Source organism: Scedosporium apiospermum (assembly GCF_000732125.1).
Source record: "Scedosporium apiospermum strain IHEM 14462 chromosome Unknown SEQ_SAPIO_0110, whole genome shotgun sequence".
In the NCBI taxonomy this organism is placed as follows: domain Eukaryota; kingdom Fungi; phylum Ascomycota; class Sordariomycetes; order Microascales; family Microascaceae; genus Scedosporium; species Scedosporium apiospermum.
Genome location: NW_015971811.1, coordinates 1 through 833,664, shown reverse-complemented (window position 1 = coordinate 833,664; position 833,664 = coordinate 1). Strand labels below are relative to the sequence as shown.

The 833,664-nt window shown below is 51.5% G+C and overlaps 150 protein-coding genes and 46 pseudogenes across 150 annotated transcripts; 94 read left to right on the top strand and 102 right to left on the bottom strand.

Annotated features, from left to right (window-relative positions):
* Positions 1-2,199: 2,199 nt before the first annotated feature.
* Positions 2,200-2,955, top strand: SAPIO_CDS7184 (uncharacterized protein; the record flags this gene model as incomplete). The annotated part of the gene is made up of 5 exons (XM_016789091.1): positions 2,200-2,212; positions 2,295-2,310; positions 2,398-2,482; positions 2,598-2,735; positions 2,821-2,955. The coding sequence occupies 5 exons, from the start codon at positions 2,200-2,202 to the stop codon at positions 2,953-2,955; spliced, it is 387 nt and encodes a 128-aa protein (XP_016640918.1).
* An 847-nt stretch (positions 2,956-3,802) lies between these two features.
* SAPIO_CDS7183 (uncharacterized protein) lies at positions 3,803-4,612 on the bottom strand (the record flags this gene model as incomplete). Its single annotated transcript, XM_016789090.1, has 5 exons — positions 3,803-4,099; positions 4,200-4,215; positions 4,281-4,329; positions 4,419-4,445; positions 4,582-4,612. The coding sequence occupies 5 exons, from the start codon at positions 4,610-4,612 to the stop codon at positions 3,803-3,805; spliced, it is 420 nt and encodes a 139-aa protein (XP_016640917.1).
* Positions 4,613-6,217: 1,605 nt separating this feature from the next.
* On the bottom strand, positions 6,218-6,796 carry SAPIO_CDS7182 (annotated as a pseudogene; the record flags this gene model as incomplete).
* Positions 6,797-8,446: 1,650 nt separating this feature from the next.
* Positions 8,447-10,924, top strand: SAPIO_CDS7181 (Actin-like protein arp5; the record flags this gene model as incomplete). Its single annotated transcript, XM_016789089.1, has 4 exons — positions 8,447-8,642; positions 8,710-9,030; positions 9,113-10,821; positions 10,895-10,924. 4 exons carry the CDS (start codon positions 8,447-8,449, stop codon positions 10,922-10,924), a joined length of 2,256 nt encoding a protein of 751 aa, XP_016640916.1.
* An 873-nt stretch (positions 10,925-11,797) lies between these two features.
* SAPIO_CDS7180 (uncharacterized protein) lies at positions 11,798-13,164 on the bottom strand (the record flags this gene model as incomplete). Its single annotated transcript, XM_016789088.1, has 3 exons — positions 11,798-12,211; positions 12,272-12,783; positions 13,143-13,164. 3 exons carry the CDS (start codon positions 13,162-13,164, stop codon positions 11,798-11,800), a joined length of 948 nt encoding a protein of 315 aa, XP_016640915.1.
* Positions 13,165-16,144: 2,980 nt separating this feature from the next.
* SAPIO_CDS7179 (uncharacterized protein) lies at positions 16,145-17,327 on the bottom strand (the record flags this gene model as incomplete). The annotated part of the gene is made up of 4 exons (XM_016789087.1): positions 16,145-16,798; positions 16,893-17,036; positions 17,128-17,236; positions 17,314-17,327. The coding sequence occupies 4 exons, from the start codon at positions 17,325-17,327 to the stop codon at positions 16,145-16,147; spliced, it is 921 nt and encodes a 306-aa protein (XP_016640914.1).
* A 1,113-nt stretch (positions 17,328-18,440) lies between these two features.
* SAPIO_CDS7178 (uncharacterized protein) lies at positions 18,441-19,744 on the top strand (the record flags this gene model as incomplete). The annotated part of the gene is made up of 2 exons (XM_016789086.1): positions 18,441-19,005; positions 19,062-19,744. 2 exons carry the CDS (start codon positions 18,441-18,443, stop codon positions 19,742-19,744), a joined length of 1,248 nt encoding a protein of 415 aa, XP_016640913.1.
* Positions 19,745-20,407: 663 nt separating this feature from the next.
* SAPIO_CDS7177 (uncharacterized protein) lies at positions 20,408-21,297 on the bottom strand (the record flags this gene model as incomplete). The annotated part of the gene is made up of 3 exons (XM_016789085.1): positions 20,408-20,721; positions 20,859-21,126; positions 21,265-21,297. The coding sequence occupies 3 exons, from the start codon at positions 21,295-21,297 to the stop codon at positions 20,408-20,410; spliced, it is 615 nt and encodes a 204-aa protein (XP_016640912.1).
* A 1,687-nt stretch (positions 21,298-22,984) lies between these two features.
* Positions 22,985-25,101, top strand: SAPIO_CDS7176 (ATP synthase regulation protein nca2; the record flags this gene model as incomplete). Its single annotated transcript, XM_016789084.1, has 2 exons — positions 22,985-23,001; positions 23,091-25,101. 2 exons carry the CDS (start codon positions 22,985-22,987, stop codon positions 25,099-25,101), a joined length of 2,028 nt encoding a protein of 675 aa, XP_016640911.1.
* A 297-nt stretch (positions 25,102-25,398) lies between these two features.
* On the bottom strand, positions 25,399-27,913 carry SAPIO_CDS7175 (Uncharacterized protein; the record flags this gene model as incomplete). The annotated part of the gene is made up of 3 exons (XM_016789083.1): positions 25,399-26,154; positions 26,234-27,270; positions 27,397-27,913. 3 exons carry the CDS (start codon positions 27,911-27,913, stop codon positions 25,399-25,401), a joined length of 2,310 nt encoding a protein of 769 aa, XP_016640910.1.
* A 1,251-nt stretch (positions 27,914-29,164) lies between these two features.
* SAPIO_CDS7174 (uncharacterized protein) lies at positions 29,165-32,347 on the bottom strand (the record flags this gene model as incomplete). The annotated part of the gene is made up of 7 exons (XM_016789082.1): positions 29,165-30,165; positions 30,233-30,377; positions 30,768-31,549; positions 31,619-31,671; positions 31,764-31,848; positions 31,946-32,060; positions 32,231-32,347. 7 exons carry the CDS (start codon positions 32,345-32,347, stop codon positions 29,165-29,167), a joined length of 2,298 nt encoding a protein of 765 aa, XP_016640909.1.
* A 3,360-nt stretch (positions 32,348-35,707) lies between these two features.
* SAPIO_CDS7173 (uncharacterized protein) lies at positions 35,708-36,572 on the top strand (the record flags this gene model as incomplete). The annotated part of the gene is made up of 2 exons (XM_016789081.1): positions 35,708-36,167; positions 36,229-36,572. The coding sequence occupies 2 exons, from the start codon at positions 35,708-35,710 to the stop codon at positions 36,570-36,572; spliced, it is 804 nt and encodes a 267-aa protein (XP_016640908.1).
* Positions 36,573-37,835: 1,263 nt separating this feature from the next.
* On the top strand, positions 37,836-39,321 carry SAPIO_CDS7172 (Glycosyltransferase family 2 protein; the record flags this gene model as incomplete). The annotated part of the gene is made up of 3 exons (XM_016789080.1): positions 37,836-37,925; positions 38,109-38,837; positions 38,920-39,321. 3 exons carry the CDS (start codon positions 37,836-37,838, stop codon positions 39,319-39,321), a joined length of 1,221 nt encoding a protein of 406 aa, XP_016640907.1.
* A 517-nt stretch (positions 39,322-39,838) lies between these two features.
* Positions 39,839-41,323, bottom strand: SAPIO_CDS7171 (annotated as a pseudogene; the record flags this gene model as incomplete).
* Positions 41,324-42,801: 1,478 nt separating this feature from the next.
* Positions 42,802-50,391, bottom strand: SAPIO_CDS7170 (uncharacterized protein; the record flags this gene model as incomplete). Its single annotated transcript, XM_016789079.1, has 6 exons — positions 42,802-45,006; positions 45,509-45,560; positions 45,641-46,125; positions 46,315-46,572; positions 46,653-47,548; positions 47,643-50,391. 6 exons carry the CDS (start codon positions 50,389-50,391, stop codon positions 42,802-42,804), a joined length of 6,645 nt encoding a protein of 2,214 aa, XP_016640906.1.
* A 1,501-nt stretch (positions 50,392-51,892) lies between these two features.
* On the top strand, positions 51,893-55,849 carry SAPIO_CDS7169 (Uncharacterized protein; the record flags this gene model as incomplete). Its single annotated transcript, XM_016789078.1, has 4 exons — positions 51,893-52,063; positions 52,145-52,267; positions 52,334-55,026; positions 55,102-55,849. 4 exons carry the CDS (start codon positions 51,893-51,895, stop codon positions 55,847-55,849), a joined length of 3,735 nt encoding a protein of 1,244 aa, XP_016640905.1.
* Positions 55,850-56,091: 242 nt separating this feature from the next.
* SAPIO_CDS7168 (Nucleoside-diphosphate-sugar epimerase) lies at positions 56,092-57,211 on the bottom strand (the record flags this gene model as incomplete). Its single annotated transcript, XM_016789077.1, has 2 exons — positions 56,092-56,912; positions 56,986-57,211. 2 exons carry the CDS (start codon positions 57,209-57,211, stop codon positions 56,092-56,094), a joined length of 1,047 nt encoding a protein of 348 aa, XP_016640904.1.
* A 4,390-nt stretch (positions 57,212-61,601) lies between these two features.
* On the top strand, positions 61,602-63,481 carry SAPIO_CDS7167 (uncharacterized protein; the record flags this gene model as incomplete). Its single annotated transcript, XM_016789076.1, has 2 exons — positions 61,602-61,936; positions 62,203-63,481. 2 exons carry the CDS (start codon positions 61,602-61,604, stop codon positions 63,479-63,481), a joined length of 1,614 nt encoding a protein of 537 aa, XP_016640903.1.
* Positions 63,482-64,257: 776 nt separating this feature from the next.
* SAPIO_CDS7166 (uncharacterized protein) lies at positions 64,258-65,155 on the bottom strand (the record flags this gene model as incomplete). The annotated part of the gene is made up of 3 exons (XM_016789075.1): positions 64,258-64,783; positions 64,873-64,955; positions 65,060-65,155. The coding sequence occupies 3 exons, from the start codon at positions 65,153-65,155 to the stop codon at positions 64,258-64,260; spliced, it is 705 nt and encodes a 234-aa protein (XP_016640902.1).
* A 1,404-nt stretch (positions 65,156-66,559) lies between these two features.
* Positions 66,560-68,162, top strand: SAPIO_CDS7165 (Nuclear segregation protein; the record flags this gene model as incomplete). The annotated part of the gene is made up of 3 exons (XM_016789074.1): positions 66,560-66,712; positions 66,794-67,954; positions 68,037-68,162. The coding sequence occupies 3 exons, from the start codon at positions 66,560-66,562 to the stop codon at positions 68,160-68,162; spliced, it is 1,440 nt and encodes a 479-aa protein (XP_016640901.1).
* A 2,005-nt stretch (positions 68,163-70,167) lies between these two features.
* Positions 70,168-70,975, bottom strand: SAPIO_CDS7164 (uncharacterized protein; the record flags this gene model as incomplete). The annotated part of the gene is made up of 2 exons (XM_016789073.1): positions 70,168-70,699; positions 70,779-70,975. 2 exons carry the CDS (start codon positions 70,973-70,975, stop codon positions 70,168-70,170), a joined length of 729 nt encoding a protein of 242 aa, XP_016640900.1.
* Positions 70,976-77,301: 6,326 nt separating this feature from the next.
* Positions 77,302-79,032, top strand: SAPIO_CDS7163 (annotated as a pseudogene; the record flags this gene model as incomplete).
* A 256-nt stretch (positions 79,033-79,288) lies between these two features.
* SAPIO_CDS7162 (uncharacterized protein) lies at positions 79,289-82,896 on the bottom strand (the record flags this gene model as incomplete). The annotated part of the gene is made up of 4 exons (XM_016789072.1): positions 79,289-81,629; positions 81,694-81,902; positions 82,014-82,186; positions 82,641-82,896. 4 exons carry the CDS (start codon positions 82,894-82,896, stop codon positions 79,289-79,291), a joined length of 2,979 nt encoding a protein of 992 aa, XP_016640899.1.
* A 439-nt stretch (positions 82,897-83,335) lies between these two features.
* SAPIO_CDS7161 (DASH complex subunit Ask1) lies at positions 83,336-84,807 on the top strand (the record flags this gene model as incomplete). Its single annotated transcript, XM_016789071.1, has 4 exons — positions 83,336-83,423; positions 83,528-83,634; positions 83,713-84,616; positions 84,680-84,807. The coding sequence occupies 4 exons, from the start codon at positions 83,336-83,338 to the stop codon at positions 84,805-84,807; spliced, it is 1,227 nt and encodes a 408-aa protein (XP_016640898.1).
* A 1,357-nt stretch (positions 84,808-86,164) lies between these two features.
* SAPIO_CDS7160 lies at positions 86,165-86,392 on the bottom strand (annotated as a pseudogene; the record flags this gene model as incomplete).
* Positions 86,393-90,006: 3,614 nt separating this feature from the next.
* SAPIO_CDS7159 (WD domain-containing protein) lies at positions 90,007-93,368 on the bottom strand (the record flags this gene model as incomplete). The annotated part of the gene is made up of 3 exons (XM_016789070.1): positions 90,007-90,341; positions 90,446-93,152; positions 93,249-93,368. 3 exons carry the CDS (start codon positions 93,366-93,368, stop codon positions 90,007-90,009), a joined length of 3,162 nt encoding a protein of 1,053 aa, XP_016640897.1.
* Positions 93,369-96,177: 2,809 nt separating this feature from the next.
* On the top strand, positions 96,178-101,596 carry SAPIO_CDS7158 (Histidine acid phosphatase; the record flags this gene model as incomplete). Its single annotated transcript, XM_016789069.1, has 5 exons — positions 96,178-97,132; positions 97,215-97,361; positions 97,501-97,522; positions 97,756-101,169; positions 101,326-101,596. 5 exons carry the CDS (start codon positions 96,178-96,180, stop codon positions 101,594-101,596), a joined length of 4,809 nt encoding a protein of 1,602 aa, XP_016640896.1.
* Positions 101,597-116,905: 15,309 nt separating this feature from the next.
* On the bottom strand, positions 116,906-118,241 carry SAPIO_CDS7157 (Mosc domain-containing protein; the record flags this gene model as incomplete). Its single annotated transcript, XM_016789068.1, has 2 exons — positions 116,906-118,171; positions 118,227-118,241. The coding sequence occupies 2 exons, from the start codon at positions 118,239-118,241 to the stop codon at positions 116,906-116,908; spliced, it is 1,281 nt and encodes a 426-aa protein (XP_016640895.1).
* Positions 118,242-118,829: 588 nt separating this feature from the next.
* On the bottom strand, positions 118,830-119,771 carry SAPIO_CDS7156 (annotated as a pseudogene; the record flags this gene model as incomplete).
* A 1,060-nt stretch (positions 119,772-120,831) lies between these two features.
* SAPIO_CDS7155 (Histidinol phosphate phosphatase H) lies at positions 120,832-122,036 on the top strand (the record flags this gene model as incomplete). Its single annotated transcript, XM_016789067.1, has 3 exons — positions 120,832-120,993; positions 121,113-121,721; positions 121,809-122,036. 3 exons carry the CDS (start codon positions 120,832-120,834, stop codon positions 122,034-122,036), a joined length of 999 nt encoding a protein of 332 aa, XP_016640894.1.
* A 1,159-nt stretch (positions 122,037-123,195) lies between these two features.
* On the bottom strand, positions 123,196-126,707 carry SAPIO_CDS7154 (Histone deacetylase; the record flags this gene model as incomplete). The annotated part of the gene is made up of 2 exons (XM_016789066.1): positions 123,196-124,176; positions 124,248-126,707. 2 exons carry the CDS (start codon positions 126,705-126,707, stop codon positions 123,196-123,198), a joined length of 3,441 nt encoding a protein of 1,146 aa, XP_016640893.1.
* Positions 126,708-127,937: 1,230 nt separating this feature from the next.
* On the bottom strand, positions 127,938-130,859 carry SAPIO_CDS7153 (Gamma-tubulin complex component gcp6; the record flags this gene model as incomplete). The annotated part of the gene is made up of 2 exons (XM_016789065.1): positions 127,938-130,687; positions 130,745-130,859. The coding sequence occupies 2 exons, from the start codon at positions 130,857-130,859 to the stop codon at positions 127,938-127,940; spliced, it is 2,865 nt and encodes a 954-aa protein (XP_016640892.1).
* A 345-nt stretch (positions 130,860-131,204) lies between these two features.
* Positions 131,205-132,238, top strand: SAPIO_CDS7152 (putative ct20 family protein; the record flags this gene model as incomplete). The annotated part of the gene is made up of 2 exons (XM_016789064.1): positions 131,205-131,430; positions 131,523-132,238. The coding sequence occupies 2 exons, from the start codon at positions 131,205-131,207 to the stop codon at positions 132,236-132,238; spliced, it is 942 nt and encodes a 313-aa protein (XP_016640891.1).
* Positions 132,239-132,519: 281 nt separating this feature from the next.
* SAPIO_CDS7151 lies at positions 132,520-134,319 on the bottom strand (annotated as a pseudogene; the record flags this gene model as incomplete).
* Positions 134,320-135,614: 1,295 nt separating this feature from the next.
* Positions 135,615-137,690, top strand: SAPIO_CDS7150 (annotated as a pseudogene; the record flags this gene model as incomplete).
* A 1,455-nt stretch (positions 137,691-139,145) lies between these two features.
* SAPIO_CDS7149 (uncharacterized protein) lies at positions 139,146-142,578 on the bottom strand (the record flags this gene model as incomplete). The annotated part of the gene is made up of 7 exons (XM_016789063.1): positions 139,146-139,970; positions 140,037-140,234; positions 140,295-140,659; positions 140,723-141,038; positions 141,101-141,562; positions 141,714-141,983; positions 142,069-142,578. The coding sequence occupies 7 exons, from the start codon at positions 142,576-142,578 to the stop codon at positions 139,146-139,148; spliced, it is 2,946 nt and encodes a 981-aa protein (XP_016640890.1).
* A 4,492-nt stretch (positions 142,579-147,070) lies between these two features.
* On the bottom strand, positions 147,071-149,812 carry SAPIO_CDS7148 (annotated as a pseudogene; the record flags this gene model as incomplete).
* A 1,250-nt stretch (positions 149,813-151,062) lies between these two features.
* Positions 151,063-151,982, top strand: SAPIO_CDS7147 (Uncharacterized protein; the record flags this gene model as incomplete). The annotated part of the gene is made up of 3 exons (XM_016789062.1): positions 151,063-151,127; positions 151,191-151,738; positions 151,807-151,982. The coding sequence occupies 3 exons, from the start codon at positions 151,063-151,065 to the stop codon at positions 151,980-151,982; spliced, it is 789 nt and encodes a 262-aa protein (XP_016640889.1).
* A 297-nt stretch (positions 151,983-152,279) lies between these two features.
* On the bottom strand, positions 152,280-152,856 carry SAPIO_CDS7146 (uncharacterized protein; the record flags this gene model as incomplete). The annotated part of the gene is made up of 3 exons (XM_016789061.1): positions 152,280-152,539; positions 152,635-152,746; positions 152,818-152,856. 3 exons carry the CDS (start codon positions 152,854-152,856, stop codon positions 152,280-152,282), a joined length of 411 nt encoding a protein of 136 aa, XP_016640888.1.
* Positions 152,857-155,206: 2,350 nt separating this feature from the next.
* Positions 155,207-155,719, bottom strand: SAPIO_CDS7145 (annotated as a pseudogene; the record flags this gene model as incomplete).
* A 1,911-nt stretch (positions 155,720-157,630) lies between these two features.
* SAPIO_CDS7144 (Lon protease-like protein, mitochondrial) lies at positions 157,631-161,070 on the top strand (the record flags this gene model as incomplete). Its single annotated transcript, XM_016789060.1, has 2 exons — positions 157,631-160,825; positions 160,906-161,070. The coding sequence occupies 2 exons, from the start codon at positions 157,631-157,633 to the stop codon at positions 161,068-161,070; spliced, it is 3,360 nt and encodes a 1,119-aa protein (XP_016640887.1).
* Positions 161,071-166,812: 5,742 nt separating this feature from the next.
* Positions 166,813-169,925, top strand: SAPIO_CDS7143 (Protein kinase; the record flags this gene model as incomplete). The annotated part of the gene is made up of 2 exons (XM_016789059.1): positions 166,813-167,739; positions 167,880-169,925. The coding sequence occupies 2 exons, from the start codon at positions 166,813-166,815 to the stop codon at positions 169,923-169,925; spliced, it is 2,973 nt and encodes a 990-aa protein (XP_016640886.1).
* Positions 169,926-173,741: 3,816 nt separating this feature from the next.
* Positions 173,742-175,347, top strand: SAPIO_CDS7142 (Acyl-CoA desaturase; the record flags this gene model as incomplete). Its single annotated transcript, XM_016789058.1, has 3 exons — positions 173,742-174,030; positions 174,134-174,528; positions 174,604-175,347. The coding sequence occupies 3 exons, from the start codon at positions 173,742-173,744 to the stop codon at positions 175,345-175,347; spliced, it is 1,428 nt and encodes a 475-aa protein (XP_016640885.1).
* A 1,123-nt stretch (positions 175,348-176,470) lies between these two features.
* Positions 176,471-178,739, bottom strand: SAPIO_CDS7141 (Uncharacterized protein; the record flags this gene model as incomplete). The annotated part of the gene is made up of 3 exons (XM_016789057.1): positions 176,471-176,516; positions 176,608-178,333; positions 178,412-178,739. The coding sequence occupies 3 exons, from the start codon at positions 178,737-178,739 to the stop codon at positions 176,471-176,473; spliced, it is 2,100 nt and encodes a 699-aa protein (XP_016640884.1).
* Positions 178,740-180,045: 1,306 nt separating this feature from the next.
* Positions 180,046-182,261, bottom strand: SAPIO_CDS7140 (LAS seventeen-binding protein; the record flags this gene model as incomplete). Its single annotated transcript, XM_016789056.1, has 2 exons — positions 180,046-181,922; positions 182,060-182,261. 2 exons carry the CDS (start codon positions 182,259-182,261, stop codon positions 180,046-180,048), a joined length of 2,079 nt encoding a protein of 692 aa, XP_016640883.1.
* Positions 182,262-188,488: 6,227 nt separating this feature from the next.
* On the top strand, positions 188,489-190,316 carry SAPIO_CDS7139 (uncharacterized protein; the record flags this gene model as incomplete). The annotated part of the gene is made up of 3 exons (XM_016789055.1): positions 188,489-188,918; positions 188,985-189,683; positions 189,898-190,316. The coding sequence occupies 3 exons, from the start codon at positions 188,489-188,491 to the stop codon at positions 190,314-190,316; spliced, it is 1,548 nt and encodes a 515-aa protein (XP_016640882.1).
* A 2,645-nt stretch (positions 190,317-192,961) lies between these two features.
* SAPIO_CDS7138 (uncharacterized protein) lies at positions 192,962-193,263 on the top strand (the record flags this gene model as incomplete). The annotated part of the gene is made up of 2 exons (XM_016789054.1): positions 192,962-192,972; positions 193,071-193,263. The coding sequence occupies 2 exons, from the start codon at positions 192,962-192,964 to the stop codon at positions 193,261-193,263; spliced, it is 204 nt and encodes a 67-aa protein (XP_016640881.1).
* Positions 193,264-194,720: 1,457 nt separating this feature from the next.
* Positions 194,721-197,786, bottom strand: SAPIO_CDS7137 (C2H2 transcription factor; the record flags this gene model as incomplete). Its single annotated transcript, XM_016789053.1, has 2 exons — positions 194,721-196,981; positions 197,090-197,786. The coding sequence occupies 2 exons, from the start codon at positions 197,784-197,786 to the stop codon at positions 194,721-194,723; spliced, it is 2,958 nt and encodes a 985-aa protein (XP_016640880.1).
* A 13,795-nt stretch (positions 197,787-211,581) lies between these two features.
* Positions 211,582-212,399, top strand: SAPIO_CDS7136 (54S ribosomal protein L4, mitochondrial; the record flags this gene model as incomplete). Its single annotated transcript, XM_016789052.1, has 2 exons — positions 211,582-212,109; positions 212,196-212,399. The coding sequence occupies 2 exons, from the start codon at positions 211,582-211,584 to the stop codon at positions 212,397-212,399; spliced, it is 732 nt and encodes a 243-aa protein (XP_016640879.1).
* A 926-nt stretch (positions 212,400-213,325) lies between these two features.
* Positions 213,326-215,378, top strand: SAPIO_CDS7135 (uncharacterized protein; the record flags this gene model as incomplete). The annotated part of the gene is made up of 8 exons (XM_016789051.1): positions 213,326-213,371; positions 213,525-213,549; positions 213,635-213,694; positions 213,771-213,798; positions 213,882-214,227; positions 214,316-214,858; positions 214,937-215,091; positions 215,190-215,378. The coding sequence occupies 8 exons, from the start codon at positions 213,326-213,328 to the stop codon at positions 215,376-215,378; spliced, it is 1,392 nt and encodes a 463-aa protein (XP_016640878.1).
* A 537-nt stretch (positions 215,379-215,915) lies between these two features.
* Positions 215,916-218,330, bottom strand: SAPIO_CDS7134 (putative nucleolar GTP-binding protein 1; the record flags this gene model as incomplete). Its single annotated transcript, XM_016789050.1, has 7 exons — positions 215,916-215,957; positions 216,020-217,162; positions 217,223-217,313; positions 217,374-217,482; positions 217,549-217,879; positions 217,940-217,992; positions 218,114-218,330. The coding sequence occupies 7 exons, from the start codon at positions 218,328-218,330 to the stop codon at positions 215,916-215,918; spliced, it is 1,986 nt and encodes a 661-aa protein (XP_016640877.1).
* A 700-nt stretch (positions 218,331-219,030) lies between these two features.
* On the top strand, positions 219,031-219,729 carry SAPIO_CDS7133 (annotated as a pseudogene; the record flags this gene model as incomplete).
* Positions 219,730-220,023: 294 nt separating this feature from the next.
* SAPIO_CDS7132 (uncharacterized protein) lies at positions 220,024-220,996 on the bottom strand (the record flags this gene model as incomplete). The annotated part of the gene is made up of 4 exons (XM_016789049.1): positions 220,024-220,059; positions 220,138-220,224; positions 220,301-220,714; positions 220,784-220,996. The coding sequence occupies 4 exons, from the start codon at positions 220,994-220,996 to the stop codon at positions 220,024-220,026; spliced, it is 750 nt and encodes a 249-aa protein (XP_016640876.1).
* Positions 220,997-224,573: 3,577 nt separating this feature from the next.
* On the top strand, positions 224,574-226,122 carry SAPIO_CDS7131 (DNA damage-inducible protein 1; the record flags this gene model as incomplete). Its single annotated transcript, XM_016789048.1, has 3 exons — positions 224,574-224,596; positions 224,646-225,235; positions 225,404-226,122. 3 exons carry the CDS (start codon positions 224,574-224,576, stop codon positions 226,120-226,122), a joined length of 1,332 nt encoding a protein of 443 aa, XP_016640875.1.
* A 639-nt stretch (positions 226,123-226,761) lies between these two features.
* SAPIO_CDS7130 lies at positions 226,762-228,321 on the bottom strand (annotated as a pseudogene; the record flags this gene model as incomplete).
* Positions 228,322-237,344: 9,023 nt separating this feature from the next.
* Positions 237,345-240,511, top strand: SAPIO_CDS7129 (Uncharacterized protein; the record flags this gene model as incomplete). Its single annotated transcript, XM_016789047.1, has 7 exons — positions 237,345-237,486; positions 237,589-238,461; positions 238,513-238,551; positions 238,630-239,260; positions 239,328-239,390; positions 239,454-240,090; positions 240,170-240,511. 7 exons carry the CDS (start codon positions 237,345-237,347, stop codon positions 240,509-240,511), a joined length of 2,727 nt encoding a protein of 908 aa, XP_016640874.1.
* A 768-nt stretch (positions 240,512-241,279) lies between these two features.
* SAPIO_CDS7128 (uncharacterized protein) lies at positions 241,280-242,292 on the bottom strand (the record flags this gene model as incomplete). Its single annotated transcript, XM_016789046.1, has 4 exons — positions 241,280-241,453; positions 241,536-242,061; positions 242,164-242,176; positions 242,268-242,292. The coding sequence occupies 4 exons, from the start codon at positions 242,290-242,292 to the stop codon at positions 241,280-241,282; spliced, it is 738 nt and encodes a 245-aa protein (XP_016640873.1).
* Positions 242,293-243,010: 718 nt separating this feature from the next.
* SAPIO_CDS7127 (Uncharacterized protein) lies at positions 243,011-245,992 on the top strand (the record flags this gene model as incomplete). The annotated part of the gene is made up of 3 exons (XM_016789045.1): positions 243,011-243,407; positions 243,518-245,487; positions 245,549-245,992. The coding sequence occupies 3 exons, from the start codon at positions 243,011-243,013 to the stop codon at positions 245,990-245,992; spliced, it is 2,811 nt and encodes a 936-aa protein (XP_016640872.1).
* A 734-nt stretch (positions 245,993-246,726) lies between these two features.
* On the bottom strand, positions 246,727-250,436 carry SAPIO_CDS7126 (SNF2 family domain-containing protein; the record flags this gene model as incomplete). The annotated part of the gene is made up of 2 exons (XM_016789044.1): positions 246,727-249,578; positions 249,635-250,436. 2 exons carry the CDS (start codon positions 250,434-250,436, stop codon positions 246,727-246,729), a joined length of 3,654 nt encoding a protein of 1,217 aa, XP_016640871.1.
* Positions 250,437-252,237: 1,801 nt separating this feature from the next.
* Positions 252,238-252,626, bottom strand: SAPIO_CDS7125 (uncharacterized protein; the record flags this gene model as incomplete). Its single annotated transcript, XM_016789043.1, has 2 exons — positions 252,238-252,327; positions 252,396-252,626. The coding sequence occupies 2 exons, from the start codon at positions 252,624-252,626 to the stop codon at positions 252,238-252,240; spliced, it is 321 nt and encodes a 106-aa protein (XP_016640870.1).
* Positions 252,627-254,104: 1,478 nt separating this feature from the next.
* SAPIO_CDS7124 (Phosphatidylinositol 4-kinase LSB6) lies at positions 254,105-256,552 on the top strand (the record flags this gene model as incomplete). The annotated part of the gene is made up of 3 exons (XM_016789042.1): positions 254,105-254,733; positions 254,804-255,413; positions 255,782-256,552. 3 exons carry the CDS (start codon positions 254,105-254,107, stop codon positions 256,550-256,552), a joined length of 2,010 nt encoding a protein of 669 aa, XP_016640869.1.
* An 11,986-nt stretch (positions 256,553-268,538) lies between these two features.
* On the top strand, positions 268,539-269,132 carry SAPIO_CDS7123 (annotated as a pseudogene; the record flags this gene model as incomplete).
* Positions 269,133-270,540: 1,408 nt separating this feature from the next.
* On the top strand, positions 270,541-271,350 carry SAPIO_CDS7122 (uncharacterized protein; the record flags this gene model as incomplete). Its single annotated transcript, XM_016789041.1, has 3 exons — positions 270,541-270,852; positions 270,922-271,174; positions 271,229-271,350. The coding sequence occupies 3 exons, from the start codon at positions 270,541-270,543 to the stop codon at positions 271,348-271,350; spliced, it is 687 nt and encodes a 228-aa protein (XP_016640868.1).
* A 1,343-nt stretch (positions 271,351-272,693) lies between these two features.
* Positions 272,694-275,418, top strand: SAPIO_CDS7121 (uncharacterized protein; the record flags this gene model as incomplete). Its single annotated transcript, XM_016789040.1, has 6 exons — positions 272,694-272,701; positions 272,779-273,238; positions 273,304-273,851; positions 274,115-274,219; positions 274,287-275,023; positions 275,102-275,418. 6 exons carry the CDS (start codon positions 272,694-272,696, stop codon positions 275,416-275,418), a joined length of 2,175 nt encoding a protein of 724 aa, XP_016640867.1.
* Positions 275,419-275,850: 432 nt separating this feature from the next.
* On the bottom strand, positions 275,851-276,339 carry SAPIO_CDS7120 (Uncharacterized protein; the record flags this gene model as incomplete). Its single annotated transcript, XM_016789039.1, has 2 exons — positions 275,851-276,166; positions 276,236-276,339. The coding sequence occupies 2 exons, from the start codon at positions 276,337-276,339 to the stop codon at positions 275,851-275,853; spliced, it is 420 nt and encodes a 139-aa protein (XP_016640866.1).
* A 336-nt stretch (positions 276,340-276,675) lies between these two features.
* SAPIO_CDS7119 (YeeE/YedE family protein) lies at positions 276,676-277,784 on the bottom strand (the record flags this gene model as incomplete). Its single annotated transcript, XM_016789038.1, has 2 exons — positions 276,676-277,543; positions 277,642-277,784. The coding sequence occupies 2 exons, from the start codon at positions 277,782-277,784 to the stop codon at positions 276,676-276,678; spliced, it is 1,011 nt and encodes a 336-aa protein (XP_016640865.1).
* Positions 277,785-279,444: 1,660 nt separating this feature from the next.
* SAPIO_CDS7118 (uncharacterized protein) lies at positions 279,445-280,623 on the top strand (the record flags this gene model as incomplete). The annotated part of the gene is made up of 3 exons (XM_016789037.1): positions 279,445-279,630; positions 279,698-280,421; positions 280,583-280,623. 3 exons carry the CDS (start codon positions 279,445-279,447, stop codon positions 280,621-280,623), a joined length of 951 nt encoding a protein of 316 aa, XP_016640864.1.
* Positions 280,624-281,234: 611 nt separating this feature from the next.
* Positions 281,235-281,741, bottom strand: SAPIO_CDS7117 (annotated as a pseudogene; the record flags this gene model as incomplete).
* A 9,963-nt stretch (positions 281,742-291,704) lies between these two features.
* SAPIO_CDS7116 lies at positions 291,705-292,748 on the top strand (annotated as a pseudogene; the record flags this gene model as incomplete).
* A 300-nt stretch (positions 292,749-293,048) lies between these two features.
* Positions 293,049-294,023, bottom strand: SAPIO_CDS7115 (annotated as a pseudogene; the record flags this gene model as incomplete).
* A 391-nt stretch (positions 294,024-294,414) lies between these two features.
* On the top strand, positions 294,415-294,975 carry SAPIO_CDS7114 (50S ribosomal protein L11; the record flags this gene model as incomplete). The annotated part of the gene is made up of 2 exons (XM_016789036.1): positions 294,415-294,543; positions 294,643-294,975. 2 exons carry the CDS (start codon positions 294,415-294,417, stop codon positions 294,973-294,975), a joined length of 462 nt encoding a protein of 153 aa, XP_016640863.1.
* A 5,718-nt stretch (positions 294,976-300,693) lies between these two features.
* SAPIO_CDS7113 (uncharacterized protein) lies at positions 300,694-303,564 on the top strand (the record flags this gene model as incomplete). Its single annotated transcript, XM_016789035.1, has 4 exons — positions 300,694-300,706; positions 300,800-301,071; positions 301,460-302,822; positions 302,912-303,564. The coding sequence occupies 4 exons, from the start codon at positions 300,694-300,696 to the stop codon at positions 303,562-303,564; spliced, it is 2,301 nt and encodes a 766-aa protein (XP_016640862.1).
* A 1,366-nt stretch (positions 303,565-304,930) lies between these two features.
* SAPIO_CDS7112 (uncharacterized protein) lies at positions 304,931-305,589 on the bottom strand (the record flags this gene model as incomplete). The annotated part of the gene is made up of 4 exons (XM_016789034.1): positions 304,931-304,955; positions 305,029-305,087; positions 305,211-305,438; positions 305,587-305,589. The coding sequence occupies 4 exons, from the start codon at positions 305,587-305,589 to the stop codon at positions 304,931-304,933; spliced, it is 315 nt and encodes a 104-aa protein (XP_016640861.1).
* A 935-nt stretch (positions 305,590-306,524) lies between these two features.
* On the bottom strand, positions 306,525-309,153 carry SAPIO_CDS7111 (uncharacterized protein; the record flags this gene model as incomplete). Its single annotated transcript, XM_016789033.1, has 2 exons — positions 306,525-308,434; positions 308,520-309,153. 2 exons carry the CDS (start codon positions 309,151-309,153, stop codon positions 306,525-306,527), a joined length of 2,544 nt encoding a protein of 847 aa, XP_016640860.1.
* A 1,512-nt stretch (positions 309,154-310,665) lies between these two features.
* On the bottom strand, positions 310,666-313,776 carry SAPIO_CDS7110 (uncharacterized protein; the record flags this gene model as incomplete). The annotated part of the gene is made up of 3 exons (XM_016789032.1): positions 310,666-311,935; positions 312,195-312,338; positions 313,112-313,776. 3 exons carry the CDS (start codon positions 313,774-313,776, stop codon positions 310,666-310,668), a joined length of 2,079 nt encoding a protein of 692 aa, XP_016640859.1.
* A 4,317-nt stretch (positions 313,777-318,093) lies between these two features.
* SAPIO_CDS7109 (uncharacterized protein) lies at positions 318,094-319,596 on the bottom strand (the record flags this gene model as incomplete). Its single annotated transcript, XM_016789031.1, has 4 exons — positions 318,094-318,518; positions 318,588-318,926; positions 319,040-319,467; positions 319,553-319,596. 4 exons carry the CDS (start codon positions 319,594-319,596, stop codon positions 318,094-318,096), a joined length of 1,236 nt encoding a protein of 411 aa, XP_016640858.1.
* Positions 319,597-324,629: 5,033 nt separating this feature from the next.
* Positions 324,630-327,141, bottom strand: SAPIO_CDS7108 (Uncharacterized protein; the record flags this gene model as incomplete). Its single annotated transcript, XM_016789030.1, has 3 exons — positions 324,630-324,891; positions 325,171-326,636; positions 326,761-327,141. 3 exons carry the CDS (start codon positions 327,139-327,141, stop codon positions 324,630-324,632), a joined length of 2,109 nt encoding a protein of 702 aa, XP_016640857.1.
* A 10,228-nt stretch (positions 327,142-337,369) lies between these two features.
* On the bottom strand, positions 337,370-338,815 carry SAPIO_CDS7107 (Extracellular aldonolactonase; the record flags this gene model as incomplete). Its single annotated transcript, XM_016789029.1, has 3 exons — positions 337,370-337,726; positions 337,801-338,281; positions 338,394-338,815. The coding sequence occupies 3 exons, from the start codon at positions 338,813-338,815 to the stop codon at positions 337,370-337,372; spliced, it is 1,260 nt and encodes a 419-aa protein (XP_016640856.1).
* A 2,355-nt stretch (positions 338,816-341,170) lies between these two features.
* On the bottom strand, positions 341,171-344,256 carry SAPIO_CDS7106 (Phosphatidylethanolamine N-methyltransferase; the record flags this gene model as incomplete). Its single annotated transcript, XM_016789028.1, has 3 exons — positions 341,171-341,218; positions 341,286-343,957; positions 344,052-344,256. 3 exons carry the CDS (start codon positions 344,254-344,256, stop codon positions 341,171-341,173), a joined length of 2,925 nt encoding a protein of 974 aa, XP_016640855.1.
* Positions 344,257-347,261: 3,005 nt separating this feature from the next.
* On the top strand, positions 347,262-347,819 carry SAPIO_CDS7105 (annotated as a pseudogene; the record flags this gene model as incomplete).
* An 853-nt stretch (positions 347,820-348,672) lies between these two features.
* SAPIO_CDS7104 (Eukaryotic translation initiation factor 3 subunit G) lies at positions 348,673-349,760 on the bottom strand (the record flags this gene model as incomplete). The annotated part of the gene is made up of 3 exons (XM_016789027.1): positions 348,673-348,897; positions 349,014-349,653; positions 349,744-349,760. 3 exons carry the CDS (start codon positions 349,758-349,760, stop codon positions 348,673-348,675), a joined length of 882 nt encoding a protein of 293 aa, XP_016640854.1.
* A 1,011-nt stretch (positions 349,761-350,771) lies between these two features.
* Positions 350,772-353,345, bottom strand: SAPIO_CDS7103 (annotated as a pseudogene; the record flags this gene model as incomplete).
* Positions 353,346-362,324: 8,979 nt separating this feature from the next.
* On the bottom strand, positions 362,325-363,260 carry SAPIO_CDS7102 (annotated as a pseudogene; the record flags this gene model as incomplete).
* Positions 363,261-364,097: 837 nt separating this feature from the next.
* Positions 364,098-367,293, top strand: SAPIO_CDS7101 (annotated as a pseudogene; the record flags this gene model as incomplete).
* A 772-nt stretch (positions 367,294-368,065) lies between these two features.
* Positions 368,066-371,058, bottom strand: SAPIO_CDS7100 (uncharacterized protein; the record flags this gene model as incomplete). Its single annotated transcript, XM_016789026.1, has 5 exons — positions 368,066-368,150; positions 368,218-370,065; positions 370,271-370,339; positions 370,420-370,638; positions 371,051-371,058. 5 exons carry the CDS (start codon positions 371,056-371,058, stop codon positions 368,066-368,068), a joined length of 2,229 nt encoding a protein of 742 aa, XP_016640853.1.
* A 1,077-nt stretch (positions 371,059-372,135) lies between these two features.
* Positions 372,136-374,297, top strand: SAPIO_CDS7099 (Heat shock 70 kDa protein; the record flags this gene model as incomplete). The annotated part of the gene is made up of 3 exons (XM_016789025.1): positions 372,136-372,162; positions 372,230-372,356; positions 372,439-374,297. 3 exons carry the CDS (start codon positions 372,136-372,138, stop codon positions 374,295-374,297), a joined length of 2,013 nt encoding a protein of 670 aa, XP_016640852.1.
* A 653-nt stretch (positions 374,298-374,950) lies between these two features.
* Positions 374,951-376,922, bottom strand: SAPIO_CDS7098 (Signal recognition particle subunit SRP68; the record flags this gene model as incomplete). Its single annotated transcript, XM_016789024.1, has 3 exons — positions 374,951-375,473; positions 375,528-376,676; positions 376,738-376,922. 3 exons carry the CDS (start codon positions 376,920-376,922, stop codon positions 374,951-374,953), a joined length of 1,857 nt encoding a protein of 618 aa, XP_016640851.1.
* Positions 376,923-377,614: 692 nt separating this feature from the next.
* On the top strand, positions 377,615-381,475 carry SAPIO_CDS7097 (annotated as a pseudogene; the record flags this gene model as incomplete).
* Positions 381,476-382,752: 1,277 nt separating this feature from the next.
* Positions 382,753-384,127, top strand: SAPIO_CDS7096 (uncharacterized protein; the record flags this gene model as incomplete). Its single annotated transcript, XM_016789023.1, has 3 exons — positions 382,753-382,865; positions 383,539-383,914; positions 383,978-384,127. 3 exons carry the CDS (start codon positions 382,753-382,755, stop codon positions 384,125-384,127), a joined length of 639 nt encoding a protein of 212 aa, XP_016640850.1.
* A 2,573-nt stretch (positions 384,128-386,700) lies between these two features.
* SAPIO_CDS7095 lies at positions 386,701-389,304 on the top strand (annotated as a pseudogene; the record flags this gene model as incomplete).
* Positions 389,305-400,485: 11,181 nt separating this feature from the next.
* SAPIO_CDS7094 (uncharacterized protein) lies at positions 400,486-402,339 on the top strand (the record flags this gene model as incomplete). The annotated part of the gene is made up of 3 exons (XM_016789022.1): positions 400,486-400,569; positions 400,644-400,655; positions 401,008-402,339. The coding sequence occupies 3 exons, from the start codon at positions 400,486-400,488 to the stop codon at positions 402,337-402,339; spliced, it is 1,428 nt and encodes a 475-aa protein (XP_016640849.1).
* A 2,014-nt stretch (positions 402,340-404,353) lies between these two features.
* SAPIO_CDS7093 (uncharacterized protein) lies at positions 404,354-409,124 on the top strand (the record flags this gene model as incomplete). Its single annotated transcript, XM_016789021.1, has 2 exons — positions 404,354-404,567; positions 404,623-409,124. The coding sequence occupies 2 exons, from the start codon at positions 404,354-404,356 to the stop codon at positions 409,122-409,124; spliced, it is 4,716 nt and encodes a 1,571-aa protein (XP_016640848.1).
* Positions 409,125-410,452: 1,328 nt separating this feature from the next.
* SAPIO_CDS7092 (Isocitrate dehydrogenase (NAD(+))) lies at positions 410,453-412,172 on the top strand (the record flags this gene model as incomplete). Its single annotated transcript, XM_016789020.1, has 5 exons — positions 410,453-410,539; positions 410,658-410,723; positions 410,828-410,914; positions 411,163-411,285; positions 411,381-412,172. The coding sequence occupies 5 exons, from the start codon at positions 410,453-410,455 to the stop codon at positions 412,170-412,172; spliced, it is 1,155 nt and encodes a 384-aa protein (XP_016640847.1).
* A 7,495-nt stretch (positions 412,173-419,667) lies between these two features.
* SAPIO_CDS7091 lies at positions 419,668-420,225 on the bottom strand (annotated as a pseudogene; the record flags this gene model as incomplete).
* Positions 420,226-421,662: 1,437 nt separating this feature from the next.
* SAPIO_CDS7090 lies at positions 421,663-422,823 on the top strand (annotated as a pseudogene; the record flags this gene model as incomplete).
* A 515-nt stretch (positions 422,824-423,338) lies between these two features.
* Positions 423,339-424,211, bottom strand: SAPIO_CDS7089 (annotated as a pseudogene; the record flags this gene model as incomplete).
* An 860-nt stretch (positions 424,212-425,071) lies between these two features.
* On the top strand, positions 425,072-428,681 carry SAPIO_CDS7088 (Protein STU1; the record flags this gene model as incomplete). Its single annotated transcript, XM_016789019.1, has 4 exons — positions 425,072-425,188; positions 425,265-425,851; positions 425,936-426,817; positions 426,893-428,681. 4 exons carry the CDS (start codon positions 425,072-425,074, stop codon positions 428,679-428,681), a joined length of 3,375 nt encoding a protein of 1,124 aa, XP_016640846.1.
* A 6,150-nt stretch (positions 428,682-434,831) lies between these two features.
* Positions 434,832-438,964, top strand: SAPIO_CDS7087 (RhoGAP domain-containing protein; the record flags this gene model as incomplete). Its single annotated transcript, XM_016789018.1, has 6 exons — positions 434,832-434,909; positions 435,051-435,081; positions 435,272-436,555; positions 436,734-438,530; positions 438,604-438,737; positions 438,821-438,964. 6 exons carry the CDS (start codon positions 434,832-434,834, stop codon positions 438,962-438,964), a joined length of 3,468 nt encoding a protein of 1,155 aa, XP_016640845.1.
* Positions 438,965-440,162: 1,198 nt separating this feature from the next.
* Positions 440,163-440,937, bottom strand: SAPIO_CDS7086 (Uncharacterized protein; the record flags this gene model as incomplete). Its single annotated transcript, XM_016789017.1, has 2 exons — positions 440,163-440,731; positions 440,823-440,937. 2 exons carry the CDS (start codon positions 440,935-440,937, stop codon positions 440,163-440,165), a joined length of 684 nt encoding a protein of 227 aa, XP_016640844.1.
* Positions 440,938-441,986: 1,049 nt separating this feature from the next.
* Positions 441,987-443,537, bottom strand: SAPIO_CDS7085 (annotated as a pseudogene; the record flags this gene model as incomplete).
* A 1,372-nt stretch (positions 443,538-444,909) lies between these two features.
* SAPIO_CDS7084 (uncharacterized protein) lies at positions 444,910-448,051 on the top strand (the record flags this gene model as incomplete). The annotated part of the gene is made up of 2 exons (XM_016789016.1): positions 444,910-445,909; positions 445,983-448,051. 2 exons carry the CDS (start codon positions 444,910-444,912, stop codon positions 448,049-448,051), a joined length of 3,069 nt encoding a protein of 1,022 aa, XP_016640843.1.
* A 337-nt stretch (positions 448,052-448,388) lies between these two features.
* On the bottom strand, positions 448,389-451,898 carry SAPIO_CDS7083 (annotated as a pseudogene; the record flags this gene model as incomplete).
* Positions 451,899-453,543: 1,645 nt separating this feature from the next.
* SAPIO_CDS7082 (uncharacterized protein) lies at positions 453,544-454,992 on the top strand (the record flags this gene model as incomplete). The annotated part of the gene is made up of 6 exons (XM_016789015.1): positions 453,544-453,549; positions 453,718-453,870; positions 453,936-454,023; positions 454,081-454,570; positions 454,644-454,668; positions 454,747-454,992. 6 exons carry the CDS (start codon positions 453,544-453,546, stop codon positions 454,990-454,992), a joined length of 1,008 nt encoding a protein of 335 aa, XP_016640842.1.
* Positions 454,993-455,245: 253 nt separating this feature from the next.
* Positions 455,246-458,897, bottom strand: SAPIO_CDS7081 (Ribosome biogenesis protein bms1; the record flags this gene model as incomplete). Its single annotated transcript, XM_016789014.1, has 3 exons — positions 455,246-458,626; positions 458,705-458,775; positions 458,837-458,897. The coding sequence occupies 3 exons, from the start codon at positions 458,895-458,897 to the stop codon at positions 455,246-455,248; spliced, it is 3,513 nt and encodes a 1,170-aa protein (XP_016640841.1).
* Positions 458,898-459,249: 352 nt separating this feature from the next.
* Positions 459,250-460,104, top strand: SAPIO_CDS7080 (annotated as a pseudogene; the record flags this gene model as incomplete).
* An 817-nt stretch (positions 460,105-460,921) lies between these two features.
* SAPIO_CDS7079 (uncharacterized protein) lies at positions 460,922-461,370 on the top strand (the record flags this gene model as incomplete). The annotated part of the gene is made up of 4 exons (XM_016789013.1): positions 460,922-460,936; positions 461,027-461,067; positions 461,136-461,204; positions 461,280-461,370. 4 exons carry the CDS (start codon positions 460,922-460,924, stop codon positions 461,368-461,370), a joined length of 216 nt encoding a protein of 71 aa, XP_016640840.1.
* Positions 461,371-462,823: 1,453 nt separating this feature from the next.
* On the top strand, positions 462,824-464,380 carry SAPIO_CDS7078 (Mitochondrial pyruvate dehydrogenase kinase; the record flags this gene model as incomplete). The annotated part of the gene is made up of 2 exons (XM_016789012.1): positions 462,824-463,053; positions 463,186-464,380. 2 exons carry the CDS (start codon positions 462,824-462,826, stop codon positions 464,378-464,380), a joined length of 1,425 nt encoding a protein of 474 aa, XP_016640839.1.
* A 1,326-nt stretch (positions 464,381-465,706) lies between these two features.
* Positions 465,707-471,240, bottom strand: SAPIO_CDS7077 (Class V chitin synthase; the record flags this gene model as incomplete). The annotated part of the gene is made up of 3 exons (XM_016789011.1): positions 465,707-467,090; positions 467,177-470,854; positions 470,939-471,240. The coding sequence occupies 3 exons, from the start codon at positions 471,238-471,240 to the stop codon at positions 465,707-465,709; spliced, it is 5,364 nt and encodes a 1,787-aa protein (XP_016640838.1).
* A 5,565-nt stretch (positions 471,241-476,805) lies between these two features.
* On the top strand, positions 476,806-482,543 carry SAPIO_CDS7076 (Chitin synthase 8; the record flags this gene model as incomplete). The annotated part of the gene is made up of 3 exons (XM_016789010.1): positions 476,806-477,107; positions 477,204-482,440; positions 482,512-482,543. The coding sequence occupies 3 exons, from the start codon at positions 476,806-476,808 to the stop codon at positions 482,541-482,543; spliced, it is 5,571 nt and encodes a 1,856-aa protein (XP_016640837.1).
* A 1,529-nt stretch (positions 482,544-484,072) lies between these two features.
* Positions 484,073-489,119, bottom strand: SAPIO_CDS7075 ([Myosin-light-chain] phosphatase; the record flags this gene model as incomplete). The annotated part of the gene is made up of 12 exons (XM_016789009.1): positions 484,073-484,095; positions 484,166-484,215; positions 484,296-484,368; positions 484,436-484,969; positions 485,129-485,234; positions 485,378-485,419; positions 485,694-485,923; positions 486,835-487,172; positions 487,252-488,174; positions 488,256-488,599; positions 488,658-488,928; positions 489,000-489,119. 12 exons carry the CDS (start codon positions 489,117-489,119, stop codon positions 484,073-484,075), a joined length of 3,054 nt encoding a protein of 1,017 aa, XP_016640836.1.
* Positions 489,120-489,995: 876 nt separating this feature from the next.
* On the top strand, positions 489,996-490,884 carry SAPIO_CDS7074 (uncharacterized protein; the record flags this gene model as incomplete). The annotated part of the gene is made up of 4 exons (XM_016789008.1): positions 489,996-490,056; positions 490,211-490,456; positions 490,607-490,707; positions 490,774-490,884. The coding sequence occupies 4 exons, from the start codon at positions 489,996-489,998 to the stop codon at positions 490,882-490,884; spliced, it is 519 nt and encodes a 172-aa protein (XP_016640835.1).
* A 718-nt stretch (positions 490,885-491,602) lies between these two features.
* Positions 491,603-493,945, bottom strand: SAPIO_CDS7073 (annotated as a pseudogene; the record flags this gene model as incomplete).
* Positions 493,946-495,600: 1,655 nt separating this feature from the next.
* SAPIO_CDS7072 (uncharacterized protein) lies at positions 495,601-496,214 on the bottom strand (the record flags this gene model as incomplete). The annotated part of the gene is made up of 2 exons (XM_016789007.1): positions 495,601-496,032; positions 496,122-496,214. 2 exons carry the CDS (start codon positions 496,212-496,214, stop codon positions 495,601-495,603), a joined length of 525 nt encoding a protein of 174 aa, XP_016640834.1.
* Positions 496,215-497,376: 1,162 nt separating this feature from the next.
* On the top strand, positions 497,377-498,514 carry SAPIO_CDS7071 (uncharacterized protein; the record flags this gene model as incomplete). The annotated part of the gene is made up of 3 exons (XM_016789006.1): positions 497,377-497,685; positions 497,780-497,840; positions 497,943-498,514. 3 exons carry the CDS (start codon positions 497,377-497,379, stop codon positions 498,512-498,514), a joined length of 942 nt encoding a protein of 313 aa, XP_016640833.1.
* A 218-nt stretch (positions 498,515-498,732) lies between these two features.
* Positions 498,733-500,750, bottom strand: SAPIO_CDS7070 (Arginine--tRNA ligase, cytoplasmic; the record flags this gene model as incomplete). Its single annotated transcript, XM_016789005.1, has 2 exons — positions 498,733-498,739; positions 498,817-500,750. 2 exons carry the CDS (start codon positions 500,748-500,750, stop codon positions 498,733-498,735), a joined length of 1,941 nt encoding a protein of 646 aa, XP_016640832.1.
* A 1,394-nt stretch (positions 500,751-502,144) lies between these two features.
* SAPIO_CDS7069 (uncharacterized protein) lies at positions 502,145-503,559 on the top strand (the record flags this gene model as incomplete). Its single annotated transcript, XM_016789004.1, has 4 exons — positions 502,145-502,511; positions 502,567-502,889; positions 502,961-503,417; positions 503,483-503,559. 4 exons carry the CDS (start codon positions 502,145-502,147, stop codon positions 503,557-503,559), a joined length of 1,224 nt encoding a protein of 407 aa, XP_016640831.1.
* A 200-nt stretch (positions 503,560-503,759) lies between these two features.
* SAPIO_CDS7068 (Aldo-keto reductase yakc [NADP(+)]) lies at positions 503,760-504,888 on the bottom strand (the record flags this gene model as incomplete). Its single annotated transcript, XM_016789003.1, has 2 exons — positions 503,760-504,610; positions 504,711-504,888. 2 exons carry the CDS (start codon positions 504,886-504,888, stop codon positions 503,760-503,762), a joined length of 1,029 nt encoding a protein of 342 aa, XP_016640830.1.
* A 1,490-nt stretch (positions 504,889-506,378) lies between these two features.
* SAPIO_CDS7067 lies at positions 506,379-506,783 on the top strand (annotated as a pseudogene; the record flags this gene model as incomplete).
* A 134-nt stretch (positions 506,784-506,917) lies between these two features.
* On the bottom strand, positions 506,918-509,338 carry SAPIO_CDS7066 (annotated as a pseudogene; the record flags this gene model as incomplete).
* A 967-nt stretch (positions 509,339-510,305) lies between these two features.
* Positions 510,306-511,629, top strand: SAPIO_CDS7065 (COP9 signalosome complex subunit 6; the record flags this gene model as incomplete). Its single annotated transcript, XM_016789002.1, has 2 exons — positions 510,306-510,579; positions 510,659-511,629. The coding sequence occupies 2 exons, from the start codon at positions 510,306-510,308 to the stop codon at positions 511,627-511,629; spliced, it is 1,245 nt and encodes a 414-aa protein (XP_016640829.1).
* A 949-nt stretch (positions 511,630-512,578) lies between these two features.
* Positions 512,579-514,380, bottom strand: SAPIO_CDS7064 (uncharacterized protein; the record flags this gene model as incomplete). The annotated part of the gene is made up of 3 exons (XM_016789001.1): positions 512,579-513,410; positions 513,500-513,870; positions 514,258-514,380. The coding sequence occupies 3 exons, from the start codon at positions 514,378-514,380 to the stop codon at positions 512,579-512,581; spliced, it is 1,326 nt and encodes a 441-aa protein (XP_016640828.1).
* Positions 514,381-524,754: 10,374 nt separating this feature from the next.
* Positions 524,755-526,909, bottom strand: SAPIO_CDS7063 (PX domain-containing protein; the record flags this gene model as incomplete). The annotated part of the gene is made up of 3 exons (XM_016789000.1): positions 524,755-525,623; positions 525,829-526,282; positions 526,403-526,909. 3 exons carry the CDS (start codon positions 526,907-526,909, stop codon positions 524,755-524,757), a joined length of 1,830 nt encoding a protein of 609 aa, XP_016640827.1.
* Positions 526,910-527,716: 807 nt separating this feature from the next.
* Positions 527,717-529,161, top strand: SAPIO_CDS7062 (uncharacterized protein; the record flags this gene model as incomplete). The annotated part of the gene is made up of 2 exons (XM_016788999.1): positions 527,717-527,950; positions 528,022-529,161. The coding sequence occupies 2 exons, from the start codon at positions 527,717-527,719 to the stop codon at positions 529,159-529,161; spliced, it is 1,374 nt and encodes a 457-aa protein (XP_016640826.1).
* Positions 529,162-529,767: 606 nt separating this feature from the next.
* On the bottom strand, positions 529,768-533,022 carry SAPIO_CDS7061 (Ubiquitin-activating enzyme E1 1; the record flags this gene model as incomplete). The annotated part of the gene is made up of 3 exons (XM_016788998.1): positions 529,768-530,502; positions 530,573-532,562; positions 532,655-533,022. The coding sequence occupies 3 exons, from the start codon at positions 533,020-533,022 to the stop codon at positions 529,768-529,770; spliced, it is 3,093 nt and encodes a 1,030-aa protein (XP_016640825.1).
* Positions 533,023-535,685: 2,663 nt separating this feature from the next.
* SAPIO_CDS7060 (Peptidylprolyl isomerase) lies at positions 535,686-536,643 on the bottom strand (the record flags this gene model as incomplete). Its single annotated transcript, XM_016788997.1, has 6 exons — positions 535,686-535,713; positions 535,779-535,820; positions 535,997-536,017; positions 536,147-536,207; positions 536,347-536,411; positions 536,525-536,643. The coding sequence occupies 6 exons, from the start codon at positions 536,641-536,643 to the stop codon at positions 535,686-535,688; spliced, it is 336 nt and encodes a 111-aa protein (XP_016640824.1).
* A 13,697-nt stretch (positions 536,644-550,340) lies between these two features.
* On the top strand, positions 550,341-552,701 carry SAPIO_CDS7059 (annotated as a pseudogene; the record flags this gene model as incomplete).
* A 1,420-nt stretch (positions 552,702-554,121) lies between these two features.
* On the top strand, positions 554,122-555,115 carry SAPIO_CDS7058 (Protein BCP1; the record flags this gene model as incomplete). The annotated part of the gene is made up of 2 exons (XM_016788996.1): positions 554,122-554,211; positions 554,285-555,115. 2 exons carry the CDS (start codon positions 554,122-554,124, stop codon positions 555,113-555,115), a joined length of 921 nt encoding a protein of 306 aa, XP_016640823.1.
* Positions 555,116-555,686: 571 nt separating this feature from the next.
* SAPIO_CDS7057 (Mitochondrial division protein 1) lies at positions 555,687-558,090 on the bottom strand (the record flags this gene model as incomplete). The annotated part of the gene is made up of 4 exons (XM_016788995.1): positions 555,687-555,962; positions 556,065-557,092; positions 557,200-557,827; positions 558,022-558,090. 4 exons carry the CDS (start codon positions 558,088-558,090, stop codon positions 555,687-555,689), a joined length of 2,001 nt encoding a protein of 666 aa, XP_016640822.1.
* Positions 558,091-561,029: 2,939 nt separating this feature from the next.
* On the top strand, positions 561,030-562,118 carry SAPIO_CDS7056 (Chorismate mutase; the record flags this gene model as incomplete). The annotated part of the gene is made up of 2 exons (XM_016788994.1): positions 561,030-561,139; positions 561,404-562,118. 2 exons carry the CDS (start codon positions 561,030-561,032, stop codon positions 562,116-562,118), a joined length of 825 nt encoding a protein of 274 aa, XP_016640821.1.
* Positions 562,119-562,423: 305 nt separating this feature from the next.
* SAPIO_CDS7055 lies at positions 562,424-565,366 on the bottom strand (annotated as a pseudogene; the record flags this gene model as incomplete).
* A 1,616-nt stretch (positions 565,367-566,982) lies between these two features.
* On the top strand, positions 566,983-571,244 carry SAPIO_CDS7054 (uncharacterized protein; the record flags this gene model as incomplete). Its single annotated transcript, XM_016788993.1, has 7 exons — positions 566,983-567,047; positions 567,155-567,380; positions 567,633-567,692; positions 567,870-568,057; positions 568,258-568,363; positions 568,474-569,861; positions 569,960-571,244. 7 exons carry the CDS (start codon positions 566,983-566,985, stop codon positions 571,242-571,244), a joined length of 3,318 nt encoding a protein of 1,105 aa, XP_016640820.1.
* Positions 571,245-571,661: 417 nt separating this feature from the next.
* Positions 571,662-574,384, bottom strand: SAPIO_CDS7053 (uncharacterized protein; the record flags this gene model as incomplete). The annotated part of the gene is made up of 4 exons (XM_016788992.1): positions 571,662-572,440; positions 572,508-572,911; positions 573,220-573,318; positions 573,387-574,384. The coding sequence occupies 4 exons, from the start codon at positions 574,382-574,384 to the stop codon at positions 571,662-571,664; spliced, it is 2,280 nt and encodes a 759-aa protein (XP_016640819.1).
* Positions 574,385-578,960: 4,576 nt separating this feature from the next.
* Positions 578,961-581,909, top strand: SAPIO_CDS7052 (Fungal specific transcription factor domain-containing protein; the record flags this gene model as incomplete). Its single annotated transcript, XM_016788991.1, has 4 exons — positions 578,961-579,526; positions 579,605-579,635; positions 579,814-580,296; positions 580,365-581,909. The coding sequence occupies 4 exons, from the start codon at positions 578,961-578,963 to the stop codon at positions 581,907-581,909; spliced, it is 2,625 nt and encodes an 874-aa protein (XP_016640818.1).
* A 939-nt stretch (positions 581,910-582,848) lies between these two features.
* Positions 582,849-583,244, bottom strand: SAPIO_CDS7051 (annotated as a pseudogene; the record flags this gene model as incomplete).
* An 867-nt stretch (positions 583,245-584,111) lies between these two features.
* Positions 584,112-586,088, bottom strand: SAPIO_CDS7050 (Demethylmenaquinone methyltransferase; the record flags this gene model as incomplete). Its single annotated transcript, XM_016788990.1, has 5 exons — positions 584,112-584,254; positions 584,953-585,371; positions 585,433-585,637; positions 585,731-585,918; positions 585,994-586,088. 5 exons carry the CDS (start codon positions 586,086-586,088, stop codon positions 584,112-584,114), a joined length of 1,050 nt encoding a protein of 349 aa, XP_016640817.1.
* Positions 586,089-593,995: 7,907 nt separating this feature from the next.
* On the top strand, positions 593,996-595,135 carry SAPIO_CDS7049 (annotated as a pseudogene; the record flags this gene model as incomplete).
* A 1,512-nt stretch (positions 595,136-596,647) lies between these two features.
* On the bottom strand, positions 596,648-602,181 carry SAPIO_CDS7048 (uncharacterized protein; the record flags this gene model as incomplete). Its single annotated transcript, XM_016788989.1, has 9 exons — positions 596,648-596,848; positions 596,911-597,219; positions 597,276-598,158; positions 598,224-598,838; positions 598,913-599,272; positions 599,333-599,689; positions 599,816-601,020; positions 601,092-601,959; positions 602,009-602,181. The coding sequence occupies 9 exons, from the start codon at positions 602,179-602,181 to the stop codon at positions 596,648-596,650; spliced, it is 4,971 nt and encodes a 1,656-aa protein (XP_016640816.1).
* A 1,354-nt stretch (positions 602,182-603,535) lies between these two features.
* SAPIO_CDS7047 (putative sna41 protein) lies at positions 603,536-606,296 on the top strand (the record flags this gene model as incomplete). The annotated part of the gene is made up of 3 exons (XM_016788988.1): positions 603,536-604,309; positions 604,381-605,468; positions 605,555-606,296. 3 exons carry the CDS (start codon positions 603,536-603,538, stop codon positions 606,294-606,296), a joined length of 2,604 nt encoding a protein of 867 aa, XP_016640815.1.
* Positions 606,297-606,785: 489 nt separating this feature from the next.
* On the bottom strand, positions 606,786-607,542 carry SAPIO_CDS7046 (uncharacterized protein; the record flags this gene model as incomplete). Its single annotated transcript, XM_016788987.1, has 2 exons — positions 606,786-607,087; positions 607,158-607,542. 2 exons carry the CDS (start codon positions 607,540-607,542, stop codon positions 606,786-606,788), a joined length of 687 nt encoding a protein of 228 aa, XP_016640814.1.
* Positions 607,543-609,591: 2,049 nt separating this feature from the next.
* Positions 609,592-609,957, top strand: SAPIO_CDS7045 (annotated as a pseudogene; the record flags this gene model as incomplete).
* Positions 609,958-612,389: 2,432 nt separating this feature from the next.
* Positions 612,390-613,452, top strand: SAPIO_CDS7044 (uncharacterized protein; the record flags this gene model as incomplete). The annotated part of the gene is made up of 4 exons (XM_016788986.1): positions 612,390-612,400; positions 612,673-612,758; positions 612,892-613,187; positions 613,273-613,452. The coding sequence occupies 4 exons, from the start codon at positions 612,390-612,392 to the stop codon at positions 613,450-613,452; spliced, it is 573 nt and encodes a 190-aa protein (XP_016640813.1).
* A 622-nt stretch (positions 613,453-614,074) lies between these two features.
* Positions 614,075-615,312, bottom strand: SAPIO_CDS7043 (uncharacterized protein; the record flags this gene model as incomplete). Its single annotated transcript, XM_016788985.1, has 3 exons — positions 614,075-614,781; positions 614,888-615,049; positions 615,255-615,312. 3 exons carry the CDS (start codon positions 615,310-615,312, stop codon positions 614,075-614,077), a joined length of 927 nt encoding a protein of 308 aa, XP_016640812.1.
* An 829-nt stretch (positions 615,313-616,141) lies between these two features.
* SAPIO_CDS7042 (3-isopropylmalate dehydratase) lies at positions 616,142-618,869 on the bottom strand (the record flags this gene model as incomplete). The annotated part of the gene is made up of 4 exons (XM_016788984.1): positions 616,142-618,280; positions 618,457-618,531; positions 618,605-618,636; positions 618,770-618,869. The coding sequence occupies 4 exons, from the start codon at positions 618,867-618,869 to the stop codon at positions 616,142-616,144; spliced, it is 2,346 nt and encodes a 781-aa protein (XP_016640811.1).
* Positions 618,870-625,429: 6,560 nt separating this feature from the next.
* On the bottom strand, positions 625,430-629,516 carry SAPIO_CDS7041 (uncharacterized protein; the record flags this gene model as incomplete). The annotated part of the gene is made up of 6 exons (XM_016788983.1): positions 625,430-625,657; positions 625,777-625,789; positions 625,958-626,346; positions 626,406-627,913; positions 628,013-629,054; positions 629,214-629,516. The coding sequence occupies 6 exons, from the start codon at positions 629,514-629,516 to the stop codon at positions 625,430-625,432; spliced, it is 3,483 nt and encodes a 1,160-aa protein (XP_016640810.1).
* Positions 629,517-630,358: 842 nt separating this feature from the next.
* SAPIO_CDS7040 (Uncharacterized protein) lies at positions 630,359-631,316 on the top strand (the record flags this gene model as incomplete). Its single annotated transcript, XM_016788982.1, has 2 exons — positions 630,359-630,586; positions 630,663-631,316. 2 exons carry the CDS (start codon positions 630,359-630,361, stop codon positions 631,314-631,316), a joined length of 882 nt encoding a protein of 293 aa, XP_016640809.1.
* Positions 631,317-632,144: 828 nt separating this feature from the next.
* On the bottom strand, positions 632,145-635,403 carry SAPIO_CDS7039 (uncharacterized protein; the record flags this gene model as incomplete). The annotated part of the gene is made up of 4 exons (XM_016788981.1): positions 632,145-632,609; positions 632,697-634,653; positions 634,757-635,097; positions 635,272-635,403. The coding sequence occupies 4 exons, from the start codon at positions 635,401-635,403 to the stop codon at positions 632,145-632,147; spliced, it is 2,895 nt and encodes a 964-aa protein (XP_016640808.1).
* A 3,473-nt stretch (positions 635,404-638,876) lies between these two features.
* Positions 638,877-640,811, top strand: SAPIO_CDS7038 (annotated as a pseudogene; the record flags this gene model as incomplete).
* An 801-nt stretch (positions 640,812-641,612) lies between these two features.
* On the top strand, positions 641,613-643,117 carry SAPIO_CDS7037 (UDP-N-acetylglucosamine--dolichyl-phosphateN-acetylglucosaminephosphotransferase; the record flags this gene model as incomplete). Its single annotated transcript, XM_016788980.1, has 2 exons — positions 641,613-642,035; positions 642,134-643,117. The coding sequence occupies 2 exons, from the start codon at positions 641,613-641,615 to the stop codon at positions 643,115-643,117; spliced, it is 1,407 nt and encodes a 468-aa protein (XP_016640807.1).
* Positions 643,118-644,622: 1,505 nt separating this feature from the next.
* On the bottom strand, positions 644,623-647,382 carry SAPIO_CDS7036 (annotated as a pseudogene; the record flags this gene model as incomplete).
* Positions 647,383-650,658: 3,276 nt separating this feature from the next.
* Positions 650,659-652,748, bottom strand: SAPIO_CDS7035 (uncharacterized protein; the record flags this gene model as incomplete). Its single annotated transcript, XM_016788979.1, has 8 exons — positions 650,659-650,915; positions 651,005-651,057; positions 651,141-651,390; positions 651,485-651,511; positions 651,595-652,189; positions 652,383-652,441; positions 652,510-652,518; positions 652,712-652,748. 8 exons carry the CDS (start codon positions 652,746-652,748, stop codon positions 650,659-650,661), a joined length of 1,287 nt encoding a protein of 428 aa, XP_016640806.1.
* A 2,162-nt stretch (positions 652,749-654,910) lies between these two features.
* On the top strand, positions 654,911-655,612 carry SAPIO_CDS7034 (uncharacterized protein; the record flags this gene model as incomplete). The annotated part of the gene is made up of 3 exons (XM_016788978.1): positions 654,911-655,107; positions 655,190-655,406; positions 655,499-655,612. 3 exons carry the CDS (start codon positions 654,911-654,913, stop codon positions 655,610-655,612), a joined length of 528 nt encoding a protein of 175 aa, XP_016640805.1.
* A 504-nt stretch (positions 655,613-656,116) lies between these two features.
* On the bottom strand, positions 656,117-656,820 carry SAPIO_CDS7033 (uncharacterized protein; the record flags this gene model as incomplete). The annotated part of the gene is made up of 4 exons (XM_016788977.1): positions 656,117-656,266; positions 656,390-656,527; positions 656,623-656,645; positions 656,769-656,820. 4 exons carry the CDS (start codon positions 656,818-656,820, stop codon positions 656,117-656,119), a joined length of 363 nt encoding a protein of 120 aa, XP_016640804.1.
* Positions 656,821-657,510: 690 nt separating this feature from the next.
* Positions 657,511-659,126, top strand: SAPIO_CDS7032 (uncharacterized protein; the record flags this gene model as incomplete). Its single annotated transcript, XM_016788976.1, has 2 exons — positions 657,511-657,768; positions 657,861-659,126. 2 exons carry the CDS (start codon positions 657,511-657,513, stop codon positions 659,124-659,126), a joined length of 1,524 nt encoding a protein of 507 aa, XP_016640803.1.
* A 5,700-nt stretch (positions 659,127-664,826) lies between these two features.
* SAPIO_CDS7031 (uncharacterized protein) lies at positions 664,827-667,797 on the top strand (the record flags this gene model as incomplete). The annotated part of the gene is made up of 3 exons (XM_016788975.1): positions 664,827-665,274; positions 665,686-665,692; positions 665,910-667,797. The coding sequence occupies 3 exons, from the start codon at positions 664,827-664,829 to the stop codon at positions 667,795-667,797; spliced, it is 2,343 nt and encodes a 780-aa protein (XP_016640802.1).
* Positions 667,798-669,036: 1,239 nt separating this feature from the next.
* On the top strand, positions 669,037-670,665 carry SAPIO_CDS7030 (annotated as a pseudogene; the record flags this gene model as incomplete).
* A 157-nt stretch (positions 670,666-670,822) lies between these two features.
* SAPIO_CDS7029 (Uncharacterized protein) lies at positions 670,823-672,450 on the bottom strand (the record flags this gene model as incomplete). The annotated part of the gene is made up of 2 exons (XM_016788974.1): positions 670,823-672,340; positions 672,427-672,450. 2 exons carry the CDS (start codon positions 672,448-672,450, stop codon positions 670,823-670,825), a joined length of 1,542 nt encoding a protein of 513 aa, XP_016640801.1.
* A 1,327-nt stretch (positions 672,451-673,777) lies between these two features.
* SAPIO_CDS7028 (uncharacterized protein) lies at positions 673,778-677,867 on the top strand (the record flags this gene model as incomplete). The annotated part of the gene is made up of 3 exons (XM_016788973.1): positions 673,778-673,845; positions 674,445-677,113; positions 677,200-677,867. The coding sequence occupies 3 exons, from the start codon at positions 673,778-673,780 to the stop codon at positions 677,865-677,867; spliced, it is 3,405 nt and encodes a 1,134-aa protein (XP_016640800.1).
* Positions 677,868-679,944: 2,077 nt separating this feature from the next.
* On the bottom strand, positions 679,945-681,380 carry SAPIO_CDS7027 (Homoserine O-acetyltransferase; the record flags this gene model as incomplete). The annotated part of the gene is made up of 2 exons (XM_016788972.1): positions 679,945-681,067; positions 681,151-681,380. The coding sequence occupies 2 exons, from the start codon at positions 681,378-681,380 to the stop codon at positions 679,945-679,947; spliced, it is 1,353 nt and encodes a 450-aa protein (XP_016640799.1).
* Positions 681,381-684,441: 3,061 nt separating this feature from the next.
* Positions 684,442-692,147, top strand: SAPIO_CDS7026 (THO complex subunit 2; the record flags this gene model as incomplete). Its single annotated transcript, XM_016788971.1, has 3 exons — positions 684,442-689,091; positions 689,155-689,237; positions 689,315-692,147. 3 exons carry the CDS (start codon positions 684,442-684,444, stop codon positions 692,145-692,147), a joined length of 7,566 nt encoding a protein of 2,521 aa, XP_016640798.1.
* Positions 692,148-693,415: 1,268 nt separating this feature from the next.
* Positions 693,416-695,245, bottom strand: SAPIO_CDS7025 (uncharacterized protein; the record flags this gene model as incomplete). Its single annotated transcript, XM_016788970.1, has 4 exons — positions 693,416-694,393; positions 694,474-694,900; positions 694,962-695,118; positions 695,197-695,245. The coding sequence occupies 4 exons, from the start codon at positions 695,243-695,245 to the stop codon at positions 693,416-693,418; spliced, it is 1,611 nt and encodes a 536-aa protein (XP_016640797.1).
* Positions 695,246-699,526: 4,281 nt separating this feature from the next.
* Positions 699,527-701,007, bottom strand: SAPIO_CDS7024 (uncharacterized protein; the record flags this gene model as incomplete). Its single annotated transcript, XM_016788969.1, has 3 exons — positions 699,527-700,045; positions 700,565-700,806; positions 700,875-701,007. 3 exons carry the CDS (start codon positions 701,005-701,007, stop codon positions 699,527-699,529), a joined length of 894 nt encoding a protein of 297 aa, XP_016640796.1.
* A 6,401-nt stretch (positions 701,008-707,408) lies between these two features.
* SAPIO_CDS7023 lies at positions 707,409-708,617 on the top strand (annotated as a pseudogene; the record flags this gene model as incomplete).
* A 705-nt stretch (positions 708,618-709,322) lies between these two features.
* SAPIO_CDS7022 lies at positions 709,323-712,676 on the bottom strand (annotated as a pseudogene; the record flags this gene model as incomplete).
* Positions 712,677-714,360: 1,684 nt separating this feature from the next.
* Positions 714,361-715,926, bottom strand: SAPIO_CDS7021 (annotated as a pseudogene; the record flags this gene model as incomplete).
* A 4,006-nt stretch (positions 715,927-719,932) lies between these two features.
* Positions 719,933-722,805, top strand: SAPIO_CDS7020 (Duf221 domain-containing protein; the record flags this gene model as incomplete). Its single annotated transcript, XM_016788968.1, has 4 exons — positions 719,933-719,978; positions 720,118-720,244; positions 720,313-721,952; positions 722,021-722,805. The coding sequence occupies 4 exons, from the start codon at positions 719,933-719,935 to the stop codon at positions 722,803-722,805; spliced, it is 2,598 nt and encodes an 865-aa protein (XP_016640795.1).
* A 687-nt stretch (positions 722,806-723,492) lies between these two features.
* SAPIO_CDS7019 (uncharacterized protein) lies at positions 723,493-724,901 on the top strand (the record flags this gene model as incomplete). Its single annotated transcript, XM_016788967.1, has 2 exons — positions 723,493-723,796; positions 724,084-724,901. The coding sequence occupies 2 exons, from the start codon at positions 723,493-723,495 to the stop codon at positions 724,899-724,901; spliced, it is 1,122 nt and encodes a 373-aa protein (XP_016640794.1).
* A 372-nt stretch (positions 724,902-725,273) lies between these two features.
* On the top strand, positions 725,274-726,146 carry SAPIO_CDS7018 (annotated as a pseudogene; the record flags this gene model as incomplete).
* A 408-nt stretch (positions 726,147-726,554) lies between these two features.
* On the bottom strand, positions 726,555-727,367 carry SAPIO_CDS7017 (annotated as a pseudogene; the record flags this gene model as incomplete).
* Positions 727,368-728,289: 922 nt separating this feature from the next.
* SAPIO_CDS7016 (uncharacterized protein) lies at positions 728,290-729,462 on the top strand (the record flags this gene model as incomplete). Its single annotated transcript, XM_016788966.1, has 2 exons — positions 728,290-729,210; positions 729,301-729,462. The coding sequence occupies 2 exons, from the start codon at positions 728,290-728,292 to the stop codon at positions 729,460-729,462; spliced, it is 1,083 nt and encodes a 360-aa protein (XP_016640793.1).
* Positions 729,463-730,115: 653 nt separating this feature from the next.
* Positions 730,116-733,951, bottom strand: SAPIO_CDS7015 (uncharacterized protein; the record flags this gene model as incomplete). The annotated part of the gene is made up of 12 exons (XM_016788965.1): positions 730,116-730,185; positions 730,271-730,352; positions 730,448-730,707; positions 730,770-731,155; positions 731,212-731,287; positions 731,368-732,064; positions 732,450-732,758; positions 732,840-732,861; positions 732,929-732,942; positions 733,186-733,424; positions 733,505-733,623; positions 733,688-733,951. 12 exons carry the CDS (start codon positions 733,949-733,951, stop codon positions 730,116-730,118), a joined length of 2,538 nt encoding a protein of 845 aa, XP_016640792.1.
* Positions 733,952-737,686: 3,735 nt separating this feature from the next.
* SAPIO_CDS7014 (Fungal specific transcription factor) lies at positions 737,687-740,466 on the bottom strand (the record flags this gene model as incomplete). The annotated part of the gene is made up of 2 exons (XM_016788964.1): positions 737,687-740,371; positions 740,434-740,466. 2 exons carry the CDS (start codon positions 740,464-740,466, stop codon positions 737,687-737,689), a joined length of 2,718 nt encoding a protein of 905 aa, XP_016640791.1.
* A 6,132-nt stretch (positions 740,467-746,598) lies between these two features.
* SAPIO_CDS7013 (uncharacterized protein) lies at positions 746,599-748,258 on the top strand (the record flags this gene model as incomplete). Its single annotated transcript, XM_016788963.1, has 3 exons — positions 746,599-746,616; positions 746,682-747,327; positions 747,393-748,258. The coding sequence occupies 3 exons, from the start codon at positions 746,599-746,601 to the stop codon at positions 748,256-748,258; spliced, it is 1,530 nt and encodes a 509-aa protein (XP_016640790.1).
* A 985-nt stretch (positions 748,259-749,243) lies between these two features.
* Positions 749,244-751,480, top strand: SAPIO_CDS7012 (Uncharacterized protein; the record flags this gene model as incomplete). Its single annotated transcript, XM_016788962.1, has 2 exons — positions 749,244-749,675; positions 749,750-751,480. The coding sequence occupies 2 exons, from the start codon at positions 749,244-749,246 to the stop codon at positions 751,478-751,480; spliced, it is 2,163 nt and encodes a 720-aa protein (XP_016640789.1).
* A 989-nt stretch (positions 751,481-752,469) lies between these two features.
* Positions 752,470-753,606, bottom strand: SAPIO_CDS7011 (annotated as a pseudogene; the record flags this gene model as incomplete).
* A 5,743-nt stretch (positions 753,607-759,349) lies between these two features.
* SAPIO_CDS7010 (SH3 domain-containing protein) lies at positions 759,350-762,899 on the bottom strand (the record flags this gene model as incomplete). Its single annotated transcript, XM_016788961.1, has 3 exons — positions 759,350-761,115; positions 761,167-761,223; positions 761,300-762,899. 3 exons carry the CDS (start codon positions 762,897-762,899, stop codon positions 759,350-759,352), a joined length of 3,423 nt encoding a protein of 1,140 aa, XP_016640788.1.
* A 1,013-nt stretch (positions 762,900-763,912) lies between these two features.
* Positions 763,913-764,773, top strand: SAPIO_CDS7009 (annotated as a pseudogene; the record flags this gene model as incomplete).
* A 452-nt stretch (positions 764,774-765,225) lies between these two features.
* Positions 765,226-765,814, bottom strand: SAPIO_CDS7008 (uncharacterized protein; the record flags this gene model as incomplete). Its single annotated transcript, XM_016788960.1, has 3 exons — positions 765,226-765,318; positions 765,404-765,604; positions 765,668-765,814. The coding sequence occupies 3 exons, from the start codon at positions 765,812-765,814 to the stop codon at positions 765,226-765,228; spliced, it is 441 nt and encodes a 146-aa protein (XP_016640787.1).
* A 705-nt stretch (positions 765,815-766,519) lies between these two features.
* Positions 766,520-767,923, bottom strand: SAPIO_CDS7007 (uncharacterized protein; the record flags this gene model as incomplete). Its single annotated transcript, XM_016788959.1, has 2 exons — positions 766,520-767,745; positions 767,878-767,923. 2 exons carry the CDS (start codon positions 767,921-767,923, stop codon positions 766,520-766,522), a joined length of 1,272 nt encoding a protein of 423 aa, XP_016640786.1.
* Positions 767,924-768,568: 645 nt separating this feature from the next.
* SAPIO_CDS7006 (putative queuine tRNA-ribosyltransferase) lies at positions 768,569-769,740 on the top strand (the record flags this gene model as incomplete). Its single annotated transcript, XM_016788958.1, has 2 exons — positions 768,569-768,756; positions 768,828-769,740. 2 exons carry the CDS (start codon positions 768,569-768,571, stop codon positions 769,738-769,740), a joined length of 1,101 nt encoding a protein of 366 aa, XP_016640785.1.
* Positions 769,741-773,448: 3,708 nt separating this feature from the next.
* SAPIO_CDS7005 (Cytochrome P450 61) lies at positions 773,449-775,335 on the top strand (the record flags this gene model as incomplete). The annotated part of the gene is made up of 5 exons (XM_016788957.1): positions 773,449-773,608; positions 773,693-773,843; positions 773,912-774,879; positions 774,953-775,236; positions 775,300-775,335. 5 exons carry the CDS (start codon positions 773,449-773,451, stop codon positions 775,333-775,335), a joined length of 1,599 nt encoding a protein of 532 aa, XP_016640784.1.
* A 723-nt stretch (positions 775,336-776,058) lies between these two features.
* SAPIO_CDS7004 (Uncharacterized protein) lies at positions 776,059-776,757 on the top strand (the record flags this gene model as incomplete). Its single annotated transcript, XM_016788956.1, has 3 exons — positions 776,059-776,280; positions 776,331-776,376; positions 776,441-776,757. 3 exons carry the CDS (start codon positions 776,059-776,061, stop codon positions 776,755-776,757), a joined length of 585 nt encoding a protein of 194 aa, XP_016640783.1.
* A 267-nt stretch (positions 776,758-777,024) lies between these two features.
* SAPIO_CDS7003 (uncharacterized protein) lies at positions 777,025-778,102 on the bottom strand (the record flags this gene model as incomplete). The annotated part of the gene is made up of 4 exons (XM_016788955.1): positions 777,025-777,434; positions 777,500-777,896; positions 777,972-778,033; positions 778,084-778,102. 4 exons carry the CDS (start codon positions 778,100-778,102, stop codon positions 777,025-777,027), a joined length of 888 nt encoding a protein of 295 aa, XP_016640782.1.
* A 623-nt stretch (positions 778,103-778,725) lies between these two features.
* On the bottom strand, positions 778,726-780,337 carry SAPIO_CDS7002 (uncharacterized protein; the record flags this gene model as incomplete). The annotated part of the gene is made up of 6 exons (XM_016788954.1): positions 778,726-778,812; positions 778,883-778,993; positions 779,076-779,256; positions 779,322-779,328; positions 779,865-780,098; positions 780,190-780,337. 6 exons carry the CDS (start codon positions 780,335-780,337, stop codon positions 778,726-778,728), a joined length of 768 nt encoding a protein of 255 aa, XP_016640781.1.
* Positions 780,338-782,477: 2,140 nt separating this feature from the next.
* Positions 782,478-783,407, bottom strand: SAPIO_CDS7001 (uncharacterized protein; the record flags this gene model as incomplete). Its single annotated transcript, XM_016788953.1, has 4 exons — positions 782,478-782,542; positions 782,667-782,799; positions 782,886-783,152; positions 783,396-783,407. The coding sequence occupies 4 exons, from the start codon at positions 783,405-783,407 to the stop codon at positions 782,478-782,480; spliced, it is 477 nt and encodes a 158-aa protein (XP_016640780.1).
* A 1,342-nt stretch (positions 783,408-784,749) lies between these two features.
* On the top strand, positions 784,750-786,856 carry SAPIO_CDS7000 (Vps52 sac2 family protein; the record flags this gene model as incomplete). The annotated part of the gene is made up of 3 exons (XM_016788952.1): positions 784,750-785,200; positions 785,255-785,652; positions 785,702-786,856. The coding sequence occupies 3 exons, from the start codon at positions 784,750-784,752 to the stop codon at positions 786,854-786,856; spliced, it is 2,004 nt and encodes a 667-aa protein (XP_016640779.1).
* Positions 786,857-787,169: 313 nt separating this feature from the next.
* Positions 787,170-788,577, bottom strand: SAPIO_CDS6999 (GTPase-activating protein gyp10; the record flags this gene model as incomplete). The annotated part of the gene is made up of 2 exons (XM_016788951.1): positions 787,170-788,299; positions 788,394-788,577. The coding sequence occupies 2 exons, from the start codon at positions 788,575-788,577 to the stop codon at positions 787,170-787,172; spliced, it is 1,314 nt and encodes a 437-aa protein (XP_016640778.1).
* Positions 788,578-790,585: 2,008 nt separating this feature from the next.
* Positions 790,586-795,064, top strand: SAPIO_CDS6998 (uncharacterized protein; the record flags this gene model as incomplete). The annotated part of the gene is made up of 5 exons (XM_016788950.1): positions 790,586-790,810; positions 790,937-792,052; positions 792,144-792,664; positions 792,722-793,047; positions 793,995-795,064. 5 exons carry the CDS (start codon positions 790,586-790,588, stop codon positions 795,062-795,064), a joined length of 3,258 nt encoding a protein of 1,085 aa, XP_016640777.1.
* A 1,653-nt stretch (positions 795,065-796,717) lies between these two features.
* Positions 796,718-800,153, top strand: SAPIO_CDS6997 (putative eukaryotic translation initiation factor 5b protein; the record flags this gene model as incomplete). Its single annotated transcript, XM_016788949.1, has 4 exons — positions 796,718-797,179; positions 797,283-797,810; positions 797,870-799,830; positions 799,907-800,153. The coding sequence occupies 4 exons, from the start codon at positions 796,718-796,720 to the stop codon at positions 800,151-800,153; spliced, it is 3,198 nt and encodes a 1,065-aa protein (XP_016640776.1).
* A 610-nt stretch (positions 800,154-800,763) lies between these two features.
* SAPIO_CDS6996 (uncharacterized protein) lies at positions 800,764-803,483 on the bottom strand (the record flags this gene model as incomplete). Its single annotated transcript, XM_016788948.1, has 6 exons — positions 800,764-801,027; positions 801,158-801,466; positions 801,614-803,069; positions 803,175-803,206; positions 803,342-803,403; positions 803,471-803,483. The coding sequence occupies 6 exons, from the start codon at positions 803,481-803,483 to the stop codon at positions 800,764-800,766; spliced, it is 2,136 nt and encodes a 711-aa protein (XP_016640775.1).
* A 2,533-nt stretch (positions 803,484-806,016) lies between these two features.
* SAPIO_CDS6995 (uncharacterized protein) lies at positions 806,017-813,795 on the bottom strand (the record flags this gene model as incomplete). Its single annotated transcript, XM_016788947.1, has 12 exons — positions 806,017-806,126; positions 806,189-806,327; positions 806,405-806,716; positions 806,782-807,048; positions 807,111-807,265; positions 807,378-807,669; positions 807,726-809,773; positions 809,844-809,888; positions 809,953-810,007; positions 810,684-810,906; positions 810,961-812,047; positions 812,397-813,795. The coding sequence occupies 12 exons, from the start codon at positions 813,793-813,795 to the stop codon at positions 806,017-806,019; spliced, it is 6,132 nt and encodes a 2,043-aa protein (XP_016640774.1).
* An 869-nt stretch (positions 813,796-814,664) lies between these two features.
* Positions 814,665-816,600, top strand: SAPIO_CDS6994 (uncharacterized protein; the record flags this gene model as incomplete). Its single annotated transcript, XM_016788946.1, has 5 exons — positions 814,665-814,955; positions 815,279-815,383; positions 815,472-816,030; positions 816,100-816,342; positions 816,581-816,600. 5 exons carry the CDS (start codon positions 814,665-814,667, stop codon positions 816,598-816,600), a joined length of 1,218 nt encoding a protein of 405 aa, XP_016640773.1.
* Positions 816,601-817,326: 726 nt separating this feature from the next.
* On the bottom strand, positions 817,327-817,914 carry SAPIO_CDS6993 (annotated as a pseudogene; the record flags this gene model as incomplete).
* A 3,854-nt stretch (positions 817,915-821,768) lies between these two features.
* Positions 821,769-824,435, top strand: SAPIO_CDS6992 (uncharacterized protein; the record flags this gene model as incomplete). Its single annotated transcript, XM_016788945.1, has 12 exons — positions 821,769-821,852; positions 821,917-821,959; positions 822,017-822,093; positions 822,145-822,222; positions 822,296-822,421; positions 822,482-822,502; positions 822,560-822,721; positions 822,792-822,875; positions 822,928-823,028; positions 823,096-823,783; positions 823,930-824,013; positions 824,400-824,435. The coding sequence occupies 12 exons, from the start codon at positions 821,769-821,771 to the stop codon at positions 824,433-824,435; spliced, it is 1,584 nt and encodes a 527-aa protein (XP_016640772.1).
* A 342-nt stretch (positions 824,436-824,777) lies between these two features.
* SAPIO_CDS6991 (NADH-ubiquinone oxidoreductase 29.9 kDa subunit, mitochondrial) lies at positions 824,778-825,615 on the bottom strand (the record flags this gene model as incomplete). The annotated part of the gene is made up of 3 exons (XM_016788944.1): positions 824,778-824,841; positions 824,913-825,017; positions 825,074-825,615. The coding sequence occupies 3 exons, from the start codon at positions 825,613-825,615 to the stop codon at positions 824,778-824,780; spliced, it is 711 nt and encodes a 236-aa protein (XP_016640771.1).
* A 400-nt stretch (positions 825,616-826,015) lies between these two features.
* Positions 826,016-827,326, top strand: SAPIO_CDS6990 (uncharacterized protein; the record flags this gene model as incomplete). The annotated part of the gene is made up of 6 exons (XM_016788943.1): positions 826,016-826,047; positions 826,112-826,193; positions 826,253-826,335; positions 826,400-827,003; positions 827,096-827,227; positions 827,291-827,326. The coding sequence occupies 6 exons, from the start codon at positions 826,016-826,018 to the stop codon at positions 827,324-827,326; spliced, it is 969 nt and encodes a 322-aa protein (XP_016640770.1).
* A 222-nt stretch (positions 827,327-827,548) lies between these two features.
* On the bottom strand, positions 827,549-829,684 carry SAPIO_CDS6989 (Amino-acid N-acetyltransferase; the record flags this gene model as incomplete). The annotated part of the gene is made up of 5 exons (XM_016788942.1): positions 827,549-827,604; positions 827,752-828,149; positions 828,609-829,366; positions 829,487-829,603; positions 829,661-829,684. The coding sequence occupies 5 exons, from the start codon at positions 829,682-829,684 to the stop codon at positions 827,549-827,551; spliced, it is 1,353 nt and encodes a 450-aa protein (XP_016640769.1).
* Between the last annotated feature and the right edge of the window lie 3,980 nt (positions 829,685-833,664).

Sequence of the window (833,664 nt, the reverse complement as noted above, 5' to 3'; positions counted from 1 at the left end):
CGGGGTGTATTCACACCGGGTCGAAGGCAGTTTCCGGCAGTTGACTGTGTCAGTAAGTGAAGATGTGATAGGAGCGAGTAGCTGGCGACCGCGAGGAGCTAGTCAAGACGCCGGAGTGGCGTGTAAGTGCCAACGAACTGTCAAGTTTGCGAATTCTTGAAAGCCCAAGAACGGCATGAAGTTCTCGTGTATAGACGATATATCGCTCCAAGCCAGCCCATGGTGCCATGAGTGCGATTTCAAAGTGTAGGTATCAGTCGGTTTGTAAGTTTCGTCTGGAATTGACCCCCGAGGGTGACTTGGATACGCTTTGTCAAGTCTGAGGTGTAGATTTGGCATTGATGTTAGTATTTTCACGAGGCTCCATACCCGACTGATCGCGGAGGGACAGATGACTGCGTATAGTGCGTTGCTAATTCGTGTGCTTGCAGTGAAGGCACATCGTTGGGATGCGCGTACAGCTCTGGATCTTCTTGGACACCGGCATCGAACTCTGCATAGCGAAAGTGAGCAAAGCAAAATCTGAGCTGCTCAAGTTCTAATAGTAGGCCATACTGGAGGAGGTAGTCATTCTTGTGACTATGAGGAACACCAGACCAAGATATGAAGATCTGCTCAGGCATGAGAATCGTGGAAACAGAAATCCCTGCTGTCCCACTCGCTCCTTCCTCCTCTATCCTTCAATTCCCAGTTCTGCTGACTTAACTTTATATACCCCCCCAAGGTCCAAACTGTCAGCCGAGCGCGCATGGCAGTGCAGTACCCGTGGCAGTGGCCTCCGCGGGGCGCTCAATGGTTAGAAACCACCCACTTCCGGGGGGAGTTTCGTAGCTTCGACGGTTCGATCCCGATAAGGGCCTTAGGGGCGATCTTTTTGTCAATTTTTTTTTTCTTTCCATTTCCACTCAACATACCTGTATTTCTGGGTCTGTGTTTTATTTTGCTCTTCTTTTTCATTACAGGTTTTATATTATGCATATTGCCGGTTTTTCTTTTGGATTAAGCTTAATGTGCCCCAGCTGGCCTTGGAGGACAGGCTCTTAACCCGCCACAGAGTGATGAAGTCAATGTTATTGTAAGACGACACCGTTCAAAGGTCAGTTAGGCCATCCGGGTGAGATCTTGTTTGCAGAGGATCGGAAAACACAATGTCGCTAGCGGCCATTAGCTAGGAATGTAGTGGTTAGACTTGGTAATAGAATTGCCGCTCGCAGGTTTGCTCAGAGCAAAGGGAAGCAAAGCCCAACCAACGGCAAACCATCTGCGCTGGCTGATCGTGGATGCTTATTGAGTTGGACAGGAAGGACTTGCAAGCAACCGCCTCGTAAGCTTCAATGCTTCATTCTCCCTTGTTCCTGGATAATGCCATCAATGCTATACCGGGTATACACGCGTGTACTCGTGTAGTTCCTCAAATACAGCATGAAGGCTTTGAGTTCCTCGCGTTTCGTGGTACAACACGGTAGATGTCGTTGAGGTGAGATATGCCAGCTTCATTCCCTCAATGCTCTGCTATAACTCGCTCCACTCCCCACCACCATTGACTCGTTGCCGCTGCTGATCAGGGCCGAAATGCCAGACGAAAATGGAGCGAGTTATGCAAAGTCATTCCATAAATTCAAGGTTCCTATTTAACGAGGAGAGGTATTTCGAGATCCAAGAAAGCCTAGTAAAATACCTTGGAAGGATATTGAAGGTACATAGGACGGAATAAAGAGATACCCGGCCCTGCCCCTCACCTCACATGTGCTGAATCTACGAAGTACATTGATGCAATTGTACCAGCTCCATGGACTGCCTCGAGTCACGTCTGTTGACGTCTTCGCCTCTAATTCCCAGTGCCCCCTAGCAACCGCATATTATAGTGAGGCCAAGCACCACCTATCATCGAATTAAATTCTTATTTGACGTCGTTGCCAGCGTTCAAGTCGCGCATTAAAAAAACAACATTTGAGTGCTGCCCCTCCTTCGTTGCGGGTCATTTTTAAGGCGGGGAAACATTTACCGTGAACATCCAGCAACCACCCAAGCAATTACCATTTTGATCCTTCACTCCATCTCTTCCGTTCTCCCCCAGCCAGAGCAAGTGACTTCCTTTCCTTTTTTAACCCACGAGACTCAGCCTGCAGCTTTTTTTGCTTTTCTCCTCCCACAGAACTTTTCTCAGCCCTGTAACTCATACACCACACATAGACCGAGATGTCCTGGCAAGGTATGTGGCGGGATGTTCTCCTAGAGCTAACCCCACCTCGCATGATGAAAGTCGACAGCTAACGCACGCAACCGTGATATAGCTTATGTTGATAGCAGGTAAGGAGGCTCCTCGATCTCGAACAGCATATGACATACGATTATACGATGCGATAGAAGCTAACATGAAGTTTCTCTAACGTTCAGCCTCCTTGGTACCGGCCATCTCGACAAGGCCGCCATTCTTGCCGGTGATGGTACTAGCACCTGGGCCATTTCGGCTGGATTCCAGGTAAGAATCCGCACAGCCATACCGATCCGCGTCGGGCCACTTCTAAGAACTGGCATGCCTCTTCAACATTCCGGGCGGACGATATACTAATTGCTACGACTTTCCTATGATATAGATCAGCCCCGAAGAGGGCAAGACGATCGCCAAGGCACTAGGCGGTGACCGCGACGCCGTCTTTGCCGATGGTTTCCACGTTGGCGGTGAGCGATACGTTGTCACCAGGGCTGAGGACAGGAGTTTGTACGGACGACAGGTATGGAAGCTCTCTACTGCTCCCCCCCCTTACCGGCTGTTATCTACTTATTGTCCTGAGACTGACGCCTTTTTTCTTCTATCAGGGCAAGGACGGTGTCGCCATTGTCAAGACCAACCAGGCCATCATTGTTGGACATTACGGACCTCAGCACCAGGCCGGAAACGCTGCCAACGTCGTCGAAAAGCTTGCCGACTACCTCATTGGACTCGGCTACTAGGACCTGATACGAAGGTGGAATAACAAAGAAGATGGACAGGTGTGGGTTGTTGAAGGGGCCCGCCCATCTTGATGTCGAGATGGTAAGGCCTGGGCGGCGGTTTAGAGGATGCCGGTGTAAGGTCGAAGGGAGATTGAGGTTTAGTGGCGGGTACATCTTTCCTCCATTCAGTCAAACCTTTGGCTTTTTGTTCTGCAACTTGATGGAACTCAACGGAACTTTTATTAGATGGTGAGGTTGATGAGGCCTTTGTCGTCTCTTGTCAGGCATGATAGCCCGGTTAGGGAACGGATTGCTGAAATCCCTCGAGGTTCTTCTCTCAAGCCCTTCCAAGATTCTTCTCCCAGGCTCTTCTGGCCTGTCAAGAGCGATGCAAAAAGTGTAACAGAACAGGAATGAGCCGACTCTGGTGGCTATTTATTAGTAAACAATATCTTCCTAAATTACCCTTGCCCCCTTTTCCGGACCCGTCTTCAATTTGCCCCCGTCTACCAACTCCTGCATCGCCATTATGGTACAGAGAAAAGCATGTCTAATAAAACATCCTCTTCAAAGAAACGCCGTCAAGATTAGCCAAGGAATAAAAAGGACAGGCCAGAAACCTTTCCACGTATAAACCGAGACTCGTGGTTTGTAAAAAATAACACCCAGATAATAGAACAATAATGTCATGGTATCGTCCCTTTGTGTTGTCCCCGATCAGTATACCTTGCACGAAGCTCCAATCGATCGAGATACGACGGTCGAGAAAACGGTCGGCAAGGCGAAGGTTGATCAGCCGACTGGAGATGGTGCGACGGTATAGATATCGTGAGGTTTGTAGTGAGCACCATCATTATAGGCCACTTTATACTGGCAACTCGGCGTTCCTTCGTCCCAAGCCTGCCCTATCGACAGCCATCCCGATATAAGGTCCGACGACGGGCACATTCCGCGCGAAGCCTGCAATCGTACCGAGGAAGTCGCCGAAGAGGACCATGATACCGTATAGCTCGACAAGGAACCCTATAAGGGTCCAGCGCAGAAGGATAAGAGCGAGACCGCCAAAGAAGGCTGCCGTGCCTTTGAGTTTCTGTTTGCGTGCGAAGAAGAGGAGCGTCTTTTGGGGGCCGATTATGATTGTCAGACCGATAAGGAAAAGGATCTAGAATCCCCAGATATGTTAGCAACCGACTATATCGAGAAGCGCGTGGGTAGCAGGTGGATTTGTAGGCAGAAATCTTGCGAAAGGAGGGAGTTCGTACATTGCCCATGGCAAGCCTATGGAAACGAAGCATGTTAGTGACTGAACTGCCGTACACCATGCGAGGGAACTCTCGACTCACATCGCCCGATCAAAGAAGAGCATCACGCCTCCGATGAGGAAGAATCCTCCTATAAAACCGGATAGTTAGTGCTGAAGCCGCGTAGGCAAGGTACTATCGCCGGACGGAAGCTCCGGGCGTATCAACGCGCACACTCACCACCGGTGCAGAATGCGACTCCGATCTCTGAAAGACCATTCTGTTAGCGACTTCTTCCCCACAAAGACCCGGGATCACTGCCCGAGTCGCAATGCGACGCATTTGCGCAAGCGACACGTGAGCGCCCATGATAAAAGGGGGCATTCCCTCATCGTCGACGTACTTTGGGAATCTGATAACCACATGGACGACATTTTGGGCAATTTCGAAAGAAAGAAAATTTACAGCGATGCAGTAGGGGGTCTTCGAAGCTAATTCGAGGGTAGAACGTTTAAATCGAGCGTTCGGTAAATGGATGAGTTCGAGGAAAAGCACGGCGTTTCAGGCGCGGGCCTTGTCGATGTTCTTGGCGAAGCTTTGACTGGGGAAAATCGTGGGGGAAGCAGGCGCAAGGTGTCTTTTTTGCTGCCTTTGATATGGGTGTGACGAGAGCGTTGGAATTTCGACAAAGCTACCTGTTCGAGGCTGCTTGGATGGAAAAGTGGGAGCCTGGCCGTGGAATTGGGTTGAAGGAATGAGGAGAGAGGACAAAGGCTTTGAGATATCGAGAAACTTTCTTTTTTTCTTTCCTTTTTTCTCAGTCGGCACCCATGTAACGAACACGGGGGGGACTGGCTAATTACTCGATCGAATGTCACAAGCAATTTGACGTCCTTGGTCTTGGTATGCAGAATCTTGGGCAATCTTCCGCGTGGTGGCAATCGAGATTGATCAGTGCGCTGGTCTCCGCGGTCTCCAGGCGGCTCAGGGGCAAGGTATTATTAGCAATCGAGGCCTAAACTTGGCGGGAACAGGGGAGCCCCTGGCCTCGATATGCCAGGCCTCTGGTTGGTTGGTGTGCAATTGGTACGACTTGGAAGTACGAAGCAGTGTACTTGGACCTTTCCCCTGGCCCACCAAAAGAAAATTAGTTTTGGGGACAATTTTCTCTCAAAAAATTTCTCTGCTCAACCAACATTAGCTCACGCTCCAACTTCCCACGAAGAATGAGGACAAAACGAACGTGAACAGCACCCGAGGCCCTATCTTATGAGCTTGCAGGATAATTGAAGAATTCGTACCACGGGCAAAAAGCTCGCTACTTGTGCCCTTGGCACGTAGCATGGCTCAACTTCGACACTTTGACAGAGAACGAGGTCAACAGCTCTGAGGACACTCGATTCCGGACTGGAGCGATTTAGCAATTCCTGCCCTTCTCTGACTACGATTGAGCATCGAAACGACGCAGTATCAAGTGATACTAAAGGAGGAAGCTGATTTCTTTCTATCTGCTTTCGACGATCCCCTGCCGCGACGGTCAGGTTGCCTAGCGCACCTGGCAACTGAGATGTGTTTTCTCTATACATCTTCGGTATCTTGTCGACTTTGGCGGAGAGCAAACCATGCTGTCACGATTAAGCCGGAGCGTCAGCTGCCATCCTTCATCGAGAGGTGGAGGGTGCATAGTTGGGGCTTGATTTTGTTTGGCCGCACAGGTCTCGGAAAGACTAGACTTTTCAACTACACGAACTGAATGAAGTAGACGCAAAGATAGCAGTTTTTCTTTTCAATTTTCAATGGATCGACTAGACGTTGTGTGCTGGCCGTAGTTCGCCACGTCTTGTTCCGTCTTCGTCCTGTAATAGACCTTACACAATGATACGTCCCTACAAAATACACCTGCTGTTAAACACCCTTGAAACGCCAGCCCAATAGACTGTAATCCAGCAACCATAAAACTCCAGTCCCGCGCGTGAATAAGAACAACACCGGCGAACAAATAGCATGAACAAATTCTGCCATGGGCCTGCCTCTTTCCCTTATTTCAAGACGGTATGAGCGCCCCTTGCCTCAAGGTATCGCTCGGCCACCACGTGCGAGAATCCCCTAATCAGATTAAACACCTCCCGATCATGATACCTCAACCTCGTCTTCGGATCCAAATAAGGCGCCGGCAACCCTGTCACGTCGCAATACCTCTTAGCATAGGCCAAAGACGGCGCCGACTCGATATTCGTATACGTCGCGCTCGGAGCCGTAGCCGCCCCAGCGGGACGAAGCGACTTCTCCAACACCAACTTCGACAAGCTCCGCGACGCCTGCGCAAGGTTAGGCTGTAGCGAGCTGGGGGATCCGTTGCTGGCCCCCGCCGGCGTTGAGGTTCCGCTCGTCGAAAGACCGTCGTCGTTGGGCGTCGCGGCCCCGCTGTTGTCCTGGGGGGTGGCGAGGGCCGAGGCTTCGCGCCTCGAGGCGTCGCCGAGGATGGCTTTTATGTTCTTGTTGCGGCGCTGGTTGGGGCGCCATTTGGGGTTGCGGAAGGTCTTGTGGATGGAGTGGATGTCGAGCTCGTCAATGAGCTTCTGGTGCGCGATCTGCGCTTCTGTCGGACCGGATGACATTGCGTTTTTTGGTTGGGGGTCGAGTGGGAGGGGTATTCGGTGCGTTAGAAATTTGAAGATCGAAGTCAGTAGATATGCGGTGGCGTTGTCTAGGATTCGGAGAGGATTCAATGTTGCAGTGTGTGAAATTGGAGTGGTGGAGAGCCGAGTTTCTTTGGAAGCTATTGATGGATGACCACTGCCATAAATTCTGCCGCTCTTTACCGCCTCCTGCTCCAGCCCATATCTCCCAGTAACATCACAAGCTCAGTGAACATCAACACCAGACACAGGACATTCAAAGAGCAGAAGTGCGAGGCATCATGGTATGAGAAAACCTGCCCATAAAAAACTCGCGCCATGGAATAAATTCCTGGATTCTAACATGGCATGTAGGAGAGCCCTCATGAACACCAGCAGAATCTTCTGCTGTCACGAATTATCACCAATGTGGTATTTTACCCCACTAACAAAACAATACGCGTCATGACTGCGAGCTCACAAGAGAACTAGGAGAAACTGAATGAAGCCGTCGCTGTTATGAACAAGGCCCTTCAGGTATATATGATTTCCCATGCGCACTTCATGATGGCCTTAGATCTGGGAACTAATAACAAGCAGGAAATCAACGTCCAGAATATGAACGTCGAGCTTGTGGCGCAGATGTTCAAAAACTACCAGTCCAATGTCCTTTTCCATCTCGAAGGTAGGAAGCCCACCGCCGTAATTTTTTTGGCGTTTCACTGCTGATTTCCCATTCCCAGCCACGGAAACCCTGCAGCCTCCATCCTGAGAACGTGCTGCTGTTTTAGAGAGGGAGGGGAGCGGGGGCCACATTTTCATGAGGAATGAGGATGAAGATCGAACAGGAGAAGTGAAGCTGGATGTACCTAACGATCGAATGACGCCTTTAATGTGACTCATGATACCCGAATCTCCTCAACTTGCGGACAAACTTATTCTTCCTGTCCGTGGTGCCTCTTGCTGCCATGCAATCCATACAATCCATATTAAGAGACGGCGTGTTAGGACCTTGGCCTGGAGGAGCTCGAGGATCAGGGCCGTCGTGGGATTTCATTGCTGGAATTCAAACCCCATTGAACCAACTCGATTTTAGATAGCCACAAGAATATAGAAACGTTTCTGGTTCATGGCTTGTTGTTTTCTTCTCACAATCGGTTGCATACCAGTTTTCTGTGGATGTCCTCTGGTACTATGTAGTGCTGGGGATTCTCCAGTTGGCTCGGGCTGTTACCTTGCGCTGCCAGCTGGAATCTTCACACTGTCCGATCTCGATTGCTCAATTGATCTTGTGAAAGTTGGAGAGGCGACCGACCACTTCCCAAGGCCTAGACCAATATGCGACCATAATCTAGGCCAGCCTCTTGTCTGTTCTTTTTGTTCATGCTCACCACCAAAATCATGCCAGGGTGACTTTAATAGCAGCTGTGAAAAATCCTGACCAATTCGGTCCAACTCCTTCCTTCTTCCACCCTCTTATCCAACCCATCCTCCTCGTCCATTTTCATTGCGACCACCACATATTTGCTCTCAAGCTTCATCTCCCACAACCGGCAACACCCAACCTATCATCGACTCAATACGATATTCGTTTCCCCAAGTGCTTCAAACAGCTAGCCCTTTACCAAGGGATCTCGAAAACCCTTGACAATGGCGCCCTCCGCAATCGAGGAGAGCTCCTTTATCCTTCCCGACAAGAAGCGACCGCCTGAGCGCACCTATCCTCCCGCGAAGATCTTCCCCGTCCGCGAAGCCCGCTTCGAAAAACCAATACCTGTGCAAGAAGACGGACGTCAGAAGGCTCTAGCGCAACCATCCGGTGGCGCTGTCATTGTCATCGACAATGGTGAGCATCTCCAGTCCTCCCCCACCTCGTAAAACCTGTACAGCTCGCTGATCGACCGATTTCCCAGGCTCCTCACACGTACGAGCCGGCTGGTCCTTCGAAGACACTCCCCGGCTTAGCATCCCCCCGATTATGGCTAAATACCGTGACCGCAAGCTTGGCAAGACATACTCCTTCGCCGGATCCGACTGCTACGCCGACACGACGGCCAAGGGCCATGTGCGGTATGCCTTTGAGGCTGGAACCGGCATTGTCAGTTCGTGGGATGTCATGGAACACGTTCTAGACTATGTGTTTCTCAAGCTTGGGATGAATGGTGTGGATGGCGCCATTGACATGCCTATCTTAATGACCGAGGCGGTCGCTAACCTACCTTACTCCCGTAAAAGTAGGTGTCTCCTTTCATCCCGCCACCCGACCTACCCCGAAGTTACTTTGACTGACGTTAATTCTCTCTCTCTCTCATCTAGCCATGACGGAAATCCTGTTCGAGTGCTACGGTGTACCCTCCGTTACCTACGGGATCGACTCTCTCTTCTCCTACAACTACAACGGTGGCCAAACCGGCTTGGTGGTGTCATCCTCCTATACCTCGACCCACGTTATACCTGTGTACAACTCGAAGGCCATGTTGGCACAAGCCACCCGCCTTAACTGGGGCGGATGGCACGCGGCAGAATATCTCTTGAAGCTAATCAGGCTCAAGTATCCATCTTTCTCAGGAAAGCTCAACCACTCCCAGGCCGAGTACATGCTGCGCGACTATGGATATGTATCTACGGATTACAACCAGGAGCTTCGAGGCTATCTCGATTGGACCGGCCTAGAGTATCGCGACATAGTGATTCAGTACCCGTACACCGAGGAGGTGGTCATACAAAAGAGCCAGGAGGAGTTGGATCGCATTGCGGAGAAGAAGAGGGAAAATGGTCGAAGACTACAGGAGCAGGCTGCTAAGATGCGCCTCGAGAAGCTCATGCAAAAGGAGAAGCAGCTTGACCGGTATAAGAAGATTCAAGAGAAGCTGCCTGACCTGAACAAGAAGGAAACCAAGCGTCTATTAGACGACAACGACCTCAAGGATGAAGTGGCGCTGGAGAGGATTATCAGAGATCTCGACAAGGCCGTACGGAAAGGCCGTATGAAGGACGTAGGAGGCGATGAGGAAGAGGCGGAGGTGCCTGTCTTTGACCTGCTCGATATTCCTGACGAGGAACTCGACGACGCCGGTATTAAAGCCAAGAAGCAGCAGAGGCTGGCGAAAGCTAACTACGATGCCCGCCAACGAGCAAAGGCTGAGAAGGAGGCCGAGAAGGCCAGGATAGCAGACGAGAAGCGAAAGGACGAAGAGCGTCGTGAGAACGACCTCGAGTCCTGGCTGCAGGAACGCCACCAAGCACGCGCCGACACTCTACAGAAGATGAAGGAAAAGGAGCGCCTGAAGCAGGACCTCGGCAACCGGAAATCCCTCGCTTCCCAGATGCGCATGAAGAACCTAGCCAACCTCGCCTCGGACAACCCAACCAAGAAGCGGCGGCGAGGCGGAGACGACGACACCTTCGGCGCCGATGACGAGGATTGGGGCGTGTACCGCGACATCGCCGACAACCCCTCGGACGACGAGGAGGAAGACCTCCTGGGCAAGCTCACGACCCTCGAGCAGGACCTCCTCCTCTATGACGACGACTTCAACTACGACGACACCTGGGAGGCCCAAGCCGACTGGAGCAAATCCCTCCTGCACGCCTGGTCGCGCGGACCCCGCCCCTTCAACCCGTCCTCGCAGGCCGAACTCAACCAGATCCACCTCAACGTTGAGCGCATCCGCGTCCCCGAGGTCCTCTTCCAACCTTCCATCGCCGGCGTCGACCAGGCCGGGCTCGTGGAGATCGCGGGGGACATCCTCAACCAGCGCCTCGGCGGCATGCCCAACCGCGACGACTTCCTCCGCGACATCTTCCTTACGGGCGGCAACACGCTCTTTAAAAACTTCGACGAGCGTCTCCGGAACGAGCTAAGGGCCCTGCTGCCTGCGGGGTCGCCGCTGGTTCTGCGCCCCGCGAAGGATGCTATTCTTGATGCGTGGAAGGGCGCGGCGAGGTGGGCGGGGACGTCGGCTTATAGGGGTGCTGCTGTGTCGAGACAGGAGTATGAGGAGAAGGGGTCTGAGTATTTCAAGGTATGGTTTTGATCAACTTCACCCCTGGACATTTTACATGTTCCTTTTTGCTAACTTTTTCTTCTCTCTTTAGGAGCACAACCTTGGCAATGCATTTGTATAGTAACCTTCAACACAGATAATGGAGAGAAACAGTCTTCAAAGGAAGGCAAAGGCTGAAAATATGCGCTGTTAAGGTTAGGTGGTTCTTTCTTTTCTTCGTCTTTCATGGAGATCGGGGTGCTTTTTCGGTGGATGGTGTTTGAAACGGAAATCGGAAGGAAGCAAAGCAATTATCTGTTCATCTTTTTTCGGGATTTGTTTAAAGTGTTTTGTTTGAGGTAGCATCTGGAGGGGAAAAGCAGTGATTGCCAGACGACAAACAACAAGTTAATGCAAACGTCTGGACATAGGCCATCCCTGTGATGAACATCTCCGAATGGACCAACATAGCAGATACCTTCACTCAACTTCACACTGTTATAGGAACAAGTAAACATTTTGGAAAGGGCGACTTTGCTGTCGAATCTCATAGTAAAATCTATCCCTCGCCCATATCCCATTCGAATCCGAATCCATCTCCAATGGGCCAATCTCAACGGGAACAGTACGATGATAAAAACGAGTTTCTTACATATGAGAAAAAGGGACGACGCAAGAAAGAAGAAAGCTGCGTTAAAAGAGAATCACAAGTTGACCGCCGGAAAGAAAACTCTCAATATCAATGCCATTTGAGAGGGGTACAAGAAAGAAGTTAAGAGCCTCATATTCTTTTTCCGAAAAACGCCTGGGACCTAAACTGGCTTCCTCGGAGTCTCGAGGACTGTAAACCACAACGCCTTTAAAAGAAAATAAAGAAAAAAGCAGACGGAGGCAAGGAAATCGTCGAATGTATGGGGAAAAAAAAAGGAAGGATAATTCCTATCGTGAATGACATAGTGCGCGACTCCTTTCAAAGCAGGTCGAAGAAATCGTCCGGCAAGGGAGGGTATACAGACTAGGCGAGACCGTCCACTTGCATCGATACTTGTCGGTCGATGTCCTCCTGGTCGTTCTGGTCATTCGGGACTTCCTGCTGCGGCTGCGGGCGATCACCCATGGGAGCCGGGGGTGTCATGACTGCCTGGGCAATGGCTGCGAGAGGCTCAGGCGCGGCAGCAGTCGTCTGCGGCTGGAGCTGGGCTTGCTGTTCGGGGGCGGCCGTTGGCTCGGGGTTCAGGTTGAGGCCTGGCGGGGGAGACGGGAATTTTGCTTGGGATTCCAGGAGCTCTGCTTGTAGCATAGACACGTATTCCCGGTAAAGGGCATTCTGAGACGAGAGATAGCGGTAGGCCTGCTCATATCGCGCAACCTCGCCAACGCGCTCCTCCAGTTTCTTGATGTACTCCTCCTTCCGTCGACGGAAAGCTCTCTATATCAGGCAGTTAGTAATTCGTCGCCTCTTAAAGAACTGGCTATCAAATTTACGTACCTGAGCTGCCCTGTTCTGGGCGGCGCGCTTGGATTGGGACAATTCTCTCTTACCCCGGCGGCTTCCAGCTTCTTCCTGGGGTTGGGGGATAGGAGGTGCTTGTTGAGGAGCAACGGCAACAGGGGCAGGGGCAGGGGCCAGCATCTGTTGATCGACGACCGGTGCGGGAGCGACGTCAGCTTGTGGCAGCGGCGGTAACGGTAGATTGCTGCTAGGAATCATATGCGCCGCTGGTGCTAGGTGGTTCGCCGTGGGCATTATGGCAGACGAAGGTCCACGAAGATCGGGATGAATGTAGTCCTCTTCCTTGGGCTGTGGCTGCGGCTGCTGTTGCTGAACATCGACGCCAGGGCGACCTTGTTGGCCTGCGACGGCGCCAATGTCGCCGTATGCATGGGGCGACAACTCTGCCTGGGCCTCAGGAGGACTCTGGTTATCTCCGCCAGTTGGTGAGGCCGTGGCGTGCGACCTTAGTAATTCAAGGCTGGCCTGCAGCGCAGCATCTGGGAGATCTAGCATCATGTTATGTCAGCACTGACGTCGATCGCGCTCCAGATTTATAAACGAGACCAAGATCGATGAGAGCTTTCTGAGCGGGGTGGAGAGTGCGCGAGAGAGAAACAAAAACAAAAAAAAAACCGCGACTACGCAGCGACCTTGACAAAGAGAGGCGGGTGAAACGAATGATTGAGGGGACTGGGGTGCGTCACTACAGGAGCATCGACAAAAACAAGACTCTCTTGAATCCGGGGAAGAATCAAGGCTTAGGATATCTTATCTGCGCTAGGTCAAGCGACTGCCGAGCTGATTGGGAATGGGTCGTCGCGAATGTTCGCAACCCGGCCAGTGCCACAAGTTCCTTCCGACTCACCCAAGGCACGATCCAGGCTCATGGTCGTCGGCGGAAGGAACGATGTGGAATGGAGATGAATAAGCAGATTGGTGAAGGGAGGAAGGCGCAGTGGATCTCCGCACCTGGGCGGAGGAGATCGTCGCATCCATCCCAGCGCTTTAGGGCAAAAAGTGCCGAGGGCGCATGAAGCGTGGTGTTGAGCCCTCGCGATATTTTTTTATCGACGGGGTCCTTCCATCATCCTCTTGCCGCGCCTCTCACCATTTGCGATGACATCGCATCGCGATTAATAAGACAAACGGGTGTAGCGGAAAACGCTCAGCTTAGGTGATGAACCCTTGCGGCGCAAAAAGTGTATGTAAGAGAGAGCTGGCGCATGAGATTCGCCAGCAAAAGCCCGAGAGAACCGACCGCGCTGGGATGATGACCAAGCAGTCGGTCGGCAGTCGAGATAGTAGAGGAATAGTGCAAAGAGGTTTGGATGTCGATGTCGCGAAGGGCAAAAGAGATCAAGGGAGGCATGCGCATTGGAATCCAGATAGAAAGCTTCACTTACCAGAAGGTGAAGTAGATGTGGCCATCGTTCGTGCTCGATGAATTCAATCTCGAAGCATTCACAGCGCGGGGTGCTTGAGCTGTTCGCGGATGGGTTTCTGAGTAAGCAGGGTGGAAATCGTAGAGGTGGGAGGAGGGAGGATATGAGAACATATGTCAGCCTAGTAGGGGGAGGGGGAATGGGATTAAGCTCGGGGGGGTGGGTGGGAAATGTGGTGAGAAATGACCGAGAAAATTCCAGTGGCTCGCTACCCGGAAACGATGGGAACCGACCTGTGCGAGGTTGGGGCGAGGATGTACTAACTACGTCAGACTAAAGGAAACATTTATGGGACAATAGGTACCTAGTACTTAAGACGCGAGGGGGTGACGCGAGCTAATCACGTACGTAATACTCCTTCCCAAAATTGCAGCATGATTTGTCATCCGGAACACACCAAATATTGACTTGATTGAGCCCAAACACCAAAAATCAAATTTGATATGACTCGTTTCACTATGCCGTCATTGTCCGCCTCACAACATGAAGTTATGTAATGCTACATTGGGCAACAAGACTGGATTGGTCAAAGCTTCTCACCTTTGCTTGTTCCTCCATCGGCCAAGTCTTGGGTACTTTATACTCTGCAAGGCACGTGAAAACAGGTGGTTGGGCACTGGAACTCGACTATGGCGGCAGACATGTTCTTAAATGAAACTTTGAAGAGTCCAGCATTTTTAGACGGCTTTGTGGGAAGACGCATATAGGAACTTGTAACCACTGGGTTTCTTGGAGGTCTCAATAAGGCTGAGCGCGAGTGAGAAGGTGGCCCCAGGGTTTGGTGATCATGAGGTCATTTAATGCTGTGCTCCCCTGCTGACTGACAACTGAGCTCTGAGCTTCTTCCCCAGCGCGAGGTATTCTTCTGGAGGATAACAAGGGCAGTACTTAGTTCCCTAGACTAGAGTGCTATAAGGGACGAGTTTGGATTCTTTTTTCTGAGCTTGGATGCCGGGGTCTTCTGGACTTCGTCTGCGATGGAAGTTCGATTTACTATAAAGAAGTCGCTTACGTAGCTCGAGTCGCGCCCTTGACGAACCAAAAAATCTCTTGGAGCAACCAACTCTCCACAGCGTACAGAGAGTAGTGTGTACAACATCCGCCACATGCATTCCCATCGAACCTCCATCCTAATAGCATCCCATCCCGCTGCCCCTCACCCCTCCTCCGCCTTTCCGTCCTCTTCCTCCTGTCGTCCGCCATGTTCAAAGCGCGTCCTCTCGTGGCTTCATTCCCCGCTAGAATCAGTCTGCCTCAAACCTCACGCCATCGACTCATGTCGAGCATAACCCCCAACTTCTCTCCCGGCTCTGACACAGCCGCCCTAAACTCTTCCTTGGAGCCGCTCATCTCGCGGTCCGCGAGTCGGTGGAGTCTGACCCCGAGCGGAGAGGGGATCGAGCGGTCCTTTAAGTTCAAGACTTTTGCTAAGACGTGGGTATGTCTCGCTCAACGCAAGGAACACTCTAGGCCATATTTTCTCGCCTCCTCCATCATGAAGTTTGTTTTATGCTCAATTTCTTGTAGGATTTTATGACAGCCGTCTCTCTTCAATGTAAACTACAAAACCACCATCCCGAATGGTCCAACGTAAGCTCCTCTTCCTCAAGATTACCTCCTCCAAAGTATCATCTCAGCTCCAGAACCTCATCGCAGCGTTAGGTCTTCAATACAACCTTCATCCGCTGGACCACTCACAATCCTAAGGGTCTTTCCGAAAAGGACATATCCTTGGCCGTGATCTGTGACGACCTGGCCAAGGCGTTCGGAGAGATACCGTCTGAGGGAGAGGCGTCATCCGGGACCCAGTCATCGGATCTGGTTGGCCGTGCCACTAGCTCTGCTGGAGAATGCTGTGCACCTAGGAAGTGAGGACTGGGGTATTTTGTCCATGTATGATAGATAAAAATAACACACCGGACTGCCATGTGGTGAGAGTGCGGTCGTTGCAGGTAATACTTTGCGCTTACACCATGCGTATACTATTTTGTTGTAACACTTACGAACTAGGAACCTCATTCTCTCTTTTGGACAACGGAACAAATAATCAGAACTTTTTTTTGTATTAACTCGTAATTATTAAAGTGGTCGTAACTATTAGAATCGCCCAGATTATGTGCAGGAATAACAGAAGCAAAAAAATGTATGTTCTCATGCCATTCGCAACGCCCAATTCGGTGATTTTCGGGTAGATCCTTCCCATGGATCCATCGCCATTCTCGTCACAATCGTTCTCCTCTTGATAAGGGTCAAGACCTGCGAGGGTCTAGCCGCCCTAACACGGTTTCGTCTCTAAACCATCCACAATGACATCTATTTACAGGCCGAACCCATTACCTCGCTACTTCAAGTATGCGAAGGGCGTTTTTCGGCATCTCGGTTTCCCAAAGGGGGTTAATGATTCGATCGGAATTCGATATCGAATTTACTGCTTCTTCTTGGCTTGGAACTCGGCGAGCTTCTTCTCTCGGCGGCGCTTGCGGGCCTCCTGAGTAGCCTCGGTGTCCAAGATCTTGTCCCACCACCTGAAGCTGGAAGCGTAGTTGCCAATGAACTTCTCGTGGTGGAGATCGTGGTGGTCGGCACCGGCCCAGAAGGGGAGGAAGTGCCTCAGGCTCCAAGGGAAGTCGTAACCGCTGTGGGCATCGACGGCCTGGATGAGACGGAGGAAAATCCACGCGTACATGGTGAAGAGGTGGAGGTCGTTGGTGAAGTAGACCCAGATGGCGGGCGAGCCGATGGTGCCGAGACCGAGAATCATGACTTCGATGGGCGACGCGTACTCGGCGGTGAGACCGAAGGGAGCCGAGTAGTAGTGGTGGAGCTTGTGGATGGCCTTATAGAGAGGGCCGTAGTGAAGCGACCTATGGGCGAAGTAGTGCCAGGTATCCTCCATGACGAAGAAGATGCAGATTTGGTAGGCCATCTTCCACATAGGGGGGAAAGGCACGCCATAGTCCATTCCGCACCAGGTCGCGACGGGATGGAAGAACCAGATCTGAGGGAGTTCGACGGTGAAGTGGCTGAAGAGGACAACGAGAGCGCAGTGAGCTTGTTCCTTCAGGCTGGGAGTTTTCAGCTATCACAAAAATCATGGTTAGCGCGATCGATTCTTTGGCGGAAAGACGGCACCATGCCATCTTTGAGAGCACAACGCGCGATATAAAACATACATTCTGAATCTTCCACTTATCGAAGTAGGGGATCATGCCAATGATGATCCAAGGGAGAGATCGGCCATAGTAGACAGCCTCATGCATGACGAAACTCAGAATACCCGTAGCAAGGGTGTCATTCTGCATCCAAAGATACCAAGCCTATACGAGAACGCGGCATATTAGCGCAAGTCCAATTGATGAAATTGAGAGCACCGAATCTCGAGGTGCCGGTAGAAGTGAGAAAACGTACAGCCCAAAGGCGCTCGGCGATGTTCAATTGGACATTGTACTTGGACACTTCGTCGTACACACCGAAGAGGGTCGTTTGCGTTTGGTTTAGATGTATTGTTGACGAATCGCTGTAAAAGACGGCCATTGTCAGTATTTCTTTTTGTTCGAATCGCTCCGAGACATGTCATGTCTTGTCAAGACTTACACGAGAAGATCCATCGCGACGGTTTCCGCGGGCAACCCGGGCGAAATTCAACAGAAAACAGGAGTAGAGATATTCAGGGATAAAAGACAAGAGTGAAGAGGAGACTCCCCAAAAAAAACAAGGCAAAAAAGAAAGGACAGACGCCTACTAATAGACTGAGGGGAGGGGAGAGACCGGAGAGGAGAGGAAAGAACGAGAATGAGTGGCGAATGTGAAGATGGAAAGGGCGATGGTGATTGAAAGAGACTCTGAAGTTGTTGGGGGCTCCCGAGATTTTATCAGATCGCAGGATACATTAGATGATGTATTAATTTTTTGTCGAACTTGGGGGCTTCATTCCAAAAGAAGTTGCGAAAAGGTAGTGTACATCACAATGTGAAGACCCCTGAATGAGCCGTAGTATTTGTTAGGGTCGATGGGAAGAATCAGGAGACTCGGGGTACTGGTACGAGATTTTCCTGTCTCCTGAGGGTGCTCGAATTAGAGGACTTTCGCGCCGCACCACCCTTCTGGAGCCCACTGCGAGTACGTACACTGCACAAAGAAGCTCGACGGTTCTTGTCGTTGACTGGTGCGTTGAACTGGTGGTGCCAGAATAAGTCGAGGTTTCCCTTCTGCTTCCCGGTTCCGGACCCACATCACGAACCCGAATACGAAATATTCACGGCTGCCAACTGCTGACAGCACTTGTCATACCCTCCCTTTCCAAGTCTTGTTGCCAAGAAGCCAAAAATCACTTCATATCGGGCTCATCGGCAAGAGGCCCACCCGCATCGACCGACGCCATACAAATTACGACAACGGATATTCTCTGCATGTGAGGCAGGCAGACACCAAACACTTTTGCCAATTGCGCTCTTAGTGGAAACAAAACTGCCCAGTTTCTTAGATTGGTCTCACGGAACCCATTGATACTTTTACCCACCGCCTTTCTTGTGGAATCTGGTCTAGACAAACCCGCATATCCGTTACGACCCTTGCTTTGCCTGCCTGTAAGGGAAAGAACCGCAACCCATCTCCCCATATTCCCCTACCCTCGTCGCTTTTTTTCCCTCCCATTCCCGCTGGGACCTATCATCTATTCGTCAATTCCCAACTTTTTTATTTTTTAACCTCTCCTTCTTCGGATGCCTATCTGCCGGCTCGAGCAATGGGTCCCTCGAATTCGGGTGCCTAGCGCCCCACTACGCAGGTCAACCAACGACACAATCTTCCCCCCCATCCCTAACCAATGGCGTGAAGCGCAGCGTATCTCCTCTTCCGTCGTCTGCCGATTCTCAACCTCGACCGTGCGATCTGGGAACAAGCCTCGCCGAACTCCTAGATCCACCAACGGGACCTCAGCCTCGAGCTCCATCTTTGATCAGCTCTTTCCCTCCGGTGAAGTTCCGGGTGTGACGCCCCGCACTACCAGGATCGGTCTGGGTCCTGGTCCTTCGGCCAATGCAAAATCCCGAGATTATCTGGTCAGCAGTAATGCCGCCACCGGGAAGGATGTATCCGTGGTTGAGGATATCACGTCTGTAAATGAGGGGGATCATGACGTGAATGAAAACCTCGCGGCCCCTGCGGCCAACGAGCCTGCCGTGCTCATCATCAGGAATGGGAGCAGGTCAACCCTACCAAGTGACTTCTATCGTGTTGCGCCGAGGAGCGCGCACCTCGATGGCCGTGCTTGGTCTACGATGCAAGGTTCGTTTCACTCTTCCCATGTGAAGTTATTTCTTTCCTTAACACGAGATAAATAGCCATTCAAGCACGGCACCCCGACACGAAGGAGCCATTGGACAAGTATCTCCTTCACTTCTCCTCCGTGGTAGAAGCCGTCGCTTACAAGCACGAACTTGAGCGACTCGTCGCATCCGAAGTCACGCCCGAGGAGAAGGTGCGCATGACTCTCGCGCCACCAGATGCCTCGCTGATGACCGTGGAGCTCGTCCAGGGAGCCAATGCCGTCCAGCAAATCGCCGGCTCTCGCCATTCCAAAGACGTCCTTCGCCATGGCCTTGACACGAGGAATATCGTCTTCGTCAAGCTGGATGGCCACCAATTGACCCTGAAGGAGCTCAAGGCGCTAATCGGAGCTGATGGCGAGCGTCGCAACTTGCCGTGGAAACTGAGCTCGTCTTGGGGTAGAGGCGGCATTGCGGTAACCCTAAAGGGCGAGGTACCACGTGTTGTACCACCACCACCTGTAGCAGATGCAGCCGGGGCGGGACCTGCCGTGGCGTCTGCAAGTGACGAGGCCGCTGCGCAGGCCGTGGAACCTTGGAAGGAGAAGCACCGGGAGGACCACTTCTCAAGATTCTTTCTCTCTTTCCACACCGTACATGACGCGCGAAGGTTTATCCGCTCCTGGCATAGACGTAGGCTTAACGTCAAGGATGACGAGTCTCGTGTAAGCGTAATGAACGCTTCGTTGATATGGTAGTTATTTTGTCATTACGAGATACCCCTAGACAAAAGTTAAATAGATAATAGACGATTGATATATCACAGAACTCTTCGCTCGATGCGCAGTGGGAAGAAGGATACCGTGATAAAAGTCAAGATAAAACAACGACTGGAATGTCTGTATTAAACCCAGATTGAATACCAAACTCCAAACCAGACAATCATCTCTCTAAATAAAAAAACTAACAAACCAAGCTGCCGGTAAAGAGGTAAAGGATCCAGTGAAGAGTCCATGGTAAAAGCGACTTTGGGGGGAGGAAAACAAAAGTTGAAGCCGAATCACAAGCACACGACATGAAACTCCGTTTCTCTTCCGTAGTTTTTTTTTTTTCCCTCTTTCAGACATTTGTTGCCTCCCTCGAAAACCTGTGTCTCAAAAAAGGAAAAAAGGGCGTATCAAGCATCTATCTCATTCTTTCGCGTATCGCCGTACGTTTGCTGTCTTCGGTACAATCGGTGCCGGGAAACTAAAATCCGGGTAAGGAGGTGGACGAGAACTTGTGGTGATGTATGTTGTGTGTGTGTATACGTGGACCGCGGTGTGCATGACTAGGGGGGCTGAACAACGGACGAGTTTATCGGAAACAGGCAGGGCGCAGGGCGCGAAATGATTAATCGAAGCACCGTATATTCCCTTCGTCTAGCAGCACTTTCCACCCAAGCCACCGGCTCCCTTCTCCGCAACGTTGACCGCAGCGTTCGGTTGCTCGTTCTTGGCGCTGTCCACGAGTCGCTTCTTGATATCGGCGGCGAGGCTGTAGAAAGCCTTGTCGATGTTGATGTTGTTCTTGGCGGAGACCTCTAGGAAGGGGATACCGAGTTCGTCGGCGAGGGCCTGGCCTTGTTCTGTCGATACGACACGCTTCTCTTCCCAGTCACATTTGTTGCCGATCAGAATCTTGTTGACGCCCTCGCTAGCGTGTTGTTCTACGTTGGAGAACCAAGTCCGGATGTCTAGAAGTGGAGAATAAAAATGTCAGATTCGCATGCATCGCCTTGCGCATGAGGACCTGACCCGTCGCGAGAGTCCGTGCCGTGCGCCGTAACCCTAGAGGAATTAAGAAAAATAACAGGTAGCATCCGTGACTTACTGTTGAAGGACCGCTCGTCGGTGACATCATAGACAAGCAAAATACCCATGGCACCTCGGTAGTACGCTGTCGTGATGGTCCGGAAGCGTTCTTGGCCGGCGGTATCCCAAATCTGAAGCTTCACCCTCTTTCCGTCAAGTTCGATGGTGCGGATCTTAAAATCGATACCAATCGTCGTAATGAACGAAGGGGTGAAGGAGTCTTCGCTAAATCTGAGGAGGCAGCATGACTTTCCTACACCGGAATCGCCGATAAGGAGAAGTTTGATCTAGGAAAAAGAAAACGAAAAAAGCAGTGTTAATATCTGGTCCCAACAAAACCCGCCCGTACTCTAGCTGGTAAACGCGTCCCACGAGGGGATAAATGCTACGGGAGAAGGGAGGGAGGCGAGTAGGGAGAGACGTACGAGGAAGTCGTAGTTCCGAGTGTTGCTCGACATCTCGATCGGCTGCGATGGGATTCGCTAGTTTAACTTGGTTCGGATTGTCAGCTCAGCAATGTCGAGGTATGATGGAAGTTGGAGGTTTGGAGTCGGTGGGCAGAATGCGGGTGCCTGGCTGGTGGTGAAGAGGCGAAAGGGGGGAGAAGTCGATCGAGGCTATCCGGAATTGCAACGTACTCTCTGGTTAAGGCAAGGACGGATTTTGTCGGGCGTTGAGCGAATTGGGCCACACAAGGATAGGATGGAGTGGCGAGTTGTTGTGTCGTCGGAGATGGTTGAGCAGTCGTCGCTCAAGGACGCTCAATCGAAGCAGCGGCTGGTCGTCTGCAGCAGCGATGCAAGCTGTCTTTTTCCTGGGGCGTGGAATGGATCTCGATGCGAGTATTCGGCAATGGCAGCGAAGTCGCAGAGGAAACGGCTTCAGTGGTCAAGTGGTGACGGTCCCCACCCTTGATCAATGATTGATTTGATGATGTTTCGTTAGGCCCTCAGTCTAGCGCAGATTAGACTAGCACTCTAGCACTATCGTGGTGGGGATCCTCGAGAGGCGGTCCTGGCGACAGTGGATATGGGGAGACCAGTTGTTGCGAGGCCTTGTGTTTCAGGGAAGGGCTCGAACGGCGAGGTTGAAATATTGAAAGACAGTCTTGAGGATAAGCCACCTTTGACGATTTCCAGGATTTTGTATGGAAGACTTGGATTTGATGGCAACGGACGAGGATTAAATCCGGAGCGGACACCGTTATGTCATACACGTGCAGACAGCCTCAATTGTTGGCCAACTTGGGACTCGGATCAATAAGTTTGGTGGGAAATTGGAATTGATCAGTGGACCAGGCACCTGGAACATTGGGATCTCTTAGGCGGCTGGCGGGGTGCATATGCATCGTAGCGCAGTGGCAATTACTTCGTACAATCGTGGTGCAGGCGTTGGCCGTTGTGATCAGTAGCCAGCTTGGGGCTCTGACAGCACAGCTGCAGCAGTGCAACAGTGACTGCTTGTTCAGTGCAGTGACCTTTCTAGTTTATGTAACGCTCCCTGCCATCAGCGGTCAGTGGAAACTCAAACTCCGCCAACTCAATTCCTCATTGCTCCACGACAACAGGTACCTTTCCATCCAGACGTCATTCCCATTTCACTAAACAAGAAACTGGCCACATGCTCTTGTTCCCTTGTTCCGTATATATATTTGTATAAGACGAGATTGGCGAGTATAGTCTGGTTACGATATCTGCCGGAAGACTGGACCGTTTATTGTTGGTTCCGTTCTAGTTTCTAGCATCACATAAGCCATCGACAGTACGGAGTAACTACCAGCTGCCCGCCGGGGCCAAAGTGGATCTTGGATATTCCATATCATTCAAACTACCATTCCGTATTTTCACCTTCACCTCACCACTCTGTCTGTCCCTGATCCCCTCAGTTTCGGCTGCTTGGTGATGGTCTTTCACGACATGATGAGAATACCTCTCTGCATCTAATTTTAATTCCATATCCTTCTTGAATGTGTGCCTAGACCATCTGTGGAGCTAGGCAATTTTTGCCTGCTGGCTGGGTCACCCGCTCTTTTCCGAATAGACGAGGTGTAATCGCGTGTTTTTATCCTCAGCTCCAGCTACTTCAAGTATCAAGACACTCGCTCACCTTCATGCCATTCCTCGTGGAGCGGCGCAATCCATCACCATGTCCGTGATAGGCGAGTAAGTAATTGATCCAGTTCTCTCATGGGTGGTGGTATTATATTGTTGGGGAGATTGGTTTTTCGCAGCTTGCTGACCCCCTCTTACAGCCGTGTCTGGGCCATCAACACACAGCTCAACTCCATATCGAGAGACCATGACCTGTTCGTCGTCACCGAAGATGAACAGGTCTCTCTCCAGGAGCAGGGCGTGTTGGTTGCCACGGCACTCGAGTCGCCTCGAGTAGCCGAATTGGTCCGGATCTTCAAGGCGCTTTCAACGCCTTCATCATCTGACCCTCTCTTACCTACATGGAGGATCGAGCAGCTTCTCATACAATCTCAACTTGCTATGCATCATGACACCTTCAAATTCACTCCGGGAGCTGTTGACGGCGAGCTACCAAATCCATTTGAGACTGAAATCGAGTGGCTCCTTCTTGCGAAGGCTGCAATGCAGATTTACGGTGCTATTCTGCAGACTCTGATTGACCAGAACATCTCGCTCGAGGACCACCTGTGGTATTGGGACGACATATCACGCTCATATAGGCTTGGTTTCCTCCTTTGGCTACAAAAATCTCCGCTCCAGCTGTGGAGCTTCACGAGAGATGTATATTATGAGAGCACCCATCGTATACGCTCCATGTATTCCCCGGAACTTAAACCCGAAGACGAGCTCGACGAAGAGCATGTGGCCGTGAGTCGAAAGGACTCTATCAAGTGCATGTCCATGTCGGATCGATGGAGGAAGTTTTACCACATCGTACGAACAACGGTCCAAGATAGGTCTCTCGTTAACATCCAAGACCGCATCTTATCACCGATCGCACTATGTCAAGCAGAGGCACGGGAAAAAGCATACCAGATCCGTCGCTTGAAGGAGAATATCGCTTGTGGAGTCGGCGCGCTAGTTCACGAAGGTCTCGATTTCAACAGGGGAGAATGGAAGGATGTGCTCGAACGAAGCGTTTCACTCATGGAGACGGTCATGGTCCAGACGGCAAACATTGACGGCACAGTATCTGATTTCGAAGAGGGAATCTTCCGTTTTGTCGACAATGACCCGGAGCTCTTAAATCAGCTTGATGAGGAACAAGATTCTCCACCCCGCCGGCTTGCGAACCGACTGCTCACGATTTTGCAACATCGACTACCTCGCCAGGCCGCCGATACCAGGGCTGTAATTAAGACCCACGGGCGTCCATCGATCTGGGTCAGGTATTGGCTCCCGGCTACTATCGGTCTCCTCTCGTCGAGTATGATCCTTCGCTTCCTTACTAACCGGAAGGCGGACATCATCCAAGCGATTGCGGACCTTGGCCTAACCGTTAGGGACTTCTGGAGCAACTGGGTTATTGACCCCGCACGGAAGATTATCAAGACCATTCGACACGACGAGAATCGAGAGCTTACGCTCATGAGTCGCGACAGCCTCAGGGCAGACCTCGAGAGCCTAGAGCGCATGGTTGTCGATTTTGCCGTCGATAAGCCCCATTTCGCCACCGCAGATGGCTCGGCGGTGGCTCTAACGGACGCTCAGGTGGCTGACATCCGCTCTCGGGTCGTCCACGGAGACGTGACACCTGTTCTCAAGGCCTACGAGAAGGATCTTAGGAAGCCCTTCATCGGCGCCGTGAAGGGGGACCTCGTGCGATCTCTTCTTATCCAGGTCCAGAAGAGCAAGGTCGACATGGAAGTTGCCCTCGGCGGAATCGACGCCCTCCTCAAGAGCCAGGAACTAGTCTTCGGCTTCGTCTCCCTCACCCCCGGGATCCTCATCTCCGTCGGCGTCTACCAGTACATCCGAGGCGTAATGTCTGGAAGGGTAGGCTTGCGCCAGCGCGACAGGACCTCCAAGACCATGCGGGCCGTGCGCACGATAAACCGGATGCTCGCCAAGGCGGATCTGACGCCGGAGAAGACTATGACGTACGAGCAGATAGGGAACCTCCTCTGCCAGGTTCATATCCTTCGGAACATTGTGCCGCAGACTATGCCGCAGGACACTAGGAAGGACTTCCTCATCGACCTTGATGAGTTGGTTAACTTGCGGGTCGTTCCGTTCCAGAAGAAGACGATGGAGGATATCGTGTTGACCTACGCGAAGTGGCTGCTGTGAAGTCGCCGAGCAGCCGAATCAATGTATTTGTGTGTACGATTCAAATATTCTACGCTTCTTGTATCGGATAGCGGATGGTAGCATAGATAGTATCATAGATACTAAAGGGGTACTTGTTTTCATGCGTCAAGAAAAGAAATGCCAGAATAATATCATTTTTTTTTCTTGCAAGCTTGGCAAGCAGGATTAAGCGGGGGTAACATAGAAGAAGAAATACATGGGTCCCCGAGGTATTATGATAAGTCGTTCACTTTCTACCCAACGTCTATCATATCTATCATCATATCGTTCCAACTCCTAGGACTTAAAGTTATGAGACGGCCTCCACTCCGTATACCTCCTCAAAACTTCCGGAGTCACAGACGGCCCTCTCAAACCAATAGCCTTAACCAAATGCTCCATCCCAATAACAGCGCCCTCCGTCTCCCCTCCCCTCTCCGTAAACACAACATGACCCGCCTCGTTAACCAAGCCTCTAATATCCGCGCCAGTATACCCATCCGTAATGACAGCCAACTCCGCCAAATCCACATCCTCAGCAACGGGCACCTTGGCAGCATAAATCCCAAAAATCTCCTCCCTTTCCTTGACGTCCGGCGGACCCACGAACAAATACCTATCCAACCGTCCCGATCTCAAAAGCGCCGGCTCGATGCTCTCGGGACTATTCGTGGCCGCCAAGACGACGACGTCCTCGAGCTTTTCGAAGCCGTCCAGCTCCGTCAACAGGGCTCCCAGGACACCTACACCCACACCACCCGCTCCGCCGTTACCTTTGGAAGATCCTCCTCCGCGGCGCGGCGTGAGGCCCATCGTGTCGAGCTCGTCGAAGAAGATGATGGCAGGGGCTGACGCGGCGGCGCGCTGGAAGAGACGCCGGATGTTGCGTTCTGTTTCGCCGACATATTGGTTGAGCAGCTCGGGGCCCTTGACGGAGAAGAAGTTGAAGCCGGATTCGGTGGCGAGGGCTTGGGCGCAGTAGGTTTTGGCGCAGCCGGGGGGCCCGTACATGAGGATGCCTTTGGGGGGTTGGAGGCAGAGGGGGGATTGGCCCTTGGGGGACGTCAGTAAAACCAGGAAAGCATTTTGTGCATACGAAACCAGTTTAAAAGCAGACGATGGTGGAACTCACGAGGACTTCTCGTATCATTCTCTGTAGCTCGTTCTTGACCTTCTGCTGCCCTCCGATATCCCTCCAGTGAACGGTAGGCGGCCGCAGGTTAATATCGTGCAACGAGCTCGGCGTCGTCCTCGCCAAAGCGCTCTCCAAATCCTTCCTCGTACAGGACAAAGGCGTCTCCGCATCCTTCAGCCCGCTCTTAATCTCGCGCCTCAGCCGCCCCACGGCAGTGTCGACGGCCGTGGAAGCCAACCTCTCCAGATCCTCGGGGTTAAAAGCGTACGTCCTCTTCGCCACGTCCAAGAGGATTTCCTCCTTTGCGTCCTCGGGAAGAGGCACGTTGAAAGACTTGAGAATCTCGACCTTGCTCGGCACATCGGGGATAGGCAGCGCAATCCCCTTAACGAACCTCTTCAACCTCCTCAGCTCGTGCGGCAGCGAAAAGTAATCCTTACACGTAGCCACGACGGCGACAGACGCGCGCCCCGCCTCAGCAGCGTCGCTCGCGAACTTGTCCAAACCTGAGGTCAATATCCCCACTAGCTGCGGCACGGACCTCTGTGCCGTCTCGAGGATGTCGTCGAGGTCGTCAATGAGCACCACGCTGGGCTGGTCGAGTTCGGCCTGCACGAGAATCCCGCTCATGGCGCTCGGGGGGGTTCCTTTTTGCGCGCGGATGACTTTGAATTTGCCCTCGCAGGCGCTGGCGATCTTGTCTAGCACAAAGGTCTTGCCCGTTCCACGGCCGCCATGGATGGCGATTGCGCAGGATCGCCAGCGGGCGTCGAGGGACGTTAGGGCGGGGAGGGAGGACTGCAGGTCTGCGAAGAAGTCGTTGAGGAGTTTCATCTGGCGCCCGAGGCCTGGTACGTTTGAGACGACTAGCTCGCGGCTACCCGCTGCTATTTGTGCATCGGAGCCTGTAGTGATGGCGGCGTGGGAAATCTCCACGGTCGTAGCCAGCTCGATTCGGGCGAGGTTATCTGTCCGTGAGTTGACCGAGATGACCCTGAACTGACGAGCAGTCGTGACAAGCTTGAGCTCGAATACTGCCCCAGGGTATACATACACAGCCCTTTTCGCTTGAAGGCGCAGAAGGTAAAAAGTGTCAGCTTCACCAATCGGCAAGAAAAACAAGAGAAGACAAGAGGGGGAGAAAAGAGCCTACTACTTACTCAAAAACTCTCTTATCCCCAACTCCCAAAGCGTCCTCTCCCACCCCCTCAACCCCAAATCCACCCCTTCACACTGCTCCCCCGTAACATCCTCCACAACTACCCTCTCCGCCGCCTTCTCCGTCGCCACACTCCTATTCGCCGTAATCCTCACCAAGTCCCCCGTATGGAACCCCACTGCCTCCATAAACACCCTCGTCATCTTCACCACATCCCCCTTCATATCCTGCGCAGACGGCATCACAGTCGCCTGCCTAACCAGCGGCGTGGTCGCAGTTACCGCAGCATCACCACTGTTCGGCGTCGCGACCCCGCTGCCTCCGGAGACTTCGCCATCCTGGAGTCTTTCCACGCGCACATGCACTACTGCGGCGGGTGCACCGTACGCGCGCTCGAGAGCCTCGAAACTGGCGCGGTTGACGAACAAGACGGGAGGCTTGCGGAGGTCCGGGCGGTCTTCGGGCTTGCCAGTCTTGGTTGGCCGGTCGAAGGGCCGGATTCGGCACTCGACTGACATGGTCTGGCAGATGGCTCTACGGGGCACCAGACTAAGTTCCCCAGTAAATTTATATCGCGGTTTCCAGAGCTGGGTTCTATACGGATGCCTTGAGGACTGTAGCTGAATGCCACGGCTTTGGGCTTATGCTGGAGTTGAGCCTGCTGCTGGTGTTGTTCAAAGTTTAAGAGTTTGGTTTGGTGCGGTGAATTTTGGGTGCGACGAAATTCTTGGTGGGATTGAAAAAAATAATGGTACAAAAAAATTTCAATTATTCTTCACATTGAACTTTAGGACAAACCTTCAACACGGCGACTGTGAGCACAACTTGTAGCAACTCTACAACACTTACAGCTTCAGCCTTCCGCGGAGTATTCGATTATCGTGAGGGCTCTTCTCTGTGACTGACACATAAAGAGCCGTTCTCGTTGTCTCACTTTGCTCGATGCCGATCAAGTTAATCAATCCACTTACATGACTCGAAAACCAGAAACTTCGGCTGGGGTCATTGCAAGTCGATCGTTCATAAATAACATGCTTGATTCATGCAACTGGGCCCGAGAAGCAGCTCTCTCAATGGGTATCATCATCGCCACAAAGCCACCATGAGGCCTTCACGGTATCCAGCTTTTCACAATCATCATCCGCACTTCGCTTCGATCCAAGTCCGACTCCTTTAAATGGGTATAAAGATTCATCTCGCCTCGCTAGATAGCCTTATCTGCCACTAGAAGACCGGGGAAACAAAAAAAGACCAAAAAAAGACATCATATCTACACCATAACTCTTACAAGGCATGACCGGGCTTAGGGCTAACTCATCACCAAGGCCAGTCTGCATGCCAGTCCGCTTCATCGAAACAAAAACAAAGGGGGCAGACTGACCATATCCCTCAGCCTTTCCGCTTTTTTTTTTCTTCTTGGTAAACCCCCCTGCTCCTTGCCCTGCCATATTCTCATGAGGTTTCCTCGGCAATCATGCCGTCGGTGCTTGGGAAAACAAGGGAGGATTTTGCCCAAAAGCCATAACGCACAATGAGTGGAAAGGAAAACGAAAAACAATAGAGAAAGCAAGCAGAGTGAACCTCCCTTGTTGCGCCCCAAACACCACCATCCAAGTCCGAAACCCCGTCCCTACGCATTATCCCGCCGATGATGTCCAGCAGGAAAGACCGAGAAATGCATTCCTCTTCCTTGTTTCGTCTTTCGTGGCACCTCATGTTTTTTTCCCCTTTCTTCTTAAAAACCTTCCACATCTCACACAGGCTGCTCATCACGAGTCTTCGCTTGATGATCGAAGCCCCGCACCTGTCGATGAGATGCTAATGGAAATTTTAGGACTCCCGCTCGTACTGTTAGTGAAGCTTTGTTTTCTCTTTAGGATGGATTGTGTTGAGGAGTTCGTCGACATCGACTTGCTGTTTCGCCGTTTATTCTGCATCAGCTTTCCGAGCTCGTCATCGTCGTCATCTTCTTCGCGGCGTCGCTTTTGAGGCGGTGCCGAAGTAGTCGACGTATCGGATACAGCCTCGCTCACGACGGAGCCAGCATCTGACACGCCATCCACGTCAGCCAGATCGTCGGTCGCTACCGCCATCTTATCAGGGCCATCCACGGACGCGTCCTGCTTCTTCGTGGCTGCCTCCGCATCGTTCACTAAAGCAAGTTCGCCGTCTTTGATGATCGAGGTCGATGGCGTCGCAGCGTCGGCTGAGACCGCGCCGCTTGCAGCATCGCCTTCCTCCATCTCCTCTTCGTCCCCGTCGGAAAGGTAATCGACTAGTCTCGTGGATGGCGAGGTGCCATTAGCAATGGGAGCCTTTGCCTGCGCATTGACCGTCGGTTGCTGCTCTTCCTCGTCGTCTTCGTTCCAGTACGCTTCTTCGGTCGGATCGACCTGGAGTTGCTCCATCATCCTGGCGTGCGCTGGCGGCCGACGCGTCACGTCCTCCTCCGCATCCAAAAGGAAATCGCTGCCCGTCGTGAAGCCTTGCGTTTGATCGTAACGGATAATCATATCGCGGAACGTTTCTAGGCTGCTGAGTGTGACAAGTTGTGGCCGGTAATTCTGAACCAGGTGCTTGACAAGATCCTTCATGCTTTCCTTCTTAATGAACTCAAAGAACTCTATGCAGGCTGAACCTAGGAGATTGTCTCGAGGCATAACGCCGATTAAGATATCGAGGATGGGACCGAAGACATCTGTGTCGATGAGATGCTTTACGTAGAACACATCTTGGAGGCCTAAGAGCTGGCGGAAAAACCGGATCGCAACTACAAGTGTGGGTGGTTAGAGGTTTGGCAAATAACACACACTAATATAGCACAATCCGAGACTCACCTAGCTTGAGATACTTCTCTTCGGTTTGAAGTAGCTGCAAGATTCGCAGTGAAATCTTCCTCTGAAGCACGAAACTCTTGCTGCGATGGTAATGCTGGCGGATGAAAAAGCAGAGTATCTCGATAAGGTATGAAAACATGGATGCCTGTTATGTTGTGAAGGAAAGCTTGGTCTTATTTTCGAGGTCGAGAAGGGGCTTGAATAGTTTTGTTGCCGAAGTCTCGTAGAAGCGTTCCAAGAAGAGCTCCTGCTGAGGATTGTGATCTATCGTCCGCCGGCCAGCGCCAGCGAAATCTCCCGTGGCTCTTGAGATGTTATCCTGAACCTGAGTCACTGGCATGCCGTCCAAGAGAACCTTCAACGCGTCTGATATCTGGGACTTCACACCCAAGTCAACCTCAACCAGCAATAGCTCAATTAACGAGTCCGTTAAAGGTGGATGACCGTCGCCAAGTTGTCGATATATCGTCGCTCGGATCATCTGTGGATCGTGATCGATTAGGGAGACTAGGATGTCAGTCGCGCCAACTCTTACGCCCACGTCCGGGTGACGCAGGCCGAAGTTGATGATTTGGAGGAGACCATGGGCGAGGAAGTTGTTATACAAAGCCTGACGAGCGGGTGGCTGGAGGTTCTTAGCTATCGTGCAACACTGCTGGATGAACAGGACGGCGTCCTTCTTTTGCTTCGGGTCCTGGTTCGGCGACTTGAAGATTCCAAAGAGTTCATTGAGAAATATAGCGTTCCCTTGGAGGTGTTGGACGATCTCGACCTGGTTGAAGAAGATGAGAGAGTTAAGAACGGAAAAGGTAGGGTCGTCGAGAATGCGCGCCAGTACGACATCTTTCAGGTACTGAAGCCGGTAGGTCTGGTGGATCTTGTGGCGAATATGTTCGTCTTCGATAGGAACGACCTCCTTGAAGCGGCCCTGACCATTCAACCACGCGCGATGGTTCGCCTTGTGGTTCGGGAAATCTGGGTCGTACTCGAGAGCGCCGACAACCGCATCGACACATTCGTCGGAGACCACATGCTCGATAAGTGCCGGGTCGTTCAATAGGATAACCGTCTTCATGATGTTGCAGAGTCGATGGAGGTCTGGTAGGCTTTCGAAGTCTTCGGACGTCTCGACAAGGGGTATCATCTTGCGGATGTAGTCCTCCTTAAGGATGTACTTCGCTAGGGCGTCCCTACCTGCACCTGTTGAACTCACTATCCTTATCTTCGTTTCGATCTCGCTGAGATTGCCTAGCTCGACTGGGGGGAGGGAAACCGTCGTAGCTAGATCCATAGTAAGGTCGTCAGACAAATTGTCGTCTTTTCGAGCACGTCAGTACGTTGCGCAACCTTCAAACTATTCAGATTCTGGAACGGTAGGACACAAACCTGCGGCGCCGAGCCCATTTTGGGTCGATTGTTGGACACTGTTCACGAATTTCCTATTACGCGTTATCCGTTAGAAGACCCATTCGTTTCCTCATAGCAACCATGCCTCGTCGGATATATAGGCTATCGAAATAAGGACACAAACCATATCATGGCGCAGCCCTCTGGTTCCTGGAAACTGAGGGCCATGTCGAGACCGCTGTTCGGTTCTGTCCAAACGATGAGGGTATCTGAATTACGGTTAGCCTCAGTGATGTAATCTCTGAGAGGCCAGCAGGAACGAGATTGAAGGGGGGAATAAAACAGAATAGAAGAGGATAAACATACCTCTTTGCTTCTGGAATCCATCTTCCCTGCATATACTTGTATCGAGGAGTAGGCGGTCCGGTTCATCTTCAGACTCAACGATTACCCGAGCATCGCGACACTGGCCATCGTCGGACTATTAATTGTTAGAGTGACCCGAATCTCCAAATAGATGGTAAAAGATCTAATGCTGTCTCGCATGTGTATCCGGTAATTTTGGGAAGTCGGAAAAGCGTTCGCAGGTTGACCACGGGACGCGCTGGATTTCCTTCGCCGCTGCCTAAGATAACGAATTCGACTACTCACCTGCGTAAAGGCAGCCGTACAGAAGCCAGTGCCTCTATCGAACCAGTCATTATTGCGCAGTTCATAGACCTTGACGCGCCTCTTATCCTTCGCCTGATGAGGCACGTGTTGTGCCATCATCAACGGCTCGGCGTCCACTTCTCGGTCGACGTCGACGTGGTGCTGGAGAGTCAGAGGCGTGCGGTGATCGCGAATCGGGAAAGGGGGCGGGTCGGGAGTCGCAGCGTTCGCTCAATCGATGCGCGAGGTAAATAAATGTATCGACGATAATTTCAAAATGGGTCGCGGAGTTGTTGAGGAGGATTTGTTTTCGGGCGGGCACGATAGGAGCGGTGGGAAAAGGAAGGTGACGTATGGTCCAAGGTCGCGTTACCGGTCGGGAGGAGAATTCTGTTCAGGAAATCGGACCAACCTCGCCAGGTTTGATGGCGTTATCGGTTGCCGAAAGGACTGGAGGAGCGCATAAGTGACGATAGAGACTACCGCGTTCCCTGCGATATCGATAGATGTCCTCGTGCGCAAAGCGCGACAGTGTTTTTTCTGGCCCTGTTTTCTTATTTTTTTTGCTTTGTCTGGGGGTGGATGTCGAGATCGGACTAGAGCGGGACTTTCTTTTTTGGGGGGGGTGGTGATGAGGCTGTCACAAAAGTCGGCGCTCGCTGCGGCAGTGGCGACAGCAGACAAGCTGGGATTTGGGGGGACCTGCGGAAAAAGCCACTGTGATGTGCCAAGCAAAACTCACCAGTTTTCCTTCTCCATATTATTGCTCCATTGAACCTAGGCTGGGCGCAACGGGGGACTCAGTTGATAAGGTGACACGTGACTAAAAGTTACCGGGGCCTGTCCCTGGTCTGTGCCATCTCGGCTTTCCCAGTTCCTAGACGATTCTTGCCTCTTTTGAAATCTTATGTAATCGGATTCCAAAGTGGGAAGCTGGGCGAGTGGGGGATCCTTCAAAGTGGAAGACGGAGTGGACCAAAAGCTGGGGAGTTCCTAGTCTTGAAGCACCCTAATTGAGTGTAAAATATCAATCCAGGGTGGGCGATTGATATTCATCAATGATGAGCGGCCGCAGCCGTACAGAACGAGGATCAGTGCATCAACACCTTGGCCGACCGTAGCCTTCACTTCGAAGTTCGATGTATACAAAGTGTGTTATAGATTTTAGATTACCAGTTTCTTTAAGATGCATGTCTGAACCCCCCACACTATGCCAGTTTCTGTGAAGGCGGTCAAGTGGGGGAAACTATAATAAGACCCGAAAATCGTTGGGCTGCAACTGAAGTTTAAACCTCTTCTGGGTTAATTTGATCAGAGCAACATTGATCCTTTTCCACCCCATTTCATCGAATCGATGCCAGTGTCCTTGATTGTGTGCCACTTCTCGGCTCTTTAGCTTCCGAGACAATCTAATACGGCACTGCCTTTGCACACTACTACATTCAATGATTGACCCTTTGGGGCCGCCGTCTCCAGTGATCCACCACCCAGCCACCGCTCTGTCGTATAAGAGTCCCCGAAGTATTAATTGGTGTACCGTATCACTATTGACACTGGGCCTCAAGCGACGTCCACGAGAGAAAACTTCTAGAAGAGCGGCACACAAACGCTTCAGTTCTTCGGGCGGAAACAGCAGGGTGGCGAGAATGGCGAGAATTGATTGATATTTTGGGCAGCAGGGTTGCAGTGTGTCGAGGGTGACGAGTCTTGCCAGGCCTTGACGCATGCAACTCTGCAGCGACGAAATTTCCGATCCAAATGGTTGGGTTACTGCCAGGCTATTGATCCCTCGGTCCCTCGGTTATCAAGAAAGACCCCTCATTCCCAAAATAAAATAACCTCCCGCCCGCTACGGAGAAGGGTTCTTGACAGCGCACCAGGATCACAAAGAGACAGACGATGAGCTCACCGCAGTTATTTTTGATGCCCTTCGTTATGGGTGGACTCCGCTAAAACACGGGAAGACTACTGTCAAAAAATCGTCGGGACAGGGATCAGGTCCAGCTCAAGAGTTTGAATTCTTGGGATTTTGGATTTCTAGAACCCCGGGACACCAGTGCTTCCTCCGTTTACAGGGACAAGGTCGCTTGGTACAGCACGTGGGATTGGCAGAGGCATTCGAATCACAACGCTCATTGGAGCTGTTCTGGAGACATCGACGCGCCGCTCCACGTCACTAGATACGGTATCGGTATAGGTCGAATACCGGGTTCAATTGACGCCATAGTCTTAGCAGCAACGCCAAAGCAAGGCACTGGCGGTGTTTGTCGTTGAAGTTCACAAATATATTCATTATAGATAGTCAATCCACTCGACCTCGGGCATGCTAACACAAAGCGCGATTGAATTCCGTCCTAACCAGTGTCCCGAAGCACAGCGGCGGACGAAATGGGTCTTCGCGAATGGGGTAGGCGTGGGGGTGTATTAAATCTGGCAGTCTTCCTGGTCGTTCGGAGGGGACGGCGTCCCTGACCGAGATGGCGATATTAATTGCTGGCATATCGAAGAAGCAACTCCCTTCAGCTAGTGTTTGGTTTTTACTGCATTTGCTGAAAACTAATACGAAGGCCTCTCTGGAGATCAATGATGCACTATTTATCTGGGCCCCTTCAAAAGTATATATGACTCGAGCGCAACGGACTAGCCTGGCATCGGTTGCTTTCACCGCCCCTCTTCCGCATCCCCGTTGACGTGGCTTTCTCAAATCTTCGTGTCCGGAGTTCGATACCTTCGACAGATAAGCTAGCGCAGCTGTCCAGCAGGAAATATCAAAAGCTAGGGGTGCATTTCAGCCACATTGACCGTCAACGTCTCTTCGGTGCCGTTATCCACACAGCTCATTGGCCTAATCTAGCTATCCGTGCAGCCCTCGGGATTTTCAGCTCAGGGACTAGTGATCAGGCTGCTTGGTGGCGCATCTTGGGAGCAACGTTCGGGAGGCATTATCTGAAGTTGCTGCGTCCGAGTGCTTGAGCCAGGCATTTTCACCCGTGGCGGACAGGTGGTTGGTTTTATTTGTCGGTGTCTCTCTCCTCTCCTTATCAGCCGTCGTCGCTGAGACAGGGGTGCTGAGCCAGGTGTCTCGTATTTCTTTGGTAACGGTCCACCTCAGTAATAGCTCATCATTCACTACTTTGCTCCTCTTTCTGGCTGATATTCACACCGCATTCCGATATTTCCTTTTGCTTTTTTTTCTTCATCTCTCCGTCACCTCCGCTGTCATTTAAATATGTTCAATTTGACTCCGCCTTGCGATTGATGTCGCTCTGTCTGCTTGCGGCCTCCCTAGTATAGGGCCCCGACTGGAACTGCCTCAGTCAAGTTTCCTGGTGTCCTTTATGAGTTCGTCTGACAGATATAAGTGCCATTGAGACTCAGCTTACTTCCTTTCGAAAAAGACGGCTTCGATCCATTTTTTTCCATTTACCGCCCAACAAAACAGCGGAACAGTTCGAAGTTGACACCAGGGCCGAAATCATGTCCATCTTCTCTCTGATCAGGAAGGGGAGGCAGCAGGCAAAGGAGGCTTCCAAGAAGCAAGGCACGAAACAGGGCACCGAACCGGCCAAAGTACCCTATAAACATATACCCACGCACGCTGCCATCGATGCACTCGCAGGAGCCCCGGCATCGTACAAGGCGGAAGATCGGAAACGAATCTTGGAGGAGAACAGGAGGCGGAGCTCTTTGATGTCTTCCGGTGTGCCTAGGGTGTCGAGCAGTCTCTCGAATGTCATGTACCCAGATGCCCACGCCAATCCCATGGTATATACGCCGAGATCGTACAGTTACGTCGCGTCATCATATCAGGGCGGAAGCTCCGAGGCCATTTTACAAGCAACGATTAATGGCTATAGCACGCCCCCATTCTTAGGGGCACCGTCCGTCAAAGGAAAGGAGATTGAGAGAATACTCGGGGAGCGCCGGCCACGGAATGGTAGCTTTCTTTTTCCTCCCCGTTCTCTAGAGAACTTTGGACTAATATTGGGAACGCGTAGGGAATAGATCAAGGGCTCCCTCGAGTTCCGGGAACTCGACGTACTCCCAAGACGGTCTGGAGATGAAAGTTGTCCGACGTCCGAGGCGTGACCCCTTATCTCCCGTTGTGTCCGACACATCGCCGCCTTTGCCATCAAAGCAAGGTCAACAACGACGTGATCCTAGGCGGCGTAGCCCATCGGACAAACCGACTCCTTCGGCACCACCGGTCACCACGTCGGTGCAGGTAACCACGTACCGGACACCCGTGGCCGATAGTTCATCCTCTCCTAGCAAGGGGCCAAGCTCAACTGTGCCTCCCCGGAGAACTGGACTACGGCGGATCCGTCAACTCTTCCATTAGAATTGCCATACACCGCAATGAAGTTCCCTGGCTCAGCGACATTTCCCATGCAAACACTCGCAAAACGCCGCCAATTTGGGTGTCTGGAACGGGTAGAAGCGAATATTTAGGAATCACTCTCGGGAGAGAAAACCCTCAGAGAAGGCCAAGTTCCAGCCTTCTCTGGCAAAGCCTAGCAAGAAACGGAACTAGACTACTGAACTCACCAGGCTCTGGACGAAATGGCTCTCCAAGGTTAATTTCGCTGAGTTGAATGGGGAAACTGTAAGACACCGTCTTCCTGGTGACTGACTGGCCTTGGAAACCATTCTTCGACAACCTCTTGAACTCGGGCTCTGCGCCGAGTTCTGTAGATTTTTTCCCGGTGCTAACATTGATGCTATCCGGAGCCACTGGGGCGTATAGGCTTGGTCAGGGGAGGTAGAGAGCCGGCCAAAGAGTAACGGAGGAAGTTCATCGGGAGGATTGATTGATGGGCAAGATTGCGAGGAATATCAACTCGGACGATAGCAGCTTGATGGGCGAGCTTCTTTTTTTGTCTACAACGTCAGCTCAATGACCAGTGTTTCAGCCTATCAGTAGTGTTGGCGGAGTGTGTCATGTTTCTGATGTAAACCACATGTCGGTTTCAGTCATTTTTTCCTTAATTATTTTGTCAGGGCGCGAGCTGTGAGAGAGGATGAAGATGCTGAAGGTCCTGAAGACTGGATGGAGGCTCGGTCGGTTCTTCTTGGGTCCGGCACAAGGTTCAGTTGACGGCGCTCTCAAATGCCCCTGGACTGCAGGCAAATTGAGGTCTGGGGATGACGTGGAGCCCCGCTAAAAATTGGCAGGGGCAATAATAAGCAGAAATCAATTGGAAGGAACAAGCCGTTTTTGACATGTGGTCTTAACCCAAGGTCGCGACTGCTCTACGCAGTAGTCGACCGCGCCATGCAAGACCTTGACTCTCATCTGCACCTGCCCTTCCACTTTTTGTAGTGTATTTTGCTTTGTGTGGAATGGCGTAAATCTTCGAGGCTCGATGACTTGAGGGGCCGAAGAATCGTCTTCCTCTTCCAGACTCGTCAATTGCCATACTTCTGCCAAATCTGCGACAGGCTGAGGCTTAGGGTTGCTGTTTCAAGCTAAGACCGGTTGGCGACTTTACGAGGTCCCTCTTCCTCTCATTCATTGCGAAACTGAATTTCGACAGCCTCTTCACCACTCCGAACACCACCCTCTCTCCCCTGCCCCAATGCCAGAATTTCTAAAGGAGCCAATATGTTGTCCTTAGTTTACGCATTCTTGGGGCTTCCGTGGTTTGTGCATCTCAGCATCCTCCTCGCAGCTGTGCCACTAGCACTTGTTACTGTATGTATCTATGCCCCTTTGTTTCCATAATGCGACCTATCTTGGATGAATGGGGAAGATGAAAGCAAGCGCAGGCGCATGCGTAGAAGAAAAGGAAAAGAAAAACAAAGAGGATCAATTTCAATTATCTCAGTGGCGCATCGCAGCGACCCGTCCGACCTTGACTTCTGACTCGGCTCCTAGGCCTACCTTGCCCTCCACTACATCGCGCCCAAGCCACGAGCTCCCTACCCCTCCGAAAAGACATACCAAACGACGAGACCCGATGGCACGACCGTCTCTCACCAGCTCCCCTGCTGGTACGACAACTGGCTCGCCGAGCGCAAGCTTTCCGAGAGCGAGCAGCCCGAGCTAGGCAAGTTCCACATCCCCGACGCAGGCCGCATCGAGGACCCCACCGTCCTCGTCAGCGTCGTCGTACCCGCCTACAACGAACAGGATCGGATATCCGCAGCCCTCGAGGAGGCCGTCGAATACCTCGACAACACGTTCGGCCGACCTGGCGACAAGACCGCTGCCCAGAAGGCTTCTACATTCTCGGGGGTTAAGAAGAGGTTGGCGCGGGGAGGAGGACCTCTGCCACCCGTATCGGGCTATGAGATTATTGTCGTGAGCGACGGGAGCAGGGATCGCACCGTTGATGTGGTGCTAGAGTTTTCGCGCAAGCATAAGCTTGACGATGTGCTACGTGTGGTGACCCTCGAGAAGAATCGGGGCAAGGGTGGGGCTGTTACGCATGGTTTTAGGCATGTACGGGGAGAATACGTCTTATTTGCCGATGCCGATGGCGCATCCAAGTTTAGCGATCTCGGCAGGCTGATTGAGGGCTGCGAGGAGGTTGCGGATGGCTCTCATCGTGGAGTGGCCGTCGGCAGCAGGTCGCACCTTGTTGGTAGCGACGCAGTGGTCAAGGTTTGTAACCGCCGTCGGAATCCTAATCCATCCTGAGTTGCTTGATCGATATTTACTAATTCTTACGTATCTACTTGTATAGCGCTCCGCTCTCCGCAACTTTCTCATGCGCGGCTTCCATTTCATCCTCATGATCCTCACACCTCCCGCCACCTCCCGCATCAAGGACACCCAATGCGGCTTCAAGCTCTTCTCACGCGCCTCGCTCCCCCACATAGTCCCCTACATGCACGCCGAGGGATGGATCTTCGACGTCGAGATGCTCATGCTCGCCGAGTCGGCCCCCGCCACGCCCGTCCTCGGTTCCGACGGTAGTGTTATCGGCACCACCGCCGGCATCAAGGTTGCGGAAGTACCCATTGCCTGGCACGAGGTGGACGGTTCGAAGATGAGCCTTGCGAGGGATAGCATTGCGATGGCGTTGGGATTGGCGGTTTTGAGGGCGAGTTGGATGATGGGTGTGTATAGGCGGAGGATGACGTGAAAAGGGGGCGGTACTAGATCTCCTTTGCTTTTGTCTCCTTGTCGTGGATCACACTATGCATCTGGTGGGTGGTTTGTACATTCGACGGTTAGAATAAAAAGAAAAAAAGGAACATATGCAGCGACGCAAATGAATAAACATGGTCCCCGAGGACCAAGACGATCTGGATCACCGGTACATATGTAGAAGTACGTGCCCAATCGATGATGGTCAATTAGTATTATGAAGGGGTTTCTCTCTCTAACTACCCAACTTCTTTCCCCAATCCATAATTTACCCTTATTAAATTTTCTTTGTGTCTAAGAATCGATCAAGCGTCACAAGGAGAGTCGTGAGCCCCCATAACCCCAAAAAGTACAAAAAAAACAAAACGATGAACAAGAAGGAGCGGGAAAAAACGGGTTTTCTTCAAGGCTCACGACACCCCGAGACTCCAAAACTCCCCCAAAGAATCTTTGTTTTGCTTTCTTTTCTTTTTCTCCTCCTTCTCCTCTTCATACAATGGACATTAAACATTCTAGCTAGCCTCCCTCCATAGCACAGGCAGAAACACCGTACAAGCCTTGAACAGAATCAAACCCGACTGCACCACAGCAACAGGCAGCATCAGCGGCGCAAAGATACCCGCCCTGGAGAGACTCCTCTTGAAGTTCATCCAGATGCCGACGAAAGCAACGGAGAAGAAGTGATAAGCCAGCACGGCAGGGTTGTGGATGACACCACCGAGAAGACCCGAGGGATCCTCGGTGATTCCGCGCTGGAAGTATTCGAAGCAGCCGCGGCGCAGGGCGTCGAGCTGCGCGTCGTCGGCGGCGAAGAGGTTATAAAGGGCTTGGGCGAGGACGTTGATGATGGAGGTGAGGCGCTTGCGTTGCCAGTAGAGGGTGTTCATGGCCTTCTGCACGGCGACGGTATCTCCCAGCGAGGGGGTCTTCTCGGGGGATAGCAGGTCAGCGAGAATGACGACATCGTTGAAGGCGACGGTCATGCCGCCTCCCGTGAGGGGGTGGCGCATGTTCATGGCGTCGCCGAGGACGATCATGCCGTTGGCCTGCTGCTTGGTGGGCGGCAGCCACGAGTTGGGCATGCTCTTGGGAAGCTTGCCGTCCTCGAGGGCCTTGAGCATGCAAGGGCGGAGTTGCTCAGGCACGGCGGGGATGACTACGTTTTTGATGTAGCCTCGGACGCCGCCGGCCGCGGGGGAGGCGGCGGGGAGGTTCTCGGGCAGGTCGATGAGGGCGCGGGTCTCATGGGTGCCGATTTGGTATAGGAGGACGGGGAAGGTGTCGCCGATGATGACGTGGCCATGGGCTGGCGCGGGAAGCGGGCAGTCGATGAGCTCGAGGGCGTAGAACTTGCTCTTGATGACTGGGGCGGAACCTAGGTGCTCTGCCCTGAACTTGGACGCGTATCCGTCGGCGATGATGGTCAGCTGTCCAAAGAAGTAATCCTTCTCCTTCACCCCCGTCTCCTTGTTGCGCGTCAGCGCCTCCACGCCAAGAATCTTATCCATCTCGTCACCCCTAATGGGTTTTGTCGCCTCCGTCTCGACAACGGTGATGTTCTCCTCCTTAAGACACGCCTCCCTCAACTTCATGATAAACCTTCCATGATGGAAGCCCACACCCTGCGGCCTCCTGCCATCGGCTCTACCTGTCTTCTCGTAGACGACATTTCCCTCGTCATCCAACTTGGGGTATTCGAAAGTGCACGGCGTGCCCTCGTATATGACGCTATATCCCACGCAGGGCATCGCATCGATGCCCTCGAGGCACCCTTCCAGTCCAAGCTTCTTCAACGCCGCAACGCCGCCGGGCTGCAGCAGCTCACCGACGATGCGGTCAGGCTCGTGCATCCACCTCTCGAGGAGGAGGACGCTGCGGCCCTGGCGGGCGAGGGCGAAGGCAATGGCGCATCCGAAGACGCCTGCGCCGACGATGACGACTTCGGCTTCATGGTATTTCTCCCGGCGCCGAAGCTCGGGCGTGGCCACTGCGGGCATTGTGGTCGTTTGGCTCATCGAGAGGGCTGTTTTTGAGAAAAAAAGGGTGGTGTGTCGAGGAAAATAGTGAGGTTCGGTGACCGACGTCGCGAAAGAGGAAAAGGACGCCGAGGGCGATAAGATATGGAGGAAGTCGACGGAGAAGGGGGTAAAGCCTCCCTCGTGGCTTGGACTATATATATTAGTGAGGGCTTAAATTGGGGGAATAGAGCAGAAGGCAGATGAGAAGCAGAAAAAAAAAAGGGGTCCGTGAGGAAAGCTGTTCGGTGTGAAGCAGACGACGATTGAGTTTTGTAGCACTCCGAAATCTAGCCAGCAGAAGCAGGGACACGAACAGGGAGTGGAGTGATGTGCCCCCTTCCACAAGTTCCCTTCATAGGCCAACGCTGTCACATTCGGATCGTCGAGCCGGGGAAAATTCGCGAGCAAGAAAAGCCAAAAAAGAGCCAAAGACAGGAAATGCGCTGGCCCAGGCACCCGTTTTGCCAACAGATTTTCGTGGTACGTTATCGTCCGGGGTTCAGGTAGGTACCTCCCCAATAGGAAAACAGGCTCAGCGGTACGCAGGCGCTGCTGTTGGCGGAAGTACCCGAAGTCGCGGCGGTTCTAAGATTGCAGCAGCCCATCCCGCCGTTAAATCGTGCCACTGGCCTGGAATCCTCGACTGAGTGGTGCTGACCGCCTAAAACTTCTGGTTGGGATTTTCTCTTTTACTTTTTTTTCTTCTCGATCCGCGTCTTGTTAATCGTGAATCGTCTTCCAATGGATGCATCAATCGATGCCTCTACGTCAATTCTCCTCCGCTCTAGACCCCAATTGACCCCTGCCGGCTCCTGCCCTCCGCTCTCCGCCCATGCTCCTTCCCCCCCTTCTCCTCACAAGCCGTTTCTATCCCCTGTGGGTCAATTGAGTTGGAATTGGCCAGTACGAAGGACGCCATTATTATCACATGCTTCACGTTCGCAATACTTTTTGGAAGGTCCTGATGGCAGAATTGAGAATTCGTAACGATTACATGTTCGTCCTCGAACTCGTCCCACATAGCAAAGATCAAATCCGATTGAGCATGTGAAAACTCCACAATGGGTCTAGGCTTCAATTAGAGCTCAAGGCAGCAGCAATTGACATTGACGTGATATTGAATTGATCTCTCTGATTGGCGAATACTTGTTATGTAGTTTAGTCTCTGTAGTCCCTCACGACATCTGATCTAGTGTGATCTGCAGAGATGTCCTGAGGATGTCTGTCTAGTTTACTAAGTACATCCATCCGCCTCAGTACTCGAGTATAGTGCAATAATCTCAATGCATCCCTTGACCATGGAACAAAGGAACCGTAAAACAACAAGAAACGGGAAGGGGAAAGGGAAGAAAAAAAAAGTTATGTACAGTCCAAATGCCAGTAGTAATCCTGCCATCTCTCCGCCCTGCCTCGTGCGATAACCAATTCTAGGCTCTTTTTAGATTACACCCCAATCTCTATTTCGGGTTTTCGGTCTTCAACACTTCATCGTAAATGTCGAAGAGCCACCGTGCTCCGCCCTGTTCCGGTCTGCTATCCCCACCACTAACCTCGTGACCCTTGCCTTGACTCCTCTTATCCCGATTTCCGTTTTTGTCAACAACATGTCCCGGTGTCAGCACGGCGAAAGCCTGCTTCTTCATCCCCGCCCTAAGCTGCCGATGCACCCCCGACCTAGTCTTCAACACGTTCTGGTAAGCAATCTCGATGTATCCGAGAGCATCCTCGTGTCGTCTCCTATCCTCTTCCGTCGTAGCCTGTTCCGCCCACCGTCGGATCGATAACCTCGCCTCTTTTAGGACTTGCTTGCAAATTGGGTGTCCCTGGTACGGCCTCCACGGCAGTGCCTCTAGTAATCTTTGGAGGAGCTCGTAGTCCTTGGTACGTGCCGCCACCGTGAGGAGACTGGCAAAATTGTACACCACGTACAGCGCATCACCGCCCCAGTACTCGCTGGCGAGCTGTAGGCACAGCTCCCTCGTTTCATTCAACTCCCATGCCCGTAGACATACGCGAATGGCTCGGTTGTAGACCAGCTCCGACGGTGGGTTGTAGAAAGGCCGAACAGTCTCAAGAAGGCTCTGCATAGAACGGTAAGCGTGGCCTTTTGCCTTCTGCTCACGCACCGCCACTTGTTCGTCCCCGATAGCGTCGAATCTCGCCAAAAGCAGCGTTTGAACAATCGGCGCTACGTCCAAAGACCGTCCGTGGGCTTGTTCGAGAAGTTGTAGAGCTTTTGTGCTATGGACACCCTCCAGCTCCACTGCCGCCTCCACCGCCAACCGAAGACAAGGGTCTGACATGGTCATTCCCTCATTCAGGCCATTAGAGTAGGCGTCTAGAACCTGATTCCACTGGTAGCGCTTCGCGGCCTCGTCCATCCGGCCGAATACGCGATACTGCGTCTCGTCTTGCTGTTGTAATAACATCCGAACGGGCCGTCGTAGATCTTCCTTCAACTTCGAGATAGAAGCGTTTTGTTTTGGTACTCCCGCCCCTTGTTGAAGGTCTTTGGCGCAGTCCTCCGTCTCCCATTCCTTCATCAGCGTCCTTCCCAAGTGGGATTCGTGAATAGGTACTCCAGCTTTGTCGGCCCGGGAAATCCATTGGTCCAGAGCACCTCCCTCTCCTTGCCGTCGGTAAAGCTTGGCAACATTGACGACAAGAATCTTCGAGGTCATATGTCGTCCGAATTGTAGGTGGGATGTCGCTAGGAAGGATTGTATGTCTCGTCCGGCGTCTTCATGACGAAATATGTCTGCTAGCAGCCCGAGCAGGGTAGCCTTTTCCTCTGGCGAGCCTTTCCTGTACTGGTCCCAGAACATAAATACTGCAAGCCTGAAGCGTCGACCAGATCTTCTTTGGGATGGGTTGACTGATGAGGGGGAGAGGAGACCTCGGAGCACAAATTTGGCATCAGTTCCCGCCAAGTCTCGATTATCGATCGAGGGATGGTGGCATAGTGTATCAAGAACTCGCTGTGCTCCATCGAGATCGTCTTGTAGGCGGAAATCGCAAAGGAGTGATCTCGCTCGCTCCAGGGCCTCCTCGGGTATTTTTGGTAACTGTGACCAGCCTTCATGGTCGCGCTGGAACTGCACAGCCTCCCTTGTAGGTTTCTTCGCAGGATAATTCGCCGCAACAACAAATGCCTGCGCCTCGCCTATGGGGAAATGCATCTCCCTAAACGAGCTCTCAATGCCTAGGCCCTGAGATGTTCGACTAGGCCTCCTCCTCTGCGTGGATGGTTGTGATATCGTCCTCACCTCCTCCTCCTCGTCAACTCCTACTTTGGTGGTAAATCCTTGCAGCCCAAGATCCACAGCCGCCATATTGGTTTCCACCCGCGACAGCTCTGCATGTGTGTGCTCCAGCTGAGCCATCGCCGCAACCGCTCCGCCGGGGTTATAACATCGCTGCGACTTTATCAGCTTCCCATTGTCAACGACCTTCCGCGCGAGCTCGAGGCGCTTCAGGCGCTCCTCCGATATCAGTATGAGCGAACAGGACGTGCCCAGAGCCAGGCCACGGATGGCGTGGATGGCTGTCCGCGGGCTAATTGAGAGTTTCGTCATTCCGAGCCCATGCTGGTAAAACTCGAAGGGCGATTCGAAGGGGTCGGCAAAGTGCCCGACGGAGGGGGTAGAGGGTTGGTTCGTAGGCTGGCGAAGATGCGGAAATATCTCTCTGCTACATCAATAGCTCGTATATTATCGATTAACTGACTTCGAACGTTCGAAATTGGGGATCGTGGGCTGGCGTCGCGAAAGAGACTGTCATGAACAAGGTCTTCAATTGAAGGAAAAACGTCTGCTCACGCTTTCGGGAATGAGTGGGCTGATGTTGCCGCTGCGGCACAGACCACCCCGGATTACCTAAGCCGCAACGTCCTCCATTGTCATGCCGCGGAAAAGCTGAGAGTCAATTCAGAAAATAGAAAATGCAGAAAGAACCTCAAGCCTGGATTGGGTATTATCGCTGCAGGCTCTCGTCTCTAGAATTCACTAATTGAAACCAAAACGACAAACTTTTATATTCCCTTGTCTTATACAATACAAAACCAGAGTCATTGCAGTCATCAACATCTCCACATTATCCAACCCGTGAAGTCCTGCTTCCCTCTCAAATCAGCTTAAACGCGTCATCGTCACCACTGTGCTGAACCATATTGTAAAAGTGGCCGTGGGCGTTATAGAGGTCATGAGGAGATCCGATCCTGTTTTCCTCATTAGTATTTGTCTTTCTTCTTCGTCTGGGTTATGCGAACGATGAACGGTTCATGCGGCGGATACTCACTCTAATATCCTCCCATCGCCCATGACCACTACCCTGTCATAATCGAGGATGGTCCGCAAGCGATGAGCAATAGTGACAAGCGTTCGGTCCTCATCACCCTCCTCCACCTCCCGGCTAAGGACATCTTGGATCACTTTGTCCGTTTCATGATCCATATTGGCTGTTGCCTCATCCAGGAGCATAAGCTTGCTCTTCCGCACAAGCGCCCGGCCGAGCGAGAGCACCTGGCGCTGGCCGTGAGAGAAGTTCTCCCCCTTGGCAGATACCAGGGCTGTTAGGGATAGACCTTGAGGTGACCAGGTTGGGGTGCTTTGCCCTGAATCGTCGTCTGGTCCATCAGCGTCGCCCCCATCGTGCGAGGAGTGACGATATTGGAAAGATGCGACGGATTTAGTCGAATCGATAACCCTCTGGAGAGTTTCTTCCGAAACGAGGCCGCTTGGATCTAGATTAGACTCGACCGTACCGCCGAATAAGACCGGTTCCTGCGGGATAATTGTCAAGGCTTCACGAAGCCTCCGTCTAGGTACCTTTGTTATATCTACCCCATCATAAAGAATCGTCCCAGATGCAATATAGGTGAACCTCAATAGCGACAAGACCAACTGTTGCCATATAATTAGCCCACAACTCGGCACCGTGGAGAGAGTCATGTCTAGTTTTCTACTACTCACCGTACTCTTTCCAGAGCCGGTTCGTCCGACAATTGCCACTCGCTCACCAGAGCGTAGCTTCAAGTTGATGTCGGAGAGGATATCCGGGCCCTCCGGATCATACCGAATCGTAACGTTTCGGAATTCAATCTCACCCTTACTCGGCCAATCGTGAGGAATGACGGGGCCACTTTCGCTTTCTGGAGCGCCCTCCTCGGGAAGCGGATCGTCGGAAGCGTCCTCAGCCTTCACTTCTAAGTACTCTTGTAAACGATCAAACTTTTATGATTATAAACGTTAGCGGGAGTTTTTACTTGGCTAAGGAGGATGAAAGAGAAAAATCCGCTATTTGCACTTACACTCTGCAATTCAACTTCTAGATCATTGGTTGACCGAACCAGGAGAAGGATCGTGTGACTGAGTCCGGTAGCATTCACCAGAGAGAACCCGATAAGCCCAGAACTGGTAGTATCCGCCTTTGCCAAGGCAAGGACGGCGGCTCCGAGTGACACCAATGATGTGACCAAGTCGATTCTGACGCCCACCCAGCGATTCGCGTTGTATAATGATTCTGCGGCCGTCGACCATAGCAGCAGTCGCTCCACAAGAATCTTGCCAAACTTCGAGGGCAGGTTTTCGCGCGCTCGGATAACAGCCAACCCAGTAAGGGTATCAGAAAACTGAGAAAACACGGGCGATTGCGTCGAGGAGTCGAGTCTGCGGAGAATGACACCTGTGCGCGTATACATCTCGCCGACAACAATGCCGATGAGACATGTGGCCGCAGATGGTACAATGAATACCGGTAAAACTGAACCGATAGATGCGAGACGGTAAACGAGGGTTACGCCCTGCCACAAGACCATGTTTGCCAAGTATGGGAGTTGGTTATCAAGAGATGCAATGTCACGCGAAAAGCGATTGACTACCCGGCCGACGGGTATGTCTGTGTACCAAGATAGTGGCGCTCCCAGGACTGCCTGGACGAGCTTTTGGTGTATTGTGCGAGCGGCGATCCATCCACCGAACTTGCTCATGATCAGAGGCGCGTTTGACAGAACCGTTTCGCCCATTATGATCGCCGCATAGACACCAAGATAATAGCCGGCGTTGATAACTTCCCCCTTCTCGTACGCCCCCGTCCATATAGCGATCCAGAGATTACCCAACGGAACAGTGGCGGCTCCGAGTATTATAACCACTATGCAAGCAGACACAAAGAACGGACTTCCCCAATAGGCGATGTATTGGCGATCTGTCGTGAATTATCAGCATCGGAAAGAGAAACAGAAGAGAAGGAATTTTTCTTGTTGCTGCAGGAGGGGAATGTGAGTATGTTGTTGACTTACATATCATCCGGGCGGCGGGACGGGCCTCCATCTCGGCATCAACGACGTCCGCACTTTTCCCGTTGCCGACTGCCGGCGCGATCGTCTCCCCGCTCAGGTTGCTACTGTCAGGAGCGTTAAGACCCTCATCTGTGGCCAAAGCCATCTCCACCGAAACTGGCTTTCGAACGACTCCGATATGCTGCTCAATGGAGAGGACCGAGCCATTCTCCAGGATTATCTCGAGGTCGGACTGCGCGGCGATCCAGGGAACTTGAGTAACTAGGACTACCGTACGACCATTAAGGAGATCACTACAGAAACAAAGTTCCCAAATCCCCGCGGCTGTCTTGGCATCTAAAGCGGAGAAAATATCGTCAAGCAGGAGAACCGATGCCTTGGAATAGAGTGCTCTCGCGAGAGAGACTCGCGCTCTCTGGCCACCCGAGAGCGAAGTCCCATTCTCGCCGGCGATAGTCTGATCGCCTGCGGGGAGTTGGTCAAAGTCCGGCTCCAAGCAGCAACATTCGACAACTTTCCGGTACCGAACTTTTTCGAAGGCCTCCTCCAGCACGATGTTGTTTTGGATTGTGTCATTCTGAAGCCATGCAGTCTGGGGAGTATAACCAACGTCGGCAGGCCGTGTAACCTGCCCGGCTTCCTTGATTGTCTCGCCGAGAAGAGAGAGTAGCAAACTTGTCTTGCCGCTGCCGCTCTGGCCCGTGACAACATTGAGGCCGTTCTCAACGAAATCAATGGTAATGTTTTTGAGCTTGAAGACTGCCGTACTACTCGAAATGAACGTTCCACCCTGCACTCGCAGGGGACCGGAAGGATATTTCTGTAGAGGCTGGCAGCGGTCGTAATGCGAATCAAGTCGCTTGAAGGCAACAATGGCAGCCGTTATGTTCTTGGATAGAAACGACGCCATATTAAGTCTGCTCCGAAGGTTCTTCACCAGGGCCACGGTTGTGAATGCCACCGAAGACGTGAGCGGCTGCTTCTGGACCAGAATGCGTATACAGAACACAGCGAGCAGGGCCGCATAAGGGAACGAGCTATTGACGATATTGATCGCCGTGTTGAGGATAACGTATTTCCAAAGATAGATCTGCTCAACATTACGGGCCGCCTGTATCTTGTCGGTAGCGAACCTCTCCCAGGCAAAGTATTTGACGGCTCTTATTAAGGATAAATACTCGGAAATGAGCGAGATTCGCGAGTCTTGGGCATCTCGTATCTTAAATTGGGCCTTCATCATGGCTTGCGCGGTATATACGCTGACGACCGTAGACGTCACGAGGATAAAGGCAGCAACGAAGGCAGGCCACCCCACGACCCCGTACAGGGCGATGATGGCGATGGTGGCGTTGAGAGGAGTGGCTATGCAGACGAGAATCACATCTCGGGCCTTGAAAATAGCATCAATGTCACTGGAGATCATGTTTGCTAGGCGCCCGGTAGCGGTGCCGATCTGCTTCTTCTTGTTCTTGTTCTTTTTCTTCTTCGAGGGCTGGGCTGACTGATTCTGCTCTTCCTCGAGCTCCATAGACTCCATAAGCCTATGGTAAAGCTCTTGCGTCAAGGCGGACTTGATGCGAATGATGAGGCGGGTAGAGGTAAAAATGTACTGCTGCCAGGTGATCGATCGAGCCGTCGGCCCAAGGAATATGAGCGCCAACCAGACCCAGGGACGGTATACCGCATCCTGGGGGTTATCGATATAGTCAAGAAGCATGTACAGCGTAAAAGGAGGAACGATTTCAAGGACGAAAGAACTGCATGCCCACGTGGTCATGAGCAGCAACTCGCTCTGAGTAAGCTTAATGGTGGTCCAGAATGTATTCTTCCCCCATTGGCGAGCCCGACGGACGCGCTTTAAGAGCAGCGCTGGGTGGTCATACCAGGGAAGGTTTGGGAGTTTCTCTTTCGGCAGACTGCTGGTACAGCCTCTCCAGACTGTTGGAGTGAACCACTCGTACGAGCAGTAATAGCTAAGCCAGCTGCAGGTCTCCTCGGGTGACGGCGGCATGTCGTGCTTCACCTCGGCTATGCCATCGTGGTCAGCGAATGGAGACGGCCATTCCCTGGGAGTTGAAAATGCAATGACCACAGACAAGGCGAGGGCAAGTGAGCCGGCACCAAGGGGCGTACGAGCATTGCACGAGACGGAAGACTGAATACAGGGAAGCCAATGCGTCGATACCAGCAACAGCAGGAGGAAAAAGGAGACAAAGTTGGCTTGATGAAGAGCGATAAATCTCCAGTGAGACCGACAGCTAACTCGTATAAGGCCAAAGACGAGAATGTAAATACCAGCAGCGGCATTAGTCCAGTGCGTCATGCCACGTAGACCGGAGGTTGTCAGGAGGGCGGCGGCAAGAGCCTGGGTGGTCAAAGAACATAGTTCATACGCGAGCGGGGTCTTGATTCGCCGTGATGCCTGGCAGGTGCTCTGATAATAGGCGTGAGGGTTGTTTCGTCTCAGACGAGCTAGGTCTCGGAAGACCGAAATGATAGATACGACAACGATGGTTACTTGAAGATATCCAGAACGAGCGACATCACCGAGATGACGGATCCATTGTAACGTGTCAGAGGGAACTGGTGAGTTCGGAATTAGGCCGTAGCCTGATGTAGGGCCGAGAAGGATATCGCCAATCACAAAAGAACTGATCGCATCGTAACTGAGGAAGGAATTTTGAGGCAGGCCGGAATAGAATTGGTGCCTATCAACTGGCCAGGCAGCGATCGTCTGATTTATATTCATCCTTGCCAAACCTTTGGCAGCTGAGGAGATGGATGTCCTCAGTCTCGGGAACAGAGGATCGAACCGGATGTATTGTATATTGGCCAGAGAGTTCCAAGAGGAAGTGATGAGCGGAAAGGCAGAATAACTTTGGGCACTTCGAGGAAAGGAAAAAAAGAAGGAAGGACAGAACGGTTCTCTCCCAAGGCGAGAAATGCAGGTGGTATGTGCCACAGCAACGAAGCCTTCTATGCGTCTGGGCTCCCTGTATGCACAAGGGTGGTCGGCCGGGTCCGCTGCCTCGCTAATACACCGGTGGCTGCATCCGCGCCCAGGATCATTGGGCGAGGCGGTAAAGGAACCGGAGGTGGTTGGTACGTAGGCACCTTGGAGTGTGCGAGATCAAGGTTGGAAGGCAGATGAGGTGACTCAGAACCCCGCGATGCTGTACGAGGATCTACTTGTACTAAATAAAGGTATATAAAGGTCGAGGATGCTGCGGACGGGATGGCGTGCTGCGGAAGAAACAGGAGCCTAGCCAGAGAGGAGAGAGGATTCAACCTTGGGATTTAAACGGGCATCAGTGAGTCCTCCGGTTGTATAGTCTAGTCCAGGCTGTTGTCGGTAGACAATGCCTTGGGCCTGCACAAGTACAAAAGTGCCGAAACGCAACTGATCCGGGAGTCGGCTGCGCCTTGACAAAGTTCCTAGTCGGTCCCAATTGAGATTATCGGAGAGTCTCGCCGCTCAACGGCTTCGATGTGGGGGGACCAGGTGCCAACCCGCGGATGCCGGTTGACCCGGATTGGCTCTTGTGTGTAGCAGTCGTACACTGCTCGGCGGCCGAGACTACGCTACATCAATGCAACGTACGGGCCGCTTGGGAGTCGATGGATCAAACCGAGAAGTAGGGTAGTGTACGAAGTAGGGTCAATACTAATTATAGTACAACTATCAATCAATTTCTGGCGTATGAATCCCTCAGTCCCTCGAGCGTCTGATAGACCAATTTGATTGCTGCTGCGGTGAAGTGGAGCAGTTTCACCGCTGCAGCAGTGTGGGATAGAACCAGATTTTGACGGTCAAGACATGGACGTTTGATGGCTGACCAAGTCCAGGTCCAGACCCATAGATATTTATGCTGGCCTACTTCGTATTGTCGAATTGTATCGGGCCTCTACCCCACTATGATGTTGTGCCCCTGGACGCTGAGGGACGACATTGAAGTACCTGAGCTGCCACCTGTCAGTGCCGCCCAAGGTTCTGTCAAGGTCCATTAGTGGTGGTAAGAATTGATCAATTGATCGATGCTTAACCTCGTCTGCTTGGTAATAAGACAACACACCTCGCTTCAACTTCAAGTTGTTGCCTAACAATCACAATGAGCCAGAAACCGGATTGCAGAAGGATTTGAATACGAAGTTATCAACGTCCTACAGATCCCCGATATTAGGCAGAAGAGGAGAACCTCTTCTGGAACTGTACCACCCACCCACCCGCTTCTTCGGTTTGCCCCTCAACCATGGATGCCAAAGACGACGAGGGGGACGTGAAGCTCCAGAAGGAGTCGGCCGATCTCATCGCCGAATTTGAACGCACACTGCCGACCTTCCTTTATAAGCCCGATGGCCATGGCGGAACTCGCCTCCGGACCCGTGTGCGGGCGTGGGAGACTTTCAGATTGGATCAATCGGTGAGTGAGAGCTGGATACCTGCCCCCTCTATAGGTTTCGGGGCTGACTTATCGGTGACTGCTTCTTCGTAACGGAATTAGATTCTCTCTCCGTTCCAAGAGCTACCTCAACTTCTGGACCCTCATCTGGCCAAGTTCGTCCACACGCTTTCGGACGCCTATCTCCAGTCGCTCACGTCCCGGGGCCGCACCGGCGCCGTCCTGGTAAACTCTAAACTTTTAGAGCCCGTTCCTCGAGCTGTAGCGAGGTTGCTGTACTCATTTTGTAAGATTCGCGGAGAGAAAGTCATAGTACGCTTCCTTAGCTCCGAGACCAAGTGCCTGGAACACTTGTTATCCGCCCTCGAAGAAGCCGAGCAAATTCCTAGTGATCCCGAGAACCCCAACGGGCTCCTTCAATGGACGTGGCAGGAAAGGTACATCACGCTCCTTTGGCTGTCCCATCTTCTGTTCGCGCCCTTCGATCTCGCCTCCATTTCGTCGGTTGATCTTAATGAGGTTTCTGTGCCGGCCGTCCCTGGCCTGAACTGGCCGCCGAATCTCCCGGGAATCACTCTGAGACTCCTTCCGTTGGCCTTCAAATACCTCTCGTCGCCAGGAAGGGAGCGCGATGCTGCGAAGGCCTTGCTTGTGCGAATCTCTATGCGGTCCGATATGCAAAAGCTGGGTCTCCTGGATGCCTTGGTAAATTGGGCTCTTTGGGTTCTACGACCCACCAATGAACCCCTAACAGAGTCCACGTACCATTTTATCGGCGTGCTTTCTTACCTTGCTGGCATTCTAAGGTCTTCGATGGACACGTCGGATATGGACAAGTACCTCATCCGTATCTTCCATGCCATAAACTCGGTTACGACTGGCGGCAGGGACTGTCCAAATTTTGAGGCGATTAATGGCTCTGCCTTCGCAAGGAAGATCATGATCAAAGTTATGCGCTCGGCTGCAGTGTTGATTCTCCGGCAGGAACCGCAGACGCTCCAGGGAACCGAGTTGGTTGAGGCTTGCATTGGCTCACTGCTTGAAAAGCTGTCTGATAACGATACACCCGTTCGTTTCGCTGCCAGCAAGGCTTTGAGTGTTATCACTTTACGCCTTGATCCGGATATGGCATCTCAAGTTGTTGAAGCTGTTTTGGACTCGTTGAATCGCAGAGTGGTCTGGCTCAAGGATCCGCTGAATCCAGAGGGCAAACTAACTCGTGATCTATCTTCCGTTGATCCGCTAGAGTGGCATGGACTAATGCTGACCTTATCGCACCTACTCTATCGCCGCTCTCCTCCCCCAGACCAACTATCTGACATCGTCCACGCGCTCCTACTAGGTCTCTCGTTTGAACAGAGAAGCACCTCCGGTGGGTCTATTGGAAGTAACGTGCGTGACGCCGCTTGCTTTGGCATCTGGGCCCTCGCTAGGCGGTACACTACGCAAGAGCTGCTCGAAATCCCCATTGAGTCTGTCTTCGCCGCCAAATCTCACCCTGCACATTCAACAATTCTTCAGGTACTTGCAACGGAACTTGCGGTGACAGCGTCTCGCGATTCGGCCGGCAACATTCGACGAGGTTCCTCGGCCGCCCTCCAGGAGCTCATTGGCCGGCATCCAGATACCATCGAAGAGGGCATCGGGCTCGTACAAGTTGTTGATTATCACGCGGTTGCGTTGCGGTCCAGGGCTCTCCACGAAGTTGCCATTCAAGCAACGAATCTATCAAGCCGCTATGGCGAAGCGCTTTTGGGCTCTCTCCTTGGATGGAGAGGTGTGGGCGATGCAGATGCTGCTGCCCGACGCGCTGCTGGTACTTCATTTGGCGCCATTACTTTCCAACTCGCGTCGCTCAATCCCCCCGCTGCGCTTCGACGTTTGGGTGACTCTGTCGACACTCTCCTCCACCACCTAAAGAAGCTTCAGCCACGCCAAGCTGAAGAGCGGCACGGTCTTCTCCTATCACTCGCTTCTGTATTCGACAGGATTCCTGATACCTTGGCACTCCTCTCTGAAAAGAACGCGCTGGATCTAAATGGGCTCCGGGATCTCCTTCGTAAGATGGTAACAAGCATGCTCGACATCCTTGGTATTCTTAAAAGTTCAGCACTTCGCCGCCAAGAGCTGGCTGCGGAAGCTGCAAGCCGGCTAGTTATCTCGTCGATACCAATCTTCCAGGCGGCCATTCTTTCAAGACAGCGGGAATGGAAGGATAATGCAGGAACAAATACCTTATATATTGGTGAATCTCTTGTCGGTAAAGAGATTAACGGAGACCTATTGGACGTTATGACGATCTTCGACTCTGAAGACCTTGCCGAAAGAGAGTCGCAAGCCTTGGTCTCTGCTTTGGGCGACATCATACCGTCATGGCTAGAACTAGTAGACGAAGAATCGGAAGAACTAGTGGACGCAATCCCGAGGGCTGCGCTCGTTTCCCTTGTTCTCTCGCGCCCAAGTGATCGGGCGGAGAAGGTCCGGGAATGGGCAGAGCTTGTGAAGGTGCACTCCTCCAAACTCCACGATGCTACAGGATATTTCCATGCCATCGCGATGGCATATCCCATCTGCTCCGCGACGGGTATGCAGGGGATTGATGCCGCCAACCTGGTTTGCGATTCTTTGTTGCAAAGGTGGGCAACGGAGAAGGATCTCGAAGTGAAGTCGTCTCTCCTGAGCAGCTTGACACAGAGCAACATTCTGCGAAAGGAGCCGCGCCGCTTCCTCGGGTTGCTCATGGAGGGATTAAATGATTATACTGCCACGTCTCGCGGAGACATTGGAGCGTATTTACGCGGCGGTTCCTTGAAAGCCACTAGGACCATGTGGCAGTCCATAGCTCACGCGACCCCTAGTGACCATGAATGGCTCCAAAGGACCGTGTCCGCGCTCTTCCTCAGCGTGCTGCGCCTGGCCGCCGAAAAATTAGACAGGGTCCGAAACGAAGCCCACAAGACGCTGGCCCTTCTTCTGCATCCTGAGTAGGTCTCGTTTCCCGCCCTTGAACTAGCCCTGGAATGAAATCGTCCCAACGTCTTATAACTAACCTCTAAAAGCTATGTGGATACTTTCAAATCATATACCTCATCCTCTTCTAAATACCTGGAGTTCCTGCTACGAATGTCAGAGACCGACTGCCTCTTGCCGCTCATCTCGGACACTGCGAAGGCTGACCAGTCGGCGTGGATGTGTGAGCTGCTAGCGGGTTATGTGACATCCGCAGACACAGGAAACGAGACTCTCGTAATCACGAGCAGGGCGGTACTCTGCGAATTCTGCGAGGAGTCCCAAGAAAAGCTCGACATGGTCTGCAGGGCCCTCATGCGGAATCTAAGGGATCATCAAGGACAGGATCGCCTGCTAACCCCGACGCTCGAGATTGTCTCCTTCCTCCTCAACGTAGGCCTCATGCAGCGATCGGGCGAGGTAGATGCGCGTACTCTCGCGTCCCTGATGCAGAAGTCGGCCTACAAGAGTAGCAATGTGCGGAAGATTGAAACGTGTACCAAGGTCTACGGTGGGATTGCGCGCTTGGAAGAGGAAGATAGGAGTCAGGTGAGGATGAAGCGGGTGGAGGAAGGTATCGTGGAATCGAAGAAGAGATTGGGGGCTATGCTATACCATCCTTGGCCACGGGTACGGACTTATGTTGTTGATGAGTTGTGGAGCATCTTTGCGGAAGAAGAAGATGAGGAGGGTGAGGATGTTTCGTTGGCGGCCGAGTTGAAGGGGATGGACTGGGGAAGAGCGCCGAAGGATGTTGTCAGGAGAGTGGTAGAGAAGCTGGGTATTGAAACTACATAGGCAGAGGGACTTCGCGGGATCCATTTCTGAGGCATACGCCAACGGTCATCATGGTGAGGATGCGACATGCTCATCACGAGTCCTGGATATGCAATCCCCCCCTTTCTCAGCTAGCATTATGGACTAAGCGTATAGGTCAAAACATGTTTCGAACAGCTCTTCCAGCCACGCAAATACACTTGGTGTTAGATACGAATTTCACCACTCTTTCACTTCTATGATATTTCAGTCCGCCGATTCTTCTACCGACCTAACAAAGCAGCTTCGGAGTGGACTATATCAGGCACCTCGTCCCATATACTCCTCTCCGTCGGCTCCCATCCAAGTAGTTTCCTCGCCCTATGCGCCGTCCCCTGCGAATTCCACCCCCAACTCACCGCATCAAAGCCCGCTGGCGACTTAGCCACCTCCTCAACAGACAACTCCTTCACCTCGGGCTTCTCCTTCAAATAACCCTGCTCCAAAACCTCCTTCCCAATGAATTCCGCCAGTTCGCCCCAGATATGCTCGCCATTCTCGCACAAGTAATATCCCTTCCCACCCCACAACTCCTCATCATCAGCCCGCGAAGGATCGATGGCGGCGTTGACAAGCGCATCGAATAACCTGCTCACATCGTACACATGCACGTTATTCCACCTCGCGAGGCCCCGTCCAACGCGCGGGACATACCCCTCAGACAAGATAAACTTGGCAAGTTCGTAAGCCTGTCTGCTCCGCGTCGACCCGGGTCCCCTGCCCTTGCCGTAGATGGTAGGGGGACACACGATGGCCGTCTTGACGCTATCGGCGTGCTCGGTGCCTGTTTTGAGAACGATCTCGTCGACGTTTCGGTGGAAGGCCTCGGGTGGGAGGTTGACGAGCTCGGAGACGCCGTCCCAGTCGTCGAAGACTTTGAGGGATGGATCGCCTTCGGTTTTGTTGACTTCGGAGTCTAGGTATGTTAGGATGCCTGTGCCGCCTGTGTGTAGCCAGTAGCCTGGGCGAGAGGGGGTGTGGCCTTCAATGAGGCCTTTGGCTATGGCTTTGGCTGCGTTGACGTTATCTGAAGCATCGGCTGTGTCTGATACCGGCCGAATTCCCTCTGTTAGCTGCAAGGAGGGGGTGTGTTAGAGTCCAAAAGAGGTAGACCTTACGAACGACAATGTCAGCCCAGGAGGCTTCCTTTTCAATCTTCTCGGAGTCATCGAGGTTTCCTAAAACGATGCGTATGTCGGGGTATTGTGCTAGGACCTTGTCTGCTTTCTCCTGGGAACGGACAAGGGTGGAGTATTCGAAGTCTGGGTGGTTTTTGTGCAGCCAGTAGAGGACGTCGCCTCCGATGTAGCCTGTGACGCCAGTGATGAAGATCTTGGTGGGCATTCTGGAATTCTGGAGGATCAATTCTTACGAAATTAACGTTTGGTGAGATCAATAGCGAGGATCTTGAAAGGATGAGGGGTTCCCTGATGAGACAATCTTGATATTCTGTGCATCTAAACATCATGACTGTTACACGCAAAGTAGCAAATTGGCTGATTCAATTGTCAATTGCAAGATGCTGTATTTCTAATCATGATCACTTATTCTTTCAAGTATTTTTGCTTCAACCAGTATTAAACTATTATGCTCTGCCCTGGATCGGAGCTGGAATAACAGAAGAGTGGATCGACGCTGGCGAACAGACGCAGTGCTGATCAATCTCACAGGCTCACAGCCATGAGGGAGATCAGATCTCCACTTGACGTCACTGAGGAGACAACAATTGAGCGAGTCTCCGCCGCAAGCTGAAGATCACGAGCGCTGGGATTTATGGACCACCAACAAGTTTCCCCAGAGTGTCACGTGGGCAAACTTGGCGGTGTCCTTGCCACTTTCCAGTCCGAAGCAGATTTAGTAATGAATCGCCAATCGATTTGTGTTTCTTTCAATATGCACGTGTAACTTTACTTCGCAGACCGAAGCAAAGAAGCGAGGGTTGAATTTGATCAAGACGTGTGTGATTGCCGTGCCGAGGGATACCAAAACGGTGGATGGGGAGGAGATGACGCTTGTGACGAGGCTGGCTTGGCCTGGGGAAATGGCACCACAGGCAGAAAAATCCTCAGACCTGTGCTTTTTGTCCAGCTCGTTCGTCAACCCCAATTTGGGCGGGCATGTCACTTGGAGCCTGCTCTTGGTCTGTGACTTGCGTGCAGACATGCAGGTGAAGAGACAAAACGACTCACAGGAGCATAATCCTCGACCGACGAGCCCAACCTCACCCCCGTTCCGTGTGTTGAAAAGTACCTAAACTTATGTGTCGCACAGCATGACACTTTAATGACCCGAGATACAGAAGTCCCCCAAGCAGTTGTTGGTCAAGCACGTTGGTCAAGCACGTTGGTCAAGCACCTGGCTCTACGAAGTAAACTACTTCGTCCTTGCTTACGAAGTACGATATGGTGGCTGCAGCAGAGCAGATATTTCTTGAAGGCCAGCCATAGCCTACCATCGCAGCACACAACGAGAAGAACGGTTGTGATGGGCGATGGGAGAAAGAGGCTGATGAGTTTACGAGGGATGACATACACGTACGTATTCACGATGGAATAGGCAACGAACCACTGGCGATGCTAAAGGGTCGCGCTTGCACTTAAAGTGGTCAAGAGACCAATTAGTTATGATTGAGCACCTCGCCGGTCTGGCTGAGTTTACGAAGTTAGCAAGTTGCATGGATTAACGCCGATTTCCAAGGGCGTTAGAGTCCATCACGCACATATACGATGGGGGAACAGGGAATGGCTTGGTGTGGATGGTGTGTGGATGGTGTGTGGATGGTGGATGTGTGTGTCCGTCTCACTTGGCACCTACTAATTTAGAATGGAGTGTCGAACTTCAGGGTCTACACTAGATCCTGGACGTTCTGGAACGGGCATCATTGAAACGATGCGAAGCTAACAGAGCGATTGAGTTTTATCTATTATTTGATCTATCTACTTTGTACACCGAGACGATAAGAACTAATCAAGGGGGCAAGGGGCAACAAAGCTTTGATATCTCGCTCCACAGATTTAAAACGCTCGACTTATCTCTGACTTTGCAGTGACAAAGTATCAAGATATGGCTGGTCCCGGGCTGATGGTGCGACTCCTCTCATGGCTCAAATGGGGAGGTCGTTCATGGAACATTGAACCTTGCTCGGTGCTACTCCGCAATCTTTGACACGGGCTGTTACGCAGTATGCTGTCGGAAACAATATTGGAAATCTGGGCGGCTCCGGGTCCGTGGTTGTTGCGAGATTGCCTTTCTTGGTGACCGGTGGGAGTAGCGGTACCTCGAGTACTTGGCACTCTGCACTCTCCTCCTTACTTTAAGTGCAAGTAGAGTTTGTACGTCGTACATCCTACTTCGCCTAAACTACTGCAAGCAACAATTGTATCTCTGGGCACGATAGTACCAGATCTGTGTTATTACGTGAGTAAGTAAGAGTCCAAGAATACGAAGTACAATTGTTATGTTCAACTATATTGGTTCCTATAGTAGGTCAGCCTAGCTATATCACGGGTTCAAGGAACATTGAACATAAAGGCTTAATTCGACTAGATATTGTCCAGCCGCCCTACCAGCAGGTAAACGGTCAACCAGCCGCCCCGTTGGGATGTGGAAGATTCATGCGTCGGAGTCCAGCGAGACTGGGCGACTGGACTCAGAGCATTTGTTCGATTAGTTTATCTCTCATCCCCCCTGACACCTCCGGCCTTTTTCTTCTTAGGGAGTAACCAAACCGACGAATTCAACCCACCCTCCATTGCCTCCAAACCGATCTGGGCTCTAGACTGGATCCATCTTTCGGACCTGCCTATCTCGGGATGGAGCTGCAAGGTCGCACCCAACCAAACGTTTCCCAGTCCCCGCCAACATTACCAGTTTAACCTGCCCATCATGGAGACCCGGTTCTCTATCCTCCCTTATGCCACTTCTCGCTAGCCTTTGATCCTCTTTCATCCTATGGTTGCATTCGCCGCTTTCCCTGACCACTCTGTTTCCGAGTGCTAATTAGCGACTTGCTGGTGCTGCCAAGTACGTTACTTCGTAGTAATACGACCACTTCTTGCCTCCGCCGACATGGTTCAAGGTTCCCCATATTACGCTTGCTTGGATGTGTGACCTTTGCCCCGTACTTTTCACGTCTGGCAGTGCATTTTGTGAACGTCGTCGCGTGCCTGTGTGTGAGTCGTCTGAGTACCCCAGCATCAACGATGGCTGGGCCGATAACATATTATCCACACTTTTACAAGTAAAGCCGCGATGCAACCTGGAGGGGGGTCTAACCGAACCGAGTTGGATCAAGCTATCTCGCTCTCTCTCGTGCTCTCTGTCGACTTTGTATCTCTTTCTCTCTCTCCATGTCTGTTCTCCAAGTCTAGCCCGTTTTTCAACCAAATCTCTTCAAGGGATGTTCTTGCGCACGATTGAGCTATCAAGTCTTGTCCTTGACCACGGACCTCTTCGCCTGGCACGACTCGGCAAGTAATCTGCAATTTCCCCATGATCCTACACTACGAAGTACGTCGTCCTGCTTCATACGAAGTACAAGTAATCCAAGTCAGCCCAACCATCGTCTCTCCACCCGTCACTCTCATTTTTCCTCATCATCCCGTCCCCGGTCAGCCCTCTCCTCCCCAAGCCGATTATCCTGCAGAGAGAAGTCAGCATTAAGGCTGTGCCCTGGCATCGAATCCTCGCCGCACCTGCAAAGCAAGTCACCGCCACTCGCTATCATCACCAACCAGATTTCGAAAGTGCATGCAATCTGGTCCTGGATGTGATTGCTCGCGGGCGTCCAGCTTAAACACTATACATTGATACAAAAGCCCACTTTTCGATCTCCCAAGGCTATTTTTTTTTTTTTTTTTTAAACCTTCAGGATATTCGGATTCGGATGAAACTAGGCTTTTTTAATAATTTTTTTTCAAAGTCATCCTCCCATTTTTGAAGCCTCGATCTTGAACCTTCTCTCCCCGAGAAATCTAGCGAACGATTGGGTTTTCGTCTGGAACCTTGAAATTCACCATCCACTCCGGGAATGATAAGAAACCCTAAATTCTCAAGAGTCTGCGGCCCCATCCATCGATTCCAGCTAGTCCCGAAAACAGTACGAGCTTTCTCCGCCCTCCGACTGGTTCCCTTGGTTCCCTTGGCTCCCCCGCGATAGCATAGCCTGGTCGGTGTCATTGATTGTACCAAATCCAGTCGCCACTCACACGACCGCTCGCCCTGCACGAACTGGGATCTCGAGGCCAGCCAGCCCTCTGGTTCGATTTTGTGATCTCAGCTGCACTAATATCAGAAGGGCTAGTTCGCCAGGCCATCTTTGTTCCGTTTTCCGCCTCTTCCCTCTGATACGAACCATTGAGAGATTTCCCTAAAATCCTCGTCCTTCTTTGCTCTTCTTTTTCTCTCCGTTTAATGCGACGCACTCCCGATCATCCCGGCATTTTTTGCACTCTCCTGTGCGGACTCGAGCTCTCATCCATCAACACGATCTGTTCTCGTGCGTCGTCGTCATGGCGAGTTGACGTATGGGCAGCGACGATGCGATATCTCATCCCGCGCCATTTTCACTTGACCTCGAAAATCTACGAGCGCATAGCTCACTCCAACGGCGAACTGATCGGGCTTCGTGCCGACCTACCGCCGTCTATCCAAACGACGTCAAGTCGTTGTTAGACCTGCTGCTTTTCACCTTACCTTCAACCATCACTACCGACACTACGACAGGCATTGAAACATGTCTTTATACTCCAGTCCACCGCCCCTGCGTAGCGCCGACGATGACAAGCCCACACTCCTGGTCTGCTGGTGGATCACCATCTTCTGCGCCGTTATGATCATCATCCGTGTCCTTGGTCGGTTCATCCGCACAGAGAAGCTCTTCCGGGAAGACAAGGTTGCCGCCCTGGCTCTTATTCCCATCTTCCTGCGCATGGGATGCGTGCACTTCATCCTCGTACACGGCACCAACAATGCCGACTTTAGTGGCGTTGATCTCACCGATGAGCAGATCAGGAAGAAGTCGATTGCGAGTGGGCTTGTCCTCGCGGCTCGCGTGCTCTACGCTGCGACGTATGTGTAGATTTTTTTTTTCCCCTTCTAATCCCCCCTCATTATTTCCTCTCTTTTTGCCGTCTTTATTCTTCTCCATTTCCCCCCTGCATTTTGGTTTTTTACCCCAGACTTTGGATTCAAAGTTTGAAAGTGCACCACGACCACGTTGTTAGTGGGAGTTACGTCAAGCTTGCCAAGTCCCCTAGACTTTTTTGACAAAGACCCTTAGTTTGGAACCACGCGCAAGACTAACTTTTGGGCCACTTCCTCGTGGCTTTTCCCAGGTTATGGATCTTCAAAATCGCCGTTGTCGAATTCTTCAAGCGCCTCACAGACGTTACCTGGGAGCGCTCCTACCGCATCGCCCTAAACTACATCTGGGGCGCCATCATCCTGACTTTCGTAGCCGTCGTCATCAGCGACCTCGCCGAATGCCAGCCCTTCCACCACTACTGGCAGGTCCTTCCCGACCCGGGCCCCCAATGCCGTCAAGGGTTCGCCCAGCTCCTTACTTTCGCCACGTGCAACGTCCTCACCGACATCCTCCTCGTCGTCTTCCCCGTCCCCATCATCCTGCGCAGCGCGATGCCGCTCAAGCGCAAGATCCAGCTCGTTCTCCTCTTCTCCCTTAACCTCTCCGTCGTCGTCACCACCCTCTACCGAGTGCCCCACATCATCTGGAAGGACGGTAGTCAGCAATACCGCTCGCTCCTCGCCTCTGTTGAACTCCTTTTTGCCGCGGCGGCGGCGAATACCCTCGTCCTCGGCTCCTTCGTGAGAGACCGAGGCATCAAGAAGCAGAAATTCCGCTACGACTCCGAGGACGTAGAATCCTCCGAGTACGGCCGTCGTCGGTCCTCCGAACGATCCAGCCACCTCCGCCGGCCCACCATCCACCGCCATTGGGGTAGTGACGAGGATCTCGTCCGCGACCTGGGCATCGGCGTGAAGCCCGAGCTGCGCGAAATCCCAGAGCTCTCGCCCGGAAACGAACCCGACTTCACCGCGCCCTTCTCCCCCGCGCCCATGACTAGGCGTCTTTCTGAGCACTTGGACATGGACGACTGGCACTTCCCGCCTTCGGATGCCCGTGCCCCGAGCAAGGACGAGCGGAGCGAAGACTCCCTCATCCACTCGGATCCGCCCGCGTCACCGCCGCCCGCCAAGTTGTCTTCCAACAGCCAGCGCCGAGGCTCCGCGACTAAGAAACCGCTCGCGTTCTTCGACGTCGGCGGTCTATTAGACGACGAGCCGCCCCTCGGCAGCGGAGCCAACCCCGCGCGCGACCGCCGCGATAGCGGCAGTCCCACGGCGCCCGGGAGGTTAAATTCCCGCCAGGGGCTCTTACCCCAGCAGTCCACCACTACCAGCGGCGTGAGGCGCGGATCGGCCGCGCTGCTTCAGGACTTGGGGGGCTTTTTCTCCTTTCCTTCGCCGTCGAGTTCTTCGAGGAATTTGACTGTTTCTTCGAACGCGAGAAGAAATCGGTCGGTTGGCGGGTCGGAGATGGTTGCGCCGGATGAGACGCCTGAATTACAGGATATCGGCGGCCTGGCGAGATGATATTATGCTTCCTCGCTACCTTACCTTTTTTTTCCTTTTTTTTTTTGGTTTATTCTTCTGATGGGACGGGCTCGGGGCTTTTCGCTGGGATGAATTAATGACGGCAATGGATGAAATGCGATGATTAATGACTTGGACTCGCAGAGAACTAGTCGCGAGGGGTGACGGGCTTGTGTCTCTTATATATATATCTGGCGTTTTAGGGGTGGCTTCGCGAGCGGCCTGGATTTTTGTATCTTTGTTTTTTTTTTGGGGGGGGGGGGGGGGATCCAGGTGGTCTAGGTCTGGTTCTTGTCTTCGGGAGTGAAGGTTTGGAGAGAGATATACCATATACCCGGCTATGAAGCCATTTATTTCACATCATTGAATGCAGAGGTCTTACTTTCTTGTGATTAAATGTTAGGGAATATTGCTACCCATTGAGATTAACGCGATCTGTTCTTCTGGAGCAAGATGTTGGCCATCTGGCCGGCCGATTTGTGACTTGAGATCTCCAGGATGAGAAGGTCGACAAGAACTGGATGTTTGTCGTTATTCTTTGATTGCATTCAGAACCTCGTAAACGACAACTATGGAACAAGATAACAAGCCTAATGCCACCCTGAACTCCGTACTTCCATTTCGATTTTTAAAAACGCAGGATCCCCGTTCGAGAAAATGAAATGGCTATGTCAGACCACTTGATCAACGGCAATGCGTATAAAAGGAAAAAAGAAAAACAAAAACCAAACCCCAACAACCCACAAACCCACTCTCCTCCATACCTCCAAACCTCCTTATACACACAGCCTATACGAGGCATACCGCCCCGCCGTCTCCGAGTTCCTAATAATCTTCACAACCTGACCCCTCCTCAAACCCAAATACCTCGCCACCGGATCCTTCTGCAAAATCCTCGGTAGCTGCGTCTCCTTGAGCCTATAGCGCTTCAACAAAGCCACCTTCTCCTCCTTAGAGAGAAGCACGTGGCGCGGCACGAGCTCGTGGTGCGTGATGTTGACGAGCAGGTCCTCCTCGATGAAGCACTCGAGCTGGGCGTAGCTCTCGGCGACGGCGATAAACTTGCGCGCCGCGGGGGTCAGCGGGACGCGCGTGATGAGGATCCCGACGCGGGCGTGCTGGCCCACGACGGTCTGGATGAAGTCTTTGACTTGGGACACGCCCATGTTGTCGGAGGAGATGAATTGCACGAAGATGGTGCCGCAGTCGGGTTCGGGGTTGGGGTTTTCGGGGGTAGCGGGGGGTGTGAATTTGCGGATCATGGTGTCGCTGGGACGGGCGGAGAATTGGAGCAGTTGGCGACTATATGAGGTAGGCTTGTCGTTAGTATTCGGAGCGGATCTTTTCATCGCGCGAGTTTGTTTTTCTGCGGGAAAAGAAGCGACACATACACAATCTGACCGCTCTGGTCGACAAACTTGTTGCGGAACTGGTTCAAGGAAATCTTGACCTCATCCTCTGCGAGCTCGTATTCCTATCAGTTCGCAAATTCGGTCCTGTTAGCATAGCTCGTGACTATTTCCCCGTTTTCCTGAAGTCCCTCAGAGGCCCTAAAAAGCGACTCGGGAGGCATCATACCCGATCCGACACCATCTCCATAACGGTTCTGTACACCCGCCACATGCGAGTAATCTCCTTATCGGAGGCCCGCGGGAGCTGAGGGTCGTCGGACATGATGAAAAAGAAAAAAAAAAGAAAAAAGGGTTTCGCGCGAAGAGGGATTAAAAATCGCGTTATTGGTGATGCAGAATTGGATGAAGCGGAGAGGGAGGGCCGTTGCGGAGGGGTTTGTGAGGTTGGTCCCAGCTTGGGAGGTTTGGATTTTCTAGAATCTTGTCGATAAGCGACCGCCTCTTCCACGAAAAAAAAAAATTCTTGGGACTTCGCTCAGCCTTGCAGGTCCGTGCATCGAACAGATTCGATTTGCAGGGATTGAGACTGGTGGGGGGGACTTGACGGAATTTGCCAGCTGTTGCTGTTCGTGGCTCTCGAAGGTAAGGTCACGTGGCCTACATTCACAATCCGAACTTGAACGATCCGCACGGAAACTGCCTTTTTGTATCTTATTCTTGCCCCACCACGAAATATTTTGAGATTCCAATTTGACACATCGATCAATATGTCTAGTTTCTACCAGAGACAAGTGCCATGACTCAATTGGCTAGCACTGGTAGAGTCTTGCATCTTGATGGGCTAACCGAGTAAAAAAATGTGTTGAAGCAAGATGAATGACTGCAGAGTGGACTCACTCGTTGACCTGGGGCAGATTTGCTGGTTGACCGACTCTTGACTGAGGTCACGCTCCATGACTTGCTCCATAGAACGTTACCCTAGTGTAGTTGGCAGCTCAATAGTTTCGTTTAGCAGCCTTCGAGAGGTCCAGCGCAACAAGCCTAGTTTAAAGTCTGGAGCAGACCAGGAACTTTGGGGGCATTTTGGAACTTGCCTAGGTTCAGTCCAAACTTTAGGGGGGTATTGATTGCTGTGATGTTTGACTGGCACCCCTTTCCAGGGTTCTTCTCACTGGATTGTTCATTATGCAGTTTGTACCTTTGACCCCAACATGTGGCACTAAATCTCAAGAAATATTTTTTTTTTTTTCCCCCCTCAGATCCCAATATCCATGTGCTTGCTGGAGGAAGGACACTTTAGAACCACCTCCAGTCAGCTCCTTCCATTTCTCTAAGTTGTGCAGTCTTTAGCTAGCTGCAGTACTTTGGTACAAGCAAGTAAATACAACAAATCGATTCTTCTCAACCATAAAAAGTAGCCAGCTGCAGTCCTCTCCCTCTTTTTTTTTTTTAGTCACCCCCTAAACTGTACTCTAGTCTCGTGGGGATGTTCCCTATACTTTTCAATTGATCCTTGCCTCTCTGCGGCAATAAGGACACAACCACCTCTAATACACCTGCTGCACAAGTAGCCAAACTTCACCCACTACACATCTCCCCGACTAGCCATTCCCTCTGTTACGTCGGTCCATTGAACCTGGCTTTTGCAGGTTCAATTTCTTCTATATACACCCCAAATCCTATATATCATCCTCTCCCATAATCTCTATCCTCACTCACATCTACCATGGCTGCTGATGCACCTACTAAGGCCAACGGGGATTCTACCCCTGCGGCTGCAGTTGAGAAGACTGCGAAGCCTACCAAGCCCGATGAGGAGGCGTTCAAGAAGAGTCTTGAGGCTGCCGAGAAGGAGCACAAGGCCGTAATGGCCAAATATGTATGTCGACGCCTTTGCACCACCTACATAGAGCAACCTGTTTGTGGACCATCCCCCAAAGCTAATCCCTGCTTCCTCTAGAATGCGATCAAGGAAAAGATCGAGCTCGCCCAGCCGAACAAGAACAAGGACCAGCCCACCCCCACCCAGAAGCGCCGCCAGGAGCTCATCGCCCAGCTCAACGAGATCCGCCAGAAGCAAGCCGGCTTCAAGAACGCCCGCGCTTCCAAGATGGATCAGATCAAGCGCCTCGACGAGCAGCTCCGTAGCCGGATCGCCGAGCAAAAGACCGCCCGCGGCCGCGTGCCCTACAAGAGCCTCGAGGACCTCGACCGCCAGATCGCCGAGACCGAGCGCAAGGTCGACTCGGGAACCCTCAAGATCGTCGACGAAAAGAAGGCTCTCAACGACGTCTCCGCCATGAAGAAGATGCGCAAGAGCTTCGTCCAGTTCGACGACGCCCAGAAGCAAATCGACCAGCTCAAGGCCAAGATAAAGGAGATCAAGGACTCGCAGGAGGACCCCGAGCAGAAGGCGCTCAGCGAATCCTACAACAAGCTGCAGAAGGAGCTCGACGAGATCAAGGCCCAGGCCGACGAGGCGTACAAGAGCCTCGGCTCCCTCCGCGACGAGAGGACCAAGCTCCAGGCTGAGCAGCAGGAGAAGTTCCAGGCCGTTCGCAAGATCAAGGACGACTACTACTCCCAGAAGCGTGCGTTCTCCCAATACGAGAAGGAGGCCCGCGAGAAGGCCAGGGAGAGGCAACGTGCCGAGCGTGAGCGCATCATCAAGGAGCGTAAGAAGGCCGACGCCGAGCGCCTTCTGCAGGAGGCCAGCGACCCAGCTTTCCTCGAGGAGATCCGCCGCGCCAACAGCCTGCTCAGGTTCCTCGATCCCACCACCGCGCCCGCCGAGAAGGCTCCTCTTCTCGCCGACAGCGGTCTCGCGGCCCAGGCTCAGCGCAAGGTCGATGACTCCGGCCTCAAGGGCATGAGGCTCGTGAGGAAGGAGGATCGCGAGGACGACTACCTCCCTGCCGTGAAGAAGGGTAAGAAGGGAAAGAAGGGTGGCGCTCACGACTCTGCTAGCAAGAACTTCAACTGCCCTCCCTCCGTCGTTGAGGACTGCGCGTACCTTGGTGTCGACCCCCCCATGGGCGCCGCCGATGTCCCCGGTGTCATTGAGAAGGTCCAGGCCAAGCTCGCAGAGTGGAAGGCTAACCAGGCAGCTCAGACCCAAAAGGTAACGTCCCCCTATATCCTCGTTAACGAATAAACCATATCTACTAGAAACTCGAGTTGCTAACGTGTTGCTTCTACCACAGAACATCGACAAGGCGAAGAAGGAGATCGCCCGTCTCGAGGCCGAGGAATCCGCCCAGTCCAACGGCAGCGACGCCAAGGTCGAGAACCTCGCCTCCACCCTTGAGGCGACTACTGTTAAGGAGTAGATTAATCCACTCCTCTCTTCATTACCGCGGATATATATATATACCTGACCTAGGCTTGAATTGAAGCCGCATTCTTGTTGTCGAGTACTTGAGGAAGTATTATACGTTCTCCACTACTCGCATCAGAAAATGTCACCTTTTTTTTTCCTTATAAAAAAAGTTGTGTACGTAGGGAAGGGGGTGGGGATGAGTTGTTTCATTGCACTGGGGTTTTGGCTGTTCATCAACTGTCATATATACGGATACTGGATTCCAAAAGAAAAAAAAAGAAGAAACGTGACTATTTGACAATTATCAAGTCCCTCTTGTTCTTGATATCACGACCTTTTCGCTTTTCGCTTTTTGCTTAGTTCATGTTGTATTCGTAGGTACTGTCACGTACGTCCCAACGCGCGGAAAACGTCCCCGTCATACCGCCCTCTTGAGACCCTCGAAATTGCGCCATCTGAAAACGGCCATGCGCAAGAACGGGACCTCCCGACGCGGCCATTTTTTTTCTCCTGCAAGCCAAGCATTCACTCTTCTCTACTACTACCTATATTCTATCAAACTACCTCTTTGGACTTTCCAGTCTAGACCCCGCCGCCCGCATGCGGGGGAGGGGGAACCCTCGAAAGGCGAACGGGAAGTGGACCAGCGGGAAGGACGGAAAGGGAGATGTTAGTTGCAGTTGGGCATTCATTAGGTACATGTGCGTTCGTGGGCATGATTTTCCTGCTCTGCACGCGGGTTGTTTAAGCCATTTAGAGGCGTTAGAGGATTCCTGCCAGATGGCTGTCGGTAATGGACACATATCATGGCAAACTTGAAGTGGGGTTTTCTTTTTCCCTCTGTTCTTACCTTCGATACAAGGCTCGCCCGGGAATCGTCTTCAGATATGTACGGATCACGAGTCGCAGGTTAGGAACTTGGAAAGAGACGTGGGGTTTTATTGGCGTTTTTGTAGATCTAGGAGATGATTCGGCAAGACTCAAACTGACTGAGTGAGGGCTATTTTGTTATTCATCACAAAAAAGAAGCTGCCAACATGTGAAGATTCCAATGTTACATGTATCCATCGACAGATAGTCAACATACCGTTCCAGGTATAGCTAGATGACCGCAAGACAGAATAGGGGAAGCGAGCCAAGAATGGGAGAGGGGAAGCGCAGCTGTGTGTTTGGGTTATGCTTCGAGCTACGCCTAATGCTCCAATGTGATCAATAAAAAAAAAAGACAAAAAGAAATGTTCAGTATTTGTGAGTCTCCCTTCGCGGTCCCAACCTGGCCGGCTTTTTTATCTATACACCCAATGCTCAAACAATTTGGTTAGTTTTAAAGGAAATATGAAGGATTCCCTTCCCCACAATCGATATCATGGAGTCAGGAGGGTATGTAGGTGATCCTCGGGTATATCTGCCACCGCCGATATCCTGTTGTTTTTTGTGATTTTCGATTTTCGATTTTCCCCAATAAGCCCCGCCCTTTCAGGTTTGGCCACTGTAATGTCCCGTCGCGAACAGGCCGTGATCCGCGCCGAGGTAAGAAACAGGAGAAGTAGAAGAGAAACTCGTCAGAGGGTGGAGTTTCGCGAATCGCGGGTTAAGTCAAGGTAAAGAAAGCTCCCAAGAACGTCCTAAGAATGCCCCGCTAGAATTGAGAAGGAAAAAAAAAAAAATACCCGGAAACAAAAATCCCAAGAAATGCCGACACCGCTTAAATCCTCAGCGGGTCGTAAGCGGACGAATAACTCCTAAAAAGCTCGTTCATCATGATGCCGGAAGTCGTAACGTCGTGAGGGTAGTCCAGGTCGAATCATTCGAAAAATAAAGAAGAAAGAAGAAGAGAAGAAGTAGACGAAGGAGGCAGACACACATCCAGTACAAAAGAAGTCCCAGAGAGAGCGAGCTGAATAGATCGAGGCCGGAGATAAGCAGGTAGACCATTAGATTTCATTAATTCTCCAAATCCCATGAATTCCTCATGCTCGAGAACGAGGCCGTGCTGTTCTTTCACCGGCCAACGCCTACCACCCTTGGGGACCGTAGAACGTAGGAGGAGGTGGTGGAGGGCCGCGGTAGCTATTCCTGCTCGTCCTAGGCGGCCCCGGGGTTCTCCTGCCCATCGGTGGGGGAGGTGGAGGTGGCGGCGAAGATCGCGATGGCAGGTGCTCTTGCGGGTGGAATGCGCCACCGGCAATAGTAGCAGCGGGTGGAGGCGGACGTCGGCCGTTCTTTCGGCTGCCGCTCAAGGCGCTAAGGGGGGGATCTTTCACGCTCGGGTGGTCTTCGGGCGGAAGCGTCAGTTCAACTAAGCTGAAGTAGTACTCGAGCACTTCTGGGTACCGCTGGACGCTAGTTTTCCAGTCCTCGTCAATGCCACGCTTCAGGATTGCTTCCGCTTCGGCGACCTGAGCCGGATGAGGTGGGGATCGGTAGTGGTAGTAGGCGGCCTGTGATATCCTCTCGATATGTTCGGTGTGAGCGGCTTTCCTTCTCTCGGATAGCACGTTGAAATACTCTAGAATGTAGTCTTGAGCATGTCCCCTAGCCCAGGAACTGGTTATAGAAAAAAAGACGCGGGTTAGTCGAGAAATCATCCAAGAGCATGTTAGTAGGAGCTGAAGAAGACACGAACCGGATTTCCTGATAAATGGACTGCATCATCCGCCGTTCAGCCTGGCTTATTGCTGTTTCTAGGGCCTTGGCTTCGCAGTCACAGCGTAGGCTAGCAGCCCCGTTGCATATGGCACAGTCCGGATCCATCCTTTTAAGGTTTGAGCGAGATTTCCGAGATTTGACTTTACGTGGTTGTTTGTATTCACTGGTAAACATCTTAGCGGTTGTGCTTGTGGGAGTGGCTGTGGTTGGTGACGAGGACGAAAGACGTCGACGGGATGTAGCCAAGGGCCACATGTGAAGACAAGTATGACACCACACTCGGGGGTGTCTTTGGGATCTCGAGTGGAGGGTAGGGGAGGCCAGCAATGGCAGGGAGAGAGAATGGTACCGGGCAAAGAAGGGCGTGATAATATACAAAGAATGGTGGAAGAATGTATGGAGGAAGCAAAGGTAACTGAGAATTACAAGAAGAACCGGAAATGCGAAACAAGAATATTCATTACTTCCCCGGGACCCCGGTGAGGGTCTCATGAGAACAGGGGCAGTTAAGAGGGAAATACCCTTGGGGCAGATACGTAACGTGCTATGAATGACTTGTGGGAGGATAGAGAGAGCGAAGAAAGGAAAACAGAGAGGAGAGCAAGGACATGAGATCAAGGAAATGCGGGTTCAGAGACTAACCTGACTTAAGAATGGACTCGCAGGGCCGATACGGAAGCTGCAGTTGGGGCCCAAAGGTAGGATCAAATCACCTTAGGAAGAGAGAAGTGGTAGGCGAAACAATATACAAAATCAAAGTGAGGAGAAGCGGCCAGTCGTCGAGTCGCCTTCTAATGTATCCTGCACAAGGGACAGCTTGGGGAGGTAGGTCAGAGCCACAGAGAGGCGGAGATTCTCAGAGAGTCGCGAATGAGAGGGAAACAGCGAAGTCCCTGGTAAGTCGGTCGTACGTAGGTTGAAGGGTGGTGGCAGCTAAAGAAGTGGCGAGAGAAGGGGGAAGGACAAGGATGACAAGGACAAGAACAAGAACAAGCGAAAAAAGATAGAAGATGGGGAAGCGTTAAGCCAGCACGAGGCACGCAAGAATGCAGTCAAGTGTCGAAGATCTGCTGTTTACGTTCGTGAGCAGATCGCAGACGGACCGGAGCACAAGAAGGAACCTGTCCGTTCGCTGTTGACAAGATGATTAGGTTAACCTCAAGTCGTAGGATAAGACAGGGATGGAATGGAATGATGGGATGAGAAGATTGCGATATGAGGGAGAAAATGCGGGCACGCTGAGTTGCCGAGAGTGTAAGGCAGGCAGAGGGGGCATCAATGCCGTCATGGAAGAGAGAGAAAAGCAGAGACGGGAGACCGAGACGAGGAACAAGGGAGCAGGCTGTTGCCGAAGGAAGCGAGGTGAATGGGTAGAGGTAGAGAGATTGGCCAAGTACGACAGAGCAGGCGGGCTAGCTTATCCAAGTCTATGTCGTGGCTCGAATGCAGGCTCCCTGGCTCATGCAAGCATGAAGACGCTGGCCCAATGGCGAGACGAGAAGTTGAGGGGATCTGGTGGTGTTTGTGGAGGCCTGACTTGAAGTCGCCAATGGCGGGTAGGCCAAGCTGGACAGACTAGCGATATTGAATGGGGGAATGATGGGAAATGGAGGAGGGGTCTGGTGATTGAGTGGTGGGAAGATACGTAGTAGCAGGTAGCAGGGAGTGGAGAGCTAGGACGAGAGGCAGAGAGAAAGAGGAAAAGATTGAGGATGGAGACGGAGAGGAGGAGACTCAGAGAGACACCAATGCTGGGAGCTGGGATGAGGGTTCCAAGAATAGTCTAGGCGGAGGTGTTCCGGGAAGGAGATCAAAGGCCGAAAACGTACCGATGTGAGGATTAATGGGACTTATTTTGGCTAATAGTGGGTGTTGCAGCAATGGTTGCAGACAGACTGGAGACAGACTGGAGACCGAGCATCAACGATGAGATCTCGATCTTAGAATATGGAAATCGAACCCAACACTGAACTCGGCTGGGAACGCCAAATTTGGGGATCTTGAGAGCTTTTAAGGGTCGGATGGGCGGGGAAGGTGCAACTGGGCTAGCGGGGCAGACCGAAAGCAGGGCAGGAAACAACATTGAACAATTGAAATGTTGAAATTGATGTTGAAAGAACAACAGGGTCAGTGCCAGTGTCAGTGTCGGAGTGTTCCTGCCATTTCAATAATAATATCGCTTTACAAGAAGGCAAGTGCGTTGCGGGAAGTGGATAATATGAATGTATCCGTCCGGACCTGGAGCACCGCGATACAATTGTGGAGGCTTGAGCAGCTTGAGCGGGATTATGGGGTGGGGAGAGAGCATTGATCCGGCAAGGTTTGTCTGTCCTGGATTCGATATTGTTGATTGATGATGCTTTTGTTGGCATCAAATCATGGGTTCAGAGCCAACGAACGGTACACGAATACTGGCATTAATAATTTTTTCCCCTTTCTCTCCAATTGTACAAAAAAAGTATGTCACTGCTCGACGGAAGAATAGGGCTTGCCCTGCCTTCCATTCTTACACAACAGATTGAGTGAGGCAGCTGCGGTGGCTGTGGTGGCATGTATGTATGAGGTAGTGTATTACCAAGAATGCGTGGACAGACAAGGTAAGAAAACACCACAGGCAGTTTTGAGTGCTCATTGATTTCGCTACTCGTACAAGTACCTGTGCACTTGTAGGCCAGCCCCAACCAGTGTACTAGCACTGAGGTTTGAACTTGGACTGGACATGGCCAAGATCAACCGGAAACCGTCAGCAAGCCCAGGAGCATCAGGGGCATCGGAGGAGATGAAGTGGGAGGCTGGAAGGAAGGGGTATGGAGCACTTCAAGCCTGTTTGCTCCGCGCGCCCTTGTGCTGATACCTTGACGTGGTCGGTGGAGAGGAGAGCGGTGAAGAGATGATGCAGGCAATGTGGATCATGGAATCTTGGATCATTGATGTAAAGAGGCGTGTAACACCACGTATGCAATTGAGCGCCAAATCCGCGTGCAAGTATAAGGGTGGTATTTGATTCGCCTGATCCCTGTCTTGCAAACCTGAGGAAGTCGGACCAGGATCTCACGAACATCAAATGCAGAACGCTCGTTCTTCGTCGAGAAGCAACCTTCGAAAGTCTACAAATCGATCCAGGTGAAGCAGTCTAAACACACGCCAATTGACATGGCTAGCGAGAACGCGACCATCTTCAGCACTCCTGGTGCAAAATTCGGCACGGCCGAGGTTCATTTATGAGGCATGTCATGAATCCAATCGACCATGCTCTGAGCTGTGCGCACTTTACGACGCTCCATGGAGCACGACTCCCGTCACGAGACGTCGTCCATGCACCTGAAGACACACGAGCCTGTTTTGGACCCCTCAGACAGCAGCACATTGGCAGATTGGTAGCCAACATAGATTACTCTCGACCCGAATAGTCCAATCAGAAATCCTCTCGTCCAAAAATCTTTAAGAGGTGAATGGAGGATAGTACGGCTGCGGTACAGAGCATGTATTCTATCCGCGTCACCACGGGGTCTAGCAATTGTACGATAGGTACTCTTCCGTTGGTCAACCTCACCTTGTGAGGTGAAGGAGACGAGCCGTGAACCGCCTCGTGAGCCGGTGATGGAATGAGGTGGAATCTGGCAGTCCTTGCCCATCCTTTCGTTGTCATTGACAGTCGAGCACTAGAAACTTCGTCTATCTTCTCCCGCCCTGGACTATTCCTGCCAAAGCAATGTCGAACGCCGGGGCGCCCAGCCTTTGTCGTCATCGCTTCAACATGTGTAAAATCCAAGACCCATCTGGAATCAACCTCTCAGAAGTCCACCCAACCCATTGCACCAAATTGGATACTTGCAGGTTGCCCTCAACGCCCAATTGGGTGCCGACAACCTGCAAGAAATCCCCCAAATGCAACCCGGAAGCCGATCCTTCTATGTTGTCGCCACTGATGAGCCCATGCGGGTCCTTCCTCTCGTTCAGGCTTCGCCTTTGGGCTGATGGTGAGGCCGATATGCCAATCTGGATGCATGCTTCGCTGTTTGCATTTGCGAAATGGCTGCATCTGCAGGCCCGCCTGTTTGCGGACCGCGAGCCGTCTGGGTCGGATAAGACTGATGATGTTTGTTCAGGCTAAGAAGATTTCAAATATCCCCCACGAGCCAAGCTGCAAGAAATTCAGAATATTTGCATACGAAAGTACTCGTGCAAAGTAGGACATTTAAAGGCCGGATTTCCTTCCACACCTCCGAGCCCACGGCATCAAGGTTAAGATGCAACAACCAATGATGAGGTGCATCGATGACTAATGATAAGAATGGGCAAAAGCTCCTCAATAGTTCGAAGTTTCACTTTGCTTGCTGTTACGTCTTTAATGCCGATGAGCTCGATGAGGTGTGCCCTTAGTTGCACAGAGGAAGGAAATGGTCGACCCGTCGAAATCGAGTTTCGTGACGACGAGACAAGCCACACGATGATGTTCTGAATTATCCTTGCCGGCTTATATACTTAGTCGACGTAAAGGTTGCTTGCATTGGTTTCTCTAAAGGCTCGGGTGACCAACGAGGATCTGCCTCTTGCTAGGGGTGGGCATTACTCCGATAGTTCGGGTCCCCGTTATCGTCGTTCACTCCGGCGAGTATGAAATTCCCATTTCATGACTTGAACATTGCTTGAGTTCCTTCAACCGTTACGAGGTCATCATTGCCAGAGTCGAGGCTGAACCCCTCGGTCCTAGCCGAGTAAGATGCATCTACCCGTGTCATACTTTGTGAAAAGGGAAGACAGAAAAGACCGGGGAAGAGACAGGAAAGTAATTGAAGGGATGCTAGACAATCATTTCCCATACTGGCAGAAACAGGAAACCACGTCTCCTCACGATCTCCCCGGCTGCCAGGAGACGTCTTGCAAGAGCTGCGTAGACTACGTCTTGTTGAGAAAGACGAGAACGACCTGATCTTGAGGCTACTTGCCACGTGGGCTTTGGTATCTGTCGTCACTTCTGACACGTGCACCAGCATGTTTGCTCCCGATGCTGTGTGAAATCTTCCAGCTGTTTCCTTCGTCTTCTACAAGGCTCACTAGGCCTCCGATGATAGGAGAATAGTATGCGACTACTGCTACGGCTAAGAAAGCGGCCAGCTACTGCACAGCGGGTAGCATCAGGTAGGGGTCTGGCAAAGAAGACGCGGGTGGTGGCGTTTGTGTGCGATTAAGATCTATTATCGCCGCAAAAACTCATGTCTGTCCTGATGATGCAGTGGAGAGCACCTGTCTAGTAGGTTGTGACATCAGGCGAACTGAGCAAGCAGACCATCCATGCTCCCATTCTGCGTTTCGCGGCTTTCAATGCCAGCATAGCTTCACGAGATCGAGAACCTCCAGCTTGTGCTGTGTCACACAATTGAGAGACATTAGTGAGTTCGAGTAGCTCTGCTACCAACCCCAGAAGACTACAATGAAGGTGTGTTTAAATGAGTGCCACGTCTACATGCCCAAAGCCTGTCGACCTAAACCAATAGTCTCAGCGTCCGTACGCACCCAGAGGAAGCTGATGGCGTTGCCTCTGTCTGTGACTGCAAACAGCTGACAAGCCTCCAGTGCAAGGCCTCAAGCTAGGTAAAACTAGGAGGCGGTTATGGAGGTTACGGAGTCAACCTGTGGTAGCAAGAATCGCCGTGATGTTGCATATGGCTATGGTACCACTGGCAAGTGCCACTTTTCTTCGCGTTGAACAGGACGATCCACAGACGTTGCACTATCACAAGTGCATGACACACAGGGAAGGATGCGATGGAAATGAAGCGGATCACAGATTAAATACTGCAGTGGTTCAACCGGCCAGCTTCTGCGCGTCGGCCTGCTGATCTACCCTATATAAGCCATTCGGCTTACTACTTACCCTACTTCGATTTAAAACCGATGCGTTTCGTCGACTGGAAGTAGTACTTTATGAAGATGTACTGATTGCGCACGACCTGCTAAGAAGGAAAAGGCCTGGCGGTTACAATACTTAGCAGGAACATCCAGTATTTAGTATGGTGTTTCTTGTAGTTGACAACTTATAACGATCGATCATGTTCTGTGATTCGTAGTGTCTAGAAATCACCTAGCTAACAAGCGCGAAGGTTTCCAGCTACATCAACAAGCCGGTGTTGCGAAATAAGACCGGGGGGGTAAAGAGGTGAGAGACGCAGAGAAGAGCAATGAGGAGGCATATACAAGGTTAAATAAGCCTAATTATTTTCATTGCATGTATCCACATCAGCAACCTGCCCTAGAATCAATCTGAGAATGTTGCTCTGTTAGGTGAGGTCGCGTAAACGCGCTATCGTTCCTTTTAGTGCATCACCACTTTGCCGCGTCAGCACGTGACCTTGATCGTCCTCACAAGAACTCTACCATTCGCTTTTTGCCTCTCTCGACCAGGAGACTCGACACTACACAACCAAGCCCCCCAACCTTTCTATATGCTTACCCAGGGCACAAAATGATGCGCCGCCCTCGGTCGCCTTACCACGAACATGCTACCGCGACCCGCCGGTAACCCGGCCCTCTTCGCCATCCTCAGATCATCCCTCTCCTCCATCCAATCGCGACCCTTCTCGATCCGGGCCCGCTGTCTCAGTCCAGACTCTTCTCCTCCACCCTCCCCTGATGCCCTCCCCCGATCTCGCCTTAACCCCGCCCCCGACGATTACGCGGCTCCCAATTTCGCCGACAAGGCTAAGCTAGCCATCTATGCTGGCCCCGGCGGCAGCGGGTGCATCGCCTTCCTCCGCGAGGCGTACTTCCCCAACGGCCCCGCCAATGGCGGCGATGGAGGCCACGGAGGTAATGTCTACATCCAGGCCGTGAGCGGAGAGACATCCCTCCACAAAATCTCCAGAAGAAGGTTTGTACGGGCCGGCAGGGGCAAGAACGGGAGAGGTGATGCGCAAGCGGGGCAGAAAGGCGAGGATGTCATCATCACCGTCCCCGTCGGCACCGTCGTCCGGGAAGTCAGCCGCGATGATCCTGTCGCAGAAGAAGCTATGCTTTCGCGCATCCGGTACGCTCAACGAAAGATGAAGCGGAGACAGGTCCTCGAAGAAGGCGGCGAGGAAGCTCTGGCCGAGGAAAAGCGGAGGGAACTCGAGGACCCGGACAACCCAGACAGGGACAAATGGGTCCTCTACCCGGGCCTTTCGAAGAGCGAATCGCGCAACATCATCTTCCCGCGCCTCCCTCGCCGCGAGCGCCTCTTCGCCCAACCCGCGGGCCCGATCCAACTTGACCTTTGCCGACCAACCCCGCAGCCCATCCTCCTCGCTGCGGGAGGTATCGGCGGCCTGGGGAACCCGCACTTTGTCTCGCGCGAGCACCCGCGTCCGCTCTTCGCTACGAAGGGTGAGCAGGCCATCTCGCTCACCGTCGAGCTCGAGCTCAAACTCCTCGCCGACGTCGGGCTCGTCGGCCTCCCCAACGCTGGCAAGAGCACCCTCCTCCGCTCCCTCAGCAATAGCCGCACCCGCGTGGGGAACTGGGCCTTCACTACCCTGCAACCCAACATCGGCACCGTGGTGCTGGACAAAAACTCGGGCCGCCCAGTCGTAAAATCTTATGTCCGCTACCCCGCCGCCCCTGATCTCGGCCTCCCCGAGGAAGAAGTCGCCGTCGAACCCCGCACCCGCTTCACCATCGCCGACATTCCCGGCCTCATCGAGGGCGCCCACCTCGATCGCGGTCTCGGTATCGCCTTCCTGCGCCACGTAGAACGAGCCCGCGTCCTCGCCTTCGTGCTGGACCTCAGCGCCGGAAACGCCGTCAAGGCCCTCAACGCCCTCTGGAACGAGGTCGGGCTCTACGCGCAGATGCGCGAGCAGGAGGAACGCGCGCGCGAGATTGACGCCCGCGTAGACTGGACCCTTACCTCAGATCATTCCTCACCCACCACCCCCGCCTGGCAAGATCCTCTCTCGGGGCCGTCGACGGCGGAGTTTCCTCCGATCCCTGCCGACTCTACACGTCTTCACATCGCTTCGAAACCCTGGTTCGTGGTGGCGACGAAGGCCGATCTTCCGGATACGAAGGCTAATTTCGAGGAGCTCAAGGCGTACGTTGATGATATTGGCGCGGGGAAGTTACCGCATCCGACAGGGCTGGAAGGGGCCTGGAGGGAGAAGTGTGCTGTGATACCTGTGAGCGCGATTCATGGGCAGGGTGTGCAGTCGATTGTGCATTGGACTGTAGGACTACTGGACGAGACGAGTTGACGGAACAAAAACGAAGAAAATCATTAGACTTTGGGAGGTTTGGGAATGGATTCTGTATGAATAGATATAGACGAGTTTTGGAAATCTAACCTGTAACAATAGATAGACTTGACAGTCCAAATGATGCTTTGATCCTGCACACTGAAAACCCCCCTTTTTTTCTTTTTCTAATTCTACATGTAAATGCACACAAAAATCCCACACTTCAAATTCGCCCTAGCATGTATCCTCAGTACGACACCTCGCCTTTTTTTTTTTAAGCAGAAGCACCATTCGCCTCAACCTGAGCCTCCTCCACCTCTCCATTCTGTTCCTGGACCGTCTCCTCCGCAACAGCAGCCTCGCCCTCGCCCGCCTCCCCGTTCTCAGCAGCAGCCGCAGCCGCAGCCTCCTCTTCAAGCTTTTTCCTCTTCTGCTCCTCCTTGTCCTTCTGCATCTGCAAACCATTATTCACCAAGGGCGTCGTATCGTTGAACAACCTCAATAACATAGCGGCCCTATCCTCCTTCGGCAACATCAAGTTAAGCGAATGAACGCTCTTCCACAACGGCATGACGATCCTCTCCTTAAACCCATCCTCAGAACCATCAGGCTCGATCCTCAGCACGTGGCAGCCCATGCTCATATCTCTCACCCACTCGCCAATCTCGCCAAGCGACTCCCAGCCCCCATCAGCGATCTTGGGGAACATCTCAATAAGGAGTCTGCGCAGCGTCTCCCGCTTATGGAGATGCACAACGCGCTTATCGCCGACGTAGCCCTCGAGGATGGGCATACCCTCGGCCTGGATGCGCCAACGACACACGTCGGGGCTGGGCACGTCCTGCTTCATGAACATCTTGACGCCGCCGTTGATGAACTTGACACCGTGGCCATCGTTCATGGTGAGGATGTCCTTGGCAAGGGAGGTGGAGTAGTAGATGGCCTTGGCGGGCTCGCCGTTCTCGTTGCGGACGAGGAACCTGTCGAGGGGGAAGCGGTCGGAGAGTGTGTAGTTCTTCTTGATCTCGGTGATGGCCTGGTGGTCGGAGGGGAGGTACACGAAGGGGGCTTCGTATTTGATCGAGGTATCTTTCCGCTCGCCGTTCGCAGGTCGCGAGGGCTTCTCGGAGGAGGGAGTGGACGCTGCCGTCTCTTGGGCCTTTGCCTCCGTCGTGCCACCCATTTGCACATCGTCCCCGTCTATTCTAGGTTTCTTGGCGTCGGTGTCCTTCTGCTCGTTGTCATCTTCAACCCTTGGCCTCTTACCGTTGGTCTGCGATGATTCCGCGGGGGTCTCTACAGGAGTCTCGGCAGGAGTCTCTACAGCAGACTCAGTATGCGACTCCGTCTCGGGAACCGGGGCAGCTTCGGCCTCATCGGCCTTAGCTACCTCACGAGTCGGCTTCGACTGGTTCTCAGGCTTCGCCTTGAACTCGGCCTTCTTCTCAAGCACGGTAATGAAGAAACCACCGGTGTCCTGAAGATGGGCATAAACGCGCATGCACCTCTCCAAAGGAAGGTCCTCGCCTCCCGTCCTGGGGAACATGGTTTCGACTAGTCGTCCAGGAGCAACGAATTCGGGGTCCTCTTTCATCTTCTCCTCAATCTCAGCCCAGGAATCCCAAAACTGAGCAGACTTGTCCATGACCTTCCAGCTCTTCAGACCCGGCTTTCGCTTCAACTCGGGAAGCTGGTCAGAGCAGTCTATAATGTCAACCTTCTCCAGGCCGCCGCATCGGTCTATGGCGGCGGCAATAACGGATTCGTTTTCGATGGGGTTCATGCTACAGGTCGAATAGACAACTCGGCCGCCGGGTTTGAGCATCTGGAGGGCTCTCACCAATATCCTCACCTGCGTAAGGTGCAAACCGAGAGCGCTTCCGGGAACCCAGTTGTTCCAGAGATTGCTGTTCTTTCGTAGAGTACCATCTCCCGAGCAAGGAACGTCTGCGAGAATACGATCGAACTTCAAGTAAACGGTACGCTTAGGGTTATCGGGAAGAGGGGGTAGCTTAATCGAGGGGTACTGGGTGGCATCGTGGTTGGTGATCAAGAGGTTCGCAGAGGATAGTCGCTTGAGCTGATGCGTAAGCATGTGGCAGCGCTTGTAGTCGGCGTCGTTGGCAATCAGGAGACCGGTGGCGCGGCCAGCATCGCTAGGGTCGACGGACAGGTCGGCATTCGCCTCCTCTTCGGTCTCGGGGCCGAGATCCAGGCCATCCTCGGTAGCATGGGCGCGAAGGACCTTTTTTACTCGGGCCTCCTCTCCGACGTGCAACATTTCCAAGAGTTGGGAAGACTTGCTTCCAGGTGCGGCGCACAGGTCGAGAACGGTCATGCCGGGGCGGACATCAAGGAGCAGAGGAGGAATCATGCTGACAACCTCCTGCCTAGTGATGTGACCGACGCTAGTCTCGGAAACGAGGTATTTCTGGAAGGCAGAGAAGGGCCCGAACTTGCGAACAACATTCTTGGGGGTGGTCATCCACCAGGCCAACTCATCGGGATACCATGGCACGGGTTGGGGAAGGTCGACTTTTTTGCCTTCGTACTCGATCTTTTGGATCTCGGGGAAGTAGCGGGTCTCGAGAAGGTCGCGCGCAGCCAAAGCATGTCTGCGTGTACTGTTAGTAAGAAGGTGGTCCCTTGCATGGTGCGGCTAGGAGGAGGCATTCGTACCCTTTGGAGCCGCAAAAGCGGAAACTGTTCGGTAAATCCCTCTTCAAGGCGTTCCAGAACTCGACCCTCTCCTCGTCGGGCATGTCAAGAATGGCATTGTAGTGGCTCTCAAGTTTCTCATTGCTCTTGACGATTTCGGGGTACCTCTTGTGGTTGTTCGGATCGTCGCGATGATGCCGCCGCTTTCCAAAGCCTCCGCCGCCACCGCGCTAATGAATGGTCAGCTCCATGGTCAATGACGGTCGCGCAAGGGCACGACGACCCTAGAAGCATTTGGCGACGTGGGGGTGGAGAGCGCAGGCTAGATAGGATCTTAATACCTTCTTCCCATGACGAGCCATCGTCAAGCTGTCGGCAAGCAAATTCTGCGCGAGCAAGTGTGAAGGCGGGTCGCAATGGACAGTGAAGTGCGCCAAGCGGATTCTCGAGGAATTGGTCCCTGCCGCGAAATAGATGTCCGGCTGGATTAATTGACTCTTCGCGCTTTGTGAACCTAGTCGTTGCGAAGCGAAAAGATATGTTCTGGGGCCAATCCAGCTGTACATGTACGAAGAATCAACATTTCGAGATAAGCGCAGACTCGTTGCCCCTCGCAGGTGAAAGTCGAAAACACAGTGGGGTACTTCCACTGCACCAGCTGGCAGGAGCAAGTGCCACCGACTCGCTCTTGCCTGTTCACAGTGGCAAGGTACCTCGTACTTGTACACTTGAGTCGCACCAATGAGGACGCACAAAAAAATCATTTTTCCAAGACCGAAAAAAAAAAAAATTCTGCCGCCTGGCTGATTTATCACTGGTCCAAGCTCCTCTCACCGCCTTTGACCGTCTATAAATAAGCAGCGTTTCCCCCCGAATTTTCCAGTCTCTCTTTTTCTTCTTTTCTTCCTCATACTTACCTTGTCCCGTGCTCGCCGAGATCAAGAAGTCGGTAGTTCAGTGAGGATGACCTGCATTGCACATCGCGGAGTCGGCCTTGCTCGATTGTCCTTCGGGGCCGTCGGGGGCGCAATTTTTGATGTCTTTCTTTCCCTTCGGGGGAATCTCTTTTTCATTGCGATGGCGCTTGATGCGTCGGCGTGAAGAAGGAGAGCGAATCTGGATGAGCTGCGGTTGGGTGAGGGACCTCGCCGAGATAGGTCCTGGCAAATTGTAAAACTCGAGACCATGGATAGACTCTAATGGAGCATCTCGTACTTCTTCCATCTCCGTTGTGTAGGAGCGAGGTTTGCGTCGCCCGTAGGCCTAGCTGTCCCCAGAACTGTTGACGACGCCACCAACTTTCCTAGTCTGACGATAAGTTTCATCAGAGTCAAGCCCAGTGCCATTTACACTCTGCTCCCGATGCTGCTTGCTTGATACCGTGCTCTCTATACGTCTGTACCCCTGTGTGTAATTTTTTTGCATCACATCCTTCGTACTCAGTATTATTGCCGTGCTGTGTTGTGCTACTGTTCCTGTGTGGTCTTGTCCAAGCACCGCCGTTATCTGGATTTAAATGGACATTTCGAAGGACCCCGCACCACCCACTAAAGTAATTCCACACGCGTAAACAGAAGCTTGTCGAACCACGCGTTCTTCAACAACCACAACTCCCACTTTACACGCTCCACTGTCACTTTCGGTCTACAAACATCCAGAGGCCATGTCGCGCTCTACTTCAGTGAATCGGAACCTGTCCGCGACAGAAGAGCTCGAAAAACTCGAGCAATCCATTACTCTCACCCTGCAGGGTTCGTCGCTGCCCCCACTATCAGTACCCCACGACATTCCGCATCCCTCATCTCACCGCATATCCAAAGAGCTAGTCGACTAATATGTCAAATTGTCCTGGCAGAGATTGATCAGAACTTTAGCAAAGCCCACCGTATAGTAACAACGAGTATCCTCCCCCTCGTCGAGCAATATGGCGAGCACTCGCGTGCTGTGTGGGATGCCTCAAAGGTATGTCCCGAGCTCAACATCGCAAAGACCCAGAACCACCCACACAGACTCACTCACGCTCTTTCCCACCCTCTCTAGTTTTGGAAACAATTCTTCGAAGCCTCCGCAAACGTCTCCCTCTCCGGCTACGAAGAGCTAAACAACGACGAAACAACCATCGAAGAAAGCACAGCCCAACATGACTCCACAATGAACACCACCACTACCACCGCCTCGGACGTCACCGCCACGCCCGCCGACCGTACCTACAACAACGAAGACTCCCTCCTCGATGACGCCGAGCTCTCCGGCAGCACGCCGCGCCCCCCCTCTACCAAAACGATCAAGACGCAATTCGCCGACCTACGCTCCCCCTACGAGATTATGCGCCGCGAGATGCGCGACGAAGAAGAGGCCACCGAAGTTCTTGAGAGCGAACAAGGAGACGACGAAGACGGAGAAGAGGATAATTCCACGCTACTGTTCCAGCAGAGGACGGCGAGGTTACCCGATATGTCCATGACGCCGAGGTCCTCGCTGCCGCCGCAGCGCAAGGACATCGACCAAGGAAAAGACCCCGTCTTCCATCGCATGCTGGACAAGACGTACAGGCTAAAGTCCACGCCGCATAAGAACGCGCCGCCGCTCTCGGCGCAGAAGCACCGTGCGCAGTCGGCCTGGCATGATTCGCCCATGTCTTCGCCGGAGATTGCCATGCCGAAGCTGAGGAGCGAGGCGTTCATGTCTCCGTACAAGGGCATGGTGGCGAGGCAGCGTCTCGAGGCGGCGGCGGCGGGGCCGAGGACGCCGGGCGTGAGTGTTCAGACGCCGACGGCAAGGAAGACGAGGGATGTGTTGGGTACTAGGGATAGTTTTGCGGAAGAGAAGAGGCCCAAGTATGAGATTGATTGGGAGAGTGATAGCGATGATGGAGTTGGGGGGATAAGTCCTCCGAAGACTATACAGTTTGCGCTCCCGCCTTCAAAGCTACTCCAAACTCCAGGTATGCCTCCCTCGTCGAAGTTTTTTGCTATAACTTCGCTCGATACTAATTAGGCCCTCTTAGCGCGCGAGGCGAGCAAGCGGATTGTCGATGACATCCTCTTAACGGCTGGAGCAGCCGAAGGAGACACGGACGAATACAGCCCTACGATGGTTAAGATGAGTAGGGACGTCCTTGACGATACGTTCTAGATTGCGAGGCTTGCGCTGTTGACCTGGAGCCGGCTTAGATAGGGACATGAATACGAGATACCCGGTATGTGACGAGTTTTCCTAAGTCGCATCCATTGTGTTCCCCAACTTGTGCGTGAAAGAACGCCCCATTATGGGACGTCCCGTCCCAAGGCAACCTCTTCATCCAAAACTTAATGGCCTTTTTTTTTTTTTGGAGGTTTATGAATCACTAGCGACAAAGTTCCGCAGAGATGGGATCACGTATTCCGCCCGAGTCGGGGCAACTACAAGCCGCAGTTCTACAAAGACCTCTTGGTATTATCTTGGGAGATACACGTGGAAATGGCACCAACACGAGGGATGGGTCGAGAGTCACGTCTTTATCCGCCATATTCCGGGCTCCAGTTTCCAGACCCGAAGAACCGCCCATGCAACCCTCGAGCCGAAAGAAGCTCCATTCCTATCTCATTGTGACCAGGGTTGCATGATTGACATAGCTGAGAGGACAGTCTCAAAATCAAGTTCAAGAATGGCAGGGACCTTTATTAAAAATGAGCTTAACCCTTTTCTCAATAACAAAGGAACTTCCTAGATGCTATGATTTCCAGTTTAAAAAAAAAAGCCCTCGTTAATCGAACAATGGAATCTGCGTTCTCCCATAAAGTACCACCCCGCTCCAATTCTATAGAGAGAAAAAAAGGAAAAAGCATTGATGCCGTCACCAATCCCAAGGGCCCGGAAACAGCGGGTAAGAGAAGGCTAAGCGAGACTGAAACGCATAAACTGAGATAGTCCAAGATTGGGCCAAAAAGGGAAATAACGGGTCGAGGTGACAAGAAATGAAGTGACAATTAGAAAAAGGAAGACAAAAAAAGAAAATCGAACTTTCCCCGATGAGGTTATATCCTCCGCTCTTTCACCCTGAGGACTCGAATGAGCCCAGGATGGTCAATCGCCATTCCCCTGCTCCCCTCTTTCTTCCCATCTTTAGCTACCCGAACTTTCGAATAGCCTCCGTCATTCCACCCCCAATGGATCCCCTGTCGATGGGGAACCCGGAGAGCGGAATTAGCAAGAAGGAAAAGAAGAGGGGGGCGGCGGGGAATTTTCCTTCGTCAGAGCCATATTTTTGGAGCTGATTGATGCGATGAGGACGAAGGAAAAGAAGAACGGAAAGAACGGCCTGTTCTCCCCATTTCTTTCCCTCGTCGAAGAAAAAGAACTAAGGCGCGTGACGAATCCCATGGTGCTTTTTTCCTTCCGTTCTGTAACTCGAACGTTCTCATGTATGCCTCAAATACGACTCCATCATAGTTGGCTTCTTGAGTAAAAATTGGGCGTGCGCCTTTGGCGGGCCGAAGAGATTTCGGTCCGCTCACTTATTGGAACGGCGGAGAGATTCCTTGAGCAGGCTCACCGTGCTGGAAAAGCTGCCCTGGGAGCGTAGACTGGAGGTGTCGCTGTGCTTCTTGTAGCTTTGGGAAGAGGAGCGAGAAAGGCGCTGCTGGCCCGTCTGGCTGTGGAGGATGCCCTGGAGGACGGTGTTGGTTTGTCGCCGGTCGTTACCGGTGGTGAAACCGTAGTGGCCGAGGTTGTTATTCATTGTGAATGTGGTTTGGAGTTTGGACGGTTTAAGTTATGTGGTATAAATTGGTAGATTGTGATGAGTTGGTAGACTTGAGCAGTTGGTTTAAGTGTGTCAAGTATGTGTAGGTGGATTTGCTTGGTCTTTCTTTGGATGCCTGGAAAAGAAGAAGGCAGAGAGTGGCCTGGATGAGGCTAGACTTATATACACATCAGGATCTTATTTGCGAGATTCAACACAAGGGAGCGTTTGTCTGGTGCCTGCTCATTGTGCCATAAGGGGAGTCCGAGTCCCGGCTGAGGGAAAAAGCACCATAACAGATCCCATTATTACGACGACCCAGCCCACAAACAAACAAACGGACGTATGGTTGCCGCAGATGACCGACCACAGCCTCCATTGAAGTCGAAAAAATTATGTTCCCTTAGGCAACAAAATAAAAGAGCCCCTCAATGCAACGGCTTGGTGTGTAGGCTCTATGCGGGAGACACGCACTCCCTCCAGGGATCCCATTCCTTGCTCCCTTCGTGTTACCCACGTACAAAGTCTTTCAATCACTGGAGTCCCGGTTCTTTTCAAAGGATACCACCATCCTTCGCACCTTAGGCACGCATGACCCACGCAGCACCACGACTCGTCGGCTGGGTTTAGAGGATTCCCTAAAAAATAAAGGGTGGCAGAGATGCGCCCCGGCGTGAGTCACTCGATCACTCCAGCGTGCGACGGGTACAATGGGTGGGACATGCGGGTGCATCGAGGGCAATCTGCAAAGGATATTATAGACTAGAAGGATGGATGTTATGGGAAGATTGATTGTACTTGTACCATACATACTCGGCCTGATTGTGGTTGTGTTGTACTCGCTTGGGGTTGAAGATCGTACCTCTACTCTGGTCTCTATACTTTGCATATCCCATGTCTGGAAATTCTATGTACTAGACTCATGTGTGAGTTATGAACTACTTCGTACTTCGTACTGGTGCAAAAGGAACCTTAGGCATCACCATGCTGAAGAAGGAAAATCGTGCCGCCAATGTCTTTCGGTGTGGGGGTGCTGAGGAGAGGTTCTCTCTTACTGCAACCGTGATCAATTGATCTTGATTTGATGCTTTTGTCTCGCTTCACCTCAACGCCCCCCTTTCCGTTGTCGTGTATTCCGATATCCCCCATCGGAGGGGCCACCCGCGTAATCAGGCTTTTCCCCGGTGACGTTTACGCAATTTGAAGTTACGCAGAAGCTACAGATGCAGAGACCCTCGGATGATGCAGAGACGCGGAGACCCTCTCAGGCAACTAGACGTTCGTATCTCCACCACTCTCGAGAAGAGCTCTCAATTGAATGGGGGGATGGGCATTGAGACGTTCAGGAATGCTACCGTCTCAATTGGCATCCGGCACGCGACTGCGTTTCCGTTTGGTATTGCTTCAATTCACGAAGATGAGTCAATGGCATCCTCCGGCATCTCAGCCTTGCAATCTCACTCCCACACCGCGTCTCAAGGCTGAGCCTCTTCGCTTAAGTGTGAAAAAACAGAAAAAGAGAAAAGTTTATCCATCCTTCAAACGGTCATCACCGAATTGATACAGCCCAAGGAGTCACTCATGGACGTCATCTGTCCAACCAGCGCCACTGGTTCCTGTGGTAAGACGGAGTCTTTCCTGTGTAACACTCGGTCCCGCCTGCACACTGCCCGCCGCGATGCAGTCATCCTTTTGCACACGATCATGGAAAACTTGGGATGAAGAGGTCACAAGTCAGGAACAGGTGCAGCTTGCCCTAGGATCGAAAGCCGTGAATTCCCGATCAGCCCTTACGCTGTAGACATCCTTGCGGCATTGCTCAGTGGTTTCGACCTTAACCGAGATTCGAGATGCACAGCCTCATTTAGGAACCTTTTTTTTTTTTCCCTTCTTCGTCCCCTTCTTCTTCTTCAGAGGCTGCACATTGGTTCTTCCATGTGTAGGACCCGGCAGATCCCTGTGCCAAGCCTCACTGGTGCTGTGTTCTTACTTCGCAATTCCAGCCCTATCTCCATGAGCAGAGCATTTGGAACCTCACTCAAGACTGCGGTCCTTTCCTCAGACCGCGACCACGCGACTGCGCCTGTCGGCTGAAACTAGATGTACCGACGCTTTATCATGTTTCTTCCATCATGTTGCCTCCATCACGTTGCCTGGTGTCCCGCGTCTTACGTCCGTACGGAAATGGGTACAAAGGGGAAAAAGAAAGAAAAAAAATCGAGGAGTATTGCACCGCCCACTCATCTCAATAATATCAATTATATAGGAACTATGGTACTCCCGAAGCTCTGTCGTGCTCAACTAGTCTTACACGTTAGCGCTCTCCGCAAGACGAAGATGGTGGCGCACCATGTGCCAACGTGGATTTAAGCTTATTTCCTATAATTCTTGTGCCGTGAGTTTCTGAGGCGAGTCCAGTTCCATGATGTGTAATGAGAGAGATTGATGTGATATCACCCCCGTCCTCGTCGAGATGGTGGTGCCAGCAGACCTCGAACCTCGCGTGCCTAACGTCATGAAAAACCGCAGAGAAAAAAGATTGATCCATTGATTCATTGCTCTAATTGCTCACAGAACAAAAATAGAAAACCTCAATCAGTCGAATTCCTAATCTCCCTCCTTGAACAAACCCGTGACCAAATCTTGATCCCGATACAGCTTCACCTGTCGGCCGTAAACACTCGCCGCCCCCCCTGCGTCCGGAACTCCTCCCGAGCCCGCCCGACAGGATCTAGAAAAAAAAAGCCACAAGACGCCGCACAGCGGAGCATAGCACCGGAAAAAGAGAAAAGGGAAAAAAAGGATCCAATCAATCACGCGCCACGTTGAATCTCGACAGCGCTTCGAAGGTTCCACCCCTCCTCCATGGTGACCTGCTGCCTAGTCCTTCTCCGCTGCGCATCATCCAAAAGTTCCTACAAGTTTCTTGCATAACCGTAACCGTGAACCATAATCGTAACCACCTTGATTCTTGAGAAGCGACGTTGTTGCCTAAGAAAGCGGGTCTCGAGGCCAACATTCCTTTGACGTCAGATCATCCTGTGCAGGGATGGGAGAGGGAGGAAGGGAGAAAAAACTGAGGGGATCAGACGTGAATGTAGATAATATTCTACTTGGTGAAGAAAGTACTTCGAAATTACTTGGGACGCCCTTTTGTGTAACGGAGGCAGGCAACAACGCCCGTTCCTTTTTGGCAAACAATATGGGAACATGATGGAGATCCTTTCTTTGCCCCCTCATCTATAGCATGGAGATCTAACGCCCTGCGCCGATTTTTCTTCGTCGGTGTTTGTGCGGTCGAAAACGAACAGAGAGGTAACCCTCGTAGTTCAGCAACGATCCTCGACTCTCGGTCCCGAAGCGTCTTGATCAAAGTGAGAGACCGAGCAAGGCTCACCAACCCGAACAACTGTAATGGCTCCAAACGTCCCTCTGCTCAGTTTGCCCGTTGACCGGGCCCCTATCACGAAGCACCTTCATACGTACGTAATAACACTGTTTCGTAACTCGTAACAACACGTTGCGTATCAAAATACCACTTCGATGAAACCCTATCCAGGCAAGCTCTAAAAAAAATACCAAAAAAAAATTTACATCCCCAAGCCCTCGTCTTACGTCCTAGGGCTCCGAAGAAAGCCAACCACCCCACCACAATACCCGACCAGCCCATCCAACCGACTGCTCTCCCTCTCCTGCACCTCCCTCCACACCCTCAACGCCTCGAGGATGCTCTCGTGCTCCGTGACCACGTCGAAGTGCAGCCGCAGAAACACCGTCATCCACGCCTGCGTGAGCTCGTAGTCCTTCCTCGACTCTAGTCGGCTGGTGAGAGCCCGGATGAAGTAGAGGAGCTCGTTCTTTTCCGGGTCGTCGGCGGAGAGGGAGCGGAGTTCGAGGTCGGCCGCTGAGGGGGGAAGGGACTTAAGGTGGTCGATAAAGTCGTCGTCTACAAAATAGTTAGTAAGAAGAGAAAAAAAAAAAAAAAAAAAAAAAAAAAAAAAAGGAACTAGGCGAGAAGGCGTATAAGAAAAAGTTAGTTAGTTCACTTACAATTTCCCCTAGCGGCTCCCGCAAGAAGCTTAGTAGTAAAAGTCTCCTCCTGCCGCGCCGCCATCTCCACCTTAAGTATCCTCGACCTAGACTCCTCCGAACCCTCATTTTTCGCCGCATCCTCAATCTGCTTAGGCGCGCCCGATCCCTTCCCGCTCAAAGACGGCAAAAAGAACGGCGCCTTCTCGGGCAGCTTGGGTGCCTCCTTCGGCTTATTACGCTGCTTGATGAGGTCCAGGTGAAGCAGCGTCTGCCACCTCGACTTAGGAACCAAGCTCAGCGTCGTCATCTCTGTGCTCAGCTGATCCACATCCGGCACGATGACGGCCGGCTCGTCCACCGACTCGGCGTCTTCCTCGAACGCGGCGTCGAGGAGACCCTCGTTGCCCTCGCCCGAGACGGTGGGCACAACGGCGGCGGCGATCTCCTTCGCCGAGATTTGCCTCGTGGGCACGTGGCGGAAGAGCGACTTGTTCGTCCATATTCCGACGCCCATCTGGCCCTCGATGCAGGCAGCGAGATACTCGCCGCTCGATGACATGGCTACAGCCTTGCAAGGGTGCTCGAAGCGGATGGCGTCGATCAAGTGGCTCGTGGGCAAATCCCACACGCGAAGGGTGCAGTCGTCCGATGCCGCGATGATCCACCGACCGTCGTTCGAGAAGCAAAAGTCCGTCACGTCCTTCTCGAAGCCCAAGAACTCTCGGATCGTCCGCCGAGTCTCCACGTCAACGACGCGGATCGAGTTGTCGTCGCAAGAAAACGCAATAAGATCGTTAGGTGCGTGGTAGCGGCAGCCGGTGATGGCGGTCATCGGCGCCCAGTCAATCTCGTGCATGAGATTACCCGTGAGGAAATCCCAGAATTTGACTTTGCCGTCGAGAGAGCACGACACGACAAACTTGTTTGTCGAGTCGACGATAATACCGGTGATTGCCTTGGTGTGTCTCCCGGTTCCAGGTGCAAAGCTGCTGGCGAACTTGGTTTGGAGATGTACCACGTCGTCCACCTGCTTGAGCTGCTGCATCTTTAGCTGTCTCGCCTGAGCCGGCGTGAGTTTCGAGGGGAACTGTAGACGATGAATTCCGGACTGCAGGTTGAACATGTCCATCGTACCACCAGCGGAACCGACGAGCGCAAAGCTGCCACACGGGCTAATGGCGACGGCCGTCACACTGCTTCCGTCGCCCGTCTCAAACATCCAGCGACCCGCCCTCTTGCGGCCCCAGAACCACGTCCTGGCAAAGGAATCGCCCTTGTGGCCCGTCACGACACTCTCCCAACCGGTCATGCGGCTCACCTCAGCATCATGCTTAACGCCCCTAGCCCGCTCCTTCCTCGAAGCTCGCGTCCATATCGCCTGCTTTCCGGGAAGAGCGCCAATACCGCCGTCACGATTGAGCGAACTTGCAATGCACGTAATTTCGGGAGCTTTGATATCTTCAAGCGTCGTCGTAGAGCCGTGCGCCAGGGCCGATGTAGACAGGATACCGTATTTCTTGGCCTTCTTCCGAATATTTCCTTGGCTCAGTTCGGTGCTTTGGCCATCCCTTCGCATACTCCATCCCCACAGGCTCCTATCACTTCCACCGCTAAGAAGCCACTTGTTGCCGGCTTCGGCACCATCGAAATCCGAAGGCAAGAACTGTAGGCAGTTGACCGGCGCAGCATGTCCGCTCCTCGTGTGAAGAATTCTCGGAATGGGTGAGAATGGCGTCTTGTCAAAGATCCAGGTCTTTAGAGAGTTGTCGAGGCCGCTAGACACGATGACAGGCTGGCCGTATAGGAATTCAATCTTACTGATACCGCCGCCGATGACGGATCCAGCACGGGATGGGGGATTGTGGGCACTTCGTAGAATACCAGATACCCTGCCACCTCCATTGAGGTCCCAAAAGGTGATGTCGCCAGTGGCTGACGTGGCTGTGGCCATGATACCGTCTTTTCGTCCATCCTGTCCCGCGCCCATACCGTCGGATCGGAAGGTAATGGCGCAGACAGGAGTAGTGGGGGTGCCAGCGTTGAGCTCGATAAGTGGCCGGTCGTGGATAACATCATGTACGACGAGCGGGCCGTTAGAGTAGGCAACAGCGAGGAGAGCCAGGGCCGTCGAGGGCTGTAGGCATGTAACAGAGCCTGCGTTCTTGATGGGGGGCACGATAGTATAAATTAGCTTTCCCGTGCTAACGTTCCATATCTCAACCCACCCATCCTTGCGGCCGACGAAAATCTTGTTGAGGAAGGTAGGCATGTTCGTAACACCACCCGTCACCTCGTTTCCGCCCTCAGCAGCAGGAACAGTTCGGATAGTCGTGTAGTGCTCAAGTGTCGTCGATTTCCAGACCTCGATCCTTGTAACAGCGCTGGCAACTATCCACGACCCGAAGACGAGGATCTGTCTAATCGGCTCATCTAAATCGTCAGGAATTTCGAGCTCGTCGACCTTCTTTCCTCGCTGGAAGATCCAGACGCCCTGGGTGCCACTTTGACTCGAATCACCCCATGCTGCGAGAACCTTTTGCTTCCATGCTACAGTGGCAGTAATATCGCTCGGGGTCTCGGGGCGAGTAACGAAGACAAGGTTCAAGCCGCGCTTGAGATCGTAGGTCTGCAGAGCTCGACCGACAGAGGTGGTGATCTGAAAAGTAGTCTTGCCGAGAGGGACGGAGGTGAATGGGACAGAGGTGGGAGACACCAAACCGATAGTCTAGAGAAAAAAAACGTCAGAAGCAGAAGCAGAAAGCCAAGGCGAGCAGCCGCGACGAGAAAGGGAGAGAAGAAAGAAATGTTTTCTTTCACATACTCGAAAGGGGGCAAAGATGGCAGAGGCCTTCTTTTTGCTGGAGCTAGGGTGCACAGCCTTTAATTGAGAATCTCTCTTCTGGCGTTTAGCCAGATGGCCGCCGTGATCCGAGTGCGGCATTGTGAATGCAGAGTCGTGCGTGGCTCCTTAGAAGAGAGAGTGACTGCTTCAGCGGTCGAGGCTCTTCAACTGCTCAAATGCACATTTCTGTTTTTTTTTTTTTTTTTTTTTTCAACCATTTTTTTTTTTCTTATCGATTTTCTTATCGCTCCAACGAGCAAAGCCCAAATTCTCAATTGGGAACCCCACCAAAATCTGTGGCTTGTGCACGGACCAAATACAATACAGTGTATTGAAGTGTTAATTACACTGTGATGGAGGGGCTCATCAACAGCATCGCCAGCGTCATCGTCATCGTCGTCAAGTTGGGAGGAGGGAGGAGGGAGTGTTACAGAGCTCTTCACACAGCCGCCACTGTTTCGCGACTTGCTATTTTGGTTTATAGAGCGGCCTTTACGATGTACAGAAAAGCAACGTAGTCACGAGGCTCCCAATGAATAAACTACAATCGCTCAAGCTTAGGCTCGGCTTCAATCAGTCACGTTATGGTCTTTTTCAGCTAATCTGGGGGCATCCCCCTTCCCCGTTGCCGAGAAGGAAGAGCGCCTTGCACATCTCGCATCTCGATATTACCAGATAACCATAATCGGGTATCAACACAAGAGCATTTATTGACAGATACGAGTTTCATATGCATGCCCATAGGTCGGGTCAAGCATGGAAAAGTGGACTCTAGGAAATGCAATGAATCAAAGCCGTTGAGAGCATGCATGATCATTGATTGTCCTCGAAGCAGAGCCCAGAACTCGCAAAGATCTACGAGTATTGGTACCAGACAGGTTCTGGGCGACATGGGATTCGACCTGTGTGACGCCGGCACCAGGTTCCGGCCACGTTCTCTGATCCCATGTCGCCATCCATCCCAGATCAGTACCGAAACCCTGGGGCTGCAGCGCGGCTCATCCACTTAGAATCGGTATTTCGGCCCATCCGCGATCCAGCTGATCATCCCGACCTCAGTGCTCGAGTCGTTGGCTAGGAACGCCCCATATCAGATCAGGCCCTGTCCTGGTAAAATTCCTGACGTTTCTTTGTCAAGCTGCCATCGTCATCGGTTTAAATTCTTCCCTGTTGGCCACTCTACTCGGGCCAATTGCCATTGAATACGCTTCTTCTATTGTTGTCCTTGTTGTCCGTTAATTCATCGTCCCCCGAAGGTACCCACGAATGACTCCATGCCTCATGCCCCATCTATCCTCCATACTCCCGAGTCCCGACTGAGAAAGCCATGAATTCGTCCCCGATTGGTGAACGAATGCGGAGCTGCAGGGCGCCAAGCTCCTGATGGCAGCAAAGCAAATACACTACGAGGCACTTAACGAATCCGCCGGCGCCTTTTAGTCCGTTCGCCGGGTCCATCGTGAACCAAGGCCTCCAAGACCTCAACCTTGTGAAATCTCATTCGGATATCCACGTGCCAAGTACTGGCCCATACTTCACCTTCCTCTCCAGAGCACTTGGCACCTTACTGGAGCGATTAATGGATCTAGCCTCTCAGTTTGGAAGGGCAACATGACTGACGACAACCTCAAGTAGCACCGAATCAATTCTAGCGTTTTCTTCTCTTGTTTTTCGGGCTAACCGTCCCTAGTAGGCCTGGGGCGGCTCGGTAATACTCTCTAGCTTCAAGTTGTTAGTCCCAGATTTACACTATATTCAATCCGACATCAGTTGAGCTACTCTAGGATCATCAAGGTCTCTTCGCCCATCCCTTTTCTTTTCCTGTTTTCGCCTCTTCTCAGTTTTACTCTCCTGTTATTTTTTTTTTTTTTTACCCACTCTTTGCTGGCCACCCTTCCGACTCCAGGTTGTCCACGGTTGTCCTCAACTCCATTGACTTGGGTCTGCAGCCGGAAACCCAGTACGGATCCAGAGCAGCAGACTTGATCAATTCTTCGCAGCGACCGTCCAACAGGAAGCCGCCTTTCTCCGATAACCGGTTCCGCCGATCTGTTGATTCGCTGTTGCTCCCAGACCCTTGGTGCTGTCACACCCCTACCGGGGCAGCCATTGGCATATTCTCCGAATAAATATCTGGAAACCCTCACCGACCATTGTCCTTCACCAGCAAAGCAGAGAAGATCAGGGTGCCTGACCAGCCCAGAGCTTGTCTGGGCTCTAACAGCACACAGCTTTGTGGGAGGACTCCAAGCCAAAAGAGCAATTGAAAATAACGAGTCTGGAATTTCTTTTCTTTAAGAGGTACCGGAATATATCTAGAGTCAATTGATGCTGCTTTCAATTGAGGGCATTTCTTCTCTCTGAACCTGGCAAAGCCTTTAAGCCGACTCAGGACTGGATCGAAATCCCAGTATCAATTGCGACATCTTGGGAACTAATTGGCCTGCTCCGCCGGTGCCAACGACCCCTCTGATCCAGACCCTGATCAATTGATCCATTTGATATCAGACACTGGCAGTCTGGCACTGGCACTGGCACTGACACTGTCGTTGAACCCTGGACGTGCTCGTTGCGAGACCCTCCGCTGCGGTGGCAAAGCGTCGCCAAAATTGGACGAGGAGTCACTCTCAACGCAAAATTGGGTAATAAATACCCTAATAAAATTTCGGCTTGCAGAACCTTGAACCTTATTGTGCCTCCCGTCTCCGTTTCAATTCTTCTTCCTGCTTGGAACAGACTTTTTGAGGGCCCCTAAGATAAAGCCATTGCAGAGAGATCTCCTCCCTGGTCTTCGAATCTCGTGCTGAGTTCGAATCTTCCCTGCAAGGTTTAGCTCCTAGGGGTCCATCCTTACCTGCATCTCTATCCCCCCCCTTCATCCATTTGCCATCCATATCCAGCCATCATCATGGATCCCTCAAACCCACCTGCGGCGCATCCCTCTGCGCCAAGCCTTGACGACCAGACTCCCTCGCAAGGTCCCAAGTCAAAACTTTCCACGCAACCGAGCTCAGCAGGATCTCTTTCGTCATCGCAGACCGCCCCGCCACCATCCACTTCAGCATCGAGCGCCCTGCAAGCAACAGAAAACCAATTCCAGACTCCTAGACAGGGCGAAGGCGACGCGTTGCTGGACCCAGCACCTCTAGCCCATTCATCATCTTCCCAATCATTAGCGAGGTTAGAACCCTGCATCCCTTCCTCCATGCCGGCGAGCATCCCGGAATCTTCCATGCCCGAAGCGGAAGGCGGTCTCGTGCCATCATCTGCAGCCCAATCTGCAGCGAGTCTCGACGACGGCGACAATTCAGAAACCCCTCGACTCCTTGCCAGCTCGAGTCAAGATACTTTCAACTACTCTCAACTCCCCGACCCGAGCATGACCCCGAGGTCGTCCGTGTCCGAGGTCGACAAGCGCCTCTCGATGTCTTCCCTCGCCTCCTTCGCATCCACGCGTGGCGTCGCCCCCAGCTCAGCTGCCTCCGCCAACGGCTCGGACGCAGGCGCCGTCCCTTCACGCTCCAAACTCACCATGAAGCCCTCGAGCAAATCATCTTTCTCCGATGCTGGTGCCGGTGTGGCGGCCACCGCTGCCTCGTCGCCCTCCTCGGCACACTTCCCACTCCAAGGTGGTACTTCCGGTCCGCAGCGTAGCCCTCGTGATCCGTCGCAACAGCAGCCGACTACGTCTTCCTCCTCCGACAGGTTGAACCGCCGAGCCCCGGGCCAAAAGTCGGAGCCGGGCCAACCGCGGTCCGCAACGACCCGGTCGAGAAGTCGTGTCCAGCGTCGCTTCAGCGGGAGCCACATCACTAGCTCCCATAGCCCGGCCAGCGACCGAAGTCCAAATCAAAAGGAAGAATGTTAGTAACCACCTCCCGGTCAACATCTTGGTACCATCTGGTGCCTCATGATTTCCAGAGTCTAATCTAACTTCCTCTACAGCCAAACCGGCCCCTTACGGCGTCATCGGAGTGTGTGCTTTGGATATCAAGGCCAGGAGTAAACCTAGTCGAAACATTCTTAGTCGATTGATCGAACAGGGAGAATTTGACATTGTTGTTTTTGGCGACAAGGTTATTCTTGATGAAGGTATGTATGCAAGCAAGAATGGCGAGAATGGACCCCGAAAATCTTCGCTTTTCGTTATTCGCGATTATTATAAAGAAAACAAAAGAACAAAAAGAAGAAAACGAAAACACCAGCTAATATATTTGTGTCTGGTTTATAGAGGTTGAAAACTGGCCGATATGGTGAGTCGACTTATATATCCCCTTCCCTCTGAAACACCCCTGGGCCGCCCTCGGTGAGAGGAAACGGCAAGGCTGCGAAAGGCCCGGCCGGGGTGGTGACGGGGAATTCGGAACCCCGGCGCGGCTGGTGCAACGCTGAAAGAAAAGCAAATGGCCATTTCAAGACCGAGACATGTCAATAATTGTCCCAAACTTTACGAAATCACCACTAACATAACACTCAACTTCTACAGTGACTACCTTATTTCCTTCTACTCAGATGGCTTCCCCCTCGACAAGGCAGTCGCCTACGTCAAGGCCCGCCGGCCATTCTGCGTCAACGATGTTCCCATGCAGCGCATACTCTGGGACAGACGACTCTGCCTTCAGCTCCTCGACAAGGTCGGCGTCCCCACCCCGCCCCGCGTCGATGTAAGCCGCGACGGAGGCCCGGCGATCCTAGCCCCCGAAGTGGCCAAGCACGTCCGGGATATTTCCGGCATCTCGCTCGAGCCTGTAAAGCCCGCCGTAATCCCTCCGCCGAAAAAGGTAGAGCTCCTCGAGAACGGCGACGTCTTGAGCGTCGACGGCGTTACATTGAGGAAACCATTTGTCGAGAAACCGACGAGCGGAGAGGATCACAACATCATCATTTACTTCCCAAAATCGGCGGGTGGCGGCGCGCGGAAATTGTTCAGGAAGATCGGGAACAAGAGCTCCGAGTTCGTGCCCGATCTTGACGTCCCCCGCGCCATCACGCAGCCGACGGAGAGCTACATCTACGAAAAATTCATGCAGGTCGACAACGCCGAGGACGTCAAAGCCTACACCGTCGGCCCGACTTACTGCCACGCCGAGACGAGGAAGTCGCCCGTCGTCGACGGTATCGTGCGCCGCAATACCCATGGCAAAGAGATCCGCTACGTCACAGCCCTCAGCCCGACGGAGAAGGACATTGCTAGCAAGATTTCGCTGGCCTTCGGTCAGCGCGTCTGTGGCTTTGATTTCCTACGTGTCGGCGGGAAGAGCTACGTCATTGATGTGAATGGATGGAGCTTCGTCAAGGATAACAACGATTACTACGATCGTTGTGCCAACATCCTGAGGGAGATGTTCTTGAAGGAGCGGATTAGGAGGGGTGCTCCCACCCCGATCCCTTCGCCAGCCGCGTCCGACTTTCCCGATCCTAGCATGTCCCGCTCGTCTATGACGTCGAGGGATAGGGACTTTGCGCGTCCGACAGGAAGCGCTGGAACGGCTGCTGGAAGCAAGAAGAGCCTGGATATTCGTGGTGCGGAACCGTCGCAGACAACGTCGAGCTTCACAGTTCTCAAGGCAGAGCCGGTCGTAAACCATCATAAGTTGCTGGCTTCCACCGCGTCCATAATTCTCTCGTCTCACGACATGGCTGGCGCGGGCTCTATCTCTGCGGCGCCATCCATCATCTCTGCCGGCACCTCCGTTCCGGCCGAGACGGAGCATACCCACGAGGAAGAGCAGCACCAGGCGCCACCACCACCTAAGCATTCGTGGAAGCTCAAGGGCATGGTCTCCGTCATCCGCCACGCCGACCGGACTCCTAAACAAAAATCCAAGTTCACGTTCCACACGGAGCCGTTTATCCAGCTCCTCAAGGGCCATCAGGAGGAGGTGCTCCTGATCGGAGAGCCGGCGCTGGCGAGCGTCAAGCAGGCCGTTGACATTGCTGAGCTAGAGAAGAAGGAGGATCCCGCGAAGCTCCGCGCGCTCCGTGCCATTCTAAAAAAGAAGAGCGGCCTTGCCGGGACTAAGGTGCAGATCAAGCCGATGTTCCGCAAGCAGAGCTCCAAGGACACGCCGACGTTTGACGAGATTGCTCCGATCGCCGAAGGTGTTGAGTCCGATGTCCAGCACAGCCAACCGGAGTCCGAAGCCGATGCAAAGAACCACGTAAAACCCAGACGCAACCCAAAGAGGCAGGATTCGCTGTCCGGCGTGACTATGTCGAGGATCACCGCCGTCGAGAACAGCCTCGTCCTCGACAAGCTTCAGCTCATCGTCAAGTGGGGAGGAGAGCCGACCCACGCGGCGCGGTACCAAGCGCAGGAGTTGGGCGAGAACATGCGAAACGATTTTAAGCTGCTCAACAAGGAGGTTCTGGACGAGGTGCACGTCTACAGTAGCTCCGAGAGGCGCGTGACGACGAGCGCGCAGATCTGGGCGTCGGCGTTTCTCAAGAAGACGGATCTTGGGGAGAATTTCATAACGGTCCGAAAGGATCTTCTTGATGATTCGAACGCGGCCAAGGACGAGATGGACAAGGTCAAGAAGAAGCTTAAGGGTCTCCTTAGGGAAGGAAACGAGCGTCCCCCGCAGTTTGCCTGGCCCGACAAGACTCCGGAGCCGTCTGAGGTGCAGAAACGAGTGGTGCAGCTCATGAAGTTCCTCCGCAAGGCGATGCAGTACAACTATCGGAAGCTTAACAGCAACACTATCCAGGAGGCTCCTCTTTCGAGGACTTCATCCTGGAACAGCATCTCGACCGACAAGTTGGAATCCTCCGGATTGAGCAGTTCACAGTCGTCCTCGACGTCAATGAACAATATTCAACCGCGCTGGTGCTGCGGCGAGGATTCCGTCTTGTTCCAGGAGAGGTGGGAGAAGCTCTTTGTCGAATTTTGCGATGCGGAGAAGGTGGACCCTAGCAAGATCTCCGAGCTCTACGATACGATGAAGTTCGATGCCCTTCATAATCGCCAGTTCTTGGAATGGGTTTTCACGCCCACCAACGCTATGCTCGAGGAGGAATATGGTATTGTGAAGGAGTCGACGAACCAGTTAAAGGAGCAGGAGGATAACAGCAAGACCTCGGAGGACTCTAGCGCGAGGAAGGTTTCGACGGGCGCTTCTTCTTCTTCGTCTTCTGCCGACAGGGCCGACAAGGCCAGGGGAGAGAGATATAGTAATCATAATCATAATCACCAATCGGGCCAGTCGAGCGAGAGGTCCGAGAAGCAGTCGATGAGGAGGCTCTTCCGGAGGAGGTCATTCCTCAACGGATTGCGAAACTACGGCGACACGGCGCAGCCCGAGCAGTACTTCCGCCTATACAAGAGCAACCCGCTTGTCGTCAAGCAAAAGTCCGACGCCCGCCTTGAGCCCCTCCGAGAGCTGTACCAACTAGCGAAGATCCTGTTTGACTTCATCTGCCCCCAGGAGTACGGCATTTCGGACAGGGAAAAACTCGAGATCGGTCTCCTGACCTCCCTCCCGCTCCTCAAGGAGGTCGCCCAGGACCTCGAAGACCTCCAGGCGTCAGACGACGCCAAGTCTTTCGTCTACTTCACAAAGGAGTCTCACATCTACACGCTCCTCAACTGCATTTTCGAAGGCGGCATCGAGACCAAGATCAGTCGCAGCACGATCCCCGAGCTCGACTACCTGTCGCAGATTTGCTTCGAGCTTTACGAGTCCGAAACGAAAGCTCCCGAGGACGCGGCGTCGCCCGACGATGAGCCGACTTTCACCTACTCCATTAGGATCACTATCAGCCCTGGGTGCCATGTGCCGGACCCGCTCGACGTCCAGCTGGATAGCCGGCATTGCATCAGCTGCGCGCCGCGTCGGAGCTTGACAGCCCATGCAGACTGGTGGGAGGTGATTAAGACGTTACGAGCTAAATTTAACCAGTAAGTGACAAGTCTCAAGATATTTAGCGGGGGTTCCACCTATATCACACACTTTTTTTCATTCGTGCTCCTCCCTTCACCGGTGTTGGTTATGCATAAAGCACGATGCATCAGGAAGCAAACGACTAACACGAGATTTTTCTACCTTCCCTTTAGGGTTAAATTACCTAAGAGCTTCATCGCCGTCAACCTCTCAGACGCCTTCACTTTTGAAGAGCAGGACGATGCGGAGGATGAGCCAGAACATGTCAATGGGGTCACCAAGAAGCCGGAGGACGACGAACCAAAGGCTGGGTCTCCCGAGCAGGCTATCGAGCAACAGAATCAGAGCCAACAGACCCACGACAACGCAGACAACGGGACCAAACAAGAAGAGGCTAGTCCGGCCAACGCTGCCCCCCAGGCGGCTCAGCAGGTGGGAAACTGAAAAGGACATGCCACGGCCGGGGGTAAGGAGTAGGGGTTTCGCGTGTTCGTATTCCTCGGTGAAAGAAAACCTCGGAAGCAGACAGATAGGCGGGAAAGAACGAGGGCAATGATTTTCTTCTTCACGTGGGCTCTCAAAGTGAGGACGCCTCAGGCCTTTCGAGATGCTGACGCCATCATAAGCCGAATGATGTTGTTGGCATTATGGTTAGGGATATCCTCAACCCTTCTATCCCGACCAACACATCATCCACCACAGTTGGTTCCTATTCGTTCTCGCATCCCTGGCCATAGAGGATTTTTATGGAGAATATTTGGTCTGGGGGTTAAAAAAAAAACAAAATAAAAAGGATTCAAAAGGAAAAAAGGAAGAAGAAAAGGGAAGTCCTTCCGAGGCTTGTTTGTCCTTTCTTCACTGGTTGCAAAGAGAAGGCTTTGATTTCATGAGCTATAGACAAGGGAGGGGCGTAAGAGAAAAAGGGCTTTTTTCTTTTTGGTTTCTCCAATCCCTCTTTTTCGGGATGTTGGGCCGGAACTCGCGGGTGAGGTTCCCCGGCAGGCGGGCGGGATAGGATACTACGAAATTTCGAGGTTCGTTAAGAAAGGCGTTTTATTATTATTATTATTATGGTAGAGTAGAAAAAATAGAATGGTTATTGACGGGGGTGGGTATAACTCTTTTCTCTGCCGCGAAGGAGGTCGAGGTCGGTCCAGAGAAAGAGAGAGGTTCTGGGCAAACGGAGAAACGGAAAGGCAAAAGAACAGCGGGAAAAAAAAGGGCGCGAGCATAGCTTCGTTTCAACAGCAAGATATTTTGAGACGGGGAAATTTGAGAAGGGGCACGGAGAGAAAGAAGCGTGTTATTCAAAACGATAATAGCGTTGGACTGGTGATGGTGATAGAGAGACAATATTGAACAGATTTACCTCGCTCATTCCGATCCCGCGTTTCCCTTCCCCAGCCCCCAAAAGGTAAATCGGTCGTTTCCTTCCAACTCGCATAGCCCCCAATCCGTTTCTCGGAAGTCTCGTTACATTATGTTAATAGCTTCTTGGCCCCCTCTCGGTAGCTAGAGTGTCCTCTTTTCATGTGAGGTGGAGACTTATAATCCGGGACGTGAAGAAGTAACAGCGAATCCTGCGGGCCCGTAGTTGGTTAAGTTGGTAAATGGCATGATTCGGAAAGACTTGCTTCGTTGGGAGTGAGGGTATTGGGAAGGCGTTCTACGCATATAGGGCAACAGCACAGACCTGGCAGAACGTGGCATTCATTCATCCCCTCGCCCCTAGAAATGGTCGGTCGGTATCATGGAAAAGAAAATAAATGGAATAATTTCCAGACTTTACACATTTCCGGTGGTAATCTGCTTCATAATCTCGGATGTGTGAGGCATCTGCAGCATTTGCAACATCCACAGACACTTTCTCGTCTGAAGATTTGAGAGCACACTTGGTGATCGAGGCGCCTGGCGGTGGGGCCTTTTTTGTTCGCTTTTCCTTCGAAGTTGAATCGCGCATCAAAGGAGAGGGGGTGGACGGATGGAATTCCACTCATCCCACTGCAGTGACGACTTAAACCAGCCTAGCCAGGCGGATACGAGGAAATTGCCAGGCTTCTAGAAGCTTTTGCTGTGGAGTCGTCGAGAATGAGCCTCTTTTCCAGGCTACCGAAGTTCCAAGCGTTCCCCCCTGCGCTGTGTCATTTTTGCATCCATCCACCCCCCGGCATCGTCTTTTTTTCCTGTCTTCGTCCCAATCTGTCCTGCATTAGGTGGAAATCATCGGCAGTGGCTTCAAGCGAGCAAGATCGCCGCATGACAACTTTCCTTGGTCAAAAGAGAGGAGGACGAGCAAGGGGGGTTGAAAAGAGTAAAGTTCATTTACAAGTGCCAAACCTATCGTAGAATTTCTTCATCCGTTCGAGGCGTGGACAGTTCGGGACGGAAGCCGAAGGGAAGATCAATCCCTCATCCCTCTCCCTTTTTTGCCCTTTTCGAGAGGGAAAGAGGCGTCGCAGCGCGAACATCATACCGAGAAGCCTGTTCGTCCAATCCCGTGGTCAGAGCGAGCTGCGAGATCTGCCCTCGAGTCCGGTCTCTCCCTCCCCCCTTCGCCCTATCGGAGACCTGCTCTTGGCTGGCCGAAAGAACTCGAATGTCTTAATTAGGCTACAGCTCAAATGGTTCGTGGCTCAAAAGAGAAATTGGCTCCAATTCGTGGCCTGGCCCCAGGTAGCGGCACTATCTTGGAGGGGGAGGGGGTGTGTGTTGCTGAAAGTCAGACGATCGTGTGGAGAGCCGTAAATCCTCCTTTGTCGACTGAGCCTCTATCTGTATGCAACGGTGCATCACCCCATAACCCACAGTCAACCTTTATTCCCATCCCAGAGGGTCTGTCGACAGTGGGAAGTCGTACGCTGAGGCAAGAGTGGGTAAGTTTAAGTCTACCCAGCCCCTCATCTGAAACGCGAGTGTCTTATTATTAGACCTTGCGACGCGATGCTATATCGGGACATGAATACGTCAGAATTCGCTGACCGATTCCGCGCAGAACCCACTTCAAGACGGGGTTCCCTGGCGCCGAATTTGTATACGCAACATAGCATCATGGAAAAGGCAAATGAGCATGCCGTTCAGATGCAACGAAAAGTGCCGGTACAATGGGCGACGTTCCCTCCAAATCCATATGATGCAGTGCCTCTTTTTGAACCCCATAGACATATGGACGGGACGGGAGGGTGGATGGATATTGACGAGAGCTGGATAATGAGCATCACGGTTCCCCCATAACGAGTGTCTGGGCCACGGCAGCACGACATGCCAAATACCGGCTCTGAAGCCAAGATGGTTGGCTTCTGGGATAACGTGGCCATCGTCTCCCCCAATTCAGTGCAATTATGGGTCTCTTTTCTCGCCTACACCGACCGGCATTGCTGGAATCTTCAAAGGAAGAACGGCCAACGGGTCCGCCTCCACCTCCACCTCGGCTCTGAGTCTTCTGGAAATACCAAAGGTATGACTGGGGCGATGATGTTACACGGGGCTTGCCTGTTCAGGGAACTAGGATTAGTAGTGAGGCAGGACACGTGGAAGTTGGTAGGGTTTTAGCATGGTCAGGGCAGATTCGGAATTGATAGATGCTGTCAGGCTCGAGATTCAGTCCAGGGTAATGCCTGCAACCCGGTCCTGTATGAGGTAGCGTGCGCGGGATGGTGTGCCCCATTTCACTAGCCTTGGAGCGGCTAGTGCCAGGCTATGAAGCGAAGCCACTGAGCCAGCCATCTGAGAGAGTCATCAGGCGTTCGATTCGTGGATAACCCGCGGAATGACCCCTGCACTCGTTCCATTGTCCTTTGATCCTTTTCGCTTCCCTCGAGGCGAGGCCAGGCAAAGTACTACCTCGGTAATACTGGGCGCCGGTCTCTCGGTCTTCTTGGTACCGACATCACTTGGTAATAGAAGCTCCAGTGCGGCATGCGGAAACGCGAGAGGCTCGCGTGAGTATTGCTTCGCATGTGGTCTACCGGCAGATGCACTCGAACGATGCACTCCTGGAAACCATATTTCCAAGGGTGGCCCGAGGAACGGGCTTGTTGATGCGAGGTACAATACGAAGTAGGCAAAGCAGGTCTGGGCAGTGTTGTTTGCAACTTTGAAACGAAGGGGAGAGAGAAAGGCCGATTACCTACACCGATCGTGCACACAACTAATTCCAATGTCTGTGCTGTACTTCGTACATTTCATTGTATCCTGGTGCGTAATAATACCGTCATCCTTCCTTCTGAAGTACGGCAGGTATATTGATGACTGCCTCCCTTGCGACTTCCTCACCTCGCCATTTCCGGCCAGGAAAGGAAGTCGGTCGTCGACGTGGGGAACGCTGTGGGGAAGGGGCACCCGTGCAAGTGTGGCTGTCGAATCTGAGCGAGTGCCCAGGCTCTGGGCTCCGTAACAAATTCGACAGGTCCGGCGAAGTAATACCGGTCTCACCGGTTAGGCAGGATTTAATCAGTGGGTTTGCCCATCAGGACGTGCCGTCTATGCGGTGTTTGCCCGCCCGCACAGGCAACCAACGGGGCAATCCGTTTCAAAAGGCATCAATCATTCAAGCCTTCATGGACAAACATTAAGGAAGGGCAACTAACATAACATTGAAGTTGAGGGGTATCTAAGAATAGCTTGACTAGGCTCGAAATGCGCTAGAAAACCGGAGATCACCGTTGAAATTAAACATGGCCCTATGATGCACTTGGAGACAATGCGAACTTCATGGAAGCTCACTTCCTTCGATTCTTCCCGTTTACTCCTTTTGAGTTCTTGCTAATAATGTCGTTCATCCTTGCCTCAGGCGTGATCTGAGAAACCCCAGCCGCGGAGGTGAGGAAGTCGGCCCTTTCCTGATGGGCATAGTTTCCGTGAGAAATCAAACTGCGTTGCAAGATCCCAGGATGAGGAAACGGAGCACCCCCCAGCAAACAGCGTGCCGCAATGCGTAGTCAGCAAAGCACTACTCTTGACTTGGACAACAATTGAAGACGCTGCGAAGTACAATTGTAGTTAACTACTACAAGAGGCAACCTACAAGGAACCTATGCCGCGGTTCAAGAGTTCCACGGACAAAGTCGCCGACAAGTTGCAGAAAAGCAATAAAGCAGTTGATCAACTCTTGTTCTTTGTTCCTACTTCGTACAGATTTCATCTGCATCCGCGTCTGCTTCTTTATCCATTTGGTCGTCGTCGATTTCTTGCCCCTTTTCTTTCTTTGCTTAGTACCATGGCATATACTCCACATTTTGCCAAGATCAGAATCAATTGCCGTGCCGAAAATGCGTTTCTTGACGATCAGCCCAGGCGTTGGGGGCAGAAACTTGCCTGAATTGCTGTCAGGGCCGTGCCGTCGGGAAGGGAAGGAAGCAGGAGGCATACATAAGCAACAACCTGCAATGTTGCCTGGCATCAATAATACCTCGTAATCTAGCCTCAGTAGGCACCGGGCTTCGGTTCCGGTTCCGGTTCCGGCGCCGGTCCCTTGTACCTTCAACCTTATCAGGCACACCTTCGTGTTCTTTCCACGTTGGGGACGATGCTACGATGCCAATATTGGCAATGATTTTCATATCACATGCCATTTTCACTGAGAATTGGCAGCATATCGGCCCAGCGAAGTGGTCGATGCCATCATGGATACAACAGATAGAGCGATAGATAGGGAGATATCAATCATTCTCGTGGCAGCGCAGATGGGTCGGTGGATTCATGAGCCAGCCTGGCGGGTTCTGGCCAGCCTGTTTCTTGGGATTTTTGTGTCCCCTGCGTCCCAGCGAGCTCATTTGCCGGTGTCTTGTTCGGCTGAGTCGAAGGTGTGCGTCGCAAGGCATCTGGAGCATCTACTTATGAAGTACGAAGTAAACAGCCATCACAGGAAGATTGCTCTCTTGTTCCGTGCCAGGCTCTTTCTCCCGCCCCCGGGCCGACTTCATATTCTCTGCCACAAGTACCTTCTCCAACTTCCAGATGAGAAGAATCCATGGATGTTTCCAAGACGCCTTGGCCTATATTCCATGAGCTTTCTTTCGTTCGGCTCAACACGAGGCCAAGCATCCACGCCCAACGGCAAAAACTTCGAGTGTGCTGCGCATAGGCTGTTTAGCATTGTGTGGTGATTCCCCTGACTCCAAATTACGCATACTTCCGCGCACCCACCACATCAACAACGGATCTATTATCTCTTTTCGTTGATGTGATTCGGGTGTGAGGATGCACCTTCCGGGGGGAGGAGACATGCAAGCCATCCCGCATCCCGGAAGCAGAGCCCAGACCTTTTTTTTTTTTGCCAGCAAAGTCGATTTCGATGTTACATACCAAATTGGTGCATTTTGCTTTTTCGAATGGGAGTTTCTAAAGCGGTGTAACGTGTTTCCTGCGTCGTCCTCACGTCAGTTGGTATGCGACGCCCTGGAAGCCCAAGCCGTCTCACCGTCCAGGTTTTATTAATATGGAGCCGTCTCCACCGGTGAGCAGTTCGATGCAGCCTCATCAGCGGCGGGCCCTACACTTGACACTGGAGCTATCGAGTATTATAGGAAGATAATTCCGTGATATACTCTCATTATCGGAACCTGGGCGTATATGCACCAGGAGTGGAGCCAGCCGAATTTTAGTTTGAAGTCCTCAAACTGCACCGCACTCAATTTCAACTTCTCGGTGGCCTGGGCTCTCATCTCGAGGGGTGACGACTCGGTGCTGCCGTCTGGCTTCATCAAAGCCGCAACTTTACCCTACACCCGGGATTAATTATCCGCGTATGTTGATTTCTGTTCAAAGTGAGTCTGGGCTGATGTGTAAATAAAGGGGAAACACTATTACGCTCGCCTGCTCACACGCCGGGGAAAGAGTATGGAAGTTGAGGAATGGAGACAAGGAACGAGGACGAAAACAAGAAAAAGAAAAAGAGAAAATAAAGAGAGAAAAAAAATTTTGAAATTAAAAATTAAAATAAAAACAATTCACGAGGGGGAAAAAAAAAAAATAAAAAAAAAAAATAAAAGTAAAAATCAAAGTGAAATAAAATGAAGAAATTGGCTGGCAAACTACTAAACATTGTCCCGCACAATTTAGATTATCGTGGGACGGGAAGCATCCGGCTTCTCAAACCATGGGATGGAAGATTATGGTTGCAGACTACCGGCGAGATTTCGCTGGTGGCTTCAAATCTTAATCGTTCGCTTTTGACACACTGAATCATTTGATAGGGGGGCGTGAATCTTGTAGGATCCTCTTCCCTTTCCCTTGGATCTAAAGTAGTTGATAGACTAAGGTCCCTTAAGGCCCTCAAATGAGACGATGTTGAAAAACAAGGGCGGTCGGCCGAGCATTTTGATACGCCGGCATCCAAGGTTCATGTTGCCGTTTTTCTGTTAGCACTTGGGTTTGATATTATACTTGCTGTGGCCGTCCCGATCAGGACATGATGCACTTTTGCGGGTCGTGGGTACATTTCCTAAAAGGGACCAGTGTCCTTTGAAGGAATGAATGAGGAAGTTTTAGGGTACGGCAGAGCGACAACACCCATGCCGGTTCATGGAAAAAAAAAACGATCAGATCGGCTCCATGTGGCCAGAATTATTATGGGCTTGGCCGCTGGTCTTATGGTAAAGTTACGACTGGACCTGTGACCGTTGTCTGCCAATGAGCTAGGAATTGCCAGAGCCAGGCGGTTTCTGTTACCTTTGTATTCACTGGTAGGGATACGATTGATCCGCATCTCCGTCGTCACCGACTTTGTTGCTCGGCGGTCTTTGCTCCCAAGCTCGTCTCTTTTCCCCGTGCTCATGTAATTTTCGCAGCGGATGGGCGAAGCACACTGCATCCTGGACCTCTCATCACATCGGTAAAGTCTAGAGCGTTTCAAACCACATAATAGGGACTCCCGCATTGGGACACCACGTTCCCAAGGCAAGGTACGTACAACATCGAACCTTTAATACAAACAATCCAGGATGGATAGACACACCTGCAGGCGGGATCAATCACGATCCTGTATGTACATGTAACGCCAGTGGACCGGCTGGACCGGGTTATAATTGATGGCACCAGAAGCCAACAGCAAAAATTCTTCCGGACTATTTACATGGAACCAGTGACGGGAAGGGCACAATTGCAATAAGAAGAGATAGAGAAGAGAGAATACGACTTCGTAAGCCGCAACAAAAAAGACGCATGTTTTAACTGCATGTTCCCAAAGAAGCAAGAGAGTAATCTAAAAATCGTCTGCATCGTTGCCCATTGCTGTAAACCTAACACACAATTTTTCCGTCCGAGATGCGGTGCATGTAGCAACAAGTGGAGGCCAAACAGCCGAGGGGACAAACGATGTTGCTGTTGGTCTCTGCGCTTAGCATGGATCAGTGTCGAGGAGCAAACAATACGGATCAATCACAGTTGGGTCCCGCGGTAGGTCTAGCCCAGTGCAGACAGTCCCAACTGCACCTTGTCCGGTGAAGAAGGAGTCTCGGCGGGATTTTAAGCAAGCGCAGAGCGAACAGACTTTATGTACCCACAAAAATCCCACAGAATTCGCAGGAGTGGGATCAGTGTTAGCCCCTCTCGCTGGCTCCGTTGGTCTATTCTCATTCTATTCTCATCCCCCACTAGGAAGATACGGATTCAAGGGTGGGCGAGGCAGGCAGCACTGGAGGTGGTTCTGTCTCGGACGGGAAGGTAAGAAGACAGAAAGAAAAAAAAAAAAAGCCATCAAGGAAACAAAATGACGTAGAAGAGGAGACAAATTCTTGACCAGGGCAAGTTCGAACAAAGGAAAGATCCAGAACGGGTGTTTCGGTTTCGTTATCTCCTTCCTCGTCTTGCTGCTTTCACATTTTCACATGTGTCGGGCCGTTCATATTATTTCGTGCTCGTAGTGAGAAGGAAGCGGCGTAGAACCCCGTCATGGAGTTGGATGCGTTGACGGGGTTGGATCTGCCCACTACACGACGGAGTCCCACGAGCAGCGCACAAGGTGATACTGCGCTAGTAGGGTAGTAGGGGCATTGTGCCTTTTGTGGTCTTAACAGGGGTGGACTTCCAGAAACCGATCGAGTAAAATGCCCGGTGTCGAGTATACCGACCCTAGACCTTGAACAGCGTCCCAGAGTGGGATGAGGTCGAAGTACCTCTACTTGCAACGTCATAAGAGCCGCTAACTTCTTCGAACCTCCCTGCTATAGACAGGGCACTACCCAGAAACGGCACCATGACTGACCAGTTTAGTCTTAGACTGCAGCACCCTGACAACTGGAACTTCGTCAGCGCCAGTGGACATTTGATTGACCCATTGTCCCGCCCGCACCTATGTGCAAAGTATCAATCAATGATTGATGTATTACTATTTACATGGATGGATGGATGGATGGATGGATGGATGGATGGGTCAATTGGAAAAATAACATTGCATTACCAGTACCCCCCTCCAAAAAGACACAACTACCGTCTGTATCCATGACAGTATATATGTACAATGTATTGGTGCCTGTGAATTTGGCAACCCCGTATTGAGGAAGGTAGGAGAAGCCATGGAACACATCGCACGTTAACGATTGAAGGCCCCATCGCCGATGCCTGTATTAGACAAATGTACCCCCGTCTGTGGATTGCCCTATGATCCTTGCCATAATACTCCGTTTTTGTCGTAGTTCAAAGCAGCGTGACCGAAACTTTCAACCGTGTCGCTCCAGAGTGGAAAATAGGAAGCTGTTTCCGGACCAGACTTTGCGAGTCCGTGGCACCCCAGAAGTTAGAACGTGTAAGACCGACAACTCCCCAAGTCTTCCCATACCAAGACTACTCGGTAAGAGGCAACGTTATCAAGCGTGGCCCAAGGGTCACCGGTGGTTGATACACCCAAAACTAGAGTTTGCACATGGCCTGCCGTTGATGTAATCCCTAATCCGTTTGGTCTCGTTTTCCAGTAGTCGGCTTTACTTTGGAGCCCGTGCTTTCCGTTGCCCACTCCCCTCTCTCTCTCTCGCATTCCCCTTCCCTTAAATGCTAATATCGCACTTGGGTCGTTCGTTAGTTGGTAGTTCAAGCCGTCCTTTTGATTCCTTTGCTCCAATTTTCTTCCCCTTCCTCTTCCCGTCCTCTCTTCCCCCAGTCCTCGGTCTCCGATCCGACAACGGGTTGTACCTGCACCCCCTTCTCCACTCGTTTCTACGTACACACTCAAGGTGTGAATCGACACCCGTTTCTTCGAACTTCAGAGTGTGGTTTGGTATTATCGTCTGTCTCGGACCACAACAAACTTGCTGTCGTCTGTTAATGGTCGATGATCCCCGGCCGGACCAGGGCCCGTTGGATTTGATGTCGGCTCACGTATACCTTCCGTTATGCGAGCCCAGGCTTCTATATCAACCATACGAGTGCTCTTATCCTGCACCGACGCGGAGACGCAGCGCAGACACCAACACACATCAATTATATCCACACAAACTTGCCCTCACGGCCAGAATCACACCTCACACCCGGTAGTTGGCACACACCCTCCTCTGTTTGATGTGACGAGGTTATAAGTAGGGTCCACAGCCTCACCAGAGTCCACTCCTCCGGTCCATTCCCGAATATCAACATCAATCTCTTGTGTCTCTGCATCCATTCTCCCAGGCATATACAAAAGGCGGACTCCCCCCTCGCCCCATCCGCGCTGTATCAACCTCTATCACCACTTACAATAACCATTCACACTTGACCACTTTCAATAACCGTTCCCCTCTATATAAGAGCTCCCCAGCAGAGCTACACACTCTCTCGCATCAAGCCCCAGATCTCACATCTCACACCTCAACGCTCAACGCTCAACACTCGCCCTCACGACTCTAGTCTACACTTCTCCAATATCCAACCATTACGACCTGGCAAAGGACAACGTGCCACTTCGACCACCACCCTTCCAATCATCCACTTCCATTACCAAGAAAGTCGCACCTTCCGCCTTCGGTTGTTATAGGATCCACAAGATCTTGTTCAACTCGGCAGTCGCAGCCGTACTCTCTGAGAACCGCCAACAAAGCAGGAACGCGCCTTCCTAACAAACAGCAAGATAACGTCAGAGGAAGAAACCACACAGCATCCTTGGTGCTTCCTTCCCTCGTTCCGAGACCGAGCAGAAATCCTATTAAAGCTCACGACCTTTATCCCTCTTTGGAAATCCAACCCACGTTTGAAATCGTCATTTCAATACGACCCTTGATCCCGGTCTTCACCATTCCATTTACCGACTCTCATCTTGCGATTTTCTCCGTCCAACGCCACGTCACCTGCTAGGTTTCCTCGGCGTACGAAATAGGACATTCGTTTTTTTCCTCATCTTATTTAAACCGTAAGTCTGTCATGAGATGCCATCAAATACCTCGCCCTCCTGCGCACCATGGCGGTTGCTGCTTTACACATGCATATGCGAGGATGATGACTTCCGGACCTTGCACACCTCCTTCTAAGTGGCATCTCGGTGACATGGCTAACTGGAGACGACTTATTCTAGAACCTTGCCGCCGACCTCGTCTGGGGACTGCGGCCATTTTTAGATCTTGGCGACCTTGAAAACTTGCAAGGAGCCTAAGAAGCCTTCTTCCTATTCGCAACAAAGTCAAGGTTCCCGATCCCTCGGCTCCCAAGATGTGCCGCACCACGTCATCTAAGAAATGCACCCAGTCTGGCACGAATGCAGCCATGGCCGTTCCTAGCAATTGCGCGCATTCCTTCCAGCTCGTCAAGTCGGATAGCACTTTGATCCAATGGACGTGCAACATATGCCACTCCGGTCCACACTGGGCTATCTTTGAGTGCCGGTACTGCAAGTTGCACACATGTAGGCCTTGCACTCAAAGTGCCTAAAATGGTTGCAGCCTCGGGCCACATACGAATTTCCAAGCATCGACAGATGGACCCCCTCCTTGGTCCACATCACCGTGTGGAACGGCCCCAATGCAGCAAGATGCAGGTACAACACCCGGTACGTATGCAAGAAACACGCCCTCTTCACAACCCTGAAACCCCACCAAGCGGAATAGAGAAGCGGCCAAGCGAGAGCGAGGCCTTTTTCTTCCCTTTTTTTGGACTTGCCTTGGAAAAGGACCCATACCAAAAAAAGAAAAGGAAAAAAAATCGGCTCGCTTCTTCATCAAGCCGAATTGTCCTCTTCCGCCCCCAACTGCCATTTTCATGGATCTCCAGGCCCCCCAAAAAGAACTGGAAAAAAAAAACCGCTCTCAACTGTATACCTGGAAATTGGCACGGAGCGGAATGGGTTTCATCACCCTCTGTAACCAGAAGATCCATAACTGACTTGGCCGAAGCGAGAACAGGCTTTACAACTCGATTATTGGCTGTTCATCTTTTCTTTTTCCTTCACTCTCATCTCCGCGACGAACGACTTTATGGCCGCTTACGATTCCAAATTTTTTATGGTTCCTTTTCCAAGTCATCCGAACACACGCGAGCCTCCCGGCATCATGATTGCATAAGATCGACGGCGCTGTCCTTCCCCATCCCACACCGTTCCTTCGACGATTGCTTTTTTTCCTTTTGGCAGTCTGACCGGTGTCCATGGCTGAACGATTTTCAATCATGCACGATGAGGCCACTTCACTTCTCCTAATGACCCTTTGAATGGTATTCAGCGGTCTCAGAGGACCCTCGTCTAGTCAGGAACTTTCGGGGTCAATTCTGGTCCATCCGTCTTGAGATCTCGCCCGGGCTTCTGTCCCGACTTTGGCGGCCCGGCGAGCCTTGAGCGGGTATTTTTCCCAGTCTACCTACCACTTTTGATTTTCATACTCGGGCAGAGCCCGTAGTTTCCCCCGTCGCATGTGTTCGGAATCTTCACTCCTCTGCCTTGTATATCTTTGCCTTTTTTTTTCATTTCGTTTTTCTTTTTTTTTTTTTTCGTACTGGAAGCAAGCGATGGACTGATAGAGAAAAACCAACAATTGGTATGGGACGGGAAAAAGGCGAATTGTATAAAGGGATTGCCGTATAGGCTGGATCTGGAATTAGATTGCAGTTTTCTTTCATGTTTCTTGTTTCGTATTCATTTCCCTCTTTGTCTTCAGTGAGGCCAGAGCTAACGGAAACTACGAATCTTATGGTTAGACAAACTTGCATAGCAATACTGGATTTTCATTTTTTATATCCCTTTTTAGAGTGGATGGCGTTTATTTTCGAGGCTTCCCTGCATGAGCAGGTTACCGCCACTATCAATATGAACTAGAATTTAACCTTCAAGCGCTTTCTGTGTTGTATTGAGTGTTGTATTGAGGTCGAGAGCAGAGGGTATATACACTTCTGTATGCCTTCTACTTTTCCTTTTCTCTTGCTCTCTCGCAGCAGGGGCACCGTGTTTGATCGAGGCATTGCTTTTCGATCTCTTGCTGGTCCAGAGTCTAATCTGCAGATGATTTCAAGCTCTAGGATTTGCTTTTACTCCTTCTTCGGCGATTGCTGTTAAGAGAAGCAAACATCAGATGCAGCCATGCGGCCTTTAGGATTCCGGTCTCGCCCTCACCTTGAACACCTAGAATCAGCCTTGGTCACACCAACTACCCAAGTGAACTGAACAAAAGAAGACAAAAAGAACGGGTTTAAGCTATGCTTCCACGGCCTCTAGAACGCCGCACGGTCGGGCCGCTGCTGTTAGGGGGGGTATGTTGAATCGGATGTTTGGAAGAAGTCGAGACAAGGAAGCCGGCAATGATTGGACCAACAGGTTCGAGTGTTCAACACGCCCCAGCCTCGAGCGTACACCGGGTGTGTATTCAGGAGGAAGGGAAATGCAACGTGGGAGATGAGAGTGTCTTAGGTCCCTGATTGCCTCGGCAGGTATGCCGAAGCCTCGATAACAGGGCATGCTGTGCGACATGAGGCTGGGAGTTGGAAGGTGTGCGTGTAAGTGGGCGGGCGGGGTTAGGATGCGACTGTGCAACCGAGAGACTGGACGACTGTTGCGTATTATGGAACCAGTTTGACCCAACATGGTGTCTGATTATCAGAGTCTCCAGCAGCCCTTCGGAGTTTGCCCTTTCTGACAGGTGACTCCCGGATGCTGGCCTGTCCCAACGCTGTGGGGATCCGGTGCTGCGACGCATGTATGTGGCGTGCAAAGCCAACAAACTCTCATGTTTTCATTTTGAAACCCTGCTTCTCCCCCATGACAATGAGCGTTGTCGTGTGCTGCGTCATGCACGGGCTACATGATGTTGAGGACACCGCGGCGACTCAGTTGATGTGCGTACGTGTTGGGGGGCAGACAGGAAATTGCTTCTTCTACGACTCATCAAGGGCCCGAGACCAGGGCGTAGCTCTCCACAAATACTGCGCACCATCTTATTTTTCTGACCCCGGTGAGTGACATCTGACAGCCAGCGAAGATGAACGACCTCGGGTGCTACCCTTCGGTGACATGGTAGGAACATTCGCCAGGCATTTTGATGGAAGATGACAGGGGTTATATCGTTACCCTGGGTCTGCCACGTTAGCGAGATCTCGCGTTACTACCTGGTTTTTTTAACCCATTCATTTCCTTCTTCCTCTCTTCTGCGCTAGGCGGGTGGTAATTCTGCAAAGAGCCTTGCATGGAAAAGTTTGCTTCTGAGGACCTGGAAGGAAGAAAGAAAAGCATTGACCGAAGGGGAAGTAAGAAGCAGGATAAGGGCGTGGAATGGCGGGGAAGAACGGCATAGAAAGGAAAACATGCCGCTCTCGGCTCTCATAGAACATTCCATTTCCATTCTATTCGGGAAAAGCGAACGGATCTTAAGATTGCTCCAGCAAACATCAATGATTTGGAAGCCCGGAAAGGTGCAGGACTGGGGGAGGGGGAGTGACGACCAACCAGGCGGGCTCAGGGCGAAAGTGAGTAACGTGGGCAACACGGCAAGATTTGGGATGTTTGCGCAAACGGGATGACGATCGAAGATGCAGCTCGGCCTATCCGGGGCCGGGTAAGGCGAAAGGGGTACTGCTGTGTTGTCGACGGGAGAGATCGTCGTCGACGAATGGTATTGGGACTGGGCTGTTACAGCCCAGCGGATGTATCGGTGCACTGCATGGCAGGGCCCTGAGGCATGCGTCCAATACTACATGCTGGAGATTTGATGATTTGCCGTGTTGCATGCAACCTTCCTGACGCCTACTGGACAGAGAGGTAGTGGATTCTCTCCCCTACCCGCTACCGCCTACCGCCTACCCCCCTTTCTCTTTCCTCCTCTTCTTTTCTCTCCCTTCCCTCGATGCTTCGGTGACGACGGGAAGATGGAGGAATTATCTACGAGGGAAAGGAAGAAAAGGTGGAAAGGTAGAGGAGGCTCACTACCGTCTCTTGAAACGTAGGTTGGGTGGTACAAAAGGGACGGACGGCCGTCAGGACCCGAGAGAGAGAAAGTGCCGGAGGTGTGTTTTCTTCTACCACCACCCAATGCCAGCTGGGCGGTAGGGCGGACTGGAACTCGAGGGGGACACGGCATTTCTTTCATAAACACGTTCCCGGGTTACACTGATCAGCAATCAATCAATCCCCTTTGAGGGAGTCTCGTCAATTACGATTGCCGAATTCGGCTTCTGCGTTGCCGTCATTGGCCACGTTCACATTGTGAGAGGGGGTAGAAAAACGAGGGGCGTTGTATCCCCCACACTCTCTTCCTCTCTCTCCCTCTCTCTCTTCGACGAGAGCCAACTCGTCCCCTTGCCACATTTTCTTTTCCTTTTCCTCAATGCATTCTCGAACTGACCCGAGGCCTCGCCTCATTTTCCTTTACGGTCCCTTTAGCCCTTTAGCGAGGGCCAATCCCAAACATCTCTCTCCTGGTTCCTCCTCGTCACACGCACCTCGTCCCCAACAGCAATCTTCCTCAGCTTCCCAGGGTCTTCTCTCCCTCCTCCTTCCCACCAGCCAAGAAGGCCTCGTCGAGGCACGGTGACAAGAGAGGCATACCGGCCAAAGATGGACTCCCACTTCTTCCCCTTGTCGACGCGGCGCGTAGCGGCCATAGTCCTTAGCACGGCGCCCCGCCTGCCCTCGGTCGGACGACCCGTTTCGTAGTCGACGTTGACGGAGACGCAGCGTGCGCAGTTCCCGGTGAGTTGTAGGGTGGGCGAGCCGGAGACGGAGAGTTCGGCCCAGAAGTCTTCGTCCCAGGGCCGAAGGTCGTCGTCGGAGATGGCATGATTATCCGTAGATGGCGACGACGACCCGATGATGATATTGGGTCGGAATCGGTGCATTTCGAGGGGTTTAGAGTCGCCGACGCGTGAGGAGAGATCGGCGAGGGATGATTCGGAGACGACTAGGAAGGGTGCCATGTCCGCAAAGGTAATCCACGGTGGTTGTGCATTCTCGTGAACTCGGTCTTTTCTTCTTTTCCCTCCCCCTTCGTCGTAACCAAACAAGAGTGGAAAGGTCAGGAGATAAAAGAGACACGCGGAAATGTATCCGAGAACAAGGTCAACGAAGCTCAAAAGCAACCCTGCGCCACTCCTTTTCGGCTTCCGCGCCGGCGCTAGGGGTAAAAATCCCAGCTGCGGCCGCCTGCCGTCGCCGATGTAGATGAGAGCGGCGGGGAAGCCGAGGCAGGCGGAGAACCAGGCATCGTAAGCGTCGCCCATGCGGTAGGCTTTCGTGGAGCTCCGATACATGTCAATGGTGGCGGGGTCCAAGGTCGTAGTGTCCGGGCGGAGGGGGACTGTGAGCGGGGTATCGTGGGCGGGGTGTTTTGGGAGGAGGGGTTTCTTTGGGGTGATGTAGCGGACGATGATGGTCGGGGCTGGCTTGTTGTCGCCCTCGACCGCTTTGCCATTGGTGAGAGGGATGTCGTCATCCGAGTCATCATCGCTCTCATCCGATAGCCCTACGACCTGCTGCTCGAAGAGAGCGCATTCTGGGTTAGAGAAGACTTGAATCTTAGTGCGGAGGGACCCGTCTTCGTTGAGACTCCAGAGCATGAAGCGGCGGTCGTATTTGATGCCTTGGGGGGTGAGATGGGCGGATGTTAGGGGGATGCCCCTGAGACCTTTTATGGGGTAGAAGTAGAGCTGGTGAGGACGTTAGTTGGAGTTTTGGTGAGTGGGCTTGAAAGGCTTTTCTTACACCTGTTATCTTCATTGCGATGATATTGACGGGAAGTATTGGATCAGATTCCGAGGATTCACAGAGCCGATTCTCAGCTTCGCCAGCAAAGTTCAATTGTGTAGGTGACTCAGTTTACATGCTTGCGAGAGAAAAGAAATCGCACTTTAAAGCAGAGATATTCTAGACTTAGGGTAACTCATGAAAAAGGAAAGGGAAAATATCAAGAATATATATATGTGTATATATTGATAGATATATAGGAAGCAGTCGGACGGCAACTCGTGGTCATCTTCTGTGAAGCAGGGCGGATTTCTAGAAAGGGGGGGGGGTGTTCTTACGTATTAGGGCGCGGATTACATTTAAGCAGGGCGGAAATTTCCTAAAAAAGAAAAAAAGACGGCGAACCAGGATGTGATGGCGTTCTCTGTTGAGCTGCCGAAACGGGCAAGAAACTGTTAGCAATAAGGAGGAGTTAAGCCCCCAGACGAGGTCCGCCGTTTCTCTTCTACTTTTACTTGGTGACAAAACTGGGAAACGGGGCAGACCAAACTGCTATACAAAAGGGAACATATAGAAAGAAACAGGAATATAGGGCGCCCGAAATATATGTACATAGGTCATCTAAAATCGAAATATGCTCAAGGGAATAGAGCATGAAACAGCATAATTCGGCATATCCACCGCCTCAACAATCTTCAAATTCGCAGCCACAGAAGCCAACAAATACGCATCCGTCCTCGAAAGCCCCTTCTCAGCCTCTATCCAAGCGACCAACCCGCGCGTAGCCTCCTTCGTCGCCTCGAGCAAGTCAGCGTGAATACCCATAGCAGCGTACTCTCCCATGGCGAGCTCCTCGGCGCGGCTCGGGGGGCTGACGTAGTGGGGGGATTTCACCCAGGGCATGTTCTTCTCGACGGTCAGGGAGATGGTGGCTTTCATGGGTGTCTCGACGGCGGAGCCGCAGACTTCGCCGTCGCCTTGGGCCGCGTGGCCGTCGCCGCACGAGAAGAGTGCGCCGGCGACTTTGACGGGCAGGTAGAGAGAGGAACCGACCGTCAAGTGGCGGCAGTCGATGTTCCCGCCCGTAACGTACGGCGGAATCGTGCTATGCTCTCCTTCCTCAGCAGGCGCTACGCCCATGATGCCCAAAAACGGCCTCACGGGAATCGATAGCCCCGGCTGAAAGTCCGCCCGCCCCGTGATCGCAGCGCGTGACAAATCCCAAATCTTAAGATGCGCATCGGGGAACTCATCGGCGAGGAGCCCGAAGCCGGGGAAGATGGCGGTCCAGCCGTAGTCGGCGGTCTGCAGGTCGAGGACGTCGACGCGGAGGACGTCGCCCGGTTCGGCGCCCGTGACGTGGATGGGGCCGACGACGGGGTTGGCGGAGGAGAGGTCGAAGGTTGCGAGGGCGGTGGCGGCGTTGGAGGGGGTGATGTGGTTGGAGCTGGCGTCGGGGAGGTCGAGGGTTATGGTGGAGCCGGAGGGGATGGTGAGGGCGGGGGGCAGGGAGCGGGACCAGGCGGAGTGGGTGGAGGAGGAGGGGAGGTGGAAGGAGGGCATGACGGAGTGTGTGAGGAGGATGAGGACGAAGAGCTGCGAAGAGAATGTTACGATATGAGATGTGGTGTTGGTACGAAGGGAGGCTAGAGGATGTCTACAGGTCTCTCTGGTCGAGGGTGTTCGAATCGATCACGATTACAATTACTACAATTATACCTGGTTAATAGGCAGATTGGTTAAGCTGGATTGGATCAATTGGTCCCCCCGCTCTCGGTCTCGGAATGCAATGCAGCACGCGATATCGGCTGCGAGCCATCGTGTTTTTGCTTCGTCTCCAACCCAGACGAAGCAAAAACGCGATGATGAGGTTCGAGGATGAGCCTTCTTATTTGGACATCGATCACATGCCAGACTGTATCAATTGATCTTCTCTTCTCCGGGGCAGACGCGGAGGAGGCGGAGGAGGCGGGGGAAGCGGAAGCCGAGTCAGAGTACGTACTTTCTTTGTACATGAGATGAACGAATACGAAGTTACAAAGTTGGGGTACATCAATGCGTTCGATCGATACATACGAATTAACTAATACTTGATCAACCATTGGGAGAGGCGCAATGCGGCAACGTGCAACATGGGGTTGAACTGAAGAGGGAAAGCAAAGCTACCATGATATTCTATGATTCTATTCTCCTCGGACGCGTCGGGGATCAATGGGTGCATTTGCATTTCGGGCATGTGTAAAAGAAGTAAAGGCCGTCGTCCAGATTCCCTCGAGTTTGCATCAGTTGTGCGCTGAGAATTTGGACTTGATAAGCCAAAGTGCCCCTCATCACCCCGCTCTCTCTCCATTAAGTCCCTACGCTTGTATCCCTCAAGCTCTCGAGCTCTCTTTGACTCACCAGCTCACGTCTCTTCATCGCGCGAACTCATCCTCGTTCTTATCCTCACCCCATTCAACTCATCCCATCCCCCGATACCCTTAAACTAGGCTAAGGTGGGCATCAGATCTGAAATCTCCAAGTTAGGCAAGCTTACATCCACACACAAAATACTAACCGCGGTTGACAGCAAATCCAGCAAATCCAGCTTCTTCAGCGCCTCTCTCGGCCGCCGTCACACAAGATGGCCTTCACAATGCACTCCCACTCGGGCCAATTCTGCCCCGGCCATGCCAAAGATGCTCTCGAGGAAGTCATCCAGCAAGCCATTGCCCTCGGCTTCAAGACGATAGGTCTCACAGAACACATGCCGCGCTACAGCATCGAGGACCTCTACCCCGAAGAGGTAAAATAATATATCCATATACATATATATACACACTCACTCCCACACACTCTCTTTCTTACTCTCACTCAACCCTTTCCTATTCTCTTCACTCTAACATTTCACCTCTTAACACCCAGCTTGAACCCTCCCCCCAAGCCTCCCTCGCCGCCCTGGCCCCCCGCCACGAAGCCTACCTCGTCGAAGCCTCCCGCCTGCAGCTCAAATACGCTCCCACCCTCCACGTCCTCATCGCCTTCGAAGGCGAATTCATTCGCCCCTCCGACGCGCCCCACGTCCTCCGCCTCGCCAACCCCTCCCTCTACCCGCAAATCGACTACTTCATCGGCTCGCTCCACCACGTGCGCGGCATCCCCATCGACTTCGACCGCGCGACCTACCTCCGCGCGCGCACCTCCGTGCTTTCCGAGCAGCAGCCCAGGGATGAAGGCAAAGAAGACGACGAGGTGTTTTTCGAAGCGTATTACGATGAGCAGTATGAGATGTTGAGGACGTTGAAGCCGCGAGTTGTGGGGCATTTTGATCTCGTGAGGCTGTTGAGTGATCATGAGCAGCAGGCGCCGGAGAAGCGGGCTGCTAGTAGGGATGTGAGGACGTGGAAGGGAGTTTGGGAGAGGATTGTGAGGAATTTGAGGGTTGTTGTGGAGAGTGGCGCGTGGTTGGAGTGTAATACCAGTGCTTTGCGGAAGGGTCTTAGTGAGCCTTACCCGTGTAGGGCGATTGCGGAGGTAAGTGTGCAAGCAAAAGAGCTCTATTCGGTGCTGGATATGGCTTCCTTTGACGCTGAAACAACTTTCTAACTTGTCTTTTTTTAGGAATATCTATCCTTGGGCGGCAAGTTCACCTTCTCCGACGACAGCCACGGCATCGCCCAAGTAGCCACAAACTACATCCGCGGCCTCGACTACCTTGAGAGCCTCGGCGTCTCGGAACTCTGGACTTTCGAGCGGACGCCCCATCCCGGTGTTGACGGGGGTGCGAAGGCCACCTTGACGGAGAAGAGTGTGTCGATTGCAGAGTTTAGGGGGAGTCTTAAAGTGTAATAAAAATGAACGGGAAAACGAGCTGCTGCTGTACCTGTGTATAACTCTCCTTTTAGGACAAGATCGAATAGGGTAGATTATAGAAGAAGGGGCAAGTGGTATCATATACTACATACTCGATCCCCTCAAGAGAATCAAAATCCGTTATACGAACTCGTGGTCGAGTCTCAGTCGCACGTTACTCCGACTATGCCTTTCGTTGGCTCCGATAAGAGGGCCTTGCTTGAACTGTGAAACGTTCGAAGAGCCCTTGCGCAACGAGTGAATGAGCCTTTACGTGGCATAGGATTAGAATAGTTCCTCGGTCACCATTAAACATGCCCGGGCTGACGTTTATACCACTCTTTGAACCTGCTGAAGTTGAACCGTATCTCGGACTACATTTCGATCCACGGACACACATAGAGGACACTGAGCACATCAAGGTTGAACAGTGAACAGAATAAACTAAGTATTGCTAGCAAGAAATCAAAATAAAAGAGTCGCAATCGCAAATCTGTCCTCGCGTGCTTTGGGGGGTATCTTTGATCTTCCAACCATTTTCTTTTTCTTCGCAGACCGAAACCACGAGGTCGCGAAGCTAAACTCCGATTCCGAAAAGAAGAATAAAAATCAGGAAACAAAAAAAAAAAAAAAAAAAAAAAAAAAAAAAAAAAGCTCAACTGCCTCAAGGCGCGCATGCTGAACGATTCCCCTGAATGTATGTAAGAAACGGAAGAGAGAAAATTCGAATATTCCCAGGTTGCCAGTTCATATAAACAAGTCCATGTAAAAGAGGCGGACAAACGGGACAAATCTCCTATGCGCCAGATCCTCGTTCCCTATGCTGGAAACCAATTCATCAACACCATTCCAACCTCCCCCCCGGAGAAAGAGTAAAGTAAAAACCTCGTTTGCGAAGAAGAAAAAACAGCATTAAAAGAGCGTAACGTAACGCGAGAAGCGAAAGAAAAGAAGAAGAAGAAGAGATGAAAAACAAGTGACGCGACTGTAAGCGTCCTGTTTTCTAGGCAGATTCCAAAGCCAGGTAAGCCAGGTATCCACTCTGCCATTCGTTCGCAGGAAGCACGCTCGCTCATCTTCTCACTTCAGAGGGCGTCTCCGGAATATCGTTGATGGGCAACAGCGGAGGTTTCGGCTTTGCCTGGAATTCCAGGAGCTACTGGTCATCACCCGAAGGTTCGTTCAAAGGACGCGCGAAAGGAATGGCAGATGTCGCGGTAAAGCTGGGCAGATCCGCTCTCTTCATCGGAGTCGGCGTCGCCATGTTCGGAGGGAGGAACTTAACAGGCTCGCTCATGGCCACGGCGACGGGTGTGGGTCCCTCTGGTTGGTATCGCACGAACTTGTCGGGCGTGCCCGGTAGGCCATTCATAGGGCTAGAGGGCAGCGGGACGCCAAGTGGATCGGGCGACTCCCAAGACGCGGACATGGGCCTCTCCTCAATGGGGCTCGTTACCGGCATGGAGGGGATTTTCTGATTAGGTGGCGAGGTGTCGGGGGTAGAAACTCCACCAAGAGACTGGGTGGTCTCGGGTGACGAGCTGCCGGATCGCTGGCCGTTCTTGATGAAGCGGATACGGGGAGTTGGCTTGACAGGCCCCGCCGCGGTGCTACTAGCCGTCTTCGCCTTTTCCTGGTTGTCTTGCTGAGACTTCGAGACGAGCGTGATTCTAACCTTGTTCATTCCCGTAGTTATCAGGTCGAGACCCGGTTCGTCACTCGACTGTATATTGTCGGAGCTAGAGATTTTAATCTCTGGCTTCTCTGGTGTTGATCCCTGGGGAGTGACAATTCCAGCTGCGGCCTTCGTTGCCGTTGTCGGGCTCTTCCGCGCCCCTCTCGTAGGTGACTTCCTTCCACCGACCCTGGGAGCCCTGGCCGTCGTCTCCTTCCGGGGCGCCGGCGCCGCTCGGGGTTTCTTGACTTGGAGGAAGGGGGCTGATCCAGTGCGGGCGATGGGAATGCCGCCATTGGCATTGCTGCTGCTCTCGCCGAGTCCGCGGCTCTTGATATTGGCTACACTGGCTACCGCTAGTTCGTCTTCGGCGGTGGTTGTGAGCACAGACGCGGTGCTAGCGCGCCTGCCAGAGCGACGGACCGGTTGAGGAGGTTCAGCGGTGCCAGCTCGGGAAGAGGGCTACACGAACGGTTAGTTTCCGTCATATAAATATAGGGGTGTTGAAAAGGAAAAAGAAAAAAAAAAATTACCAATCCGTAGCCATGAGCAGTCGTCTTCCTTCGACCCTTGGTTGGCTTATCTACACTCTCCTCCTCATGAATGGCCTCAATTGGCTTCGCTCGCCTATCCCTCAACCCAGCCCTGGTAGGTCCGTTCGGGGGCGTGGGGAGCTGTATCTCTCTCGCCACCTCCGGCGGAGGGGAAACAGGGTAATCTTGCTTGGCCTGCGCAACTATCGAACCAATCTCTTCAATGGTGCAGCTTTCCGTTGGACGATCCTCGGGAACTAGAAGCCTATAAAGTTCCTGCGTGGCGATGGTCCAAGGAACCTCGGGGGGAGGAGGGGTGGGTGGCCGAGAGAAGGAACCATTCAGACCGGAAAGACTTCGACGTAAATTGATGGGGTCAACTGCCTTGGCCGTGGATGCATGGGTGGGGGAGCTGTAAGTAGGAGGAACGGCGTGACGAGGTTTCTTGGCAAACGGAGTAGGGGCAGCTACAGCACGCTCGAGTTTGTCCAAGGCCGTACTCGACCACCAAGCCGGATCGAATGAGAAGGAGGACGAGAAAGTTCGCTTGCGGCTCTGAGAAAGAAGGCCGTGCGGAGCCATGCAATCCGGGGCCACATCTTCGTCGATCTCCTCCTTCACGGCGTTGAGATACTTTGCGTCGTTGCCAGTCTGCGTCGCCACCATGCCGCTCAAATGGCTAAAAACACCAGAACAAATTGCCCGATCGCTATAACCACCTTCCATGACGCTGATAATACGTCCGTCTGTGGCCGTTTCCGGATCGGATGCCATTTCCACGACATCTCGGGTAATTCGGGCGTAGAAGTCGGTGGGGACCATGACCGAGTGTCTCTGCATACCCGCAGACTCCCACTCGCTGGCGTCGAAGCCGGCGGAAATGAAAATGGCAGATTTGGCGGGCTTGTTGGCGTTGCGAAGTTTGGCGGTTTGGGCCTTCAAGAAGGATTCGGCCTTGCGGATGAGTACGGAATAGCGGTTTTCGTACAGGGCCCAGAATTCGGGCTCGGTATCCCAGGGCTGCAGATGGATATTCCAAATGTTTTGGCCGTGGGCGTTTTCAATGCACAAACTAGCATTAGTGACCTTCTCGGCGTTGCCCATTTCGCAAGGGAAGGAGTTGATGTCGTGGAGACTAAAGTAACCAATCGCCGACTTCTTCCATTGGGACAAGCCACCGCGGCCTTTGCCGTAGGTGTGACGATGATTATGGCTCCATGCAATCGCTTGAGAGCCGTCGCCGTGGTGAAGGTCGAAATCGACAATGGCGGCGTGGGTAAGTCCGTGGTTCATCATGGCGTGAGCGATACCGACGTGGACGTTGTTTACCCAGCAAAAACCAGACGGATAGTCGCCTGAGCAGTGGTGGCCAGGAGGGCGGATCGAGACGAAGCAGCGACGATGCCCGGACGTGAAAACAGCGTCCACGGCCTCGCACACCGCGCCAAGAGCGCCCTCCATGGCTTCAAGGGACTCGGGGCCGAGGTACAGGTCGCCCTGGTTGAACTGCGGCTTGGGTTCCTGCCCGGGCCGGAGGTTGCTGTTGCACCTCTTGACCTCGAGCTCGTTGGCCGCGAGCTTGGCCCTCGTCGACTGGCACATAGACTTGAGCTCTTCCATCCACTCCTTTCCGTGGACGGCGACGACGGCCGCGGAAAGGAGGGAGAGCCGCCTCGAAACCTTCCGAATACGGAAGGGCAGATTCGGGATCGACGCCGGGTCAAGCCTCGGGTGAAGCGCATGCCGACCATCGGCATGACGCTCACCGAGCTTGACGTAGGCGGCCGCGACGCCAAGAGCGCAGGCCTTTAGCCGCTCGGGCCGTTCGACGATAGAGCTTAGGATGTTGGTCGTCGAATTAGGCCTTGAGAAGCGATGGCCGTAGCACGAATCGTGGAAAATGACCAGGGCGTCGGTGGACTGGCCGCTCTTGTCCTCTTCGTGCGATTGAAGATCTGCCACGAAAAACTCCTTGGCGATCGAGTTGGCGGTGAGCACGGGCTTGGGCTCGGGAAGTGGTGCGTCGCTCATGGCTAATGGTGATTTGGCTATTGATGCTGAAAGGTTGACTGAACTCGCCCTGCGAGACAGAGATTGACCGGGACGAGGCCCAACGCTTGGAGATCGCAGAGAAGAGGTAGAAGCTTTTCGAACAAGAGAAGGCGTAGATGATCGCGAGGCTCTTCCTAGCGAGGGGCTGCGTGGGGACAGTTTGGGGTGATTTGCTGCTGGTGATGGGGACGCAAGAGAAGTAGAAGAAGGGCCCTTGAAAGGGGTAACGGGCTTGGAGCCTCTTGGGGATTTGGCAGAAGAGGGAGAAGTCGCAAGAGTAAGCTTCTGCAGTGAGAGTGCGAGATCTGCAGCATGAGACTCGTTGGATGAAAAAGCCGTCGAGTTCGCTGCTGAAGAAGATTGCCTTCGAGAAATCGAAGGGCGGGAAGATGAAGATCTGAAAGCCATGATGGGCGACGAGTGGCAGCCGAATTAGGGCTTTGCCCGATTGCGAGGGTATGCTCTCAAAGACGGAAGGAAGGAGTGAACGAGCGCAAGGCGAGGTTGAGATTTGGAAGATCGTGAGAGGGAAGGTTCCATGCAGGCGGGTTTTCGGGTGGTGGATGACAATAGAGAGACGTCGTCAATAGGCGCGCGTATTGATTGGGCGCAGCGCCAAGAATGGATGGCGGCGGATGCAAGATAAGTCGTCGCAAGTCGAGCTTAATCGTTAAACAACAATATGATTCACGGAAGCCGTAGTCCTGGTATGTCTAACCGACAAGTTGAAACTCGCGAAAGCTTCAAAGTTAGGGAGACTCGAAGATTCGAGGACGGAGGGGTGAATCAAGGAGACGCGATTAGGAGAGTTCAACCGTTTTTTTTAATTAATTCCAGCTCCAAGCAGCGGCGGACAGGCTCCCCGAGCAAGGATCCAGCGCAAGGATCCAGGAACAAGGGACCGCAGCGCGTAGTACCGTCACGTGTTTACTAACAAAGGAAACTTTGTTTCCATCGTGCAGGGAGCAACGGTCCTTGACTCCTAGGTTACCACAAAGGTACATAGTCTACAAGTACTTTGCACCTGGGTTGGCGATTATTATTATTATTATTTCGAGATTTACTGAGGTAAAAGTGCTGAGTATTATTTACGATTGCTGTTACTCAATGGAATTGATTCCGGATGCTGCGTTTGGAGAGTTGTCCATTATTTGTTCATCGCCAGGAGGGTCCAATTAAGGCTCAAGAGCTCGTGCGCTTCTGCAGCTCCCGCTCTTTGGGGAAAAGAAGCAATTTTTAAGCTCTACTTCGTATTAGTTATTACTTCGGACATGACAAGCGGAGGTGTCAAGAAATGAGCTGCATCGCTCATCATCTGCACCGATACCAATTCTTCGTTGTGATAGAATCATCAAGACTGGTTTCCATTTCTTGCCGTTATGATCCATCAATTCAGAACTTACATCGAAAGTAGCATTGAGAATCCAAGATCATAGCCATGGCAACCAAGCTGGGAGGCGAGAGATTAATTGATAGCCCACGCGCCACTAAAACGACACTGGCGCTGATAAGACTTGGGCGAATATATAAACATCAGAAGAATCAAGGTAAGAGAAACGTAAATAAATGTCTGAGAAATAAATAATCGTGTAAGTGGTATTGTATTTTACGGTGCTTCCCTCAGTTTGTTTACTTGGTTTATCTCGTCCCCTTCCAGTAATAGTTAAACATGTCTAGCTTCATCAACAAGTAGCCAATATTACTATTCTCCCTCAACTCCCTCCCCAGCGCATCCTGAACATCATCCATAACCTCCTCTGCCTCCTTCCTCAACCCCAAGTCTCCCTTCTCCGCAAGCCCACGACAAACCGTGATAAACACCTCCACCTTCTTCCTAAACGCCCCGTACAAATCCCCCACTTCGGGTCCCTCCTCGGCATCATCGAGCGTCGTCCTAACCCTTTTAGCAAACTGCAAAACCGAAGTAAAAATCTCTTCGAGAAGCGCGAGAACGGGCTGCTGTCTCTTCCTGAGTAAAAGCGCATGCATGATGTGGTCCAAGATCAACGAGTGGCACAGCCGCAGCCGCTCGGGACTGTGCCGCGTGCCTTTCTCATCGTTGCGGTCGTCGTCGTCACCCACCACATTCTTTTCGACCTTGTCGAGCCAGAATTCGAAGGCGCGCCACGTCTTCGAGATGCCCACGTCGACAAAGTAGCTGGCGATGCTGTGCACGAAGTGACGTGCCTCGAAGCAGAAGCGGACGGCGGCATTGCTCGGGTTGTACCACCTGCACGTTCGCGAGTTGATGTCCTGGAAGAGCTGGTTGATCACGTAGACTAACCGGAGGACTCTGAGCATCACCTTGAAGACCCGATCATACTGCACCAGGATCACTGGGGTGAAGATGGATGCTAGCGCCGGTGGAGGCTTGTAAGATAAGCGGAGAAAGTCGAGGGCCTCGAGAGCGTCCTGATCCATGCACTTGTCGACATTTTCCGGCGACATGTCTCTCACCGAGAAGCTTAGGTCGCCCGGCAAGTCCTGAGGGCCTTCTAAGCTCCCTCCCCCATGAGGCTCTGCGTTCTTTTCCGAGGCGTAGCTCTCGGCTAGGATCCCCATAAGAGCTAGCCGGAGTTCCGAGCTCGCAGGTGGCCAGTTGTCTCGGCCACTTAGACGCAAGCCCATGACGCCTCCTTGGCGAGCGACACCGGGCTGCCTTTCCGCCGTCTCCAGGTCCGGATCGAACAGCGCGTGGGAGAGGCGACTGCAAAACATGCCATTGCCGAAGAGATGAAACTGGCGCTGGACTCGAAGATGTCCGCGTAGGTCGTGCGCCGTGAAGAGTAGCCGTAGGCTCTCTCGGTTGACGATGCGGGCGTGGGCCATCACGATTGGCCCAAAGGATAATGCTGGTAGAAGTGACCAGTGTGGACTAAAGTCTAGGCCGCGGTCCTCGTATTCATTTTGTTGGCCGCCTGAGAGTCGTTTTTTGACAATCACTTTCAGCTTGTCCTCCTTCACATTCTCTCGTAGGGGCTCGCCCAGTTCTTGAATGGATGATAGAATGAGATGTTCTATCTGAGATGCATCCGCCCCAAATACTCGGAGCTCGAAGCCCTCTTGACCGCTCAGCGACGTGAGGTTGTCTTGCCTTTGCTGATCGTCGTTCTCGGCTCTGAGTCTCGATAATGTAGAAGCTAAGCTTGCCTGATAATCCGCAACCCTATTTTCGAGCCGTAAGATCGAGTCCCAATCGTAAAGCCAGCTATTCCGTGGTGGGTCATTGGTAGATACGTTTTCCTGCCGTGCGAGTGGATGATTCGGATGGCTAGCTTTGATAAACCGAAGGTTCTTCCCCGTCTCGAAAATCGCATCGAGAATATCGTCCGGTATAAATTCCGGCACTGACTCTCGATCCAACCGAAAATCAACATCTTCCACTTCCTGGCCAAAATCATCAACGTACATCTCGCTATCCACCTTCACGAAGCATTTCCGTAGTCCAACGTCATTCTTCGTAAGCCGGATCCCAGTCTCCGGTCGTGTGCCAATCCACTCCTCCATAAAGTCGAGCCAAGGCCTTGAGACTCTCTGCAGGACCTCTCGCATCGTGTCCCGCACATGCACATCCTTGTACTCGGCAGCCATGGCCCGCCGGAAGACCAGAGAGAGGATAGCATCGTCCGTATGGCTAGACCTCAGGCCCCCGACTAGACCGTCGAACTCTCTCAAAATGGAGAAGATTCCCCTGATTTTTAGCTGTAGTTGCAGAAGCGATCGCGCTTGTCGACCTTCGACTGCAATGGTTGCTTCAATAACCCCCAACACGGTGTCCAGAGCACTCGCCAGAGCTACCCGAACGGGCGTAGGATGTTTCGTATACGTCGAATCGACGAGTTTTCGCAACCGACGGAACATTGCCCCGCAGCCTACCGACATGTCCTGTATTCCTCTCAAAACGTCACCGGAATAACCCGATATCCTCATCTTGGGCAAGACAGGCTTAAAGACCTTGGCATCGTAGGTGAAAAGGACTGATTCGCGACCGACAGCAACGGCCATCAGCGCCGAGAAGTATGTCTTTGTATTGACGACCGCATGTTCGCCGTTTTTCAGATCTAGAGGATCTTCTTCCCCTCCGAGGAGCGCATCGTACACGTTCGGCCCCGCCTCCGTGACATACAGAGCCTGAAGTCTCGGCGCATCTTGCGCGCCAAAGGTATCCCACGATTTGTATTCCGGGACCTTCTCCCGGGGTTCGTCTAGAAGCCAAAGGTCAAGAATACTATCGGACCCTTCCGAAAAGCAGTGCTCAGACTCTTCCTCCGTCGTCGGCTCGTCGTTTAACGTAGAATCCTGCTGTGACTCGGAAGCGAAGGCCGGCTGTCGGAAGAATCCCTCGTCGTCGGTGAGTATTGGATCGACCTTGACACGAGAGTCAATTTCTATAGGATTGTAGTTAGCAACCAGGGGTTCTGGGCGCAGAATTAAGGACAACTTACCCCTCAAGTCGAGGGAAAAGAAGCTCGAGGTGGGCCCATCTCCAGCTAGCCAGCTCGACGACTTCCAGAAATCGGGGATCGCAAAAATGTCAGCCGCCTCGTCGTCAACAGCCATGGTGGGCAGGAATTTATTTTCTCCAATAAAATCATCTGGAGGGTGTTAAAAGCTATCGCTTCCTTAATAGCTTGCTAAACATTGACGTCGTTAAAGATTGTCGGCGCGTCGCGTCGTCGAATTTCTAGGTGCACGTGTGGTCTAAAATAACCACTCGTTGGCAGCTGCCAATAAAGTGCCCCACCAAAGACAACGACAACTCCAGAAGCTCCAAATTTCCTGAGCTCACAAGACTAGCTTTCCCAGCAAGCCATCAATTAATGATCCAACGAATTGATTCACCAGGCTTCATCACCACCCTCCGATAAGCAGCGCATATCCTCATATCCTCTCCCTACGTTCAACATGCCGCCACGCAAGAAGGCCAGAGGCGGCGCAAGCCAATCCGTCTCTACACCGAACACAACGAAAAGCGACGATGCGATGGATATCGACACACCCAAATCCGAAACGCCCAGCAAAGCTACAGCAGCGGGCAAAGGCACGACGACAGTAGACATCCACAACGACATGTGGACAGACGACCAACTATCCTCCCTCTTCAAAGGCGTGATTCGATGGAAGCCAGCAGGTAGGGGATATGCGCGACCCCCGATCCCAATTTCAATCCCCACACTTACACTACTCGAGAGCCTATGCTAACAATGTGCGCCGATGATCTAGGAATGCACAAACACTTCCGCATGATCGCAATATCCGAACATCTCCGCAACCACGGCTTCGACCCCGACATCCACCAGCACACCCGCATCCCGCGCATCTGGGAACGCTTACGCGCGCACTACAACCTCGACATCATCAACGACCGTGAGAACTTCGACGACGACGCCGCCGAGGATAAGTACCTCGAGTTTTCACTAGGTCGACAGTTCCACGAACTCATAGAGGAGCGGGTGCTTCGGGGTTCTTCGAGCGAGATGTCGAGCGAGGAGAGCGTCGAGGAGGAGGAAGAAGAAGAGGAAGAAGGGACGGAGGAGCCCGAGAGCGAGAAGGAGAAGGAGAAGGAACCGCCTGCCAAGCCGGGAAGGAGGAGTAAGCGCGGTAGCGAGAGATTGAGGTCTGGGAGGTCGAGTACTATTGACGATTCGGAGGATGTGACGGAGACGGAGTCGCCTGCGCCCAAGGCGGCGAGGACGGCGAGAGGACGGGGTAGGGGTAGGGGTAGAGGTGGGAGGGGAGGACGGGTTTCGGTGTCAAAACAGGCGTCGGAGGTTGAGGAGAGCTCGGAGGAAGAGGAGGAAGAAGAGAGCGGGTCGGAGGAGGAAGAGGAGAGTGCGGAGGAGGCGACTCCGGCGAGATCAACACGGGGTGCGAGGGGAGGGAGAGGTAGAGGGGGTTCTAGAGGGAGGGGAAGAGGGAGGGGCAGGGGGCGAAGCTAACGGGAGTCATTGCGGTGAATGTGAGCAGAGGAGATGCAATGCGGGAGCGGCACGAGCGGGCATAGGCCAATGTATGATTATACCCAAGGTTATCCGGAGCAGGAGGAATGGCGGATACTTATTTTATTGTGTTGTACTTGTACAGTTAACCAGATCGCAGCGACTCGCAACTGCAAGCTGAAATTAGAAACGCGAAGCTTAAGAAACTTTTCACTCTGAGTCTTCTTTTTTTCGGCTCTACTTCCACATGGGGGTATCTTCATAAATCATACAGAACATCATTACTTCTTCGTCGTGACCTCCCACTCACTGACATACTTGATGCTCTTCCTCCAATCTTCTCTTTTCAAGTAATCGTCAGTGGAAACAGCCTCCCTTCTCGCCTGTTCGAGAACACGATTCTTCCTAGCGAGGCTCTCCGGAGGGTCAAGTTTCAGCATCTCCCAAAGCTTCAGCTCTCCGTTCACGCTAGCCACCTCGTCGCAGGAGGCCGCGTAGGACTCGTGGTTCCGTTCAGTCATGACACGTCGCTTGATGGCGTCGATCGTACGCCGGGTAGGTGGGATATCGAGGGCGGTGTGGAAGATGAGCTCCCGAGCTTCTGTTTGGGCTTCTTCGTCTTCGATCTCCTTCCTGATCTCTTCGTCCATGGTTGCCTCGGCGGCTTGTAATTGCGCCTCGACCACCTCATCGTCATCGCTAGCGATATCGTTTTCTTCCTTTGTGGGGGGTGTTTCATCCTCGGGGTTGTCATCATCTTCACTCTGGGATTCTTCCGACGAATCCTCTTGCAACTCCTCAGTTAGCCCCAAGGCATGTTCCACTTCCGCGAAGGACAGGACTGACAAGCCCTTAGCGCCGTCTTCGGCGTCAGATTCCCCATCAGCGCCCTCGCGCAGGCCCTTATCGTCGTAGACATCCAGCTTCAACCGCCGGGGACATTTAGCCCAGAACTTGCCACTATCCCGGGCCAAGCCTAGGGATTTCACCGCCGCCACGACATCCCCCCGCTTGACCAAGTCTCTCAATCTAGTTTCGGTAGGTCCTTTGGCTCGAATTCTTGACGAGGAAAAAAAGATGGCAGAGCTGATAATACGGCGGGTAATAGAGACGGTAAGATTATGAAAATCCTGGAAAGCCGTGCTTCTAATCGCAGGCGGCTCCTCGTCGATAAAGTGCCAGTTATTCTCGGGAAACGACGCGTTCATGAAGACAGTGCCGGAGAGCTTCAGCCAGGTTGGGAGGTGGAAGAGCTGTACGAAGGGCTCATCGTAGTCTTTCGGGTTCTGGTCTAGTTCGGATGCGGTTGTCTGCGTGATGACCCAGGGGAACTCGGCCCACTTTTGCTGTTCCCGCTTCTCCTCGTACCTCTGTTGGCGAAGCGAGAGTTCGTCGGCGGCGGCATCGAGGGCAAGGCAGCACTGGAGGCTGATTTCGGCAGCCGCGGGAATATCCGCCTTGGTCACGATGTCTCGATTTTGAGCGACTCTGCTCGTAGCCTCTTTCTCGAGGAGCTGCATGTATTGTGTAACTTCGGGGATGCTCTTGGTCTGTATCCGCGAGGCAATCCCTCGCAAGTCGCCTTTTCCGAGCTTTCCCACGGCGTCGAAAAACAACTGTTTCTCGGTAGCAGTCCATACCACCATGCCAATCTGGCTGGTGAAGAACTTTGAAGGCTTGGGATCGGCGGTGATCTTTTCTTTGGCGTCGTCAATGTCTTCGTTTAGCAGGCCCAGGTAGTCCGCGTTGAAGACGCCGGGCATGCGTTTGTAGGGTAAACGCCCCTCAGGCATATCGAGGCCTGCCGAACGACGCCTTCGTTTCCGTCTGGGCCTGGCCGCTTCTTCATTATGAAGCCCTTGTTTGTCTTCTTCGCCTTCTTGTTGTCCTTCGTTCTCTTCTTCCCCACCCCCCTCCTCCTCATTCCGAGATGCAGGCGATGGTTCATGTCTGGTCACATGGCTGCTGCTCGGTTGGGGGGGTTTTAAGATGACCGGCGATTCCTCTTCGCTATCTTCGGGCTCGGACCCAGATGGACCGGGGACGTACTCATCTTCGGAGTCGTCCGGCCATAGATTCATTGCCGAGTGAGTTTCGCCAGCCTATGGGTTGGGATCGTTGGGAAATAGATGAGTAGGGGGTTTTCCTTATGCGTAACAATCAACAAACAAGTGGTCATGATGAGTGAAGGTGAGAACGCACAGTGGAGGACGATTTGTGGACGAAGAGGTCAAGTGCAAATTCATTGAAATTTTTACTTTGGCAGGAGCGTCTTTGGTGGGTGGATTATCCAAAATACCGTCACCATGTGCTGTGTAAAATCAAATCTGTCAGCAGCCTCTGGTGTTGAACAGAACGACACTCAGGCCTGGCCTAGCCCAAATAAGAGCGAGACCAACTAAAGCCCAGGCTCGAATGCCACCACAAACGCTGAATTCCAAATGCCCACCTAATGCTCAATGTTCACCAATCCCTTGAACTTCCAACTGAACCAATTTCATGCTGTTTGGGCTGAAATACACAGATTGCACGACTCGGGAAATCCGCACCGAGACGCGAATAATCAATCGCATTTGAATTAAATGAGGTCGTGATACCAAGGCACCCATAGAACTGTCCAATCTACTCAGTGGATCGGCGTCGTCACTTTCAATGGGAGAGCGGGCCCGACGGCATCCAAGCCCTTTAACTCCGGCTGTGACGGTGTCCGGGCCCTGTCCAGGTTGTCCGGCAGGACGGAACATACGGAATGAACCCCATTGTGTAACGTTGGGACTCCCAAGATGGATGCAGAGGTTAAGGCAGCAAGAACCTTCTGCACGTAACTGAGCAGCTTTCCGAAGCGGAGACGTTATTAGTTTCATAGCCTGGCGACACAGCGAACGATGAGCGATTCGACCCAAGGACATCAACGGTTAGCTTCTTTCCCTCTCCTTCCGTTTTATTTATTTATTTTATTTTATTTCTTTTGCTTCCATTTTACTACGATACCCCTAGGTTTCGCATTGCTCGGTATGCATTCATTCACAGACACCTGCGAAGCCACCCTTCTTGCCCCTAAAATATCGAGGTATCAATTGATATCGAGTTGAATGGGGATGTTGCGCACGTGACATTCTACAAGTCCATGAAAATTCGTATCAATTGATCCGTTCCAGCAGAGACTGGACATGGACCGTGTATCAATGAATTAGAAGACTTGCTCGCCTCGATGCTTCGAGGCTAATTTGGCTAGACCTCGAACTTCACCTCCTTCGCGTCATGCCAGGCTCCCCATTTACATAAAAGCAAGGTCAAATGTTATGACCATCACGGCGTGCCCATTCTATGAACCCGCAGGATAAAGATCTAAACCGGGTCTTCACAACCATGTACCATGCTCCGCATATTCAGCCAACGTCTCACAAGGTCCTCCGGGATCCGTAGACCTTATCTGCACTTACACCCTCACACTCACTTTCACCCTCCCCTCAGGACCTTGCACACCAAACCTCCCCCATCCTCTTCCCCCATCAAACTCCGCGACTACCAAGAAGAATGCATAACCTCCGTCCTTACCTCCCTCTCCCAGGGCCACAAACGCGTAGGCATCTCCCTCGCCACCGGCAGCGGCAAAACCGTCATCTTCACACACCTCCTCTCCCGCATCCCCGCCCCGTCCCCTATGGCAACCCAAACCCTCATCCTCGCCCACCGCCGCGAGCTCGTCGAGCAAGCGGCCAAACACTGCGCCGCCGCCTACCCCCACCTGCGCGTCGAGGTCGAGATGGGTAACCTCCACGCCTCGGGCCTCGCGGACATCACCATCGCCAGCGTGCAGAGTATCACGTCTCGGGACAGGCTTGAAAAATTCGACCCGAAGCGGTTCAAGCTCGTGCTCGTCGACGAGGCACACCACATCGTCGCTCCCGGCTACCTGCGGACGTTGGCGCACTTTGGTCTTGAGAAGAAGAGGGCGGATTCGCCTGCCTTAGTGGGCGTGTCGGCTACTTTTTCGAGGTTTGACGGGTTGAGGCTAGGTGCTGCTATCGACGAGATCGTCTATCACCGGGATTACGTCGACATGATTGCCGAGAAGTGGTTGTGCGACGTCCTCTTCACGACGGTGGAGTCCACGGCAGACATCTCCGCCGTGAGAAGCGGTTCCAATGGCGATTTCAGACCCGGCGAACTTTCCCGCGCCGTGAACACGGACCACGTCAACGAGATCACCGTACGGAGCTGGCTGGCTCACGCCGGTTGTGCGGAGAAGAAGAGGAAATCCACCCTCGTCTTCTGCGTGGACCTCGCCCACGTAGCGAGCCTTACGCAAAAGTTCCGCCATTACGGTATCGACGCGCGGTTCATCTCGGGCGACACGCCGACCATTCAGCGTGGTGAAACACTCGACGCCTTCAAGAGGCGGGAGTTCCCTGTGCTCGTCAACTGCGGCGTCTTCACCGAGGGCACCGACATTCCCAACATCGACTGCGTCGTCCTCGCGCGCCCCACCAAATCCAGGAATCTCCTCGTCCAGATGATCGGGCGTGGAATGCGCCTCTACCCGGGGAAGACGGACTGTCATGTCATTGACATGGTTTCGAGCCTGGAAACTGGTATCGTCACGACCCCGACCCTCTTCGGTTTGGACCCAGGGGAGATCGTCCAGGACGCCACTACGCAAGACCTTAAAGCGCTTAGAGACCGCCGCGGGGTCGATGTCGCAGCTGCCTTCACTGACCCCTCTGATTCGGCTGCTGCTGAGAACCCCCTCGACCCAAACACCAAGGTCACCTTCACCCAATACTCCTCCGTCCTAGACCTCATAGCCGACACATCGGGCGAAAAACACATCCGCACGCTAAGCCCTAACGCCTGGGTCCAAGTCTCGCCGGACCGCTACGTCCTCACTGCGCCCAACGGAACCTACATCCGCATAGAGCGCATCCAAGCCCCATCATCATCATCATCACCATCATCATCTACAAATCGCAAAACAACTACCCCTACTACTACAACCACCACCCCCACCCCCCTCTTCCGCGCCGTCGAAGTCCGCGCCCTCCCCCCCGGCATCGCCAAATCCCCCTACGCAACCCCCCGCGACCTCCTCTCCGCAACCTCCCTCCCCGACGCCGTCCACGGCTGCGACAACTACGCCGCCTCCAACGCCACCACCTTCCCCCACACCTTCATCCACCGCCGCCAGCGCTGGCGCTCCGGCCCGCCCACGCAGGGCCAGCTCGACTTTTTGAACAAGCTGCGCGGGAAGGGCGCCGAGCCGTTGACTGCGTCGGACATCACAAAGGGCGCTGCGATGGATATGATTACCAAGGTGAAGCATGGGGCGAGGGGACGGTTCGCGGCGCTGGGGGTGGAGGGGAGAAGGAAGAGCAGGGAGGTAGCGAGGGTTGAGGGGGAGAGGGAGAGGAGGAGGAGGGAGCATGTCGCTGTGGGACCTGTACGATATTGAAACTGAAAATGTTTGTTAGATGCTCACCGGTCAATTAATATCCTGTAAAACTGCCATGATGAATACTTAGACCCTCACGGGCTCACAATACAAAAAAAAAAAAAGTCGTACAACACGGACTACGAATCTCTCACGCGGACACTCTCCGGGAATCACCTCTTCAGTAGATATATCTTGCAAAATAACTTTGATCTTGCAATCACTTGGGTATCACTTTTATTCAGCCTATAGCAATCAAATCATTTTGTGCCCAAAGCCCAAGGACCTCACCGAGTCCTGGGCCCTCCCCCAGAAGCCCCGTCAACCGGCGCTGCCGTGGACAAAAAAAAAGAAACGACTCGTCAGACACCCTTCTCCAATCTCAAGGTTCGTTCGAAATGAACCTCCATGGAATGGAAGATCATGAACTGCGGAAATCCCTAAGAAAGAAGTGTGCTGTCGGAGGCCATTCTCGCTGTGAATATGATATGCAGAAAACGATTGCGTTGACTGAGTGACACGGCCCTATTCCAGGAGATGAGGCCGAGCCGAAAAGAAACGAGTGATAGAACATCTCATCCCGGTCCGAGTTCCATCTTCCCCTTACACAGCCATGTCCAGAGGCATAAAACCATGCCCACCCTTTCCCCAGTTCCGTGCAAGCATGCGCAGACGACCCAATTGTCCAGCCAAACTCCCTCTTATGCACGGAACGATCCTTCAAAATCAACCCTCGAAACCCCTTCCTAACAACATCAATGCCTCCTTCCATGCCCCCCTCTTTCGGAATTTTCTGAAAAGACGGAAAGAAATAGAAAAAGAAACAAACAGGTTCGCAATAAAAAGAACTCTCCGAACTGCAAGCCTACAGTCGTGGTGGCTGCTCCTGAAACGTAAAGAGACAAGATTCGCTACCAGTCGAAAATGCTACCACCGTGCGTATTCGATAGACACAAGGCTGGAAAGGTCGGTGGCCGTCCCATCAGGCGTGTAGGAGTCGAAGCATAAACCTTTTTTTCTTCATTGTTGAAACGCAGCGCGTTTGGGTATTTGGTATTTGGTATAAAGAGGGAAAACATCATCTCGACATGTCGTGGCGCGTAATTCAAAACGATACAGGACCCGAAAGGCTCGTGAACCCACCGAGACCGTTAACAAATGATGGAAACTGGCCGACAGCGGCGGCCAATTGTCACCAGTAAGAGCCCATGACACGGCTCAAGAACCGATGTCGAGATGGGTGACGAAAATGAAAAAGGGGAAAAGGAAGACAGAAACAAGCATCCTTGAGAAGCAGAAAAGAGATACATCAGATAGAACACAGATTTGAATAGGAAAATTGGAAACAAAAAATCATTGCGACCCAGAAAACAGAAAGTGCTGCCGACCGATGCACGAGAGAGAATCTCCGGGTATTTGTACGCCAGGGTATAGGGTATATCCAGCCGGGGTATTTTGCAGTTCTAAGAAGGGAATCTAACGGTATGGTCCAATGGGACCGGGGTATCCTGAATTGGTAGAATGAGAAGTGGAAGGGCGTCCGCTGTCGCCGGACGCGCGAGTGCCGTGTCGTGGAGTGGCATCGCCAGGTTGGGGCATATGCGGCATCAATTTGGAGCCGTTGCCGATATGTTGGGGTGGTCCCCAGATGTTGTGGTCTTCTTCCGGAAGGTTCACGCCGCTATCGTTCCAGGGGTTACGGTCGGCGTTGAAGCTCCTGGCAGACTCGATAGAAATGAGAGACGATTTGGATACGTTACTTGAGCCCTTGAAAAACCCAGCAGCCGAGGTTGAGCTGTTCTTCCTGCGGTCCAAGAATGACGAGATGGATGTCATGCTGCCAGGCTTTCGGAGCCTGTCGAAGATGGTGCTCCGCTCTCGAGCGACTTCTTCTCCAAAAGCGGGCTTGACGGGTGAATCAGTCTTGATTGGGGCGGGTGCATGCTGGAGAAGTCGGGAGTTGAAGTACTGGAGCGAGTCTTCGAACGAGTCAGACTTCGGTCGTAGGATGGAGCCCTTGACAATGTTGACTTCCACACCAGCAGTGGCAAACTGGGCTTGTAGGAAGTCCATTGCGTCGCGAAGGCCACCGGCGTTGTTGCGAGTGAAGCTCCACATCAACGTAATAGTAGGCAGGCCGTCTTCCCTTCGCTCATCCGGGTTCTGATGGACCGTGACTTCGACTTCGTGTTGAGTCTTAAACTTAGGAACCAGCTCATGAGCAAAATCGGGCGACTCAAGAAACTTAATCAGATCGGTGGACCGAGCTAAAACTAACTCGTGGTTGTCGGGTACCATGCCCTATTATGAGATGGAAAGGTTAGTTGCGCTTCGAGTCAATAGCTGTCGATTTTTGTAGCTACGTACCAAGAGCTCGTCCACACAATGAGGGACTTGCCACTGAGGGCCGTCGATCTTGACTTCATCACTAGCATCCTCAGTGCTGGGGAAGTGAATCTTGCAATTGTACTTGGATTCTAGATCAGAGATGTCACCGAGACGCGCGAGGAGCTGACGGTGATAGAGTCGGTCAATGTTGACCGTCTGCGAGGTGTATTCAGAGTCCTACTGGTGGTTAGCTCCGAATTACCTCGGAAGGGCTGCGGTATGTTTCCGAAGACTTACAGCACGGTCCACCATCTCCAGAATCTCGTTCTTGACCGCGTCGAGGTTCTGGGCGTTACGAGCGGGAGTTCGGCAGATGACGTTGTCAACCTTGATGTCGTCATCCTCGCGGCTCATACCGCCGCGGTCCATTGCATTGGAGAACTTGACGAATACAGAGTGCTTCTTCATGATTCTCTGAATGTGCTGACCGCCAATACCGATGATGCGCTTGTGGTACTGGTCTGGAACGTGGAAAGAGATAGACGCCGGCATTTCTTGTTCCACCATGCTCAGGCCTCGCTTCATAAACTCGTAGTTGACGGCCATAACATCAATGTTGAAGTTGTACTCGTTGAAGCCATCAAAGATAATTTGAACGTTGCCTAGAAGATAAAATTAGTACTTCGCAAAGAGAGGCGTGTATAGATAGTCCCAAAAAGACGCACTGGAACCCATGATCTTGTTGATTTTGCCGTTCTTCTTGCCACTGACGAATTCCTTGTGCTCACTCGCCAACTCAATCTTGACACGGATCTGATATTGCGACTGGACAATAAACTTGATCTCAGACATGACCGCCAAAGCTGCCTTGACCGCATCGTCAGATCCCGTCAGGTTGAAGCTATGCTTGTCGAAAGAAATCTCGGCATCGGAGTTGGCGCAAATATCGCCGAGGATATTTCGAATGTCAGCGGGACTCGGTGGTTGTTGGCGGGGATCTGCGTGCTGGATAAGCCACGAGGCACTATAGAATTGACCAGCCTAGAGTAGGAGGTTAGTCTGCCGCACGACAACCTCATGCATCTCAATAATCAAAATCATACCAGAGCCATAATCTCCCGGATCGCTCGCTCAACGTGTAGCACGTCAAGTCCCTGGACTCTGACCATGTTTCGCTGGTTCGCGAGCGGCGGGAACATGATATAAGCAGCATTGGCCTCCATGATCTTCCTGACTTTGTCTAACCGCGTGAGGAGGATGCTATCGATCTTTGCCGGGGTGATCTGCACATCCTTTACAAAAACTCGAACTCTAAGCGCGGCATCGTGAAGTCTCTGCTTTGCCATCTCAATGGCTTGCTGGTTCTCGCCAGTGATGAAAATGTCGTTGGGATCGCGACGGCAGGCGTTTGGGGGGCAGTAGCGGTACATCTGCGAGAAGGGCGGCGGGAAGTAGATGGCGGTTCCAGTTGCGGACTCGATGAGCTTGATGCTCTTTCGGTGGCGTCCACAGATGATCTGATGAACAGACAGTTCCAGCTGGACGGCATCAACAATGCGGCCAAGCTGTCCCAAGTAGTCAGCAAGAGAAATAATCCAAAAAAAAAAAAAAAAAAAAAAAAAAAAAAAAAAAGAAGAAGAAAAGAAAAGGTGCTAGACACGCGGCATCCAAGGGAAGGTAGAGCAAGAGCGAGGGGCGGGATGTTAAGGGCCATACCAGACGGTCGATTTGGATCAAGACACGAGCCTTGGCATGCTCAGCCGCCAGGACATCTCCGTAGATTGCGATTCTCCATCGTTGATCGACTCTCGCCTCGCCATCTCCAGCCATACCATCGACCATTGGTGTCAGTTTCGGTCCAAGCAGGAAGATGTCGACACCACAATAGGCGGAGATCTTGTCAAGGTCTTCAATGACGGGCTTCTTGAGAACGCCGGCGGCAAGATCGCAAACAAGCTTGCCGTCGATATCAATGTGTGTGCATCGCTATTGTTCATAGTTAAAATTAAGGCCAGGAGGGGGGAGAAGGGGGGCGCCTGCCAAGAGGACGGCAATGCTTGGAAATACGCACCAGAGAGATGGGGGTATCATTGAGGATGGTCTCACGGCTCTTCTGGACGAGCTCGGGGGAGCCCGAGAGACAGACAGTTGTGACCTGACCCTTGGCATTCTTAGGAGTGGTCGTAACTACGTGTGCTTCTACGGGTAGAGGACCAGCTGAAAGATCTCTACATAACCTCATCAGGTTTGCCAAGTTCTGGGCGTGGATTGGAAGATCGTGGACAGGGACATCGTCGGGGGCGTCTTCGGGGTGAGTCCAGCGGAGGACAGCATCCGTGGTAGCGTGAAGGATGTCTTCCGTGTTGGGCCCTGCAAGATCGGAGGCGAAGGGCACATTGAACGAGTAGTGAATCGTGGCATCGCCCTGCGGAGAAGCAATTGGAGGACCTTGGGGGATTGGCGGCGCCTTCGTATGAGGATTCAGCGGGTTTACCGGTATGTTCGGATTCGGTCGGCCTCCGATGGCAAAGTTGGGGCTCATCCGCTCTGACCATTGACGCATATTCGACAGCTTGTTCATAGTGGCCGAAGAGATAAATAGCTATGGACTGAGCAACGCAGGTGCCAACAAATTCGAGAAGTGGTCTTCGCGGTAGTAGTTGTCATGAATCGCAAAGGCCGCAGAGACGAAGTGGGCGGGACTCGAAAGGCTCGAAGACGGGGGAAGCTGGGGTTTCTCGGCGGCGGGGGAAGGCTCGGACTAGACCAAAGGCGGATGACAGCGTAAGAAGAAAAAAAAGGGTATAAAACGATCTCGCCCCAGAAGAGAAGGAAGGCTGAAAAAAAAGGGAAAGGGAGAAGGAGAAGGAGAGACGAAGGTATCAAGAAGGGAATAAGAAAAAGAAAGGGTTGTGAATAATGTTCCTGGGGTGGTTTCTGGCCTCGATACGAGAACAGAAGTTGATCAAGTTGTGGAGAGAAGAGAAGAGGAGTTTGACCAAAGAGAGTCTTCTTGGTGGTGCTGTGGTGCTGTGGGCTGGTTAGTCAGGCAGGGAAGGATGAAGAAGGTGCAGTGAGTCTTGGTCTATCCAATGTCAGGTTTAGCAGCTGCACGCAATCCCGATAGGCGGACCCAAGTTAGAGTGTACCAAGACTAGCAATTGGTGGGAGCCAGTGACTTCTTGATGGTGGGTGGTGGACAAGGGAACATTGAACCTCGTCGCAGTACAATCGAAGATACATCTCGTCCGAGGCACTGCACTACATGATTACTTTGTACGACAAGCTCCCTGGCTTTATGGAACAGCGCACTTGAGAGGAATATCATATTTTGAAAAATGTTCCTCTTAGTAAATTATAGAAATACTTAGCCAACATTACTGCGACTGACGATGCCCTTGGCATCAAACCTAACAATTGTCTTGTACCTTAGCCGGTGCGGCAGTAGTTTATTTGTCCTAGACAAGTCGACATGTGCTCAATGGACCCAATATCTTAAATGTATCGCACCCTGTGTAGCGACGAGGACAAGTACCTCTTCCAGGCCCTAAACCTTGGAGGTTCGAAATTGGGGGCGATATTGTTGCCATTGCTTGTCATGCTGCAAGCCTGCTAAGACCAATATTACTTTTTCGGAGATCCATTGAGGCAGTGCTGAGAGGTAATTTGGGGGACCGAGATCAGTGCTGCTCCGGTTACGAAGTCGTGCCAGCGCGTCCCTGGTCCCATCCCAAGGTTAGGAGAGGAGAAGATCCAAGGATATTCCAGTGTTCAATACCTCAGTAATCTTCTCACATATGGATAGACTGAATCTCACAGGCTTCATCTGCATTCCCATACCGGCGCAGTAGATGCATTTGTGGCTTCAAGTTGTTCTCACATCAGAATCCCGTAGAGCCGAGTACAGGTACATCTCTGCGCATTACGTGATAAGACTGGATCAATGTCGACGTCCACCCCACCATTGGCTCTTTCCCTCCATAGGCTGCATCCAAGTAGTTTAGTAGTGTACTTCGAACGCCGAGTTACAGAATGGACTATTGAGAGAACTCGGGTTGATCAAGTCGTGTGAGATGACCGACCACTGATAGAACACTCAGCCAGCCAAATGCTGTGTTCTCGTCCAACATCAATGGTCAATTTGATGTATTAGAGTCTGCATCATGCTTGGTCAGTTGCAATTTGGATCAATCAAATGGTTTGTGCAAGCTGGAGGACATCTTTCCCGGCCTCTCAGGGCAATTTACACGTTGTGGGTACGCGATTGGTCGTGTACCTGAACAAACTCTACGCGGGTTAAGGTGCCTGCCCAGGAAGTATTGATGGATCTTAAGTTGTACCCTTATGAAGTCTCTCTCATCAGGAAACAGACATTGAAGTACCTCAGTATTGATCAATCAATGACATTGTCGACTTCGAAGCCGATTGAGACCACCAATCAAGCTTTTCTCTGTTTTTCAGTGACCGCCCATGCTGGAACTGGCAGTCTGGCACCATCATTGCTTGCACAGAACAGAGTATGACCAGACCTAACACCGAAAAGGACAGGGTCCCACGCCCCGCAAGGTCCAAGAGACCAGATGCATCTTGTGATTCGCTCCGATTCGATGAATCCCTCTGCGCCCAAGAGCGACTCTGTTTATCAGGTCTGTCCCTCTCACCTCTGAAAAGGTTTACCGTAGCGCCAGGAAGAGCCTCATTCTTCGCGATGCAGCTGACCAGCGTTGCTGATTCGGCGACCGAAAGCGCCGGCGTAATGGAAGCAACTACCGGAGCGTCCGGGATGCATCTCTTTTGCTCTTCTCGTCGGGTATAGCATATCCACTGCATATAGTTTACGTCGTACATACGCTTCGTAATGATATGCCTCCCCGTCATGTACCTCGAGCCAAAACTTCCTCGCCTGACCATCCCTGCGTCGCCTGACCCTAATTCTCCATATTGAACCCTGGGACGTGGACCCCCTGCACGCTGCACAATCCATTCGCCGGCAACAAAAGAGACTTTCAGCCAGACTCGGTCGACAAAGAGTGCTTTGTTTCGTCTTGCAGATACTCGGTGACGGGCGGGAGTCTTCGGGGGAGCTACAAAAAGGTTACTCCTTAAGGCTCAAACAGATCATAATGTCTGCTACCAGACTGTAAAGCTCACGCCAGGCGTCTTTCGACCTAAGAGAAAGGAACTCCACTTCCCTATTTAGTAGTAGTGTACTTATACCCTCACATCTTGGAACGAGATCTGAGCTTGGTGGGGACGGGGACTGTGTGCCAGGAAATACGGAGGACGCTTGATTGATGAAAGACTTAACAACCATGCCTCTCTTCTTACTGGAAAATAACTGCCAGCGGCTTCTCTGACCTGAAGCATTCATACCCCAGCTCGAACGCGTCAGTGTCAAACCAGGGTCCAGCCATGTCTGATTATCGAGAATGCCGCAGCAAGCCACAGATCAGAAGGGGAGATCGACCATGATTCATTTGTCAAGGGGAGCAGGCGAGGAGCAGCAGGGGAAAGACCCCAAGAGCTGTGATTCTCCTTAGCCAAAACCCTCCCTGATCTCGAGATAATAGCATCTTTCCTCTATGATCTCCATCGACCCATTACCGATCCTGTTTCTTCCCTCCCTCCCTCCTGCCCGAGCATCAATGCGGGCCTTAATCACTCGCGAACCAGGACAAGTAATATGCGCTTTGGTTCCTTGAACCGACTCTCCAAGGGAAGATCAGATTGATCTGCGGCTCCCAGCTCCTTCGACCGGTCTTATCGGGTTAATTGAACGGCATCGAAGCATTCTCACAAACCTATCACCGTCCACCCTTTAACACAGAAACTTTAAACCTATTCGAAATGCTCTTTTAACCCTCAAACCTATCCCTCCACCTCTTCAACCAGACCCACAATCCTGACCTATCCAAGAGGTACCAGCTAGATCCTCAAGATAGGCCCTCAACGTGCTCCCCAAGCGTCCTCACTAGTGACACACTAGAGAATGCCGGTATTCCCACACTTCGCGTGCTTTGCCCCAGAAAATCTCTGCCGGGCTTGATGCCATTGAGAATCTACTTCAGAATCCGACACTTATCCGGGAGGCACCCTCGCTAATACTGTTCCAGTTAGTAGTTCGTAGAAGGAACTGGAAGACCTGGAAAGACCTCAACATCACCTGAGCTTGTCTTTCAAGATCACTGTTTACGTAAAGCGTTTTGCATTCGATGTCACAAAGAAAAACAACGACCTTAACTCCACGCGCTGGTATGGATGCAGACAGGACAATGATGTAAAGCTGAAGCAGGGCGTACATTGATACGTATGAGGCGCTAGGGGTAAGGAAATGGATGAAGTTAGAATATCTCTCCTTCGTTGTTCTCATATGAGCCCTCCCTCGAAAACTAGAAACAATTCGAGTGCTGAAATCTTGAGATGTTTCGGCCTACAAAGTAATTAAACAAAAAGAAACTTAGACTCCGAGTTCATGTGCCAAGTTCATCGAAATTACTGATGATCTAGATCTATTGATGGGGGTTTGGGTCATCAAATCGAGCTATGAAGCAAGGGAGAAAGACTTCCCTCTGCTAGCTTACTCCAGGTGACACCAAGCTTGTAGTTCCGCCCCAGGATAAGATTTCATCCTTCACCACGAACAGAAGAAGCTCGAGCCTGATGAAGCCTTGGAGGTTCAGACTATGGAAAGGAACATGTCAGTAACTCTTTACATCTAATCATTAATACAATTCTTAAAAACTAGAGGTTACTCCTCGACGTTAGGGTCCACTACCTCGCAATCTCGGACCTGTGACCGCATGTTGAAAAGAAGCATCCATTTTAACCCGGTTTGCCTGCCTATGCTTCCATAAACCCATATGTGTAGTGTAACTCTGTAACTCTGAACTATTCATACAGGGAAAAGAAACAAATACTTCTGCCAAATAGACCCCATCCTCGGACCGAGTCCTCCCTGCCATAGTAGCTGACATACCCATCATTACAAAGACAATAGTACTCGCTTCATAGACACCAAGACAAACACCACTTGTCCCACATCTTCCTTTCTGACAGGAAACATTAGACACCAATCATCGGTAAGCCTCTCGTCGTGGCTCGCTAGAATAGACAACATCAGGCCGCGCACCAGGCCTCTCAATGTACGCCACCTCTCCATCATCGACGGGAGCAGGCTGGCCATAGTATCGCTCTGCAGGCCGAACACTATACGGACGTTGCACAACCTGGGGCGGTCCGTAGTCACGGGCCGCCGGTGGTGCCATCATCTCGACGCGGCTCTCGGGTCGAGATAATGGTGCCGAATACTCTCCGGGAACACCATCAGCCCTCAGGCCATGAAGCCGACCCCTCATATCTGTCGGGTACTCGTATCTAACTTGTTCCAGCGGTCGAACACTGGCCGATCTCGCGATGTACTGTCGAGGAGCTCCTCCCTCCACCGGCCTGCGCTCCACAAAGCCCTGGTCTGGCGCGTAATCATCCACCGGCGCGGGCCTAACGGAGTATCTGCGAGATTGATACGCCATTCCATCAGGACCAAACTCAGGTTGCGTAATAACTCGTCTAGGAGCAGGGAATGGAACGGGAGAGGCGCGTCGGTAAATCACACCACCCTCTTCGTAAACTTCGGGTCCTGGTCGACGTGACATGGCCCGAGCCGGAACTGTCCTTTCATAAATAACATCTGGCTCCCGCGGTCGCATCTGTGGCGCAACCGAATGTCGAACGGGAGCGGTGCCCTCATAAATAACCTCCGGATCGCCGTACCGCACAGTCGGCGCAAGGGACTGACGGGCCACAGGGGCCGGCGGGGGTTCGAAGTACTCACGACCAAAAGAATCAACGAGCACACGTCTCAGAGGTTGCCTTTGGGAGCCTCCAAGAGGGGCATCAACATCCACCCTGCCATACTCGTCCTGATAGTAGCCGCGGCTAGGTAAAGCCTGAGAGGCTGATCGGACCGGATAGTGAGGCTCATCTGCATACTGAACAGCATATCTAGCTCGGGGGGAATTGCCCTGCCGGATGTAGTGGGGAGGCGCGGCCGGTTGGGCAACCGGGGCATCGTCACGATAGACACGTTCGTAACCCTGACTTACGAGACGAGGGCTGGGTCGACCCGAACCGGGCTGGTACAAGTCGTCACGCCTTCCATACGCTACTGGAATTGGCTCAGCTTGGTTCGAATCCACCAGCTGATAGTAATCAGGGCGCGCGGGAGCCTGCTCAGGCAGATCTTCCGGTAGCAGGGCATACTGCTGGCCCTGCTGCTTTCTGCGCTTCGCAGGTCGAATGTTTGCCGGGGCAGAAAGTGGCGATGGAGACCGTGGTTCAGGCTTAATGTACGGGGTCGAAGAAGTATCCTGGCCAAGTTTATCCGCCTTGCGCTTATTCTTCTTTTTCCCCTTCCTCTTCTCGCCAACCGTTGCTCGAGGGGATGAACTTTCGGGACTAGATATTCCTCTAAGCTCACCTCTAAGGGCTGCTATCTGCGGAGGCGCACCGCGGTGTCCGTTGCCATTCGGGGTACCTCCAGCACCGGGTACCATTGCAGAGCTCGCCGCTACCAACGACGATACGTGGGCAGCTTGTGGCGCCACGGGAGTGAGGTTGTGTGACCGGATGAGAGGCGGTGCACGTCGTTGATGTTCCATCGGCTCTACTTCACTCGCCGATTGCTGAGCAGGATACTGGTACATATCAAGTCGGGCGGAGGTGTCGGACTGAGTGGCCTCGCCGCTCTCTAGTGAATCCTGCATGTTTCGGAGTCGCTGGGACCTCCTCAATGCCTTGGTCTGGCGGGACCGTCCATCAGGCGTACCACCGTTCGCGCCACCTATGTCTGACTGGGGCTCAGTGTTAGATGTGGGAGGGTTTTGCGGGAGTTGAGGGATGGAAGGTGGGTGAGGGAGTGGGAGTCGTGCTGGCTGGGGAGGGTGGTAGCCATCAGCCCGAGGCCCAGTCGGCGGCTGTTGCTGGAACACGCCGACCTGGCCAGGCGCAGCGGGAGGAGCTGCGCGTTTGTCTGTCATTTTCAGATCGGCACCCGCGGCCTCGACGGGTTCACTTTGCTCAGCACCACTGTCACGAGATTCGAGAGTCTCATGTCTCGAAGAATAGTAGTCGTTCTCATCGAACGAAGAATCTCCATCGGCTGCAGCGTTAGTGACGTTGGCAGTAGCGGAAACAGAGGGGGCTGCCGCGGCCTGCACAAGGGCCTGCGCCTTGGCGAAAATGTCAGACACGTCGAGTTCATCTCGAGGAGACTCGACTTGGGCGGCATTAAACTTGTATCTCTTCTGCTGATCCACCTCCTCCTTTAGAGCCCGCTCGAGCTTATCTCTCTCCAACTTCAACTCTGCCTTTATCAATTGTTCAGATTTTTCCAGAAAGATGGGGTTAATCTCAGCATTGCCAGTGGCAAACGGCTTCGAAGCAGGAGCAGCGGCAGTGGCAGCGACTGCTTGTGATGGTCGAGGAATAACGACGGGCGATTTCGTCTTGACGGAGTCGGTATTCGTCTGGTGACTACGTGGCCAACGCTTGGCAGCATCTGCTGTCGATTGAAGATTGGGAGGGGGCACTTTCTGTGCGGCAGCTACTTTAGCAGCCAACTGTGGCGGAAGCTGAATTCTAGGGTGAGTTCCAGCAAGAATCTTATTCCTGAACTGGACGATTTTGTGACATTCCTGTATCACAAACTGCTCCTCCCCCGTCAGTGTGTGCGACGTATTTCCCTGGTTAAGAGAAATACTCGCAGGGCTTGTCGGTGGGAGGGTGGCAGCCGTGATAACATGGCTAGACGCCGCCATTGCGGCCACGAACTGCTGGGCAAGTCAAGACGTTCTTTTCTTTCCTTCTCCTTCTTTTTCCCTTTTCCTCTCTGCGAAAATGCCACGACTACTCTCGTAGCTCTTTGGAGGCTCGCTTGAAGGGCCAACTCACTCGTCGGCAATACGATGTTTTGCAACAATCGCCACGCGCGAAATACAAACCGCTACCGCTCAGACTGTGCCACAAGTATCTGGTGTCATCAAATAGTGGCTGCCGGAATTACCCTGATGGTTGGGTTCGTCTCCGAGAGTAGGTTTGCAGATGAAGTTTCAGTAGGAAGAACCAGAAACAAAGTCGCGAAGAAGAAAAAAATAAAATAAAATGTGAAGCGAACTTATTAAGCTCGTGAAATCAAGGATGGGCTATCGTCGTGTGTAGCCAATCACAAGACAGAACAATATTCTAGTGGCTCCCAGCGCTTAATTGCTCGTGCTTGTTTTGCTCTTGGATGCCTGAGGCCCCCTTCGCGCTGTCGGACAGTGCGATGCAAGCATTGAATTGAATTCAATCCCTGAACTGCCCAACTGTTGCTCTCTCCAATAGATTTCCAGGAGGCAAGTGTCACAAACGCAACGACTCCACTCTACCCGTTGGATTCCTCCGACGGCAGCCTTGGCGAGGAGCAAAAATTCATCTCACATCCCATTACTTCGTAAAAGTCAAAAATCTAGTAAAATGCTGTAGATGTTTATGGTCATTTTTCTTCTGCTCTAGGAAAGTAAAAATCCGCAATTATCAGATCCTGGCCTGCCGCTTGACGGTTCCTAGCTATGGGAGCTGAAGTGAGCAGTCAAGGCTCCTCGGTAACTCTTTCTTAAAGCCTCGATGTATTTCGTATCTCTGCCAGAATTATTAAGCGAGAGTTGTTGAACTTCCCCGGGCAAGGACAAACCAACCTCGAAACAATCCTAGATTGAGGTCTCGTGTCTTTCCAAAGATGCTAGGGTTTTCTCCTCGGAGAGCTGTTGTTCATTATTTGTCCGCTAATCTCCCTGCCACGAAGGCATTGCATTCCATCAACGTAGCGTCACCGCCATTGACTCATCTCTCCACGCTCGGGAATCTTCGTAGAGCCAGTTGCAGTCCGCCACGAGCATTGTTTGTGTCTGAGAGAGAACATATACAGCCCGGACCACCTCAAAATTCTCTTCGTATCGCAGGAAAGGGCACTTGGCAATCATCTGTTCGAGTACACACAGCAGGATCGCGAAATTATACGACCTCAACCATGGCGACAAACCACAACCACACAAATGGTGACGTAGCGACATCGGCCAAGCCGGTGTTTTTCTTGTACGCATAGAACCTCACATGCGCTCTCCCTGGTCAACGTCGCTCACTAACACATCTTGTTAGCGATATTGACAACTGCTTATACTCGAAGAGTGAAGATCCCTTGTCCTATGATTCATTGCTGGCCTGGCTTGCTGACTTTTCTGTAGGCAGGAGGGTCCATGATCGGATGGCACGTCTTATAGACCAATTCTTCCAGACGCATCTCAATCTTCCGGAAGAAGAAGCCATAAGACTTCATCGTGAATACTATAAAAACTACGGCCTAGCTATTGAGGGCCTTGTTCGTCACCATCAGATAGACCCACTCGAGTACAATTCCAAGGTCGACGATGCATTGGTCCTCGAGGATGTCATTACTCCGGACCCGGAGCTGCGGAGCCTCCTCGAAGATATCGACAAGAGCAAGGTAACCATGTGGCTGTTTACCAATGCCCATATAAACCACGGAAAACGAGTGGTTAAACTTCTCGGCGTCGATGATCTTTTCGATGGGTTGACGTACTGCGATTATTCCCAGCCTCGCCTCGTCTGCAAGCCCAGTCGGGAGATGTACGAGAAGGGCATGAGGGAAGCAGGCGTGAGCCGAGTTGAGGACTGTTATTTTGTTGGTAAGTTCGCAGGGTGCGTGGTCGGGCCACTGATGAGTCTGTCCTGCTAACCACAGCTGTGTCTACAGACGACTCGTACTTGAACTGTTGCAAAGCGGCGGAGTTCGGATGGTCAGTTGTTCACTTAGTAGAGGAGGGGACCCCGATACCAGAGAAGCCAGCGTGCAACTGTCAAATCCAGACTCTACAAGAGTTACGCGACGTCTACCCCCAGTTTTTCAAGTCAAAGAACCCTCCGGCTTAAACGAAGATCAGGTCGCGATGGCTCATCTAATAGCGGGGGTTCCGATGGATATTGCAGGTTCTGGCGTTGCCTAGGACTGAAGGTACGGGGTGGTTAAGGGGGCGTTGATATGGCAGCATTCATTGTACTTTGATGATAGAGAGCATATGGCGCTGTTGGTGGTATATTTCGCAAACTCAATAGATTATATGGATAGCTCTCCCTTGGTATTTGTAGAACCTGGGCACCACGCCCTCAAACTCCGGACCGAGACGCCGAACCAAACGGAATTCCCAATGAAAAGGGGGACTAAAACCATCACGGCCGCCTCACACTCTTCAGTATCCGATCAAGTTGGCCAACAACCCTCTCCTTTTCCCTCAATGCATCCTGCCGCTGCTCCTCAGCCACCTTGAGCTCCTCCTCCAGTTCCTTTATGCACTGCTCCTGGTCACGCTCGCTGCTATCGAGGCCCGGGAGTGTCGAGATAAGAACTTCGATCTGCTGTTCCTTAAGGATAAGATCGCGCGATAATTCAAGAAGGCCGGCGCGGAAGTCATCTTCGGGAAGAGGGTCAACTGCAGGTTGGGTCGCGTGGGGTTAGCACGTTCTCGCCAAAGGGAGTAGGGACCTTCCGCTCAGCCCACTAGAATCGAGGCAAGGGCAAATATACCTTCTTTCTCCTCCTCTTGCTTCACTTTGCGGATCTTGTCGTTGGGGCCGAGGGTTTCGAGGTCGTGGCGCTTGTGGGCGAAATGGATGGACGCGACGAATTGAAGGGCAAGCTGAATGTCGAGTTCCAGCCAGTTAGCCTGACCGTGTTTGGAAGGTTGGAGAGAGTAGCACGTATCCTTACCTGGTCAACAGCATCTTGTAATTGGGTCAGCCTATCCATCGCAGCTATGGGCTATATCAGATATTGAACTCGGAAAGTTGGATATTTCGTCGTTGTTTGCGGGGAGCGTAGTTCCGCCATCGACAGCAATGGTGGGAAGTTAGCTTTAGTGGGGGTCAGTAATAAACTTACTACTGGTACATTAAGGACAGGGATGTTCCATTACCTAACAGTGCGGAAGGTTCATTCAACTCAATTTTGGATGTTTCGAATTGGAGGCGGCATCGGCACCCGCCAAGACGGAGCAGACAAATATCAGCGACCACGATACACAGGTAAACCAAAACGAATATCAAGTTGGCGAATACATCGGTTTTGGGTCATGCCGGTGAATGCGTTTCGTTTCCGATCGATTGATGTGGCGATGAATATTTATGAGCATTCTTCTCGTATATATAATACATTTTACTACATATCCCAGCCAGCGACGAGATCAAATCCGTCATTGACAAGGTCCGTTCTTGGCCTCATCGTGGGAGTTCCATTCCGAAATTATAAGCAAACAGATCTATAGATCTCGTCGCGAGGTCCAGTACACTTCCCAGGGTCTCTTGTGTTCCTTCGCCTTTGTGGAATGTAATATACAAGCAATATTACTCCCGTCCAGATCCAACCTCCAAGATCTGTACACTAGTCGCTAAGAGCTCACTCTGTAGTATACTATTCGCAAGCGAGGCACGGCGAAAAGTCAGACGTATGGGCACCAGATGCTCCCCGGCGGGTGGGTAGATTAACTCCGAAATAGGGTCGAAAGAAGGATCCCGGAGCGAATTCCTAAAGCCTGGCTCGCGTGTGCCCGGGGCCCTCAGGCGAGGCTGAAGCGAAACGTAAGACGTACTCGCCCAAAGAGAAGTCCAGTTTAGGTCGAGGTAGGCCACTCAAACAACACCTCACTCCTCATTGCACGGCGCAATGCTACCGGCCGGAGTCAACGCTTCCCCCTTCCAAGTTAAAACAATCCGCGACTCCGCGCTGTCCGCGGAGTGCCGCAACGCTGCATGCAATCCTTCCAAGCCTTCTTGCTCCGCCCGATGATTCCATCTCACCTGCGAGATAACTCCCTCGGCAGAACAGCAAACAAAAACCATAGCCCACCGGCTCCGCGCCAACGCATCAGCCACGCCCTTAGTCGCCACCTTTCGACTCGCGAGAACCCCGAGCACACCTTGGCCTCTCCATCCGACGGGCGCGCCGACAAAAGCACCCTCAAGCTCGCGGATGGTATGTGGGCCGATGGCGCCCGCTTTGCACTGCACTAACGCCTTAAGCGGCTCTTGGGAGGACGGAAGAGCCCAGGTCCCTAAAAGGTCGATACCGTAGTCTGAGGCGCCACCGACGCGTTTCAGTGAAAATCCGTACTGAGCGAGACTACCCGCTACCGTATACTCGTAGTGGGTACCGACATAAACTGTGGATTTGGGGTTGAGGCCTGATTTCTGGGCATATTTGAGAAACGAACCCAAGTCGTTGTGAGAGCTTGTTGGGGCGTCTGGGAGAAAGGAATTTTGGTGCGGTATACTTGAGTACGCTCTTCTCGATGGGACACGGCAAGACCTGCCAATTCTGTGGATCCAGATATATGACGGCTTCATGGAGGCGTTGCAGGAATGAGTTTTTCCGCTCTGTTGATGATGAGAAAGATCAATCCCGATGAAATAAAATTTGGCGAGCTGTTCCCTCAAAGGACCAATAACGCGGGCCGAGATTGATCGCCTGGGAACCGACCAGGGTAGGCGGGAATTTAGACTTCGTGGGGTGCCTAGGGTGTCTGTTCACTGGAGTAGCGCTGGGCTTGGCTGCTCTCACCAGTCGACACGTCTTTCAATGCCCCACATCCAGACAGGCCAGACAGCTCAGACAATATCAAGCCGTCCGAACCAACAACACCTTGCTGGTTCATGTAGCATCCCGTTTCATTCGTGAACTCCTCATTAATTTACCACCTCGTTCCTCCAGCATGTATATAATTTCCGACCTTGGTCACGTTCGCTAGGTTCGTCTCCCATATTAATTAGGCCATGGGTCGTGCTCCCGCTCTGGACTTGGATATGCGAGCCTAGAGACACGGACACCTTGACATCCACAGTGTATCCTATATCCATAGATCTGACAGCCCGGGTTTCCCGATCCGTACAGGTTGAGCAACATCATTGACATCTCTAAATTCTCTATCAACGAGCGAGAGAAGTAATTGGTAGACGTAAAATGCATCCATCCAAGAGCCTATAACTCCAAAAGTAACAGTTCCCGTTTGGTCTGACGATTTCCCGTGTAAGCTTGGGCCAAACCCCGCGTTTGCGTAAACTCGAAAATGCACATGGGAAAGACCATCTCACACATCTCTGTCTCTCTAATCTCCCCACATGGCTGCTTTGGCCTTCTCGACCTCCTCCTGACGTTTCCTTTCGGCAGCCCTCTCCTCCTCCTTCTTCCTCCTTGCCTGTTCCTTGATAGCCCTGTCATATGCCTTTTGCTCTTCCGTCTGCTTCGGTGCCTTCATGCCTAGAGCACCAGCAATCATCCTCCTAGCAACAGCATCCGTCTTCTCAGGTCTCCTGGCCTCCGTCAGCCCGGGTGACATGGGCACGTAGTTCCCCGATGAAAAATCTGGCACAAAGGTTGTATCCGTCTGGCTGTTATAGGATGGCGTGATAGGAGTCGGAGGTGGAGCCGACGGCAATGAGGTGTTCCTCTTGGAATCGCCGCCTCTGTTCTCCTCGTCTGAGCTGGAGGAGAGGTCTTCGTCCTCCCAGGAGTCGACGACGACATTCTTCTTCGATTTGGTTTTCGTAGTTTTTGTGTTGCCGAGCGAGAGATTCGATAGGGATGAGGCTACATCCTTCTTTGGCTTGGCGGCTGACATAGCTGGAGCCGGTAACCTCGGAAATGATCGATTAAGTGGGTGTCGACGGAAAGATGGATAGCGAATGTATCAGAATGATGCACTGTAAAAAGCAATGGAGGCTGGATCTGCGGTTGCAAAGGTGGTGGTGGGCATGAGAGTGCTAGATCAGGAATTTTTAAGTCCCTAAGCTGGCACAAAGGGACGGTCTAGTTCGAGGCGGGGTGTAAGTACTACGATGCGCGGGGAAATGATTGAGAAAGGCTTCAAAGAACACAGCTCTTTTGAAGGTAATGCGGGGCTTTTAATACCACTTCCCTCGAGACTTGGAAGCGAACTTGTTGACTGTGAGTTGAGTGGATTTAAATAGATTGCGCCTATGAGAAACGTAACGGGCAGAGGCGGTAATAATGGTTCGTGGTCAATAGATCCTTCTCTAAGTCCCGTTTCTGGCATCCCGTCCAAGTTCAATGGTGGTTCAGGTGAGGTTAGGAAGTGGGGAGGCATGGCCCCTTTCACTAACTCGCAACCTTCCCGCCGGGGTTCTCGCTTCCCCGCAATGCTGAGCGACATGGACGACGACGCTTATTTCAGAGCTCCCTGATGTAGTGTACGAAGTGTGATTGATGTCCAGCAATGATTGATGATTGGCAGATGCAGGATGCAGATTTTGTGATGAGAGTTAACCTCTGAGATGGACATATATATATTACGAGGCGAGTTAGACCCCTGACACTGTAAGTGATTTCAGGTTTTGCGCTTTACTGGAATAGCACCTTTCAACGGCCTAAGGAAGTTAATGTGATGTTCGATAATGCTCGGTATGGTGTCTGTCTCGAGCGCTAGATCTCCAGTGCGTCCTCTTGCGTGCTGTCTTTGAACCTGCTAACTTGGGAAGTTCTTAGGCTGTTGAACCAAGACTCCGGGCTGCCAGCTACGGATAGATCCGAATAAACCAAGTCCCGAAAAGAGACACTATCTGATCAGTGTTAGATGAAGGTGTGGTTGAAATGTTCAGGCTACACTACACGTATACGAAGATACCTGGGTCAAAGTAGGAGAGTGGGCCAAAGGCTTATCATATTTTTGGTTATCCGTTCTCGTTTGGAAGGTACTTGTAGATTTCTAGGAAGAAACAGGATTTATCTTCTAGTTTTCGAAAAAGAGCTTTCAAGACAATCAGAGGCCCACGCTTCGAGTTCCGCAATTTTGTGACTCCATTGCGATTCCTTTCGGAGTCAAGAGAGGGAACAAGAGGAGGTGATATGAAGAGTTGAGCTCATGCTACTGCATTTTAATGTGAGTGATGATCCGATCCAACTTTGACGCAATGCAGTCGCCAAGTTTGATGACTAAGCTATTCGGTTGGGCCCAATGAAGACTTCGGCTAACACCCAAACGGAAACAGGATTGCCTGGGTTTCCCAATTTATCAATTAGCAATGGGAAATCGATACAATGCGCATTGATAGATCGGACGTTTGGCGTCCAGGAAGGCTGCCAAAATAATGGCAATCGCAAGGCATACAATTATAAGCTTCGAGTCCTGGCGGCTTTCGGTTTAGCCGCCGCGTTGTGACGCGTAGGGTGTGTTTGCCGATGATATTCCGAAATCGAGCCGCATTTCGGAGGAAGCTACCATGCTTACGACATCATCACTGGTTGCTAAAATGTTTCTATGAGGTTCAGTGGAGAAAAAAATCAACTCCACTACCGACTTCTTATAAATCACGATCTTAGATGATACCGGGTGGTTTTAACCAGTCTTGAGCTGGGCCACTTATACCTTTTGTCCTTTACTACTTTTATCTCCATCCGTCCCATCTCCTAGAGCTCTCCCTACCGGCCTAATCTTGTTCGAAAGCGCGTTTGAATTAATTACTCGGCTTGGTCTCGCCTCTTCGGCGGCTGTCACCGGCCAGAAGCTAGCAAGATGCTCATGCGATCACAATTATCTCGGCAATGCCTAAGACAATCCATCGTCTACCCACAGGCCCGAATATCGAGAGCCCACGCGACGCGATTACTGACGCGAGCGAACCCGAGGTCCTCGGGCTTTGTGCTCAATTCCCCCCATACTTATGCCCACGCCCAACAACTGGCTGCCTTTTCCACAAGCTCGGCTAGGCGGAAGGGTGACAAAGATGGTGACCGCGATTTCTTCGACAAGTCCGTCGAGCCTGCCAATGAAGACGAAGGCCAGGTGAAGCCTGACGAGTCGAAAGCAGCCGAGGAGTCGACTGCCCAAGAGACCAAAAAATCAAAATCATCCAAAGATGATGAGCTAGCAGCTTCTACCAAGAATGAGAATGGACCCAAGGATGGCAAATCTTCCTCTGCCGGAAGCTCCGGTAGCGGCTCGACAGGCGATGGCTCCGGGGATGGTGGCGGCAAGAAGGGGAAGAAAGGAGGAGAGAGGGGTCTACAGAAGCCCGTCGTTCCCGATGTCTATCCTCAAGTCCTAGCCCTCCCGATTACCAAGAGGCCCCTGTTCCCCGGCTTTTATAAGGCGATAACGGTTAAGGACCCCCATGTGGCCAATGCCATCACCGAGATGATCAAACGAGGCCAGCCTTACGTTGGCACTTTCCTCTTCAAGGACGAAGCGAAGGACGATGATGTAATACGGAATGTGGATGATGTGTACGATGTCGGTGTGTTTGCGCAAATCACAAGTGCTTTCCCCATTCATGGCCAAGACGGTGGAATTACAGCGATTCTTTACCCTCACCGCCGCATTCGCCTATCTAGCTTAATCCCCCCGACTACCACGACCGATGCAAAGAAGGCCGATGGCACCGCCGCCACAACAGTCCCCGAACCCATCCCCCAGAAGCAGGCGGAGACTGAAGAACCAAAGGGCGATGTCGTTGCAAGCTTCGAAGAGTCGGCAATTATTCCCAAACCCGACCCTAACCAGCCTTACGAACCGACCAGCTTCCTGAAGAAATACCCCGTTAGTCTTGTCAATGTTGAGAACCTCAGCGAAGAGCCCTACGACCCGAAGAGCCCCTTTGTCCGCGCCGTTACGAACGAAATCGTCAATGTCTTTAAGGAGGTGGCGTCCATCAACAACCTGTTTAGGGACCAAATATCTACCTTCTCCATGAGCCAGACCGGAAACGTCACGGCTGACCCGGCGAAACTTGCTGATTTCGCGGCTGCTGTTTCTTCTGGCGAGACTGCCGAGTTGCAGGAGATCCTGGCCAGCTTGGACGTAGAAGATCGCATGCACAAGGCTCTTACCCTTCTGAAAAAGGAGCTTATGAACGCTCAGCTTCAGTCGAAGATCAGCAAGGATGTCGAAAACAAGATTACGAAACGTCAGCGCGAATACTGGCTGATGGAGCAGATGAAGGGTATTCGACGTGAGCTTGGCCTCGAGACCGACGGCAAGGACAAGCTCATCGAGAAGTTCAAGGAGCGGGCACGCAAGCTCGCAATGCCCGAGGCAGTTCGCAAGGTGTTTGACGAAGAAATTAACAAGCTGGCACACTTGGAAACAGCGGCGTCTGAGTTCAACGTGACCAGGAACTATTTAGACTGGCTCACTCAGATCCCCTGGGGCCAACGGAGCGTCGAGAATTTCGGAATTAAGCACGCGAGGACGGTTCTGGACGAGGATCATTACGGCCTCAAGGATGTCAAGGACCGCATATTGGAATTTATTGCAGTCGGCAAGCTGCGGGGCACGGTTGAAGGCAAGATCCTATGTTTCGTCGGCCCTCCTGGTGTCGGAAAGACCAGTATCGGCAAGTCGATCGCCAGGGCCCTCAACCGAGAGTACTACCGGTTCAGTGTCGGCGGCCTCACTGATGTCGCGGAAATCAAGGGCCATCGCCGGACCTATGTAGGCGCTCTTCCTGGCCGTGTAATCCAGGCTCTGAAGAAATGCCAGACTGAGAACCCGCTCATTCTCATCGACGAAGTGGACAAGATCGGACGTGGATACCAAGGTGACCCTTCGTCCGCTCTCTTGGAACTTCTCGACCCCGAACAGAACGGCTCTTTCCTTGATCACTACATGGACGTACCCGTTGATCTGTCGAAGGTCCTCTTCGTCTGTACCGCCAACATGACCGATACTATCCCCAGGCCGCTACTCGACCGAATGGAGCTTATTACTCTGTCGGGCTACGTGGCAGATGAGAAGATGGCCATTGCCCAGCGATACCTCGCGCCTGCCGCCAAGGAGGCGGCAGGTTTGAAGGAAGCTGATGTTCAGCTTACGGACGATGCGATTCACGAACTTATCAAGTCTTATTGCCGCGAGTCGGGTGTGCGGAATCTCAAGAAGCAAATTGAGAAAGTTTACAGGAAAGCTGCTCTCAAGATTGTCCAAGATATCCCTGAGAGCCAACTTGAGGAAGCCCAACCTGAGGGTGCTTCTGCCGCTGCTGAAACCTCGTCGGAGGACACGGCCGCGAGCGAGACCGCATCTGAAACTTCCCAGTCCTCTCAAGAGTCGGACGAATCCGCGTCGTCGACCTCCTCGGCACCGGAGGAAGAAGGAACCGCCAAGACTGCGGAAGCCCCTCGTGCACTCAAGGTTCCCGACACCGTGCATGTATCCATTGGAGCTGATGGGCTCTCCGAGTACATCGGACCCCCCATCTTCACCTCCGACAGGCTCTACGACATCAGCCCACCAGGCGTTTCCATGGGCCTCGCCTGGACGCAGCTCGGCGGAGCTGCCATGTACGTCGAGTCCATCCTGCAAACGCCCCTGAGGCCCCACACGCGACCGGACCTAGAGATCACCGGCAACCTCAAGAACGTCATGAAGGAATCCTCCTCGATCGCCTACTCCTTCGCCAAGTCCTTCATGGTGAAGGAGTTCCCCGACAACCACTTCTTCCAGAAGGCCAAGGTGCATCTGCACGTCCCCGAGGGTGCGGTGCGCAAGGACGGTCCTTCCGCGGGTATCACCATGGCTACTTCCCTCCTCTCCCTCGCGCTCAACGAGCCGATAGTCCCGACCATCGCCATGACGGGTGAGCTGACCCTGACGGGTAAGGTTCTTCGCATCGGCGGCCTGAGGGAAAAGACTGTTGCCGCGCGCCGTGCTGGATGCAAGATGGTTATCTTCCCTAAGGACAACCTCTCGGACTGGCTTGAGCTTCCGGAGGTAAGTTTTATTTTATTCATGTCTTTCTTCTATCTTACAATAAGGTGTTCCTTTTACTAATGACTCATCTCTTTTCGCAGAACATCAAGGAAGGTATCGAAGGCAAGCCCGTCGGCTGGTACTCAGAGGTCTTTGATCTCGTCTTCCCCAACATCGACAAGGAGTTGGCCAATACCTGTAAGATTTGCGAGTGGGCGCGGGAGAAGAAGAAGAACAAGAAGGACGAGGCGGAGGAAGAAGACTGATGAAAAGAGGTCTCTACCTACGGTGCCCACGCCCCGTTTGGTTTGCATTTTTTGCACTTTTTCACGTCATCTGGGAAAATGGTAGACAGCGTTGTTGATTTTCCGCCGGCGTTTGCTTCTTGCGCGGTAATGTCTTTGCAACATCTTCCCTTTCCGCCCTATCTCAGGGCTCACCGAAAAAAGAACAGCCACTTGTTGCCTCGCCCGAACCTGCACTTTCGTTGTCTCCAAAAAGGGAGGCTGTTGAAACAGGGGAGGGTGGACAAAATTGAGTGGTAGGGGGCGTTTGAGGGATGAGAAGTGAAGAAGCCTCATGGTTTCCCGTCCCTTCTTCATCACAGCAGGGCAGCGGTAACACGCAGCCTTGGTTTGTTTCCATCTTCTTCCATACTCCTCCCTTCCTGTTGTTTTATTTTCTTCTGTTTTTTTCTTCTTTTTCTTGCACGTTGAACAGATAATACCTCACTCCTGAGCGACGTTATATATTTTTGTATATCATAACGTACACATACATTTGGAAGGTTTAGAAAGATAGGAGGAGGAAAGCGGCGGAAAGACCTTGTACAATACAGAATAGATGACGCGATGAGCATTGGATTTTGTGCCCTTTGAGACTTGGCAAGGTGATTCTTCGATCTGTGACTTGTATTTTCTCCCAAATGTGTTAGGGCTCTTCAGAGAGCGCTGATCTGTTGGCGGCTCTTCGATCTTCCTCCCCAAAGCATGGAGAGCCGCGCAGTGGATGCCAAAAGCGGATGCCAAAAAGTGAAGGACACAACAGAGAGAAACAAGATTGACGATGCATCTCGGAATCCTCGCCTCAGGCTGGGATGCAAGGACCCGTGCTGCACCCCTTTTCCCATTTCACTCCCAAGCCTGCGTGTAATACTCCGTAAGATACGGACGGTCATTGCCACTTCTACGCTCCGTCCGGCCCACGTCACCCTCGTTTCCCCTTCCAGCACAAAATAAAACAATTACGAAGCACAGATCGTATGGAGTGATTAAATGAAGCCAGAGTGGCTTCCGAAAATCTTCCTGCCTAATCACTCGGGCATAGGGCTGCAACGTCGGTTGGGGACGACATTTTAACAAGCTACCAATCTAGGAAATCAGTCGCGGAGTGTTATGATGAGATTGGGAAATTGGTGGTTTGCTGACGTGGGGTCCTGGGATTGGTGTTGGCTCAAGCTCCAAGAGAGGGTTAGGGGAGATCAGGCCTTTTTGGGGGGTGTTTGACCCGGACTCTTCGGTCCGCCGTATTGTTCTTCCTTTCTGTCTGTCCTATTTTTCCATTTGGGGTGTGTGCCACTGAGCCGGTGCTAATGCTAGACCGATGAGCAAAATCCACAATCCGGTTTTGAATCCTTTTTGGATTGGAGGGCACGGGACTTTTATGAGAGATATCACGCATCCGTAAGGATGGTCTAATGTAGCGTGATGAGGGAGGGTACTCGCTGGAATCAGTCGACGAAATGGGGCATCGGAGCAGGGACAGGCCACAAATCTCTTAGCTGGCATTTCGCCTACCTGCTTCGTCTTTGGTGATGATCTCGGGCAACCCGCTGAGAACGCTGCACTGACCGTTACTTTAGAGTAGAGTAGGATTCTGGGTGACCTACCCTCCTCCTTTTTTTTTTCTCTCTCTTTTTACCAACAGGCGCCCCAGGTTCCGTCGATTGGCCAACAAAAGGGCAACAAAAGGGATGTGAAGGTCGAATAGGCGGTGCAGATGAAGAATGCTGCGCCAGTCGCAGAGCGGCAGCCCCAAGTGTGGACTAGCGGCCTGTGCCCATGCCTGAAGGAAACCCAAGACGGTAAAGGTATGAGGGGGGCGTACGGTTATAGCACCTCGTGGACACTCCTCGTAATACAATATTCCGAGAAGGGATTCCTTTTTTAGGCAGTCTGCATCGTGAATCCCACACGAATGGGAGACCCGCGGGGCTCTTGTGTGGGATAACTGACAGGAGCTTCGAGAGCATGGGCGAAGCCGACCTACCGATGGGTGGGAGCACCAAAATCGAATTGGTAGGGTTTGTTTCGTTGATACCGGCATGCCTACCTTTGAGAACCGAGCCTCTGGGTGCTTGGAGCATGGATTAATCCTGGGGGAGAGGTGGGGGAGGGGGATGAACCCTCTGGGCGGGCTCGGAGTTGTCTGGGTCAGGCACAAACATCAATTCAGGCCAATTCACAGGTTGGGTGCCCATATTGTTTTTTCCCCTCGATGGGCCACCAAGACAGGCCGAATGTCGGAGAGGAGGAGGCATTGTTGAGTACCGAAACAGCTCCTGCATTTGATGGGAATCTACCCTACCCGTGGGATAGGCTGGATCTGCGACCAAGGACCCGTGATGATGTCAAAACGGACAGCCCTGCAAAGGTGGGGTCGTTGTGAGAAAGCTCGGCAGGGTCCAGACGGGGGCTTGGATATCTGCCGTCTATCCCTGAGAAAAATCCAGACTGATAGATCAACGGTTCCAGGAGTCGTAGGTGGTCGTATTATATATAGCATGAGCAAAGTAGTGTCCCGGACGGGGGCCGTTTTGTTTGGGTTGTGGAGCTAGGGATGGTTGGGTTCCTGGCATAGCAAAAGGCGGTGATGAAAGAGCCAAGGTCAAAGCAGTAACCGACAAGGAATATTGAGCATACCGAGGTGTAGGTATATGAGGTAGTTTCTCAAAGAGAACGAGGTTTAAGATCTCTCCCTATCATACACAAGCTGTCCGAGGCCGAGAAGTAGTGAAAACAATCACCAGCATGCTCGACGCTGGATTGCAGTGCAGTCGTAAACGGGGCTCTGATGATGGAGCGACAACGGATCGTCGATCTATAGCGCGCACCGCCTATCGAGAGGAGGGACGGGAAATGTGGGGTGGTTCGGGGGGTTCCTGAGTTTCGACGACTCGACGCCATTAGCTCCCGCTCTAGCCGCTATTACTTCGTAGTTTACTTCGTGCTGTGAGACGGGATGTGTCCTATAACAAACACCGAGTACTCATTCTCGTAGGTTCGTAGAGACGGTACTGTCGAATGGTCCATTGAGACTTCACTTTACGGGATGAACGCCACCCGTCCTTGTGCTTCTGTCGGTGGAAAATAAACTAGTTTCTCCCATTGGGTTTCAATTGATCTCACATCATCGTCGTCAAGTCAGGCTTCGGCTGGTGCTCTGTAGACCCAAGACGCTGCGAACCGGAACGGAGATGATGAGTCTTCCGATGTTATTCTCCCGCAGGTTCAGTGCCACCAACAAATCGTGGAGACGACACAGCCGACGAAACAGGAGTCCCAGAACCACACGAGGGAATGGTGCAGTTGCATGGCAGTGTTTGATAGATAGAAACTCAGATTTCAGCTACAGAACATGTGTAGGTCTTACTTTGGAGTTGGAGCTGGATTTCGAGCTCATTTGGACAGGGAATATTGAAATGCAGGAAACCGCGCAACGCACGGAGAAGAAAACGTCGTTTCATTGTTCCTTCCGAATCTGATTAATCGCTCTTTTCTCACTTGGCTGCAGACGGGGAGCTATTCTGGTTTTACGAAGTACGAACGAACTAGAGACAGGGAGCTTGAGCAGACGTCGAATGGCAGGCACGATATGACAACACCAACCAAGTACATGACGATTGACTTGCTCCTCTACTTGCTGGTCTGTACGTCAGCAAGGAAAGAGGCAACTGCACATGGCCCCATGGCTTCGGGAAAAGAAGGGGCGAGGAGTGCATCCTTCAGCCTCTGGACTTGTAGATTCTCACATGGCGTAGTGCCCTCCCTACTTGTACATGTAAACTTATGTAAATCTCGCAGATGGGGTACACTTCTCGCAGGCCATTTTCCCTGCACCTTGACGATGGCTCTTCTGTACATCGTACATCGTACATCGCGTCCTACGCATACATCGTCCATCGTCTGGTACATTGTAACATCAACTGCTGTCGAGCACATGCTCCGCTGATGTAGACTCCTGCACCCTGCACCCTGCACCCTGCAGCGCTGCAGCTAGCAGCCCAGACAGGGAAGGCAGGAAGCAGGAAGCAGGAAGCTCGACCTGACAACTCATCAATCAACCACCGCAATTTTTCACTCTAGTCCCCTCGTGTCTTACCTCCTGATTCCTCGCCCCTTCTCTTCTCCCTTCGTGAAGTACCTTGCTATTCTCTCCCTCTCCCTCTCCCTCTTCACCCCCACATACACCCCCTGGTGACGCCTGCAAAGTATTCACTGGGAGAAGAATCAATAGTGAAAAAAATGAAGGTCGAATCAAATAAATAGTTGGCATGATTACGAGACAACGCTGGCCAATCCCTCCACCCGCGCCCTAACCCCGGACGCCTCTTTGCGGCTCAGGCCCGATCTCCCAATCTCTCTCTTAATTTGCACCCGACTTGCAAGCCTTCGTTGCTCATTGCTCCATTGTCATCCTGTCCAGCTTTATACCCACTCCACCATCTCTTCTTCCACTCTCCCCTTTCCCGCTGAAGTCTAGTTTAGCTTCTCCGTGCTGTCACTTTCATAACGTCAATTGACCGTCTTGGTCGACCGTAACCTCGTCCCCCCTCGAGTATTGACTGGTCGACGTCCCTTTTTAACGAAATGAGGCGGCTTATTGGGCGCAAATAGCACAGCTCGCATCCTTCCATACACCGCCCACTGAAGGGGAGAGAAAATTCCCGTCAATTATCGATTGATCCCATTCCAACTTTCCCCGTCTTTTCTTTCGCGCAAATCCCACGTCGTCGTCTCTCGTCTAATCATGTCTCTAATTGCCTCGATGTAATGTCTACTTTGAGTTGCCTCACCCGATACTCAAACGCCTTGTCTCGCCCTAGCCCTCCCACCCTTCTACTCCATTGTCACACGAAACTGGACGGCTGGTTACATGAACTTGGGCTCCGTGAGAGGAACCATTGGCCTGTTGGCTCTCCCTTCTACCCTCTCTAAACCCATCTATAAAGCTGTCATACACGCGCAACACATGAGCCATACACACGAATCCCATCCACTCAGAACGCATACGCACTTCTCAAGATCCCAGGCATTTGGCCATTCCACTTTACTTGTTTCTTTTCTTCTTCTACGGTTTCTATTCCGTAGTCCCGGCTGTCCCGTCAGTTCTCTGGAACGAGAACCTCGGATATTTGGCAAGGACGGGACCGCATTGCGAACCCGACTTTCCTGAACTTGAAGAGCCTCAGGTCTCTATCTGAGTCCGGTGCCACAGCCCCCTTGTTCAGAATCATCGAAAACACTCACCCAGCGGTCAACCATTCATCTTTGCATTAATACCCAGTTTTAACATGCAAGCTGTCCCTCTCTGTACCCCATATCACATAACGGCCCAGTGCTCCGCCAGCCAAGTCTTCATAGTCTTGTTAGCGGAATCTCGTATCACCGACATACCATTTCCCCAACTCCTATTCTCCGGACGGGCACTATCGGACGCTTCCCGCCCACCTAATCAGCGGTTGTGAACCCAGCCTTATGCTAGCGAAGAGGGGGTCGAGTCCCAAGAGTTGAAGAATATCTCCCGATCGCCAACTCGCGGCGTCCTTCTTCGATAGTCTTAACCTAGCTAGAGCTCCCCGAGAAGGTGAGAGCTGGTCCGACTAGCTCTCCAACTCCTTTACCTTAGTGAAAAAAAACCCCATCGCCAAGGTGTGTGTCTTATTCACTGCCCGCCTTAAGGAACGGCGACGACTCTTTTCCCGTCAACAGCCGTATCCTCGGCCCCAAATGGCCCAAACAGATATCCCAAGCTCCACGCCCCCTCCGGGGACTACCAATTTCCTTCGCAGACTACTCTTCGGCTACGGCAACAACACAACTGCGACCTCGTCAGATCCGAAGAAGTCCGAAGATGATGCTCCCCAGAGGACTGGTTTAATTCGGCGGGTGTCGAGGAAAGTCGTACCGGGCCTACCGAGAATGCAAACATTCAAGAGGCAACAGTCCGAAAAACGGACCAATCTCGCACCTGTGCAACCCACGCCTGCAGAACGAAGGGCTCTCTCTGTCGATAGGCGCGCCGTGCTCTCGCGCACAACATCTAGAATATCTAGAACAGCCACCGAAACACTTCCACGGTCGAGCGCCCCAGACTTCCTGGAACCACCGCGCTGCTCTCAAGACTTCTCGACCTCCGAAGTAGTCAATCCACATGACTCGGGGTGGCAGAGCGATAGTGCTGAGGAGTTCTGCCGCCTTGATGTTGAAAGTCAAACCGATCCGAATATCGATCTGGATCCTAATCCGGAGTTCGAAGAGAATGATGAAAAATCCCAAGACCCCTGGGCTCACGAAACAGAATCGATTACCGCCTCTCAGATCCAAGAGGAGCTCGAGACTACTTGGATATTGAACCTTAGTATGCATTTCAGGGACAAGTCGAACCGCGAAAAGTTCTTTGTGACCTACCGCGAGCAATGCGAGACTGAAGTTGTTTGGCGACGCGTTACAATATCCTTGGACTACAGGAAAGCTCCCGAAGACTCTCTTGAGATGGAGCTGACGAAGACCAAGTTCCAACGCGACAAGAGTGCCAAAATCTACGAAGCAATTCGAGACAGTCTCAGCGCTATTCGCTTCTACGATACCGTCACGAACTTGAAGCTCCAGACCACGGATGGCAGGTTACACGTGCATGTCGCCGAGGATCTCAATGTTTGTTGCCTCTCTCTTTCCTTCCCTTTTCATTCCCCTTTCTTTCTATCTTCTCTCCTGTTACTAGGGTGCAAACTTATGATGCACTCGCATGGCCGCCACATTTTATGCGGAGATGGAGGTACTAACCGAGTAAATAGGAGATCATCTCATATCCGCCTGTGCGCGAGGTTCAGCACCTCCGCTGCCGTCGGATCCGCGAACGAGACATCGCTTTCGACTCACACATGTCGGGCTTTGTCTACAAGGTCCACGTAGGTGGACAAGTACTTATTAAAAAGGAAATTCCGGGACCCGATACGATCAACGAATTTATCTACGAGATTAACGCACTGTACTCACTGCAGTACTCGAGCAGCGTTATCACCTTCTTTGGCGTCGTGGTGGATAACAAGGATGAGCATGTGAAAGGTCTGCTGATTAGCTACGCCGAACGCGGCTCTCTGATGGACATTCTCTACGACCATCGACCCAATAACGAACAAGGGCTCCCGAGATTGCCCTTCACAACCCGAGCGACGTGGGCGAAGCAAGTAGTCCAGGGGCTCGCTGATATTCACGAATCTGGTTTTGTTCAGGGAGACTTTACCCTCTCAAACATTGTCATTGACAGCGGGGGAAATGCCAAGATTATCGACATTAACAGGCGCGGCTGTCCGGTTGGATGGGAGCCTCCCGAGGCTAGACCGCTTCTGAAGAGCAGTCAGGGGATCTCGATGTATATCGGTGTCAAGTCGGATCTGTACCAACTTGGCATGGTGCTATGGGCTCTTGCCATGGAGGACGATGAACCTGAAAAGTACGGTCCCAGGCTGGCCCTTGAACCGGACGTGGATGTTCCTTCATGGTACCGAAGGCTCGTCGAGATCTGCCTTAGCGACGAACCTCGGATGAGACTCCAGGCTGCATCTCTTCTCTGTCTATTTCCTTCAGGACTGTCTAGCGGGAGTGTGCGACATATGGCACGATCACCCTCTCAGTACGGTAGTCATCTTCGAAACGGGTATCCTTCGGAGGGAGCGCGCACAAACGGAATTCCCGAGATCCGGGCGGTATCCCCGTCGGACCGGTGGACTTACACGAGCTTCATGCACCCCGACGACGCAAGTTTTGCCGGCTACGATGCGCCCTATGGCTACCCGCCTCGCGGACGATCGCCACCAAGCCCGCTGCCGAGTAACTTCGGGCAGTACGACATGCACAGGGCTCATGGCGGTGACTCTCGCTCGCGCAGTCGATCGGCAAACGTCGCGTCATACAGCGATGATGCCGGGTGGGATGCGAATGCCGAGGACGCCCAGTCAATAGACTTGGCTCGTAAAGAGGATGAAATGAGCAAACTATCAGACGCGTGTGCAGAATCTTTAGTGGCGCGCGACATGGATGAATATGCAGGCAGCGAAAGGGGCGGAGAAGTGGAAAAGGAAGAAAGGGAGAAGGAGGCAACTAGCCCACGGGTGGTGGATACTGGGGATGCCGACGATGATGGATCAACTCCCCAGCAGAAATTTATCGTGCTTGAAGCTCGGAACAAAGATGATGCAGCTGATGCAACCATCGATGTGCAAGAAACGACCAATACGGATCCTGCCAACGCGGTAAATCGGGACGTTGAGGCAGGACCAACCGAACATGTCGACGATATGGAAGGTGGGCAAATCCTCGCCAACGGGCTGGGGATCTTGTCGGTGGCGGGGATCACAGAACCCAAGGGACAGATTGACAGCGGAACGAAGGAGATGACGACGGCCTCAGAATCCGACATGCACGAGAAGTCTGGTGAATCAGCGGGTCTAACAGAACCGGGAGAGCCACCCAAGGTTCATGGGAGAGAAGCGGCGGCGGTCATCTCAGCAGATGATGATGAGAGCGGCGTGAGAAACGGCGTCAATACCGATACCGATACTCTGGCCGCAAAAGCTCCGACGCAACATTCGTCCCATGACAAGGAGGTATCTCAGCGCAGCATTCAGATCCAGACTCTCCCGTGCAGGAGCTCGGAGGAAGAAGTACTCTTAATCCTTGAAGGCGTTGGCGCAGACCGGCATGCCGTACGCGACATGTCTGGGTTCCCAACGTCGCTGGACGACCGTGACCTAGTATTTACGCCTCCCGGTATGTCGACGACAATGCAAGGCCTGGAAGAGATTCCAGTCTCAGCTGTCGTGGACGTCAAGGACGGCTAAGATAACTATCGCGACGACATTTACGGATTTACGATACTTAAGAAAAAACACGAAGTAATGCAGCACAGCATCCTGACATGATTTCAGTATACATAATGTACGGAAAACGAGGAGCGGCGGGCGGCATACACTTCTTATCTTCCCTTTGTCTTTCAACATCATCAACACTCTTCTCTCTCACACGAGTCTCTAATTCCGACTTACGAATTTTTTTTTCCCCTTTGGGAATTCTTATGGTGTATAGCCGGGCGTACGGGTTATTCAGGATATCATATGTCGGATTTCTGATAATACCTAGGGGCGGACCACCAGTCTCTTGTGTTCGCTTATCGCTTCTTAGGGGGAGGGGGAAACTAGGAGCCTGAGTAGCCTTCCAACAAGGATACGGGCCCCCAAAAAAGACAAAAAAAAGAAAGAAAGAAAAAAGCCACATGGCGGCTTGGGAACTTGATATCAAAGTTAGTATAGGGAGTTTGCTGGTAGAGATACCGCAGCTGGTTAGAAAATACATAACTCTTGGATTCTTTTTCCCGTCATATGATCTCTTTGCTATCGCTCGTGTTGAGAGGGTGGTGGAGGGTTCCCACAGGCAGTATTCGTAGCAGAGATTCTCTCAACACGGGACTGGTTCAATATCCCGTCCCCCATCAGCCTGGGGGAGATGTGAACATCCCTGCTAAGGCCAAGACCCGGGAAGACCCGCCCCCTTGCTTGCGGGACGTGTGCCAAGTTTTTGAGAGAAGGCAAAGAAAACTGTGATAGCTGTTGTCTTGTTCATTTGGCGATCTTGGGCTGTTGGAGAGCCTATTTCGAGGGGCGGCAGGATAAGATCATCTCATGTGCGCATTCTCACCGAAATAGAAAGGACGGTGAATATGATGAGCAAGAGAGGTGGTGCGACAAAATCCGCAGCATACGGTTTTTGGATATGCGTTGGGGTTCTTTTTACTGTGGGAATTCTTTTTGGGGAGGTTGATCGTCACTTATAGCACAGGGAGACCTGGGGCGGGAACGGCGCCATCGGCAGAACTGGAGAGGTTCGGGTCCGTGTTGTCCGGGGATTTCCTGGTGAGTGTGGGTATTGTGGGGTTTCGGCTTGGGGGCTGATTTGGGAACATTGAACTGGGTGAGCGTTCTGGAAGACTCAGTGAAGTGTGTCGTGTGCTACGGGGGAAACGGCATGCAAAGTACGTAAGCAGCCGTGGTTGGCTCAAGAAGAATAAGAGTTGGGGCAACGCTGGATCTGGACGGCTCTCGATTCCGTTACACCGAGGTGGCTTGTCGGAGCACAACAGGTTCGGAGCTAAAGCCGTTGATGCTCGGCATTTGCAGGTATGCAGCCAGTGGCTGTTCAACAAACAAAAATGCCCAGGACCAATGGCCAATCCGCAGAAAAAAAAAAGAAAAAAAAAAGGAACTTGCACTGATGATCCCAGATATGCCTGGTTGTTGACTGGATCAATGTGCAACTACACTACTTCGTACACTCCACAAATTGATTGCCCCCGTCTCTGTCCTTGGTTCTTTCCTTCTCGTCCAGATAAAACATGCGATTTACGAAGACTCATATTATGGGCGCATCCGCATGACAAGCAAGTGGAATTTTGTGGCTTGATGGGAGATCATTGTCAAATACGGGAGAGCTGTTTGGTTAGAGTACTCAGGGATTCTCGCAGTAGCCTCGAGAAAGATCCGGAGCTTGGAAGTTGAGGCAAGTGGTCAGATTTATTCCCCAACCGGGACACGGGGAGCCGAGGAGGCTAGATCAGATTGATCTCTTTCTTTCAGAAGTTGTTGAACTGCTCTCTTTGGACGTGAACATGTGCTCTAGCCTCTTTTCGTGTTTCGTAGTTTACATGTGGCGCTGGGAATAATTCTTGCTTTTACTCAATAATCCGTCGTACCTTACTGCTGGGACACCATGGACTAGAGCCTAGAAACAGGATGACGCAGCGCTTCCGAGCTTAACGATTGGTGCGATGGTGGAAAGGTTCACTAAGATTTAGATCCGGACGACGTGTTCAGGTACAAGTAGAGACATGTAGGGGTACAGTTGTAAGGCTCGAATCGCTCCAATCAACACTACTTGCGAGCGAGCTTACTGAGCCCAGTTCGTCATCTGCGAGAGCTTTGAGTAGGCCTTGCGCTTTCTGGTTCTCTTCTCCCTGCATCGGCTGGAGCTCTCCGATTTCCTCCCTGCGTCTGCTGAGGGACCGGATTCCAGTGATGAAGATAGGAGGTGCCCGATATAATATCAATTGGTTCGTGCTGTGATGGCAGATGGCCCAGTTCATGCCAGCCTGTCCCTTCAAGTTCCGGTCAATCAATCAATCTGACGCTTCAACGCCTGTTGAAGCATGAACAATATTTTCCGGCGACTTTTTTTTATTTTTCTGATTGATTAGCAGCTAATTTTTTTCGATCCATGTTCCCGAACGCAGACAGGCGGGAGCTCCCCCAAGCAAATCAAAAAGTCTCGGTACGCGGAAGTGACTATTGACATTTTTCCCGCTCAACCCCACCAAGAACCCCAACAACTGAGGTGCGGCCAACCCCTGCTCGCCCTCAGAGTTGACAGGGGTGCAGAAGTGTTGAGGCTTGGCAATATTGTTGGGGCGAGAACCCAATCAGATCGGGAAGTGAGGCGTGTGAAGTGGATTTCCACTGGCCCCACTTTCGACTAACATGGAGGAAACTGGGAGGAACTGCGTGAAAGAAACATGAACGCCTTCGAAGTACGAAGTGGATGTTGTCATTGACAGTTTTTATGAACACTCGCAGCAGCACTGGGGCTTGCTGTTGATGCAGCGAATTGCTTTCCTCTAGAAGTGTACTTCGTACTCTGTAAGTGTATTTCGCACTCGTAGCACGTAGAGGAGACAATTCATAGGCTGGCGCGGACAAAGACGAGCCGAGTACGATGTACACGACGCGTACTCAACCACTACGAAGGTACACTCCAGACTTCGATGCTCCAGTCTCGGTTGAGCTGAACATGCTTACTTGACATTGCTCTCGCCGTACTTTCGGACTTCCGTACTCGTCTTCAAAGACATGCTTCGCCATACTTCGTAGTTGTCTGGACTCTTACTTTCTTACTTCTCCAGTCCTCAACACTGCAACCCACGAGCTGACATCTTCCGAGGCACATCATTCGATCAGAGGCTCGAGTCACGCCTGTGAACGACGTGATATTCCTCGGTCGAAGGAGGCGAAACGAAGCCATTGATCCATCACTTTGCCGCCGTCTTTGGTCACCACAAAATTCCACACCAGGCCCCCGGGATCCACCAGCGCACCATAGGTACTTACCTCGCACACTGAATTACCGCCTGTCCGACGTGTACCTCCGAGTCCCTGATCTCCCCCCATCTTCCCCCCAATCCCAGTCCCAACCCCATCTTCAACATATTTTCAGAAGGGACCCACGCTCTTGTCACACCTTCCAATCGTTCCCCAACCTTTCCTTGATCCCTCCACCTCCGTCGGGAACCGCAGTTTGCCTCCTTGACACAAGTCTGAGTGCCTGCAGGTCCTCTTTTCCTAATCCTGGTTGTAACTTTTTTTGGTTTTTAACGCCGTCATATCCTCCCTCACTTTTTGTTCCCCTTCACCCAGACCTCCTCTCCAGGATTCTCATGGTGTATAGTTCTTCAACGTACTCACCATCACCTCACTAATCAGCGAGGACTCCCATCGTCTTTTCTTTTTCTTGTTTTTCTTTTCCTTCTACTCTTAATCACACCGGAGTCGTGCATCACATCTCCCTCCCAATTCCTTATTCTAAGTGGTGGATCAGTCAGGATAGCCGCAAACATGTCGGCCAAGTCGTCGAGCGTCGATGCCTTCCCCGATGGCACGACAGATTACAAGCCTCTGAGGGCTGCCGGCATTAAGAAGGAGAGCGGCCCGAAGAAGCCTCACATTTCCGAGTTGCCCATGACTTGGTCCAACTGGTACCAACATGTCAACTGGCTCAACACGACCTTCGTCGTCTTCATTCCCATGGCTGGCCTGATCGCCTCGTACTGGGTGCCTCTCCAGCTCAACACTGCCATCTTCACTCTCATCTACTACTTCAACAGCGGTCTCGGAATTACTGCTGGTAAGTTGAGAAACTAACTCGCGCGACAGACAAGGAAGACGGTGTCCGAGTCTATCTGCATGATTTTTCCGGTCAGTGTTTGCTGACAAAGTCACGACAATAGGTTATCACCGTCTCTGGGCGCACAAGTCCTACCAGGCATGCCTTCCTCTCAAGATCTACCTCGCTGCTGTTGGATCTGCCGCCGTTGAGGGCTCCATCAGGTGGTGGTCGAGGGACCACCGTGCTCACCACCGATACACCGACACCGACAAGGATCCCTACTCCGTTCGCAAGGGTCTCCTCTACTCCCACATGGGCTGGATGATCTTCAAGCAGGACCCCAAGCGCATTGGCCGAACCGACATTACCGACCTGAACGAGTGCCCCGTCGTCGTCTGGCAGCACAAGCACTTCCTGAAGTGCACTCTTGTCATGGCCGTCATTTTCCCCACCGTTTTCTGTGGCCTCATGTTCAACGACTGGCTTGGCGGCTTCGTCTATGGCGCCATTCTCCGAGTAAGTTTGATTTTTTTCTTTATGCGGCCGGTGAGGAAGTGGCATCGCGCATTGATAGCTAACGAATGAGTGCAGATTTTCATCGTTCAGCAAGCCACCTTCTGCATCAACTCGCTCGCCCACTGGATCGGTGACCAGCCCTTCGATGACCGCAACTCTCCCCGTGACAACGTCATCACTGCCCTCGTCACCCTTGGTGAGGGATACCACAACTTCCACCACGAGTTCCCCTCCGACTACCGCAACGCCATCGAGTGGTACCAGTACGACCCCACCAAGTGGCACATCTGGGTCTGGAAGCAGCTCGGCCTCGCCTACGACCTCAAGCAGTTCCGCGCCAACGAAATCGAGAAGGGCCGTGTCCAGCAGCTCCAGAAGAAGCTCGACCAGAAGCGTGCTACCCTCGACTGGGGTGTACCTCTCGAGCAGCTCCCCGTTGTCGACTGGGACGACTTCGTTGCCGACTGCAAGGAGAGGGGCAAGAAGCTTACCGCCATCGCCGGTGTCATCCACGATATTGGTGACTTCATCAACGACCACCCCGGTGGCAAGGCTCTCATCAACTCTGCCATCGGTAAGGACGCCACCGCCGTTTTCAATGGCGGTGTCTACGACCACACCAACGCCGCCCACAACCTTCTCTCCACCATGCGTGTCGGTGTCCTCCGCGGAGGCTGTGAGGTTGAGGTCTGGAAGCGCGCTCAGTTCGAGAACAAGGACATGTCGTACATCAGCGACTCCACCGGCCAGCGCATCATCAGGGCTGGTCTCCAGGTTACCAGGGTGCCTCAGCCCGTTGCTGCTGCTGATGCGGCGTAGATGATTTGTCCCTGAAATCTCAGTTGACGGTTGAAGAATAGAAAAGGTGCAATTTTTTTTTTTTCCTCTACGAAATGGATTGGCATGTTGATGGAGTAGAGAAAAGAAGACGAAAGGGAACATGAAAAAAAGGTTGGCTCAGGGCAAACTCTCCAAAAGCCCACATGACCCCGAAAGTTGCTGCATGTAACAACGATCATCGATCGAATCCACCCGCTAAACCAAACTCGGCAACTTTAAACCACCACTCACGATGCGACGAACCGACCTTAATCCAAAGAATCCCTGGGAGGGAGAGACGATGATGCATATGACGAAAGAGGGTGTCGATTTTATCTTTCACAACTCCCATTCGAATCATCTTGTTTTTTTTTGATGCTGGCGTTTTTCAAGGAGGCTTTTGTTTTTCAGGAATTGCGAAAATTGTTAACTCTTTTGTTCTTTTGAGGGAGACTCGGCTTTGAAGGAATTGAGCCACAGTCTTTTTCGTATAACACCAGCATCTTATCTTTTATTCGTTTCGTTTCTTTTTGACATTTTACATTGTGTGACACCATTACGGATTGACTAGAATGTTACGAAACGAGGAAGGGGGAAGGGGAGCGATGGGTATTAGAATCCCGATAGCATTGGTATGAATATAAGCATTTGAGAAACTTCTTTTCCGTCTTTCAATGTGATCTCAATCGACTCTTAAGCCCCGTATCTTGTCCATCCTCAACGAGGCTTCTTCGTGACTAGAGTTAGACTCGCAATGTTTGCACAACTCCGCAACGAAACGCCACTTGAGCAGGTAGTACCCCGGCCTGAAGAACCTATCTTGTCGCGTTCCCTTTATTGTACATTAAAAACTACTTAAGTGCATACGAGGAAACAAAAAGGAAAGTAACAAACCAACACAACGGACGAAAGAACACTATAGCCTACATCTAGATCCACATGAAAAACCTACCCGAAGCTCCCTTGTCCACGAGGCCAATTTTTTTTGGATTCTTCTACTTCTTCCTTTTTGATTTTTCCCCAATTTTCTACCGTGTCCGCATCTCATCCAACTCCGGTTTCCTCCCGTCTCATGTACATATCCCAACGAAATATCGTTTCAGGGGTAGAAGGAGCTCACAAGTTATGCAAGCATCGAGTGCTTCCGGACACCCTTTGGCCCAAGTTCACTGTAATTTCTCGTTAGCAAAAGAAAACCAAGTAGGAAAAGACGAAAAAAAAAAAAAAAAAAAAAAAAAAAAAAAAAAGATAACAACATACTTGTACTCGACACGACTCAAGCTCATCTTCTTCTGCGCCTCCGTATTCGGCCCATCAAGATTATGCAAGCAAAACGCAATCCTCCCGGCAACCTGCGACCCCAAAAACATGGCCTCCTCGTACCCGTTCTTTGACCACTCCGACAGATACGTCGGCAGGGGCGCGAGCTTGATGCTCGTGGGCGTCTGGCTATGGAACCGATGCGACGTGCCGCTCGACGCACCGCCGACTTCGCTGGCGGGGGCTCCGGGGCCCGCTAACAGCCCGGCGTTGAGGGTAGCAGTCGTGGCGGCCTGAAGCAGAGGGTTCACGCCAGAGGTAGGAAGCTGATGAGGCGTGCCCGTAAACGAACCCGTGGGCGTCTGGGAACCCGTACCCGTGGGGGTAGCCATGTTGGACGGCAACTCGGATGTGAAAATGGTAGCGGACGAAGGCGAGATGAGATGCCGCGCCGTGAGGGTCTGAATGATGTTCTCGCGGAGACCGCGGATGCGCGAGCCGTTTCCGACGATGACGATGTGGTCCCAGCACGCGGGGCGCATGAACATGTCCGGGATGCCTTGGACGGTCTTCCAGATGAGGGAGGTGATGCGGTCGATTTGTTCGCGTTCGGCGAAGGTGAAGCGTTCGAGGCCGACTTCGATGTCGCGGCGGACGAGCTTGGCTCGGAGTTCCGTTTCGACGGGGCCTTCGTCTTTAGGGGCCGGGGCTGGTTCGGGTGCCGCGTCGACTTTCATGGCGTCTTCGCCTTCTGGCTTGGCGGCTCCCTCTGGCGCGGCAGGCTTGTTTTCACCACCTTCGGTAGCTTCTGTGGGCTTCTCGACACCGTTCTCGGTAGTAGCAGCGGTGGTGCTAGTGGGAGCGGCGGCTGGAAGGGGGGCAGGCTTAGGCTTAGGAACCTCTTCCTGAATAACCTCCTCGTAATGGAAAACATTCCGCATCCTCTTAGCGTTAGGCAACCTCCCAGTCCTAGCATTCTGCCCATCCGCTCCCTCCTTATCCTTCCCCTTCCTACCCCCCTTCCCCTTTTCCTTCTCCTTCTTCGCCAAAAACTCCTTTGTCTGCCCGCTCGTAACAATACTAGCCACATCCAACACCCCATCCGAATCCACCCCTCTCTCCTCCGCGTCCTCCTCATCAAGCATCAACGGCACCCTCGCCGCCTCCGCCGCAACCTTGACAGGATCGTTACCAGCCCCCAACGCAGCGCCGCCCGCGGGGTCCGCATTCTCCTTGGGCAGCTCCATATAATTGGGCGGCACGTCCGGGTTATATGCCAGGACCTCACAGATGCCGCTCTTCTTCAGCTGCTCGGCCATATCATAATTAAAACCCTTGTCGCGCAGGAGGCCCAGCAGTTTTTGCGTAAAGACTTCGCCACCGGATTGGATACCCTGGACTTTTCCGTAGGGCACGCCGATATCCATGTGGTTGACTACGCTGCCGTCGTAGATGCAGGTGACGTCTACTTTTTCGAAGCCGATGTCGACTACCGTCATGTTGGGCCAGCGGAGGCCGTATTGCGTTGCGAGCGCGGAGTGGATTAGGCAGAGGGAGGGCGTCTTTGTCTTTTCGAATATGTAACGGGTAATTTCTTCGATGCAGTCGCGCGTCCATTGCGGGGATGCCATTAGCACGATGGGCGTGTTGTGGTATGTTGTTGTGAGCATGCTATGGATGTGGTCTAGGAAGGCGAGGAAGGCGGGCATGTTGACGATTCGACCGGCTACGGGAGAGTCCAAGTTAGCAAGAGAATTCACACCCCGAGATCAGTTGGGTTCCCTCCCATCTTTTCCCAACTCACCTTGCATAGGATATACCGCCCCCTCACTCGAATCCTGATCCTCAACCCACTCCCACTCATCATCCTCCACCGCCTCCCCATTCTGCTGCACCTGCTGCACCTCCCCCTCGGCCTGCTGCTGCTGCTTCTTCCCCGCGCCCGCCTTCTTCCTCTTGAACGTGTGATACGGCCTCCACCCGCCATCCTCGGGATCCCTAAACATACGCGTCGGGATCCGATGCACCGGCGGCGTCAGCTCGTTGCATCCCAGTTGCGCCATCGTCGTCTTGCTCCCCGGGCAGATCACGAGGATCTGCTCCTCCTTCCACTTCGCCGCGCTTCCCGACATTTTGCCCGTTAGCTACTTGCTCCCTTTTTTTCCCGACTCAAAAAAATAGTTCTGTTTCGCGGGGTTGGACCGGGGGGGGGGGGGGGGGGGGGGGGGGGGAGGACGAGGCTCGGTTGGTCCTCTTTGCGTTCGCCGTCGCGTGGGGTAATTTCTCGATTGTGTTGGGTTTTAACAAAAAGGGAGTGGCGACTATTCTATAGACTCGCTGTGTTTAGTATGCGCCGCAGGAGAGAGATTGGCGTGGACTTGTAATGCCTGGCACGGCAATGAACACTTAGTATTGCCGGGATGCGCGATGGAGCGTTGTTGTCGCGACTCTTCCAAAATGCACTAAAAAGTGTTTGCGCTGCTCCTTCCATTGAGGTAAAGTTCAAACTCAGGGTAAAGGGGGGCTGGTGTGTGTGGCTGGAACTGCGGCTGGAATCGGGCAGCCAGTGTAAGGCTGGTGACACCTGCCCGCGGCAGTTGTGTGGCGAGGGTGGGGTGAGCCTTTGTGGGGAGTGAGTGTATAGCATTGGGCACTTCATCCCCAACATCAAGAAAGCAGGAGGCTTCCATATCATAACGAAGCTGTAAGGTAAAGCAGCTATTAAAACTTGCAGGTCATTCTACGCTAATATCGAGGCGAGGAAAGTAATCGAATATGAAATTTGGGTATAAATTAACAAGAAGCAGGCGAAGAAAACCCGCGAAGCCTCGACCCCGTAGCTAATCCGTCTTGATGCCTCCTGTCAAGACCATTTCACCATCCAAGACTAGCCGGCGTCCTTCAGCAATCATATCTCTCTATCGGCATATCCATCGATTCTCTTGTTCTTCAGAGACTCATCTATCCTTCCTACGCCTAAACTTGAGAATCCCGCATTCTGACAGGCCGTCATGCCTCTAAACAGCAACCCACCCTGTCAATCCCGTTCCCGCGTAAAGATTAGAAGTAATTGTAAAAGAATTCCCTCCCCGAGTTTCCCGCTGAAATAGGGAAGCAAAGACCCTGAATCCTCACAAACGCCAGTTTCATAGAGCAAGGGACCATCAAGAAAAGGCCCAGTTCTTCCAAGAATAATGCTTCCAATAGTTCTTTCCAAATCCTCCCGATCGTTAAAACAAAAAGAGAAAAAGAAAGCTAGCGGTGTTGACTAGCTTGTCTGCAGTGACATTGCAGACTGGGGTCATTAAGACGCGGCCGCGTGTTAAGATGTGCATTGCTATGCCTCGTATACTTTATAAAGTGTTGTACAATACCCCCGGATGAGGGTCGGCCCGTTTCGTTTCGAAACTGTTGTGTTCTTTGCTCGTCACATCCAAATCAGGCGACGGTCACAACCGTAGCAGCAGGTGCCACCTCAGTCGCGGCGGAGGCCATGTCAACTGTCGTTTGCTGAGTATTCGAGCCATGTTCTTCGGCAGACTCCGCTACGTTTGTTGACTGGGTATCGGCCAAAGACTTAAAGCTGGCGTTGTCCTCAGAGTCAAGAGAAACAGGCGTAGGAATGTCGCGAGGTGCAAGGTGTTTAAACTCGACAGCGGGCGTAACCTGCAGTGTTTCAACCTTGGGCTTCTCCTGGGCGATGGTGGCAATAGTGGGCTCTGACGCAACGGATACACGCTCGTCGCTGGCGAAAGAGCTCCGGGCAGGGCTCATAAGTCCACTCACATCGCCAAGATCACTCTTGGCTTGGGAGCTGCGCGCGGGGTTGCGAAGAGGCAATGGTGGGGGGATCCTCTTCGGAATGGTGACGATAGAGCCTTTGGCCTGGACAACTTGAGATGATACGACGGCAGTCCGTACAGGTTGCACGGCCGATGCCACCTCGAAAACAACAACAGGCTCGTCGTCGTCATCGTCAAGCTCGTCATCCTCGTCGTCGGCATCGTCACCATCATCATCCTCCTCCACAGTCTCGATTGGCAGAGGGACATCGGCAGTAACTACGGTTTCATCGTACCGGGTCGAGTCGCGGTCAGTGTGTTGGTCATCGTCCGTGCTAGTTGAGCTGTCAATCATGGTCATGCCATCGAGAGAATGTTGATTGCTAAACTGCCTAATGGGAGAAAAGTCGATCTTGGTGTAATCGACCTCCTCCTCGATGACATTCTCTAGGCCCCTCATCTTCTCTAGAGATGCCCGGTCACGGCTGTCGTCGCTGTGAGCCAAGCTAGGTGTTGTGTGTGGCGTGTTCGAGGTCTCGGTCTGAGTGCAGGCATCTGTTGTGTGAGTGTTCTCTGTGCGAACCGACAGACAACTGCCTCGGTTGCTTCGCGTCGCCATCGTATCGATGCTCTGTCGCTTGCTGAAGCGTGGAAAAAGTGGACTCGTCGGGCTCGGAACATACTCGAACTGGCTACTCGCAGGTCGAAGACGGGTACCAGCTTCACGGATCTCCAGGCCGGCCATCTCGAGCGCTAGGACGCCAAAAGGATCGGGGTCATCGGGCGAAGGAATGCCGAAGGGCTGCCGTGGTGATACTGGGGGCGTGGGCTTCGGTGTTTCTATGACCGCGTCGCCGGGGGCACAGTGGACGGAAACTTGCTCGATGAGTGCGGCATCGTAATCGGAACGACCTTCTGCTTGCTTAATAACCTCGGAGAGGGGTCGAGACTCCTCGACGTCCTTGGAGACGTTTCCCGCTAGAATATCCATCATAGTAATACTACCACCATAGAAACGCTCATTCTCATTTCCACGTTCAACTAGCATGCAGCCGTTGAGGTTAACTGGTTGGATTTGGCCCCTTGACTTCAGGTAAGTGAAAACCGTGTTGCCCAAGTCCTTCCACTTGATCTCCTCTTCGGAAGATCCATGAGGCACCATGGGGCCGCAGAGGAGGCCAACATCTTCACCAAGGGTGACCTGGGGTTGCACAATGGACTCGAGAGCCGACAGGTTGTTGATAACCAAGACACAGTCGTAGATGTCGACGCCCATAATGAAGCTTAGCGTCGGTGTGTGCAGGAGCAGAGCCGAGGGTGGCGACCAGGTTCCGTCGGCCTTTCGCGCAATCAAGATGCCAGAGCCTCCCGAGCCGGTCATCCAAAGACCGGACCGCATACAAGTAAAAATAGCAATACCGGCAGCATTCTGAACAATTCGTTTCGGTATCCTCTTGGTGATTCTCAGCGGGGACTTTGGTTCGGATGCGGTGGTCGAGTCATCGTCGGTAAGCGGCGCGAGGCATCCGTCGGCTGTACGTTGGGAGTCATATTAGAGTACATCACCAACAGAGGCAGGTGGGTAGATGTCCATGGCGAAAACGAGAAACAGAGAAAAGACAAAGAGTATGTGCTTGGGGGAAGGAACGTGGGGATTGGATGGACCATACTGCAAAAGGATTTCAATATGCGGGCGGCCTTTTCGCATTCCTGATCGAGACTCCCGGGCCAGAAGTCTTCCTTGGTCACCTTCGTCGTCGTTGTCGTCGTTGTCGTCGTCGAGGTAGGAGTCGATAGGCGATTGAGAGGGTTGGGAAGTTTCTGGGCGGATTTCCGCTTATCCCACGACAGTAGAGCCGATACTCGATGCATAGTGTGTGTAGTCTGTAGACATCTATACGACGGGGTTCATGAGGAATGAAATCAAAGCCCCTCTAGCGAGGGCGCTATCCAAGTCGACGTCCCCGATGCGAAGGTGTCGAGGAGGGGCGCAACTTAAACTGGTCGTGTCAGGTAAAAGGTCAAGTTGGTTAGAGGAAAAAGGGAAGAAGAGATTTGGATCCCAAAAAACAACAACAAAGGCGGTTGGACCGAGGAGGGAAAAGGGCCCAAAACTCGATTTGGGCTCAGGCTGAGTTTTAATGAGGAGGGACTATGAATGAGCTAAAGAAGAGGAAGGCAAGGAGGACAAGACAACAACGGAGGGCCTTGGGCGAACGAGAGGGAAAAAGCAAAGACAATTTGCAAGGGTCAGGGCAGTTGTACCAAGACCAATGGGCCAGAAGTGGCTGCAGGAAAGGGAAGCACAGCTCTTTTTGGGTTGGACTGGATTGGATTGGATTGGATTGTGCAGGCTTTGTTTGGTTTGCTTTGGTGTGGTTTGTTGGAGGGACTTGGAACTTGGAAAGGGAAAGGTGGAAGACGAGTGAGACGAGAGAGGAGGAGCGCGAGGGAGAGGGCGAAGGTACCAAGTACACCAGAGGGGTGACTGCAGCAAGCCCGACAGAGAGACACTTCGCCCACGATACGGAACGGTACGGTACGGTTCGGGTACGGTAGTTGCAGGTCGTATTGGTGTTGGTGTTGGTCTTGTGCTTCTCGTCCTTTGAACGTTGGCGTAGTTGCAGGATGAAGCCTACTTCGCAGGAGGGCGCTGGACGGGAGCAATACCGAGGAGAAATGGTGTTGGTGTTAATTTGTAAGGCTGGAAACGGAAATGGCGTAGCATACAATACTTTGTAAGGTGATTTCCAAGCCGTAGAGGTACACGACTGATGCTGATGGACCCTTGAAAGTGGGAACTTGAAGACTGCAGTGGCTGGGTGAACGGAGGAGGAACCAGATTCCAGGTCCGAGGGTGACGGCGAAAGCGATTGCGATGGAGATGGAGGCGGGTACCAGCCAGGCTAGGCAAGGACCGAGATGGATCAGAGATTTTTCTCGTTTGCCGCTACCAAATATTACGAAATAATATTCTGGAGAGGTATTATGGCAGAACTGGGGCAGGCAAGATCAAATTATTATTATGGAGCAGGAATGAATGAAGAATTTTCGACGTTAATAACGATGGTCAATGAATTGTTGGTCCGAGATTCTGGGAGCCGGTACCCTTGTCCCCAGCTTGCGTGCGAAGTATGAAGCAGCGTCGTATTGTGTACCGGACCACTTGGACTTGGCACTTCACCTTGCAATGATGGGCGGATGCTAGGACAGGGTTTGTTGGATTGGGCGACGCAAGAAGTGCGCCACGGAGTTGTTGGCGGGGTTTTTTAAACAAAGCGACCTGACCATCAATGGGGCGACCGGATGCGTCCATTCCAGAGTCAAGCGGTTCCAGGTTTGCTTGTTTTCAAATGTTCTATGCTGATGAAGATCGTAGGCGCATTTGCGGACTCTCCAGGCAAAGCAAGCCAGCCGGTGAGCGATATCAAATGGCCAGGCCGTGATGGCTGGAAATGGGCCGAGATGTGAGGAAATAGGTCGCAGTGATGAGGCTTCAATGTTGAGTGGACCTTGTCTTGGAGAGGGAGGGGGAAGCCCCAAGGGAGAGCAAGAGGGTGTACTGCACCAGTGTACCGAAGTAATACTGTACTTTGTAGCGGCAGTGGGGTGCAATACTCCGTACTTCCACTCTCACTTCCACTCTCGGAGAAGACCCGAATGACGTGGAGCTACTGCTAGCAGGACCGACCGGCGTAACTCTGTGTTTTAGCTGCCTGCGATTTTGCAGGCGTCGATGATATTTGTGATATTTGGGGGCAGCCTAAGTGGGACTAGGATTTTGACGACTCGGCGCTACGGGGGAAATGGGGAAAAGCAATGAGGGGACAATGGACGATCAGATGGAGAGAGAAATAACAGTAATCGACAATATCAACAGAGAATGAGAGAACGAGGAAAGACGAGGGCCGAAAACGAGAGACAAAGAGTCACCAGAGCCAAGGAAGGAACAAAGGTCGCAGTTGCATGTTGGGTGACAGGTGTGGTTCGTGGTCCATGAAAGTTGGGAAGGTCCAATCCTGGATCGAGGTCACCGTCCGGATTCGCCTGTCAAACAAGGATGCTCGATCGTCAGCTGTTGGCGGGCTGTTGGTCAAGTTGGTCAAATGGTTCTAATGAGTGAGATTCCCAAGAGAGCGAGACAAGTAATATTAGCAAGTACACAGGTAATGAACGACAAAATGAATGGAATGGTGGCGGTTTTGCGCGTCCCCAGGGATGAAATGAACGAAAGGAAAGGTGAAGGTGTGGGGAGGAGAGAAAAGAGAAGACGGGGACAACAGCACTTCATCTTCATGATATCGCCTCCTCACGACCCGTCATCTATCATCTACTGAGCCTTTCTAATATTACCCGTGTGAAGTACTATTATGGCCGTTGTACGAAGTATGAGTTCCCGCGCTTGCCCGTGCTGCAGCATTCTTACCATCGATAACCTCACTCGATATTGACAGTCGGCCAGCACAAGCAGCGGCTGCCCGCTTGTCTTGCTGAGCCGGAGGTTTTCTTTCCCACCAGACACAAGAACTTCGTTCGCAGACTAATAGATTTGATCTCCAGACCCCTACCCGACGTGCAGCGGGCGGTGCCCCTGACGAGAAAGTATAATTCTGCTCGATCGTCATGTAGGAACATTGGCTGCATAATTGCAATAGATTGCCCTCCCTCAGTCCATCTATTAAACGGAAGACCCTGCGGGGAAGTTATCGAGATCCCTGATCCATTTCTGCCCCCATTTAATATCAGCGGCAGCAATAGCGAAGAAGGAGGCCTTGTATCTCACAGGGCAGTGAAAGGCATAAAGATACGAGGGCATTGGGTGGATTGATACAATGCGTCCACATGGCCAACTTAGACCCTTTAATATATCGATTGATTGCTCAAAGCACTGAGCAAAATTACGAGGTATCAAGATCAATCAATTAATGCAATCAAACGCAGCTAAAAATGTCTTTGTCGGTACCGCCAGGACCACGGCATGTCCTGTCTATTGCTATTGCCCTACGAAGTACTTCGTACTTCGTATTATATTGCACAGTCCGATTGTCCCAATCGATCTGTTGATGTCTGAGAAGCATCGAATCCTCCAAGGTGGAACTTCGACCTTGTGTCTCGACGGAGACAGAGTAAATACAATTGTACTTCGTAGTGTACAATGTAATCCGAGATACTCTGCTGTTCCTCTCAAGAGAAAGCTGCATTGCATTAGCTCTGCAGCCAGCTCTGCAGCCAACATACTTACACTACACTACTTCGTATGTGTCTAGGCCCTAGATCTCAAATCATCAATCGTTCATTCCTACGAAGTACGAAAGGAGTCTCTGTTCGATCTCTCTCCGGCCTGTGCCTGCGATGATCACCGCAATATAAAGTCTAAAGCTGTGGATCTGTGCAGATGTCGAAGTTTATCTCCTCTCCTTGTACGTTTATGGTATGGCTAGCAGGGGAAAAAAGCGAGGCAATTGATTCACGATACCTCTCTCCTGCCCAATCCGTCGACCATAACTCCCATTCCCCCATTTCATCATGCAAAGATGGTGTGGCGATTTAAGCGAAGCGCTGGCTCGGGGCGCCTACGAAATAACTCACACACACCAATGCAACAATGCAACCAACCCTCTCCACGCCCATCCCCATTGGGAATCTACCTGGAAGTGATTGTGCTCCAATCCTTCATAACTACGAAGTAGAGACAGGAAACACCATGTTACGATACCAGTGCAGTCGGAACCAGGAGAATTTTACACACGTGTGTGCGGTAATTGCTTTTCTTTCCTTCCCGTTCAAGCAGTACGACGAAACAACACGAGAGCAAAGGCGACAACACGTTTCGAAATGCACTCCTTCCGCAGAAAGCAGGCAAGAAAGAAATGAACGGACAGCGCACACAGTCTCTTCATCCTGCCCTCTGTTGCTACCCACCGTTTCTCTCCCTCTCCGAAACCTCACATCATACCAGAGGACGATGTGATGGGAGCAGACCACCTCAACCAGCCCCCTTCATCCTTGACCTTGAATCTGCGATCGACGGGAAACAGGGATAATAGTGTAGTGTCTCTCTCTGAAAATGCGAGTCCTTGCGGCTCCACACCCGATGATCGCCTCTTTGCCTGTCCGATGTAGTGTCGGCACTAGTCCAAGCGCATGCTAGCGAAAAGTAATAGTTCAGTCGTCCCAACCATCCCGCCAAACAAGCGGAGTTCGGAAGACGTCAGCGATAAAGACTGCATGATTCCAGCAAGACGCAAGCGTGCGTGTGCGTGTGCGTGGACCGGCAACCGGTTCCTGGATCCTGCGTTATGGAAAAAGGGGCATCCATGATGATTTTCCTTTTTCCTGGACCCCGATTTTCCATCAAGGTTACCATCTTCAGCCTGGGATGGCGACATCAATATCTCTCCCAAAGCGTAACGACAGTCTAAACCACATCCACGTGTCAATTTTGTGTACAAAGCCAGCAGCCAAGGCAGTCAGTCAGTCGTACGAACTAAACCACTTCATACGCTGACCCCGAAAAGGCTCAGCGCCACAGTGTCTTCCCCCGCTTCCACCAAAATCCAGGCCAGCCAAGCCCAACCCAACCCCGAACCCTAGGAAAACCCGTGAACTTTCAACTTATTGATTACTGACCAACCGCCCGCTGACCCGGACGCCTGAGCGCACGGCAACTCGGACGGATCCATCGTGGGGAACATGAATCCAATGAGAACGCTTCCCCACCCACGGTCTCCCTTTCTAAGAGCGAACTTTCAGCTTGAGTCTCTGATCTGAGCGAGATATCTCTTGTCGCGCCACACCAAGGAAAGAATAGCCCACGATTTTTACCCGTGTACGTAGGAACTGCGAAGTAGCCCCCACTGGCCGTTGTGCTGAGTTAGTGATAAGACCAAGTACGTGCACAAGAAGAACTCTCTATGCTTAACTTCAAGCACGAAACAATGCGAAAGGTGCCTAGTGGATATCCTCGTAACCATAGCACACACCGAGTACGGAAGGCCATAGTGGATTTATAACTTTTGAACCCGGATGCACAGGCGGACCGTGTCCATACCACCGCGGGTGGTGAGGTCCTCGAGATGTTGGTGTAGCCCTATCCATCGACCGAGTATCCAGACCGTGATATCTGAATGTGCGGGCTGTGGTATCTACTTTGCTCCCTCCATTCCACCCATAAACTACGTTTCTCCACCACGCATCACGGCATTGCCCTGCAAATCTCGACGTTCCTTCAAGGCGAGGAGAGCGTATTTAATCTAGGGGATCTGTTGTTCCACTCACCGGAATCGATTGCGTATGGTCATATTGCCAGCTATATACCGTGGTGGATTGTGCCTTTGTGGTATTGTCTTCTTCCTGTCACGTGTGTCATCCCTTGTTCGACGTTTCCGTTCTGTTAGAAGCCATCTTCATCTTCTTATAACATCCTTTCCTCTTTCCATTGTTAACAGTTCTGGCACGCTTTCAAACATGTTAGGAGCTTTCATAGTTTCCTGGAAGGTTTGATATCTACCCAGGCTTTATCTATTCCATTGCTCCTTGCTCTTGCATGTGATTCCTCTTTAATCTTCATGCTCCACTGGTCTGAGGATCTGAGGATCTAGGGATTTGATCTTGTGATATTAGTCAAAGTGAACCTCAAATGCTCCTTCCATATATGATATTGCTCAAGTGATCGAACTGCAACTTCCTCCAGCAAGAGATCAAGATGCATTGGACATGTCACATGCCCAGTTGCCTTCTTCCCAAAACAAAGCTTTCCTCATTTTCTCATCTTTCCTTCTTTTCCACCTCTTCAACATCTACGAACAACACCACTAGCGACGTTTATCGTCACCACCATCCATTCTGTTTACCCATCATCCTTCTTCATCATCGTTCTCCCATCATCATCATTCTCCATCATCATCATGCCTCATTCACAGGATATTGGTAGAGATCTCCCTACTCCTCCATCGACCCATAACTCCAGATCTGGTCGATCAGCTCCCACCTCAGCAGGGAGCAGTGCCTCTGGTACCTTTGGAATATCTAGCGTCCAGTTCCGTGTTGGCGCCCCTCCCCTGCGTCCCCTACCTCTAGAAACTACATTTGACAACACAATGAGCGCCATTTACACTCAATTTGCAGTGGAGTTCATCGAGAAGGCAGAAGAAGTTCTTGCTGCTTATGAGATTGAAGGGAATGACGATTGCGATGTTGAGATTGACTTTGTAACTCGATCGGTGCTTGGCCTACCACACACCGCGAAACCCACCCTCACCATCGTCGCACCATGGGAAGAGAGCAAGAAGCATAGCTGGGAAGCCGTTGTTTCAGCTGTCAAATCATATATCGACAACCGGCTCGCGGATTCCACCTTCGACGACCATCCCGGACCCATTGATGTCTGCGTCGAGATGATGGCGCCTGAGTTAACACGACGCAAATTCCTTGGGCCTGTTGAAGACAATGCCAACCTGGAATCAGACTGGCCAGCCATACAGGATAAAGTCTATTCGATCCTGGAATCCTTTTCACAGACGCGGGGTTGTATGACCTCCATTGGTTTGTTCCGACTGGGGTTTTCGCCTAATCCTGACAACAATCCAATCACAGTCTATGTCTCTCTGGATTATGACGCAGACGAAGTGAGCTGGCCACCAGTTGCTCGGGAAATACAAGCGTACCTCGATGGGCTTGAGCACGGCCTTGTGGTCCATATGGAGCATAACATCCTAAAAGGATTCGCCTTCGAGCTCCTGGAGCCGCGTAACAGCCATCGAGGCCTCTTGATCCCCGATGATTACAAAAAAGGTGTGGGTCTCGGAGGCGATATCAGTGCTTCAACTTACCTCACTCGAGACGACCAAATGCGCTGCAATCCCATTCTGGGGACACTCGGGTGTTACATCGAAGTGAAAACTAGGTCCTCGTCTGAGTGGGTTAGGCTAGGCCTCACAAACTACCATGTCATAAGGCCGTGTCTCGAAGGCTTCAAGTTAACAGCAGCATCCGGGACTGAACCGTTTCCTCACGGGGGTATTACTGCTCCAGGTGGCGGCACGATAGATAGCAGCCTCACCGCGTCCGCTATTGCAGACCCCGTTAGGGAATCGCAACTTTGGAGGGCGGACATGTCTGGCTTCACCCCGAAGACCGTGCCTGAATCCCTACCTCTCGAATCCCCAGCGCGTATCAAGCACAACTACACCGTTCATGACGATGCAAGCATTATCCAAGAGGAGTCTATGATGCCTCTGTCCGCAATAACCAGTGACGCGGATCAGACCGAGAAGATGGCAGAGATGAGAGCCAGTCTTAAGGCCAAGATTGCTTTTTTTGACCTTGGAAAGCATGTTTTCGGTCGGCTTTCCTACGGATCGGGTCAACCGTAGATCTAGTCGGAACCAGAGACTCGATTGGGCTCTTATTGATGTGGAACATGACCGACATGGGCCCAACCTCCTGCCCCCGATGTCAACCTGGAGAACTGCCTATGGCGGGTCAAGCTGCTGTCCGGGGCAATTAGCTCGCAATGGAACTCTACGGCCCCAACTCGACGCATCCCTTTGGAAGATGCGCTGCGGACAAAAGGTTTTCAAGGTCGGCGCCCGAACGAATGCAACAGTGGGATATTACAGCAGGTATAAACCCAAGTGCACCCTCGACCACGACAAGTACATGAAGGTTAAGCCCTCTTCGGAGCACGTAATTATCGGGCACCTTTTTGGCGACGGGTCTCCCCAGGCATTCGCAGATAACGGCGACTCCGGGGCTGTCGTCTTCGACACCTTCGGCCAGATGGTAGGGCTATTGCTTACGGGACAAGCTCCACAGGGAACCCGAGGCCAAGGCTACGCCCTTGTTACACCCATCGAAGAGGTTTTCGAGGACATCAAAGCCATGTCAAACGGTGAGATTACGGACATCCGTGTATCGAATTGGTGAGCGTGTCGATGCGGGGGGATTTTAGTTTGTGAGAACAAAGATTACCTTCCGAACCAACTCCACTGAAGGGCTCAGGCCCCGATGTACTTCGCAAAGAACATCTGACACCCACGCCTTCTTCTTCTCACTCGCCCGAATTCCACACGCAATCCCGAGATGGCAATGTCCCTCAAACAGTAGCGGAAATGGTCTGCGGTAATGGACAACTACCTTGGTGTTTCTGTCTCCCTTGAATACGCAGATAGTGCGACTCCCCTTCTGAAATTAGATCTTAAACCCCCCGCTCATCCCACTGTTACAAGTTAGTTAAGCTCCCCGCCTTGGTAAATTCTTGGAGGAAACGTGGAGCCTTCTCCACGCAAACGAGTGGGAAGAGCCTGTTTAGATCCCCCCTTTTCCAACAACTATGAAGTATCAACTATTAATCACGCATGTGAAGATGTGAATCGATGAATTAATCCAGACAGGTAATAATGAAGTGATATTTCGAACGCTTGTTTCGGGTTACCCGCACTCTCCTATGCTATGCAATGTCGATCATAAGCTGTCTGCCGGGTAATGGATATCAACGGACTGCATAATACGCCCAAATATATGCGGTTTCGCACCAGCTCTCTCCATCTTAAACTCTTTCGAGCATTGTGCATTCCTTCCAAGTATTGGCACCTCCGCAACTTGGAGAGTGCCCTGCAGCCGAAACAGAATCCCCCTTCGTGCATATATCAATTTATATGCGGCGCTGCTCCTCAACCCATTGAGAGCCATGCGTCGTAGCCGCTCAATTTCCCTAGGCTACATGTACATGACAGTAGTGGCCCAGATAATAACCACAGAATATCAAGTCTCTGTTCCACCCGATGATACGTCTGGCAAAAGCAAAAGAAAAAAAAATGGTCCAGGTTAGTGGGTTCGATGCCGATGCCCGATGCCCGATGCCCGATGGCCAGAGCTAGAACTGATGTTTTCTGGGTCATGCCACCTTATTCTGCAGATGATGCCAATACGAAGAGTCCTTTTCGCTAATTACTTGGTAAGAAGTAAGGGGACAGAGGGCCGACAATAGCAAAAAGAAGTAAATAGGTGCCTAGTGCCCGGCTATCGTCGTTTCCGGAATGAGAAGGGTCTGCTCTATTGTCGATACTCATCTCAGAAGGGTCTTCCTGCATGAAGATGTGGTTGGCCTCCAGCGTATTCACCATTGCTTTTTCTTCTTTCCCGCTTCGTTTCCATCCCCTGCTATGTAATCTCGACGGCACTGCTGATATTGTGGACTACTTCGTAAGTCGAGACACTCCTATGATACATCATCCTCGTCGTTCCCTGCGAACGACCCACTTGCCAGAGAAAGAGCTTGGCCAATCTGTGTCTGGCGGGTTCCCATGCGCTAATATGGAGACGGGGAAAACCGCGGAGCTCCTTCAGCAGTCACTAACGTCTCCTCTTAGAGGTGCATGGGCCTACCCCGAGTCATCTTGTAGAATGAAACAATCCACTTAATAGAATCAGAAAAGAAAGAGGAAGTTTCAGGCCTCTTGCGATGGCGGAAATCGGTAATGAGAGGGCCAGACCATGCCTTCTTCCAGGCCACCTTAGTGGTGGACTTCCCCCAATTCTAGGATGCGACGATGTCTCATATTCATCTTACTGAGCCAACATTTCCTTTCACAAGGGACCATTCTAGCCAGCGCTTTATGCTATGCGCACACGACCCGCTGCAAGATCACGATCAAGTCCATCGTCGAAGTCATGGCTTTCCACGGAGGTCCATGGACGGCAGCTCCGGACTCCATGAATCTAGACTTTCCCTCCAAAAGTCTGTATTCATGTCCTCCCCGCTCGGCGTTGCGAAGATGGGCAAAGTTTCTCAGAATAAACGTGAAACGCCTAATTTAATGAAACCCTTCTCTACTATTTGTGAAGAATGCCAGAAAGTCCGTTAACACAAACCGATAAGCACCGTAGCTCAGGAGGCTTCCCCTCTTGGCTCAGCGGGCAAGACATGCCACGCCATCCCGGCTCAATATGAGACTTTAATCCAATTTGAAAATACGATCGTCGAGAAAACAAATCTGCTCGAGGCGAATAAATATACGAGGATCTAGCCTAGAAGTTCATGCACTAACACGATGTTGATGCCAAGTCTTTCCGAGCATCAAGGGAAGAGGTCAATATTACAGCATTTGAATGAGCCATCGTTTGAGACCTTGTTGACAGTCAAAATATTCTTCAAGCTGGCAGGTGCTAGGCTGAGCTATAAGTTATTGTCCTTGTGTCACCAAGCTTTTATTATTTATATTCATTTGCACTTTTATTCAAGCCGAGAGGTGAAGCAGAAGTCGTCCTCGTTCAGTGAAAAGGCGCTCGGAGTTTGGAAATGTTGAATACACACCCGGTCGTAGATGTAGAGTTTTCGGCAATACTATTTTCCTGTTCCGACAACCTCCCCATTTTCACCATCGCGGGACAACACGCTCTTCAAACGAACTGCGTCACTCAAAGGAAAGATTGTAAACTGCCTCCCGGCTCCGATCCTTCGAGAGAGAAAAGTACCGCTACACTCCGGGGCCGCATCGCCGCCGGAACTACCCAAGCCCCCCGAGAGCACCCCCGTAGCGTAATGCATCACTCATAAAATCTCATCCACAATGCTCTTCCAGTATGTTTTTTCACCTCCCATAACCCGGGCAGACATGTGTAGCACATATAGACTCTCGAAGATGGCCCGTCCTCGATATCTAGCTAACGAAAAACCAGAGCATACAAAAACCTCTCTTCAACTATGCGCATCGGCGTTGGCGTCGGCATCATCGCCTGGGGCGCCATCGGCCTGTATCTCTCGGATCGCGCCGAGGAAAGGTACGGCCTTACGCCTTCGGAGGCGGATAAGGCGGCCCTCGAAAAGGTGACGCCTAAGATCTTGGTTGTCGATCGCCCCAAGGGCGAGTGAACGGACCTTTTCCCCCCTTCTTTTCCACGTTTGTATTTCTACTTTGGAGGTGTTTTTGGAATCGAACCAGGCAACGCTATGTGCAAGGCAGACCGGGGGAATAGAATTTGGGGGATATCGAGGGAGGATGATGACTGGAGAGGCATCCTATTCGGTAACGGGGGTGTTTACGAGGGATGATCTTGCCCACTATCCTAGGTTACCCCTAGCTCAGAGTTCCATCTGGCGACCTCAGTGGATGTCGGTGTTGGGCCTGCAGGTAGGCAGGGCATGCCGGGAGACCTCGCGTTTCTTAAGGAAGTTCTCAAACACATCAATCAAGATGTTGATAAGAGACATGTATATATAGTCACATCTAGACCCTGTTTGTACCTAATACCGTCTTCGTACCATTCATTCTATGTGCAAATTCCCCAATCCACGCGCCCCCCACCAATTTATGCCCTCCTCTCTTTTACACCTAACCCTCTCTTGAAAACCCGTAGAATGCAACATGTTTATTCGACAATCTGGCGATGGAAAGAACACAAAAGGGGAAAAAAAAATGAAGGTAAAAACCGAACTCTTATAAAAATGACCAAATCCCCACCAACTTTTTTGTTTTGCTGGACATACATAACCTTTCTTGCCACCTACTGCTCGAAGAAAACACCATCCCGACGACAAGGGTTGATTCGGGAGGGAAGCCATCCGACAATCCGTACATATCAAGACTGCCGAGAGCCGACCCTTCCGTGCCCCTTCACATGCCGCCCGTGAGGTAAAAATGAGAGAGAGAGAGGGAGATAATGAGAGGGGGGAATATGAGAGAGAGAGAGCAACCTGAGTTTCATGAACAAGAAAAAAGATCGGCCGTGAAAATCGTGACACTCCTAGAGGGCCCCTCTTATGAATCCCTGCCAGGGCCTCTCTGCTCTATTGATGAAAATGTCTAATGCAGTACCAACTCCCGGAGTCCGTCTATTTACTCTTTTCGAGAGGCCACCCTTTCTGAATGCTGACTGACGGAACAAGATACGGAAAAATATGAGAACCAGAGGAAAGAAAAATGAGATACTGCAGACGAATAGAGTAAGGAATACGAAGAAGTTTGGTAGACAACAACTCCTGAAGTGGTTGACTCGACCAAGCCCCTTCGTATTCATCACTGAAATTTTTTTGGGCCCATTCCATATCATAGACACATCAGCCACATCCCCCACCCTTAAAGCAAGGAGGTGAAAGCACATCAGTATGTAAGAATGCAACATGCTGTTTGCTCTGGAGCAAACTGTGGCTGATTGAAGTCAGATGCTGAGGGAAGTTTAAAGACGAAGAACGCCATCAATGCAAGACTGTGAAAAGAGGAAAATGAAAGAAAATAACAAGGTGAAACATGGATGCATGTGCATGGCAGCTTTCGGCAATATAAAGCCATCTTTATAAACAGGGTGCCGTGGCAAGTGCCTGAAGGTTGTTCATATAATACCGGTGTCGATTTCGGTCTTAACAGAGGGTATCCGAGGGTCTTCTACCACTTTTGGTAAGGGTGTGAAAAGCTGCGCCATATTAAGTGTGCGATCCGAGACACCATAGTCCTTGTTGATGTCTCCGACAGATCCGAGTGCTTCGCCCCTTGAGGCCCCGTCCGTCATCACCCACGTTTTGACTGACCGCAAAAGTTGCATCACTTGCGCGAATCGATCATCTGGGGGTAGTTGAAGATCCGATGGCCGGGTGTGCTTGAGCATGTACTTGGCTAACCAGTAGAAGTGGATGCCGTCCCTTGAGAAGCCGTACCTGCGAGGATTCTTGACTTGGAGTTGGGGCGGGAATTGGGTGACCATATCGGCGTCCCAATTGGCCTTAAACTTGTCCAACGCAGTTGATAATGCTTGCCTCGTCTGGAGGGGTATTTGTTGCCCCGCACCTTCTACCGGAGTCGCCCGACCATTACTCGAATCACTCCCCCTGACCATCCAATCGTGAGGCGGAGGGGTGCCCATCTCCTTCACCATTGCGGCCGCGCTTTGGTCCACCAACGCTTTGCGAATGATGGATAATATCGCGTGGATGAGAACAAACTTGCCATATAGATTCGTCCTTCCGGGTTGAATTTGATATGACCCGTGTAGAAGTGCCTGGAGCGCGAGGTTGGCTTCTGGTTGCTTTGCGCGATGCGTGCCATCTGCGCTCCTTTCCCGAGCGGCCTCAGGACCGTACAGTCCCAATGCCGTAGCACACTCCACATCGGTCCGAGCATCCCAGGCCCCGTCGTCGCTAGGGAGCGGGATATTCAGCTCGAAGGGGTCTAGTTTTGGCGTCATGTTGAAATACAGGCTCATGGCAGTGTCGGCAAGGAAGATGATGTGAACCACGCGAACCTTCTTCTCCTGCTCTACCCATGCTGACCAGTCAAAACTCGAAACGTCAAAGTTCTGAGGCGAGAAGCCAGGTTGATGAAGAGGAGAGTATGGCGTGGAATCGGGCGTGATGCGTAAGAGGCCGGCGGATCGGACGATAAGAGCGAGAAGCGCGTAAGTGCGTTGGCCCCATTCTCGTTGCAGTGGTGTTCCATGCCAGACGTGGAGAGCGGATAGTAGGATGGTAGTTTGTATCTCTTCTACGTCCTCCTTCGACAGTGTCGTGGGGTAGTTAGTCTGCTGGTGCCAGTCTTTCGCGAGAAGTTTAGATTGTTGCTCGAATGCCGGTCGCACGAGGTCCATAACATCGCGGACGTGATCAGGAGAAACTCTATCAGAGTAGCACGCTCCCACACAACAAAGACCTGCGAGTAAGCCAGTGTTCAACTCCGTGATGCGAATAGACGGGACATGGATTAAGGGGAAGTGAATATGGAAGTGAGTGTATTTATCAAGGAAATCTCGGATGTTCTCGGGGGAGAAGAAGGAGTGGGCGAGGTTAAGGTCGGGGTGAGTCGGATACGCGGAGCCTGATGATTGAAAGTAGGCGAGGATCTGGTTGGAGATTAGGACGTAAGGGTTTTGGGTCGTTGGCGGCATGTAATTGGCGAAGAAAAGCGAGTCGGTAGGGTTGACACCTGGGACCCCGTCTGTTCGATCGTTCTCGACATTATGTTCTTGCTTGACCGGAATCTGTGTCTGACCAATATTAGGAGGGAAGGCATTGGCGTAGGAATCTTGCGCACCAGTTGGGAACACTTGACTCCAGTCAACTTGCTGGTTCGAGTTCGATCCGCCCGCATACATGGGCATTCCGTTCTGGCCCGGAGGCATATTGTAGCTTGGCATTTGCTGGCTGGCCATCGAGCCGGCAACGTTACTGGCGTAGTGCTGCTCATAACCACCACGACTGGGGGCAGAACCCATAACGGCGCCACCCATGCCCTGTCGATCTTGGTTTCCGTTGTTCTCTAGTCTACTCATGTTGCCGGATCGCTGCAGTTGGCCTTGATCATTTGTGAGGTTGGGCAATCCGTCAGGAACTGGAACCATTGGGTATCCGTGAGACATGGAGTCACCGTGAAGGTTGCCGAGGCCGCCGTTGAGGTGGTTCAAATCACCCTCCATTCCGACGGGCGCAGGCGCCTTCTGAACAGGTGCGCTCTTCTTAACGTGAGCTTGAGGGAGGGACAAGTGGGTAACGCCGGCAGGGTTTCCCCTCCTAATCGAGCATTTTTGGAAGTGGCGCTTCAAAATATCACTGCGAGAGAAGGTATCGTTGCAAAGAACACAGCGGTAGGGGCGATCACCGGTGTCTGAGAGGCTAAATTAGCATCATTTTCCGAAGGGACGCGGACAACTCGGTCGATCGCAGATTGTCTATAGAAAAAGCCTGTCTGAGTGGGGTGGGAGATGTGACTTACGGCGAAGAAGATGGCGCTTCAGGTGCTTAGCATGCAGATAGGTCTTTGTGCAATGAGGGCACGGGAATTTGCCGTCCGCATCTTTTACGGGCGTTATTTGGCCTTTGCTGTTGACCTGGCCGACTGGGACACGGCCAGGAGCACTGGGAAGAATACCGCGACGTCCCTGGCTACCCACAACATGGGTTGGCTGATCACCCTCCTGCAATCCAGGGCCTTGCTGCATCATGGGGTTTCCCATCATGCCTTGCTGATTCATAACGCCGGGCATCGGGCGTAATACTGGGGCTCCTCGTCCGGCGGGAGGAGCCGGTGCTATGGGCTGCGGGTGAGAGAGTGCCTGCGTCGTCTGAGGCATGCTGAAAGCATGGGGAGAAGGATACGAGGGAGGGCCAGACATGGCGTATGCGGGACCCCTCGCCGAGGGTTGGGTCGTCTGTTGGTGATAGCTGGGAAGATTGGAGCCAGGAGCTGGGGCGCCTGGAGTCGCCTGACCGTGAGGCGGCTGAGGGTGGTTGCCTCCGTACATGATTTTCCACGCGTGACTGTTCTTGCTCTGATCAATGATGGGTGGCAAAACCTGCGGGTGATACTGCTGTTCTGGTTGTGCGGTGCTGGAACGGGTACTGGGTGAAGGATAGGCGGTGGCACTCGTTGATGAAGTTAAACCATCAGGCGAGTAATGAGGCCCTTCCATAATATTCCCTAGCGAGATAGTTCAAGGGAGATGTTTGGAGCGACAGGTATGTCAACTCCAGAGGCAGGCAATGAGGCCTTGGTGATTGCTCGATTCGGAAAATTTGTCCTTTGTCTTCGACGATGGCGATCCTTGGGATGCAGCGTCGGGCGTTACCCACCCAGCAGTCGAGGGCAATTCGAGAAACTGACGGAAACACACACGAGAAGGAGTGGAGTTGAGGGCCGATGTGAGGTCAAGTCACAATGGTATGCGGCTGATTGCTGGATACTCCGCCGTCTTGGATGACCGAGAGTGGGATAGAGCTCTGTTGATGAGGCTCCAAGAAAATATGATGTATGGTGGGATGATGGGGTAGGTGGAAAGGGTCTGAGTGGAGAACTGGGTCTCAAATCCTTTTATTTTGGGTGAGAGACCGTTCCTGTCAGGTACGGTACGCGCGAATGGGGGCACACTCGGCCTGGTTTTTCGAACCCACTTTATGTGGAAGCAGCGGATGTATCGAGTCTCGGAAACGGGAAGGAAGAAGACAGAAGGGGAAAAATCAAAAAAAGAAAAAAGAAAAAAAAGGAAAAGAAAAAAAAGTAGGTGAACAGGGACAATAAAAAGTGTGTTGCCTCAGGTTTGAACCTTATACTTCCGCAATTTTTTCTTTTCTTTTTTTCGCCCACAGCCACAGATAGCCGAGAAGCCTAAGTCTCTTCTTTTTCTCGAGTCGACTCGTTGTCCACAAGACTGAATATCTTTCTCGCACGACACGTTCTTGAGAATCCTCTTTTCCTATGCGACAGGTGAAGTTCACCGAGCCGGAGAGATGAAATTCTGGAGCCCGTCAAAAAGCTGGAACAGGACTGGTGGGTGAGTGGAGACTGAGATCGGAGAGAGGTAGGGAAGTTTGGTCGCTCTGGCGAACTACTGGGGGGTGGATGGGTTTTGTTGGAGAAACAGTAATACCGAGGAGGGAACAATTGGAGGAAGTGACTTCTTGACACATTCGGGGCAGGTACCACGCCACTTCGGTTTTAGTAGCGTCCACGCACCCGCGTCCGTGGTGTGGTGGGGGACGAAACCGGCGGCTCCTTCTGTTTTTGCCTCTCGAATTTTTTTTTTTCGCCCTCTCAGGTTACTTCCTCATTTCGCTCCAAAGCCCCCACTAGCCATTGCCCTAATCTTATTAAGTATACTTGTAACTCCATGTCCCGTACTTTTGGAGTAGGGTGGGATGCACCACTCCTTTGTACTAATAGAGCTGGTTATAGTCACATACAGTGGACGGCAGCCCTGACGTATGGGTAGCAGGGTGCCTCAATTCCTACAAAACGACAGAGAGAGAGAGTGCTCTGACACTCAAGGTTATGGAGCAATCGTGATTCACAGCTTGTGGTTTGTACTGTTATTTTTCCCCAAATCAAGGTATTTTGATCCTCATCGTCCTACGTTCCTTCCCCTCGAACAAAATCAGGGTGCGGTTACACACTGAGACTCTTCAGTCCCGAGGATCTGAAGTTAGGGTTCGGAACACTTGCAACTTTTAACCATTGTCAACGTGGCCTGGCCCGCGCTGGGGAGCAGGCCGGATGTGCTGACAAAGGTCACTCAGCATGGGATTGGCCTGGCAAAGACGATGCTTTCGTGTCGGGTACAAGAGGAAGGTCTGGAGGGGTTGGTTTTCTTCCACATCAAATCTTGATGTATCATTTATCAATGTTAGGTTGGTACGTAATTACTGGTACAGTTCTCCTTCCCTTTACTTCGTAGAGGGAGTTAACATTCAGGCTTGGATTGTCCCTGTGATAGCACTATGCTAGAGATTTCGACTGCCTGTGGAAAGAGAAATCTGGGTCGAAACGTAGGGGAATTGGCTTTTCCTTCATCTGTGAAGACCCGGAACAACGGAAAGGTTGGATGAGGGCAATGGTCCGAGGTCAAGGTGTGGTGACGTACTTTCCCGCTACGAAGTATTGCCCGACTTGTAGGGTACGAAGTACGTGAGTGCTCTCGGACACCAGTACAAAAATTTCCCCTTGTGTACCTCGCTGCCAAGATATTAATCGATGAATATTTCGTGTGCTAAGAACAAAGGTACCTCCATACAAAAAAAAGTACTTCGCTGAACCAGTTGTCTTGACTCCTCTAATAACTTCGTACGAAGTACACTACGAAGTGCAAAGTATACTCCCTGAGCTGGGTGCGACGGGAGGCTTTCCGTGCAGTACAGGGGTACAGCGAGAGAGTGACCGACAGGCCGACTGGGAGAGTGAAATAAAAGGGCAGAGGCTGAGCCTCCTGAACCATTCCTCTGACAGCAGGGTACTCTCGTCTTTGGAGAATAGTACGAGGTCACATCAATCTGGAGCAGACCATCAATTCTCGCGACCTTCTGATACAACGAAGTAGGCGTCAGTTCAAGCACCGATCCCACGTCCGTCGGGCGCGTGGCATTATCCAAGCCAATGGCTAGATCGTAAAAGGAAAACGATGTGTTGCTCTGGCTCAAGCGCGATAACCGGCTTCAGAGACACCTCTGATAAGGGACACTCGACAAGGCAGAGTCTGCGCGCTGGATGGTCCGTCGATGGACAGCAACTATTTCGTGGATGCAAAAGGGAGAAACAAACCTTAATGACACAGGTCCCGGAATTCTAGAGCTCGGGCTTGCGTTATCTTACTCCTTGAAAATAGTTAGGCGAGTCTGTTGGCAGACTTTGGTCGGCAATTGCAAATCGATAGGATGCGGCACACCGAAAGATGATGCCGTAAGGTACCCTAGCAGACGCGGATAAAACTGTACTCTCGATGATGATAAGTTGAGCCATTTCGTCATCTCGAAGCTACGGTCCGGTGTTTGAGTCTATTGAGCTACTGCTGCCCACCCCAGCGACAATGGAGCTCTAGTAGGCCGGAGAAAAGCGGCATCGCGCTAGGTGTGTCATCCTGCCCTTGACAAGAAAGACAAGACGGGTAACAAGGGGAAAAAAAACCAAGTTGAAGCAAAAGAGCGTGCGCCAGGCCTCGCGACTCGGTGATACTCTGCAGGATGGCGTTTTGCTCCGTACGTCAGGCCCGAGAAGACAATGCAGCTCCAGCCTTCTTTGTTTCGCGATTGGAAAAGTCTTGTCCGTCAGGTGCCCAGTCTCGTGTCGCGGATTCTAATCCTGAAGAAGAATAAGGAATTAGTTTAAATCATATCGATAACGAGCACGCTTTGCTGCCTCAGAGGCCCCGCCTTTTGCATCAATCTCTTTAAACTCGTGAGATACCTGTGGCTCAAGTTGCAACCCTCAACCTCAACAATAATAAGCCAATTTACTGATGACCAGGACCAGGACCAGGACCAGGTGCGTGCAATGACCAGGCAAGAGACTTGCCATGTGGCAGCTGCATGCGGACTCACACCAATTGGGCAGCCTCCGTGTCCAATCCCAGCTTACTTCGTCTAGTGTATACTTCGTACATCTGGGTTATGTACTGTCTCGTACCCTTACTTTGTACCCTCCCGTGAGCAACCACCAGTTGGAGAAAAAAATCAGGATTGAGGATTGCGTAAGAAGAATAAGAATGGCAAGTCTTCGCAGTCATGCGCTACCGGATATATCGTTCGAGAAATATGCACATCCCTCGTAATTCAATATGATCTCTATGCAAACCCGGCGCCCCTTTGAGCACAGTAGGAATATAAACTACAATATTTCTCTTGCCAGAGTGAATTGATGTACAAGCTGTCTCTTGAAACGAGCTTCACCAGTGAAGTTGATGCAGGTGCACACAGGTCGCCGATGCATGGAAGAGCTGCACCGCCTGGGCACGCACTAAAGAAGGTGGTGGTGCCTTGAAGGGAGGCTTGCATGGATCTTCGATCGGCTAGGATGGATCACCCATTGCCAGAACACCAAGTAATCAATCCTGCTTGGTCCTTGAAGCCCAAGTGCTGCGGGCGGTGCTGGATGGACCACTGCGAGGCGCCACCCAACCGAAGGTCCCCGACGTCGATTCACACCATTGCGATCGAAGAAGGGTTGATTGAGATGACGTTGACATTAGACACTTTGTCTTCGATAGGTTCAGACTAGTTCAAAGACCCCGATAGGCCGAACCTATCAGAGGGTTGCGCTTCTTGGAATTTCATTCCAACTATCCGAAGCAAAATGTAGACATGACATTGATCCTTGACTTGAAATTGTTAGCAATGCACAAGGAAGGGGCGTGTTGTATCGAATATATTCTACCCGCCACCCAGGCCATTTCACGCCCCCCACCCTTGATTTTGTGTGAGAGTGATGTACACAACTAAGTACAAGATATCCCCAATTGCCAAGTATCTCTTTTGGATTATTGCCCGCTATTTATCCCTCCAATGTAATTCAGGTATAGCTCCCCACGACATTGATGGCAAAGTACATCGCAACTCTCATCATGCGTCTGATGAGGGAAGGGAAGTACTTGAGTGATGCTATGCTCCATCGATCCCGTTGGCGCCCACTTTTTCAGGGCTTCGAGAAGCCCACTGGAAGCCTATCCCATCCACACTTGTTCGGCAGATATATGTAATACGTCGCGTTATAAGACTAGGATCTCCTTCAGGGACCAAAATGTCCCCTCTCCGCTCGATCGCTCTCCAACGCGACATTGCGGAGCGAACTCCTGAAAAATACTTCGCTCTAAGACGTGCCATGAGAGACACGGTCATTGGGGTAAATACGACTTCTCAGGTTGGTGTACTTCGTACTCGAGACCATATTCAATGGTACGAAGTATTGCCGGCGACAAACATGCCTCGGAATACGAAGTACTTTACATGGAATTTTGGTGCAAGCTGGCGTCGAATCATGCCTTAGTAATGCACACGGATTCCAAGGGCATCAATCAGTAAGAATCAGTGACCTTCTACAAGTTTTTTTGCAACTGTACTTACTTCCTACGAAGTAAGTACATCAAGAATCCAGCACGGCCAGGCAATTGTAAACTAGGACACACAACGACTTGGGAATGTCAGCATTACGAAGTATCTGCGTAGAGGTACAGCGGTACGAACAACAGTGTACGAAGGACCTGAGTGCATTGATTCACTGTATGGGAAATTCTCCTGCCATCGGAGCTTGATTCCGAGCATTAAAGCGGTCCAGGGACCAGTCGAACTTCGCTGTACCTCGTCGTGTACTCCCACCACCAGAATAAAGTGTGTGCGGGCCCAGTCTTAATGCGCCATGCTCTTCTTGAAGCAACTCAATTCTCAATGAGATGTCGAATCTACAGGTCTCAGGCGGGTAGAAACTAAATAACGAGCAAGTTTCTGTAGCTCTGGCCGCAAAAGGGGTCCCCCCTCTCGGCCGATGTCTCGAATCCGTTTGGAGAAATTGACTTTCGAGCACATGCTCACCACGAGCTCCTCTTGGCAGGATTTCTCTCTGTGGTCTCGAAAGGAGTGTGAAAGGCAACAACCATTTGCCTCACCTTGCATCCATGTTAGCGGTGGGTTGCAAAAATCCCTGGTCGGAATAGATTGAGGCGATCGACGAAACGAATCTAGCTTAAGTCCTGCAACGTGCAGCACTACTTCTCCACTAACGGCGCCCCATAACATTGACCAGGCGCATCGAAACATTGATAAAACAATCGTAACGTCACTTTTCGCCGAGATGAGTAACAGGGGTGGTTGGTTTCCTGACGAAGTATTTTGCAAGAAAAAGAAGAGGTTGAGATCTGACTCGGCTCCTTTTCATCACGGGGCAGGTCTTACGCAATCCCACGAGTCAAGGCGAGGCAGCCCCCAAACGGTGTGCATCCAGTACGAGAAATGGGGGATCATGGGCGGCGGGTAATGTGCGGTCAAGGGTTAAGGGTTAACTCCGTTCTGCCGAGGGCGTCGGTGTAACTCGACGTGTTAAGTCTGAGACTAATTACGAGATGACAGGCCCAGGTTGGAAGAGAGCGTCCGATATCCCGCGTCCACGCCAACCTCGCGTTCTAGCCTCGCGAGCTGCGGTTGGCATCGGAATGAGCAGGGAAACTCTGAAGTCTCGTGCCATTCCTACGCGAAATCCCGGCACCTTTAGCTCCTCAAGGATTCTCTCAAACATGTACTTCGTCCAGGTGAATATGAACTCGCCCGGCGGCTGTGTATTAGTATCATCTAGTCATTGCCCTTTAATATTACTTGCATATTATATACCCTACACTTTCTCTGAGATTCACAATGGCTTTGGTCTAATGCCTGATATTCCCCCAGTCCTGCTTCGTAGTGGACTTCATACCGTCGTCCCATATTGACTAACTACCCCCGCTATGTGAAGAGTAATTGAAGTTTTCAAACCCGGTTCCACTCTGTTTCTTTTTCCCCCTGGTTCGGTGGCGTCGCCATCGTGCGGCAGGCACAAGACCCTCGCGGATACTGTATTATACTGTGGTGTAGGCTTTCACCCCCTTGCCCGCCGAGCTCACCAACCGGGGGCATCGACGCTTGGATTCGCCCCGCTGTGATGCGGCTCGCTGTTGTGGCACATCAGCCCTTTAGGTGGATTCTACGAGGCTAGAAGGGGAGAAGAAGCGGTATGGAGACCCAGGCTCTAAAAAAAAAATTCCATTGTGGCATGTGCGTTTAGGGGATCTCGGACCGGCTTCATTCGGGGAGGTGGATGAACAAATTTCAGGTTCTAGAAGAACTCCTGGCGGAGTAGAATACTACGTGCAGTACACTAGTTCGCCGAGCAAATTAATGTACTGGGATCTCGCCATCTCGGGAGGAGAGAGCCTATTGAAACCAGGTACCTAGGTACTCCGTAGTAGTGTAAACAATGGACCACTATTGACACTTTTACGCTCCTCAAAGAGTACGCTCCGTTGTCCCCAATTCGAGACCGAAACCCCTTCTTGAGCAATGTTTTGGTGATTTTATTTCAGGCGAGCACGATTGGCCTGGCCCGAGCGAGATTTAACGAATCTCAGCGTGGCCTTTTGCAGTCGCATTGAGCCCCTCCGATAACCGCACCAAACAAGGCGCCCCAAAACAATAGTGAACAAGCCTCCAATACTTCGCGTACTTGGTAATTGTGCTTTTCGTACGAACTATTTACATACCTTCTGCTCTGGGATGCGCCGCCATTCCTAGGATTTGAGAGCACTGGTCAAGAATTGCTCGGGCCAGAAGCAAGGGGTTCGGGTATAGCCCCAGTTCGGTTCTTGACGCAGACTGAACTACTTTTATTAGACGACAATTTGATCCTGCAAAGCACAAGCAGGGCTCATCCTCTCAAGTCAATATTTATTAGCTGGACTTCGTACACCGTCATCCTCAGACGCTGCATATTTTGGACGCCTAGATACGAAGAATCGCGAACCGGTGTGCCACACAAGAACTGGGCGCGCCTTCCCGTGATATTTTTATCCCGGAGTCAAAATACAAAGTCATTGACAAAGTCACTGACAAAGTTCTGAAAAGTACGAAAGTACGAAGTAGAGGTACTGGCATTGGATCTGAAATACCAAAAAAATAGTGTAGCATTTAACAGGCTTAAAGGTATTAATACACCAGTGATAGACGACAAGGCATCCTGACCCTCTTATTCCCGTCAATCGGCCGAATTATCCTGACTGTCTCCAATTCCCACTTAGTACGAAGTCAAGTATTGATACACAATTTCATTAGTCTCTGCGCTGTGACGACATGATTTTCTTAGACTCGACCAGATTTGGAGAACTGTCCGATGGAGCATGTCTGAGGAGGCAGTGTACTTCGTAAACGACACCAAACTTGAATGGATGGCGACGCGCGTATCAGAAAGATCAATATTCCCAGCCCCAATGGAACGCGCCTGCGATTGATATTTGATGATATTAAGAACACTGTGCATCTCCAAGTAATGCTCTCTGCGAACGGCATCGGAAAGGAATCGGCTTGCACCCTACCACCAACATCACCAGATTTTTTTTCTCCCATTTACTCCGTGTTGAGAACCCCAAAATCAGTGCTTCATCAACTCATCAAGCGTAAACTCGGAGATGAAGTATGATCTCGGCAACATCGGTCCTCCTAGGAAATCCCTGCTTTCTCAGAACGACGCTAGAAGAATGCACGGGCAAAGTTGATCCTCACACCTGCACTATTACAAGGACACTAGTGTACACAACGTAGCTTGCACCAGGAGGGATTCATGCGCACGGCCTACACTACGCAAAGCTACGCTTCCGAAAAACGCAAAAACACATTGATGGTGGTAGGGTTGTCGTAGGGAAAGGGCGGTGGTTGACGGTGGCTGGTGATGGACAAGCAAGGATCTCAAGACCAACGATGAGAAATGCGCCGTTGATTCTTCTTTGGGAAGGTTGGTTTTGACCTCGGCAATTAATAGCGAATCAAGGAGAGTTGTGGCAGAATCTGGGTTCTTTTGCAAAACTTCGATGAATTGTCGAACGACGTGGGAAAGTACTTGTAAAAAAAAAGTGAGCTAATTATACCTATTAATTATCCCAATTCAAGTAGATCTGGCCCAAGAGACACCATCGAAACGAAGCAGCAAAAAATGAGCCCCTTTTGTTATTGCCTGCTCTTTCCCCTTCGATCAAATTTACTGATCATCTGTTGTGGGATGTTTTCCACGTGCGTGTCCATCCTTTGCCTTCTCGTGTGGTCCATGAGGCGGAATGTCTCCCCCCTCGAGTACTCCATAGTGTCACTACGGAGTACGAGGCACACAGGTAGAGCTACCAGCATGTTCAAGATGCATGAGCGAAGCCAAGAACTGTTAGCACTGCTACTTCAACTAGCATTCCATGAACCGGCTTCAACTACCGTGCATGGCGAGCACTAAGACTAGTGTAGGTGTCTAGCTGCAGTGAATACCTCATCGCTCTCGAACTAGTTTAGGGCATATGTTTTAATTGTGTGAAGTACTTCATAGTGAACGCTCTACGAAGTACACGACATGGTCCGGCTTCTGTCCATACAAAAAATCTGCAAGGAAATCCTACTTCGTAACATATATATATACCTTGGCTTGATATCGGCGCTGTTTCTCGAGATGTCTAGCGCTGCGAAGTAGGCTGAGAAACCAACTAGTCAGCGCTAACTCTGCTCGACAGTGGGCTGCCTATTTCGTAACAGATTCTCCCAAGTGTCGAACGGGAAAGGGTCAAGTCGAAAGATTCTATTCCGGTAACTCCGTCCTCCAGGCTTCGTATCTTGAGCAAGTCGGCGATTTCTCTACCATTTCAATAGCTTGACCTTGATATATTCCACCCTTGCACCTTCATCCCGCTGTCTGTGTGTTGTGCATCCCATATGCGATAATATGCACCGCGTAAGTGCAACCTTGGTCCTCTTTTGCTCCCACGAACAAGGTCGGGATCTCCATCTGGTGGAGCTCAGGGGGCCACCCTTCCCGCGTGTGGCTTCCTGACGTTCCTCGTGGGGCCGCCCGCTGCTAGGGGGGCAAAGACGTGGGAGGGCAGCTTTTTGGGGGTGGGAGAAAGGGGAGGGGGCGGAGAGGGGACTTGCTTCCACACACGCGGAAGTAAGAGCCGAAGTAGGACGAAGGTAAGGGAGACTGCTTATGGGTCCTGAACCCCTCTTCCCTAGAGGCTCGATCAGCCTTGTGGAAGTGTGTTTCCTTTAGAGGGACGACGCAACGCTTGTAAGACTTGGAGCCTCCTCCTATCGAGAGTGCCCCCAAAATAAATCAGTATTTAAGATGGCTCCGTCCAATATCCGGACAAAATTACACGACAACCTTAACGAAGTAAACTCGGCTTCCCCCTCACGCATCACCACGAGGTACTACCATAACCAGAGCGGCTAGGTATATCTACGCCTGCTTTCAAATGATCATCCTGCAGGTTGCTCTCAAATTACAATTTCGGCAATCCAGATATCCTTTGCCGAGATGGACGGACGAATAGTGCGCCGTGCAAACGGAAGCAATGCAGCACCAACATACACAAAAGCCGCGATGATCGACGACCGACAGTAGACAATGCATGGCGTCTACAATAGCCAACAGGTTAATACTACGCATGAGCAGTCTCTCTCACACACACACTCTCTCTCTCTCAAACACGGATTCTCAAACTCACCACCATATCGGTAGTTCGCCTTCTCTTTCTTTCCGTTTTGTTCCTGCTCCAAGTCTAGGCCTTGTTTGAGGAGGGCACCAACGAGTCATTATTCCGAAGCCTCCGCGAACTTGATTTTTTTTGTCCCTCCGTCTCTGATGTTGAGGCCGAGTTTCCCTGTTAGTTGAAAGGGCAACCACGTAACTTTCCGGTAAGGTTTGTCTGATGTCGACCGATACCACTGCTCATTGGATGGGCACTCCGTACGATGGCGTTCAACTTTCAGCTTCAGACGAAGAGGATGAGCCTCATCTGGTTGTGTGGCATACGCCATCTCGTTTAGGGGGGAGTCTGTAAGTCCCAACAGCGCCAATTGATGAGTTGATCAGTCGTGAGAGGTTGGTCTTTCCTCCCAATGAGATGTGCCAGTTCCTTTGATTCATTCCCGACTAGCATAACCCCTTGGGATTATGAGAATTTTCTATTCTGAGCTTTACCTCCATGCACATAAACGACTACACTACTTTGTATGCGTGCACTAGGTGGGTATACCCCCTCGGCTTCGGCGACCTGTTCTAGCCCGTTCCAAGACCCTCAACCAACCTCCGGACCTTGCCGCCCCGTACGAGCTTGCGGATGGTGTAAACAATCCGCCATCTTGATCCAAAATCTCTTCAGCTAGAGCTACGATCGTGCCAATGACTAGCCATGACCATGTGGCAAGAATTTTTTTTCCTTCGCTTTTAAACTAGCTCTTGGCGCCAACTTATGAGAATACTTCGTTGAGGAAAGAAAAATTCAGTCAGCCACCTCACGCGGTCGTGCGACAATCCCGATTCCGGGAAGAATTAGCTTTTTCCGAAGGAAGCATCACACTTCCCGCCCTCCTCTGAAGGTCTTCCAGAAACTTTTTTTGGCCCCTACCCTTCTTTTTTTTCTCACAACTTTCTCACAAACTCTTTTTTCTTCCTCACAAAAAAATACCCTCATAATTTCTGTTTTACAACGTAACCCTTAGCCGAGGTACACTGAGTTGTACTCACGTACATTACACATTCCGCGAGACGCGGACACAGCGAGACAGAAGCAGAGGCAACTCTCTTGGTCCAGTCCTCTGTTTCCAATGCACTAGCGTAACGTCGTAACCAGTAGTGTCGAGCCCTCGGTCCGGCTACAGGGTTTCTTGGCACCGTCCGAAGCCGGATCAGGAGAGAGCAAGGCACATTTTTCACTCGCGTGCAGTAGTGTAGTGTGCCATCCCACGATAGCGCGTCACGATATCCGAAGGGTCACTATCCGAAATAGCCCCGGTCCGACTCGACGACATGGCATGAGCGGGAGGATAATCAGCTCAGGAATACAGCCTCCTATACAAGGCCGCAGAGTCACGGGGAGTGAAAGAAATGATTACTGTTAGAGTCTGCCATTGGATCAATGAAGATGAAGCGTTGCCCGAAGTAAACATACTCTGGGAACTTCGTGGAAGAGTATGCCGTAACTCTACGGATGTGTACGTACTCTGTACGGTGCCGAGTCTTTAGAAGAGTTGTACGAAGGATTACTGAAAGGAGGCACAGATTGATAGAGAGGCGGCGGGTCTCCAAAGAGATTGAAGAGGACAGCTAATCGTATGCCAGTTGTAAGCCATTATTTTCCATTCCAAAGCACATCAGCCGTCCGTTGGAATGCGCGCTACCACTTGGTAAGGGTAATGCTGCGAGCGCCAAGGTCGCGAAGATTGCTACTCAATCTTGGGAAAATAAAAGAGCCGCCTCGCTAAGGTGCGTCGCTATTCGCGAGATACCTTGGCGAGAGATAGGCCGCCCGCACGAAGCTAGATGCGGCTTATATGCTGTTTTAATATCAAAATATCACCTCCCGCGGCAGCGCAGCTTGTCGATGAGATGATAATTGGAGACCGTTATTGATATATACTCACGGGTTGACACGTACCCCATGGAGCAGAAAAAGGACCGTCGGCCATCACAGCGAGCAAGGTAACTCCTTAAACTTCTCCAAATGAAATCTGGTCATCGAGGTTTTGAACTTTTGCCATAGTCCCCCCACTCTCCTTCGATTCTATCCTTGGAGATCGAAGGAAAGCCATGTTCCATGCGTCTTCCGTGATCTTCAGATCGCCCTATGCATCGTTTCGCATAAAGAGCCCAGCAGAGTCGGCGCTCGCCTGATATTCAAAGTAAGCAGTCATCATTCTGAGAGCGCCAACATGCAAAAGTCCTTCCTTACCGCCGGGCTGATGGACACGAACACGGGCATACCTTCCCGCTTGGGGACTTCCCCTTGGGCCATCCTCCCCGTTCCGTGGTGCGACAGGAAAAGAGGTTGAAGGATGGGGGTAATAAGGGACACGGGGCTGCTACCACGTGTGATCAGTTTTTGCAATGATCGCCGCCTGCCCCTCCCCCATAATATTTCTCCCAAAAAACGCGGCCTTGGACGTGGTTGATGTTGAACCCGCATTGAGGCTCCGCATGTCCGCCCGCCCTTTCAGCCTGAAATCTGTCCCCCTTTCCTACAGCCCACACCCCTTCTTCCCCCCACCGTGCCGGCTCTCAGATCTGACGCCGTAGTCTGGGAACCGGGATCTCGACCATTGAGGCTGTTTTGAAAAACGCCGAACAATGAGTTGATCCATCTTTCCCGATGGGCGGATATCCCGATAGAACCACTTTTGCCCGCCCGTGCCTCCACCCCACCCGAACGCATTAAGGCTTGCCCCGTAAGCCAGCCCCTCCTCCTCAGCTGGGTGTAATACCCGTATGCTCACAATAACAGAGCATCACGGGGGAAAAACCACGGACCTCCTCGTGGCCCAAGATCCACGACGTGTCTTCCCAGAAATGGTCCCTAGTCTTCAGGGGGAAGGGAAAAGAATACTTAATCCGGCGAGAACAGACAGGGGGATTAGTTTCAGGTCGGGCAACTCTTGGGGAAGCATTATTCTTGTCCCCGCGATTGCCTCTTCAAATCGACCTCTAAATTATCATCTCAAACGTGGCCAACAATACGAAATAATCCAGTGCGAGATAGGGTATCGTTCGCGGCACGATTACTTGCGTATAGGCAGATATAATACCATGCTGAAAGATCCCTACCGCATCGCCGTCTGCACGCACGGAACCTGGGGCGTCGTCGGCCGAACATTGGCACCTCCAGGAACATACATGAACATGTAAAGGTGGCCGGGCGGCACAGGATGGGGGGGTGGCACCTTCAGTCTCACAATCTGAAAAATTCCGGATTTACCGGTCCGCCAACGACGACGTGGGATGCACACTCGAGATTGCGCTGTTCTCGAATAATTCCATTCTGGGAGGGTCTCGACTGGCGGGAGTGACATCGTCCATCGTCGGATTAACAACATTAACAAGCAACACGTGACTGGACGGCTCCGTATTTGTATCAAGATTTGTTATTATTATGGCTGGAGTAGATATGGGGAATATACACTACCTGATTTATGTCGTGAGTTGGGAGAGGAGAGCTGATTCTACAAGTAACACGAGTTTCATCATCTAAAAGATATGGCACGGCTTTTGGGTGCATCGTTCAGGCCACTCGATATAATCACGTGACATTCGTAAAATAGAACTCCCGACCCCGAAATCTGAATTGCTCTGATTGGCCAGCAAATTTCTATCTCATTGAGAGCTTCCAAGAAGAAAGATGATCGAAGATCGTAAGAGAGAGACATTCGTATAAAGAATCCTCCTCAACAGCACCCACCCCAATGGCGAGTCTAATCGCCACCAAGCCTTGCATAGGCAGACTCCTGCGGCCACGCGAGCTCCAGCTCGGCGCAACGGCGATCACCCAACCGTCGGTGTTTGCCGCGACACGAACCTTTGCGACCACCGCGCCGCAGTGCAAGAGGACGAAGCACAGCAAGACGAGAGATAACAACCGCTTCCGAGGAGTAAGCGCTCTCCGAAGGACGGGACTCCGCGAGCCCGTATCCGTGTCGAATGTGCCGCTACCTAAACCCGTCGAATTCCTCCCCAAAATCGAGGTGGACCCGAATCACGGCCTCTACGCATTCTTCGCGGGCCCCGACAAGTTGATGAACACGCCAGCGGAGGACAGAGAGCACGGACGGGCGTGGTCGGTCGAGGAGCTGCGAAGGAAGAGCTGGGACGACTTGCAGAGGCTCTGGTGGGTGTGCTGTCGGGAGAGGAACAGGATCTCGACGGCGGATAAGGAGAGGAAACGGGCCAATATGGGATTCGGAGCTGCTGAGTCGAAGAACAGGGACGATGCGGTATGTTTACCCAGTCTTTCAATCTTCGTTAATACTCTCGATTCCAGAATTGTTGAGCTAACATTTTTCTGTGTCTCCCTATTTAGGTCAAGCAAACGATGAAGGCTATCAAGCACGTCTTGACGGAACGATACTACCTCTGGGAGGATGCGTACGAAATTGCAAAGAACGACCCCGAAATCAACCTGACTGGCGACGGAGACGTCTACGTGCCGCTGGAGGATCAGGAGTTCTTTGAGGAGGAGGAAGCGAGGGCCAAGTCTGAGGCTCCTAAGTCGGCTCCGGCTTAAACGGCAGAATGGCTAGAAAACAGCTTGTTCTCTGCCTCGCACCAACAGCCCTTTGCCATAATGTCGGCGCTCATATATGATTTGAACTTGGAGATGGAGAGGATGTGCTAGAGAGCTCGAGCATGCAGCAAACTCGCCCATGGTTGTATGATATGTATAATACATAGATTTTCGCATTCTTAAAGACAAAATCAATGCTATTATTGTTTTCTTATATAGCCTCACTTGGTACAAACCGAGAGGATTTTACGGACTGCTGGGTGTCGTATGTTGTCCAAGCTTCTTCACATCTTGGAGATGGACGCCGCAGGAGCTTCGTTCTGAGAAAAAGCTATTATGAAAATGCAGACCTCGACGAGCCTAGATAGCATAGCATAGCATAGCATTCCGTATATCCCTGCATATAAATATACGTAAATCATTGTTAAATGAGTATTGCTCAATCGATGAAGCTATTCCATGATGGGAACTGGCGGCGGACCTTTTTCAACGGTTTTGTCGATTGCCGGCAACGAAGAAGGGGCTCGATGCAGCCCACTCTTGATGGGCATTACGAAAATGGCCAATCGAGACCCTGATGATCGCCCAAAATGCAATTGATCCCGACATGGTTCATGTGCAGATTAGCATGGGATAATAATATTGATCAAATTTGATTTCTTGTACCTGAGCCTGAGCAACCGGACACTTAAACAACTTAGGCGGTCAGGTCGAGGTGGCTGCCCCTCCTTGCTGCTCCTCGGTGCTAGCACCAAGCAACCCTCCCCTACGCTAAAACCTCCTCCTTCCCCTACCTCAATCTCCCCTTGGAAAGCATCATCTCAACCCGCAAAATCTAAAACGAAGTCTCCTATCTGAAAACCCCCTTTTGCAAGCGTCTTGATTTTCCTCTTTTTTACCCATCTCCTAATATATCTTCCGCAACCATGGACGAGATTGCCAAGGAGTACGATGTCATTGTTCTCGGCACAGGTAAGCTCTCTAAATGCTTGTGTCTCCCCGCTCCCTCCTTTTGAACAGCCCCGCACATGTCGATAACGGAGGGGTTGTTTCAAGCCCGACGACGAGGAGAACGAAGAGAATATCGTGAGATTTGGACGGATTGAGGATCTAACACTTGTGCAGGTTTGACCGAGTGCATTCTCTCTGGGTAAGAATATGAGTACTCGAGAAATAGCTGCCACTACCTTCCCTGCGGCAGCTCTAGCTAACGTACCGTTACTTCCCGCTTGTAGCGTGTTGAGTGTTAAGGGGAAGAAGGTTCTGCACATTGACCGTAACGACCACTACGGAGGGTATGTTAAAGTTCTTTTTGGCGATTTCGACTTATATCCTCACGGTTTGCATGGGGAACTAACTTGCGGTGTCCAGAGAGGCCGCGTCCCTCAACCTCGAAGCGGTATGCATCAGCCCCTGTGCCTTCCAATATTCCCCGCTAGCTATCGGCAAGCAACTGACGAGTTATACTCCTCCCTACAATAGTTATACAAGAAGTACGGAAACTACCAGAAGGGTCAGGAGCCATGGACGAAATACGGCCGTGTGAATGACTGGAACATCGACCTCGTTCCCAAGTTCCTCATGTCCTCGGGCGAGCTCACCAACATCCTCGTGTCGACCGACGTTACCCGATACCTCGAGTTTAAGCAGGTTGCCGGGAGCTTTGTTCAGCAGGGTGCCGGTTCCAAGGCCACAGTCGCCAAGGTCCCTTCAGATGCGGCGGAAGCTCTCAGGTCGCCCTTGATGGGCATCTTTGAGAAGCGCCGAATGAAGTCGTTCATCGAGTGGATTGGCACCTTTGATATCAAGGACCCTGCCACACACAAGGGTTGGTTTCTTCTATAAGAGGAGAGAGAGGAGAGAGTTGGGATTGAGCGGAACGCAAGAGGTTGGCTAACATGAGCAATGGGCAAAAGGTCTCGACATCAACAAGTGCACCATGAAGGATGTTTACGACAAGTTTGGCCTCGAGGCTGGAACCCGAGACTTCATCGGCCACGCCATGGCCCTCTATCCTACCGACGGCGAATACATCGACGTTCCCGGCAAGGCACCCGAGGCCATCGAGCGCATCCGCCTCTACGGTAACTCTGTCGCCCGCTACGGAAAGTCCCCCTACATCTACCCTCTCTACGGTCTCGGAGAGCTTCCTCAAGGCTTCGCCCGCCTCTCTGCCATCTACGGAGGTACCTACATGCTTAACACCCACGTCGACGAGATCCTCTACGAGGGTGATAAGGCTGTTGGCATCAAGGCTACCATGGCGGGTGCCGATGGCATGAGCTTCGAGACCAAGTCCAAGATGATCCTTGGTGACCCCTCTTACTTCCCTGGCAAGGTCAAGGTTGTCGGCCACGTCCTCAGGGCCATTTGCATTCTTAACCATCCTCTTGCTGGCACGAGTGACAGCGACTCTTGCCAGTTGATCATTCCTCAGCACCAGGTCGGCCGCAAGAACGGTAAGTGGCCTTGCATCGATGTTTTCTTTCCTCCTTCCCCCGTTTTAATAGGTTCTTGGTAGCTAACATACCTCTTAGACATCTACATTGCCACCGTCTCTTCTTCCCACAACGTCTGCCCCAAGGGTTACTGGATCGCCATCGTCTCCACGATTGCCGAGACTTCCGCCAACCACCACCTCGAGCTCCAGCCCGGTCTCGAGAGGCTCGGCAAGATTGAGGAGCAGTTCATGGTATGTTTTATTTTCCCCAAACGCTTGCATCTTTCTCGGCTTCTCTTGAAGCCCAGGGGAAATAAATACGTAAACAATATACTAACATGTTATCCTAGGGACCCCCTATCCCCATCTACGAGCCGCTCGAGGATGGCTCCAAGGACCACATCTATATCTCCAAGAGCTACGATGCCTCCAGCCACTTTGAGACTACGACGGACGACGTCCAGGATATCTACCGCCGCTGCGCTGGAGAGGAGCTCGTTGTCGAGGGCCTCAGGGAGGGTATCAACGTTGAGGAGTAAAGCTTGGAGGAGGGGAAAGAAGGTCGAGGAGAAGGACTATCTTATGACAAGTGTGGGAGTGTGAGTGAAGGGCTATAAGTGAATATGAATAAATAAATAAATACCTGACTCGAGACGCCTATAAACAATTTTTGAACATCTGCCGACTCGCAAAATCTAATCATCACAATGAATGATCTGCAATATAAAGAATCAATTCCCCGTTCTACTACTACTACTCCTACCACCACTACTAGATGTTCACGCAAGTAATCGTAAGAAGAAACCTGATAAAAATAAAGAAAGAAAAAAGAAATTCCCCGGGATCAACTTTTTCTTTTTCCCAACAAGACGAAACCAGCCAGCCAAACGCCTCCATGCCCTGGGCTTATTCTTTTTGTTTGTATATGTGTCATCGTGAGAGTTGTATAAAGGGAGCCTCGACATAGAGACACACCCCTTTTTAGTGGGAGGGAGAGGATGAGAAGAAGTAAACAAGTAAAACGGCGGATATTGAGGAAAAGGAGAAGGGATGTCGTTAAAAGCGAAATGAGAGGCTCAACGCCTATTCGTCTTTCCGATACCACGTTTTCCAGAGAACTACAAACACAAGCCACGTTAGTAAGAAGCATACTATTTCTCGAGATTTGCGATTGACTTACCAAGTGCTTAGCCAGAGACGCCGTCTCGTGCCTATCAGCCTCACCCTGTCTCGCCATCCTATTCATCTTCTTCTGGTTCAGCTTAGCAAGCCTCTCGGCCCTAGACCTAGCCGTCTCATCCGTAACACCGTCCTCTTGCCTATTCATCCTAGGCTGGCTCCTCGCCCTGCTCATGGCCCTAATACGCTCCTTGGCAGACTGCGACTGCGACCGGGGGGTATCGACGTCCATGGCATCCTCGGTGCCAAGACGGCTCCTGGTCATCGACCTGCCGCGACGGGGCAGGGTCTCCTGCATGGCGGGGACGAAGCGCGAAGTATCCACGCCAAGGACGTCGAGGGCCTCGTCCATCTCGGACAGCATCTTCTTGGTCTTGGACCTGGGCATGACGGGCCGGTTCTTTAGCCTCTTCTTCAACCTCGCGTCGTTCCTGATAAGCGCGATCTTCTCGCGGATCTTGCCGGCATCCTCGAGGACCTTGCGATCCTCTTCGTCCGTCAGCTCCTCATCGTCATCATAGTAACCCTCGGCCTCGAGACGCTCCTCCTCGGCTTCGAGTTCGGCAAGCTTAGCCTCGATATCGGGGTCGATGTAGTCGGCAACGTTCTTGCCGTCGAAGATTTCGGGAATCTTGTCGTATTTCCACTCAGGGTTCTCGAGGAGGTAATCCTTCTTGAGGTCGACGTTGTAAACACCCGCACCACCGTTTTCGGCCTCAATATCACGGGCAAGCACACGGCGCTCGGGATCATTCTTGTCGTACTTCTTGAGGCCCTTCACGGCCTCGGGGATGAAAGTCTCACGGGTAGCGCCGCCCATAGGCTGAGCAACGTGGATACGCGCCATGACTTCGGCAAGACGGCCACCAATGGCACCGCTGCTGGATGTTCCAGCCTTGAGCTTCTGGGACACCCTCTCCGCGATAAGCCTCTCACAGGCAGCATTCTTGGCCTCCTGGACACCCTCCTGGGTATTGCACGAGAGCTGCAAAATGTCGGCTACCTCTCCGGCCTTGACGAGACCTTGGATCTCCTCCTGCAATTCGGGGCTCAAGTCCTCAGGCTTCGTGACATCGATCTTGTTGATGGCGATGAAGACAATCTTGTTGGCGAAGAGGGGGCGGATACTCTTGAAGAGCGCAATCTACGACAAGCCCGCGTTAGCATCTCAGTCCACAGGCAACGTCGCGCTCCGAAGACATACCTGTGCGGACACAGGATAACCACACTGTTCACTGAGATCCATAAAGTAGAGGATGGCGGCTCGCAAATGAGCAATTGCTGTAATAGATTGCCTGTTGTCCAAGTCAATATGCGCATCAAAAGGAAAAGGGAGAATTGCCAGTACGACGTACATTTCAATGGTGTTCATCTCCTCGAGAGGGTGATCCAAAATTCCAGGGGTATCAATAGCGCAAAACCGAAGATATGAGTGATCGAAGTGTCCAACAAACAAACTCTTGGCTGAAAAAAAGGTTAGCAAAACCAGTCACGGTCGACCACACCCTCGAGAATATTGGGGCAGCTTACTCGTGAAGGCATAGGGTTGAACATCAACATCAGCCCTAGTAATGCTCTTCAAGAACGACGACTTTCCGGTGTTGGGGAAACCGCAGATCAGGAGGGTGCGGGTGTTGGGATCGATGGCCGGGAGACGACCGAGATGCTGGCGGACTTGGTCGAGGTAGAGGAGGGGCTCCTTCAACTTCTTGACGATGGTGGCCATACGACCGAGGGCGGCGCGCTTCAGCTGCTTGCATTGGAAGAGCGATTGGGCGTACTTGATGAGGCGGACATAATCGCGGGAGACTGTTTCGACGAGATGCTTGGCGGTGCTAAGCTGGCCGAGGGCGATGCGGAACTGTACACCATATTAGAACGAGACTCGACCCGACGTTATCCTAGCCTGCGAGTGACGTACGTGATCGGCATCGTATAGAGTGTTGAAAAGATCCTTGTGGAACGGGTGCACATCTGAGCAACTGAGTTAGCAATTGGGTTTATGCGCAGACAATATCACAAGCAGAGGTTGAGCGTGCACGGTATCCGCGCAAGAGGAAGCCAGGAGCCCAGAATGGCAAGGAATGAAGCTCACCATTCAACCTAGGGAAAGCCTCGATAATCTCTCCCAGCCTCTCGCTCAATGTCTCCTGGGTAAACTTGACCTTCCTGGTATAGAAGGCTCGAATACGGCTGATCTTGAAACCGGGGCGAATCTGGGTGGGAAGACGACGCTGGGTACGGCTCAGGGTAATATCAATAAACTCCTGGGCCGTGGGCACCGGAGGGATATCCTTGAAAGAGGTCCTCATGATGGGCGGCGTTGTGGCTGGCGTCGCACCTTTTCTGAGAGAGGATATTTGGTATATTGAGGGAGGAGGAATTGAAGGAAGTTGCAGGTCCCAAAGTATCGACCGCCCGTTTTCGAACGGTGGGCAAAAAATTTCTTTTCTTTCCTTGAATTTTTGGGGAAATGTGGGCTAGCGGGCTTATCTTATCAGGACCCACTTTTTGTCTGCCCCGCGTGCAAAAGTACTTTCAAATGTATTTTTTTTCTTGTGACAGTTGAGCCGGCCAAGTCCTCCTCAAGCAATATTGATTTTGATCTCTCACGAGCATTGATGGACGCCATGACGGGCACCTTATATTGATCCAATTACGACAAGAAATATCTAGCATCTACATTCTTATATGCTCGTATTATATGTAGATTTTACTCGGATATTTTAATGATTATTTTCCTTCTGCAAATCCCGTACAAGCCTCGTCTCGTTGCCTGTGAAATCGACTTAAGACAGAGAGATCTGATCTATCTGCCCCTCCTCTCCCCCCTCCTCCACCCCACTAAAAATTCTGTATCTAGCAACAGGTCGCATTCTCCTCGACATCCAACTTTCCACCTTATACCCTCAATCATACGCAGTTGATTCAGTTCTATCCTCTCGTGTCTGTGTCTACGTTTTGTCGCAATACCACCGTCACTCTCCCCCTCGCTTTCTTTCTAAATTAGCCATGTCTTCTCTTCCCCAGTACAAGGCCGACTTCCTCAAAGCCGCCATCGACGGAGGTGTCCTCAAGTTCGGCTCCTTCGAGCTCAAGTCCAAGCGCATCTCCCCCTACTTCTTCAACGCCGGCTCCTTCTTCCGCTCCGACCTCCTCCAAGCCATCGCCCTCGCCTACGCCAAGACCATCATCGAGGCCGTCGAGACCACCGGCCTCGAGTTCGACATCGTCTTCGGACCTGCCTACAAGGGGATTCCCCTCGCTACCCTGACGACCTACTGCCTCGGTGTCCTCGACCCCAAGTTCGCTTCCAAGTGCTACTCTTTCGATCGCAAGGAAGCCAAGGACCACGGTGAGGGAGGAAACATTGTCGGCGCGCCGCTCGCGGGCAAGAAGGTGCTCATTGTTGACGACGTAGTCACGGCTGGTACAGCTAAGAGGGAGGCTATTGATAAGATTCGCAAAGAGGGTGGTATCGTCGTTGGTATTGTCGTTGCTTTGGACCGCATGGAGAAGCTTCCTTCGCCCGATGGTGATGACAGCAAGCCTATGCCCAGCGCCATTGGAGAGTTGAGGAAGGAGTACAACCTTCCCATCTTCTCTATTCTCACCTTGAACGACATCATTGACGGCATGAAGGGCTTCGCTTCGGAGGATGACATTAGGCGGACGGAGGAGTACAGGGCCAAGTACAAGGCGAGCGACTAAATAAAAAATATGGACGTGACGATATATTGGCTAAAAAAAATACAAGAAAAATTCTAGAAATGTGAAATGACGAATCCAGGTGTGTGATGGAGCAACCGTCTATCTAAAAGGGAGAGCGAGTTTTTCTGGAGTTAGAAAGAGTTTTGCAGTCACAATGGTCAGATTCATATGGATCTATCTGTATCCTGTTCTGTTTTCCAAAAAGCACGATTCATGACTTGGGCCCTCATGTTCCGATCGCAGGGGGTCACAATCGACAGTATTCCAATCCAAATATCATGCCACAGGAGGAAGTTATGCGGTTACTTCCTCTTTGTTGTACTCGAGGACCTGCATATCTCATGTGAGTTGGGTTCAGGTTTCCGTGCATGCAATGACACGCACGTATGGTATATGTTGCAACCTTACCATGTCGTACCAACCTCCACCACCAAACTGAGCGGCACTGGGGCCCAGGAGTTCGAATCCCAACTTTTGGTAAAAGGGTATAAGTCGCTATCGGCATTGTCAGCGTCAACATCGTCGGGCATGAGTTGGCGATACAGGATATCTAGTAGTTAGTGCAACTTACGTCTTCGCAGAGCAACGCCACACGATCAGCCAACTTCGATTCCTCTATGTATCTAACGTAGGTCTTCATCAAGAGGGGTCCTAGCCCAAACCCTTGGAATTGAGGAAGAATAGCTAGCGAATGGAGGCAGATGGTCCTGATCCTGCCATGCTCAGTGTGACTTGTGCCGTTGGTTTTAGCATTGCGCCAATCTTTGGGATACGCCATGTCGGCATCCGTTACGACCGGAGAGTTTCCTATTGTAGAAACTGCATGGGCAACCAGAGCTAGCTTCTTCGCATCCGTATCGTCGTTACATGTCAACTTGGCTAGAGTGGGCTGGTCTATTTCTGACAAGGGACCGGAGTGATGGGGGTCTATGACAGCGAAGAGACCGCATGAGACTTTCGAGTACTTGGTTAAGCGATACGTGAACTAGGTAGTGTAGATATTAGTCCGTTAGCCCGAATTGCTCTACTTCGTATATATATGAGACATGAAAACAGTGTCGGATATCGGGACCATATCCATACAGCTGATGACACCCACCTTTTCCGGTGTGCATCTATGGTCTGGATTCTCAAATGCTGTTTCCACCACGCTGCAAGCGGGTTCGTCAGAGACGCCCAGTGGCCTGAACCTGAGTTCTAAGCCCTTGATCTTGATCTTGGACTCAGGTAGGCTCTTCAAGACTTCTTCAAAACATTGTTGCGCCATTGTTTTTCAGGGAGGGAGGGAGCTAAAGTTATTGTCGAGGAAGTTACTCTTGGCGAGGGTTTCTCTGTTTCTGCAGAAGAGGAGGAATCCCTGCAACGAGACCACTGATTCCCCTAGCTGGCTTTAATACGCTGTGTAAAGAGTAGCATTCGACCAAGCTTATGGAGAAGTCTCCCCGCTTGGCAATTTTAGCGTCACACTGTTGAGCGTTTAGGTGGGACGTTCCCCCGAGCCGGCAGTAGTCTAGATCTAAAGCCGAATTGCCCTTGTAGGCAACTCGGACGTCATCGTGTATGAATCACAGTCGACGCGATCTGAGATCCGATCCATCGAGAACGTGAATTTCTGATCCGCAACACGGAGCCGGACGCCGAGAGGATGATGCGAAGCAGGGATGGGTTTGGCCGTTCTCTCTTCCCCTGGCATTTTGGCCATGTCGCTTACAATCTGTCCCATAACTATAGACTTATATGTTTCCATCCAAAAAAAAAGGATCCCCGTTAAAATGGTTTCACATACAAGTGAAACCAGGTTCTACCACAGCCGTGACTCTGTGACTTGAATTGGTGGCGTGAGGTCAACCGATGGTCCGCTCCTTTGTGATATCGTCGAAGCTCCTTCGAGATGTTGGATCCCGAAACCACCATTATTAGCTCGGGGGTTATAGATTCAGCGCACGTGAAGAGGGGCTCACTTGGGTGGACTTAGACGAGGCACACAGACACAACCACCACACAGACACATATGCACATCCATTTACCTTACCTAACACCTATTTGGCTCACCCCTCTAGAAGGCCTAGACCACTCAAGGTCTGTTCAGAAAGAGTGGTTCTACATGGATGTGGATGTGTGAGCTCGGCGAATGTGTCAGAGCTGGGGTAACAGTGGGACGATCGTCCGTCCCAAGTTTTTCCCACCGGAGCCGATAACCGATATGCGAAAGAACTGAGCGCAAAGACATGCAGCCGTAAGCATCTACGTGGGGGCCGCATCTCTCGAATGTGTGGAAGCATCATTGATGGGCGTCTACTTCGGCAGAGAAGAGCACAGCAGGCGGGTTGACGATTGGGATCGTGAGCCGGCAGACCAAGGCGCATGCATGAAAAGATTCGAAAATCGACGCTATATGAGAGCCCGATATAGCAGTTGCGTATGCACCTGGTTGGATTTGGATAGCTATAGCTTCCCAAAGCGACACACAGGACTGAAAAATCCGGTAGTGAGGAGCTGTCGCTTTGGGGGATCATGTCGCCATCGAATGAAAACATCCCCAAAACGCCATTCCGAGTCGTGGTGGATGGTGCGGAACTGGGCAGCGGGGGCCAAAAGCATTACTCTTTGTTCACTCCATGTTTGGCTGTGTCTTCCCGGAGCTTAGAGCTTGGCGTACCCGGTAGGCTCAGGACACGATGGGCCAAACGGGCTTACGGAGTACGTGCTGGCTTCTTTTTTCGCTTCACAGCAAGAAGGATATTGATGGAATTGATTAAAAAGTTGTTTCACCTTCAACCAACGCAAAGCAGCGGTCGTCTCGTTCGGTCTGGCCAACGCATCAATGATGGCTATTATTGGATGCCCTGTATCCCAGTCATCCTCCACGCAAGCCAGCAGGGCTGAAGTTGAAGTGATGCATCAGATTCTGGAATGGAGGATTATTTGCCCCCCTGTCCTGGATCCAGGGACACTGATTCCTCCTCCAGGATAGCCCGGCTTGGCCGGCAAGATCCTTTGCCTGTGAGAAAGGAGGCTGAAGGAAAATTATGACTCTAAAAGAGGAAGATCAGGGTTTCCAAAATACATCTGGAAGTTTCTAAATCAGAGAAGTCCGCGTCCGACCTTTCCGCGTCGGCAGCCTCTGGGCCACGGAGATAAGCTGCTTTTGCCTGCCCTGGCTTTAAATATGTGGCCCAGTGGCCCCTCTAGGCAGACGTCATCTCCGTCAGCCTAGCTCAGTCACTTCGTCGCCACCCCATAATATTGGAGTTGTGTTACATTAGACTGTGACCGGTGTACTTGTACTATAAACCGGGGCAGCGGGGAGCGTGCTGTCACTGGTCTGCTGGACTGCTGGACAGGCCAGCCGTGCGATACAGCGAGGAAGCCGGCGGAGGCATCAAGTCACAATGGTCTTGAGTCTCGTTACACTGGAGATTTGAGGAGAATAAACTTTAATGATATGAAAGTATCGGACTCACTCCTCACCTCACCTCAACATCATTTCATCATAGCTGCGTTGCTGTCCTTCATTCTCTTACCCACTACCCTTCGCTAACTTAGCCTCTGGCAGCATCTGGCCAAGGTCCAAGCTCCGAGCTGTACGAAGGAAACGCTGAGCTATTGTTGAAGTGAGGTCGTGCCCCATGGTTTCTCTTTGAAGCAAACGGGGAAAAGATATTAGCGAGTAATTCCCGACAAAAGGATCTGCCGACAAACCAGAGACCATTATCGTACGGTACAAGAGAAGGAATCAAAAATCCTCCCTCCGTGGACCCGCAAACAGCACATGGGTCATCATCATGGAGCTTAGCGAACAAGATGTGTATTGAGACCGCGTAACGTGGTTGCCGTTCTGGGGCGGGAGCTTTGAACTTTGCCTTCTAAATTCGGGTTTGGGCTAAATGTACCCCTCCTCCCTCGTCCCTCGCCCCTTGGACCTTCTCTCTTGGAGCGACAGGCCGCAGCAGCTGGCCTGGTCAGGCAAGGGCCCCCAAATCCACCTACATAATCCACCTAATCCACCAAAATCCACCCAAATCCAGCATCGAGCTTGGGCCAGGGCAAAGACGACTGGGCTTGCCACCTCCCCCAAAAGCCCGGCCCAAAGTTGACTGAACCTTTCCAAGCAATCGGATTACCCCGCCACCACTACCGACCACTACGTACCACCAGCACCACCACTATTTGTACCTCGTTCGTCCTCCAGTCAGCTCAACTCCTGCTGCCATTGTCACAAGAAGACTGTCCTGCACCTGCACCTAGTCTTTGCACCTGCTTCTGCCTGCTCATTCTGCTGCTTCCCACTGCCTTCCATGCAATTCTAATTCCAACTCGGTGTCCTCCTGCTTACACACTTTTGATTACATCGTCCATTACAATTCACAATTCAAATTGTACCGCCAACCGTCGTCGACCGACCACCGAACCGTCCACCCCATCTCGCTCCCTGCGGCTTCTCAACTTCCCCATTCAAACGGCTGCTTCTCCTCATTCTTCCCTACCCACTTCTCTCCTGCACCTCTCTTACTTGGGTAAACACGTCCCTGACCCCATCTCGACCATTGGCACGCGGAAACACCATATCCACCATCCCCCATCGCGCTAGTTCCCGTCGCCGGCATCAGACTACCTTTATCTGACCCCGTGCAGCCAGCCACCTCCTCAGACTGATTTTTTTGAGACCACGTTCATCTTTCCCTCACCATCACGCTACCTCACGCACGCCGAAGCTATTCTCTCCGTGCAAACGAATCCTGTATTCACAATCGATTCGCGGCCCTCCGCAAGACACTAACTTTCTGGTCTGATATAATATATCCCACCATCCTGCCGACCCAAGGCGGTCAGAACAAGAGAAAATGTGCGCTTCCTTGCATTTCTGGTATTGATGTTATTCAGATAGCGTGTGCTGACCAACTCCGATGCTGCAGGCGTATCACGCTCAACATCACGAACCCCGAGGTCGACGAACAAGACCAGCTTCTCACACTCGATGTCTTCCCTGATATGACGGTAGCTACCTTGCGTGACTCCATACACCGAGAAACTCACATCGACCCCGCCTCCCAACACCTCTACCACAATGGCAACCTCATCGGCGATCCCTCCCGAACCTTGGAACAGCTCCAGATTAGAGATAACGACATGCTAGCCCTCCACGTACGAGACATGCGAGGAACCACAGGTCTTCCCGAGACTAGGCGCCCTGCTAGGCGGAGGGCTGGCCAGCCTGATCCCGAGGTTGTGCGACTGCGGATCCTAGGGTCCCCGACAGCTCGTCAGGAGCTCCAGCGCCAGAACCCAGAGCTAGCCGCCGCCTTAGAAGACCCCCAGCGTTTCGCCCAGATCATAAACGATCACCATGCGCGAGAAGAGCGAGAGAGGTTCGAGCGGCAACAGCTCATCCAGGGTCTCAACGACGACCCCTTCGATATTGAAAAGCAGAGGCGGATTGAGGAGATGATTCGTCAAGAGCGAGTCATGGAAAACCTTCAAAACGCCATGGAATACAACCCAGAAGGTAGGAATATCTTCTTCTTCTTCTTCTTCTTCTTCTTCTTCTTCTTGTTCTTGTTGTTGTTGTTGTTCTTGTTGTTGTTGTTGTTCTTGTTGTTGTTCTTGCTCTCTTACTTTGCGGTCCCCATTAGAATATTAGCGGAGCTAACGTGATGCCTTTCATTGTTTCTAGTCTTCGGTACCGTGCACATGCTCTACGTCAATGTTGAGATTAATGGCCACACTGTCAAGGCTCTGGTGGACTCGGGAGCTCAAGCAACGGTCATGTCTCCATCCTGTGCCGAGGCCTGCGGCATCATGCGCCTGGTTGACAGACGGTTCTCTGGTATTGCCCGTGGTGTAGGCACAGCAAATATCATTGGCCGCGTTCACCTGTTCCAGATCAAGATTGGCAGTCTCTTCCTTCCATGTAGCTTTACCGTTATGGAGGGTAAGGCTGTCGATCTTCTCCTTGGCCTCGACATGCTCAAGAGGCACCAGGCTGTTTTGGACCTCGCGAAGGATAAGCTCATTATACAGGGACACGAGGTTCCTTTCTTGGGGCCTGCTGACATTCCCAAGGACCAAGAAGAGGCGTTTGTGCAGGAACCCACGATCCCCGGCCCCGCGGGCACCAGGATTGGACAAAAATCCGGTGCTGTAAAAGGTCCTGATGGCCAAGAGGAAGTTGCACAGGGTACGGCTGGACCGGCGACCAGCACTGGGCCCTCCCAGCCAGCACCCCAGCCAGCGCCCCAGGCGCCACCGGCCGGTCCCGCGCAAGCCAAGTTCTCGGAGGACGACATTAACAAGTTAGTGATGTTGGGCTTCTCAAGAGAGGCGGCCGTCAACGCTTTGCATGCTACAGATGGCAATGTCGAGGTAGCTGCAGGTCTCCTCTTTGGTGCCTGAGCACCCACCTTCTTCTCGTCGCACCTCCTAGAGGGCTTCCTTCGAATTCAACATCTAGAAACCAATTCTTGATTTCATTTCAATGCTCTATAACAGAGTCTAAAAAACAAAAAAGCATTTGGGAAAGCATGCATGGCGTGGAAAGGGTCTCATGTGTGTTGGTGTGCGTGTTTGTGGAGGAAAACGATACATGCAATTTCTCTCTTGATTTGGGATCTAAACCAAGACGAATGGACACAACTTTGCGTTCGGACATTCTCGTTTTCACTTCACATCTCGGTCATTTTGTGAGCAAGATTTTTTACGGTTGTTTGGCCTTAGATTCGGGATACATTAGTGTCTAGATCAAGAATCGACTGGCCCTCGCTTGTGGGTCCTCATGGGTAGTTTTATACGTCTTGTATGTTTGTAAGTGAGGTCGAGGAGTAGTGTTCCGGATTTGTGTGGAGACTGGGTGATGGATGTATGATGCTACAATGAAACTGTCCTTTTTCCTGTCCTCGGACCGGAAGTAGGAGATCTTATTCACAACATTGCTAAGCCCATGTTCTCTTAAACGCTCTTTTTAACCACGAGGTGGCCTGTATCGTATCGTATTGCCACTACTTTGCCTTGCTCCTCACTCGAAACTCTCCTCGTTCACCTTAGTTTGTAGACACACGGCTTCAGAATCTTGCTCTCATCCACCTTCTCAACAACCGGTGGCCATTCTCCCTTCTTTCCCTTGCGCATACCACCACCGGCGCCACCACTCTCCTTCTTCTCCTCCTCGCCCGTCGAAGGCGAGGCCGCCTTGATGAAATTCATCCTCACAAACATCTTATTCGACATATCAACAGCCTCAAACCTCTCCCCCTTGAGCAAAAATCCGCGCTTCCTCAACGCCTCAACAAATGCCGAAACATCCGTCTCATTCCGCCCATCAACCTGTCCATCGACCTCGACAGCCAAGTCCTGCGAGAAGTCGGCTGCCTCGGCCGGTTTACCCTTCGCGGCGACGGCGGCCTTCTTCCTGTTGCCCACGCTATGCGCGACGGGGTTATTTCCGCCGGGCCTAGAGTTCACACGGCCGAAGCGGGACTTAATCTCCGCGATCCAGAGCTCGCCCTTCCAGTGCAGGATGCGGTAGGCCTCGTCGATGAAGTCGAGCCAGTTGGTGCCCATGAGGGCGAGGCAGAAGATGGCCACATTGACGGAGCCGTCTTCCAGCGGGAGGTTGGCGATGTCTGCCTTCGTCACGAGAGGGCTCGGGTTCTGCAGATCGAAGCTGAGGATGTTGAGGTTCAGTTTATCCTTTTCAGGCTGGAGGACAGTTGCGAGACGGGCGTCTCCGCAGCCTAGATCGGCAACGGTGCAGAGCCCTCCCGTCCTAGGCAGAGCCTGGACACCTCCCGGCGCGGCAGCGGGAGGGGGGGCGGGTTTCCGGGAGGGAGCACCCCGCCTCTCTCGCGGCGGTTGGGAGACGGCAGCGCGGACGCGCACGGCTTCGATGAAGCCGTCGACGGGGTTCTCGGGCCACACGTTGACCTGCTGGCGGAAGCCCGCGTGGTACTCTTCGAACATCTCGGGGGAGTCCTGGAAGAGCTTGAAGGCTTCGTCGGAGGGGCGGGTATAGAGGGTTTCGTTGAGGTGGCGGAAGCGCGCGGGGATGAGCTTGGCGCGCATGGCGGCTTGGAGGGGGGTGAGTTTGGGAGGGGCGGGGTGCGCGAGGGATGGAGGTGGCTTGGGGGGTTCTGATGTTGGGGTTGGGTTCTTGCCGGTTGGGAGATCATCGCTTTCCTTGGGTTGGCCGTCTTTCTTGGTCTTTTTCTCCCGCTTCTTATCCTTCTTATCCTGTTTAGCCTTCTTCTTCAAGTCCTTCTCATCGGCTTCCTCAGAATCACCGACTTCAGGCTTCGCTTTCTCAGCCTTGTCGCTCTTCTCGGTGTCCTGATTCTTCCTCAACTCATCATCCTCTCCCTTACCGCCCTTCTTCTGCCTCTTCGATCCTCCCTTCTCACCAGCCTTCTTCCCGCCCTCGCTTTTCCCCTCGATAACTTTTTCATACATGGACGCGACGTTCTCAGACGTCACGTCAGCGCCCGGTCGCTTTCTCTTCTTGGACCGGGACTTGGACTGCCCGCTGCCGCCATGGCCGGATGGGAGCTGCTCGGTTTTGAGGGCGTCCGTTGGGACGGACCAGCCCTTGACGGCGAACATGGCTGAGGTTGGGGGTGAGGTTTTCCTCTCTTTCGTAAAGTGTGATTATCAGGCTTCTAGAAGCCTTATTCCCGATTTATTCAGGGTTATGGGCTAGAGGATTTTAAACGCCCGGGATCGGGCTGGGAAATGAAACTTAGTGAAGCCAAAGTTGGAGCACATGCAGCCGTATCTCACTACAAGAAGCGGTTCACTGAAAATTTCTGCCATTGAAATTTCTCTGAAGTTGAGGTGTGGTTGGAGGTGGGGGCTAAGCAGCTTCCGCATGGTGGCGGCTGCCCACAGCTGTTATCTAACTACGCATCCTTCGTCTCACTCATTAAAGGAGCTCGAGATCATGGAGGAAGTTTGAATGAAGCAAATGACACGCAATATTGTTGCTACTTTTTGCTGTAAAATCGATAGCTTGAGCTGTATCTCACGTTTCTTCAAAGTGTGGCAACAATACGAAGTACTCTCACGTTTCAATCTCCGTCCAACCTTCCATGTCCAGAGCCTTGATCGACAGCGCAGATGGAGGACGGAGACATACTTCATTGAGACGGCAGTGTCGGATTTACATTTCAAGTTAACGCCGGATCTAGACCACCTCGTCCTAGTGTACCTCGTACGCGACAGGGCCAAGGAACTTGAGGCTCTTCTTTTTTTTAAGTGTACCCACCGGTTTTCTCCTTCAGGCGTTTGTGGTGGGCAAATGATGTCCCTGTTCTAACCAGGGTTTCTTGTGATGGAGAACTTTTCAATGTAATTTCTCCCGCCGATCAGATGCCCTTTGTTAGCTTCTTGGCCGTTATTTCGTAGCGTTATGTGGGTGACGAGAGACGCACTACTGTATCTCGTAATTATGATCATTCCAAAGTAGGACTAGAAGCACATCGGCATCGGCATCATGAACTGGCTAGGTCCTCATTTGTAAACTACAGCGCGATGCTACGGTGGCGGCTTGACTAGCACAGATGAGCACCTGGGGTTGAAATGTGACAGGTTCCCAGGAAGGGGTGGCTCAACATGGGTCTGGCCCTCTAAGACGGTAGAGATCAGTCACTTTGCCTGGCCCTGGCCTCTCAAGCCACGCGAGCCTTCCGAGCTTTATTACGACACGTCAATCTAGAGAGAAGATCTCGCCCACCTGAACGCATGAAAAGGCGTGGTCAAGGCGTCCCGTCTTGTCATTCTTTACCTCGAAGGGTGTTATTTTTCACGGTGAGCTGCTCTGTGGTGTGATGGGCACTCTCTTGCATCTCACAATTTTTTCATCCGCTCAGAAGTCCTTTTCACTGGACCCTGAAGTGGGTTTGGTAGGCAGGCGCGGCTGCTGAGATCAACGACGAAATCCTTGGTAGGTAGGCTGCATACGAAATAAGGTCCGCCACACTACACTTGAATTGGCCAGGCCAAGGGATCCAATGTTGTTCCTGCCCGGGTTTGACCGGCAGTCCTGTCCACCACATTCTTCGGATGTCGATCAGTTAGCGCGAAGCCTCAAGGGCCTGGCAACCTCTTCAGAATTAATGGTAATTATTACCGTGTTGTAGTTCCGGGACCGAGCACATCGAAATCGAGATCTAATTATTTCCCGGTGACTGGAGGACATTGGATGCATTGTAGTGTAGCTTCAGTGCAACCCTCCTCACGCTTCCCTCTGTCCTCTATTCACGGAGGTCCCGAGCTTTTACCCCCATGCCATTTCCCTGTCGAGTTATAACCTTTCATCGGACTTATGACATCTAGTATAGTCAGGGTCAACCGATTTCTGTGTAGGGCGAGGAGAATACCGATATTCTGTCCTGGAGGTGGAGTAGCATTCCCACGTCAACCGCAGGGAGAGGCGAGGTGATGATGAATACCCATACAACCTCACCTCCATTATTACTTCATAGCGGGCTTGTTTGTGCGTGTTCTACCGGAACTTCCAAACCGGGCGCAATCTCCGTGCCTCTTCCGTACTTACTTCGCATGAACCAAGTTAATTGGTGCGCGAAGTTTTACTTGTGCAGTACTTGATAGGGCCTTTCGTTAAAGCGCGGCTACCTGAAAGGCCAAGGCAGGTGGTTCGTCGGTTCGACGGTTATTACAGAACCGACAGGTCGGTATCACCGAGGGACGGAGGACAAAAAGTTGCTCCGTTCCGGTTATAACCCACAAGCACCGGTACGACTCGACTCACATATCCCGAGGTTCCAAGAGAGTCTAGACTTTGCGCAAAAGGAATGCTCCAACCTGTGGATCCGAAGGTGATGAGCAGCCCGCAGTAGAGGTGGCGAAAATTTTGTGATGGAGCCGGCCGGAGGGCACGGATGATCCGGCTTCCAGATTTTCCCGATCACAGGCTTTCACAGCAGTGGTTCTCGGGGGAAGCAGGCACCCCATTTCCCGACATCTCCTTAGATCAGAAATGAGCGGGATCAGGAGACGCAGAGGTTGGGCAAGACGAAAGGGAAAGCTGCTTGCTTGCCTTGGTACGTGACCTGAGACCTACTCCAGACACACAGATATTCATACTTTCTTTTTCTTCCAGCTGTTTTTTTTTCTTTCTTTCTTTTTTTCAAATATCCAACATACGCATACATTGGGTGCGTTGACTGTGTCCTGACGGTGTTGGGCGCCTATTGTAGGGTATCAACGAGCAAACACTTATACTTGCGTATTTGCTTTAGGCTGAACGGGAGGCTAAAAGATAATCGATATTCTTATTCTCCGGCTTTCGTCTCGGAACTGAGACAGGCGGCGAAGTTCACTGCCCTCCAAAGGCTTAAAGTAGAACAACTGGTCACTAGTGAAGTTCAAACTACAAACATAATAATGTAAATCCTTTTGTATAGAGGGCTTAGAACGCCATTGGTTTCTTGAGTCATGGCCAACCGCGTGGCGTGGGGTTGGCCACTTTCGCGGGATCAAGCGTCTTACTGCGTGCAAGGCGAGAGCGTCATTCATAGCCCTCGTTGACTGAGTCGATGTGTTGTTGTCCTAACAGGAGAGTACCCTCCATGAGTATTATCATGAGAACGACAGAATGCCCTGAAGTAGAACTTTTCTCGCATCTATTGGCCAGATCGATTTGAGATTCCACGGGACTCCTTGTTTATTTGCAACATAATGTAATGCAGCCGCATCTTCGTCCGCGTAGTTGAGGGGGATGGGCAAGCAGTAATTGCTTTTTCCTCTGGCTCCGAAGCTCCCAGCCAATCTCTCTATCCCGCAAGGGGAGGGGGTTTCACGAACAAGAGTGAATGGCGATGCAGTGCTACGTAAGCTGCCTCGAGTCTCCTCTCCACTGCAACTGTGCTCACATCCCAGTGCTCGATGGTCGGCCGTCCCGTCCTCTTCCGAAGTAGGGTTCGACAATGGTTGGATTGGTATCCCAGGACGCTCACTGTACGAAGTCGGGAAGCGACTTTTCCAATCGGGATCTACGAAGTACGAAGTATTGAGCGTTCTCTTCGGTGTGCGGCTCTACGTTTGGTAACAATCCCCTGTGAAGTGTCGTGTAAGATGCCATGAGCTCGGTTGATCCGAACCCGAGCACCTGCATCAAGTTACCATGTAGTAAGCGTTGCAGGTGGAGCCCCGGGACTTCGTATGCAACTGATGTCGGCGCCGTGTTAGTGCCGAAGAAGCATCGGTGGGAGAGGGGGGATGGAAGAGACCGGGAAGTGCAGCTTTGGGAATGCCGGGGATAAGTGAGGTGGTGGGGGAAAGGGATGAAGCAGAGAGTAAGACGGCGATGGGACCCTCACCGATTGATACCCAATCTACCACGGCGCACCACTTGTACGAAGTCGTCTGTTGTACGACCATCCCACGACGTTTTCTGCTATAGAAGGAAGGGGCACTCGCATAATGTTTTACTACGAAGTATATGCAACGGAGATACTATGTGGGGGGGGGGGGGGAATACTAATATCAGATTTGGGGATGAAGCATGACTGGGTCGGCCAGGCTGCGGAGGTAATCTCTCGCAGCATTTTATACTTCATACTTCATACTTCTTTCACCACGAGGTATTGCATCCTCCCGGGGCGAAGCGGCTGTCGCAAATTGGATGAAGTGAAGGTCAGGGGTATTAATGGGTGAAACCGATCGAGGCTTTGAGGGAGGATTGGTCTGGGTGGGGAGAACTGGGATCGGACAGACATGGATCAAGAGATGGAGGGGAGGAGTGTGAGGGTTACCTCGTATGTGCATTCTGCGGAGTAGCATGGGGGATGAAATGAAATGAAATATGTACGAAGTAGTGGATGTGAGATGCAGAGGTGCATATATATATGCATCCATCAAATTTGAAGCCCGAGGCGTCCAGTGTTGCGTGTTGGATGGGGTGTGTGTTCAGGGAGTTATCTCTGCCGATTGAATAGAATCGGTCTATCATACCAACTTTTCCAGTATACTTCGTACTTAGAGGTTCGTTATACACGATATCACTGAGATGTAAAGTAATAAGTAAGAATGAGGGACGCAAGGGCAGAAGGTTTCTGATCCTCGATTCAAGACTTCATGAGAAGTACAAGTAAGATTAGACGAAGTTTGATCAACCCGGGGAGATCGGTCCAAGCCATCCATGCCATCCATGCCCGCCGCACCTCTCTGGGCGCTAGCAAGCAAGCACGGTTCATGAATGTGTCGACTGCCGGAACGCCAATCATTGTCGCGAGGGACCGAGGTACCCTGTCCCATTTTAATCTAAAGCATGTAACTTGTAGGAGTGTCAACTTTCATCTTTCATCCGGTAGGAATGGCGCGGATCTCGGCAAAGGGAGGGGGCAGGTCGAGGTCTTTCCTCGCTGAATCCCGGTTTTCGTCGTAAAAAGGGATGGGAGAATTGGAGATCGATGTGCGGCATCGTCAGACAAGGCTCCCCTGGGTTGGCTCTCCGGGGCTCCAGCCAATTGACGCGTTCAATTGCGGTGCTTGGCCTCACATGGTAAAGTGCCGGGAGGGAAAGTGATCGGAATTGACGTTAGTTGGCTCTTCTTGACAGACTTTTTCTCCTCGAGTTTGATATTGCTTCGTAAATAGGAAAATAGGGCCAAGCGAACCGCGATCGACAGTGGAGGATCGGAATCACACCCCACCTCAACTGCCACCGCAGACCCAAAAGTCTGCTTCGCAGTACCAACATTACACATTACTAGTGGACGAAGTAGTGTACACCTCTTACTTGGAGGTTCAAATGCTCAAATCTCAGACATAGCGCAGCCACGGCCAACTTCGTTGAAAAGGGACAGGGGTACAAAGGCACCGGGCGAGACCCAATCGACGGACACTGCCTTATGCCAGACCAAGCACACTCCCATTTCCACTTCCATGGGAGCAGTGCCCTGTACGAAGTACGTGCCTTCTGTGGTAGGGTAGTCTTGCAGGTTGCAGATGCATATTTTCTGGTCTGCGGTCTGTGGCCTAGGTGTGTGAAGGAAGCACTGGCATTCTCTTCTTGGAACCAGATTGGCGAGCAAGACAATGCTTGGTGGAGATTTGTTCAAGGTGGGACTGAAGGTTGGGAAAGAGTCTGATACCTCGTAAACTTGGTAGCATCTGCCCGCCGTATCGTTTGGCACATTTTGATCTAGTTCATCCTCGACATATGAACCTTTCACCAAATGCTCAAGACTTACTCCTCGCAGAGCTTCAAATCCATCGTCTGGTCAAGCTGCTGGAATGCATCAGTGGAACTCGACGCAACTGTTTCTAAGCTCGTTACGGTAGTTGTGTGAGCGACTAATGCATTGTAACCCCTTTGACATCTTGACATTGATCTGGCTCAACAGCTTCTGGCTTGATGGTAAAAAGCACTCAAAATAAGAATATCCAAGATCAATTGATGTCATACTTGAGGGCACTTAATATGTGGCTGGTACCAATTTGTAAGCCGCAGCAAGCTTCTGTCGCATCTCGGCGATTTCCCCGTGAAACCTCGCACTCGGTCGTACTCTCGCGGCGAATTTTTTCCTCTTCGGGCCTTCCATCGCAGAAGGGAACAATCTTTCAATCGGCCCTCCAATTGACTTCAAACCCTACTCTGTGCAGCTCGTGGGTTTTGCAGACCGCCTCGGGGGCTTGGGAAGTTTCGCCGAAGCTTTCACGTCCCCCCTCACTGATACACCGAGAACGAACGATGACTATCCACCGCTCAGATGCATCGATGCTACATCCTGACCAGGACAGCTTGAAAACGCCATGCAGGCATCGGATGCCTTTAGAAAGTTCGATGCAAAATCCAATTGCGGCTAGCATCGCTCGCAAGGGCCCGGCTAAGGTTACCTGTGCGTGCGACGGGGAGGCCGTCGTTCGTGGATGCCTAGGGCTAAACTAGTAGTCGTAGTGCCTCGCATGGAGAGATAGTGGGTTCGAAACTGGTTACTGCCCTTTCCAATTTCCACGAGAAGTTGAGAACCAGCTGTTTGTATGAAGTATTAGTGTAAGGAATCGCCTTGCACTCGCCTACTACAAGAGTGTCCTTCATACACAGGTGGTGTAGTGTACTTCGTATACATCGTGAACGGAGTATTTTCGAGTGTGGCTGTCAGTCGGCAGTGAACGACCCCAGTAAAACTGACAGGCACCCACGTCGATCGCCGGTGATCCGCTGGTGTGTGTTTGTAGCTTGTACGACGTCAACGATTCTCACGACTGACCGGAGGTTGATCCTAAACGATGCAGGGAGTCTAGACTCAAGTCGACACTCCCTGAAGTACGAAGTCCTCACAATTCAGAATTATCAAATCTCAAACAAATACGCAAGCCCTACGAAGTACAATTATCATAGCTTGCTGGGCTCCGCTACTATATATGTATAACATAGTCTCCCGCCTCAGAATCATTTCCATTGATGCTTAATGCCCTCTCGAACCTGTAATCCTATCTTGTGACGGGACGGCACATGGACGGACGGTACACTTCGCAGGATACTTCTCTTAGAGAACACTTACATTCTCTGGCGCTCGCTCTTATGACCATTTTTGTTCGTTTCGGCCTGCCTATATTACACAACATAAGGATTGTAGGTGTCCCTTGCCGGGAAGACGAGGGAGGGGAGAAATATGGTTGCAGTAGAATATAATAATACTTTGGGGTTGTATAAACGCAGTTGGAAGAGACTATCAAGTACATATTGATGTACCCAGACAAGGGGGTTGGCAGACTGGAAAGACTGCTTTACACAAGCGTCGAAATAGTGGCTTGCAAAGTACCCGACCTACCCACCACAAAGTACAATGGTACCCAGTGATCTCCACTCTCATCCCCCACCAGAACAACTGATCCAGCACACCCTTGCACCCTTGCACCCACCCTTGCTCTTGCAGCAAATCAATCCATTGAATTGATGATTTAGTGTACATTGATGATCGATTGATTCATGTACCCTTCTACCCTCTGAAGTACATCCTGTCCTGGGTCATGGTAAATTGCCTGCTGCAACTAGGAATGGTACCACGGCTACACCCCAACACGCTGACTGATACATGAAACAGCAGTGCTGCACGTTACCCGGTAGTGCCTGCTCTCCCCATCCCGAAGAAGGCGAAGGGGAACTGGGATGGTGGGGAAGGAAGGAACATTGAACCACTTGCATTAAAATCCATAGGCTCTGTTGATTGATCGTTGAATTGATATCTTGACGAGCTCTTCCCGGACCCAGGATACTCTCCGTGCTCCATACATACTTCGTACTTGCCAACCCTCTCTTAATCTGGGTCGGGACTCGGCTCTAACGCAACAGCACGAAGACTGAATACTCCATCCACGACCCTCAATTCCTTGCCCCCCCGATTCTTCTTCTTCCCTTCCTCCTCAAACCTAGAACCGTTGCCTCGTGCCACCTTGACTAGCTCCCTGCCATCTGCTGCCGTCGCATGTGGACGCGTGACGAATAGCCTCTCTACGACCATCTGATAGTTTCTATTTCCCAATCCGATTGATCCATCTCACCTCTGCGATTCCCGACTAGCTGGAACGACTAACGGCTATCTGTCCTGGCTTGCATGCTGTTTGGGGTCTAAATCGCCGAATTGTCCTGTTGGCGACTAGGAACCCCCCCTTCGACCACTTCTTGCAGCTCCCACCATCTCTGCTGCATACTACATCAAGTAAGAAAATTCTAGTCCCACATGTACACTACGCCTGGCTGCACCACACTACACTCACATCGTCCTGCCCTTGGAGTGAAGCCCTGTTCGGACTTTGGGGGTAAAGCCTGAAGCCTGCGTCCGATTAGCTCGAGCTCTTTTTCCATCAATGATCTCTTATATGCAGTGCATCACCTAAACTCTCCGCCTCCCCACCGTTATCGTTACCTCGTCCTCGAAGCTCTCCATTCCTAGCGGTTGCTCCTCCCTCTCCGTAAACGGTTATCATCCCCTTCTTCCTCACTTGAAAGACCATTACTCTTTGAAAGCTGTTGAGCTCTCCTAGTGGCGCATTAGACCCGTTCTGTTTCAGCCGCCTCTCAGTGCCAGACACCCAAATATAGGTAGCTCGACGCCGTGTGACTCTCTTTGCCTCTCAGCCCCTCAATTTTCCTCCTAGGATTCCTCTCGCAGCGTTTGCTCTCAATTTCCGGGGTGACTAGATACAGTTTCCTGTTTTGTCGTCTGCTCGCCTTTCCCTTTGCTTGTTTCTGTTCCCCAATCTTGCCCCGCAAGTTAGCGGCGCCGAGATCTTCACCATATCAACAGCCTTACCTATCATCGTTCTAATCCCCCCTTTGATCAAAGTTCTTAACTCATCTTCTCACCCGTTAAACTCGTCACAAATTTGGTCCTTGATTTGCACACGGTTGTTCTTATCTCTGCGTGTGGCTGTGCCCCCTAACACTCCGTTTTTTCAGCCTCGATCCCTTCTGTAGATATAGTCGCGGCACCGGCGAGAACCTGTCAGGCAATATGCGAGCCTGCTCCCTTCCTAGGCCTTGAAGAAACCCTGGTTGACGAATAGAAGCGAAAAGAAGGCAAGCATCCACCACATCAGTACGAACTTCGCCTCGCTTCCCCGGCCCCATCGCTTGTTTGTTGGTTTCCTCTACTATCATGGACCCGCCGGAGCTTGTTTCAGAGTCCAGCAGCACTCTTGATGGAAGACCTCCTAGTGCGGGAGGGAACGAAGAGGGGAATGATGATCCGAATCGCAAGAAACCGGCAGTCCGGAAACGGACAAAAACCGGGTGCATCAGTAAGTATACTTGAACCTTTGCGTGTCCGTACCGATAGTTCGCCCTAGCCTACGACTCGACAAGAGAGGATTCTGAGTCTCACTGACTAGTCCTTTGCCCAGCTTGCCGAAAGAGACGTATTAAATGCGACGAGGGCCGGCCAACCTGCGGGAATTGTATCAAATCCAAACGCCGGTGTGATGGCTACAATCAGCGCGTTGTGTTCAAGGAACCCATGGGTGCCTTTGGTGGCACGATGGGATACCCACCCGACTCTCCGGACCCTTTCCCAAATCAACTTGCTTCCTCTCCGACTAGGTCAGGCGCTCCCGGTCATAACTCTCATCAATTGATAGCGCCGAAGCCATCATCTTCTGCCGAACTCCGTGGCCAGGCTTATTATGGTGTGGGTGTTGGGGGATCTTCGGCGGCGCGTGCAGAAGAGTTCAACTTTAACGAGCCCTATGTGCATCACGGCATAACTTCTACGCCATCTGAGTTCTCTCCATCAACACAATTGCCACCCGGAGTCGACCAGTCTGTTGCCTTTCAATGGAACCCGCGGAATGTAGGTTCACGTACCTCAGGTTCTGCGCCTGCGGGGTCAAATTCGAGGGGCATGGCATTAGCATCTGGTGATACGCGCGAAGGAATTGACAGGGCATACGACGCCGATATTAGAATCGATGATGGCAGCGAGGACGAGGATATGTTCGAATCCGACGACCAGGAAATGGAGGAGGACAGTGGAGGCGAGTTTGAAATGGAAAATATGGATCCGCAGGAGAAGCTGAGGAAGAGGAGCACTTTTGGCGCACTTATTGATGGTCGCCTTGTCCCCCATAACGAAATCCACGAAACTCGGGTTCGAACCTTCTCAGCTTACGCCCAAGGCACCACCCTGTCTACATACGCGCCGTCGGTCGGCCATGTGCTCCCCACCGATCCTCAATCTATTGCGATATTCCGGCACTTCATCTTCGTTACTGGACCGAGTATGTCTCTTTATGAACGACATCCCTTCGATCACTCTAAAATCTCCCCAGAACAACTGGTTCCTCAAGTCAACCAGAACATCTGGACCTGTAGGTGGCTTGGCTCGGTGTTTTCCCGACTGCCTTCCTCGAATGCGCGCTTTGCGGTATCAGCTAACCTTTAGATAGACACCTTCCCGATGCTCTCTCTTAATCACCCCGCTCTCCTCCAAGCCATGCTGGCCCTCGGAGCTTTACAAATTGCCAACTTGCAACGAATGCCCCCAACCGCTGCGATGAAGCACTATCACCTCGCCCTCCGAAAAATCGCCAAATGCGTACGCAGCTCAACCCTAAGGGCTCACCCTGCCACGCTTGCTGCAACCCTACTCTTAGGGTACTTCGAGGTATGGTCCTCCGACCACACAAAGTGGTGCAGGCATCTATACGGTGCTAGGATCCTCTTCAGAGATGTACCTTTCCTGCACATGACCCGCACAATTCTTCCTACCAAGCGAGCGAGGAGGCAAAAGTATGAGGAGGATCGCACGCAGGATCCGTTCAACCCGTGGCTCGACTACAGTGATGTTAATGCCGGTGTGGCTGGTCTTGACGAGGTTGATGTCGAATTCCTTAGCGCGATTACAGGCAGAGAGCTGAATGACGAGGATTACGGCTATGGGTTCGACCTTGATGCGCTTCCGCGGGCAGCCTTACCGACGGATCGGGATATTGAGTACTACGAGCACTTGAGGGATCTATTTTGGTGGAATTGTAAGATGGATGTTTACCAGAGTATCTTGGGAGCAACGCGATTATTGTGAGTACTTCGGACTCAGCAGCCAATTTCTCCTCTCTCGATTTCGTGGTTGCTGACATGGTTTTAGTATGCGGCTCGATGAGTGGCTCCCATGTCCACCAAGAGCCCCGGTTGGGCGTCTTGATGCTATGTAAGTTGTGGTCTCAAGTTCCGGTGACTTTTAAGCCTTCTAGAATTAACATGACGTCTCTAGCTACGGAACCTTCGATCACATCCTGTTATTAATGGCCCGGCTCTCGGAATTCGTGTCTAATGACTTGCCACGGAAGAGGAAGGCAAACAAGCCCCCCGGCCCACCTGGGGCCTCTCCACCCATGTTTCCCGGCATGGTTCCTTCTAGAGGTAAGGTCGCAGCGCCGACCGGCTTCAGCACCCATCGGGACCCATCTCCACAGAGCGAAGGGGATGAAGATGGCGACCTTGATGCGGCAACCCAAGCTGCGTTAGCAGAGTGGGAGGGAATCCGGCAAGCGTTTGAAGTCTTCCGCTCAAGACTGGGACCTGAGTTCCAGCCCCTAGCCGACGAGTACTCAGACAGGAGAGACACGCCGTTCGGGCCAGCAATACAGTATCGGACCTATTCCGTCGCCGGTATTTGGATGAACTTTAACATGGGCCTCATCTGCCTATATCGAGCCCACCCGTCAATGCCCCCGGCGGCTATGATGGCAGCCGGAAGAGCGGCCCGAGATACTGCACCCATGGCGCGAGATATCGGGCGCATTGCAGCGGGCCTCTCGGATGAGATATCCAACATTACGGAGATTAGCACGTTGGTTGGCGCCGCCTTTATCGAGAGCTCGTTCTGTCTGTTCGTGGCTGGCGTTCAGGTACCGTCCCCCCCTCCCCCCGGGCATTTTTCCTAACATTCCTAGAGTTTTGGTAGGCTACTTACACCAGAATGTACAGTACCAAGACAGTAACCAAAGACATTGGCTCATCCATCGCCTCCACGACATCTCCCGGCTCACGGGTTGGGCCTCCGCCCGGCAGATCGCAGAGGGGTGCGAAGCTAGCTGGGTGCGCGCAGCACACATGGGCTGCGGCCCGCCCTATATGCGGTCGGAGGATCTCATGACTGCAGCGCCGCGCACGGTGTGGTCCAATCCAAGGAGGATAGATAAAAGGATTCAGGAGCTTGCAGACGGCGGTGAGATGGTACTGGCGAAGGTGGATAGAGCGCATCTCGCGCTAGGGTTGTTGGGTCTCGATGGAGATTTGGATAGGTTGAAGATCGTAGATGATGATTAATGGCTTTTTGACGTTGGATACTTGGCTGGCGAAGGAAACGACGGGAACGATTATGAAGTTTCAAGATAAAAAAAAAAAAAAAAAAAAAAAAGGCCTATACGGACGCTATTCGGGGGGAAGGGGGGGAGGGGTCTACGCTGGGGACATAGGAATGGGTAATTAGGAGGAAGAAGACCTTTTACAGGCCGGCGGTGTTGGGTTTCCCTTCAGGTCGAAGCCTTAGAGGTTAATGCTTTTCGGATTCTGGCCTAGAGATGGAAGGGTATGGATCGATGAGACACGAAGAGCTCGGGGATCTAATTGCTAAAGGAGAGGTGGAGAGGACATGTGTGTGAATAGTTCATCATGATGATATTTTTGAATGTACGACCTCTGCTGTGTTTTCTAAAGTTACTTGGGAAGCCCAGCATTGTGGTGAGATGACGTTGAGTACGCTGGAGGTGAGGTGAGCCATCCCTGGAAAACGGGGATATTGATAATACGATATCTACCCATCCATCTCACACTATCATAGCTAGCATCACGTAGGCTACAGGGCCATCTTCTCACACAGGGTGAGCTGATCATCTCGAATTCTATTCGACATTCCTCGTTTGCTCATCTCGGCGCTCAAGTGGACTCCGTGGACTAAACAACATATCAAAGTTGAATGAATCAACCAGGCGGTATCTTGTTTTGGGTATGTGGACAAGTAGAGTACATGTTGGAATTTAGGGAGTCATTATTTTCATTTTTCTTTGCTTTGCTCGCGAAAAACCTCGAAAGCGTCTAGTTAGCGGGTAGGCGCTGGACAACCTCGGCCATCTCCTCGTCGGTGTATATTCTGAAGCCCTTCTCCTTTGTGACGCTGGCGAGTTGGACATTCTTGGCATCCAGCTTCTCCTCCATGACCTGCTTGAGTGTTTTGAGGACGAGAGTCTCCGCGTCGGTGAGGGTAAGAGACTTTAAATCGCAAAAAAAGAATTAGCAGCTCTTTCTCATCAAGTGAAATAAAAAGACCAGGAAAAAAGAGACATCTTCCTACCTTGTGATACTCATTCTGCAGCTCAGCCTGCGCGCCCTCCGACCCCGACCCAATAGCCTTAGCATCGTACCTATAAAAAGTCCCACTCGGCTCCGCATGGAAAAGCTGCGGCCCATCCTCGTCAATACCCGCAATCAACAAAGCAACGCCAAAAGGCCTGCTCATGACGCGATCCTCGCCATCGGCGCCCTCGCCGAAACGCAGGGCGAGATCACAAATGGCCTGGGTGCACGACTCGACGCGCAGCGACTCGTTGTAGTTGAAGGCGTGGGACTGGCACTCGACGCGGGCGTGCTCGACCATGGAGCGGGCGTCGGCCTGGAGCCCGGACATGGCGCAGCCGATGTGGCGGTCGATCTCGACGATCTTCTCGACGGAGGAGGTCTCGAGGAGGGTGGAGGTTACGCGCTTTTCGACGCCGAGGATGACGCCTTCGGAGGTGGAGACGCCGATGGCGGTTGAGCCGAGTTTGATGGCTTCGAGGGAGTATTCAACTTGGAAGAGGCGGCCTTCGGGGGAGAAGGTGCTTGAGAGGGGCGAAGGGTTAGTTTTGGTCGGTTCTTTGCGGTTTGGATGGAGGAGGGGCTAGGAGCTGCCTGAGTTCAGGCACGATGGAATGCAGACGTACTTAATACCTCGATCTAGAGAGATAAAGTTGTTAGCGACATAGTGTCGAGAGCTGCGGCGAGAAGCAAGTAAGAGCTTGGGGAGTTGTCTATGCTTAGAGCTTACCGTATTCCGACCTTGCCATAAACATCTTGGCGGTATTTGTGTTAATAGACGGTCAATTAAGGAGAAATGAGGACAATAAAGAAACGCTGGTTCAGGTTTCGTGGGTTAAGGCTCTTGAGCGATTGCGTTGATGGAAGATGGGAAAGGCTGGAGGTGTTGTCGTTGAGGTTTGGAGCTTCAGCCACGAGGTCTGGGAAGGCGGTGGTTGCTCTGGTTGCTCTTGGCTAGGCAAGCATCCAGCCGCGTAGCTTAGAATGGGTTGTAAAGGTACTTTGCTTCGTCCGCCAGCCTCAGGCGGGACCAGTGGTGTGGCTAGTGACTCAGTAGGTGAGGCTGGTACCTGTACCACCCCAAGTCGCTGCCCAGCTCGCAGCATCCTTCGCTGAAAGACCCACTAAAACCGCCTGAGCCCCTCCAATGTCCCTGATGCAGAATGTAAATAGCCTGGCCAGCGTGCTGTTTTGTTTCAACGCGACCCAAGTAACAATAACCTCTCTTCAGGCACAGCGCACACAAAGGGTTCTTGTACCAGTGACTTGATCCTGTCCATTTATGTACTTCGAACAATCGCGGTTACTTCGCGACAAACCACTTCGAACCCGTCGATCGTCCCCCATTAAATCCCACCTCCCGCCTATCCACCGAGAACGACTCCCCACATACCAGCTATTCCCCCAACCGACAGAGCTTTACACCAAATCACACCCTTCCCCCTCCAACCCGCAGATGCTTCCGTCCCTACCATGTCCGCCGCCGCCCGGCTCTCCACCCACGAGCGCCGCTCAAGCGCACACCCCGACGACCGGCCTCGCCCGCGTGTAAATGCCCAAGGAAGCTTCAAGAGCGACCGCTCGAGCGACCCCCGCCAGGCCTCTTACCACCAGCACCAGTATTCCACGTCACATAAGAGATCGGCGTCCGGAAATCCCCGGCCCCTGAGCCGCACGATGGAGGACCGGAGAACCGAGGAGAGGAGGACGGAGATTCATACGGAGAGGGCATATGTTACGCACCGCGAACAGCTGGCTACGAGGACTAGGAGTCCCGAGAGGAAGGAGAGGGTGGAGAAGAGGGAGGCTGCGAGGCATCGTGCGTCGGAGTCGCGTCCGAAGGAGCAGTCTAAACCAGAGGCCCCTCAGGGTAGGTCCCATGTCCCGGCTAGTATTTTGTTTCTCCTTTTTACTCTTTCTAGGGAGTGTGTGTGAATGTATGTTTGCGTTGCTTGGGCTAACCTTGCCTCACCCATTCAGCGCCATGGAACCCCGAAGCGACATTGATACCGCATACCTCAGCTCCCCTGGCCTGTCGAATCTCAATCCCACCACTAGCATCGCAGGCACCCCAAGCCCAACAGCCGCGACCTCTAGGCGAACTGACGCTTGAGGCTCAGGAAGCCGCCATTATCGAAGATCTACTATTCACATTTATGGGCTACGAAGGGCAATATATCCGTTTCGCTAAGACCTATAACCCGCACGAAGAGAGGGACCGACTCACCGGCCCTGCTTTTCGCATTCTCCCCGGCTTAGATCCTAGCCTACAGGACCTCACAAACTCCATGCTCAGGTTAGCGACGTATTATTCCGCCCTAGAAGCCTTCGTCGATGTACAGAGCCGAGAAGAGTTCGGCGCCGTGAACCACGCGCTCTGCGCCGCCGTTCGGAAACATCTCCAGGATTATCTCGTTCTCGTGGCGCAGCTAGAGACGCAATTCCTAACAAACGAGAGCTTCACGGTTCACGCGCTCAACGTACACACGCTCTCGACGAGGCAGATGATGTTGCAACTTTACTCCTTGGCCCACGAATTACTAAAGAAGAATGCCCTCTTGGATGACGAGTCGGACGAGTCGAGCGATAGTGGCGACGACTTTGAAAACATTCTCGAGTCTCTGAGGGAAGGAGGAGAATTAGCACCAGGCAATATGACGGGCAAGAAGATATGCAAAGGAGGCGTCGTGCTGGGCATGATATCGAGGAGGCTCGAGACCATGTCGGGAGACCCATCAGCGAAGGCGCTCCTCACAGCATTGCTACGCGACGCCAGCAAGCCGTACATGGTGATGCTCAACGAGTGGCTCCACCACGGTGGCATCAACGACCCGCATTCCGAATTCCTCATCAAGGAGCAGAAGAGCATTAAGCGTGAACGGCTCGAGCAGGATTACACCGACGAGTACTGGGAGCGGCGCTACACCATCCGCGACAACGACGTGCCTCCGCAGCTCGAGGGTGTCAAGGATAAGGTCCTCCTCGCCGGCAAGTACCTCAATGTCGTGCGCGAGTGTGGTGGCGTCGACGTCAGCAAGGAGGTGAAAGACGTGCCGACGTCGTTCGACGATAGCCGGTTCCTCGAAAACGTCAGCAACGCGTACGCGCACGCCAACGAGTCCCTCATGCAGCTCCTCCTCACGACTCATGCCTTACCCGATCGGCTGCGCTCCCTGAAACACTACTTCTTCCTCGACCCGTCGGACTACTTCTCCTACTTCCTCGAGCTGGGGGCCTCGGAGCTCAAGAAACCCGTCAAGTCCGTTAACACCGGCAAGCTCCAGTCGCTCCTCGACCTCGTCCTCCGCCAACCCGGCAGCGCCGTCTCTCTCGACCCTTTCAAAGAAGACGTGAAAGTCGAGATGAACGAAATCACCCTGATAAAATCCCTCCAACGCGTCGTCAACATCACTGGCATTGAGCAGGGGGAGACCCTCGCCCCCGTCACATCCAACCAACCCATCGAGAACGACAAGAACGCTATCGGCTTCACGTCCTTGCAGCTCGACTACGCAGTTCCCTTCCCCGTCTCCCTCGTCATCAGCCGAAAGACCGTCTGGCGGTACCAGGCCCTCTTCCGCTACCTACTGTCTCTGCGATACCTCGAGTCTCAGCTCTCGACGACCTGGCAGACGCAGATCCGCGGCGTCACTTGGGCGCACCGCAGCTCGTACGCCAAACTAGAGACGTGGAAGCGGCGCGTTTGGACGCTTCGTGCGAGGATGCTCGTCTTTGTGCAGCAGTTGCTGTACTTTTGCACCGCTGAGGTCATCGAGCCGAATTGGCAAAAGTTCATGTCCCGGCTTAAGGCGACGGACGGGGGAGATGCTGGCAAGATGGGCGCCGCAGAGGGGTTGACGAGGACGGTTGACGAGTTGATGCAGGATCATGTCGATTTCCTCGACACATGTCTAAAGGAGTGTATGCTGACAAACAGCAAGCTCCTGAGGGTAAACGTTCCCCCCTCTTTCTTCTCCTCTCAAATCACCAAAAAGACTAACATTCAATCAGATCCACTCCAAACTAATGCAAACCTGCACCATCTTCGCCGCCTACACAAACTGGCTCTCCCGCGAACTCGAAAAAACAGACCCCGACCTCTCCGCTCCTCACCTCCGCCCCCCCAACATGACCCTCCCCGAATGGCGCCGCCTCCAAGCCCACCGCGCCTCCCAACCGCCCGCCCGCAACGCCTCCGACCCTTCATCCGCCTCTTCTTCCTTCTCCGAAGCTAACAGCAGCAACAACAACCCCGACAAGCGCGTGGCGGAGCTCTTCGAGATCATGCGCAAGTGGGAGGGCAACTTTAGTAGACATTTGCAGATCTTGCTGGACGCGCTGAATCATTATGCTGCGACTGAGACGGTGGTTTTGTTGAGTCTTTGTGCGAGGTTGAGTGCTGCGAACCAGGGGACGGAGTATGCGGGGTTGAGGAGTGAGGTGGAGGCAGCGTAGGGGGGTTTGGTAATATTGGGAGAAGACATTGATGTTTGTGAATGAGAGGGAAAACGTATGGGTTCTGTACGGTAGATACCCCAGGGTCATGAGATTCGAAGAAACGAAGCATAGAGAAACGTCTCTTGTGTAGCCAAGCGGAGTTCAAAACAGGAAACGAATGGAAACATATATATGTTATGACATACAACATTTGGAGCCGCGTCACAGAGAAAAGTGTTGAAGAATTCATAAGAGTTCATAGAAATCATTACAGTAATGTTCTCTATCAGCCATCTATTGGATCACCTCCTTCCTCTCCTCCGTCTAGCCAACCCTCTAGTCTAGCCGGGATGTGTGTGCCACACAAAGGGGCATTGTCCGTGTAACATTCATCCCCCGCCCTCAGTTCAGAAAGAATAAGGAAAAGAACAAGCGAAAACAAACGAGGATATTATATCTGGCCTAACTCCACGGCTTCCCCTTTAAACAAATATCGAAAAGGAGCAACACCAAATCCTTCCCTTCCCCTACCAACCGCCCCCAATGCTTAAAAAATGACCATGAAATGCCTCGGGAATGTGTCGATGCTGCAGGAAATATATGCAGAACGGAAAAAGATGCATAACCTCGATAACCCCCAATTCCCCAAACCACCTCTCTCTCTCTTCCCGCGCTCTCTCCCCACAAGCCTCATCCATATATAACGCTTCTTCCACCAGCCGCCGTCGAGCCATACCACCGCCTTTCCCTCTTCACTTGAATAAACTTCGCAGATCCATGAGTTTCTGCCTCGCCGCCTCTCCCTTGTCAATGGCTTTCCCCCGCCCGTCCATGCTGAGGGACGCGAGCTTCATCTTCTTCTCCTGCAACTCAAGCATCTTCTCTTCGAAGCTATTCTTCATGATGTACCGGACTGTACGCACCGGTCGTTTCTGTCCAAGACGGTGCACGCGATCAACCGCCTGAGCCTCGGCGGCAGGGTTGTACTGCGGCTCCATGACGTAAACGTTGCTGCCCGCCGTCAGGTTGAGCCCGAGACCGCCGGCCATGATGGAGACGAGGATGACGGGTACCGTGCGGTCGTCACGGAACTTGTCCATAGCATTTGCGCGAGCCAGCCTCGACATCTTACCATCTAGTCGGGTGTATACGATACTAGCCGCATCAAGACCCATTTGAATGAGATCCAAGTGAGATGTCCACGCCGAAAAGACGACGGACTTGATCGGTGGTTCGTCCGGATGCATGTCGCTTTCAGCTTTGGACTTTAGCAAGTCCTCTACCAGGGCCCGGACCTTGGTACTTGGGCCGGAGTATCCTTCAAACGTCTTCTTAGTGCCATTACCGGTCTGCCTCTTAGACTTAATCGCCGGTCCTCCATCGTGTTCCACATTTGTCTTTGACCGTCGCAGTTCAACCAGGTAAACTTGAACCCAAGTACCGCAGGCAGGGCAGGGACCCCGGGTCATTGGGGGTTGCATGGCGGCTGTCGATTGCTCCTTGAACGACTTGACACATGAGGGGCAGATGAGATGGAAGCAAGGGTTCATATAGCCCATCAGATCTTCCTGCCCTTCCGACTCAATATTGTCGCTATCATCGGCCCCGAACTTCCTCTGGCAGCTTATGCACGAGTCATTGTTCGTTTCTTGCATAAGCTCAAACATTTCGTATGCCTTTCGCTCCGGCAGTGGTGAAACCGTATCATCGGGCTCCTCGTCGCTATCGAGATCAATAGCCGTCTCAGCCGTCATTCCCTGCAGCGCGGCGAGATCGTCCTCGTTGAGGAGATCCTTGCCATGGGCGCAGATAAGTCGGAGGCGCAAAATGGCTCGCAATATGTGTATGTACGTATGACCGCCCAATGCCTTTTCTATGCCATGCCCTGCTAGCACCCGCACGCGATCTTGGGCATTCTTGGCAAACAAATCGTATATGTACCGCTCCTCCTTAGAGAAATTAAGCTTGACGATCTGGTCGGTCCGTGGTGGGAGGTCAATTTTATCCTTGAGTCGGCGAAGAGTCACCGAGTCGACGAGAATGCGCAGCTTCGGTACGATCTCCGGGTCGCAACACTTGAAAGGCTCGACGATGTAGTGCACAAACTTGCTTCTATCATCAAACGGCTTTAGGCGGATGAAGGCGAGCAGAGCGGCCAAGTCATCAAGCCGATTCTGGACCGGAGTACCCGTCACCGCCCATCGACGATCAGCTTGGAGCCTGCAAATTGCCTTGAACTGAAGCGTGGACTGCTCCCGAATCATATGCGCCTCGTCCAAGACGATCCGGAACCATCCCAGCTGCTCGAGGGGAAACGGACCCTGCTTCTTCTTCTTGCGGCCACTGAGCTCACTCGAGACAGAGCCGTAGGTAGTCAGGATAAGGTCAAACTCGGACAGTTTACGCAAGTCCTTGATACGGTTGGCCCCATGGTAAACGTAGTACTTTATGGCACCCGGTTTGATGTGCTGCTTTATCTGCTCTTCCCAATTCGTAATGGTACTTAGCGGGCAGACTAGTAGGGTAGTCTTTGTGTTCCTCACGAGCCGCGTTAGGCCTAGAGCTTGTCCTTGGGCTGGAGGGTTGTGACTGTTGTCGTGACCGTGGCCGTGGCCGTGGCCGTGGGGCTTTGGAGTCTTTGGCTGAACCGGAGTCTTCACGCCCCATTTCTTAGATTCATCAAGAGAGTTGACGATAAGAGCGAGAATGCTCAGCGTCTTTCCGAGACCCATCATATCAGCAAGGATACCCCCCCGTGTCTCCGGTGGATGAGTTGCCCATTGGCCAGTAATGACATTGACGTAGGCCATTTGTAAGTGCTCGTTCATTCGCCTCTTCCAGAGGGACGGGATGCTGCCACCCGTGCCTTCTACGGTTTCTAGTGATTCTCTGCATTTCATGAAGTATAGGCCTTGCCTTTGGTGTTTCAAAAGCGGGGTTTGGACGCTGGGTGGAGTTGGAGCTTCCGGAAGATGCTGGGTATCTGCGAGCGAGTCGAAGACTGACATGACTTCGTTCCGGACTTCCTCCACGGTTCTGAGAGTAGGTACAGCAAAGGAGCTACTACCTTGAGGGCCACCATAGGTCCTTTGCGGCGGCGGCTTGTACTCTTGTATGTGGGGATTGAACACCTTGATGCCGTTCTGAACCATCTTAGGGCTGTGAAGCTGCAAGTTGTACCTAGATAGGTGCTTCCCAACGCTTTTAGCATGCTTGAGCGGGCCGTAGAGAACAAGGTCTATGGGGTAAGCTCTAGATATCGGAGCTCCCGGTATTTCGTCAGCCTTCCTCTGCCTTGAGGGAATTCGACAGTCCGTGCGTATCTTCATGGTCGTGTCTAGAAGCGTTGCAAGTCCGGCGGATGTGTCAGGGTCCACGTTGCCAATGATTTCCCTCGTATGGTCATAAGCCTGGATCCTTGTCGTCTTATCTCCCGAGAGTCTCTTCAGGACGATTTTGACAAGTGGTACCCACTGAGGGCCAAAGAGACTTAGCGCTCCCGGCTTCGGAGAAGGCACCTTGAAGCACACGAGCTTCGCATTAAGCATGCCGTAGCAGACTTCCTCGTCCTGGGGGCTTTGGACCACCTCGACATCGTCATCACCTTGGGAGAGTGTTAGTCACGTCAAGATATAAGGGTAGTTGAATAAGCAACATTACCTTCCGTCAAGTCGACCGTCTGCGCCCTACTATTTAAAGCAGGCACGCCATGGGTCGGAGTTTGATTTCTAACGGCTTCGCCCAGAATGCCGCCGCCACTTTTTATCACAGCTTTTTTCCCGTTGGAGGCATCGACATCGTCAATCCTCCGCTTTTTTGATGGTGGGACAACGAAGGCTCGCTCCTGCACATTATTCATGCGTTCGATCATATTTCCCATGCCCGGAGCAGTGGAGGAAGGGGTAGCGATAGGTGTAGCCTGGTCTGCAGAAGGCTCTGGTGAGTCAAAGTTGAAGACGAACGATTGCTGGGTCATGTCAGATGGGACGTCTGAGCGCGGGGTCAGAGAAGGAGTGCTATTGGCAGGAGTAGAGTCGGTGACGTTCGAGGTTCCGGGTGTCGAGAAGAGAGACGACGGCTCAGCCGAGAGGGTTGGCTGGGAATGCGACGAGCCGAGGCCTTGACGTCGAGGCGCAGGCTGCGGTCGACCAGCGCGCCGAGGATCGAGAAGCGCCGCGGGGCTCCATGATGCGGAGCCGTTGGTTTGGTGATTCGTAGGTGGTACAAAGATCGATCGTCCTTGAGGTTCATCTCTGTAAGCATCACTCAGAGCAGCCAACGATGGAGCAGAGATGGGGGTTTGCGAGGGAGGGGTGGGCCTCGAGCCAGGTAAGGGCTCTAGATCAAGACTATGCACCCAGGCACTTGCTCGAGGGGTCATGAGCGAGTCAGGTGTAGAAGAGGCAGGTATTGAAAAAGTGGATCGGTTGTCAGTACCATTGGGAAGCTTCGGAGAAGGCATAGCGATATCACCGGGCTGCCTTGCCGGGAAGTGTGAATTCTCGACGCGCTCGGTGCATTCGAAGCGCAGGATGAAAGGCGACGCGGCGATCCAGTGAGGGGCGAGTTGGTAACTGCGAAGAGGTATCGATCACATAGATCCTATCACGATGGCTTCCGCCAAATCAGGAGGCCGGAATCTATTCAGGGACTTAAGCGTCGCGTTGTCGCAGGGTTCGCGGGGTTCTGGATTTGGATTTGGTGGGGTTTGGTGGTTTGGTGGCTGGATCGAAAACGCGTTGCCCGTCGAGGAGCAAGTGGCGGCACCTAGCATCAGCTTTCTCCCAAAACGCCGATTGTGCGGTTGAAGAAACGGAAAAGGTTCTAGGCAGACAAGGCAGACAAGGTGGTTGAAAGATAGCAAATGCAAACCACCAGAGTCGCAGTTGGGATGGAAAGTCTCCAAGAAGTTCGTGAATAGCAAAATGAGATTAGTTTGGCATTGAAAGACCGCCTTGACTTTCGGGCAATTTGAGAGCAGGTTTAAGCTGTGACCAAGGCTCAGTTACACGAGATGAGCTGGGGTGTGGTTGGTGTAGTGAATCCGATGCAGCGTCCTGCAAAGTTGACGAAGTTCTTAACCAAGAAACAAAGGTTTTGGAGCCAAGGAGATAAGGCAGCTCAGTGAATGGCAGTCGCCTCAGATAATGATGATCCAATGACAAAGAGAGAGGGCTGAAAGTGAAGGTTTGAAACTGAGCCCAACCAGCAAGTGAGGAGTGTTAGTTTGACGGATATGGCTTGTCTTGCAGAAACAATTGAACTAGGAAAACAGCAACGTGGGAAGATGATTTATCAATGATCGGTCAAGGACAAATGTCGGGACTTCTTTCCTCGGACGAGGTCTCCTTTCCCCATCGCCCTTTACCACATGCACCAAACTGATGAAGAGATTCGTGACAGGGAAGGAGCAGACGCCTGTGAGACGAGCCTGTTCCATCCTGCACTGTGAGTGTGGGGCAAGTTTTAAAGGCAGGAGCCCAGGCTAGGCAGGCAGGCTGCTACCTGAAGTCGCGACCAGCCACTAAAACCACGCCTTTAACAGCCTAACGTTAGAACCTGCCTAGTAATTTGTCAGTGCCCACCCGTCCGTAAGAGGAATTTCACACTGTGAGGTCATGCGACCAACTCCAACTTTTCAAGTCGCGACTTCCCACGCTCAGAAGTGCCCCTGCCGGGCTTCAGGAAGACGAGATTGTGTAAATTGTGCCCGCCGCCGCCGACTCTGTTGACGCCTAGACCGAGTTGAGACCGAGCTCAGACCGAGCCTGCACGCAGATATCTGTCTGAGTTACGAGCAATAGCAATATCCAGGCTCCGGTCCCAAGCCATCCAAATTGTATTCGTGTTAACGAAATCTTTCCCTATTCATGGAAGGCCAATCTGTGTGTGGATTTTTAATATCAAAAGTAACGCCCAACCAAACATCCCAGCCCGCGCTCGATAAATATCATTGATCAATGATCTGTGTCTTTCGTTGAATGGCTCCTGTCCCCAAAGTACTCCGCTATTATACAAATACAGATGGTGCTATCGTAAAATCAATGGCAGAAGCAGGCCACCATCTCCCTCATCCAGCAATTTGACTATCCTCCAGTTTTGTCTCAAGCGATACTCAAGCAGATGATGGCCTGCGGTATTGTTGAGAGACCCTCAGCTTCGCTCTGACCTTCATCTATTGGAACCATTCTCGAGTGTGTTATTCTTCCATTTTTTGTGTGGAGGTTTGATGTCTGGACACCTCACCCATCCGAGCCCGACTCCTAGTTCGACTCCTGGTCCTCCTCCGTCTCCTTGTGCTTCCCTTCTTCGAGTATCGGTCCGTCGAGCGTGACGGACTTCGGCTCCGCCGTCTATTCATCATCGCTATCCGTATCAGTCGTCTAGTCTTAGGAGAAGACCCGCGAGCAGGCGTCTTGACCCCTTGGGCGCTTGTGTTCCGAGACACGAGAGGGGAAGTCGATCTCCATCGGGTGCGGCCACGGAGCGTACTTGATTCCCCCGTTCCGGTGCGGTATGTGGTTGTCGGAGATGCTCGGGGTGCCTCTCGGGCTTTAGTTCGACCCCGGCTCGCATCGGAATCGGTGGGTTCTTCCACCGTCGTCTCCTTGGGAGTAGCTTGGGCTGATTTGGCCTCTTCCTCAGCCGTCATGGTGAGTTGAGTGTTGATTCTTCGTGGCGTATGTCGACAAAAGAAGGGGGGTTTGTCAATATTCCACTATCATTGGAACCTTGAAGGACGATTGCTGGTAGATATTGGAGAGATGGGCAGATATCGTAATAAGGTCGCTCTGTGAAGTCCGTCTGAAACACAGCTTCGAGGGTTTCGGTGGGAGTCGGTGGTTTGGGGAACTTTGTCGTTGACAATTCCCAACACTCTTCAACCAATTCAACACACAAAGAACGGGGCGGTCGGAATGGACGACAATCACAAAGGATTTTCTCGACAGCGACCACGCGTGACACATAAACCGGCGTTGTACATATCTACATAGATGTGTCGATCTATATATTATATATATTCTCCTATTATCCAGGGGAGGGGTAATATATACGTAAGGTTTGGCCATCGCTACGCTAGTCATCGTCCAACGTATGGACTCTAGACCGGAATCCGATGTGATCGGCACAAGTCTAGCGAGCCATTGGTGGCATCATTCGAGATAAATCGAGATCCCTTCAGACCAAGAAGCTGAGAACCATCACTCTCCAGACGTGAAAGCAAGGGCCGATGCAGGTTTGCTAGGGCCTAATTGGCCATCGCGTCCTCCAATGCAAGGGTATATGCGGGACGGAAGCCTTCAAGGATAACGGAAGCAGGAGTGTCTTTGTGAAACCACCCATCTCGAAATTGTGTACGAAGTACTGAGGTATGCTCGCTCTCATAAACTAAACTACGATAACGACGGTGAGGATTTGTCAGTCAGTGTGCTACGGTCGGGAGGCGTTCACCTTCCCCGACGTTTCAATGTGGGGTGGACCGAGACGACGTCATTCCAGCCAGTCCACTGTCTTTGGCTCCGGAGGACCCACTAAAATTTACCCCAGTCCATCAGATGTCGGCTTTTATGAAGCTTAGTTAAGCATCGGGATAGCATCGGCTAATTCATCAATGACATGGTCCAACTGAACACGCTGATGCTTCGAGTCCAACAACCAGGAAAGGAGGTCATGACGGAGATCAGTGACCCGACTTCATATGCATCAAGAGAAGTCCCGAACCCAGCAGTGTAGACGTATCAACGGCAACCCCACGGTAAAATGTTTTTCGGCTCCCAATAATGGAATAAACATCAAGCGTCTCGGTTTACAAAATACCTCTTCTTTTCCTTTCTCGCCCTACTATGTACGTCCTCGCCCCTGGCCATAAAGTGCCCTCTATCCTGCCCCTGATTTCCAGGTTCCTGACACTTTCGTGCTACAATCTAGACATTCCACCGTTGAATTTCGAATTCGTCTCTCTTTAATTCCCGCGTAGAATCGTGTTCTCTTCTCTTGCCGACTCCTCGGCAGCGCCGACGAGTCCCATCCTTTTCTCTTATCGACTACCCCGAGCTCTTCTTGACCTGGAATGGAAGACAGATAGACCATTAGACAACACCTTCAGGCCCTCGAGAATTCATTACCACGATGGCCCCCACACGCCCCGCAACGACGGGATACGAACGCCTCGCCCAAGCCGACCGATTTAGCGATGACTCGGATGACGATGATCTCGCCCAGAGCTTTTCTTCTCTACAACCTCCACGCGCCCAATATAGTTCCTCACAATACGCGCGTTCTGACCGAGGAGCTGGTCGGTCCGGATATCGTAATCGGCGTGGAAGCAACGCCGGCGTCGACTTGAAGGCTATCAATGCCAGACTGGAGAAATGGGCCGATGAAATTGCTTCCAAGTTCAAGCGTACAAGAGCCACAACCCCCGGCGAGGAGGAACGGTTAGAGATACATCACTCAGTGTTTCGATCTCCCGAAGGAATCCGGCCCGTCACACCCGGAGAGCTTGCCGAGTACCAAGCAGCCATGTCTAAACAAGAGTTTGAGGAAATTGTCGATAGCGTAAGGACCGCTATTGAGCAAGGAGTGCACCCCCGGATGATTTCCCAGGGAAGCTCGGGTAGCTACTTCGCTCGGAATACGTCGGGAAAGGTGGTAGGTGTCTTCAAGCCGAAGGATGAAGAGCCTTATGCAGCCGGAAACCCAAAGTGGAATAAATGGATACACCGAAACCTCTTCCCTTGCTGCTTTGGCCGAGCGTGGTAAGTCATAAGGGCATTTCTTCTTGTGTGGATTTCTTTGTCTCCCGAATCAACCTAACATGCATCATAGCCTCATTCCGAATCTGTCGTACGTCAGTGAAGCTGCTGCCTACACATTAGACTGCCAATTGCAGACCAACCTGGTACCCTACACCGACGTTGTCTACCTCTCATCTAAATCGTTCCACTATCCATTCTGGGACCGACACAGCTTCTACCGCAAGAAGAAGCCCCTCCCCTCCAAACCCGGAAGCTTCCAGGTCTTCCTTAAGGGCTTCAAGGATGCCAACGTCTTCCTCCGCGAGCACCCTTGGCCCGATCAGTATCTGTCCGGATTTCGCACAAACGACTCCCACAGGAAGCGAAGGAGGAGATGGGCAGATAACTGCCGACCCAGCCGGTCATCACCTGCCGGTGACTCGGACAGTGAAGGGGAATCGGCGGAGGCTCTTTCACCAGGGCCTAACCATTTTGTCTGGACGGAAACTTTGAAGCAGTCATTTAGAGAAGAGTTGGAGAAGCTCGTCATTTTGGATTACATCATGAGAAACACGGATCGAGGGCTGGATAATTGGATGGTTAAGGTCGATTGGGAGACCCAGCAAGTATCCATCACCTCGGAACCTATACAAATGAACCTAAGGGATGGGGAGGAGGAAGACTCCGTTGGGCCTCGGCCAGTGAGTCTGAATGGGAGACCGCAAATGGCGGAACGTGCATCGTACCCTTACAAGACACAACGTCCCATGAAGGCTGCGAGCCCGTCCAGCTCCAGCGCGGAGCCGCAAATATCTATCGGCGCCATTGATAACTCGCTGTCTTGGCCATGGAAACACCCCGATGCTTGGAGAAGGCGAGTTGTTGCCCTCCTTTTTTGTCCATCTTACCCCTTTAGCTCATGTTCAGCATTGCTAACTCGCCGTTCTCTAGCTTCCCATTCGGATGGCTCTTCCTTCCGGTTGATCTCATCGGTCGGCCTTTCTCGGAGAAGACAAGAAACCACTTCCTTCCTCTCCTCACTTCCACACATTGGTGGAGTCAAACTCAGTACGAGCTCCGCAAGGTCTTCCAAATCGACCCCGATTTCAAGGAACGCATGTTCGCAAAGCAAATCGCCGTTATGAAGGGCCAAGCGTGGAACGTGGTCGAAACGCTCAAAACGCCCGACCACGGCCCTCTCGAACTCACCCGCCGCGCCAAGGTTTGCGTCTGGGATGACCTCGTGGACGTTCCCGTCGCGGTGCCCATGCGCGTGACATCGTCCGAATTCCGCCGCGGCTCAACCCACCGGCGCGACTCGATAGACGAAATGGACATTGGCGCCGTAGCTTCGTCTGCGCCGACGACCGTTTCGGACGGCGACCTTCTTGGTGTCGCCGCGAGTCCGCCGCCAGCTGATATGCCCCATCCCGGCCGCTTCGAGCTGACCCCCTCGGGCGATGACGGCCGGTCTCCGGATGAGGTCTCTGTGAACGCTGCTCCCAATTCGAAACGGCCAGTGCCTCCGAGGAAAGCTGACTCCGAGTCCGAGCCTGCTACCGGCTCGAGGCCGAGAATGAGCTACCAGGGTCCGTCGAGGGCGGCCCTTAACATGTACGCGCCGCCGAGGCATATTCGACGGTACTCACATGCGGCGCTGGCCTCGAAGAGGACGAATAGCATAGCGCAGCAACTCTACGGTGACGTTCTTGATGAGGACGACCTCGAGGGAGATCTTGGCTACGCTGCTGCGGAGGGCATGGAGGGGATTCACCGCAAGGTCATTGTTGAGCGGTTGGAGATGGTGAAGTCAAAGAATCCAGTTTTCAGCTGCTGGTAAGAGGAATAGATATATATCAAACGGTGCTGCTGATTCTCTTTTGGAGGGGGTTAGGGGCGGTGAGTTGTTTTGTTATGATCAGTCATGGATGGCCTATAAAATGCATCACCTCCATGATTTCCTTCCAGACTTCTCTCCTTACCTTCTGGAGAGGAGCATGAAGTTTTCTCCACTTTCAAAAGACGTTTGAAAACAATATAGAAAGCCTTACGAAAAATAGATGGGAAAAAAAAATCATCACTGGAGACGAAAAGAGACGGACGGGAAATCGCAAGGAGTTAAGGGGTACTGTTTCTGCATCAACTACTTTCTATTTTGTAATACATTACTACCACCACTTTGGACAATACCCCAGAGAAAGGGGAAGAAAAAGAACCAAGAAGTTTATCCAATGGAAATTAGTCGTTCACAGAAACAAACTTGCAACTTCGTCCTTCCAGTGTCTTCCCTACAGCGACCACTATAACCATGATGATTTCGTCGGGCCGTTCATAATACCTACGCTTAAAAAAGAAGAGGGAGGGGGGAAGAATAGACGAAAACAAACGCAAGACGGCTTCCCGCACCCGTCTCTTTGGCCAGAGAGAGAATCACTCACGCCCCGCCTTAGTTCCGCACATCCACTTCATCCGAGGTCAAAGAGCGCGGGATGGATTCCGGGGAGGGGGACGTTTAGCCAAGACGACGAAGATTTCTCCGCGCGGGAGGACGACGAGCGACCGGGCGCCAGGGAAAGTTTGAACAAAAGAAAAACTGCCACTCCACGCGTTCATGTAGGGTGGGAAATAGATGTTAGATTCCATTTGGCTGGGAAGTTTTGGGGACACGCGAGATACAGACGAGATGTTCAAAAATCGTGACCTAGCAGATGCCACACATATACAGGTTTCCTAAAACGTCCTTTGGGAACGACACAACTTCTGGCCTTGGTGCGAAGTATGCGTAGGTCAGGCGAGAGAAGGACGAAGTAATAATGCGGAATGGATGGACAAGGATATCGCCTCGGCGGAATAGTACTTCGCCGACCAAAATGGAAATACCCCGGACCTGATACGGGATAGACCCAGTTCCTCCGGACAGGGGCTCTCCCACTTCGCCGGGATGTATTGCGAAATGGGGGGATGGAGAAATCAGGATTGGCTTCGAATTATAAGTCCGGACCCAAAGAAGCGGGTGGCCGGGAACAGGTACTGTATAATCTGACAGGATGAGACGAGTGGTGATAGGGCAAGCAAGAGAAGGAGGAGAAGTAAAATGGGGGAAATGGTATCAAATTCAGATATGACATTGACCTGTCATGTCGTACTCCGGGGAGTTTTTCCTGTCATATCGCTAATGAACTTGAATCCACGGCACTTGCGCTTCGTCTAAGGTTTCATTGAACGGTTGGCGAATAGCAAGATACAGGTAGATATTTCATGCAGAAGGGGGAAAGCAGAGTGAGGGTATGCCGGCCCTTCTTTCGCATGAGCTTCCGACTAATATCACCCTTATCGAATGTGGGTAAATGATCAAAAAGGAAAAAGAGAACAAAACGAAAGGGCAGGGGTGGGTAGCAAGTGACGCCGAAGTCGCTCCTCCGCTCCTCCCCATGCCTTTCACCCGGGGGGGGGAGATAGCGAGGCGTCTTTTCCCTCATCAATATGGTATCTTATATCGCCCTCGACAAGCATTCCAAATGGATGCGGCCATGATCATGTTATCCTCTGCGATGAGGACAAGGGCAGGAATACCAATGAGGGAAGAGAAGTAAGGTTCGAGATAGCAACATCAAGGGCTAAGATGAGGAGGTCCCCGACCTGCAAGCATGGACTCGCTCATTCCCCCCTTTCCCTTCTTCCATCAAGAGACACATTGTATTATACCGAGGTATACCAACCCGGCCTAGCAGTCGGTTGGTTCCTTTTTTTTTTTCTCTCTCGTTTTCTCTATTACTTCGTAGATAACGGAGCGAGCCTTCTTAGGGAGGGATCATCAACAAGGATGACGCAAGGTAGCCCCGACGGAGCAAGAAGAAAGGGGAAGAGGAGGATCCTGGAGATGTTAGGGAACGAGGGTCAGCGAAGATGACCACATCTGCATGCCGTTGGGGATGCTTCCCAAAGTGTGGGAAGATGGGTAATGTACTCCATAATTTTCCCAGACATCCATGTCGACGTGGTCCTGGTTTTATAATTGGTAATAAAAATTGCAGGACGAGGAGAAGGCATTAGCCAAATTAGACATGATCCGTCAAAAAGTGCCTCCCGTGGTCCAATTGCATCAATCACTCGGAAAACTTGTCCTCCAACAAGCTTTTCCGGGCGTGGCATGGGATGGCCTGGCCTAGGTCCCGCCAGCAGAAAAAAAGAAAAAAAAAAGGACTGGCCAAGAAGCTGATTCTGAGGCTTTCAGAAAAGGCGACCTACCACGTATCAGTCGCGCATGTACGTGAGTCCAGGTCGGTCTCCCTCGAAAGACCCCGGTCATGCGGCCCCGCGCGTCAGTCAAACGCAAACAGAAATTTATGTGGCGGAAAAAAATAAATAAATAAATAAAATAAAAAGAAGAAAAGTAAAATCACTTGCAGTTCAGGCTGCCCGTACCGAGCCTCTGGGACACGCCCAGGAGGTTGGCGCAAAGAAACAACGGGACCGGCCCTTGTCAGACTTGCGGTATTACGAGCACGCTAGTGCTTCCAAACCCTGGATCCGTCTGGACACTAGAAGCCACTAAGCACAAGCAGAACCTGGGTTGAACCCAAGAGTCTGGTAAAATCAGCGCAGGGGAGCGAGCTGAAAACGGAGACGCCGCTCAAGTGGTGTTTGTTGCAGCACCGTTATCCCTCTCCGGTTACCGAAGGCTTGGTTGAAGCTCTCATACAAGTCCGAAACACAAGAAAGTGGTACCCAGATCCGTGACAGGAGCACTGCCAGCAGGCAACTTACCTCGCACACTGCGGAAGTACATAATGGCCCTTTGTAGAGATCCTGGATTCGGGCCGGGGACGGCTGGCGTTCGGCATCAACTGCCACGTGTAGCAGTGGGCGCGTTCGTAAACCAGCCTCCTCTCTTCGTGTCTGCAGGAGCACTGGAGCATGGTCAGCCAGCGAGATGATGGTGTGGACAACGAAGAAATTTGCGCTCTCTCTCTCATACACACACACACACACAAGTACTTTGTATACACAAAACCGACAACTTGTAGATAGTGCTGTGCTTGGCTGTGCTGCGTCAATGCCCTTGCTGACGTGCAGAAACACCCGTGTGCCCCATCGTGTACAAAATGTTCATGCCCTAGCGTACTCCGCCAACCACAAGATACAAGTTGGACAAGCAGCAAGCACACCAACGAAGAGGGAGGTTCGGGTTCGGGCTAGGAGGGCATCAAATTGAGGTTAGTTTCCGAAAAATTGGTTAGGGAGGGGGTGAAGGGGTGTGGAATCCATCCATTCCACTGGATTTCAAGGTACAAAGTACAGAGCGAAGGAAGGGAAATTTGTCCACATTACAACCCCGGCCGAGTCATCTCCCACCCACGTCTTTTGTAGTGTACTTCGTACCTTCAGCCGACAAGTTTTCCTTCATTCTTCGTCCATACCAAGGAGTATGTATACTTCGTCGGCTGAAAGACACCACTCGAAATTAACTGGAGGATGGAGTCAGCCGCCGTTCTGCCTCGTCACATTTCTTCGACATAAATGGACAGCAGCAGAGAAATTCTGCATGCGAGCCTTCAGAAAAGGTGATTCAAACGACCACTGGTGGTCATCGCCGACTGAGCGGTCCGGTCGCCTCGGGTGGCCATGCGCTGTGATGTAGGGTGCCACCCGCACACGCGTGGGCGCAAAGATACGCAAAAACGCGCTCAAGAGAGAGTGCCTGCCAACTCATAACACGCTCCTTTCTCCATGCATTCTTGACCAGGCCAGGGGGCCCAAAAGAGTATCGGTACGAAGGTACTTCGTAAAGTCTGATACTTCATACTGTACTGTAACCGGCTGGTCGGTACCACCCTCAACCCAGAAGCAGTTTGAGTGAGTCGGAGCGGGAAGAGCGGGCAATGATGTGCTGCTGGCTGGCCGGCCAGGCCAAGGTGTCCAGAGATGATAAGTGGGCCGCCTTTTTTATGACAGGGATGGGAGCAGGCAGGACACCGCCTTCATGTCGTCACAATTTCAACAGGGTCTTCCCACACCTTCGGTTCCCCTCCACCCCCCAATTTCCTGGAGCGTCGAAACGGTTCTCACGTACTATTTCACTACGAAGTATCGTCGTTTCGTTTGTCGTTTGTCGTGGACCATGGCTCGTCGTCGCCCCTTCGAAACTGTGGCGTTTAGGTTTCACCTAACTTAATTTCAACCAGAATTTTGGGCCACCACCTTCTGTCTCAGCTATCTCTTAGAAGTTAGACTCCCAAGTTAACCTGTAAGAAGCAATCGTGTGATGGCTTGGGCGCTATACCCTCGGAGTAGTGTATTAGTGCGCCACGACGTCAACGAGGAATAACCTGGCATATTATTAGTAGTTTAGAGTCCTATACGTCGTTCAAATTTCTTCACCACTCACACGATATCCTACGAGTCAGATGTCGAGTCGGGCCCCAAAATGTTTGTCTCGTGCTTTTCTGAATGTGGCGTAGTCCGTTCCCTTCGACCCGCCAAGTCCCGTTCTTGGTAGTGTTTACATCATGGCCTCGCTCGTCTTGATTCCCACTCCCCACTCGGCATAGTGAACGAGTGCAAACTAACAACAAGAAGGTCGAGGAGCAACGGCCTTGATCATGTCACTCCCAGTACGTATAATGTTAGTACTCCGTAGTCCATACTGCTTGCTTGAGACGGACTTGATCAGCTTCACCACCCACGTATCTGTTCTAGAAGTGGCTCCTCATGTAGCCAGAATGCGTAATTGATCCGTACTTGTACTAGACCAGGCGACAGGGAAGATTACGCAACGATTTCGGTGAAAGGTATGGTTCTAATCTTCCGGCGGTTAATTTTATTTTCCTCGTCTTTGCTTTCCTTGGATCCACCGCTTCTTCTGTCTCTGGGCATTGTCGCTGCGTCCTTAGACCCGGTTTTGTGAATCTGGTGACAGTAAGTGGAGCTCAGAAGCCCCAGTGGCGACGAGAGTTGCGGGAATCTTTCTCAGATGGCTGGACAAGAGTGCGGTATTATCCCAAGCTAAGTTTACCTTCCTTACCGCTCCAGAAGTTCCACAACACCCCTTAACGAGGGGTAACTTCACACACACACACTCTCTCTCTCTCAGGTCTTGGCCTCTCCCTCCTTGTCGGAGAATGACCTCTGTCTGCCAATAGGTTCCCTGCGTGATTTGTAGTGTATCAACGATGCACCACCTAGTGCATGTACAGGACAAGAATCGCAGCCCCCCGAACAGAAACATAAAGGATGGGAGGAAGGGGGGGAGATTCAACATCAGCCGCAGCGGCCCGCCCCAATGAGGGGAAAAGTGGTTCGCAGCCATTGCATTGTCCGGACAGGATGTGCGACCTGCAGCAAGTCTTGCGTTCTCCCTGAAGAAGAAAACCTTGAACAAAAATTGGCAATGGTCTTAGCGTAAAAGAGACAAAATCAAGGGTGCCGCCACAGGCTCTGCAAGGACCTACCTCGATCAAGGGGGCATCCTCGCCCTCATGCGAAGTATACAGGTCATTCATGGTTCTGGCCTAGCCCACGACAAGATGAGACCGGCAAGTATCAGCGGCATTTCCCTCCTCTTCGAATGCGGTTATTGTCCATCATGCCATGTATGTCCAAATCAACTCGAGGCGTAATCTGAAGCGATCTTTTGACGGTGTGTTAGACATGAGCTCTTCGGCTCTGGGGCGCACTTCCCCAACCTCTCCATAAATTACTCCTCGGCGGATATTAAAGTAGATTTATGACTACTTGGCCTGGGCGGAGATTTCGGTCCTGCGAGCGGAGCGCGGGCTGCCTCTAGGGTACGGCACCCAATATGTCTGGGCGGTGAGAGTCTGTTAGACTTCTGTTGGTATGTGCAATATTAGTGTTATCTCCACATCCGCCAGCCAGCCTGGTCCTCTTGTTGCAACAGAGGAAAGTCGGGTCACATTTGACCAAGAACACCAACTACCCACCCTACCCACCCTTTCTCCCGCCCTTTCATCAACGTGGATCCGATATGTTTCCTATCCACCGTACAGTATTGTACGGCGGTCTAGATCCGTTGACCCGTTAGGCTTGTCGAAATCATGGACGAGGTACCGGACGTAATCTCGCGCTGAAAAGCACTCGTATCCCCGTATTTAGACCTTCCATTCATAGAAACGGAGGCCAATTCGTCTAGGGTGTGGTGAGCCTTCGGCATGTCGGGTTTCCCGCTGCCCCCCCTTCCTTGTTTCTCGACCGTAGGCTCCGTACTATCCCGTTTCGGAGCGGCACCAGCCTGGGGACGTTTCCTCGGGGGTCTTCTCAGAGAGAATCCCAAGTCCATGTCCCCGGTATTCACCCACCTCTTTTGCTGATTCCCAGCGCACCAACCCCCTTTCTCTTCTCATTAGATTCGTTGGCTCACACTAACCCAACATGTATTGTACTAGGCCACATACTAGATTCCGTTGGAAGTTGTGAAACGTTCCTCTAATCCGTCGGTGCGCTTTCTCCATCCCGCACCCTGGATCTATGCGGGCACTGTGAAAATCGTGACCCGTTCTTCGGCGTTTCTCCCGCCTTGGATGAAACCCTTAGCCCACAACGTACCATCTCCTAATTTCGTTATGCCACACTTCCACTAAAGTCGCAACGACAAGTTTCCTCCCTCCCAAAGCAGGGGTCGTTCGGCCTCCGTCGCCAATCAGCGCCGGGCATTAGAATACAAAATTCAGGATATTCTTGTCGGCAGTGCAGTTGACGTCGCCTGAGGCCTGACCCAGACCGCGGCAGTGGTGTGTGCGTATACGTCTTGCATTTCCCATGAAGACTGGGGAGGGGACACTCCCGTATGCACGCATCATCAGAGATGGTCGTCTATGATGTCTGCTGGCATGGGTGACCCAATCAAACCGGTAGGTGCCGGCACTCTCGCCCGAAGCTAACGGCCCTTAATTGAGGTGCGCAATTATGGAGTGCTAGTATTGAACTAAGTTGGCTTATAGCCATTGGCCTGACTCTGTCCACTCCTCCCTGCTCTCTGGTCTGCTGAACCTTGGCTGGCCTCTTGACAGCAAAATCGGGCATCGACATGTCAACGGACGGAGTCGTTCGCTTTGTCCCTGCTTCTTCAAGCAGAGAGCCTCTACCACGGCAATACCTGTAGTAGACATGTCGTTTTTAGATAAAGAAAGGGCAATACATGACTCGGTTCATGATAGAGGACCTTCACTCACGATGCAGTCTTTGGCGCAGCCACAGTGGCCGCTCCAACCACCCTCCCCCCCAGCGTCGTTCCATTGTCCCTAAGCACCCTTCCAAGGCAGACGGTCCCGAGGTGGTCCGCGTACCAGTACTTTTGCGCCAACCATGTACAGCGACCCAGCAACTTCCACACCCCCTCCCTCTTTCTCCTAGTTCAGGCATAGAGGCGAATAGAGGATGTCGGGCTTTTGAGAATTGCGACCATTGTTCTGGAATTTTCGTGGGGAGATCACCTACACCTATTATAGAAGGTGGGTTTCTTCAATCGATGGGTTTTCTTCAATCAATACGGAGCCACACCGTCTTACCCAAACGGTAAGGATGGGGGTGAATATGACAACCCTCCGCCCGAGTCTATGACCACATCGTGGGGTGCAAGGCGACCTCCGTTAACCAATCCAAGCTGTATTATGGCGACAAGGGATCCACCGCTCCCACGAGCGGCCGTTTATTATGGGTTCTAGGCTCGACTGCCGCCAGTTTAACTGAGGCCCCGTGTGTCCAGTAAGAACTATCGTCTCTGCGCCGGTTCTGCTGGGTCTTTGGAATGAAGAAGGCCGAAGCTTTTGGGGATACCTGTTTCTGTGAAAGCCGTAGTAAGGTTGATGTTCACCGAAGTGTTGTTCCAGCTCTAAATCCAAACGTGTGAAACCGAAACCCACGAACAGCACACGATCTTTATCGTCAGCATCAAAGGAGAAGCGCGTTTATAACAACACATACCCAGTTGCGATATGGCAAGGTAACGCTCCCCCCCCCCCCCTTTTCCTCGCGTATGCCCGCTTAGAGGGCCGCCCAAATAACGAATACTTGCAAGCTCGTCAACATCAACCGACCCGGGAACCGTCCCTGCGGACCAGGAGTTCTTTGATACAGTTACCCATCATGGGAGAGAGTATCAAAAGTATTCCGTGGAAAATGGAGTATACTTCTGCCCTATCGACGAGGTAAGGCATTCACGACGCCCGCGTAGCATTAGAGGGACAGAAACTTGACGCCTTTCCCACGTCCCAGGACGAGATCGATCGTCTCGGTATCATGCATTCGGTGTTCTGTCGAGTGTTCGATAACAGACTGATATTCCCGCCCATCCGGAACCCGAGGAGAATATTAGACTGCGGCTTTGGGGCTGGAGATTGGGCCATCGCTGTTGCCGAACGCCATGAAAACTGCGAGGTATGTTCCTTCCCCATCCATTAGCATCTAGGTTAGGATTCGCAAGAGAGGAATGTAATCAGCCTCGTTAGGCGAACCGAACAGGCCGACCTAGATGTTGTATAGGTTGTTTTCCAAACCATCCGATAGGCTTGGGGCCCCCGGGAAATAGATGCCGCAACGCGAGGAGTAGAAAACCGTGGACTAACGAAATCTCCGCCTATAGGTAACCGGCATCGACGTGAGCCCACACATGTTCCCAGAGAATTACCCAGATAACTTTGATCCACAAATCGACGACTTGAACGGCAGGTCAGCCATCAGACCCCAGCCCTCGCGAGCCAACTGGCGAAACTGATCAGAAATCCCAGATTCACCTTCCCGTCCAACCACTTTGATCTCGTCCATAGCCAGATGATGGCGGGAGGCATCCACTCAAACAGGTGGCGGAGCTACCTTGCAGACATCTTCCGGGTGACGCGGCCAGGAGGCTGGTGCCAAATGGTAGAAATCTACTTCAACGCGCAGTCCGACAATGGAACATTAACAAATGGTGAGCTCGCTGGGATCCGGCAAGACCGAGGACAGGCTGTTGCGAGAATTAAATTGAATTCTAACTGCATCTTGGCTAGATCATGCTCTCCGGCGCTGGTCCCGAAGGTACCTGCGGAGCGTCCATCCATACAAAGATCCCCGAGCTCCCTTACAGATGGAGGGAATGTTGCGCAGCGCGGGCTTCGTCGATGTCGAGTGTCGAGTGCTGAACCTGCCAACGTGTGCTTGGCCGAATAGTACCGCTCCCTTGCTTTTTCGTTGTCATGTGGCTTCGACACTCACAGTGGTTGGGGACCGGCGAAACGGTTGACTGACAGACGTGCAGATGATCGGGAGCGCAACATCGGAGCCGCCAATCGAGAGAATGTCCACAGATTTTTATCGTCTATGGCCGTCTACCCGTTCACAGAATTCCTAGGGTATGCTCTCTGCCACCGGGAAAGAGATTGCGGATTCGCGACTTACCACCGCGCAATAGCATGTCGATATCCGAAGTTCAAATTTTAGTAGCCCAAGCGAGAAGTGAGGCTAGCAATCCCTCGTTCAAGGTGAGATAAACAATTTATCTCTTTTGAGACTCTGTGCGCCGTGTCCCCAAGGATTACGCTGACCAGTGTGGACCGGTTCGGCGAGTGGGCAACCAAGGCATATTTCCCATTGTAAGTTCTCTGGCCTCAATCGTGGGATTCAGCCGGAGATTGACTAGCACAGGTACGTTTGCATTGGGAAAAAGCCCCGGAGATAGAATACACTGCAGGTCGTCCGGCGTCAAGGGATCTAAAATCTGCAAGGATTCTGTGGTGATGAGTCGGAGCCCGGATCATATTGGGCGCAACTTTTGAAATCTCATAGCATAGCGTAATGAAGTGTGGGTAAGGCGAACTCCGGAGTCAAGAAATAAGTCTCGACGTTCATGTGTTGGTCGCAAGTTGGTTTTCAGTCGTTGCACATCGACAGCATCCAGGCAGGGAATGAGGCATAATGCTTGCGGATGGCAAGACAGATTGATGCCTTGGCATCATTGGGGAGAAAAGGCTCTAGGTATGACGACAAGAGGGGAGTCCATTCGAAATCTCTTTCCATCCTTCCGCACAGGACTGCCAACTCGAAAGTTGCATCCATTGGGGATGCAGAGGGCGGGAGGGGCGCTCTTGCCGAGCGCCCCAGCGGCCCGCAACTTCCCACTGAATCTGGAGACTGCAATAGAGTTTCTGGTTGATTTTAAAGCCCGGATTATTGTGTACTGCTCTCAGGAGTCGGCCATGATTCGCTGTCAGCTGCTGTGACTTATGCATGCTGGCAACTCGATGTACCTTTTGATAACAGTTGCAAGCGCATAAGTTCAACAGAGCTTGTACATGTCATCCAGTTAGACCGGAGGGTGCAGCCAGGTGTCTGTTAGGCACATGCCGGGGTAAAGCATCTTCCGCATCATGGGAAGGCGCCACGGCTCAGCAGGCCATGGGTGGATTCCTGGAAATCACGGCATGGGTGTTGGGGAGGGGAGGAAGCGCCGAAGGGGCTTGACCCTCTTCTGAGTGGGTAGTCGCGACTCACGAACGCCACGCTACTACTCTAGATACCCAAGCAGGCAAGGGCTTGGGGATGTGAAGTTGCTTGCTGTCATGGCTTCTGAGTTGCTTCCAATGTTGTTGGTGATGTCACCATAACTTTAGACCCAAGTCGAGCAACGATAGAGCTAGCCAAGGAAGGTACTAGTGCCTCTGGTTGAAGAACAGAACAATCCACGCGTCTCATAATACGTTTGGGTGAGGGTTGGGAGCGACTCGTGGGCAACCCAGGGGAAAAGGAGGAGACGGACCCGACAGCTTGGTAAATGAGGCCCAGCCTAATCTACCTGGGGTTTCTGAGAATATGCCCGGTGGAACCGTTGGGCATCTTCACCAAGAAGAAAGACACAGCCCCGAGCGAAGGAATGACCTCGTAATTTACAAAGCATGAATTGGGCATTTGACCATTAACTACGAAGCAGTTCTCCATCTGGCCTCAACTCTGTGTGTCGTCTACGTGTAACATACATCCTTCGTGGGTGTTCTCGACGGATCCAGCAATTCTCTAGCTTACCGCGAGAGCCGATTTTAAGTATCCTGTCAAAGCCATCGATTTAAAGAGCTATATGGAAGTATACAGGGCCATTTTCATCTGAGGGACTCCCTTCCAGGCCTTCCAGGAACGGCTCATAAACCCTCTGTTCTGGAGGAAGTTTCCGTGGGTATTAGAGCAATGCGAGAAAGCTCTTTCCATCGGCGACAGAGTTAGTTCTCACGAGGTCCCAGCGGTCCTCATGGAAGATCTTCAGACAGTGATTGATGGATTGTGATGGCGCTAGGGCTATCAATTCGTTTTCGTGATGTCAGTTGGTGGTTCGAGCGTTGACACCAGCCCGCTAAGGACCCCGTAATCCCAGACCAGGCTCCTCCTGCCAACGTCCACGAACTTCGAAAAGCATGCCTTGGGTACTTTGCGCTTGATCAAAACTGTAATCGAAGATAAGACTATGCAGTATCGAAGAATAGTGCTCGGCACTATCACAAAATATTGATCACGCATCGTTGAAGGAATAACGCGCTCTTTTTGTCTTTTGTGGGTATTAATTGCCAATTGGAGAAGATCATCTGGCCAAGATTCTGCCAAAATCCAGTCGTACGCACAGACCTCGGGTAAGGATCAATTGATGGCCTGCACTCCTTCCAAGATCTTGACTCCCCATTAGCCAATGACAAGCTTCAGATTGCTAGCTCCAACATACTTCCTCTCCAACGCTGAATTTTCCTTGACAGCTGATGGAGCCACAGAGTACACTCCACGATAGCTTCAGACTTCAACAAGCCCACTTCATCTCGCCCCAGCAGCCTAAATAGGCCCTATCACTCAAAATGGCATCCAGAATTTTCGCCCGCCGCTTCGTCGCGACATCGCGCCTTGGAAGCGCCATGCCGCGAATCGCCCTCCCCCAACGATCGCTCGTACGACTCTACTCGACCAGCAATGACACCCCTCCCCTTCTCCAGAAGCTCAAGGGCGACTTGAAGACGGCGATGCGCGCCAAGGATGCCGCGAGGCTCTCCGTTCTCCGCTCCATCATGTCCGCTACCCTCAACGCGTCCAAGGGACCAAACCCCATCCACACCGATGTTCAGCTGGTTGCGCTGCTTAGGAAGACACAGAGGGCGTCGCTCGACGCCGCTAAGGAATTCAAGGACGCGGGAAGAGAGGACTTGGCGCAGAAGGAGGAGGAACAAGCTCAGATTATGGAGGAATACGTGGCCGGCAGTGGGGTCCAGGTCCTCAGCGAACAAGAGCTGAAGGCCCTGGTGACGGAGGCCGTTGAAAGCGCAAAGAGCGCCGGCGTGGCACCTAAGGCTCTTGTGGGAGACGTCATGAAGAGGCTAGCGGGAGCCTTGGAGGGCAAGGATGTGGACCGGAAAGAATTGGCGAACATGGTGAGGCAATTGGCTGAGGCGGCTTGAAATCAATCTTTTGTGCACCCAGTCCGCTCATGATCTATTACACTTGTACAATACTGTATTAAAAAGTCCAGATGCCTCAAGATACTACCACTCAGCATAAATGTGACCATTTCCCCAAGTTCTGTGCTCCAGGTCATGCAAGAATTGGTTGGTCTCTCTATTCCATGATTGCCGAGCTGGGCCTTTGGGAAGCAGAGAAAATCTTGGGACCAATCAATAATGATGAAACTAATCGAGTACAATAAATGCAATTAGAAGCAGGAAAAAGAACTACAGAAGAAAACGAAAAAAAAGGGGGGGAAGCAAAGTAGACCCCATAGGGGAAAAGCTGAAAAGGGTAAAAAAGAAGCGAACTGTGCTTCGAACTTGGACGTGACCGGGATCGAACCGGTGACCTTTTACAGACGCCATTGGAAATTCCAATGTTGATGCGAAGCAAACGCGATACCACTACGCCACACGCCCTGTTGCTTCTGAAGACTGACCCGCATTAGCCTCAGTCTTGAATGTATCGGTGTGGATATCACATAAAAATTGACACACGCACACAACCTGGGAGGACATTGATCAAATGGGCATAGCGAATAAATGCGGCAGTTTTAATCAATTGATCAATTTTAGTGCGCTAATACCTCAGTATTACTTGCAATGACGAGATCTCAGGAACCTGGTCTAAGTGGGGGAGCGGGGACAAGACAGTGAAATCAGCGCAAAAATGATTGACCAGTTGTCCGCCCCATCCACTGAATATGGTCCATTACCCTCCGTACTTGTAGTGTACATCGGGGACTTAATATGCTGCGACCGGCTATCCCACCTGGCTTTCCTGGCTTTCCGCTAAACTCGGTTATTGTTACCATTGAGGCTCTACTAAGAATTTCGAGAAGAGATCTCTCTCTTTATCCGACGCATTTTCCATTGCATTGTTCTATCGAATCTGTACAATCCAGCTCTTGAGTGTGGATCGCATCAGTGCGTACTCTACTTCGTACCCAGGTCACGCGGAACCACTCGTTTATGTCCGTTGTAAGTAATGACCTTGATAACTTCACCGGCCAGTACCGGCTTATCGCACTGAACCGTCCAATAGCATGCACAGATGGAGATACAGTCTCGGGCATCAGAACTCTTCCTCAGCGTCTTTCAGCGAGCCACTCTGTCCTGTTAGAGTCGGTGAGATCGTTCCCGACAATCCCCCCCCTGAACCCAACAATTCGAAGCGACCCAGCCCTCAGGAGACATTGTACGCCGGGCCGAGACCGGATCCGCCCTTCTTCTCGAAACAAAAGCCGCCCGCCCACTTTTGGACACCGTACTAGTTTCTCCCCGCTTCCAACCTAAGACCACTCGAACCTCAGAGAACATCCAACCATCAATCATCCATCGATAATCAACCATCAACAACACAATGATTCAATACCCGTCAACCATCATCCCCACGGATAAAATCCTCACAGAGCAAACGGCTGGGCTGGTTCGGACTAGTCGTCGGGCTAAGGGCAGCGGAAGCAGTCGGTTCGATAAACTCGTGCAAGACCTCAAGGATGCCCTCGGGCCATCGTCAGGCTTAACGTCCGACGACGTAGATGTCGAACATCTAACCCGACTCTTTGAACAATATGACCCTGCCGATAAGGGATGGAGATCGTATTTCTTTGGAGATGCCTCACGGGATTACACCCGCAACCTGGTGGACGAGGGAAATGGAAAGAGCAATCTTGTAGGTGTAAAGGTGTAGAACGGACACCGAGGGCGAACGCAGATGCAACTAACATAAGGTCCACCACAGTTGGTGCTTGTCTGGACTCCCGGGAAGTCGAGCCCGATCCATGACCATGGCAATGCTCATTGCCTAGTGAAGATACTCAAAGGAAACCTGACGGAAACTCGATACGAGTTTCCCAAGGAGAGCGAAGAGGGCAAGCCGATGACCGTCATCTCAGAACGGGTTCATTCAGAGAATGCTGTAGCATACATGTCTGATGAACTCGGCGTTCATCGGATGAGCAATACCGGCAGCGACTTCGCTGTGTCTCTTCACTGTAGGTGTGAACTGTTGCCGAGTGCCTTGACTTCGCTAACAGTTCGTCGGTCAGTGTACACCCCTCCAAACGTTGCCAAGGGTGGATGCAACATCTTCGACCTGGGAACGAGCAAGAAGCGCCACATCAAGAAATGTGGGTATTATTCGGCGTATGGGGAGCTTGTGTGCGAGTAGGGGACCGACCGGACCGGCTGGATCTGGCTTTGGGTCTCCAGGACGGAAAGCAACCTAAACCCTACACATGATCTCTGGTGATCAGCACCTGTGTCTTTTCTGGGTATGATTAGTATCGTTCCGTTCGTTCCTGTGATGTCGTTATGAGGGATATTCAGCGTGGGAACTTTGGGCATGCTTTTGGAGTATTGGTATAATGAATTATGGGCCCAAGATTGGTATCATTATGAAACGGGCCTTCGAGAAACTGCCCCCAACATGTTAATGAGCATTTCTAATGGCGAGAGGAGGAATGAGGTGAAGTTGAAGCAGGGGGGGTAGTTTAGCATATGAAAGATTGCTTTCCATACCACAAAACCAGGTCACGTGCGATGGCATCATGAGGTGCAGTGGTGATTGGCTTGGTGTTTTGGATCTGAAAATTTGGGCGGAGTTGGAGACGACGCTCCAAATTGGGCACGTGACATCGCGCCTAATTGGAGCAACTTCTTGACCTCTTGACACTTATCTCACCGCGTGGACGTCGCGCGGACTCGAGGCATAGTTTCATCCCATTCATTCCATTTCCACCAACGTTCTTTGTCAGCCTCTCCCGGTCTTTCTCGCCATCAGCCATGGAATTCCATAACGATGTAACTTTCCGCGGATTAGGGGCGAAGTACTTACTGAGATTGACTCGATTCTATCATGACGTGAAACGCATTCCAACACGGGCGTTTGTAAAAGGAAGGCAAAGTCTATGTTGTTCCTGCACCTGTCCTCTCCGCACCACTGGTTTCGGGCGCCTTCTTCTATCCTCCATCCTTCCTACCCCAATAATCTTAGATTTCGAATATACCACATTTTGCCTTCTAACTGGCTGCACCTACCTGCAGAACCTTCTGTGTCGTGCCTTCCTCTATCGTCTTGCTTGAATTTAGGCTTACTAGGTAGGGGTGCCTTCCTTCTTCTCTCGCATAGAATTTTCTGTGCCCTGCGGCGTGATTCATGCGATACACATTTCTCTGCTTTTAAGTAATCCTCTAGTCCTTCCCCCAGCTGCACTCTCTCCACTTGCCTGTCCTCTCATCCCTATCCCTCACTTCATCCAAGAGGCCCTTCGGATCCTGCTTCTGTTTAGTTAGGGACACCACGAGAATCAATTGGTATGAGTTCGTCACGAAAACGGCATCCCTCATCCGAGGATGGGGGGCTGGACACAGATTTCATCGGCGATTCCGCAGAAGGGGGCAAGGGTCCTTCTTCGAAGAAGCCCTGTCTGAGCCACATCACATACTCGAATGTCCCAGCGGAGATATCACTCCCAGACAAGCTTGAAGACCGAGTCCTTTTGCTTCAACAAGATGGAGAAGTTCACTTCCAAATTTCAAACCAAACCAAAGAGGCTGTGGAGCCTCCTCAAACTAATTTAGATACGCCGCCATCCAGCACGACCACACATTCCTCTACGTCAGAGAGCATCTCGAGCTCCGAGGGCACAACGAATAACACCCCGTCACCCAATGAAGCGAAAGACCTGGCCCTTACGGGTGAAGTCTCCCACGTTCCTGACCAGCTACAGCCCGTGAGCACTCTCTCGCCGAAACAAGACTCGGCCGAGCCCGAGAGCGGCTTGACAAAGAATGAACACATTGAAGTAGAGACTCCACAAGGAAACAGTGTATCTCCAAAGACCGAAGACGCAGGAACTTCAAAAGATGATCCTAACCCTATCACGGAAGACATGTATCTTGACCTGGAAGACGAGGATGCGAAATTCGAGCGGGCCACTATCGACGACAAGAGCTACGTGACCAACTGGACAGTCGATGAGAATTCACTGGCTCGCATGCCAGCCGCTCCCCAGCCCGCTCGAATCAAAACGCGGCTTTTGTTGCATCAACTGCAGGTGAGCTCATCACCTCTGCTCTAGTTTGTGTGAATTGACGGCTAATCGAGCGACACTAAACGCAGGCTCTACATTGGATGCAAGGCAAAGAGCATCCTGAATTATTGGAAGATGATTCGGATGTGATTCAATTCTGGGAACCCAAGAAAGGCGGCGGATACACCCATATAATTACTGGTGCGGTTGTCGACGACGCGCCTCCCCTTTTCTCTGGCGGGATTCTGGCAGATGATATGGGCCTTGGGAAAACGTTGGAGATGATAGCTCTTATACTCGCCGAGCCCGCAGAGCAGCCAACTCTGGTCGTGGCACCGTTGGGAGTCATGAGCAACTGGGAATCCCAAGTAGCCCGACACACATCCCCGGATCACAAGGTGCAAGTTGTGAGGTACCATGGAAAGGGCTGCGAGGCCACAATTGAAGACCTAGAGTCCTCGGCAATCGTCATCACTTCCTACAGTATATTGGCCAAGGAAACGAAACTACGGAAGGTAGCATGGCGGCGAGTCATCCTCGACGAGGGACACTTCATTCGGAACCCAGGAACCCAGACGGCCAAAGCTGCCTGCAAGCTCGAAGCTAATTCATACTGGGTCTGTACCGGAACGCCGATGTAAGCGATTAATTCCGCGGTGTAGCGCCTTAATTTCTTTTGTCTCCCCCTCCCTTTCTCCTCTCTCCCACTTTTTTCACTATTGGGAGGGAGCCTCGATCGCTAACCAGTTCCGACAGAATCAATACTCTGAAAGATGTCTACTCTCTTGCTAAATTTATTGGTGTCGAGGGTGGATTAGAATCCTGCCAGGTATTCACCAGCCTCATGAGAAAGAATCACCAACTACTTCAAATTTTCATGACCACGATTTGTCTCCGCAGAACGAAGAGGATGAACTTTGTCAATCTTCGACTGCCGCCAAAGACAGAGGAAGTTGTCCGAATCGAATTTACCCCAGGAGAGTACCAGATGTACAGAAAGCTTCTGTATGGCTCATCCTAGTCTTCGCTCTTCCCTGTTAAAGATGGTTTGAAGCTAACACACGGGTTACAGCGCGAGCGCACGAAAGGTCGCTGCACATTTCTTCAGAACTGGGAATTACGAGGTTTGGCGTACGTTGTTTGAGCGTATCCTTCGCCTCCGTCAAATGTGCGACCACCTGTCTCTGTGCAAGACGAAAATCGAAAAGGACCTCAAAAAGGAACTTCTAAAGCTCGTTTCCAAGAAGGATCCGTCCGCCTCCGATCTCCAAGAGGCCCTACGGCTAAGTGTTGAGGCTAACGGCACCTGCGCATCTTGCCAAGGCGCTCTCGAGCTGCATCGGAGGCCAGTTATGGCATCCTGTCTCCACGTATTTTGCGAATTGTGCCTACAAGAGACGATGAAAGTTGCATTGAGATGCCCGTCGTGTAAGAAATCCTTCGACAAGACACGAGTGATTCGGCTGGACGTGGAGCGTGCGTCAGCCACAAGCGAAGCAGTCATGAAGGGCCACAGTTCCAAAACGAAGGCATTGCTGTCGATTCTCGAGAAACGCCTGGCTCAAAAGGGGTCGAAAATTGTTATCTTTTCTCAGTGGACATCTTTCCTCGATATCGTTGCGAGGCATCTACTTAGGAATAACATCCAATATAGCCGTATCGATGGAACCATGTCGACGGGGGAGCGAGACAAAGGCGTTCAGTCCCTTAAGCGAGACAAGAATGTCAAGGTTATGCTCGCAAGCCTCCGCGTCGCTGGAGTTGGTATCGACCTGACTGCAGCCGATACAGCAATCCTGGCTGATACATGTAAGTGACTGTCCCTACCGCGGAATTCCTATGCTAGGCCTCTTTTTAGATATGATGGACTAATGTAACCCGGCTTAGGGTGGGCGCCTGCCGTTGAAGAACAGGCCATTGACCGCGTCCATCGCCTTGGACAGAAGCGGTCGGTGCAAGTCTTTAGACTTGTAATGAAGAACGCCATTGAGGAGAAGATTTTGATGAAGCAGGACACCAAGAGGGAGCTGGCGGGAACGGCCCTGCAAGAGGACTTTAAGCGGTTGATGTCTGCCGACGATGTTAAGAGGATGGTCAAAATTCTTCTTGAGGAGCCCAAGCCTGAGCTCGGTGACTCAAATTCTTCCCCCCAACCCAATTCCCAGCCCGGCAGTTCAAATCTTTCCCCTCAAGCCCAAGCTTGAGGGCCGGTGTTTCGTGACTGTTTTTCGTTGTATTTTATTTCCTCTCCTCTTTTCGTGTTAAGGATCGACTTGGTTGTTGGTAGGTTAGCTGGGGTTGCCGTTTGATTTCTCAGACAGCCAAGCTACGAGTGCTTTTATGATCTACCTGGGTTTATGCTCTGTTTTACGGATCCCGGAAGGCTTTAGTTCTCCAGCTGCAGGAGAAATGATAAATATTTGGTATTTGGGATGGTCATGGTCGAGGCTCTCCGGTAGCCATATGCTCCCCTCCAATTAGATGGCTGTTTCTGCCCCATCTCATTACTGGTATCACACTTAGGCTTTCAAATGAGAAAATACAGGTACATTTCAAATGCATCAATGTGTTCGCGAGCTAACGTGTACCAATCAATGCTCTGCTTATTCTGTCTTTCTCTTGCACACTGGCACTCTTTAAGGAGGCACCGCACCCCCAACTTGAGCCTCACCCCCAGACCCAATCATGGCCGTGACCTCAATCTCAATCTTCATCTCCTCCTCCATCAACCCCGCCTGGATCATGGTGGCTGCAGGCTTCGCCTCACCAAGCCACTCGCGAAGAAGCGGCCAGATGGACGGGAAGTCAGCGCGATCCGGGAGAATGTAGCGGACGCGAACGATGTCGCGCGTGGATGCGCCTGCGGATTGAAGGGTCGATGTTATGGTTGAGATGGTGTTTTTGGTCTGTTCTGTGATTGAGGGGGGCAGGGTGTTGGTGGCATAGTCGTAGCTTTTGCGGTCAGAGTCACTCGGTTAGTTGGTCAGTAGATGAGAGGGAAGAGGGAAGGGGAGGGCGAACCCCGTTGTACCGGAGACGAAGACCCAGGGGTGGGTGACTACGGCGCGGGAGTAGCCGATTTGGTCTTCGAAGGCGGAGTGGGAGGAGATGTTTCTTCGGGCCATAGTGGGTGAGGGGTGGTTTCGGTGTTGAAAGGGTTGGAGATAAGCGTTGAGAGATTTTGGTAGTTGCACCAACTTGGTTGATAATAAACTGAGGGATTGAACAATTCCCGCTCTCTTTTTTCTTGATTCTGCTTGTTCTATTTAATGGACAATGTGGAATTGGATTGTGAGTAAATCTACGAAGTATTGTGAGTCACTTCGACAACTGACCCGGAGCTGAATTCTACGCCAGCGCCGTTGCCAGTGTATCAAATCTTTGGGAACCGTCTAAGATCGGATAACACCGGATATCGTATTTCCACAAAAGGGCTTTTTCCAAGACTATATCAAACAGATCTAATATACAGCACGCGCAACGGCGCCACCAGCAGCAAAAGTGCTAGCAATAGTAATAAAACTCGACGTAGACAAAAGAGAAATCCCGCTAATTCCATGACCAGAAGTGCACCCACCCGCTATCCTTGCACCAAGGGCAAACAAGAAACCGCCAAGAGCCGCCTGCAGGTTCGAGACGCGCGGGTCCGGAGCGGGCACGACGCTAGGATACGCCACGCGGAGGGCATACACGCCGGCGGAGAGGCCGGCAGCGAAGATGAGGCTCGTGTAAGACGTGGGGGCGGGGCCGCTGGCGCCCTTGACGAACCAGGAGAAGTACTTGCCGATATCTTCGTAGACGGAGGACACGCCGACGAGGCACTTGCGTAGAAGGAGAGAAAGGAGCTGGGTGCTGCCGATGAGCACGCCGCCGAGGGCGGGAGCGACGAGCGGCTTGTAGGGGCTGGCAGGGGCATAGAAATAAGCGGCAGCGACGACGGCGCCGTAGAAGGCCTCGAGGACCAAGAGAGTGGCGAACTTAGAAACGTGCGCGCGCTCGTAGATGGTAGGAGGAGGTGCGGGCGGGCCGCCCTCGGCTGTGGTCTTGGCCGCGAGAGATTGGCGACGGCGGGCGATGATGGGGCCCAGGACGCCCGCGTAGAGGATTCCGCCGACGGTGGCGCCGCCGAGCGCGTAGTAGGCGGGGCGGAGACCGAGGGCCGCGGCGGCTATGGCGGAGCCGGGGCAGGAGGCGGAAAGGGCCATGCCGGCTCCGAGGAGGGAGCCGCCGATTATGTTGCCATCGTGACGGGAGATGATGTTGAGGGAGGAGGCGCAGCGGGGGGGGACTTTGGCGTATCCTAGCTTATCGAGGGCTGCGACGACGATGCTTTGTTTCGGGATTTTTGTTAGCGGCCGTTTTTCGTTTTTATTCCTTCCCCCTCCCTCAGAGGAGAGGAGAAGGGGGGGAGGTGTCTTCGGACTTACCTGGTGGTCGCTGTCGCGGCGAGGAAAGTTTGGATCATGTCGAAGTATTCGAATCTGAATTGGGAGATGATGACGGCCGGGTCGATGACGCCGGAAGAGGCGAGCGCTGCGCCAAAGGCGGCGCCTGAGATTAGAGTCGTCATGGTTTGCGGTTTATTTCTCTCTGCCTCTATTTCGGTTTCGCTGTTTCTCTTCTTTGCTTGAGATGGAAGATGAAGAAATGCCTCAGCGCAAAGTGAGGGTGGGCGCGTTATATAAATACAAGTCCGAGTTCGAGTGGGATGTGGCGTGGGATGTGAATGTGATGTGATGGAAAATGGATGATGGATGCGAGACCAGGATGAAGGGTCTTCAGAGCTATTGGCAGAAAGCGTCCAGGTGGCGCATTGACGACGATGGCGCCATAGCCGGGCTCTTTACTACTCTTGGAACAAGTTTCGTCGGCTTCGCTAGGGGGGAGGCGAGCTGGATTTTTCTTGATTAGAAATTCGAATAGCGGGCATCAATCGATTAATATTAAAGTAGTTTTTCGGTCGGCGAAGTGAAATCCCCGGACAACTCCTGTCTTCCCAAATGGCCGGGGATAATACAAGTCCCCACACAAGTCCCCGGAAGGAATGCCATGGCCGGCCGGGGGAGACTCGGTCCTTGGTCGCCGATTCTGTGGATTGACCAGACCTTGAACTGGGCTCTTCGAGGCTGCTCCAGCTGCTCCAGTTGGGCAATCGTTGTGTTGCGTCATGGAAGCTCGGGCTTCTGTGATCCCCGGATGACCCACTCAACCCCCAAAAGGAGGCCGAGAGCAATCGCAACTCTTCGGGCTTGGGGACTTGGAGATGCCCTCGATCGAGACGTCGGCGAGGGCAGGAGAAAAGGCATTATTAATTCGATCAATCCAATCTTTGATGGATTTTATCGTGGCGAAGCAATGACATTGTGTTCAGATTTCCCCTGAACCTTGGAAATGAAAAGACGAATTGATCCCGGTTGCGCAATTAACGAAGGAGCACAGGCGATGACTTCCTCGATACCGCGAGCTCCATTTTCACTCATTAATGCGAGGGTTGTCCATCACGGGCTCCTCCCTCTATTGTTTTCAAAGCCGTGTTCCGGGTTGGGTAGACATTGAGATTTTTCGACCCTAACCCATGAAAGACTCGACTCACTGTCCCCAACAGCCTCGCACACGAACACGTATCTCACTGCCCGTCATATCTTGGAATCCCCCATTGTTGCTTCTGGACACTGGCTTTGTACACCAGGTCGGAAGCGACTCGGCAACATACCACAACGGGACGGGACGTTGTCGACTGTGAGAGAGAGTTGAGAATGCCTCCGAATCTGACCCCGGACAAAAGCAGTAACTGATCCATTTTACTGAAAACGACAATACAACTCCGTTGGACACAGCTTTTGAATTCACGCCTTCGTATGGTGCCTATGCTGTTGACAGCTCCTGGAAGAATATCGGGCCAATTTCAATTGTTGGGAATAGCTTCATTCATTTGACTGTCTCCAAGAGGCCGACCTCTCGCTGGCAAATAGAATTCCTCCAGCGTTCCTGTATTGCACTCCCAACGTACTACTCTCTTCGTACGTCCTTCCAGCAATCGACGTTCCTGGACTCTGGAATGAGAATTCATGCCAAGATTCTATGAAAAATGGCTTGCTTTATAAAATTGGATCGAGCGCGAGCGCTCTTCTTCCCTCTTTTCCATCCCCAAGAAGAGAGTCCACCTAAAGTGTCTTGTACATCTTCTTTAAATCACGGCCCTTCTCTATCATTGGTGTCCCAACTTTACCATGTATCCAGATTGGCCTGAGTCCGATGCTGATTTGGTGCCACTGCCACTTTGCGATGGCCCAAAGCTGAAGCCATTCGACTTCCAGGGGCCGCAGAAAATCGAATTCCTCGATTACCTCGGGGAAGGCCTGCACGCACATGTCCTCAAAGTCAAAATTCTAGGACAAATCTACGCCTTGAAACTCGTAAGCAACATCCCCTGCCCCAACACATGAAACATGCAAGAGCCACCAAGTTAAAATTGGTCTCTAGTTCAGGTTCGGCTACGACGAAGACTGGTTAGGTAACGGACCGTACATCGACCCGGACAATCTCGAGGCCATGAGCGCCTTTTACGAATATTCGGAGCCTTTTAGCTGCGAATGTCGTGCTTTTGGTCGCCTTCAAGAAGACGGCCATGAAGAGCTGGCCGCTCGGTGCTACGGCTACGTGCTCCTCGACGAAGAACACGAACGTGTCGTGATGGATCAGTTCAGCCACCTCGAGATCAATTTCAACGGCAACATCCAATATAGTGGATATGAGGATTTGCGCTCACGTTTTGTGGGCAAAGGCGTCGACAGGGCCCCGCCCATCCGGGGCATCGTCAAGGAGTTCGGTCCCACCGAGGAGGATTTGCGGACAAGGGAAGTGCGTAGGATGCTCAAAGATGTTATTCGATTGCAGCAACTCGGCATCATCTACATCGACGTAGGGCACCGGCAACTTGTCGGCGGCAAGTTCTGCGACTTCAGCACCGCTATCACCGTGCCGCATTATATCACTACTCCGGAGCTGAACCCGCGTCTTGGGCCTGAGTGGATACCCGCCCTAGAGTTTGAAACTTTCCAGTTCAGTATCAACGACTACTGGCAATTCGACGAGATGGTGCGGGAGTGGAATGATGAACAGGAGAAGCGGAAGACCAAGAAGAAGAAAATCTCAGTCTACGCATTTCCCGGCGGGAGAGGTTGTCGAATCAAATACAACCTGAGAAGTACGCCATTACGGGAGCGCGTCTATTCATTCGTTGACCCAAGGCTGTATGGCTGGAGGACTTCTTCCTCAAGTCCGGGGGGAGGCGCGGCGGGGACACGGGGCAGACGAAAATCCGGCCGGAGGACAAAGGGTGGCAGGCACGGAAATCCGACAGGACAGATTTCGAATTTCCGCCGACGACTCGCTACCAGGCCACCTAGGTGGTACCTTGATTGTGATAAAGATGTGGCAACGACCCTGAAAAATTCAACAAGTTTCAGTACGTCACTGGAGTGGGAGTTTAGGGATGGTCTTATATTTCCACGGAAGAGGAGGTAGTTCCATTCTAGAACCAACATGGTTTCTCTTCCCTACAGGCCATGACACCTGTTACATAGAGAGCTGTCTTAGAAGAACTGACGTAGTTTCCTTTCCCTCCTTGAAGTGAGACAGACTTGTAGCCCTGACTGCAACATCACACATAACAAAGAAAAGCGGTCAATGGTTTATAATGTGGCGAACACACAGTAGAAGTTGCTGTGGAAGAGGAACTGAAAGGGAGGGTGTCGTGGAGGGCAGAAAAGACAGCCACTTCACAGGAAGAATTGATGTAAATAAGAAGTCGGATTTCAACTCGTTCAGATTGGGACTCATAATGAAGATTATTGTAATGACACTTTTTAACTTGTAAGTGGAAAGGGAGATAAGAAGAAAAGAAAAAGAAAAAAAAAAAATAGCAGTTGAATCAGGATAAGCGCCTCCTGCTATCCCCTCCTTTTGATCACAAGTTTCCTCCCGTCCTCCCTCTTTATGAATGATGATTGCCCCTTCTTTACTGAGTAGGATGGAAGTTCAGGGTATCAAAATTGCCAAGGTTTATATCGTTGGAATCGGCGGCCTCGGGCGTGTCGATACCGGCATCCGGGTCGGTGTTGAGCCACTCATTTTCATCGAAGCCAAGGTCTACGCCTGCAGCGAAATCGGCGCCGTTATCTGATGCGGGAGCGTTGCCGTCCGGGTTCGGGGGAGGATCCGTAAGTTGTTCAAAGCCCGAGTACCCGTGCCGACGGACCCAACCCCTATCACCACCGAGGTCGATCACATCCCAATGGTTGATTCTTACTACGTCCTCATCCTTTACGACGGCGCGGTTATGGTGGGAGGACATCCCTAGCATGCACAGCCACCACAAAGCAAGATCCGTCGTAAGTACGTCGATGCCGTTTCTACCCCATGGGATCGGCATGATGGATGCCTTCCAGTCCCCACCGTCTTCGCAGTAAACAGCAAGCCACGAGCTCTTCGTCTGTTTGGATGTACCCGTATCGAGTTTAGGCATTTCTACAGAGGTTCGCCAGTTGTCTCAGAGTAGCTTCTGTTGCGGATTATCCAGCTGATTGGCGAGCCCCCTGCCACTCCGTTTCAAGCTTGATCTCCCGAGTCCGACCACCAGGTTTGGCGCCGGAAAATCATCGAGAGGTAACGTGGTTAATCGTAAGTCTCTGAGACCCATCGGGGATGCTGGCCAAGACCGACCTGTCGGGGGCCGAATAGCTATGGCGTAGTGTGATCCCCGGATGCAACCGGAGGTGGGATTTAGCAAATTGTAGAGTCGGTTGCATCACGGCATTATTCCGGCCGATAAGGTGGTAGAGGTCTTCGTCCCTGTTGATTACAACGCCCGCCAGAGCCTGATCGGGTCGGAGATCCGCTAACATCTACTACGAGACTTGAAAGTCGAGGACATGGCCGTGACTCTCATTGAGGTTGGCCAGATTGAAGTCGTTCCGGATAGTGACACCATCGTGAAACTCGGGCCATAGCCTGCCGATGGTGTTTTTGTTCGCTGTTGACCTGCAAGGGACGAGCGGTTTCCTTTGGCTAAGTACATGTCGTAATGTAATAACACTAGCCATGTTCGCGACGGAGATAATAAGTAGCTTGACTTTATAATTCAAAGTGGATTTTGGAGTGTAGGCAAATATGCTTAGTAAAGGGAAGCTTCGCGATGTTTCTCGTTCCTTACGCAAAGGACGGCGGGAGCTCTAGGGTTGGATCTGAAGGCATGGGCATTTGTAGAATATAACCTCCTCCGCTTGGAGTAGAACTGCCACCGGTGAAAACAGACTCCGGATCCCGGCTCCCGCCGAGGTGTTACACGAGGCATTGGGCTTCGTTTGCGTTGCTGCGTGTCTCCGTACCTAACCGGACTTACATTATTCAAGCTGTATGGAAATTGAGGCTTTCTTGGCTGTCACTGTTGACACAGTAGTGAAAAAGGTAGGGGCTGAAAGCATGTATCAGCCTCCCGAAGGTAGTGAAAGGGGTCTGGGGATGACGGAGCCGAATCACCACCATACAAACACCGCAGGACAACTTCTTAAGAGCGCTTTCAGCTCCGTCGGCGATGCCTCTGGGTCACGACGAGTCTGCACATCAAATCTTGGTACAACACACTTAACTCGCCACGCTCTCAAGATCCGGTCAGCTCTGATAGTATCATGACTCACCAGGTTCCCGTGGGCCATTTCAAAGAATGGCTGCATGGCAGGAAAGCTGCAGCCCTGGTGATGGCTACACACCAAAGGGGCATGGCACAGCTTGAAACACAATGTTTACACAAGCTGCTGAGACAGATATGGATCTCTATTGTTGGAAGCGGGCCTGCGCAGCCGACGCTCCATCGTCTATATGCAAGTCTTAAATGCTACGTCGTTAACCCGATCTACCTGTTTTGCTAACGACACGATGCTCACTCGAGGAGGTCGGGCAGCCATGCTAGCTAACATCCGCGACGTTCCCTCAGCCTTTCACAGAGTCAAGGTCGACCCCTCCTCTGAAATCGCTCCTCGCTGCAGAGAACTCTATTCTCAGCTGTGGCAATAGAACGAGAAGCCTTGTGACTGTCGTTAGTAACCTCCTGTAGCTGCTCTCGACTAAAGATCAAGGGAAAAGATATCTAGAAAACCTTATACATATTCGAGAATGTTGCCCGCAAGAGTTTTTTGTACTCCCCATTTCGAATTTACCTGTGTTGTGACCTCCCTGTACTTTGCCCTTTGTCTTGCTACTAGAAAATTAATTTTTGATGTGCTAGCTGTTGTTGGAATATTTGCAGGGATATAGAAACAAAACTTAGCTCGGACCTGATCGGACAATCCAATACCGTCGGATGTCACAGAATTCCCAAAATACCACTATAAAACAGGCCTTTTTAGATAGCAAAAGGTCTTCTGAAGTCATACTAAGGTCACACTATAGAAAGGAAAATATTTTAAAAATAGAAACTAATTTTAGCTAGGGTTTATAATATAAAAACTATTTTAGTAAAGAAAAAATTACTAAGATAATTTCTATAGAATTAATTACTTTTTCTAATATAAAATAGAAGGTAGTAAAAAGCTAATTTCTTCTTATTTAGTTAATATAATAATAACTTCTTTTATAATTATTTAATAATTATAAGTTTAAATTTACTTTTTTTATAAGATAATTGCAAGGGAGTAACAATTAGCACAATAGACCAAAAGATCCACCAGTTCCAACACCACATATTAGAACTACTCCCTTACATCTACTTAAGAACCCTCTTAATCATGGCGCGACCAGCCACTTCTAGGTATTCTATTATATATATTTAATTTATCTTTTATAATTTCTACTTTACTATTTACTTTTTTTAAAATAAAAAATTATTTATTAAATTTAAATAAATTAACTTTAATAAGATAATAATTTTTACTAAAATAGAAATTATAAAAATTAAAAACTAAAAAATTATATAGTTTATAATTAAAAAATTCTATAAGTTTAAAAAATTAAAAGTTTATTAGGTCTAGTAAAATCTTAACTTTTATATTAATATTATTTTTACTAGACTTTAATATATAAAAAAAATTATAATTAATAAGAAAACTAAGTTATTTTATTATAAAAATAGTAAATATTTTTTTATTAAACTTACTTATATAAAACTATTAATAGCTCTTATTAGTATTAGAAAAAATATATTTATTTAAAATAAATATTTACTTTTTATTAATATTTTTTATTTAAATATTAAAAAAATTATTTTTATAGTAAATATAAAAATATAATATTATTATTTTAGCTATTTTAATTTTAAAATATTAAAAAAGCTATTAAATATAAACTTAATATAAAAATAATAAAAATAACTATATTAAAATATATAATAGAATACCTAGAAGTAGCTAGTCGCGCTATAATTAAGAGGGTTCTTAAGTAGATATAAGGGAGCAGTTCTAACATGTAGTGTTGGAACAATTATAAGATAATTGTAAGGGAGTGACAATTAGCACAATAGACTAAAAGATCCACCAGTTCCAACACCACATATTAGAACTGCTCCCTTATATCTACTTAAGAACCCTCTTAATTATAGCGCGACTAGCTACTTCTAGGTATTCTATTATATATTTTAATATAGTTATTTTTATTATTTTTATAGTAAATAGAAAAATATAATATTATTATTTTAGCTATTTTAATTTTAAAATATTAAAAAAGCTATTAAATATAAACTTAATATAAAAATAATAAAAATAACTATATTAAAATATATAATAGAATACCTAGAAGTGGCTGGTCGCGCTATGATTAAGAGGGTTTTAAGGGAGCAGTTCTAATATGTGGTGTTGGAACTGGTGGATCTTTTAGTCTATTGTGCTAATTGTCACTCCCTTACAATTATCTTATAATTGTTCCAACACTACATAGGTCTACTGGATTAGGTAATTCGGGCTGGGTATATGTGATCGCTAGTTTGAAACCCAGTCAGCATAGAGGCGTTTTTCCTGTGCAGTATGGAGGTTTTCCTGTGCGAGAGGCCTAGAGGTTTCCTATGTGACTGTTATAGGGCATGATGTGGTAGGTGTCGTGAGAGGCACACCTGGGCATATAGCTGCATTAATCCTTTATCAGGCTCATAAGGTGCGCCCTTGGGGGTTTACATCTACTAATTACATCTTAGCCAGCTCTATTTAAGGCTCGGGACGAGCCTACTTAGAGGGGGAAGAATTGTAATAGAATACCTAGAAGTAGCTAGTTATGCTATGATTAAGAGGGTTTTTAAGTAGATATAAGGGAGTAGTTCTAATATGTGGTGTTGGAACTGGTGGATCTTTTGGTCTATTGTGCTAATTGTTACTCCCTTATAATTATCTTATAAAATATAAGATCTATTTTCTTTTAAAAACTATATATATTATTTTTTATATTTTATAATTAATTAAAATTATTTAATTATTTAGATATATTATTATAGATCTTTAAATATAATTTAAAAGATATAATAAGTATTTAATAAATATTATTATAATATATAAAATATTAAATATAATTTAAAAAAATTTTTTTTTAATAAACTAATAAAAACTTTCTTTAATTTTTTCTTTAAAAAGCTATAATATTAAAAGTATTAATAGTAAATAGATATCTTATTTATTTAATTAGATAATAAATTAAAGCTTTTTATTAAATTTATAAAAAAACTATTAAAAGATAAAAAAATTAAAATCTTATTATCTAATTTTAATATATTATATTAAAATAGAAAAATAAAATATATTAAAAAAATATTAATAAAAAATATTATATAATACTAATTAATATTAATTTATTAGAAAATATATAGCTAGCTATCTTTAAAGCTATAATCTATATTAATAATAAAATTTTAATAAAAACTTTAAACTAAGCTTCTTTATTAAAAACTATAATAAAATAACTTAAAACTAATAAACTATATTTATATAATTATCTTCTAAAAGATTATTATTAAAATATTTCCTATCTTAAAATATTTAAATATAGAATTTATCTACTTACTTTTTTTATTTTAAAAAAATTTAAAAAAAATAATTTAAAGTTTTCTTTAAAATATATATTAACTACTTTATAAAATATAAGTCTTTAACTTAATATATAATATAAATATTAAAACTAAATAAATATATTATTATTTCTTATATATATTTTAATAAATATTTTATATATAAAAATAATAAAAAAATATAAATTTTAATCTATTTTAAAAAAAAAACTTAATAAATTAATTTAAAAATAAAAATAATATAAATTAATAAAAAAAGTAATAATAATAAATTAGATATTATTTTTAATCTAATAAAATAAATAAAACTAAAAATAAAAAATAAAAATAATATTAAAATCTAAAAAGATATATTAACTAATAATATATTATAAGATAATAGATTATTAATATAATTAAAATTATTATATCTAATAACTTCTTTACTTATAATATCTTTAAGTTTTATATTAAATATAATATTAATATTATAATTATCTTAACTATTAAAACTAATATTAGATATAGCTTTATAAAATATTATATTAGATAATATAGCTAAAGAAATATTATCTTTACTTTCCTTAAATATAACTTTTTAATTAATTAAAAACTAAAACTATAATCTTCTATTTACTAATTAAATAATAATAAAAATTTAAAAAATAGTAAATAAAGCTAAAAAAATAATAATTAAAATTAAAAAAAATAAATATAATTAAAAATATAAACTAAATATTATTAAACAATTTCTTAAAATAAACTTTATTAAATATACTTCTTAAATAAAACTTAAAAATATTAAGAAAAATATAAAAATATTAGAAAATAAAAAAACCTTTAAAAAATATAATAAGAAAATCTTAGAAAATCTTTATATAATAATTATTATTAAATTAAAATAATAAATATATAGATATAACTTATTTTCTATATTAAAATATTATATTAAAATTATAAAATATTTATTTATAAAAAAATAAAAAAATATTAAACTTATTAAATTTAAAAAATTTAAAAAACTAGATAACTATTTTATAATCTTATAATTAAAAGTATAAATAATTTTAATTTTATTAAAATAAATATATACTTACAAATTTAATAAACCTAATTATTTAATAAAGTTTAAAATTAAATTATATATAATAAAAAATATTTAATTTAAAAATAACTAAAATATATATATTATTATATTAGTTAATAGATTATTTAAAATTATAATAATAATAATCAATAAATTCTACTTTTATATTATATAATATAATATATAATTAGTTTTCTTTTATTTTAATATAGATAAAGATATATAAGTTTAGCTTTTATTAAAGTATTTTATCTAAAGTATATATTAAAAGCTTATAAAAGCTTTCTATAATTTAAAAATATCTTTATTATTATAATATAGATATCTATAGTAAATTCTTATAAAATTAAATTTTAAGCTTTATTTAAAAGACTTTTATATATTTAATAATAATAAGATAATAATTATTTTCTTTATTAATAATTTACTAATATTATTTTAATCTAAATATAAAAAGAAATAAAAAAAATTTAAATAAAAATTAAAAAAATATATTAAATTTATTAATAAAATAAAAGTTATCTAGTTTTTAAAAATTTAAATTATCTATAATAAAAATAATTAAAAACTATAATTAATAATAAAAAAATATATTAAGAAGATAATTATAAAATATAATATTAAAATATTAAAAAGTAAGTAGTTTATAATATTTATAATCTCTAAACTACTTTTAATTTAAAAAAAAAGAGTTTAATATTATAAAATAAATATTATATTAGTAAAAAATTAAATTAATTTTATATATTTATATTATTTTTAAAATTAATATAATTAAAATCTATATAAAATTAATTTAATTTTTTACTAATATAATATTTATTTTATAATATTAAACTCTTTTTTTTTAAATTAAAAGTAGTTTAGAGATTATAAATATTATAAACTACTTACTTTTTAATATTTTAAAATTAAAATAGCTAAAATAATAATATTATATTTTATAATTATCTTCTTAATATATTTTTTTATTAAACTTACTTATATAAAACTATTAATAGCTCTTATTAGTATTAGAAAAAATATATTTATTTAAAATAAATATTTACTTTTTATTAATATTTTTTATTTAAATATTAAAAAAATTATTTTTATAGTAAATATAAAAATATAATATTATTATTTTAGCTATTTTAATTTTAAAATATTAAAAAAGCTATTAAATATAAACTTAATATAAAAATAATAAAAATAACTATATTAAAATATATAATAGAATACCTAGAAGTAGCTAGTCGCGCTATAATTAAGAGGGTTCTTAAGTAGATATAAGGGAGCAGTTCTAATATGTGGTGTTGGAACTGGTGGATCTTTTAGTCTATTGTGCTAATTGTCACTCCCTTACAATTATATTATAATATATTATTTTTTATAATAATAAAAATATTTAAAAGTTTTATTTTTATTAATAATATTATAATAATATTTTATTTTCTAGTTTTTTATAAAAAACTAGAAAATAAAATATTATTATAATATTATTAATAAAAATAAAACTTTTAAATATCTTTATTATTATAAAAAAGTTAAAACTTATAATCTAATTTAAATCTAATTTTTTTAAAAAATTAAATTAAAAATATCTTATAAAGTTTTTTAATAGATTTTTTTTATAAAAAACTAGAAAATAAAATATTATTATAATATTATTAATAAAAATAAAACTTTTAAATATTTTTATTATTATAAAAAAATAATATATTATAATTTAATTTTTTAAAAAAATTAGATTTAAATTAGATTATAAGTTTTAACTTTTTTATAATAATTTATAAATTATTTACTTACTAATAAAAAAGATTATATAATTTTATATATAACTTTATTATATAGATATTTATTATTATTAATTAAAATAAAAAATATAAAAAAAGTATATTAAGATTATCTAAATTAATATAAATAAGATAACTATTAATAAGCTAATAAAGCTATTATTAAAGGAAAAATTTCCTATTTTTATTAATTAGCTTAAATTTATTAATATAAACTACTTTATTAAAGAAAATAATATTTAGTTATTAGATTTAAATTTAAAATAGCTTTACTTACTAATTAAAAATATATTAAAATATTTATAAAAATATAAAAATAAAACTTAACTTAAACTTAATTAAATAATCTAATACTATTAAATATTATAGAATTCCTAAAGTATTATTATAAAATAAGCTTTTTTAGATAGTAGAAGGTCTTCTAAAATTATATTAAGGTTATATTATAGAAAGGAAAATATTTTAGAAATAGGAATTAGTTTTAGCTAGAGTTTGTAATATAGAAACTATTTTAGTAAGGAAGAAATTACTAGGATAATTTCTATAGAATTAGCCTACTCTTTCTAATATAAAATAGAAGGTAGTAAAGGGCTAATTCCTTCCTATCTAGTTAATATAACAATAGCTCCTTCTACAATTATTTAATAGTTGTATCTGCTATATACCTGCAAGTAAGTTGTGAGTACCCTGTTCTTTGCTGTATTTCCTTTTATATAACTTTGCTATGGCGGATTTCTTAATAAGTATATAAGTACTTGACTCTAACTTCCTTTGTACTTTATTTTCTTATAGGGATATCTGGGGAGGGTGTATCTGGTAGGTAACTATTGTCTTCGACTATGTAGGTTTGTGTTTCTATTTGCTGATGTGCAATTGGGAACAATGGGAATAATGGGATACTGGAAGAGTTGAGAATACTAGAAGAGCTGGAAATATTAGAAGAGCTAGGAGTACTAAAAGAGCTGAGGATATTAGAATTGAGAATATGGGAATATGGGAAGAGAAATATAGAAGTGTTGGGAATACGCGCTTGCCTAGGAATGTAGGGGCGTAGACTGGAAACAGCACAACTTCGACAAATGGCCCAATGGTCAAGGGACGGTCGTAATGGTCTTCGTAGGACGTCCGGAAATCAATGATCAGTGGGAATCTGCATCGCAGGGCTTCACTAGGAAAAGGAATAGAAGAAAAGTAGATATAAGAAGTAATATTGAAAAAAAAAAAAAAAGATAAGAGAATGGATCCCGCAAAACAGCCTCCAAAACCGAGGGAAGTGACTGATCGCTTGCAGCCGCTTGCGCCTCCCTTTTTAACATATGCCAAACTGCCTGTCTGCCTCAGTCTTCGTCTATGATTGCAGGATCCATCCTCCCCTTAGATGTGTAAGAGAGGTCTAGCTGTGCGGCTGTGGCGGTGGCTATTCTAGTTCCAGTGTGGCACTGCGGAACGAGGGCTGCTCTACTTCGTACGCAAATGGGAATGGGGGATATGGGGTACTGGGATACTGGAAGAGCTGGGAACAAGGGAATAGAGGAATGCCGAAATAGGGAATGGGAATATAGAAGTGTTAGGAATATGGGGATATAGGAAAGGCCGGGGAGAGAAGTAGCATAAAATCTCTCAGTGGGAAGAAAAAAAAAATCAAGTATCATCGATAACCTGATGGCGCTCTCTTGGGAGGCCCGGACATCCTCGAAGACCCCAAGGCTGGGGTCGTAACCGTGCTTATATAAGGTGATACTGAGGTCTTCAAAGGGTCGCAAAGACCAAGACAGCATTTGGGGTTTAGACACTTGAAGCTAGAGCAATACTCTTCACTATACATTGAAGGAAGGTGGGTTCGTGCTTGGCTGGTCTTGATTGCATTTAGACTTGCAGGATCAATGGCTCATTACTTCGTAGCTTCTGTCGATTGATTGATGATAGAAATTCATTGTTCGCATTCATTGTTCGCACGGACTTGCCTCTCGGTAGCATTTGAGGTCGCTCAAACGGAACATTGAACTTTGCATTTGTAATTGAGTCCGAATTATTAAAACGACTAGATCGTCGAATAGGACATCTTCAAGTGAATCTCATTAGACCGGAGACTCACAATCTTAAGTGAACCGACCTCGGCACTGCGGAACCGAGTCAGAGAGCCCCAAGCCGGCATCAAGGGTTTCCCCACATCCTCACCTCGCTCATTGCATCATCGTCACTACCATCAACCCTCAATATAATCTGGACTTCTCCTCCAGCATTCCACCTGAGCAACACTCTCGTAGAATCGGTATATTTGTCTCAGTTGTGAAAGCAAACTAAGCTTGCTTCTTTGGAAACCTATAGCTGCCGTTCAAATCAGCATTGTGAACTGGACGACTGACACTCGGGACATCAATTAATCTCACGATGCCTCAAGCACTCACTATTAAGCATGTCGAGGGGAAGCCTGGCGAGGTGTACTATCCGTAAGTTACATAGTTGAGTCCAACCAAACACCCCAAGTATTCTCACAACCCATCACCGCACCCTCTTTACCAGAAGATCATCTTACACTCGCATCCTCCCCCTTCTTCTTTTCACCCTGTGCTCTTTACGCTCCATCAATCTACTACGCTGCTAATAATGGCCTCAAGGCTCGAACTCAAGGAGGTCCGCAAGCCCACTCCAGGCCCCAAAGAGGTTCTCGTGCGCATCAACTCCGTTGCCCTGAACCATCGTGACCACTGGATCCGCAAAGCCCAATACGCCGCCATCTCCTTCGAAGCACCCCTCTTCTCCGACGCCTTCGGCACCGTTATCTCCGTCGGCGAGGCATCCTCCCGCCCGGACCTCGTCAACAAGACCGTCGTGCTCACCCCGGCCCACGGATGGATCTCCTCGCCAGAGGGTCCCGAGGACCCCGTAAGCTACGCCATCCTCGGCGGCACGAAGCTCAGCCCCGTAGGCATGGCCCAGGACTACGTCGTCGTGCCCGAAGACGAGGTCGTCCTCGCCCCGGAGCACCTCTCCGCTTCCGAGGCCGCTGCCCTACCCCTCGCTGGCCTGACGGCCTGGCGAGCCTTCGTGACTAAGACCGGTAATGCCGAAAAGGGCAGGAACATCCTCATCACGGGCATTGGTGGCGGTGTTGCTCTCATGGTGCTGCAATTCGCCGTCGCCAAGGGCTGCAACGTCTACGTGACATCTAGCAAGCAGGACAAGATTGACGAGGCGAAGAAGCTCGGTGCCGTGGGCGGCGTTTCTTACAAGGCCGCGAAGTGGGACAAGGACCTCCTCGCCTTGCTGCCCAAGGATAGGCCGTACATAGATGCCATTATTGATGGTGCTGGTGCTGATATTATTCGTCGCGCGACGAGCTTCTTGAAGCCTGGCGGTGTTATCGCCCAGTATGGCATGACGTCGTCGCCGAAGATGGATTGGTCTATGCCCGCCGTTTTGAGGAACTTTGAGCTCAAGGGTACGACGATGGGCTCGAGGAAGGAGTTCTATGACATGGTTGAATTCGTGAGGGAGACCAAGATTAGGCCCCCAGTGAGCAGGGTCGTGACGGGCGGATTGAGCAACTTGGAGGGTATCGAGACTTTGTTCAAGGATATGGCTGAGGGAAAGCAGTTTGGCAAGCTCGTGCTCGAGGTTAGTCCTGTTAGCGACTCGTCTAAGCTCTAGACTTTGTTTCTCTTTTTTCGTCGGTGTAATATGCTGGTGCCAAAATGGGACAAGGGTCTGATCTTTAATGAGACAAATGATTGATGTTCCCTTTCCCTCTCCTTATATCACGATGGGCATACAAAGTTCCCACAGCCGTAAACAGTCTGAATAGAGGGTATCTTAAAAAGAACGTATCTCATTATACAGTGTTGGTTACACACACCCCAAGCAATGGTAACCATCCTATGCCAGAGCATAGAGAGAAAAATAAAAGATCTAATATAGCCAATATAGCCAACAACCGTCCAGTTCTCCACCTCAGTCTTCCGGCTCGGCCTCGGCCTTCCTCCTCTTCTTCTTCTTCGGCCCCTCTTCGGGGGGAACAAACTCCTTTTCCCTCTCGCGCTTCTTCTCCTCCATCTTCTGCTTCTGCTTCTCCATCTTCTCCGCCTGCGCCGCCCTGTCCTTGGCCTGCTTGCCCAAGAAGTACTCTCCGCTCTCGATCTGCAGGTCGACCTTGCTCTTCTCGGGAGCCGGCGGGAACGGCGTGTAGGGCTTCTTGCTCTTGTCGTTGACCTTGAACGGCTTTTTCCTCTTGCTCAGCGACTTCTTCTTAAAGTTGGGCAGGAACCGGTCCCAGCTCTCGTTGGCGAGCTCCGGGTCCTTGGCGAGCTCGCGCTTGATCATGAGCTCCTTGATGTGGTAGATTGGGTGTATATTGGCCATGCAATCTTCGACGACCCTCCTAACCTCCTTCAGCCCCTTGTATGGCCCCATTGCCGAGACGGTGTTACCGTGCACTAGGATGTACGTTTGCGTGAGGAGCTCTAGCGCCTTGAGCGTCGAGCCGTTCGGTCCCAGGATCCGCTGCCGCCTCTTGACGAACCTCTCCTTGTTCCGGACCAGGCTCCTAATCTTGATAATGTCGCACGCAACGCCGTCCTCGAGGATCTTGACCGCCTGCGGCGCAGGGACGCTCCTCGCCAGCAACCGTATCAGGTCCCGAGCGTCGAGAATCGCGGCCGGGTCGTACGTCTTCCGCGTCGTCTTCACCGTCATCGAACCCTCGACGAGGTCGAGCTCACACGCGATGCCCCTGGCTTTGAGGGATTTCGTTACGAGCGGCCAGGCTTCCTTGAGGTAGACTTCGCGGTACTTGGGGAAGAGGGTCATGAACGAGGACTCCTCGGCGAGGTTGCCGCCCTTGTTGTCCTCGGCTGTGAAGGTGTCGATCTTCCATTTGTCGATGTCGTCCGTGTCCCACGGTTTTTCTTTGGTGTGATTTGATGGCATCTTAGATTTTTTTCTTTTCTCTTTTTTTATTTGGTGTGGTTTTGTCGGAAAAGGTTTCAGATGAGAGGTTGCTTGCGGTGCTTCATGCAGTGAAAAAGAAAATGTTCAGAATATTTTTTTTCCTTCTTTTTTCGCTATCCCTGCTCCACCCCGCCTTATCGCTTATCACGATAAGAATTTGGAGTTATCGTGGTTGCTTATGTAATCAAAAGAACCTCGTCCGATGTTTGTTCAATTGGAGCCACCAGGAACAAATTTTGGCGAAGAGCAGCAAGACCGAGATTGATGAACGACGACATCTTACCGAGCCTCCCCCTCCGCCCAACGAATCGCGTGCACCTCTCTACGCAATTTATAACCTACGTCTAGCGCGCAGGATCGCCCGTTCATGATGTCGAAAGGAAAGGGAGGAGTCGACCAGCTCGTGAAGCTCATCGTCGGAGCTGGACAGGCGTCGCCCAGTCCCCCAATTGGTCCCGCGCTTGGAAGTAGGGGTGTTAAGTCGATGGATTTCTGCAAGGTAAGGCTTTTTATTCCTCTCTCTCTTTCTCTCTCTCTCTCTTGTGGTTCGGTACTGGGTTCAGATTTTCCGCTAACAAAAACTTATCTCAAAAACTAGGAGTTCAACGCGAGGACAGCACACATCACCACCGGCACGCCGATGCCCTGCCGCGTAACCGTACGGCCTGACCGATCCTTCACCTTCGACATACGGACGCCACAGACGTCGTGGCTTCTCCTCAACGCCGCCAACGTGCCCGAGATTAACGGAAGGAGGAAGGGAGCGAGCAATCCGGGCAAGGAGACGGTGGGGACGATCAGCCTCAAGCACGTTTACGAGATTGCCAAGATTAAGCAGACGGAGCTGAGGTTGTCGGGGCTTTCTACGGAGGGAATGTGCAAGTCGATTATATGGCAGGCGAAGTCCATTGGTATCGAGGTGATTCCGTGAATCGCTGGATGATGGAAAGGGGGACGTGCGAGCGTTTGGAGGACCCATTTCTGGTTTTCTTCTTCACATGTGAATGTGAATGAGATGAGAAATGTGGGCTTCGTTTGAGAAAGATGTTTGGTGATGAGAGATTACGAATTTGTTTGGCCTATCTTGCCGGGTTGCGGCGGTGATACGAGGGGATGGAAGATAGGAGTGGAGAGTTGAAAAGCGGCGGTATGTATGAGTATTCGAGGCTCTCTCCCATGTACACTATACAAAAACACATAAACGTACCATCAAGAGCGCATTCATCACACAATTCGATTCCCAACAACTTTTCTGAGCCTCTCGATCATGAACGGGTGTTGGACAAGCTGAGCGAGGAAAGGGGGTTTGTGGCAGATAACACCATCTCATAAGCCGTTCATCTCTATAAAGGGATCAGGTCATTTACGAAGTTGATTGCCAAGCTGTTGCGTCAAGGATGTTCAACCCCTTTCTTTGCCTTCGCCAATGTTTCCACAGATGCGGCTCAGTGTTGGGCAGGTATGGGTCAAGATGAAATACAGGTCACAATTTGTTTGTTCGGCGAGATGAAGTTAAGCTCTAGAGTGGGACTCGGTTCGCAAGGGGCAAAGACGAATGGGAAACAAGGAAAAAAAAATAACAAAAGAAAAGCAGTAAAAAAGTCGGTCGATGAAGTAGACAAAAAGCCAAGACTTGTTTAGAAGATGGCGGCGGTGCCTAACTTTCCACGATGGTGCCCGCACCACGACGAGAAAAGTGCCGGAAATAGAATAGAACGGAAGGCTACAAGGTTCAACGTGGGACGGGCCAGTGAAACGTACTAAGTCCCGGTGCCTCTTCCGTTCTTCTTCGAGAAGGGGACAAGCTTCGATGTCGGGTTTCGTTGAGAGTGTGGAAGTGGAAGAGGGTGTAGGTGGGGGGTCTGGTTGACGAAGAGGAGAGGGGGAGTTTTCCTAGAACCGATCTATTGGTGCTTGGGCTCAACCTCTCAATTGGGTCGGGTACCTGAACGATTGGGTCGTATAGATTCGATAGCTACTGGGGTGTGATGAAGAAAATGATTCGATGGTCGTGGTATCGGTTGATGGAAGTGTGGAAGCTTCGATGTTCTGCCCGTGGCAAAGTTTGAGTTTTTCTGTCGTCTTTTTTTAACCCTTGTATTGAGACAAGGATCCATCCTGGTAAAATGCAATGGATCTCTGGTTGCTGCGTGCCTGAGCGGGTCTCTAACAAGGAAAATTTTCAAGAAACAGAGTTGATGGTTACAGATACGAGAAAGCTTGAGGCTCGAGGCTTGCGAGGCAGGACCCATAGTACCCATTTATAAATCATTATATCGCGAGTTTGACTCTGTCTAGTTCGTTCGCAATCGCCAATAACTTGATGCTCCCGATATCAGAAGAAGCCGGTTGCGGCAGACGGACATGGATATAAAGTGTACGAGGTACCCTGCACTCGGTGTCGCCCTGCATGGAAACCATATCAATGGTAGCGGATACAAATCTGATCTTGGTAAGCTTCGAGTCCTTCGTATCTTGATTCTTGGGTGACTCGCAGGCGGTTACACTTGGCTCCACCCTTCAGATTAGGATGTTGAGAGGTAAGCGGTCAAGCAGATTGGACAGCAGGGTGTTAGTCCCACTCTCGGTGACGACTAGCGAGAATGTGCATGGATCAATAGGACGGATCGAGCAACAGCTCAAGCTACTTTGTAAGTACAATTGCATTGTAGACAGATACTTAGCCCTGTAGGGAAATTGGTCCTTGATTAGGTGAACGAGAAGAGTCATCGATGGTAGTGTACATCACCGAAGTAAACGATGAAGTACGAAGTCTTAGATCATGGATCTATTGGCTGCGGTTTTGGCCTTTTCTCATCAGACATGCATGTAGATACTGTTAACGGACGAAAGAAGGAGCACGAGGAAGAACTAATTTTCAAGGGCAGAAAATGTTGATTTAACTCCTACTTCTTGTCCATTTCAGGGAATGTCGGATGTCAGTTAGGTCCCTTGACACCATAAATAGATTTCATACTCAGCCAATCAATTACTTTCTTTAGAACAGAAATGAGCAGAACAAATACCGCGACCATTTGATAGCGTCTTCAAACGCCGACACCCAGTTTCTCCGTTTTGATGTCTACATCCATGCGTACCATGCTTCATTGTAGCAAGAGATCCATAGCCAATGCACCTCAGACCATTCGCCAGATTGCCACTAGGTGCCGTCCGAATATTCTACTTGATTCGCTACGTTTATCTGCCAAGTGCGTCTCCTTCTCGGCACTGAGAGAACCACTGGTGCCCCGTAGATTTCCATCCAGCAGGTTCGAGACCATTGACGTATCGGTTAAGGTCGAGGAGGAAACGTTGCCATTCTACAGCTCGAGGATGTTCTATCCCGTTCGTATCGGCGAACTCTTCAAAAACCGGTATCAGGCCGTTGCTAAGCTTGGCTATGGGACGACCTCGACGACGTGGCTTTGTCATGATCTCTTGTAAGCTTCCACCTCGAGCTAGAGAATCGTGGTGTTGATAGTCATTTCTCAAGGGATCACCGATATTGACGCTCAAGGTGCATATCAATGCTCTGACTCCGAACCGAGAGCTACAGGTCTATCAATGTCTGGAGAGTGTCAAGTCAGATCACCCAGGCCGTGAAATGATTCGAATGTTCGAGGATTCTTTCAAGCTATAAGGGCCGCATGGCACACATGAAGTTTTTGTCTTGCCTCCACTTGGCCTAAGCCTGAGAGCCTTTCAATACATGATGCCGCGTCACATCTTTGCCCAGCCAATCGTAGTAATAGCCCTTCAACGAGTCCTGGCTGCTCTGGACTTCCTCCACGGTCCTGCAAATCTTACTCAACTGGTACGGCAGCTCTTGCTATCTTAGACTTCTGTGCCCATTCCTATCTAAGCTCGAATCAAAGACGTCTATGCAGGCAATCTCCTTATCGGTGTCGAAGATGAGTCGCAGCTTGCGGAATTTGGGGAGAATGAACTCATTAGACCATCGTCGAGGAAAATGGTGGAAGGTATCACGATTCATGTTTCTCAATTCTTATTAGAGAGCTTTGGCCCACTCTATCTCTGCGACTTCGGCGAGGCTCGTATTGGCAACCAGCACGAGGGGATTGCCATGCCTGTTCAGTATCGAGCACCGGAAATCATTCTCGGCTTGTCCTGGGGTCATTTGGCAGATATGTGGAGTGTCGGGCTCCTAGTAAGCCCCCTCCCCCTGTCCTCTACCATTGCCTTCTAATATATAACATATTATTGTTTGCTAGGCCTGGGATCTCCTCGAACCAGAAAGTCTATTCCACATTTATGACCCCAACGATCCAGCACGGAACGAAGCGCATCATCTAGCCAATATGACTGCCCTCCTCAGTCCCCCCCTCCATTGGAGTTCCTGGAGAGGAGCTCGAAATCACATAAACACTGGGATGGGAATGGTAAACTTATATCTCTTTTTTTAGGCAATTGGATAGGCATCGTTCCTATACCTGTAGGGAGGACTCTAGACTATCTTGCAACATCATTGGAAGACGGTAAAGAGAGGGACGAGTTTCTGGATCTCATTCGAGGATTGCTCCGCTAGCTAAGAATGGCATTACAGACAGCAACAAGTAAAGCTATGATCTTTGGATAAACGGCAGGACTTGGTGGCAGGTAAACGCCGCTACTTGTGTGGACCGGACGAGTAGGTGCATACTCTAGTAGAAATCGGAGGCCCTGCTCTATAATTAACGGTATGGGTTGCTTCAACGGTTTATCAAGATACAGGATAGATTCACCAGACGAATCATGTATGTAATTCTCCCAAATCAGATCTTCAGGGATTATGTGGACGGGTTGACGATATGGAATGGCAAACAAAATGGATATGCTCGGCACAAAACAAAGTTTGACAAGCGGGTTGTATAGTGGATCATTGAGATGCAGTGAATGCAATGCACTCGATCGGCTCAAACCATGCTCCATCCGTCCATTTAAGTCTGCCTCCGGGGCCGGCCGGGATACCTTTGACTCCTTTGAGCCTCGTCTCGTGCTTCTAGTTTCCACTGCATGCTACCACTTACTGCGTGCTTCTGCTCCGTCTTTCGGGGGTGTGTTCGTCGGTGGCAACACATTGATGCAATTGCAACTAGCTAGAACTTACTTGTTCTAGGTCGAGTTTGTGTCCTCGTAAACCTTCTTCCCTCTTTTTTTTTTTTTTTTTTTTTTTTTCTCCCCGAAAACTACCCATCAATATTGTTCTCTTCTCCTCTATTGACCCGCTTGCCTAACCTGAGTCAACTTCATTCTCATGCCCCAATGATCGAAAGCCCGGCCGGACTCGGTTGAAGACTGAAGATTCCAACCGTCACAGCCTGGGCTGCATGTACTTCAAGCATACGCACAATTGTACTCTGTAGTGGGACTTGACCGGAGTACTTCCAATTTGTTCAATTGTTCCCTGTCGTACCTGTCGTATTATACCCACCGGACCCCACCGTCATTTTTTTTTTTTTTTCTCATTTTCCAGGAAGCCAGGCAAGTGCGACCTGAGCCAGAATCCCAGGCCTGCACTGCGTTGTGCTCTTTCCCTCCCCCCCTCCTCCTCTTAGATCTGAAGCGGAAAGTGCGAGTGTGGTTTTACATGTGGTCGCGGTCACAGTCGCAGTCGCGGTCGCAGTCACACAGGTAGTGTACTTCCGTTCACGATAATCGACCTTAGTGCTCTTCTCGGCCTGAGACCCGGTTGCATTTGCCCTCATCCCAAGCGCCAACAAGCCGGCGCACCCGAAAAAAACTCCAAGCAGGTGCAACCTGCTTTTCTACCCCGCCATCAATCATCAGTGGCATCACTTATCTCCTTCCTTTTGCCAAGAATCTTACTCTCTCTTTTTCTCTTTTATCCCTGTCATTTTTTTGGTTAATTTTTTTTTTCCTTATTATTTTCCCCCACTACCCCTTGGGTCGAGATCGCATCGTCCCCTCGGTCGCTCGAGATCTCCGGCCTTAGACAGCGAACGGCGCATGTTCCTCACGCGCATCGTCTCCAATTACCTCCAATTGCTCCCGTATCGCATCATTTTGTGTCGATCCGTTTCGTCCATTGAGGCATCCATCGATATTACCTGGACTACCTGGACTACCTGGACTCCCTGGACCTGGACCTGGACCTTGTCGATACCAACTCGCTTGCGGCTTCACCGCCCTCAACTCGAATTGCGAATGCCACCCCTCTCTGACCTCTGATTCCGTCCGCTATCACTACAAAGTACTTATCTCACCCTCCGCGACCATCCTCTTTCATCCAATCCGGCCCCCATCTGCGGTGCAAGCCTACGTCAAATCAGTATTGATCAACTCTTTCCCCTAGCCAACGTGGCCCGACCGCTTGCGCAAGAGCCCCAGTTCTAGGCATCAAAAAGTATCCTCGAGTGCCAAGTTAATGTCCACAGCATGGGTAAGTTCAAAGTTACCCATCCACTTTCTCCGACCCTTCCGGACCAACGGCGACCCCACGTTGTTGGCCTTTCCGCTCCAACAGTGAAGTTAGCCGCAGCCACGCACAGCACAACGCAACGCCGCGCATTGATTGCATCTGATCCACCCCTCCACCTCCTCCCATAGTTCAATATTGAACGTGAATGTGTGAATGTGAACTCAGAGCCCACGCGCGACACCGGAGTTCTCTGTGCTTGTGGCATACGCCATGTCTGTCCCGTGTACTACCTGGACTTTCCAAGTCTCAGTCACATCTTTCTAATTCTTCTCCCGTCCCGTCCCGTCTCGACTAACACCTGCGGTCCCTTTATTAGATCCCAGAACCTCCGATGATGCCCCAAGGGTCGCTCGAGCTCAAGAACCCCCTGCCGGCCCCCACGACCAGCACGACCAGCACGCAGTTCACTTTGCTCCCACCGTCGAGGAGATCTCCCCAGCTGTAGTCGAGAACAACCTCCCACCTGCAATAGTATCAGCTCCAATCCAAGCTCCCGCACCAGGCCAGTTCGATTTCTGTCGAGACTTTCCCAAGGAGCGCCGTCTTTCCCACTTCCATTTCGAGCCCGTCTCCCTACCCGCATCGAGAGTAAGTTGCCCCCCCTGGACAAACTTTAAAATCTTTTTTTTTTTTTTTTTTTTTTTTTTTTTTTTTCTCTTCTTCTTTCTTTTCGTTTACCCCCCTGCGCCGTCGCCCGTTCCCGTCGATGGTTCATTGGCCAAGCTTTGTCCAATTCCTTCGCCACAGCATACTTGGCCCCTGAGTTTCTTTTTATCCCTTCTCGTCCTGCTCTTCTAGATTTATTGTCGGCCGTTCATCCTATGCTCTACTCTTGTTAGCTTAACTCCGATGTGTATTGCGCGGCTTGGCCCCACCGTTTCCTTTCAGGCTCTTGGCGCTCTTGGCGATGTCCTTCTCATTCTCTTTTTTCTAGAAAACCTCGAGCTTTAGCTAACACATCCTTTCTCCTACTCAGACGACATCAGTCGAAGGCAGTCCCACCAAGGCACATCATGAGGAGATGATTTCCTCAGTAAACGCCGTCAACCGCCCTCATCAAGCCATGCAATCCCCGCCGCTGACCCCGGCGGCCACTGCTGGCTACCCGGACTTTCCGGACAAACAACTATCACCAAACTCCGAAAGGGTTCACGAGCTTCGCGAGCCCCAGATGATTACCCCGCAGCACTCGAGCTCTGTCGAAGAGCCTCCCCGTCAATCTAACGAGAGAATGGTGACGATTCGGCCCAAACCCCAACCTCGTCAAAGCTACGGATCGCATCCAAGTGGTGACACTTCTGAGGACCACAAGGCGCACCGAAAGGGAATCTTCTCTCTCGGAGGTGACGCGGCCGGTGGTCTCGCCTCAGCCTCCCGAGATGTCAGCCCGTCAAGGGCATCCGAGCTCTATTCCCGGCCCGTTACCCCATCGGCGGGCGAGGTGGATGGTCCCTATGCGGCGAAAAACCGGAGGCCGCAGGCCCAACATGCGTCTAAACGGTCTGTGAGCCCCAGGTTCCGATTCAAGGATAGGACCGAGTCGCGCAGCGCTAGCTCCTGCTCTCATGCCCACCACGGCTCGGAGAAGAGGCAGCACGGGCCTGCTCGTTCCTCTCTTAAAGCGCCCGGAGACGATGCAACTCGTACTGACACTACCAGATCCTTTGGGAAGGACGGCAAAACGGGATCCTTTGCCACTCTCAAGCGATTCTTCAAGCGAGCTGTTTCCGGCGAGTCCAACAAGCGCGCAACGTCTCCTACTGCCCGTAGTAGTAAGAAGGCTGGCAGGAAATCTCCGTCTCCACTGGGCGGTGAGACTGCGCCCTTCTCCGACGACCATCTCCTCGAGTCCAAATACGGCAAGATTGATCGTGTCCTGGGATCGGGCGCCGGAGGCAGCGTAATGCTGATGAAGCGCGATGACGGTAGGGCATTCGCCGTCAAGGAGTTCCGCCAGAGGCAGGCGCGAGAATCGAAGCGACGCTACACCAAGAAGATCACGGCGGAGTTCTGCGTCGCCTCAGCTCTTCATCACAGCAACATCATCGAGACCATGGATATTGTCGAGGTCCGCGACCGATGGTTCCAGGTCATGGAGTTTGCGCCCTACGACCTCTTTTCCATTGTCATGTCGGGCAAGATGTCGCGTGAGGAGGTTACCTGCTGCTGGCTGCAACTACTGAGTGGCGTAACGTATCTTCACAGCTGCGGCGTCGCTCATCGTGACCTGAAGCTTGACAATGTGGTGGTTACGAACGGCGGTATTATGAAAATTATTGATTTCGGTAGCGCCCACGTCTTCCAGTATCCCCACGAGACTGCCATTCACTATGCGGAAGGTACGACGATATCTGTTACCCTACTTGCTTCGCTCCTCTTCTTTTACTACTTAAGATGTATTCTGATCGACTAACCACCGAGGCATTAGGCGTTGTCGGCTCTGACCCTTACATGGCCCCCGAGGTCTATGACCCCCACACCAAGGCCTACGATCCCCGATTAAGCGATATCTGGTCTCTCGGCATTATTTTCTGCTGCATGACGCTTAAGCGCTTCCCCTGGAGGATTCCGGCCGTGACCCAGGACAAGTCTTTCAGACTCTTCGCCTCTGCGCCGTCAGCCGGACACGATCCTAAGCACCTTCTCCTCGAATCCAAATCGGCTGTCAGCCTCAGCAAGCTCAAACTCAGCTCTCCCGATTCTAACCCTGCCAGTCCTGATAGTCAAGATCGTGGCGGAAGGGAAAGGGAGGGCGGTGGTGCCAACGGTGAGGCGAAGCAGAGATCTCAGTCCCAAGGCGCCGAGGCGACGGAGAGGAGAGAGATTATTTCGGGACCCTGGAGGATCTTGCGGCAGCTCCCTCGGGAGAGCCGGAACATTATTTGGCGCATGCTCGAGGTCGACCCTAAAAAGCGCGCTAAGATGGAAGAGATTATCCGCGACCCGTGGGTTGCCGATACCGTCATCTGCCGAGAGACCCCGTTGGGCCAGGTCATCCAGGCACCCGGCCATAAGCACACGTTGATTGTGGCAGCCCCGCCCTCTAACGGTCAAGATGCGGCAAAGAAGAATGCAGTCTAGAGGAATACACACCACATTACGGCTTACCCGGCCCGAAAGGGAAAGCAGAATAGGAAGAAGAAGAGGAGGAAACGATAACACAAATGATGGATTTAATGGTAGCAGACCTCTCTCTCCTTCTTCCGCTTCCTCCCACTTACCTTTTTCTTTTTGTCTTTTCACTCCCACACCCTTGCTTTTTCTCCGATCTCATTATACCACCCTTTCATAACTATCTGGCTGTTTTCGCAAACGTTTCGGGTTTTGAATTATTCGGTGTTAAGGCGATATATCTGGCTCTCCAAAATAAGATTTCTTTCGAATTATAGGGTATTACAAAAGGCGGTTCTTTCACAATTAGATGGGACAGAGCGATACATAACTTGGAAAACAGAATTGGAGTATTATTCTCGGCGAGAAGGGGCGGCAGATTGATGGGAAGCGCAATGTATTTCGTTTCTTCTTCGCCCGCGTTTCTACCTTTTTACCTATTTTCTCTCTTTTCTTTTTCGGACTTTGTGCTTTTCTGTTACAAGGACATATGGTGGCCTTGGATTGGTTTTTCCTTCACAAGCGGGATGGATAAAGGTAGGAGGGAGAGCATGATAGAGGTCTACTTGTTTTCTGTTGCTTTTGAATTTGGATCCTGGAGCCGGGGATTAAGGTTCTTTTGTATAAAGGGTAGAGTGGGCTTGACGGGCATACTAATAGAAGCGATGTATGTAGTAGATAGCTTTTATGACAACTAGACGGATTGCGTCGACATCTTGGTCTTCTGGTGTGGCGTGGAACTTGAATCAAGATTGATGTTCCCGCGTATCGTTGGTAAGAAAGACCCTGGTTGGCGTAGATTACATCCGATGACCCAACGGAGAGCCATGCCTTACTGTGCTGGGAGGGAAGAGCTCTCATCATGGCAGTGTACACTTGTCAACAGAAAGGGACATTGAAGGCCACGCTTTATATAGAGAGTGGAGATTCCTCGGCATACTAATAACACAAGCATTATCACAAGACCAATCAATCCATCACCAATACCCAGACCACAGCCCATCCCCGACAAGGATGGGTGAGAGAGGACCTGGGGGTGCACTCCCCAGTCCCGAATCTACAGATTCCCCAGTCTATACATGGTGTAGCCCCCGCCCTTCTTCCCAAACACCTCGTTCCGCAATGATACGGACTCGGTTTCCAGGGATTCGTGTTTCTTCCTGGTTCTGGACAAGTCGTATCGTTTCATGAATTTCGGTTCCTTGGGGTGGGAGTTCGAATTGTTGGAATTTTTGTTTTATTGGTGGTACAAAAGTTATGGTACAGGTGTTTTAATATATCGCTTTTTTTCACAGAGCCAAGTGCCCTCTTTTTAAAAGAGAATGAGTGGCTTCTTTTACTCGTTGATCTTGGCGAGAATTCTATACAATTTCAGTTAGAAAAGAAATCTCATCTCAGAGGGAGAAGAAGAAGGCAGGTTGGAAAAGGACGTACTCGCTGTCTCGGAAGAGTTGGTACTCCTCCTCACCGACCTTGACGGGGGAACCACCGAACTAAACCACGAAAATCAAGTTAGCCACCAGTTGTTACTTAATCCTTTTCTTCTTCTTCTTCTTCTTCTTCTTCGCAATGGCATCTAGGAAGAACGGATTGGGAGACAAGTTCTCTCATCGTACCTGAGGAATCAACACCCTGTCGCCAGCGGCAACACCCATAGGCAGCCTCTTTCCATCCTTGCCGAGGAGGCCGGGACCGACGGCGAGGACCTTGGCCTCGTTGAGCTCCTTGACGCTGGACTCGGGGAGGAAGATGCCCGAGGCGGTCTTGGTCTCGGCCTTGACGCGCTGGACGAGGACGCGGTCGAGGAGGGGAATGAGGGAGCGGATGGAGCGGACGGTGGTGGCCTAGATTGTGATATTCGTTAGTTGTGTTGTTGGGATCATGAAAGCTTGCGAAGCTTTTTCCCGAGGTTATTTGAGCTGGAGCTGAGAGAGCTGGAAGCTCTTTATCCTGCAGGCATAAAAGTGCTGGGGAAAATAAAAATAAACTCACCATTGTGAATTATTAGGAGATGGCAAATTAGAGCCTGAGCTGCTGGATATAAGAGGCGATATAGAAAGGACGAAGGAAGCGAGGTTGCGAGATGGGAGAAGTTGACGATTGGAAATTGGGGGAAAAGGGAGAGATATCAATTGGTCCTTTTTTTCTAAGAGCTTCTGGAAAGTTCAGTATTTTTTTTTTTTTTCTGCGCCGGGCGGATTCCCGCGACTGGACCGAAGGAGCTCGGGGCGGGTTTACGATTTGCCGATACCGAGACCAATCACGATCGACGTAATGCTGGAAGGAGCAGGGGAGGAGGGAGAAGCCGACAGCTTTAATCATGATGATTCCAGACAATGATTTCGATTCAATTGACTAGTGAAAAGAAGAGAGAAATATCCTAAGAAAATGACATGAATTATTTGCAGAATATAATAACTGAGAAAAGAAAAAAAAAAAAGAAAACAAATAGAAAAATACAGAGAAGGCAAGAGGAAAAAAAGATGGACGCACCCGGAATCGAACCGGGGACCGCCTCTATGCTAAAGAGGAATTATACCACTAAACCATGCGCCCGTCACTTGATGGAAGTTACTCTTCTATCTTGCTATACCAAGCTCACTTGATTGGCCCCAAGCGAAGTTGACCTCTCATCTCTGAGGCACCTCGAATAGCATCACGAATGATAATTGTGTCCAGGAGCTCTAGAAGATCAAATTGTAAGATAATTAGAGGAAAATTGTATCAAATATAGCCGAGTGGTCAATGCCTCGGTCACGCTCAATGACTTCACTCGAAACGCCTCTCATGCCTCCCGTTTGTGAACCTCTCCAACGCCGAGAACGCCGAAACCTGTCAAATGATCCAAGTACAAAATATCGCTTCTTCCCCTTGCTTCTTTGAAGTCCATAATATCCTTCTCCTACATTACTTCCACCACCGTCCTCTTCTCACCCATCCATGAAAAGCCCCTCTAGCTGCTCCTCATCCATCCACTCTCCACCTACCGGAATCCTCTCAAACACCCCCCACGAATCAAGCATCCCCGCAGCACCAGCAACGCTCCCCGGACAACAACGCGCCGGCAGCGAAACCCCCTTCGGCTCCAGCCACAGACCGACCACTGAGAGCAGGAACGTCGCCGTCAGCAAGGTTCCTAGAATATACGTCGGCACGGGCTTCTGCACAAGCCGAAGGGAGGAGAAGGGCGTGTGTATAACTTCCGCTCTTCTGGATCGCTCCTGCTGTCCCTCGTCTGCGAGCGCCGTTGGGGAGGAGGAGGCCGAAAGGGTTTGGGCGCGGATGAGCGCGTACCGTTTTGCGATGGTTGACGTGATGGATGAGGTGCCGTTGTTGGCGCGGAGGAGCTCATCTCCTCTAGGTTCTAGAAGCTCGCACTCGATATCGGACAGCTCTCCAGAACTGGCCATGAGACGCTTACATGTAAGTTCGACCTGAACAGCTGGGAGGCTCACTTGTATCCTGTCTTCCTCCGACAAGTCTCCACTGGTGGGTTCGGACCCGGAGATCACAACATGCTCATATATCCAAGCCGGATACGATGTGTTATAATGGCTTAGTATTGAATTCGCCACCACACTCGCTTCATTAACCACCTCGACGTCTACCCCACCAGAGATGACCTCCCTTGGTGGTATCTGGACGGCTATCTGCTGCTCAACACTCTCCGGAGAGAACAGCCCCGCGGCTAGAATGGGCGCAAACGTGACGAGAAGCATCGCTGTCGTAGTCACCAGCACGCTCCAGCTTTTCCGTCTGGCAGCCTTGCATAACGTCACGGGAGCGATTTCATCCATGTACGTCGTGGCCATACCACGCGAGAAGTTGGACCCCCTAAAAATATCCAAAAACGGCGCCGTGAACCGAGATTCGGAATCCACGGCCCAGATATAAAGTGTCAAAGACATGAAAATGGCGGCGGGAAATATCGTCCATGCGGCAACTTGCGCTTGCGTAAGTCCCACCTCGGCGAGCCCCCGGTATTTGTTCGAGTGGGAGAGGGTGCCCCATAACGCCACCGCCAGGCCGATGGTGAGGGCCATGGTGACCATGCGCGTGCCGGGACGCAGAACTAACGGGCTGTAAGTATCTCTTACGGCGAATGCGTCGGCCTGTTTGGCCTCCCTCCTTTTCTGTGAGGAAGGTCTTCTGTCGGCCACGCAACGGATTATGAATCTCGCCATGTGTGGGGGATCCGTCGTATACCTTTCCACCTTGGTGTAAAACAACCCCTCAAACCTGCCCGCGACGGCTCCTGCATTATCATGGTCGACGTCTCGAAGCCTGCCCAAGATACCCGGACTATTCGAAAGTAGAGTCGCCATCGACGCTAGGGAGTTTGGATTCCTCGGCGCAATGCCCTGCGTCGGAACCAAGAACACCATCCAGCTTGTTAAGAGAGCAGATATCACAAAAAACACGGCCATCGCGTGCGCAACACCCGGCGATACCCGCAGTCTTTTTTCTTCAACCGCAGTAACGGTTATCACGGCTGGTTGGTTGTCGCCGAAGCGAAGCTGGGAATGTAGGATGAAGCGGCGAAGCACGGAAGCCACTCCGTCGACTTCTGTCCTCGACTCCTGGATGGCGAAGAAGCCGGTCGAGAGGACAATCTGCAATATAAGGAGGATACGCGTTATTATCGATGCTGTGACAAGGAAGTGTTTCCGCTTGGCAGACAGGAAGAGGGTTTTCAGCATTCCCGTGCTATTGTAATCGAGGAGCAAGGTTTCTGATGCGTCGCGGGGTCCGCTCTTCTCTCCGGCGAGGTGGATCCAGGGGAGGAATCGTCGGGTTTGGAATTCGACTCGGCTCCAGAGCGCTGCTATGACCGTAAGGACTAGGAAGACAACGGTTAGCCGAAAAGGGGAAAAAAAAGACACGAGGAAATCCCTTCGAAGTCCGCACGACACCCCCTAACTTACTAGCTGGTGGGCCGTATGTCCATAGCACTGACACTCCCCCGTTTGGATAGCCGAGTCCGCTGCTTTCCCGGTCAACTCCGGCGAGGGCCTCGACAATGATGACGAGCACAACAAACACGGCGGCAAACGACGCTACTATTCTCCTTGTGAGATATCTCGGCTTCCAATTAACACCCAACCCAGACTCTTCATCGTTCGTGCCCACCCCTGTATCCGCCGTATCTGTCCTCCTAACGCCCTCCTCTTTTAGAACCCCCCACTCGCGGCTGGCTTGTGTAGCACGCTCTTCCCAAGGATTTCCGCTCGTTCTATTCACGGGCTCCGTGTAAAGTGCCTCCTCTATATTCAGGAACGGCACCCCAGCGGCTGCCGCCTCCCGGAGTTCGATGGCCTCTCTCTCCGGATCCTCATAGTACCCCGCAGTCGACTGATTCGGTCTCCTTTGCTCGAGTGGTTTCCTTCTCACGCTGGGTAATACCGGCCCCCGTGTTGAAAGAGGAGAGACCGTGAAGGCGGACGGTGACCGGGCAGGCGACGGAGGCGTCGCCGTCCGAGGGGGAGGTGCCGTCGGGCGTGTGGCATCCCAGTATATCGTCGTGGGAGAGTCCTCGTAAAGTATGCGATGTCCGGACATGTTTGCGGTGTGGATGGACAAGATGGGAGTCGAAGGAGCTCTAGTCGCGCTTTTGGTATTATTCGAAGCTTGAGATCCATTGCGAGAACAGATTCATTCTTCATTTTGATATCATCTTTGAGACAATAGATCCGGCTCGCAGGTTTGGGACTAACAAAAAGTGACAGAGAATAGAGATAATAGTAACAGGGACCCCGAAGCCGATCCGAAGCTAAGAGCCATAAGCAAGGAATAATAAAAGAAACAGCCCCTGCAAGCGGCCGAAATCCCTCCTCCGCCCCGACGATATTACAAGAACCCGCGAAATCGGTCACGTCTTCTTCCTTTTCTCGAATCCCAGCATAGCGCGGAATACTAACTGCTGTCAAAGCCCTGCTCTTCGAACTAAAAAGACGAATCCTCCGGCGGAGCGCAATTACGAAGTTATGAAGACATCTACAACAGGTTCCGCACTGCCACATCCCTTCCAATTTAAAAATGATCCGTTTTTTTTCGAGCCAAAAAACATCAGAACATAAGAAGCAAATCGATCGAATCCACCTGGTGTCAGTCTAATCCCTTTTTTAAAAATTCAACCTGATTTTTTTCGGGGTCACTCGGCGCTTTCCCCCATGGTCTAGGCGATATGTCGTCGCTGTGTTGCTGTGTCTTATTGTCCCGACTGAAGTAAGATTGTTGAGTTCAACGCGACTCTGGGCTCTTCTTGGCAGACTAAAACGTCAAAAGTAGTACAATTGTCGTCAAACATGTCCGGGATCTGGCTTGCAAGACATTCCCACAATTACCTCGGTCTTAAGACGCTTAGTTCCCGGGTTCCCAAGACAAGGGAAAGCTCCCCACTTCGCCAATCTATTTAAAGAAACAAATCATCAATATCCCGATCAAATAAGCCCTCCCCCAGCAAAAAGTATTGAGATCGCTGTGGGGAGAGAAGAGGCCAAGTTGACACAGGAGTAACCCGCGGAAGGAAAAGAGATTAGGACGAGGCAGAATCCATGTTCTGGATAATTGGTAATGATCCGGAATCCCAAAAGGAGCCGATATTGAGCTAGCTCCTCTGCTGCGCAATGCCGCGCTCCTATTTCCTAGTTCCTATTTCCCATTTCACGAACAGGATTCAGGACCAAGGATTTCGGTCGCAAGACACGGTTGCAAAACGGAAACCAAAGGATCAAGCATCAATATTACTAAAAAAAAAAAAAAAAAACCATAGATATTATTCGATACGTACGGGGCAACACCGCCTTCAAAATTGTCGTTTATACAGAAAATCTCAACAGATGCCTAAAGAGCGAGAAGTGAGAGAAAGGTAGATAAGACAAGAGAAGGAATGTCTGGTGTTTTCCGAACATGAGTTAGGTTTGTTTCTTTCACATCACCTTTGATAGAAAATAAAACGTCCATCCCATACCAGAGTGACATACAAAGTAAATAAATGTCGGAAAAATGTAAAAAAAAGAAACAATGAAACGGAGAAAAATGAAACACGAAAATATCGAATAATCTTGCGTGCTAGTAGTGTAACCGCTGGCGAGTCGGCGTGGGAGCCGGCGCCATAGATTCTTCCGCCGATCCTGGAAGCCCAGGCTCAACGTAATTCCTCCACTCATACACCCGATTCATCCCCCGACCCGCGCCCGTCAACCCCGCCATCGTAGATCTCGGTGTCACTCCGTCATCCGAATGCCGCCGCCTATGCGTCATCGGCGCGTGCATCATAGCCTCTTCGGGGTACTCGTGCCGCGACGATCGGCCGGGACCGGCCCTCTCGGGGGCGCGTGCCCCTCGTCCCATGTTGAAAGCGTCCTCGTCCCCTGTATGCCGCCTCATTAGCGTAGGAACGGCAGGCACGGGCGGGGGCATCATTGGTACATGGGGTGGAAGAGGGCCGTGGCCGTGGCCGTGCGGACCGCCCATCGGCATCAAAGGGGACAAGGGGGATGGCGGGTGTTGCTGATGGATGTGAGGGGGCATATGGTGGAGAGGCTGGAGCTGCGGGTGCGGGACGCCCCGCTGAGGGGAGAATCTATCTGCGAGACGTCTTTCCATCGAGGACCCCCTGACGCCTCGCGCCTTGCTGACGTCGGAAATGTAGTCTGCCGCCGTCCTGGTACTTCGGTCAAATCCATGCGGGACGCCGGGTGCTTCATATCCATGGGGAACGGTGGGGGGAGCTGGCGGAACAACCGTCCCTCCTCTCATGTAGTCATCCCCCCCACCGCCGCCGCCGCCGCCACCAGCACCAGCACCACCACCGACCCTTCTCCTCCTCCTGGGGCTGATAGCAAGCGCCTCGTCGACACCGGCGAGCCCTCTATAGTCATCGTCATCGTCATAATCGTAACCGTCATCATCGTCGTCATCGTCATGCTCATCCTCCATCATTACCCGATGATTATCTTCAAATGCGTCACGCGGACGCAGATGGGAATGGGAACGCTCTCGGTAGCGATGATCTCGAGGGGTCGAGTGCCTCTCGAATCGCGCAGCCAAGTCTCGCTCTCTGTACTCGTGTGCCGAGTGCACCGAGTGCCCAAACACCTCGTCATCCAAATCACTTGCTCCTCGTCGCCCTAGCGGCGGTGCCGTCATAGGTGGCACGAATCGAGAGGAGCCATTTCGGTAAGTAGGCGTCATGGGGAATGTCTCTGATCTAGCTAGTGTGGGGACGGGAACAGGGTCAAAATCGTCATAGGGCTCTATCGGGTCATTGTTGAAGAAAGCACAGTCGCAAGTGTTCCACTTTTCACCGCATATCATACAAAACTGGGCACCACATCGACTGGGGGGGAATGAGAGGTTAGCACTTGGTATAAATAGATGGGATCATGTCACACATGTTAGTTGGAGAGGGAGGGTGGTGTCTTCTCTTCTTTCCCTTCCTTTTTTTTTTTTTTTTCTCAACCCCTTGAAAAATGCGGATGAAAAAAAGGGGGGCGGGAAGTGAAAGCGGTAAAGTGTGCGGGATAAATAAGGGCGGTGGTGAGGTGGCTTGCATGAGAGGGAACAGCCTTGAGCTCAATGATAGGTTCGGATCTTACCATGTCATGTGGTCGCAGCCCTCCTTCAGCTCAACCATCGCCCTACACCTGTAGCAGCGCTGCCAGCCCTGTTCCTTGGCCTGCTGCAGAAACTTGTTTGTCGTTTCGTCGAGAGGGCAGTCTCGCGAAGAGTGCCACTTGCCGCTGCAGGTAACACAAACCTTTGTATTGCACCGGGGGCACCGTCCGACTTTGCGTCCGGATTCTCTGGAGATGTGCTCCGGTTTGATCGGGGTGCCACACTTCCTCGAAGGGCAATAAAGTCGATTTTTCGTCGAATGTTCCACGAATTTGTGGTTCCAAACGTGCTTAAAATCCGAGTCGAATAAGTGGTCCACGTGCTTCAACGGGATAATCTTGTCACAGCACTTGGGAGGCATGTGTTGCGAGTCTGTAACGGAGAGCTTGAAGTTTTGCTTCAAGCATCCGTAACACACTCGATGTCCGCACTTTAGCTTGGCAGTCTTGCCAGTAGGCAATTCGTCGAAACAAATAGCACAATTCGCCCTAGAACGTGGGTGGACGAAACAAGTAGAGCCAACATGTCAGCGAGCTGAATGAAGCAAGTGGATGTGGCCAGGGGAGTGGGCAATTTTCGAGGTTGACGATCGTGACTACAAAAAGTGAACAAGGAAGAAAGACCCACAGTTTATCGGATCGTTCGTATCCGTGAGAATCTCGAGAAAAAGGGTCAAACAGAGATGACCGTCTTGGGGATGTCGTGAGGCTAGCAGGTGTATGATAGCCGCCGTGTGTATTGGACCTCCGAATAGATTTAGGTTTGACATGGACAATGTCCGAACCGTGACCCCTTCTCCAAGACCTAATCTGGGGTTAGCAAACAAAAAGATCCGCCAACCCAGTAATACCACGACCGAGCCAGGAAGCTCTTAACAAATGGCTTGGGACTTGCAGACCTTCTCGAAGTGGGATAAGCGGCCAAGGGATCTTCGGATAGAGGGGGGTCGGGGAAACGATGGCGGATCTGAGGCGGTGTACTCCGAAGTTTGGATGGTGAGCGTCGACGGATCCCTTCACCGGGCCAGTCGCCACGCCTCCCGACTCTGGATCTAGATCTGTGTGTTGAGACGTGCCTTGATTCTCCTTCCTCGTCTTCGTCTTCTTCTGTTTCTTCGTCCGAGTCCTCTTCGTCAGTTTCTTCTTCTTCCGAATCGTCTTCTTCGTCTTCTTCTTCGGTGGAGTCGTCAGAGTCGTCGTCGTTCTCTTCTACCTCCGGTACCAAGGGTACTTTCGACTTTCTCGAGTATCTCGACTCGCTAGGTAGTGTCCGGCGATGGTGCCGAGTGGCCCTTCTCGGGGAACGTCGAGAGTCGCTGCGGCGGGGGTCGTGATCGTCGTCTTGGCTCGAAGGTGTCCATGCGGATTCTCGATCGGAGTCGGAGACGGAGGTGTGCGAGGATTGTTTAGATCCTGGTGTCGAGGCGAAATAACGAGGCGAGGCTGCCATATAATCTTTTCTAGAACTTCTACGACTATCCGTGCCTGAAGTGTGGTGGTCGTGGAGAATCGGGGGATCCCGCCTTTTCCTGTCTGGAGCAGAAGGGCGACGGGAGAGGGACATGACAGCGTTGGGCCTGGTGGACGGCGGCGGGGCGGGTAGCTGGTTGCTGCGTCGACGGGACGAAGAAGCTTGAGGCCTGGCGTCACTGCTTTCTATCTTTTCTCGTTTGGCAGTTCGATCCCTGTACGGCGCGGAATGATGGCGATAGCCACTGCCTGCACTCCAATCATTCTCTCCTGGTGGGGAAGGCATTCGATGATGCCGTCTTCGGCTGGACCGCCTATCGAGCTCATCGCCGTCGGGAAAAGCCATTGGAATCCCTTAGTCAGCCTCAACATTCAGAGACGGGTTGGACAGGATTCCGTTTTGATCGGGCTGCGATTTATTATCGAAAGGGGGCGTGTGGTATCGACTTCAGGCCTATTTTGGCGGCAGGATGAACAGCTGGACAGCCGTGAGTGGACGGTTCTCGTGCATGCATCTAGCTATGATTGGGTTTCAACAAGGACTGCATAACTCCAGATGCAGCCACTCGCATTAATTTTTTTCTCCCTTTTTCTTACGCTTCTGAAATTGTGCGTTGTTTCGGGAGGGACCTGGGTTTTTTTGTTCGTTGTTCGCCCTGAATGAACCAACGGAAGTTGTCAGTCAGTATAAGTTGGGTCCGGGGCGAAAGTAGACACGAGAGGATCAGATTGTCGTCCCGGTTTTTGCCTCGCAGGAGTGACAGGTGGCTAGACAATCGGGAGGATTGGGCAGGAAGTTCAGGTATAAGGCACTGCCGACCAGGGGGGGAGGAAATATGGGTATAGGACCGGGGAAAAATGGATTGACGGAACAGGAATGGGAGAAGCTCGATTTGAACTGATTGTCCAACCAAAAGTTCTCGAGTGGGACGTATACAGCAGCAGCACCAGCAGATGAGAACATGAAGGAATAGGAGAAGGGGAACGGACTTTATGGTGGCTCTCCGTGTTACTTCTCTTTGATCTCCTTCACGATGGCGGTGATGACACCGGCAAGTCTCGCGAGGAGATGAGAAGAGCAGTCAAGGGAATCACGATATTGACGAGAGGTACAGCGGTTTTCGTGTCGTGGACGAGAGGAGTCGCCGGTTGTCAAGACGCGAGAACAATAATAACAAGGGCGGTCGGCGGGGACGAGACCCATACGTGACAGGGCCAGGCCAGGCCAACAGTCGCTCGTTCGGTCGCTGGGGTCACAGTCCTAGGAGGACGAGGTAATAGAGCCTACCAAGCCTCTGTTGGTCGATCCAGCACAACTCGCAGCTTGGTCGAACCGGTCCTACGAGGCCGATTTATTATCAGGAGGGGAAGCGAGAGTCCAGACCGGGCAAGGATTATTCGACGGGCAAGGTCGTAGCTTAGTTTGAGAACAAGCGGTGTCGTGGTTGTGACACCAGGAGATTGACAAGAGATGAACCAGCAGCTCTTTCAAGGATATTCGGGTGCTTGAGCGGAGAAAGGCGATGACGACGTGCTTCGTAAAAGCGGGAGAGTTTGGCTTGGCTCAAATGGGAGCCTGCAGAGTGTCTCTTCCTCTTCCCCAAGCCATCAAGCAGAGGAGGTTAGTTTGGGAAATCAGGAGGCTGAACTTGGGGCCTCACTGTTTTCGTTCGATGATGATGAGTCCGTGCTGTCATCTGCCCCTCTACAGGGGACGTTTACCTGCACCAGTCACAAAGGGGAATAGGAAGTGGATGGGCAGTGGACAGACATCGCTGATAGGCGAGTCACTTAAGACTCAACCGCATGAGCTTGCACAAAACCTGGAAAGGGAATTGATTCTTCAGGTGTCACAGTGTCCAGAGTCCCCTGAGTCACGTGTACGCTGCAGAACTTGGTGCTACCAGCCCCGGACAATCTTGGAAGGAGTTCCCAGCCCTAGGGAGAATTCTAGAGCTCAAGGACGAAAGTACTTGACAGTTGATTCATGTACCTCTACTTTGCCCATCAAGAAATGGTCAAGTACATGAAGTATTGAGGTTAGAGTCCCCTGTCCTCACGATATTGATCGTTCGTTTCCTCACTCGACTCTATTCTCTGCTTGACCAAAATCAACGACAAAGGCATGGACCTAATCTAGTTTACGAAGGCAACGGACGGATGGTCCCCGGTCCAGGGTCCAGTCTTGAAGAAAGCACCAGGTGGCCTCCAACGGCACAGGCTCCGTGTGTTTCACCCAGCGGGCTGCGACGAAGTTAATAGTGCCATTAGGGGGTGCCACCCTGCGTTCTTAGCACCAGCATTGGGCATAGTGTGCAGCTTCCAGGTAGTGCAGTGTAGGCCTGGCGGCCTCGGCCCGAGCGCTAAAAGCGGGGTCGGCCGCTAAAGCTGCTGCTGCCCTCATCCGCCGTGGCATGACCCCTGGCTTCGGTTGGTGAGAGTTGCGCCACCACCGAGTATGACCACTTCTTTCAGTTTGTATTGATTTCGTATCCCACGGGCGGACCGAGAAACTCGAGAGTGCTCAGTATCTACTACTAAGCTTATCATAAATGACCCATCCGAATAGGTATTGATGTTGGTAGACACAGCACGGGCCGATCTCTTGCTTCATCAACCGCACATCGAACCAAGCCATCTTGTCTAGACCGGCGTCCTCTCTGCACTGCACTGCCTCATCTAATGCCCCATCACCAAGCCTGAACAGACCCATATTACCCTCCTCCTGCAACGACGAAAACGACTCGATGTCGATTCCCCGCTCTCCAAGCCCCCACCGCCTCAATCCTGGAACGTGCCTCCATCCCTTCCAAGTGACTCCTGCAGCATGCTCCGAACCGAGACGAGATGCACAAGCTGACCGCATGAGAAACCAGAGGCGAAAAAGATCAGAGGTCTTCTCTCGACCTGCCATCCCTACCTTAGGAGGGTATCTTGCCAGCCCTGCCGCCCCGCTAACAGGGTTTCCGGCACCTGTATGGTTTGTATCCATCCCCTTGGCATCGGGAAGAAGGAATATCCAACGTTCCAACCCCAAGAGCTTCCTTCCTTGCATGCGAGATGCCAACCACTCAAACCAGACAACGTAAGATACCTCAATACCTCGGTACCTCAAGTGACCCCACGAGAATCACAGCTTACGAGGTACTTCACACATCATATCAGATGTTGCCTCTGTCCATCATTGTCTTGTGTTTCCATCCGCCATGTCCCAAGCCTTTGCACTTGCATCAAGTGATCAAGAACCAGTCGATCCATCCATCTTTCTTATCGCCCTCCTGCAGCGCCGCACATCTCAGCTCGTGGGTCCGCTGCTGACGAACAATGTCTTAAACGCGGAAGCACAGCGGCAGGCCGCAGCAGGGCTTGGAGAGAACCCAAGCCCACCATGCTGCCGTCGAGTTAAAGCGGTGCAACAGGCGCAACACTTGGATTTCCCTTTCCCTTTCCATCTCAGTAGCACAAAGTGAACCACGTTGCCTTTGTCATCCCAATAAGCGGCTCGTCTGTCCCGAAGAAGAAGAAAGCAAAAAGAAAAGGAAGATCAAACCCAAGACAGATAGCTTCAAAACGGCAAACAGAACCATCTTCAAAATAGTCAGGATAGTACGAGTTATTTGAAGCTTTGAGCCGCCCGTACCCGTCAGTATTTCCTACAAACATGCTCCTCAAGCGAGAGACATGACAACGCAGGTCCCGATATCCAGCTTGGTATCTTGAGAACGAGGATGCACGTAGCATCCCAGCCTCAGGTTGATACACCTTCCATCTCCGGCGAGGTGCCTACTGCTGTGCCAGTGGTGTGTGACTTTCTCCGGTAGCACAGCGTCTCTTGATTTTCTAATAGCGATTCTCCGGAGCGGAGATTACGCTTCAGAAGGCACCAGCACTTCATGTTTCTTGTGATACACTCGGGAGCCTACATAGCATTTACATCTAGTGTCTTTTTAGGGCGCTCTTAGTAGAGCCTACGCTTTTCACAGCTTTGATGTTGTACACCCCTTGCGGTTAGATTATAAACGGTGCTCGATTGTATACAGCCTCTACAATGGGCTGGAGCTAAAGGAAGCCGATATCAAACTAACGGTCCATGACTTTGCTCTATATAACCTAGTTTCGATGGGGTGATTCCAATTCCCTCACGAGCCAAGACGAAGTTCGGTGATGGAGCCCAGCCAGATGGGAATTTGCGTGCCTCTACCGCCATTGCGAAACCAGAGAAGAGCGAAACGCATTCAGTATCTCAAATGGAACCTGAAGAAGAAACAAAAATGAAAAGAGCCCTCATCGAAGGTGAAGGACTTTTGAACCCATCAAACAGGCAACCCCCCTCGACTCGACTTGGCCTTGACCAAACATTGGCCTATCCGCTCATATCTGCACCGTTCGGCAGGCATCGTGCTTTGAACCCTCACTCATGTCCACAGTGATAGAGCTTGCGCTTGCCCTTCCCCGTGCGCGGCATCACGCAAGTGCAGGGTCCAGACGACGAACCCCTGTTGCGGTCCTGCATGACACATGGGCTAGGAACCAGGTTATGGGGATGAATCATGGCCTTGGGTATACCCGTAGCACGGCAGATCCTGTGGGCCAAGGGAAAAGTGCATCGGATACAGCCCGTACAATTGGGAGCGCAACGCTCGCCCTCCTTGGGCTTGTAGCAAATCTGCTCGACGATCAGGTCGAGCCAGCCGGCCAGGTGGCTGTCCAGCCACTCGTGGTAAAGGGGCGAGGTGAGTGTATACGCGCCGCAATAGGCATCGAAGATCTTCATATACTTCCTGTATCCCTTGGTGAACCTTTCCGCGCTCATGATGCCGAGGTTTGCCATGGAGCCTCCCTAGAGCTCTGACAGGCATCCGATTCGGGAAATGACCCAAGCCCGCACAAGGTCGGGGTACACACCGTCGTAGTCCACGTCCATGGCTTCCTGGAATTGTTCACGGAAGTCACGGCCCGGACCGAGTTTCAAGACGAATTGGGCAATGTCCTGGACCCAGGGCTCTCGCTTGACGATGGAGAGAATCTTTCGGTCCTCGTACACATCCCAGTCCTGTACCGTGGTGGTCCAGGTAGCACGCAAGCCAACGGGATCGAAAGCCAACGTCTTGCTGGGTTTGGTGTCTGTGACCAGCTTGTATACGACGTGCTTGGTGGGAATCCAGTCAAGCGTTCTCTCGGACTTGAGGACGCTGGCATCGTTGACGTCGAAGTGGATGATTTCGATGGATCGGATAGGAAAGCCTTCTCATACAAAGATTAGCCACCCATTCTTTTCGTCGTCCCAATCCAGGCACTTCAGTCTCCCTCTCTCCCCTCCCTGGAAAATGGTGTGGTGAAGGGGGATGAAAACTTACAAGCCATGAGCTGCCAGAAGAATGGCGCATACAGCAGATGTAAATCGCTCTCAGCCCTTTCCAAAAGGCTCATTTTGAAGGGGCCGGGATATTGGATGCGGCCGAGGGGGGGCCACAAGATCGAATCTGCATGATGGACCTCGGCAGCCACATTGTCAGTGTGGTCATGGGCCCACCCCAGCCGACCCTGGAGAACCATGGCCTTGCACACGTACGCGGCCCGGGCGAGGTAGAGCCTCATGTAGGCCCACTCGCAAACGTGTCGATGGCCTTTGTTGTCGAGAGGGAAAGACTGGGGCATACAGTAGTACTGGGGCCCTTTATGGTCATCCAGCTCACAGCCGGGGCAAGCGCGGGCTCTTGGGTTCTTGCAGACTACGCAGAGTCCGCTGTTTACGAACATCTCACTCAATTCATAGTCCGCACTGCTATCGAAGTCAGGTTTGTCGCACTTTTGACAAGAGAGCAGTTGCATGAAAACTGATTTGGGAGGATATGGCCTGTGGAACTTACCTGGCATCTATGCCTTCGAATTTTCCCTTCAATGCGAGTGCCATGATTGATAGAAGCGTGGTGGTATTTTCTGAGATGTGAACAGGTTTTTGTGGATGAAAAGAACACTGTCTTGACTCCGTGCCAGACTTGGTTTTGGAGATGGGAGAGAAGGAAAGTTTTTGCGGGCATGACAGATGTGAAGATCTTTGACTCTCTCTTCTTAGGGTTAGGATTGGGCAAAGGAAGGTACTATGAGGGACCTCAAGGGCTGAAGACTGTGAAGGATCACTCTTTCCAAGTCTCTCTTCACATTTCTAGCCCTTTGAGTGGTTGCCATGGTGAGTTGTGGAAGATTCTAGTTTGTGATGGAGTCATGAAGTGCAGCTGGTGAACATAGGGCAAGAGCGATGGTTCTCCATGGCTGCCGTGCCAGGCTACAGGAGAGCTATTTCCTGACCTCCAGATTGAAGAAGAGCCAGGCCAGACTTGTAAAGAGATAAATTAGCTAGCACAAATGGATATTCCCTCTTCAGCAAGGTTGGATCCCTGAGATGGATGCTGCTGATGTTCAACAGGTTCTCAAGGGCAGAATTTCTACTGGAAATCTGATTCTTAGAAGCATCCCTAACTCGATATCAGAGCACAAGGAACAGCTTTGGTGACAAGCGGGCGTCAATGGCTGCCCGTCGATAGATCCTTTTCTGCCCATACCTGAGTATTGGAAACAAGCCGAGTTCGAAGGGACTGGGGAATATCACGAAATACGGGACCAAATAGACATATAGGACAAGCAAATAGGAAAGACCTAGTGAGTATTGCGCCAGGGCATTACACGCTCCTCAAGGCGTAGAATCTTCCAACCCAGCACACTTCTATCGTTGTCGACCGGGAGGATCACCTAGTGAAGTCCGATCGAGCTACCCACGAAGGACGCCCCCGACTAAAGAAACCGCCAAACCCGCCCGAAACGAAATGGTTCTTGGCATGTGTATCATGGGAAACGGCATGGGGCTGTCCAGAGGATCCCTTCCGCATCATGGACTCATACATCACCCTAGTTTCCCCAGCAATATCCTTCCTAAACAAGAGTCCTAATTCTTCACGCAAAAGAAAGCAAAACTGAGCCCTCCAAGCTCAAAGAAAAGCCTCATCTACCCTAGAAAGGTCATACCAGTAACATCTCCCACTCATGAAGCCGCGCAATGTTCATTCATTCTGGGCGTCGTTCCTGCACTTCTTCGAGCCTAGATATCATGACCACTCCCTCACGGTTACCACTCGAAACAAACAACCAGTTCCACTGCTACCTTTCTCCAGCAAGTAGCACTGGAACGAAATAAGAATGGCAACTCGTACAGCATCCTGCTTAAAAGCTCATGCAAGCCATCTCTAACCCTCTCCGAAGCGATATCCACCTCCATCTACCTGTCCACACACAAATCTCGACACCCACTTCGAAGAATCTCAAATCAGCAAAATATTTCAGGAAAACCTGCTTCGGAGCAAGGGAAGAAAATAGCAAGGCCAAGGGAGGGTAAAGTGGCTAATTAGTAGAAGTGCCGCAACTCCCTTTTCAAGAGGAAGCAAAGTAGACGTCACTAAATAGCCCCCCCCCAAAAACCCCCTCGACCACATCTCGCTAAACACTTTGAAGAATGGAAGAAGTTACGTTTTCTTCCTGTGCCATTTTGGAGTTAATATTGCCCCGAAAAAGAAAAAAAAAGGGAAACTTGAAATGTAAACGCAGGCCCAACCGGTTTTCAAAATTCTCTTCAGGGCCCACCCAGCCACAACCATCAACCATCCATCTCGAAACTAAGGGCCTCACAAGTTACACCCAAGAGTAAAAAATTACTCAAGACCGCAACGGTTGGATGTAAGGGAGAAGAGGAGGAGGAAGAGAAAAGGGAATCATCTGCCGCCGAGCAATCTGACCGCCGGCTGATCTCCCTCGTCACACTTGGTCATGTATCTGAACGGCGTAAACATCATCCCAGAATGCAAGGCTTTCGATTCAGAGTAACCACATGCCATTCCTCTTGAGCCAGCAGGGTTAAATGCATACACGGCATAGACGCAGACGGAGAAGAGAAACACTCCATCAAGAACACTCACATAGCAAGAGAGGCGAGGGCACTGTTGCGCTATTATTATATTATATATAATACATCTTACACCCAAGCGCAGCGCAGCGGGACACCCATCATCCCCGAGAAAACGAGGTTCACGAATAAAACGCTCCCAAAAAACATGTCGTGTTTCAAACGGCCTTCAAAGAATCAATATCAACCTTGGAAACAAAAACGTTGCAACCTAGACACGCCAAGGGGCCGACTTGAGGAATAATAAAGCACCACCCATGTTCCAAGTTCATCAAAGTCATGAGAGAGAGAGCAGACAGAATAACAAGAGTAAAAAGAGAAAGAAAACAGGAAGAAAACACCTCGCCAAAAATTGGTAAGAAAAATATAAAATATCGTTCCCCAATCAGAGTGGAAAGAATTGAACATCTCACGGTCTCCCAATTGATATAAAAAGAATTCCATCACAACGCTAACAGGAAGGAGGGACAGTCCCACCGTGCGTCCTTCACGGGATCCCAAAATTCCACTCCGCGCCTTGGTTCCATGCTGGGACAGGCGAGAGACTTCGCACCCGGACACACGGGACTCAGTTGTCGCTATCTCCGGATAGCGGCAAGGCGATATGGAGTCGGCAGCGGGGAAAGTATCGGGTATCTTAGCAGGTGCAAGATCGACCAGCGGAGGGGATAGCTACAACTGTAGCCAGGCCAGTAGAACCGGACACTTTCCGCACTGCCGTGAGACGAGGAAGAAGAGGAAGTGCGAAAGAGCAAGCCGCTCTGTTCCTGTCTCACTACTATCCCTCTCCTTCTCCTCCATCACCCCTTTCATTTCGTCACAAATTTCCCTCAAAAGGCACGGATCTCCATTGAAGAGCTGAGTACCTCCAATTGTCGTCGTCATGGTCTCCTCGACGGAATAGATCGATCGCGTGAAGGAGGGAAGCAAGGTTGACCCGGGGTGGTTGGCTCCCTCGACCACTGATTGGCTGAATGTATTTTCCCGGATATTCGGCCCGAATCCCCTCACACCTTCACTATTACCCGCCAACCACACACTGCAGCGAACGGATGAGATCTGGCGCCTATATGGGCTTTGACAAGAAAGGGGGGAGGGGAAAGAAGGTTTGAGAGAGAGGGGGAATTCCAACGAAATCCATGCTCCCCGCGTTGCTTTTCTGCAGCGTTTGTGCGGAGCGAAAGAAGCCGGATGCTGAAGAAAAAAGAGGTGTAGGAGTCGTACTTTGCCATCTCTAGGGTATCGTTTCTCCCGCAGGTGTCGCCGCCGCCGCCCGGCCGGAGCTGTGATTTTTTCCCCACGTCACTTTCCACTCATTTTGATATGTCGTCCATAACGGCGTTGCATCCAATTCCAATCGGTCGTATCGTCGGTCGATATTTTCGAAAAGCCTAAAATCCTGTAAAATGTCCATTCGCCTTTTGAGCTCAGACACCCCCTTTTCAGACCCTGTCCAGGTCATGAAGCAGGACGGATTCCATCCGCAAGCGTTGTCCCAATCGAGAATATGTTGTTGTTGTCGTACGTCATCGTCTGTATCTTTCCCCACACTCGGCTAGAAACGGAGCTCATCTCATCTTAGTAGAGGATTCCAAGACATCATGAGGAGTTGCGACGTACCGTGACAGGCTGCCTTTGACTATCCAGTTGCTAAATCTTCATCGGGCGATGTTGTGGTAAGACGTCGTCTTCATCACATAGTCATCTCGTCTCCGTCGGATGTCGTTCCCTTAATCCCGCATCGCACACACCATCCATAGAATACTAGGTGGTTTCGTTAGTCACTTTCCTCCCTCCCTTCTGATCAGAAAGGATGGAAGTCCAGAAGAATGACCGCATTAGCGCGTGCTGGTCCATATGCGGCTCGAGAGCGAAGCGGAAAGGCCGTACGTGAAGTGGGGAACTGGTTAATCCCGGAAACAGAGCTGTAGGCAAGATGCGGCCGGTTCTCAATGGGTCCTAAATTAGAGACGGAAAAAATGCAACCGGTTCAAGCCTCTGAAAGAATTGGATCCAAGAGCTCTCAGAGTTCGTAATCGCCGCTAGTAAAGCCCTTATGTTCGGCCAAGTTGGAAGTGATACCCCATAGTCAAATCGAACTAATTCCGACCTTGGAGACTTCCGTTTCGAGAGGCTAGCCCCAGCCAAAGGAGGGCAGACGGGAAATAATAGCCAAGACATGAAATGCCTTTTCCTTTGGTCGCAGATGCAGATCCCCGGCCAAAATAGAACGGGGGCTGGAAAAAGTGAAGCGGTTAACGACCGTATTAAAACGTTGGGCTTTGGGTTGCGCCGCTGATACACGCAATGGCGAAACGAAGCGACCTCGAAACTCATTCCCACCAAAGTAGCGCTTCCAATCCCCATGAACTGGGGTAGTGGGGAAAAAAATGACCAAAGTCAAAAAGGCCTATTCCGCTTCCCGCCCGCTGGCAGGTAGCGACAACCCCGACTTAGATCCTCCCGGTTGGTAAGAGGGGAATAACGTATCATGTAGACGCACCCTACGCCAGCCATGGGTCTCGGGAAGTGGATATTCCGGAGCCGGTGGAGGGCACGGCGTTGCAGTAGCAGTCCGCCTAGAGCAAGGCTTTGCGGACACAAAAAGAACGTTGACGGTTGACGTGAACTCCCAGGTCCCGGTCCCGGTCCGATCGGCTCCAAGGCAGATCAGTAGACGCGAAAAACTGGAATCGTCGAGAATAGCCTTGGCATATTCTCCTATTCCTGAAGAAGCAGTCTCGATGAACACCCAATGTAAATTGTTGCAGCCTTTTTTTTCACCCCCCCTTCCCCTAATAACTAGGGCCAGCGTCAAAGACGGGGCCGAAAAGTCAACGGGGGGTCGGTCAAAGGCATTGGGAAATGATAATGAGAGGGCATTAAGACCATTGTAACCGGTAGTAATTGTTTCAAAAGAAACGAAAAGTATGAGAGGTGGGGAAAAAAAGTCGAAGCTTCTTTTTTTCTTCCCCCGCGACTCGTTACCATCGTCAAGCGTTGAGGAACGCCCTTCTTCGAACCTCAGCTTCTTTGATAATTTCGGCCGCTAGGCTGAGGCTGGGCGCCAACACGGCATATCTCTCAATTTCCATAACAACCTCGTTGATGATGTGGTCAATCGTCTCTCGGCTGTGGACGAGCGTAAGCAGGATGCTCATCAGTGAAGGGGACATAGTTGCGCCCATTACGAGCAGCGTCTGCGATACGATCGACAGAGCTCCTTGCCAGAGATAAGGCATGTGGCCGGCGTGACTGCGGTGAATTTGTTAGATTGGTTTCATTAACTGCATGTTCGGCTCTCATTCAAAAAGAAGAATGAGACATGGATGTGGTGGGCAGGGCAGTATGTGGTGTAATAAAGGGGAAATGGGTATCTATATTAGGCGGGAAGAGTGTGCGGGGGTTGCTTGACCTGCAGCTGGGAGAAATATGGAGGCCCGCCGCAGAATCGAGGGGGGGACCACTCGACGGCTTCAATTATTGGGGGGGGGGGAGGAAGGAAGGAAAGTGGGAGGGCAAGTTTCAACTTACTGTGCCTGGATATGTTCCAATTGCCGGATTGCCGCTTCGAGGCATTTATGGCAGCTTTCCCGTACTGATGGATCCAATACGGCGTTTTCGTTATCCAGAACGGCCAAGATGTAGGGCCGGTAAATTATAGTTCGGCATGCGAAGAACCTGAATCGTAGGACCGTTTGGACCGGGTCCACGAGCATGGTCCGCGCGAATGGGAACTGCAAGGGCATAGGCAATGACTCGTACCACTGGGTAAGCTGGTAGTCGAGCTCGGCCACGACCGGCTCCAGACTCGTTGTCGAGGCCATGGAATCCTTGGAATAGATGAGCTGGCTGACGCGGTTCAACAACCTTCGGAGAGCAATCTCGGCCAAGAAGTACCAGAGGTCATCGCGTCCCACGGCTTCTTGATTATCCTCTCCTTCAAAGCCGCCGGGGAGGCCGACATTCTCTTCAAACTGCACCACGCCCGAGTGGGGGAGGTCCAGCTCGGCAAGGAGGTCGCTTTCGAAGAGAAGGGCATTCCAGTAGATACGCTCCGTCAACTCGCGCTGCTGAGGAGGGACACGGTTCGGTGACATGAGTAGAAGTTGTAGCTTCGTACTCGTAGTACACAAGAGATTCCAAGCCTCTAGAGGCCTAACCAGATAGAAGAGATAGGCCGCCGCCAGGAGATGACACTGCGCTGCGAGTACGTGGTTCGAAGTCATCATACCGGGAAGCAAAGCCCAGGCCGCGGTGAAGTATTGAAGGCCGGGGGGATCCTCCTGAGGGACAATACGTGAGATGCTGCCCCGCAAGCTCGCCTGGCCGAGGGCCAAGACCAACAAGACAATGCAGCTCTCGGGACCCTCCCTAAAACCGTTGGAGAGCGCGGTTCGGTAATGGCTCCTCCAAGTGAAGGGGTTGACGCAGGCATACCACACGTTCACTCGCTCAAAGTACGCCTCGATGTAGGCTTGGGTATTAGACAAGTCGACGCAGGGAGTTTTGGTGAGCGAATGGAGAGGGTCCCGCGCCATTTCGAGCTGGAGCAAAATCTGGGGGTCGTAGGGTTGAGAAACGAGATCACGGATAAGGGGCCACTGGAGGAGGTGAAGCGCGGCATTCGTGTGCACCTTGGGCATCGTCGAGATATTGGTGGGGCTCGTCCAGGTACCAAGGCCGCCGTTTGGAATGATAGACACAAAGTTGTTCGCGGCGTTTCCAACCATGAGGTTTTCCCCACCGCTCAGGGCAGTTCCGTTGCTCATCGAGGGGGAATCGTGGGAAATATTTATGCCGCCGTTAGCCTGGCTGTTGACAATGTTCATTTGCAGTAGATTTTCGATCCTGCCAAGGCGCTCCAGGATAAGCTTGTCGCCAGCATCAAGCTTGATTCCGGGCTCGCGGTAGATACACTCGGCGCCGAGCTCGGTGCAGAGCTTGCATTTTGGCTTCGTGCCATCGCATCGGGACTTTCTGGATCGGCAAACCTCGCACTACAGTTTTTGTTCCCGCTACGTTAACAACCACGGAGCTCCACCACTTCGATGCTCCAAATCCCATGAACAAGGAGAAAGAGAAAGGGGAGGGAAAATGGAAGAGCAAAATTTAGCAACATACAGCAATAGTAGCCCTCCTCCTCGGGTAATCAGGAGTGGAGTCTGGGTTGCGCCTTTTCAGAGGGTTGCTGCTAGGACCATCGTCGGCCTGCTGCGACTTTTGGTTTCCGGCGGCCATGTTTTCGGATCGGGTATCGGTGGGCAAAGAGAGGTTGCGCGCCTTCTGGGCGGCGCCAAGGATGCCTTCCCTGCTGAAGCTCGCAGCCCGCTGCGTCTTGATGGTGGCGGGGGATTTTATGGAATTTACGGCACCGTTGGTGACTGAGTTGAGGGCGCCGGAGGGTATGTCAATGGTGAAGTTGTCACGAGTAGGCATGGTAAACCGGGCGGTGGCTGCTGCTGTGGCCGATCGAGGGGAGTCGCCCGTCGAGGACGGGGACATGATTTTGGTTTGGAGGTGAAGCTGTGTGGAAGACGTGGTGGGCAACGGCGACGGCGTTGTTGCTCTGAAGGTTCAGAGCAACCCTGACCCGAGGTGAGCTTGTGTGTGCAGACTTTCCTAGCCGTGGTTGGTTTTGGGGAGATCGACAACACAACCCCGGATTACACAGTTCTGTCGGCTTCTTTTTGGGGGGGTTAAATAAGAGGGACGTGGAGATAGCACAGCACTAAGAGCTTGGTCAAGAAACAGAAGTAGAGTTCAGACGACGATGTGTCGAGTATAACAAAAACAGGGGATAAGAGATAGATTGAGGTTAGAGACGAAATAAGTTTTGGCGATGAAACAGTCCAAGAGATGTCAACTTCCTCAGGTGAAATGGTGGAGTTGGAAACGGGAAGCAAGAGTGAATGAGACGAGAGGAAGCTACAAATTGGATGTAAGCACTGGGCCGAGGTGTTATTATGGCAAAACGAGACCGGATATTGGAAGAAATGTGGAGGATCAGAGGTATCAAATATGGGGTGCAGTGGGTGGTGGGTGAGAGCGTGGAGCGCCTGCCACGCCAGTTCAAATGTAGTTTACAAGTCGTCAAGCCTGAAGTACTTCTTGCCTCTACTATATATTGCCTTGCCTCCCAAGTACCTGTATACACTACCAACCTGTGATCGTTTTTAGTGGGATCATTGAAATGGGAAATAAAAGATGGGGAAAGAAGTGATGGAACAAGGGTCGCTCTCTCGTTCCTGAACCGTACTTTGGTACTTTGCTATAGGTTCCTCCGTCGTATTATATTAACTGAGATGGGGACGACAAGGTCCTGTTGGGGGCAGTTCCGGGGTAAGATACGTGATGGCAAAGTAGCGGTACGGTCTCGTACCCGATGTGATACCGCACGAACCGTTGGAGGGTACATTTTAGTTACATCGCGGATGAACGCCCACACGTACCCACACCACCCCAGAACTACTTCGTACGAAGTACACCGCACTACCTGTGTACGAAGTGGTGTACTGTATTGCAATGGAACTTCAGACGAGTGCCAATTGAGTTCTAGATAGGTCAAATGGGGAATGGGGAATGGGGAAGAGATGCGGGGGCCACCAGAGTAGCCACTAAAATTTGACTGAATGGAGGCGAGTTTGGTCGAGTGGGAGGAGAAAGCGGGCGAGCCTCCAAGTCAGGCTTTGCCCTCCACAGGACAAGGGCAAAGGGAATGTCAGGGTCGGCGGCGCAGTCGAGACCCTAAAGACTGAGATACAATGTACATAAGAGGGTCGAGGACAGGGGCCCAGTAATTTTCTCAGACAATCCCGATCTCGACATCTGTGACAGCAAGCCCGAAGAACCAACAACGAAATATCACTGTGGAGTAAGACAAGGCCACTGACCTCCCACGCAAAATCTACACAAAGTGGGAATCGTCACCGAGCTGGCAGTGCAGTCGCCAGTGGGCTTAATAGTGGGCATCATCGCTCACGGGGACAATTTGTTTGCGAATAGACCAAGAGCTCTCACCCAAGAACTGTGTCCCCAGATATCCTACACGAGAAGGATGGAAGCCGACTGGTCTGAGCCTTTTCCCACTCATGCAAGCCACCGCAATGGGAGGGCGGTTGAGGCGCCCACCTCCCCAAAATGATGGGAGAAAAGGGCTCGCTAACAGCTCTCGTGCTCGTGTGGTCATTCCTCGCATCAAGGATAGATGAGTACGGCACCACCAGTGAGATTCATGCCATTAAATTTGTTGCGTACGACGTGCCACCACCTGCTCCTCCTGGCGCGCCACGCGAAGGCGTGCCGAGCATTTGTTACTCAAGCTCTCGTGGCTTTCTTTTTTTTCTGCAAGTAATAACGATTCAGACGGATCAAGTTATGCCGCACCTTTGGCTGTGCCATCCTCTCACATCATTGCTTGCATTGGCATCTCCTCAGCGTACAGGGTGTCGGGTTCTCCGTTCTCCGTGTGCTGTGGTTTTTCTTGTTCGCCGATTCCCTATCAAGGACCTGCCTGCCCCCTGTCATGCTGACCTTACCTCATACTCTATCTTGTTATGCCGATGATCCATCCTCTTGCAGTAGCACGCTCGCAGTCCAAAGTCCATCAAGGAAATGTACTTCGCAGTGAAGAGCAAGAAGGTAAAAAGTGCGGGGAAAAGGCCAAGGTACGCCCTGTGCCTGCTGTCTGGGCACCAGGCGCGGTCGCCAATCACCTTTACTTTTCGCTCTTAGGGATGGGGCAAATGTAAAATGGGTGGGCTGCCTTGTATGTTTGCCCAAGCTGTGTGATTTACACCTTGAGAACTTTCATATTACCATGCCCAGAATGATATCTTCATGCCATTGCCGACAGCTTGGCTCGTCTATTATGGGTGTGGGTATTTTTCCTACCGTATCTGGATGAAGCATAGCCAAAACAGATCTAGCCAGGATGTGCGCCGCAAGATCTACCGTTCGCCGAGGAATTCGAGACGAAGAATTCTACACGAATTACACGTCTCCAAGGTGGTGCGGTGGAGATGGCCACCTGGGTCCTGTCCTTTCATGCACAGTCTAAATCAAGGTTCCTGCTCCATCTCATCGCCTCACCTCCCACCCTCTCGTTTCTAGGCGTCCATACCATCACATCTAGAAAACGGTCTCGAGGTTGCACACCACGGAGAGTACCAGATTCTGAAGGAGTCCTGGGCGAAATGAATAATCTAGATTTAATTGGCATTCCTCGTCGCCTTGGGCGGGGCCGTGAGATGGAAGCATAGTCCCGAGCATGATATTCCTCCACTTTTTTCCCCAGATAATGATCTCCAGATCCTGTCTGTCGAGAGGGCTACAAGAAAAGAGTACGTGTACGGACATTGGCCTTAAGTAGCTATTATTTCGTAAATAATCCCAAATTGTATGGAAATTGATTTAAGCGTACGAAGGAGGATAGACTCCCCACTAAGGGCGTGCATGAAGGATCTCTTAAAAACGGACCCTCCCGTGAATGATCCTCACGTCAATACCAGCGCCGTGTCCGAGAAGTTTAGAGTCGAGAACAAGCCTTCCTCGACGGATCCATAATATCAGTTGCCTCCGGTCCCCGCCCGCCACCCGTACTACTCCTTTCGTACTTGGACCTTAAAGGGTCCAAGTCGGATATCAAGGCAAAGGACCGGGACTCTGACAATACTTCCACCACTGGTTACCCTGCTCCTTGAAAAGCCACATCATCCGGGGCCACCAGAACACACCTGTGGCGAGAAATGATGGGGTCAGAAGTCCGAGCCCTCTTTCCAATTTTCAACATGTCACGAAATGACAGAACCAAGACGTGAACGAGTGAATGGACGCTTTGTTGGCGTCTCATTGGATGCAGGCTTCGGAGAGGGCCCTCGGATCCAACGGTTTCTTGGTATTCAGACTTGATATGTATGGCTTGAGAGGGGTTGCAGAGACACTGCGTGTAGATGAAGCACCGAGTAACATTGAATTCTAATTACTGATATTTCCCATTGTCGTCAGCACCTCCATCCTTGGGCAGCCTCAATTTATCAAGACTCAGGTTAGCCTCCTCCCTCTTTACGATGTATTCCGGAGAACGAATAGCCATAGCCATAGCCATAGCCATTTGATATTGTTGTTAGTCCCAAGACCAGCTCTGTGGAGTGCACAGGGCCTGCAAATGCCATGTAACGCTCCAGGCCAGCCTTTTCCCACACACCGCACTCATTCAAGCTTGCATTCGTCTCTTGACCACTCCACTTTTTCCCTTTTTCCTTTGTCACAGAAAAGCAGGGTTCCGAGATTGGCGGCTCCTTGGGATTGAGAGATGGGAATTTTCTCTGATTCCGTTCGAATACCCTTGCAAAGGAAGACTCCCAGAGACGTGGCTCCCAGGGTTTCGCTTCTGGCGGGCGTGCTCCGTAGTAATCTTAATCTTACGGCAAAGGGTTACTCCCGGAATGATACGACGTGTGAAAATGGAAGGGTAGGTGTTGAATGTTTAGCCTTTAGGGTGTTCGTGTGTCTCCCTCTTGAAAGCGCAGGCGGGAAGCGGATCCGACACGCCTAGCCTCGAACGGGATAGTACCAAAATTGATGATTCTCTTTTTCTTCGTTCAGGGAAAGACTCAGTCGAAAACATCGCTCTGGATTCTCCTTTTTCTGCTGCTCGCACGTATGGAGGTACTCATACGTGCTTCAGACCTTAACAGAGCAAGCCATCGATACCTTTGCGATCTCCCATTTGTTTCAATGGCAGTCAAGACACGAGCTTTCAGCACCTTCCTCATTCTTCCGGCTTACCTTCAGCCCACATTTAAGATATAGCCCAGTGCCTGCTATTGCTATTCCGTCCTCATGACAGGTCTGGCACGCTGTACCTGCATTTTACGAGCCTATCGCCATCATAACAGTGCTCATATGGGACTATAATAAGAAGTACGCGCTCTTTTGAGTTGTTAGAGTGGCCGTGGTTCTATGTGTATAATTGGCTGCTGAGGACGAGTGGATGCTGCCCGTCATCTAATAGACACTTACCTTCCACTTGCCGAAGGGTAATGTCGCCTTGAGAAACAGGACTGTAAGTGAAGGTTTGGTGCCACTCTTGGAAACACGAAGCCAGGCAACATGAGGCGCTCCTTGGTAATAGCATATCATACATGCAGGAAGGCCGCCTCCTCCCGCTCTCTATGGAGCTGCGGTACCTTCAGTTGTAAGTGCCGTCCTCCCAACACCACGGCGAAGCACCCCAAACTGTGTTATTTTGGGATCCATTGCTCAAAGTATGCAGAGCCGATTCATGGAACTATAATTAAAACTTCAATGGATTTGGAAAAGGAAAAGAATGGCAAACAAGAATAGAGGTGAAGGAAGGGCAGGGTTCCGTCGGCAGGTCATCAATGATTCTATTCTCAGCAAGCGAGGATTTGGCGAGGCCTCTAAGCCTGCACCTGCGATATTGGGGCTTTTCTGCTTCTCTTACATACAGCCATTGACGAAGTAAGGATCGGAAATAGATACCAGGATCAAAAATACAAATATAATCTACAAATCCGGACTCGGTTCGTGTTGGCAAGATCAAGGGCACGTGTTGGATCTGGAGGATTTTTGGCACTTTATATTTGCTTCCCGTAGGTACTTACCTGCATTAATGTATTGGCAGTAGTACGAAGTAAGCCCCAAGAGGCGGATGGATGGATCAAATCCATCTCGGTCGACGGGGATGGATCGCCCAAGCACCAACAAGGCCTCGTCGAGAGGCCCATTCGTTCATATGTCCAGTCCCGAGACGGATTAATCAATACTACGTTTTTGTCTTCTGGAAGGGAGGCTCTCTTCTTATTCCGATATTGGCCGTCCCTTTTTCGTGCGCCAACGCACCTCATGCTGTTCTGATGGGAACGAGAGAATGTGATTTGATTCGAGGCGGGACAGGGAAATAGATGACATGGTACTGGGCATTGAGTGTGCCGAACGGGCCGAATACTCGAATGAGCAAAGTTGGACGAAGAGGTTGCATGGCTCTTGAGGGGGGATGGGGGAGGGCGAGAAAGGGCCTCTAGAACGACAACCAACATTGGCCACTGATATTAACCTTATCCCGTAAAAGCCACTGATACCTACCGAGGTAGAAAATTAAAGGTCGCAAGAAGGAAATTGAGTGGGTAGAGTCGGGGTTGCCCTGCTTTTCCTGTGTGTGTCGCACCCTTTTTGCACCATCTCACAATGGACCAAAACAGGATGAGATTAGCAAGGGAGATGCTGATGAGATTGATCTCGAATGTTGCTCCCAAGCCTGGCGCTACACCCCGAACGACGCTAATCGAAGCAAACCCTTCCCGATCTTGATGCCAGGTTCGGGGCTTGCCAGGCTAGCGGACGCGCTTCGGCCTGGGGTCCTAGAGGGGTACTGTACGCTACAACGGCTCTTCTTTTTCGGGCCTGATTCCGGAGCCCTTGCAAGAGACTCTCTGCTCGTGGACATTGCATACGCCAAGATGCAACGCTGTAGTGGTATTGGCTGGCCTGACCTAGCCCGGGCGCTTCTAGTGGTACTACATCAAAATAGGCGATGCATCTCCGGACGCGTCCGCATGCAGTCTTGACAGACACGGGGAGAGAATGGCACTCTTACCCACACACGACATCGATCCCATTGAGCGAAATCCGGTGTCTGCACAGTTTCACTAGCGATACTGCCTCGCAGGACCGTGCCTTCTCGCCTCATTTCTTCTTAGCAACTTTCCTTGTTGGGAAAGAGGAGACCTTCGTTGAGCAAAGGCGGAAGAACAAACTCGCCGCTTTTAGAGATCGTCGCAACTTTGAACTTCATGTAAGGTTACCAAACGTTCAAGCTTCTCAAACAATAGGCGGCAATGGCATTCTCTGTCGACCCGAGCGCCGAAGTGTTGTCTGCAATGTCTCCAGGTACCTCGGTACTTTGTCGTCCTTGTTCAATACTCATAGAAAACGGGGTCTCTGTCCCTCCACCTCGACTCCATTTCCTAGCAAGCATACCCAAGCCATCCCCAGCTTCCCCAGCTTCTGTCTAGCGTCCCCCCCCACAACCATCTGCGTTTGGACCGCCCACGAGGGAAAGGGCCGTCTCGGAGCCTTGTTTCCCTTTTGCGTTCTGTTCGCCGTCCTGCCTCATCCGGAAAGACGGTTCGATCCTCCTGCTGGTCAGGTTCTGGTCCACGCTGGTCATGAGGCTTTGGGCAATACCGCTCGCTATATATTAACAGCCCACCTCTTTTTTATCTCACTTGTACCGTGTTCCCAGCCTGACACCGATAACCCAAGGGAACTTGCAAGGGCAAGCCACCCTGTTGCCTTGTTTTAGAAACGAAGCAGTGCTTCCAAGTCCTGCGTAGTGGTCATGTTATTTCGCTTGAGCGAAGAAATGAAATAAAAAAAAGATTCCTCCCGATCCGCACCGCTGGGTCTCGTGTACAGGTTCAAGGATCCTAATTTTCTAAGGCCCGCCAGAAACACAAGTGTGTTGGCGGCGGGCCTACTCTTCTTGCTTTACGATGGAGCGGAGATGGGAAGTGGTGTGCGCGTACGGGAGGATATTGAGGTGTGACTTGATCGTTTCTGCTTTCGAGCTATTATACGAGGTAGACACGAACCCCTGGACAATGTGCGAGGACCATGTTTTCAAATTGTTGCAAACTAGAAAGAAGGAATCGTTGGAAATAAGAAGGGGCCAACCATAACATCTCTCTGATTTGAACGGACAGTCATCTCAGATCTCAGGAGAGGCTTTCTCCATCGCACACTATCTTCAGGATCAGGGATCATCATCGTCCCTGCCGCTCGATACCAACCTTAGGCCCAAACTCTAGCTCGATGTTGTATTCGCTGAATCGTCCATCTTGACAAATTTTGGTCTACGAAAGTAGCTGGTTCGACCCGTGGACTAGACGCACGGCGGTGAGGGTTGGGTTCCTCCATCTTTGATCACGAGAAGCCGTGGTCTATTTACACAGGCGGTTCTTCTAAGTTGAAAGAGCACATGTGCGGTTTAATATCAGGCGTGGGACTCGGAAGCAACCGGAGCATTTGGAGCTTGAGTCAGGGCAGCGCCGTGATGATGATGATGACAGCTCATGTTGCTTCGACCATGACCACGGACCGTCGAATCAATCTGGAACCCGCACGAACAAGGGGAACGGTTCCGAGAGCGCCCACATATGCGCAACACCTAAAAAGGTGAAATTATTCATTAATAACGCACTAGTTTTCGTCCCTGGACAAGGGGTCTGGTGTAAGTGCCCTGTGATGTGTGATGAGGCTCGTCTTGGACTCGAGATCAGCCACGAAAAAATAACAGTTTTGTGTTTTTATATTATTATTTCTCCTACTGTCGATAACTTCCATTCCTTTACAAAGAGTCCTTAATTATCTCAGTGGATGAGGAATGCCAAGATCTCATTGGAGCTCTTGCAGTGGTCATGTCGGTTTGTGGTACAAGCTGTATCGAGTAAAGTATGTGAATGTCCGTGATGTGACGCCGGACACAACCTGCTTGGAGGACAAGTGGAAGCACCACCAGCCTCTGCACCAGAACGCTGTCCCAGACCTCTCTCTAGCGAATACTTCATTTATTTCTACCGAGGGAAGCCGATGTGGGCTTTCTCATCTTCCGGATTAGCTCGCTTCCTGCGGACCTTGGTATCGCCAATATCAGGATATTAGCTGCCAGTGGGATGGTGAAGAGTTTCAAGGCGCGCTTTATTAGAGTCCATTCAAAGTTCTTCTTACTCCGAGAGTTTTTACCTACCCTCATAGCTCTAGCGACAACCCCCTCCAGTGACGATATTGATTGTAGTTTTCAAGGTTAGTTGCAAGGGGCATGTAGCCGCCACCAACTTTTGCATGCCGTCCCAACAATCGACGGGATTTGAGCCTCCACGAGGCGCTATGAAGCCATGAAGGGTAGTCCGCCCTGAGCTCTGCAGTATCACCATACCACATCGTACGCCTTCGATCCCCGTCATTGCAGGTTGCTTGCAGCTGCGGACGTGCCGCACACCACACACGTGTCTCGCAACAGCAAACGGCAACCGGCAAGCAAATGCTACATACGACTCCAGCCCTTTCCATCACCGCCCCCAACTCCGGTCCCTAACCCGGCCGCTCCGACCGCTTGTGCAGTCCACGACCTGGTTCTTTTCTACATGTTGGCATACTTCGTACCTACGGAGTACGTACTTCGTACTACTACTGCAAGATCAAATAATTCGTCCCCAACTGACCCAGAAAACCTCCATGTGCGGATGAGATCCACATTACAGGACCCCTTGTGTCCCTTCACAGAAACGATGTGGCGTGCACTGCATATACCTTCGGTCCTTCGTACAGGGGAGTCGTTCTCCTTAGGCCTGGTTCCATCGATTGACCGACGTTACTTGGGTCAATCTAGACCCTGTTCCCCTGATTTCTTCTTTCCCTTCTCCGGCGATTCTCTGCCGCTGTCACATTCACTGACATGTGGAAGACACTTGCAATTTAGACTCTTCCAGCATTTATCAAACCTACTCGTCATTCTCAGCCCATGTTTGGCTCTATTTGTTACGTCTTTTCGGCGCTCATTACGTGTTCGCCTAGATTACTGGGGAGGAAAGGGATGGCCTGGTCGCACATCCTACTGAGTGATGGGCGTTACCCGCGACCATTTCTAGTGTTCGTTTGGCAGGACCAAATTTGTTCTTGTCGTTAGGCCTTTTCCCTGGGCTTCCTCACCCAAAACTCGGGGTCAGATAATGCCCTGGCTAGAAAAGGGGAGGACGGCGGCGGTCGGCTGCTTCAACTCCGCTACTACAACGTAGACCGGGGGGGTTAATGTTGTCGACGTGTGCTTCTGCTTCTGCTTCGTCGATCCCATCCAGAAGTGATCTCCATGAAAGCATTAAACCAATCCAGACCTTCCCTCTTTCGGAATCTCGCAAATAGTTTTTCCGTCCTCTCGATCCTGGTCCGAGACTTCGAGAACTCTGAGCAGCCCTGTGCCATCCGCCCGCTCGTCCCATTCGGGCTGCCGAAAGCCGGATTAACTTGAGCCACCCGCATTTGTCCCATTTCCTCACAAAGACTTACACTCATTTCGTCGGGTCCATAACGCAGCAAGATAACAGGCCCTATTTTTCGCTTTGCTTTGCTCCTTTTCAAAACGCCCGCTCTAGACCCGTCCCCTTTCTAACTTGTGATCTTTAGTCCGATGTCCCCTTCCCTGCGGTTGCTAGTAGATTTCCCATCGCGGACAGATGCATTGATCCCTTTTCTTCTGCAGTGGAGCGGACCGGGGCTCGAGTGGCAAATGTTCTTTGAAGAGGAGGAAGGGTGTGTGAATCGAGAGAAGACGTGCGGGCGTTGGTATTTGAATTCAAGTTGAATTGAGATGGCGACGTTGATACAGTCGAGTAAGCGTGAACCTTGGACAAGCGTCACGGTCCCTGCCTCCCATGTCATCTCCCATGTCATCCCAAGCCCAAGACGACAACGGGGATCGGATCGCCTGTAGTCGTGTCATTCTGTTCGCCTCTCTCACTCGATATCCAACAGAAGGGACGCAGAAAAAAAAAAAACAGAAAGTCTACCGCCTTTAATGGAACCCTCAATCGTGTCTAGCATTCAGTAAAACTAAGCTTCGTCTTGTGAAGGAAACCCCGTTTTAACGACCTTCTCTCCTTCCCCTTTCCGACTTCTATCTCTCTATATCCCCTTTTGCCCCAACTCCCTCATTCTACTCGTCGAAAATAACAGCCGTAACACCGCCCTTCACGACCGCCGCGGCAATAACGCCCCCCAACTCCCCCGTCTTGACATCCCTCCCGATGACCGCCACCCTGCTGTCCGCCTGCAGCGCAACGGCCACGAGCGTCCCCTCCTTGTTAATTGTGAACTGGCGCGGGCCGCGACCACCCGCCGGAGCCTTTTGAACGAGGGTCAGGGCGCCAGAGGAGGAATCGATGGAGAAGGTGACGAGGGTGTCGGAGGGGATCTCGGCGGGGGAGTCTTCGTCGTCTTCGGAAGGGGTGGGGTTGGGGATCGTGAAGGCGTCTTCCATGCGGGAGGAGATGGTGAGGAACTTGCCGTCGGGCTATTAGGGGCAAAATATTCTGTTAGAAAAAGAAAATAGAATTCCAGGACTGGTATCGAGGGTTCCAAACTTACAGAGACGAGAATCTCGGCGGCGCCAGCAGTCTTGGGGACTTCCTCCCCCTCGCCATGCGTAGGAATCACAAACACCTCCTCAAACGAAATCCCCTCTTCCCCCTCCTCCTCACCGTAAACAACGTTATACGCCGTAATGGTATTCGAAAGCTCAGAGATCAAATACATAACGAACGACCCGTCCTTCTTCTCAGCGAACGATATATGACGCGGTCCGCTCCCTGCCGCGGCGACGAGCGGCTCGCCCGCCGTGACGGTCAGTCCGTCCTCGTCGGAGATGGCGAAGACGCGCACGAGGTCGGCGCCCAGGTCGGGCACGAGGATGAACTTGCCCGTGGGGTCGAGCACGGTCTGGTGCGGGTGGGGAGCGTCCTGGCGGCCTTTGTTGGGGCCGGGACCGTCGAGGGTGAAGGTTAGGTTTTGGAAGGGGGTGAGGGATTCGGGGTCTGTGACGTTGATGAGGTTGAGCATTGAGCCGGCGCTTTGTGTTCCTATGTTAGTGCTTTCCTCTTCTTTTCGCACAGTCTCTGTCTCTCTCGTTTGTTACTTGAGAGAAGGGAAAGAAAGCTTCGAGCGTGTTTGTTCCAACTCACTAATGCGCAACAGCCAATCCGCCCTTTCCATAAAGCACAGAACTCACAGGTCCCTGCTTCGTATTAATCTTATTCAAAAGAATCAACTCCCCATCATCCGTTGTCCTAAAAGACGACATGGACCCCGTCGCCTTGGTCAGCCCCTCGTCGGAGCAATACAGCAGCGCGTTATCGTAGTCGAGCTCCAACCACGCAGGACTGCCTGCACACCCATTTGTGGAGCTCACTTCGACGAGGGTGCCATTCGCGGGAGGCTTGGTGGCTCCGTTGCAGCGGGCGCGGGACGGTGTGGGCTCGGCGAGGGTGAGGTTGAGAGTCGTCACGTCGCCCGAGTAGGAGGCTGCGTAGAGGAAGGTTGCGGAGGCTTGGAGAGTGAGGGTCGTGAGGGCGAGGAGGCCCCGCGGGAGGAGGGTACTCTTCATCTTCGTGGAGGGCCTCGGGATTGGGTTAACCTCAGCGACCAGGGCTGTAGAGAAGAAGGAGAAAAAGAGTGGAAGAAAAGAGTGTAAGTAGGAACAAAAGAAGAGACGAAAGCAAGGTCCAAACCTTCGTTCAAAAGGGAAAAGAAGAAACAAGTCGCGTGTCCCCGTCGTCTCCCAGAGTCCAAACTCGATATTCTCCAACCCTTTTTAAGAATTCCCCATACTCCTCATCCTTCTCCCGCACAAAGGTAACCTTTCATACGTTTGCTCATTCTTCTTCTTTCTCTGAAATGAAACGATGAGATTCAATTGATGGTCCCACCCGCTTTGCGACATAGAGTGCCAATTTGACTCTATTTCCCTTTCGCATCGGGACAGGATCTCTTTCCCGTTCCGGCTGCCGTCCATGCCCCGAAGGAGAAAGTTTCCGCGAATGGCAATCGACGGGAAATATTCTTTCGTGCGCGCCGGGGAGTGGGGGGAGATTAGAGGTAACAGCAACGGTGACAAGAAAGAGTTGAGAGGGCTCGATGGACTCTGGGACTGCTGAGAGATCTTCGGGGTCAATTAGCCGGGACCGTGGGAAGCTTGGTGGATTTGGAGGATATCTACCCAAGCCTTTGTAGATTATATTCTTCTCCACACTCTATCTGCGGACGATTGACTGCCGGGTTCCGAGATTGAACTCCTGTTGGATGTATGTGGCTCTCTTGCGGAGCGATGAGGTTGTCGTCTTTCTCCCCTTCTTCTTTTTCTTCTTCTTCTTCTTCTTCTTTTTCACATTTTATTTTTATTTTGTTACCATTTCACCAATTCGTGTTTTTTTTATTATTATTATTTCATTTAATTTTACTATTTATTTTAATCCTTCGCTTCTCCGGAAGACTTGTTTGGGGTCTTTCCTGTGGTTGTGGGAATGGAGTCATGCGTGAGATGGTCTTTCCAAGAAGGATATCAACTGCAAGATGCTTCCGGCCATATCCCATACAATCGGATCTTTTCTAGAGGCCATCTGTCTTCTACTGTCTTTCCATGCACATATTACAAGAGGGCAACAAAAAAAATTATGAAACAAAACACAAGGGAAAGGTGGTGTTCCTCCACTACGGCTGCCGGCACTGGAATCCTCCCTCACTAATACATCGGACATAAACCACCTTTCTTTTCGCTCCTTTTTTTCATCTCATCTCATAGATCTCATGCCCTCCAATATCAAACCGTTCGAACTAGCCAATCCCAGATAGAACATCTCGAACATCTCGAACATATTCCCTTCTTAAACTTTAATTACACCCGGCCTATATCCCCGATCTCACCGGATGGGCATGCCGTCCCCCCCGCGTTTCCCTCTTGCTCTCCACTACGAAGTAATGCACACAAGATTGCCTTAAAACGTCTTTATAAGTTAATGAGAGTAAATAGTATAGGATATGAAAGTTAAGCGTAAGATCCTACACCCCGAAGAAATGACCCTGTGCGCCCTCCCAGCAAGCCTAATACCGAAAAATCATATTTGACGGCTCCCTCGTTTTTGTGGATAGATGTTGCATTCCGATTGTGGGGAGGGGAGGCCCGGGGAAGATTGTATCACATTCGGGAGGTCTGGCATCGATCATTTAACACGTGTATCAAGACCCCTGCATATATGGATGGATGCTGAGCATCTATCGTGTCTCAACGGGCATGGTGTTATTTAAGCCACGTCCATTATTGCAACTTAGGATTGGCCAAGCGAGTGAAGCCAAAGGTGAAGCGAATAAACATGATAACGGAGAACGACCTGCAGAACGACCTGCTTCTGAACAATAGGGCGCCTGGTGTCGAATAAGCGTCTCCCGTTGACTCGAAAAGCGGGCATGGTGGAATAGACCCGTCGTAGAGGGAGTGTGGAAGGATGGAACATCCAAGGGTTGACATCCACCCAGCTTCACTTGTTCATCCTGAGAGTATGGAAAACTATGGCTTCCCCGGACCTGCTATCACGAAGAGTGGATCTTTCACAAGACCCTTCGGCTTATTCTGCTATTAATGCCTTCATTATATTCACCATCACCAACCCCTTACTCCCCTTCCCCCCCAATTATTTTATATCAAAAACAAGCGAGACTCGTTCCAGCATCATCAACCATATCAAAAATGCTCTCGAACCACCGAAAACCCCGAGTAGGAAAGGAGGGAGAGTTGACAGAAGCTCATCAATGCATTAAACTACATCAAGTTGTAACCCATGTTTTCTTTTCCTTTTCCCTTCCTCTTCCCCTCCATCAAGAAACACCCATCCGCTATAATAGTCTAGAGTCCCTGGGATGGCGTATCCAAAAACAGAAAATAAAGATAAACAAACATCGGATGGAATTATATCGGCGTGGTTGTTCCCCTTGAAGCAGACATGCTGTATGGAGCCTGTGGACAAGAACGAGTTAGCTAGTCAGCTCCGGTCAGTCAAAGTCCCGTCCCTACTACAACTTACCAAAACCTTCTTCGCATTGCAAATCCTCCACGCCAACTTCTTCACATTCCCATCAGCCGGAACAACCGCCGCCGCAAACTCCACGCCAAACATCTGATGAATCGCATAAACAACCCTCTTAGCGTACTTGCTATTCCTCTCGACGTGACTACCGAACGGCTCGTCGACCGTCGAGGGCGCGATGTCCGGGTCGCGATCGAGGCAGTTACGCACGATAGGCAGGAGTGCCGACTCGACGGCGCGCTCGTACACGTTCGACGAGTCACCATCGGCAGGGGCCGGGGCCGGCTCCTCGTCATCGGTGAACTTGGAGATGCGCACCTCGAAGGGCTGCGAGATGGACATGACGTTGTGGCGGCCGTTGTGGTGGTACCGGAACTCGAACACGCCCTGCGTCCACCAGAGCCTGTCTCCGGAGAAGGTGACCTCGCCCTCGACGAGCTCGGGGCCCGTGGGGTCGGCGGGGTTCTCGACCCTGCGCTCCGTCATCGTGATGGCCTTGTCCGTCGTCGCCTCGTCGTACATACCCTTATTCGTGGGGACCCAGCGGCCGAGAGATCCGGTGTCGGTGACTTCGCGTGAGTGGTTGTCCGCTACCATGTACAGGCCGATCCAGTCCTTCTTGCCGTGGTTGGCTGGGGCAGTCCACTTGACCTTCAGCGGGGCGCCGTACTCGAAGCTAAGTGTCTTCGTGCCCTGCCTGAACCTGGCCGTGAGGCTCTCCTTGCCCGTGGCGCGCTCGTCGTGAACCGAAGCCGCAGTGGGCGTGCCCTCGATGCTAAGTGAGTAGTACTTGGGATCGTAGCCGGCCAAGTCGGGCGCCAAGCGCGTGATGGTAAGTCGAGCGGGAGAGTTGAACAACGTTTTGGTGTCTCGGACGATCGTCTTGACGCCGCCCGCAAGCTTGGGTCGCGCAGTATCGAGGAAGTCGGCGACAAACGTTGCCGTCTCGTCCCAGACCTTGTCCATGCTCTCCTGCCAGGTCTTGACGGGTGGCGGCAGAGACTTCTTGATGAACTTGGTGAGACCGGCTTCGTGGCGAACGTTCCTGCCGTAAATCTTTTGCATGTGCGGCTTCTCCACGTACGAGAGGAAGCCCCAGGTTAGGATCTGGCTCATGAGGGCCATGAGGAAGATGGCTCGGCTCCAGGTGATGAGCGCCGCTCCCCAGATACCGGCAGAACCCAGAATACGCTCGGGGTTGTTGAGGAAGCGGTAGATGGACGTGTAGGTGAGCCTGCCGCGGCTGTCGAAGAAGAAGTCGCCGAAGAACCAACCAAACTCGCCGAGGGATTCGTGGATGCTCGTGGCCGTCCAGATGTGCAGGGCGACGAGACCGGCTCCGACCACGTGCTTCAGAGGCATCCAACCGTAGCTCCAGTCCTCCGGAGGCACGTACATCTTCCAGCAGGCGGCGATGAGGGAGGCGTAGCACATAGTAGTACTGATGTGGTACAGTGCCTTCCACTGGTTCCACGCTTCGGCGGGGGACTCGCCATACTTGACAAAGTGCCGGGTCCAAATCTTGTTCCTGGACTGCTGGTCGAGTATAACGCCGAGGCCAACAGTAAACCATAGACGCCAGAAAGCAGCGTGGATGACGAAGAGGAATTGGTACAGAGGAGTGGAAGGCGTTACTAGAGCAAGAATACCAACGTATCCGCAGAGAAGAATTACTGTATAATCGGTGGCTCTGAAGAGATCGAGATTCTTCAGGCCGACGAGGTTGTGGACCTGGGATAGCGATTCAGTCTCGTCCGCTGGGGCAGCAACTGCCGAACCGTTCAGAGCGTCATCAACACCGTTCGAAGTCGTAGACTCGGACTTGGTAGAGAGGGTCCTCTTGCGAGGCGCCGGAGGATTGTACGTCTTTTCGATGTGGGGGTTCTCAACGAAGACTAAGAAAACGAACTGGGCAGCGTGGGCGAGGATGGAGATGAAGAGAACGTCGTAGCTGGCTGCCATCATAGAGATGCCGTAGTAGCCCGCATAGCCGATCGAGTACATGGGATGAGGCGCCATCTCGAATACACCGTCAAAGGTGAGCTCCTGGTCGATGAGGTAGAAGAAATCGCCCCAGTACCAGGCATAGTCTTTCACGACACGGTGAGCGTCCAACTTGACCCAGAGGTTGAATCCGACAAGACCGATGCCGAGAGCCCACCTCGTCAAGTAGATGGCCAGCGACTCGCCGGCGGGGGTGTTGGAGCAAACAATAGCGAAAAGGCAGTAGGAGACGAAGTCGCACATGAGAATCAGATCGACGACGCGGCGGAACAGAAGCCATGTGTTATACTCAATGGGGGCCCTGTCGAATTCGTAATCCTCGGGAATCTTGGTCTCAAACTCGCTCTTGAGGAGGCTGTAGAACCAGGGTCGAGGCTGGTTACCCGTCGAAGGGTGCTCGAAAAGTCTCCACCTCTTGGCCCAAGTCACAAGCCGCCTGTGTTTCGATTGGACACTTAGCAAGTAACCGATACCAATGTTATACGAGGCTCTCCAGAATAAAAAGACGAGGGCGAAGACGGGACGCTTGAAACTCGAGGGAAGTGCGTAGGCCAGGGCAATGTGGAGGGCGAGGATGGCTATGACAATGGCGTCGGCAAGGTTCTTCGGCTGGCGAGGATCGAGGAGCTGCGAGACCATGTCGTGGGTGGTAGGGACAGTAAACACTAAAGTCACACTACAGTTAGCGGCAATGGCATGAGAGAAAGAGGTAGGGCATAGGGAGAAAAAAAATGTGCAATGACTAGAAGCTTATCGTACCTGTCCCGTCGGGTGTCCTGCCATAGGTCTTGGTGGGCTTCCGCAACTCATCCTCATCGTCGGAGGTAGAGTCTACACTCTCAAGGGTATCATTGTCGACATCGACATCGACATGGTTAGTGTTATTCGTCGTGGTTTGCCTCTGCCGAATGCCGCTTGTGGAAGCAGCACCTTCGGGGTTGGCTTGTGCTGATGAGGAGCTCATCCTGAACGTCGTTGAGGGCGTTCGGGATGTGGATAGCCCCAGCCCCGGTTCTCTTTGAAATCTAGAGACGGGGAAGCGGAAAAGCGGTCACAATTGCTAACGAAGGAAGGGGACGGGATGTTGGCAGGACGGAGAGAGAGAGAGTAGAGAGAGCGAGAGAGCGAGAGGGTGAAAATACCCCGATTCGAGTGGTTAGAAAGAGAGGATCCAAATTTGAGCGGTGATGTTGTTGTTGAGGGAAATAGATTTGTCCAAGTTGAGGGCTTGTGTATTCCTTATCGATGAAGTTGTGCTTCTCCGTCAGTGCGAGCGTGCGAGAGCGAGGCCACAATGCAGGGTACGATCAAAATGTAGATTAGTGGGGAATCTGGGATATCAGAGGCAGCCACGAAGTTGAGTTGGGAAGGTAGAGGTACTTAGTGCCTGGTACCTGGTGTTCCTGATACACATGACGTGCTGGGGACGAGTAACACTAAAAAGGCGACACTAAATATCGTGACAATCGAAGAGTGGATGGATTGATGGATGGATCGACAGGCATCACGCTACAAGCTGAAGATGGCAGAGGAAAGAAGATGACAGTTTTTCTAGATCATTCTTGACAGAAGAGTTCATGTTCCTGTTTCGAGAAAAAAACGAAGCAAAATAAAACAGAGTGCTCAAGTGCCGACGATGCCCCTACTAACCTCGAATCAAATTTCGGCCAACGGGAGAGCGCGGGATCGAATGGAAGCCGCTGGAAACAAACGGGCTGGCGATTGAATTTGAATTAAGCCTACTTCGTAGGCCGCGGCTACCGAAATAGCGAAATCGTGGACCGGCCCCATCAGTGATGCCACCCGCGGCCAGGCGATAGGCTGGGGAACTTGGAAGATCATCAGTTCGAGCCACCTCGCACCTCAAATTGAGGCTACTAAGAACAGGAAGTCGATGCGAGTTTTCTCCGTCAGTAATATTCAAGTTGGAGAGTGAGACCGAGAGTGAGAGTCCGTCAGTCCGTCAGTCCAACCTGTCGTTCTGCCGGGTGGTGGCGCTACGTCACACGACAGGACAGCTTAAATCCCCCACGAGTTGACGACCCAGTCTAGCAGCTGTCATTGGCATTTGGCCTGCCAGCCCAGGCCAAGGAGGTCTAGACTCAAGTTTAGAAAAAGCACAAGGACATGGTCCGATCGATCAGATTATCCAATGTTGAAAATCTTGGATCGTTTGCGTTTGACCTGACTGGGTACAGATGCTTCCCTGCTTTTCCCTGCTTTTGCCTGCTGCAACCACACTTGGAGGAAGGCTGGTCGTGGGATGGAACAGCCAATTGATGAGCACGCGGGGGATCTCTGAGGTTTTGCTGGCAACTTTTCCTGGAGCGGTCAAAAGTTGAAAATTTTGGATTTTGGATTTTAGTGTGAACCATTCGCATGTGATCAGGTCACCATCGAGTGTCTGTTGTGTTGGTGAATATGCATCAGAGCCTGTACCTGTACTTGTGCCTGTACCCAAGGCTGTACCTGTACTCCAAATTTGTACCAACCTCCCATTCGTCTTAGTGGCTTCGGCGACTCGGAAAAGACCAGAAAACCGAACAACATGACTTTGATCGACAAGAAATCGAATCTTGCTACCTGCATTCTCACTGAATCATCATTCAAACATCATCCAGCCAGATAAAAACCAGGTAAAAGGCACGTGTGGGCAGCCCTCTTCCCCAAAAGCGAATCCAAAGTCGCGAGTTGGAATGGATGGTGTTCTTGTGTGTAGGGTCGCGTGCTCCTATCCTCCCACTCCGGCACTACGCCGACGCGGGCGGATTCATCCAGCGGTGGGGAAAGTCGATGCGGAAGAGAAGATGGGGAGGGAACGCTGCAGCCGCGAAGTAACCCGCACTATAAAGGAACCATTGAGCGCACGATTGTGATGCGGCTTTGGCAATCGTGCCATTGTACTCCGAGGCAGGTACTCACATACTGCATCCAAGCCGAACTCCTGTGAGAATCTCTGACATAATAGGAACTGCATGCCGAGCCTTGCTCTGTCTCTCTTTCGCTCTCCGAGTTTAACCTGGAGAGAGATGCATCAGTCAATCCTGAGCCTATCCCATCGCCTGGTCTAGCCCTCCAAGTGGAGGTGGCGTTAAGCCTGCGCCAGGCGGCACGGGTTTGAATGGACGACATCATAAACTAGGTTTCTTAATCATGGCATTGAAACATTCATTGTCTGTGGGTTTAAGTGTGGCTTCTTGCTTGCACCACCCGTTCGTCAAAGGTAGGGGTCTTGATCAACTTGTAATCTTTCGAAGAAGCCCAAAGGCCTCTCCCCGCTCTAGACACCGAACTGTTCGAATTCTTCAAACCACTTAATGTCGGGAAACGCTATTATAGCTCCCCATCCTACTTGCAAATCGTGTGTATCCTATTTCCCACATCGCGACACGCGTTTGATTACATTGTCATGCGAAACCATCCCAACTCCACCCTCCTTGGCCCATCATCCCCATCCAAACGCAACCCGTGGCCTAAAAAAAACCTTGAAACATTCCCCGAAGGGAAAAGAGTCGATCATAGTGCTATTTAATGCTTCAACTCGATAGATCCCTGGTCAGTTCTTCTTCATTTCTCACTCGTTCGTGCCCGGCTGAGATGGGCGGAACCAGCCATGACGGGCCTGGGGTTAAAGGACCCTGAACCCGGCCCTGGATTCCTTCGCAGGTTTTGCATGAACTTCGATGATTATGAGCCGGAATGGAAGGCCACTAGAAATTTTTTTTCTTTTCCTTCCCCTTTTCTGTTCGTTATTCTTCAGATCACACGGTTTTTGGTAGGGGTCAAGAAACTAGTCATATAGATCTCTGAATATAAGACGAGGATCTTGGTCCTCCTTGTCGTCGTTTCTCTGTCTTCCTTTTTTCCCTCCCCATGCGGATTCTGCTTTCTCGCCCATCATATCAGATAATCAGTCCAAGAATACTAAAAAAAAATCTATCCACGCTCATTCAAATGTTCTCATCCAAAATGGCCAAACAAACCCCTCCCCCAAACCCACAAGACGCCCCCGCCCCACCCGTCAAAGAACCCGGCGACAAGCCACTCCCCGTCCCGCGGCCCGGAACCTCAGGCACATTGGCCAACCTAATGACGACCCGCCGCGACGCCGCCGAGAAGCTCAAGACCGCGCGCCGCGCCGAGCGCACCTACCGCACCCGAAAGCACGCCACCATCGCGCGTGCGGACCTCTCCGAGGCGCGGGCGCACTACGCCGAGGCGGGCAAACACCTCTCTACTGCCGTGAAGTTGTCGTGGGCGGCTGCTAGGGGCGTCCCGGCTGTTTTGGGGGAGAAGGGGGAGGCTGTTAGGGGGTGGTGGGGGGAGCAGAGGAGGAAGAGGGCGGTTGTGGAGAGGAAGAAGCTGGAAGAGGAGAGGAAGAGGTTGGAGGAGGAGAGGAGGAAGTTGGAGGAGAAGTTGGCCAAGGAGCAGGGTGAGGATGGTGAGGAGGAGGATGAGGGAGAGGAGGGTAAGGAGGCGGAGGATGAGAAGAAGGTGAAGGGAAAGGGAAAGGGGAAGAAGGTGTGAAGAGGTGGTGATGTGCAGATTGTTTTCCTTCTTCTCCTTAGCTTTCTTCTTGTGATACCCCATCCCTCCGCTCTTATTGATTTCTTTTCCTCAAGATCCTTTTTCTTCTCATAATCGACTTTCTTTGTTCATAACGGATCCGAACTCGCCATATCAACACGTATGCCGTTGCATTCCGTGGGCATCCAGACTTATACGCCATCCGTTCACCGAAGCATAACCATTCAAACACAGCAGCTCGACACTGCTAACCTTCCGGTCTTTTCAGAACTCCAATCTACTAACCAAATGGCATCTTTCCTTGCGTCAAACGGCGTTCATCATCTTTCGGTCTTACTCGTCTCTCTCTCTCTCGCGCGCTTCACATACTACTTAATCTGGGGACAGTACACGCAAAGCTGTTTCCCCGCGACACTCTCTCTGATATTTTCCCAGTTTCCGACTTATCAAGTCCGGACGAAACTCTTAATCTCCTTTGTCAATATCATCATGACGGTCATATATTAATGTGGCGAACTGGGCACGGGAACAAGGCAGGAATGTACGGAGTACACGAGCTCATTCTCATCAACCAGCATAATTAGCATTTTGTTCTTTCCACAGTTCCCTTTTCAGATAAAGCAAGAAGAAGCATTAGTTTCTCATATTTTTCCTTCTCTTTGAATTCATAGCTACATCTACCTCAGTAGTTCGAGTGACTTTAACAAAAAAAAAAAAAAAAAAAAACATGACATCTAAACCCGGATACCCGTACCCTATTTCATGAAGAAAGAAGAAAACCAACCCCCTCGATGAATAACACATACTCTTTTCGTTTTTACCAAACTACCCTCTGCTCTCCTCTTATCTCTCCTTAAGCAGCCTTCTTGGCAAACTCTACTCTGAGAATCAAGTGCTTGAAACCGAAACCGTCCATCTTGGCGCACGCCTTGACCGCATCATCGCGGTCGGCGAAGCTGATAAAGGCGAAGCCCTTGGCGAGGTTGGTGTCCTTGTCGCGGGCGAGGAACACACGAGTGACCCTGCCGAACCGCTCGAACATATCGCGCAGCTCGTGTTCTTCGGCCATCTCGGAGACCTGGAAAAAGTGAAACAGTTAGCTATAAAGTTCTGTGTGTGTTACAGCAAAGGCTACACAAAGCCCGGGCTCCGTGAAGAGGGGGAAAAGAAAATCATTAAGCCAAGAAAACTTACGTTTGTGACACGCAGCGTAGCCAAATCGTCCCTCTCGCCATATTTTCCACCCATCCTCTCCCCAGCCGCAGCACCACCTCCACGAAGAGCAGGCGGCACATATGATCCCTTCTTCGCCGCCGCCGCCGCCGCCGCTGTAACAGGAGCCGGCTCATCACCCATGCCCGCAGCAACATCAGCCGTAGCCGTCTCGCCCACGGGCGCCATAGTATCCTTGTACGGACACCTCGCGGTGAAATGCTCCCCGTTACAGATACGACACTTGACCTTCTTATCCTTGAGCTGATCCTTCAAAGCCTGTGCGTTGGGATCCGTCTTCTCGTCCTTGGCATCCTTGCGCCAGTTGACGCTCGGCCGGAAGATAATGTTCTCGCCCACCGACGTCGTGTCCGGCATCGGTCCCGCGGTGTCCTTGGCGCTCGCGCCGAACTTGGTCCATCCTTTGCGCTCCGCCACCCGGGGGTTCACCTTCTCGGTGTGCGTCGTGTAGCGTACTCGCCGGGTCGTCTTCACTTTTTGACCGTTCTCGTTGATGTGGTAGGTGATAATCGTCTTGGTCCCGTCTTTGTTGCTGATGGTTTGGGCGGGCGGGAGCTCCGTGGAGATCTCGTCGATGTCTTCATCGTCGGCCCAGTCGTGCCTACAAAGGGATGAGTTGTTAGATATGGGGGTTGGGAACGTCGGGATGGGAGGAGGGGGCGAATGTGGGCGGGTCTGTCTGCAAACGTACTTAGTCTTGGTCGCCATGTTGGATGGTTTCTTAGAGCTTTTTTTATTGGATTTGATCGGATATTTAGGTGGCTCAAAATTTCACAGTCAGTCGTTCAGTGATGTTCGCTTGATTCGACTCGAAAATCTCGGAAGCTGGGTTTGTTTTGGTTTTGGTTCGTAGGATCTCGTCGACCAAAATTCTGGAGGGGGACATCTATTTGAGTTCCTCGAATTTCGCACTTTTCGTGTGGCGTTGACTGAAAGCACAAGATTTCTGTGGAGGGGCAAAGGTGGGCGACCCCAGATGCGGGATAAATGGCGGGAATTTATCGGCAAAACATTCTTAGCGTCCGATCAGAACACAGAACAATGAAGTCACAGAACAATGAAGTGGCGGCCTGTCTCAGCGCTGCTGACCTAAGAATTCCAGCAGGTCATCGTCTCACCAACTGAATTCAACGTCACCATCACTTCAGTCCTTCAAGCAAGTCAAGAGTCTTCAATTCCCCAATATTTGATCCTACGTAGTCCGCATGACCCGTCATTTGATCCCCAAGACTCCCTTCCTTCCCATATGCTATCGCATAACTCTTGTCTCATCCGGAGATCTCGCCCAGAAAATCAGACCGAAAAAAAAAAAAAAAACGAAAAAACCCAAATACTCCAAAAACACCCTTAGCTGCTACCTGGCGGAGTGGGCGCCTTCCCTTCTCATACGCATCTCTAACGTAGCAGCGGTATCTATACATTCAAAGGAAAAGGGCCAAAAAAAAAAAAAAAAAAAAAAAAAAAAAAAAAAAGAATTAGTAACGCCTGAAATATATCCCGGACCTTCTTTAGGAGTATGCATCGTAATCGGCCATCGAAACTTGCAAAGTCGTCAAGAGGGTATGCAGCTACAAAGGGAAAAAAGTCTAGGCCAGACTGAGTTATACCAAACTCAATCAAAAGCACAGAAAGATGTGAGAGCTCTCGTAACAAAGGAAAACTGAAAGAGGGAGCAAAAAAAAAAGAGAGTGGAAAAGGGTCGCCGATGTGGGCAAGCGTCTATGCCTTGACCCGCCTCTGCGGGATTGGCGGGAGAGCACAGGTCGGCGGAGGAGCTGGAGGGGGTCCCTCAACGAGTTGCGGCATGCTCCGGCGGATTGGGACGGCCTGCTTGTCTATGGATAGGCGCCCGTTCGGGTACGTTTGCGTTCCATTAACACCGTTGGCAGTCACTGGTCCGAGGGGCATCCCTTGCTTCGACTGAGAAAATGCACGGAGGGCAGAAATCGTGGGGGATGGGTGCGGGTGGTCAGATGCATTCGAGAAAGAGAACCGCGCCGTCCGCTTGTCGGCCACTGGCGGGCTCAAATTCTGGAGACTTGCCCTCTTGGCCTGCGTTGACGTCCTGGTGGATGGAGATCGGCTCCTCGGGCGAGGATAATAGTCAAAAGATGACCTACACCGCCGCACAGCTTCGGCGGCCTCTACATCGGCCCGTGTCGGTAGAGAGGGAGTAGGTGAGTCTAGGTTGTGTCCCGTGGTTGTCCGGAGAGCCTGCATTGATGTTGCTTTCCGCGGCGGGGTCAAATTTACGCTCAAACCGACAGCATCACCATCCGCCAATCCTGCCGCCTCCGCGTTAGGGGCGCCGACAAACCCGTTCTCAACAGAGGCCGCGAGCGGCGAATGAGGGGGCGGAGAGACGTTGACGATGATTGTATGCTCTTGTTGAGAAGCGCTATCGGATTCATCTGTTGTTGCGGGTGTTTGCAGGGCCTCTAGTTCCATAATCGGAGAAGGCTGATCCGCTACGATAGAGAGGGGCCGAGACAGCATGAGACCGGCCGGGGGACACCTCCGACTGCTGGCCCTGGCCGGATAAGCTGATTGGAATGGTTGTTGATCAAGTGCCTGCGGCGGCGCCATGGTCGCGGTCTCGAGTGCGGATGCAGGTGGCTTCACTAGCGAGTACCGTCTGCTCACGGAGTGAGGAACGCTAAAGTTTGGCGTCGTCGGGCCATAGGCTACCGCGGGATCGGGTAACTGGCCGGGACCGTATGTCGAGTGAGGCCGTACGAAGCTGGCGACCTTCGGATCGATGAATGGATTTATGCCTTGCATTGACTGGCGACGGTCTGCTATAGCTGCGGCGTTGGGCCTCGGGCGGACCTCCGGAACGGGATCTCTTAAGGGAACCTCTTCGAAATGGCTAGCGAAGCTGTCCCTCGTGGGAGAACAGGCTGGTGATGAGCCGGCGGAGGTGATGATGGTGCGCTGGCCAGATGAGATGAAAGAGAGTCGGTTGGCACCGGTGCTGTCTCGAAGATTATCAAGCTGCCTGCCGTCGTGCGAAACGACACTGTTTGTCGTCGAAATATCGTCCATAGATTGCTCAAGTGTTAAATCGGCCTCCACTACCGTTACGGATCCTTCAGCATCTTCACCATTCGTCATACCGGTTCGCTGCCATGTCAGTTCCTGGGGTTGTATCATCCTAGAAAATCGCTCCGGATCCCTAACAACCAAGGTCCGCTGGCTTGGCTGGGCTTTCAGTTCCAAGACGTTGTCATTCGCCTTTGGCTTGCCAGTCTCAGAAAGATTTTTCTTTCCCCCGAGGGCTTCGATTTCACGCCGTAATATCGTGATCCACGCGTCCATATCCTCTGCACTTTCGAATACCATCAGGAAATTTGACGCATGTCGCTTTTCGCTTGCGCGGAAAGGCAGACGGGAGAAGAGTGATCGGGAGTCGGCAGTCGCCGCGCCGTTAGCCTCCATCACAGAAGCGATCTGGAGGACCCAGTGCCGGCCGGGAATGACGTCGCTGGCAAACGCGGCCGAATCTTTTCCTAGGTGCAGCATCTTCTCGGGAAGTCGATCAAAAGAGCCCTCCCCGGAATACTGGAGCAGGTAACCCGACGTGACTAGGACATATATCTTGGTCGTCCAATCCAACATGCTTGAGAGATTCCGCCGGTGCTTCCTCTTCTTGTCCTTATCGGCGGATGTGTCGTCGACCGCATCCATGTCATCCCGCACGTTCCTCTTGTCGCTAAGACGCAAAATCGTGTCGGCCGAATGAGTGCAAGCAGGCAAATGAGCGTGGCGTATAGCTTGCGGGTATGCCTGGAACAGCGGTGGAGGATCCCATGTGGCCAACGTACCGCGACTCATCCTCGGTGGCGGCGCGGGTCTCGTGGCTCCTCCATTGGAGAGCTTCTGGCGTGCTGCGGCGCCGGCTGCTGGTGACGTGAGAGCCGGGCTCGGGGGAGCACTAGAATCAGATATCGTTGGCAACGCGGGCGTGGATCGCTGGTGAGGTAGCGCGCCGGCGTAGGCAGTCCAGCTGCTAAGATCAACCCAGGAGGCGCGAATACCTCCCGGTTTCATTAATTGGCCCGGTGACGTTGGCGCATCTCCCTCCTTACCGGTCTTCGAGCGGCCAAACAAGCCACGCAGGCCTATCCTCGACTCACGGCGGCCAAGTTTTGTGTCCGGCTTCAAAGGTACGCGCTGCTCTTCGCTCGTCATGACGTGTAGGTCCGGCGGTCTCAACCTGCGCTGATGTGGGGTCTGGTTACGGAGTGCCTCAAATGTGCCGTTTCGTTCGGAATTTATATCTGATTGAAGCATTGTGAGCAAGCTTCTGTGAGTAAGCCTGCGCTATGGAATGCAAGAGCTGACTGCCGTGTGAGCAAGGCAGATTGGCAGGTAGGTATCCAATGAACCGGAACAACCTCAGCAGTCGGCTAGAGGGAACTGAGTGTTTATAACGGATCCGATGAGATGTTGGGATTAGACATGGGCGACTGGGCGGAGAGAGTGCAAAGGCCGAGAGGAAGGAGGCCAGGGAATGAATGTGGCGAGAGTAGGATCGAGACAGAGCATATAAGAGAGATGGGAAGAGAGGCACGCGCCGTTCAACCGGGTAAGTGTGGGGTTTCTTTTCGCGGCAGACGAAGTGAGAGGAAACCTGGCGAGGAGAATGACACGGTCTGTCGGCTTCCTTATTCCCCCCCTTCTTCGCGTGTTTTCTCCTTCGGATATTATGGGTATATACGTGAGTTTATAAGGGTATTAGTTACGTTAACCAGACATGGCCCAACACGGAGCAACGAATCAGTCGAGGAAATCTGGGGGCGTCTCCGTCTTGCTGGGTAGGCTCTTATAACCGAAGCTGGGGGGGATGGATGGTCCACAACAACAGGCTCATTATGGGGTGGGGGATGGGATGGCGGGTGGGCCAGTGACCACGTAGAAAGCTCAGTGTTCTCTTCGATTAGCAAGGTTCTGCTGGCTAACACCGGTCGAACGCGGGAGGTTCAAGATGCGATAACCCGGTCAGATGACGAGGGGAAAACTTGAAAAGGCAGAGAGGGAAGATTGAGGGAAGAGTGAGACTTGGAAATATCGCATTAATGGGAATATACAATAGACAAGAGGAAAGAAAAAGGAAAAAGGACAGAAAAAAAAGTGACGCGAAAAAAGAGCCAGGGTGCTTGGACATTAAGACCAGAGGAGGGCGGAAGTACGTGAAAAGGTAGTGTGCGGTGGTAATAATAGGACCGTGTACACAACCTGACAGGAGAAGGAGGATCCAGGCGGATAGGGCGAATTGGTCCGTGATGTGGGCGCGAGAGACAAAACAGAGAAGGAGCAACGGAAGATACTTGATGTCCCTAGACGTAAAGTACCACTATTTTCCGATAAGTACTTCGTATACAACAGAAACGGTGGATGAGGGTGAAGTAGCTCCTCGACAATTATAGTACATGGCTCGGTAAAATCAATAATAATTGTACTTCGTACCGTTATCTGCACAAGCAGTAATACCCATCGCGGGAAGTCTGACCGGCGAGCAGGGGTTTGGGGGGAGGGGTGAGAAGTGACATGGGGCCACATTGATTTTGGGGGAAGGGAAGCACAGTACTCTTGGTAGGTACATATGTAGTGTCAGTGTGGACACCTGAAGTCGTACCTTCCTTCGTACGAGGCGAGGCAAGTGCGACGAGGAGATTCGTCCTGTTCATTCAGCTAATTGGCACGAGGAGCAATCTGAGGATTAATTCCAGCTCGGGGCAGCAGGGGTCGACTCGAGATACTACGAATGGACATTGACGGAAAGAAGAGGCTCAGCTCGAACAAGCGACTCATGTGATTCCTAACCCGCCCGAGTCTAAATTGTACGTGCCGTGTATTTTCGTTCTTTACTCCGTACTTCGTCAAGGATGATGGGGAGAACGATGCGGATGACCAATCTGTCCCGGTCGATCGTTTCTCGGACGTTCTTACGCGAGGATTCGCGCGTACTTCGTAGTATTTATATCAGATGTGTTTGCCAAGTATTATTATAGTCTTATTACCTGTGTACTCGGGTACTTTTTCGGACCGAGAGATCTTTGATGCTTTACAATGGGACCGAGTCGCAAGCCGGGGAATCAACATCTTGGAAGCGTTTGTCTCCCATCCCGTCGCGGGGGATGTTAATAACGGCGCATTAAGGTGGGCATTTACCTCAATGTTTGGCCCGGATAGAAAGCGCCGCTCGGCTTTTTTCAAGCTTTAATGCATATGAAGCCCGTCTTGGGTGCAGCGACCGATCCACAACAATCAATTGATAAAAATCCGGGCATTTTGGTCAATGTCTACAAAGTACCTCGGCGTGCCCAGGGAATTGTATTTTGTATTTTATCCAGGTTGCTGGTACGAAGTACTCTTTTTCTCCTGTCCCGACGAACAAAACCACGGAAATCGTAGGTTTTGGAGGGGGATTTTCCGCCATCATCGATCGACGTGTGTCAATATCAGGTGGCTCCCGACTTCGAAGACCAAAATAAAATAAAGAAGAAGCAAGTTTAAACTCGGAAAAGAGGATCCCTTCAATGAAGAAACATATCCGCTAGCTCGTACTGGTTCAGATTGACATCGCCTCCCCAAAACTAGCAAGTGCACTATGTATGTCTCGCTCGAGTCCTGCAGCAAGAATATCAAATTCAACTGCCAACCTTGATCAGTCATGCTTTCGATGCACTGCGCTGCGCTGCAGTATCCCGTCTCCGGCCTGAGATCATTGTCCTCGCTAGGTTTCTTCTCGGCTAGTACATGCATTCGTTCGTTACCCAGAATAGCTACGGCATTTTGCACAGGTTCTTCGTATGAAAGTATGAAAGTCCGAGTTCATAATGGTGGGATCTCGAGATTGATTCGAGGTCGATGAACGATCAATCTCTCTCTCCCTCTCCTTACCCCTCCCTGCCCGTTGTGCCCCAGTAACGTTGCTGCGACCTATTTGCGTATCTTTCGCGCTTCATGCAGGTACGATGGTTTAGTCACGATCGCAAGGGAGTGATGATGTGACGGAGGGTGCATTTCGGGTCATGTGCAGCAGCCAGTAAGACCAGTAAGAGTGATCGAGAAGCTAAAGGGGCGGCCTAGGCACACGGGAAACGAGGGGTCGATGAAGAAGAACAAGAGGTGCTTTAAAAGGGAAAACGAAAAAACGAAAACAAGGAGAAGAATAAGAAGGAGCAAAAGAGAATGAAGGGAAATCATTTATGGTTCCCAGTTTGGGTCCGTCAGAGGCAAGACATTTCATTCCGCTGATTGATTGGGGGCTCGAGAAAACCCCAGGCTCGGTTTTCACGACAACCACGAGGGGCCAGGAAAGAACTGGAGGGAGGCTCCCAGACAGGAAAGCGTAGATCCTGATTTACTTCACAAAATCTCGACATAAGCCCTAAAGTCTCACAGAGGACACGGACATGCTAGCGTGGCGGGCACGAGGGATGAACAATTGAATCCAATCACTCAGATCTCGTTCATCCCGCGTGGGTTTAAACTCCAACTTGCTTAGAGCCAGGAACTGCTGCTGATAAAGTTTACCAGTCCGTTGATTGATGTTCACTACCTTCGCAAACCGCGGGAAGAGTTATCAATTGATGATTCCCATCATGGCCCCATCCATGAAAGGAACCTCGGTGATCTCTCTCATGTCCCCAAACAGGTAACATGAGGAGATGTTGGAAAGGGGAAGAAGAAAAAAACGCGAGAATGGTTCAATTGAGGTCGCACCATGTTTCACCAGATCCTACGAAGTACAACGAGCAAGGAATTCCCAGGAATTGCCAGGGTCCTCCCGACAAAGGTTGGGGGTTTTGGAGGATCTGCAAAACTACCGATGATCCTTCGCTAAAACGAAAGAAGCTTGACCTTTCCGCTGTAGTTCATTCAGGAAAACGGAGAGACGAAAACGGGAATGTTCACCCTCGACGCCTTTTACTCACACGAAGTACTTGTATTTTACACTCACTCGATTGCCACTCGTTTTTCCCGCTCTTCCTCCGTTATGCAAAGTCAAAAGTAGAGTTCCTTTCGCCTTACTTCCTTACGAACTTCAGGCGCAGCTGCATGCAAGAGTTGATTGTACGGAGTCAAGGTGGGTATCACGGATGTCGCAGGAGGTCTGAGGACCAGGACGCATGCAGGTGGGGGATCCCTCCATTCTGTCTGATATCACCCACCCCATACACCCACGAGGACCAGGTCAATAAGCCAAGAAGTGCGTCATGGCGCCCTCGACATTGCTTCTCCCATCCCCCTTTTCCCTTCTTCTTTGAGTTCACTTGGTCGTACGAATTGCGGATGCAAGCAGTCGTCGAGCCATGTCCGTTGCCAACCAATCCAAAGAAAATGCGTCTCAGCGATTTTACCAAAAGTTGCACGATGCCGTCGATGGGCGAATTGGTCTGCGGCATTCGTCTCAGGAACCCTGAAGTATGGTAGGACGAAACGGATTGATTCCAAGACAATACGAGCCTGCGGCGACAAGGGATCTTGATATTTTCCGAAGGAGTCACCATTGTCCCCATTGATATCATTTCAAATAGTATTTTCAACACGTCTTCATCCATGAGCTGGAGACGCGTCGCCCAACCTATCAGCCTGCAAAGTCTTAAAAGCTGAAAGGGGATATAATTACATTCGAACCAAAAATGATGAAGTTATGTCGTACTGCACATGTTTAATATCGGCAGTACAACCGCGGCGGTGTTTGCGGGTGCGACTCTCTCCACTTGTATTGCAACAGGGACTGCGCCTTGGGGACTGGTTCTTGCAGAGAAGGAGATTGACTTGAATCGTTGGATAGTCAAAGCTCCGACTGACCAGAGCCGCCCCCCAATATCGTCTTAAAAACAATCCGATAATCGAAGAAAGAAAGAAAGAAAGAAACCAAAAAGCCATCATCTTCGTTTCACGTTTCTGAGAAACCAGATCTCAAACCTCTCAGCTAGACTACTCCCCAGCCACAACTCACAAGTACCGGGTGTCAGGGCCATGTTCCTGCAGTAGCGCTAGAGTTCAGTGTTTGCGGGTACGCTTCCGACTAGCCCGCAGCCATCGTCGCCAGGGGTTTATACCCAGTACGCAGTAGCTCAGGTGGGCGACATGTCATGGCGCCTGGTTGGGCTGCCTGGAGGGTCCTCCCCCCGGCGGGAAATGATCGCATCAATCGATGGCTTGCTAGGCTGCGCTAGGATCCTGCACCGGGCTTACGAATGTTGATGAGGATGAGTGAAGCGGCTTGGCATTGGGGAAAAGAACACTATTGCTTGCTAATGGAGTGCACCTGTCTGTGATGGATGCCTGCCCCTTCCTTACTCCGGGCTAGTCCCGTGATGCTAGCGACTGGGCATTTGGGGATGGATCACTTCGTGGCTCAGAAACTTCGCTTTTACTAACAATCAAAAAGTATTACAGACGAAGTGGACTTGAAATCGCCCAGTTTGGTTGCTTCTACGGACACACCACGAAGTACATTCTCGACCCAATCCTAATATTCATACAATTACCACGGAGCACCGAGTGTACTTCATACGAAGTACATCACACACTATTTCGCATTAGTGATGGGTACGGAGTGCTTAGCAGGATCGCAAGAAGAGTCGCACCAATACCGCGGACGGAATTACTAGTAATCTACGAAGTACTCCGTACATCAAGGCAAATGCAAGATCCCAACCGGTTTTGCACGAAGTAGATCTCAGCCCAGTCCAGTATCGTCTCCGACGGGCTCTCCACCACCTCTGTATTAGTGTGCACACAGAGCCCTTTTTCCGTCCCCACCACCAAGGCTGTGAGAATCCTTGCTCATAAAAATTTCGTGCTAGTTTAGTCTACTTCACGCATCATGACAAAAGGGATAAAAAAAGTTTTTCCCGAAATATGGCAAGGGATTCCTGGACTTGGAAAACCGTGCAGGGGATGCGTCGGAGCTATGGGAGGGCAGAGCAGGGATGGAATCAAGAAGTCCAGGAGCTTGCTAGCCCGACCCTGAGAGACACTTCCGTTTTGTTCTCTGAGTAAGTTCGAAGTACGCTTCATGGTGCTCCGCAAGAGGCTGTGCCACCGAGAATCCGACGAAGCGGTCGCAATCCTTGTTCTCATTTAAGAAAGACACTCACGAAGAGCGACGGCTGGCTTTATTCAAGCGAGGGATGGGGTTTTGCAGCCTCGGTCCCCTGTCGAAAGCTTCTGCCCAGGGCATCCAGATCGCCTGATGTCGATCCTGTCAGAACCAGCCATTCGGTGGTTAACCCAATCATTATTAGCGGCGACTGTTGCGGCTTGTCGAGGGGTTTGCGTCTTTGAAACTGCTTGGCACCCATGATTGATGCCGCCGCACCGAGGCACAGCAGACCTAGTTTTGCTCACTATGAAGTAGAATATTGTAAGCTTCATGAGAGCTTTATTTTCCTTGACGATTGCTTGCAATCAAACGTAGGATTTTCTTGCCATGGTTAGTGATGAAAGCACACGTCACTGGTTCTTCTTTGGTGGCTATTATATACAGTCGAGGGCCGAGCAATGGAAGCTCAAGGTTGACAGGTCTTGACGCAGCCACCAACTTTCAAAACGATGTCTCCAATGGCCGATACGGGCGACATCAATATATTCTCTCCAGTGCACTCCCCAGTCATAATCAGTTGACCCGTATCGTCTGGAGAAGAATCGAAAGAAGGAAATTAAATAAATAAAACGATAGTAAATGAAGGCGGGAAAGGTCGATAGTCCGTGGATGGCTCCTTTGGCGCAGCCATGCGACGCGCAAGTGTGATTGATATTCCTCCATTGCCTCGGTTGAAGCCGCTCTGCCTCCCGGAACCGAGCGATTGCACAGGCCATCGCCTACAGTCGGAGTCGCGGGCTACCCAAGCAGCGTGGCTCTGTCATTGGAATCTGGGGTTGAATTATGTATGAACCAAGTCTGGTCTCAAAAGTTCCGTGCAAAGACCAGGTCCAAGCCAGCGCATTGCTTCCTCTCCGTTCACGAGGCCTAATCATATCCTATCCGTAGATTGACGGACCTTCCTTATCTAGTGTACTAAGCCTACGCAACCTCTCGGGCTCCTTTGGCGTTCATGCCAGTTGACGCAATGTGCGTCAATTCATCAATTGATAGCTAATGGCAGCGGAGTCTGTTTGCTTGGTCGTGTACGAATAGTAGTTTAAAAGGCATGTGCTAGGCATGCCTGCCCCGGTCGTACAGACGTAGGGCCCAAAGAAGGCTTTCAGTTGCTCGAAATAACTGGATATTTGGTTCCGTTTGTAGAACTCACGTGTGCCAACCTCAAATACTTGTCAGAGAATTATACTTGGGAGGGATGTCGGGAATAGACACTGAAGGTGGTAGGGTATCAGCTCGTAACCCCGGCTGGATTTTGATGAACGGGATCCTTCATAAGCTCTGCGTTCACACGAGAGTCGTCTCTCCCAGCGAGACCATGCAGCCTGTCTGGACGAAGTATAAACAAGAGATATGCACATGTGGTCCGCTGGATCAAATACCACAATTCCCTCCACAACACAAGTAGTTTCCTGTTCTTCCGCTCACAACGTGTTGGCTGGTTCTTATGCTGGTTAAAGGCTAGGATATCAATATGTGTAGCGATGAGAACCCCCAGCCACTGCACAATCCCCCGTTGTCTCCCGTTGTAGCAACGCAAAACCAAGGCACAATATCCCGCTGCTCATGAGGAAGTAAGCTAAGTGGGTTACATTAGATCTCGGCTCAGTTTCTATCAATTGATGAGACTCTGGTATAGTTGAGCCATATAAAGGTGACCTTCACATGATGATACCGTGTGCCTCCTTAAACTCGCCCCCGTGTTGCTTGTTCACTGGTAAGATGGCCTGCTCGACATATGATACCGACCGTGGCGAGTGCTCGGCAAACCATGCCTCAACAGATGCCTTCCAGGAATCTGATATCTATAGCCCTCACACAAAGGCATCGAGCTCACAATCTTCCCTCTGTTCGCCCTGCCTCTAGGAGCTTATTAGGAACGGCTAGGCTTGGTTGATTGTAGAAATACCCTCCTTTCAGAGCGTAAGCCGAGGGGGCGTCTCATGACGATATATAGATATCTGTATATATCCTACATCCGGTGTAGCGATGCCGTTAGGGCCGGGCCTTTGGCCATGCCCGGCTTTCCCCGTCACCTTTTCAACCCTGATCCGAGGGGTCGGGATCTCGGGTCGATCCGCTACCCCGGCTGCCCTAACATATCACTTAAAGACTGAATTTGACCGACTGATCAAATGGAGGCATTGCCACAGGGTAGCCCAGCCATTATCGCTGGTCATGAGGTGGGGCATCATCGCGTTGGATGCGTTTGACGAAGAGCCGAGTGTGCGTCTGAGGTGCGCAGAAATCGAGATTTCGCTGGTATTATCTGATGTTGTGCCGGCAAAGAAAAACCTAGGTGTGTGTAGCTAGGATGACCCTGTCGTCTGATACGTCTGGCTCGAATTCGATGAAAAGGGTCCTTGTTCAGGAAGAGGTGGATCGAGGCAGCCGCGTCATAAAAGATGGAATCCGAGATGGATGATTCCGTGGCTGTCACCATGACTGTAGGTCGCTCCAGCTCGACGTTTGTGGTGTTCGGCTATTAGATCATGACGACGGCGTTCGAGGTTGGTTCCGCTGGGGGTTTCTTTTCTTTTGACATTTCAGTAATGACCTTAAACTCCTTTTCCGCCTTCTTATAGTTCCCTTCGCTATCCAACCATTCCTTTGAGGCTCTCTTCTGGTCGTCAGACTGGCCTCTCGAGTCGTTTCCATATCGGAAATAAGCTTTTAGTCCTTTGCAAGATTTCCAGCCATGGCTCTTTGTCCTATTGCAGAGCTTTCATTGGTCTTTTTCCCGCCTCCCGGCGGCTCTGTCATCATCGGGTCTGCAGTTCAACGTGGCAGCAAAGATTCTTTCTGGTTGGCCAGAAGCGATACTAAGTCGTTTCTCGACGGAGCTGAGGCATCCGTCAGTGAAGGACTGGAAAGAGATGCCTTCCCTTCCGCGCTGAATCTCATGGAGGTTGATCCAGGCCGGCATGCCTACAGAGGCGTCAAGCTAGACCAGAGCCTTACAGAATGCGGAAAGGGGCGAGTATCCCTTGACGGCTGACTTCCTGTGCTCTGAACATGGTTTTTGAGAAACCTCATGTAATGTTGTGAAGGAAACTTCAAACCTCATGGAGTTCATGCCCACTCTTGTTATCGAATACCAGCATTTCTTCAACCATTTATCGACTCATCTTACAAGCACACCTCTTATGTTAAATAGTAACCTTGACGGGCTCTCTACGCTTATCATTTCGCAAACCACCGACAATGGCCGCGTTGACAAGTAGGCTCTTAGCCTCCCTGGGTGAGCGGAATAGCGACCGGACAAAGGCCACGGCGGCCCGCACAAGATTCCACAAGCCGCCACCCGCAACTACCGTACGCTCATACGCAGCCTGAAGGCTATCAAAGAGCAACCACTCCGTCCCAGCGCCTTCGTGAACATGGCCGAAGACGTGAAGCCGTGGACGGACGCGCCAAAGCTCGTCGAGCAAGAAAGGACATCCCACCTTCAACAGATCAAGGTGTCCTCGCGGCGGACCGTGCGTAACTAAGATGTCAAGGCCATCATCGGGAAGAGTTCCTCCCCAAATATCCTTGGAACGAAGATACTGGAATGCCCAGTTGCCAGAACTCGCCGATGCCGGGCTGCCGTAGATACGTAGACATCGCCCGTTGGGGCAAGTGACCGTCGCCTCGGAATTTTGCAAGTAGACGATATCTCCCCAGTTGAGCATCGCTCGCTGGTCGGCGGCGGTTTGTCCGGGTCCCTTGGGGTCGCGGTCATCTTGATCCGGGTCAAGCAGCAAGTCGTGGTTCCCGGCGATGACGACCTTTACTGCGTGGGATTGGGCGGACAACCACGACAGCGCGGACTGCAATTCCTCGAAAGTCCCGGAATTTGTTAGGTCGCCGGCGTGGATGAGAACATCACCGTCCGGGAGCGTGGGTTGGTTGTTGTGCGTGTCGGAGATGCAAACGACTGACACGGGGTCTACAATGGGGATGGCCGGGATGGGGGCCCTCCAAGTGTATAGTTTCCGAGCGAGGAAAATGCAGGGCCTCTCGAAGAACTTCTGCCAAGGGCCGGGACGACGGCGGTTGATGAGCGCGTCTAGGCCGGAACTCCGCTGGCTGAAGGAGAACATGAAGGCCGCTGGTGATCAAGGTCGGAGGTTCGTGTTCTCCGTTCAGTTGAGCCGCGACGTCCAGTCCAGCTCTCCTCTCCACTGTAACTCAGTAATTACGTACTCCGTAGGTTCCCCCGCCTCTGTAAGTGGCTTGGGCACGGGCCAGAATGTTCTGGAGATGCCCGCGTGCGCTTTGGTTCGGCTGCGGAGATACCCGTAGACAGAGCCAAAGTCTCCTTGGAGCAGCTGACAGCACTTGTGTGTCAAGATGGGTTTCCTGAATCACGAATGAGATGATCATCTAAATGTACCCATATGATTGATTGGTCGGCAAGAAAGCTATATTGTTGGAAAAGACTTGCCACTGCCGCTACTGAAGTGATTTGCGATTATGGACTGACGCATCGGCTGACCCAACACTATATCGTGACGCTATGATGCGGGTACGCGCCAGTATAGCGGACAGCACTGCACTACCAAGTACACTAGTAACACTGCACGGCCAGGCCGCCCTGCCTCGTGCCTTCCCCAAACCAAACTACGGACTAATACCCCACCATCACAACCTCATCTGCCCTCACCTGCCTTTGAAACTCAGCTGCAGAACCCCAATAAATAGCCAACCATGAGAAAGCTCAATCAGCACGTCTTCTTTGTCTTGCCCAATACCTAGTCAAAAGGCCCTTTTGTCTAACATCAATTCAATCAAAACAACATCCACAGCTGAACCCAGCCAGTCACAGGTTCCGATCTGACATCCTGTTCACATAATCCAGCAGGCAGGCGTACAAGCCCGCAACGCAACAACTCACGACTTTCAAACGATTGCCACCAACTTGCTATTCCAGAAACACTATGCCCAACCCAATTCAACCCATTGGAGAAGAGTCTCCACCTGTTTCTCCTCCTACATCTCCCAGGCAGAGAAGAGCTTCGACATCGCTTCATGCTGCGGCGGCTATGAATGCTGGGCTGCAACAAGAGGTTTCAAGAAGTAAGCTCCCTTGATGTTCTATAAATCCCATGCCGCATTCCTCGTCCTTGCCGTCTTAGCAATACGTCCTTCGCGACTACCCGCCATAGTACTGACCAGCTGTTCTTTCCCTCAGGATCATCGATTAGCTCTCTTAGGAATCAAGAGCCGTCGCCCGAGGAGGGTAGGAGGCGATCCGTGGTTCTCATGAACCTTCAACTCAACGACCCCAACGTTCCAGCACCCGGCGAGATGGTCAACGAAAACCAAGCCGGCTCCCTGAATGGCTTCGGCGCCTCGAGCCCACGTCTCCCCTCGGGCTCGCCGATGCAACTGCCCCGCTCTCCCCATCATCACCGGACCCCCAGCCTCGGAGAATTGCACCAGGAACTCGAAGAGGAGCAAGAAGCGCAAGTGGTACGTAAAAAAGCATGGAAAGTTGGAAATTTGGCCGTGTATCTAACGCAAATGGGAATGATTAGAACCGCCTGTTGCATATGATCCGACAGCAGCAACTTCAGCTTCAGCAACTCCAAGCTGCCCAGGGCCAGGCAGCACCGTCCGCCGAAGACACTAGCGCCATCTCGGAGCGATCCGTGGCTCAGCCCATCCCGACCGCAGGCGCCACATTCCCTAGTCATGCTGGCTCCTTCAGCCAGTCTCCTCGGCACCGACACCCACGTAGCTCGTTCGACATGGCTAGAGCCGACCTTCAGCGGCGGTCGCGGACTCCGAGTAGAGGAGCGAGTCGTGGAGCGTCGCCCCGGCTTCGTGCGACCTCGATTGGCGGAGATATCAATGATTCTTTGTTGCTGAGCGGACGGGATGAGAGCGCTTTCTACCAGGCCGAAACTCAGATGCTTGTCCGCGAGAACCAGATGTTGAAGCATCGCATCCGTGAGCTTGGTAAGTTGATGGTGACCCCTTATGACGTTCCAAATAAAGAGAAGGAGCAGTGCTAACAAATTGATAGAGAAGCAACTTTCCGAGGCGCAGGTTGTTCCTGCTATTCCTCATGAACCTAGCAATCCCTCTCATCTTGCACAGATTGTGACAACCGCCGAGGGTGAGGGCTCTAAGAGTGGTGCCGAGGCCAATCCCCCTGCAAGCACGTAGTAGTTAATGCACTCTGATTTTTTTTTTTTTTTGGCTCGTCTCGTCGTCGTCAGAGAGAGGCGCCACGCGAGATAGGGACTACACAATTCTTTCTTTTTCCTCTCGTTATCCCACTCTGTCTTTCCCTTTCCCACTCAGTTGCATACGAAGTACTGGGGTAGTAATTCAATGTCAAGGCGACTGCTTTCCTTTTCTGGCGTTAGGAGATAATAAGGGTTACGTCGGCACGGCGTATACAGGTTGTTTTGCACTTGGAAGATGGACTCTCATAAAACAAAAACGATGTATCTCCTAAGCTCTTATAACTGCCCAAGAAGATTTAATTCCATTTTCAATTCTAGCTTGTCATTTGACGGTGCTGATATATAAATTGATTTTTACTTGTAAACCCGGCATGTTTTCGTTGTTCTGGGCATGTATGTGACTTGGAGTATGTACATGATCGGCGTTATCTCGACTCTCTGTGGTCCCGCAGATATTCTTTCCCCTCCGCTTTCCAGCCTCCACCTCCCCCCCAGTCCGGACTAACTGCCAATACACCGTTTTGTAAAGATGATGCGTCCGCTGTTATCGGCAAAGATACTTGCCAGGCCTATCCTGGGCATTGCTAGATCACAACGGAGCTTTTCCACTTCTCCTACTGCTCATGCCGATTTCGCTCACACGGTATGTTTCTCACACACAAGACCTGAGTCAGATGAAGCCGAGATCCTTTCCCCTTAGGCCTGGCGCCAAGTTCGCTCACTCATCCTTGCCAATTGAACCCCCTACAACCCTTCCCCTAAAAATTTTGAAGAAAGGTAAACCCCATGCCTAACATGTGGGATAAACTAGGTAATCGGCGCCGGCGTCGTCGGCCTCGCCACCGCCCGCTCCCTAGCCTCCCACGGCCCCACCCTCCTTCTCGAACGCCGCCCCCAACACGGCACCGAAACCTCCTCGCGCAACAGCGAAGTCATCCACGCGGGGCTCTACTACGGCCGCTCAAGCCTCAAGACGTCCCTCTGCATCCGAGGCCGGCAGCTCCTTTACGCTCTCTGCGCCGAGCGGGGGATCCCGCATCGCAAGACGGGCAAGTGGATCGTCGCGCAGAATGAGGCGCAGCTGGGCGCTCTGCGGGACGTGGAGGCGTTGGCGAGGGATTTGGGGGTTCCCGTGCGGTGGGTTAGTGAGGAGGAGGTGGAGAGGGAGGCTGGTGGAGGCGTGGTTAGGGCTGCGAGTGGGTGTTTGGAGAGTTTGGAGACGGGGATTGTGGATTCTCATGGGTTGATGGTTTGCTTGCTGGGGTTGTTTGAGGAAGATGGGGGGATTATGTCTGTGAATTCGGAGGTTGTGGACATCGAACCCTTGGGGGGTGGGCGTGGCGAATCTGGGTGGAAGATCACCGTCCGAGACGCGCAAAGCGGCGAAACTTCCTCCATCACGACCGACGTCCTCGTAAACTCCGCCGGCCTAGGCTGCGCACAAATCCACAACATGATCGTACCCCCCTCTCAAAAAATGGACCTCTTCTTCGCAAAGGGCAACTACTTCTCCTACACCGCTTCTCCGCAACCCCGGATTACGAAACTCATCTACCCTGCCCCGGAACCGGGCCACGCGGGGCTCGGCACGCACCTGACCCTCGATCTGGCAGGGAGGATCCGTTTCGGCCCGGACGTCGAATGGGTCGATTCGCCCGACGATCTGTCCGTCAGCACTGAGAGGCTGCCGCTCGCCGTCGAGGAGATTAGGAAGTATCTCCCCGGTATCGATGAGAATGCTTTGGTGCCGGATTATGTTGGTATTCGGCCTAAGCTTTCGAGGCAAGGGGCTGTCACGCACGGGAAGGGGTTTAACGATTTTATTGTGAGGTTGGAGGATGGGTATTCTGGGTGGGTTAACTTGCTTGGCATTGAGAGCCCTGGCTTGACGAGCAGTCTTGCCATTGCTGAGAGGGTGGAGCGTCTGTTGTACGGATGATGCGTGGCCTAGAGGTACGGGGCACAGAGTCCGTCTACTTTGGAGGCATAGACAATGGACACGAACAATCTGGGCCAAGAGGAGGACGGTTATCATGGGGTTATCATTTGCATAGATACATAAATGCTATAGAATCGAGCGAACTAGCTGGAGTACATGATTGTGTATTTGCAAGGCCACACTGCCCTCGAGGCCCAAGGCTTCGAAAAATTTGCAATTTGAGAACCCATCCTCTTCTCCTCCTGATGCACGGCCTTGAAGCTTTAAAAAGAAGGAAGGGAATAAAAAGAAAAGGGGAAGGTTTTCAAGTTGTCCGATGTCTTGCGCGGTGGAAGGAGAAAATATAGGAGAAATGCGCCACGAAAGCTTTTCCTCAGCATACGGAAGAATGATGGAGAAGGCATAAGACCGTTGGGGATAGTTGGGTCAATAAGACCCGGTGACCCAGTTTCTCACAGTCTCTGCCCTGCAAGGGAAGAAGAATGTTCCTTGTGCCAAGTTGTATATCCAAATAAAAAGAAGGTATCATGGAAACACTGTTCGTTTCCCGTCAAAAAAACATTGGTAGCGGCATTAAAGCATTAAACCGGGGGAGTCATTGCTTGTGTATCAGAAAGAACCGTGACGCCATAAAACACCATGAGGGAATTATCGTTTGCAAAAGGGAATAGGCATAGAAGGTGAAAAAATGAATTCATATGTGTGTGTCCGACTATCATAAATGGGAATAAACGGCCAAGAAAAAGGTACAAGAAAGTGGTAAGGAATATGATCACTGGAGGGTGATGCTGGGGTGGAGTTTTCGGCCCTGGATATTGACGTGGTACTCATAAATGCCATTTTGCGCGCCCACAAACCTAAGAGTAATAATGTTGTCAGTTGGAAACGAAGATCAGAAGAGCCTCGGCAGAGACATTGACTTACAGGAGGCGGCCATCTTCGCTCCACGCCAGTCCTGATGTATTATCTGGCGTGGGGGGTGAGTGGTGGACCTCTCGGTCGTCCACATTTCTTCGCATCAAGTTGTCAAACTCCCTGTCAGAGAGGAAGGCGACGAAGGGAGTGCGTTCACGTCGAGTTGTGTCATTATTATTATCGCCTCGATTGTATTCGCTGCTATAGGCAGCAAGACTGTACAGAGCTTCGAGGTCGTCGAGGCGGTGAAGACCCCAGTCACCCCGACGCGCTCGATTGGACCGAGGGATCGGGGGGTCGCCAGATGTAGTGGTATTTCCGCCGAGGGGTCGCTGAGAGGGGCTACCACGATCCTGGTCACGATCGGCCCGGTCCAGACTATTGCCTAGAAGGAGGTCGATGGCACGACTCAGACCAGGGCCCCCCTCTCCTAACGAGGGGGAATCTGTTCGAGAATTGTCACCAAGCTGTGCACGCCTTGCGGCACGTTCGGCGCGTTCGGCCCAGACGGAGAGCCTGGCATTTCCCAGAGACGGAGTGCCATCACCGTGTCTAGTTGCGGGGTCTGCTCCCCCTCGTTGGGCGGCGCGTTGTTCCCTACGGCGTCGACCGTCCTGGAGAGCTTCGAGAATTAACGTTTCGTCCGGCGTGAGAGGCGAGTCATGTCGCGTCCGGTCGTCTCGGCGCCGATCAGAAAAGAAGGGTAGGCCCGATAGACGTTCATCTCGATCGCCTCGGTCGCTTCGGCGGCCGAGCAAGCGAGGGTCGATGGCGTTGCCGTCCAAGATTCTGACTTCCTGGCCACCATCTTCTTTATCTCCGATATCGATGTATTGGCGATAGACAAAGCCGTTTCGTATATCTGCGATGCCGACCCGTGCCTTGTCCTCCGTCCACGCTAGCAAGTCGTACGGACCAGGAGAAAAGGCCATGTCTCGGACAGCACCAGATAAGGTCTCGGGACGGGAGGACTGGAAGGAGGTAATTAAGGGGTTTTTGGATCGGTCAGTGAAGGCGGAGACATCAAAAATGGAGATTGTTCCGTATTGAGTGCCCACAGCCAAATAGGCGCCCGAGTTTGAGAAGCACGCTGCAAAGCTTCCGCGGCTTTGTGACACATCGTCGCGGCGCTGGCTCTTCAGTAGATAGCGATCACGATACTCCCACTTGTACTGTTTCTGATTGTTGGTCGAATTCGCTCCGACCCGTTCGTGAACGTACAAGTAGGGGTCGTCCAGGACGGCGACTAGTAACCGTCCGTCAGGGGATATGACTGCCCTATTGACAAAGTCGGGATAGGTGATGATGTGGAGAGGTTCGATTTTGTCGTTATCTTCGAAATCGTTGAGACTGACAAGCGCTACGGTCTTGTCATTGTTGGCGAGTACGGCGATGGGTTCGTTATGCGCGCCCTCCCAAGGTCGACTGTCGACAGGAGGGAACCACAGGGTAATGCAGTTAACTCGGTCGCGTACGAGTTTCATGCTCTTTCCAATGAGCATCTTGGAGCGGTTGGCGGCTCTCTCCACCAAAGACAACATGCTGGAAGCATCGTTCGTAGAAGCATCGAGATCCAGCGGCAAGCGGGCATCGGGATCTAGATCGAGCTGCATGTCCATATCGCCGGGTTCTTGGCGTTGCTCAAGTCGCACGGCTGTGAACTCTCCAGTCTCTCCTCCGCAACAAACCCAACCATTCTTCGCAACAAGGCATCTCGGAGAGAAGGAGAGAACGCGGATAGTTTCTAGGCTGTGTGTATCTGTATCGAGTTTTAGGATGTGGTTATTCTTCGTACCACCCGGGAAGTAGATGACGTTTTTCCTCTCGACGCTTATCAAAGATCGTAGCTGCCAATGCCTGTGAGGGAAAGAACGCCATTAGTAGACTGAACGACCACGTTGTATCATATTGACAGTGCGGAAGAGGCAGGAGGAAGAAGGAAGGGAGGGAGCAGATTCCCAAGCTGCTACTAGGAATGACCAAATGCTGGGGAGTATGCGGCCAGATGCAACATGAGGTGTCGGTATAAAAGTCTAGGAACCAGGATATGATTGAGACGTACTGCGAGCGGACATTGACGTGATAGTGCGTTTTCGATTGCTTAAGAATAAAATAATCGGTAGGATAAAGTCTGCAGGTCGCCGTCAGCAACATGTCTCGAATAGTTTCGGATAGAGACGGAATCTCTCAAGGATGGGTTTGGACGCATACGGTGCTTCGTCACCACCGCCCATCTTGACGATTATGATATGGGCGACGGTAAAGAACTCATTGGCAGCGGGGGCGGCAGAGGCGAGGCTTTGCTGGCCCTTGGCGTGGCGAGGTGGGACAAAGGCGGCGAGCGGAATGTCAACGGTTCTCTTGTCGCAGCTCTCTCGTCCTTGGTGATGGAAAGTCGTCTGTTGGCGGAATTTTGATGCTGGTGGCAGGCTGTCTCAAATGAAGATGGTATTTCGTTATTTGTGGAGGAGTCGGGGTTGCGATCAATTTACAGTGATGTGCGGATGGAAGTCGAAGGTGGTCTGGAAGTGGGAGGCGAGGTAGTTCTGGCATGACGTTAATGAGACGCATAAAAGGTACGAGGTCGACTGTCGCTTTTTACAAATGGAATGAGCAACCTAGAGTGCCTTCTTCGTGTTCACAATATTGTACCATCCTGTACAGCCCCACAAAAAGCCGTCGACAGTTGCACTCCCGCATCAACGCCAGCTGCCATCGTCCTGCTGGTCCTGTTGGCTGGTCTCAGGAGCCGATGGCAATGTGATAATCTGCTCTGCGCTGATACCTGCCGCATCGGTGATGATTGACTCGACATTTCTCACTGCATCGATGCTGTCTCTACCTGGGCATCTTCGAAGCGTTTTAGCTTCCATTGCAATCGATCAGTCGATTCCTGTGCTATCGGATCCCACGCAACCGAGTCGAGAAATGCTGTTTTCTCAATGTGCATTTTTACCCATAAGCTCAAGTCGACTCAGCCCTCAGTCGCAAAAGAGCAAATGTCGAGGAGGAAGCTTTGGCCTCTGGAAGATATTGGGGACTCTGGTCATTTGATTTCTTCTGGCGCACCTTATACAATTGCAAGCAAACTACACAGGTACAGACAGGTACGAAGTAATTTGTGTGAACCTCAGGGAGGACTGGGATTTCGGCCAAATGGGATTGATCAATGTCAAAGAATGAGCAACATTGAGCTAAATTTAAGTACCCTCTCAACACCGTTGAACTGAAATGTCTTCATCAAGATATTGAAAGTTTTTTGGAGGCTCATTTAGTCTCCCTCGAGCCGAAAAACATGGTATATCCGACTATACACCACAGGATAGCCCAATGATGATCCATGTGGCAAAGAAGACCAAATGGCAAAGCAACAGATCATTGCCCAAGCATTTCCGAGGTGATTCTGTTCGGCTTCCCTTCTGTTCAATCAACGATGGAGTCGAGGAGCTTCCTTGCTCTCAGAGAGCATCCAGCAAATGGGAGCGATTGCTAACCTTCTCAACAAGCCGGGGTCCCTCCACACTGTGGGTACCTTAGGGGGTACATCCAACTGGAAAGAGCTTAGCCATCACGTGACCCGATTTCCGTCAGTTTCCATGGGCCGGATTTACCGACGCCGACGCGAGAAATCTGCAGGGAAGTTTTTTTTTGGTCTCTTTTCCTGGCCTTCTTATTGTTCACGTCACCTGAAAAATTTCCAATTCTTCTTTCCTCCTTTCCTTTCTCCATCAACCATCTCCCATCCCATCGCGATATCTTCCTTCCCTCATCTTTCTTTCGCCTTTCACCGTGTAATACTACAATATCCTTCCCCCGATACCCTTTCCATTTAATTCGGACGTCCTCTGTTTTAGGGCGTCGAGGCTCGAGGATAGGTTACAGCAGTTTTCAACTCAATCTCCCCTTCTTTCACAAATACCACACAAGATGCTCGCTTCGCGACTCTCCCGAGCTGTAAGTTCAAAACCTGCGACTCTTGACTTGATCGACTCGTGCAGCTAACAAAGAGCTTCGACGAAAGCTTCCTCGAGCTACCCCCATCACTGCCCGCGCTGCCGGCATAGCCAGGGCACCTCTCGCCGCGAGGTTCGCCCGCTATGAGTCCAACGATGCGAAGGTGCAAGGTCCAGTCATCGGTATTGACCTTGGTAAGTAGCCATCCTCGAGCTCTTTGCATCAATGGTCAAGACGCGTGTGAATGAGATCACGACTAACATGGCAATTGAACAGGTACGACAAACTCTGCCGTCGCCTTCATGGAAGGTTCCATCCCCAAGATTATTGCCAACTCCGAAGGTGCCCGAACTACTCCTTCCGTAGTTGCCTTCACCGAGGAGGGCGAGCGTCTTGTTGGTGGCGCCGCCAAGCGTCAGGCCGTCGTTAACCCAGAGAACACCCTCTTCGCCACCAAGAGGTTAATCGGCAGGAAGTTCACCGATGCTGAGGTCCAGCGTGATCTCAAGGAGGTGCCCTACAAGATTGTTCAGCACAGCAACGGCGATGCCTGGGTTGAGGCCCGCGGCAAGAAGTACTCTCCCTCTCAGATTGGTGGCTTCATCCTCCAGAACATGAAGGAGACCGCTGATGCCTACCTCACCCGCGACGTCAAGAACGCTGTCGTCACCGTCCCTGCCTACTTCAACGATTCTCAGCGTCAGGCCACCAAGGATGCTGGTCAGATTGCTGGTCTGAACGTCCTCCGTGTCGTCAACGAGCCTACCGCTGCCGCCCTTGCCTACGGTCTTGAGAAGGATGCCGACCGCGTCGTCGCTGTCTACGATCTTGGTGGTGGTACCTTCGATATCTCCATCCTCGAGATCCAGAACGGCGTCTTCGAGGTCAAGTCCACCAACGGTGATACCCACCTTGGTGGTGAGGACTTCGATATCCACCTCGTCCGTCACCTCGTCCAGCAGTTCAAGAAGGAGTCTGGCATTGATCTGTCCAACGATCGCATGGCCATCCAGCGTATCCGTGAAGCAGCTGAGCGTGCCAAGATTGCCCTCTCCTCCTCTTCCCAGACCGATATCAACCTTCCCTTCCTTACCGCCGATGCCTCTGGACCTAAGCACTTCAGCACCAAGTTCACTCGCGCTCAGCTTGAGAAGCTCGTTGACCCCTTGATCAACAAGACCATCGAGCCCGTCCGCAAGGCCCTCAAGGATGCCGGCCTCCAAGCCAAGGACATCCAGGAGGTCATCCTTGTTGGTGGTATGACCCGTATGCCCAAGGTCTCTGAGACTGTCAAGTCTATCTTCGGCCGTGACCCCGCCAAGTCTGTCAACCCTGATGAGGCTGTTGCCATGGGTGCCGCCGTCCAGGGTGCCGTCCTTTCCGGCCAAGTCAACGATCTTCTCCTCCTTGATGTCACTCCCCTTTCTCTTGGTATCGAGACCCTCGGTGGTGTCTTCACCCGTCTCATCAACCGCAACACCACCATCCCCACCAAGAAGTCCCAGGTCTTCTCCACTGCCGCCGACTTCCAGACCGCCGTCGAGATCAAGGTCTTCCAGGGTGAGCGTGAGCTCGTCAAGGACAACAAGATGCTCGGAAACTTCCAGCTCGTTGGCATTCCTCCCGCGCACCGTGGTGTTCCTCAGATCGAGGTCACCTTCGACATTGACGCCGACTCCATTGTCCACGTCCACGCCAAGGATAAGTCCACCAACAAGGACCAGTCCATCACCATTGCTTCCGGCTCTGGTCTCTCCGACTCTGAGATTGAGCGCATGGTTGAGGAGTCCGAGAAGTTCGCTGAGCAGGACAAGGAGCGCAAGGCCGCCATTGAGGCTGCCAACAAGGCCGACAGCGTTCTCAACGATACCGAGAAGGCCCTCAACGAGTACGCTGACAAGCTTGACAAGGCCGAGGCTGACACCATCCGTGAGAAGATCGCCGGCCTCCGTGAATTCGTCTCCAAGAGCCAGGCTGGTGAAGGCACCGCCACCGCCGCCGAGCTCAAGGAGAAGACCGACGAGCTCCAGGTTGCCAGCTTGAACCTCTTCGACAAGATGCACAAGGCCAGGGCTGAGGGCCAGCAGCAGAGCTCCGAGCAGTCCTCCACCGAGGGTGAGAACAAGTCCTCTTAAGTGAGTTGACTTGGGTGTTTTATCACCATTGTATCTTGTACAACCACCAACAACCAAAAAAGAAAAAAACCATATGAAAATTTGTCATAATATCACGGGGGAAAGCACTCGATAGATTTTTTTTTCTCATTTTTTTTTTCTGTTCTTTTTTTGTTACACCACCCATTGTTCCAGTATCCGGAGTGTACTCATATTTGCGCGTTGCCGGCTTGGTCCCATCTCATCTGTTGTTACACTGGCACTACCAGGTATTGTATTATCTGATGAGATGTTGGCCTTGCGGCGGGTTTGGCAGTATTGGCGTTGGGGCATCAAAAACCTTGTCATCCCTAGATGTCTCGGGGGAGGGATATCCAATTTACGATAAGTGGCATGGGAGAGGGGACTAAACGCTCTTGTACATAAGACACGGTCATCTTGACGAAAAACAAATAATAAGAAATCGCCACTCAAAATAAATGAGGCATATTTTTTTTCTTTTCCGTCCTTACGGCTTCATGGCTTTTGTGACACTTGCTCTCTTTTTTTTTTTGCTTCAAACCCCTTGAACATCACGACACCTTGATATTTCTTGGCATTATAGGTTACCCCATGCACTCTATGTCGGCCAACTTTTCATAAAAAATGCGTTTCTTAGGTAGAAATCTAATCCATTACCTTCCAAATCCGAACCATCCCCTCTTCTGTGGCGCTGGAGCAGGCTTCGCAGCCTCGCCCTTCTCCTCTTCCTCCTTCTTCTCCTCAACCTCTTCAGTGCGCCTACCAGGATAATCGATATAATTCCACGCCACGTCAAGGAAAATAGGCTTCCCAGGAATAAGCGGCAACTTCGGCGGCCACTCAACAAGGTTCTCGAGATCGACGCCCTCGGCGGGCCACTCGTGCAGACGGTCGATCAATGGGACGGAAGGATGGACCCTGGACTTTGGGGGATTCTCCTCGAGCTTCTTCTCGATGTGGACGAGGGCACGGAAGCGCTGGACTTGGCCATCGAGGAGGGATTCGAGGAAGGAGAGGTCCGTAGGGGAGACTTGGATGTTGAGGGGGGAGTTGGGGGTCGTCGGGGAGGTGAGGATGGGTGTGGAGGTTTGCACGAGGGTGTGGGCGTGGGCGAGGAGGGCGAGTGCGTTACGTCTGTTGCCGGTTAGGGCGTGGGAGCGGGCGATGGAGAGGGCTCTTTGGTTGTTGTTAGTATGTATGATCAGAATAAGAGGAAGGGAATATCCTTACTTGAGTGCGGTAAAGTATTTTTCGGTTGCCTCCAGCCGCTGTGTTAGTTCCTCATCGGCAGGTACACCAGGGAGGGCTTTGGCTTCCTCTAGATTCTGAAGAGCGCCATCGTAGAGAGCAACTCTTTCCTTTAACTTGTTGAGTTTCTGCTTCAGCTTCATCTCCCTTGGCTTGTTCTCATCCTTAGCCTTAGCCCTCTTCTTCAATTCCCTCTTCGATAACTCGGCATAATCCTCAAGCGCGCCATCGTGGGGTCCGGTTAGAACACGGTTGCGCCCTACTCTCCAGCTTATCATCTCAAAGTTAACTGCTGTACGCGTAATCTGCAGACTCTGCATGCGAGGGTCGGTCTGCGGAACGTTCTCGCCTCTCAGCTCATCCAATGCCTGTTTCGTCGCGTCAACGGCATCCTGGGTAGCCGTAAGGATGTCATCGTATGCGCCGGCCAGTTCTTTAGGGACTATAGATCCTGATGAAGCCACCTTACTCGTGAGGGCCTCTTTTGCCGCCAGAGTAGCTTTCCAGGCGAGCGCAATCGCGGCGTCCTCGATGCGTACTTCTCTCGACCGCCACGCCAGCGTCTTGGGCACATCCTCCACACCAGCTTCCTGCTTGGACTCCGCGTCCTCTTGCCTCAACACGGACGGATCCCGTTCGTTAATCTCATCCACGAGGAATGAGTTGGACGTCGGGAAGGCTTTTCGAGCGATGATATGGACCGGCACGGTTCGGGGCGTCTTGAGCTGATAGGCGGCGAATTGGATCGAAGGATCGATGATTTCGGAGAGGAGATCCTTGTACGTCTCGCCGTCGGCAGAAGACGTCTTCAGCGCGCTGTAGATGGCATGGGAAACAGAGTAGTTCTTTAAGCACTTCTCCCAGCTCTGCTTCTCGAAGTTGGCCGCTCCGCGCATCATGCCTGCGTAGGCGAAGGCCTCGAGGATATCCGTCGATTTTGCTCCGGAGTCCTCAGAGTCGGAGAGGATTGAGACGAGGTGCTCGGCCGTGTGCGCCGCCTTTTCGATCCGGGAGATGATGTGGGATCTCGTCCGGCCGGCGATTCCCTTGGCGTCGGCCATGTGGGCGGTCCTCATACTCATGGCATGGGCCCAGGCCCGCTCGCTGGTAAGAAGCAGAAGACGCACATATCTATATTTTTACCATTCTTAGTGCCAAGTTCGGGGGAGGGTGTTGAGTTGATGGGACGTACTCGGGGTTCTCCCTAATTTGCTCTGCTGTCACCTCGTCTTTCTTCTGGTACTTTCCGCGGTTCCTGGTTGCGATGCCTAGCGTTTTCCGGGACTTTAGGAGTCGGCGAGAGAGTTGGCCCCTGTATACCGCATTGTCGCCGAAGGCCTGGGCTCGGCCGGATACCACAAACTTTGTGATATCCATCGTTGGGGGTTAATATCGTGGAGGAGTGTGCTAATGCGCAGTGCTCGAGAAAGCTGCTATCCACCATTCAATTGTCTTCAGGCGGGGCGGTTTCTTTGTCGTGGGGTAAGCAAGACGGATTAACGCATTATACTCGACATTGGGATGTAGTTAGGGTATGTACGCTTTATGCAATTAAGGGCCGTATTAGAAATACAGAGGTCCGCAGACGGTGGACCGAGATATGGTCTGATCTCTCGGGAAAACCTCATAAGCTCGACACTGGTTGTGATTGGCTAATATCCTGGTCTACAGACCTTTGGTCTGCGAACCTGGAAAAGAAATCGCCTTGCAGCACCTTGCGAAAGACTTCAACGGCGAAATTTCTACGGGCCAAGCCAACAAAACGAATTCCTCGCTCAACGATTGCAGAACACTACTTCTGTTCTAATATCTACCCTTGAACCATATATATCTTCTTGGGAATACGTTTATGGGCCCGCCGAAGGGATTGGATTGATTTGCCCAGTGCCACGCCGCACCACACCACCTGCGAAACTCTTCCCACCACCGAGTCCGACTTGGAATTTCCTGCCCTGACGAGTCGACGATACCCTCCCCGACCTTACAGGGATGACGATTGAATACTCCGACTCGATATAGTATCTACCGAGCACTTCGGAGCTCTCAGTCTCCGCCCCAATCCAGCCTCAATGCTGGAGAGGACAGCTTCTTCCCTCGAGCAATGCGCACTGCACAGAATCCTCGCCACACCCTCCAGATCCGCATACTCCGTTCGGAAGCTGTCCCCTGCCTTCTGGAGGCATGGCGCGGCAGCGTTAGAGACCTCTGTGGCCTGGGCTGCTCTGCTCAGGAGCAGAGCTCGAGCGCTGACCGGGCCAACCCGCGTCCCCCACACAATCAACCCGTCGTTGAATGGTTATGATACGCTTGAGGCATTGTACGCTTCCGGCGCCGGGGCTCTCTCTACCATAAGAAGAGCTTCTGCTTCTTTGGTCGACGTCCACGATCGATGGCTATACTCTCCGCCCTTCATACAGACGAGATCGATTTCTTCCTCCGCTCCTCACCGATTCCTTGATCTTCCCCAGCCCTCGGTATCTCATGCTCCAAATAATGCCCACTTTAATTCCGCAAGAATTCCGGACGCGAGTCCCATCCTTAGTTTTAGCCAGATCGAGCCTCCCAGTGCTCGTCGGGAAGGAGAAAAAAGAGAAATAGCCAGTTCTAGTGCTGCCACTGATTATCCTACCGACGATCACCATGGTGCCCTTGCCCTAGAGCACATGCGGCATCTGATGTCCGAAGCGGATAGGAAGCAGACGCACGAAGTGTGGGAGTTGTACAGCCACCTCCCTTCTAGCACTCAAGAGGAAGTTCGTGTCGATGTACTACTCTATATCGGTCGATGGGCCAACAGCAAGATTGAGGCGGAGCGTTGCCGGTTACTCGTGACGCAACAAGACCGCGATTCTCTCGACGGCGAACTTGCCTTGATTGCTGTTCTGTCTTGTTTGAAGCTCGGCCTACACAAAGAAGCTCTTGATTACTTCAAGACTAATTTGACCAAGCGTCCGTCAACGACGATTTTTAAGGAGATAATATTCGCGAGTTTCAAGACGATGTCAGCGTCCCTGCTGTGGGATGCATGGCAGCTCTGGTCTGTCCACCACCGTTCAAAGTCGGCGCTGCCCTCCCTGCAAAGATTAAGATTTCTCCCCCATCTTGGCAAGGCAGTCCTGGACTTCTCGGCGCACTTCGACGCTCAGCGCAGGGCTTTATCGGAGTCCAAGCCCATTGATGGAAAAGGGGGGAGTGTGGCGCAATCCCAACAAACCAAACTCATCGACAGTCTTGACAGCGTGCTAAGGGACGTCGCGGAGATGGCGCTCTTCCAGCCGTGCAAGCCCAGCCAGGCCAGGCGCCTGCTTCGTCTGCTCGATCGGCCTGAGCTGTACGCTGAGTACATTATCGACGCGTTCCAGCGGCGGGAAACTACGCATCTTCCAGTAATATTCCAGGCGTACAAGCGTCACCCGCGAACAAAGATGGACCCTCGGGTTTTGGGTGTAATGTTTGAGGTTTTCTACCCATGCGATAGGCGTCGCTTGCTACGCCTACATAAGGAGTTTTGTCGCATGTACTATGGCGACGGCAAGCAGGCTCCCTCTGAAGACACCACCGCGATTCAGAATTGGTGGTCGAGCTACGGGGTGCGGGGCGCTTTGTTCAACCAAACGCAAGATCCGCTGTCCTATGAGCCCTACATCGAGGTGTTCAAGACACACGGTGACGAGGAGATGGCTCAGTTTGCTCTCAACGATGTGGTGGAGAGGCTTGGTGTCCAGTCCGGGGACCTCGAGTGGCATCGTCAACTTAAGCAGTACTGTCTCACCGGAGACTACAGAGGGGCCATAAATGATTGGACAAGTCGCAACGGCGAAGCCAGACCAGATATCCACACCCTTGCAACCATCATGGCTCTCTCTGCGGATAGCGGCGACCTAAGTTTCACCCTCGAGATGTTTGAGAAGGCGAAAAAATGGCGTCTGCATCGGACACCGCGCATCATCATACCTGTCATCCAAGCCTTTGGCAACAACGGGCTTCTTAAGCAGGCTACCAACCTCTGCACGTGGGCCATGGACAGTGGCATCCGCAGCCCTGAACTCTTCAACACCATGCTAGCTATTTTCGCCTCGCACCACCGGCTCCACGAGTCTCATCGTCTGATGAACTCCATGGCTCAGCATGGAATTCCGTGGGATGAGCGGACGTTCTTGCAGCTGACCCAGGCACTGGGACGCTGCAAGCAGGTGGGCAAGGCCTACGAACTTCTCAGACAGGCGTTGCGGTTGCAATTCTGGAGAGTTACTACGGAACACTTCGAAGCGGTGATGGCCGGTGCCCTCAAGACTGGTCAACACAATTTGGTTCACAGCCTTGGCAAGCGGATGAAGGAAGAGGGATTACCCATGTCGCTGAATGCTATGACCCTGTTGACCAAGTCGGCTCATCGGTGGGCTATCGCCGCCAAAGAGAATCCAAACATGCCTCCACTTCCCGGCGCACTCCCGACTGGGAGGGATCTTGTTGAGTATTACCGAAAGAGTGTGACGAGATCTCAAGCCGGCGGCGCACAACCGGCTGAGATAAACGATGATTCATCATCTTCAGCGAACGCTGGCCTCGACAAGCCTGAGTCGACACTGGCTCTAAAGCGAATCGCCTACACGCTCGCCCAGATTGGAGATGATGGATTGATCGCCGAGGTGACATCCATCTACCAGCAGCGGGCACCCCACCAATGCTCGGAACGGGATCTCCCAGATGGAATGCTCACGGCCATGATGATCACGGCCTTCTCGCGCAGCCAGAACCGCAGGGTCAAGCACCTGTGGAGCATCCTCTGGGAGCGCAACCTCCAGCTCAGCCTGACGACGGCGGACGAGGCCAAGGAAACGGCCAGGTCTCCGCGTCCCAAGATCCCCGTCAAGCTGCAGTATAACCTCGACGAAGGGTTCAAGACGATGCAGGAGGTCCTGACGCGGGAGGGTGACGCCGACGGCCTGCTCGAGCTCCTCCACGAGGTCACCTCGGCCGGGTTCCACCTAGGCCGGCGGAACTGGAACCATACCATCCAGGCGTTGGCGAGCATGGGGAAGGTTACGGAGGCGTTTACGTATTGCGAGCAGATGCTGATGCCGAATTGGATGGGGTGGAGGCATATGCGTAAGCTCAAGATTCGCACGATGCGCCACAACATGAGCCAGATTCACATTCGCAAGTCTCAGAAGCCTGAGGGTCAGCAGTCTCGGGAGCATCAGCCTCAGGATCAGCAGAGTGCTGCTTCTTCTCCGGCGCGGACGCCTCCACCTCCCATGGCGCAATCGACGGCTGGCGGACTGCTTCCCAAACGCGACCACCTCCTCCCGTCTCCCCTCAATGAAAGCCGACTCTCCTACACCACGACCACCACCGCCCACAAACCCCAACGCCGCCGCCCAACCCCCCTCTCTGAAGAAGCCGAACAACAATACCTCGCCGACCACGCCCAGGTCGCCCGCTTCCTCCGCCAAAAGTACAACGACCGCAAAACCCGCCGCTGGCAGCGCCGCCGCAAAGGCCGTGGCCGCTCCGTCACCCTCGCACCGCAGCTCCTCAACCCGGGTCTCAACCCGCGCTACCTCCGCCCCAACGCCGACACGCTCAAGCTCCTCGCCCGCATTTACCTCGACGCGTGGTCTTCGCAAACATCCGAGACGCTCCGCTTCGTCACGGCGTCGTGTCCGAGGACAGTTCATGCTATCATGACGTTGAAGTATTCGGATGAGGAGGAGGTGGGGGCTTGGTTTGGGGACAAGTATGCGTTTGGGAATGAGGTCGATGGCGTGGAGGAGAAGGAGGGCGATGTCGGTGGAGAGGAGGAAGGGGCGAGGAGGACGAAGGAGAAGAAGATGGTTGTTACGCCGAATTTGCAGGGGAAGATTAAGAATGTGCTTGCTCTTTCGGGAGTGAGGAGGGCGGCGCGGAAGAGGGAGTCGAGGAGGTGAATGAATTGGAGAGGGAGAAGTTTTCGTGTATGAAGAGATTTTTTTATTTATTTTTTTTTCTGTGTACCATCACGTTTTGTTTGATAAAAAGAAAACTGGATAGAAGGAGGATATCATCATTATTTCGGTTGATGTGGTTGTGGTTTTTTATTCATTCGTTCTTTTATATAGACTTCTAGAATGTACATTTTCATTCTCATCTCCCTTGACAACATTAGGATCTAGATTCTGGAAGTTCTTTCCGCATTTATGAGGTTGAAGTTGTAAAGTTGGCAGGAGATAGTTACGAGGCATCGGGCCTTGATGGGACAAAGCTGGGTGTTCCATGATGTAGCGGTTGGGACAGCTCGAGTCTACTCTTGGGGAGAGAATCTTGATCAAGGGTGTTCCGGGATGAATGAGGCGCTGGCTCTACTGAAGGACATTATGGGAAACGAGTTGCGCAAGCAGGACAAGCTGACCAAAGAAGACTTTGATGACCTTGTCTTTTGATCACGATAATCCTGAGGTCGAGATCAAAAGAGTTTCAGGGCCCTGCCGAGAATGACTCTCGAACTTAATAAAATCACCGTCCTTGAAGCTGGAAATGGTGCCAACGGGACCTACGGACATGGGTCGAATTGCTGAAGATGAAGCATACCGTCGTATATCGAGGTTGTAAGACGTTACACAAGGCTGACTGACCCCTGAAGATCTCGGAGCCCTACTTGCATGCCTCCATCTTGATACCAGAACAAATGTCTCAATCATCATCGACGATTCGTAGCAGATCAGAATCAGAACGTCGTAAAAAGAAAAAAAAAAGGAAAAAATCGAGGGAATCGACGTTACGTGTCATTGATCCTATTTCCTTACCAGCCTCTCTCCCCTTCTTCAGTTGCGAACATCAACCATTCTTCGCGGGGCATGTGCCACCATCCAGCCGACACCGACCTCGGTCACAAACGCCAACTCCTCGAGAAGCACCTCGCCACTTACCAAAAGATCCAAACATACTACGACTCGGTATCGAAGCAAGCCGAACAAACGCGCCATGACTGGGCGAGGGAATGCCTCTCACCCGGGAGCCTTATGGGCCATACTAGCAAAGACATTTGTAAACTCTCCCTCCCCCTCTCTCCCTGGCTCTCATGCCCCCCCAGTAATTGAGGTCCGCTTGTTAAAATCTCAAATATGTTTCTACACATTTATCACCATCATCATCATTATTATTCTTACTTCTCTTCTTTAATATAGGGCGAGATTTAAAGAAACAACGAGATGCCCTCGACGCGAAGATGGCGGGCAAGGACAAGGCCTTTGAGAGAGTCGAAGCCGCCATCGCGCATACGCGGGCGGATATCGCAGCATTGACTCGTTACTTTGACCAATGCGAGGTGCTGGCCGAACTGTAAGGTTGAAGATGTGCGATCTCTATTTTTCTCTACAAAAATCCAGGCCTGAGAAAAGAAAACGAAAAAAAAGAAGGGATAGAAAATAAAAAGAAACAAACTAATTCTTTGAGATTGTAGGCTTCCTCGCGAGATTGTACGGGAGATTGCCTTGTACGAATATTGCGATTATTTCCATGATCGGGGGGAAGTAAAGTGACAGCTTCGAGGCGTCTTTTGAGGAAGGTGCTGTGACTCAAAGCAATGGATTTTGATTTTGATGCCTCCGGGTCAGGATTCGGACGACAGAGAGATTGATCAGTTGCTCACCAAAATCGGTAGCAACTTGAGGGAGATTGTTGGAATGGTCGAGGAATACAGCGGGTGAACCTTGAAAGCGAGACTAATATAACGACTTTGCTGTGGATAGTATCGAGACCAGACGACCATGGTGTTGGGACAACTCTAGGCAGCAGTTTGGCCCTTGTGGATCAATGTTGGTATCATTAATGAATTGCTGGACGAGACTTTTGCTTCTAAACAAAGAACCACCAAAGCGATTAAGACCATTAACATCATTGAGAAGTGTAGACGCCAACGAGGCTCTAGCTTGTGTGCATTTACAAACCTCCCCACGGATTGCGCTTAGAGAGAGAAAAAGCCGCCTTAGTTTTCGTCAATGGCCTCTCGCAGCTACTCTCGTCCCGTCTATCTCGCCAAGTCTCGGCGCGGGCAGCAGCGTGCTCATTTCGCAATCTTCATTCCCCATGCCGCGTACTCAGGCCTTGACCCCAACGACAGGTCCAAACCCTGCATCGGAACTGTGATCCAGGTTGTTGGAGCTCCGATGCTCGGGTATGCTCACGAATTTAAACGAAACTATGACCGCGAGGACGCGGATGGTGTGGAGACATTCGTCCATCTTGGGTCGGTCGGCCCAGACCATATTGTCGAGCCTCAGACCACAGCAATGTCGAGGGACACGGTCGCCACGGGATTGCTGGAAAGGATAGCTTTGCAGGTTCCAGCGCCGGGCGTGAACGAGAACTTTATGGCGCCGGTCAACGACGTGAGTAGCAATGGGATTTTCTCCGGGGTCAAGCAATATCTAACTCACACCATTCCGTGTCAGACTACCAACAGGCGATGCCAGGAATGGACTATGGAATATCTGCGAAGACTGGTAAGCCAGGGCCACATTGAGGAGTCTGCGGTTACGATTGCGCAGGGCGAGCGAGATCCTCCTGAATATGGCATCGGACTTCGGCGGGTTGGTAGCTAGGTTGGTGGTTTTTAGGAACTAAGGGGAGGATCTCTGAGTTGATTATAAGCTCTTGAAGACGTCCAACGTCAAAGGGAATCGGGAAGATTCCCCCGCAAACGGTAACAAGACCAACGTTTGCTGGATGTGCTTAAACACCCACGATGATGGAATGCGTCAACGATTGTTTTAGCGTACTCAAGAATAGAGTTAATCCTAAGAAAGTAGACGCTGCTGCAGCGGGTGGATCCGGCCTACTGAATTCACTACAACTCAGATGCACCATCCAAGATCTGGTCTTGATCGATCTGGATGATGGGGTCAATCAGCACTTCAGTGAGCACCTTCTCGCATCGATAGAAATGTTTGCTGAACCAAAGGCTGAAGGAGACCTTTCATCGATGCGAATCCGAAACCCGTTCTTTTGACCTTCATCGCTTTCAATTCAAATGCGTTTCCGCCAACTAATGTATATTGGGTCAGTTGGGATGGATTGACCCAGCTTGCTTGCTGAGTGTGGTAACTCCAAACGATGACTACTCATCAGGCTCGACACACAAGCTGGACGGGACGGGCACAGAAATGGATCCAGGAGCTGTCGGATTAACTAGGCATCAACGGGGAGCTAGATAATGCTCGTCAAAATTCTGCCAAATATGACAGCGAGCATTGAGCTTTCTCAATGCCAGTCTAACCTTGCCCTCAATCCAAGCCAGTGGGGTTTTGATATCGCTGCAACTGCAAGCGGACACCCAATTTGATATCTACTTCGATGTTCGTCCATGTGAAAAGGTGACAAATGCACACCGGCCATGCAACATGCAGGATGCAGCTCCTTCATCATCATTGATGTGTTGTAGATTATACACGTCTGCCCAGGCTAACAAAAGTGCACGATAAGTGAAAAACGATGCCCGACGACCACGATTCTCGGTTTTCCCTCGACGCTGCAGTGTTAGCGTCTGGACTAAGTTGATGCCATGCCACACATCCTATCTCGTCATCGCTCATCTCATCTGTTGGAAAGTGAGGCAGAGATGCTGACACTACCGCATTTGAGTACTCAGTACCTGTAAGTGTGGGTAGGAAGATCGGACAATGAAGGTTAAGGGTTCTTCCGCCTCTGCAGGGGGCTGGCTGTATTGTACAAGCAAGTGCGTATCAATGATACGTGTAATATCAATTGATCGATCTCTGGATGGACATTTGAGGAGTGAACAGCGCTTAAGTCTATGTAATTGACATTTCTCGGATGTCTCGAGGGCATGTCTCAAATCTCCTTACCATCAATAATACAACGTATTTGATCAATGGGTAATGGGTAATCTCCTACCCCGCCTGTACACTTCACTGTTCACGCTGGCTGGCAGATTGGGGGTGTTCGATGGTCTCGTGAGACTTCCGAGGTCAGAAGACGATCATTGTGAATAAGCCGGCACTATGAAGTACAATGTACATAGTGCAGCGTTGAGGGTCTTGGAAAGATCGAGGGTCCATACTTCGTACATCCGACGGATCATGACTTGGAATTGATCAATAGCTCGGACTTACAATTGTACCTCACATCAGTACCTCTGTAGAGTGAAGACCAGGGACCTCTAGATTTGGTAACTAGTGCCTGTGACTGTGACTGTGACTGTACCGTTTGGATGGGACTTCCGCAAAGTACGAAGTATACTGAACCAATTTACGAGGCAGGAGCGTCTCCGAAGTTTGAGTCCTATACAATTGTAGGATGTATTATGAGTACACATGGAAATAGTGGCTGGATCGGTCTCACCTGCCCAGCTTTACCCAGCTCCACCCAGCTCCTTCCCGCCTGTATTCCTCATGAATATTCCCATCTCTTGACAAAAGAAATCAAATGTAGCTGCTTCGATCCGGCCAGATTCATGTTTCTGTGCCGCAGTTTACTTCGTCCAGCTTCTCCCGTCCAGCCTTTGTTTCATTTTCCATTCTCCATTTCCACCCGATCCATCCCTTCCAGAAATCGCCGATCCGACCAAATGGGCCAGACCCATCGATCCCACCCTAAACCCTGTCGTTCGCTGGGCCTAAAGCGAAACCGGCCCCTCAACGGCAGTCCAATCTGGTATTAGCAGCCTTCCAATCTGCAGTCGCCCACTCTCGCCCACTCTTCCAGATAATCAGAGTCACCGTCGACTCACTTATAAGTCCGAGGCGGGTCCTTATGACGTCCCTCCCGAGGCACCTCTCATTCTCCTTTCCAGCTGTGCTGCTTTGCAAGATTCAACTCTCAATTATCTCATCCTTAAAAAAACCCAAAACCAAAGAGCAGAAAAAAATTCTAATTTTTCCAACCAAAAAGAACGGCTCCAAAATTGTTTGCCTGGGGAATCCGTCTCAGATAGTATAAACTTCACTGCCAAACAAATTCAATCTAGCCCTTGCTCCGAATCCCGAAAAGAGAAGAAGCTCGACTACATCTGCAGAGATCATGATTGCTTGCAACCTGACGTCTCCCCACCTTTACCTGTGACACTACAGTCTCTTGAACCACGCTGCAGCCCTGCCTGCTTGCTGTGGTTTGGGAGAGAGAAAAAGTCACTTGAATTTGTCTTCGTACGCCCATCATGCCGATTATTGAGGATGATTTCGACCATGACGGTCTGGTCGACGAGACCGCCGCTCGTGTCGATCGCCTTCAGAGCAAACAGGTTTTAGCTCCGACCAAGCCCGCCAAGAAGCTCGAGCCCGACCGTCGCCCTGTAGAGATTGCCCACAATCATCACCACCATAGGCGGCTGTCCGAGGAAAGCATTCGCACCGAACTTTGTGAGGGTCCTATTCCAGACAGTCCGAGGCCCGCCACTCCTGAGCTGGCGGACCAACCGCGCCCGGATAAGGCTGAGCTCCTTGAGAAGTTTAGGGGGGGCGAGAGCACGGCTTGGTTCAATCGACATGTCGACCTACAAGATGCGTCTTCCTACTCTTCGTACTCACCGCTTCTTTCCAACTCTCCGCCTCCGATCGAGTCTATTCTCCGTGGGCGCCCCTCCGGACCGGTTACGGACGGTCCCAGGACCACACCCGACCCAGCGGCAACTCTTTTACCAGCTGCTCAAATCACACCGGAGAAGATAAAGGACGCGATAGGCGGTGGCAAGGACGACCAGAGGTTACAGGAGGGCTTGAGTATTGAACGTCCAAGGTCAGCCCTACATTCTGGAGACTTCACCGAGAACGAGCATGGGCAAACCAGGTCCCTGCGCCACCTTGACGAGGCCCGGTTAGCTCAAGGCCATCATGGCGTCGTTCAATCCCCGCGCCCTCTGCATACTTGGGTAGCAACTTCGCCCCCAAGGCCGTTCGCTCCTTTTGCCTTTCCCCAGCAGCAAAGCCCGTTCTCAACAAGGGACGAATTCAAGTCAGTTCCTTCGTCACTATCCTCTTCGTTTTCCAATAGCTTTGTGTACAAGCCGCCAACGAGCCCTCTGGTTCAGTCTGAGATTAACGAAGACTTGGACATCTCTCTCCCGATGAATGGCATCAACATTGCTTCGCCGTCTCCCGCTCGTAGACGCCATTCCCTCTACCCTACTCCCTCCCCGCAGCCCTTCGTCTTACCGCGCTCAGAAGCCTCCACACCCCAGAGTATCCCATCCTTGCGCCGTGAAGCCTCCTTTCCCTACCAAGCTCACCAACCGCGGAGGTCTCTCACCTCGACACCCAGCATTAACCTCGCACCCAGCTTCCCGGGCACGCCGGCTCTTCTCCGCTCTAGAAGGCCATCGTTCACCTCCGATACTTCGCCCCTACAACATGCGTCCATGGTGGGCTCCTACGAGGAGAGCATTCTGCGCGGTCGCATGTCAACCACTCCGTCCAAGCCCATCGAGTTCCTGGCCCAGATTGGAGTTTTGGGATTAGGGAAGTGTAAGGCGAGTTTGAGATGTCCACCTCATGTGACGCTGCCGTTCCCCGCCGTCTATTACAGTTATGGTAATAATAGCGTGCCTGGACGACCCGGATTCGAGGACGGTCCGAGCCCGTACGTCGGCCAGATTGACCTCGAAAACGGGCTCGCGAATCAGGAGGACGAGTTGAGGTCCAAGCGGAAGATGCAGAATAGATATGCCGATCGGAAGCCACCCGAGGAGGACATGGATGTAGATGACTCGGTATCCGGTGTGGGTGTGGGCGTGGGCGTGGGCGTGATGGGTGACGCGGAGCCACGACGAACAGCGGCTCCGAGACGGCGCAGGTCTGGTTCTCCCAAGGTCCCTCCGGGCGGTAGCTACCGGATACCGGAAAAAGGCCGAATTCAAATCGTCATCAAGAACCAGAACAAGACGGCCGTAAAACTCTATCTGGTCCCCTACGATCTATCGGGCATGGAACCCGGCACGAAAACATTTATTCGCCAGAGAAGCTACTCCGCCGGCCCCATCATCGACGGGTTACCGCAAGAAACCGCCACCACCGCCGCCGACGAGCGGCCCGTCCTCCGCTACCTCGTCCACCTGCACATCTGCTCCCCCTCCAAGGGTCGTTTCTACCTCTACAAGAACATCCGCCTCGTCTTCGCTAATCGCGTCCCCGACGGAAAGGTCAAGCTGCGCAACGAGACGACGTGGCCCGAGCCCCGGTTCTCGCCTTACAAACCCATCCGCGTCATGCATCCGCCCGTCACGGCGTCGACCAGCAGGTCCGCGGCCATGTTGGCGGCCGAGAAGGCTTTCAGGAGGAGGAGCGCGGGGTATCCCTACAGTTTTGCGCCGCCCATATTTAGTAGCCACGCTGACGATCATCACGCCTCGTTTTCGAGACCGCCAGCCAGGGTTGCGTCGGGCGGCGGTGGTTTCTCATCGCCGTTTATGGGTTTTGCGGCGGCGGGAGACGACTCACCCGTGCCTGCCGACCATCCTACCGCGTTCCGTTTCCCCTCGAGGGATAGGCTAGACAGCGGGGCTAGCGAAAGCACCGACACCACGGGCACGGGCGTGCAGTCTCCTAGCGCCACCGCTCACCAGAGAGATAGGGAAGTCGCCGCGCGATGGGAGATTGGTCGGTACGAGAAACTGAGTAAAGGCGACGTCGGGTACGGTGGGAACGCTTTCGCCGCCGGTGGCCCCGGGAGCCCCGGCGAGGAAGGGCTTTTGTCCCAGAGGCTGAGGTCCTTGGGGGTTCAGCAGGATTGGCAGCGACGAGAGGAGCCACGCGAGGAGGACCAGTGACGAAAAGCAAGCACGTAGCCTTTTTCTCCCCTTTACACATATTCATTTCATTTTATTCTTCTCATCGCTGGCAGGATTACCTTCGTTTCGATACCTATGGAAAAACAGTACATATCTGGCGTCTGGGGTCATTTCATGCCATCGCCATCATCTCCACTTGTTCATACATATCCATCCTTTTCAAATGTACCTAGTGCCGATGTCGATAATTCCGGCTATCTTTTTTTTTTTTTTTTTCTCAGGAAATTAAGATATTGGAGACTCTGGGATTTGGCTTTTTGACAAAACGGAAATTTTATTCGGGATCTCGCTTTTTGAGACGTTTATAGACCTTTCTTCTTTCTAATGGTAGTAGGGTGTTTGATAGTTTGATTTACGGACATACTTGAGAAGTTGAGTCGGGGACAGCTAAGAAGAAATATATTTCTCCCTTCTGGGATCCAAAGTTCGCGCTCACGGCTGAGGAACTCTGGCCGCATGTGTTAGTAGGATACGAGGCGTGAACTCATCTGAAGCACCAGACGAAGTAAGATTTGCCATATCGAAGACATATCGACGAGAATAGAAATAACCAGTGTAGTTGAAGGCCACTGGTCGCGAAGGGAACAGGGTGCCTGGGCTCGTTCGGCTCGTAGCCGCCTTGCGAGGGTTCTTGGCCCGGTTCCCTAGGATCGACTATATAAGCGTCTGCCACGTAGAGCTTTGGCTGCCGTCGTGACGCATACATCATCTTCAGTTATCCAAGCAGCCCCTCGCGGGGAAAAAAAGGACAAGCCTTTCCCCGCCTCGGTATGTCAAGGCGGCGCAGTTCCGAATGTTATAAGTCGGATTGTCGGAAGTGATGTCTTGGACAACTCTCCATTTATAAGCCAATGCCAGGTCCATTCGTCTGAGGTGGAGGCATTACACATCCGGACATATCGTTCGCTAGTCAAGGTGCTTGACTATATACTTATCCTTGGTCTTCTCACTGTGGCCTGCGAAGAGGTGAGGTGTGCCCAACAAGGCAATTCCAACTATGCTGGTGAGGATGTTGTGATAATGCTCTTTCCCAGCACCTCCGGAGTTGAGAGCCTACCTGACGTTCAGCGTATACTACTAACGGCACTTCAATGTTCTATGCTAGGGCATTAACCCTTCTACATCCCTTACTTTTTGCTCCTTTCATGCTCTGTGATATCAAGGGACAGCTCCCAGATCTAGTACGCGATGCAACAACAGTCTTGGGTGAGAGCTATGCCGCGATAGTAGAAAGACTCGTGCAATTTCTCTATGACTTTTACCTTCCGCCCATATATGGCGTTGCATCGAGATGCTCATCCAAGCCAATCCTCGGATCACACAGCCTTTAGCCGTCCCAACGCTGACTGAAATCCAGGTTTCCGTCTCCGCCTCTTTCCCCGGATTTCCTCATCTTCGCCATGGCTCTCACGTCAGGCACTGGCCAAGTAAGATAGGATCAAGAATCATAGGAAAATCAAGAAACATTGCTAACCAAGGCACAGCGCCGACACCAGGCCCAGAGTCTCCGGTTCTGGTCAACCTGGGATCCACCAGTCTTTCGCTCTGAATGCCCTGAGGTTGAAACGCAAAGCTAAGAAATCGAGGATCAATGTTTTGTCTTCCATCCAGATAAATTCTTCACCCGTTCCAAAATAGGACCGCAAAACGACCCGTGAATACCTTGTCGTGTTTCCGCCGCCCTCGGAGCCGTCGAAGTGAGTCCCGTGGCACAGTAGGAAAATCAAAGGTTTAGTGAGAATGCCCGATTTCTAGTTGGGCTTGGTAGAGATATTCTCTTTTTTTTTGTTTCCTGGGTCTGCTTTTGGTTAATATTTTCCTATGGGAAAAGCCCTCGGGATCTGTCTCTGCCGTGTTCGTTTCCGTTTCCGCAATGCCCTCTGATGCGCCGGAGCCGTGAAGGGAGCTCACTGGTGCCGAGGGTCAATCAACACTCTTCTTTGGGTCTGCCTCGCTGATCAGGAAACGACAAGACTTTCTGGGTCTCACTCTTTGAGCCGTGGTGTTTTCCCAGTGAAGAAAAGAACAAAGGAGAGAACTAAAAGTAAAACTTGAGATAGGTAGTGAATGAGAAGAATCCAATTTTTCTTTCCCCTCCTTACTGGGGGGATTCGGAGCGAGGATGCGTCGACCAACTTGATACACGGAGATATTTGTCCGCGCTCTGCGCTACCCTGGGCGCCGTTCTTGCTGGAGACTGCCGGCAGGATGCATTTCAGATTTTATTTCTAGGTTGATATAGGATAAGGGAAGTGTATGGGACGCGTAATTATAACAGAAATACGGCGAGTATAAAGGCAAAATCTGAACGACGCTCGGTATAAGCGTTGCAAGTCGTCTCGAGCTGCCCAGGATCCCGGACTAGCATTAAGCTCACGAACGACGCCCCCGCTCCTGCCTCTCGGAGAAAAAGCCACATCTAGACAAAATCCACCATGGTTCTCCGAGGTTTCTGTTTCACAAGCAGGCGGGTGGGCGGGGATTCAGTGGGGCGGGAGAGAAAGAAAGCCCGAGACGAAGCAAGACTTGGAGTCGTAGGTGAAAGGTGTGGGGGAAGAGCGTGTCTTGTGATGTGTCAAACCACCCATGTCCCTGTCCACTTCTCTATTCTGTTCCATCTAGATTTTTTTTCTTTCTTTTTTTTGAAGAGTGGCCCAGATCCAAAGCAAAGAATGAATGTTTCAGAGAAAGGAAAGAAATCGAGACACTACTTCTACAGGGGTACGCGGCAAACCCGAGGACGGATAAGACTAAGTGCCATCCGAGTGTGGAGAGGTAGATCTACGACGGTTGTGTCGGAAGATAAAAGAGAGACAAGGACTGAGAATACCACGTCAGATGTTGAGACTGGTGTCAAAGACTATATAAGTCGAAGAAGGAGAAAAGAAAATCGATCACTCCCTATATCGGATGGTGATGTGTTCGATGTTGTGCATGTCGTCAAACCACAGGCCCTGACGATTCTATTGCCATCGAGTTATACGGAGAAGGACTCAAAGATATCCGAGACATCTACGCGTTAACAAAACGAGCGAGGTCATGGTCCTCTTCGAAGGGAAGTTCCGCGTAAGTGCTATATACTATGGCCAACAACGCAGACAAGGAGATGTACAGAAGACGTAACGGTCTTCCGTGTCTGCACTTACATGACGGCTGCAATGCCAGGGCGGCCGGCCTTGAGCGGCCTTGGGGACTATCGACCTGACCTGCAACTCAAACATATCGAGCAGCCGCGAGATGTGTTTAAATCTTGGTTTGAGACCATGTAGGGTCTCTGAATACCACCATGCCAGACGGAGAACCCTCGAGCTCTGTGCACTTGCAGAGACGATCATGACTGCCATCCTAACCAAGTCGACTACGAAGTAACATCCTCACTCAAGCACTGCGGAACTGTGCTTCTTGGAGAAAAAGAATTGAGGCCCGCCTCAACATCACAGACTAAGTTAATCCTGGGGATGGTAAAAAAGAAGAGAATAAATCGGGGATCGTATCAAAGCGCAGCGGGATTCGGTTTGGCAAGTGTGAGATCAGCGCTGTGCTGGGTCCGCAGGCCGTCGATCCCCGTCCCGCGTTTACAGTTAAATTTTTTTTTTTCCCTCTTTCTTTCTGTTTACTCGAGAGTTGGTTTCGCAGCCCTGGGACCCTTTTGAATAGAGAGTGTGCAGGATGAGGCGAATGCGCTCGTTCCTACCTGCATGGTAACGGAGAGCTACAACATCCCCACCATGAGATTTTGATGATTTTGATAGAGGAACCTTCTCTCGGTGGCTCTTGCCAGTCTGAGATCTGGTATCGAGGCACGTGACATCTACAGATCGCCAGGTTAAATCCAGCTCTGAAAACCCTCAACTCGGGAGTTCTTTCCGCTGGCTCGTCTAAGATCACTATGATCACGGGTCCGTAAAAGAGAAAAACCTGGAAGCCACAGCATTTCCCGCCCAAAAGGACCAAGATCTCTTTTGGAGAAAAGGGGGGGGGGGGGGGGGGGGTATCGAAATCAAGACCTGCAAGTCTTACGAAGTATTTACAAAACGCATCAAAGCACGAAAGCTACCAAACATGCGCATCCCGTCAAGATCAGCCATACTGGCTTTCTCCCCGCATTCCAGCAAGGGGCCGTTGGACACCATCTTCGATGACATTTGGTACACTACAGCAACTGCGTGATACGGCATCAAACGACGCGTTATGCACATGCCCCCCCTCTTCTCATAGTTATCAGCGGACGGCATAATCTTGAGAATGTGGGTGACTACCTCGCTAGTGATACTTCCTCTTCCTCTCTGCTTCTTGGAGATCTTAACCCGGAGTCGATCATATCGCATAGCAGATATGATCCGGGGGCGGTGCCGAGACGGTTTACACTAGTGCTTGAAGAGGGATGCCCTTTCTCACTTTTTTTCCCCCCCTTCCCTTTTAATGCGCTGGGCTAGAGTCAACCTGCTATGCATTTCTCCCCAACAATAAGCCTATACTGGGTGCTCCCCAAGACGAGCCAAGGATCGACGTCCTGCCTCAACTTGGCGAGGTTGTTTGTGAGGAACTGAGACGGGAAGACAAGAAAGTACCGGTACTTTGAACCGAGAGAGGCAAAACCAAAACGTTTATTTAGACTATTGCCATCTTGGAATTCTGGACAAAAAAAAAAGTTAAAAAAGTCAAGTTTGTCTTTTCAACGTTCATGTATGGATGTTAATTGCGGGGTCCCAACAAGCCACTTGGTAGAGAAACTCCGAACTCGTACTAGCTTTTCTACTTCCCACATCTCTGGAAGCTCGAATTGGTTCTTGTGGGGGTAGAGAGGCTAAGAATACACCGAAACAAGAAAAGGGTCTGAACTCTCTCGCCACATTTTCACAGAGCAGACTACGCCCATAGCGGCCGGGGATGACTTGACATGTAAGAATCTTGCGCCGCTGTCAACTGCCTCGAGCCACTCCTCGCTTGGCGGACTCGAAAAGCGTGCAGGTGCAGGTGCAGGTCAGGCGCAGTGTCAACATCAATGTGTTTATGCCAGGCATGCGAATCTGCTAGATCCGGTGGCATTTCAATTGAGCGGTTATCTCGGCCATGCGTCCACCGCAGGTTGGAGGGGTCATCGTCTGAGGGGTTGATGGAGGGGTAACCAACATTGAAGTGTCGGACTGAGCCGGACGGGTCGATGGCATCACGGAGCCGTCAAGCGTCTCCCAAAAAGCGAGCCTTCATTCCAGAGGAGGTGGGGGAAAAATGTAAAAAGAATGAAGCAAACCCTATGACATCGCCTGCAAACGCACGGATATCATTGCGCACCAATGTGTCATCCAGATGCCGACTCGCCTCGCTCAAGCACGATGCGGTTCAAGGCTTCCTTTCCGAGAACAGCCCAAGAATAGAAAGCTTCATATGGCCCTTTTCCCCCACCCTCTTCTCCCAGCCTTTCGATTTTTATTCCAACGTAATCCACCGCAGGGAGAGCTCGATGTGGTTCGGAGAGACGGTTGAGTATGCAGGTTTGGTTGCAGATGCTGCAGCGTGCCCGCATCAATGTGTCAAGGCCCTGCTTAAAGATTCGTCACTCGTGGGCGCTTAACCTGCAGCGAACACCCAACGGGAAAAAGAGGGTTAAAGTAGAACGCAGGAAAAACCCTGGAAACTGAACCAAAAATACTCTCAAGGTAGGCCAGAAAGGTAGAAAAGGAAAGAAGGGTGGGGGGGCAGGAAGCAGAGAATGGCCTACTTTGGGAGTGCCAAATGAGAGTTGCAGGTTTGCGATGGCCAGGTGAACGGGATGGAGTGTAGTGAATATATCTGGATGCAGGTGATGCGTGGCAGCGTGGGCAAAGCCGTGGAGGTGGAAGGGGGTGTTCGACAGAGGAAGCGGCTGTTTCTAAAATAAACCATACCAAACACGGAACGGCATCTACTAGAATGCCGAATCTGGCTCTATTGTGCAATCGTAGAGGAGGGTTGTCGACCGTTTTAGTAGGGCCTAAGGTGGGCAGGCTTGATGTCAGCGCTTAATTATATTGCAGACCTGTTCGGTCCTTGCTCTCTGCGGGATCTTTGGCCGGGCCTTTGGTCATCGTCGATGAAATTCTAGGTTCTTTGATGCGATTCGGATTAAAAGGATTGATGGATGTGCCGTCCCGGCTTGCTTTGCCGATGGTAATTGGGGTCGTGCTTTTGAGCAGTCTATCTGTGCTGCAACTAGCTGCAGTACGGTCTCTGAAGAAACACATCAATGGCGTGCAGTATTGGTGACTATGTACTTCATGGCCTGGCAGTATGGACAGGCGAGATCCTCGCTTACAGGCATCATCACCTCCGGGAATCACCGGAAGTTGCGGGACTCCTCTCGGTCAAGGCATTAAATTGATGTCTGGCGGTCGAGAGGAAGGCTGCCGCAGGACATAGAGCCCCGTCTTAGGCCCCCGCTTGCGCCGCTCCCCAGTTGCTCCGCGCCGCAACTTAATCAGGCCTCCGTCGCGAGCCCAAGTAACCGAGACAAAAACGCGATCGGAATCATGGGATCAGATTTGAAAATTCTGGTGGTGCTAATCGCAACATCCAACCTCGATTACGAGAATCAAAATCCTTGTTCGAAGCCCACAAATCCAGGACCATTCGTTCTCCTATTCGCTCAGCTCTCCCCTGAGCCTCGTGCCAGGGATTTCACCCGCAAACCCCAGATCCCTGCCTGTCTGAGTTGCCCGTGTTCTGTTCCCTCTTCCCCGAACCATTGGCGTTGTCGCGGGCAGCCTGTAATACTTCGCATGCAAGGAATAGAAGGTCACTGGAATGAAAGGCAGTCTAAACGAGCCAATCAGGACGTCACTTCAGCTCGATATGAGACCGTTGCTGGGAAGGCCCTTCACTGGACTTTCGAAGGAGGAGGATATCATTGTCCCTTCCCTTCCGACCGTGTTGACCGTGTTTTGGGACGCGTCAGGCATGCCAGGCACTGTATTCGCCCCTTCTGTTGGCCGTCTGGGATTGACCCGATTGCGATGCCCTGTCAAGGCTGTCCTGGTTCTCTCAGCCATGAAGAACTTTTAACATTAACATTCGTTGAACATCATTGTCGCCAGCGATATCGGTGGTATGTTGCGACAGGAGTTACCATCGCTCGAGAAACCATGCAAAAGTACTGCCCGTTCTAAGACCTTCAAAAAATGGTCAGATTCCCTTCCCGATCTCGTACTCCGTAATATACTTCGTACGTCTTTCACTCTAAAGTATACAAAGCAACGAGAAAGAAAACCGTCGTCATCTGGTTGTCGTCCCCGGTAATATGGGTTTGGATACTGTCGGAGTGACATTAAGCGAAAAGGGGCAAGAATTAAAAAAGCCGACTGGGAGAACAAAGGCACACGGATGGAGATGAGCAGATCAACGGGTTTTCGTCAACCTCAGAAGCCTGTGACATTTCGCTCAGCGCCTGGGCAAGGATATGTCTAATACTTGGTTCTGGTTGGAATTTGTTTTAAGCCGCCTCGACCGGTTTTCGAACAATACTTTTTCCCCGACACGGAGGGTAAGACAAGACATGGGTCGGAGGTGGAGAACTGGCAGAAGGTGTGGACAAGTCTTCTGGTTTGCTTTAACCATAAACTTGTGCACTATGGATGCGGTAAAATGAGCATTATAATAATCCGAGAAATCAAGTTATACACACATGGATGCATAAGGAGGCGAGACAAATCTTTTGGGATATTAAACGGCTTCCCGATGTGATATCGATCGTTCAAGTGAACAGGGCTCCCATGTTCAAAACTAGAAGACTGCCTCAGCAACAGAAAGTACGAAGTACATCATATTGCTTCATGCCACTATTGGAAATAGTGCGGTAAGCCACAACGAGGTTGCTTGGGTCGTGATGGGTCTCCAGGCGCTGGAATGTGAATGGAAGTCAAAACACATGGACTAGAGACATGACGTTTCGTTTCTAAACATTTTCAAGCACACCATCCAAAGTCCAAGTGAATCTTTAAATTCGATCACGTAGCAGGCATTGGAAACTGTGTCTCGATGTTTGAGGCACCCGGACAAGTGCAATGCCACTTTGCTTCTGCCGCTTCATCGACAACAGGGGGTAAGGTTTCACACTCAACTTGAAGGATTTGCCAGGAACAGACGAAAGATAATATCAATATTACCGAAATAGCAAAGCGAATGGCACAAGATAAGATGATGGGGTTAAGAAGTGAAGAGTTGGAAACTGCAGGTTTAGGGTTTTCTCACTCCACTTCTTTTTGCAGTCTTTTTCCCAACAACCGTCGAGAGCTCGAATGATCTTATTTTAAGTACCATCGCGTCGGTACATGTTCGTGTGTCTCAACGGCACCTCACAAATTACTGATTGCAGGATTGAAGACTCCTCTTTCGGAGTCTTCTGACCTCAAGAATATCTTTTTATAGATCGTCAAAATTGCAACTGGCAACGCACAGCTCAGACTAGCAAAGAGAACGAATCGAAAATATCGACGAAGCGCCGAAGCGCAGGAAGCGCGGCAGAGATGCGCTCAGGCAAAAATGGGTAAAAAGAGAGCACACCATCTTTTGCAACCTGTGGTGTCGTAAAGACAGGTGTAGGTGTACCATGGTCCATGGCTCACTCGGTGGTGGAGGTCGGATACAGCGACGACCTCTACCACTGACGGCGACTTGCCATTGAAAAGGACACAGGTAACACCTTCAACTTACGAAGGCCGAGTAAGAGTCGAAGGGCGGGATGATTTGTGATATTGAGGAAAACCAAAGGACGCGTTGTCTTACATTATTTTCCCGTTCCTGAAGTGAAATCCTTATCCGCTTTCTGACTCTGAGTGGAGGATTGAGCGAGTCTTGGTCTCGGAGAGCTCTCTCTATCGACACGTGGGATGTTGGAAGCCCTCGACCCCATGACCTTAAAAAAAAGCTAACTCTAACTTCGTTCCTGATGTAGCGCAGTTCTTCACCTCTTCATTGATTTAACTCAATTGAGACTCCCCCATCACGACAACAGTCCCGATGGCCCATGGCTTGCGACTTTGCATATCGGAATAAACAATCAGTCTTATGCCGACGTGGTACGACGCACATTAGCTTCCCTCCTCAGAGTGTTGACATTGACGCAACAGCAGGGCCTTGATGGGGGGGAAGGGAAAGTGGAAGAGACGGAAAAATGAAGCTCTGACTTGTACCTTCGTACCTTGATCTTTAACCAGGGGGCCATGCACCGGATCCCTGTCAACTTCCACACTCCAAAATTAAACAAGTCGATTGCCTTTCCCGATTAAGCCATCTCCCGCGGCTCTCGACAAGTACGAAGTAGAGGTACTTTGCGGACTTCAGGGATCCGGTGCTGGTCGACATCAAATTTCATTTCAAGCCCATGTCACCCCGTACTTCGTACTATCTGCACCGATGGGTCATAGGCAGGGTACTTTGATACGACGTACATGAGAATGTCTGAGCGTCATCTCTTTGGCCGCATTGGAAGGAAGGACTCAAGAGAGGCGGTAGTGATACACTGGCATGTAGCTAGACCTGCTGCCATTGGGGATGTCGCGCCGGGCTCCTTCCCAGGTACCATGCGTCAGAGGGCGGAGTCGTAAACTGTCGATTCGTTCCTTTTTGGTTCTTGGGCAATTTCGACTGCTGGGATGTCAGGGCATCAAAGCAACCGAATGTGGAGTGGAGTACCTCGTGCGTGGTGGTGTACACTACTTCGTGCACGATGTACGCTATCTCTCTGTGTTGATCTCTGGCGACAGGTGCAGGACACCAAGCATTACGAAGTATAGGAGAGAATGCAGCTTGATGTCGGTCCGGGTACGAAGTACTTTGCCAAGGACAGCAGTCACCATCCATCGTCCTCTCATCTTAGCACTTTCCCTTGCAGTTCCCACAGACTTTGCTCTGGTTTCCTCACCTCGATTATTCCTTCGTACTTCCACGCATTCTTGCTCTTCTTCTTCTTCTTCTTCCCGTTCCCGCCTCTCTCGCCAATATCCTGTAGTCTATTCTTGTACACTACTTGTGCTTTCGAATTGATGTTGTGCAGCCTAAGTTGTGTGCCCAAAAAGCTGTACATACGCAGGCCTCTTCCAGACTAGTGACTGGTTGACAAGTATAACCCTATAACCCGGCCATATCCTGAGGGGGCGCCTTCCCCAAAATACCCTCGCAATCCCACCTTACCCTCCCATGCTCTTTCCCTCCTCCTTTAATAATAATAATACCCTCACTTCCCCTACTAGCGCCACTCATATCCTTCCTGGTTCCGTACTCTCCTCCCCCATCTCTCCCCCAATCTCCCTTCGTACGCGCTTCAAGGGAGTTTCCTGTCAAGCAAAGAGTCGGAGAGTGAAGACGGTTTCCTTTGTTCTTCTTTCGAGCAGAGGAGAAAGTGTTTACCTCTTTGTTTGGGAATATTCTTTGTGTTGGCACAAAGCTGTGGTTTAGGTCCTTCAACCGCCGGAGTGACAGGCAAAGGCGAGAGTGGCTCTCCCTTCCGACAAGCTCGCCTTCCTCGATCAGACCAGACGAACCCGCTTGACGACGACACCTTCCTCGATACTATTGACCGAAGAGACGATGGTCCGAGGCCTTTAATTCTTACAACCAGACCAACTCAAGTCTTTCCTTTAATTCTTCGAACTTCGTTATTCGATCAACGAGCGCGCGACGAACTCACCAGGCTCTTTACATCGAACGCCGACCGGAATTATTCGAGAGCTCGCCATTTCGCTTCCGTCGGCCTATTCTTTTCTTTCCACTTTCGTGTCGCTTAATCTATCCCATTGACGAGATTGAAAACCCGGGTTGAGCCGTGTTCCGGTTACTTGCACGCCGCTACCGACAGGTCAACGACGACATCTTTCTTTCCTGAATGGTCTTGAACTCGTGTGTCTATGTCAATATTCCATTGGTGACACAAAAACTGTCCTGGCGCGAAAAAAAAAAAGGACATTCAGGGCCTTAACCTCGAAAGGACACCAGAAGCGACGCGTCAATCATCAATCACCCCCTAATTCCTCAAATAATGTCTACGAGAAGTCAAAATGTCCCCAGGAGGGGACGGCTAGGAGAGAAGAGGAGGAGGCGAGGTGGAGCCGTGAAAGCCCGCGAAGGGTTGTCAACTTCGACGTTATTACTGTCGATGCTTTCGATTGCACCCGCCGTTTCGGCCCAATGCATATCACTGCGAGATTCTACGTCGTGCCCGGCCTGGCCAGACGCGTCCATCTCACTAGATCCGAATATCGTCGGGACATTGTAAGTTGGGCACAGATCCCAAGGCCGCCAGGTTCTTCTATTGGTAACAACATGCTGACGATTGGTTTTTGCAGTTCGTTCCTCAGGTTTGTTGTGGACAGGGAGTCGTTTGACTCCAGATTGGACTCTTACATAAAAACGACCTACATCAGTGAGAAGTGAGTCGATTCCAGCTCGATTAACCCTTCATTATCCGCGTTGGCGCTGACAATCTGTGGTCAGGTTTCAAGCTCAGTTCGGCTGTGGCTCCGTCGACTTCTCGAAAGCGAACGATATGTACGCGCGATTTACGAAAACGACGATTTGCAGTGCCATCATCCAAATGTCGAAGAATGCCTGTGGGGTCGCCAATGAAAACGCGCGCCCGGTTTGCGCCGATACTTGCGTTCGTTTATCCTGAGGTGGTTCTTCTGATCTCTTGTACTAACGATGAGACAGGCCGACTTTGCCCAGAGCGAGGCGTTTGTTTCGTCCGACCCCAACATGTGTTCCAACCCTGGACCGGAGCTCGTGAAGCTTATCCGGGCCGACTTTGCGACTTGCTCTCTACCGGATGATGCGCTGGCTCCTTCCCGCTGCATCCAAGGTATCACAAACGAACCGAATAACTGTGGTTTCGCCGACAGCACAATCGGTCTCTGTGCTTATTGCGCAACCACCGGACTTAATGCTACTGACGGCTGCTGTTTCGCGTCAAATGTTGAGGAGCGATGCGCGGGTGTCGAGCTACCTTCAATTCTGCCAACCATGACCTTCACCGTTCCCTCTGCCAGTGCGACTCCCGGCACCGATGACGACGATGACGGTGGTCTCTCTGGTGGTGCCATTGCCGGTATTGTAATCGGCGCTATTGTGGGAGCCGTCCTCCTTGCGGGTCTTGTTTGGCTGTGCATCGTGCTTGCCCGCAGGCGCAGGGGTTACGGTAGCCAGAGTGGTGGAAGCATCTTCAATCAGCCCTCTCCTGCTCGATCAGGACCTCCCATGTCCGAAACCAAGGTCCAAAGTGCTGCAGCGCCTCAAGGATACGAGATGCTTCCAGGGGGCCGCATTGCTCGGATGTCGGCTCTCGAGGGTCATTCCGCGGACTCTCCATCTCACACTCGCCTGTCAAGTGGCGCTGGTGCCGCTGCCGTTGGGGGCATTTCTGGGCGTATGTCATCGCAGAGAAGGGGCGACAACCACTCCTCTTCGGATGATTATGGAGATACCCCCGATATCGAGGCCGGGGCCGGCGTTCTCCGACCACCTCCCGCAGCTATTAGGAGGAATGGCTCACTATCGAGCAATTCGGTTCTTGATGAGGCACAATCACCAACTAGCGCAGGGGGCATGTCGTCGCCGCAAGGTCTTGCTAGTCAACAATCTGAGCAGCTGCCGTTCTTCAAAGACTACTACTCGCAGGATGATATCCATCCCGGTGACCGGGTGGCTGTCCTCTGGGCTTACCAACCCCGCGCGGCTGACGAGTTTGCGCTAGAGCGGGGTGATATGCTGAAGGTGGTGGGTATTTGGGATGATGGTTGGGCGACGGGCATTATGCTCGACGATCGTGCCGATGAGTGGGAGGCGAGGAGGCAGGCTCAGAGGGACAGCGGCGTCTCTAACACATCTGGCCGCCGCGACACCTCACCGCCCGTGAGCGGCGAGATCAAGGCGTTCCCTCTGGTGTGTGTGTGCTTGCCAGAGCACTGGAGGAAGACAATCGAGGGAGAGGGCTCCACAGAAACCGGATCAAGCAGCCATCAACGGACGATATCAGCCATCTCGTGAAATGGTGCCTATTCGCCATCGGTTTCCCCACGAGATTGATTTGATATCCTTCCCTTTTATCCTATGAGTCCACGTCTTTTAAAACAACAACCTTCATGACGAAGCCACTGGTTCGGGAGCATTTGGTTTATACAGGAGTTTCTGGCATCCTTGCATTTCTTGGTCCTCGTCCTTTTTCTCCTTCGGTTTTGCCCAGATTTCTCCGCCCCAATCCAAGCAATCCGGTGATGACTATATATCCCTCCGCGTCTTTTTCCATGGGTTCGACATGTTCCATCGTGTCAAACCACCCTGACCACTTCAAACTGTCTATAATTTCTCTCGCTCAATTTTGTCTGCCGGATTCGCTCCTTTTCTCTGTTCTCTTCTCTACATATGCCATTCTGCACATAGAGACGACAAAAAGCAACCTTTGCATTTGACAGACGATACGCTTAATGGTTTTGCGTCCTAGCTGACGTTTTAATTTTCCAATCACCTCTCCCCAGGTCCCTGGATGCCTCCCTATCAACGAACTCGCGGCGCAGCACTCCTTTTCAACTAGGCGTTTCCCCATTAATCCTTTGAATGGAGCCCGGGTCGTGAGAAAGCTCGCCCGCAGCTAGTGGGGATTCAATGGACTGCAAGGGGATTAATATCACATCAAACTTTGCATAGCGCCCTCCATTTCTCTTCTATGTTTTATATACCCAGTTTTATGGCTTAAGCTTTGGCCTTTGTGTTATCTGGCATCGTAGCATTCCTTTTTGCTTGCCTTATCTAGTGCTGGATTCCGGGGGGTAGGTTTGTTGATTTGCGGCTGGGAGGGCGCTTGCTATGTAATTCCATTCCTTTTGTTTTTTTATCGTTGGATCTGTATTTGTTGGAAGAGGATGGGGTTATGGAGAGGGATCGAGGTGTTCCTCGGCATATGGTCAGAGCAGAGGTGGTAGACGATGGCGAGGTGTTCTTGGGGCTCTGACCAAGATGAAGAGGGTTGGGCTGGGCTCTAGCTGAGTTGAGAGGCCGAAGGCGGAACTGGGTTCGTCCCTGTTCTGTCTTCTTTTCCTGCTCGGCCTAGGTTTGGATGTAGCAGTGTAGCTAGTACTATTCCTGGAATCGAGTGCTATTGCTTAAATCGGTTGCTTTCCGAAGTCGTAGTGATGGTGATTCCAAGGTGAAACAATAAGTCATTTGTCATTTGATGAGGCTGATGTCCAGAGAACCTATCTTTCTGCATGTGAATACCACAACCTCAGTGACTTGGAAACTATTGACTATAGTTTCGGACGGAGATATGAATCAAGCATGCTAAATGTCAAATATCACAAGATCAATGATGTTTTGTGTAGTCAGCAATGCTGTTGATGATGTAAGGCTGGTGATCTCAAATTCTAGTACAACAGAAAGAAGGCAGATGGGTTGTGGATAGTTGAGGTTGAGGGTCCTCTGCTCAAATCTACAAGGACTTGGAGCTTCTGAGCTGCTAGCTAAGGCAGCCCGCCAATAAACCCAGCGCTGGCAGAGCCTCTGTGACAGACCCACTTTCAGTTGATCCCGCGCCGCCCCAGGCTCAGCTTATGCTCAGATCAAATGTCCACTTCAATTCTGACGACAACTCCATCTACTACATCTCGCATCCGACTCGACCAATCTTTCGAGCTTCTTCTTGCTTTATCTTTGGTCTCCCAAGTTTCTTTTCTTGGAGTCTGATCTGAATTTCTAGATTTATCGGTTCCTTTGTACAATACTAAAACGCGTTTCGCATTGCTACGATACTCCCCCACCGCCTTCCACCCTTGCTTCCTCGCCAAGTCGCTGCCTACATCCTCCCACGAATCCTCCCAGACTGCCGAAGATGACGATTCTCGATCGCGATTCTACCCCCGATCCCAGGTAGTTTCTTTTTCTTCGAAGGTATAAATAAAGCGTTTCCTCCCAGCCTAGACGGCCACTCAACAAATCAATACCCAGTCGACCTCCACTTTCTCAACCGCATTCTCCAAAGAACGGACAGACAGAGAATCCGCACACGATGGGCCAGGGCTTTTCGCTGGCGACCCCGTCAGCGGGCTCGGCGAGCATCGACGTGCCGGAGCTTAGTGACCTTGTATACGAGAAGAGTATCGGTAATGCGAGGTTTATGAAGAGTGTGAGGGCGCGGCACCACGACGGGGTTGTGCTTGTCAAGATATTGGTTAAGCCATATACACCCATGCCGCTTGAACAATACAAGAGGGAGATAATAGGTAAATGGTCTGCGGCATCATGACATCCCTTTACGGAGCTAACTTCGACGGATAGAACAGAGAAAGGCCCTCGCGGAAGTCCCCAACGCCCTCCCGTTCCAGCGAATCATCGAAACCGATACGAATGGTTACCTGGTGCGCCAGTTCATGTACAGCTCGCTTTACGACCGGATAAGCACGCGGCCGTTCCTGGAAGATATCGAGAAAAAGTGGTTGGCGTTTCAGCTGCTGTGTGCGTTGCGCGATTGTCATGCGAGGGACATTTACCATGGGGACATCAAGGCGCAGAACATCCTCGTCACGTCGTGGAACTGGCTATACCTCACAGACTTTTCATCGGCTTTCAAGCCGATGGTTCTGCCTGACGATAACCCCGCGGACTTCACCTACTATTTCGATACCGTGGGGAAGCGGACGTGTTATATTGCGCCTGAGAGATTCGTCGGCGCTGGGGAGTCGACCCCAGGTGGGGCGAAGCTTACCTGGGCGATGGATATCTTCAGCGCGGGCTGCGTGATCGCCCAGCTGTTCCTCGAGACGGAGTTCTTTACGCTCAGTCAACTGTACAAGTATCGAAGGGGCGAGTACGATCCCACAGCCACTGCGCTGAGCGTGATACCGGATAAGGATGTGCGGGAGATGATATCGCATATGATCCAGCTTGATCCCGAGAGACGGTATTCTGCTGAGCAGTATCTCGAATTCTTCAGGAAGAAGGTGTTCCCGGACTACTTTTACAGCTTCCTTCACCAGTACATGGGGCTCATCACCGATCCTTCGTCAGGAAACAGTCCCATCTCCAACTCCTCCAAGAACCTAGGCGAGCCCGACGAACGGATAGACCGAGTCTTTCTAGACTTTGATAAGATCTCCTACTTTCTCGGCTACCAGGACGACAAGCGGACCTCCCAGAATCCACCCATCATGCCTAAGCTCGGCCTTGACCACTTCCCTGTGAGGCTCAACATACCGAACAACGAGCACTACGTTTCTGCTGCCCTTGAACCTCCCGAGGACGACGGCACTCTCATATTTGTCACCCTCGTGGTGTCTTCGATACGCAACACTGCGCGTGCGGCTTCGAAGATACGCGCTTGTGATGTGTTGCTCGCCTTCGCAGAGAGGTTAACAGACGAGGCGAAGCTAGATCGGGTCCTACCTTACCTGGTCTCTCTACTAACGGATAAGGCTGACATCGTTGTGATATCGGCTATTCGGAGCATCACGCAACTTCTCCAGATGGTGCGCGTTGTGACACCCATAAACTCTCATGTCTTTGTCGAATACGTCCTCCCCCGGCTCCAGTCCGCTCTGTATCCTCCGTCCAGCTCGAATAAGCCACCGCCTAGCGCATTGGTCCGCGCAACTTATGCATCCTGTATTGGGAGCCTAGCGACTACAGCCTCTCGGTTTCTTGAAATGGCGGCGTCGCTCAAGGGTGGCGGCTCATTTACGGTAGCCGATCCAGAAGTGGAACCCGGTGCTAAGACGGAAGTCACCTTTGATAGTCTCTTTGATAATGCCCAGAGGCAATTGTTCGAGCTCTTTGAGAGACACACCAAGGCTCTAGTCGAGGACACGGACATCTACGTCCGGAGAGCCTTCTTGACTTCTGTGCCGGAGCTATGCCTATTTTTTGAGCCTGCCGACGCCAACGATATTCTGCTCACGCACCTCAATACATACTTGAACGACCGCGACTGGATGCTCAAGTGCGCCTTCTTCGAGACAATAGTCGGCATTGCGACATTGATGGGCACGAGTAGCTTGGAGAATTTCATCTTGCCGCTGATGACGCAGGCGCTGACTGACACGGAGGAGTTTGTCGTCCAGGAGGACCTCCATGCGCTAGCGCAGCTTGCCAGTCTCGGACTGCTGTCACGGGCTAAGATCTGGGCGCTTGTGGATGTCATCGGGCGATTCGCAATGCACCCCAACCTTTGGATTCGCGAGGCCGCGGCCGAGTTCCTGTCCGCTGCAACCAAGTATCTGAGTCCTGCCGATATACTCTGCCTCGTGTTGCCGATGGTCAAGCCGTATCTAAAACCCGGCATAGTCCCACAATTTCACGACGAACTGAACTTGCTCGACGCGTTACTGAGCCCACTGTCTAGGTCTGTATTTGATCAAGCTCTGACGTGGGCGGCGAAGACGGAGAAGGGGATGTTCTGGAGACCGCTCCAGCAGCTGCGCAACCTAGCCTTTACCACACTCTCGACGCGTTCGGCCAAGGACCTCACCGCGCAGAGTATGAGCAAGGTCCCCCGGAACGAGGAGGATGAGCAGTGGTTCTCTAAGCTCCGGAGCCTTGGACTTGCGCCCGATGACGAGGTGAAGCTCTTGGCACTGAGAGAGTTTATTTGGAAGCTGAGCAAGCTCAAGCAAAGGAGCACGGCTGATGGCGAGCCCGTGAGCTACAACGAAGCTATTTCGCTACAGAGCCTTGGAATTACGCCGCAGACGGTCTTCTTTGACGAGAAGCCATTGCTTCAACAGGTGCCTGAAATACAGTCGCCGGAAGACTCAAGGGTGCCATACACGATCGCGGATGCGCTGCTGGATGCGTCCATGACGATCGACGATCCCGTGGCGAAACGGAAGAAGGCGGCGCTGAACGCTCACAAGTCTCGGGCGGGCAGCAGCACGGCGTCGCCGCACCCCCAGGATCGGCGGACGATGTCTCCTCCAGCCAGCCTGACCGGACGCAGGGACTCGAGGGATTCCACTCGGAGGATACCTCTGCTGGCTGGAAAGCTGCTCAGCGGCAGTCCTGTTGTCGATAATGACGACGTGTCGGTTAGCGATGCACCGTACGCATCAAGGAGGGTCATCCGGAGCCAGTCTAGTGCGCTGAGTCTTCTGGACAGGAAGGATAGCAACAAAACCGTCGCGGAAACTTCTACGACCGAAGCTAACGCCTTCGGACGGGTTGAAGGACCGTTTGCGCTGGTTCCGACGCATCGGCCAGGGCCCGCGTCGGATACGCTTAGTAGTGCCCCCAGCTCAGCGACGAGGGTCAAGGCGAACCACTCGTACCAGGGCAATGATCCCAGCATTCTAAAGATGTTAGATAACATGTACATCGACAACTATCCTCACGATATTGTGGAGTTTGGGCCGCTAGTCCAGCCGATCTCTAGGAAGAAGAGCAGAGTTAATGGCCAGGTCCAGGCACCGTGGAAACCCGCCAGCCGGCTCGTGGCGACATTTTCCGAGCACCATGGCGCAGTCAACAGGGTGGTGGCATCTCCGGATCACGTCTTCTTTATCACGGGCAGCGACGACGGCGCCGTCAAGGTCTGGGACACGGCCCGGTTGGAGCGCAACAGCACGCATAGGTCGCGGCAAACGCACCGCCACGCCGCCGGCTCGAGGGTGCTCGCGCTGTGCTTCATCGAGAACACGCACTGCTTCATCAGCTGCGCCAGCGACGGCAGCGTGCATGTGGTCAAGGTCGACACCGCGCCGTCGAGCAACGCGCTGCGGTACCCGAAGCTGAGGCTGCTGCGCGAGTACCAGCTGCCCGAGGGCGAGTACGCGGTCTGGGTGGAGCATTTCAAGGTGGAGACGAGCTCGGTCATGGTGTTGGCTACGAACAGGTCGAGGATCCTGGGCATCGACCTGAGGACCATGACGCTGCTCTACGTGCTGGAGAACCCCGTGCATCACGGAACGCCTACGTGTTTCTGCGTGGATAGGAGGCGCAACTGGTTGTGTCTGGGGACGTCGCACGGCGTGCTGGACCTGTGGGATCTACGGTTCAAGATGAGGCTCAAAGCCTGGGGCATCCCCGGCGGAGGGCCGATTTACAGGATGTGCATACACCCAGTCAAGGGCCGCGGGCGGTGGGTGTGCGTCGCGGGAGGCACGGGCCTGGGAGAGGTGACGGTGTGGGATCTCGAGAAGACGTCGTGCAGGGAGATTTACAGAGTCGGCGGCAACAAGGAAGGGCCTAAGAGTTACGAGCCGTGGGAGGTGGACGACGACAAGCGCGAGGGCATGCTGGGGCGGTTCGCCACGAGCATCGAGCCCACTTTGTCCTCGTCAACCACCACGGGAAGCGCCGACCGCGGCGTCCGTGCCATGGTGGTAGGCACGTCGCTGGGCGAGGACCCGCGGGACGTGCGGCACGCGTTCATCGTCACGGGCGGGTCGGACAAGAAGCTCCGGTTCTGGGACCTGTCGCGCATCGACAACTCGGTCATCTACAGTGGGTTGCAGGCCGACGAGGCGCGACCGACGTTTACTGCCAGTCATACCACGGCGTCCACGACCCTCAACATGGAGAGGGGGGCGACGAGGCATTCTTCGTCGGGCAAGGGCAAGGATGGCGCCGCCGCCGCTGCTGCCGCTGGCGATGGATCGAGTGGTGGTGGCAGCAGCAAGGGGTCTACTAAAGGGAAGAGCAAGGCGGCGAGGAGTACGGTGATTTCGATGCAGCAGCAACAGCTTTTGAGGAGTCATCTTGATGCGATTCTGGATGTTGCGTTGTTGGAGAGCCCGTATACGATGACTGTTTCGGTGGATCGGTCGGGGGTTGTGTTTGTGTTTCAGTAGAGGTGGTGGTGAGAGATGAAAGGAGAGGAGGGAAAGAAAGAGGGAGAGAGGTTGGCGAGTCCGAGTTAATGGATGATGATAACCGTGTACGAGTTTACAGCAATTAGGAATGGGGTCACTGGTGGGGTTGACTTTGGTGCAATTGTTGGTGTTGCAATTTCTGGCTTGTAATACTGGGCATTTAATACACTACAGACAGGGGGGGTTGGGAGTTTTGTCGGAGTTGAGTTGAATCGATGACATCAAATAAAGTGCTCACATCAGCTATAGTGTACTCCGGCGTAACGAAATCCTTCGTGTCAAAATAGCGCCGTTAACCTCGCTAGAGGCACGGGTTAGGAAAATATTGCTTCCGCATCAATGGATGTGAAAAGCTCTTGACGCGGGAAGAAAAAAGGAGCAAAACAAAAGGAAACGCCGGGCATTCCAGTGCAATTCCTGATCCCATGAAGCGATAATTGCCGCGCATATGCGGCTTATTGCTGGCGGGATGTCGTCACGACGATTCCGTTATCACTTTATCAGGCTCTGTTCAGGCATCTCAGCCGCTCAGCTTCTCGGTGCTCCGAGCGGAGATAGGCTCGCTCCGTCTCCGAGAGGTTGAAAATGGTGGAGCTTGTGCCACAAATGCGGCGTGTGTGGCTTGTTCCGGAGATCTCCAGCCAATCGGAGGTGACACTTCGCCGTAAGGGTGGGGCATGTTAACCATCCGAGTTTGCCTTGCGAGCTCCAATTTGCACGGGGAATGGATTTCTGTGGATCTCCCTTGGAGCCTGGACCAGGCCAACTCTTCCACCCCCTGCAACAATAGACGGCGTTGCTCTCTTTTTTCAGGCGTTTGGTTCGGGCCTAAGATAAGTTGATAACGTGAAGGTCGAGGCCAAGCTTTTTTTAGGGTACTTTCGGTCGCTGTTACTGCGCTCCACTGGCCCGTTGCGTAGTGACGCAGGCGAATTGTATCTGATGTATCTTACTGTGTCCCGAAATCTTGCTGTATCCGGTCCGTTCAATGTATGAATGACCTTTTTTGCTTGGGTCCAGGTCCCTTTTTTGCTTGGTCTTTGGTCTTCAAGGTTCCTTTTCCCCCTCCAAAAGAAAGTAACGGATTCTCGGACAACGAGACAAAAACATTTGATTCTTTTTTTTTTTTTTTTTCTACAAACCTCAAACCTTGTTCTTCTCTTCCCTTAACCTCTCACTTCTCTCCCTCATCCCCACCAATCCATTTTCCTTTGGTTCACGACGATAGACCTGTGTTTTCCTTCTTTATACCTGCTTTCTTTCTTAATCCCTACTTCGAGTCTTCTTTGCACTTGAATTCCTTCACAATGCTGGCAGTCAGGAGCTTCTCTATTACGGCGAGGCACTGTGCTCGCTCGGCGGGTCCTCGGAAAACGGTTAGCGTCGCGATCCAGGTAAGGCTACCTACCAACCGCACTTCCCTCTGGCCGAGAGCTGTGAAGCTCTCGCGACGATGAGCCAGCAATTGAAGCGCTTTGGGGGCAATTGGACTAATATGTTGTTCGTTGACAGGCTCAGCGATACTATTCTGCTAGCAAGGAGCGAGTGGCCAAGTTTGAGGGTGTCAAGGATGTTAATGTGAGTTTTCGGGTTCCTTCTGCTATTTGTTCCTGACAAATGCGCATGATGTTATTACCTTGCAGATGGCAGAGAAACACATGGGAAAACTGACCGTTCTTTAGGGAAACTACACTGTCAGCTTGATCGAGGGTGATGGTATCGGTCCCGAGATTTCTGCTGCTGTCAAGAACATTTTCGCTGCTGCCAAGGTGCGTCTTTTTTTTTTTTTTTTTTTTTTTTTTTTTTTTCTTCCAATTGTTCAGAATATCCCGCGATCACGATCACGAAGTGGACTGGGGCCGGGTTCCTTCCTTATCGACGTCACCATGCTTCGCCTGTTACCGCTATCAATGCTGCACCTCACCGCAGCCTCAATTGGAGGTCGTGGAATCGTGGGACAAAAACGGAATTGTTCTGAGATGTTGGTCGCTAATGCTTTCTTCTTTTAATCGATTAGACTCCTATTCAATGGGAACCCATTGAAGTCACTCCCATTATCAAGGACGGAAGGTCGGCGATTCCCGATGCGGCGATTGAGAGTATCGAGAGGAACAAGGTTGCCCTCAAGGGTCCCCTTGCGGTATGTTGCGAAGATACCCCCCCAAACCGAAACAAAATTGCCTCAAACCTCTCGATGAAGATCCCCAGTGCTAATCCTTACTTTCGCTTCCATAGACCCCTATTGGCAAGGGCCATGTCTCGCTTAACCTGACCCTCCGACGAACCTTCAACCTCTTCGCCAACCTCCGACCCTGCCGATCGATCGCCGGCTACAAGACCCCCTACGACAACGTCGACACCGTGCTCATCCGAGAGAACACCGAGGGCGAGTACTCCGGCATCGAGCACGAGGTCGTTGACGGCGTCGTCCAGTCTATCAAGCTCATCACCCGCGATGCCTCCGAGCGCGTCCTCCGCTTCGCCTTCCAGCACGCCGAGGAGATCGGCCGCAAGAAGGTCCGCGTAGTACACAAGGCCACCATCATGAAGCTCAGCGACGGTCTCTTCCTCACCACCGCCCAGCAGATCGCCAAGGAGTACCCCCACATCGAGTTCGACGCCGAGCTCCTCGACAACACCTGCCTCCGCATGACCACCGACCCCGTCCCCTACAACGACAAGGTTCTCGTCATGCCTAACCTCTACGGTGACATTCTCTCCGACATGTGCGCCGGCCTCATCGGCGGTCTCGGCCTCACCCCCTCGGGTAACATGGGTGACGAGGTCTCCATCTTCGAGGCCGTCCACGGCTCCGCTCCCGATATTGCCGGCCAGAACAAGGCGAACCCCACCGCGCTCCTTCTCAGCTCCATCATGATGCTGCGACACATGGGTCTTACTGAGCATGCCGTCCGCATCGAGAAGGCTATCTTCGATACCCTTGCTGAGGGTAAGAGCCTTACTGGTGATCTTGGTGGCAAGGCCTCTACTTCGCAGTATGCCGATGCCATTATTGCCAAGCTCTAAATCATAAGAAGAGAAAGAGAGGGATTTGGCGATAGACACACAAAGGGGGTGGAATGTACATAGAAACAGGAAAAGAAACTAGATACCACGGTTGGTCCGTCTCTCCCTCCTCCGTTCACCCGTCTCTCTTTCTCTTGAGACCTCTGTGTCCTGTTAAGGAGACGATTGGCAAGGAGGGAGGATAAAGGTACGCATATTTTTCAGGGCTTTTTTTGGAGGGGCAAGTTTTTGGCATGGGAGCTCTGAGGTTTTTCATTTTTTTTAACTCATTTTTTTTTTTTCCCCTTTGTTTTTCATGTTCAAATAGTAGACTGTATTTAGGGATGGGATGACGGATACGAAGACTCGAAACTTGGGCCGTTGCCTAGACACTAAAAAAAGGGGGAGTGGTGGGGGATGTACTGTAAGCATTCTTGATGTGAATAGATGGATGAGATTGATGTTTCGCTCCTTGGACCTGCTTGCGAGTGAAGTTATGGATACGTTGGGTGCAGAGATGGGCTATGACATTGCTGCTTCATGGCGATTAAGTTGAGAGGTGTGATGTAGATCAGAAAGGTAAGGAAGGCTCATGTCGCTTATGGAGAATGAGGTTAGGCATCTTGACGGCTATACAAGACAGGCAGGTCCAGGCGTGGGCGTGGAAAAGCAGTGCCTCACCTTCACTCTAAACAGAAGCATGTGCCGTTTGGATTTTAAAGACCGGGATTAACCACACCAAACATCGCGGGCTGTCATTGTCATGGAAAGGTGTGTGACCAAGAGTAGTGAGGTGAGCGATGGTGTATGGTATTCCCGGTCAGACAAGGTGGACAGGGGGAGGAAAGGTGTGAGAAAGATGCCTGAGTGTTGGCACTGGCCAAAAGAGGAATCTGCTCGCGAGGACCGGTTCGTGTCCCCGTTCATGCTTCCTGGTCGACTTTTGTGGTATGGCCGAATCGTCTCGGGTAAGGGATTGTCTGTCGATAGGTTTTAACACTTTTACGACACGAGTGCCCAAACTGCATTCAGCAAGCCTCGTTTCTCGACGAATTGTCCTCCTCACGCGACTCACGCCTAATCAATTGGGCAAGTTCTACAGCCAAAACTCGGCTACGACGTCTTTGTTGGGGTAGACACGAGACATGAATGCATCAATGACGTCTTTCCATGTTCCATGTTCCATGTGAAATTGTAAATAAGTTTGGGGGCACAAGCTGGCGGTGTCCCTCGGTGTAGAATCGGGAAATATGCGTGGGGGAAAAAGGGCTTTCACAACGTCAACGTGCATATCCCCAAACTTTCAACATAAGAATCTAAAAATTTTATTCCTTTCCTAATCGCCGATGGGATCGTGAGACGGAATGGGACTGGATATGCAACGTTTGTGCATATACAGGTTAATTTCTTTCTTTCTTCTCTGCAATAGGCATCCCCGGAGGAGCCTTGCAGTTCCAGAGCTGAGACTTGCCTGCCCCGATCCCTTTCCCCAAGGGTAGCGCCCCCCTGGGAGATGAACAAGGCAAGGGCTTGGCAGGTCCGAGGAGAAAGAGACACTATCTGTTTGAGGAACATCGAGGATGGACGGGCCGGGCCCTCCATATTGTTACGTTACTTGACCGCCCTTACAACAGGCAAGGTTGAGTTTTGATCGAAATTCAGATGTAGGCCGGCTCTATATCCTGTAGTTTCATCATGGATTGTCCAATGTGATCACTAGATGGAACTCTTGAGCTTACAAAGGGGAAAGCTAGGGAGGAAAGGATACAGAACCTCTCCTTACTTGTCGTCAGACCTCAGGTCATGGAGGCATACACAACGTCCCAAGTTATGACCTTCCCCTCCTCGGGAACCCAAACTCAATCCCAAGGCATGTATTTTCACGTTTCTGCACCCGCACCCATCGGGAAACTAGCAGAGTCTCAGCTGGTTCCAACCTACTGCAAGGCGGCAACGAACGCTGCAAGTTATATCACTATCAACGGCCCGAGCATACGAGCTTCCTAGTCTCGCACCACTTGAGTGCGGGCAGGAAGAGAAACACCCCCATTCTGCCCAACTGCAGGAAGACACATGTTGCTTTTCTATCTCTTCCTAGCGTGCAACATTGATCATTCTCGTTCCTGAGGGCTTTCATCTTGGTACAAACCGACAGTTCTCCCATTCCCTTTCCAACGAAAGGCTCGCCCGAAGTCAACGTCCCCAGTACCACTGGGTCGGGAAGATACCTTTCCGTCTAAACCAACGACAGAGTTAAAACGCAATCAAAAGGAGGGGAGGGGAAAAAAAAGGACTTCGTATTAAGGTCCTCCCGGAAAGGTCGGCTGGCAAAGTTCCCTCTACACCAGACTACACCAGGCTTTACGCCCCACCCTATGAACCCCGAAGCATAGTGGAAATGATGGAAGACACTCGCCATTTTTGGCGCCAATCGAGGGTACATAACATTTACTTCGTAGTGTAATACGCTTCACCTCCGGCAGGGGTTCGGGCTCGGGACCGGGATCGGGATCGGAGGCTTAAAAATGCGATCCCGGTTCCTTTTCAGAAGAAGAGGGTGCCTAATTCTCTATAATTACTTTTAGCCTTTTAGAAGAATGCAAAAAAAAAAAAAAAAAAAAAAAAAAAAAAAAAAAGTAATTTTGGTTCTTCGGGATCGGAGAGTCGCCATCTAACTTTTTGCGCCGATCGAGCTCCGCAGACACGCCGGGTTTCGGCATTGGTCATCAGAGTGGAGCCCGCCCTCAAGCTTTGTCCTTTCTCCCAAAGAGGAAGACGGAATGAACGGAATGGCTGGATCTAGCCACCGAGGGATATTCGCGATTTGAGGGGGAAAAAAAAAGAGGACAGAAAGAAAGAGCGATATCAAACAAAAAACATTTCGAAAGGATTCTTTTCTGATCATCGATGGCCACATGTCATTCCATTGATGTCCCAAGAAGGAGGGGTCTGCGTTGGCCCTGCAGGAAATGCTTTCCTTGGCTTTTATCATTCGGTGCGGGCTTCTAGAAGCTTTCCGGATTGCTGCATGTTGGGAGGGCGCGATGACGGACTGGGGCAATACTTGGCATTTGGTGGTGACATGAGGTCACTGAGGTTCAAGGCGTGGGCATTGGCTGTGAGAGGTGGGGAAATCGGGGTGTGAGTCTAGTAAATCAGGGTTCGATTGGACTGTGTAGAGATTTGATGCAGCACTGTTCGTCAGAGCTGTGCATCAGTTGTTTCTTGATCAGCGCTGCCCGTTGACACTCCCCATCCGAGTAAATACATTTCCAGGCTCGAGCTCATAGCTAGCTGGGGTATGTAGGAGTGTATAAGCAGCGTAATACCTAAAGTTTGGCTACGAAATATACAAGTATCCGCTTATTCTGGCACTCCGGATATTGGACTGGTGTCAAGAAAAGCTCCGCTCTTGATCAACCCGTCCGACGATCGCCTTCTCTTGGCCCTCACATCTCATCTTTTTTATTCTTTTCTATAACCCCCCATTTGGTTTTAAGATTCTCATTCTCACTCTCGGCTCAGACACCAGGGTGGTTGGTCGCGTGAGCAACATCTTCCATCGAATGGGAAGAGGGCGGCCGAATATGTCTGACAACCCTCAAGGCCTCAACGCACGATTTTCGTCGTATATAACGCGCATCCTGCATGCACCTCTATGGATAATATGTGTTGTGTTGTTCTAGAAGAACGGGCTTCAAAAAGCGGTTGATGCATATGTAAGACGAATTTTAAGCTGCAATCTGTACGTGAGGAATAGGCCTACATTCATTGCCTAGCTACTAGGATAGGTCAGTGTTGCGAACATGCCGCTCTTACTGGTGCGTGGTGCGTGATGCGCGATGTGTGTTGGCCTTGGCTCCTTCGGACAGCAGAAAGTTGATCGCCCAGCTGCAGCTCCGCACCAGTTGTAGGATCAAAAAAATGCCAATTTCCCAGCTCTCCAGACACAAGACCCGTCTAATCATTGGAGCTGCCCTAAAAAGGCGTCTGAAGCAGCGGATCATCGACCTTTGGCGTCTTACCCCATAGACGGGCTCCACCCAGGTACAGTAGTGTAGAATCTAGATAGCGTTGATACACTTCACGACTGGTTCTGCCTGTCTGTCTGCGAGACCCAGGCGCTGCAGCAACCAAGTCGCGTTAGTGATCTCCGGCGCATTTGACACCTACTAGAAACGAAAACGACGATAGCCTGAAAATGAAGAAGGAACAGAAAAGAGGGGGGCCAGCCAGTCCTGTTGGGAAAGAGTCTGAGGGGAACGAGTGCCATCGACGCCCGGGGGGGTCGCGGCAGGCAAGCACGGTTAACTCGGCTGCTGCGGCCAGGCGGACGGCGGCTCAAAGAAACCTGCGGTGAGAGAAATTACCTCAAACATTCCACTGATAATACCAAGAAAATCGTAGGTCGTATAAGCCGAGCGACGTGGAATATGGGCCTACGCATCGTACTTCCTTCATCCCGTACGGGCGTACGAAGTAGCTCGTAGCGAAATGAGAGAAATATCAAAAAGACACAAAAACCACTTCTTTAAATACCGCCCCCAAGGAGCAGCGGAGATGGGCAGATGAGGCACGTCAAGAGAAACGACGGATGCGGCGGATCAGAGTGGGATTCGCGGAAAAGAGGATAGCCTCCTTCGTAGTTTAGTGAAGTGGACAAGTAATGAAACAACTTGTTTTTCGACGCTACAATGTGGAGTAGAGAAGCGTACTTCCCAAGCTTGGAAAGAGGTTAGAGGAACCATGGAGAACTTTGGTTCACGCCGATGGCCCCTCTCATCAATCCATCAGGCAACAAGTATCATCTCGCTTGTAGCGTATCGACTAGGATCGATCTGAGTATCCGCGGATTGGGAGTAGCCTCGCACAGATTAGAGGCCCCATTTTTTCCCTCGTAGCCTCCCCGAGGCAAAAAATGGCTCACGTTTCCAGATTTCCTTGATTTGCTTCGATGTCCAGATAAATCCACTTTGGGCCAGCGTCCTGATTCCAATCCCCCGCTACTTTGAAGCTGGGACCCCCAAAGTCGCGCCAGACCAGACCGACCCTTTTTTAGGCAGGTTTCACGGTCGATGAGACTTCAAGGGTCTGGTTCTGGTCCCGAAGAGTATCATCGTTGTTACTGGCAATAATAGGCGAGGAATCCGGGCCACTTTTAGGTGGCAGGGCTAAGAGAAGAGATGTCGACTTAGTCCTCAACACTGATGGTTTTCTTTGTTGAATATTCTCAACAGCCTGGCGAGGAGGAGCAGGAGTTGTGGGAGTCGTGTAGAACACTGTATGCGGCGCTGGTGGTGGCACGGTCCGGAGTGGCTGTTGTTTACTCGGTACACCCTCCCCGTAAACGTCAAGAATGCTCACTCCCCTTTCAATATTGAAACGCCTCCCGAGCAAACTCCAGAAATTGAGCGGGAGAACGCGAAAAAGAAGAGAGGAGAAAAAAAAAGTCTCATTCGTAAACTTCAAAGCTTCGTCGTTCCTAAGTTGCCAAGTCCCTAGACCAGTGGAGTACTCCACAATACCAGGGCAGCGTACTTGTCGGCGTCTCGGAACAATGGAGCTCTGTGGTGGAACCGCGTATCAGCTACTTGCCCTTTTCGGAGGTGGCACATCGCCAATGGGGGCGGTCTTGTTCCTCAGGGAGTTGGGGGTGTTCCCATCTTTCCTTGCTCCTCCCTCGAATTGGCTCGCCCCTAACCCAGCATGTGGAGCATCGATGATTCAATGATGTTTAGCGCTTGGTGACGCCTTCTTTCTAGTAGGCTACGCTACTAATGTACAAGTAGAGTGTAAAGCCTTCTGTTCGCGTTCGGGATCGCTATTTCCCTCGCTTCCCCGACCTGGCCGGCCCCTTGCTCCCGTACGCCCTTGCTCCTACTTGACTCTCTACTTCGTGTACTCTGACTTGATATTCCCACTCTCAACACGTCCCTTCCCACACCCACACACACACCCCCTTCCTCCCGTTCCCACTGCTCGTCTAAACTATTTAAGACCCCGACCTTCGTCTTCTTCTCGAAACCTTTCCCCTTCCACTTTTTTTTTCCCAGCCATCACCCTAGACTCTTTCGAGCATCCTTCTCAAGGTTCATTGCCTCTTACAACATCATCTCTGTTGACCATTTACCAACCCTCGCGAACCCGCGACCCAATCGTCCTTCCACACACATCTCCTTTAAGCTTACACATACCAAACACAATGCCTGCTCCCGCTAAGGTTACCGGCGATCACGTCGCTGCTGCCCTCGAGGGCAAGGGCATCAAGTTCCACATCAAGACCGGAAACGCCAAGTACACCGCCCACCTCCAGGACCGCGCTACCTAGTAAGTTTTCTCTCGAGTGCTTTTCTTTTGGTTCTCATGCCCTTTTGGCAGTCGAGAACTATGTCGATTGCCCATGTTATAAGGCTGGCAATTAACAGTCTATTTTTAGTGAGCGTGCCAAGGCCACCCGCACCAACTCCTCCAGTTCGACTTCCTCCAACAACTCCAACACCAGCCGGTAAATTCGTTGTCCAAGGAACAGCATCGAACAGCCTCCAGGCAAAATCTTGCCTCTGAGATCCAACACTATTTCTTTTGCTGTCCCTGGAATTTTACCTAGGACGGTTAACTGCCTTTGCTCTGCTCTTTATCTGAAGACTTAGCAAGGCAAGGAGTTTAAGGATGGAAAATTGATTATACCAGTATTGACGCTTGATGACTCCCCTTTTAATATTTTTACGCATGGCAATGGAGCCTTTTTAGCATTGAGCCTACCTACATGAGATCTGAGATTCGGAATGGAACTAGGGTACATAGGGTTGTGGAGCAAGTCCAGCAAAGCTGGGCTGTTCCTTCCTGAACAGAGATGAACCCCTTAACTTCAACTTTTTGATGCTTTTATTGAAATGTGATCAATATTGTTGCTAGGCCTTCTTTTGTTGTAAAAGGCCTAATTGCTCTTGCTTCCCTGTCTATACTGCTAAAATGGTAAATAAGGCCACCATAAGTGAAGAGCATTTGAAACCTGAACTTGGTAACATCCCCTCAACCGGGCATGTCATTGCCAGCCATCTTTGAAATAACCCCGGCGGTAGGGCTGAATCCAGTCCTCAAAACGCCTTGGCTGAGGCTTTAGGGCTGATCTCGCCTTGTTCAGAAGCAAAGGTGGCGCAGCACCATCTCCTTGGCCTGTCTGCTCGGGCTGGTTTTCCTCCTCTGACACGAGATGGCCTCTGAAGCCGTCGGTGTGATATTCAACCTTGTTCTCGAAGTGCTTCTCAGGTAGATAGAAAACAGTCTAGTATATGTATACACTTATTGACATTGTCCTGGGTTGTATTTCTCTGAGCAAGCCGGGTAGCCGGTTTGTATAGGTGATATTCAGCGGTTATCTTCGATCGGGGTAGATCGATCAGTAGAATGTGTCTTCCACCTATCCAGTCAAGGACAGGGCTTTACGGGATCCGATAGAGGCATTTACGAAACCTCCTCTCACTCTAGTAGAATCCGCTTTTACTATGGGGTATTTCTACTCGGTGCGTGTGGCATGGTAATTCTTCCAGAACAGTTTCCTCCAGGCTTCTGCAACCTCCGGGAACCCTTCCCGTCCCAGTTGAAGCTGGACCGGCTGCCTCCAATCTTTGCTTCTCTCCACGCTCCCGGCAGCGAAGTCAAAGTCTATCACGCCGCATACGCAAAACTTGGTCCTGATCCAGGTCTTGGGAATAAATCCGACCACTTCCCAGTCAACAATAAGGTCTACTAGGACATTTGTAGGACCCAGGTCGCAATGGTGCAGCACGAAGGCGTCGTCTGTGTCGTCCATCCCAATCTCTTTACAAACCCGAAGCAACGCCTCGTGGGAATACTGCCCACTCGAGCAAGGGTCCATCCAAGTTTCCGAGAGTTCGCCGCCGTCGATACCATAGATCGTAGCACTCTCCTTCCGAGCGAGCTCTTTGCAAGTTTCCACGACCTGGTCGACACACACCTGCTTGGCCGCCTCGTCCATGGCCGGCCACGCCTTCTCTAGTGTCTCTCCTGGTACGCGAGTCGTGATCCAGATAGTATCGCCCGTTGAATTCATCGTGATATAAGACGCGGGGGATGGAGCAGGTTAGCGTAAACCCGTTAACGGGGTCATGAATATGGCGCAGAGTTGTGTGTGTTCGCCGGTTGTATTTGGTAAGGACACCTTCTACACTTTCAAGAAGGCCTCGCCGATTCTCCAGGCCGCGTTTGCATCACCCGCATGGTGCACTACTTTTCCTGGACTCGTGGGTGAAAGTGGGCGGGTTTGGGGAAATGGTTGTTGGCTTGCTAGCTTGGAAATGGTGTAGAACGCGCTGGCGCCATCACTCCAATATGGCCCAGGCGATGGCGCTGCAGGCTGCAGAGAGATGCGGAGTTTATCCACCATGGTCCATGAATGGTCGTCAATCTCAAGAATGGACTCCCGAACTGGCCGAGGGGGAGGCGTATCAGCTGCCATTGAGGTGTAGAAGTGGAGGGTGGATCAGTTCTTTATAAGATGAGAAAATAGTGTCGTGGACACAGAACGCACAGCATCCCAGTCCTCGAGGGCAGTCATCGGCGCAGTACCTGTGTACTTCTTATATACCCGCGTAGACTGATTTAAATATATAGATTTGATGTATCCCAAATACCTGTGCTCTTTGATATCAATCCCTCAAGGCTCGGGCAACATCAAATCTCCCTCGGGCAAGCATTCTGACCATCTCTCCTCTGTCGCAATGCTACTATGGAGCTTCGCACATCTCGCAAGCCCTTAGCTGGGAGCCCTTCTGGTTGTAGAATCCATAGCACCATGTTCTGTGGCTGAGGAATGAGATGGAGGTGGCTTTGGCGCGTTTCAATTGAGGGGTTTCCAACTCGGTGTCCAGCTTGGGAGTCTTTCAATTCGCTCGCTTTCTCAGCTGAACACTACCAAGTAGTGCAAATAAACGAGGCGCTGAAGGGGCAGTTCCGAAGGATCAATAGAAATCTATTGATAGCCTTCCTTGTGTTTCTACCTCTACCGCCGTATTTGCGTATTGCACTGACGTACACTTAAGCATAGATCGGCTCCCTCATAGTTTTGCCGTCTGGTGAACCGCCACTTGCCACTTGATCTAGTCCATTTAATCCATTTAATCCATTTGATCAATCCCAACCGAACTCTGTTTCAACGCCTGAACACCGAGGCCCTCACTATTGCCATTAACCATTAATAGTGAGAGGTCAGGCAACCACCAAAAAGAACACTCGAGTGACGCCACTGTCCACGCAATCATCGTCTCGTGCCAACCCATTTGTTCGCCTCCATAACTGATTGCGCCTCGGAAAGCAAGCATTGTTGAGGGGGCTCAATTCTTTATCCTTTTTTTTCCCCTTCCGCCTCGTTTTATTACTGAGCGTCGACTCCATCTCCTCTGGAATCTATCCTCCTATTCTATTTATCCCACCCATTCTTTCATTCCTGTTTCTTTTGCAGAAACATACCCCTCCTTCATTACAGGTTGTCATGCCGCCTATCAACCATGTCGCCGTCTCAGCCGGCATAGCGGCAGTCACCGTCGCCGTCGCAGCAGCAATGGCCCTCTACGAAAATGAGGACGTCCGGCGCTACGCCGACCAGATCCGCCGCCGCCTCGCCATAGTCCTACATAACCTGGGCAACGAACTCGACCCGGGACAAACGGGCGACCTCGAGCCCCTCTTCAACAGACCCGAAGATGCCGAAGGTTTTCTCATGTCCTCGCGAGGCGCCCTCGAGCCTGCCGTCGATGCTGACGAGGAGTCGAGGAAGAGACAAAGGGAAGAATTGATGTATTGGAACGCTCTGCGGGAATCGAAGCTGGAGTCCGAGAAGTCTGCGACGGAGCCGCCGGCTTCGACGAGACCTAGGGGTGTGAGCTTTGATGATTTCTTGAAGCCAGACGAATCTGGGGAGACTGGGACATTTGTGATTAATTCCGGTTCCGATGCCAATAATCGAGGCGGACTCGTGAGGAGAAATGTGGTAGGTGCTGCCGAAGCTGGATATACGAACCCCTTCTCCGACGAGCAGGAGATCCATGACGAGAGGCTCGCCGTATCGATGCTCGCCCCTTCGGTTGACGAGATGTCGGACATCTACAGCGCTACGACCGCGGACCTTGCCGACGAGAAGAAATACGCCGGCGTTCCCGCTTCTCCCCGGCCCGTCGAGGAGTCCTCCGCTGCGCTAATCGACTTCGCCAGCGACGACGGCTCGGAGAGCACCATCTCAGGCACCATGGAAGAATCCGCCACCGGAGAGAAGCTGCAGCGATCCGGCTTCGGCGAACCCGCCGATCCCCGCTTCGGAGAGAGGGCTTCCATGCTTTTCAGCGACATTTCCGCCTGGGCCGAGGCGGCGAATCAGACCAGCCGCCCCGCTTCGCCCGCGAGCTCCTTCACGAATGCTGACCTATCTGACGGACAGCTCACCCCCGACGATGGCATGTCCATCGCTAGCGCGGACGTTAGATCGGATGCCGGCGTTGCTGAGGGAGTTGACGGTGCGTATCAGAACACTTCGGATGTTGAGAGCAATCACTATGATGTGCGGAGTGTCAGCGAGGGTATGTTCACCCCGGCTAGCTGGTCCGAGGTTGGAAGCACCGTTAGCGAGGACGATATCCCCGTGCCTGTCCGCCAGTAAATACGGTTCCCTGCCCGCACTACATGAGGCCGAACCGTGGTCTCTTTATTCTCCTATTTTCGTGATCTTGTTTTTTTTCTCTCCCCGTTTTTATTTATTTTCATTCCCAGGTCCCGGCGTTCTACGGAAATTACTTTTATTTCACTGGTTGGATGGGATATCACGGGTATACGGAAACAATTCGGATCAATATCTTAAGGACTACTCTTTCTTCTTCCTCATTTCCTTCCTGCGCTGTGGCATATCTGCTCTAGCTGCGTTGGCGTGTGTAGACTTATACTAAAAAAACGCTGTGGTTGAAAAGAATAACAAAATAAAATCGTCGTTCAACCCTCAAGGCGCTGGCTGACCATTGTCCTCAATTGAATAAGCTCCGCACGCCGAAGGTGGGCCCGAATCTCCGCGAGGAGGGCGGGAATCCTCTTATCCATTGGAGGCCAGGGTGTAGGCTCGTTTTCCGGGATGCTTGAAATCTGAATTTCGGGGCCGGGGACCGTCGGGCTCTTGGGGGTTCCCTAGTCTGGCAAGTTCGGCGACGTTACCACTCCCGAGTCGACATCATCATCATCATCATCCTCCCCCTCGGCACAGTAATCCTCCCAAAGCTCTTGCACCGTTGCCCCAAACAACTCCGTCCAAAACTCCTCCTCGACGTACTCAACCGCCCTCAACTTCCCATTCACGCTCGCCACGGTTCCCTTCCCGAACCTCTCCTCGAGATAGTCCAAGAAGTAGGCAGTGCAATCATATCCTCTGTCCCAGTTCTTGTCCCTTCTCGCCTTCCTCTTCTCATCCCTCTTCCAATGTGGCGGCGCCAAATCACATCTCAGCCGGACCCAGTCGGCAATTCCTTCAATGAGACCTCCGGGGCATTTCCCTTTCCCGTTATACTGGTAGCAGTGGACGAGTTCGTGCGTTAGTACGCCGGTGATTTCGGAGGCCACGCGAGAGGCGGGCTTGATGTTGGACACGTAGGAGAGAGAGAGGTGGATTTCCTTGTGATCGACGTCGAGGTCCGTGGAGGTGGTGTAGGCTACTCCGGACATGGGGCGGAGTACCACGGTCACAGAGCGGGTGGGGGGAGCGGGGACGGGATTCTTCTTCGGGGAAGAGTAGAGAAGGCCATGGATGGAATAGATTGCGGGGAGGAGAATCTCGGCGACATTCAGGGATTGTAGGAAGAGAGAGGCTCCCGGATGAGTAAGATCACGGATTTCGAGGCGGAGTTTGGGGCTGGGGCATTCGGGCGGTCTGGAGCTGGGAGCTGGTGAGGCTCCATTGGAAGGACTCTCAGCGGGTTCGGCTGGACTTGGAGCTGCGGTACTACCTGGCGTAAAGATGGGCTCCGAGCCGTTCGACGACGCCGGGAATGCTGCTGAGGGCCCCATGACGTTGGATATAAACGAATATCACGGTTTTAGAGAATGGTGAGGTACGAGTGAATGTTACGATGTTGGAAACGGTGAAGTCTGTTGGTAGAGCGGACTTGATAAATAAATGCGGGTTGATGTCCGGGTCCGCGGGGTCAGGATAGATCAAACCAAGGTTGCAGAAGGTCTAGGACTTAATGATTGAATGAAGTGAAGTGTCTAGGACACTGACAGCCCCGACAGCTACAATCCTACGAGCCTTATGGTATTCTGTACTTCAAACCAGAATTGCGCCTTCCAGACGATCGAAGAGCAGCTTCCTTCGTTATTCCCCAGTATCAGTCTCAACCTTCCCTTTCAGGGCAACAAAGAGGCACACGACCCTGAATATGCTTATATAACCAAGACCCCTCGACTTGTCCAGACTTGAGACTTGACCCGCCTGGCGTCATTGTTTATCGATAAAAGAGGCGCCAAGATAAAGGATCCGCTTTTTACAGGGCCTTGGCGGATGCGTACCTTTGTACGAAGTACCTTTGTACCTTTGTGGGCGCTCGGGGCAACAGCGACCTGCTTCGCCCCTTGTTGTTTTTTCCCTTTAAAAAACATCCCCTTCGCGGAGAATAGTTGCAGGACTGCATGACATGACAAAACCCGCTTCCAGAGCCAGACTCCATCCGACGGTCTCGAGCCATTTTTGATACTACATGAATCAATAACCCCGCTATACCATCTATATCTCAGCTCACTGCTTTTCCGAAGTCGAGCTGGTCCTTTCATATTACATTGTTCGCTCTCGATAAATACGGGACGAGGCTGTTGATTAACCGCATTTCTTTTTTTCAATCCGTCACCGCTGCCAAGTTTGGCAATCTCGCATGATCGACTCAGGACATATATACCCGCGCCATAACGACAGCATCAACTCCCCCTCTAGGTCCACGGGCACGGAGGCCACAACTCTGATCGAAGCATTGACATACTCATCGTCTACCGTACGGACGAATCAACAACAATAACACAAGTAGAACCTCCCTTCCTGGGACCCTCTTACCCCCTTTATTTCTGCAGATGACGGATAAGATCTCGGACAAGCAGGTCGCCGACCTAGCGACGCTGCTCCTAAAACACGATGCCTCGACAGACACCAAAGTGAACGCCGTCAACGCCGTGAAGTCTGGTATCAAGCAGCACAACGTCCCTGAGACGTGCGTACCACAGCTCTTCGACGTCCTCCGCAACGCCTCTGTCTCGCAGCATGCCGCCCTCGTCAACGCCAGCTTCAGCTCGCTGAACCACTTACTCACCCGGCTCTCGCGCCAGGAGCCCAAGTTTATCAGCAAGGAAGCCATGCGCACCATGCCTGTTATCATTGAGAAGCTCGGCGATCAGAAAGAGAAGATGAGAACTCTGGCTACGCAGGCCATGACGACTGTGTATGGAGTTGCGCCGGCTGAGGTGGAGCGGTCGGTGAGGAATACGGCGATGTCGGGTAAGAACCCGAGGGCGAAGGAGGCGAGCATGCATTGGCTTGTAACGATGCACAAGGAGCAGGGGTTGCAGTTTAGGACATATGTTCCGCTGCTGATGGATCTTTTGGAAGATGCTGACGGGATGGTGAGGGATGTTGCCAAGGCTACGGTCATTGAGCTTTTCAAGTAAGATGCCTTTGTAATTTATCCTAGGTTCCGGCGTATGAGCCTGGGCGGAATATGTTGCTGACTTTTCCCTTCTACTTCTAGGACCGCACCTGCCGCAGCCAAGTCCGACCTCAAGCGACAGCTCAAGAACTTCAAAGTCCGGCCCGCCATTGAGCAGGCCATCGTCAAGGCCCTCGCGCCTACTGGCGGTGAAAGGTCTGAAACTGCGACGCCGAGCCTGACGACGAGCGTATCCTCTCTTTCTGCTGGTGACCGTCCAATCACTCCCATGTTCGAGGGCAAAGCCGACGCCGTTGAGCCGACCTACGTCAACACCCAACGCGAGCTAGAGGAAATCTTCCGCGAGATGGGCTACCACTTCGAGGGTAAGGAGACGGAACAGAACTGGATGAAGCGCGAGGAGGGCATGGCGACTCTGAGGCGACTTCTTGTCGGCAATGCCCCGTCCGACTTCCCCGATGCCTACCTTAATGGCGCGCGCGGGCTGCTGGATGGAATCATCAAGGCAATGAACTCGCTGAGAACGAGCTTGTCGAAGGAGGGGTGTGCTTTCGTCCAGGATCTCGCCAACTGCTACGGCCCTCGAATTGATCCCATGGTGGAGCTTCTGATGCAGACTCTGCTCAAGCTGTCAGCCTCGACCAAGAAGATCAGCTCGCAGCTCGCCAACACAACGATCGATATTATTCTCAGCAAGGCGACTTTTAATAACCGCCTGCTGCAGCATATTTCGTCGGCGTACGCGGACAAGAACGTCCAGCCGCGCCTGTATGCCACTGGCTGGCTAAAAACCATCATAATAAAGGAGGAGCAGCACAAGGCGCAGATTGAGCACTCTGGCGGGCTTGACTTGATTGAGAAGTCGATTAAGAGGGGTCTGGCTGATGCCAACCCTGGCGTGAGAGAGAAGACCCGAGCGACCTATTGGACTTTTGCTAAGATTTGGCCAGGAAGAGCTGAATTGTGAGTTCGATCAATTTTTAAAGTCTCTTCATGTATGTTTCGGAGTCATCATACTAACAACCACCTTGTGGATAGGATCATGGAAGGCCTTGACAACACGGCGCAAAAATTACTCCAGAAGGATCCAAACAACCCCAACTCTCCCAAGAAGGCAACAACGACAACTACTGCTCGACCGGGTCTTGGTCTATCGAAGAGCACGATGGGATCCTCCAAGTCTTCGCTGAGAGAGACGGTGATGGCTGGACGGAAGGCGCTGGGTGCCACGAGGAATGTTCCGGCCCGGCCTGGTTCGGCCATGTCTAGTTTTTCGCCGGTGCGGACTGGCGCCAGCTCCGCCGCACCAACCCCCGCTAGCTCCAAGCCTGCCCAACACCGCCTACGGCCAGAGTCTACGCTTGCCGTAAACTCGGGTGGCATGTCCGCGGCACCCACGCGACCAACTAGGAGGCGCGCCGAGCTCGCTGCTAGACCTGCTACGGCCGGGCCGTATTCGGTTCGGTCCCACGGCGGACCATCGGCGGAGGCGAGTAGCCCCGTTGATACCGTGAAATCGACTAGGAGCGTCGCGTCGAAGCCGCCGACTACTAGCTCGCCCCGGCGCGTCGCGCAGCGACCCCGTCCGGGCCACACTTCCCACGCGAGTGAATCGAGCATTCCTTCTCCTACCAGGGCTGCCTTCTCCAAGCCCGCCTCTCCTCAAACTACGCCGGTGAAACTTAAGAAGGCCCAATCTAGCCCATGGTCGGCCAATAGCGCGGATAGGGCTGAGGAGCTTACTCTCGTTGTTCCGACTATTGGAAGCCTGAGGACGTCTCCGCCCAGGGTCGTTCCTCCTATGCCGAGCCCGATTCCCGAGACACCTACTCAGGTCGATTCAGAGAATATTCCTGCATCGACCACCCCGAAGGACGCATCCCCACCAAAGGCGTTGCAGGTCTATGAGGATCCGTTCGTCGAGGAGCAAGAAGAGACGCCCAAACCCGCATTTACTGGTACTGTTCTCGAGGATCGGCCCATCAATGAGAACGTGGTGCCAGCGGCACCCCTCCCTCCTTCGGATGGTCAGGTTCCAGACGAGCCACCACCGTCCCCCGAAAAGTCCCGCCAGAACTCGCGGCTCCTGGAGAGCGGCATCACGCGTATCAAGGCTAAGTCTCTCGATGTGCACGGCTTCAGGAAGCTGCAGTCCCTGATCCGCGACAACAAGGCCGTCTTCACGGGCGATAAGTTTGAGGCGCTGCTCCTCGGGCTCTTCGAGTTCCTCCAGGACCCTCTCGAGAACACGCCCCGAGAGAAAGTGCCGGACGTCAAGGCTCAGATCCTCGCCACCATCAAGCTCCTCCTGAAGAAGGAGCGTTTCAACTTCCAGCCCCACGTGTCGACGGGCCTCGAATCCCTGCTCCTCGCGCGCAGCGCGTACGACTCGCGCACTTACATCGTCAGCGGCCTCGAGCTCCTTGCCGACGAGCTCGTCACGCTGGGCGATGCCCCAGAACTTGTCATGACCTTGACGGCGCAGCTGGACAAGAGCACTGACACGACGGCGGAGGGTTGCCGGTGTCTGAGCATGGGCATGCACGCACTGAGGCAGCTCCTCGAGAAGCGCGCGTCGTACGTCCCCTCGGAGACAGAGCTCCAGCGGCTTGCGGCGCTCGAGAGCCGGTGCCTCGAGTCGGCCGACTCGGGTGTAAGGATGGACGCCGTGCAGCTCTGCGTGGCGATGCATACGCGCGTTGGGGAGGCGGTGTTTTGGGAGGTGTTGAAAGGGATTAAGGATGATCCTAAGAATTTGATTACGTATTACATTGCGAAGAGGCAGAGGGAGCAGCAGGAGGAGAACGTTGGCGTGAACGGAGACTGAGCCAGGGCCGGGGATGGGGAGAATGATGCGGTTGTTTTTTTTGGACTTCGCTTTGTTGCGTGTACGAGTTGAGTGTTTAAAGTGTTAAGGCAGGCCAGGCGTCGGGGCGCGATTCACACAAGAACGCTGGGAGCATTCGAAGGAGGAGGCTTTTCTTTCTTTTTCATTCCTTCTTTCCTTCCTTCCTCCCTTCTCGCCCCTTTTCTCTTCAATTGCATATATTTGATGATTGGGGGGTTACAAGTTTTGAGCTCTTCTGTTCGAGAGGGAATCGCCTCGATGTTGTACGTGTTTTAACACAATATTTTTTTGAAGTAGCATTGTTTAATTGTTACCTGTATAACTCTTTTATCCTTAGGTTAGCTGGAGGTGAAAGCCTGGTAAAATAAATAAATTGAGAGTCTTTGAGGATTCTTCTTTGGCGGCGCAAGGACCGCAACAGCTTCAGATCGTCTTTAGGCTTTGAAGGGACAGGACAGTGGGAAACACACGAAGAAGGTAGTTTATCTCTTCACATTGCATCACGTTCCCAATCGATCCGAGGAACGAATGGAATCAAAGAGGGGTCGCACGGCATGTCCACAAGCCGGGCCGTGAACCCACGAGCACGAGCTCAAAAGAGAGGACCTTGCCGAGTCGAGCTCCTTGCATCTTGCACACAACGAAATGACAAGATGGTGGAGCGTTTTTCTTATGGAAGGGATCGACAGGCCGGGCGTGGAGAAGCGGAGTAACACTTAGGAGGCTTTACTCTTTTGAATTTAGTGTCGTTTGAAGGGATGGGGGAGGGGGCGTTGATGATCGTTGATGGGGGGCGGTTTAGAGGACTCCACTTGGATGTTGGTCTGGGATGTATGATGAAACATTGGGAGGAGCTAGGGACAGGGTCGAAGATGTTTTATTTCTTGGTTCTAGAATGGGAGGAGCGGTCACGATGAGGTCAGGCTTTTCTCCTTATCCTTCTTCCAGGTTCCTTGAGGTGGGTAATGGGATCGTCCTTGTCTTTGGCCCCCCACGAGCTCTAGTGTACTCCTATAGCTCGAGCAGAGATCGACAGATCGATGGAGTAGGATGGGGGAAACGGGAAAGACGCCGATCGCATGCGTCTCTGGAATTCGAGAACAAAAAAGGGACGATCTCCCTCCAAAGCCTCAATTTTTTATCTACGAGCTAAGAGCGTCTCGACTGGAGCGCACAGACGAGAATGATGTCGTGCTGCATGCGCTGGAGGAGAAGTCGGTAGGAGATCATACTGGCCTGGCTTCTGATTTCTGAGCTCCGTTGAAGCGGAAGAGAGGACCACCCGACTAGGATATGTTTCTTGTTTTCTTCATCCAATTTGCTACATGACCCATGGCACAATTGGGGTCACGTCGATATCTGGTTGGAAAGGAAAAGGAAGGGGGAAGATGTGAAACGACGACGTGGTTAACGTACAGACAGTGGTCCCGACTGGCAGGGAAAAGACGACCACAATCGGCGCATGGCTAACCAGCTTCTCTCCTTTTTTCGGTCTTTTCTTAGAGCTTAGCACTTGCAGTAGAAGGGGAAGAGAAATAAACGGTGAGCCGTATGGGGAAGGTGAGGGTTCTGTAGTGCTATACCTCGTACATCGTGGCTCTCTCTTCCTTGGAGACCTCATGATGGTCTCGCGGATTTTTCTTCTTCCCTGCTTTTCTTTTTTTGCCTTGAGACTAAGTCTAAAACGTGACAGCAACCTCCCTTCGGCCACGGATTCCGAAGGAACAAACAAACAACCACCCTAATGATTCGACTCCATGGATCTTGCTAACCTGGCAGGGGTTATTGCGAGGATGAATGGGCAGACGGGGTGATGAACTTATGCGGATAATAGGACGGAGAGATTTGATATATCCGCCAACCCTGGCGTTTAGGAGGTTGATTCAAGCACGAAGAAGGCGGTCTTAGACTCCCCCCCTGTTGATAGTAGGAGCTGATTATGATCCCTTTGACAAGACAATCAGCCACTACCGGCGGTTCCGGGATCGAGCCTTGATCCGTCCGAAGGGGTAACAGCAAACATTGTCACCAATCTCACCAGGGCCGCGGGCTGGGGAAAAAAAAAGGTTGCCAGCCCGGAGACTGTGGTCCCAGCAGTTTGTTCATGTGGCGCTCGCCTTCCGACGAGATGGGGAAGGGGAAGTAGAGGAAGTAATATTTGGCAGGACTGACAATGGGGTTGACGATGGATTGACGATGGATTGATTGGTGGATCAGGCTAGTTCTGGGGGATGAAAATAGCCTGGCCTCGATGGCGAGGCACAATTGAGGGTTGTGGTTACGCACTCTAGCTGAAACAGTAGCTCGGCAGGGAAGAGATGTTGACGACTCTGGTCCTGTTGGGTGGGAAGAGGGGACGGAACCACATACAAGCAAGGCTAGGTCAACACCGCGCTACGAGGTAGATTTCTCGAGAACGGAGTCTAGCCAGGCCATCAATGTGGGCTTCCCACATCATGTTGGCACCATTGATAGAGCATACACTACTTCGTGCATAGGCTGGTGTCTTCAATGCGGGCCTGTGTTTCACGGGGGTAGCACTAATAACATTCCAGGATCATTGGGCTTGGCGGATGGCAGCATACGCTTTCCACTATAATATTACTTAGTCGAAGGATCAATTGATGGGGCATCGAATTTGACATTCCCCTGGGGTCTGGAGATAGAAATGTTCTCTCGATGGCACATCACCCCTCCTTCATCGGGGAAGCGATCGACAATGTGCACGAGGCTAACCAACATGATTGATGAGACGGATCGGTCGCTTGCACTTGGTGGTCTGCATGAGGCTTCGGTAGTGTAACGGCCGACGCCACGCCACGCCAGGGCTCTGATTTGATCTGGGCTGGACTCACTCTCCAGCCGCAGTTCACTTCAGCTCTGCTCAGACGTAAGAAATAGGGGACGCTCCAGCTGGAAAAGCTGGGGACTCGAGTCTTAGGTTGAAGAAACTGTCTTTCTTTCTTTGGAAGGGAAATGGTTTGATGTCTAAGACAGTCGTACATGACGAAAAAAAAGGGGGGTCTCCAAAGTACGCTACTTTTAGGGTCTCGATTCCATTCAGGTCCCCTGGAGCTTGCACTATTGCCACTACGCCGTATTAGATCGAGTGCATGTACGAAGATGCATGTCTGAGAGCCCAAGGCAGGAGTCTAAAATCCTCAAGATCCACTCTAAAACGCGTCCTGGCGTGGTGAGTGAACTTCATAGTGTGTACTCTTGTGTACGGATAATATGGGAGAGGAAGACCGAAAATGTCCAACACACAACGGACGGGAGAGAGTTTGGGTCTCCAAAATTGGGAATTTCCGGGATACAGGATGCGGAAGGACGGGAAGAGACGATGCAGGAGAGAGTGTAATCTCGTCGTTCCCGAATATGCTGCCCGGCGTGCCCACCTGTATGCCTGCCTGCTTTTGAGGCGAGGCCTGCGGGCTAGGATTAGCCGCGGCGGACGGGGCGACACGTCTCGTCTCGCGTCATGCAGCAGACTTTTTGTCGGGTCGAAAATGTCGGGAGACTTTGGGAGAGAGTTATTTTTGATAGAAGTCAAGAGAGACCACACCTAATTTTTGGGAAGAATAAACGGTCCAGTAAGATGTTGAGGACTAGGGTCCACGAACGACGTTTGAAGATGGCGTAACAAGTTACATGGGTGGATGATGTGGATGATGCACTCGCGAGATTAATGAGGACAGGGCAAAACGGACAAAACAGGACAAGGACAGCAACAGGAGAATTATCCGCGGTTTAACCTCTTTGAATCGGATACTTGCTCCTTTTGCGAGTGATTTCGTGAATGACCGCGTCGTCTCATATTACTAAAGGGAAAGGGAAAGAGAGGCAGAGGTACTCGAAAGTACCGATGTTGGCAAGTTGAGTCGACATCCGGACTTCAAGGTCTGAGTCGTCGCAACATCGATTAATTTTACGCACAATGATTTTTTAGCACTTAGCCTCGGATAGGGCTATCCTTGGTCGAATAGAAACCCGACCAAACGGATTGTGTGCGCCAATGAATGGTTTGAATCTGCGGGTCCTTGTCCTTGTCGTCGACTCGACTGTTAGCTGTACGAGAGGAAATCTTGATGTCATCAGGCTCTCAGCATGCAGCATTGAGGAAGTGTTTGGAGTGATTAGTGAGGAAGCTGAAAGCAAAAGTGGGCTGGATACGAGCGGAGTGAGGAGCCGGTTTCGATGTGGACAGGGTCTCCGACTGGATCTCACTGGATCTTACCCTCCTCAAACTCTTGACTGTCATGTTGTTTGTGTCAAGTACTTCCAGCGCACGCAGTAGTTCAATCAGGTTAGCATTGAGTTTTGCTCAGAGCAGCTGGAGTTGGGGCCGTCAACGTCAACATCAACTTATATATAACTATGTTCGCAGACTGGTTAGCCAGGCCAGGCCACCACCAAAGTGATGGATTCTGAAAGTTTCAAAATTGCAGATGGGGCTCGTTTGTCTTAATACCTCAATCTTGTCCTGGTCACGACAGGAACACGATCCACACACTAAAACACTTCTGTAGGGTCGCATGCAGTTGAGTCCTGGACGCTAACCAATATCGAAACGGGACCCCTTCAAAGTGCCTGCTGGCTTTTGACCTCCACACAACCTCGAACACACCACTGTTGAACCCCTGACGACCCGACCCTGACTGGAAACGTTCAATGTTATTATGTTACTCTCAAGGAGTCCGTATTAATTAGGCCATCTCCATCCAGCCTCGAACCAAGCCCCATTAAACCTAGTGTGCTCTCTTGATGGACAAATTGAAGGCAAGAGCTTGACCTCCTGTGATGGCGTCGACAGGAACTCGTGGGACGAAGTAATAATAGACCGTTGATCAAATTACGTCGGGGCTGTGTGGCATCTATCAACGGTACATCCATCGCAGCTGGAGTGTGCACTCGTCGAGCTCATGGTCTCTAGGCTCTCTCGCGACTCTCTCCCGTCTCCATACCAGCCATATTGTACGCTGGTTCTCGCATGCGTATACTCCATTTATAATTGCGCTACTGTACCTGTGTAAACACTTTGTAGTTGGGTTGACGGACACTTGGAGTTCTCCTGTAAATGTCAAGTAAATTAGTGTGCGTGGTGTGTTGTATTAATTGATCAGATGTAGTTTCTACCCAAGTACATCATACGTGAGGACATGAGGATGCGAGTACCTTTCACAAGAGAGACCTACTTCGTGAGGGACCTAATAATTCAAATTGTCAGTTTGATCCAACATCAATGGATTTTTGATGTATGAAGCAATTAGTGTACTTTGTACCTCTGCACTTCTGAGCACCCACCCCGTCTCAAACCTGCCCATCTTCCGTTGCCCTCCGTACGTACACACACGTCCTCCTTCTCACCTCCTCCTTGTCATCCCGGAACCCGGTGTTGCGTTGCTAATCATCCTTCCCCATCGCAAGCCTCGCCCCCTTTCTTTGGTGCCAGTCTCCAGTCCTTCGTTTCTGTCGTCTGCCCAACCGCGTCCCCTATTGCCAGGCGGATTGAACCTGCCTACGATCCGAGCCAGGACCTTTACCACCGACCCTTCTGACCTCGACGACCCCGACAGCACAATACACCTGACGTAGCATCCAGTGTCTCTCGTCGAACATCTGCCCGGAAAAGTTAACAAGCAGCCTTCGAATTCGCACTACACACAAACAACTCCCTGAATCCCACGCACGCATTCCGTGGGACGCACACATCCGTCCACGTACCACACACTCCACGCTATCCGCTCTTGTCCAACAGTTTGATCCTACCCCAGCTAGCGAGCCGGGCCCCTCCGTCACCGAACATATTCTCTGCCCCCCTTGGTGAATTGTTGTAGACTTAGCCAGAGTCCTATGACCACCAATTTCTAGCCCGTCCTCCGCCTGCTGTTTGTCGACGGTAGCTTCCACATAGACTTGCTTGCTGTCTTACTGTCTTCTTTTTTTCTTGGAGAAGGAGAGAGAGAGGAAGAGAGAGAGAGGGCTAGAAAGTTGAGAGGAGGCTCGATTAATGACGCCCCGAGATTTCGCCTTCGACCACCCAAGCAACCCACATCTTGCGCGATTGATCCTGTAACGAACCCGTACATCTCCATCACCGTCCCGACACCCGCACAAACACCGCCCACCATGACGAGTGTGATGGATGAGTATCTTGATACTCCAATGGACAATGATGACATCTTTCCCTGCAAGGGTTGTGGTGAGGTTAGTTTGCACCGCGAACCTGCCCACTCGGACAGACGACCACCTCTCGCCATGTTGGGCCTAACCTCGAGGCGTCCGAGGCAATGGTTTTAACTTGCCGGTCCCTTGCCGATATACTAACGGATGGTGCTTTCTTTTTAGATCCTCGAGGAGGGAAAGGCATTCGAATTAGGTATGTCTATCGTCTCTAGCCTCTGGTGGTAGCAAGACGTTCATCGTCCATCCTCATTCACCATTACTGTACCCGACGATCTCCGACGAATCCTCTGCCCATCCATATCCCACTCCCCCCTTCTTTCACCACCCACCGGATCCCGGGACTCAGCCATATAAGGCCTCTGCTAACATACTCTCTCCTTCAGCCGGAAACCGATGGCATTTAGACTGCTTCCGATGCAATACCTGCGGTACTCTTCTCGACTCCGATGCGAACCTGCTCCTCCTCGGCGATGGGTCCTTGATATGTAACAACTGTACATATAGCTGCAGTGCGTGCGGCAACAAGATCGAAGACTTGGCTATTCTCACAGGCGACCAGGCCTTTTGTGCGACATGTTTCCGTTGTAGGAATTGTAAGAGGAAAATTGAGAATCTCCGCTACGCGAGGACGTCACAGGGCATCTTCTGCATGAGTTGCCATGAATCCCTTATGGCCAGGAGACGGAAAAAATCGAAGGCCGCTGCCCAGGCGAAAAGCCGCGAGAAAGATGCATCCGGCGTCATCAAGGACAAGTCGTTACCCGCTCTTCCGCCAAACGCGATCCCCCCGGGTGCTTTTGCCCAGGAACGCGTCGAGCCCGAATCCGATACTCCCACCGAACTCTCCCCGAGACCTCGTCAAGCATACAATCGAAATGACTCATCATCGAGGGGCAGCTCGAGGCCCGCCCCGTCTCCCGAGCGCCCGGCCGATTCTTCCGGAAAGGATACCCTAGGGCTGCCTTCGACCAACTACCGTAATAACCGCAACTCTTCCATCTTTATGCCCAGCGATGCTATTGGTGGCGACGCCGAGACCTTCTTCATCCCCGTTGCCCTGGACCACAGTCCCGCTCCTACCAACCCGACCCCGCGTTCCGCGCCGGACAACCAGGATGGGTCGAAGAAGGATAACAGGGACTACTTCAGCAGCCCTGTTAAGGCGTCTTCTCCCGAGTCGAAGGTGGATTCCGCTGCCACAACACCCCACATCGCCTTCCAGGAGAAGGGGAGGCAGGCATCTTCTGACCAGGAGTCCGCCAAGGTTCGACCGCCGCCTGCGCGTAGATTGTCCAAGTCAGGCCGCAAGGATTCCACCAGTACCGCCAAATCCTCCGAGGACACCCTCCCGCCGAGAATCTCTAGTAAGGCCCCGCCCGTCACGGACGAATTTAAGCTTCAGGAGGCCCCCCGGGGCAAGAAGCTTCTCACATCGAAGACGAACTCGCAGTCTTCCGGCCAAGACGCCACTGCAGCCAAAGATCAATTGCAGCCCGACGACAAGATCGGAACCCCTCGCTCCTCCCTCGACTCTCGGAAGCGCTCTGGAGAAGAGATCCGCGACCGTTCCGATTCTTTGAATGCGACACCCCGTCATGAGTATAATAACAATGCCGCAAGGCCAATCACGCGTAAGGAGGTCCCTCAGGGCACCACCCCCCGTAACGGTAAGTTTGTTTTCTGTTTGCTGTTGCGGCTGCTCGTTATGTTCATGATTTGAGTTTGCTGGTGTCCTATGTTTGCCTCCATCCGACGCCTTCCCCCCTTTTTTTCTTCTGCCCCCATCCTACTACGCTATTTCATTGTTACTGTGACTAACATTCGTGCTTTTACCCGTCGGTCTAGTGAACGGCAAACAATATGCCACCGATGACGCCAGTAAGCAGACTACTGCTACTACTACCACCTCCACCAGCAGCACATATATGCAACCCCGGCAGGCTCCTGCGCCACCAGGGCAAACACCCTCATCTCGCGGACACAATGGGGAGGCGTCGTCACCGAAACTCAGATGGAGCGCTGGTGGAGAGTTTACCATGGATGAGGATATGGCTCGCATCCTTGGCACAGACGAGGATTCGTCTTCTATCCTACGCCGCGTCTCCAATGCCGTCCGCCATGGCCGTACGAGCGACCCGGATCCCCTCGGCACCCAGACTCGAATGGGTCATGCGAGAAGCGCCAGCGAGACGACACGGACAACATCCTCTCCTCGGTGGCCCCGAACCCCTGTTGCGGAGGATTCGGTCAATGGTCACGCACGAGAGATCAGCAGCCCCATCGGCCTGTCGTCTCCCAACGATGACCCTGCTTTCCTCAAGAGGCAATTGAGGACGTCCGAGCAGCGGGTGGCCGAGCTCGAGAGGCAATTTAATACGCAAAAGGACCTACAGAACCTCAACAGGAAGGTCATCGAAAAGCGCAAGACGGTCCTGGACTTGGATACGCAGACCGAGATCATGATTCGGCAGCTCGAGGTCCTCGCGGGCTATGTGCAGCGGGCCAAGGACACCAAGAAGCCGATCGATGCGCGGGAGCTCGAGGATTCCGCCATCAAGGATTTTGTCCAGAAGCTCGACAAGGTCAAGCAGTCCATGGCTGCGGCCATTGAGCAGCTGCACGAGGAGCGCGACCAACTGATACAGGAGAAGAAGCAGGCGATGGCCGACCGTGACCGGGCCCTTCTCGAGTTCGAGCAGCTCTCGTCAAAAAACGCACAGCTCGCAGACATGAACAACGACCTCACGCATCAGATCCAGGAGCGGTTCAAGTCCCAGATCAATAACAATAACAATAACAACGATCCTAGGTCTGCCAACGGCCTGGGCATTTACCCCCAGCGAGGCTCGTCCACCACGGCAATGTCGTCGGACGTTGCTAGTATTAACACGGCTACTACGCTTGTTCCCCATGACGCTGATGACTCGATTGTCGAGGCCGGCCCCACTGTCGTCACTGTCCGGAAAGGGCAAGTCAAGAAATTTAACTGGAAGAAGGGCTCAAAGACAATTGCGCAAAATGTAACAAAGGGCGTCAACAGAGCGGTGGTGGCATTCCAGGAGCGAGATAGAAACCCGCACCACGGCGGCCTCACCGGTGACAACATCGGTCTTCCCTACAACATGACAGTCGAGCAAATGCAGCCCACAAGTAGCCTCACTCCCACCGGCCCTCAGGGCCAAGTCGGCCAGCCCGGTGCCATCACGCCCAGGCAAACCGGCGAACGCCAGGGCTTCGGATTCTTCAGCAAGAGAGCCAACACGATGCCCAAGGGCATGCAGTCGGCGGCCAACATGTCTGGCTCGGGGACGCCCACGGTAGCGGAAGCCCCTACCGTCCTCTTCGGTTCAGACCTCTCCGAGCGCGCCGACTACGAACGGCGACAGATTCCCAGCGTCGTGACCCGCTGCATCGAGGAGGTCGAGCTCCGAGGCATGGATGTCGAGGGCATCTACCGAAAGACTGGCGGCAACTCCCAGGTCAAGATGGTGCAGGACGGCTTCGAGAAGAGCGAGGACTATGACATTTCAGACCCGTCGATCGATATTACGGCCGTCACTAGCGTTCTGAAGCAATACTTTAGAAAGCTGCCGGTTCCTCTGCTCACTTTTGATGTGTACGAGCGTGTGCTCGAGTCTAATGGTAAGGCACTCTATCTAAGTCTTGGCGTCATATGAGTCTCGATACTAACGGATTGCTCTTTCTTTTTCTTCAGCTATCGCGAACGAAGCGGAACGCTGTGCTCATCTGAACCGAACGTTTGCCTCGCTGCCTCAGCCACATAGGGACTGCCTCGAGTTCCTCATGTTCCATCTTACTCGCGTAGCTCAGCGAGAGCCCGAGAACTTGGTATGTCTCGACTTCCCTAGCCTCGTTCTAGCCTCGTTTCTAAAAGGAGAATGAACCGCTTTACTAATTATCTCCCACTTTAGATGTCTCCCAAGAACTTGGCCGTCGTGTTCGCACCCACAATCATGCGTGATCATAGCCTTGAGCGTGAAATGACGGACATGCACGCCAAGAGCATTGCGGTGCAGTTCATCATTGAGAACACCGACACCATCTTTGATGAATAAGGAGCTGGCGTTTTGTTCGAGTTTACGCCTTGTTCCTCTAACCGTCTCATATATGTCTACGACTAGCGCGATATCCGCCGAGTCAGTATAAGTTTCACGACCCCTTTTACGCCATTTGCTCTTTTCGCTTTCTATCTCTATCTCTATCTCTACCTCTCTGGATTAGAGAGAGTCGGGCGGTTCCTAGGTTGTCAAGAGTAGTAGCTGCATTGATCTTTTGTCACACCCCCCTTTTTTCCTGTTTTCTTTTTTTCTTTTCCCCTCCCTGTCTTACGGGGAGGCATTGTTCGACACTTGTTCTTAGCCTGGTATGTCGTCCATTGTTGTAAGGGGCCCCGTTGCATTAGCAGAGACGATGATGAGGAAGTTTTGGTCTTTGTTTGTTAGGTTGCGTTTCATTCTTGGGCTCGTCGCCTCTCTCTTTTGGCTTATCTTTCCTCTTCTTCTCAGCTACCTAGGGCACGACTGGTTCTTTCTTTTCTCTTTCTCTTTTGCTGTAGGACGTTTAATGATATCCCAGGTTGATTTTTTCTGCGAGAACGAGATTACATGTTTTCTCGGGGGGCTTTCGTGGTGAGGTATCGAGTAAGGTGAAGCAAGGTGTGATAAGGACTTACAAGTCTTCTCGGTTCTTTTTTTCTGTTTTACTCTCAACGTTGGGAAAAACTTGAGACTTGAGAGAGGTTTTGTCCCTAGGCTTTTGGAAATGGTGATGAGTCGACTTCACTCTTTGGTCTTTGTACATATCTGGGTTCCAAATCCATTTATCGGTCATTCCATTCTCAACGCTTTGGCTTTCCCTTTGTGAAACCGACGACTTTTGTACACGTAGAATATGTTCGGCAGCGGGAGTGACGGTCCGAGTCGGAATCTCAGCACAGAGCGCCGCACGGGGGCTGGAGCCGTATCGCACCATTACACCCCCGGGCAGCCCCGGACTCGGCGCCAACCGGTCCTCTTAATCTCTTTTTTTCTTTTGGGGGTCAGAAACGCTGGAAATTGTGTTATACATTCCAAGTCCGGACGACAATACAAATCCAATCTCAGTCTTAAAATTCCAGCCCCTTCACACAATCCACCCCAGCATTCGGCCTCTAAGCCTCTAAGCCGTCCTCCGCCCCCTCACTCACATTCCAACAACCAAAGCAAGGTATTCCCCCCCCCCCCCCCCCCCCCCAAACTTTTTCCTCCAAATTTCTCACGTCGCCCCCATCATCTTCTTCACCTTCTCCAACAAAAACTCACTCTCCCTCCCCAACTTCCTCCGCCCATCCGGCCCCCTCTCGCGCGCCCTCATCGACAGCTTCCGCATGCGCCTGCGCTCCTGCATGGCCCTCTCGCGGTCCTGCCTGCGACGCTCGAAGGCGGCCTCGCGATCCTGGGCGGCTTGGCGGCGGCGCTGGGCTTCCTTGAGCTGCTTGTCGAAGTAGGAGGGTTTTTTGCGGTTGCGGAAGCGGTCGGGGTGTTCGTTTGGTTCGGGGCCTTCTTGCGCTTCGTCTTCTTGTTGTTGTTCTGAGGGTTTGGGTGGGGAGGAGGGGGCTGGGGGTGGAGGAAGGGGTGTCTCTTGTTCTTCTTCTTCTTCTTCGTCGTCGTCGGAGGAAAGGTTGGGTTCTTCGGGGTCTGCTAGTTCGGGGGCTGAGGAGGTCGTTGGTTTGGATTTCGGTGTGGATTTCGCGGGGAGGGGGGCGCCTAGTTCGCGGGCTCGGATTTTGGCGTATGCTTTTTTCGTCTTGGCTTTGTAGATGAGTTCTTTCTTTACTTTGTCCACTGCAGTTACAGAAAACGAGCCGCTTTGTTAGTTTATTTGAAGTCAAGGTGCTGCTTTCGGTGGTCGCAAGGGCGGGGTGGGTTCGTTAACCTTTTCTCTTCCAGGGTCCGTCGGGGAGGTTATCTGGGCCGACGCGGAAGCCCTTTTTGGGCTTCTTGGCCTCTCTGGAGGTTTCTGATTGTTCTCTACGTCGCTTTTCGCCCATTTTGATTTTTTTCTCTCGCTTTGCTTTCGAGGTGCTTTTTGGGGTGTGTTCGACAATGATGTGGATGGAGATGGAGGATTGGCGATGTTTCTGAAATTTTTGGCGGTGGGACGGATAATATTCGGCTGGTCAGATAAGATAAGAGCGGCGTGTGTCCTGTCCATCCAAATCCATTTGACCTCCAACGACATCTCGCCTGGGGGAACCTCATGCTCGTTATCTGGCCCTCATCCATCTGTTCCCGGCGACAAACTAGCCTTGTCTGAAGAAGCTAGCCTTGGTAATACGACATTGGGTTCTAGCACTTGGAACGGTCACATTCAGCTGAGGCAACTCTGAGGAAATGAGCCGATGGCGAGGTGCCCTTGTCGGTGTCCCTCACTCCTCCTCTCAGTGTCCGGAGAAGGATGCTCCACGAACAAATCGTTCGACGTAGAACTTGAGGAAACAGACATAAATCTACTAGGCCAGAAGGCCCCTCTGCTGCGATAGAGAATATCGTTGGAGAGTTGATGTTCCGTATGCGAGGTACACTTAGAGGCAAATCAAGCCTCAGGAGCCAACAAGCGGCTTGCTATGTGCAAGAAGCTGCTCTTTGCAGTATTGTTAACTTAGCTAAACAAATTATGGAACCTCTTGGTCCATCTTGAATCGCTAAGCACTCTTAATGTGTTGCATTCTACCAAATGTCATCGAATCTAGAGTGACGAATATCTCCCAAACTACTCAACCTCAGTTAAACGACAGTTACGCGAGATATAAACTAGAATTCTATTACCTATTGCAATTGCGATTCAATTCCGAGCATCTTACTTCAATTGACTTCAAATATGCAAAAGGCAGAATCGATATCGGCCACCGATAGAATACCGAAGACCTGAGCAGATAGTGACGTAGTAGTTTCGGGTTTTGATACAAGTTGTTCGAATGATGTAGTGTGTTTGCATTGGACCCAATACTTCGCGAAGGGGTGCAGGACAGACGGTCTCTGCAGTTCCAAGTGGCTATTCCTTCTTGTCGAAGGAATGGGTATTAGGAAAAACTGTAACTCAAAACATGAGAACGGAGTCTATCCCCACGGTACTCTCGCCGGGGCGGCCTTGGCTAGGACCCTTCTCATGAAGCATCATCTCCCCAACATCCTGGCGTAGAGCACCCGCCGAGGGCCTCACATCCCACAAACGCGTAAGAGTAACCTCCCCAAAATACGGAATCCTCACCAGCACTCCCCCCTCCCCATCCTCCAACACAACCCCCCGTCCAACCACCCCCTCACTCGCACACCCTCCATACTCCCAAGCACAACTATACCCAACATCCCCCCTGGCAGCCTCCTCCTCCACCTCCACTAACCGTCTCATAACCCTCGCACACTCCGCATTCATAGCATCGCGAGTCTCTCTCCCAAGCTGCTCTAGCCTCTTAATCATGCGCTCAACCATGTCCAAGTCTCCGGGCCGCCGGTGTTCCAGCACGCTGGGCGAGGACTTGTCGGAGATGTGCGCGATGAGAAGCGTCATGGCTGCCGTTACGCCTTTGGCTTCGTGGCCGCGGCTGCAGATGAGGGCGTGTTTGGAGTTTTGGTTCGCGAGGAAGCGGGAGAGGAGGGAGTGTGCGGCTGTTGCGGCTGTGACTTTGTTGTAGGTGTAGTCCCGTCTCGTGACGTTAGTACCACCACCGTCCTCCGTAGAGGAGCCGGAGACCGTCGGCTGTGTCGTGATGTATGGCAAATGTGTGTTGAGGACAAGATAGTACTGGTCAATCTGCGACACGCACTTGGACGTCTCGGCAATGACACTCTCCTCCGTAGCACCGGGAGAAGAAGACACTGTAGGCTGCAACCACCACCTCGTAGGCACCATTCTCGCAATCCTCTTCAAATCATCGTCTATCCCCCTCGTCTCCTCGTAAAACTCGTCCGCCACGGGCAACCACGTGGAACAGCTCTTCATCCGGCCATTCCTCGCCGCAAGCCTCCCTGCTATAACACCATGCAAGCGGTCCAACTTCCTATTCGGCGGCGCTTCTTCGATAAGCTCCTTACTCGCAAAACTAGCTTCCGGGACCTCGAGAACAGGTAAATTCAGCATTAGAGAGAGATATCTCTCACTACACACAAGACTGGCCCATAGTACCGACGCCCTCCGGTGCGCTGATGACCCTCCACCGTCATCACCCGATATGCGGTGTAGCCCGATCCGTTTTGCGATAGCCACCGCACGACGAAAGACGACTCGCCCGTGGCGCATGTTCCCCACATTCAGGTGATATATCCCCTCGAGCATAAGAGCGTCCAGCCCCTCCATCGAGCTCACGAGGGCGTCATTCGTCGTGACATGTTGCGCCGCCGCGAGGAAATAGTGGTCCGCCACGTCACGGACGGAGCAACTACCAAGTTTTAGCGCCGATACGTCCGCTTGCGGGTTCATATGCCGTAGACATATGGCAAGCTGGATCAGCTTTGCAGCCAGAACAATGGGATGCGAAGATGGTGGGGGGAGCGGATCGAAGCCTCGCAACGACGCATCGGCTTCTATGAGGGGTTCGAGAGGTTCTCTTGCGCGGCCCAGGGACATGGTGAGAAACGTCCCGTGGCGCATGATGAGGCTCGCAGAGGTAGCAGTGGGTAAAAAGGAATAGACTAGACTACTCAGCGAAATACCCGACGACGATGCTGGCCTGGAACTCAGGTGCCGCTGGTCCCTCGTAATGTCGTAGCGCGGCTGTAGTTGCCTTTGTACGAGATGTGAATGAGGAAGACCATCCCGTCTAATCAGTCCCTCTACGAGCGACTCGAGCCGATCGATCCGGTGCCGGATATCCCGGTATCCCGGATCGGTACCTTCCTCCGTGAGGAACTGCGGTACACACCTAGTCCCCCGGCGGCGGCATGATGCACAGACGGTGCGTGAGGCGGGCTCGAAATCGCACCGGGTTTTGCGGCGCTTGCATTCCCAACAGCTTGAAGTGCCGCGACGTACCCTTCGACGGTGGGGGCTGGCCCGCTCGCCCGGTTGGACAGTGAAGGCGTCCGGGCCTGGAGACACTAGTGATTGATTTTCGCCGTCATCCATCGTCAAAAAGCGACTTCTCCTTTATAATGCCGCTTCCGTTCTCTTCAGTCTTCCCCATAACAGGAATGATGGATGCTTGCAGTTGCGTTTGGCGATCGACGTCTCGACCGCGTCTATATCCATGAGTCATGTGACCAGACTCAGAGGTCCGAATTTATACACAGATCCCTTTTCACCTCGTTTCCGGGAGGGATCCATGAGATGTGGGAAATGCGAGGAATGGGTGACAAGTTGAGGTTGGTTCAAGATGGTGTGTGGCTAATTGATTATCTGGGCGGCAAAGTCGGTCCTTTCCGCAGTGGCACATCACAGGTACGAAGAAGGGGAGCTCCAAAGGTACAAGATATCAAACTAGAGAAGGTGTTCAACTACTAATATATCTAGGTTTATATCGCCTATTTTGCATCAGGTTGCCATGTAAAGTTGCCTTGCTCAGTGGGTGGTTTACTCCCTCCAAGAGATCAAATCTTTGGGCGTCAGGTGGTGAACAAAATGGTGATCCGCTGTTCAAGAGAGCACGAGCTATCGGGGCCGTTCACCCACATTGATCATCTCGGCTCGGGCCGCAAATGGTCTTCATCCTCGATCGCCCCCGTATGGAATATAGTTACAAAAACGGTTGTAGTTTTTGGCCCTGGACGTCGTGAGAACGGATTCGACTAAAATCTCTCCCGTCTTCCTATGAGACATCCGTAACGCAGCCTGGCCATCGCACCCTTCTCTGCACTTTTCTTAACCCCGCTTCAGCTGCCAATGAGGTCGAAAGGGACTCGGCCAGTTCGCCCATGGTTGCTCGTGAGGCCAGAAAAGATGTATCCCTCAACCCCAAGGTCTCTCTCTGTTTTGTTACCCCTTAAACAAGCAGGAATCCCCAGCACTACCTAACTGCTTTCCACTTATGTCTGATCCGAAGGAATACACCGTTGGCTGGATTTGCGCCATCCCTCCCGAATACGTCGCCGCAAGAGCTTTTCTCGACGAGAAACACCCAGGCCCGACATCCATCGCCCCACAAGATAATAACCATTATACCCTTGGCCGCATCGCGGATCACAATGTTGTCATAGCTACGCTTCCCACAGGCGAGTACGGCCTCGTCTCGGCCGCGGGGGTCGCTCGAGATATGCTGTGGAGCTTCCCGAACGTGAAGGTCGGCTTGATGGTGGGCATAGGCGGTGGTGCGCCAAGCCGGAAGCATGATATCCGCCTTGGTGATATTGTCGTCAGCGTTCCTGGCGACGGCGAAGGTGGCGTCTTCCAATACGACTATGGGAGGGCCATACAGGGCCACGGCTTCGAACAGACTGGATCCTTGAATCAGCCACCACTTTTCCTACGTACATCCATCAGCGGACTTCGGGCCCGGTATGAGGAAGAAGGTCATAAAATCGGAGATATGATAAGCAGTGTTTTTGAGAAAAACGGACGGTTACGGACGAAGTATCAAAGGCCTGACCGGGCCAGCGATAGGCTCTATTTGAGCACCGTCGTTCACCCTCAAGACGCCAAAGACGCCAAAGAAAGAGGCTGCGCACAAGCTTGTGGCGACGATCCGTCAATGTTCGTGCCGCGGCCCGAACGCAGTGAAGAAGAGGATGATCCTGCTATACACTACGGCCTCGTAGCCTCCGGAAATTGGCTGATGAAAGACGCGACCATCCGGGATAAACTCATAGCAACAAAGGACGTTTTATGTTTCGAGATGGAGGCTGCTGGCCTGATGAACCACTTTCCTTGTCTTGTCATTCGTGGTATCTGCGACTACTCGGACTCGCATAAGAATAAGGATTGGCAGGGTTATGCAGCCATGGTGGCAGCCGCATACGCGAAAGATCTTTTGCGTGAAATTCGCCCGAGTAAAGTTGAGGCCGAGAAAAGGATCACTGACGCGCTCCCCGGTTAGTATTCGATAGTTTTCGTCAAGTTCTATCGCAAATATTGACCTCTCTGTAGCTGTATCCCATTTCATAGTTCCATTTGAGAGGAACCGAAACTTCGTCGGTAGGGCCTCTATCCTAGAACGGATATTGAAGCGCGTGGACCCTCGTGCAAGCACAGAATACTGTCAACGCACAGCCATCGTTGGCCTCGGAGGCGTTGGAAAGACGCAGGTTGCCATCGAAGCGGCCTATCGAATTCGTGACATCCGCCCTGACTGCTCTGTCTTCTGGGTCCCGGCCGTGGATGCTACCAGCTTCGAAAACGCCTACCGCGAGATCGGCCAGAGGCTCAACGTTAAAGGAATCGACAAAGATGACGCCGATACCAAGAAACTGGTTAATGTTGCGCTAAGCGATGAAGGTTCTGGGAAATGGCTTCTGGTCGTCGACAATGCGGATGATACAACATTGCTACTTGATAAGACCTCTTCATACCTGGCTCGGTATCTCCCATCTAGCAAGAACGGCTCTATATTGTTCACGACAAGAAATCACGAAGTTGCGGTGGACCTAGCCGATTCTCCGAAGGACGATATTTTTCAGCTTGGCGAGATGAGCGACGCTGAAGCTCATCAACTGCTGGCGACAGGTCTAGATGATGCCCAGATACATGATACGGAAAAGACGACACAGCTGCTAGCTTTTCTTGAAAATTTGCCGCTTGCTATTCGGCAGGCATCCGCATGCATGGCCAAAAAACAAATATCAACAGCCAAATACCTCCACTTCTGCCAGTCGAGCGATGACGACACGATCGAGCTCCTAAGCCGAGACTTCGAGGATCGGGGTCGATATCGAAATGCCAAGAACCCAATCGCTACCACGTGGCTTATTTCCTTTGAAAATATTGGGAAAGCTGATCCGCGAGCTGCAGACATCCTCAAGTTTATTTGTTTTGTATCTCCAAAGGACATTCCACGCTCTCTTCTCCCATCAGCAAAGAGTCTCATGACGGAGGAAGCGATTGGGACTCTTAAAGCGTATGCTTTCCTCGCAGAGCGCGACTGCGGCAGCTCGTATGATATCCACCGGCTTGTTCAGATAGCAGCACGTAACTGGCTCAAGTTGAAAGACGAATGGCAAATATGGGGTCAGAAGGCATTGCTGCGGGTGAATGAAGAGTTCCCCGATCCACAACATGAGAATAGAGAGGTATGGAAGCAGTACCTTCCACATGCAGAGTGCATATTATGTTTCTGCACAAGCCTAGTGGAGGGCAAGAAGTCTGAACTAGAGCTTTTACCAAAAGTGGGCTTCGGTTTTCTTCTTCTTGGCAACTATAAAGAGCCCGAAGCGGGATACCGTAAGGCACTTGAGATGCAGGAGAAGTTGCTAAACAGTGTCCATTCCTATACACCTGAAAATATGGATAGGGCTGTGGGCTCCTCGAGGCTTTTGGACAACTTTGGGGTTATACTTACAGGTCGGGGCGAGGACGGAAGGGCTGAGGCAACACACCGTAAGGTATTTGCCCTATTTAAGGAGTTACTAGGTTATGACCATCCTAGGACACTTACGAGTATGGTCAACATTGGGGGTGCACTCCTACTCCAGGGCAAGTATGAAGAGGGCGAGGCGATGTTTCGCCAGGCACTTGAATTACAAGAGAAGGTGTTGGGCTGTCATCACCCTGATACACTTTTAACTATGAGCAACCTTGGGGCTGCGCTTAATGGCCAGGGCAAGTATGAAGAAGCCGAGGCGATGGTTCGCCAGACACTTGAATTACAAGAGAAGGTGTTGGGTTGTGACCATCCTGATACACTTGCGAGTGTGATTAACCTTGTGTGTGCACTCAAGCCCCGGGACAAGCATGAAGAGGCTGAGGCAATACACCGTAAGGCAGTTACCCTATGTGAGATGGTGTTGGGCTATGATCATCCTGAGACACTCAAGCATATAGATAACCTTGGGGCTATACTCCATGGCCAGGGCAAGTCTGAAGAGGCCGAGGTAATGTTTCGAAACCTACTCAAGTTACGAGAGAAGGTGCTAGGCTATGACCATCCTGATACACTTAGGAGTATGAACAACCTTGGGGTTATACTCCGGAGCCAGGGCAGGTATGAGGAGGCTAAGGCGATATATCGTAAGGAATAGAAAGTAGTAGGGAAGGTGCTAGGGGAAAGGAGAAAGGGGGGTTTGGAGGGAAGTACAGGGTTGTTTTAAGCCAAATAGTTGATAATTTCTTTATATTTTATTTTCCTATATATTTTTCTCTAGTATAGAGTAAGTAATTTGTTCTTTTCCGCTTTAGAAAGTTAAGAGGAAATCTAGAAAATAAATCGTTTTTATTACAACAGAGTATGCCAACTTCAATACGGATGCCAATAAAAGGTTTCGCCAACAAACCAAAACCTCCAGCTAGATGCATTGCTATTCGAGACGGAAAAAAAAAAAAAAAAAATTTTTTTTCTGTGCCAAAAATTAAACAAAATCATCCCTGAGACCCAGTTCTATCGCTCTCGGCCTGCGACCCCGAGCTCTCAGCCAATGTAGCCTCCGCCTTAAGCGTCGGCGTCCTACTCCTCGGCGGGTGCTTCTTCCCCACAATCTTCTCCGTCCAATTCCACGCCGCTCCGACTCCGAACCCCGGACTTCCCGGCTTGGCTCCGGTGGACCCGCTCACGGTGGGCGAGGTTTCCAGCTCGCTGTCGTTTTCGCTGTCCGCCCAATCCCGGTCGCTCCACGTCACCGAGTCGACCCTCACGACGCTGCGCATCGATCCACTTGCGGTTCCTGGCCTGCTCCGGCTGCCGGCGTCCTCCGCCGAATCCCAAGGTGAGCGCGGAACTACGCTGGTAGGAGTTGGCGTCGCTGCGGTGTTCGTGGTCGTTGGCGTAGCAGGCAAGTCTGCCACAATGTCCTCGGCCTCGCGAACCTCGCTTGCTGTGCGTTGTAGGGGATGCGGCGTAGTGTCTTCTTTTGCGCGATCCGCATTCGCATCACTTTCTTTAGCAGGAACGGCATCCCTCACCTCACTGCCTCGCCTGTCGGGTGGAATGTGGATCATGAAAGCCCGTTCAAGTTTGTCTTCCTCTGAGTCGAGGCGTCGCGCAGTCACGGTGTCGCTGAAGTGCGCTTCGACAAGATGGTGCACAACTGGCCAGCCGAACGCATTGGCGAACATTCGTCGCACAATAATGTTGTTGTGCGCATCAGGCTCTAGCTTGACGAGAACCTTGCGCCAGGACAAGTCGTGGTGGTAAGCTCGAGCAATCTTTTCTTCGACACGCATACTGGAGCCGTCGACGATAGTATCTTGCTTTCCCTCTTTCTCTTTGCCAATCCCCTTCTCTTTTTCTTTTTCTTTGCCGTTCACCTTGCCTTTCTCCTCCTTGTCGGACGGTCGGGATGAGCCGTTTAGTTCCGTTTCTGTCGCAGACTTATTGTTGGACGACAAAGGACAATCAGGAATAGTTTCTTGGGTAAGTCTTTCGGAGGGATGAGGTAATTGCACCGGCGTAGCGGCGCCCGACGGGGTATTTTTATTGCCCGAAGTCCTCCTCCGCATATTCAACCCATTGCCGCCTCGCTTCTTGACCGGGGGCGGGGGGATATCTTCAGGATGATATACCCTGTCGTGGAAAATAGCACGGGGCCGCTTTGCAGGGTCGAGAAGGAATTGCAGGTCGGGGACCTGAGGGTTAATGAGGTCGTGGGCAGACTCGAAGATCGTGGTTGTCGGAGGCGCCGTGACGCTACTTTCCGTATCATCCAGTTCGGAGCCAGATGTCACTCTAGACCGAGTCGATGACGAGTGCGCACCGGAAGAATCCTCTGACTTGATGGTTTGACTTCGCCTATAGATTAAAGATTGCTTGCCAGTGGGCGCAGGCGAAGGGGACTTTGGAGTAGGAGGTGGTGACTTGGGGTTTTCGTTGATTCGGAAAAGGCTTGAGAAAAAGTTAGTAAACTGCCCAACTCCAGTATCAACTCGCGGCTGATCTGAGCTCTCACGGTAGATCGACGCTGCCATGAGACTCTGCCTATCGTCCTCAAGCATCGCATCTTGAGATGGCTGAGGGACAATGTGCGAGTCCTCCTGGTACGGCGTCGCGCTGCCCGAGGCCTTATCCTCCTCCTCCTCCTCTTCCGGGGGTAACTGAGGCCGGCGCGCCGTTGACAAACTGGTTCCTGTGAGCTCGGCCCAGCCAAAGCCGATCGCCGTGCCGACAAGGCCAGCATCCCTTCGTGCCTTATCCACACGGCCGAGGCCTTGCCAGTCTAGGAACAAAAGACAGCTTGTCCGGAGAGGAACGATGCCGTCGTTGACAACGTTCGAATAGACAGTCCGATTCCTGAACTTTTTAAGCGCGGTGTGCGCGGGACCTGTCGGCAAGATACGTAGCAGTGGCTTCGATTCGGGGTTCTCTCCTTTCAACTTCTTCTGCGCCATATCACCGAGATTGCTCATGATGGCGTCGAACCCATTCCGCGCCAGAATAGGCGCTCTCCATGCAAGCCCCAAGTCCTGACCTGTCCGCCCTACGAGGCCGGAGTCGAGGGCAAACCTGATGTAGAGTGGGTTTTCATTCCCTAAGCCTAGGAAGGGAGAGGCCAGGGCAATAAAGTTGACTGGACGAATGAGGTTAAAGATTTCGGGCGAGTGCTTCTGGCAGTAAGCTATGGCGTACGTCTGGATCAGCCCACCCAAGGAGTGACCGATGAAGCTTATGCTCGTGATCTTGAACGGACGCACGTTTCCCTCAAGTTCGGCCAATTTCCGCTTTACCTGACTCTTGGGCTCGCCGGTGGTTTCGGCCCAGAGCGATTGCCAGGCCGCCTGTGAGGATGGAGGGATATATGGTTGGTCTGGGTATGTCATAGATAGAATATACCTTGCCAGCCGTTTTCCGAGATATTTGATTCCTCTCTCCGTCCTCGTGGCGTTGCCCGAGAAGCCGCGAACAATGACTTCCTCGTCCTCCTCTACCGGATCCTCTTCGATGCTACGATCGTCACCTTGGTCTTCGCTCGGCATGCCACTATTTCTGGGATCGTCCCTGGCTGGTGTCTTGCCGTCCTTCGCCTTGCCTTTCCCCCTCTCGGCACGCTCTCGAGCGCGCCTAGCTCTCGCATCAGCCTTAGCCTTCTTCACGGCAGCATCTATGCTCTCTTTCAAAAACAGCATGTCCGAGCCTAGGTTGCTATGCAGCCCATGCGTCAGCACCACCAAGTGTATATTCTTCTGCTTCCGTCTCGGTTGGGGCACGGGAGTCGTCTCCTCGGGCACGTGCCGATGTTGACAGACGGGCCACTGAGGCAGGGGAGGCGTGTTCCACAGGACGCCGGTATCCTCGACCTTGAGACGAATCGCCCTCGAAAACACGCCCTTCGGTTGAGCATGATGGTGGTGGAGTAGGTGGTGGTGATGCAAGCACGTGCACGTCTCTTCGGGCACAGGCTGGTGGTCGCTAACCCTCCCAGGCTGTGCGCCTCGCGGCACGGACGAGTTCGTAGATAGATCGAGCGATTTCTTGTCCCTCGCGACGAGGACCTCGAAAGATACGGCGGCGGAGGACGAGAATATCACCTGGGATGCCACTTCTATTACCCACGAGACTGACTCGCTGTCATGCTCAGGGCCCTTGCCAAAGTGCAATTTGTTTCCGATTCCGGCATCTTGTCTTATATTTTCTGGCACGAGCAGCTCGCATTCCCAATAGCTCGACGCCTTGACCATGGGCTCGAATTCGGGTACGCCATATCGCCGAGCGTCCCTGAATTTTTCGTTGGGATTGAAGGTGGCCGGATAGGCCGATACACACAGAGTATAGGGCCCGTGGACGAATGCGCCTCGCAGCACGAGCGCGCAGGTGTTTCGTATGCGCACATGGAGCTTCTCGGGAGAGGGGAGGATGCGATCCTGAGAGGGTATGTAGGTTACGGTGTAGCGGACGACCTCGCCGATTTTGACGCTGCCGACCTGATGTACGAGCAGCATGGCCGAAGGGCGGCGGGCTCAACGCTTAAAAGAAGTCTGTGGGGCAACAGTAGGCCAAGGATTCGTAAGAGTGTATGCGTAGGTAGGGTATGAATATCGGAATATCGGATAGACTCGAGTTCTAGGTAAAAGTCTGGGCATGCCAAGGGGTCGGTCGGTCGACAATGTCGCTGTTCGTTCGCGGGTCATTAATACCGGAAACGACGGACCTCGGAGGCCGAGAATGATTTTGCTGTTTGGCGTGGAAGTGGAAAAATGGGCGAGGCACGATCATAGTCAGGAGCCAAATTTAGGCCCGGGGTGGCTGCTAACTTCTCGCGCGCTGTCTTCGTTAGGCGTTAGGCGTTAGAGAGTCTGAACAGCTACAACAGCCCCTCATTCTGGGGTGAAGTTCTGATGGATGATGAGGATTGATCCTGCTTCCTTTCCAGCAAGGACTTGTCCGTATCTCGGCTCGTGTGGAAGCTTGCAGAAAAAAGGACAGGGTTGTTGGGGGGTGTCAGGCAGTGTACGAAGTACATGTGCCAGTACTTTGACCCTTTCCTGCGACCAGGCTGTGCTGATGTTGCGGGATGAGCCGGCGATACTTGAATAATGATCAATTTACACTACACTACGAAGTACAGCAGTCTTCGTTGAGAGGAGCTCCTTTTCCACGCTTTGGTTACCGCCAGGAACAGAACAATGCTTGATTGTACCTCGTCTGAGAGTACCTGGTAAGTAGCTATGATTATGATTATGACATAAACCCACGGTCAAGGGACACGCGAGATTACCAACAGCAGGTGCGAGGGAACCATTCTGGAAGGAGTGCACGAGCCAGAGCAGGGAGAAGAAGGGACTATGCTCCATTCGTCGAGAAATCCACTGGAAACCTGAGCTATGATGCAATGAATGTTAGAGGATTTTATCAGTTTAGGGGACTTGGACTCTCCAAGTAATCTAGCTGGAGCTGTGCTGATAATACGAAGATACATTGTACCTTTGTAAGCTAGCTGGTATTAATCAGCAGAATGCCTATGTAAAATGGGCTAACCAGAACTGTTCCTGGGCCCATGTGAACTTTCGAGTCTCTTCGCTGTTAAGTTTTGACCCCGTCGCTCTTGCCGGTCCCCGATGCTCCCAGTGCTCCGAAATTCTTACGTCACTCTTTAGATACAATTTTGTATCTTGGAGCTAAACATCATTAGATCATGACCAATCTTTCTGTCAGACCAGATTTCGCATCAAGTTGTCCCTCTTTGAATTCAGCCATCAGCGATTGAGCTGCCGTAGCTGCGTCTGTATAAGCTTAAATGCAGCGCATGGAAAGAGAGTTCGTGTTGTATATATAAAGCTTCTGATTACCCCGTCCTCTTGAACCTGAGGAACTCACGATCCAACCATGCGAGCTTGGAAATCCTTCTCCCGTGCAAACCCACACTGCCATATCCAACTTGCCTATACAAGTAACCCGAATCCACGCATACTTCGAGCTCTAAGTGCAGCTACACCACTGACAGCTTCATCTACGCCAACGTGTAATACCCGATCAGTAGCTTCAAGTGCTAGAACTTCGAAACTCCATTCCCCGTCTCCTTCGGCGAGACCAACTCTTGAAACCACAAACTCAATCTCCCCAACATCGACACACAACTTCGTGACAATGTCTGTAAGTTTAAGACATTTGATGCTTGGAACAGCCCATCATTTCCCCTCCTTGTCTTTTTCTTTGAGAGACTAGATCGATGATGTCAATTCCTTGTTCCCCGTTCCCCGCACACAAACCCCGCCATCTTCAAGAGCTCCTCTCGCTAACAACCCCGCGTTCGCGATTCAGGGCATCACCGACTGGGTCAAGCCTGGCGACACGTCCGGCGAGTTTAAGCGCCAGGTCAGCTCCTTCAGGAACTTCATCTCCAAGGAGCCCGGCGCCAAGTTCCCTCCTGAGAAGGGGAGGTACCATCTCTTCGTGTCATATGCCTGCCCCTGGGTAAGTGTTGCACCGAACCCTAATTCAAAAGCCTTTACCATGCGGAGCTAACTCTACTCCTTCAGGCCCACCGAACTTTGATTACAAGGAAACTCAAGGGCCTTGAGGACATCATCTCCTTCTCTGTAGTTCACTGGCACCTAGGCAACCAAGGTAAGCTGCAGCTCCGAGAAAACCCTCCACTGCAAATCTCCAACACTACTCTTGCAGGCTGGCGCTTCGCCAAAGAAGGTGAGCCCGACATCCCCGGCGACAACGTCATCCCCGACCCCATCCCCGGCCACGAAGCCTTCACGCACCTCCGCGACGTCTATTTCGAGTCTGAAAAGGAGTACACCGGCCGCTTCACCGTGCCCGTCCTCTACGACAAGAAGCAAAACACCATCGTCAGCAACGAGAGCAGCGAGATCATCCGCATGTTCTACACCGAGTTCGACGACCTCATCGACGAAAAATACCGCGCCCTCAAGCTCTACCCCGAGCCGCTTCAGAAGAAGATCGACGTGGCGAACGAGTGGACGTATGATTTGATTAATAACGGCGTGTATAAGTCGGGTTTCGCGACGACGCAGGAGGCGTATTGTAGGAATGTTGTGAACCTCTTTGAGGCGCTGGATAGGACGGAGAAGCATTTGAAGGAGACGGAGAGCGAGGGGCCGTATTACTTTGGTAAGGAGATTACTGAGGCTGATATCCGACTGTAAGTTGCAAACCCCTTCTCCCTACCAGCCTTTGGACTTTCTCCAAATCTAACACTTCACCCCTCTCTCTAGCTATGTCACGATCGTCCGCTTTGATGTAAGTCGATCCTCTTCATCCCATTGGCAGTATGTTTTGTTTTCTCTCGAACAACTTTACCTAACATGTTGATAATAGCCCGTCTACGTCCAGCACTTCAAGTGCAACATCCGCGACATCCGCTCCGGCTACCCCTACATCCACAAGTGGCTGCGGAACCTTTACTGGAACCACCCCGCCTTCAAGGATACCACCCAGTTCGACCACATCAAGTGGCACTACACCAAGAGCCACACCCAGATCAACCCCTACAGCATCACTCCCGTCGGACCTCTTCCCAACATCTTGCCTCTGGGTGAAGAGTGCAATGCTGTCAAGCAGTAAGAGAAGGATAGGCCGATTTTGGAAAGGGTCAGAGGGGATAAGAAGGAGAGACTAGGTAGACACTTAGATACTTTGATGTATAAGATATATTTCGTATAACTCAAACAACCACGAATGAAGCAAATTGTATTACTCTTTTTTAACAGCGCCGTATATGAAAAGAAGAAAAAAACCCTTGACTCAAAATGATTCAAATACATGAAAATCAAAATACCACCGCCTCTCCAACCAGCCTCACATCTCTTCCCCCCTTTCAAACCTTCTGCTTCTTCCCCCCACCCCCCTGGTCCCACCCAGCCCTCCTCTTTCCCTCCCTCCTCCAAAACTCCTGCTTATCCCTCTTCTCCCTCCCTGCCCTCATCTCCTCCATCTCCGCCACCTTCTTCCTATACGCCTTCCTCCCCTCCTCCTTCTTCGCCGCCCTCCTCTCATCCTTGTCCCTCTGAATCGTGGCCAACATGTGCACGAGCGCTCTCGCCTTCTTCTCCTCCCCGCCCAAAACGACGGCCCTCTTCTGCATGTACGTCTTCTTCTTCTGCTTCTTGGCCTCGACGATCTGCGATCGGAAGGGGAGCTGGGCCGCTAGGGCTTTGGGGACGCGTACGGGATTGAAGTGGCGGTTTACGCGCTCGATCTTGCGGTATTGGCTGTTGCGGTCCTTGGGGGTCGGTAGGTTCTCGGCGCGGCGGATCTCGCCTGTTAGCCGCATCGCTTGCCAGCCTACGAGGTTCGTAGCTGGGTTGTAGAAGCGGTGGGGTTTGATGGGGTACCAGGCGCGTAGGAAGACGATGTCGCTCATGAGGATCTTGTCTTCGAAGGTGGCGCGGAAGCAGCCCTCGGGCTTGGACAGCGCGCGCTTGATCTGGCCGCGGATTCCCGACACGGTCTTGATGGCTGCGCCTTCGAACTTGGCGATTTCGAGGGACGAGTTGAACATGTTCTTGATGAAGGCAGTGTTCTTGTAGATCTTGTAGGGCACGCCCGTGAGCTTGAGCTTCTTGACGATCTCGGTCGATTCGTCGACGCTGAGGACCGTGCCCGTCGCGGCTATCCGGAAACCCGAGGTGTTGCCAGAGAGGGAGTTGAAGCAGACGAAGCCCGTGTTGGGAGCGATGAGTGGGCCGTAGAAGGTTCCGAAGCAGTGCATGTGTTCGGGGGTGTACTTGAGCATGCGGTTTCTCGTCCGCGAGTCGGAGATGCTATAGATGGGTAGGGTTTGGAACCGCCTCCAGCCTAGCGAAACGATGAGGGGATCGTTCGTCTTGAGAATCTTCTTGTGCCATCGATGCCTCTTGATTCGCACCTGGACGAAGCCGAAGCGCTCCTCCGTCGGCGTCAAACCGCCGAGGATGATGGGTGTCGAAGACTTAAAGTTCTCGACGAACTCGGCCGGTACACCCTCGAGCACGATCTTGGCATATTTGCCCGCCTTGTAGCCCTCGACGGCTATCCGTTGCCTCTCGTCGAGTTGCTCAAACTCCGCTTTGTTGATATCCAGCTGCTTCTGGATCATGGCCTTCTGCGCATCGTACCATTCGTCCTCGCCGAATTCATCTGCTGTGGTACCGGCCTCCTTTCGGGCGTTCGCTTTGTCGTTGAAGAAACCTTCGCGATCTTCTTCTTCGAATCGCATCTTGAGCTCTTCCTTCTTGCGAGCGTTCTTCTCACGCTCAGCTTCAAGGTCTTCGACGGGCTCGGGGGATTCCGATTCCATGTTGCCGTGAACCTCACCCGTCTCTAGATCCTCAAAGGCCCCATCACCCTCGTCATCATCATCTTCGTCCTCGTCACCGTCTTCATCCCCTTCGAGTTCATCCCCTTCATCGAAGCCATCGAAATCATCACCGTCGTCGTCGTCGTCTCCACCTCCTCTTCTTAGGGAGGCCGTCGCGAATCTCTCGCGGATGGACTCGATGATGTCTTCCTGCGACCATTTCGTGGCAAGCTCATCGTAGTCGAAGACGGGAATCTGGCGGTCCTCAACAATTTCCCCTTCCTCATGCTTCGCCTTCTTGAAGAATTCTTCGTCATCGTCCTCGATATTCTCCTCCCCCTCCTCTTCGTCATCCTCGCCCCTCCATCTCCGAAGCGCATCGCGAGGCGTCAGAGAGTCGTCATAAATGTACCTGGCAAGATCAGCAGTCCGGTAGGTCTGTCGCCTCCCATGCATACTCCTTGCTACCGAAGCGAGGTTATCCTTCCATCGCAAAGCGGCCGCTTCTTCGTCCGAGTCGTACTCCTCCTCGTCATCATCATCATAATCTTCACCATCAACCTCATCCTCTCCTGAAATTGAGCCAAGGTCAGAGTCACTGTCGGCAAAGGCAACATCGTCTTGTCCAGGCTTCTCATTACGGCTCCCGTTGCGGAACAACTTGCCGAGCTTGCCCTCGTTAAACTCGTCCTCAACGTCGGACTCGCCGTCCTCTTCACCACTAACGAAGCCTTCGTCATCCGGGACATCGTCAAGATCGGAGTCATCGTCGTTCGCCGCAGCGAGCCTAGGCTGGCGATGGGTCTTTCGTCCCGTATCTTCTTCCTCATCAACTGCTTCCAGCGCATCTTTGCCAATCTTCTCGCCTCCCCTGAAGAGCTGCACGCCGTCCTCGGTCTGACCCAAAAGCTTACGCTCACCTTGCAGGCCAATAATGAGTTCTTCGCCCTCACCTAGCTCTTGGTTCTCGCCGTCCTTGTTAAAGGTGAAACCCTTCTCTCGTGTAATCCAAATGGCATCACCATCGATTTTGAGTCCGCTCCTGTCCGACATCGGCGCGTGCAACTTCTTCTCCTTTTCGTCGAGGCGCCTTCTCCCCGTCTTACCCGTCACCTTGGCAGCTGCCTGTTCCATAGCCGGGGTCGGACATGGGTCGGGCAGCGCCTCGACCCCAGCAACGGTAAAGTCTCCCAGACCCGGGACGTGGACCCGCTGGCCACTCGAGGCAAAGTTCGTTCCGCGAAGATAACCCGAGAGAACTATGGAACGATCGCATTTGGGATCCTCTTCAACTTTGGTGGGATGGGTGATGTCTCGGAAGCTGTCGATGACGGTGTAAGGATGGGTATTTCTCCAGACAAGGGGACGAGGGTTCTTCATGACTGAAAGGAATCGAGAAAGGTTGTGAATTTCGCGGTCGGGATATCGTCCGTTGAGCACACCTGAGAGATAGAAGAGGTGGGCGCCTTGGTAAAGCTCGGTCCACAGCCTCCGTTTTAACCTCTTCTTCGCATCCTTCAGGGCCTGGGGTTTTCGGAAGAGGTCGAGGTGGGTGAGAATGCCGAAGACATTGCCGGGCATACCGGTAGCCGCAAGGACGTTGAGAAACTCCATAGTCTCCATCTCGAAGCCATAGTTTCCGTCAATCATGAGAAGAACAATATCGGCAATCTTGGCCACGTCGACCATGGCTTCGAGCTCGTTGGGGCACTCGAGGAACGTCAGGCGCTGCTTCTTCGACGTAACGACGGTTATGGGTCCTTGAGGGTCGGACAAAGTTTCTTTCGCATATCGGCGGATAAGGGACTTTAACAGGGTCGTCTTGCCCACGCCGGGAGGGCCGACGATGGCGACGAGTCTCGGCGGGGGTTCATCGGGGAGACGATCGATCTGGGGCACGTGCAGACGCTTCTCCTTGATCTGAGAGTAGGAATCGAAGTAAGTACATGGTCAAAATACTAAAGCCAGAAATCATTAAGCAGTGCGATGGCAACATACATCGTGCGACCGTGCCGCCGTTCGTTGAAGCCGACCGGGATTCGCAAAGGCAAAGGCCTTCGGATTCTTGTCTAGAGATTGGGTCAGTCCTGTGGGCTGCGATCAGTAATTAAGTGCAAATTTATGACATACCTCCGGTATGCTTCTTCTTCTCTTTAGCCTTCCGATGAGGCTTGTGTACTTGGGCCTCCATGATGGGTTAGTGGTGCTTAGAAAAGATCGATCCAAACCATGGGAATTTTTTTTTTTTTTTTTTCGTTGTCGCTGGATGCTCAATGTCGGAACTTTTTGCCCCGTCTCCAAAAAATTCGTCGTCGTGTTATCTTATCGGCTTATCGATAAGAGATCTAGATCAAGCTCGACCCCACCAAGCAGCCCCTCCCTCCCAGCATCGCCCTCACACTCACAGCCATCTAAGACGCGGAGGCGGAAGTAAGTTACACTGATCGAGTTGGTTGATTTACAAAGCACTCTACTCCTTCTGATACCTCGGTATCCCCATCACGATCGCAAACTCCATTGTCTCACCTACGCCCAAGATCACGATGACAGAGCTCGAGGATATCACCTACTCGCGCGAAGGCACAATTGCCGCAATAACCGAGTACTACAAGTTCCTTACTTCAATGTACGTGAGGGATTCGCGGGTTATTTATCCCCCACCTAAGGGCTGGCCATCCATTATCAACGCCGACCCTCACCTCCTACAATCCTTCGGAAAATCCGACGAGGTCATAGCACTACTTGCCCACCTACCCTATATACAAATTGTTCAGGGTGATGAGGATGTGGAAGCTGCCCCTTATTGTGTTTTTGCCGACTGGCAATTTCTCATTGAATGCCTTGGCAAGCCTGCAAGTAACATTACCAGTGAGGGCCTGCATATCACAACCGAGGGAGCTACCTTTGCCGAGCTATGCCCACCCCATGTTGTTGGTCTTACATTTGGCGGTCGTGATAATCCTGTCATGGTGCTCGACACAAAGCTCGGTATTATCCACTGGGAGGACTGTTTTGATCAGGTTGAGCGCGAGTACGGCGCAAATGGAGTCGATTATGAGCCGGGTGATGATGATGATGCAAGTGAGGAAGAGGTCGCCTGGCGCGAGAGCGCAACAGCGTGGGCTATCCCAGACTTCTTCGAGAACCTCAAAGCTCAGTTTATAAAGTTAAACTGGATTCCCATCAGTCCTTATTCCGTACGGAGTACTCCTATGTACACCAGCCCAGATGAAGAAGACATAGTGCTCATGTTGCAGGGTATCTACCACCAGCATGGCTGGCCTGACTTGGCTACTTATCGGAAATTGGACTGCCTGGAAGCGGTACAGGCAGCCTTGATCGAGAGGTATCCTAGTCATGCTTGCAGCTCATCAGCCGACAGGGCCTCCAGATCCTAGCCGAGCTCAGCCAGACCAACCACGGACTGGCACTGATGGACAGATGTGGGATGTGGACTGTGGTTATTACGATATGTTCCTAGTCTACATCGATGGCGTTTCTCTCCCGGTCGAGTCTTCAGGTGCCTAAATGGCTGCCTGAGAGACACACGACATCCACGCGTTCTGCACCCTTCGTAATATCTCTCTCAAAAAGTCCGACAGAGTCCCATCGCATGAAATGTATGGGAAGTCCCCTTTAGTAGTCGAAGTGAAAGAGGAAGGTGTTAAAACGACTGGGATATGGACCGTCAAATCCTAAACTCGATCGGTTTTCCGTCTGTACATCTAGACACCAAGTTAAAACACAAGCGAACAAAAGGTCCCAGGTCCAGCCCGCGAGCTGATGACGTAATTTGCCTCAATCCCATGCGAACAACTTGGACTGGGAAGACCTGGATGTCTCAACCCAAAGTACATCCAGTATGCCACACGTACAGGAGGAGGACTCCAACTGACGTCGCCGTCATTAGGACAAACGTAAGCTTCAATCCGCGCTGTGACAAAGGACGGGGCAGGCTCAAAGATTAGCAAATCGATTGAGTCCATTTGATTGTTTACCCAAGCACGAGTCCATTCAATTACTGCATACATTGTCCACAGCTACGGGTCTAGAATGCGTGCTGCAGCTGGCTCGGCTGTTCAGGCGACATCTATAAAGTCCATCAGGCGCCCAGGCATCCCCGCAACTCGCTTCCCATCATCATCCTCACTACTACGCTCATCCATCACCAACCACTTCGTTACTAGTCAATTTCACACTTCAAAATCATTCACTATGCCTACTTACATTGTGAGTTTCTACCATGCATGTGATTATCTCCTATGAGCTCCTTGACGAGCTGGCCGATTCACTTACCGACTGGGCTCGTTACCCGTATAGGTCACATGCAAGCCGGACGCGACCCCCGCGCAGGTCCAACAGTAGGTTCTCCGCCGTCCCTTTTCGCTCTTCATTCTCAGCCCCCAGTCCGAACTAATGCCATTTATAGAGCCAAGGATGACGCAGTTGCCCAGGGCGGCAAGATTGGACACGAATACAACTTAATCAAGGGCTTCTCGTGAGTCGACCCACTGACTTGGGTATAAGAAAGATCGCCAAGTGCGGATAACTAACCAGGCGTTTTGTTACATAGTGTGGACTTCCCTGATAACGCTGTTAGTGCTTTCCAGAAGCATGAGCATGTCGAACACGTCGAGCTGGACCAGCCTGTTAGAATCCAGTAATTCCTACGAAATCGTGGTTGGAAGGTTGGAAGGCGACTCTAGTGGGAGGAGCGCTTGGGTTCCAGTCTCGGAAGGCGATAGTTGTCCTTGAGGAAGCATGCGATTCTCCTCGCCTTGTTATCGAGCAGGAATAGTGTAATTGATTATGGTTCCAAAAATGAGTACTGTTGTTTGTTCAATGTTCCCTTCCTGCTTGAGTAGAGCGGCTGTTCAAAGTACATTACATCATAGTTTGTAACTGCAGCTGTACAATGAAGTCGATGAGAAGAGACCACTACGTCTCGGGGCATTCGCAATGGAATGCGGAAAATATCACTGCACGGACTCTTCAACGTAACTTCGCGCTTCAGAGCGCTTTTCTCTGTTGCAGTTTTCAAAACAGGAATGGGAAGCAACTGAACCATTGATCCACTTCGAGAACGGAAAATATTTGTTATTTGCCCAGATTTTGAAACGGTCCATAAAGCGGCTTAGCAAGCGACTAAATCAACCAAGTGTCAAAGATTCTCTATGGCCAAATGGTTAAGGCGTCCGACTGTTACTCCAGTAGCTGAAATCGGAAGATTCCAAGTTCGACCCTTGGTAGGGAAGCTTCATTTTTTACCCATCCAGTTCATTTATCAGGGCGATCGATGATTCTTTTTTGCTAGTCGATTTTATCGTTATGATTATCGTAATGAATTTATTTTACAAAATGAGTTGTTTCGAAAGTGATTGTGAATTTGAATTTATAAGCTCTTCCTTATTTTATTTGCTATTTAATTATTTATTTTTATGAGCTGATGATGGAAAGAGTCGCAAGTGCCAGTTGCAAGTGCCAGTGTGGACGAATGGATCTTGGAGTCATCAGTCTCGTCATCTTTTTTCACCATGATGACCCTTCAAGAGTGGTCTTCCCATCTCGGAACAATGGCGGAGATAGCCACCAGTTAGGGCCGCCAACACTCGATGCCACCACTGTCTAGTGCTCAGTTGGCAGCAATTTCGGACGGCATTGCCCCAGTGCAGCGCGGCACTCGTAACTACGAAGGCTTCTGCCAATAGCGCCGCCCTCACCAGCCGACCAGCCGTCACTTGCCGACCCAGCTTGCCCCATGTTCCGAAACCCCAATGTCCAATGTGACAATGTCCCCCTCTCGATCCTCGTACTGACAGTTCTTTCAAGTGTTCCTCAATTGTCAGCACCACGAGAGCATTGTTCATGGGTACGGCACAGTGTGTTCATCACTGGAGCTAGCCGAAACCAACAGTTCGACCGCCCACTCTCAACTGCGACGCACCACCCAACCGCAGCGAATTACTCAACTGCCAGTCTGCCAGACCAAACCAACTTGGACCGACATACACCTTCGGTATAGCCCACCTTACCCCAAACTTAAACCCGAGCCGTCGGTCTGAATCATCCCAACTTCTCTTCCCTTCCCGCAGAACAGCATCACCTCACCATGCCACCATGAAAGCCATGTCCACCCCCATACGGTCCCTGCGGTCTCGCAGTCGACTCTCAGCTTCCACCACACTCTCAGCGGCTCCAATTGCACGGCGGAGGATATCCACGAGCATCTGGAATAGCTTCATCTTCGGACCGCGGTCCCCACCCACCCCGCGACCCGTCACCGATCACGAGGTAGCAGAACTGGCGCGGAAAGAGCTGCACCCTCTCAGTCTGGCCGATCTCATCAAGTGAGTACGGTACTATCTAGGCTTCCTCTTGAAAGGAATTGAAGAATTGCTTTCGGAAACTTTGTGGGGGGAGGACAGAGAGTGTGGGATGTGTGTGTGTGTAGATGTGTGTTGCTCACGAGATTTCCCTAGGCATGGTCGTCCCCCGCTCTCCGAACCTGCCCTCCTCTCCTCAGCCAACTTCACGCTCTCCCTAATACCCGTCCGCCTCGCCTCCCGCATCCAGGCCCTCCGCAACCTCCCCTACATCGTCGTCTCGAACCCCAACATCAACAAGATATACAAAAACTACGTCCACTCCCTCTCCACCCTCCTCCCCTGGTACGCCAATCACACCACCCACACCCCGGCCATCGAGACCCTCGAGGACGAAGTCGCCTTCACCTCCGCCCTCTCCGAGCTCGTCGCGACCCACCAGGATACCATCCCCGTGCTCGCCCGCGGCTTCCTCGAATGCCGCCGCTACATCCCGCCGCAGGACGCCACGCGCTTCCTGGACGAGCACCTGCGCGTGAGGATCGGCACGAGGCTCATTGCTGAGCAGCACATTGCCCTGCACCACAGTAGCCAGGCCCACGGCGGGACGCGGAACAGCGTGCATTATGGGGATAGGCCGAACTATATCGGCGTAATAGATACGGCGCTGAGGCCGGCCACGACGGTGGAGTTGTGCGCTGATTGGGTGGCGGATATTTGTGAGTTGAGGTATGGTATCCGGCCCAAGGTCGTCATCAATGGCGAGCCCGATACGACGTTTGCTTTTGTGCCCATGCATCTGGAGTACATCGTCACCGAGCTCCTCAAGAACGCCTTCCGCGCCACGCTGGAAAATCGCATGGAATCCGAGCCCATCGTCGTGACCATCGCCCCCGAACCAGCCTCCCCCTCCGCGACCCCGCGGCGCACGACCCCCCCTCCCCCTCCGCCGGAATACAGCCTCGGCGAGCACGACGACCCCGAACCCGACCACCACTCGGAATCACACACCATCCTCCCGCTCGACGAGAATGCCTCGGGCGTGACCATCCGCATCCGTGACCGCGGTGGCGGCATCTCCCCTTCCCTCCTCGACAAGATCTGGTCCTACTCCTTCACCACCTTCTCCGCCGATGACGAACTCCCCGGGTCCAGCGGAAACGGCGACGGTCTTGCCGCCCTCTCTTCCGCTGGCCCTGGCGCAAGCTCCCTGGCCGGCTTGGGCTACGGCTTACCCCTCAGCCGTGCTTACGCGGAGTATTTCGGCGGAGGCATCGCGTTGCAGTCTCTCTACGGGTGGGGCACCGATGTGTATCTGCGGTTGAAGGGTGTAGGGAAGATTGATTCTTGAAAATTGCCTTCCTTTGTTTCTTGGTGTTTATTGAGCGAAGGCATGAGAGAGAACATTGGGGGGGTTCTTTTTTCACTACTTTCTTTTTTTGTTTTACGTTTTGTCTATATGAAAGATGGTTGAAGCGCTGAAGACGGGAGAGAGGAGGACAAAGCATTGATATCGGATCATGGGATTAGAAGGTAGCGAGAAACTTGGGAAGGTTTCGTTTTCATTCCGCTGCGCAACGGACGGCATGTCTCTTTTGTCCGAGGGTTAACAAAACACTTATTGTAGCATTATCTTTTTTGTTTTTTTTTATTAGTCTACGTACATAAACATAAACAACAGATTTCCCATGGGGAGACTTCATTCACCCCTTGCCACTTAAACGATTGTGTTTGTCTCCCTTCCAGATCCCCCTTCCTCTGGAGTGAGGGAGACCATGAGAGCCCGCAACCCCCATAGCTCTTTCCTCGGCGTCGCAACCTGCAACCACCAGCACTCATAGCTTTATATAGAAGGATCCAGCAGCATCTTCCAACCGAGTAGCTGAAGTGGAAAGACCACGACCAGTGGCCAAGTGGTCATTGCAGCGCTCAGAAGGTTGGAAAATTGCAAATTTTCGTAGCTCGCGGACAAGCAACCTGGATTCGATCCTGGGAGCGAGCCGCGAGCGAGCTTTTTGTTCTTTTTTTTTATACCCCTAACCCATTCTACGAATTCTACTCGCACCTCGGCCTCTTGATTTCTCTTCTATTTTCTTGACTCGATGGGATATTTATGATGCATGTCCTACAAGACGGGACCTGACTGGGCTTGAGATTGATCTCGGCGCTCGATATAAGGGAGTTCTTCGTCTGTCGAGAAACTGGTGATATTGTTCGCCGAGATCAACTTTCCTCGAGACACATCTAATCTCTCATCCTAGCTAAATATATACATTCTCTTCATCACAGATCAAGGCACGAGAGGCAATCGTAATCTCTCTTAATATACTAGAGAATTAAGTATGTGTATTGTATGTATCCCAAATAGACGAGAAAAGAGATCAACGTTACAAGAGAAAACCAAGGAAAGAGCTCGAATATGAAAATGTTGAAACGCCATCCTCGAAGACCACCCGTCGAAATATGTGCCTTGATTTGACTTGAGAGAAATGAGAGAACAAGGAAAACACAAGGAAAATAAAGGAAACAGGACAGTATTGTGTGTTGCGAACGTCCATGCTCAAGTTATCAAATCCTCCGAAAAATCTCTAAAGTTATCATCAAAATATAGTAAATGAAACCAAAAATAACATCCAAATTCAATTACACTTCAACTTTTTTTTTTTCTCGGAGGAGTTTACATGTTAGCCAACTCCTGGTCAATCTGCCTATCCATAAACGTCCTCCTCTCGCCAGTGAGCTCAGTCTGAAGCCTCTGCTCCACAAGAGCCCGCACCTGCTTCTTCGTCACGGTATCGAGGTCAACTTCCCTAAGGACGCTCTGGATAGCCTCGATAACCATGGCATCGTCAGGCCCAACATGGCCGCGCTGGAAGTCGAACGAGGTGGTCGAGCGCATAGCTGCATCGGGACCCGCGAAGGACGCCCTAGTCGCCGCGCCACCTGAGTAGCCGAGTGCGGTCGAGGAGCGGTTCATACCGACGCCGAGGGCGGGCGAGAGGTTGCTGGTGCCGCGGAGGTTGGAGACGCTGGCGCGGACGTCCTGGTAGGGCGAGGGGCGGCGCTGGATGTCGCCGCCGAACGACGCCATGGACTGCCGGTTGAGCGCGTTGTCACCATAGGGGAAGCTCGACTGGCGCTGGATGGGGACACCGGCGCCGCCTAGGTTGGTGGGCGAGGGAGGCATGAAGGGAGGACGACCGGCCATACCGCCGCGGAGGGAGCCTTGAGGAACGGACGAGTAGACGCTCCTGACCTCGTCCATCTCGTATTGGTCCTCGCCGAAGTACTCGCGCTCGGCGGGACCGCCACGGCGGCCAGGGAGGTTGTTGGCGAGGGCGTAGTCGTCCCAGCGCTGAAGGGGAATGCTTCGGGGATCGAAGTTGGTCTCGTCGACCGCCACAATCTTCTTGTCACCCTTTTCTCCCACGACGATACGCGTGTTACCCCACGAGAAGTTGTCCTGGTTCCAGAAGGAGTAGATGGGAAGGATGAACGAGTAGATGGGGAAGGCGAGACAGTAAATGATCATCCAACCAATGTGTTGCCACTGTCGCTTGAGGATGAAGATCAAAGCCTGAAGACCATAGACAGCCGCCAACATGACAATCGAGAAGAGGGGGAACTGGCTCTTGTGTGAGGCAACGCTGTAAATGAGCCATCCCAAGTAGGCGCAGGTAGCCGGAAGGATAATGGTCGAGCAGAGATCAAGGAAGACGACAAATCTCATGGAGAAGCAGCAGAAACCACACATTTCCTTGAGCCGGAGCAACTCGACGAGGTTGTGGATCGTGGAATTGATCCAGCGACGACGCTGCGAGAGAAGGACACTCCATGATTCGGGTGCGGCAGTCTCACAGTAGGCATCGGGAATGAACTTGTACGACATGGAAGGAAAGTACTTGGTCATGAGCGTCGTCAGGTAACGATCCTCACCAAGAGACAGCAGGTTCTTCTTGTGCAGCGTATCAACATCGCAGACGGAGTAATCCCTGATCACATCATCCGAAATGATGAGTGGCTTGCCTTTGTCAATGGTTCGGAGACGGTACATGGAGAAACTAGGAAGGGAAAACAAAAAGGTTAGCTAACCATCTAGGAAGGAGGTTGAGGAAAGGGAAGAGAAGCAATAGAAAGGCACGCATACCATCCTGGCAAGCAAGTAACACTGCCGAAGAGAGACTCGAAAGCCTTGGTAAGGTGGTGAGAAATAAAGTACTCGTAAACCTGGATCATGGTCCACCATGTCTTTTCATCGTTCTGCAGCCCCGTCTCACCGCAGATACCGGCAATCTTGGCATCATTGGCACAAGCCGCAACTAGGCGATTGAGCGAATCTTCCCGGACCGAGGTATCGGCGTCGACCATGAGGAGGTACTCGTAGAGCTCGGGATCCACACCAATGACGTTGTTGATCTGATGGAACATTTCCAGTTCGAGCGGGTTCATGGGCGAGCGGTGGTGGACGCGGTTAAGGAAGCTCATCAGCAGAATCTGCGAGTCACGCTTGCCACGGTTCCCGGGCTTGACGGAGGACTGCTCGGACTCCTTGCCGACCTTGACGACAACGATATAGGGGACGACGTTGCCCTCGAACTCGTACAGACCCGAATACACTTTACCATAGTTGAGCTGCTCGGAGCCGGTACCAATCGATTTGAAAGGGAGCGCTGGGGGATCAACCTTGGGGTCGACGCCGAGGATATCAAGGACAATCTTGGGCGTGGGCCTGTCGTTGCCCTGACCAACAATGATACCGTCGCAAATGACGCAAATGAGCTTCCTCTTGTTGTCATACTGGAGAGCTGTGAGCGAGTCGATGGCCTTGCGCAGGGAGTCTTCACCCTCAGTGTAGGCGGGGACCTGGCAAATGACAAACTTCTCCTGGGGCGAGGGGCGCCTCTTGGAGCCGAATTGCAGCGCGGCTAAGAACTTGACGAGGATGACAGCGCAGATGATGATGGTGAAGGCGAGCAACATGTACTTGTTGACCTCGCACCTAGGTGTGATTCGGAAATCAGGGATACCCTGGTAGAAGTGATTCTTGATGCAGTTCATGCTGTTGAAGACGGGGGTCTGAGCATCGGTATTACGGACCTTGGCCGTGAGTTCGTCCCAAAGCTCTGTGATATCCTCGCCAGGGTGCTGCTGCACGATATCGGTGACATCCTCGTGAAGGAACGAGTAGAGTTCGTTGCCGTCCATTACATCTAAAGTGTGGAAGTAGTCGGTCATATCGTAGATCTTGCCGTCGTAAGTGAACCACATGTGCTGGTTTTGGCGCCCATCGTCCTTGACCTCCTGGGGAAGCCACACAAGATCACCCTTGTAGTACTCGGTGATCTTGGGAAGAAACTGAGCGGTGTACCAATCATCTTCGGCCAGCTTCGAGGTAATGTAGGCGGTGTGTTTGCCCGACTTGTGCACGGCCTCAGGATGCTCTTGAGTTTCGTTGGCGAGGAGCTCCAGTCTCTCGCCGATACCGAGACCGCGGCAGCTAATGGCTAGAGGGATAGGAAAGTAGTCGGTAAGGTCCATTCCGGCGAACGGCTCCATCCGCTCCTGGGTGGTCTTGATTGGAATGTCGCTGTGTTGCTGCTTCCAGAACTTGGAGATATCGTAAACCCTTCCATGAATGCTGACGAAGTAATCATCTGCTCCTAAATGGTGGGAAACCTCATTCCTATTCCAAACCTTGTCTCTGTTGGGGCAAAGAACAAGACCAAAACCGATAATCCAGAAGACGACCATTGCATTGATGAGGAAGATGAGGAACACTAGTACGACCTTTTCACGCCACGCCATACGGACGTCAGGGCGTCTCATGCGGCCAACATGGCGGAGGACTGGCGATGGAATCCAGAAGGTGAGAGCCCAGACGAAGCCGACCCACATGCGACGACCGAACGTTTGTTGCTTGGTCTCAATCGTCTTCCCGTGAGCAAGCTCCGGATCCATGTTGCCAATGAATTCGCCGTCGTTATTGTAGTAGACCTGACCCTTGTACGTGTCACCTTTGCTACCTAGGCCGTAGTCGCCGTTGTTGACGTTCCTCAGCGGCGTGGCGGCGACGGAAGGGGCGCGGTTCTGGTTCAGCGTGACTTGGCTCATGTTACCTTGACTGAAGGTCCGGTTGTGGCCGACTAAGTGATCCCGACTGCCGTTCAAGGAACCATCCAAACCAGTAGGGAAATAACCGCTGCCCGCAGCTGAGTAGGCAGATTCAAAACCCTGGGTAGGCGCCGCCGCAGGCATAGCCATAGGCATGGGCATACCGGCACCCATGGGCTTAAGATCCAACATGCTCTCGGCCTCCCACCAGGCGTTTTCACGCATCCACACGCGCTCCTTTCCAACAACGACCTCGCCGTTGCTCCAGCCACGCTCGAGGATCCAGGTTTCGATACCGTCTCGGCCATCCTTGCAGCCCAGAACGGAGTATCGCTGGACAAATTCGTCGAGGTCGAAGTCGGAAGTGAAATCGAGGTGTCGGTTTCGGCGGTTCGCCCATTCGGGTAACCTCCAGGCGCGGAGTTGGCGAGAGACGGTGCCGGCAGACCAGGCCGAGGTGATGGAAGGCAAGGCTGCCAGGCTGGACGGAGAATCGTCGGTTGGGTGGATGCAGAGGTGGAACCAGGCTCGGCTAGCGTTGAGGAGAGCGGCTAGGTCGATTCTGCCGGCTCGACCTAGATTAATTCCCTCACCGGGGACGGGGAAGAGCAACTTCTTAAGGAAACCATCATCGTCGGCAGCGTGAGCCACCTTCTCAAGGATAATCTCACGCTTCTCGAGCTCGTGTTGGCGGCTTCGGCCCACGGGACCGGTCATAATACCCAGATCAGGGGCGGCCTCCGCCACGGCGTTCTGCATCTCCCGGAGAACGGATGAACCCGCACCGGAGACTTCGACGCCATCTTGAATCATCTCCTGGTTGATGCCTTGGCTATCGTCGAAGATGGCCCTCATAGCGATTGCCTTGCCGAGCGTCGGGTCGGGGACTTCAATGACTGTGATGGAAACCGTATCGCCAGCATCACTAGGACCTGCGGGAGAAGGGCCACGGCCGTCAACAGACCCAGCACCATCGCGGATAGCCGACATCTGGGAAGAAATGGCCTCGTTTGCCTTGGCAATAACCCAATCGACGAGACACTCATAGAGGCCACCGACAAGAGTGACGCGGTCTTCGGTCGAACACTGTCGAGCGAGAACCTCTGGTTCGACGCCAAGGAGACCACTGACATCCTCAATGATCTCATCCAGCTCGTCAGAGTCCACACCATAATCGAGGGTATTACCGAGCTTGAGAAGACCTGCGAGAGTCGAGATGAGATTCCGGTGAGCAGATCCCTTAATTCCAATTTCCTTCAGCGCTGCGCGGAAGTCATCGGCAGCAGCTGCATCGTCCGCGGTGGGGAGATACGAAGGCGGGGTGTAGGTACCGGAGCGGGAGAGGAGGGTATAGCTCGAGGCAGCCTTGAGGCCGAGGAACTCTCGTTCGGCGGGGGTGGAAGCCGAGGTGAGGAGATAGTAAAACACGTCGAAGGCGCGGTATCCGGCCTCCGCTGGAATGTTGAGAAGTCCCTTGGCGGTATCGATACCGCCCTGAGAGAGGGCAACACTAGCTGCGGTGAGCGTGCCCGCAAGGTTTAATGTGAGGCTGACTCCCAACGCAGCTTGACGCGGAGTTGACGGGTTGAAGGGTGTGACACATCGGAGGAAGGGTTGGATGGCCTCCAAGGCAGTGAAAAGGGTCGCGGGAATAGAGAGCGGAAGAGACTGGAGGAAGGGCGAGAGGAGCGATGGGGTGGATGTGTGTAGCGATCTAAGACCGTTCCGTTAGAATCCTGAATAATATAACGGTTTGGGTAGCCCGACAAGTAGAGGTAGGGAAAAAAAAAAAACTTACCCAAGGATAATGCATCCATCCTCTGCTCGTCGTCTCGCATGTTCCCAGGCCCGCGCAGCTAGACTACGGTCAACGGTTCCTCCAACCTTCCCATCAAGCCCCGCCTGAGCGGCGGTAAGCCAGGTGTTGACGACTAAACTGGAACCAGCATCAAGAGTGTATGGCTGAGAAGAAAGGTAGCCGTTATGGACGGCATTTAGTAGGGTCGTCGTCGACACTTGAGAAGACTGTTGGCCGGCTCCGCGGGGACCTCCCGGAGACTCGGACGCGAGCGAATACATCGACATTCGAGAATTGGCCATGTTTGGCAGTGGTTTGGCGACGTGATGTCCGTGATGGACGCTCACGCCGTGTGTTGGTTAATTTTGGGCGGGATAAGTTGAGGACGGCGATCGGGCTGGCCCGACGGCTCGAGGAATATCGACCGGGAAACGGTGGAATCGATGAGTCGACGTCTTCAGTCACTGTACTCGACGATGAAGACCCGATTATGGCTGATGCAGATGTAGCAAAGAAGCGAGCGACCGGGAAAATTCTGAGCGTCAGGTTTCGACGATGGTTAAGGGGAAAACACAGAATTACAGGGAGTCGTTCGAGAATACGCTCCGCCGCGGGACGGCTCCTTTCGAAGCAAAAAGATCGAGCAGAAGAAAAAGAGAAAATGTATTAAACAGGATTAAGAACGAATGAATGCTAAGAATCCATCCAAAGCGAGTGAGGACGGGTGTAGAGTGCAGCAAAAGAGATACGCTCTTCAGAACCGAAGAAGGCGATGAAGCGATGAAGAACGTGAAGGGCAGGAGCAGGCGCGGGAGGTTTCAATGTTGGCTGTCCTAGTGGACTGAGTACTTGGTAGGGTACCACGACATAGTACACTCGGCCTACTGTGCAGCACTGAAGTACCAGGTGAGCCCACCCACGGGGAGTACGGTACAGTAGATCAGGGAATTACGGAGATCCTCACAGCCCGGGAAGTACTAGTATCACCTCGTTTCGTTTTAGCTGACATTGTTCAGCGCCTTCCAGCTGGCTCAGTAATATTCAGAGGATTGATCCCTGAGTACTTGACGTACAGAGAACGGCGAGCCTATAGACATCGACGTAGGACTCCATCTGCCACGGGCTATGCCTGCACCGAAGTATTCCAGATCCTATGGCTTCACCCCTCTCACGATATTGATCCTCTTCAATGAGTTTGCAGGTCCTTTTTACAGACTCCGAGCATGAAATGGCATCAAAAATCACCATTTGTGCCACAATGAGAGAAGGCTTCGTTCCTCATCTATGGCAATCCTTCGCACAGCACGGTTTCTTCTTGGCGTATGTGAGTGTACTCTGTACATTAAATATGCCATGTTGTCCGTGAAGGCTCAGGCCAGGGGCTCCAGGACCAGCCCATTCCTCCGGTCCATGCGCTAAGAAACCAATGAGCCCCAATGGATATGCATGATTCTCTGTTTATTTGGTGCGGGTGCCACACCTTGCCTCTTACGGTCTAATCGACGATTGGGGGTATTTTTAGTTCGGTGGAGTGCAAAAAATAGGGGCAAGCCACCCAGGTACGAGAAATTTAGTCTCGTGTCCGCACACCGTGCAAATTATTGAGTTGCCCACGGTGCTCATGGTGGGGACATAACGGAACCCCAATCCGTCTTCTCTACGAATTGGACACTTTTGTACTGTGTCCTGGGTGAGAGTCACTTGTTCAACGAAGTACTTGCATGATGTCGTCGGAATGCATGTGAGATTTTTTTTAGCAATGGGAAGGGCCAATCCATCGTCTGGGGAAACAAAGGACATCGAGAGCATCGCCACCTGCGTTGCTGGGAGGTTGCCGAAGATTTGGCTTTGGTCGAATCCATTGCAGCGTCCTCGAATATTTCATACGAAGCATTCTCCATCCCAAGTTCCTTTCAGCCTGTTGTCGAAGAAAAACAATCTATTGCATAGGAAGTTGCCGTGATACCTTGTCATGGCTTACACCATCTTCCTGCATGAGCCTGTGTGTGGTCATGGTGATCGGGTGATACAGGACGGAGTTTGCAAATGTGAAGTATTAGAGAGAGATGGATGATATTAAAGAGAGGAGCGCGACATCGTCTTCGTGATTTTTCAAATTAAGGTTGTATGAGGGAGTACACCAACGAAGTGGCACCTGGTTTATTTACTTCGTATTTACTCGACACGTCGTCGCTGCCCACCCACTTGGACAGCCTCTTGCATTGAAAGTGACCTTCTCCACCACCCCATCTTGACTTGCCTGTGTACCTTGTCATCCACTTAGTTCAAGATGAACCCGACCATTCACCACCTCGTACAACCGAAGCCATGGAAAATGTCAAGGAGTGCTATCACCAAGGCGTGCTCGCCCACACACTGGAATATTTTCGCCATCTCGTGGCTCCCTCTCGCTGATGTCCGTGAGGAATTTCTACCGCCGTTAACGTGGGCGAGTTGATGGTGGAATTTGTGGCGGAGCACGTCCTGTGTCTTCTCACATCCTCGGCTTCGGGCCTCCGAAGAGGGTAAACACTCCCAATATCAAAATTTGCTTTTTCTCAGATATTTGCTCTTTGCTTGTTCAGGCCAGAAACAAGGACGCCCAGTGCCGAGTGGAATTCGAATCATTAAAATCGGATCCATAATTTAGTGGTCGCAGAATCAAGGAAATGGTGCGAGTCACTTCCAACAGACTTATGCGTTCCAAGCAGGACCCGCTTATTTCCCCTTTTTAATGCTTAGGGTCTTAGAATCAGATGGAGATTTCTCCGTCGACCAACACATTTTAGACAACAATCACAGGGCATGGTGGTACAAGCCTACGGAAACTCCCAGGTTTTCCCTTGCCCTGCCAACCATATGCTGCTTGAGTCTTGCTTTGTTTTTTTTCAGTCTTGTTTTTGTACCGCTTGCGCCCGATAAATTGCCTTTATCCATTTCAACGTTTCGTTCTGAACTCTTGCCTCTGGGGGCATGCTTGGTAGAGCGCATACATCTCTTCTAGGCTTCCGCTTCCGTCCCGGGCTACCCCAAATACCCAAGTTTCTCAGATCTGTAAACAAGACCTCATCTAGCACTAGCAAGGAGAGGGAAAAAAGAGAATAAAAAAAAAAATTCCAGGTGAGAGGAGCGGGCGGAGATGAGGCTCGGCGTGGCCCGGCGCAGCTGAGATCCTAGGACCGGGGTCTGATCTTCATGGACGAAGTACCAAGTGGCAAGTCATAGGGCAATGGATACTTGGTCCTTCATCCCGCCACTTGGCAAGACGCCATGGGCGAGCCCCTACTAGGACAGGGCCGCAAAACGACCCCTGAAGCCTTTGGAAGGGCAAGACGTCCCCTCATCTGTGTCCAGGAAGAGAAGAAAAGGATAAGTTCAATGATCCACGTACGAAGTAGTATTGTTTCCCGCCATGATTGCTAAGCCTTTTCCGTACCATTCCATGTCGAATCGGCTGAGCTGAGGCACCAATTCCTCTGTCGGACTCCCAGAATAGCCATCAAATGGTCATAATTCAGAATCATACCGAAGGGCTTTAAGTTCTCGAACACGAGCCGTCGGTGGCAACAGTATTACCTCGATTCATAGAGGATCGGGCTCGTATGGCTTGTCCGATCGATCGAACTAGTCCGTAGTCGTATTTTTGACACGAGGCCTTTCCGGCTTGCCATAGTCCAGGTGGCTCGTATGAAAGAAAAATATGCGCTTCTGAGCCAACATCACGGCCCATGGCAGATGTACACAGTGTCAGTACTCCAAGCCTTTCGTGGAAGATTTAACGGAATTGACGGTGATCCGTTTTGGTGCAGTGGACAACACCAAAATGCAGCCACCAAATTCGCGAAATTCAATGCAAGCGACTAACTCGTCATGAATGTTGATAGCCGCAGGAAGCCACAAAGATCTGATACACTGGAGGCGATGGTGATGGCGCTCGTCACGTCTGAATTCCGGCCCGCCTATTGTCGTCTGTATCCGTTTGGGGGGCGACGGGAGACCTGCGAGAACTTGAGACAACGGGGGCGAACCAGGAGTCTGTCGCGTCCCAACTTGATGCCGCGTGGGCTCGGCGAGGAGAGTAAGAGGTTCCAAGATCATTGGGAATCGAAACAGATGCATTATTATCCTTATCGTGCTTGTGTTTCGGCGATCATGGTAACCAAACCCTGGGATTTCATTAGTGTTTACCGGCTTTGCTTCAGAGGGTTTTCGTGAGAGACCGAGACCCTACTGAAGTGAAGGCGGCAAGAAGGGTCGAAATCGGGATGAAGAATCTCTTGTTTCAGCCGGACTGTTCAGATTCCATGCGGAAACTGCCCTAAAGACCGCCCTACTGGGAGTCTTGAGCACCCCATTTACACATTTCAATTATGTAGGTTAGTGAAGTCGACTTCATAGACAATGTTAATACATTTTCAAAGCTTGCCACTCAAATCTAACAACACAAACTCATCTTGGAAGGACGATCCTCGGGACTCCGGACGGTAGCCCGCCGCATGAAGATGCGGACATGGACATAACGAGCGTCATTTCGGGGAAAAGCACAGATTAGATGTTGCAGGGTAAGTACTTTGTCGTGTACGGAGTACCTCAGTACATTGGCAATATTGTCCTCTGAACGCACAGTGCCGGACTGAGAAAACATCAATCAGCTGAACTGCAAACTGTTCGCTCAAACTCGGTTACGGGCTTGGGAGAGGGTTTTCTTGACCAGCCACGGACTCGGGATTGGAGGAAAGACGAAGATGAGGAAGCGCTATGTGCTCATGTTCTGACGTACCTACCTTAGCTCAGTGTTCCGGTGCGTGTCAAGCCAATGAAGCCCGACGCAAAACACCGACGCTCATCTCCTGGGTTTGTACCGTCCCCGCTGGTGGAGCCTACGGTAATTGTCCTGTGTTGTTACGTTTGACTAACGGACCAACAACGTCCAACTTCAGAGTGGCACATTGGAGGAACAGTCTCGTGGCAGTACTTCCGGATGTCAGCAGGAATTTGAAGATATTGGACTGCGCCATGTTATACTGGGACAGTGTAGACAGTACATAGGCCCCACAAAGTCGGGGAAGAAAGAGAAAAAAAAGTTAGGAAAAGAAAAAGAAAACGAAAGGAAGGGGAATTTTACCTTTTGGGCACAGAAATAATTTAGCGTGCATCCCCCTATTATTGAGAGGCACGAACCCGGTACGCCCAAGACCACCAGCCAATCGTTCCATCGATCAATTGATCTGTAAGACCAGGACACCCGCCAGCGCCAGCTTCCAGGGTTACAAAGTACTCCAGCCGCTGGGTTTCTGGGAATCCGATCCGCCTGGCAGTGCCTTCCTCCTGCTTCCTGCCTTCTATTCTCTTGGTACTTCGTACTTTCCACTGGTACTTCGGTCCTCTTTTTCACTCTTTTCCCTCTGGTCATACCATCCATACAGAGACAAGATCCCCGTGCCCATTTTGTGTGTTGTACTGCACCTTTCTCCTAACAACGCCAAATTTGGCTCCTTCTGATCCTCCTCCTTTCTCCTCAAGGAGCGACGTTCGTTTTTGCTGCTCCCATAGTCGTTGATTTTCTTCATTACCTTCGTTTCGACTCGCCAGATTATTTCGCCAATAAGACTTGTATTAACTGTACTTTACCTCTTCATAATTATTCTTTCACTGCCCCGTTTGCTCCCTCGCCCCAAAACGCGAAGATCGAACCTCGACGCCCTCGTTCATCCCCGAGTTCCGTCGTAGAGAACGCACACGAAGAATCCGAATCATTCGTTGACAATCCCTCGTTACTCATCTTCACTCGCTCCTAAAGAAAAGCCGAACGTTGACCTCCGACACGCTCTCCTGAAGCCCGTCCCCGGCTTCTCGCCCAGCCCATCATGAGTCTTCCACCGCTGGGCGGAGGCAGCGGGGCTCACACGCAGGCCTCTCTTCCTGCGTTGCCCGCTCACCTCCAATCCGATACTCAGCTTACTGCTCATCTCGCGAGCCGGTTCCACGCTGGTCTCCCTACTGCCCGGCTATCGTCTCATGCTCTCATCTCTCTCAACAACTATTCTTCCTCGGCCAAGGGTTTCGATGGCGGCCGTGAGGGCAGCGCCATGGCCGGCACCGAAGAGATAGCCGACCGTGCCTGGCTTAGGTTGGGACACCGTTCGGAGAACCAGGCTGTCGTATTTCTGTAAGTGTTGTGATAGATGCATTGTCGTTTGGGTTGTGACGATAAAATTGGAAGCGGGCTGGATTTTTTTTATTAACACAAAAACCCGAAATGCAGTGGTGAATCTGGTTCTGGCAAGTCAACTCTACGATCCCACTTGTTGACGGCCCTGTTGAACAAGACCTCGACACCCTTGTCCACGAAACTCTCACTCGCCGCTTATGTTTTCGATACCCTCACCACCACCAAGACCGCGACCACCCCAACAGCATCCAAGGCTGGTTTATTCTACGAGCTTCAGTACGACACTGCCACAACCACCAACCCTATTCTCCTCGGTGGTAAGCTTCTAGACCACCGTTTGGAGCGTAGCAGAATCGCCGATGTACCCACCGGCGAAAGGAACTTCCATGTTCTTTACTACCTCCTTGCTGGAACCACAGCTGCCGAGAAGGCCCATCTTGGATTCGACAATGCCTCCGGCAGCGGGCAAAAGAGATGGAGGTATCTCGGCCACCCCACTCAGCTCAAGGTTGGTATCAACGACGCCGAGGGCTTCACCCTCTTCAAGAACGCCCTTCGCAAGTTGGAGTTCCCTCGTAGCGAAATTGCCGAGATGTGCCAAGTTCTTGCCAGTATTCTCCATATTGGCCAGCTTGAGTTCGAGACGACCTCCGATACTACCGTAACCGGCGACGACAGCGGTGGTTTCTCTCACGAGGGTGGCCAAACCATCACCGCTGTCAAGAACAAGGACACCCTGAATCTCGTTGCGGCTTTCCTTGGTGTCGGCTCGCAAGATCTTCAGACGACGCTCGGTTACAAGACCAAGATGATCCATAAGGAGAGGGTTACAGTCATGTTGGATCCCGAGGGTGCCCGTGCACATGCTGGTGAGCTCGCGAGGACATTGTACTCGCTCCTTGTCGCCTACGTGGTGGAGAGCATGAACCAAAGGCTCTGTGCTCCCGAAGAGTCAATCGCCAATACCATCTCTATTATCGATTTCCCCGGGTTTTCCCAGCAGGCTTCGACAAAGTCTACTCTCGATCAGCTGCTCAACAATGCCGCTTGCGAGGCTCTTTACAACCTGACTCTGCAGAACTTCTTCGACCGCAAGGCTGATATGCTCGAGTCCGAGGAAGTGGCTGTCTCCGCCACCAGCTACTTTGACAACTCCGATGCTGTTAGGGGCTTGCTCAAATCCGGCAATGGTCTGCTGAGCATCTTGGATGACCAAACCCGCCGGGGTCGTACCGACATGCAGCTTCTCGAGTCTTTGAGGAAGCGCTTCGAGGGTAAGAACCCGTCCATCGCTGTTAGTTCCGCCACCGCCAGGCTCCCCGGCAGCAATTTCGCGACCGAGAACACTGCGGCTACATTCACAATCAAGCACTTCGCCGGCGAGGTTGACTATCCCGTCAAGGGACTTATCGAGGAAAACAGCGAGGTTATCTCGGGTGATCTTCTGGGCATGTTCCAGCGTACCAAGAGCGAGTTCGTCGCCCGCCTCTTCGGCCAAGAGGCCCTCCAGACCGTCCACCACCCCAAGGAGCGGTCCACGGTCATGCAGGCCACTATCAGTTCCAAGCCTATGCGTGCCCCTAGCGTCATGTCGAGGAAGACCACCAAGGGCGGCCGACCGACCCGCTTCGAGCGCCGCCAGCAGCAAGAGGAGGTAGAGGCCCTGAGCGAGGCTGGCGAATCGAGAAAGGGCTCCAAGCTCCTCTCGGCGCACGGCGCTTCTGGCCAGTTCCTCTCATCGCTGGAAAACGTCACAAAGGCGGTTGCGGACCCCAGCACGAACGCTTACTTCGTTTTCTGTCTGAAGCCAAATGACAAGCGGATCACCAACCAATTCGATAGTAAGTGCGTGCGAACTCAAGTGCAAACATTTGGTATCGCCGAAATCAGCCAACGCTTGCGGTCGGCCGACTTTAGCTTGTTCCTTCCATTCGGCGAGTTCCTCGGCCTCGCCGACACCGATACTATGCTTATCGGTACCGAGAGGGAGCGTGTCGAGCTCGTTGTTGAGGAGAAGCGGTGGCCGAGCAACGAGGTGAAGATCGGTTCTACCGGTGTCTTCCTCAGCGAACGATGCTGGATGGAAATTGCCCAGCTGGGCGACAACTACTCGGCTTCCGGTGGTGGCTTTGGCCTCTCCGAGGCTGGCGACGGCATCACACCGCAAGACACGCCTTACGCAGCGTCCAAGGAACGCCTGCTATCCACTGGTACCCCTACACCTATGGGGTATGGCGAGAAAGGCAAGAGCGGCTACTTTGGCGGAGACATCGATGCTCGCTCCGAGGCCGGCGTTTCTGCCTATGGCGGCGGAGACATGTTCAGGAATATGGACACAGTAGAGCAGATGGCAGAGCGGACAAACGAGAAGGACATGGTCGAGGTCGAGGAGTACCGCGACAGCCCGAGCCGCAAGCGCTGGATGTTCCTCGTTTACTTGCTCACGTGGCCCGTTCCCGACTTCCTCATCAGGTGGCTTGGCAAGAAACCTCGCAAGGACGTCCGTATGGCCTGGAGGGAGAAGCTGGCCATCAACCTGCTCATCTGGTTCTTCTGTCTTCTAGCTGCCTTCTTCATTGTCATCTTCCCTTTGCTAATTTGCCCCAAACAATACGTCTATAGCCCTGCCGAGCTTGCGTCCTATGACGGAAAAAAGGGCTCCCATGGCGCCTATGTCTCGATTCGTGGTTATGTCTTTGACCTCGAGAAATATTCCTCGCGCCACTACCCACCACCTCCGATCGTGAGCAAGAAGTCACTCATGAATTATGCTGGCCTCGATATCAGCAACCTCTTCCCCATTCAGGTCAACTCGCTTTGCCTGGGCAAGGACGGCTCCATTGATGACGCCGTAACCCTTGACTACAAGTCTACCAATATCACCGGCTCTCCTCTCCTCGTGAACAGCCAAGACTTGAACGCTCAGTACCACGACTTCCGGTCTTTCAGGAACGACACTCGACCGGATTGGTACTACGAGCAAATGACGATGCTTCGAGGTGGCTTTATGAAGGGTACCATCGGCTACTCAGCTCAGTACGTCAAGACACTCTCTACGCTCGACAATAACAAGAGGAACATCGCCATCATCGGTAGCCGGGTTTATGATTTGACAGAGTATCTGAAGGGTGGCCGTAAGCTTGTCGGAAAGCCCGGCGCCGAGGACACGCCCACGGACCTGAGCTTGACGGAATTCATGGAACCTGATCTGGTTCGGCTGTTTGAGCTCAGATCCGGCGAAGACCTCACGTCGCTCTGGGAGAACCTTCCTCTCAACGCCGCTGCTAAGAGACGAATGATGTCCTGCCTTAACAACTTGTTCTTCGTCGGCGACGTCGATACCCGCCGCTCGCCCCGTTGTCTGTTCGCTGAATACCTTGTTCTTGCTGTCTCTTGTCTTCTCGCTTCAATCATTGCTTTCAAGTTCTTCGCCGCCCTCCAGTTCGGTACCAAGAATATTCCCGAGAACATCGACAAGTTCATCATGTGCCAGATTCCGGCTTATACTGAGGACGAGGATTCCCTTCGCCGTGCCATCGACTCGGCCGCTCGCATGAAATACGACGACAAGCGGAAGCTGCTTGTCATCGTCTGCGACGGTATGATCGTGGGTCAAGGTAACGATCGCCCGACACCTCGGATCGTGCTTGATATTCTTGGCGTATCCGAGTCAGTCGACCCCGAGCCGCTCAGCTTCGAGTCTCTCGGCGAGGGTCTCAAGCAGCACAACATGGGCAAGGTCTACTCTGGTCTGTACGAGGTGCAAGGTCACATTGTTCCCTTCTTGGTCATCGTCAAGGTTGGCAAGCCTTCGGAGGTTGCGCGCCCTGGTAACCGTGGCAAGCGAGACTCCCAGATGATTGTCATGCGATTCCTCAACCGTGTCCACTACAACCTTGCCATGAGCCCTCTAGAGCTCGAAATGTACCACCAGATCCGTAATATCATCGGCGTCAACCCTACCTTCTATGAATTCATGCTACAGATCGATGCCGACACGGTCGTCGCCGCAGACTCGGCCACCCGAATGGTGTCAGCGTTCTTGCACGACACTCGTATCATTGCCGTCTGTGGTGAGACGGCGCTTACCAATGCCAAGTCGTCATTCATCACCATGATTCAGGTCTACGAATACTACATCTCGCACAACCTGGCCAAGGCCTTTGAGAGCTTGTTCGGTTCGGTTACCTGTTTGCCAGGTTGTTTCTCCATGTACCGCATTCGTGCTGCTGAGACGGGCAAGCCTCTGTTCGTCAGTCGAGAGGTTGTCGACTCGTACGCGACAATCCGCGTCGACACGCTCCACATGAAGAATCTGCTCCACTTGGGTGAGGATCGTTACCTCACGACTCTTCTGCTCAAGTATCACAGCAAGTACAAGACCAAGTACATTTTTGACGCGCACGCATGGACTATCGCTCCCGACTCCTGGCAGGTGTTCTTGTCCCAGCGACGACGATGGATCAACTCGACGGTGCACAACCTTATTGAACTTATCCCCATGAACCAGCTCTGCGGTTTCTGCTGTTTCTCTATGCGCTTCGTCATCTTTGTCGATCTTCTCAGTACGGTTGTGCAGCCCGTCACGGTTGCGTACCTTGTCTACCTGGTCTACCTTATCGTCGACAAGAAGACCGTAGTGCCCGTCACTGCCTTCGTGCTACTTGCTGCTGTCTACGGTTTGCAAGCCATCATCTTCATCCTCAGGCGAAAGTGGGAGATGATTGGCTGGATGCTTCTCTACGTGATCGCCATGCCCGTGTTCTCATTTGGCCTTCCGCTCTACGCCTTTTGGCACATGGACGACTTCAACTGGGGTAACACTCGTGTGGTCGCCGGCGAGAAGGGCAAGAAGGTCGTCATCACGGACGAGGGCAAATTCGACCCGGCTTCGATCCCGCGCAAGAAGTGGGAGGAGTACCAGGCCGAGCTCTGGGAGGTCCAGACCTCTCGCGAGGACGCGCGGTCGGAGATCTCGGGATACAGCTACGCCACCAAGGCCAACCAGGCCTACTCAGAGTACGGATACCCCAACTCGCGACCGGGCTCGACCGTCGGAGCCTACCCTCCGCACATGCCCCTGCCGCTGTCGCGACTCTCGTACGCAGGCTCGGACGCCATGGCCAACAGGCAGAGCACGTTTGGCGGCTCTCAGTTCTTCACGCCTGAAGACATGGTGGGCCTCCCCAGCGATGACGAGATCTTAGCTGAGATTCGCGAGATTCTACGCACGGCCGATCTCATGACTGTGACGAAGAAGGGCGTCAAGCAGGAGCTTGAGAAGAGGTTTGGCGTTCCCTTGGACGCGAAGAAGGCGTACATCAATAGCGGTATGTTTGGATCATCCATTCGTTTCTGAAAATTCTCTGCAGGATCTTTGCTAACATGTTTCGACTTTTAGCTACGGAAGCTATTCTCTCTGGTCAACTTTAATCTATCTAATAACTCACATATCGGTGTTTTTGTTGCTATTTTTTTCTCTCTCTTTTTGGAACAAAAGAAGTCTTTGTCTTTTCATCTTTTCTTTGGATATAACTTGCAGGAAACCACACACTCTCACATAAAAGGCAATCCATCTTTGCTTTATCTCTCCGTCTCTCTCTGTCTGACACTCTGTTTCTATGGCGATAATTTGATGCATCTTTATATTTTGGTTATTGTGGTTTTTTCTGGTAAATTCACTTTTTTTCTGGAAACACAAAATTGTCTCCCTTCTCTAACCCCTCGTCGTAATCATGATGGGCAGTTCTGGAACAAGATTATTTGCAAGACGGTGTGCGGGATTTGAAGTACTTGTCCTCTTTTTTTTTCCCCTCTTTTTCGAATCCCTTTTAGGGACGTGGATAGTAGGAAGCGAAAGTCTAATGAATAGAGTAAGCTATTAGCATCATTGATCTTTTCTCCTTCTCGGGGTGGTGTTGAAGTCGACCTAGAGCTTCGTTTCTTATTATGTTGAACGTGGGTCGAAGAAGGAAATGGAAAGCCCTCGTTCACTCTTTCTATGGGTCCCGGGCACCCTTCGTCCTCTTACCCTCTTCATCTCTCATGTCAGGACAGAACCCGATGCGGGACACAGGTCCGTAGACTCGATGATATGTAAAGCTGGGAAGTCACTAACAACGGGTACCTAAGTCTAGCCGTTGCACCGCGATAGCTCAGGCAGGGACCTTGTCATCGGCAAGACAAGATCCTTCCCCTCGACAGCACATATTCCGGGACGGACAAGCTCGCATCGTACAAAAAAAAGCCTGTCTCATCCAAGTCCCTTGAACTTCATGTCTTCTACAGGAGTTCATCTCCTGACTGAACATGTTCCTCGGGCAATCGATCACACGACTCTAGGGATCCGGAGCCAATCTTCATTCCGCCCACCCCGCAAAAGAGGTTTACAGACATATTCACCCAGTCCCCCAAAAAAGGGACCAATCTAGTAGGATGTGGAAAGAATAAGAGGCCAAACAATGCATTAAAAAAGAAGGCAAAAAGAGAAAGCGATATCTAAAAGCAAGCAGAGCCACATCCACTCCCCCAAAACAGTCGTAATCTCCTTCCCTCTCCTTCAAGTTTCGTGTTTTTCCTATCAAGGTTCGTTTCGACACTCCCTATTTCAACACCTTCATTCGAAGGAGATAAAACAAGAAAAAAAGAGAAGTCTAAAATTCGAGGATGCCCTCCCTCCCTGTATTCCCTTTATTCGTATACCAGAGTTTTGCTGTTCCTACAAGACAAGGGAAGGTAATAAAAGAAGAACCATATTTCGTCAAGGGAGAAGGTCAATGATCTCATTCCAAACGTTTCATTTAAAGTTTCTTCGTATGTTTCTTTTTCGTTTCACAAAGAGAGAGAGAGAGAGAGAGAGAGAGGGTTAAGATGTTCATTCATGAAAAGGGGGAGGAAGTATGTGTTTCTTGTCTTTTTTGACCGCTTGGATTTGTCGAAACCGCTAGGGGGTATTATATTCATTACAGGAAGTAGTCGGGTGTTCCTACAATATGTTAGGGCAATCTACCCCCACGGAGGACTTGATGTCAGTCGATGGGATGGGGAAAACTTACGTCTCGAAACCATTGGCTCGCCAGCGCGTGGGCATGGATCGAATTGCAAGCTAATCAGACAGGGTTAGAGAGCTGATCCATCGAGGGTACGGGTTGAAGCTTTGTGGAGGCCCGTTCGTTATAAACATACAAAGTATATTTCAGATGCTCATCAATCTCCATGATAGCGGCTTGGTTACCGCACCTGTAGCAGTAATTGGGCGCTAGGAACGAGAAAAACATATCGTTAGCGAGAGCCGGCGAGAAAATAGAGAGAGACCATCCACATACCCGAAAAGATGGTCACCACATGGCGATCTTGGGACCAGTTATATCCCTCCATCACCAACTGGTGAGCACGAGCAATCAAGGTCAAACCATTATTATGGTTAAAAGCCTCCGATATATCCTGCCCAAACGTATAACCAGCACCTCTGGGGGAAATACCCCAACCGCAGCGGTCGTCGGGATCCGACCAGAGCAGGTCGCACATGGGGCCCTCGTGGGGCACCTCCTGGATTCGGTCGAGGGCGCGGATGTTGTCGAGGGTGTCGATGCTAGGCGACAGGCCGCCGTGGAGGCAGAAGATCTGGTTCTCGATGAGGGCGGTGAGGGGGAGGTAGTCGAAGAGGTCGGTGAAGTACTTCCACACGTTGGCGTTGCCGTACTTCCTGAGGCACTCGTCGTAGAAGCCGTAGACTTGTGTGATTTGGCGGGATTCGTGGTTGCCGCGCAGGATGGTGATGCGTTGGGGGTAGCGGATCTTGAGGGCGACGAGGAGGGTGACGGTCTCGACGGAATAGTATCCTCGATCGACGTAGTCGCCTATAGGAGGGGTCATGTCGTTAGTCGTTTGGATTCCTTGAGATATTTCTGCCTTCTTTCCCCCTCTTTCACTTTTGCCACTTGGTTGGCCGTCTCCGTTTCCCCTCCATTGAGTGCAGCTCTCACTGTGATGGACTTATGATTTTATCATAGACGTACCCATAAAGAGGTAATTGGTATCAGGGTTAGGACCGCCAATCTTGAACAGCTCCATGAGATCATGGAACTGGCCATGGATATCGCCACACACGGTAACGGGGCATTTCTAGCAGTAGGCAGCGGCGGTCAGCTTGTCTCTCCTCTCGCGTCATGCTTTACCCCCGCATTCACTTCCCCGCCATTTGTATATTCGCGAGGGAAGAGCGAAGAGGAGATGGATGATGGAAACTGGCGACGGTAGAAACATACGACGGGCTGTACGTTGGATTCCTCCTGGAGGACTTCTCGCGCCTATTTTTGACATCGATTAGCGAATGAACGAAACAGACATCGACCACGGTCGCATCCGAGTCCGATAATGATCGAGCGGCATCTTTAGCGAATAAAAAGAAGGATAGGAATATCGGTGAAAGAGAGTAGGGATGTCGTCGACAAAGAGATGCCTCGATGCCAAGACGCAAGATTGACGGGGAGGTTGCTAAGTTGGGCTCGTGTCGCCTCCCCAAATCTGATCGACAGAAAACACAGGACCACGAGACGAAGAACAAAAGAAAAGACGACGAACCTTTTCGCAAAGCCTCTGGACGTCGAGCTCAGAGAGCTGCTTACAGCTCATCAGACTCTCGATCCATCCATCGAGCGTGGGGACGGTCGCGGGTTCGAGGTTGACGAGGGGCTCGGTGGGTACACGCCCGACATCTTCCATAGTAGTGTCCATCACGGGGAGTTTGGAGATGCTGTGGGGTTCTGGTTCGGGTCGGGGGATTGAGATAATTCGAACGCCGAGAGGGAAAGCTATTGAATTCGATGGCGGTTGATGGTTATTCGGGGATGTTCGCGGCTTGGATTTCTTTCGCTGTCTTCGCTTCGTTCGGATTAAGGGCTATTGTTGATTGAGGCTGTCGTTGGTGGGCAGGTTCGATGTGTGGTTTGGTTTCGCGTTGAATTGTGTAGGAACCGCAGGAGGGACGGTAAATTGAGTACACTAAATTAGAGGGGGGCAACGAGCAGCCAGGCACAAGCGCACGGGGGGGTTGAGAGATTGAGAGCATGGGAGGCGGCACAAGCAGAAGCACAAGGCGGGGGCAACTCTCATCAATGCTGTTGGTGGTGACGTTTTGGGACGAGGTAGCGTGCTCAGTGCCCCTAAAGGGGGAAATACAGGAAATACAACAGCACTACAGTAAGAGCAATATTAGGCGCGGAAATTGCAAACCAGGCACAGGGAGTGGCGCATTGATTGAAATTTTCTTGCCTCTTTTAACTTCAGCTTCCAGCCAGCGCTCAGGCATACTTCAATATCAATTAGTATCAATTTTAGCTACTGAGGTACTTAAAAGTATTAATTCATCGACTATTACGAAGTAACAATTCTGGGCGGGATGTGATGCCTCTGGTCTTCCTGGGAACCAAATCGCGGTCAATCGCTAGAATGTCACGTGTAACATCTCATCAGAAGGACCTTGATGCCATCCAGATCATACGAAGTGCTTGATACGTCGTGGTTGATTTAGGACTCCGTGGAAAATCTTCAAAAATGCAATATAAATCCTCCAGCTAACTTGAGGGGTATCCGGCACCAATACAATCGATGCCTCACACTTCTTCCTACCCAGTATATGTATCCGCACATTATGTACACCTCAAACACCTCAAACCAGGCCACTCAAATCTCCAATCCATCTTCAAAGCACCCTACTTCAAACCTAGACCCGAAGCACCATTGGCCCCATTCGTCTGCTTCAACTCCTTCCCAACCAGATTCTTGAAATCCAAACCAACCTCTGAAAGCAGCCTTGCATGTTCGTGAGCCCTCTCCATGCAATTCTTCCACACGGCGCTGTCCCGATCCGTCCCGCTCAGCTGCCTCGCCAGGATGACGTTGAACGCCTCGACTTCCGTCTTGGCCCATTTCACGCAGGCGCTCATCATCGACGGCGGGAAGCAGGCCTGGAAGCACGTGACGGTGTTGCGGATGATTTGGAAGTAGACGTAGGATACCTCCCAAATGTATAGGTGGAGGTCACCTTGGAAAATACATTGCCTGGTATCCATCGTTCCTGATTAGAAACTCTTCCGCTGCTGTGCAAATAAGGGAGATGGGGAAGGGGGTCCACACTAACCTTGATCGTTTCTGAATAATGTCGCTCCGAGCTGCAAGATAAGCTTCTCTAGCACTATCCTCAAAGCCAAGACGCGTAAGCCAATCGACGTTCCGCCTCGTCTTAGTCTGATCACTATGCGAGGCCTCCAGCTCCCGCGTGATGAGAGCCGCGAGCCGAGCACATCGCTCCTCGACCTTGAAGTTGATAAAGTCCTGCGCGACGACGTTGTTCTTGAGGCTCCTCGCCAGGTTCTTCAGCATTTCGACCCGAGCCACCGCCGGTTCGAGGTTCTGGAGAGCAATGTCGATATCAAGCTCATCCATCTGGCTTTCCACCCACCGCAGGTTCTGCTGCTTCCCGTCCACTTCGATGAGCATGTCCTTGATGTCCGACAGGGTCTCGAGCAGCTCGGTCTTCTGCAGCAGGCCTGGGTCTCGAGAGGCGAAGTAGTTGATGGTCTCCTTGGCCTTGTTGTTGGCTTCCATCTCGGATCGGAGGCTCCGACGGAGCTCTTCGACGGCCTTTCTGATGTTGAGGAGAAGAGTTCCCTTTTCGGGGTCCTCGGGCTTTTCAGTGCGATAGATGAATGAATCCTGGCCAATGCCGCGGACCATGATGGCGTCCGCAAGTTTGTTCCGGCCAGTTGACGAGTCGCTGGACCCGGCCATGTCTACAATTTCGATATCTAGCAGCGGCCAACATCGGTCCGCTACAAGCTTGGTCATGGGACCACGGTTGTCAGTTGCCCCGCTGGCATCCGCCTTTCTCTTCTTGCGTGATGCGATCAAAAGATGGTCATTGAGAAGGAAGATTTGCATGGCCCGGCGAGATTTGTAGGTGGCGTTGTCAAGCTCAATCCAAGGACCTGCATTCTGAATGACATGTCGGCCAGAGGAGTTGGGTAGGAACTTTTGCGATCCTTCCACGTTTTTGTAGAGGGCCTGCGTTCATTTGCCAAGTTAGTAATGGCGGTCACTCCACCGTTGAGATATCTTGGAAAGGGAGAAGGTATTAGGCAATACCTGCATCTGCGAGTTCCACAGCGCGCTTCTATCGGCTACGGAGCTCCGCTTATCCCGCTTGCTCATTCCCGAGGACAACTCTCCGTCGAGAGCAAGGTCACCCGCCCCCGCCGAACTGGTACGTAGAGCGGTGGTGTTGGCCTTGAGCTCGGCCATGAGATTTCTCAGAGTTCGCATTTCCCCTTTGAGCTTCTCCGCCTCTTTGCTGATCTTGATGAATTGCGTTCGGTTCTGGAGGACATTCTGCTGAAGATCGGCGGCGGCTCGTCCCCTCAGCTTCTGTAGGCCGTCCTCAAAATCTCGGATCTGGTCCTCGTCGACATCGCCAAGCACCTCGGCGACATCTGGAAGCTATCAGTTAGCATAAGGACAAGAAAGGGATAAGAGCCGTAAAGTACTAACATTGTTCAGCGTTGAGCTTCGGGTCTCGGAGGGCTTTCATATCAATCGGCGGCGCATTGCCTCCGCCACGTGACGGCGGTGGCCGCCGGTCTCTGTCATCTCGGTCTCGCGTGCGAGGCCTATCTCTATTCCGGGATCTATCCCGATCTTCAGCCTGATACTTATCAAAGGCGCCTGAGCTGGGCATTGGTGGTGTCGACAGGTCAAAGTTAATCGGCGCATTATTGAAGCGGGTCGAGTAGCGGCGCTTGACGAGGTCGGAGGTCTGATTCTGAAAAAGGCATTAGAAGCTAGATCCAAACAATTCTACTGATCTGGTGGGAATCATTATACTCACCTTACCCCCTTGAGGGGGGGCTGCGCGTCGACGAGCGTCCGGAGGGAGTTCAGCACTTGGCCTTGGTGGCGGCCCCCCTGGTCCTGGGGGCCCCGGAGGCCCTCCCCGAGGCGGTGTGTTGACATCTTGACTGATGGGAGCGGATATCAGCTTTGGGTTTATGCGGCCCTTCCTCTTCGGCCCGCTTCGAAGGGAGGACATGGTGATGAGGTTTGCAGGAGGTTATGGCGCTCGCAAACCGGTTCAGATTGAAAAGAGAGAAAAATGAATATATCTTTGGAGATAAAAGGCTGCGATTTCCAGAATCTACACCTTTCGGGCTTTGGAATAAGGCCCCTTGAGTCCAAATTAAACCGGGCTAGCACTCAGGAGGAGCTCTCCATTACTTCAAGGAGAGATCAATTGATGTGCTGTCCCGACACTGGACCTTCCTTGCTTGTCGAGGTACATTGTAGATTGTACCGAGGCGTCTCACAGCAGTTCGAGGTCTCATCACGTGATATGCAACTGTTTCCGTCTGCAGCTGTTCACTGACTGGAGTTCGACAGATGGAGCGATGCCCCACTTCAGGTCCAGCGTCATAGGTCCGTGCTCGCCAGTGTTTTCCAGTCTTTCCACCTGACGCGGCTGAATCCCGGAATACCGCGACTGCGAAAAAACTGGGTCCAAGGTAAGGCTCTTCGAAAGCTCTGCTAAAATCGGCCAGAAAAAAAAGAAGCGAAAAAACCCGGGTTCATTTTTCCAGCATCTCCATTTTCCAACGATTCAGCTTCTCGGCGGACGGAACATCTCCTTTGGTGTCTTTTGGGAATTGTACGTCTATATTACGGTTTCAGGGCTTTCTTACCTTTTTTCTATTCCTTCTCTTCAAGGCTTGGGCTGCTTATCCCGGTTTATTTTTTTTTCTTTTCTATCCTTGCGTCACCTCACCTCGGTTTTCCCCTAACGATCAACACTTTTTTATCTCCCCTAATCATCCACACTCTATCATATCCACAAACATGGTACAAACATCGGTTCTCGTGACGGCCTCGGTCGCAACCGCTGTCACTGGCGTTCTAGGTATGTTTTATCATCGAGCTGCCAAACCCAGGTACCCAATGGAAGAATGCTCTCTGCTCTGTCTCCCCCTTCAAGCAAACTTTGAGGGACCTTCCTGTTCAACCAAAATACATGGTCTCTTCCTATACTCACATACTTCCTTTCTCGAACAAAGCCTACGCCGTCTACTTCGACTACAAACGTCGATCGGAACCCGAGTTCCGCCGCAGTCTCCGTCGCAACGAACGCCACCGAGCCCGCGCCGAAAAGGAGGATCAGAAGGCCCAGTCGCAGCTGCAACGCCAGAAGATAAAACTCGCCGTCCAAGCTGCTATCGAGGATGGCTTCCCTCGTGATCCCTCCGAAAGGGAGAGGTACTTCATGGAACAGGTCTCCAAGGGCGAGGTTCTGAGCGCTGATCGTAAGTTTTCGCTCTCCCTTAAGGAAAAGGTTCTAGGATGGGGATGGAATGGGAGAAGGGGTGCTCCCTGAGGAGTCACATGGATGCGAAGCCATTTGCATCTATACGGAATGTGGGTGACCCTGCTAACTCTTTTATCCCCTCCCATAGCCAACACCACCTTTGACGCCGCGTTGGCCTTCTACAAGGCCCTCAAGGTCTATCCTTCTCCTGGTGATCTCATCGGCATCTATGACCAGACCGTCTCCAAGGTAACATTCATCCCCCCCTAACTGAAGCTTGCGCATATTTCTAAACTCTCCTCTCCCCCCAAACAGCAAGTATTAGACATTCTTGCCGAACTGATCGCCGCCGACCCAACCCTGAAGATCGGCACCAACGCCGAGGCATCCATCCCCACCATGCCCCCCACTGTCGGCCTCGACTAGACATCACCCACGCTAGAGGCTCTTTGCACTCTCGTGCTCAGCTCCCGTTTATTTGCATACATGTATTAACCTGATATTGACCCTTGTTCACGAGGGAAAGGGGTGAAAAGAAGTCGAAACCCCTCTGAGAGAAGAAGGAAAAAGAGAGAGCGAGAGCGGACTGCAAGGAAGCCAAGAAAGGGAGAAAGAACCCCTTCATGAAAAATGATTGAAGCGAATACGACAGGAGGACAACCCCCCCCCAACTCTTTCTTTTTTATTGCGCATACACACACAACCTCTCACCCTCATATTTCTCAGAATCCATTGCTTGCTATTCACTCAGAAAATCTGCTGATGAAATGGGAAGGAAAGCAAGAGGCATGGTAATGGGTTCTTTTCATTTCATGATGTGAAGGGAGGGGAGGAGAGTGTGCACAAGTGTGTTCTCTCAACCTGTATACTATTCCTGGAATGAGGTGGTTTCTATAGAGCTTGTGTAGAGAATATCGAGTGTACTATTTTCTGGTTTTGGTAACTAGGTCCATTTGGCCTGGGGAAAGTTTCTAGCAGGAGCGTTTAATGCGAGAAACACGAGGAGAATGGCCCCTCGGTTCGAAATCTGCTGTCAAGGCACGCACCAGGTTACTTTCAAACACCGAAAATTCCTCTTACACATCCAGTTCTTGGAAGTCCCTTTCAATTTTCCAATAACAGGACCAAAGTCCCAGCTTCTAACCTAAGCCTCTATCTTGCGACCCTTCCTATCAACCCTCTCATCCCTCGGATCAAACCCACCATTCCCCCAAGTCGCCCACTCAGGCGTCTCCTCACCCATATATTCCTCGGGCGTCCAATTGCCATCAGCGCCCCTCTCCTCCAGCAGCTCAAAGAAGCGATCATAATCGATCCTCGTATGCCACTTCCCGTCGACCAAGAACCTCTCGCTAGCAATCAACACGCAGCAGCTATGCGCGTGCTCGGCGGCGATTCCATACTTGAGCCCCCTCTCCTTGAGCTTCTTCTCGAGGGCCTCTACGAACTCGCAGACCTCCCAATAGAAGGGGACGTTTGTCATGCGCAGACCGTGGTTCGCCGACGTGGAGGTGCCGCAGAAGGTGACGCCCTTGATCTCGACGAAGCAGGGGAGGCCCCGTTCGACGAGGTCCGCGTATCCTTCGACTTCGTCTTCGATGTTGAAGCCTTTGACCAGCGTCAGGCGGAAGACGGTGCGGTGCTTGAAGCGCTTCTCGCGGAGGATGTCAAGGCAGCGCTGGAACCGTTCCCAGAAATCGCGGTGCAGCGGTCGGTCGATCTTGCGGAGAGATTCTCTGTTAGATGCGTCTATGGAGACGTACAGCTGCGTCACGGCCTTGAGGGCCGCGAGCTGATCGGGGTGCTGCGCGTTGCAGACGAGGAAGGATGAGATACGGTCGCCGTGGAGCAGGGCGAGGAACTCGTTGATGTGCGGGTAAAAGATAGGTTCGCCGACAAGGGACAGCGCGCAGTGTCGGATACGCATAGCCTCGGCGTAGCGCTCGGCACGCACGCCCGCCATGCCGCGCAGAACCTTGATCTTCTGGTAATGGTTCGCCTTGATGCCATCGAAGATGAGCTCGGGCGGGTCGACGACCCAGCGCCACGTCGTACCGACCGGGTTAGTGCCGTGGCGCCAGCAGAAGACGCACTTGTTAGAGCAGGAGAGGGAGGGGGTGGATTCCATGCATTGGTGCGAATTGATGCCGTAGAAGGAGAGCTTGTAGCAGGAGCCGCGACCGCGGAGGGCGGATTTGGTCCATCGGCAGATTTTGACGCCCGAGTGGGAGCCGACAATAGCGTAGCCTTGTTTTGTGAGGGAGGCGTAGGTGGGTGAGTTCTTGGGGACCATTTCTTTCGCGGCCTGGACTGGAGCCTTTCTCCTCTTTGGCAAGGCGACAGAGTCTGTTCCGTACGTGGTGAAGTCGACTGCAAGAGGTGCCTTCGCCCTAGGCTCCTTAGAGGGTAGACCTTCTACGATCTTGCCTAGATCCTCGACATCGCCCAGGTCGCCAGATGAATCTCCCGAACCCGAATCCACCAGCGTCTCACCGTCATCATACTCCTCCTCGGCCTCGCTAGACTCCTCATCACTCTCCACGGCATTACCGCTCCCCGGTAAACCCTCGCCCAAACTTCCCGTCCTCACCACCTGCCCAAGGACTTCTGTGACACCGCTCGTCCACTCAGCCATCCGCTCCTTGTAGTCCCTCTTGATATCTCCCATACCGACAGGGTACGCCCTCTTCCGGCCGGTCAACCTCGCCATCCACTTATCCACTTCCTTCGCCTGGAAGCAATACCCCTCCTTCTCATCGGGCCAGCCCTCCTTGTCGCCGAAGCCGAAGACAGAGTATCCCAAAAGCACCGACAGCGAGCCGGTGTCTATCCTGAAATCGTAATGGGTCTCCTTCAGGTGCTCTAGGAACGTGTCGTTGATGGTGTCAATGTTGTAGCTGGGGAGGAGGATGAGGTAAAAGAGGTCGATTCCCTTCTTCGAGACAGGCGGCGCGACAAAGTAGTCTTCAAAGTCGATTTCGGCCAGATCGAGCACCTCGGCCTCGAGAAATTTGCTGCGACCAGAGAGATCCGGGAGTTCCTTTACGGCGGCATCGAGGTTCGCTTTGAATTCATTGGCGATGCGCGCCGTGTTGGTGGTGATGGAGGAGAAGAAGATGAGCACTTGCGCCTCGGTGTTTAATACTGCCGGAGCTTCGGTGGGAGTTTGAGAGGAGGCCTTGGTCTTGGTTAACCCGCCCTTTATCCTTTTTGGGCCTGTTCTTTGTCGCGGTTCTCTGGTAGGGCTGGGGGTTGTCCTCGTTTTCGTCTTCGTTTCGGTCTGCGTCTGGGGGTTGGGCTTGGGCTTTTCTTGCACTTCTCGCTGTGCTGGTGCGGGTTTCTCCTCGCCGTACAATTTGGGTAGTGCAACAAGGTCTTCGTGCTCCTCGTTTGTATGAAGATACACACGAAGGCCTAGTAGAGATACGAAAACACCTAGTAATATCGGGGTCCTATATTCGTGCCACACTTCGAGGACATCTGCCATCACGACGCAAATATTAGCTAGCTTCCAGGACCAGGGTAAGTCTGGGCGAGGGGTAGTGACCTGCCATTTGATAGTCGGTCAATGGATGCGACCGGGTCGGAAACCCAGTTGATTGACCCCATATTGGCTCGTGGGTGTGTGCGGCTTCCCGCGATCGCAGTCGAAAGTCGAGACTCGTTGGATGCAAACCGAGAGACTATTGACTGGAGATTTTTTAAGGTTTTCGAAAGTGTGTAAAGAAGAAATTTGCCCCGCGATTTGGATATTTCCGGCCAGCGGACTTAGTGCGATATGGCGCCTGTACGACAAGAAAAAGGGTGTGATGCCGTTTTTGGGGGAGCAAGGGCGCCCATCTTGGCGCCTCAATTGAGCCTGGAAACTTTGTCTTGGGACTCTAACCACCCGCTTCGAACAGGTACGTGTGCAGAGACCACGAAATAGGCACTGAGAAGGCTTCGGAGGAGAAGAGGCAATCTCGTTGCTCTAGATTTTACTATATCATAAGTCCTTTCCATCTTCATTGTCCAGACCGCTCTACGAAGGTACAGCTCTATAGATACTGGTGTCCCAAACATTAATTATTTGATTTTGTCGAACGGACAGACTTCTCAGTCTCACTCTCTACAGAGGTACCATGCTGCCTCTCCAGGTCGTGTCTAATCACGTGATCCCAATGCCACACAGTGACCATGAGAGCAGACACTGTTAACGGCCCCGTGACTCGGAGCCGAAATGACGGCCAAACTGGAACTAACACGCCGATCACCTTGCTTCACAACACTAATTACTAGACCGCAACGCCGGATTAATGAGTGGGTCTTCGCCTCGGGCTTGGGGGTTCCGGAAGAGACGTCGTCGGGCGTGTAGTGGATATATCTAGCCAAAACACCCTGTTTTCTAAATCCATCTATCGAAACAGGAAAGCTTCTTTCGTTGTCGCGAGGATATCCTAAATCTACATCCACGCCCAAGGGTGCTTTTCAAGCCCGCTCCCTGATCGTGCAGTAGAAGGAAGCAAGAATTTATGTACGAGTCTCTACCCATCGCGGTAACGTCTGCTAACGGGTTGTAGCACACTACCGCGGAACGATTCGGAATCAATCAGCTCGGAAAGGGTCTACAGTAATAGCGTTCCCGAAAGGTACTCGTAGTGGCATTTTACTATGGGACATGTTCAATAGTATCTCCAAGATTACGAGGGCCATAGAGGCCGTTGTACTGACACCCTTGGGATGCTCAGCATCGCCGAGATCATGGATTTTGCGGAGCAGCCGCAGTTCTTGATCTGGAGGCCGCAGTCAATATCCTGCAACGCGGGTGCCCGTGGCCCCAGTTAAGATACTCTTACCGGTTGCGGTATTAGATTTTCCACCTCTATGAATCTACACTAAAAGTCTCCGTAACGAGAACGAGGCCGCAATTACTAGGCTGGAAGATTATGCGGCGTTGGACAGTACTAACTGGGTGGGATACCATATAAGAAAGTCGAGCAACCATGCATGAAGAAGGAGCAATAGACGCCTGACGCAGCATGGAAGTCCATTGATATACGCTTGGAAGTATAACCGCACAACATTCATCCCAAGCTCCAGCTTGGGCCCTCAAACAAATCGCCGTTCTTACAAAGACCTTATCCTCCAGATATCCTAAATCGCCTAAGGCCCATTCCCGCCCGTTGGGGGCGGCTGCTGCTGCGGCCTCGGCACAGAAGGATGATATGTCGCCATCGAGAATTCCGAAGTCCCGTTCGACGTCGTGCCCGCATTAGGATCATGGTGGATGACGTCAAAGTTCGCCGTGTTGCCCGCAGTGTACACGCTACGGACAGCTCCCGGACTGGTGCCTGGGGTCCAGGTCGCCGTTTGGTCTGGGATGAGAGGGTGGTGCAGCCACCCCGGCTGCCCGCGGCGCCCGATGTGGGACGGCGGGGGGTTGAGCGGGAGGTTCGTTCTGTTGCCGAAGTAGCTGGGGTAGGGCGGCTGCGCGTTGGCCGGAACGCCGGCTTGTTGTTGCCGGGCATCGCGGGCGTACATCCAGGTCTTGGAGTTGGGGTCTTGGCCGTTCCATGGGACGCCGTTGAAGTCATACTAAGTCTGGTTGTGAGAGACGTGGAACTATAATGCGGGGAATAGCTTAGCTAGGAGAGAAAGTGCTGGATTTGGGCCTGGGCACATACATAGGACGAGCAGGTGGGCGTACGACCCGGCGGGGCAGGCGGGTTTGAGGTGGACCCGCTAGGAGGAGGTTGACCACCAGCTGGGGTAGACATGGTACTAGTGGAGGCAAAGACAACGGAAGGAGCACGCTCAGAAATGAAGGGAGGAAGCTATACGATCCAGAAGGCGGTGGTTGATGTGCTTGGGAAAGGTTCCTCGAAAGAAGACGGCGACACTACCTACACCTTATGTGTTCAAAAGGAGGCGGCAGGCGGTAGACAGGGCTTCGGGGGTCCTCCATCCCAAACAGCCTGCTGCCCGAAATACCGGCACATCATCCCCTCGCATATCGCTCGGTTGGGGGTGTGTACCCCCTCCCCCCTTTCTCCCCCTCGGGGGCTTACATGTCTGACGGCTGGCGGCACGAAACATGCCGAGAAGGGCGAGCCTTGCATCACCGGGTGGCTCGAAAAATGATGGCCCTCGGGCCTGGGAACACGTTCACGGCGTCGCGTCTCGCAGATGCATATCGTTCCCAGAGCCAACCGATGTGGCATTTATTCCGACCGTCTAGGAAAGTGGTTCTCAGAACTCTAATGGACTTTCTCCTCGGACACTCTGCGCTCTGGGACTCCTTGGTTGGAGAGCCGGGACGAGGCTCGGAAGCGCATCCGTCCGCTGTAGGGGCCGGTGGTGTCAACGAAACACGTAGGCTTTGTACGACTGTGATATAGATACCACGGGGTTAGTCCGAATTGCTCACGCGGGAAGGTTATTGGTGAGGGATGCTCGCGCCACGTACGAAGGTGTGTGGCACAACATGACTACCCCCCTCTCTCAGTCTTCGGAGCCTGGTGGTTCGATCGACAATAATACGTGTATAATACATATATTTAAACTGCCTTGGACAAGACGCGAAGGTGTGAAATTGGAGCAGGCTGGGAAATGGAATTGTATATTTCCCCATATGGCCGATGAATGGGTGTCATAATGTTATACAGAACGGTAGTCCACCCCGAATATATATTCGGAGTACTACATAAACTACAGTGGCTTCAATCGGGCTCTCCTGCATCCAATGTTTCTACGAGCCTGCCACAACCACAACCACAATCACAATCACAATCACAATCTCAACAACAACCCCGCATCTCAATCAACTTCGCATCTCATTTCGCCTCACAACATCCTCCAGTCCAACCACCTACCATACATCCTTTTCCCAACATCCGCCGACTCTCCTTCAAAGCCCAAAGCACACCACAGATGGCCGACATGGAAGACATCCAAACCGACCTCCAAGCCCTAGAGGGCAACCTCACGGACCTCATGGGGCCCGTTTTCAGAGTACTCAAGGCAACGCTGGAATACCCGGCAAAGCCCGAGGTCAAGGCGTCCAAGCTCGCCGATGATGTGACATTCTTCACCAAGGGGGATAACGGAGACGCAGTCCTTTGGCAGGTCTGGTGGGTTATATTCGACATCGCGAGCGTAGTCCCGCCCGACCACGCGTGGCAGGATAGTCTCGTTCAGTGCCTTAGCCTCCTCCGCGAGCGGGACGAAGTCATTACGCCGAAGATAGAGGTGAGAAATTCTTTGAAAAAAAATGAAAAAAAAAGGGGGGGGGAGGGGGGAATTCTAATTTAGCGAAGTGTACTGAAACAGGGTCGCTGAGCAGGGCGCACCAACGTTCAAGGACCTACCAGGCCTATCACTAGCAGCTATTGAGAAATTTGACGGTACGAGAGATAAAGAAATGAAAAAAAAAAAAAAAAAAAAAAAAAAAAAAAAACATGACAGCTTCCATAAAATATCTTGCTGACAGTTCCGCAAACACGCAGCCTACGATCCCTCCTTCGTTGGAATCGAGAGCCCAAATCTAGCCCACTGGAAGAACCTCCAGTCATTCTTTGCGCGGCTCACTCACACCGGCATCATCCGGCAGCTCAACTTCGCTATCTGGGAAATCCGGGAGACTATCGAAGGAGACGAAGCCCAGACGCTGAAGGGCGCCGAGCTGGAGTGCCACCTCTGGGCCGTCAGCGAGTGGCTCGCGCGCTGCACCAAGGAGATATTCGAGCTGATGAGCTGGAAGGACGAGGTCAAGGAGTCGGAGGCGCAGTCGCTGAGGACGGGGAAGTTGTGCGAGGGCGTTGCGCCGTTGAGTTTGGAGAGGTGGGAGTTCTGGAGGAAGAGGTTGGCTGATATTGCTGCTGATCGCGGTAGTCTGGAACTCGGAGATTCTGTCGTTGAGCGGATAGCCGAGGTCTTGAGGAGAATGGACGCCATCGATGGTCGCCGCGCAGCCGAGTCCGTGGTTCAGGCTGGGAGCAGTGAGAAGCCCCAAGGAGAGAAGGTTGGGAGTGATGGCGCTGAGGGTGCCGAGGCTAAGAATCTCAAGGCTTCTGATTAGGGGATCAAGGGCGACGAGGCCAAGGAGATTTCTGCTGGAAGTTCGTCGTCGTCTAGAGAGGACATGCACGCAAATACCCTTATTGCTAATTAACATAATATGCCGGTTCGCATTGTGTGAAACTGTTGTGTATCTTATCATTATTCATATCTAAAACAAGCACAAACCTCTCTTTGCGCTTCTAACCATATCATTAATTCGTAATATCCCCCTCATATTCACATTCTGCCATGGTACATATTAGCACGGTCCTATATATACTCTTCCTAGAGTGAGAGGGGGAAGGAAAGTTTTCATCTCACCTGTCAACCGGGCTAAGCCCTAACAACCTCATCCCATTCTCTAACACTTGTCGAGCACCCTCGTACAGCGCCGCCCGAGCGAGCATTACGTCTCGGCCCTCGTTGGCCCCGACCACCTTGACAACGTCGTAGCATGACGAGAGCTGGTGAGTTAGTCGAAACAAGTAGGTCAGTATGGCAGAAGGTTCGAGATTCTTGAGCGCTGTGGCCGTCACGTCTGGATACTGGGCCATTAGACGCAACAGGTCAACGCAATGTTGTTTAGCCGTGACATCAACATCAAGGGCTTCAGGGTTCTCAACCAGGTAACTAGCAAGCTCGGCACGATCGAGCTCCGCCTTTCGCAAAATGGAGTTCAACCGAGCGTGGCAGTACTGGAGGTAAGGGCCCGTATCACCCTCGAAAGACGTCACCCTTGTGATGTCGAAGGGATAATTGTTGATACGCTTGCCCGACATGTCTTGTACCATGACGGCGGAGATGCCCACGGCTTCAGCTACGGCATCAGGGTCCTCAACCTGGGCGTACTTGACGGTGTTTCGGCGCATCACCTCATGCATAGCCTCGCTCGTCTGGTCGAGAATGTCGCTCAGCAGCTTCACGTTGCCGAGCCGTGAAGACATGCCCATGACCCTGCCAAAGTTGACATGTTGCACGCGGGCCTCGAGGTCGGGGCGTCCGAGAAGTGCAAGCGTCTTGAAGACACGGCGGAAGTAGAAGTCTTGCTCCGTCGAGACGGCGTATATCATCTTGTCAAAGGCGTACTTCTTCTCCCGTTCCAGCACGGCGGCGACGTCCCGCAACAGGTACGTGGTGGTACCAGTACGTCCACGAACGACGGCAACGCCGAGGCCCTTAGCGCCATTCTTGTCGAAGTTGATGATCCAAGACCCATTGTCTTCTTCGTAGACGCCCTTCTCCTGGAGTAACTTCTCGACTGTCTCAACGGTGGTGGCTTGTACTTGAGACTCGCCGGAATACTCGTCAAAGCCGATATTACGGTGCGCGTACGTCGACACGTACCTTTCGATGCTTATATCTCTAAACCGTTTCCATAGGGCCATCGCTTCGGCATCGCCGTCTTCCATGCGGCGGAAAAAGGCGTTGCGCTCAGCATAGAGTCCTTTCGACTCGATCTCGGTGGTGTCGAGGCCTTTATCACGGGCTTCCCTGCTTGCGTCCTGTTCAGGTTTGAAGAGAGCATTGATTCGTGCATAAACATCCAGCAAATGTTTAAGCGGCTCCCTGGCCAGCTCCTCTTCAGAACCAAAACGCTGCCAACCAACGGCCAGAAGCCCAAATTGTTTACCCCAATCGCCAAGATAGTTGATCTTTACGACGTCCCAGCCCATACTCTCGTACAGGTTCGAGATGAACGCGCCGATGATGGTGCTGCGAAGGTGTCCCGCATGGAACTCCTTGGCAATATTGGGCGACGAGAATTCGACAATGACCTTTTTTCGGCCGAGGTTGGGAGAGGCCGGGTCACATAGGCCCACGTCTAGGTTTCTGCCGTACGATCCCTGCCGCTGGAAGATGTATGGGAGAAGTAGTTGTGGGAGAGGCAGTGGGTTGAAGAAGATTGGCAGATAGATCCCCCGAGCAGTCGGCTTCTGAAAGAGCGGATGGTCATCGGGGAAACTGGACGCAAGCTCGATGCATTGGTCATCCGGCTTCTTCCCCTTCAAGCGCAGGCGAGGTACGGGCAGCGTCAAATCGCCATGGGGTAGGGTGTTGGGGAGTTGGATGGCGTCGTAGGCTAGGGTGACGTCGCAGCCGGCAAGCTTCGCTAAGACGTCGGCGAGGTAAACGCGGTAGATGTCAAGCGGTCGACTTAACGGATAGACAGGGAGAGTTTCGTGAACGGAGGGAATGGAGCTCGCGCCAACGCCCGCGAACAGTTGGTAGAGGCTCTCGATCGTTACTGTCGACATTCCGTCTGTGAGTGCAGTAGGAGCGTTGATCTAAGTGATTGTTTAAGTTGGCTGTCTCAAGTCAACGGATTCCTTATGAAGTCCGTTCTACTGGGGTTCACATGTAACTGCTGGGTTGAGTTCAGTATTGCCATCAATGACTCACGAGGTTTGATTTCGGGTCCATCTGAAGGCGGCTCAGGACGCGACTGCATTGTCCAAACTCCTCGATGACTCTTGGGAAGGAGGCAGGGAGCAGGGAACGGGAATGAGTCAATGAAGCGGCAGGCGCTGTCCACCGCGAAGTCCTGGGATTCCCCGTGCCCGGAACCGCCCTGTCGGTACCGGACCTGATTGGTCAGACTTGGGAAACGCGGTGGGTGAATATAATGTGATGGCTCCTTCCTCTGCAATTGATGGCACCGGTAATTAATCCAGGCGCGGGCAAGTCCCAGATGCTCTCTTCGCACTAAACATGATCTATTCGATTGCCTTTTACTAGACTCTACCAAGGTACTCTAAACCAGGTTTGTAGGTGAGGGAAAGTGAAGGACGCGCATGGTTTCGATATGTTAAACTATTAAAATACTTGAAGGGGCTATTGCTGTATTGACTAATTAGGAAAGAATTGGCCGGCGCAACTGATGGCTTCGTTACATGTAGAATTGGGCTGCTACGGCTGCCGTATTCTGCGGAAAAATTGTCCTTGTAAACATGGAAGGAACGATAATGATTACAGGTCGATCGAACAATTGGTCCGGAACAACACTTGTTCTGATCCGTGAAATCCCAAACCACTTTGCTACTGAGAAGAACTGTCGGAGTTGAAACTAATTTCCTCCAAAAACAGCTCCTGAAAGCCCAGCCCGTTCCATTTCCGCACACACACACACACCACACGCAGACACTAATAACAATGCAACACATTCCAGAGGGAGGGTTGAACAGTTCCACGCTACGAATCCATGACGAAACCAGGTTTCCGTATCACGCCTATGCCAAAAACATAGGCGTGGAACATCAGAATATCCTTCTCCGTCTGAAACGGCCTGTTTTCACAGCGGCAATTAGGGATTTCTAGGACGTGGGAAAGGGTGTGTCTGTGGGCTGCGAGTAAGTTCATGTTTCCTTCGTTTCATTTTCCCTTCTTAGTTCGTCATAAGCCATCCTTCTTCTAACATAGACTTTGTGGTTGAAACCAACTTTGTTCTCGCAACTCCTCACGTCACTTCCTCGAGGTCAAGTCTAAAACCGAGCCTCAGTCAAGCAGGCCAGAATCTCATTGTATGTCACGTGGCTGCGATTGTCTAACAGTCTGCACATCAATGCCCCACCTCATCTCATCTCACCCATCCCACCCCTCTATCACCAACCACCATTGTATGTTCGCGATTTGGTTTGATCAGCCCGAGACAATGGCCCACCATCGACACCAAGCCTCTCTTGAGAGCATCATAAATTTCTCTCCTCCTCCCCTACTCTCCGCCAACCAGCGGAATCATGCTTCCCGCAGATTTTACCAGATCATTAATCACTTCGACGTTACTGGAGACGCTAGGCCCACCCGTGGCACCTACAACGTTCCTCGACTTATACGGCTCACGTACGAGTATGCACTCTCCGAGGAGTCTCGGGACCTGTTCCTCCAAGCGTTCTTTAGGGCTTTACAACTAAGGCTAGACGATGAGGAAGATGTTGACCTTGGAGGCAACCGAGAGGAAAATATCCGAGCTGATATGGTTGGCTTTTCCGAGTATTTAATGGACAATTTCTACTTGCCTCGTGCGTCATTCTCCACGTTGCCGTCCTGTCCTTATGGCTAATAGTCGCGATACAGTGAAGGCTGCAACAGACCAGACCCCTCAGCCCTCACCGGTTTATCATTCGGCGGTTCTTATGGTTCAGGGACGTAACAATCAGGAATATGCTACGACGCCAACACGTATCGCTGCATTACGAGGTACAACACTTATCCGCGATCATCATAGATGTGTGATATCTCGAGCTTTCGATATCGACGAGGCGGAAAATCGCATGGATGCTGAGGGTGAGGGTAATGCTAAAGATGACGATGGCAATATACTCTCCGAGCCATATGGCTATCTCGAGGTTGCTCACATCATTCCACATTCGCTAATGCGACCCCAAGGAAATTCTGAGGTATGTAGCAAGAGAGTTGACATTAAATTAAAGTAAAATAAAATCAAAGCACTGATATATGATGGACTTAGTCTCGGCAGGCTGCTCTTGCCATCCTGAACATGTTTGACATTGGGGTCGCTCGTCTAATCGAAGGAGTGGAAATTGATCGACCGTTCAACACGCTGAGCCTCCGCCCCGAGTACCACAGACGATTCGGCGCGTTTAAGCTATTCTTCACCCAGTTACCAGACCAAGGGCCACACACATATCGAATTGAGACATTCAGAGCCGGCCTTGCGGCGTTGGGACCGGCACTTCCACTCACCCGAACTCTCCTTCTCAGCCCCGACCGTAACATCGACCCCCCTTCTAGTAGGCTTCTTGCTGTTCACCGGGCTGTTGCCCATATTCTTCACCTCTCGGGTGCGGGGGACTATATAGACAAGTTTCTGTCGGATATGGATGACGGCTGCGTAAGAAGTGATGGGTCTACAGAGCTAGATCGTTTTGTTCGGCTACGGCTGAGGGATACTGAAGATGGGGTTGGTGTGCACTGAATCGGGTGAGAGATGCGGTGCCCCACCGCCCATCACCATACCAAACTACCGCAGACTCCTTTACCGATGGGGATGTGGTATGGGACTCCGGAATGTTCGAACAACGCCAGATCTCGGCTGCCACCGGGTAATCTACCTAAGATTTCACAGTTCAAAGGCTTTGCAATTTAGAAGCATTTCGACCGGTGATCCTTGAATAGAACCTCAAATCCAAAGGCTCGATCGCCTGGAATAGCAACCACACCCAATTGGTTCATCCGCTACTTAAATCTAGATTTAGCTGACTGAGAGAAAAAGAAAAAAAAAATTAACTACTTTTCCTCCTTTCCCTCTACTCCTCAAGCGGCGTATCAGCGTAGTTGGCCTGCGAGTGTGCTTCCATGACCCTCGCGCCAGCGACCTCATCCGCCAACTTGCGAATCTCCTTTTCCTCCTCCTCTTCAACCTCGACATCAAGAGCCCCAAGGTTCTCCCTCAGCCTCTCTGCCGACTTGGTCCCAGGAATAGCAAAAAAGTCATCACCCTGCGCCAACACCCAAGCCAACGTCAACTGCGCAACTGTAACCCCCTTCTTCTTCGCCAACGCCCCAATCCTATCCGCTAACTCCACATTCTTCTTCAAATTGTCCTCCTGGAACCACGGCAGGCCCGAAGTATGCCTCATATCCCCCTCCCCACGCACATCCTCCACACCCCTAATCGCGCCCGTCAAAATGCCCCTACCAAGCGGACTAAACGCCACGATCGCCACCCCCAACTCCCTCGCCGTCTCCAAAGTCTTCGTCTCGACCTCGAGACAAAACGGACTATACTCATTCTGCACACAAGCGATCGGATGAATCGCGTACGCCCTTCTCAATGAAGCAGCGCTCGGCTCGCTCAACCCGATGTATTTGATCTTGCCTTCGTTCTTGAGCTCGACCATGACGCGCATCGTCTTCTCGATGGGCGTCTTGCCGTCCAAGCGGTGGATGTAGTACAGGTCCACGTAGGGGAGGCCGAGGCGCTGCAGGGACTTTTCGATGGAGGCGCGGCAGTGCTCGGGGGAGGTGTCGATGGTTATGCCGGCGGAGGGCGTGAATGTCATGCCGAATTTGGTGGCGAGGAAGATGTCTTTGCGCTTTTCGGGGTTGGCGGCGAACCATTTGCCGATGAGGTCTTCGGAGTCTCCGTAGAGGTTGGCTATGGGGGTGAGGAGAGAATAGTAGTTAGAGACATACTCGTAACTGAAAAGGTATGAGAGGGAGAGGGGGAGAAAGAAGGGTGGTTCTTGTTCTCTTACCTGTATCCCAAAAGGTTTCTCCCATTTCCCATGCCTTGGTCAAGAATTCGAGACGCTCTTCGTCGGAGCGTGCTTTACCATAGGCAACGCTAAAGCCCATGAGGCCGAGACCGAGACGGGGAACGAGAGGGCCATCCTTGCCAAGAGGACGAGTTGGGAGGGTGTTTGGGGGAGCCATAATGTTATCTTTTTTTCAAGAGAATTCTCAAACAATGTGACCTTTTTGATTTTTCTGTACTTTCGAATCTGAGTTGATGATGAATAGAACGAGAATAATTTCAGGAAAAGAAGAAGTCGACTTGGACGGAGGCAGTCCCCGTTTATATAACCCGAGATTTCATATTCCCCTTTCTTTGACCTTCGCACGACTTTCTCCTACAAACCCCCTCTCTTAGAATTTTCGGCCTTTGCCCTCCGTTAATCTCCGGATCTTCGTCTTCTCTGACTGGCAGTGCAACCAAGCTTCATGATGTTGCTGGTTGAAGATGTCGTTTTGGACTGGAGCGAACTGACCAATCAGCGTTCTTCCGCCGATTAAGTCCGGGATGCCGGACGAGTCACGGCTCCGATGCCCGAGGCGGAAACCGGGAGGGAGGAGACAAAAAATAGAGATTCAAATAAAGAAATGATATTGTCAGCTTGGAATTCTGAATTTTTTCTTTTGTTTATTTTTAGCTTATGGTCAATACTTTAGAGATGGGCGGCGTGGGAAAGCGCAGCAACATGGCGCCTCCGAGTCTTGAATGCATTGAAGAAGATGACGATACTCTCACAATAGGCACTATTCAAAGTGTATATCAAGTTCATTCGCTCTTTACAATACCTGTGAAAGCAACTGTCTTATTGAGAACATTTCCTGCTATCTATGTTTTTTAAGGCAACCTTCATGGGCGTGGTGTTTGCGCTGTCGAGGAGCCAACTCTCAGCCACGACGTCAAAAAGCAATGAACTTCGATGAATCACTAAAGAATTTCCTTGAAAGTACAACCTCAGCCACAAATATAGACCGCGAGAATCGATCATTTTGGTGCTTGTAGTCCTTTGTAGAGCTTTCAAAGAGGACGCTGCTGAGTCTACGCTAGCTTCGTGGTAGAAAAGCATGAACGAAGGGAACCTTTGCTCCCTTGGAATGGATTCCCAGATCCTGAAGCTCCAGTTTCGTGGATTTGACTCGCAACTCTCCCCAGTATTTCTTTCATGAATCCGTAGCTCTTTTGAGTTTACCATATCTCCAAGAACAATAAAGGGCGCTTCGCTTGGCTGGCGCAAGGGGCAAGGCATCGCAGTCCGCAAGACAAAGGCTGAATCACTCTCACACGCGCCCAAGTCCCTGGAGCAAGGAAACCCGCATTTTAACGATAGTCGATCAACAACATAAAGGCGTACTGTATACCCAGTCCATTAGAAAAAAAGTCTAAATCCACCATCCACATGGGCGACCAAACGTGATCAAGCTTCACGCTAGTCCAACGGGTCAAAAAACCGAACGACAAAAGCCGACCGAGGGAACGTACTAAATGATACGCAGAAATTCCCGAAAAAAAAACAACCGGCACCAATTCTCTAGATAACACCCTTCACTTTCCAAATCTTCTCTCTCCTACGTCCATATCCCTTTCTCCTTCCCCGACTCGAAGAGGCACTTGCCCCCGTAACCCCCTTGACCAAATGTGCCACGGGAAGGTAACCCAGTTCACCTGCGGCCACCGCCTCGAGTCCATAGTCTACCGCTGTCCCCAGAGCCGCTCCTCGCCTCCCTGCTTCGTCATATCTTGGGACCGCTATCGGATCAACGACACCTGCGCCGACTGCGACCCGGAAGCTAACATCCGCGTGGTACAGGCCACGTATGAAGCAAAGCACTCTGAGCTCATGACGAAGATGAGAGAGGCCAAGAAGAAGGGTGATAGCGCGGTCGTTGAGGCATTAACTAAAGAAGTCATGTCGCTTGTGGAGTGGCAGAAGAGAACTATGCGACGAGTCGTGACGGTTGGGAGGCCTAACGTTGTCGTAGCCACCTCGTCTCAAGAGACGAAGCTTAACAACGCGTTGAGCGATAAAAAGAAGACGTGATAAAGGAATTAATCCTAAAACGGAGTGGAATGAACAACTGAGGAAGCAGGGCATCCGCGGGGTACTGACCCAGGACGTCGCGTGAGTAGCTCACATGGATTTCGACACTGTGCGCCACAAGACCTCACCCGCGCTCACCAGGCACCTTGAAACCCATGAGTCCACTCTCTCGGCGCCTCGCCGGGTCCCATCGCCCTCGCAATCTCATACATCGAGGGTTGGCCATTGACTCCTTCACCCTTCTTGCCCTTCACGGCGTTCTGTTTTTCAAGATCCTTCTTGGTCATCACGTACTTCTTCACGCGGTCTTGCCCAATCTTGCCCGCCCGTCGCTTGTCTGCCGGGATCCGGAGGAACGGGATAGCCACGACTGCTTCGAAGATGTTCCGGACCTTGTCTACTGATACTTGGTGCCTCTTGGCAACTTTTCCAAACGGGAACGCCTCCATGGCCGTGTCGGCGATGTCGACGATGATGTGCTTTCCGGCGCTAGGTTCTTGATGCGCAAATTTCCTCGGAGGTTGAGTCTGATGTGCTTGCGGCTTGGACTTATTCGGCATTGGCTGGGAAGTCTGATCTGCCATCTTGGGCATAGCCTCCATCTGCGGTTGGGCTGGTAGCGCCGGTGGTGCCATCATCATCCCCTGCGCCTGTGCATTTTGCAGCATGTATTGCTGATGAGGCGGAAAACCCATTAGAGCGGGCGACCCTGCACCTCCGGCATTCATGCTCATGTTCATGGTGTGGGGCGTGGGAAACTGCGCACCAGGAGTAGTATGTCCGGCCTGCATGGGTGTTGGAACGAAGACGAAGTTGTACCCGGTTCCGTTATGAGGACCGTGGCCATGAGAGCCACCCATTAGCCCATTAACAAGACCCGGGTTCGGGAAAGGTGACAACCCACCCCCAGCAGCAGCAGCTGCTGCTGCTGCCGCATTCTGAAGAGCTGCCTGCTGACGAAGAGCGAGACAGACGCGACAAGGGCCCTTTACGCCTGGTGTTGATTGGTGATGCCCTACCCGTTGACCAGCTTGGACCTGAACTTGATGCTGCAGCATTTGGGTTTGCGTTGGGAGTTGTGGTTGGCACTGCATCTGGGATTGTTGCATCAACTGTTCCTGAACTGGCTGCTTCGGGGGCGATTGAACCTGAGCCGGCTGCACTGGGATTGAGGGTGCTGGGGTGAACGGAATCGGAGTCGGCTGCGGCTCAGAGCAGTTCTTAGACGAGCCGTGCGCGTTTGGGGAATTATTTTGAGCACCCTGTGGTTGTACCTGCTCGGGTTCTACTTTCTGCACAGATTGACTGGGGGGTGGCGGACCAGGCTTCGTTCCCGAGTTAACATTATCATTATCCCCATGAGCCGATTCGGTAGAGCTTGATGACCATGACTGAGCTTGTTCGGTCCGAGCTAGAATCATAGACATGATCGCCCTCGGGTCCTGTTGCGTAAGCTGTTGTTGCTCCCGAGGTCGTTCGTCTGGAACATTTTCTTGCCTCTTTGGGTTTTCCTGGGTTCCGACGGCCGACCAGTTCGCGATTGCAGAGCCGTTCCATGTGGAAAGACCAAGGGTTTGACCATCGGCTCTCCCTGCAATATTCCCTGCTGGCGTAGGTGTTGACAGTTGAGTAGCACCATTATGGAGCTGATGCGGTTGAGCGCTTGGTGGCGGCGGTTCAGGCCCCGCTGTAACAATGGAATTGCCATCAACCATCGAATTGGTATTATTCGCAGGTGCCTGAGGAGGGACACCACTGTTCCCCTCGACGCCCGAGACAACGTTGCTGCCGGCGGACGCGTTTTGCGGATTCGAATCGGCTGTCGAGTTGTTAAGCAGAGGCTGCGAATGACCCCGGTGGAGAAGATTTGGGGCTATTGTCTCAGGAAGCTGCCTCGGAGAAAGACTTGGCGAGCTCCTCGAGTACCTTGTCTGTCCACTCGGAAAGCTCGTCGGAAATGCAAAGTTATCCATTGATGGGAGCGAAGTCATCCTGCCATTCGCCTCGGGTATACCCGGAGGCCTGGCTTTGGGTAATGAGAGCAGGGCTGCCGCAGGCGTTGCAGGCTTTAGACCGCTCGCCGTTGGGTTTCCCAAACCTTGGGCAGAGGCGGCAGAGGCGGCTTCCGACAGCGTTTTTAGCTTCTTCTCATCGGTGACCCTGGGAGGGGGCGTTCCTGTAGCTGCCGAAGGAACGCCCGATTCCAGCTTCCGTCGCTTAACGGGCTTCTCGAACACGAACTCAACATCGTCATCGGGCCGTTTCGAGGTAGTCGGCTGGTTAGGTCTCGGGAAGGGGCCCGAGATGGACGGAATAGATGTCAGCGAAGGAATTCCAATTCGAACCTGCTGAAAAGGGGGTTGCGGCGGAAGAGGAGGCAGGATAGGGGGTGCCAGTTGTGGAGGAGGTAGAAGCAGACTTTGGGGAGCGATGGTAGGTCCGCTGGGTATTGAAGAGGGATGATGTATCATGGAATGGTGCCGAGTAAATGCTGGCTCTGGTGTACTCATTGGCACTTGGAAGTCTTCCTCAGAAGATAGCAGCATGGAAAACATCTTGATGAGACGAATCGCCAGGTTTCTTGTTGCCTGTGACTGTGTTGCGGGCAGACAGGACTAGGAGAAGGGGAGAATCGATGGGACGTCTGATATTTGTACTTCCAGAGCTATAGAAGTGCAGAAACAGCACTTGCTGTAGATGGACAGACATTAAGATAGATCCACACAGCTTCTCTCCTTGCATGTAGGAGCCCAGTCTCCAAAGGCCAACCTCAGCTTTCCCCGCCATCATCTCAATAGCAAATATCAGTGTTAAAATGTGTTTCTGAGGTTTCAAAAGCTTGCTCTCTTCAATGTATGAAAAGACGTTGGCAAAACAAGGATGGCAAACATGGTCATTGACATGGACCTGGCTGGCTGTGAGCTCTAAGCCACAGGATAGTTACCATGGAGCCCTTCAGCTTCTGAATGAACCTAGGCATCTCAGATCTTGGGTCCTTAGGAAAAGGGGAGAGCACTCATCAATTATAATCCTCTAAGGAATGCGAAAATCCTCGACTTCATTGAGCCTGCAGCTGTGATAGAGTCAATGAAATCCAGGGAGGCAAATCACAGCTCAAGAAGGCTTGACAAGCAGGAACAATCTCTCAGATTAAAAGGAAGCATCAAATCCCCAAATCTAAGCTCACAATTGCAGCTCTCAAGCTCTCCAATGACGTTGCTGCATTGTTGAGTGGGATGTCTTAGTCAGCAAAACAACCCCTCCAAGCAACGTCCAACATCCGCTGCATGAACCAACCTCACCTCTTCTAGGCTCCTGCCTAGCTAATATCACTCCCTCATTAAGAGATCCTAAGCTTAATCCTGGGACTTATTTCTTTCTCAACTTACCACTTCCTTAAACCTCTCCCAGATTTGGACCTAGAGTGACAATCCAAGAAAGCTTCAGCTCCCAACCTTGAATCTCGTCAACCCCACCTCACCCAACAAACAACTACTTCAACACACTGGAGGAGCCGTCGACATGGCTTCCCCTTCAAACCCCCTTCTCAGCAGCCATCAGCCTTCTGATGTGCAAGTAATCCTCCATCCCCTTGTCCTCCTTACCATATCAGACTACATCACCCGCCACACCCTCAGAGAACAGTCTGGTCCTATCATGGGCGCCCTCCTTGGGCAGCTCAATGGAAGAGAGATAACCATAGAGCATGCCTTTGAATGCAACACTGTCGCCAATCCAGATGCCCCCATGGGCTACTCTTTAGACCATGCAAGGTTCATCAGCCGCCTAGAGCAATGTTGGTGTTCCTCCTGTTCCTCCCCCTTCCTCTCATCCTATTGGGCCCCTCTGCTTACTCTAATGGCAAACCATCACAGTCAAAACGGTACACAAAGACCGCATGCTAGACCTAGTCGGCTGGTACACCCTCATAGCCAAGACCGGCCCAACCCCCGACATCCTCCCCACCCACACAACCATGCTCGACCTCAACGACTCCACCCTCCTCCTCGGCTTCCACCCGGACGAGCTCGCCCACCACTCCATCGGCGCCAAGCTGCCCCTCACCATCTACGAGAGCAACTACGAAGCCGACGACGAACAACAAGATGACGAGGATAAGACCATGCAGGACACCGACCCCCCTCTCAAGCTCAAGTTCCGCGAGCTCCAGTATACCGTCGAAGCCGCCCCCGCCGAGATGATCAGCATGGACTTTGTAGCCCGCGGAGGCGGCAACGCCACGGCCGTCGAGCAGCAGCAGCAGCAAGAACAACAACAGCAAAAGGAACGCCGCCAGGCTACCCCCAGCGAGGTGTCGGAGAATACCCGGGAATCCAAAAGGCGAATAGTCGCCGTCCCTGATACGGACGTGCCCCCGGACTTCGTCCTCACGAGGGAAGAGGAGGAAATGATTGGCGCTCTCACCGCAAAGGCCAACGCCATCAAGATGCTCCAGGCCCGTATCCACGTCATCCACAAGTACCTCGACCAGCTCCCCGAGTCCTTCAAGCAAGGCGACCACTCTGCCCCCGAGATGACCGATGCCGATCCAAACTTCGCCGCCCCGTCTTACACCATCCTGCGCCAGATCCAGGCACTCGTCAGCCGCCTTGAGGTCCTCGTCCCCTCCAATGAACAGGCTTTCCGTCAAGAACTCCTCCGCGACAAGAACGATGTCAACCTCGTTTCCCTCCTCGACAGCCTCGTGCAAAGTACGCAGGCCGCCCGTGAAGTCGGTCGCAAGTTCCAAATCATCGAGAGTAATAAGCCTAGGAATCGAATGGCTGACTTCGCGGCTGACACTCACTTTACCTTTAATATGACGGAGGGCCATGAACTATTGTAAACGGAGGGGCCGGTCGTTCGCAGTGGGCTTCCTTTCTTGCGCTTGCCATTTCTTTTTCTTTTTCTTTTTCTTTTTCTCCTTCTTCACTTTACGAATACAGGTGCAGGGGCATAGCTGGTACGAGGGTTCATGACACGCTACGTTTATTTTATCTTCGGCCTCGGCCTTGCAGGGGCATACATTTCGGAATTCATGGAAAAATCCGTGGGGTTTTAAAAGCAACCATTAACGGAGTTTGGTATTCGCTTTTAGTCATAGCCATTACTGTATGGTGTTGATAGGAATAAAAACAATATTCCCTTCATTTCCAAGCATTGGCCGCTCGAATGCAAACGGAGCGGAGATGGAAACCATCGGGTTGATCTTCACAAACAAGTGCCAGGCATTAGCATGAAACAAGCATCACCGGTCGGGACAACTTCAAGAATGCAATGTGATGGCACATTTGAAGAGATACACCGCAGGCCACAGAATAATCCTCTTGAATAAAACTGCTCAAACCTAGGAATATTTATGAGTTCCGTAAGGTATCATTCTAAGAAAGCAAGCTCAACGGAGACGCAAGAAAAGACGAAAACATCCTTCTTTGTCTTTTTTGTAAACCTTTATATTTCCGTCCGATTCCCAAACAAACTCAGCAAAAGAAAGAAAACAGCCGAGTCAATAGGAAGGAGATGAAGCATGAAGCGCCGCAAGAAAAGAAAAAGAAGAAATTAGGTTGGAAGTAAGATAGGGCTGTGAGCAAAAGAGGAAGGACAATTTTAAGAAAAAGCAAACCCAAAAACCGTCTATCAGTTCATTGTCGCGTCAGTGTTGTAATCGACCGCATGTAGCTCCAAACAATCCGGAACGTGTCCACCACAACCATCGCCGCCCCTATCGATGAGGCTGGAGGCAAGAGCAGGTCAAAAGAGAATAGGAAATTTTGGCCTAGTTCCCTGGACGCTGCTTAGGCCTCGATGACGACCTTCAGGACGAGGTTACCGTCGTCGTCGGAGGTCCGACTCGCCAACTCAAAGGCATCTTTCGAATTTTCAAGTCCTTTGAATCGGTGAGTAACCATATCATCGAGGCTGGGGAGCGTGAAACCGGCTACGCCCTTGCCCTGGTTGCATAGGATCCGGATTCCAGTCTTGTATGTGTTGACGTATCGGAAGATGCCGAGAATATCAACCTCTCGAAGATGAGCAGCGGACAGAGGAAGAGTCTGAATAGGAGTTCCCATGCCAACCATAATGACTTTACCACCACACTTAGTCGCATAGAGGCTGGTGTGCATACAGACCTCCTTTCCGGTGCACTCGAATGTGATATCAACACCGTCATCGTCTTCCTCATCGCCGTCAAAGGTGAAGCCGTCGGGGTTCTTCGTCACGGCCAAGATGTCTTGCGCCAACCGTCTGGCGTGTTCCAGCTGGCTATAAATGCTCGCTGGTGTCATAATGCCGGATGAAGGTGTCGATGTGCCCGAATCTCCACCACAGCACACAGACGAGCACATAGAAGACGAGGCGTCTGACGAGGTTCTAGGAACCACGAAACCATGGGTAGCAAATCCTTTCGTCAGGGCATAGTTGACACGGCCGGCATCAACATCAGTAATCGTAACCCTCGTGCAGCCGGCCTGACGGGCCATGATGGCAGTGAGCAAACCGACGGTACCTGCACCAATTACAAGGGCGGTAGATCCGGGGGCTGGGGACGCTCTGTTGACAGCGTGGAGAGCGACTGAGAGCGGCTCCAAAAGCGCAGCAGCATCGAAAGACACATGGTCAGGAAGTCTTGAGATTGATTAGTATGGAAATGTGGGAATGTAGGGACAATTCGGCCGAGAAAACTAGCTACAGTGGTAAGAGAAGGGGGGACTCACTTGTGGCACCATTGCGCCGGGTGGTTGATACGTTCCTGAAGGGTACCCTGGTAGTGGGGGACGCTCTTCGCGCTGCTCCTAAACCGAAGCTTCTTGCAAAGATTGTAGCGGCCCTTGGTGCAGATCGTGCAGCTGCCACAAGGGACTCCGACCTCAAGCGCAACTCGGTCGCCAAGCTTGAAGCCCGAAACCTGGGCCCCTATCGCGACGACCACCCCGGAAGACTCGTGTCCCAACGACAAAGGATGGATAGCACAGAGGTCGCCGTTGGCGAATTTTTTGTAGTAGGATACATCGGAGCCGCAGATGCCTGTAGATTTGATGGCAATTTGGAGCTCCCCAAGACCAGGCTCTTCAATCTTTCTCTCTTCCTATTGAACCCAAGTTAGAGAACTGATAACGCCTTGCACCTTCCGAAGTCGCAGCCTGCGCCATCTACCACCCCTTCTTCCCGATATTCTTCACATGCCAGAACCGTCCCCACTTGTGGGTCATCCCCCTCATGGCTATCTCAGATCTCTGAGGAAGGAGTAACCTTGTGTAACCAACCAAGGCCCGGAGCCCTAGAGTAGTTGGGGGCGAAGCGTGGGGCTTCGCGCGGTTCCTGGACAGCTGAAGCGCAAGGGGCGGAGAGTGTGGCATGGGCGGGTTCTCGCAGGCACACATGTCGGTCGACAGAAATAGAAGGAGGAAAGGCTCGGGTGATGGAGCTTGAAAAAGCTAAAAACAAGGGCGGATGAGACTTTCCCCATACTTACCAGACGCAAGTCACGCGGTCCGTAGAGTACTGACGCACTAACCGACTTGGACAGCTTGGATCCATACACTGGGATCGGAGTTGACAGGGTCTCGGTGACCTCGACCATCGCCGCGGGGGCCATCTTAGGCTGCGATGACGCCGGAGTGTGTGGGATAACGTGGGATGTTGGGTGGTTTGACTAGGTTAGTCTCAGACGGGGCTTGGCCTAGCTGCCTATTAGGGAGTTGTGACTGTGTGGGATTGGCCAGTTCGTGGGAATGGGGGGGTAAGAAGTGAGTGAGGCAAATGGTCAAGTTAGGGATCACGCGTGGGGTTTTTGTCAAGGGTAGTGTATTAATCCTAGACCTGGAGGGCTGGGGAAGCTTCCTTCTCAGGCGTGGGGAGTAAAATTGGGATGGAGAAGGTTCGCGGGATGAAATATATATGTGCTCTCGGAAAGTACAACTTGCTCTTGGGAAGCGATGCGGCGAACGTTGCACTTGTGGGTGGTCCGGAGCTTTATCTCTTGGACCCGGAGCTACGTCCTGCTTCGTCCTAGCTGATGGTAAAAAGAGAGGAAGGTCCGTCCCTTGCCTGGCTGTTGCAGAAACGAGAACCTGTCCGCAATTTTGATTCCATTTGAATTGTGCCGTCGCAACGCCCCCACTCTACAAGTAGCACGTCCATCCTACTTTCTGGTTTCTAGACCTGCCCGTGCCTTGGGGAAGGCAGGATCGGAGCAGTCTGATGTGTGTGAATCACTGGCAACCAAGTATCATGGGCGGGGCCCGATCCCGTTTCCCATTTCCAATGGTGGATGGGAACAAGGGTAATGGCAACGGGACCTTAACGTTGAGAAAGCGAAAGCCGCGGCCACTCATATACGAACCAGTTATCTTGGCCGAATGGGCAAGCTTCCTGGTACATCCGGAACGAGGTATGCGCGAAAGCTAGGGAATGGAGCTGCAGCTTTCTCTTCGGGAAGGTTACCAGTCTAATTCTACTACGACTCTTACCCAGTAGAACAGGACACTCGTAGAGTACGAAGGAACATGAGGTACTGACAATCTACAGAAGTGTACGAAGGACGATGTGGGTTCCGATTGCGCAAAACTCTGCGTCGCGAGTGCGTCAGACACGCCAGTACCTTGATGTTCACAAACCCTCCTGCCTCACCACGTGCGGGTAGTGCGGTTCTCGGGGGTGGGGTGGGGCGTGTAAAAGCAGTGACAGTGACAGGAGACGATTGTTGGTTCACCCGATGAAAGGAGCTAGCGTCATTGAGAGTCCTTCGAGGAAATCGCATCGCAGCATGGATATCTTGCAAGTGCAATGCATAGCGTACAGGCATATGCATGACTGGGATCCCAGACGCTAGCAGAGATTACTTACGAGGCGTGTGCCTGAACTAGCACATTCATCCAAAGGTTGATCGAGACTCAATGTTTTCATCCGCTAGCCCCTCCCTCAACTTATATCGAAGCAGTACTTCGTAAAAGTGTGGGCAGCGCTTTCTTGAGAGCCCCTGTCTGCCGGTGATGGGGACCAGGCCAGGCCCCAGGGGGAAGGAGTAGCTCGAAAGGGGGCGTGGGGAATTTGTTCTGCATAGGGGTCGAGCTATCATGCACTGCAAATGGGTGAAAAGGACCCCACAGAAAGTCGCGATGTATCTATGATTGAGCCTTGTCACACAAGCTTCAATCCAATACCAATACTTTTTGACATGGCCACCGGAGGAGGGGACCCATCAATCCGTACCAAGAAATTGATGTAGGCGACTGGTCAATATGATAATAAAACTTTTGAGAAGGTACGGTGATCCATTAGACGTAGTTAGAACTCAAGAAACGAGCTGGTTCCTCGTCCCATACCGACACATTCGTACTTCGCTTCATTCTATGAAGTACCTGTAAATATATCCATCCACACCTTTGTGAAGTAATCTGTCGGTGTGTTGGTGGAAATCGGTGTGGAGATACGCTAAGGCATGCTGGGGTTGAAGGAGTTAGCGGCTTTCGTTGGTGTCAAGTTGTCAACTACAGTCATCGGTCTCAGCCAGCGAAGCTTCCGAGAGCGGCTTGCAGCAACACAGAACAAACTGCATGAGATAATCGCGTCGAAGTCTTGTGTCTCTGCCGTCGGAAAGTAGATTTCAGTGCCGGACTGCGGCTCGAGGCGAGCTCATAATAGATAGATAAGTCGTCATCGAGTTCGATCAGGTGCATTCGAATTGGCTAACCGCAGACTTGCAGCAATCCAGTGCTTCCAGTGCTAGGAGGACAGCATTTGAAGAGACTCACGGAAACATGGAATGGATTGGAAAAGAGCCCGGCGCCTGCAGCTTTGTTCCGAACAGGACAGGACGGTTTACGCAGATACGCAGAGAGAGTCATCGACGGTGGCCATTGATATGAAGATCAGGAGAAGCCAAGAACCACCTATTTACCGTTTCCCTCGGAGGAGGCTACCAAGTTCTTTCGCTTCTTTCGCTTGGGACAGATGATCACCTAATAACGCCGTAGGATGGCATGGTTGAGTGCCAACCGTCCGTCCACTTGTCCGGTAATAGCATTCCTGCATGCCCGGACCTTGTGCTTTTGATCTATTTTGTCTGGATCAACCAGAATCAGTGCCACACGGCAGAATTGCACCTACCCTACCACACCAAACTTGCGCAGTACATGTAGTATCGCGTTTATCAGTGGATCCAGAGTGCAAACCTTTACCTGCAATGCACGGTTTCGAGAAGTAATTGCGTGCTCACGATGGCCCATCGTGCAAATCGTGCACATACTTACTGGCTGAAAAATGAAACTGACATCTGGTTGCCGGCAGCTTCGACCAGGACATCCGGCGTTAAAACCATACACAAGAACCCGTCGCTTTCCCCTCCCTTGCTAAGCCTCCGAGATACGAAGTAAATCGTCCCAGATGCGCTCCTCTCTGACCGTGCGTTAGTTAAGTAACCTTGGTTCTCCACCCGAGAGTCGGGTGTGAATCGTAAATCCCGACGACGCAAGAACCGAGGCGAGCGGTGAAGGACACAACTGGTGCTGCTAAGAAAGAGGAAACGCGAGAACGCAGAACTTAGGAGCATTCGATACTTGCAGCACGAGGTCTTGGAAAGCACCCGCCATAGCTGCCTACAGAGACGGAAGGCCTGCGTTCAGAGTTGACAAGTGCCTGATTGATAACAACTTCGAGACATGTGCTGTTCGTAGAGGACTGCTGCCGATAGTTGAGGGCCGAGGCAAAAATTTATTTGTGGAAGGATCAAATGAGCTGTTCCCCACAAACCAATTATCCTTGGCCGAGGCGGGGCTGAAGCTTGAAGTCACAGACAATTGGGGATCTGGATACAAACACCGATTCCTTGTCCTCAATTACCGTCCTCCGTAGTCATATCTGGATGGTTAGACCAACATCGCCACTAACTCTTCGCGTTCGTTTAAATGGTGTGTTAATAAATATCTTGATGGTTATGGATCAACTATGGGACCATGGGTCATCTAAATTTTGGGAGAACAAGTCTATTCAACAACCAACTCACAAAGTTGGATTTATTTGCTGCTTGACGGAAGTTGGAATTTTGGCCGTGTACGCTCTGATCGGATCGCCAAAATACAAAGTACAATTGTACGAAGTAATCAACGATGGAAGTGGGAACACGCGCAAACGGCTCTAAACCGACTCGTTAATCTGAGGAGACAGAAGTACGAAGTAGGGCCGGAAAAGAAAGCAACAATTGAAGGGTATTAGTTCGTACTTCGTAGTGACGCATCAGGGGTGTGAGCAGAGCAAAGCAATCAAAGATTTGGATGAGTACCCCTGTGGCCAGGCCTTGCGAAGGAAGAGGCTCCGACTGACCGAGGAGAGAACCCTGAGCGTCGTTACTCCTCGACCAGTTCCCTGGCCGCTATCGCTCCGGTAAAACGCGGTCATCTTCAAGACCAGGCGGGAATGAATGACAAGAGAAGCATGGACCACAAGATGGGGGGAACGCTTGGGCAAGGGGAGGATCAGGCTGGTATGATCTACGCCAAGGGCAATGGCGTTTGGAGAGACCGGATGAACACCCGGAATGAATCCAGCTTCTCAGGGCACGTGGAGAACGCGATTGACTTCTCAATCATAACTGGAGCCGAGTCAATGCATCACTCCAAATTATTGAGAGTTACTTCTCATATCCCAATATTTCCGTAATAAATGCTGTGAGTTAAAACTATACCGGGGGGCTATCGAGCATTGTTTTTTACGTGCCAAGTACGAAGCCTGTGGCACATTGATACTGTTTCTTCTTCCCCATCAATGGTTGTGGTGCGCTTGCTTTGTCCTTAGAGGTACCTGACCCACATCTTCACTAAGATTTTCGTACCGATGTATCATTGGTCAATTCCAATTCGTGGAGATACGCTAGAAGCCGAGAAGAAACCAGAAGGAACACTGGGGAGGAAATCCACTCTGGACCCTTGTACCTGTGTACACCAATTGGTCCACCCCTTGTGCGAACCTTGGTGGGCAACTTCTATCCGACAACACCAGACGTTAACAATCGCGCTTTCCAGTCCGGAAAAGTACCTCCTGAGTTGTAGTTCCAAAACAAAACGAGAAGGTATGATGACTTTCTGTCTCCAAGATTAACCGGACTTTCCTTCTTCTAAGCCCAACGAAATTTCATGTGCAGCAATTCGGCCCCCAGCTCTTGGCCTAGCAATGTGCCCGTCAAGGTGGAGCCGAGTACTAGGAAGGAGAGCCGAACTTGAGGAAAGTGACAGTGCAGGAACTTGGAGAGGAATCAATGAATAATTTGGTGTTGCTCGGTCGTTCCTCAACATCAATGTTCCGCAGGTGCCAAGCCCTCAGTGAGGATTGAGACCTTCATATTGATGGCTTCTACATCAATCGATTTATCGCCTCGGGCTCTTTGTGTGTCTCGCCGGCGACTGCTCGGGTCTCTTGTTAGTTGAACTTCAAGTTCCCGAACGTGGCAATGTTCAATAGGCATGTTACTTCCCCAACACTCGGTTCTCCAATCCGTTCCCGACTGGCCGTGGAGCTGGGCTTGGCAATCCGGATCGCCAAAGCCCTCTTCCTCTCCGATCCCAATTTGAGGCAAGAACTTGTCCGAATCGAATCTCGGTGGCTCTCGAACGGTCAGAGATCTTTTCCAATGATTTACCACACCATGCGGAGCGGCTTGACACTCCAAACCTGCGCTCACAAAATAATGATACGGTGTAGCATAGAGCGGAACAATTGATGGGCCAATCCGCCTATTGGGTCTAGGCTATCATTATCTGTGATAACTTGCCGTCCGGTTATCCGATATCAGAATCGACGCAGCGTTGATAAGACCGCGTGCGAGTCATGACCACCCTTATCGATTGTGCTCCGGATACTCAATTGAAATATCGAGGAAACGCACAGTCCGTCTGCATTTGCGCTGCGGTCGCGAATATAAGCTAACCCACCTCCTGGACAAACGACCAAGCTCTCAAGAGACTACGAAGCAGTATTAACAGCGGATGTACCAAAGAATGGTGATGCGCGATGTAAGGCAAGTAGCTGCCCGTAACTGGTGCAATCAACACATCGCTATACAGGCTAGAGTTTTGGGTTCTCGCATTCGCAACGAAGATTTTGCTGGCGTCGACTGCTGATGTCGAGGCGAGGCCGTCACACACATCAATGGCACTTGCGTAGGGATGAAACCCACCCTATCTGTGTAAGATGGCGGTATCGCCTGAGATTCGAGGCTAATTGCACTGCTTGCCCTATGTCCGCCACCTTGACGAAGTGTGATGCTACCTACCACGCCCGCAAAGAAATATTGCAGATCGATTCGAAGAGCCTCAGAGTGCTCGGGCGAAACGGCTTTGCGTGCCGGACCCACGATAATTAAGCCCCACGAATTCGCACGTGGGCTTGGTTTTGACGAAGCAATGTTACTAGGTAAGGCTTATTTTATTTCCTACTCCAATTGGGGGTTGAGCCGCCCAAAGCACATCCAGCATCCGGATGCTTCTGGGTCCGTACCAAACTCATGCGCAAGTGCGAGTCCAGGGTAAGGATCCACCAGGGCATTCAACAGTGAGCACGAGGAGAGCGAGCGGTGGTTATATGGTGAAGCGACTTGTATCTCTTGCTCCCACAGACGCATTAATAAACTGCAGGATGCATGCAGTTCGTTCGCGGTCGCGGAGCCACTCGGCCCATGTCCGCTCGGGACCTGTCAAGCACCAACCTCTGTGAGAAGCTGGGCCGCTCAGGGTCGACTCTGGAAAACAGAGAACGCAACGTGGGGGGGATTGCAAAGTGCTGTTTGTCAAATTCTTGCCGGTTTCGATATGGAGGGACAGCACGAAAATCGCCCGCCTCCGTGACCATCTTCTGCTATTCTGCCGTTTCTTCACGGGAGGATAAGGAGCCGGGCGAAAACAAAATAACCCAACTTGTGATATCATAGAAAAAAAAAAAAAAATGCATTGTTGGTTCCGCACCTGAATTGGCACAGGCCTTATTAATTCGCCTGATCGGATCCAACGGTCAGGACAAGGCTCCTCGCCGTGGAGATTATTACCAACGGAAACCAGCCAACAAGCTCGTGATTCCCATCAACGTGTTTATCTCGCTCTCAGGGGGCAATCGGATGAGCACAGCACTCCGGATATACGCACAGCACTCCGGATATACTAATTATGTCAGAACCCTGGTGGACACGGCACGCTTCTCCTGTTGCAGATCTGTACTTCTCTCGTCCAAAGTTGAGAAACGGCAGTTTTCAGAATTCCATACCACTACAGACACGCCTAGGAGGGTCAATTTAGAAAAGAGTACACGGATCAACTCTCTTTCGAGAAGTCACGAATCATTTCGGATCAATGGCCCAACTACCGACGCGAAAAATGACGAATGGGCTGGCTCACCTGCGAGGACAAATTTCCCAGCCGCCATGAACACATTGACACCTCCTGGACCTGCCTGGGTGACCCCTTTGTCTTTCGTTATCTCACAAAGTCCCATGTCTGGAGTATCCAGTCTCCATCGGGATAAATGTTGGAGAAGATGGGGTAATGGTACCCTGGGGGCTTATGCCCCTGGGTGAGCTGGTCACAAGACACCATCTCGGACAGATCCCGAAGCCTGCCCATGGGGCGAGTCGCGAGTGGCGAAGCGATTCAAAAAGAGAACTGACTGCGAGATGCTCATCAAACGATGAAGCTGCAGCCGCTAGCACAGGGACTACAAGTAGGTGAAAGAGATTATGTTGGTGGAAGATGTGACGCTGCTCTTATTTCCGGAAGCCGGGAACTTATCAATCAATCGAAAGGCTTCCGCCTCGGCCAAACAAGAGCCGTACGTACACCCGAGCCTACCAAGGGATAACGTGGAGGAGCGATATGTGAGTACGAGGGCCATGAATCATGGCTAGATCGAAAGCCTATTAGATTTCAGTCAGAACCATTGCATTCCAGATACAGTCTTAAGAGTCAACACTAAGGATCCTACTCCAAGAACAGACCCGAAGGGTGGTTTCACCGCATTACCGTCTTATTGAATCCCATCCTGGCTGTGGAGGAGGGTGCCATTTGATGGGTGGGTGTGGCGGGCGGCCTGGAGGACGGTGTATTATGGGCTTCGTTTCGGCCATGACCACCACTCCTACCTACCAACGTCCCTGTTCTAAGTCAGGACCAACATTGAAAGCCCTACTCTCTAAATACTTCATACTAACGCCACCAGCTCTGTTAGAAAGCTACCCGGCCTAGAGGCCCTCGACCGGACTTACGTCCAGGCAATACCGCTTTTGATGAAGACGCCAGCTACTACCCCATGCGTCTCAAATATCTGGCTACATCAAGGTCTTCCGTTTAGCGAGAGATTACAGAGATTACGGATCTGCCTGGTCCACTCAACTTGATGCCCTCGCTTTCCCCGATACTCCGATGTCCCTTACCTGTGACACGCTAGGGAGTTAAGATTCCGGGCTGCACATGCAGCTTATATTGTCTTACCGTCCTTCGAACCTCGCCGCACGCCTTACAGGCATTGCCTTACGCTGCCCTACGCGAGATCGGGCCGCTATCATCGAGGTTCATGATACGCCCACGCAACTCGCTGGAAAACGTAGCCACATGAAAGGCTGCGGTAGGATCACAGCGGGAATCACCCCCACAAGTACAGTAGAGGTGGCCGGGCCAATTTGGATTGGGGATATGCCGGAAGGGATGGGGGCGAGACGGCTGGGTTTGACCACTTCTAGTCCGGGAAACACTTCGCTACATCTGAAGCTGCAACCGGTAGATGGGCGGGAACTATTCTGGTTATCTCGGCGGGACGGGCTACACAAGCGAATGAGGATTACCCAGACGGCTCGCAGAGACTCGGGGGCCTTGCCTGCCGCTTAGCCTGCCACTTTCATCCTGCTGCCAACCGTCAAGGTTCCCTTTCGGGGACGCACAGGTTGCTCAGTTGCATCTAGAACGGCTCAGCCACATCCCAAAGAGCCTTTGGGGGTGGGGAGCTACACCGACGCCTTGGTGGGGTGTGAAGGTTGAGACCACTCTGTCCGTTGCAACAGGCTGCACAAATGAGACTCGATTCGGACCCAATCATTCATCTGGCTGTTATCTGAAAGTATCTAATGTCTATAGATAGCATTGGCTGGAACCTAGGAGCTACTTTGCGTACATCGTACACCTGTCAGGTAGCTCTATCCTACATTATTCCAAGATATGCAGCCTACCCGCATGCAGAGGAAGACGGTTGGATTCCAGAGACGAGGTGACGAAAAGACCAAGTGGATGGCGCAAGTGACAGCTCACAGTCGGTGAGAGGACTCTATGTTTCAAGTTACCAATGCTACCACGCCTTTCCGATGCTGTCGCATCGGCCGCAATGACGTGTGTCCTGGGGGAGCTTCCTACTGAATGGTGGTTTCCTTTTTCGCGAAGCGAGAAAAACTGGACGCGGAGCGCGTATGTACTCATTGACGCAGTATAAAGACGTCAGGAAGCCTGACCTGCATGATGTTCAAGCACGAAGTACATGTATGGCCAAGCCGGTCCGGCAAGCACTTATCTGCATGTTCCATTATCGGGGCGGGAATTCTGTTTTCGGGTGGATTTTAGTTTGATGGATTTTCCCATCTCCTCGCCCAAGCTTTTTTGAGTGACGTCGAGGTTGACATTCGCGGATCAACGGGCGGATTTCATCAGTGCGCATCGCTCCGCCCGCTTCTTCACCGCTAGATGGGACAAGCTGTGGCCCCTGACCGGGGATATGTCCTCTGGGCCGATAAGCCAAGGAATTCCAAAAAGTTACAGATTCTCCGCGTCCTTCTTTTTCTATTCTTCTTCTCGCAAAGGGAAAGAAAAAAAAATGGAGCCGAAATGGAACTTTACGAAGTTACGACCATCCGGTTGCGAAAGAGAACAAGGTGCAGGGTTAGGTTGGTGCTAGAGGAGTGTAGGATTATGTGTGGGTTTCGGTCTGCATTCTTTCTCACACCCTCCCTGGTTCTGCAGGTTCTCCTTTTTTTCGAGCATCTCGGCCTTCGGAAGGTGTGATGTACTTCGTACGAGTATCTGCTCATTCGCTTTGTATGCGGGATCCTTTGGGGCTCTCTCGCTGGAGTGACACTCGGACTGGAGAAGGTAAAATACCTTTTCGGCCTTACTCTTCTCCCGCAGGAGAGGCTTCTCTTTCTAGAAGGCCACGTCAAAGAAGGATTCCTAATTGATGCCGAGTTCGGGCGGAGTTGTCGGTCGGTCTCGTGGAACGCAATTTTCTTGGAAGGATCAGAGGATCGTCCGATGGCGGGAGAGATGGATGAAAAGCGAAGCCGATCTACTTGACGTTTTTCTTCGTTCTCCGGACCCGGAAGCAAGGGGGCTTACCGAGGATGTCTGCAAGAGATGTCCTCGGTCATGTAGGTCCGGGAGCTTTCGGAATGTGAGAAGAGAAACGTCATCGTTTAGGTGGAAGGTGAATGCCCTCTCTCCTCTTTGATTCCTTCTCTTTTATTTTTTGTTTCTTTTTTTTTTTCTTCCCATAGTAACGCCACCCTCTGTGTTAGACAAGAAGTGGACTCACTCACTCCCTGGCCTTTCCTTTGCAGATGACTGGCTTTGGGGGGAAAGGACCGGTGTGTACGCTGCCCCTTCTAGGAGTAAGCACTTGTCCCGCTCACCGAGGAAGATAAGGCTGTCTTGCGGACTTTGGAGTTGAGGACCGGCCGTGCTCAATGGCAGAATGCCTCCCCTTCGAGCCCGCCCAAGAAGTTTGGACTGTGAGCCGCCGTCATGACCTCAAACTCTGTTCCGAGGACTGCATGTTCTCGAAGTAGAACAAATAATCAACAATATTTGAGATTTTTCCTTGTTTTACCATAAACACTATGTCATCCTAAGGGATATACACTCCAATCCAGCATCAATAAATGAACAGAAGGGGTTAAGAAAATAGAACCGCTGTCTCTCATCCTCGTCCCTCATCCCTCTCCCACCTCGAATCCTCAAAAAGTACTCGTCGCAAGACGACTAGCCGCGTTCCTCGCATCAATCCTATCCTCATCATCCTCCTCCCCAACCCCAGGCAGCGTCACAGTTCCAGCGAGTCCCCTTCCCTGCCCAGCGCCGCCCTCGACATCACCGTCATCAGGCAATCCAGCAGAAGCAATCATGCTCCCAGAAAGCGCCCTATTCAGATCCGTTCGCCTAGGAACGCCGCTCCAGGCATCGCCCTTGGGGCCCTGGCTAGCCGCTAGGTTTGCCCTGCGCACAGGCGGATGAGATTCCCTGCCCAAGCGACTAAGACCACCCGAGGCGTCGATGGAGCGGATGTCTCCGCGGACGCTCTCGAGGAGCGCGAGGGTCCTGCGCTCGGCCTCGATCTCACGAAGCACGTACTCGCGGATGCTGAGACGCAGATCCGCAGCAGTGCGCGCGAACCACTTGCGCTTCTCGTGGACGAGGTTCTGCGTGACGGTAGTAGTCTTCTGATACAGGTGCGTCTCATTGGTACGCGCCTCATCCAGGGCGGCGATGGCCTCGTCAACCTTTTCACGACGCACGGTAGAGCTCGCCTTGAGCCTGTCGGCGGCATTGAGGCGGCTTCGCGTGGTCTCTTGGGCCTGGAGGAACTCGCGGATGAGGATCTGCCGGTTCGTCAGGGTCTCCTTGACGATGAAGGCGTCTTGCGAGTGGTACTGGAAGGGGTCGCCGATGGTGGTCGCTTGGGCCGTGGCCTGTGCGGCGTGGTAGTCGCCTACGGTCTGGACGACTTTGCCGAGCTTGCGGTAGGCGTTGGCGAGGCCTTGGTGTGGTTCTTGGACGTTCATGCTGCCGAGCTTGGCTCCGAAATCGGCCTCGGCCTGTCCAAGTCCTAGTAAGAAAAGCAAGGAGAATTAGCAAAGAGCAAATAAATAAATTAAAGGAAATATGAATATGCGTATGCATGGCAGTAAGAACGGGGATCAGCGCAAACATGTAGATGAAGGTATCATCGGTGTACACGAGATGTATTGAGGGAGAGCGAGGGGTGTGTAGGTGAGGGTGGACATAGGCACAGGTTGACTTGTTAGACGTACCCCTTCGAGACTTGACCATCTTATCGACCTTGTGGCCAGCATCCATAGTCCCCAGATAAAACAGCTTCACTATCGGCCGCGCATCGGCCAACTCGGGCGTATCATCAGGCGGCGGAGCAAACTGCTTGAGGATCTTCCTCCTGACGCCAGTGGCGGGCTGCTTCATCTTGACCATGGGGCTGTATCCGAAGTCGCTCTCAACAAAGAGCACCATCTCATCGTCCCTCATCAGGGTCTCGTTGCTGCAGACGTAGTTGAGCCATCGCTGCATGAGGGCCTTGACGCGACCCTCGTCCTCCTCGGTTCCAGCGCCGGCGGATGTGAGGGCGGGCGGGACGGCCGGAACGAAGGCTTCGGGATTGGCGGATATGAGGTGTTCGGCGAGCTTGACGAATTCGGAGTGGAGACGGCGGACGTCGCGATATTGCGTGGTGCGGAATCGGGGGAGGTTGGTCTGGAATGATGGTTAGCACCTACTCGAGGGTGTTTCCCTTTCACCCCCGCTGCAAGACTATTCTAGGGACAAAAAGACAAAGGGGGAAGAAAAAGTGGCAAAGGAGGAGGCAGCACTCACATGAACGTCAAACCTCAACAACGGGTCCTTCTTCCCAACTCGTTCAAGGCCCGTTATCTTCGCTTGTAACCTAGGCTGAGGAGCACTCGGCTTCCTAGGCCGCTGCTGGGGCTCGGGACCTTGTTGTCCTACCTCCACCGGCCTTGTCTGGTCCTGGGGTTTCTGTGGCGTTTCGGGTAGGCGCTGGTCCTCCTCAACTTCATGGCGAGCAACCTCTTCCGACTCCGCGGCCGTAGTCGAAGAAGCAAAATCATGATGATGATCATCCACTACGTCTTGACGGCTGACCTGGGTGGTGCCGATACCAGGGCGAAAGACATCGTCGTCCTCGAGACGGCTCGTCTCATTCCTCAGGGGACTGGGACCCTCGTTATTCGACTCGTATCCGAAGGGTGTCTGGTTCGTCTCGTCGAGGGAACCAAATCCGGCGGAGCGGATGTGGCGAGGTGAGTGGCCAGGGGAGCCCCAGGGAGAGGCCCCCTCGTCTTGCATAGAGCTATAGTCCATCTTCTTTCTTTTGTTTCGATCGGCCGCCGAATAAAATGCAGATCTAGTTAAAAGCGCTAACTACGATTCATTTGGCTCCTCTTGGTTCGCGGTGCAGGAGGCAGGGGTATGATACGATGACGATGACGATGACGAGGGACAGAGCTCGGTGGCAACGAAGCTCTTGCGCACAGGGAGGCAGCAGAGCCAGTGATTTACCGCAGGTCAGGATGCGCCGGAGATGTCTCCAGATATAATCGAAGGTAGTTGGCTTATTTGAAAGGAGAAGATCGTATCTCGAGAAGACGGCGCTTGCGATGACGCAGGCAGCAAGAATGTGCACTTGAGTCGGCACGAGATGCTGTATCGCTGCGTGGACTGCATTTGGCGATGTGATGTGGTGGCACAGGCACAATCGAATCGTAGCGGCGCTGAGCCTAGCGGCAGGGAAATCATCGGAGCTACAAGTTACAAAGTACCTTTCAAGGGCTGCAGTGCTGCAAGTGGTTTAGCCGCACCTTCCGTTAGCCAAGCATCTTAACATCGTCGACCTCAATTGATCAATTAAACCACTCGACAAAGGTAGATTCCTAGCATTCAAGTTCAAGGCTCCAGAATAGTTCCTCGAGGAGTCCCCTTTTTGTTCAACCTCATTGTTTCAGTCGGTACCGAGATCTGAGCTTCTCAAAGAACACAGCTCGCCGTTTACCAATCAGGCCACTTGAGCTCTTTCCTGGCCCCGCCGTTCATAGGAGCTTCGAGCCATCGTGCTCCTTTTTCTTTTCGTCACCTCCTACGGCCCTTCGCCAGATCCAGCATAAAAAGACAATGCCGCCGTTATTAGCACCCGATGCCCCACCCGCAGCTGACGAGCGCGTATCATTTGACCTCAACCTTCAACACGGCCACAAAGACCTCGTCCAGGCCGTCGCCTTCAACACCTACGGAGACCGCTGTGCCACCGGCTCAGTAGACGGCAAGATCCGAGTCTTCAACCGGCACAAGGACGGCATGTGGAGGAACTGCGATACGTGGAATGCCCACGGCGGCGAAATCTTAGAGGTAACCGACCGCAACCAAGCCTGGCCGCTGAAGACCATCGCTCTAACCTCTTGACTCTCTCCCCACAACAGCTCCAATGGCTCCCGGCCACTATCTACCCAAATCTCATCGCCTCCCTCGGCATAGGCGGCCGCTTCAAGCTCTGGGCCGAAGACCCATCCGCACCCCCGGGCCGCCGCTTCGCCTCCCCGACCCGCTCCAAAGCCGCCTTCGACACCCGTTCCTCCAAAGGTTCCCCCTACCGCTCCTTCTCCATGAAACATCTCGAGCCGACGCACCACACGTACCTCGCCCTCCTCGACGCCCAGGGTCGCCTTTCGGTCTACGAGTCCGACGAGCCCGAGACCATTGCCGAATGCGTCGCCGTTGACGAGCTGTCCGTGTGTGATCGTCCGCCGCGCGGCGAGGAGATTTCTTTCCGTGTGCGGTTTGATCCGAATCCGGAGGTGTGCTATAATGCTGTACGCGCGGGGGTAGCGGCTGATAGCGTCGCTCTCGTCGTGGCGGCTATGAACTCTGTGAAAGTCTATCGCAGCCGCGACGTCGTCGCTACTTCGGCTTATGGCGTGCAGCACGCTAAGAAGGAATTCTACCTCGCCGTTGAGATCGCGGAGCCGCACCGCGGTCTCGTCAGGGACGTCGCTTGGGCACCCGGGAACATCCGCGGCTACGACATGATCGCCACCGCGTGCCAGGACGGCTTCGTCCGCGTCTTCCGCATAGATACCCCTTACTCCCCCACCGACGGCAAATCCTGGGCAGTCTCAGACCTCGTCCCTTCCTCTTCCTCCTCCTCTTCCCACCACGGGCCCGGACAACACACAAACGGCTCTTCTACCCCTTCCGCCCTCCACAGAGATGTGAAACCCGTCTCCGCATCCGGCTTAAGCGCCAGCCTCGCGAAGCCATCCAACACCGCTACGCTGGACCGTGTGCACTCCCAGTCTCATACCCCTTCGGCACATCACCACCAGCAGCACCATGCGGATCGGGACCAGCAGGCTCCGGACGTGACGCATGCCGTTCGTGAGCTGTCGAGGCTGGATTCGCATCGGACACCTGTTTGGCGCGTCGGCTTTGATGATGATGGCTTGGTTTTGGGGAGCGTGGGTGATGATGGGCGGTTGGTTTGTTATCGGCAGATGCCTTCTGGGTTGTGGGCGAAGAGCAGTGAGCTAGGCATTGTGAAGGCGAGGATGATGGCTCCGTAGGTGAGGGTTTGCGACGTGAGATTTCTGGTTTTTTAAATCTTTGCTGGAATGGAAGGGTAAACTTGGCGTTTCATGGTATTGTGGGAGATAGATTGATGTCTTCTGGTGTTTCACTTGATTTGATGAGTATGAGGTTTTACATAGTTAGGACTGGAGTTCTTGGGGAAGTTGATGTATCATTACGAGGTTGTACTTATTGAATCAAGCGTTCTAAAGTGAATAGGTCATCAAACTCCTTCATGAGACATGCTTCACTTGTTGACTTAATGCCATTTCCAGATGGATTGTACAGAGAGGAGATAATCTTTACTCTTCAAACTAATGATCTACGCTCTTTATGCCTCCTTGAAGGAGGAGAAAAAGAAGAGAGAAGAATCCCAAATCAAGAAAACCCTCTATTTCATCCCAGCAGACGATTGATACTCCCCCCGCTACCATGTACTTCCTAATTGAGAAAAGGAAAAAAGGAAGAAAGACCATTTTGAAGGAAAATCCCAATACCCGGGAATGAAAAATACATACACTGGGCCCCCTCCCCCACGCTGTTCACCCTTTTAGCACCACGAAAGAGCCTTAATGCACATCTCCGAACCTTCCCTCCATTTCTCACTTGTCAAGGGTCACCTTGACATAAGGAACCTCGACATCGTTGCCATCCATGTCGTCGACGACAACCTCGAAGATGACCTCCTTCTGATGGTCGGGGATCTTCTTCTTCGAGACGGTCTCGACCAGCTGGCTGAGCTTCATCGGCAGCTTATCCTTGATCTTGGCCTGCGGCATGAACGCCGCGTAAAGGAGGCTCACGCCTGAGCTAAGCATGGTAATAGTGAGACCCTTCTTGTCAAAGTGATCGATGAGTTCCTGAAGCGTCACGTCCGAGAGCTCGAATCGGTCCCAGATCTTGTCGAGGGTGACCTCGCCATCGGGTCCCTTGTACACGACCTTGCCGCTCTGGATCGGCTCGCTGAAGCCGAAGAAGGGCAGCGCGAGGTTGATGAAGCCGTTTCGGTAGTCCTCAAGCTTCGTCCTGCCGTCGATGATCTTGTAAAGCTCGAGGACGACGAGACCCGTCACCAACGCGGTGGTCGTGGCGATGGCGGGGATAATCTTTCCGGCGATGAACTTGGTCTTGTGCCGGTCCGCCTGCTCGATCTTGTAGTTCTCGGCGCGGAGGTTACTGCAGGCAGTGATGAAATCGATATGGTAGTTCGTATCATCGTCCTTCTCGAACTCGACAGGCACCAACTGGAAGCCAGAGAGCTCGCTCGCGGCCGGGATGGCAGAGATGATCTTTTGTATTTCACCCTCGTCATCAAAACCGCTCTCGGTGCTTGGGTCCTAAACAAGCTCGTTAGTATACAAAGGCAGCTAGTAATAAGAGAGAAACGCAAGACGGTGCGTGACTTACAGGTTCGCTGTCGTTCGCCTGGATCTTGACGTTAGCATCCGGGACGAAGTCGGGAACGATAACGTTATCCAGCTCCCGAACGTAAAGGTCCTTGTTGTTGCCGGGAGACTTGATGTTATAGTTGAAAGCGTGGAGATTCGCCGCGGCCTCGATGAAGCCGGAGTGCGTGGGGTTAGAAGGGTCGAACTTGAGCGGATCAGGAGCACGCTTGGGCGCGGACCAGAAGGGAGTGCCGCCAGAGGTGGTAGCGTCCTTGGGGAAGTTGTAGAGGAGCTGTTGAATGTCGTTCACGAACAGCTTTTCGAACAGCAACCTCGCCCACGCGATGCAGTCCTCGAATGTCCGAGGCCTATCCGTCGTGAGGTTGTCCCGGACAGTCCTCAACACTTGAAGCTGGTTTCCACCTTGCTTGAGAGAGTTTTGGATAAAGTTGGGCTGAGTAAGGTAGTTGTTGACGGTCAGAGGACCCTGGACAAAGTTAGGCTCAAAGATATGCTCCTTCGCCCAGGCGATGGTATGCTCAATGCGATATGGGAAGCTTCGGACCAGGCACATAGGGAATTCCTTCTCGGGCGGGTCGTGAGACGACGAGTAAGACTCGGTGACGAGGGGAATCACAACTTGGGTATTGCCCTTTGTTCCTAGCGTACCGCTCTCGAGAAGGGGCTTATGGAAGAAGACACAGCGTTGATCCACGTATTGTCGGGATGCAACATTATCCAAGGCATTGGTCACACCATCAAGTTCCTTCCAGAACTGCTCGTTAAAGATATGTTCAGTATCCTTTCCGACGGGATCCTTTCGGGACTTGATGTGGCCCTCGAGGTCGGGATTCATGACTTGGACAGCCTGAGCGGCGGAGTCACTCTTCATCTGGCCGACGTTGTGCGCGCGGAAGAGGAACTGGCGGTTAAGGTTGCTGCGCTCGATCGAGTCCATATCGGTAATAACGATACCGCCCTTCGGCCCGGTCCCCAAGCCAATCATAGCCCAGTTCTTCAGCATCTCGCAACCAATAGCGCCGGCACCGACGAGGAACTGCTTGGTGTTTGCGATCTTGTCCTGGAAATCCTTACCAAAAACGGCAATCTGGCCATCGTACCGCGAGCCGATCGGCTTGCAGTTCTCAGCCGTGCGCTCGACGCCGGTTGGCAGAGATTCAAGGGAGTCGAAGTAGAACCACTGCTTGAGGGGATGGAACTTTCCGGACACGGCCTTGAGAATCTCCTGCGCAGTGATACCACCAATAAAGGCCGCCATGGGGTTGAGGTCACCGGTAGCCTGGTAACTTAGCTCCTTCAGGAGGTCTTCATTAATGTCACCCTCGAACCCGGCGTCCTTGAAGCCCTCCTGGGCAAGCTTGATGAACTCGGCCGCATCTTGGTCATCTAAAGGTCGAGGCAGGCGCTGGTTGATCTTTCGGAACTTGTGGAGCGCCTGGAAGGCGATGTGGAGCTGGTGAGGGCGATCGAACTTGGCAAAGTCCGAGATGACGAATTCAGGGTCCTTCTGAGCCTCGGCGATGCTCTTGAAGCCGACAATCTTGGGCATCTTGACCTGTTGCCAGAGACCACCCTTCTCGTACTCGCCAAGGCCAGACACATCGCCAATAGAGAAGTTGTAAGGACCTCGGACGGTGACCTTTCGGGGGGCACAGTTATTCAGGTCGGGCATGCCCTCGATCTCTGTAAAGGTGACATAGTCGCCGTCTTCGAGGCCATGTCGGGTCTCGTCAAGAGCGGACACCAAGCCGGTCTCGTCGATGTTAACGACGATGCCGGAGTGGGGGGATTCACCAGTAGCATCGCCGACGGTGAACTTCTCTCCGAAATCGCAAAAGATGGATGCGAAAAGACCGTAGGTCTCGGCACTGATGAAGTAGATGCCCTTCTTGTGGCAGTATTCACCGATGGTAATCTGGTCTTCAAGCGCCGTGTTTGTCAGGACGACGACTTGATACTTATCAAGCTGTGACAGGTCGGAGACAAGGCTAGTTACAGTAGGACTTGACGTTAGTGTTTGGTTCTCTTAATGGTGGGGGCAACAAATTAGAAGACAGCGGGGTTTTGGGAGGAGACACACCTATCGGACTTGTGTATGGAGACAGGAGTGTAGACATTGAGCTCGGCGACTCGGGGGGTGGTGACCTCATCGCGTGGTCTCCCAACCTCGTCGGCCCGGAGGAAGAACTGTGAGGAAAGATCGGCGATTTCAACCGGCGCAGGATCATAAAGAGCGAGGCTCTTGACACCAGCAAGAGCAACGTTCTTGGCGATCTCGACACCGAGACCCTTGAGACCGACGAGGAGGACGTTGGAGGCACCCATACGCTTCATGGCCTCGTGGCCAAGAACGTAGAGCTGTCGGCTGTAGAGCGACTCATCGATGTCACTCGCCGTCGTCGCCGAGTCGTCGACCTGCATCCGCGTGGCGGAATCTGCTTCCGACATGATGGCGAATTTCTATACCGCGTGTATTTTCTGTTAGTTTGGTTCTCAATTTTCTCTGATTTTTTTTTTCTCTTCTTTCTGCTCGTCGCCGCCTCTAAGGATGTTGGAGAAGGGCGTTGCTCAGGTGAAGGTGGGGGAATGGCGAGAAAGCCAGAAGCAAGCACAAATGGCCGAGAGATAGTTGAGGTAGTGCGGGGCAATGAAAGGCAGAACAGGCGACTGCCTTGGAGCTAAGCTTGGCCTCGGAATGGCTGGGCTATATTAGGCGGGGAAGGCCTGGCCCAGAACAGGGCGGCGAATGACGTACCAAATCGATTCGTTTTTGGGATGGTTGAAGCTCCCCGTCTGACAACTTTCGTTTCCCCAGCTTGACGGCGATGGGAAATTAGAAAATACAAGGCTATGGGTATGCGGGAGAATGGATGAGCTGGATCTGAGTCGAGTCTGGTATTTGTAGGCAAGAAGCGACAAAGGACGAAACGCTGACGACCCCACCAAATTAATGCAGAGCTTGTTAATGCTTGTCTGAAGGGATTTCGGAGCCAGTCGGTTTTAGGACTGGACCTTTATGTTTGGGGGGATTCTCAAAGGAAAAGTTTCCAACAAAGAGCAGCCGCATTAGGATTCCCCAGCTAGTTATACAGCTTGGGGCATTTCCATCGAAAGCTTAATACGTTCTTACAATTGCAATCGACGAGGATTTGTAATTCGCAGCTTATCCAAGGAAACTGTGGCAAGGACAGCTTTGGGTGCCTCGTAAGGCCCCAGCAAGTCCCAGCTAACACTTGTCAAGTCCAGCTGCGACCAGTAACCACAATCTGGCTCGAGGTGAATCCACACCGAAGCTACTCTTCCCCGAAGATCTGCCGGATTCCGTGCACTCAGACTCTCAAGCCACAGAAAATCAGAGCTTTTGCACCTTGAATTCAGCCACTTTTCCTGAGTTGCCTGTGGCAAAAGCTCAAGCGAAATCGAGGTGACACCAGAGCACTCAATCTTGACACCACAACCGCATTGAACTCACCCCGATTCATTCCCTGGCTTATTAAACACTTCTCAGAAGCCAGAGATACTTCGAATTTGCCTTCGGGCAGCTGCGGCTTCAGATAAAAATGCTCCTTAATACTAGGAAGCTGCTCTGAGGACTTTAGTCCGCAAGACAACCATTTCAAGGACAACTAAAGATACCAGACAAGCCGACTAACCAGCTCCAGGTACAGACAGCTGTGGTCTGAGAAATGAGGTGGATTGATCTTCTTAACAACAGCGTACTCTTAATTAAAACTTTGTAACTCAATCACGCTCTCCCCTGACTCCCCGACTACCGAGGAATAATACAATCATAGCGGACTACGCCTTTGAGGGCAACCAGATCCTTTTTCTTTCTGATGGGCTTCGAACCTTGGATTGGACTAGGTTATCAGATTCCCCGCTCAGCTCCCATCACTGTCACAGTGTCACAACATATGTAACACCATCCAGGCACTTGCGAAGTAACCCAGCAAGAACAAGACTCGAGGAGTAACCCAAAGAGGACGAGTCTCACTTGCAGCAAGCTAGAGACAACCTCGACTTTCCCAGGTCTTCCCCTCCCAGGTATGAGTACAAGATTTAATGGCATCAAGACACAGGCAAGAAATAGACCGACTGGGGAGCGAGCCTCCTAGCAAGCCAGTCCCCCTGTAGCATCATTGATCCATTCCATTTCCCAGCTCGGTTCCCTCACCCTACCTCTACCCCTCCCAAGAGGAGAAACCGACACATACACTAGATGTTAAATACATGCATTCAGCCCTCCTTCTCAGAGTCGCCCCGACTCGTCTTATCCCTCTCGTCATTCCGCATAGCTAGTTTATGCGCCATACCTTAACTTACCGAAAGGGAAGCCAAGTCCTCGCCAAGTGACATACCGCCCTTCCTACGGCATCTCGTTCGAGCCAGTGGCGCGTTCTCGACAAGACCCCTCTCCGCGGAACGCCGGAATTTTGTACATATCGCCATTCCTTGCAGGTTGCTACGTGGTCGACAGGACATTTGTTAATAATAGATCCTCCTAATAGTATTTAACTGTCCCTGGATTCATCCTTTGTACTCGAGCAGCTACCCTGAGCTAAGACACTCTGTGCTCCTTTGAGAATAGCAGAGGTCGAAAGGACGTATACCCCCCACATCAGGTCCCAAGTATATCATAAATGACAAGACTGTTCTCTTCTTCTTTGAATGGACATCCCACGTTTGGCGGTAGTCCGGCTCGGGTCAATTCGGCATCCGACTTCCGGGTTTGCCTCGCACCAGCTGAAGCGTTCAGAATCACAGCCATGTACTCTTGTATGAATACTATACTACACAGCGCAAATGAATCGATTGTGGAGAATGGAATAGTCACTTCGCAGTTCTCTCTTTCAAAGCGACCATCACGTTGCTTTTCAGATAATTGTATCATATGGAGCAAACATCTTGATATCGTGGCAAAATCTCGCCTCCCTTTGGGCATTCGTCTGTATTTAAACGACTATGGCCAAGTCTCAGGATAGAGATAAACATCGCAAAGCAGATGTAGCGCCGAAGCGCGAAAACGCCCGTCAATATATCATTCCGTTCGCCTCTTCATGTAGGCTAACCCCGTTTCAGGAAAAAGTAATGACTGGATTCGACTGAACGACTTAAGCGACCTTCTTGAGCTCAACCTCGCTATTGAAATAAGACCAGGTCAGGATACGCTCGAAAGGTAAAGTAGACTCGGAAGAGAAACTCACAAGAGAAGGTCAGCATTGGGGGGGATGTGGCCAGTGAACCCACTATTTCCACCAAGTGAAGAAGGTTAGTTACAATGGAACAAGCATAGCTTTGCCTTCATTATCAATAGGATTGAAAGGGGAAAGGAGCTCCAGCTGCCAGACTCCGCTACCATTGGACAATGGCATAGAACTTGACCTGCATCTACTATTGGGCTCAGAATTCGGGACCGACATACCGTTCACCATAGGCAAAATCGCTGTAGATGTTACATGTTAGCAAGATGGTCTAAAATTTGAAGAAATAGAGCAAGTGCAAGGAACCCAGGGACAAAGGGAAACACTGAATAAAGGGGGCAAAATTCCAGTCTAGGTAAGGTGATTCTTACCTGGAGATGTCAAGGAGGGCCTTCTCTCCAACCTTCATCTGGGTGACACCTTCCTCCCATCCTGTTATTCCAGATTCTGTCAGTAAACCATCGTCTATATCCTTTAATTTTCGTAGACAGGGAGGGTTAAGTATTAGGCCTGAGGTCCAAGAAGAGAGATCCTGTTTGCAGTTTGTTCGTGCTGTTCCAGATCTACATACCCCTAATGACCTGGCCAACACCAATACGGGTGACGAAGGGGCCTCGGCCAACAGAGCTGTCGAACCTTTAATCAAACTGTCAGTACCATTCTTTCTTCTGAGGTCCTTGCTAATTGCCCTCAAGATAGCAACTAGCTCCCGGTAATAGAGGACTAGGGGAGACTTGTTTGCAACTTACTTGGCGCCCTTCTCGCCATTGGGACCCTTCAACCAGCCAGTGTACTCAATGGTGACAGTTTGGCCGGGTTTGGGGATGGGACCGGAGCCCTCGGTAATAACGGTCTTGGTAACGCCCATTGTGATTGTTCTAAGAAGGTAAAGTCTTGATTGAAAGTGGGAGCTTGGACGGTTGGGTTGAAAGATCGACGACGAAGGAAGTTGAGTATGCTAGAGGTCGAGGTTTTTTTTTTCTGGGAGGGGGTAGGAGAAGAGAAGGAAGGTATTAAATGTCCAGCTTGAGGAAGAAGAGCTGAGGAAAATCGCATCCACGTTGCTGGGAGCCAAGGTACAGAGGAAGGTACAGCTCATACACAGGAACTTGAGGTCTTGGTGGGAAGGTGCAATGTGGGTAGGTGGGGCGGGGAAGCTCCTCATGGAGGGGTAAAGTCCCGAGTCCAAGTCTCAAAAACCGAATTCCAAGCAATTTCTTTGGGAAGTGGGGTGAGGGGCAGGGCAACGGAACAGGACACATGTATCTGAGCGTCGACGACGTCAGTTCAAGGGTGGGTGCAGATCATCGAGGAGTCCAGCGCCGAAAGCTAAAAATGAACACCTCCCATTGCCACTGTCAAGGAAAAGAGAAGTACATCGGACCTACCTGGTCATGAAGTATTTCGGTTTGTAATGGGAATTACCTAAAGCTAGAGCTAACATGGTTTGTGACTGTACTGGGGTACTTGTACACCTGGTATATTTGAAGACACTCAATGTGGTGAGAAGTGACCTGGAAGTGAGCAAGGAGGGCCAAGACTCAACACTTGAGATCAAGAGGAGGGTGGACAATGTCGGAGGTCCATTGAACGGTCTACGGCGGGGAGCGGAGGGCAGGGAGCGGGGAGTTAACACAAAGTCGAGACAGGATGGCCTTCACTTTGAATCGTGAAAAGACTAGACACCGCTGGTGCGTAGAACCCAAGACTACTCAAGGTTGGGTTGAACATCTTTGTGACTGGCATCCTGGGAACTAGTTATCAACCGACCAGTATGTTTGAAGATCAGTCGTCGAAAATAAACCGCTTTCTAACCCCCCATAACGTGCCAGGGAGAGCTCAAGGTCCTTGGTCTGGCCGGCAGCTTCGTAACTATCCTCGCAGCCCTTTCACTGGACTTGGATGTATTCGGCACCCTGATTGGTACTTCTGAGTACTAACCTAGTACGAGCTCCCAGTTACATCACTCCCCATCTCTAAGTCGCCAATAATACCAACTCTAACACGGTTCCTATCAATTGATGCTTCGGCAATGCGTTGATAGACTGCACGACGAGGTAGTCAGGGCCTGCTTAAGGTTCTAGGAAACCCGAGGGGCAAACCCCCTCAGTCTACTCCTCTTATATCCACACCAGTTCAAACCCGGCATAACATCAATCAAGAGCACCGGTCGGATTCGCACTCAACCTTGATGCGCAACGCTCTCTTCTTATGGGGGAGGAAGTACTGCAGATGTAGCGCACCCAAATAAATCGGGTACAACAATGGTATACAGTACATCCTAGAGCTAGACGAAAATTGCGTCTTGAGACTCTAGAAAGTATTAACCCGGACCCCGACATCAGTGCAGGTACAGAGCAGCTTGATGGGTAGCCCCTTCGTAGGAAGTTGGCGGTGACCAATCCTTTTCCTCGTGCAGCTTCTCATCACATTCGCCTACCCCTCTCTACGCATCTCGCCCTGCTTCACTCGTCTTGTTCTTCTCTCCCGAAATATTAGTATGAAGAGAATCAATCATTGGCACTAAGGGGAAGAACGCATAGGATGCCAATCCGAGCGGCAGCCCTCATTTGAGGAGTTCTCGAGAAGTTCGAAGCCTGACCTGTACTTGGAGAGTCAGTATGACGGTCTCATGGCCTCCCCCCAGACTCTCAGGCGCTCATCCAATTTGAGATCCTTACAATCGGATGCTCTTCGACTACAATGTTGCCTCAAGCTGGAAATGCTTACCCCTGTGAGCTAGTTCACTGTCGTCCCGGGGACATGTTCCCCCGTCTCGAAGAGTTCTTTTTCAACGTCTCGGTCCTAACTCTAAACACGCGCTTTCGGAGCAAGGGAGTATGTCGAGATGGTGACTATTCAGTGCCCAACTCAGAAAGAGGCGGCAATTCGCACGAAGAGATGGGCGACTGGGGCTTCTGTGGCTCCTGGTGTTCGATACCAGGGTGTAGGAGTTGATTGCTTTGTTGCCTGGGTTTCCCCCAAGATCTCTGCACCGCCTCTCTGCTGTGTCACACTTGGCAACATCGACAGGCTCTATCCTATCAGGCTCTATCCTATCACCCAGAAGCCACAAGAAGGGCCCCTAAGTTCCATCACGGAGTTGCGTCTATCTCTGAATGGGAACCACTCATGTAGTTATGCGGGGTCCTGAGATGCCTACTAGGGGGGCTAGGGGCAGTAGTTATCAGCGTAACCCTTTGATGCAGATAAGAACATATTACCACTGATGAGAAACGTTAGTTTTTGGTTCTGTAGACTATTTGGGGAGGGGGTCGAGGTTTCTGTGAGACATTAGATCCTTGGCCATCATGACCATCGTCCAAGGCCATCTTGCATCTTCTATCCACACGCCGTTGGAGTGGTGGGATCGGAAACAACATCCCTATTTCCTGTTGGATAGTTCTACAAGCTCTCTGCTCAAAAGCTCTCTTAGAGCTCTCTTGGTGCTTCTCCCTAAGCATTATCAGGGCGCACGCTCACTCAATATTCCAAATCCGGCCGTAGTAAACGTTCTGGGATAACGAGGCGGCTCTATTCCCTACCGTCAATAGCTTGAGATAGATTTATCTTTCTTCATTCGAGGTAAACACGGCACGAAGAAGGCAGAGTGTTGCTTTCGTGTGACGTTTATCCAGGAAATCTTGCTCTAAATATGACAAAGTCGGGAGTTTGTCGGGAGGCGTATTGGCGAATACGGCTTCTTGAGTGAGCACGCCGAGCATCCGACGGACGGCGGCCATCTTTCTGAATGATAGTCTGGGAGAAGCCAGACTGAGGGGACCCTTAGTTGGTCTCCCCTGCTCATAGTCTGGTGATATGTACCATATCCGACGAACTCTGACTAGAAACCGTCTCGCAATCTGTTCAGTTTGGACCTGTTTTTCCCGGCCATCTCTAAAAGAAGTGGACTCATTGTGTACTTCTAAGACACATACGAGCCTCGTCAGTTAGAAGTTCCTGTGTCTGAGGCCCTTGCCCGTCTTGCGAGGTCTTGGGCGCGGACTCGAGAGGGAGAGCCTCCCACGACTGCTTACACCACCGCCTATTTCCTATACACGTATCAGTCGACGTTGACACTACATGAAGTATTTGGATTCACCTGTAATGAAGCTCTACTTCGTAGGTCGTGGGTAGAGAAAGAGTGGCTCGACAACTAGCCCTGTATTCTGGAAAGAGGACGCTGCAGCAAGAGATATGCTCGAGCCCTAGAATTAGCACGGAGAGAACATGATTCGAATGAGCATATCATTAGAGGTATCCTTTTTTCTAAACTTATCCCGGGTGAATTTCTCATTTCTAGGCAGGCGGAGGACGCGTTGCTGTCTAGAGCCTAAACCCCCAGGGATTCAAATTCTATTACTCTTCCGAGATTAGACCAGCAGTTGCTCTTACGGCTTCTCTCTAGTGATTTATTCATCGGCTCCTGAGGGTTAGATAGCTCAGGCACAGCAGTGGCCATCCTTTCCCTAGTGTCCCAGTTGAAAATGCAATTCTAGATCCGGCCTCGTAGAAGAAAGCGTATATAAAGAGAGACATGGAGGAGAGAATGGGGATTTACATAAAGGATGAACGATTATGACATGTGTACTGTTCTACTGCCCTAGATAAGTCATAGCTCATCTCGACCAATCTAAAACCGCCCCTCTCAAAGCTTTAGTTTACTATGAGCTTGTATTCTCATGATCCAAAGCCTTCCTTCCAGTCCCGCAGCCACCAGAACCCCGGAAGGGACAAGAAACTACGTAACTAAGTTTTGGACTGGGGAGCAGTAATGTAACAGAGTGGCCGAAGATGGGGGATCTTGAGCAGTGCCCTGAACCCGCTGAAATGTGGTTTTTCATGTGTGGTCCGGCGAGTCTATTTTTTTCTTCTTCCGCTTTTGCGTCCCTCCCTTCTTCTTCTCATTACGACTATCATTCTCCTTCTTCCCGACGTGTAAATCTTACCCATCTAGTATATAAGCTGGATAAACCACAGTCTCGAGGACCGACAATGACCGACAAAGACCTCGGTCGCAAACCGGCCCAGACGGGTGCCTCAGTTCTCGGCGTTGCGCTTCGATTCTTCCCGGGTGCTCGGCTTCGGCACAGATCTAATCGGCGTGCGGACACAAGCAAGGAGAGGAAAGGAGATTAACAGCAGCAAAGGATGTTGAAGATCTTCGTTTCCTGACTCTACTCCTTCTGCGACTAATTCCCAAGACTATGGGGATATGATAGGCCAATGGGTAACCCCCTTGCAGAAAACTATTCGAAACAAGGGATAAAGAAATGCGTATTGCGGGAAAAGGTGCTCTGCCTCGATGGGGCGGCACGCTGGCAGACGAGTGTATCAAACAAATGAATACTCGCGGCTCAATGCTCACGACAGAATCATCTGGCTAAGTTCGGCCACATATCCACCTGACTGCCGAAGAGTCGACCTGAAGGATTTTCTTACCCGGGAAGAGCAGGCAGGGACCACCTCGTTTCTGCAGAGTACGATGGTGATGCAGATGCCCTTGCATCTGCACACGGACGGAGGTGGGAGAGAAAACGGTGCTTCCAGGCATCCGAGATGTGGGTGCTGAAGACTCCGCTGGGCATCCTAAGGATCCGCTTCTTCCCGGAAAGTTTTTTTCCCTTCTTTCACGCCGTGAATAGCTAGGATATTTCGGTGTATGGCTGGTTGTGCCATCGTTCCGTCTTCTGTCTGGGTCTTCTGTCTGGGGCCTGGGGTAGTAGCGAGCAGAAACATGGATATGCTTTCTGTCACCAGTGTTTGCGGTATCTGAGCTCTGACAATCAACAAGCTGCAGATGCCATCCGTGCCATCAACTCATGACAGGCCGGCGATGGCATGGTGTGTAAGTCAGAGTCTGAGGAGATTGTGAACACATGAGACGATTCATAACTACTACAATACCTCGGTACCCAGATCAAGGGGGGTGATCGATGATCGACATTGCGGCGCTCTGCAGATCTTCCGTCAGCGATATCTACCCTTTTCCTTCTTCCGTTTATCGTGGAAAACGGTTCCGCGCATCTTCCGAAATGTGCATGCTGTCAATTGAAAGCAAAGCCGTTGTGGTTTCTGATAAATATGAGATCTTGTTTCACATGACGGACAAGACACGGGATGAGGAAGCCGAGCAGAGACGTGTAAGAAAATCATTTCTAATTTCCAGCCATTCCCCTTTCACAGGGAGAAACAATGGGCTCAATTGGGTGGGTGGCAGGACGTGTGCGAACTCAGGGATGGAAACATCCCGCGGCATCAGGCGAGAAACGAGAAACGCCTTTTTGCCCGCCCCCCGCTTCCTGGTTGCAACTGTTCTTAAACACGACATCTCTAGGTTTCAGGTTCAGGATAAAGGGCAGGACGGCAGCAAAACATCAAATTTACGCGTCTTGTAGGGCGGTCAGCTGTGGAGTTGTATTCAGGTGAGAATTGGCCTGGGCTCGCCTTAATTTAGCGTTCCTCGTGTCAAGGAGTTTGCGCCGCCTTGGGAAGAGACCTCAGATGAGGCGTTTATAGCATAGAGGTGATCGACGTTTGAATAAATTACTTGGTGCATCGAGGCAATATCGCCAGATGTTTAACTGGGTGGAGAACAATAATGGCAACGACTCCGTAATTGCGCCTCTTTTTCGTGTGCTCCGTCCTCCGTCTGGAGAGAAAGACTTGCGCTCCATCCCAGCCTGGCAAGGATAAAATTAGTTCTAGAATCGGTAAGCTTCTTGAGATCGACGATAATACGAAGTACATGATAGCGTGCAGAGCACGAGGTACGATCTTTCCCCAAATCGTCGGATTATCGGACGAAGGACATCCCGCGTCTTTTGCAGGATGTCTGTCCCGCACGCTACGGTACACTAGGGTGCTAGCCACGAGTGCCACGTTCATAGCGGAAATGAGAGTCTATCAAGGAACTCTCACGGCGTCTGCACTAGCACCGGGTAGGTGTTGAGAGAGTTTGGGGCACGTTCATCCTTCGTAGGTGGGACGTGCGATCATTCGGTCAGAGAAAAAAAAGACCGTCTACGACGGAAGAAGTGGTGTTTGAAGACGCAGTCAGCACCTGTCACTTTTGACTCAGACAATTCCATCCCAAGCATCCATTCGAGGTCGTCGCTTCGTGGTGTTAACTACTCTTGATGACGAATGCAGTGCTCGGGGTGTTGTCGTGGCATCACACTTGCTTTTCCGAAAAAGATTTTTCGCTTCATCATTGCTTTTTCCCCCCCTCCTCCAACCCTTCAGTCAATCAGATGGCAAGGTTGGGCGAGTGGACCGTGCTCTCAATGTCTTTCAAAGGCAGGCGGTATATTTTGAATGGGAGTTGTCAGTTTCGATGAAGCACTGGACTTAGAGTAATTCCCTGCGCGCCAATAGTCCTGGATAGTGTCGCCTCGTCGAGTCCACACATTGTAGCCTTTGAAGCCCTCCCGCTTGAACGCACTAGCGTCCATCTCCCCACGACTGTCAGTAAGAACGTGCTTTTAATTTCATTCTCAGCTCTACTTCGCAAATGCACCTGCTTGTAGTCGAGGCGCCTTGTATTATCAAAGTCCCTTGGAATCCGGCCATTATTCATAGTCCTGCTATCTGCCCCTTGATCCTTGAGAAAGATAATCCATGAGAACGATAATACACCAAAGTTTGCCAGCTCGTGACGGGCCGATTTCTTTGCTGAGGCATGAGTGAACACTGCCCACCCAAGCCCGGAGCAGGCAGGTACGAAAATTTCCTGCAAGTTCCTTGCAGCTCCTGTTACACAGCATAATTCAAAGCCTCCTTCGTGGAAGAGCGCGTGATATTACGAAGTACGGAGTAGAATACACTGCGAGGTATGAATTTCAAACCTGCCTGGGGCCAAGTGGCTGCCGAAGCAGCCACTTGCCGGTGCTCTTTTAGTCTCGACTTGATATTGATTCTCGCTTTTCTCACTTGTGCTAGAGATATCCAGTCTTCTATCTAAATGGAAAGTGCGCCGGATTCGCTAGTTCTCACTTCTCCGCCTCTCCTTCTTGAAGGTGGCCGAGTCTTGGCCGCCAAAATATCAATGACGTCCTGATCTGATTGCTGGTGAAGTAGTTTAATATCCTGTATTCAAATTGTTGATAAAAACGGAATGTTCGACCCATTGAGATCCAGTTGGGAAGGTTCACGCCGAGGATTTGTCAAGGAACTACTCCTTCCAACGTCGTTGATGTTAATCAACTCACAATTTACCATACCTGAATCAAGGAACACAATGGCCATTTTTGCCAGAGGCGCCCGCTCCATAGTTTTACAAATGTAGGCATATATTCAAATTGTTATCTTCCATTCCTGTCGAGATGAGTTTCGCCCCTCTCCGGGCCATCCCCCCGATCTCCGCACACCCATTACGTCATTTGAGAACCGGCCGGGCCTTGGAATCGACGACGCGGAAGGAAGCTACGGACAAGGCCATCGCATCACTTCGGTCCTACCAGCCCGTAGCGGAGTCCGACGATACTCTATCATCGATTCACACCTTCCTCAATTACCTGCCTGAGGATGGGCAACTAGTCCTTGCGCACGATGTCCTTGAGCTAACATGGCGATTGATGCCTCGTTCAGGAATGAACAAAAGAGGTTGAAGTCTTGTTCTTTAAATCGAGATGGCTTCCGATGTATCGTAACTGGTTGCTACAATCATAGTCAATCTTCTTGTCACTCCACCGATCGGGGCAAACAGCGCGTTCACTCATTGCGTCCATATTCTCCCATTTGCCCTTGGGAAGTTCAACGAGAGAACCCGAATTGAGGTAGGTACATGCTTCCCCACTTTTCAATTTTATCATCTATCGACTCACATTCGAAGTAGACTGAGAATAAAGCTACTATTTGGTGGGATCTGCATCGATATTTTCCCTCTCTTAGGGATAAAATCAATATCGATCCGTTGGCCAAGATGAGAATGTCGTCACATTAGACACCAGTGCGTATGACTTGTTCGGGAGTTTCTAGTTAGCTCTACAACCCATTGGAATGGTAAGCTTTCTTTACAGAATTTTAGATGCCGCCGTTCTCAGATGGGTGTTAATGGCTAATTCACTCAAGGAGCCGGAGAATGAGTATCAAGTTCTGAAGTTGGGCTCCCTCGTGACGTACCCCCCTCCTTTCGATGTGCCCACGACGGTCACACTTCGATCCAGGGACCTATCAGTGCCGCTCCCTAGTCCCATCTTCTTCGACGTCCATGCCCGAGTCGGGAGGATACTAGACGTTACTGGGATTGGGCTGAAAATATCGCGAGCCTTGTCGCCGTTGGAGATTGATGATGCATGCGTAGCAGCAGACGGCTCCACAGACCTGGGAAGCATAGTATCGCGCAAGTTATTAGTCGGCATATGGGCGGTTTATAATACCAATGCCCTGCTGTTTGCGCTGATAGATATGTTCACTATACTCCTTAATCTGGAGAGCTCTCTGGTTTGAAGAACGAAACATGGTAACCGGTCCCCTTCAAGAAACGAGACGTGAGCAACAAAGAGAGGTCAAGTTAATTAATAAGAAATGTCACGGTGTAGGCGAGATTTAATGAAGTGTACTAGTTATTCTGCTGCCATGCGAAGTGGTATGGGAAGCACCGGGCTGGCCACCAAATAACAACAGCGGATGCGCACCTGAAGCAAACTATCCAGTACGAAGTAAGATAGGCGGGGACCATCAACGAGTGCCCCTCATTTTTTTTTTTTTTTCTCCCTTGCGGTGACGATAACGGGTAGGCAGTCAGTGGGCGAAGGAATTTTAGTCGTGGGACTGATGCATGTAAGGCCTAGCCACCTAGCTCAGGCGGAAGTCCAGCCTGCGTGTGCCCCATGTGCACCGTGTGTTACTGATGATGCGCCCGCAGGCTTGAGCGGGCCAAGAGGGAGTTCCCATGCAAGGGCATTTGTGTTCGTACCTGAGAAATGTGCTGACGTGATGGCGTTGAGCTGTTGTGGTTATGGGGAGTAATACCCGTGCATTCGAGATTCTAGAACCGGCGGACGCGGCTTCACTGATCGAGGACTCGGCGGTACGTATCAGGAAAAGCTCATCTCATCGGGACGGCTGTGTCGCGTCGTGTCGTCTAAGTGCCACTGCGACCGACCATCTCTGTGATGTCTCTCTGTTCCACACCTCTCCAGAACGAGACCATGCTGCTTTTGTCGATGCGCATCAACCTCATATTGATAATGAGCTTGCCTCTATCATAAGGCAAACAACATGGATTTTGTTCCTTGCTTTTGTCTTGTCATTCCTGCTCTTCTTGCTCAAGGCTCATGTGGCCCACCCACACCTGAAGATATTGGCATCCGATATCCATGGCCCGATGCGGCAAGTACTATGGATGAACTTTAGATTGTACCGCAAGACCTCAATATCGAGGTGCCCAATAACCGAAAATGGGCAAAAGAATTGATAGGATCAATTAATATGTGCATCGGCACAGGAATTAATTTGTTCATTAGAGTGCCAACCCCCGCTCGGTGAATTGGTTGGGTGCAGCGGGAAGGGGGATTAAACGAGGACCCATAGATTGGATGTGCACTATTATTACGTCTCCTACCACTTCGTGGTCGAGATTTTACTTGGATCCATCCCGTTTCAATTCGAGCCGTTCTGTCTCCGCACTCTGCCCATCTCTCTGTGCCCGGGATATGGGATCTACGATCAGATGTGTGGAGTATCGAGAGGGAGCAACATGGTACGAAGAAATGAGTTGGTTTTCCGTCTTCCTGAACTCGATCGAAAAAGCACGCGTTCAGCTTCTTCTTCACAATGACAAGGAATAATATAGACTAATAGTGTCGCCTTAGTAGACCTTCGCCTGCAATAATATTGGTTCTATAGCTCTCCTGAGTGAGGCCTGTGTGCTGTTCATGTTGTCAATGGACATAGTGTGAATCGCACAGTAACCGGGCTCTGGAAAAAAAAAAAAAGGAGTGCCAGATTTGATGATTTTGATCCACGATGGGATGGTGAGCCCGCTCTCGTCAAAATAGACGCTTACCGTTTTTGCGAGATCCGTTTGCCGATCGCTTGAGGCTTTGCTGTCCTCCTTGGCTCGGATTGCAACGTGTTTGGGCTCGAAATTCGTTCCTTCGTACTTCGTAGGGCTTGAAGGAAAATTTGCGCTATTAGCTGCATATACGGGGCGGTACCAGGAACGAGGCATTCAGATTGATGGATTGATGGATTGATGCTGACAAGTTAACATTGAACCTTTGTACATACGAAGTAATAGACTGGGCGAGGAAGCATTCAGGTCCGCACACGAAGTCCGAAGGACACTAGGACAGATCAGTGAACCCGACTCTCCTGCATGCAAGAGCACTGATTGCTAACCACCATGATCCCTTCACGGGTCTCACTAGTGCGGCGCAAGGAGCAAATACCACTGCATGCCTGTCTCACTAAGACATCAACTCTTGAAGTACGAGGTACGGAGGACGAAATAGTCCCAGCCATCGCCTCATTTTAATGTCTCACCAGAGATAGGAGTAAAACCACTGCGCTGGTTTCCCCATGAATTTGCAGATTGGTATTGCGTGTCTCTCGGTCGCACGTTGATAGAATCAATACACGGCCTCAATTTCATCTCAGTCTCCGTTTCCACATGAACCGTCAAGGAAACCGTTTTAACTCTCCAATCCCACGCGAAATTATCCACGCCTTGTACCAAAGTACATTGATCATGCTTTAGCCAGGAACAAGAATATTCGACCACAGGTTGGAAGGTCATCTGCGTGCACCGGACTTCGCCCTGTCCTTGGTACACGCGGGAAATGAACGCCTGCTAGGGTAAGGAAGCGGCTGGTTGGATCAGGGGGCTTGGGCTAGCCTAGTACAAAGTACATCCTCTTTGAGTACGAGTACCTCTCTGTTCCCGATATCTACCGCTTATTGGTGGGATTAGAGGACAAGCCTCCCAAGTACCTACCACACCCTGCCACGCACTGCCAGGGGCAAAGGGACGAAAGTACCACGATGTACTCATCAGCCATTTTGTAGCCCCGCAGATAGTGAAAGCTACTGTTGCTTTGTACTCATGGGCATGCTACACACAACTGCAACCCTGCGTGTCTGCACTTTTCGATGGTGCCAAGCACGCTACTAGTGGTGACATGTCCGTAATACTGCCGAGCACAATCCCAACCGAGAGCCTGAGAGAGGCTCCCCCATGTGGTGAACAGCGGGGGTACTGCAATTTTACGGAGTAGTGTACGCTCCAACACCCATTTCAGCGGGGTTCATGGTGCTGAGCAGGGGAGATAAATAAGTACTTTCGCATATTGGAAGTAGTGTACAAACCTCCAACTGCCAACTGGAAAGAGCATGACGAAGACCGAGATCTCAGCTGTGAACCGTTATATTTACGTGCTCGGGATAGGTTTTCAGGATGAGCCATAATTGTACGAGAATATTCTCTAATATCGCCCTCGTGGGATTGATATGAGTCTTCAAGTCATGTATGTTGCCCTACCTACTGTATGTTTCTCCTCGTCATTTCTTTTTTCATGTAGGCTAATAACCGCATGTATGTAGGGATTAAAGGGACTTGGATTGGACGTAAACGGATCGATCAGTCACATTCCACAGCTTCGGGAAGTTATGTCTATCCGTATTGATTACGGTAGATCGGGCGCAGCAGACAGGGACGAAGTACCTTGATGATACCTCACAGACCACTCTAAATTGCCACATTCATGCGTGGAAGGACAGGGAGCAGAGGCTGTATTAGCCCAGTACCTGCTGGCAATCTTTCAATATAAGGTCCAGTTTTCCGAGTTGGTTCCATTGTCAAGGGAGGACTCTCACCAACAGTGCGGATGGCACCTTCTCATTCACCTGCCTTCGAAACGGACTATTTCTGCGTGTTGTTGGAGGGAACCACTTTTCTCACCGTGATATCGAACACAAAGTCGTAATCATGCTCAGCGCCATGCACTACGACGTAGACTAGTATTACGGCATCGACGAGTACGATATTGTGGTCTTCCATCTCAGACCACACTGGATGGGGTGATTACGAGAGTGAGAGACAGACAAACAAACAACCTTGAAGCCATGATGACTCCTTTTCCTCAAGAAACATCGCCTGCTAGCGCTCGTGGATTCGACGTGCTCCAGTGTATCTAAAGTCTTAGCTCCAAACTCTGTGGAGCTGTCAAACGTAATCTCCTCCTTACCATCCTTCTTCGTCGAGTATTAGTGTGCCTCGCGGCGTCATGAGTAGGACGGTCTCGGTTGGTAGCGAACTAATACCGTTTCGCTTCGTGGGTGGCCAGGACGGGACGATATTATTGGCTGTTTACTTCCAGAATGTACGTCGTGTACTTCGTACTCCCACCGTCCTTCTCCCGCCCTGGCTCAGAGGAACCAGCGCAGCGAGCAAGTACTTCGTAGTGTACCATTTCCAGTTATTCTGGCTCCACCTCCACCCTCACCCCTCCTCTTCAATGTTCCTTCCCACTAAGCTGGGGCCGTCGCCTGTCAATCCTCTCTAGCCCTTCCCCTAGTCGTGTTTCCCGAACCTTGGCTCCACCGTTCTCCGTTGTGTGCCTCTTGTGTGTGCCTGTGCCCCTTCCGAGAGTGTCCACCTTCCCTTTTCCCTTGCTCCTTCCCGCCACCTGACTCTCCTACTATTTTCCGCTTCCTTTACTTCCTCTCCTTCCTTTCTCCTTCCCCCCCTTCACCGAGATCGTACTCGCCTCGTCCGACAAGATTCAACCACGGCGACGACGTTTCCCTTCGATTCTCGAGAGCGCCTGCGCGCCTTTAACCCGCCCGATTCGAGCCCGGCGTTCCATTCTCTTCCTCCCCCCCGCAACACTTTCTTTTCCTTCGACGACCAGACGGTTTTATGGCGGATTTCCGGTGCGAAGGAAATTAGACATTAGACACGATCACGAACCAGCCCGCCAATGTCTTCCACATCGCCATCTTCTCGCTCGTTGATGATTAGAATACCCATGATCTGAGGGACGCTTGACGATAATTTTATTAATTTTTGGAAACGTCCATCATCTTGATTTCCCGACGATTTTTCGTCGAGTCGCTCTTTTGAAAATAACCATACGAAATGTGCGTCACTCTACCCATCGACTTGGAACAATCGTTCGACGGTTTATTCCCTCTCATTTCTTTTCTCCTCTTTCGCAGGTGAAATTCGCCCAGGGTTGGGCTGGTGGCGAGTGCTGCGCGCCCAATATTGCTAGGCCTGCTCTTTTTTCTTGGGTTGTTTTGCGCGGATGATCGTGCGGATCATTCATGCAAATGGGATCCTCACTCGACCGAACCCCAGTCTCGCTAACATGGTCCGTTTTGTAGATCTACGCTCTTTGACTATAATTGTCAAGTACGCTCTTTTACTACACAACCCTGACATAGTGAGTCTTCGCGGTTCGAGCATTATCGTCAATCACCTTGCATGGCGCTGACAAGATGTTGGTTCCGTCGGCCAAAAAAAGCATATAAAAATCTACATTTGCAAAATACAAGCACGGTCAATCTTTCGAAACTTGAGTTGGACGAGTAACGCTAGCATTCAATTTACGAACAACGATGCAGCCGAAAAAGTGGACGTGGGCCCTTGGCCTTGCCTACGCTTCCACAGCCATCGCCGCCGGCGCCGACCGACCGAGGATATACTTCCCTCGCCATGTCAAGCGACAATTCATCAACGCGACCGAGACTCAGCAGGAAACTTTCCCTCCTCAGACCGAGCTGCCCATTGAGACTTCAGCACCATCAAGCGAGGATGACGGAGAATCGTCGAGCCCGCCCCAGGGTCCTATCGACGTCATTGAGTCCATCATCGACGATCTAACTGATCCTGAACCTTCCAGCTCGTCGGTCGAGGTTCCGGTCCGTGACACTGCCGACATTCTTACCCTCTCGATTCCGACGACGATCCTTGTTAGCATCACGCCAGAGCCCTCTGTCAGCCTCCCCGACATCATTGTTCAGCCTACCAGCAGCTCCAAGGCTGTAGAAGAGGAGACCTCGTCGTCTTCGAAGAAGGACGACGTGGTGGAGACTAGCAGCCCAGAGCCGGAGAAGACCCTCTCCTCGAGCTCTTCTTCGTCGAGTGGTATCCTCCTTGCCCCTACCGGTGTCGTCTCCTCTGAGGATCCCAAGGACCCCAAAACCTCGCAATCCGCCGAGTCACCTAAGCCCGAACCTGAGACTTCGAGCTCTGCCGATGCCGAGATTCCCTCTCCCACCGACGACTCCGCCCAGCCCAACCCGACTGCTCCTACGACCTCGGAGACTCCCAAGACGCAGAAACCCGTGGACAAGGAACCGGTTGAGACCAAGGAGTCCAGTTCTTCCGATGTCATCGTTCCCGTCATCCCCGGTCCCACCGAGTCCTCCTCCCTTCCCCCTGCTGAGACGGTCACCCCGCAGCAGCCTGCGCCCACCGAGGCTCCTGTTGAGCAGCCGCCAACCACGACTGAGGAGCCACTTATCCCCACCGATATTATTCCTGGAATCGTCGATCCCATTGAGACAGCCCTGTCTAGCGTTATCGATGGTGTCCTTCCTCCTGGCGGCAATGCTACGACTGGAATTGAGGAACCTACCGCGTTGCCTACTAATCCTCCGCTCACTGACGGGCCCATCCCAACCGACGAGCCTCAGACGAACGTCGACCCGCAGCCGACCGATGTTCCCAGCACTGATGTTTCCAGCAGCGATGTTCCCCCTCCTCCCACCACGACCGTTCCTACCGAGCCTCCTGTGACTGACGGACCGGCCTCACCTACTGATGTCCCCGACACAACGGTGCCGCCGCCTGACACCACGACCTCGGATGAGCCGATCGTCACAACCCCCCCTGGCCCCATTGCGAACTCGACGACCAGCGCGACGGAGGAGCCCCTTCCAGACATCACGACAACTCTTCCTCCTCCGCCACCACCTGCCGACACGGCCACTTTCACCAGTGTTCCGATTGCTAGTACTGTCACCGGCAAGGATGCTTGGCTCGGCACGAAGTTGGCTGCCGATGATGCTACGTCTAGTATCAATAGCGAGCTTCCCGCACCCACGAACATCGAGCAGCTCCCGGCGGGTATGCCTAAGACCATCGACGCATCGGATGAAGTTGTTGCTCAGCCTGCCGGAACCACGCTGATTCGCATCGTTTTTGACCGCCGACTCCACTACGAGTTCGTCGCAGAGAACTTTACGGCTGCCCAGCAAATCTTCACGTTCTTGCCCCAGATCATTGCATACGGCGAAGGTATCACTGATAGCGAAATCAGGATGCTGCGATTGGTGCCGATCGAGACCAAACAGAAGAAGGGATGGATCACGACCGCTGCGATGGCGTATGTGCCCACCAGCATCATTGACGCGCTTCAGATCGATATCCACCTGACCAACTCGGCCCTGTACCACCACCCTCTACCGCTCGCGTACGAGCTCGCGCAGGCCATCGACCCGTCATTCGGCATCTTCCCCGGTTCGGAGGGTGAGGTTACCAATGGCGGTTCGTCTGAAGAGCCCGGCGGTTCGCCATTCACCAACGGTGAGGAAGACGTCACTGAAGAGCAGACACCTAAGCAGAAGGGTGCAACTGTTGGCATTGCTTTCGGAGCGGTCAGCGTTGCTGTCGCGTACGGTGCGGCCATGTTCCTGGTAGCTAGGCGGTACAAGCGCAAGAGACAGGCGCACCGCCGCACTAGCTCGGTCACGGACGCCACTACCGACATGGCTTTCAGCGGCCCAGGCTCGAGCGGCAGCCCCGCCACGGCCATGATGGGTGGTGCTCTTCTTAGCCGAGACTTCTCCAGCTACGGTGGCGTGGCTGGCGGCAGGGAAAGCCATGGCAGCGGGCGAAGTGGAGCGGGCAACTCTGCTCGCACAGCTTATATCTCGGCGCCAGTTGCGGCGGAGAACTCGCTGGGATGGAATTAGACTACAGAGTAGGATGTGAGAGAGGGAGAGAAGGAAAGACGAGAGCATCTACTCTGTGAACCCTGTGTTTTTACAAACCCCCCCACGACAAGCCAATGATTTTTCATAAACTCCTTGGTGCCGACCCGAACCATGTTACGCTTGGATACCCAGTTCGGGAGGCACGGCCATCCACAGATATTTTTTTTTATTTATCCTTTTTTTTATATCCACTTTGGATTTTCTCTCTGCCTTTTTAAGGAAGGCATTTATTCTTTAAATATACTTTTTTTTTTTTTGTAACTCTCTATGTCTCTGAAGACTCTCGATGTGGGGAGATATATCGGGAGGCTCTTTTGGTTGATGTTTAATGTATATCAACGAGGAACCTGGAATGTGTGCTATATACTCCTCTTGGGTTCGAAAGTCTACGGAAAATACTAATTTTTCTTGTCCTATCTGTGTCTTGTGAAGCTTGTGAGGCCCTCTTGTGGGTGTTGGCTATATCCTAAGTGTTCTTTCCGGATATTGGTATTTCTCACCTCCGTCGCCTTCTCTTGATCTTGTCTACCTGTTTGTCCGTCTGTTTTAGACGCGGATGATTTGGCGTGAAACCGGTGGTTTCAAAGGCCACAAGTCGAGAATTGGGATGAGCTGAGGAACTCTAGCAAGGCGTCTTTGATTTATTAGATTCCTTTTTTATTGTTTGAAGCGGATTTTTCCACTTGCGGTTGACCAACGGACCAAGGATTATTGGATGCTTGTTTCTCCTGTTTCGTGTCATTCGTTCTCTCACATTATTGACGAAAGGTAAGCTTTGGGGCGTTTGGGTTCTTCGAATGTTTGCTTCTATCCTGTCTGGACTCCTTTGGGCGGAGTGGATATATGTCTTTTCTAGATCATACGGTTTGCGAGTCTCGTTGGCTATTGAATAGCCTTGATCTTCGCCCGGGAGCGAGAGCGTGAGAACCTTGCATTTGGAAAAATCGCGGAATGAGGTTTCTCTCATATTTTGCTCATTAGACCATCCTGGAGTAAATTGAAGGTCAAGCTGATGGTTTGGGAGGAACAGCTCCGCCAGAGGCTCAATCAATCCTTGAGAATTTGAAGAGGGGTTCTGACTCCGTGGTATAAGATGAAATGAAAATCAAGCTGTATATAGAGGATAACAAGTCGATGAAGGTATTCAGATGTTTCGTTTGTCTTTACCCCTCCATTCGTCTTGGTTAACTGTATGTGTACAAAGTACCTGATGGCGGGGCAATTGAAATTTTTCGAACCGAGAAACCTCGACCGCATCCGAATCGCAGCATCATCAACACCGCGAATACCCCCCGTCCTTCCTCGTCCGGAACCGTCTAATTTATTCCGGAAATTCTCTCCCTGCTGCAAACAAATCCCCGTCAAAAATAGAAACCCTCCGCATAGAAACACAGCGACCATGGGCAAGAAGCGCGACAGAGACTCCCTCAGCAAAGAGGACGCCAAGCGCGACCCCGACGCCATGGACGAAGACAGCTCCTCCGATGAAGTGAGACCCCTTCTCACTCACCCCTACCCTCCCACCCAAAACCCCAAGGCTAACCAACCTCTCTTCTTTTCAGGACTTCGACATCGTCAACGTCGACTTCGAATGGTTCAACTTCGACCCCACAATCGACTTCCACGGCACCAAAACCCTCCTCCGCCAACTCCTCGACGTCGACAGCCCCCTCTTCGACACCTCCGCCCTCGCCGACCTCATCCTCTCCAACACCGCCGTCGGCTCCACCGTAAAAGTCGACGGGAAAGAAACAGACGCCTACGCACTCATAACCGCCCTCCCCCTTTCCTCCCAGCGCGCGAAACACACAGCCCTCGACGCTCTCGCCGAGTACATAGCTTCCAAGGCGGCGGCTTCGCCCGCGACGGCGCCCGTGGCGCAGATTCTGGAAAAGGACGCCAAGGCGGACGTTGGGCTCGTCGTTAGCGAAAGGCTGATTAACATGCCCTCGGAGGTGGCGGGGCCGCTGTACGCTATGCTCGTCGATGAGCTGGACGATGCCGTTTCCGAATCGGAGCCGTACGATTTCTCACATGTGATTGTTTTGTCGAGGGTATATCGCGAAGTCCTACCCGATCCGGAAGTCCGCGAACAGGAAGAAGGCGACGAGAGGCGGAGGAAGACGAAGAAGCAGAAAGGAGGGGCCGCGGCGACGCAGGCGGGAGGAGAAGGGGAGGTGTTTTATTTTCATCCCGAAGATGAGGTGTTTATGAGGTTTGCCGAGGCGAAGGGGTCGTTTGCTTTTACGAAGGAGGGGGAGGCTGTTGCGGATAGTAAGAGGGCGTTTCAGGATTTGGGCGTCAAGACGGAGGGGTTCGTTATGCTTTTTACTAGGGACAAGTTTAGGGAGGGGGTTAAGGCTGTTGGGGAATTTTTGAAGGGGTCGTCGTAAGAGAGAGCGAAAGAAAGCCCTGAGGGTATTGGGATTGTCATTAAGCCAGGTTTTTGGCATGGGAACCAAGTCGGTCTGACACGGCCATCAAGGAGAAAAGGAACCACTAAAGTAAAATAAAACACCCAAAGTGGGAAAAGAGAACAATAGAGTATTGGAAAGGGTAGAGAGAGGCCGAGAGAGAGGTTCATATTCCCACTTTACACCCCGTTAATTCCCGCGCCGCCCATTTTATATTTGCCTTAGACATGGATATAACCGTTCCTACTGTTACACAAAAAGAAGAGAGGTCCGGACGTCTTGGGGGGACAAGAAAAGAAGAAAAAGAGAAAACAAAAAAAAAAGAGAAAGACGAAAAAGGACGTGCTGCGTCTCTCATATATACAGAAAAAAGAGGTTCGAGAGAGAGACCCAACAGGGAAAAAAAAAGAAAAAGAAAAAGAAAACAACCCCCAATCCTACACTTCCTCTCTTCACCCATTTTTTTCTCGTTCTCGTTCTATATCCCTCCCATTCGGTGTTGATAACAAGTAACAAAAGAAAAAAAAAAAAAAAAGAGAAACGTATAGTCTTAACACGCCCACACGCCGACGATGCCATTCTCCCTCCCTTCGACAAGGTATCCATCCCGCAAGCACACGTGCTCGACGATGGACGTCTTCCTGCCTTCCTCGGCCGCCGCGATGCCGGCGCCGCAGTCCCATTGGCGGCCCTCGACCTTGTCGTAGACCTTGACGACGTCCTCGCCGGCGGCGCAGGCGATGCGGCGGGCGTCGAACATCATGCTCGTGATGGGGTTGTCGTAAGCGTAGGCGTCGTGGATGACGCCGGTTCGTAGGTCCCATATCTAGATAATTCAGATAAGCTTCTCGAGCCAACCGAAAAGAAAGAAGGAAAAAAAAAAAAAAAAAAAAAAAAAAAAAAGAAAAGAGACGAGAGTGTTACATACCCTGATACTCCGGTCTGCGCTCCCCGTAACGAGGTGCACATCATCAAACTGCAAACACGTAACCGGTCCCGTATGCCCGACCAGACTCCTATGCACCTGCCCGCTCCTCAAATCCCACAGCCTCACCATACCATCAGCCGTGCCGCACGCCAGCGCAGCATCAAACACCTGCAGCGCACCAACGAAATCCGCCGTCCCGTCCGACCCGCGCGCCGTGTGTCGCCAGTTGCCGTCGGAGCTGCCGAGGGTGGCCGAGGCCTGGGCGGCGGCCCACATGACGTCGAGCGTCTGCACGCAGCGGCCCTTGTTTAGGTCCCACTGGCGCAGCGTCTTGTCCGACGAGCCTGAGACTAGCGTGTCGCCGCGGAAGTGCAGCGCCGTGACCTCGTCGAGATGAGCCTGCAGCGTGAAGAGCGGGCACTCGGCCATGGTGCCGGCGGGGGGTTCAACGGGCTGGTCGTCCGGGTGGGCGAAGGCGATGCCGTCCTCGTCCTCCTCGTCGTCGCCGAAGCCGCTGCCGTAGGGGTCGTAGTGGGCCTTGCTGAGGTCCCAGAGGCGGACGGTAGCGTCCACCGAGCCGGTGGCGAGGATGTTGTGGTCTACCTGGAGAGCGCCTACAGAAGCCGTATGTCCCTCGAGGAGGCCGATGCAGCGGCCGGCGTTGAGGTCCCATACGCGGACGGTGTCGTCCATGGCCGAGGAGACCATGGTGCCGAAGGGCGCGTCGAAGTCGATGGCGAGGATGGTGTCTCGGTGGGCGCGGATCTCCCGGATGGCGCTGCCGGTCTCGTAGTGTTCGTGTAATATGGGCATGGATTTCCGGCGAATGCTCTTAACATTCTTGGTTCGGGTGGGCGTGGACTGGTTGGAGGGGATCTTTTCGTAGATGGACTGGGACATGAAGCCAACTTCTTCGGCTTCTATTATTAACCCATCGTCTTCGTCGTCGATCGGGGTGTGTCGGCCTGCTGCCGCGTTTTCTTGTGCAATTTGTTGCGCCTCTTCTAAGCGAGCCTCCATGTCGACAACTAGATGCAGAACGTTGGTTAGCGGCTGGACGGCAGCGGAGCGGCTCCTAGGTGGTTCCTAGGAAGGGAGGTTGCGGGCCATGTTGCCACAGTCCAACAAAACTTACTATCTTGTTCTAGCACGGCCTCGTCCTGTTCGAGATTCGCTAACCGATCCAATACCGACCTCCTCATGCCGGTCAAGTTGGCAATCTTGTTATCGATATCCCTAATCTCGCAGCTCGCCATATTCTTCCGAATCATCAACAGGTGCAGCTCGTGCATCATCGAGGATTTCTCCCTCTTTAGCCTAGAGACGTTCTCGGGCGATCCGTCAATATGCTCAACATCGTCTAGCAGCTTCCGTCCCCTCGACACCCTTCTCCTATGCTTCTTCCCCTCGTCGGTCATATCGGGGAAGCTCGCTTGGAAACCCTGAAAGAGCGAGTACGAGTTCTCAACGTAGGGGATATTGGCGAGCAACTCGTCGGACAGGGAAGTGAGGGCGCGGTGCTTGATCTCGTTCCGCGAGAGCTTGGAGCGCACGAGCTCGGACGGGGTGGTGCGGGCCATGGAGAAGACGCCGCGCTGGACCGAGGGTTGCTGGAGCTGCTTGTGCACGGCGGCCATGGCGTTGTGGTAGTGGTCGATGCGGAGGCCATCGCCGCTGGGAGCGGCGCTGGGGCTGGGGCCGGGACCCATGAGGTGGCTCGCGGTGGTGGTGACCTTTCTGCCAAAGTTCTCGAGGGATCGGGTCTGTTTTGCGATGGGCGAAAGCGCGCACGTGGGTTAGCGGATTTGGCCCGAGGGAAATAAAGGCAAGATTTTTTGAAGCTTTCGTGAGGTGGGGGCATGCAGAGAAGGCAAAACAAAAGGGAAAAAAGTCGACTGTAGCCTTTGGACGGCGAATCATGGGATCAAAGTGTCTAGTGTCGAAGAGAGTGACGTACGGATATCAGCGAGGCCTCGTCCTCGGCGAAGGAGTCGTCAAAGTCATGCTCGTGGTCACTGTCCGCCATGCGCTCGAATGCGGCAGAGGGGCCGAGTTGGACAAGTCGGAGCTGAGTCGAGTCGGGTGAATAGAATTAAGAGGTAAAAAAAAAAAACACAAGAGAAAATAATAATTACAAAAAAAAGAACAGAGAAGAAGAAAGAAGGCAGACGTCAAGTTGTTTGTCGTCAACCGCAGAGAAGCCAAAAAGGGGAAGGATCAATTCGAAGAGAATTGATGGTGGGTGGCAGAGGTCAGGAGGAGGTCGAGATCAAGGTAGCGTCGGAGCGTGTCGTGCATCAGGCCTGAACATCTGGATGTTTGGACGTTTTGGTTGATGTTGATGCTGGTTGCAGAGAGTCCGTCCAGAGCAAAGTCCAGAATCCAGAATCCAGACTAGTCTTCAATTGAAGAAGGCGTGTCGGGTCTTGGTCGGCTGTACGAGGTACGAGGTACCCTTGTACTTGTGGCGGACTCGGACTTTTGCTGTGAAGGAGCAACTTTAAGCTGGGGCGACAGTCTCAGTCTGGGCAATTCTGGGGCAAACTTGGGTTGGGGACAGGACTGGGCACCTGTAGCAGACACAATTAGAGTGTCGACAGCTGGCGGGCGGGGCTTGCGTCTCTGTGCTCTGTCTGTGCCCGTTATCCAAATTTAGTGTCCCTTGCAGGTTGATGCCCTGGAAATTGGCGGAGGGCTTGTGTGATACTTGCCACTGAACAGCCGGACCCACTATAAATAATATTCTAGTATAAAGGACGCTACAAAAAGTTATATCTTAACCTATATTATATAATAATAGAATAACCTTATTAACTAAATAAAATTATATTAAATAATATCTTCCCCTTCCTTTACATATTTTTACCCCTCTTTATATTTATTACTACCCTTTAACTTAATAATTTATTATATATAATAAAATATCCTCTTAATCTAAGCCTAAATTTATAATTATAGTAATTTATTCTAAATCTCTATCTAATTCTTTACTATATCAGCCCTTATATAATACCCCCTTTAATAAGCTCTTTATTTTATCTATACCTATATATACTTAATTAGGTTTAAATTAAGTAAATTCCCTAGTTATAGAAGGTATAGAATATTATAGTTATTAAAAATACTTTACTAAAAAAAGTAGATATAAGATAATATACTATCTTCTTAGATAAGAATATCTAGGTAAGTTATTTAGTATTTCTTTATAAAAAAAAGAAAATATAGCTTTAAGATATAATAATAATATTAATATTAATTAATTTTATTTTTATTTTTATATATAAGTTTACTATTCTTTTCTATAAAATATTATTATAGCTTTTTTCTAGGTTTATTATAAAGATCTAAGTAGTAAATACTAGTAACTAGCTCCTACTTAATTTTTAATTTTAGCTTATATTCTTTATTTAACTTAGTAATTACCTCTTTAGTATAGTAGTACTTAGTAGTAGTTTCTAGAGCCTAGTAGAACCTAAGGCTTTTCTTATTATAAGAAAATAAGCCCTAAAATATAAATTCTATATATTTCTTAAACTATAGGTAAATTATAGTTACTTTATATTATTCTATAGATATTTACTATATATAGTAACTACCTTTTTAAGTAAAAAGGAGAATTAATATTTTATTAGTCTAAATAATATATTTTTACTTTTTAAGAGTCTAGTCTTTTTACTTTAGATACTATTTTAGCTATATTTTCTTTATTACTAGTATTAATCTAGGCTTTATTATTAATTTTACTTTATAAAACCCTATAGACTTAAGAATTATATAGATTATTAATATAGAAATATTATATCCTAGTTCCCTAAGAAAGCTAGAGAGGTTAGTATAAGAAAGAATATAATTGTCTTTAGAAGATTATACTTTTTGAAGTAGTTAATTAATAACTTTATCTATTCTTTTCTTTAGGTAGCTAGAATATAGGGTATCTATAAGATATTTATCTTTAATAACTAAAGGTTCTTAGTTTAGATTAAATCTATACTTAATAGCTTATATATAGATATAGTTTATTATCTATTCTTAAATTCTAAGTTAAGATGTAATTTAGGTAGTAGTTTTACTTCTAAAAGGGGTTTTTAATATTATAATAAGGGCTTATATAGCTAGATCTATATATAGATATAGTAGTATCTTTAAAAAAGTAAAAATAGTTAAGTTAATTTTAAAGAAGGAAAAAAAAAATTATATGTGTGTGTTTTGATTTTTATAGTAGGAATGAATTTAAAAATATATTATTTAATTATATGGAATTATATATGTAATTAAAAAGAAATATGCATTTGTAGGGGGAGGGGTTTCAGGACATAACTTTTTGTAGTGTCCTTCGTACAATTGTCCTTCATAGTGTCAAGTACTTGTAAGGTTCAACCCAGCAGGGCAATAAGCTCTCTGCTCCCAGGCCAGGCATCTGAACCATCAAGTCGCAGTGGACGGCTGACGGTTGCAGGGGTCCATGTTGATCGTTCGAGCTGCTCATCAATTGAGCTTAATGCATTGAGATTGCTCAATGTTTCGTTTATGCGTCGGGTCTCCCGAGCCAGGCAGTGAAACAAACAACTTCAATGTTGATAATGATCAATTGATCAAGTGTCCGGTGGCTGCAGGAATTGCACTATAATCTAGAACGCTAAAACAGCACTACGAAGATTATTCAATTGATCCAATGCTAGTTCAAGTTTCGTCTCGGAAGAGGGCTCAATCGTTGTACTGCAATTCGGCTGGCAGGCGTTGCTGAGCTCAGCTTTCCCTCTGCGTCATCGTGCCTGCCCCTCAGTAGAATCGGTAAAATCGACACCCACAAGCAAATCCGAGTTCGATTTCCAATTTCCATCAGCTTTGGCAGCTGTGTTGACTCAACATCCGGAAACAGATATTGACCATTGAGCCCCTCCATCACCGATCTCACTCCCAAGCTCCCTCACCCTCCTGTCCTTATATTCCAAACAGCACCCTTTCATGTTCCCCGCCTTTATTCGCAGCCGCATAGTTCCAACTATGGATTCTGTAATTGACCTTTCCGATGCCTCAAAGGCACTCGATCTGGCCCGCATTCGTGCGCAATTGATGTAAGTTGCCCCTCTCTTTTTTTCCTCCTCCCTCCGATTTCCGGCAACCGGCATTTTTTTTCCCTGTCCTGGCGCATGCCCTTCGGAGTAAGCGCAAAGAACCCAGACAGCGGAAAGGAAGCAAAGACAAGAAGAAAGAAAAAAGCAAGACAGAAAAAGAAAGAAGAAGCGAGACCAGAAAATGCAAAGAAGGAAAAAAGAAAAGAAACGGCTCTACAGCCTCTGCTACATCACAAACTAACACATCTAACACATCTACTCCAGCCGCCTCGAAGACACAATCATCATGACCCTCATCGAACGCGTCCAATTCCCCCTCAACCGCAAAATCTACACCCCTGACGCCATCGACATCCCCAACACCAACCTCTCCTTCATGGACTGGTACCTCCGCGAGCAAGAGCACCTGCAGTCGCGCATCCGCCGCTACGACTCCCCTGACGAATACCCCTTCTTCCCCGACGCCCTCGAGGCGCCCATCCTGCCCCCGATCTCCTACCCGCCCATCCTCCACCGCAACGACGTCAACGTCAACGACAAGATCAAGTCCTTCTACACCGAAAAGTTCCTCCCCGCCGTCTGTCAGAACCGCGAGGATCGGGGGGCCCGCGCCGAGAACTACGGGTCGACCGCTACCTGCGACATCGCTTGTCTGCAGGCCATTTCGCGGAGGATCCACTTTGGCAAGTTTGTTGCCGAGAGCAAGTTTAGGCACGAGCAGGAGAAATATACGACGATGATCAAGGCGGGTGATAGGGATGGGATCGGTGAGGCTATCGTTAATAAGGCCGTTGAGGTGCAGGTTCTTGCGCGGTTGAGGACCAAGGCGGAGAATTATGGAAAGGACCCCGTGGCGAATAACGATACCGAGAGTTTGCCCAAGATTAATGTGGATGCTGTCGTGGAGATGTATGAGCATTTTGTTATACCGTTGACGAAGGAGGTCGAGGTTGAGTATTTGATGCAGCGGTTGGAGTAGAATAGTAATCGCGGCGCGAGGTGGTGAAGCTTGCTTTTATGGATAGATGCGATGGGCTTTGCTCCGGACGGATATTTCTTAGAGTTAAAAGGGTTAGGCGGCATTGCTACGAGCGACTTAAAAAAAAAAAAGGAGAAGCGAAGCAATCATGGGGGAGAAGACGGCGTTTGTCGGGTCCTCAATAAAACGTTGAACTCTTGCTATTGACCGTCTTGACTTGAGTGGCCACGAAACTGTGAACCGGCATCTTGTCAGACTTATACGACGGGCGCAGTAGCGATGTGCCTTCCTAAAAGTTGCCATCCTCAAATTCTTCCATTTTCCAATCGCCTTGATTTGGTGGTAGTACCTTGAAGCTTTGCCAGCTTCCCAACTAGGTCCTCCAACCGCGGCAAGAACGCCTTCCGAATCTCCGCCGACCACTTCATACTCCTCGCCAGAAGGAGACCAGATGAAACCAACTCCTCAACCTCATCCGCCGACCTGGGTAACTTTTCCCATATCTTCGCAGCGACCTGCTCAGAAACCCTATCCTCGACTCGACGCCTCAAAGCCCTCGTCGACTCAAAAGCAGCAGCGGTAACAGACTCCAAAAACCCCTCGTCCCAGTCCTTCAACACGACATCTCCAAGAAACTCGCCAGCGTAATCCGCAAGGACGACATTCCTCTCAAACCCCTCAAGACGCTCAACTCGACGAGCGGCCCCGCACGACGTAGACATCACCGCCAGGCTCCCGCAGCTAAGACCCTCGAGACAGGCAATGTTGTAAGAATCGTAGCTGCTAAGGCAGAGGTTGACATCCGCCGCCTTGTGGAGGTCTTCGCGGCGGAAGAATGTAGGCGGATCCCGCGGCTCGGGATCGTTCGGCCATGAAAAACTGTTGATCACCTTGACCATGAGATTAGGCCGGCGTTGGTTCGCGCGGGCGGCGGCCTCGAGTAACACAGTGACGGCGCGGTTCGAAGCCCCCTCCCAACGGGTCACGATGACGAGCAGGAATTTCGTGGTTGGGGATAGGGCTGCCAGGGCTCCCGCCACAGCTACATCCCTGGAAAGGGCTTTTGCGACGACAGCGCGTCCGATTCGCGTGAGGAGGAGGACGTCTTCGGGGGCGTATCTCTCGCCGATGTCGAAGCCCCAGACTTGCATGGCGTATCGGATTACAAGCCGCTTTGCTCGGATTTTGTCCGCCGCTGAGCAAGCGATCTCTCGTACGCCGTGGTAAAAGATGTCTTCTTTGTCGGCGGTGCTGAAATTGTGCCCGCGATCGAGAAATAGCAACTCTTCGAGGACGTTTGAACTCACGGGCAAAATGGAGTCGAGCTTCCATCCGTGCTGGAGGATCTTGGTGTCGGCCCACAGGCCTAGATGTTGGAATTGGGGAAAATCGAGGAATCCCTTTCTCTTGTCCCCTTTGGCTTCGGAAAATTGCTTTAGGCCCTTTACGGTGGTAATGGGATTGGTTCCGTTTACATGGTTGGTGCCGTTGACGAGGTGCCGAATCGGACCCTCCCAGGCAAAGTCGGCGTCGACGAGAACCGGGCGACTAGCATCCGGTTTGGGCTCGGCGATGCCTTCCACCAACCCGCATATGGATCTCACCTCACCGGCAAAGTACAGCGTTGCTATTTGCGGAGTTCTCTGCGCTTCCCGAGCGAGATGAATCGCGTAGGCCGTCGGCAAAGACATGTACTCCTGGACGATGAGAACGCAACGTTCCTGCGGCTCGAGGAGAGCCTGGAGAGAATCGGCAGCGGGTTGGGCGAGGGTGACGCCGTGGATGTAGTCGTCGTCGATGTGACTGTATTCGTTGGAAAAGTCCTTTATGATGCGTCTCCTTTTCTTGGCGTTGAATTCGGGGTTATCGAACGGACTGGCACCGGCCCTTACACTTTCCAGGGCTGCTGCGGCAGCGCCATGGACGGAACGCTGCCGGACGAGGTTGAGGCGGAGGTCGAGACCGAATTTGGCAAACAAATTTTCGAGGAAGAGCGCGAGGGAAGGAGAGTAGATCCTGTGCGGAAGAATCGCCGGCGAGAGATTAACGAGAACCCTCTCGATTACGTGCTGGTGACTAGCCACGTCCCTTAGATACGCCAGCTCGATCCCATGTCGGCTTTCAATCTCCCGGAAGAGGCGAACGGTTTCCCTCGGAACGGAAGGGTCATGGTCGTCGCGATGCGTGCGGTACAGAATCCGCGCCTTGAGCTTCGCGGCGATCACCTCGACGTCTTCGTCGGGGTTGTATTCTATGCAAGATCGAGGCATGTACATCGGGCCTATTAGGATCGTGCGACCCACGGCATCCTGGTAGCACCTTTCGCCTATGATGGCGGCGAGGGCCACGCCGCCGCCACCCAAAAGTCGGCAGGCTTCCCAAGACACCCAAGCAACGGTGTCAACGATCCGGTACGATGGCACGGCCCCTGATGCTTCGGTGGGCAAGTACCATAGACGTTCGGCAAGAGACTCGCCAGTGGCAATCCGCCTTGCATAGCTGTATATCGTTGGGATCGTCTCAGGCTCCAGCTGAGAGGCATACGTACGGATTGCGTCAAGCTTCTTGTTCCATGTAGACGAGAGATCGACGAGGAGAGGAGCAGCGGATGGACCGACAATCTCTTCCGCGTAACGTCTAATTTCACAACTACCCCACAAGCTGGCATACGGCAGGTCCTCGTAAAAGAACAGAGTCGTCTTCGTCTTTTTGCCAGGCTGTTCTGCGGCGGTTGAAGAGACGATTTCCAGAACCGCATCTCGCACAGCAGAGTGATCAACATGACGCGCGAGTCCTAGTGGTACGTAAATAGTAGCGCCGGCGGCGATCGCGTTCGAGATGAACGGAGTAAGCTTTTCAACGACCGTTTCGTATACCGCATCTTGGCGGGGAGAAGTCGCGTATTCCACGCCGGGCTCGTCATACCGCACACTGGAATCCGGTAGATCGAGACTAACAAGGTCACATCCCGCCAGTTTCGCGAACGCAGAGTCCTCGGATTTACGTATCTGGGTGATGGTGGCTTGGGTGGCTTCCAAGACGTCTGGGGATTGCGATGCGGGTAGGAATGAGAATGTGCTCTGGTCGAACACGGTGACTATGAGGGAGTCGTGGAAAGGCGGGTTGGTGATGGGGCCGAAGCAGGAGAAGGCGATGTCGTCTGGGTGCGGAGAGATGTAGTAGCTTGAGTACTTTGGCTTATACGCCGAGGCTGGCTCCGGAGGAGGCGGGGCCGGGTTCCCGTCCATGTTGAGAACCAATTGATTTGGACTAGAAGGGGTCTTGACAATGGTAGAGTTTTCTGAGAGGAACACGACAACTGATTCAATGAAAAGGGAGAAAAGGGGATTGAAGTGAAGCGAAACGCGGCCGGCTTGACGAAGACATGATGGATCCATCGTTGATTTATTATATCGTGTACTAGTACTTTATAGCCGGCTTCGAGGCCAGCAACGCCAAGCAGACTCCGGGACCCACTCCGGCCGGTCCAATCCGAAAGAGCCGGCGCCGCCGCAACCACCGGAGCTCGTTTTTCTTCTTCCCTTTTTCTATCTCTTTTACTTTATCCCTTAGTCAATTGATGAATCTAGAAAAAGAACGAACGAGCTAGACAGCAAGCTTAAGCTGGATGACATTTTGAGAATTGACGATGGAGGCGAAGTCTACATGTACTAGTACTTGCCATCCATCCTGTGCTCGATCCCGTAAATACATGCACGGTATTGCTTTCGAGGCCGTCGGCTTACCCGGCGTGTGGTATTATTGATCGATAATGCGGGCTGGTTCCTCCGGCACAAACCTGCCTCTTGATTTCTGTCATCGATCACTGGTGAGAAGATCAGGCCCCTCCGGGATTACTCGGAACCCGTACAAGCTCTCCGTGCACAAGTTCGCAATGTGCCACTTTCAAGAAGCTCTTCTGGGCACACATGGGATCAAAGGCATGCGAATAATATCCGATTGCTGCTGGCATGCGGGACCCCTGCTGCCTGGCCCATGCCTAGCTGGCCGATGTGATTAAAGTACATCATTATCGTGCATGTACGATGTTGTAATATCACAGCGACGAATCGGGAAAACAGCCAATATTTCCAGCCTCACCTGCCAAACATCCAAGTCGTTCCATGGTCCAAAGACGTGCATCCCTAGTTGTGTGGCGAGATGACGTGGACGGGCAAGCCAAGAGGATCTCCAAAGTACCAATCGCAGCTTCTGAGGGTGTCACTCATGTACGCACCGCCAGAACGTACCTAGCTCGAAACGCCATCGTTCCGTATTTCGGCCTGCCGGGGCATATGAAATATATAAGAATAGCGCATTTTGTTCAAAGGGTGGGCAGGGCAGGCTGCCTTATCGGCTCTCACGGAGGCGCTGCGTGATCACGACGTGGGCCCCAGGCGAGGCGAGGCGAGGCGAAGGCAGGGATGGCACCCATCCTATGCGTAGTGGTTCATGGGCCGGCAAACCTTGCAACGTTCTTCCCCTGAGATAGGAATCCCATAAAGCAATGTGAACTCATCAGGCCCTTTGACCCCAGCTGATGCCGGCCCCCCTTGCACGAAAGTTGTGTGAGATGGAATCGACCATTCTTGGGTGACGAGAATGGCTTGATCTCGATCCTGCGTAGAATGGGTAGGGATATTGATACATAGACTATAGAAGATATATAAAAAAAAGAAGCCCTCCCCTGCACCGAGAGAGGAATGTTACATAGCGAGCCTTCCATTCTTACTCTGTCATCAGATCTAGTGTGTCTATCTAGCATTGACCACCAGACCATACGCTCCAATCTAGGGGTTTTATCCGCAATAAGCCACAGCACGTTTACGTCTATGTTGTACTTGTTAGTATACGTGAGTATGAAATGGACGTTCTTTACGGATTGCATGATGCCCGAGACTACTCGGAGCAGGGGAAGCTTTGGCTAGAGTAAGTCCACCAATTTCTCCTGTAACTGCCCGCCCTCAGAAATCCTCGGGCCATGCCATCAGCGATGATAGGGCTTTCAAGACTAAATACTACTCTTTGCTGCGCAGTATTGTAGCTGTTCACGGACTGGGCGGCCTGGTCTTCGACACATGGACGAACAAGCGGACCAAAACCTGCTGGATCAAGGACGTCCTTCCCGATAAGTTTCCCCACGCGCGAGTCATGGCATTCGGATACAATGCCAAGAGAATCAACCACGGAGCGGAGATTGAGTTTCTAGATGTGGCACGACAGCTGTTGGCTGGCTTGTCACGGAAGAGGAGCCGACCCGAGGTAGGCGAGCTCGAGATGTATCAACGTCTCTGACACGGAGAAAGATCAAAGATCAAAGAGCAGAAAAGGAACAAGAGGAGAAGTTTGGATTTGGTTATGACCGAGGGGTGAATTCCTGTCTTATCCTCCGCTTGCACCAGAAAGAGCTCTGCTGCGGTGTCTAGTTCTATACCCCAATGGGGTATCATGATAGATTCTTCCACATCAGCCAGCTCCACACCGACTAACACGGGTTTTTGATCTTACCCACAGGAACGAGATAGGCCAATTCTGTTCATCGCGCATTCCCTCGGCGGTCTAATCGTGAAGAAGGTATGACATGCCCCAAGTTTCCCTCGAGACGGAGAAGAGAGAGTGAGATTGAGAGAGACAGAGAGAGATCCACAAATCTATCCCAAGATGGGCAGCTGCAAAGTCGCAAAAGCTGCAGACACGCAAAGAAATGTAAGAAGCAAATGCTAAGCCCCAAAACCTTTCCGTGTCACACAGGCAATCATGCTGTCCAATGAACGAGCAACCGTCCTCGCCAATTGTGCCCGAGGCTTCGTCTTCTTCGCCACCCCTCACTGCGGGAGCAAGCTCGCCGACATGCCTGCGATTCTGCAGACCTTTGGCAAGTTTGTGCTGGATTCACCGACCAACTTTATCCGGAATCTGTCGACGAAATCGCAAGAGCTGTGAGTTTTTTTTTTATTGATTTTTTTATTGATTTTTTTTATTGATTTTTTTTTTGGCTCATTTTTATTTATTTCATTTTTCGCCTTATTTTTCTACTTTCTTTTTCTTCTTCCTCCTAATCTTCTTCTCTGTCCCAATGGCAGCGGGCATCTAACTTTCGATTTCATTGGTGTAAGTGCTAAACTGGTGAGAACATCAGAGAGGAGCTGCATCATCAGTTTTGCGAGTTTCTCGTCTCCCGCTCGATCCCCGCCGTCAGCTTCTACGAACTCCTGAAAACTAGAAAATTCATCAAAAAGTCAATAGTAAGAAATATCTAAAATAAAATAGAAAAAATAAGAAGAAGAAAATCTATAAGAAGCCACCACTTCTTCGGTGTCTCCCAACCAGCGCCTGCTAACCCCAAACTCCTCAGATCGTAACTCGGGACTCTGCCATCCTAAACGTCCCCGATGAAGACGCCCTCGGCCTCAACGCCGACCACTCCCAAATCGTAAGGTTCAAATCCGGCGGCGACGATAACTTCCAGGTGGCCATCCACCGGATCCAAAGGCTGGTATCGCGCATCGGCCACCTTGACGACCTGCAACGCTCTGCGCGCAAGTCCACATTTCTGCCCTTCATGCCTACGAGGTTCTTTCTGGGCCGCAAGGCCGAATTGGCCCAGCTAAAGGACTGGTTCTTCCCGGAGGGGGAAGGTGGAGGAGGCCATTCTCTGGCTGCTGTCTCTGATTTCAAGGTCGTGGCGCTGTTTGGAAAGACTGGCGCGGGCAAGACGCAGTTAGCCCTGAAGTATGCAGTCACCCACAAGGATGCATACGACTTCGTCTTCTTCCTAGATGCGACATCGAGCGTGGTTCTCCACAATGAATTCGCAAAACTCCGCTATAGCCTCAAGATATCCGACATTGGCGGAGACCCCGTCATGCAGATGAAGCAGTGGCTCATATCGCAGGCCCCGGGCCGCTGGCTGCTCATCTTCGACAACGCGAATAACCTCCAAGAGGTCATGCCCGTAATCACCCCCGTCGCGCGATCGGGCCACATCATCATTACCACGCAGGACACTCGTGTTGGCAGCAACGAGTTCGTTGATAACAGCCTCGAGGTACCTATGCTGAGCCCCGAAGAATCCCAGCAGCTCCTCTTCGACCGAAGCGGCATGGAGTCGCCCAAACTCGACGAGGTCGAAGTCGCCAAGCTCCTCGTCGAAGAGCTCGGATACCTGCCGCTGGCCATCAACTCGGCCGGCACGTACATTAGCGTGCGGCAGAAGTCCGTCAGGGAGTACGCAGATCTGCTCCAGCACCACAGTCGCGAGATGCTAGATCACCGCCCGGACGCCTCGTCGTACGAACGTTCCGTTCTGGCTGCCCTAGAACTCAACTTTCAAGCCATCGATACTCACCCGGGGGCTTCGGCGTTGTTTTCCCTCCTCGTATTCCTGGACCGCTCAGAGGTAACGGAACCGTTCCTGGTGAGAGGCGTCACGCCGCAGCATCGATGGGGCCTCGACGGCGAAAATACCCTCGTCGATCCGGCATCTCGATACGTTCCAGCTGAGCTTATCGCTCTCATCAACAATGGACCGGCTTTTGACGAAGCGATTGAAGATTTGGTTTCCCATTCTATCATATCTTGCGAAAAGAGAGATGGGGTCGGCCGCTGCATTACCATCCATCCGCTGTACCACAAGTGCGGTCGACTTCGGATGTCGCGAGAGGAACGACAAAAGCATGGAAGTGGTGCTCTTTGCTTCTTGGCCCATGCTTCACCAAGCGATGAGTATTCTCTAGAAGATAGGTTCGTCAAAACCCATCCACAGATCGATAAAACCCTGATCCTTGTTTGTTACAACTAGCAGTTCCTCTAAGCTAACAAACCCACCTACTCTTTCCTAGCCTCGGAACCATCGGACGAGCTTGCTTGCCGCACATCTACCACTCCCTCATCATGTACAAGGAACCCGAAAACGGCCTCAACTTAGCCTACCTCGACTCCATCGCCCAACCCGACACGCCACTAACACCCCGGGAACTTATATCCGCCATGATCCTCGACGCAGAGATTATGTACGGCGAAGGAGACGAGCAAAAGAACCGCGCCCTTCTCGAATGGGCGCACGATCTCCTCGCATCCTCCAAGAACATCTACCTTCAGGCGCGGGAGATGGAAGTGGGCCTGGCCATCGGGTACTACGAATCCGGAAACTACCTCGGGGGCGCCGACGCCGCGAAGGCCTTTTTGGGTCCCGTCAAGGACGCCCTTGCGAAAGACCCCGGCCTCCGGAATTGTCTGACCAATGCTCAAGTTGGCGTTGTCGAGGTTACCTTGGCCGAGTATCTCGTAACCGAAGTCTCCGTCGACGACAACTTCGACGAGAGCTTCGGCCTTCTCCGGGGATGGAAACCTCTCGACCCAGACAAACCGAGCAGTAAAGAGAAGAATACCCTAGGGATATTAAGCCAGACGCTGGGAAAAGTCCACAAAGACCACGGAGACTGGGAAGCCGCCGAGGAGGAACTCCGTCGGTACCTGGACCTCTACGCCGTCAAGGGCCAGCAATTCGAAGGCTGGGCGGCGGGAGACCTCGCACACGTCCTCATGGAGATGGACAGGCCCAAAGCCGCCGAGGTCGTCGTGCAGGAATACTTGGCCCCGAGGCAGGGGCTTCTCACGCCTAGCGAACGCGCGAGGGACCGTCGGAGCGATACCATGTATCTCGAGATGCAACTGGGCGAGGCGCTTCTGTTACAAGGGCGGAATGCTGAAGCCGAGGAGGTCTTCCAGGAACTCTTGGCTCGGTTCCGCACCTTCGGGCCTCTTCCCCCCTTTGAAAAGTTTCGCTTCTTCTTCTCACAGTGCGCCCTAGCTCGCATCAGGCACTTGGAGGGCCGTTACAAGGAAGCCGTCGAATCGTGGGAGGCTGCTCTGGAGACGGCTGTCAAGGAGCTTGACACGGAGCATCAGGAGGGAAAGTGGGGTCGTCGTACGTTCTTTCCGGGCATCGTATTGCTGAGCATGGCGGATTGTCTTTATCGGCTGGGGGAGAAGGAGAGAGAGAGTGCGAAGGACTTGCGGGAGGAGGCGACGGGGATTTTGGCTGAGGCGGCTACGCAGCGCTGGGTGTTGGGATTGGGGACTTATTGGCTGGCTTGGGTGAAGGGACATCTGCCCGAGGCTTAAATCAAGAGCCTCCAAGTCTCATAAGAACGGTACTTTTTCGTATTCAGTCTTGCTCGTACACTTTACATAGCCAAGGTGTGGTATTCGCCAGGGCCACAGCTTATCAACAGTTTTCAAATTCTCATAGCCACCACAGAATATTAAGGGCCTGTATTTTTGAGACCTCCAAGGACTGATATACCTTTTCCCGCTTCTCCCCTAAAGACTAATACATTAGAAGAAGTAGACGGAGATAAACTCCTCAGTATAGAAGTAAGGAGGTAACTCTCCCCTTCTCCCCGAACGCCAGTCTAATGATAAAATATACCCAAAGAAGAAAATAAATAAACGAGAACGAAAAAGAAGACACAAGAAAGAGAAAAAAAAAACGCGGTAACGATACCGATACTTCCTCATTGACTCAACGACGAACTTCTCTTACACCTCTCGATTCCTAGAGAAGAGCCGAAAGCCCGCCTTCTCTTTCGTCGGAGGCATCCGGATCTCTGGAGAAACTTCAGCCAGCGGAGACGAAGGAGGACTATCCGGACCGCCATCAGCCCCCTTCGGTCCCCCCGGTCCTCCCGGCCCTCCCCCAGGCGGGCCCTTCTTAATACTCTTCCACTGCATCCCCAAAGCACAAAGAAACGTCGCAACCGCCAACCCCGTCCCCGTCAAAAACACCCTCGTACAAGCAAAATTATACGCCTCCACCACAAGCGGCCTATATCTCTCCTCCACCTTCCCCAACAGCTCCGTCGCGCCGCTCTCGACAATAACGTGCCCGCCGCCGTCCAGCCCAGGAACGTGCCGCAACCGGCTCGCGAGCAAGTTATTCAGGATCGTCTGGCCGACGGAGACGAAGACGGCGGAGCCGAGCTGCTGCGAGAAGAAGCTGATGGCGATGCCCGTGGAGACGTCTTCGGGCGGGAATACGGTTTGGACGGCGAGGTTGACGGTCTGCATGCCGAAGCCGAGACCGAAGCCCGTGAGGAATTGGTAGGCGATCCAGCGCGAGGAGGGGGTGGTCTCTGTGAAAGTGGAGAGGAGGCCTTCGCCTACGGCCATTATGGTGGGGCAGAGGAGCATGGAGGGGACGTAGTAGCCGAGTTTTTGGGTGGCTGCGCCGGAGATTATGGAGGAGACTACGATGGAGAGGACGAGGGGGATGGTGTAGATGCCTGATTTGACAGGGTCGACTCCGAGGACGGCTTGGACTGTGGAGGGAGTTAGAGGGTTATGGTTGAAGGCTTTCAGGGTTGAGAAGGGAGGGAGGCAACTTACACCAGAGAGGTACGTAGTAAATAGCCAAAATCATAGAGCCGGCAAGGAATACCATAAACCCAGCTCCCGCCAACATCGACCTCTGCCGAATAATCCTTAACGGCACCGTCGCCGTATCAGGCATGAGAACCTGCACCGTCGCGAACCCGATGAACATGACGACGAAGACGACCAGTAACGCCACGACGCGGGCATCTTTCCACTCGTACTTGGCACCGCCCCACTGGAGAGCGAGGAGAAGCGCGACAATGGCCGGCAGGAAGAAAAAGGTGCCGAGCGGGTCGAGGCGGAGGATGTGCTGCTTTACGGAGGCGGGGGGACGAGGGGGTTGGGGGATGTCGAGGAAGAAGAAGAGGGCGATGAGGGCGACGCCGCCGACGGGGAGGTTGATCCAAAAGCACCACCTGGATTAGGAGGAGTTTTTTGTTAGTTTGGGTGATGGGGGAAGGATATATAAAGGGACATTTGGGACTTGCCTCCAATTCACGGCGCCTGTGAAGGCTCCGCCGATGAGCGGACCAATAACGGAGGAGAATCCGAAGACCATACCAAAGATTGCTAGACGAGAAAGAAAGAAAAGAGGTTAGCAAGGCGAGAGACTTTTTCAACTCTCAAGAGTGTTGGCCTACCTTGGAATACTGGTCTCTTGGCTAGCGGAACCATGGGAATCATAATCATCATCGACCCAGTGAAGATCCCCGCCGATCCAAACCCAGCAATCGCTCGCCCGGCAATGAACACGGCAGACGTCGGCGCCGCTGCGCAAATGACCGAGCCAACCTCGAAGACTACGATGACAATCAAGTACGTCCTAAATATAGAAAAACGGTCAGCCATTCAGTTCGGTTTCATCTGGCAGACAAGATCCGTAAAACTAACCACTTGATGTGATAAAACTTAAATATTCTCCCAAACAACAGCTGAGACGCCGCCGTGGTAAGCATGTACGCCGATCCATACCAACCGATATCACCGAGACTCTGAAAATCATCTGTTATGCGCGGTATCGCCGTCGCGATAATCGTTCGATCCAGAGCGACAAGGAACAGCGCCATAAAATTCGACAGCATAATCGACCAGAACCGCAAACTCTTGGGCTTAAAGTTCTTTTCCGGGTCCCCGAATGGACCCCCGGGAGGACCACCGCCGCCAGGAGGAGGAGGACCTCTCAGTCCTTTGCCCCCCAATGCAGGAGAATCTAGGCGCCCTACCCCAGCTCCACGGAGAGTCTCGGCAAGAGCGTCGGAGGGGGAGGGAAGGGGAAGCTTTGAAATGCTGCCCTCTCGTCGTGAAGATCCACTAGGTGTTGAGAGTCCGTCTTTGGCAAAGAGGGCGCCGTGTGCCGCGAGGTCGAGATCGGATCGCGAGGAACCCCCGGCGTTTAAGTTCTCCATTGCGACGTCGAAGCTATCTCGAGGCCCGACAGAGTGGCTCGAGCCTTCTCGCTTGGCGAGCCTGCGAGGGTTCTTCAGCGGTCTCAGGGGAGGATCGGGCAGTGGCTTGTGATTGAGGTAATATCTCTTGTCGTAGGGTTCAGAATCGGCCCAGTAGCCCTCGTAATCCCTAGGGTAGTAAGGCTGTTGGTAATAAGGCTGGAGCTGCTGAGGTTGTTGTTGTTCTTGTTCTTGTTGGTGCTGGGGCTGATGCTGCTGATAGTGATAGCTTCGGTCCTGATGGTAACCATAGTCCTCGTCCTGGTGCGGCTGCTGATGGTATTGGTAGTCCAGGTCTAGGTCGTGCTGTGAATAGTTGTGGGAGGAGTGAATTTCGCGCGAATCATGGCGGTGGTGGGAGGAGATGGTGAATTCAGAGGCTGAAGCAGCCGGGGAACGGCCAGCCGTGGGGGAGTCTTCTCCCCAGTGAGAAGAGCGAGCCATCGGAAGAGTGGAGGGAAGGGAGAGAGGTGTGCCCTTTCGGAGATTGGATGCGGCTTATACCTAGTATGGGGGCGTGTGTATGCAGTCTTTTGCTTTTCTACTGTATCCCCCGGTGGCTCTTCTGCAGACCAGCGCTGCTGCTTATGCAGATCTCCTAGTAGCACCGAGTCCTAAAAGAGAGTGGTGACACTGGGGCTTGCTTGAGCTCGTACAGAGTTGCTGAGCTTCAGGAAGGCCGGGTGGCTTTCTCTGTGATTCCCTCGGAAGGGCCAATGATGGCTGCGCAGGTGGAGTTCCGGTGAGATGCCGCGCCAGAGAAGATGTCACAACAGCAAACCGGACGCCACAGGATGAAGAAAGTATGCGTAGGTGAACAGCGGAATGGTGAGCGCAGGATGTAAGCTGCAGCTTGCTATTTACGGCATCAAGAGGGACGTCGGAGTTTATTCCCCCGTCTTTTTCCGTTCTTTTCGTGTGTAACGAAGAAGTAGATATAAACAGGTTTGTTTCCGCTGCGGGTTTGCGAGGCTGTGCGTGTGCACCGTGAATCACCGAATTAGGGCTACAATGAAGAAGACAATGAAGTAAAACGAAGAAGGAACGATGGTACGGAGCAAGAGAAGCCCGGGTTCGACAAGAGAAATGAGGGAGGAAGAGGGAGAGAGAGAGAGAATGCAGGCGAGCGGGCGAGTCGAGGACAATAACTCATTAAAGATGCACCAGCACTGAAACTAGAAACACGAAACTTCGATATATAAGATGAGATGTTTCCCAATGCCCCCCATTCTGGAAGAAGAGAGTTTCAGGGAATAGAGACCCGGAGTGTCAGTTTGGAGATACGGGTCTCACAACATCAACTGACGAGCCTAGGAAGAAAAAAGGAAAAAAAAAAAAAAAAAAAAAAAAAAAAAAAAAAACTGGAAAATGAAAAGAGAGCACGATAGTGCCTCTGACAAGACCGCACAACATTGAACATCCGGGTCCGGACGGGAATTGGGGGCATATGGACATATATGCCCGGAGAGCATGACCGAACATCCAGCCCAATCGCGTCAGGGCTTCTTTACGTCCAAAAGCCACCAGACCATGTCTCTGTCTTGATCGAGGGCTATGTACTTAAGGTTTGCCACCATCTTGGCGGTTTGGCGGTGTCCGGGTCTCCTCTTCTCTCGGTAATCTTTGAGTCCCCATTCTTCTTTTTCTCATTCAGAACGGTCGCACTCTGTCATACTTGACAGTTTCCCCGTGGAAGCAGGGTGATGCACGGTAGAAGGAGGGAGGTGCCGATAAAGGATAAAGACAGTGGCCGACGGAAAATTGCCAGGCGGGTGAGCTGAGTGGTTCGCCACGAGTCAACCGCATCTCAACTGCATATGAGCGGGGCAACATTGCATCGTGCGTTGCTTGTTTCTGTTGTCAACGAGAGCAGACGCGACTTCGATGGTCTGTTGTCCTGTCTCGACCCAGGAACTGCAGGTAAATCTTCTCATCTTCTCGATTTGCTTTTTCTCCGTATTTAATATGAGAGCGGGTCTCCATGTCTCACCTGCCTTGTTTGGCTCTGCGAATTACCTGCATGGAGAAGGAACACTGAAGATCCTCTCATCGAAGACGAGACGTGGTAAAGAAGAGACAGTCAAGCAATAGAGGCTCCAATGCGGTATCATTTTTCAATCACTGAAGATTGCAGTGGACCGAGTAGAAGATACGAAGCTATTCCCAAATAAAAGGGCATACTTCATTCACATTCGGTGGAAGCTGGCGATGCCAAAGCAAGGGGATGAACCTGCGCTATTCTGTACGGGTGTTGGTGTCCATCCTGTCATCCGGGATGGCGTTGGGGAAGTCCAGTCCAATTCAGCCCAGTCCGGTTGGACAGTAGGCGCAGGCTCGAGGCCACAAAGGCCAGGCCATCCACAGCCGAGCCTGCGGGTACTTGTATTGGCTGGGATACCGGGGGCTTGGATAATAAAGAATAACGGGTGGGCAGGGCCCAATATCTAGACGGGATAAGTCGACGCTTAATCCTCAGCTGCTCAGCGATTGGACGCAGGCGGTGAGAGTTAGTGACGATAGTGACGCATGGAGTGCAGGAGAGACACCATCAGATGCGTTGATGCGATAATACGAACACAGCCTGTCTCTTTTGCATGTCACGCATAATAGGCAGTTCGAGCCAACATGGAGCTGAGGCAGCTGTGCCGACGGTTAAAGTGGTGAGAGATACTATACAACTTGAAGCAATCCGGGATGAAGCAGTGAGCAGTCCAACCAATTCAGCAATGTTGGGTGGAGGGTCCTTGGCGGAGAGCTAGTTTGTCGGCGTTGATGAATCAATTGGAAATAGCGACGCGACAAGAGCCCACCAGGTTTAATTGCATGAACCAGTCAAACTTGGAACGTGTGTGTTCGAGTCTTCAAGATTGGGGATGGGATGATGATGCAAGGTGAGAACCTGATCCAGGAATACGAGCAACAGAGCCCACGTTTAGATTGTGATAATGCCAATGCCACTGCCAATGCCACTGCCAATGCCTGCCGCCAGTTGATATCGGCTGCACAATCAAAAACAAAGGAAAATGGAAGCTGCTCAACCTGTCCATCTTGTCATTTGATGATGTCTCTCTCTCTAAATATCTTGTCCATCCATCTCAAGCAAACGTGTCCGCTCCTCTCCTGTCCACTGAGGTGCTTGACAAGAGTACTAATATTGATGTAAAGTGCTTGTACCGAGTAGTCCAGACATCGTTACAGTTGGCTGATATGAGCTTCCCTGCCAAAGACGAACCACCACCCGGCGACATAATCCAGGGAGACGAGCAGATCAACCAACTCACGACATCTGCCGATACGAATCTGTTCAAGACAAGACATATCAATCATCATCACTGGCGGACATCAATTACCACGGTTGTCTCGTGCAGCTCCCCAAATTTTTTCTTCGTATAAAAACTCGGTCCCCAGCCCTTGCAGCCCACCTTCTTCACTTGGTTCACCGGTTGCCAGGCATTGCAAAGTATAAAGGTAATGCTGGGGTATTGCTGGGATAGTACCAGGGTCCTGCAACTGCAATTGCACGAGTATCACGAGTATGAGTCTGCTCTCCCTTGCATCGTCGAGTCTGAGCGGGCGGGCAGTGCGCTGGGCTGGAGTCTGGCATGAACAATGAGTGAGTATTAAGCCTTGGAAAGCGGCTTGAGTTGAGTTGTCCTCGTAGCCCTTGGAAACAAGCTCCATGGAAGCTTTTCCCCCTTCATTGCTCTCGCTCGAGCCTTCTCGTAATCCTCCTCTTCTCCGTCCATCTTCATCCATCTCCCTCTTCCTCCTCCCTTCTAGAAGAATTCCGGGTTTGTCAACGAGAAGGGTAGATTTAAAATATAGCCTGGACGCGGGGAAATCATCAATTGATCACAATTCATCAACCATCTTCTATTTTCTCCGCATCGCACGGGCAATCACTGTTTCACATTTAGTTCAGCCCTGCCATTGCCCGACGAATTGTGCCGAAGACCAGCTCCAAGCTTCCCACAACAGAAACGACAGAAAAAAGTGCTATTCGAGCTCAAGGGAATCATACAATCAAGTCAGTCTCTTTTCCAGGGTCGAGTTGAGTGTAACTCTCGGATCAGGAGTGAAGGTGAGTTGAGTTGTTGCATTCTCGTGATTCGCCAGCACTCCCTTTTGTCAGCGAACTACGGAGGAGGCTGCTCCTTCCTGTCCCACTTCCCCAAGCCTCACCGAACTTTGATCAGGATTTCTGCCTAGAATCGAGGAGCCGCGGAGGTGTCAACCGCTCGCAATTGAACATCAACTCAGCCCCTTCACGTAGTCCGCATGTCCCTGCGGAACATCAAGACATCTAGATAGATCAGTTTTCAGTTTGCTCTTCCCCCCCCCCCCCCCCCCTCCCCCTCCCTTTTTAGAAAACCCCTTCGAACACTGCGGATAACCCCCCTTTTCTTTCTGCGTCCAAGGTCAGCGGGCAGTCACCTTCGTCAACTCGGCTGTCACACCGCGGCTTGTTAGTGATCTTGTATGTCCTAATCAATTTGTCTTCACTCTCTCCAGTCCCCACTATTCTTGCTGTTCTCATATTCGTCATACCACGACCCTCAGTCAGGCCTATCCTTGGTCCTAAAATAGCCAACCTATAGGGCTGGGGACTGGCTCCATCAGGGCACAGTGAAGCAAAGAACACTGAAGCTAATACACCATCAAAGCTAGTGATAGCTGAGGCATTGTACTACGAAGTATTTAAGTCGAGGTAACACACATTAGTTCTGACCGCCAACGCTTTCCTCGGTCGTCAGCCATAACCTCACCCGACAAGCTCGGGTGCTTCGACGTGTCTCGGGCCCGAACCTCCTCACGGAACTACCCGAACCCGAGGACAACCTTCCTCGCTCCCATTGCTCGCCCATCATCACTCACGTTTGAGCCCGAAGTAATTCGGGCATTACCTATCTTGGTCTATTCGGCTACCGGCAGCTCAGTTGGGACCGTCGGGAGCCAAGGTGACTACTAAATTCCCCGACAAATTAAAACGTAAAATTACCTGACGAGGACTGGAGTCTCGATGGCTGGGGAACCGCCCCAAGTTCCGGCCGTCACGGTCTCACCTCCCTCTGCAAGGGCATCCGGCGCTACTGCTTCCGCCACTGCTGCTTCTAATGCTGCCAATCCAACTTCCAACCAGCAACCCCAGGCCAAAGACCAGCAACAGCTGCCCCACTCTCAGGTCGATATGGCCGCCATCAAACTCACCAGGGGCACGTCCTGCGTGCTCTGCCAGCAGCGCAAGGTCCGCTGCGACAAGAACAAACCATGCGCCAACTGCGTCAAGGCCCGCGTCGAGTGCCGCGTCGTGCCGCCCCAGCCTCCGAGGCGTCGGAAGAAGCGTCTGCAGGAGAAGGATCTCATCGAGAGGTTGAAGAAGTATGAGGGTTTGCTTTCCGAGAATAATATCAAGTTTGAAAGTATCCATCCCGAGTTGCTTTCTGGTCAAGGGGGTGCCGATGGTGGCGGGGGAGGAGTGAACGATGAGGTGACTGAGCTCGAGACGGATTTTGAGGGGTTGAGGACGAGTCCGAAGTCGAGTACCTCGGCGTCTTTGAGCTCGGGGAGGAAGTCACAAGCTGAGAGGTGAGTTTATCTTTTGTTGTTGGATGAGATGAGATGTAACGTGGGTATGTTGTATCACAGAGACTGACGATCGTACAGATCGCCGAACTGGATTCCATTTCACAAGGAGGTAAGGGCATTTTTTTTTTCCTATGTCTTTATTTTGTCACGGCCGGCGTCGCGAATTTCAGGGCCATTCTAAGACCCTACTATATGCCATCCGTCCATCCATGATTAATCTATCTCACTTCCCTCCTTTCTCACCAATAAGTCTACATCGCTGTGAACTCGACTAACATCAATTCTAGTTCCGCGCCAGTGAAGAGCTGCTCTTCGACTCATCCGAAGAAGAGGTCGAGGGTTCCAAAGTCCACCAGGCCTTCGACAAGATGTACGAGAACCAGGAGGGCTTCCCCTTCATGATCGGCGGCCGCACCACTTCCGTCGCTCACCTACATCCGCCAGCCATCCACATCTTCCAGCTATGGCAGGTCTACATCAATCGCGTAAACCCTCTTCTCCGCTTAACCCATACACCAACCATCCAGGGCAAGATCATTGAGGCGTCGGCGAGACTTGACGAGACACCGAGGCCCCTCGAGGCCCTCATGTTTGCCATTTATCTGACTGCTGTGAACAGCATGGAGGAACAAGAGGCGCTGGATACTTTTAATGAGTCTAAGACGATGCTGATGAGCAGGTTTCACTCGGCGCTGCAGCAGGCTCTGATCAATGCGGGATTCATGAGAACAAATGAGCTTATGGTGCTTCAGGCGTACACTTTATACCTCGTATGATTTCCTTCATCTATGATCTTCATAGGCGGTATGGTTGCTAACCTTGTAAACCTCAAATCTAGATTGCGGTTCGACAATTCATGGATCCTCGCCAAATCTTCTGCCTCATCGCAATGGCAGTCCGCATGGCTCAACGAATGGGTCTCCACCGCGACCCAGCTCTCATGGGCTATTCGCCCTTCGAGGTCGAACAACGCCGTCGCCTCTGGTGGACTCTCGTTGCTTATGACGGACGTATCGGCGAGATGACGGGTTCTACTGTCACAGCTCTCTCATTTGCCAGTGATACCAAGCTTCCGCTCAACATTAACGACGCTGACCTGCACGTCGATGGCAAGGAGCCGCCCACACCGCACGCCGGCGCTACCGAAATGCTCTTCTGCCTAGCCAGGTTAGAAATGTCGTTGATCGTGAGGAGCGATTCGCAACGAGATACACCTATCAAGCCAAACGCGTCCTCCGACAGCGGTCCTGCTAGCCTGCCAACCCCCGCGAGCTCGTCCACTCCCGGGGCCAGCAGCGGCGTAGCAGCAACTGCCAGCACACCCAATTCCGGCTCCGGCGCCTCAGGCCCGCCCATCCCTACGGTGCGAGTCGTACCGAGGGATAACATCAGCTACACCCTCGATGGTTTCTCCGCCCACATCGAGAACCAATACCTCCGGCACTGTGACGAACGCATCCCGCTCCACTTCTTCACCCTCACCATGGTGCGGCAATTGCTCTGTAAGATGCGCATCCTCGCCTTCCTCGTCCACATAGGCTACGGCCAAGACAACCCCCTCCCGCAAGACCAGCAACAACAAAACCAACAACACCCCTTGGACCAAGCCAAGCGCGACTCCCTCTTCCGCGAAGCCATCCAACTCATCGAATACGACAACGTCCTCCAGAACGCGCCCTCCCTCCGCTCCTACAAGTGGTTCACCTACATGCACTTCCCCTTCCCCGCCTACATGTTCCTCGTCAACGAGCTCCGCCGCCGCACCACGGGCGCCGCCGTCGAGCGCGCCTGGGACGCCCTCACGGAAAGCTACGAACGGAGGGGCCTCATGAATAAGTTGCATAATCCCATGCACATGGCTTTCGCGCGGCTTTTCGTCAAGGCGTGGGATGCGCATGAGGCGGCGCAGAGGGAGCTGGGAGAGACGGTGGCTGAGCCGAGATGGATGGCGGAGTTGAGGGCGCATACGGAAAAGTCGAGGAATAGTAATAAAGGGGTCGGAGGAGGGCCTAGGGGTCGGGAGATGGACGACGGAGCCTCGACGTCTTCGTTTATGGGGGGTATGATGATGGGGGGAGGGGGAGGGCCGGCTGGTGGGTTTCCTGGGTTCCCTGCGTCTGTGGCGTCCAGTGTGAGCGGCGCTGGGATATCCACCCCGCAACGGCCTCTCGGACAGGTCAACTTGGCGCCGTTGGTTAGTCCGCATGTTGCGCCCGAGGAGCAGGAGAGGCAGCGGAGGCAGGTTAGTGGACAAGGGCAGGGACAGGATTTGGCGGATATGGATTGGAGCTATATTATGCAGGAGTATAACTCGGGGGGACTGGCTGATTTTGGACAAGGGAGTGGTGGAATGGGGGGAGGACAAATGGATATGTATCAGTAGATGGAGTTTTTGGGACATGAATAGTACTGTAGGCCATTCGGCCTGGCGAAATCCCCCCCCCTAACGAGCGATTCCATGTCTCCGATGCACGTTAACTTAAAAACGAGCGAGTCGACACCGTCGGCAGACTTATCCGGTGATGAGAGCGCCGCGCAACTTGAGGCAGGAGCGAGCCAAGCCGATCCCTGGAGGAAGGAACCACCTGGGCCAACAACCACACCGAGTAAAGCATATAACGATCAATAAACGTCAGTGACGTTAAGGGATCAGCCAGCCAAGCTGCTAGTTAAATCCGTTCCCTCTTGGCTGCTGGTTGAAAGCGCTTGAGGTGGTCTCGGTTCGACCCCTGGTTGGACCTGGATGTAATAGGTTTTTCGCGGTAAGCTGGCAACGGCGGGTCCCGATAATTTTTTTTCCCTTTAACTTGTAAATATTATTATTTTTATTTTTAATTTTATTTAATTTAAATTTTTTTTTTTTCTCTATTTCCGTGAACTCGACGCGCCCTCGTTGTTGGGATAGGACTGGGGGGATTATAAATAAAGAGATCATGTCAAATTCCACCTTGGTCGATAAATACCCACAACACTCTTCGAAAGATGTTTCATGAGGCGCAAGAGAATTCCCTAAAAATTAAGGATTTTATGTAGTATTTGGTATTCGATGCTACGGAAGGGAACTTTCCAACAAAACTCAATCACCAACACGACAAGCATTGGGCAAGGTGTTCCGGGAGTGTCTGGTTTGAACCCAGTCGCGCAGCATCTATCATGACGAACTCGCAGGATACAGCAGACCTTCGACATCCCACTAGCAGTCCTCACAGTCATGCTATACTCACGGTTCCTCAGCGACATGTACATGTACGTCTTGCATATCAGCGCTACCAACTACGCGTTAGCCTTGCAGACGTTTGGAGAGGACCATCATCCGGGGACCTTACTCTGATAGGATTTTTTCAATCTCGGCTACTACCGCTTTAGCCTTGCCGACGGTTGTGTCGCCGCGGCGTACGCGCACGAATACCACAACGGGGTTATTCTGAGCCTTTGGCCTCCACCCAAGCCGATAGACTCCGATCGCTCTCCAGTTCACGGCGTTGCACGCGTCACGGATCTGGTCGCATATCCCTTCGTATTCTTTGGTGATCTTGTGTTCTTTGCCAACGGGGAATAAACGGACGGGAGAACGATGTACGGAGGGACCTGGTTCCTGTGGCGGTTCGTCAAATGGATGGAAGGATCTCGCTAGGCAAACAAGACCGCCGGGAATTCCATGGTATAGTGTTCTCTGGCAATCTTCCCTGGACTTGCCAAAGTCGGTAGTTGGCTCCATACTGGGCAATGGACAACTGTTCATATCTTGAGATTTTGAGATGATAGAGGGAGTGACTCGGTAGAATCAGAAATGGAAACTGGTACCGTGTTGACGGAGCCTCGGCAGGTATTGCCCTCCGGGACTGGTGAGGATGGGGCCCTCGTGTGTTTTATAGTCAAGCTGGTTCTTCAGATGTCTTCAAGTAATTTCTAGTCGGATTCACATGTCATAAGGACCCCATGAAAGGTAAGTCTAGTGAAGATATGAGGCCGCTACTATAGTAGGTTCAATTTTTCCAAGTCATAAGAGTGTAAGGCGCAAGGCGAAGGTTACCTCAGTCTAAGGATATGCTCCTTAATCTCTCCAATGCCACACACTCCGCTTGTTGGCTTCAAAGCCTTGGTGGATGAACGTTAAATGCTATCAATGTACCGAATAATCCGCTAGAGTCGGCTCTAATAGAAATACTAGCCAACCAACCCTTCAAATTGATCTCTTCTCCTTTCGGACCGTAAACCCAGAGCACAGGTTGCCCGACAAAATCAGAAGACTTCTTGGCGAACTTAGAGCGTTACCTCGCGATGCCTCTCGAGCAGCGCCATAAATATCGCCATCAGGGGAGAGGCCCAGGGCTGAGAGGATTTGCTGGGCAGCGGTCACTAGTAGAAAGTCAAAATACCTCCCCCAGCAACCTGCATTAAAAGGTACCTACAGTGTAGTGTCGAGAGGGCCTCAACCGTACTAGGAAACCCATGAATTATATTACCCGTGTAAACGCTGACTAGTGGGCGGAGTTCGTTGTGGCCATCAAAGAGCGCGGCTGCCGTATTTTGCCGCTTCCTTGTAGCATTCTCCTGGCTAGAATAGGTCAGCTTCGAGGGTCCATCACGAGGCGATAATGGTGATGACGAAGACGATGAAGATGAGGATGGTAATGCTGAGGATGATGATGTTGAAATCATGGGAGATCCCAGTTCCCAGGCATGAATGCAGAGGAGAGCTGAGGAATCCGGTTTGCGAGGCGGATGCTGGGAGAACGGGCGTACAGGCCTTATGCCATTAGCGTAATCGGTGCCTTGAAGGTATTGCTTAGACCCCCTCGATTTAGTATACCTAGCAAGTAGGGGAGGTTTTCTTTCTTCATGGCCATAGGAAGAAACACATCGAGGATACGGAGAAGACATCGGAGAAAAAGTAGTATATATTCCCTTCTATCCTATATTATCCTATATCGTAACTTATGTAATGTATCGTAAGAGAAACATAAATATAGAAAAAAGAGTTCGTTTCATATCTCATAAGCCATCGTGTCGTTCCGTGTACCAAAAAAAAAGTTGAAAGGCCGAAGAAAAGGAGCCGGCGAATATCCCGTCTGATTATACAGATGCTCTTTGCAAGTCCCAAGAAAGACAAAGAACATTGAAGTAAGGAAAAAAGAAACAGAGGAAGATGAAAAGGGGGAGAGAAGAGTTCGTTGCGGGTGTACCGGGTGGAATTGGAGAGATATATCGCTCGCTCGCTACGTCAAAGTTAAGGGTATTTGCTCTCGCAGCATTCGAACATGAAAAAGGCAAGGGATTTCGCGGTAAAGCACACTCGAATGGGTTTCCAGGGAAAAGAGAAAAAAAGGGGGGAAAAAAGGAAGAAGCCAGACCCGAGGTTGAAAAAGAAACCCAATTTTAACCCGGTTTCTGCGCCCATACAGAAGTCCACCAAAGAAACCCACAAACTCCCGGATCCCTAACAGCAGCCTCCACACCCTTCGCCAAAACCTCCGCCTCCTCGCCTGTGAGGTCCAGCTCCCTATGCTTGGCCAACACGCCGGCGACGAGGCCGTCAACGAGGAGCTGCATGTAGAGGGCGACCTCGCGAGTCTTGGCGTCGGATTTGGCGCGCGGCCGGGGCCCCAGGGGTAGCCTTTCGCGGCGGACGCCGACGTTGACGAGGCCGGCGGAGGAGAGGGCCGTGGGGAGGTGGGAGGGGAGGGAGGGGCTCCAGCCGTAGCGGTGGGCGAAGTCGGTGTTGATGAGAGAGAAGAAGCGGGTAAGAAGGAGGGAAGAGGGGGATGGTGGGGAGGTTGTGGGCTCGAAGACGGGGATGGGGGTTATATCTTCGAATTCGACCCAGCCGCCGGGACGGAGATGTCTAGGATCGTGTGTTAGTGAGGGAAAGGGGGGCAACAAATGGGTGAAGGATGGACACCTACTCGTAGACGGAGGAGATTAATTTGGTGGGATTTCGGATGGTGGTGATGAAGCAGCGGGCATGGATATAATCCGAATTGCGGTAGGCTGGGGGCCAGTCGGCTTCTAGGTCGTCGATTTTCCATTCGACGTTGGGCGGAGCGAAGTACGGTTGTATGGGGGAGAGGTCTATGCCGATAACATGGGCGCTGGGATATCGGTCTGCGGCTGTGAGACGAAAGATGAGAGACTGTACTGCATTAAAGAAAAGGTCGATTTCTTTTTATTTCATTATTCCCCATTCTCTCGCTTCAAACTTACCCTCAATGGCCCAGACACCAGAACCGGTGCCAAGGTCGATAATTTTTTGCGGACTGTCGCCGACGGGAGCAAGGCCTATGGAAGAGCCGGTAACAACCTTGGCCATGGAGTGCTTGATTTCCTCGCGGTTCAGTTCGCCCTCATCGTTGGGGAGCGGATACCTCCCTTCAACGAATGCCTGATACCGGCTGTTTCGGGTGAAGAAATGAGTTGTTAGTATATGATGAGGGCATGTTGAGGTGGAGGAGAAGGACCGAGCCTACCGTCCGTTTTCGTAGATGTGATATTTAGTGGCGGTTTCTATAGATGTGAAGCCCGATGAAGCCGAAGACGGCTCGTAGTCGGATGTGAAGTCCATGTCGGCATCGTTTGAGTGAAGCGAGCTACCAAAGTCCTGTTGGCCTTGGGCCCCGTTCGGTTCATTCATCTTTCCCGAACGAGGTTGTCCGGGAATGAGTCTCGGAAGGAATGTAGGTGTGGACTATGCTCTTACAGGTGGGAGAGAAAGACGAGAAGAAATTTTGAAAAAATTATAGTCAATAAAAAGAAGAAGGTAAAAAGACCCAAAAAGGCGGGTAGGGCTAAGAGAGAGGAGGAAAGAGGCGGTCTTATTCGGAGTCGGTCAGCTGTCGTTCTCAACTGAGCTGTAAGAGTGGATCGGGGCGGATCGAGTGAGAGGAGGCGGATGTGGATGGGGGTGTGCATGTAGAAGACAGGAGACACTCCATAGTCTTGCGAAACAACTCAAGGAATTCTCCCTATTATGTTCTCTTCCCCCTTTTTCTTTTCTATGATTTTCTCTCGCCTTTCTTGTACGAATAAACTCGCACTCCCTTTTCGCAACGGCCTGAGTTGAGTCACTGCAGGATGTCGTGTGTGTTGTTGGTATGCGTGTGTGTGGAGGCGGCACTCCAACCAAGCCGAGTCGGAGCGGAATGGTTGGCGGAGAGCTTCAGAGTCAGGGGCGAGGCGAGGATGAGGATTATGTAGTTCCCGAAGGACTGGGAAGGGAGGGGGTGGGCCCTATAAAAAAAAGGGACGATGACGGTACGATTGGAACCGGGCGGGAGGAGAATGGGGGGGGGGGGCTGTACGAGCGAGTAGTGGTAGTTTAGGGTAGGAGAAAGGAAGTCGAAGGGGGGTGGAGAAGAACGTCTGGAACCAGCGTGCCGGACTCGTTCTCTTCCCTTCTTTCTCTGCCTTGTTGATGCAGGCAGGAATGGGGAGGGGGGAATGTGGGATGTGCTGCGGCAATGGGGCAAGAGGGTTGATAGACCAATACAAGCACTACTTCGCGCATCGTCGAACGCTACGAGGGACTGAGTAATAATAAGAAGGGGGCATGGGAGCATAGGAGTCGGCCAGATGTACGATTTTATCTTCGGATTAGGACAGGGATTGGGGGCTTATATCCGTGCTATAGCATCATTAAGTCACTAACTTCGTCGTCGTACTCCGTAGGAGCGGGAATGGCGTTAAGCTTGAAATAGATCAGACAGGCGCTTGGAAGAATATGATATTTGATAAATGGGCGACAAAGAGGCTGTCGAACGCAGAGTGAGAGAGCGAAGTACTTGCACAGTCTGAGAAATGACAGGCCAGAGTACGAAGCGACCCATCAAATCAAGTGGCACCAAGCGGGAGCAGAGGAGACACTGGAGCGATCCAACGTTGATGTGGAGAACACTACCCATGATCCATGGATGTTGTCGTCCGGAAGACTTGCCCGGAAAGGGAAAGGGTTGCAGGGCCTGGAAATCGCTACGAGGTGGTGGAGCGTGCAGCATGGGTATGTCGATGAAGTACTTCGTACGAAGTATGGAGTATGGATGTACACTTTGATGTATCGAGGAATGGGAATGAGAATTAAATACGAAGTACTTCGTGGGTTATGTAGCATCAATTGACGGCAGGGATGGCTTGGGGGATACGCACCCGTTAGTAATTAGTACATCCCATATCCCAGAGAAACATGCCGTTTCTCGAATATTTCGACGTTCCCGTTAATATCCATCTTTATATTGAAGTGTCAGTTTTTTTTTTTTTTTAACCTCACGCGGTCCATCAATGTCTTTCTCTGGTGTGTTTCGTAATATTTCGTAGCTGTACAAACAAAGCACAGCCCTTCATACAAGTATACATCGAATGTAGTGTTCTCACGATATCCAGTCCTCCGCATGTCCCCAATGCTACCATGCTATACACGACACTACATGTATTGATGCATGTAGTGTACATGGTGTTCATATTAGTGGACTTCGTACTGCAGTCCTTCATCCACTTGAGGCCTCGATTTTGTCTTCTCCCCCCCACACCCACTGGCTCTCTGCATCCCAATGGGCTGGTTCTTGGGATTAATCGTTGATGATTGCGGTGTATTTTAGTATACTTTGCAGTTGGCTACTTTGCACGTGGGCACTGAGAACTCCACCATCGTACACTTCTTCGTCACGGCAGGACCCGCCCTAACTTTTTTTTTCCCTTCAATTCTCCCATCCTGCTCATGAGGACATGGGCCTGGAAATAATACTCGGGACTCTGGATTAATCGATCAAATCTCATCTTATTCTCAAAGTGCGTGAGGTTCTCGCTGCACCCGCCAAAAAGAGGCGGACAAGACCCCACTCCAAGTGGTGTACGAAGTACCACGCATACAAGTCTGTTTGGCATTTCATCAGAAGTATGCACTACATCAATACAAACAGCGATCAGCAGCAGAGGCGCAAAGGCAGCTTTGAATTAGCCATGCAGGTGACGTGGTCGATTTGATGGCGATCAATATCACGAATACAATAATTGATACTTCATGCTCGAACCCTTCAATTCAGGGATGCCGTTGAAAGTACAAACAAGGCTTTTTGTTGTCCTCGTAGATGGGACCGTTGTACCGCGTGCTGCAGTGGTACGCCGTTGCCAATCGATTCATCAATGCTCTATTCAAGATGACCAGGAACACAGCATGAATCGAATCCAACCTGCGAGACCAAGTACACTACATCTACATACATATCGTTATCAAGTAGGTAAATCAATGACTGTCAATTCATCAATGATGGAGTAATTGTGTTTGGAACAAGGGCGAGGAAAAATGATACCAAGGAAAATAAGCTGAACCTACTGCTGGGTCTTCCATCACTCTTCTATCCACTGGGAAGCGAACCCCATTCCCCGGCGGTAAACCTCGCTGCCGGGAAACGAGGCAACAGGAACCGGATAGGCGGGAAGCGTGGGCCTGGGTTAGGCCTATGTGCTTCATAGGCTGCCGGGAAGGGCCCTGAAACAATAGAGAAGGAGAGAAAGGAGGAAAAATCCTTCCAAGCCGTGGGAAAGGGTACTTCGTTCTCGGCAGGCTAAGCCAAGGACCCAAACTGTCGGATCCCCCGACGAAATCTTGAACCATTCCCTTCTTTGACTCCCTCCATCGACCGGCCCAGGACTGAGCCATTTCGCTTGAAATACCACCTGAGCCCTACTTTAGCCCTAGGAACCCTATCTTAGTGTACACAGGTACGCCGCTCGTAGACGATAACGATGACGATGCGGGATTAGAATACGCCCGATTTTGACACTAGTTTGCACTTGGAAAGCACATAACTCAAGCCATCAGTCGATCTGGTCGATGGTTTTTACATTACGTACTTCTTTCCCCTCCACCAGTCGTGGCTATCACTAGGTTGGGGACAATCGATTGATTCCTTCGGTCTCCCCTCCAGGCTAGGTGTACATTACCTGCTCCTCGGCTGGACGCAAGCGTGGGCAAGATCAAACTGCAATTCGTGGAGAGGACCCGAGCACATGGTACGCTGGCTCCGCGAAGCAGTCAACCAGCCCAACGGCGGTGATGAAACAGACACTAGCCTGCCTGCCCGGCAGTGAAGTATTCGTGACCAGCAGCAGACTGCAACGTACTAAGTATACAGGAATTGCGCAGTCTTGGCTCCCTCTGCGAGCTGAGCCCTCTTGTTCTGCTGCTGTCTTTGTCATTCCTGACAAGTTCCAGAGCTGCATCCGAGAGAATTGAAAAGAACCGGCCCGGACTAGGATTAGTTACCCATCGGCTTGGCCATACAGCTCTCGTCACCTTCACATTATTGCCTATTCAAGTGCGTCGTACATGTACATCGTACCCGGTGTAGCAACGGAAATGTTGTGCTTTTTCTGCCCTGCAAGCACTTGGGCGCGACCTACCTCAATAGTCCGTGTGACTATTTCGTAGTGTAGGTGGACGTGGCCATCCAGATCACGACAATGGACCCAGCCGTCTGGGTCACCAATAGCGGAACGACCCTAGCACCAACCCAAGTGCATCATCCCCTCCCCCCCTCCTTCCCCCTTCCCCTCCCCTCCGTCGGGTCCAGATGTCTGTTGGCAGGCTTGGACTCAAAATTTTTTTCCAACCCCCATCCTCGACGCCTTTTGTCTAAGCGAAGTTTTTGCCCCAACGGGCGCCAACGTCGTATAGAAATGCATCAGTGAGATTACAAGGTGGAGTATCGTACATCAAATGTATGTGTCCACTATGTGTTCTTGCAAGAGAACCAAGTGATCCCCTCTTTTTTTTTTTGCCCGACCCGACCAATGATGCTTTGTTTGCGTTGGACGAGGTACAAATGGATGAGCACGTTCGTCCAGAGACACACCCCCAAAAGTCCCCTTGTCATTACGTTACCGTTGTCGGGGATGCGGACGTGCTTTTCCGAGGATATTTCTCCGATTTATTTCTATGGGTAAAGCCACGCCCCGTTTGAAGTGTGGGCAAGATGGGGGGACGGGATGGACTGTTCCACTTCGTGGGTGCTCCAGAGAAACGATGGAAACATTCCGGGTTCGCGGGAGAAGGATAAGACTCGTAAAACTTGATTTTCTTTTCCCCTCCCGAGAATTAAAAGAGAACGATAGAAATATGCAGCAGGATTGAGGAGATCGAAATGTGTGTGGTACATCTACGCAGTACGAAGGTACATACATCCTCGAAGATGTTGAGCAAGCCGCCTTCTCAGGACCAAGTACAGTGTAGAGCCACATTGCGCGACAAACCCCCCCCCCTAAAAAAAAAAGGAAAAAAAGTATTTTCAAGAACCCTGTTGCCGGATTTTATTCATGTTCTTTCGAGTTTGCAATGGAAACCCTAAAAATTCAAAACGTACAGATGTACGTTTGGGCGGGCGGGGGGGAATATCAACCAGTCTACTTCGTAGACCCCCTGTCGATGCTTGTCCAAACTCTTGGGATTCTCCCCGAATTCACAGATTGCGGAAGTTCCTGCCAGCAAACAAGAGTTGATCAGGAAATATTTAAGTGCACACCCCCTTTGCGTTGATTTAGGGACCTCGGTTTACAAGGAGAGGGGGCGAGTTTTGTGTACCTGCTAGGACACCCAGCTGACCGGTTCCACGTCCAAACTCTGCACGGCGACTGGCTCTGGGACATATGGGAAATCCTTTGTGTGTCCGAGTCGGATCTCTGGCCCGTCCCGTGTCGGCATTTACATTTACCTGGCCATTGGTGAAAAGAAGAAATTAGCTGGTCAACACCCATGCCCCGAAAAGTTTGCTCGGGAAATAGTATGATGGCAAGCTCTTTGACCGACATGGCCCATTGAAAAACTAGCATGAGGCGGCCGGTTCGTGACCCTCCCCCCTTATATTCCAACTAGAATGCATGAACTGAACGCCATCCGGTGAGCGGAGAGGAGAGGGAGGGGAGTGGTTGGGAGGCCCAGCGAGATGAAATCATGATCTGTATTGGCCCATTGTCCTCACTCGGCTCCGTCAATGCAACGCTCCCTATGCAGAAACAATAGTCCTTCCAGACCAACGTGAACTCCCTCCCTCCCTCCCTCCCTCTGCGGTGTGGGGACGCAGAAGAAAATGAAAACACCATCAATAAATGGGAATCTTCCTGTGTATGGGAAACAAAAGATCCTTGAGAGATGTAACGATGTTGGTGTCGGCGGTCGCATAATACGTCTTGTTTTATTCATGTCGACGAACCGCCCCTCCGCCTCTTCTTGTTTTCCTGTACTTCGTACATCATCACTCCCATGATGCTTGACCACATCGTAAAATGACTGTAACGATGTGGCTGCCTCGTCGTTGGATTGGGAGGCTCTAAGTGGGCCAAACAGAGAAACAATAGAGAGCGACGAGGGACCAGGAGAAGAAAGAGAAAAAATTAGTACCCCCGGCGTCGAGCCGAATGGAGCTGAAAGTCCCCGTTGTTTATTCTATTCTTTCTACGAAGTATTCGTTAATAAAAAGAATTTCTTCGAGAGACGGACTGTTGGGACCGAGAGAAATCGCTATCCTGTCTACGCCACATCCCTACCGCCAGCCTGTTGGTTGTTGATCCTTCAGCATCCAGAGTGTCGGGTTCCCGCCCATCGCGCTGGTTGGTGAAGAAAAGGGAAAACTCTGCCCAAGTCCGAGGTCTTGGGTCAAGCCCAGAGTCATTCGGGAAGTCCGGGGGGCGTGTTTGTCGAATCGGAGGAGAGATCAGTGGGCTCAACAAGTTACTCCCCTTTTTGAGATGCAAGGCGAGGTTCGGGTCGGAGAGGAACCGGTGTGATGGTTTTCTGCCCCGTCACACTTTTTTGGTGGTGTGTCTGCCAGTCGGGGGTGCTTCTTTCTTCTCCCACGCACTTCAACGCCACAAGCCGAATTTATCAAGTGGAAAAATGGAAATAAAATAAGAAATAAAAATCGAGGGCTCGAGTAAGGGTTCGTGAGAGAACGTTGAGTTTAGATTTTGCGGAACAAGGCTTACTACGTTTTGACGTTTTAAAAACTGGGGTCCGTGGAAAGTTTAGCCCAGATCGCGGATTGTTTAATCTTCACAACTGCGATCGGAACCGATGCATTGATAGCCACGATCGTAACTCTCGGGAAAGTGGAGGTTCTCGTCCACGTTTCTAAATTCGCCTTCTAACCTTCGACACGCGAGTTTACTCAATCCCTTGCGGATGAGCGGAATCTTTAAATCTTCGATCAAATGTCACCGACATCTATTGGATTTAAGAGTTCTCCGATACGACAAAACTACTCGTGCTAGCTTATAACTCTAACCGATTTATGATCATTACGAGAGAATCGGGCTCGGCTTCGGATAAACGTTTGCGGCGTCAGTCTCGAGGTCCTGAGTTACAGAGTTATGGAACGATGACGCGTGCTACGAGAACGTGACTTCGATGACGTCTCGTATACTCCGAGACATCGTTCTTCGGATGAACTTGGACTTCTCAACGTTTTCAAGCTCTAGATAGGTTGCTGCTTTCATATCAGCCTCTCCCGCCTTGTCAACTTCTTCCCGAAGGGCTGGAAAGATGGTGTGGGCGGAACGTTGGCGTTGTCAACTCCCCAACAAGGGTGAGGCTGCCCGAGCGAAGATCTATATATTCTGGAGAAATTATAGCAGCCGCCACAGTTTCCGGACCCGGTTCCATACGAAGTAAGTCGCCAGCAGTACGAAGTACTCCTTCCTCCGGTTTACGAAGTAAACGACAAGTCAAAGGGTTCCGAGAGAGCGGAAGTCATGAACGTGGCTGCTCACTTCCAAGCAAAGTGTAGATCGGCGTCTCACGTAATGACTCTAACTCTGTTCGGCGTAGGGGTGACAAGCTGCCCCCGGCTTATTGGAGCGGAGGAAGCTAGGGCAAGAGATAGTGGCACATTTTCAGCTTTCCCCCGTGGCCATACCGTGGTCTTCGCGTGCTTGGCTTTTTTTTTTCCCCCAGACTTTAACCTCGACGCTACTCCACGAATTCCGCTACTTCATGTGCGCAGTTGGGTTGGCTGTGTGCTCATGTACAATGGACAACGCTGGATAACACCTCCTATTAGCCACTACCAATTCGGTATTGACGGCGGGATGTCCGGCGTTGAAATCCCGGAACTCTGTACACCTTCCGGTGAGGGGGGGAGGGAAGGAAGAACTTTTTCAGTCGCCAGCTAAGTTTAATCGAGAAGAACAAGATGGGAAGCTATGTCACCGGACCCCTTGCCCTGTTGCCTTACCCCGGTCTACGTTCATTTCAAGTTTTTTTTCTTCTCCTCTTTTCCTTCCTTGAGGATTGAGATGAGCATTGCCGCACGGTTCCGGCGCGATAGTTTTCTTCTTTCTTCTTTCTCCGTGCGTTCCTGATGGTTTAATACACTCCCAATGCCGTTTTACCTTTCTTCCTTATTCGCAACCACGCGCCTCCGGTGCCCTCCGACGAATTTCCTTTTCTTCCCTACATGGGCTAGGGAATGATCTCAATACCGCGCCATGGCGATCGGCGACACAGGCATCTCCATCCAAGACCCTCCGCTCAGCACCGGAAATCTCGTGCTCATCGTCGTCTTCCTCAGCATCGCGCTGTACAACTTCATCGAGCTCAACTTTATCATCTACGCGACCTTCAAGAAACGCCGCGGCCTGTACTTTTGGAGCTTCCTCGTTGCCACCTGGGCCATCGCTCCGTACGTCATCGGGTTCCTCCTTAAGGCTCTGCAGTACAATAGCCATAGCTGGCTCTATGTTACCCTGATTATCATAGGTTGGATCCCGCTGGTTACGGGACAGTCCGTCGTTCTCTATTCGCGGCTTCACCTTATTGTCTATGACAGGAAGGTGTTGCGCGCTGTGCGGTACATGATTATTATCAACGCCATTATTTGCCATGTCCCCATTATTGTAATGGTGTATGGCGCCAATTCGTCCAACCCAGAACCCTTCATCAAGCCTTACTCCGTCTACGAAAAAATCCAGGTCACCATCTTCTTCATCCAGGAGGTTATTATCTCCGGCTTATACATCATCGAGACGACCAAACTCATGCGCGCCCAGAGGGAAATCCGAAGCAGCAGCAGCAGGCGAAACCTCATGACCCACCTCATAGTCGTTAACGTCGTCGTTGTTGTGCTGGATATAACCCTCCTCGGACTCGAGTACTCTGGCCTCTACAGCGTGCAGACGGCATATAAGGGACTTGTTTACAGCGTCAAGCTAAAGGTGGAGTTCAGCATTCTCAACAAGCTCGTCGACATGATGCACGGGTCCACCAGCGGCAGTTCGTGTGATCGTACGCTCAGCGGCGCCGACGGGCTCCATCTAGAACTGGGCGATCGGCCTGCGGGACGTCCCGGAATCGGATACGTATCCTACGTTAGCGCCGAACCGAACGGGAGCGCCGAGCCAATGGGGAATTCGGTAGTAATGACGAGGGCTGTTACGGTGTCAAGAGACGGAGATAGCGCTCTCTCGGATTACGACATTGTTGAGGCCAGGGAGAGGGAGAATTGGCATGGTGATGTTATGGCGCCCCCTAGGGACTCGGGTATTGCGACTGCTCATCTTAGGAGACACATTAATGGAATACGGCCATCGGCTGAGCCGGAGGAACGCTTCGCGAGACCACCTCCCTGACACTATGGACCCCTTCTAGCATTTGGACAACACCCAGCCGGCAATAAGACACCGTGAACATCCACTATATCGAGCCACGTGTGCGTGCATGGGACCTCGACCAATATGGACCGGAAGCATTGCCGGCGGAAGGACCCCGAACGGAAGGAAAGAACAACCTTAAGAGATTGCATAGGGTGACAACGCCCCCTCTCAACACAACTGCCATCTTCGATGCAAACGCTGTTAAGCAGTGGTTCGATTTCACCTCGATGACCCACCCTTTGACTCGAGGAGGGCTATCCGAGTGAAACAGGCTCGCCGTTCTCTCAAACCGAACTTAAACTCTTCTATTCCGTTGAGTCGCTGTGTAGGAGGGAAATCATACCCGCCCAGTCGAAGAGGACTATGCCTCCCACTAGAGCAAGTTATATTATATAGTCTTGATCAGGCAGCACCAACTATATGCTGCTCTCGAGGAACCCTTATCGGAACCGCCGCGCGGCGTACGCCACGAACACTGCCATGGCACCTTTCAACCATGCGGCCCCGACGACCGGGGGTTTCGTGGTTTTGTCACGAAAAAGAACTTTGCGACGAGACGAATAGGTCTATGAAGAGCAAGTAAGGAGATGCTTGCCTTCAGGATGCATGCGGTGAACAATATAGATCCTGGCGAGGAGAGGATCAGACAACACATCCAAGCACTAGTGGTTTAGTGGTAAAATTGGTCGTTGCCATCTCACAGTTTCGACTAGCCCCCGGTTCGATTCCGGGCTAGTGCAGAGATTCTTCAGTTTCATTTTTTTTTCTCATTTTCTTTTTTTTCTCTTTTCTTGCCCTTTGTGGGCACATTAAATAGGGTAGCAAGCGGGACGGTTCGTGATCTCCACTTTGAGTGGACGCGCCAAGTCGGGTCTTCACTCGTTCCGGGGACGAGAGGTGAGAACGACTTTTGGACTGTTCGGGACGCTGAGGCTTCCTGAGCGAGGAGGCCTATTGAAATTTGCTTCTAAAGTATATATAGACCTCTGTAAATATTCAAATTATTTAATGACCTAATTTTTAACCAAATAATGTGTCGTAAGTTCTTCTCGTTGATATGGAAGAGAAGTATGGAATATCTCGTCTTAGTTGAAGGATTGTTTTACTTCATTATCATGATGAGACCTAATGCAGCTCTATAATTTGTTAAGAGAAAAAGGTTGCTCTTTAAGATATATACATCGGAGTCTTGCGGCGATACTAATTGGCGTGCGTTCCTAGGCATCTAGAAAGCAATGGGACAAGCGACTGGGCGATATGATCCTCGTGCCTAGATTAAAACCGGCAACCTCTCACTTCGACTTACCTCTCATAGGAAGCCGTAGGAGGCTAAATAAGTATGGGCATTGATACAACATCAAATTCAATGAGCAGTCGTGAGTCGTGGCAATCTCTGCTCGAGTCAACTGCAACAAGATCGCACACCTTGGAACGAGATGATATATAAACGAAAACAAAATTGAATCTTATACAACGCCAGGTTTCCTATCATGAAGTGTAATACCGTGGGCCTGGCAAAACCGTGTACTGATCCGACACAAAGCTCAGAACTTCCCGTTGCCGATGTCGTTCGGGATCTATAAAGACTTTGAGCCCAATTGAACCCCTTCCTAGATCGAAAACCCGGAAAATTGCGTAAATCTCATCCTGCCTGGCATCCCCGGAAGGACCGTTGGTCATATTTTGCATCTACAAGACGTCAGTAATCGAAGCCCGCCATCGTCATGAAATCCGGTGGATGTAGCACTCACCCTGGCATGTTGACCACCGCTAAAATAGAAAGGAGTAGCGCATGGCCCGGTGGTTGTCTTAACCTCTATGTAGTACGTAGGCGATTTCCCTGTCCAATGGGTGCTAGATAGATAGCCCTTTTGGATCATCAGCGAAGTGAGAGTTCCGGATTCATCGCCATAAACGATATCCGACGTCTCCGCTTCTGTGAAATCGGACAGGTCTGCATACTCCGGATGCACTTTCACGTAGTGTCGGATCCTACTCTTCCAATTTCCACGGCCGAATGAAGGCAAGTTTGGCTCGAGGTTGGATAACAGCTCGAATACCTGTTTCTATGGATTAGGCCCCTGATTATCGTTCTGCAGATTTCAGTTTTACTTACGAAAAGCTCCCCTGCTGCACCCGTTTTAACGCGGCGCTCCCAATCAGATGTGTAGCGCACGGTGCTAGCCACATCTGAGCCAACGGAGAGGTTTTGCAGCGCAGTAGACAACCCGTCCGGAGGGCCAAGATCCGGAAATGTTGCGCGGCGGGCGGCGCTTACTACCCTGGTGAGAAGATCCCGGTATCCCGAATCGCGGACAGTGCTGCTTATACGTGATCGTACGAAATAAGATGGCGTTCCAAAGCCCGTGTCCTCGCCGAACTCGTCAGAGTCGTCACCGCGGTTGGTTAGGGGTGTAGGGACTCCTGAATCGTTGCTCGACGATGAAACAGTCTGCGGTGTCCATACGGAGACGGTCGTCGAACCCGTTAATGGTATGTTCTGTGGTGTGCGGCTTGGTCGCGTGGGAGTGATTGGTGGGGACTCCACCGCTAGAGTTGAAGGAGCGGTGCGCTCTTGCATTACTTCAGGTATATCAATCACGGGAACTCCTTCCCTTGTCAAGATACACGGCAAGCTTGAAACACGGCAGTTCAGAATGCTATTGAGCAGGTGGAGGGCTGCTTCTTCGTCGGGGATCCCAGACACCTGGGCCGCTGGTCGATCCATGAGCCAGGATAGTAGACGGCGCGGTAGGGACGTTCGGAAACAAACGTCTTGGTCGACCGCATCCCGTGGCACGTATACAGTGAGTTGTCCATCCGTTTCTTCGAAGTGCAAGTCGCTCCTGCTGAGCTCATGATCGAAGGTTTCTCCGTCTAATTCCAACGTAAGAGTCGAGGAGACGCCCTCGGACTCCATGGTGGCGATATTGCGAAGGACATCATACAAAGCTTGCGGGTCAGCTTCATACTTGGGGCTGTTATACTTGTTCGCTAGCCTAAAAAGATGAGAAAAAAAATCAGAATAAAGCTTGTTAGTCGTCGAGATGGAGATAGTGCATACCGAAGGAGTCCGTAAGCCTTTTCTTTCAAATCGCGTTCCCTATCACCGATTGGAGTTGCAACATCCCCCACTACCCGGCTCGATTCCTTGACTCTCTGTGACAGGTATCTTGACTCTAAGCCTGCCCAGATGATGAAAGGTCTTAGGCGGCACACATCATTCAATGAGAATGCGAGGTGGTTGGCTTTCTCCTTAAACACGCTCCAAGAGTCTTCTCGATCCGCAATGAAAAATGACGATTTAGCTGACAAGAGAGTACAGTCGCCGTTGGGAGCCTGGACGGGAAACACATTGGCCTTACGCAGGCGCTTAGGCTTTGGAGGGTTCTCTTCGCGACCGAGAAGAGAATTAAACGCCTTGAGGAGCTCTTTCACCCTCTCCACCGATGGGCTCTTGTTGCTTATATCCAATAGAGAATTGTGGATCATCGATAAGTCCACGGCCTTGACGCCGAGTGTAGCCGTGAAGAATTCCTGCAGGTCTTCGTACTGGGAGTTAATAGCAACTTTCCCCTCGATATCAGTCATGGTTGACCAGATGCACTCGCTTGGAGGATGCCATGTGACCGAGCCCTTTCGCTTGACGCAAATAAGTTCATCCTTTTCGAAGGTATCCCTGGGATTTGTGTTAGTATGTGACAAGGACCTCGTGTGGCCCGAGGAGCTTTAGAGACAGGGTGGAACACTTACCTGACGTAGTTAGCAAAATCATCTTCAATATTGATAAGCTCGTGCAAAAACCGGTACAAGTCAATGATAAATTGGGGATCAGCGAGGTGTTCATTCTTCTTCCTCAATTGTAGCTCCTTTATGAGATGGCTGTGCCGAATGTTCTCCACTCCGATGGTCTTTTGGAAAAAGTGACCAAGTTCGTCAATATCCACTGCGGAGCCTTGAAAGGCCTTTTTGTACAACGCCTTGAGTGGTTTGTAGCTCATCATGTAGTCGGGTCCGTCCCAGATGCATTTGTGGCTATCAACCCATTTAGACTGGATGTCTTCGCCGTCGTAACACGGGATCCAGATACAATCGAATAGCTGAAAGTCCTGCCTAATAGAATTATTAGCCGGTGTATAGAACAGCAAGCCGGAGAGCTTCAGGCCAACTTACTCGACCCGAGACCGAGCAGACGAAGGGTCTTCTGAAGCAACGCAAGCAGCCTCTATGTATTGATATAGGGAGGCTGCTCGGAGAGATATCTCCGGGGCTGGGGTTTTGTCCGATGAATCTTGGAGTATAGTAATGAGATTCAGTCGGAAGTCCAAGTCATCTCGGAATCCGATATCAAGGTCAACTGCCAGGAATCCCCAGCTCACAAGAAGTTCCGCGTCATCAATCTCATCAGCCAAATCCGGGAGAGAAAGAAAATATGCCTTATCTCCACCGGTGAACCTTCTGCAAACACGGCGGAGCTCTTGGAGAGGCAAATGCGCTTCGCACGGAGAAACCTCACTATCTTCATTGAGGCTGGGCATGTCAGTATCGCGAAGTATATCTAGGGCTTTTTCGTCTGATTTCACTAAATCTCCCTCTATCGGCCAAACATGTTTCAGATAACCGAGTAACATGTCCCGGCGGTGTTTCTTGATATACTGGAATTCCTCCGAGAGAGATTTCGAGCTGCTGTCATAGAGCCTGACATGACGCCTAATGCCGAGAACATCATGCAGCCATTTAGTCCAGGACAGCGTTCCACCGGAGGGCTTTTCGGGAGGATCGTCTAAATAGGCGGAATTCAGAAAGGAAACCCTGGCTAAGACAGCTCCTATAATGCCTAGTAACTGATACGCCCCGTAAGGCTGGTTGTCTTCTTTGTAAACGACTGACAGGCTGGGAATCACCATGGCTCCCATCGAGTCGAAAACTGCAAGTACATCCTTCTCAGCTTTACTCAGTTTTGCGGTAGGTATATCCGTAAGATATAGGAATCTTAGGTGCTCTTTCGACATTGCGATATCTATGGTAGCCTTGTTGCGGCGATATTTGTCGAAAACTAGCCCGCGCACGACTTGGGCGGACGCAGATTGCACGCCCAGATAGTCGAAAAGGCGTTTCCTCTCGTCGGATTCCTTCGCATCTGGACAAACCAGTCGCAAACCTAAATCTCGTGGGATTGGTATGCCGTTGATATCGGCCCACATGATCTCTTTCGTTGCCGCGGCCCAGGATCCGTTGATGAGCGGAATTAGGTGAAGCTTTCGGGTGGCCGCTCTGCTGCGATTCCCCAGTTCTTTGTTTTTAAGGGTCCACGGTATGCTGAGTAGCCGCGAGACCCTTCCGTGCCAGTCACTGGTCATGGAAGAATTTCTAATTCGTGAATCGGAGCGGGCTAGGTCGCGTTTTGCTAACTCAACAATCTCGAGCCTCATTAGGGTTGACAGCCCGAATTCCTCCAGAACATCAATATCGCTATTTTGGTACTTATCTGACAAGTACAGCTCGGGATATGAATCCTGGAGCAGAGGAGCCCCGAATTGGTCATTATGGACAGGTAGGCGACGCCTTAGCTCGGAAATCGGACGTAGCTCCCCGCGATCACGAGTTCGCAGAACCGACTCGTCCTCAAGGAGGTCTTTGATCTTATCAACGAGAGAAGACCAAAGACGGTCCCAGTGGTGTGACCCCTCTGTAGGGAGGTACCTCATCCAGGTGTACTGAAGATCTGGGTGTTCGCAAAACTCCAACACAGCCTTGATGAAGGCCTTGGCGATGTTGTTGATCAAGCCGCGATTTCTGGGGGAATCCGCTACGACATCCTCGCGGTTGGCTTGCGTGACAAAATCTGCCTGGATGAGAAACTGCGTAGGATCGTCAATACAGCGTCGACATTTTAGGTGCGACAGAGAAAGCTAGGTGTGATTGCACATACATTAAATCCCACATAGCGCATTGGCAAGAATGCGAATACTTTCTGAGGTTCGATGATTGGTTTGGAGTCGGCTGTAAGTGGGAAGGCTAGAACGATCTCCGAGGTTGCGTAAGATTTTCTCGCTTCCTCCGCGGCCGTCAAGGCTCTGTTCTCACTCTTCGCCAGGTTTGTCGCCTTGTACCTCGTGACGTGATATACTCGCTTCTTGGGAAGGGTCCCCAAGCTCGCCAGGGGATCCGATGTCTCCAGGATCTCACGGTTAGCTATTGAGTCTGTTTTCTGCACGAACTTCACGGCCCATTCCTCGACCTCGTTCTCATCGTAGAAGAAAATACTGATGTTCCGGATATTTCTCAAGAATAAAAGGAGAGGAGCATCGAGTTCGCGGAATTGCCTCCGAATCAACTCCCGGTGGCGTGTGAGTTCGGTTGGATCTTGGTACTCGTGAAGAAACAAGGTGATTCTGGTCAATGGCCGGGGTAGCGTGGCGACAGGCTCTTCCCAGAGAGGATTCACCATTCCCATCCCGGAGTCATTCATTCGATGAATGAAACTGAACGAGAAAGAACCCGATTGTACATGCACTTTCCACGCTGCCATGAATACCGACTTGAACCCAATCCCCTTCTCACCGATATATGCCTGCGATCCGGTCTTCGTGCTTTTGCCTATGCTGCAAATGGCCTTTAGGTTTCTTTCATTGAAGCCGTCCTCGTTACAGTCCACCACGATCCTGTCGTGATAGACCTTGAATGCAATGAAGGGAGCTTTCCCAGCTCGCAAGGCGGCGCTGTACTGGTTATCGTCGGCGTTTTGCAGCAGTTCGAAAACGAACCGAGCATTGCTGGTGTACAGGTTTTTTGCGAGTCTATGACACTTGTTAGCAAGCTCTCAAGAACTGGGCGGCCTTTACGCACGTCAGCACGGAAGCGCCAATTTGCTTGTCTTTGGTGAGCAGAGCTTCCTCTACCTCACGCCGCACCTCCGGAGACATTGTACCCAGACTGCTCTCTCGAACGTATCCAGCGCTCTTAACAATCTGGTCTACTAGCTGCCGGGCCTGAGCCGGCGTGTATGATGGGCTGGCCATATTTTCTGACGATATATCCCAGGAGTGGTTAAACGATAACCAAGCTTGGTACGCCCAAGCGCCGAAGTGAAAATCGGTGATCCTGCTAAGATACTCGCTGGTAAATTAGTGGAAATATATATTTACATTTAAGCGCTGTCCTCTGTAACATCTAACATCTTTACCCCTTCTCCCAAAGCCTGGTGAAAGGAGGGGGGGAGTTGGGGGCTGTGTGCTGTTGGTGATCTCGGTGTGAAGTACCAGCAACGGCAAATTCTGTGTGGAGTGACAAGGGTCGCATCACACCAACAGCAAGCCGAAACCGACTGCATGGGCCGCGACGGGTCATCGTCTCGGAGAGAAGTTGTCCTGTCCAATTGATGAGGCATCAACCTGCATGAAAAGTCCTGGAAATCAAAGAAGGGCGAGGCCCAGGCCGTTATGCCGGGGGTATTCTAGATCCGCCCATGAATCCGTCTCATAATACCAGGGAGTCTCGCCGTTATCGAGGCGCTGAGGGAGGCATCAATCCGAGCCAATGGCTGCACATCCAACTGACAATCCTGTACTCAGAGCTCACAAGTCATTTCAGGTACGGCCCTGGGTGCGATAAGGCCATTGCCACGGCTCCTTCGCGGCCAAGTGCGGGGGCATGGAGAAGCAGGGCGTAAAGCATTTTCTGCCATGAAATACGGACCATGCTGGGGAGGGTTGTTCACCTTTGCTTGCGAGTCCGCTGAAGCTGTTCTTGTGTTGAGTTGAATATAAGTCAAATGATCGCATCTGTCGACAACTGTCCGCACATCAATTAGAAATATTGCGGGTCTTTGAGGAATTGACGGGATTACCCGTCAAATGTCCTTCCTCGTCGCGTCTTGCACCGCGTCTGACAAACACCGTCTTTTTGTCCCTGCAATTGTACCTGTTGAGTCGTTAATATCTCCACCACCGTCGTCTCTCTTGATATTTACCCCCAACCGACAAACTGCTCTATTATAACAGACTGTCATAATACCCTCTTCTCCAATTCCTCCATATACCTCGAGCCTCCTACTCCAGCACTCAATCTCAAGAGTGTCGCTTCTGCTTTTTTCATTGCTTCTCATTGATTGTATACTGACGCGCTAGTCTGTTAAACTCCCTGCATTTCCCTCGACCTCCTAGATAGACCACACCGCGTTTACAGCCTTGGACGAAGCCTCATTGCACCATATTCGCGAGCGTGTTCCTGCCGAGAACGAATAAGCACCGACCAGTTTTGCTCCAAAATTCCACCCCTTTAATAGACGAGAAAAACAACCACCTCAGAAAACCAACACCACCCATGACCCCACCGAATTCTCTCGCCCACGACGCGTCTTTGACCCAGTGAGCCATGTATCTCCCGCGCTCTCTCATCTCCAAGCTCTATACCCACCTCCAGAGAACCCGCCACCCGCTCTCTCCGCCCGTCCTCATCCTGGTCGCCCTCGAACCCGACGCCCTCTGCGCCTGCCGAATCCTCACGCGCCTCCTCAAGCATGACTACATCCAGCACAAAATCCAGCCCATCGCGGGGTATTCGGACCTCGAGCGCGCCGGAGAGAGGCTCGTACAGCCCATGATGGAATGTCGAGGTGGTAGCGGTGGTGTCGTCGTGTGTCTAGGCGTTGGCGGCATGACGGACCTCGCGAGTCTTTTGGGTCTCGAGCAGGAGGATGGCGTGTTTAGTGGTGTTGAGGTCTGGCTTCTAGACGCGCATAGGCCGTGGAATTTGGCCAATGTTTTCGGTGGATTCCCGATTGATCCCACTACCGCCGAGGAAACAGAGTCTAGGTTTCCTAGCGGCGCGGAGGGAGGAAGGATAGAGAAGGCGTATAAGCCGGGAAAAGGGGGGATAATAGTTTTTGACGACGGGGATATTGAGGATGATTTGCAGGCGGAGAAAGACGCGTATTTGACACTTTTGGATATGCCCGATGTGGCGGATGATGACGGGGACGACTTGGGCGAGACCGAGGAGGAGAGTGAGGCCGAGGAGGAGGAAGAAGAAGAGGAACAGGACGAATTGGTGCGTGCGGGGCGGAAGAGGAAAAGTTGGTCAGATCGTGAGGAGGATGAATTTAGCGATGAGGAGGATAGGCCTGCGCAGAGGCGGAGAAGTAACTCGGTATGTTATCACAACGACAAGCCTAGAGTTCTTGTGAGACTGTCTTCGTTCTTACTAACCATTGATTATAGTCGAGCTCTATACCAGAATCACCGCGCCGGCCACAGGGCAGGGGTCTAATATCCATCCGGGAGCAAAGTGCAGTAACGTCGAGTTCGGCCGATGTCAACAGCGAGCCCCCAACAAGGACGAAACAGCCGTCAGCGAGAGCTCTAAGGCGGAAATTCCTCCGTTTAAGAGACGAAAAAGAAACCATTATCCAAAAGTACTACAGGATGGGCACGTCCTTCTCCGAACCCATATCGTCCATGATGTACTCCCTCGCATCCGAGCTTGGCCGCGAAGACAACGACCTCCTATGGTTCGCCATCGTCGGCGTCACCTCGATGGAACTCTACGGCCGCTCCTCAGCCGGCATCGCCGTGCCCGTGCGCGGCAACGAACGCAACCGAGCAGCTGGCTGGCTCGGCATCCGCGGCGCGCGAATCCGCCAACTCCTCCGCGACGAAGTCCGACGTCTCAACCCGCCAGACGTCACCAACGGCCGCGTTTCCCCCGAAAACTCGGGCATCATCCCGACGACGGCGAGCAGCCCCGAGGACACGAGCATCCGGTTGTCTCCCGAGCCGAAGTTCCTCCTCATCCGCCATTGGTCCCTGTACGATAGCATGCTGCACTCGCCGTACCTGTTCTCGCGCCTAAAGACGTGGAGTGACACGGGGCTAAAGCGCCTGCATAAGCTCCTTGCTAAGATGGGTGTTAGCCTCGTGCAGTGCAAGCAGAGCTATACGCACATGGACATGATGCTTAAGCGCGAGCTGCGCGCTAAACTACTAAAGTACGCGTCTTTGTATAACCTCGATGATATGGTGCCGTCGGTAGATACGGACGGAAAGGATCGTGGGGGCGCGAAGGACGGTTGGGGGTTCGTGAGGAGTTGGGGCTGGCGCGCGACGTTGTCGGCGCAGGATGTTGGTGTCGTCATCGGTGCCTTGCTGGAAGTTGGAAAGCACGGCGGTGGCGGTGGGGATGGTGGTCATGCCATTCCCGCGGGTGGTCCCTCATCACAGATTGTGGAGGAGAGTGCTGCTGATGCGCTGGCTGCGAGGAGTGAGGAGTGGGTTTCTCGGTTCTGGGAAGCCTACGACGCGTTGGATGAGTAAGTTTTTGTTAACCGTGGCCCACGAGCAATTTCCTTTGTTTTTCTACTACGATTACAGCTATTTGCTAACACCATGTCTCTAGCATCGACTCCCTCAAAGCTGGTCTCCCAACAGCGCAGTTCCTCCACCGCGCCATTTACCGCACAGGGACATCCCTCATCCAAAAGAAGCAAATCAAACACCTCCGCGCCTTCCGCCTCTGCGTCGTCAAGGACGGACCCGACGTCGCACTCTTCAACCACCCCGCGGCGCTGACCAAGTTGGCTCTCTGGATCGGCGAGGCCCTCCTCGAGCAGGAGCGCGAGGCGACGGGTAAGCTCTCCCACGGCGGGCGAGGCACACCGCTCGTGGTGGCCAGCCTAGACGAGAAGCAAGGCCTCTACGTCGTCGTGGGCACGGGCGGCGGCGGCGGGCCAGACACGGTGTTTCTGAACAAGGAGGCGGCGAAGAGGCGGAAGAAGGAGAAGGAGGAAAAAGCTAAGCGGCGCGAGGCGGATAGGAAGGCGAAGGAAAAGATAAGGGAGGAGAAGAAGGCTGCGAAGGAGGCTGCTGGGGAGGACTACGACGAGGAGCTTGAGACAGAGTCGGAGGGCGAGGATGTTTCGGAATCGGAAGAGGACGACTCTGAGGATGAGGATGATGTTGGAGGAGGAAAGGGGAGGGGGTATGGGTTGAATCGGTTCGGGACGGCGTTTAATGATGTTATTTCGGATACAGGGGCGAGGGTGAGGGTGGACAGTTTTGAGCATTGCGTTGTGGAGGTGAAGAAGGAGGATCTCGGCGGTTTCCTTGAGAGTCTGAGCATGAAGGCTGTGGTGGGATGAGGTTTTTTTTTCTTCTTTTTTCTGTCTTGTGTTTCTTTATTGCATGCATGTTTGGCATTCTGTTTTCGCTTGTTTTTTCTTTCCTGTTCTCGTTTTGTTTGGCATTTTGAGTTTATCCTTTTTTCTTCGGGTTTGTTTTTCTGCTTTTGTGATGGAAAACTACGGGTCTTTACGAAACGAAAGATAGTTAGGGGGAATCGGGTTGTTGTCTTCTCATTCCTCTTACTTTGATGAAGGCGCTGGGTGTTGCTGAAAAGGGTATAATAGCCATTCCTTTCGAAATCAATGATATATTTCTTGACATTTCCCATGTTCAGGAGCTCGACACAAAACAGAGATCCCTCAATGACCTCTGCATGACCGTGTGTCTGCATGCTTGGGTCTGTCATGCCCACATCTATAAGGCGATCTTCACAAACATAACCCGAGGAAATGAGTCTTGGGAAAGCCCCGTCGACCCATCTCTTCAAATCCGTGGCCTCTGGAGATTCATCCGATGCATTGCCGGATGAACTGGTGCAAGGCCACCGTGTCGTACGTTACGCGGCGCTGCAAGTATTTTGGCTGTGTACCACCCTCCTTGGCGCTTGCGACCTCAACAATCCGTCTGGATAGAAAAGCAAGCTCAGCGGAGTATTTCACAAGGCCAAGTGCTTTTCTCTCTTCGCTGTTGAGGCGGCTCAAGGCGTTATCCCAGAGCTGCTTCCACCGATCTAATCCACGAAACAAGATAGATGCGCCGTTGTCGATGAGCATTAAAGTATGGTAATGGAACATGACGTGTTGGAAAGCTGAGTTGTCCATTTTCTTTTAGCTTTTTTTACTATTTTTTAATGCTGCAGGACAGGACGGAAAACTCACCGAATATAATCACTAGGAAATGTTTGATATCAAGGTGCTGAAAGAGAGCCACGGTGCCCTCCGTCCACTCATCTCCAAGTAATGCCGAGATGAGGAATTTCGGACACGGCAAGCTAGAACTAAAGTCCTCCTGGGATCGGAGACTCTCAAAACTTGCAGCACGGTCGGCGTTCCACAGCTCATCTCTGCATGGAAGATGGCCAGTCATGTCGAAGAAGGTCATGGCAGGAGGATGGTTGGAGAAGAGCGTGAACCATCCGTCATTGATAAAAGCCCAGTGAGCAAGCCTGATGCGAGATTCTTTGCGCACGAACATGGTCCAATCCTGGTCTGGCTCGTGCCTGGTTCCGATGATATTGAGGTCTCTTAGCAAGTCGACAAGCATTGGGTGACACTTGGTAATGAGGCGTTGGCGTATTTTGGCATTTTTGACACAGGACTGAAGGGTTTCTATAATGTAGGCCGCTTGGCATAATTCTAGCGACTGCTGAGCGTCGGCCGATGTTGTTGAACCGAGCAATTGTTCCACGCGGTGGAAGATGTACTTCTCGGCTATCTCACGCAGTGTTAACACGAAGGAAGCGGGCCCTGCATTTCTTCCTTGTCGGTAATGAATATACGCGGAACCCGAGACTGCAATTGCCAGCAAGAGGCTCGGGTCCGCTTGGTCAGGGCGAAAGGTCGGCTTGTGGATGATTGTGGCTAGCAATTGCTCCCTCTGAAAGAAGACTTCTATACACTCGCGGAAGTTCGAAACCGTAAAGAATGCCGCCGACGATTCTGTCGCGAGAAAACTCTGGATATGGGAATCTACTGTAGCGACTTGTCGAAAACCTACTTCCAGGAGACTAACTCGTGCGCGGAGCTCCTCGTCCGAATTGCCCGGATCTGGTCGACCTAGTGTACTACCTGGAAGATATTCGCCGTCCGTATCGTTGCGATCTAAATCCATGCTGAAAGATGGGCCAATGAAACTTAAGAATAAAAGACGTGGATCAATCGTGTCAGAGATGGTAATATCATAATTGTCCGAAGAATCCTGGTATGAAGCTGGTTGGCCAGGGCTCTGTTCTGGTTCCCTGGTAAGGATGATTTCGTCTACCGTGGCGATGGCAGGATCTGTGCAGGCGAGCATGAACGGCAATGGGAACTGGTTTTTATCCGTAGACGGAGGCTTCCCCCGGGGCATCGATTGGGCAAGGTGTGTAGGATCCGTACAAAGTCTGCCATACGTGCAACTTAGATGCCGGGAAGAGCAACGCGCGCAAGGCGTCTTCGAGTCGCACGAAACCTTTACACGAGAGCACGCGTCACAAGAATGCACTCTCCTCCCGCGCTTGGCATCCGGCGGTAGAAGACGGTTGCCCCTGGACGGGCAGGTTCTAGTATGGCGCTTGGCGCCGTCGACGCGGCGAAAGGTCCGGGCACAGAAGGGGCATTCATGTTGGCGAGATGGGGTGCTTCGGGGGAAGGGTAGTCGGCATATGTGGCACTCGCGGGGATTCGGTGAAGTCATTAGCTCCGGAGAAAAGAAGGAGGGATATGGAAATGATGGATTATGGTGAGGTTGGAGGGATGAGTGCTTTTCCCGACGCTAGGATTGGGAAGTAGGTTAGAACTAAGTCGCTTAGACGGTTAAGCGTTAAGCGATCCTTATATACGAATTTGAACAGTGGGAGAGATTGATGGACTGTCAACTCTCTTGAAGAAAGAAACCAATATTGAAAATCACTTCTATTACCGAAAAGGAGGATGTGACTCCCGAAAAAACGAAAGGCGTCCGTGTAAGGTGGAAGAAGTAAGGTCGATAGGTCTTGCAATCTCGATTTTCCATATCCGAGTTGAACACCGAGTAATCGCATGCTGAAAAAGGCAATGTGTGAATTTCCCGGTCTAATATCACCAAATGCTTGATCGACCCAAGTCCATATAAGCTCGACTCGACCTGGTAAATATGTGGTTGATTTAGTGTCTCCTGCCGTTATCTTACGGTCAAGGTTTTTGTTTTGATTCCTTCAGGAACAATGGCTTGTAAGTGGGCATATGATCCCATTCTTCAAGAAGGGGCGCTTGCTAACAGCCAGTCATCCAGACCATCCCTTCGTCCCGAGACCCTCGACTCTTTCGATACTAGCAAAATCCGTACACGTCGGATCCCGTGGTCTTACGAATAGTTATTCATGTGTCCGTAAACACTCGACAAAGGTCCAACATAGCGCTTCTCCAACTACTCGATCTGTCTCCGGTGAGGTCAAACCGTTCAACTTGGTTGAACATGTTCTGTATGAAACCCTATTGCCCACCAGAAAGAAGGAAAACGAGCTGACCACGTCCCACCGCGGATAATAGTACCGACTTCGACAAGCTTGTGAGCTGGGCCAGAAACGGATCCATGTGGCCTCTCTCATTCGGCCTCGCATGCTGCAGCCTCGAGATGATGCACGCCTCAATGCCTCGATACGACCAAGACCGTCTCGGTATCATCTTCCGCGCTTCTCCTCGCCAAGCCGACGTAATGATTGTCGCCGGCACCGTGACGAACAAGATGGCAACGGCCGTCCGGCAATGCTACGATCAGATGCCCGATCCGAAGTGGGTTATCAGCATGGGCAGCTGCGCGAATAGCGGAGGATATTACCACTACAGTTATAGTGTTGTACGGGGCGTTGATAGGATCGTGCCGGTCGATGTCTATGTCCCCGGTTGCCCGCCGACGAGCGAGGCTTTGCTGTATGGCATGTTTCAGTTGCAGAGGAAGATTCGACGCACAAAGGTTACTAGGATGTGGTATCGAAAATGAGCTCCGGTGTAAGGCGGGCGATTCACCTCCAACTATCAGCTTACATATAGACAATAAAAGTCATGATTCAGCTTGGGCAACCTCTGAAGGGCTATGAATGATCCGGCATTGTAGTGGCATTAGGTCCAGACACCAAGCCGAGTGGACTTAACGTCGGCGACTATGGCTTTAGCATCGTCCCGTTGAGCCCTTCGTCGAGTCAGCCCTACGCCTCAATTCATTTCTGGGTACCTCGGTAGCTTCGATCCTTATTTTCGAACTTGCAGGCTAGGATCCATGCTGATCAAGGCTGAGCGTGCTTATCAGAAGTCAGAGGAGAGCGGGGCTCAGCTGCAGCCTGGTGGTTTTAGTCTGTAATACACCCAATGTCCCTTTTTTCCTCTTTTACAGGCAGATGAAAGCTTGTTTTGCACAGCCACGATGTCTTACCGGGTAGTGTGGATGTGAGAGCCAATGGCGAGAGAGCACGGAGGGTTCTTTTGGGAAGATTTGCCATCGGTTGTCTTTTCGACGAAGCAGGGTGTTCTACATCAAGAAGGAGGTCGACCGAGGAATGCGACTTGTGGGCTGGTGTTGTTGAGTTGTCGATGTTTGACACTTTCAATCAAGGCTTCAACGAAGAGAGGAGAGAAGTTCCGTGGTTCGGCGTTCATTTCTGAATAATACTCCAGTTTGGTCTCGAAATGCTAAGTATGAGTGGGTGGATTGATAATAGTTATAAATCCAAGAAAAGATTTGATCCATTGTCCCCTGCGCTCTGTCCGGTTATGGAGTTGCGTTCAATCGAGCCAAGTCAAAGACAGAAGAACGTCGCAACGCCTCCGTGCCTTCCGCTTTGGCGCCGGTCGATGAACCCACCCCCGAGGCCAGGCCAATAAAAGTGGGGAGTTGCCTGTTTCTTTGTCGCGAGCGGGTCAAGGGGGTACAAGCGGCGGATGTACCAGGGTACTCGGTTTTCTTTCGGTGCCTTGACGGAGACGGGAAAGAGAGAGTTTTGTAAGTAGTCCTGTACCAACTCTGCTGTAACGGTCGCCCGATCAGCCCGGTTCCATTTGATGATTCCTCTTCTCTCCTAAAGCGGATTTGACAGCCTCGATTCTCTTTTTGCTGCGATTTTGCAAATCTGCCCAGGCCCGGGTAATCATGCAGCAGGGATCCAATGACATCAATTGAGGTCCAAGCCAGAAGCAGAACCATGCGAGACAAAGACAGGGCTGTGAGACCAGGGTCTAGGGAGGGGCATTACCCCTCCATCACTGGACGCTCTGAACAAGACATCTCTGTTTATAATCTTGAACAGGAATTGAGATGAATGCGAAGTATCGAGATTAAAGAAAAAAATAGGGCAAAAAACTCCGAACTCACCGAGTATCTCTCGACCCATATCAAATTCGGAGACCCTCGCCTCAGCTGGAGCTCGAGTTCCAGTCTCAGCCCAATCATCCGGCCCTCTCCCCTACCAGCGGAAGCCGACTGGTGATGCGATTCTATTCGACGCCCCACTGCAAGACTGAGCTCCCCATTCAAGTCTCCTTCTCCGTTAATACCGATCCGAGTCTTGCGCCGGGTTGGCCAGGCTGCGATCGAGTGCGAGGCGAGGAACAGGTGAATGGAGCTGGGTGAACCGAAACTGTTGTGACTCTAGTGACCAACCGTTGATGTGCGTCGTGTTCAAGATCAGTTTAGCAGCCCTTTAATGTTGTCTGTCGGCGGTGAAACGTGAAACGCAGAGAAGGCTCCAAGCCAGTGTCTGGCGGTACAACATCTTCAGGCCCGGTGCCGTCTCCTGCCGCAGCCGACATGTACCTTGTACTCAGCCATCTCTCCCCTGCCAAGTTCCTTCTCTAGCCCAGTTGCCTGGTGCCTCCTGCTCCTTCTCCTTCTCTTCCGCTTTGTAAAAGGTACAATTGTACCTACTTCGTACTTCCCTAGCGCCTCCTGCCTCCTGCCAAAAGCTCTCGCTACCCATAAAGCTCAATCGCTCCTTCGCCAGGCCCCCCAGAAAACCCCACCATAAAACGATACTCTCCTTCCGTTCCAGTTCTCTTTCCCCCGTTTCACGTCGCAAAATCTCGCGAAGTTCCACAACCACCACCACCAACCATCCACCTCCTCCTTCCCTCTCTTTCTGCTTCTCGTCCCCCCCCGCATTTCCGCAAGCCTCGCGAATCGATTCAACAACGAGCACACCAGACAAAGCCGGCGATTTTGATTTTGTCCTTTCAAGATAGTCCAAAGGAGAACAACCTGCAAATCCTCTGCTGCGAAACCCCCAAAATAGCCTGCGCGCAAATCGAACCAACCCCACCGGCTTTAGCACCCCGCAATCCGCGAAGCGAGAAAGAGAGAAGGCCACTTCGGAAGTAACACGAGTTCATTTAAAGGCCAAGATTTTGACGCCGCCCCTTCTGTCCGGATTCTCGAGAGTAATTATGGGAAAATCGTGAGCCTCTCCCCTTCCCTGTCCCTTTTTACGAGTCGTACCATTATCTCCGACGCAAGGAGGACAAGGGGAGTGTTGTGTCTGAGGGAACCGACCACGTCTTTGCTAGCCTGGGTTCATGTCTCTCTCGTCCCTCTGGCCCCCCTCATCCGCGTCCACGTCGCGAACAAGTCCTGGCTTTCCTCGAGTCTTTGGGCGTCATGCTGGCTGGCCTGAACGTCTTAATCTTAGGCTTCTCGCTTTTGTCACTAACCTTTGCGGTGGATCGTTAGACAATCCAAGCTCTCGCAAGAGCAGCTTGCCGAACTCCAGAAGTCGACGCATTTCGACAAGAGGGAACTCCAGCAATGGTACAAGGGTACGGAATATGAAACTCTCAAATTTCGACGAATCCCCCTCCCTACCAATTCCGCTCACGCCATTTCCTTCCGCTCCATCGAAAGAAAGCTGAAAGAGAGTCTCATGCCACTAACATATCCAAAACTTCCCAGGCTTCCTCAAGGACTGCCCCTCCGGCCTCCTCTCCAAAGAAGAGTTCCAAAAGATCTACCGCCAATTCTTCCCCTTCGGCGATCCAAGTTCCTTTGCAGACTACGTCTTCAACGTCTTCGACAGTGATAAATCTGGCACCATCGACTTTAAGGAGTTCATCTGCGCCCTGAGCGTTACGAGCCGTGGCAAGATGGAGGACAAGCTCGATTGGGCGTTTCAGCTGTACGATATTGACGGGGACGGCAAGATTAGCTATGACGAGATGCTGAAGATTGTTGAGGCGATATACAAGATGGTACTGCCGCCTTTTCCCCATTTTAGGCTTCTTCGCAATCCCTTCCTCTGTCTGTAGTGCTCTCTACTGACATATTAACGTCCAGGTCGGCTCGATGGTCAAGCTCCCCGAGGACGAAGACACACCCGAGAAGCGCGTGAGAAAGATCTTCCGCATGATGGATAAGGACGAGAATGGCAGTTTAGACATCCAGGAATTCAAGGATGGCAGCAAGCGAGACGAGACTATTGTTTCTGCACTTTCTCTATACGATGGTCTGGTATGATAAGTTGGAAAGAGGAAAATGAAAAGAAAAACGAAGAAATGATTTTTGTTTATGGCTATTATTACCCTCATCCGCACGAGCTTCCCTCCTTGGTTTCTTAAGATTATCATACTTTGGTTATTTGTAGGGGCGCCTTGCTTTTTTGTGTCTTTTTACTCTTCTTTTTTTTTTCTCTGTCGAAACGTGTGCGATGATCCGATGTTCTCCCCTATTTCCTTTTTCTTCTTTTTTTTTCCAAGTAGCGTTGGGAATTGAACGGTCTGGTGTTCGTTCTTATTGCTTGAAATGGAGTGAGGCCGAAGATTTGGTGTTGTGGATGAAGAGTTCGTGAGAGATGTTCGGTTCGTGTAAGTGAGAGCGTGTCGGCGAAAGGAATCGAAGTGAGGGTTCAAAGCTTTGCTTGCTGGCGTTGTCGAAATCATCTAGCAACCGTTCCCCGAGGCAAAACGAGCATTCGAAGCAGCGTACGTCGTCGCGTACATTTAATATCAGATACTGTCCACTCTTCTCTCTCATCCTCCCGATACGCCTTAACGTCCATAACTACAGCCGCGCAGTCAAGCGTTCCGTCCCTCCTCTCAGAAAGATAACCCCCCCTAACCCCCCCTTCTCCTCCTCCGACTTACGGACCTCCCCTCAATACGCCAACATGAACCACAAACCCCGACCCCTCGCCCATTTCCCGAGCCAACTCCCCACCAACCCTCCAAGTCCTAAACCTCCCCCAGAACGCCTCCATCCACGTCCCAAAGACATCCGGATCCCTCAACTGCTGCGCAACGATACAAACCGTCGGCGGCCGCCCGCCATCGTCGCCATTCCCATCCAATAACCGAAGCTTACATGCCTCGGCGCAGGTTGTTACGAGGGGTTTCACGAGGGCCTCGTTGTAGACGCAGTCGCAGGCGATTACGACGTCGAAGCTCTTGGTGCCCGGGTGGGAGGTTAGGGAAGGTGTGGGGAGATCCTTTTCCCAATCTAGCGGGGCGAAGGTGATGTTTTTGTCGGCGCCGTAAAAGAAAGCCCCCTCACCTTTTTCACCCTCTTTCGGCGTGGTTTTCGACTTCTTCGTACCGGATGAGGATGTTTTGGATTTGGCAGTGGTGCTGCTGTTCGCGGAGAGGTTGGCCGTGAGGACCTTGGATACGTAGGCTTGATCCGTCAGCGTGTACCGGGATATTTTTGGCGCCGCTACGAGGGCGATTAGGCCCGAGGTGCCGCAGCCCAGCTCGAGTACGGCGGACGTTGGGGTTAAGACGGAGGTTTGGAAGAGGATGTTGGAGGGGGAGGACAGCCATTCCGCGAAGAGGGGTGTGATTTTCCATAGGACTGTAGTGTGGCCAAGCTCATCTCAAAATTAACTCTTAATTCCGTTTTATTTCCCCCCCTTGAGAAAAAAAGGAAGAGGGATAGAAGGAGAGAAATTAGAACGCACCGGCACCTGTGGTCCCACCGGCGCGGGAAGACTCTAATATCCCAGGCGACTGCTGGATGGCGTACTCCTTCCCGGCAATGCTTACCTCCACTGCCGTCGCCTTGGGATCGAGGAATCCTAGGTTCTGGGAGGGTATGGGCTGCGAGAAGAGCAGGAAAGTTTCTAAGCGACGATGTTAGGGCTCCTCTCTCTCTCTCTCTCTCTCTCTCACACATTAAAACCTCATTATTTTTCCCCCCTTTCTATTTTTCTCGCTCCCTTTTCCGTTCTATTTATTGAAATCCCTCGCCTCCTTTCTTGCTAAGTAAAGAAAACACGATCAAAAAGAAAGGGGGAAAAAAAAAGGGAAAAAAGAAAGTGTGCGGACCTTCATCAGGATCCTCAACCTCCTCGCCCAGGAGATCAAGAAACTCGTCGACCCCCATGACCGTAGGACCGCCCTACACCTATTAAAAATCGATGCTGTAAATAATGTGGAAAGAGAACCGAGAATCAAGGGCCGGGGTTGGCCGAGCCGTTGACGGTTGCTGGTTCGACTGGATATATAATGATACATATATGCTTTATATTGACTGTGAGTGAGGTGGACTAGACAGTTATTTTGATCGAGGCTTAAGAATGAGTCGACCCAATCCCGTGGCCCCTCCTTTCCGGGCCGATCCGGCGTTTAAACTCGACTTCACACTTCACTTCCGTTCTCGGGACTAAGCCTTCAACAACAATAACCACATCACATCCGACTCACAATACCGGCGGCATACATTCAGTCGATAAACTCTCAGCAAGAAAAAATGGGCAATGCCATGCTTGAAAGGGCTACGTTTATTTGCTCGGATGTAGCGTAAATTATGTATAGACATCACCGATTCCAAGGGACATTTTTAAAATCATGTAAAGCAGGCTCAGGCCGCCAATATGTATTGATGGAGGCAAATATCCTCTCTTCAGCATCGCCGTTGCGGGACTGGAATGCGTCATCAAAAAACAAAACAACCAACATGTACACCACTGCCTCCGAAACCAGCCGACACACGCCTTTCTGTTCTGGTGTGGCTCAAATTTCATGTAAATCTTCTCACCATGCAAGCCACCCTCGCTTTATACATAGAAAGATTGCCATGGCCACTCACGGGCCTAGTTGGCGTAAAACCGCAGAAATCATAATCAAGGTCGTGACTTGTTTTTCCTCCACCTCATTATGCGCCACCCATCGTAAGACAGCCCCTCCCGACATTTATCAGGCCCAAGGTCCGTTTACCAGTCCAAGGTATCCTTAAGAGGCTCCCCGCGATTTGTCTTGGGTACGGGGACCGCCTTCGCCAGCAGCCTTCCGTCCTTGCCCCTCTTGAGGTACGAGCGCCCGTCGAGCCATGGCGTCTCCTTGGACATGCGGCTCTCGTAGCCGGCAATCTTGTCCTCCATCTGCATCGTCAAGCCGATATCGTCGAGGCCGTTGACGAGGCAGTGTTTCCTAAACTCCTCAACGTCGAAGCTGCATAGGACCTTGCCCTCCGAGTCCTTGATGACCTGGTTGGGGAGGTCGACCTCAACCTCCTTGCCGGCGCTCGCGACAGCCGCGACGGCATCCAGATCCTCCTTCTTGGAGATGGGGATAGGCAGCATGCCGTTCTTGAAAGAGTTGTTGAAGAAGATGTCGGCGAATGACGGCGCAATGATGCAGCGGATGCCGAAATCGTTTAGAGCCCAGGGGGCGTGTTCACGCGAGCTACCACAGCCAAAGTTGGCACCCGTGACAACGAGAATCTTGGAGCTCCTGTAGGGCTCCTGGTTGAGAACAAAGTCGGGGTTCTCGGTGCCGTCGGGGTTATACCGCAGCTCGTAAAACAGGGCGCTTCCGAGACCAGTCCTCTTGATCGTCTTCAAGAACTGCTTGGGAATGATGGCGTCCGTGTCGACGTTGGCCTTGTTGAGAGGGGCAGCAATGCCGCGGAGGATGGTGAACTTGGGCACGCCACCACTGACGCCGCCGTTGCTGGTGCTGTGAGTAACCAGAGTATTCGTGTGAGGTTGGTTGTCCTCGGGCTGGTCGGCGATGACGTCCTTCTCGTGGTCAGATTCGTCGATGCGCTCGTCGACATGCGCGACGGTCTTGGTAGGCGAGATGGCGGCCTTGACGTGGGGACTCGACTCGTAGCTAGTCAGCTTCCTGACATCGGCAAGTTTTCCGACAATGGCAGCCGCCGCCGCCATGACGGGCGACATGAGATGCGTCCTGCTACCGGCGCCCTGTCGGCCCTCGAAGTTTCGGTTACTCGTGCTGGCGCAGCGCTCCTGAGGGGCGAGAATATCGGGATTCATCCCGAGGCACATGCTGCAACCGGCCTCTCTCCACTCAAAACCAGCATCCACAAAGATCTTGTCGAGGCCCTCGGCCTCGGCCTGAGACTTGACCAGACCTGAACCGGGAACGACCAGGGCGCGCTTGATGTTGGCGGCAATCTTCCTGCCCTTTACGACGTGGGCGGCGGCACGGAGATCCTCGATTCGAGAATTCGTGCAGGAGCCGATAAAGACCTTGTCGACCTCAATATCCTCAATGGGCGTTCCGGCCGTGAGACCCATGTACTTAAGCATCCTGTGGCCCGCGGCCTTCTTCGCCTCGCTCGCGAAGGTGTCGGGATCGGGGACAGTTCCGGTGATGGGAACAACGTCCTCGGGGCTAGTTCCCCAAGTGACCGTGGGGATGATGTCCTTTCCGTCAATGAAGACGTCAATGTCGTACTTGGCACCGGGGTCGGACTGGAGCTTCTTCCAGTACTCGACGGCGCGATTCCACTCATCGGAGCCGTACTTGGGAGCCAAGGGCCGTCCCTTGAGGTATTCAAATGTGATTTCGTCGGGAGCAACCATGCCAGCTCTCGCGCCACCCTCGATAGACATGTTGCAAATCGACATACGGGCTTCGATAGACAGGCCGCGGATGACGGAGCCGCAGAACTCGATTACGGCACCAGTACCACCGGCGGTTCCAATCTTACCAATGACGTGGAGGACGACGTCCTTGGAGCTAACACCGGGAGCCAGTTCGCCGTCGACCTGCACCCTCATGTTCTTACTCCTCTTTGTGATCAAGCATTGGGTGGCGAGGACATGCTCGACCTCGCTAGTTCCGATACCGAAGGCGAGGGCACCAAAAGCACCGTGAGTAGAGGTATGGCTGTCTCCGCAGACCACTGTCGTTCCGGGAAGAGTGAAGCCCTGCTCGGGGCCGATGACGTGAACAATACCCTGGCGCTTGTCTCCAAGGCCAAAATAGGTAATACCAAAGTCCTTGACATTCTCCTCGAGAGTCACACACTGAACCCTCGAGTCATCCTCCTTGATAAAGGTGGCAATATCTTTCATGCCTTTCCTAGACGTAGTGGGGACATTCTATGGTAGCACATCGTGTTAGTCTCTAAGCTCAGCATATTTGTGTCACTTCCCCCCCTTTTATGATCCGTTTTCCTTTTCCTTTTCCTTTTCGCAGCATCTGAACAGTTCAATTGGAAAATAAATTGGGGAAAAAAGACAGTTGTTTTTCATTTGGAGGAGGGGTGACATCATACATGATCAGTCGTAGCCAGAGTGCAGTCTGGCCGTCTCACTTGACGTCCTGCATTCTTGAGGCCCTCAAAGGCTTGCTGCAAATAGAGTGTTAGTCTATTAACTGGAGAGGGATAATGATGAAAAGCACTAAAGGTTTGTATAACATACTGGTGAAGTGACTTCATGGACCAGATGCCGGTCTAAGTTGGAGATGCATCGAGTTAGCTTTTATTATAAAATTGATGGAAATTGCAAGCAATTCCATAATGCGATATGAAGGAATTACTGGAAGAGAACGAATTGGACTGGGAGGCTAAACTGAAAAAAACCAACCGATATAGAGAAGAATGGTGCCGTCGAGCTTCTCATCGACAATATGGGCCTGGAGGACCTTGTCGTAGAGAGTCTGCGGCGCTTGTTCGGCAACAGGCATCCTGTGTGACGGTAACGAGCGGTAATGGGGGTATGGGGTTTTGTGGCTGCGCCGCTCGGAAGAGGCAGGTCAGGCAGGGATGCGTGTGATGTAGATGCGGCCGATCAGAGACACACAAGGTCGGTTGCGTGGCGTAGCAGTCTGGTAGGGCTACAACGACAACGCTCGCTCGGGATGCGTCTAATATCTGGATTTCGTCAACGCCGATGACGGGTGCAGCTTGGTAGCTTTCGAGTTCGATTCGATTTGATGATCTTGGAGGTCTAGAGTTAGTTGGGCCAAAAAAAAAGCATCACTTCTGGAGGGGATAGATATCAGTCTGGTCCTTACAGATAAGATGGGTTCGGGTATGCGTATGCCTAGCAGAGGCAGACTTGGTTTGGATGGAGAGATGATTTGACAGGAAAGGAGATAACGAAGGGGGGAAGGGAGAAGAGGAAGAGGAAGATATGAAGTGATGGAGGGGAACCAACGAGGCGGGAAGGAAAAAGCTGGGGCGACGGAGGGCTAAAAAGAGCTCCAGAGTCAAGTCGATGCGGAGGACCGAGTCAGGGAAAAAAGGAAGCAGGTACCAACACAATTAAGTACTCTTTGTATTTGCAAGGGGGCAACCGCGATCGACCCTATTTTCGGAGGCGATTCGGTGTGGGCCAGAGCCAAACGATGCAGATGCGGAAGCGGACGGCGACTAGCGACTACTCATCGACTAGGAAGAGGACTCGAAAGAGGAACCCATCATACTACTTTGGTTCCAATGCTCCTTCCCTGTTGCCAGGTACAAAGTAAGAGTGGCGGGGAAGGTGCAAGGTGCAATGCTCCGCTCCGCACCGCACCGGCCTTCAATTTGATAAAGATGGCAGGTACATTCAATTCGAAACTGCCTTCGATCTCAATGAACATTAGCTACAATTTTTGAATATTCGCACATGGCCCAGACGTCGAGCGATCTCGCCGCGGGGTATTTTGATCATTGATCTTGGGGATGAAGCTGTGCCGAGGACGATATCAGTCATGCAAGATCAATGTAAGTGGGAAAAACCAAGCGCAATCGCCATCACCCATCACCGTGCCTCTGCATCATGCCCATTGCCCACATATCTGCGATGCCTGCATCTGTATCTGCCTCTCCATATCCAACAGAGAGAGCCACGCTGGTCTTGTTCCCCATCAGATCTGCCCCGTCTCCCTGCACGCATGCACACCTGCGCATGTATTCAAAATAATGCTCTTCCCATTCGATCCTTCGTCCAACAATCCAACGAACATGGAACGAACAAACGGCACCGCCAATGCCCCGATCCCTCCGATGATCGGAGGATGTCTCTGATGTACCCTGCAAACTGCAAACAATAGTAGCGCCAAAAGAGCAAAAAGTCAAATCAAAGTGCGCCACTAGCCTGGCAGTACTTCGTAATGAAGCGAGGATGGAGTGGGCACGATGTACTTCGAGACCCTTGGTTTGGGCAGTACGTACCAGTTTGCCTCAACCTCAACGCGGGGTACTTTGGCGCATGATGTCGAACAGAGCCCAGCCCAGTGGTGATTTCTAAACCAATGGAGCGGATTGGTCAGTGGATGACAACTGGAAGTTGCGAGGTACACTGAAAAGTACACTGAGAAGTACAACTGTACCTCCTAGTGTCTGCTGGGTCTTTGATCAGACCGCCGAGATCAAATGTGATAATAATGACGTTGAGATCGTTACATACTTTGTACACTACAAGCTTCGTAGATCTATGGGAATATCCAGGCCATATCCCACGGCATCTCGCCCCAAACCGTGGCATCTCTGCCAGCATCGCCCCTACCATTGAGGCAAACAAACATCGATGAACATCGATTGATGGGGGAGCAACCGTTTGTCGACAACCAGAGACCAAAATAGTGAACCAGGATTTCACCCACGGCGGGTCAGCTTAAGATGGAAGTGGAATGTCTATGCGTTTGCTGCTTCCACCTTACCTTCGACTCCTCGCTCGTAGCTACGAATTCATCAATTGAATCCAACGGTTGATCCATGTAGCGTACTTAACATCCCGTACTCGATCCAATCGGCACTTTGCCGCATCATCGACCCCAGGTTAGCCCCTCCAAGTTCCAAGTTCCCCTCTCATCATCAGGAAGCTCAAGCATGAACTCTCAAGCATGAACGGAAACCATTGATCGATATCACACACTCTTGTTCCCCCCCTCCCCCGCCGGAACAGGGAATCAACTTCTGCCCTCAATATCCGATAAGAACCCTCCCTTTCCATTCCCACAGCTCCGGTCCACCTCCGCCAACCGAAAGCCGAGGACACAACCGTTCTTCCCTTTCCCATTCGACCTGTACTCCGCATTTTCCTATTTGCTCCCCAGAACTTTTCCCAAATTTTCCGGCAGTCCGTTTTCCATTTTGTACAACCTCCATGTCGGTTCGTTATCGTACCCTACACTACCTCCGAAGGACAATGCTTTTACGTTTATGCTGTGCGACATCTCACGCCGGAAAGGGCCAAAAAAACAGTAATTGGAAAAAAATAGAGAGCAAAAAATTAAACTCTCCGAGATCGCAGTGCCACCCGCTGCCAACCCTACCAAGCCCACTACAAAGCGGTGTCGTGTGTGTGATTTTAATGATTGTGCCCCATCCGGCATGGCATCCCCGGTCCCCGGTCGGCCCCCGTTTGCCGTTCGCTGCCACTCGTCTTGCGGCGAAAAATAATCGTCTTCGAAGCCACTTGACGACTTATTTCGTGCTACTTCACTTAGTGTAGACTACTCTGCACGGTTTCTGCAGGTAACGCGGATTTCACCGTCGTTACCCACCATCAAAAGAGCCTAGACCCATGAACTACCCATGATCCCTCTCCACACTTCAAAATGTTCTCTGTCGTTCGTCTCCGCCGCCGGCCAGGTTCAAGTCAGCTTCGAGGCAACTTCGAATCATCCGGCCGCACTTCGTAATCCGGCTCTCTTCCATTACAACATTACACTACCAAGTACATGCCAGATCACGATTTGCATCGGACTCCAAGTGACTCCGACGTACGCCGGTCCAAGAAATGCATGCGCGTTACTACCACCCCTGCACCCAAAACGGGCTACCAAGTATCAAGGAAGAAAGACAAGGCCCTGGACGCTCGGCACATGTTCCCTATCATTGATCTCGCCTCGTTCCTTTCCCATTCCCGCCGCCTCCCGCTTTTGTCTGTAGTGCAGATCCTCGCTTATTTTTACTCCTCGACTCCGTCCTTCCCAACGTTGTAGACTAGACTTTGTCAAACCCTCGAGGTCTGGAGCCGGCGATATCGGGGGGGTGAGGAGCCTACGCTAAAAGAAGCAAAGAGCCTGGCAAGCATTCAATTGATCCTTCGAGATCGTTGTACTTCGTAGCCTGGCGTCCACTATTGCCCACGAGCCATTAAGCTGGGTCCGCAAAAGCTCCCAAGCGTCAACGTGCCCCCTCCATTGTTGGTCTGGTCCCCCCGAAGACGGAGCTCTCAACCAATCCATGCCATCATCGTTTTGATACGGACCCAGCTTGCGAGCTCACCACGTACGAAGCTCGAACGTCCTCGGACCATTTTCGCTTGTCAATGGCCCACGTCTAATTCGCCCCCTTGTTGGCGGTATCGGAGCCTTGTCTGCGAAAATGCAAGGATGTTTCAACAGCGACATATTGATGGATCCCCCCGAGATAGGTAAGAGGTACGAAGTACTTCATAAGACGAGACGAGACGACTACTCAAACGGAACGTCGGCCAAGTGATGTACTACGCAGTCTGTGATGCAAACTTAAAAAATATTTCCGCCCTTATTACCTTTGTAGTTTATACCAATCTCGTCTTTTTGTCACAAATCGTAGCAAACGGTTAGAAAGATCATTGTTATTCTCTATCCTCCATCGTCCCTCGGGAGTAGACCAATGCCTGCCCCGGTCAAATTCCACACAGATTGCGCCAACGTCCAAAGTACAAAAATAATCATTGATGCCCTTCCCATCTTCTGCCGCGCCGCGACGTGTAATACCTGTCCCAGCTATAAACCAATTTGTGGGCAAGTTGAAGCAAGTTGAAGCAAGTTGCGGGCATAGATATCCGTCTCTTGTCAACGCCATAGGCGGCTTTTGCATTCAGCGACACCGCCACTATGGGATATATAGGACCCAGTTCGAATTTCATTGAGTCATGCCGCAAGACATGTTTTTAACACCGAAAGAAAATCTCTAGAGCTTCGAAGCTCTCTGCCGCGGCGAATGAAAGGAATGCACGACTCTCGACGGAGTTTCGAGTATCTCGCTGGTACGGGCCGGTTGTCGATCGATATTGACGCGAGGCAAGTCGACGTTGAGAGCATATATATCCATCTCTTATCAACGTCATAGGCGGCTTTTGTATTCAGCGATGCGGAAATGTAACTCAGAAACTTGGCGGGGTTGCAGGGCCAAACGTGTATGTCCTCTGCGGAGAGCCGCGGCCATGAGACCTCTCGCCGCGTCGGGAGAGTGGTGGGCTACACCTTAAACTAAGCCCCTCGGAGCCTTCCGATATCTGCGATAACCCAAGAGTCAGTAATGATCTATCAAGGAAGAACTAAAGGGGGGTACAAGAGGAGAACTCACTGCAAAATAGCCCTTCTGGGTGAGTTGGCATACTGGGCAACCACTGTTGCTGGTCGCGCCACAGACCACAGACAATGTCAAAAGGTCGGCCGACCACGACTTGAGTAGATATCAGGGTCTGTAGATCACCCAGACTTTGCAAATAACGCAGGACCAGGATGCCCGGACGAGCGGTGCCTGTCTTTCATGCACTCCCGTCACCTCTAACGGAGCTGGTGAAATGTAAGTTGATGAGGCGACGGGAGTGACCGACTCCTCCGCAGCACAAGAAATGCCCCTCCTCCACGTCCAATGGTAAACGTGACGTCGGGATGTGGAAGGACTCCCGCTTATTCTTCCACATGCTGGGAGGATCAACCGATAGGGGCGTAGCGAGGCTTCGGCCTTGGCATTCGATTTCAGCAAGGTTTTTCTCGCCTACTTCCTCAAGTGGCACGAGGAGCTGAGTGATTGAGTATATATAAGTAGTTGTGGAAGGTTTTTTTTTCTTTTTTTTCAAACATCAGACGCCGTTCAATATGTTCTCGTTTCTCCGCGCATTCTGAAGCAAGGGGCGGGCTGGCCCTAGAACAGGCGATAGGAGTGGCCAGGAAGGTCCGCCAGAAGGTTAAGATTCCCCTTCATCAAAACGCTTCCATCCGGCAATGTCGCGACTGAAACTTGGATGTCCTGTTCCTGGTTTATATGTATCATCCAACTTGCCTCGAACCTCTCTTGTGCCTCAGCAATCTCAAATGCTGATGCCGTACGACGTGTACTTGCCACGCCATGGCCTCTATCGTCTTTGGAGGCGGTGTCCGGGTTGCAACGGCGCTGGCTCGTAATTGGTGGTGGGAAGTATAAGCCATTAGGCTCTGTCTGCCTCCGGTTTTTAAGATAATGACGACCGCCAGGTCCTCGAAGACTGTGCTCTCACCGTGGGTTTCTGTGGTGAGAGCAGAAGTCTGCTGAGATATGCAGAAATCTAGTCGGTCCAACCGTCGAAAATAAATAATTCTGGCATCAACTTGGCTCGGGGTTGATGCCTTGATGAGGGTGACGTTCCCAGCAGGAGACACTGCCACCTTCAGCCCACGATCGATTGATCAACCTTATCCGATCGCTGTGCGTTATTGCGTGACTGGGTACCGAAGGCAAGCGACTAGGATGGCTGGAGCCTAGAGATAGAGAATATCGGAGAGCGATGGTGAAGCAAAGTAAAGAATAATGGACGTCGCCCCGGACACCTTTTATCATGTCCGTGCCTCCCGGCACACGAAGTAGTGATCCGTTCACTCCGTTTCGGTCTGCCCGGTGATCGTCACGATCGGGACAACGTCGATGTGGTAGTTGTTGATTGGCGATATAGTCCATTCCGGTTAAGCTGACGCCACCCAAAAGAGCCAGAGGAGCGAGGGTCTCTTTAAATGGGAGGAAAGAGCCCGGGACCGGCGCAGAACGTGTTTAGAGGAAAATTGGTTCACGCTTTCGGAGGAGATGGCTTGGGAAACGCCTCCGCAGCGGCGACCTTCAACGCTCGACATGGTTTGTTTGGAGCCGTCGCGACAAAATTCGCGCCAACGTAGCCGAAATGGTAGGGTGCATGCCCTCATGATGTCCCTGAGTGGATTCCAACGGTCTGTAATGGCGTCCAGGGCCTACCAGGGCGGTAGAGATCTCTCATTCTCTCCTGTACCCCGGGAAAGCGTAATCATGAGAAAGCCTGGGACAAGCTAACGTCGGCGCCTTTCACCCCGCTACGCCTAGGCTGTATCAGGGACCATCACGCAGGGTGGACGCAACCCCTATGATCTAGCAGACGGTGAAATTCTCGAACCATGAAATCCCTTCCGCGGCGACATCTCCTTTGCGAGAGACGACCGGGCAGCCGTCACGGGAAGCGCCAGGGAGGCCGTAGGGACAGCAGCGGCAGTATTGCTAGGCGCTGGGCAACTTGCGGCAATAGGCAGAGTGGATATTACCGAGGCCTGGCGGGAGTGATGGAGCGTATGGTACTCGGGGCAGCTGACGAGAGAATTTGGACGCCTCTCTTATCGGTGCGGCTGCAGAATTTCGGTGCTTGGCCATTGTGGGCAACGGAGCGGAGGATACGGGTGCCGGAGTACAAAAAGGGGCTGCCGGTGCTCCAGGCGGAAGTTAGAATGGCGTCGTCGATGATGTGGTTCGAAGCGTCAATACCAGCTCGCTGATGACAAAAGACGAGGCTCTACCTGGTGCGGGAGTTGCAGAGGGTAATAAGAAGAGGCGTGATGCGATCCGATGTGGAAGAAAATTGACAATGTCCTCAAAGTCATCTCGACTTACGGCGGAGAAGGGACTTAGACCGGAACCGGTAAAGGACGAGCCGGCAAATAAACGTCCTCAGGGCGGAGAGCGGTGGGAAGATCATAAATAACGCCGCATGATTCAACTGAGAAACGATGAGGTCTACCGGTCGGTCAGGCTGGCGAGTCTATCCGACACACGTAGTCGGAGTCGAACACACCAGACCGTGACCACCACCACCGCCGTTCCCAGCACCGCACCGATGGAGCTACTGCTCCCTCCACCTGCCTCCGGCAAAGCCTGGCCGACCTTTTCTCCCCAGAGGCCGAAGATCCCTCTCATCCACGAATGAGTGGTCTTCTTCGTCATGGCATGGAGATACTGAGGCTCTTCGGCAGGCGTGGGAGTGTCCACGGGGGTGACCTTCCGGTTCACCTTCCGCGACCGCGTCCACACGTTGCCGCCGAAAACGCGCCGGAGACTCTCCACCTCTTCCATGTCGACTTCGTCGCCCGTGGCTGCGGACCTCGCGTCCTGGGATCCACCACCCCGGAGGAGAGCCACGAGCTTCGAGGTCTTCGAGGATTTCGGAGGTTCGGCCTTGGAGTCCTTTGAGAGTTTTGTTAGCTTCTTAAACAATCCGGTAATGCATTTTTATCTCAACTTACGGGCTGCTCCGCGACCGTTGCTGGCGATGGGCTATCCCCCGACGGCTCCGACGGGTTCATGGCCTTCGCAGCATTGTCCTCCCCAGGTTCCATCTCCGCAGGCTTTCGCCACGACCTTGCGGGCTTCCGCCTGGGCTGGAACCTGTCCTCCTTCGGACCAGACTTGACCGACTGGATCCTGCGCACATCCTTTGGAAGGTATTTTGGCTCCTTCCACGGAGGATATCCAAGCTTCGCTCGGACCTCCGGGTCCACCAAGGATGCCGCTGGGATCGCGATTCTGACTGGCCGATAAGTCGTGAGACTTCGTGGCTTCGGCTCTTCGCCAGATCGCACAGCAGTCGTGGCCGTCGTCATGGCCGGAATCGGCGCTGGGTCAATTTGGGGAATGGCCCGCGGTTCAGGCGAGCTCTCGGGAGTCGGGTAAGGGGTAGACTTCCCATCAAGCTGATTCGCCGAACTCGCGGTATCCCCCTCATGAACCTCGATCGCCGTTTGGGCGTCAGGTACCGTGATGACCTCTTCCACAACGTCAACAGCCTCACCAACGGGAGCAGCAAATTCTGAATCTACCGCACCCTTGTCGCCGGCGGTACTGGGTACCTGATCTGAGCCATCGTCCCGGACGGCCTCGCTAACGGGAGCAGCAGGTACTAAATCTACTGCATCCTTGTCGTCGGCGGTGCCTGGTACCAGATCGGAGCCATCGTCCCGAATGGCCTCGCTGACGGGATCATCATCAGTCGAACTGGTGATGTCTCCACAATCAACGGCGTCTGGTACCGAATCCGGGCCATCATCCCCAATGACCATATCAACGGAAGCACCGTCCGTCGAGTCCCTTTCGGTAACGACTTCAGGCACCAAACCCGCGTCCTCTGAATTCCCAGTGACCTCAACCATCGGAGTATCATCAACCGAATCCGTGCCGGCCCCGTCCTTAACGGCTTCGGCAGCTGGACTGGCGTCATCCACATCCTCACTGGCTTCCGTCATCAGCGTGTCATTGACTGCAGTTGCGAAATCAACCTCGTCAACGACGTCGGCCATGGGAGAGTCGGGTGCTGAAAGGGACCTATCCTCATCAGGGATAGGCTCGCCCATATCAGAATCCTCGTCCTCGGCCAGCTGCTCAGGAGCGTCTACATCCATAGATGGTAGACTTTGGGTGTCCTGAGGGATCATCTGAGGAGCAGAAGGCTCCACGACCATGGGAACCTCCTGCTGGTCATCCGCCGCGCTTTGTCCCCAGACCACATGAGGAACCTGCGTCGGCGGTTGGAGAGCGACGGGCACTGGGTGCATGGAAACATCATCCGACGAGTCGGTGGGAATTCCACGCCCAGCCAGCGCACTGGGCTCCTTGCCCCCCAACTTGAGCTTCTTGGTCGGACCCCTCTCCGCAAGGTACTCTACCTCGTCATCGGATTCGACATCAAGGAGATTACTCCGACGTCTCTTTCCAACAACAGACTTCGAGTCCACACTTCGAGGGCTGCCACGTCCGCCTGTCACGCAAGATATAGTCAGTACATGAATGAATGATACCCATTATGGGAAATTGCTTATGGTAGGGAAAATGAAGAAAACATATGTATTCTGCTTACCTGGGAGGCTCATCGTTGGGGTGCTCAGTCCTGACCCCTCTGCAGGGGGAGAGCTGCTGCCCTGATCAAGAGTTTCTTGGGGAACCCTTGGATGAAGATGGGGAGCAGGTCCTTGCGGAACACTGCCATCTGTACTCTGGCTACCACGGAAGTCGTCAGGTCCGTCAGGTCGGACTCCGCTACGGCCCTGAGGCTGGCGCCTCATTAGAGCACGAAGAAGCGCCTGCTTCTGCTCACCACCATCCTGGTCGCGCAAAAACCGCGCAAGGTCAGGAGGCAGCGATTGCAGGCGTTCTCTCATCAACACCCGTCGAGCCCTTACCAATCGGCTCTCGACCTGGCGCTTTCGTCGTTCCGAAGCGACAATGAAGGGATGTCGGAGGAGGGGATTGGACCTCTGAAACACCAACCGATCCTTGGCAGCGAGCTCCCAAGGCGGAAGATGCTCTCCCGACCGCAGCGACTTCGCCGAGCGCTGGGCTTCAGAAGGCTGAACGTCATTCGACGCAGGCTCCTCTTCCACCACAGCAGCGTTGTCAGCTGCGTTTCCGGTAGCACCGTCCACAAACACACCCAGATCTGGAATGAACCAGATGGTATTGCGGTCGGCACGACTAGAAGTTTGCCGGGGAGAGGGACCAGGTTCCTTCTCTTCTTCATCCATCTCTTCTTCGCTGGAAGACTCGCCCTCATCGGACCACCGATCTTCCTCGCCGTCTTCTGGGGGAGGATGGGGCCTGTTCTCGATCAGGTCACCCGCGGCAGGAGGCGGAATTGTCTCGTCGCCTCCGCGCTCTCCATCCCAGTCGTCGTCCTCGTCGTCCTCAGGGGGGTCCGGGAATTCTGGATTCGCCGGGAGCGCGTCCTCAAGAGCCTTCAGGTCCCAGTCGACAATGTCGCCTGGGCCGTCGAAGCTCAGGATGGAGCTCTGTGTGTATCCCTGTGAGAGATGATACGGGTCGTCGGAAGGTCGGTTATAGTTAAGAGAATATCCCCTTTCGGAGATAATCTCGACTCCGCCGTCGGAAAACTGCTTCCTCTCCTATGCGGAAGCAGCCTCCTCAGGCTTGTGGAGATCCTCCCAGCCACAGCCGTTGGAAAACTGCTCCCTATTTTCTTCAGGAACAGCCTCCTCAGGCCGGGTGAGATGGATGGCGGCAAGCTCACCCCTATTTTCTTCAGGGTGAGACTTGCCATTCACCTGGTCATAACCGTTGGAAAGCTGCTCCCTATTTTCTTCAGGAGCAGCCCCCTCAGGCTTGCCGAGGTTGCTGGCGGAAAGCCGGACCCTATTTTCTTCAGGTCCAGGCTGACCGCCTTCGTTATCGCCATTATAGACGTCCTGCTCAAGGCCGGTCATCGAGCGGAGAATGGCGGAAAGAGAGAGAGAGAAGAAGGGGTGGCCGAACTGCTCACTGAGGCGTCCGATCCCATTCTGCGAGATGATGGGAGAAGGGGTGGTGGAGGCGGAGGCGGAGAAGGGGGTGCTCGTAGTCTGGTTCATTTTGATCTTGTTCGCGTCGAGGACGAATGATTGTGAGAAATGAGATCTGGCAAATGAAGAATAGGAGAAGGAATCAAGGATTGATAGTCGATGTTGTTAAGAATTGGAATGATTGAGACGATCGATAGAAAACTGCTTCAAAAGAAGTGAAGAAATCAAAACCAATTCTGGGATGGAAAAAGAAGAAAGGTTTAAGAGAGCTCACAAGCCCGAGGCGATATCTATATTTTTTTCGTGTCTGGCGTCGCGCTTGAATCCCTGGAGATTCCTTCCTTATTGGCGCGCCGAATGAATGAATAAGAATGAATACGTGATTCAGGATATTTTTTTTGCCGCAGGTGCGAGGGACGAGGGCTATTAAAAAAAAAGAGCATGAATCGAAGATGGAAGGAGCCACGAGCTGAGCAGACACCAGTGGAGGGAAGGAAGCCAATCCAAAACCCGCACCTTCTTCTTTCCAGTAAACAAGCGGGCCGATAGAAAAAAAAAAAAGAAGAAAAAATGCAAAGCCAATCTCTCAAAATTGCAAACATCAGCCGGGGTGTTTGTGCCCGGGAGTCCTGGCGACAAAGACTGGTTTCATCTCTGCTCGTCGTCCTCATTCTGCCATGTCCAAATGTCGTGTAAGTCGAGGTGACGTCAAAAAGCTCCGAGGCGCACGGACCACTCGGAGATGTACTGAAGTTTACTTTAACTTCACTCATTCACTCATTCTCCATCTCATTTTCAACCTCTCATCAAATCTTCATCCACGACGCCGAAGATCGAGACAGACTCATATTCATACATGATAAACTTCAAAAAGGCCTCTCCTGTGTATCGAGTAATATATTCATTGGCCAATGTCGTCCCTGCTCTCCAATCCCTTGGCCTCTGCTGAGCAGCTCTCCAATAGAGCCTCAAACAGCCAGTTCCCCTCAGACGCCCTCGACGCCGTCTTCGTAGCCGTCCAATGTCTCACACAAGCCGCCGGCCTGCTCCTCGACATCCCCCAAAGCACCACCGCCCAAGCCAATGTCGTACTAGCTAGGTACTGGGTTTCCGAGCCGCCAGAAACTCTCGAGTTCAGTGTACGTGTAAATCTTACTCGCCCGCAGTACAGCAGTACACCCCCCCAAACAGAGTCTAACTTGTTTCCCACCCCAGGACATCTCAGCCGCCGCACTATTCGTCATATCAAAAGACGGCCCCCATCCCCGCTCCCCCCGAGACATCTGCAACGTCTACACCTACCTCCTCTCCCCCGTCTCCCCCCTCTTCCATACCCAACCCTCCTCCACTCCTAACACCCCTCCCCCTCCAAACCCGGAAACCTACATCGCCTCCGAATCCACCTACGCCACATTCCACACCCGCCTCATCCAAGCCGAATCCCGCATCCTCACAACCCTAGGCTACGACATCTCCGTCTCCCTCCCCCACCCCTTAGCCATCACCTACCTCCAAGCCCTCGACTTCGCCGGCCACCCGCGAGACCCGGGGCCCATCACCGCCCGCGTGCTCGCCTACCTCAACACCGCGTTGCTCTCCCCGCAGATGCTCTACCTCACTCATCAGCCCGGAGAGCTCGCCACCGCCGCCATCTTCTTGGCCTCGAGGGACTTGGGCGCGAAGATGCCGCCTGAGCCTTGGTGGGAGCTGTTTGATGTCGATAGGGAGCAGCTGGGGTTTTTGGCTGTTTCGCTGATTAGTGTTGAGACTATTGTGAGGAGGCAGAGGGAGGAGTTTCCCTTTTTGAGCCGGGGGATGGTCACGAGGAACATGCTTGCGGAGGCCTTGTCTGCGGCTACCCCATCGTGAACATGGGGTTGAATGTTGGCCTTAAAGAAGATCCTTGCTTTTGCGTTTTAAGGACGGCCTCCTCTAATTGGGGCTCCCGAAGCATACGTCGTACTTGGCTCGTCGAAGCTCACTAGAGCAATAGCTTCAATTCTCTCTGAGCCCCGATACCGGGAAGCAATAAAAGATAAGAGAAAACAGGCAACTAGCGTGGCCCTACTCGTGCCTGGTATCAAAAAAAAAAAAAAAAAAAAAAAAAAAAAAATGAAGACGGAGAGTGGATAGAAAAAAGCGTTCGCTCTCTTCAGGCTGGCTGAGAAGGAAGGCAGAGACTCCTGTACAAATAGACGGATGAACCTACAAGTACACCATGTTAATGTGCACTGTCACTTTAATCACAGATTTCCTAGGAGATAAATTTAGATAGGTTATCGATTCCGCACTATTTAAACAATCATCGCTATCTCAACAAGAGAACCATGCGCAAAACGAGGCGTGTCCGCTTGGAAAATACATGCACACATGGCCCATTACTCGATCAAGGACTCTAACATACCCTCCCGCTCTCCTTCCAACCGCCACGCCCAAGTACTCTAACATATCTTTCTTCTCTCCGCCTCAAGTCCATCACACTCGTACAGCCAAAAATGTGGCAGAAACAGGGCCCCATAGGCTTTGAGGCCTAGGGAGTTCTAAAGGGGGGGGACGGTGGGGGAAAAAGGTGGTGGGAACGAAAAGAAAAGAAAAAAAAGAGAAACAACAGGTAGACCCCTTACTCAAGTAGAAATAGGGTATTGTCCCGCCGCAGAGAGAACAACGGCGGATGTGGATGATCAAGAATCTCGTTGGTTAGAGCTCACCAGCTCTAATCTCCTTCTCGAAGATCTTCACGCCCGCCACGCAGTCCATCATGAAATTCCTCGTCCTGAGTTTGAGTGCCGCTTCGCTAAGGGGGGTATAGATGCTGTCATTGTCGGAATGCGTATAGGTACTGCTGGAGGACGTGCTGGAATCGCTAGTCCAGCCGCCCTCAGTTGTCGAGTCGCTGACGCTGACAGCCTTTCCTTTACCCTTCTTGTCTACCGTGTCGCTTCGTTTCTTTAAAAACGAAGGCTTGGGGTTCCTCGTGATATGCGTCAGGCGATTCTCAACGGCGAGCCACTCGAGCGCAACGAACGGGTGTTGAGCGAGTGAGTCGGTAAAGAAGCGCGTAGTTTCTTGGATAGCCCAGACACACGTGTCATCGTTACGGAACGGGGAAATATGCAAGGCTCTCAGGTGCCTTAGGCGCGCAAAGTGCTGCAGAAGGACATGCTAAGACAGAAAACAATATACATCAGCACAATGCTTCTTTCGTACAAACTGGATGGTTAAGGAACAGCGGCGCCGAAAAATACTTACCAGGCTGCGCATTGTAAATCCTGCGGAGAGCTCCTCGAGCCGCCTAGCGTATTGGCAGAACAAAAGGACCGTGAACGAGTCGATATCCCAGGATGATTTATTGTCGTTCCGGATCATCAAGCGTTTGAGAGTGGGCAGATGCCTCCGGAGCACCCGTTTCCGTATCATGCCGAGAGAAACGTTGGTCTTGTTCACAAAGGTCGCAGGCCGGTACTTGCTTGATCGCTCCAACATAAACAAGTTATGAAGCTCGTCCAACTGCTCGATGCACTTAATAAACGCAGTGGATACGTGATCGGTGAAGACCTCCCTCAGAGCGAGAGACTTGACCTGGTTCTCTTTGGAGAGTAGAGTCCAGATTGGCGCCTGATTGCCAACGTTCAGGAGGGTGAGGCGGCGGAGGACGTGGACGTCCAGTGCCTGACTGATAACGGAGGGCTTCACGGGTATAAGGTGAATGGCCAGCGACTGGAGACCGAGACCTCTGGTGGACTTAACATAAGAGCTTATAAGGCACTTCTTCTCCGCCTCGCTTCGTTCGGCAGCCGAAGGCGGCCTAGTCGCATCAGTATCCACCTCTGCCTGCAGGGACGCCCCGTCTGATTGCTTAGCAGACGGAGAGGACAGGCAAGAGGTCTCAGCAGCCGCCGTTTCTGCTTCTCCCGCTTCTCCCAGGGTGGCGGGGTCGGCGTCATCCTCGTCATCGTCGCCTCCGAGGGATTCCACCTCTCCCGAGTCAGCAATGTCAATGTCATCCAACTCCTCGGGATTGCTGGCTTTTGGTGGACCCAAATCGGGTTCTCCTTGGTTAGCGCCGGACATGGGTTCCGCCACAGAACTCTGACCATCGTTCTGTGCTTCTTTGGATGCAGAAGCGGATCCAGAGCCTGAGCCCGAGCCCGAGCCCGATGCTGAACCGGAGCCTGAGGCTCCTCCCTCGGGCGTGGTTTTCAACGCATCCGACTCGACATAGTCGCTCACTGCCTTCCCAATGGCGTCGAGGATGTCCTGATGATGCTGGGCTAGGAACTGTGTCTCCTGAGCATCGAGAACCATTCGTGAGGCGGCCTTTAGAGTAATGACGAGCTTGTTCAATTGTCCACTGGTTACTCCCTCCTCATTTTTGCCTCCATTCTCCGTAGGTTCACTGCTGTCGTCGACCAAACCGTTGCTCGCAATAGAATCCAATCCCTTTCCGGCGTGACGCTGACCGTGGGCTTTGGTAAGGCCAAACAGACGGGCCAATACCGTCTCCTGGATCTTCCACTCCTTTTGGGCGCGGGCAGGCCTCACAGGCCCACTAGCGTCGAACGAGGTACTGTTCTCAGCAGCTTGGAACTCATCATCCATCTCAGATGCGTCGGAGTCGGGCTCTTGGCTCGTCTCCCTGGCCTTTTTGGCCAGAAAGGCCGAAAACGAGAAACTGACATGAGTGAGCGTGGTCTCGGAATTTTCTATCGCGGCTCTAATCTCGGGAATTATGTCGAGAGAATCAATATCCAGGATGGCAAGGCGCTTCAAATTTCTGAAAGCCGACAAGGTTGGGGGGTCGCTGGAGCTGTTCCTCTGGTTTTTGGGCTTGGTGAAGGTTAGGGGAGGCGGGGGGATCGCTGGAACGAACTGGGAAGGGGGAGGGACGTATTGAGGGAGTGTAAATGGCCCAAACCCGTTGAAGAGGCCGCCTTGGTTGGGTGGAGGTGGATTGTTCATATTGTTCACACCCCCAATGGGCGCAGCCCACGTAATTGTAGTAGGTGGGTTCTGGGGGTGGGGATGAGGAGGGGGCGGGGGTGGTGGAGGCGCGAGCTGGTATGTATCGACGTTTGCGAGGGGTAGGGGCCGCGGGGGCTCATAAAGAGAGGGGCCACCTTGCAGTCGAATATGAAGATCCTGCAACGCTGGGAGTTGATGGAGAGTTTTGAAAACAGGTCGGCTGAGTTCGACACGGAGGTTCCACCTAGACACCAAATAAAACTTGTTAGAAAACAGGTACTGACCTAGTCGGTCTCTCGGCAAAGGGAAGGCCAAGGAGAGTACGCGAGAGATTTGAATAGACCTACTTGAACGTTTCCAAAGAGTGCGCGTCGCGAAGCGCTAGGTGTAGGAGGGTATTGAGAAGTCTCCCTCCGCTGGTCGAGTAAGAAAACTGTTGGCAGGCAGACCTCGCCTTATCTCCGATGGCCTGGGTATCAATGACAAAGCGCCTTAGAAATCGAGCATAATGATAGTCGCTTGTGGTCAAGGTATCAAGAGCACCGGTCAATGGCAACCGAGGCTCGCGGAATCGCGGATGGTTTTCGCTCGGAAGAGTAACTTCGAATGATCGGTAGAGCTCAGCGGCGGCGAGCTCGTGGAAGCGCTTCGACACGACAGAGAGTGTGACGAGATCGGCTTTGGAGCACTAAGTATTCGAAGGCAGGTAGGATCAACCTCTACGTCAGTAAAAGAGAAATAAAAAAAAATGAATGGGAGCAGCGATTCGAGATCGGAAGAGGGAGGGGAGTGGAAGGGGGGAGGAGTAAAGGAAAGGAATCGGAGGCGCGAGGCGGAAAGATGGATTCCTCAAAAGACGTACGTGACTGAAAATGGCCTGCTGTGTCTCGATGGGAATGGTCAGGATGTTGAGGGATCGCGTCGTCTTCGAGCTCGAGGAAGACGAAGCCGCTGACACTGAGGTCGACGCAGACGCGATGACTTGGGAAGCCATCATGCCACGAAAAGCAGCAGCAGGCCCAGTGCGCTGGCTGGAGTGTGAAATCAACAGTCCGGGAAAATATAGAGAATCGTTCGCTTCTCAATTAACCAATCGATAATAGAAGAGAAGAACAAGGGGATATCACAATAGGGTTAGAGGGAGTAGGGGAAGGAGAGTGTGAGAGCTGCAGCAAGTGAGGCTGACAATGGGTAAAGAGGTAAAAAAGGTAGGGATTGATAAGGTGGAACAGATCTGTGCCTGGAAGGTCAAAGGAATTGTGAATGGGCACTACAGAATTTGTAGTGTTGTCGGATGGGGAATATGTGGAAATATTGCCCTGGTGTTGGCAGCAAGCGCCAGGTCGCAGGTGTGGAAGTCGTGCCTAAGGATGAGGGGGGGCGGACTAGTAATGATGAAAGAGCTAGAGGGAGCTCATCACTAGTGGAAGGGGGTTTGGAGAGAAATATGTAAGGATGATATACAATTAAAGGACGTGAAGGAAGGGAAGGGTGTTGCAGAGGGTTGAGGTGTGAGATGGGAGGAAGTCGAAGTGAGTGTTGATGTTTGAGGATTGGTGGAGGTGGGAAGTAGCAGAGATAGTGAGGTAGTTAGTTGTGTGTCTGCAGCGGGAAGGCGCGGGGCGGAGGGTTGCTCCTTCCAGGATTCCAGGGTCTTAGCATCCCAGCCTGGTTCTTGACTTCCTAACTTCTTCCTAAGAATATGGGGAGACCATTAAACTACGGCACTAAGACCAGCCACTAATTGGGCCATGTACTGTGACAAGCGGGTATGCCAAGGGGGAGTGGGGATGAGCCTGAATGCAACCCATGGCAGGCACTGGCAGGTACCAAACAGGCAAGGTCTATGCAAGTCCAGCAAGTGCAGCCCCAGCTGTTTCTAGTCAATGTACTTCTACAAAGGATGCGGAACGGGAACCACTTTGCCCACACAATCGGATTGAACTATATAAAGAATCGGCAAGACTAGCCTTTGATATATCCCCGCAGCCCTACTGCAATGCTGGACAGACAAAACCCACCGTTTCAGATGAATGTCGGCGGCAAGGCAGTGGCCGGTGATGAATCCTTGATGCTTGATATTGGATATGTGTACACAGGTAATATGTAGAGAGGCCAAGGAAGTAGACCTTGCCATTCCTGTTTCCGTCTGTCGTGTCTTCCACTGTCCTCTTTATTTCGCTCTAATGCAAATAGTACCTTTTTTTTCCCTTCTTTTTCTCATCAATGTCTTCGAGAATTTGCCACGGGGATCAAACACCTTGTGGCAGACACTGACCACGCCAACCCAACTTTGAAATTTCTCGATTTGGCCTGTTGCCTGGTCAGTCAACGGCGAATAGAGTAGCTCCGGCGAGTAAGCACGTCACAGTTCCAGCTGGAGACAGACAAGTCCCACAGTCGGGAATTTATTGACGTATTTATGGACCCAAGCCTCAGACTCTCACTCCCCAGGCAGCCAAACACCTCCGACATCTTCCGCCTTCTGTTGCTATTCACAATCCAGCCCTTTCCTCCTCCGTGACAATGGGCGAAGAGGATATGTTCTGTATCCATATCCATACCGACTCTCCCTCTAAACATGCCTTGTGGGATTATTGGGATAAATTTGTCATTAGGGATGGGGAAGATTAAGGTATGGGATCAATAGCCCGGTCTCTAAACGAGGCAGGTTAGGAGAAACTCGGATGACTTGACCTGCCGAAGTCATGATCGGTTACCTTGCGATCGAGACTGTTGCCTTCAGGTTGCTGTACGGTTCAAGCATCCGACTCTAAAATAGGCATTTCCTAGGCAAGACCCTACCTCTAACCAATGGCAGTGTATTAAAACTAGGCAAGTCGACCATGTAAGTCCCCCTCAGTTCTTGAGTGGGATTGCCGTAACATATCGTACTTTTTTCCGGGGGGGGGGGGGGGGGGGGGGGGGGGGGGGGGTAGGGTATTGAGGAACAAGATATTGTATAGATGCTAGCAGAATAAGCAGCCGAGAGGAAAGGCGTCAATGAATACATGTAGAACTATGCATTGAAATGACTACGGCGCCGCATTGGGAGATCAGTGTCGTCTTTAATATTCTCTGCTGCGTTGGGTGATGATGTCAATACTTCGTCTGCCAAAGCCAGGGCCCTATTTCGAAGAAAAAAAAAAAGAAAAAAGAAAAAATCGTTCCTTAAACCCAAACTACTTTGTAGATGTACGAGACAATGGCCGGCGACGCAAATGCCACACGCCTTAAGCCGCAAACTATGCAGACCGATTGAAACCATCAGTGCCTAACCGCCCCTTCCCCTCTCGTTCCCGGTGACACTAATGCTAATGTACGAAGTAGTGGATGGGCGTATGAGGCATGGCCGGGCGAGGGCAAACATTTGCTAGATCCACCCTGCAAGTAATATAGTCGGTTGATCCAATCCCACCCTGTCGCTGTCAAGCTATCAACATCCCATGGACTGATTCCTCGGCGTCCAAGGGCGGCGGTGGTGTGTGTGGGATCTCCACTTGGCAGGCTTCAAGCTTGCGTCTCACTGCTGTTATTTTCCCTGGGTGGGCCCCTAATAATGTCCGCCGTAATCGAATGCATTTGAGTGTAACTGTGTAGTGTACCTGTATCCAGTGTTGTCTCAATCCCAAGCCATTGATCATTGTTGAGCTCCCAACACCAAGTAACCTGATGATTGATCCATTGTTCTGTTTACGTCGTACGAAGCAGTTTGCACTCTCCACTTGAGACTTGATCGAGGCCGTTGGGTGCCATTGTTTGTCGACCTTCACTCTCCCCCTTGTTAATAAACGAACGGTGGCTTGTGAGTTCGGACCGTGCTGGTCTTGGTGTTCCACGAACGGTGGCTTGTGAGTTCGGACCGTGCTGGTCTTGGTGTTCCCCCCCTGATGGTTCATCCTACGCACCCCACTATGCCACTATGCCACTATGGAACTCAATCCTAAACTCTCGCCAGGCTCATTCGTCTAATTCGCCTCACTCCCTCTGCTACTGTACACGACTATTCTAGTAAAGACCACGCAATCAGGTGGATCAAATGCACTTGGTTTAAAATCTCAGCGTCGACCCCCCCGAACGAAGAAATCCTGTTATGGTTATCGCCAAACTCAACTCAATCCATCCTGCGCTTCCTCGCGTTCGTTGGTCTGTCAACTTGTTCTGTGTTTCAGCGACAGGACAGAGTGGGATTTTAATCCAACAAGGCTGATGCGGGGCTGCACTGCCTCCGCAGGTTTCAATCCTTCTTCTGTTGGGCGACCGACCCTGCCTGGCGTTGTGTCACTTAGCGTGTTTGTGAGCCGCCTTCGCTTCTTAATATAAGCCGACTTGTTGCAACTTTCATGTTCCTTTCTTGTCGTGCCACCTCTCCCAGCATCCAACTCTCGACGCTCGTTTCGAAATACGGCTTAAAATCGATATAATTCGTGCGCATCAATTTTGACACTCTCGCTTTACTGGCCCATCATGACGCAGGTCGAGGAGCCCCAGTTCAACACTCTCGCAGAACGCATCGCTGCCCTCAACAAGCAGAAGAACTTTGCCGCTCCCGACACTTTCCCAAAGAAGCGTGCCCCGCCGCCACCACCCCCCGGTCCAACGACATCGTCAACCCAACCAGCGCCGGTCGCAGCCAAGGCTGCACCACCGCCTCTCCCCCGCCGACATCCAAGCAAACCGAATATCCGCGACAACGCGATCTCCGATTCACAGCCGCCGGCGCTACCCACCCGAAAGTCATTCAAACAGCCTTCGCCTGCGCCGTCTCCTGCTTTGCCTCCGCGGCGCTCCACCTTGCAGCCGGACGTGGATGTTCGACGGAACTCGACCTCGTCCGATATTTCTCACATTTCCAACCTTTCCATCAGCAGGACCAATTCCTCGAATACGAGCTTCGTTTCAAACGATGGCCAGCCAACACGGAAATTGCCCCCTGCTTATAACCCAGCGACTCTGCCTCCCCTCCCCCCAAGCCGGAGAGAGTCCGAGGCTAAGGAGGCTGCACAACATGCAAAGTCTAAATATTCGCCCGGCTCCCGACCGGTAGACCCCCCTCCGAGACCATCGCAGCCTCCCCGCCTACCGTCACGGCCTGCAAAGTCCCCCGGCGTCACGCATGGAGTGGTCGATACGAAGCCATCTACACCTCGTCGACTCCCACCGCCTCCTGATGCGTACGTGAAGCCTCCGCCTAGCCTGCCTTCACGTCCTACAAATGGGAACGGGAATGGTGTGCCGCCACCCCTCCCTTCTACTGGTCGGGACTCGCGAGATGCCCCACCACCAGTGCCGATGGCGTCGCGGCCCTCTGTTGCGCAGATAGAAGACGTTAAGTCTAGGGCTACGGCCTCATGTCTCCTCTGCCGAGATTTCTCTGCTCCTGATTCCGTCGGGGCGCAGTATCCACGGGAATCCCTTTCTCGACAGGATCCAGTTGGTTTCCTAGCTCACGCGCTCTGTGATCCCTTCACATCCTTGACGGACAAGGCTCGAGCGATCTTTACGTGGGCACATCATAATATCGTTTATGATTACGAATCGTTTTGCAGCGGCAATCTCCGCCACGTTACGGCCGAAGACGTCATCTTCTCCGGAAAAGCGGTTTGTGCCGGATACGCGGGGTGCTACGAAGCCATTGCGAAGAGGGCCGGGCTCGAGTGCATCGTAGTTACCGGCCACGGAAAAGGCGTAGGGTACACCCCTCTGAAGAAGGGCGAGCGTGCGCCTCCCAAGAAACCCGACGGACACGCATGGAACGCCGTCCGCATTGACGGGGGCGAATGGAAACTTCTCGACGCGTGCTGGGGCGCCGGACACCTCGACGTTTGCACGAACAGTTACAAGAAGCAGTTTTCTCCCATCGAGTTTGGGGCTAGCAACGAGGTCTTCGGCATGCGTCACTATCCCCAGAACCCGCGGCACTTCTTCCGCGCAGACGGCAGGGTGCCTACTTGGGAGGAATATTTCACCGACGGCCTTGACGACGAGCCCGTCAAGAAGTTCGGCAGTTTGTACGAGGACGGCTGCGCGGGGCATTCCGTCAGTCCGCGGGAGCGCAACATTCACGTCTACAGCGGGCAGGTGGTACGTTTCCAGTTTTCGAACATTTGCGAGCACTGGGCCAAGGTCAACCACGGAAAGCTGCGGAAGCCGTTCTTGCTGAGCATTAAGGGCCTCGATGGACGCGACGAGCAATGCATTCCCTTTGAGACGGACGGGTACTGGTGGTGGATCGACGTCAATGCGAGGGACCTCGGAGCGCCTGGGCAGAAAGTCACACTGATAGTGTTGGAGACGTTTGATAACAAGGATGCGACGGGGGTTACGCCGGCGGAGTTCAGGAGGGGATTCCGAAGGGTTGCGATGTCCATGACCTTTAGAGCGGAGTGGATGTTGGTGTAAATTTTTTTTCTATCTCTTTTTTTTTCCTTTTTCTTTTTCACTTCGGTATCCTCATAAACAATGGGAAAGGAGAGAATATGGGATAATGGGCAATAAGGACGGATCTCGAAAACAGATGGGAGTTTAGGACGGAGGAACTGGGATTTTGCATTTTATTTTCAAGCTAAAGCTAAGGCAGGCCACCATGAACTAATAACAAGCTGTACGTTTTTCTGAATCGATGTCTCTTGAACGTTATTAAACAGAGATCGGAGTTGAGATCTTGGAAACGTGGGAGTACATTCAGATGTACCTCACCGTGTAAGATTACATAATGCCCCTATCACAAGCTTGAAGTTGGCCCACGAGGCGAGGCCCTGACCATTTTTTTGTGAACTTGTCCTTTGCCATTACGAGGTAGACCACGCTAAATCGCACTCTGGAAGTCGCGATAGCCGCCACCACCCCCCAAAGGACGAGGGAAGCCGCGACAACCTCGATCCCTCTTTCTCAACATTGGGAGCTCACATTCTTTTGCAAACACAAATTTTTGGTGGGGTCCATTCAAAGACGATGAATGCGATGCAGATTTTACCCTTCTTTCTCCCCTTTTCTTGTAGTTGTTACCTGTAGGCACCGCCAGATTCCTACTTCTTTCATTTCTGCCCCCTGAGTCTTTCTCCACTCCTTCGTTTCGTGATTAGCCTCTAGTCACAGAGGAAAGGCAGGAACATCTGTGATACTGAGCCGAAGAACCCCACCTCCGATCGTGAAATAACCTCACCCCCCGAACCAAGGCCTGCCGAAAAGAACAAAGCGAAGATGCCGACCCTCCCCGAGACCCTCAGCCGCACCGAGTCGGTCGCGCACCTCACCCTCGTCGGCGCATGTCTCGCGATCCTCGCCAACACCTTCAGCGGCGACGGCGAACCCCTCGCCGCCTCCCTGGCCCTGAGCGGCATCGCCTTCAGCCTCTGCTACTCGATGATCCGCTGGCTGGGCCCTACCTTTGTCAAGCACGGCTTCAAGGGCAAGGACCTCTGCAAGGCGAACAGGCCCGAGATACCCGAGTGCATGGGTGCTGTTTGCGCCGTGGTCTACTTGATTGTGATTATCGTGTTTATACCTTTTCCGTTTTACAAGGACATTGTTGCCGCTACTAGTGGTGGTGGAAACAGAGATGTTGTCCTGAAGGTTCAGCATGTCAACGAGGGACGGTTCTTGCATAGGTTCCCACATAGTAAGGTAATGTTGTGTACCCTCGCTCTGATATTAAATTCCTCCATACTATATGCAATTGGAAAGGGAGTGAAACGCTAACTAGTCTCACTTCTCTTCTCTAGCTGGCATCCTATCTATCGGCGATAATATCGCTCCAAACCATCGCCCTCCTCGGACTCGGCGACGACCTCTTCGACATCCGATGGCGTCACAAATGGTGGATCCCCGGCCTCGCCTGCATCCCTATCCTCGTGGTCTACTTCGTCGACTTCGGCGTCACGTCCGTCGTCATCCCGATCCCCCTCCAGCCTTATCTAGGCGAACTCTTCGACATCGGTAACTTCTACTACCTCTACATGGCCTGCGTCGCCATGTTCTGCCCCCAGAGCATCAACATGCTCGCGGGCATCAACGGCATCGAAGTCTCCCAGTCCATCGTCATCGCCCTCCTCCTCGTCTTTAACGATTGCCTATACCTCTTCACGCCGTACCCTCATCCGGCTACGGACTCCCACCTCTTCTCCCTCTACTTACTTCTCCCCTGGCTCGGCGTCTCCTTCGCCCTCCTCTACCACAACTGGTATCCCGCCCGCGTCTTCGTCGGCGACACCTACTGCTACTTCTCCGGAATGGTCTTCGCCGTCGTGGGCCTCCTTGGCCACTTTTCCAAGACGCTAGGCCTTTTACTCGTCCCGCAGTTCTTCAACTTCCTATACTCCGCCCCGCAGGTCTTCGGCCTCGTCCCCTGCCCCCGCCATCGCCTACCCAAATTCAACGCCCGAACAGGCCTCCTCGAGCCTTCCGTCACAACCTGGGATCCCGAGAACGGCGTCCAGCCTCGTTCCTTCGTCGCCCCCGTCCTGCTTCTTCTCGCTCGCCTGCGCCTCCTCAAGGTTACTCTCGACAAGGAGGGACGCTTCCTCGAGACGAGCAACTTTACCCTGCTGAACCTCTGGCTCGTCATCAGGGGCCCCATGAGGGAGGATCGCCTTGCTACTGAGGTTACGGGCCTGCAGTTCGTTCTTGGCCTTCTTGGTTTGTTTGCGAGGCATAGGCTTGCCCTTCTAGTCTTTAAGGAGGATAACTTGGGCAAGACGCATCTATGAAGTTGAATGCACAAACCGTCGTTTGAATCGTTTTCTACTGTAGAAAAAAAATGAAAGTGATGAATATAGAATACTTCTCCTAGCAAAAGAGAATCTTGCAAGAGGAACTACCGTTCGAGAGGAAATTTGATGTCTTCCTATTCAGTTCTAAAATGATATCGCGAGATACCCCGTATGAAAACCTGCTCAGTAATGTCGAGTCTTCAGCTCTCCTCGCGAAGCATTAATACATTATTCCCATCACGAAGCCATAGGATAGAGAGAACTCATGTTTTAACAGCGAAAAGGGCTAAAAGGACAAAAGTTGCTCGAGAGCGGACGAGGTACAGCCGTCTCGGCAATTTTTTTATTTCAGTTCATTTTTCGAATCCCTCCACTTTCCCTTCCGCCAAGGCTTGTTTCTTCTTCTCTCAAGAATAGAAAATAGAAGAAGAAAGGGCAGGATATCGAGTAGAAAAAGAGGGCAACCGAAAAAGGAATGGAAAGGAAGAAAAAAAAAAGGAAAGCAGGAGCGAAGCTAGCTCTCTCTCTCTCTCTCTCTCTCACGTATCATAACCAACAATAAATAACAGGAGTCATAAAGATAAAAAGTGAACAAAGGGAAGAACGAGGCGGCTTTAAGGCTTCAAGCTCTCCAGACCTTAGCAACTACAAATACATTGATTGTGGGATCTTTACCCGGACCGCCCCCCAAACCGGATCACCAATGAACACCAGAAATAGCAATAAAAGGGGCCCCCCAAAAAGAGACCCAAAGTAAACCGTATAACCCCTTCCTTACCCCCATTTCATAACCGCAAGACCAGTATTGGGAATATCCGTAAAGACAAGAAGAAAATAATAGAAAAGAAAGGGAGTAAAATCGGGATCGGCCGGAAAAGAAGCCCAAACAAAATAATAGAGACTGCCACCCCAAGATTCAACCATCGCCAAGACATCCCTTCGTTGTTGTCCTTTTACCCTTCGCTTTTCCCTCCTCAATTTGATTAAAAGGAAAAAAAAAAAAAACTCCGGGCTCATCGGTAAAGACATCGAAAAACCCCAAACGCAAAAAAGAAAAAAGAAAAAAAAAAGGCAAGAAAGAAAAAGAAACCTGCGAAGAACCGCCTCCCCAATTTTATGACGCCAGCGCTTACCCATTATCCCCAAATAAAAACGTAAAAATAATGGCTATGAGCGCGGCGAAGGATGAGGTGCTTTATATTCCGGGATTCATCCGTACGGATTCCGCTAGACCGTCGATCAAATTCGGGAACCATCCACAAAAACGGCAATGCCAGAGTGATTTGAGAAATCGCGGGATACGTGCGAGGAACTTGTCGGGGATCGGAGTTGAGGAACGGGATATCGTAATCGAATCGTACAGCGCCAGAGAGACCTTCCCCATCCACACTCAAAGTATTCATGCCAAACCTGAACGACATCATTTCTTTCTTTAATATATATATAATACAGAAGCTTCTTGAACTAACGGGAATGGCCGCCGTGTCGTGAATGCCTCGGGATTAAACAGTGTCGCCAATCGATTTGTCGCCAATCAGGGAATCGCCGTTCAGCTCAGGCTTCGCCTCTTCGGAAATAGGTTTCGTGGCTGGTAGTGCGGTCTTTCCAGCGGCCTTGTCCTTATCCATCCTACTTCTCCTGTAATCGCTTAAACTCAATTTCTTCTTCACCGGACTCGGCTGCACGCCGTTCATTACCGATGGGCCGAATGGACTAGCAAGATTGGTCGCTGAGAAAGGCGACTGCACCAGAGAGCCTACTCCCGAGACGGGAGTGTTGGTCAAGGAAGCGCTACCGGCGTTAGTGAACGCGGGCACCGGTGGCATCTGCACTCTCAGATCTGGCGTCCTCGTCTTTGAAGGGCCAGCCGCAGTCGATTCGGTACCATCCACATTTAACTGCGATGATACCATTGTCGGCGAGGTAGAAGCAATATCAGCCATTGCGATATCTGTAGAGGTAGGGGCGGGAGATGTGGTGGTCGTGGAGACGCTATCCTTCGTCAGGATAGGCGAGCTCGATGCAGAAGGATGTTCTGTTCCGGGAGAGTCGATGTCCATCGCTCCAGATTCGCTATTTGCGACGTCGACCTTCTTACGCTCAGCCTCGTCCAACTTCTGGCGATGGCGGTTATTCAGCAGTCTCTGCGATAGGGAGATAACTCTCCGACGAGGCTGGGGACTAGGGGTCAGCGCGCTAAACCATTCCCCATCCACAGGATCCGTCTGGACGGCAGCATCACAGTAGTTAGCATGCGGTGCGGATGATGGCCGCCGTAGAGGCCGAACAGAGTCGGGCTTGGCCATAGCAAAGGGGGGAAATTGCGCGCGAGGCGAAAAGGCACTGGCTGGAGACCCGGACTTGCTCCTAGACGTCCCGGCATCGACGTAGTGGCCATTCGAGAGGTTGGGTGTCGTACCGGCAGGTGTCCGGGCCGATTTCGATTTTGTTGAGCTCGCTCCGTCCGACACGACTCGTTTCTTTTTCCGTTGCGGTTGCTGCTGCTGTTCCATCAGACGGAATTTCTCTTCGGCCATAGCCACCTTACGTTTGTCGCGATCGGTCGGTTCGGTGAGTATTCCCAGTTGGTCGAAGGCACCACCTTGATGGAACGGAGTGCGGTCGCGACTAGGTGGTTTGCTCCGTGATGACGTCGACCTGGCATCAATATCGGGGCCGTCGTCAAGATGTCCTTCGCTGGCGGCACGGCTATTCGTCGCGTAGCCAGTGCTCGTCGGTGAGACGTTCTGAGCCTTTGCCTTCCTCTTCTTCTTCTGCTGGGCTGCTCGGGGCTGAGTTTTGGCGAGGTAGTGACGGTGGAAGCGAGCAAAAGCACAATTGATGCCCAAGTCGCACGCACAGCCTCCATATTCCGAAAGCAGGCGGTGCAGCCACGTAGATATATCCCGATACTCCGTCTCGTCCATGTCAGGCTGCTCGGATGCACCCATCTCATCATCCCCAAGGCCGAGAAGATAAAGCAATCGCGCCTTTTCCTCGTTGGGGAACCTGAAATCCCAAGGAAGCGTTATTTGTTCCTTGGCGGCAATGTGACGGTCGCTGACAAGCCAAAAGTGATACTCAGAACCATCAGACAGATACGTGTCGAGGACGGCGTTAGGCTTGCAGCTGCGCCGTACGTATCGAGCCTCGGAACCTTCTCTTCGGGTGTCAATGTACAGAGGGAGGAGTGGGTGGAAGAAGACGAAAGGAAGAGGGGATGTCAATTCATGCCATAGGTTGTCAAAGTCTGCACAGTAGTCCTTTTGAAATCCGATCTGTCCGTTTAGCTCCATCAAGGGAACATCTTTCTCGACAGCAGATGGTGTCGCGAGGTATTGTAACCGGAGCTTTCTTCCAGGCGTAGGGGAATATGACTTGTGCTCCACGCGTAAAGCACTCTTTATCGACTCGATATTGGCGGGTAGCTTCTGGAAAACGTCCTTGTATTCCTGGCCAGTCTCCTTTTTTAGCCGATCACGATCTTGAAGCCAGAGCGACATGGTGTTAGATATGGTAAGGCTCGCGAACGAGTTATTTTGGACAATTTGGACATCATCTTCGCTGTGGAGGGAGAAAAAATTGGCCGAGTAATTGTGGAGCTCAAATTCGATGGGAGGATCAGGAGGCGTATTGGCCGGGCTTGGCTGTTGTTGCAGACCATTCGTCTGGAGTTTTGCATGGGCATGGGCTGGGCTCTTCTTGGAGGGCTGAGAACTGATGGAATGAGAAGAGCGATGGGAGGTTTTTGCCTTTTTAGCGGGAGGATGGTGGTCACTCGGGCTCGGATGCTTGGCGCTGCTGTCGTGGCTGGTGTGGTTGTTGCCATTTAACTGGAGGTCGTTAGGTTTTGGCTTCTTCTTATGGGTCTTAGACGTAGGTCGCTTAGGTTTCTTGTCGTGTTCCTCGACGAGGGCATTGCGTAGTTTTTGCGTCCTCTCGATGGCTCTCTTGTGGTCCAGGGGACGGGGTTTGCATTGATGACACGAATGCGAAAAGGTCTCGAGAAGGGCTTCTTCGCGATTATCGGGGTAGAAGCAGTCAATATGCTGCCAGGTTTCGCATGTCTCGCAAAATATCGTGTTTCCATCATCGTCAGGGAAATTGCAGATACACTTGATCGTGTACGGCTCTTCCTCCACAATCTCGACCTTGTGTGGCAGCTCCTTTGCTTGAGCGACGGGAGTTGCGCTGGTTGGGGTAGCGAGATTCTGACTCGGATTCGCGATTTGCGTTGACAGAGGCTGTAATTTTTCCGTCATAATCTAAGGGGAATGGCCTCGAGCGGGCGAGTTGATGGCTTCGAGGCTTCGAGAGGGGGGGAAAGAGTGAGCGGGTTTACCGGTACCGTCTGGGTAGCATGTCGATGCCTTCCTCGACGAAGAATTATAGGACTGGTGAAAGGGGAGATGGAAATTCGAGGCCTCGCATGCGTCAACTCGTCGGGTGGTGAAGGGGATTTTGGCTGGTTTGGGGAGAGGAAAATTGAGGGTGACGATTTGGACACGAAAGGGTGCAGAGTCGCGACGGGAGGATAGGGGAAAGAGAAATAGACCAGCAGGTGTAGGAAGAGATTATGGATCGAAATATAATTGTTGGACGCGTTGGTAGTCGAGGTGGTCGCTGATTGTTGAGATTGTTTGTATTCTCGGGTTCGCGAGATCGTGACGGTCGAGGAGTGGAGGCGAGGACGAGGACTGAAAGAATTGCGCCGGGGCCAAGGGCGAGTGTGACGGTGGGAAAGTCAAAATAGACGGGTACTTTTCGGGAAACGAACGTCTTTTTCGAGGCGCGTTAGTTCCGAGGCCAACCCAACACAAAGAGAAGTCACGATAGGAAAATGGCGAAGTTGAACGGGAAGGAGATGGTGATGGGAGAGGGAAAGAGAAAGAGGAGGGGACCACAACACGAAGGAACATTGAAGGAAGGAAAGGCCGGCTCGGTTGTGTGGGAGAATGGCTCCATGGTACTCTCGTTACAATAGAGACAGAGAGAGCGAGGGAGTACCAGTGCTGTGAGCGACCAGGAGCAAGAGGAAGAAGCGCAAGAGCAGTGGAGCGGGACGAGGGTGTGTGCTGTGGGACAGATGGGTGTGTGGGCAGAGAGCCAGCGCTGTTGGGATTGGTGATTGGGGGGTGTGGGCGCAGGCATCCAGGCAGAAGGAGTTGAGGGTTGAGGAATTTGGCACTGGGCGCTGAGGGCAGTGTGTGTGCACAGTAAATTACCGTCAGCGTGCACGAGGGGAGATATGTACTTACGTACAGGAAAGGTTGTAGGGGGGCGACGCTGTCAGAGGGGACCAGGCTTCACCCCAACCCTGTCTGACTGGTTGTGGCATCGTGCGGAGAGACGCTAAAGTCGCCAGCGTGCAGTTCCTATTTCAGTGAAGTGAGGGGGGGACGATCAGAGCAGATGGGATTGATGTCGGTGCAGGAAAATCAGTCCAATGTTGTTGTGAGAGAGGAAGTGAGTGCGAGGAGAGTACATCGCGACTTGCTTGTCCTCGCCTCGCTGATTGTTCTCGTGGCGGCGTTGCTTGAGACATTCAGGGGATCGTGCTCAATGTCTCGGCGAAGAAAGCAGAAGCCGACTCTGTCATCAACGCTCTGTTGGCCCTTCGGTAACAAAGCGACGATTCCAAAGAGGATAAACCTATCGAGGACGACAAGGTTTGGACGCAATATTTCATAGACCTCTCGTCGACCAATGGGTGGGAAGCTTGAATGGGCGGATCATGAAAAGACGTCAATAGGACGCGGTGCATCGTCCCCCCTCAATTTCATCTTCGAGGCTGGTCTTGAGGTGCTGGTGTCGCTTCAAAAGATTGGGAAATGTAACTGTACAAGGTGACGAAGTCTGCAAAGTCGCAGTTGGTCGCTGGATCCGTCCAGGCAGCCTGTACTATACATTAGAGGTGCAGCCAAGTGTTGGAGGTACCAGTAACGTGAAATTTTGGTGAGGGCACTGCAGATGCTGATAGACCCAGGCCTCGCTCTGAATGGTGAATTCAGCTCCAAGGGGGGTTTGAGCGACTCGCCTCTTTTCGGAACAGCATAACGCTGGTCTCGGGGAAAGTACCAGTACACGGGTGGAGGTCCAAGACTCGAAAGGCGGTGGGGAAAAGAAAAAAAAAAAAAAAAAAAAAAAAAAAAAAAAATAGAAGCCAGAGTACGGCAGACCAGTTTACCTCCGAGCGCAATTTTCTGGGTTCCTTATTGCCTGAGGCGCGAAGCTCTTCTCGGATGACTCTCGAGTTGTGTGCGGAAGAGAAGCCCCGCCATCACACATCCCATCTTGATGGGCAAGGTCGGCGGGTGGTGGTTTGAGAAGGTTCTCACGCCGAGCATATCGAAGGTAAGGTTCCATAAAAGTAAATAAATATGTCCGAAAAATATAATTGAGACGATGAGTTGGATAAGCTGTCGTTTCTTTTGTTTTTCTGTTCCTCCTCCTGGTGAGGATCTCGAGTTCAAAGTGTTACAGGACTGCGCAGTCTTACATGATAGGCGAGTGGAAATAGAAGAAGACGAAACGAAAACAAGAGCTCCAAAATTCAAAGGGTTGGTGAAAGTGGTCTGAGGCATTGGGCATCCTCCCTGTGTGCGTTGTGAGGTGAGGGGCAAAACCATTTGATGGAGGTGTACGAATCCTGGGCAATGCTAACAATTGAGCCGGACGCTGATTCGGCATTAGCTCCATCGGTATTAATGCAAAATGAGGCTGCCTATCATGGAATAATTCAGTAGAGTGATAACAATTTTGACTTTGTAGTAGATTCCCATTGCATAACAATACACGGGTACTTCGGAGCTTGGGTGGAGGATCCGCGGCTTCTCATTGGGGCAAAATCCAACTCGGGCAAAGTGTCTTCTTCAAGACTAGTGTACGACACAGTACGGGTACAATCATGGAAGAGCCTGTAATGAGGCAAATTTCCGGGAGAGCTTGTATCATTACCTTGTAGAAACACCGATGGAGATCATACTGTGTACATGCGAGATCAACCAACGTAACCGAACATTGGTTTTGCGGATGAAGGAGTACGAACGAAGTACGAAGTACGAAATAGCAGTGTGATGGCAGTTAAGTTCTCTGCAAAGTCTCTCCTCAGTTTTAGACGGCCTTCCTTCACTATTTTTAAGCTCCACTCTGTCTAAATGGTACGAAATACGAAGCCACTTCAGTGTCTGAAAATGGGCAATAACCAGAACCAGAGAAATCATTCCAACTTCTCAGGGTCCCCCTGTATTACTTACTCCCTGCACAATACCAAGTTTACATCCCCGACATTGCTCGGTTGAATTAATTTTGTCCTCGTATCTCCTTTTGCTCTATTGTCTCATGTCAATTGCTTTATCTAATGTCAAAATGGGTTTTTTGGTGTAAAACAAAAACAAAGCGCACGCGTGCATTTCTATGGCTCCTCTCCCCCACCCTGCTTCTTCGCGTGATATTGATCCTTCCTCGAGCTCTCCAAACCCCGAGTGTCCCTCACCTCTCTCGACCTCAGCTGCTGACCGCCGTTTCGGTCTTATCCACTACGAACTTCCCCGATCGATCATATCCTCCCGTCCAGGACCGGTTCCGATCCACCGAATCCGTACTCCGACGTACTCCTCGATGAACTTGATATAATCCTGAGCACCCTTGGGGAGCTCCTCAAACTTCTGGACCTTCGATGTGGACGCCTTCCATCCAGGCAGCTCCTTGTACACGACTTCGACCTGCCCGAGGAGATCCATATCTGCGGGGAAAGTAGGAAGTTCCGCTCCGGTCTGGGGGTTCTTGTAGCCGACTGCGATACACTCGTCAGTACATGGGTCCATCTTGTAGCTCGAATTGGCTTCCTTTGATTTTTTTTCTTTTCTAGATTGTGCGACTCACCGGCAACCTTGATCGTCTCCATATCGTCAAGCACGTCAAGTTTTGTGAGGTTCCTAAGACGATTCGTTAACACTCGCCATCCCTCGCTCTTGGCGAGACAGGCTGAACAGTTGAGAGGCTTTTGGAGGTTACATACAGCGCCGTGTAGTGGTTGAGCATGTGGGAGTACTTGATCTGAACAAGATCAAGCCAGCCGCATCGTCGTCGTCGCCCCGTGCTTACACCCCATTCACGTCCGACCTCCTGGAGGTGCGTGCCGACAGCGCCAGTATCCTCTGTCGCAAAGGGACCGGCGCCAACCCTGGTAGTGTACGCCTTGACTGTGCCAATGACGTCTCCAAGCTTGCGAGGGTTGAGTCCGAGACCGACAATAATTCCTCCCAAGCCTGTGTTAAAAAAGAAATTGTGTGATCAGCTAGGCTGTGGACAAACTTCCCAGACCCGGGAAAGCCTTTAGATTTCGAGATGAACGGTGCCTACCAGTATTCGAGGACGTGACATAGGGGTCTGTTCAATACCCAGGAGTTAGCAAACAATAAGACACGAATAGGCCAGGCCCCACTTGGGGGGACAGGAAGGGGCTCGCTCACAAGTTCCGTAGTTGACATCAAGCATGATGGCCTGCGAGCCCTCGATGAGTATCCGAGCGCCGCGCTGCTGAGCGTCGTTCATGAACGTCACGGCGTCAATGACGTAGTTGGCCAGCCTCTCACGGTAACCCTTGAAGCGCTCGATCTCGTCTTCGACATCGTACACAAGCTTGTCGCCGAATCGCTTCTTGTATGCGTCGGCAAGTTTGCGCAAGCGGTGTTCGAAGACATCCGGCCGGAACATCTCACTCATGGTGATGCCACTCCTGGTAGCCATCGAGGCATAACACGGGCCAATGCCTCGCTTCGTCGTTCCGATGGATTCGGATCCGAGTTCAAGCTCCTCGGCGGCATCGACGGCGCAGTGGAGATCGAAATCGATGTGGCAACGGTCCGAGATGAAGATTCGCGAGTGGACGTTCTGAAGGCCCTTCTTCTCAACCGTCTCGAGCTCGGAGAAAAAGGTGGGCACGTGGACGACAACGCCGGATCCGATGAGGTTCAGGCAGTTCGGGTTCATGAGACCGGAGGGCAGGAGGTGGAAGTCGTAGCTGACGCCGTTGGCGACAATGGAATGTCCCGCATTATGGCCGCCCTAAGAAGCCCAGAATAAGTCAGCTATTTCCAGTAGCATTCGTTGTCATCCCGAAGCAAGGCTATAAGCGCCTCGTAGAGGGGAGGGCTTAGGGGTTAGGAAGCGCGATCGATACCCCCTCGTCACGCGCTCCGGTATATCATTGGTCCCAGCTTCAAGAGGCAGATATGGGCGACTCAGCTGTGATACGCACTTGAGCTCTAGCGCAGATCTGCGCCGTGCCAGACAAGATATCGACCAGCTTTCCCTTTCCTACAGAGGTGTGTGAGTTGCGCATTCGCCGGCCGAGCCGAACTAGGATCAATTGTGTATGAACGGACCTTCGTCTCCTATAGACCATGTCAAATCGCAGTTAGCTAAATCATGCTTCTTATAGTGCGTGACCCAAGTGTTTTGGGATGTTCCTCATAAATAGCCATCTCCCAGATCTCCACAAAGTCGCTGTCGCGACACTGGGGTGGAGGGGCAGGGGACGAGGGGTCATCGGGGTTTGAGTGAGAAGGGGAAAAAAAAATTACTTACCCCACGCCGCACCCAAGACAACATCAATTGAACCCATCTTCTCTGTCGGCAAGCAAATGTACGTAGAATTGGCGGTTCTGTGTCCGGAGGACAGTTGGTTTTTAAGAAAATAAGACAGATATCTGCCTTTACGCGGACTTTTTCTACCCTTAAGAGATTGAGGGTACGGTTTCGGCTTGAGGGGTTTGTTCCTCGTTTTGGCGGGGTTCGGTAATGGTGTGCGATTTTGGATGGTGGGACAGGAGTGAATATAGAACGACGGAAATAGCGCCGATGCAGAGTCCGACTGTCCTGTACGCTGTCTGCAAGTACGAAGTAGTCTCCGCGAGAAGATCTTGATGGCAAAAGAGAGAAGGGAATCTTGACGCTGAGTGAATGGAAACTGCTCTAGGGAACGAGGAGAGTCCAACGCTAAATAGGGTATATAAATGACACGGGTCCTCCAGGGTTTGCTCCAAGTTTGCTCTCAAGACATCTGAAGGTCTGATTCTCCCACACTTGTGAAGTACTCAGGCGATCGGTTGCCGATTGCAAAGGAGCCAACGCCAAATGAAAATTTCTGGTATGGGCTAGTGCCAAGCAAATCTGTGACTCCCGAGGTATTGATACAACTCGGCCATTATCCGGCCCCAGGGGAGGAAGGTAGAGATACATTAAAATCGTTGCAAAACATCTGAAAATAGCTCTGTTGTCACGTTTGCATTTTCTTCATCTCTCTGCCCCTGATTTCCCTGTGAAGACGGAGAACGGCGTCGCCCATCCGACAGGAGAATGCCTCGGGTTGTCCTAGGAAGCGATTCTTCAAGCCTTAGGACGGGGAAACGAGAGCAATGAGGAACTGGCGGTGTCCAGACATCGCCCAATGATGTAGGTGTAAGCAAGCTGATGAATGGCGACTCAGTAGGCGAGGATTATCAATTCAGTCCGAAGGGTCTTCCCGGATACGAGGCATCTTAGCCGGAGAAGTAAAGGACGCCGGCAGGGACTTCTCCTACCAATTCCCGTAATAAAAGTGAGCCTTTCTTTGCTAGCCAGGCGAGTGCATAATCGAGCGCAAACATCGCCACTCGTTGGATACTGTCGCCCAGATGGTCGGCAGCCCGCGTGACAGGACGACTCTGGCCTTGTCTAGGCTTTAGGCCTTGGTGAAAGATGCGTATTAATACGCCATCTCACTAGTATTGTCGAGGAAATTCCCCCGTGAAAACTTTCGAATGACTCAAAGAGTAGGGGGAAAGCACCAAGCCGCTTCAGACATGTCCCACCTCTCAAGTGGTCAGGAGAGGGCCTATATCGGCGGCGGTGGTATTGGTGGCGCTTTTCTTATCTGCGAGGCTGCGCTGCTTCTTCCAGAAATTCTCCGCACCAGGGAAAAGACTGCATGCTGTATCAGCAGCAGGCGCCTGACAACATGAAGTATAAGACCGCCTCTATCATAAAAAGGCGGAGCCATTTGGGATCTCCTTGTGGGCGAGGTAGAGATTGCTCACCACAAAGGTAGAGATCGTTGAAGCATTGCGCGGAATGGATTGAAGTTGGCTCGACTTGTTTGTATCTCGGAGATATTGGCACTGGTTTATCACCGCTTTCGGCTTTTGGCAGGCAGGGGTCGCAGTAACTTCAAGGAACTTTCTAACTTAGTCACCACATCTCTCTGAAGTACACTCAAATAGCTGCCTCGACCAGTCAATACAATTGGAGAGTGAGGAGCAGAGCTCCGCGCAAGTAGACAGCACAGGCATCATCATGATCCATTAATTGAACGGATCAAACTCTGGTGGCATTGGAATCGAATATTACTGGGAGGAGAACCCCAAGTGTAAGAAGTAAGCTTCAATGTTACAGTTCCAAGTTACCTGGGGAATATGATTTAGCCTCAAGCCAGCCAATAGACGGTGCCGATGCTCCCACTACGGCGTGTCCCACCTGACCTGCCCAATCCGAGGTGAGGAGACGCCCCCCCAAATCAACCCCATGACGTGCTGCCTGTGCTCGGTTGCATTGCCTCGTCCAGCCATCATTCAATCCCTCAACCTCCTCAACCATTCTCCAAACAGGACACCAACCGAACAAGAGTATCGCTGCTCGGGAGCATCTCTTCTGTGGTCGTCTGCAGTGCTCAACATCGATAACTCATCGTCTTCTTGCTTTTATTCCTCATCTCTGTACGATAGATTCCTCCGACCGATACCCTCAACAATGAAGTTCTCCGCCGTCATCGCCGTCTTATCGGCGACCTTAGCGCCTGCCACCGCCTTCTTCTCCTCCCCCAGCAAGATCCGCGGCGACGACACCAGTGTCCCCGGAAATTCTCCCTTAGAATACTGTGACCCTGAGCACGACAATGATGTCCTCACGATCAAGAGCGTTGACCTCGTCCCGAACCCTCCTCTAGCGTAAGCTCACTTTCCCCATCGCCCCTTCTCCCAAGAAACCAACGGGGCTGAAGATCGATCTAACATACCCCATTTCTGCCAGCGGCGAGGAGCTCGTCATAAAAGCGGTCGGACACGCCTCCAAGGATATCGAGGAGGGTGCCTACGTTCTTCTCACCGTCAAGTACGGCCTCATCAAGCTCATCAGCACGACTGCCGATCTGTGCGAGCAAATCAAGAACGTGGATCTGGAGTGCCCTATCAAGGAGGGTCAACTCTCTATTACCAAGTCTGTCGATCTTCCTGCTGAGATTCCTCCTGTAAGTTCCCCTGAAGATTGAACTCGTCTCTCAAAATGCTGGGTGAGATTGCCCTTGATATCTGGATTGAAACTGACACTTAGTTATTCTAGGGCAAATATACCGTCCTTGCCGACGTCTACACGAAAGATGACGAGCCCATTACATGCTTGCAGGCTACCGTCGTCTTCGCGAGAGGAGAACGCTTCCTCAACTTTGAGCTATAAGATTGTGAGAATGGCGCCTGTGATATCTGCATCCGGGGTGTACACTGGGACCGTTTGATATGGGAAAGAGAAAACTGGATATACATGGATGGATACAGGCCCGTAATGGACCGTCGACCCGAGTCTGACACGCTCTCATATCGTTGTTTTATGCCCCTCCCTAACCGTCTCAGCTGTCCATGTATTCGCTTCCACTATTGGGATTTTAACCAGTTGGGTCTTGTTTTGCTGGAGTATCCAAATTTGTTTTCGTCTTTAGGGATTCATTGTTTCAGTGTTTCATTGTTTCATTGTTGATTAAAGCATACGGTAAACCCTCGCATTAACTCCAAATAAGAACATATCTTTGATATGACTTGAATCTAAGTTGCCCAGAACCCTTCAGCCCCATTCGAAAGCAAAAAAAAGAAGAAAACCATGAAGTCATAACTCGGCGCTATCCCGCTCACGACCTCACAAGTACGACACCCATGCGGTGATGTGACATTGCCCAAGAGAAATCAATCACTTCCTTTCTGCGGTCATCAACGACTGAACTCGCGCCATAATGCTATCCTTCGCCGGGTCGTAGGGATGGTCTTTGCTAGGAATCTCGATGATGGTAGGGAACGCCGCCTTGTGCTCCTCGATCTGGTGCCGTATCCGGTTCGCAATCTAGGTGCAGAAGTAAGTGTTTGCTCCAAACACATGTCAGGCGCCGAGATGGGCACCTATCCTCCCTCGCGTCCTTCCTCAAGTGTAGAAAGAACCTGGGCTATGGAGAGTCGGGGGACGAACATGTTGGTTGATGAGGACGATGCCAATGTCGTTTCTCGTCTTCGTGAAGTCCTCAAATGTATCCTCGATCTTTTTCGTCTCGGTCTTCGCGTCGACGACAAGGAAGTTCCTCTTTTGCGTTGGGCCTGCGGTTACGTGCTATATTTTCTTTTGCATCAGTACCAGGAATATACATCTTCGGGAATAGAACGGATCATGGGTAGGTTTAGGAAGGGAGGAGGGGGAACTATTACACCTATACCGGCGAGTAGGAGACCTGTTACGGAGTCCTAGTAGCTGTTAGCACGAAACTCAAGTGAGAAGCGCGACCGAACCGCTATGCACCCGTCTGAGAGGGTTCCAATATGAAGACGTCGATGCGGATAACATGCCTCGTCACCAATAACGGCGATGAACTGGCGGTCTTTGAAGTCTACGAGAGTAGACGTCATTGTAGCGAAGGAAAGTCTGGAGCGTGATTACTGCCGTTTGAGGAAGTCGAAAGCGGTCAGATATCGGAGAGTCGAGGTGTTGGAGAGCTCTAAAACAAGGTCTTGATTGAATGGTGAACCCCGCGATGAGCCGCTTCCTGAGGACCTGAGGTCAATGACGAGCTGCCTAGTCGCGCTATTAGCTAATCATGCACCCACTGACAGCCCCGTGCCAGCTGTACAATGCAGTGTACTGGAACAATAATAGCACCAGCCCCAAGCCGCAATCTTAACAATTTGTCCGCGCAGGTGGTCATAGCTTCATCTCCAGGTCACGGTCTCAAATGTTTACTTGAACCGCAAACCAAATAATCTGCTCGCAACGCACGCCGGCGACCAGAGAAATTTCCTGAGGGATCCCGACCTCCACAACAGACGAAAAAGACAAACTCCGTTACTGGAGAGGTCTTGCCCGTCTCTTCCGCCATCCACCACCCTCTCATCTGGCCAGGAATTAAGCTCTTTTTGTCAGGGTCTCGAAAATCAGGCATTCTCGTTGCCCCTCCGTCCCTGCGTGAACCCTCCCCCCTTCTCAAACGCGTCTTCTCACCGGCGCAAAATTCTTTGAGATCCGGTTGTTGCCGCTCGTTTGGAGACCCTCTCCGCCGTATTTTATTGGCGTTCGACGACAAACTTCAATTATCCTACGCCATGCCTCCTGCGCGAAGACTTGTACGAAGGCGGCCGCTGGCTGAGCGGATCAAGGCGATGCTGAATCCTATGGACTTTTTGCTGTGGCTGTCTGAGGAGATTGAGACGCGGGAGTGGGATTCCAAGGCTACGGGAACGCGGGCTGGTATTTTTATGAGCTTCGCCTTCCTGCTGGCTCGTGCAAACACGGGGAGTGGAAGCCAGGATGTGGATGATGTGTTTGGTGACGATACCAGCATCGGATGGATACCGTATATCGTACGTTGAACCCTCTCCCGAGCCGCAGCTAGTTTGGGTATATTCCCCTCTTTACTGCATTCAAAACTAATATATTGGCTCTCTGTGTGCAGGCATATCCTACAGTCTGGATACTCCTCGTTGCCTCACTGGCCAACGCTTACTACACAATCACACGGGTACGCAACTATAGACTCTTCGAGGTCAACATTGAGAAGGCTCCGCAGACACCATCAGCTAGGAGGGTAAAGGTGCAGTCTGAGTCCGCCTCGTCCTCACCCCTACGATTTCTGACCGACGTCATCGCAAACGAAACTGCGGAGTCACGCGCGCATGCGGACAAGTCCAACGATGTGTGGGAGATATCCGTGTGGGACCCTCTTCCCCTCTGTATGCAAATCTTCTGCCTGTTCAGCCCTGGCCATGTACTCGTGTACCTGCTTTTCGTTCCCATTGCGCCCCTGGATCCGCGACCCAGCGTAACAGTCTTCAACTGCATCCTCCTACAGGTCATACTTTCGGGACAGCTCCTGTTCATGCAGTCCCGCTTCACGCAACAAGGCAAGGACATGTCCATCATCCACCGGGAGGTGCTGCACGAGTATGACACCAAGTTCGTGCATCCTCGTCTTCACCCCGTGGTGCGGGATGTGTCTACTCAGGTTGATACGGTGACCGAGCCAAGTAAGACGGACCCCAACTTGTTTTCGCAGAGCGTCTCGCTCTTCTCGGAGGCCGGAACACCGACGACCGTGATCAAGAGGGAATTCCAGACCCACCCGAACCCAAATTACACAAAGCATATTAACCCGGATAGCAACGCGTATCCCAACGTGCTCAGCCCACGGCTCTTCTCCCCCGCCGCAACACCTCTATTGAATAAGACCGAGGCTTACAAATCAGCACAACGTGACATCCGGTCACCCGCGCATCGTCAAAGCCTCCCAGCGGCGATGATGACGCCGAGAGTCGCGAGCCCAGCGCCGCCGACAACTGTTGGATCTACGGTCGGCGGGAGCAGCGTTATGGGAACCCCTGTGGGGGTCTCTACGGGAACATCTACGGGAACGAACTTTGGGGGGAACTTGGGAGTCTACTCGCACGCGAAGTCGCCCCTCAAGAAGGCCATTAGTATGGGTGACATGAAGGCATCCTCGCCGCGGAACTCTCGGGAGATGGCTGCGCTAGAACAGCGTGGGTGGAACCGAGACTCGAGCCCGCTGCAGGGAGGAGGCGAAAGGGGATTCGCGGGTTCGAGTCTCGCGACGGGCGGTGGAAGCAACGGAAGCACTAGTGGCAATGCGCCGCGATCCTCGTTCGCCAATGCGAGGCTGGGAAGGGGATACACTACTGACAGATACCCATCACGATGGGCGTGAGGATCGCAGGGGAAAAGGGGGAAAGCCACCCGCCCTTACGTCCTTCCTTGTTTCGACTAGGTCCTTTTTTTCATTGTTTCACGTCTTTTAGAATATACGGAAGTGGTAGGAACGTGAATTTCGGTCGCCCTTCTGGACGGGCCAAGGACGACTCGGTCTCCTGATGTATTACTCCTCATCACTGGCCACTCCGCGGACCTTTCCTTTTCATCTGTCAATTGCATTGGTGATTCGGCGTGGCATTCTTCCTCGTTTTCTAGTCTATGGTTTCTGTATTTCCCTCTTCCCCTACCCCCCCCCCCCCCCCCTTTTCCCCCCTTCTTTTTCATATCTTTTTTCTTCGTTTCTTTTTTTTTTTCCTGTTGAGAGTTTCTTTCGGGGGTTTCTGGCGTTTATCTAAAAGAGGATTAAGGAGCGAGCAGGGAGGGTAGAATAAGTATCTGTTTAATACGAGATTTCTCTGCGACCATATTCATTGACCCTTGGTAAGAATGACAAAGAGCAAAAAAAAGTAAGGGATGGTTCGAAGCTCTCAAACTCGTGTTAGGCGGAGCTCGCCTGACAGTGGACTCATCGACGGGCGCTTCGTGGCATTTCTCCGAAGGTGGGGGACCTGTTTTACACTACCGTTTCCGCCCAGCCTCGCTGTCCTTGCTGTCTATTCGCCCGTCGTTTTAAACTACTATGCCGCCTTCTGTTTTGAGACGCATCCTTCTGCGCAGCTATGATGTGATGGCAGGCTGAAGTAGATGGATGGCTATGGACGTCAGACCGCCAGTTTGAGTCCAGTAGGGGCCATGTGACGACGACAGGCGAAATTCTTCAACTTCATTGGAAACCCTTTGGTCGGATCACCTCACACACAAGTTTTCGTGTTCTGCTAGGGCTGACCGGGATTACAATTTTATTCTTGAAGTATTGGATGGTCGTCGGGATTGATAAAAATAAGGTAATACTATGTGTCAGGTGCGGTTTTCTTTGGGTCTTGGGGAACTGGCGGAGCCGCAGCCTCAGCTTGACAGGACATCTCGGAGGCCGAATAAAATGTGGGCGTTGGTTGTTGACCAAGGCAAAGAAGCGGCCTTTCCTTTCAGTGCGTCCGTCCTTGGTTCCACAAGTAGGGGCCAGGCCAACTTCGAGATGGCTCAGAGATCATCAAGGCAGAAGAGGCGTTGGCGTATCACGATGGGACAGCATACCTTGTTTTCTCGTTGCTTGCTCCCTCTTCGCTTTGCTCGATCAAGAATTATTTGCCACTCAGACCCATGAAACGCCATGCTGGCTCACCAAAACTAGATTAAGGACCGATGTCCGGACCGACCGAGTGCGTCACTAACCTTGGCGTGGAAATTCGAGAATAAAAAAGAGTAAAAAAAAGTCTCGCCAGCTAAGTCCGAAATAGAAAAAATCCGAATAGATGCCGAAGACGGACGGACCGGGAAGCTGGGGTTACAGGGTGCCAGGGAGTAATGAACATGAACTAGTTTTCAGACACGGGAAGAGGAAAAAGGGAAACAAACATCTGCACCCTTGAGAAATTCCGAAATTTGGTCCAGAGGACGCAGGATGAGAAAGACACGAATCAGCGACGAGGGGCGGTGATGGCCGAACGACCTGGTTGGTGCTTCCTGATCCTTCCTGTTGTCAACTTGAAGAATTTTTTTTTCTTTCCGTGGGAGAAAGGAGAAAAATTTTTTTTTCCTTATTCTCACTTCGTCCTACCTTCAGCTCGAGACGGCATGCTTATGTTGGTGGAGTGCTGTTAAATCGACGGAGCAAGGTCATGGAGATGCGCGGGTGGACGTGCTCTGGATCGATGTAACACATCTCCATGCTCTGGGAGGGCATGTCTCATCGAATGAGATCGCATCTACCCCCAAGACGGCGTGGCTGCCAACTTCAGCCCACGTTCTGACCTGCTCTTTCAAGGATGGTTCGACGAGGATGAAAAAACGCCTTTTTCTTCCCAGCCCAGTCCCCGACTCCTGGGTCACCTCGACTGCAGGCGGGAAAAAATTAGCGCCGACAGGGCCTGCACAATGACGAAAGACTTGGACTGGGTTTTCCGAACATTCTGCACCAGCCAGGAGGGCGGATGCTGTGTCTGCGCCTGCCTCTTGGCTGTGAGTCCTACTGCAGGCCGCTCCCCCCTGGTCTGGCCAAGCCTCTCAAGCTCGAAACGACCACTTTCGTCTTCTCTCGCAGCGTGCAGGAACGATCTAAACTACACCTGGTTAAACTCCCTCGTAGTCGAACTTCCATTTTCAATAGTCTAGAGCATGGAAGACTTCCAAGTTTCCATGAAAAGGAGCCAAGCGGCTGGATATCTTTTTTTGCCCCTCCCCCTTGTGTCACCATGATGATCCTTGCTGGATGATGCGTGTAGGACATATCCAGCTTGCTTTTTTTTTTATAACGAGTCACCTGTTGAATCGGTGTTTCTGGCTTGATGGTTGCGCCAACTAAGCTTCTCGTCATTGGGCATCCGGAGACTTGGTTCCAGTCAAGTGGGATCCCCTCGCCTTTCCTTGGGATTGGATCTAGGCTCTTCTCCCAAGGCCGCGGATCACGCCGAGACCAGGCTAATTTGTGGTGTTCCCGCTGTGGCAAAGAGAACATCGGAGCGATTCTTCTTCTTCATCGCTCGTCCACGGCCCTTTTTTTGGTTCCCTTCCCCCCTTTTAATGAGGCTTCCAAGATGAGGGTTGAGGGTCATAATGATAGGCCGTGAATATCCGACGACCAGACTAACTAAGAGACCCAGGCGTAATATGCAGGGCAATTTATATCGACGGGCAAGCCATTAGATCCATCCTTATGCGTGCCGTGAGGCCGAAGAGAGAGCCACATGAGCCACCTTGGTGTTATTTCAGAAGCCGGGATGGGAATATCGAGGTAGGAGGAGTAGGTTAGCGCCACCCGAGTATGCAGCCCATGTTTGTTTTTTTTTCTTATTCGACATGCAAGATCTACTCGATCGATCTTATTCCCTTGTCGAATCTAGAACCTATTGCATGCCGATCTTTAGTTGTAGACCACTATGGAGTGCGCAGTGTGCGGTGTGCGGTGTGGAGGTACTCGTCTTCTTCTTTTTGCTTGCTTCTCGACTTTCTCCTCTTCCCTCGCTCCATTTCTTTCCCCTTTCAAACGAATTCGGCCTTTCTTTTCGTGGCGTCGGTCCACATCACATCGGTGTGCGCCGCTCCTTCGGGGCGGGCGAAGGGGAGCATGATTTCCACACATATTCACCGACGATCCTGAGGCTTTTTTTTCCTCCTCATCCTAAGCATGACAGTGTTTTTAGAAATTGGTGTCGGTCAGTAATCAACTTGATACTTTGCAAATGGGGGCCTCGTGTTTTTTTGGGGATATTTCCTCGGTAGAGTAGCATTCAAGCCCAATAATACAGATACAACGTCGATACAACATCAGAGAGGGATGGTACTTCCTTACTACGACATTGACGAAGCAATTATTTTATACCCTATAGACCTATGGACCAAAACAGTATAGTCTCCGCTTCCAAATTAATCATGTACCAGATAGCCGGGATGAGAAGAGCCTGAACAGTCTTGTTCGTAGGCTTCTAGTTGCTGGGCGCCTGTCAATCCCCGGAAATTCTCTTCTTAGAGTGATTTTTCTTTAATCTCGCTGTTCAGCCGTTGCTACTTGTACCAACCGGGATTTGAAATCATTGATATTTTATCGGCAGATGCCAAGCAGAGTCATGGTGTCATAACCAGAGAACAGTTGGAGGATTGGGATTCACCATTGATACCGCGAAGCAGAAGACACAACAATCTTCAATGGCTAAATAAGTATCGCGACATGGTCACACCAGCTGAAAAGTCGAGTTTGAGCTGGCATTTACAAAATAAATCCAAGACTCGGGTGTCGCTGCTGGCCCGGATCTGGGTTGACGTCTGCTGTGTGGCTTGGCAGCTGAGACCTATCATCTTCTCAAAAGTATCATTTTACTTGGAGATTGTGGATTGGAGGATCGGACTTAGGGCGACTTTGGACTGGGACTGAATCTCGCTGGAGGGCTTTAGCGAGAGGATCTACACTACAATTGATTTGATGTATTTTCTGTATATATTGACCCCTACTTCATGCGTACTTGATACACTCCACTGCATTGGTCCATGTGCAAGCCCACTGACGTGCATCTGAGCTCCCTTGGCTCTGGTTTCTGTATATTAATTTGTCTACGCCCATGTCCGACTCCTTCTAGCTACAACTCTGATGCATCAAATCCATACATACACCCCATGACACAGATGTTCCAGTCAGAATTCGCATCATCGAGAGTCCCAAAATTGCAAACCAGAGAAGCACCGGGAAACCTCTTGAACGTAAGGGAACGTAACAGAAAGTAAGGGAAAGTGATGAAGGGAGAAAATAAGGGGGCGAGAAGGGGCGACGTACTCATAAGGGAAGAAGAGGGGAGACTCGAATGCTTGTCTATGGAATCGATTTCCCTCGTATGAGTGTGTAATGATGTTTGGTATGCTGCCACGACACGGGCTTGATCAAGCCATAGCTGGGTCACTCATAGCGCTGTTTTCGCCATCGAATCCTTCGTGACTTAACGCATGCATATATATGCAACTATACGTTCCTACTTACAAGTGTCGGCCGCGGTTGTTGCTCCCGGTTCCCGCATGTCAAATACAAAGTATTAGTGTATTTCTTACATTCCAAATTCGGAACCATCCTCATCCTCCAAATGTTCCTTCCCTTCTTTGACGGTCCCCCCCCAATGTCCGCAAGTATCAAGTATTACGAAGTACTTCGAGTGGGAATGGAATGGGAAAGCACGGATCAGCCAAGTATACAAGTTTAGAAGTTTAGACCGACGGTCCAAGTAGACTAGGATTTATTTGATGGAGACACTTGAGGCGTCCCAGCATCTTTTAGTTCAGGCGCAAGCCAACTTAAACAGACTACAACTACCTCGATGTACTATTATCAACCTGCTGCTAGTTCACACTAATATCTCCACGCCTCCCTCCTCCTTGTCGTCCTAGTTTAGTCTGCAAAACCACGCGGAGATGCATACCACCCCATCCACGCATCCACGGTATATATAACACGGCAGGACATCATCGCATCGCATGGTAGGGCGGAACTCGACGACACTATCTTGGAACCTAGTCAAGGATCGCCTTTGATTCGATATAAAAGTATTAAGAGTGGCCCATACCCATCCCCGTGGGAGACCACAGACACCACAAGCACTACTACTTGACCCACTATCGACTTCGCCCCCTTTTTTTTCCCAACTGAACCTCAACTCGCTTCCACCTTCTACTTGGCTTCTTCTATAGGAAACCATCCTCGTGCTTATGGAGTTTCTTCCTAAGGGCCTACACCCACCCTCGGCGTCGTCATCTTGATCTTTGACACCCTCCTTCCACACACTACGTACCCTTGCCTGAACGGGGGGAACAGACGAGGGGTGGGCAATAACCTGAACCAAGCCCCAGTCCTGGATCACCTGTTCACCGTCCACTGGATTCTTCTCTCGCGTCCTTGCGCTGCAACGGCAACAGCAACAGCAACAACAACAACAACACCCCAAGCGGCACTTTGCCTCATTATTGCCAGTTGTTATGACTAACCCTCCCGCCTTCTCCCTCTCTTTCTCACCCTTCCCATCGTCTCAGACCAAAGTCGACCAATGACCACAGAGCTGACATGCTCCAGTCAGTCGTTTTAACATCTACAAGTAGTAGAGGGGGTCGATTAAAAGCAAGCGGAAGACTGGTCCCGTTCTTCCACCACGATCATCACGTCCTTGTCCAAGTCCCAGGCCCCGCCAACGTCCCCGTCCCCGAGCAGACCTATTCACGGGCCTGGTTCGCCTGCGACTCCGACGAGAAGCTGCAGACTACTCACCAAGACATAACCCAACGTCAGGACCAGGATCAACATCAGGACCAGGACCGGCAACTCCACTTTGTTCTCCAGCCAGGAGACGGTGTTGGACAAGCTATGATACCTGTTTCTCCCCATCAGGGACAGTTCCCGGGTACTCCGGGGAGTAGCAGCTCAGAAAGCTTCTCGCAAAGGGCAGCCTCCACCACGGCCAGCGGTAGAGTTGCCAGCTCGCAAAATCAACAAACGAAGAAAAGGACAAGGGCGAGTAAGCCCAAAGTGAGGACGGGCTGTATTACATGGTGAGCATCGACCATTCCCCCTTTCTCCTCTCCGTGTTGTTTCATCACTTTTCGTATATCGATTTTTTTTTTTTCCTCGTTGTGGGTTTGCTGGTCCCCGAGAATTTTTTTTTTTTTTATTCCGTCTCGATTTTCCCTCATTGCTTTACTTCAGTTTTCTTGACTTGATCGATGCAAAGCTTTCCTTTCCTTGCTTTCGTTTTGTCGTTTTGTTCTCTTTTTTTTTTTTTTTTTTTTTTTTTTTTTTTTGATGATGATTTCGAACGTCTTCCGCCGCGTCAAGAGGCCAGCGGCGATGGAGACAAGTTGATAATGTTCAACCCGTTTACTCCAGAGTTTGCAGAGTGCTAACGTTTCGCTCGCTAACCCTGTTGCAGTAAGTACGTATTGATTTGATCCTCTTCTCCCCTTCCTCCCTCTCTTCTCCGGTCCCCCTCCATCCACCTTCTTGCCTCTACCTTGTCTTGTTCAACGCGTGGCCTCTCCATTAACACTCTTACTTTTCTGGCCTCTCTCTCTCATTCCAGTCTGCCGTCATCGAGTCATGGGGAAAAAAAAACGCCACGTTCAATATAAGCTGACCAAACTTCCATCCATACAGAATCAGAAGAGTGAAATGTGGCGAAGAAAAACCCGCCTGCTTTCGATGCACGTCGACCGGACGAGTGTGCGACGGTTACGATACCGAGGCAACGGCACCCAAGAAGCAGCCGCCGCCTAATCAGCTGCTAGTCCAGCACCGGTCACGAGGTCTCCAGCCAGCTGCTGCGGTGGCGAATCCAGCCGCGGGTCCCTCATCGTCAACGAGGCCCGGCATCATAGCTGCCAGTGGACCAGCTGAGAGGACACTTGCCACTACTCCTGTCGTCACCGTTGCCGCCTCTGTCGCCTCAGCCGCATCGATATCGTCATCGTCGTCGTCGCCTCCACCAGTTGCCGGATTGCACCACCCAAACCCTGCGACACCATCTATTTTGGTACCCGGATTACCCCCACTTCAACCTCCCGGGCCGGTGTCGCTGGCAGCTGAGATCGACCTAACGGATATCGAGAGAAAGTATTTGAACGAATTTACGAGTGTGGCTGAAGAGGGACTCTCGCAGCATGTATCGAACCTTGACGAATTTTGGAAGTGGACCGTGCCTCGAATGTGCATGCAGGATCGTACTGTACGGCATGCCATAGTTGCGCTCGGCGCTGCGCTACGGATTTACCGGGATGGAGACGGTCTGCTGAGCGGTGCTGGCGCTCTAGGTGGCGGGGCGGCCTCCCAGCAATCCGAGGTCGTTATGCTGGAGCATTACGGACAGGCTATGGCCCTACTGCGGCATGCCAATCTCGATTCGCCTGGCGTTATGACTCTTGCGCTTGTCTGCTGCCTCGCATTCGTCTACATCGAAAGCCTGCGCAACAATTGGCGCGACGCCCTGAGGCATCTCCGATCAGGCCTGACGATTATCAATACGATCCCGCTCGAGACCCTCCAGGCCTTGGCCGACCCCTTGGGGTGCGCAGACCTACCGGGACCGGCCAATCCCCTCGGTAGAGAGATGGATTGCATACTGCGCGCATTTGCAACCTTGGAGAGTTCTGCATGTCTTTACACCAACGATTTCGAACCCATCATAGCTTTAAAGCTATACCACTCACGGAATCTTTCGGAAGAAATCCGATTTCCGGAGTTCACCGACATCAAAGAGGCACATCGCGCGGTGGCGCAGTTTTGCCGCGATGTTTTTGCCCTCAGCTGGATTTGGCAAAATGGCCCGTCTGGAGCCGGTGATGAACTAACAGCGCCCTTACCCGCTGCCAGACGAGACGTCCTCTGTTTTAGGGCGTCGAGGCTCGAGGATAGGTTACAGCAGTTTTACCAGGGGCCGAACTCTCCAAAGTCGTGGGGGATAGAGTACATGTCAATGTTGATGGACAAGTTGCATTTTACCTGCTGCAAGGCCCTTTGCAACTCCCTCAGCAAGGGCACTTCTCTTCCACCCGTATCCCCCGCGGCTGAGTACATCGGCTCCTCATTTGGGGATCCCTATGAGGATATTGTGAAGATTGCGGAGTCGATTAAGCAGGGCGTTTCATCTACGGCTACAGGGACGCAGCAGAGGAGACGGTTCATGATTGATCTCGGGATCATTTGTCCGTTGCATTTTGTCGCGTGCAATTGCCGCGATGAGTCCGTGCGGGAGAGAGCCCTGAACGTCTTGCAGGATTGGCCGAGGAGGGAGAATTTATGGGATGGTCCCGAGGTGGTTAGGCTCTGGAGGACCGCGGACGCAGAAAGCGCCGGCGGTGGTGGAAGAAGTGGGGCTGTGGAAGAGCTACCAAGGAGCTTGAGCACGGCTTTGGCGATTCCCGCGCTGAGAGAGAGGTTTGGTAGATTGAGCTTTAACGACAACGACGACGACGATGATGACGACGAGGAGGAGGATGAAGAGGTGGAAGAGATGATTGTGAGAAAGAAGGGACGGCGGCATACCTGATCTGCTGCTGGATTCCTTCTTACACCCAATGTAAGATAGGAGTGTTGCGCGACGTCGACGAGGTCTGACTTTGGTCCCTTCACTTTTCTTTTCTTCCTTCTTATCATCCCTTCCCCGCACGTCCACAATGCCCTCAAGCAGGTCTTGTCTGGCATGCTCCCTCGATGCAACGAAGCAAAAAGAGAGAAAAAAAAAAAGCGTTTGCTTTCTCCAACCACTCGACTTATTTTTCGGAATATATAATCGGCGATTCCCCTCAGATCTACGTCGTCCCATCGTTTCGAAGAGCGCTAACCGTTCGATGCCGATTTCATTCGACGATACGAATTTTTTCCCTTTATTTTCTTATTTTTCTTTTCCCTTTGACGATATTTTTCATGACTGATGACTTTGATGGAGATGAGGGAATTAATGGGTTACAATTGTATAGGATTGGCATCAATGATGTGCTATTACGGCCAGGAATGATTTATATCGGTGTACATTGATCACAAAAAAAGATAGAAGGCAGCATGCGGGTTTGGCCGAGGGCGAGTTGAGGCTTGCCTGAGGGATACTTTTTCTTAAGTTCTTCCTTTTTTTCCCTCCTTTTTTTCTCTTTGCTGTTTTTTCTTGTTAAAACAGGTTATCTAGATGTCACTATACCATGTAGAAATAGCCGTCGTGCATTTCAATCTAGAAATAATCTTTTCCTGTTACTCTTGCGCGGAAATTGGATCAATGCTCTTGAGTACATGCATGGCGGGGGGGAATAGACAAGTTGACATTGCCTCGGTAGAACAACCAGGCTGTCCGTTCTGAACGGACGGGCGATGAAACCCGGGTTTTCTAGCGCCGTGGGAACCATGGGTGTATCATCGCGGCTACTTGCTATTATTCAATCTGCTTGCATCTCGATATATGAGGCTGCCGAGTTCGCATGGGCAAGGCGGTGGTTATCGTGGTTCCCTCTGTGGGTCATTAATGGCATTTCGTAGGCCGGATTGGGATTGAAGTGACGAATTATATCGGGCTCATCATCACACTGTTCCAGACTCATCATATTTCTGCATTTTCCACATCTTCTCATATCCGGTTGATCATCAAGGGTCGAGGAGATTTCTGAAAATCTGGAGGAAAAGAAAAAAAAAAAAAGGAAAAAAAAAATTTTTTTTTTTCCGGACGACCTCATAAGATGTCAAGTTCTATTTAGATCCAGTTTGAACCCCTGTTCTTCACTATTAGGCCATGCCAACTGCCATGGACGAGCTCCTCACAGCGCTCCATAATGCCACCGCTGGCATCCGTGCCTCCTGCATTGCGGTCCCTGAATCCAACCTAAACGGAACCGAGCGGAAGACAAAGGATACCAACTCAGATGCAATAGCAGACTGCGGAGCAGCCATCGCCAACCTTCTCGGCCGCCTAGCCGCTCTCGTCCTTCGACTTCAGTCTCTTCCTGCCGCAGATATTCCGGGTCCTAATCCCTCCCAGGGAGATGCCGGCCTCACGCGAGGGGAGGAAGTACATTGCCTGTTTAAAAGACTTGATTATCTGTTGGAATTGGCGGATGCGAAGTTTATGGCTTTTCGCTTCGAGGTGGTGCCGGATTGTTGGAGGGAGTTGTACGTTGATGTGAGGATCTTGATGTTTCATGTTGGCGTGTTGAGATCTAGGATGCGGAGGATGTGGGATGAAGGGCGGAAAGGATGGGTTAATGGGAATGAGGAAGAGGCGAGGGTGGGCGAGGAGGTAGATGAGCTGGTGAAGATGTTGGATATGGCCCTCATCGTTGCCGGAGGCGGGCCTGGGCGCGGGAGGGAGCTGATTAATAGGCTTCTCGAGTTGCTCGAAGATGCATGGGATGCTCTGAGGGACAACTCGGATCGTCGAGACACAAAGCGATTCAAAGCTTCTCACGACGAATATGAGCAACACCACCCCACACTACGGCGGCAAGGCGAGACTACATCCTTCTCTTCCGCAGTAGCTTTCGAACCCCCTGTATCTTGTCCCATCGAGCGCACCAACGACGTCTCCATGGAAACATTCCAGAAGTACATCGATCCCTCCACAAATCCAGAGCCCGTAACTCCAATCATCTTCACAGATCTCATGAGCGACTGGCCCGCTCTCACAGACCGACCGTGGTCAAATCCGACTTACCTCCTCTCCCGGACCTTTAACGGCAGACGGTATGTGCCTATCGAAATAGGGCGGAGCTACGTCGACGAAGGCTGGACCCAAAAGATCGTACCTTTCAAAGATTTTCTAACCACGTACATCGACCCAACCCTCTCCTCCTCCTCCTCCACCACCACCAGTATCTCAAAACAAAAAGGCTACCTAGCTCAGCATGACCTCTTCGCTCAGATCCCATCCTTAAGAAACGACGTCCTCCTGCCCGATTACCTCTGGACTGATCCGCCCCTACACCCGGACCCGAAACAGAACAAGCCCAAGGTCGCCTCTCCGCAACTTAACGCCTGGTTTGGCCCGGCGGGGACGATAACGCCTCTTCATACCGATAGCATGCATAACCTCCTCTGCCAGGCCGTGGGGAGGAAATATGTGCGGTTGTATTCGCCGAGTTGCACGGAGGCGATGGTGCCGATGGGGGTCGAGGGTGGGGTGGATATGGGCAATACGAGTCGGATCGATGTTGGGGTAATGGAGGGCTGGGATGATGTTGGTGAGGATGACGTTAGTGAAGATGATGAGGATGGGCAGGGAGGTGGGCTGACGGAGGAGCAGACGGGGCGGTTCAAGGAGGCCGAGTATTGGGATTGTGTTCTAGAGCCGGGGGAGACGCTATATATACCTATTGGGTGGTGGCATTATGTTCGGAGTTTGACTGTTAGTTTTAGCGTGAGCTTCTGGTGGAATTGATATCAGCTAGAGGAGTGCCGTATTGCCTCGGACACACTGATACGAAGACTTGACAAACGGGCACGCCTATTATTGCTCTCTCCCTCATCACGAACAGAAATCGGCATATATTCAGTTCACGCACTAATATAAAATGAACCCCAACACCCCAATAGACTTAATTTGGTGTCGTATTCCCAGATCCGCCACCCCCATTCGCAGGAGGCTGCCCTCTCCTCGCCTTAGCGCTCTCCTTCAGCTGCTCCCACTTCTCCCGATACTTCCCCAGCGTCTTCTGCATCTTCTGGTTATCCTTCTCCAGCACCTCGATATGCTTCGCCGCAACACCCAACCTCTCCTCCAGCTCGGCATTCTGCTTCCTCAGCGTCTCCTCCATCGAGGACCGGCCCCCCGCGGCGGCGAGCGGCGACCCGGGACGCATGAGCCTCATGCTCTCCGCGAGGGCGAGGCTCGAATTCTGCGCGCTCGCCTCGAACGCGTGGAGGCGCTTGCTCAGCTTGTCGAGCATGTCCTTGAGACTCTTGTTTTCCATGCATAGCTCCTCGATGGCGTTGTTGAGGTCCTTCTCTGTGCGGCCCTTGCCGATGCGGCGTTTGGCGATCGGCGAGAGCGGCGCCGGGGTCTCTCGCGCGTCGACGAAGTCGTCTTCGTCGTCTATCGTGTCGGCCGTGCTGCCGTGGAGAGAAGCTTCCATGCGGCGCTTCTCTTTTTCGGCAAAGGTGAGAATGTTGGCATAGGACATCGTGTGCCCGCTGGTCGGCACTACGTAGAATGAATCGTTGGCGCCGTGTCCGTCGCGTGAAACGACTCGCAGCGCGGCCTTGGAATAGATCTTGCTCAGATCGGGCTCGGCGGTCGCTGAGTGGGATGAGTGGAGATGCTGCCTAGTCCTCTTCGGCGGGGACGTTTCGGGAGCCGGGGCCGGCTGGCTGGCCGACGGCTCTTCGGCAATGAGTGGGAGACCGGCAAAAGCAAGGGGTGCTGACAGCTTGTTGAACAGGGACCCGAAGGAGTTGTAGAAGCGTGAGTATCCGTCGTCGGTTTGCTCGGGTTGACCCTGGCCAGACTCGCGCGGCTGAGCCTCCAGTTTCTTTTGAACTTGATCTTGCGGAGACCAGACGGGTTTGGGCGGCTGGTCAAGCATGTTCTGCATCTTGGACCTTTGCCCATCTCGTCGGCGCGGCAGCGTTTCCAGATTTCCAGAGGCCGGGTCGTTGGATACACTCGGACTCAGGGGCTGCCCGCCGTATTTGACCCGTATTCCCCGCGCGGAAGCAAGATTACTCGCGATGGACGACGTAAGATCCCGGGAGGAGTGGCGGCGCTGTCCCAGGAGTGAGGGCACCTGCGGCAAGGTCTTGGCGGTCGAACGCTCCGTCCTCGAGGGATCGCTGGTGGCGGAGGCATTTTTTTGGTTGGCGGCTTGCTTCTCGTCATCGTCGGCGTCGATATCAGCTTCGGAAGGCTGGGAGGGATTCTCGGCGGGAAACTTTAGAAGCTCCGAAAGTCGACGGTGGTGCTGCTCGAGTAGCTTGAGGGTACGGAGAGCCTCGATGCATGTCGTGTTTTGCGCGGCGTTGGAAAACTCTCCGGCGGCAAGAGTATGTTGAGCGATGGCAACGGTGGTATCGGAGGCCTTTGTAGCTTTAGAAGCTGCAATGGCGTAGTCGTGCGCCTAGAGTGAGTACCGAGAGTGATTTAGCAGAGTGTGCTCGTGTTAGATTGGAAACGGGGGGGATAGGAGCTATCGGGTTACGATACCTTGGTTAGTGGAGAGGTATCCATGGTTTCATAACTACCCAAAAGGTCATGGCAAGGGATATCGGCGACCTTATCGTGAGGATGAAGGTGATAGTTGCGCTTTATATAGTGTACTTGGATGATGTGAGGTCAGAGAGGTTAAAAGTGGGGTGCGGATCTGCGCTAAGACAAAGAATGGAGGTCTGACCCGGAAAGCTCCCTGACCTCATTCGAGAGGGCAATGAGAGCATTTATTGACAGATGGAAACAGTTGTCCACTCTGACATCACATTTCCCATTCACATGCTGATGGGGATGAATCTAGTTTTAGAAGTGGTGGCCTGCATCATCACGAACTAATCAAGCAGTTCAATCCCAGCGGGCCCTTCTTGACAGGCCTTCGCCTTCGAGAATTCTTGGCACGGCAGCAGCAACGATGAAGCACTCGGTTCCATTTACCGTTTTTCCTTGACCCTGACACAAACCCCCGCCCTTGAGGTTGAACAGTCGGACACCGAGTCTCACCTTATTTCGTAGATTCGATCCCTTTTTCCCGCAATCTGTCTCTCTTTTTGTGCCACCGGATGAATGTGTCCAAGGGGTTCGTAGCGAACATGTGTGTACAAATACAGAGTAATACAGCCGTCGAACGACTCGACGGGATCACCGCTCCGATTATTTCCCCCCCGCACCTTGAAATTCCAAGCCCCTCCTCCCCCTTCCCAGCCTGGTCATGGTGAATACCAATGTTCGGGAAGGCCACTTCCCACTTCGGACTTCGTATTAATACTCCCAATTCGGAAAGCGGGTGCCGCGTCGAACGAGGCAGTTGCGAGGGGCTAAATGCGAGGATTACGAGCCTGAGGCTGCATGGAAGACTCAAATGTCACTGCCTGGTTTTGCCAAACAGAGAAATTGTTCCATCGCCGCTGGAAACGATGTGTCAGCAACTAAGTGGGTCACTGTCATGTGCGACGTTGACCGCAACAGTGACATTGGATCAAAGACCGGATCAAATTGCTGAAGGGATTCAGGAGGTTCTGTGGACACTGTCTTCAATCCTGCCACTGTCGGCCACTGCCCAGCCCCCCTCAAATGCGCCTACTCAGAACTGGGGTAGTGATTGATTGATGCCTGTGCTGTCGCCAGCCACCAGCCTAGAAGCCAGTCCAGAAGCAAGTGCCAGCCGGAAAACGAGGCCCAAGCAACTGCAACGTTTGGCGACGTCAGATTTGATCCTCAATCCTGCCTCAAACTCCTGATTCAATCCCTTCCCGCCACCCACTCCACAATCAGATTCCCGTAAACAATTCCCAGAACAAATGCGCCGACACCTCCTTCCATCAGGAACCTCCCTCGTGCTACTGTAGCCATGGCCGACGACGACGGGAATAAGGCCGCGTCATTCCATCCGAGCGCCGCAGCTGAACGCACTAGCTCGTGAGTAGATCTGTTTTCTTTGAATGAATTCCCGTCGCAGCCCGTCGCAGCCCGTCGCTTCCGGAACCAACATCCTTGAGTAACCCGAGTCTTTGTTCTCCCCTCCTCAGTGAACCGAGGTGAAGGCATGACAAGCCTTTACCTTCAGCCTTGCTTCTACCGTCTCCCCTTGCTTTTCCTATCCTCGAAAGTGTCACATTTTGTCGTCTCAATCCCTTCGGGAGCTACGAAGTAGTTACACCCCGAATTGGCGCCAAGAAATAGAGAAAAGCTATCCACTTGGTTGGCCTTAGCTGTCAACACTCTCCCCGCCTCACTTCTTCTCGACGTCATGTAAAACATCTGAATGATAAAGCACCATCATCATGTTCACAAGGCCAGTGCCCTCCTCGAACAAGTCCCATGCGTGATTGAATTCCCCATCTCTTGTGCCCCCTTTACCTGATCCTGCTCTCATCGACCCTATCCTTTCCGAGGTGCAACGCGACAAGGGGGACCCTTTTCCGCCTCCCCCCCCCATGCTAGCAGCATCCGGCTCTCCCGCCCTCCATAGCATTTTTTGAGACCTCGATTTTTGACCTCTTGGCTTCTCACTACAGGCGACGCAAATCTGCTTCGAATCCCGATTCGTATAAATCGTCTGGCTTATCACGACGGGAATCGTCCGCTCGAGCCGATCAGCAATTTTCGGATGCTTCATCGGTCGAATACACCTCCAAAACGTCTGCGCCATCAAGTGAACGTTCGGGCTCGATCGACTCCGACACTCGGAGATCTCGAACTCAACCTTCACTGCTGCCGCCCGAGCCTGTCTCGCGACGATCCACATCTCCTGCCGGCAGAATAAAGAGCATCTTCCGTTCGAAGAAGAGCAACTCTTCTAGTCTAGAGAGAAGCACGAGCCCCGAACGAACCCATTCCGCACCACCCCCTGAGGAGGAATCCCAGTCAAAGCCGGACCCTACACGAGTGCATCACGAGCTGGGTTCCTCGATAACGCAGGAGCCTGCTAAACCACTGCGAGTACACCCGAAACTCGATATCAACGCTCGTCCTCAAACGCCGCCAACCTCCGACACTTACGGCCCTACCATTGTCAACACCCCCCCAACTCCAACGGAACCCTCTCACTTCCCTTCTAGATTCTCTGGAAAACACGCTCACTCAGGCACCGGCACCGGTAGCCCGCCCCCGCGTTCAACAAGCAGCTCCTCGCCTAATGGAATGAGCTCCCACCGCCGACTTCGATCAGGAAGCGCTGGACCGAGCAAGCTTTCAAACACTACAATTGCACCTCTTACGCCCACTCCCGAGAATTCCGCCGTTCCCGGTGGACCGGCAACGCCGTCCTCTGGCTTCTTCTCTTCCGTAATATCCGCCGCTCAAACCGCCGCCAACACTTTGAGTACCAGCATCCAGAATACCACTATCGGACCCGGAACTGGCGGCAAAAGTCCAAAAAACGGCTTGCCGACACAGGACCAGCAGCAGGATTACGAACAGCAGGGTCAAGAGGACGGCGGCGTCGAGGTCAAGGCTCTCGCTCGTGAAGTGCCCGAGGCCCAAACGGAAGAAAAGAAGGAACCAGCAGTCAAAACTCTTGGCACCGGCGACTTGAGCCTGAGCCAGCTCGGGCTATCTGACCCGTCGCAAGACGCGACACCGACAGCAGCAACTCCCGGCCCCCAAGTGGAGAAAATAATGACCGAGGCGGCTCGCGCCCGCTCGGAATCCACTCCCGTGGAGCCCAGCCCGTCCTTCTCTCAGTTTCACCATGACACGTCGTCAACGGAGGATCACAGCCACACCCGGGCCCAGTCCCTGTATGACCAGCCTGGGGTACCAGATGGTAGTGAGAGGACCCCTTCAATGTACGACTTCCCTGACGATAAGTCGGGAGCGGCAACCGGCGCCCAGCGGAGCAGCAGTGTTAGGAGCGCCATCGGCCGCCGGCGCAAGCGTGGAAGCTCGACAGCGACAGGTTACACCGCCAACACGGACCGGACCGGAACGACTATAGGTGCAGCAATCGTTGCAGCGAATGCCTCTTTTGCTCACCCCCGTGCTAACTCGAGCGCCCCCAAGCTTACCGGGTTCGCCATAGCTAGCAAGAAACGCAATCGTGACTTTCACAACTTGTTCAAGAGCGTACCCGATGACGACTACCTCATTGAAGATTACAGCTGCGCCCTGCAAAGGGAAATCTTGGCCCACGGCCGCTTGTACGTGTCCGAGGGCCACCTTTGTTTTAGTAGCAACATCCTCGGTTGGGTTACCACTTTGGTTTTGAGCTTTGACGAGATAGTTTCGGTGGAGAAGAGGAGCACCGCTCTCTTGTTCAAGAATGGTCTTATGATTTCTACTCTGCACAACAAACACGTTTTTGCTAGCTTTACCAACCGAGATTCTACCTATGATCTCATCATTAAGATTTGGCAGCTTGGACATCCCAAGCTGCAGAGCACCCTGAACGGCATTCGCTTGGAAGGACCGGGTGGAGACAAGACCGAGAGGATAACCGATGATGAGCCAGGAGCGGCTGCCGACCAGGATGATCAGAGCCTCTCTGGAAGCGAGGATGAGAGCGATGAGGATATTTACGATGAGGATGACGAGAGTGCCGAGGTCGCCGATACTACACAGTTTACAGATGTTGGGACCGCCGACGCAGGTGACGGAGAGAAGGCGGTTACCACTAGGAAGACCTCTGGGGCTGTTGTGACGAACGGCAGCCCGACGGATTCTCCAAGCAAGGAGGTCACCACGAATGGTACGGCGTTGGCAGAATTCCCAGGCCCCGCAACTCATGCCCCGACGGACTGTGGTGATGCAGCAACTCACTACGACAAGGTTGTTGGAGATGAGGTCATTCCAGCGCCTCTCGGCCAAGTATTCAGCATGCTGTTTGGTGCACAGTCGGTCACCTGGATCTCCAAGTTCATCACCGAAAACCAAAAATGCACGGAGCTGCAGATGGAGGACAAGCGAGGATTAAGCAGCGACCACACTGAACGGTCGTATTCTTTCATTAAACCGCTTGCGGGGGGCATAGGTCCAAAGCAGACTAGGTGCCTTATCACCGAGAGCATTGACGCCCTGGATTGGGAGAAGGCTGTGAACCTCAGCGTCTCGACTAATAATCCAGACGTGCCGAGCGGCAACGTCTTCACTGTCAAAACGAAATATTGTCTCTCCTGGGCCGAGAGGAACCAAACTCGAGTGCAGGTTAATTGTACTATAGAGTGGACTGGGAAGAGTTGGATCAAAGGTATGGTTTGACTATTCTCTGTTCCCCATATCCTCTGATTTATGAGGGTTTGGAGCTTCGGTTTACTGACAGGTATGCTATCATAGGTCCAATCGAGAATGGTGCGAGAGATGGGCAGACGGCGTATTGCCGGGATCTCTTTGCAGCCTTGAAAGCCTCTTTGGAGACACGTCCCGGGGCCGCTGCCGCCCCTGCACCGAAGAAGAAGAGGGGTAAGAAGATGAAGGCTCAGCAAACCATCAGCCCCGTCGACGTCCAAGCCCCAAAGCCCTCGGCAAAGCGCAGCTGGGGCATCCTGGAACCGGTACGAGGCATCTTAGAACCACTCCTCGACATCGTCAAACCCATTCTCACAGGCAACATCGTCTACGGTCTGCTGGTCGGTCTCTTGGTCGCCGCGTGGTTTGGATTCGGGTTCAAGTTTAACGGGTATAATTCCCCCGGCCGTGACGTCGCTTTCGACGACAGGCTCTTGGGACCCTACGGGCACCCCGACCGGGTCGCCGCGTACGAGGAGATGTGGAGGCGCGAGGAGAGCGAGCTATGGGATTGGCTGGAAGAGAGGGTTGGTCTCGACAGGCTCGGGGCGGATAACGACAGCCCCGCGAGGAAACGGGCGGTGGAGCCGCGGACGGTCGAGGAGAAGATGAGGGAGGAGAAGATGGATGCGCGGGAGGTTGAGGAGGCGATTCGCGTTACGGAGGAGAAGCTCAAGGTTTTGAAGGATATGATGGCGAGGAAGGCTGGTGTGTAGAGGGGCACTGGCTGAGATGGGATTTCACACACAGACAGCAGACACACGCATACATGCACACGCGTGCACAGAAGACCCTTTGGTCGGAAAGAGGCGGTAGAATTACACTTACACTGAGGTGCGGAGGAGACCGATGGAGATTGGGCGCTCATTCCTTCTTTTCCTTTTTCTTCCCTGGTAGCCCAGCCATGAGTTCAAGTCGCTTTTTTCTTTTCTTTTGCGCGAGTGTCGGATTACACGGCGAGATATTGGGTTCGGATCGCATGTAAACATGATTGCTAGGGGATCACAAGCACAGCTTCGTTCATTTGTTTAGATGGGTTGTAAGAATAGAGATTGGTGTTTTCATCGTCATTTGCAATGTTGGCATACATTCACTTACATGTAGTGCTCGAGTAGTTTTCCCGTGATCGAAGACTCAGAAAGGACAGCCGGATTTCTTCCTCGTGTCCTTTTGCCTGAGAGAACCGTTCGAAGTAGTACCCGAGATGCTCGGGCAGCTCATTGGCAGCAAGCCTTCTGTAGAGAGAAGAACAGTTTCTCGGAATTCAGTCCCGGATAGGGACTGGGAAAGCTCCCCTTCCCTCCCTGGCTGCCCCTGCCAACACCGTCCTCCCCTTGTGTGAGTCGAACGACGACGACATATATCGGCCAAACGTGTCGGTCGACCGTATCACTCCCAGGCCGTGAGTTGTTCTGGCAGGAACAACCGATGTTGATTCAATCAATCTCACCGCATTTCGGATGCTCCTTCAGCATCGATATCCCACTCATGCTATAGACAACCAGAGCCAAGAGACCTGAAAAGAGCCTCAATCATACCCTTCCCCCCACCCTATGAGTAAACATAAAAGGGCCCCGGCTGCCAACTCTCTCTTGCAGGCCATCTTGCGTCGGACTTCCTGACCCCGGTCTTCTAGCCCCCCACCGCGGCACGCCCTGCTTCATCCGGGTTGTCTCGTGTCAGCGGGAAAATGGGTGACGTGCCAGATCTTGGCCCTCCGAAAAGAAGTCGGAGGGCCCCGGCGGGTTTGGGATCATGAGTTTCCCGGGTGAACGGGAGGGAGGTGAACGTTGGCTTGGGATTCCGAGAGGATCCCGGAGGGTCCCGTGTGGGAAGAGAATGGGACGGGGGAACCCATCGCGGAGATCCGGGGGATGGAAACAGCTCATTCATGTATTCCCGGTGACGAGATAGAATAATCTTTAACGTACGACGAGGATGGGTTTACCGTGAACGTATGATGAACATACAGATCGAGGAGGCAGAAACTACGGGCCCGCCGTCTTTTCATCATACGCGACTCCGTGATCGAATGCCGAACCATCTCATTAACATGATCGAATTCTCTTTTCATCACCAAACCCGTCATCATCCCATGGCAAGAGACAAAAGCACAATATTCCCACTGATAGAAACGAGGCGAAAAAAAACGGTAATATAAAGAGAGTGATTCCGTCACCCAAACTCCGACGTAGAGTTCGAGCACGCCATCGACCATGCTCGCGCAATCCCGGTCCCCCCCAACCACCACCGCCGCCGTGATCACAAATCCGAAATCCAAAACATTTTTTACCCACACCCCGGCCCGAGGCGCAGGTTACCTGCCGAGGATGATACGTTGATCGTGTTGTACGACAGCTGGCTGGTGAAGATTGTGTGTCCTAGGCAAGCTGGTATCCGAAGAAATTTGGCACCTTTTCGGAGTTGGGCGGCCTGGTAACAAGGAGGGAGAAGTAAGGAGCGAGAACGAAAGCAGAAGCGTTGTCGAGAAGTCTATAGAGTTGTAGGCGGTTTACAACAGAAGATATTGAGAGAACATTAAGGAATTGTATTCGATGTCATAGGGACTCGGACTCTACTCTCTGTCTTCCTTTCTCGCATGCTGATTCTAGGGAAAAGATAGAAAATGAATAGGACAAAAATATAGAAGAGATGAAAGAAAAACGCCTGCAATGTATATCAAAAAAAGAGATAGGCAAAGCCCCCCAAAAATCTACCCGCTTCTTTGCTTCATTCCTGATGCAATCGATTCTCATGAAATTGAAAACAAAACCAAAAGATGGCGTCCTCACGCTACCAGGCTGTAAGATCCCCAACTTCTGCCTCACCAAACGTACTTGATTTTGTCATCGTGCCCACACTGGCGGATACTGCATGGTCGCCCTCCTTGTTCATGATATCCGGTAAAGCCTCTTTCAGGAATTCGAGAATGTAGCTGTTCACTTGCTCAAACTGCAGCAGGAAGGCGTCGTGGCCTTCGGGGCTGACAATACGCTCAAGGCGAGCATCTTTGATATGTTCTGCTAGCTCCTCCTGCTCAGCAAATGTGAAAAGGCCGTCGCTTTCAATACCGAGAACCAGGGTTGGCTGTTCAATCAGGGCGAGCGCTTCTGCGACGGTAGCAGCGCGGCCCCGAGACACGTCGTGTGTATCGAGTTTCCGAGTCATGGCGATATAACAGTTTGAGTCGAATCGCTTAACAAACTTTTGGCCTTGGTACCGTAGATATGACTGCGCGGAGAAGTACGTCGACGTAGGCACGGCGTCGCCCCCGTTAAGGGACCCCTTGCTGGGTCCGTGGAACTGGGGATCCAGACATGTTGGAAGCTGCACCTCCCCGTTCCCATTGCTGTGGCCGTTTGCAGGAGGCCAAGTACCGTTAGTCCCATTAGCGTTGTTGGTGCCGTTGGTGCCGTTGGTGTGGTTCTCCGAGTCGCTCAACTTATTTTCCTCATTGCTGGGCGGGCGCGAATGGCGCGGGCGAGTTATTTTATGCCCATCGTTGTGAATCTGGAAATGTGCCTCGCACAGAGTGGAGGGCTGTGGAAGCTCCCGGATGGTCTGCCTTCTCGAGGGATCGGGAATGTTGCGCCCGAAGCGGGCCTCGAAGGAATTGCGGCTCCGATACGTGAGAAGGGCAGTCATGCGGGCAGCACCGAGGCCGGTTGAAGGGGGGTCGTCAAAGGAATAGTAGCCATCGTCGTATTTGGGGTCGGCGTAGATGCTCTGGCGCTGAGCTTCTCCCCAGCTGATGCACCAGGCACTGTGGCGACTCGATGTCGCAATGGGCACGATGCATCGAATATAGTCCTTGCCGAAGTAAGCCCATTCAAGTACAAACATACCGCCGAGCGATCCACCGATTACGGCGGCGACTTGGCGCACGCCTAGGTCGTCGAGGATGAGCTTGTGTAGGCTAGAACGAAAGACAAAGGGCACGTTGGTTAGTCTTGATTGCCGTTCCCATACGCATCGCACGAGCTGGCTTCCAACACTTACTTCACATCGTCTCGGATAGTTGTGAGAGGGAATTCGGGACCGTATCGTCCCTCTTTGGGGTCGTTATCCTTGTTGGTGACAGGACTAGCCGTCCCGTACGGGCTGCCCAGTGCGTTCAGACATACGATGAAAAACCTCGAAGCATCAAACGCCCTTCCTGGGCCTCCCAGGAGCGGACCCCACCAATCCGACACGTCAGAGCTGCCGGTTAGGGCGTGGCAGATAACCATGGCATTGTCGCGATTGGGTGATAGCTGACCCCTCGTGGTATACGCAACCGGCACATTGTATAGAGTTACACCCGATTCGAGAGTAAATGATGGGATTATGGCGATCTCTTGGTGGGGGATGAGAGACGCGAACGGATTCTCGGGTTCGGACCGTATTCTTTCTTGGAAGTATTCAGCCACTATTCCTTTCAAATAAAGACTTGCAGAGCACGCGGTATTGGCATTTAGGGGTCATGGATAATAATGTAAATGGAATGGGGCGCAGAGAACGTAAAGAGGCACTATAATCACTCGACTCGTGGCTCGTTTGGCTGTGATGGCAAACCCGTGAAGCGAATATTTGTTTTTCTTCCTCGCTCCTTCCTCGGAGTGCTACACCTGCGTCATTGGCGGTGTCTCCGGAATCGGAAAGAGGGGGAGGGGCCAAAAAATTCCTAAAACCAATGCACAGACAGGCAGAGATTATGCGGTGTAAAGTGAACGGAGGAAGGGGGGTCGCAGAAGAATGGGAGAAAAAAAAAAAAAAAAAAAAAAGTCATCGCGACTGTTAGGAGAAGTGGTACTGACTGTATCTACCAGTCCGGCCAGATGCTGGCGTACTGGTTCCCTCGGGAAGAATGAGCGAGACCATGGCGGTAGTGACGGCGATCGAGGCGCGCAATTGACTCTGGGAATGGAAAAAGAAAGGCTGAAATAGTTCCCTGTCTGGGCTCTCCCAGGAGTTGAGAGTTTGGAGGTAGGGTCAATTGAAAGAGAGCACGGGGGTGGGAACGCGGGGGAGAGGAACACTCGAAGAGAGACGTTGCCGCGCAGGCAAAGTTGAGCTAGTTGAGATACGATATCAATTGCCGAGTTGTCGATATTGATGGTATCCAGCAAAGCAAGACGAGGGAGAAAATTGAAGTTGAGGAAGGACGAGGAGATTGAACGGGGAGAAGAGATAGATAGGTACAATGGGGAGAGTGAGAAAAAAGGTTGTCGAGGATTTATATATAATTCAAAGATGATGGAGCATCGCTTGCCGAAAAGGGCCAATGGTGTATGCGATGGATGACCGTACGGGGCAGAGCAGAAAGATGGAGGTGACTGATGGAGATGGAATTGATAGAATTGATAGAATTGATAGAATTGATCAATAGAATTGGCTAGAGTCACACAATAGACTAGGGGAGCAGGATGCGACGGGACCGTCTCGGAACTTGCAGAATTATTATAGTGCAGACTTGGAGCGTTGAGTGCATGAAGCAGTGGCACTTTGGGGGGGACTAGACAGGCACACTACAGAGGACTTTTGGCTTGGGCTGTGCTGGCCTCGGTACTCTTATATTGCTGACCAAGGACAGTGGCAACTCGGAGAAAATTGGACTCCAACACTGGGCAATCCTGCTCATCGAAAACACCCAGTGCTGAGCCCGCTGAGACCACCCGTCCCGCTGCCCTAATGTTTCTCGAGCCGTTTTCTTCCCTTCCCTTGCCTCTTCCTGATTGTTCGACTGTGGGGGACCGAGTCAACGGTTCTCAGAGTCGGTCGATTAGTCCCCCACCTTTGGCTTGGTTTCCTGATCAAGCCCGATCGCTCACAAAGCAATGGAACGCCACGAACCCACTAACATCACTCGGTCACCCTGTCCTGTGTGGAGTCCTCCAGTGCCCTTTCGGCGTATGGTTGCCTTGCATGAAGACGACAGAGGACCCTAAGATGGCGCAATCCGCTAGGGCTAGGAATCTCTCAACTCCTGCACCTACCATTCGCAGATCCAAGTCCCTCTATTTCCCTCTCCTCCACGACCCGACGCATGGCAGATGTCATGTTGTCAAGTATATCTGGAGCTGAGGATGGGGGGGAAACGTGGGGAGAGTGGGAAACGAAAGTTATCGTGCGTTCCGACCGGGTTCAACGAGAGTCTCCTTCGCACGAAGTACTCGTTTCCATGGCTTACATGGAAGAGAGGAAGAGACAACATGGACAACTTGACTCGATGATTCCAGTCTACTATGGGTGGGTAGTACGAGTAAAAGTATGAGCTTATCCTTGTTAGACGGTAAACTACCACAGCGTTTCAGGTCAAGGGCAATGAAAGTAAGTTCGTAGTAAATTTTTAAAGTCATCCACACCCGCAACTCATCAACTGAAGTCTAACATCCTCAATTGGGATGAATCCTATATCCCCTTTTCTATCTTTTCTTGGAGATCTAAATAAGGATTTTATGTTCGGGCAATAGCTGTAGATTTACTACGCTTTAGTAATTTATGTATGCCTGAACGAGAAGGTGGATTCTTCGAATTAGAGATGGTGATTCATCAGTCTAAAAACCGAGCTTGGGTGTTCCTTCCTCGGCAATCTCGTGAAGAATTCGATTGGGCACGTGACGGCTGTTGACAACCGAAAATGGCCGGTGGAAAGTCTAACCTGGGGTAAAGTCGATGATACTTCAATTACGATTGAGTCTATTCAGTATTTATTGAAGAACCTTATTGAAACTTATTGAGCTGAATGTACCTAGTACTTAAGATCATTTGCCGCTCCTCATTGGTCTACGGACAAGGCTGAGGTCTCCATTCTTGACGGGGAAAATTCACTACGCCCAACTGCTCCTTCCATACAATTGTGTCCAACTCGAACGCGAGGCACGCCACGCTCCCAAGCTTTCTTTCACCGCGCCGAGCTCCATCCCCCAATCTTTCCTTTCTCTTTGTTCCCGAACACATTTTTCGATTTTATTTCATACACTCCTTTTCTTTTATTTTCAAATCACCCTATTCCATCCGCATTTTCTCGACCTCCCCCCGATTCAAACACGACTGGTCCTCTTGCCTTTATCCATTGATTACTCGTAAGCACACCTTCCCATCATCTCTTCCAACCCTCTTTCCACCTTTCCCCCGCCTATTGGTCCTAACGAAAAGACTCAAGGTGATCGAATCCTCAAGATACCCATCCATAAACCCTTGCGCAGTTTCTCATCTCGAACGCGACTTTACCGTGAAGCGCGATATCATCCAATAGTCTCATTCGCCATCCGCCCCCCATGACTTAAAATCGCCGTTCACTACCTCACGATGCCTCCGAAACGAAAGAGACCCGAGCGAGCCTCGACAGATGGCGGCAGACCCGCGCCCCACCGGCCTGGTGATACCCAGCTCGCCCAACATGACAGGACAAACGGAGGCGATGATGGTCACTCGAGACCAGGACGTGGCGGACGATCCACAAGAAGAAACGATCGTCGAGATTCTCAACAGGGAGCGCACTCGCGGAACCAGCAGCAACCTGCATCATCGCCAGCCGCTAACCGACTTCCTGGCTCAACCTCTCAAGCCCCTCCTCAACCTCCCCCTCCTCCAGCCCCGAGACAGCAGCGGGCTCCTTCCCCCGTCCTTCCTCCACCCACGCCTGTTCCCTCCAACTATTGCTACGATACCCTTACCGACGAAAGAATTTCTCAGTGGGCTGCGAGTGGCCGCCAAGAGGTCATAGCTCACGGTATTCAATCACGCAGCGATGTCGATATCACGGAGTTATCCTGTATCTTCCAGGAATTCATCCGCTCTGTCCTCGATGGCCGAATGTCGCCCACCGATGCTGGTGCGTGTATCAAAGAGATCCTGGGTCCCGAGTCGAGCGAAGTGATTAAGAACTCCTTTGCCTTCGAGCCCCATACCCTCTTCTTGGACACCCTGGCCACAGTCGTAGATAGCGACTCCCCAGACGAACTTCCGCAGCTTCGTCACTTCCTCGATGCGACAGGCGTATCTCACCAGTCTATGCGCGAGATGCTCGAGGTTCCTCTCCTCAACCAGTTGGGTCTCATTCGTGACAGTTTCGCCAAACTCGGTATCCGGCACGCCACCAATCTTCTCTACCGTCAAGCGAACTACAACCTTCTTCGCGAGGAGACTGAAGGATATTCAAAGCTTATCACCGAGCTTTTCACTACTAGTGGTTCTGGGCCTCCAACGGCAGAAATGGTTCAATCGACATTCGAGAAAGTCAAGGCCTTGATAGGAACTTTCGATCTTGACGTTGGTCGTGTGCTTGACGTTACACTCGATGTGTTTGCCGCTGTGCTCATTAAACAGTTCCGCTTCTTTATCAAATTCTTACGTGTCAGCTCGTGGTGGCCGAGGGCGCGACGATCACCTGGCTCAGTCTTCATGGGCGGCCTTCCGGCTTGGGCTCTACCCAACTCCTCTCAATGGCAAACTAGCGAAGAGGACGAGGTGGCCATGGAAGAACCGAAGAGGGAACGCGATGTTCTTTTCTGGGACAGAGCCCGCCAGGCTCATATCGACGCGTACTTCGAGCTCGGCGGCCGTCAACTCGCAGACGACGAGCAGCAATTGCTCGATATCCTGGGAGACGACGAAATCAGCACGGACATGGAACGGCTTTGGATGAAAACTACAAAGACGCTCCCTCCCCAGGGAAACAAGACTGCGGCACAGCTTCTCGGCTTCAAACTCCGTTTTTACGCCTCAGAGGCTAGAGATGAGGATGACGTCCTTCCCGCGAATCTACTCTACCTGGCGGCTCTTCTAATCAAGGTGGGCTTCGTCTCCATTACCGATCTTTACCCTCACCTATGGCCCCTTGACCAGGATATGGAGGCTGTGAGGGAGAAGAAGATGAAGGAACTGGAAGACAAGGAACGCGCGAGCCGTCCCGGTGGTGGTATGAATGCGTTGATGATGGCCGGTGCCCTCCCTGATGACACTGTCCCCGCCCCCACATCGCTGACGCGATCTCGCGATGCCATCACGAAGCCAGATGCCGAGCCCCATGCGGCCAACCACGCTGGTTCGGATGAGAAACCCAAGCTTCCAGAACCTATGGAGCAGAAGATTTCTCTCGTTTTGTGCCTACTCACTATTGGCGCACTTCCCGAAGCCCTCTTCATGCTCGGCCGCTTCCCTTGGATGATAGAGGTGTCTCCCGATGTTCTAGATCGAATTCATCGTATCCTCAACCACTCAATCAACAAAGTTTACCGGGATAGCCAGCCTGCAAGCTTTTTGGCCCGAGCAGAGTGCCCCGCTAAGGATATGGCAAATGCAGACCAAACCGGAGCTCCCAAGGGAACTGTGAAGCTCGGAAAGCTTCTTCCCCGCAAGACCCTTAGATGGCCCTTCCCCGACAAGTCTGACACGAACGACAACCAGAACTATCGGTTCTATTGGGATGAATGGTCTGATAACATTCCCGTCTGCCAGGATGTCGATGACATCTTCACACTTTGTGGCACGCTTCTGAACATTTCTGGCGTCAATATCGGCAAGGACGAGACTATCCTACCCAAACTCGCAACCATCGGCGCTAAGAGCCTCGCCGAGGACTCGTCCAAGGAGAACCGGGATCGGTGGTTGGACCTTCTCAAACGGCTTTTGGTGCCTGCTTTGAGCATGACCAAGGCTAATTCCGCAACGGTGAATGCTGTCTGGTCACTGCTCAGTACATATCCTACCCATGTCCGTTACAACATTTACGCGGAGTGGTTTGAGGGCCAGATTTCCCGGCTTCCTGCCATCAAGTCCGCTTTTGCCCGCACGAGGTTGGAGACTTTGAGCATCATGAAGCGTTTGTCGCTAACGAACCTGAGCGACATGGCCAAGTCGTTGGCGAAGACGAGCTATTCATCACCCGGCGTCGTATTCAAGGTTGCTCTCGACCAGATTGAATCGTATGCAAACTTGATCGACGCCTTCGTCGAATGCGCTAAATATTTCACCGACCTTTCCTACGACGTCCTCATCTGGTCCCTAATGAACTCCCTTGGTGGAAAGAATCGCAGTCGCACCCAAGAGACGTCTGTCCTGCTCACAAGCAAATGGCTTCAGGCCCTCTCCCGTTTTGCTGGTCGCGTCTTCCGACGCTATTCGGTCATGAATCCTACACCGGTCATCCAATATGTGGATGATCAGCTCTTCAAGGGTAACTCGACGGATTTGATCATCCTGAAAGAACTCATCTCTTCAATGGGTGGCATCGTACCTACTGTTGATTTCACTGATGGCCAGATCATGGCCTTGGCCGGCGGAGAGACTCTCCGAAGACAAACACTCATCAACGTGCAGGACAGGCGGTTCGACTCAGTGAAGAGCTCGCGGCGTCTTATTCAGGCGCTAATCGACTCTAAGCTTGCCGGGCAGCTCTTAATCAACATTGTCCAGTACCGCCAGGCCGCCATCTACAAGACTGCGGAGGATGAGGCACATATCAAGTATCTGTCTTCGATGGTCGACGACTCTCAGCAGATCCTCACTCAATACCTCGATCTCCTGCGAAGCAATCTTGATCCTGCTGTGTTCGATTCCTTCGTACCAGCCATTGACCGCCTGTTGGGAGAGTTCGGCATCGACGTCAGCCTTGCTTTTGTTATCAGTCGGCCCAGCCTCTCGTACCGTATGATGCCAAAGGAGGAGCAGCAGGCGCAAGCCCAATCATCGCAAGCTGCCGCAGAGGACGGTGATATTCCGATGACGGACGCGACGGTGTCCCAGCAACGGAATCGACAATCGACACCTCGAGATTCTGGAGAGCCCGACAACAGCAAGATGGAGGTCGACAAGAAAGACGGTTCCCAAGCCAGTCCATCGACTCAAGGAAGTGGTAGTCGCATCAGCGATCCTTTCCTCGAAGTTCTCCAGCCGGTCATTGATACCCTGGAGCAGATCAAGGAGCCAGCCTTCTGGAAGGCAATTACACCAGAATTCTACACCATGTTCTGGGCCTTGCAACTTGGCGACCTCTTCGTCCCTGAAGAGTGGTATCAAAAGGAGGAAGATCGCGCGTACACTCAGGCCAAGGAAATTATGCGTGACCGGTCTGATATGACGAGGAGCGGCATCACGAAGAAGGAAGAGAAGCACAAAGCCCTCACGGCAATTGTTGTTAAACTTGGCAAAGAGAAAGCGCGGCACAAGAAGACCTTCACCCGCAACAAGTTCCACATGATCCGAAGGTTCAAGTCCTGGTTCCCGGCTACTGACCAGGCTAAGCCCCGAGCAGTTTCCGATGCCATCTTGGAGCAATGCCTCCTCCCCCGACTCGTTCTTTCTGCCAGTGATGCTGAATATTGCCATCGGGTAATCCGGTTCCTCCACGACTTTGCCTGTCCTAACTTCAAACTGATGTCGCTTTACGATCGTCTTTTCAATGCCAACCGCTTGCGAGCGATTATTTTCACTTGCACCGTTCGAGAGGCTGAACATCTTGGTCGTTTCTTAAAGTGCGTTCTCGGAGACTTGTCCAAATGGCACAAGGACAAGGCTGCCTACGAGAAGGATGCCCTACTCGGACAGGCGGGCCAGAAGGAACGTACTCTTATCGGATTCGCAACTTCTATTGATAATGATGGCAAGCCCACGGCCTTCGTAGAGCATGCTCAATTCCGAGATATGCTCTATGGATGGCACAAGAACCTCAACATGGCTCTAAAGTCGTGCTTAGGAGGCATGGAGTGGATGCATATCCGCAACGCCATTACCGTTCTCAAGTCTGTTCTCGACTTCTTCCCCGCGGTCGACTTCATGGCGCAGCAATTTATCCGGCAACTGAAGACAATCACCGATCGCGAATCAGCGAAACCTGCCGTCGACAACGCCGAGTCCGGCAACCGTGTGGATCTCTCCGTCGCTGCGCAAACTGCGTTGTCAGAATTGCAGAAACGCAAGTCGAAATGGGTCATGGTACAAGGTTTCCGCCCGAATACGGTAAGTTTGCAATCGTCATCATTGGTAGCGAACCACGAGACATGTTCTAATATCTCCTACCAGAGTGGTGACTCTCAGCAAGAGGCCCCGTCAGCATCCAACCTTCGTCCAACAGCACCGGAGTTCAAGCCCGACAGGACAACAAAGTAAGTCAATGATAAGAACTTTCTTTCTTTCTTTCTTTTCCCTCTCACCGATCAATGTTTCTAACGAATTCCCTTAGGACCCTCGGCAAGGGACAGGAGGACGAGGACGGAGAAGTTAAGGATGGCGAGGAATCGAAGACTCAAGCTTCGAGACCGGCTCAAGCGGCGGTACCATCCAACACCCCCAAGGATACCCTTCCCGCCAAACCATCCCCTAGGCCAGCACTCAGCCAGCCTCAAATTCCCAACGCGGACAGACGCTCACCTCGACTCACAGCGGCCCAGCCACAACAGGCTCGCCAGTCACCAGCCGTTACAACAAATTCCAACAACTCGGTGGGTACCCGACATGATACCTCGAAAACGTCTTCTCTCCCGGACCGTGTCCCGCATGGTTTGCCCAGCCGACCAGACGTACCATTGCCAGGCTACTTTGCATCAGATCGCTTCGGCCAGGTGCGTCCCGATGCTCGGGAAACCCGGGACGCCAGAACAACACCCTCGAGGGACGCGCGTGAGCCTCGACATGCAAGGGACAGTCGGGACCCCCGAGAGCCACGTGAGAACAGGGAGAGGGACCAGAGAGAGACTCGCGAAGCCAGAGATGCCGCTAGGACCCCTGACCCGGCTCGCTTGGAGCGCCCTCGAGATCTGCCTGGCTCGGATCGGCGTGTATCAGATCACCCTAACTCCCGGGATGCACGAGATGGCCGTGACTCTAGGGATACCCCCCGTCCGCCCGACCAAGACCGCGTTGGAAGACCCGACTCGACCCGAAGGCCCGAGCCTAGCGATAGGGATTCACGGCAACCAGCCAGAGATCGCCAGGCCGCGCCTCCGAACGGTCGCGGGCACAACAGCCCAAGGCCGAGAGATTCGGCACCAGCTACGCCCACCCCGGCATCGTCAGGTCGTGCCGACCAATCTGGTCCGGTAATGAACCCTGAGAGAGCAGCTCTACTCCAGAGCGCAGACCGACCTCCCCGTCAGGACTCTGATCGCACAAAGGACAAGAACGCCAATGCTCGTCACCCAGATCCCGATCGCTCCGATATCCTGAACCCTGCCCGTGCAGCTTTGATCGATGGAGGAAGGCGTAACGATCGGCCACAGCAGCCTCGAGAAGACGGCCGTGATAGAGCACCCCGGGCCCATTCGCCGAGGAGACGAGATCGGCAACACGAGCAATCGACTCAGCCCGATGGCGGTCGCGACGATCGCCATGGACGCTCCCACCCTCCGCCTCCACCTCCCCCGACCTCCCAGCAGTCGACTGAGCAGCGTGGAGTTTCAAGGGACAACAGGGACACGCGAGACAACCGACCCGAACCGCCCTCAACTACTGGTGGCCGAGGCGATAAGCGAAATGACCGAGACTCCAATAGGATGCCCGACAACCGTCCTGCCCCAATCAGTCACAACGGTCCTCCGCGGTCCGTAGAGCCTGACCACGGCGGCAGATCTGCAGCATACCAAGACCAGAACTACGGACGCCTCAACCCCATCCCCTCGGTGGCGGATATCCCCTCGGGTCCAAGAGGCCGAGGCCGCGGTGCAGCTCGAGCAGTGTCCGGGCCGGTTCCAAGCGTGCCTGCCCGATCGGACGCCAGATTCCCAACCAGCGAACCTGCCAGGGGACAAACTCCTGAGAAGCACCCACCTACGGGACCATCGTCCTCGAGAAGCCGACGGGGCCAGTTCGAACCAAATAATCCACCCATGAACGCTCCCAGCCCGGCAACACCTAGCACGCTTCCTCATCAAGACCGTGCACGCCAAGGACCTCCCGGCGCGTCCCCTGCTTCGTCTTTTAGTGGCACTCCCTCCGGCCCGGCTGGAATTCATCCCGACCGGCTCTCTCAGATTGCGCCACCGCCGCCGCCGCCACCGCCGGGTGTGCCTCCCCATGGCGCCTATGGACGCCCTCCCATGCATCAAGGCGCAGGCCGTGCCGCACCCTCTGGTGGGGCTGGTTCCCGGCACGCATCAGGTAACTTTACAGGACCCAATGTGCCTGACACGAACACGCCGCCGGGACCCTCAGTCCCTGACCGTCTCAGATCGGGTGGCCGAAGGCAACTTGCCGGAATCAACAACACCCTTCAGCAAGCGCAGGCAACCATGGCCGATTCTGGCCGCTCACGACGCGGTGGACAGCGTGCCAGTCTGGCTGGCTCAGATGCTCAGGTTCTGACGGGAGCATCCCCTGTGTCTACGCCGACAAAGGAGCCAGACCAGCCATCTCGCCAAGATGCCAGCAATGACCGAGGAACTGCTAATGGAGATGGCCATGCCAGCAGGGCGGACGACAGGGGTCGTCGCGACCGCGAGAGGTCTGAGAGGTCTGGCAGATCCAGACGTAGCAGCCGTGATCGTGATCGCGACCGAGACCGGGAGCGTGACAGAGATAGGGATCGAGACCGGGATCGTGAGAGGGATCGCGATCGAGATCGTGAGCGGGAGCGCAGTCCCGAGAGAGAACGTGACAAAGATTCGCGAAGTTATCGAGACAGGCGATCGGCTCCGTCTGGAACACAGGCCCCCTCGGGTGGCAGGGATGATCGCGAATCTTCTCGACGATCCGGACGAGAGCCTTCGGGCGTTTCAGGATCGGCAAGGGACGTTCCTGCATCAGGGCCTCAGCAAGGTGGTGGTGGTGTTGGCGGGAGAGACCAGGCCAGCAGTGCTCGAGAGTCGCGGCATCGCGGCGAGCCTGCCCCGTCCGGCAGGAATGAGGAATGGAACGGCGGAGGTCGAGGTGGTGGACATAGGGATGCTGGTGGAAGAGATTCGAGCTCCCGAGCGCGAGACGATCGTCGCGAGCCGAGGGAGGAACGGGGACGGAAGAGACGAAGCGAGGAGGGAGCCGCGCCGATCCCTAACGAGCGGGAAAAGCGACAAAGGCGATAGAAGCTGCCGCGTCCACCGTCGGGGGGGAGAGCATTTCGACAGAACTACGGTTTCTACTTCATTTGAGTGACATGAAAAGGCAGGAGGAAAGACGGAAAAGAAAAAAAGGAGAAGAGTCGCACACGAAGTTCGAATGAAACGGAAGGGATTGCCTTGCTACAGAATGAAAGGGAGGGATGTGGAAGTGCAATAGTTTTCTTTGGGAACCGTATTTCCCGCGGTTCTTGTTTTACTATCCTTATCAGAACAATCCTTTCTTTTTCTACAACTTGAGACCCGCCTCTTATTTGCATCGACTCGTTTTTACGACTTTCGAAACTGGCGATCGGATATCGATCAGTTCCACAGAGAGAAGTGGACAAGCGAGCAGCTTCGAGCAGCTCCGAGCACTTCTCCCAGTCTTTCAGTGACTCGTGCCGACCAGGCGTGTACAACAATTGCCGAGAAGGAAGAGAGCATGAGTCGGCATGGAAAGCGAACAAAAAGAGACAAAAACACAAAAAAAGAAAGTTTTTTGCTTCAAAATATCATTACACTTGCAACTCGACCATTCGCGAGGACACCATAATACCCGGTCGAGGCCGTTTCGGCGTTCACATTGTATCATTAAACCATTTTTGAAACCGGCCGTACCAACACAGTTTATCACGCTTCACGCGAAATCCATAAAAAAAAAGTCTTGTTTTTCGGTTCTTCGTATTCACGATTCCTAGGGGTTTCTAGGCTTAGAGGGGAGTTTGGCTCTGAAGGAAAAGGACAAAATCACACAGAGAAGATGGTCTGGCATCTCTGTACATTACATGGCTCATCTGTTTCTTCATATGGCATGGCGTTTTGCTTTCTTTGCGCGTAGCGAAAATGAGATGACCTGCGTTCATCTAATGGAAAATGAGTTTTTTTTTTTTTCCCCCTCTCGCCTTAGCTATTTGAGCGAGTTGAAGTTATCGTGACATGCTCAACGTCTTTAGACGGCTAATTATACTTAGGTGTGAATATCTTATCTTTAACATTGATGCTACCCATCATGATATCGGGGGTGCCGGTTGGTATCTTAAGAAATATACGTACATACACTCGTAACGCCGTGACATGCTGCTGATCAGATACGCAAAAGGAAAACAAAAATGGGTGGCCAACAACTCCACAGAATACATGTATATCCGCCCTTCCAGGGGCCACAACCAACCAAGCTACGGCGGACTGGAAACCGCCCCGCACAGAAAGGAAAAGAAAGGCGTCTTTTTATGATAAGAAGAAACAAGGATGAATTAGAACGCTGAGCCGTAGCCTCGCGGCGGCTGTGGTTGACTTCTAGGTTCGATAGGTTCCCAAACGTTGCCTTGTGGCCCCCCGGCAGGTAGCCTAGCGTTGGGGCTATAGTATGGGGAGGGAGAAGGGAGTGGAGATGGGTTCATGTCGTGGTATGGAGAAGGCGAGTAACCTCCGTCTCGATACGGGGACGGCGGGACCATGGGAGAGGCCATGTTGCGGGTGGGTTGGCGCGCGCTCATCGGATTAGGTTGGGCGTGCGAAATGAGACCCGCGTGTTCGTCCTCGTTCACGGACGTGGGCTCTCCGTCCATGGGGGGAAGGCCAAGTTTGCTGCGGCGGAACTGGTCGGCGATGGGTAGATGTTCGGTGCTGCGGGCGGGTCGAAGGCGGCTCTTGGGGACAGAGAGGTTCTCCAGGTTGAGCGAACTCATAGTTCTAGTATTATAGCTCGGGTCTTTCTTCCTGTGCCTCACACCGCAGAAGAGCCAGCGCATGCCGCGACCGAAAGCCTTGACGTAGTCCCAAAGATTAGCCGCATGGCAAAAGGCCCAGATGCCAAGAGGCCCTCCCGAAGGCTGCGAGTGCGCATTCTCTCTAGCAGGTAGGAGCCCGGATTTGCGCGTATCGGGGTGGGGATAGTAAGTCGTCTTCGCGCCTGGAACATAAGGCGCGTAGGGGAAAGCCCAGAAATGAAGGATGGCGAAGATGACCATCTCAACACACAGGAGCATCGCGGGGATCGAGACCTTGATATCGGGGTAGGCGATGATAGAATTGGGCTCGAAAATCTTGTACTTCTCACTCGTCGCGATAGAAATACAAGTCACTTGCCAAAAGGCAAAGAAGACCACGAGCTTGATAGCTAGAACTTTGAGGAAGGGCCTGTGGTCCTTGAGGGGCTCCTTCATCTGAACATAGAATTGGATAACGCAGTACATTGCAATAAAGACAGCAATGCAATTGATGGCGAGGACCTAGGACGTCGCAAGTATCAGCGCTGTTCTCACCAACTACCCCGACCCAGAAAAGAAGGGTACGGACGCGTCCAACTTACCCAAATATGCGCAAAAGCCGGACTGTTGGAGCTTTCACAATACCGATCGAAATACTGAGTCACCACGGCAGTGATAGTCATGGCAACGCGTATCACGCAGTAGTGGTAAATTCCAATCCAGTTGATGTTGAACCACGTCAGGCCGCTCTTCGGCGTCCTCCACGGACCGCGCTGGCCACCGCAACACGCAGCAAACCAGTTGACGGGCCACACCCACCTCTTGATCGGATACATGTCGCGGAAGTAGTCTTTTTGTTCGTGAAGATCCGGGCCGATGTAACTACACATGAGGGCGAAGAAGGACGCGATGGCGAAGGCTTCGTAACAGTCGGATATGACTTGGAAATATACGGCATGATAGTAGTAGTAGACCTGAAGGAAGCATGATACCGAATAAACCGGGACCATGAACAAGATTCGGATTACGCTGGAAGCTAGCGGTTAGCAGCGATTGCATGAGGGCAGAGCGAGCCGGATGAGATGCGTACTGTCTTTGCTCATTAGGTTTTGTGTAATTGATGGCGTGCATAAACGCCAGATATAGGCTGAGAAAAATGGCAATGATGGCACATCCTCCACTGATAATAAGAGCGAGGTCATGGAACGTCAACGGCCCAACAATTAAGTCCTCCGTACCGGGCTCAACTAGAATGAACCAAGTCAGCAATGCGATGTCCAGATATCCCGGGGCATACTCGGCAGACCGAATGGTGAAGAACTCACTTCTGAGCTTTTCCAGAGTCGAATTACACGTCGTCGAGATTGAGATCATTTTGGCGAACTCTACACCAGACCGTCCTCCTCTCACGAGGTATAGGTGTTACCATGCGGCGTGCGCCGGTTGCGCTTGCGCTCACGATACGATACCGACCGGGGGGGGATTTCACAGCTGGGAACCGGCGGCGATCGTGTTTCGAGGGTGTCGGCGTTGGTCGCTTTCGCTTTCGCTGTCGCTTTCGCCCAGAAACCAACTGCACTAGTGTATAAGACGGCGCGATGCTGGGAAAGGTGTTGATGTCAAGTCGAAGATTATTGAAAAGAAAGAAAAGAAATCCCCTTGGGAAGATGCCACCTTCACTTATTATCCCTTCCGTCACAGCCTGATCCAGTGTAAAGTTAGGCTCGGAGGCGAATTGTTCCAGGCAAAGGGCGACTTGAGCGGCGGCTCGAAACAGGATCGACGAGTCGTGATTCTTCGGCGACGGCCCCGACACTCACTGGGGGGTTAAAATCTCCGATGAACAAGACAACAGGGAGACGACGAAACGACAGCAATCAAAAAGCAGTCAAAAACAAAGGGAAAGAATGGAGGGGTAAGTACGAAGTAAGTGAGGGATGGAGAAAATGAGAAGGAAAAAAAAAAGATGTGCAGTCCAGGGGAGAGTGTTTAATCAAACTCGATGAAATCAAGAATTCATGGAAAATGGCAATGACCGCTCCTTCCCCCTCCCAATCTCATGCGGCACGACGCTGCTACACAGACCCAGGAAGGCACCAGGCAGATCCGGGAATCCCTGCTCCTTCCTTGTCCTCAAATTTCACGGCGATGCTGTGCTGCTTCGCCCCTGCCCAATCGTTTGGATCGGATATTGCGATATCCCCGATAGATGCTTCGATTGAAATCCCGGTGTGGCTTCGATTGTTGTTGCAAAAGTGAGGAGCAATAATAATAGTAATTAGATTGTCTTGCGACAATTGACCAGCTGTGTCCGATTGTGTTTGTATCACCCGGAAGCGGAAGCGGTTCTTTCGGACCGAAATAAGAAAAAAGTAAGAAAAAGGGACGACAGGCAAGAACGGCAGGCAGAAAAAAAGGTGAGATGAAAGTCCACAAGGGAATGAGGCGGTTGATCGCTGCTGTGGGTGTGCTTGGTTTTAATATATCCTCATCCGGGGACCGGCAGACCCAGATTGAGCTGCACATGCGCTCTTCCTCATCCGAACTATCGGTTTTCCAGCCTTATTATACTCTCTATTATAGGCCGCTCCGCCTCCTTCTTTTGTGCTTCCAACGGGTTCGGGTTCCCTTTGTTGGCCTGAGTATCTCTGTCTCTGGCGTCTTACCTTTTCCCTGTTCGACTTGCAGAAACCTCACAGCGGCGCTTTACTTTTTTGGTGATCTCAATACATCTCAATACTTTACAGCCTCCTATAATAAGATGTCGCATACAAGCGGCACGAGTAGCCACTGTTACTTCCCCTTCCTCCTCAGCCGCAGATGAGCGTAGTAGGTAGGAGGAGGTAGTACGATGAGAGAGAGGCCCCATCGATGGAGCCGGTCCACTAGAGTGCAACTTCGAAGTCGTGGCAACAAAAACTCTTTTCAATCTCGGCCCAACAAAGGACGTGATTGTGGCCCTCATGAACGATGAACGCATGCCCAGCGATGTTTGTGTTTGCTGTGCAGCCTCGTATACGCCTTTCGCCAAGCGAAGGCTCCATGTGCCGGCCTCCGTTCCAGCGCTCTGTTTTTTTCTTCTTGTTCTATTTTCCCCATCGGGCAAGGCCAAAACCAACCTCGTTGGGTGGCAGTGCCTCCCAGCCCATGCCAGCCGCGGCGCAGTGCAACGCATTCGTTCTAAAATTAAAACACTCGGCTAGGGTGACCCGTACTGGGCTGTTCCTTCGAATTTCGTTCTAACGAGGTATTTTATCACCAGTGCTTTCAGTCTATGCTCCCTCGTGTTGAATAGAAGATGGAGGTGAAGCGGATATCGAGATCTGTTGCCGTTGCGCCACTCGGTCTTTTCCCAGATCATGTCTTGAGCTCCGACAAGAAGTGAACACGGTCGAAGCAAGAACATCAGTGCACCGCAGAAACAGACTCATACAAAACAAGATACAAATGATAGAGAATGATATGCAGGAATCGGAATGAAACGCGAAGCGAGAGACACTGCTGCAAGCACTTTACGACCACAAAGAAGTGTCCGCGCCCTCTTTGCACACAGACACCACCCTCGACGGCGATCCTCTTCCATCGAATTCTCGTCAACATCACTTTTTAATCCGCCCCCAACGGTCCGGACCCAACACGGCCAACCCGTGCCCGATTCGGCGCTTCAAAAAAGACATAAAAAAAAAGGAAGAAAAAAGGGCCCTGGAAGGAACTCCCCGGGAAACGTTCCTCCCGGTCCCACCACACTCCCCACTGCTGTGATATACGAATATCTCTAGGGCCACGTCAGACCAAGTTGCAAGTTGCTCAAGCTTAAACAAGAAGGCCGCGAGAAGACCCTATATTCGAGAGCATATTAATGATATTAATGGGCAGTGTTCGACGTCCTGGATTGGACCTCTAGCCATTCTCCTCCACTCGAGCTGTCGTCAGCTGTGCCAGCTCATTCCACATCGCCAACGCATCACTTACCTCGCAGGGATGTCATACCGCTCTCGCTCTCACCTCTCACCTTGGGCACCCCGGTAATCCTCGAGCTGACGACTGTTCTTCCTCGCAAATCCTCATCTGCCTGCCCAATCCTCATCGCGGCCGTGGGCAAGTGGCCTTGCTTCCTCAACGACGTACCATCCTACAAGACCAACCACATGTGAACTGTTCGCCATGCATGGAATAAGTAAGAGGATGCAATCATGCAGCACACCTGGAGAGCTTCATGCTCCAACCAACAAAGCAACACCGCTTAAGTGCAAAAAAGGAAAAGCAGCGCCACAAACCCCAAGCAATGAAAATAACCCTTCAATATCTCCAATTGGACGAGCCCCCGCATCCCCACTTTCCCCTTACAATTGTAGCCGTTTCAGATTTCGCAAGCATCCCTGGCCATCTCTGGCCATCCCTGGCCGACGTAGCATCAATGAACCTTGTCCAGGGTAAACCCGCCCATCAACCGTCGATCATCCTATCGAACCTCCGAAGTAAACAACCCTGAGTTCGATCACGCTCTTTGATGGGGGGTGGCGCACTAGACAGCTAGCATCGTGACGTCGAGCTGTGCGAAATATCATCGTATCTATAAATATATATTGATATATGTTAACGTATGTGTATAAGATGATTGCTCTAGACTTGTGGAGTATCCCGTAGAAAGGCGCATGCACGGAGGGATGTTCCCTGGGACCTGGCTTGTCTAGACAATATTCGCCTTCGCCAGTTGCAAGCAATGGGAGCCACTCGGTCGGTTCGACATGCGAGAAAAGTGCCATCCACAAGTCCCCAAAAGTGAACTTGCCGTGCGATCGTGGATCCGGAAGCATTCCGTATCACCCTTCCTTGCTCGAAGAGGTCGACATTGAGTGTCCCAACGCATCATCGTACTTAATAAATAGTCAATGCAGAGCGTGGTGCGCACGTCTTTCTTCCGTGATGCCGGCTTTCTATGCTATGTACATGACAGGCACCTATTCATTCTTTCAAATGCTTCTTCTTTCTTGAGAGGGCAATAGCATGGCCCGCTCTAAACGCGCTCCCGCCATGCACATCAGACACCTCGTATTCTCTCTCGGTCACTCCATCTCGAATGCTGGTGGTATCATTGCTCGTGTACTCCAATGTCCCATTTCCCAGTGGAGATCTTCCCCCTCTTCCTTAATTTTTTTTCCTTCGCTTGGCCTCCTCCTGAAATGGTAAAGAAATGTAAAAGTCTAAGTACAAATACACTGAATAAGCTGGGTCGTCGTAAACCACCTCTCTAGCACCTGCTGCCCACCGGCTACATTACTAGGTGGGAACCCCTAGTTTCCAAGTGATGATTAAATCGCGAGCAAGAGATCATGTTGCTGAAGTGGTGAAATCGAAGGAAAAGAGGTGCTAGTGGTAAAGGCGGAGCAGATGAAAGATGAGGAGGCTAGACGCCAACGTGGTATCTCGATAAAAAAAAAAGGAAATCAAGGAAACATAGGAAAAGAAAAATGCCAAAGACCCATCCCTTAATTCCCAACGCAAGTCATGCAAGTCATGAGAGATAGCCGATGTAAAGGAAAAACGGCATCCTGAATAAAAATATTAAGCGGAATGATGAGGACACAAGTACGCTTCATCCAAACCGAAGGCGAAACGGAAACGAGTAACGCAGTCAAATCCAGATTTCTGCGCTCATTCTTCGACAGGATCCGGGTTCATGGCCCGGAGGACTCGTGGTTGATGTACCCGGCGAGAGTAGTCTTGATCATCGTGCAGAGTATTAACGCTTTCTCGGCTCTTGGTTCGGGCAGAGGTGAAAGGATCCATTCGGGGATCCACTGGCATTAGTCGGCTATTTCGATCGCCTGCGGCACCACCAGCCATAATTCCGCTCGAAGCCGACGGTGGATCCTTCTCTCTCGCATCGGAGCCCCAGCCAGCGAAGGCTGAGGAGTGGGAGCTTCGATTTTCGAATGTGCCGCCTCCCTGCTCGTTGGCACGCCGTCGTCTGATGATGAACCATCCGATGGCCACCAGTGCTGCGATGCCTAACACGACGCCAATAACTATTCCGGCAATCTTTCCCGAGCTCGGGCCCTTCTCTTTTACGGGTTCATTGCCAGCGCCCTGTGACCCGTCACCAGCGGTGGGTATGACGGTAACGGTGCGGATGCCATCGGGCGTACTCACTGTCGAAACAGATGATCCGTCCTGAGAAAAGAAAGATGCCGTCAGTTTTAGCTCATCATCCACAGAATTCCCCGTTATATCAGCCCGGCGCAGATCGCTCTTTTTCTTCTTTCTCACTTTGCCAAAAGACTAGCCAACAGGGACAAGAGGAAAAGGTATAGTCCCTTGAGGATAGGGATATAAGAGAACAAGAATGGAAGTTTAAAAAAAATCCATACAGAAGACAAAGTTCCACTCGTTCCAACCGAAGACTGGTCGGAACTCGCAGTTGGAGTGCTACGAGTATCTGTATTCTGGGCCGTCTCAGCTATGGATTAACCCAGAATAGAAGCAAATCAAACAAACTATGCTGGAACAAAGGGAAAGGGGGCAAAGCAAGAACAAGGGAAGAACGGTCTCCCCTCCCGTCCTCACCTAGATGATATTGTGCTAGTGAAAAAGTAGCAGAACCTAAGGACGAGATCGAAGAGGTCGAAAGTGAGGTGATCAGGGCAGGGCAGGAATCTCTGCGGCACGAAGAAACGAAAAAGTTGTACTCACACTACTACTGCCCTTGGTTCCCTTGGGATTCTTTCCAAGTTCAAGGTAGCCGTAGACTCCTTCACCACCACACAACTCCGAGTAGCCAGGACAGCCGGTATTGCATTTATCGTTACCGACGAGTGTGGAATCACTGGGAGTGTAATCGGAGCACCAGCATGACTGGTAGTTCAATACCGCGTAGGCATAATCGCCTCGGCAGAAGTCGCCACAGAGGCCATGACTTTGGAAGATGCTTAGGTCTAGCGGCTGCGTTAGAATAACCGGAAATTATACGGGCAAGAAAACTTGAGAGCAGTTGCCAACTTACTAGCATTGGTAGATGCGGTATTGATGCTCGAACAGAAATCCGCGGGCGTATCGGATAGGCAGACAAGGGCCCATAATTGTAATAAGAGGAAGAACTTTCCGGCAAACCCGGTAATGCGCTGAAGTATGGCCATCGCAGATAAGAGAATGCTGCACGTCGTAGGGTCCGTAACGACTATCTAGAGCTGCACGCTCTCCACAACCGCGATTCACCACAAGAGAGAGAGGCCTTAAGGGTGTAGTTGGCCCGAGAAAACAGGCGTGCTTCTCAACCCGAAGAAAATCCCAACCAACTATAAGGAACACCTCGCGAGGCAAAGCGAGTCGGTTGGGTTCATCAATCCAGACAACTATATTCTCCAAATGCCTTTTTTCCTAGATCGAGTAGGTAGGCATGACCTAGGTTCCCCCCTCGAGTTTCCTTGTTCCAAGACGGCAATTTATATCGCTAATTCAAGAAAACAGGAACTGGACTTCCGAACAAAAGAGAATGAATTCGCAAGAATGACTAATAATCGTCGAAATTTGGCTGAAGATCAATCTTAGGTCGATATTATGCGATTCGATAAAAGGGACGGGCTCGGTCTGTTTCGCGGTGTGGGCGGGATCGAGGAAGAGGAGACAAAGGTCTAGAAACGACGACTGCAGAGGTCGGCAAGGTCTATCCGGCAAACGCCAACGACAAGCTGAGAGAGAGAAAAAAAAATTGATTGCGAAATCGTTTGTGTGTGTGTGTGTGTGTGTGTGTGTGTGTGTGTGTACGTGTGATTCCTCTGTGCTACCAATGAAGGAAGCAGAGGTCGGTCTATACAGGATAGCGACCGGAAAGAAGATGGGTTTGTTGTCTAGAGCCGGTCGGGAGGAGAAACTGAATCTCGAAGGTGTTGTATTTCTCGTTTGCTCGTTTCAAGGTTGGGGAGTAGAATGAGAGAATCGAGGGAAGATAGGGTGATGCGAGAGTTGGAGTTCCTTTCGTGACATAGCAGGGGGGAGAAATTGGCCCGGCAGCAGCAAGCGTGAAATGCCTGATCCGGGGTTCGGGGGTTGACTGACAGGCCGAGACCAGTCGGTGACGTATGACGGAGAGGATCAGCAGCAAAATAGTGGCAAGGTACCATGCGCCAGGACCGAGATGATCTCCATCAACAGAACATTGAAGGGAAACAGAAAAGAGAAAAGCGAAAATGTGAAAATCCCCTACGCCCGCTTTCAAAGAAAGAGATGCCAATTCGGCTGCAAACGCGAGGAAAATGGGGAAATAACAAGGTTCAAGAGGTATCCAAGGACATGGAAAGAGAAGACAGCGCAAATATGAGAGTGCAGACGCAGTCGAGAGGTGGAAGGAAACAACCCGAGAAAAAGGAAAGGGCAAGCAGAACGCACGGGCTTGGGGAGGAACCATGAAATTACGAGGTACGAAGTACTTCGTACTCCGTCAAGCCAAGTCGGGAAGAAATTTTAATAAATTAGCGCTGGGGAGAGAACCTGGATTTTGGCGATACATTGATACCATTCCAAGGAAGCACGTATCATCAGTATCTCCTCCACTTGGTACTTCAAATCGTTGGTCCTGCCACCAATACCTAAATTACTTGGTGGCTAGTAGGCACTGCTGCGTATGCATTACAGGTGCTATAGTAATGCACTGCTCTCACGACCTTCTCCTTCCTCTGAAGTTCGCATGGGAGAGGCAAGGTTTGCCACGGGACTGTGAATGTACCATGCGGCATGTGCGAAGTAGTGTACGTACTTTGCTCACACAAGCCAACACTAGTGGAACACGAGGAGGACCCTTGTAAATAGTGCTGGTGTACGAAGATACATTGATTGTTGGAGCCCAGTCCGCTGTCCCGCTCCCGGCTAGTGATTTAAATGGCCCGCCCGCACCTGCACCAGGAACGACCAGCCGGGCTTCGGGCGACCTGAAGATGGAGCCAGTCTTGCGACTTTTCGTACCTCAAGCCATTAGTAGTGCTTTCCAAGTGGGGCATCGGCTATTATGTGGCTACTCCGTGCAATTCTATGTACATAAAAGGGAGGCAGAACGGAAAGGCCCATATCGATCAACAACAATTTGAAGTGATAATGAGATTGATGGGTTACTGACTAACGGAGCATTTGAGTATATGTACTTCGTACGAAGTACAACAAGAAAGGGTCAAGTACGATGTCGTATTCCAAATCCCCTCCCCATGTTCTTGATGCAAGTCAAGATGCTATCTGTCATGGAAGCGAGCATTTTTTCCTTCTCGGGTTTCCAAAATACCACACCACCATTGTCGTAAGACAATGCGTGCGGCTCGTATCCAGACACTTTTCTTGCTCGGATTGACCACTTGCGTCAAGGCCTCGACCGCTCCTACATAAACTGCTTGTCATGATATTTGATCACCGGAGGATCCAGCATCTCCCATGTTACCATAACTCGAACCGGCATGGGGGTACACTACTAGACTACGAAGCATGTATACTCCGTCCATGGACTAAGATTGACGATGGATCTCTCCGGTCTTGGCAGCGTAATGGAACTGGGGCTATTCCAGCTGATGACGATCCGGTCGGCGCTTTCTTGCCCATGTCTCCCTCAGTGCACATCGAAATAAATGGGACCAGCTTGACTTGTTTCTGTTCCAAGCTAGGGTCATTTCAGCTAAAAAGGGTATAGTCTAGCGTACATTAGTCGAGGACAGACAAAAAAGCCTGCAGGTTAGGCCATGCCAGCTCTGTTGTCAAGCGGCTAAATCGTGGGACAGACAGCGAGCGATCGACCGAGGTAACTCGCAGGGTACTAGGCACTTACTCCAGACATGTTTTCTGCAGGAATCTTGAAGTGAGTAAGTACCTTGCCAGCTGACGAAAGACACCTCAAACATTACGAAGTAAATCGCCAAATCTCCACGATTGGTGGTTAACGTTGGTACATGCGCGACTGAGAGTGATAGATGCCAGGTATTTGTGTTCTAGAGAGTTTCGGGACCTGCGAGACACGATTGATTATTTCTCACTCTGGTCGGTCGATAGATCGAAGGAGTGCGGCGTAGATAAGCCGTGTACTTGGTTGCTTAATTCTGCGGAGGCGGCTGGATATAGTAGGGCTTATTGGAGAGCTATTTTAGCTTCAGGAGACTCGCTAATCTCGGATGAAGCAATAATCGATCAATTCCAAGATCGCCCGGCCCATTACGACTGCAGTCGATGGATCTACTGTTTCTCGAATGGGGACAGTCTGTTTCAAAGAAGATCAGATCGAACGCCTCCAAGATCCTGCGAGGACCCTGGGTCTGATGAACTGCTCCAGCCGGTGTGTAAGTGTACATTTAATCATTGGTGCTCTTATCAAAATGGCGTCGAGGCGTGGGGTGTTTCCTACGACTACTGAGGACTCAGTAATAGGGGCGGAAATACGAAGATTGAACCTGAGTTGAGTGCTTGACCTTCGAATCTCACTTCCATGCCCGTGTTTAGTCCAAGATGAAGCTTGAAGCATCAATTGACTTAGACCCTAGAGGTTCCATGCCCTTCGCATCGGCTCCAAGATTTTACTAGTACAAGCAGGTAGAACAAGTCAATGATTGACATCGATGGCGGCGATGAACGAGATTTATGGTCCCGCACCCTTTTCCTTTCCTTCTCCGCAATCCCACGCTCCATCTGCATCTTGCTTGGTCAGCCAAGCGAGAGGCTGAAACGTCCGCATCCATGATCATTGCGCAAGAGGCGTGGTCCATCGTAATTTTAAAGCCTTGATTCGGACACGCACTCTGAGCCGAAGTGATCCTCCTTCCAAGGACCAAGTATGAAGTATGAAAGTATAGAGGAGTCGTGAGCGAATACTTGCCCCGTCGAGTTTACACCATTCATCATCGCGTCAACTGAGCATTCCCTCCTCCCATTGATAATGCAACAAACTTCTAGTTCTCCAATAAGGGGTTTTGAAGAGCATGGGGCCTCGGAGAATACGGGTCGAGGTCTGGGAGGGCCGCAACTCGTAATGGTCAATGGTCAGGCCGAGACGACGCATTGCTTTGGTTCACGATTCCCGCATCCTTACAAACACGATGCCGCCATTATTACCATACTTTTTCTTTTCTTTTTAACTTTCTCGGGGATTGCAAGGAGACGAATGATATCGACTCACATTCATGCTTATTAGCTTGCCTTCTGAGTGGCAAACCGAACACTCCGTACGAAGTACGGAGTACACAGAGAGGGATGCATCCGAAATATCAGGGAGTAGCCCCACCACGGAACTGCTTTCAATCTCTTGATGTGCTCAGATGCAAAGCTCCACCTGGATGGAGCAGCAGAGTCAAGATTCCAAGGTTCGGCGCGCATGAGCATGGCCAGTTAACTCTTGCTAGTGGTATGGGTAAGAGAAACCCTTCAGCCAGACTCGGCAAAGCACAAAAAAAAAAAAGAAGAATCATGACATGCTGAATCCCGTGTCACCCCAAGAGGCAGCTGGTGGGATGGAACATCAGAAAACGTAAAACTCCAAAAATATCACATCTTATAGTTTATCAAGAAATTGAAGTCCCCGCAACTATGCTTGAACGCCCACGGCAACAGACATATTTCAAAACTCCTTACTGCATCTGGGGTCACGCGAAACAATCAGTTTGCGGCCCAGGGGTAGTCGTGAGCCATGGATTGTGTCCTATCTGGCAGTTAGTTTCCGCTTTCATATGACGACAGAGGCGCAAATGCAATCCGTAAATTGTTGAGGACGGACTATTGGCACATCGAAAATGGACGGGATGATATACTGATGTGAGAATGCAAGAGAGATGCATTACTCCCTTCGTGCTTCGTGCACATTCACTCGTGCAGTACTTTTGGTGGATTTTGCTATCCCACAACCAATGTGACTTCGCGTATGCATCGATGCATCAGACCACCTCGCATCGAGGAGTGAGGTATGATGATATCTCGCCCAAGCTATTGGTATTGGTGCATTATTTAAATGATACCAAGCCCTTGGCTCCATGGCAGTGGGGGCGAGTCAGCCACGTTTTTTCCTCCCTTCTTTGTTTGTTAAAAGTTTACTCCGTAGTTCGAATGGTTTTGCCACGAGTGCCTGATCTTCGTCGACCACATGTCCTTGGGTCATCCGTGACATCATGTTCAAAAGTAAAATCTATAAAAGGCAGTTGGCGTCTATGCAGGATAGGATTTTTTTTTATTTTTTTTTTTCGAAAGAAGTTACAGACACACGCATATCTTGAGTGAAGGCGATAAGAAGTGATCTCGGCCATTTGGTTGCCGGAGAATCTTGTGATTGCTTCGTATTCCGGGTGTGGTGTTTGACTAACTTCTGGAGGATCAAGCCGGAGTGAAGAAGTGAAGGCCACAGCAGCAGCTCGACGAAGCAAGCAAGGCTGGAGCGTCAGGTTGCATTGTCAGCTCTGCCTATCAGCAGTTCGAGCTGGACAAGAGTCGTTTTCCAGTGAAAGCTAGGCGGTATGTTCAGAGCTCTTCGGAACTCTTGAAGATGATCAATGCAACACGAGGCCAACAAATTGGGAAGGCCAAGATGGAGAAGCGAAAACATCGAGAGACACCGACTCGCTGTTCACGTGTCCATCCGTGTCGCACAAGCTTCCAGTTTCCCAGGGAAGCGTGACCAGGCCAACATCGACAGTATTCTAAACAGAACATCTAAGAAGAGCTGTCAAGATCGAAACGTGCCGGGTTTCGTCAGAGTGCACAGTGCCCCTCCTCAAACTCTAGTGCCTTAAGCTCAGTTTTCCCGTCAGAATTTGGTGGCTTTTGATAGTCAGGAACCGAGATCAATTGCCTGCACTCAGTAAACTAGTTTAGCTGCCCCTGGGTGTGGCAACTGCTTCTTCGGTGAGTTAAATCCCCCCTCGTCACCCTCATGGGACTGTGTATTGTCTGCTGCTCATTGACTCAAGTTCTCGCTGCTCTCATCCTCAAGGCCTTTAATGGCGCGAGGCGGTGGGGACGGTTCACCCCAAATGATGAGGAGTTGAGGAGTTTGATTCATCCCTTGTAGAACAGAAAGCCGGCTGGTCTGGCTATGACGCCATCACTGACCCCTTCGCCATTTTCCGCAACCCCACGCAGCCTCCTTCAATCGTTCAATTCGTTCCGGCTTCGGGGCAAAACTGCGGTGGAACTTGCCAGCTTGAGGCATCTGCCACAATCTGACACAGTAACCAACCTCCGCCTGGGCAGGCCCAGGTCATGTGCCCGGATTATTGGGTTAGAACCTGGAGCCTGAAGCCCATGTGAGCAATTCGTCGTTGGAATCCCAACAAGTCGGCTTACATCCAAGCCTTTCGAGCAATATAAGCCTGTTGGTGTTTTGTGTTACGTCGTGGGCGCGACGGCCTCTGTGTTTCGTTCTTTTCTCTTGTCCCGTTTGAACGTCGCAGCAATTAACCCGGAGAGGCCGGTTTTCGAGCATCTGCCTAGCTCATACACCACGTACCGAGGCCGAAGCATCGCGCCTGCCCCCCTCAACCTGAACCCATCAGCTTAACCTTGGTCTCACTTGTCATTTGCCCTCATCATGCGGGGGACCGCCGACACCTTCAATCCGTCGGAGAAGCAGCTACCGTTATGGAGAGACTGCGATAAATTAATGGGCTTGTGCCAGGCCGGCGGGGCGAGGTACACTCCCCTGAATCGGCCGGCCAGAAGACGAAGTGTCGCGTCCATGGTCCTCATCGCTCTCTGCGCCTTTATCGCTATGGCTCTTTTCACGGCTCTGCTCTCGATCGGCCACTGCATGTTTAGCTGGGGAGGAGCGAAATGTTATCATGGGTACGAGTCGCCTTATTCTTTCGATATTGACCAGGCCTATAATCCGGATTGGATGGCTTCGATCCCAGACGATGTCAACATCACAAGCTTATCCATTCCGGGAACCCACGACACCATGACCTACGACATGGTGAAGAATATCCGCCTGCAGTGCCAAAGCCATAACCTCAGCACCCAACTGAACGCCGGCGTGCGATATTTCGACATCCGGGGAAGACTCGTCAACCACACGATAGGAATCTACCACTCCTTCAGCTACACGGGCTACACCTTTACCGACGTCGCCCTAGAGATGTTCGCCTTCTTAGACGCCCACCCTGACGAAACCATCATCATGCGGCTCAAGGAAGAGGGCAAGCCCGTTGGCGATGCGAAAGAATGGAACAAGACGTTCGAGGAGGTCTTCAACCACTTCCGCCTCGAGAACCCCGAAACCTCTCCCGGTTTCGGCAAGCATCTATTCGAGGTCCCCATCGAGTCCCCCCAGTCCTCGTACCTCCCCACCCTGGGAGACCTGCGCGGGAAGATCCTCCTGCTCGAGAACTTCCCCGCCGAGGAGAGGCACTACGGTCTCCTCTGGGAGTCGTCGCTGATGGAACTCGAAGACCTCTGGGAAATCCCCACCATCTACCATCTCGAGGATAAGTGGGTGGCCATCGAGTCCAACTTGCACCTGGCGAGGAACAGGCCCGATGACAACTCTGTGCTGTTCCTATCCCATCTCAGCGCTTCCTTTGGCGTCTTGCCCATCGAGGCTGCGGCTGGCCCGCTCAACGATAGGCAGATCCTCGGGATGAACGACAGGACGGGCATCTGGTTGGAGGATCCGGATACGCCGGGCCGGGCTGGTGTGGTGATCATTGACTTCCCTGGCAAGGCACTTGTTGATTCGGTCATTGAGCGGAACGCGGGACTGACGAAGAGGGTCGACGGAGGCCTGCAGAATGGGGAATAGTAGACTTTTTTTTTTTTTTTTTACATGATCGGTTATAGTGCATTTGTAGAGCGGAATCGTTAGATTTTGTTAGCTTGGCGTCCGGAGTCTTGTTTCCTAGAGGGGCTGGCAACCACTCTGTCGGGTTGCGCGTAGTTTTCTCAGATAGTAAATTGTATTCTCGACTCTCTGCATTTAAGCAAATCTATGATCCCACAATCACAAGTTCGTACTGGACTGGGGCTCATCAAGTACGCCAGCGATATGATAAACACGTATATAGAGCATCGTTAAGCTTTAGGAGCAAGGTGCAATCCCTGAACGACCGTGAAATGCATCGAACCTCCGTAAAACCTACCCCATATCCAAAAAGCAGATTTGCGCCCAAATTCCAAGAAAGAATACATACAATAAACATCCTTCAAACAAAAATCCATCAATCCGTTTCGCATCCTACACATCAATGTTATCCTTGACTCGTAATCGTACCAGTCCGCCCAAGTCCCCATCCCCTAACCTATATCCACACGCCATCCCGTCTCTCCCTCCATTCCTATCGAACAGAACAATCCCTCTCTTTCTCCCTATTCGGGGTTCCACCATAATTATATATGCCAAAAAGAAGAAAAACCCTAGCCTCGCCAAATCGAAGAAAGAATAACAGTAAAAGAAGAAGAAAAGGCAAAAAAATAAATCACCCACCGTTCACCACGCCGCTACGTTCTCTTATTTCCCTCGCCGGGGAGATCCCTCTCTGCTCCTCCCTTCAATCGACTCCACCATCTCCAACACCTTGGTCTTCGGTTTTTCAAACTTCATCGAGTCAGCCGTACGCAGTAATTCGGATTCCCTGCTGGGCGGTGTATCCCGCATGATGTTGCGCTGCGGTATCTCGGGCGTCGGTGGCTGGAAACTGGATGGCGAGAGCGGCTTCACTACAGCCTCTGGAACGATTCTCTCCTCTAAGGGGTACCCATGACCCCCTTCGGATTCGGCCGAAACCTCGCGGTGTAGGGGCTCGAGGAAGGGGTCTTCCAAATCAGACACCTGGTCGTTGTGAATCGGATGCGCCGGAAGCGAGTCTTCTTCAAGCGCCCGCTTCTCGCTCAGGATCTCACCACCGTACGTCGTTTGAGAACCGCCTTCGGGTCCTCGCACCAATTCCTCCGAAGGCTTTTCACCATCAAGACCAGACATTCCGGCTTCTGCCTCTCCTTCCACCTCCGCATTGACCACTCTCAACTTCTCCTTAGGTACCGTAAACATAACTTGAACAAGACGCTGCTCCACCGCCCTTTCAATATCCCAATCCGTCTCGGTCGAACATCTCGGCTCCTGCTCCGCCGGCACGGTTAGTCCACCAGTTGTTCCCGACCCGGCAACCTCCGACTCCCATGCGTGCTTGCCCTGTTTTCTCCGGAGCAGAGAGCCGCTAATACTGCTCAACCCCGATGGGCGGTGGTCGTAATCCGTCGAAGTATGCTCGACGGAAGCGCGGGTTGGCGAGGGCTCACTAGGATGTTCTTGGGATGGGCCCGCTCCGGGACCGAAAACGCGGCGAAGGCTGCCTAACCATCCGCGACGGGGTTTCATCTTGCTAGGGCTCCCAGGAACGGGTATGATATCATCGTCGTGCTCTTCGTCATTGTCGTGGTGGTAGTGACGGTCGTGATCCGGCTCACTGCTACCGCCGGCGTAGAGTAGATTCGGCCCTTCAGCCTGCAAGGTGGTGAAGTTGGACTTTGCGGTGCTGTAAGAAGGGCTGCTGCTGCTCGAACTGCCTAGTCGACCGTCGGCAGCCGCGCTAGCGCCGAAACCAGCGCCAAAACTGAGAGGGCGAAGGTAAGACCTCCCTGATGTCGATCGTGCGAGGCTGACCGCGCTGCGGTCTGACAGGTTACTTCCTGTCCGAGCATCTTCGTCCGTAATCAAGGATGGGTTTGAGGATTTCGTGGGCGAAACCCTTCCGCTTTGTCGGCGGTTCATCCGCGCAAGTAGACCCTCCATTGCGTCCACATCCGACATCCAATCCTGCACCTCGGGGTCCATCCTACGTCCTTCAGGGCTTGGCGTTGCAGAGGATCGCCCGCTAGGATATAGAACGGGGGCTGCCGGAAGGACCGGAGTCGCAAATGGATCCGAAGGGACCTGAGAACTGGGTGTATGTGGTTCATTGGATGATTCACCGTTGGGAGTTTCGTCATTTTCGCGCCCTCTGTTCTCTTGCTGCTCTACTTCCTCATCTGCTTCATAAATCGGGTGAATGCCGGACGTCATGGAGCCTCCGGCAGGTTGGTACATGCCTCTCGAGTTACGCGAAGCAGGCTTTCGCGGAATTTGAAGAGCGGGGTGAAGCGACATGGAGTTTCTGTTACTTCCGCTGCTCAGAGTCTCATATCCGAGGGATCGTGCCACGTTATCGTACGCGTTGGGACCGCCCGTATACCACGTGGGGGGAGCCCAGGACAAGGAGTCATACCCGGTGTCGTAGTCTCGCTCCGCCATCTCATTTTCGCTCTGAAGGAAGAGGGCTCTATCTTGTGCTAGGGCGCGGATGGCATCGTCACGTAAGGTCCTCCTGCGTCTCGAACGCCGTCGGTAGAAGAAGAACAGCGCGATGGCGGCGATGATGAGAGGGATGCCGACACCAAGGCCGATACCAAGGCCGAGTCGCTTCGCCTTGTCGTCTTTGTCTGCCGCACTGGTACCGCCAGGAGAGGAAGGTGGTGGCTGGCCCGAATAATACGATGGATTCGCATAGCTGGTGGCCCATGTCATGCTTGTAAGATTGAGGAACTGGGGCGCGTCTGAGTTCGACTGCCTCTTTGACTTGGACCAATTGGGAGGAGTAATTTCGTAACCGCCATACACCATCATAACATTTCCGGGTAGAAGAGCTGCACCATGCCCGTAGATACCGTTGCCGGTAGGCTGAACATCGGGAATCACCCACTGCCAGTCGTCATAAGAAGCTCCCATCCGGAGCATCACGAGCTGAGGCTGCGCGGCTCGGTTGACATTACCGACCCAGCCTCCCAATAAAACTAGGGTGGTTCCATCCTCGCTCAGGACTGTTGTATGTCCAGATCTACTGTCAACAGTCACACTCTCCGGCTGCTGTGATACGAGAGCTATGTCGGCTCTCAGTTCTTCGGATCGGGCGCTCGGTGCTTTGATGTTGACGAAAGACCACGACTCCTCGGGAAGATTCCAAACCGCAGCCGTGCTCATGTTCACAAAGGCCTCTTGCGTATGACCTCCGAGAAGGACGTAGTTGGAGCGCTGAGTAACGGTGTCTCCGCGGTAATTTAGGGATGGGAGCAGCCTTGTGAGCGTAAAGCCAGCCTCACGCACGGGGCCCTTGCTCGGCACGATTGAGAGACTGTACTTGGAATCTGACTCGAGGGAAATCTTGCGCATCTGGTTGGTGTAACGGCCGAGATACTGCCAGCTCGTGAGTTCGTTGCTCGAATTGGCGCACATACCCCCAAAGGTGTAGACAACGGGGTCGGAAACTGTCGGTTGGACCTGGGAAGAAAAGCTCACAGAAGCGCCAAGGAAGTTGGGCCCGGGGTATGTGATGCTGCTGTCCGCAGAGGAGATGGTCTGTTTCTCCCACGAGGGTTTCCCATTGTTATTAGTCGAAGGGACATATGTCCAGATTTGAAAGTCGGTTGATGAGTCGCAATCACCCGCATAGACGATGAGGTGTCCATTTTCTGACAAGGCTGGCGAGTAGATTGCAGTGTCAGAGGCCCCATCCATAAATGGGAGCTTATCGGTAAGAGTCTCCCACCCATTCTCTCCGTCGACCGTGGCGCCGATATTCAGCGAAAGGAACTCTACATTTCCGCCCGTCTGGCGGAATACGTAGGCCTTATGGGCAGTCGAGTCGCTTCCCTCGGAGGTCACGGCTGGCGCGATTATAGTGGTGGGCATATAAGGAAATTTTGCCGGGGTGGCGGCGAGGACGGCGGGCGCCCAGGCGATGAGGAAGAGGAGAAGAAGGGCGACAGGTGCATTTCGGATAGCTGCGTGCGGGCCGGCGGTGAGGGCCCGTCGCCGAACCCCGTGTGACATGGCCGGGATCGGGAAGCAGTGGCGAAGAAGGGAAGAAGGTGGTAATTCTTTTTTTTTTTTTTTTTTTTTTTTTTTTTCTTTTTAACCTTGCCTTGGCCCAATAAACAGCGGTAGGGGTGTGGGACGAAAAGCAAGGAAGGCCGGGAGAAGTCAGTACGAGGCCCGGTGAGGCCAACTCATGGTGCGGGTTGTCCCCAAGAACGCACGATTAGAGTTGTCGCGACACACGAGAAGCCGGATGAGGGGTGCAGGTTCCCTTCCAGATCTCGTATTCTCGGAGAGGCTCCCGTCTCTTTGTTTCGACTGGTGACTGGTGACTGGTGACTGGAGACTGGCGACTGGCGACAATGGACTGGGGATGCTCCACGGAGGGGTGGATTCTCCTCGGGCTCAAGGAGCGATCATGACTGGATTCTTGGCCTTCGGAATGCACACTCTTACAAGGGAATTTCTGACTCTCACTCCCCGATCCTCTTTACCCTGCAGTGCTGAGCTGGCAGCACGCAAAAGAAGACGAGGTAAGATTCTAGGGAAAGGATTGTGGGGAGGGGGGGTGGTTATGACCAGGATGAAAAGGGCTGACGACGTGTCACAACAACACGGCGGGTTCACCGGGGATCAAGGCCTTGGGGTGCAGGTGCTGTGGCCGTGCTTCGTAAACGAACAGAGAAGATGCGCGTAAGCGGAATCACGATAATAGAGTTTGATAATGGATAATCGATCAGGGAAGCAAAGGATCAATGAGCAATGATCAATGCAGGATGATCGTGACGAAGTGCAAGTGCGGGACACGGAAAATGGGAGGGCACGGAGCGCAGGATGATTAACCATGAACCATACCAGACCACTGCTTAGCTGCTTAGTACTGGTAGATTACAGATATTATTCCTTTTTGGCCACGCATGTCTATCCTCGAGTCCTTGGACTTCGGGGTGAAGAATTCCATGGACGGGGTCGTAATAATACCGATAACAATGAATTGACCAAGTGGGTTGGACTGATCTGCGTCGTATGTCGTACTATTGTTTGCGTTGGCGTGGTTCACGGGGCAACGGCCAAGCGAGAGGAAGAAACGTTGCTTGGCCCGTGGCGTGGCGCGTGGTTGGAGACTTGGAGAATTGGACGGGGTTGGCCAGATCAGATTGATCAGTTGATGCAATCAATCAATTGTTGCATTTGACCGATTTGAACATTCAACGGGGCGGGGCTTGGGCCAAGCGGGGCGGAGACACGGGCGGCAGGAGCGACTTCCGTAGAGCACGGCTGGTCTGGTCGAGGAGCCAAGGAAAATTGGATTCGGCCCCGTGGGGCCGGGTTCAACCTCACGACAATTGTGCTTGTCTCTGCCATGGATGAAGTAAGATATTTCAAAGACGCCAAGGCGACCCTCCCATTCATTGATTCATTTTACTGAAACTAGAAAAGAGACAAATGATACAAAAGTACAGCCACGGAGAAAATACTTCTTCGTACAAGCAGAAACAGAGGAACAGAGGAATAGAGAAATAGAGAAACAGAGAAACAGAGGCACAGAAACTACCTCCACTCTGCTCTGCTTAACCACCTCACTTTATCGACCGAAACAAGCAGACTACGCATCCCCTTCATCTGCTCCGGTTCATGCGGCGCCACTGTCGGCCGACCCCCCGGTCTCCTCCTCCTCCTCTTACTCCTCCTCCTCCTCTTACTCTTCCTCTTCCTCCTCTTCCTCCTCCTCCTCTTCCTCTTCCTCTTCCTCCTCTTTCTCCTTCTTCTTGTCCGTCTTTTTCATTTTGAGCAAAACGTGGTACTCATTTGGAAGAGCATTTCTGAGTTCTGCAAGCTTCTGTCGATACCTATCCAATTGTTCCTCTAAATTCTTGATACTAGCTGTAGTGTTATCCGGGAAAGCTGCCTCGTAGGACTTGATCAGACTCGTCGTCTTTTCCAACTGGCTTTGGCAAGCAAAATTCTTCTTCATCAACGTCTGGACCTTGTCCGACAGGATTTGTTTGTGCCTCTCATGTTTTTGGACCGCTTCCAGCTTAGATGCGGATTTAGCTTCCCAGTCCGAGACACGTGCAGGCCACTGAGGCGCAGGGACGGCGACTACGGTCGGTCGTTCCTCGACCGCCCTCGTCGATTTGCAGGCGGGGTGGCCCTGCCAAGCCGGCAGCACGAAAATGGTGCTCTTGCCTGTGTTCTTCAGTCGATAGAAGCGCGTCTGGACGTCCACCGTCACGATGCCGCGTGCGATTTTATCGCCGTCCATGCCGTCCATCCACAGCCGGTGGCCGCTCACGCCGGCGGCCTTCCAGGAAGCCTCTTGGGCCTCGTACTGAGCCTCTTTCTTATCCAGGAGCTGGTGCAGGTAATCGAACACGTCGTCACCCGCGTTGGCGAGGATCCAGCGGTCCTGGGGGAAGCCGATCTCTCTCCCCGTCTCCTTCATGGCGCCGGACCGGCCTGCCATTTGCAGCGGCACAGCTGCCTCTCCGGCGAGGACGTCGAGGGATTTCCCGTAGTTGATTTCGAGCTCGTGCATCCGCGCCACGAGATGCTGCGTGAATAAGAGCCACTGTCCGACTAGCGAGTTGCGGACGGCTTTCATATCTTCTATCTCACGCTTGTGCTTGCTCTCCCGGGTTGGTAGAATGGACATGAAACCTCCCGTGGCGGCGAACTCGTGATCCAGGATCTCGAGGCAATCGTTTGCATGCAGAAGAAGATTTTGGTGACTCTGGTAAGCGTGTTTTTTGCGGGGTATGCCATCGCCTCCCTCTTTCCCTGGGGGCGGAGATGGATATGACTGGAAGGGGCAGTAAAATTCGGGTCCCTCCCTGTCCGACTGGCTCTTGACATGATTTGAGAGCGATGTCAGAGGGGTGGCATGGCTCGGATCGTTATTCTCGTAGGGCTTGCTCAGATCATTCAGCCAATCGAAGGCTTCCAGCTCCCGGAATTTTCTGGCATCTTCGTCATTATTCGCTCCATCTACCTCTCCTCCTTGCGTGCTGATGCAATGAGCTCGGATGAAGATTGCGAGGGCTTGTGCGTGCTGCTTGAGAGCCAGCAGGGTTGGCGGTCTGCTTGGGTGCGACAGGTAGTCACAGTTGACGTGCGATAGGAGAGGGATGAGGTCCTCGTGGTTGTTTCTGAGATGATCAGAGTAATACGCCCTGGCGTACTCGGTGGCCCGTATGTAGCCTAGCATGTTTGCGAAGGTGTCGCCCTGTTCCGCGGGCGGCGGGTTCGTCATTCGAGTCGTCATCTTGTTCGTTCCTGACTGTATCTGGTAAGCGCTTGATTAGGGAAACTGCAGCAATGTTCTGAATGTGTCAACCACACAATCACCCGAGAGAGCGTGAAAGTGGATGTTGATAATAGTATCAAGCAGAACACAAGAAGCTGGCAGAGATCTTTCCGTGAGAACTGCAACTAGTTGGCGATTTACCCGTTAGGTATTCGGAGGATAGGAAAATGCATTCTATTCATTTTCTCTATCCTACTGAGAACGGTGGGTTTCGGAGAGAGGATGGAATGTGTTCCATGGAGCATGCAACATTCCAAGCAACACAGCATGATGGCTTGTTCCCAAGGCATGCACCGAAAACGGACACAGAAGAGGGCCGTCTCATCTACGAGCATTCCAATGTGGTAGAGGAGAAGGGCTGGTGTGCCTCCTCGAATCTGCCTCTTCTACATACTATGAAGTACGTAGCCGTGGCGGAGACGTCGAGTAAGCCATGTGCTATGTATGATATATGATACGGGATAGGGCGTCTGTCTACGTCTGTAAACTACGCTGGATTTGGGATCTGCATGATGAAATCCATCGAAAAGCCAAGCATTGATAGACATGCCGAGTTGCTTCTTTGATATCAAGAACTGCATGCCATTAGAACCTCGAGGCTTAGTTGGGATGGATGCCTCGTCTCTGCGGGGTATCACTATTTGTAAACAGCAGTTGGAGGCTTGAGGGTTGGCAGAGAGGCTTCGCTGGACTCTTCCAAGTTAAACATCAATACTTGGTAAATAAGCTACAGGTAGTACGAACTACGAAGTATGTGGAGTCGTTGATGTTCAGAGGAGATTGAAAGCGCGGCTGTTAGGAGTGTCGTCGACGCGACGACCGTTTTTCAGACTTCGTTGGGCCTCTCCTCTAAAGTAGCGTACGACAAGCATAGCAGCAGTACGAAGTAGTGTACGCATGCACATACGAAGTATAGAGCGCCCTTATCCACTGTGATCAATTAATGCATTTGCTCTTCAGCACTAGGCCGGGAGAGGAGACACTAGGTCACGATGGTAACCTAGCGTTGAAGGGCAAGAATAGTGGTCGAATGGTGGTTGAATGGTCCAGATGCGCAGCTGTCTGAATCCGGAGGATAGAGAAGAGGCAGGTAATACACAGGCAATCATAATCTACGAAGTAAACTTACTTTGGACTTGTCCTGTCCTACAACCTCTACAAAGTACAGCGCACAGATGCCAACCCCTGCACTGCTGGAGAGAGACCCCAGCGCCCGACCGACGAGACGAGACACATGATGCGGCTTGAGACTACCTATTTCGATTCCGAAGCGCTAATCGAGGCTAGACTTGGCTGGTCTCATTTCTCACCAGCATCGTCGCGTCGTTCGCAGCGACGACACAACACGAGGAGGTCTCATCGCGTCTCAGACTCTGAAAAGCCAGGACTGGCTTGCGTGCACCAGAAACAATGACGCTTACGAGCGTATAGTGTGCTCTGGACAAAGTTCACAGAGGATATAATGCATGAAGTAAACCCGCCGCCTGACCAGACCTTCGGGTTGGCGCTCCCGCCCGTGGATGACACCAAAGGCATCCATCACTGATGATCTGCGATCCATCGTTGCATTGACTCCTTGATGATGGGCGGGTTCTCGGCAGTGTCGTATCGACTTTTATTATCATTGTGTTTTTCCCTTCTTTTTGACCCCATCCCAGCTGAACTGTGCATTGCCGGGGCGATTTCCGACCAACCACCAGAGTCCTGTGGGCCAATAAAACATCTGTGCTATTAAACATGAACACTCTATTTTTTCTTGACGAGCATGGGACCCTGCCCAAAGGGTGAAGGTGCATCGGGTACCTGTGTACACTCCAGTCTGTCCTCTCCTGCTCCCCTCTAAGAAGGGTGCTTCTTGGGAGGCATGCCGGGCTGAAAGATTTGAACTCTATATTAAACTTCCTATGCGACGACGTGTGACCCATGTGGATGGAGATGGCTTCAACTTCTTTCGTCATGACCCGGAGATGCGCCACAGGCACAGCCAGAAAAGGCGGCTAGACTAGAACTTTCAAAGCTGTGGCAACAGAGTAGGGTTGAACTGAAAGGTATGAAGTCAGAAGAGCTAGAAAGAGGTAAATGTCGACGAAGTATGAAGCAATATCTATCTATGCATTGGGTATGCATGTGGATACCTTTGTCCAACAAGCACACTTCACACTCTTCGCGTACGTCATTTGCCAATACTCCTTTTTGGGACTGTGTCTCGAAGCGGTATGGCCCGGCGAGGGTGTGGCGACGGTGGTGGGAATTAGTTTAGTTTCAGAAGCTAAGATGACCTGGCGGCGCTAATAAGATTGGGATCCTCTTTCGCCGACACACTGGCGAGAGGCCGACGTCTGAGCTGAGCTTTGCACACGCAGCAAGACCACTCGTGCTCCGTGTCAGTTGATTGTGAGGCGCAGCCGTTTAATGTCCGATAACACCCTAAGGATAACGATTCCCTGGGCAACAAGCTTTGAGCGGCTTGACGAGGCGCTGGCGTTTTGACACGGGAAAAAAAATTTCGTTGGACTATTATACTTTGCATGCAAACTTGTAGGTTGTGTACACGAGGTTTTGGATCTCTCAATTGTGCGAGGCAATAGAGGACGCTGTCGGTATTCGACCTCCGCTGAGGATTGGAAGCTCTGTTCAAGGTCAATTCGTATCAATTTTCAAGAGGAGCGCAGGAGGCCGGAACGCAGGAGTCCAAGTACCTCGGTACCTACAAGTATTTGAGTTTGATGCTTGTACATGTGGCATTTCGCAGGTCGAGCAAAGTGAAGGGCATCAAGTGTGTGCGCTCGAACTTGGAGAGCCACGCCAGTCCACTGTGATACGCGCCATCCTCGTGGAAATTTCTTTTTTCCCCTCAATCTAGTACTCGTCATAGTATCGCCGAAGCACTCGCTCGAGCTAAAAGCCGTATCCTGTCTGGGAAATGGATGCCTCCAAGTCTGGAGTAACTTGTTCCCAACGAAGTAGGGGCGGATACGCCGTACCCTTCACTGTGGCCATTCTTTGGAGGGCTCCCAAGATCAATGACCACATCAATGATCGTCGGTGATAGCGCAAGGTGCAAGTCGCCACCCCAGCTCAACTGGACAACCCTTGCGCCAAGCATACGTATTGTGGAGGAGACGGTAATCGTCGACGAGTGCTTGCACGAGTTGTTGATGCTTGCCCTGTCCGATGCCATGGAGGACGCCCAAGACGCGCTTGCCAATACATCGTACTTGGGAATACCTCAGGGATCCCTGGTGGGTCATGCGGGTTGCGCGATGCAGATTCGATGGATCCATCGATTGGGCTTTTTCAGGCCCCTCGACCAGCCCAGTCCAGCCCAGGTCAGTCCATCCATTGATCTCATTTGTATCAAATAGATGTCACTCCAGTTCCCCGTCGTTATCTACTTGTATGGACGTACTTCGTAGCGAGGAGCAGGAAGAATGACTATATTTGATTAACCTGTTTCTCGGCCTCTTTCAACCACGAACCCCCTGGTTCTCCCCCTCGTGATTTTCAGCTCGACGTTTCCCCGTCCATTGTCAAGCGTGTCATTGTGGAACCTGTCGACAGCCGAGAGATCGAATACCCCCTTCCTATATACCGCCGCCTAACCCCTCGTTTAAATTGCGTGTTTGGCTGTGGAGGCAGATTGATTGCAGGTGTTGATCAAATTCTTCTTCTTGAGCACATACACTCTACAACTAATTCCCGACCAAGTACGGCACCGAGTCTTGGACTTCGGCTTGTTCAGACCCTCCACCACCATTCGGGAGTGGGCCGGGACGACAGTTGACGAGAATTTGAATGGCGGCGCCCTTCCTCGTTTTTTTTCACTCTTAACACGGGCTCGAATTTCTCTTCTTCAATTTAGACGGGACTTTACCTTCTTTTTCCCTCTTCCCTTTCCATTTCCTTTTTGTTATCTCCCCTTTCGACGCATCCTCGTGCCGATTCAGTCGTCGTTACCGCAAAAATGAGCGACTCGGACGCAGCCGAGACTAAACCCGCCACCCTCCAGGGTAAGCAGAAAGAAAACATTTTTCCCCGAGAGCTCACATCCTCTATTCTTCTATGGCCTCTCTCTTGAGAATGCGATGATGCATTTGAGCGGTTTCTAGCTGGAAGTAGTCTTGCTAATCAATACAATGTAACGAACAGGCATGGTGACCACACTGGTCACTGGTGGTCTTGTTGCTTTCATCATGATTGGTATTTTCCTCATTATCCGCAAAGGCGCGAGGAGATACTATGCTCCCAGGACATATCTGGGAACCATTCCTGAAAAGTACGTGGCCCGGCCATCTCCGCCATCCCTCTGATTTTCGGTTGGCCATCTAACATAGGATCGCACAGGGAGAGGACTCCAGCCTTGCCGAACGGCATCTTCAACTGGTTTGGCTCATTTTGGAAGATTCCAGATGCGCATGCCCTCAGAACCCAGTCTCTCGATGGCTATCTGTTCCTTCGATTCTTGCGCATCTGTACTACGATCTGCTTCGTTGGTCTTTGCATGACCTGGCCTACGCTCTTCCCCATCAATGCTACCGGCGGCGGCAATGCGGAGCAGCTCGATATCTTGTCCATTAGCAACATCAATATCCAGGACTCTGCGAATCGGAACCGTCTCTTTGGCCACGTCTTGGTGGCTTGGATCTTCTACGGCTTCGTGCTGTACATGATCATGCGGGAATGCATCTTTTACATCTACCTGCGACAGGCTTTCCTTCTCACTCCCCAGGTTGCTCGCCGCATCTCGTCTCGGACCGTTCTCTTCACCTCCGTTCCGCAGGCCTACCTCAACGTTGATAAGATTCGGCTCATGTTCAAGGAGACTGCGAAGCACATCTGGATCACCGGCGATACCGACGACCTCGATAAGCTCGTCGAGGAGCGCACAAAGGTTGCCATGAAGCTCGAGGCTGCCGAGGTAAAGCTCCTAAAGCTCGCCAACGCTAATCGCGTCAAGTCCAAGGACGGATCTTCCGAGACTTCCAAGCAACAATCGCCTCCCCAGGAGCTCGAGAGCGGTGACCTCGCAGCGCGCTGGGTTCCTAAGGACAAGCGGCCTACTCATCGCCTGGGCCTCCTTGGTCTTGTCGGTGAGAAGGTCGACACCATCGAGTGGTCTAGGGAGAAGCTGAGCACTCTCACCCCGGAAATCGAAGAGGCACAGGCCAAGTACCTCGCTGGGGAGTCTAAGCCCATCCCTGCCGTCTTTGTCGAGTTTTATACCCAGTCCGACGCCCAGTCCGCCGTCCAGTCCCTCACTCACCACGACCCTCTCCAAATGAGCCCCAGGTACATCGGAGTCAGTCCAGAGGAGGTGATTTGGAAGAGTCTTAGAGTCCCGTGGTGGCAGAAGATTGTCCGACGATACATTGTCCTTGCCTTCCTGACTGCCATGATCATCTTCTGGGCCATTCCCGTCGCCTTCGTCGCCTCTATTTCTCAGGTCGACACCCTCCGCGCCAAGTGGTCCTGGCTGTCGTTCCTTGACAAGGTCCCGGAAGTCGTCATGGGTTTCATCACCGGTCTCCTTCCCGCCGTTGCTCTTTCCATTCTCATGTCTCTCGTCCCTGTCGTTATTAGGCTCTGCGCTAGGTTTGCTGGTGAGCCGACCGACTCGCAAGTCGAACTCTTCACTCAGGCCGTCTACTTCGCCTTCCAGGTCGTCCAGGTCTTCCTCGTCACGACCATATCCGGTTCGGTATTCAGCGTATTGGGCACGTTTGCGAAGGAAGGGCCCGGCAAGGTTTTCGAGACCCTATCGGCCGCCATCCCCAAATCCTCCAACTTTTACATTTCCTTTTTCATCGTTCAGGGTATCACGATTGCTTCGAGTGTCTTGACCCAGGTTGCGGGCTACGTCATCTTCCGCCTGACGTACAAGTTCTTGGCCAGAACGCCCCGTGCCATGTATAACAAATGGACAACCCTGTCGGCCATCTCTTGGGGCCAGGTCCTTCCCATCTATACTAACATTGCCGTTATCAGTGAGTGCTTATAAGATTTATTTCTTCGTCTTGCATACAAGTGGCTAACATGGAAACTTTTTTCTTAGGTATCACGTACTCGGTCATCGCTCCGCTGATGTTGTTCTGGTCTACCATCGGAATGGCACTCTTCTATCTCGCGTACAGGTACAACATCCTCTTCGTCAATGATTCCGGCATCGATACGAGGGGCCTCATCTACCCGCGGGCCATGAAGCAGCTGCTCGTCGGTGTTTACCTCGCTGAAATTTGCATGGTTGGCATGTGCGCGGTGTCCAAGGCATTCTGGCCCATGATTGTCATGATTGTCTTCCTCGTGTTCACGGTATTCTTCCACATTACCGTGCAGAGCGCTCTCAACCCCCTGCTTTACAACCTGCCCCGCAGTCTCGAGGTTGAAGAGGAGAGCCTCATGGAACACGGTGAGGCTGACGACGCCATCGAGGAGGACGCCACTGCCGGCGAGGGCAGCACATCTGCCGGGGGCAAGAATGTCAAGGCCTCTGCGTCGGCCCCGCCCAAAGGCAACTTCCTTACCAAGTTCTTCAAGCCGTGGAAGTACTCGTCGTACGCGCAACTTCGCAAGCTTATCCCCCGTCACCAATACGGCCCCGGCGAGACCCTCGAAGAGGCCACCGAGGCCAACTCGTATAATCCCCCGTCAGTCAACGACAGGCCTCCTCTGCTTTGGATCCCTCAGGATGTCGCCGGGTTGTCAAAGCACGAGATTGCGAATACGGAGGGTGTGATCCCGATTACGGATGAGGGATGCACACTCGACGATAAGAACAAGATTATTTGGGACGAGATTGAGGCGAGGCCACCCATTTGGGAGGAGAAACCTCACTACTAGAGACGGTGATTTTATCGCGCTCCCGATAATACGATGAGGTTAGGGGGGAATGGAAACGTAGATTTGTTTTGGATATTATACCTTGGATGGATTATTGGTGTTGATGGTGCTGGATATGATACCCGCAGTGATGAGGTCCAGCCGAGATCGGGATATATGACATAAATGTTTTTTTGTGGCATCAGAATTTGCAGATAGCACGACGACTTTTTCTCGACATAATAATGCTTCATTGCTGAGTTTAGGGATATGTGGATAGTCAATTGCCTCGATAAATTACTCACAGAAAGGACCAAGAAAATCATTTAGCAATTCATTTTTTGGGGGAGTCATATCACCCCTCTATATATATAATGTTCAAGCGCTCAAACCCCAAGCCTTTAGTATTGTGATCTCGTCAACGACCCCGGCGTCCGGATGCCGTCTCGTGCCGGAGAGCTTAAGTTGTATCCTCGGTTGCCGGATCCGAACCAGGCAAAATCCGGGCCTGCCGGGTTAACGGGTTGAGCTGGTATTAGTAATTCTCGAGCTTATTGAAGCGTATGCATTTATCCATCAAAACTTGACGTCAACTTCCCTCGCGACACTCATTCGACCTCAACGGGACACCATCACGACGCAATTTTTGCCTTGAATCGATGCGAATGGAAAACTCACGCCCTACCACGTTATGAACCTTCCCCGATAATGCGAGCCCTCGCAAGACCGTGGCTTAAATGCCGGCGGCTCACTTCTCTCCCCAACCATGCCACCATCCCGCAGCGTCGTCACCTCCATCTGGCGCCCCCGTTCCTCCTCGACGACTACATCCCGAGATACATGACCCTTTCCTCGGTCGACTCGGCGAAGAAGCGGTCTCGCGCCTATGCCCATTTGAGTAACTGCAACCTCTGCCCGCGATTGTGCGGGGTTAACCGGTATGAGAAGACGGGAATGTGCCTTATTGGTGACAAGGCCAAGGTCAATGTGATTGCGCCACACTTTGGTGAAGGTAAGGGATATGCGCCGAACCCTTGCAGTATTTTTTTCACCCTCGTTCCCACCTCCCACCATATTCACACTCATATCCATATCCTAAGTCTGCATCAAACTCCCTACCAGCCTCATCTAGTCAGTGTGGTTGCAGATGTGGACCGAGAATTAGATCTTATCCTTCCCTCCTCTCCCTAATATACCTATCCCTTCACCCTTCCATTTCAAGCCGTAATATTTTCAATGTCCGGCCTTAGATCACAAATCAGTGCCTAAGACGTATTTTTCGTTTGTTTACTTTTCTAGAACCTTGCATCCAGGGCCACAATGGAAGTGGCGCCGTCTTCTTCTCTGGGTGTAACCTCCGTTGCGTCTTCTGTCAGAACCACGACATTTCGCATCAACGCAACGGCATGGATCTTACCCCCGAGGAGCTAGGCGAGTGGTACATCAAGCTTCAGGAAGTGGGAAAGGTGCACAACATCAATCTCATCACTCCGGAACATGTGGTACCCCAAGTCGTGCTCAGCATCCTGCACGCTGCGGAGCTGGGTCTGCGCTTGCCCATCATCTACAACACGTCGAGCTTCGATTCGGCGGAATCTCTCCAGCTGCTGGACGGTCTAGTCGATATCTACCTTCCTGATTTCAAGGTGTGGGAGCCAAGCACTTCAAAGAGGCTACTTAAGGCAGATGATTACGCTGCCACAGCAAGGGAGAGCATCAGGGAGATGCACAAGCAAGTTGGTGATCTGTGCTTTACCCCAGACGGAATAGCCAAGAAAGGCGTCCTTGTTCGGCACCTCGTTATGCCGGGTAAGGAATCAGAAGCGGAAAAGATCATGCAGTTTCTCGCCACCGACATCTCCAAGGATATGTTTGTCAACATTATGGAGCAGTACCACCCCGATGCCCACGTTGGCAAGGCGAAACGAACTAGAAGGGGAGGAGGGGAAGGGAGCACCGCAGAGGGAGTGGAATCGGGAACACAGGACGACGTCCGCTATGCCGAAATCAATCGCGCCGCGACGGAGTCGGAGATATCTTCCGCACGCAGGGCAGCAGAGCAGGCTGGGCTTTGGCGTTTTTGCGACCCTCCAGGCCATGAAGGTTTCAACATTTGAGGATTGGAAAGGGAGGAGGGGGCCATTAATACGTGACGGGAAGTGTAAGTTCGCCGAGGCGAGCGGGGCGCATCGCTTGCTTGACCGAACCGGGCTACTTCCATCGACTCCCTTGCATCGGGAGACTGACTTGGGCAACAAACGACCTTTGTTACCGACATCGAATGCAAAAAGGGACAAAGATACGATTCTTATCGAAACCCGTCGGACGAAATGAGGGATGCTCGTCGAGTGTCACAGCGAGCCAAGCGGCGAGGAGCAGCATTCCATATTTTAACCCTTTTCCCCTAGGAGATCCTTTCCCAGGATGGCTCAAAAACCTACTTCCCACCTACGTCGATCAGTAATCTGAATTTACTATGCAGAGTCACCATGACTTCTTCCAAGTTTGAGGCGTCTATCACGATGGGATCAGCAAGTGATTGCAGTAGCACAGCTCCGTCCTCTTCTCCGCCCACGGTGTCTCCTCTAAGTACTCCATTGTGCCCCAAGAGTCTACCGATTCCAACCACAGCGTTTCAACGACCGAAACAGGGACGAACACAAAAGAACCCGCAGCAGCAGCAGCACCACAACCATCGCCCAGCACTACCCAAACCCCAGATCGGATCTCTCGCCCCCCGGACAGTGCTGTCACCCCGCCCGATCCAAGACCTCCTCATCGAGCGGACCTACCTCGTGGACTCCCTCTCCACCCAAGGTAGGCGATCTTACGAGTTCCTCCTCCGGCTGTCGGCCTTGGAGCAAGAAGAGGCTTCATATGGAGCCGCCACGGCTGAGTCCCCTGAAACCGCATCGGAACGAACCCCACGCCAGCGCCGGCGGTTGAGGAAGCACATCAGCCTGCTCAAGAGCAAGATAGCTATGGCTGCGGAGCAGGAGAAGGCCATCATCGTGCGTCTCGGTGAGCTTTACGTTGAGATGCAGAGTAGGGAGCGGTGGGCTCAGGTTCGGCTACAATCCCAGCAGCTGCAGGGCATGGGCCTCGACTCACTTCTCGTGGATGGCCACACACTTCCCGTTGGGTATTTCCATACCCCACCAGAAGCGGCAGCGGCGGATGAATCATTGTCCCTCGCATCTTTTGACTCGATGAATCCTCTCGGTCCTGCTGTGTCGGTAACGACGAGTTTGAGCCCCACGTCTCCAGTTTTCGTACCCTCGTGGTCCTCTCCTGACTCGGAAACCCATAATCCCTGGCCGATGCCAGATGTGTCTGCGCCTCCGGAAGGATACGGTTGGTAACTTTGATAGCTTCTCAATTGGACGGGCGCCAAGGCGGTTGGATAACCAGGAATCTTGTAAGAGTAGCAAATTGGAAATTGGAATACGTCCAGTATTTGTTAGCACAGAAATCCATGGATTATCTCTTGCATATCCCAAACTGAGAAATGAAACGCGGTACATCATGAGACGACCAACATTGGATGATATCACCTGGATATGCTATGTCTTGTACGACGAGAGCGGAAGCTACTAAGTTGATCATTCAGGCCAAATCTCATCTGTATCCAAAATTCGCAGTCGCGACTAGACTGATTACCTCCAGCGCCCCGATCCAAAAAGGAAAGAAAAAGAGAATAAACCTTTTACGCCGCGAAACATCATTACACCCCCACGGGGGGTGGTAGGAAAAAAGAAAAACGAAAACATCTATGCAAACTCGCCAAACTGGCCATCGTCAAAACCGAGCTGTTGTGCCGACAGCCTCTTCTGAGCCCTGCTCGTTCTAGATCCGCTGGGCGGAGGTGGAGGCGGCAGGAACACGTTTCCGGCATTTGAAGAACCGGTAGGGGCACCCGGAGGAGGCGGTAAGGAGAAGGCCGACAAATCTCCGCCGGCAGAAGGAGTCGACGTCTCCTCCTTAGGCCGCTGTTTCCTCTGGAACTTGGACCCGCCAAAATTTATGGTGATGGTCTCCCCCTCTTTCAAGCTGAGGTCCCTCATCTCGGTCGGCTTCTTCTTCTTTTCCGCCGCAGCCGCATTCGCTCCGCCCAGCGAAGAGGCAGCCGTGCTTCCGAGAACGGATTTCTTCAGCTCCTGAAGCGCGACCCCAAAATCAAAAGCCTCGCTCCTATCCTCAAAGCCGATCCCCAAGACGGCCTTCCTCCCCGAAGGATCCCTCACGCTCAGGGCGAAGAACCTCGAGCTGTCGACGACGGGTTCGACGGCCGACTCGTCCGTATAGGGCGCGGCGGCGAAAAGTTCGCCCGTCTTGGGGTCCTCGAGAACGACGTCGGCCTTGAGGACTTCGCGGTCGTCCTGCTCGTAGGACGTTTCGATGATGCGGCAGCGGGCGGTGAAGATGTGGCGGGCTGGGTCGGCGGTCCAGGAGGATGCCGAGTAGCCTTTTGTCGAGGCGAGGGGTGGGACGGCGTAGACGTGGACGGGGTGGACGATGAAGAGGACGCGTTGGAGGGCGTCTGGGGGGAGTGGGAGGCCAGTTGCTGGGTCGGTGGATGTCATTGTGCTAGCTGTGCTTTTTTTGTTTTTATTATTATCTCTTTTGATGTTTCTGGCGGGCTAGGCTGGATATCTCGGAAGAAGGAGAGATAGAGATCTGAGGGCTTATTTGGATGATGAATTCTTGAAACGAAAGACGAGATACGAGGAGGTTCCTGGAATGTAGAATGTGACCTCGGGTCTTTGAGGCGAAGCCTGTAACATGCGAGGTGAAGCTTCCGGGGAGTTTTAAGGAGGAGGGGTAGCTTTGAGGTGGGGTTCAACCTGCGCTCAATGCTGTTTCATTAGAGACAATTACACCCATCGCTGGCTGCTCTCAGGGTTGCTTCCAGGCATCCCGTGCCTGTTCAATGCTGTGGCTTCCCCATAATACAGGCAGCCAGCCAGTCCGGGGCCTCTAAAGCAAAGGAGTTGATAGGTGCAATTCAAGGTGATGTCAGTTACCACATCGGGGCTGTTTGGTCCGGTCAAATGGGAAAGAGCAGTAGACGAAGGTGGTTTCTCGACTTGGACACACCATGTTGGAAGCCCGCCAACTAGCGATGAGGTATCTAGTACAATTGATCACTAGCTAATTATGCATAATCATAGGTATTGAGTACAATAAAACAATCCATTGCCCCACATCCTCTGGGATTTGTGTGACTGACTCACATTCTTGATCGTAGCAATTATCAAATCCATTGTTCGACCTTGAATCTGAGAATCGTCACAGGAATCCCTCCGCTTTAAGTAGCACCCACGGAACAGCACAGACAAAATCCACTTGCCCTGCTCTCTCCATGGCAGCAGATGACCCTAACTGTATGCCTCCTCTCTTTGTATTCCCTCAATGGCCTCGAACTAACCAAGCCCTTGTCTAGCTCCCGTCAAAACGGAGAATGCCAACCCTGGCACTGATCAACCCTCATCCTCCTCAGCAACAATGACGCTCCCCCTCCGCCCAACGCCCTCGACCTCCTCCTCCTTCGACATCGTCTCCACATACCGCCACCTCCTTTCCACAAACCCCGCCTACACCCAACCCGTCGCCGCCATCCAAGCCCTCATCGAACTCCTAAACGCCCAGCCCACCTCCACCGTCTTCGAGACCCTCGACCTCATCAAGTCCCAGGTCGCCATCCTCCATGCCTCCGTCAGGAACCCCGTGCCGCTCATGGCGGGCACCGACCTCTTCGAGCGCTTCATCGTCCAGTCTCTGAGGCAGCGCGAAGACGACGAGTCGCGCCGTAGTGGAGGCTTCGCGGCCACGCGCGACCACTTACTCTCCAATTCAGCCGTCTTCGCTACCCGCGCCATCCAAGCCCGTGAGAGCGTCGCCAACATCGGCTGGAAGCTCGTAAAGGATGGCTCGACGGTGCTGACATCCGGCGCGTCTCGGGCCGTCTCCGGCCTCATCCTGCGCGCCGCCGAGCAAGCGGTCATCCGCACGGGTCGCGTCACCTTCCAGGTCGTCTACGTGCGGGACGAACGTCGCCGCGAGGAAAGCGACCAGGTCTGCGCCGAGCTGCGAAAGGCGAGCATCCCCGTCGCCGAGATCCCCGAGACGGCCGTCGCCCACGTCATGGGCCTCCAGCGCAGGATTACCATGGTCATCGTTGGCGCCGAGGCCGTGCCGCAGAGCGGGGGCATCATTTCGCGCCTGGGGACGGCGCAGATTGCAAAGTTGGCTTATGCGCATGAGCCGCAGATTCCTTTCTACGTCGCTACCGAGGAGCATAAGTTTGTGAGGATGCCGACGCTGCCTACGGGGCAGAAGGATAAGGATTTGGGCTTTGCGCAGAGTCTGCTGGACTTTACGACGGAAGGGCCTAGTCGGTTGCCAGAGGACCCGATTGATTACACTGTAAGTTTGGCATAGATATATCATGCCTCTCACCTTTGCGATGACCGGGATGTCGAAGCTAACAACGCCGCCTTTTGTGCGCTCACGCAGCCCCCCGAGTGGATCACAAATCTTGTCACTGAGTTTGGCATTCATAAACCCGAGTATCCTTTCCTTCAGCTCATGGATGCCTATGGCACCATGGTCCCCGACCGCATCCTCACCAAGGCCCATGCGGATTTAGAAGAGGAAGGCATGTTGGAGGAGGCCTAATGGGGAATGGAAAATCAAGAAGAAGGAAAGGAGAGTTCTTGGCGTTCTCCCTGGTCAATTTACCCTGATAATTCTCGGATATGCAGGTGTTGATTGCACCTTTTACTGACAGCTTAAGTATGAGGCTGTGGAGAGTGGATGGGCCTGAAGAAATTTACCCTATTTTTTTCTCAGACTTGAGAAGAGGTGTTGAAGTCCCGGGCAACCGGGCCTCTTGCAAGAACAAAAAAAGAAAAAAATCAAAAAGGTGGATGAGTATAAAAGCTCTGGCGTTGGAGAGAGTTGGGTTTCCTCGTCGCTTTGGCGTCCATGTGTACTTTAACGTTTTCTTCTTATTTACGGGAAATGCATTTTACGTCCTCATCATTTTTTTGTCCGTATCATTTATCTTTTAATCGAAACACCTAAATTCATTCAATATCCATTCTAGTGTTATTATAACTCCCAAGGCAACCCGAAAATCAGACGAAGCCCTCCAATACATATATCTCCTAGGCTCCCCTTTTCCCAGATATACATGTATTTGAGTCCGGCTATTTCAGAGCATTAACCGCCATGTGCAGGCGAAGTTGATTCGTCCTGTCTCCTCTCCATGAACCTCAGCCAGAGTTGAGAGCTGGCAGAGTTGGGAACCACGACAAAATCCCAGGGCTTTAAGGCATATCTCGGACAAGACGGGCGCCGGCCCACGCGTAGAGGTAATTTCGCTGGTACCAGTTGACGCTATAAAGGCCAAATGTCAGAAGGAGGCTTCCGAAGTCCAGCACGCACAGTGGTGTTTAAGAGACAAGGCAGGATGCAAACTTACAAGGACTTGCGGCCGGCGATTCGAGGATGAGTGGCCCAGGAACCTCCGAGGACGATGTTATGCTTCTCGTCGAAGAAATCGGCTAAGAGGACAAGAAAGGTTAACGATGGAAAAAGATTGTGGTTCTTGGGCTGAGGGCCCGCGGGGAGTGGGGAGTGGGGAGAACTGAAAGCTTACCTGTATATCCCGGGTACAGCGAGATGGGCTCGAATCCTTCATACTTCCTCAGAGGGGAACTTGTCCATTCCCATACGCCACCCATCGCCGCCTGCCCGCCGAGGTGGTCACCTTTGTCGGTGACAGCGACAGGGTGCCAATGGTGCAGACCAACATTGGCCCCTGTGAGGTCGATGAACAGCTCCTCGGCCGCGCTGCTATCGACATCGGTGGAAGACTTGTTCGGTGGGGTTTCTTCAACGCCATCGTTGATTAAATGGCTAGAAATGGCGTTAGCTACATAAGCAATGCTATATAGTTCAAGAAAGGATCCAAGACTGACCCGTTCACGGCCGGAACTGTCTTTCCTAGCGTCCGCTCGGCCTTTTCCGTCGCGATGCGCTCAGTGTAAGTGTAGATGCTCCGGGCTTCCTCAAAGGTCGGGATCCGTCCGCCCATCCACGCGGCACATCCCGAGAGCTCATCGTAGGACGCAAAGACTGGCCAATCCAGAGCATACTTGAGCGGGATTCGGCCGTACACCGTCTTGACAGCGAGGCTTCCGATAAGGTCGGAAGACGCGCTGTTCGAATGTCCGTTGGACAGTCCGTTGCTTACACCATTAGGTCTGTCGCCGGTATCGCCGTTAGTGTGGCCATTCTGTTCACTAATCTTCGCCCAGGACGCTGGGATTTTGTCGAGCTTGTTTTCGTAGAGATACGTCGCGTACTGTTCTTGTTAGCGCGCTCTCGTGCGTGGGATGATATAGAACCTCGGCACCCTACCTCTTCGTTCGTAATCGGGCGACCCTTTGCCTGGAAAGCAGGGACTTTTGCCTTCCTTACTGGCTTCTCGTTGTCCCTTTATCATGGTGGTCAGTTTTAACATCTAACCCTTGGCGGTGCTCTACGGCTTTGTGATGCCAAGATCAAAACACATACCATCCGAAGTGGCAGTCCAAATCGGTTGCATCCTCCGGGTCATCCATTCCAATTGCGATCATTTGTTCAGGAACGTCATGCCATTCGTTTGGAACTCGAGCCAAACGGGCCTTCTCAGAAAGTTCCTCGAAATCAGGCGCCGGGGCATTGGAAGGAGGCCGAGTCTTATCACTCTGAAGCATCATGTAGAGGAGAGTTTCAAAGTGCATTACTTCATGCTCGAATCCAACCCATATGGCTCTCTGGACGTGCCTTGGAATCGCCGCATGGCCATTTCTGTAGAGAGACTTGAGCCTCATCCGCACATTGTCCTGATACTTCATAATCTCTTCAAGCGGTGGCCACTCGTCAGGTATCTCAGAGTGAGAATGGCATAGCTCAGGATTGTCCACATCGGGGTCAATTCCACGCTCGAAGATGCCCCAGAAGAATTTCGGCTCGGTAGCCGGATCCTTGGTAGTCTTGGTCAACTGAATATCTAGGAATGTTGGGATATGTCCCAAGTAGAAGATGCAGGCATTCCTCAGCTTGATCGGCTTCTCGAGGAGTTCTTCGTTCGGAATCATCTTCTGAGTGAGGTCGTCCCATGCTGCCCAGAGTGAGTCCCAATCCTCAAGGGAGGGTAGGACAGACTGGGCATAGACGTGTGGAACCAAGCTGAATGGCATGCTAGGCTGTTTTTGGAGCAAATGGAGTCCTATTGTAGGTTAGGGTCAAGCCGGCACAGCTGAGTTCTAAGTTCTAGTAATGGAGGGAAGAGAGGAAAAGAGAATGGGCACGCGCGAGGTCTTCTTGTATAGCTGTAGTAGTGAGTTCTATAAGATAAGGCGCGCCGAAGGGCGTGACCAGGGAGTGATAGACAGGTACCAAAGTAGGCTTTGGTACCTCTACATCATCAGATGACTGCGGAGAGTACCGAGGGCGTCTCCTGCGGGGGAAGTGTGGGGAGCAGCTGATATGGGTTGAATGTGCGCTTTGCGTTGCCCCTGGGCAATGGGTGTGCATCCCGGCACACCGCAGCGGTGTGAGGGGGCCAACTTGGGTGTGATATGTGATCAAACTTGTTTAGAAATCCGACTCACCATACTCCTTCCCCTTAGCCCAATAGCCGATCTCGGTAAGTCTAGCTAGGGCCCATAGCTTTTGGCGCTCCTCGGCTGAATATTTGAGACTCTGTTCGACCTGAATGCGTTCATGGCTGCGAACGACCTTTCCCAGGACGACGGTATCTTGGAGAGGCGAGTAGAAGGCTCTATGGCCTCCACCTTGCTCGTCATATACATACTCACCAATCACCTTCCAGTCATGCTCGTCAAAGATGTGATCTCCAAGGACCGCATTGGCCTGTGATAGGCCGTTGAGGATGAATCTGTGGTTAACGGTAAGCAGAGCTGTAGGTGTCGGGGAGAAATGAGAGATGTGGAAAACAGGGGTGTGTATAAAAGGGCGCGTTAGCTGCTCGATTATCTTACCTGTGAGTAAGGCCCTCTCTGTCTGAAGCGTGGGTATGTCAGTTTCTGCTCAAACTACATGGGCTAAAAGCGGCCTTCTGCTAGCTTACCATTATAAGCATGGCTGTCCAATACTGTTAGCAAGCGCAGGGCAGCAAATGATGACGGTTATACATACTAAACTTTAGCTGGATCTGCACATGCGTCCACACCAATCAACATCATATCAGATGGACCCAGAATAGCTGAAAAGCTACTCAGGAAACTGGCAGCCTCGCTCCGATCAAAGTTCCCTAGAGGGAGATGGTTTAATCACCCGCAAAAAACTCCTTGATGATAGGGGGAACAGGAGAGCTGTCATCCATACCTATACTGGAACCGAGACTAAGAATGCACTTGGTGCGGCTGACAATGCCGGGCTGCTGAAGCCACTCCCGCCCATCGTCGTAAGTCCCCAAAAGACCTCGGCAAGTGATATGTTTGAACTGAGGCACTTGCGCGAGAGTCCTTTCCAGCTCTTGCTTGGAGAGGTCAAGCGCATAGTATTCCACGGCTTTCCCAGCGTCTTCGAGGGCTTGCAAAAGTAAGCAGACTTTGCGCAAGTTTCTTTTTCGTTGGATTCTCAAGGTGTTAGAAAGAGGTCTATCGCAGGACTGGTAATGGAGTATGGATTATTTGCGACGGACCCGCTGCCCAGCTCGATTACCATGGATCCCGCAGGGATTTTGTTGGCTATATCTCGCGCAGATTGCTTGAGCACATCAATTTCATAGTTTGTCAAGTAATACTCTTCGAGGTAGGTGATCTAGATCCCGTGTTAGAGTTCCAAGCCTCCATACAACATGGACACAATCTCGCAGGTCGCTTACCTCCTCGAAAAGCTGCAAGCCCTTCTCGTTGTAGAGGAGTAGGGTTGGAAGTTTCCGAGGGCCAGAAGCTGGGTCGAACAGAGAAAAGATCTCATCCTTGAGGTTCGTCTCAACGAGGGTCTGCCGAATGTCGATAATGTCTGGGATCGGGTTCCCTAGGGCGGCGGAAGCTGGGCCAAGAGACTTAGAGACAGAGCCATGTGCCACCGGCTCGAGGACCGGCGCAGCTGCCGGCATAACACTGAGAGATACAGCCTCAGGCATCGCTTGGTGCATTCGGTGACGGCAATTGCTTCTTCTTCTTCCTGATAGATACAGGCCTCAAAAACGATACAACTAAGAGAGGGGGTTTCTGAAGGCTTTTTAAAAGCTACTACGGGTTCAGGCAGGGATCTCAAATGAAGTTGGAAGATTTATAATCGAAGGGGAGGCAAATCATCTAAGGACCAGCTTATGTAGCCGGAGCATCCACAGCTCAGGGGAGGGGGTTTCGAGACAGAAAAAGAGGCTGACAAGGTCTTGCTGGCATAGGCTAAGTACCCCAATCTGGATAGTGTAGATCTTGTCAAAGTGTCTGGGTCCTATGATGTAGTGTAGACGGGAGACAGCTCGGCTGCGATGGAGACAATCCACTGAGGCACAGGCAAAGGGCGTGGGATGGTAGCATAATGTATCCACTTCCGTCTTCCGGCATACAGACAACGGAGGAGCCACCAGGCCGTGCTCAAACCTGATCTTGCGCATGTAGTGGTACTTCCAATGGTCGTAAGTGAGCTTCTAAGATGGAGCTCTAACCCGTTGGGAGCTATCACCTGGCCGCCGCTTGAGCTTAGCTGCCGTCTTGTCAAAAACCTTTTCTAGGCCTGGGTATTCTCAGGCAATTCTCCTCTCGACAGTGAAGAAGGCACCGCGGAGAACACATCTCGAGGTAGGAAACCCTTCCGCTGGTACTCGAGTCGATAATGGGCGGTTTTGATACTTTAAACTTTTCAATTGCCGTTTTCCGCGCCCTGGAAGACGTCAGTGTGAAAGGCATCGGTGTCTGAGACGCCGTGGTAAGATCCAGACTAGCCGGGAGGTACCAGGACTTGTGGGAGGTAGGTAACTGCACACTACATCGGGATGTTAAACCGCCGAAGGGTAGCTTTGGAAGTCGGACGTGATGGGGATCGCTTCGAAAAGTCATATCCAGGGCAGAAACTCTAGCTAGCTGCATATGCGCTTTGTCGAGGTACACTAATGTACCAAGCTATTTCGGTTTCAGTCTTCGCAGGTCGCAGGGCTGGGCGTGGGCAGGGATGCCATCTCCACATGATCAAGGCTTGACGTGGTTCGTCCCTGGGTGCGATCCAGCCTTTAATGTTCTCAGATAAGTTGCGATTTCGGGGAGCAGTTGCAGGAGGGTAAGGGAAGAAGCAACCCAGAACTCGAATCGGCATCAACGATTCGACATTTCGGCGTGGATTCTGGTTGAGGTGCTGCTTGAGGTGCAACGTTGTGACGAATCATGCAGGCCCGGCCAGGCCGTTTTTCTTTCCCCACACCGCGCCCACCGCGCCCACCGGTATTCCGAGTCCAATGACCAGGCCCAGGTCGAGCCGGCAGAACTACTTCGTAGATTAAGAGGATCAACGATACACACGGTACATGGTACTACATCCATCATACTACATATGAGCTACATAAAAGGTACGAGGTAGCAGACGTGCACGAGCTCCAAGTTCAATGTCCCATTTACGTACTCCTAAGGTCCTCCAACTGCGGTCGAAGCTTACTTCTTAGAGTTCAATAGGCGGAAAGCGCGTCCCTAGGAAACGAATATGAAGCGGGCCTGCCAGCTGTGTGAATATTAGTATGCAAAACACCAAGAGATCTTCACTGCTCTTGCGTCTCCCAAGCCGACAAGATCACGGAACGGGCGGAGCACAGCTGGGTGGATCAACCATGCTTCAGGACACCAAACGGGGAAATGCGGCTTTGCGGATTTGCAATTTGTAATCGCAGCTTCTTCACTGTCCCACCTAGTTCATACTAATCAAGATCACAAAATCATTGATGTCGCCAGCCTGCAGCTGTCCAGAGCTGGAATAACTAGGCTCCCTCGTGCAGACCTGGGATCTTTCGACGCGGAGAGTAACGGAGGTAATGTAGTGCACAATGCGAGGAGATGCGCCAGTGATGCCGACCAAACTTGGAACTTGTCTCTGCCCCTCTGCCCCTCTCCGTGTCTACCCGGAGCTGAAGGAGACTTCGAGCCAAGCTAGCAACAAGGAACATTGGATATCTCATGAACTTACTGTCAGTGTTGTTGAAAAAGTGTCGTACTTCGTACTTGCCGCCCTGCGATTCTCGGTGCAGGTACCTGATGATACATCGCATCACCATTACGTCGCTCTGCCTCGCCGCGGCGACGTGAACAAAGCACGCTGATCCAATCTGGGAAGTTGAGATTCCAATTGCTTTACCGATTCCTTGGATGCCTTCCCTGTTCCTCTAGCTCAAGTCCGACGCAACCTGATCCCCCCCTCGAAGCTATAGTTCGCCCACATGTCTCAAGTACTGGGCAATATCTCCGCTCTTCAACGGCTCCCTTTTCACTCGCATCATCACAACTGCCCGCCCCCCACACGGGGACGATACAATTGTACGTGTAGTGTACAGCTAATTATTAGACCCTCATGTCAGATTCGACCAAGAGCTTCGACACCCAGCAAAGCCTTGAACCCCGGTTTACTACCACTATTCATTCCTTTGTCTTCCAGAATCGCCTCTCTCCCCCGCATTCCCAACTTCTCCTTCGCCGTTACTAGATTACTTACTTTACTTCGTGCAAGCCCGTGCATCTTCATCCCGCGAGATTTGTCAATCCCATGTTGCTCGAGAGTGGGGGTAAACCACGGAGCAGCAATGCAATCTGCCAAGTACTTCGCTGTGAGCGAAGGAGTGCAGTGTACAGGTTTCTGTACAAGTGTTGACCTGGCTCTGGCCTGTTCCTGAGCTACAGGTGCTGCTTAACCTTGACTTCCTCGACCTAGCATTGTGGGTGATTACATATTCAATTGATCAATTTCGACCCCTCATCAACCCCACCGTCCACCATTGATCCCATTGAAACTGCATTAATGGGTTTGTGCCCACCATCACCCTTCCCAGCTCCCGGCGGCTCTTCTCTCCACTCCAACTTGTGTTTGGAGTTACAGCCCAGCTTTCAGAGCTTCTTTTCCAAGACCAGCAGGATTTAATCGTTGAGGCTGCACCGATCAAGAGTAAGAGTAAGAGGAAGGGCAAGAGGACAAAGCTAGCCTGCTATGAATCTCAACCTCAGTTGTGAAGAAAATAAGCAAAGCTCTGGGTACCAAACACTCGCCTCCATGCCTGGAAAGAATCGTTCTCTGCAAGTGGAATTAGGTAGTACTATACTATTGAAGAGACCGAAATCATAATGCATCATTAAGTAGAGACCAATACACGAACCAGCTTTGCCAGGTACCCACCCCTCATCCCCAGACCCATATTCGTGCCCCTGAACTGCAGCCAGAAAAAAAAGGGAAAAAAAAAGGTTCTTCGGCCGCCAATAGAAAGAAATAAAATAATAATACTAACGACAATGACAGGGATAATAAGAATCAAGGGGATTTGACAGTCCGTGAATGCTAAGTTGATAATCGTGGTCAGGGTTGAGCCAAGGCAGTATGAACAACCTATGCGCCTTCGAGCGCCAGATGAAATCTCCAAATTATATCCGCCTATGTAGATACTGGTTGTGGCGTAACGCCCATCGATTGAGGCATTAGAATTTCGAGATGAAAACGATTGGGCCAAATGCAAGGGATTGCGCGGCTGAAGGACTGCAGATTCAGCTGTCACGCGGCCGAGATAGTTGGAAGGGAGAATCCGCCAGGCAGTTGGCTTAACCACCAGGGCTGGAGGAGGCACTGCTAGACAGACAACTCATCCTCATACCGGGTGGCCAATGGCAGTCGGTACGGTGAGAGGCGTCTACTCCTCGAAGCATTGCACATCCCACCGTACCGGTTGAAGAGGTGGGAACGGACAAACAAAATCCCCGCTGCCCGAGAAAGGCGGCATGTCTGCAAAAACACAGCTCAAGCGCGTGTTTTCGTGGGCTTCAATGTACGTAAGAGGGTTGGTCGTATCGTGTGGGAACAGTTCTCCATCCGCCGAAATGAACGCGCTCCGCATCATTGGTGACGTATCCATCTGGTAATACTGCTCAAGTGCCTCTTGTGCTAATTGCGGAGCTCGGTACGAGGTCTCGACTGGAGGCGTCTCCGGGGGCCGCAGCGGGGGGGCCTGTGACGTTTCCGGGGCGCGTGGAGCCTGCACGGCGCTGTTGATCGGAGTAAATGACGCCGACGGTTCGGTTCGCGTAGCCCGCGAGGTGTTACTCTCGTCGAGAGTGGCAGCGGATAGAGAGGGTGTCGGCGCAAGCGAGATGTTTTGCTCATATCCTTCGACGCCTGTAGATGTATCTCGATCGGGCGATTGAGCATGGGACGCTTCCGACTCTTCGTAGGCGGAATTCCGGTCATCGGAAGGAAATATATTTCCGTTGCTTGTGATTTTCCCCTTGTGCGTTTTCCACTCCCGGCCGCCGCCACCCTGGACGCCTCTTCCACCGTCTCCGCTGGTTTGCCGACCCACGTTTTCCGGTGCACTGTTCCGACCTCCGTACTTGTAAAAGTCGCTCGTAACTTGGGTAAAGTAGCGATCACAGTCCTTGAATATTCGGAGATAGGTTCCCGCCAACGGGAGGAACGGCACTAGCTTCGTAAGTGTGCGAAAGGTGACTCCCGTAGCGCTGCGTTTCGTCGGGTCGAAAATGTCATCGTGCTGAGACTGGACGTCTCCCTCGTTGATCATATGGTAATGTGTGTCCATGTGGGGAAAGTGAATGGCGTAGAGGCCGCAGAATGCAGCTGTCCATATCGAAAATAGGACTAGCGATGACTGTGGTAGTTTATCTCCCGATAACTCGACAAGATCCACAATGTCCCGCGCCGATTTGAAGACATGTTCCGCGCTCTCCTCCCAGAACCCTGGTGGGCTGTCATCGAGAATTAGGGGAGGATCCAGCGGTCCCACCGGCCCGTTACATCGGATCGGTATGAAAGGAATGTATTCCCGATGAATCATAATTTGACAGATTGCCCCAAGGACATGGAGTGAGACGTACGTGCTGGTGGCTTGGTGGTTGTCATGCCTGTAAAAGTTCTTTGGCGAAAGGGTAAACGTATCCGGGAGGTGGCCATAAAAGGCATCTAACCGCTTCCTGAGTCGCATAAAGGTCGACCCCGAATCCCACGGGCGTCTGTCGCCCTCGGTCGCACGCCCACCACTGAAGCTATAACGAGTAATCTCCCCCCACAGATCCACAAGCTTTACGAATCGACTAAGGACACTGTCATCCCCAGACATTCGTTTTCCTTGCTGCGAAAGGTCTTCGGGATCGTTGAGAAAACCGGTGTACACATCGGACGCGAGATCGAAAGCAACTTCGGAGCACGGGAGCTGGATGTGAAGATCGGAAGAGCTAATCATCGAAGCACGATCATCACCGACAGCCAACAGCCTATCCAGGATGAAGCAGCTAAACATCGTACGCCTCCGAATCTCTCGTTCGATGATCCAATCCGACGTAGATCCATCCGGTTTGTTCATGCGCTTGTTCCTCAAACGCACTCGGTCGTTAGGGTTATTGTTGCTCTTGGTACTGTTGTTGTTTTGAGCCACCGTGTCCCCAAAACCGAGTCTGAGAGCCTGGGCCATACGGATGGCTACGCCGACATACATCCAAGCTCGCACTCCACCTTGGGGGCCGTTTCGAGTCCACTCATACAGACCTAACATGAGGAAAGCCTGAACCCTCTCAACGCTAACGACGGTGACGGCATCCGGGAGAGATCCCAGAGCTGTGGTAAGCGAGGAAGCATAAAATTCCGAGGCGGAATTGGGGTCAATGCGGGTAGAACCTTGGCGAGACCGTGGACCACTAGATGAAGGAGTCATAGCCGCAACGTATTTTACTAGGTCGGTATGGAATCGAGCGGTTAAAGTAAGAATGCCGAGGAGCACTAGGTTAACGTCGGGATCAGACTTCAAATTGCCCTTCTGCCTCAAGTCTATCTTCTCTTTCAGGGTCGCCAGGTGGAGGAAGGGTAATTCGGTCGAAAAGTGAAGCCTGTAAATGTTGAAGACTTGGTCCCACAGCTCCCCTCTCAAGAACGGATAAGATAATACTTCTTCGGCGTAGGCGGTGGCCCTCTGCGAGACCCAGCTTGAGAGGTCGTCCAATCGCCTCCTCTTTCTCTCCGGTCCACCATCACGTTCTTGCTTTGGAGCTGCTACCGAATCCGACCGCTTCGCCGGAGAGGTGATGGTGTCGGGATACTGACACTTGTGACCGCCCTTGATGCAAGTTTCACAGGCGCTTGTTCCGCCGTCATTGTCGCACTTAATCTTGGATTTTCGGCATCGAAGGCAGGCAATACTCGATCTGAGAGGAGGCCTCGCCATCTTGAGCTTTCTGGGGTCGGGACGCGGTGTGGCTGACAGCGAGGGCCGGCCCTCGACGATTCCAGTATCGGTCACGACATCAGCCCGGTCGCCTTGAGACGGGGGGCCGAAGTGCTGCTGGGTCGCAGTCGGCTCGGAGAGCGGAAGCTGCGAAGACGCAGCATTGAGAAGCGTTTGCTCACACGGGTCTTCCTGCTTTGTATACGGACTGGATATATTAGACGGAGTACTGTGAAGCTCATCGGCACCCGACGGATCAGGAGGCGAGAGAATAGACTGGATACGAAGTTGGGAAGAAATTGTGGCGGTGGGGACCTCTTAATAGGCCCAGTGAAGCTGAGATATTGAGTCCAACCGTGAGAAGGGGGGTGGGGGGAGAGTGAAAAAAAAATAAGACCTAGGTCCAGGCAAAGCGGAAAGGAGCAAGAAGCAGTCGTCGATACGTAGTGTAACCTTTGTACGGATAACAGCCTACAGGAGGAGTCTAGAAGAGGACCGAAGCAGAAAAAAAAAGGGAAAAAAAGAGGAAGAACCCCCAAAGAGAAAGCGGGCGCCAGCAATGACAGCGGTAATGACAATGGTAATGACAACGGCAAGGGGGAGAGAAGGCGCGGGAACGAGAAGGTGTACTTCGGATGACGCGCTTGCCGGGTACGTGAAGGCTCAGTGTGATACAAGGCGCAGGCAGGTGACAGATTTTCTGCGCCTGGAGAATGTTTGCAGTTGGCGAGGCGCTGGGTCTTGTACTCGGCCAGGAAGAGACAGCTGCTAAGAGGAAGCAAAGAATGCACAATCATACAATCGGACTGCAAGCACCCGAACGCTGTTAGGAAACACCATGGACGAGGATGTGAGCACAGGCGGGTGAGGTGAGGGGCAAAGGGAGCCTAGTGTCGTGCAGAAGGGGTCGTGGGAGGGCAGACGATACCTCGACGGTGGCTACAGCCCAATGAAACAAATGCAAGCAAGCACAAATGAAGTACTTCGTAGGAGGGCGAAAAGCTGGCAGGAGATTGGCCGGAGGGATGAGGGATGCGGTGAAAGCAGGAAGGGTGGATCAATATGTTTGCACGACTGCGTGAGTACAGGAGCACAGAAGTGGAGGAGCGCGGGAGGGCTGGCCTGGGCACTCAACAACGATGGTGAGCCGGCAATTTCAGTATGGATGGATAAGGACAGAGGTGTGAGAAGGCTGGGACAGTGGGAGTTGAAGGGCCTATGGGTGCGGCATCCGACGAAGAAGATCAATTGATGGCCGCTGCTGATCTAGCTGTTATTTGCTTGCAGGCCGACGAGCAGTCGAGTAACAATGTTTGGAGAAAGTGGTTGAGGTCGTCGTGGGGGCTGCAGGTGAGTGAGAAAAAGGAGCACTCGGAAGTCCGCTTGTTGGCCAGGCCAGGCCAGCTCGCCGGGCCCTAGCGACCTACTGAGTACACTATTACTTACAGGCAGCACGGCTTCGACAGGCTCAACAGGCGTCAATCTTTATTAACGCACCGGTGATTGCTACTAGTTGTCCGAAGCACACGCCAGCGCCGATGCGACGACTTAAGCTTGGAGTTGACAAGAGCAGTGGGGCGCATTTGACTGAACAATTCCAACGACGCCGACGAAGTGAAAGTGATTGATTGGAAACGTCTGGTAGAACCGAATTGTGAGTGTCGGCGGGATTAATGAGAATTGATCGACCGATGGCGTCTTTCTATTTCTTGCTGCAGGACTGTCCCAGGGTCGTACCAAGTGCTGAATGCGAGTCCGAGTTGGGAAGACCGATGAATGATTGATGATCTTTAACGCTCGGGAATCGACAAGGGTGATGATCGCCGACGGGCGGTGGGTGGGTGCAGCGCTGCAGACGATGCAGTGCAGATGACAAAAGAGGAAGGGTTGTCGACAAGTTGGGGTTTGTGCGTCGTTTGTTTGTTCATCTGTCCGCTTTGTTCGTTGTTCGTTCTGCTTGATCTATCGATTCATGGTTAGTCGAGGTACTTCGTACTCCGTCATTTTGGTGTGCGCCAAGCTGTGCTGTTTTCGAGATCTCATCGGCACCACCCACTCCTCCTTCCTTGTCTTGGTGGCCTTGGTGGCATCATGCTCAAATGTTGCACACTTCGCAGGGCCCAGAGAACGGAGCCTAGGGCGGAACAATCAGTGATCAAATGCAAGCCAGACCATCTATTAGCCAATACAATTAATTGTATCAACAATACTTCGTACTCGAGGATGATTGCTTTGTTCTTTCCTGTGTCCATTCAAGACTCTTTCGGTACTTCGACTTGGTCTTATTTGATCCGAGTCCAAGTCTCAACACTGATGCCGAAGTTGGCTTCCCAACCATTCTTACGAGGTACTCCGTACATGCACGAGGTAATATTCGACTTCGTGAAACTTCAAGTTTGCTCATCCTTGAGGAGTGGCCCGTATCACTTTTAGATGCGCACTTCATAGTGTGCTTCGTAGGAGAATACAAACGTCTTCCATTGACGCCTCTTGGATGCATGAATTCAACCGGATTTACTTCGTATACGTACTCTGCTCCGTACTCGCAGTTTTAGGCCAGACGACCCCTTCTGGAGAGTATTAAGGGGAATGCGCCTTTCCTTAAGCAATCAATGTTGATGTTCATGAAGTCTCACCAGATTCTACTTGAGGATTTTAAGTATTCCAGCAATTGCTTTTTCCGCCCCTCTTTTCCAAGGCATTTCGACTCTCGAGCGATGTGGCGCTTCAAATTAAGCAGCAACCCTGTTTTGACAAGGATGCTCTAGCAGAAAGTCCTCAACGGCTACGAGTGGCTGCAATATTCCTCCATGAGCTACACTCCAGAATGGCTCCTTCGAAGTCCGAAGCTGTCTGATCCTTGACTGCCGTTTTCTGATTCTCGTCACATGCATGTGTTCCAGTCCTCACCCGTTTCCCATCTTCGACATGAGCCGAGAGCTGTTGTTAGCACATGGCCGATCATGCCTTTCCCTTCTGCGCAGCCAGTCTCGGAGTGTTTGAAGCGGACTGGAATAGACTCACGGTCCTAGAAACTCTGCTACAGATTTCCATACTAATAAAGCCCACCATTCTTCCCCAGATAGTCTAACTCAGGGAATGTCTTGGCCTTATGAACATTGGACGGACTCGTACACTACAGAGCACAAACGGCAAACAGAAATCAATTGTTCCTATTGGAGTGGGAGTTCAACAACAAGCCTCACCTCACGACTGACCAACGAGAACTTGGTGCCTTGGACGCAGCGGTGTTAGGCTGATTCTCAATTCCCTCAGCTCACATAATTACGGGTGGAGTGGGCGTACAGAAAGAGATTCCTTCGAATCTGTCCACGAGGTCGAGCAAAATGACGCCTTCTTGCTCGAGATTGGCACTTGGAATCTTCAGGTTCTTGTTGCTTTGTGGGCAATGGGCGGGTTGAAAGTAGCCAGGCGCTAGACTCTAGTAAGATTGATGACAGAGTGCGGACCACCAGCTTTATACACTACTTCGAAGGCTTCCGCCAGGCTAGTTTCTATATATAGTACTAATTTGGGAGCACACGGGTTAGGCAAGTCCCGCAGTCGATTACAGGGCGGCTAGCCATCAACGGCCGGCCAAGCGCTTGATATCACGCAGCTCCACGACCAGATGCAGGCTTGCAGTGCAGCCGTACCTGCGAGGTAAATCATCTAAGCCTCCATGGCGGCCATGTCATAGGCCCATAGTCGACTTTCCTGTTGATTTTGTGTGATTCCTACACGAATCGGCTTTGGGTTCAGGGCCTCGTTCGTGGCAACCGGGGGTTCCGTCAATTCGAATCCCACTTGATTGCCATTCAGTGCTCACCATGGCACCCCTTGGGGCCGAGTAAGTTCCTTCGAGCTGAGTGCCTCTGCATCGAAGAATGACCTTTGCCATCAGCGGCACTCCTGGCTGCCAGGGTGAGAGCACTATCGATTATCCAAAGCTAACAAAGAATGCCATCAGCCTCCCGGCAATCCGTGCCTGCATTTTCGACATGGACGGGCTTCTTATCAACTCGGAAGATATAATCACCTCCAGCATAAACCAACTTCTTGAAAAGTATGGAAGGCCTGTGTTGACTCGGTCAATTCGGGTTCAGCTAATGGGTGTCCCGGACTCTACAAACAGCGACACATTCCACAACTGGGCCAAGTTGCCCATCTCTCGAGAGCAATTCGCCCGAGAAGCGACTGAACAGATGCGTCTGGGTTTTCCGAATTGCAAGCCGCTTCCCGGCGCTGAGAAGCTATTATCCAATCTCAGCCGTGCACGAAGCGCTACTTCCGGGGAGAGGATTGAACTGGCATTGGCATCCAGCACCAGTCGTCATAACTACGAATTGAAAACGTCGACACCGGAAACAAAACGGCTGCTTAGTTTCTTCCGGGCCGACAGGCGGGTCTTGGGTGATGACCCGCGAGTACGACGGAGAAAGCCTGCGCCTGATATATATTTAGTAGCGTTGGAGTCGTTGAACCTGGAGGGGGCAGATTCTGACAGGAAGCCCATCACCCCTGATGAATGTCTAGTCTTCGAAGATAGCCTGGTGGGGGTGGAAGCTGGAAGACGGGCTGGTATGAAGGTTATTTGGGTGCCGCATGCAGATGTGGCAGCCGAGTATGAAGCCAGGCAAAGCGATGTGCTAGCTGGGTTGGCGGAAATAACTGGTGTAGGAAACGACTGTAAGGTCGGAGAGATGGATGACGGCTGCGTTGAAAGGATACCGAGTCTTGAACATTTTAATTATGAGAAGTACGGCATCGAAATGGCGCTCTAATCAACCTTGGGAGAAGGCCGACTTCAAGGGCCATCATGGGCAACATGAACCTTCTCCTGCATCACAGGCGAGGCATAAATGGTTTTGGTAGCTCTGAGACGTTCAAAGACAAAAAAAAAAAAAAAAAGAGCCTCGCCAGTCTTCTCGACTCTTGAGACTCAGAACGCAAGGTTTAGACAAGCTTGGTTTTATGGTCGGGAAAGACTATGCAGTGGCGATTAGGATTAAGGGCATTACACGCGACCCGTGCTACTTTTACAGTCTCTTACAGCTTGGTCGAGTTCATACGGGCCGGATATTTTTGGCGTATGAGTTTGGGACATGGGGGTGAATTGTTGCCTCCATCCCGAGCAGCCTGCGTAATTATACAACGGCTGTCTGGTCTTTGTCTCTCGAGTGGCTTCGCGCCCAAGGTTCGGTGTTGGTTATAAGATCTTCAAGGAGAGATGATGGATCCTGGTCAATCAATCAGTGCGGGCTGTGATCGGCCACTCGTCCATCGATCTTCTTTCAAGTGCCCCAGCTGACTTTGTTTGGCTTCAAGTTGTTGGTACGGACGGACGTACGTACGGACGTCATCGATGGCGAGGCCAGCTTGGAGAAAAAAAATAAGCGAAGAAAGAACCGTCAAACAGCAAATGTTCAGTACGAAGGAGGCTGTGCCCGGAAAAGAACGCATTTGACACACCCCCGCCAAAGTCACGGACTCCCCACCCTAAAAGTTGAAACTGGCACAAGATCAGACATGACGTCTCGGGATCCTGCGCCTCTGACTTGCCCGATAATCCCATCTCGATAGAGCCATCCGATCGTTTCTTCTTTCCCGCCTTGATGGGGTCGTGCGGGCGGGAAAACAATGCAACAGGATCAAATAGTATGTGCTTTACTGCTTTCGTCTTCGTATGAATATCAATCAGGCACATTCATTGTTTCGTGTACTCTGTAATGGTGTGTGCCTGGCAAGGTAACTAGCCTGTCGCGCTAATCAAAGCCAGCGTCTCGAGGACGGCGGCCTCCAATGACGTTGCATCTCGAGAGTGCACATTTGATGTGTCTCACTGCCTCTCACATACTTAAGCGCCAAGCCAAGTTTACAGAACATTTCATTGACCAGACGCCTCCAACCAGCAGCGACGACCGCTTCTCCTGGTGCGGCCATCGTTTTATCTTTAGAAACACACGCACGCCATCGGGCCATCTGCGTCTCGAACTACTATTTTGGGCGCTGTGATCACTCGTCCTCTTTTCCTATTTGACTTGTTCACCTTCTCGCGAGAAACCGTGCGAGACCCAATATCTTTCTTTGACTTCTAAAGTTCTTATCATCTCCCGCCTTTGTCTTTGCCTTTTGCCTTTGCCTTTACGGCCCCGCCACAATTGTACAAATTGTACGCGACTGGAGCTGAGCCTTTTGCATTGATCACATTGATTAATCAATCCGAGGCACTCTTTGAGACCACTCAAACCCTCCCCCCAAACTTCGAAGTACACTTCAACACCATTACCCCGCTGCCCCGCGCCAAATTGCCTGTTCTGGCTGAGCCCCTATCGCATCACTGATCCAACTCACACTCACCTGGGATATTCGTCATGTCTGGAGCGCAACATGTAGGTCCTGTGGAATCAAGAGCTGCCATGCCATCAAGAAAACTTGCCTCTAACGCGCGGGCTAGGATCCAAAGCTCCTCTACGCTATCGAGGGCGTCCAGGCCTACCACATCGCCAATGGCAAGGAGGAATCCTTGACCGCGTCGGGTCCCCAAACTCTCTCTCTTCTCATGGTGCCGACATCCTCCCCATTTGCAGACGCAACTCAAGTCGGCGCCGTCGAAAATGATTTCTATCTCCACCTTCATCTCCCGCCCGAGCTGGATCTCCCCCTCCCAGCAACCACTCAAATCTATCATCAGCCGCCCTCCAGTTACCTGATTCCTCGTTGGGATCTAGGCCCGGATAGTGGCGCCTTTACTCGCATCCAATTCCCACGTGCCGGTAGCAGAAGCGGTCTTCAGGAGGATGTAGACACTTTCGAGACCATCCTCGCTCAATGCACGGCCTTTCTCGAGCGCGCCCCGCCTCCTAAGCCCGCCAAGGGAGCGACAGCTAGCTCGGAGAAGGCCAGGGAAGCCGCCGCTGAAGAGCTGCCTCCGTACAATCCCGCAGATTATGCCCCCGGAGAGGCGTACGCTCAGGGAAGTCGTAGCTCCCATGCGGGCGGAAGAATCGTCCTCATTGATGAAGAGGATGGAAGCGTAATCGGCGAACTGGGCGAAGCCTATCAAATCGTTGAAGATGGCGCTGTGAAGCCGGGATCGAAAGGTAGGAAAGAGCCTGCAATGTCCGCTGCCTGCTGTCCGTCCCATAATACTAACGTCTCGCCTCAGACCCGGTGGAGCTCACCCTGCCGGCTGATGGCGGTCAGGTAATTTCCGTCCAAGCCGCGTCACCTGAGTATGTTGAGATGGAAATGCACCCCTCATATAAAAAATCATCTTTGGTGTCCTCGGCATCCAAGGCATCCCGGCTTATCGTGACCACCTCCGATATGGTCACCAAAGCCCTACAGACCCAAGCAGATTCCTTTGCGAAGAATACGAAGCCCGTCGCCCAGCCCGTCACTTTTACACCCGCCGCCCATGAACATATTCGCAGGATCAACCACATTTCATCCAAAGCCGCTCATCTGTCAGCAACAACGGTAGGCCGCATTGGCAAGATCGCACAGAACGTTGGGGCCAGCTTAACGAAAAAAAAGGATGGCGGCGCTCGGGGTTACGACGCCAACGGCAACCCGATTGACTCATACAAGCCCGGCGTTCTGAACAAGAGCTTGATGGCATTCAACACTGTCGTGGATGGCATTGAACAGGCAGGCCGGAACCTTTTGACTGGAACGTCTTCAAGCGTCACTACCGTCGTTAGCCATCGCTGGGGTCCCGAGGCAGGGGAGGTGTCGAGGAATCTTACTGATGGTTTCAAGAACGTCGGTCTGGTCTACATCGACGTCACGGGCGTCTCGAGAAGAGCCGTCCTTAAGAGCGTGGCCAAGGGCATGGTTGTAGGAAAAGTAGCTAATGGTGGTGGAGATTTAGTTGTTGGAGGCGGTGATGGTGGAGCAGTTATCCTCCCACCCGACGCCAAGAATGCCCAAGACGGGACGGCTACTAATGCCCCGGACACGGCCGGTGGTGCTGCTGAGTCCTACTACGAGGGCAATGGGAAGCAGCCTCTGGGGACAAAGTACGCTTGATATAGGAGTAGGATAGGGTATCTCATAATTCTTCGTGTCTTTTTCCCTTCTTTCATTGGGGTGGAGGGTGGTTCTTCGAGGTATTGAAGTCGCGCTTCAAGTCGGGTTATACGCCGTCTCGTTTTTATTATATTGGAATGAAGAAAAAGAGGGTTTCGTCCTGGTCTGACGAGGCGCCTGTTGAAAATATCAGTCTTTTACCCATCCAGTAAATAAATCTGCCCTCATACAAAGGTATATCACGTTGTGTTGCGCAAGGGAGTTGGAAGAACTTTGAGAATTGATTCTAACATGGTGGTCTCACGTGACTCTGCGACATGAATGACGGCGCGACGACGTCGACGTGATTTTGATGTTCGTCAACCTCCTGCGAGTTCCAGGAAGTCCAAGAGACCATTGGTGAGAAATCGAGAACATCCCCGTCGTTTAGCAGTTCGGAATTTTTTCAAGGTTCAAATGCTTTTAAGATTTCAATCCCCGATAGCCAGGAGACTAATGTCTTGTGGGTAAAACGCGAGAAAACCAGGAACAAGGAACAACACGTTCTAGTAAGCGCAAACGAGCATACCGCTTTACCATCTAAAGAACACCTTGACTTATGTGCCGATTCGAACTTCTTGGCTCGTTTCTTCTCCTTCTGCGCGATATCCGGGAGTCCTTTCGGCGCAAAGAACCCACAAAATTCGCGCCGCATGCCGCGCCGTCCTCTTCACGCCCCACGTCGCCGGAAAACCAAACCTGATTAAGTACTTCACCGAAAAGGCGAACACGAAGAACGATGCTACACGAAATCTTACTGTCCCTATCTGGCCACTCATCGACCCTTCTCCGCGTAGAGAACGGCGCCACTGCAAACGGTCATACCCAGATCCACGATCGAATTACCCCAGCCGAACGCGATCTCTTAGCCTCGGTGGCACACCTTAGCAACATACATACCAAACTTCTCAGCTATACGTCACAAATATGTGCGAGCCACCCGAGCATGGTCTGCCGCGCCGTTGCGACGACCATTGAACTCGTCCATCTGGAGGCATTCCAGCGCCACGTGCTGGAGGTTGAGAGCAAGATCCTAAGAGAGGATCCCGAAGTCGTGGGTGCATATAATATTGTGTCACTTACGGCTCTCGTGGCCGAGTTCACGCCGTGGAGGAGGAAACTGGAATGGCTGTGGGATGCCGTGCAATTTATGCTCAAAGCAGACGCAGTTAAAGGGTGTACTGCAGCACAGCTGATTGACAGGCTGCGTAAGGAGCTGCAGAGTGGGTTCAGAGACGTCGAAGAAACTGCACAGAGCTTGGTGAAAAGCGCGGAAACAGCCTGGTTGAAACAAGCGTCTGCGTGGATATTGTACGGGAGACTGCCGAGCATTGGCCAAGATGCCTTCTTCATCCGGGCTTCTAAAGGCGAGAACGAGGTACGTGTGTGTCCTGGACATTCTTCTTCTAAGTAACGCATTTGCCTGTCTCTGTATTATTAACTCGAAATTAGGTGCTAGAATACTTCTTGGAGCAGTCCCAACTACCGAGTTTTGTCTCTCCCTCGACTGCAGCGTCCATGCTATTTATTGGCAGATGCTTGAATCATGTCCGAGTCAAGGCAACATTAGAATCTGGCCTAGAGGGTAGAAATCATGTGGCAGCTCAGTTGCAAGAGCTGTCCGGCCTTACCTTCCCACTTGATCGCGCATCCTTCTCGAGGACCATCACGTCCATCCGACTCTCTCTGTCTAGGAACACGCTGCAAAAGCTGCTTCCCCTCGAAAAAGTTGTGGAGATCCTCACGCTCTTCCGGGATTATTTCCTCCTCGCCAAGGGCGAATTCGCTATGGCACTAACTCAGGAGGCTGATGAGAAGAACCGTAGCCGGTGGAGACGGGCGGACAACCTCGCCTACGAGAAGCGAGACGGCTTAACGAATGTCGTTGTGAAACAGGGAGAGGTGACGAGTGTGCTAGCCAGGACATGGGCAGCTATGGGCTCCATGCGGGGTCTTCATGCTGATGAGGATGAAGGCTTGGAACTTGCTCGCGATCTTTTGCGTCTTCAAGTCGGGAAATCCCAGTCGGTGACGCCTTTACCGCTCGGATCCACCACTTCTCAGCACCCCTCTACAGTCGTGTCCGCGACGCCCTTCCGTAATCTACTCTTTTCCGCCCCAACCATACTTACACTCTCGGAGATACCGTCGCCGTTAGACATGTTTCTTGCCTCGGCGGACTTGCAAATCTATACCGTGATCAATTCGTACTTGCTCTCGATTCGAAGAGCACATATCCGTCTTACCGACCTTTGGAAAATGACATCTCTGCGAAGACATTATCCCGCTCCCCCAGGTCCGCCGTTCGGAAGTACTCGTGCGGGTCGGGAAAGAGTGGTTCTTCTTCGCAAAAGGCAGACGTCTAGATCGTTGATTATGCGAAGCGCTTGGGTGGCTTGTAGCGCAGCCGTCTTTTTCCTCGCGGAGACGGAAGCTTACATGCAATCCGAGGTGCTCGCCGGTATGTGGGAGGATTTCCAGAGATGGCTTTCCGGAGAGGTTACAACAACTGTACCAGCCGTCGCGCCAACTAGGTCCGCGACAGTCAATTTATCCACTGTTACGAGAGAGACCGAAAGCGCCGATTTCGAGGACATCTGGCTCGAAACATCTACCGAGACGCGGCCACCCTCCTCGCCCGATAAGCCCCGCATAACGCCCTCCCAGCAGTACGATCCCGAATCCCTAGCCACCGCCCATAGAACCTACCTCCGATCGCTCTGCCGCCACCTCCTCCTTACGCAACCATCTTACACCGAACCCCTCTACTCTCTCCTCGTGCACATCGACCACCTCGTCGCCCTCATCCGCCGCCTTCACTCTATTTGGGAATCAATGGATCTCGAAACCGATGCCGGCGTGGTAGACGCCTTCGCCGACCTCGAGCGTGACGAGCGAGAGGTGATCCCTGCCGTCAGAGATCTCGAGGTGAACGTGCGCACGTCCATATCCGAGGTCATCACCGCGTTGAGGGCCTTAGAAATGGACCCGGTGTTTGCTGCCGAGCTCGAGGGCGAAGATGATGCGGAGGCCGATCAGCACGTCGGTGAAGTTGATGGTGATACGGCATTTGTGCCGAGGAGAATCGGGGGCATTAATCGTCTTTTGATGAAGTTGGATTTTGGGGGCTGGATTGGTGGCCCGAAGGTGGATGGGTTCGATGAAGCGGGTGCTGAATTCTGAGGCGGCCCTGCTTTTTTTTTTTTGATCTGGCGGAGAGGTTACAAGGTTACAAAAAGCCTACGACGATACGACGCTACGATTGGGGAGCTTTGGAAGATGGGGATGGTTTGGGGGGGGGGGGGGGGGGGGGGGGGGGATTGAAGAATTACGAGATATAGCGCCTGCTGGTCATAGATGAGCTCTTGATGGCTCACCGACTCTCTCTGAATTTTTAATGTGTGGCGTGACGTTGCGAATGCATGCATCGGACATGGTTCGGCGGTTTGGCGTTCCGGGAGGTGTGATCCAAGAACATGGCATATCTGTATTCATCATTTGATATTCGTTATACATGGCAACATCTACCCTAGAACGCGCGTTCAAAACCAGACACAAATGGGAAAACTCCAGACCCTTCATGACGTCGAAAACCCTGACTATAGCGCCGCGCATGCAACCTTGCTTTACTATTCCCAGTTTACCAACAACAAGAAAAGAAGAAGAAGAAGAAGTAAAAAAAAAAAAAAAAATTGTACAGGTAGGGAGAGGGTGCTTCCGTTTTATCTTGGGCCTGCGTGGAGTGCCGCCCTTTGTTAAACGACCGCCCCGGTCCGCCACAGTGTTGTTCGTGGACCTCGGGCGAGTGTCCAATCTTGATACCCTCCATCCATTCCCATATCCTGAAGGAGACGGAAAGCTTAACTAATACCCCGTTAAAGAATCAAAAAGGGGGGGTTGAGAGGAGAGGGGGGAAGAAGAAGATGAGAGGGAAAAAGTAGGAGATTCCACGCGGGATGTGTGACGAGGATAAAAGAGAAAGTGTAGCCATGACAAGCAAGGGCTTCTCATATGCGGAGAGCATGGAATCGGCTTTCTCTCTTTAGATCCCATCGATCCCTGATACAGTCATCGACGAGACTGATTAGTCCGGTAGCAACGAAGACCCTAAATTTCCAAATTTGTTAGACCGGAGTTAAAGTTCATTTTTTAAGAGCCTTTAAAAGGAAGACTTACTCGGCGAGAGCGGCGTCCAGTTCGTGGCTAAACCACATGGTGCAAGGGGGCATCCAACCACCATCCATCTCGTCAGATGTCAGCTCGTTCGGGGAGCGTACCTCAGCCACGATGTTGGCGAGGAAGGACTCGGGTTGGCCTTCGCGGATTAAGTGGAATGAGGTGGTGCCCAGATTCGTGTTGTATATCCTCTTCCACGAGTACTTTCCACCCCACCATGAGAAGTCGTAGCGCTTCGGAGATGGGCCACTCCCTCTTCTAATGACGTCGATGGAGGCGTAGTTCGTAAACATCAACTTGATCGTATTCGTAGGCATGGTCTTTGATTTTTGTCCCGGCTCATCACACGAGTCGAGGAGGATGGAGCCGTTATGCTTCTCGCTCCGCATTGAGAGGCCGGAGTCTGGGCGTTTGCCAGCGTGGGCGTTCTTGAAGCTGAATAGAGTGCTGCTAGAAGTTGATCGGCGGAACTGTGGTCGTGCGCCAAGCGATCGAAAGACGCTCGACACCGAGCGCTGGAGGGATTGGCGACCGCCATCGGACCCAGTGGAGGAATACTCTCGCTTCGTGCGACATACTTCGCGTCCCGACTCACGACAGTACCGGCGGAGGGAGAAGATGCGGCTGTCGAGATCATACATGCGTAAATGGAAGAGTTGGACAAGCCTGTGCGGCCTGTGGGGGAGTTGGGTGTCAACGCGGAGATTCATGTTCCCGTCCGATGTGTATTCGTCATGGCGTATGTACATCTTATCTAGGGAAGGGAAGAGCTCCGGAAAGATTCTGTAGTTAGAGGGTTGGACCGAAGGGCCTACGATAGCCTTGCGGTATATCGGAAGTGGGGGGATTCTGTGGTGATCTTCGTTGCTGTCTTGGGACGAGCCATCGTCAGAGTCGAGGGAGGAGTTAAAGGTATCTGTGGAAGACTCCTCGTAGTAGCTCGAGGGCGACAAGGCGTCCTGTTGGCGACTTCGAGCGCTCCTGGATGCATTACGGGAGAGCTTCGTTCCGCTCCGAGAGCTGTTGGCAGAAGTAGGAGCTGTGCTGGATGAAGTGAGCGCGTCGCTGGTCCTATCGGTGCTATGACTGCTCGTCCAGTCCCTCGGGCGTTGTTTCGAAGATGAAGTCTTCATTTCCTACTCGTCGTGCCGAGTTCGGATAGAGAGAGTAAACAAGGCTGAGCTGGCGGTTCTTGCTATCACTATACGGGTGTTTCTGTGCAGCGGATTCTCGAGAAGACGAAAGCGTGCTTGCGGTTCGGTCATTAACGTCAACGTGCAGCAGGCTCAATGTTGCGCCTGTGGACGAAAGGAAGGGGGATCAATTGAAAGTGCAGAAGAGTAGTTGGGACGGAAAGCTTGCACTTTAGAAGGTCGAGGTTGGGAACTGGCAATGGCAGAAGTAGAGGTAGTGTGCACCGGGGCGGGTTCTTGATTTGCTTGGGATTTGCTCGGAATAGGGTAGTGAGCGTCGACGCCCAACTGGTGCTAGGGTAGGACTGTGTAAGAGCGGGAAGGATCAATTGTTGGAAAGGTGTAGGGGATATCTGCGAGTGATGATTTAGACTCCTTGATCATGCTAGTCCAGGTCCAGAGTTGAGATACATGATTGATTCAGACGGGAGCGGGTGGGTGTGCAAGGTCTGACGAGAGAGGATTCAACTTTTATTATACACAGAGAGCGACGTGACTGACAGCAACAAGGATCAAGCAGATGGTCAGCGAGCTTGCCATGTTGCCGATATGCAACCCCCATGCAGGCGATAGTAGCCAGCTTTCCCAGACGGGTCCATGGTGTCCCTGTTGTCCTTGGGCCCCGTACGAGTTTAAAGGTGAGCAGTTAAAATTATCCTCCGCTAGTGGTGGTGGCGTTAGCGAGGTGATGCTTCGTTTTCCACGCATTTCCAGGACGCCTTCCGCTTCCATCCATCGCCGTATCGATTCGTACATCTCTCCACTCGCCCAGTCCCAATGAGGAAGTATTGCGGCTCACCCTGGCCAGCCCGAGGAGCCGGGAGGAATAAAGGTACTTTGTACATTGAGAGCTCCGTCCTCGGGGTCAAGGGACTCGAGGGACAGCTTGGGGTTGGAGGGGCTTGGGATGGAGGGGTGTGGAGCTGCCTGGCGTCATGGGCCTGGTGCGGGAGGAAACGATGGGCTTTGCATGGTGGTGCCCATGGTGATGGTGATGGTGATGGGCCGTGCTGCGACTGCCTGCGACCCGTAACCGTTGCAGATTGCTAGTGGATGGTGGATGGTGGTGGATGGTGGACGATGGATGATGGTGTGCAACTGTGGAACCACGAAACGAGAGGAAACGGTAGGTTATTGGGGAGAGTCGCACGATAATAAGTATGGGCCGAGGTGTTGTGGCACGGTTTTCTCGACTCTGGCAGTGGCTGATTAACGGATTGAGGTTAATATTTTGACAGCAATGGCAATCGTCGATCGCTGAGGGACATTAACTGCTCCGTACCAGTCTACACAGGCAGATTACTCCGTACTTGGTAGTTCCGGATCGGGAGCAGTGGCGTAAGAACGGCAGCGCTAAACTATTTACGTAAACTAGTTTAGTTTACAATCGATGTCTTAAAGGGTTTGGCCAAGATCAATCTTCAATGGGGTGTTTCAAACGATCGAAGAAGGGAATTGACCAAGTTGGTCCTTAAAAAGTTGATGAGCGCAGTTTGAGTCCGTCAAATTGATCCACCGATCCAGATTAATTCCAAGCCACGACGGCACGCGCCGACCTCCCCCTCCACCGGAAGGAACGAACCGTGAAAACACAGTGGATCAGCAGTTGGGGCGGTTGCACAACTGGACTCGTACACACAACATTTGAACTGTACCGCTGCAGCCACTGCACTGCACCTCTGTACATGTGTGTACATGTGTGTACCACCGCATGTCCGCTTTCAAATTCAAAATCCATGTGCACCACAAGCACGAGGAAAGGACAATGGTACAAGTGCAATTGCACCCACCCCACCCACGTTGCTGTTGCTGCGTTGCTGTTGCTGTTGCCGTTGCCGTTGTCCCGCCGTTACAATTGTCGCATCCACTACTTCGTACTTCGTAGTGACGAAACAGAGTACGTCGACGACCTTGACCAGCCTAGGAATTATCGAGGGTACCCATTATCGATCATTAGAATTGACTGATGTCTCTGCTGGCAAGATGGTTGAGGGTTTTATTTCCCCCCTTTCCTCACTTTCATTCCCTCCTTGAATCCTTCTCGGTGTTTTTTGCGCACTTTTTGGGGGGACCGCCCGCACCAGACCCGCGCCTGCCAACTCAGCTTCTCTTTGAGTCAATTCCATGTCCGTTCTGGTTCAGGCTCGGCAGGGTACATTTGTACATCTAACATTAATCCCATCTCTTAATGTCTGCTCCTCATCCATCTCTTCGTGGATACGATGTACGAAGTACACTACGTCCATCCATCCACGGTACTGAGGGAGAGAAATCCGGCGAGTGGCGAGTTGCGAGCTGCGAACAACCGTTGCGGGCTGAATTGTCCTTGAAGCCCTATGCACCCAAAACTCCTCTCATCATATGGACCCCTCGTCTAGCCCGTGAAGTATGTATTACTTCGTAAACTTTGGAAACCCGGACCTGAGAGCCAAGAATCCCACCAGTATTGATGGAGTTGCATCTGATCTACAGGTATAACCTGCGTCTCCGTCCGCCTCCGTCCGTCTTTATGACCGTCCTCCATGCCTGGCTGCGAATAGCGAATTATCACCCGCCAGCGATGCCAAAAGTCTGAGAATCGAAATTAATCAATTGATCCTACCTCGGTAGATCGATGATGCAGAGACTCTAGTATCAGAGACCTGCCAGAGGCCTGTGCTCGCCTGATATCATCTCATGAGGGCTCCCTGCCAGCTCGAACACATCGCTCTGCCCAGCATCTCTTGTTCCCTTTTTTCCTCCCGACAACCTCGGTGGAAGCTCGAGTCGCGGGCGGGCCATCTCTCAGCTCTCATTCCCAGACTGTCTCTTCATGGAGTCTGCACAAGAAGCTCTTCGTTCTTTCTTTCTTTTTTTCTTTTTTCCGACGGGCGAAGAAGACCCAACTTAGTCTCCTGCGACCTCTGCGAATGCGGTGCTGATGCCCAACTAGTTTACAAAGTAATGCCTCACCCCATCAGTGCTTGGCTTGCTCTCCACACACCACAACTGAACCCATTGGCTGTTAATGCCGTAGTCAAGAAAAATGATGCCACTCATACTGTCCAGTCCAAGGCCTTTTTTCCACTGCATTTGAGCCTATCACCGTTGGGTTGGGGCGGATATCCCTCGTTCTCGGCCCATCTCTCTGCAGAGCTCCATTTGCTCAAAACCCGACTCCTGTGCGTCCCATTGCATCTCGACAACAGGAAAGAAAATCGACCGTCTCGACGACTTGCCACCGTGTCAGCCTCCCATTCGCCTATTTTCTGCTTTACCCTACGCCATTGGTGCCTGGAGTCGAGAAACCACGTGCGACGCTCTCTTCGTTGATTCGGCTCCTCCTCATCTCTGGTGTTCGCCTGCACGCACCAAAACCATCAATGGCAACTTGAGCATTCTTAGTTCCGTTTAACATCTCTAAAGCCTTAGGCCAAGTAGCTATGCCTGGCGAATTAGGCATATGCCCCTCTCCCTCTCTCTCTCTCCATCAAGCGCTCCGTTGTTCATCTTCGACGATGTTTGACTGGCACGTCGGATCTTTTTTTGCATTCCCTTCCTCTTTACACACACGGGCAGGCCCCAACCCGAAGCACATGTACCTGCTTCTCGTACGCCTCCCCGGCCTATTCTCTGCGTGCTCCTTTACCCCAAGCGGAAAAAGAACAACCACTCACTCACGGGGAACCGAGTTGATCCTTGCCACGCCGCATTGGCGCCATGCTGCCTAACGAGATGAATATATTCCCTCGTTGCCGTTCCACCCATGCCCACGAAGCCCTCCACATCCGAGTCCCTAAGGACCCCAGGGATTGAAGGCTGATTCTGACACACAAACCACAGCGAACACTGGCTATGCGTCGAACGTTGAAAGTTGGGTCCTACCTTCGAACCTCCGGGAGACACCGGAAAGGGATCACGCCTCAATCTTCCTCTGTAGATGTAACCCTGAGGTCCTCATCACTAAGTTAATCCAGCAGTCCCGGCTGGGCCACGTTTCTCCATCGCCTATTCAGTTTGAGATCCACAAGAAGTTGAGGATGGGGTCTCCCTCTATCACAATCTATGGTGCTGCTGTCACGGGTACCTAGTTGACCTGGTTGTGACATACATGCCTGTTATGCTAGGCAGAATTTTATGTCCTCGAGCTGTTGTCTCACTTACCCCAGATCATCAGTGCTTAGAGTTCAAACGGTCTTGGTAACACGGCATGGATACGTATACCCTGGCCACGAACTCCGCTGCCAATCTGATCTTGAACTCTTAGTATATTGCTACCCTAGCCGATTGGTTACTCTGAGTCTGCTCGCGTTGTTCCACTTCCTCCGGCACCGAGGCATTTCTTTTTTTGTATTCGGTTCGACTTTCTTGTCCGTCCTCCTGTGCGGGGGCAGTTGTGGGACGAGGGCTTACGGTCACGCTTTGAGTGATGCGTTTCTTATGATATCTAATCCCCATTCATCCCACCCCTTTCCCGCGACCTTTTGCAGACTTCCTGTTACTCGGCTGTACTCCGTACGTGCCGCAATGCCTCTCTGCCATCCTCCCAGTTGCAATGCTTTACCTTATCTCTCACCCGCCCTTGAGATGAAAGACCCAGCCTGTACCCCTTAGCGCAGACTAGGTGCTAGCCCACGCATTTGCGACGACTGGACATACTAAAAGAAGCAAGATAGTGAGACCCTCCACCCCCTTCACACGTTCAAGAATATGCAGGAGCAACTTCCAGGAGAGAGATACCGCTGCGGGCATCGCATCGCCATTACTGTCTTGTTCTCCCGCATTTGATGGGTGTCGAACCGTGTCTCCTAGAGCACCCTTAGCCATTCACCGAGTATGGTGTGATCCTCTTGGCCAACACCCCCTCATGCGTACGACATATCAGTATAAATTCCTGTCGCTTTCGATCGACGGCTATATGTCGCCACCTCTGCAAGGCCCTGTTAAGAACGAAAGGAAAGAAGAAGAAAAACGACAGAACATAACGTGGAGAACTGCCCGCCTCCCCACTGTGGTCCCGCAAACATAGACACACACCCACGTCCGTGACAAGCAGAGCATGTAAAATATCAACTCAAGTGATAAGCGTGACGTGGGGGTTTGCAATCCATGCCATCACGTACTATACGCGTGCCTTGATTTCGCCCCAAGAGTCAGGTAGGCCATCCACGTCTATCCACAGAACCAAGAAGAAAAAGAGCCAAAAGATCTCCAACCTAGCAAGTTGTCGCCCAAGTTAGATCCGGCATCTTCAAACTCCCTGACTCGATCACGGCATCTGAGGAGGTGTGGCTTTCAAAACTGGAACACATCAATGTTCCAAGGTCAGCTTCTCAGTATCTAGACTATTTACATCAAGTGGGATTCCGCGGTTAACCCCAGAGGGGCCTCTTCGCTTCAGATTGACTGAGCAGAGACTCTTGTCACCTTGACTTGAGTGTGAATTGTTCTTGAGGACTAAAAGCGTCTCTGCTCTGGAAAAGAGGGTTTAACTGACGGGAATATAAACACTGGGCCCGAAAGCCTCGTATCCACTTTGAATAACATACTATTAAATAGGAGTGGATACAATCGTGACCTTCATATACGCCCGTCGAGATCACTCACGTTCGGTTTAAGCTCTATAGCTCCCCAACAATACTCAACAATATGGCTCTTCTTCCATCACTCCTCTCCCCCCCACAAACTCTCTCCCTCTCTCTCTCTAGTGCTGAGAACTCCATCCCACCCAACTCCTCGGCATCACCCTCCATATCTTCACTTCGCCGGATCGCAAGTCATCAAGCTTAAAGCTCTCCAACTTGACCTTCTTGCTCTCGCGCCCTTGGCCCCAAGCTCTCACCTTCTTTTTGGTACCATCCCATTCTGCGACGACTGCAACATGATCCGGCTTGCCAACCTCGGCCGAGTATTTCGCATGCATCGGACCGTGCTTCCCTTGAAAGCGCGCGTTGCGGAATGAAATAATATCACCGGGCCGAATTTCGTCGTTCTGAAGCGTAGAAGCGTTGGCCATATTCGCATAGACAAGGGCCCCGTATGCCCGCATCCCCACAGGATGTAAGGCTTCCTTGAACGGCCGAAGAAGGTCCAAGACCAGGCCTTGTGGCGTGCCGTCCCCAACCACGGAGTCCTTCTTAGATGTTACCATATCGGCAATGGCACGGCCGAAGCGCTCATGTGACTGCTCCAACTGATCCTGGCGGAGAGTCCGGGGAGGTCCTTCATGGTGCTGATCGACCTCCACATCCGCAGGGTTATAGGGATCGTACTGCACAATGAGCGTTGTTTGGGAGTAATCGATGAAAAGGATCCGAACAGTCCTTGTGATGACCGTCTTGGCACCACGGTTTGTCGAAGTAGATTCCTCGCTCTCAAAGAGAATATCCTTCCTTTCCTGGAGTGATGGCGGGACTTGGTTAGATTGCTTCCACCAACCGCTTTGTAGAGCGGGATCCAGCTCCTCGGCTATGAAACCCGTGTCCAGAGAGGGTCGCCCAACGTCAGCAGAGGGTCTGCCAGCCGAACGTTGAACGTCAAACGATTGTCTCGGGCCAGGTCGGATTGGAAGAGCGGTCGCCGGCGGCATCCTCCGATCCAGTGGTGGAGAGGATGGAATTGATGGACCAGCAAGACCCGATTCCTCGTTATATTGATAGCCTCCAATTTTCGGACTAGTATAGCTGTGAGGTTGGAATGCTGGGTTCACGTCCAGATCCCTTGGCGGCGGCGGCGGCGGAGGTGGCGGCGGGGCAGATCGCGGCGCATCTACCGACGCCCGGGAGCCCGGAAGCGGCTGGCCTGGGATGGGAGGTGGGATAGCCCTCGGAGCAGCCGTGCTCGGGATGGGCGGCGGTGAAGTAGGGGGCGCACTAGCAACGGGTGATCCTACTGGCGTCCGTTCGTCCTCAAAACTGGATTCACGGGCCGTCGATTTCAAAGCATCTTTGTGAGGTACTGAAGACGCAATGTCTGTATCATAATCGCCTTCGTATTCTGTAACCTCCTCGTCATCGTCCTTCGAGTGTCGAGGAGGCCGGGCCGTGGGGACAATATATTCATCTGCAGTAGAACTCTGACTTAAGCTCGGTGGTAATGGCGGTGGGGGTCTAGTGTGGGATGCCGGAAGTGTCGGAGCTGACCCTGGAATTGGTGGCGGAGGCCGGCTATTCCTCTTGCTATGAGCTGCCGTGGTAGGGCTGGTAGGCGAGGTGAGTTCCTTGTTCTCCATCCCGCTAGACGTAGGTGGAACTATAGGGATTGAGGGAATCCGGGGCGAGGTCGGTAGGGTAGGTGACGGGAGAGAAGGAGGCGGCGGCGGCGGCGAACGCATGGCAACTGGCGGGGCCGTTTCGCTGTTCTGCTCCTCATCTTTAGTCGGCCGTCGGGGGTGTTCTGAGAGTTCGTCATCAGACTCCGACCCTGTACTAGGCGATATTACGGTTGAGTGAGGGGGAAGCGGCGCCCCGGCTACGAGAACGTTAATTATGGAACGAACAGTACTCTTCTCGGGCCACTTACCATATGCGGACTCCGGAGGCGGTGCAGGCCGGCCTCCAGGAATTGGAGGTGGGCTAGCTGGGGCTCGAGCTTCACCTCTCTCAGTAAGCAAGCGGGAAAGAATGAAGTGGGAAGAGAGTCAATGGTGACTTACGAGTCTGGTCATAGTCTGGGTATTCCTCAGAATCATCACTAATGGGATGCGGCGGCAATTTGGGAGCGCTTTCCTCCTCGGAGATATCTACACGTGGATGGTCCACCGACTGCCTGGTCGACATACCTGGCAAAGCCATCAATGTTGGAACTGGGGGTGCGACTCGCGAGACCGGGGATGACTCGTCGATGTTATCGGTGTAGCTTTGGTCCTTTGGTACGATGGAACGCCGCTTCTTCTTTGGTAATGTAGGAGCAGCCACTGGCATGAACATGCCAGGCATTCCCATGCCGCCACTCATCTTCGCCATACGCGCCCGAAGTTCCTCCTTTCGACGGATTTCTGGATCGATGTCGTCATCCTCTTCCTGATCATCATCTTCTTCGTCCATTTCATCGTCTTGGTTAGGGTGAGAAACGGGTCTTGGCTTGTCATCGGCTTCCTCCCTTTCCGTGAGATCCTCTGCGCCTTCGGTTGTATCGCCGGCGCCTGACATGTCTGCCTCATTGCCATCATTTGGGTTGAGGGATAAGGCATCCCTGGTTGACCTGCGCCTGGCGGCAGGGATAGCATGGTGTTCATCTAATGAAACTCTGCCTTCAATATTGTCCAGTTCGCCGTGATCCAAGGCGGGAGTATGTTCCGACGTTTCAGAAATATCCGCACGCTTCTTCTGCGGACGTTTTGGCTTTTCTTTCTTGGCTAGGGCTTCGGCATGCCGTTGGGCTGCTTCAGCCTGTTGCTTCTGCAGGAGTGCTATGCGTTCTTGAAGACTAGTAGGTTTCGGCTGATCTTCCTCGCGGTCGTCGACGTTCTGGGAGATGGAAACCGAGCCCGTCCCGGCTGGTTCCGCAAGCTCCTTGCTTGAGGGCTCCTCTTTCCTGATATTGGGATCTTCCTCGCGGATGTACATCCGCGGAGGGAGCTCAGCGCGCGGCGGTGGGACGTATGCATCTCTGCTTGGAGGCGGGGGAACAAACGGTTTCTTGACGTAATTAAGAGAGCTCGGCTTGAACGGGGTAATTGGACCCCCCCCCGATTTATTGAAGGCAGCAATGCGGTCCCTGATTGAACTGCTTGCGGGCTTTTCCGCAATGGGAGGGGGATTATTCCGGTGCACCGTACCCGTGGGCGGACTTGGTTTGGGTTCGGGAGCCCTGACTTGCTGAGGAATCGGCACCGTCGGCGGAGGCGGTTCAAGAGTGGCGGGCGATGGGACAGTGGCCTTTTCTTCTTGCTCGGTTTCGAAAGGTAGAGGCGGCGGTAGCTGTCTCTCGGTGATTGGAGAGGTTAATACCGGCGGTGCCGAAGGGGGCGGCGCTACATCTTCTCGAGGGGGAGGAGGCGGAGGGGGTACCGAGTCTCTCTTCACCCGCCTTGTTGGTCGTGGAGGAGCTGTTGGTTCATACCTCTCCACGAAGTTGCGGGGGAAGATACCTTCCTGCTTCCCACCAGTCTCATCAACATATTCACCAGTATACCACTCATCATCGTCCTGGTCAGTTACTGTGATGATTTGGCCCGCATTGAATTGTAAATCATCCTCATGAGGTGAGGAGTATTCAAAGAGGGCCTTCACAAAGAAAAGCCCAGTGGACATTTTCTATTATGTGAATATGTAATTTTGAGTGCAGGTGGATGGACGAGGATGCAGTTTTGGTTGCCTAGAGGTGATGTTGTGAGTGGTGATGCTAGATCTTTGTCTTTGGTTGGGCGTATTCGTAGTCTGCGGAGGCTCGGGGTTGGTTGGTGGGTGGCGTGCTTGTCTGATAATTGGTGTTTGTTGACAAGTTGACAATCGTTGACAATGATTTGACAGCAATGATATGTTTCAGGGTCGAGATCTTGAGGAAGGAGCGGCAAACGCTTCCCTCGACATGGGGGAGAGAATCACGAATCTCAAACAAGTCGTAGCATCGAAGGAGGCTGTGATCTGCAGCTCGAGGCAACGACGTCAGTGCATGAATAAGAAAATAAAACGGAGGTAAGTTTAGTGCTGGCGAGGTCGTCGAGGTGAAGATAAGGTGATGGACGTACTTCTGATACCAATAAACCTTGCCACTGAAGGAAAGCCAGAGGCGAGGCCAGAACCAGCTTGTCTTGAGGGATCGTTGAAAACAACGGGGCCTTAGAGCATCGATTTCCCCTCACTTATTCCTCGGGTGCTCTAGAAAGATTGACGTGGAGGAGGGTATTCTGCACTTGATGGAAATTAAACTGGGGCCATTTCCTACCGTTGGACCGTTCGTCGTTGCTGTGAGGAGGGAAGAAAGGAGCAGAGCTAAGGCGGTGACTATCTCGGTCCCGTGTGATTACGAAGCCCACAACGTCTTCGAAACTAAGACTTGATTTGCTGGCCTTGACTTGGACTTGGTTAAAACGTTGGTTTCAAATCATGGCAGCGTCTTACTGATTACGTAATAAAACCGCCTTCTACTCTCACCGTTTTATAATGGAGTGGCGTTGCAATTGTGGGATGTTCCACATCTCAATCTCGTCTGATGACGTTCTTCTTTGAACCTACCTCGTACAGTTCCAGCCAAAGGGGGGAAGGAAGGAAGAACACGAAACCCCGAGGAAGTTAGGACAGTTCCGTCTCGCCAATCTACCATCATGGCCTCTCCCTTTAATTCCGTGAAGGGGATGAACAACCGCCTGCCTGCAAACTCGAAGTCTCAGACCGAGGCCCACAACCCAGGTCAATGCTCAGAAAACTCGGAAAATAATTCGCTACGATCACCTCGCAACCCGAAAGAAATTGCCCTTCAGCACGCTCGCATCCTCCAGCAACGCAAGGAAATTGAGGCCATAATTCTGCGAAACCTGATAACGCTTTCAGAATACCCACGCATTCGAACACCTCCGCATTCGTCAGCGTCTCCTGCGCCCTCCGACGTTGCAGACTTCAAGCAGCTTATTCGCCTCTTCCAACCATCAGACTATGACGATCTCATTGCCGAGAGAAACGCCAACGGCTTGTGCGGGTACGTCCTGTGCGCCAAGCCGAAGCTGAAGGCAACATCCGGAGGCCCTTGGAAACTGGTTAATAACGGCGGGAAGAGTATCGATATTGTCCACCGCAGAGAACATGAGCAATGGTGCTCGCAATCCTGTGCACGGCATGCCTTCTACGTCAAGGTCCAACTAAATGAAACTGCGGCCTGGGAGCGAGTCGGTATTCCAGACATAGACATCGAAATTTTAAATGAAGGGAGGACGAGTATGAACGGGCAATCAACATCAGGGAGCAAAGGCAAGGCGGAGGGACAGTCTCAAGCCAAGGCTGCTAGGGATGCCACATTACTCGCTACCGAGCGGGGGGATACCGGAGGCGGCACCACACTATCGGTCACATTGAGACCGAAGGAGATTACCGGGCCGCCCAAGGACATGGATTTAGCGAGCGCCGAGGATGATGAGGAAGCACATCTTAGGCTAGAGGGATACACACCGAAGTCAAGGCCTGGGATCTGAGAATGTGCTTGCAAGCCTACCTACTAGGGTAGATCATTGAAGCCACTCGACGTCAGCTAAGCCTGCGGCTGGATTTTAGATGGCACCAATTGCAACAGCACGCCATATCTCTGAGGGTTCGGGAGTATGCACGGAGCAATAGCGTTGCCACCGGCGCATGTTATAGCATGTACATGCTAGTCCAAGCCCCAGTACGAGTCCCGGCTCGCCAGGCTGAGCGAGTTAATGCGTCACGGTCACTGCACGCTGGGAAGAAAGGGTATTGCTCTTGGCGATCAAGCGTCATCTCAGGCGTTGGGCCCAGAGAGTCGGCGACACCTTGCAGGGGAAACGATAAATTTTCCGATGTAATGCAATGCGAACTCACACTAGAGTCCTTCAAGACGCCGTATAGCACTAATCCGATCCCAGTATCTTTTGTAAACCATTCCCATCGCCCACTTCCTGTTCCTTTAATCTCGTCGTCGGTCGCCGAATCTGCGGCCACCGCGGTCCTGTGCCTGGGTCTGGGTGACAGGAATGACATTGACGGGGATCGAATCAAACTATGAAAAGAGACCTAGAGCATTAGCGAGGGACCATGCTACAGAGACGAGCAGAGAAGAGGACAGGGGAGCGAGGGGCACGTACGCCGAGAGACTTGAGAAGGTCCTTAGTCTCTACATCGACATCAAGTTGGCCGCTCTCAGAGTTCTGAGTGAAGTCAAGGGCGGACACCTCGGGAACGTATTGATCCTTGCGCTCACGCTCCTCCTCCTGGAGCTTGAAAGAAATGCCTCGGACAGGACCCCGCTGAATGCGCTTCATCAAGTGCGTGGTAAAACCAGCGATCTGTGAAAATAAAACATTGTTAGTTACGTTAGCCATACCACCAACTATTTCTTCCCGGCTGACCTTGTTGCGAAGACGCTTGGAGGAGATGATGGCGATTTCATCGCAGATCCTCTTGTTGGTCTCGAAGTCGAGCGTAAGTTTGGGGTAGTACCGCTCAATGATGACCTTGGCGGACTTCTTGACAGTCTTCGTTCGAACACGACCCATTGTGACGGTGGCTGGTTTTAACTCGGTGTTGAGAGGAGAAAGGAATCGGTGTTGAGGTTGTCGATGGAGGACTTGAAATTCTTTGTGAGATGTGGGGGAGTTTGGAGACTGAGCTGAGAAACTTCAAATTGTGCCCTACCACCGACACCCACGCAAATGATGTGGAATCACGTGATTCGACACCCGCAAATATCCGGTAACAGCTGGCAGCCCTCATCTCAACCAAGACCCATTTTTACTCCCACTTTTTTTCTTCCCACGTCAATGTTGAAGGGTTCCCGTGTTGAAAGATCAGCGACGAGACAACACCATCCAACGTCTTGCAGAATAAGAAGCTGTCGTCCTTCGGAGAAGGGAATCAATATGCAGTTGGTCCATTAAGGTGGTGGCAGAAGAGCAGATGCTCCTGAAGCAAAAAGTACCTACTTATACGAGTTCTACAATATTTGACGCAAATCTGTGTGAGCACAAGGGAGGTGCTTGACTCATATTGCCACTGGGAGAAGCATATTCACATTCATACTTCGCGCCGTGTAACCGAGGACCAGCTAGGCTCTAATTAGAACCCAATCAGTCATTCTCGTAGAGAATTTTGAAAACGAAGCGCTGCACGATACGGTAATCTAGAGAAGGCTGGTTGACAAGCTAACTTGATAGTACATTTATATCATCTAACTTTACAATTACTCTCCCATGATTGAGACCTCAAGGTCTCAAGCCATAACTCTTGGAGCTCCCCAAGACGCTTCGATCACCAAAGTACGGCCGTTTATTAGCTTGCCTTGGCTCGAGAAGGCGTTGGACGCGGTTATCCCTCCCCTTTGAAGGCTCGTGGGAGGCAGGTGCTCGACGGGGCTCCATGTATATCTCTGCATTCCCGGAGAGCTCCTTCTTGACCAATTGTGTTTCTGCTGTCGCCTCATCAACCTTGATAACCACGCTACCATTCCAGAGGACTCTCGCGGCCTGAGGAATCAGATAAACCGAGGCGCCACCTGGAATTGACGGGTCAAAGACGGAAAGACCCTGGACCTTGTTACGAGCATCATAATCTCGGAAACGGTGGATGAACGACGTCGATCCCGGTGGTACGTTCGCGACAAAACCACCGATGCCCAGCTTAGGACCTTCGGGACCTCTCTGGGGGGTAAGAATTCGGGAAAGGACAGGGCTATGCTGTTTCTGTGGTCCATAGAGTGCGTGGTTTTCGACAAATGCTGATGTTCGCAAATATGATATTCCCGCAGAAGGGTGGCAAACAGGGGGTCCTTCCTGGGCGTAGGGGTTAACCGGATGAAGCGATCCATTGACGCCATTAGCCCAGACATTGGTTGAGCTCTGTGGTGGGGCAATGGGGGCTAGATCAAGGAACTGGCTGACTAGCCAGTAGAGAGTCGACCGGTCAGCGCGAAGAGATCGTATGTAATCGGTCAGATCCGAATCGCTGATATCGCTGGAAGATGTGCGAGGTGGGGGCGCTTCTCCCTGGTCCAGGGCCTTCTGAGATGCGGCGTGCGATAACTCGTCTGCTCGACGCTGGCGCAGAAACTCCCGGAACTCCGCCCTTCTCGACCTCACCCTCTTCTTGATATAATTATTGAACTGTTCCTCGGACATGCTCGCTAGCCATGGCCCAGCGAATTGCCATCGCTTTGAATTGGCATTGCCATCCGCGGTCGACTGTGGTGTGGTCTGGTCGCTGGCGTCTTCAAAAACCGACCTTTTCCCTTCCTTTTGCTTCTCGTGTCTCAAGACCGGGGTAGATACGGCGATGTTCATTTCGTGAAACTTCTCGACCGTCAAAGCATGATCGGAGGCGGAGGCGTAGTCTGTGACAGATTCGATTGAGTCCACTTGCTTGACACGAACAACGGGAGTCGATGATTTGGTCGTTTGTCGCAGAGGAAGTGGCCTCTTGAGGCCCCAATCTCCTACAATTCGAGAAGTTTCCGGAGTTGTGATCGAAAGATGGAGCGGAAATGGAGTGGTCGCGCTGTCCGAGAGTTTATGCAAACCCAATCCAGAATCAGGAACCCGTAGGGGTTGGGGCATAGAAAACATACGTGAGGTCCTCAGGAGAGAGGCCCCTCGTGAAGGTCTCGCCGCCATCTTCACGTTCGAAGAGTCAGGCGTTGTTGGCTCAACCAGCAGCTAGAAAACGGGTTGGACAGCTGAGTGGTTCGTTACCATGTTGCAAATTTTTAGACGCGAGGATCCCTCATTTCGTCGGTGCTGGACGGAGCATTGCTGAATAAGATGTCACTTAGCTGCCAGGTGTAACCATGTGACAAACAAATTAGATTTTTTTTCGCATGTCCCCGACAGCGTCCCATCACTATCGCCAACATTATTGACTACGTCGCTTGAAAGTGCAGTGAGATACTACATAAATCATCGGTGGCAGGTTTCCATGCTCTTCTCTAATCCTGACGCCGGAAACCCCCCCGCGCCCAGACATTTCCCCCGACGATAACCATACTGTGTGCTGTATATAAGGTCTTTGCCCACTGTAGCACGTAAGCTAGGGGAATGTCGCTTGTTAGACGCATGGCGTCCCTTTCAGCAAACGTCGCCTCGTCGGGGGCACTCACATTTGAGCTAGTTGCTCGTTGTTCGGTTAGATTCTATTAGTTCTCTTCGTTTGGTTCTCGATGGATATTGTTTTAGATAGCGGACTGACGGTCTCAACAGACAACGAGAGCTCGCGCATCTCTTTTGACCCTGCCTCATGGTCCGGTCCAGCTGCCCATCTTCATGCCCGTGGCTACTCAAGCATCACTCAAAGGCTTAACACCAGAGCAGCTAGAAGAGACAGGTTGTCGCCTGTGTCTCAACAACACCTATCATCTCGGCCTAAAACCTGGGCAGGGGGCACTTGCCGCCATCGGCGGTGCTCACAAACTCCAAGGCTGGGAGCACAATATCCTAACGGACAGCGGCGGGTACGAAACATCTTTTCTGCTAACCTTTACTGTCCCGGAGGGTGCTATGCGGTTCCACTGACTCTCCTTAGGTTTCAAATGGTCAGTTTACTTAAACTTGCCAAAGTCACCGAGGAGGGTGTAGAGTTTTTGAGCCCCCACGATGGCACCCCAATGCTTCTCACCCCCGAACACTCTATCAGCCTGCAGAACACTATCGGGAGTGATATAATAATGCAGTTGGACGATGTGATTGTGACAACATCCCCAGACAAAGAACGAATGCGGGAAGCTATGGAACGGAGCGTTCGGTGGCTTGATCGTTGTATTGCGGCACACAAGAACCCTTCCACACAGAATCTCTTTTGCATCATACAAGGAGGCCTGGATTTAGACATGAGGCGAGAATGCTGCCACGAGATGCTTGCGCGCAACACCCCCGGTATCGCCATTGGAGGATTGAGTGGCGGCGAGGCGAAACACGACTATTGCAGAGTAGTCGAAACCTGCACCGCCCTCCTACCCGAGTTGAAGCCCCGCTACGTGATGGGGATTGGGTATCCAGAAGATCTAGTTGTCAGCGTCGCATTAGGAGCTGATATGTTCGATTGTGTTTGGCCGACGAGAACGGCGCGCTTCGGCAACGCCATCACGAAACAAGGCATGCTTAAGTTACGGCAGGCAAGCTTCGCCACGGACTTTTCGCCCATTGAAGAAGGTTGCGGCTGCATTTGCTGTAGAACGGATGGGGATGGACTAGGCGTCACAAGGGCTTTTGTTCACCACAATGTTGGTAAGGAAACGGTTTCGGCTCATCTCTTAACGATCCATAATGTGTACTACCAATTGAACCTGATGAGGGAGGTAAGAGAGGCCATCATCGCGGACAGGTTCCCCGAATATGTTAAGGATTTCTTCGGCCGGTTGTATCCGAATAAGACGTCCTACCCGGACTGGGCGGTGGCCGCACTTAAAATGGTTGGCGTTGATCTGCTGGATGGATAATTCCTTGCTCCTTGGCAGGATCCCAGCACACAAGAGACGGCTTCGGTAACAGTCTATGTCCATCTTTGACACAAAGTAATAGATCCTAGTTGCCTACTTCGTAGGCATACCTGTCAGCTGGTTAACAAATTGATGTGGTTGAACGAGTGAATGTCTTCTTTTTAATATATGTTCTGTTAGGCTGGTATGTTGTTGTTCGTTACTCTGGTATTATCATCCTCGACAACGATGTACTTCGTACGATCACATTCCCTTTTCTTCTCTTCGTCTTCTTGTTATTCTATTTTGCGATTCTCTCATTCCCGTAGTTCATTTGATATCCCTGATTTAAGATGATGATAATATCACTAGTGTATACATTGCAGCCAAGATTTTCAAGAAGCTGCTGCAGACATACCCTACTACAGTTGAAGGACAGCAAGGTGTATCAAGCAAGAAGGCTCAGCTTATTTATGATCCCTTGAGGCCTTTCCCGAGGACCTATATGCTCATCCCCAATAAGGCAGTACAGTTTCGTATCAATATTTGCTTCAGAGTTACCAAGGTGACGATATTGATGCCGCCGAGAGAAGCCTTTCTAGAGGAGGGTATTGGCCAGGGACTAACCGGGTTCAAGGGACATTGTTCAAGAAAGGGGATTCGCCCAAGCAACTACAATTCGATTCCCCTTAGGGGTGCAGAGAAGCTGGCTAATTTCGTACGAGTTTTCGCAACGTCATAAGAGCTTATCAGTTGGGCGAGTCCAAGAGTCGGTCCCTGCCCGGACTGACCTTAGCCCTCAAATGAACACAGAATACGTTGGGTCATCGCCTCGAAGTCAGACAGCAACGCAATTTAATTCTGTGTATATCATGATCGACCCTTATAAACTACTTGAAGTTGTGACCAGACGTATCCGTCCGGGGAGACGCAAAGTAGCAAGAATGTTTTCGCGGACGGTGACGGTCCAGCACCGCTATGTGGCGAGTGCCGCCCTACGCCTCGCCGTACCCTCCGTCTCTGATGACGTTGGACCTGTCGAATTGAGGGCTCGGACGGTCGACCGCCGTTCAGCTACCACCTCTGGGCTTCCTCAGTTCTGCTGTCGGAGCTGGTCGAGCGGGGATACGCTGAATCTGTCATAGTGAGACGACAGAGGATAAGATCATCAACAACAGACACGGATTGCCTGGCCCAACGCACCTTGGACACCAAACCGACCGAAAGGTCTGCCACAGGCGCTGTGCGCGGTAAGGGGACATCTTCGGTTGTCGGGTTGTAATTGTAGAGTGACTATCACACGAGAGAGGAAGAAGGGAAAGAGGAATTGGATGAATTTGGCTCAAAAGAAGCTGCCGAACAAGCAGAAATTAAGTCCCATTGCCTCCCCTACTTAGCGCAGGCCAAGTTGACCGAGTCAACTAAGCCCTCGTAGTTGGAGCTCGCCGCAACAGGGCATAAAATTAAATGGCAATAGCAACGCAGTCACTACAAAGGGAAGGCTCACATTTCTATATACGAAAAGGCTCTTCCAATCGAGAAGGCTTTCAAGGAGTAAGAAGACTGCTTGTTTCATATGATCTAAGCCGCAATAGCGGCTGGAGCTTAAACATAATTGACCCTCTCCACTACAAATCACAACAGCCACCTGAGGATTTGTTTCTCGTGTGCGGTTTGTACGGATGTCTTGTCACAGTAGGAGCTGGTCGAAGGCGGTCCGGATTTGGCCTTGAGACGACGGAACCGGAGCCTTTGATCTGGCCGACGTCGGTGCAGGGACGACGTTGTCAAGAATGCAGAAGTTGAGCGGCCTGACCGGGGCACGGAGATGGCTTCGAGAGCGCTGTCCGAGGCTTGACACCGGCATTCATCACGTCCAAGAAGGTAATTTTCGCAAACGTCATGATAAGGAAAGTCCCCCAAGCAAGTAGATGCTCTGATGTAGTACCTGGAAATAATTTCCTCATCGCCATTTGCGTCAACTTGATTGGCTCTCGTATTCGTATTCGCGAGAACAAAGAACCACCGCTGTTCCGCGTCAAAATTGAACACCACATGCACAACCGACAGACCCGAACGAAGCAACGCTCAAGATATTAATTGGTACACTGGACCTCTAAACGAACAGGTTTTGAATTGTCAATGTGCGAAGTACAGTTAGACAACCAACCAGCTTTGCATTTCCTGGCAATGTATGCCGGAGGGAAGTTCGGGCGAATGCCTTCAACCTGAAAAGGAAGTCCACCACAATTCCTGCACCCACATAGTACTAATACACCGCATGCGAATCTGCTGGGACCGAAAACGAAAGGCGAAAGGCTCTTTGTGATCTAAGCGTCTCAATCGTGAGAAGTGAGCTGAAGTATTTTCAATTTTTATATCCAACGTACGAAGTAGAGATGAAGCAATAGGGCAGACTCTCGACAGGGAAAGTGCGCCACTTCGATTGACCAATAAATGAGCTCTCGGCCAGGTAGTTATTACTAACCAGTGAGGTGTGATATCATGGTCAGGGGTGAGGGTGGGAGATGCGACAAGGGATCAATCGATGATAATCGAGGTGGCTTTTGCCTGCCTCCCTCTCTCCGAAACCCCAACGCCGAATTGGTGCACCGAATCTGTTCCTAGTCATCGAAGAGGAGCGAGGAACGCAGTGTCTCCGCATACGCATATTCTAGTGTAGTGTAGAGGATCTAATTAACTGCACGAGGAGAGAGGTGTGGTGGTTTGGGGGCACAATTCGGAACCTTTGGCAGGCTTGGGAAGGACAAGTCAACATCGAAGTAGTGCTACTTTGCCTACCTTTGTACTTGGCAGTTGGTACAATTGGAAGGGCGGGAGTGGATCCGAAACGTCGGGCGATGTAACTATTTCATAGCGTAAAAGAGAATGACAGCAACAATGGACGCCTCCTTTTTACTAAGAACATTGCGAGACAGAGTTGGCGAGCAAGTGATGGTGCCATTGTGAAATCCGTTTTCTTTCTCCCCCTCTTTTTTATTTTATTTTTATTATTATTATTATTAATTTTTTTTTTTTTTTTTTTCTTTTTTTTTATCAAACCCGTCTTTGTTCTGGAACTGATTTTCCAAACCGTCCCAGAACCCACCCACGGCCGGCCGAGAAACATCCTTGGAGCATGCACGGGTCTTGATAATTTCGAAGATATACATCATTGCCAGGTATCTTTTATTTTTCTCAGGGGTAGAGGTTCCCAACAAAATCGAAAATTACCACGTTTGTGTTAACAAGGACGAGACCAAGAAACACTTCTATTGATCAATTGAACATTAGTTCTTTTTTTTTTCTCGAAATGATGTACATATGCGGGAAGTACCTCCATGCACACCACCAATTATTACATGTACTTATACCTGTACGTACTTCGCACTCCGAAGTATTATCAGTCGACGACTGCAGTTTGCAGCTTTGCGCATGTTCCGTGGGTGCCGTTGCGGGCGACGAGCTCGATAGAAATTCTGAAAGCGCGTTCATAAATCAAATACCATATCCGCCCCACCCCCCCAAACCGCACCTCCCCGAAGACAGTTAAACTTCTCTCCCCAAAACCTCGAAGCGGTTCTGTCACGGTTGAGGTGCACTTGAACCTCGAAGCCAGGTTCGTAGTAGCGCCTCCGTCAAGACCCTCGGGCACGTCGTACTAAACCTGCTCGGCAGGCATTGACAACTTGAACCATCTCAGTTCCGCCCCTGTTTCCCTGGCCTAACATGGAATCCAATTCCAACTTCACCTCCGTGCTGGCCAGCGCAAAATACGGCGGAGTGCCCGTCCCGCCCCAAGTCGACTATGTTGTTGACGCCGTCGTCAACTCTGGACCATGGACCATCCTCTTTACTGTGCTGGCTATCTTGGTCGCCTATGACCAGAGTAAGAAAGACGTCCCACGGCCATTCAAACCTGCGACGCGCGTGGAGAAGCGGTGGGAACCTTACTGACGTGATGAATTTTCAGTAATGTATATCGTGAGGAAAGGCTCGATCGTGGGCCCTTCCTGGAAACTACCATTCATGGGGCCTTTCCTTCAATCGGTCAATCCCAAGTTCGAGGAGTATTATGCGAAATGGTTAAGCGGCCCGCTGAGTTGCGTTTCCGTCTTTCACAAGTATGCAAGCCCTCCTCCGCCCGAGATGACCAGCATTTCCTGATAGCCCTCACTAACCCGCCATGTAGGTTTGTCGTCATCGCTTCGACTCGAGACATGTCCCGCAAAATCTTCAATTCTCCGGCCTACGTCAAGCCCTGTGTCGTGGATGTCGCCCACAAGCTCCTCGGTGCCGATAACTGGGTGTTCCTGGACGGCCGTGCTCATGTCGACTTCCGAAAAGGCCTCAATGGCCTGTTCACTAGAAAAGCGCTTGAGAGTTATCTTCCGGGGCAAGAAGAGGTGTACCAGGCATACTTTAAGAAGTTCGTGCAGATCACGAAAGATAACGACGGCAAGCCGGTTCCTTTTATGCCCGAATTCCGCGAAGTAATGTGCGCCGTATCCTGCCGAACCTTCGTGGGACATTACATCTCCGATGAGGCCGTGAAGAAGATCGCCGACGATTATTACCTTATCACCGCTGCCCTTGAGCTCGTCAACTTCCCTATCATCATTCCCTACACCAAGACGTGGTACGGAAAGAAAGCAGCCGATATGGTTCTGAGGGAGTTTTCCATCTGCGCCGCAAAGAGCAAAATCCGGATGGCCGCGGGGGGTGAGATAACGTGTATTATGGACGCCTGGGTGAAATCAATGTTAGAATCCAAGAAGTGGCGTGAAGCTCAAGAGGAGGGATTGTCGACAGAAGGGATGGAAAAACCCTCTCCCCTATTACGGTGGTTCAGCGATTACGAAATCTCCCAGACTGTCTTCACCTTCTTGTTCGCTTCTCAAGATGCTACGAGCAGTGCGGCTACCTGGCTTTTCCAAATCATGGCGCAACGACCCGATGTTCTAGACCGAGTTCGAGAGGAAAACCTCGAGGTCCGAAATGGCGATATCCACGCAGAGATCAACATGGACCAGCTTGAATCTCTCAAGTATACTCGTGCCGTCGTCAAGGAGCTGCTTCGTTATCGGCCACCCGTCCTCATGGTGCCGTACATGGCCAAGAAGGCATTCCCCATTACGGATACCTACACTGTCCCGAAGGGTAAGTTTCACGGTAGTAATGGCAAGAACTAATGGCGTATGGAAACTTGAGCCGAGCTAACACGTACTTTCAGGTGCCATGATTATCCCAACCACGTACATGGCTCTCCGAGACCCCGAGGTTTACGAAAACCCTGATGTATTCGATCCCGACCGTTACTATTCGGGCGATGCTGAGGCCAAGGGTGCCAAAAACTACCTGGTGTTCGGTGTCGGCCCGCATTACTGTCTCGGGCAAACGTACGCTCAGTTGAACCTAGCGCTCTTTGTCGGGAAGGCGTCGGTGCTCCTTGACTGGAAACACCATCCCACTCCCAAATCTGAGGAAATCAAAGTGTTTGCGACTATTTTCCCCCAAGTCAGTGCATGCACATTATGAACCCTCGACGTTTAGACACGGAAGAAGCTAACAACACGATAGGATGATTGCCCGCTGACCTTTGAGGCCAGGGAATAAAAGTAAGCAGGCCCCGCGCACCTCGCCAGCGCGAGTAAGCACGGGTCTGCGGATAGACTGGCCGGTTTTCAGGGTATAGACTCCAGCCGGATGGGTTCTCTTGTACCCTTGAATGCATACGACCCACGAAGAGAAGTGCTAAACATACTGAATGGTGCAACCGCAAGCGCCATGGCGATCCGACCGCAGCAATGCAACTACATGTAATCTTTAATCTGCCCATCCATTCGATTGTATATAACCCATATCACAACCAAGTACGAAGTAGACAATGCCTGTTAAGCCACAATTATGTCCAGTGCTGCGTGGCGTCAGCATCCTGGGGTGAAAAGTCCTCTACCACTTCGTCCAATACTGAAGGATTGCCTCAGACTTTGGATGGCGAGCATTTCTTCTTTCGTTTTTCATATATATATATATATGTGTGTGTGTGTGTATATCTATTCCTCGGTATTGTCAACACACTGAAATGACAGGAGCTCAATTGTAAAGGTATAAAATCTTGCCATATGGAAACGCTGAATTTCAAAAGTCAAAAGGATTGATATCAAATTTCACACCACAGTTCCGTGGCGGCAGCACAGCCATCTTTACGAAGTACTTGCAAAATCCCCGACGCTAGCGGAAGAAGCTCGTCCTGCTTCCCTCACAATCAATTCTCACCATTACCCATTACCCAGGAATAAGTATTTAACCAGCCTAGCTTATTCCTACCAAGACATCATGATGACCAGAACTCGTGCGACCCAATTAGCGATCCAGTGCGGAGCGCAATTGGCTCGCTCGCAACCTTGGTACAGGCCCTCCCTCCGCATTCGACCAGCCCAGTTGGCTGGTAACCATGCTGTTAGAGCTACACGGAGCTTTTCTATCACGAACTCCCGTTGGGAGAAAAATGAACCGACACAAAAGGCAGATGAGGGACGCCAGTGGGATTTTGAGTCGGTGAGTCTCCAACCTAGTTGCACGCCATGCCAGAAACTAATCCATTCCAGATCAAGGAGATCTCCCAGTCCAAACCTAAGAACCTCCTCCTAATAGGTGCGCCGCTTGCCTCCCCAATCCCAAGGTCCTGCGTGAGCTAATGAGGACGCTCGACCTTTAGATGTCCGCGAACCCAACGAACTTCAGTCTACGGGCACAATTCCCACTTCGCTAAACATCCCGATCACAAGCCACCCCAATGCCTTCCATCTCCCCGCAGAGCAATTCCGCCACCTCTTCGGTTTCGAGAAGCCCGCAACCGACGGTCCCGATGCCCCCGAACTAGTCGTCTTCTGCAAAGCCGGCGTGAGAGCGCGTGCCGCTGCAGAACTTGCAAGGAGCGCAGGATATAACAAAGTTGGGGATTATGCTGGGAGCTGGCTGGACTGGTCAGCCAAAGGCGGCAAGGTGGAACCTTTTGAAGGGGGAGACGCATAGTAAAGTTGACTTGCAACCATATGCCACATCGTCTACATCAAGGACTTGGGATTTGGGGGTTGGGGAATGGTACGTGAGACGTGTTGGAGATTTCGATCACCAGTAGTGGGACGCTCTCTTGAACAACCAACTCGAGGCTCTTAGTAAATAGGACGCATAAAGATATCTAGATTATACACTGCCTCATTCGACGCCGGCCAATACTCCCCAGGCACCTAATTTCACTGTCCCCCAGGGATATGGATGTCACCCGCGTGTTACAAATTCTTAAGAGTCTCCCTCACCCCCGCCACCAATCGGAGTCGGATTATCTGGATGCAGCGGACTCTTGTGCGCAAAGAACAGAAACTTGACGGTGAGGGCCAAGCCGAAGTGGAGGGCCACGACAACAATTAGCAAGCCCTTGCTAATCTGCCGGTCCGTTGCGCTGAGTACGGGATAGAGGTTACGAAGGAGGAAGGTTGTGCTCATCCCAAAGCCAATCGCAACAAAGGTCCAATTCAGGATGTCGATTGGGGACCAGCTTATGAGCGCAACAGGCACCCATATTAGATTTGCATAGCCGTAGAGGGCCCAACATTCTAGAAGATTGGCGGCCTCGGATCCAAAATAGCGGAGAATGAGGAAGAGACCGATAGGAACGAAGAGGGTATAGCCGTAGATCAGTCCAGCAGCGCCTACGCAGCTGATATTAGCGAACGATTCATTGGGAGCGTTGGAGTAGAAAACGGGAAGCGCCTACCACTCAGCAGCCTGAAATTGTAGGCAAACGGGGTGCCCTTCTCGGTAGACATGTAGTCGCCAATCGTCCCTCCCAAGAACAGAATCAATACTACTGTCGTTGCAATCCAAAACGGTCCGTAGAGGTCCGGGTTTCCTTCTAGAACATCCAGGAAGTTTGCCCGAGGAAAGAGCGAGGCCCAGCATCTTGAGAGCACTGCAGTCGTGTCCACATCAAAGAATTGTTGATAAAATCCTATAGTCCACAGCATGCGCTTGCCCCCGGTTGACGACGCGGTAGCAGGAGGTGGTAGCAAACCAGGCGAGGACCTGCCCTTTCGTCCCGCAGTGGATGTCTCGGCGAATGTGGAGGTATGAAATTCAAGGTCATCTTGAAGATCGGTGCGGCCAAGGTCGCCCTATAGAGTGGTTAGTCTGAAGGAGCCGTTCTGCGCACCTAACATGTTGGCGCGATATCGGGATGTCGCACACACCTCATCATCCACATCTACCACAACATCATATCCTGAACTTGCCATGATAGTCGCCTCGTCTGCTAGGTGAACAGTTTAACGGTGTTCCGGCTTTGCGGATGACGAAGCTCACTGCACGACGCCCTGCTCATTTTTATTGGTAAGGGAGTTGTTCCGGCTATATTGCCGAGAATTACCCATTGAGCTCGTGTCAGTTGGACTGGGGACAGATGTGAACTTGGTTCTAGGTTCGGCAGGAGCTCCCGGCCAGCTGGCGTGCAAAAGGCCGGGCCGCCAGCGTCAAGCGCAACTGAGCTGCGCAATAGGCAACGCAAACTGGAGCTACGAAGTAATTACGCGAGTATCCCTATGGCCGTCCCGGGAAGAAGAAAGCGTCCAAAAGCCGACATCATTATACTCGATGATTGGAGGCAAAGTACCCTGGTGCTGCATGGAGGTTCCATTTATACCCCGTACGGAGTATATCCTTCGCCAAGCATATCCAAAATGCTGCTATGGCTCACGTCATGAGACATCAAGCAGACGATGTCCGGGTAATCCAGCGTTGGAATCAATCATCTTTTTTTTTTTTCGTTTCTTTTACCGATCTAACACTCGCTCCACTATGAGTCGTCCGTAGGTGGTCGAATGACAATATGAGCTAGGCGTTAAAAAATCGTGCCCTATTTTCCCCAGTCGCCACCAAATGCCAGAAAAAGGAGAAAACGAATTCCAGACGCCGCGTCCACCTCAGGATTTCCTTCCCATTCCACATTTACTTGAGCTTCTTCTTCGGCCGGAGCTGGTTCGTATGACCGCACTTTCGCTTTCGGCAGTTGGTCGCTCGGGGAGGAAGACGGGCCTATCAAAAGAATGTCAGCTCACTTCAAAGCTAGGCGGGACGCTCTCCCGAGGAGCTCAATGAAACCTACGTAGCACTTTCGGCAGATCATCTTATCGCAGTTGTACTTGGAGGCGAGGGCCTTCAGCGAGGGCTCAATAATACCACCACGGAGACGGAGAACAAGATGGAGAGTAGATTCCTGTTTCGAAATTAGCATCAAATAACTAGGGGCCTTGTCGCCGTAGCACTAGTAGAGTGCGGCAGTGATACTAAGAACGAACCTTCTGAATATTGTAATCAGAAAGGGTGCGGCCATCCTCGAGCTGCTTTCCGGCGAAAATAAGACGCTGTTGATCGGGAGGGATTCCCTCCTTGTCCTGAATCTTGGACTTCACATTGTCGATCGTGTCCGAGGACTCGACCTCAAGGGTGATGGTCTTACCCGTGAGGGTCTTGACGAAACTACATTCGAATGCAATCAGTGCTCGTCCGTACAACGGTCGCAGGCGATAAACGGGTGGGCTCACATCTGCACTAAAAAATAAAGATGTCAGTATACCAGATCATTCTATATTTTGTCCAGTCGCCGAAAGGAACTATACTCACTCTTGTCAACGATTTCTTGACCCGACGCACTGAATTAGGTGTAGATGAAAAATCCACGGGGTTTGGGAGTTGATGAGTGAGAAGTCGTCTTGTACCAAGATGTAGCAGAAAGCCCTATGTCACGTGGACGCGGGCTCGGAGCTAAGTACTTAAGTACCAACCATTGCTCCACCAGCTGCACGAGACCGCATTTAATCCCATTGCCGTGGGGCAGTTTAAGAGCAATGAGATACATGTGTATTATGTATTATGGGCCCCCTTCTTATCGGCCCCAAAATGATGTCCCATGCCAGTGTGTACCGAGTCTTGCTGAGGAGGACCAATGTTTCTCTGCCAGTTCACAACTCTCACCTCAAACATATCAGCAGCCTTGACCATCATGTCTAACGTTAAGCCTGCATTAATAGCTAATGACGATATTAGTATTTATAAATCCTCTTGGCGGGATCCAAAGCAAAACCTACCTGCGAGTTCGTAGAAGGGCGCGGCGATCTCGGGAAGGTCGTTCACAGAGCGCCACGCATGGTAGTGCCGCGAATGCTGATCATCTTGTTCACTGCCTCCAAGGTCTACAGCAAAACTGACGCATTCTGTGTGTAACCTATCGAAGCTGGTGGTGGCATTGGGCTTATTAGACGTTTGGTACTGCGGAGGTGGTGTGATCTCCATTTGGCTAGATGAGCCAATTATACGCATGCCTTTTTGTGATACTTCATAAGAGTTGTGTCAATCTCAAGGCTCATCGTATCATGCTCATCGGAGAAATATGCTAAATATACTAAGACTCACATTGGGTTTCGTTGTCTAGGCCCCGGTCTACAATCGGTGAGGAAACAAGGGAATCAAACGATCCATCCTCGATGTTGGTGGGAGCCTCTCCGTCAACAACCTCGGGCTCGAGATGGCGGGCTGCCCGAAATAGGGTAACCGGCCCCATCGAGTTGTTCCATTTTACCCAATCCATGTGTGGCAGATGGCGGTTGAAGATTCGAAAAGGCGTCGCACATTGTGTGGGAAACGGCACGAAATACTTAACCGCCACCACGACAGCAGCCATCAAGCAGACCTCTGGCAGGTCTATTAGTCGTAGCCTAGAGCTCCGGACTGGAAATGAGAGCCTAATGCCCATCATCCGCAACATCGTACCCGCAAGTTGAACAATCTCAGCTATGGACAGTTAGACAATAAGTTAGGCGAGGCCGGGGGTAGTCAAGAACGCACCAGGTAAGTTAAATTGCTTCACGAAACGGACCCATACTGGAGAAGGGTTTACCGGTGGAAATTCGAGGCGATATTGGGCACGATACATAAGAGCAAGATCAAATATATTCAAGTGAATCTTGTCTTGTCTCACACCCGTCCGTTCCAGTCTCCGGAAGGTCGTAATAAAGGGCATCGGAAGCTTGTAATGCGCCACCGGAGGGAGAATCTCGTACTACGGGATAGTTAGCAGCCACATCCATACACGCCGCGGAGTGTAGGTGGGTAGATACCGCTTGTTTGTATGGCATATCTCCCGAATTGGCCCAGGAGACTATATCCCCGACTGTTGTTGGGAGACGCAGGAGGAGACATCCGAGGTAGCAGACCGACAGAGTGTCCAGGACTCGAGGCCCTCGCCAATCAACCCCTACGTCAGCATCCCAGCTGTTCGCCTCGGCCCCGAGAGATCCATTGTCATGCAGGGATATTCCATCCTGTGAGCTGTGGAATGTCGGTCCTATTCGTTCTTCCCTTCTGTAAGTGTCATCGTCGGTACAACTTCTTAATCGGAGGTCCCATAGATCCTTCACAGTCGCCTCCAATGCCCAAGGATGATGCCTCTGTTCTATCATCCAGATCACCTGCCTTCGCAGGATTATCTGGAGACATTCGTGAAAAAGAGTGCGGGCCGTTGGCCCAGTAAGTCGTTGTTTTGCATTCAGATCATCACCTTCCGAGACTTGTTCGTCTGTCTTGCGCCGCGAGACTTGCCCAAGCCCTAGCGCGTCCTCTTCTGTCGCATCATACTCAACCCAAGATTGAACTCGATGCCCGTTTTGACAGTATCTGAACCCGCTTTCTACATACCATTTCTTAGCCCTGCACTCTGAGCAGCCTTCTCCCCGAGGAAAGCGCTTCAATTCGCGGCTAGCATCCATCATTTACGGCAATCGCTGCAGTTTGCCAGGCCCGATTTCCGAAGAATGATATGAGAAAGCCGGGAAGGAGTGAGATTTCCGTCGAGCACTGTATTCCTTCACGGTATAGATCGATCTGTTGCTCATCTGTAGAATGGTCATCAGGTTCCTACAAGAAGACGAGGGTAGAAACGTTTAAATAGAAACAAGGCAAAAGAGCAAGGTGGCAACCTAGGGCGACGCGTAGAAATAGAAAAGAAGAAAAGGAAAAAAAAAAGCATTTGATGAGGGATTGTTCAGACGGTAGTGTCTAAATACTGTTCTAATTCCATAAATATTTACACCTCAATTAGTCAAACTTCAACCACCTCGAGGCTTCAAGTTATCCCCTTGAATTGTGCAAAAACACTGACCCTGTTCCCATGAAGTCAATGTCAACATGACCCTTGCATTGGAGTGCAAACAAGTAGGTATTATTAGTTGATCTACGATAACGGCATATGTGAAGTTCACAGACGCTCTCAATTGGATATTTTGCAACTGAACTCTGAATATTTTCCATTTTTTAACTTATCGCAACGCGCAATGCGATCATCATCGCCACCCACCACTCCATCAGCCAGATACCGTTGATGGTAGGATGGTATGAATTAAGACCAGATCACCTTCTGAGAGGTTATCGTCTATGGACAAAAACACCGAACTGTCTCTGTGTTCATCCACCCCAGCTCAAGACCAACTAAGGATTTTTCAAACCCTCCTACCATGAAGGAAATAAAAATGAACACGTTAATAGACCCCCAAATGAGACAGCCGATAACCATCAGCATATGCAGACAAGCAGTATCGAAAGTTGCATCCTGTGAACTGAGAGATGGGAGCCAGGGAGGGCTCAGATCAACCAGTCAGGCAATTAAGATGCCATGGAATGTCCCGGGTAGAGTCACGCTGCATTAATTATTTGGGGGCCTCCTTGGCTTCAATGGCAGCCTCCTCACCCATGGCAGTAAGAATAACGATGTCTATAAAGAGGTATGTTAGCATTTACGAATGTGCATAGATAAAGAGAATGAATCCAATCATGGAAATGGAATGCATCTGATAGGAAGAAGTTTCTCAAAGGCAAAACTGGACAGGTTAACTCACTGGTGTCCTTCTCCTCGACCTTGAAAAGACGGGTAATCTTCTCGCCAATCTCGCCATCAGGCATACGGACGTCATCCTTGGTGTCGCCATCCTCGCTCATCAGAGAAAGGAAGCCGTCATCGGAAATATCGAGCTACCAAAGATAATTAACATCCACTCAACACATTTGTGTAGGCAGGAAAGGACAGGATGAAACTGATCCTAGCTATCCTGACTTACAAGCTGGTACTCGCGTCGCTTGACGTTGGGGACGTCCATGTTGTGGGTGGAAGGGCACAGATCCTCCAGCTTCTTGCCCGTGAAGATGTCGAGAGCGACGAGATGGACCTTGGCATGCCCGTGCTTTCCGGTTTTAGAGGTGGACATGTCGACAATCTTGCAAGGACGGCCCTTGATGACAACGTGCCCGTTCTTCCTCAATGCAGAGCACTGCATGGGGAAGGTGGCCGAAGCGCCAGCGTCGGCGGATTCGAACGTATGCTCATGCTAAACATCGCGATCCATCTTGTCAGCCACGTTCAGAAATAGGGTCGAGTCATCCGTGTATCGATAGCTTTCTCGATCCCCCGATGTAGGAAATCCTTGGGCAATACTGGTGAAGCATCGGCCTTTGTCTCCCAGGGCATAATTGGGTCGAAGGAACAAGAAAGGCGTCGCGGGGAAATGAATGGTGAATGCGGGGTGAGATTTTTTTGCGCGACCAGGAGGGGCAATGGGTAATAGACTTACCTCGTCAGCCATGGTGATAGTACAAATTGAAAGATGTTAGAATATCCGGTAGGAGGGGAAAGGGAGACAAGAGGGCGAGTGGAACTGGAAAACAGCAGGAAAGCAGGTAAGAAGAAAGTTGTAGACTCCTCGGGAGGAGAATTGCTTGGCCTTGGGTTGGTTTTGGGAGGCAAGGTTTTATCTTGTGGAAGGGCGGGGTGGGAAGCACAATAACGAAAATAGACGGGAACGAGAAAATAAAAAGCCGAATCTAGTGTGCTACTAGCTTTCCCCGTTGATTCACTCTTTTTTCTCCCCTCCGCGACTTTTTTTCATCCTTTTTTTCCCAATTTTTTCCCCTTTGCCCCCTCTTTCCTTCTTTTTCGTTTCTTTTCTTCTCCTCGTCATTTTCCTGCTCCAGTTCTGCCCATCCCCCTCATCTGTGATATTCTTTCTTGGAACTCGGCGTCTCAATTTCTCCATACTTCATCCAGTCAGAAACTCCACCCCTGCGAGGATTTCTGCCTACGAAGTTCATCAAATCAGTATGTTTCAGCTCCAGGGCTGACATTGAACTTTCAGAAAACGGCCAGAGGTATGGAGTAGGAAACGCGGGTGAGCCATTAATGTGGAGGCAAGTCATTATGGGCACGAACCCGCATACCTCCCTGCATCAAATAATTCCCACTCAACACGCTTCATGTTTTGCAATGTTCACCGTGTCACTGGGGAAATTTCTTGCATGGGTGTCGTCGACATACAATTGTATCCTCTTGTTCTAAACTACTTCGTAAATCCTTATTGACATCGGATAATGCACTTGGCAGCTTTTTATCATGGAAGTGACCTGTGTCGCCGAATCACATGACTATTTACTCCTTTGTCCCCAAACTTCCCAATGCAGCACCTTCGTAAGCTTTCCCTGTTCGATATCCAATTGCACCGAGACACTTGTTATTAGAGGACGGACGAGACACAAGCATTATTAGCTTACGTGACAATTCAGGATTGTCAGGGATTGTATTACCTAATGAAGTCTAAGGAGGCATCCACAAGCTCCGTCGTCCTTGTGTCTATTGTCGTGGATTCCCGAGTCGACGGCTCTCAGCCAGACACTTGGAGCATCAATTGTTGTTGCGAGAAGTTAGCTCAGCAGGCCCCAAGCAGCAATACTATCGATGTCGTTTCGCCACCAACTTTGAAAGTTCACCTGCTAGACGGTGATGGCATACTGACATGAGTACACGACAGGCGGTATTTCCACCACCTTCAGCTATCATTTCAACGCGTCTGACGAAAATGGTTGCGATATGCAAATATTACATGCTGGAGACATAGTGGTCAACGTTCAACGAGTTCAAAACCCTCTTTCGCCATGTGGCTCGACAGGTTAACGTCACAAACGAGTACTCCGGGATCATCGTCACAGCCTGCCCGGTCCTACTCGCCAATGCCACGACGAACCTCTGGGAGTCTCAATCCCTACATAACATCCCAAAGGCCCGGCCAAACTCCCAGAGGCTCGACACTCTCGCTAATCTCGGATGCTTCGACGACATCTCTTCTCGGCTGTGGCAAAAAATCCAACAGCTCTTTCCCAAAGCCCTCGGGCCCCAGCGCCTCTCGTTCTCCGCCCGAGGAAATATTACAAAAGTTACTCGAGGCCACAGTTACGAAAGATGTCTTTGACAGTTGCGCTTTGCATTCCATTACGCAAGGTGATCTCAACTCTGCCTTTGACTTCGGAGACCTACCTCTGCGAGATATTGCGGCGGGACGTCCGCAAGGGTCGGATTTGGGCAGCACGCCGCGGATCACCCAAGAGTGTAGGTCGCCCACCTACGGTCTCAGTGTCAATTCTTGCTGACTCTCCCTTGCAGTTGAAAGCGATAGTGGAGCTCTTGAGACGCTACGCCGTTCTATTGCAGAGTGCGATGATGTCCTCGGCTCAGTGGAAGCAAACTTTACTAGCTTTCGGAACGACCTCGCCGCCGTCTCTGCGGATATTGAGACGTTACAGTGCCGGTCAGCGGCACTAAACGTTCGATTAGAAAACAGAAAAGGAATCGAAAGTGCTCTTGGTCCAGTTATAGAGGAACTAAGTGTCTCTCCGGCTATCGTAGCTAAAGTTGTCGAGGGCCCAATAGACGAACACTGGATTAAAGCGCTCCAGGAAGTAGATAAGAGGGTCCTCGCCTATCGGAGGGATACGAGTGGCACCAGGCAAAGCAAGGCCTGGTCTGATTTAGGCCCGTTGCTGGATAAACTGGTTGTCAAGGTATTCAGTCCAGCTACCAATTTAGTATGCTATATCTGACAGTTGTTAGGCTATTGAAAGGATCCGGGACCATTTAGTTGCTCAAATCAAAGCTCTTCGGTCTCCTAATATCAACGCCCAAGTTATCCAACAACAAAACTTCCTACGTGTTAAAGACGCATACGGCTTCCTCTATAGGCATCATCCGACCCTTGGGGATGAAATTTGCCTGGCATATATGAACACTATTCGCTGGTACTACCTGAGCCAGTTCTCGCGCTACCACCAGGCGCTAGACAAAATCAAGCTTCATGTGTTGGACAAGTACGACGTTCTTGGGCATGAAGATGCTTCTCGAAAGCCATCACTTTTAGCGACGGCAAAACCAGCCGGCCCACAACATGATGCTTTCAACCTCGCTCGCCGCATAGACATTCTCAAGATGCGAACCCAAACGGCACTGCCGTCCTATCTCGCTGAAGAGAGCAAGACGACCAATTACCTTGAAGTCCCGTTCCGTAACTTCAACCTCGCGTTGATAGATAACGCCACGACCGAGTACACCTTTCTTTCGAACTTCTTCTCCCCACCAATGACGCTATCTAAGATCGCAAAACATTTCGACTACATTTTCCACCCAACATTCGCACTTGGCCAAGCATTGACAAGGACCATCGCCGGTGACACGTATGATGCGTTAGGTCTTCTCCTCTGCATTCGACTCAACCAGCATTTTGCTTTCGAATTACAGCGTCGCAAAGTGCCTACTATGGACGGCTACATCAACGGCACAAATATGCTTCTGTGGCCTAGGCTGCAGCTTGTTATGGATCATCATTGCGAATCTGTTCGGCAATTGACGGACTCTACCACCTCTCGGCCGGTTGTGCGCTCCGCCAGCGAACAAGCGAAGCTCTCGGTAGCTCCGCACGTCGTCACTCAGCGCTTCGGACAGCTCCTCCAGAGCATTTTGTTGCTATGCGCAGAAGGTGGAGATGATGAACCTCTCATGTCTAGCATTCGCCGTCTGAGGGCCGAGGTCGAGGCGTTTCTTGCAAAGCAGACGAGGCTGTACAGTGACAAGCGAAAACAGGAGCGTTTTCTTTATAATAACTACTCTCTCATCGTCACCATTATTAGTGACACGGAGGGTAGAATGGCGATGGAACAGCAGAGGTACTTTGAGACCCTGAGGGATTCGTTTCAAGAGGCATTGGCCTCATGAGTATTGCTGGGACTGGATTACAAGAATAAATACCCCATCCCTTCCCGGACAAGGATGAAAGTATCACAGGGCCATAAGCAATCTATATGTCTTCGTTTAGGATCGTTTGCCCTAATTACATCTAACTTTCGGGTATCATCTTGTGCATAAATAAACAATCACAATCAAAAACTAGGAAGTAATGCCTTGCGTGGCTAGTCGTAGACATAGCCCGTGAGGAGCCAAGCAGACGACTAAGGGGAGGCCGGAGGGAAAGATGAGAAATGAGGAGGAAACTGGTAACAAGCAGTCATCTTTGGGAAATTGCCCTGCCTTAGCTCATCGCTCTTCCAGTTAACCGCCAAAAGGCCATGCAAAGGAAGTTGACAGGCGCCGGATGTTTCCGCAGATACATAGCTGCAAGGCCTACGACAATAGCAAGACCAATAGCCTTTGCAGGCCGTCGGTATAGCCGAGCCTTCTTTATCAGTTCATTCCACCTCTCCGTACAGCGAAGCTCCCTCAGCTGTGCCTCGAAATAGCCGCGGCCTTCTGCTAGGGATTGGCCAGCACAAACCTCGACACACCCCGCTGTCTTAAGGCAGCTAGAGGAGGAAACGCGTCTCCAGGAGCGTAAGGACTTTGGTGGATACTTGTCAAAGAGGCTAATCGCCTGTGCTATCAGCGTCTCTAAGTCGAGCTTTTTAGGAACCTTGGACAGTATAAGGTGGAGCATAGAAGGATCGTCGTCCGGGGTATCAAAGAGTTCTTCTCGACGGCTAAGAACAATCTGGGCAAATAGATATATACTAAAGACGGCCTCTCTAGCGAGGAGAACATCAAACAACCTAGAAATGTCTCCATACGCCTCGATATTGTGGGCATACATGGTAAGTGTGCCCGAGAGGGCGTAGAACGGCTCGGTTCCAGCCAAATGCCTTCGAAGGCTCGGATCCGCAGCGTCAAGGATATCGGGTATAAGGCGAAGCTGGGCAACCGTTGGGGCAAGGGTTGGGAGCATGAAGTCGCGAATGCGGAGTAGGGAAAGGCGAGCAACGAGCGGTGCCCGCACCGCGGGATCGAGGACAAGAAGAAAGACTTGGCAGATGTCATGGTAGCCTTGAAAGTAGCAGAGGAATGGGTACCGTCGAAGGACCTCGATTATCAGATCGGACAGTTCCGCCTTGCGTCTCGTTAAATCCGCTTCTGTCAAGTCTATGAGAACTCTAGAGTTAGTACCGCCGGAGACACACGTGGAGCGGCTATCTGTGATAAGTCGAAGAGCAACGAGAGCAGTACCGTTCGGGTAGTATATGAAGGATCGATTGACGTCGAGCTGGACTTGGTCCTCGTCGGGGTGGCGGGGGAGGTGACGCCAGGAAAGTTCAGCATCATCCACAGGGCTCGCATCAGGTTGACTAGATGTCACCATCGCATCGGCAGGTAGGCCAAGGAGGATGGGCCCTGTCGCACATAAGAGACGTGATTCATGTGTTAGCCCGCACTCGAGCGATCAGCCTTGGGAGGTTGGAAGCGTAGATTGGTTGGGAGAACATACACGCTCCTCGTCTCAGGTCATCGGTAAGGAACCCGCCCTCCGATGCAGCGAGAAATTTCAAACGCTCTATATCCTGCTTCAGGCACGCATCTTGAACTTCTCGCCTCTTGCGTATATGGGAGCAGTCGGTCTCGTAGCTCGGCGTGGGTTCTGGATGCTCAGCACTTGGTTCTGGACACTCCATCTAGCACAACACGGTTTGGGAGAGGCGAGAGCAAGAGACTCCAATTCGAAAATGGTCCACGGGATGCTTGGACGATAATTAGTTTGAAAATGACCGTGGAGACCTGGTTTTCGAAGGGAAATGGGGTGGGTGAGAGATGAGGCAGCTCGATACTGGATGATGTTGGGTTCGAGGGCGGTTTGAAATGGTGCTTGGTTAATTTCAATAGTTCATTGGCCCAGTTTTGGAGCCTGAGTTACTTGGTACTATTATGAAGTACACCAATTGATCAAACCAACATTCTTTCATTCCTCGAACAGATAAACGTCAATAGTTTCTTTGCAGAGAATTAATACTTCAACCCATGGAAACTGTGTGCTTTCGCGTTTCTATCGTTGACCTTTGGATCCATTGACCAATCCCAATATTACTTCCCAAGTACCTTCGTATTGGGACGAAGTATGGATGGATGGTAACTTCAACACAACATGTCATGTCTACAGATTGATCGCTGTAACCAAAAGGAACAATGAACAACCATGACGTTCTTGTTGTTGCAGGCGTCTGGTTTGTCGAGCCAGTGACTTACTTGCCTCAAGCGGCCCTACCTCCTCCCCTCCATGTTCCCATCGTCTCCTCGCTCTCGACCAAGATGTTTGCCCATCAATAGATCAACAGATGCTTGGAGTTGGACGGTCATTGGACTGGCCAGACCGCTTGGATTGGTGTAAACTAATTTGGGTGATCAACGCAATGGGTGTCTTTCACCAGACGCCGCGAAATATATCTGCCCCATGCAATAACTTGACGTGTATCTCCATGGTTGCGACTGAACCAGGAGTCAAAAGTGAGCCACGGATTGTCGTCTCTTCCTCTAAGATGAAGACAATTTCAGCCCAACTAGACGGCAGCCAGATCGCAGACCAACATCCCGCCAAGCGTACGAGACTCCGTCGTTCGAGCACATACACTAGAGCACTCGCCTCCACTAATGCAGAGCATAATAGATGCCACAAGGCACGGCTCCCGAGCATATGTGACACGTCATCTGCAGCCCCCTTCTATCTGAAGATGTGGTGCACGGGAAATCTATTCTATTGGTATTTTGATTGTATTAGTGGTAGTGGATGAAGGACTTTCATTCCATGCGGCGATCTCTTCTGCGTCAGTATGGCTTGGGGTGCGGGAAAGGGGCTTTTCGGATTCCTCTTTCGCCCTTTCCCTTCCTTCCTTAGCTCGCAGGATGCTCAGGATCGGGGTGTATCGCACCGCCTGACTTAGCCTGGCTACTGCTGTGCGGAACACGCTACTATACTTCGTACGAAGTAATGACAAGAATGGCCTAGCCGGCGTCCGATATTTCTGCGTTGTACTGTAACTGAATTCAATAATCAACTGATGGCCATAGATCCTGCGCATGCCACCTCTATCACGAACTGTCCCTTCGCCTGGCAAAACGAGGACCGGCGCCATCCTCTGCTGCGGTCAGCCGACGGGGAACTCAGCAACCCCGGGAAAACATGAATGCAAATCGGAGGTGAAACGATGTCGGCAATGGCACTTTCAACTCCTTTGGGACGCAGGATTATCCCTGCAGTACTTACTTTTACAGAATAATATGCTAGCAATGTAAGAAGACGAAGCCATCATTCGATGGAGAGGGAGGGTTATGAAGGAGATCGGAACGGAACCCCACCACCACCATTTGGGATTGATTTTAATCCTGCACCTGCGAAGTAGGAAGTAGTAATACCAATACCCTTCGCATGGCTATGGTGACGAGCGTATCAACGTTGTCAGGCTCCTTAGGTACCCAGCTGCATCAATGATCAATAATTGTCGCAATCGCCTCAACTACTCCTTCCACCTCTGACTTAACGTTGTCCCCCCAGAACCGCCACCTTTTGTGGCCCCACCACCCTCAACTTTAACTTGCTAAAACTACCACGGCCTGCCCACCGTCAACGTTGTCTCGACCTAGGTCTCCCCCCGCTCTCAAACTGTTTCGATATCATCATGATCTTGGAGAATGGCGTTTCAGACAAATGTTTTGAGGGACGGCACGTGGATAACGGAGAATGTAAACGTGCACGCCTTTCTATCTGCTCAAGGTTCCACCAAGACCGAGCCCACGAAACGTTCTTCTCCTACCTGCGGGCTGTTGACAAGGACTATTGTCGAAAGCCCTGTTGTGCAGTGGATATTTCCTGCCCGGCTGAGATCTGCTGAGCATAACGATGTTGCATTCATTGGAGTAAGTATAACACGTCTTGTTGTGAATCTCTCTTCAGCATATGCCAGCAAGATCTTGAAAGAGACTATGATTTCCCTTGCTTTATTAGTGCATGACATTGACGAGGGCTAGGATCGGTTTCTCCAGATCAAGGAGCTCAGAGGAGACGGACAATTGCATGATGTGGCTCGGAAGACGGACTTCGGATCTCGTATACTGAATGCGAAGGTTCTCGGTTCATTCTACGAGGACTCATCTGCAGATGGAGGCTTCCGAGATGGAACAAACAACGCCGACGTCTCGTGCTCAGCCTCCCCCTCTCAGGCGCAACTGCAGGGGAGCGAAAAGTCCCCGCTTCCGCTTCCTCCGCAACTACTTGTTCTCGTTCTTGAGTCGGGTGGGCTCGTCTTTCTTTTCCTTCGCCAGCATGGCGACGGTACCGTCGAGTTCATAAGCTCGACAGTGGACTCGCCCCGGAAAGACTTGGTCATTCATCCCGGGTTCCACTTCGCCATTGATCCCAGCTCTAGATACATGGTAACTGCTACGAGTGAGGGCCTGTTTGTCGTCTACGAACTGGAGGATTTTGGCACTCTCAGGCAGCAGTATCGGATAGCCGGTTCAATCCTTAGCCCAGTCACCGCCTACCGCCCCAAAACCGTCATGGGTGTCATCCACAAAGTAGAATTTCTATTCCCGTCGCCTGGTGATTTTGAGACAGTTATCCTTGTCCTGCTCGTGGTTCGGAATGGAGTGTCGAGGATGATCACGTACGAATGGGTTCTAGGCGACGATCTAAACTCTGTGCTTTCGGAGGAAGTGGCTGGTTTCAGACTCCCCCCCGAGCACAGGATGCCTCTACTTTTGATTCCATTAACAGTAAAGACATCATTCCTTTCCGTTTCCGAGAGCTCCATCGCAGTGTTCCGAGATACCTTGCATGGTTCTTCTAACCCCGAATTGGTCAATACCACGACGCGAGAAAAGACGGCCTATCACCATGGTTCTGGGAAGCCGCTATGGACTGCCTGGACCAGACCTTTGCGGAGAAAAGCATTCTACCAGTCGAAGGATAACATCTATCTTGCACGTGAAGATGGCATCATATTCTTCTTCGAGATTGATTCCGACGAGATCCTTGAGTCAAGTCTGGACGTCGGAGACTACAGCACAAGTATTTCCACCGCGTTCGCTACGGTCGCGGATACTTTTAGTGATATACTCATATTAGGAGGAAGCTGTGGAGATGGCTCCATCTGGGCGGTAGGTCCCCGTGTCCCCTTATTCCATCTTCTCCTTTCATGCCTCTGTCGCCCTCTCCGACCCCAATCCCTATTACTTACTCGCAGGATAGCTCCCCGCTCGGGAGCGACCGGAGCAGATTGGCGTTATCCCAAATTGGTCGCCTGTCCTAGATTTTGCGACCACCGATGAGTGTTCGGACTGGGACCAAGCGGTTAGTAGCAGCAGTGTTCCAGCCACGCCTGGGAGGGGTCTTGTCGGCCAAACCCATACACAACACGATCGCTTGTTTTTGACATCCTGCTGCGGCATCAACGGAAGTGTAACCGAGCTTGTTCATGGCACGATAGCACACATTACACTCGATGTAGAGTACTCCTCTCCACTCAGGCATGTTTGGGTGTTTCCCGGTCTTCATACAACTGAGCCTAAGGTCTTCAACGTGCTACTGGGCCTACACAACAGAACCGTAGCTGCGGAGCTTACACTTGGCCTCAGCGACCTCAGAGAACCTAGCCCCTCGGATCTATGGTTTGATCTGTCGTCTAGAACTCTGGCAGCGTCGCAGGGACTCGACCAGGGGATTTGTCAGGTGACCGAGGCATCCATTACCCTCCTCGGGCCTTTGAAAAGGTTTGTATGTGAAGATCCATTGCTAAAGTCGAACCGCCAAATATGCTAACCGGTTAGGTCACGGCACACGATAACCCACATATTGGGCTCTCCTGACGCGAGAGCAGAGAGCGCATGTGTCAGAGATGGCGTCGTCGCCTTCTCGTCCCTTGCGATGCAGTCTAGCTCTGGTTTCGAGGTTTACCTAGTAGCCTCTAACGACCCTACCAAAATCCTCAAGCGATACAGTATGGAGCAAGAAGTTACTTGTGTGCAGTTATGCACTGTAGAGGGCAGAGTGTTCTTAATAGTGGCCGTTTGGCAGCCTACGAGGACTTCACTTCTCCTCTACGCCGTCGATTCGCCTGACGAGAAGCCGGCACTCACCTTAGATTTACACTCAGGTCAGTACATAACCCTTTCTTTAGCTAGCGTCGAATTTTCACGTCTGACTCGTCGGTAGCTTTGGACATGGACAGGAGCCAGGAGAGCTCGATGGCGAGTATCCCGGCGCGTGGGGGCATATCATCTGTAGGTGCCGTCACGAATATCGTAGTCGTCCTTGAGTGCTCGAAGAAGAGCATAATCGTTGGGGGGACGCGGGGTGGCTACTTCTTGCAGTTGGAGATAGAATCCGCATCGTCCCCCCGAATAACGCATCGGCTAGAGAAACTCGGGACTCTTCCGATCGAGGTCCTCCCGGCTCGCGGATCTCCGGACGCTTTAGGACGGTCGGTATTTGTCTGTTGCGGCACTTCCGTAGCCCTCCTCGACAAGTACGACGTGCAGAATGCCAAGGGTTTTAGAGTGCGCACCAGATTAGTGCCGGTCGACGGAAGTTCGGCATGTCCGGACAGTTCCCCAGTCGCATCCGTTGCGAGAATACCGTCAGAGGCAGACGGCCCTCTCTCATTATTGATGATAACAGGAACTCGACTCCTGGTTACGCGGTTGGGGGAGCAACCCACAATTATACCGAGAAAAATGCCACTTAGGGGCACTCCATCTCGGCTGATATATTCTCATCTGTTGGAGTGCCTTGTGGTAGCGGTCAATATCGGCAACCGTCCTACACTCGTCTTCCTGGACCCCGACACTGGCGAGAACTTGTCATGGCCGACCGATCGGAACAAGAAAGATCAGGAATTCATTTCTGGACTTGGCCGTCCGGACGATTGGGTCCATTGCCTGGATGAGTGGGCTTTCAAAAAGGATGGTAAAACGTTCTCCTTCATACTCGTCACGACGAATTCTGGGCGGCTTCTTATCATCTCAGCTGAAAGAGTCGATGGCCGAGTGCGATTCTGGACCAGACACAAAAAGAATAGTTCCGGCTCGCCAATTTACTCAGTGTCTGCTCTTGCCGATAACATATTTTTCTGCGTCGGAACAACGATCCACTGGGAGATACTCGACGTAGCCGAACGAAAGATCAGGGAGCATGCCAAGATAGAATTGGTTTCTCCTGCCACGGCCATGAATATTTCGGGCGGCAGACTTTATGCTTTAACGCAAACGCACTCCCTCGAGGTTGTCAATCTGGATCCAGCAGAGGAGAGGCGGCGGGACAACCACGGAGTTGGTGATAGTCTCATGGAGCAGCGAACACGGCCGACCATGCACATGATCGACGTTGGTGATGCTCCCGATGCCTCCGGGTCATGGCCCATCACGTTACTCTCTGACCGAGAGTGCGGCATCACTGGGGTTTGGATGCCAAGGGGTGAAGAAAGAGAGGGTGGTGGGATCCATGTTGTGTTCGAAGCGGAGCTTCCAGCCTCAGTGAGGAGGTTTCGGCGCGGCCACACGCGACCAACTTTGTGGCGGTCGAGGCTGAGGCAAAAGCAATACGGGAGAATTCCAAGCACTCCTGACGATGCTGACGTGTTGGGCGTGTGCCTGGATGGCTCGATACATCACTTCACATTGTTAACTATCGAAGCCTGGAGATTCCTGAAGCTGGTCCAGATGGCAGCAACTCGAGAAATGGACATTTCCAAGAGACAAAGTGTGGAACTTCTGGAGCCTACGCTGGATCCTAAATTGCAGCTCCACGTGAATGGCGATGTTCTATATTGGTGCTGGCAAAAAAGGGAACTGGAGGCGCTCTTTCGAGGCCGAACGGCGAGTCAGATTTTCAAGCGATGCCTTGACGAATTGGATGGGGGCCAGTGGACCAGAGGTTTTAAAGAGCAGGGTGCTAGGGATCACGGTGTGGAGGGTCACACGATTATGGAACAAGGGGATCGGCACAGGAACAAAGTCTCTCCCGGTATCGGCGAGGACAAGGGCGAGGACAGCGGCGACGACGACAGCGAGGGGAGCGGAGCCATTGATTGCGGGACATCGGATGAGGAATTGAAAAAGTACCTGGAGCTCGGCTACGACGTCCTGGACTATTACATGAGTCCGGTTCTTTAGCGAGGTGTTACATGGAAAACCAGCCCGAGACGATCTATCGGGCTTGAACAAGGGCTATTCCCCGTTTTTGCAAAAATACCACCTGTAGTAGGCCAAATAAAAAAAGGGGGACATCTCAGCGAATAGAAGCTATGAAAACAGATGTGGTGAGTCCATCGAGGCCGAGCCAACACGTAAAGCTGCTTTCAGACGGGCGCAGCCTGCCATCCAGCTTCAGCACTTACAGGACGCAGTACCCGCTGTAGAGCTGAGCAAAGCGGAGGGTGGAGATCAACATTGAAACCATTCAAATCTGTCCAAATGGTGACCATTGCAAGTGTGCTTCTTCTGTGCTTCTCATTCGCCCCCTTGGGGAATGATAATGACGTAGGGGTCCGACTCATTTACCCCGCCATCCCTTGCCCCTCCAAGTCCTCTTCTTGCTATCCTTGTGGCACTCCCAATGACAGAAAGCCTTGGTAAAACAGGAATTTGACTGAAGTTATCCGCATTTTCTTTTGCTTCGGTCCCGACCTGTAGACGGATTGATGTTAGGTTTACCTTCGTATGAGGCTGTTTGAAAAAAACCGAAAGGCCATTATTGTTTCTATTAACTACGAGGCACTTACCTTCTCCCTCCCTTCCTCTCCCTCTCTCTCCTCCTCCCCCCCCCCCCCCCCCCCCCCCCTCTTTTCCTTCTCTACATCAGGCAGTAACGCACATGCGCACACACAACACGCACAAATGCACACATCATCAATTGATCCAAACCCAAAATTATTGAATTCAGCTGTTAGATTACTAAGCTGAGCAGTCGAGACTGAAGACAATTTGCTGCCAAAAGTATACGACAATCGAGGCAAGGCATTACTTCAATGTTGGAATGCGAAAAAGTTCGTCGATCGAGGCCGATTCTGCGCAACATTGAAAGGTGCTCCCATCCTTCGTGGTCTGCTTGTACATGTGTGCAACGTCAACGAGGAAGGCTTCGTAGGTGTGGGTGTTTCCTGGCTCGATTTGAGGGGAGAATAATTAGGAAATTACAATATCGCCGCCACTTGATCAGCCACTTTTACATTTGTCGTCTGGTCCAATTGTCTAGACGTCCTGGCTGCACTGCATTGCAATCCAGGTACAAAGTAAAACTCGTTTTTGAAGTACATCTATGCACACAATTACTGCCCGGATTTGCCCCCAACGCCCCAAAAGGGACCCCCTCCCCCCCCAAAGACTACGGATACAACTCCCCGCCACGAAGTAGCTTGACCCAACTCGATTTTAGCCACTGCCACTCCACTGCCACTTCACTGCCTAAGGTGCTAAACCGCTATTGAGGGCGTGGTCGTTGGTAGCTGTTAGTCTTCTCAATATTGTTAGAGCAGAGCCTTTGCCCCACCCGTGCCACTACTGGTTCACTTGACAGCCTTCGCAGAACGAAATCTCCCACGAAAACCTTTACAATTGATCTTGACTTCCCCCACCATCCCAGCATCACAGGGTTTACACAGCAACCGCAATCAGTCTGGTGCTCTACATTCATCCACACCTGCCCACACAACTACAGGTCTACGATACTAGGAGTAGGCGTCTACAGTTGCCGCGTCAAATCCACACACGATATCTGAGCACCTTTTTTCGCCACCAGCCACTCCTCAGCAGGACTCATACGATACGATGCCACCCAAGAAGAAAGGAAACAAAAAGGCCAACAATGACTGGGAATCCCAGTTAGGGGAGTCCATTTCCGCGCCTACCCAGCCCAATGATCAAGACGGTGTTGATGACGACAATTCTGGCGCTGGGGGTCTCATGGCGCTTATGCGGAAGAACAAGGAGAAAAGGAAGAAGAAAGGCCTGAACGATGACTTCGTTCAGGGTGAAGATCCGCCCGGTGTAGAGCAACCACAAGCGTCTCAAGTTGATATCTCGGACAAAGGTGCGCAGGAGGCCTCGATCGAGGATGAGTTTGCTCTCCCCAACAAAAGCTCTAAGAGCCAAAGCAAGGGCAAGCAGGCGCAAAAGGCACCCGCGACCAAGTCTAATGTGGACGATGCCGACAATTCGGGCCGGATCCTTACTAAGGCAGAGAAAGAAAAGCTGAGGAAGGAAAGGGAGAAGCAGAGAAAGAAGGAACAGGTCAGTTCTGTGGTTTTGCTTTTCCTTGCTTAGTTCCCCCGCCGCATTCCCCGGCCCTTGTAATTGCCCTTCATTTCTAGCTAATATGTCTACTGTGGTTTAGGCCGCTAAGAAGAAGGCTGGAGGCTCTGTGCAGCCTACACAACCGAGTGCGGCCGTGGTAAAGCCTGCTGAACCTGTCGCCCCTGCCCCTGCCCCTGCAGCGGAGACGACTGCCCCGGCTGCCTCGACAGGAAAGAAGAGAAAGATTCCTGCCCACCTGGCTTTGATTCAGAAACAACAGGAAGAGCTCCGGCGTAAGCAAGAAGAGGAAGCCCGGCGTCAAGCCGAAGAGAAGGCTAGATTTGAGGAGGAAGAGCGGAGGCTGGCCGAAGAGCAGAAGAAAAAGGAAGAGCAAAAGGCTTTGAAAAAGCAAAAGGAGAAGGAAAGGATAGAGCAACTCAAGAAGGAAGGGAAATTCTTAACAAAAGCTCAGAGGGAAGAGAAGGCTCGCAATGAGAGAAAGCTACAGCAGATGATCGCGGCAGGAGTGAAAGTCGGGCCGCTTGATGAAGGGGGTGACGGGCAGGAAAAGAAAAAGAAGGTTGTTTATGATAGCAGGAAACGAGGTGGGCGAAAGAATGAGAGCAAGGTGAGCTACCCTTTACAATCTTTTGCCATTTACTCACTAACAATCTCTCCTCATCCCAGATCGACGAAGAGAAAGCATTGGCTGAGGCAGCGGAGCGGGCCAGGCAACAGGCCGAGCAGGCGGCAAAGGAGGCCGAGGAGAAGGCTGCAAAGGAAAGGGAAGCCAAGGAACGCGCCGAGGCCGAGGCTGCTAAAGCCATAGTGCACAGTGACGTTGAAGATGACTGGGAGGCGGCTGTCGCCAGCGATGGGGATGTCAAGGAAAGCTGGGATGCCGCCACCGATGAAGAGGCAGAGGCAAACGAAGGCCCCAAAGGGCAGAAGGCTGAGAGTGCCGGCGAAGACGAGGATTCCTCATCCGAAGAGGACGAAGTTGTTACGCAGAAACAGCTTGCGGACTTGCAGCGAAAGAAGGAAGCGAGCGAGAGGCGCGAGAAAGCACATCAAGCTGCCCTGGCGGCAAGATCCAAGGATAACCTCCGTTCACCAATTTGCTGTATTCTCGGCCATGTCGATACTGGCAAAACAAAGCTTCTCGATAAGATTCGGCAAACCAATGTGCAGGAGGGCGAGGCCGGTGGCATCACTCAGCAGATTGGCGCCACTTACTTCCCAGCAGAAGCTATCAAGCTGAAGACTGCTGTTGTGAACAGGGACGGCGCGTTCGAGCTGAAAGTCCCAGGTCTCCTGGTCATCGATACTCCTGGCCACGAATCCTTCTCTAATCTTCGCTCTCGAGGTTCTTCCCTTTGCAATATTGCCATTCTGGTCGTCGACATCATGCATGGCCTGGAACCGCAGACCCTGGAGTCGATGAAACTGCTTCGTGATCGCAAGACCCCCTTCGTGGTTGCGCTCAACAAGATTGATAGGTTGTATGGCTGGAAGAAGGTGGATAACAATGGATTCCAAGAGAGCCTGTCCCTTCAGAGCCGAGGGGTTCAAAACGAGTTCAGGAACCGCCTGGAGGAGACTAAACTTGCTTTCGCGGAACAGGGTTTCAATGCTGAACTCTATTATGAGAACAAGTCTATGGCCAAATACGTCTCTCTCATCCCCACGTCAGCACACACCGGAGAGGGTGTTCCCGACCTTCTGAAGCTTATCGTCCAGCTCACGCAAGAACGCATGGTCGGTTCTCTCATGTATCTTTCCGAGGTTCAGGCAACCGTACTTGAAGTCAAGGCCATCGAAGGCTTTGGAATGACCATTGATGTCATCCTTTCCAACGGTATTCTCAGGGAAGGGGATCGCATTATCTTATGCGGCGTTGAGGGCGTTATCAAGACCAACATTCGCGCTCTTCTAACGCCGGCACCAATGCGAGAGCTCCGAGTCAAGTCCGCCTACATCCACAACAAAGAGGTGAAGGCGGCCATGGGTGTCAAGATTAGCGCCTCCGGACTGGAAGGCGCAATCGCAGGTTCTCGTCTTCTCGTCGTCGGTCCCGACGATGACGAGTCCGACCTCGAGGATGAGGTTGAATCAGACCTCGCCCTTCTCTTCAGCAGGGTCGAGAAGAATGGAAAGGGAGTCAGTGTACAAGCTTCTACCCTTGGTTCCCTCGAGGCTTTACTTGACTTCCTCAAGTCATGCAAGATTCCAGTTGCCAACGTTGGTATTGGGCCTGTCTATAAGCGCGATGTCATGCAATGTGGAATCATGCTCGACCGTGCTCCAGATTACGCGGTAATGCTATGCTTCGACGTCAAGGTGGACAAAGAGGCGCAAGCGTACGCGGAGGATAATGGCATCAAGATCTTCACGGCAGACATCATCTACCACTTGTTCGACGCTTTCACGAAGCACATGGACGACCTACTAGAGAAGAAGAAGGAGGAATCCAAGTTATTGGCCGTTTTCCCATGCGTCTTGAATCCCGTGGCGGTCTTTAACAAGACGAACCCGATCGTTGTCGGAGTCGACGTTGTCGAAGGCCAATTGCGACTAAATACACCTATCGCGGTGGTAAAACCTAACCCTACTACGAATGCGAAAGAAATCATCCAACTTGGAAGAGTGTAAGTGCCATACCGACCCCCCCCCCTTTCTTGCCACCCTGTGGATTGAAATCATAGCTCACCTAACCTTTCATAGCACGTCTATCGAACGCGACCACAAGCAGATACCTGTCTGCAAGAAGGGTCAGCCCTCGGTTGCCGTCAAGATTGAGATGGGCGGCCATCAACCAACATACGGACGTCAACTCGAGGAGAAGGACACCCTCTACAGTGCTATATCGCGAGCCAGCATCAACTGCCTGAAGGACTTTTATCGGAAGGAGGTATCTCCAGACGAGTGGCAGTTAATCATCAAGTTAAAACCTGTCTTCGATGTACAGTAGAAGCCCACAGCGGAGTTCGACTCATCTAGGTGGTTTTGCCTCGATCTCCCCCACCCCCCTTCGCTCCCTTTTTCCTTCTTGAAGGGCGACTGGAGTTTCTTATCCTCCTTTTTTTAATGCATCTTCATTTATTACAACAGATAAGTTTACTCTCATGAGGACGCATTGGATCTTGTGGTCGAAATTCGTCACCTCCCTATTCGCAGCGGATTGAAGGGACGGTGCTCGATCGACCATTCGACTCTCGGTAGATAGGCTTCCATCTTGCCATTCCAGATAGCCGATGGCGGGATTCTCTCTAAAAGTAACTGTTTTTTTTAAGTCCTTGAGAGTTCATTCTTCTCTTTTTATTTCAACCCATCCATCCCTTCCTTGCTCTAGGTCCAGTGTGCTTTTCTCTAATTCAAGGTGCATTTCTTTTCCCTGGCATTTCATTCAGAAGCTTTCTTCTCTAAGAGATTCCCTCGCTAAACTTGGCAATCGGCCCGGGGCTTAACCTGCCCCAGGGAAGCCAACACCTTGCACCCTGTATTTCCGGACAAACGGTCAAGTCCCACAGATCTTCCTGATACCAGGCGACTTCTATCTGATGCCAGAATACCCCTCTCCATTAGGCCTCTCCATCCGGCCTCGGTGCCTCCGCATCCGTCATCTCCTCATCTTTACCGTTAGCCGCTCGTTCAGCCTCAGCAGCTTTGCGGACTTCCTCCTCGGCTAGCCGCTTAGCTTCAATTCGTTCTTGCTCGGCAAGTCGCTCTGCCTCGAGCTTTTCAAAGTGACGCTGAACTATTGGGCCGGCCAAGGCACGGATTTCATCGATCTTGGCAATGTAAACACCCTTGGTAGTATCATCGCCCTCGTCGTACAGCCAGTCCTAGCATGATTAGGTTAGTTATGGAAATCGAATAGAATCCAAGGTAGAAGAGGATGGCCCGCTGGGAGGGGTAAGGGGAGGGAGAGGTGCCCGCGCGGGGGGGGGGGGGGGGGGGGGTTTCGGGATTCACCTCGGCAGCATCAAGCTTGGCGCGTATCTTCGTCTTCTCCTCATCACTCGCAAAATCGGCGTACTGGTCGTCAAGTTTGTTTCTTAACTCGTAGATGTATGTTTCGAGCTCGTTCTTCTTCTCCTCAGTGTCGGCAACCAGCTTGTCTTCCGAAGCCATCTGTGCCTCCTTCTCCACGAAAGCCTCCAAAACAGTCGAATCGAGGGAGTTTGTGCCGCTGACAATCGGAAGATCACCCTTGCGGACTTGCTTCTTGACCTTTCGAGTCTTCTTCGGGGGTTCATCCTTAGTCGTGTCCGTCTCCATGGCCTATAAAACTAGTCAGGACCTCCGAAAGATAAATATACCAAGGTCGACATGGGGACATGGAAGTTGGGTATGTGGTGGGGAAAATTATGTAGGTGGAGAAAAGGGGGGGGGGGAGTCGGCGGTTGAGTGACCGCCAGGGTTACTTACGTCTGGGCTCTTCTCTTCATCCTTCTTCTCTTCATCCTTGACCTCTTCCTCGACTTCTTGATCTTCAACGTAATAGCCACTCTCAACATTGAGGACACCATGAATGTTGACCCGCGCCTTCAGCTTACAGATCATGAAATCATCCTTCTCATCAGCCCTCACACCCTTAACAGAGAACCGGCCGATCCAAGGCGATATCTTTCCAGGAAGTTCGTCTGGCTTGGCATAGCGTGCCTCCAGATCGAAGGGCTGCTTCCGATAGAAGGTGAGAATCTTGGTCGATGGCAAAACGTTGCCCTTACCAAAGACAGTAAGACTGGTGTCTTCGTCGGGGATATCAGGAGCCTTTTCCCATGCAAATTCGATAGGGTAATTGACAATGTCCTGAACGGCGAAGTCACGGACGCGGAAAGCAGGAGAGAGGATGGCACAATTGAAGGCGCAGCCCCGGGCAACAGCCTCATCCTGATTCAAGGTGAAGGATAGAGGTTTGCCAAAGAAGGATTGGATCCGTTCCTTCAGAGCAGGGACTCGACTACCACCGCCCAACATCTCAACGAAGTCGACGTCTTCCTTTTTAAGTTTGGCATCGGCCAAGGCCTGCTCGAGTGGAATGTGAACCCGGTTAAGGAGATGGTCGACCATTGCCTCGAACTCCTGACGAGTGATGAGGGCCGACACATCGATATCATTCATCAGGGATTCAATGTTGACAGGGGCTGCTTGGTTGGCAGACAGGATCTTCTTCGTCTTTTCGGCGGCGGCCAGGACTCGTGCTACTGCACGGGGATTGCTGAAGATATCAAGCTTATACTTGCCTTTGAACTCCTTCGCAAGATGGTCAACGAGAGCCTTGTCGAAGTCACGCCCGCCAAAGTGGCGATCGTATGCTGTGGACTTTACGGCGAGCTCTCCCTTCCGGAACTCGACAATCGAACATGTATAAGTGCTGTCTCCAACATCCACAAAGGCCACTCGTCGAGGCTTCTCCTCCGCAGCGGGGAGGTCAAGCTTGGTGATGCCATAGCCCAGGGCAGCGGCCGTTGTATCATTGATGAGTCGGAGGAGTTTAAGCCCTGCGATTTCAGCAGCATCAATTAGGCTTCGGCGCTGGATATCGGTAAACCAGGCGGGTACGCTGATGACGACATCGGAGACCGGAAGCTTCAACTCGGAGGCCGCAGTCTGCTTTATCTTGCCGAGAAACATAGCGATAAGCTGGGTGGCGGTAAACTTTTCCTTCTCGCCACGGTATGTGACCTCAACACCTGCCTGTCCATTGATATCAATGATGGGGGGCGTGATGAACTGCTGCTCGATTTCAAGGTCGGGATCCTTGGCAGACCGACCAGCAAGGCGCTTGAGACAAGCAACTGTGTTCTTTAGGTTCGTGATCTCCTGAGTCTTAGCTGGCTCTCCGAGGTATCGTGCTTTTGGACCGAAAGCAACAAGCGATCTAACGGTGTTGTATATATAATCAGCTAGTGGCCATCGACCAAAGAACTCGCCATGCTTAGAGGAGCATAGAGGAAAGAAAGACATCGAAGGAAGCAAAACTTACGGCGTCGACCGGTTAGAGACCTCATTAGATATCTAGGGCCAAGGGTGTGTCAGTGTGTCAGAATGTCAGAACCTCTGTGTCTTCGGTAGCAGAGAAGAGGGGGGCCTTTTTTTCTGGCTCTGCTTGTTTGGCGCCGGGTGGGATGAGGGTAGGTATGAGCTACTCACGACATCAACACCCCGATTCCTAGCCACCGCAATGACGGTCTTCAGAGTACCGAAATCGATGCCTGTGAGTGGTTAGTCTTCGTAACCAGGTGACGGGGAGACCTAGTTGCAATATGATATTCTACTTACCTACGACACTCATTTTGGGAGCCTTGAACTCTCAAGAAACGAAGATGTCTGCGAGCATTTACTCAGGTTAGTAGTTCGTATCAAAGGGCGGTATGAAGGCCGGAGAAGCGTTCATGGAGGGGAAGGGCCAGAGAGGAAGGACATAGCCAGGACATACGCAATTTGTGTTTCCTATCGAATGCGACAAAATTCGAGGTTTCTAGGGGGCAGAAAACTCAAAGACAGAGAAGAATGGGGGGCAGAATGATGTTCTCTTGGCGGATGGCGAACGGTGGAAAATATAGAGGAAAAAAAATTGGGTTCGATCCAAGTCTGCGACTGACCTGGCGGGGCAGCGGGGTAATGCCATAATAGCAAGGGCGAGGCGTCTTGGTGTCTTGGTGTTCTTGCTATTGATTTATTATGGGCTATTGACTGACGCTGGAACAAAACGCTAGAGGGAAAACGCTGCCAGCGCGTTACCAACGTTTGGAAACGCAGGAGACGCAAGGGACCGTTCGCCTCGACATGTGGTTGTAATGTGCAACGCATGAGCCGCCACCCAAATAACGCTGAGCTCAAGTGCTGCGTTTTGCGAAAACCAGGGAGAAAAAGCATTTGCATTTTTACCAAATAACGAACGCCGATTTGTCTCTGCCAATTTTCTGGCCAGAGGATCTAGAATCGAACCGAACTTTCCGGATTCTTCCTGATACCATGCGACTTTCCTTGCATTCCTTCCCATCCTCATCGTTCCTCTGACCATGCCAACAAGTGTGCAAGTGTCGCCACCAGTTTTGCAGCCTGGCACCTGTCAGCATTAACTATCAAATGACTTCAACGTTGGCTATGATCTCGGCACAAGGTTGTTCGAATTAGGAGATTGGAAGAGTCCTCGCTCACATTTCCATGAATGACTTGCGATGACTGACTTGACTCCCAAGCTCAATTAACCAACGAAGACCTGTATACAACTAGTCGGTTGCTCCATTCGAGTACACCTTAGATTTGCCATTTGAACCCAGATATCTGTGTATACTACCAGCTTCTCGAGTGGGTAAATCCGAATGCGCAAATGATGGCGTTTAAGACTAAATATCGATCATGCTATCCCCTTAAATCGCCTACTATCAAAAGCCAGGGACTTTGTTATTGAACACCTGGGCAGAGCACAGCGCGGAACACTCAACATGAAGGAACCCCCTCCATGGTGGGCTGCACCCATGGCTCATCTGTATATATAATTCAACAACGACCCCCAGTTTCAGCCACACTCCCGACCCGACCATGCCGAGGAACGCCGAATGTCCCTCCCCGGCCCCGACTCGGCGACAGCTATCACTGATCGTCCGTTATCAGTGCATTCTCTCATTGTTTCGGAAGTCCCTTCGATCTAGCCGGGGAGGGAGGTTTTAAAATTGTCTCTTGATCCAGTTGTTGGCCATGGCCTTGAACGATCGGCGGTACAATATAAAGACATGGTCTTCTTCCCACAGTTTCACAGAATGGAAGGTTGTCAGGGTAGAAGTGAGATGTACGTAGGCAAGTCCCGAGGCCCCTTTTCTATGGCGAGGATACCAGAGGACAGTTGATATAGGGCGTGATTTTGGACATTCCGGTCCATTTTTGGGCTTAGACATAGAAGAGAATGCACCTACCCAGTAGATACTACAGAAGTCTCCGCAAGGTGACACACAGACTGCTCTCTGTAACAACATGTCCCAGGGTCGGGAAGAGAAACGGGCGACCAAAAGAAGCAGGCAAATCAGTACAGCTTGCATGGGTTCGAAAGGGTGATGATGTGGCTTCCACTAGTAACTACTCGTCTGTCTCAGGAGGTTCTATGCACATGCAGAATGGAGACCGCAGTGGTAGCAACTGCCACGGGGTTTATCTGCAAAACAGACTTCTGATTTATGGATGGAGGCCATGCCCAGGGACTGTTGCCACATTCATGTTCAGTATATCTCTCACGTGGTGTAAAGAAAACAGAACCCCGAAACGAAGACGGGCCGTCATCCACTAATCTCCGCCACAGGCCTCAATTTCCGCGACCCTGACAGACAGACTACTCTTCTCACAAGGCGACCTTGGACCACGCAGGAAGATAGGCCTCATGAATAAAGGTACCGTGTCTTGCGGGCGGGTTGGAGCCACCGTTTTATATTCTGCGAACGAAACTACCGGCTAAGAAGAACAGGGGTCAGCGATTGTCAGCAATTCCCCCCCCCCCATCCCCAAGATCAAGACAAAAGGCCCCGAAGCACACGCACCAAAACAATTAACTATCCGTTGTTGCTAAAGAAACTTCGACAGGCCCGGCGCCACGGTAATACGAGGATGGTGCGTCTATAGACGGAGGTTGTTATCGGTAACCGGTAGTCTGCAGACCCAAACCTACGCGCTCTACTGAGAGGAAAGGCGCCAGTCGACGATGTCTGAGATCGGCATTGTGTGAGCCGGTAGCGGTACAGATCGTGAAAATGTTGGGCGAGAGGGCCAGTGGACGAAACAAGTATCATAACCTTTGATAAGGGATAACCCCATTAATCGTCATACTTAGGCTGCTACCATTCCACGTCACTGAGCTGGAGTTTTCGGGTCCTCTGGCCGACCTTTTCTTTCCCCTGCTTCCTAGCGGCAATTTGATGATACGTTGATGGTTTATCGTCTGCGGCTAAGACTCGTTAGCAAGGTCGTTCATTAGGTACGCTTAGTGTGTAGAGAGGAGCTTAATACTATCTTGGTCCTCGTTCTCTCGGATTTCATAGTTCAGCACGAGATTTTTGATACGCTGCTGCTCTTCTCGCTCGGCCTGCTGCTGGTTTCGCATTGCCACGGCAAACCCTGAGTTGGAGGGGAGTTCCACGGTGCGAGTCTTGCAAAGGCGGGTGGTCGTCAGCGTGCTAAATGAATGACAAGATGGCCAATATCGGCGGCAACCTCCCGACTCACCTGTTGGCCCTTTCCCTTTTTGGTAAGAAGAGAGAATGCCATTGTTCCAGAGGTCGATTCTGAGTTGACCGCGGTGCCTTCGTCCAACTTCGTAAGATCACGATTCTTGGCACGAATCGGGACGGGCACGTCGAACTGAGGTTTTCTTTCGAATTTCCGAGACTCTAGGCTCTCTGCCATCATTCGGCTGAATTCCCGTTCGAAGTCTGCAGCATCTTCTGGGTCGACCTCTTCTGCTTGACGGGTCACAACAATTGCTTCTTCCTGGAAATCCGATTCCTGGGGAGAATCAAGTCCCTCTAGGGGGTTCTGCTAGCGCGTTAGTTTTATCTAAAGTATCCTGATGGTTGAGGTGAGGGGAGTGCATCATATCCTACTTCAAGGTCTTCCTCCTCACTGGATGAGGAGTAAATGTCGCCGTCTGCATTATCATCCTCGGAGTCGTAGGTTGAGCTGCGCTCTTCAATTTCAGTGATTCTATCAGTCGCTAGCATCTTCTGCTGGTCAGACAAAGCCGACTGGAGAGTGGCTACGGCATCTTCAAGATTAGCGGCCAGCCTCCACTGGGGACGAGTCAACGCAAATATATCTTGCACCATGAACTCAATATCCATCGGCAGAGTGTCTTTGGTGTAAATATAATACTGCAGGGAAGCCTACGTTAGCTCTGAATTCCGAGATGGGTAGGCAAAGATTAAACACGAACCTGGAACATTGATAGGAAGATATCTAGCCTCTTCCCAGCAGCTCCGCGGTTGAAGAACATTCCGCAGGTTTCAAGAAGAGTAGTGATCAGCCTAATACGGAAAAAATCACCCGGCAGGTCATAGGGATTAACTTTTCCTGTGATGGGGACACCCCCTAGCCAAAGCATGTCAATTTCTTGCTAGAAACCCGAAATGATGGTGGCACAGCCTCGCCAACCGCGCCGTCCAACCGAACATAAGAAGGGGAGAAAAAAAAAATAACTCACCATGCCCAAAAGTTAAAATCCGATACATAGTGTCGAAGATTACTGGATGTTCGAGCATGCGGTAGTTGTACAGCTCCCCAAGAAACCTAACATCGGCAATTCGTCTCTGGTAAAATTTGAAATCATTCTGCTCAAGACCGAAGGAAATGGATTCCAGGACCAGGTTTACCACCCGTATGACAAATGAAGGGTGGTATCGATAAAGGGCGCTTAGGAGGATGGCAAGAAGATGGATATTTCCATATTTTATCTTTCCAGGTTTGGAGAAGACTTTCTCGAGGATATGTACGACCTGTGAAGTGGGAGCTGTTAGATAAGCTTAGCTGTCGGCGTGGAAATCATGCGTACCTCGGGCTCTTCCCAATGCAGTCGTCGAATCTGCTTCAAAACTTTTGTGTAATTTCTTCTCGTCATATCAACATAAACCAATTTTCGAATAAACAGCTCCATGGGCGTCCTTTCCTTTTGCTCTATAGCTGGCCGGACAGGGGGGTTGACGTGGTACATGGCGTTTTCAATGAGCATGCGTTCGGGCTGGCCAAGATGTTGCGCCGACTTCTTCCGCTGCAACGTCTCGAGGAAACTCGCCATCCGCGGCGCTGTATCGGGATTGAGAAAGAGATACCGACCGCAGTGCTCAAGCAGGTTGCACATTATCTCGATATTCATGCGGGAGAAATCGTCGAGGCTCACTTTGAGGCAGTGAAAGATGACATGCTCGGGTACGATGCCGAATTTAGTGAGCTCCGCAAGGTATCTGATGTTGTTAAGCCGAACCTGGCCTAGGAAGTCCTTCTCCTTACGACGTTGAAGGCTGCGGAACTCAGCATCGAGATAATCGACAACTCCCTTCGGAATGTCTGGCATGTACTGGCCCAGAGTTGCAATCAGTCTTGACCAGCATGCCAAAAGGTCATTACGTCCCTTCGGGACCTCTGTTAAAGCTTTGACCAGACGGTTCCTCGAGGCCTTCGAGTTCAAAAAGCAGAAATCTATGGCAGACTGGTCGACAAGATCTTTACTCGTCAAGTCAGGAAGGCGGCCCAGGAGAGCATCAACTTGGGCGCCAATCGTCTTGTTTCCGATAGTCGTCGACTGTTCATCCGCACCATCGGTGGACTTAGTCGAACCGGTGACCTCACATTGGTCCGCTTTCTTGATGACTGTCTCGTCTGAATCAGGTCGCTTTTTCTTAACATCCTCGAGAAGAATGGCAGGGACCTTCCCTTTCAAGTCGACTAAATTTTCGTAGAAGCGCCGCTCATCCTCGTCATACCAGATACCAGCACCATCCCCGAGAGACCGAAGATATTCACCGGCCTTTACAAGACCGATAGATCCAGACATGGTTTGGCCCCCTTCTTCCCGATCCTTGAGATTTGGCATTTCGCAGCCAATCACGTCTGCAATGACCTGAGCATTAGACAATAAGCGCTCCTGGGCTTTGGCATGCTTCTCGTAGGCAGCCTGTCGATCCTCAAACACTTCTCCCGACTTGACGTAAACCTCGGCATTCTTCCTGGCTTGTTCCTGAAGGAATTTGTGGTCACGGACGAGATGGCGCTTGACGTCTTCAAAATACTTCAGTAGCACAGACCTAAACGCGTCGCGAAGTTCTGGGGGAGAGAAGGGGCCTTCTCCACGAATGTCCGAAGAGGCTTCAGACTCGCTAGGGGGAGCTTTTGGGGTGACGAGATCTTTTGAACTAGCATCCTCCTCGATAACCCTGCGCCCCTCGGTGCCTGTCGACTGGACTCCCAAAATATCCCAACTGAAGGTCTTGACAAACGTGACAAGCAAGGGCAGACTTGCATGCTCACGATCATGTCCGAGGATGTCTTTCAGAACTTCGAGTGGAAAGGGTTCGCCCGCCCCAAGTTTGGCAGTAACGCCGTTTTTCGCCTTGAGGTCGGTCTTGGGCCCTGTGCCCTTGATCCCATCATCTGGCCGAGCAGTGTCATCCAGAGTTTTTAGAACGCCGACTAGCCACAACTCTGTGACAACGCGAAGGAGTATGCGTTGACGCGAGGCACGATCCTTTTCTTCCCTTTCACGCAAGTCTTGAGCGAGCGACTTTAGTACACTCCTGTCGGGCGTAGCTAGGCCCTTTCCGAGAAGCCACCCAATTTGCTTCGTGAACTCGTGAGGGCCGAATCGCTGATGAAAAGCGCTCACGATCTCGACACCAGCTTCTACCTCGCCAGGCGACTTAAGTTTGCAAAGACCATCGTAACAGGCCGAGATAATCTCGGAGAGGTATTTGTGAAGGCTGAGGCCCCGGATATCTTGCACAAATGTATTAAGAGTGGCGGGGGATATAGCAGTCCGTAATCGCTTGATTAACGCCGTGTTTTTCTTCAGTGACGAATCTAGCGAAGAGCTAGTGGGAAATACATCTATAGAGAAGGTTAGTGGAAACTGCGAAGGAACAAGCGACGAGAGCCGTGTCGGGTCATTTCAACATACCCTGATCACCGTCCCAGGCTTTCGCATTCAAAATTCTTAGCTCGCCTGAAGAAAGAGAAGTTTGTCAGTTGCGAGATCTAGCTGGTCTGAAGGAGGGAGGTGGACAGACGGCGCCTTGTAGGATCCATGGCAGCAAGGATGGGATTGAAAGCGCAGGAAGAGATCTGTAAGCATCGACATCGATAGCGAACTCTAGAGATGTCGCGAGAACTGGGGAGGACCTGACTGGGTGTCAAATCGCGGTGGTAGAAATTGAGCGTACGAAGTAGGTGCTTCGAGTCGCAAAAGGATGCTCAACGAGTTGGTGTTCTTGGTGGGAAACATTTGATACAATGGAGTTCCTCGTTAGCGCTCTCCGCGTGCTGCTCGGGCGCCTTGGACACTACCTTGATAGCTTAAGTATGTACCTTTGCATGAACCAGCTTCCTTATGACTAATTCAACTGATATTTTATGATAAACTTCAAAAGAAATCTTTAAAGACAATCCCCCCCAATATATATATATATATGTTATAGATTTAATTGAAGAAGAAATTTTTTTCTTTTTAAGAATTGTATTATAATTGCACTATTTATTATTGGACGGGTACCGGACTCGCTACAATTATTGTGTCGATACCAACATCGTTACCCATCGGCAGCTCCTTTATATCAATACTGATATTTAATAGAGATTTGAGAATCACCTCCGCCCCGGCTTTTGTGATAACTTCGTTACCTTCGTGGCAGAGCTCTGAAGCCACACACTCCACACATCCGTCGGCACATCGGCACACTTGGACCCTTTCGAGGGCCCGTTGTAAGAGGCTGTCAATGTGATTAAACGCCCTGGTGCTTACCCCGGAGCCAGCGGGACCTCCATTGGCATCGTATAGAGTTAGTCGGCCAGGTCGTTTCCTCGATGTCTCCTTCTTCGCGAACTCCTTCTTCGCGAACTCCTTCTTCGCTGCTTTGCATTCGGTCCTGACGTCACCAGGAAGGGTGGGAACGACTGTGGATACCATGCTTAAGATGGCATGCTCGGCGGCGTGGATCGAGGCTGCAGGGTTAAGCTTGCGGGCCCTGAGAAGTTCAAGGGTTTCCTTTGGTATGTCCAGCCATAGCCCTCTAGTATACCTTACTACGGGTGGGTTGTCGACGTAAATTGCGTCTAGGAGACGCCCCCGCTGATCCACCTTGAAAAATCCAAAAACCTTTTGCGTAATTTTAACAGTCCCGTAGAAGGCGTGGCAAGGCGAACCCTCCAATTTCCGAATGGCCTCAGTTTCGACAGGATCTATATCAGTAAAGTCTCTTGGTCGAGTCGTCCAATTGACCTTAACTAACTCGACTAGGGCCCTCTGTCTGTCTGGTTGGAAATCCCGCACGAGATATTTATCTCCTTGGTGAAGATAAATGGCGCCATCATAGATTGTAAATGTCGCTCTCGAGATCTCTAAATCTTCTAGAACTTCATTCTTTCCACCCGTCGTATCAATGATGGCGAAATGTTGTTCTCCCGAGCCTCGAATGCAGACAAAGCTTGATGGAGATGGGAGAAATCGGCCATGGCAATGATAAAAACCACCATCACCGATGATTAGGTGATCCCGGCATATTCGTTCGAGATCAGCTCCAAAGTAGGCAGCATCCCTTTCCAGTTGAATGGGTAGCTCGTGTGCAGCACACTGGATGTGGGCTTCGCGCAGGAGGATGTTTTCAAGATCGATTTGAGGCGCGGCGTTTGGCTTTGAGAAGAGATCATCGGGGTTCCGCATGTAGTACTGGTCGGATGGTAACGGATCGCCAAGTAGGATCGAGAGGGAATCCCCATTACGCCGACCAGCCCTGCCGCTCTGCTGGCGCAGGTTTGAAATAGTGTAAGGAAATCCCCAAGTCAAGACACAGTCTAGAGTACCAATATCCATGCCCAACTCAAGAGCTGTAGTAGCAGCAATGCCAAGAAGCTTACCGTCGAACATGTCGGCCTCTATTTTGCGACGGTCCTGGGCTGTGTAGCCTCCTCGGTATGCCATTACCCGTCCTGACACTTCTGGACGTCCCAGTTGTTCCAAATCATTTCTGACAGCGCCAACAAGAGCCTCACAGCGGCCCCGCGTCTTGCAGAACACAATGGTACGCACACCACGAAGAATAAGTTCGCAGAGGAGGCGAGAGCATTCCATCATCGAGTTCCCCCGACCGCTGCTGGGGTCTGCTGGATCTTTGTAGGGTGTGTTCCAACATAAGAATTCCTTTCGCCCTTCGTAAAAGGTCAATAATCAGTAATTATATTCTAGGTGGGGTAGAAGGATACCTGTTGGCGACCCATCGAAGTCCACTAGCTCAACATCATCAACGCCGAACACTATCTTGAAATGTCGCACGGGGTCTGCCACAGTGGCCGAACAAGAGATAAATCGGACGTCATTATTTCCCAGTGCTTCGCATATGCGGCGGAGCCTCCTCATGATAAAAGAAACGTGAGCCCCGAATTGTCCACTGTAGAAGTGCAACTCATCCACTGTACTGTTAGCATATCAGATGGCCAAGGATAATAGTGATTTACGTACCCACGACGTACTTCAAGTTTCGAAAATATGTCCTCCATCGCTCCTCGTTGGGAAGTATCGTCGCATGGAGCATGTCGGGGTTGGTAAAGATAACGTTGGCATTTTCTCTGATGAACGCCCTCTCTAAGAAGGGTGTGTCTCCGTCTAAGGTCCCGACTCGCGTGCCGTCGCAGCCCGGCATGTAATTCAGAATTTCTTGCAGGCTTCGTTTTTGATCTTGGGCAAGGGCCTTGGTAGGGAAAATAAACATGGCTCGAGATGAGCGGTCCTGCTCTAAGGCGTGCAGGATAGGTAGCTGGTAAATTAAAGACTTTCCCGAACTAGTTGAAGTTGCGACTACAACATTCTTCCCGGAATGCAGGTAGTTTAATGCGACTGCTTGGTGTGAGTAAAACTGCACAATTCCTCTCGAGTTGTAGAGGGCATTGACAAGACTCTGGCTAAGTAGGAAGTCCAAGTCACCATAGACAGCAGCTTGCGGCTCAAAGACTCGATGGCTGCTAGGCACGATCTGACCGGAATAGAAAGAGCTTGATTTCAGCTCTGCAATGATTTTCGGAATTGATATCCGCTTCTGCGGTACTGTGTTCGCAGCAGTGGTTATCAGGCCGTGCAAACTTGGCTTCACGGATTTCGGTGGTACCGGGAGATACTGCAAGGCTCGTTCCTTGAGCGTTTGGATAGGATCTAGGTTATCATCAATGCATTGTGCGAGGAAGGCGCTCAAGGAGAGGTGGAACTTCGCGTTACGTCGTTCGATTAAATGGGCTAGTTGACCGGGATCGAAGGTCGGTAATCTTAGGTTCTGTAACCCCGGCCGTCGACCACCGCGAGGCTGTGATCGGCCTCGCTTATTGGGCTGCGGATCTTCGTCCGTAAACTCGAAGTAGAGAACATCTTCATCACCCTCAACGCCGACCTGACCAAAATTACCCAAGCCTGTAACGCCACCCACGGAAGCGTCCGCTGGTGGGCCTTGGGAGGTGATTCTTTGGGATGGATTCTGCTTAAAGACGGTATCCCTTTCACAGCCTCTAATGTTCGTATGTAGCATTGCTTCATTGGCATATGAGAAGTTGATGGTGTCTGGTCGGACTGCTGTTACAGTAGCGACATCCTCAACGGTGAGTGGCCGTCCGATATGGGTCTGGACAGCACCCTTGATATTGTCAAACGTGGTGATAACGTGTTTGCGCGAACAGCAGAACGTAAAAACTAAGTTTAGGGCACCATGGACTTTCTCTAGGTCTTCGAAATATCCTGGCCACTCGACAGTGCAATCGACAGGTCCTCCAGCTATGACTTCTTTTGGCAGTCTCACATCCTCGGAGGAAGGCACTGGTGAATATCGCTGATTGCCTGCAGCACCACCGTCGTGTTTCCTTTTGCGATTCGCCATGCTCAGTATAGGTAATAAAATGATTGAACCACATCTAACAGAATTTGATGTAGCATGGTATGGCTGATTGACGGGGAATAGGAATGATGGTGATGTGAAAGTCAAATGTCACTACGAAGGAGTGTAAGGAGCAGTGCGTCGTCGTCGATGTTGAAGACAGAAAGTTAATTTGCTCCCGACCTTGCAGGCACACCAATGTGACGCCAGATCACATGATGCTCTGGGGATCATCTATTAATTGGTATCGCCCTTACGACTTCAAATTCATCATGATTGATACGACTTCACAGCTCAGATGCCTCGTAAATCGTAGATAATAACATTGATAATTTATTTGCAATAAGTCCAAGAGGAATGGAATTTCCTCGGGGAATGAGGCCCAACCCAGCCTTTCCGTTTTGTTTACCTCCCATTGCATTTGATGAAGGTGTGCTCACTGGGTACTCAGACTAGATTGGCACAAGATATACAGGTAATACCGCCCCTATGGTCAGTGGCAACGTCCTGAACACAATGTAAAAGGAGGGGCCCCAGCCGTAATCGCCTCTGCTGTCACCAAACGTTGAACAATCACCCACCCCACTTCTGGATCACATTCTTGAAATCAACATACATTGAACAGTTGCCCGCACACTCGCAACCGCCATCGCCATCGCCATCGCTGTCACTCCCATCCCCGCAACCCCTCCTGTATTACTGGACGAGTTTCCGGGTGAATATCGGCACATATTGAATAGAAGAGCCTTCTTTACACTCCCCAAACCGCTCTTCCATGCTCGATTCTTTCGAAGCGCACGAAGCAACGCCCAACTCTCAATCCTCCACCCGATAGCTACCTAGAGTAGGCCTCCATTTCTACCTAGCCGGCGATGGCGCCCGAATCGAGGTCGCCGAGTCTGAAGGCCAGCGAATTGCTCTCCGACCAGCCTCTTAAAGAAGACGCCGAAACTACCGCGGCGAGAGAGGAGCTCCGAAATACCAGTATTTCCGAGGCGGATGAGGTTGTGCGGCGTCCTAGCACCCCCGACCGAAACTCAGTGCACCTGCAGACAAGCCCACGAGATCAAATCTCATCGCCAAAGAAGAAAAGAGCGCACGATCAACTAGAGGCAAACGAACCTTCTGGGACTGCCGAAGCAGATGTCGGGGGTGATAATCAGGTAAAGCAAATTCCATCACTTCCTCGCATCGCTGCCACTCCTCTCTTGTCTCTGCCCGATCGAGCTAGATGGTGAGGATCCCAGCGGGTTGCCTCTCCGTTCTTATTTACTGCGCATTCAGAGCCTTCCGTGCAACGCTTGCCCTGCTATCATCTCGCCATCCGTGCCCGGTTTCTAGGCGAACAACCCTTCAGACACCCCCCAAAAAGGGCCTTCCCTTCCTGCTCGCATTTATAGACCAAGCATGCGAAGTGCCTAGCTCCACCTAAAACTTATGGGGATCACAAAAAGACCAGTCCACTGACATGGTAGGGCCCACATAGGATTATCCCTTCGAGCCCGATAAGAAACGCCATCGGGATGAACAATCCCCTCCTGGCAATATAGCCGACGCTGCGAACGATGGACATGCAAGAGGACCACTAGCCGTAGGCATCTCCTCTCACTCCCTTTCCCTCTTGCCCAGTGTTGATGGGTTGGAGCCTCCTCTCTAATTACCTGTATATATATGACTAGGGTTCCAAGATACCAAGGGCTCCCGAGAATCGTGTAGATGTCGGTAACAAAATCCGCGCGCAGGCCAATGGACCCTCAGCATCATCATCCTCCGCCTTTGCCAACTCCGGTTTCTCAAAGCTAAGCTCAACAACGTCTCCGTTTGGTGCATTGGGTGCGTCCTTTCAAGGATCTTCATTTGGTGCCACAGCTCCCAAGTCATCATTTGCGAGTTTTGGCGGTAGTAAGCCTAGCCTTAGCTTTTCCCAGGCGAGCAACTCCTCACCGTTCCTGACCCTGGCTTCAACGAGCTCAAACGGGGCTGGGGCTTCATTCAAATCTCCTTTTTCCACAGGCATGTCGGGAAAGCTCACTTCCTTTGCTGGTTCCGGCGAATCCTTGAAACAAGGAGGCAAAGCACGGCCTTTTGGAGCTCCAGATAGCGATGGGGACGCAGATGATAGCGGCAGGACCGATGACGATTCGGCATCCGATGAGGACAAGAGCACAAAAGCCTCTCCAGAAAGAGACGAAGCCAAGGCACCTGTGGATGAAAAGAGGAAGCTGAAGCTTCAAAGAGGTAAATTTGAAAACCAACCTCCACAGCCCTCCGAAGTGTATAGGACCGTACTAATGTGAGGTATTAAAGTCGCGGTCGATGACGGCGAAGCCGGGGAGGCGACTGTCGTCCAAGTCCGCGCAAAGATGTATTACATCGACAATGATAATAAAGATGTGGGATGGAAAGAGCGCGGCGCGGGCATTCTCAAGATCAATGTCCCAGCAACCTGTGTCGATATGGATGAGGATGGTAATCCCATTTCTGGCACTTTTGATGCGTCCCCTCTTGAGGAAGAAGATGGGGGACAGCCCAATAGTGATGCGTTCAAAGGTGCGCGACTCATCATGCGACAAGACCAGACCCACCGCCTTATTCTCAACACTGTGCTTCTTCCTGCTATGACATTCCAAGAGAAAGCGTCACTTAAAGCTGTGAACATTATGTTTACAGCTTTCGAGTCAGGGCCAGGGGACCGACCACCCCATCCATTCAGTGTAAATATGAAGGTAATGCGAAAAACTTCACAGCAAGTAGCCCCCCAGTTTAGCCATGCTGACCTAGCGTACAGATGAGCGCCGCGAACGCTAAGACGTTCATGAACGAGGTAAGTATCATACAGCGCGAGCTTAGGGGTGCTTGAAAGGACTTGGAATGTTGCGAATCCACGCCCACCATGTGACAACAAGTTCCGCAATACATGCACGTCGCGTCAGGGGCTGCTTAAATCTGGGAATCGAGAAACAGAGCACAATCATGTTCAAATATTAGGTAGGCTCTTGCACGTCCGCTGAGTCAAGCTTCACATAGACTCATTGACAACTACGCCGCGCCAACCCTCGCGGCGAGCAACAGGTAGAAGTAGGGTCGTTTGCATTTTTAGCAAAATGGAGCAGATTGTCCTCTCGGACCAATTACTATTTGTAGCTGCATTGCCGATGACGCAAGCACGGCGGTCCCTTCTACCCGCAACGCGAATTCCAAACCCACATATTTTAAGGGTCAACTGATGAAACAAAGACATCCAACACCCGCGTAGAATACAAAGAGAGGATAGACAGCAAGGCCGACCCGATTCTTAATGACCCCACTGCCACCAAGTATACTAACGCCAGCAGCGAGTGACCAGGCCACAAGGAAAAGATAGACAGGTATCCGCGCTATCCAGATAAGACCCAGCGCAGAAAGGAGGGAAGCAATCACGAGAGGGAAGAGTGTGTATCCAATAACACAAACGCTCTGCGCAAAGGAACTGGGAGAATGCAGTCAGTGGGATGAAAAGACGCGGCAGATGGAAGGGGTTGTCCAACGTGACACTTACATATTCCCACCAAGGAGCTTGATTTGCAGAGTCACAACAGCTTCCCCAATCCACACGAGGGCGAAAACGCCGCTGAAAACCAAATCTCGTTGATCAGGCCTGGCGTTAAAACTCAGCAATAGGCTGAGAATGAGGCAGAATATAAGTGGACCCCATAAATCCCAATCTTTCAGGCCGGAAGGTATATTGCCTCGGCTGAGTAGCGCCTCCGTATCCATAACTCGCCCAGCCAACCCGGCAAACTCATCACGAGCCCCGGAAATACCGCCATCTCTGAGGCTCTCGTAGGCCCCCCGTAGGCCGCTAGTGGATTCCAACACTGTGCCGGCCAGGAGGTGTCGCGGATAGAGGACTTCGCGCATCTTAGCCCAGACAGCAAGGAGGTCGCGGCGTAGAGTTGCCCAAACTGATTCGTCGATTGTATTTTGTGGTGCGCGACGGTCTTCACCGGGGATGCGGGAGGTAAGGTAGGTTTGATGAAGAGACTGGGAAGGCGTTGTATCTAACTGGCTGGCAGAGGCGCGGGTGCTCAGAGGATCATCAAAGTCATTCAAGTCCGCTGTCGAAGTGTAAGCTAAGCTCATGATGCATTATAGACTGGGGAATGGGGCGGCAAACCATCATCTGGGTCTATGAGTTCATCGTCGGCGAAGTTGTTCCTGTCATAAGGATCTAATCTGCTTGAAGAAGCCATCGCAGCGTCTTGCAATTTGAGCTGCTAGAGGATGATAAGCGGCAGCAGGACTGAGGAGGCCCGGCTTCGAGCTCTGTGCTGTTTACCAGGAATTGTTACTTAACGTCAAATGATAGCGACGGATACTATAAATGTCCCAGGTGTTGAGGGCTTGTGTCGTCGAGTCCCGGGGAGGGAACGCGTCAGAATCGTTGATTACTTCATTACGTAATCAAAACCGAGAAAGTGGAGTCATTGTCTCAGCTCCGTGGTTGCGGTTGGTTACAAAGTACGAAGGTCGCCACAAAAAGTTGTGTCTTGAAACTCTTTCTCTATAAATACATATTTCTTTTAATTATATATATAATCTTAAGTAATTAAATAATACTTTAAATTCATTTTAACTATAAGAAGGAAAAATATTTAAAGGAGGGAGAAGATACTGTTTAGTATAATTTTATTTAGTTAATAAGGTTATTTTATTATTATGTAATGTGGGTCAGGACAAGACTTTCTATAGCGACCTTCATATCATCAGACCGCTTTCTGGATCGAGCATGGACACTCAAAGATTGTAGGTCCTTCGAAATGCAATTCTATTCAGAGCTGTTCTTTCGTTGCCTGTGGTCTGGAGTATATTATTATAACACTGAACATTACTCTGTACATCGAGAATCCTCGCCGCTGCAAGTGTCGGTCAAAGTAGTGTAGTTAGCTGAGGAGCTTTGAAGTCCAGAGAGCATCGAGCTCGTCAATTTATGACCGCTAGACTTGGGTTCATGTGGTTGGCTCAGTGACTGTGGACGGCGTTTGTCATCACTTGCCAGTCCGTCGTTAGAGAGCGATTGTGCTAGAAGGGGCCAACCCGAGAGGTGACGCCGTGATGCTGAGGCGTCAGAATAGCCAGGAGTTGAATGGCCGACCGCATCAAGCGCTGCCTCTTTCGCCTGCGGAAAATGTCCGTTGCCGGCTGCATCCGTAACTCTGGTAGGGCTTTCGGTCACTCCAAGAGCCTGAGGAGAATATCCACGTCCCGAGGTAGGACCTAAGCCGCAGCGGATGTTGCTAGGGTATTGAGAGTCGGTTGCTGGCATGCCCCTCTTGTCTGCTGTCATGTTTTCATTTATTCCGACTAGCGCCCAGGCGAAGACAGCCACGTCCCTAATGGACTTCATAAGTTGGTCCAGGTGGGCGCGGTCGGTCGCTGCAACATTGTCTCTAAGGGGCAATAACTGGGGATGGAGAGGTGGTCGGAAACTATACGAAGCATCAGGTGGGACATAAGGCGGCGTCGTCGACCATTGGGGCCAGGGCGCTGCAAAAAGCCCGGTCTCCAAGTCGAAGGGTAGCAGGGGTGGGTGAGGAACAGGAATGACCGGGCGTGCTTTTCGCAAGACGACGAGTAAACCGTCTGAGGTGCAAGAGATGACAGCTTCCAGTTCAAGCGACAGAACATGTTGTTGCTGCAGTTGTCGGTCCCCCAACCTCGAAGAGTTGGCTTGCAATTGTTGCGATGTCTGCCGATGAACCACTGAATGGTAACTCCGCTTCGTATACTGGCCATCTAAGCCTTCCCATGCACTGGGTGCAAAATCTAATCTCGAGTCCGCTAGACATGCTATCCGAGCATCGTTTACAGCCTCTCGTTCATCGCTTCCTTGATTATTTCTCTCATCCTCTTGAAAGTCTTCCTGTCTCCTAGGGTCCCGATACCAAAAACGTAAATAGGCAAGAGAGTCATTCGCTTTTGCACTCTCTAAACATCGAACAGCGTCAGTAAGGCAATTCTCTCGGATGCATTCATAAAAGCTCTTGTTCTGGATCTGGTCCGGTCGTACGCCAAGGACCGCCGAAACGGCGGTGGTTGCGAACATGACGGTATGTGTTCTAGTGAACCGATTTAGTATAAGCGCGGCTCTTGGTTCTCTTTCCATTGGCGGCGTTTTGAACTTCGGCGAAAGGTGTTCGAGCATATGATATCTGGGATCCCTTGGAGAGCTGGAAAAGATGCGGCGTATCTGTGGCGCCTCGATTGCGCGCCCTGTCACGGTTAGTCAAACCTGGTGAATATCGGGGCTAGGTGAGACTTATAAGGTAGGAAGTGCTATGCGGTCGCTAATTCTGAGCAATAGAGGGACCTACTCTCACTCCTCTCGCCTCGCCGATAGATGCTTGTGCAAGCCACCAGGACATCGTGGACCACGGTAAAACAACATTCGCATCTTATCCATCTCCCATCCCGGGCTCGTATTCGGCAGTAATGAAGGACCGCCGCTTTGTCGAGGAGGATACTGCGTCTATGGACAGAGCGAGCGAACGGCAGCTCGTCTGGGTGGAAATAATCAAAACACGACCTGCCTTGGACTTCTTCGGGGAGGTAGTCCAGAACATCTACAACAGACGCAGACACGAAAAGAATGACGGCCTCGGAAGACAGATCTGGAAGAGCATCAGCCTAGCCTATGCAAGCCGGCAGAGGCGCCTAGGTAGACACGCTGAGACGAGGAGACTAAAATTACAAAGCCGAGATGCCGATCCTTTGGAACGGGAGGAGAGAAGCACTTACTATGAATAGTCATGAAGGTCTGATCCATTTGGAATGGTAGATACAGTTCTGTAGGGCTACTGATTACACTGGTCGCAGATACAATATCGTTCCTCCAATATTGCGTACACCGGAGAAAAGGCTCAAGTCCGGGCTCAGGAATGTAAACAAACCAATCTCTGGAGATTCAAGGCGTCGAGAGAGGATGATCAAGTGTCGACGGCAGTGGGTCCCGAGTTTAGAGGATGCTGGAAAATAACAATGAAGAGCATTTGATGCGGATAAGCTGTGGCTCCTCAACACAACGCATGCATAAGCATCCTACCTGCAGGCGAGAAATCCGAGATGTGTGTTGGGGGTTCGATCAATGTATTAAAATTTGGTTGGCGTTCTAGCGAAACCAAAAGCCATCAGTTCGAGCCAACAGATCAAATCTTGCTCAGTGGACTGGAAAGCCCTGCGCAATAACTTGGGCAATCCTCAACCACTGAAGCAGGTATCCCAGCCGCAGCCCACTACATCGATTGTACGAAGTCCTATCATGGGCAGAACTCAGTTGCTCTTGAACCGCAATTCAGTATTGTGGCGGGCCCAAGGGTCGTCCGGGAAAATATTCACATCGGCATTCAATCATTATCCAAGATCAAACACAAACATCTAACAGGGGACGTGGACCGTAACAAACGATTCTCAATACTTTCGTAAACACCCGTGCAAGAAGATGCTCTGCGGTTCCTATATTTTTGGAATTGGGAGGGCTTCGACATCTTTCGTGCTGTGTGTAAACTAAGAGCACTCGAAAGAGACCGTGGGGTCAAAATTTAGATCAATAATAATAATACGGTTCAGATAATTCTTGGAAATTTATTCGATCAAGGCCAGAATTATTGATCACAATTGTTACAACTTCAATTCGATCAATCATTGCAATTTGGACGTTTCTCCCATTAGGTAAGCCGCTGTTGTCTTGGTCATTCCAAGTCAAGTTGTCGGCTGGGGTCTTTAGTTCAGGTGAGCCAGGCTCGCCCTTCGCTTTCATTGTTGGTTCCCTGACCAAATTCAGCACGACTCGAGAGACCCGTATGCCCGAGTTCCTTCCTGTGCTTCGGGGAACGTCAGTCTGGCTGTTCAAGGACGACACAATGTCACGAGGACCAATCCCTTCTTCTAAAGCCTAATCTTAAATCAAAGATTGATGACATTGACGCCCTGTAGGACTCATGCCTCCAACAAAAACCAACACGGGGGTATCTGATAGTGGCGCTTTTGAGCTACCGAGACTACGCGTGTCATTCGGACTCGAGGTAAACGCTCGCGGCAGACCACTTTTTTTCATCCCATCGGAGCATGAGCTGACGGCGCAGGTAGACGGATACTCGGTATCTCAAGGCTAAGGAAGACTCGGTTGCGGGTAGGGACTGTTAATCAGTTGTCCTTGGGGTGTTCGAACTATTGACAATCCCCTTAGAATTTTTTGACATCAAGTTCTGTCCCTACCAGCCACTTAATCAAAGCCCTGTGTTTGCCGCAATCAGCAAGAAGCATGTAGGCGTAAATCCTTCGAGCTTTCGCGATCACTCTTAACACTGATTACAGGTTATTATCTGTAAACTTTCCAAGGAAAGGGACAACCCCAGTCCCTGCGAGATCATCAATGTAATCCGAGACAACGATGTACGTAGTCCATCGACGGGCGTTAGGACATACCGTGGATCTTGCTCCCCCAGACTGCTGACCATCATACTAGGATGCTGCGTTGAACTGCTGCTGCACATGGTCCAAGGACAAGCAGACCGGGATGCCTCTTCTATGCGTCGCCGGAAAGGACTGCAAGGTCAAAGTCTACGATATAACCCGTGGGGTTGTTGCTAGCGTGAGTAACCCCCATGCCATCATACTCGCGAACTCGTTTGGCTAATACTTGCTAACACAGTGCCTTGTTGGTCATGGGGGGGTATTACATTCAGATGCATCTGCCAGTCCAACGATGGTCAATCTAACGCCGATATAGGAAATCAATGATCTAGCCACGTCGCCAGATGACCCTTCGATCATCGCCTCGGCATCAGATGACACGACAGTGAGGATATGGAGCCTCGATAGAGTCCATTCAAAACAGCCATGTCTCTACCTGCTTGGTGGCGAGGGCCACTGTGCCGGGCTGCTCAGTGTCGTAAGTACCCGCTGGAGCGCTATGCTCCAACTCTTTCACGACCCAAGGATCCCATGATAGGAAATCTTAGTCGCGGCTGACCTCCAAGGAACAGGCGTTCCACGATTCGGGGAGATATGTGCTTTCGGCGGGACATGATGGCGTGATTAATTTGGTTGGTACAGGCGCGTTGTCTTCCTCAAAATTCATGGCTAACGGGAAAGCAGTGGACTCTACCCGACCTACCGAACGAACCTCTCTTCCGTCCCAACGAGCTTCATTATTCACACTTCTCAACTTCCGAGATTCATAGTGCCTTGGTAGACTGGTAAGACGGCACGGCAGCGGGATACTCCACAGAGACCAAATTTCGCTAATGCCAGATGTGACCATAGTGTCGCTTTTTACGGCGATAAAATTCTGTCCAGGGCGTGCCACGACGAAGTGATAGTTCTGTGGGGCATCGAGGGCTTCTCTTCCAGAGATCCTCCTCCTCCTCAATCCACCGCCCCCACGGCCTACGACCCAAGTCGCCTAACCCGGTCAGCTTTCAGCCCATCCATATCACCAGCTGGTCCAGTGTTCTACACGAGGATCCTTGAGTTTGATACTCCTGGCTGCGGTCCGCAGTTCTTCATGCGCTTTCGGCTTCACTGTGTACCGGACCAGAACCAAGTACTTGCCTTCTGCAATGCGAACGGTAGAATTTTCTTCTGGGATTTTGAGCGGCTCCGAGCGTATCATGATTTTACGGACTCAATCGCCAACGCACAGAACGCGGGATGTGAGGGGCCCGGACGACCATCCTGGTTGCAACTATCACATCCGCGTAGGGCTGGGACGGGCCATCCTCCGGGCAAACCTACCGATTCGAATGGCCCGGAGGTAGGGGCCATGTCCAGGTCGACGCTGAGGACGAACGAGTCAGAAGCCAAGGCTCCCAAAGCTCTGGTGGCCGTGGGGGCTTACTCCACGGACACCGTCCTAAGTTGGGAATCAAAGTACAATATTGATTCGCCACACAGGCCTTTGAAAGCCCACAAAGTGGAAGCCTTCGGAATGTCAAGTTTTGTTGGTCGCCAGGTAGGTTGGAGTCCTGGTGGAGAATGGTGCGTCGTCGTGGGCAGCTCGAACGTGGCTCTCATTCTTCAAAGATGGTGAAGAGGAGGCTATTTTCATGGCGAATAAACATTCCATCGCCCTCAGAAGACGAATTTTATTCATCTTAGGGCGAGGAGTCGCATCCCATGGTAGAGCTCATCTTCGAGGCCATCCGTGTGGAGGATGTGGTGCAACCGATAATCGACCGAGACGTGAGTGAGCGGGGGCGGGGAGGAGGGGCGAAGACTGATGCCTTTTGCTTTGCCTCTGAGTCGGCAATGCGCTGTAAACGCGGCCCTAATCCTGGGTGTGAGCCCCGGTGGGCATGGGTAGGTCCGCGTAGTATAAAAGGGCCGTTCTAACGAGACTTAAAGAGACACTGATCCGTGCTACGAGTACTGAGGCCTACCAAGTGATCCCATCCGTGCTAGCACCGCCCGGGTCGCTTCAAGTGCAACGAGACAGATTCACTCCTCCCCACGGCAGTCGAAACCAGTCATGGGGACTGAGGGTTATTGACTCTGTTGGAGATCATGTCCAGCTGGGTGATAGCCCACACAGTTGTTTTCACCTTCCTCTAAGACCATGTTCCGTTTAGGTAACGCAGACGTGTGCCATGGGAAATGACGTCTAAGTCTAGATTAAGAGAAACACGTCTTATCTCCAAATTTGGTACCTGAGCCGTAGCCCCAGCCGTGGGATTCAGATTTCATATGCCTCCTTCCAGTCCCTCGGCGCGAACACATTTGCGTACTCTCCCAGTCACGGCATACCCTACGTAGCAGCCTGTCCCAGAGATCCGGGTCCCGATGTAACTCAATGCGGACTGTGTGTGGTGAGAAACCGCGTGATGGGACTAGGCTTGGGAACTACAACGTCCCAGGCAACGAGTAAATAAACCACCACTGTGCTTGTACATCTTAAATAGAATATGAATTTACAGATTTCAACTTGTACAACGAGCCTTGAACATTCCCTAGTGCTTCCTATCAAAATAGGTCCATTGGCCCTCGGCGGGCTTTTCTTCCAGAGACTCCCAGCTATTGGATATTATCGTCAGCCTCTCACCTGGTACAACCCAATAAACATGAATACGGTGCTGTGGACTTACACCTCGGCCTCCTGCATAATATCCAAGAGCTTCAGCTCGCCCTCTGCTACTTGGATAACCTCCTCGAGAAGGCCAGCACCAATCGCATCCTCAAGCTCGGCGATTCTACCGAATGTTAGAAAAGGTACATAACTTGGGGATAATTTGAGAGCATTTCTCACTGAGACACAGTCAGCTGTGGTTCGCTACTTAAATGGGCCTCAACATGGCCGGGCAAGTCGCCGTCTGTTTCTCCAGAGACCAGACCTGGTTTCTCCTCCGCTGCTCGTTGACCTTCGAGCAACGGGCCGTCGTCTACCTCCCCATTCCATTCCTCTTCCCTGATGTCATTCTGCACACGTCTTTGAGGAATGACGAAGGTCTGTCCGCCAAGGTGAAACGTTCGTGGGCCGAGGCCACCCGTAGTATTTTCGACGAGGCGGAAGTGTTGGGGGTTCTCTGTAATCAGTTTTTGCGTCCTGGTAACCCATTCTTCGTAACCAGCGGGAACCGTGTTTTCGACTAGGGCAAGTCTGTGCTTCGTGAGGGACTCAATGGATTGGCGATAAAGTGAAGATTCCGGAAATCTTTGCAATTTTGCGAGAGTAGTCTTGTAGATAGAGAGCAGTGCTGACCTTGGGGTGGCATGCGTCCACAGGCCAGTCAGGCCGGTGGGCACACCCGGCTCAAGGTAGCGTGCCAAAAGGCGAGAAGCGTGCCTCATCTTAATGCACTGTTATGTCCAGATCTCTATATTGTTAAATCAGAGGGGACATCGCTTGAGGAGAAGCGAAGGAGATAATATGGTCGAATGGAGATTCACGATTCTAGCGCACTATTACTAAGCTTCTTTTGTGGATGCTGAGTCATTCCTAATTTGCCGAGACAACACCAGACTTGGACCAACATTGGAATGGTGGGCTGCTCATTACGTACTCCTCCGTATCACACTAGCTACCGCGAGAAAAAGTACCTTTGTACCTGTGTACTTCGTACTTGCAGCCGTATAATTAGAGTTGATCGTTATCCATGCTCGCCTGGGATTTATCTGAGTTGCACATTCCCCTATCATCATTTCCAGCAACGTTTTCCATTCATCTGCCTTACAGTTGAATTTGGTCAAGATGGATTTCAAGGACTTTGGGAAGGGACTTGTGTATGATATTATAACTCTTCCAAACCATCAGCCGAGAGCTTTCTAACATCTCCGGTTCGACCAGATCCCTTGGGGCCCAGATCACCCCCTTCGCGTCGAGAACTCTCCAGTATACCAAAGAACAACTAGGACAGGTTGATGATAAGGTATCCCTGGGAACTCTCTTCATAGTTTCATATCGTCATTCTAACTCTGCCTTGGACAGACACAATTGCCGCCCGATTATATCGACTTGGAGAAGCGCGTTGATGCACTGAAACAGGCCCATCAGAAGATGCTTGCCGTAACGTGAGTTCGACTGTTGTTTCGCAACCCAAAGCTTGGTCTGACGATATGTCCCTCGGAACTCTAGCTCTCACTACTCTAACGAGGCCTACGATTACCCGCCCAATATTAAGGAGACATTTCAGGACCTTGGCCGCACGGTATCAGAAAAGGTGTCGCTTCTTTCTGCAGCAACCACCCCTGCAGAGGCTCAGGCGGCCCTCGTTGCTCCGCCCTCCGCGAAACCGCAGCCTAAGACTTTCAACCACGCGATCGCGCGAGCATCACTTTCCAGCAGCCAAGTACTGCACCAGAATCATGCAGGTGCAGGAGAGGATCCGCTGGCCACGGCGCTCGAGAAGTACGCGCTCGCTATGGAGCGCGTGGGCGAGGCTCGGCTTACCCAGGATGCCCAGATTCAAAGCCACTTCCTAGCTGGGTGGAACACCACCCTTAACACCAACCTTGCGTTTGCAACTCGTGCCAGGAAAAATGTCGAGAAATCGCGGTTATCACTTGACACAACCAAAGCTCGTGTTAAGGGTACTACTTGGAAATTACATACCCCAACGTCACCACGAACCGATCAGCTTAATGACTACGAGTTGAGCTCCGAAGCCCAAGAAGAGATTGAGAAGGCTGAGGATGAATTTGTTACGCAAACAGAGGAGGCCGTCGGGGTCATGAAGAATGTATGTGCTCGTCTCTCACGAAAATCAAATCCCCAAGGGGCACTGTTTTGGGATGAGAAACAGAGGCTAATCACAGATGCGCATGTTTGCAGGTCCTTGACACTCCGGAACCCCTTCGAAACTTAGCCGAGCTTGTCGCTGCTCAAGCAGAATACCACAAGAAGGCCTTTGAAATCCTAAGCGAGCTAGCTCCCATCATAGATGGCCTCCAGGTAGAGCAGGAGGTGAGTTCAATTCTCAAGTTGGCGACAGAGCTAGTTTCTAACTCATCCACCATCACCTCCTAGACAAGCTACCGCCAAAGCAGGGAGAGCAACCCCTAGTCGCCTGAGAATGTGCCGATGCCATTCTCCCTTTCATGAGGTCCATAACCAAGCTCAAGGGGCCTTGCATTTTAACGAATTGGGTGTCTCTTTGGTGCAATCTTAACCCTTTTACTATTTTGATGTCCTTGTTGCCTGTTTATTATATTATTTCTTTTTTATCATTGAATCTCCAATGTAGCTTTTATAGGACGCTATCGGATGTAAACTTCCCCCCTGATGTTACACCGCCAAGGCATCCTCGAGGCCCGTAGCGTGATCGTGCGAGTCGGAGGAGCCTTGATTATGGGAAGGGTTTAAAACTCGTAATGTCCGTCAAGTAGCCCATGATGGCTCTATTTGTCTGCAAACATCTTCATAATCCAACAATACTTGGGAGTCCGCCTTTAGACCAGGTGTTGTCCAGAACATGACCCATTGCGTACCGTGAAGCCTCTTGGTGCCGCCCACTGACCTTTCAAAATACCATTTATTCACTGGGTTATCAGCCCTGCTCCGCCAACAGACGCCGTGGCCAAAATAGTCCTGGACCATGGCGTTGAAGACAATGTCTGCCACTCCACCACTTCCCTGCCGACTTTTCAGAACCGCAAACTTATCAAGATACGGAATCAACCGGTGCTGTTTGTACGCCTCCTCCTGAGACAGGTCCCGGGGCTTTTCCCAGGTGAGAATTGCAACACCTTCATAATCACCCGCGATAATCAAGCCCGCAATCTTGTCATTAACTCGCCTCAGATAGTCATCAACGTCCAGTTTACGATTGAAGGAATCTTCAATCAGGTAGGTTAATTTAGAAAGGTCGACACGCTCATCAGTGAGCCTGAGTCGGGGTGTTCCAGGAAAGGGAGGCTGTCCGGGTCTCACGTTATCTGCACTTAACACAGTGACAGGCATCCCCCGCTTTACAAGTGTGGCCATCTCAGTCCTCGCTTCATATTTACCATTCAAGTCTTTCCGAGTTAGTTTATCCACCGGAAGAGACGGGGAGTAAACTGGCTTGTCCGTGAGGAGATTATGAATCAATGGGTTTTTCGTTGGGCGAGTCTTCACCGTAGCGAACCCCGCATAGTGAAGGCTAGTTGAGATTGTTTCTTGGGTGACTGCTTCTGGTCGCGCAGTAGTTGCAGCAAGGAGAGGCGAGGCAATTAAAGCAGAGGTAGTTGGCGGCAAACTTGACAGGGCAGCATTAACCATTGACAGGTTCTGTCGATGAGCTTTTGCTACATCCCTGCCTAGTATTGTTGACCGTCGGGGTTGTTTTTCCTCTTTCAGATCGGACATAATTGTATCATATTCTTGCCGCAAATTGACAAAACGATGAGGCATAGATGTTTCGCCCTTCATGGGTATCCCACCAACTGGGTCAAGCACGATTATCGACTCGATACAGGCCAGAGGGACAGAGGGGAGTCCAACCTCAATTTTCTGGCATTTGACGGGCGGTTCCGAAGGCGTTAAACGGTCGAGCAGCTTGACGAGCGCGACGACCATGCTTTCCGACTCCAACTTCTCAATCCGCCCGGTGACATAGGACGAAAGATATTCATGGATGACGGGAATTCGCCCTGCGTTGAGAATTTCCCAGAGCAATGTTGATTGAGTATCGAATATGAGGTTGTTTTCCAGCACAATCGCGTTGTGTTTATCGAATTTTCCAAGCAAGATCGCTAGGCGGTTTGCTTGTTCGGTGCCTAGGTCGAGCGTAGATTGTTGTCCGCAATCCAGGATGATGATGCTCAGGAGACCAAGAGTCCGGAGCTGAGAAAGTGTCCTCGCAACACCTTCCATCGTTAAATCATCCACTGTTTGGGGATGACATATCTTGACTATGGCAACATGAAGCCCAGGTCCAGGGTTATAATTAGCCTCGACATTATTTGCCCCTTGGATGAAGAGGGGTCGGTCCCTAATTGTTCGTGGGAGATCGATCTGCGGGCCAGGAGTCTCGAAAGACGCATTTCGGTGGCCAACATACTTCTGAAAGTAGCTTCTCGCATCCCTTTTGTTTGCAGACTCTAAGACAGAGACGATCAAGTCCTGCAGGTCGGTCAGTCAGACAAAGTATTCCAGGAGGGCAACGTGAAGAATTTGTACCCGAGCCACAGCTTTGCCATGTGTCCTGCCAGGCTTTGGACTTGGCTGATCTGGGCAACTAACACCATTGAGCGACGCAGCACTCCGCCGAGGATGAGCAGGTGGGTTAAAGGCGGTGACGGGAAGAATTTTGGGCAAACATGCCCGACGAGACAATAACGAGCCGGGCCAAATCTGCATCTGGATACCATATTAGGAACGCGAAAGTAGTGGAGAAGTCTGATAGGAAGGACATACAAGCAAAGGTGGTCGATTGGCCATAACGGCGAGTCCTAGAGTCATTGATGCCTCGAGAAGGAGCTCGAAAACATCCAGGAATATTTTGAAGTGCTCCTAAACCACCTACTACTAATGATTACAAGTAAAACCGCTTACAAACTAGCCAACCTCCTAATCAGCCACTTATCAAATCTAAATTAAAAATATATTATATTAAATATAAATTTAAATAATATATAAATATTTTATTTAAATATTAAATTTTAAAATAAATTTATAATAAATTTATAATTAATTTTAATAAAATATTATTAAATATTAAAATAAAGTAATATAATTTACTTATATACTATAAAAATAAAATAAAATAAATAGTTAATTAAATAAATTTAAAATAATTTTTATAAAAAGTTACTATTATAATAAAAGAAAAAATAATAATAGTAAAAAAAATAATATTTTTAAGATTTTATAAAAATAAAAGTAAAAAAATATTATTATTATAGCTTTTAATATATTACCTTACTATTAGATATAAGTAATAACTTATAATTATAAAAGTAAGGGAATATAACTTACTTACTTTAAAGGTAATTATTATATAAAATAACTAAGTACTTAACTATATAACTAAAAGGTATACTTATAGAGGAATTAACTAATATAAGATTATTAAGCTCTATAAAGCTAGAATATATAATAGTGCCCCCCCCCCTAAGATAATTAAAAGTACCTAACCCTAAATATACCTTTAAGGGTAGAATTTTATATTCCTCTATAACTAGGACACCTTCGCAAAATATAATTACATTATATATATAGAGGTAGTAGATATAGTATATTTACTAAAGTATAAAACCTTACTAAATTAAGTATATTAACTAGTAGCTAATTAAAGCTTAAGTAGGAATTAAATAATTACTTTATTTCTATTTCTAGTTTTAAATATAATAATATTATTAGCTATTATATAAAATAACTAAGTACTTAATTACTTAATTAAAAAATATATTTATAGAAAAGTTAACTAATATAAGATTATTAAGCCCTATAAAATTAAAATATATAATAATAATATTTATTAATAGATTATTTATAAAGTTAGTAATATTATATAAATAAAAAGTAATAAAAAGTAAAACTAATAACTTTAAGATTTAGTATTTACTAAAACTAATTATTATTAGTTTTAATTAAGAGTAAAACTTTTCTAAATATAACTAATATATATAAAAAGTACTTCTAATATATATTTTCTAAAAAAGAAAACTAATTTTTTACTATTATAAACTATTAATATATAATTTATAATTATTAAAACTTCTATATCTATTATAACTAGTAAAAGCTCTTCTTAGTATTAATAAAACTACTATATAGAAATATCTATTATAATAGTAATAATATTACTTAGTTCTTTTTAAAGACTTTATAACTTATACTATTATATTAACTTACTTACTTAATTATAAAGCTCTTATAAAAAAGTAAAAATAAACTATAGAAAAACTAATTTAATAATTTATTTAAAATTAATAATTAATATAATATTAATATTAATAAAACTAATAATATATAATAGCTAATAAAATATTATTATTTTATATTAAAATAATTTTCTTTAATAAATACTAAATTATAAGCTAATATCTTTTATAATTTATTAAAATACTTAAAAATAATAAGTTTATAAAAATAAAAAGTAAAAAGATAATAAAAGACTTTAATAACTTTCTAAAACTTATACTACTAAAGAAGAAAATATCTTCTACTATTACTTTAATTACTACTAGCTAATAAGTACTTAGAACTAGTCTTTAGTAGACTCTATTACTATAAAAGTAGTTTTCCTAATTAATATTTCTAATTTTTAATAAAACCTTTAATAAATAAGCTCTTTAAATAATTTTTAATATTTTATCTAAAGGTAATAGTTAAATTAATCTAATTATACTTTTACTAAAATAAGTAAAAATAATATCTTAAAATACTAGATTAATAAGTTATTTAAAACTAGAACTAGAAATTAAAAAAGTTTTAAAAATTATAAAATAAGAAAATAAAAATTAGAAATTAATAACTAAAGTACTTTATATTATAAAATACTTATATAATTAAAATTTTATATAAGGATAAGGGACCTCTATAAAAACCTATAATATTAATATAGATAATATTATCTTAAGAAAATTAAAAAAAATGAAATATAATATAAAAAAAATAAGAAATTAAATAAAGTCTATATTAAAATATTAAAATAAAGTAGATTATCTATTATAATAACTTAAAAAATAAAAAATAGAAATTATTAATTAATTAAATAATATTAAAGATATTATATTTTTACTAATAACTAAAATACTATTAATAGCTAAACTAGAAAATATTTAATTAAAATTAAAGTTAATTAAAATATTTATTTTAAAAAAATATAATTTATAAGCTTTTTAAAATTATAAAATAATATTTATATAAATATTTATAAAGTCTATATTATTATTATTATAAGTAATCTTATTAATATAAACTAGATTTAACTTTTTAATAGATTTATTATAATAAGTAGTTAAGAAATTAATAGAATTACTAGTTAATATAATAAATAAAAAGAAAATATAGTAAAAAATTAAAGATATTAAATACTTATAGTTTAATATAGATAAGAAAATATATAAGATTAATAATATATTTATTAAAAATAAACTAACTTACTATTAAGATATTATACTATTTATTTAAGTAGTATAAGATAATATTATAATAAATTTATTAATAACTAAAACTATCTTTATAAATTTATTAAAATTATTTAGAAAATAAATACTAATATAATAAAAAAATATTATTATTATTAATAAAAAGCTAATTTTAATAATTAATAAAATATTAAAAAAGTAGATTCTAAAACTAAAGTAAGTATTTAATATTAAATTATATATAATAGTTAAATAATTAAATAATAACTTTTATATTATTTTAATAATAGAAAATAATTATAATATAAAAAACTATATAATATAATATTATAGATATATTAAAATTATAAAATTAGAAGATTATTTTATATAATATAATATATTATATAATTATTTAAATCCTATTTTAAAAGTATTTATCTTAATTTTAAAAGTTATATAAAAACTAGAAGACTAGCTAAGAGTAGTAGAGGAAAAAGTAAAAAATTTTTATTTAATAGTAAAGGAAAACTATAAAATACTTAAAATATATTTACTAAAACCTTAAAAAAAAATTAAAAGAATATAAAGAGTTTAATAAATATAAAGATAAAGAAAGTAAAAATATAAACTAAAGTAATCTAAATAGATTTAGCTAAAACTTATAAACCTATAATAACTAGTAAAACCTATATAATAACTAAAGAAACTAATAAAACTAATATAAAGATAGAAAACTAAGATTCCCTACTTAAAGTAGACTAGAATTTCTCTACTATAGTAATTATAAAAGAAGATATAGAAAACTCTTATACTAAAATAAAGAAGAAAACTAGAAATATTACTAATTCTTATAAAGCCTAAAACTTCCTATTTAAAATAATAACTAAAGTAATAAAGTTAGAAGTATATATTAAAATTAAAGCTAGTAGTAAATTAAATAATAATTTTATAAATATTAAAAATATAATAATAAAAACTAATAAATATATTTAGTAATAATAATTTATAAAGATAAGTAAGGTACTAAAGCTAAAATAGTATAGCTAGAGAATAAAAAATATAAGTACTACTAGTTAGGAAATAATATTAAAAAGTTCTAAATTAACTAGATAAAATTAATAGACTTAAGCTTTAGGCTTAGTCTACTATTATAACTTAATAATAATATAGCTTAATTAAGGTATTTATATACTATAGAAAAGGAAAAAGATAATTTAGATAATAAAAAAGAAAGTTTTAATAAAAAACTAGTAATTTTAAAAGTAGAAAAAAAGAAAATAAGAAAAATTTATTTTAATTTAGTAAAGATATATATAAAATATTAAAAAATATTTAAATTATATA